This window comes from Anabrus simplex, chromosome 1, assembly GCF_040414725.1.
Source record: "Anabrus simplex isolate iqAnaSimp1 chromosome 1, ASM4041472v1, whole genome shotgun sequence".
Classification (NCBI taxonomy): domain Eukaryota; kingdom Metazoa; phylum Arthropoda; class Insecta; order Orthoptera; family Tettigoniidae; genus Anabrus; species Anabrus simplex.
The window spans coordinates 548,444,323-549,555,274 of record NC_090265.1 but is presented as its reverse complement, the minus strand read 5'-3'; the positions used below and the strand labels follow the sequence as shown (position 1 = coordinate 549,555,274).

At 39.1% G+C, this 1,110,952-nt stretch overlaps 5 protein-coding genes across 11 annotated transcripts in view; 3 read left to right on the top strand and 2 right to left on the bottom strand.

Annotated features, from left to right (window-relative positions):
* LOC136876893 (uncharacterized) overlaps nucleotides 1–6,738 on the top strand; it is a 629,665-nt gene extending 622,927 nt beyond the window's left edge. Inside the window, exon 5 of the mRNA XM_067150682.2 lies at nucleotides 6,264–6,738. Within this exon, the coding sequence (XP_067006783.1) occupies nucleotides 6,264–6,738 (475 nt within the window). The remainder of the gene's footprint in view (nucleotides 1–6,263) is intronic.
* Nucleotides 6,739–137,120: 130,382 nt separating this feature from the next.
* LOC136857127 (transcription elongation regulator 1) lies at nucleotides 137,121–650,900 on the bottom strand. Of its 3 annotated transcripts, none has more exons than XM_067135534.2 (18): nucleotides 650,770–650,900; nucleotides 575,432–575,705; nucleotides 548,145–548,399; nucleotides 523,736–523,900; nucleotides 495,436–495,607; nucleotides 477,863–478,227; nucleotides 454,610–454,742; nucleotides 438,168–438,552; nucleotides 414,334–414,635; nucleotides 362,493–362,641; nucleotides 361,941–362,149; nucleotides 311,269–311,419; nucleotides 232,580–232,954; nucleotides 221,056–221,259; nucleotides 220,813–220,967; nucleotides 180,464–180,572; nucleotides 180,199–180,276; nucleotides 137,121–139,106 (listed from the first exon to the last, which is right to left on the bottom strand). In XM_067135534.2, exons 1-18 carry the CDS (start codon nucleotides 650,898–650,900, stop codon nucleotides 138,882–138,884), a joined length of 3,837 nt encoding a protein of 1,278 aa, XP_066991635.2. In that variant the 3' UTR covers nucleotides 137,121–138,881. The 3 variants fall into 3 exon arrangements, with proteins under 3 accessions (XP_066991635.2, XP_066991637.2, XP_066991636.2); XM_067135536.2 differs by having other exon boundaries at nucleotides 495,436–495,577; XM_067135535.2 differs by having other exon boundaries at nucleotides 523,736–523,885.
* Nucleotides 650,901–651,254: 354 nt separating this feature from the next.
* On the top strand, nucleotides 651,255–651,985 carry LOC136857126 (CCHC-type zinc finger nucleic acid binding protein). The gene has a single exon (XM_067135532.2). It carries the CDS (start codon nucleotides 651,334–651,336, stop codon nucleotides 651,799–651,801), a length of 468 nt encoding a protein of 155 aa, XP_066991633.1. The 5' UTR covers nucleotides 651,255–651,333; the 3' UTR covers nucleotides 651,802–651,985.
* Nucleotides 651,986–652,130: 145 nt separating this feature from the next.
* Nucleotides 652,131–928,071, top strand: LOC136857123 (microtubule-associated protein 9). Of its 3 annotated transcripts, none has more exons than XM_068225067.1 (8): nucleotides 652,131–652,445; nucleotides 848,751–848,918; nucleotides 861,508–861,603; nucleotides 868,020–868,150; nucleotides 887,136–887,239; nucleotides 907,046–907,223; nucleotides 918,423–918,616; nucleotides 927,752–928,071. In XM_068225067.1, the coding sequence occupies exons 2-8, from the start codon at nucleotides 848,891–848,893 to the stop codon at nucleotides 927,948–927,950; spliced, it is 930 nt and encodes a 309-aa protein (XP_068081168.1). In that variant the 5' UTR covers nucleotides 652,131–652,445; nucleotides 848,751–848,890; the 3' UTR covers nucleotides 927,951–928,071. The 3 variants fall into 3 exon arrangements, with proteins under 3 accessions (XP_068081168.1, XP_068081166.1, XP_068081167.1); XM_068225065.1 differs by lacking the exon at nucleotides 652,131–652,445 and adding an exon at nucleotides 832,800–833,163 and having other exon boundaries at nucleotides 861,508–861,599; XM_068225066.1 differs by lacking the exon at nucleotides 652,131–652,445 and adding an exon at nucleotides 833,239–833,327 and having other exon boundaries at nucleotides 861,508–861,599.
* LOC136857125 (uncharacterized) lies at nucleotides 671,525–1,013,075 on the bottom strand. 3 transcript variants are annotated; one of them, XM_068225068.1, is made up of 3 exons: nucleotides 1,012,984–1,013,075; nucleotides 988,871–989,051; nucleotides 671,525–673,257 (listed from the first exon to the last, which is right to left on the bottom strand). In XM_068225068.1, exon 3 carries the CDS (start codon nucleotides 673,246–673,248, stop codon nucleotides 672,418–672,420), a length of 831 nt encoding a protein of 276 aa, XP_068081169.1. In that variant the 5' UTR covers nucleotides 673,249–673,257; nucleotides 988,871–989,051; nucleotides 1,012,984–1,013,075; the 3' UTR covers nucleotides 671,525–672,417. The 3 variants fall into 3 exon arrangements, with proteins under 3 accessions (XP_068081169.1, XP_066991632.1, XP_066991631.1); XM_067135531.2 differs by lacking the exons at nucleotides 988,871–989,051; nucleotides 1,012,984–1,013,075 and adding an exon at nucleotides 815,359–815,440; XM_067135530.2 differs by lacking the exons at nucleotides 988,871–989,051; nucleotides 1,012,984–1,013,075 and adding an exon at nucleotides 745,810–745,936.
* Nucleotides 1,013,076–1,110,952: the final 97,877 nt, after the last annotated feature.

Here is a 1,110,952-nt window from a genome sequence, read left to right as displayed (position 1 = left end):
TGTGCTTGTATGCGTACATACGATGCCCAGCTGAATCTACAGCATGAAGAGATCTGAAATTTTTAACATAGGTGGATAGAAGGGGAGAGTGGAGGGAGTCTAAATGCACCTTGAAGCTGGATTTTTTTATGTTTGCATTCGCTGGGGAGTTATGAATGAAAAACTGACAGAAAATGTGTGCTGGATAGGACAATCCAACATGCTGTCACCACAATACACTGTCGCTAGGCAACATACATAAAATAGGTAACATAAGTCAAAGAACCATGAAGTCCATAGCGTAAGAAGCCATTTTCGGTCCCTGACACGAGGAACCATATTCAGCCCGTAACATCTGGAAGTGTTTGTTTGTATGTGTGCAATGCCCAGCCAAATCTACGGCATGCAAAGATCTGAAATTTTTAACATACATGGGCACAGCATTTCACTGATCACACATGGCTGTATTAAAGAGCAATATTTTTGCTCCAAGAAATGAAGCTGTCAACGTCATCAACAAGCAACTTTTACAAGAATTACCCAGTGTTTTATGAATTTATAAGTCTATCGACATGACATGTAATACAGATGAGGCTGTCAACTACATGACAGAGCTTTTGAACAACTGGAGTCACCTGGAGTACCTTCGAACATCTTGGAGCAGATGGTTGTGGCACCGATTATCCTTCTCAGGAATACGAATCCTCTTTCCCTCTGCAAAGGAACACAACTCTCAGTCAAAAAACTGATGCTGAATATTACTGAAGCCACTATCACGACTGAACATTCTGCCTGCGAAGTAGTATTCTTTCCTCGGATTTGAATCATCCCTTCAGCTATACCATTTCAGTTTAGACGTCTGCAGTTCCCCGTTCATTTGAGTTTCATTATGTGCACCAACAAGGCACAAGGACAATTGCTTAAAGTTTAATGACTTTATCTTTGGAAATGGTGCTTCTCCCAAGGTGAACTATATGTGGGTTGTTCAAGAGTTGGAAAGACAATTGTTATATACATCTTACCTCCAAATTGAAGGACAGTTAATATAGTTTGTCCGGAAGCTCTACAAGGAAAAACTAGTTTGCTTTTTATATAATATGGTCTTTTATATTGTTTTAATATTATTTGTACCATCCACCAACCCTGTATCTTAAGCTTTCAAAAAAACAATATCATTAAAAATAAAATAATTTAATTGATATAATTTATGTAAAAACCATGCGTGTTAATAAATATAATGTTTTTATTTTGCTTTTACATAATTGGCTAAAAACATCTGATGGTTAAATTAACCCATTCGCACCCCATTTAAATACCACAGCAGTTCACTGAAAAAACACATTTAAATCCCGCACTACAGCAGTCGTCTGCACAGTAACTTTTTCAGTAAGTTATCACTAACCCCGCTGTATTCACTAAACGTTACAACAGGGATATTGTCACTTTTTGTCCAGTTCCAGTCATTCAAGTTAGTCTGTGCTGAGGTACGAACTCGTTTCGAAAGACTTGACCCATCATCGTCATTTGTATCACTTTCCGTGTCATCAGCACTATTACACGCATCACTCGAACTCGAACTAAGACCTTCAGAGTCTATTTCATCATCACAAACATCAGTGTCTTCATAATCACTCTCTAAAACACTATTAGCTTTCGTATTCCATCTTCATCAACACCAACACATCTGCTTGATGCCGTGATTGCAACTGGCGTGAGCGAAATAATATGAACAAAGATTATTTTATCTCTTGTTCCAGAATTATGTGATAACCTGAGCATGGAGCACGGGAAAAAACTGAAGCCACACGTCTAAACTTCAGCTCAGAATGCATACAAGTGGCATCTGCGAGTTAGTAACTGAACTACATGTACTGATATACAGCAGTGCATCGCCGCGAGCTGAGCTCATCATTGGATTCATATGCCACGAATAACTTTTGCAAGCTAGGGTCATCAAATGATGCAATTGTATTAATATTCACAGGCTAGTAATACATAACCTCCATGTACCCATAAATTATTTTATACGGCATATCAATACTGCATATTGTATCTCTCAAGAAGCAGTCACTGATTAATCCATACATCACAAAGTAGTTTCTTTATTACTTCTTGGAAGAATACACTTCTTATAAATGTCTCTGACATGGAAGTTACTCTTCCAGGCCCTTATCCCAGTTTATTGAGGTCAGCATTAGATTTGGATTTGGCCCATTTGTTATAACCAGATGCCATATATGACGGGACTAGCTGATGTACCCGTGCTTCGCCACGGGATTTTCAGAAAGACTTGTCTTCGTGGTTTTCCTAACTGAAGTCAACTTAGGCCATTACAAAATCTTCAGTAGGAATGTAGTAATAAAAGTAATATTATCATACAAAATACTCGATCAAATGAAAAACCGTACATTTTCTCACTTTAACAAACAGTACTACAGTGCCGATCTAACAGTCCAAAGTTCCAGTGCTGGAATGACCAGGCCGCAGACAGCCGTGAACACTCCTCTGCTGTTATTTCGTTAAATATGCACACTGCTCATTCCAAACAGTGCCTCAGGGTAGGGACTGAATAGCTCGAATGCTGTGATGAACCAGCATGTTACATACCAGTAATATCAGAAAATTTATGAACCAGGGGAATGGCATGCTAAAGAAGAAAGTTGTCCAACTCCTCATCTACTTGCTGCTAATATTCAGGCAGGCTGTTATACTCGGCACGACCAGGCCAGTTGGCCGTGCGGTTAGGGGCGCGCGGCTATCAGCTTGCATCCGGGAGGTAGTGGGTTTGAACCCCACTGTCGACAGCCCTGAAGATGGTTTTCCGTGCTCTATCATTTTCACACCAGGCAAATGCTGGGGCTGTTCCGTAATTAAGACGAGGGCCACTTCCTTTCCACTCCTAGCCCTTTTCCTATTCCATATCCACCATAAGACCTATCTGTGTCGGTGCGACGTAAAGCAAATTTTAAAAACTCGGTATACAGCAGTAATCCCATCTATCGGAGATGAGTTGCAACAGGGACACAAAGCACATCCCAACAAACAATGGTCAGTGTGATGTTATTGTTGATCAATGTTACGAGCTTTCTGTATTGTAGGCCTTCACATTCAGTTTTCTTTCGATTCTGTTATATTAGGGCGTCTTACAAAATTATTTATAGCGTACACTGTAGTTCCTTATTTCCCGACTTTGCGTACCGATTTTCATTAAATTCTGTTTACCCATTTTCTCGTGACTCGGTGCTGATACGAACTTAGCAACAAAAATCAAAATTCATGAATATCTCTGTTACCATAGCCGGTACAATAAAATATATAAGACATAAATGATCGGAAATTTAGTACTATATAACTTTAGTTATGTTGTAGTATTTGTCGATAGGACCACTAATAACACAAATATTTTAGAATTAAATTTTACGCCTTCTCCTAAACTACCATTTCACTCAGCGTGAGTAAAATTATTTATGGCCTAGATTCATCATCATCATCATCATTTCCCTTTATCCAGCTGTAGCCAGGTAGGGGCAAATATGGTTCCTCTCCATTTTCTTCGGTCTTTCCACCACTCCTCCTCCAACACTGTGTCCCAGTCCAGATTTCTTTCTATAATGCTGCGTTGGATGGTATCCTTCCATCTCAATCGTGGTTGTCGATGGCCTCTCCTTCCTTGGATTTGCATTTCCATCACCTTTTTTGGCATTCTTTCGTCGCTCATTCGCTTTATGTGCCCAAACCATCTTAGTCGGCTCTTCTCTATTCTATCATTCATTTTTTCCACTCCAATTTCTTCCCGGATTTTCTCATTCCTTATTTTGTCTCTTCTACTCTTCTGTATCATACTCCTCAAGAATTTAATTTCGGCTGCCTGTATTCGACTCTCATCCTTCTTTGTCATTGTCCAAGTTTCTGCTCCATAAGTTGTTATGGGTACGTAATACATCTTGTACATAGTATCCTTTGCTTCCATTGGCACATCTTTGTCCCATAACATATTTCTTACACTATGATAGAAACAACTTCCAGCTTGAATCCTTTTACTAATCTCAGCATCCAGTCGAGCATTCTCCATTAATTCACTCCCCAGGTATTTAAACGTTTCCACTACTTCCAGGGGCTTGTCTGCAAGTCTAATCTGACCTTTCCCTTCTTTCTCCCCTCTAGTCATAACAAGAGTTTTACTCTTTTCTACACTTATTTTCAATCCACATTCTTCAATCTTCCCATTCACCACATTCAACTGTTCTTGAACCTTCCTGTCGTCTTCTCCCCAAATCACAATATCATCTGCAAATAACATCATGTTCATTTCTCTTCCTCCATATGCAGCTTTTGCTGTTCTCATGATGTCATCCATTACTATTGTAAACAAGATTGGTGATAGAACACTTCCCTGTCTCAGCCCACTAGTTATTTTGAACCAACTTGTCCTGCCAACTTGTGTTTGCACGCAACTACAACATTCCTTATACAATGCCATGATCATTTTTATTAATCCCTGTCCAATTCCTTTTTGCACCAGACTGTCCCAAACTTTCGTCCTAGGGACACTGTCATATGCCTTTTCAATATCAATGAATGTCATCACCATATCATTCCCGTACTCCCAATGCTTTTCCATTAGTTGTCTCATAATGAAAATGGGCTCTATTGTTGACCTTCCACTTCTGAAACCAAACTGATTTTCCTGTATCTGCTTCTCAACCCTCAACCTTATTCTACTTTCTAGTATCCTTTCCATTATCTTAGCAACATGGGATATTAGAGTAATTCCCCTGTAGTTCTTCAAAACTTTCTTATCACCTTTCTTGAAAATTGGGATGATTATTCCTTTTTGCCAATCCTCAGGGACCTCCTTATTCTCCCAGACATTCCTGAGAACCCGATATGTCCACTGCAGGTATGGCCTAGATTATAGCAACTTATTCCCCGACTTTTCAAACCGATTTTAATTAAGAGAGGACCACTGATGACATACATATTTGGGAATTAAATTTTAGACCTTCCCCTAAACTACCATTTCTCTCAGCGTGAATAAGATTATTTATAGCCTATATTGTAGCAACTTATTCTCGAAGTTTACATACCAATTTTCATTAGGGTACACCCACTAATAACATAAATATTTGAGAATTACATTTTAGGTCTTCCCCTAAACTACCATTTCTCTCGGTGTGAATAAGATTATTTGTAGCCTAGATTGTAGCGACTTACTACCGGACTGTACATACTGATTTTCATGAAATTCTCTTCAGCCGTTTTCTCGTGATGCATGTACCGTACGTACGTACGTACGTACATACATACATACGTACGTACATACATACATACATACATACATACATGCATACATACATACATACATACATACATACATACATACATACATACATACATATTATCTGCGCACCTTTTCTGGATAGATTTACACCCTAGTGCTGAATTGGTCGACCTCGGCAATCTTTGAGATTCGTACTGGCAACCTTTGAAACACAAACTATGAATCGCTTATGCATTGCTGTACGACATCTGGCGTACACTTTACGTACTAGTACTGTTGTTATTTACACAGCAAAGCCAAACTATAGAATTCACTCTAGGAATAAGATTCGCATCGAGAAATGTTATATAATGTGTGTGTGTGACACAGTTGTTGGCTTAAGATAACAAAGGTTTAGCAAAATTCATATTGATCGATCATATTATCGATTCAATTCAGATTTCATTTCCATTCAGTTGGCAGTACTTACGGAACCGGAATTGCTCCCTCCTTACTCCTCAAACCCGTACACAAATCTATTGATAAAAAGTGCGCAGATAACACACACACACACATATACATACATACATACATACATACATACATGCATGCATGCATACATACATATATACATACATACATACATACATACATACATACATACAGTACTAAATTATGGACAACTCAATGACATTAATGTCTGTCATCTGTAGTGACCAACATAAAAAAGCAGGATATGATTGACAAAAGTTAGATGGAAGGCCCTTAATTGGAAACACATTTGTTCTGAGTACAAAAAAATCTTCTAAGAGATATGTTTTTCTACTTATAGTTGCAGTATATAGAAGGCCAAGTGATTAAAAAGAGACCTCATTTGTTTTTATAAATTGGGACATTTAAAGACCTGTTGAGACTACTATTATAAACAAGATGCTAAGTCACAATTTTGCAAAACATTTTATTACTTAAATTGTATTTATTTGTACTATTGACGCTAATTAAAATTTCTGTATTTTGTTAAAAGGTTGCCATCAGAGGAAGCGGAGATGCTTCAGCTCAAACCTGAGAATGCAAAGGCCATCCATGACCTTTATCCTGCCAATGACATGGAATGTGTCGAAATCTTTGAGAAGCTGATACAAGCCTTGCCGGCTTATGGGATCTTCTCATGTGGAGAGCTTGCCGCATGGATGGTGCAATCCTACTACGGTGCCATGTTCTCTATGCAGACACGACCTGAGTTTCGGCGCAAGGGCTATGGCATACATCTGGCACAGTACCTCACCAAAGTTGTGATATCACGGGGCTACATCCCATTTGTCGTCATACGACCAGAAAATGACGCCTCGCAGAGCCTTTACACGAAACTCGGCTTCAAGAAAAATTATCAGACAGTCCGGGCCATTTTGCGACCACACGGCTATGTGGAAGCTAACGACACACCTGGAGGTGGTGGCGAGGAAAATGCTACAGAGGAAGCGCCTGCTGCAGAGAAATGAACTACTGTTGTGATGGTGAACCTGGTGCACGCTAACAGATGAACAAAAAACATCGCCATTTCCCCTCCACCTTCTCTCTCGCTTCCACCACTGCAGATATTTAAAAGGAAAACTATATTATTATAGTCAGTAAGATCATTTCACTTCATATCATAGGTCGAATTAAGACCAGAAACTTCATCTTGGTTTCCTCTGGTAATTTCAACTTTATTATGGTGGCATAGTCTACAAATGAAGCTAAATATCACTGTTGGGAGCTGATGAATGCACAAAATGGTGCTTATTGTAGAAATGATAATATGTAAAAATTTGTTTGAAACATGGGAAGAGCACTTCTCATGTCTGATCTAATACAAGATAGAAGGTGATAAAATATTACATTTACACACACTTTCTACAAGCCATTATACAAAAGAGATACAATCTGAAATTGCTAACAAATCAAGTGCTTTCTAGTAATATATCAAGCATTCTCATAATAATTTTATATCATTCAAAGAAGGGAAGTGCTATATAGCTTGAGCTAGTACATTGGGTGATGTTTAGTAACATTATAGACATTGTTCACCATTCAATATCTGCAGTATTACTGCTATTCTGTGATAATGTCATATATGGTGTTAAATCCCACATCTGGGTCCGTATTGTGCTTGAGAATAATAGGAAAATACTTATTTCTAATTACATTATATGGTGTCTGAGTACAAAACAGAGAAGAGAAAGATCAGATCTTGACTCAAGCCTGTAGGTGATAGTATCTTTGAGAAATGAACGTCCTCTTCACCATGATTGAAGGTTTGGATCTATTTTTATTCATTTATGAATTGCACATTTTATCTTGTTGAAAAATGTGGTTACAAAATGCATGGCAAGAGTTACCAGAGTGAACCAAAGCAAAACACAGTAAAACCCAGGTCAGAAGGATACATACTGCCAGGTCTGGGCAAGCTCAAAGATACAGAGGAACGAATTTAATTCATTAATTAAATCTAGTCAGCTTTCTTTCCCCTTCCCACGTTATATCTTAAAGTACATTCCAAATATTCATTTTTTGAGACTAGACAAGTATTTTTTATAGTATTTAGATGCAAGAAAATTTTAATGGCATTTAAAATGAAAACTGTTTGCTTGGTGTTAATTTGTGAAGATGTTATTTAATGATATTAGGTTACTGGACTTAGAACATTTTTCTAATGGATTGGGCATCTATAGAGATTTTGCATTGTTCTGTGATATAGTCTCGTTTTTTAAGGCTTTCATCAATTTGGAAATCTTTAATCTCTACTTACCCATCTCAATACTTTGTGTTAAAAACACAATATTCTTAAACTTTAGATATGTGATATTATTCCATATTCTTAAGGGGGACCTACATCTTTGAACATAGAAAAATGGAAATAAATGGGGCAATGGAAATAAATACTAAAAGGAAATTTAGTATGAAAAACACATTAATCCTTAATAATACACCTACATATTTAAAAATCATATAAACCTATGCCATTATACATAATTAATTATTCAAAATGGTGGTGTATCACGGCCACTATTTTGCCGTTTCCCTGATAATTTCCAAACACATGAATATTTTTCCATGATTTTTTTAAATTGTGATTAGTAATGTTATAGGTACAACATATACTAGAATCAGTGAAGTCCATCAAATATAAATATTCTTTTCACCAAGTTATTTTCAAATAGTCAACTTTTCATTAATTTTCATTTAATTTTTTAAAATTTAACCAATGAAGCTAGCTCAATAATTCCAGTAAATCTTCTTCTTATCTATGAAATACACATGCATGCAAAATTTTATCTTATTATCTTAAAAACCATCAAAGTTATCAGGGAAACAGTTCTGCAAAAACAAAAGTCACGGGAAATGAGCAACAAATTTACCAATAAAGTGCTTGCTTGGGTGACAGGGCTTTACGTTTTTGGTCATAACTCCAAAAGTATTGGAGATATTAACAAAAATGTTGCAATGTTATAAAGAGAAAAGTTCAATTTTAAATGAAAAAAGTAAACTAAAAAATTTCATTTTTGGTTTCATTATTACAGAACATATTATGAGATGGCACAGCTATAAGTGACCAAGTTTTCTTTTGGTTAATTTTATAGACTACTGAGTGGTCCAGGCAGCATTTGACACTAACTTCATAGACTTTCAGTGAATAAACACTCAGATTCTAGCAAAAGAAGAAAATACACATTCAACTGAACATCCATTCCTTCATATAAAGTGACCTTCATTGACCCAGCTGTAGCAGTGCCATAGGTAGTTAGCTGTTAGCACTGTGAGAAGATCGGATCACTAATACTACTGCTCAAATGTTGGCACGTGGAATTACTTTTCATTTCTAAGAGACCTTCAAGAGAAGTAGAAAAGTGAGAGTAATGTACAGGTACTATAACAGGTGGCAAACAATAGACCAAGATTAAAATTCAAACTATTCATTTCTCTTTAGCTAACATAAATCTGAATAAATTTATCAACTTTTTGAGTAGACTAAACATTAGTTATTTCATAGCTCCCTATGAATAACCAGAAGCCAAATTAAAATTGCACAATCGGACAATCCATAGGATTATGGTGCAGATATATAAGTAAGAAAGTTGTAGGTACATTAGAACTGTTTTAATATAAAGATAGAACTCAGACGATGGGAACCAGTTCAGTACTTCATCATTCTCATTTTGCTTTCAAGAGCTTTAAATTCTGTTAAATGTATTCAGTAACACACAAGAAACAATTGAAGGTGTGACACTGTTATGTCTTGGCCAAATTACAACAACTATATTACTTTGTATGCTTAACACTGAAATAGTAAAAAGAATAGAGCTGCACTGTTACAAATTTTATGTGTGTGCTGTCACCTTTCTCCTACAGGCTACAAATACAACTTGTCTATCTGGTTCGTTGCTTCTTTTCACTTTGCTTAGAACTCCTAGTAATTTCATTTTTATAATTAAAGTACATATTTTAAAAATTCATATGAATTTCTTAAAGAGAATTACACAAAGTCTTTTACTTTTCACGCAGGAAACAGAAAGCAGTTACAACTCTGTGATGTTATACTTGATTTGGCTTATGGTATTTACAAATAGTGGGTAAAATCTGTTCTAGAAATTCCCTCAGAACATTTCTCTTCCCATTTGTTAAAATACAATATTCCTTTTAAATTCAAACAACAGTAGCATAAGGTGTATAAAGAACTAAATAGATATGAAATATAACTACCACTAATTTTAAACACAGAAACATATACCATAATATTATGACTCACATTTATTATTCAACATTACCCAAGGTTGTGCAAATGGGTCATTTATATTATTAAAATATTGTGGCAACTATGAAGCACAAGTGAAAGTGAATTTTTTGGGGGGATTCTGATTAAGAAACATTAAACGATTATTTTAAAACAGTTATACAGTAGAAGACATATCTTATACAACATAAAAAGTGCATTTAGTGATAATAAGAAAAGAAACTCTTGGAATAACATGAGACTTTTTATAGCTGCAGGAAAACAAAATGTTAGAACAGGTATTCCTGAACATAAATCATGTTACATGAATTTCTTAAAGAACAAGTCAAGTGATAAGTACATAACATATAATATGGTTCTTTATTGAAGCCTGAAAGTAGCATTTATTTTACTTATGGCACAGTTTCTTTACAGCAGAAGTGCTTCACTAGTAAATCAATGCAGCAATAGGAATGTTCCTTCTTGGTTTAGTGCACGGTTTAAGTCAGCTTATGACCTACTATAGTTTATTTCTTGCAGCAGTCAAGCGTGACTCTTGGGGTGATATCCACATGTAAAACATTGCACACTACAGTACAAAGAATTCCCACAGTTTATTTATTGATATGGTAAAAACCCAAAAGATATCAAGTCTATTAGTTCTCTTATGACTTTGTTAGCTAGAAATTTGGTGATAACATAATAAAGGAAATATTTGTACACAAAATTTCTGGATCAGAAACTGAAGTGAAATCACAATTATATTACTTCCTACTCAAAAAATACACATCACTGTTTTGGAACAGTAACTGTATTATAATACATTGACAATGCACAAATAAATTAACTGAAGCATAATTTTCTAGTTGATGAAAGCCTAATGAGACCTAAGATTAATCTATGCTTGTTTTTGTTGGCATCTTCGTTTGTTTAGTAATTGTGTTTACTCTGTTAAATATGGAAGGAAAACAGCAGCTTATTTTGGTGACTATGTGGTATGAAGGAATTAATTATCCTGATGAGTATTACAGCTCCACAACAACTTTTGTAGAATTCCTTTCTGGATAGAAAGAAAGGGAGATATGGCAGAACAAGTCAAGTGATCAGTTCATAACACATAATATGGTTCCTTATTAAAGCCTTATGACACAGTTTCTTTACAGCAAAAGTACTTCACTAGTACATAATAATATAGCATTAGGAATGCTCCTTTATGTTTTAGAACATGGTATAAGCAGTAGCGGCCATTGGGAATTAGAAGAGGGAGGGCACAAAAATTTACAGAAAACAAAATAGAACAGGGGGCCTGGGGAATATAGTGAGGTGGGAAACAAAACTAAATTGAAACACAATAGATACAAAATGATAAGTTTTTATGCTCTCTTTATGAATTTTGACAGAAAAGTAAAGGTTGATAGTTTACCAACTTAACTACAGTAATAACAATTTTTTTTTTATTCAATACTATACAATTAAACTTTCACCAAAGGAATAATTATATATGTACGCAACTAAGATTTTGTGCCATCAGATACTAATCGCGCTTCCACATGCTGCTACACAAGTCACCACTACTCGCTGTGGCACTAAAAAACGGGTTAGTTGCGTTGAATAACGTTTTGTGCGTATTTCCACTAAGTGTATTTTTTAATATTCAATAAATTAAAAGAAAGAATTAGGTAATAGACAGCAGGATTTTTATAAATTGCTTTTCTTGTAATTTCTAGTTTTAGCTGGCTAAAATGGAATAAAGATGTAACTTTTCTCCACAAAGTGGGGGTGGTGACCACCACTACCCCCCTCCCCCTCCCCCCCTTAATCACTGCTACTGGGTATGAGTCAACTCATATTTTATTATAATTTATTTCTTGCAGAAATCAAATATCTGCATGGATAAACCCAACTGGTCATGTAGTATGATAGTATTCACTGTACTTCTGACTTTATATCTAAGACTTCTTCCTACGCAACATCTGCAAATAGCCTTCATCACGCTACACTAGTCAACATACCACCTGCTACATCCACAACTTTTATCTAAGCAAGTACCTCTCCCTGTATTTGGTGACCCAATATGTACACACTTTACATAGGATTTTCCTTTAGTGCATTTCAGCAAGGGTCATTGATAATTGCCTGCATACTGTTTTGGTTTAGATATTGATTTCCCCTATTATGCTCAAAATTTTTCATCCCTACATCACTCTTGGTCCCATAACCAAGGCAATCTGTACAATATAATAACTTATGTTTCCATTATTATCAGTTCTTGTCCTTGACTGATCATTCAATCATGAAGTTCTGGGTACCTCAAGATGTGACCTAGCAAGCAAACCTCTTCTTTTCATAAGTTCATCAAAACATCTTGTTGACAATCCCTATCAATATAGCACTAGTGTAACAGGCAAAAAATAAATCTAATTTCTGTATCTCACTTGGAAAAAATAAAACTTTCAAACCAACTGCTATACTCAATACCAAGATCTTCTGGGTCATCTGGGTATTATTTGTCCATCACACAATAAATGCTTTTAGTGGATGATCCATAGTTGTTACCAGCTTTCAACTGAAGAGCCGTTAAGATGAGCAAGAATGCATGAGATAGGGTGGCTATTTCTGTTCCCCATCTCCATATTATTCTGGAATATTATATTGCTATTGCAAGCCATGACTTCTAGCACAGAAGTCAAAATGTAACATACTTCAATTTTATCAAAAGGCTGAAGATAATGTACACTTCTAATAAGGATGTAATCAGTTGTAATGTATAATATAATTTAAAATGTTTATGCCAAAGTATTCATTGAGACATTCACAACAATATTTATTTTGACTAAAGAATAACATAACTCAAACAAAACTTAAGTTTCTGCTGTGGAAGCACAGGATGATTGTCAGCTTAAACATCCCTATCAATTTCAGATGCAAAATTGATAACATTTTTTGCATTCATTATCCTATTTAAATGTTTCCAAAGACAGGCATTCTAGTCAATTTTGTATCTTCTTTTGAGTTTGTTGTTAAAACAGGTTCTTGAGAACATTTTGGATAACTGTAAAATATAAAATGGAGCAACCTGCATCTGTCGTTTTAAGCTGCAAACTAAATAAGACCTATGACTTTCCCAAAGACTTGTTCCTACCAAGCAAGATGGCTGCCTGATTTAGGTCACAAAGCTGTGAGCTTGCATTGAGGAGATGGTAGGTTTGAACCACACTGTTGGCAGCCCTGAAGATGGTTTTCCATGGTTCCCCATTTTTACACCAAGCAAATGCTGGGGCTGTACCTTAATTAAGGCCACAGTTGCTTCTTTCCCAGTCCTAGCCCTTTCTTATCCTATTGTCACCTGTCTGTGTTGGTGTGACATAAAACTAATGGCAAAAAAGAAAAGAAAGATTACTTCCAGTTATTTGAATTTCATGCCAGTTCCACACAAAAAAATTTCAGAATGTCAGTATAGAGGCCTTCAGTTCAAAGGGCCCTGGGTTTGAAATCTGGCCCAGCTTGGGATTTTCAACACTTCTGATTAATTCTACTAGCGCAGGTGCCAGGAATTTGTGTTCGTCTTAATACTCATCTTTATATACATACAATGTATCACACAACAAACTACCACTGTAACACATAATAGTGAATGCATTCCTCCACAAAGAGTTGGCATCAGGAAAGGCATCTGGCCATAAAACTGGGTTAAATTCATATAAAATTCTGATCCCAGGTAATTGAGAAAAGGCCAGGAAGAAGAAAAGAGATGCATTTATTCTTCCCTTTTGAAGTATTACAGAAAGGTACACAAAAAATGCAAGTTTGCATTACCAGTATATAATAATTCATTCTACAATATAAAATACTATGGCCATATATATATGGTATTCAATGATGAGAATGGGATAGCATTAATGCTGGGATGAGCAGTTATAATTCTGTATGTAATTCCACACTTGAGACATCTCTTAAACTTATAGACATTGAAGGGACATCAAAACTAGTGTTATTATGAATCTAAGCTTAAATTATTTACTGACAATACTATATTTTGAAACATATATTAGAATTAATTGAAATGTCAGGAAGCCATTTTGGAACACTATAAACAGATTTTGCAATGTCTTGTTACATAGAATATTTTCCTGCCTGAAATATTTCTTCATATAAGTACTCACTTTGTGTGAGTCTATTACTTATTGTGAAAGTTCAGAGTAGTCTATCCCAGGTCACTTAATGCACATTTCTTTCTTTTTTTTCATAATAGTGTTTATCATTAATAAATCAATGTCATGTCATGTTAAAGTTTAATAGCAGAGATCTCTCATAATATTTTCTTCACAAAGCAATTCACCGAAGTTCGAAAAGGAATGTGTACATCTAACAATGCCAAAATATTTTAAGATTATTTGACTAGTACCAGGATACTTTCTGAAACTTTCTCAAACTGTGAAAAGAGGAAGTCATTGGTTCTGGACAAGTAAAAATGCTGAAAATCTCAACAAAAATTGTAATATTTTATAATAAATACTTTCTTCCCCTCAGGGTCATGCAACATTGCCTGTACACTTAGAATGAATGAATTTTAAGATACATCTTCTTAAAAATGTCTGTAAGAAATCTATCACAATGTAACTGAATTCACACTTTCAGTAGAGGGACAACAATGTCCCTTTGAGAACCTATTGTTTGAAAGTCTACAGACTGATATAAATAGTATTTGGATGCCATGTCTACTGTGAATCTAAACAAAGAAAATCTGCTGTTTCCATTCCATATTCATCAGTGTAAATTATGTTACATGTTGTAAACTATATCAGAGGAATGGCTATCAAGGCTGTGAGACCCAAACTCTAGTTTATCCTGGGTTCTACTGTTACGATAACACACCATTCTGTATAATCACATCACTTGTTAGTGCAGTCTATATTTCAACTACGTATATTTCTAACCCATGCGTAGTTAATTTCCTATGCACGGGACATTTCTTCCCTCAGTTTATTGCGTAGCAAAAGAGAAAAAATATCTTAGGGTGGCTCATTCCACTTCCACTTAGAGCCTTCCATTTTAAAAATCTCACGCTGTAATAGAGGAATGATTGCTAGGTTTGAATCAGAGCAGAACAAAATCTGTGCTCTGAGCCAATCACCAAGATGTTTGCCATGCTGGTAATACAATATGTTTCATACTGCTTATAGTCTGGATAAGCTATAGTGAAGAGTTCTCCTTTAATTCCTTTACTAAAAAGTGAATTATACATTGCTTTACAATACCAAATTTAAAAATATACAAGTTTGGCATCCAGCATTAAAAATAGGTTTTAATTATTTCTTAGAAAATATTTTGAAAAATAATGTGAATACCTACTGCCCAAGAAAATTTCAAGAAATAAATGGTACCTATTTTTTGCCTCATAATGAATCCAGAGTGGTGGAGAATAACATGCAATAAAATTCTGTATATCACTAAAAACTTTTTTAACTGTAGATGATACAAGAAAAGAGAGATGATTCATAAAAAGTTAATAATAATGCAGTACCTATGTGAAATATATTTCCTCCTAATCATTTCAGTTTGAAGTCATTCTCCATCGGAAGACTCTCTCACTGTATTTCCCCTTAAAACAATAATCACCACCACTTTCTCCATTGCCTTTCAAGTGTTTTAAGTATATTCATTATTGTTCTTCTTGTTGTTACTATTACTTGTATTATTGTTATCATCATCCACTGGTTAAACTGATAAAAATTCCTAATTTTCTTTCTTTGAAATTTTTCTCTTCTCTTATATCAGCAACATTTTTTCCTTATTATTGTACTGGTATCTGTTCCAGTTGAACAATTAAACTCAAGTTCCCATTTTGCTAATTATGACATTGTACTAACAGCTTCACTTCCTCCCTTCCTTCCCTCCTCATGCTTTTATTCATGAGCACAAAACATTGCTCTGTTCTTTGAACTTAAGTACCTACTGGGACCTTCACACACTATTATTGTAAGTAAAATACAGGAAATCTTTTGTGGGTTGACCATAAAATCACTTTTGTTTTAAGCACTTGCAAAAGAGAACCTTCCCAATTTACCACCTATTGTTACATGATAATCAGGTATAAATTAATGAAACCTGTTGAAATATTCTATTCTGTTATTAATTATTATTACTAATTATTAATAATTAATTCTATGATTAAACATATTCAAAGTAGAGCCATGATTGAGATCAGTAACCAATGTCTTACTGTCACTATTGTGTAATGAGAAAGTAACACTTCATAATCACAGGTATTCACTCACTGACAAATATAACAATTGCCTTCCGAGTGCAACAGTGTTAATCTATTGTATTTTAACAAGTTCAGATTATTATTATTACTATTATTATTATTATTATTATTATTATTATTATTATTATTATTATTATTATTATTATTATTATTATTAAGGGGCTGCCTGGCCGAGGCGGTAAGGCGTGCTCGGTTCGTCCGGAAGGATGTGGGTTCGAATCTCCGTCAGGAAGTCGAGAAAAATTAAGAAACAAAATTTCCACTTCCGGAGGTGCACATGGCCCTGAGGTTCACTCAGCCTACACCAAAAATGAGTATCAGGTTAATTCCTGGGAGCAAAGGCAGCCAGGTGTAAAGCTAACCACTCTACCCCGTCCATTGCCGAAGTTATGGATAGTGGAAGCTTTTACCTTCCACCCCTCCAAGGGCCTTCATGGCCTGTACGGAGATGACTTTGCTTTGCTATTATTATTATTATTATTATTATTATTATTATTATTATTATTATTATTATTATTATTATTATTATTATTATTAGACATGCACTGTTCAGTAACATATTCCTCAGTGTAAAACACATAATCAGCATCAGACAATACAAGACCATATTTTGTTTATTTGCAATGCATCTCTTATCATTCTGGATTCGTTACAGTTCAGTTTCTGCCATAAAAATATTGACAACAAAGCTCTAAATTTGAATGTATTCAAACTAAATGACAAATTCAATTCAATTCAAGTTCTTTTTTAATAATCCTGCCACTTATTGTCCAGTTCTAGAGCAGTAGTTGAACATAAAGTGTAGCTCAAAGTATAGGTATGAAATGCCAGATGAAAGGACAAGTTTAGCTTCATATTTGTTGTTATTCTTATCATCATTATAAAAACTGTGAACATTCTGAGAGGCACTAGGCCTGTCGCACAGCAGTGGGAATGAGAATGGAACCATCAGTTGGCAACCATGACACACTAACCCAGAGATAATAACCTACCATAATATTCTAAAAGAAAAGTGTTCAATAACATTGGAAAATATTAAAGTGGAAATTAAAACAATAAATTGCAAAGCAGTCCATTTAAATTTACATGGGTATGTAACTTAATTAGCTTTCTTTTTTATTACTTAGTGAGGTATTCGCCTGAAAACAATAATTAGAATACCATAATAGGAATTATCATATGATATACAGTCAGTGTACCTGGTTGGGTCAAATGTCTAATGTGTTTTCCTATGACATTTTAAAAAAATGCTGCCAAAAGAAGTATTTCTTATATATTTCTTACTAAACTGAGAAATTTTGATTTATAGAAATAGGAACAAAGTTAATGTAATTGATAGTCTGAAGAAAAGGCTAGAGAGACTTCTTTATAACATTTGTCATCTAGTAAACTCTCATGTGAAATACAGTTCAAAATGAAGAAGTCAGCCTCCAATATACTCCAGTATAGAAATATTATTTTTTATTTCAGTTTGACAATTTCTAAAAATGAAAATTTCCAGCTGCACACAAAGCTTATTGCAGAAGTACGCAGATAATAAAATTTATTTCAAAATTTTTCACTTATTAAAGTATTTTAATTTTTGTCTTGAAGAGATTAATATTTAAAAAAAAATAGCTCTTCAAACTTATAATCAGAAAGGGAAGAGAGTGAATTTAAAAACAATATTGTTTGACAAGTATGGAAACAAGGTGAATGAAGTAATAACTTAAATAAATACATCACAAAACAGAAAAAGGCCATGCAAATTTAAATTATCCAAAAAAAAAGAATAACAGATATACAATAATAATTACGTAAAGTAAAACATAGAAGTCCAATACTTTTTCACATCTACATTAGGATTTGGCAGTTTTCAAAATATGTTAATAAAAGTAGGCTTACTAAGGAAATATTTTCATGGGTAAAATTATATTTTGTTTCTTGAATATTGATTGAGCTAATCTTTTGTAAAATGCATACATGGTTCTCTTTCTGCAAGAAACTGACAGCGTAAATTATAGCATAATATTTAACATTGATAAAGAAGATAAATTACATCTCATCATGATTTTTCACTGATATTTTTGCACCTATAATCTAGTATTTAACCCACACTGAGGCGCGCTTAATTCTGTAATGCTAATGGTCGCATGTCGGTCATTTTGCTGCCCTTGATTCTTGTATCAAAATTGCTGGCTACATCGTATACATGATTAATACAGCCTTGTAATTCATAAAGAGTATTTATAAAATGAAGTACAAACTGTTTCAAACAATGTCACAACTTTTTCTTTTTCTTAGGATTGTTATAGCCCCCTCCTTTGTGCGTAGTAAATTAGAACATGATAAAACAATTGTGTGGTAAATTTGTCCAGATTTTCATATTATCCTTTCCTAAAATGGAAGTCCCATCAGTATCTGATAAATCACTCCCAAACTTAGCTTCCTCATCAGAAAGTTAACTCTGTGTCCATGTTATGATCACATTCTTGCAAAATATAATCTTCCCCAGGCTCATATCCAATAATATCATCTTTATCAAGGATCTCTCGTTATGGGTTCATAAAATCAAGGAAGTCCACCAACTATAAAGAAAATGTATAACTTGGAATTGCAGAATAAAAAAAACTCCATCACTACAAAAATTCTCATCTTCCTTACAAGGCGCGCCTTGGTCTAAACGACCGACCCTGCGTTTATCACCACTTCACTCAAGAACAAAGCAAGAAATATAAATAATATCGACCATAATTTAGAGTTTAGGAAAGGAACAGGATATGCAATGGGAAAAGACACTGTAGGAGACTTTAACCAGTGTTGTCAGTGAGTGAAGAACAAACGGCAGCAAAGGGACAGGCACGCGACCAACTGAGGGTTAATAATTAAAATGTTCAATACAAAACAAAATTTTTATTCTAATATCTGATGCCTCATAATTATGTATTGTCATATATCATATCTGATATTATAACCATTTCTTTGTTCACACCATAAATCAGTTTAAATGGAACAAAAACAAGCAACATTATAAATGGAGTAGGCCTAAGGTTGTTCAGCAAAAGAGAACTATAGATTGATTTATTTCAGTGTAAACAGTCAATTACATGAATGAGATCACACAAAGTTAGTATGATATTTAGCCTATAGAGGGAAACTCTATAGTGAATTAGTACAATTTGTGACTGTGGTTCATACACTATAAAATATATTTCTTTTATAGTAAAAGAAAAAGCACTACTATACTGAGGAAAAGGTTTTTGTAATTTGTACCACGTTACTTTGCACTTATAAATTAAGTATATAAATATCAAAGCTGTTTACAGTAAAAAAGAATTTGTTCATCTTAAAATATAATTTCAAACATTACAATACTTACCATGAATAACACAAGACACACATGCATTACTGTGTTTACCCTAAATGATAATTCAGAATGGAATGGCAGCATGTGTTACGGTGGAACTACTTTGTAATTTCTGACTTTCTCCATGAACACCTTGCTGAATCTTTAAAACATGCCTGCCAACTACACCTTGTGATCTTCACAGTAGAATACTACATTTACGAGCCATTTACCGTCCCATCAATTTTTTAAATATTTTGTATAAATTCTTACAAAATTTAATGAATTAGAATATGTTTGATACAATGGCCAATTTCACTGTCTGTTCAGTGATTATGGAAAATATTAGACTGAAATTTTAGAGTTCTGCTATACAAAATCAGAACTGCAGAAAGCAAAATGATAAGAGCATATGGATTTCCGATAGGAGCTACTGATAAGAAGTAGATTATGTCCTAGATATAAAATATAACACTAGGATATTTTAGGTAGTTTTTATTTTGAATTCCTTTGAAAGTAATACCAATGGACATCATTATTTCCATTTCCAAATTTTTAAAAAAGAAAAAAATTACTTCAAAGAAAGATTTTGAGCAGAAGGCAATAAAAACAGGCAAATGTCAATTACTTTACAGTGAAAATGTTGGCAGGTATGATATATACAGTAATAACAATTATACAGATCATGTGAGAACTGTACTTTATTTGTGGAGAAAGTACTTTATGTTACCTGATAAAGTAAATAAGCTTGTGATTTGTAAGAGCTTATTTCCCCTTGAAATCATTTCTCATACTCTGGACTAGTTTGACAAATGCCCTCTGGTTGTCGTTGTTATAAAACCCCAAGACTTGAGAGAGAAGTGCCAAGTGTTGCTACACTCCATAATCATTGCAGAGAAGCTGTAAGTTACTTACCAAAATTACCAATTTGCCTGTAGTAATGCAGAGCTTGCCACTGGTGTGTCATTTGTTTCCACCTTACAGCTTGCTTGCAATGAGGTATGGCATGTTAAGGGGTAACATATTATGATTGTTGACAGAGAAATGACACTTGCCTTGTCACTGTGAGAGCAAATAAATGCCTTGACCATTGTTTCAATGACTGATTATTAATACAGTTTTCCATACCCAATCCTATGAAACACCATTGTACAACTTTTATTCAGTTTTCAGTATGGCTAACCAAATCTGGAAATTAATATCAGAATTCCCTTATTACACATTTCGAGGAAATCAGATTCTGCAGTTATCGAGGATGGATGATGGATGAAGAAATTTTCTCACAGAACTGGAGTGTGTATCATAGAGATAGGATAGGAATGGTAAAAGGGGGAATATTCATTCTGGTGAAAGAAGAATTTGTAATCTATGAAAAAGTTAAAGATGACAAACATGAAATTCTAGGTTTAGGACTCATTTCTGAAGAAAAGAGGCAACTTGATGTCTTTTGAGTGTACAGACCGGAAAAGGGTAGCGCTGACTCTGATTCAGAATTATTCGATATGAGAAACGATATGGAAAGGAATGTGATTGTAGCGGGAGATCTCAATTTACCAAATGTCAATTGGGAAGGTAATGCGAACAACAGGAAGCATGAACCAGATAAGCTGTATAGAGAAACCAAAGTAATAGATGGTATTAGTAATCACAAAGCTGATTTTGTCAGTGTTAAAAATAAACGTGATAGAAAGGAAGGTCTTTAAAGTAGGACTATTAGGCAGTACCATGTGGCTGATAAAGCAGCCATGAGGAAGTTTTTTAAAATAAATATGATCAGTGGCAAATGGTAAAAAAAATACAAACAGACTCTGGGATGGGTTTAAAGCAATTGTTGAGGAATGTGAAAACAGGTTTGTACCTTTAAAGGTGGTAAGGAATGGTAAAGACCCACTTTATTATAACAGAGAAATAAATAGACTAAGAAGTAGGTGCAGATTAGAAAGAAAGAGTTAGAAATTGAAGGAAATTAGTAGGAAACTGAATCTAGCAAAGAAGTCAGAAAGGGTAACATGATGGCAAGCATAATTAGCAGTCATACAAATTTTAGTGAAAAATGGAAGGGTATGTATAGGTACCTTAAGGCAGAAACAGGATCCAAAAAGGACATTCCAGGAATCATTAATGAACAAAGGGAGTATGTATGTGAGGATCTTCAAAAGGCAGAAGTATTCACTCAGCAGTATGTAAAGATTGTTGGTTACAAGGATAATGTCCAGATAGAGGAGGTGACCAATACTAAAGAAGTATTAAAATTTATACCTATGATAACAAAGACATTTACAATAAGATATAAAAGTTGAAAACTAGAAAAGTGGCTGAAATTGATCAGGTTTCTGGAGATATACTAAAGACAATGGGTTGGGATATAGACATGTTGCAAAATTAACAACTGGTTTGACAGAAGGCAGTTTGGGTTTAGGAAAGGTTATTCCACTGAAGCTCAGCTTGTAGGATTTCAGCAAGATATAGCAGATATCCTGGATTCAGGAGGCCAAATGGACTGTATTGTGATTGACCTATCTAAGGCATTTGATAGCGTAGATCATGGAAGACTACTGGCAAAAATGAGTGAAATTGGACTAGAAAAAAGAGTGACTGAATGGGTGGCTATATTTCTAGAAAATAGAACTCAGAGAATTAGAGTAGGCGAAGCTTTATCTGACCCTGTAATAATTAAGAGGGGAATTCCTCAAGGCAGTATTATTGGACCTTTATGTTTTCTTATATATATATATATCAATGATATGTGTAAAGAAGTGGAATCAGAGATAAGGCTGTTTGCAGATGATGTTATTCTGTACAGAGTAATAAATAAGTTACAAGATTGTGAGCGACTGCAAGGTGATCTCGATAGTGTTGTGAGAAGGACAGTGGACAATGGTATGATGACAAACGGGGTTAAAAGTCAGGTTGTGAGTTTCACAAATAGGAAAATCCTCTCAGTTTTAATTACTGCGTTGATGGGGTGAAAGTTTTGGGAATCATTGTAAATACCTAGGTGTCAATATAAGAAAAGACCTTCATTGGGGTAATCACATAAATATGATTGTTAATAAAGGGTACAGATCTCTGCACATGGTTATGAGGGTATTTAGGGGTTGTAGTAAGGATGTAAAGGAGAAGGCATATAAGTCTCTGGTAAGACCCCAACTAGAGTATGGTTCCAGTGTATGGGACCCTCACCAGGATTACTTGATTCGAGAACTGGAAAAAATCCAAAGAAAACCAGCTCGATTTGTTCTGGGTGATTTCTGACAAAAGAGTAGCATTACAAAAATGTTGCAAAGTTTGGGCTGGGGAGATTTGGGAGAAAGGAGATGAGCTGCTCGATTAAGTGGTATGTTCTGAGCTGTCAGTGGAGAGATGGCGTGGCAGGACATCAGTTGACGAATAAGTCTGAGTGGTGTCTTTAAAAGTAGGAAAGATCACAATATGAAGATAAAGTTGGAATTCAAGAGGACAAATTGGGGCAAATATTTGTTTATAGGAAGGGGAGTTAGGGATTGGAATAACTTGCAAAGGGAAATGTTCAATAATTTTCCAATTTCCTTGAGATCATTTAAGAAAAGGCTAGGAAAACAACAGATAGGGAATCTGCCACCTGGGCAACTGCCCTAAATGCATATCAATAGTGATTGAATTTGTTTGTACCATATCTTATTTGATTATTGTTTGCATGAAGAAGCTATACCAAATGATTGGAGAGTTGCTATAGTAGCCTCTGTGTATAAAGGAAAAGGTGATAAACATAAAGCTGAAAATGACAGGCCAGTCAGTTTGACATGTAAGCTTTAGGGAAAGCATTCTTTCTGATTATACTGTGTTAGACATGTTTGCAAAATTATAACTGGTTCGAAAGAAGGCAGTTCGGGTTTAGGAAAGGTTATTCTACTGGAGCTCCACTTGTAGAATTCCAGCAAGATATAAAGAGACTAAGAAGGAGGTGCAGATTAGAAAGAAATAGATTTGGAAACTGAAGGAACTTAGTAGGAAATTGAATCTAACAAAGAAGTCAGCTAAGGGTCAGGAGGTCAAATGGATTGTATCATGATTGACCTGTCTAAGGCATTTGGTAGTGTGGATCATGGGAGACCACTGGTAAAAATGAGTGCAATTGGACTAGATAAAAGAGTGACTGAATGGGTGGCTATGTTTCTAGCAGTGGCGGTTTCTGGTATAGCGCAATGGAGCAATGAACCTCCAGTTTATATCAAATTGTACTCAACTATGTAATGTTCATAACTCCCTTGTCAATCTCGAAGCTCTTGCTAAGTCCCTCTATCCGTAATATACTCGTCTTGGCTTTCAATTCATGTGAGCTGCGCAAGGTCTGTGGCTGGATACTTGTCTGGAATGAACCCCCTTGCAAAGGCGATTTCTCCGTCCATACATAGGCGAAGGGAGTGGCGAGGTGCGGGGGGACGAAAGCCAGCACTAAGGCAAGACCAGGATATCGCAGAAACGGATCTCTGTTCTTTACGCATGCGCAATAGGCCACTGTCTCAAGACTAGCTAGTCGTGTTGTTGGGGTTGGGGTATGTGCCTGCCATCTGTTGGCCTTACGGGAATTTTACTAGGCAACAGAGAATAGTGTACGTAACTAGCGCTAGTGTTGAAAAGCATCGTTACTACCAAAAGTCACATTAAACTGTCAAATTCCAATTAATATCTTATCCCAAATATATCATTACTTACTAAATATCTATTAATTTGCCTTCTTTGGAATAATTACCTTTTGGAGAGAAACTTAACTCAAAAATCATTGAGGCAAAGAATAGCGGCAAGGTAATACCAATGAAAACTTTTAAATATAGTTGTTACTATTTCCATGACATCGGAAGCAGAAAGGTGTTTCTCTACCCTGAAGAGAATAAAGACTTTCTAGCGCAGCACAATGACCGAGGATAGACTTATTGTTCTTGCTATGTTGTCAATTGAAAGAAACTTTGTTCGAGTCTCTGCGGACTTCAATGAAGCAGTTATTTCTTATTTTGCATGTGGTAAAACTCGGCATGTAGGCCTACCGTATTTTCTGCTCCTCTCGTATTTAATCACATTTCTAGAACTTACATCATCTTAGTTTAGGAGGTTACGGCTCACGATGGAAGAGAAGCTGGCGGAGATGGAGAGAGGAGAGATTGGGGGGGAGGCAATTTTTTCTTCTTTTGAACCCCCAGTGATGAAAGTCACGCGCCGCCACTGGTTTCTAGAAAATAGATCTCAGAGATTTAGAGTACCTATCAAAGCTTTAGCTTTATCTGACACTGTAATAATTAAGAGGGGAATTCCTCAAGGCACTATTATTGGACCTTTATGTTTTCTTATATATATATAAATGATTTGAGTAAAGTGGAATCAGAGATAAATCTTTTTGCAGATGATGTTATTCTGTAGAGAGTAATAAATAAGTTACAAGGTTGTGAGCAACTGCAAAATAACCTCAATAATGATGTGAGATAGACAGTATGCAACGGTATGATAATAAACGAGGTGAAAAGTCAGGTTGTGAGTTTCACAAATTGAAAAAGTTCTCTCAGTTTTAATTACTGCATTGATGGGGTGGAAGTTCCTTGTGGGAATCATTGCAAGTGCCTAGGTGTTAATATAAGGAAAGATCTTCATTGAGATAATCACATAAATGGGATTGTAAATAAAGGGTACAGATCTCTTCACATGGTTATGAGGATGTTTAGGGGTTGTACTAAGAATGTAAAGGAGAGGGGATGTCTCTGGGAAGACCCCAATTAGAGTATGGTTCCAGTGTATGGGACCCTCACCAGGAGTACTTGATTCAAGAACTGGAAAAAATCCTAAGAAAAGCAGATTTATTTGTTCTGGGTGATTTCAAAAAAAAAAAAGTAGCCTTACAAAAATGTTGCCAAGTTTGGGCTGGCAAAACTTGGGAGAAAGGAGAGGAGCTGCTTGACTGAACAGTATGTTGGTATTTTTACTCATTCAGGACAAATATTAGGTTCCCTATGGGAAAGAACATCTATTCATAAGCGGTATGTTCCGAGCTGTCAGTGAAGAGATGGTGTGGAATGACATAAGTAGACGAATAAGTTTGAGTGGTGTCTTTAAAAGTAGGAAAGACCTCAATATGAAGTTGGAATTCAGGAGGACAAATTGGGGCAAATATTCGTTTATAGGAAGGGGAGTTAGAGATTGGAATAACTTACCAAGGGAGATGTTCAAAAAATTTCCAATTTCTTTTAAGTCATTTCAGAAAAGTCTAGGAAACCAACAGGGAATCTGCCACCTGGGCGACTGCCCTAAATGCAGGTTAGTAGCAATTGATTTCTGATTGAGTGAGTCTTGAAAAAAGGCACCAATTCGTGTGGAGTTAAAATGCCACTTACGTGGGTTTCTTCATGTGCTTTCGCATTGCATCGTAATGGTTGACATCACTGAAGCAACAGTTTTATGCGAGAACAAGTCTCAGGCAGACCCCAAGGCACCGGACTCTCTGTGTGGAGTTAAAATGAGAAACCATAAACTGTAATTCAAAGGTGACTGACAGTAGGATGTAAACCACTCATCTGTCTCTCTGTCCGACTCGTTGGCTGAATGGTTAGCGTACTGGCCTTCGGTTCAGAGGGTCCCAGGTTCGATTCCCGGCCGGGTCGGGGATTTTAACCTACATTGGTTAATTCCAATGGCCCGGAGGCTGGGTGTTTGTGCTGTCCCCAACATCCCTGCAACCCACACACCACACACAACACCACCCTCCACCACAATAACACGCAGTTACCTACACATGGCAGATGCCGCCCACCCTCATCGGAGGGTCTGCCTTACAAGGGCTGCACTCGGCTAGAAATAACCACACGAAATTATTATTATTATCTGTCTCTCTAACAGCTTCATAATTGCATTGACCTATCATGGCCTGTTTTACACTGAATATACATGAAACATTATTTGGATTAATCTACGTTTAGCAATAGCCTTTAAATGTATGAAATTCAAATGCAATACTTTTCAAAAACCGGATGTTATCTTGAAGTCCATTGAAAAAAAAAAACAACAGGAAATTCAGCTATATACTGGCATATACTCTATTTCTTTCCATTTAAGCACACAAGAATAGAGTACACATAAAAGGAAGACAAGGGTTCAAAATGTTCAGCTGTTGTCTGTATCAGTGGATGATAGAATTCTTTTGTGTGTACTCTATCCACAGTAAGTCACCATTCTCCATCTGCTTTCTATATATTTTGTTCCTGTTAACTTGATTAACTGACCATACACTCTATTTCATAATACCAGCACTGTCTCATAAGTAAATGAATTAGTATATCCACCTGATTCATGTCCATTCTTCCAAACAACAAATAATATGTACTTAATTAGAGCTGTACAAAATGTCATGTAGACTACCTCAAACTCATTTACAAGAAATGGGTCCCATTCAGTCTAGACCTTGTTCAGAGCTTCCTGATTAAGTACTCTGTTCAGTGAGCACTTGGAAGGACCAAACTAGAAAAGGCACTCAACTTAACTAAAAAAAATGAGTCCACCAAACTGTCCATGCTGTCTAATCACAAGAAACAGAAACAAGTCTGGACAGATTGAGCAGCTCAGAAGTTCAAGTGTCTCACTCATTGGCACACTGCAGCCACATGCATTGGTTCTCCACAAATCTCTCTTGAACAGTCACTGTATATAACACTTTTAACACATGCACGTAAAGCAGGAACATGGCAACAAGTTGCAGTTTAATTACTCACCGAGTGACTGAACAACTGAGTGATCTGGATTTACCAAGCTTGTTATCAAGTTTAGAGTTTAGATTGACTCACACAGCTCACTGTTCAAATATAGACTATTTCGACTGAGCAGCAATAAGTCTCATTCCAGTCTGTCCACACTCGTTCATTTATGAATCTGTCTCTGTTCGTTCTACCAGCAGGCTCATTCTCTGACCAAACGAGTTGGGTAGCAGAAGTGGAGACAGAATAAGCTCAGACTTACTCATTGCATGGCTCTAACATAGAATTTTCACAAGAGTGTATGGAGAACATAAGTTATACTTTTTCACAAAAATGACAAAGGAGCCATATTTAAAATTCCTATATTTATACAGTATAAGCTGGTGAGTTCTTTTACACTTTCTGTGGTATTTGTCCAGTGTTCCTAGTTTTCTACCACCTTAAGGCTTTTCCATTTTTCTGAATTAATCCTGCTTTCTTCTTATCCTACAACAAGGTGAAGGGCTCTATTCAGAATCAGAATTCAGGACAGGTATCTGTGAGAAATCGATATAAGTCACTGCAGGTAGAACAACAGAGGGAAGGTGAGGAACATAGAACTGTTGCTGAGAAGTGTGGAAGTAGGAGGGAGGGAAAAAGTAGGAAAGGGAAATGTAAAGTAGAAAATAGGAAAAGACAGGTGGAACAGGGTCATGGGGGGGGAGAAAAGGGAGGAGGAAGTAGCTTCTGCAGCTGCCAGGAAGAATAGGGCCGACCAGGAGTGGAGGGGATCCAAATGAGGTAGGCAGAGTTGAAGCTCTGGTCATGAGGCATTCCATTGTTAGACATGTGGGAAAAGTGTGTGAAGGAAAAGGAACCAGGGTAGAGTGTTATCCAGGAATTAGGTTGAGGCAGATGTTGAGGAAAGTAGAAGAGAAAGAGGAGGGAAAGGAGAAGGTGGTAGTGTTTCACGTTGGTACCAACAACATAAGGCAAGCAGGTATGAGTACCAACATTGTTGGGGATGTGTTGGATCTGGTAAATGTAGCACGTGTTAAGTTTAATGAAGCAGAGATTGTTATCAGTGGAATTATGAAGGAAGTAGGGATCTGTGGTCAGATGGCCTTCACTTAAACCGCAATGGTACGTGTAAGTTAGGAAATTTGTTTAGAAGGGCTATAGAGAGGTACATTCAGGAAAACAGGGTGGTCTAGAGAGCAATGATAAGGGTACAGGGATCTGGAATTCAAGTAGGGATGATATAAAAATGTTAGTGTTGAAGTATTGTGAAGAAGGGAAAAGAATTAAGTAATTTAATAGATATATACTTACCAGATATTGTAATAGGAGTTAAATCATGACTGAGAAATGATACAATGGATGCAGAACTAGAGTGTGTATCATAGAGATAGGATAGGAGTGGTAGTAGGGGGAGTATTCATTCTGATGAAAGAAGAATTTGTAAGCTACGGAAAACGTTAAAGATGACAAACATGAAATTCTAGGTGTAAGGCTCATTTCTTAAGATAATAGGCAACTTCAAAATTTGATTAGATAATCAGCTATGTGGGAAATGATATGGAAAGGAAAGTGATTGTAACAGGAGATGCCAATTTACCCAATATCAATTGGGAAGGTAATACAAACAACAGGAAGCATGAACAACATATGGCAAATAAGTTAATATGGGAAGGACAACTGATCCAGAAAGTGATGGAACCAGCTAGAGGGAAGAAAGAATATTCTGGATGTGGTGCTGGTAAAACCAGATGAGCTGTATAGAGAAACCAAAGTAATAGATGGTATTAGTGATCACGCAGTTGTTTATGTCCTAGTTGAAAATAAAATAATGTGAGAGAAAGGAAGGTCTTAAAAGTAGGACTATTAGACAGTACTATATGGCCGATAAAGCTAGCATGAGGGGAGTTTATAAAAAGTAACTATGAACAGTGGAAAACGGTAAATAAAAATGAATACAGACTCTGGGGTGGGTTTTTTTTTCTGCTATTTGTTTTACATTGCACCGACACAGATAGGTCTTATGGCGACGATGGGACAGGAAAAGCCTAGGAATGGGAAGGAAGCGGCCGTGGCCTTAATTAAAGTACAGCCCCAGCATTTGCCTGGTGTAAAAATGGGAAACCACGGAAAACCATCTTCAGGGCTGCTGACAGTGGGGTTCGAAACCACTATCTCCCGGATGCGAACTCACAGCTGTGCACTCCTAACCGCACGGCCAACTCGCCCGGCAGGGATGGGTTTAAAGCAATTGTTGAGGAATGAGAAAACAAGTTTGTACCTTTAAGGGTGGTAAGGAATGGTAAAGACCCAATATATTATAAGAGAGAAAGAGACTAGCAAGGAGGGGCAGATTGGAAAAAAATAGAGTGAGAAATGGCTGTGGAAGTAAAGAGAAATTGAAGCAGCTTACTAGGAAATTGAATCTAGCAAAGAAATCAGCTAAGGGTAACATGACAGCAAGCATAATTGGCAGTCATGAAAATTTTAATGTAAAATGGAAGGCTATGTATAACTTAGGTACTTTAAGGCAGAAACAGGTTCCAAGAAGGACATTCCAGGAATCATTAATGAACAATAGGAGTGTGTATGTAAGGATTTTCAAAGGGCAGAAGTGTTCAGTTAGCAGTATGTACACATTGCTGGTTACTAGGATAATGTCCAATTGGAGGAGATGACTAATAGTAAAGAAGTATTCATTTTTACCTGTGATAACAATGACACTTACTATAAGATACAAAATTTGAAATCTAGAAAGCGGCTGGAATTGATAAGATTTCTGGGGATATACTAAAGAAATATATATATTACCATATCTGAAGTACTTATATGATTGTTGTTTGCATGAAGGAGCTATACCAAGTGAATGGAGAGTTGCTGTAGTAGCCCCTGTGTATAAAGGAAAGAGTGATAGACATAAAGCTGAAAATTACAGGCCAGTCAGTTTGACAATGCATTGTGTGTAAGCTTTGGGAAAGCATTCCTTCTGATTATATTAGATTTGTTTGAAAAATTAATAACTGGTTCAATAGAAGGTGTTTAGGAAAGGTTATACTACCGAAGCTCAACCTGTAGGATTCCAGCAAGATATAGCAGATATTTTGAATTCAGGAGGTCAAATGGACTGTGTCTTAATAGACCTGTTGAAGGCATTTGATAGGGTGGATCATGGGAGACTACTGCCAAAAATAAGTGCAATTGGAATAGACAAAAGAGTGACTGAATGGGTTGCTATATTTCTAGAAAATAGATCTCAGAGAATTAGAATAATTAAGAGGGGAATTCCACAAGGCAGTATTATTGGACCTTTATGTATTCTTATATATATAAATGATATGACTAAAGAAGTGGAATCAGATATAAGGTTTTTTGTAGGTGATGTTATTTTGTAGAGAGTAACAAATAAGTTACAAGATTATGAGCAACTGTAAAATGACCTTGATAATGTTGTGAGGTGGACAGCAGGCAATGGTATGATGTTACAAAGGGCACTAGGAAAGTTTTGTAATGTAAGTGAACGCTTTAGTTTTTTTCAAAATAATTTCCACCACACTCAATACACTTCTCCATATATCGAAAACAGTCACTAAACCAACTCTGCCACTTTTCTTCGGTTACATTTTCACACTCTTGTTCCCATGCTGCCAGAAGCTCCTCGTCGGATTTAAAACGCCAACCTTTCAGCTTCATCTTCACTTCTCGGAAGAGTGCAAAGTCACATGGGGCAAGATCAGAACTGTATGGAGGGTGAATAAGCACAGTCAACCCTGATCTGGCAAGAAAATCCATTGTTACATTAGCACGATGTGCTGGAGCACTGTCGTGATGCAAGAGCCAAGTGTTGAGCTGTGACCTTGGACGAAGCTGGTTGAGAGTCTGGATGACCTGAGGCAGACAAGTCTCACTGTACCACTTCGCAGTAACTGTCCTTCGTGTTTCTAGCACAACCTGAATCAAGATGCCCCATTTAGTGAAGAATACTGCAATCATCCTTTTCGTCACTGACCTTGACTTTCGCACAGTCACGGGAGTACCCTCATCTTCAAACAGCCACACGTTGTTCTGGGATTTTGTTGGGACATCGTAATAATAAAGCCAAATTTCGTCACCTGTAACGGTGCTATTGATGTTACGCGAAGTCCCATTTTCAAACTGTTTTAGCATTTTTCGGCACCATTTCACTCGATGTGTCCTTTATTCCTCTGAAAGTGAATGGGGCACCCAAAGGGAAAAAACCTTTCTAACATGGAGATGGTTGTGTAGAACTGAATGAATAGCTGGTGTGGGGATGTGGAGGGTCTCTTCTACCTGCCGATATGTCAACCGCTTATCTTGCTGCAATATTATCCTCACAGCTTCAATGTTTTCTTCATTCACTGATTCAGACGGTCGCTGAGAACGAGGATCGTCTTCAACCCCAAAATTTCCCCTCTGGAACTCTTTGTACCAGCAGAAAATTGTTGTCGGATCTGGACAGTCTTTCCCCAGCACAGGAGTCATTTCCTCCAGGCACTGGTCAATAGCTAATCCACGAGCAAAATTGTAGCAGATAATTGCACGATATTCAACTTTAGACCACACCGACAACTTAACTTTCTTTCAATCCCACTGCTTGGTAACAACTGGTGTGAAGGTCGCGCCTTGCTGTCTTCAAGACCGGTTTTCACCCCTATTTTCATCCCTCACCATAACAGGGATGTCCAGCCAACCGTTTTTGCATATTATAATATTTTCCTAGTGCCCTTTGTAAATGGTGTAAAAGTCAGGTTGTGAGTTTCACAAATAGAAAAAGTCCTCTCAGTTTTAAGTATTGTGTTGATAGGGTGAAAGTTCCTTATAGGGATCACTGTAAGTACCTACTGTAGGTGTTATTATAAGGAAAGATCTTAACTGGGGTAATCACATAAATGGGATTGTAAATAAAGGGTACAGATATCTGCACATGGTTATGAGGGTGTTTAGGGGTTGTATCAAGTATTTAAAAGAGAGGGGTAATAAGTCTCTGGTAAGACCCCAAACAGAGTATGGTTCCAGTCTATGGGACCCTCACTAGGATTACTTGATTCAAGAACCGAAAAAATCCAAAGAAATGCAGCTTGATTTGTTCTGGGTGAATTCCGACAAAAAGAGTAGCGTTACAAAAATGTTGCAAAGTTTGGGTTGGGAAGATTTGGGAGAAAGGAGAAGAGCTGCTTGACTAAGTAGTATGTTCCGAGCTGTCATTGGAGAGATGGCGTGGAATGACATCAGTAGACAAATAAGTTGGAGTGGTGTCTTAAAAAAGTAGGAAAGATCACAATATGCTAGGGGCTTTACGTCGCACCGACACAGATAGGTCTTATGGCGACGATGGGATAGGAAAGGCCTAGGAGTTGGAAGGAAGCGGCCGTGGCCTTAATTAAGGTACAGCCCCAGCATTTGCCTGGTGTGAAAATGGGAAACCACGGAAAACCATTTTCAGGGCTGCCGATAGTGGGATTCGAACCTACTATCTCCCGGATGCAAGCTCACAGCCGCGCGCCTCTACGCGCACGGCCAACTCGCCCGGTGATCACAATATGAAGATTAAGTTGGAATTCAAGAAGACAAACTGGGGCAAATATTCATTTATAGGAAAGGGAGTTAGGGATTGGAATAACTTACCAAGGAAGATGTTCAATAAATTCCCAATTTCTTTGAAGTCATTTAACAAAAGGGTAGGAAAACAACAGATTGAGAATCTGCCACCTGAGCGACTGCCCTAAATACAGAATTAATTTATTTATTTATTTATTTATTTATTTATTTATTTATTTATTTATTTATTTATTTATTTATTTATTTATTTATTTATTTATTTATTTATTTATTTATTTATTTATTTATTTATTTATTTATTTATTTATTTATTTATTTATTTATTTATTTATTTATTTATTTATTTATTTATTTATTTATTTATTTATTTATTTATTTATTTATTTATTTATTTATTTATTTATTTATTTATTTATTTTATTTATTTATTTATTTATTTATTTATTTATTTATTTATTTATTTATTTATTTATTTATTTATTTATTTATTTATTTATTTATTTATTTATTTATTTATTTATTTATTTATTTATTTATTTATTTATTTATTTATTTATTTATTTATTTATTTATTTATTTATTTATTTATTTATTTATTTATTTATTTATTTATTTATTTATTTATTTATTTATTTATTTATTTATTTATTTATTTATTTATTTATTTATTTATTTATTTATTTATTTATTTATTTATTTATTTATTTATTTATTTATTTATTTATTTATTTATTTATTTATTTATTTATTTATTTATTTATTTATTTATTTATTTATTTATTTATTTATTTATTTATTTATTTATTTATTTATTTATTTATTTATTTATTTATTTATTTATTTATTTATTTATTTATTTATTTATTTATTTATTTATTTATTTATTTATTTATTTATTTATTTATTTATTTATTTATTTATTTATTTATTTATTTATTTATTTATTTATTTATTTATTTATTTATTTATTTATTTATTTATTTATTTATTTATTTATTTATTTATTTATTTATTTATTTATTTATTTATTTATTTATTTATTTATTTATTTATTTATTTATTTATTTATTTATTTATTTATTTATTTATTTATTTATTTATTTATTTATTTATTTATTTATTTATTTATTTATTTATTTATTTATTTATTTATTTATTTATTTATTCAACTAGTGCAGGCCTTCCCTCCCCCTCTGATAAAACTGGTAGCAAAAATATGCTTGTCAAAGGCTGAGGAGAACAGATGAAAAATAATTGGGATTAATGAGGAGAGATCTCATCTCTGTGAATACAGCAGCATATGAGTTTGTCTTTGTTCATTTTTGTTTTGGTTTTTATATTTGCCCTTCACTCTCTTTTACCACACTAACCTGACACTGACTTTGTTATTGCACAAGTTCCTCTACCTTTGTCCCTAGCCTTCTATATTAAAATGATTTCACTTTATGTAGAACAGTCATCTTCCAGCAGTGATTGGGGAAGCATTATACGACGTAAGGTAGGTACAAGCTGTGTTGAAAATGTTCATTCCTACAAAATTTACTTAATCAGATAGTGTGACTAGATCCCTAATATTCTTAGTCCCCATGGCCTCCGGATCCCAAGATAAGGGATTCAAACCTGGCAGATGTTGTCGGATTTTTGAAGGGTGGAAAAAAGTCTATTTGATAGTCCATGTGGTATGAAGTCAGCATGTAAAAGATCTCTGGTGACACATTTGTTGTCTACCCACAAAATGAACTGAAACTCAGCCACAGACACTGAAGAGAGATTTGGTTTGCTTTACCATCTAGTAGGCCTAGAGTAAAACAGAACATTGACATTGACAAACAAGCAGCTAAATAGTGTCAAATTAGAATGATTATGATTCTGAATGTTTTAACTATTTTCTTAAAGCTACCAGATCAGTGAGGTGGAAAAAAAAGTATATTTTCAGTGACTTGTGGGAACATGACCAGATTTAATACTGATGGTGGGGGGTGGTGGAAGCAGTATAGCTCTAACCCTTTTCTATGTAATGATTAAGAATAGATGAAGAATCCTAATTAAAATGGGCAAGCCTGCCTTCATTGTATTAACTTTCTATTATTAATCTTACCTTTAGTTATAGCTTGTATGTTAGACCTTTGTCCCTAAAACAGTGTTCATAAAACAGGATATAATTTAAGTATTTGAAATTTAACTGACAAGGAAACCCTTTTATCTGTAAGTCTCCAATTGGATTGAAATTTGGTACGACTTCGGTAGGATTGTTTTATCCAGCCATTTCAAAATTAGTTGCTCAATCATATATTTAGTACCTGTTTTGGAGTGCCAAAGCTTGCTCATTTGAACATCGCATAGACAGGAGCAGCGAGAAGCAGGTAGAATGGGCACGGCCAGACAGTTCATCTGCCACACTCTCCCTCTTTCTTTCTCACACACACATTACTTCCCTAGCCTAGGCCATCACGGTCACTTGATGAGGCGAAATGGACCATGCACCCCTCAATACAATATTCTGCAGTATTCGTGGAACTACACCATTTACATGACCGTGTGATGTGAACTGGATGTGTTCAATTGCAATGAGTAGTAAGCTGTTATATAAATCTATATATATAGAAAAGTGGATGTTGGTATATTTGAGACTCAAAAACTACTGGACCCATATCGCTGAAAATTTTACAATATGATCTTATTACTCCTGGGGGGGTTTAGGAAGTGGTTTGAACAAAATCCAATGGGTAGTTCTTTTATGATGAGTAATTTTATATAATTAATTTAATTGCAAAGCCACACCAAGATTGGATCGACTCGATGGACAGATTGTCGCTAAGCGACCGCAGCTTATGCTATATCATGATAGTCCAGTAAAAAATACTGCGTATAGGAGGATGGGAACATGCCGCCATGTTTTATAAAGCAACTTTCTTGTTAGGAGGTTCATGACTATACCTGTTATTTGGAAATAGCAATCCAACATGCCGTGATTGAGATGTACTTTCATGTCATAGGACCAACTTTGATAGGTCTGCCCAGTTTGAAGAATGTAGCTGTGTATTAACTGTGAAAAATGTAGAATATCAACAGTAGAATGACACGAGTTATCACCAACTCCTAACAAAGAGCAAATGGGCATTTTCAATGAGCAAAGGCGAGTCTATATAATCTATATATATACCAGGTGGCTCCCGAATACCGTACTTTCTACCTACAAATGTCCTGCATGCAGAAATGATGAATGAGATGTCTACCAACTGATTTTGACAGGGGCACTACTGCCAGCGGGTAGGTTACATCAGAATATGAACAGATAAGGACCAGCCTGTCGCTCGCAGCATGTTACTCAGCATTACAGGTCTAATGCACCCTCTTGCAATAGTAAACATCATTTTCCACCGCATATTTCTAGGCTGTTGTATGGTACAGCCGCACTATATTTGCTGTCAGCATATCGGCAATGGATAGTGTGTTCAGCAGCAACAAATACACAGACATTATTTTAATCTGAATAACCTGGTCGGAATGCAGCCGAAGCTCCAAAGAGACGTAGGACAATGCCTTCTACACAAGTATTTCACCGAAAAGTATTAGTTTTTGTTTCATACAAGCAACTCTATTATCGAGTGGAATTTCTACAGGTTTATAAATTAATAAGTTATTAAATTTCCTTTTCTGCATCGTTGGTGTGTTTACAAACAGTAGCGTTGATTTGAGGGTGGGGCAAGGAGGGACAGTAGCACCCTCCCTCCACTTTTTGGAGTAAACATTACATTTTTTCCACTTTAGCCAGCTGGAACTAGAAATTATTTTAAAAAGCTATTTGTACAAGCCTTGTTGTCTCATCTGCTAATTATTTCCTTTATTTTTTTAATTAATAACATAATTATTGGCGGAAATACACACAAAATGCCGTTCGTTGTGGCTAACCGATTTGTATAGCGCTACGGCAAGTAGTGGAGACTTTGCATGTGCTGTGAGGAAGGGTAGTAGGGGTACATATTTTTTGACAAAGTCGTGGACACTGAGTTATAATTCACCCACTTGCCGTGTGCATCCATCCATCTGGCACTCTCTTTTAGTGCCTGTTAGTTTCTTAGTGTGTATTCAAATACTAAATGGTTTTTAACTGCATAATTGTGCCGTACTTCTATTTAATTTTACCGGGCAAGCTGGGCATGTGGTTAGAGGCGCGCATATGTGAGCTTGCACTCGGGAGATAGTGGTTCCGAATCCCACTGTCGGCAGCCCTGAAGATGGATTTCCGTGGTCTTCCATTTTCACACCTGGCAAGTGCTGGGGCTGTACCTTGATTAAGGCCACGGCTTCTCCCTTTCCACGTGTAGCCCTTTCCTGTTTCATCGTTGCCATAAGTCCTATCTGTGTCGCTGCGACGGAAAGTCAATTGTAAAAATTGTAATTGTAATTGTAATTTCAACAGAAGATAATACCAACTTTACTTTCACCGGACTAAATTCTTTCGTTTGTGTTACGTTATTTATTATGTAAATGTAATTAACCTGCCCCGTGGTTTATTTGTAATAATACTTTTTTGAGATTTTGATTAAATGCTTTATACTAAAATTTTCACCAGGTCTCACAAACAAACCATGGGGCAGGTTAAATAGGTTTACTTAATAAATAAATAACATAACACAAAACAAATAATTTAGCCCAGTGAAAGGAATGTTGGTATTATCTCCCGTTGAAATTACAATTACAATTGAATTTATTTTACAATTGGCTTTATGTTCGCCTCTGTGGTGTAGTGGTTAGTGTGATGAGCTACCACCCCCAGAGGCCCAGGTTCAATTCCCGGCTCTGCAACAATGTTTTGAAAAGTGGTACGAGGGCTGGAACGGGGTCTACTAAGACTCGGGGGGTCGACTGGGTAGAGGAGGGTTCGACTGCCACCTCAGCCCTCCTCGTAGTGGTTTTCCGTGGTTTCCCACTTCTCCTCCAGGCAAATGCCGGGATGGTCCCTAACTTAAGGCCACGGCCGCTTCCTTCCCTCTTAGTTGTCTAGCCCTTCCAAACTTCCCATCCCCCACCAAGGTCCCTGTTCAGCATAGCAGGTGAGGCCGCCTTGGTGAGGTACTGGTCATCCTTCCCAATTGTATACCAACCCAATATCTCACCCTCCAGGACACTGACCTTGAGGCAGTAGAGGTGTGATCCCTCGCCAAGTCCGAGGGAAAAACCAATCCTGGAGGGTAAGCAGATTAAGAAGAATAAGAACTGGCTTTACGTAGCACCAACACAGATACAGTACAACTTATCGCGATGATGGGACAGGAAAGGGCTACGCGTGGAAAGGAAAAGGCCATGACCTTAATCAAGGTACAGCCCTAGCACTTGCCTGGTGTGAACATGGGAAACCATGGAAAACCATCTTCAGGCCTGCCGACAGTAGGATTCGAAACCACTATCTCCCGGGTGCAAGCTCACAGCTACACGCCCCTAACCCCACGGCGAGCAGGGCCCAGTGCAATTAAACAGAAGTATGGCATGATTATGCAATTAAAATCATTTAGTATTTGAATACACACTAAGAAACTAACAGACACAAAACAAGACTGCCAGACTGACAGATGCGCTTGGCAAGCGGGTGAATTATAACTCAGAGTCCACGACCTTGTCAAAAGCTATGTAGGGCCTACCCCTACTACCCTTCCTCATAGCACATGCAAAGTCTCCACTACTTGCCGTAGCGCTATACAAATCCGTTAGCCGTGACGAACGGCATTTTGTGTGTATTTCCACCAATAATTAGGTTAATAATTAAAAAATAAAGGAAATAATTAGCAGATAAGACAACAAGGCTTGTACAAATAGCTTTTTTTAAAATAATTCCTAGTTCCAGCTGGCTGAAGTGGAAAAAAATGTAATGTTTACTCCAAAAACTTGGGGGGAGGGTGCCACTGTTCGCCCCACCCCCTAATCAACGCTACTGTTTGTAAACACGCCAACGATGAAAAGGAAATTTAATAACTTATTCATTTATACACGTGTAGACATTCCACTCGATAATAGAGTTTCTTGTATGAAACAAAAACTAATACTGTTCGGTGAAATATGTGTGTAGAAGGCATTGGCCTACGTCTGTTTGGAGCTTTGGCTGCATTCCGACCAGGTTGTCCAGATTAAAATAATGTCTGTGTATTTGTCGCTGCTGAACACACTATCAATTGCCGATATGCTGACAGCAAATATAGTGCGGCTGTACCATACAACAGCCTAGAAATATGCATTGGAAAACGATGTTTACTATTGCAAGGGGTGCATTAGACCTGTAATGCTGAGTAACATGCTGCGAGTGACAGGCTGGTCCTTATCTCTTTATATTCTGATGTAACCTACCCACTGGCAGTAGCGCCGCTGTCAAAATCAGTTGGTAGACATCCCATTCATCATTTCTACATACGGGGCATTTGTAAGTAGAAAGTACGGCATTCTTGAGCCACCTGGTATATATACATATGTCATTGTATGTCTCTATCTATGTATGTATTACATCTCCTCCTAAACCATTAGAGAGATTTCAATCAAACTTGGTATACACTTATATTTTGGTATCAGGATACAAACTGCATGGGTGATGAAACACCCCAAGCACCCTTAGAAGAGGGGGGGTGGGGCGAGATATAAAAATAATCAAACATAGTGTCAAATCCATAGTTTTTTGGAGTTGCTGAGATGAATAGTGACACTATATATTTTTTAAAATCCAAGTTTAGCCCCCTTTGCATGGGGGCGAGGAAGGATGAGAGGAGGGATGGGAGGTGAGGGTGGTATGAGATATAAACGTAATTGAAAATAGTGTTGAATCCAAGTTTTTAGGGTCGCTGAGTTTAATAGTGATACTCCAGATTTTTAAAGTTCAACTTCAGCCCATTTGGGTAGGGGGAAGGGGGGAGTCGGGGGGCGGAGGAGTGAGATATAAAAATAATCAGTAGTGTATAGAATCCATGGTTTTTGGGATCACTGAGATGAATAGTGACCCTACATATTTTTTAAAATCCAAGTTTAGCCCCCTTTGCATGGGGGCGAGGAGGGGTGAGATATAAAAGTAAAAAATAATGTCAAATCCATTTTTTTGGGGGCTGCAAAGATGAATAGTGATACACCGGATTTTTAAAAGTCCAAGTTGAGCCCCTTTGGGGAGGGGAGCAAGGGGGAGGGGGAGAGAGTGAGAAATAAAAAAATCAAAAATTGTATCGAATACATAGATTTCAGGGTCGCTGAGATGAATAGTGACATTCCGGATATTTTTTTAAGTCCAAGTTCAGCCTCATTTGTGGTGGGGGGCAATGGGGGAGTGAGATATAAAAATAATCGAAAATAGTAGTGAATCCATAGTTTTCGGAGTCGCTGAGATGAATAGCGACACTCCAGATTTTTTAATGTCCAACTTCAGCCCCCTTTGCAGTGGGGAGTGAGATATAAAAATAATCAAAAATAGTATCGAATCCACAGTTTTCGGTGTCGCTGAGATGAATGGTGACTCGAGATGGTCGATAAATCACAGCCTGTTACTTTGTCACTGATATTTTCCTGTCATCGATATATCAGATATGCTGTCACAGAAGTATCTGTGACAATCACTTAAATTGTGTACGTGGATCATGCTCACAGGGCTATGTTATTTACCATTTACCTACGGCGATATTAAAGGTAATAAATCATACATTTTATCATAATGTATTTATGAGCACAGTGGAGAGAATACCTGTCTAGCCACTCTATGTATCAACAGCTAGTTCATGTTTCATACGTAGCACGAATCGAACAGATTAGCCCTCAGTTGACAAATGAGGCATGTTTGAATATATAATATTTTTTTGAGAAGTACTTATCCGATTTTCAAAATAATCACGGTGCTGAATTTGTAATGTTTTGTAGATTTAAGGCTATGTGCACAAAATAGTGCGGTACCATTAAAAAAAAGCGAAGTTAGTACCATGATCCCAGATAATATTAACATAATGACACACTACTTACTTATTAGCCCTTTGGTACCATTACTGAAAGTGAAAACAAAATGTCAATATCTTTAACCGTTCACAAGTTATTTGAGGTGGACAACTTTGCTGAATAGCCCTGTATATGGCAGGAATCTTTGTATTAAGTTCATAACTTCATTATTTTTAGTCTTTTTATTTTTAAACCTACATTAAGTACTGTAAATAATTGGTATACCAAAGACAAAACATGGGTAATCACATTCTGCTTGTTAATTTATTGCGCATCATGTTAACCTTTTCCCTATGCATTATTAAAACATCAAATGATAAATTATTATTTATATTATTTTTCCCACTTCTAATGTCCTGAATCTTCCGAAAACCCAACTTCATCATCATATCAACTAGAAGTATTTCCATACCAGCCACCCGCAACCAAAGAGTGACCGTGACGATAATCATATGCTCATGCTTCCTGTGACTGAATCACAGATAAGTCAGATACTTATGTATCACAGATATGCCGGTCACAGATATTCTGAAATATCATTTAAGCTCATCTCTAACCGTGACCTGTGATGATAATCATATGTTCGTGCTTCCTGTGACTGAATCACATATAAAAGTCACAGATATTTTTGTATCACAGGTACGCCTGTCAATGATATTCTGAAATATCGGTTAAGTTCATCTCTAATAATGACACTTCGGATTTTTTAAAATCGAAGTTCTGCCCCCTTTGTCGTTGGGGGTGACGAGGGAGTGAGATATTAAAATAATAGAAAACTGAGTCAAATCTATAGTTTTCGGGGTCACTGAGATGAATAGTGACACTCCAGATGATTCTTAAAGTCCAAGTTCCGCCCCTTTAGGGGTGGCGAGCGAGGGGGGAGTGGGATATACAAAAAATCAAAAATAGTGTCGAATCCACAGTTTTAGGGGTTGCTGAGTTGGATAGTGAAACTCCAGACATTTTTATTTTAAAGTCCAAGTTCAGCTCCCTTTCTGGTGGGGGCGGCAGGGAAGTGAGATATGAAAATAATCGAATGTAGTGTCGAATCCATAGTTTTCTGGGTCGCTGAGATTAATAGTGACACTCCGGAATTTTTAAAGTCCAATTTCAGCCCCCTTTGGCATAGGGGCTGAGAAAGGATAAAAAGGAAAATGTCCAAAATGACTGAGAAAATTGACGTATGTATGTTCCTGCCTAGCTATCAACCAAAATTGATACAAGTATGACTTACTATCTGGAAAAATTACTGTGGGGGATAAGACACCCCTAGAACCCTTAAAAGAGGGTGTGAGATATAAATATAACTAAAAGTGACCAATAATAGTATTGAATCAATAGTTTTCTGGAGTACTGGAGGAATTTCAACCAAACTTGGTGCATGTGACTTACAGTCAGGAGATAAACCCTGTGGTTGTATGACAACCTTAGCACTCCTAGCTGTAGGAGGTAGAGGGGGTTGAGATATAAAAATAGTCAAAAATAGCATCGAATCCATAGTTTTTGGGGTCACTGAAATGAATAGTGACACTATGGATGCCGTTTATGTCCAAGTTGAGCCCCAGCGGGCAAGGGGTGAGAAAGGGTGTAGGAAACAAAATATCCAAAGTGGCCGAGATTATGGATGTTTGTGTGTATGTTCTAGCATAGCTGTCAACTAAATTTGTTACAAATAATACTTACTATCTGTGAAAAATTAGGTGCTGGCAACACACCCCTAGAACCTCTAGGGAAGGGGGAAGATATAATTATAACTAAAATCGAACAATATTAGTACTGAATCCATAGTTTTTGGGACTACAGAAGTGATTTCAACCAACTGTGGTTCATTTATGACTTACTATCAGAATTTAAAGTTAAAAACTTCATAATTGTTCTGTACTGAACTGAGAATCACAAAAAGAAAATATAGCGGTTCCACCTTTTCAATACACTGTTATTACGTTGTACCAATATTAAGTTACAACATGTTAACTTTGGGTGACACATTTAAAGTGTCATCATCAGCCAATTAAGAGAACAGGGCAAAAGGACTAAATCATAAATAATTATAAACACACATAACAAATATAAGATGTTATGCACAGTCAAAAGGATGTACATAGAAATATCAACACTTTTTATGAAGAAGTAAATTCAGTGGAAGTTCATTTGTAACGTGACAGTCTTGTATATTCCTGCTGTGCTGTAATCACATAAAAAGACATTGAATTGATGATAAATAACGAGTTAAAAAGCTTGATCCAACATAAAATCTTGAGGGATGACTCATTAAAAGATTGATCTCGAGAGATGCAGCTTGTGTACAGTTGTTGCTAAGCAAGGTCTTATAGGTATTTGTTTTATTGGCACATTGAAGAGTGGAAAGCGACTTACATGAAGTCCTAGGATACAGTGTAGGACTTAAGTTCCTCAGTTTGATGTGGATATATGAAGCCTAAAGAAAAGGAGACTTAAATACAAATGAAACAAGGGGTAAGAAGTTTAGAACAAGTTAAATTATGAGGCTCACTTTTATCAGCATGCCATGATGATTGACATGTGTAGGGGAGGAAAAATATGAAGCAAATAAGGAAGTAAGAAATAAGTAAAGGTAGGGGAGGGGTAAAGGAGAGTTTGTGAGTGGGTGATGGGGAGGTGGGGGAATCATCTAAGGTGGATCAGGGAGGCTTTTTGGAATGGGAAAGTAGCATGAAAAAGTGTTGTGTAAGACGTGAAAGATCGATTGGCTACTTGTCAACTTGAGATTATTCAAAACTGAGATGAGGAAGTAGAAAAGAGTGTTTGGCTTCTCAAAAATAACATACAGGTTAAGGTCGGGATTGAAAAACTGATCAAGGTGTATAAAACAGTTTTCAATGATATCAAGGAAAGGGCCTTTATTTAAGGTGCTGAGAATTTCGATATCTTGGTCTATCGTAGTGAAACTATGTTTTATGTCATGCATATGTCGCCCTACTGCTGAATACCTGTCATAATTTATTGCATTAATGTGTTCAGAGTATCTAATTTTGAAGTTGCACCAATTTGTCCTATGTAAGAAAAGTTGCAGTTATTGCTTTTAAACCTGTATATGTCTGACTTTGAAAAGACATTAGTTTTGTTTATTGAATTGGAGTTGATGCAAGTGTGATAAACAGATATAACTTGAAAACAATATTCTCTCACCCATGGATAAATAATACAAGTATCGAGCTCAAATTATTATTATTATTATTATTATTATTATTATTATTATTATTATTATTATTATTATTATTATTATTATTATTATTATTTTATGATTATTATTATTACTTGTATGTATAGCAATGAAGTGTTAGATCCATTTAGTATTACTACTATTATTATTACATCATAAGTACATACGATATGATCGCGCTGTTTGTGAGGTTATGTCATGAAACATGTGCTGTACATAAATATTCATGTGAGTTCAGTTAATGTATATACCTCTAAATTAATATTATATAATTTATTCTTACCTGTATATATAATTTGTAATCCATAATTGTGAAACACACTGTAACTTCCATAATGGTATAGGTAGACGAGAATGATGAAGAATATTCTGTACATTATAATCTATGCATTAGGCACTCTCGAATTTTCGAGAAGATATATTTTGTAATGTAGCTTTCTACAAGCCTGGCCAGGCACATATATAAGGAGGTGGTCTTGATGGTAATGAGAGTTATTGGTTGGAGAGTTATTGTTCAGTAGGGTTATGGTGTAGCAAGAATATACTTGTGACCTCGTGACATGCAATGGTTGCAGTCTCCATACTGAAGTGACAGTCAGTTGTTTTTTAAATGGTGGCTTGTGATGGGAGTGTTTTGTTTGTGACAGCAGTGATTAAGGTTATGGGTGTGTTTAATTTGTAAATAGATGAAAATGAAAACCTACAACCTGTTTTCCAGTCTTTGACCGGGTCAGGGCTGAAATAAATGAATCAGATATAGGCTGTTAGTACGATGGGGTCGCCACTCCCAAAGTGATTTTAATTAATGAGTGATAGATGCTATGAAATGAGAATGGAGAGTGTTGCTGGAATGAAAGATGACAGGGAAAACCGGAGTACCCGGAGAAAAACCTGTCCCACCTCTGCTTTGTCCACCGGGATTTGTACCAATTGACAGCATCTCGTGTGTGTCTTTGTGGATACGATAACTGGCGACCGTGACAGGATACTTCCAAGCTTCTATTGTTAGTTCAAAATGTAATTTTGGTATAATTTTTTTGAAGATATTAGCAATACTGTAGACATTTTCATTGAAGGTAAAGGTGGAGTAAGCAACTGGTTTAGAATTATCTTATAGGATTGTTGTTTTTGGACGATGTTTAAATTTGTTGATTATTAATTCAATGAAAAATCTGTTATAACTAGAGCCCGGATTCTGAAGCATTAGTAGGTTAGAATGCAAACTTACTGAAGCAAGTAGCGCGTATCATCTACCTTCACAATGATTATGCTATGAGGTTTGCATAAACATTAGGGGTGCAGACCATCAGGGCCCCTATAATTTATGTTACTCTTGCTACATTATGGAAGAGCGCGTGGCCGACACTTCCACCAACCAAATTAGTTTGCAATCTAACCTGTTACTGCATAAAAATCTGGGCTTTAGTTATAACCATTGAATTTGGCTATGGAGCGGATGATATTCAGTTCTTTATTTAAGTTATCATTGGACAGCGGTATTTTGAAAGCGCGGTTAACCATGCTGTTGTAAGGGGCGCATTTATGGGTTTGTGGGTGTGAAGAATCTTGTCTTACGGTATTAGCTGTTTGTGTGGGTTTTCTGTAAATCATACATGATAATGAGGATGGTAGCCTGTTTATCGTTATATCGAGGTCAGTAGGGCTGCTGAGGAAATGTTAGGAAGGAAGGAAAGATCAACTAAGAATCAGTGGATAACTCAGGAAATACTAGACCTGACTGATGAATGACAAAAGTACAAGAATGCAACAAATGAAGAGGGCAGAAAAGAATACAGGCGATTAAGGAATGTGGATAGAAAGTGCAAGATAGCTAAGGAAGAATGGCTGGAGGAGAAGTGGAAGGATCTTGAAGGTTGTATGGTCCTAGGAAAGGAAGATGCTGCATACAGGAAAATCAAGGAAACCTTTGCAAAAAGGAAAACTAGGTGTATGAATATTAAGAGCTCAGATGGAAAGCCACTTCTAGGGAAAGAAGACAAAGCAGAAAGATGGCAGGAACATATCTAACAGTTGTATCAAGGTAGAGACGTAGATGATTTGGTTCTGGAACAAGAAGAGGCTGTTGATACTTTTCGAAATGGGAGACCCAATTTTGAGAGTTTGACAGAGCTGTGAGAGACCTAAAAAGGAATAAAGCACCTGGAATTGATGACATTCTCTCTGAATTACTGGCTGCCTTAGAAGAATTCAGCATGGCAAGGTTATTCCATCTAGGGAGTGTGTAAGATATATGAGACAGGAGTAGTGCCATTCGATATTTGGCAGAATGTTGTTATAGATAAGTAAAATTAAAAATCCACCTTTTCAATACCAGTACTAATATTAAACCAAATAAGTTATAACATTTACTTGGAACTAGTTTTGACGCTGGTGAGCATCATCTTCAGCCAATTATGAGAACAGGCAATTGTAAATATACATAATCACTGCACATATAAAACACTCTAAATATGGGACATATGATGCCCCTAAAAGTATCTGGAGAATAAAACTTCAAATAATCACAATTTCAAAATCATGAAGTCACGATTAGCATGACACTTAACACAGTATAATCCTTTTCACTCAAGTTAGAACTATCTATTATTTGGACTTACCTATTATGCTCGGTTCAATACAGACTTAAAAATGAAATTCTTAAATTTAAATAATTGAATGTTATTATACCTATTCCAAAAAAAAAAAAAAAGCCAGTACTGACAAGTGTGAAAACTACCGAACTATTAGTTTAGTATCTCATGCCTACAAAATTTTAACATGTATTATTTACAGAAGAATGGTGAGACAAGTTGAAGCTGAGTTAGGAGAAGATCAATTTGGCTTCAGAAGAAATGTAGGAACACATGAAGCAATCCTGACTTGACATTTGATCTTACATGATCGAAAGAAGGACAAGTACACGTACATGGCATTCATAGATCTAGAAAAGGCATTTGATAACGTTGATTAGACCAAGCTATTTGGGATTCTGAAGGTGATTGGGATCAGATACCGAGAGCGAAGAATTATCTATAATCTGTATAGAAATCAGTCTACAGTGATAAGAATCAAGGGCTTTGGAAAAAAAAGCAGCAATCCAGAAAGGAATGAGGCAAGGCTGAAGACTGTCAACCCTCCTTTTCAATGTTTACATTGAAAAGGCAGTAAAGGAAGTCACAGAGGAATTTGGAAAGGGAATCACAATCCAAGGAGAGGAAATCAAAACCTTGAGATTTGCCGATGATATTGTTGTTTTATGTGAGACTGCAGAAGTTCTAGAGAAGTTGCTGAATGGTACGGATGAAGTCTTGATGAAAATAATTAAGTCCAAAACAAAAGTAATGGAGTGCAGTTGAACAAAGGCAGGTGATGCAGGTAATAGTAGATTAGGAAATGAAGTCTTAAAGGAAATAGATGAATATTGTTATTTGGGTAGTAAAATAATTAACGATGGCATAAGTAAGGAGGGCATAAAATGCAGACTAGCACAAGCAAGGAAGAGCTTTATTAAGAAACGAAATTTGCTCACTTCACACACTGATATAGGAGTTAGAAAGATGTTTCTGAAGACTTTCGTGTGGAGCGTGGCATTTTATGGAAGTGAAACATGGACGATAATAGCTCAGAAATAAAGAGAATAGAAGCATTTGATATGTGGTGTTACAGAAGAATGCTGAAGATGAGATGGACAGATTGAACCATGAATGAAGAGATACTGAATCAAATTGGTGAGAGGAGATCAATTTGGCTACATTTGGCAAAAAGAAGAGATAGAATGATAGGTCACATCTTAATACACCAAGGACTTGTTCAGTTGGGTTTTGAAGGAAGTGTAGGTGGTAAGAACGGTAGGGTTAAACCAAGGGTTAGACAAGCAGATTAGAGCAGATGTAGAATGCAATAGTTAGGTAGAAATGAAAAGTTTAGCACAGGATAGGCTGGCATGGGGAGCTGCATCAACCCAGTCTATGGACTGATGACTCAAACAAAAACATAGCATTTTGAAGAACTTTTAGATCATTTTTTTAATATATGTATTTCAAAAAAAGGCTTTCACGGCTGCAGATCTTACAATCACAGGGATAGAACCAGCTTTTGGGTGGTTAGGCCGTGTGCACGGCCTGACACGTCTGGGCGAAACTCTGCAAATGCACACGGCCTAACCACCCAAAAGCTGGTTCTATGCCTGTGATTGTATGCATGTATTTGTTATTGCAAGATAAAAATCCACAAGTGACAATATAACACAATATTAAATTTAAATGTTTCTTACGTATGGTTAAAGTTTGCTAAATATGTTTCATGGCAATCAAACTGACCACCAGTTACTGCAGTGAATGGAACAGGGATATATTTCTTGTATTACCATTGTTACAGTCACCAGAATTCAGTTTTGTTTGTTTTCTTTCCTTTTCTCTCTCTTTTTTTTTTTTTTTTTTTTTTTTTTTTTTTAACCATTTGCTTTATGTCACACCAACAGAGATAGGTCTTATGGTGACAATGAGATACAGAAGGGTTACAAGCAGTAAGGAAATGACTGTGGCCTCAAGGCACAATCCCAGCATTTGCCTGCTGTGAAAATGGGAGACCATAAAAACTATCTTCAGGGCTGCTGTAGTGGGCTAGTGGTTTAATGTTGGTTTAACGTTGCAAATAGTGTCTGTTCATATCAATTATTGTTAATAATAAGTGGTGATTATGGTTTATGCATGTAGTAGGAAGAAAAGAATTGGATGAAGGTTGATCACTTCATCAGGTGGATAAATCACTATGGTTTTAAAATCCATGTTTAGCACAGTGTTTAAAATGAACTGAAGCAGTTTCAGGTTTTAAATAAAGAATACAGTGTTAAGCAATGTGACTCCAAACTTGATTCTTCATATGATAAATCTGAGGGTCAATTTCATGAAGACAATGGACAACAATTCTGCTTTAAGAGGAGACCTTATAGAACTACTAAAATTTTGCTAAAAAAAAAAAATAAAAACCAACAAGCTCCTTTTTTTTTTTTTTTTTTAATATGCATATTATCCTTGAACCCTTCCTTACATGGTGCATTAAGTTTTATACCTCCCCTGTAAGTTTTAAGGGTCTTTATGGGTATATTTAAAAGGCCTTTCACTGCCTTTCAAACTGCCACACTCATTTGATCAGGCCACTTTTGACTTTTCCTGGGTTTTGAGCACTTTATTACTCTTTTTTTTTTTTAAATATGTGTAATTCTTCTTTATGAGATAATAACAAATACTTTTTGAAAGTCTTATTGGTTACAGTATTTGAGTTGGTTTTAATTGGTTGTTTTATTTAAGTTACTTAGTTTCGAGTCCATGCATGTACTTTTAGCTCAATGTCAGTCTTAGGTCTAAATTCTTGGGTATTCGTGAAATGGGAAACTCACAGATTCAGAGGGCAAAACCAAAAGGTAGGCCTTGAAAATGATGCCAAATAGGGCTTCATAATGCTATGAGAAAACTGAACCTGTCCAACATGAATAGGAACCTTCATCGTCTTCAAGGGTTTGTATGTCTCTTACAACTATACAAGCCAGGTTGAAGAAAAAAAGCTTCAGAAGAGAAGGCAAAGCACAAGGAGGAGAAATTGTATGGTTCTGAAGAGTTTTGAGGTTAGGGAACACACTTTTGATTACTAACATTGCATTTTCTGAGAAATTACTGTTTTGTATCCTGTAATTCTTCTTTCAGTTCCTACCTATAAATTCACTGTCAAAATAGTGGAATTATTACAAGTAGATTAAAGAATATATGCAAAAATTCAGTTTAGAGATAACAATGGTGATCAAACAAAAATAATAACAAATTAACACTTTTGAGAAATTTGTTTATAGGTGAAATGTATACCTATTCATACCAAGAATGTTTGTGCAAGTTTTGAAACTTGCTGAATTAAAACTATGTAGGCCTACACTGGAATGATTTAAATGTCATAATTATTTTATTATTTGAAACATAAAAACCTTAATTTCTTAAAAAATAACAGGCCAAACCATAAGAATTTTATATTTTAGTTTGTGATTGATGGTCTCATCTATATTAGCAGCAAAAATACAAATGACTACTCCAAAAGGAAAGAAAATTTTGAATTCAGGGTTTCCCCTTAATAACATCTCTATTCACTCTGAATTGCTTGTCACAGTGAGCTATATAGTATACTTTAAAGGTATGGTCAAATGTTCCCCCTTTACAATACTAAAAGTTCTATTATTTAATTATTTAAATAACATTTTTAAGAAATATATAACGGAACATGTTTCATCTATCTCGTAGACGTCAAGATGGCTGATGATATCCACAAGATAGATGAAACATATTCTGTTAATTTTTTTAAAATGTTATTTAAATAATTAAATAATAAAACTTTTAGTATTGTAAAGGTGGAACATTTGACCATACCTTGTGGAAATTCTTGCAAAGAAATCAAAATCATTTTCAGATGGCAAGTTTGTTAATGCCTTGAAAGTATTGCTGAAATAATATGCCCTGATGAGATATTGCAGTTCTCTAAATTAAGGTTATCATGACAGACTGTAGTTCGCCATATAGATGAGAGCACTTTAAAATGTTTAGCCAAAAATTCTGAATGCTCATTCACACTCAATAACAGTTGTGATGCTAGCCATACTGCCCAGTTAGCAATCTCTGTAAGGGGAATTCATAAATATTTCAATATTTTAGAAGAATTAGCTGCTCGTGTTCCTCTTAAAGACACCACAAAAGCTATTGATTTAGTGGAGGTGAAACTGACACTTTGCACCAGCTTCAACTGAAATTTTTTTTTTTTTTGCTAGGGGCTTTACGTCACACCGACACAGATAGGTCTTATGGCGACGATGGGATAGGAAAGGCCTAGGAGTTGGAAGGAAGCGGCCGTGGCCTTAATTAAGGTACAGCCCCAGCATTTGCCTGGTGTGAACTGAAATTTACCAGTCTTTTGGGTATAACTGACAGAGCTCCCGTATTTTCAGGAAGGTGAGAAGACAAAATTAAATTACTCCAAGTTGAAATTGCTGAGGTGGAATATACTTCTGTAAAACAATATCATTGCTTACAACAGTAAGAAAGTCTGTGCCAAATCAGTGAATTCAAATAATGTCTTGAAAGTCGTTGTGAAATTGTAAATTTCATTAGTTTACAAGGTCTGGAACACAGGGAATTCCAGGATTTCTTGAAGAGCCTCGATTTAGAAGTGAAAAACATTGTTTTTTCCCTTAATACTGAAATCAGGTGGCTTAGCTGAGGTAAAATGTTAAAGTGTATACTAGATCTTAAAGAATACAGGGTGTCTCACTTGAAGGGGGCCCCAGGAATTACTGTGTAAAAAATTAAGAGAAGGTGGAACAAAATTTGAACACAGCATACCTCTATGTATGAAAATCACTTCACTCAATGATGCAAGTTCGTGAATGTGACTGCCAATATCTTGGGTATCACTACCTGTATTTCACAGCAGATATTCCAGTGTAATTCATTGAGTTGGCTGTGGTCTGTTCCTGTAGGCTTTCTCTTTAAAGTTACTTCCATAGGAAAAAGGTCAAGTGGAGTAAAATCCGGTAAACTTGAGAGCCATAATCCTTTTGAAATGACTCTGCCAAGGAAAAGTTATTCTACCTCAGCCATACTCACTCAAGAAGTGTGGTATGTTGCACCATCTTGGTACCAGCAAAAAGTCACTTCCTGATCATGTAACGGGTTCACAAATTCACAAAACCATTCCATGTAAACTTTGCTTGTCACATTAGACTAACAAAAATGGCCCAAATTTGTACGACTTTGATACTGCACAGAACACACCTACCTTTTGTGAGTGAAGGGTTTTCTTGACCAGTGCATGCAGATTATTACGACACCATAAACGTGTTTTTGGAGTTTGCATAGCCGGAAAGGTAGAACCACACAAAATCAAATTCCTGGCCTCCCAGCAATAACTTGCTGAAACCAACAGCAATGTGTAATGCATTTTTCTTTGTCAGGCTTTTTACGTACTTGAACAATTGTAAACCAGCAGGGATAAAGGCCAGCTTTCTTCACAGAGACATATGCTTTGAACATTCCATTTTCCTGTGAAAATGTTGAATAGACTTTGAGGGACATGAACTTCTTAGTGTAAGACTAGTTCTAAAGATAACAGACAACTTGAATTGTTTGGAGAGTAAAGACGTGGAAGAGGGGCCCCTAATACAGAATTATCTGATAAGATAACCAGCTACGAGGGGAACAACACAGAAAGGAATGTTATTGTAGTAGGTCATTTAAATTTATCAAATGTTAACAGGGGAAAATTATGTGAATGACAGAAAGCATGACCAATAAAAGTGGTAAATAATATGGGTAGGACAGATGGATCAGAAAGTGATGGAACCAACAAACTGAAAAATATTCTAAATATGGAATTGATGATAAGACTGCATGACCTCTCTATAGAGAAACTGAAGTGATCAATGGAATATGTGATGACAAAGCCGTTTTGTCTTAGTTAAAAATAAGTGCAATAGCAGAGAGGGTTGTAAAAGTAGGCTATATCATATGGTTGATCAGAGTGGCATGAGGAAGTTTCAAAAAGTAATTATGATCAGCGGAAAATGTTGAAAAAAATGTAAACAGCCTATAGGATGAGTTTAAAGCAATTATTGAGGAGTGTAAAAAGTTGTATGTATCTTTAAAAGTGGTAAATACCCAGTTGATTATAACAGAGAAATAATCAGAGATGGTTGTGGAAGTAAGGAGAGGTTGACAGAATTTACTACAAAATTGATGATGATGATGATGATGATGATGATGATGATGATGATGATGATGATGATGATGATGATGATGATGTTTGTTGTTTAAAGGGGCCTAACATCTAGCTCATCGGCTCCTAATGGTAAGAAATGAGATGAAATTAAAAGTCCAAAATCCTCCACTGACCAGAATTCAAAACATGAGGACAAAGAATGAATGGATGGATATGAATTTAAAACAATCAGTGGATATGACCTGCAATAACTCACATTCACAGAAACTGACGTAAAACAATAGTATTACTGACCAAGGGACTGCTTTTATAGCACAATACTGAATTGATGATGCTTGTAGTCTAAAGGGGTCCAAAACCCAAGTCATCAGCCCCTCATAGTGGTACTTATCGCTAGAAATTAGAACCATTGTATTTGTCATGTTGCAATACTAATCAAAAGTAGCATAGACTTGCAGTACTCCACACATTATGCTACTACTCACAGGTAGTGAAATTCGCATATGTAACACAGACCTATGGTGTTTCGCACATGGCGGCACCATTTACAGGCAACGCAAACCTATGGTGTTCATCACATAAGTGTACTAACCACCGGGACTCGTACTATCCCGTGGTGTTCCTCATATAGTGGGTACTAATCATAGACAAGCCGGAACAATGGTGAATGGGGCAGTGTAGTGGAGAAGGAAGACGGATCAACGTATGTTCTAATCTAATTTAAAACATTTTCCTATTTAAAATTGTTAGGATATAGCACTTTTGCTCATATGTGATGTGTAAGGGGCAGATTTTAATGACCAAAATGTGCAAGCAAATATGACCCAAAAATCTTTAATATATGTGACCACCGAGCTCAATAGCTGCAGTTGCTTAAGTGCGGCCAGTATCCAGTATTCGGGAGATAGTAGGTTCGAGCCCCACTGTCGGCAGCCCTGAAAATGGTTTTCCATGGTTTCCCATTTTCACACCAGGCAAATGCTGGGGCTGTACCTTAATTAAGGCCATGGCCACTTCCTTCCCACTCCAAGCCCCTTCCTGGCCCATCGTCGCCATAAGACATATCTGTGTCGGTGCAACGTAAAGCAACTAGCAAAAAAATATATATGTGACCAAAAAAGGAAAAAAATATGACCTTACATTATATTTGATTAATTTTGGCCTCTAAATAAACATTTGACAGTTTTGTTGTTACGTTCAATTTCTGTTAATCACAAAGTTATTTTTTATTTTCAGATATGGCAGTATTTGTATCCTGAAAAAATCAAGAAATAATTAGCAACAGATGATGATCTGATAAAGTATTTAACTAGTTCTGAATCGGCGAATTTCTATAACAATGACGATGAAAATATCCAGTATCTTAGTATTTGTTTCTGGCAGTGAAATTGCACTGGATGATCATGTGCATTTTCAAATTGTTGAACTCAAACCCTCTTTGGTAGTCAGACAGAATGTTTCTGCACCTGGAGAAACTCCACTCGATGTCACATGATGTTATGGGTACAAATTTGAACAAGGTTATGTCCAATAACGGACCATTTATTATTATTATAAGGTTATGTCCTCCGGAGAAAACTGCTGCTGAAAATCCCCAAATGTTTTATGGTGTCCACAAAGAATGTCAATTATCTTACAAAACATAGAATAACCTTCATTTGAGAACAGTACTCTTTGCAGTTTTTCAGAAATTTTTTCAGCCACTTCACCCTTTCCTTTTTTCAAATCACACTCAATGTTCTTCACAATATCCAACATGTCAATTAGTGAAAGCCCCACAGTTTCAAGATGAGTGATTGCTCTTGGTATCACACCGAAATTCGATGATATGAACGCCATATTTCCAACCAAGCTGGTAGAAGTAAACAAATTTTGCACAATCCTGACAAATGATGAATCGCAAGGATCAAATTCCTGAACAACCATCTTGAAGGAACCATAATTGCTGCAGTAATACTGAACAGTGTCGAGCCAATTTCCCCAAGGAGTAAGGACAGGATGAAGTGGAAGAGGAAGAGTAGGAGCATTTTCTTTTAACTTTTGAACTCAAAGGGAAGCCTTCGGGAATATTTTCTTGCCATTTGCAATTAACTTATCTACTTCAGGGTAGTTGATCCAAACCTCTTCGGCAACTCTATGCAAAGCAGGGGCAAAGCACGTTACGTGGACCATTTTCGGATCAAGTAGATTTAGTCCTTTGGCTGCCTTCTTCATGCACGGGGTGGCATCAGTTACAAGAAGTGGTATGTTGTTTCTTTTTACCCCATCTAGCCAAAGTAACTTCATAGCATCATCAAACAGCACTGCAATGGAGGAATGACTTACTTTCTCTAAAACCGCACACATTAGGAGAAACACATTACTGTACTGGGCTTGTCATCTTACAGAATGTCAATAATTACATTAGCTACATACCTCCCATTTACGTCAGTTGTTTTATCCAATGAAACCCATATCTTGTGGTTGAGAACTTCAGATCTTATGTTCTATAAACATCTTTGTAGAGACTCAAGATATAAAATTTTCTTAAAGTTGATTAATTGGGAATAGGTTAACTGATATACTTTTCCAAGAAGGACCTGAAGCTGGTACTGTTCAGTTTTTCCAAGGGAATATTTGAAGTAACCATCATCCTGCAGAGATTCTTACAGAATTCCGATCTGTTGTCTGACGGAGCAGTAGCTGCACATGAGGCCCTTTCAAAAAGCAAATGCTGCCTATTCTCTGCTGCGGAAGATTTTATTAAACACTTCTGATGTTTAGTTGTAGCGCAGTGTTGTTGCACATTAAAATGTTTCTGAGCACATACCTTCACTTCTCACAGTTTACAATATAACATAACACTACATCACTAGTAAAATTCTGCTCTCCAAATTCCTTAACAAATTGCCTTAATTTCACACTCTCTGAACACTTCGGTTTAGGCATGTTGAAACGAAACTGAAGAAGTGGTCTCAAAACTAGCCAGACAGTCCTCTATTTTCTAGGAAACAGAAATACCGGTTCATTAGCTATGTATGCACTCCAGGATACCATTCTTCTGAGTATTGTCAATCACTTTGTGCTCCTTATTAGAAAATTCCAAGAAAATCCATTGTTCATAATTCCAGTTACCTGCTACTTGCCCATTCCCGTATACAGAGTGATATCCAGTCCACAAATACACTCCCCAACTATTAAAGCAAGATTCCCTCACTGAATAGCTTGCTACAAAAATACGAAAATCCTTAGAATATGACAGGAAATACGACTTTATTGCACATCAAGCAGAAATATGACCAATATCTTAAATTTGACCAAAATATGACTTTTCAAGCAATGTTCTAAAATCCACCCCTTAAGTTAGTGATGTGTATGTTTTTCTTAGTTGTTCATTTTTAAAATGTTTTTGAAAAGAACTTCTTTGTGTCGATGTTGCGACTTAATTAAAAACCTCTTTCTCTTCAGTTGCTCTCCTTTTCCGAAGTGAGTATTGTCACTTGATTTAACTTGGTGAACTTGGGTCTCTTAAAATTTTATTTATTAGGGGATCCTCTGAAGCTGATTGGTGTCTTACTGGTGATGAAAAAGTTTTCCCAAAGTCTGAAATGAATTCAAAATTGGGGGATTGTTTTGTATTGATGTCTATTAAAATCCGCTGAAGGGAGCCCAGTATTTAAATAGAAGGTGTCTCACCTTCATATGTCGTCAACCCTAGAAGAGGTCTAGCAGCAGCTGATGTGGCTTTCCGTCCCGTGAAATAAAGACGTGTACACTCTGAAGCTTGCTCATTCCCCACAGAAGGCAAGGCTCTGGAGTGGGGAGGAGGCATGCGGTTTACGGTCATGGTTTCAAGGGCTGCAGAAGAGGGGGTAGGTGGAATAGATATTCAGGAGGATGGAGGTTCAAACAGTTTCACTCTTTTACTGTCTGTATTATTTTTTATACCTAATGCTTCCAGTTGCCGGCCCCGTGATGTAGGGGTAGCGTGCCTGCCTCTTACCCGGAGGCCCCGGGTTCGATTCCCGGCCACGTCAGGGATTTTTACCTGGACCTGAGGGCTGGTTCAAGGTCCACTCAGCCTACGTGATTAGAATTGAGGAGCTATCTGACGGTGAGATAGCGGCCCCGGTCTTGAAAGCCAAGAATAACGGCCAAGAGGATTCGTCATGCTGACCACACGACACCTCGTAATCTGCAGGCCTTCGGGCTGAGCAATGAACACTTGGTAGGCCAAGGCCCTTCAAGCGCTGTAGTGCCATGGGGTTTGGTTCGGTTTAATGCTTCCAGTTGTGCAAGTACGAGAGTGAATCAAAAAGTAAGTTACACTAGCTTGTCGTGAGAGCACGCTGTGTGTCCTGGCCGCGGGCAGTGCGGAGCAAGCTACAGTAACTGCTGACATGTCCGATAGTAAGATTGGTGTGGTATCCCATCGTGTTGTGTGTGCAGAGCGGGCTAGGCTCAACGCCGCGTCAACTGGTTGTTCACTCCAAATTGGAGGTTTGCAACGATAAGATTTATTTGGGCTAAACAGCTCAATTGCACGGACATTCATCGTGAAATCACTTCTATATATGGTGAGCGCACAATTTCTCGCCCAGGTATTGTGAAGCGGTATAAACAATTTGACGCCGGACGCATGGATTTCACAGGAGAGCATCGCAAAAGCAGGCCCACAACATCCAGTACCATTGCAAATGTTGACTGTGTGGATGGGATCAATAGAGAGAATCGGCATATAACACTGCAGGAAATTGCCAGCATGCTGAACATTTCATATGGCCGTGTGCTCTCCATTGTTCACCAGCACCTTGGATTTCATAAACTGTGTCAAAGATGGGGTCCCACGTCTGCTCACCGATGTTCACAAGGGACAATGTTTCCAATTGTCACTGGCATTTTTGCAACAGTATTCTGTGGAGGGCAACGAGTTTCTGCGGCGAATCATCAAAGGAGACGAAGTGTGGCTCCAACCACTTCACCCCTGAAACAAAGAAAACATCGATGGAATGTGTGCACACCACATCACCACCACGGACAAAGGCTAAGTGGTGCACGTGAAATTTATGCCGAAAGACACGACAATCAACTTGGCTTCGTATTGTCAAACGTTGAACAGGTTGCATAAGGCAATTAAAGAAAAGTGACAGGAAAAATTGAGCGGCAGTGTGATTTTGTTGCACAATAACACAATAACACACATGGCAGCCAAACGTCTGAACTGCTGCAGCAATTCAAGTGGGAGGTATGGCAACATCCTCCATACAGTCCAGATTAGTGCCATCCGATTATCATGTACCCGGAAAGCTGAAAAAGCGATCTCGGTGAACAATGATTCCAAAACGATGAGGAGGTGAAAGCAGCTGTCTCCATGTGGAGCGCTGGAGGTGATTTCTATGCATCCGGAATGGAAAAATTTGTTGACCATTCCAAGAAATGTTTACAGTCTCCTGGGGACTGTGTGGAAAAGTGAACTTACATTGTATGTTGTCATAGCCATGTTGCCTATGTGTAGGTGGTTTTATAAATGGCCATAACTTGGAAATGTAACTTATTTTTTGATTCACCCTCATATTCCTTCGTATAAGGGTTCTTATTATAAATTCATCATTAAGGTGGTGGTTCTGGTTACCTTGTTGACCTAAATAAATATATACACTTTCTAGTATGTTTAGTAGAGTGCCTTTATTGGTTTCATGTAAAATAGATCTTGCTCTATTGCAGTGAATTGATGATCGGTTGCAGTCATATGTTGGCCCATAGAGGAAAACATTTTTGTGCCTCTTACTATTTACGCGCTGAAGATATCTTAACGTAAAACTACATCCAGTCTGTCCTATATAAGATTTTTAGCATTGGTGACAGTTCAATTTGTACACCTCCGAATCTAAATGATTGCCCTTTCCTAGGGAATTAACACTACTGTAGTTGAAAAACTTTTGCTTAGTATTACTGCTAGTTGAGTATGCAGTTTTATGGTCACATTTTAAAAATAGATTCTTTACTACTTATATATTGGGATTGTTAAAAGTGAATCTAGCATATTTATCATTCAGATGTTAGACTCGTTTGAAACCTCTGTCTGAATTTTCTAATTATTTTGTTCACCATACTTAATTAATAAGAATTTATTTAATAATTATTAATTTGATTAAACCATTATATTGAGCTTGTTTGCGGATAAAGAGTAGTTCTTTCTCTCATTCTATGTCAGAGAGAGGTATATTGAATGCTCTGAAAATGTGACTATAGTAAGCTGATGTTTTCTGTATCTCAGGATGCACTGAGTGGTTCTTTATCATGGTAGGAGTAAAAGTGGGCTTGCTATGTATCTTAAAAGAAAACTCCTCTTTGCTTCTTATATTTACATCTTAAAAATTTTATGGAATCTTCTTTCTATGGTAAACTTTAATTTGGAATCTAATGAATTGAGAATAAAATATGAAGGATGTTATCACTATTAACACTTTGATGTATGACTATAAAGGTATCGTCTAAAAAGTGTGGCCATAGTTCAAGCCCTTCTATTTATCCTATTATTTTGGTATGTTCAAGATGATCCAGATAAATGCTGGCTAATATGCCAGGGGCAGGAGCCTCCATAGGAGGGTCTTCCTGTTGATATATCTTTCCATTAAAAAAAACACACACACGCACACACATGCACATGCACATGCACGTGCATGCACGCGCGCGCACACACACACACACATTATCATTATAAACTGTTATGCCTTTCAGTGTTCAGTCTGCAAGCCTCTGTGAATTTACTAAATGATGCCACAGTCCTCTATTTGCAACTAGTGCTCTGGCCTCATTTAGTTCTATACTTCTTATCTTTAAATCGTTAGTAACTGAGTCTAACCATCATCATCATTTTGGTCTGCCTTTACTTCTCTTACCCTCCATAGCAGAGTCCATTATTCTCCTAGGTAACCTATCCTCCTCCATTCGCCTCACATGAACCCACCACCGAAGTTGGTTTAAGTGTACAGCTTCATCCATCGAGTTCATTCCTAAATTAGCATTTATTTCCTCATTCTGAGTACCCTCCTGTCATTGTTCCCACCTGTTTGTACCAGCAATCATTCTCGCTACTTTCATGTCTGTTACTTCTAACTTATGAATAAGATATCCTGAGTTCACCCAGCTTTTGCTCCTGTAAAGCAAAGTTGGTCTGAAAACAGACAGATGTATAGATAGTTTTGTATGGGAGCTGACTTCCTTCTTACAGAATACTATTGATCGCAACTGCAAGCTCACTGCATTAGCTTTACTACACCTTGATGCAATCTCTCTTACTATATTACCATCCTGGGAGAACACACAACCTAAATACTTGAAATTATCTACCTGTTCTAGCTTTGTATCACCCATCTGACATTCAATTCTGTTGAATTTCTTATCTACCAACATCACTTTAGTTTTCGAAAGGCTAATTTTCATTCCATACTCATTGCTTTCGGCACTATCTACCATTAAGACCAAGTCGTCATCATAGGCCAGACTACTTACTACATTTCCACCTAACTGAATCCCTCCCTGCCAATTTATACCTTTCAGCAGATGATCCACGTAAACTATGAACAGCAAAGGTGAAAGATTACAGCCTTGTCTAACCCCTGTAAGTACCCTGAACCAAGAACTCATTCTACCATCAATTCTCACTGAAGCCCAATTGTCAACATAAATGCCTTTGATTGATTTTAATAATGAACCTTTAATTCCATAGTCCTCCAGTATGGCAAACAACTTTTCCCTTGGTACCCTGTCATATGCTTTCTCTAGATCTACGAAACATAAACACAACTGCCTATTCCTCTTGTAGCATTTTTCGATTACCTGGCACATATTGAAAATCTGATCCTGACAGCCCCTCTGTGGTCTGAAACCACACTGGTTTTCAACCAACTTCCTCTCAACTACTGATCGCACCCTCCCTTCCAAGATGCCAGTGAATACTTTGCCTGGTATACTAGTCAATGAGATACCTCGATACTTGTTGCAATCCTTCCTGTTCCCTTGCTTATAGATGGGTGCAATTACTACTTTTGTCCAATCTGAAGGTACTTTACCAACACTCCATGCTAGTTTTACTACTCTATGAAGCCATTTCATCCCTGCCTTCCCACTGTACATCACCATTTCAGGTCGAATTTCATCTATTCCTGCTGCTTTATGACAATGGAGTTTATTTACCATCCTTTCCACTTCCTCAAGTGTAATTTCACCAACATAATTTTCCTTCTCCTCATGAGCTTGGCTGTTCGCAACACCACCAGGAAGATTTCCTTTTATGTTGAGAAGATGTTCAAAATACTCCCTCCACCTGTCCAGTGATTTTCTGGGATCTATTATGAGTTCACCTGAATTACTCAGAACACTCTTCCTTTCCTTTTTCCCTCCCTTCCTAAGATTCTTTATTACTGTCCAGAAAGATTTCCCTGCTGCTTGACCTAGCCTTTCCAGGTTATTACCAAAATCTTCCCACGACTTCTTTTTGGATTCAACAATTATTTGTTTCGCTCTGTTTCTTTCATCTACGTACAATTCCCAGTCTGCCTCGGCCCTTGTTTGGAGCCATTTCTGATAAGCCTTCTTTTTACATTTACAAGCTGCTCTCACTTCATCAATCCACCAAGATGTTCGCCTTTTCCCATCTTTACACACAGTTGTCCCTAGGCATTCCCTTGCTGTTTCTACTACAGCATCCCTGTATGCTACCCATTCTCTTTATCCTGAACCTGTTTACTGTCTACTGTTCGAAACTTCTCACTATCATGTCCATGTACTTCTGTCAATTTCCTCATCCTGGAGATTTTCTACCCTTATTCATTTGCAGACAGATTTCACTTTCTCTAACCTAGGCCTAGAGATACTTAGTTCACTACAGATCAGATAGTGGTCCGTATCATCGAAAAATCCCTGGAAAACTCGTACATTCCTAACAGATTTCCTGAATTTGAAGTTGGTTAAGATAATTATAGTCTATCATGATCTGGTACCCCCAGCCTCCCATGTGTAGCGGTGAATAGCCTTGTGCTTGAAGAATGTATTCGTAATGGCTAAACCCATACTAGCACAGAAGTCCAGCAAACGATTCCCATTCGCATTAGCTTCCATATCTTCCCCACATTTACTAATCACCCTTTCATATCTTTCAGTTCTGTTTCCAACTCTCGCATTGAAATCGCCCGTTAGCACTATCCTATCCTTGCTGTTGACCCTTACCACGATGTTACTCAATGTTTCATAAAACTTGTCGACTTCATCCTTATCTGCACCCTCACATGGTGAATACACTGAGACAATTCTCATCCTAATTCCTCCAGCTGCCAAATCTACCCACATCATTTGCTCATTTACATGCCTAACAGAAACTATGTTGCGTGCAATGGTATTTCTGATAAAGAGCCCTACCCCATACTCTGCCCTTCCCTTTCTAACACCTGTCAAGTACACTTTATAATCTCCTTTCTCTTCCTTCTTATTTCCCCTTACCCGAATATCACTTACTCCTAGCACATCCAAATTCATCCTCTTTGCCGACTCAGCTAGTTCTACTTTCTTTCTTCCATAAGCCCCATTAATATTGATAGCTCCCAACTGAATTCCATTTCGTTTGCCAAGTTGTTTCCAAGGAGTCCCTCGCCTGTCAAATGGGAGTGGGACTCCATTACTCCCATAGGTCCGAGGCTTGCTTAAAGTGTTCTGAGCTCGGTAAATTCATGAAGCAGGATGCTACCCTACTTACACATAGTCCAAGTGAGGATCTCTCCTCTAAAGGGTTATGGACCACCGGTGGATTGTATAGTCCTAGCCGCCTGAGCACAAGGAGGACCATGACTCAGAATATGTCCAAGATGCCCACTCCCATTCCATAGCAACTGGTATCCCGACTCTCAGGACCACTTACTAGGCCACTCAGCCGTTGCCCATGGTTCACAAACTAGGACGTGACTATAGTAACCCACACCATGAACCATTATTACACATGAAGTAATTGTGTTCTGAAACAAATTTAAGTATGCTAATGAAGTATTCTATTTCTGGTAGGCTAATTTGCTTATGTTCTAATAAATACTTTCTAATTATTGTTATCATTTAATCTACTGGAATATTTCTATACTTGCCTTAGATGTCAAAAGAACATGTTATATGATGAGGTGTCAACATAAAATTCGTAAGTACTTTACAGAAGTCTACTGAATTTTTTATTGGTGTATTATTGTGAAAAACATAATGATTGGTTAAAAATGTATGTACTATATGTACTGGGATATTTTTTAGGTAGGGCTACTATGGAAAGTAATGTCTTATGGGTATTCCTTCTTTGTGTTACTTGGGTAAGGCCCTTGCAGTTGGAAGACCTGGATTCATATAAGTTTCTGGACATCTTGCTCATTCAGAATGAAGGTTGTGCTTTTCAATACTGTTTTTAACCTTTTTATGGGCACGTACTGTGGGGTCACTTGAGGACTATGTGAAAAATTGAATTTATATTGTTTGTTGTCGTAGCCATGTTGCCTATGTGTAGGTGGCTATAAAATTGCATACTCAACCAGCAATAACATTAAACAAAAGTTTTTCAACTACAATGGTGTGAATTTCCTAGGGAAGGACAATCATTTAGATTCAGGGGTGTAAAACTTGAACTGTCACCAATGGGAAAAATCTTACATAGGACAGGCCAGACGTAGTTTTACGTTAAGATATCTTGAGCACGTTAATGCTGAGAAGCACAAAAATAGTTTTCCTCTATGGGCCAACATATGAGTGCAACCAATCATCTAGTCACTACAATAGAGCAAGATCTGACTATTTTATGTAAAACAAATAAAGCCAGTCTACTAAACACACTAGAAAGTATCAATCAATCACTACTGATCTGCAATTAAGGCAGTCGGCCAGGTGGCAGATTCCCTATCTGTTGTTTTCCTAGCCTTTTCTTAAATGACTGCAAAGAAATTGGAAATTTATTGAACATCTCCCTTGGTAAGTTATTCCAATCTCTAACTCTCCTTCCTATAAACAAATATTTGCCCCAATTTGTCCTTTTAAATTCCACCTTTATCTTCATATTGTGATATTTCCTACTTTTAAAGACACCACTCAAACTTATTTGTCTACTGATGTCATTCCATGCCATCCCTCCACTAACAGCTCGCAACATACCATTTATGATATAGATGTTGATTCCCATAGGGGAATAAGTGAAGGCCATCTGAGCACAGATCCCCATCTCCTACCCACCCATTAGGATCTAGAAATCTCACTCCAGTTTCCCCACATACCCACTCCAGAGTGTCATTTAAATCCCCAATCACCTCCCAGTCAGTATCCTCCTACACAGTATTCCATTGATAACAATCTTCGTTTCCTTAAACTTCACCCGTGCTGCATTTACCAGATCCCACACATCCCCAACTATGTTTGTATTTATACCTGCTTGCCTTACATGGTACCAATACGAAACACTACCACCTTCTCTTTTCCTTCCTCCTTCTCTTCTACTTTCCTCAACATCTGCCTTAACCTAATTACTTGATAACACTCTACACTGGTTCCCTTTCCTCCACATACCTTCCCCACATGTCTAACAATGGAATACCCCATGACCAGAGCCTCAACACTACCCACCTCACTTTGATCCACCTCCCCTAATATTTATTTAGATCAATGAGGTAATCAGGATAATAACCTTAATGAAAAAATTGATAATAAGAACCCATATACAAAGGAATACTTGCACATCTGGAAGCATTAGTTACATGGGCGCCCACAGGATCTTTTCCACGGTGGGGGGGCACATTAACAATTTTCTTGAATATAAAAACCAACATAACGTCAGCAACATTAAATTGTTTACAGAAACTTCCAGTTATAACATATGCTAGATGACTGTCAGTAATATCAGTTTATGAAATAATCTGGTATGATATTAAACAATTGAACATCAACATCTTTAGAATTCCAGAGGGGGGCAAGTGCCCCCCCTTGCCTCCCCGTTGCGGGCGCCCATGATTAGTTATAGAAAATAGGTAATACATTGATAATAAGAACCCATATACAAAGGAATACTTGCACATCTGGAAGCATTAGTTATAGAAAATAGGTAATACAGACAGAAAATAAAGAAACTGATTGAACCTCTGTCCTCCCGAATATCTATTACTCATACCCCCTCTTCTGAAGCCCTTGATACCATGACCGAAAGAGACATGCCTCCTCACAACTCCACAGCCTTGCCTTCCCCGGGGGAGGAGCAGGCTTCAGTGCGTACACGAGACGGAAAGCCGTATCAGCTACAGCTAGACCCCTCCAAGGACAAAGTAGGTTGAGGACATATCAACGTGAGACACCATCTATTTCGTCCGACTGGTTGGCTGAATGGTCAGCTTACTAGCCTTCGGTTCAGAGGGTCCGATTTTAACCTTCATTGGTTAATTCCAGTGGCCTGGGGGCTGGGAGTTCGTGCTGTTTCCAACATCCCTGCAACTCACACACCACACATAACACTATCCTCCACCACAATAACACGCAGTTACCTACACATGGCAGATGCCGCCCACCCTTATCGGAGGGTCTGCCTTACAAGGACTGCACTCGGCTAGAAATAGCCACAAAAAAATATTATTATACCATCTATTTCAATACTAGGTTCCCTTGAGCAGATTTTAATACATATTAATACAAAATAATCTCCAATTATGTTTCATTGCAGACTTTGGGGAAGATTTTTCATAACAACAATAAGAGAGCAATCTACTTCAGAGGAACCCCCTTTTTTTTTTTAGAAAAAATTCAAGAGACCCCATACTAACAATTTGTAACATCTATTCAAGTGAATAGAAAATTGTTTTAAATTAGGATAGAACAAAAGCATATCCATCTTTCCTACCCACTTCACCGCCCCATTCAATCCTCCCCACCTATCTGAATTATTTTTATCTTTTTATATTTCTTTTGGTTTAAGCATAACAAAGGTACTTTTTTTAAGTTCTTTTGAGAAGAAGATAATTCTATGTAATTTCACCTAAGCAATGTTATGTAGTTGAACATGTTCCTAAGGAATGAAACTTGTTCTTCAAATAATTAATTTTCTTAAAGCATCAAACACATGGAAGTTTACTTTTATTGATTTAAGGGGAGACCCTACTGAGTTTTTCAGTCAAAAATGGTCCAGAAACCGAAAATGAGATTTTTCCATCAGATGATATTTGATTCCTTGCGGCGCATTGTGATATAATTTTTTTCTTGTACGGCCATTTTTAAATGCTCTGCGGGGGCGTTAAAATGACACTGCACTTCAGTTTGAATGGACACGCCCACTTCCCTGCAGATAAAGTGGCATAGCTCAAAGATTCTTTTGTGTTTCAACTTGATTCTTGAGCATGATGTTTAGGAATGGCCTAGTGCTGCCATCTGTTATCTTATTTTTGATGATTTGTTGAAGAGGTGTATTAGGAAAAAACTCAAAATCCAAATGAGAGTTTACAATCTGTTATTTGGCATAAATGCCCTAAACAGACCTTTGTTTCCAAAGCAAGGGTGGACATGGCTGTTGTAAATGCTGTGGGGGAGTTCAATATGGGTTCCGTAGCCTGTCAAAAGGTCAAAATGGCAGTTGATGGCAGATAATTGAGGGAAACCACTTACAAAGTGGGTCATGGACGTGACAGAAACAGGAAGCAGAAAAGTGCCATGAATAGTAAATAAGACAAAAAAACTGTTAGCAAGAAGCAGAAGCAGTCAAAATCAGTTGCTGAAGAGAGAAAAAGGGCTAAGGAAGGAGAAACATAGGTGCTGGGAAGTTCTGATGAAGGTATTATTACTTGACAGATGTTTATTTATAAAACTCTTTTTCTCAGAACTAACTATTTCAGATGTTTAAAACATTCCTTGCACAACAGTTTTTGCACGATTACCTTCAAACTGTGTCCACACACTCTACATTATAAGGTTCATGAAACTTAGTATCCGTTTTAAAATGTAATTATAATTTTCAGAGATATTGGGTATGAAGTCCAAAATTTTCATAGATTTTAACATGGTTATGAGGTGTAGCGAGAAAAATGGAAATAATTGAATAACCAATGGATTGTTTTTGAAATGAATACCAATTATTATTAAAATATGTGTTGTGACTATTGTAAGAAAGTTTCAAGAAAATATTTTATAAAATATTGTGCATGGGACATTTTGAAAATGGTGTACTTTTTTCAAAAAAATTGTTATAAATTGAAAAATATCCATTCAAATTCATTCAAATGTTATAATTAGCTTAAACTTACTTATCTCAACGTACTACCAAAATTTGGTGAAAATCAGATAAGAATTGTAGAAAAATTAAAACTCAGTAGGGTCTCCCCTTAATGTTATTCATGTATATATTGAACCATTCAGTTCATGTTCAAATAGTTTGGATTTTAGCCTTAGATATTGGGATTGCGGAGACCACCATGAAAGTCATTGTATAGCAGTTTATTATATAAGAGAGTACAGATGGAGCATTTCTCGTGGGAACATAGCAGCAGTATAATTATGAAAATTCCAGAGAGGAATTTATTACCCAAGCGAAGCTTCTTTATTAATAGTGTTGGACGCGCACCACTTCATGAATCTCGCGGGCTGATTGAGCTTTGGAGGGAAGAAGAAATTAATTTAATATCTCCGGCCATAGAAGAGATGCACTGGATTTGATAAGAGAATTGCAGCCTGCACAATTCCCGATAAATTTTGATATGCGACACGGCTTTAATTATAAGTGCATACGTTAAGTGAGGTACTTGTCACTCTTTGTGCGGGAGAAGCTTCCAGTCGCGGGCGCGGGTTATACCGTTGCCTACGCTATAATAGAAGGCCTGGACAAGCCGACACATTTCTGGGCGAACGAAGTAGTTCAGACAATGGCCGCTTGGATCGCGTTTATGTTCTGTTGTTCTCATGTTCGGTCTATATCCTTATATTGAAGATTCATACAATAACGCGAAATAATACATTTTTATTATCATTGTATCCGGTGTGAATGAGATATAAATATATAAAACAACTTACAACACACTACACTTCATAGAGTTCTTTAATTTTGCACTTGTTTATTACAAAGGAGTAAAGGATAGGGAAATAGGCCTAATAAGAAGTACTGAACCGATTTTTCCCTATTTCTATAATTTCAACACTTTTCTGCTCAGAGGCTTGCTCTTGAATTTGTTTAATAAATCACAGTCATTAGTCACTATCTTTGCATTATTATCGAGAACAGGCCTGAAACATTTTGTAAGTACAACGTATGTGATGTGTGCTTGATCACAGTCGTGGCACTGAAACGTCTCTTTAAACTTTGGAGCGTAAGGAATTTCAGCTTTCGGACAAGTTTACATTTTCCGAAATATCCTAACGCTCGCGTTGTAAATATTAATACATTTTTAAGAAGAAGAATTTGCATCGGCACTTTGTCGGGGAGGCAGAATTCCCCTCACAATACGTACACCGTAATCTAATTCGAAAAAGTGCAAGCTACATATTCTGGAGTTATCATTAGGAGCCGGAAGAGATACTTTTCTGCTGCCCTGTCCAGAAATAGCAAGCCTGCATTTCTCCCGTAAACTCGGATCTTTAGGAAAAAGATGAAAATTTATATTTGTGTATATTTCTTCGCTGTGTCAGATGTGCAGCTAGACACGCAACAATATACCATTTTAATAATGTTAATAAAAAATAATGTTATTGGCTTTACGTTCCACTAACTACTTTTTCGGTTTCCGGAGACGCCGAGGTGCCGGAATTTTGTCCAGCAGGAGTTCTTTTACGTGCCAGTAAATCTGCCGACACGAGGCTGACGTATTTGAGCACCTTCAAATACCACCGACTGAGCCAGGATCGAACCTGCCACGTTGGGGTCGGAAGGCCAGCGCCTCAACCGTCTGAGCCACTCAGCCCGGCAATAAACCATCTTAACCTACAGTATGGAAAGAGAAACTTGACGGTAATTGGCCCCAGGGGCTCTGAAATTTTGAGCGTGGGTTGGCAACCACGGGGCCCTTAGCTGTTTCCTGGCATTTCTTCCACTTACTTGCGCCAGGCTCCTCACTTTCATCTATCCTTTCCGACCTTCCTTGGTCAACTCTAGTTCTTTGCCGACCCCGACGCTATTAGGTTTCCGAGGGCTAGGGAGTCTTTTATTTTCACGCCCTTCCTGACCCTTGTCTTCCTTCGGCCGATACTTTCATTTTTCGAAGTGTCGGACCCCTTCCAGTTTTTCTCTCTGATTAGTGTTATATAGAGGATGGTTGCCTAGTTGTACTTCCTCTTAAATCAATCAACACCACCACCTTGACGGTAATTTGGAAGCACATAACTAAACAAATGTTAAATGCATCTCAGCAACCATCCATATATTGCAAATCGTGAGACCAAATAAATTTAAAAACGACAAAACTCTTCATATTTCATGTTAGATAAGGCCTTATCTTATAAAATAAAGTTTAATATATAATTTCTTCTCATAAAACATGTTGCAGTAACACACGTCATCATAGAATTAACGCCAAACAACAGAACATAAACGCGAACCTAGCGGTGGAAAAGAGAAAAACTATTACCCCGCTTTTAATGCAAGTAATTGGCTTTCTGTCCAGGCCTTCTAGTATCTAGTAGGCTTTGGTTATACAGACCTCCCGCACACAAGCGTGGTAACGCCATAGAGAAGAGCGTCTTTATCTTCGAGCTGCATAACTTAGCACGAGCCACGATTGAATCTGGGGAAAAGTAAGTAATCAACATGGATAATTAAGCTGAATTCTTGCTACTACATGCGCTATGTATGTAAATATTGTTGGTTACAAGGATAATGTCGAGATAGAGGAGGAGACCAAGGCCAAAGAAGTAATAAAATTTACATGCTGTCATGAGAGGATGTGTTGCTAATAATTAGACTGTTTGACTAGTAGCTTCATATTACTTGAGGTCCACATTGTAACAAACGTAATACACGGATTAGTGTAGGCTCAGGTTATCTATTGTGTCAGGAAGTTCGGTCAGAGTGAAAGTCTAACATGAAACTGTTATAATGTTTTATAAAGATAACATTTATGTATCAAGTCTAAACTCTGAAAGTGACTTGGTGAAACGACCGCATGAGGTATGGTGGTAGTGGAAACAGGCATCGAATACGGACTGTGTGTAATAGACATTTTTTTACAGTTTTCCCTACAACCCAGTACGAGATACTGCCCATTTATATTGAGGAATCGGTAACGGGAGCTGAAGAAGACAAAGAGTCCTCACGGCATCGGGAGTCGACCCAGGAACATCAGGCGCACCTGCTCATCACGACACCGAAGGGGACATCCTCCACCACCTGAGAAGCTGCAGGAAAGGTTCTCGACAGCCAGAATGTCTCCAGTCATCAGCCCGTATATGCCACCAGCATCGAAGCCTGTCAGGATGCAGTAACTCCAGCTGTCCAATGAGGGGCCGTTCCGATATGTCAACTGATCATTTCAGGTCAGAGCTTTCCAATTTGTAAGAAGCATGCAATGTCAAACTCCACAGGATAGGAAAAAGGTTGGCCGTCAGCCAGCATGTAAAGTTGTGTTAGGGTAGATCGTTGTGTACAGTATAGCTATGCCCAGGACTCGAACTCAGTTAATTTATTGTAGGTTGCATGTGGTTTATTCCTTGTTTGTGTGGTAAATTTTCCATTCGGTATTATTATGATTGAGTACTTGTGGTCTCCACTTCTCATATCGGACCACTAGGGTCATGAAGGCGGCGTCAAGCAGACAGATATGGTTGATAGAGTAGCGTCAGGTACATATCTTTGAGGTCTTATGTAATTTATTGGAAATCGTGACTTATCCCTTAACTCACTCAGGTTAACGTGTCAGGGGGTGCGTGTCATCATATTTGAGATATATGAGCATTACGTATTTAGCTGACTGTGCGAATTGAATTTTAAGGCAGAAACAGGTTCCAAGAAGGACATTCCAGGAATAATTAATGAACAAGGGGAGTGTGTATGTGAGGATCTTCAAAAGGCAGAAGTTTTCAGTCAGCAGTATGTAAAGATTGTTGGTTACAAGGATAATGTCGAGATAGAGGAGGAGACCAAGGCCAAAGAAGTAATAAAATTTACATATGATAACAATGGCATTTACAATAAGATACAAAAGTTGAAAACTAGAAAAGCGGCTGGAATTGATCAGATTTCTGGGGATATACTAAAGACAATGGGTTGGGATATAGTACCATATCTGAAGTACTTATTTGATTATTGTTTGGTTGAAGGAGCTATACCAAATTAATGAAGAGTTGCTATAGTAGCCCCTGTGTATAAAGGAAAGGGTGATAGACATAAAGCTGAAAATTGCAGGCCAGTAAGTTTGACATGCGTTGCATGTAAGGCATTCCTTCTGATTATATTAGACATGTTTGCAAAATTAATAACTGGTTCGATAGAAGGCAGTTCGGTTTTAGGAAAGGTTATTCCACTGAAGCTCAACTTGTAGGATTCCAGCAAGATATAGCAGATATCTTGGATTCTGGAGGTCAAATGGTCTGTATCGCGATTGACCTGTCTAAAGCATTTGATAGGGTGGATCATGGGAGACTACTGGCAAAAATGAGTGCAATTGGACTAGACAAAAGAGTGGCTGAATGGGTTGCTATATTTCTAGAAAATAGATCTCAGAGAATTAGAGTAGGCGAAGCTTTATCTGACCCTGTAATAATTAAGAGGGGAATTCCTCAAGGCAGTATTATCGGACCTTTATGTTTTCTTATATATATAAATGATATGAGTAAAAGAGTGGAATCGGAGGTAAGGCTTTTTGCGGATGATGTTATTCTCTATAGAGTGATAAATAAGTTACAAGATTGTGAGCAACTGCAACGTGACCTCGAAAATGTTGTGAGATGGACAGCAGGAAATGGTATGTTGATAAACGGGGTTAAAAGTCAGGTTGTGAGATTCACAAATAGGAAAATTCCTCTCAGTTTTAATTACTGCGTTGATGGGGTGAAAGTTCCTTTTGGGGATCATTGTAAGTATCTAGGTGTTCCTATAAGGAAAGATCTTCATTGGGGTAATCACATAAATGGGATTGTAAATAAAGGGTACAGATCTCTGCACATGTTTATGAGGGTGTTTAGGGGTTGTAGTAAGGATGTAAAGGAGTGGGCATATACGTCTCTGGTAAGACCCCAACTAGAGTATGGTTCCAGTGTATGGGACCCTCACCAGGATTACCTGATTCAAGAACTGGAAAAAATCCAAAGGAAAGCAGCTCGATTTGTTCTGGGTGATTTCCGACAAAAGAGTAGCGTTACAAAAATGTTGCAAAGTTTGGGTTGGGAAGAATTGAGAGAAAGAAGAAGAGCTGCTCGAGTAAGTGGTATGTTCCGATCTGTCAGCGGAGAGATGGCGTGGAATCACATTAGTAGACGAATAAGTTTGAGTGGCGTTTATAAAAGTAGGAAAGATCACAATATGAAGATAAAGTTGGAATTCAAGAGGACAAACTGGGGTAAATATTCATTTATAGGAAGGGGAGTTAGGGATTGGAATAACTTACCAAGGGAGACGTTCAATTAATTTCCAATTTCTTTGAAATCATTTAGGAAAAGGCTAGGAAAGCAACAGATAGGGAATCTGCCACCTGGGCGACTGCCCTAAATGCAGATCAGTATTGATTGATTGATTGATTGATTGATTGATTGATTGATTGATTGATTGATTGATTGATTGATTGATTGATTGATTGATTGATTGATTGATTGAAGTAGAGAAAGCCTTAGCGCAGATTAATAATGTGTTATATGAGTTTGATATGCCTGGTAATGGCCAAGTAATGATAGCGCAGTGGATTGAGCCTTTGTGCAGTAATGGATAAGCCCAGTGGAGGCAGCAGCGGGATTATGCTGTATTGATATTGAAATAGATACGATTGCATGTAGCCCATGCATGATTATGAGAGCGCTATATGGGCCAGTTTCCGAGAGGGACAGTGAAAGTAAAATTCACCCTGCAGTCAGTTTCCCATTCGTCAGCTGGAAGCTATTTATAGAAATAAAGTATGACCGACTCCTGTCACGTGCCGAGAGTGAGTGAGGGAGGAAGGTGTGTGCCGTCACGACACAGGAATGCGGCAGTAAAAGCAGACTGCTGTCTGTCAAGTGTTTTAGGGAGACATCGACCTTTTTGTTTCGGTACTAGTAGTGATTGCATTTCCATTTGTATTTGTCATTTTATACGGCTTGCCCTTTATGTGTTGGTCATAGGACGACGTAGTTGAGTTCCTGTTATTTTAATGTTTATGTTAGGTGCCTTGCTCTTAGCTGGCCCAGGGATCGATGCTCCGTTAGAGCACTGTATAATGTATATTTACATTAGTCAGGTGGCGAGTTCTGAGTACTGTGGCTAGGAGGATTAGGATGATGCTGTTAGACTAGCATTTGTACAGATATCCGTTTAATACTCCATTACTTACCCTACTTTTACATGCTTGTTACAGCCATGAGGGTTCGTGAAGGTGTTTCCTCGACCGCTTTGTTGAAACGGCTATCGACGGCTCCATATTTCATTAATCCCATGTATATTTGGACAGCTCTTATATTTGTATTTCATCAATATTGATTTTATTGTAATTAACCCCTCATTGTAAAACTTTGAATGCAGCAAAGTTTTCTGTTATTTTTGGTAGGATCCACTCTTACCTTGCACTTTTTGGTATCCTCTTTATTTGTCTAATTAGGCCTTTGTTTATACCCTGATCCACTGAATCATGCACTCCTGAGCTGCTGAGAGTAGACACGCATCGCAAGGTAAGCTATGTGCCAAGCACCCCCACTTTGGTGGATGTATTGATCACAATAATGCACTTGGTTCGATCTCGGCGTTTGCCTGATGGGAACCAAGGCATTATAGGGCTCAATATGGTACTTAGGTGATAATACAAGGGAAGTTCCTCGTTGGGGTAATCATATTGTAAATAAAGGCTGCAGCAGATCTCTTCATACAGTTATGATAGTATTTAGAGGTTGCAGTAAGGATATAAAAGATAAGGTGTATAAGCAAAGCAAAGTCACCTCCGTACAGGCCATGAAGGCCCTTGGGGGAGTGGAAGGTAAAGGCTTCCACCATTGTTAACCTCGGCACGTGATGGGGTAGAGTGGTTAGCTCTACGCCCGGCCGCCTTTGGTCCCCAGGAATTAACAAGTACTCATTTTTGTGTAGGCTGAATGAACCTCAGGGCCATATGCACCTCCGGAAGTGGAAAGCTCGTTTCTTAAATTTTACGACTTCCTGCCGGGGATTCGAACCCACGTCCTTCCGGGCGAACTGAGCACGCCTTTACCGCCTCGGCCACGCAGCCGATAAAGTGTATAAGTCCCTGGCAAAACCCCAATTAGAGTTTGGTTCCAGTGTAGGGGACACTCACATGGAATACTTGATACAAGAACTGAAAAAGATCCAGAAGAAACCAACATGATTTGTTATGGATAATTTCCGACAAAGGAGTAGTGATATGAACTTTAGGATGGAAGGCTTGAGAGTAAGGAGATGAGCTGCTCGACTTAGCAGTATCTTCTGAGCTGTCTGTGGAGCGATGGCGTGAATTGACATTAGTAGACGCATAAGCTCCAGTAAAAGCAGGAAAGATAAAGTTGGAATTCAAGAGGACAATTTGGGGCAAATATTCATTTATGGAATGAGGAGTAAAGGACTGGAATGAATTATCAGGGGAAATGTTTGATAAATTTCCACATTCATTGAAATCATTTTAAGAAAACTAGGTAAACAAATGATTGATTGATTGATTGATTGATTGATTGATTGATTGATTGATTGATTGATTGATTGATTGATTGATTGATTGATTGATTGATTGATTGATTGATTGATTGATTGATTGATTGATTGATTGATTGATTGATTGATTGATTGATTGATTGATTGATTGATTGATTGATTGATTGATTGATTGATTGATTGATTGATTGATTGATTGATTGATTGATTGATTGATTGATTGATTGATTGATTGATTGATTGATTGATTGATTGATTGATTGATTGTCAGTAGTGAGGGTGACCCTACACTCATCCGTGAAGAGGACATGTCGCCATCGATTCAGGGTCCAACATTTGTGCTCTCTCGTTCACCTGTAAAGATCATCACGGTGAGCAGGGTGATTGCTGCGAGTGCCCAACATGCAGATTCACCTCGTGAAGACATTTGTGGATGGTTTGTTGTAGTTTCACTTGATCCCTAAAGACTGTTTGGAGTTTTATAGTTAGTCATTTCTGCCACCATAGCCAATGACATCGAAAGGTTTTTCAGAAAAGCCCAATTTTGAAATAATTTGTGCAGTCGTTTGAGAAGACGAACCTCATTATTTTACTCATGTTGATTTAATTATTACAATTTGCATAATTTAGTTATGAAGTTCATACACTGTTAAGAACATGGGAAAGTGTCTTAATAAAACAGTTATTACTGACTACAGAATATAAAATATTAGCAATGTTGTACTGTGATGTGCTTGATAGTTCTTTCTTGTAGAAGTGTTGTGCGAGTTTTGTATTAATCTGTTTTGCATTTGTAGACTAAACGCCACCTCGCGCTTGGACTCTTGATTGCATTATAGAAATTCTCATATCACTTTTAGACAAAGACACTTTTTTAATCAAAATAAAATACTCAACGTTTTTGCTTAAATCATGTTTAAAAAACAAAATATGGTATGTGAATATAGTAAGATAATATTTAGAGAAAACCGCAAAAGATAGATAGTTTTCCTTAAGCATTCGCAAAGACACTGTTTTCTGGAAACGTGAATTTTATTGTTAGGTCTTTCGTTACATAACACCATCGATTTTCGGGACACGAAAATGGGTGTATTAAGGTCATTTTTAGAGCTGTTTATAAATATGGTATCGGATTTCCTGAAACACACACAGTTTTCATGTAATTATGTAATTTTGGTTTCTTAGCATTCGCGTATAACAGTGTGCACTGATCGGTAAAAATGTACATTAATCGAAAATGGTCATTTGTGACAAAATCAATATTTTCTGATGTCTATGTTCACACAGAAACACTGCAACTGTTTTAGTTTCATTTTGGAATGTGCTTTACATAGTTAACACATATATTTAGTGTACAAATGCAAGTCATTCTACAAATGGTGAGTTCAAGACTAGTGTTTAAACAATCCTAACTCCTCCTGTTTCATTTGCAGCTCACTGACTTTGAAATCGAAAAAAGAGAACATAACCTCATTTGTGTAAATAGCTTACCTGGATTATTCCTGTAGAAAAACTGTAGAAGTATTGTAAAGAAAGGAACAGAAATAAGTAATTTAATAGATATTGTAATATGAGTTGAATCATGGTTAAGAAATGATATAATGGATGCAGATATTTTCTCACAGAACTGGAGTGTGTATTGTAGAGATAGCATAGAAATGGTGGGAGGGGGACTGTTCATTCTGGTGAAAGAAGAATTTGTAAGCTACAAAAAAGTTAAAGATGGCAAACATGAAATTCTAGGTGCAAGGCTCTTTCCTAATGATAATAGGCAACTTGATATCTTTGGAGTGTACAGACCGGGAAAGGATAGCGCTGACACGGATTCAGAATTATTTGATAAGATAATCAGCTATGCGGGAAATGACATGGAAAGGAATGTGATGGTAGCGGGAGATATGAATTTACCAAATGTCAATTGGGAAGGAAATGCGAACGACAGAAAACATGACCAACAAATGGCAAATAAGCTAATATGGGAAGGACAGCTGAAGCAGAAAGTGACGGAACCAACTAGAGGGAAAAATATCCTGGACGTCGTGCTGGTAAAATCAGAGGAGCTCTATAGAGAAACCAATGAAATAGATGGTATTAGTGATCACAAAGCTGTTTTTGTGGTAGTTAAAAATAAATGTGATAGAAAGGAAGGTCTTAAAAGTAGGACTATTAGGCAGTACCATATGGCTGATAAAGCAGGCATGAGGCAGTTTTTAAAAAGAAACTATGATCGGTGGAAAACGGTAAAAATGTAAACAGACTCTAGGATGGGTTTAAAGCAATTGTCGAGGAATGTGCAAACAGATTTGTACGTTTAAAGGTGGTAAGGAATGGTAAAGACCCACCTTATTATAATAGAGAAATGAGAGGCTAAGGAGGAGGTGCAGATTGGAAAGAAATAGAGTTAGAAATGGCTGTGGAAGTAAGGGGAAATTGAAGGAACTTACTAGGAAATTCAATCTAGCAAAGAAGGCAGCTAAGGATAACATAATGGCAAGCAAAATTGGCAGTCATACAAATTTTAGTGAAAAATGTAAAGGTATGTATAGGTACTTCAAGGCAGAAACAGGTTCCAAGAAGGACATTCCAGGAATAATTAATGAACAAGGGGAATATGTATGTGAGGATCTTCAAAAGGCAGAAGTATTCAGTCAGCAGTATATAAAGATTGTGGGTTACAAGGATAATGTCCAGATAGAGAAGGAGGCTAATGCTGAAGAAGTATTAAAATTTACCTATGATAACAATGGTATTTCCAATAAGATACAAAAGTTGAAAACTAGGAAAGTGGCTGGAATCGATAAGATTTCTGGGGATAAAGACAATGGGTTGGGATATAGTACCGTATCTGCAGTACTTATTTGATTATTGTTTGGTTGAAGGAGCTATACGAAATTAATGCAGAGTTGCTATAGTAGCCCCTGTGTATAAAGGAAAGGGTGATAGCCATGAAGCTGAAAATTGCAGGCTAGTAAGCTTGACATGCGTTGCATGTAAGCTTTGGGAAGGCATTCCTTCTGATTATATTAGACGTGTTTGCAAAATTAATAACTGGTTCGATAGGAGGCAGTTCGGTTTTAGGAAAGGTTATTCCACTGAAGCTTAACTTGTAGGATTCCAGCAAGATATAGCAGATATTTTGGATTCAGGAGGTCAAATGGACTGTATTGCGATTGACCTCTCTGAAGCATTTTATAGGGTGGATCATGGGAGACTACTGGCAAAAATGAGTGCAATTGGACTAGACGAAAGAGTGACTGAATGGGTGGCTACATTTCTAAAAAAATAGATCTCAGAGAATTAGAGTAGGCGAACCTTTATCTGACCCTATAATAATTAAGAGGGGAATTCCTCAAAGCAGTATTATTGGACCTTTATGTTTTCTTTTATATATATATATATATATATATATATATAAATGATACGAGTAAAGAAGTGGAATCAGAGGTAAGGCTTTTTTGGATGATGTTATTCTGTATAGAGTAATAAATAAGTTACAACTGCAACATGACTCAATAATGTTGTGAGATGGACAGCAGGCAATGGTATGTTGATAAACGGGGTTAAAAGTCAGGTTGTGAGTTTCACAAATAGGAAAAGTCCTCTCAGATTTTAATTGCTGCATTGATGTGGTGAAAGTTCCTTTTGGAGATCATTGTAAGTATCTAGGTGTTCCTATAAGGAAAGATCTTCACTGGAGTAATCACATAAATGGGACTGTAAATAAAGGGTACAGATCTCTGCACATGGTTATGAGGGTGTTTAGGGGTTGTAGTAAGGATGTAAAGGAGAGGGCATATATGTCTCTGATAAGACCCCAACTAGAGTATGGTTCCAGTGTATGGGACCCTTACCAGGATTACTTCATTCAAGAACTGGAAAAAATCCAAATAAAAGCAGCTCAATTTGTTCTGGGTGATTTACGACAAAAGAGTAGCATTAATGTTGCAAAGTTTGGGCTGGGAAGAATTGGGAGAAAGAAGACGAGCTGCTCGACTAAGTGGTATGTTATAATTTGCATACGATTTTTATTTTTGTTTTCCACCTATTCAATACATAATTGCCTTTTGTCACTAGAAAATCATTTTACTTCAATATTACATTAACAGGGACATGTTTTGCTCAACTTCCGAGTATCCTCAGCTTTTTTAACTTTTCTCAAGGTTAAGACATAACATTATTAACTTTATTTATGACTAATTTGTACTTAACTATAATCTTAATATTAAGTAGTAAAATACATTAACAGAAAAACATTTGTGACCACAATGAACAGATTAACATTTAAAATAACAGACATTAATTCTATTCACACTGATGTCCAAAACATGGTAAATCCCAACAACAATGGAAACATTTAGCTAAAATTCTCATATATTTCTTCGTTATTACTAACTAAATGGTTAATGAGCTATTGTATTGTATTGTATTGTATTGTATTGTGTTGCTTAACATTTGAGTCATAAACCTTGTTAAAATTCAATAGTATCTGAGGCTTAAAAGCCTTAATGAACGTGTTGAAATTGTAAGAAACGTTCTACGTCTCGCATTAATTTGATGCTTGCTGCAATAATCTATTGATTATGAACAGTTAGGTACAATTTGTTGGTTGTTTCCCCGAACTAGTCTTGAATTGACGAATTGACATGTTGCTTGAGAGTTGTTGGTTAAAAGAGACTTCATCTGAGAAAATGGATGTTGATGTATAAAAATTTTATGACAACCCTTATGTGTTCATGCTGTAACAAAAAATTGCATGAGAATGTTGTTTGTTGTTATGCTGTTCGGTAATGGTATTAATGTGTCTTCACTTACCCCTTTGACTGCTGCTACGATGCCTCGCGGTGCTAGGTGCAGCACGGTGACTGCTTGCTTTCGTGTTTCTGCTTCTTATATTATATGTATGAAGAAGCTGTTGTAGCGGGCGAGTAGGGGACGTAGGGGAAGAAGCAGTAGGCTGGGCGTTGGCGAAGTGTGTAGAGGGAAGTCTGTATGTGTTGTCAAAGTAGAAGCAAATACAGTAGAGACTGTATTTGGTAGAAGTTGTGTCTGTTTTTGTGGTGGGAGACTCTAGATTAAATATCTTAACGAGTTTACTTTTTTCTGATTTGAAAGTTGGTAGTAATGTTGGCAATTGCTGTATTAATGGACTCTTTATTTCTATCGCATCATTCAGGTTTTTTCTTTATTGAAATATTGATCCAAATGGATGTAAATATTCTCAAACTCATTCATTAACTTCCCTTTTTCGATCCTTTTCATTATTTTGAGGTCTTTGTTTATTGTGGTATATTGATGGCCAGTTTCTTTCATGTGATTGCTCATTGCGTAATATTTGTTGTGCTTTAAAGCATTAAAGTGTTCCATGTATCTAGTAAGAAAGCTGCGGCCAGTTTGCCCAACATATGAAAAATTACACTGTGCGCATGATAGTCTATATATCCCAGATCCTTGATATTTATTATTATTGGAGTTTACTATATTGTGGTTAAAAATAATTTCTTGCTGGTATTGTGTGTCTTGAAAGCTATTTGTATGTTTCGCTTTTTCAATGGGTTTGCGATTTGGTGGCTAGCAGGATTGGTGTAAGTAAAGGTTGTGTATTTTGATTTTTTTAGTTCTTTCCAGAGTAAGATTTGTGGCTAATTTGAGTTTTACTTTGTTAATGATTCGGTTCACCATCTCTATTTTGTACCCATTAACTAGTGGTAGTTTTCTTTATGAATTTGAGTTCCTTCATTAAATTAACAGGTGATAGGGGTATTTTGAAGTCTCTGTAAACCATGCTAAAAAAGGTTGCCTGTTGGTGGGATTTCGGGTGAAGTGAATCATTCCTTATTGTTACTAAAGTGTATGTCAGTTTTCTGAATATTTGAAAATCAAATTTTGAATCTGTGCGTGATACATTACTGTCCAAGAAGTTTAATGATCTGTCTTTTTCATCTTCTTTAGTAAATTTTATGCAACGGTCTATATTATGTAATTCTAGGATTTTTTCACTGTTATATTTCCAGTTATCTATTATCACAAATGTGTCGTCTACACATCTAAGCCAAAGGCAAAGCTCTTCTATATATGGTTTGATTTTACTGTGTTCCATGTTATCCATGTAAATATCAGCCAATACACCTGAGCTGGGGTCTCCCATACCCAAACTCGTTTGGTGGTAGATTTTGTTATTGAAGGTGAAATAGTTGTTATTTAACACATGAGAATAGTTAGATGCAATAAGTGGTATGTTCCGAGCTGTCAGCGGAGAGATGGCATGGAATGACATAAGTAGACTATTAAGTTTGGGTGGCATCTTTATAAGTAGGTAAGATCACAATATGAAGGTAAAGTTGGAATTCAAGAGGACAAATTGGGGCAATTTTTTATTTATAGGAAGGGGAGTTAGGGATTGCAATAACTTACCAAGGGAGATGTTCAATAAATTTCCAATATCTTTGAAATCATTTAAGAAAAGGCTAGGAAAACAACAGATAGGGAATCTGCCACCTGGGCGACTGCTTTAAATGCAAACCAGTATTCATTGATTGACCAAGACAAAATGTTTCCGCTGCACAGTGTGTTGAATGTGTGTTACGGGATTAAGAAAATGGACCCAGGGGAAGCAGAAGTAGTTACCTTTTGGAATTCCAATAATGTGGCAAAAGCAAAAATATCACATCAATGTAGCGATTGAGGCTTTCATGGCCGGCGTTACAAATCATGTCAGCATTTTCCAGGCTTCGGTGAAACGTCGGGACATTCACTCGCTCCTGAACCACGGCCTACAAGCCCAGAAAATGCTGACACAATCACATCGATGAATTTATTTTTGTATGGTAAAAGTTCAAGGCCATAACAAGAAAAGTGAGGAGTGGAAATCCTAAAGGATCTAAGTGCCATTTTTAATTTAAGGATTTTTTCACTGCTAACCAATTTATGTCTTTGCGCCAGTCCTGTGCTAAGGGATTTATGTGCCTCAGTTGTTCCTTGGAGTTGCTACAGTCCCTAACAGAATGCGCTAGTCCTATGTTCAGACAGGCCTGCTGTGCTAGTGGATCTATATGCCACAGCCGTCTGCCGCTAGCCGAGCAGCAGTCAGTAGTCAAGGTTATGCCATAACCTTCATTTCGTGCTATTGTTTTGCTTACTGAAGCTTTTGCTTGTTATTGAAAATGATGGACGAGAATGATGATAATAATAGTATGAACACCAGTGCTTTTAGTAGTGATGGAAGTGTTGAGAAATTTACGGGAAAAATCACATTAACTTATTCCCCAGAAATGTTTCTCACTATAGTCGTTTGAAATCTGAAAGAGAATACCTTAGTTCTGACGAACTTAAGCCGCATGTTTGCTGCCTTTAAGGAAAAGTATCCTGATAGTGGTGTATCGAACAAGTTCTACTGGAAAGTATTCCTAAAAGACTTTCCTAAGCTATCGTTTAGAAGATCAAGGAGTAATACCTGCAAAAGGTGCGATTATATAAACATAAAATCAAAAGGTAATGACCCCATACAATCAGCCAAGGCCAAAAAGGCGCTCGAGTTACATCATAGAAAAGCTGAGAGTGCCCTTTCTGTATTGAAAAGTGACACAATATCCAGCACATTACCTCGCAGCCAACATTGCACCATTCTTGTGGATTTAGAAAAGTTTTCCCTTTGCCTAAATTGACGCACAGTAACGTATTATTTGCGTCAACTCTCTTGCTATAACTTTAACATTCATATTACTGTCACGAACGATGGCATAAGGTAAAGGAGGGAATGAGATGGCCTCTTGTATTTCGCAGGCTCTAAACTCTGGTTTACTTCCAAACAGAAAAACGAATCTTGTTGTATGGAGTGACAATTGCTCAGGCCAAATAAAAAATCGAATGTTAATATTTTTGTAAAAGTACATAGTAGAACAGGGTATTTTCAAGTCAGTAGAACATAAATTTCTATTGTCTGGACACAGTTTTTCAGTTGTTGATCATGATTTTGCTCTTATAGAGAAAAGCAGCAAGACAGCCAAAAGCATGTAATAGAAGATATTGAAAATGTGATCTAGCAAGCTAGGCCTACAATACATTTCCGAGTGTTGAATATGTATGACAGTTTTTTCGACTTTGAGAAAAAGACTTCTGAGTGCATTGATATAGAAAAACTTGGTATCACTCAGGTTTGTTTGCTGAAAATAAGCAACAGCCCGGCATTGTGTTCTACAAAACTACCTTTCCCGATCTGTGTGACTGGTAGAATTTTCATGTACTGAAGAAAGGCAAGAAAATGTAAGACCTTGCAGCTGTGGAATTGGAAAAACTTCCAGCTACGGTTCCGTTGGCACCAAACAAACAAAAAGATCCTTCCACCATGATTGATTACGTGGATGAAAATAACAAGGACTTTTTCCAACAGCTGTTAGCTCAATGAAGTCAATGCTGTCTCCTGGCACTTGGATCTATTAGCTGTGTCAAAACCTTTTGTACTTAGATCTTCCTGCCCAAAAGGCCACATAACTATTTCATTTTTGAAGATAATTTAAAAAAACCTTTGTCAGCATATTTAAAATCATGTAAAGAGTTAATTTGTGTTTAATTACAAATAAATATTCATTTCTCACAAAGATGTACAGTTTGTTCTGCTTCCTGAAAAATTTCACTTTTGGCACTTAGATCCTTTAGCATTTCCACTCTTCAAGTATTCAAAGCATTGCATATTCAAACCTGAAATCAGCAATATAAAACATTTATTGCAGCAAAATAGCCATACATTAGTGAAAGGTGTTATAACAATTTAACACTTGCACCATTGGTCGCATAGTCTCTGATTGATCTAGTCCTGATTGATCTAGAATTGTAAGTGATATCGTTCACGTAACTGTCCACATAATGTACACTTGCATGAGTTTGACGGTTCGTGGTATGTTGTGTTTTCGCAAATGACATGGTGGAATCCATGTACTGCAAGTCTTGTAAACACGTGCCTCATCTCAATATTTGCTGCTGTCCATGTACGATCGATCATGGCCCCAGTTCCATAGAATTCCGTGGATACTTCTTCTCTTTTCCTTATTAGTCTTCTTAGTAGGTTCTCCGATGCCTTTGTGTTAGGTAGGGGGTACATTGTTCTTAAATCCTCTATGAGGAAAGTTCCCATGCGAGAAGGTAGACTAATCTGGATCTTGTTGTTTTTGCCACTCCGATTGCTCTTTTGATGTATGTTGCTTTAACTCTTTCCAGTGTTGCTAAGTTCTTTTCGTTCAGGCGTGTCCATATAATTTCAATCCCATACGTGAGTATTGGAACGATTTTCGATTTGAAGAGCGCCATTGTTGTGTCAAGATTTAGTGTTCTGATGAAGCTTATTTCGTTTATCGCTCTAATTACTCGTGTCGCTTTCTCTATTGTGTGTGTAGTGAAGCATTTTGCAGACGGCTGGAGTGTTATCCCTAGATATTTGTATTCTTTGGTGATAGATATTATTTTCCCTTCTAAGGCGATTCTTGTCGATTTTGCCATTTGCCCTCCTGATCTGAACACCATCATTTCCGTCTTCTCAGTGTTAATTAAGAACATGTGTTCAATGCACCATTTTCTCACTTCGTCTTTAGTGTTCTGCAGTTTCTTTAAGCTTTTTGAGCCAATCACAATATCATCCACATAGGCGTATGCTGCTACATCTTCATTTTGTGCAATTTCCATAATGTCCTTCGCTGCCAGGATGAACAGCAGAGGGCTTAGTGGGTCCCCTTGGAGTACACCTTTTGTTTGAATTATTGGTTCTGAAAGGTCTAGGCTGTCCGAGATTCTTATCTTGTTCCATTCATTTATGGAGTTTATGATTCTTGTCCAGACGCTGTCTCTTCCTAGAGTTTCCTCGAGCTTACTTTGTACTAATGCTCGGTCCAGGAGATCAAAGGCTTTTGTGAAGTCTATAAAGATTGTATAGTATTTTCCCTTCTTTTCGATGGCTTCCCATATGTTATTTAGCAGTAGTTCCACCGCTGTGAGAGTGGATCTTCCTCTTCTAAACCCGAATTGAGATTCTGGGAGGTGCTCTTCTACTGTGTCCCTTATTCTTTCTGTGATTAGTTTTGTGAATACCTTAAAAGGATTGTTTTCCAGGGCTATTCCTCTGTATTTATTTGTGTCCTTCGGGTCTCCTTTCCTTTTGAAAATTACCTTTACTATTGATTGTCTCCATTGATCTGGGATTTTGGCTGTTTCTATGCATTTATTGTAAAGTTTCGTCCAAATTGGAGCTAGTAGATGAGCTGTGTCTTTCAGGTATTCATTGTATATCATATCCGGTCCTGCAGCTTTTTTCTTTTTTGTGAATTCAATAATGTTTTGAACCTCAGTTGCAGAAAGTGGAGACCATGCTGCCGTCTCATGCGTTGTATGCACTTGGTTGGTTTCCGGTGTTCTTTCTCTTCCTTCTTTGCTGAGGGTGTCTTTCAAATGTCTCGTCCATTCCTCCATGCTGATGTAGTGGGTCTGTGCCTGCTTTCGAGGGCGGATTGCTATGAATGGGTCTCTCCTGGCTTCCTCAACTATTCTTCTTCCTTCTTCTTCCCTGTATGCCGTTTTCTTCTCTCGTGTTAGTGTTTTGTAGCATCTTCTTTTTTCGGTGTATGTCTGAAGGAGTGTATTATTCTCGATGTCCCATTTTAGTCGGTGTAGAGCTTGAAGCACCTCTTTCCTTAATAGGAAGCCCTCTTGATTGAACCATGCTTTTGCTGTTCGCTCTTTCCTGGGACTGGCTGCTTGTGTTAAGATTTTCTCCAGTTCATGCACAGCTTCATCTACATTTGAGTTGTCGATTAGTGTTTTGATTTGTTCCATCTGTTCTTGGCATTCTTCCACTTTTCTAACATCCAATCTCCTTGAGAGTGGTCTCGTTTCTTGTTTCTTCTTTGCCTTCCATTCACTTTGTATGTCGATGCTCATCGGAATGTGTTTTCTTATTGGTGTGTGGTCATGGACCTAATATTCCTGTACCTAACCCAGCTGCAACCCTACAGTCATCATCATCCTCATTGTCGTCTGATTGTGGTGACTGCGATGAAATCTTGATGGTCACAGAAGAGCTACAACCAAAGTTGTTTACCCAAGGTGGACTAAATGTCTTGGTAAGAGATCTGGGTCTCTTAAAGGAGTTGTCGCAAATATTGCGTTCTCGTTTAAAAGAGGAAAGACAGGTACATTTTCTTTGTATTGAACAAGAGACGATGAATTTTGTGAGTACTTCACTGAAGAGGGAGGAGTATCAAAATAAAGAATTACATGCAACAAGAATGAATGGAGGTTATTTATCGATGGCACCCAAAAAATATTAAAGCTGTACTCTTACACATCACCAGTCACCAGTAAGTATGGCTCAATACCAGTAGCGTATTCTTATATCTTGAAGGAAAACTATGAAACCCTTGCAAGTTAAGGGAAATTAAGTATTCAGAGAATGAATGAATTGTATGAAGTGATCTAAAAGTTATAAGAATGCTTCTTGGACAACAGTCAGGTTACACAAAATATCCACGTTTTCTCTACCTGTGGGACAGCTGTGGACGTGATGCACACTGGGGTAGAAAGGAATGGCCTGCTAGAACAACAATGGATCTATGAGATAAGAATATCATAAGAGCTTGTTTGGTGGAAACGAGAAAATTTTTCTGCCACCACTCCCTATTAACCCTACACCGCATCGTGTAGGGTTTTCAAAGGATCAGATAAAGGTCCATCTATTCAATACCATTAGCTTAATACAGTGTCCTATATAATTGGTACTAATTTCGACTCATCCTCAGCCATGATCTAATTGGAAACATTTGTTTACAAACAATCAACAGTAAAGAATGCAATTTGGTATGTGTTTATTTAAAATCTACTCTAAGTCTAAAACATTTATGAAGTCGGACTTCACATTTAATATTGAGACTAAAATGACACATTAAAACTGTTGTGGTTGGTGTTGAACTATGTCAATGTCCTTATAGTAACTAAGTGTTCTTGAGTCGATCTTGGAGTTGGTATTCCTTATCTGTATAGATGAACCAGGCTGGAAAAAAGGTTTACTTATACTTAGGCCTAAAAGCTAAGATCACCAAAATTGGAAAAGATATTAATTTTCTCAAACAATGCATAACCAATAATCTAACTCCCAATTTCCTGAAATTTACTAAAAAAACAGATCTACAAATCAGATAAATAAAATTCAACTAAAAACCAATAAAATGGATCAAAAACGAGATTAAGTTTTATACAGAAAGAAAACTCATCTTAACAAAAAGCTATATCAGACTCACCTAGAAGTAGCTAAAATTCTTTCCAAACCCCAATAGCATTTCTTTCAAACAATACAGCCCAGAATCTGAGACGTGATATCAAAGTGCATCATTCGAACACTGACGCCATACATAATTTCCACACACCTATCATTAACTTAACTGACGTAACACTGAATGAGGAGAAATCCAAAATATTGAGCAGGAACCCAAAACGCAACTGGCCAAATACGTCCCATCTTAATGACATCATTACAACGTTAACAGAATCAGAATTAGACATTACCAAACTTCCTACCGATGGTTCGAAGTTAGAAAGAAATTAAATAATATTAATAAACTACGTAATACCAATTTTCAAACAAATCAGGCCATTGCCATTAATTCAGTTTCGAAGCTTAAAAAGGAAATTAAAGAAAACAACATAACTGTAAAGAAAGCCGACAAAGATAACGTGGCCGCTGTCATGAGTAAAGAGGAATACATTAATAAAATAAACATTTTTTCTTACAAAACTTTTACCATTATCAAAAAGGATCTTACAACTAAAATTCAAAAGAACTTAAAACAATTGCTTAAAAGTCTAACTTTCCTCTTAAATGACAAAGAAACCACTGAGCTAATCGATGTGAACCCAGGTCTCCCCATAGCTAGAGCACAAACCAAGATCCACAAAGCTGACGTCCCCATTAGACCTGCAATGAAATTGAAATAATAAATGACGGGCTGAGTGGCTCAGACGGTTGAGGCGCTGGCCTTCTGACCCCAACTTGGCAGGTTCGATCCTGGCTCAGTCCGGTTGTATTTGAAGGTGCTCAAATACGTCAGCCTCGTGTCGGTAGATTTACTGGCACGTAAAATATCTCCTGCGGGACTAAATTCCGGCACCTCGGCGTCTCCGAAGACCGAAGAAGTAGTTAGTGGGACGTAAAGCAAATAGCATCATTGTTATTAAAAATAATGAATAAGGTAGTTCAACCTATTCAATACGAATAAATACGAAATGTAGTGTTACATTCCTATTTAATTATAAGCGGAAGCGGTACCGGTTTCGACCCCAATCCGGATCATCATCAGCCGAATAAAACGCAAAAAACAATGCATAGGTAAGAAAGAAATTAAAGATCAAGTGCCCACAAAAACAGTTGAAGAGGCAAAACGGGGATAGGCACTGTAAAATTCAGAAGAAGTAGAAGGTAAGTCACTGAAAAGAAGCAAGGCGCAATCTTCAGAACAGCAGCATAGCACACGCGAAGTTCGGCATTGTCTCATAATGTTTACAAGAAGCGGAGAACAGTTAAATGAGCCAGCTTGCATACACTATCAGGCGTGAAGTCACAACACAATCCAACAAATGTGAAGATCCAAAATCGTGCAGAAGCCAAAGACGAGTAGCTCAATTGAAGTAAATTGCCAGCTCCCGAAGATCAGCGCGACATATTCAACGTCGGGCACTGTGCTTTCAAACGCCGACTGAACTTGATGAATAGCTTAATGATCCAGTATTTGCTTCGGTCGCGAAAATGTGCATATATATATATATATATACAATTCAATATAATTGAATTATGTAACTAGGATCTTGTAGATTTTTCTTATTGAAAGGAGACCTTAAGAAAAATAATGAACAAATAGCTTTCAAAACGAATAACAACAATTTTTTTTCAAATTCTATAATACATGTCTATCAATCAAACTAATTAATTTTCTCTGTCAGGTGTCTACAAAATACTGTGTAAAATTACATATGTAGGATAAACAGGACGTAGTTTTTCAATAAGATACATGGAAAATGTCAATGTTTCAAGATGCAATAGTTTCTCTGCTCTGGTACAACACATGATAGACTTAAAACATAATTTTACATCAATTGACCACGATTTAAGCATATTGAAAGCGGATAAGAAGTGTACCATGCTCAACATATTGGAGAAATATTACATTCATTTAGAACAGTACGTTAACCCTAAACATAACATTAATGAATCAAAGAAAAACCTAATATTCCACTTGATATAATCATTCCTATATACTCGAAGTATAAACGTATAAAAACACATTAAGTCCACCAATCAGTTCATCCCTACCTACCCGCCCCAACTCACACATCCCTCCTCCAACCCCTGCCAACATCAACTATACTCCTGCTCCCTCTTAACAGTCAATCTGGTGTTGGTGTCTGTATCAGATGCACGCAACTTACGAAGAACACAGGAGTGAGTCTCATATAGCTCGATCTTCTGCCATCCCCTCTTTTCTCAATAATTACTTCAATTTTTTCAGATATTCACTTCAAACCAAATTAAACAATAGATCACTACATCTGACGACCAGGCGAGTTGGCCATGTGGTTAGGGGCGTGCAGCTGTGACCTCGCATCCAGGAAAATAGCGGGTTCGAATCCCAATGACAGCAGCTCTGAAAATGGTTTTCCATGGGTTACCATTTTCACACCAGGCAAATGCTGGGGCTGTACCTTAATTAAGGCCATGGCCGTTTCCTTCCCATTTCTGGGCCTTTCCTGTGCCATCGTCGCCATAAGACCTATCTGTGTCGGTGCAACGTAAAGCAATTACGAATATTCCCATTCAAGCTACATATAAACCATTACTCATGTTACTATTCAACAAGACATAATTTATAAATCAAATGGCTCAACTATACAAATAAGGAATACCAACTCCAAGATTGACTCAAGAACACTTGGTTGCTATAAGGACATTGACATAGTTCAACACCAACCACAACAGTTTTAATGTGTCAATTTAGTCTCAATTTTAAATGTGTAGTCAGACTTCATAAATGTTTTATATTTAGATTTAAAATTAAGACGTACCAAATTGTATTCTTTATTGTTGGTTGTATGTAAACATAAAAATGGCATATGGCTTTTAGTGCCGGGAGTGTCCGAGGATAAGTTTGGCTCGCCAGATGCAGGTCTTTTGATTTGATGCCGTAGGCGACCTGCGCGTCGTGATGAGGATGAAATGATGATGAAAACGTCACAAACACCCAGCCCCCGTGCCAGCGAAATTAACCAATTAAGGTTAAAATTGCCGACCCTACCAGGAATCGAACCCGGGACCCCTGTGACCAAAGGCCAGCACGCTAACCATTTAGTTATGGAGCCGGACATATAACATAAATTTCCAATACAGCATGGCTGAAGATGACCCAATATATGTAGAGTCGAAATTTGTACCAGTTATATAGGTCATATATTAAGCTTATTATTATTATTGGCGTATGGCAACAGGTTGGATACATATATACAAGTACATAATATTTACAAATATACACAGACAAGAAACATGTTTTATAGCAGAATGTCCAGTTGGGTGATCCACAGTATGGCTTCCTCTGTTGGTTCCAAAAAGTCACTCGGGCTACCTGTGTAGGAATGTCGCGTACATTCACTTACAGTATGGGGGATCGTCTGCCGAGAGGCACCACAGTCGCACTCTGGTAATGAAACACATTTCCACTTATAAAGGGCATCCCTGCATCGTCCATGATTTGTTCTCACCCGATTCAGAGTGGTCCAAAGCTTACGCGGTAGATAATGTCCACCAGGAAGGTGTTCACCAGAAAAGATGTTATGTAAGGAACTGTATGTGGCAACTTTCCAGCGACTTCTCCATTCTAAATGGTGAAAATTCCCATCAGCCAATGTGACAGCATCACGCAAAGATGGATGATGTGACTTGAGCCTCGTTATCTTGAGAACAGGTATATCATCCATAACAGGCAGTTGAGGGTTCATTTCTATCTTCTTGTACTCTCAAATTAGAGCATTTGATCTTCTTAAATCAGGCGGCATTATACCTGACAGAACTGGGAGCCAATAAAGGGGTGTGGACTGGACAGTACCAGATATTAACCGCATGCTAGCATTCAGTTGAGTATCAATAAGTCTTGTATATGGGCTATTCAGCCACACTGGTGCACAGTATTCAGCACACGAGAAAACCAGTCCCAAAGCAGAAAATCTTAGTCTTTGCTGAGGAACCCCAACGTGCGCCATACAATTTCTGAAGGATATTATTACGTTTTGATTTTTTGGACAGATTCATAAGATGTTGTTTGTAAGATAGTGTGCGATCAAGTGTAATGCCCAAATATTTTGGATAACAGCTGTGCCGAAGTACACGAGGACAAAAACATATGTTAAGTTTAATGCCAGCTTGGCGATTATTCAGGTGAAAACATGACACTTCTGTTTTGTTAGGGTTAGGATTCAGTTGCCATTTCTTGAAGTACGTTTCAAGTTTAATCAGGTCTCTTTGTAGCAGTTCTTCTGTCACACTAAGGTCTTTATGTTGAGTAGCTAGTGTTATATCATCAGCATAACAGAATTTTCATAATGATGTTTCTGGAGATCAGAGATATACAACTTGAACAGATGGGGAGACAGTACCGATCCTTGAGGTAATCCATTTTTGAGCTTCCTTACTGTACTCATACTGTTTCCCATACACACTCAAAATCTTCTGTCATTTAGCATATTATTTATAACTTGCATGATGGTGCTACAGAGTAAAATTCAGAGAAACTTGTAAATTAATCCTTCTCTCCAGACTGTGTCAAATGCTGCTGAGGTCTTGAGTTGTTTCTGGAAACCTGCTTCAATGTGGGATGTCAGTGAAAGCACTTGATCGCAGCAGCTGCGATTTAGTCTGAATCCGACTTGATCAACTGGAATATGCTGAAAAATAGTTGCGCTGAATCCGTTGCAGATTAGCCTCTCAAAAAGTTTACAACAGCAACTAAGAAGGGCAATTGTTCTATAACTGCTCAGGTCATAGGCAGGCGTACCTGTTTTCAAGATGAAAATCCCTTTCGTTCGTTTTAATTCTGCCGGGAGTTGTCTATTCTGTAGAAGGTCAGTATAAAACCTTGCCAGCCAACTTCTTGCATTCTTCCCTAAATGAATGAGAAATTCTGTATGAATGCCATCAAAACCTGGAGCTTTATTTGGTTTAACGTCTTTGAGAGCAGCATTGATGTCTTGCACTGTAAACGGTTGTGAATAGTTTAATGTGGGTGGTGTTCTTGATTTCATAGTTTGGAGCTGACGCTGTATGTATTTGGTACGTTTCTTATCTGATGGAGTTTAGGAAGTTGTGACAATGTGAGATGCTACTTTATCTGGAGTACCTCCAGGCTGTTGCTTCACCAAAGGTGTGCTTCCTCCAAGATTTCTGAGAAGCCCCTAAGCTCTTCTACTAGAATGAGTTAGGTCGATATTCACCACTGTTTCAATCTACCGTTCTCTCCGGGTAGTATCCATGCTGGAAAGAAGTTCACCAGCTATGTCTTCATCACCACTCTGCAGATATTTGTTACGGAGTACGTCAGTCTCAACATTCCAACCAGGGATGTATTATTTTCTATGGCCTCTAGGCATTCTCTTCTTAGCCACCATCATAACTGCACCTATGAAACGCTTGTAATTGTTATGCTTGGGAACAATCCACCAAAAGCATTTATCCAGTTCAGTGGTGAATGTTGACCAATTTGCTTTTCTGAAGTTCCACCGAGCATGTGGTATTGACCGTACAACAGGAATTTTGATACCAATATCCACTATAATGGGGCGATGTTGACCATGGGGAAAATGTCTTAACACTTTACAACTGGTATGTAAGGGCTGTCCTCCCTCATTGCAGCTAACAGGAATGGAATCCCTATTCCATGCAGCTTATCGAAAAATACCAAGATATTTTGGGTCAAAAATCAGATGAAGATTGTTCATTTCTATCCATTCTACGAGTTTCGTTCAACATTCATTGTTATTTAAGTACTTCCATAGTTCGAGATGGCTGTTGAAGTCGCCTATTTAAACTGCAGGGTGTTGAGCAGTAGGTAGAACAATACTTGGCCACTGTGCGTTTGGGGGGTTATAAATGTTAAAAATAGTAATATCTGCCACTCGCACAGCAACACAATGGATGTCATCATTTTGAAAGAGCAGTGAGGCATCCTGGATATTATTATGAACATAAGTAGCTATACGATGCGCACTGTGATATGTTGCACCAAGAGCTGTGTAACCATTAATGCGGCCCCTTTTCTGAAACTATTCTTCATTGGCTGTATGTGTTTCCTGTATAGCCACAACATCTATATTATTATCCAGGAGAACTTTGGATAGGAAGTCAAGTTTTGCTCTGCTGATGCTTTCTACGTTAAGCTTGAAGACACGGATGAAAGGGCCAATGTTTCTTGTCTGGTAGCTCTGAAAAGAGCTATTTCCCTGAAATTCTTTTGTCATTGCTGGGAGATCTTTAAAAGGATAGGTCCAGCAACCACAGTTATTGCTTTCTTAGCACCACCCAGAGGTCACGTGTAGAGCAATTTGATGTTAAACCTACGGACGTGAAGCAATAATGTTAAGCTAATAGTACTGAATAGATAGACCTTTCTCTACCCTTTGATAGTGATCAATTGTCAAATACGGACCATAATGAAATTCATAACTTACGAGTAGTGTAGCGTTTTCGCTAAATAGTATTCTTCTTCTTATAGTTCACTCAAATACAGTAGACACAATACGCGACATTTAGCGAGATATCAAGGGACAGCTATTAGAGCTCTCTCTAGCGGGTAGACCTGAGAACTACTGATTCTGTCATAAGAGCACGTGTATTTGTATGTGAAGTTTTTGGTATTATTAGTGCGTCTTCAGTGAGTTGACATAATTAAATAGTAGCGTGTGTCATTCCTTGATATCTCCTCTCAACATGAGGGGAAATGTATGTGCTGTGTTTGGCTGCAGTAACTATGAAGTAGAGAAGAAAGCGCGGTCTTTCTTTCATTACCCTCGTGACGAGAAAATGTAAGTAATATTGTGTTTGCATATATATTCTTCCAGTGACAAAGAGATTTTTATAGTACTTCATAATATTCTGACCTGCTCGACCCATATTTTAACTGGCTTAAAATATAACACGCATATGTTATTATATAGTGCAGCAGTTAACATTCAATACCGATGTGTTGTTGTAGGTGTGTTCTGTGGGTTTTGAAATGTCACTGAAGTGATTTGGATAAGGTGTACAAGAAAGAAGGGACGTTACGCTTATATAAGAATTATGAGATCTGTTCAGATCATTTCCAGGCCAGCGACTTTAAAAATCCTCGACTATGCAGCCAAGGGTATGTTACATTTTTACTCTAATTGTAGGTAAATATTCCTCAAAGCATCACTATCGACAACATTTTCATGCTTTTCTTTCTTTTATCCCTCTTCTCAGATTAAAGCCGGGATTTTATAGATTTTCTTTCTGTTAGTAGGCTTCATGTTAAGAGGAAAATTGTCCAGCTTTCAAATGTTAATTCATTGGATCATGTGTGTAAGGAATGTGCCGATATTTTTATTGACAAGTGTCTTAATGTGATGATACAATGTTTTTAAATGAGAAAAAAGACAAATCTAACCGTAAACGTTCAGGCAGGAATGCTAAAGCAAAAAAGTAATGCATAAATGAAAGATCAAGCCATTTCACAGCAGTCCATTTCACATCTTGTTTATATGTCTAATTTCAGTCTTTAAATAATAACCTTTTAAATAATTCTTCATTCATTTTTCCAGAGTTGCTTTAGCTGTAATTTATTTACCCATTTTCGTATAAATGCATTTCCATTGATATTTGAATTTAGCGCGACGTTTCAGGTCAAGTCACTCGGAGTGCCACCGTCGAATTGTCTCCCATTTTAAGAAGGCTAAAAAAATCCGTAAGTGTTGGGTATTTTCTCTACTGTATTTGGTTCAGTAACATACTAAAAGATGGCGAACCTATCTATGTATACAATATCTTTGACATCTGTACTTCTAGAAATGATGGTACAGGGGGCTGGGGGCCATAATTTTCTCCATCTATATGCCATGTTATCTTTGCCTGAGGCAGTTGGACATGCGTCATTATGGCTGTACATGCTTGAGTAGGATTGAAATAAAATTCTTTTTTTTTGCTATTTGTTTTACGTCGCACCGACACAGATAGGTATTATGGCGACGAAAATAAAATTCTAGGTAATTCGCTGACGATCACTGATCTCTATACATCATCGCTGATGGCAGCTCTCCGCTGCAAGAGAAAGTAGGCCAAGTTGAGAGCGCGATCCGCCATGTTGGTGTACCCATACTAGAGCTCTCCTTATGGGGAAGTAGTGATGGGCAACGCTCTCGCTCGAGACTCTCGAGACTGACATCGCCGATCTCGAGACTCTCGCGAGAATCCCGAGACCGATCCTACTGTAGCGCAAGCTGTGCGACGTACCAGTAACTACGACTGTAAACTTGATAGTATATCATTGGCAGTTATTGCGTGAAATAACGTTCTCTTATGAAAACGTGTGAGCGAATACATTTTGTCAAAAGCCTGGAAAAGTAGTGCATGTTCAACTATGAACCCCTTAATACTATTAACGAAAGTGGAAACAGAATGTCAGTATCTTAAACTGTTCACGACTTATTTGGGGTGGACATCTTAGGTGAATAACAATGCATAATTTGTGAATAACTGTAGATAGGATGTACACCTACTTGGATACTAGAGAAGTGCATTATTCGAACCTCAGACGGAGAAGATGTGCTTTGCTACATACGCAACCCCCATTACATATTAGTGGAACGTGTAACAGGGGTGATGGGCAACGCTCTCGAGACCGATTCTCGTGTGCTGCGAGCTGTGCGACGTCCCAGTAACTACGAGTGTAAGCTTGATAGTTATCATCAGCAGTTCTCACAGGGAAACGTGTGTGACGATAAATTTTGTCAAAATCCTATGAAAGCATTACATGTTGAACTATGAGCTCCTTACCATTAATGAAAGTGAATACAGAATGCCAGTATCTTAAACTGTTCACGAGTTATGTCAGGTGGACTTCTTAGCTGAATAACCCGTACAGTGTGTTAATAATTTTTATTAGGATGTAATCCTACCTGGATGCCTCACAATCGTTCTCGGCAGGGTAGTTTCTTGTGATTCAGAGCGGACCGGAGGTGTTCTGTGACGATTCCTCTTCATTGATATTACGCGTTTGTAAGGGCCGGATCATCCCAGAAGTATTTCTACCGACGTATTTTACTTCTTTTGAATAAGCAACACAAAATAACCGACATCCACGACTTACGTTGCGTTTCGGACATCGTCTTCAAATTGTCGCGTACAATTCGACACAGTTCACATTGCACCGTCATATATCGAAGTACCTATCTAATTATGACGCGAATACTCTATAGCAATTTGGATTGCACATTCCACTCATGCGTAATGGTGGTTGCGTATGCAGCAAGGCGCATCTTGCCTCGTCTCGAGTTCGAATAATGCACGCCTCTAGTATCCAGGTACGTGTACCTACAGTAGCCATCAGTTTCTGTACATAAACCACTCATTCGTGTACCTACCAGTGCATACAGTGCCCGAATGCGTAACCTTTATAATTATGTTATACTTCGTCAAAATAGACCTCGGTATAAATGAACGCCCTAGTCGCTTGTTGACACGTATTTACGAAAAATGAAAAGCCCGTGGTTGGCTATTCACATACTCGGAACAAACAATATTCAGCTCCGACTACCTGCAGGCCGACGACACGCTGCTCGCCGCACATTGTGGGGACAACGCTCTCGAGATTTCTCGAAATTTCTCGCGAGAAATAATGCCTGTGCTAGTCTCGAGATTTCTCGAAATTTCTCGCGAGAAATATTGCCTGTGCTAGTCTCGAGAAATCCCGAGAAATCTCGAGACCTCGTCTCAGACTGCCCATCACTATGGGGAAGCAATGATAATATAATCAAATTTAAATCACAATTAATGGCATATTGGAATAATTAAAAATATAGGAACACGTTCACTCAAAGCATAAGTATATTGGGAACACCCACAAGTCATTCCGAAGTCAGTAAATCTCCGGGATAGCAATAAAAATGAGTGTACAATAACTAGCGATCGGTAATACAATAGGAGTGAGAAACAGTTTCTGGAAACATTGTTGTCAATTTTATACACGTATGCCACGAAATTATGCATTCTTAAGGGGAGGTATGACTGAGTTGTTCGTATTTTGAACCAGAAACTCGGGTTTTCTTTTTATTCATACAAAAATAGCCCTATTCTTCCTCTTTCAGAAAATGTTTTATTTGAGTAATTCCGACTTGTTTAAAGCTTGTAGAAGCCATTTAATATGAGCCCGCAGGACTATTAAAAGCCCAGAACCACAACCACTTCTCCTTTAACGGCATAACGATAGTTTACTGTGTGTTTTTCACTGGATATTCAAGTATTTCGCGGCATATTTGCCGTAAAAGTACACTTCGGCATGCTAACAGTCACTTGTTTACTACGTAATCAATACAATTACGTTATGTTAGGAAATATTGTAATTTGAACTGACGGAGAGAATGTTGTACCTCTTCCAAATAGCGATCGAGACCCTACAACTAAAACTCAGAAAGAGTTAAAAACACTATTAAGAAACTCAACTTTTATTTTAAGTGAACAAGACGTCCAAAAACTGATAAACATGAATCCTGGCCTTCCAACAGCAAGAGCCTAACCAAAGTTACATAAAGAAGGCATTCCCATAAGACCTATAATAAACTTCCGCAATAGCCCTACCTATAAAACATCACAATACGTACACACATTCCTAACCAAACATTACGTTTTTCACAACAAGACACCAATAAAAAATTCAGTAGACTTTTGCAAAGTACTCAAAAACTTTAAATTAACACCACATCAAGTAACACGTTCCTTTGATATCAAGGACATGTATACAAATATTCCAGTGGACGAAACAATAAAAATTATCAAGAAGAATCTTATAGAACATAAACAACTCGGCATACCAGAAGTAGAAGATTTCATTAATATAATTAAATTCGTTACTAAACACAATTACTTCACCTTCAATAAAAAAATATATATATACAAGAAGGCCTCCCAATGGGTGCTCCCGCTTCGGGCATTTTAGCGAATATTTATCTTGATTACCTCGAATATACCAAAATAATAGGACAAATAGAAGGTCTCAATTTATGGATACGCTTTGTGGACGACACTTTTGCCGTAATATATCGAGGAGAGAATAACAGTGACGATATACTCAATAAATTAAATACACTTGATTCCAGAATAAAGTTTACATTAGAGAAAGAAAAAGAAAGCTCCATTAACTTTATGTCTAATGGAACAAGGAAAAAGGAAGAGTTTGTCTTCAAGATACACAGAAAACCCACTTTTACTCCCATTACAATAAAGAACTACTCATTGCACCCAGAATCGCAAAAAGGTCAGCTTATTACAGTTACATATATAGAGCATTTAATATACCCCTTACACACACAGAAAGAGAAAAAGAACTGCTCTTTATTCGCAAACAAGCCCAATACAACGGTTTTGAACCAAAAATAATAAACAAAATAATCGGTAAATTCAAACAGAAATTACAAACTAACCTAAAACCCGAAACAAAAAGAAAGACAAATACGCCAAGTTCACGTTCAATAACCCTAACTTATACACAGTAACCAATTTGTTTAGAAAATATAATTATAAGATCGCATATTCAACCAGCAATAACACAAAGCATAAATTATTTAATTACAATAGTATTAATTCCCTAGGAAAAAACAAACATTCTGAATCAGGAGTTTATAAATTGAAGTGTCACAATGCAAAAAAGTTATATCGGACAAACAGGGCGCAGTTTTACTATAAGATACCAGGAGCATGTCAACGCTGAAAGACATAAAAAAAATTCCGCGATGGGCCAACACATGAGTTCAACCGGACATCAATTCACAACCATAGAGCAGGATTTAACTATATTGCATAAAATAAACAAAGGAGCTCTCATTAATACATTAGAAAATCTATACATTTATTTAGAACAAAAAAGCAATCAGGACAATAATATAAACGAAACTATTGACATTAGAAGCCCTATACTTGAAGGGACACTATCAAGTCTTGAAATTTTAGGCAAAAGACGCAATAGAAATAGTAAAAGGATAAATAAGACCGAACCTCCGCCATTTTGTACATCCCCTCTCCCTAGCCCTTGTAAAGTTGATGCCGTGACAGTAACCGACACGCCCCCTCCCCTCCCCGCAACCTTGCCTCCCCGTAAGGAGGAGCATACAACGGAACGCACACACCATTGCTATACAAGACGCAAAGCAGCAACAAACGTCCCTCCAGGGTCACAGTAGAATTGGAGTCTAACAATAGCAAGGTAAAGAACTTTTTTATACATTTAGTTATTACGTAAAGACACATGTTTAAAAAAAACAAATTCCCATTTCCTTATTTTATTTCATTTCAGAAAATGATACGAAGCTCCCTTCACAAAAATCAGCTTCAAAGCTCCACATTAGACTCAATCAAAGGCACCATAAGCAACCTCATAATATATAACAACTTGCCTGGACGGAACAGAAGATAAAACATTCAATAATTTGAACAGTGTTACGAAGTCAAACATTTTAAAACTTTTAACCGCAAACAGACATTTTAATGTAACAGAATGAGATTTTTAACAACTATTCAAATGAATAGACATATTTTTTAAGCTGACCAACTATGTAATAATCCGTTCTCATATCATTAACACACTAACCCCTACATTGTTTTTAATATCATTTAATTTAATTGGTATTTTTAGTAGTTTTTAAGTGAATCAATGTACCTGCAAATTAACGTGTTTAAAATCTTAGCAATTCACCTAAGCTACAATAACAGCTGAGCATGTTCCTAAATAACGAACGAAACATGTACTGTTGACAAATAAATTTGCCAAAAGGCAAAAAACTATCAAAACGGTGGAAGAATTTTAAATATGGTAAAAAAATCTTCCATATAGTACTCAATTTATATCTGCCACACATGTATACTTTAATAGTTTAAATATATTATGTATTTGTATTACAGTTGAACCTGCTTTATACGTAACTCTGTTCTACGTAATTCGTATTTGTACGTACTGTAATTTCCTTTAGGTCTCGGCAAAATATAATTTAAAAGCGTGTTAATTAAACCTTATTTATACGTAATCCGTTTATACGTAATTCGCTGTTATACGTATTGTCAGTGAAATAAAACTGAGTTTTGCGTAATTGTAATGAGAATGTGCTTTTTAAAAAGATACTTTATTTACGAAGTTTCCTCTTTGTCGGTGAAGGCGGAAGTAGAGCGATCGGGTTTCGATGCTGAAACAGAACACAGAGTTTCGCCGAGTGACATTGTTGACCCTTATTTACTAGCGGCTTAACAAAGGCGAGTCCCCTTCGCTCCTCCTCTACCTTCGTCGTTTTTGACACGCCGCCAAAGATTAAGATACATTACAAGCAAAGCGAGCGGTTTCGATGCGGAAACAAAAGAAAATGCAGTAAATTTGTTTGAATATGAGAATGTCTTCCGTGGGAACAACGGAGAAGTAAAATGTCCACGGTGCCGGTATCTGGTGTTTACTGTTGAAAAGTAGTTTTGTCATTCAGTTGCTTTTGATTAGCCACGGAGAACTGAAAAAAGAAACGTTATACGAGAAGTGGACGCTAATCCACACAAAACAAAAAATGAAATCGCTTCAGACTTAGGGATTGCTTATACCACGCTATGTACAGTCATCAGTAAAAGAAACGCTATTTTGGATGAGTTCTTAAAACTGTGTTCAAAATCAGCAAAGCATAGCCGTCAGCAAGAAGGATGGTACGTTGATTTGGAGAAAGTACTTTTCACATTGTTCCAGCAAAAGCGGGCCGCAGCTCTACCAATTAATGGAGATATGCTGAAGGCAAAGGCGATAGATTTAGCTAAAATGATGAGTATCATTGCTGCATTGAAGGCTTCATTAGGATGGTTGCAAGGATTTAAAGGAGATGGAAAGAAGAGATTCTGCCGGATATCGTAAGCGATTATCAGCCTCCAAACATCTACAACTGTGTTGAAACCGGCCTATTCTACAACCTCCTTCCTAATAAAACATTAGCTGAAAAAGGTGACTCATGCCATGGAGGGAAGAAAAGTAAAATTCGTGTAACAGTACTTGTCGTCACCAATACAGATGGATTTGACAAACTTCCTCCACCTGTGATAGGAAAATCGAAGAATCCGAGGTGTTTTAAGGGTGCGAAAACAAAAACTAAGGAATATGAATCCAATGGGACAGTGGTTCAAAGAACTGGACATTAAAATTAAAAAGAAACAGAAAAGATCCGTCTTCTTATGGGTAGTTGTGCAGCACATCCACTTCAAATCGTTCTGGAGAATTTCCGAATGGAATTTTTCCTTCCTAACTGTACCAGTGTTCTATAACCGCTTGATTTGGGCATCATTGCAAATTTCAAAGTGCGTTATAGAAAAATGCTGGTTCAACATCTAATAACACTGAGTGATGCAGGACATGAATCTCTCTCCATTAATTTGCTACAAGCCATGGATTTTATTTCGGCTGCCTGGAAGCAGGTGTCATCCTCCACAATCAGCAACTGTTTTCGCAAAGCTGGTGTCTTACTAGAAGAGGCTGCCTCTAGTGATGATTATGGGGACGAAGTTTTGCCTGGAAATGAGCTAACGCTACCGGTGGGTGTAGAATTCGATACTTTTGTGCATTTCGATGACAATCTGGCTGTATGTGGAGAACTACCGGATGAAGAGACTAATGCTGATGTATGCCAACCACGCGGATGGACCAGCTACAAGCGATAGTGACAATGGAGATGGAGATAACGACTTGAATCTTGACACCTGAACTGAGTGAAGTGTTAAGTGCAATCGAAGTGCGTAGGCGTTACATCAGTGCGAAAAGTTGTAGTGAAAATGCTTTGAATGCATTGCAAAGTTTGCTAAAGGAGGTTTATACTCTTAATGCAAGAAAAGTGAAACAAGCCGAACCATCTGATTTCTTTAAGGCTGGGCCAAGTTCAAAATAATATTTTCTTTCTTAACGTATTTATTATTTGCAAGGATTTACAAATGTAGGTCTATTCCATTCGTTTTTCAGTAAATTTGTGATGTATTGCGTAAGTCTCACTTCTAAGTAATTCTGAGTTACAAGTAGTTTTTTCTTTTCCCCTTGATATACGTACAAGTCAGGTTCAACTCTATTTACATTTAGGAATTCGTATTTGTGTTAAACGTAGTAGTACAAGCATGGTTCCCTTGTTTGTTTATATTTTACTAACATGCAGAAGTAACATATGGTTTCAATTCAGCGAGTGAAATACCTAAACTAGTGATTTTTCATTGATGTATTCCATCTCAATTCCGTTGTAAATGTGTGGGGTATTGCAATTAACACAGCACAGAACACCCGTGGAACTACAGTCAGGAGGCCTGGCGTCACTAAATAGAGGTGTGTCGGTACTGGTGTACCGGTACGCGTCACCTATTCTCGGAATGGAGCAGTGACAACCTGCTCCAGGAGTCTCTTCTCTACCGGTCCACTGCTACTGTGACAGTGTTGCGCTGCGACTCGCAGTTTGCTGCTACCGGTCCGGGCCCACTGCTTCTGTGACAGTCTTGCGCTGCGACTCGCAGTTTGCTGTACCGGTCCGGGCCCACTGCTACTGTGACAGTGTTGCGCTGCGACTCGCAGTTTGCTGCTACCGGTCCGGGCCCACTGCTTCTGTGACAGTCTTGCGCTGCGACTCGCAAGAACAGGATGGAGACGTACCGGTACGGGGTTCATTATTTCATGTGAACGAAAGAAATCCACAGTAATCTACTTCAACACTAAAACGTTTCTACAAATAATAATAATAATAATATCTTATTACTTTATTATTGTGATTATTATTAACGGTTGTTTTTCTTAACATAGTTAAAATATAGTCAACGTCACTTTAGATACTATAACTAAACATTTAATCTGGCGAATATGATCAACGAACATTTTAAATTCACAACACTGAATACTTTTTAAAACGTCAGATGTTTCAAAATTATTCTCGGCGATTTCTAAACAATATTATAGCCTAGGTCATTCACATGTCAGAAGCTTAGGTAAGAATTGCACACAAAATGGTTCCGTTTTCCGAGTTGGGAGGTAATTGGGTAAAAGTAATCGGATTACTTGTAACGATTACATTCATAGCAAAATTTACTTGTAATCGTTACGTGTTACAAAAAGAAGTAACTTAATTCTTACTTGTAATTTACTTCTTAAAACAAAATGGTGCCGGGCGGAGTAGCTTGGTCGGTACAGCGCTGGCTTTCTAGCCCCAACTTGGCAGATTCGATCCTGGCTCAGTCCAGTGGATATGAAGGTGCTCAAATTCGACAGCCTCGAATAGTCTTCTTTCTTTTTTCTATGTTTTTTTTTACAGTCTGCTTTACGTCGCACTGACACGGACTTGTAATGACGACATAGGAAAGGACTAGGCGTGGGAAGCGACCGTGGCCAGCATTTGCCTGGTGTGAAAATGGGAAACAACGGAAAACCACTTTCAAGGCTTCCGATAGTGGGGTTCGAACCCATTATCTCCCGAATAGAAGTTGACAGATACGTAACCCAAACCGCATAGCCAGTTGCTAGGTCAGTAGATTTACTTACACTGCCGGGCTGAGTGGCTCAAACGGTTGATGCGCTGGCCTTCTGAACCCAACTTGGCAGGTTCGATCCTGACTCAGTCCGGTGGTATTTGTAGGGGCTCAGATACGTCAGCTTCGTGTCGGTAGATTTATAAACACGTAAAAGAACTCCTGCGGGACTAAATTCCGGCATCTCGGCGTCTCCGTAAACCGTAATTGTAGTTATTGGAATGTAAAACAAATAACATTATTATATATGTAATTATTAATTGAAGATAAAAAATATTTTCGAGTCTTTCAACCTACCACCAGTGTGCCATTATCGAATCAGATAAGACAGGCGTGATCATGACATCATCGAAGAACAGAGCAAATCGTGCATCCCCTGGCTACGTACAGTAGGGCCCACGAGAGTTGAAGTCTGACGTTTAGCGCCACCGGCGAGAAAAAGTTGACTAACGCTGCTCGAAAATGGCCTGTTGCTATGACAACGATAACAGAGTTGCAACATTTTAGGACGCTATCACCACGTGGGTTGGCTTGCTCTCAGTCGCTTTTGTGATATTATTCCGAATGTTACTGTGTTAGCTGTGCTAGTTGTTGCTGCTTAATGTGTTTGTTTTCAGAATATTAAGTTAGGTGTTAGTTTATTTCTTTAAATTTATCAGTGGCTAGTTGTTCAGTTTTCCTAGTTTTGTTCGTCTGTAAATGTTAGCGGTCTTGTAGTGTGACTATAGTGTTAGTGTGAAGTACTCCATTATTCGTTAAGAACCCGTGTGGTTTTATTTGATCGGTTCTTTTGAGTGTTTAACAATGACTTCCAAGTCAAAAGAAACGCCAAAAAATACAACTGGCCGAGGTGTGACTGTTCGAAGCCAGGGAAGAGAAATGATTGTGTCAGTGCGGGATTTCTTTGAAAGGGAAGCAGACAGTATTAAGGAAACAGGATCTCCTCTAATTCCTTTCAACAAAGTTCAGGGACGCACTGCCAGAGCCATGGGAATTAGCAAAAGTACTGTTTGGAGGGTCTCAAAGGAGAAATTCACTTCCCCAGAAGAGAAATTAACAACTCCAGGTAAAAATAGGCCTAGGTGCGCGAATATTACGAGCATTGATTCATTCCAGGAGGATGCTATTCGTCGCCATGTGTATGATTATTATATTAGGCGGGAGCATCCCACTGTTAAGAAATTACTGTCCTCTCTGAAACGGAGTAAGTTATTTCGTGGAGAAAGAACGTCTCTGCAGAGATTATTACACAAAATCGGTTTCGAGTACAGGCGAATTAATGGAAGGATTCTTTTACTCGAAAGAGGTGACATTGTTTCCAAAAGATGTGAATTTTTAAAGAAAATTCGGGGAAATTTTTTTAGGGATATCGTATGGCTTGACGAAACTTGGGTGAATGCTGGGCACACGAAGTCAAAGGGATGGACTGACGGCACGTTGCAAGGGACTATGGCTGGTGCTACCGGGAAGGGAGGAAGATTTATAATCGTGCATGCCGGGACGTGTGACGGTTTTGTAACCAACGCTCTCCTACTATTTAAATCGAAAAGAACTGGAGATTACCATGAAGAGATGGACCACGATAGGTTTTTAAAGTGGTTCGAACAACAGTTACTGCCAAACATAAAGTCAAACAGTGTCATTATAATGGACAATGCCCCATATCACACTGTTCAGATAGACAAGGCACCTACAATGTCGTGCAGAAAGGATGAAATGATCGAGTGGCTCGTTAGGCATGGCATTGAAGTAGACCGCACTATGACAAAGGGACTTCTTTTGAGTGTCATTGATAACGTTAAGCCCAGGATTCCTCGGTATTATGTCGATGAACTTGCTAGGAAACATGGCCACGAAGTCATTAGGCTACCACCTTACCACTGCCACTTCAATCCCATAGAACTCATATGGGCTCAAGTAAAAGATTATGTTGCCAGCAACAACAAATCATTCACCATGGCAGAGGTCGGAAGACTTGTCGTTGAAGGCATTGGTCAGGTAACGCGGGAAAACTGGGAGGATGCCGTAGGACATGTAGAAAGGGAAATAGAAAAGGCGCAGAAACGGGAAGGATGTATTGACAGTGGAGTGGACGATTTAATTATTCACTTAGGCAGTTCTTCAAGCTCCAGTGAAAATGAAACGGAATGTGAAAGTGACAGTGACAGTGACAACGAGCAGGATAGTGCAGGAGAGGATATGGATGGGATAGAGCCCCTTCTAGATGACTGATTGCTGTCGGCAGAGCAGTGAGTACTTTTTAAAACAAATATTTCGGTTCAGTGTTTTGTGTACATTACATGTCTGTACATTTTATTGCTATTTTCTGAGCAATTTCCTTAATTCCATTATTGTAATTCATATTCGGACTGATTTCTTTTCTCGATGAAGTATCGTTTTCCTATTGTGTTCATTATACCGTAGTTTATTCCTGAATTGTACAGGTACCGTTAACAATCGGCGTTAAATAATAATAATTAAAAAACTATCAGTATGGGTAGTGTTGTTCTATACTGTAATTACCATGTGCATTTGTTGAGGTTATTGTCAGAAACTGATGTTTTTGTTAGTGATTATGAAATCTTTTATATATATCGATAATGTCGTGTTCTGTCTTAAATGCTGGAATTATTAACACGAGCTTAGGAACCGGTCAAGGATAAATGAATTGCATTAGGCCATGCCTACATGTTTTATTAAACACTCAGCCTGTCTGAAAGGGTGGTAGGCCGCAGATGGAAGTAACTATGGCAACGCAGCGTACTTCATAGTTACAGCTTTCGCCGCTCACCTGTCAGACTTCAACTCTCGTGGGCCCTACTGTAAGCCTACTATGCTATGTTCCTAAGCTCCATTTATGCTTGTACCGGTTTGTCACTGGACTGGCAGCGTGCCACCGCGCCAGGCCACAAGGCTAGGACCGTGACGTCACGAGAGTGGCTGACGTTCAGAATGCCAGTGTAGGGCCCGCTCTCACTTTCACCATGATATTGTTCATTTATTCAACCTTAACGATATAATTGACCACTCCTTGAATTGTGGCTTTACTTAGGCTTGTATACTACACGAGTTTTATGCGGGGAGAAAACTGGCTGGGCAGTATATGTACATTTCTTTACTTAAAATTATGCTGACATCTGGCACTTGTAACTGAACACGGTATCATGTAAAAGATTAGAACGCATAATACTTATACAAATAGTTGTAATGTTACTAGGAAAATACATGATGGCAATTCACAACAATAGTCTGAAATCTTTCTTAGAAATCAAGCTGCAACTTAAAACTTACCTAACAATTCCTAAGGTTTCAGTTTATACATTTTTATTTTCCTGAGGATTTCTTCTTCTTAGCCATGAGTTTGTCTACATTAATTTTTCTATTGTTATTCAATAATATATTATAAAAGATGTATGTACATTTGTCAATGAAATGTTTAAAATACAGTAGACGTTCGCTATAGCGAGTACGACATATAACGAGAACCCCGTCATAACGATAAATTTTGTCCGTCCCTTCAAAATTCCTATATTAAACTGTGTATTATCATTCGGTTACAGCGAGAATCCTATCACTGACGCATCCGTTATTACGAGCGATTATGCGCGCTCGATTTTTCCGTTACCGATATTTATGCACCCAGTCACTATACTGCATGCGATCGATCATCTTCGGTGCCGTATCGTTTTCTCGCTATTCCCACCAGCGAGCTCTCTCGTCGACATTCAAAGGCAATGTCGGATTCGACTAGTAATACCCGTCGACTGCTCTTCCGCGAGGAAAATGAGAGAACATGTTTTCGTAATAAATGCGTAAATAACGTGTGCGCTAGCCGTTTTAACTCGTTAAAGATAAACGCTGAATAAACGATCGCTTAATTTTAATGCTAAATACCGCAATTAAGTAAGAATGAGATGGGCCTACACCTCAAGATATGGCAAAGTGCGTCATTGATTACGAGGTTGGTTTATATTTTCTCGCGTCCGTTAAATTACGGAAAGGCTATTATCATGCACATTTATAGCGAGGTTATAATTTCTCTGCTTCCGCTTGAAGTATGTTTTCATCATACATACAGTAGGCCCTACAGATAAGTTAGGATATGTGACGCTATTTGAATAACAAAACTGAAATGTTTGCCACCAAATGCGATCGATCATCTTCGGTACAGTAAATTTTTGCGCTATGTACATTTGCGAGCTCTCTTGTCAACATTCGAAGGCGATATTGGAGTCGATTAGTAATACCCGTCGACTGCTGTTCTCAAAAGAAAATTCGAAATGAAAGAGGATAAGACGTTTTCGTAATAAATGCGTAAATAACGTGGCCGATAGCAGTTGTTAACTCGAAAAAAAAAAAGGCTGAAGTAGACGATCTCTTAATTTTAATGGTGTACCGTATACTGAAATTAAGTAAGAAAGTGATACACCTCAAGATATGGCAGGGTACTATCACTTATTTCAGAGGATAGTTTATATTTTCTCGCGTCTAGTTAAATTTCGGAAAGCTATTCCCATGTCAATTTTTGGCGAGGATGTTATCATTTTTCTCTACATGCGTTTCAAATAGGTTTCCATGATACATATACAGTTAGGTTAGGTGACACCGCTTGAAAAAGAAAACAGAAATGTTTGCCACAGAAGCCTCTGGAGTAATACCGTATTTCTTCGAATCCAAGACGACGTTTTTTCCTCAGAATATCGTGTGAAAAATCAAGGGTCGTTTTGCATTCGATGGCCTGATAGTAATGAACACCACTAGCAACTACCGCAGTAAGCAAACCACGCTGTTTCTTTTCACCCCTCCCCTTCCCCCGCGCGCGCGCGCTCACACACAAAACTCGTCGACAATAAACGACTGCCTCTTTATCACAGGCCTAGGCCTACACCGCTAGCCACGGCGACCGGTCGTACAGTGCCTATGTGTAACGTCACTGGATCTCGGAAAATAGTGAAGAGAGAATTACATTCTATTATCCTCCACAAAAACGGATCTCAAATCTGCAGTATGGCATCAAAACATGCGAGCCTACGAATTCTTAGAAAAGCCACGGCTATCACTAGCAGAGTTATAACGCGTCTGCTGTACCTGACGCTTAGTAAAATTAAGTTTTATAGACAGCAGGAATATTTTCGTGATGGATCGTCGTATTGTAAAGATACGTGGAACAGTATTGCCGGAAAAATTTCAACGGGTTCTCGTCGATGTTATGATGCCAATTTTAAGTTAATGGCTATTAAACACTCGAAAATATATAATAATTGTGCAACCGCAAGAAAATACGGCATAGGCCTAATTAAAGCCCATATTCGGCGTTACCGTGAAGACAAAGATAGCTTAAAAATGAGTACTGCACAAAAAATGCATTCAGTAGCCCGCAACAAGGACGCTTTAAAGTTGAAGATAAAATTGTGAGGTATGTGCACAAAAATGCATGGGCGGAATTGCCATACCGCGGCGCAATAAACTCGTTCGTTGACTTTCAAAGTCCGAGATTAAGACCTATACGTCGCTAGCCGCTGAAGTTGGCCGAATCTGGCAAGCAAGACGTGCGTGTAGCGGCAGCCAGTTATATCTGACGCTGAGTGAAAGTACCAGTAACAGTTTTCTGTTTTATAGTGAGCAAGAATATTTTCCCGGTGGATCGTCGTATTGTAGAGACGCGTGGGATGTGTATTGCCGGCAAATTTTCAACGAGTTCCCTTCGATATTATGATGCCGATTTTAAGTTAATGGTTATTAAACCCGCCGAAATAAAGAAAGCATAATTGTACAGCCACAAAAAATACGGCATAACTAAAGCCAATGTTCGGCGTCTACAGTCTAAAATGCGTACTGTATACAATATAATTTAAAAAAAACACTTTTTAAGCCTGATTATTTTTTTTGAAGGAAAAAGTGGGAGGCGTCTTAGATTCGGAGAAATACGGTAATATATATTTTTCAGGATGAAATTAAACACACAATTTCACGTAGTATCGGATTTCGAAAAACAACAAACAAGTGTGGATATCCGCGAAAACTTTCCCCGACTTTTAAAAAATCGAATATAACGACAATCCGTTATAGCGAGTAAATTTTCGCCATTATGAATTCTCGCTATAACGGACTTCTACTGTATTTATTTATTCACTGCATGTTTTAAACAGGACGTTCTCGTTTTCCAGAACATTGTTGACAAGCGAAATCAGTATTTTTCTTTGAGAATCCTCATGTAAAACCATTAGTACACAGGTTTACATTTTGTAGCTCTAAAGGAGTCTGGTACAACACCTTTTGGTCCAGAGCAGGAGCAAGCCAAGGCTGCACTAGATAGACACTTTTTTGTCTGACTCAGGGTTGTCAAAGCCAGGATAAGTTGTCAGCTTGATTAAGCCAGTTATTTATTAAGATTTCAAATAAATGACCAGTTTCAAACAATGATTTATTTTTGGTGTTTCGTCAAATGGGTTTTGAAAAATGGTTTGTAAATTGCTCTTGCACAGCTTTTCAAACATTTTCCTACTAACACTGTTATTATTAGAAATTATGCCCAATATTCAGGAGATAGTGGATTCAAACCTCACTGTCGGCAGGCCTGAAGATGGTTTTCCGTGGTTTCCCATTTTCACACCAGGCAAATGCTGGGGCTGTACCTTAATTAAGGCCATGGATGCTTCCTTGACACTCCTAGTCCTTTCAAATCAAATCAAAATCAAAATCTCTTTATTTGCAAATGAGGTGTCTACCTCGGTGGCAAATGGTACACTAAAATACATTATTGTCAAGCACTAAATATTAAATTAACAAGAGAATAAAATTTTCCTATAATACAATATTATATAATTTACGCTAACAATTTTTTCTATTAAACACACAGCTCATCCTTAATAAATTTACATTGTTTACAAAATTCTACTTATAATATCTCCTGTACTACTTACAAATATAGTCAACTGATATACAGTATGTGGAATTACTTCAAATGATACTGTACAACTGGTATAAGATTAAAATTTACATTGCATTTATTTACTTTTTCTTTTCTTTACCCATTCTGGAACCTAAGTAGCATAACGACCTGCTGCGTCTTAACCAGAGCCCCTTTTACCACCACTTTTCAGAGTTCCTGAAGGGCCTTCACAGCTACCGTAGCGGTCCCAGGGCCCTCGAAGTTCCCATTGTACTTCACCCCTACAGGCAGTCCCCTACTTTGGCTGTCCAAACTCCTTAGACCAGGGGATGGAATTAATTTATTCACACACATTTTTTATTTACATTAACCTGCACTGGTCGAATGCCCTCTAACATTTCATTCATTTTCTCTGTTGCTGTTTATTCTCTTTTTGAATATCTGTACAGATTTTGGAAAAGGATCAAACACTACCCCTGGTAAACTGTTCCACTCCTTCACACCCTTCCCAATGAATGAAAATTTACTCCGATCGCTTCTGCTAAAATTCCTTCTAATTTTATATTTGTGGTCAGTCCTGCCGGTATAATTATTTTCCAACTGAAGCCTCTCACGGATATCTCCCCATGCTGCTTCTCCTGTATAGGCTCTATATAATCCTATACGTCTAGTTTTCTCCCTTCTCTTACTTAAAGTTTCCCACCCAAGTTCCTTTAACATTTCTGATACACTACTCTTTCTCCTGAAATCCCCTGTTACAAATCTTGCTGCTTTCCTCTGCACACTATCTATTTCTTCCCCTGTTACAAATCTTGCCGCTTTCCTCTGCACACTATCTATTTCTTTTATTAGGTATTCTTGGTGAGGATCCCGAACACTGTTTGCATATTCCAATAATGGACGAACCATACTTAAGTAACTTTTCTCTTTTAATTCTTTGTTGCATCCTTTAAGTAGCCTCATTATGACATGTAACGATCTATATGCTTTCCCAACAATGTCATCCACATGACCCTTCCAGTGCAAATAACTTTCAAATCTTACACCTAAGTATTTGCATTTGCCATCTTTTGGGGTAACTACCCCATCCAAAGTATATTCAAATTCAGTTTTAAAACTCCTGTTTGTAATGTTGTAACAGTTGATTTGCCTCCATTAACCTTCATGTTATTCTCTTCAACCCATTGTTGGATACTCTCAAGTCCCTTTATAATTCTGAACAATCCTCAATGGTATTTATTTCCCTATAAACAATTATGTCATCTGCATACAATCTTATTTTTCGTGTTATATTATTCCCTAAATCATTTACATATATTAAGAAAAGTAACGGACCGATTATACTACCCTGTGCAATTCCCTTCCAAACTTTCTCTTCCTGCGATACGTTAATTCCTACTTTGACTTTCTGAACCCTTGAATTTAGAAATGTTTTTACCCAACGTGTAACCCTTACGTCCAATCCTATTCCCTCCAATTTCTTTAATAATATCCCATGTTGCACTCTATCAAAGGCTTTGGAAAGATCTATGGCTATGCAATCTAACTGGCCTCCTGAATCCAATTGATCTGATATGTCCTGCTGAAATCCCACCAGTTGTGCCTCACAAGAAAATTTCTTTCTAAATCCATACTGGCTCCTCATGAACCAATTTTTATCATCACATATCCCTCTGATGTACTTTGATATTAAACTCTCCAGTATTTTACAAACTATACTCATCAGGCTGATTGGTCTGTAGTTCTCTGGTTTCCTTTTATCATCCTCTCCTTTATAAATTGGTATTATTATAGATTCCTTCCATTCCTTTGGTATCACACTATTATTTATGACATAGTCAAAGAGAAATTTTAAATAAGGCACTATGTACCACCCCATTGTCTTTAACACCTCCCCAGGAGTTTGATCACTTCCTGCTGCTTTTCCTTGCTGAAGCAGTTGGATTTATCTGAAAATATCTTCATTTGTGAATGAGAAGCTTCTTGTTTCCCTCTGTGTCTCTCCCTCTGTATCTTCTGTTTCGGTTTCCAACTCCTGACAATCATCTACTGAATCTCTGAATTCCCTACTAAAGAGGTCTGCTTTCTCAGTATCTGTTAAATAGTGTTCACCCCCTTCTCCCACCATTGTAAGAATTTGGATTCTTTTTCCTTTTTGATTCCTGATATATGAATACAGCTTTTTCCATTTCCCTTTGTGGTCATTACGCTCTTGAAGAATGCCATTCATATAATTCTCTTTCGCTTCCTTTTTTACTCTATTCAGTTCCCTCATTAGCTGTTTTCTACTTTCTCTACTCTCCCTACCTTCTTTGATTTTCCTGTTTACTATTCTACATTTTCTTATTTCCCTTGTATAATAAACAGGGTCTGAGGTCATTTTACCCTTCTTAACAGGTACAAATCTCTTCTCTCCTTCCCAAATGATTCCTCTGAATTTAGCCCAAAGTGTATCCACATTACTCCCTTCACTTATCCAACAACTGAGTTGTGATTTAAGGTAAGTCCCAAATTCATCAACTTTAGTTTTTCTGTACAATTTCTTGTCTTGTGTGACCCTCTTATTAAGCCTTTTTGGTACCAGTCCTACATCCATTATTACAGCCTTATGGTCACCTATTCCTTCAATTACCTCAGTTTTATCAACAATTTCCCATGGTTTAACCAAGAATACATCTAGTAAGTTATTGAGACGAGTCGGTTCTTGTACTACTTGTGTAAATCCTCCCTCCCAAATTAACTTATTTGCCAGTTTCTGTTCATGGGCTTCACTTGCAGCTCCATTCCATTCAACTTCAGGCAAGTTTAGATCTCCCCTAATTATTACCACATCATTATTATTGTTTTATGAGTATAATCTATTATTTTCTCAAAGATTTCCATGTCTCTTTCCTCTCTTCCAGGCCTGTATGTTCCTATAATTCCCACCTCCTTCATCTTATCACAAATTAATTTTATCCCTAATATTTCATCCCTTTCATCGGTAAACCATTCATGTGAACAATAAGTTTCTTTCACCAGAATTGACAGTTTACCAAGAGCAATCTCAGACCCCCTTCATCCCTAAAACTTGACTGTTGCAATTGGGTATAGGCTGTTATTCCTTACTTTCCTGTGTTTCATTTTCTAGTTGGCTGAGCCAGCTTGAAATTTGAAAGAAAACTCGATTCACTCCTACAGGGGACTGAGGACATACAAATAGTAAACCCAGCCCAAACGGATGAATCCCTAAAAACACTCGTAAATGCGATCCAGGCAGCCACAACGGCGAGCATCCCGGCACACAAACCTAGACAAAACACCAACATTGAAATACCAGCCCGCATTAAAGATCTAATACGCCAGCGCAACAGACATAAGCGCAACTGGGCCCGACACCACCGCGATGAAGACCGGATACATAAGAATGAACTCAGGGTTGAAATCGAAACCGAAATAATGGAGTATAGGTCTCGGATCTGGAATAACAAACTGAGTACGTTTGACACAAATACCAGACCGGTGTGGAACTTAGCGAGATATTTCACGCGAGAACCACATGTGATCCCAACAATTAAGGGACCTAACGGACCAGTATATGAAAATCAAGATAAAGCAGAGGTGATAGCCGACTCACTCGAAGAGGCCTTTAAGCCCAATGACAAACCGTCGGACCCCGCCTTCATTAGGCAAATAGAGGCCAAGGTAGCGGAATTCCTAACAAACGCACCTAAGCCCGAGGTTAAGAAGACTAATATCCACGAAATTAAGTGGATAATAGGTCACCTTAACCCGAAGAAGGCACCCGGCCCAGATGAGATTCAGAACATAATACTCAAAAAGCTAACCCCGAAAGCCCTCGCACTACTCACTAAAATATACAATGCAATGTTCCAATTGCAGTATTATCCGGAACAGTGGAAAAAGGCGAGAATCCTTGTATTCGGCAAACCAGGCAAGGACAAATCCAACTCTAATAATTACAGGCCCATCAGTCTCCTGGACGCCCTCAGCAAAGTATTCGAGAAAATACTGCTGAAAAGGCTCATAGCACATATCAAGGAGAGAGGAATCATTCGAAACGAACAATTCGGTTTTAGAAACGGCCACTCCGCCCCGCAACTGCTTACCCGGGTCCTAGAACAAGCGACCATCGGACTAAACAAGCGGAGAGACACAGGCACGGTATTCCTTGATATCCAGAAGGCATTCGATAAAGTCTGGCACGAAGGCCTATTAGCGAAATTAATAGACCTCGAATTCCACCCAGGGTACATAAGATTAATTAAATCATACCTGGAAGGCCGAGAGTTCCAAGTAGATGTTCATAACACACTGTCAAGCACGCGACCGATCAGGGCGGGCGTAGCCCAGGGGTCACTAATAGGGCCAATCCTGTTAATTCTATTTATGAATGACATGCCGACAGCGGAACTCACTACCACTCACCTCTACGCGGATGACACTGCTATCATAGTACAACACTTTCAGCTAGCATGCACCCGAAAGAGACTACAAGTAGCACTGCGAACTCTTGAGCCCTGGCTAACCAAATGGCGTATCAAGGTCAACGTTGACAAATGCCAAGCTGTGATGTTTACTAGGAAGAACAGGCGCACACATAGGCCAGCCAACATAAAACCGCTCAAACTATTTAATCGAGATATAGCATGGCACGACAAGGTCAAATATCTAGGAGTAGTCCTAGATAGAAAACTAACCATGCTATATCACATTAAAGACATCCAGCGGAAAACAAACGCATGACTGTCACAACTCTATCCGATGCTGAATAAAAGATCCAGTATTAACAAGCGAGTAGCAATAAACATGTACAAGGCCCTAATTAGACCGATAATAACGTACGCAGCTCCCGCCTGGGGCTACACTGCTATGACGAACCTGGATAAGCTGGAACTAATACAAAACAAATGCATTCGAGCAGCGGCTAGACTCCCGTATGACACACCAATACGCCACCTACGCGCAATTGCGAAAGTCAGCTCGATAAGGCAAGACATACGAAAGCAAACACTCCGAATGTACAAGAAGTCATGGGGAAGTAAGGTCAACCCACTAGTCAGTGGAATAGGACGCTATGACGTCGACCTATACACCAAATACCCCACACCGAAACACATTCTGTTCAGGCATAGGGCCAGGAGGCCGGGGGCCCAAAACCGCCCTCGCTCTTAAACTGACACCAACTCACTACACCGCACCACTTAACACTATGCACACACACCACAACACCTGTATATATGTGCATGCTTGTTTACTACCTACATCCTTGTCCTAGATTATGTTATTACTATGTTACAGATTTAGCCAAGCGAGGGAGGATTGAGAGAAGAAATACAATACGACGAAGGTAACACAGCCAAGAAAGAGACGATCCAATTCAACCCCGCCCCCACCAGCGACAAAGGAGTGGACGAAAAACCCACCCCTGCTAATACCATTAACTATTAATCTACTAATTGTACTTGTACTTGTTCTACAGGACACGAGAGCGGAAAAGCGGCCCGCACTCTACAGAAGAAAAGTAATAATGTATATATAATAGGATGTGTGTATATATGTGTATATATTTACAGAGACAAGTGTGTGACACCAACACCGCAAAGAAGGGACGTCATCAGGCGGGAAAGAAGAGGCCCCTTACAACAAGTAAGGCTTGGCACTACTCCCCTTCTCCTTAAAAGGAGACTTGGCACCAGGGACTGCTGGCTGCTGGACCAAGGGACTAACCTGTGGCCCAAAGCCCAGACGCCAGCGGACCCGAGCCGCACCAGGCAGTGACAAGTAGGACTGATCCCCCATAATAATTGACAAAAGCTAGGTAAATGGTTATGATTGCATGACACATATTCCTAACTAACACAACCTCTGTGGTCTTTATCCAGCCCACATCCGTGCATGTGCTATCAAAAGATGTCAGGTTTTACATGTACGCTCTTTCTTCTTCCTGCCTATGTGGTTTTCCCTGACCCTTCAATACCATACTTCAACACCATATACCTAACACAATCTCGCCTGGTAACGTGTCTGAAATGGAAACAGGCAGATACTCCTTGTATCACTTCCCACTCTACCCAGCTATCTCTTTTCTACTTAGAAATTAATAGCATGTCGGAGGCCATGTAGATTGAGTCGATGGTCACGGCAGGGGAGTGGGCTACGGGGTCCCCCCCGTAAAAAAAAAAATGGACCGGCAACGTGTCACTGGAGCAGTTGGAGCAGTGACACATTCTTTCTGGACCGTCACACTTCTATCACTGAACCAAATACAGTAGAGACAATACGCAACACTTACGGATTTTTTTAGCCTTGTTAAAATGGGAGACAATTCGACGGTGGCACTCCGAGTGACTTGACCTGAAAAGTCGCGCTAAATTCAAATATCAATGGAAATGCATTTATACGAAAATGGATAAATAAATTAGCCCAGAAAGAAAGTAATATTGAGATATTAACTTCGAAGTTGCTAAAGCAACTCTGGAAAAATGAATGAAGAATTATTTAAAAGGTTATTTTTTAAAGACTGATATTAGACATATAAATAAGATGTGAAATAGACTGCTGTGAAATGGCTTGATCTTTCATTTATGCATTACTTTTTTTGCTTTAGCATTCCTGCCTGAACTTTTACGGTTAGATTTGTCTTTTTTCTCATTTAAAAACATTGTATCATCACATTAAGACACTTGTCAATAAAAATATTGGCACATTCCTTACACACATGATCCATTGAATTAACATTTGAAAGCTGGACAATTTTCCTCTTGACATGAAGCCTACTAACAGAAAGAAAATCTACAAAATCCTGGCTTTAATCTGAGAAGAGGGATAAAAGAAAGAAAAGCATGAAAATGTTGTCGATAGTGATGCTTTGAGGAATATTTACCTACAATTAGAGTAAAAATGTAACATACCCTTGGCTGCATAGTCGAGGATTTTTAAAGTCGCTGGCCTGGAAATGATCTGAACAGATCTCATAATTCTTATATAAGCGTAACGTCCCTTCTTTCTTGTACACCTTATCCAAATCACTTCAGTGACATTTCAAAACCCACAGATCACACCTACAACAACACATCGGTATTGAAGGTTAACTGCTACACTACACAATAAAATCTGTCTGTCTGTTAGGTCATCAGCCCAGAGGCTGGTTGGATCCTCAAATAGCACCACCAAAGGTTATGCAGTTATAAGGAAACTCCATAAACCAATGGAAGCACCAACATGAGGCGTACTAGGCAAGATGAGGAGTGAGGTAGTTTGCCATTGCTTTCCTTACTGGGTCAGAAAGTACTATTGCAGCACGGCTGACCCTATGAGCAGCACCTTTCATAACACTCAGATGCACTAGTCATGCTCCGAATGTCATTACTCAGCACTACCCATACCCCAGCAACTTCCATATTGTCACAGCCATGGATGTTGACTGGGACTTCGGTGGAAGCTACACTTTACTCTGGCCTGTGCCAAGAGATGGATGCCAAAGTACTGTATCCATCTAGAAATGACAGCAGGCAGATACAATAAAATATGCGTATTATATTTTAAGCCAGTTAAAATATGGGTCGAGCAGGTCAGATTATGAAGTACTATAAAAATCTCTTTGTCACCGGAAGAATATATGCAAACACAATATTACTTACATTTTCTTGTCACAAGGGTAGCGAAAGAAAGACTGCACATTCTTCTCTACTTCATAGTTACTGCAGCCAAACACAGCACATACCTTTCCCCTCATGTTGAGAGGAGATATCAAGGAATGATACGCGCTACTATTTAATTATGTCAACTCACTGAAAACGCATAAATAACACCCAAAACTTCACACACAAGTACACGTACTCTTATGACAGAATCAGTAGTTCTCAGGTCTACCCGCTAGAGAGAGCTCTAATAGCTGTCCCTCGATATCTCGCTAAGTGTCGCATATTGTCTATACTGTATTTGACTGAACTAAGTATGAACAAAGCAAGTGCACTCCTCGTGGTCTACTGCACCGTACGCTCACAGCCATCTTACTACGCCAGTCATCTTCTATTCAGCTTATTGCTACCCAAGCTACCAGCCATCCATGTATAGAGATCAGTGCTGATGATTGAAGTTTAACAAAAATACTGCCCTGTCCACAATATACTTATATTTTAGCATAAAAGTCTAATAATGTTCAATTTACTAGATTTGTTACTAAAAAGTCATGAAATATGAATATAGCGTTTTGTCTACATCATGCAGCTAAGGCATTTCTTTTCAGATGCATGATTGAAGTTAATGGGGAGCAATGACTTGAAGTAATATTTTATAATGCTCTATTTGGTGAATATTTTATTAATCCTGCAAGACTTAAGTCCAAATAATAATAATAATAATAATAATAATAATAATAATAATAATAATAATAATAATAATAATAATAATAATAATAATAATAATAATAATAATATATTGTGTTTTTTCTCAAGATGGCATTGTTTACCTTTAGCAAATATATTCATAATTCCTTTTGACAAATGTCTTATGGCTGGGGAACATCTAAAAAAAATGTATTACAAAAGTTAGCTTGACAGAAGTGTAACCATAGCAGCTGTGCAGATTTTGATGTACGGTATGGATGGATGGCCAGACAATGTTACCTAGTAATCGTGCAGGCTGTGATGTAACGTGTAGATGGATGGCCAGACAATATTACCTAGCAACCGTGCAGGCTGTGATGTAAATTGTGGATGGATGGCCAGACAATATTACCTAGCAACAGTGCAGGCTGTGATGTGAAGTATGGATGGATGGCCAAACAATGTTAGCTAGCAACCATGCAATCTATATCTTACAGCTACTGGTCATCTGAAATTAGCAACCGTTTTAATGGATGGCCATGACCGAGCAGCACTGTGTTTGAAAGAATGCAGTTTTTCAAAGGCTATCACATCAGTTGATCTGTGAACATGACTTATCCATTTGAGCAAGCTATTATTTTTCCCATTCCATCAGTGTAATAAATCTCTTTAATTGTTTAAAAATCATTTTATTAGTTTTCTATGTTCTTACGAGTAATAAACAATACTAATTCTCATATACTGTAATGGGTAACATTTGTACGTAAATAGCCTTCAATGCATGATGTAGTGTTTTTGCACACTTCTGAATGTTTCTCTTTTTGCTCACCAGTATGATCAAATGAATCAAAATTCTGTTGTCAACGTGTTGTTACATATCTAATCTCCCTGTAGGCTAATAATCTTTTCACGTCAGAGTTGTGGGTGACAATACATTCATGGGGATCATAAAACAGTTCGTAAAGGGATTGAATAAAGATGGTGACTGTTTAAAATACATGTCAGAATTTCTGCTTCCTGTCTGATGCTAAACTAAAAGAAGGAATCTTTGTGGGAACACAGATAAAGAACCTTGATATTACTTAAAATAAATTTCATTGTGCTAAGGCTGTATTGTCATAAGTATCACTTTAGCAATCCTTATATGTATTAATATCCATGTGACAATTTGTATAAGGCCTGATATTCATGTGTCGACTGATGATGTCCCACTAGGGATGAAACATGTGTCAATTGTAATGTAGTCTATTAATAAAGACTAAAATTGTATTGTAAAGGTGGAATATGTGATAAGGATTGCTAAATTGAACCTTATGGCAGATGAACAGTTTGAGGGTTTGATGACCTGTGAGGAAAGATTAGCTCGGATAGGTTTCAAGAATGTGATAAACTGTTTTTTGGGGGGAACAGGAAGCACCCGGATTACGAGAAATTCGTAGAAGACATGTTGATAGATATGAAAAATTTACGTTGTAACATGAGTATAAAGCTGCATTTTCTTCATAGTCATCTCGACTTTTCCCTTGAAAACTTAGGAGATTTTAGTGAAGAACATGGGGAGCGGTTCCACCACGACACAAAAGAGATTATCAGAGCAGGCAGAATGCTGTGATGTTAGCTGACTATTGCTGGTCTATGAAGAGGGACAATCTGGAGTTGCAACATGTCAGACGATCACGGAGATCACATTTCCGCAGCAAAAGTAAATAGAATAGAAATATATTTATTTAATGTTAATTACAAATGGGACCAGAGATCCCTTTGGCTGTAACTAACTGCCACATTAACTTAAATGTATCAATTAATATACAAAATCTAATAAGAAGAATACATAAAAAGTGTAAGATACATTTTCCTACCGAGGATAAAAAAATAAGACTGAAAACTAAACATCTAGGAGATTACAATATTACTTTCATAAACATAGACTATACTAACAAGGAAGAGAAGACATAAGAGTAACCTATGAATTTTAATGCCGAGGATGAATTAAGAATAAAACTGAGCATCTAAAATGTATCTAGGAGATTATGATATTTCGTGCTATTTAATTAATTTGGTGAAAATTCACTTTCGTGGCTTAAGTGGAAAAGTAGTGTTATTTAAGACATTTTTTCTAAGTTCCGACACTACTTTGCTGTATTTCATATAGTTTAAGGTCATTGTATAATCGAAAGGCAGTAAAAATGAATGACTTACTGCACTTTACCGTAAGATGCTGTGGAACCTGAAGGGTGTTAGCTGTAAACCTATTGTCCCGATCATGAACTTTACTCATCCGAGCAAATGACTTGGTAAAATATGAGGGAGCATTAGATTTTAAAATTCTCAGCAGTAAGCAAGCAGCTGAGTATGATCATCTATGAGTTTCAACCACTCTGCGGCTTTGTAGTAAGATGTTACGTGACAGTCTTTACGAATATTGAAGACTAATCACACATAGGCATCCTGAATATGCTGGAGTTGGTACTATAATTCTCCGAGATATCGTTGTAAATTTTTTTTTTTTTTATTTGCTTTACGTCGCACCGACACAGATATGTCTTATGGCGACGATGGGATAGGAAAGGCCTAGGAATTGGAAGGAAGCGGCCGTGACCTTAATTAAGGTACAGCCCTGGCATTTGCCTGGTGTGAAAATGGGAAACCACGGAAAACCATCTTCAGGGCTGCCGACAGTGGAGCTCGAACCCACTATCTCCCGATTACAGGATACTGGCCGCACTTAAGCAACTGCAGCTATCGAGCTTGGTCATTGTAAATTACAGTGCCATAATCTAAGATAGGAAATACCATAGTTTGGATCAACATCTTTCTCACCAAAAAAAGGAATACATGGCAAGTTTCGTCGAAACTGATGCAATATACCAGAAACTTTCTTTACCAAATGCTTGGCATGGAAGGTCCAGGAGAGTGTGTTATCCGTTAGAATACCTAAATTCTTTAACACATTCCTGATACTTGACTACAGAACCGTTTACAACAATCACTGGAGGGATGTGTCTGTTGAAAAGATTTGATAAATGTCTTCGATATCCTAGAAAAATAGCTAAAGTTTTGTTTTCATTCAATAGTAAATTATGACTTACAGTAGTGTATGTTGATGTAGTCTTTCTATATCTAGATTTATTTTACTAATACTTTCGCAAACACGATTCACAGGAAAATGGCAATAGATCTGCAAATTGCCGGCATACACAATGTCTTGTGTGGCATAAAACTCCAGGCAGATTGTTTATATACAGTAAAAACAAAAGGGGACCCAATATGGAATCCTGAGGGACGTCAGAATGTACACTAGACAATTTAGAGGAATTTTGTTTGTCAAATACTACATGCTGAGACCTCCCTTTCAAGAATGCTTCAAACCAAGAACAGCTTATGGAGATATGCCCATTGTATGCAATTTTGTCAGAAGGAGGTCATGATGAACTATATCAAATGCCTTGCTTAAACTGAATAGTATAGATGCGAGCTGAAGAGAAGACTAGCGGGACGTGAGGTAGGATACGGGGGAGCAGCTTTCTCTCTCTGTCGTCTCGGCTATGGCTCTTCCTAAAAGTATTGTCGGCCAGCAGCCAGTCTCCCTTTGATGATACAAGTGGCCAATCGAACAGTTTGGTAGCGCTGATCTTCTCTGTATGTTGTAAATGTTGAACAGCGATTTATATATTGAGGCTTACATAACTGTGTTATAAAACATTTATGTTATTATAGTGCTACTTTGTATTACTATTATGGAACCCTGCCGGAAGAAAGGAAAAGACTATCCACAGCGAAGCTAGGGAGGTTATCAGACATGTTATCCAAGAATGTAATGAAGAGGCACGAGAACGGCGACTTAAACACTTACTGAGGCAAACTAATTTGTGTGTATCCAATTACACAGGCATTTTAGTCAGCACAGTGAGTAGAATTCGCAAGGAATGTACAGCAGCTGGCGATACGTCACTATCAACACCAGGGAAGCATCGCCCACAGCCCGAAGAAATAAAAGTGCACTATGATGGGTTTAATGGAGGGGTAATAAGAGAAGTAATTCAAGACTTTTATGTAGTCCAGAAGAAAGTGCCTACGTGTCCCAAGCTTTTGAGTGCCATCAAGAAGAAAATCGAATTTCCGTGGGACGTTCATATCTTGAGGCAAATTTTAAGAGATATGGGATTTAAGTGGAAGAAGTGTCAGAATTTCAGAAAAATTTTGGTGGAGTGTCCAAACATTGTTAGTTGGCGCTGTACGTATTTAAGAGCTATGTGGCATTACAGGAGAGATAATCGTTCCATTGTTTATATAGATGAAACATGGGTAGATAATAATTTAACATTTAATAAGTGTTGGCAAAGTGACAATCAACCTGGTGTTATGACAACAGAAGCTCATCGAACCGCTTAATAATTGTACACGCGGGATGTGAAGATGGGTTCCTGGAAGGAGCGTTGCTTATTTTTAAGGGCGGGAAATCGTCAGGAGATTATCATGGCCAGATGAACGCAGAGAATTTTAAGAAGTGGATTCGTGAGAAGCTGTTGCCTAACCTCCCTAAGAACAGCATTATAGTGTTAGATAATGCTTCGTATCATTGTGTGCAACAGAACAAACCCCCCACGAAGTTATGCTGTTAAGAAGGAAATGAAAAGCTGGCTAGAAAGGAACAATGTGTCATACGGTGAGGACATGAGAAAATCGGAACTCTTTCATTTGATTGAATTTAATAAAGGTCCCGAGAAAATCTTCCGGATTGATGCGCTTTTAAGGTCACATGGGCATGACGTAATTCGTTTGCCGCCTTACATGTGCGAGTTTAATGCCATTAAACTGGCTTGGGCAAAGGCAAAGAGGATTGTACGGGAAAGCAATGTTACTGGGGACATTTCCATGACAAAGCTCGAAGCCGTAACGAGAACTGCAATTTCTTCTATTAATAAAGAAGACTGGAAAGGATATTGTTCCCACATTCGTAACAGTGAGGAAGAGTACTAGCTGAACGATGGACTGATGGAAGACGCGCTCGAAGAATTCATCATATCTCTGGATAGTGATCTAATAAATCAAGTGATGACCAGTTTTCCTCGTCCGAATCCGAACTTGCTCATCTAGTGACAGTGAGTGACCCATCGAAGATGCTCTTCAAACACTTCTTCGTAGAGTTTCTGGTAATTCGTTCATGTAGAAACGTAACTTTAAGTTCGTCTCCAACTTAGGAAATATTGTTTTTAATGTTATTTTAATTAATTATTTTGTGTATCATCAAGAAAAGTGACATAGGGACACAAGGATTGATGCAGCTAATTAGGCCTACTGTGTAGGAAATACTGTTTTAAATGTTATTTTATTTCGTAGTTTTGTGTATCAAGCAAAGTGACATAGGAACACAAGAATTGATGAACCTAATTTAGGCCTACAGTCTACTATTTTAAATGTTATTTTATTTCATAGTTTTGTGCATCATCAATAAATGTGACGTAGAGGCACAAGGATTGATGGAGCTAATTAGGTCTACAGTCTATTGCTTTAAATGTTACTTTATTTCATAGTTTTGTGTATCATCAAGAAAAGTGGCATACGGACACAAGGATTGATGAAGCTAATTTAGGCCTATTGTTTTAAATGTTATTTCATAGTTTTGTCTATCAAGAAAAGTGACATATAGACACAAGGATCGATGAAACTAATTTAGGCCTACAGTCTATTGTTTTAAATGTTATTTTATTTCATAGTTTTGTGTATCAAGCAAAGTGACATAGGGACACAAGAATTGATGAACCTAATTTAGGCCTACAGTCTACTATTTTAAATGTTATTTTATTTCATAGTTTTGTGTATCATCAATAAATGTGACATCGAGACATAAGGATTGATGGAGCTAATTAGGCCTACAGTCTATTGCTTTAAATGTTACTTTATTTCACAGTTTTGTGTATCAAAAGAAAGTGACATAGGGACACAAGGATTGATGAAGCTAATTTAGGCCTATTGTTTTAAATGTTATTTTATTTCATACAAGTGATATAGGGACACAAGGATTGATGCAGCTAACTTAGGCCTAGTTTTAAATGTTATTTTATTTTATAGGTTTGTGTCATCAAGAAAGGTGACATAGGGACACAAGGATTGATGAAGCTAATTTAGGCCTATTGTTTTAAATGTTATTTTATTTCATAGTTTTGTGTGTCATCAAGTAAAGTGACATAGGGACACAAGGATTGATGAAGCTAATTAGGCTTACTGTATTTTCCAATATTTTGTGATTAAATAACTATAACCCTGACCCGGTCAATGACTGAAAAACAGTTTGTAGGTTTTCCATTTTCATTAAATAACTATAAAATTGAGTTCTTCAGTAAACTAACTTGTCGAATAATGAATAAATTCCCTCCTCTCTCACCCTTTCCAGACAGTACAGCACTGGCTTTCTGAGCTTAAGTTGGTGGGTTCGATCTCGACTAAGTGCAATGGTATTTGAAGGTGCTGAACTACGTCAACGTCGTGCGACAGCTTTATAGACACGTAAAATAACCCTTGCAGCACAGAATTCGTAACGTACAAGCGAGAACATTGTTATACAGAATAGTAGAATAGAATACTCCCATCCCCGAGTTCCGGATTGCCTGGAACTGGGGACAGAATAACCATTTATTGCTATTTTTGATATGAATGCTTTTCTTGTATCTATTACTACATTGAACATTATAATTACTCCTAATCACTATTTACACCCAATCTCTAAATTGCAGTTTTTTTACTGTATTTCTTTTTGTCCTAGACATTAACAGTGTTATATTGTCTAGGACATGTATCTTACTGGTACTCCTATTATCAATAAGTATTTTTTAAGAGTCCGAACAGATTTCTTCTTATCTTACAATAGACATTATACATTAACTGAATGGCTGAATGAGTGAATGACTGCATGTCTGGATGAGTTGCACGATTGGATCGTAATCGTAAAATTGTTATTGTTGTTTGAGTCATCAGTCCACAGACTGGTTTGATGCAGCCCTCCATGCCACCCTATCCTGTGCTAACCTTTTCATTTCTACGAAACTATTGCATCCTACATCTCCTCTAATCTGCTTGTCATATTCATACCTTGGTCTACCCCTACCGTTCTTACCACCTACACTTCCTTCAAAAACCAACTAAACAAGTCCTGGGTGTCTTAAGATGTGTCCTATCATTCTATCTCCTCTTCTTGTCAAATTTAGCCAAATCAATCTCCTCTCACCAATTCGATTCAGTATCTCTTCATTCGTGATTCGATCTATCCATCTCACCTTCAGCATTCTTCTGTAACACCACATTTCAAAGCTTCTATTCTCTTTCTTTCCGAGCTAGTTATTGTCCATGTTTCACTTCCATACAATGTCACACTCCACACGAAAGTCTTCAAAAACATCTTTCTAATTCCAATATCAATGTCTGAAGTGAGCAAATTCCTTTTCTTAAGAAAGCTCTTCCTTGCTTGTGCTAGTCTGCATTTTATGTCCTCCTTACTTCTGCCATCATTAGTTATTTTACTACCCAAGTAACAATATTCATCTACTTCCTTTAAGAGTTCCTTTCCTAATCTAATATTTTCTACATCACCTGCCTTCGTTCGACTGCATTCCATTACTTTTGTTTTTGACTTATTTATTTTCATCTTGTACTCCTTACCCAAGACTTCATCCATACCATTCAGCAACTTCTGGAGATCTTCTGCAGTCTCAGATAAAATAACAATATCATCGGCAAATCTCAAGGTTTTGATTTCCTCTCCTTGGATTGTGATTCCCTTTCCAAATTTCTCTTTGATTTCCTTTACTGCCTGTTCTATGTAAACATTAAAAAGGAGAGGGGACAAACTGCAGCCTTGCCTCACTCCTTTCTGATTTTTATACAGATTGTAGATAATTCTTCGTTCTCGGTATCTGATCCCTGTCATCTTCAGAATCATAAATAGCTTGGTCCAATCAACATTATCGAATGCCTTTTCTAGATCTACGAATACCATGTACGTGGGCTTGTCCTTCTTGATTCGATCCTCTAAGTTATACACGCACATATTCAATCTGATTTATTATTATTATTATTATTTTCTTCATGTAACAAACACGCCGGGACATGTGTGTAAGAGAGAATGCATTCATAACTTAGCACACTGACGAACGAAATTGACCTGCCTGTAGCTCACTTCATGTAACTTACTACATTTGAAATATATGAAATAAATATCGTCTACTTCTAGTACTGTAACCGTCGTCGGATGTTGGCGATCATTTTGTAAAAATATGTAAAATATATAATAATAATTAATACAGTATATATATTAAAATAAAAATAATAACAGAAGCTTTTTCGATTTCCACCTTGAGGATGGACTCTACCTGTGATAAAATCTAATGTTGAAGATGGCATAAATTCCCAGTGTCAGTGGAAAGTAACCTAGATTACTATTAGTTGGAAACTGCCTTGTCTTAATATTTCGCTGGTCAGATGTAGTCTACTAATAGATGAATAATGTTACCCACCTGCCATATACAAAAATACATCGAGTGTCTTGCAGGACGAGACCACCTGAGGACACTGAGACTGCGAGGGCGAACGCTTTCAGAAACGCAAGTACATACACAAGCCTGGTGACGAGAAGCCAGGGACGAGGGGAGAAGCGAGGGCTAACGCATTCCCGGCCACATTCCCAGCGAAACTCATCTCTTGAGCTCCCATCTATACCAGAAGTGTTAGTTCCTTCCTGTCAATTGCAAACTTGATATCATCGGTGACTTGGAGAGGTGCAGTAGTAGTGCTATGGCCTGTTCGAAAACCAGACTGAAATGTATTAAGAATAGAATATTTAAATACGAAGTGAGTTGTTGGTAAACAATCCTATCTAATCCTGGTCTGAAACCATCAAATTTTTGAGGAGAAGGAACTTCAGGAACAGGTCGGATATTGGCCATTTTCCAGACAGCTGGAAAAACCCCTGACTGTAAAAAGAAATTATACAGATGAGCTATGACCGGAGTGATTATGTCCAAACAGTTCATTAGGAGGGAATGTGAGATACCATCTAGTCCAACAGCCTTTGTATTCATGCTCTTAAATATTTCGACTACATCATCTGGGTAAATGTATGAAAAGTGAAAGAGATATATGTTGCGGTTCATTTGTGTTCATATAACTATGTATAATTATGCATAGTCTGTGAGAATTGTTCACTGGTGAAATTTTTAAGAAATAATCGTTTTGTAATTCTGCAGATGTGAATGAGGATGTAAGTTGTGAATTTTTTTTAGCAATACCTAGTGATTTTAAGTTTCCCATAAAGCAGATGGAGTTGATCTCTTACAGAACAAAGAATGCATGTGTTTAACTTTGGCATCTCAGATCGCGTGTTTGGTTTTATAATGCAAGATGCGAAAGGTTTCAAAGTCTTCAGGTTTCCTGGTTTTGATGTGCTTTCTTTTTGCCTTGTCTTGCACAGAAATGTATTTCTTAATTGTAGAAGTTATCCACGGGTTAGGTGGGTGCTTGGCTCTAATTACTTTTAATGGGGCACGCTTGTCGTACAACGCAAAAATCAAATTATTGAATGAGGTGACTATCATCAATATTACAATGAGAAAGTACTTCATACCAACGAGCTGAAATTAGGTCTTTCTGAAAATCTTCAGGATTAGCACATTTGGATGTTGATATCAAGAAGACAGCATATAGCTTATCATGTCCAGAAAATCCACTTGCTGGGGTCTTCCCAAATTTTAGAAGGGTATCATTACAATTCGAAGCTATGGTATCCAGATTAGAATGACAATATGCAGTGAGGTATGTGTCATCAAATGGTATTCTAGTCAGATTGCATGAGCCAAGTGCATCATCAATTACTACAGTTTCCAAGGACCCTGATCCAAAATGCCCATTCATATCACCTGCAAGTATAACATGTTTATACATCGCCTCTACAAACGACTGCATGAAACCAATGTTGGGAGGACAGTAGATGCATGAAAATAATACTTTACCCACTGCTAATTCAAGTTCGAGGAAAATATACTCTGGCTTATGACAATATTCTGCAGGGTAGGTGTGAACTGTTTTACATTTTATGTTGCTCTTCACGTACACAGCCACTCCTCCTCCTCCACCTCCTCCTCCTCCTCTCTTGCCCAATCCATAGTTTCTATATAAATTAAAGCCGGGAATGTTAATCTCCGAGTCCGGTATGGACTCCTTGAAAAATGTCTCACTTACAGAAATAACATTAATATTTGAATTAACATAGCAGTCAAAAAACTCATCAAAATGTACCTTATCAACTGACTGTACATTTAAGTGAATTATTTTCAAATCAGAGGGATCACCTTTTGAAACAAGCAATTTCCATCTTCGGCAAAAAGCAGGTGTGGACTGCAGATGGCACAGTTATCGTACTACAAGGAGGTGTTAAACACCATGTGAAAAATACTGCTGAACTTGAAAACATCTCTCCTTGTTGAAGTTAAATTCTATTCACTATTCTCTTCTCTACTTTCGCTTTGCGTAATGTAAAACTCTATGTAATGTTATTAGGACTTGTAATTGAATATTCATTTTCTGGAATTTTTGTAACCACCCAGATTCATACATGTCTTCTAAACTTTAGTTTTCTGAAATTAACAAAATTATTGAAGATCTATCAGAAATCTATCCATGCAAAGGCCTTCTATATAGGAGGTGTTGGTCCAATCTATTTTTCCTTGCTATTCTGAAGTCCCATGCTTTTTGTTCAACACACAAAACCTTCTACCCGTATATCACATATTAGGACCAATTTTATTAAATATTTGATGATGCTGTAAAGTATGGTGAAGAGAAAAAACCCGTTCGGTTTCGAGCGACAGATTTAGGAACTAAGTGTTGTTTTTGGTTGTTTTGTACTCGTACCTCGTACCTGTGACTGGCGGAGGGTCCAGCATGTGACCAGAAATGTATACAGACCGGAGCACTGTGTAACAGCGCTGCAACCATGTGGCTGCCTTTGCTCTACAATGCAAAGTAGAGATAAGATCTGACCGGGAGACTAACAATATTATAGAAATGCGACACCCTCGGGAAGAGCTGGACATTTTGTCGTGTTTTCATTTACGACGCACAGCTGTTTACTGACGCTAGAAACCAAAAATGTTATAGTAGTAAAGAAAATATATATTTACATTAATTGTTTTCTTAATAATTGAACTCACCTATTATTTGTACATCAAGTCGATCCTCCGGTCCTTTAAAGCTGCAAACTTGTCGATAATGTCTTCATAGAATGGTTGTTTGTTCATTAACTGCAGAAGTAGTTCTTTCTGAACAGCAATATTCCCCAAATAAGAAAGTCTCTCTTCTGAAATTGCATTTCTAAGGTATGTTTTTATACGTTTTAGGCAAGAAAAGCTTCTTTCCACTGACCCAGTAGTAGATGAGATGGAAAGAATAAGGAAGAATAATTTATAAGCGTCCATAAAAATGTCTTTATCTCCCTAAAGCATTTGGAACATCTTTTCAGTAGGAACATGTCTGTACTTTTCATCGGCATACAAAATAGAGAGTTCGTTTCTTAAGCGATACATCTTGTAAAACACAGATTCAAAGAAATTTTGCACGTTTTCAAGGGTGCTAGAAAGAAAGTACGTGTTGTATTCTTCAAATTTTGTGTTATGGCTAAGCAAACAAATTTAATTCAGTCGCGAGATCTCTCATCAATTTCCATCAAAATGTTATCTAAAATTTCAAAATATAAAACTCGATACATCTGAACACATTCATCCTGAGTAAGGGTGCTATACTCTCGGGTTTGGCGCATATCCGTCATTTTGCTGGTCTTTTCAAATATAATTAGAAAATGTTCCTCGGGCCTCTTGTTTCTTAGATCACGTTGTTCTTATTTTTTGATATACAATAGTTCACATCCAATGACTTCTTTTGCAAAATATCATAAAGAATATCAGTTAAACAAAAATAATGCCATGAAGATGAAACACTACTGCCAGAAAAGTGAATTCAAAACTGTTCATGTCGTGAAGAAAGCCTCTGGCAAGTAGAATACATTTGTCACCAGACTCTTCACTGGTAACTATATTTTCGAAAACTTCTTTCAGCTTTTTCCAGTCATCCACAATTACACTCAATAATTTTGAGTTTGAGCTCCACTGGGCAGGAGTCACGGTTGGAATGCGTGGCCCCGATACATCAGAAATGTCGTAAGTTCTCTTCGCCGAGTGATGCAAAAAGGATGGTTTTCCAGAAAATTGATGGAAAAAATATACGACATTTTCGTACTGTTTTACAACTCTGTTGTAAGACCAAATTTAATCGGTGTGCCAAACAATGTACAAATACTGCAAGAGGATCTTTCTCTTTCATCTTTCTCTGGAGTCCATTTAATTGGCCAGACATCACGCTAGCACCATCGTAACACTGTCCTACTAATTTGTGCTCGTAATCGAATGGCCCCAAAACTTTTGTCCTATAAAGCAAACAAAGCATCTGAGGATCTGTCAGCACTTACATCATGGAAACCTAAGAAATGTTCCACTATAGCCCCGTCAACATTAACAAACCTCACAATTAGAGAACACTGAGACACCTGTGTGATATCTGTCGTATCGTCCACCTGAACAGAAAAAATAGCAATGTTAACAATTTCTTAAAATTACCATGATTTATTGAATTGAATGTTTTGTCTTGACCACGAAAAGCTAGTTCTTGCTTACTTAAATAGAGCACTGTATCAATTACCAACTGAATGAAAAGCCTATTTAAACGTACATTTTCTTTGAACTGTACAATATACAGTCTAGCATTTTCCTTCAGGGCACCAGAGATCGCATTTTGGTTTCTTTCCAAAGTCTTCAAATCTAGCTGGCTTAAGTGATGATGATAAAGATTGATAGGAATGGAATCTATTTCAGAACCCTGAAGATAATGGTCTTCAAAAAGACGGGAAAGAGCATCAGCCACAGAATTATTATAGCCAGAAATGAATTTGAGAGAGAACTTGAATCGAGACAATCGAAGCAACCAGCGACCCGTGCGACCAATTCTTGGTGCATTGTGAAGAAGCCAAGAAAGAGCCTGATTATCGGTGCTCACTATGAATTCCCGATGGTCAAGATAATCAGCGAAATGTTCAATAGAAAGGATAAGTGCAAGGGATTCTTTTTCATACATGGAATATTTACGTTCTACAGAAGAAAATATGCGACTGAAATATGCAATGGGAAGAGTCTGACCACTGAAGGTTTGTTGCAGGACAGCACTGATAGCAACGTCAGAAGCATCAGTAGATAGTTCAAAAACTACATTAAAGTTGGGAATTTGTAGAAGAGGGGCATGAGATAATTTTAATTTCCTATTAACTCCGTCATTTCTGTTTCATCTCTTACTAATTTTCCCCTTTCGTTTTAGTCTTGTTTGCAACATCAGCAGCTTGACCCGTACTGCCAACAACTTTCTCACGACCTCTCTTCTCAAAATTATTCTGGTCCATTCTGTTCCCAAAAGCAATTACTCATTTTTAAACCTACACCCAAGGCTACTCCTCGGCTTGCTCTTCCTTCTAACCTACGCTCTATGGTTTTTCAATATTTTCATGATTCCCCTGTTGGAGGCCATTTTGGTAGAGCCAAGACCTATGCCCACCTTGCCTCTCAATTTTTTTGGCCCCACATGCGCAAAGATATTTTTTCATGGGTCCGTTCTTGTGCCTCCTGTCAGAAACACAAGCCTTTAAATCATCTTCCTTATGGAACCTATGCTGCCTCTCCTGCTACCTATCCTTCCGAAAAATTCTAGCCTATATTGATATTGTTGGCCCTACTGTTAAATCCTCCAAATCAAATTCCTATATTTTCACGTTATTGGATGGCTTTTCTAAATTTCTTATTGTTCGCCCTTTGTGAAATATTTCTTCACAAATTATCATGAATCTTTTGTCCAATCATATTTTGTCCTATTACTGGTCTCTCTAAGGTTCTAGTTTCTGATAACGCATCGATTTTTACTTCTAAACCTTTTAATAATTTTTGCTTCTCCTTGGGCATTAAAAAGATCTGCACCTCCCCTTATCACCCTCAAGCGAATATCGTTTAACGTTATCATCGGAATCTCAAATCACTTTTATCTATCCTTCATTCCCATGATCATAAATCATGGGATACTGAACTTCCGCATTTTGTCCTAGCCTTAAACTCTATCAAAAACATTTCTACAGCTCATACCCCAGCTAAACTTTTTTTTAGGTAGGGAGCTTAATACCCCTCTTTCTCTTACTTGGGATTTACCTTCCCTTTTGGATACCCCTTCTGATCGTCTCAACCATTCCCAGTTACAACTCGCCTATCAAAAGCTCCTTCAGGCCAGGGAGGTACACAAAAAAGCTTGTAATTCTCGTGTTGCAATCCCAAAATTCAAGTTGTTTGATCTAGTTCTGCTTAAAAATCATCCGGTTAGTTCTGCACCCCAAAATCTGTTGGTTAAACTTTCTCCTCTTTGGCTCGGTCCTTTTCGGATTCTTTCTTTTCCTTCTCCTAATACTGCCCAGCTTCAATCTCTTCAATCCCCCACTGTCCTGAAAAATGCTCATTTTTCACTCTTAAAACCATTTCATACCTAGTTCTCCTTTTTTTCTTCTCCCCTCCCTTTTTTTTTCTTTCTCTCCTAGGGTGGGAGATGGGTATGGATCAGGTCTGCTCTCTCCTCCCTCTTTTCCTCTCTTATTGGTTTGCTGTCTATCACTCTCTTCTATTATATTTGGTTAAATGTTTATGTTTCTGCTCACCCGGCCCTACTCCCACTGCTTAACCCCTTCATGCCTGATTCCCCCCCCCCCCCCCTTTTTATTTTTGTTATTGGATATGTCACTTCTTGTCATCCCCCTTTGGGATAATATTTCTTGATTAATATATTACTTTTATTGGAATTCTTTATTTTTAGCAGACCACAAATATTATGTTTTATTGTAATCGATCCGGATCATTTCCTTGCTTTTCATCCTTTTACCCGTTCCCCCTTTTCTCTTCTCCTTATTCCCTTCCTTCCTCTCTTTCCACCTTTTTTTCTTCGTTCATGTTACTCATTTCTTTTCTGGTTTTCTTTTTTTTTTTCTTTGGCTGCAACTTCCTGCCTGTCTCCAAGATGACGCCTCTTTGGAACAGCGTGGGATCTGCTTCATCCTTCATCTTCTCGTCTCCCCCCACATCTGCTCTACTCTGTGGGATCTGCGCTGCCCGACTACTTCATCTCCACTACATTGGATGCTTTGCCACCCTCGTCTCCATCTTCTACCACGTCGTGCTGTCTCGTCATCTCTTCAGCTCCAATTCTTCAGATTTTCTCTGGGTGGTGGGAGTATATTACGTGCTCCCGATATATAAGTGTTTTTTCTTACCTTGTGCATATTTCATCGCTCCGCTCATATATAACTGCTACGTTTTCCGTCCATCTGCTGCCTTGTCTGCCTCACGACTGTTTGTGCTAGCTCCCCTCTCCGCGCCACCTCGTGACATCACCTATTTCCAGTACATTCCACGCCTGCCCCCTCCGGCCTATATATCTCGCCGCCTCGCCTTGATCGGGATCAGGTGTGTGTTTCATGTAGTTATAGCAGTGGGAGCTTATACCATTTGCACGGCTGGTCCGTGCTGATTTCATAAACTGTGTGTAACTTTTTTCTTCTGGCTAGGTGAGCAGACTCATATTTTATTATGTTTTTATGTTAACATCTTTCTTGGTCCTGATAGACTTTGTTACGATTATCGACTTTGAACCTTGGTCCCTTTCAGACTTAACTGCGCAATGGAGCACTACCCTCTCTTCTGTGAAGGTTAATAACAGTGATGAGGGAGTTATGGTTGGCGGACTAATAAGTGACTTGGAACTTTACTTGTGTGTTGAAATGAACGTTATTTCGACCTGGGTTTTTGCAGCCTGATCCCTGCCTGTTCTATTATACCTTTACCTGTGTTATTTTTTAAAAATCCTTTTCGTTTGCTCTCTTTTTTCTTGTGTTTTGCCATTACCACTTCCCACTCTCCTTTTTCTTATGAGAAATTGTAATGGTACAAAATGGTTAATCGTGGTCTGCGAATCTGATTAGTATTCTTTCCATTCAATTGTTTAAAATGGTGCCAATCTTGCTGTTTGAAGCAAAGTGAATTCCGCTTCGGAGGATTAATATAAAGATAATATGGTTATTGCTTTTTGGCATCCCAATGCTTAGGGAATGTATCATTCTACTTGAGTAAAACTTAATTGGACACCCTTTTCCAAAATATCTTTGCGGTACGTACTTCCTACGATGTCGATATTATTGTGATAATTTGGATCTAGTCATCTGTATTCTATTATAATGTAATTGTACAAACTGTCCTTTTTAACTTTATCTTCTGTAATTTCTACTATTCTTGTACCTGTGAAATGCCAAAGATAATGAGTTCAATTATTATGCACCATGTCTAAGTTTTTTTTTTTCTTGGTGCCATTGTAATATATGTCTTCCTTTCTTAAAAAAAAACCTCCTCCTTTGAGTTTTGTTATTTATTTGGCATCCTTTTCATATTAATTCTAATGCTTCTACCACGGAATACCTCTAGGAAAGGGCCTTACTTTGTGTTCTGCGCGCTGTACTTGTGATGTATTGCGTATTACCTCTTGCACGCTTCCCTCTGCTCTAATTGGCCTGTCACCTAAATATTGTTCACTACCTTATAATTAAGGGAGATTCTCTTCTCCTCTTCGTTTGGAATCGTGTCTGAACTGGTCTAACTAAAAGATACGTAACAAATCATTCTGGTAAAAATAAATGGTGAAGTGGCACTTCACCTACTTCACCTGAAAAGCCACCCCTGATATAACTACAGTAACTCTATGACCCGTGCAATATTTTGATTCTGATCAGGAGGTGTGTAGATTTGTATAACGAACAGACAAACTTACTTTTGATTTTATATAGGTAGATATAGATTGTACTTTAAATTTAACAGCCACAAGTACCGGTAGCACTGGTGGTCTAGTGGTTAGTGTCTGCGACTTACACGTGGGCATTTTGGATTCACGGTGTGTTACAGCCTGTTTTTAAAAAGTTTTTCTTTAACTCTTTTTTTTCCTTCTTACTTTTAATGACTGTTTGTTGTAAAATTTAAAAACTCCCCCCACCCCCCCCCTCTCTCTCTCCAACTCTTATCACAACTGTAGCCGTGGTCATAAAAGTAACAGAAAAAGTTAAGATTTGTCAAGCCATGCATGACAAGACAGGACCATAGTAAACAAGTTTATGATACATTTTACATTTCCTAGTCTATAAGGACAACGAAGAAAAGAGTACAGCCTTGGGGCACCTAGAACCTGAGAAGTCTGCACGGAAGTCTGGACCACCGGTACTACAGATACTCATCTGTTACTTGTCAACAATATGCAGGCCGTTATACTTACAGGGTCCTTATCATGAAATAAAGACCAACAGCACAAATCATAAGACATGTATATGTTTATATTTGACTTAGATCAACCTCCTGAAGTTTGAACGACATCAGTGACCCCATAGTTCTGACCTCCCCCTCTTAGTGGCATACAATTTCCTTGTTTACTTACATGATGGTTCTGCTTGTCTCCTTGGAGATGACTCTTCAAGACTCCATTTGCAGCCCATTTATACAAAATACTGCTAAATGAAGAAAATAACTCCTTAAGGTTGTACAGAAGACACAGCACTGTACTCATGACATATGTACAGAAGTCAGACATAATGGGTATGCCCTCCAATGAGAGAGCATTCAGAAACATTGATGAAGGCAATATCAAAGGATGGTTGACGATAGTCTCCTCTGAATCCATCTTCCAACACCTAACAAAGACACCGTGCGTGTGGCTACAGACAATCCGGTCCAAGAGAAATGAGAGGGGAGAAGGTGGGAATAGTATCGTGCTGGGATTGTGAGAAATAGCGCTGTGTTGCAGTACTGAGAGACGTTGCTTGAATATGTGGGTCAACAAGACTGATTACAATTAAGTTTTGACTACAAGGAAAATATGTTGAGCTGCGAAGAAACTCCTCTCACATTTAATTGGATTATGCGCGTTTCTTAAAAACAAACTGTGCACATTCTCCCCTTCATTAGTCTGCATAACCGGATGTTTACTGTATACAATTTTTAAATGTCACTACAATTAAAACAGAAAAGCATTCTGTTCTTTCAAATAGTAACAATCTTGAATTCCACTACATTAATAACATTTCAATACAACTTTGACATACTATTTGACTTCTACTGTATAGTTCTAATATTAACAACGCTTAAGGATGCAAAGCCCTTATCCGCTATAGCACTGAACTAATTTGAATGAGGTACAGACAAAAAATAAGGCAATGATTCATGGCCTATGTTAAGATGAATTTGGTATCATTCCTTTTTCCATAAATATGTTTAAGCAAATAATCCAGACATATCACAATACCCCTTACGTATACCTCCACTCATACATTTCACAGGAGCTTTCCAGGATTGAAAGTAGAACAGATAAAGGAAAATGCATAAGTATAAATACTTTATTTATAAGATAATTCCTTTTAGCAATAGATCTCTCTCTAGTCAATCATACAAATTACTACAAACAAACATACATACAATACATACATACAAGAGGATTCATTAAAATATCCACCAACAGACAATCTACTCAAAGCTCAGAATGAAAGAAATGACAATTTATACAATATACAATTACTGGTATTATTTCAATAAATGCTCTTCTTGCCTGAGACAGCTCAAGCATAGAACAATCAGTCAATGCCGTCTAAAAGCTCATAAAGGAAGTAATCAGTTGACTGCACAGCATGCTGCACTATGACAGGTAACTAGCTCAGCTCAAGTCTTTAAAACAGGATTTTTTTTCCTTGTGGTCCCAAATATTCCTTGATAAATTTGTCTTGGGCTATCAAACACATCCCAAGAAGAAAGACTAAAAGACTGACTGAGTAGTACTTCTCATTGAGAAAATTATGCCAATTAGGAAGGATTCAATATACTGTATACATATTTATAAATCTCCTCAACATTCCAAGTTCACTTTGCAAAAACTTCAAAAGTACCCTGTCTTACACACTAAACAATAAGAGGAACATTTGTAATACGTTCACAATGCATTAAAATTACTTCTTCCGCCAGAACTTGAATTGCTATCTTCTAGCTGCTGCTCTGATGTACATTATCTGGATTGCACACAACCATTCACTGAATTGAAATTATCAACACTTTAGTTTTGGTATAAAAAGCTTAGCAAAACAATGAATCACCTACGAAATATCCCTTGATTCATCCGTAAGAGGATGAAGAAGGTTGGTCCTCAAGTCTCTAAAACAATGACATGACTTACACACAGTTTCAGGATGAAAATGAACATTCTTTCCTATAGAATATAGGACTGATTGCAGAAGTTGAAGAAAATATTTATACAATCAAACATAAAGGAAATCAAAACATAGGAAATATTACAGACAGGATTAATAATGGAGATGATTATATGGAAGAGAAGTGATTTTGGAGAAGAGGGACACAATAATCACTATTGTATACATACATGTCCTTTGTCTTCTTTACCAGACTCAATTCATGCTTTCTAGTTTCTGTCTTAGCACAGAATTAGCTTAAAAATCACTTAGATACAACAATGTAATCTTAAGCAACCAACATCAAAGTTTATTAACAAAGGGAGTTCCTTCTAGACCGAAATACAAAAAGTGCTCCTCTGCATTCCAACCTGGATCTTTGCAATCTTCAAAAGAGATTGCAGAATACTGTATTTAGACCAAACTCTCTTCTAAAGATATACACCACGGCACTTACAGTTTCCACTTCATGTGATGAGATTAACGCATGAACAATATGTTTTATAATGAGGAAGATAGGAAAGTCTAAGAATCTCAATAACTGAAATACGGAGGTTTATAAGAAATGTGTATCTGCGATTTCCTTTGATAGATCTGAAGAACTGGATTCAGTCATACCAATTCCATCCTAACAATTGTCCAATATAGAAGAGGTCCCACATAACAATGATACTTTATCGAGACAGTGAGACGTGTTTCAACATCAAGCCAACTTTCAAACATTACACAAAAAATCAAAGTTATGTTGGCATACTGAATATTTCCAAACATGTTCAGCTATGAGACTCCCTTGCAGGGCATGTGTGTCTCAATATGCCCATCCTTAGCACCTAACAGGCTAGCACACATTCACTAAGGAATGTCAGTGTTGTACAACAGACAAGTCCTCAGTACTACATCATTTCGTAGGTCTCCGAGTTGGCTCTGAAGCTGTTGGAGGAGGAGGTGGACCACGTTTGTCCAAATCCTCCAAGTAAGTGACTATCAGCTTGGTCCTCTCCTCTGGCATATAATCTAACACCAAATAACGTTTATCTTTCTTCAAAATATCTTCAATCTCACGAATATGTTGTTCATTCTCTTGAACCATTTTGTACGATTTGTGATTTATCAGTTTTGTTTCCTGAAAATAAAAAAGAAATGTAAGCATAGTAAAGATAATGAAAGTCTCTGAAGAATAATGCTGGAAAACTGACAGTTAAAAAAAAAAAAAAAAAAAAAAAAAACCAACATATTTATTCCTCCCTCAATAGTAAATGCTGCAATTGTTTCCTCAATAAAATAGAGTCAATTCATACCAAACGTACCAATATCAGCACACAACAATGAACAATATTATTATAGTATCACACATATTATCTTCTAATCAAGTTAGAGTCTGAACAATCAGCAGAAAACATGAAAAATTATGGAGAATCGCAGTATCGACCACTAATTGATCCACAACTAAGCAATAAATTCTGAATGACAGATACATTATTAATATGAAAGAAAGGCTGCACGAGCAAATTTGAGGAAAACAAGGTAAGAGGCATCTACAGAAACATGAACATGTGAGTTTAAGTTCAGCTGTCCTTCATAATACAGTAAAACTTGCTCAAAGCGGAACATCTATAAAGCGTAAACTTGTCCAATGGGTACAAAAGTTGGATGGTGTTATGCATCAACTGACCAAGCGCCAAAATGGATTTTTTTTTTTCAGATTACTGCACCATCTGGTAGCTAAAGGTGTAAACTTAACACAGATTATTGTTCGGACTTTTATTCTCAATACGATTTCGCGGGAAATGAATTTTGACCACACGCCAACCTCTCAATCATTAAATTGAAGTTTTGCATTAAGTGACCAACCACCATTTCTGAGTATGAATTACGCATCAAATGACCACGCGACAAGCATGCAGTCGCTTGGTCATGTGATGCTAAATGTAGATTCCCGCGTAGCAGATTCCCATACAGGTTTTCTTCCCTACAGCATATGCCCACAACCTAAAATCCTCCGATATGGAAAAATCGAAGTTGGATGAAACAGGGAACGTTTTGTTTTGACCTTGAAAAAACTGCCATTGCCCCGTATTCCCACATATGTGGTTTTTTTACAGGTGCCAGTTGTGGTTAGGCTATATAACTTAGAGATTCATAGTGGGAAAGATAATAAAGGTAATTGTTATGTCTGGTTGGAAGGAGAAGCGGGACAGGGGGGCTCAGGAGGTAGGATCCTGCTTGAACAAGCATCTCATGGAAAACGTGCACAAAGCCAAAGAAGTCATATTGTGGTCAGATTCTTGCGGAGACCAGAATCGTAATACAAAGATTGTTCTACTTCTGAAAACAGTTCTGGAACAACACCCTACCATTGAAAAGATTACACAAATATTTCTATTTCCAGGCCATAGCTTCCTCCCTAACGACAGCGACTTTGGAGATGTAGAACGTGTTTTCAAATTTCAGCAGCGCCTCTATACCGCTGAAAACTACATAAATGCAATGAAGATGTGCCCAAAGAAGACCCCGCTTGTTGTGCACAGAATGACCGGACCGGATTTTCATAGTACAGTTCATCTGGAGAAGCACATTGTAAACAGGAAGACAGGCACAAACAGTGAGAAGGTAAACTGGCTGCCTGTGAGAGAAATAGAGTTGAAGAAAGATAAACCTTTTAGCAATATCTTCAAAATGCATTTTGATGCAGAACACACTGTTGAAGTGAACATTAAGAAATCTACAGTTGGTCGCGGCTTCAGAATGAAAATGGATCAGCTCTACATGGTCTGCTCACTCTGTTATGGCTCAATGGAAAACCAGTTTCAGAACCGAAACTGATCGACTTGTGCTCTCTCATGGAGCTAATTCCCAATGAAGCTAAGCCTTTCTATAACTGCTTGTTTAGTGATCCTGGAATAGACGAAGATATAGATGGGTTTGATTGTAAAATATGGATTTTGAACTAAAATTCTTAAAATCCTGCGTTATAATACACTTGGAGAAACTGTGTGTTTATGATGGCTTAATACTATGATCTACCAGTGTAATTTCTGTACAACTGTATATTCTAAAATTCATGTTTTCTCTGTCATGTATAATTTAATCCTGTACTTAAATTAGCAATAAAATTAGTTAACAAGTAACCATATTTTACACTGCACTAAAATTTTGAGTCAGATTGATCACTAAATAATGCCAATTTTATTTGTTGGTCAAGAGATGCAGAACAAAAAACGAATGTAACCGCAATAAAGCATCAAGTGACCAAGCACCATTATCTCAGATTACGACAGTATACTTCAAACATCCCTAAATAGAATACAATAAGAAGAAAATTTATGTTTTTATCTTCATTTTGGTATATAATACCTCACATTTAACAGGAAGTATGAATTAATACAAATGATATTGCGTTTGTGTCAATATCTCAAAATCTACTTTTGGCGCTTGGTCAAGTGATGCATAATACCATCCAGTTATGGTCCCGGCACACTGGATATGGCTTTGCATGTTATTTATGTTGTATAAAGCGGAATCTATTCAACGTGGAAACGGAAAGAAATTATGAAAATAATTACTGTATAATGCCGAAATTATGCTTTAGCTGTGAAATTTATTTAGCCATACCCGGTACTGCAGGTACATAAATATTTTGCCAGGGGAAGAGTCAGGTGTTTACAAACCGTAACACGCTGCTCTAACGAGATCCAGGTTTCCCAAATTCCTGGTAGAATGGGATTTAAATCTCCACTAATTGCCTGACTCTTGCCATGGTTTGTAGAGATCTTTATCTTGATATACAACTTGAGCCCAATTCTAAAGTAAACAGTTCCCTTACTTTCTGTCCCATCAGTAAATTTGTGTCAGTTTTGAAGACAGCACGATGGCTAAGAAATATACGTCACTGACACTGAACGAGAAAGTGAAAGTTATTGAAGCAAGTGAAAAGGAAAAGTTGTCTGTGTGTGAAATTATGTCACGTTTCAGATGTGGAAAAACTCCAGTTTATGAGACTTTAAAACATAAGGACATTACTAAGCAGTGGATGGAGGGGAATGGACAAATGAAAAGGAAATCTAAGGTAACACGCAATAAAGAAATCAATGACTTAGTGTGGGAATGGTTCATCAGTACTCGTTCGAGAAACCTTCCGGTCCTATGCTAAAGAATGAGGCTCTTGCCATTACTAAATCACTTGGCAACACAGCCTTTAAAACACCAACTGGGTGGCTGGAGAGTTTCAATACAAGATACAATATCGTATTGAATGAAGTCTGTGGCGAGTCCAAAGACGTGGATGGAAATGTAGTAGCAGAGTGGAAAACGAAGCTGCAAAATTTAATTTCTGGCTATGAACCTAAAGACATTTTCAATGCCGACGAAACAGGATTGTTTTTTCGAGCCTTGCCTTCAAAGTCACTTGCGTTTCGTGGGGAAAAGTGTGGTGGGGGTAAAGTGTCGAAAGAAAGACTTAGAGTACTTCTTTATTTATTTGTGTCAGAAGTACCAACTTTACATACAGAAATTAAAAAAAAACATGAGATCTACATTCCTATTATACAAATATACAGGTTTATTATACAATCACAGAAAAAGCAATAATTCGAGAACTAGATGATTCCTCCCCAGTATTGAGCGACGTCAACAGCATTGGGAGAGGCTGCTATCACGTCTTTCATAGTGCACATTGAGGGACATAAAACACACTGACGTAGATGCTGGATCGTTTGCTGCTCTCCGCAATCACGAAGTGATGAATCACTTGAGAAACCCCACTTCTGCAAATTTACTTTTGTTCTACATACTCCTGTACGGAGTCTGTTAAGGGCTTTCATCACTGTCCACTTCTCCTGGTGTCCACATGGAAGACTTTCCTCTGGCTCTATCCAGTTGGAAAGGTGGTTGATTCTTTCTTTCCACATTTTGACCCTAGCATTCTCTGCTTTCCCCTCAAGGTTAACTGATGTGCGGAGAAAACTTTTTGTAGATTTTAGCCTCTGTGTGGCTGGGTGGTATTCATAGAGAGAATGTGCTTCTGAAAAAGATGATTGGAGCCTTTCTTTGTTAGCTGCTACCTCCCTACGAATCTCACCGGGAGCAATAACAGCTAAAAATTGGATCTTCTCAATGGGTGTAGGTTTCAAACATCCAGTAATGATCCTGCAGCTTTCATTTAGAGCGATGTCTACCTGCTTCGTATGAACTGAACTGTACCAAACCACGGAGGCACATTCTCCTGCAGAGTAGCATAGAGCTAGAGCTGATGTGTATAGCAGTGTTCCGGTAAGCCCCCTTTCCATAGTACTTTGAGTTCCTGAGAGGCCTGTGCATGCTGCAGATGGAATGCATAAATTTGAGTCTTAGCTGGATTTGGTTTGAGTTGGTTTTCCTCGTAAAAGTTACCTAGCTCTTCTACTACGGCGGTTAAAGAGATATCTGCTTCATCGAAGGCATCAGTTTGAGTATTAAGTGCAAGATCATCAGCATAGATAAAGCTTTTAGTATTTTCTGGTAATGGCTGGTCATTAGTGTAGATGCTGAAAAGAATAGGAGCCAATACACTGCCTTGTAGTCCATTCCTTTCATTTATCCATCTGCTTCAGCATCCTTGAAATTCAACAAAAAAGCAACAATTTTCCAGCAGAGTAGCTAACATCTTGGTTACCCTGATGTCTCTAATCATTCTATAAAGCTTGTGTAATAATATCCTGTGATTTACTGTATCGTAGGTGGCTGAGAGATCCACAAAAGCCACACCAGTGATCTTCTTCATTTCAAACCCGTCCTCAATGTGCTGGGATAGATGTAAAATCTATGCTGTGCAACTCTTTCCTGGGCGGAAGCCACATTGCTGAGGGATTAGGACTTGGTCTACTACTCCTAGTGATTGAGCAACACATTCTTTCCATTATTTTATATAGGCAGCAGAGTAAGGAGATTGGTCTGAAACTTTTGGGGTCCGAAGGTTCCTTTTCAGGTTTCAGAAAACTTACAGTACTGTTATGCCGTAACATGGAGGGGAAAATGGAAAAGTCCCTGGTAATCGGGGTACCAGCAAAACCAACGTGTTTTAAAAACTTGGACTTGCGCAAGCTTCCGGTAACCTGAAGGAGCAATGGGAAAGCCTGGATGACCAGTGCTTTAATGGAAGAATGGCTAAATGAATTTAATTGTAGGATGAAGAACGAAAATCGCAAAGTTATTCTTTTTCATGACAATGCCATTTGTCACCCACATGTAATTGCTTTCCAATGTCAAGCTACCCTGGTTTCCACCGAACACAACCAGCTCTGTTCAACCTATGGACCAAGGAGTGATTTACACCTTTAAATTTCACTACAGGCGTTTATTGATGCAGTCATTGATCAAGAATGTTGATACAGCTGACAACACCTACTCCCTTGCACGCTCAGTTTTCATACTGGATGCTGTCAACTGGATCAGTTTGGCTATGAAGCAGATCAAACCTCGGACAGTCGTAAAGTGTTTTGCAAAAGCGGGATTTGCAGAAAATGACGTCGGCACAGCTGAGGAAGCGACTGAAAATGTTGCACTGATATCTATGCTGGGCCAACAATGGAAATTTGCATGTAATGTAGACAAATTTGCAGCGACGAGCAACTTGCTACTCACTACAGTTTCCAGTCTGCTGTACAGCTTCTGAAGATCCACCGTACGAGAGTGAAGAAGATGATAATCTGAGGGACGAAGAGGAAAGAGAAAGTCAGGAAAAAATACACACTCATGAACAAGCTATTGAGTATGTACCATTACGTTACAGTTGAAATGATCGTTGACATGCAGATGGAGCGGAGAAAATGGTGCGGAGTAGCTTCAAACAGTGCGAACATCTATGAGATGAATCCAAGATGCGAACTGACCGTAATTAGAAGGCGTAGACTTATGAAGACTGGCGAAAAAAGAGGTTCTTTGATGAAACAACTATGGTCCAAATTCTTAACTACTTTGAAAGTGAAGATCGAGTTTGGAAAAAATAGTAAAACTGTACTGCAAATCAAGAAGAGCTGAGTCAACGTACGGAAGGAAAACCGAGAGATAACATTCATCTTAGCGCTGGATTTAGTCATTGACGCGTGCAAGATAAACCGAGAATAAGGAAATACGCATACATCGCATTTTAAGATATAGGAGACAGAAAAAGATACGATCCAGTATAAAGCTGAGAAAATAAGCGGCATAATACCATCAAGAACAACAGAAATATTAGTTACGAGCATTAGTCAACACTCAGCTGACAATATATTTTATGAGAAAAAGCCTTATTGGATATATATTTAGAGAACATTTCTGAAGCATTAAGGAATACCAATAACCATTCATATATGTTAGAAGACTTATAATGGAAGATCTAACTGTTCATTTCGCCCAACTAATATTACCTTCTTATTGCATGGAAACCGGCGATATGATGATGTACGCTTAAAATGGTGGAGGAAAGGCCGCCCTGGATGCCGTAGCTCAAGCCGAGATGCCCAGACCATTGCCAAGCTGTGAAGTAGACGGAGACGGGAGCTGATGTGCAGAGATGGCGTGAAACCAGCAGAAGCAAGCAGATGACACAATCGGATCGAGCTAAGTAATAAGATTCCCATATTTTCATTCTAAAATTATTCGTTATTGATGAAAAAAAAATTGTAGAACATGTGAAATTGCCTACAGATAAAGTGTATGTGCCATTATGTGATTCACAATGCTAGATTTTGAGAAGTTAACCGCAAACGCGTGCCAATTTGAATGATAGTTATATCCCTAATGTGAATTTAGATTATTGTAAGCTTGAACGGAATGTGTATATTGATGGTTATGTATCAATCTACTCGGAAAGGTCATTAGTGTTGAACTAGGTGAGATTAGCATCGGAATAATTGCACTGCAGAGTAAAACCTACATATTGAAGAGACCAGATCGGCAGACAAGGTAATTATGGCTGTACTGTAAGAAGAAATGGATTGTATGTTGGGAATTTGCAATTAAGTAAGAAGAATATGACGTCGATGGATTTGAATACCGTAACAGAGATGTTATTTTAGAAGGAATGAGTTGAGAATTATGAATGCGAATGAAGTTATAAGAAGAGATATAAAAGAAACGTGAAATAATGATGGTATGGGAAGATATTATATTTTATTATGTGAGTAATGGCAGGAAGTAGTTGTTACGGATTCATATGTCAATTATGGATGTTGTATGGTAAATAAGGCGCTAGCTGCAAAGTTAAGTTATGTTTATTTGAGTATGTAGGTACAGTCCAAATGAATTAATGTCGAATGGTAGTATGTTATGAAAGTTTACGAAAGCCTAAATGAGTCTCACATATTTAACGGAGTAGATGTAGGGATAGTAAGAGACATCGCCGTACTGAATGATTGTTTTCCAATGAGAAGGTAGAATGGTATTGAATTACAATATAGTAATGGCACAGCGGTAAATAATATGAATGTTCTTCAATGATAGTAGCACATGAATATGTGAATGTACAGCACGAATTGCATAATTTATACTGATTGATAATTCTATGAATGGCACTTAATGATAAGATATTTGATTTTCACTGGTGTAAATGCATAAATATGACTATATTTGCTTGGGATTACTATGAATATAGTAATTTAATGTGGAAGGTCAGTTGATACCACATAAAAGGGAACTTATTAATTATCTCGTATTCCGAAATGCTAACATAAAAATACAACAAAAATGAATATGAAGAATACCCTATCCTCCTATAATAATCAAACCTCATTTACCCCCTAGAACTGCTTTTGTGTAATAATGACGGATTGTAATGAGTTAACAAGTTATTAACGGAAAGTTATGGATGAAAGATGAAAGAAATCCCAACTTCAATAATGTTAATTGAGAAAATACTGTATTTGAAACTAAATATGTAACATAATATGTTTTTCTTTTCTCTACGATTTCCAAATCAAGATAATTTTGTTTAATACCGCATTAGCATGCTAATAAACTAGTATTAGGGCAATTCCTGCGTTTTTTTTTCCGAAAGTAGGTAATGATATGTAGTATTAAGATGGGATATACGATTATAGTAATAATTTATGAGATGATATGAGAGATATTGGATTATCTGCTATCATTTGGGAGTTAGATTGGCTTACAAGCGATTATGCTCACTCTTCAGCGGAACCTACGGATACTTTAAACCGTATTCATGAATGAAATTGTCATATTCACCCTGAGAACCTAAATTTTACCACCCAACCGACGGGTGTAAGTATGTTAGGGACATTATGAAATTTGCTGTCAAGTCAATTCACCGTGACTTCTTCAGCTAAAGACTACAATGAGAAAGACATAACATCAAGGTAGGTGAAACAGGTTTGTTTGTTAATCATGTGGAAGAAGGAATAATTTGACAAATATGGTACTGTGTGTAATGTGTTATATTGTTGCTGCTGGGACAAAACCTATCTAAAATATTTTAGCTTAGAACTTTGATCGGTAAGGTTCTGTCATCTCAGGTTCAATACCGTGTGCATATTATCAAGGCATTCTCGCTCTTCATAATGTCTGTGCTGCGGGCGAGTATATCTCCAAAATTATTATCACATAGGAGGTTTTTGTCCTGACAACGATGATATGTATAATGTAGTTTGTCTATTAAACATGTGGAATAAGGCAGAAATTATCCGGTTTTCATTGGGTACGGTATACACAGTACATACTATACATAATATGTTGAGTGTGTTATAGTGCAGGCCTATGCAAGAGTAATAAAAACCTACTGTACATCATGATATTATGTTACTGAGATTTGCATCACCAAAACTAGACTAATGGATCAGGGTAAGTAATTTGTGAATCTTTTTGTATAATTTTGTTCAATCCAGAAACTTGTCTAATTCGGAAAAGAAACTCAGACCCTTGCGATTCCGCTTTGAGCAAGTTTTACTGTAATTTGTATGTAATTTTAAATTCAAGTTTGAAGACTTAAAATAACAGCAATGACTTCAAAAATCCTTGATCCTTGAGTATCAAACAATGTACATATCAACCAAAAATCGCAGTGTACAAAGATGTGGAGTTAGTCCTTTGTGCTTTCATATTTTATGTAGTATCCTTTTTCCACATAGACACAATATTGTGTTAACCCTAGGAAGTCCAAGATACTTTTTATCACAGGCAGGAGGGGGTGGAGGTACAGATTTGGTGGTGGTGGTGGTTATTGGGGTACCTGTCGAACCCACAGAATAAAATAAATCTTCTCACTTCTGAAACATGTTTTGTTTGTTAATAACTGTGGGGAAAAAAAAAAAAAAAAAAAAAAAAAAACCCACGGATTTTTACATGGTTAGCAATGTAGAATATATTGTGCTCTACCTCAGAAACATGTTTTCTTCCTACAATGCAATAGTATACCAATTATAACTGTTAGAAGCTGCTACACTTATGTAGATTTTTTCTCTTTGCAATTGGCTTTACGTCGCACTGACATAAACTTAACCACAATAGGTATTTTGATTTGATCCTGTATTGACTTGTCTAAATCTGCTAAAGAAACTATTTAAAATAGTTTCTGTTGGGTCTACCTTGTCAATACACTTTTAATAATTGAAAATTATTTATTCATTCGTACTTACTTCACTGATGAAGGGAATGCATATTGTTCCTGAAACATGTATGAATGAATAAACCAATTTTCAATAACTAAAAGTGTATTGACAAGGTGGACCCAACACAAAACTATTTTAAATAGTTTCTTTAATAGAAAAAGATAGGTCTTATGGCGACGATGGGACAGGAAAGGGCTAGGAGTTGGAAGGAAGTGGTCATGGCCTTAATTAAGGTACACCGGGCGAGTTGGCCGTGTGGTTAGGGGCGCGCAGCCGTGAGCTTGCATCCGGGAGATAGTGGGTTCGAATCCCACTGCCGGCAGCCCTGAAGATGGTTTTCCGTGGTTTCCCGTTTTCACACCAGGCAAATGCTGGGGGGCTGTACCTTAATTAAGGCCACGGATGCATCCTTCTGACTCCTAGCCCTTCCCTATCCCATCGTTGCCATAAGACCTATCTGTGTCGGTCCAACGTAAAGCCACAAGAAAAAAAAAAATTAAGGTACAGCCCCAGCATTTACCTGGTGGGAAAATGTGTAACTATGAAAAACCACCTTCAGTGGGGTTTGAAGCCACTATCTCTCGAATACAAGCTCACAGCCAGTCATACAAATAACTGAAAAAACAAAATCAGTGTAGTAGGATTAAAGAGGAAATGTTAGACAGCAAGGTGAAGCTTGAAGGAAAGAGGGAAATACAGAATGTTTAGCTTAAGTCAGGCTAATTCACCATACAACCTTGAGAAGAACAGATTGGTTAGACAGAATATTTTGAAAACCTCCTTTATGCAGATGAAAACATTCAGGTAAAGTTTCACATCAGGGATGAGAACAAGGATAGAAATATAGCTGAATGAGGTAGTGGAGGGCAAATAATCATCATTAAAAAAAAAAAAAAAAAAAAAAAAAGAAGAATGAATTAAATTAAAACAGAAGCAACTCACTGGTGGCAATAATACAGCAATATGATTAGCACGAGATTTGGAGTGGATAATGGTAATTATTTTTAATAGGCCTGAAGACAGAGAAACCTGACAAGGTCTAAAGTTTATGCTCAAAGCATGAAACTTTTAGTTCTCTGATCTGTTATGTTACTCTAGAAAAGTATAAATACTGATCTCTACTAGAAAGAAATCTTGCTTTGATGGAAAAGTGACAATGACTAGGAAATGTTAATAATGGAGTAAGATTTTTCTGAGCAGAACTGTAACAGCAAAACCATTTTATTAACAAGATGAGGAATGCAATATGGTTGGTATAGGAGGGGATCTTCAGGTGTCCACAGTAATATCTCAGATAGTTATGTAATCGAATATGAAATAATTGCTTGTTTGATTATTTCATTTTATTCCATTATTTATTTGAAATGCTATTCAAATGAATGAGGCAATCAAATAGTGAATGCTTTAGAAATAACCAAATGAAAAGTGATTCAAATGTTGTCATCAACTCATCAATCTCATCACAGCGAAATTAATTACCTATCTCCATTCCCTTACAGGACGTGTGAAGGTGGGACAATCAGTCTTCCGAAAATAATACAACCTCATGCTCCACACATGCAAATGAGTCATCTCTCAGATGTCACTACTTAAAATGAATACATGTATATAATGCATCATGCTCCCACGTGGTTATGCGAAGTGCAATGCTAGTGTCGACTTTGACTGCTTGGCTCACCAAATTTATCAAGTCATAAATTAAAATTTGCCAGAATTTTCTCTAAATGGCGAAATTGCTAGTCACTATCACATCCTCTATTAATACAAACAAAAAAATGGAAGGGGACTGACAATTCGAAAAATGAAAGTGTCTACTAAAGAAAGACAAGGGCCACAAAGGGCGTGAAAATAAAAAGACTCCCTAGGCCTTGGAAACCTAATACCGACGAGGTCGGAAAAGAACAAAAGTTGACTGAGGAAGATCGATTACAATAAATGAAAGTAAAGGAGCTCGGCACAAGTGAGTTGAAGCAATACCTGGACTCAGCTAAGCTGTGGATACCGACCCACACTGACTGACTGACTGACTCACTCACACACTCAATCAATCAATCCTCATATACATTTAAGGCATTTGTCCAGTTAGGCATAATGCATATCAGTTGTTCACCTAGTCTTTTCTTAAATATTTTAACAGTCCCTGGGGCCCCTTTTAGTTGCCTCTTATGACAGGCAGGGGATACCGTGGATGTTATTCTACCACCCCAACCCAGAAAGGAAACTAATGGTTGGTAAATGAAAGAGACAGAGCTGTATAATAATAATAATCTATATATTTAAAACACTAGGCTGATTTTTGTTACATCGATTTTGAGAGAACAGTTGAACCAATTGGCATTCTGACCAAAGCTCTTGGCCTGCAGATTTGCAGTGTCTTTAAAAGCATAAAATTTATTGCTGTATATTTTTAAATTATTAAAGAAAATATAGCATTGTGATTGGATAATGCGCTCACCAGTACTTCAAGCCCACATGCTGGTGCACTGCCGGCCATGTACATGACAGGAATTCTACAGGGTGTACACGCATGCACGCGCCACCTGATATGACGTCTCCTCGCTGAGGTCTACATAACTGTGCAGTCAGTCGTGGACTCGTTGTTTGCAGAGAGTATTTCACGATGACTAGACAAACATTAATCATAATCAATATTTTCCAGCTACAGTTTCCCGGGTGTGTTGAACAAGTGCTCGCTATTTCTTTCTGTCAGAGTAGAGTTTCTGTTCCTCTACATCATCTCATTTGATATTTTGGTCTTTCTACTGGTCTCTTTCCTCTCATTTCTCTGTCACAAACATTGCCCACCTAATTGACCAGGGTGTCTACTGAGTTCCAGTTTTAAAATTCCAGTATATTTTCAGTAGGCCTATATTCAGTATAACTATCAACAACATTCTATTACCTAATGCTATGAATTTTTTTTAAATTCTTTAGGAAGAATTACACACTTGAAGACTGGACATCAATAATGGGCTAAGTACCAAACTGTTGATTTTGAGTTATTCAATTTTTTTGTTTTTGTCAAAAATTTTTTGATAAAGAACCTTAACCATATTTTTTATTTAATATCTAGGGTAAGATTCATATTCCTATTGCATTTTTTTCTTAATTTCCTTTCTCGTATCAATAAAACATAAAATTTTACTCAGCAAAATGTAGAACGTGTTAAGTGCCACATTTTTTGTCAGCAAGAACGAGGTAAGTGCCAATGAAAAATCTCAACCTTTTATTAATTTTAACTGTTTATTTCAGTAATTCTACAATAATAATAAAAAGTGTCCAAGTACATTTTCAAGCATTTAATTACAGTTTACCTTTTTTTACTTCTAGTTAGAAAATCCTAGTATAGTTTTTCTAAGAATACAAAACAATTTTAATTGATTAATTCTTCGAAGAATACTCGATTCTCTTCCTTCAAATCTCTTCTTCTCAGCTGACAAGTTTTTTTGACACGGGTGTGATGGTAAAACCAAGTTCTTGATTGTATTAGTAGTAACCCTTTTCTTGAGAACCTTGCAAGTACTTCAAATTCATTAAATACTGTTCTCTTCTTGACGAATCCGGGTGCGGCTTTTTGAACTTTAATCCAGCTGCATTTGGAAATATTTAGTTTTGTCGTATTGATATATGAATCAGCTGCTTTTATTAAAATCAAAGAAGTCATCAGGTTGAAGCATAGTAACCGTAAATTGATTGTTCGGTGTTGCATTCACCATAAGTTTGACCAGGTCAGGAACTTGACAATTTTCAATCCTTTTACGTTTCTCGATCTGTGCAAAATCTCTGTCACAAGATAAAACTGAATGGCCAGAGACTAAAAATTTATGGTTTATCTCATCATACTTGCCAGTAATCGTCACGTAAATCCAAAGAAACATCATCATTTTGTTCTTGTTCTGGCCATTGCAGTTATCAGACTAGACATTAAGTTTTCGTTTCGTCATAAATTCAGGACTACCGAGTGCTTTAAACAGACATGGAGCAATTTCATTACTGCCTCAACCACTCATACCCTCGTGCCACAAGTACGAGCCCCTTGTTGTTGTCACCTACATGGACACACAGATTGTAGCATGAAAGCTAAGGGGAATAAAACATTGATTCTCCCTTCTTTCTATTTTGCTTGTGTCACTGTTTAATTCCATCGTTCTTAAAATGTACTATCACAAATTAAAACTCTCAACAGACTATTAGAAGGAGACAGACTGAAATTCACTCGCAATCAATAAGCGAAATTGCATGCCAATACTGCACCCTTGAAAATTGGTTATTGGTTTGTATGGAAAGAATATTTTATTACTGGGGTGGAACAATGCATAAAATTATCATCCAGGAAGGAGATTTCAACTCTGCACTGTCTGCTAGCCTGCAGTGAAACAGGTTTTCCCCGCCGTGTAAGCGAGTCTGGTTTTTTTTTTTTTGTGCTTTGTTGAAGACACCAGATGAGTAGCACGTGGACATGACCTCTACCAGACCAAAAGCGATCAATACTTTGAGATTTTGACGTCATGATATTTAACCAATTGGATCGCAAGGTTAGCCCGATCGCTAAATCTCAGCCAATAAAATTCAATTAACAAACACACCTACATCTTGAAGAAATAAATACCCATGTATCTGGGGGAATCTTTCTCATTTGCTCTTTTGCTCTTTCGTGTCTTCAGTTGTCTACGGGAGTAATTGCTTCGCACAAGTACAAGTCATCGTGTTGTAAGAGCACTTGTGTTATTGGAGACGGCATATCCGACGTTGAACATTACAAGCATTCATTTGACGAAAGACGATATTTTTTTCTGCTTCTGAGGAAATTTTGAGATACGGAAATATTGGAAACGCAGCAGTTCAGATTTCCTTAATTTTATAAATCTGAGGGAAAATTTAAAGTACGTAAAACTGTGCCAGCTTGGAGAATCGAGTGTGTGTTGGGAACTATTACTAAAACAAACTTTTTAGTTTCAGCTTTCACCAGAAGACGGAAGATCATTAGCAGTCCTGAACTATTTCGGAAGAATGGAACTTCAACATTACGACGGAGTTTGTAAGTGTCCTAAGTCCTCGCCTGCTGCAGCCATGTGTAACTAAAATGTGAGGCATAATTCAGCCCAGGGGAGAATAATATTGGAGATGGAGTGTGGTTAAATATTCACTGATCATCAACCGAGTCCAGAAGCCAAGTCTACTACAGCTAAGATTTTAAATTATACTTTTCTCTATTTTCTGTTGTAATAATTATGTAGACGTAGTCCTTGCTTGAATATTTGAGATCATTTCTAATAGTCTTTGTAGTTAGGAATTTCACTCTTCTTTCACTGGTGTTGGTAGATTTGATGTGTGTGAGAGTGTATTTGGGATCTATATTTTGTTCTATTTGTGTGAGTGCTTCGTGACATGTTCTCACTGTCCCATGATAAGTCAAGGAAAGTGTTAAAAATATTTGACTCACGCGATAACATTTATTAATTTATAAAATAATGATGGAATAATTTTTGAATTATTTGGGACAGAACATCGACGTGTTCTGTGAATTTAGGATTTTTCCTTGATGTGTTTGTGGTTTATCATAGATTCGAGATAGGATAGAGTCATCTATGATTTCATTAAACCATAGCCTACGATGATATTTTTGAGACTTGTAAATGGATCTAAAGATAGGGTTTTATTTGTGTGTCCATTACATGAGTCAGTTAAGGAAGAGAGTGTGTCTTTGAACATAATTTCTTCTTGTGCAGCACATATTGATCGATAATTTGAGGTAACAGGAGATTAAAAATAATGTAGTCGTGACTCATAGACCGTATGCGCGAATGCTTATTTATCTATGACTGTAGGCAATTCTATGGAATTTTTAGTGATGATTTCTACTGTAAAATTACCCTGGAACATTGTTGTGGAATCTATTTCATTGAAAAAGTGATAATCCTGTTACAATCACACGCCAGACGATCGTAATGGTAGCCCTTGTCTGATATTGTCATCGGGAGAAACTCTCATATTTCAAATAAAATTTAAAATTAAAAATCAAGAGATAGGTTTCGATAAATCTATTTGATAATATTACCGTGGACCAAAGCTTGAATGTGAGATGGATGAATGACTGATTTCGTTTGTAAATGTAAATTTCATGGTGATATTTCGTCATGATATGTGTACGCTGTGTGCGTAAAGTTTTTCGATTTTTTTGTTGTTGTTTTGTGGCGAGCATATTTGGCTCAAATATAAATCTTTAAGCAATTTTAAGACGGAATAAGATAGATTAGGATCTTTGCTTCGAGGGAAAATACTTAAGCAAGGATCGCATCAATGAACTAAGCTCACAAAATGTAAAATGTTTAACTTTACAATGCAAGAATTTTAAGTCTTTATTGTGAGTTGTGCACAACACTAGGTCAATTGACACAAAAGTAAAAATCTAATGAATTGAATATTGGACTTCAAGATAATTAAATAATTTGAAGCATAAGTAATTAATTAGGATAATACTTAATTAATAGAAATGATTTATTTGATTTTTTCGTGTGAGGTAAAAATTTGACTCACTGCAAAATAAATCGCAGAGTATTGTTAATTTAAATAATAATTTGAAATATTAGATTTTTGATATTTTGAGATAGGATTTTCTCAGATAATAATTTCCTAATACGATTTATTAAGACTCAGTTTCGTATCTTTGCAGAATGCAATTTAATGAAGAACTGTGGATGAATTCCAGCAGGGAAGAGCTAAATATTTTTTATTCAAGATTTTGAAAATATTAATGGAATTTGGAAAGTGCTAATAATTTCTTTTTAATAAATGTTAAAACCCATAATTTTTTAGTGTTTTCATTTGTCGTCAGTCCTTAGGTTGTCCCTGTCCTCAATAATTTAGCGTTGCCTGTAAGCGAACGTTCCGCCTCTGGGACTTTTGCTTACCGGCTGAGCTGCCCGGCAAAATGGGGGCAATATGTATGTCCGTCTTGCTGATACTTTGCAAGTTAGATCGGAAAATGAGATATTAAAAGCCAGTCACATTGTTATTTTGCCCTTTACTTTCAGTAGCAGTCCACGAAATATGTTGCAAAATTATCAGGATGCAATGGCAATTGTGAGAAAATTTAGCAAACAAGACATCTTCATTATTTTCATTCACAACCCCTCGTTGGCTGAATGGTCAGCGTACTGGCCTTCGGTTCAGAGGGTCCCGGGTTTGATTCCTGGCCGGGTCGGGGATTTTAACCTTCATTGATTAATTCCAGTGGCCCGGGGGCTGGGTGTTTGTGCTGTCCCCAACATCCCTGCAACTCACACACCACACTTAACACTATCCTCCACCACAATAACACGCAGTTACCTACACATGGCAGATGCCGCCCACCCTCATCGGAGGGTCTGCCTTACAAGGGCTGCATTCGGCTAGAAATAGCCACACGAAATTAATTCACAACCCAACATGGCCTGAAATTACTACTTGTGAGCTTGCATCCGGGAGATCGTGGGTTCGAGCCCCACGGTCGGCAGCCCTGAAGATGGTTTTCCGTGGTTTCCCATTTTCACACCAGGCAAATGCTGGGGCTGTACCTTAATTAAGGCCACGGCCGCTTCCTTCCAACTCCTAGTAGGCCTTTCCTGTCCCATCGTCGCCATAAGACCTATCTGTGTCGGTGCGACGTAAAGCAACTAGCAAAAAAAAAATTACTACTACCTTATGAAAATGCCAACAATAGACCTGATGTCCTCGTTCATGCTTTTCATGCAAAAGTAAAGGAATTCTTACGTTTAAATTAATCAAAAGCAAATTTTTTCTGAAGTTCAAACTTTCTTATACAGGGTTGAATTCCAGAAGCGAGGTTTATCTCATCTACACTTACTGGTTTGTCTTTGAGATAGTTCTAAATTGAGAGAAATCTCTGGTATTAATAAGAGAGTTCCTGCAGAAATACCAGATCCTCATAATACCACATTGTACAACTTAGTAAAGAGACACATGGTACATGGATCCTGCGGCCTCCTGAATCCCAGTTCAATTTGCATGAAAGATATAAGATGTAAGAATGATTTTCCAAAATACTTTGTTCCAGAAATTAAAGAAAATGTGAATGACTATCCACTTTACTGCAGGCGACAGAATGCAAGAACACACACCGAACGTGTACAAGGCACCAATATTAAAATCGACAATCACTTCATGTTCCATACTACTGATTTCTATTGATGAACTTTCAGGCCAATATTAATGTCGAAATTTGTGCAAGCATACAAGAATCAAATACATACATAGATATGTTCATAAGGGGCATGATTGCACAAACTTGAAAATCAAGCCAACTGATGGAATACCACATTATGACGAAATTTCTACGTTATTTCAATGCTAGATATGTTGATTCAAGTAAGGCTGCATACAGGATTCTTGGTTACAACACGCACGAACAGTGCAACATTGTTGCCCGGTTACCTATCCGTTTACCTATCCATTTACCAGACCAACAAGATGTATTTTTTCATTCCGATAATGCTTCACAAGGCGCAGTTAAAAAGTACACAACTAAATGCCTGGCTTCAGCTGAACAAAAATCCAACATACATTTATCCCGAAACACCCGTTCATTATGGGATAAAAGCAAATGTATTTGGAAAAAATTACTAAGATTAAAAAAGGTAATAGGTCGGATGTACGTTTCTCCGTCTGAACCTGAAAAATGCCGCTTGCGCTTATTTTAACTTCATGTTGTGGGTGCCATAAGCTTTGAAGATCTTGGAACATACCAATATATTACCTATCCAACCTATAATGATGTGGCAATTAAGCTTGGATGATTCAGAGCGGCAATGCTGTTTGATGGAAGCATAGGATTTCCAAACGCCTTTTCAAATGAGACACACTTATTCACCTATATATGCATACTCCATTAGCTTTGCAATGCCAGTTACTTATGGGACATGTATAAAAACTCTTTCAGTGAGGTTTATTTAAAGTCTGCAGACAAAAATACAGCTTATCAATTGTCTCTTAGAGATATTAATAAAAGTTTGAAATTGTAAGGCTTCTCTCTCCCAACATTCAATTTGCCTGTTGTTAATGACATACATTTAAACGAGCAAACTACTAACGTGCCAGTTTTCAATTTGGCCTTAATGATTCCCTAGCAAACTAGGAACAACTTTCAATTGGATGGTCACATGCCAAATCGAACCAAGCGCCAAAATCGGATGTTTTTGTAAACCGGTATAACATGAATATAGATAGCAATATCCTTCTTGTGCCAAAGTGGTCTAAAGTTACTATGAGCCAGGAGGAAGTGACATCACAAAGTTGTTGTGGCATAAGGTTGGTTATACTGATTTCATTCTGCCAGAGTGAATCAAACACCGAAAGAAGATGGCTTCGGAAGGAAATGGTCCATGAGCGAGGCATTTAATTTCATCCAGAAACATTGCAGAAATAACAGCAGATATCCAGAGTGACTTCAGTTTTGGCTCCTCAGACCTGTTTAACCCTGAGGAATGGGAAGAATGTACGAGTGAAGGTAAGTTTCGCAATATTTTTACAGTAAATATGTTTAGTTTATTTTGAGGTTAGTAAGAACAGTTATTCATTTGCCAAGACAGACCATGCTTTTCGTGTGTTTATACTCGAGAGTCATAGCTACTCTTTTGTTCCGAGAGCCAGTGTTACCATACTCAATTCATTGTATCCAAAGAATAAATAAGATTCATTAGCTGCGTGAGTTCACAAACAGAGGTCGTAGTGATACTGTCTTTGCAATTGCTTCACTTTGGCATGCGTTTCCAGTAGTCGCTGTGATGTATTTGGAGTTGGTCCGCTTTGGCAAATATTTCCAATGCAAAATTTTATTGCTTACAGATATTTTTCTATAACTTTTTCAGAGCCAAATACAGATGAAGAACAATGTAGCGCAAAGAAGAAAGGAAATTAACCAGCAGAAAAAGGGAAAAATCAAACAGGAAATGGACGAAAGGAAGAAGAGAATGGAGCACCCACATTCAGTTCCATTAAAAAGAAGAAAGAGGACCCTGCAAAGTGGAAAAAAAACATTAGGAAGGTCAACAGAATCAGAGGAAAGGCATATACAACTGTGAAAGGAAGACTAGTTCCTGAAAAACACTTCATAGATTATGAGTGTAAATGTTTAAAGAAGTGTCATACTAAAGTGTCGAAAGACTATAGGAGAGCATTTTTTGGTCGGTTTTATAACTGTGATTCTTGAGCTACACAAACAGCACTGATTATTGGCTCTATAAAATGCCACAGTGTCAGCCGCAGGCGAGTGAAAAATGTAGGCATTTCTTCAAGAAATCTCAGCCGAAAATACTTCATACGTTCATCTACAGATGGGGACACTGAGGTATGCAAAGACATGTTTATGAAGACATTGCAACTAAGCAGTGCTAAAATTCATAGAGCACTGCTGAAGGCTAAGACAGGTACAATACAAGACCAATGAGGGGTGCATGAACCACATAATAAAAGTACCTCCAGTACTGTAGGCCTTATTAAAGAACACATTGAAAGCTTCCCTGCAGTTTATAGCCACTACACAAGGAAAGATTCAAATAAAAAGTACTTGAATACTAATCTAAATTTAAGTTTAATGTACAGGCTATTTGTTTAGAAAGTTAAACAAGAAGGTTGTGTTCAGAAGATGCCTTGTCAGTTGCTGTATGAGAGAGTCTTCAGGCGTGACTTCAATATAAGCTTCTGTCCCCCTAAAAAGGACATATGCCACACATGTGATTGTGTGAAAATTCAGATTCAGTCAGCTGAAGCCAGTAATCTTCCTAACGATGTGACACAGTTGATGGCAAAGCTAGAACTTCATCACCGTAAAGCAGAACGTGCAAGAGATGCTATGAAGAACGATGAAATCTGAAGATGGACTCAGCGTGATATCATTCGACATGCAGAAGGTAATGTCTTTACCTCGCTTAATCACGAACAAAGTCTACTACAAAAGACAGGTTTCTTGTTTCAATGTAGGAATCCATGATTTCTGCTCTAATAAAGACACTATGCATCTTTGGGATGAGAGTGTGGCATCCAGAGGGGCACACGAGATAGGATCTTGCATCTTAAAATACCTGAAGAGTCATGAAACTAAAGAAAAGCTAATAGCGTGGTGAGACAGCTGCGGTGGTCAGAACAGAAATTTCAAGGTGGCTTGTTTCTTGATGTTTGTGGTCCAGTCTTCAGAGATATGCATTAAAGAAGTTATCCACAAGTTCGCTGAACCAGGACATTCCTACCTACCTAACGACAGTGCATTTGGAGATATAGAGAGAAAGCTTAAGTATCACCCAGAGGTCTATGCTCCATCACAGTGGCGTGACATAATTTCATGTGCAAGAGTAAGGAAAAATGCTTTTGAAATAAGTGTAATGGAAACAGAAGATTTTAAATATACTGAAATTCTGCAGCAACATCTTGTTAACCGTAAAAAGAATGATTCAGGTGACAAAGGTGAAATGCTTAAGATCAAAGAAATGAGATTTACGAAAGGAAAGCCTGACATAATGGATTATAAATACATTCACAACGAGGACTGTGAATACTTTTCAGCGAACTTCAATAAAAGGCTAAAGGGCAGACCAACAAACCTTGGTGAACTTGATCTTCCAATACTCTATCCAAGGGGTAGACCTCTGAGTGAAGACAAGCGTAAAGATGTGAAAAGTCTACTGAAATACGTCCCTCCAGTATGTCATTCATTTTATGAAAGGATCACAAGTGCTAGTGTACAAAACATCACTACTTTTGAACATGACTGCTCTGACAATACCTGTGAGGAAATCGGTACTGAATCTGCATGAAGTATACTTTTCAAGGGTATTCATATGCAATTTAATTTGAAAGGGTACTGGTACATGGATTTTATTTTACCAGTGGTATCAGTTGTTGTATTTTGTTAACTTTTATTTGTTCATCTCTGTTTGTAATGTCTAAATGTGAATTAAGAATAAATCAAAATACTTTGTATGCCAAAACGGACCATATCCCAATCATCTTAAAAAAGTAATGTAATTCAGAATGGAAATGTGTTGCATGGTTCCTGTAAGTATAAAAAGAAAAGTATAACTATGTAAATTGTCGGTACAAAATATTAGAAACCAGAGTCAACAGCAGATTTTTAATTTATCTATAACTTTGAGCCCTAATTTCTCAGAAAGTTTATTTTGGCACTTAGTTCGATTTGGCATGTGACCATCCAATTATTAATGAAATCACTGATGTGCTTCAACAAAACTGTCATGAATGCATTTTTCACTGACAGTGCCAGAGGCACTCGGGAGACATTTATTTACCGAAGCTTAATACAGAAGTGCTGCAGTTTAGGGCTTCATGTTATATCAGTAGCATGACCGGAATAGCCGCTGTTTTGCTGCCAGACGGTCGAACAGTACACAGTGCATTCAAAATTCCTCTTTATTTAAATGCGAGTTCAGTGTCTGGATTAAAATTAAATTCCAAAGCAGCTGACGATATTTGATTAGCACAGCTCATAATATGGGATGAAGCTCCAATGGTAAGTAAGTCACTCAACTTATTAATGTGCATGAATCGTCTTCTAAAAGATATAGTGGGTAAAGACATTCCTTTTGGTGCGAAAAATGCTTTTGGAGGAAACTTCAGACAGCTCTTGCCTGCCGTGATGCATGCTTCTCGCCAAACAATTATCCACGATTGTATTAAATATTATCAACGATTAAACTTTATAGGGTCCACCTATTCAATACAATAATAATGTTGTTTAGATGTAATTACAACATTCTAAATTTATTCAGGACTAGTTCTGATGCATTCTTCTTGTGTCATCCTCAGCTGTACAAATAACTTGGAAAACAGGCAATTATATAAATCTCATGGTAAATATTAACCTATTTACATAAGATAAAAACCTTATGACGTCTTCAACTTTTTGGAAAAGAAAGAATGGTTGAACATTTCAATTCGATCATGTGTCGTTTTAATGTAGATGTTAAGTTCTTTGTACGGCTGAGGATGAAGCCAAAAAATGTGTGTACAAAAGCCCTCTACCTTACTCGATATTTCCACCATTCCTCTTCTAGTACTTTATTGCTACTGACTCCTCTATTTGCAATACAGTCCACAACAGAGCTCCTCCATCTCATTCTAGGATGTCCCCTAGGTGTAGTTTAATCGCTGTAATCTCAGTTCAATACGGACAAAAACAAAACTTCTTGCGTTAACTTAAATATTCTCTTCTCCAGCCCTTCTTCAAAATACACCGTTTGCATAAAAACGTGGGCAAAACTAGAAGAAATAGAATTTTCTGCTTTCTTGCTAGAAATTGGTAATAGCAATTAACCTTCTGTAGATGGTGAGAATCAAATGTTATTGAATTATCACCCAGAATTTTAGCACATGATGACATTGCGACTGAAATTTCCAGTAAAACATTCACTTCTGTGAAAGATATCATCATTTCTCTTACACCAAAAAATGAACACTGTAATGAAATTAATTTGAAAGTCATTCAACTTACACCCGGTACTTCAAAAACATACGCTTAGCACTAACAGATTAATTAGCGGCAAAAGATCTGCAGAGGTCAACGCCACAAATAAATATCATTAAAAAAACCCAACAGATTAATTACTGAAGATTAAAGTCAGCTGCTTCAATTTTCTGCAGAATTTTTGAATTCCTTGGAATAAAGTGGTTAACCTTGTGACAGTATTTAGCGTACCGAACGTCCCCAGAAAACTTTTTGGACTGGTATCTTCAACGTTAGAAATTCTTATCAACGGACAATGAACATTGCCGTATCTCATTTAGAGTGGAATACCTTGCCATTTTCGTATGATATTTGACTATTTCCTTCAACTTGATCTGTGCAGTGCTGCACTCTTTTGTCTACTCTTTTGAACTCCCAATACTGCTTTAGGCAATCTGCGCACTTGTTGCGAGCTACCTGGCGAAACTACTCTGCCTAGCGAGCTGATGCTCTCACTTGGAGACTGGCAGCCATCATGAAGAGGTATTTGTGTCTGTTCGGCGCGATGGCGTGGCTGTGGGAAATCGACCCCGGATAAGATTAATTTACTACGGGCATTGTAGCCCGTTGAGTTTTGTGGAGTTGTTCTTCCTTTATAGTTTTAGATCAACACTGGTTAACCTACAATTTTCTTCAAATCTCTGCAGTTTCGACGATGGGAAAGTAGTGTCCTCTGACCTCGGGTAGGGCACACCTGGTATCCTGCAAAACTGTAAGTTATCTGTTCTTCACTTTACAAACCATAAAGAGAGTGTTATTGAAGAAGAAAAATAGGATTTGTGGTTCAGCGGAACTCTAAATTGAACCTCCGATACATCGTGCCTCAACCTAATAATCATAATAATAATAATAATAATCATAATAATAATGATAATAATAATAACTTTGATGTTGAAATGAGTGCTTGCTCGGCTAATAACTTCAAACTGTATGACCAAAACTTCATCCAGGCTTCTGAAAAATGAGCTTTATTGATGGTTTTTCAAAATTTTAATTTCTTTTTAAACCATGTAATTATTATCTTGGTAGAAACTAACTATTAAACATTGTGTTGTGAAACGAGCATGGATTACACAAGGTTTCATTTAAATCTACTTAACCTTTTCTAAATTTTATTTTGATTTGACCTTAAGATTTATTTTTATCCTGATCTTGTCAGCTTATTTCCTTTAAAATTTATTTTTCTATTTTTGGCAGGATCGGTTTCATTACGCCTCGGGCGGACATGTTGTTTGGTGTTGTTGCTATAGCGATGGTTGTTGATGGTATTGTTGTAAAAGCTTGTAATCGCTTGAGTCCGGGTGCTGAGATTTTTACTCCTTGCCTGTGAATTTTTAATGGAATTTTGGTTTCTTGGTTTTACCTTGCTCTAATTATTCCCTTTTGGCCCACCCTATGGATTTTGTGTGTGTTTTGGGCCGTTCGTGTTCCCACCTGGAAAATTATTTTACGTCCTTGCGGTAACCAGCTTGGTTGAATTAATAATCAAGCCACGTAATGACTTATAGTATCCGAAAGTACTTTCCCGAAACTGATAAAATGTAACTAGCGCTAATTAGTAGTAAGTTTCTTTTTCATATTTAGTATTTTATCATAGGTGACCGATCCCGTGGTTGACTGTAACGTAGGTTGAATCTTGGTTAAGTAATTTCTTGGAGGACAACTCACTTTAAAATTTGTTTCCCTTTCGATTGACCTAATTAATTGAATTAGTCAATTATTAAATTATTTCCTCTTAGTTAACCTACTTAACTGAACATTTGTTTATTTTGTGCATTTGAGTTTCCTTAATTAACTTAGCAACTTAGAATTCCTTTATTTCCTCCCTTTGAGATATTGCAAGCAATTTATCCTTATGAATTAAAGTTACCTTGTGTTTAAAGAATGGTGTTGATTTTCATTTCGTTGGATCGATAGAGAATTGTCACCGTTTATTTTAAATCTTTCTCCACGGCCTTATACTACTCGTTCCATTTCTTAAAAGGTAAGTGTGTGTTTCTTCTCCTTTGCTGTTTATCGTGTTATGTTGCTAGTCTTTGTTTTCCCTTGTGTCCTTTGTCACTCTTTGGTGTTCGCTTTAATTCCCTTCTGGGGGCGAATACACTATCAATCTTCTCACCCTTTGGTGTGTAAGGTTAATTACCCATTGTCCAAAGGGTTGCCCTGGGGACAGTGCTGGTTTGAACCTCCACATGTTCTTGCTCTGAAAGTTGGAGCCATAGTTATGCTCCTTTGAAATCAACGTTTCCTAAGGGCTCTTAAACAGAACTAGATTAACTGTAGGAAATATGTATGAAAATTATTCGCATGTGGAAATAAAAAGTGAAGATAAAACTGGACAGAGGGCTCCAATACCTCAAATTGATTTAATACCATCCAATAAAAACACTTCCATTTTCTTTTAAGAGGCACCAATTTCCAGTTTGCTTGACTTTGAGATATAGAGAATGAACCAACAGAACCCGAGTCGGATTTGGAATATGTATCAGCTATTTCTTCCCATCAAATAATGGAAAGTGAAAGTGATGACAAGCCTGCAATACAGCAACCTATCGCAACAAAGCGGTCTAAGGTCACGCCTTCTGAGTAAGACATGCCAATACATTTTCCATAATACTTTCAAGAATATACCCCTCAGAGTGATGAAACTGTTGCTAATGCATTACAGGTAAATTACTGACAATTCGTATATCTCAGTTTGATGTGACGTTTCAGTTTTGTGTACATATGGTCAAAAGTTTTATTATTATTTTGAACTTGGGAATTCCTCTGTTTGAACAGACTAGACACTTTTCTAGTCAAAAAATTATACAATTTTGTGTCAAAATGACAATCCTCAGTGTATTAGTTTTATGTAGACATATAAAACTTCATAGATTTATTTCATACCTCATGGATATTCTGTATTTTATTTAGACAAGTAAAAGCTGCCAAATATGGCTGCCACCACAAGATTTAACACTGCATCAAAATACGACTTTGATCATTCCCCCCCCCCCCCCACACCTTTCATTTATAAATTGAGGGATTTGGTTTAGATATTAAAATACACTGGTGTCAGTAGGTGAAAAATCCAAGAGAAATGAATGTCAATTTCGGAATACAAAGCTTCAAGTATTGAGGATATTTGTTCTCAGAGGATGGTAGTATGGTTAGTGAGATTCACTCAAAGAGCAGCAAAGCTAATGCAGTGTGTTTGTGGTTGAAAGCAACAGTATTCTGTAAGAAGGAAGTCAGCTCCCGGATGAAACTATCTTTACATTGGTCTGTTTTCAGAACAACTTTGCTTTACGGAAGTGAAAGCTGGGTGTACTCAAGATATCTTATTCATAAGTTAGAAGTAACGGACATGAAAGTAGCGAGAATGATCATTGGTACAAACAGGTGGGAACAACAGAAGGAGGGTACTCAGTTAGGAATGAACTAGATAAAGCTGTACACATAAACTAGCATCAGTGGTAGGGTCATGTGAAGTGAATGAAAGATAACAGGTTGCATAGGAGAATAATGGTCTCTGTTATGGGGGGGAAGAGAAGTAGACGAAGACCAAACCGACGATGGTTAGACTAAGCTTCTAACGATTTAAACACACGAGGTTTAGAACTAAACAAAGCCACAGAACTAGTTACAAATAGAGGATTTTGGCGGCAGGTAGTAAATTCACAGAGGCTTGCAGACTGAACGCTGAAAGAGAGGGTACCCCTAGTGATGCTACACCAAACTACACTCAGACTTCAAACGCAGGTCACTCATCACAGAAACAATGGAGAGAAGAACAAACAAAAATATGTATACCTTAAAATTAATTCCTGTATCATTTGGTTAATGGTATCATTGCACAATATTGAACGCTTTCCTTATCTTGGCAGCCACCTTTTGACACATGCTAACATACATGCGACGTAAAACAAATAGCAAAAAGATGCGTTAGTGCGGTGCTTGGTAGATTCCTTCAAAGGGTCTTCGAGAATAATGAGCTCAGACTTGAGACGAAGTTATATCTATACAGTGCCATTGTGACACCAGTACTTACTTATGGACACAAGACTTAGACCACTTAAAGAAGACACTAAAAATATGTATCTGGAAAAATGCCACCAGTGCTGTCTTAGAAGAATACTTAGGAGTAAAATATTAAGGCGATTGGACAAACATCAGGATCTTGGAAGTGATCAATACCACAGCATCGAGGAAACATAAATTAGGCTCTAAATTCTTAGCATCTGGAGCATGCTCATTATCCAGACTCTTTCTTGCCTTGATATTCATAGAATTGTTAGTTCCATCACTGCTAATCATTACAATTTCAATTGGAAAACGGGAACTGATAAATGTTGATTCTGTAGTCAGATCATCAATCACCAAATCTAAATGAGTGGTGTTAGCAGTATGCAAGCCACTAGATGCCACTGTAAATAACCACCAGCTGATGCAGAACTGCTAGATGGTGTTTCCACATCAACCAACGTAAATAAAATGAAACGTTCCCGTAGTGCTTGTTAAAATCATGTTGAAATTGTTTTTTTAAGAAGGAACTATAATTTTTTGTTGAACAAATCCATCAAAAACACTAAAGAATTGACATATGAATAATAACACAGTATGGTCGATAAATTGATCGATAAATTTAAAAAAGTGAGCATTCAATCCAATCATTCTGTCCACTCATTCAATATTGTAAAAATGTATCCTAGCATACAAATCTCCAAGGTATATCCCATCAAAAAAGTGTAAGCAAATACAGCAGCCAAAGTATATTAGAAATACAGGATTTCATGCCTATGCTTAAAATAGTTATAAGTAGGGGCGGATTTCTATGACCTAAAAATGTATGAAATATGTATACATTTATGACCTAAAAAACATAAAAATATGACCTATAAAATTCAAAATATGACTTAATGAATAGCATCTACGTTACATAAAAACACTTTTATTATGATTGCTACGGGTTGCAATTAATTTAGAGATTAAAAAGTTTTAATTCTTCCAAATCTTTAACCCAAAATGAACTAAAATGATGAATATTTCATGAACTCGTTAAGGTTACACTGCATGCTCCTAGGCAAAGACGGACTCTGTGGAAGACATAAACACTACAGTTACTTTCACTGTTCAATATTCGATCAGTTTTAATTTATACACAAAACATATGTTATTTGAATGAAACTTTCATACCTGATCTAGTCTCCATTATCAGAATTGTAGCAATTTATGACCACATGCATCTTAAGATTGTTGAATGAGAATCCCCTCCTGTTGGTGCTGAGTATAGTCTTGTAGCGAGAAAAACTTCTTTTGACATCACATGATGTAACGGGAGCGTACTTGAATAGAATTAAATCACTTGGAGAAAATTCCTGGAAATCTGCAGATGAAGGGTTTCCACAAATAATGTCACTTATTCCACGCAGGTACGTAAGTCCTCTATTTTCTCAGTACATTTTCTAATTTTCTACATACCCTAGATGCTATTGTTCCTTTCGCATGCTATAACTCCTGTTCCATGCACTTTACAACATCCAGTGCATCGCTTAGTTCTGCACCTGAAACTTCCAGTTGCGGGATTGCTCCAGATAAAGAATTAAAATTGGACTTTATGTAAGCCAGGTCCACTTTTTATGTTGTGCTTGAAAATAATTCTTGAGTGTTTTTTATGGAGGACAATTCAGCAGGATTAAAAGACTTCACGATATTCTCCACGACACCTAAGTTGTTGCAATAGTACACTGCGGCATCAAGCGAAGTCCCCCATCGTGTTATAACTGGCTTGGGAAGAAGGGGTAGTGAAGGTGCTTCTCCTTGAAATTTCTGAACGCGAAGTGGAGCTTTGACAAACACTTTCTTACAGTTCGATATTAATTTATCAACTTCAGGGTAGCTCCTTCTAACTTCTTGAGCTGCCCTATGCAAGGCATGTGCAAGACATGTCACATGTATCATTTTAGGGTATAGCATTTTAAGTCCTTTGGCTGCCTTCACCATATACGGAGCAGCGTCAGTTACAAATATAAAAATCTGCTCTCTCTTTGCCCCGTTTGGCCACAACAGATTCATTGAATTGTCGAAGAGAACTGCGATGGTGGAATGGTTTGTCTTCTCTAGCACTTCACATGTCAGGAGGAATGTATCTCCAGGCCGGTCTTCCTTCAACGTGCCAACGATCACATTTGCTACATATCTTCCATCCATATCTGTGGTCTCGTCTGTTGAAACCCATATCTTACTGTCTCCCACGCCACGCCTTATTATATCCAACATCTCTTCATAACAAGGGATCAGATAGTCCTTCCTGAGAATAGATTTGTTGGGGCAGGATGCTCTGTATATTTTTCAAGAAACTGTCTGAAGCTTCGACTGATAAGTTTCTTTAAAGGGATGTTAGACGAAACCATCATCTTGCAGAGATATTGTGAAAATTGTGAACACTGTGAACTTGATGTCGGGGTTTCGAATAGTAGACGTTGCCTATTTTCGAGTGCAGAATGTCTAGTTACACAATTCTTATGTTTTACAGTATTACAGTGTTGTTGCACAGATAAGCGTTTTTCGGCAGTAACTTTTACCTCACACAATTTACAGAATAATATCACTCCATCCGTACTGAATATGTTTTCACCGAACTCGCGAACAAAACTAACTTCCAACAAATTGAGACTTTCGTTTTAGGCATATTGAAAGGAAATGAATGACTGAAGCTCCCTAATGACCAAGGTCATTCAGTGTGTTGACGGTGGAAGAGGGAAGGGCAAAGGAGAGAGATAAGAACAATGACAAATAACTGCAGAATTACGTCTGCTTCCGTGTAAACAATAGCCCAGTTTCCAGGAATTGACCCAGCTAGCAAACAATAGCTCCTACCTGTTAGAAACATTCCATACACTACTTCAGAATGGTTCTTCAGAAGTCTATTCCAGTCTATCCTGAAAAATAATTTCTAGAGCTTATTCTGATTTTTATAAAACGAAATTCAAATGAAAATTACCAAAATAGGCCGTTATAATGATATTTTGTTCAAAATATGCCATCAAACTTAAGAAAGCCTAAATATGCATTTATATGCCCAATAAAACCTGTTTAATTTTGAATATCATGCTTGGAAACGTATTGAAAATACAAGACTATATGATATAATGTTAAGGGAAAAAATATGACTTGTCACAGAAATCCGCAACAATCAGTTCACTTTCGATCATGTTATTTATCAACAAGAAGGATTGGCCATGGGATCGCCAGCCTCGGGTATCTTAGCAGAGATTTACTTGGGTTTTTTGGAACACACCAAAATTGATAATAATAACTTTGACAACATCCTTTTCTGGGCAAGATATGTAGATGACACCATAGTAATTATGGATGAGAGCATCACAGACGCTGCTACCACCTTCATTAATCTAGACAACATTGACCCGCATATAAAATTCACAACTGAATCTGAAATTGAGCGGAAAATTAATTTTTTAGAATTAACTATTATCAGGCACCGAAGCTACTTAAGATATAAAATTTTCAGAAAACCCACCCAAACAGTCACCACAATCCGTCAAGGTTCTTCACCCCCCAAATTCACAAACGAGCAGCGTACAACAGCACGGTGTACCCAGCCTTCAATGTTCCGATGTCTAAGATACACCTCATAAATCAGTTGAACACCATTTATAATATAGCTAAATCAAATGGATACAACAGTTTCTTTATTGAAAAAGTAATCAAATATAAATATCGCCCCTCTACCACTTTGAAAAAAGATAAATGAAACAACTCCTCACCTTTTATCTTTAGGTTCAACGAACAAATTTACAAAGTCACCAACATCTTTAAAGCTAGTTTTCAAAACCAACAATAGGAATGCACAAGTCTTACATAATGCCATATCCATAAACAAGTTCAATAGTTTTTCAAAACCAGGAGTATACAGGATTATTTGCAACAGTTGTAATTCTTCTTATGTCGGACAGACGGGGAGGAATTTTGATATAAGGTACTCGGAACACGTCAATGCCTTGAAGTACAATAAATTTTCAGCTGTAGGATGGCATATGCATGACTATAATTACAAATTCACAGACATAAAACAAGATATGGAAATTCTCAAAATCATCAACAAAGGACCCCTCCGTAACATCACTGAAAGATGCTTCATACATGTTGTTGTTTGAGTCATCAGTCCATAGACAGGGTTGATGCAGCCCTCCATGCCACCCTATCCTGCGTTAACCTTTTCATTTCGACGTAAACTATTTCATCCTACATCTGCTCTAATCTGCTTGTCATATTCATACCTTGGTCTCCCCTACCATTCGTAACACCTACACTTCCTTCAAAAACCAACTGAACAAGTCCTGGATGTCTCAAGATGTGTCCTATCGTTCTATCTCTTCTTCTCATCAAATTTAGCCAAATTGATCTCCTCTCAACGATTCGATTCAGTATCTCTTCATTCGTAATTCGATCTTCTTCTTCTTTTTTTTTTTTTTGCTAGGGCTTTACGTCGCACCGACACAGATAGGTCTTATGGCGACGAGTAATTCGATCTATCCATCTCACCTTCAGCATTCTTCTATAACACTACATTTCAAAAGCTTCTATTCTCTTTCTTTCCGAGCTGGTTATCGTCCATGTTTCACTTCCATACAAAGCCACGCTCCAGCTGAAAGTCTTCAGAAACATCTTTCTAATTCCTATATCAATATTTGAAGCGAGCACATTTCTTTTCTTAAGAAAGCTCTTCCTTGGTTGTGCTAGTCTGCATTTTATGTCCTCCTTACTTCTGCCATCGTCAGTTATTTTACTACCCAAGTAAGAATATTCATCTGCTTCCTTTAAGACTTAATTTCCTAATCTAATATTTCCTGCATCACCTGCCTTCTTTCAACTGCACTCCATTACTTTTATTTTGGACTTATTTATTTTCATCTTGTACTCCTTACCCAAGACTTCGTCCATACCATTCAGCAGCTTCTTGAGATCTTCTGCAGTCGCAGATAAAATAACAATATCACCAGTAAATTTCAAAGTCTTGATTTCCTCTCCTTGGATTGTGATTCCTTTTCCAAATTCCTCTTTGATTGCCTTTACTGCCTGTTCTATGTAAACAATGAAAAGGAGGGAGCGGGGCAAACTGCAGCCTTGCCTCATTCCTTTCTGGATTGCTGCTTCTTTTTCACTGCAGACTGATTTTTATACAGATTGTAGATAATTCTTCATTCTCGGTACCTCATCCCAAACACCTTCAGAATCTTAAATAGCTTGGTCCAATCAACATTATCAAGTGCCTTTTCTAGATCTACGAACGCCATGTATATGGACTTGTCCTCCTTAATTCGATCCTCTAGGATCAGACATAAAGTCAGGATTGCTTCATGTGTTCCTACATTTCTTCTGAAGCCAAATTGATCTTCTCCCAACTCAGCTTCAACTTGTTTTTCCATTCTTCTGTAAATATTACGTGTTAGAATTTTGCAGGCATGAGATACTAAACTAATGGTGTGGTAGTATTCACACTTGTCAGCACCAGCTTTTTGGGAATACGTATAACAACATTCTGCTGAAAATCGGATGGCACTTCTCCTGTCTCATACATCTTACACACTACAGTGAAACCTCGATTCTCCGTTTTTGGAGGGACCTGAGGAAAAAACCGTATGATACGGGAAATCGGAAAATCCGGGAACGAATTAAAACCGTCAACAGTTTGACTGTACTTCACAGTATCATTTTATTTGTACAAAAACGCCTGCATTAAATACATTAGTTTAAAAACTTTATATTTTAAATTCAGTTTTACCGAGAAACTTCGTCACTTTCCCGTGAAAACGTCTTTCAGGCCAACAACTTTCATCAGTCAAGCTCATCGAAAAATATTCTACTAAATAAGTTATCAGAATTATATTGATATCTAAGAAATTTAAAACCACATCTGAGACTCCAGTTTCACTACTGCTGCAAGGAGAGTGTATCGGAGTTATTATGCCATCGGGAAAACATTATAATACAGTCACTTAAAACGTCTACGGTAGCTACCTCTGTTTTTTTCACCTTGAATAAATCTAACTGGAACAGGTACAGTTATTTACAGTAATCGTTATCTGACGACAGTCTCATGTAAATTAGAAGACTTTGTTTTAATAACCTAAAAAAAAGAACAATGTAACTTATTTATCAGTAAAGGTTTTCGTGCTGTATTACGAACGTACGGCGCGAAATTTAACTTCGAGTTCACCCATGTTTTAGGCCTCGGTACTTTCCATTAATGATTTTTTTACCGATAAACAGGCGAGAAATGTGGCTTGCATGATAGGCATAATTACTGGTGCAGTTCACATGAACCTACATGTGGTATTATAGTTAGGAAAGATAGCTGAAAACACGTAAATAAGCATAGGTTGTAACATGTCCCGTCACATAATCAAGTAAGCTAATCACAACACACAAATACAAAAATGAAACCAAAATACAGAAGATGTAATGAAACACTCTCGCACTCACAAAAATAAAGTGTCACATCGCACACATATAGGTTACGCACTGCACACACAACACTTAAATTGTCATTTCTTCAGTCACAGAATACAGTAGTCACTTTGTAGTGAAAAAGTCTTCAATCGTCAGTTGTTTTTTGTTTTGTCGTGCCTTAACACGGTACAGTGCTCCCTCAATATTTAAAACGTAATGTAGTTCGCTGCTGTCTGCGTCATACGCAGTAATATAGTCGCGAATTTTGTCAAAGGCGGCTAATGCTTCTGCAAACGTTGGCAGGGGTTCAATTTCATCTTCGTCTTCCCCCTTGCTCGCGATCTCATGCACCGCGCTTGCACTGGCTGTGGCAGTAGCATCATCACCCAGCTGTTCTATGCTCTTTACACCACAAGTGGCGAGCTCACTATCGACTGTAGCGCACGTCTCGAAGTTAACATCTCTCGGTGCGAGCTTCTCCCAGTCCTCACTGAAAAGTTGTTCTTCGCTGCCGTTGTTGGTGTCGTTCGTGCCTCTGCTTTCGCCAAAGCCACATTTATGAAAACAATTTTGAATGGTGGAGGGCGAAACGTGGAACCATGCTGACACTACGAAGTGGATTGCCTGTAGAATACTGAACTACGTCTTCACTTCTTTCCCGGCGTCCAACATACACACAGCCCTTTCCATCAGCTGCTTGCGGTAGTACCCTTTAAAGCACTTTATCACCCCCGCATCCAGAGGCTGAAGGACACTGGTACAGTTCGGGGGATAGAAAATAACTTTCACATTTCGTAAGAAAGAAAGTTCCTGCGGGTGGGCGGCACAGATATCTACAAACAAAACTATTTTTCTCGCTTGAGCACCCATGGAAGCATCCAGTCTGTGAAGAAAATAAAAAAAAATGTCTGTGGTCATCCAAGCTTTACCGTTCGCGTAGTATCGCACTGGTAACTTCTTCACGTTCTTAAAGCATCTCGGTTTCGCTGCTTTGCCTATAACGATAGGGATACGTTTGTCTGACCCGTCACTGTTACAGCAAAACAAAACAGTTATGTGGTCCTTCGCATTTTTGCCTCCATGACAAGATTCTCCTTTAAGAGCCAGCGTGCGATCCGGTAAACAGTTCAAAAATAAGCCGGTTTCATCCGCGTTATAGATGTTCTTCGGTTCGTATCCTTCAAGCAGCTCGGGGAGATTTTTCCCCCAATCTTCCACAGCCGAACCGTCAACTGCAGCACTCTCGCCAGCGAGCTTTTTATACACCAGCCCGTGACGCTCCTTAAACCGGGAAATCCATCCATTCAAAGCAGAAAAAATTTTGATACCCATTCTTGCAGCGATGCTTCGAGCTTTTACGCGCAAAATGTTACCATCCACAGGAATTCTCGACGCCCGAGCTTGCTGATACCAAGAAAAGAGAACTGCTTCCATTTTAGAATATCTCGATTCCTTCCCCGTTTTTCTATTCTTTGCGGAGGATCCACATTTTTTTACTTGTTCACGTATCTCTTGTTTTTTCCCTATTATTGTATTCAGTGTCCAAGCAGGTAAGCCTGAACGTTTCGCGATGTCAACTTTTTTTCTGTTGGATTTCTTTCAACTTCCTCTATAATCTGAAGTTTTTCTTGCAGGGTTTTCACATGCTTTACAGGTCAAGCCATTTCAATACTGAACTGTGTAAGCAAACCGAAACTCGACTGTGTAAATTGTTGGTTTTCACCAGCTAGTAACACAGCCAACTGAACGAAACATTCAACAGAAAGCTCTTAACAAAGCGCAAGTTGGCAGAGGCCTTCTTTGTTAGCCTGGTACAGAATGTTCCGTAAGTATCATCGCGCAAGATATCTGACGAAATTAAAATACGCTAGACTCGCAAATTCGATTCCTGCCGTCCATTCTCGAAATCTTGAAAAACGCTTGATCGAGGATTTATGGTTGATGGGTCTGAAATTTCTGGACGGTTGATGCAGGAAATCGTTTCTTCGAGGAACAGATAACGCAGGATTTTTAATTCAGGTTTTAAATGGGATGCTCGCGGGACTACGTAATTTGAACTAATATTACGGGAAAACGTAGTTTCGGGGAATGGATAATCGAGGTTTCACTGTAGATGGAATAACTTTGCCATGCTGGTTCCACCTAAGGCAGTCAGTAATTCAGAGGGAATGTGATCAATTCCAGATGCCTTTTTCCTATTTAGGTCTCTCACAGCTCTGTCAAACTGTGACCACAAAATTGGGCCTCCCATTTCATCAGCATCAACAGCCTCTTCTTGTTCCAGAACCAAATCATCTACATCTTTACCTTGATACAACTGATGGATATGTTCCTGCCATCTTTCTGCTTTGTCTTCTTTCCCTAGAAGTGGCTTTCCATCTGACCTCTTAATATTTATACCTAGATTTCCTTTCTCCAAAGTTTTCCTTGATTTTCCTGTATGCAGCATTACCTTTCCTAGGGCCATACAACCTTCGACATCCTTGCACTTCTCCTTCAGCCAGTCTTCCTTAGCTACCTTGTACTTTCTATCCACTTCATTTTTTAATCGCCTGTATTCTTTTCTGCCCTCTTCATTTCTAGAATTCTTGTATTTTCGTCATTCATCAATCAGGTCTAGTATCTCCTGAGTTACCCATTGATTCTTAGCTGATCTTTTCTTCTTTACTAACATTTCTTCAGCAGCCCTACCGACTTCATTTTTTTGTGACTATTCACTCTTCCTCTATTGTGTTCCTTTCAGACTTTTCATTTAGTCCTTGTGAAACATGTTCCTTGAAACAATCACTCATACTCTTTTCTTTCAACCTGTCTACATCCCATCTCCTTGCATTCTTTCCTTTCTTCAATATCTTTAACTTCAGATGGCATTTCATGACCAACAAGTTGTGGTCAGAGTCCATGTCTAGTCCTGGGAAAGTTTTGCAATCCAACGCCTGGTTTCTGAATCTCTGTCTAATCATAATGAATAGTATTTGATACCTTCTAGTGTCTCCAGGTCTCGTCCACATATGCAGCCGTCGTTTGTGGTGTTTGAACCAAGTATCAATGCAGAATTCAACCAGCCGACTTCCTCTTTCGTTCCTTTGTCCCAATCTGAATTCTACTACTGTATTACCTTCTCTTCCTTGGCCTATCACTGCATTCCAGTCTCTCATCACAATTAGATTCTCGTCACCTTCTACATATTGTATTAAATCTTCTATCTCTTCATATATTCTTTCGATTTCTTCATCATCCGCTGAACTAGTAGGCATATAAACCTTCACTATTGTTGTGGGCATTGGTATGGTGTCTATCTTGACGACAATTATTCTTTCACTATGCTGGTCATAGTACCTTACCCACTGCTCTAGTTTCTTATTCATTACTAAACCAACTCCTGCATTTCCCCTGTTTGATTATGTGTTGATAATTCGGTAGTTGCTTGACCAAAAATCCTGTTCTTCGGGCCAACGTACTTCACTTATACCAACTACATCTAATGTTAGCCTATCCATCTCCCTTTTCAGATTCTCTAACCTACCACAACGATTCAAACTTCTAACATTCCACGCTCCGACTGGCACAATGTCAGTATCCATCTTCCTGATGATCGCCCCCTCTCATTCAGTCCTCATCCAGAGATCCGAATGGGGGACTAATTTACCTCCGGAATATTTATCCCGGGTGGAAGCCATCATCAGTACATCATTCATACAGAGAGAGCTGCATGTCCTCGGGAGTTAAGTATAGCTGTAGTTTCCTGTTGCTTTCAGCCGAGTAGCAGTATCAATACAGCTAAGCCATGCTGAGTATTATTACAAGGCCGTATCAGTCAATCGTCTAGAATGCCGCCCTTGCAACTTCCAAAAGGCTTCTACCCCCTTTGGATGAACCCAATATTTTAACCCGATCATAATCTTAATGACATTTCAGAAAAGCCAAATATCCTATTTGACCTTCTTGGTTTAGAAATGTCAAATCAAGTCATAACTCATTTTTTCATAATATTCACAGCACCTTTCCTCAGCAGCCATCTCTTTTCCCACATTCTTCGGCCCCGCCTTAATTCCCTCCACCAACCCCTCTCATTTCTCCGGCCTCTCTCTCCTTGCCCCGCCCCTTCCTTTGAATCTAATAACCGTTAGTATAAGGCACACAAAATAGGCCATGCACCACATGCCGCAATGCGAAGTCTCATATAATCTATGCCATTAAACTAACACGCTCTGTCCTTCAATTCATTAATTTTATCTATAATTTATTCAGGTTAACCTCATGGAGACCGCAATGAATTGCAAATTTATACCAGCCACAAATTAAGAATGTGTCAGTTTTAACCATTTCTTCATGTGCCATCTTGTCAATGTCCAACAGCATTTTAGCATGATTTTAACAAGCACTAGGGGAACATTTTATTTACGTTGGTTGATGTAGAAACACCATCTAGCAGTTCTGCGTCAGCTGGTGGTTATCTACAGTGGCATCCAGTGGCTTGCATACTGCTAACACCACTCAATTAGATTTAGTGATTGATGATCTGACTACAGAATCAACATTTACCAGTTCCTGTTTTCCAATTGAAATTGTAATGATTAGCAGTGATGGCAGTGATGGAACTAACAATTCCATGAATATTAATGCAAGAAAGAGTCTGGATGATGAGCATACTCCAGATGCTAAGAATTTAGACACTAATTTATTTTTCAAATTTTACCTTTAGTTCATCCCAGATTTTATTATCAACTGTGTGTTTGTACATTTGTTTTTTTTATGTCAATTGTGTGTTTGTACATTTGTTTAGTTATTAGAAGTATTACATTAAGGCTGAAGATGGCCAGCTAAGGCCAAAACTAGTCCTTAGTTTAGTAATGCAATTCAAACATATTGTGATGTGAAAATGGGAACTAATATTTATTTGGCATAATGGAATTACAACTTGAAAGCATCTAAGAGTATTTATTTATTTATTTATTTATCTGGCATGTCTGCTTGTGTATCGAGACGTTATCTACATTATCGGCCATTGTTGGAACTGTTGCCTAACTGTGGAAGTTACCAGGCAAATTTAATTCAAATACCTTATTCCAATTGTTACACATTTGCCGGACCAATATGATTCGCGGGATTATCGTTTTGATTGCGGCGCGCCTTACGCGGTGCACGCTTTGACTGATGGGAACTTGCTACTCCACCTGCTCAGTGTGAGCTCGGAAAGTGTGCTCGCTGCTATGATCCAAGATGGCTATGTTAAGTGTAGCTCGTAAGAGGACAGCTTGACGCAACGGGAGAGGGCTAATAATGGAGAGTAAATCGCCAGGATAAGTGCAAGGATGTTAGGGCTATGCCCTTTGTTCCTTTTTATATTAATGTGAGCTCCAACCATATTATTATTATTATTACTTGAAGAAGAAAACTTCGTATTGTGTTACCCGTTACGGTATGGAAGGTTTTAAAGGTGTTGTAAGTTGGATAAGTACTAGAAATTATAATTAATTGAAGGGATTTCGTACGACCAGACATTAAAAGTGAGTAATTTAATCGTGGATTTGACCAACATCATAAACGAACTCTTTCGGTATCGTGTAACCCTTGTAAACAAAATCTGGTATCACCTTTGGACTGAATCAGTAGGAAAAACAAAATAAATGTAATGTAGGGAGTTTGGGATCGCTAGTTATGCGTCTATGAGGTGGAATTTTGTGTAAGTTGTTTAATCTTATTGTTTTGTCGTCGTGCTTTATTGCCAACTGTTCTTCATGATGAGGATTATTATATTACTATTTTGATGTGTGTTTTTCTCCCTAATTTTCCTTCGCTGCTTGTTTTTGCCATCTGATTGTACTCCTATTGCCTTCGTGGCTGATTATTTGTATGTGACCGTTATTAGCATTGTTAGGGGCGTTAATTAATGACGCCTCATGTACGCATTGTAGCGCAATCCTAAGCCCCCTCAGTTCTAGAGTATGTAAGCCCTAGGCAAATTGATTAACTAAAGCTAATGTAAATTGCTACTATCACCTCTTGCATAAATTATTATTATAATTTTTAATTGCGTCAAATCTTAAAATTGAAATTTGCCGGTCGATATTAAACTTAAATTATGCCGATCTCCTTAAGTTTTTCTGTCACATTTTACTCATTGTTTTGGGCTCCCTGCCTTTGTTTTTATTACGTAATGTCATCCCTTCTTATCTAATCTGATGGACACCTCTAATTTTGGTGGCTTTGATGACTATTACGGGATTTTGGCTTGGCGTCGGTAACTGGTAGCCCCTATGGTGTGCTTCCGTGTTCTATTATTATTATGTGCGGAACGTTAATTGTAATTTTTCCGTTAATATACTTCATTTTGTTGGGATTGCTGTCCGCTATAATTTTATTGTGTTTTCATCTTGTTCGGTTATTTTGTGTAATTTTTATTCGCGGTTGGAGCCACTAATTTTTCTTATTCGTGTGTCCTTCAGTGTAACTTGTAATTAACTATTTTGTAGTGTAGCAAATTTCAATTTTAAGCTATATTTGTAGTTGCGGGCCCGTATACTGATGATCATCAATCTAAAATAATAATGAATTTCCATATACTAATTTCCTAGTGTTTATCGTTTAAATTATATGAAAAGGTTCCAACCTATTTTAATTTTAATGTTTTATCTTCCCATATCTTAATTAAACGTTATTGAGAACTTTATTAAATGATATCTGTTTTGAGTATTTCAGTATTTATTTGAGGAATCTTATCTTGCTAGCAGTTTCATTTTACCTTAATTTAAAATTCATTATTAAATGGGGTTTCACCCTTGAGTTTTAATTGCGTTATGATTTTTTTTAAAAAATAAGAATATATGTAAATTTAACTGTCTTAAATCTTAAATTTTCATATTTATTTAGTAAAATTTCTTCATTTTAAATTTATCTGGTCTCTTATTTGGTAGTTAGTAGTATTGACCTGGCAACCCGTCAACCGTTAATGATAAGATCCTGGCCTGGCCTTTTCATTCATGCTTTTGCCCTACACGCTTCATATTTTGTACTGCTGCCCTTTCGGTAAGTATTGAGTTTGTTTTCATTTTGATGTTTTGTGCTCTTCTTGGTAAGGTTGCACATATTATAGTATTGAAAAAGTGGACCATTATGACATTAATTTAATCATTATTATTGTGATCACAATTCAATACGGATCAAAACCATGAAGTTTATATCCTATAAGCACACAACATTCTGAACAGCAGCCTCGAAAATCATGAGTCTGATAAAACAGATCATTGAAAGAACTAGAAAATCAGATAACTGATCCCCAACTGCCCCTAGTTTCTGAAATAACAAGGATCTTACGTAGATTTGATGTGCCAGCATTGAAGAAGAGCTTGTGGTTCTGGCATTGGTCTCTTCAAAATGACGCACTCGGAACACAACTATTACACCCGCCAGTGAAGTAATTTATATGGAGACGACAACAACGATGGAGACAACCTGGTAAGATACTGCTCTCCACCGGTTTCAATAGCATGTAAATTCCACTCATGTCACCTAATCATTTATACAGAAATTACTGAAATTCAGTGCATTACTGCATGTAAATTCCACTCATGTCATCTAATCATTTATACAGAAATTACTGAAATTCAGTGCATTACTCTGAACTCTTAAGGCATGGAAAAACAAAGGGAGAAGAATGTACAAACCTGCAATAACTCCCTGAAATCCGCTTTTGCAGCTACTAATTTGTCTTTGATGTATTCCTTAAATTCACGCTCACATTTCTGAAACAAGAAAAAGAAAGTTAAGCAATAACTAATTTTGAAATCAAGAATTATAATCATTATTGTATACAACATAGTTATGACAGGAGACTTGACTTTAAAAGATGAATATATAGCACTCAAGTACCATGGCTGTGAGAAAATGATACCTTAAAAGCTCTTTGTAGAAAGTAAAAACAATATTTACCCTATCACTGGAAGAAAACTTGCTATATCTAGGATCATCCTTGATTAGTTTCTTTATCTCTTTCCATGTACTAGTTAAAGTCACCTCACCAGTTTCATCCAGCAGTTCCCTGGAAAATAAAATATAGTAATGTTACAACAGATATTCAACAGAGAATCTTAACTGATCTTCAGCATTTCAATATTGAAACAATGATTACCAGAATTCTTAGTAATTTCATGAAGTTAATAATCTAATAAATGACCCTTTCATAACATGTCTATTTTCAATACCTGTTATTATTAATCTTTCATAATCTGATGAAACAATACCAATAGAGTCTCCACTGGTGGATACTCAACATTTTAGTCTTCTGACAATGTTTACGTCCCTTGGTGCCTTGTACACTGCCTAACACAAAAAATGATCAGCTGAAAATTTCTTAGTCCACAACACAAGTATGATCAACAGGAAGGACCCATTTATGACAACAACAGCAGCAGCAGCAGCAGTAGTAGTAGTAGTAGTAGTAGTAGTAACAGCAATTTATTTTCCAAAACTGTATCTACAATTCATGGATGGCACATGGAGAAATTCCAAGTGGCTGCGTGGTTTGGGTCACGTAGCTGTCAACTTGCATTCGGGAAATAATAAGTTTGACCCCACTGTCGGCAGCCCTGAAGATGGTTTTCTGTGGTTTCCCATTTTCACACTAGGCAAATGCTGGGGCTGTACCTTAATCAAGGCCATGGTCGCTTCTTTCCCACTCCTAGCTCTTTCATATGCCATCGTCACCATAAGACCTACCTGTGTCAGTGTGACGTAAAAGCAACTAGCATTTACACCTTAAGATTGCTATATACATGCATACCTGGCTAGCTAACCGCTCAAGCCGGGTTCGACGTATACATGTACAGACCTACAAAATGTAAGCCTGGAGCGGTCCGACTTATTCCTGTACGGACTAGGCTAGCAATGTCGGAAATGTGCCATTTGTTCGTTGCCAACGTGAACTCTTAGCACAGCTCGCAGCACAGGACATTTTACTATGCAAGGGAGCATCTTCTACTGTATTACGGCATTGTGTTGGCGTAAAAAGAATTTATTTCATCAATGTTGAACAGCGTAAACAATATGGCAGCATCTCTGCATGGTCTGAATTTATCTAAAGCAGCTCTCGAACGCATATTAGGTAAATGTGCTGATGAGAATGATTTGAATGATAATGAAAGTGTTAGTGATGATTATGCACACGAGGAAATTATGTGTGATGTAAATAACAATAGTAATATCAGTGAATGCTCATCCGAGTGGTCATAGGCAACTGCTGATTCAAATTTTCTTCCAACAAAAATCCCTTTCACGCATACGTGTGGCCCAACAACTACGAGTGTTTGGGATATATTTTAATTGTAAAATTGATAAGTGTTAGTGGGTGTTAATGTTAGAGAGATCAGAGATGCAGAAAAAAAAGATTCAGAAATGCAGTCCCTTGAATAAAAGGTCCCAAATGAGACTGCGGAAAGAAGTGACAAGAGAAGAAATCTATGTAGTTCTCGGCTTGTTCTTATGGATATAATTCAGAAGCCAATGGTCAAATCATATTTTAGTGGGGATCCCTTTCTTGAAACCTCAATTTTCCCTCAGACCATAACACTGGATAGATTTGAACTAATCTCGACATTTCATGCTTCAAAAAATTCCACACCCAACTGGATTTCTAATAAGGTAATTAGGCATTTGTTTACTTTGCATGCAAGGTGCCACCTTTTTGTATGTAGATACTACATCTACTTTACAAACTGCACATTTTAGACTAAGAGGTCCACAATCTCGCCATAATCACTTATTGTTTTAATTCATTACATTTTAGCACCAATTATGTAATAAAACTATCCTTTTTTCACTGAAGATGACTCAAATGAGTTGATACATGTGCGACTATTATTACTCCATCTAATGATGGAGATGTGTATGTACTGAATAGGGGGACATATTAAATTTCCTTTGTAAAGTGAAAACCATCAATACGGAATGATTCTAGTATCTTGTAATAATACTACATCTACATGATATGAGAGGAACATCCACTTAATTTGAACTAAATCGGATAAGTCGTTTAGAAGTTATAGCAATGTTTGTTTATTTATTAATGGGAGAAGAGCACACAATGTGCATAAAATAATACACAAAATCACCCAGGGCAGAGCTCTCGTAATGACACTAGTCTTTCTGTACAAAGAAGAGCATGATATCTATCACAACGTCTTTTGCATAGAACACAAATGCAATCCATAGATGGGTGATGGTACACTTTCGTTGCACAGATTTTGTGATGAAAACCGTGGATCGCAAAGCGTGTTAAGGTGTGACGAAGCTTGTAGCCTGGAGCTTTCCATTCAGTGGATGTCATTGCTGCCGTGGAGTAGAAATCTAAAGGGATTTCTTTCTTAATTTGCTGGAGCTCTAGGAGCAGTTGGGAATAATCTTCCATTGATGGCAGTTGTAAAGTTGATCTCAGATCATCTATGAAGAAAGATTTCCGAACTAGCTCATAAGTGAGTCATGATAGAGTGTATTTTGACAAGCATAACACTTTCTTTAAGTAGATGGCTTTAACATTCTCCAGATCTTTTAAATTACTCTTACTGAGATTATCCCAAATAAGACAGAGACCATACGTTATGACAGGGACAAACTTTGCTTTGAGAAGTTTCAATGCTGTCTCTACTGACAAGTCACGTAATTTGCTGATATCTTGCACGGCCCTGACTACCTTATCTTTGATGTGAAGGGTGAAAGTTTTCCTTGTGTCTGTAATGCTATGCCTAGATATTTAAAGAAGCTAACATTGCGAAGTGGTTCATCATTCAGGTACAGTACATCTTCCTTGATTATTTTTCCTCCTCTTATGAATGTCATCGTGACTGTTTTCAAGCTATTTATTTGTAGGTCGTTTCTATTGGCCCAATCAGTCAGTCAATTCAACCTGTTTTGTAATTCCTCTCTGGAACTTGAGAACATAGCTGTATTGTCTGCATAAATCAGATCTTCCCTCTCCCAGACTCCACCACCTAAGTAATGTCTGCTGTTGCTATGTTGAAGAGTAGGGAGCTTGTTTGTGATAGCATGTAAAATATTGATATTTTTCTACAATTTATTACCGCTGCAGGGTTGGTCAACATTTAACACCGGCTTGAAGGGTTAATAAACAGGTGTTTATTTAAATTTTGCAATAAACAAAATGCACTTTTAAGCTTTTAGAACAAGTTAGAATGATAATTACCCAAAATGATACTAGTCACTTTTCTGAGATATAAAACTACACCAAATGCCCTCTTAACCATCCTGCTCAAGATCGGACCCTGCATCAGATAAAATGGTAAGTTAAACAGACAATATTAATATAAAGAGCCTGTCCAGCAATTTATAGTACAATAAAACCTGTAAAGTTGACTACCTCTAAAACATGACCACCTGTTTTAATAGACAGCTTTTATGGAACACGCAAATTTGCATTTGTTCATACATGGAGTTCACTCTGTTAAGTTGACCACCTATCAACTTAAATCTTGACCATCAAATCTGTATAACTTGACCCCTGTAACACTTGTTGAAAATTTTATGTAGTACGAACAAAAATTCCTCATACTTGTACGAAGGTTAACTAGCCTTCCACAACCATCCTTGTGCCTGAAAATAGCTACTGTATTATAGTAAGAATGATCAACCAACCATTGTTTTTAACATGAAGGTCAAATTCCAACGACCTATCGAACTTTCACCCACACCTTAGCCAATATCTGATTGCTATTGTACGTGGACAACTGACCCTTCCTTTTGCAACAGAATATGAAAGGTGATTGTGTGGACTCATCACTCAATGGTGTCCAATTCACTTAAATGATCCAGTTCAAACACACAGTGAGGCCCTTAAATATGTCTATCAATTAATGGCAGCTGATACTAGTGTACACACCGAGAACTCAGATCAATGTTCCTGCTCCATAACACCTTCTCGAGTTGATCCTTATAGCGCTTCCGAGAGACACCACGAGACTTGTACTAATTTCACAATGCAGGGTTTGTTGAAAAAGTCTGTCATCCCTCATATGCTGGACACACCAAATCCTCCGAGTTCGTGACCAATGACGGTAGCCTCTGTACTGTTGGTGGTCTGCCCTCTCAAGAACTGTTGTGCTCAGTATGTTATCTTCCCATTTGATGTTCATAATGGATCTGGAATAGTTTTATCTTATAAGCAGTCAACTTTTATACTGAGCATCTAGATGTTATAAAGACTGTTATAGATACTTTTGATCTGGAAGCGCTGTAGCTACTAATCACAAACTGCCTTTAGTGACCCCTAAGCGGTCTTCTCAATTGCCTACAACAGGGGCATCCTCAGCTGGTTTCCAGAAAGCATCAAATGTCTGGAACCATCAGGACTGCCACTGCAAGGTTCTATTCCTGTCATAGATGATGCTAATTGAAAAACTAAGTGCTGTGTATGGGGAAACTGATGTAAGTGTATTGAGTAAATTGCAAAAAGTTTTGAAGAGAAATCCTGGTTATTCAACATTTCACAGGATGTGCTGAATTCTAAATGGAGATGATGATGATCCATCGGAGGACATTTCTCCAGCAAACATTCCTCTCCTAAAATTTGCCCCAGTTACATCATGTGAGAACATCCTGAGCAAAAATCATCTTTCAATGACCCCAGAATACATTGAAAAATACTTTGTTGTTCACTGTGCTACAACATTTGTATAAACATGCTTTGAGTGTTGTAACAAAGAAAAGGATTAAATAATACATCACAGTTCAATAAAATTTATTATAGAGCATGTTTCGTGTGTTGAAACTGACAGAATATTAGGCTTATATTTAATATGTGATAATTAGGGCTAGGATTTTTATGACCTAAAAATCACCATAATATGTATGCACAGAGAAAATGCTCTTATGACCTAAAATTTATCAAAATATGCACAATAACATAAAAAATATGACATAACAGTATTATATTTGAGGTAAAATTCCAGTTGAAAAATCAATAAGTCAGTTTATGACAACAAACCATTTATTTATGAATAAAATGCACAAGAGAAGTTAAACTATGCAATTTGATATTGTAGTGTGCTTCTTATTTTATTAAAATTATCAGTATGTAGTTAGCGCATGCTGCGATTATTTTCACATGCTTTGTATCTTCAGTTTATGGGTCCTGAGTTGCAATATACAATGAAAACCTTGTGCAAATTTTCCAATAAAACAGATTTCCTATTTTCAGCCAACAAAGCCTTGTACTTTAAAAAAGTTCGTTCTACTTCAGCTGACACAAGAGGAGCATATTTGAAATGGACAATATCATTTGAATCTAATTTTAAATGATAAAGAGAAAACTTTTCACCCAACAAAATCACTGAAATGGAACACAATGTGTGATACCCTTCGTTTTTTACTAACACCTTTTCCATTTTCTTTCATACTTCTTGCCCCACTTTACCACAAACAACATTAAATTTATTCACAGTTATTTATACTAGTTTTATCTGCTTTGCTAGTGGCACTTCTGATTGCTCCAAAGCAGTTATAGTAGCAGGAAGAAAACCAAAATTTTATATGATGTATGAAAGTTGACCTGAAATGTCAAAATTAGACATTAATTCCAGGGCTAGTCCAACTGAAGCAGCTTCACTGCTATCAAATGAATCAATGATACTTTTCACAATGTTGAAGTTCTGGCAGTAAGAGTTGCAGGATTCAATCCAGGATTCCCATCTTGTCAAAATGGGAGAAGGCAGCAAGGGAATGTCTGGAGCTGGCAACTTGAATGAGCAACATGTGAAGGGGTTTTCAAGAAGACCTTCTTGACACACCCAATCAATTTATCAACCTCACTGAATTGACTACGAATTTCTTCTGCAACTCTGTGTAAGGTGTGAGCTAAACAAGTCACATGCACCATTTTACTATACAATGCTTTTAGTGATTTGGCAGCTTTCACCATATAAGGCACGTCTGTTACGAAGAGCAGCACACTGTCATGCTGAATGCCTTTGGTCCATATGGCACGCATAATGGTAGAAAAATTTACTTTTTCTAAATGCTCACAGTTTATTAGAAATGTTTCACCTGGACCATTTTCTCCCAAAGTCCCCACAATGACATTCTCAATATATCTTCCCATAATAGATTCTGTAGTTTCATCAATTGATACCCATATTTTCTTATTTGTAACCCGTTGTTTGATTTCTTGAATAGTCTTTTTTTTTTTTTGGTAGCTTCGGCTGATGTAGTCCTTTCTTAAAGTGGGAGGATTGGGAAGAGATTCGCCGGTGTATTTTTTTAAGAATTCACAAAATTTTGGATGATTGAGCTTATTTAAGGGAATGTTGGCACAAAGAAAGGCTGTACAAAGTTCTTCACAAAATGACGAATAAGACTGGCAAGATTCTCCTAGGAGCATTTGCTGTAGTGTCTTTCCATTTTCGATTCATTGTACTCTACGTTTGTGTTTTTCTGTTGCCACATGCTGCTGAACGTTAAATGACTTCTTCGCAGTTACTCTTACATCACACAGTTTACAATACAGTATTTTACCAATCACTCGAGAGCACTTTCTCACCATGTTGAGATACGAACTGTCGTAATTTTACTCAAATACTTTGCTTCATTTTAGGAATTTTTTTCTGAACTATACTACACAGAACACACACGACTTCAGCAAGATTCAATAACCTCTGAGACACACCAGATTACGAAGGACAGCCTTAAGTAGCTACCTGCTCACTGTTGCGCAAGGGTAAACTCCATATTGTGAATTCCACAGAAATAGGAGAGGAACGTAGGTTCTTACCATTTTCCAGGAAACAAAATGCGATGTGTAATTCTGAGTAATACAACAACTCAATTGAACATGGGAGAAAGAAACTGAATGAGAAAAGGTCTTTACTACCTGAAAGAGTGAAAATATGAATATGACCATTTACTATCTAAAATATGTTCTATCACATAGAAATGACCATTTATGCATAAATATGACTTAAAGTACTATCATTTGATTACTTTTTCATAACAAGCATTTATATATATTTAAGGAACTTATCAGCCTTACAAAAAATATATGCTCCATCATGAAAATCCTAGCCCTAGTAATACATATTTTACTCCTTCTACATATTTTGGTGCTTTTGGTTACATATTTATGTACATGTTTCACTACTTCATACTGCATAAAAATCCTAGCTCTAATAATGGCCATCAAATCATTTTTAATGCAACATCCATCAGTTTTTATGAAGAGAAATGATTTACACCTAGAATCATTCGTGAGGCGACAGAAACTGTTAAACACCCCAATCGTTTTAACAAAGAGAACGGCTATATGCTAAGATGTGTTCTCCCCAGGACCTTTTCAACTGGTGCACTGCCCTGCAGTTTTCACAGATCGCCCGGTTAACATAACCTACATAAGTGCTAGTTATATAATATTCATACAGGTTTGAATCACTGGGTGCTTACATCGGAGTTTACACGTTTAGCTTGACTATCATGTAGTGTGTTTGAGTGGTGTCTGAACTAGCATGGAATTGCATGCGAGCACTTGATTCCATGCTATGTCACAAACCTGTATGGCAAGCCACAGCAACCAAAGGGTAAGCCCCGGTGCTACACGATTATGAGCAAGCAGTAAAATACTAGAACTTGAAATTACTCGGTCTTGTTCCTGGCATTAACACTAAAATAGTTCAATTTTATAGTTAATATTTACCTGCCTGATATAAATTGTTAATGCCCCGAGGAGAATAAATTGAAATGTTATCATGTTATCATACTCATTCCCGCCACCCAGCTGACTAAAATTTCTGGGGAGAACACTGCTGAGTAGAACATGGCTACTTTCCATGGTTAACTCTTCAACATCTCTCTCCTTAACTCTGGAGGCCCTAGAATGAACTACATTTCTAATAGGGTCTTTTACCTTGAATCTAGTTACTATACAGTGACAATTGCCATTAACAATTTTCATTAGTCTTTGTTACGGCTCTGAAGACTATCCTGGTTGCAGGTTTGAAATGTGTCCGCATATAATAATTACATGACCTAACATTCCAAAATTAATTAATTTACATATTTTTATGCCCACACTGGAGCACTTAAATCACATCATATAGAGTGGAACCTCGATTCTCTGTTTTTTGGCAGGACCATGGAAAAAAAAAAGTACAACACGGGAAAACGGAAAATGCAGGAACAAATGGCTAAATGGCTAAATATCACAAAAATGAAATATGTATAAATCATAATCTCACAAACACTCCTACACCAAACCAAACTACAGCCCCAATGGGCCTTCGCCTGCCAATGACCGCTGCTCAGTCCAAAGCCCTGCAGATTACGAGGTGACGTATGGACAGTGCAACAAATCCTCTCGGCTGTTATTCCTGGCTCTCTAGACTGAGGTTGCCGTCTCAACCATTAGATAGCTCTTCAGTTAAAGGTAATAGTAGGCTGAGTGGACCTGGAACCAGCCCTCACATCCAAGTAAACATGCCTGATCTGGCCGGGAATTGAACCCGGGCCGTCCGGGTTAGACCGAGGGGCGACTTCCAACATTAATTTCTAGTATGCAACTTAAAAAACATAAAATTTCCAGTGTTATATTAGGGCCAAAACAGTAATAGGCAATCCCGAAACCTCCCATGGCTTTATGTATGTAAGGTGTAATATCTGTTGTGGTCTCGGATAATACTGAAATATGCGATAATGTTGAAATATTAAATTTGTGTTAAGAAGGAGCAGTTTCGATTCGTACCTGAAACCTATACAGTGCCCTGAGGGAAGTACTGAAAACCTGTTCAGCGATACAATTGAAGAAAGTAAAATGTCTGGGCATAATGTAGAAGTTTTACAAGTATGAACATTTGACTAAACTTGTTCCGTCTTCAAGTAGAGCTGTCGAAATGCGCTCTTGTCTCCTTCAAATTGTTGTGGCCACTCTTTGCTTTACGATTTCCGAGGTATTTCTAAATAATACCACCCGAATACGATGCTAAGATGGTCTCTTATGCAAGTTTACTGCCGATCGCTTTTCCAGTACAGTACTTGCTCTAATTATCGCAATGACGTGATGTTAACACCAAGATCCATAAGTACGCTGCAGCTGTCCCAAACATTTTGTTGAAATTTGGCAACCTGGCAAAATTCTTTCTTGCCCCTTTTGTCACAGACCTCAGGAATGCAGGCAGATTCCCCACCCTATTGTAACCCGTCCAAATTCTTGGAGTATTAACAGTACCTGGGTGCGGTCAGTTTCAACTAGAAGTTTCCTCTAAGTGCACACATTTTAACACAGTATGATTACTAAAAGAAAAGTTTTAACGTTGGAAGAAAAAGTGATTAACAAAATTGAGAACAGAATTAAAACAGCTGACGTGTGTTGTGAGTTTGGTCTTCTTAATTCAACAGTCCAAACAATCTGGAAGAGCAAGGATAAAATTGTTGCTGAATTTGAACAGAACTGTTCGAAAATTAAGCAGCTACGAAAACTTGAATGGAACGACGTGGACAAAGCACTGCTTAAGTGGCTTGAGCAACAGAGAAGCTACAATGTACCTATTAGTGGACCTCTCCTTATAGTGAAAGCAGAAGAATTTGCCAAGAAATTAAAAGATGAAGAATCTGTGTGCACCAGTAGCTGGATTGACAGATTCAAACAACATCATAACATTAGTTATGGCAAAGTGTGTACGAAGGATATGGTGATTGTGACAACTTCAATGCAGGCAAGACTGGCATTTTCTTTAGATTGACACTGAACAAAACTCTGAAATTGAAAGGTGAAAAATGTGTTAGTGGCAAGTTATCTAAACAGTGAAGAACATTTCTGGTTTGTGCTAATGCAGCCGAACAGAGAAGGAAAAATCTGTTCGTGATTAGCAAATCAAAAAATCTGATGTTTTAAAGTGCGTTTTCCAAGGTGCCATTGTAGCCGCAACAGCGATTGTAGCCGCATGACGACAGCACTCTCCATCTCCGCGCATGCGCAGTTTGAATTTGGTCTGCAACTCGCTGCGATTGTGGATTGAGCCGCCACACTGGTGCAGTGAGCAGTGCTGGCGGGCACAGTCCCTGCGACGGAAGTGACTATTGCTCAACACCTCCTCCGCAAGCATTCTTCCCTGTCAATCAAGGGCCGATAAAAGCCACCCGTGCTCAGATGTAAACAGTCTTGATATCTTGTCAAGATTACTGGGTCATAATTTATAGGAATGAACATACAGTGTAATATGTACTTTTAAATAAAATGCAAGTCCCACTCTGCATTATCATTTTTATGCGTTTTTATTGATTCCTTCATTCCCTAGCTTACACCGATGGAATGGCATGTAAATAATTGACATATTGGTGCAATTAATGTTGTGTCACTCAATTAAGTTGAGGGTTTGTTAAACTTGAAGTTTACCGGGCCAGTTGACTGTGCTGTTAGCGGCGCGCAGTTGTGAGCTTGCATCCGGGAGATAGTGGGATCGAATCCCACTATCAGCAGTCCTGAAGATGGTTTTTCCGTGATTTCCCATTTTTATACCAGGCAAATGCTGGGGCTGTACCTTAATGAAGCCACGACCGCTTCCTTCTAGGTCCTAGGCCTTTCTTATGCCATCGTCGCCATAAGACCTATCTGTGTCGGTGCGACATAAAGCCACTAGCAAAAAAAAAAAAAAAAAAAAAAAAAAAAAAAAAAAAAAATATAATAAAATAAAAAAATTCTTGAAGTCTATTACGACCACGGATTTACTGACCGTTATGTCTTACTGTAAAAACACTTATTCAGTTGAGCTAAACACTGTTAAAATAAGATTAAAATATCCGTACCTGAGAGTGAGTGCAAGTTTCTCAGCTGGGCTGATAGGTTTCTTGTACCGATTGCACGGGGTTTTCAAAATTTCACTTTTTAAAAGGGAATATAACTAAACACTCAGTCTGAAATAGTTCCTGAACTTTGTCTGATCACTTAAAAGAGGCCTGTTAATTTATTAAATTGTTATAGCGTCATTCCTCATAGTGCGATGCAAATATACTGTTTACTTTCCTTCTTTTCGGGCCAAGATACCACATTAACAATTCTTCTTCTTCCATTCAAATGTCAAGGAAAGCCCTGCCACTAACGAAATCGCCCGTGTTCTCGTCCATTTCTGACGGAATGGACTGCGCGACTAGCGGCTGGAATTGTGTCTAAGAAAACACCCCACGTGCCCGTCGCTTGCGGCTGCTGTCGTCAACGTATATGGCGACCCCAGTCATTGCGGCTCTGGCTGCCGTGGCGGCTAGAGTCGCACCTTGGAAAACACACCTTTAGGCATGTAAAAACCTGCCAGTACACTACAGTGCTAATAAAAGATCCTGGATGACTACCGAATTGTTTGAAGCTGAAATGAGGTGCTGGAATCAAGAGCTTAGAATTCAGAAAAGGAAGATCCTGGTTCTTGTAGACAACTGTCCAGCAGATCCTGTAATCTCAGGTCTGGAGAACTTTTAAGCTTTTTTTTTTTTTTTTTTTTTTTCCTTCTTGTAAATACAACCAGCATATTGCAGCCCATGGATCAAGGAATTAGGAGTCTCAAATGCACTATCATAAGCTGATATTGTTGAAAATGATAGAACACAGAGAAAAAGCAGGATTATTCTATTCCACTGACAGATGCAATCAGATGCATTACAAAAGCATGGAAGCAGGTCACCATTCCACCATGTCAGAATCTCATCAACCAAAGAAATAAATGCCGCCGAAAGTGAAGGTAAGTTCGATGACAGTGATGATCTGCCATTATCTGCATTTCTGCAAAAAATAGACTGTGATATGTTCAATCAGTGTGACTATGAAACGTATGCAACAATAGACGATGGCCTAAGTTACAACCGAAGTGCAAACTTGAAGATGAAATTGTAAGTGAAGTGGAGAATAATGGTCACAGTGACCACAAAGAATACTAAATACCCTGTCCTACAGTCAGATTTGAGCGAAATGAAAAGCAGTCCAAAGAGCACGATCCAGCAAAGAAAAGGCACTATGAGCCTTGCTTTCGTGACTTGGTACACAGGTATAAAATTAATAACTGGGAAGTTATTGGTATATTGTTTGGTGCATGCTGAACAATCACAAACTTCACTGTGAATATTCTCAAAAGGTTTCAACTTCCTACTAATGTTCTACAAGAAATGTCAACTGTGATTTTGAGAGATTCACTCCAAATAGTACAAAATCATCTGTATAACTTAAACGTTATTTGAATAAATAGAATTCATTTTCCAATGAAAATGAATTAAATGTATTTTCTTATTGTTCTTATGGATTAATCGGCAGGCTGAACCTCTGTGGTTTCCCTAGTAATAATAATAATAATAATAATAATAATAATAATGTTATTTGCTTTACGTCCCACTAACTCCTTTTACAGGTTTTGGAGATGCCAAATTGCTGGAATTTAGTTGCGCAGGAGTTCTTGTAAGGCATCCCTAGTACAGTAGCAGTCCAGTATAACGAGTAATGCATATAACAAGAACCCCGTTATAACATCAGTTTTGACTGTCCCTTCAAAATTCCTATAATAAACAGCGAGAGCCCTATCACGCAGACATTTGTTATTATGAGCGATTGTGCGTGCATGATTTTTCCCGTTACCAATATTTAGGCCTATGCACTCAGCAATTATATCGCATGCAGTCGATCATCTTCAGTATCATTTCCTCGCTATGTCCACTAGCGGGGCCAATGACATAGATGTTAGGCCCCTCTAAACAAGAAGCATCCTCATCATATCTACTAGTGAGCTCTTCCGTCGACATTTGAAGGCGATGTCAGAGTCTATTAGTAATACCCGTCAACTGCTGTTCAGTAAGGAAAAATGGAAATGAAAGAGAACATGTTTTCGTAATAAATGTGTAAATAACATGTCCAATAGCAATTGTCAACTCGTTAAAAATAAAGGCTGAAGTAAACGTTAATTTAATGCTAAATACTGCATTTAAGTAAGAATGGGATACACCTGAGGATATGATTTGAGAGGTTAGTTTATATCTTCTCGCATCTTGTTAAATTTAGGAAAGGCTATTATCATGTCAATTTATAGCGAGAAGGTTATAATTTCTCTACTGGTGCTTCAAATATGTTTTCATGAAATGTACAGAATGATTAGGTTAGGTGACGCTGTTTGAATAAGGAAACTGAAACGTTTGCCACAAAATGTGACTGATACTCTTCGATACGGTATCGTTTTCTTGCTATGTGCATTTGCGAGCTCTTTCGTCAACATTTGAAGGTGATGTTGGATGATAGATGTTGATTTCCATAGGGAACCTCAAATATTTGTCCTGAATAAGTAAATTTATAATACCATATAAATGGTCCGTTATTGGACATATACAGTATGATTAAGTTAGGTTAGGTGATGCTTTTGAATAAGTGGGTGTATATTTTCCAGTTAGCGGGAAAATTTATGATGTCCAATAACAGACCATTTATATTGGTGATGTTGGAGTCGATCAGTAATACCCATCAACTGCTCCTCTATTGCCAATATAAATGGTCCATTATTTTCCAGCTAACTCATTCCTGGTTGCCAGTGTTTCACCCCAGTGTGCTAAGTCAGGCTCATCAGTTGGTAAATAGCACACCCACTAAGACGCAGGTCTAGTGCATACCGTGGAGGCCAACACGTAGGCTATTTGGAGCCACCGGCAGTGCCAATGCACTATGAGAGACTTTGTCTCATTACCAAAAATTGATGCCACTGCGCGAGTTAGCCGTGCGGTTAGAGGCGTGCAGCTGTGAGCTTACACCCTGGAGATAGTGGGTTCGAATCCCAATGTCGGCAGCCCTGAAGATGGTTTTTAGTGGTTTCCCATTATCACACCAGGCAAATGCTGGCGCTGTACCTTAATTAAGGCCATGGCTGTTTCCTTCCAACTCCTAGTCCTTTCCTATCCCGTCGTCGCCATAAGACCTGTGTCGGTGCGACGTAAAGCCGCTAGCAAGAAAAAAAAAAAAAATGCCTGCCCGGCCATCAGATGATATAGATGTTGATCTGCCTATTGGCAGGTCTTCGCATGAATTCTCCACGCTGTTCTGTCTTCAGCCATCCTCCTTGTCTTCCAATAGCTTCTACACTGACTGACAGAGCAAATGCAACACCAAGAAGGAGTGGTTCGAAAGGGATGAAAGTTGGGGAAAAAACAGAGACGGCACGGACGAGAAATTGATGTTTATTTCAAACCGATATGCAGGTTACACAATGCGCACGGCATCGACTCAGTAGGATGTAGGACCACCGCGAGCGGCGATGCACGCAGAAACACGTCGAGGTACAGAGTCAATAAGAGTGCGGATGGTGTCCTGAGGGATGGTTCTCCATTCTCTGTCAACCATTTGCCACAGTTGGTCGTCCGTACGAGGCTGGGGCAGAGTTTGCAAACGGCGTCCAATGAGATCCCACACGTGTTCGATTGGTGAGAGATCCGGAGAGTACGCTGGCCACGGAAGCAACTGTACACCTCGTAGAGCCTGTTGGGAGATGCGAGCAGTGTGTGGGCGGGCATTATCCTGCTGAAACAGAGCATTGGGCAGCCCCTGAAGGTACGGGAGTGCCACCGGCCGCAGCACATGCTGCACGTAGCGGTGGGCATTTAACGTGCCTTGAATACGCACTAGAGGTGACGTGGAATCATACGCAATAGCGCCCCAAACCATGATGCCGCGTTGTCTAGCGGTAGGGCGCTCCACAGTTACTGCCGGATTTGACCTTTCTCCACGCCGACGCCACACTCGTCTGCGGTGACTATCACTGACAGAACAGAAGCGTGACTCATCGGAGAACACGACGTTCCGCCATTCCCTCATCCAAGTCGCTCTAGCCCGGCACCATGCCAGGCGTGTACGTCTATGCTGTGGAGTCAATGGTAGTCTTCTGAGCGGACGCAGGGAGCCGGGAGTGCAGGCCTCCTTCAACCAATCGACGGGAAATTGTTCTGGTCGATATTGGAACAGCCAGGGTGTCTTGCACATGTTGAAGAATGGCGGTTGACGTGGCGAGCGGGGCTGCCACCGCTTGGCGGCGGATGCGCCGATCCTCGCGTGCTGACGTCACTCAGGCTGCGCCTGGACCCCTCGCACGTGCCACCATCTTCGCCACAGGCGCTGCACCGTGGACACATCCCTATGGGTATCGGCTGCGATTTGACGAAGCGACCAACCTGCCCTTCTCAGCCCGATCACCATACCCCTCGTAAAGTCGTCTGTCTGCTGGAAATGCCTCCGTTGACGGCGGCCTGGCATTCTTAGCTATACACGTGTCCTGTGGCACACGACAACACGTTCTACAATGACTGTCGGCTGAGAAATCACGGTACGAAGTGGGCCATTCGCCAACGCCGTGTCCCATTTATCGTTCGCTACGTGCGCAGCACAGCGGCGCATTTCACATCATGAGCATACCTCAGTGACGTCAGTCTACCCTGCAATTGGCATAAAGTTCTGACCACCCCTTCTTGGTGTTGCATTTGCTCTGTCAGTCAGTGTATTTACCTTTACACTGTCCACTAGCTGATACCTCTTCCTTCCTCTCTTCAGTTTTCCTTGTATCTTGCTTTCCAATGCTTTGGGTATTAAACAATTTCGTCGCAAGCAGTGGCCTAACCAATTTTTCTTCTGTCTTTGAATGCATTCCAATATCATTCTCCGACCTTTACCCACTCTTTTTAATACCTCCTCATTCCTTACTTTTTCCTGCTAGCTGATTTTCTCCATCTTCCGCCAGATCCACATTTCAAACGCTTCTATACTGACAGTCAACTTAAGACCTTAGCGGTCCCTTTGATGTTAGTCAGACTTCTGGTCGGTGAAAAGGCTTCCGCAGCGCCAAATAGTTCCCTAGGTTTGTTACTTGTTCCTGAAGTCAGGAGCTTCCTTCAGTTTGGTTAGATATTCTGGTGAACTGACTTGATGAATTAAAATTTTTGCCCTGGATAAATATGGAAAATATATCACAGGTTGTATGTTATTCGGGTTCGTTACCAACTCTTATATTTCATACGTAGATGGCTGTGAATAGTTATTGTTCTCAGTGGTGTATGTAGCAAAATAATAATAATTTAATATGATATTGATATCTTATTGCACTGTGTACTTAGTAAGTTTGTTCGAGTTCATTCCACTGTTGATAAGTTCGCATAATAGGTGGGACGTTGAAGATGGATCCAAGAAAACTGTTGGCAATACTGGCTGCAACAGCGTGTTCACTGTTCAGTATTCATAATGGCTGCCAGCTGTGAGCAAGACGTGTGTGATGCTGTGACGCTTGAGTTCCCTGTGAAATACTTTAAAGCTAACAAAAGTAGAGGAAAATAAAGTAGAAAATCTAAACCAAATTGTTTTAAACGTTTACAGTAGCCTACGAGATTAGAATCCACTGTGGACTGTGGAAGACGTGAAAAAGTCCGCGCAGCTGATCGGCGTTTCTGTGTACAGTGTTTACGCAGCTCGCTTGGAATGGAAAATCCAAGTCTCCAGGGAAAGAACGATGTGTCAGCTCAGCACTCGCCGTAAATAAAACAGGAAGGGCCTTAACACGGTATGGGAATAGGATCTTTGGCGTATTCGATTATGATAATAATAATAATAATAATAATAATAATAATAATGTGTACTTTACTTTATATTCGCAACCGCACTCTACCTACAGAAATGTTGTCATGAGAGGATCATGAGTTCGTTTTTACCTTCCGAATGACGAGACTACAATATTTACAGCATTCCTGGAAGCATTGTATTTTGCAATCCCACTCACCGGTGGGTTTTTCAGCTTTTTTAACTATGAGAAACTGCCACTGACAGTCGTTGCAAGAGAGCGGAATCGTATACGTATGTTGTAAGTCTCCATGTGCCTCACACAAATCGCATTATGAAACAAAAATAATTCTTGCTTCTCTTGCCTCGGAATTCGTCAGTAATCTGTAGGTTTTATATGGTCAATGGAGGAATAAATAGGTATGGAACGTAATCAAAGTACAGCTATGTGAAAGGCAGTGATTTCGTTTGATGCTTCACTATTTCAGAATGAAGTACTGTACTTGTCAGATGGACGCACGGCGTTAATGATAAGCTGGTTGTGGCGGAGATGGTGAACCGTGACGAGACGGGAAGGGGGAACAGGGGACGTGCTCACGTGCGGAAGGATACTTTTCCTAAGCTCTTAACTTGAATTTCAGTATAGTCTTCTTTCTTCCTCTTTTCTGAACGTCCAAGTCTCAGCCGCATAAAGTGCCACACTCCACACAAAGCACTTCATTTCACTAACCTCTTCTTAAGGTCCCTATTTAGAGGCCGACTCAACAGTATATTTTGTTTCATATATGCTTCCTTGGCCATTCCAATTCTAGTCTTCACTTCGTCCAAGCAATAAAGATCATTTCTGATTATGCTTTCCAAATATTTGAATTTAGACACTTGTTCGATCACCTCCGCCGAAAGTGTTATTTTAGCTGTGGAGTCCTTTGACCCCATGATCATTGCCTTGGTCTTTTTCCTATTAATTTTCATGCCTAACTTCTTACAGGATCTGTTCAATTTTTCCAACATAGCATTTATCATTTTCTCAGTTTCTGCTAGAATTGCCATGTCATCTGCAAATCGAATGCATTCAATTATTTTTCCTCCAACTGCCACACCTTGTTTTCCTTGAAAGCAATTTGCAATTAATTCCTCCAGGTATATAATAAACAGCGTTGGTGAAAGACAACAGCTTTGCCTCACCCCTCTGTCAATTCTGCTCCCTTCTGACAGATCATGTCCTATTCTGACTTGGACAGTTTGGTTTATGTAAATGTTCTTAATTAGCCTTCTTTCTATCCAGTCTACTCCGTTCTTCTTCAGTACGCCCATCAATTTCTCCCATTGAACTCTACCAAAAGCCTTTTCCAAGGCCAATAAATGTCACAAATACTAGTCTTCCTTTTTCAATGTATCCTTCTCCAATAGTTCTTAGTGACCCAATAGCATCTCTTGTACCTTTTCCCTTTCTACATCCATACTGCTCTTCCTTAACCGATTCATCTAATTTTTTATATACAGTGGAACCTCGATTCTCTGTTTTTGGAGGGACCACGGAAAACAAACGTACAACACGGGAAAACGGAAAATCCGGGAATGAATGAACCATCAACAATTCGGCTAAACATCACAAAAATGAAATATGTATACTTATAATCTTAGAAACGTCCCTAAACCAAACCAGACTACAGCCCCAATGGGCCTTCCACCTACTAAGCGACCACCCTCGGTCCGAAGGCCTGCAGATTACGAGGTGACGCATGGTCAGCATAATGAATCCTCTCGGCCGTTATTCCTGGCTCTCTAGACCCGGGTCGCCATATCACCATTAAATAGCTCCTCAATTAAAGGTAATCGTAGAATGAATGAACCTGGAACCAATCCTCATATCCAGGTAAAAATGCCTGACCTGGCCAGTAATCGAACCCGGGCCCTCCGGGTGAGAGGCAGACAAATTAGACCGCGGGGCTGGCTTCAAACGTTAATTACCGGTACGCGACTTAAAAATCTCGAAACTTTACATTCAGTTTTACCAGGAAAACTCCGTCAGTTTCCTCTGAAAACGTCATATTCCTTTGAAAACTTCTCTCAGTTCAGCAACTTTGATCAGCCAAACTCTCTGAAAATCTAATACCCATAACACCAAGCGACAATCGACCACAAGTAGATTTTCATTCTCTAATTTAATAAAATAAAGCACATTAGATACAAAAGCGTCCAACGTGATGGCAATTTTTTTAAAAAATCTTCCATTGTAATTTGGTCACCGGTATACTGTTCGTAGTCAGTTTATAGAAATATTGTACCACGTAAATTAGGCCTACATCAACTTTTAAAGGTTATGTTGAACTCAAGAATATGGTTTCGAAAGTATATCAATCCTCAATTTCTCGAATGTATTGTATTTAGTTCTGCCCGACACTAATCACAATCAAATTGGAAAGAGAAAAAATATCATTAACATTCCGAAATAACGATTATTCGCGACCTTGAACTCAGCTGGAAAGCGCGCTCGCTGTACAAATCGGTACGAGTGCAAAATGATACAAAGCATTTTAAATGTAACGTGCGCAAATAAAACGACTGCGGCTTTTATACAATTTTAACACAAAAACGTGAAATTCCCAGTCTTAATACTAGGACGAAAACAGTAATAGGCAATCCCAAAACCTCCCATGGCTTTATTAACGGTATGTAACGTGGAACATCTGTTCTGGTCTCGATAACATAATTGTATACGATAATATTAAAATACTAAATTTGTGTTACTTAAAAAGGAGTAGTTTCGATTCCTGCCTGAAAGCCCAGTGACTACAGTGCCCTGAGGGAAATGCCGAAAACCTGTTCGGCGATACACTCGAAAAACGTAAAAAAATTAACATCTAACCCTGGACATAATGTAGACGATTTGCAAGTACGAACATTTGACGAAACTCGTTCCGTCTTCAAATAGAGCTGTCGAAATGCGCTCTGCCTTCTTCCAATTGTCGTGGACACTCTCTGCTTTATGATTTCCGAGAATTCTCTAAACAATACTACCAGAATGGGATGCAAAGATGATCCCTTATGCAAGTTCACCGCCGATCTCTTTTCCAGTACAATACTTCTTCAAATTACCGTAATGACAGGACGTCAACACCCAAGATCCGTACAGGTAAGTATGCCGTAGCCGTCCTTACATAAGAGACAGTTTCTTGAAAAATGTGTGATCGAGGATTTAGCGTTGATGGGACTAAAATTTCTGGACGGTTGATCCGGGGAATCGTTTCTTCAAGGAACAGATAATGCGGGATTTTTACAACGTGATTTAATTAGGATGCTCGCGGGACCACGTAATTTGAACGGATAATACGGGAAAACGTAGTTTCCGGGAACGTATAATCGAGGTTCTACTGTAAACGATTCAGGACTCTCAATACAGTAAAACCTTGTTAATTCGAAGTCGTTGGGATGCAAAAATCTGAATTACGTGATTTCGAATTAACCGCCAACACGTACTTCGGAAATGCCAACCCTTGCGGCGTAATATATTCTAAGACCCATTACTGCATGCAATTAACCTTGATTCACAGTTTAAAACTCTCAAATGCGTGGGGAAAAACTACTTCCAAAATGTATCCAACAAGGTACATTTACAGTATTCGAATAATGCACTTGGATACCTCAATGGCAAACGTAACCTCACACAATGAAATCGAAAGAGAGAAAACATGATTCAAAGACGAGGAGAAATCTAAGCTGGCTCCCCTGTTCAAGTGCTGTATTCTTTGGATTACTGTACTGTATGCATTTTAGATGCCTTGTGCTTGCACAGAAAGTACCCGATGCCCTTAAAACATCGCGGCTTATCGAACTTTCCTATGAAAAGGGGAGAAAGTCTCTCGGTTCTGTCCACATTACAAGAACAGTACAGTGACTATACTTGTACGATTTCCCACCATGGCACTTCTAAGACCCATTAATGCATGCAATCACCTTGATTCTCAGTTTAAACTTTTCAAAGGCTGTGAAAAACACTATTTTAGAAATGTATCCAACAAGGTACAGTTAACTTACATTATTCAAATAATGCACTTGTATAAAACAATGGCAAACATAACCTCACACAATGAAAGGAAGAAAAACACGATTCAAAGACTAGGAAAAATTATGCTGGCTCCCTTGTGCAAATGCTTTATCTCTTGGATTATTGTACTGTTTGCATTTTTAGATGCCTTGTACTGGCAAGGTAAGTGCCCAAAACCCTTAAAACATCCTGGCTTTTCAAATTTTCCTATAACGGGGGAAGGAAGTCTCTCGCTTCCGTGTGCACTGCAAAGCAACACAGTACATTTCCCGGCTGACAATTCTCTCCTTTAAAACCATAAGTCCGTTTGGCCTCAGCACAAAAAAATAAATAAAACAAACAACGCAGTTTCATCAGCACTGACAATTTTTGGTGCGTACGAATTGATTATAGGCTATAAGCCATACTTTTTCGCCAACTGTTGGCATCGCCAGTGCTCGCGGATTCTACCTCTCCGCACACTGCCTGCTACGTGATATTGTGGTGTTCCTTAGAACGCCAAATAAAAAATAATTACGATTCCGCTCGAACATAGCAGATATGAAGCACACTGTAGACACGTGGAAGTATGTGAAAGTGCAAAAAATTTACCCCTGTACGTTCTGGAAGACATGTTCTTTCATGACGCGGAGAAATTTTGAATTTAAAATAATCTGTAAAATAATTTTTTTTTTCAAAATGTAAAGGCAGTTTCGAATTAAGTCTGAATTTCACTAACGGGACTGACATTGTTCTTCTAATTATGAATTATCCATATTTCGAATTAAATCATTTAAATAACATGCAAATCCGTACCTCATGTTTTGGGGAATGAGAGCTGCTTCGAATTAGGCGAGATTTTGAATTAGCCGATTTCAAATTATCGAGGTTCTACTGTAGTACTTTTGCTGCATGGGAAATCAGACTTATGGTCCTGTGATCTTCAAACTTACATGCATCCTTCTTCTTTGCTATAGGAATCATTACTGTGGTTAGAAAATCTTCAGGCCACTGGCATGTCTCATATATTCTGTTACAAAGTGATGTTAAAATTTGCGTACCCTGATTTCCTAACCCTTTTACAATCTCTATTGGTAGGTCATCAATTCCACATGCTTTTCCTCATCTCATTTCTTTAATAGCAAGTGCAACTTCATCCTCAAGTACAGAGAATTCCTTTTCATCTTCAGTCACTTTACTTTCTTCTTCTATTTGGATGTCTAGTGGCCTATCTTCAGTCGCATACAAAGACTACACATACCGTATACTTTCCATTGTTTTAAAGTCTCATTTGGATCAGAGATTATTCCATCACTTCTTTGAATTGTTCTTCCTGTCCTAGAAATTTTCCTTTTAAATGCCATCTTCTTTGCTTCTTGATACATCTGTTCATATTTCCCTTCTCTTACCAAACTCTCATTCTCCACACATTTCTTATTTAATCACTTTTCTCTAGCTGTGTAAGTTTCTCTTCTTAACTCATTATTTAGCTTTCTGTACTTTCTACTTTTTTTCTTTCTTCCATTTTCTCCAAAATCTCCTTTGTTACCCACTCTTTTCTGTTTCTTCGTCCTTCTCATATGCCAAGTGCTGAAATATTTGTCCCGAATGAGTAAATTTATAATACCAATATAAATGGTCAGTTATTGGACATTGTAAAATTTTCCAGCTAATTCATTCCTGGTTGCCAGCGTTTCGCCCCAGCGTGCTAAGTTGGACTCATCAGTTGGTAAATAGCACACCCACCAAGATGCATGGCTAGTGCAAACCGTGGAGGCCGCTGCGTAGGCTATTTGGAGCCACCGGCAGTGCCAATGCACTATGAGAGACATGGTCACATTACCAAAAATTGATGCCTGCCTGGTCATCAGATGATATAGATGTTGATTCCCATAGGGAACCTGAACTGCTCTTCTGTAAAGAAAATCAGAAATGAAGGAGGAGAAGATGTTTTCATAATAAATACTTAAATAACATGGTCGATAGCAGTTAACTTTTTAGAAATATAGGCTAAGTAAAAGATTGCTTAATTTTAATACTCTACAGTGAAATTAAGTAAGAATGTAATATATACCTCAAGATATGGCAGAGTGCATCACTGATTTCAGATGTTAGATTATATTTTCTTGTGTCTGGTGAAATTTCAGAGAGGCTATTTCCGTGTAAATTTATAGCGAGAATGTTATCATTTCTCTACTGGCGTTAGGAATATGTTGTTTTTCATGATACATATAGTATGGTTAAGTTAAGTGACTCTGAATCAGAACATTTTAACATTTGCCACAAAATGCGATCAATCATCTTCAGTACCGTATCGTTTTCTCGCTATATACACTTGCGAGCTCTCTCATCGACATTCAAAGGCGATGTCTGAGTCGATTAGTAATACCCATCGACTACTGTTCTCTAAAAGAAAATTCAAAATGAAAGAGGTTAACATCTTTTTGTAATAAATGCGTACATAACGTGGCCGATAGCAGTTGTTAACTCGTTACAAATAAAGGCTGAAGTAAACAAACGCTTAATTTTATGTTATATAATCAAAATTAAGTAAGAATGTGATACACCTCAAGATATGGCAGAGTACATCACTGATTTCAGAGGAGAGTTAATATTTTCTTGCATCTACTTAAATTTCAGAAGGGCTATTCCCATGTTAATTTGTAGCAAGGTGATTTTAATTTTTCTATGTGCGCTTGAAATCATACACATTTAGGTCGGGCAATGCTCATTGAAGAAGAAAACTGAAACATTTACCACACAGGCCTCTGGAGAGATATTATATTTTTTTCAGAATGAAATTAAACCATCTTTCACATAGTATTGGATTTTGAACATACAAGTAAGCCTTAGTGTTGATATGATCAGCAAAAACGCAGGTTTTGAACAAACTGATTGCCATATCATAAAGATTTTTAATGTGTATGGGTTTTTCCGGACTTCTACGAATCTGCAATAGCAAGTAAATTTTTTGCCATTTGAATTCTCACTATAATGGACGTCTAATGTATCAGAGCAGCTATCATAAGTGGATTTTCTCTCTCTCTCCAATTGATAATTCATTCAAAAATACTAACTATGTTTTCGAGTAGATTAAGGGATCATTACAACAGAAACAATATACACAATGTGTACCATAGTACAGTATGCAGCAAAAAAAAACTGTACTGAAATTACAAACATGCTCTGAACATCAAGATACACCAATATAACATGCAAGGTGATGACGGCAAGACTTATCTACCTGAGTCGGTAAACCACATGTTCAAAATGTACATCGTCGCGTCTTGTGCATTTTTCATAATGGTCCTGTAGATTGTCAAATATGCTGATGATCACAGGTTGCCACCAGGACAGAAAGAATGACTGTATCTTCTCTTATAATTTGGGAATATTGCACAGGAGGGTTATCTGACAGGAAAACACATTCAGAATGCCCAATATGTAGGTATACGGAGGCGCAAGGTCCAAGGAGTTTGGAAGGTTATCGAAATTCTGTGCTGTGGGGAATTAAGATATCAGCAAAGTGTTGTTGCAGAACAGCAAATGAAAACACATTTTAATAATATTTTAGCAGTCAGTTTTGATTTTCGTGTCCAACTTAAGTTTTTATCGGATTACATGCACTGTAGACATATCAGCAACTCAAACCTATGTCCCTTTTCTTTAAATGTGATTAAAGTTTATAAGCATAATAATATTTGATAATTATTGTTGAATACTAATAATACAAATATTTTTTCACCATATTTGAGAACAAGGATTTTATGCCATCTTTTAAGTACCGTATTTACACGAGCATTAGAACTCACACCCCCCCCCCACCCTTTTTTTTCTTTTCTTTTCACTTTTACATCCTACATCCGAAGAAGTATGTGGGGGTTGGGGGGCAATATGTGACAACCTGAAATTTTGTGCAGTGAACACAGGACTTCTACCCTATAAAAAGCTATAAATTGTACATGTGAACATTCTACACTATTCTTTAACGAACTTAATGTTTTACTAGCAATTTTTGTTGGAAGACAGTATTTCTAAATTTAAAAAGACAATAAATGGTAAACACATGACTTTTAGGCCTACATATAGAGTAAATATAATCAGTTTTAATTACTCCTATATCATGCCATTCATTTCATCTCATTAACTCCTCTGATGAGGTTGCCGTCAGGAAGGGCATCTAGTCGTAAAAACCTGCTATGAAGATTCGTCTCACTTCATGCTTGACCCCATAGAGAAAAGGGATAAGGGTATCATATTACGCAATATTAATACAAAAGAACTTAATGGTCAGTCATTTGTGTCTGTCAGTTGAGCAGTAGGCCTACCACACGGTAAACCTGATCACTGATTTCTAGGGACCTGAAAAAATTGCATTTGCGATAAATGCGAATTTTGAATCTTGTACTGAATCCAAGCCTACAGTAATTCTAATATGGAATAAAATCATTTTTATGCATAAACAGAAGTGCGGCAAAATGCGAATTGTGACCCAAAATTTGAAATTAGTATGAATATGCAATTATGGTGTGAATCTGCAAAAATGTGCTATTTTACTGGTGAAAACAACATATTTCGGCAAAATCATCAGAAATACTCAAAATATGATGCATAAATCTATCGACCGTTCCGATCGATGAAGAAAAGTAGCTGATCGATTGCTGCTTGCTGACTTCAATCGATATTTACAATGGGAATAGCAAGGGAAATAAGATCCGTATCAATTATTATCGAAATGTAAATCGAGTGTCACGGAAATAACCTGTTGGTCGAAATTGAAACTGGTGAAGAGTAGAAAGATGAGTGCACAGTTGAAGTATTTGCCAAAGTAAATATACCTCTGGAAAAGCTGGAAAGCAAAGAGCCAAGAGCCGGGATTACCGAGTTTTCAAATGAAGAGCTGCCATGTGTGAGAACTCTATGTGAAGTATACCGTATTTCACGGCATAATCGTCGCACTTTTTATACCAAAATTTTCGAAAAAAATTGTAGGGTGCGACCATTATACGATGAATATTTAATACCAGTATTTGTATTACTCAAAAAATGTATTTATAACTAAATTGTATTTGATACAAATTTAAGATGCACGTAATACTCGCGTTTATACATCAAAATAATTAAAATAGTCTAAAACAAAATTCATAATTTTTCGCAACAATTCGGCGAACGTTTTTCCAACCTGAAAATAAAAATGAACGTATTAAGTTAATTTGTCATTAATTTGAGTATTAAAGTTAAAATATTACACTTGCAAAAAATTATCGCTTTGTTGTGAAATGCGGACTTACCGGTACGCAATTTATTCCAAATCTTCGGTGTCGCTATTGCAGGTTTCGCTATCTGATGCGCCGTCCCCGCCTCTGTTAATACCAGTATCAGATTCTTCGTCTCCCTGCCACACTGCGTCATCTTCGGAACCGTCTAGTGCATTCGAAATCCCAGTCCTTTTGAAGCTCTTGGAGACTAGTTCAGGTGGTATAAGATCCCAACTCTTCTTCACCCATGAGCATAACAAGTCCAAGGGTGGACGCCTGATATTTCCGGCGGGCGCCAATTGCTGATCGCCGCTCATCATCCACTCGTTGTAAAATCGACGTATGTGGTCTTTAAAGGGTTTATTAACACATACGTCTAGTAGCTGCAAAGCAGATGTTAGGCCACCAGGAATGACTATCTGTCGTGTCTTATTTGTAGTGAGAATTTGCTTCACTTCGTTCACGAGGTGACCTCGGAAACTATCTAAAACAAGCAGAGCTGGTTGTTTTAGTAGTGCACCAGGTCTTCTATTCCACACAGTTTTAACCCAGTCCAGCATGAGTTCTATGTCCATCCAACCCTTTGGTTGCACTCGTACATGAATTCCACGGGGAAACTGTATATTCCTAGGCATCGTTTTCCTCTTGAAAATGATGTAAGGCGGCAACTTTCTCCCGTCAGCTGTAATGGCTAGCATTGCCGTGCATCGCAACTTCTCACTACCGCTGGTTTTCATTAATACACTCCGTGATCCTTTTAGCGCAATAGTGCTGTTGCGAGGCATATCAAAAAAGATTGGAGTCTGATCGGCATTACCGATTTGAGAAAGCAAGTACGAAGTTTCCTTGCGCAAACGTATGACAAATCGGTGAAAATTTACAATCTTGTCCGTGTAATCAGCAGGCAACTTTTGGCTTAGTGTTGTTCTCCTTCGCACTGACAGATTGTGTCGTCGCATGAACCCCTTAATCCACCCACGAGTCGCCTTAAACTGAGTTACCGGTATGTTGTGTTTGTGCGCTACCTCCTGTGCCTTAATTTGTAACATTTCATATGATACACTGCAGCCATTGTTACGTATTTCACTGACGTACCTAAACACTTCTTCGTCAATTATAGGAAACTTCCCTGTTTTAGGACCTCTAAACGCGCGTCTAGAAGGGTTTGTGCTTTTTAGCTTGTTTTTTACTTTCCGCCAGTCACGCACCAACTTTTCACTCACAGAAAATTTTCTTTCTGCAGCTCTGTTCCCGTGCTGTTCAGCGAAGGCAATTACGCTTAGCTTGAAGCCCGCAGAATAGTTTCTATATTTACCCATAATCGCTTATAAATGCTTCACACGTTAATGTTTTGCGATATAAATGACTTTCCGTAATTGTTCACTATTAAAACAAATTATTTCTGCAATCACCCAAAACACAAATTAAAAACTTAAATTCTCACGCACACATGTCTACAGTAATCACGTAAATCTGAAACAAATAAATGCATCTGTGATCTGTCCATTCCAGAGCAGCCAATACTGTTAGGCAGCAAGGAAGCATGCAACAATTTATCAGTTTAGCTCGTTGGTTGCGACACACTACTGCGCTTGCGCAAAGCTCGCAAACCGGAGCTCTAGCTAGCGCGGTGTAGATCTATTAATACTGTATAGTTAACTGTATTCCGAGACGTCAGTAACAAACATTCATTTTTTTTCAATTTCTTTTAAACATACGGTAATTAGGTTAATATTTCTTCCCAGTTATTGATGATTTTACATTACATTACTGACGAGTTTATAAAATAAAACTTTAATAGCATTGGATAATAATTATCTTGACTGCTTGGATAAAAGTTTTCATCCCATGCCCGGACACTTATGACGTAGTAGTAAGATAAGAGTCTAGCGATGACAACTGAGACATCGTAAATAATTCGGCTAAATAATTCCGTGGAAATCTGCGTTATCGTCTTGGATTTCACTTCGTGCGCAATAGGTAACACAGGAGCCGGCCCCATGGTGTAGGGATAGCGTGCTTGCCTCTTACACGGAGGCCTCGGGTTCAATTCACGGCCGGGTCAGGGAATTTTACTTGTATCTGAGGGCTGGTTCGAGGTCCATTCAACCTACCTAGCCGGTATTTCCTGGCGACGTTGCCGATAAGCGATAACTTACAGCCTTACGTATTTCAAATGGGAACTCATGATATGTAGGTGGTGAATAAATAGTACACTGTCTCGCGACCACGTTGTCAAACTGCCGATAGTCTACCGGTAAGCCATGCGTCGTACATATACCGGTATTATTTATTTATACGTTGTGCAACATGTCGCAAACGTGACTGTGTTGCCAAATTGCCCATAAACCATACACGTATTTAAATTGCGCATTCATGTGCAACTTACGTTGCAGTTCCATTTACCTTTTAACCAGATTAGTGAACAAAATTTGGACGTGCGACGATTATGTAATTAAAGGTTTAAAGTCCGATTTTTGTATTGAAAATAAAGGATGCGACGATTATGCGGTGGCGACGATTATGCGGTGGCGACGATTATGCCGTGAAATACGGTATTTACCCGGTAAGTTTCGATTTCATTGATCGGGTACGGCTTAGGTATTACGACATCGAAACCATGCGCAAAATTGAAGGATACCGTATTTGAGTGCGATTTCCATATCGAACTATCTTACCCGTACCCAACTGATCCAGTAATTTTAGAATATTTTGTTATAATTTGAGATCTTTCTAGAAGTTGCATCTGACCACCAGAAGAGAACAGCAGAGGCTGTGATGAAACTACAGATTGAATGGGCCGTTGTGTTTTTATCATCATATTCCAAGTCCCAGCTGGATCGAAAAGAGAGCCGCACGTTGTTTCTGTGAACTATCTTGATGCAGGAAACGCTACAAACTGCTCTTGTGCTGTTTTAGAAGCTCTGTGCAGTTAAAGTGTTTGTTAGTGACAGTGCCCCGTATGTGACCTGGTGTTATGAAACATTAAGTGTGGTCATAGGGGATCATTTAATGCATGTACAGTGTTGGGCATATAAGATCAGCTTGGTTGGCAATCGTTGGGTCGCAGTGATGACAGATTTAAATTGTGTGGTTGCGAATTGTGACCCAAAATGTGAAAGAAAGTGAAAAATGTGATGTCTTGCTTGCATTAACTGCAGTTCAGACAGAGTTCAGCATATCTGCTAAATACTGTCTTGAGAGACGGTGCAATTTGAAAAAAAGAGCAATACCGAAGTACTGACAATGATTTGGTTTGAACATTGAATTTGTATTGGGTGTGAAACAAGGACAATAATTGCACTTCATAAACTTGGAAGCGTTAAAAATTAACAATACCATGGGATTATTTTAACTTTGTAAATGGATGCTAATTTTGGAAAAATAGATGCTAATTTTTCAGATCCCTACTGATTTCATTTGAATCATCGTCATCTTGTGCAGCCAACTTCCCTGCTACTAGCGTGTCATCATTCCAAATAATATTGTCACTGCCGTCCACTGCCATCAAAAGCCATTTGAGATCACATCTTTTTGAAACTTTTAAAAATAGTTTCGTTCCCAGCTATAGAGTCCCAAAAGTGAGAATCTATTCGTAAATGGTTTCTGAAGATGGTCTCTACTCTCTATTATTTCCAGTCAGTGTATGTATAGCAGAAGCCACCCCCTTACGAATAAAGCCGAGCTGTAAAAAGCATGCCAACCCACCAGCTGATAACTAGTATGCATACTTGCCAACTTTTATAAATCAAAAATAGGAAGATTTCTTAATTCTTGGATTTCATCACATATATTGCACCACGGTCTAGATGAAAAAAGGACAAGATAGAAGGCAGACATATCTACAGTTACAATGCGATTTGACCATTAAATTTAAAATCTTACGCTAAGAAAACATAAAAATGGTTACAAGAAAATGAACCTAATCATTCTCATTCATGATACACATACGAATAATAATATTTATATCACACCGACACACGTAACAAAATGCATAATAGTTCCCTTTATTAGACTGTGAAATGAACGGAAATTTTATAGGTATCTCTGAACACTTGTAGATAATGTTTGTTATGTTTTTCGGCCACAATGTGAAGAGAAAATACCAGAAACTGGCATTCACCAAAACAACTCCATGAAATATGCAACTCATTAAAATTATGAAGTAAGAATGAACACAAATGCACAGGAATACGCGAAACTACCACATACAAAACAGATCAATGTGTCTTATAACATTATTAACATATGACTTTGACAGGGGGGAAGAGCAAAAAAAAAAAAAAAAAAAAAAAACACATGGCCTACAACTCCAACGAAACTATGTGCAGAAACAACGTTAACAGTGCACAAACCACGCAATAACTAGAGCCCTGCACGGATGCGGATATCCACAAAGTTAGTGTCTTGGCGGATGCAAATTGTAGGGCACTGGAGATAATTTTGATGATCATTTCTAAATAGTGACGTTTATTGATTTTCACTTAGGTATAACCCAGCCAGCGAATTGTTGCCAGTGGTTGAAATCTGAACTAATGCGCTCAGCCCAGCTACACGCCTGCGATAGAAGTGCAGTTGTCGCCAGTGAAACCTCATCGCATGTCGTGTAAGGGAATGATTCGCGCTGGGTCGTGCATTGTGCGTTGTAGATTAGTGAACCCGTTTACGTAAGTACGTACGTAAGTGAAAACAATTAATAGACTATATTGTTCGTTGAACAGTGGAGTAGATGTACTGTACTTTAACATATAGTACATAGTACGAATAATAATAATAATAATAATAATAATAATAATAATAATAATAATAATAATAATAATGGAAAAACTGAAACAGAAAAAGGGGGAAAATGGACTCATTCTGCGGAGAAAAAAATGATGTACAATGTCGTGCAGTTTTGTAAGCAAGAGAAAAAGAGAGAACAAAGTAATTATACCTCTTCAAAAAGCAATTTTAAGAGCAGCACATATGGTTGGTAAGTCCGATAAAACCGTAAGAAATATTTTGAAAGACACTGAAAAGGCGGAGCAAACCGGGGAAAAGGTTACAACACCACGAGAAAAATGGTCTGAAAAAAAAGTGATTTCTATAGGCGACTTTGATAAATGTCGTATTCGTAGAAAATTCCTAGAGTATTATGAACAAAAGAGAGAAATTCCAACACTGCGCAAACTGCTTGTATTTGCGAAACATGAAATACAGTTTAAGGGAGGAAAGGAAACTTTCCGAGAAATTGTAAAAGAAATGGGGTTTTATTTCCGGAAGTGTAAAAATAAACTAACTATCCTCGCGGAAAGGTCAGACATTGTTGCTAGACGTGCAGACTACTTACGAGCTATAAGAAATAATGCGAAGGGTCCAAATAAACCAGTAGTGTACACGGATGAAGCGTGGGTTCATACACACTACACTGTAAAATAATGTTGGTAACATGAAGACGTCGCAGGGGTTATGACGAATGACAGTCCAGGACAACGAGCTATCGTTGTCCATGCGGGAGGGAAAATGGGTTTCATAGAGGGAGCAGATTTAATTTATGACTCAAAATATAAATCACAAGATTACCATGCTGAAATGAATAGCTGCAATTATCAGGAATGTGTAGAAGATAATCAAAATATTCCACCCGAGAGCATAGTTGTTACAATATAATAATAATAATATAGAAGCCTCCACCTTATCAATACAATGTTTATTTATAACATGTAGTAAATTCAGTACCGGTTTCGACCCCTAAGGGGGTCATCCTCAGCTGTTATACATTAAATCGGTTTCAAAAACATCACATAAGGACTAATGTCTTTATATCACTGCATAGGGGTCGAAACTGGTACTGAATTTACTGCATCTTGTAAATAAACATTGTATTGATAAGGTGGAGGCTTCTATATTGTTTTTATATTGTAGTAGCAATCAATACGGAGATGAAGCTCATAGATTATGATAGCATAGTTGTTATCGATAACGCACCCTCTCATACTGTGCAAGTCAATAAAGCCCCGCCTAATGCATCTCGTAAGGCTGAAATGGTAGACTGGCTTACTCAGCATAACATATATTGTGATCCCACTTGGAGACGAGATTAACTTTTGAAACTTATAACACGTAATAATCCAAAACAGGCATACAGAGTGGATACAATGTTTGAACAAAAGGGGTTTACTGTCTTAAGGCTCCCTCCATACCATTGTGACCTTAATCCGATTGAACTTATTTGGAATTTGTTAAAACAAAAGATTGCTGCTAAAAATGTCTCTGCTATTAGCTTAAAAAACCTAAAGGAACTGACCAACACTTCTTTACGAGAAATCACTCAAGAGGACTGGGCAAAAGCTTGCGAGAAATTACGAACAATTGAGGAAAGTTATTGGTACAGGGATGGGTTAATGGAGGAAGCCATAGAAAATGTCATCATAAATGTTGGCCTTAACAGTGACGATAGTGATTATGAAAATCCAAATGAAAATGAGTGTCGTGACAACACTGAACAAAGTGATATGGATACTGTTACTGCACGTGAACCTGGTACAGACAATAGTGAGAATAGTGAGACCGACACAGCTGATGAAGAACCTGGTATCTATCCTTTGTGTGCAGGACTTTCATCGTCCAGTACAATGTAACTTCAAGGAGGTTAGTGGTACTGTTCTCATTGTATGACTGTACGTGCGTTCCCCCTCTTGTCCCTCTCCCGTCCGCCGCAGCCATACCGAGGCGAGCTGACGTAATGTATACACAACAGCCCCGCTCCATGTCTAGCGGTAACAATTCCCTGGTGGAGTAGTATATTCTTATTTTCGCTTATGGTTAGGCGACCCTTGCCAGTGGCATGGGAGAATGGTAAATATAAAGAACCATAAGATCAATTCCGTAAATCTGACCTAAGACTAACTGGCTCCTACTCGTAATTAATGGAAGGTCAATATGTAGGTAGTTGTCGCAAGAGAAAATCCCTCATAAACCTGTGACTAAAGGGGTTCTGGTGGCAGGTGTCAGGCCTATTGTATTATGTTAACAGATCTATACGTTTCAATACCTTGGGTTTAATATAATACACTGTAGTTAAATATTTACAATATCTGCGGATAACCATTCGCGGATGCGATACTGTAGTTAAAATATTTACAATATCCGCGGATAACCATTCGTGGGTGTGGATGCGGATAAAATTTTGTATATCCACGCAGGGCTCTAGCAATAACAAACTAATTCTTTCATCTTGATTAACTGAGTCGCCAGCGCGCGCTAACCTCTCTTGCTTGTAGGACGATTTCCAACCCAAATCTCTACCTGAAAAGCACACGTGCTGTTGTGGTGAGTGGGAACACGATACACGAAGGCAACGGACGATACACTCGCAGAAATAAAACATAAAAGAAGTACGCCTGAAAATGTGGTTACAAAAATTAAACAAGCATATAAGAATTTATCCTTTATCCTAGGGAAAGATTTTTGACCGTACTGGAGTTTATATTGGTCAAAAATAGGAAGAAGTAAGAATACATCAGAAAACTGTAAAACGAGTTGAAAAAAACTGAAAGTTTCTGGGTAAATTGGAAGGGTTGGCAGGTATGTTTTGAGTTGTACTTCCGAATGTAATACATTGTGACAGGTAGCATTCTTTATGTAACTGCAGCTGTTGAAAGCTAGACCTTTATTTTACTTGTTCTCTACATTTACCACCTCAGGATTTACCGAAACAGCTGTAATTGAGATAAGAGAGACCGCACTGTTTAGGTTAGGTATACTATCAAGTGCCCGGATAGTGCCAGAAGTTCCACGACAGAAGGAATAGAAATACTGTGGAACCTTGATTATCCCTTCTCGGAAACTACATTTTCCCGGAATATGCGTTCAAATTACGTGGTTCTGCAAGCATTCTAATTAAATCACGTTGTAAAAATCCTGCATTATCCATTCCCCGAAGAAACGATTTCCTGGGTCAACCTTCCAGAAATGTCAGTCCCATTAACGCTAAATCCTCGACTAAGTATTTTTCAATAAACTGTATCTCACAAAAGGACGGCTACGGCATACTTCCGGATTTTGGCGTTAACGCCCTGTCATTGCAAATTAGAGCAAGTCCTGTACCGGAAAAGTGATCGGCGGTGAACTTGCATAAGGGACCATCTTAGCATTGCATTCGGGTGGTACTGTTCAGAGAATCTTCGGCAATCGGAAGGAGACAGAGTGCACTTAGGCAGCTCTACTTAAAGACGGAACAACTTTCGTCAAATGCTCACACTTGTAAAATGTCCACATTAAGTCCAGATTTAGATATTTATATTTTTAATTTTTTCGATTGTATCTCTGAACAGGTTTCTGGCAAATTCCTCACGGCACTGTGTAGCTACTGGGCTTTCAGGCAAGAATCAAAACTGCTCCTTCTTAACACAAATCTAGTATTTTAATATCATATAAGATTATGTTATCGAGAGCAGAACAGATGTTGCACCTTACATATACAAAAAGCCAAGGGAGGTCTTGGGATTGCCAATTACTGTTTTGGTCCTAATGTAAGACTCGGAATTTTACATTTCTGTGTTAAAATGTCATGAAAACCGCAGTTGTTTCACTTGTGCACATTACATTTAAATAGTTTGTATCATTTCCAACTCGTACTGACTTGTGCATCGAACACGCTTTTCAGCTGAGTTTGAGGTCACAAATAACCTTAATTTCTGAAATTTTGATGATACGTTTTCTCTTTCCAATTTGATTGTGATTAGTGATGGGCAGAACTGAATATAATGCATTCGAGAACTTTCGAGAATCAATACTTTCATTCAAAACCATAGTCTTGAGTTCAACATAACCTTTAAAAGTTGATGTAGGCTTAATTTATGCAGTTCTAAATTTCCAGAAATTACTGGTGACCAAATAACAACAGAAGATTAAGAAAAGAAGGGATTTTGCCATCATGTTGAGCACCTTTGAATCTAATGTGCTTTATTTTATTAGATCAGAGAATTAAAAACTACTTTCATTTTAAATTTGGAACAAGGTTTTGCAAGTGTAAGTGGCTTTGACCAAAGTACAGTTTTTAAGTGTTGGATCTTAGTGTCTAATAACATGCATTTTTTGTTATAAGTTGACCAGGTTAGAAACTGTGCTCTTTTTTTTCATTTTGTTGGTTCTATTTATCCATGTTGATTTCTCATTTAAGTTGTGCATAATGATTTCTCCAATGTATTTAAATTGTAGGACTATGTCAACTTTTTTATCATTTATTACAATTTTGTTTATGTCAAGGGGTTTCATTGGCATGATCTGAGTTTTCTCAAAGGATATTTGTCATCCTATTTTTAATGCAATTTTCTGGAGACTGGTGATCTGAGCACGGATTTCTTCCATGTCAAGGGCTAAGAGAGCTAAATTATCTGCAAACCTTAGGCAGTTTGTCCTTATTGAGGGTTTTGCTCCAAATTTTATTTTAAGTGGGTTTTCTTTTTTGCCAAATTTTCATGATTTAATCTAGAGCCACATTGAAAAACAGTGGGGATAATCCATCACCTTGTCTGAGGTTTATATTTATTGTATAAGCATTTGACACTTTTCCCCTGAAATTTACTTTTGAAATTGTGTTGGTTAAAGTTCAATAATTGTTGTTAATTTAGGATGGAGGCCATATGATTTGAGGATTTTTAAAAGAGTGGGTCTGTGTATACTATCATAAGTCTTTTGATATCTATGAATGAATTTGTAATATCCCGTTACTAGTTTCAGGCTGAGAATTTGGTCCAGGCAACTTCTGTATGGGCGAAATCCTCCTTGGTATTCTCCAAGTTTTGTTTCAGAATGTTTTTTATCCTATAGTAAATTATGTGGGAGAGAATCTTGTAAGAGCAGTCCAAAAGGGTTATTCCTCTATAATTGTCTGGATTCATTTTCTCCCCCTTTATAAATTATGGATGGATTAAACCTGAGGTCGAATGTTCTGGGATTTTGTCTGTGATTCACATTTTGACTAGATGCTGACGTAGATTTATGATTGCTAGTTTCCCTGCGTTTTTCAGGATTTCTGCAAAGACTAGGTCTTCACCACATGCCTTATAATTTTTTAGTTCCTTAACTGCAATAGTTGGAGGATCTATTAGATCTGGGGTGGTTACTTCCAATGTTTCCAGTGGATCATCACAATTTAAAATTTCGTTTAATGTCTCTGCGATGATCTCTGCATCTTCTTGATTACTATGGGCTAACCTTCCTGATTTATCTCTCGGCATTAATATTGGGGGCCCATTTTTTTAAGGAATTTGCCAAAGGTTTCCTAATAATCTTGTGATTGTTTTTTTGTTATAACTCTCTTCTATCTTTCGTACGTAACGTGAGACTGAAGCTGCGAGAAGGTGGTGAAGTATTACAGATAGCATATAAACACCAAATGAAACATCAGAACCAAGCACACTGGGTGGATGGGCTAAAGAACATTTTGGAAACGATACGAATGGGATATTACTGGAAAAGTGACTGTATAGAGAAGATGAGAATATGTAAAAAAATAGTCCTAAGAGTTAAGGATATTGAAAAGCAATGTATTGCTGCACAGTGTAGATGTAAGAGGTCATTAGAAGAATTTTGTAATGTAAGTGGTAGAATGAGGATAAATGTAGAGATTATAACAAAAAAGGGAATGAGGGGTTTAATATGGTGGTTAATGGGGATACATTAAAATAAAGCATACAGACAAAACAGAGATGAAAATAAATGTTCACTATGTTCTGAAGAAATGGGATGGGCACACCTTATAAAAGATTGTTCAATGACAAAGCAAATACGAGAGAAATTTATAGATGAAGAGGGTGTAAGGAAAATTGAGAACGAAAATCAGCTGTATACAATTGTAAAGTTATTGAACAGAGAATGGATGCACCGGGGGGAGAATCACAAAATTATTTAACATTATTAGGGGAATGTGGAGTAGGAAACTGAGAAAAGGAAAGGATGTGATACATGTCAGCCAGGAACTCAGAGGTGCCAATCTTTGAAGTGGGTTATCAGTAATCCCCTCCACACTCACTTTCAGAAAATAATCGGTTTAAATCATAAGTATGCTACTGCCTTCTCAATAATGACACCTCGATTGCCCTTCCTGACAGCAATCTATTCTAAAGTATTTCATAATACACAATACAATATTTGCACATTAGCATTTAGTTCTGTCATAAAACATTCTTTGTAGCTTGTTTCGTACCCAGCAGCTGCTTTTCAGTGTAGGTTTCCTTTGAAGCATCCTTTCCCCTGCGATGACATGCTAGTCCTTAGAACCATAAGCCATTCCAGTGTAGATGTACTTAATGTCGGTCTGAATGGTCTGGTTTTTCATATTAACAACGATAACTCTTCTGATGGGAAAGTTTGTGTCAGGTACACTTAATGCTTCAAATACAACACTATTCAGAACATTACTTAGAAAAGAGCAAAGTAGCTCCTTCATTCACGATGAATTTCACAATGCTCATGGGTAGGAAAAGGAAGTAATGATCGAAGAGTATCGTTTCCAACCCTCAAGCACTCAGGAGGAGGGTTGAACAGTAATGCTTCCTTTTCTCCTTTCTTTCATAGATTTTTTTTTTTTTGGTGATTATGTTACTTTTCCGTAATTATTTCCCCTTTGACCGTAATAGTGAGGTGAAATCCGTAATAATTATAGACAATCCGTAATAGTTGGCACCTCTGGGAACTGAACTGTGCCTAAGGTAACCTACACGATATAACTCCGTTGACGTCCAGAGCCATTAGGTACATAGGCTTAAGGTATAGTATGGAACTACCTTGTCGCAGTAGTACTATTGGTCTGCCGTATTGCCGAACACTAATCTTCGCTTTTTCCCTTTTCTCAATAGTCCGTAAAGGCATAAAAGATATTAATATTCATAGATGTTTCGGTTTTTCTTTCAAAATGCTATCTACCAATGCAACTCCAACATTCAATTTATTCTTTCTCTGTTCAATTTCTAATCATCTGTTTTTTCATTTTCATTCATCAAATGTACCATTTATTAACACAATTCCAATAGTTATCTCAGGTTACTCCTAATTTTGTATACTGCATGTATCACAAATTATGAAACGGTTACAATCTATGGTTTTTGAGATTAAGGGAGACGGGGCTCTTTGTCTTTGACTATTCTTTCATAACGTACTTTTAAGATGTTTGTGTCTGGTTTGTCTGATGATTTTATCGGGTGACTTTCTATGTTTTATTAGTTCTAAATTTGATTTGTCTGACTTTTGGGCTTGATGATTTATCCAAGCTTGGTGTCTCAATTGCCTGGTTACATTCTTCATTCCACCATTCATGCTTTTTCCTAGGATTTGTTGAAGCTAACTCTTCTGCTATCAGCTTTAGTTTGGTGGTCCGTTCTTCTAATGTATTAGTGTTGAATTCACCTTTTTGGAAATCAGGATGTTTCCAAGTTTTTAATTTATGAGATTTCCTTTTTAAATATGTTGATTTTGAAATAAGATTGTGGTTTCTGCATAATTCAACCAGTCTTGGACCGTTTTTATTTGTCCTCTTATGTGGTGGCCATTTTATTATTTTGCTTTCCCCTATTTTTTATATCACCCGCATTTATAGCTTTTCTGCATCCATTGTCATTTTCACCCCCTCCCCCTTGGAAAATGATGCATCAAGGTTTTACTGTATTGGCTCGGGTTATGAGATATTAAACGATCACTTTGTTAATGATATCATCTGCTATCTTTTATTCATTTTTTCCTTTCGTTTTGGCAGACTATGGACTACGTTAATTCAAATTCAGCCTCATCTGTTACTGTGCTTTAATTCTTGTCCATTATTTCTTCATCCTTTCACTCTGCAATCTCCTCCTTTCTTCTGCCCATGGCGCTTGGATACGGGATCTAACTTTTTCCTGAAATCTCTTCGTGGCCTTGATCCTCGGCTTATAAGCATCCCTGTTGCAGATTTCCATTCCTTGTATACCCATTTCTTCCAGGTCCTTCTACACCACCTGGTAAAAGCGCACTGTAGTTTTCCCGATCTCAAAAAATCTTACCAGTCTTCTTGGGTTCATTTTGTAGATATGACCGAAGAACATAACTCTCCTCTTCCAGATGATACCTGAAATCTTTTCCGTCATGAGATATAATTCTTGGTTTCCTTTCTTTCTATATGAGCCATCCTCTGTACTTTGGGGTCCCAGTATCTTCCTCAGAATCTTTCTCTGCACTAGTTCCAACTTCTTGACTTCAGGTTCAAACTTTCAGTTGCATATAAAGTCTCTGGACGGAGCAGTGACTGGTAGTGTCCGAAATTTGCATTGATCGAGATATTCTTGTTGTTGTAAGTGTTCACAGTTAAATTCATATGTGAAGTTCAACTCATTGATTCTCGATAACAGTGCCTCTCTTTCTGACAAGTTATTGTCTGTCCACTCCCCCAGATATTTGAATTTCTCCACTTTCTGAATCCTTTCTCAACTGTCATCCATCTGGGTGCTGTTTTGATGTTGGTCATATATTGAGTTTTCTTGAAAGAAATTTGTAGGCCTGCCTTACTTACTTCTTCCTGGAGCTGGGCAACTTAGTTCCGTGCCTCCTCTATTGACTCTGACAGAACCACAGTGTCATCCGCAAAGGCTAAACAGTCAACTCCAATTCCTTTGTTCTTGCATCCCATTTCTATACCACCTATTCCTTGCATTTTGCAGCACTTTGTCAAGAACACAACTGAATATAGCCTGCCATATTATAGCAGCAACCATGAATATTTCTTAACTAAAGTAAACTTGTTTTCTCATCCCGAGATGGTGCAGCTCTTTTTTTAGGCACACCCCAGTGGACGAGAGCTGCATGTACCATTTTTACCACATATAAAACTTCCTGCAATTCTTGAATCTCCTGCAGTGCAGTATGGGGAATCGAACTCAGGCCCCCAAGAATGGCAGCTAATTGTGCTAACCATTATGCTGGCAGGCATCCTTAACTACAAAACACAGACATATAGCATGACTGATGAATGCTCCCAATGCGTGAGTCGGACACAAAAACATTCACCTATTTGTGCGGCGTCATCAGAGGTGCAGCAGGCCCACGCTACAAAAGGGGACATTTCTCAACTATGAAACACAGGTGTACCACATGACTTTGGCGCATTTCCATTGTGCGGGTCGTACGGACGGAACTATTCACAAATCTGTGTGATTTCATTGGAGCTGCAATAAAGCTTGTACCCGCTTTGAAACGGAATTGTTGTTCGTCCCTGATGAATTACGTTAGAGGGTCTTGTATGCAAGTTTTTTTTTTTTTTTTTTTGTCTCGAAAAGCCAGGGGGGTTTTAGTACACGAGCAAATATATGGCTTTTTTAAACAAAAACTTTACAAAAATTTGTGGAAGCAAACTCCTTATAAGTGGTCTTTGAAATATAAGTTACAATTCCTCCAAAGACAACTGATATAACAACAAGGAAGACTGTACAAATGAAATTACCTGAACTTCTCTTTCTTTTTTTTGGCAAGCTGCTCGATATGCTGATTGAACAATTTCTCCTTCTCCTCCCTGTCCAGCAGTTCTGCAAGTTCCCATCTATGGTCTTTGCGTAACTGTCTCTTAGCTTCACGCCACGCCAATTCTGCATTTCGAACCTGGAAAAAAGAGTAATATATTCATGGAATAACACAAGATCTATCCTATCAGAAACAAACACACTTAAGAATATAGCTGGCTACTAACCAAATCAGCCAGCAGAGCATTGAAGTGTTGCACAGCTTCATCATGCTTGTGTTGCTCACGCTCTTTATCTCTATCACGAAGATGAGTGGCTAGCGTTCTCTGAACTTCCTTCTCTCTTTCTCTAATGCTTGCTTCCATTCTTGCCTGACGCTCTTTATCCTTTAACTCTTTCTCACGTTCATCTTCAGAGTTGGGATTGTCATCCTAAAACAAAACAATGTCTGTAGTACGTAGTCGCTTTAAAATGAATAACAGGTGAAAAACATTTGCAAAATAAATCATCCTAATTGACACCAGGGAACAGATGATATAAAATCTTACAGATGTTGTCATGCCACACACAACACAGCAGAAACCCAAAAGACTACCATGCCCAGTATTTCAGGACTTGAAAGCACTAATAAGAAAAATTGTATTTGTCCAAAACATCAGTTCACATTTTATATTCCAATAAACAGTCAAAACTGAATATTTAATGCAGTAAGACTGGTTTGATACTTTAATATGCTAATGCCGACTAAACAACAATATACATTTTAATGTATGATGCTGATGAAATCTGTTAAAAGTGCCCATACTGATACCGTTCACTTTACTGTGCTGGAATTTGAGTCCTTTTAAAAACTCCCACGTGGACAGATGACAGTAATATACATACACTCTCTTCCGCTTGATTCTAACTTAGAACAATTGTGCATTTATTTGGGTGCTTTGCTGGGGTAAAGACTTATATTAGATCCCAGACCTTTACATGCTCAAACTTATTTTAAAATAGCCCTCAAAAAAATACCTAATAAAAAATGGCAATAAAATCCATGATGCTGAATCCACAAAAATAATCAGTGAGCTCTTTGATATCAATATATAATTTTCTTAACGAACAAGTTATGTTCTGAGCGGTTACTAGGTCCCATGATTTATGGGCAACATAGAGCGCTTCTTTTAAGATTGTGTTTTTTCTGCAACTAAACCTTCAAAAAATCTTCGGAAAGTAAGAAGCCTGGAAGTTTTCATTTACAATGCCTCGTAAGAATTGCAATGACACCTTGGTCCCTCAACTGAATAAATGGCCTCATATTAGGCAGCAAATAGGAAACTAAAATGTTTCAGTCTTTGATTTCAACTCTGCATCAATAGGTTGGGATGGTGCATTATCAAGAAGAGAAAATGCCTTTCAAGGCAAGTCTTCGGACTCACAGAATTCTCAAATCTGTGAGATGAACTTGCAATAGAACTAAGTTCTGAAAATACACAGTATCACGTGCCATCCATGTTGATTTGTTATAATAGCCCACTATAAAACGTTTCATCACTGTTCTCTTGAGAAACTGCAGACTTTTTACCTTTGCCAACAAGAGCTAATTTTAATTTAAGGTTGCCATTACTAGATTCGTGACACTTCTCTCCAGTAGCTACCAATGTTTTACTTCGTTTACTGCGTATTCCAACATGGGCATTTAAATTGCAATGAAAACACCAGCATAAATGTCACCCAATAAAGAAAACAACACAGAAGTCAACCAAATTGTAAATTGTTTTGCATTTTGTTTCTAAACGATCAATGAATATATATTTGCACTCACCCTTTGAATCTGAATATTGCATAAGTTTCCTAAACCATTTCAGTATCATTGCCTGTTTTAATATTGGGCAGACGTACAAGTCTCCTAGGAAGTTATCACTTTCAGGTAAAACAACCAAACCCATATAAATTAGAACACCTACATGCGCCCTTATATCGTCAGCGCAATTTTTGCCAAGTAATATCAAAAGTCCTAGTTTTTCCTCTGTCAATATTCAGTATGAATATTCAGCTGATTTACTACAAGCTCATAAAATTCCCATCCCACAAATGATTGAAGAAAATATATTTCTGAACTCCCATATGGTAAATCATGATTTGAAACAGCATTATTTTCAATGTTGGCAGTTCACTGGAATAATTATCGTGATATTACTAGCAACATTTCTCTGTAGCACTGTCCCTTGGTCTTCGCACAATATTTGATAACTTTTTTCATAATTTTTGAAATCATTATCAATACTATATTCATTAAAACATTATTGTGAACCTCTGTTAGAAAGTTTACTATCTTCACCACTTTCTAACATACTCCAATTCTGCATTATTTTAAACCTTGCAACACTTCTCCAAGATAAATGTATGAAATGAGAACCCCACCATAAATAATCTCTAACCAGAATGATGATGTTTGAGTCATTAGTCCATAGACTGGCTTGACGCAGCTCTTCATGCCACCCTATCTTGTGATAACCTTTTCATTTTTATGTAACTACTGCATCCTATATCTGCTCTAATCTGCTTGTCATATTCATATTTTGGTCTACCCCTACCGTTCTTACCACCTACACTTCCCTCAAAAATCAGTAAACAGGTCCTGGGTGTCTTAAGATGTGTCCTGTCACTCTATCTCCTCTTCTTGTCAAATTTTGCCAGATCGTTCTCCTCTAACCAATTTGATTCAGCATCTCTTCATTCGTGATTTGATCTACCCATCTCACCGTCAGCACTCTTATGTAACATCGCATTTCAAAAGCTTCTATTTTCTTTTCAAGCTAGTTAGGGTCCATGTTTCACTTCCAAACAATGCCACGCTCCAGACAAAAGTCTTCAAAAACACCTTTCTAATTCCTATATAAACGTTTGAAATGAGCATATTTCTTTTCTCAAGAAAGGCCTTGCTTGCTTGTGGTACTCTGCATTTTATGTCCTTACTTCTGCAATCGTTAGTCATTTTACTACCCAAGTAATAATATTCATCTACCTCATTGAACACTTCATTTCCTGATATAAAATTTTTTCTGCATCACTTGTCTTTGTTCAACTGCACTTCATTACTTTTGTTTTGGACTTATTTATTTTTACCGTGTACTCCTTCCCACGATTCTGTCCACACCATTCAGCAATTTCTCCAGATCTTCTGCAGACTCGGATAAAATATCATCGGCAAATCTCAGAGTTTTGATTTCCTCTCCTTGGATTGTGATTCTCTTTCCATATTCCTCTTTGATTTCCTTTACCAACTATTCTACAAAAACATTGAAAAGGAGGAGGGACAAACCACAGTCTTACCTCACTCCTTTCTTGCTGTTTCTTTTTCAAAGCCCTCAATTCTGATCACTTTAGACTGTTTTCTTTTTTTTTTCATAGATTGTAGATAATTTTTCCTTATCGGTATCTGACCCTGATCACCTTCAGAATTTCCAATAGCCTGGTCCCATCAACATCATATAAGATCAGACGTAAGGTCAGGATTGCTACATGTGTTCGTAGATTTCTTCTGACGCCAAACTGATCTTCTCCCAACTCAGATTCAAGTTGTCTTTCCATTCTCCTGAAAATAACACATTTAAAATTTTGCAGGCGTGAGATACTAAACCAATGGTGGTGTATTTTCCACACCTATCAGCACCTGCTTTCTTGGGAATAGGTATATGAACATTCTGCATAAAATCGTATGGCACTCCTCGTGTATCATACATCTTACCAAATGGAATAATCTCGCCTTGCTGGTTTTCCAATTAAATTGAAATAACAAATAACGTAGTTCAACAAATTCAATACAAATAAATAAGAAATGTAGTGTTACATTTTTATTTAACTATAAGTGGAAGCGGTACCGGTTTCGACCCCAATCTGGGTCATCATCAGCCAAATAAAATGCTAAAACAATGCATTGGTAAATAAGAAATTAAAGAATGAGTCTTTCACAAAAACAGTTGAAGAGGAAAAATAAGATAATGGGGATTGGCACTGTGCGATTTTAAATCGTAAAATCTAGAAGAAGTAGGTCAGTCACTTATATGAAGTAAGGCGCGATCTTCTGAATAGCGGTACAACACACATAGAGTTCGGCACTGTCTCAAAATGTTTACGAGAAGAGGTGAACAGTTAAGTGAGCTTGCATGCATATATTATCCGTCGTGAAGTCACAACACAATTTAATAAATATGAAGTCCCAAAATTGCGTAGAAGACAAAGACAAGTCGCTTGACTGAAGCGAATTGCTACCTCCTGAAGATCAGCGCAACACACTCAATGTCCGGCACTGTGCTTTCAAATGCCGACGGAACTCTGTGAATAGCTTGATGATCCAGTCTGTAATTGTTTTGGGTTCGAAAATATGTGTGTGTGTGTGTGTGTGTGTATCGCAATACCGGAAACAAATGAAAAACGTATATGCACAGTGCACTACTTCTTTAAGATAAGAATTCAGGTTGAAATTGAGGTAGTCCAAGGCAGTGCAAGGCATGAGTTTAAATTTGAATGTTAAGACCCAAAATGCAGGTGGCACTATAGTTTAATACGGAACATCATTAAATTTTTATCTTTAAATGCACAAGCTAACCAAGCTAAACATAAAACCTTCTCTTACAATAGAAAATAGAACCACCTGTTGAAACCTTCACAGAGGAACCTTCTATTACATGGACAGAAACACACACAGCACTTAAGATGCCATGAGGGAAATCCCCAGAATCTATGAAGTCAACACAGACATGATTAAAAGCAGCAGGAATTCAGATTTTACAGTGGCTCAATGCAGAATGGAAGGACGACTAAGATAACAGCTGATTGGACCGAGGGTGTCATACCCCCCCCGTTTAAGAAAGGAAATAGCTGAAAATGGTCCAATTACCAGGAAATAGTGTCCTTCTCAAGTTTTTTTAACTCTCTCTCTCTCTCTCTTTTTTTTTTTTTTTTTTTTTTAAATAGAGGATCTTGGAGAGCAGATTGTAAGCAATCTTTGAGTCACAGTAAGATGATGAACAGTACGGCTTCAGACCTAGGTCTACAACAAACCTAATCTTCAGTTTCTGCATGTTAATGGAGAAATATTGGGAAATATCTGTTCATGGTTTTTCCTGGATACTAGGAAGGCATATGACAGCATTCCAAAAGAGAGACTATGAGAATGTCTGAGAAAGAGAAATGTGCTGGAGGGACTGGTGAAGAAAGTTGATATGCTGTATGGGCACTGTACCAGCTGTGTGCGATTCGGTGACGGGCATTCAACCTGGTTCCAGACCAAAAGTGGAGTCTGGGAAGGCAGTGCCTTATCCCCATTATTGTTTATAACCATCATGAATAACATAACGAAGAACATCAAGATAACCACTGGTGAACTTAATGCAATGGCTTTTGCTAATGACATCATAATCTAGAGTGAAACTGGGAAATGGGTACAGCTGGGACTCAATTAATGGAAAGTTAAGTTCCAGGAATTCAATCTCAAGATAAGCAAAGCCAAAACTGTAGCTACAGAAATAAACAGAGGGACAACCAGCGAATGTTATGCTTGCAAACCATCCACTGGAAAGTGTGGAAAACTTTGCATACCTAGGCAGTGAAGTTCTCCACACATACTAGCTACAAAGGGGGTGGCAAATAGAGTGCATAAGACATATTTTTACATTTTGCTTTAAGTCGCACCGTCACAGATAAGTCTTATGGTGATGAGACAGGAAAGGATTAGGAGTGAGAAGGATGCGACCAAGGCCTTATTTAAGGTACAGCCCCAGTATTTGCTTGGTGAAGATGGGAAAGCACAGAAAACCATCTTTAGGGCTGCCGACAGTGGGGTTTGAATCCACTATCTCCCGAATGTAACCTGACAACTATGTGACCCAAACTGCACAGCCACTTACTCTGTGAGTGCAGAAGGGCTCTCACTTTTACCAGCAAGTAAGAACAATCCTTTCGAAGCACAAAGTACCACGAAAAACAAAGCTGGTAATGTTCAGTCAATATTTCATACCAAACCTACATATGCACTCTCACTAAGGACACATCAAGGTTACAGACATCTGAGATGAAGATCCTGAGGTCCATAATTCAAAACACATGACTGGGCAAGTTAAGGAATGGCATGGTGAGTAAGGAAGCTGGAATTGAGACATTGTTGTTAGATCAAGTCGGCATATACAGAATGAAGTGAGGAGCATGTAATGAGGATGGTGTCAACAATGATAGCTGATGTTAACCTGGAGAGGCATGTGGCAGGAAAATGAATGGTGGGACACCCAAGAACCGCTGGATGTACACAGTAAGATGGACCTTGCAGATCAGGGAAGGATACTAGCGGACATCAATAACAACAGAATATCTCAATAAGACAGAGTGAAAGAGACTAACAATAACCAGCAAACTGAAACTACAAAAATACACTTAAGGACGAAACTAACTTTCGCATGTTGTGTCATTGCCAAGTAACATAGCTCGATGAAACTTGAATCATACATAGGAAGAACTGCTACAGTATGGTACAGTAGGCAACTGAAAGGAATATGTGATGAGATGAACAGAAATGACACTTTTATACAGAGACAAAAAAATTACGCGTAAGTCACTCATGATGGTCCCCTGGATATCGCAAAAGAAAGGACATGGTTCTTAAAATGGTGTGTGATCACCACGGACAGTGATGCATGCTCTGCAACATGTTCTCATGCTGGCCACAAGATTGGTAAGAAGTTCTTGTGGTAGGGCATTCCAACCCTCCACGAGTGTGGTTTACAACTGCTGGAAGGTTGTTGATGGATGTGGACGTGCTGCAATATGTCTGCCCAACATGTCCCACACGTGCCTGATGGGATTTAAGTCGGGGAGAATGGGCACACCAGTCCATTCGCCAAATAAGCTTTTGTTCCAAGAGCTCCTCCACGTGCACCGTTTGATGCAGCCGTGCATTGTCATCAATAAAAATGAAGTCAGGGACGAATACACCCCTGAAGAGGTGCTCATGGGGAAGGAGTACACTGTCACAATAATGTTGACTGGTGAGTGTACTCCGTTCAAAGTTTTGGTGGTTGGTACACCCATGCAACATCATGCCTCCCCACACCATAACACTTGGACAACCAAAATGATCATGTTCGACAATGTTCCTAGGTACATTATGTGTTCCCACCTCGCCAGATGAGGGTACGTCTAGAATCATTACTCAGACTGAATCTGCTCTCATCTGAGAAGAGCACGCGACCCCACTCCTCGTCGGTCCAGACCTGATGCTCTTGGCACCATATCAACGGTGCGGCCGATGTCCTGGTGTCAACGGAACACAGCATAATGGTCATTGGGCAAACAGACCACCCCCACGCAGTTGCCGTGCCACTGTGGAGTGTGAGATTGGGTACCTTGCAGTCCTGTTAAATGTGGTTGCAATTGTACCCGCTGTATTATGTGAGTCTCTTCTTGCCTGTTGCACAATGTAGCGGTCATCTGCTGCTATAGTTGACTGTGATCGACCCCCTCCTCTGCTTCGGGCAGCAGTACCTATGGTTCAGAATGCTCTCCATGGCCGTGAAACAATGCTGTGAGCAATACCAAACTCCTGGGCTTCCTCCAGTTTCTCAATGATTCTTCCCCATGTGAAGTCATCCAAATGTCTATGGCCATGTAATGAATAACACCACCAAGCAAACCGTAACAGCTTGCTGACTGACTCACACTGTCTTGTCTTGTTCCTTCAACTGCCTCGTTTTGTGGGGCCAGACCAATTTGGTGCTTTAGTCGTGCTGACCACACACCAGGTTTCTATGCACATGTAGGAGACTTCTAGCAACATGTTACAACACTTTCGTTCATTTCCATCAAGTAGTTGATATGTTATATTGCTTTATCCATACCTGCCAACTTTACAAAACCAAAAATCAGGAGATTTTGATATGAAAATCAGGAAAATCAGGATACAATTGGCCAAAACTGCTCATTCTATATGTCTTGATGCACAATACAGTACTGCGATATATTTATAATACTTCTTGTCTCAAAACACGACTGTTGCTGTACAAGGCTACAAGGCTAAAAATTACACATCTCTATTCCCTCTCAGGAAGTATGTGAGTGAGATGATCGGTCTCTGATAAGCCTACCGAAAATAGTATCAACTCATGCCCCACATGTGTGAATTAGTCATGCACTTAGATGCCATTACTTAGAAAATGCATAGATTAATATATTGCATCAAGTGGCCACGGGATTATGCGAAGCGCAATGCTATTTGGATCAAATAACTAGCTGATGTAGCCCGTGCTTTGCCACGGAATTCTCAGAAAGACTGTCCTTATAGTTTTCCCAACTGAAGTCAATATAAAAACCAAACCAAACCAAACCCCATGGCACTACAGCCCTTGAAGGGCCTTGGCCTACCAAGCGACCGCTGCTCAGCCCGAAGGCCTGCAGATTACGAGGTGTCATGTGGTCAGCACGACGAATCCTCTTGCCGTTATTCTTGGCTTTCTAGACTGGGGCCGCTATCTCACCATCAGATAGCTCCTCAATTCTAATCACGTAGGCTGAGTGGACCTCGAACCAGCCCTCAGGTCCAGGTAAAAATCCCTGACCTGGCCGGAAATCGAACCCAGGACCTCCGGGTATGAGGCATGAACTTTACCCCTACACCACTAATCGTAGTGTAGTATACTGAAGTCAACATAGGTCATTACAAATCCGCCAGTATGAATGTCACGATTAAAAGCAGTGCTGTCATATGAAATATTCAATCAAACGAAAACAGCACATTTTCTCACTTTTAGCGAAAAGTACTACGGTGTTGATCTAACAGTTCAAAGTTTCAGAGCTAGAATGACCAGGCTGCAAACAGCCGCGAACACTCCTGTGTAATTATTCTGTTTAAGTGTGTCAAATCACTGCCTCAGAGTAGCGATCGAATAGCTGGAATACTATGATGATCCAGTGTGTTACGTACCAGTAGTATCAGAAAATTTATGAACCAGAGGAATGGCATGCTAAAGAAGAGAGATCTAACTCCCCACTCCCCAGCTACTTCCCGCCAATATTCAGGCAGGCTGTTATACTCGACACACAGCAGTAATCCCATCTATCGGAGATAAATGGCAGCAGAATACACAAGGCACATCACAACAAACAATGGTCAATGTCATGTTATTGTTGATCAATTTTATGCGCTTTCTATATTGGAGGCCTTCACATTTAGTTTTCTTCTGAATCTGTGATATCAGAGCATCTAATGTAAAGTGAGTCGTCCTTTCTTTCATGACTCCCACTTGTGTTATTATTCAAGCGATCGTTCCTTCATGACTTTCTTCTCATTAATGTGTAACATATTTTTCATTGTAATCCATGTACAAATAGATAATGTTTCAGACATTTGACCTTAAGGTTACCTGATGATGCTGCTGATGCCCTTAACAAGGGGCGAAACATGCCCCTGGGTAGTGTATATAGTATTATGTGGTTTCCATCCACGTAGCATGTGGCTTGTATTGAATACGTGGTGATAATAGAATAAATTAATTTTGTGATAATTTGCTTAAGTCAGTTTCAATACGGATCAATCATGAGAACTGTCTCTTGCAAAACTGAATAAGACACAAATAATCGGAAATTGTATTCTCCATAACTTTTGTTATGTAGTAATTTTCAATACGACCAGTAAGATAGGTAATTCAAAATTAAATTTTAGACACCTACCCCTAAACTACCATTTTGAGCAGAGTGAATAAAATTATTTATACCGTAGACTGTAGTTCCTTATTCCCCGATATTACATAAAATTCTGTTCACACATTTTCTCGTACCTCGGCGCTGATATGGACTTAGCAAAAAAATACAAATTCATGAATATCTCTGTTATAGCCGGTACGGTAAAAAGGTATACGACATAAATGATAGGAAATTTAATAATATATAATAGTTATGCAGTATTTATCGATATGGCCAATAATAACACAAATATTCGAGAAACAAATTTTAGGCCTTCCCCTAAACTACCATTTCACTCAGCGTGAATAAAATTATTTATGGCCTAGATTGTAGCGACTTATTCCCCAACGTTATATACCGAGTTTCATTAAATTCTCTTCAGCGGTTTTCTCATGATGAACGTGCGTACGTACGTACATACAGAAATTACGGAAAATTAAAACGTACATTTCCCCTTGTTACTATGGTCACGACCAGTACGGAAATATCATTCTTTATAAATTCTGAGCAATGTACAGACGAAACTCTTATTTCATTCATACTGAGTTAAATTAAAATTAGTCAGAATTGTCTCCAAATGGCTTAAAATCTCTAGAAAAGTCACCAGTCCTTGTCACTAAATTACTAAGAAAAGCTCAATATCTAGTGATTAGTCTCTAGAATCGACCAAAGGGAATGGAATCAACTAGACTGATGTGAACAAACACGAACATAGCACGTGAGAACGATAGATTGACAAACGATATACACGTCGTGATATACAGGTTTCAATAAACACCGCTCATTTCTCGCATTAATAAACGTCGATATTTCGTTCGAAGCGGCCAATGAGTAAAGAACTTCTGGCCACTGGCGTAAAAAAGCTGAAATGGCGGGTTTTGAAAACAAAGGTTTGAAGTTCACCAAAAAATAAGCTAAAATCGGGAGAAATAATAGAATAATCGGGAGGCGGGAAAAACTCTCGAAAATTGGGAGTCTCCCGCCTAAATCAGGAAAGTTGGCAGGCATGCTTCATCTATCTCATCCTTAAGTTTTACACAGCAGTGTGTTATGATGACTTTACTTATTATTGTACTTTGTTTAATGCCCCTGGGAATAAGATGTTTCCACGAGAGGCAAAAAAGTCATTCTTAATATTAAGAGCCTGCTCATTCTTTTTTAGGAGAGACTGCATATTGCTTTTTTAAAAAATCAGGAAAAGGTAATCCACAAAATGGTTAATCAAGGGATGGATAATCAAGGTTCTATTGTTTTACACATTCCCACTGGTTAACGGTCCTTGTGCTGTCTGGTTCACTGGAGTCTCCAAGAATAATGTCTGTGGATTAAAAGAGGCTTCTTGGCAGATACATGTCCACACAGCCGAACATCACATAAATGAGATTTCACAGTCAACACCGAAAATGGTTGTTCTCTAGTCCTGCTGATTTCAGACCAGACGTCCACAGCTTCTGTTACGCTTGCTTAAGATCACAATATGGTTATCTTCACCAACACATTCTTCTAGGATGTCCTCTATGTACTCTATCTTTGCAAGTGCCCATCTCATGTCTTCGTTTCCAAGTCGAGTGAACGCCAAATTCAGATATCTCTAATTCTGCAGCAATCTGCCGGTTTGACCAACCAACTGTCTTGTAAGCACATGCTATAACATGGTTTTCTTCACTTTGGTGGCTCTTTTAACCCTCCCATTTCTGCAGAGAGTCTTCAGCCCCCAAAAATAGGAGCAGCACTGAACAGAAATTAAGTGTTGGAAAATAGTCTAAACCAAGACACACTGAAAAAAGGATGTAAAGTGGCTTGTAGAATGGATGCCAAACCAACTCCAGGAGTAAACAAACATCCTTATTACATGATAAAATCTATCTAGCGAGTAAGTCAGAAGGCCAATGTTTTAAATTACACAAGTTATCCTCTAAAACGTGCATTTCTATTTTTCATCTATTTGAAAAATTTTCAACAAACTTGATGACAGCTACAAACAAAACAATGAACCTAAAACTCTCAACATAATCATAGACGACTGCTACTTACCTCAGAGGCATCGTTCTCATCTATATCTTTATCTTTCTCCTTTTCTTTTTCTCTTTCCTTCTCCCTCTCCTTCTCTCTCTCACTTTCCTTGTCCCTGTCCCTGGCCCGCTCTCGGTCTCTCTCCTTATCACGATCACCTCGATCCCTGCTCTCCCTCTTGTCCTTATCTCGCTTCTCACGGTCTCGTTCCTTCTCACGCTTGCGCTCCTCCTTCAGCATCTTGACATGTTCCCGGAACCAATCCTCGCGTGCCGTGCTCGACTCAACAGCCTTATAGCGAGCGTCCGAGTCTAGCCGCTTCTTCACATCACCCCAGCGTGAATGACGGTCAATATCCGAGTGCTCCCGTAGCAGAGCAAAGAAGTCTCGTTTCACCTGGAAACACCGCACACAACAAAGTCAGCAAGTGTTCTCACACACGCTCAAATACAATGTAAAACAACAATCCTGTACATCTTATCATGCCTTTATAATCAGCATGGTTGACAATCATTGTTCCTCATATTTCAGGTAAATTAGAATGGTAAAACAAAAAAAGGCTTCATAAAATTACAAATAAATAATTATGGTATTACAAATTACTGGTTGATGAAATAGGCAATGTGATACCATTAGCATTGCTTACCTATACCACAGAATCATAAAGGCATGTTAAGTGACCACATTAATAGCTCAGAAACTATAAAGCTAATCCCCATCAGACCATTCCTGTAATAAAATACAAGATTAGAAAATAAAATCATAACAGACAATGGTAACAACAAAGGGAACATTAGCAAGGCATTTGCTACCAAGAGACAACAGCTGAATTATCTCAGAAGAGAATTCAGTTCTACCTTAAGATGGCTTTCTTTTAATTCATGCAGCAAAATTTAATCTTGGAACAGAACTAAATCATTTATCAGAAAATTCACGTTTTACTTTATTTTATTCAACAATAATATATGTCTTTCCAAAGCTCTTAATATGTTAAATTGGACTGCAAATTATTTCTAGCTGAAAGAAAGAAAAGTTATAAAATAAAAAGGTACTACTGCTGTATTTAGAAAAGGCTGCTTTCATGCACCTCTCTCTTGCTATGTATCATGTCTGAACAGTTCCATCACAGCAATAATTGCATTCTTGATACAAAATCTCTACTATGTCAAAGATTTCTTATGTGCAAGAAATTTAAGACAGATTCTTGTAATTTTGATAATATAATGAAGAACTTGGGAGGGAGGTAAAGTAGTAAATGAAAATGACCGTCCACATTATCATTACATTGTGACCCTGAAGTCATGGTGCAGTTTAGTACCATAGTAACTTAGAAAGGAAAAATGAAGACTTGAAACAGAAGTTAAACTCATTATTTAAATTGTATTTGTTATTGCCATATGATGTATTGGTGGGAAGATTACATGCATGCAGGGAGAATGGGATATAGCCTAACCTTCACATCTGGGGTTTAATGAAACAAAAGGTGCACGACATATATATATATCAATGACTGCAAGGCACTTTAAACAATGAACTGTACAGGTAGGTTAAAGTCTGAAGTTCTTAAAAAATGTTTGGTGTTAAATTTCAGGATTTCATTTCTTCTTTGAAAGTCACAGTGATTCAACACACTGCATCCTGACTAAAGAGGCTGCATACACCTTGAAATGTCTTTTCTAAATGTAAAAACTAAATGAATGAAAGTCCAAGAGTTCAATTCAATTTGGAGAGTCAACAATCCAAGAAAATAGGATGGAAGAAAAGAGTGTGAATGTGCATAAATATTGTTAAGGCACAGTAATTATTTGATAACAATATATAATAAAGGTCCAGGACACAACACAAAATAGTCAACAACTTTCTACAGCATGTAGAGAAAGTTACGCAAAATACAGCCATGACACAAGAGACAACAAAAAGATGATGCAAAAAAAAATCCAGCCTACATATAGAGCCCAATCCCCCTTGACACATGCCAAGGCATGAAAATGGCTTAATATTGATTCATAACTAGTTAGAACATGAAGTGAGCACATGGTTGCCACTAATTGACAATTTATAAACCTTGATTTTACACCAAATTAGAAATAACATTCAAGGCCACGATAATTAATCATAGTTTCTTACGAGAACTATTTTGTATTTACTCAACTGTAAGATGGCTGTTTGCATGTCAATCATTACCTGATTCTGTATAAGCTGCACTTCTTTATCTTAGGGACCTCATATGTTTTGAATACTTAACTGGGAAGTCAAAGCTGTCATTCGATATGCGAGACGTTGCTCTAAAATTTAACATCAATTAACAAGTCTGATTACAATTAGAAAACGACATGAAATAAAATTAATTATTCCTACCACTTTCATGAGCAGGAATAACAAAAGGAGAAAGTTTGAATAGCTGTCAGTTACTTTAAACAGAAAATTCCTCAAAACAGAATGAACAAAAAGTGTGCAGTTCTGATGCTCACTTGAGCTGAAAAAAAAGTTTTCAAAGGTGATGGTAAGCATGAAAATGGCTCCATATTCATTAGTGGCTGTAATATTGGTGAAGGATGGTGAACCAAAATAGTTCTTCCCACTTGAAATCCAAATACCTGGTGAATCAGCTACCTCTACGAATATTCTGTTCTGCAGTCCAACAAATGTGTAAGGTTGTTGTGAGGTCAATATTCTGTGTTAATATCCTGTATGGTACTAATACACTGTAAGAACATCCTGAAAATGATTCTGAACACTATTGTCATTCCTGCCAAGCGACTATGGACCGTTAGAAAAATATGGCATCATTTTAATCATTTCTCACACGTCAGTCTACCATGTAACTAAGTAAAGATATGCCAAGTGACTGGGTATAGCAAAACGGAAAATTAATGCTTAAAATTATGATACAATGACGTGGAGATTGTATGAAACAGTAAATTGGAGAAGTAATGTACTAACATTCTTACTACAAGTGTTACAGCTGAGGTGTAGCACAGGTGGTCATATACTAGCCTACAAATTGTAGAGAATTGTAAAGGAAGGAATAGAATTAAGTAACTTAATAAATATATATTTACCAGTTATTGTAATAGGAGTTGAATCATGCTGAGAAATTATATAATGGATGCAGAAATTTTCTCACAGAACTGGAGTGTTTATCGTAGAGATAGGATAGGAATGGTGGGAGGGGGAGTATTCATTCTGGCGAAAGAAGAATTTGTAAGCTACAAAAAAGTTCAAGATGAGAAATATGAAATTCTAGGTGTAAGGCTCATTTCTAAAGATAATAGGCAACTTGATGTCTTTGGAGTGTACAGACTGGGAAAGGGTAGTGGTGACACGGATTCAGAATTATTTGATAAGATAATCAGTTATGTGAGAAACGACATGGAAAGGAGTGTGACTGTAGCAGGAGATCTTAATTTACCAAATGTCAACTGGGAAGGAAATGCGAACGACTGGAAGCATGACCAACAAATGGCAAATAAGCTAATATGGGAAGGACAGCTGATGCAGAAAGTGACGGAACCAACTAGAGGGAAAAATATCCTGGACGTGATCTGATGAAACCAGATGAGCTCTATAGAGAAACCGAAGTAATAGATGGTATTAATGATCATGAAGCTGTTTTTGTAGTAGTTAAAAATAAATGTGATAGAAAGGAAGGTTTTAAAAGTAGGACTATTAGGCAGTACCATATGGCTGATGAAGCAGGCATGAGGCAGTTTAAAAAAAGTAATTATGATCGGTGGAAAATGGTAAATAAGAACGTAAGCGACTCTGGGATGGGTTAAAAGAAATTGTTGAGGAATAAGAAAACAGGTTTGTACCTTTAAAGGTGGTAAGGAATTGTAAAGATACCGGTGTGGTACAAATCTTGCCATACCAAAGCAGTTGATGTAGCACTCAACGAAACCTGCCGCATTATTACTGGATGTTTGAGACCTACACCTTTGCAAAAAGTGTATTGCCTTGCAGGGATAGCACCAACGATATTCGCCGTGAAGTGGCAGCCAAGAAAGAAAAGAGAAAGGTGTTGACATCGGAAGCCCACCCTTTGTTTGGATATGAGCCACCACACCAGTGGCTTAAGTCTAGGAAAAGCTTCTTGAGAGCAACCGAAACACTTGCAGGAACAGCGCAGCAAGCAAGAATTCAAGAATGGCGCGTCAGGAGTCAACATACGAGGATCAGTCAATGGATGACCCCAAAAGAGGAACTCCCTCCTTGCCATGTCACAGATTGGGTGAATTGGAGAGCACTGAACAGACTGCGCTCTGGTGTTACGCGGTGCAGGGTAAACCAGAAGAAATGGGGTTTCGAAATGGACAGTACCTTGTGTGTATGTGGAGAAGAGCAGACCACAGCCCATTTGCTGCAATGCAGTTCATGCCCATTCAGCTGCACAACAGAAGACCTGGTTAAAGCGAAGCCAAATGCACTTGATGTTGCAAGGTTTTGGGCTCACATAGTTTAATGTGGCTCTTCGCCATTGGAGTATTTATATTATGTTTTGTGTTTTTCCTTATCTTTAATTTTAAACTTATGTATGCTTCTGACACGATATAAATAAATAGCCTTATTATAATAGAGAAATAAAGAGACTAGGAAGGAGATGCAGATAGAAATGGCTGTGGAAGTAAGGAGAAATTGAAGGAACTTACTAGGAAATTGAATCTAGCAAAGAAGGTGGCTAAGGCTAACATGATGGCAAGCATAATTGGCAGTCATGCCTTTGCTGGTGAGATGTAGTGTTTACAGTGCACTATGTCTGCTCGTATGGGCTATATCAAATTTGCTACTTTCATTGACCTGTCTCAATCTCATCCTTGGTTTTGACAATATGAAAGTGACTGAGGTATGAGTGATGCTAGTAATACCATTGCTTATGCAGCCAGTCCCTGTTATGAATGGTGTGAAAATATCGCTCATAGGGTCGGTTGGTGCATGCATTTCAGTGGGCTTGGCAGACTGATATGTAATAGCAACGGCTGGCTCGGTGAGGAAAGCTATGGGAAACTACCTCACTCCTCATTTCCCGAGTACGCCCCTTCAGCGGACAGCTGTTGGCGCAGCTGCGGAGGATCAAACCAGCCTTCGGGCTGAATACCCAACATACATTCACAAATTTTAGTGAAAAATGGAAGGGTATGTATAGGTATTTTAAGGCAGAAACAGGTTCCAAGAAGGACATTCCAGGAATAATTAATGAACAAGGAGAGTGTGCATGTGAGGATCTTCATAAGGCAGAAGAATTCAGTCAGCACTGGGTAAAGATTGTCGGTTACATGGAAAATGTCCAGATAGAGAAGGTGATTAATGATAAAGAAGTATTAAAATTTACATGTGAAAACAATGATATTTACAATAAGATATAAAAGTTGAAAACTAGAAAAGCAGCTAGAATTGATATGATTTCTGGGGATATACTAAAGATAATGGGTTGGGACATAGTACCATATCTGAAGTACTTATTTGATTATTGTTTAGTTGAAGGAGCTATACCAAATGAATGGAGAGTTGCTATGGTAGCCCCTGTATATAAAGGAAGGGGTGATAGACATAAAGCTGAAAATTACAGGCCAGTAAGTTTGACATGCGTTGCATGTAAGCTTTGGGAAGGCATTCTTTCTGATTATATTAGACATGTTTGCAAAATGAATAACTGGTCCGATAGAAGGCAATTCGGTTTTAGGAAAGGTTATTCAAGTCAGGTTGTGAGTTTCACAAATAGGAAAAGTCCTCGAGTTTTAATTACTGCATTGATGGGGTGAAATTTCCTTATGGGGATCATTGTAAGTATCTGAGTGTTAATATAAGGAAAGATCTTCAATGGGGTAATCACATAAATGGGATTGTAAATAAAGGATACAGATCTCCGCACATGGTTATGAGGGTGTTTAGGGGTTGTAGTTAGGATGTAAAGGAGAGGGCTTATAAGTCTCTGGTAAGACCCCAACTAGAGTATGGTTCCAGTGTATGGGACCCTCACCAGGATTACTTGATTCAAGAACTGGAAAAAATCCAAAGAAAAGCAGCTTGATTTGTTCTGGGTGATTTCCGACAAAAGAGTAGCGTTACAAAAATGGTGCAAAGTTTGGGCTCGGAAGAACTGGGAGAAAGAAGACGAGCTGCTCGTCTGAGTATTATGTTCCGAGCTGTCAGTGGAGAAATGGCGAGGAATGACATTAGTAGATGAATAAGTTTGAGTGGCGCCTTTAAAAGTAGGAAATATCACAATATGAAGATAAAGTTGGAATACAAGAGGACAAATTGGGGCAAATATTCATTTATAGGAAGGGAGATGTTCAATAAATTTCTAATGTCATTGAAATCATTTAAGAAAAGGCTAGGAAAACAACAGATAGGGAATCTGCCACCTGGGCGACAGTCCTAAATGCAGATCAGTATTGATTGATTGAATTAACAGAACATAGTATTTAAAGTTTGAATATTACAGTGTATAAAAGAATTACATCAATATGAAGCTTCAAAGAGTCAACACACGCCAGTCTGTGCCATATGCATGTAGTAAAATGTCGCTATTATTGTATTTGTCCCGTGTGCACACCGCTCTGCTATACAGTCAGAATGAAGTTTGTGTCATTTGCCATGTATTCCACAGACGAATACGCTGACGTGCTCCGTATCTACAGGGAAACAAGAGGGAATTTGTTGCAGGCACTATGTATCTAGAAAGGTATTCAGACAGGTGGCATGCTACTGAAGAGACTTTTTGCAGTGGTGAATACGAACAACAGGGGTACTTCAGAAGATACCACCTGTCCGAGAGAAGATCGTAATGTCTGGCGAGGATGAGGAGGCTGTTCTGGACACAGCTGGTAATAACATACACATGAGTATGCAGGCAATTGAACAACAGGTGAACATCAGCCAGGCTTCTGTATTATGAATACTGCCTTTTATAAACTTAACCATTGTGGTTTAATTTGTCACACTTGTTTTGAATTGGGAGAGAAGAAAATGGGAGTCAACAAGCGGAAGCACAGATTTTCATATATAGCAACTGAGTGACAAATATATGCATTCAGGTTCCAACGGGCAAATGGAGTGATAAGGTATGGGTTCTGGTCACAATGGACAAACAATAGACGTTTAACTGGCGTGTATGTTTCTCCAATGACAAGAAACAGAAGTCAAGGTCAACTGTATTTACGTATGTACAGGTCGACCCTTCATTCATAGTAGAGTGAAAAGTTACTATACTAATAAGAGATTGTTCGAGGACAGGTGGTCTTAGATGGAAGACGCTGCAACATTTTAGTGTAGATGTAACCTTTGAGTTGGAAGATTTTAGTAATTTTTAAGTGAAAGACAGACTTATTTTGAAGAATATTTGATTATATGTAGTAGTAATTGATTGAGTTAATAGACAAGACTTATTTTAAACCGATTGTATGCAGAAAACTGTAATTTAGTGTTTGTTGACTAACACACATTAAGTTTTTTTTGTTTTTTGTTGCCATTTGCTTTACGTCGCACCGACACAGATATGTCTTACGGCGACGATGGGATAGGAAAGGCCTAAGAAATGGAAGGAAGTGGCCGTGGCCTTAATTAAGGTACAGCCCCTGCATTTGCCTGGTGTGAAAATGGGAAACCACGGAAAACCATCTTCAGGGCTGCCGACAGTGGGGCTCGAACCCACTATCTCCCGATTACTGGATACTGGCCGCACTTAAGCAATTGCAGCTATCGACCTCGGTCATTAGGGTTTAATTCAGAGGTGCTTAGTATATATGTGTTAACATGTTAAAAGAGGATGTGATATTAGATCGATTGGTGTTATATAATATAATGTAACAGGTACGTCCAAGAGATATTTGTTAAATCAAGAACCGCTAAGAGAACGTACAATATTCTCGAAACATGTACAATGTGTAACGTTTTTGAAATAAATCATTAATGAAGAAATTTAAAGTATTGACATGACTAATCTGAAGTATAACAGTGATTTCATTAGTGAACGAATACTGCATGCGCATAAATATCACCTCTACCAGCTACAGCTAAACCAGGAGCTCCACGGGCAGGATTTTGAAGCTCAAACAAATTTCTGTCAGTGGCTGTTAGGAAATCTTGAAAATTATGCAGCATACCCACAGAAAATCCTGTTCTAGGACAAATCACGATTCCACAATAACGGTACTGTGAATAACCACAACATGCACTACTGCAGTGCTGACAATCCCTACTGGGTGAGACAGGCAGTCTATCAAGTTCAATAGCGAGTGAATGTATGGTGTGGAATCTTGGGCGATTTGTTTTATTGGACCATATTTCTCACGGAGGATGTGCCATTGGGAGAATGTCTAACAAAATGGTTTCAACTGGATGGAGCTACATCGCATCGTAAATTAGCTGTCCATAACTATCACATCCACAAAAATGGGTAGGAAGAGGAGAACCTGTCCCCTGGCCCACCAGGTCACTGGATTGACCGCCGTTAGGCTTCTTCTTGTGGGGGCATTTGAAACAGACAGTTTACACCCTGGAGCAAAAAAAAAAAAAAAAACCTGCATGACTTTGACAACTCATCCCTGAAACCTTAGATCATCAACACCGGTTATGCTACAGTGCACTAGAATATCCATTCAGCAACCAGGTCATCACTCTGAGCACTTGCCGATGTAACTAACTATTGTTAGTGCAGTTTGGTTTCCCCCACTACCTATCCCGTCTTCGTCCGACTCCGATGACATATCAGCTCTTCTTAGGGCCACATACACTTGCATTCACTGAAATTGTGCATAAAGATATTTCACATTTATTAAGAGACGGGAGTATCCCTGCCCTGGACTCGAACCTATCGCATTTAAGACTAACACACTGTAACATTCAGCTTGGTCTTTCCATCTACACCATACTGCACCATGACACAATGCATGTAGATGCAGCTCATGTGACAGTTTCAACATAGTCTCCAATGTTCACTTTGTGTTTCACAGATGTTTCATTCACATCGCAGATCATTTACAGAGTGCACTCATGGTTTCTATTATTTAATAATATTATGGTACAACATCTCCTACTTTTGTGCAGGTTGTAAATACAGACATATCTGTCTTACTGTGTTAACTGTGCACACTGGAAGAACAGATGTTTTCAGGACATATATAAAACCTCTGTTAGCATAAACAATATTGGTAGGGGCATCTGATTCACCTGGTATATCTACGGAAACATTCAAGTTACTACATCCCGGTGTAAAGAAATTGAAATTGTGATAAGTAAATAATCTACAATTTAAAAAAAAAGGTACTTATTTATTGTAGAATAGTCTCTTCACAAAATGCCTTGCTCTGTCGCCTACACTAATACATGCTAAGGTACAAACTGGAATCAAGAGCTCTGCTGATCTCTGAACAGTCTGTGCATTCTGCAGCTGTTTTGCATAAGGGCTTCATAATGACAAGACAAGCTACTATCTGCCAAGTCCAGCACAGACGCATGGAACATAAAGGTGGTCAAGACTGTTCCACGATTACAAGAATCACAAAAACAGGGGTTGCCCTGGATCAACTAAAACTTTTCAATATGTGTAGAGGCACACTCATAATCAACTATGCTGAATAGTGTAAAACAGCCAAATTTGTACAATGAAACGTGGCAGCCACTCTTCATTCCACTATTCAATATGTGACCTCTCTTCAAACCTATTCAGTGCTATCATAATACTGAAGCAAATTTAACAATAACATCAACAAAATATATTGCCAGTAGAAGTGAATAACTAGAATAGGCACAAGAGTGTTAGCGAATCCAGTGCCTTCTGAAGACATTACATGAGGACTTAAAGTAAAAAGTCTGAAAACATAAGTATATCTGCTTTAGATATAACTGCATGCAATATTTCACACTTACAGAACAATTATAATCAGAGTCCATTCATTTTAATCCTCTTTATGTGTTTACAGTGTCATCTTCAAGAGAGTTTCTATTATTAATAACGGATGCATCTGAATCCAAATTATACAGATTTAAATCAATATACTCTTTATGGCAAATCCTAATTAACCTCAGGTACTCACTACGTAACTGAGATGGGCATTGCTACTATATACTCTATCTCTCACCATTTCTTCCTGTTGGACCAACCTAGGTAGACTCATTATTTCCTTCTGACTCTGATGCTACTAGGATTACAACAAACAGTAATCTCTCAATATTTAAACATTTATAGCCCTTGCTTTACCTGAAACTGTCATTCTTTGATAAGTTGGAACTCTCCCCCCACACCCCACCCCCATGAGTTACTCTTAAAAGGGTTAATATATGTAACTCAGTGATCAACAAGCAATGCTTCTATATTGAATGACAGGTTTTGATTTTGGAAAATTCTCTCGTTACAGTATTTTGCTTATTTCCTCAACATCTCCACTAAATAGTCCCAAGAAAATAACTTCTAGAATAGTCAGGGTCAGAGGTAAGAGGGAAATGTATTAACTTCAAAGATTTTTTAAAAATGTCACTATATTTCACTTTAATAGATACAGTTTCAATCATGAAGATTGAAACAGATGATTATGTAATAATGATTACCATGAACCATTAAATAATGGGCTTAGATCCTTAGGTCCTCCTGCACAAACCACATCACTGCTACTGAACTGCACAGCTGTAAATTTAACAAATTTGTTGCAGGTACTTTTGTGGATCATTTCTATTTTTTGCACTTACAAACAACTATCCATGCATGGAAAACAAAAAAATTAACAAATGCTTAACTAAAAATAAATGTATAAACATAACACTCCACTACAGACTCCCATAATACTTACAACACACATAATAACCATGCTAGTAAACACCACTGCACTACTGATTAGTAACTCTTCTGCTGTCCCTCTCAGCATTTAACCAGCCTGGTAAGTTCAACCCAAAAAGATACTAAGAGTACCAAAAGCAATAAAACATCAGTGTGGATATTACTTGACAATAATCAACAAAATGACAGGAACCCAGTATTATTATCTATAACAAATTGCACTGCTCAAATTTTTTAAATAAATCCCCCCTAATAACAGAAATCTGCTGTAGAAAATAAAAGCAGTCTGAATAATTTTCTAATTTTTAAATATGACTCAAAAATGAATGTTAGGATTTTCTAACCTTCAAACATGATTACCAAGTCATGAGACAGTTGAAGGTTTGATCAGGTGGAGATTTAAAAAGTACACAAATATTCAAAATAGAACTGAGTTGAGACAATGACATCTACAAATGTCGGCTCATTTTTTGCTGATGATGATGGTTGTTGTTTAAAGGGGCCCAACATCAAGGTCATCGCCCCCTAATGGTACGAAATGAAATAACAAAAAGTTCATCCACTGACCAAAATAAAATAAAAAATGTCATGAAGAATGAATGGATGGATATGAACTCAACCAGAAACAAAAAACTAACAAACAAAAACCAGTGGATCAGACTCAAGAAAATATCGTAGATAATATTACTGACCATGGGACCACTTATAAAGCACAATGATGCTTGATGTCTAAAGGGGTGCAAAATCCACGTCTAAGGCCCCACAGAATGGTACATATCGCGAGTAAAGTAGAACCATGGCATTTGTCATGTTGGGGTACTAATCAAAGGTAGCAAAGACTCACGGTGTTCCACAGAAGATGGTACTACTCACAAGGATTGCACTTTGTACAGGGAAAGCAGACCTATGGTGTTTCTCACACAATGGCTCCACTCAGAGCCAACACAAACCGATAAGATTCCCCACCTAGGTGTTCTAATCACGGGCGCCGATATTCCCGTGGTGTTCCTCACATAGTGGGTACTAATCACAGGCAACACAGACCCATGGTGCCGCTCATATAGCGGTACAACTCACAGGCTAGGCCCAGACCCGCGGTGTTGCTCACATGGGTATGACGCACGGGTACTGGAAACCCCCCCTGGCCAGCCTCTTTACAGCTACCAATCACAAACCTATTTCGTACCAATTTAGTGGTACTACTCACAAGTACAGGCAACCCATGGTTTTCCCCGCATGATGGTACGAATCAAGAGTAGTTTCATGGTTCTAATTCAATCATCCCTTGGCCGCCCTTTGTAGTCGCCTCTTACGACAGGTAGGGGATACCGCGGGTGTATTCTACATGTGCGTCCCCCACTCGCAGGGGGTAGTGTGTTTGGTCCGCGAGAGGTATTTTATTTCCTTCAAGTCCGCCGGCAAGCCGGTTAGGACCCCCCTATCCACCACCTGGGATGCGCCACGTGGGAGTATCACCTCTCCCCCTGCTATGCCAGTGTAGTAGGTTCGTGGCTCATTTTTTGTACTGTTCCTTGAGTTCTACCAAGTCACTTTCAATTTCAAGAATGTTCTTCCTTTCATAGTACTAGCTGTGAATTATTCACTAGTATTAGTTTTTAATAATAATGTTATTTGCTTTATGTCCCACTAACTACTTTTTAAGGTCTTCGGAGACACCGAGGTGCCGGAATTTAGTCCCGCAGGAGTTCTTTTACGTGCCAGTAAATCTACCGACACGGGGCTGTCGTATTTGAGCCCCTTCAAATACCACCGGACTGAGCCAGGATCGAACCTGCCAAGTTGGGGTTAGAAGGCCAGCGCCTAAACCGTCTGAGCCACTCAACCCGGCAGTATTAGTTTTTTTGTAAGCTATTTACCTCTCTTAAAGACAGTTCGTCTGGACACTACATTTTATAGTAGAGGGTGAAAATTACATTCTCTTAAATACTAATAAACAGTTTTATCCCAAATCACTTCAATGCAATAATAGGTGCATGTAATTAATTGTATGAATGGCAAAGTACTCTAATCTTCAAGAGCTTGTTTTTCAATTACTGAAAGAAGTCTATTAGCCAGTCAGCCAATGGTTTTGGTAACACTAATTAGTGATAGTAAAACATACAACGTAATGGTCATCCATGCAGTATGTGCTGAGTACATTCAAATTACAGATTTCATATTTGGTTGATTTGGTAATCTTCTGCAATATCAGCATTGAAATATACTTGGATGGCAATTTTGTAATATAAGAACACTTGAAAATATCATATGGTCAAGGGCATGGTAGAATTAAAGCTGAAGATTCTTTATCAATTCTTATTTCATAATATTTGCGTAGTGTACACTACAGTGCACTAACCCCGTGATCTAGGGGTAGCATGCTTGCCTTTTACCCAGAGGCCCGAGTTCAATTTCCGGCAAGGTCAGGGATTTTTACCTGGATCTGAGGGCTCATTCAAGATCCACTGAGCTTATATGATTACAATTGAGGATCTATCTGATGGTTAGGTAGCAGCCCCAGTCTTGAAAGCCAAAAATAATGGCCAAATACTAGTCGTGCTGACCACAAGGCAACTCGTAATCTGTAAGCCTTCATGGTTAAGCTTGGCGGGCCAAGGACCATCAGGGCTATTGTGTCACATGGGGTTTGTTTGATAGTTTATTTGTTTGTGCACTACAGTGGAAATTACAAAGACTCCTCATAAGTTGAACCACATATTATTATTAATATTATTATTATTTGAACAATAATAATAATCTTATGAAAGGTAAACTCCAAAGAGAAAATTAAAATATATATCATAATTATCTTCTTCAGTAAGAAGTACACTGACAAATTTTTACCACAAGTACAAGTGGTCAAGTACATCCTTTACACATAAGCTGACTGATCTGTGGTTAACAGCCTGCTTCCAGTCATTTGACCAGGTCAGGTCAGGAATGGAAATCCCCATCTACAGGCAAGGATAGGAACTGTGTCGGCTGCCAAAGTCTATCGCACTTCTCTGGGGCAATGATTAATGACTGACAGAAGAAATGAAATTACATTGGAGAGGGGTCACCCCAGAAATTTTCGTCAGCCAGGTGATAGGAATGAGCAGCCGGGCAGAGAATACTACGTAAAATAATTTAAATTTATTCCCCTCACGGCATTAACAATAAGACAGGTAAACATTAACAGCAAAATTTAACTATTTTCGTGTCATTATAAAAAATATGAAATAACAAGAGTATTCTGAACTACTATTGTTCTGCCCCAGGGTCCTTCATTTGGGAGCGTGGATTCGCGACCACGGGGCCCTCAGCTGAATCCTGGTAATGCTAGCACTTGTGTCAGGCTCCTCACTTTACTGTATCTTATCCAACCACCCTTGGTCAACTCTTTTTCTTTTCTGATCCCGATGGTATTAAAGTACTCAGGGCCTAGGATGTCTCATTTTCATGACCTTCGTGGCCCTTGTCTTCCTTTGGCCGTTACATTCACTTTTTGAAGTGTCGGATTCCTTCCATTTTTTCCTCTCTGATTAGTGTTATATAAAGGATGGTTGCCTAGTTGCACTTTCTCTTAAAACAATCACCACCACCACCACCACCACCACCACCACCACCCTAGTGTTCTACTGCTCATTCATAATCATGTGATACCGGGCCTTACCACTTGGTTGCTCGGGTTTGCGTCATACAGAATCGAGTGCTTGCATGCAAGTCCACGCTAATCCTGACACCGTTCGTGCACGGCACTACATGATAGTCAAGCTAAACATTTGAACTCCGATGTAATTGATGCAGTTATGCTGACAATAATGAAGATTATCATTTAAATAAACAGTTTTACAGTATTTGCATGTTAATTTGGAACACTCAATAACTCAAATATGTATTAATATTGTGAAATGAAATGTCGTATGGCTTTTAATGCTGGGATAACCCAGGACGGGTTCGGCACGCCAGGTGCAGGTCTTTCTATTTGACACCCGTAGGCAACCTGCATGTCGTGATGAGGATGAAGACAACACATACACCCAACCCCCGCGTCATTGGAATTAAGCAATTAAGGTTAAAATCCCTCGCCCAGCCGAGAATCGAACCCGGGACCCTCCGAACCGAAGGCTAGTATGCTGACCGTTCAGCCAACGAGTCGTACAACTAGCACATAAATGTAGGTTATGTTAGCCGGGCGGTCTGTAAAAACAGTAGGGCAGCGCGCCCATTAAAATGATCCTACGGAGAACACTGTTGGAGAGTGCTACTGGAATGAAATACGACAGGGAAAACCGGAGTACCTGGAGGAAAACCTGTCCCGTGTCCAGCACAAATCTCACATGGAGTGACCGGGATTTGAACCACGGAACCCAGTGGAGAGAGGCCAGTGTGCTGCCGCGAAGCAACAGAGTCTGTCAAATATTATCCGCTTGTATCTCAGATGTATATCGTTTAAGATGATGTTGATAAATAATGTTAACTTCAATAAGATTACAAAAAAAATTAGGGAAAATATGCTGCACTAGTTCGGGTTAATTTCAAATACTGTATAGAAAGAAAAAAAATAAACTGAATAATTGTTGTGAAATGGAAACAAGTCTTTATCAGAGACTTCAGTCTGAATTTTTTGTTTAACTGGCTTTACATCGCACTAAATCATCAAAGGTTTTCAGTGACTGAAGGATGGGAAAGGTCTAGGATTGGGAATGTAGTAGCTGTGGTCTTAATTAAGGTACACCCTGAGCATTTGTCTGGTGTGAAAATGAGAAACTACCGAAAATCATATATAAGAGCCATCGACGATGGGATTCAAATCCACCATCTCCCAAATGCAAGCTGAAAGCTGTGCGACTCTTAACTGCACAATCAACTCGCTCGGTCTGAGATTTATTAATTCCATCATGTGTAATCACTCCATTTTATGATAAAAACAAGAAAATAGTATGAAACCACGTACATTCATTAAATATTGCTGTTGTTAAATGCTGTTAACAATATGAATCATTTTGTAGTAATAAACACTCTGAACTAACCACCCTCAGGATAACTTAGCACACTAACAGAAAAACGTGAAAAATTATTTGTTAGTAATTGCTAGGGCTAGGATTCTGATGATTTTTGCATTTTTTTTATAAGACTAACACGTTGCTCAAATATATATAAATACTGTATATTTCATGAAAGAATGAGTTGAATGAAGTCTAATTAGTTTTTTTTTTGCATTTTTTGCCATTTTTGAGGGATAGGGATATTTTAGGTCATTTGGTCATTTTTCTACTGTTTTCAAGAAAGAAGGATACTATTTTTAATGTTTAGCTATTTTAATTTTGTATATTACTAAATTTCTGGGTTGAATATTTTGTTTGATTCCATACAAGCATAACATATATTTTCCAGGAAACTGATACCCTCTTCCCCTATTCTCAAAAGTATGCATATAATCAACTCACCCATACAAGGAAGTACATTTGCCTCTCGCATAGGTAAAAGGCTGCAGCTAGCAATGAGTAATGAGTTTGTGGTATTTCTTCGAGCCATAAGCGCTGTTCTATTAGACACGAAGTTACAATATGCCTAAAGTGAAGCAAAGTGTGTCTGCTAAACTAAAACAATTAGTTTTGCAATATGGAGAAAGGGTCTTCACCACTGACAGGACAATACTTTACTCCAAACTTGGTGATGTGATAGTGGCCCTTATAAATAGGTTTACAGTGGAACAACATGTATCGCATGAGAAACACAAACAAGGTCTGCAACGACTTTAGGATGAAGGAAAATTACTACAACAGAAGCTTCTTGGAGAAACCCATTCATCCTTTTCACCATTCTTTGAAGAGTGTTTCTTTGAGGTGATATCCCATTGAGTAAGTTAAACTACCCTAAACTGTAGAATTTCTTAGAGAAGTACATGGGAAAATCCATACTGGATTCTTCTACATTAAGGAAAATCTATGTTAGATGATGCTATGAAAAACCTTAGGAAGAAATCAGGAAAAGAGTTGGAAATAAAAAAATATGGGTATCGATGGACCAGACGACATACTCTTCAGGTCGATATGTAGCTAACGTGGTGGTAGGAATACTGGGAGAGGATGTTCCTGGGTAACACTTTCTACTCTATTGTAAGCATTTACAAAAAGTGAACTACTCAACAATCAGCAAAGTTCTTGATAAATCGTCAACATTGTTGTGGCCTGATGGCATTCGGCATGACAATGTGTGGTTCTTAGTAACGGATGCAGCCCCCTACATAGTCAAGGCTGCTAATTCGCTTCACTCTCTCTACTCTAAAATGGTGCCTTAAACTTGTTTAGCCCACGCGTTACACCGAGTCACAGAGGTGGTTTGTGGTCATTTTCCGAAAGTTGACCAATTGACAGGATGTGTGAAAAGGGTACTCTTGAACGCACCCTCTCAAGTTTCAACTTTCAAGTCAGAAACTCCAGACATTCCACTTCCTCGTCCTCCAGTTTTGACAAGATGGGGAATCTGGATTGAAGCCTGCATGTATTATAGCAAGAAATTACAAGTGGTGAAACAAATCGTGAATTCATTCGACAGCACTGGAGCCACATCAATCAAAGCAGCACAAAAACTTATGGCAGATAGCGATAGTGATTGCAGGGAATCTTGCTTACATAAAAGCAAATTTTGGATTTCTTCCTACTGCCGTAACTGCCCTGGAAATGTCAGAAGTGCCACTAGTACAGCAGTTACAACTTGTGCTGAAAGTGGTGAATAATTTGGATCGCGCATGTGGCAAAGTGGGACAAGCTGTGTCTGAGAAGATTAATGTTTTGGAGAAAAATAAAGGGTATCAGACAATGTGTTCAATTGCTAAAATTTTGTGTGGTAAAACATTTTCTCTTTGTGATGTTGACAACGGTGAATTAAATTCAAGTGACACTGTTTCTTTAAGTATGCTCCTGTTGTGTCTGTGGAGGTAGACTGGAGCTTTTCTATGTATAAAGCTTTGTTGGCTGATAATAATAGACATTCATTTTCATTTGAAAATCTACACCCTGTATTCGTTGTTCATTGCAACTTACACATTTTGGAATGAACAATTGGGACCTTTATGACTGAAAAAATGTCTGGTTTGTAAACATGTATTATTTTTTAAAAAATCCTAACTTGAAAATGTATTACAAAATGGCCGTTTTGCCAATATTAACAGCTTGAATTAATTTTCTGCACATTTTTAGGTCATAAATGCATTTCTTATTTTGCATTTTTAGGTCATCATAATCCTAGCCCTAGTAATTAAATTATTATTATTATTATTATTATTATTATTATTATTATTATTACTACCGGACTGTAAAAATGGCAATGCTAATTCTAAATACCAACAGTTACATGAGAGTAACATGTGACTGGGTTACACGTTTTATTCTGACCTCTGAATTGCCGTTAAAGGAATCTGAGTACTTTTCTCTTCCAAAGGAGCAACTGAATTTCCACTGTAGTACATATTGTTTAGAAGCTAATACAGCAGCAAGGCAAACAGTACAGAAATTACAACAACAACAACAACAATAATAATAATAATAATAATAATAATAATAATAATAATAATAATAACAACAACAATACTGGTTTTACGTAACACTAACTACTTTTGATGGTTTTCAGAGATGCTGAGGTGCCAGAATTTGTCCCACAGGAGTTCTTTTACGTGCCAGTAAAATGAAATTACAGATGCTCTGAACATCATTATAACATGCAAGGGGATGACGACAATATGTATCCAACTGCAATAGTACAGAATATGTTCAAAATATGCACCCTCATGTCTCGCACATTGTTCTTAAAAATCCTGTAAATTATTATTGTTGTTGCTGTGTGTGTGTGTGCGCGCGCGCACATGCTCCTTTATAATTTGGGAACATTTCTAGGTGGGTCATCTGACCGGTAAAACTGATTCTTTCAACACGCTCCAAATTACAAGAAAATATACTATTTTTGTGACCAAGTGGCCCTTGTGTTCGTCAATATATGTACGACAATCTACTGGGCTGTTATGAACAATCTGACATTACCATCATTTATTAATAAATCCGAATATTGGTAATCAATTTTATTTCATGGAAGAATACATATATACAATACACAGTGACAACACAAAGTGTGCCACTGTTTTGGCATACCTTCCATCGATTTTAGTTCAAGGGTTACAGGTCTATTTTGGCCAATCAAATATCTGTAGGCAGTAACTTGAGAGGCAACATTATGTTGAAAAAAGGCCATTACCTACCAAAGGGATAAAAGTACTTCCTGGTGATAGAGAAAATTCTGACCAAACCCATCACAGGTCGTGAAAAGAGAAAAAGGGACTCTTAAGTGCAGCTATAAACAGTACCCACCAATCCTATTACAGACTGAAAAGAGAAAAAGGAATACAAAGTGCAGCTATACACAAATAAGCCTACTGGTAGTGAATTTCTGCACTACACACACCTGTCATGTTTTTCAACCATTCCCTCTCACCCTCCTAAGTTCCACTCCTGTTCTGTAACATACAATTTTCAACTTCTCAAAGATCTCAACACATAATGTGACAGTTAGAAACTGAAAGAAGTGACTTCTGCTCTGTTGTGCTGCTGGTTGTTTTCTTTTTAAAGGTCGTTGCTCCAAGAACTTCTTAGTACTGTTTCCCATGCCACCTTAACTCCTCTTAGCCAATTCATCCTTATGAAACTACTTGCAGTCTACTCTGATCTGTTAGACAAAATCATGTCCTTTTTTTTTTTTTTTTTTGCTAGTTGCTTTACGTTGCACCGACACAGATAGGTCTTATAGCGACGATGGGACAGGAAAGGGCTAGGAGTGGGAAGGAAGCGGCCGTGGCCTTAATTAAGGTACAGCCCCAGCATTTGCCTGGAATGAAAATGGGAAACCACGGAAAACCATTTTCAGGGCTGCCGACAGTGGGGTTCGAACCTATTATCTCTCGAATACTGGATACTGGCCGCACGTAAGCGACTGCAGCTATCGAGCTTGGTAAATTCATGTCTTGGTATACACAGATGTTTCTCTCTAATTTGCTCCTAAACCTATCATATTTTTAAAAAAAATGCAGCTTATCTTCAGAGCAAGAGAATTATAAGACTACTGTATTTGACAAGCTAAGGGGATGATAATGAATAGAGTTGAAATCCCAATAAACAGTGCCCCCTCTATACACTGCCACCCTCAGTTATCGCCAACGTACAGCAATGGACAGATATTCCCCATACTCCAATATAACAACCATTTCCATTTATCATATGGTACACAGAAACAAAAGTGCCTTGCATTGATGTATGTGTACACTACAAAACACCAGCTGTAGGCCTAAAATTATCAGCACAGATAGGGAACTTTCTTACCACAGTAACTGAATCATAGTTCTCAATTAATCATAAACACAAGGCAGCTGCACTAAAGAAATGCACTGCTCAGTAAGGCCAGAGGCTATACAAATTTTACCTGGAATGCTAGTGGAATTGTCCTACCCTGGATAGGAGGTTTTGCGAAAGGTTTTAATACTGTAGATGAAAGACTAAAAAGGAGGATTAAAAGTATGAATTTCACCTAGACGTTCATTTGTGGTCTGGTTGCGTGAGAATTTACAGTAGTGCGAGTGCCTTCTGACAAGTAAACAAACAAATTTTAGTGTGAAAGAAAAGCAAGAAATGTGCATTTGTAGAGAAAAATAGAACAGCTTCAAATATCTCGGCGAGATTGTGCAGATGGGATCTAGTGAAAGAGAAGCTAAGAAAGGCGAGACAGGATGGCCGCAATGTTTCACAGAACACATAACCTGTACAAGATAAAGGCAATTTCAATGCAAGCTAAAGTCAGACATAACAACACTGTGATTAAACCCGAATGTCTCTATGGAAGTGAATGCCTCCGAATTACTGGTAAGGCTGGCCCGAGAGAATCTGAGAAGTTTCAGAGAAAGATCCTTCGAAAGATAAAGGGCCCAAAGACTGTGGCTGGACAATACAAGTTGCAAGGACCAGAGGAATTTCATCAGAAACCGAACAACCGATGGAATCCATCAAGAAGCGACGACTCAAGCTCTATGGCTACCTATTTAGAGTGGAAGATAAGTGGCTGACTAAGAAAATTTTTACAACACTCGACAGTAGACCTAACACATGTGATATCAGGGCGGTCAGGAAGGATCTATAAATAAAAATTTTAAAAGGGGAAGACATTCCTAACAGAACCAAGTACCGACACCAGATCAATAACATCAAGGGCTTTCGTGAAGAACAGTAGAATAACGGGTGGACAGCAGAAAAGAGACAGGCTGCCAGAGAGAGAATGCAACGATACTGGGCTGCAAAGAAAGCTTCTAAAAATGTGTAAATGTTGCTTATTGTGCTCTCTACTGGCCGTAAACATCTTTTTTCTTCCTTTAAATTGAAAAATAGAACATTTCATACCATTTCTCACTGTACTGTAGTAAATATATAAGTCAAATGCCCCTACATTTACTACTTAAAACTGTAAATCCATTTCTTTACAGAAGAGCACCATAAGCCATTTGAACTATAATACGCAATTCCTCAGCTTTTCAGTTTCAAGTGCACACAGTTTAGAATTAAAGAAATTCAGACGTAGATGACTAATACAAATTCAAGTTTTAAAAAGACAACCTCAATATAATGCCACCCACTTATTATGTCAACAAATGACCTGTACAAATAATGGAGCTATAACGAGGGCTGATTGTAAATATGTTAATTGCACATTTAATGAAACATGGAGACCAAATAAATTGCTTCGAACACAAATGGCTGTTAAATAAATGATATAAGGACAAACATAACTTAAGCTTTCACGGCTAAAATCTTGATGAACACAAGTTCTCTGGGCTTGTAGTCTGTGGTCAAATTGGGATCCTATCACCATGGTCTACAGCCCAGAATTTGTTTATTTTTAAATATTCATCAATATTATGACAGCTGAGAAAACCAAGAAGTAAAAGGCAATAATTACAAAAATAAGCGACTGATAAGTTAGCCAGACATGAAATTTACTTTAAGAATAAAATAAACATTTAAAATGACTTAAGAAAATTAATATTATGATCAAAGACAAGTAAAGCTATATTTAACTGAAGTATAAAATACCAAAAGTATAAAAGCAATCTGCTACTGGGAAGGATATCATGAGGTATGTTAAGAGTCGGTAAAGACTTCAATAAACAAGATCTAGTACCTAATGTCCTTCTTCTGATGAAGAATGTAACCTTCAATTAACTTAAGTCCCTATAACAATGATTATGAGCAGCAGTCCACTGTCCCATATCACTTCAATCCCAACTTATTACCTTACAGAATCAAGATATGATATATATATATATATATATTGTACAGATAGCACTAATAGGACTCCTACAATGAAAGTTTATTTTCATTCATTTTTCAATACTTTCATGACAATATGTTAATAGGTTCAAATAAGAACCGATGTTAACCAGGAAATCTGTCTAAATCTGAAAACTAAGAAAGTATGACATTTCTTGGATTTTATACATCAAAACTTGGAAAAGCACAACAATATAAATTTTAAAAGTTCTAAAAAGAAATGAAAGTCACCCAATATTATTTTTCATTAAGTTAACATTCAAACTATTATAACTGCTAACTAAAAATATAAGAATGAAGTTGCAGAAAAAGAGTCCCCACCCCAAAACTTCAAATATGGTTATCACTTTCGCATGTTTTCTGAAGTAATTGTGAAAAGGCTCAGATGAGAAATTACTTGTAAGATGATCATGGCACATGGGTATGAGCAGATTTCTGAACAATGTAATCTTCTATCACACAAACTTTAATAATGGTGTGTGGCCTCCGAAGAGGCCTGGTGCAGGTCTTTCAAGCTGACACCTTATAGGCGACCTGCGCATCTGTGGGGATGGGGCCCTATCACACAAACTATCGCTGAAGGGACAAATAGGCAATAAGTCATCTCATGGCACTGTCAGAAAATGGTTTCCATCAACTTTCTATTCTTTGTCTGTAACATCATAACTTCACAGACAGTTCTTAACTACTTTTATGTTAATTCCAAATGCGTGCCCCTGTTGTTTTAATGAACAAAATAATGTATGCCTCTTGAGAAAAATATGGTATATTAATTAACAGGTTCAAATGAGAACTGATGTTAACCAGAAAATCTGTTTAAATCTGAAGCAATGGATGGGATGTGTCTGAGATTTAAGTTAAGGACAGATGAGGCGTGTAAGAAATTTTTACAGTGTATCCTCTGGCTTAAGATATATAATACAGTAGAATCTCAATTACGCACAGTTAATATAAATTTTTCAAACACACTAGATCAAATTATATTGCTGATGTTATTTTTTTTAAAGGCTCTCATTTGGTGTATGGCAATATTTAAACAATCATCGTCAAGGCCCATACACATATGTATATATAGGCCTACTCTATTAAACTTGATTACTGCTTTATAAGAAATTTATCTACACCTCTTAAGACATGAATAACCGAGATCCTGCCACATAATATATAATTCAGAAAAATGTCCGTCATTGAAACATTAGTCGTCACCTTTAGAAGTCTGAGGAACACCCTGGCTGAAGTTGAAGAGACTAGGGGGCACTAGACAGCCTATCAGCAATGGCCTCCCCTCCGCATCATTATACACACAATCTTACAGTTCATCTTGTTGTCTTCCTCCAGCTGTTCAATGTTTCAAAAATTTGTATTCCAGCAATACTTTTTTTTTCAATAATGGGTTAACCTGTCAAGAATGCAATAGGCTGAAATTCATTAACATGGAGCCAAGCCACTACACAAAAATTACCAAGTTGTAGATAAGTACCATTTTCTAATTCCAAACAATATTAAAGCAGTAGTCAGACCCTAATCCACCTACACAGACAAGTCATTGTCCAATGAATTCAAAAGACCACCAAGACAGATAAACAACTAACTAATCCAATTTCAACACGAGAGCCAGCACAGACACGTGGAACAGTATTCAATATACATGATAATCAGGAGGATGAGCGTGAGAGGGAAGGCACTGTTACTTTCCACAAATGGACAGGATCTGGATATTAATATTCTTTCAGTGTAAATCAGTATAAGTTAGCCAGCTTCCAATTGAGTATACACAAATTTTCAATTAAATGTAAACTTGATGTAACAGATGTTTCCACCATTTCCTTACAGATTTATTTCCTATGTTGGCTCATTGTCAAAGACTTCTAGAAAAAGCCACAAGCTGGCTGTTATTAATAACAAAACTACAATCTAAAAAGCTGCTGCCAGAGGTGGTTTTTGTCCACAAGCCTTGGAAGAAATGAATAGTTCAAAAATTATATCAATATTCTCCAATGGGAAAGTTTTAAAAATATCTGCTTGCAGAAATGAGATTCAGTGCACTTAGCACATTATAATATTAAAGTAATAAATATTCCACACTTTTCCATTAATCTGCAAGTCGTTATAATTGAACATTGTATCAAAAAGAACTTATTTCATTTTACCCTAAAATTAGTTAAAGACTTCTGTTTCAAGCATAAAAGATTTCTCCATTGTTAAACATTTTACTGCATTGTACTTTAGGTTCCCCTCAGTGGTTTAACTTCTTTTTCCCTCTCTTTTCTATTTCTACAATTAGCTTTATGACGCACCGACACACATAGGTCTTATGGTGACAATGGGATAGGAAAGAGCTAGGAGTGGGAAGGAAGCGACCGTAGCCTTAGTTAAGGTAGGCCCACAGCTCCAGAATTTGCCTGGTGTAAAAATGGGAAACAGTGGAAAACCGTTTCTAGGACTGTAACAGTTGGGTTTGAACCCACTATCTCCTGAATACAATATGACATGGTTTAATATCACACTCATTATAGGCTTTCAGAGACAAAGTGACAAGAAAGGGCTAGGACTGGGAATGATGTGGTAGTGGCCTTAGTTAACGAACAGCTCCAGCATTTGTCTGATGCAAAAATAGAAAACCCTGGAAAACGATCTTCAGGACTGCTATTGGAGGAGTTCGATCCCATGAGCTCCTGAATACAAGCTTAGAACTATGAAGTCCGTACCCTGCAAGCAAGTTGATTGGTGCATCACGTAACAGCTAAATTATGAAGAATACCAACAGAATAACTTCACCTGAAAAGGAAACAGAGCAGCCAAAATATTTTACAGTAATGGATTCCATTTATAACTTCACTCAGGTTTGATTTTCTAGTCAAACAGATTAGGATTTTCAAATTTTCAAAGGCACACTACATTAAGATTCAATTTAACATTGATCTGAACTTAGATTCTACAATACTGATGAAATATTAAGAAACTCCTCCAAAATAAATGAAAAAAATATGCAGAAATACTGATTATTATAAACTAAAATAAAAATAAATAGTGTGCAAATTGTCCAGCTCACATGTTTCAAAATGTATATATAATTCATAGGCTAGTGTAATGTACATGCAACCCTTGTCCCGTTGCTCTATGGAGTGAGGTATGAAATGTGATGAATTTTCATAGAGAGTTTTTATGGCTGGATGCCATTTCTGATGCCAATCTCAACAGATTAGTTGAAGAGATGAAATGAATGTGATATATGAGGGTGGATCAAATATAAACGGGATTTTATTTTTTATTTAAATTAATTTATTGAAAAACACAAGACAATTACAATTTATTTTTCTACATAGTTTCCTGCTTTGGAAATGCATTTGTCCCAGCATATGGGCAGTTATGCCCTCATCGTAAAAACAACAGGGTCGTGTCACCAGCCAGTTGCGCATGCAGTCTTCCACACTCTCGTCATCTTCAAATCATTGCCCTCCTAGAGCTTTTTTAAGCGGTCCAAACAAATGGAAATCACAGGGCGATAAGTCCGGGCTGTAAGGAGGATGATCAAGTGTAGCCCAGTGCATTTCCTGTAGCTTGAAGACAGAGCTGCAGAACGGGGCCGCGCATTGTCGTGGAGGAGGATGACCTGTCAAATCGGTTAGTCTCATCTTTTGTGGCGATATGCAACCCTTGCTGTGTTAAACAGCTAGCAGTAGTAAGCAGCATTGATTGTGTGTCGCTCATGCAAAAGTCAATCAGCAAAATGTCTTGCTGATTGAAAAAAAAAAAAAAAAAAACTGTTGCAGGAACCTTGCCAGCTAACAGTCAAGTCTTGGCTTTCACTGGTGCTGCCTCCCCTTTCCTGCCCCACTCCTTACTGGCTTGTTTGGATTCGGGAGTGTAGTGGTGGACCCATGTTTCGTCGCAGATGACGATCCGACTCAAGCATCACCTTCTTCCGCAAACTTTGCTGTAAGCCTCTGACAGACCTCCAAACGTCTCCCCGTCCGAAGGGTGAATGTCTATTAACAGCGTCATATACTATTACTTCATATGTACACTGTGGAGAGGTTTGAAAAAAGAATCCAGACTTCTGGCATGCAATCAAATGATTACGAATTGTATACTACCACTTCTCCTTCCCTGCCAGCCAACATTCTGAAGGTTAAATATTTTTTGACCAATGGGACTTGAACCAGCTAACCACTGTCTCAGACCATACAGACTGAACATCTTAATGATTATGACTACCCAGTGGGCTGCTTCTTCTTCTTCTTCTTCTTCTTCAAATGGGTCACCTAGGACCACACAGAATCAACATTTTTTCAGCCTTCCTTCTTCATTCATAAGGTCTGTTCAAATTTCTGTTCCTCCAACCATTTACTCCATGTAGATTCTTGTTCTCGGTCCATCATTCAGATTTCATTCTGGTCTAGCAGATTTGGTAATCCTAGTTCAATGAGGTCTTTCTCGATTAGTTTATACCACTTTGGTTTAATGGCCTTGTTCCGCAGAAAGCTGTAAATTTTATGGGAAAGTCTAGTGGAGTCCATTCTTTCTAAATGCCCTGTAAATTGGATTTGTCATAGTCGCATCATATCATAGGCTAGTACAGGAAGAAAATAAGTGAGTATTTTCTGTCAAGCGAGGTCATTTTAAGCACCTTCTTACAGAGGAAAAATTAATGAAATCCATGCAAAAATTGGGCATTCACCTAAGAAATCCCTCAACCATATAGCTGAGCAGACATATCTACAAATCACCCATTGGTACCTCTGATGTATTCATTGCCTTTGCTAAAATCAATCCTGTGTTAAGAAATTATTCTACTGATCTAAGTTTGCGCACAACTGATGGGATATATTAACTGCCACAAATTCTGCCTCAGAGAAGGGGTTTTTTTTTAAAACTATATGGGAGCATGCATTAATAACCTCATAACAAAGAAAGTACCACTGTCATTACCCTCCACTTATCGAGTGTCAATTCTACCTATATTGTGCAAGAAATGGAACTCTGTAAGACAACCCAAGAAGAAGGGGTGAAATGAGGGTAAAATGTAAAAAATAATAGATAACTACCAGTAATACCAGAATCCACAGATTTTGGGAAGTCACCGACATGAACAATCCTCATTGGCATGGGGGTTGAGAAGAGATGGAAAAGAATGCCCAAAGTGGCTGAGATTATGGATGTATGTGTGTATGTTGTACTATATCTCTCAACCAAACTTGGTACACATATTACCACACAGGGAAAAAAAAAAAAAAAAAGAAAAAAAAAAAAAACCACACCAAGGTCTGTGGGGGTAAGACACAAGTAGTGCCCCTAGGGGAGTGGGCAACATGTAAAAATTATCGAAAATAACCATTGAAATGAAATGGTGTATGACTTTCTGTGCCGGGAGTGTCCGAGGACATGTTCGGCTCGCCAGGTGCAAGTCTTTTGATTTTGACGCCCGTGATGAGGATGAAATGACGATGAAAACGACACATACCCCAGCCCCCGAGCCAGCAAAATGATGGTTAACATTCCCGAACCCGGGACCCCTGCGACTGAAGGCCAGCACGCTAACCACTTAGCAATGGAGCCAGACTATCATAACTAATAGTGGCATAGTATGCTGAACCCATAGTTGTCGGGGTCGCTGAGATGAATTGTGACAATGAATACCGTTTAAATCCAAGTTCAGCCTCCAATGGCATAGGGGTTGAGACAGGTAAAAAAGAAAATGTCCAAAATGATCTAAATTTGTGTTGAATCCACAGTTTTAGAAGTCAAGACACAAGGCCCCAGTTTAATGCAAAACTAAATTTCACACTAAAACCGAAAATGAAACACACAACAATATCTCTAAATCTACATAAGAGTTTGTAAAATATCAATCAATATTACAATAAAGAAACCTACAAAACTTCATTTCAAATAGGTGATACAAATCCTAAAATTAGACATTCAAAAAAGTACCAGAGCAGAGCTAGGTACTACAACTAGTGAAAATGAAAATCTACAGCCTGTTTTCAGTCATTTGACTGGGTTAAAAATAGAATGAATGAAGCCCCCTCTAGCAGCAAAGATAGGAATTGTGCTGGATGCCAAAGCCTGCCGCACTCCTCTGGGGCAATGATTAATGACTGACAGATGAAATACTGGAGGATATTGCTGGACTGAAAGATGACAGGGAAAATGGAAGCACACGGAAATAAACCTGTCCCGTCTCCACTTTGTCCAGCACAAATCTCACATGGAGTGACCGGGATTTGAACCAAAGAATCCAGTGGTGAAAGGCCAGCGGGCTGCCACCTAAGTCACGAAGGCTTTCACTAAAACTAGTATTACAATATAAAATGTAAACGTTTTAGTTTATCACATATCACACCCATTTTAGGATGCACACAAAATATAAAATACATTCTCCAAGGAACTGCAAAACGGAATCTAGAACTTGGTAACATACACCTTGTCCTTACCAACTGCATTCTATCATTTTAGACTATTAACTCTTCAGTGCCTTTTGAATCAATTACCCCTCATAAGATTTCTTTTCAGTTTCTTCTCATGTTATCTTTTGCCCTCCCACCTTTTTACCAAGTTTGCTCCATAAATTCTCAATCAAGCTGAGAGATCAGCATTTTCAGATGGAGTTTTGTGTACTTTTGGGTAGTTTGATAATAATCACAATTTGACATTCAAGGCTTCCAGCATCGGAACATTATTTGAATAGAAGAGATGTAGGTTTCTGGACCCAAACTCTGTTGTGCATGTGTGTAAATTCTGCAAAACAGCTAAAAATGATTTACGATTAATATTATATTCGATAAATAACATTTTGACATCACCCAGTCTAAAATGAAAGTTTCCTTTTTAAAAAAATGAAAATTGCTGGGCTATTTTGAAAAATGAAGCGGTGTACAGAACACTAAACACATTAAAAGATGAGATGAATTGTGACAATGAATACCGTGCAAGTCCAAGTTCAGCCTCCAACGGCATGGGGGTTGAGACACGTAAAAACGAAAATGTCCAAAATGATCTAAATTAGTGTTGAAACCACAGTTTTCAAGGTCACTAGGCTGACACAAGGACTTCTTGAAGTCCACAGCAAGTACTATCTAGCCTACTCTACAGATATATAGGGAGAGCTGTATAAATTTTATAGGTTCTAATGGACTATACCTACCCCTTATGTTTATGCTACTCGTACTGCACATCCACTGAGCAGGCTAGGCAATACTTGCCCCTCATATAAAAAAGTTTGCAGGGTAACCTACCACAACCTAGAAATCTGGGGTCTGATCATATATATATATTTTCGTTTACGGCCATTAGAGACCACGTTAGGTAACAGTTACATGTTTCTGGAAGCCTTCTTCACAGCCCTAAACTTTAGCATCCTTTCTTTTTCCGTCCACCTACGGAATCCCTGGAATCTGTCGATCACTGACATAAACTTTGTTGGGTTTGAGATGTCTTCTGAATTTAGTCCCACCTGTTTGAGATCCTTTCTCACCTCACTGAACCATTTGTCGGACACTTTAGGTCTGCTGTCTAGTATTGTGAAAATCCTTTTCGTTAGTCTCTTCTCATCCATTCTAAATAAATGCCCATAGAATTTAAGTCTCCGTTTTTTCATGGACTCAGCCTTTCATCGTCACGGTAAAGTTCTTCCCTTCCTCACTGTCCATCCAAAATCTTTCGACCCATTATTTTGCGAAGGATCTTTCTTTCAAATTTCTCAGCTTCTCTCAGTCCTGCTTTCCCCTGTCATTTGGAGGCATTCACTAGCGTACAGACATTCCATTTTAATCACTGTATTGTAGTGCCTTAGTTTAGCTTGTCTGGAGATGGTTTTCTTCTTGTAAATAAGATATGTCCTATGAAAAGCCGCAGCCATCTTCTCCCGTCTGGTGGTGTTTGCTTCTCTTTCATTAGTTTTCAATTGCACTATTTCACCCAAGTACTTAAACTATCAACTCTTTCTATTTTAGTGTGTTCTGTCTTCAGGTACCAAGGTGCTATTTTGATGTTTGTTATCTATTTAGTTTTTTCGAAAGAAATCTGTAGTCCTGCTTCTTGTGATTGTAGTTTTAGTACATTCAGCTGTTTTATTGCTTTGTCAATATTCTTAAATAGCAGCACAAGGTCATCAGCAAAGGCAAGGCAATTAATCATGAAACCACTTTTTGATCCTCCAATGTATTCTTGGTTAAGTAATCCTTCTCTGTCCAGTTCTTTTTCCCATTCCCAGATAATCTTCTCCAACAAACAGTTGAAAAGAATTGGTGACAGTCCATCACCCTGTCTGACTCCTGTTTTAATTTCGAACTGCTTGGAGATCTTTCCCATGAACTTAACTTTCGAATGTGTCCCAGTCTGCTTAATAATTGCTGTTGTTTTGGCGTTGATTCCACCAATATATTGAATAACACTTCCCTGTCAACTGAATCATACGCCTTCTTGAAGTCGACAAAAACCACTACCAAATCCTTTGAGAGATGATTCTCTAGTACACGTTTCAGACTCCAGATTTGATCAACGCATGATCTTCCCTTCCTAAATCCCGCTTCATACTCGCCTAGTTGGTGATCCACTTGTACCCCAAGTCTCTTCTGTAGTGCTTTAGACAGTGTCTTATATGTTACAGGTGTGATGGAAATGCCGCGGTAGTTGCTAGGATCTGCTCTATCACCTCTTTTTGTGTAGAGGATGACGGACACCATTTTTCCAGTCTTCAGGGATTATGAGACCTACATTTATCTATGAACTCTGAGCCACAGGGACAGGACCTCAATTATGAAAATATCACACGAACCAATCAGGATTCTAACTACTGTCATCATACTGAGAAGCACACTAGAACGTAACTAAGCTACCTTATCTGGTTCTACGACAGAGGAAGCTTTTATTTCTGATGGACGGGTATAATAGCCCATACAAATTATTTCTGACTGAAGTGGAACAAAATAAATTACAGATAAATTATCTACGTTGAGACTTAAGAGAGCAAGGTGGGTGGAGGTATTTTAGCCATTCATTCTACTGCAGAACAGGTGAATGGGGTTGTACATGCAAAATTTTGTCTAGTTTTTGCAAGGATGATATATACAATCCTGTACAAATGAACATCCACTTGACAAGACAGCCTCAAATTAGAACTAGGTGAACAAAGAGCAAAGTTGGGAGTTGATTCATCAGAATACAGAGACAGTAAAGCAACGCAATAATCAAACATGCAGGCTTAGATGTAAGATGATAATTAAAGAGTATTAAAAATTACAAATTTAGAACCCTAACATGGGGTTAACTTTATTCATCAACTACACAAGATATGTTAACAGCAATAGCCTGTTTGCACTGTCTTTGGATTCCCTGTTTAAAATCATGGGAAACTCTTAACCATAAGTCTATAAGAGACTGATTTTTAAAATGGACCTTAACTTTCTCTAAACCCTCAGTAATGAACACAATTATTCAAAAATCTCTTGAAATGTTATTGAGAGTTTACATCATCCAAAGACTAGACTTGTTAAACAAATAAATAACAAAAACCACCACTGACCGACAGCAACAAAATCATATCCTGACACTGAATTACAGTAAGAAAAATTACTAGTAGTTACCACTCCTGAATATAGCAAGAAGTGTTCTCTCTACACTTCATTAGATCATTTGGCATAAGTGATCACTGCTAAATTCAGCAGTGTTAACCAGTACAACATTTGTGTTGAAACCATGAAACGATTTCATCCAAATGAAAGACTTCTCATTTTCTTTATCTGACTGCCAAAGGGTCAAACAAATCGAGCCATTTACTTAATTATTTTCTCTTACTTTTAACTATTTAAAACCAAAGTTGATGTGAAAAATGGTTTGCTATACCGTGTGTGAACAAAACTAGTACCAGCGAGTACCGGTAGATTCGCCCTTGGCAAGTTTAGGCTGGCGTGCTGACGGGAGCAGGATGAAGACTTGCTGGCCACTTCTTGAAAGTGAATAGAGTGAAGCGTCAAGTTAGTCGAACAATCTCATTTTAAACATTAGCTTCAATCTAAAAACTGAATTCCTTTGATGCCAGGAACAGCATCAGAAAAAGATTTAATGTTAACTATTGCATATATTTAAAGTGTTGAGATCAGAGTTAACTTGACAATTATTTTAAAATGAAAAATATATCTTATAGCCTTTGTGACCTCTAAATATGAATTTACTAATTACATAATAGAAATTGATGTTCAAGCTGAAATACTTAGCAACATTAGTAAAACAACATGTAGAACAACATGTATGTCCTGAAATAAAACATCTTTTAAAAATTATACTAATGATTATAATGTTGGAACAAGCTCATGACTATAAAACTTTTCACTCTACTCTCAAATTAAGATACATATGGACCCTATATAAACAAACAGAAAATACTATAAAAGATACAGTTAAGAATTCCATTGAAAAATATATTTCAAATAAATTGATCAGGATATGTTGGTTCATTATCAAAATAGCATATTTTTATTACTGTACTTCAACCGTGACCTTGTTCAAACATTCATGAGATACATTAATTAACCACTGGATATCAAAGTCAAAACATCCCTCTAATTTTAAATAGTTGAATTCTACATCTTTTCACACTATCTAACTGTAAAATATGGAAATGATTTAAAATCTTAAGGTTAATTAGAGGTGACCAACCTGCAGTGCCCAGATGATTACTATACAACAGGGTAAACCTGATTTCAATAACGTCGAGGTATATCAAAATTACAAAATCTAATAATTTACTGAACAAATAAATACAAAAAACAATAAAATAGTGCAGCCAATTTTAAATGAAATATTATCCATACTAAAAGAAAATTTCTCAATAGTCTTGACTACACTGTTTAACTCAATAGGGTCCAAAAGACATTGACATGATAGGACCATAGGACTTGGTTTATTAACTCATCAAGAGGATGACATGATATCCATTGGTAACTCAACAATGCAAAAAAAAATTGGAACTAAGAGAACAATCAATATTTTTTTATTATTCAACTGACTACAACTTTTAAGAAATTCATAAGCAAAAGCAAACAGATGTTTCAGTCAATTGCAATAAATTAAATCATTTAAAATACATAGAGCTGAAAATTATAACCTGAAATAAATATCTCATCAATACACAGAAATTATCACTGTTTACTGAATATTTCTTTAGCAGTATCATATTTATTAGAAAAGGGGGAAAAGTTATCTAACAAATACAATCACATTTAAGCACATATTATCATTTCTCCTTAAAAATAAGTTGATAATAAAAGTCATGCACACAACTGATAAACTGGGTTGCCTTGTTTTATCATAAGTGAGCCACAAGAGAAGGCCAGCCAAAGGAAAAACCTGAAGTGAAAGCATTAAGCAACACAGCACCATTGATTTTCTGTGCCATATCCGTCTAGCAAATGATGGCAATCACTTATTTTATGGACTGTTGTTTGAAACGGTTCAAAGTGAGACTTTCCATACCAGTCCTTCAGATACTTAAGCCACAGGATACTAAAGTATACGGGTACACAAAATAATGAACCAAATTTTATAGGAGTTAGAGATATTAAAGCCATTTCTGTAGTCTGGGACAACATCAATTCCTTTTCCAAATTTGCTTAAACTGATCGTTATTACCAATACAACTTTCAAAATTAAACAGGAGATTTCCCCCCCCCCCGGCACACTCAACTACTAATGTAAAATTCTGTAACCTTTCCCTAATAATATACACGAATTATTTGATGTATGGTTGATATTTTAGGAAATTGACCTGATCTCCCCAAGATAAAGGCCAATGTGAGGGGAGGGGAATACCAAGTATATGCAATGAAAATATATATCCGTATATCAGATGCCAAGTGTTCCAAATCATGTATTAGTATTTTGATTGGAGAGTAATAGAAGGAAAACATACCTGAAATAGAATATTTATTTATGTCTTCATAAAGAGGCATCAAGAGGCAAAGAGGCATTTAATACATATGATTTCTGGGTCCTCTCTTACACGTCACCACATACAATTTTGAGATTTTTACTGCATTAAATTTAAATATCATGGTAATTATTTACAATTAATAAAAACTTATATCTTAAATAGTGAGTTAACAATAATACATTAATTACAACGACAACTGATGAAAAAGATATGTAAAATAGGAAGTAAACAACAATAGAAAAATACAAAAATTGATAACTAACGATTATCTAAGTCAATGACAAAGTATCTACTCCCTAGCTGAAATTAAAAATTAACTAACAGAACATGTGCCACAAAAGAATTAACCGAATATGACTATGTTACAATCCTTATTCTTAGGAATCAATGCAAGGCATTAGAAATGAAAATCCTCAGCCTGTTTCCAATCATATGACCGGCTCAGGAATGGCGAGGATAGGAAATGTGGCAGCTGCTGAAGCCTGTCATACTCCTCTGGAGCAATGATTATTGACTGACCGGTTAAATTAAATTATATTGGAGAGTGTTGCTGGAATGAAAGACGACATGGAAAACCAGAGTACCTGGAGAAAAGCCTGTCCCGCCTCTGCTTTGTCCAGCACAAATCTCATATGGAGGAACCGGGATTTGAACAATGGAACCCAGGGATGAGAGGCCGATGTGCTGCCGCCTGAGCCATGGAGGGTATGATACATAATCTCACATGAGAGCATTAAAACATTGACTGAAGAGATAACTTAAGAAATATTTTTAATATATATGATTTCATTCACATGTCACTCACTCATAAATTCACTCGAGTAAATTAATTGCATGGAAACATTTAGGGCAGCCTGTCTCAATAATAATAATAATAATAATAATAATAATAATAATAATAATAATAATAATAATAATCATAATAATATTTTTACATCCCACTAACTATTGTATAGCGGTCTTCGGAGAAGCCAAGGTGCTGGGATTTTGTCCTGCAAGAGATCTTTTATGTGCCAGTAAATCTATCAACATGATGCTGACGTATTTGAGCACCTTCAAATACCACTGGACTGAGCCAGGATTGAATCTGCCAAGTTGGAGTCAGCGCCTCAACCGTCTGAGCCACTCAGTCTGGCACAGCCTGTTTCAAACATGCTAGAAGATGAAGTGTGTTTAATATCTATCGGGAGCATGTACCATAGCGTTGAAGCAGTGGCCAGGAAGGAATGGCAGTAGATAATAATAATAATATTGGTTTTATGTACCATTAACTACTTTCATGGTTTTTGGAGATGCCAAAATGTTGTCCCACAGGAGTTCTTTTACATGCCGGTATATCTACAGACACAAGGCTGACATATTAAGCACCTTCAAATACCACTAGACTGAGCCAGGATCGAATCTGCTAACTTGGGCTCAGAAGCCTAGCGCTCTACACCTGAGCTACTGTGCCCGGCAATGGTTGCAGATAATTGCTCGATGTGGTGCTATTTCAAGCAGTGAATATTGAAATACTACAATATTATCCTTCTTTATTTTTTATTCCGTACTTCATTCAACATAGTTCATTTTATAATAAATGATTGGACATAGTGTAAAATACAACTAAACAGAGTGCAAAAATCTTATTATAACAAGATAAATCCCATTTTGCTAAAAATGGACTCATAAGCCTCACAAGCTGAAGTTAGCAAGAATGAATGAGTGACATGAGAAAACTGATGTACAGTAAAACCTTCCTAAAGCAACTACTAGTTTTTTATTTTTATTTTTTAAAGCCTTTAGTACAGGTGGCGGCTCAATTAAGGTTACTGAGAGCCTGCATTCGGGAGATGGTGGGTTCGAATCCCACCGTCAGCAGCGCAGAACATGGCTGTATCTTTTAAGGCCACAGTCACTACCTTCCCAATCCTAGCCCTTTCCCATCCTTGCATTGCCAAAAGACCTTTGATGTGTTAGTGTGATGTTAAAACCACATTAAGGTTACCCAAATTTCGGAATCAGAGACGAGGTCTAATTCATCACATGATTAGCTTACATTAAAACCTACAGTATATTAAAAGTAGCGTGTACAACGTACGTAGAGAAGGCTACTTTGAATGTACTATAGAAAGATATTTCCTTAATTCACTTTATTTACAATAAAATCCTTCACTGTGGTTTCTTTTACAGTAATTCCATATCTTTTCTTCGCAATGCACAATTCAAAGGATTCTACAAGTTTATTTAGATCCAAGACTGAATTCTCGCCTATTGTTCACATAAAACACGATACAGTGGTTGTATGTTGTGTTATTCACTTTTCTCAAACCCCCCCCCACACACCTCCTTTTGAAATGTAACACAACCCTCGACCTTCACAGATTGCATCTTACACATTCACTGACTGAATACAGCACTACAACTGAACTCTATCACCAAACTGCCAATGAAAGTAACAGTAAACACTCTTTCAAACATTATTCCAACCAAAAACATTTTTAAATGAGTTTGCAAATTGTCGGCTTGTCAATCGCACCATCCCTTCCAATGTCATGGGTAATTTACAACTATGTTTACTGGTAGGCTATGGAGAAAACAGGATGAGGATGGAGGACCGTATTTATTGTACCCCAGAAGAGAGAAACTACAGTACTATTTGGATGACCAGATGTGAAGAAGTCAATTTTATTACTGTGCCTGTTTCATACATGAATTAAGTATTCAGAATGGGTTATGACACACAGTTTCATTTTCGCTATTTGCTTTACGTCGCACAGACAAAGATAAATCTTATGGTGACGATGGGGTAGGAAAGGCCTAGGAATGGGAAAGAAGCGGCCGTGACATTAATTAAGGTATAGCCCCAACATTTGCCTGGTGTGAAAATGGGAAACCACAGAACACCATCTTCAGGGCTGCCGACAGTGGGATTCGAACCCACTATTTCCCGGATGCAAGCTCACAGCTGTGCACACCTAACCGCACGGCCAACTCACCCAGTACACAAAGTTTCATTCAGATCAATTTTGTGAAATAAATCTTGCAGCTGACTTCAGTGTAAGGTGACTGTTTAAAGGAGGGGGATATTAGCACAGGCTCTATGGGAAAATTAATCATTTCCAGAGAAAAGTTAAAGGGAAAAAATTAAAAAGCAGGAAAAAAGAATAAGAAAGAACTTCCTAAAATGAGTAAATTCATGGAATGTCACACATATATTTTTAAAATATCGATGCTTAACGTGCATGTACAATTAAAAAAACATATTCCCCAGCATCTGAATTTTCTTCTGGATACTTCAAAGCGCAATGCAATTATTGAATGAATTACCTTGTTGAAATCCATAATGAGTGCTCATAATGAGTGCTGCTTTCAGTTCTTCCTTCTCGCTCTCCCTATAGCTTTCCAGTCATGGGAAGTTTACTATGTATGCCAATAGTCTATTACAGATAGTCTTCAGAACTAATGAATTTGCAACTACCTCGCTGATATTTTTGAGACAGAACATGTGCTTGAAATTAGAATCTCTTGTGGCTCCTTATAATAAAATCAGGAGCTAATAAAACATTTTGAGGCTGTAAAAAAATACTGTAGAATCTTGTTTTGAAACAGTTTAAACTTGGAATACAGAGAAAAGCAATCATCCAGTGTCTTCAAGTATTTTAATATGTAAAGAAGAGTTTGCCAGTCATATATCCTTCAATATAAAAAGACAACAGTAAGCATATGTAAAACTAACAAGAACAGAAAGAAGTTTAAAAAATATCATATATTTACTTATTTATTTGGTAATTCAGAAGGTTGATACTGCATGACAATTTTTTACCAAAATGTCTATTTAATGGAGAAATCATGTTTATAATATGTATATCACACTTCTCTTTGAACTATTTTTTGTTTAAACTGTGAGTTCATTTTAAACATGTACAAGACATTTCCAGAACATTAAAATGTATAATCGGGGTCATTTCAAGGTTCCTTGCATCACCTTCCTTGATGTTTGCTCCTATGAAGTAATACAAAAATCATGTATCTCAAAACTTAGAAACATATTTCTTATATATCATATAGGGCACACCAACAAAGATTTTCCAAGAAGTTCACAGCAGAGTGGCAGATATAAAAACAAGAACTACACAGGTCCTTCAAACATAGTCACTCCCTTCTGGCCAGTACAAGTACTTTGTTTTACTTGGTGCATGTGATCCATAGTACTACATAGCATTTTGCACAGTCACAATAGGTTATTCATTAGACATGATAGTATTTTGAGTTTATACTGAGTGGAACCAGTCAAACTATAAACAATCATATGTTTTGCAAAAACATCTGCTCTGCTCTGCTCTGCTCTGTCAGAAGTAAACTAATTGTTCTAATAATGTAAAAGGTTTCAATTAAATTTCACCCTTGGTCCTGCAAGAGGTGATTTAGTGTAGTAGCTTAACTGTTGGCTTTCCACTCAAATGGCAACAGTTTGAGTCCCGGCACATCCCAGGATGGTATTTTCACCTGAAAAATAACGTGGTGTCAAGAAGGACATTTAACCCTAAACCCTCAGCAAATCTTAAAACTGAGCCAGGGTAGTTCAAACAATCCTAGAAATACCTGGGATGAACTGAAGACAGATTTAACCTTGCTCTATGGATTAAGAGTTCATGTTCCATATTTTTATATAATGTGATGCTTCCTCAGCAGTGAATGAGGTAAATCATAAGGAACATTGTTCTCCAAATGATCATAAGGAACATTTTTCTCCATCCATTTTGCTTCGGAAAGGTCCGATAAATCTTTTTCTTTTATGAAACAAGACCTGACGTCTGTATACATTTTCTGGTAAGAAAGAAGTGGAAGGGGTATGATGCCTCCACCCCTAAACAATGTGAATACATGCAAAATACCAAACTGATGGAAGGAAACAGAGCTCTGTAAGTCTGTTACTTATTATACTTTCATGCAAAATGATGAAGGCAGTACTGCTAATACTGGACTGGAAGTGTTGATAGAGACTGTTAGGTATTGTACAGTGACTGTAGCAGAAACTGATAACTGATAACTGATAAAATTCTACAAATGGAATAGACTTACTTTGGAAGAATTTTACATTTTCCTGCCTGTTGAAATGTTGATGGGACATGTAAACAAAAACAGACTGTGTGGCTATTGGTCCTTAAAGTTGATGAAAGCTTTGTAATTTAGAAAAACAACTTTCAATGGAAATAATACATTTCATCCACGTAGCACGGAATAAAAACTTTCCCTTTGTGACAAGGATCACATTGTTTATACAAGGGAACAAGCAAGTTAGTTTCATAATCAATCTAAGAGAGCCCAGCCTCAATGCATATCAGTATACAAAAAGTCAAACACTAATATTTCTAAAAAACCTATGGGGATGTACATCAAGATTACCAATTCTTAGAAGACTATGGAAACCCATTTGTAAAAATGTGATTTACAATAGTGCTTGAAGACTATATAGTATTCCTTAATTTTATTAAAAGAAACACTGTACACATCTTAAAACAGAAAGAATAATCAGAACTAAAAAAAGAAAGTTTTGCATATTACAATGTCACACTGTATATGTCACAGTACCTCAGCCATTTTTACAGTAGGCATTGAAGATCAGAAGATTAAAATATGTGACAGGTTCGATATTTGTCCAACAGGACAATAGACAGCACGTGTAGGACTGAGGTAAAAATGCAAGAGTATCCATTTCTGCTACTAATGCATCTGAATTGTGAAGATGCTGCAGGATAGATGATGATGATGACTGTTGTTTAAAGGGGCCTAACATCTCGGTCATCGATCTCTAATGGTACGAGGTGAAGCGAAATTTAACATTACAAACTGTAGTTATAACAGGCAACGAAACACGTGCTACTACTGCCTTCAGCTGGGGTTCTGATGGAACCACCTCACTGTCGGTATCAGAGGAAGTGAAAATACCAATGCCACCGGAAGCCCAGTTAGCATAATCCCGTTCTGTCGAGTATAGTCTAAAGTTTCTCAAGACCGTATGATGACCTGGTCTAAGAATAGTTTCATGAATACGAACTATACTCGCCGCAAACTGACTAATCAGCTGGCACAACTCAGTAAGATGCCTTTCATAACTGTTGCAATTCCATTGCAATAGTGCATAGTATAAACTTTAAAATAGTTTTAGATTTTAAGCGGCAAGACACATTTAAGGATGGGGATAGATGCACGACGTCTATTGCCTTGTCATCGGAACAGGTGATGTACGCCTTGAGATTATTCCGACACTTTTCATCGGTGGAGAGTCCTCTTACGAGGGAAGCGCATAGATTTTGAATTTTATAGATCATATTTTTTAAATGCATGCATTTTTCCTAAATTTTTAGGTCATAGAAATCTGCCCCTACTAATATTTTCAGCAATGAAGAATGGCTGTTATTATTATTGTTTTGCTTTACGTCGCACCGACACAGATAGGTCTTATGGCGACGATGGGATAGGAAAGGCCTAGGAGTGGAGAAGGAAGCGGCCGTGGACTTCATTAAGGTACAGCCCCAGCATTTGCCTGGTGTGAAAATGGGAAACCACGTAAAACCATAATGAAGAATTGAATATTCTTCCAACTAACAAAGGGAACATGAAATAACCGTAGTGTGTTCATAAATCTCCGTTTTCAAGCAAAACTTCATGGTCGTGTTTAATTCCACTGCAAGCTAAATGTGCTTAAGTAATCGTTGATTAAGAATGGTGCTCCACGATTCCTTGTAACCAGTCTTTAAATTTAAAACACGTTTACATACACACTCATTAGCCAAATCTTCAACAAGGTTGATGCACTTGGACATGTATGTGCAGCTAGTCTAAAATATGCTCTACAGTATCATCTGCGTTGTGTCACATAGGCATTTCTTTTACTGTTAGGCTTAACCATACATCTGGGATTAGCATAGACACACCTGGTTTTACAATGGTGTTCTGGGTACTGCCCGAGGTTTCAGAAATCTGAATGTGAAAATAGTTGCTGAATATTCGACTGGCAAAAAAAAAAAAAAAAAAAAAAAAAAAAAAAAAAAAAAAAAAAAAAAAAAAAAAAGAAGTAGTTTGCTATTTCTGTACGACGATCCTATTGAATTTATCTTTCCTTTGAGATATTGGTGAATCATGTGTGCTCATGCACTCCTGTGAATTAGTGTTTACAATACAACACGAATATCAGAAACCTGCTTTGTTTACGATGTGAATGATTGCGAGACACTGCCGTGATGCTGCCATGTGGACAAAGCTGAAGTTACCAGCCGGTACTGTTAGCCTGTTTATTGTAACTTCATTCCTAAATTGAAAAGAAGAAAAAAGTACTACCATTGTAGAAATAATAAGTTAGACGGTGTCCAAGGAAACCAGTAGTCATAGGAAATGTAGAGGCTTACACCCTTCAGCATTAATGGGAAACAACTATAAAATGATCAGCAGAGGAGTAATGTCTGTGCTCGTATTGACTCGGCAGCATTTCTGCAGATGTACTGAAGATCACCTACTGTTATAACTTCATTAGAGTACATCTGTAGGCTAGTCACAAATACACTGTTGTGCACATTGAAAATGCCTCTGACAATTAATGGTTCTGCCGAGTGTGAAGTAAGTGCTGGGATTCATTTTCTAAATGGAAAGGGCGTGAAAGCTGTTGAAATTCATCGGCAGATTAGTGAAGTGTATGGAAAACTGAGCAAAGGAATGGTAAGAAAATGGGTTAGAGCATTTAAAGAAGCTTGTATTAACGTGCATGAAGAGAAGTGTAGTGGGCGACCATCTGTCATTACTGAAGACTTGGTGCAAAACGTTGGTGCAAAGGTTTGAGAAAACAGACACTTTACAATTTCATCATTAAATTTCCAGGAGTGTTCTTTTATGAAATTGTGTCAGGACGCTTAAATTATCGGATGTTGTGCTCATGCAATCCAAAACAAACATATGGCATGCTCACAAGGGGGATTCTTTTGCTTCATGTCAATGAGTGACCTCACATGGCTAATCAAACACGAGACCTTATCACTTCATTTGGTTGGGGACAATTTGATAATCCTCCGTATAGTCATGACAGAGTCTAGTGCCTACTACTTGTTTCTGCACTTTAAAAAGCATTTAGGAAATCAGCGCCACGATGATGATGAATACCTAAAAGTGACCACGAGGCAGTAGCTGGCATATCAAGCGGCAGATTTCTCTGAGGATGGAATTCAGAAGCTGGTTTCACAATATGACACACGCTTGGAGCTTATGTTGAGATTTCATTTTTGATGAGATAACAGAAAAAACCTAATACAAGAGTGAGGTAAATCAGTTTGTCCAGAATTGTCCCGCTTAGTATTGCGGGATTCGCTGATGACAGTAATTGTGGCAAAAATCAGGAAGCAGCTCGAGTCAACATGCACTGCAGGGGCGTATTCTCCTTGAATGCAAGGCATTCATTGCATGCGTTATGATAACACAAAGAACTGTCTGGTGTACGATTTTAGGTTGTTTCAAGTCGAATATTAACGACTTCATCTCTCAGAAGTTCAAAAGGTCCGCGCAACTGTACTGGTTCCGTTGCTTGACTACGTGTGGTGCTGGTGTAGTCTCGCCGTCTACACCACTCTAGGAAGAAAGAGACAGCGAATGGACGAGTTCAGGAAGAAAGGCATTCAATCTTAAAATTGCATTCGGTGGCAGACGTAGTTCTGAAACCCTCCGAACGATGTCGCTGCAATTGAAACTTGGTCAGAATTTGTCACCCTATATCCGTGCTACCCTCTGCCATCTGTTAGCAACTTGGAGAAAGTCGGCATCTTTACAGCGAACGGGACCCACAGATTACCCCCCAGCGAGAACCCAACGTGACGAAACTGACCAATGCCACTGGGGTGACTTACTAGTGGCTAACTAGTGAGTTAATTCATTGTATTTTCGGTGTTTTATTATATCTTGCGCAGATGTGGTATTAATGATGGATGAGTCTAAAATGGATATAATTGTAAATCGGTTTGAAAAGCCGGGAGACCTCAACCTTCCCTCGTAAATTTCTTCCTCTTCTTCTTCTTAATCTGCTTACCCTCCACGGTTGGCTTTTCCCCGGACTCAGTGAGGGATCCCTCCTCTACCTCCTCAAGGGCAGTGTACTGGAGCTTCAGACTCTGGGTCGGGGGATACAACTGGGGAGGATGACCAGTACCTCGCCTCACCTGCTATGCTGAACAGCGGCCTTGCGGGGGATGGGAAGATTGGAAGGGATAGACGAGGAAGAGGGAAGGAAGCGGCCGTGGCCTGAAGTTAGGTACCATCCCGACATTTGCCTGGAGAAGTGGGAAACCACGGAAAACCACTTCAAGGATGGCTGAGGTGGGAATCGAACCCACCTCTACTCAGTTGACCTCCCGAGGCTGAGTGGTCTCCGTTCCAGTCCTCGTACCACTTTTCAAATTTCGTGGCAGAGCCGGGAATCGAACCCGGGCCTCCGGGGGTTGCAGCTAATTACACTAACCACTACACCACAGAGGCGGACCCTCGTAAATTTAAAAACAGAAAACAAGAATTGTGTACGCACGTTCAATCCAGAAACTTACAGCAAAACTGTTTGGCTCGAGTTCACCTACATGTAATTAGGGTGAGTAGAATTGAAATTTACTTAATACGTTGTGTTAACTGCATGGTTACTAGTTGCATGCCTCAGTGGAGATTCCAGGATACGCCACTGATGCACTGCTATATCATTGTTCCAGGAAATCAGTTTACAGATAAATGCCAAAAAATGTGTAGGTATATGTAACCTATTGAGAAGGGGGAGCCCATAGATGGAGAGTTTGATTTCCAAGAAAATTTTCAGATTAGTACCATTACAGGAAGACAAATAAAATTCTTGGCATCACTTTTAATGATACACTCACCTTTGATGTGACCTCTGCTTTAAAAATCTTGCACAAGAAGTTAGGTGTGCTTACAGCTTCACCTTTGCTGAAGGCAAATCAAAAGTTCATGGCTTTAAACAAATCAGTCAGCCCTACTCCTGTATATGTTTTTCACACTGCTGAAATAAAGACAAGTACTGGTTAACCTCCAGAAAGCTGCTGACAAAATTATCAAAAAAGACTCAATGAAGAACATTTTGCAGTTACCTACAGATACACCCAATAGAGCTCTGTATTCTGGTTTTTAAGATTCAAAGGCCTTGGACTTTTTAAAACAACCTGGGAAGTGCATCTCCAACAAATAAGCCAGTTTTAAAGATGCGTGATCTGTCGGCAGAAACAATGGACTGTTTAGAGGCCCTCAACATCATAAATATTAAGAGATTCTAAATTTTTTTTTTTTAAAGCAGTGGCCTTCCAAATCCAAGAAAAATCTGCCAGGAACTAAGAAGTCATAATGACAATTGGGTGCTCTTTGCCTCGGAATAGGATCGGTGTAGAGCGCTATAAAGAGTACACTCCAGCCAACAACTGGATTAGGCATCACCATGGACTTTCTTGTAGCAAATAGCAGAAGGCAATCAAAATGAGGTCAAATGTTTCTGCAATACAAACTGTTCCAGGCAGAACTCAGGACAGAAACCTCTGTCACAGATGCACCAGAGAGAAACACTGGCTCATGTTCTGGGTTCTTGCCCCTACAGCGAAGTACCAAGAGAAGCAAGTTAACACAAGGTAAGATCATTGATTGTAGAAGAACTCCACGGTTTGTCTATGACAGGCAATACAAGACGAACTGACATAATTGCCTTTAAAGATAATGATAAGAAAGGCTTCATCATCAATCCAACCATCCAATTCGAGCACCATAGCAGCCAGCCTACTGAAGTCCATCTTGAGAGGCAGAATATTTATGCAACCACCAAACAATTCTACAAAGACAAGTATCAGCTGAATGAAATTGAGATTATCGGCCTAACGGGACTAATGGCTTGTGACACTATACCTGTCTTGTTCATGGAATTCTGAAAAACAAATTGAGCTGCCTTTGAAGAGCACTAAAGGCACAGTTAGCACCACCAAACATTGATCTGTAAACATTTGGAGATCTCACTCGTTCGGACTCCCGTCATTTAAAAATCGTTCTACCGCTATATTTCTGTAAGATAATAAGCTGAAAAGCTATACTTTGTAAATTGTGGCAACCCATAATTATGGGAAGTCGTTGATTCATTCAATAAATATAAAACAAACCGTATATCACCATATATGAATGAATAAAATTAGTCCACTGGTTAGTTCAATTGTTGTATTGAATTGCTGAAAATCTTTGTTGGTGTGCTTTCTACTATAGACACAAAAAGGAAATAAAAAATTGGTTCCTCAGAAATTGGCAGTTCATCCACGCTATTTCCTTCAATAAAAGCAGTTCTCTTGCAAATAAATCCTACAAGAAACTAATAATAATAATAATAATAATAATAATAATAATAATAATAATAATAATAACAACAACAACAACAACAACTTGGAAATGTCTTGTACAAAACTAGAATATTAAGGGTACAATACTAAACCACCACAGAACATAGGTAACAACTGATGCATTGCTATGTCTGTAATTTCCTTTAAGAGCTGTACATTAAATTTTTCGTTAGAGTAAAATAAACTCTAAACATTACATGTAAAGGCAATTTGGATTGATGAACAAATGAAATAAAATTTCCAATACAAAGGAGCAGCAATTTGAAAATTTACGATACACAGTCATCAAATGTTAAAAAGCTGAAGAAGAAAAAACCAATGGCACACTTCAGCCTGCCAGCTAAGAGGCTACAAAAGTTGCTTTACAACAGAAGTAATGTGAAAAATGACAAATAAAGAACAGAAAGCTATTTTTAAAAAATCAGTGCATAGTAACATCTCTGTCCCTTAGGTCACCAGCCCACAGGCTGGTTGGATCCTCAAATAGCACTACCAAAGGCTATGTGGTTATAGGGAAACCTAAAAGATAGACGGTGGCACCAAAATGAGGTGTACTAAGCAAGATGGGAAATTTTCAATGTTGTTTAGTGCCAGGAATGTCTGAGAACATGTTCAGCTTACCTGGCGCAGGTCTTTCTATTTGACGTGCACATCCGGATGTGGGAAGATCATGATGATGACGACGATGATGATGATGATGATGAGATAGGGAGAGGGTGAAACTGTGTCACCACATAGCCTACTCCAATCGAATAACAACAAGGGGCCTCCTCAAAGTTTTACGCATCCATCCGACGGACGAATCACCATCAACAGCGTCATATGCCCTCACTCCACACGAAACATGCAGAGAGGTTTGGAATTTAATCCTGGCTTTTGGCACGCAATCTAGTACCTAAAAATGTTATACACCCCTCTCTCCTCTCCTGCCGGTGAAAATGTTTTCGGGACCGACTAACCACAGTGGCAGACCATTATAGACTTGACGCCTTAACAATCGTGGTCACAAGGGCTAAATGGTATTTTCCTTTGAAATACCATACTTACCCCTAAATGCAAAGTTTCTTCTACCTCAAATAATCAAGCTTCTCCACCTGTGATATGTCAACAGTTAGAATACTAACAGCGATGTACTCACCAAAGGATCACATAACCTCAATTTGAAAATGATTAGGATGATGTAGGGACACATCTTTACGTAATTACATATTCCATCCCTTTACTTGTAGAATAGTGAAAATGTCAGCAAATAGTGATTCTGAAAAATTAGGTTACATGTTTTCACATATTCTTAGTAATACACAGTTCAAAAAATTAGGGGAACATGTTTTTGAACCTATGCCATGCTCCACAAAACAATACCTCACACCTACCTACCAACTAAACCTCTATTCTTTACCGTTGAAGTATACAAAAGAACATCGATGGATTCACATTCATTTTCAAAACACAAACGGAAATGTCCAAATAGGGGCAAAAAAGTTATAACAGTCCTCCAGGGTGGATTTTTATCACAGTTGGAGAGCTCCAGTATGGTGTATGTCCTCCACGAGCATTTACCACAGCTTGGCACCTACATGCCATGCTCCATATAAGTCTACGGAGGTCACATTGCTATATCAGGTCCCATTTTTCAATGAGAGCTTCTTTGAGGTCTCAGAGAGTCTGTGGTGGACCAGGACACTCATGAACACTTCTGTCAAGGCTATCCCACAAATGCTCGGTGGAATTAAGATCGGGACTCACTGCTGGTCATTCCATCTTTTGAATGTCCAGTTCTCGCAAGACAGCTCCGATGATGCGTGTTACATGAGCCCTGGCATTGTCGTGCACAAGTACGAATTCAGGGCCAACACCGTATGCAGCAACCAACACATGCTGTAGCAGTATCTGCTCGATATACCCCACAGTGGCAAGATTACCATGGATGACGACAAGATCCGTATGGCCATCAATACTGATGCCACTCCATATCATCACAGAACCTTGTCCGAATCGGTCGCCTTCCTGGACAACATTTGGCATGTACTGCTCACCACAGTGTCTTCATACACGTTGACGTCCATCACACTGTGTCAGGGGAAATCTGGACTCGTCTGTGAACAACACAGTTCTCCACTGGCAAAGTTGCCAGTTGACAAGCGCACGGGCAAACACAAGACGAGAAGCGAGATGTTGCTGCCTTAAACACGGCACTCGGACAGGACATCTGGGTCGTAAGGACACTTCTCTTAACTTGTTCCTTACTGTCTGGTTAGACACCGTAACTCCAGTGACCCTCCTGAGGTCTTGTTGCAGTTCTTCAGCAGTTGCTGAATGACGACGTCATTCGTCCACGACCTTGTCCAACCCTCCTTGTGAACTGGCCTGTCTCACTATAGCGATTCCACAAGCGTTGAATAACTGACGGAGAGACATTGAGATCTACAGCAACATGATGAAAAGTCCACCCTTCCTGGATCAAAGCGACGGCCCTTGCGACTTGAACCTCGTTAAGATGTCTCGTGGGATGTGTTCAAATGACCGCAGTAGTCTGTGTACCTCACAATGACACACGAACGCACAGCTATTCACTTTGTTTTGAGGGGTCACTTGACAGTTTAATGCATGGCTATGCCTACAGATGGAGTATAACTTAGATTTGACATACCCTGAGTAGCTAAGATCTCAAGGTATGCTGTACGACAATTGGCACCCCATCTACCAAATTAACGTTCACATACCAGATGCTACAAAACATGTTCCCCTACTTTTTTTGAACTGTGTATTACACATTTTACATATGTGTGCGTGCATATGAAAAGGGATCACATGTTGGGTATTGAAATAAAGGTACTGTCATGTTCCATAATATGTAACTAACATCATGTAATTGAATTGAATGCCTCCAAAAGAAATTAAAGCCTTAAATTAGCATGTAATGTTACAACATAAGATTTCATAATTTTTCAGTAGAGCTGTTTAAAAATTTGGTTACTTTGTGACACAAATAACTTCTAAACTATTTGGAAGTTATGCTGGCGTTTACATTTTCACGTTCATCGGTATTCTGACAGAACTTTTTTAACGAAAATTACCAACAGATATTATTTACGGTCTAAATTTTTGTGGAGATCTATCAATGCTAAGTCTCTGAGGTTTTATGACTTGCGGAAGGTCACTGAAGACAACTAACTGCAATACTACTGCACTTTACAGAAATTATCACATACCTTGATGATCGTTAATCACAGCCAGCATACAACAGGAATATCAGTTATTCAAACTGTAGCCTGCGTTTTGGGCATACTATGTGCCCTTTGACCTTCTGGTCCCGATGTCCTGCCTCTCCACAGTAGCTGCAGGTGGGTCAAGACCGCTTCTTTGGGGAGAATTTTCTCAGAGTTGGTGGTTTTCTCTTCGGAGCCTTACTTGCATTTTTAGGTATTACACTTTTTGAAGAAGATGATGATGTAATTATTGGCAGAGGAGGAGAAACAGAAGCCGGCTCCATAAGATCTTCACTTTAGATGGTTGGTGGCGGTGTTGTTGGAGCAGGGAAAGATGTTACAGCAGGACATATATCATTCTTATCTTCTGATACGATGGGACTTTTTTCGTGGAGATACATCTGCATATCAATGCTAATTCCTTGAGGTTTGATGACTTGCGGAAGGTCACTGAAGCCAGGCGGTGGATCTTCTAGAAGGATGGTGTAGGGTACTTCGTCAGAAACTCTGGATTTCTTTGTCAACACTACACCAGGGTGCTCTTTCATATACACAAAGTGATGTATCGGGTTATTTGTGGAATGTTTTCCATTCCAGTACAGAACTTGTTTTGCCAGTCATAAGTAGGAATTGTTACATTTCCAGATTCTGTACCAACAGCGACAGGAATAATAGAGCTAGAAACCTGACAACTTTTACAGGCGATACTAATTACATCTTCAATAACTTCACTCTAAGTTTTCTGGAATACAAATCAGGTTGAAATTTTGTGTGTTCCACTGGCAAACATGAAATTTTTCAACTGCTGTTCTTTCCTGTCATAATTCTCCACATGAGGTATCTCATTAAGATGTTCTTATTTTGCCCAATACTGTTATCAGCATGGAATTCTAAATGCTGCTCACCTACAGAAAAATTTTCCAGGAAATGATGTACAAGAGATAAGACAGTATTTACTCCTTTACCTGCAATACAAGCTTCCTGGAATAGTGTACAAAACAAATTTGCTAAGTGGTTCACACGCTACACCAAAGAGACCCACTTTGTAGCCCGTAAGAAAGAAAATGGGTCCACCAACTTATTGCGGATTGTATGGTAAGTGCAAACTGTTGGGGAAAATCGAAACTATATAATGCATTGTGCCTTTGTATGTGCTACAGCTATGTAGCCCAAAAGACAATTGTCTATGGTGTTTTTATAAGCAGTCCGCTCTGCTTGGACATGATTAAGATGTTGTATAGCCTTCTCCATCAGATTTCTTTTTTCCTCCTCATCCATAATTGACAGTTTTCCTATTACAGTTTAATTGCTTCTACAAGTCATACAAATATCAGTCTTGGATTTCTGAACTAGTATGTTACTGTAAAATGTCCGACTCATTGGCTGAATGGTCAGCGGACTGGCCTTCGGTTCAGAGGGTCCCGGGTTCAATTCCCGGCTGGGTCGGGTATTTTAACCTTCATTGGTTAATTCCAATGGCCCGGGGGGCTGGGTGTTTGTGCCATCTCCAACATCCCTGCAACTCACACAGCACACATAACACTATCCTCAACCACACTAACACGCAGTTACCTACACATGGTAGATGCCACCCACCCTGTTCGGAGGGTCTGCCTTACAAGGGCTGCACTCGGCTAGAAATAGCCACACGAAATTATTATACTGCAAAATGTACGCCAGATGGTATACCAGGACAAGAGTAATACAGGAATTCTCTCCAATGATTTATAACTGTCACAGTATAATGTATGAACATACCTCTTAGACATGCCAAGTGCATTTTGTTCACTGAAATTATTCATAAATTCGACTGCATCAAAAGGAATAGATTATATCTGAGGAGTCTTTAATACATTTTGGTGAATTTTTAGGCTGCACCCCTTCTTTCTTGAATTGTTCCTTTAATTTTTTTAGCCTCTCAGAGCCACAAGTGGATACAAATTGAAAGAATGGCTGCCACATCTCCTGCCCTCTGAAGTGATAAATTGTGTACGTTTCTTTCCTGTCATAATTTCTCTTAGTAGCTGTGGTCATTGGCTGGTTTTGTACCAATGCATTTATCGCACATTTCTCGGCAGTATGAAATACACTGAAAGACTGCATCGGGTATTGGAAATGTTTGGAGCAGACAAGATGTCTATTACCACTATTAAAGGTGCCCAGCAGGGGTTTATTTATCATAAGATATCCGAGTCACCTTATCTTATGCTCGCGCAGCTATGAGCATAAGGTATCAAAAAGGAAAATTCGACATCTTACTCCCCTGAGTGTGGTTTTTTTTTCTTTCTTTTTTTTACAATTATTTTGTGAACTGTTGACAGAGAATTGGTCCCTTTTCTTACACATGCACACATATTATGTAAATAATGTAACATTTTTGCAAATAGCTAGGCAGTCATTTAAAATTTAATTATTTTTTCAGACTAGTAAAACAATTGGTAAATGTCCTTCAATACAGAAAATACTTCAGTTGTTAATGTTGACTTGAGAATAGTTCTATTAATGTTTGGAATTCCACACCCTGGTCTGTAAAATACAGTAATTATGAGTGCCTCAACTCTATACATTAGCTCTAATCCTTTCCCAGAATCTGTGATAGCCACATGTGCTGGTCATTTAACATTGTTACAAATAAAAAGGAGGCTATTAGCGAGGGGTTCAGGAGGGTGTCATGTGAGTAAATATACCATTTTATGTCTAACACAAAATTATCTTTCCAGGAAATCTTAGGGGACAACAGAAAGCAAAGAATGTGGCAGAGACAAATCATATCTGCATGCTACACAATGGGGTGTAAATGGGTCATTGACTTTTCTGGCTACATTCTCGCACCTACGATTGATCCGTTAAGTTATGGCAGCAGACAATTGTACAGAGGCGATTTTTTTTAGACTGGTTTGTGATGTGACTTGTTAAGAAACTGCTCCAGTTGCATCTAGTCTTGCATCAAAACTTTTTTTTTTTTTTTTTTTTTGCTAGGGGCTTTACGTCGCACCGACACAGATAGGTCTTATGGCGACGATGGGATAGGAAAGGCCTAGGAGTTGGAAGGAAGCGGCCGTGGCCTTAATTAAGGTACAGCCCCAGCATTTGCCTGGTGTGAAAATGGGAAACCACGGAAAACCATCTTCAGGGCTGCCGATAGTGGGATTCGAACCTACTATCTCCCGGATGCAAGCTCTCAGCCGCGCGCCTCTCTGCATCAAAACTAAGACTGTGGTAAATTGTTGATGAATGTTTTATAACAGACAGGAAAGTGGTAAATTGCCAATGTGTAACAATATTACAGTGTGAAGACCCAACCTGACCAACATCTACGCAATGCATTGCACACAAACAACAACCTTTATGTCCCTTCTAAGCAGGTATGATTAACCCAAACAGAACAGTCAGGTTCAATTCATTACAGATGTGCGCATCTGGAGCCTGGAATTGTGAATGTTGACTCATCAATTCTGAACACCGGGGCATGTTAGTGGCTATACAGTGTTCAATAAAATTAATCGCGACAATGAGCACCATTGTCCCATAAATGAAGTTGTGTGAATGAGCCATGCAAATGACTCCTAAATCATCATTTGCACATGTTCCATACTTCCAGACTCTGATGATCGTTATTAGGGTTCGGATGTTTAGGACCTAAACATCGCTCAAATATGCACTTAAAAATAGCTAAATATGACCCAAATATGGAGAATATGACGCAAACATATGAACTTTCAAATAATTTCCTTCCTAGTTCTTTTAATTTAATTCCACCAGGCTCTATAATAAATTCATTAGGACATCAATCATTAAACTATAGTCAATACACCAAGATATTTTCAATTAATGCAATCTTACACAATGGTGACAGAAGCCCTTGTGGTATTTACTTGTCTCTTAACAAGGATAACATTCCCACAATTCAAGTCTTACTCTGAAGGAAGCTATTCTAAAACTAATGATGTAAACTCAGACATGATACAATAAGCATCAACTATTCACCTTCGAGGCCCGAGTTCCAAGTTCTGTCACAATGCCACAAACACATTTACACAAGCAACATCGAACATCACATTCAAAGTACAGTACATTTCTTTTGTGCAAAATATAAACCAAAATATCACTTTAAAAAAGATGACAGAAATATGACCAACAAAAGTTAAAATATGCATTTATATGAGCCATAAAATAAAGCTAAATATGCTCAGAAATGTCCAATTCATGCTTGATAGGCAATAGCCAAAATGGAAGATGGGAAAAGAACATGACATTTCATGAGTATCTAAACCCTAATCATCATCATCATCATCATCATCATCATCATCATCATCATCATCATCATCATCATCATCATCATATTATTATTATTACTACAAGCAATAACCAGTAAATAAATAGTTGTGATACAATTTGTGTTCATGCCAGCTTCTTGTTTTTGGTTAATTCCAGATCATATTAGCGATTGATTTATTTAAGATTATGTCACAATACATTACTAATATGATGAACAATAATTGGTCAAACATTTGTAGTAATATTATACTCTATACATTCATCGACTGTTTGTTTTATTTCGGTCAAGTTCACAAAAAATTCATTGGCACGACATCCCTGACAGGCCTCGGCCAGCACGATGAATACCCTCAGCCTTCTAGACTGAAGCAGACTGAGCAGACCTCTATCTAGCCCTCAGATCTCTCTCTCTCTCTCTCTCTCTCTCTCTCTCTCTCTCTCATGCACGCACACACAAAAAAAAAAATTAAAACAAATTATTTGTTGTAAAATCATAGGCCTACTCTTAAGCACTTGCCAGTTTTTCTGTTTTCTCTAATTAATGTTCATACTGACAATCTATATACTGTACCAGCAAGGCAAAGGCCCTGGCACATATGAGTCATAAAATCTTTATTCATGAGCGAACGGCTAAGTTACAATGTACAAACAGCTGTGCGAGAGAATGTTCTCATCCCTACTGCACTGTGTGAGGAAGACAGCATGATGGGGCAAGGTCAAGTGACGTCAGCACTGCTTGTAGCTTACCTCCCCGCAGAAACGTCTCAAAACTATTTTTTAAGCTTCTCAACGACTGGACCAATAAATATGAAACTAACACCAAATTGTAGCTCACATTTTAAAAGTCTAACCCTGCAAATTTGAGACTAATCCGTCCAGTGGTTTCAAAGATATGACGAGTTGAAGTTTGGGAAGTATTATCACCCCTCCGTCACCTGACTCAGAGTGCGGCTCCCAGCCGGATATAAATAGGTCGACGAACCGAGGGTATAGTCAGTTTATCTTAAGACGTCACTATGCTCCGTCGCGCTTCGCGAGAGACATAAAGGTTACACTCTAGGACTTTGAAAGTGTGCGAGAACGTCGCAGGTGAAGTTTCAGCCGTGTTGAGGCGTGTGAAATGTTATAAAATTTTCTCCGACTAAACCATCATTGTATAAGATCTACGAGTGTCTTAACTAAGTGAATTTACGATAGAGACTGTGCATTGAAGTATAATTGGGAATTCAAGGGTTTAGTTTACCAGTTGACGGTATTGCGCATTTTGTCAATTTCTCGTAATTTTTAACTTTGTCATTGACAGTAACAGCATAACATTGGGTGTGATAAACTGAACTTCCAATTTATGACAATTTAATTGATTCTGAGATGCATTTCTCGTATACTAGTACGATTATGAACTGTGTGAAATACTATTCCACTAAATATTCAACAAATAACGAGACTAAATGTGACTATTTTTTCACGTATTTTCTCGAAATTTCGATTATTACCCTGAAAAATTAACTGAATGTTAAGGAATTTTTATGGCAATATTAGGTCATGTGAACTCGTGTCATGCAAATTCAGTCATAAAAACTTCTTAATCTATGAACATTAGTATTCCAGAGACTGTTATAGGAGTGATATTAATGGTATTTTCTCAAGTGTTTCACGGACTGTGATAGTGTTCAATTTTTATTCTATAAACTGTGAGTGAAAAACTGTGTTTTCCATTTTTTTTTTTAAATGACTGAAGGTCATTATTGCATCAACTTGACTTACGGACCATACTATAGCACAGACTGTGATATTCTAAGTCACGTATTTAACATCGTAAAACAAAAAGTAAGAATACAAACTATGCATTAAGACTTGTGTCAGTGTAAAATACCAATCTTAATTATTAAGAGTTCTACAACCCATTATATTGTGCCAATTGAACTTTCTGTGTTTCAATATGTCTCTTTCAAAAGAACGTCGGAAATCTTGGCGAAGTGTCGTGATATTACACTGTGTAGAACGTCATTTCCAGCGTGGGATTTAACGTGGTTTCTTCAATCGTGTTATCCAGCGAGGGAATGATTGTGATTTCGACGAGGGATAATAACGTGGTGTCTTCACTGAATGGACGTGTCACACTGCTGGTGATGAATTCGAGTCTTGGCTGCACGCTGCAGAAAATTCCAGTCACCAAGCTGCAGGACAGTACTTCATCAATCCTTATAAGCAGATTACAGGTGATATAAGTGTTTTTCATATATTTTTTGAGTAATTCCACTTAGACATTAACTGACTTTTAACAAAGCACTCAATCATTTATAGTGCTATATTCATGAACAGGAAAGTGCTTCGTGTGAATTTTACTATTCCTAATAATTCAAGACTTCATGTCTTGTTTTTGAACTGTAGATTTCTCTTTACAATCTTTTGTAAATTTACATCATTTCACTTAGACGAACTATAGGGTTTGCTCTAAAGCAAGTGCACTATTTTCTTTTCTTATAAAATTGATTTAGATGAACTGTAGGAGTATTCAGCAAGTGATTGAAAACGTTTACATGAACTATCAGATTATTAATGGAAGTGTGTGTTAATATTTTGTTTAAAAATTTTAGAAAAACTGTAGGTTTGCATCACAAGTGATGGACTTGATTTTCATACAATTTGGTTAAATGAAGTACTATGTGCAAAGTGTTATTTTGGAATTTAAAGCTATAAAGGAGATCCTAGGTGAACTGTAGGGTAATTATGATCTCAGAAAATTGGTATTACTTTTGAACATTTTTAACATCAAGTGGATGTCTCAGAATATAACAGCGCTGATATTTCATTTTGCATTTTGAAAAGATTGGCTGAAAATTTAATTCTGCCAATTCAACTGCAGGGTGATTTACATGAAAATTTAAATAAATATTGTCAAAAAGATTTTACCATCTATTAATTGCCCTGCAAAAATATCCTTCTCTGTACCTGCTCCAATAAGTAACTGAACACTACCTGAGATCCTTCCCATGATCTGGCCCCATAATCATTTCCCGGTACAATACGTAAAATAACATTTTCTGACTGACTGACACATCACTGCCGAGTTGAAACTACTGGACATAAAAGAAATTAAATGTTGGGGATACATTTATATTAGAGTGTAGGTGCTCACTAAGGAAGGATTTTTGGATATGATGCCACTAAGGGGGTGAAAAGGGGGTGAACTGTTTAAATGAGTATATCTATATCTCAAAAACTTAAATTTTTTTTTGCTAGGGGCTTTACGTCGCACCGACACAGATAGGTCTTATGGCGACGATGGGATAGGAAAGGACAAGGAGTTGGAAGGAAGCGGCCGTGGCCTTAATTAAGGTACAGCCCCAGCATTTGCCTGGTGTGAAAATGGGAAACCACGGAAAACCATTTTCAGGGCTGCCGATACTGGGATTCGAACCTACTATCTCCCGGATGCAAGCTCACAGCCGCGCGCCTCTACGCGCACGGCCAACTCGCCCGGTAACTTAAATTTTACGGATGTAAAAATTGGTACTTGGAATCTCCTTTAAAAATAAAGAAATTGGAAAATCCAATTAATGGGGACTGAACAGGAGTGACAAAGGGGGTGAATTTTTAGAAAGACAGTATATCTCAGAAAAATAACATGTTACAAATGTAAAAATTGGTATTTGGAATCTCCTGTAAAAGTAAAGAAACATACATCATTTGTTTTCAGAATATCCACTTAAGAGGAACTAAAAAAGAGGGTGAATTTTTAAAATGAGTATATCTACAGTATATCTCAAAAACTTAACATGTTACAAACATAAAAAGGGTACTTTTAATCTTATAAAAAGAAAAACATGTATTTTTTTGGAAAAACCACTTTGGAGGGTGGGGGTGAAAAGGTCTGAAAAGAGGGTTGACTTTGTTTTATTAACCCGTAGAGCGGGGCTTGCGTCTCCATCCGCGCTTCAAACTCTGCGCTAGGGTGGGCGATGCGGCTCCAGACGCGGGACTGTTTTTATTTTTTTCTTATCTTCAATATTAGGCGCGAGCCTTGAAACTTTCCTCACATGCTTTGGAAGGTGCTGCCATCTTGACGATTTTTTTCGAACTACGTAGTAAGAACGGTATTGCGACAGGGAATCCCCTTTCTGTTTCGTTCGTATTTGTTCAGTGCAAAAATCGCTTAAGCGCCGCATCACATTCAGCCCGTGCATTCGTCAGTAGGCCGCATGACTGGCCCTGCGCTGTACTAAGTTCACGATAAATAGAAGCTTCAGTGTGTTCCTTTTGCGTTTTTGAAATGTTTATTTTGTTTTATATCATAATACAGTATGTTTAAAAGGGCGGGGGATATTCCAAGTGATTGTACTATTCGCGATATCCTTGAAAATAGCGAAGATGAAAGTTGTAGTGACTTCAGCTCGGAAAGTGACGATGAATCTCCGTTATTAGTAAATATTCCAGGAAGTAGCTTTTCTAGTAGTGTTCCAAGACTGGTTCAATCGGTGCGGAGTTCGAGTTCCAGTGAAAGCAGTGAAACTGAAACTGCGAATGACGGTAATCCTGCTGCTGTACAGGGTGAATGGGATGTGCGGGGTTGTAAGCGAGCAAGATTTCCAACAAATTACAATGCTGGAATTCAGGGTGAACTTTTGGATAAGAAACAGCCCGAAGAAATTTACGAATTTTTTATAGATGACGGACTTTGTGATCTTATTGCACAGCAAACAAATCTGTATGCTCAGCAAATAATTACCTCAAATTCATTGATGGCAAAAGTGAAAAGAAGAAGTCGTGAGAGAGACTGGGTACCCACTAACAAAAATGAAATAAAACTCTTTTTAGGAATCTTATTACTGCAGGGTATTGTTCAGAAGCCGAAATTAGTCCATTACTTTTCTCGTAATAAACTGTTAGCTACTCCTGTATTTTATGAAATTATGTCTGAGAAACGATTTTTCCTTTTACTTAAATTTTTGCATTTTGCGGACAATGAAGCATATAATAGACAGGTTCACCCCAAATTGTATAAAGTGAAGCCAGTTCTAGACGACCTATTATCAAAATTCAGAACTGCATATACTCCAGACGATCGCCTATCTATCGATGAGAGCCTGTTATTGTGGAAAGGTAGACTGGGATGGAAGGTATACATACCGAAGAAACGGTCGCGCTTTGGTATGGAATCTTATAAGTTATGTGAAGCTAAATCTGGGTATGTGTGGAACCTCCTATGGTATACGGGGAAGGAAACTGATCTGGTAAACGAAGTTTGTGGAATAGACATTTCTGAGTACACTAAGCCTTCCAAAGTTGTATTTAGACTGGCCGAAGGTCTGCTGAATAAAGGTTATCTAATAGCTGTGGATAATTACTACAGTAGTCCGGAGCTATTTGACCTGCTCAATGACCTTCAGACAGATGCTGTAGGCACCGTAAGACCAAACAGGAAAAATCTCCCAAAAGATGTTATGGGGAAGAAACTAAAAAAGGGGGAAGTTGCGTTTGCTTATCGTAACAAACTCATTGCTCTCAAGTGGAGAGACAAGAGGGATGTGTGTATGCTAAGTAGCATACATGATGCCGAAATGCACACTGTGAAAAACAGGAAAGGGGACACAGTAGAAAAGCCTGTCATGTGTATAGATTACAATGACTCAATGGGTGGGGTCGATTTATCTGATCAGTGTATGGTCCCGTACAGTACAGCCCGAAAGCGAATCAAGAAATTCTACCAAAAGATTTTCAGGCACTTGTTGGACATAACAATGTTCAATTCCTTCGTTATTTATCAAAAACATGGAGGAAAATTCACTCACTTACAATTTCGTATGCACGTTATCCAGAAGCTTTTTGACAAGTATGATAAATCAATCCCTGCTGAAGCCCAGCCAGTCAGATCAGTAGTGTCACTGTCAAATGACCCTTCGGATCGATTCTCGGGAAGGCACTTCCCGGATTTCAATGCCCCTTCAAAGACGAAACCCATTGCAAGCAAGAGATGTGTTGTTTGCAATGCAAATAATAAAAGAAAGGAGACACAGCACTGCTGCAAAATCTGCGATGTAGCACTGTGCCCGGCTCCTTGTTTCGGAGTGTACCACACAGCTAAAATGTGAACTGAGAGGCGTCCATTGAACGTGTATTGTGAATAGTGTCCCTAATTGTGTAAACTCGTGTGTGTGCGTGCGTGTAGACAGTGACGGCGACTAGCGGATAAAGAAATTAGAAACAAAAGGGTAGGACCTACATTTGAACTGCGAATTTAATTTCTTTTTTATACGGCTAAAATGCAATAAAAATGTTATTTTTTCCCAAAATGTGGAGGAGCACTACCCCTAACCGCTAACCCCCTCCCCCCCCCCCATTGTCACCGCCACTGCGTGTGTGGATATATAGACTAGTTAAAATCTATGAGTGAAATTAGTGACTCGGCAGTTTCATATCCAGAACAAGAGAAGAAAGTAGATATTCGGTGAGTACATTTTTCTCTGATCATTTTTATATTCTTCAATAGTGTAATAATAGTAAAGTATAACAATATATTATAGTGCTTGTGGGACTACAATGACAGTTTGATTCGTAAATGTTTACTGCTTATGTACAAGTTTCAGAAAGTAATTATTACAATGCCCATAAGAGAAAAAACGGGAAATATGAGACTTATGCCTTTGTTGCACTAAAAAACGTAGTGCTTAAAAATCATTCTTTATCGTGAATATGCGGTGCAGTATCGAAATTAATGTGTCTTATTGTCACAATATACAAGTAATATTAGATAGATACATGTCGGGTTGCATAAATCCAAGTATTTAAAAAAATAAATAATGATGAAAACACCTCCCCACCGTAGTGTGTAAAGAGGAAGAGCTCGCTCCCCACTTAACGGGTTAAGATACTGATATCTCAAAAACTAAAGATGTTTTTTACTAGCTGCTTTACATCACACTGACACAGATAGGTCTTATGGTGACGTTGGGACAGGAAAGGGCTACGAATGGGAAGGAAGCAGCCGTGGCCTTAATTAAGGTACAGCCCCAGCATTTGCCTGGTGTGAAAATGGGAAACCATGGAAAACCATCTTCAGGGCTGCCAACGGTGGGGTTCGAACCCACTATCTCCCGAATACTGGATACCAACTAAAGATGTTACAGATGTGAAAATTGGTATTTGGAATCTCCTATAACAACAAAGAAATGCGCATTTATTGTTTTTGGAAAATCCACTTAATGCGAGGGAAGGGGAAGAATTGAAAAGTTAGTTGAATTATTTTTACGAGGATACTAATATCTAATAAAAACTAAAGTTGTTACAGACGTGAAAATTGATATTTGGAATCTCCTTTAAAAATAAAGAAACATGCATTTTTTGGGGGGAAATCAACTTGGTAGGGGGGATGAAAAGGAGTTGAATTCCTTTGTGAGGACACACACATCTCAAAAAATGAAGATGTTTCATTCGTGATAATTGGTATTTGGAAGCTCCTTTATAAATAAACACACGTTTTTTGTTTTTGGAAAATATACTTGGAGGGGGAAAAAACGAATTGAAAAATTATTTGATTTCTTTATCTGAGGACACTTATATCTCAGAAACTAAAAATGTAACAGACGTGAAAAATTTTCACGTACGCATAGCATTTGGTGTTGCTATCTGAGGATCTAACCAGTCTCTGGGCTGGGTTGGCTATGGTTTTCCGGAATCTCCTTTAAAAATAAACACGTATCTTTGTTGTTTTCGGAAAATCGACTTAAGGGGGTGAATATAAGTAAAGAAGGAGTTGTATTCTGTTTATGAGGATACTTATATCTCAAAAACTGAAGATTTTACTGACATGAAAGTTTGTATTTTGAATATCCTTTAAAAAATAAGGGAAACAAGTTTTTTTCTTTTCAGAAAGTCCACTTAAGTGGGGAGGTGGGAAAAAGAAGTGAAGAAGAAGTTGAATTATTTATGAGGACACATATCTCAAAAACTGAAGATGTTACAGACATGAAAGTTGGTATATTTTGAATCTCCTTTAAAAAGAAAGAAACATGTACTTTTTTGTTTTCAGAAAATCCACTTAAGGGGCTGAAGTATATTGAAAAAGCGGGTGAATTTTTGAAGTGAGTACCGGTATATCTACAGTATATGTTAAAAACTTAACATGTTACAGACATGAAACTTGGTACTTGGAAATTCCTTTAAAAATACAGGAACACATATTTTTTGGTTCTCAGAAAGGGCCCTTAACAGGGCTGAAAAGAAGTGAAAAATATAGTTGAATAAATTTTTATGACGATGCTCATAACTGAAAATGTTACAGATGTAGAAACAGGTATTTGGAATCTCCTTCAAAAATAAAGAAACTATTTTTTTCCAGCTTGAGCAAAGGCTTTCCTCACATGTACTGTACAGTTCTATGTCGCATGATCATCTTAGACTCAAAAGCCAATACCATAAACGTGATTTACAAAGAGTTTCTGGGGTAAATGAAACTAAATTTTTCGGTGAATTTTTATACTTTAGGGATTTTTAGATAATGTCTTAGTACAGTGCCGAGGAACGATTTCAAGATGGCGGACGGTTACAGGCGTGTTGTGTGTTCCTAATAATAATCGTGTTTCTTGTGGTTCAAGTGCTTTTATCACGGTTACGTGTGAATGAAACTGAACCGACTAGTGTATACTTTGATGTTAAGTGTGCTATAACTTGTTGGGAAGTTATACTCTCCAATAATAAGCTGCAAATAAGCGCCCGCGTGTTGTGTATTAACGGCAAACAGCAGCGAATGGCGTCCAGTCAGCGTGTAAAGCACAAGTCTTCGGCCAGTGACACATCCACCTCCATCCTGATGCTGAGTATTCTACTACTAGCAGTTGCTGGCGATGTCCAGCTGAATCCAGGACCGGAGGTAAATACCAGTCTTAGCATCTACTATCAGAATGTCTGTAGTCTTAAGAAATCACTCATGGACTTTAACGTCTCTCAGAGTGATATGCATTACGACTGCGTGTGTTTAACAGAGTCCTCTTCAATCAACAATAGTGAAATAGTGAAATACCATGATAATTATGTTATTTTCTGCCAAGATAAGCAACAAGGGAGCAGTGAACTCTGCTTACGGTCCAGTGCAACGACCCGACCTAGCGGTAAACAGGCAATGTGTTGTTGTGAAAGCCACCCCTTCCCCTGGCCGAGCGCTGTACATAGTCTGCTGTTACCTGCCCCCGGACGAGAAATCTCTGGCTCGAATCAATCGCGTAGCAAAACAAAATGACACTATTACCATGATTACATAAAATTAGCTTGATGGTCTGTATCGCACTTCAATAGATTCACAACTAAGTATTTATTTATTTTTCACCTGGTTGATACAATGAATTGCCTAAGGCAATTTATTGGCTGAAGATGTTGATAATATACAAAACATGTACCACTTTTAACCAATAAATTGCCTTAGGCAATTCATTGTACCGACTAGGAGGAAAATAATTACATAGTTGTGAAACTATTACCATGTGCGGTGATTTAGTGATTCGGGATCTATTTATCCTATCCTCACCCATGTCAATGATGAAGCCTGCTTTCGTTTAGAGATCACCAATGAATTTTACTTTCGCCAAGTTTGCGGTTTTCCAACACGAGGAAATAACTTCCTGGACCTTACTTTCGTGTCTGAGAAAGTCACTAATAATATCCTGTGTGAAGCAACATAACAGTTAGTACAATCAGATCATTCTGCACTTGAGCTCAGACTTCATATTTCCCATGTTCCTAATTACCACTGACTACAAAATCATTGTTCGCATAGACAAAAGCAGACTTTCCCCATCCACGAAATATCTTATCCCGCTGTCCGTGGAACTTCCTCGAATCCTGTCCAACTCTTTATGCCGCAGTTGACTTGTTTTATGACTTACTGCACAGAGCTTCCCGCATAATGAAGACTAAGCATCTTCCCTCTCGGTATGATTCCGAACTTACAGACAAAATGCGGGCAAAGGGAAGAGCAAGGAAACGAGCTGCAAGGTCTTCACTTCCCTCAGGTTACATCGAATTTGCGAAGCTAAGAAAGGAATACAAACAAATGCAGCAGAGAAAGTACAGGGATTATGTCGGGTCTGTTGAGGAGGATATTATCAGACAACCACAAAGATTTTGGAAATTTATTAATTGCAAATCAAAATCTAGGCGGCTACCCTCTATGATGTTTAATGAAGACAAGGAAATTAGCTCAGTGAAAGAAATTCTGGATAATTTTGCTGACACTTTCAAAAAATGCCATCCACCCTGTGTTGTAATTCTCACACCGAACAATTAGGGAAAATTAACTTATCATCAGTGGTAAGTTTAGCATTGGAAGTCTGCAACATCTTGAAGTCGATGGATACGAAGAAGTCATGTGGTCCAGATTACATTCCAGGAATTGTGTTACGTGAGTGTGCTGAGGAGCTGGCAATCCCACTAGCCACCATAATCAAGTGGTCTCTTCATACAGGCAATTTCCCGTCCAAATGGAAGACAGGATATGTTATTCCAGTCTTAAGAAAGGTGGCAGATCTTTATTTGTTAATTTTTTTTTTTTTTTTTTTTTTTTTTTTTTTGCTAGGGGCTTTACGTCGCGCCGACACAGATAGGTCTTATGGCGACGTATTTGTTAATTACAGACCAGTAGTTCTTCTTTCACTCATTTCCAAAGTAGCAGAAAGAGTCTTGTACAAAGCCATGTACAGTGCAGTCAGTGGTTTAATTAATATTAGCCAGCATGGTTTTGTCCAGAAACGCTCAACTACCATCAATCTTGCTGTGTACTCCCACTTCATATCTAGCGCTCTGGACAATTGCAAGCAGGCTGATGCCGTGTACACGGACTTTTCCAAGGCTTTCGACTCTGTGCAGCATAATGCTCTTCCGATTAAGTTGTGAGCACATGGCATTCATGGACGCTTGCATGATTGGTTTAAATGCTATCTTGACAACAGGAGGTATTCAGTAAAATACGAGGGTATCATTTCTCGTCCTTATCAGCCCAGGTCTGGCGTTCCACAAGGTTCACTACTGGGACCATTTTGTTTCCTTCTATTTGTTAATAATCTGCCATCACAAATCCATTCGAGCAACTACCTGCTCTATGCTGATGACCTTAAACTCTACAGGGTAATTGAAAAGATGAGTGACCGTGAATAATTGTTACATCATCATCATCATCATTTCTTCGCTCCAGCAAACCTGGTGCGATTGTGTACGAGCCTCCTCCAGTTTGTTCTATCCATCCACAGATGCTGCTCATATACGCGACACCAGTTCACATCTCTAATTTCAAGGTCCTTCATTATCTGTTTTTCCCAAACATCACAAGGTCTTCCTCTTTGTCTCTTCCCAGGAGCATTGTGGTCAAAGTATGTTCGAGAAGTCCTGTGAGGGTTCATTCTTTTCATGTGACCATACCATTACAATCTCTTCACTTATAGAGTCTCCAGCAAGCTTCTTTCCAATCCAAGCTGTTGTCAGATATCCACATTCCTTATTTCATCCATTTTTGTTTTTTGTAGACAAGAATGGAGGAACTTCATTTCTGTTTCCTGAAGGCGGCTCTTTGTTGGTCCAGTAAGTGTTGCTGCTTCCAGACCATACATCAATATAGGTACTAGATATATATTGTACAAGCTGATTTTGGAAACTAATGGAAATGTTTCTTCCCAAAGTATTTGATGTACAGCGTGACAGAATTTGGAAGCTTTCTGTATTCTGTTACTAGTCTCTTGATGAATGGTATTGTCTGATGATAGAACACTATTTAAATACTGGAAGATGTCTACAATATCGATCTCCTCATCTCCAATTCTTAGATGAACAGTTGGATAGTTTCTACTCATCACCAAGCCAACTGTCTGCGTTTTGCTGATTTTGAGACCTAAGGTTTTTACAGTCTGATATAAATAATATTAGTGATTAGTGCAAAAAGTGGCATATGACCCTAAATATTTCAAAGTGGAGTGCAATATTCTTCACGAGAAAATTGCAAGTCAATGTATTCAATCATCATATAAAGGATCAACACATGAAGCGTGTTAATAAAATTAACGATCTTGGTATTATTTTTAGCAATCAAAATGGTCCATCCTTCAATAAGCATGTGTTAAATATAGTTAACAAGTCATTTAAAACATTAGGCTTTCTCAAAAGAAATGGCAAGAGTTTTAAACCTGTTGTCCCATTGAAAACCCTGTATTTCTCACTCATACGATCTAGTCTAGAGTACTGCACTGAAGTGTGGATCTCCTCACAGCAATACTTAATTTATGCCTTAGAGCGAGTACAGATCAGATTCTCAAAATGGATCAGTAAAAAGTGTTTGGGTATCAAGGTGTCATCAATAGATTATGATTTGTTTTGTACAAACATGTGTATTAAGTCTCTTAGAACTAGGCGCAGGTATGTTAATGCACATTTCATACACAAATGTATCGGTAATTTCCTTGAATGTCCCAATTTACTCCAATTGCTACCAATTCATGTTCCTTCCTGCAACACCCGACAGGCTGTCACCTTTCATTTACAGAGGTGCAGAACGGAATCACACAGGAACTCTTGGTTTATGCAGGCCCTAAGATCCCTGAATGAAATTAGCGGGATGATGGATATATTTCACTCATCAGCTAGTGAAATTCACAGACATCTTCTGGATGCTTCATAGAAAGTGTGTTCCTTGTATCTTGTTCTGTGCATTTGGTAACTGAAAATTATACTTATTTCCTTCGGTCATTTCAAATGTATAAACACTTTTCTGTTTTCATTTCTTCCTTATATGTTTTGTAAATATGTATATATTATATATTGCTTAGTTATAATTAGTAGTAGTAGAAAGTGCTGTTAATATTGTTATTATTTGAATGTATTATATCATCAGTAATTGGAGAATTAATAACTCTGTTGATGATAAAGAATCACATCGCGAGTGAAGCCGCAGGTAACTGCTAGTTATTTGTTAAAAGTCTCCTGTCAGATCATCATGATTGTCGTAGTCAAAACCCTACATTAACAATAAAATGACTAAACAATATTTTATATTTGTGTAACATGGTGAAAGCTGGACGTTCATATTGCATGTCTCCAGACTTCCAGCCTTCACCACTGTACATCGTATGGCCCTCTCAGCCAATTATGGGCAAGAAAACGACAATTCACCATTGTGGCACTTTCACCCTTTTCTATTTTCACTCTTCAATTATCTGAAGCATAAAATGTGGAGGTAACAAAAAACAATTTTATGGTCTCATTTGTGATAAACGTATGATAATAATGTTAATGGTTTTATGGCCCGCTAACTACTGTACTTTTGACAGTTTTTGGAGATGCTGAGGTGCCGGAATTGTTCTGCAGGAGTTATTTTATGTGCCAGTAAATCTAATGGCACTGTCTATCTGTTAGGTCATCAGCCCAGAGGCTGGTTAGATCCTCAGATAGCACCACCAAAGGCTATGAAGTTATAAAAAAAAACCCACAAAAACAAATGGTAACACCAAAATGAGGCAAGATGAGGAGTGAGGTGATTTGCTGCTATTTTCCTAACTGGGCCTGAGAGTGCTGTTGTAGCACAACTAAACGTATGAGCAACACCTTTCATAACACTCAGACAAACTGGTTATGCTCCGAATATCATTACTCAGCACCACCCATACTCCAGCAACATCCATATTGTAACAGCTATGGATGAGACTGGGACTTTGGTGGAAGCTACACTTTACTCTAGCCTGAGCTCCATGAGATGGATGCAAAAGTACTGTATTCATTAAGAAATGACAGGAAACATATTTGACCACCTTCAAATACCACCAAACTGAGCCAGAATCAAACCTGACAAGCTGGGGCCAGCGCCTCAACCATCTGAGCCATTCAGCCCGGCACCACAAGTCATATACTGACATTGTTGTAAATTTGTTGGTACCAGCAAGAAGCAACAATTTTCAATTACATATTTTAGTAATAATACATATTTAATTACATATTTTACTGATATTTACAAAATTTTTATGTACACATTTCCCACTTTGACACTGCATAAAAATCTGGTAGTAATAATAATCATCATTATTATTTATTTACAACCTGTGACAAAGTTTGGTGAATAGTCCTGTACTATCAACATAGATGAACAATGCACGACAGTGACCTTACTGTCCTTCGAAATAGTCCCCTCCCATAACTATGCACTGCTGACATCGGCGATACATGTCCTGGAAACTTTGCTAGAAGGCTTCCTTTGGGATGGTGTTCAAAATCCTCGTCACGTTTCGTTGGATGTCAGGAATATCGTCAAATCTCTTACCTTTCAAAGTGAGTTAGAGTCGTTGGGAATAGGAAAAAGTCTGGAGGATCGAGATCTGGCGAGTACGGGGGTTGTTCAAGATTCACCACCACTATTTTTTTGCCATGAACTGTTAGATGATATTGGCTGTGTGTGGGCGAGCGTTGTCATGGACAAAAAACCACGAACCTTATTGCGTGTACTGGGGTCGTACGCTGCGTAGACGTTTCATGAAACGGGTCAAAATTTCAATGTACCGTGCAGCATTCATCGTCGTTCCCTCAAGCAGAAATTCCTTGTGGGTAATGCCTTGATTATCGAAAATGGTGATGAGCATTGTTTTGATGTGACTTTTCGGCTCTGACCTTTTACCGACGAGGGGATCCCGGAGAACGCGATTACATGCTTTGCTGTTTCATTTCAGGTTCTTACCTGAGGCACCAGGTTACATCCTCAGTGACTATACAGCTCAAGAAATTTGGTGTCGCATCTGCCGTTTCGACAAAATCCTGTGAAACATCCTCAGTGACGATACAGTTCAAGAAATTTTGTGTCGCATCCGCTGTTTCGACAAAATCCTGTGAAGCCTCTAAACGTGCCTGCTTCTGATCATCAGTTAAGTGATGTGGCACAAGACGAGAACACGTTTTCCTCTTCCCTAACTTATGGGTAACGATTTGTCGCATGGATTCGTGGTTAATCTGCAGTTCATCTGCTATCATGCGCACAGTTAATCGCCGTTAAAAATTAAATAATTGAAAAGGAGGTTCAACCTATTCAATACTTAAAAGAAGGAAATGCAGTAATCACATTCCTATTTAAATGGGACCGGTTTCGACCTTAGTCCAGGTCATCATCAGCCGTAAAAAGATGTACAATGTTTATGAATATTGGAGGTCAGTTTCACACTTTGATAGGCACAAAGACAAGACACCACATTCTGTATGCACAAAGTCACAACACTATCAACTAATATACGAAGTTCAAAAATAACTAGAAGTCGCAGACGAATAGATTTGTAGTAGAAAGCCGCCAGCTCCTGGTGATCAGCGCGGCACATTCAAGGTCATGCGCTGCGGCCGAACGCCAAAGTAGAGTGGAGAATGTTTTGAAGGTCTAGAATTTGTCACGGTTGCGGGAAGTTAAGTACGTATATAAAAATATACGACGCAAATCAGAATAATTGAGTGAGTACTTGTACTCCTGCTAAGTTCTTGGAAAACGGAACAATAAAGTTTTTATCTTTAAATGCACAGTTAATCGCCGATCGCTCGTGATTAATGTCCTCACCTTCGCAATGTTTTCTGTCAGTGACGGCGGTCGCCGGTCTTCTGGTGCGGAGGTTGTCAGAAACAATTTCCCGGCCTCCTCGAAAACGGACGAACCACTTGTACACACACTTCAAGGACAGTGCTTGATCTTCATGAACACGTACCAGCATCGCATGCGTTTCTTTCGGTGTCTTGCCAAGCTTAAAACAAAACTGTACATTGATCTTTTGGTCGTTCATTCCTGTTTGCAGTTCAGAACCAATGCACTAAACATGCACTGTGCCAAACAGGTCTTGCAGGGCACACACACGATGCTCAATTGAACAATGTTGGGAGCAGGTGGTCAAAACCTGCTGCTACGCAGGTGCAGCGTTGCGTGTCGCCAGTGTTGCTGGATCGACCGTTCTGACTTCACTCACCAAACTTTATTGTCACAGGTTGTATTTTATATTTTACATTTTATGACCTAGATTGGACCATTCTAGTCAATTATACAAAGGATCTTGATTTCCTGACAGCCCAATATTTTTTCATTCCTTTGTTCTGTAGAAAATACCCTCCCATTAGACCTTTTATCGATCTTGGTCTGTAGCGCGGTGTGTGTGCGTCTTGAAATATCTTAATTTTTTCTGCTTTGTTTTTGAGATTGACTATTGTTATTTGTAAGTTCCTTAATATCCTCCTTAATTTCAGTGATCCATTAAATCATGGTCCTGTTATTTCATAAATTTTCAAATATTCTTCTGCTAATTCTGGAGTGTGGTGTTCTGATAAGATGTCCAAAGAATGATATAAGTTTTTTCCAAAATCGTGCTCAATACCGGTTTAATTTCCTTGTAAACTGTTTTATATGATGCTATTCTCCATTGTGCATTAACTTGATACTGTCTAATGATTGGAGCAAGGGGAAAGATTCCTGCTTTTGACGCTAATTTCTGGAAAAAGATGTCTCTGCCAGTTACAACGTTACGGGAGATTGCCATCATAGCCTTAAGGGACTCACTGATAATTCTAAGAAATCACTGTTACAATTAGGTTACCTTCAACACTTCTCAAGTACAGTATATCTATTTCTCTTCTAAAAATAAATGTAAAAGAATACGTTGTCGCAAGGCAGACTCTGCATGAGAGGAAGTATTTCATAAAATAACATATGCATGCTCTAATTATTTTTCTTTCTGTCTGAAGTATTTTGTCTGCTTCAGCTGTATTAGTAGTTTTAAAAAGGGTTTCACTAGCATAAGTTATTTCTGGCTGTGTGCCTGTTTCATAATGTCTTAATTTTGCTGCTATCGATTAGCTTTTTTTTTTTCATTATGTGCAGTCTTGGTAATATAATTTGCTTTCTTTAATCGATTTATTCTGTTATGCCAAGCTGGTTTCCCAGTGTCATTAAGATTACAAGTTATGATTTCTCCTAAACACTTAAATTTATCGACAATTTTGATTTCTTGCCCATCAATTGTAATTTTATTGACCAGTGGGGGATGTGTAAACATGATCTCAGATTTTTCAAAGGATATTGTGATACCTATTTTTTGTGCTATTTCCTGTAGAGATTTAATATGGTGTTGAGTTTCCTGAATATCGTTGGACAATAGAGCAAGGTCATCAGCAAATCCTAAACAGTTTAAACTTGAATTTTGTTTGGAGATTCCACCAACTTTTATGTTCTTTGGGTTGATCTTGTACCATTCCCTTATTATAAATTCTAGTGCACAATTAAATAGTAATGGTGATAAACAGTTTTCTTGTCTTAAACCTGTTTTCATCTAAAATGGTTCAGAAACCTCTCCTCTAAACTTTTGATATGGTATTAGTTCAAGTAAGTTCTATCAGTTGAATTAATTTAGGAAGGAGTCCAAAATTCCGTAAAATTTTTAACATTGAGCTTAACATTGAGGCGTATGATTGTATGCATAGACCTTCAATGTTAATAAATAATAATAATAATGATAATAATAATAATAATAATAATAATAATAATAATAATAATAATAATAATTTTGTGTGGCTATTTTAGCTGAGTGCAGCCCTTGTAAGGCAGACCCTCCGATGAGGGTGGGCGGCATCTGCCGTGTGTAGGTAACTGCATGTTATTGCGGTGGAGGATAGTGTTATGTGTGGTGTGCGAGTTGCAGGAATGTTGGGGACAGCACAAACACCCAGCCCCCGGGCCACTGGAATTAACCAATTAAGGTTAAAATCCCCGACCCGGCCGGGAATCGAACCCGGGACCCTCTGAACCGAAGGCCAGTACGCTGACCATTCAGCCAACAAGTCGGACAATAATAATAATAATAATAATAATAATAATAATAATAATAATAATAATAATAATAATAATAATAATAATAATAATAATAATAATAATAGTTTTACATCTCACAATGTACTTTTTAAGGTTATCTTTTTTTTTCTTTACGTCGCACCAACACAGACAGGTCTTATGGCGACGATGGGACAGGAAAGGGCTAGGAGTGGGAAGGAAGTGGCCGTGGCCTTAAGTAAAATACAGCCCCAGCATTTGCCTGGTGTGAAAATGGGAAACCACGGAAAACCATCTTCAGGGCTGCCGATAGTGGGGTTCGAACCCACTATCTCCCTGATGTGAGCTCACAGCTGCATGCCGCTAACCGCATGGCCAACTCGCTTTTTAAGAATAAAAATAAAAGTTAGAGAGCTCAATGTGCCCTAGAGTTCTTTAACATGTCATTAAATCTGCCAACACAAGGCTATTGTATTCTTCAAATACCACTGGACTGAGCCGGTGTCAAACCCGTCAACTGCGGCTCAGAAGGCCAGCAGTTTTATTGTCTGAACCACTCAGCCTGGCTAGGATGATTGAACTAAGTTCCTTATTCATCTTCAAAACATTTTTAGCTTGTTACAGTGAAATATAATTGAACAAATCACAAGCACATCGAATTCCAGAATTACATAACCTTTCTCGTGACTGTGACTAGAATCATATGTGACAACATTATTACTTTTTCATATATATCACACAATTGCCATCATACTACTACTACTACTACTACTACTACTACATTTTTTTTACAACGGGTTTTATGACACATTGGTTGCACCGACACAGATCGGTCATATGGTGACAACGGGACAGGAAAGGACTAGGAGTGGGAAGGAAGTGGCCGTGGCCTGGATTTTTACTATTGGTATTTTGCTATATAGGTAAATATGGAACCATGATATTTACTAGATCCACAGAATAACTATTCCTGAATTATTAACAACATTATATTGCAATGCATCATTTGTTACACATTTGCTCTTTACCAGCAACAGGAATAAAAATTTCTTTGTACTTCCCACAATAGTAAATTAATATAAATATTGAATACTCACATCTTTTAACCTGATAAAAGAAACAAAAATTATCAATACACACTAGTAGATGAGAAGCTCAATGTAATTCAAGACATAGACATATAAGCCAATTTATATAATTACAAAATAATTTTATACAAAACCAAGGCACTGTGTGCTTACAAAAACATTCAAAAGCTAGATTTAAGTTTTTTTTAAATCGTTTTCTAATTATTGTTACCATTCACTGTTGTTCCTATTATTAATAATATTATTGACAAAGGTGACGTTTCCTGAAAACCAGATCTCTTCGTAATTATATAAAATGGCAGGTTCAACCACTGTTTTGTTCAAATATGAAAGTGTCTATCAAGGCTACACTTCCAAGAATTTCAAATTGAACATTTACCAAAATATGTGTACTATCATACTGGTTTTAGAACAAAGAATATCCCATAAAACACACATACATATTATACATAAATACCATTCTGTACGTACACCTGCTGGTAATGGGGAATACAAATGCCTTCATGAAGCCCTGAAGATAGTTATCTAGCAAAGTAACATTAAGACGGAATATAATGGTATCATAATGTATGTACCTCCGCTTCTGTTAATAATACATTAATATACAAACACAGCGTAGTAAATGGCAATGCAAAAGTATTCGTCCACTATGTTCTCTGTGATGTCCAATATACATGAGCCAGTACGTGCCGACGGTGCAATACGTAAACATCACATTCAGAGCTAGAATGGCGAAGACAAGGGAATACACTCTTTGAACGGGAGCAAATTGTTGAAATCCATAAAGAAGAACATTCGCAATGACAAATTGCTGAGAAGACCGGAACACCACGATCAACAATAGAAGGTATTTTTCACAGGTGCAAACCACTTCGACTGTTATAAATAAACCACAGAGAGAAAGCCCTAGGAAGCTCACTTGACATGAAGAGACATGCAGCCTACGCACAGTGCCTCAACATCATCATATTTCTGGTGCTGTACTGCAAGAAGATGTAGAATCGTGAAGTGGAACAAACATCAGAACTGATACTGTAAGACGAGTGTTACACACAGCTGGTATGAAAGGTTGTATAAGTAAAAAGAAACCCTAGACAAGTAAAGTAAACAAATGGAACAGGTTGGAATTTGCAAAACAATATGTTAGCAAGCCACTTACTTTCTGGAAACAAGTATTATTTACAGATGAATGTAAATTCAGCTTATTTGATACATCCGCACAGTGCTGTGTGGAGAAAGAAGAACAAGGAAATCAGCCTACAGTTAAATATGGCAGTGAATCCATCACGATATGAGGATGTATGTAGGAGGTTGGTGTAAGGAACTTCGACATAATACCAGCAACAATGGATAGGATAGTGTATTTGGACATTTTAAAGCAGCATCTGAATCCCATTGTCAAAAAATTAAGCACTGTTTGTGACTACTACTTCAACAAGATACAGACTTGAAACATACTGCCTGGGTCGTTAAACATGGGCTGCTTTATGATACGTCTTACGTGCTGTGAACACCACTCCTGTAGTCAGATTAAAACCCCACAGAGCTTTTATAGGCAGAACTAAAACAGAGACTGCAGCAAAAGAGGCAAAAGTAAGGAAAGATGGGAGCCAATATTTCTCGAAGAGTGGCAGAAGATAGGACCAGAAATCATGATAAAACTAGTCAAGACCATGCCAAAAGGGCTTCAAGATGCCATTGCTGCCAAAGGAAATTCAAATTAAGAGTTATTTGTTCTGTGAACCAAGTGCGTATGAAGGACCAAACCAAACCCCGTGGCATTACAGCCCTTGAAGGGCCTTGGCCTACCAAGCGACCACTGCTCACCCCAAAGGACTGCAGATTACGAGGTGTCGTGTGGTCAGCACGACAAATCCTCTTGGCCATTATTCTTGGCTTTCTAGACCGGGTCCGCTATCTCACCGTCAGATAGCTCCTTAATTCTAATCACGTAGGCTGAGTGGACCTCGAACCAGCTCTCAACTCCAGGTAAAAATCCCTGACCTGGCCGGGAATCGAACCCGGGGCCTCTGGGTAAGAGGCATGCACGCTACCCCTACACCACAGGGCCGTGTGAAGGACAAGTGGAGAAATACTTTTGCTACTCTACTTGTTGGAACGGACAGCGACAGAAGACACTATTTTTAAACATGTTGTGTTATTATTTGTTTGTTGAATATCATCACATTCTAATTCTCAAATAAAACGTAACTAAGTATTACAACATGGATTTCCTTGTTACCTTTGAACTACCGACTGGTATTTACAATTACACCAATGAATGGACAGATACTTTTGTGACTATCTGTATATTCATTATAGACTGTTATGCTTTTCAGTATTCAGTCTGCAAGCCTCTGTGCATTCACTATGCTTCTCTACAATTTTTTATTTGCAACTAGCTCAATGACCTCATTCGGTTCTACATCTTTATCTAGTAAACACTAAATCTAACCACTGTTGCATTGGCCACCCTCTTAATTCTTTCAGTCTCCGTTCTCCTAGGTAACATATGATCCTTATTCACCTCGCATGACCCCCACAACCGAAGGTAGTTTATCCGTAAAGTTTCATCCGTCAAATTTATTCCTAACTTACCTTTTATCTCATTTCGAGTACCCTCCCGCGATTGCTCCCATTGGCTGGTACCAGGATCATTCTCACTACTTTCATGTCTGTCTGTGAATAAGATATCCTGAGTCCTCCCAGCTTTCACTTCCATACAGCAAATCAACAAAAACTCACTTTTTTCTTACATAATACTGCTGATCGCAACCACAAGCTTGTTACTTTCTTACACCTTGATTCAATATCACTTGCTATCATGACGACGATGCTATCACCCTGGAAGAACACACATTCTAAGTATTTGAAATGATCCACCTGTTCCCATTTTGTATTTCCTACCTGACATTCGATTCCCCTAGGTTTCTTCCTTAGTGACATCACTTTAGTTTTTTAAATTATAATTTCCATACCACACTCATGTCATCTCCTTTCAAACTCCAGATATTAGACGACAGTCTTTCAGCAAGAGTCTGCCATTAAGACCACGTTGCTGATGTAGGCTAAATTGCTTACCGTATTTACATGCAACTGAATCCTTCCCTGCCATTTTATACCTTTCTGCAAATTATCTATGTAAACAATTAAGGTGAAAGATTACAGCTTTGTCTAACCCATGTAAGTACCATACTTACTGTAAAACTAATAACTCATTCTACTATAAATTCTCATTCTGGGCAATTTTCAACACAAATACCTCAGACTCTAATTTTGCTTATTTGCCTATTTCTTTCCTCAAAACAAAAAAGTATTTTTAATATATAAATGCATACCTGCCAACTTTCAAAACAAGAAATCCGGACAATTTTTAACAACACTCGCATGTGTCCCAAAGTCTTGAGACATAATGAAGGCGGACGGCGGGGGGAGATATTATAAACAATATTAATACAAGTCAAATATATGTTATAATCACCACTGAAATTAATTTTGTTTTTGTTTTGCTATTTGCTTTACGTCGCACTGACACAGACAGGTCTTATGGCAACGATGGGATAGGAAGGGCTAGGAGTGGGAAGGAAGTGGCCGTGGCCTTAATTAAAGTACAGCCCCAGCATTTGCCTGGTATGAAAATGGGAAGCCACGAAAACCATCTTCAGGGCTGCCGACAGTGGGGTACTGAAATTAAATACTTACACAAAGTTACATCTTGATGAGTGGTCAACTGTTTTCACTTAACACTCGGAACACTTAACGTATCATATAAAACAAGGAAATTAAGTAGAATATGCCTCCCTAAAAGACTGATCATATCGTTTCTTGGTTGAACTCATTACGAACACCACTAAAAATACTAAATCGCTTACAAATTTGTCACAAATTCCACGAGTTTCAGAACTACTGCCGAAGTTGCTCACACCCACACACAAACAAAGCCTTTCAGCTGCTACGAAGCACGACGCTGTTACTAAAGTTGTTATACATAAATTCACAGTCTGCTACTTTTCACGGATTTCTTTTCTTTAAAATCACAGCCAGCTACTTGTTTGGGAACATCTCAGTGAATGAAGTAGCTGTTGAGGGCGAAAGGTGACAAAAGCACGGTGGTAATCGATTTATGTGATTATCAATACATTCACTGGTCCAATTTCATACACTGCATCTCGAATTACCAGCTATTATCGAGTCAATTCCAAGCACAGATATTCAAAATCTGTACAATAACGTTGTTCATCCATACAACTGTAAAACACTCAAAATCCGTACATTTTACGGAAAAACCGGAATACTTGGCGGGTATGTAAATGCCTTTTAAGGTATTTGTATTAAAATAGTTTTATAGAGCCAATAACTGCTTATTTCAGTGCTTAGTGCCCATTGAGGTAGGCCTTTTAATGGTTTTGGGGAAATCCTGTAACCCCGAGAAGGTGCATCCCCAGGTGGCATATAGGTGGCTCACAGAAATGTGGGCTGGTTTAGATACTGTAGAAAATGAGCCCACAGACCAACAGGCAGCCCAATTCCTGGGGGCTTACAAAACTGGGACACCCCCCTCTCTTGAGGTCATAAATATGGAGGGCCCAAGTCCTGGGTTATGGGTGAAGACTTCAAAGTCATTGGCGGCGGAGAAGATGGACTGGTATGGCGTCGGTGGCAGAAGAGGGAAACTTGTAGTGTCTGTACTCAGAGAGGCGGCTATAAACAGCGCCCAACTCATATTATATCATTTTTTTTTTTTGCTAGGTGTTTTACGTCGCACCGACACAGATAGGTCTTATGGCGACGATGGGATAGGAAAGGCCCGGGAGTTGGAAGGAAGCGGCCGTGGCCTTAATTAAGGTACAGCCCCAGCATTTGCCTGGTGTGAAAATGGGAAACCACGGAAAACCATCTTCAGGGATGCCGATAGTGGGATTCAAACCTACCATCTCCCGGATGCAAGCTCACAGCCGCGCGCCTCTATGCGCACGGCCAACTCGCCCGATATTATATCATAATTAATGCTTTTCATTCCATGCTGATATAGACAATACATTAAATAAATTGGGGTAGATGCTCCACCTAATCAACACTTCAATATACAGGTACCAAAACTGGTATAACAATATAACATAAATATTTCTACCTGTATACTGAAGTGTTGATAAGGTGCAGCATCTACCCAATTTCCTTACGGCAGGACTCATAGTGAGCGGCTGAATTCAGCTGGACAACCATCTGCCTGTGTGGAAAGGTAAAGGATACTACCACATTATATTTCCCCCAAAACACATGGTATAGCTCTCTTTGTAAACGATTCTGGAGGTAAAACTTTCCCTCAATCAGATCTCCAGGAGAGGATAATATTAAGATCAAATTCAGACGAGATGAAGGAGGATGGAGTAGGAAAGAAGAAACTGAGTTGGAAGAAGGAAGAGAAGCCAAGTATTGGAACATGGTGGCCAAGGTGGCCACAACATTAGACAGTTCCAAATTTTGCATATACAATGAACCTCCATAAAAACAAGCCATACCACACATTTTCCAGGTTTTCCCAGGATTTTCCAACCAATTTCAAATGTTCTGAATGTTTCCAGTTTCCCAGTTCAGTGATATCTGAAATAGTGACTGTTCAAAGTAAACTATAGTATGGGAATTACAATAGAAAAATTTAAATGGATCTTGCAGTGAAAGTGTACATTTGAAGGTGGATTTCAAAGTAATATTGATTTACCTACATTTAACATTGCTAATAGCCGTCGTTTCCCTTCTAGGAATGTTCAACCACAACACAACTTTTCTCCATGTGTGCACTCTCAGTAAAATATTCCTCCTGTCTCATAAGCTAACCAAGAATCATTAACAACACATCATCACGCCAACAAGAAGAGTTCGATCAGAGAAACCCTAATGGAACTATAACATGTGTTACACAATTTTATCTTCTATTTAGCAGAACTACAAAAGCATTTGTGCTCCAGCATTTTAAGAACATTCTTCAAATATTATTATGCACTTTAACTTGAAGAATTCTGTAACCCGAATCGTATTTTAATATATATTTGTCCTTGTCTATTTTACTTATCTTACAGGTGTTTCAGCTCATGATGACCAACAAAAAGGAAGAAACGTGTCCTGACATTTGTTAATTGCTAATTAAACAAACAAAAAAAATTGTATTATTGTAAAGGTGGAACCTTTGACTGTACTTTAAAAAAAGTATTATCAACACTACTAGCCATGCAATGTATTTCAATGAAGAACCATGATAACCACATTCTAAAGAACACGTACAGACTGAAAATTGTACAACCACTTTTGGTTTGCATATATCAGAAAGAAGAAGAAAAAAAAGCATATTCTCTCCGATAAAGGCTCACGAGGCCAACTTTGGAGATTATCTGTCATAAAAATCCCTATTTTCTATCAGAATTCTGCTTCAACTCTTCAGAAGAAACTCAGTTTTATATATATACATATTTTTTAAACAACACACATGCCATAGTAACATTCCTATGCCTGGGGAATAAAGTGCATTTAATTATAATATATCAGATTAGTAATTAGCATAATGAGCTTCTCACTTACCACTACACAATATCAGGATATATGACTTGCATGAGCCTGCAATGACTTTTCAAAATCTGTCTACAGGGAATGTTATCACAGTGAAAATGCAGTTCTACAGTTGAAGACACTAATGAAAGAAATTTGGAAAAGAAATTCAGCAGATATGTAACAGCAAATATCTATTTTGCAGTTCAATGCATGATTTAAAAGGTATCAAACTTCTCTGCTTCCTTTTCAACATTTAGGAACATGCAAGATTCAACAGTATCTGAAGCAGCACTCCAGCAATCTCTATCTTGGCTGGGGCTCTGATGTCTGAAGAAATCTTACCTGTTCTCTGCGCATCACTTTCTCCTCTTTCTCACGTTTCCTGACTTCCAACAGATACTCGTTGAACAAACTCTCTCGTTCACGCATTTTCTCTATATTTTTAAACCTTTCATCCTTCCCATGTTTCTGTGCAAAATCACTAAACGAAGATCTGGAAAGATAATACAATCATCATTAAAATACGTCAGATATGGTAAAATCTATGCACTAATGGTATGTAGAAGGACATTAGAAAACTTAGCAACAGAAGAAAAACCTGGAGATTCTCAGACTATAAACAAGAACAAAGTTCTTCTCAGTCTTGGGGTATTTCTTTTATAAATATTGAAACTTAGCTCCCTCTGTGGATCAGTGTTAAGAGCGTTACCCTCTGTAACCCAAGATTGGAGTTCAAATCCAGCATAAGTAGGTGGATTTTTGAAGGGCAGAAAAAGATACAGTCAGCACTCATGTTGAGATGAAAGATCTCTGGTGACATATTTGGTGATCACTCAACAAAATCAACTAAAAACTCAGGCATGTCTTTTAACAGAGCTCAGTTTTCTCAGCTATTTGGTACTGTAAAACTTTTGTTTTTGTTTTTGCTAGTTGCTTTACATCAAACCGACATAGATACGTCTTATGGCGACGACGGGAAAGGAAAAGGCTAGGAGTGGGAAGGAAGTGGTCGTGGCCGTAAGTAAGATACAGCCCCAGCATTTGCCTGGTGTGAAAATGGGAAACCACGGAAAATAATTTTCAGGCCTGCCGACAGTGGGGTTCGAACCTACTATCTCCCGAATACTGGATACTGGCCGCACTTAAGCGACTGCAGCTATCGAGCTCAGTGTAATGTAAAACAGAACAAACAAATTGACAAACAAGCAACCTACATAGCATCAACTGAAAATGCCTGTACACAGTATCTGAGGCCGCGTGAATCTTTTTCTTCATACACATCTACCCCCAAAACAAAAGCTCTACAATATTTTAAACATTTCCCAAGATTTACAACCATGGAAGCAGTAGGCATTATAACCAATATTACTGACCATGGCAGTCTGAAGCTAAGATCTGACAGGGGAGACAAGGAATGCACAGCCTCTCAGGTCGTTATCCAGAAAAACCTTTGCAGTTACAAACTTCTCGACTTCCTCAGGATTTGGGGGAACTTTCAACACGGAGTGCTAATCCCTAGAAGTGTTATAGTGATTGATGAACTGCAACTGGTGAAAGATTTATTACATCACCTATTGTTTTCCTGTGCATTGTTCTTTATATTTTAAGTGATTGGCTAATGATAAACCAGACCATTACATTACATTTCTAATTCTATTTGTATTGAAAAGGTTAAACCATTATATATCTTATTTCAATTTAATTGTGAACTCAGTTCAGTTCGGAACATTATGAAATTCTTATCTTTAAATATTAAACGATCACTTTGTTAATGATCTTGCCTGCCTAAATTAATAGGCCTAGCAACAAACATGAATATTTCTTAACTATAGTGGAAGGGAGTTGCATGTACTATTTTTATCGCAAATCAACCTTCCTGCCATTCGTAAATCTCTGGCAATACGGTACTTGGAATCGAACTCAGGCTCCCGAGAATGGCAGCTAAATGTGCTAACCATTCCGCTGGTGGACATTCTTAGCTACAAGACACAGACCTATATATTACTGATATGCGCTTGCAATGCACAGGTCGGCCACGAAACTATTCACCTATTTGTCCAACGTCATCAGAACTGCAGTAGTCCTACGCTACGGTGGTGGAAATTTCTTAACTACGAAACACAGATGTACTGCATGACTTTGACGCGTTTTCATTGCATGGGTTGTATGGACGAAACTATTCAGAAATTTGTGTGATATCATCAGAGCTGCATAAGGCTTGTAGCTGCTTCGAAGTGGAGTCACTGTTCTTCTTTGACGAATTACACTGGGGGAATCTTGTATGCAAGATTTATTTCTTTTCAATTTCTTCGTATTGAAAAGCCAGGGAGGGGGGGGGGGGTCTAATACACGAGTAAATACGGTAATATGCAAAATCATATCTAATGTTTCCGGGAATGAGAGATTCTTCAAATTAGGCAAAATTTTTAATTAACCGATTTTGAATTATTGAGGTTCTACTGTACTGACAGTGTGAAGGATATTAAGAATGGGAAAATCACAAAGTTACACTCCCATTATTGAAATATAAGCCGAAAACTACAAGCAACATAGAGGAAGATAAGAGAAAATAAAAATTTTTGTGCAGCGAAAAGGTCAGTAAACGTACAAAAATAATACATTGAGGAGTTATGTAGTGGAAATGAGATAGGCAATTTGGAAGAGGAAAGCAGGGTGACGAGAACAGGAAAAGCCTACTAATATCTCGGGATGAGTTTGATGTTGCACACTCCGAAACAATAAATAAACTAGCATAGCCAATAATCCTTTGCAAATCTTGGAACATATGGGTATAGATAACAACAAAGAAGCAACGTTTTGAAGCTGTTACCGTATGTTTACGAATGACAAAATAATTGAAGTTCATTGAGAAAGTGGATGCCAATCCACACATTAAACATGTGCAAATCTTGCAGATGTTGAGCATACTTATGACGACTCTAAACAATGATGTGTACAGTTCGTATTTCTATAAATGTTCTTCCTTGATGTTTTACTATGCTGGTGTTGTAAACACTTGTTTCTTTGGTTTTACGTTCAAACCTATCTAAATTTAACAGCGTAATTTTTTTCATTCTTAGCATGTTTCCTCTTTTTTTTTTTCCCGGTTCTCATAAACATGTCCTAACCAGTTTAGGCTGTATACAATATTTCAAAATAATACTTTCTAATTACTCTACTACTGTAGTTTCAAAACTGTGCAAGCTACAGAATCCCTCATTTCTGGCAATGCCACATTTTTCTAGACCTTAGTCCTACAGAAGGTTACACGAGTTTAAAATATTTTAGCAACGTACTGCACTGCATACATATTAGTCTCTCTTAACAGCAACTGCAGGAAAGTTCTAGTAAAACATGGTATTGAAATACACAATGGGTTTGGAATATTGTGGTAGCAAATGTTTTGGTCTTGCCATTTCAAGGGATATCACTGAGGATGGTGACTGAACATCTCCCTCTGATGCACTACTCCATAATCAATTGTTCATAACTTGATTTGGATCATCATTTATTTCATGATTTGTATAATCACCACCAGTGTTATCATCCTCGCAATCAGTCTCATCTACATTTAAACAAGCCTCGAGAGGAATATAATTGAAAGAGTCTGACAAACCTGTGATGTTGTGTGAATCACATGCTTTGAGAAGAGGCTGAAATGGTTTTAACAAGTCGCCAATCACAGCTTCACTTGCTAATTCTGTGACCACATTACTTTCCAGCAATTTGCACATCTAAATATCTTCATCTCCCAAATAATCTTCTAAATAAGCTCAAAAATAATCATCATCATCATCATCATCATCATCATCATCATCATCTCCTGCAACACACACTTACTTGACTCCATATTGTTTTCTTAACAAGCTGAAAGTACATTTCAACATTGTTTCTTTACAAAAGCTAAAGGCTACAACGGGTACACCATGCTCAATTCTACAGAAATAGCCACTAGAGGATAGGCAAAGACTGATATTACAAAGTATCATGACAAAACTTCGACATCTAAAAGGCTAGTTTCCAATGATTAACATTTAACATGTTAAATGTTAAAACCGTTAAATGTTAACTGGTGACACCATCAACATGTTAACTGTTAAATGTTAAATACTGTTTCATTTAACATTGTATCCACACTTATGAACATGTTAAACTTGACTTCGCTGGGCTGAGTAGCTCAGACGGTTGAAGCGCTGGCCTTCTGACCCCAACTTGGCAGGTTTAATCCTGGCCGAGTCCAGTGGTATTTAAACGTGCTCATGTACATCACCTCATGCCGGTAGATTTACTGCCACGTAAAAGAACTCCTGCGGGACAAAATTCTGGCACCTCGGTGTCTCCAAAAACCGTAAAAGTAGTTAGTGCAACGTAAAGCAAATAACATAACTATTAAACTTGACGTTCTTTGTTTATATACAGATAGTTCATCATATCATTTTGTGGCAGTACATTCAGGTGGTGTCTTGTATTTTTCAAACAAGGCAATGGACTCGGATAAAGACGATTTGGCCTTTGTTATTGCCACTGTTGCTTCTTACAAAATCTTGAGAAGGAAGGAAAAGAGAATGTGGGTTGACATTCTGAATGAGCTAAAATTAGAAGACAGGTTTAGATTTAAAAACTTTGAGAATGTCTGAGCACGATTTTAATATAGTTTTGGAAAAAATACTTCCTTCCATAAGATAGGAGGATACACAGTTACGAGGAGCCATTCCACCTCACCTGCATCTTGGGATAACTCTGCGTTTCCGCACGGTATAAACTTCAACCACTCCCATCCCCGACTTCCGACAATTCTGAACCGTTTGCAATTCTCGACTGCACTGGGAGCGGAGGGAGGCTAGTGTTTTTTTACAATGCACTCGCGGGAGCAATTATACATAATTTCGAGTTCCTGAAAACTGTTGGCTTTCCTCGCTTTATGTCGGTATTCCTTCGATGAGACATTCCACAAAGAATGCCCTTTTATCATTAATAAGTCCAGAGTAATCTCTTTGCTCCACTCCATTCTGACTATAAATTTTAGTATAGTGCAGAGAGAACGACACACGTGCTGTATCTGTAGCTTGTACCTATAATTCTACTTTTTTCATGAGAAGCACGTTGTTTAAGCTGTCTGTTCGCATGGAAAGAGCATGGAAGTTGCCGAATCTCTGCCGACATCTCACGAACACTTTGAGCGGAAAACACGCCAACAGGTTAAAAGTACTTACCTCAACATTCTGAGTTAACATGCAAAGTCAATTGGAAGACGCAATGACAACATACATGTCGATTCTAACATGTTCAATTTAACATGTTGGTGTTAAGTGTTAAATCAGCGGAGGAAAGCCTTAGGGTAATAGATCGGATCAAACTGACAATTTTGTAGGAAACTGTGATTCGACAGACTGGATCTTGATATAGATGTTGATTCCCATGGGGAACCTGTAATATTTGTCCCGAATGAGTAAATTTATGATACCAATATAGTTGGTCGGTTATTGGACATTATAAATTTTCCAGCTAACTCATTCTTGGTTGTCAGCGTTTCACCCGTGTGCTAAGTTGGACTCATCAGTTGGTAAATAACACACCTACCAAGAAGCATGGCTAGTGCATACCGTGGAGGCCACTGCATAGGCTACTTGATAGGGCATCAATTTTTGAAAATGAGACAAAGTCTCTCAGAGTGCAATGGCACTGCCGGTGGCTCCTTCAAAGTCTGGAATGCTTGAAGCTCCAGCAATGGTTAAGCAGTCCTCAAGTGTTCAATAGTAATTCTGCATATGAAATTACTTTTTACAAATTTCATATTGGAAAACATATTTTCAAACACATATGTTGGCCCAAATATTGCCAGCATATATTTTGAAAACTCATGCAAGTTAGGGTAAGAATCTCTATCAAGAGAGATCCAAAATAGCACATTAAATTTCCCAGCCTTTTCTTCTGTATTCTGTGATTCTGCCATGTTGAAGTTCCACAATTATATTTCTTTGGTACATCATTCTAACTGAAACAGGAAAGAGGCTGCAAACTAGAGAAAAGTGAAGTAAACGCTCACTAGCATTTTAAGAGAAAATAGAAGACCTGTTCACTCTCATGATGTTCAAAACACGGTACTGCAACCTATGGAGCAAATACTGTTCTAAGCCTGGGGATAGATAAGTCACACGTTATTCTCTAATAAAATATTTTTACTATTTTAATCCTAATTTTTGTTTTCTTTCTTACTCTTGACAGCATATAAACTGTGCTGATCTGGGGATAAAAGTCACCGGGGTCCGAATCTGGACCGGAGCCCACTATTTGAAGATCTATAGTGTAGATGAAGGAAAGTGTATTAAGACAAACACAAACACCCAGTCCCTGCCATCCAAGCACTTCCTCGGCTTACACTAACAAATTAAGGATATCCATAAACTGTCACCCAGTTCCTGAGCCAAAGAAATAAACCACATGCAGTTGAAGTCCTCGACCCAATCAGGAATCCACTCTGGGGCCCTAAGAACCAAAGGCCAGAATGTTGATCATACAGCCAGGAGTGGGACAGAAGATACAATACTCTCACTCGACATAAATAAGAAAAACTGAGGACAGGAACCCTAAGTGATAACTTCAACAGACCGAGTGTGAGGAGATAGAAGATGAGACAAAATAGGAAGGGATGAGCTCAAAATTCATGCTGCTGCAGCTGCTGATGATCATAAAACCTCAGCTGTGGTGTAGATCTTCTGAAATGGTGCCATCCAGGTGGCCGACCTATCTACCTATTAATCTAATTACACTGAAAATAGAAGTTTAAGAGAAATCCACCTTGTCAATACTGTCCACTCTTCAACAAAACACTTTGTTTATTACATTTATCTACCCATACATGTTTTGAGAAAATTGTTCATTCTCTTCCTCAGCGAAAATAATTTCTTAAAAAAACAGTGATGACTTTATTAAAATCACACAATACATTTTTACCCAAACACTTACAATTAAGACTGTTACGACTATAATTTTTCTACTTCATAAAAAAACTTTCTCGGTTCAACTACGGGATTACAAATAAAACTTGAGCTGCTAGATGTAATAACTATTGTTGAATTTTACATTTTTTAAAATTCTCTCTTAAATTCTTCCTAGTACTAGAATTACAGTATGTGTATACTGTACCGGCAACACCGCTACGAGAGAAGTCCGAAGTATGTTTGTTGAACTTCGCGCGAGGTGGAAGTTAGGCAGCCCGCCGAACGCAGTGACGTACCCAGCGAGTGACGTGGCCGCCGTAAGCCAGCTATGCGCAACCATATATGGTAATGTTCCAGCTTACCCTCAAAAGTACATTTTGCGCTACTTTATCGCTATTTCGACACTGCCACCTTAAAAACCTTTACAATGGACGTCATCTGTCAAGATTTCAAGAAAATCCACTGAGTATCATAGGAGTTATAAGGGTAGATAGTACCCGAGTTCTAGACACTTCCATGCGAATGTGTATAAAAGGAGGACCACCCGACCTACGAATTCAGTATCTGTCACTCAGCCGTCTCTGTGACACGGGTGACAGGAGGAGTATTGTGTGTGTCGAACTTCTAGTTGACAGTCTTCGAAATCCAAGTATTGGAACTTCGGTATTTTCTCTAAGTGCTGTGTCGGGACTTTGTCATATTCTTGAAGTGTCTGATTGGGACTTGGTTATTTTCTGCGAGCATCGTGTTGGAACTTTGTCATATTGAAACATTGGAACTTAGTTATTTCTACACATTGGAACTTTGTTATTTTTTTGAAGTGCCACATAGGGACTTAGTTATTCGATGATGATTGAAAGGACTTTGAATTTTCACGAGTGTTGTGTACCACACTGAACTTACGTTTCGAACTTATTCGAACTTGTATTTTGTGAATCAATTTCTGGAACAATGAAATTTTCCGAGCGTGTAGGATGAACTTGTGCCCTATCAACATAAACTTTCGTGTGAACGATATGACTTGTTTTCCCAAGTACCTCATTGAACTTACGTCTTGTAAAAACTGTGGAACTTAGGGGACGTTCAATGTTACGTTTAATTGTAAAATATGCAATACTTTCCAAGTGCTGCACTGGGACTTGTGTTTTGATTCTTATCCTCATTAAGGACTGTGACAATTCAGAATACGCATGTCGCATTCCCAGAAAGCCTAGAACTTTCCCGTATTTTGAGTGAATCCATAATTTATGAAGTCAGACTTTTCTTTCAAATATTATTTTCTTTAATGGCTATTCACTTCACCTATCGACGGAACAAGACAGTTTCCGAGTGCTATTTATTCAGTTCATTGCCAATGTATTTTAAATCTTCAGGGCTATGCATTTAGAACTGTAGTGACAGTAGTCCTCTAGAACATTCTGACTTACAGTAAGCTTGTGTTATGAACTTGCATTTCTACCTGTACCACGTCAAAATCATCTTGTTCTTCGAGTGATTATTCCAGAACGTTTTGATTTAATATCCCGAGTGCAGTAACAATCATTAAAAGGTCATATCTGTTCAGACAGTGCCGTGAATGTGTGGAGTGCCGTGCAGAAAAATCAAGTGTGAATTACATCTCAAATCGAACCCAGGAACGTGTGCCAATCTTCGAGACATTCCAGAACTCCTCATCCGAGCAGGTGTGGTCCCTGCCCAGGCGATGTCCAGCGCCATCCCAGGACTCGGAGGTACCAACCAGCCACGACGCTTCCATGCTGCTGTACGAAGGTGATATGAACTTGCTTTTGATGATCAATAAACTCAATTTTTCAAAAGAATCTCTAAAATTTATAACTATACCCCTCTCTGTACCAACTCCAATGATAAAGCCACTCCCTAAGATAAGATCAAGTGCCTCAAAGATATGAACACTTTTTACGGGTACAATACCAAATCTTGTTAAAAATTAATTTCATACCACAGCCCGAGTGATTTGTTCTTGTGTTAGACGAACTTCTTAAATACTAACCATGCGAGCCAGGTTGGAAATCAAATTCTTTGAATATACTAAAAAATAATAAAATCCAAATTAGCTCTGTAAGAATGAAAAGAAGATGTCAAAAGTTAAAAATGATGGTAACAGCAGAGTTAGTAGAAGACTTTATTTCGGAGCAGTGGGTTATAAAACATTATTTGGTCACACTCTTAGACAATGAACTGGAGATTACATTCGACCATGTGCAGCCGGGAGGAATTGGGAGGAATGATTTTGAGCACCATTTTGAAAAACTCTGACCAACTCGAATGATCGAGTCAAAACTTGAAAGTGCGAGTTCAACATTCGCGACCTCTGCGTGCTTAAAGATGCAGATGCCAGTCCCTTCCTCAAAGATTTTAATATTTTCTTCATTAGTACGGAATTTCACGAATTTTTCCGTATCCATAACTAGGCTAGTAAATTTCACATGATTATGTTCCCAATCTAGATACAGGTTACCATATCACACGACAAAACATCACTGTACCACTCAACACAAAATAAATTTCTAGCTTCTGGAATGGAACGCAAAATACAAGCACAAACAGGCTCACGTTTTCCGTAATCACGCAACTGTGGCGGCGGCTCTTACCCGAGTTGTAAATCACATTTCTTTTACAAGGGACGACAAATAACATTTTCAGGGCTAGGAAAAACGTGATCGTACTCGTAGTATGCAGTAATAGTGAAACATTTGTGATGTGTGAGGTATGTTTATATGTTCCTAATCCAGATATAGGCTACCGTATCACGCAACATATATTCACTACACTTCACTGTACCACTCAACACAAAATAAATTTCGAACTTCTGAATGGAATGCAAGCACAAATAGACTCACTGTGTTATTCAGCAATCTTGCTGCTAACCGACAAACAAAACTGAACATTCATTAGGCTAACAGCTTGCTCCCCGAATGGTCAAATTATCCTGTGAAGTTCAGGAATGTAACATTTTCAGGGCTAGGAAAAATTTGATCGTACTAAGTGGTAATGGCGAAAATTTGCGAAGTGATAAATGCGGTATATTTATATAGATTTAATACGATGAGAATAAGGACTTCGAATTTACAACATGCTAAGCAGGAAAGTGTGTTAATGAGAAACACACTAACGAGGCTTCACTGTAATCCTTTTCTAACCACTTGTTCTAAAACCTTAAATAAAGGAGGTTATACCGAGATTCATCTGTATTAACTAATATTAAATTCGTCTATGCCTTTATAGACTGGTACAACTCTGGCAATTTTAAATTTAGTTGATACTTTACCCTGTGATAGAATTTTTTTTTTTTTCTATTTGCTTTACGTCGCACTGACAGAGAAGGTCTTATGGTGACGATGGGACAGGAAAGGCCTAGGAATGGGAAGAAAGCGGTCGTGGCCTTAATTAAGGTACAGCCTCAGTATTTGCCTGGTGTGAAAATGGGAAACCACAGGAAACAACTCAAAAACAATTTCAGGGCTGCCAACAGCGGAGTTCAAACCCAGTATCTCCCGGATGCGAGCTCACAGCTGTGCGCTCCTAACCGCACGGCCAACTCGCCCGGTGAGATAGAAATTTATTAACTTCCAAATTTACTCGTGTATTAGACGCCCTCATGTATTAAAGCACCCTTGGATTTTCAAGACGAAGAAAATGATGATGACGCTTGTTGTTTTAAGGGGCCTAACATCGAAGGTCATCGGCCCACCGAAGAAAATGAAACAAAATAGATCTCGCATATAAGACCCCCCAAACGTAATTCGTCAGAGAACAACAACAATTCCGCTTCGAAGCGGCCATAAGCCTTATGAAGCTCTGATGACATCACACAAATTTGTGAATAGTTTTGTCTGTATGATCCACGCAATTAAAATATGCATCGAAGTCATGCAGTATGTCTATGTTTCGTAGTTTAAAAATGTCCGCCTCCGTAGCGTAGGCCCACTGCAGCTCTGATGACATTGCAAAAAGAGGTGAATAGTTTCGTGCCCAACCCGCGCATTGCAAGCACACATCAGTTGTATATATGTCTGTGTTTTGTAGTTAAGAATGTCCGCCAGCGTAATGGTTAGCACAATTAGCTGCCATTCTCGGGAGCCTCACTTTGATTCCCAGTACCATATTGCCAGAGATTTACGAATGGCAGGAAGATTGATTTGCGGTAAAAATGGTACATACAACTCCCTTTCACTGGGGACCTGTCTAAAAAAGAGGTGCACCACTTCGGGATGAAATGAGTTTACTTTAGTTAAGAAATATTCACGGTTGTTGCCAGGCCTATTAATATAGGCAGGCGAGATCATTTACAAAAGTGATCATTTAATATCCCGTAACTCGGGCCAGTATAGGTTTTTTCGGAGAGAAGTCGGTTTAAAACGTGATGAAAACAATCCAATCACAATTGTTTTACTCGCCAACGAACGTAAAAAATAATAATAATCATATCAATTTTTAAGTCCCCACTTACTTTCAACGATTTTCGGAGATGCCAAATAAAACATAATAGGGTGTGCGTTAATAAAAAATGAAAAAATGAACACACGAAAAACATTATGATAACAAAACGCATATAGATATTCAAAGATATAAATTTCATTATGATAGATCCGTATTGAACTGTGATTACAATAGTATTTAAATAATATATTATTAAGGTCCACCTTTTCAATACAAACTTTATTTACTATTATGTATTAAGCCTCCACACGCAACAATCATCATCCTTCAAGATTCTAAAAACAGAAGAGCCTTCCTAACATCATGCTTCGCATCCATGTGTACTGAATTTATGAATACCTTCAGAAGACAGCGTGACTTCAGCTCAGTTGATCTTTGAATGGAAAGCAGCATCTTTAAGGAGCTAGCCTATATTGAATTCCTTGACCCTCTCTTTCTTTAAAAACTTTTTTAATGTTGTACGGCGCACTGGATTTTATATGAATCTCTATCATAGAGCAATATTTAACGCAGTGCAGCACATCTCTTGAATCTTATCTTAAGTTCTTACATGATACGTACATTTTTAAGACCTTTGTGTCATTACATTGTTTAATTTCCTCGATACATTTGATTTGCTTCAGGCTGATGATGACCTACTGTTAGGTCGAAACTAGTCCCTGAAATGTAATTTAAAAACATTGTACAATTTGTAATGAAAAAGTGGACCTTACTAATATATTATTTAAATACACCTGTAGATATCCAAAAATGCGGCAAACCTTCCTGTTATTTGTTTTTATTCTTTCGGTAGTGGAACGTTTGGCACTATCCGGGTGATACCATACCTAAGCTAAACAATGCGATCTCTCATATCTCATTTACAGCTGTTTAGGTAAATCCTGATGTGATAAATGTAGAGAACAAGCATGAAATATACTTAAAAATAAAGGTGTGGCTTTCAACAGCCGCAGTTATCAAAAGAATACTTCCAGTCACTATGTAATATATTCAGAAATACAACTCGTAACATACGCTAGTTATCAGCTGGTGGTTTGGCCCGCTTTACAATACATATTTATTCAGGAGTGGCTTCTGCCACACATACACCAGGCAGGAATATCAGATACCATTTCCAAAAACCATTTGGGAATAGTTTCAGTCTGAACTCTATAGTCGGGAACGAAACTATTTCTAAAGGTTCAATATGACGGGACCTCGAATGCTCTCGGTCTCTACTGCAGTGCATGACTGACAAGGTGGCGGTGAAGATGACGTCACTTGGAATGATGACAGGCCGGTAGCAGGGAAGTTAGCGGCGCAAGACAATTAAAATGAAAGCAGTGATCAGGTTTACAGTGTGGTAGGCCTACTGCTCAAATTAGAGACAAATGACTGGTCAGTGGATTATTTTGTATCAATATAGCATAATATGATAATACGGATACCCTTATCCCTTTTCTCTACGGGGTCAAGTATGAAGTGAGACGAATCTTCGCAGAGAGTTTTTACGAATGCATGCCTTTCCTGATGTCGAACTCATCAGACGAATTAATGAGATGAGATGACATGATGTAACTAAAATGGATATATATTTTATATGTCGGCCTAAAAGTTGTGTTCACCATTTATTGACTTTTTACATTTAGAAATACTACCTTCCAATGAAAATAGCCAGTACAACTCAAATACATTCATAGGTTTGTTAACGAACAGTGTAGAATGTTTACACGTACAATTTATAGTTCTTAATAGCCTAGAAAACATGTGTTCACTGCACAAAATTTGAGGTTATCGCATATTGGACCCCCGTTACTTTTTTGGGCTGTAAAAGTGGGGATAAAAGGGGGTCTAATGCGCGAGTAAATACGGTAATTTTGTGATGTGAGGTGTAATAAATTTAGAGAGTCTCTTTATAAGAATATTACTAATAACAAAACAGTCAACATTACAGCCATTTTTAAGATTATTAATTATTTTGTGGATTTCACTTTCCAGCCCACAAGAGTAAAGCTCATGTCACAGATGCCATATCTGAACATAAAAATAATTACTACCAGAATTAACAAAGCTAAGGCTATTTTTATGGTAGTTCAAGTTTATACTCCTCAGCAACCATACACCAAAGATTAGTTTCTCGAAGACCTGGCAGACCAAAGAAGATATAATTGGGGATCTGAATGCCCAAATTGTAGCTAATAGATCTGGATATGAGATGGGCTCTTTTTTTGGTAAGAAACAAGAGATGTCGAGGGAGAGTTTGCGTGTAAAAAAACACCTCTTAATAAACATGGCATTCTTTCAGATTATTAGATATGGCTGAGATGGGTGACCTAAAAGAATAATTTAGATTACTGTGTTTGAGTGAACATTTTAGATGCCAAAATTATATAATGTGAATGTTTGTACAGTGACTACATCTACACTAGTGTCCAAAAGTTAAGCACAATCACTAAACGAGGCCATACCGCCTGATAGGAATGTCAGACGGATTGCTGAACAAACGGAAGTTGAATCACACACCATGTGTCACACAACTTGTCCACAAAAAGTGTCAAAAAGGCTCTGATATCTAAGGTACACCTTTGACAACAACTAACAAAACTTGGCAATGGCTTCCACAACAAAACATGCTGTTAACAGGGTGTATGGTTACCCCTCAAGGCCACACATGCTTCGCAGCGACGTGGCATGCTCTCTGTCAGATGATCCAAGAGCTCTTGTGGCAGTCGATCCCATGCCTTCTAAAGGGCAATGCGAAGGCCTTTTTTTATAATGGCTGTGTGAAATGGAAGAGACAACCAGCAGTAGTTATATTTGGCAAAGTTGTACAACCCCACTAATATTTGCCAAATCAAAATCTGCGCCTGAAATCAGAGGATATAAAACAAAGTTTTTGAAAGAGCCATAACTAATGATTTTGTGATAAACTGAAGAGTATGCTCTGCCTGTTTGATGAAAAGTGAAACAGAATACTAATTGAAACACAAAATTGCTAACTAATGACTACATGGTGAAAAGTTGAACTAACTGATTCAGTACAGTTTTGTGGGTTCCCTCGCTAAAAATAAGTGCAACAGAACACCAATGGAAATACAAAATTGCTAACTAATAACTACATGGTGAAAAATTGAACTAACTGATTCAGCACAGTCTTGTGGGTTCCCTCGCTAAAAGTAATGTCGCTCTACGATAGCTCTATGTTTCTTAATGTTGAGAATATTAAAATTCTGTTGGCATCATGACGACATGAATCATAGATCAAAAATTTTCACCATTTGCCATTTGACTCTTCAGTGGCTAGTATTATCTCACCAAGAATAGAAACAGCAATTAACAGAACACCTAAAAGAGAAGTATTTGGAGAGACAATTGCTGGGTGGATATCAACACATTAAATACGCAATGAGCAAATGGTACCTTCATAATCAACAAGGAAAAAACCTCTTAAGCAGACCATTATTTCAAAGATGACAGTATGCATTGGATTCCATCTTGTACAATACATCTCACAAATACCATATACTGAAATTACAACCGATTCAACAGTGTCAAAATCCATCTAAATAATTAGGCCAAGGAATACCATAGAATTAGCTATGAAACAAGGGGAAAGAGTTGCTGCAACAAAGATAGAGGAAGGATTGCAGGACACAGTTTGACCTTAAGCTGAGGGCAGACCTGCAGACCTTGTCGTATTTATACTGACAATGAAAAAAAAAAATCTATGCAAGATAAAAATGGGGAATATTTTTCACCCTCAATTCCATATCAAAATTAGGGTTCATGATATATGTGATTTAAGCATGGTAAGTGGATGTTAACACATAACGGACATTTTCTTAATATGGATTCGTTGGTGTTGGACCATGTCTCTGCTAACCTACACAGCATCTTTTTCAACAATGATTTATCAGCAAACTAAAACACGTCCTCACGTGTCAAAGAGTTTTAGGATATTGGAGATCAAAATGATTTAGAACAGAAAGAGGTGAGCTAAAAGATAATTCTCTTTCTCCAGGACTCCTCACCGTGCATACTGTGATAATAAAAGAAATCAAAGGAATACAAAATATCAATGTCTTTCTTTTTCATGGTAATGTAATCTGTGGAAAAAGTACACGATATATACAAGTAAGTGGACATTAATACATTATGGACATTTTTTTACTATGGTATATTAGTATTGGACCATATCGCTGCTAACCTACACTGCAGCTTTTCAGACATCCGTTAGGATTGGCAGAGGGTAAGTTTTTAACATAGTCTGTTTGCCATTTACAGTAACTCCCTTGTCGTAAACTATATTCTGTACTTGATTTATGAAATTGGACCCTGTTGTCATCTATTCAATATTTCAATCACTTGATACAGCACTACACAGATATTTAAAAGTATTAAAACACTTGAATCTTCTTCAGCTCTAATATGAGATTACAAAGGTTGAGTTTCTTGTTAATTTTCATTTGTCATCACACTTCGTTAACTTGAACTCTTAAAATTTTGTGTTTCAACATTCTTTAACTTTTTACACAGATTACATTACCATTATAAACAAAGACATTGATATTTTGTATTCCTTTGATTTCTTTTATTATTATGGTATACACAGTGAAGAGTCCTGGAGAAAGAGAATTATCTTTTAGCTCACATCTTTCTGTTCTAAATCATTTTGATCTCCAATCTCCTAAAACTCTTGAGACATGAGGATGTATTTTAGTTGGCTGATAAATCATTTGATTTACAACAAACATTTCTTTGATATAGACATATCAGAATCTCATTCATTTCCTGTATAATGGCAATTAGTGGTAAAAGTGGGTTCGTCTTGGGCATGTTTGCAAACCGTATAATCCTGAATACCAACCACACTTAGTAGAACCTCGATTATATATTGCCGGAAACTATGTTTTCCCGTATTATTCGCTCAAATTACGGTCCAGATATTTCAGTCCCATTAATGCTAAATCCTCGATCGTGCATTTTCCAAGAAACTGCATCTCACGAAAGGACGGCTACGGCATACTTACGGATCTTGATTGTTAACTTTTTCAGAGTACAGTACATAATCAATGTTAATAAACCAATATGAATTATATGATGTTCGTGAGGCGTCTTAGCATTACTCGGATCATGCGTGTATCCAAAGAGAATAATTGTGTCACACCATGTTATCTACAAGTCTCTGAGACTCTCTCTACCGGAAGTCACCTCCAGCGCCCCAGGAACACATTGCTGGAGGCGAGTGCTGCCTGGAAGGTGTTGCACTCTGATGAGCAACTATTGATACACAATAACATTACTGTACATAACATTTGTGTAAATCAGGATGCTTGTTAAGTCTGTACTCTAGTTGGTGGAATCTCCAAACTGCTTGGTCGTACGACTTTCCCAACTCTTGATGATTCTCCTTTAGAGGTACCCTGACTATGAACCTCCCTTTACTGTCTCTTGTTGTGTTGTTCTTGACATGTTGCTCGCATTGTTGTTCTTCCACTGTTCTGGGTTGTGTGTTCAATTCTTCGATTTCCCAAAACTGACGTAGCTGATGATCAAGGTTTTCCTTACTTCTTATGAAACACGATGTCACAGGGTTGTCATTTACAGTATGGTGTTGAAACTTGCCAGAAACTATCCAACCTAACTCAGTGTTTTGAAGTACAGGAAAATCACCTGTGCGAGTCTTTCTTTCCATTATCAAAATGTCATGAAATAGTTCCGCCCCAATAATTATATCAATGGTAGCCGGGTGGTAAAACTTAGGATCCGGTAATGTAATGTGATCAGGAATGTTCCAAGACTTGTAATCCAGTGGCATTGTGGGCATCTGTCCTGTTATGACTGGAACTACTAAACAATTAATCCCAGCCTTGAATGAGGTTGCAGCGGAATGTATCTCAACGTCAACGCTGTGTGTAATTGACGAAGAGGCCTGATTCATCCCTAGCACAATTGTGTTATTTCTCTTGGTTCTTAAATGAAGTCTGTTGACGATGTCTTCAGATATTAGATGGGTTTGACTGCCACTGTCTAGAAGTCCTCGTACCTTGTGAAATTTTCCATTGTGGTCTCTAATGTTAACAACAACAGTTGACAATAATACATGTGGTGTATCATTATGACTTGACCTGGGTACTTTTCTTGCTGTGTGCACGCTGGCAATGAGTACATCATTAGATCGAGGATGAATAACCTCTCTACTTGTAATGCTGCTACAACAGGAGGTATTAGTGTCTATGTGCAACAATGTATTATAAGGTTTATTACACTTGCGACAATGACTAGAAGTGCACTCTTTAACTGCATGATCTGATTTTAGGCAATTAAAACATAGTTTATTATCATGTACACAATCTCTCCTCTGATTAGTGTCTAGTTTATGAAATATTTCACATGCAAACAATTTATGCTTGTGATTACAACAAGGGCAGTGACCTTCAGTGCGAGTCATATGTGTGAAGGTATGAGATTTCCCCTTAGACATGCGAGTCTTAGAAACAGCACGTCCTGATTGACCTTGACTGGAGTTGGATTGTATGCTTTTTAATGCTCGACATTTATGCTCTAAATGTTTGTAAAGGTGCAGAAGTATTGGATTTTCCATAGAATCTAACTCAAATTCCCAACCTCTCCTTGGTTCATGATCTAACTGGTCTACTGCATGCTGTGCTAAGATAATATCTTCCAATGGATTGTCTAACTGAAGGGCTTTCAAGGCTTGCAAATTACTGGAAAATGTGTTTATGAATTGCCTAAGTCCAACAGCTGATTCTCTTTTTATAGGCTTAATATTCAAAATCTCTCTCATGTGTGTTGACGCAATTACCCTTTTATTCTGAAATTTACTGCACAGCAAGTCCCATGCAACACTGTAATTGGTTTCAGTAGTAGGTAAGTTTTTAATTAATGCCTTGGCTTGACCTTGCAGTGCTCCTAACAAATAATGAAATTTTTCAATTGTTCCCAAACTTGCATTATTATGAACTATGGCCTTGAAGTTATCTGAAAAAGATAACCAGTCTTCATAGTTCCCATTGAATGTCGGCAACTTGACCGCAGGTAACCTCAAGTTTGAGCTATTATTTAAGGCACTGTGATCTGAACTGGGACTACTTTCACTATGAGCTTGTGATGGGAATAATAAATCTTGCATCCTAGCCTTCAAACTATATATGTTTGTTTCCATATTCTCCCTATCCTTAGTCTCGTCAGTGGCTACATCTTCCACATCTAGCCGAGACTGAATGGCGTCATGTACCATCACAAGATAATCCAGCGGACTTGATTTCTCGAGGCGTCAGACCAACAGATCTGCAAAACTCAACCATTTGGTGGTCAGGACCCGCCTGATTGTCCACTTCTGAATTAAATTGGCCGCAGAACAACAATGTTGAGGATTCGCTCACCATAGCAGAGCAGCAACAATCATCCACACTATTAGCAGTGACACAAGCTGAAACTATTATTGAAAAATTCACATCATTAATAAGACTGCAACGAGTAATAGCTTATTGTTACAGATTTTTGCATAACACTAAGCATGCCAGGGACAAGAAAATTGGACCTTTAAATGTTGAAGAACTGGAACATTCATTAGAAGTCTGCATTCGTATTGCACAAAATGCAACTTTCTCAGAAGAGATCGGAGACCTGAAAAACAGAGGCGTAGTCTCTAAGAAGAGCCAGATAAGGAACCTATGTCCCTTCTTACACAACAATATTCTAAGGGTCGGAGGCAGGTTGAAGAATGCATCGATTCCGTTTTTATCCAAACATCCAATACTGTTGCCATCAAAACATTATCTTACAGAGCTGATCATAAGACATGAACATCTTCAACAGTCCCACGCAGGACCTAGATTGTTATTGGCTTGTCTTCGGGAAAGATATTGGATCCTGAATGGTAGAAATGTGATAAGACATCAGATACACAAATGCATGAGATGTCACAGATAAAGAGCAGTAACTGCACAGTAAATCATGGCCGACCCACCCAAGCATCGTGTGCAACCAACTCGACCATTCAGCACTTGTGGTATTGATTATGGTGGCTGTATTCTTTTACTCCCCATCAACAAAAGGAGCAAGGTGTGAATAAGGGAATATATAGCATTATTCGTTTGTTTTTCTACTAAGGCAATTCACCTTGAGGTAGTAAGTAGCCTCACCAGCGAAGCATTTCTAGCTGCCCTGTGGCGATTCATAGCGAGACGGAGGAAACCTGTTGACATATACAGCAATAATACCAATATAATGGTCCGTTATTGGACATTATAAATTTTCCAGCTAACTCATTCTTGGTTGCCTGCGTTTCGCCCTCGTGAGCTAAGTTAGGCTCGTCAGTTGGGACTTAGCACACCACCCAAGACGCAAGGCTAGTGCATACCGTGGAGGCCACGAGGAGCACACGAGGGCGAAACGCAGGCAACCAAGAATGAGTTAGCTGGAAAATTTATAATGTCCAATAATGGACCATTATATTGGTATTATAAATTTTGCTCATTCAGGACAAATATTTTAGGTTCCCTATGGGAATCAACTCTGCATCATTTGACGGCCAGGCAGGCATCTATTTTTGGAAATGAGACATAGCTCTCATAGTGCATTGGCACTGCTGGTGGCTTCAAATAGCCTATACCAGGGCCTATCAAACGCCCAAAATCTCACGCGTGCAGATAGAGGCACAAGAGCACCCTGCACTGTGCATCGCTGCCGCTTGGCATGGCTCGGATCAACGCTTCGTCTCTGGGCTACTCGGCTAAGCTCAGCTCCACTCGCCTATTCTCGGCTCAAGTCAGCCTGGATTTGGAGCGCTACGGCGCAAGTGGGACAGAGGGAGACAGGCGTGAGGAAAGAGAGAGTAAGCGCTATTGCTTCAAATCGAGGAGTGGGGGGTCTGCACTCTGTTCAACCAAGCCAAGTCGTCGTCTTGCACCGTGCACAGTGCATGCACTACACGCATGCGCCCTGAGAGGCCCTGGCCTATACAGTGGCCTCCACAGTATGCACTAGCCTTGCGTCTTGGGTGGTGTGCTAAGTCCCAACTGACGAGCCTAACTTAGCACACGAGGGCGAAACGCAGGCAACCAAGAATGAGTTAGCTGGAAAATTTATAATGTCCAATAACGGATCATTATATTGGTATTATAAATGTACTCATTCAGGACACATATTTTAGGTTCCCTATGGGAATCAACTCTGCATCATTTGATGGCCAGGCAGACATCTATTTTTGGAAATGAGACATAGCTCTCATAGTGCATTGGCACTGCTGGTGGCTTCAAATAGCCTATACAGTGGCCTCCACGGTATGCACTAGCCTTGCATCTTGGGTGGTGTGCTAAGTCCCAACTGACGAGCCTAACTTAGCACACGAGGGCGAAACGCAGGCAACCAAGAATGAGTTAGCTGGAAAATTTATAATGTCCAATAACGGACCATTATATTGGTATTATAAATTTACTCATTCGCATCATTATACAGCAATAATGTGACAACATTTACCGGAGCTGACAAGGAACTGCAAGATCTTCATCAGCTCATGTCATCAAACCAATTCCAGGAGGAAATTACAGACAGTATGAGTAATAAACGTATTAAGTTGCATTTCATACCTCCACGAACCCTGCATTTTGGTGGAATCTGGAAAGTAGGCATTAAATCAGTAAAATAGCATTTGCGCAGAGTTGTAGGTAATGCAGCTCTTACAAATGAAGAAATGTGTACTGTGCTTACACAAATTGAAAGTTGCTTAAATTCAAGACCGCTCACATCTCTGTCCTCTGATCCCACAGATCCTAAGGCTTTAACACCAGGACATTTTTTGATCGGAACCAATCTATCCTCAATCCCTGAACCCAGTCTGACACTTGTTCCCAGCAATCAATCAACATATTGGAAATGTCTTCAGCAGATAGTGCAGCATTTCTGGTCCAGATGGTACAAGGAGTACCTTACTCAGTTGCAGCAGAGGCCCAAGTGGGTCAGTCAGCAACCCAACCTTAGGGTTGGAACTGTGGTCGCAGTCAAGGACGATAACCTGCCACCACTGCAGGTGTTAACAAAACCAATATGAATTATATTTCATTCATTATTAAGATCCGAGTGATTATTTGTGCCAGCTCAACTTCATGGAAACCATATTACAGTTCACTCAGTAACTTGTACCAGACCACAAACATTTTGATTATGTACTCTGAAAAAGTTAACAATTGAATTACATGATGTTCGTGAGGCATCTTAGCATTACTCGGATCATGCGTGTATCCAAAGAGAATAATTGTATCACACCATGTTATCTACAAGTCTCTGAGACTCTCTCTACCGGAAGTCACCCCTAGTGCCCCAGGAACACATTGCTGGAGGCGAGTGCTGCCTGGAAGGTGTTGCACTCTGATGAGCAAGTATTGATGCACAATAATATTCTCCCCCCTGTTGATTGTTCACAATCAAAACAAAGAGAAACACTACAAGTTTTTACACACTGAAATAATGTCACAAGAAAACACAAAATTTTTTAAAAATAAACACAAAACACTCAAATAAAGACTGTCACTGACATTTACGCAGATAGTTCATTCAATAGGTAAAGGACTGAGTTTCACAATGGGTCGCCTGAGTTGACCATTTGTCATTCTTACAGTCGCTACTCTGACAAGCTCATCTTTCCCAGGATGACGTTCTTGGACTACTGCAAGCTTCCACTGCAGTGGTGGCAGGTTATCGTCCTTGACTGCAACCACAGTTCCAACCCTAAGGTTGGGTTGCTGACTGACCCACTTGGGCCTCTGCTGCAACTGAGTAAGGTACTCTTGTACCAACTGGACCAGAAATGCTGCACTATCTGCTGAAGACGTTTCCAATATGTTAATTGATTGCTGGGAACAAGTGTCAGACAGGGTTCAGGGATTGAGGACAGGTTGGTTTCGATCAAAAAATGTCCTGGTGTTAAAGCCTTAGGATCTGTGGGATCAGAGGACAGAGATGTGAGTGGTCTTGAATTTAAGCAACTTTCAATTTGTGTAAGCACAGCACACATTTCTTCATTTGTAAGAGCTGCATTACCTACAACTCTGCGCAAATGATATTTTACTGATTTAATGCCTACTTTCCAGATTCCACCGAAATGCAGGGTCCGTGGAGGTATGAAATGCCACTTAATATCTTTATTACTCATACTGTCTGTAACTTCCTCCTGGAATTGGTTTGATGACAAGAGCTGATGAAGATCTTGCAGTTCCTTGTCAGCTCCAGTAAGTGTTGTCGCATTACTGCTGTATATGTCAACAGGTTTCCCCCGTCTCGCTATGAATTGCCGCAGGGCAGCTAGAAATGCTTCGCTGGTGAGGCTACTTACTACCTCAAGGTGAATTGCCTTAGTAGAAAAACAAACGAATAATGCTATATATTCCCTTATTCGCACCTTGCTCCTTTTGTTGAAGGGGTGTAAAAGAATAGGGCCACCATAATCAATACCACAAGTGCTGAATGGTCGAGTTGGTTGCACACGATACTTGGGTAAGTCGGCCATGATTTGCTGTGCAGTTACTGCTCTTAATCTGTGACATCTCATGCATTTGTGTATCTGATGTCTTATCACATTTCTACCATTCAGGATCCAATATCTTTCCCGAAGACAAGCCAATAACAATCCAGGTCCTGCGTGGGACTGTTGAAGATGTTCATGTCTTATGATCAGCTCTGTAAGATAATGTTTTGATGGCAACAATATTGGATGTTTGGATAAAAACGGAATCGATGCATTCTTCAACCTGCCTCCGACCCTTAGAATATTGTGTAAGAAGGGATATAGGTTCCTTATTTGGCTCTTCTTAGAGACTACGCCTCTGTTTTTCAGGTCTCTGATCTCTTCTGAGAAAGTTGCATTTTGTGCAATATGAATGCAGACTTCTAATGAATGTTCCAATTCTTCAACATTTAAAGGTCCAATTTTCTTGTCCCTGGCATGCTTAGTGTTATGCAAAAATCTGTAACAATAAGCTATTACTCATTGCAGTCTTATTAATGATGAGAATTTTTCAATAATAGTTCCAGCTTGTGTCACTGCTAATAGTGTGGATGATTGTCGCTGCTCTGCTATGGTGAGCGAATCCTCAACATTGTTGTTCTGCGGCCAATTTAATTCAGACGTGGACAACCAATTTAAAGTCTATCAAGTTCCACCTTTTCAATACTAATACAATGTTGTTGGATGATATTTACAACATTATTTATTATTACAGTACATGTTTCGGTGCTCTATTAAGTCACCATCATCAAATGATTTAGAAAATGTGAAAAAACTTGGCGATATAAATATTTAATATTAAACAAAATATTGTCATGATTAGTTCATACATATACATAATTTACAACAGAATATTTATTGATTAAATCCTAAACATCTATTATGTTATATTAAATTTCCCTAATATGTAACATGAAAATTCTTGTAAGTCATAATTCTAAAAAAAATTTTCATCTGGTTGATGATTTGTCTTAAACATTCTTTAATGTCTGAAATCCTATGCTCTCGTGCTGCCTAATTAGAATGCACACTTAAAATTGAGGAATTAAAATTGCATGCAGTCCATTTGATGTTAAAAATGTTCATTTCCTTTGTATATTAGCTGTTTTTGTTGGATGAATCAATCAATCAATACTGATCTGCATTTAGGGCAGTCGCCCAGGTGGCAGATTCCCTATCTGTTGCTTTCCTAGCCTTTTCCGAAATGATTTCAAAGAAATTGGAAATTTATTGAACATCTCCCTTGGTAAGTTACTCCAATCCCTAACTCCCCTTCCTATAAATGAATATTTGCCCCAGTTTGTCCTCTTGAATTCCAACTTTATCTTCATATCGTGATCTTTCCTACTTTTATAAACGCCATTCAAACCTATTCATCTACTAATGTCATTCCACGCCATCTCTCCGCTGACAGCTCGGAACATACCACTTAACAGTTCAACAATAATAAAGGTGTTTTAATTTATTCCACCTATTCAATACTTATATATTCACTTATAGTTGTTACATAATGAAATTCTTGGTTACACGGGACATGTTTCGCCCTCAATTAAGGGCATCTTCAGCCTAAATACAATAATCAAAAATACAACTAAATTAAAAGTGGAAGTTAAATACAATCATCAAAAATACAACTAAAATAAAAAGTGGAAGTTAAAAGTTTAGTCTGTTATTAAAATTCGGAACAATAAAAATGTGAAAAATGATAAAATAAAAAGATGCTAATGGAAAACTGTCTTAAACTATAATCTTGTCGGAGACTAAAACTTCTATTAAAATTCTAATTAAAACAGTTCATATAAAATAATGGAAAATCAAAGTGGTAGTAATAAAATGCCAACGACATGAGGGCGTGTACACAAGCATAAACTTGATTGTCATGAATACAATCTTTTCAAGGCCGCTGATGAAATTCGTAGCAAGTAAGGCAGAAGCGTCTATTGAAAAATTGTAAGAGGCCGTTAGCACCGGTAGGTAATAAAATGGCTGAATCCTTGCCAGAAAATGTCAACAGATGCAGAAATAAGTTTTCTGAAAGAGAAGGAAAAGAAGAAATAAGAAATTGAACGTAAGGAGAGAATTCAGTCTTACATAATTTTGAAACAGATGAGGACTTACATGTAAGTGGAAGTTGTTATTTGTTAACTACTGTTGAGTTGGTTGCTGCCCGTCTGTTGGCTCTGAGCCTGGTGTTATAACTGTGCTGCAGAGGCGGTAGTGAACTGGGAGGGGAAGGAATAGGGGAGTGAGGAAGGGAGGAGAGGATGGGTGGAGTCAAATGTGACGAGGCTGACAAAGGGGCGGAGTCAACTGCATTGCTGGAAGTAGGCCTAATATCTGTAGGTATGGGAGGAGTATTAGGGTTTGAAGAATTAAATATATTAGGTATCCTAAATTTATTCGAACTAACTGACTTTAATAATTCCGGCATTAATTCATGTAGCATACTTTTATTGTCCGTGGTTTCATTGAGATTCGTTTGCTTATTGTACGTCTGATCTAAATAGATGTATAAACTTTCTAATTCGTTCAGCATTCTTCCTTTTTGTATGTTTCTAATTATCGCTAAGTCTTTCTCTATGGATTCAAATCTGTGACCAGTCTCCCTCATATGCAAACTCATCGCTGAGTATTTCCTATGTTTTTCCGCGTTAACATGTTCCATGTATCTTGTCATAAAATTTCTCCCAGTCTGTCCAACATATGAAAAATTACACTGAGTACATTTAAGTCTGTATACTCCCGATCCTAAATAACGATTCTTATCATAATTAACTTTTTTATGATTAAAGAATATGGACTGGTTAGTATTAGTAGTTCTAAAAGCTATATTAAAATTATGTTTCTTGAATACGCTAGTAATCTGGTGTATAGCTGGATTATTAAAAGTGAATGTAGCATACTCAGTTTTTTTGGTCTTTTCTGGTATCAGATTCGTAGATAATTTGTTCTTAATTTTATTGATTAATTTGTTGATCATTTCTATTTTGAAACCATTTTGTTTAGCGAGGTATCTAATATAATTTAATTCTTTCTTCAAATTCTTGGGAGATAGAGGGATTCTAAGTGCTCTATAAATTAGACTGTGATAAGATGCTTGTTTATGTGAACTCGGGTGTAAAGAGGAATTGTTTATAGTTGTAGATGATTGTGTCGGTTTTCTAAATATTTCGAAATCAAAAGTGTTAACCTTACGCGTAACTGTTATATCTAGAAAATTCAATGAGTTATCGACTTCGTCCTCTCTCGTGAATTTCAAATTAGGTTCGATTTCATTTAATTTATTTAAGATTTCTTGACTATTAGTGACATCTTTGTTTATGATTACAAATGTATCATCTACATATCTCAACCATAAATCTATTCCTTTAATTTTTGCTATTATTTCATTGTGTTCGATTGAATCCATAAATATGTCGGCAAGGATGCCCGATATTGGGTCACCCATTGCTAATCCATTCTGTTTATAAATATTATTGTTAAATGTGAAGTAATTATTGTCTAATACGAACTTTAACAATCTAGTGAATTCTTCTACTTCCATTTTACTAAGATTGCTGTGTTTACAAATATTATCATGAATGATATTAAGAGTTTTATCTGTCGGAATATTCGGGAACATATTCACTACGTCATACGAACACATCATCTGGTTTGAAAGTACGCCAAATCCAAGCAAAATGTCACACAAGTCAATGGAATTTCTTAATGGTTATTATAAAAAGTGTAATGTCTTTTCAAAAAATTGTGAATGCATTTGGAGACTTTATACGTGGGAGAATTACGGCAATTGATAATCGGACGAATCGGAATATCTTTTTTATGTATTTTGGGCATAGCTCTGGTTTCCGGGAGCCTAGGATTCATATTGACAAGTTTTAATTGTTCTTGTTCAGTAAAGAGAGATGTGGATCTTTTAAGTAAGGCTTTTAAGTTGCGTTGAATTTTAGCTAGCGGATTTTTTGTTACTAATGTGTATTTGTTATTATCAAAAAATTCTTCAGTTTTCTTGATATATGTATCTTTATCCATCAAAACGATCGCACCCCCCTTGTCAGCCTCCCTTACCTACAGATATTAGGCCTACTTCCAGCAATGCAGTTGACTCCGCCCCTTTGTCAGCCTCGTCACATTTGACTCCACCCATCCTCTCCTCCCTTCCTCACTCCCCTATTCCTTCCCCTCCCAGTTCACTACCGCCTCTGCAGCACAGTTATAACACCAGGCTCAGAGCCAACAGACGGGCAGCAACCAACTCAACAGTAGTTAACAAATAACAACTTCCACTTACATGTAAGTCCTCATCTGTTTCAAAATTATGTAAGACTGAATTCTCTCCTTACGTTCAATTTCTTATTTCTTCTTTTCCTTCTCTTTCAGAAAACTTATTTCTGCATCTGTTGACATTTTCTGGCAAGGATTTAGCCATTTTATTACCTACCGGTGCTAACGGCCTCTTACAATTTTTCAATAGACGCTTCTGCCTTACTTGCTACGAATTTCATCAGCGGCCTTGAAAAGATTGTATTCATGACAATCAAGTTTATGCTTGTGTACACGCCCTCATGTCGTTGGCATTTTATTACTACCACTTTGATTTTCCATTATTTTATATGAACTGTTTTAATTAGAATTTTAATAGAAGTTTTAGTCTCCGACAAGATTATAGTTTAAGACAGTTTTCCATTAGCATCTTTTTATTTTATCATTTTTCACATTTTTATTGTTCCGAATTTTAATAACAGACTAAACTTTTAACTTCCACTTTTTATTTTAGTTGTATTTTTGATGATTGTATTTAACTTCCACTTTTAATTTAGTTGTATTTTTGATTATTGTATTTAGGCTGAAGATGCCCTTAATTGAGGGCGAAACATGTCCCGTGTAACCAAGAATTTAATTATGTAACAACTATAAGTGAATATATAAGTATTGAATAGGTGGAATAAATTAAAACACCTTTATTATTGTTGAACTGTTAAAACATTTTCAATACGGACCTAAAATGAGGTTTATAACATGTAACATACCACTTAGTCGAGCAGCTCTTCTTCTTTCTCTCAATTCCTCACAACCCAAACATTGCAACATTTTTGTAACGCTACTCTTTTGTCGGAAATCACCCAGAACAAATCGAGCTGCTTTTCTTTGGATTTTTTCCAGTTCTTGAATCAGGTAATCCTGGTGAGGGTCCCATACACTGGAACCATACTCTAGTTGGGGTCTTACCAGAGACTTATATGCACTCTCCTTTACATCCTTACTACAACCCCTAAACACCCTCATAACCATGTGTAGAGATCGGTACCCTTTATTTACAATCCCATTTATGTGATTACCCCAGTGAAGATCTTTCCTTATATTAACACCTAGATACTTACAATGATCCCCAAATGGAACTTTCACCCCATCAACGCAGTAATTAAAACTGAGAGGACTTTTCCTATTTGTGAAACTCACAACCTGACTTTTAGCCCCATTTATCAACATACCATTGCCTGCTGTCCATTTCACAACATTTTCGAGGTCACGTTGCAGTTGCTCACAATCTTGTAACTTATTTATCACTCTATAGAGAATAACATCATCTGCAAAAAGCCTTACCTCCGATTCCACTCCTTTACTCATATCATTTATATATATAAGAAAACATAAAGGTCCGATAATACTGCCCTGAGGAACTCCCCTCTCAACTATTACAGCATCAGACAAAGCTTCACCTACTCTAACTCTCTGAGATCTATTTTCTAGAAATATAGCAACCCATTCAGTCACTCTTTTGTCTAGTCCAATTGCACTCATTTTTGCCAGTAGTCTCCCATGATCCACCCTATCAAATGCTTTAGACATGTCAATCGCGATACAGTCCATTTGACCTCCAGAATCCAAGATATCTACTATATCTTGCTGGAATCCTACAAGTTGAGCTTCAGTGGAATAACCTTTCCTAAAACCGAATTGCCTTCTATCGAACCAGTTATTAATTTCACAAACATGTCTAATATAATCAGAAAGAATGCCTTCCCAAAGCTTACATACAATGCATGTCAAACTTACTGGCCTGTAATTTTCAGCTTTATGTCTATCACCCTTTCCTTTATAAACAGGGGCAACTATAGCAACTCTCCATTCATCTGGTATAGCTCCTCCGACCAAACAATAATCAAATAAGTACTTCAGATATGGTACTATATCCCAACGCATTGTCTTTAGTATACCCCCAGAAATCTGATCAATTCCAGTCGCTTTTCTAGTTTTCAACTTTTGTATCTTATTGTAAATGTCATTGTTGTCATATGTAAATTTTATTACTTCTTTGGCCTTAGTCTCCTCCTCTATCTCGACATTATCCTTGTAACCAACAATCTTTACATACTGCTGACTGAATACTTCTGCCTTTTGAAGATCCTCACATACACACTCCCCTTGTTCATTAATTATTCCTGGAATGTCCTTCTTGGAACCTGTTTCTGCCTTAAAATACCTATACATACCCTTCCATTTTTCACTAAAATTTGTATGACTGCCAATTATGCTTGCCATCATGTTATCCTTAGCTGCCTTCTTTGCTAGATTCAATTTTCTATTAAGTTCTTTCAATTTCTCCTTACTTCCACAGCCATTTCTAACTATTTCTTTCCAGTCTGCACCTCCTTCTTAGTCTCTTTATTTCTCTATTATAATAAGGTGGGTCTTTACCATTCCTTACCACCCTTAAAGGTACAAACCTGTTTTCGCATTCCTCAACAATTTCTTTAAACCCATCCCAGAGTCTGTTTACATTTTTATTTACCGTTTTCCACCGATCATAGTTACTTTTTAGAAACTGCCTCATACCTGCTTTATCAGCCATAAGGTACTGCCTAACAGTCCTACTTTTAAGACCTTCCTTTCTATCGCATTTATTTTTAACTACCACAAAAACAGCTTCATGATCACTAATACCATCTATTACTTCAGTTTCCCTATAGAGCTCATCTGGTTTTATCAGCACCACATCCAGGATATTTTTCCCTCTGGTTGGTTCCATCACTTTCTGAATCAGCTGTCCTTCCCATATTAACTTATTTGCCATTTGTTGGTCATGCTTCCTGTCGTTCGCATTTCCTTCCCAATTTACATCTGGCAAATTCAGATCTCCCGCTACAATCACATTTCTTTCCATGTCGTTTCCCACATAGCTGACTATCCTATCAAATAATTCCGAATCCGCATCAGTGCTACCCTTTCCCCGATCTGTACACTCCAAATATATCAAGTTGCCTATTATCTTTAGAAATGAGCCTTACACCTAGAATTTCATGTGTCTCATCTTTAACTTTTTCGTAGCTTACAAATTCTTCTTTCACCAGAATGAAAACTCCCCCTCCCACCTTTCCTATCCTATCTCTACGACACACACTCCAGTGCCGTGAGAAAATTTCTGCATCCATTATATCATTTCTCAGCCATGATTCAACTCCTATTACAATATCTGGTAAATATATATCTATTAAATTACTTAATTCTATTCCTTTCTTTACAATTCTTTACAATTCTTTACAATTCATTATATATAATTGTTGAAAAATGAGCCGTCTTCTTATATTTGTTAAGTACTAAAACTTCGTATTTTTATTGCTTTGTGCGTGGTTGGAACTGTAATTTGTCCTACAACCACGCACAAAGCAATAAAAATACGAAGTTTTAGTACTTAACAAATATAAGAAGACGGCTCATTTTTCAACAATTATATATAATGAATTTCATCCAACAAAAACAGCTAATATACAAAGGAAATGAACATTTTTAACATCAAATAGACTACATGCAATTTTAATTCCTCAATTTTAAGTGTGCATTCTAATTAGACAGCACGAGAGCATAGGATTTCAGACATTAAAGAATGTTTAAAACAAATCATCAACCAGATGAAAAAAATTTTTAGAATTATGACTTACAAGAATTTTCTTGTTACATATTAGGGAAATTTAATATAACATAATAGATGTTTAGGATTTAATCAATAAATATTCTGTTGTAAATATGTATATGTATGAATTAATTATGACAATATTTTGTTTAATATTTAATATTTATATCGCCAAGTTTTTTTCACATTTTCTAAATCAGCTGATGATGGTGACTTAATAGAGCACCGAAACATGTACTGTAATAATAAATAATGTTGTAAATATCATCCAACAACATTGTATTAGTATTGAAAAGGTGGAACTTGATAGACTTTAAATTATTGTGATCTCAGTTCAATACGGAAAATAAGATGAAGTTTCTTCCGTTTAGTGGACAACCAGGTGGGTCCTGACCACCAAATGGTTGAGTTTTGCAGATCTGCTGGTCTGACGCCTCGAGAAATCAAGTCCGCTGGATTATCTTGTGATGGTACATGATGCCAGTCACTAGTGTTCGTTGACTGTTGAATGTGAGCTACCCTATTTACTACAAAGGTCTTCCAATGTAATGCTGGTGATGCCAACCATGACAGTACGATAGTGGAGTCTGTCCACAAATGTGTTTCATTAATGGCCAAATTTAAGACTGGCATGGTTTAACGGTGTTAACGTCCTGTCATTGCGGTAATTTGAGGAAGTACTGTACTGGAAAAGAGATCGGCGGCGAACTTGCGTAAGGGACCGTCTTAGCATCGCATTCGGGTGGTATTGTTCAGACAATCCGTGGAAATCATAAAGTAGAGTGTGTCCACAACAACTGGAAAGAGACAGAGCGCATTTCGACAGCTCTACTCGAAGACTGAACGAATTTCATCAAATGTTCGTACTTGCAAAACATCTACATTACGTCCAGGGTTTTATGTTTATTTTTTTTAATTTCTTTTAGTGTATTGCCGAACAGGTTTTCGGCATTTCCATTAGGGCACTGTATAGTCACTGGGCTTTTAGGCAGGAATCGAAACTGCTCCTTCTTAAATAACACAAATTTACACTAGTATTTTAATATTATCGTACATGATTATGTTATCGAGACCTGAACAGATGTTGCACCTTACATATGTAAAGCCATGGGAGGTTTTGGGATTGCCTATTACTGTTTTCGTCCTAATATAAGACTGGGAATTTCATGTTTTTGTGTTAAAATGTTGTAAAAACCACAGTCCTTTTATTTGCGCACATTGCATTTAAAGCTTTGTATCATTCCGCACTTGTACCGACTTTTTTTTTTTTTTTTTGCTTTACGTCGCACCGACACAGATAGGTCTTATGGCGGCGATGGGACAGGGAAGGGCTAGGAGTGGAAGGAAGTGGCCGTGGCCTTAATTAAGGTACAGTCCCAGCATTTGCCTGGTGTGAAAATGGGAAACCACGGGAAAACCATTTTCAGGGCTGCCGACAGTGGGGTTCGAACCTACTATCTCCCGAATACTGGATACTGGCCGCACTTAAGCGACTGCAGCTAACGCGTACCGACTTGTACAGTGAGCGCCCTTTCCAGCTGAGCTCAAGGTCGCGAATAATCGTAATTTTGGAAGTGTTTATGATATTTTTTCTCTTTCCAATTTGATTGTGGTTAGTGACGGGCAGAAGTGAATTTAATGCATTCGAGAACTTGAAGATCGATACTTACATTCAAAATAAATTGAAACCATACTCTCGAGTTCAACATAACCTTGAAAAGCTGATGAAGGTTTAATTTACGTGGTACAAGATTTCCATAAACTAACTACGAACAGTATACTGGTGACCAAATTACAATGGCAGATAAAAAAAGAAGGATTTCGCCATCATGTTGGGAGATTTTATATCCAACGTGCCTTATTTTATTAGATTAGAGAATTAAAAACTACTTATGGTCGATTGTTGTTTGGCTTGCCGTTACAGGTATTAGATTTTTTGAAGAGTTTGGCTCTGGCGGATCAAAGTTGCTGAACTGAAAGAAGTTTTCAGAGCGAAACTGACAAAGTTTCCCCGGTAAAACTGGATGTAAAGTTTCGAGATTTTTAAGTTATGTACCAGTAATTAATGTTTGAAGCCGGCCCCGCGGTCTAATGTGCCTGCCTCTCACCCGAAGGGCCCGGATCCGATTATCGGCCAGGTCAGGCATTTTTACCTCGATATGAGGGCTGGTTTCAGGTTCACACATTCTATGATTACCTTTAATTGAGGAGCTATTGAATAGTGAGATGGAGGCCCCACTCTAGAGAGCCCGGAATAACGCCCGAGGGGATTCGTCACAATGACCATGCGTCACCTCATAATCTGCAGGCCTTCATTTTTGTGATGTTTAGCCAAATTGTTGATGGTTCATTCGTTCCCGGATTTTTCGTTTTCCCGTGTTGTATATTTTTTTTCTGTGGTCCCTCCCAAAATGGAGAATCAAAGTTCCACTGTATCGCTTCTGAAAATTGGATTTGGGTCTTATTAAAGCCTTTCATTTCGCAGCGTGACACTTCATGTGTCTTACGTAATGTTAAGGTTTTTAGTGTATTTTTGTTTTAAGGGTTGGCGCTGGATTCAACCAAGTATTCCAACAGCGTTTGTTTAAAATAACAAGTAGACATGTGTGTACCGTATTGTTCTCTATTATGTATTTCATCTGATAATGAAGATTTGTTCTATAATATACAGCCGAACCTTGATATCTCGAACCTCCATTATTCGAATTTTCAGTACATCCAAGTAACTTAAATTTCCCGGCCATTTGTCCTATTTTTCACATGTATTTATTTCTCTATTACTCGAAATTCGGTTACAGGAATTCCTCAATTTCTCGAGGCAAACATTTCCTCCCTTTAGGATATTGGAAATAAATACTCTGCAACTCGAATTTTGTGGAACATTAACTGTGCAATATGGCATTTGTGGTTTTTGAGAAACATTAACAAGTAAGGAAGGGGTTACAAGTGATGCTTGGAACTAATATGACAGGAACTGAAAAACTTAAACGTCTAGCGATCAAAAAAAATCGGCGAAGCCTCTTGTTGTTTCCCGGTTGAGAATTAATTGTTGCAATTTACAAACGTCATCATATAGGTCCGTACAGATACAACTTAATTAAGAACTAGTATTAGGTTTAGTGGTCCACCCAATCAATACACTTCACTTTACAAGTGAGAACACATTCAATGTTAAAATATGCTATACATTCTTTGGTACATGTTTCATCTAATTTAAGAATTCAGCCATAGCATCTCTTATCTAATTGAAATACATAGTTATTAGTCTAATAATTTAAAATGGATGAACCCATTCAAAAATTGAAAGAAAAAGAATATTACAGAAAACGGAAGCATATTACGGAACATTATGATAGTCAATATAAAATTCTGAGAGCTCAAATTAAATCTGAAATTAAGTCCGCACACAGAAGATACATTGAGACAGTGGAACAAAGTATCAACAATGACACTACATCTTTCTGGGCATATGTTAAAAATAGGAGAAAGAATAGTAGGGATTGCGACACTTACAAATATGAAAATAACGTACTAGATACTAAAGATGAAATTGTAGAAGGTTTTGCAGACTACTTCCAATCAGTATATTCCCCGCATAAGGCACAATATTGCATACCTAACGCTCCATCTTACACTAACGATACATTGCATATTAACAACTTTGCTTTAGAAGAGGTTGAAGTAGCACTTAAAAAGCTAAAACCTAAAGCATCTGCAGGACCAGACCCTGTACCACTGTATGTGATAAAAGGTTGTTCAGAAGTTCTTAAGCATCCACTTCTATTTATTTATAATTTGATTATTAAAACATCTATATTTCCATCCGTCTGGAAGTTAACACGAGTATGCCCCATACTTAAATCAGGGGATCCCACACTAATCAACAACTACCAGCCGATTACTATTTTATCCGCAATAGCAAAAGTTTGCGAATTTATGTTATGTAATCGACTAACAACATATTTAAGACATCTTATATCAGACAAACAACATGGTTTCCTTTCACGACGTTCCACAGTCACAAACTTGGTTAACTTCACTCAGCGAGTGTCCACAGCAGTTCACACGGGCGGACAGATGGACGTTGTATTTACAGATTTCACAAAAGCATTCGATACAATTAATCACGATGCTCTACTAAGTAAGTTAAACCTGTTCGGTTTCTCGAAACAACTGTTGGATTTTTTCAGTTCCTATCTGGGTGATAGGAAGCAGTTTCTTTCCAGAGACATTCTTCTCGGGAATACCCTGCAAATTCAGGAATAATTCAGGGGTCAAATTTAGGCCCTTTAGTTTTTCTTGCATTCAACAATGACTTGCCTGAACAAGTGCAATATTCCAGCTGTCTGCTATATGCCGACAATTTCAAAATGTTCAAAGCCATTGAAAACATAAACGACTGTGAACAGCTTCAGCTAGACTTGAAAAGTGTACTGGAGTAGGCGAATGAAAATAAACTGTACTTAAATGTAGAAAAATGTGTATCAATGTCGTTCACCAGAAGGAAAATTCCCGTCCACTACACTTACAATCTAGGTGACAATGATTTATGATCGGTTTGCGAGATGAAAGACCTCGGGGTTTTATTCGACCACGAGCTTACATTCAATTCGCACAAACTGAAAGTGGTAGCTGAGTCGTACAAGACCTTAGGATTCATTATCAGGAATATAAAACCCTTTAAAAACACACAAACTTGCATTTATCTGTTCAATACCATAGTAAGACCAAAAGTAGAATATGCCAGCATTGTTTGGAGCCCTAGGTGTCAATCATATGTTTATCAGATTGAAAAGTTACAAAAAAGATTTTTAAAATACTTACAATATTAAAAAACTGGCTGCTATCCCAGTATGGTACCTTTAAATTTCGGAGTGGAGAGTTGAGAAATTCGCAGACGGAAGGATGCAGTAAAATTTCTTTTTAAAGTTGTAAACTATTCTATTGATAATCCTGAATTACTTTCTCTCCTAAATTTCCATGTACCTCGCTTCAATTCCAGAAATAACATAACATTTTAAAATGAAAAAACCAGGACGTGTGCCCATGATAACTCGCCGGTAAACAGACTCTGCAGTATCTTCAACAGTGCCATTCAGAAAAATAATGGCCTTGACTTCAGTTTGCCATTGCATGAGTTTGTAACTGAACTTCATCGCGCAATTGTATGAAGTCCTAAAAATAGGGGAAATTGTAAGGCGAAGTTCTATAATATTATGCAATGTAATGTACTGCTTCATTTATTTTATCATCTGACTTTGTTGTGTGTTGTTCCACCGCATTATGATAAGGTTCTTTAGACTTTAGAAAAATACTTTCATATTTTATATCAATATTATAGGAGATTAGATAAAATTGTAGAATATAGTTTAGATATAAGTCTCACCATGTTAATTGTAGCTTATCTGTTGTAGTTGCCACTGTAATTGGGACACTAAGTCTTGTAGTGTGAAAGAAAGAAAGAAAGAAAGAAAGAAAGAAACAAAGAAAGAAAGAAAGAAAGAAACAAAGAAAGAAAAGAAAGAAAGAAAGAAAGAAAGAAAGAAAGAAAGAAAGAAAGAAAGAAAGAAAGAAAGAAAGAAAGAAATCTTTATAGTGCCAAAACCACTATGTTTTGGCGACCCTTTTACAATTTCTATGGACTATTTGATACACTGTGGAACTCGTGCTTTTGGCTGATGATGACTCTGATAATGGGTCGAAACAAGTAACTTGTAATGTTTCTTCTGTAAAGCAACCCACTTTACTTCAATTTGTATCCAAAAAGTGGTACTATTGCACTTTTAATTTTAATTTAATTGTAATGAAATTTACATCTCTTAATTGTATCCTGTCTTCTTAAATGTTACTGTAATAAGGGTTATAAATAAAGTGATGTCGTAAAATAGAGTTTGTATGTATATTTTTAAATACTGTTAAAAATAATGTATTAAGTATAAACCCGTAGATATATATATGATTCAATTATGTGCTATACATGCTCATAAACTGTATTCTCTGTATCTCGAATTTTGATACCTCAAAATAAAATTTAGCTCCTGAGGTGATTTGAGATATGAAGGTTCCACTGTAAATGTATGTAACACTTTCCTAAAAGTCGGCTGTACTTTATAAGCTCAGTAAAATTATTTGTAAGTACGGAACAACCGTGAAATCAAACATTGGCACACTCATGGTCGCTGTAACTTGGCAACCGAGCTTCTCAGCGTGCGCTTCCACAAACGGAAACACACATTCTCTTTTCTTTTACCGTAAGCGCTCAGCGGCAGTCAGTCTACAGTCTCATGTTCCTAGAGTGCCACGCGTGAACACGAATTCAACAAAGCATTTGCGGTCTTTTGCTGTAAGTGAAAAGCTGAAATTATCAGAAATCGTGCTGCTGGTGGGAAATATAATATAGATGAATCTTGTATTTGAGATTGGAGAAAGAAGAAAGATTTTATTTTAAACAATAATGGTAATCATAATTGTAGGATATTACTGATGACCTCGTCCGTAAAAGTTTTCAGAAGTACAGTAAATAATGCTATGGAACGCAGCGAAGACGACAACATATGAGAACAAAGTGACTGTCAAAAGTGATACTGGAAGCTCCGAAGTTCGTACTTCTGATGACGAATGAAGTGTTGACTATCGTTCTGTAGTTGATAACTTTTTCTGTGTGTGTTTTAAACAACTTATTGTGTATTATTCCAAGGACACTTGAAATCTGTCTGAATTAGTGAAAAATAAACTGTGAAATGAATTTCTTGCTCTGCAGCAAATATTGTAAATAAATTTGAGTGAAACTTTCATTGTAAATTTTGTCCTTTAAAATATAGGGTTCAGGTTTTATTCAAGAGCAGGTGGTACTTGGGATTATACAGTATTTCTTCTAACATTTCACACACATGGATATCAACAATATTTGGTTGGTGTAAATGGTTCCCAGTCCATCCTCTTTAATTACAACACTTTCCAAAGCAGCATTCATCAAACACAGAGACCTATCATAACAGTGCCAATAAGAGTGAAACCTCGTTAGTGTGTTTCTTATTAAGATGTTTTCTCACTTAGCATGTCATAAATTCGAAGTCCCGATTCACGTCATATTAAATCTATGTAAAATACCTAACTTACAGAGTCACAAATTTTTGCTATTACAGCTTAATTTTTCATAGCCCTGAAAATATTTTGTGATCCCTTGTGAAAGGAACGTGATTTCCAATACAGGTAGAGCCTTCACCACAGGAGGCAAGTTGGGGAATGTTGTGTGAAAACGGGAAAATGACTTGAATTCCCGAAATTTGCAGGGTAAATTACACCTTCGGAGAGCAAGCCTTAGCCTCAGGGAAGTTTGATTTTGCATGATGGTTTTCAGTGATATTGCTGAATAACCCAGTAAGCTCATGTGCTTGTAACTTGCAATCAATTCAGAAGTTAAAACTTAATTCTGCGTTGGGTAATACAGTGAGGGATTACATAAAATCAGCTTCATGGTCCGTATCACACTTTAACAGAGTATGTATGAATCGACAAGGTGGAAAATAAAAAGTACTTAGTTGTGAACAGTGAAGGATAGTGAATATTATACCCCACTTACAGATAAGGAACATAATCGTGAGAAGTTGACTAGCATGGTACATATTTGTCTTGTGGTAGCCCAGTTATTCATACTGAAAAGGTCATGACATTGCTTACTAATGAAGACAAAATTAAAATTTAGGAAACGGACAAGCATCCACATCCTTCAGCAGTTGTGCGTATATTGAAACTCATACCTTCGAGTTCCTATTCAAGTCAATTGAAGTGCTGTCACATTCAAGATGGCGGTCAAAATAATTCTCTTGCACATGGCCGAGGTTAACCTCCAAATAATTCATGGTAAGGAGTGTGACCAGAAAACAATGTTTAATAACCCACTTGTTCAAACTGCAGTAAAATACCAGTATAACAAAATTTTGGGGACCTCAGAAATTAATTCAAATTATTCAAATTAATTTGTTATACTGAAATAAGTCAATTCTTAAGAACTCGCCTATTGCTAAACCAGCTGAAGAATCTACGTTATTTCAACATGAATTTACACATTAAAAAAACCTTAATACTTTATTTATTAAATGAAAGGAAAATTAGAATACATATATTTACATGAAGTAATTATATAAAGTACAGGGACTTGCAAGAAGTTTTCAGCATGTCAAATTTTACCCTGTGTCGGTACATTATCTCCTCACAATTATGAAGGATGAGAGTTTTCCACCTAATCAATACTTTATTTTACAAACTGTCTAAAATTCTAATTACAATAAAAGACAGTACCAGTTTCGACCTGTTAAATAGGTCATCGTCAGCTGTTTATGAACCTGCTTATTCAATAGCGACTGTACAGAATAAAACATTACTAAAATTAAACAATGCTGAATATTAAGATATATACTGTACCATTTCATTGCCCTGATTATTTCGAAACGAAATGTTAAAATTGTCATTTTGCCGTGAATAACGATACAGTATCATAAATCAAGTGGCAGAAAAAACGAATTAGGATATATAGACAAGTGGAATCAAAGAGGCCGTAAATATGAAGTAAAAAAAAAAAAAAATAGAAACGGAATCCAAATGGCCGTGACTTAGATAAATGCACTAATTTCAAATTGTTAAACCAACAGTAGGAACAATCGAACATTGCACCGAGTTATGACACAAAGATTTTCAAGAGGATACATCTGCGAAAAAAATAGCTGTTTTTAAGAGATTTCCAAAATTATTGAGAAAATAAGTTAGAATACAAAGTCATAACACTATATTTCTCATGTATGTATAAAATCCTAAGCGGAATATCGATAAGGAGATAAAGAGAATAGCTGAGCGCATATTGGGATTGAATTAAAGATTGACTAGCGCTAACTTAAAGTATATAATCATATAACGAGACGATATTTAAACCACCCTTTATATCATTTAAACTAAAGTAGTAAAAGTTACGATGTCAATCTACCTTTAAGAACATAGAGATAATACATAAAGGTTTTTGTAAATAGGAAGATTATGAAATTAACGATGTATTTGAATATGTTTCTTATGCATGTCTATGAGAACATCGTAATGGCCTGCTAGACTGGAGATGGGGTTGACGATTGGCAGTGAATCCAACAGACTCTTCCCGAGGACTCGAGACCCGTGACCGCAACTCGGAGATGGCACAGCTGTAATCCAGAGATGATCGTCCCGCAGAAGAACGAAAGAACAACTATCCCCGTCCAGAAACACAGGCAGAATATGTTAAGTTTCACGAATTCTATTCAAAATTAATTATATTTATTTTATTTAGTAGCAAATTGTTGACTGTGTTATTATAAGAGATAGGTCAATATATCTCCGAGAAGTGATTTCAATGTGTAGTTTCAACGCGAGTGTATTGATAATGATGTTTAATTGAAGGTTTTAGGTAGTCTTCCAAAACATATAAACACGCCCATGTGTAGGGAAGGTTAGACTTGCCAATGAAGTGTTATACTATCAGTTTTCAGCTTACTTTCAAAGAGTTATGGCATAAATAATGTAATCTGAGGTATTTCAAATGTGAAATTGATGCATATTGAATTGTAGGTTATCGAGATCGTAAACAACGTCAACATATTGCTAAATGTAAGTAAATATAGGCTAAATATGTCAGTGCAAAAGAAGTGCATATTGACAGGAACGGTAGTAGTTGATGCATAAAACATTAAGTTTATTGAGATGTGGAATTTCATGAGTTGAGCGTTGCGTTGAATTGATTAAATGATGTTTATATTTGCGGCGAAGTAGAGATATGATGGAAGTATGAGGTAAGAAAAGTGAATGTTATGAATAATATGTATTCGTGGATATACTAAGTTGAGGGATTATGTTAAATATGACGACGTATGAGGAAAGAATTTTACCTAAGGTTAATTGATGTTAATTTATGTAACGCAGTTATGGATCAAGGTTATATTTGATGCTAGTAGTGACGTGAAATATGAAATAATCTAAGAGTTGATGGCAATTTGTTAGTGGACTTACACGTTAATAACAGAGTATGATCATCAAAAATAATTTCAAATTACCTATAGTTAAGAATATGATTGGCATTTTCAAAGAGAACTTCACATGTTATTTAATATTTAGACTGATTTAAGCTGAGACAACAGATTATTGATGGCAGATATGATCTTAGTGTCTTCATAATGTTATCTTATTGCTTTTAATGAGTTAGGAAATTTCATCTACGGTATTCCTTGACTACTTGCAATCATATGATTGAATTTATGAAGCAATACAACCTAAATATAACCTGTTTGCAAACTTATTGACACTAAATTGGAGAATTTTACATATTTCTTAGGGAATACTTTGAATATCTCTAATCATGATTAATAATTAATAAAGATACAGCACACAAATTGTGCATTGTATAAACAAAGTTTCTCATATGTACTGTCACTTCTCACTATTACAAAAGTTCACAATAGATAATCCCCGGTTTTTGCATGTGATTACGTGATATCGACTGCAATGCTCATTGCACAGCTTGCAAACACAGGTTTCGTCGGGGTCATGGAAGTACTCTGTGTTGCACAGTTTATGGTGATACCCATGGACCGCCATCGAGTTAACGAAATGTCGCACGTCTTCAAAATCAAAACCTCTTTATTTGCAAATGAGGTGTCTACCTCGGTGGCAAATGGTACACTAAAATACCTTATTGTCAAGCACTAAATATTAAATTAACAAGAGAAGAAAATTTTCCTATAATACAATATTATACAATTTACGCTAACAATGTTTTCTATTAAACACACAGCTCATCCTTAATAAATTTATATTGTTTACAAAATTCTACTTATAATATCACCTGTACTACTTACAAATATAGCCACCTGATACACAGTATGTGGAATTACTTCAAATGATACTATACAACTGGTATAAGATTAAAATTTACATTGCATTTATTTACTTATTTACTATTTCTTTTTTTTCTTCTTTTTTTTTTTTTTACCCGTTCTGGAACCTAAGTCTTGATTGGTCTTTGTCCATGTTCTATTCATCATCGCCTCTGTTGAGTAGAAATCGAGCCAGATTTCTTCCCTCTTCTCCACTCTGTCCTGCACTAATTTTTCCCAAGCATCTGTGGATGGAAACCCTCGCTTCATTCGGAGGTCCTCGATGAAGAAGGTTTCCTTTGCAAGCTCATATGCAATTTTGTGTATTTTGATATTCCCAGTGTAGCTTTCAGGAAGCGCGACTTGACTGCTTCAATTGTCTTCAGCTCAGCCAGACCCAATTTATTCCATATAATGTCCAGTCCATATGTGGCAATTGGCGCAATTTTCGCATTGAATAGTTTCATAGCAGTTTCTAGTGAAAGCTTGGTAATTGTTTTAATATCATATATTGCTTTGGTGGCCGCCGTTGCTCTAGACTTTATGTGAATCCTATAGGTTGTTGCTGTTGTTTGCATGGTCAATCCTAGATACTTAAATGTATTGACAGTCTTGAGGACTGTAGATCCTAGGTATATCGTGTCACTTGCGGCCTCTCGGCCACCTTTCCGAAATGTCATATCACTGTTTTCTCTGTGTTAATTTTCGTCTTGTTATCTTTTGCCCACCTGTCTAGATTGTCTACAGCTTTTTGCACATCATGTAGGGAACTTGATCCAATGACCATATCGTCTGCATATAAGTATATTTTCAAATCCTCTATTCCTTGCTGAGTAACCTTTACCACATCGTACATCGCAATGTTAAACAGCAAGGGGCTTAGTGGGTCTCCTTGGAGTACTCCGTTGGTCTGCATGATCAATTTCGAAGTCGCGACTTGGTCATCAATTTGTATGTAATTTGTCGTCAGTATGTTACTTATCAGAGTCGTGAGCTTGTCTTTCCCCATTATTGCTTCCAGCTTTGCGATTATTAGTGGTCTGCTTAACGTGTCGAAAGCTTTTGCATAATCAACAAATACTGCATGGAATTTGCCTCTTGGATGTCTGAGGGCTTCTTCAATGTCATTGATGAGGTTGTTAATGGCATGGAGGGTGCTCCTTCCTTTAAGGAATCCAAACTGTTCCTCTGGGAGTTTGTGTTCTACTGCGTCTGCAACTCTTTTTGTGAGAAGCTTTGTCATTATTTTCAGCATGCATTTTTCTATAGCTATTCCTCTATATGAGTTAGGGTCTGACTGGTCGCCTTTTCCCTTGTACAACATTTTCATAGTCGAGGTTCTCCAAGATGTTGGGATGTTGCATACTTGTAGACAGAGGTTCATTAGGTTTGAAATCACCAGTAATAGTGTTTCTGATGAGTCTTTTATGTGTTCGATGTATATGCCATCGGGTCCTATGGCCTTCTTATTTTTAAGTGACATAATAGCTTCGTACACCTCTTCCTTTGTGAACGGGTCAGTTACTTCTTGGTATGATCCTGTTATCGCAGCCTCAGTATTGACGTCCTCATCAATATTTAGTATATTCCTTAAGTGATCTTCCCATGTATCCATTTCTATCATTCCACTGCTTTGCATTTTTCTAGACTTTAATGCTAAAAACGGGTCCTTGATGGCATCCTTCACGATTTTTATCGCTTCCTTTTCCATATGTTCATTTCGTTTTACCGACAGCAGTTTCTTGTATTCCTTCCTGATGACGATATATTGCCTTATTGTCTCAATGCTCTTGTTGTTCTTTGCCGCATGCATGGCCTTGATAGTGCTCTTTCTCTTCTTATAGCAATCTTTATCAAACCATATTCGCGATCTTCTCTTACGCTTATACACAAGTGCTGATTTGATTGTCTTCTCCAGGGATAGTGCGGCTGCATCTATGTCATTATTCTTTATGTTCTTTTCAAGTTCTTTCCGTTCTTTGGTTTGTTGTTTGAGTACATTTTTATTTATCTGTCTTGAGGGTTTGGCATCAGCATAGTTTCTCTCTTCTCTATTCTTGAGACATTAAAATGCGTCGAGACAGGACAGTGTTTCCTTATCATCGCCTGTTCTGTAGTGAAACACACGGAGTAATTTATTAGCTTAATGTTTTGACCTTTGTAAAAGATAGTACTATTCCCTGTATATGTAAAGTACGTTCTATCTTTGAAATTGTTAACAAGGTTGAAACCTTCCTCAGTCATCATTTCCAGGAGCTCTTTTGCTCTATGATTGTTGTTGTCAAGTCTGCAGTTTAGGTCTCCGGCAAGTATTATGTCTCTGCCCGGAGCTATTTGCTTTATGGACGACATGATGATTGCTATTAGTTCTTCAATGGGTGTTAGTGGCCCTGTGTATATTTCCTAATCATGATTAACAATAACATTCTTTTAAATTAATATATTATGATAAGTAGCCATTGAAAGCTACAGGGGTGAAACATTTCTTATTCTGCGTATATTTAATGATGAATTTACTCAAGAAAAAAAAAAAAAAAATAGATTAGATAATTTTCCTAACGAAGCATTCTTGGATTCTTGAATATTAAAACCTGATATCATGTAAAAACTTGATACCATGCCAGAGCTTGATATTTTGATAGAACCTGGCAACATGTTAGGATTTAATATTTCATGAGAATGTGATAACTTTAAGATTTATTCCCAAACAATTTCATTTTATTTTATTCTTAATATATCATTTCTTTAGTTTCAAGTTAGTCAATTGGAATGATTGTTTCATTTATGTCAACTTAAAAAATTATACAATTTTAAGTTTCTTTTATAAGAGATTGAGGAGATACAGGATGTAATTCATGTCAGGTCAGGAAAACTTCCATTAAGTAATTTCAATCCACATAGAATTTTAGGAAAGGAATTATTTTTTATCTGTGAAGATGAGACCTTGGACGATGGTAAAAATGATTGATAATTTTGGATCGAAAGTTATGATAAATATAATAACTTCAAGACGATTTTTACAATGAAATACCAATGTGTACAAAAGAATGATTGGAAAAGATGTTAACTTAACCCCGAATTACTATATTATTTTGAATAAAGTTCGTAATTAAGAATTTAATTTGTTATTAATGTTATTTATAGATTATAACATTAAGATAATTTCATATTTGATGATGGGTAATCGAATTTAAAGTCGGTTATTTTTGACGTAATGATCTAATAGACGAGCATATACATTGAAAGATAGGAAAGGTGATTCTCAGTCGGACTCACGTTGAAAAAAATTTTTTTTTATATAGCTTATTCCCTGAAACGTTCTTCAGAGTTAGCCATGGATTTTCTTGAACACCAGCTTGTGGCTAATTAGAGGAAAGAGTAGATACCCAATCGCCAAAAATGATTTAAGAAAAATTGACGTTCGATTGTAGGGCTACAAAAGGAAGAAAAAGAGGGTGACTAAAAAGAGAAATCGATGCTCGGCATGGTTGAAAGGTGCAATACATATGGTACAGTTTTTGAACTTCAAAGGCTTTGACTTCCTAGACTCCCATGAATGTCACATATTCCAAAAATTATATTTGCTATAATGTTAAAAATAGGATACAATTCTTAGAGTCTAAAGAGTCACTGACATCCTGGTGTCAAGTTCAAATATCATATGCTGTAATGCCAACATTATGTCCAACGGTTGTATAAGGTAGTTTTAAAAGTGCATTGTTGGGCCGTAAATATGCAGGGAACGTTGTGTTCAGTAGAATATAGGTTCTGTACCTGTTCAACAGGTAATATGCTCATTCTCAGTCTATATCATTGCTGATAAACATGCTAGTTTTTACTAGACTTCTTCTTGAGGCATAAGTTGCTGTGTATGACGTATTGAAATCAATGAAAGTAAGTGTGAGTTGCTCCCCTCTTCATACTTGCATTCCACTCAGGTAAAGTCAAAAAATCTGAGAAAGAAGAAAAGGAAGGTAGGAATTATAATAACTGATAGAGAATGCCTGCTAATTGGGTTGTGACCGGGCGAGTTGGCCGTGCGCGTAGAGGCGCGCGGCTGTGAGCTTGCATCCGGGAGATAGTAGGTTCGAATCCCACTGTCGGCAGCCCTGAAAATGGTTTTCCGTTGTTTCCCATTTTCACACCAGGCAAATGCTGGGGCTGTACCTTAAGGCCACGGCTGACTCCTTCCAACTCCTAGGCCTATCCTATCCCATCGTCGCCATAAGACCTATCTGTGTCGGTGCGACGTAAAGCCCCTAGCAAAAAAAAAAAAAAAAAAGGGTTGTGAACTATTCAGAGAGAGAGTGAGAGAGAGAGAGAGAGTGTGTGTGTGTGTGTGTGTGTGTGTGTGTGTGTGTGTGTGTGTGTGTGTGTGTGTGTGTGTGTGTGTGTGTGTGTGTGTGTGTGTGTGTGTGTGTGTGTGTGTGTGTGTGTGTGTGTGTGTGTGTGTGTGTGTGTGTGTGTGTGTGTGTGTGTGTGTGTGTGTGTGTGTGTGTGTGTGTGTGTGTGTGTGTGTGTGTGTGTGTGTGTGTGTGTGTGTGTGTGTGTGTGTGTGTGTGTGTGTGTGTGTGTGTGTGTGTGTGTGTGTGTGTGTGTGTGTGTGTGTGTGTGTGTGTGTGTGTGTGTGTGTGTGTGTGTGTGTGTGTGTGTGTGTGTGTGTGTGTGTGTGTGTGTGTGTGTGTGTGTGTGTGTGTGTGTGTGTGTGTGTGTGTGTGTGTGTGTGTGTGTGTGTGTGTGTGTGTGTGTGTGTGTGTGTGTGTGTGTGTGTGTGTGTGTGTGTGTGTGTGTGTGTGTGTGTGTGTGTGTGTGTGTGTGTGTGTTTTTTTTTTTTTTTTGTTTTGCTTACGTGCAAGCTGGATATGTGCTTGAGCATGGTCGGGAGCGTGCTGCACACTGTTGCGTGTACGTCGTCTGGTTGTTGTAGCATTAAGATTGAGAGGTAGTGGGAAGGGGGAAGCAGCTTGTGGAGGGGGAGGGGTGGAGTGGGGTTTGTGTTTGCTGATTCTTTTTAGATATGTATCTTTTAGAATGGGAATGGCTGTGTTGAAAAGAATGTTTTATCTGTGATTTCATTTAAGTTGAAGTTAGGATTAGCGTATTGGTCCATACTGATGTACAAATCTTCCATTATATTGAGCAATGGGCCTGTGGGGTTCATATTTAAAATTTCCATGTCATTCTCGGCATTAGTGAACTTATGCTTGTGATCCTCGACATATTGCCCCATGGATGAAAAATTATTATACTTAGTGGCATTGATACGTTCGCTGTAGCAAATAGAAAAACATCTGGAGGTGCGCCCGATGTAGCTGGCTTCACAATGGTTGTATTTTATGTGGTATACTCCCAAGTGGCTGTATTTGTTGTTTTCATTGACAGATTTAGTATTATGTAAAATGGGAGATTTCTACATCAGTACGGACCAATACGCTAATCCTAACTTCAACTTAAATGAAATCACAGATTAAACATTCTTTTCGACACAGCCATTCCCATTCTAAAAGATACATATCTAAAAGGAATCAGCAAACACAAACCCACACACACCCCTCAACAGACACACACCACTCCACCCCACACCCTCCACAAGCTGCTTCCCCCTCCCCATTACCTCTCAATCCTAATGCTACAATAGCCACACGACGTACACGCAACGGTGTGCAGCACATTCCCGACTGTGCTCGAGGACATATCCAGCTCACACGTTAAGTAACACACACACAATAGTTCACAACCCGATTTGTAGGCACTCTCCATCAATTATTCTAATTTCTACCTTCCTTTTCTTCTTTCTCAAATTTTTTGGCTTTACCTGAGTGGAATGCAAGTATGAAGAGGGGAGCACTCACACTTACTTGCATCGCTTTCAATACGTCATACACAGCAACTTATGCCTCAAGAAGAAGCCTAGTAAAAACTAGCATGTTCATCAGCAATGATATAGACTGAGAATGAGCATGTTACCTAAACAAGTACAGAACCTCATATTCTACTGAACACAATGTTCCCTGCATATATGGAGCCCAACAATGCATCTTTTGAATCTACCTTATACAACCGTTAGACATAATGCTGACATTACAGCACAAGATATTTGAACTTGACACCAGGATGTCAGTGACTCTTTAGACTCTAAGAATTGTATCCTATTTTTAACATTATAGCAAATATAATATTTGGAATATGTGACATTCATGGGACTCTAGGAAATCAAAGCCTTTTAACTTCAAAAACTGTACCATATGTACACATCTTATTATTAAGCATTTTATTAGAATAGTAGCATTTATGTGTAATCTTAGTAATGTTTTATTCTATTATTATTATTAAGCGTATGGAATTTACAGAATGGACAAGTATATACAATATTATACAAAAGAATAAACAGGTTCATCAAGAGCTGACGATGACCTATTTACCGCAACAGGTCGAAACCGGTACTGTCTTTTAATGTAATTACAATTTTAGACATGCCTTTGGTGGTGGGACCTAGTGTTTACAGTGCACTAAGTCTTCTGGTATGGGCTAGAGCAATTTTGTTACTTTCATTGATCTGTCTCTGTCTTATCCTTGGCTTTGACAAAATGAAAGTGACTGAGGTATGAGCGATGCTAATAATGCCATTCCTTACGCAGCCAGTCCCTGCTATGAATGGTGTGAAAATATTGCTCATAGGGTCGGTTGGTGCATGCATTTCAGTGGGCTTGGCAGACTGATATGTAATAGCAACTTCTGGCTAGGTGAGGAAAGCAACGGGAAACTTCCCCACTCCTCATTTCCCTAGTATGCCTCTTCAGTGATGTCTAGGCCATCTATGATAGCTCATGGCGGAACTGTTGAGGATCCAACCAGCCTTCGGGCTGATGACTAAACATACATACAATTTTAGATACTTTGTAAAATAAATTGATTAGGTGGAAAACTCTCATCCTTCATACTTGTGTGTTCAAACTATCAATACGGACCATGAATCTGATAGATTATGGTACATTATCGTCTTGACTTCAATTTTTGAAAAAGTCTGTGATTTTCTTCTGAACACTCCCAGACACAAATAAATACCAGTATTCAAGGTAGTCAGCAACCACTGCATTTGAATTTAACACAAATTTAATTTCAAACTGCCTTTACTGTACAATTAAAAAAAATAGTATTTTACACAGTAACTTTAATTCAACATTTATCCGCGTCATGACAGAGCGTGTCTCCCAGAACGTGCAGGGTAGCTTTCGGCACTTTCACTCACTTCGGTGTCTACAGTGTGCTTCATATTCGCTAGGTTCAAGCAAAATCGCAATTCAGCATTTTAAGGAACGCCACAATATCATGTACCAGGCAGTGTGCGGAGAAGCAGAATACGCGAACAAAGGCCATGCCGACAGTTGGTAAAAAACGCGGCTCATATAATCAATTCATACACGCCGAACAATATTGACAATACCAATGAAACTGCATTGTTTCTTTTAACACTGAGCCAAAACGGGCTTATGATTTTAAAGGAGAGAAGCACCAGCCAGAAAATGGTACAAGGGTTGGGGTCATTTTACTGTGTTGCAATGCACACGGAAGCGAGAGACTTTATCCCCTCGTCATAGGAAATTTTGGTAAGCCAGGACATTTTAAGGGTGTTGGGCACTTTCTGTGCAAGTACAGGGCATATAAAATGCACACAATACAATAATCCAATAAATAAATCACTTGCACATGAACAAGTATAGATTTCTTCTCGTCTTTGAATCATGCTTTGTTTTGCTTTCGTTGCGAGAGGTTATGTTTGTCAGTGAGTAATCCGAGTGCATTATCTGAATACTGTAAATGCACCTTGTTTGATACATTTTGGAAATAGCTTTTTCCATGACTTTTGAAAGGTTTAAACTGTGAATTAAAGTTAATTGCATGCAGTAGCGGGTCTTAGAATATTTTGTGATGTGGCAAGGTTTGGCATTTCTGAATTACGAGTTGACGGTTAGTTCGAAGTCTAATTTTCGGGTCCCAACGACTTTGAATTAACAAGGCTTTACTGTTATGATGTTCAGCACCGGTACACCAAAAGTGAATAAGATAATCTTCACGTGCTGTTGGGTAGGCAACCCACTCGTCAGAATTGTGATGCATTTGCTTACTTTCCCCTGATTTGCAATCAGGTAGTTTCACCTGCGTGTTGTATAGTGTGTGCCATCTGGTATTAGCTGTACAGAGACATGTTGTGCGAAATACCCGGCGATTAAAACAGGATGAATTTCAATTATATTTCGAAGAAAAAGGTTACATTTTAATTCATAATACTGAAAGTTCGGAATTCGTTACAATGAAATATTTTAACACACGTTAAATAGGGAAAAGCGAAGGGGCCTAAAGACAATTTCACTATTTTGAACATTTCGTTAAACTGGTAAACTGGCGTTCGTTACAATGACATTACTGTATAAGGCTTTAGCTAACATTTGTTTCAGGGAGAGAGATCTGCAAAGATACATTGATACTTTTCTGGCACCAATGCAAATGTTTTCATATTTGTCTGGTGTTTTACACACCTTTTTAATACACTTGTTATTTAATAAACTCCAGTGGAAGAGGTTTTCATATTTGTCCTCTCACTTTTTTTTAATACTCTCGTCTCATCTTTAGAAACGGTAGACAGCCTATAATCTTTCACTGAAAGCATACATACACAACGTAAAATGCACGCTTGTCGGGAAAGCCTACCGAATGTTTACATATCTCTATATGATATTTTTTATTTATGTATTCAATAGTATGTTTTCTTGCTCAAGACATTCTCCTTCCCTGTCCCCTGCAGAAATGTCTTAATGAGGTTTTACTGTATAATGCAATTTGACTTAAATTTTGTGAGAGGTAATGGCAGAGGTTATCCCCGTAAAGAAGAATGGGTTTATTTTTATGTGAATAGACAATTACAGCCACATTTTCGTGGAAGTTATAGCTGATAAATATGAAGGAATTTCAATAACCATAACAACAACAAAATCAATGCATTCATGAGTTCCTCAATTTACTGTCACCTAGGAGACATTCCTGTCTGGAGCTTTTGCCTCACTGAAGTTTCACATCATTGAACGGCTTCCTTACATTTGTTGTTGTTTTTGGACATTTTCTCTGGGAAGCCCTATGTACATGAGAGAGAGAGAGACAGAGAGAGTGTGTGTGTGAGGGGGAAAATATTCTAAGACTGAAGTAAATGAAGGCATATCATTCACTAACATCCTACTGGGCCCCCTGGAAGGAAACCAATCTCAAATGGTTAAAAAAAAACTCGAATACATTTGCAAGACACTTACTTCCCGTGTAGGTTGGCTTCCTCCATTAGCCTCCGAAACTCGTCCTTGCGTTCCCGCATCTTATTCCTCTTCTCACGGCGCTCCTCCTCAGCTCGCTCCTTCACATACTTCTCGAACACTTGCTTGCGTTCCTTGGAAGTTAGCAGTAAGTATCGTGGATCAAACACAATTTTGTGCAACTCTTTCTCCCAGGTGCTGAAGGCTGATACCTGCATTACAATTTCCAATGAACATATTGAATAAATACAGTAGAGTTGAGAATATTGAACTTAAATTTATTTTTAAGCGTGTTAACTATCTTACCTTAATAAATGTCATGTTTAATTAAAAAAGATATAATCAGCAGTTTTGCACCAATATTAACTTCACAACATAAATTTTCAACAGGTCTCATAAACAAACACTTTCAATGGACTAACCTACCTCAGTGAATGGACTCTCGATGTTGTGTGGTACCATCCATGATATCAACAACATTGTTTTCCCATTTCGAATGAGGGTAAGTTAGCAGGTAATACATAGCATTTTGTACCTAAACAACTATGCACTCACCTCTTTCTCAGCTAGCATTTCCTTGAAAGATTTTATGCGAATTTCCAGGGGAACAATCGCTCTCTCCCGCGCAGCACGTACTTCGGCCTCTATCGCTGCCTCCTTGCCTATGTCAATAAGCTTCTTGTCCCCTTTCTCCTTCCCATCTTCTGCAAAATGAAAACAGATCTTGTTAACATAATGTTACAAATCAACAATGTCCTTGCACTAAAAAAAAAAATCGGAATTGTACTGGAGAAGGTAATCTAGAGTAGAGGTGTGAGAATTCAAGTTGAAATTGTAAACCTGTAAACTTTCTTTTTATTTTTATTTTAAGTCATTAAAGTACAAGCTAGAAAGCATTTTAATGTACACCTCACAAGATGAAAACTGAGTAACTAGTATAGAAGAGTCAACATCTATCTTCGTGTTCACTGTCTCAGACTGTAATCTTTTGTGATAAAATATTTATCTTACTCTTTAGGTTAGTGAATGTTTGTGAATGACGTTGTCCTGATTTTAGCTTAGGAAATTTTTGTAAATAATTTGTAATATACATACATATCCCACATCGTTCCATCTAATATGATGGGTCGGCGAATGAAGCCCCTCCACCAACTTCTGTCTTTGTACTTTTCTCCCTCTTCAGTGCTGTCCTAGTCTCCTCCTCGTTGCTGAATGTCATTTTTCACCATGTGTGTATATCGCATTCTTGGCCGCCCTCTTACTGCAGATCATACATTTTTCTGGGTATGCAATCAGGATCCATACTTTACATGTGACCATACCTTTTGAGTCTACGCAGAGTTATGTTATCCCGCATTCTGTCAACCTAAGCCATGTCCCCGATGTTCTCATTATGAATTTTATCTCGTCTTGTTTTGTGAATCATCGCCCGGATGAATCTCATTTCAGCTGCCGGAATCCTTGGATCATCCTTTTCCCTCATGGTCCAGGTCTCACTCCCATATGTCAAAATTGACATGTAATAAGTCAGATAAATTGCTCGCTTGCATTTCAATGGTACTTTTGGGTTCCATATTAGGTCTTGGAAAACTCTATGGAATGTTCCTCCAGCTTGAATCCTGCTGGTAAGTTCCTCTTCAATGGAGCCTGTTGCCGATATCATGCTTCCTAAATATTTGAATTTGTTGGACATCTTGAGTTGTTTACCCTCTATTTCAATGTAACCTTCAGGTTGACCATTTCTCTGCATAATCAACACTTCACTTTTTTCCTGACTGAATCTTTAACTGCACCTTTTAGCTATTACTGTCAATTCACTGATCTGATCCTGAAGTTCCTCCTTAGAATCTTCCCATATGCAGATGTCATCAGCAAATAGCATGACTTTCATTTTGTTGTCACCAACATTTGGGCATACTTGTTGTTGAATCTCATTCATCACAGTAATGAAGAGAAGAGGTGACAGAACTCCACCTTGTCTCAGGCCCGTAGTTATTCTAAAGGGTTCCATCATTCCTGATGGTGTTTTGATGCAACTACTGATGTCTTCATATAAATTCTCAATTTGTTTTATTATGTCATTATTGATTCCACTGTTTCTCAGCACTTCCCAGACTTTGTCCCTGCTCACAGTATCAAAGGCCTTTTTGATATCCAGGAAGGCCAGCCAAAGGACCTTACTGTGTTCATAATACTTCTTCATTAGCTGACGCAGTCCAAATATTAGATCAACTGTTGATCTGCCTTTCCGGAATCTGTACTGTTCCTCTGATAACTTTAATTATGTCAATGGTCTTATTTTTCTTTCTAAAATCCTTTCATACAGAATAGTGAATATCTGCTGAATTTGTTAAATTACTGTAAGATGTAAGAAAAGAATATTGTAAGAAGGAATTGTGGTTAGGGAATATTGAATATGCATATCCTCATATTTGTATAACTTTTAATCTGAGTAAGAGTCTGTACACATGGCCTAGCAGTGAAGATTGTGCAACATGGAAAACAGTGACTATATCAGTAAAGATGGTTGAAGTCGGTTGAAAGTGTTGCAACAAGTGACTTGGAAACCTGGGATACGGCCAGGATGTGTATGCTGAAGTTGGCAATTCACCAATGTGGATGAACGCGAGTGTTCGCTTATTTGCGTATCGGCCGCTCGGTAAACAATCCGGAGATTGAAGGAGTTTGCGTTGACCACGAGACATTTGAAGATGATGCAGTCGGAGTGTTGCTTTCGGTGGACTTTGCAGACATGACAGCCAGGTGGAGCAAGCCTATACGAGGGGGTACCCAAAAAAAATGGAATATTTTTTAAAAACTGTCCGAAACATTTTTTTGTTATCTTTAGAAATGGCTGACAGCTCGTCCCTCATTTTCTTTTTGACCTCTCCAGTGTTGTCAAATCGTTGTCCTTTCATGCGCGGAAATAAGAAAAAGTTGCACGGAGCCAGGTCAGGCGAGTAAGGTGTGTGGGGCAGCTGTACCATACCATTTTTAGCCAAAAACAGTCTAACAGAGATGGCTGTGTGTGCAGGTGCGTTGTCATGGTGGAAGAACCAGTCTCCTGTCTGCCGCAAACTGGGTCTTTTTTGAGGAACACTGTTGTGCAATCTTCTTAAAACTTCCAAATCAAAAGGTTTGATTGATGCTCTGACCTGAGGAAAAACATGGTAGGAGCTGTCAGCCATTTCTAAAAATGACTACAAAAAATGTTTCCAACAGTGAAAGCCCCGGTGTGACAAATGTATTGGTTGTAATGGAGAGTATTTTGAAAGGGATAAGGATGATTTTTAAAAAATTATAGCTTTTAAAAAATAATTCCTTTTTTATGGGGGTACCCCCTCTTACGAGTGTGCATGTGCAACGCGTTTATTACTATTACTGTTCAGAACCATTGCGGTTGCTGTTCATGACAATTACTATTACGAAGTCTTTGCAGTATGAGTTCTTTATGGTTACATTACTGTACCATTACAGAGTCATGACAAGTGCATTACTCTGTAATTACAAGCTCCTGGTGAGCAGTTGGTGGAAGACGCGACATAGTGTTCTTTTGTAAGTCAGACTCTAGATTATTCCTCTCCAAGTAAATGCAAATTGGATAGTGTTTTACAGGTGTAATCAGAAGATAATGTGTTATCGTGCGCAGAACTGATTATTGCTAGAAGAAACTGTAGTCAAATTGTTCAACACTTGTTCGTTCTTTGACATATCTGACGTGGCATTTGTCTTGCATCTTGTCCACAGAAGTTTTTTTTTTTTTTTTTCGTAATGAAGTTGTTTGATCAACAGAGTATAGTGAGGTGACTGGGTCTGTTTTAACATACTGTTACAACCCGAGAATGAGATTCCATGGTGATATTATATTGTGCTATAATGTATATAAGGTTAAGAATGGACAGTCTCATCTTATCCATAGGATACCATTAATTTGAAACATAGCCTTCAGAACGGTGTAAAATCGTTTTGATCTTAGTAAAGTGTAGATGGTTGTGGAAGTTTATTTTTGTAAGCAGAAAAACGATTTGGTCCCATCACATAATTGTTGGTGTAAATTCATGTACCTAGGTAGTGAAACTTCTGGTAAATCTTTTTTTGTTTTTGGTGGGGTAGGGAAAAACCTGGCTGCTACCAAATTTACTTTCGAAGATAAATAGTAGCAGGTAAGGTAATGATGCAAGTGTGGAACCTGATCTGTCTGATGACCGTCGCCTTGGGAAGAGTAGTTCATTCATACTCTATAGGGTCAATTATTCCCGTAAATCTTTTGCAGGTGGCACTAAATTTCGTTATTTATATTTTGTTCTACCTAGTCTTGCCATAAATACTGTTACAAATTAAAAAATGAAAAACGCAACTATCATGAGAAATATATTAATTTACTTTCAGTATGTTGTCCTTACATGCATTCACTACACACAGCACCAATCACTTTTTGAAATGGTCACCTTCTGCACTGACACAGGCTCGGAGTCTTTGTTGCTACTTGTCCATAGCAGAACACGATGTCTGTCTGTTAGGTCATCAGCCCAGAGGCTGGTTGGATCCTCAAATAGCACCACCAAAGGCTACGCAGTTATAGGGAAACTGCAAAACCCAATGGCAGAGCCTAAATGAGGTGTACTAGGCAAGATGAGGAGTGAGGTAGTTTGCCATTGCTTTCCTCACTGGACCAGAAGGTGCCACTGCAGCACGACTGATCCTATGAGCAACACCTTTCATAACACTCAGACAATAGTTGTGCCCCAAATGTCATTACTCAGCACCACCCATACCCCAGCAGCTTCCATATTGTCACAGCCATGGATGAGACTGGGACTTTGGTGGAAGCTACACTTTGCTCTGGCATGTGCCCGATATCCAGGCAAAAATCTGTCACTGCTGCCAATAAGGAACGCTTTAAATTTTCAATGATGGAGTGTCTCCTCTTGATGGCTATGTCCTCAAGCACTGATCACAGTGGGTAGTTCAAAGGGTTCAAGTCCAGACTGCTTCTGGGCCAATCTTCAGGCAAAAAGAAATTGGTGACATGACGCTGAAGCCGTTAGGATGACCTTGCCTTGTGGGTTAGAGTAGAATCCTGCTGGAAAGTCCAGGGTTGGTTTTCAAACAATGTGCCACTTTAGTTCTTTACATTGGGCTACATAATGGTGCTTTTGAACACACTGGAACTGGTTTTAACTCCCTTTTCGCAAAAATGCAGCTGGGTGGTGCCAGAATAACTCACCCCCCACTCAAAACCAACACCGAAGAGGGATGATGGGGCCTCTGAGTTTTAGGAACTTTTTTACTGGCTTCCTGAGAGGCTGTTGCATAAACTCTGTCGTTTCGATGATTGAAAGACTCTTCAATGATGAATATCTTCTCATCGGTGAAGAGCATTTTCCGATTACCATTAAGAGCAAAACGCTGCAGGAGAAGTCGACATTTTAGCACTCTCATCTTCCTTAGGTGTGCATCAACGTAATGTCCTGTACTTCGGCGATAAGCCCTTAGTCCAAGGTCCTCTGACAGAAGTCTGGACATTGACCTTCTCGAAATGTTCATTTCGTGGGCCATGATAGCCTGCATCTGTACTGCATTTCTCCGAACACAAGCCGCCACTGCTTTTTGTGCTGCCGAGTCCTGACATTACGTGGGGGACCCTCTCTCAGACAATCCTTCACAGCCCCGGTTTCAGCGAATTGTTCAATGGTCCGGTACACAAACATACGATTGATTTTGAGCTTTTGTAGCATCTTGAAAATGTCACTCGCAGATTTTCCAATTTTATGTAATGCTATCACGGCAACACGATTTTTGTAGTCAGCCCATTCCATGTTTAAACCTGCAGCTAAATGCTTCCTCTTTCACAGACAAACTCACAATGGTTCATGGTTAACACGAGCACACTGGCGGCTCTTTACCCGTCAAACTGGTTGTACAGCGTCCGTCAAAAATTTATAACAGTATTTATGGAAAAACTAGGTAGTTACCATTCATTCATTCATTCATTCATTCATTTCGTGTTAGAATTTCTGGGTAAATGTATGTTTTTTATTATTCCGGCATAGATTTAGTACCTATCCATTTCCAAGGCAGGAATTTCGATCTTCCCAGTCAACACACTGAAACTACCAGATTCTAATAATGCTTGCAACATTTTTCAAGTAAGATCGTTTATATTTAACTTGGCTGAATGATTGTTTGCAAGAAGTTTTAAGGTACCTCTTTAATATATGTAATTTGTTCTCCTTTGTTTCCTCAATAGTTTAAAAATGGAACTTCCATTTCAAATACAGTCAGCAACAATGGACATTGATTTCGTACGAGACGTTATGGCAGGCTTGTCAATTTCAAATTAATTTCACTATTAACATTGAAGACAAAAGTTTTTGCAAGTAGTGAGGTCAATTTATGTAAATAATGTATTATATTTATAATTTCTGCATTTCCCAAATAGTCTTTAAAAGACATGAGTTCTTCCATACTTACATTTTTTTTCCAGTTTCTGATTTCAGTTTTGTAATCTACCATGTGATTCTATGGCTGATTAAGTCTCAAATAGAGACAAAACATGTCCCTAAATGTTTCTTAATATGTTAATTAAATATTTAACTTGTAAAGTGACATGTATTGATTGGGTGGACCAAAACCTAACATTGTTTCTTAGTTTCAAATGTGTTAATACCGATCCATACGATGAAGTTCGTAAATTGTACTAATGAAATTGATAGGCACAAAGTAATTATAATGTAATTTCATGTAAATAACTACACTAGAGTCCCGTTAATCCGAAAGTCCGGTTAGTCCGAACTGATATATTCAATTTTAAAAATTCTCCTTGTGTTTGAGTAATCAGTCCATAGACTGGTTTGATGCAACCCTCCATGCCACCCTATCCTGTGCTAACTTTTCATTTCTACGTAACTATTGCATCCTACATCTGCTCTAATCTGCTTGTCATATTCATACCTTGGTCTACCCCTCCCGTTCTTACCACCCACACTTCCTTCAAAAACCAACTGAACAAGTCCTAGGTGTCTTCAGATGTGTCCTATCATTCTATCTCTTCTTCTTGTCAAATTTAGCCAAATCGATCTCCTCTCACCAATTCGATTCAGTATCTCTTCATTCGTGATTCGATCTATCCATCTCACCTTCAACATTCTTCTGTAACACCACATTTCAAAAGCTTCTATTCTCTTTCTTTCTGAGCTAGTTATCGTCCATGTTTCACTTCCATACAATGCCATGCTCCACATGAAAGTCTTCAAAAACATCTTTCTGATTCCGATATCAATGTTTGAAGTGAGCAAATTTCTTTTCTTAAGAAAGCTCTTCCTTGCTTGTGCTAGTCTGCATTTTATGTCCTCCTTACTTCTGCCATCGTTAGTTATTTTACTACCCAAGTAACAATATTCATCTATTTCCATTAAGACTTCATTTCCTAATATAATGTTTCCTACATCACCTGCCTTCATTCGACTGCACTCCATTACGTTTGTTTTGGACTTATTTATTTTCATCTGGTACTCCTTACCCAAGACTTCATCCATACCATTCAGCAACTTCTCGAGATCTTCTGCAGTCTCAGATAAAATAACAATATCATCGGCAAATCTCAAGGTTTTGATTTCCTCTCCTTGGACTGTGATTCCCTTTCCAAATTTCTCTTTGATTTCCTTCTGCCTGTTCTATGTAAACATTGAAAAGGAGAGGGAACAAACTGCAGCCTTGCCTCACTCCTTTCTGGATTGCTGCTTCTTTATCAAAGCCCTCGATTCTTATCACTGCAGACTGATTTTTATACAGACTGTAGATAATTCTTTTTCTCGGTATCTGATCCCCATCATCTTCAAAATCATAAATAGCTTGGTCCAATCAACATTATCAAATGCCTTTTCTAGATCTACGAATGCCATGAACGTGGGCTTGTCCTTCTTGATTCGACCCTCTAAGATCAGACGTAAAGTCAGGATTGCTTCACGTGTTCCTACATTTCTTCTGAAGCCAAATTGATCTTCTCCTAACTCAGCTTCAACTTGTTTTTCCATTCTTCTGTAATTAATACATGTTAAAATTTTGCAAGCATGAGATACTAAACTAATGGTACGGTAGTTTTCACATCTGTCAGCACCGGCTTTCTTGGGAATAGGTATAACAACATTCTGATAGATGTTGATTCCCATAGGGAATCTGGAAGTCTTTGTTCCGAATGAGTAAATTTATAATACCAATATAAATGGTCCGTTATTGGACATTATAAATTTTCCAGCTAACTCATTCCTGGTTGCCAGCGTTTCGCCCTCGTGTGCTAGGCTGGGCTCATCAGTTGGTACCTAGCACACCTACCAAGACGCTGGCTAGTGCATATCGTGGAGGCCACTGCGTAGGCTAATTGTAGCCACCGGCAGTGCCAATGCACTATGAGAGACTTTGTCTCATTATCAAAAATTGATGCCTGCTTGGCCATCAGATGATAGATGTTGATTCCCATAGGGAATCTGGAAGTCTTTGTTCCGAATGAGTAAATTTATAATACCAATATAAATGGTCCGTTATTGGACATTATAAATTTTCCAGCTAACTCATTCCTGGTAGCCGGTGGCTACAATTAGCCTACGCAGTGGCCTCCACGGTATGCACTAGCCAGCGTCTTGGTAGGTGTGCTAGGTACCAACTGATGAGCCCAGCCTAGCACACGAGGGCGAAACGCTGGCAACCAGGAATGAGTTAGCTGGAAAATTTATAATGTCCAATAACGGACCATTTATATTGGTATTATAAATTTACTCATTCGGAACAAAGACTTCCAGATTCCCTATGGGAATCAACATCTATTATCTGATGGCCAAGCAGGCATCAATTTTTGATAATGAGACAAAGTCTCTCATAGTGCATTGGCACTGCCGGTGGCTACAATTAGCCTACGCAGTGGCCTCCACGGTATGCACTAGCCAGCGTCTTGGTAGGTGTGCTAGGTACCAACTGATGAGCCCAGCCTAGCACACGAGGGCGAAACGCTGGCAACCAGGAATGAGTTAGCTGGAAAATTTATAATGTCCAATAACGGACCATTTATATTGGTATTATAACAACATTCTGCCGAAAATCGGATGGGACTTCTCCTGTCTCATACATCTTGCACACTAAATTAAATAACCTTGCCATGCTGGTTTCTCCTAAGGCAGTCAGTAATTCAGAGGGAATGTCATCAATTCCAGGTGCCTTGTTCCTATTTAGGTCGCTCACAGCACTGTCAAACCCTGACCTCAAAATTGGATCTCCCATTTCATCAGCATCAACAGACTCTTCATGTTCCAGAACCAAATTATCTACATCTTTACCTTGATACAACTGTTGGTTAGGCTCCTGCCATCTTTCTGCTTTGTCTCCTTTCCCTAGAAGTGGCTTTCCATCTCAGCTCTTAACATTCATACACCTAGATTTCCTTTCTCCAAAGGTTTCCTTGATTTTCCTGTATGCAGCATCTACCTTTCCCAGGACCATACAGCCTTCGACATCCTTGCACTTCTCCTTCAGCCATTCTTCCTTAGCTACCTTGCACTTTCTATCCACTTGATTCTGTAATCGCCTGTATTCTTTTCCGCCCTCTTCATTTCTAGCATTCTTGTATTTTCGTCGGTCATCAATCAGGTCTAGTATCTCCTGATTTAACCACTGATTCTTAGTTGGTCTTTTCTTCCTTCCTAACATTTCGTCAGCAGCCCTACCGACTTCATTTTTCATGACTCTCCACTCTTCCTCTATAGTGTTTCCTTCAGCCTTTTCATTTAGTCCTTGTGCAACATGTTCCTTGAAACAACCCCTCACATTCTTTTCTTTCAACTTGTCTAGATCCCATCTTTTTGCATTCTTTCCTTTCTTCAATTTCTTCAACTTCTGATGGCATTTCATGACCAACAAGTTGTGGTCAGAGTCCACATCTGCTCCTGGGAAAACTTTGCAATCCAACACCTGGTTTCTGAATCTCTGCCTAATCATAATGAAGTCTATTTGATACCTTCCAGTGTCTCCAGGTCTCGTCCACGTATACAGCCATCGTTTGTGGTGTTTGAAACAAGTACTGGCAAGGACTAAATTATGATCAGTGCAGAATTCAACCGGTCGACTTCCTCTTTTGTTCCTTTGTCCCAATCCAAATTCTCCTACTGTACTACCTTCTCTTCCTTGGCCTACCACTACATTCCAGTCTCCCATCACAATTAGATTCTCGTCACCTTTTACATATTGTATTAAATCTTCTATCTCCTCATATATTTTTTCGATTTCTTCATCATCCGCTGAACTAGTAGGCATATAAACCTGCACTATTGTGGTGGGCATTGGTTTGGTGTCTATCTTGACGACAATAATTCTTTCACTATGCTGGTCGTAGTAACTTACCCGCTGCCCTACTTTCTTATTCATTATTAAACCAACTCCTGCATTTCCCGTTTGATTTTGTGTTGATAATTCGGTAGTCACCTGACCAAAAATCTTGTTCTTCCTGCCAACGTACTTCACTCATACCAACTACATCTAACTTTAGCCTATCCATCTCCCTTTTCAGATTCTCTAACCTACCACAACGATTCAAACTTCTAACATTCCACGCTCCGACTCGCAGAATGTCAGTATCCATCTTCCTGATGATCGCCCCCTCTCGCGTAGTCCCCACCCAGAGATCCGAATGGGGGACTAGTTTACCTCCGGAATATTTTACCTGGGAGGAAGCCATCATCAGTACATCATTCATACAGAGAGAGCTGCATGTCCTCGGGAGGTAGTTATGGCTGTAGTTTCCCGTTGCTTTTAGCCGTGTAGCAGTATCAACACAGCTAAGCCATGTTGAGTATTATTACAAGGCCGTATCAGTCAATCATCAAGACTGCCGCCCTTGCAACTACCAAGAGGCTTCTACCCCCCTTTCGATGAACCATTCGTTAGTCTGGTCTCTCAACACATACCCATCCGATATAGTTGCACCTGCGGCTCGGCTATCTGCATCATTGGGGCATGCAAGCCTCCCCACCACGGCAAGGTCACATGGTTCGCAGAGGAGGAAATTCTCCTTATTGAAATGAAAGAACATATTATCGAATGAAGATTTACTTGCATTTTACTAGTCATATTTTACTAGAATAACTTAATGTAAACATAATTACACATCCAAACCATCAATCACTGGTCATTTATCTTTACAAAGTCTGTTAGTTTCTTTTGCCATAGTGACTGGAACCAACTCGAAGATGTAGTGTTCAACTAGCGTCTCATAAACATAACATTAGTTGGCGTAGCAGTGGACGGCAAGTTCTAAAGCGGCCGAGGCATCTGAATGTGACGCTCGTTGTTCATTGTGGTCTTCTTTGTCGTCACTCTGTTCCTCATCAACTCCAGATTCCTTCTCCACCATGGCTACAATTTCTTGGTCTGTTTGTAATTGATGATAGTCAGCTTCGATCCACGCGCTAATGTCATCTTCACTATCGTTTTCTCCTCTATGGGTTCTTAACTACCCTACTGTAATTTTATACAGTATGTTATTAATATAACTGCTAAAGAATGAACATTTAAAATACTGACTATATTGTAGAAACTATATTCCTACGGTTGAGGGAACTTGTAAAGATTAGAGTTTGACTCCAGGACTTGTGAATCATTGTATAACCAATACTTACATGTGTCACACATGTCAAAACAGTTTCAAAGTTAATTTAATTCAAACTTTTAGCATTACGACTTGTATGATAAAATATTCAGGTACTCTGCTAATGGACCTTACATACTGCAAGTGTTCTAGTAGTTCACTTCAAACATTGTGAAGAGTGCAGTAATTATAAGTAACATGTTCAAGTGAATTGAACTCCGCTAATAGGAAATAATAATAATAATAATAATAATAATAATAATAATAATAATAATAATAATAATAATAATAATAATAATAATAATAATAATAATAATAGTAATAATAATAATAATAATAATAATAAGTGCTTTGTGTGAATTGTACTTTGTGAATAGACATTCAATGACACGAGTGCAGTCTAACTCGCTTTAGACATTCGTGTAGAATGCAGTAATTACGAGTGATATTGCCATATTGAATTGTGATGTGCTAATTGACACTTCATCTCATACGTGTTTTTGGTCGGTCGCTGCAGACATTTTATTCTAGAATATTTAGGAATCATTTCAACGTGAAGCAATATTTTCTGATGTGAATAAGAATAAACTGTGCATTTATTAGTGCAAGGAAAAAGTGTTAGTGTTAATTTCTTGTTTTGTGGGAAGACACCACGCAAGTGAAGGGATTCAAACTTTATTTTTTTCATTGTGTGTGGGAAAACAACCACAATCTTCTGCCACAAGTGCAGCTTATTTTTTTAAACTAACATTTTTGCTCTAAGTCAGAGTAGAATCAATGATTAAATATTAGGTCATGATTATGAAGTGCTGTGATTTACGTGAAACCATTCCATACTCGGGGTACTGTTAAATGTGGACACTCGCATAACAATCTGTGTGTGATTACCCCGTGCCAAGCCCTTCTAGAATCAACGACAACCAGCTTACAACGGATCGTGGTTCCATGGTTCAGCTGCTGAACACAAAGGATCGTGTTTCCATGGTTTGATTGCTGCATTTGAGGGATCCTGTTTCCATGGTTTGGTGGCTGAGCACTAGGGCTCGTGTTTCCATGGTTCGGTTACTGAACACAAAGAATCGTTAAAGTCAATCAATACTGATCAGCATTCAGGGCAGTTACCCAGGTAGCAGATTCCTTATCCGTTGTTTTCCTAGCCTTTTCTTAAATGATTTCAAAGAAATGGGAAATTTACTGAACATTTTCCTTGGAAAGTTATTCCAATCCCTAACTCCCCTTCCTATAAACAAATACTTGCCCAAATTTGTCTTCTTGAATTCCAACATTATCTTCATACTGTGATCTTTCCTACTTTTAAAAACACCACTCAAACTTATTCATTTACAAATGTCACTCCACGCCATCTCTCCGCCAACACCTCGGAACATACCACTTAATAATAATGATAATAATAATAATAATAATAATGCCAATATAGTTGGTCCGTTATTGGACATTATAAATTTTCCAGCTAACTCATTCCTCGTTGCCAGCGTTTCGCCCCAGTGTGCTAAGTTGGGCTCATCAGTTGGTAAATAGCACACCTACCAAGACGCATGGCTAGTGCATACCGTGGAGGTCACTGCATAGGCTACTTGGAGCCACATACCACTAAGTCGGGCACCTCATCTTCTTTCTCCCAAGTCTTCCCAGCCCAAACTTTCCAACATTTTAGTAACGCTACTCTTTTGTCGGAAATCACCCAGAACAAATCGAGCTGCTTTTGTTTGGATTTTTTTTCCACTTCTTGAATCAAGTAATCCTGGTGAGGGCCCCATACACTGGAACCATACTCTAGGTGGGGTCTTACCAGAGAATTATATGCCCTCTCCTTTACATCCTTATTACAACCCCTAAACACCCTCATAACCATAAGCAGAGATCTGTACCCTTTATTTTCAATCACATTTATGTGATTACTTCAATGAAGATCTTTCCTTATATTACCACCTAGCTACTTACAATGATCCCTAAAAGGAACTTTCACCCCATCAATGCAGTAATTAAAACAGAGGACTTTTCCTATTTGTGAAACTCACAACTTGACTTTTAACCTCATTTATCATTATACCACTCTGCCTGCTGTCCACCTCACAACATTTTCGAGGTCACGTTGCAGTTGCTCACAATCTTGTCACTTATTTATTACTCTACACAGAATAACATCATCTGCAAAAGGCTGTATCTCTGATTCCATTTCTTTACTCATATCATTTATATATAAGAAAACATAAAGTTCCAATAATACTGCCTTGAGGAATTCCCCTCTTAATTACTGTATTACAGGGCCAGATAAACCTTTGCCTACTCTAATTCTCTAAGATCTATTTTCTAGAAATATAGCAACCCATTCAGTCACTCTTTTGTCTAGTCTAATTGCACTCATTTTTGCCAGCAGTATCCCATGATCCACCCTATCAAATGCTTTAAACAGATCAATCGCAATACAGTCCTGTTGACCTGAATCCAAGATATCTGTTATAACTTGCTGGAATCCTGCAAGTTGAACTTCAGTGGAATAACCTTTCCTAAACCCGAGTTTCCATGGCTTGATTGCTGCCTTTGAGGGATCGTGTTTCCATGGTTTGATGGCTGAGCATGAGAGATCATGTTTCCATGGTTGGGTCGCCATTCCACAAGGAGTATCTATGGAGACAACTTCACTGTAACCAGCACAATTATAAGGTGAACCATATGTGAATAAATTCTGAACTTTTTGTAGTTAGGACTTCTCTCTGTACCTAGCTCCAGGTCGACACCCAGTGTGCTTTGCGATTAAGAAATCTAAAAATATCTGATGCAACTAGTCGTGGCTTATCATTCAATAATTTCCCAGTACAGAGAGAAGGTATATGTAAACTTGGCACCCTGAACAAGGTGGCCGATTTAATATTTAGAAGCTTAGCTTGCTAGCAAATCTTATCACTCTGGACGTAGTGTTAATTATTCAAAGTGTCAATTATTTCAGAGTCCTGGAACATTTTTTTTAACCCTGACAATTACACCATACGAATTTCTGTCCTGTCGTGCGAATGAATGCCATCTAGTCCTCATGAGGACGGGAAAGTTATCCCCTCCACCACCTCTATTCCTTGTTCATTCCGTATGATAACTTTAACGTAACTTTAAATAATACGCTTTGAGTGGCACGTCTTCGAGACGTGTGGTGTAACTAAAGCGATATTTATAGACGTGCTACTGTCAGGATTAAATTCACTTGGAATTTGTGTGTGGTGTAGAAAACTTTAAATCAACAATTGTTCCAGTTTGAATTACTGTATTCTAATAGGACTTAAAAACATTTGAACTTCCATGAAGATATTTACAATCTTATTTATATTTGTATATTTGGTCAACATGGAAAATATATTAGCACCAATAGAAGCCCTTTGGCTTAATGTAAATGAAATTAACTCCAATTCAGAGACTAGACTTACAGCAACATGTGCAAGTCTTGAACATAGGCTCACTGAAACCAATGAAAATCTTGAACGTAGGTTCAATGAAACAAATTTGAATTTAGAAAGTAGACTTCATGAAACCAATAGTAATTTTGCAAGTCTTGAGACCAGGTTAATGGAATCAGTTACTCAGATTAATGGAAGTGTTGAAACTAAGTTTGTCGAGTCAAATTCAAACTTAGAATTACGATTCAATGAAGCTAGCGCTCGTATTGAGAAGAGATTAAAGACCCAGACCTTAGAATGGATAACAAGCTAACCGAAATCAACACTCAAATAATACAGTGTTGAAGCTGTGAGAGATTCTTTAAAACACAGATCATAGAAGCTGAGAGGGAAGACCTACAAAAAATTCTTCCAACCTCACAACAGCTAACTCAAGAAATTGATAGTCTAAGAACTGAATTTAAAGAATCCCATGCACAATTAATTGTCAGTTACACAGGCTAAGATTGCGTCAATTCAAGACAACCTTACGGACTCTTAAGAATGATCTTTCTAAAATTCATAGTGAAGTTAGCTCGTTAAAATCCAAGCACGACGACTTTGACAAACGCTTCTCTACACAAATAGAAGGTACTCATACTCAAGTTACTAGGTTGTGCAATAATATTAAGGACCTAGAGAGCAATGCACAACAAATTGAAGGTATTGTAGACAACATCCAAATAGAAATGAGAAGCTAAATAGAGACCATAAATGACAAAGTTATAAATTTGGAAAGGAAAGACATATAGAAGCTACAACATTAATTAAACCACCTTTCCAACACATAATCCTTATATTTAGGGTAGAACCATTATACAGATGTTAGAACTAGGACATGTTTCACTCATACTTAGCATTCTAGCATCACCACCTAGAAAAGGATTTAAAACCCGAAATAGGTCAGGGCCCTGTACGCAGTTCATATAATGTATAATGTTCCACAAGGGCTAATATTACATTGATAAAAAACTAATTTTAACAATTTAAAACTGGCCAGTAAGACTATAATGGGTCTATTAAAAACAAGTGGCAACTATAAAATTGCTGAGATACATATGAGGTGAGTAAAATGGAAATGTTGCAGGAAAGACATGTCGAGGTCGTTTTCAAACTCATCCGGTATTGTAGGAGAAAACTCCATTCCCACTGTTATCGGGGTACCAGATGAGAAACCAACTACGTTTTCCGGTAAAGAGGAATACACAGCTGAAGTGTTTCTTCTTAACATAGAAGAATACTTTAATGAGAACAGGATAGGGGAAGACCAATGACTTAGAGTAGCCTCCAAATTGCTAGAAGGCAGAGCAATGGCGTGGCTTTCCACTTTCAAATTAACCATCAAAACATATGACTTTACTAGCTGATGTACCCGTGCTTCGCTACGGGATTCTCAGAAAGACTGACTTTGTGGTTTTCCTAACTGAAGTCAACATCAGAGAGAGAGAGAGAGTCATCTCCGTACAGGCAATGAAGGCCTTTGGAGGGGTGGAAGGTAAAGGCTTCCACTATCCGTAACCTCGGAACTTGGTGGGGTAGAGTGGTTAGCTCTACGCCCGGCCTTCTTTCCCTCCCCTCCCCCAGAAATTAACCTGTACTCATTTTTGATGTAGGCTGAGTGAACTTCAGGACCATATGCACCTTCGGAAGTGGAAACGTAGTTTCTTAAATTTTACGACTACCTGACGGGGATTCGAACCCACGTCCTTCCGGGCGAACCGAGTACGCCTTTACCGCCACGGCCAGGCAACATACGTCATTAAAAAAACATCAGTAGGAATGTAGCGACTAAATGCAATGTTATCATATAAAATACTCGATCGAATAAAAAACTGAACATTTTCTCACTTTTAACGAACAGTACTACGGTGCCGAACTAACAGTCCAAAGTTCCACAGCTGGAGCCATTATTCCGTGAAATATGCACACTGATCATTCCAATCAAGCCTCAGATTAGGAATACTATGATGAACCAATGTGTTACGTACCAGTAGTATCAGAAAATTTATGAACCAGAGATTTATTTAAGAATAAATAAATATGAACCAGAGGAACGGCATCCTAAAGAAGAAAGTTAACTAACTCCCCAGCTACTTCCCGCAAATATTCAGGTAGTCTGTTACACTCGGTACGACCGGGCAATTTGGCCGTGTGGTTAGGGGCGCACAGCTGTGAGCTTGCATCTGGAAGATAGTGGATTCGAACCCCACTGTGGGCAGCCCTGAAGATGGTATTCCGTGGTTTCCCATTTTCACACCAGAAAAATGTTGGGGCTGATCCTTAATTAAGGCCAAGGTAGCTTCCTTCACAGTCCTAGCCCTTTCCTATCCCGTCGTCGCTATCAGACCAATCTGTTTCGGTGCGACGTAAAGCAAATTTTAAAAAACTCGGTACGCAGCAGTAATCCTATCTATCGGAGATGAGTGTCAACAGAAGACACAAAGCACATCACAACAAACAATGAACAATGAAATGTTATTGTTGATCAATTTTATGAGCTTTCTTTATTGTAGCCCTTCACATTTCGTTTTCTTTCGAGTCTGCGATATTAGGGCGTTTTATAAAATTATTTTTAGCGTGGACTGTAGTTCCTCATTCTCCGACTTTACATACCGATTTTTATTAAGTTCGGTTTACCTATTTTCTCGTGACTCGGCGCTGATATGGATTTAGTAACAAAAATCCAAATACATGAATATCTCTGTGATCATAGCCGGGACGGTAACAATGTATAAGAGATAAAAGATTGAAAATTTAATTCTATATAACTTTAGTTATGTAGTATTTATCGATACGACCATTAGTAACAAATATTTGAGAATAAAATTGTAGGCTTTCCCCTAAACTACCATTTCAATCAGCGTGAATAAAATTATTTATGGGCTAGATTATAGCGAACTATTCCCCGACTTTGTATACCGATTTTCTTTAAGATAGGACCGCTAATAACAAATATTTGAGACTTAAATTTTAGGCCTTCCCCTAAGCTACCGTTTTCTTCAGCGTCAATACAATTATTTACAGCCTAGATTATAGAGACTTGTTCCCTGACCTTTGTCTACTGATTTTAATTAAGATACGACCACTAATAACATAAATATTTGAAAATTACATTATAGGCCTTCCCTAAACTACCATTTCACTCAGCGTGAATAAAATTATTTACGGCCTAGATTGTAGCGACTAATTCCCCGACTTTACATACCGATTTTCATGAAATTCTCTTCAGCCGTTTTCTCGTGATGCGTGTACATACAGACAGACAGACAGACAGACAGAAATTACGGAAAAGAAAAAAGTGCATTTCCTTGTTACTGTGGACATGACCTATACAGAAATACCATTTTTTGCTAATTCTGAGCAATGTACAGACAAAACTCTTATTTTATATCTATATATATATATATATATATATATATATATATATATATATATATATATAGATAAAGAAGCTTTACTCAAGCGTTTTCGGAACACGGTGACCCAGCATATGATACAGTTGTAGCTGTACTCTAAAAGGTACAACACTTCTGTGAATTCTTGCCGGTATTCTGTTTTTATTTCTCAGCTTAAGAAGATGCAATTTCTTTAGCCTCTATTACCAGAAAAGGAATTGACTCAAGTTATTATTTTGCAATATCTTATACATGTGCAAGAAATCCTTGTAGCAGCTAATGTGCAAAGTCTGGAACAACTGGACAGCATATTACGCAGTCTAGATACAGCTAACACCAAGACTGGAAATAAACCTAATAAATCAAAGGATGTGACTGCACACTGAGTTGGATTTTTAGTACCAGAAACTGCACAGAAAAGTCAGAACAAAGGTCACCACGGTACATGAGAGGAAGAGAGAGAAACCCTAAGAGCTTCACCCATGAAATACAAAGGATATGAAAGAGGCCCATATCGTGGGAGAAGACCCTACAACTACAGACCAACCTGGAGAACTCAGAAAGAGCACCCGGAAGAAATTCCTGATTCTCATCGAGCAACGCTTGACAAGAGATGGAGAGAAACGCAAGACTGCTTTCGGAAACAGAGCCAGGATAACAATTAAGCAGGTGCAACATCTTTGGAATACCAAGAGTATAATAGAAGGCACTTGAACACTGGACAACAACCTGAGTCAACGGGTGCAGTTTAAAAATCTTAAATTTTTTAACAGAGAGAATGCCTGAAAACAAGGAGGGAGAACCATGTTGTGTAACCAATATAAACTCCTGGCACGTTGGCGACTATGATTTACTCCATGAAGACACGATATCAGATAGCTGCAAGATGCAGCGAAGCTTGCAAATCATTTCCATAGGACATATTAAAGTTTCTTCATTGACTGATTCGGGAGCACAAGCGTCTCTCATTTCGGACAAAGTATTAGACACTATAAACTCTGAATATAATGCACCTGTGATACCAGTAGCTCAATGAAAGGTGCGAGGTGTTATTCCTGACAAGAGTATCCTATGTAAATACCAGGCTTTCAACAAATTTTCTATAGAAGGGACATCATTTGAACATGTTTTTCTGGTGATACCAAATATGAAGTTTAAAGTCATCTTAGGATCGGTCTTCTTAGGCTTCGATCACATTGGAGGCACGCTTGTGCAAGTAATTTGGTGGCGCGCGCGTGCGCAAGCTGGCGTGAACAGCAATGTGCTCACACTAAATGCAAGCAGGTGCAAATTAATTGTTATGGCCAGGTCAGTCGAAATGGAGATGTCAGACGATGAGGACATAGTTTTGGAAAATGGTGTTTTAAATATTTCATTTTTGGATGAGCAGGAAATCAGGGAAGTGTGGGTGAACGAGTATTTTTTGGACTGAGAGTAAGATGGAGAGTATACACGAATACTCAATGATTTGCTTAGACAGCCTGATAAGTTTTTTGAATACTTCAGAATGATACCAGACACTTTCTACTATATACTGACAAAATCACACCTAGAATAAGGAGGCAATCTAATTTCCGAAAGTGTGTATCACTTGAAGAGCTCCAAAACACTACACTGTCACTGCTTCGATGGTCAGAAATCAACTGAGATCACGTACGCTTGCAACTACAAAACAAATATTTTTGTTTTTAAGTTGGGTCAGATCAAGCTTGCGCAAGCATGCACTTGCTTGTGGCAGGCAGTGTAAGCGGTGATGGACAAGTCACCACTTGTTTCTGTCGCTCTCCTGCAGATTTTGTTTATATGTGCACGCTTGCGCACACGCGCGCCCCCAAATTACTTGAACAAGCGTGCCTCCAATGTGATCGAAGCCTTAATCAAGTTTAAAGGAAACTGAGATCTGTAGAACTACGGCTAACTGATGGAGAGGATAGTAGGATTCATAGGATTCATTCTGCACACACAAAAATTGGTGGTAGGATCAGCGATGCTGCACCAGTCAACGAAGAGGGAGATCCCGAAGAAAAAGGACCCATTAAAGTTTAAGAAAGGGGTGATCACAATATAAATGAACCCATTATAGAGGAATTCGACAACAGGGGTCAAGACTACCTCACATCGATAATTAGTACAATTGAAAGCCCAGATACCAATCCTGACTTAGCTATTGCAGAACAAGAAATTTTTCAAGCTTATCCTGATGTATTTGATAAGAGGCCCGGCGTAATTCAAAATTCCCAGCATCACTTTGAAGTTAAGGATACATCCCCTTATAAGAAGAAGCCATACCCGGTGCCTGAGAAGTACCATGATGAAGCAAGAAAGTCAATTAAACAGATGGAAGCTGATGGAATTATTTCCAAATGTATTACATCTTATATTAATCCTTTGGGTATAGTGAAGAAACCTGATGGCAGCTTGCGAGTTTGCTTGGATGCTCGTGCTCTAAGTGAATAACTGGTTCTGGAATATGACCACCCTCCTCCGCTGCGTGATGTTATCAGGAGATTTTATGACAAAAGATTTTTTTACTGGCATGGATATGACATCGTCATATTTCCCTATTCTATTGGACAAGCAGATTCCATTTTTCACAAGATTCCTTTGTTAATGGCACATACTAGATTGAAAAAACAACAGATGGTTCAATTGAACGAGTCTACAACGCCGCTAACCTTAAGAAATCCTTTCATAGGGTGAATAATTGAAAAGAAAATCATTAATGTATTTTCTTTTTCCCGATTGACGGGATCGACCGTACATAAAGTATTTCTTAAATACTATTCATCATGAGGAAATGACAAAGTATTGTTGCGCGTATTTTTCAAACGCCGATAGAAACGTAAGTCCTACAGGAGCAAGTAATCGACCTGCACAATGTTGCTTGCGTCATCGCCTGCCCAGAGCTCGTCAAGGATAGGTTACATTATACGTTCTCGAAACGTCCATAAAATAAATTTTTCTAAATTCTGAACCAATTGAGATATTGATTTAGAAACAATGGCATATTTTAGTACACATTTCAAATCGTCTTCTCATGTTAATTCCTCCAAAATTGATCCAGGGATTACAGAGATATTCAAGGTTTAGTAAAACATTATGTCAGAGCCAGGTTTATATTAAAGGGACAGCATTCTGAGTCCTATCAGCTAGTTCATCAACAGTACAGCTACAGTTTATACCTCAACGATGTTGGTTCGCTGCATCATGTTTTCTAGACAAAACTGTCCGATTGAAGCGTGAACTTTGGACATAGAATAATTCCAGTGCTACGGAACTTATACATTGTAGTGAGTAGAAATTTATTAAGGAACTTGTAAAGATTCGAGTTTGAATCCAGGACTTGTAAATCATTGTATAACCAATACTTGCGTGTGTCACATATGTCAAAACAGTTTCAAAGTGAATTTAATTCAAACTTTAACATTACAACGTGAGTGATAGAATATTCAGGTACTTTGCTAATGGACTTTACGTACTGCAAGTGTTCTAGTAATTCACTTCAAACATAGTGATGATGATGATGCTTGTTTAAAGGGGCCTAACATCGAGGTCATCGGCCCCAAACATAGTGAAGAATGCAGTAATTATAAGTGACATGTTCAAGTGATTACATAAAATCAGCTTCATGGTCCGTATCGCACTAACAGATTCATAACTAAGTATTTTTTATTTTCCAATTTGTCGACACATTAGTTGCTTAAGGTAACTTATTGGTTAAAAGTGGTACATGTTTTGAATATTACCGTATTAACAACTTCAGCTACATAACACTGTTTAGATGAAAAATTCATGAATATTATGTGGCTGAAGATGTTAATAATATACGAAACATTTACCACTTTTAACCAATAAGTTGCCTTAAGCGACTAATGTATCGACAAGGTGGAAAATAAAAAATACGATGTTCAAGTGAATCAAACTCTGCTACTAGGAAATAATAATAATAATAATAATAATAATAATAATAATAATAATAATAATAATAATAATAATAATAATAATAATAATAACAACAACAACAACAACAACAACACTGTTACCGTAATAATTGTATTGAAGGAGAAAGGGTATAAAAATCTTCCTCACAGTACTGTTGTTTACTTAAAGTTATTCATTTTTTGTTATGACCTGAATTAAAACAAACAAGAAGGGGAAGTAATATTTCCCCGCTCATATTCCTGATTTTTTATACGTTCTAACATGCATAGGCTGAGATTCCCCGCAGTGTTCATTTACAACATCTTTGTATTTTTCTCATTTTTTAATGTATAATAAACAGTACAATAAAATTCACATCAATAAAGAACAAGTAAAATAGTAACAATAGTAAAAAATAGTAAAAGTAAAATACATAAAGCGAAAAGAACTAAAAATATGTCACTATCTAACTCAGCTAGCAGGTCCCTGATGCGTTATTGTTCCTTTTCAAAATTCATCATATGCTTTAACGCATACCATTCTTAAAAAGGAATATAAAAAGAACAATGAGTAATATGAAGGTATAGCAAGAGCAACACCAACGAAAGTCAAGAATATAACTTACAATAATCACACGGTCACATTCATAGGCGGGAACTCATTGTCCGGGAGAAGAATAACAAACGTCTATGACTTCATCTCACAAGTGCTTTTGGTCGATAGTTGCAGACATTTAATTTCATCCTAGAATATTTAGGAATCATTTCAAAGTGAAGTTATTCTGCCAGACGCTATAAACTGTGCATTTATTAGTGCAAAGAAACAGTTTTCATTTTTTTGTTTCATGGGAAGGGATTCAAACTTTTTTTTCTATGCGCGTGGGAAAACCACCACAATCTTTTCGCACAAGTGCATCTCTTATTTTTCTAAACTAACTTCTTTGTTCAAAGTCAGAGTAAAATCAATGATTAAATATTACACGATTACAAAATGCTGTGATTTACGTGAAACCATTCCATACCCAGGGGACTGTTAAATGTGGACACTCATGTAACAATCAGTGAGTGATTTACCTCGCGGCAAGACCTTCTAGAATCAATGAAAGCCAGTTACAACAGATAGTGGTTCCATGGTTCGGTTGCTGAATACAAAGGATCATGTTTCCATGGTTTGATTGTTGCCTTTGAGGGATCGTGTTTAAATGGTTTGGTGGCTGAGCACGAGGGATCGTGTTTCCATGGTTTGGTGGCTGAACACAAGGGATCGTGTTTCCATGGTTGGGTCGCCGTTCCACAAGGAGTATCTATCGAGACAACTTCACTGTAACCAGCACAATTGTAAGGTGAACCTTATGTGAATAAATTCTGTATTTTAAATTCTGAACTTATTGTAGTTAGGACCTCTCTCTGTACCTAGCTCCAGGTCTACACCCAGTGTGCCCTGCGATTAAGAAATCTTAAAAATCTCCGAAACAACTAGTCGTGGCTTATCATCCATTAATTTCCCAGTACAATATATGCAATTTTTTAAGGTTACAATAAATAGTATTGAGTAGGTGGAAATCTTTAGCTTTTGTTTTACATTATATTGATCTTCAATAGGGAATAATATGGAATTTATTACCAATGAACATAATTATTAGGCAGTGTTGTGTTAAGGAACAGTGGTAAAAAGTTATACTTATTAGAAACGGAATTATATGGACTTATTTGCTATTGTAGAAATCCATCTCAAGTCACATGATTGATTAGCTACTAATTCAATGACAGACAAGTAATAGAGGTCAGAAAAACAGTACGGGAATAACAGTGTCTCATTGTTTTGTGTTCTCGAGCCTCTAAATGCCCTAACGTCAGCCCAGGACCGTTGAGGATGCGGAATACGAACCCCAGCATAAACGGGCTAGTGTGCAAGCAGGCGCTCCGTTCATCAGAACATCATGGGACATCTTCATAGGCGATTCAAGCAGACATCACACTTGGTATGGAAGCCACACATAGCCCCATGAATCCAAGACCTGCAGCCAGGCTAACCGTCACCATGGATTACTAAGAACGTGCGGCAAATGCCCTGGGTGATGAACAAGGTCTCAACACGATCTAGGCTGAGTACTCACTAACTTATTCTTGACATGAAAATGGTAGGTGCGAAGTAATTATAATGTAATTTCACGTAAATAAGTGTGCCAAGATGCACTCTGATGTTTTTATACGTGTAGTTTACAGATAGGTGTTCCTGAAAGGTGGAAATATAGATAGTTTATTCATCTAAGGGTTAATTATCAGGATTATGCATGAATTAGTGCTTATTTATGGGCACCTATGTGTTACTATATTTGTTTAGTGAAACACCAGTAGAGAATTTTTTGTTGAATAAAATAATATTTGGTGGATTTTCACCAAGTTTATTTCTGACAGAGGTGACATAAATCAGTTGGCAAGATCTTCTTAAAATCTGATCATAAACTGTGTGAGATATGGTAGCATGGTGTTTCAAGGAGTTAAATTATCATGACTGTAGACATTCTCCTTTAATCTTAAGTAATGCTGTGCTGTGAAGAGAGAAAAGACTTGAATGAGGTATAAAACATTGAGCTAGCTAGGTACGTGACTGTATTGAGTGTTACAATAAATTTTCCCGTCAGTAAGGATCTCTGAGACAAATTCTAAAGGCATTTTAGTAGTACTGATATTAAGTGCATATGTCTGTATTTGATGATGGGGAAGAGATACACAGTAATAATAATCATCATCATCATCTTCCTTCCAGCATTGGGCCATGTGACCCGTTACGGTCTTACATTTTACTTTTTGCAAGACTTGAAAGCAATCAAATGTCCTTCCGACGGGTTGCTAGCCTGAAAATAATAATAATAATAATAATAATAATAATAATAATAATAATAATAATAATAATAATAATAATAATAATGAACCCATGGAGAAGTACGCCGATAATTGCAAGAGGCACGTGAAGTAACTCAGGCAATGAGATTATGTAAATGGTGTCCACTGATGAAAATAGCCCGAAGTAGAACGCAACAGATAAGCATTAATTACTGTATATATTCCCCCCACCCCCACCCAAAAAAAGTCTTGTCGCAAGATGTTCGTGATCTTATCTACATAAAACTTAATTAATCTAGGATCATTTCAATAGCATTGGAAGTATGTAAACATTCCAATAATTTTAATAGGAATACTATCAATTCAGCAACTGCTTGTTTGATATTTACCTGGGTAGGTAGTTGTTCCAATTATGAGGAATGTTCAAGATATAATGCAACACATTTTATTTCTCAGCCAAATTTTGTCTTTAAAAAATTGGAATTTTGTTTGGGACATCCTTAAATATTCACACAAGAAGTTTGTTTGCATTTTTGTGGCTATGAACGCGCTGAAATAGCTTCAATTTCCTTAGAGTGGCACAATACACTTCAGAGTTGATCGTTTCACCACGAGGGAGGACATCAAACAGAATAACCCCTTCGTAGTGCCGGAAGACTGTAGCCATGACTTTACCAGCTGAGACTACACATTTGATTGTTTTCTTTGTTGGAGAGTTGGTGTGGTGCCGCTCCATGGACAGCGCAAGACCTCACACAAGTCTGTGCACCTGACAGGAGCCCAAAACTTCAATGGACTCTTCCTCCTCATCCAGCCTACAGCCCGGATCTCACATCTTCTGACTTTAATTTGTTTGGCCTAATGAAGGGTGCACTCCGCAGGAAGCACTACATGGATGATGGGGAAATTAATGATGCAGCATGACTTTGGCTCTGACTTCTACCAGTTGAGTGGTACCATGCAGACATACAGGCTCTCACATTACAGTGGCGTAAGGTTGTAGCATTGAACGGAGATTATGTTAAAAAATAGGCTATTGTAACAAAAGGATTGGGGAATAATGGTATATTTGAACCCTCAATAAAACCAACTTGCTTTTAGAAAATAAATGTGGCATTATATATTGAACTCCATACTTTTTTTTTTCAAAATTAGAATCAAGAATATTTGCCATTTGACCACATGCAATGATGATGACATGACTTTCAATGGGATCATATGTTTCTGGTCTCCTTCATGGTGATTGACAGTGTGTTTAAAAATACTCGAATTGTATATATAAAGAAGTTCCTGGTACTATATTGCACATCATAAAATTTGATATATTTATATGATTGCTTCTGAGTATTTTATTCCTCCTCCCTGATTGTCCGCTTACATACCTAGCTCCTCTGTCATCTTTCCTGGTCTCTTCTTGTTCTGTCCATTTCCACCAGTATTTTATTACTTCTTTGTCTTGTATTCTTATTTACATTTTTCATGAAACCTTTTCTCTTTTCAAAAGTCTGATGACATTTTCTGCTGGCTTTTAACTTAATCTGTCCTTCTGACTCATTGATGAAGAAACATAAGACTTCCATGAGACTATGTTCTCAAGTAAACTACAACCGTTGTAGTAATGCTGGCAAGTTTATACTAAATTTCTCTTGTGCTATTGTACCTGTCCTGGGCATCGACAGAGTACCAAGTATAGAAATCATGCCTCACAAATATGTCATGGATGAAGATCTTATGGATGAAAGAACCTCAGAGAATCAAACCCGGACATCGAGGTCCCATCCTCCCTACATACGGGTTGTAGTAATTTCTGATGAAAATAAAGTGGGCAGGTGAAAAAAAAATCTTGAAAGTAAGGCACTATAGTAAGAGGAATACAGTCATTAATAAAAAATAAGAATGGATTTCTAATTTGTTGGAAACAATTTATTCACAATGATAGACACTTCAATTTGACCATATACAAACGTCAATGCCAATTATCTTGCCTGAGTAGCAATTGTTGAGATTCATCATCTACTAACATTCCACCTGGTATGATTATAATCCGTTGCGGATGATCTCTGTCCTTTCGGTTTATGATTCCATGCAGTTATAACACCTGGAGATCCAGGTTCGAATCTCATTGATTTATTACACCTTTATTATTTTACATAAATGTTTATAGCCACTCGTTTATATTGGCTACGAATAATCACTTACACATAAACACAAATTTATTTCTTGATCATAATATTCACTTATTAATTCTAATATTACTTTAATTAAACACAAGGAGAATAACACAATAAATCACTCCCTAACACCTGTCAAATAGTTGGCATGTCCGAATCTATCATAATTTTGTCACCCCACAACATCAAATAGTCTCTGTGAAAGTACTTTATTGTCTTGACATGAAATCTGTAGTCACTATGATTATTAGATTACATTTGAACACGTAATCATATGACCCTGACACACACAACAAATAATACCATGTATGATGGAGTGTTATCCTGTTAATTAAGACATAAATACGCCTGGCGCTCTGTGAAATCTTCAAGTCCGGCAAGGGCTCAGGTATCAACCCAAGAACTAGTGCCGAACCACTGCTTCCTTGATCCGAGGTACGTGTGAAAGTCCCTGTCTAACAGCTCATTACGTAACACTGATTACTAGGAGACGCATCACACTACTTGCTCATTAAGGAAAGGCCGTCGGTTAACAGGCAGGTAAAATCGTAAATGAATATTTTAAGCTCTGTGCGGTTCGGACGGGAGAGAGAATGGCCTGCAGGGATGCATTATTTCCACTTGTAAGAAACCAGCTGGGCAGCCTTCGCCTCATTCTGTTGCCACTTTTCAGACCATAAATTTCACCCGCTCGAGAGGGGCTAAAAAAAACAAGTCTCGCCTAACAGATAGACTTTGTACACAGCTTACTACCTCCGAATGAACGATCTACACTGACTTAGCAAATGCCATGCGATAGTCACCTAATAGCATTTGGGGCCTCCTCTGGCCCTGCAAACTGCAGTGAGACGCCATAGAAGTGAGTCAGTAAGTCCCTGGTAGTCCTCTGGACGCAGCTGACACCAAATCGTTTGCAGAGCGGCCGCCAATGCTGGTCTGTTCGTGGGTGCAGGATCCATAGCGTGGAGCCTGCGTTCCAGGACATCCCAGATATGCTCGACGTGGTTCATATCTGGGCTCTTGGGTGGCCATGGCAGTCATTGGACCTCAGCTGCAAGTTCCTGGAAACATTCCCGGGTGACATGGGAGCGATGTGACGGCGCGTTATCATCTTGAAACACCGCAGAACCGTCTGGGCGCTGGAAGGCCAAAAATGGGTGGAGATGGTCTCCGAGCAGCTCAACATACCGCGTACCACTCAAAGTCACTTCCAGAACAACTATGGGGCCCATTCCATACCAGGAAAATGCACCCCAGCCCATAACAGAGACACCAGCGCCCTGGACCACACCTTTGAGGCAGGCGGCCATACACGGTGCCTCCCATCGGCATGGTGCAGTTGAAATCGGTGATTCATCCGACCATATCACGTTACGCCATTACTCCAGTGTCAATCTCTGGTGACTGACGACAAATGCGCGTTGTTGTGGCCGATGACGTAGGGTTAACAGTGGCACCCGTGTGCGGCACCGGCTTCCATATCCCATAGAACCCATGTTACTACGGATTGTCCACTGGGAGACGTGTCTAGCACGGCCTGTGTTGAACTGAGCCATGATTTGTTGCATGGTTGCCCGTCTGTCACTATTGACAATCCGTCTCAGATGTCGCCGGTCACGGTCATCGAGGGTGGCTGGACGGCCGGTCGTTCGTCTGTTGTGGACGGTGATACCGGCATTCAACCATTCATGATACACCCTGGACACGGTTGATCATGAGAAGCCGAATTCCTGCACCACTTCCGAAATTGCAGTTCCCATCCATCGGGCACCGACCACCATAACCCGTTCGAACGGTGTCAGCTCACGACGACGTTCCATGTTACACCTGTCACATGCACAGCCACTGCTCGCAAGGACTCCTATACAACTGCCGCTGGCACAGGGGGCGTATGGTGCACAGACAACACACCTGCACATCAGTGCTCTGCTATTCCATGACATTTGCCCAGTCAGTGTATATTGTACGAGGAACTGTTTTAGCCAGGTACATTATTTTAAAGTTGCCGGAATATTTGGAAAAGTACGGCAGTAATGTGTGTTCATGTGTCCGATATGTTATGTGAGCTCGATATGAAGGTCCCCATGGCAAGCAGGACACGTCACGAGCAACGAACCTGCGGGTGACGTCAGTGCCACATGTCGTATGCCTTTCTCTCGAATGTGCTAGAATAAAAATTAACTAACTTTTTAAGTGAGGAAGATACAGAAATGAGACATACCTCGTCGTGTAGCTAGTGTTCTGAAGGCAAACATATGTCAATCTCAACAAATTCCATCAAGGTGTTCAAGAGCTATCAAGCGAGAAACAAACCACATTTCTTCTCGTGGCATGGCGAGTACCCTTGGCCTAACGGAATAAAAGCCGTGGACCAGGCTGAAGCAGACCAGTTCCAATTCTTTGCTCACAGATGGCTTGTCAGTCATGCTACTCACGACAAGTGAAGTCGAACTCAGTGTTCATTCTACTGGAACGTCGTGATACTTGTATAATTTTCGACAAGTCGACACTTAGTTTATGTGAAAACCCGTGAGTAACCAGTGGATTTTCTTGAGAAATTGTTGGACTTACAATTCGTCAGGGACATTTGAACTTCGGAAATTAACCTGTTTATAACATCGAAGTTATAAGACTTGTAATATTTCGCCAATATTGGAACTTATAAAATATCTCGATTCCGAATGAACAACTTCAAACTTGAAGCTAGCACGACTACTTTAAATTTTAATGATCATGAACTGTTTCAACTTAGAACATCATGAGTGTAGGTTTGAAACACATTAACTATCTTAACTAACTTGTGCATAAGGACTGTTTCCTAATTTTCATAAAAGACTGTACCATCTGAAACCAATTCGTGTGAATAGACTGTCTAATGAACTATAAATACGCTGTAATACATTACGCATACTTCATAATTCAGTGACTTTGTGAATTATAGGAATCGCACACGAATACTTGAGGAACTGTGATAGTGAGAAGGAACATTACAATATATTACGAGAGAGAGGTATTTATTTATTTCTTTACTGTGAAAGTGAGTCATGATAAACTGTGCTTCGAATGAGAGTTGTTTCTGACAATACGAACGGTGTGTAGTGAGTGTAAAGATGAACTATACATAGCAATGTGTTTTTTCATTTTCCAATTATTGCAACTTACGGAGAGAGAGAGAGAAAAAAAAAAAAAAAAAAAAAAAAACAGTGCTTCTGACATATTTCTCATCTAGTAAATGGTGATTATTTTTGAAACAGTTATAATCAGTTCTAACACCACAAATCAAACGGTGCTCGTTTCAACATAGGACACACTATCAGTGGCCTAGTCAGATGGACTTTTCTTGTGTTAAAGCCACTCTTTTATTAACATGAGAAATCCTGACTCAAGATGACGCAGATCGAAGGAGATTGATGCAGATCATCGCGGAACGTGGACTTGGTACTACGAGGGACGGTTCCAGGGACGTGGTACTATGGAACATCGCGGTGCTTGCTGTGAGCTGAGTTCCAGATTGCTGCTTGCAGAGCAGTATTCAACAGTTCGAGCTTAACAAGAAGACATAATTCAGGTGATATAAGTGTCTTTTCATTCAGAAACATAATTCTGCTTTCAACAGAACTCTTATACACAATGTCATTGCTGACAAAGAACTTTAATTCAATTCAAAAGCTCGCTTACCTAATATTTTGACGAACAATTATTAGCAGATTATTAACTTCAAAAATTAACGTTCTACAATACTTAAAAAAATACAGACAGACTTTTGGAAGGCAGTGTGCTCTCGTAATATTGTATGCTCTCACTTGAAACTTTAGAATTTCAATTCAGTGCTATATTTATAGTGAAGGCATACAATAAACTCTTAATTAGCAATATTCATATAAAGTGTATAAGAAGTTACTTAAATAGGACAATACTTAGAACTTTCTACCAGAAGATCGAATTTTATTTCAAGTGTTTTATATTTGAATAAAAATAGTTTGAAAAGTTCACGAAAAGTAATTACAAAATTCACTTTGTTTATTTTACGTAGAAAACATACTCTGAAATCACAAGTGATAATATTAAAGGCTTTAGGATTTCGTTGAAGTGGAATGTTAACTTACTTTCAACATGCTTTATTATTTTACATCAACAAAATCATGATGGGCATAACTGGTTGAAAAGAACATTATTCATTTGGATTTTTACATGATCAACATAATTTTGTCGATATTTTGTTGTTGAAATTGGAATATATTTTCCAATAAATATCTATGATCACTACAATTCAGCAATATAATAGGGTAACAATTCATAGATTGAATAAATGGGAGAAAGTTATGTTTTCTATTATTTCACCTTGCGATCCTCCCTCTCTGTACCCTCTCCTAAGGATTAGGCACCCCTCAGAACGACTTCATGCTCTTTGAAATCAATTTTTCCTGGTACAATATATATACAGCAATGGTAGAGTACAGTATTTACTTGTGTTTCAGACCCCCACCACCACTCACATAATAGACCCACACTGGTTTTTCAGAAAAATTAAAAAATACAGCTCACACAAGACCCCCACCAACAAAAGTTGCTACTAAGTGAGGTGGAGGTGTTCTTTTTGTATGACTAAAAACTAAAGGGGTAGTTTTATCTGTGTCCTCTGCAAAAACAACAACAACAACAACAACAACAAAAGGGTGAACCCAGCAGCCAAAGAATTTAATACACAACATCATCTGATAATGGCACAACTGAAATCAGCAAATAAAAGTGTGTAGTTCTTTCATGTACCAAAGTACGTACTGTGTATAACTCAGTTGAGAACTGATGGTTTCGTCGTAACTCATGATATGGTTCAACAAAGAACATTGAAAGCGGCAAAAATAGAAAATTTTTATAATAAAAATCTAGAGAGCCTCTTTTAAAAAAAAAAAAGAGATTTTTATAACAAAAATCACACACACTAAAACAAGCACAATCTCGAATGTGAAATGAACTGTAACATAAAAAACAAGATAGCAAACCAGTAGCGACAGAAACTACAAACGAATCTACAATGGATCTATTGATCGACAATAGCTTCAGCTGTGAAGCTAATGTAACACATGATATGCAGCGTATGTAAATTACAATTTAAAATAAGTACAGAATTAATTACTGGTTAAACTCAACATTATAAATTTGCTGTGAAAATTTAATATTTTGCAAAAAACTTATTTCAACACATATGCCTACTGCAGGTGTTCTAACATCACATTTTTTTGGCATTAAAATGAATCATCACGACAGAGATTTTCATGCACTGTTGTTTAAAAATGTTATTCAGAATATGTCTACTTTGTCCTTTATTTCTCATCATCACTAATAATTAATGCAAAGCACACACTAAAATTACCACACACAGTCATCCTCTTTGCACAAATGTTAAGGAAATAATTTCTATTCTTCCCTGTAAGTGTACGGTACTGTGTGCTCAGCACAACTAAATGTGCGGTTATTGATCTTGTCTACTAGTTTTATAACATAGAATAATATATCCAGTTCTAAGATTTTAAATATTACCTACTAAGACCATTTTCGTTTGAAATGTGTTCATTAAGTGAGGAATTTTTTTAAAACATTTTTTAAGGGGGATAGGCCTACTGGTGTCCGCCCTTTACGTGGTGGTGTCCATTTCGCGAGCAAATACAGTACATTATGCAGGCCTAAAAGCCATGTATTCACCAAACAAAATGGGAGGTTCTCACATACTGGACCCTTTACCTTTTGCAACATTAATGAAAAACAAATGGGGCCTAATATGCAAGTAAATATGGTAAATATGGCAAGTTATAATGCACATAATAGTGAGGATAGTCTATTCCTATTTAAACACTAACATTCACCAATTTTTGGAATAATGTTAAAAATTATCATGATGTGTTTGAAAAGGATTGTTGCCATTTGGTCTGCGATATGAATATAAGGAAGGAAGGCAGTTCACTTCATTAGTAATGGTTATGTTTAATTCCTTCCGGGATGCAGAGCTCTATAGATTTATGCAGAGGAACCTCGATTATCTGTTCCTGGAAATGACATTTTCCAGGGTTATTCGTTCAAATTACATAGACCCAAGACCGTCCTAATTAAATCATATTGTAAAAATCCTGCATTATCTGTTCCTCGAAGAAAGGATTTCCTGGATCAACCACCCAGAAATTTCAGTACCAACGCCAAATCCTTGATCAAGCCTTTTTCAAGCAGTATCTCTTGAAAGGATGGCTATGGCATACCTATGGATCTTGGCGTTAACAGCCCATCATTGCGATAATTACAGCAAGTACTGTACTGGAAAAGCGATCGGAGGTAAACTTGCATAAGGGACCATCTTAGCTTCGCATTCGGCAGGTAATGTTTAGAAAATCCTTGGAAATCATAAAGCAGAGAGTGGCCACAACAGTTGGTAGGGAAAAAGGCGCATTTCGACAGCTCTACTTGAAGACAGGAGTTTCGTCAAATGTTCACACATGTAAAACACCTAAATTATGTCTAGATTTAGATGTTTATTCTTGACTCTTTCCGATTGTATCACTAAAAATGGTTTTGGCACTTCCCTCATGGCACTATATAGCGTCAAATGTTCACACATGTAAAACATCTAAATTATGTCTAGATTTAGATGTTTATTTTTGACTCTTTTTGATTGTATCACTAAAAATGGTTCTGGCACTTCCCTCATGGCACTATATAGTGAAAGGACTTTCAGACAGGAATCAAAATTATAGGCAAGATATAGGCTTTTGCGCTTATGCCATGTCAAGAAAATAAGGTGAAATTCTTTACGTTTCGCAGAGAACTTTGCTCTGCGTCATCAGTAGGGACCGGACTTTTAAAAAATGCATATGCGCATATGCAAATGCATATTTTGAATATTAGTGCATATTTTGAACGTTAGTGCATATATTAATAATCTTGACCATGATGGTCGGGATGGGATCCGTATTGACTTAGTAACAGTAAATATGTTGGAAGATAGTCCGCCTAGTCAATACTATTCATTTATTTACCTTTCACCTTAACATCTAGTACATGTTTCGAGAATATTATGCATTCTCTTCCTCAGCTAGTGGATTAAAATTCAGTATACAATAAGACCTGACTAAAATAGGGGGCCCCCCATTAAAAATTCAAAACATTGAGTATGACAATGTGACACTTAAAAATTTTGGATAGTACAAACATAGAATTAAAATCCCATTTTGTCAAGTACAAATTAAAAACACAATATAGTAATGTCTAATTAAACACAACGTCTTGTGATGATATGAATTCACAGTGTCCTTGAAGTTCCCTTGCGTAGTTCAAAAATGTTGAGTTAGGAATGAATGAAACTGCATTAAAACTTGAAGTCCTGCCGATATCCACCGTTAATGGGTGTTAAAATGATGTCTATTTAAATTAAAATATTGGACACAGCGTCGTATAATGATGTGAATTTACGGTGTCCTAGGAATTATAATACTATCTTGCGTAGTTCAATTGGGTTTGTACAAGAATAAATGAAGTTGCGTTAAAACTTGGAGTCCTGCCATTATCTTTGGTTGATAGATGTATTATGCAGCCAGGTTTGAAAATAGGTTAAAATGGTCTATAAAAAGGAAATGAAATAAAAATTAACAAAATGCTCCGACATGAACATAGACCATTTTAACCTATTTTCAACCTGGCTGCATAATACATCTATCAACCGAAGATAATGGCAGGACTCCCAAGTTTTAACGCAACTTCATTTATTCTTGTACAAACCCAATTGAACTACGCAAGATAGTATTATAATTCCTAGGACACCGTAAATTCACATCATTATACGACGCTGTGTCCAATATTTTAATTTAAATAGACATCATTTTAACACCCATTAATGGTGGATATCGGCAGGACTTCAAGTTTTCATGCAATTTCATTCATTCCTAACTCAACATTTTTGAACTACGCAAGGCAACTTCAAGGACACTGTGAATTCGTATCATCACAAGACGTTGTATTTAATTAGACATTACTATATTGTGTTTTTAATTTGTACTTGACAAAATGGGATTTTAATTCTATGTTTGTACTATCCAAAATTTTTAAGTGTCACATTGTCATACTCATTGTTTTGAATTTTTAATGGGGGGGCCCCCTATTTTAGTCAGGTCTTATTGTATACTGAATTTTAATCCACTAGCTGAGGAAGAGAATGCATAATATTCTCGAAACATGTACTAGATGTTAAGGTGAAAGGTAAATAAATGAATAGTATTGTGCCCGTTCGCATCTCGTAGACCATTTACAAAATGGCGGCGTAGGAAGGTATGGCCCATGCGATCTATTAAGGCAATGAACTTCTTATTAATACAGCATATAGGAGACCATGCACGTCACGGAACGGACTGATTTGGAAAACACTGGAGGACAGCAGAGGCTCATTTTGAATTGTTTTTAAAAAAATATAGCAGCGGACTGATTGTTTAAAAATATACTCTAAAAATTTCAACTGCAGAAGTAAGACGCAAATACAAGCGAAGCTTTACATTTGAAGATTATCTTAAACTCCTGAGGAAGATATTGACTGTTTACAATCGGCGATAACATCCGATAAAATAATTCACCTACGTATGTTATAAAGAGACGAGATATCATAGGAATAAATAATTTGTGGTGAGATACGTCTGACTTGGATCCGGTGAGCAACCACTCTGCGATTGAAGAATAAGGACTCACCATATTGCAGAACCGACAATTTCGTATGAGAAGAAAGTTACCCCTGTGGTTATAAACTTAATATCTATATACGGAGAATTTATTCCAATCGAAGAAAACTTCGTTTGGAATAGCAGTAGAACTATGGAATATATCATGACTGATTGCTCCGCAAAAGGAATTTTCTACGCTGTCTGCAGATTTGGAATGATGACTGTTTGCTAAATCTACATGATGGACTGAACTGGGGATATGCACCGGCGAGCCAGAGGACCAGCTGATGATGATTGGACCGGCCAGCCAGATGACTGGACGATGAGGATGAGCACCGGCCAGCCAGAGGACTGGACGATGAGGATTGGACCGGCGAGCCATGTGACCAGCTGATGACCAGGAAGACGTTATCCAACCGGAGACCCAGATCCTAACAGAGGGTCTAACCACAACCAAGGAATGGAGCGACATCCAGACCAAACGTAGCATCTGACGAGCTAAGTCCATACATTTTTTTAGTAGAGTAGTTTCTTGCAATCTACACCCTCAATCTAACTTCGGCATGTGCTGAATAATTGGTGATATTTATGAATTAATTAAGAACGTGTGCGAAACATAAAGTGAAGTGTGAGATATTTAAGGCTATAAGATAAGATGGCAGTGTAGAATTAGAATTCTATTATATCATATACAGGCTACCGCACTTGCATACATACAGTAGAGACTAGCATGAGTAAATGAAAGAAGTGTTACTTGTGAAGACCTAATAGCAATGAGTCTATATAACTAGTGAAATTTCGATTAATCTCGTTTACCTGTACAAAAATTACGTCACGAATTTACCTGCGCGACACAGATGAATATAGTTAAGTTACGTATAGAAAGAGGGCATTGAATTCAAACTGCTGTTTTTAAGATAAAAGGTTATTAAAATGCGTTTATTACAAGGCAATTCTAAAATGTTTGGCATATAGTTTTGGGTGTATTCGGCTATATGCGTACGGCAATATGTATGCCGGTGGTATGACAATGTATATTTGAATGGTGTTGAAATGTGGTTATTTCTTGGAGCGTAATAAGGAATACTTGAAATATAGATGTTTGTTTATATTCTACGGTAAGAGAAAGAATTGCTATTTGCCTAGGAAACATTGTGATAGATTTACATGTGGTGAGTTTCTGTGTCAAATGGAAAGAATATGTCAAAGTGTGAATATCGCGCAGATGACCATTTTAAGGTAAGATTGACATGTATTTTGGTAGAACTGTGAATCGTGACAGTTTTTATCTGACGTTGGTAAATGGCATGTACCGAGTATAAGAGAGTTCTTTAATATACGGTTTACTAGGCTCATGACTAAGTATACATGTGATATTCTTTGGTGCGGTGATGTTTCAATATAATACGTATTAATTTCATTCTGTACTGTCCATACGAGTTGAGTAGCTCGTACACATAAGAGATATTGAGTAAGAGCAGTTAGCTAAAGCACATCGAGCCGTTGATGGAGGAGTGTGTGGATCGGAAACTACTTGAATAGTTAGATAGATGTTCATTTCTTTTCACGCAGATATGATTTCAATAGAAGTGTTTTAAATATAAAGAACAGGATAATGGTTAGTTAGGAGCCATATGTCATAGGCTCTAGGGAAGTATTGTCTTAGCCCGTAAGTTGTTATTTATGCGTATTCAAGATGAGTGACCAAATAACCAGAGTGCAGATTTATGAATGGAAAATTTGGAGAGCAGTTTTACGATTTCACACTCACGCAAGAGTTTGTTTGGGAAATACATACGTAAAGATATGATCAGATTTACATTCGCTATCTGACTTTATCCTATTTAATTTTTATTACGTTTCAATTTAGCAAACCATCCATTTTTATCACAGTGAGATGACTTAAATGTGGTGAGAATAATTTATATAATTAGCGTGACAGTATTCACAACGAGTATTTATATGGAGACTGAGACTGCTCAGTGATCTCTTGAATATAATTGGAGAAAATCAATTACATTTCAGAACATGGCTACAAATATAGAAGTAAATAACTAATATGAATTTGAACATTAAATGAGAAAGAATGTAAATAATTTAAAGCTTAATTATTTTACTTTTATTTGAGCCAGCGCTGACTCTAATCCTTTATGCTTAAATATTATTAAGATGATACTACCCAGAATTCACATTAACTTACATTGAACATGATTTATTCAATAAATTTATATTTTTCTTTTAGAAAGTGACTGTGTTTTGAATTCCTTTTTTGGTAACGGCTAGTTTGTAAGTTAGCTAATAAGTTTTGTAGATATAAGTAATTGATGAGATTGACAAAAAGAAAGAGATTCTTTTTGAGGTTTTCGGCCAAAGGTCCTTACTTGAGCGTATAGGTATTCCCGTGATGTGCATCTCAACAGACCGAGTCTCTTGCGAAACCACGTAAAAAACTAACCATATAAAATCACAGATTTTATGAGCGATGATGGAATACCCTGAGAAGAAATCGAGTTACCGGGAAAACTTTGCACTGACCGCTCGATAGGCGGGTGCAGTATTGACTAGGCAGACTATCTTCCAACATATTTACTGTTACTAAGTCAATACGGATCCAATCCCGACCATCATGGTCAAGATTATTAATAATGATTATGCTAGCCAGGCTAGAAAAATGATAAATTTAAGAACACCAAGGTTAAAATTCTTAGTATTTCAAAAGACCTGAACTTTCTTAAGAAATGTATTAAAAGTGACGTTATACCTAAACATTTGAATTCCGTACAAAAGAGAGGTAGATTGCTGCATCATGAAATGAGAACACAGCGGAAAGTAAATCGCTTGTGGATTAAAGATGAAATCAGGTTCTTACACCTTAAAAAAACGAAGCTGAACAACACGCTTTATGAATTACACCTACTCATCACTAGTCAAATTTCGACTCTGGAATGGGAGGAGGCGCAATTTAACATTGACCTCTCATTATTTTTCAAAACAAGATATTTTAGATAGAAAATACCAGAGGCTCATTGAAGACAAATGCATCACCAAAGATGAAATGCGAAACAACAACACATACACGACAACACACACATTTTATCCGCCACTCAAAAACCTGACCAACGTTGATTTCAACGATGACGAAGTCGAAATCTTAAGTAAGGGTCCCAAACATAACTGGCTACACACGAGTAAGACTGTCCAAAATAGAGAACTAGTGAAACTGATAGCGGAATCTGAAGTAGCAATTGCAGAGGTACCTATAGACGAACAAGAGAACATGAGGTTCGAGGCTAAAAATAAAATTTGTAAAATAATGGAACATAAAACCATCGCAGATACCCACACAAATAACAATCTCCGAAAGATTAATAAGAAGATTAAAGATAACATAATTGTCACGAAGGCTGACAAGGGTAACACTATAGTTTTAATGAATAAAGATGATTACATCAGTAAAACGAATGATTTCTTGAAGGGAGACAACTTTCGTCAGATAAAGAAGGACCCCACTAACAACATGCAAAAGACTTTCAAACAAATTTTAGCTAACACTAATTTTTTGATGAATTCGAATGAAACAAAACGCTTGGTAAATATGAACCCAGGATTACCAAAATTGAGGGCTATGCCTAAGGTACACAAAGAAGGCATACCTATTAGACCGATTGTAAACTTCAGAAACAGTCCTACATATAAAATGGCCAAATTTGTACACACGTTTTTAAAGAAACATTACAGATTTAATGTAGATACAAGTCTCCGCAATACCATAGATTTTTGTGATAGGACAAAAAATTTAATTTTATCACAATATAATACTATCCATAGCTTTGATGTGAAAGATGTGTATTCGAATATTCCGATCACGGAGACTATCAACATTGTTAAGAACAACTTAAACACACATAGTTCGTTGAGCAAAAGTAGAAATTGATGAATTCATCAACTTATCAAAATTTATATTAGAAAAGAACTTTCTTACTTTCAACAACAACGTGTACAAACAAGTTAATGGGTTGGCCATGGGATCACCAGCGTCTGGTATCCTTGCAGATATATTTATGGACCATATGGAATCTAATAAAATAGTCGGTAAAATAAAAGGATTAGACTTATGGTTAAGGTTTGTTGATGACGCGTTCGCTATCATTAACGAACAAGAACTCAAGCCAAAAGAACTGTTAGACCAATTAAACAACCCTGATAAACATATAATGTTTGCAATCGAGTCGGAAGATAATAAAAGTCTAAACTACTTAGACGTAACATTAACTAGAGACAATAAAAACCTGATTTACTAAGTATTTAGAAAACCTACACACACAGATGTTATTAGGAAAGACTCGAACCACCCAGGAGAACATAAGAAAGCGGCATTTTACAGCTTCATCAATAGAGCAGTAAGAATACCATTAAACAGAAATGATTTTAATAAAGAGATAAACATTATACAAGATATTGCCAAAAGAAACAGTTACCCCAAAAGCTATGTCAATAGGATAAAGAGTAAGGTCGTGAATAGACCTAACACTACTTGTAAATAAGGAAGAAAAAAAGAAATTAGCTACATTCACTTACATTAATAAACAATCACACAGTTTGGTTAAACTATTTAGAAAACACAATATCCATGTATCCTTCAGGACAGATAATAATAATAATTTATTGTTCAATTCGAATAGAGTAAACACCAACAGTAGGTTCAGTAAATGAGGAGTATACAAACTGTCTTGCCAAGATTGCGGAAAAAAATATGTCGGACAGTCAGGTAGAAGTGTGGTGGTACGGTATAAAGAGCATGTCAATGCACGAAAACATTCTAGATACTCTGCAATGTGTGAACACATGCATGAAAGCAACCATCATTTTACAAATATTGAACGTGATATGACTTTATTACATTCATTAAGCAAAGGCAAACAAATGAATGCCCTAGAGAAATTAGAAATATATAAATTGCAAAAAATTGATAATGAGAACAGCCTAAATGAACACATTGCAGAAGACAATCAGTTGTTTAAATTGGTAACCCAATACCCTAGTAAGAGGCCAAATGATGTGAAGCGTGTAAGGCGGGAAGTATGACTGTAGTATCAGGGATGGTTCCTTCCACCCCTCCTTCCATCCACCACGCAACCCAATGTAATTCCGTAACCAGTTGCCATACAACATCAGGTGCCTCAACATCTATCTAACACATGCATGCCACACGTAATATATACATCATCACACTGGTAAGGTTTAATATTTTTCCCCGTTGTATTCTCATTTGTTCATGTCGGGGCCTTTTGTTAATTCTTATTTCATTTCCTTTTTATAGACCATTTTAACCTATTTTCAACCTGGCTGCATAATACATCTATCAACCGAAGATAATGGCAGGACTCCAAGTTTTAACGCAACTTCATTTATTCTTGTACAAACCCAATTGAACTACGCAAGATAGTATTATAATTCCTAGGACACCGTAAATTCACATCATTATACGACGCTGTGTCCAATATTTTAATTTAAATAGACATCAAATTAACACCCATTAACGGTGGATATCGGCAGGACTTCAAGTTTTCATGCAATTTCATTCATTCCTAACTCAACATTTTTGAACTACGCAAGGGAACTTCAAGGACACTGTGAATTCATATCATCACAAGACGTTGTATTTAATTAGACATTACTATATTGTGTTTTTAATTTGTACTTGACAAAATGGGATTTTAATTCTATGTTTGTACTATCCAAAATTTTTAAGTGTCACATTGTCATACTCATTGTTTTGAATTTTTAATGGGGGGCCCCCTATTTTAGTCAGGTCTTATTGTATACTGAATTTTAATCCACTAGCTGAGGAAGAGAATGCATAATATTCTCGAAACATGTACTAGATGTTAAGGTGAAAAGTAAATAAAGGAATAGTATTGACTAGGGGGACTATCTTCCAACATATTTACTGTTAGTGCATATACAGACATATTTTTCTCATATGTGTGATTGATTATCCACAATTTATGAATGAAATGAAAAAAATTATGAGCTCTGTATGTTGCACATCACTGGGCAAAATGAGAAACTTTCCCTGATCAAGGGAAGTTCTTTCAGTGTCGCAATACAAGTAGGTAGATGTATGATGATGTTTTTCACACCAGCAATTTCCTTCTATCTGGCATTCCTTTCTTCTCCTTGCAGTAGCCTCCCAAGGTTTGCTTAAACAAGAGTGTTCATCTGTTAACTTGCCCTTCGTCTATTGCAGTGTTTTACCAGATTAAACTGGATTAAACTGTAAAAATTCCAAAGTCTTTGCCAGAAGAATGTTCCAATCAGTTAGTGCCGGTGTACAAGTATTACCCAATTACATTCGTCGACGTAGAATGATCATTTTCAGCGTATAAATTAATTCTGTCCGACAACAGAAAATCATTGACTCCAGAAAACATTAAAAATTGTTGAAACCTACTGCCATGCATCATTTTTCAAGGAATGAAACTTGTTTATCAATTTAATACTGAGTTAAAATTAAATAATGTGTTTGGTAATTGTATTTTGTTTTATTTTTACTGCATATTTTCGACATTTTTAGTGCATATGTGCATGCATATTTTTGGAGTTTTTAGTGCATATACATCCGGGCCCTAGTCATCAGAAGAAAATCTTGACTGTCAATGGCAACAGGAATTGTTCCTTCTTTACATGAATCTAGTATTTTGATATGATCGGACATGATTATGTTCTCGAGACCAGAATAGATTTTGCACGTTACATATATAAAGCCATGGGAATTGGAATTGGCTATTACTGTTTAGAGTTTAAAATAAGACGGAGAATTTTACTTCTACATTTTTGTGTTAAAATGTCCTTATATAAACCGCAATTGGTTTATATGTGCATGTTACATATTAAAAAAGTTTGTATCATTTCCCACTCATACTGGCTTATTCAGCGAACACGCTTTCCAGCTGATCTCAAGGTCATGAATAACCAAAATTTCTGGAAATCTGATGATATTTTTCTCCTTCCACTTTGCCTGCGATGAGTAATGGGTGGAATTGAATATAATGCATTCAAGGACTTTTGAGAATCGATAGTTACATTCAAAATCATATTCTAGACCTCAACACAACCTTTAAAAGTCGATATAGGCCTAATTTATGCAGTAAAAGATTTCCAGAAACTTACTACGAACAGAACACTGGTGACCAAATTACAATGAAATGAAATGGCGTATGGCTTTTAGTGCCGGGAGTGTCCAAGGACAAGTTCGGCTCGCCAGATGCAGGTCTTTTGATTTGACACCCGTAGGTGACCTGCGCGTCGTGATGAGGATGAAATGATGATGAAGATGACACATACACCCAGCCCCCGAGCCAGCAGAATTAACCAATTATGGTTAAAATTCCCGACCCTGCCGGGAATCGAACCCGGGACCCCTGTGGCCAAAGGCCAGCACGCTAACCATTTAGCCATGGAGCCGGTCCAAATTACAATGAAAGATTAAAAAGGAAGGAATTTTGCCATCATGCTGGGCGCTTTTGTGTGTAATGAGCTATATTTCATTAGGTTAGAGGATTAAAAACTACCGTATTTACTCGTGTATTAGTCCCCTCGCGTATTAGACACCGCCCTGGCTTTTCGAGACGAAGAAAAAAAAAATCTTGCATACAAGACTTCCTAACGTTATTCGCCAGAGAAGAACAACTATTCCGCTTTGAAGCGGGTACAAGTCTTATTACAGCTCTGATGTCATCGCACAAATCTGTGAATAGTTTCGTCCGTACAACTTACTCAATGAAAACACACGTCGAAGTCATGTGGTACACCTGTGTTTCATAGTTAAGAAATGTCCTCCTCCGTAGCATAGGCCTAATGCAGCTCTGATGACGTCGCACAAATAGGCGAATAGCTTCAACTCTGACCCACGCATTGCAAGCATACATCAGTCATGCTATATGTCTGTGTTTTGTAGTTAATAATGTCCACCAGCGTAATGGTTAGGACAATTAGCTGCCATTCTCAGGAGTCTGAGTTCAATTCCCGGTACTGTACTGAAGAGATTTATGAATGGCAGGATGGTTGATATGCAGTAAAAACGGTACATGTAACTCCCAACTCCCCTCCACTGGGGGTGTCTAAAAAGAGCTGCACCACCTCGGGATGAGGAAACTGGTTTACTGTAGTTGAGAAATATTCACGGTTGTTGCTATTTATATAGCAGGTGAGATCATAAAGAAAAGGATTGTTTAATATCTCGTAACTTAGGCCGATATAGGTATTTTTTGGAACATATATATATTTAAGTAAAATTTACAATTCCACCTTTTCAATACAACATACTTTTGCAATGCAGTTTTACATTACAGTTAAATATTTATTTGGTACCAGTTTTGACCCTGTTCGGGGTTATCATCAGCCATAAACATAAATTGTACAATTCATTTGAAAGGTCCTAAAGGAATACAATTTTGACATAATATTAAGATTAAAATAGACAAATATGACATTGTCAAGTTAAAATGTTAGATGATGAGACACCAAGATGATAAAAGCACAAATACGTTAGAGTATGGCAAATCGAATGCCGTTATAATTATAGAGTGGCTATAGTTGGCTCCAGATACTTAAGTTCTTAAATGTGTCTCACACAAGTTCTAAAGGTTGTATACCCTTGTGTAGTGCTAACCAATATTAATTAAGTAGACACAAATATGATAAAAGTTTGTAAAATAAGCGCAAATGCTTCAAAATATGGTAATTATATGCCGATGGATTTCTAGGTACTAATTGTTCTTAAAATGCATATCTTTCATACAAGTTCAGACGGGTGTATGACCTTGCTTGACACTGAATGTAAAAGAAGTAAGTCATACACATGATGTAAATAAATTAGAAAACATGTCATTGGATAAACAAATTTCTAACCCTCAATATTATTTTGGAAAGAAGTAAGTTTAAAGTGTGATGAAAGTTATCCAATTATAACAACTGTTTTACTCGCCAACGCACCTAACAAATAATAACAATAGTAATCATTTTACGTCCCCAAATACTTTAAACGATTTTTGTAGACGCCAAACAAAACATATGTTAAAAGCATGCATTAATAAAAAGAAACTGAGACAATGAATGTACAAAATTAAACATAATAAAACGCATTACCGCCACACCTGTAGATATCCATAAATGCGGCAAACTTTGCTGTTATTTATTTTTATTCTTTCGGTCATGGAACTTTTGGCACTATCCCGGCGATAGCATACCAAACCTAAACAAGGCGGTCTCTCTTGCCTCATGTACAGCTGTTTATGTAAATCCTGATGAGATAAATGTAGAGAACAAGCATGAAATATACTTAAAAATAAGCGTCTGGCTTTCAACAGCCACAGTCATCATAAGAATGCTTCCAGTCACTGTGTATTATTTTGGAAGTGCAACTCGTATCATACGCTAGTTATCAGTTTGTAGTTTGGCACGCCTTCTACAGCATGGCTTTATTTGGAAAGAGTGGCTTCTCCTACACATGCACCAACTGGGAATATCAGAGACTATCGCCAGAAACCTTTTGGGAATAGAGTCACACTGTTTAGACCTTACAGTCATGAACGGAATTATTTTTAAAAGGTTCAAAAATACGGGACCTCGTATGCTCTCAATTGCAATGCTGCAGTGCATGACTGGTGCGGCCAACGAGATGGCAGTGAAGATGACATCACTTAGAATGATGACACGCTGGTAGCAGAGATGTTGGCGGCACAAGGCGATAATTCGAACGAAAGGAGTGATCAGGTTTACTGTGTTGTAGGTCTACTGTTCAACTGGCAAGAGACAAACGACTGGCCTTTAAGTTCTTTTATATCAATATTGCATAATATGGCAATGCGATAACCTTATCCCTTTCCTCTACAGGGTCGAGTACGAAGTGAGACGAATCTTCGTAGCGAGTTTTTACAACCGTATGCCCTTCCTGACGTCAACTTCATCAGAGGAATTAATGAGATGTAACGAATGACGTGATATGGGTACCGGTAACAAAACAGACTATACTTATTTTACAAGTAAGCCTAAAAGTCGTGTTCACCATTTGTTGCCTTTTTACATTTAGAAAAACAGCCTTCCAACGAAAATAGCCAGTATAACTCAAATACATTCATAAGTTTGTTAAAGAATAGTGTAGAATGTCTACATGTACAGTTTACAGCTCTTTATATCCTAGAAGCCATATGTTCGTTGCACAAAAGTTGAGGTTATCGCATACTGGACCACCCCCACCTTTCCCCCCCCTTTACATTTTTTTTTTGGCTGTAAAAATGGAAAAAAAAGGGTGTCTCTTAGGCAAGTAAATAAGGTACTTGTGGTCGATTGTTGTTTGGCTTAGCGATATCAGAATTTTTCGATGAATTTTGCTGATCAAAGCTGCTGAGCTGAGAGAACTTTTCGTGGGTAAACTGACTAAGATTCCCCGGTAACACTGAATGTAAAAAGTATCGAGATTGTTCACTCATGTAATTAATGTCTCAAGCCGGTCTCACGATCTAGCTTGTCTGCTTCATATTCAGACGCCCCCAAGTTCGATTCCCAGCCAGATCAGGCATTTTTACCTGGATATGAGGGCTTGTTCCCGGTCTACTCAGCCTGTGTAATGACTGTTAATTGACGAGCTATCTAATTCACTTTTAACAATCTTAGTTTGTAATTTGATATTTTATTCCACCTAATCAATACATATATTTTATACGAATAGGACTAGTTTCAACCATATGACTCTGTCATCTTCAGATATTCATTTTAAAATACAGTAGAAGTCCGTTATAGCGAGAATTCATAACGGCGAAAAATTTACTCGCTATAGCGGATTGACATTATATCCGATTTTTTAAAGTCGGGAAAACCGCCATACACATTACATTCAGTATGAAATGGCAATCAGTTTGTTCAAAATTTGAATTTTTGCAGATTATATCCACACTGCAGCTTACTTGTTTGTTGTTTATCAAAATCCGATACTATGTGAAAGTGTGTGTTTAATTTCATTCTGAAAAAATATATATTACTGTATTTCTCCGAATCTAAGACGACCACCACTTTTTCCTTCAAAAAATTATCAGGCTTAAAAAGTGTGCTGTAAAATCATATGAATGAATTTCTTATACAGTATGCATTTTTAGACTGTAGATGCCGAACATTGGCTTTAGTTATGCTGTAATTTTTTGTGGCTGTACAATTATGCTTTATTTCAGCGGGTTTAATAACCATTAACTTAAAATTGGCATCATAATATCGAAGGGAACTCGTTGAAAATTTGCCGGCAATACACATTCCATGCGTCTCTACAATACAATGATTCATCAGGAAAATATTCCTGCTTACTGTAAAACTGTTATCATACTTTCACTCAGCATCAGATATAACTGGCTGCCACTACACGCACGTCTTGCTTGTCAGATTCGGCCAACTTCAGCGGCTAGCGATGTATAGGTCTTTTAATCGCGGACTTTGAATGTCAACGAACGAGTTTATTGCGCCGCGGTATGACAATTCCCCCCATGCATTTTTGTGCACATACCTCACAATTTCATCTTCGACTTTTTTAACGCATCCTTGTTGCGGGCCACTGTATGCATTTTTTTGTGCAGTACCGGTACGCATTTTTAAGCTATCTTTGTCTTCACTGTAACGCCGAATATTGGCTTTAGTTAGGCCTATGCTGTATTTTCTTGCGGCTGCAACTTAAAATTGGCATCATAACATAGATGGGAACCCGTTGAAAATTTGCTGGCAATACCTGTTCCACGTACCTTTACAATACGACGATCCATCACGAAAATTTCCTGCTATCTATAAAACTTAATTTTACTAAGCGTCAGGTACAGCAGACGCTTTATAACTCTGCTACTGAGTAGCCGTGGCCTTTCTAAGAATTCGATGTCTCGCATGTTTTGATGCCATTCTGCAGATTTGAGAAATATTTTTGTATAGGATAACAGAATGTCATCCTCTCTTCACTATCTCCCGAGATCCATTGACGTTACACATACACACTGTACGACCGGTCGCCGCAGCTAACGATGTAGGCCTATAATAAAGAGGTGTCCGTTTATTGTCAACGAGTTTTGTGTGTTCGCGGGGTGGGGGAGCGGTGAAAATAAACAGCATGGTTACCGTGGTAGTTGCCATTACTATCAGGCCGCGAATGCAAGACCCTTGATTTTTCACATGAGATTCTGCGAAAAAAAACGTCGTCTTGGATTCGGAGAAATACGGTATCACTCCAGAGGCTTCTGTGGCAAACATTTCAGTTTTATTTTTCAAACGGCATCACCTAACCTAACCGTATATGCATCATGAAAACCTATTTGAAACGCATGTAGAGAAATGATAACCTCCTTGCTAAAAATTGACATGGGAATAGCTTTCCGAAATTTAACTAGAAGCGAGAAAATATAAACTATCCTCTGAAATCAGTGATGTACCCTGCCATATCCTGGGGTGTATCACTTTCTTACTTAATTTCAGTATACGGTATACCATTAAAATTAAGAAATCATTTACTCAGCCTTTATTTTTAATGAGTTAACTACTGCTATCGGCCACGTTATTTGCGCATTTATTACGAAAACTTGTTATCCTCTTTCATTTCGAATTTTCTTTGAGAACAGCAGTCGACGGGTGTTACTAACAGACTCAAATATCGCCTTCGAATGTTGACGAGAGACCTCGCAAATGCACATAGCGCGAAAACTATACCGTACCGAATATGATCGATCGCATTTTGTGGCAAACGTTTAAGTTTTGTTATTCAAATAGCGTCACATATCCTAACTTATCTGTACTATATTCACGATGAAAACATACTTCAAGCGGAAGAAGGGAAATTATAACCTTCTAGCTATAAATTTACATAATAGCCTTTAGGTAATTTAACGGACACGAGAAAATATTATCTAACCTCGTAATCAATGACACACTCTGCCATATTCTGAGATGTAGACCAATATCATTCTTACTTAATTGCGGTATTTAGCATCAAAAGTAAGCGATCGTTTATTCAGCGTTTATCTTTAAGCATTTATCTTTAATGAGTTAACAATGGTTATCAGACACATTATTTACGCATTTATTACGAAAACATGTTCTCCTCTTACGTTTACCTCGTGGAAGAGCAGTCGACGGGTATTACTAATCGACTCCGACAATCCCTTCGAATGTCGACGAGAGAGCTCGCTGGTGAGCATAGCAAAAAAACGATACGGTACCGAAGATGATTGATCGCATGCCGTATAATGACTGGTGCATAAATATCGAGAACGGAAAAAATGGAGCGCGCATAATCGCTCGTAATAACTGATGCGTCAATGACAGGGTTCTCGCTGTAACCGAAGGATAATACACAGTTTAGTATAGGAATTTTGAACGGACAGACAAAAGTTATCGTTATAATGGGATTCTCGTTATATGCATTACTCGCTATAGAGGACTTCCACTGTATTCAACTAAAATAAGGACACAATCATTAAATAAAATAGGGTTTGTAAACCCTGAGCTAAAATTATAAATACATTCTAAAACAATTTAGTCCACATTAAAATTCTTGAATTTTATGAAATAATGAGAATACACTATTTTAAAAACTTGATAGGAATGTTCCAGTTGTGTACAGGTTGCATCATACAAATTAACAATGTTTTAAAATATTCAAAAGATTATGTAGAAATTACAGGCAAAACAAGCTGATAATGGTTGTTAAGAGTTTTAAAACAAATAGGTTTAAATTCAGACGTGAAAAAATTAATAACGGCCGAGAGGGTTCATCACACCGATCATGAGTCACCTCAAAATCAGCAGGCCTTCAGACTGAGCAGCGGTTGCTTGGTAGGCGAAGGTCCATTAGGGCTGTACTTTGGTTTGGTTTAGTTTATCTGAGAAATGTTTGTAAGATTATAATTATACACATTTCATTTTTATGATGTTTAGCCAAATTGTTGATGGTTTTAATTCATTCCCAGACTTTCCGTTTTCCATATTGTATGTTTTTTTTCCGTGGACCCTCTAAGAACGAAGAATTGAGGTTCCACTGTACTTTGTTTCAACTTGCATCCCTGAATGTGGCCTTTAATGTGGAATACTGTCAATATCCACAATAATAATGAAATGTTATTTTTACCATTTGATGAGTATTTTACTATTCTTCTTCCTAGCTCCCTCTTATGCAAATTCATACGCTTACTTTATTTCTTCCATAACATATGTGACATAGGTAAATTAGCTCCAGAAGTGTTAAAAAAAAAAAGGAAGGAAATAACCAACATTCCACTACAACTTTAGAAAATTAGGGAAATTGTCTGTATGGTACATCTGCATTCTCATAACATCCTCACATGGGTAATAAGGCTTCCAGGCAGACTAATACAGGGTGCAGCAGAAATACCTGACGAATTTCAAACGTAAATAACTCGGCAGCGCAACAAGCCATTTACAGATTTATTGCACAGTTGGAAAGAGTAGTGTTTGCTATTTGCGTCAAATACACACTAGGTTTTGAAAATAATGTCATCTAAATGCTGACCGTCCTATTCGATGCATCTCTGAAGCCTCTCCCTGAAGTTCCGCATGACTCGCTAGAGTATGTCTTGTGGTATTGCCTTGATTTATTCACGGATGGCAGCTTTCAGGTCGTGTAGTGTTCGTAGCCTACGTCGGAAGATGCGATCCTTCAAATATCCCCAGAGAAAGAAATCGCACGGGGCGAGGCCAGGGGAACGGGCTGGCCATGGAACGTCACACCGTAAGGAGACGAGACATCCTGGAAACATTTCTCAGAGGAGACCGATTGACGCCCTGGCTGTGTGTGCAGTGGCACCGTCTTGATGGAACCACACAGCAGGATTCCCTAAGTTGGTGAGTGTCGGCTGCAGGAAGTTGCGTAACAGCTGTGCGTAATGATCCAATGTTACTGCTACAGTTCTCTCCTCCTCTTCAAAAAAGTAAGGGCCTACAATTCCAAAAACAGCGACAGTGCACCAAACAGTAATACGCTCGCTGTGGAGAGGTCGCTCATGGATCTGTTGAGGACTGGTTGCGGACCAGTACTGAAAATTTTGTTTATTAACGTAGCCTGACAAATGAAAGTGCACTTCATCACTTGCCAGGACACTGGTCTCAGCTGCGACAGCTTCAAGGATAGTCTCAGAACACGCTCTGCGGTTGGCCCGATCACGTTCACTGAGTTTCTGACCACCCACCATTTTGTACAGATGGAACTTCATGTCTGCGTGTAAAATCCTCCTTACGGTGTGATCCGAGAGCCCCGGAGCACATGAATGCCTACGCACCGAACGTTGAAGAGATTGCATAACGGCATCTCACTGCACGGACGGTCTCTGGAGTTCCGAAGCTAGGAGGCCTACCAGGCGGCTTTGTTTTCACACTTGAACCACTTTTTCTCAAACTGTTCACCCATAACATAATGGTGTTCCTGCTCGGAACTTTCTCATGTTGACCTAAGCCAAAGTGTCTGCGAAACAAACGCTGTGTTGTGGTAACAGAGTCGGCATATTTGAAATAAGTCTCAATCACGAAACCTCGGTGTTCACCACTCCACGCCATGCTAGCGACTGGCTGGCTGACCAACTAGCCCGAACGAGACGATGCACGTGTTCTCCAAGGCCAAGACCGTGCGCACCACGACAATAACACCTGTTTGAAAGCTGTGGCTGATACGACCTTTAGTTCGCTCCAATCTACTGTATGTGACATAAATGGCAAACCCTACTCTTTTAAACTGCGCAACAAAATTGCGAATGGCTTTCGCGTTGCTGAGTTATTTACATCTGAAATTCATCAGGTATTTCTGAGGCACCCTGTACAGCAACAAGTAAAGTGTACCTGAAGTGATAAGTGGTTTCAGTGATTGCAAGGCTTTCCAAGTACCATTACATCTGAGAATGTTGCTTATAGGGAGTGAAATAATGGAATACACATAATTAAATGGAAAAAAACAAGTATAATGCTCTGTGTGGGTCTTTAGCATGTAAATTTTTACTCCTTTTCTTTTTTTTTCTTTTTCTTTGTTTTTGCTAGGGGCTTTACGTCGCACTGACACACACAGGTCTTATGGCAACGATGGGATAGGAAAGGCCTAGGAGTTGGGAGGAAGCAGCCGTGGCCTTAATTAAGGTACAGCCCCAGCATTTACTTTCTGTGAAAATGGGAAACCACGGAAAACCAACTTCATGGCTGCCGACAGAGAGGTTGGCAAAGATAATCTATGACAATACCACAAATGCTATGGAACTGGTTCTTACCTTTAATATTGTTCTCCTCCTTTTTAATTTTTTTGGTCGGTGTTTGTTGTTCCTCGTCACTGCTATCCTGACTACCCGTCCTCTTAGAGCCACTTGTAGGAGTTGTGCTATTTGTGGTAGTGGTCGTAGTAGTGGTCGTGGTATTAGCAGTGGCATTCACCGCACTTGCTGCCTCAGGTGGGTTTGAAACCATCTTGTCTACATCTGCTCTACCAGCTAGATCTTCAGGGCGTTCCCACACAGAAGTCCGGGATGATGGATTATAATAGAACACTCTACCATCACCAGTCCACACCACACACCTGGAACACAGTGAGTTTCCTCTCCATTGTGAACAGATTTTCAGGTACAACTAATGAGCTAAAGCTGACAAAGCATGAACTGAATATATACATTGTCATTCTTAGCAACAAGATTATTTCAATACTTATCAAAAATGTTGAATGTCAAATACGGATAACATGCATCTATAATTTTGACTATAACGGTCACCAATGATTCGTATCGACTTAAATCAAAATTACTAGTCAAGGATCTGCCTTGTATTCTCTTCTCACATATTCTCAAAACATGTAGTTATTATACCTTTGTGTTAGACAATAAATTAGGCATTGTATTGTCAAGGCAGATCCTTAACTAATAATAGTAGGGATGACATTTCCAATTCACATCCTAGTGTTTGGCAGCATTAATATCATATGAACATGAAAGAGAGCAAGTGTGTATGCGTGTGAGTGCATGCACATTTCTTACATTTTATTTTTTTTTCTTCGCTAATTTCTGACTTCACATTAAGCTTATAGATCTTCACAATAAGCATTCCAGCCCACAGACTATCCCCAGCCCCCTTTGACTTGCCACTCATGAGATAAACAAAAAGCAAGCTAAATGGCAGGATCAAGATAAATGCAGAAATGTTTATGAGAAGAAGAGAATTGTTTAATTTTTGCACTATGACGGCACCATCAGAATCAGGTTCCGCTTTTAATGCTAAAGATGTATCACGTACAGTGAGCCATTATGAGACAAATGAACGTATACTTACACTTCTATTAGTAATGTCTAAATTCAAACTTTCATTCTGGGAGAAGTCTTCCTCGTGAACAGCCGAGATTTTCTTCTGAAGACCAAGAGCAAAGTTCTCTATGAAACGTAAAGAATTTCACCTTATTTCTTGACGCAGCATAAGCCCAAAAAGCCTATATCATGTCAATTTTGTTTGTAATCAATAAAACGCTTTCGCATTTAATACTCTATACTTCGTACTCCCAGAAACAGCTCATGTTGATATTTGACTATTTACTATGCGGGTGGACAAAGAAAGAAGTGTGAAGCAGTTGAAATCACGCGGTTTTGTTTGCATTTACTTTATTCCCAGGTTGGAAAAATTAGCCGTATTACATTCCTAAAGTGACGCTGTTCCCTTCAAAATTACATGTTTGCTAAGACGGAAAATGTTGTGCAATTCTTATAAACATACAAACTGGTAAACTAAAAGTGATCACAGACATAATGGACCAACAGAAAATTCTTATCATGGAATTACAGGAAATTAGAAACACTGACCAGGGTGCCTTGGAATCTCAAGGGTACAGACTTTATAAAGGTATACCCGGGAAGAGAGTGATGAAGAATGCCCCACAATTTGGAACAGGATTTTTGGTCAGCCTTAAAATAATAAACACAGTTCAAGACTTCAAATCACAATCTCCACGACTCTCAAAACTCACCTTAACCCTTTCCCGCCCATATTAAAATGCATGTCTTCCTCAGAATTAAAGCAATTCTTTTCAGCCATCATTATGATAATGCAGACATTTAAAAAAATGTATATTGTACAAAAACTTACGAACATAGAAATATGATTCTTTCACCAAATGAAAGTCTACAGTACATACATATAGGTAATGGGTGCATTGCAGAGTTTAATTTATAACTTCAACTCCTCTTTGTTGGTGGAACAATAGAAAGCAATCGGATTTGCACAAACACAAGTTGCACTGTTTACACATAAAGGCTGACTGCACATTTCTTCCAGATAAAGTCCTCTTTTTGTCAGGGCAAGACGGTCGTCTGACAAATACATCTATGTGTCACGAAGCTGAACAATACCCCCATATAGAGTAATATTCCAAAATATGCCCTTATTTCTTCAACAGAAGTATCCCTCCATTTCGTATCAACTATACCTTTCTTATGCTGCAAGTAAGCAGCATGCTCATTCGTTTTCTGGGCAATTAAATTGAAACTGTTTTCATCAAATATAAGGGAGAAATACTCTAATGCTGTACTACCCACAGGAAGAGAATGGCAAGGTCCTACCTCTTCAGTAAAGTCCGCCAGTTCGACGTAAGACAATGTATTTGTCCACTGAAAGTTAGGCCTACAATCTATGTCATCACGCATGTGTACGTTGTCATTTCCTGAAATATCGTCACTTTCATTTTCACTTTCCACTTCACTGAGTTCACTTAAGCCACTACTAACAGTTTCACAGTCAGAATTATTGTTCACCAAACGTTCAATGTCGTTATTGCATAAAATATTTTCACGTGAATTAAGCGTTGTCATGTTTGTTTACAATATGTCACTGCCTTCCGTATTTCGCGTTCTAATACGCCTGCTAAGGTTTTAAAAGATGAAAATTAATATCTTTGGTCTCTAGGAAGTGCACATGCTAGTAACAGTAAGTTATATTTGTCTATCGGCCGATAGATGGCTCGTACATGCGACTAGAAGTATGGTACGCTTTACTACGCTATGGGCGGGAGGCCCTAAGCTTTCGCGCTACGCATTACTACACTATGGGCGGGAGAGGGTTAAAGACATCTAATAAAATCTATACTATAATAAATACCCATGCCCCCACTAATGATAAAAACACCTCCTCAAAAGACCACGAGGAACCAGAAGAATTTTGGGACCTATTGGACCAGACCATATATAACATCTCCAAACACCATGTAAAATTATTAATAGGCGATTTCAATGCTCCACTAGGCAGAGAAAGAAAATATCGAGACATCATCGGAAAATGGCCAGCACACAAGAAAACGAACTAAAATGGAGAGACACTAGTTGACCTGTGTAGAAACCATAAATTAATCTCAAAATCTACATGTTTTAAGATAAAACCTCAAAAACTCACGACATGGAAACACCCTGACTACACTACACGAAAATGGCAACTGGATCACATCTGCATGGACAAATACCACCACAAAGAGATCTATAACGTCAAAGGTTCAGATCACTACATAGTTAATATTAAAACTAAACTCACTCCTCAGAGGAGACAACAAAAGCAAGTCCCTAAAACTAAAAGAAAAATAGATCCTACCAAGCTAATCAACAAAGAAAATGACCAAAAAGCAACTGAAAATATAAAAATCACAGATAAACTTCAAGACTTAGTACACAACTTTAAACAAATTGCAGAAAACCTGGTTCCAATTAAACCACGTAAAAACACCAATGGTGGAACAGTGAATGTGATGAAACAGTGGAGAAAAGACATCAGGCATGGCTATTATATCAGTGCCAAAAATCAGGAAATATCCTATCAAAATCTAGTAAAACAGAGAAAAGAACTACCTGAGTCTTAAGAAGGATAAAAACACAGCATCATAAGGACATACTGCAACTGACTGAAGAAGAATTCAATAAATCTCAATCAAGGCACTACTACAAAACCTTCAAAAAACAGCTCCAAAAGTATGAACCCCCGACACTACTGATGAAGGATGAAAATGGTAAGCTGGCTCATAAATAGGGGGCAGATTTCTATGACAAGTCATATTTTTTCCCTTAACATTATATCTTATAGTCCTGTATTTTCAACACGTTTCCAAGCATGATAACCAAAATTAAACAGGTTTTATTGGGCATATAAATGCATATTCAGGCTTACTTAAGTTTTATGGCATATTTTGAACAAAATATCATTATAACGGCATATTTTGGTACTTTTCATTTGAATTACGTTTTATAAAAATCAGAATAAGCTCTAAAAATTATTTTTCAGCATAGACTAGAATATATTACTGAAGAACCATTCTAAAATAGTGTATGGAATGTTTCTAACAGGTAGGAGCTATTGTTTGCTAGATGGGTCAATTCCTGGAAACCGGGCTATTGTTTACACGGAAGCAGAGGTAATTCTGCAGTTATTTGTCATTGTTCTTATCTCCCTCCTTCGCCCTTCCCTCTTCTACCTTCAACACACTGAATGACCTTGGTCATTAGGGAGCTTCAGTCATTCACTTCCTTTCAATATGCCTAAAACAAAAGTCTTAAGTTTTGTTCGCGAGTTCAGTGAAAATATATTCAGTACGGGTGGAGTGATATTATTCTGTAAATTGTGCAAGGTAAAAGTTACTGCCGAAAAATGCTTATCTGTGCAACAACACTGTAATACCGTAAAACATAAGAATTGTGTAACTAGATATTCTGCACTCGAAAATAGGCAACGTCTGCTATTCGAAACCCCGACATCAAGTTCACAGTGTTCACAGTTTTCACAAGATCTCTGCAAGATGATGGTTTCGTCTAATATTCCTTTAAAGAAACTTAACAGCCGAAGCTTCAGACAGTTTCTCGAAAAATACACAAAGCATCCTGTTCCCAACGAATCTACGCTCAGGAAGGACTATCTGACCCCTTGTTATGAAGAGATGTTGGATATAATAAGGCGTGGGGTGAGAGACAGTCAGGGGATACAACTGGAGAGGAGGACCAGACAGCCTCTCCTTTTATACTGAACAGGGGCCTTGAAAGGAGGATTGAAAGAACCGGCATCAACAAAAAATACCAGAAAGATGGACAGTGGCGGATAATACCTAATAAAGTCGTGTACAAAGAGTTAGAACCCATTACAGATACAATGTGTAAGAGGAGACTGGGATTCTTTGGACATATGAGGATGCAGGATTCGAGACTTCTGAAACAACTGGAACAACACAATCTCGTCTCAAAAAATACCACAACAGGATGTAAATGATCAGAGAAGTAAGAGAGGATCTAAAGGAAATAGGCCTTACAACAGAAGACACACACAAATAAGATAAAACTGAATACAAAACTCAAGAATACAAACCTCCGCTTTACCCTTACACGAAACAAACCAAAAATATGCATATTTGCAACCGAAGAAAGGGCACGAAGATCGGAGCGTCTGAAGAAATACTGGGAGATCCGCAAAGCCCAAAGAATCCCTTCAAAGAGACCTGAACGATGGGCTGACTAAAGTGATCCTATGCGCTCATGAAAGAAGAAGAAGAAAAAACATAGAATATACAAATTCGGGTTGGATTGGAGGGTCGCTGGCTTTCAAAATGAACATATTTGCCTCTTACTAGTTACAGTTCATAACTGCACATTTGGACATGATAAAATGATCTAGACCTATAGTGAAGTTATAACCCATTGAATAAGTAAAATCCGTAATAATCAACACCGCTTCCGTAGTGCCGTACTACATGTGACAAATCTGTAGTACTTGGTATGTCTGTCTCTGCCTACTATGTCAGTAACATAAAAAGACAGAAAGTACAGTAAATTGTCAGGTCAACTCAGAAGTTCCCTGATATAAGAGGTGGCAATAATCAATTCAATAAACCAACATTACTGACGAATACCATCCACTCAGGATAGTCACTTTTCAATACGCCAAAGTGACAAGGCATGAAATACCATTGTATAATTTATTCACATGGTCCTACTTCTACATGTTATAATTCTCATGTTAGGTCCGTATTGAAATGTACGTAAATACAAAGTATGTTACAAGTGTTTATTTATATATCCACCAAACACTTGTAACATACTTTGTATTTTGGTCCTACTTCTTCAGGCAGGACCCACCATTGATTCCAAACAAACATTAATTAAAATCAAAATCTAACTTAATTTTAAAAGATTGCTTTTTTTCTTTTCAACAATCTTGATTATTTACATTCTGTAATTTAAATTAATCACTGAGCTGAATAGTACGCTGAAAGGCAAAGTTGAAGTTATCAAACACATGGTTTTAACCCTAGAACTGCTGCCAGTTTATCTGTTAAATGCTGCAGTTATTTTCCTCAATAACCACCATGAAAATTAATCCATGCCTGTAATCACATATTAGTCCTAATAAATCCATATTATACATCAATAGAAAGCTGAAAGACTGATCTACACGAAGATGACAGAAATAAAAGAACATTGTTATGATTTCTAACTATCGTAAAAAAAATTTTAAACAAAGGGAATTTTCGAAATGTTTTGCCCTAAGAAAATAATTTCTGATAGATAATTTATTCCTGAAACATAATATTCTAAAAAACACAAGTATGTTCCTACGTATTCCCGAACAGTTCTTTACTTTTCACTTAGAATGCTAAGTAAAACAGATTTTTTTTTCTCGAAACGAATTTTGAGTTTTTTCACAAATTTCGAAACTACAGATTATCTTAGTTTCCTTAGGCCAGTTTCATTTTTCCTGTGGTGTGATCAAATTTCCTATAACAATCTACAAAAATATCAACAGTTCACATTAAACATTTCATTGGTTTTTTTTTTTCTAATATTGGCGTACTGCCAATAATAACAACATAACCTGCACCGACTTGAAAATCATTCTGGTTATCGGAATTTTCCATTACTTCCGAGGCACCTTGTACTAGCCTATCACTTTCGTTACTTTCAGGAATAATTTCCTTGTCAGAATTAACACCATAATCACTGTCACCATCAATAATTTCACTATGATCTTCGAAAATCAAGCACTTGATTTCAGAATCGTCAACAAAGTGGCCTGCCATCCTGATTCCAAAAACATATCGAAGTACAGTTGAAGTCCATTATGGCGAGAATTCACAACAGCGGAAAATATACTCGCTATAGCGGACTGTCGTTATATCCGATTTTTGCATAAAAGTCGGAAAACCCCCATACACATTGAAATTGGCATGAAACAGCAATCAGTTTGTTCAAAACTTGCACTTCTGAGCATGATATCCACACTACGGCTTACTAGTTATTTTTCAAGATCCGATACTACGTGAAAGTGTATGTTTAATCTCATTCTAAAAAATTACACTACCATATTTCTCCGAATCCAAGATGAACCCCACATTTTCCTTTAAAAAACTGTTATTAATCAGGTTCAAAAAGTGCTCTGAAAAAGCATATGAATGCCTTTGTTGCACAGTACGCATTTTAAGACTATTTTCAGGTGCCGAACATTGGCTTTCGTTATGCCGCATTTTTTGCGGCTGCACAATTATTCTTTATTCCTGCGGGTTTAATGAGCATTAACTTATAGACATCATAATATCGAAGAGAACCCGTTGAAAATTTGCCGGCAATACCTATTCTATGCGTCTCTACAATACAGCGACCTGTCAGGAAAATATTCTTGCTGTCTATAAAAATCTTACGGCACTTTTTCTCAGCGTCAGATATAACCGGCTACCGCTACATGCATGTCTCGCTCCCGTGATCGTCCAACTTCAGCGGCTAGTGATGTATAGGTCTAATCGCGGACGTTGAAGGTCAACGAAGGAGTTTATTGCGCCATGGTATGGCCATTCCGCCCTTGCATTTTATTGTGCGCATGTCTCACAATTTCATCTTCGACTTCTTTAAAGCGTCCTTATTGCGGATCACTGAATGCATTTTTTGTACAGTACAAATTTTTTAGCTATCTTTGTTTTCACGCTGACGCCAAATATTGGCTTTAGTTAGGCCTATGCCATATTTTCTTGCGGCTGCACAATTATTCTACATTTCTGAGTGTTTAATAAACAGTGACTTAAAAATGGCATCATATCATCATTGAGACCCGTTGAAAATTTGCCGGCAATACCTATTTAAGTTTCTTTACGACTATCCATCACGATAATATTCTTGCTGTCTATAAAACGTAATTTTACTAAGAGTCAGGTACAGTAGACGCGTTATTCTGCCACTGAGTAGCCATGGCACTTGTAAGAATTCGAAGGCTCGCATGTTTTGATGCCATTCTGCAGATTTGAGAAACGTTTTTATAGAGGCTAACAGAATGTCATTCTATCTTCACTATTTCCAGAGATCCAGTGACGTTACACACAGGCACTCTACAAACCGATTGTCACAGCTAGTGATGTATAATAAACAGCCGACCTTTTATTTTCATCGAATTATGTGTGTGCGTGTGAAAAGCAGCAGCGTGGTTACCGAGAGAGTTGCCAGTGGTATTCATTACTGTCAGGAAGCGAAAGCAAGATGACCCTTGATTTTTCGCATGAGATTCTGAGGAAAAAAAGTCGTCCTGGATTTGGAGAAATACGGTATCACTCCAGAGTTTTCTTCTTCAAATGGCGTCACCTAACCTAACCGCATATGTGTCACAAAGACATATTTGAAACACATGTAGAGAAATGAGTTATCCTCGCTAATATTTTACTAGACGCGAGAAAATATGAACTATCCTCTGAAATCAGTGATGTACTCTCCCATATCTTGAGGTGTATCACATTCCTACTTAATTTCAGCATATAACATTAACCCAGGCCCGGGTGCTCGCAGTATGCCAAGAGTGCCAGACAGATTTAGAGAATTTTGCAGGTTCTCACTCTCTGGACTATATAGTTCACAAATTTTATAACTATGACTTGAAATTTTTATTGAATGTTAACAAGAATACACTCTTACTGCTGAACTAAATTAAAACACTAAAATCCCCTTGGGCATTTTGAAAAAAAATATTTTCCAAACAATTTTCAAACACCAAAATTAAGAAATTAGAAACAAAGCACAAGAAAAAAAAAACAGAAAATTTAATGCAAAGATATTTATTGATAACTTCTTTGCAATGTCCAATTTCAGATGAATAAACATGTAAAATTTCACATTTTTATCTTGAGTATTTTAAGAGATATGTACGGTGGTATTGTAATATACAATTGGCATGGTCAACAATGGGATCGAACCTGGCAGATGGGTTGTAGTCAGGGTGACCATATGGTGATAGATTATCATTGTTCACTAGATGAAAGAATCTCAAGATCAATTGGAATCTGTTTCTTGAGAACATATTTCCAAACCTTGGAATATAACAGGAGTATCTGACCCAATAAGAAAATATGCTCGGCCTTCCAGCTATACCCATTTCGAACAAAACAGCAATGAAAGCCTTCATTTCAGTCAATGTAACCGGGCGCCACTGCTGTGCTCTGGCATGTGGTGACAAGACATGATTTCTCATATATGTTTGTCTCTGTAGTTATGAGGTTCCATAACTGAGCCGTGAAAAATAAAACAAAAATATGCTATAGGTTTGCGTCTGACGAAGGGGCGTGTCTCGGGCCAGGAGTATCATAATAATCAGGGTAGGGTTGGTATTTTGCATCTTGACCTAATTGAATTTCATGGAAAACATGAAATTTTTGCTCTTGGGTATTGTTACAGCCGTCATCATGATCAGTACTGTCACTCAGACGGTCATTACCACTTTCAATGTTTACACTCGGACAATGAGCACATGGTTGAGTGTTTACAGAAAACTCGGCCATTATCACTTCCAATAACACTTTCACTTTCCCCTTCCTCACTTGTTGGAGGAGTGAATTCCTTATCCGAGTCTTCATCATCCCGTTCCTTACTAAAAATTATCAAGATATACAGCCAGTTCATCATCGTTATCAAAATAACTTCTTCCGCTAGTCGCCACTTTACTCACGCAGCATACAGATCATACATCGTAGATGAACACGGACTTTGGAAATTCAGTGCATGATAACGAATGAATTTACCAACTATCTAGCGACGTAGTTAAAATCTAATGACAATTCTCTATGGACTCGACACATAAAATGTTGCAATCTGACGGCCCAAGTTGTACGAACTAGTATAGAATTGTGCGCTATCCAAACAACGATATACCGTGGTTGGCACTTTACGCGTATATACGAAACAACGATATATCGTTGTCTGGCTCTCTATGGGTTAAAATTAAGAGATCGTTTACTTCAGCCGTTATTTTTAACAAGTTAAGAACTGTTATCGCCGGCCCCGTGGTGTAGGGGTAGCGTGCCTGCCTCTTACCCAGAGGCCCCGGGTTCAATTCCCGGCCAGGTCGGGGATTTCTACCTGGACCTGAGGGCTGGTTCGAGGTCCACTCAGCGTACGTGATTAGAATTGAGGAGCTATCTGATGGTAAGATAGCGGTCCCGGTCTAGGAAGCCAAGAATAACGGCCGAGAGGATTTGTCGTGCTGACCACACGACACCTCGTAATTTGCAGGCCTTCGGGATGAGCAGCGGTCGCTTGGCAGGCCAAGGCCCTTCAAGGGCTGTAGTGCCGTGGGGTTTGGTATGGTCTTGTTTTTTAAGAACTGTTATTGGACACATTATTTATGCATTTATTACGAAAATATGTTCTCTTTCATTTCGAATTTTCTTTACGGAACAGGAGTCGAAGGGTATTACTAATAGGCTCCGACATCACCTTTGAATGTCGACGCGAGAACTTGCTAGTAGACAAAGTGAGGAAACGATATGGAAGAAAATCGAACGCAACATAATTGCTGGGGTTTTTAAATATTGGTAACGGAAAATTCGAGTGCGCTTAATTGTTCGTAATAACAGACACGTCAGTGATAGGACTCTCGCTGTAACCGAAGGACAATACACAGTTTAATATAGGAATTTTGAACGGACAGCACAGCATTGCCGGTATAACGGGGTTCACGTTATATATCGGACTTCTACTGTACTTTAATTTCTACAGCTAAATAAACTTCTCCAGAACGTTGCTTGTTTTTCAAAGACTTTCGAAAGTGAAGATAAAAGTATTAATATTCAGCTGGAACATATTGTACTGTTTCATTGACCTGAGTACGTAAAAAAAACCCGGGAAATTACGACACTAACATTTGCCATGCATCGCGGTAAAAATGACGGGGATTACATAATAGAAAAGTATATTATAGGAAAATATACAAACGGAATTAAATAAGCTGTGATTATGATAAAGTAAAGGTACAGACCCATAGAATTAAAGAAGCAGTGAACATGTCAAGAGAAGTGCAGACATAACGAATCAAGTAAGCTATGAGTTAAAAGTACGACGATCAGACGTAAGGAATCCATGCAGCCGTGATTAAGAAAATTTAATTGTTATCCCGGGCAGGTAAACAATCACTTGAGATATTGAACATCGGGACGAAGTTACACGCAAGATTCTGGACGCGAAGAAAGAAGAAATTGATGACGGAAGAAGAGTTGCTGAATAATAATGACAATGTTGAATATAAAGAAATTACGCCAACTCTTGAATATAAATAGAAAATATCAGGCGTAAAAGAGGACTGAGAAAAGAAGAGATTAACTGGTAGAAGTCGTCAATCGAAACCCGTAAATTTTTAACCAGAACTAGTTAAGAGAAATTAGAGTTCGCCAATTTATTTTAAATTTGCGTCAAAACAGAAAGTACTTTAAGTACTGTTTTAACATTGTCTTTTGGAAGAATAATTTGCTAGAGAGATAGAAAATAGACACAAGATAATTTATTTTGTGACTGAATAATGCAACTAATGTCATTCTTCAATGTGTTTCCATTGCATGTAAACGACGGCACTATCATGACCGAGTAAATCAAGACCATGGGGTTGACTTCTGGCAGAGACCTTACCAGGTGATTCTGCACATCCGAGACTGGAGACCATTGCCCAGTGATGACGCATTCTTGAACTCAAGCCGATGGCCAAGGAAGATCCATAATGAAACCCAACCCAGATGAATAGCGAGAGCAAAGATAAGTTCCATGTATTTTTAAATAGTTAAATTATTCATATTTGATTGAATCATAGTGTGTGTTTAATTTAAAATGTGGTTATAGCAAGGTCAATATTTAATTCTTCAAGATCTATGTTCAATGTATAGTGTCTTTGAAAAGGAATCCATATAATGGCTTTAAAAACACAGACCCAGGTAGTCTTCGACAACTTAAGTTTATATTCAATGTGTAGGAATGTTTATTTTCATTTATGGAAAGCTTTGAAAACGGCATCTTCGACTTAGTGCAAGAGAAATGTGTCTTTCATAATGTAAATCAATCCAAATATGATGCGAAATGAAATAAGATCGTCTTCTAGAACAGTAAAACATGATACAACGTTAAATCGTCACCAAACGTACGTAGATAAGAGCCTGGTATATTTGTCAAAAGACAAAATAAGGTATCAAAACGGTGGAAGAATCTCAATAGTGTAAAATTTAGTGATTTGCGATAAATGCGAAATATGTCGAAACGTTGTCAGTGTATGTGCCTTTATCTTATATGACCTGTACGAGTGGTTTTTAGCGATTTCGAATTAGCGATAAAATGCGAAATTGATTCAAAATGCGAAATTATACGATTTATGCGAAATAGATGCGAAACTCGCAGTTTTATACGAAATAAAAATATATCTTTTTAAAACCGATGCATTTTTCTTCAAAATAAGATATATGTTGTTATTTCTTTCAGGAAAAAGAATTATTACGGCACCCATTGCAATCGTAAAGCAGTAACATGCTTTGACGGACACTTCCATCCTGCTGCACGGAACATTTATAAGTTCATTATCGCAATTAGCTGGTCGGAGAGATTTATTCTCTCTGTTTTGCAGTCTACCCAATTGATGTCAGATGATACCTAAAGCTAATTTTCTCTGTGTAAATAGTAACTCTAAGCTGAAATACGGAAAATAAAAAGCACCTCATTTTGCCGCTCGTTGCAAAAAATCATGGCGGCATCCAAGCGCGGCATGGATGAGTTTATTCGTAACTGGTTTGAAAATAGTGATGTTGAAAGTGGAAATGATTCTCTGGAATGAAAATACTTCTTCTTCAACTGACAGTGATGAAAGTGATTCCAATTTCAGTTCTGAGATGATAGTGCCAATTGAAACTACATGACAAAACCAGAATGCAACAAGAACGAGTGAGAAGTTTTTTTTTTTTTTTTTTTTGCTTTACATTGCACCGACACAGATAGGTCTTACGACGACGATGGGATAGAAAATGCCTAGGAATAGGAAGGAAGTGGCCGTGGCCTTAGTGTGAAAATGGGAAACCGTGAAAACTATCTTCAGGACTACCGACAGTGGGGTTCGAACCCACTATCTCCCGGATGTGAGCTCACAGCTGCGCACTCCTAACCACACGGCCAACTCGCCCGGTGAGAAGTATAGTAAAATGATACTTGGAATTATGATCTTGTTGACAATAAGCCTCTTTCTGTAACATGTAAACCAGTTTTTGAAATTCACTCTATAGTGGGGAAGGGGTTGAGTAATAATCCGAAAAAATGGACATAGGGAATGAATTTCTAACCCCACAGTTCTGGGATCACGTTAGTAAGGAAACCAATGCCTATGCCTCTACATTTCTTGCTAATTTATCTGCTTCCCTTGAAACCAGTAATACTTACGAACAAAAACATTGGTTTCCTGAGACGAGATAAAAGCTCACTTTGCTTTGTGTATTCTTATGTAGCCTATGTGATTAATCAAATTTATGTTAAAGTGACGAAAAAATAAATGGTATGTAAGGGAATATTTCCTGTCACAAGTAGAGGCCAAAGGTTTAAATCATTCAATGTGTGGAATTCCTTTCACTGGCTAAAGAGCACTGCAAGGAACAATCTATCAAACAGCAAATACACCTTCAAGCACCACGTGCATTCTCTTTGTGTGTTGACCCTTGATCATAGTCTGTTATTCTTGACATTGGTGTTGAGTAGTAGTTCTGTTTAAAAGTACAGTAGCGATTTATTTTATTGTCTGGTAGCCATGGATAGAAGCGAAGTGACGATCAAACAGCATGCCGAAAGTCACAAATCGGGACATCTTTATGTAAGCGATACTGATGGCCTATATTGATGTGCCGACTCTGCAATCAAAGACTTGAAGAATTTTAAAAAAATGTTTTGCAGTCCTTCCTTTGCCTTGGCAGAACTTCTGTCCATTTGGGCCTCTACGAACAGTGTCGATGTAGAGTTGTTTTTAGCAACATAATTGTAACTGATAAGCGGCCTCAAATGAAGGAGGACACCTTTTAAGCAATTGGCATGTTGTATTTTAATCATCATTGGAATTCCTCTTCCTTGTAGGTGTGTCGTACTGTGATAAATAAATACGTTCAGAATAGTATTTTTCACTTTGAAATTGTTTGTAAATTTGAAAATAAGCATATTCCTGTGTGTGCGTTAATGCTTCTTGCAGTCTTATGTTGATGTTTGTCTTATTTTCCATAGTGAATTCAAAACTGCATGCCGAGCAATGTGTGATTAAACAGTATGATTTTACTCCCAACTGTTGTGTGTGCAGTTTAGCAAATTATGCCTATGTTTAACCAATTTGCTAAAAACGTTAAATTTGAGAAGTTTAGATGCTACAAAACGCTAAATTTGAAAATCAAAACGCTAAATCCCTGATTTTTAAAATGATATAAACCACGAACTCTAGTAATTGCTTGTGTTACGAATTATAACAAACCCATAATGTTCCACAATATTATGATAGTGGATTATTCGTACATTGCGCTGCTAGGAAAGCAACGAATGATTTTCTAATTTAGAATTGATAATATGAACAATGGAATAATGAGATTATAGGCATGAATATTATGTTGGATATGTGGAATGATATGATTAATGAGGAATTATGTTAGTTATGGAGTGTATACGATGAAATATGAATATGTTTGAGTAATTGGTGGTATTTATGCAACATAATGCTAATGATAGGTTATAGTTGTTGTAATTGCGACGTGAATTATAGTAGCGTACGATGTCGGGTTAATTGACATGCATACGATGGGGTATGGTTATTGAGTTAACAGGCTATTATTGGCGTACGGTCATCAAAAGATTATCGTAAAATAATTTATTTACGATTGAAACTTGATATTTTTCTAGAAGAATTTCGCATGTTAAGTCCAAGTTAATTTATGTCGAAGATATAATTTATTGAAGGAAGCATCTTCACAATTTAAATGACTACTGTACGCAAATAAATAATTATCTACCAATTTTGGGGGGGGGGGGGGAATTTTCGCAAATAGGTGATTGTATTTGAATGAAAATTTGACACTACCAGATGGTTGACCTGCTTATGAACATACGTATGTTACGTTAGGTTACTCCCACATATTTTCAGGAGATATTATGGATTTATTTTTCCAACAGAGAGAAAATTAACTGATATTTTATTTTTAATTTGATTTTCGTTGGTATGTTATAGTATGACCATTATAAGCCATGCTATGTGGAACTTACTTATATTGCTCACGTTATAATGGAAATTTGAGAAAGCAAGATAGAGAAAGATGATACGTGCAAGTTACAAAGGACATTCTTGATATTTCATATATCTTCATGTACATTTCAAATATATTTCAGTTATATTTTATTTATGTCAATACTTATCACGATTCATAAAATATGTTAACTGACTTTCCATTACTGTGACTCTACAATTTTTACGATTATTTCATTTTCTTTCTATGAGGTAAAGACTTAATCTCAATCAAAAACTAGTTCAACTATATTTTATTTTGAATCAAAATACATTGAATATGATTGAAGATGTTAATTATAATATTATATTTCATTCCAAGTACAATGATATTTTGAATAAACTAGGAGTTAAGGATTTAAATAGGAATTTTTGCTATTTATTCATTTCATTATCAGAAGAGATATTAAGTGGAATCTTATAAGATGATCAATGGATGAATTTAAGGTTTTATTTATTTCTCGGCAACAGTTAAGTGGAAATGGATATGCGGATGAATTAAAAAAAAGGCTGTGCACTTCTTCAGTTGATTCCACGTAAAAAATAAAAAAAATTTAGTTACAGTAATTATCCCTGAAAGGTATCGTGCAGCGAATTAACACTTATTTGACATCAATAATATAATGTGGAAAGGGAATTTATCAGAATAAGCAAAAATATGTGTCGGTGAAAGAGTACTTATCTTTGACGGGATGAAATATACAAATGAAGCGGCAAACATAGGTGTTAATATTAATGCGAGGTCGTAGATTTAGTTTGACACATTTATTTTTGATCCCCATAAGCGTGACGTCTTGGAGATTGCGGAAAATCGATGTATTTATTTGATCGCCCAATGCAGCGAATTGAATTATTGGCCGGTGCGAATTAAGAAGATTGATTGAACGCGCACGATACGTAAATGTGCCCTGGTGATGCAATATAATAGTGCCATCTGGTGTCCTGTTATAAATCTACGGCGGAATAACAACGCCGTCTGTCAGAAAGACGATCGCACTTTATGAAAGAGTGCACCGTCTTTCAAAAAGACGGTCCGCAGTTCTAGGGTTAAGCAAGGAAACAAAGTGAACTGATGGAAGAAAATTGGGCTTTTCATTAGCAGACCCTACACGGTCAATAAAACTGTCAGTACCAAAAAATAATGACAGTAATACTGATTATGTGTGAACTGGAATGATGGAATGAGCCCAGATCCGGATTTCCTGATCTGCGAGCGTCAGTACTGTAGAGTGGTGGGGATACTGACAGTTATACTGACCGTGTGAGTGCGTTCGTCATTATTTTTGCCAGTATTAACGGAGCAGCGATGGACGACAAATGTGTTTCTCATCAAGGTCAAGTAGAGGTGCTTGTGGAATCGCCATGTAGGCCTATTGCAAAAGTTTATCGAGCTATATGAAACGCTGCCAGAATAAATGTAACACAATACTTCCCATGTTTCCACAACTGCTGTACTGTTGGAAACTGGTGACCTTATAGCGGAAAACTTTAAATCTTCAAAATTTCTACCAGTTGCAAAATACCTCTCTGCCACCGATACACAGGTCCGCATGTTTGTACTTTGCCTTGTTAGAAACTGCTCTACCATTCCTAGTAATTTCGCAAAAGTACCCTCACTCATTCAGAGATAGTTCTGATAATCTTCTGCTTCGGTATATTGTATTTCTCTCAACAACATCATATGAGGATGCTCTTCTCTTTCCCTAAGCCAATCTTTAACCCATCCTTTACGTTTAACACTGCGTTTCATGCAGAGTGCTAATATGATAGCTCCACATACCCGTCATTTACGATCCATTTTGATAGAATACTGCAATTGCATGTTATAAATCTCATTCCGTATTGACGGTTATTGACGTTTTATTTGTAAAGTGAGAATACCACAATGGTAAGCAAGTGCACTAGTACTGACCAAAATATTGACATGTGTAATGTCGCTACAATATTGATGCGTACTGTCAGTATTATTGACTCAGTATTACTGATCAATATTATTGACCGTGATGGGTCTGCTATTCAGAAGAATACAACTTCATAGGGAGCTTACAGTTTTTAACAAATTGCTTTACGTCGCACCGACAAAGGTAGGTCTTATGGCGACGATAAGATAGGAAAGGGCAAGGAGTGGGAAGTGGGCAAGTCCTTAATTAAGGTACAGCCCCAGCATTTGCCTGGTGAAAATGGGAAACTACAGAAAACCATTTTCAGGGCTGCGACAGTGGGGTTCGAACCCACTATCTCCCAAATGCAAGTTCACAGCTGCGCGACCCTAACCAAAAGGCCACTTGCTCGGTAGGGAGCTTACAGAAATACAAAGTAGACACTGTCGACTTTAAACATGGGTTTAGCAAAAACTCATAGAGGCATGATATCCACTGATTGACTACCAGTGCCCACATTGTTAATGTAATATAAAAGTGTAAAATATGTACATAAAAATATAGTAAATATCAGTGAAATATGTAACTAAAAATGTAATATTCACAAAATGCGTACAGTGAAACCTCGTTAGTACGATGAAAAAATCGTGTCAAGCGAGAAAACGTACCACTGAATGTCCCATTAAAAACTATCCAACAGGAAGACGGTATCACTTTACACATTAGTACATTTTACACTGTGTGTGTAGTGTTTCAGGAGATAAAGCAGAGCACTAAAAAGTGTGAAAAAGTCGAGTGAACAAATAACAATCATTCTTTACTGGAGCCTGTTAAAGTAACAAGAGACTATTAAAAGATGTGAAAAAGACAGAAGAACAGATACGACATACTTTTGCCCTTACGCTCATAGAAGTAGCTACAGTACCTACATATTATAGCAGATCACTTTCTTCCTCAAACTACTGTATAATGAATTGTTAGCTGAAGCCTTAGGTTTCTGACCAGTGGGTTATTAAACACTGTTTTTTGGTCACTTTGTTTGAGCATGAATTTCTCGCGAGGTTATACTCGCCATACGTGATTAAGCCCCTTCGGCCGCCATCTTGAACACGAAACTTCGGCAGTACTCTGCACTGGTTCAAACAGACTCGCCAGTAAATCATAAAAACGTTCCAACTGTCAAACTAGCAGTTTGTATTTTTGTATCAATGATACATCGCTTTACCATTGCCTGCATCTGTACGTAACTTTTTAATGGGATAGGCCTACAGAATATGGAATCCTTATTACTTAACGGCACCCACAAATGACCTGTTGAAAATCAGCTATTGCTCCACTACACACTTATTTAACTTCAGTCGTACCACACTGATTTAAATCATCTTATCACAAGAACAGTTCTTGGCATTGCCTTCAATTTATTGCGTTGAGTGGTAAAAAGAAGTGAAAAGAAGTGTCGCGTGACAGCCTACTTACGGACTAATAGGATAATCGTGAGAAGTTCAGTAGCATGGTACATGCGGTATCTGTCTTGTGATAGCCCAGTTATGGATAAGAGAAGGGTCGTAAAACCACTCCCTAATGAAGAAAAAACTAAAATTCTTCAAGAAGTAGATAGGAATGCCCATCTTAAGCATGTAGAGTTGGAGCGAACGTTCAAACTAGCACCTTCTACTTTGAACACTATTGTGGGCAACCAAGACAAAATCGAAATGTGCATCAGCAAAATAGAAACGGGGGGAAAAAAAAACTGAGTGCGCAAAGGAAGGTTTCCGAAGTTGGAAAGAATGATTTTGAATAAATAAATTTCTAACTTCTGACTGGAATGCGAAATAGGTTAGAAGAACCATCAAGTACACTGGGTTATCCAACAACCTCACTGACAACAAAGACAGAACAAAGAACATAGAACAAAAAATAAACCACTTTTCCCTTAGAGAAAATCGAATGATAATAGATATGCCTCTCAGTCATGACCATTCACCAACAGCTGCATGCCTGCTAGAGTTACACTTCCGTCACACATTTTGTGGCGATAACTTCCGTGACATAATTTTGGACGACTCCCAGCCATAAGCCATGTATGTCATCAGGACAGCTTCGGGGAGAAAAAAAAAAAAGAAAAAAAAAAACACATGAAAACTGAATTCAGTGCTCCTAGCCGCAGTGGAATCTATTACTGTGCTTTAACTTAGCACTGTCCTGTCTTTTTCTAATGTAAAGTCTTTGCTGCCAATCAGTGGCGCAAAACTCAGCTTTACCTAAGCTAACAGGTTGCCCCTCGAAGGCGCAATATACTCAGTGTTCGAGAATTTAAGGTCATTTCCTCTTATCGTGCAACTTTCTCTGATCGACCCGTGGCGAAGGCTCTTACTCTGTTGGAAATCACATTCCGCACACAAGGGATGACAAAGAACATTTAAGGTTTGGGGAATATATGATCGTACTAAGTGGTGAAGGCAAAAAATTGTGACGTGTTAAGTGAGGTATTTTTTATACAGATTTAATACAATGAGCATCGGAACTTCAAATATATGACGTGCTAAGCGGGAAAACGTGTTAATGAGGAACGTACTGAGGTTTCACTGTAATTCCATATGTCATATTCATAAAATATGTAGTAGTATTAATGCATTCAATTTACAAAAACTGTTTGTATAAGTCCCTTTTATTATGACTTACGTGTATGATATGAGACAGTAACATTGTTTTAAATATCTCCATATTTTACGACAAAGTTATCGTTCACTGTTGCTTTGGCTAATTTTCATAGTCTATTGCTTCCTAATTTTGTCAGTAAATATAGTTACTCATTAGATAATCAAACTGAAGGCATAATCAAAGTACTTCAAATATTTTTAAAAAATGTTATGCACTGTAAACAGCAGAGTATATTACACAATTTACTTTTGAAACTAATTTCCTGTTGTTCTCTTGCCCTGAAAATGAAATAATAAAGGTTACTAAAAACAATTAATACAGAATCTGTCTTTAAATCCCCTATTCAATAACACAATTAGTATGGTATCTTTTTATCGTAACGTGCAGTGTGTCACTAAGTAATTCTTCGTGGTTTCCATTATGATGTTTTGGCAGTGATCTGATAAAATTCTTTTGCAGACTGAGGACCGTTCAACATCGCAGGAAGTAGTAGTAGCCTGCTTTCAATTTGTAACAAGATTAAATCACCAGTGCAATGCACCTGGCCATCCCACATTTAAGAAAGGATTAGTGTTAATTATATGGAATTGAGGCACTCGGACCTACTGTATTTAACAGAAATAGGGTTGGAAATCGAGTCCCGTTAATCCGAACCACGTTAATCCGAAAGTTCGATTAATCCGATCTGAAGTATTTAATTTTAAAAAAAATTCTCCTTATTGAAATGAAAGAACATATTACAGAATGAAGATTTCCTTGCATTTTACTAGTCATATTTTACTAGAATAACATAATGTAAACATACTTACACATCATAAACCATCAATCACCGTTTATCTTTACATAGTCTGTTAGTTTCTTTTGCCGTAGTGATTGGAACCTACTCGAAGATGCAGTATTAAACCAGAGTCTCATAAACATCACATCAGTGCACGTAGCAGCGGAGTGTTGCTCGACGTAGCGTACGGCAAGTTCTAAGGCGGCAGCGGCATCTGAATGTGACACTAGTTGTTCACTGTGGTCTTCTTCAACGTCACTCTGTTCCTCATCAACTCCAGATTCTTTCTCCACCATAGCTACAACTCCTTGGTTTGTTTTCAATTGATGACAGTCAGCTTCCAATCACTCGCTAATGTCATTTTCACTGTCGTTTCCTCGTCTACGGGTTCTTAAATACCCTACTGTAATTTTGTATTTTGTTAATGTAACTGCTGAAGAATGGACGTTTCAAATTACAGTATGTACTGTACTGTATTGTAGAAACTATTTTCCGCAGACGGTTGAGGCGCTGGCCTTCTGACCCCAACTTCGCAGGTTCGATCCTGGCTCAGTCCGGTGGTATCTGAAGGTGCTCAAATACGTCAGCCTCATGTAAGTAGATTTACTGGCACATAAAAGAACTCTTGCGGGAGAAAATCCCAGCACCTAGGCGTCTCCAGAAACCGTAAAAGTAGTCAGCGGGACATAATAGCAATAACATTATTAGAAAATATTTTCCGGTTAATCCGAAAATTTCGTAATCCGAACAGGCTCCGGTCCCAATTAGTTCGGATTAACGAGACTCTACCGTATTACTAATATATGAAAATACGTAAAATGAAACCACACTATAATCAGAACCAAAATTCGCAGACATTTTTCAGTTTCAGCTGTCTACAAGTCATCATCATTTCCCTTTATCCAGCTGTAGCCGGGTAGGGGCAAATATGGTTCCTCTCCACTTTCTTCGGTCTTTCCACCACTCCTCCTCCAACACTGTGTCCCAGTCCAGGTTTCTTTCTATAATGCTGCGTTGGATGGTATCCTTCCATCTGAATCGTGGTCGTCCACGGCCTCTGATTCCTTGGATTTGCATTTCCATCACCTTTTTTGGCATTCTTTCGTCGCTCATTTGCTTTATGTGCCCAAACCACCTTAGTCGGCTCTTCTCTATTCTATCATTCATTTTTTCCACTCCAATTTCTTCCTGGATTTTCTTATTCCTAATTTTGTCTCTTCTACTCTTCTGTATCACACTCCTCAAGAATTTCATTTTGGCTGCCTGTATTCGACTCTCATCCTTCTTTGTCTTTGTCCAAGTTTCTGCTCCGTAAGTTGTTATGGGTACGTAATACATCTTGTACATAGTATCCTTTGCTTCCATTGGCACATCTTTGTCCCATAACATATTTCTTACACTATGATAGAAACAACTTCCAGCTTGAATCCTTTTACTAATCTCAGCATCCAGTCGAGCATTCTCCATTAATTCACTCCCCAGGTATTTAAACGTTTCCACTACTTCCAGGGGCTTGTCTGCAAGTCTAATCTGACCTTTCCCTTCTTTCTCCCCTCTAGTCATAACAAGAGTTTTACTCTTTTCTACACTTATTTTCAATCCACATTCTTCAATCTTCCCATTCACCACATTCAACTGTTCTTGAACATTCCTGTCGTCTTCTCCCCAAATCACAATATCATCTGCAAATAACATCATGTTCATTTCTCTTCCTCCATATGCTGCTTTTGCTGTTCTCATGATGTCATCCATTACTATTGTAAACAGGATTGGTGATAGAACACTTCCCTGTCTCAGCCCACTAGTTATTTTGAACCAACTTGTCCTGCCAACTTGTGTTTGCACGCAACTACAACATTCCTTATACAATGCCATGATCATTTTTATTAATCCCTGTCCAATTCCTTTTTGCACCAGACTGTCCCAAACTTTCGTCCTAGGGACACTGCCATATGCCTTTTCAATATCAATGAATGTCATCACCATATCATGCCCGTACTCCTAATGCTTTTCCATTAGTTGTCTCATAATGAAAATGGGCTCTATTGTTGACCTTCCACTTCTGAAACCAAACTGATTTTCCTGTATCTGATTCTCAACCCTCAACCTTATTCTACTTTCCAGTATCCTTTCCATTATCTTAGCAACATGGGATATTAGAGTAATTCCCCTGTAGTTCTTCAAAACTTTCTTATCACCTTTCTTGAAAATTGGGATGATTATTCCTTTTTGCCAATCCTCAGGGACCTCCTTATTCTCCCAGACATTCCTGAGAACCCGATATGTCCACTGCAGGCCTACAGCTCCAGTTGCCTTTATCATCTCCACTGAAATGTCATCTATTCCAGCAGTTTTTACATTCTTCATCTTTCTTACTGCCATTTCAATTTCATTCATTGTAATTTCTTTATCCATTTCTTCGTCAACTAATTGCCTTTCCTGGTCGTCCATTGAATGACTGCCATCCGTTCTTATGTTCAGCAGCTTCTGAAAATACTCTCTCCATCTATTTCTTATTTCTTCTGGCTTTGTTAAAATTATGCCACCTTCATCCTTCACAAATCTGGTGTTTACTTGATCTCTCTTTTTGTTTCTTAAGATACCATACAGTAATTTCTTGCTGCCCTGCGTATCATCTCTCAATGTCTGTGTGAATAAGGCCCAGCTTTTCCTCTTTTCTTCCTCCACTACTTAGCCAAATTCTTTGCCTCCACATATTTTCTTCTACTTTCTTCAGTCTTAGATGTTTTCCATGCTTTCCATGCCATTTTCTTTTCCTTCACTTTAATCTTTACCCTATCATTCCACCAGTGTGTTTCTTTGTCTTTCACATTTCCTGATGTTCTACCACACACCTTTTCTGCACATCCAACCAGTGCTTCCTTAAGTCTTTTCCATTCCTCTTCAACATTCCCTGGGTACCAAGGGTATTATTTCCCTTTGATTACATACAAATCCAAGAAAACTCCCAGCATGATCTAAAATCCATTCCATTCATAGTTAACAACCGAAAACTCTAGTTTGTAATGTTTGTGAAACTGTCCAAAAAAAAAAATTGTTGCTTTCATCAAACTATGAACACCTACCCAAATCTAGAACTAATCTTATTTTTTGGAAACTATTTATATTGACTTTACCATTTCTCACTACTGCTATTGGAAGATTTTTTAAATTATTAAAAGGAGTTATTTTAAAATGCAAGTATACTTACCATGGAGTACCTGGGACTGGTGTGCTTGAAACAGGTCTGGATTTGTCCTGGGCCTTCTGTAACTCCTTCGCCTTTTCTTCTTCCTCCTGTTTCTTCTTTTTCTTTGCTTCCTCCTCCTCAACATCCATCTTTTCTTCTTTCTCATTGTCACTCTCTGCATCTGCTGCAGCATCTCCATTAACTGTGGCAGTCTCGGTAGGTGTTGGCTGTGCAGGAGTTGGAGTTGGAGTTGTGGCAGGAGTACTAGCAGCTGTGGTAGTGACAGCAGCGGGAGTGGAAGGAGCCTCCTCAGGTTCCGACGAGCCCGCAGGACTAGCAGAAGGAGCTGGCGCTGATCCTGAGCTTGGAATTGTGGATACACCTTGAGCAGCAGCCAGCTTTGCCGCTATACAACAAAGAAAATCATTAAATGTAAGATAACGTATTCTCTAATTCTTCCAATTTCTACAATTTATATATGTGTGTATAAGTGAATTTATAGCTCTCTCCATGGATCAGTGGCAGAGTATCAGCCTTCAGATCCCAAGAGAAAGGGTTCAAACCCGGCAGAGGTACTCTGACTTTTGAAAGGCAGAAAAAAAAGTCCAACTGACACTCTACATTGATAAATGTCGGCATGTAAAAGATCACTGCACACATTTGGCGTTTATAACACAAAATTCATTTACTCTGCCCATAGACACCCAAGAGAGACTTGGTTTACTTCGCCACCTAGTAGGCCTAGAAACAACAAAACTGACGAACAAGCGGCCAGATGGCATCAAATCAAACTGCTTGCACAGAGTAGCTGAGGCCATACAATGATTGTTGTTATTATTATTATTATTATTATTTATTTATTTATTATTTTACATTTTATCGTCTACATTCGACCACTTTAGTCGATTATACAAAGGATCTCTTGATTTCCTATTAGCCCAATATTTTTTCATTCTGAGAGATGCTGCCTTCCTTTGTTCTGTTGAAAATACCCTCCCGTTAGACCTTTTATTTATCTTGGTCTGTAACCTGGGCCTGTTCCATAAAACTAACTAATAATATTACCTAATAGTATTAGAACTCATAAAAATAATTATTAGTTAACCAAATTCTGTTTCATAAAGATTTACACATGACTAATAAAATATCTTCACTCATAATATTAATTCACTAGTCAGCTGATACAAAAGGAGGTTAGAATCGGTCTGTTGCATATGTTCTTGGTTTGTGTTTGTCCCTAGCAGTAGACTAGTGCTTGACTACAACCGGCTATTAATCCATAGGTTTGATAGGCTCACTTGATATTTTCATTGTTGTGACTGATACATATAAGAATGGATAAAAGAAGTGAAAATAATGAGAGAAGAAAGTTTCTTTGTGGAAAGTGATTGGAGTTAAAGGGTCAACTATTCGCAGCCTTTTGCACACCGTGACCCTCCTTGTTCTTTATACTTTTTTATTTTATGTGCTCTTAAAAATTTCTGAGATGAACTGGCAAAATCTTGGTTTACTACCCCCTGTGGGTGGGGATGGTAGAATAACATCCACGGTATCCCCTACATGTCGTAAGAGGCAACTAAAAGGGCCCCCACTTGGGAGCATGGGTTGATGACCACAGGGCCCTGAGCTGAGTCCTGACATTGCTTCCACTTACTTGTGCCAGGCTCCTCACTTTCAGCTATCCTATCCGACCTCCCTTGGTCAACTCTTGTTTTTTCCGTCCCCGATGGTATTAGGTTGCGAGACCTAGAGAGTCTTTCATTTTCACACCCAACATGGCCCGTCTCCTTCTTTGTCTGATACGTTCATTTTTCGAAGTGTCGGATCCCTTCCATTTTTCTGTGTGATTAGTGTTATATAGAGAATGGTTGCCTAGTTGTACTACTTCTTGAAACAATAATCATCACCACCACCATCCTGGTTTACTAGTGGTTTAAGCCAAGATTTTGAAGGTTACCTGGAGTCTCCAAGCAGAACTGCGCTACGGAAACACAATGATACTGTGTATCACTACCAACCTGTGGAGTGCAATGTGAAGCTGCTGTTTTCAGGTTATGCTTCATTCCTTGCAGTGGAACATTCTATTACCAATCTTATCAAGTAAACACTGAAAAGTTCCGTAATCTAACCTAAATCTCTCTTTGTACCAGTATTAATATGTTTGTTACATACTAGTACAGGCTGTTTTTGCCCTAACATTTATTGAACGGTGAATACCTATACACTTGTTCCTTATCACTGTTTGAATCAGTCAACCATTTCACTGATCTTCACGATTTTATGCCAAAATATTAAAATAACACAAGCTCTGGTTTCACTAATAATATGGATTATGAGTCAAAATACATTAAAAGAAATAATCACAATAATATGAGTAGCTTTTATTAGTTATGTTGTCTATGAAACAATTTACTAATATTATTAGGAATATCTACTAATAATTTTGGCTCAAACTAATTACTAATATTATTAGCTAATAACTCTATGAAACATAACATTAATATTTTTAGTAAATATTATTGGTTTCTTACTAATAATATTAGTGAAAGATATTTTATGAAACAGGGCCCCGGAGTGTGCATCTTGAAGTACCTTAACTTTTTCTGTTATGGTTTTGAGATTGTCTATTGTTATTTGTAATTCTTTAATATCCTTCTTAATTTCTGTGATCCATTTAATCTTGGTCTTGCTATTACATCATTTTTCAATTATTTTTCTACTAATTCTGGTATAAGGTGTTCTGATAAGATGTACAAAGAATGATACATGTTTTTTCCCCAATCGTACTCAATACTGATACAATTTCCTTATAAACTGTTTTATTTGATGCTGTTCTCCATTGTCCATTACTTTGATACTGTTTATGAATGCATGTTCTAATTATTATTCTTTTTGCCTTAAGTGTTTTGTCTGTTTCAGCTGTATTAGTCGTTTTAAAAATGGTTTCACTAGCATAACTTATTTCTGGCTGTGCGACTATTATTATTTATTATTTATTATTATTATTATTATTATTATTATTATTATTATTATTATTATTATTATTGTACCATTAGTTTGGTCTCTCCCTAAGTTGCAAATGCTGCCGCATCTCTACTGTGGTGTTACCTATTAAGAAGTGTTTAAACTATTCTATATCTAAGAAGTTCTATGGGTTTGCACTAGAGTTCTCTAGCAGTAATTTTCTAGTGCTACCTTGTGTAGCAGAATTTTTATTTAACTATGAGAATATTATCCATTTGTGAATTGAGAATAATGGGAAGATTCCAGGGTTCTCCCCTTAGTATTTAACGGTTAGGTCGACCTATTTTTACTGTAAATAATTATCGAGAATGATTGTGCTTGGAGGTTTAGTAACCTGATCACTCTTTAGTTGTTTGTTTATTATTTTGGAGTTATTCCACTGTTCTAATGTTTATTAACCTATTAACATCTGCCTTATCACATCAAATTCCACCAATAAGAAAATACATGTCATTGTTCTAGAACTATCACCCAGCACCTCTATAAATACTGTACTAAGGGTTTTTTGGGCTAAATAGTCTATTGCATTGAATTTTCCGAGTATTTTGTGATGGAGGAGGTCTCCCTTGGGAGATGCTGAGGCAAGAGCTGGCACGAGAAGATGGCATCACAAGGTAAAAGCAGAATTTTCATTTAACTGTGAGAACATTATCCATTTGTGAATTGTGAATAATGGGAAGATTCCAGCGTTCTCCTGTTATCATTTAACAGTTAGGTAGACCTACGTTTACTTTAAATTAAATCAGTGGTTCCCAAACTGGGGGCGATTTGTGTTAACAGGAGGGCAATAAATAAGTGGCAGGCAATTTGGGAGCGATGAGTATTCAAAGGTAGAAAAATTAAAATACTGTAGTACTGTATAGTAGAAGTTGCCGGGTAGCACGAGTCACTGGCTATTCTCAGCCAGCGAGTTCACTGCAGTCACCCTCTCCACAGTCAATACCTGTTGTTTATTTATTTATTTATTTATTTATTTATTTATCTGAAAGTACACAGGTTTTACACCCAATTAAGTACCTTCTTGACATTCAGTAACTTCTGTATCTATGAAGTTAAAGTTTAACAAAAACAAAGTTAAAAATGAACAAAAAACAAAATAGAACAAAATTAACATTATATATGATACCATTCACAATCGAAAATAAATGAAAAATTCACTAAGAAATCACAGGGTAATACAAAGCAAAAGAAAATGCTAAAAACAAAGTAACTTAAAACATGAATGAGTACATTGGGAAATATGATGAATACCAGAAAGAAGGAATTATCAAAAAGTTACAAATTGTAAAGGCAGGCTTCTAGTTTCTTACTGCATTCATCATCCGATTTGGTGAATGTATCGACTTCTTTTGTTACAGTGTCATAAAGCGTTGTCATTTTTACGAAAGGTGAATTTGACTGATGCAATGTTTTTGACCTTTGAACGTGAAATAATTGGTGCTGACGTGATCTTGTCTGCGGAACATGGAATGATGTGCATTTTAACAGGTCCAAGGAATCAAATCGTCCTATTACAATTTTTCTTAGTATTTGTATAGAAATTAGGGACTGTCTGGTTTTCAATGAAGTAAACTGAAATATATTCCTTAATAACTGGGTTGATGTGTCGAAAGGGCAAAAAGTATAGTTTTGAAATAAAGGTAACGTAGGAATTTGTTTTTTACAATTTCAATAGCATTCACTTGTTGCTTTGTGTACGGGCTCAAGATTATTACAGAATATTCCAGTATGCTCCGTACCAAGGTAATATATTATTCAGTACAGAGGGCTGGGTAAATGGTCTCGATGTTCTTATCAAAAATCATACCATTCGGTTAGCATTCTTTGTTACTGTATTGATATGATTGTTGAACGTTAGCTTACCGTCAAAAATTATAATTATTAATAATCCTGACCCTACGTCTATAGAAACTACAGCAAATACAGTCCTGTCTAGGTTAGAATCATGGTTCAGGAAAAACAAATTAACATTGAACTTTAAAAAGACCCAATACATGGAATTCAAGGCATCTAACTACCATGACAAAACTGCAAAAAAAACACAACCTTATATTAAATGCAAATGAAAATACGTTGACCACAAAATTTTTAGGTGTCCATATAGATGAAAAATTAAGATGGGATTGTCATATTAAAAAAATAGGGAAGTCTCTGAGTTCTGTTTGTTTTGCCTTAAGGATTTTGTCTAATAGTTGTAGTGAAGAATATGTTAGAATGGCATATTTTGGATATTTCCATTCAGTCATCACTTATGCTATTGCTCTCTGGGGCTGTTACAAATCAAATCTTGATGTTATTTTTCGAATACAGAAACGAGCTATCAGAATTATATTGAGACGTAACAGGTTAGATCATTGCAGACCATTATTTAAGAGACTAAGGATACTCCCAGTACCAAGTATATACATCATGCAATGCATTCTACACGTGAAAAAAATATTGATCACTTCAGAAAGAATTTTGACAATCACAATTACCAGACGCGAACAAGAAATAATATTTTTATCGAACACAAGAGTAAAACCATTGCCTTGAGACATGTAGACTCTGTTGGAATCAGATTGTATAATAAGCTTCCAAATACGATTAAAGATATTAGTCCCATCAGTTCATTTACCACAGCTTTAAAAAATCTCCTGCTGAGTAGCTGCTTCTACAGTACAGACGAATACATGATGAAGTGCTGGTAATGATGCTACTACTTATTAACTTGTAATCTAGTATATAGCCTTAAAAATATGTTAATGTCACATTGACTATGTTCACATTATTAACACCACACCAATATATTTTTATTTTGTCTTGTAAATATTGGTTATTAATATTACTTAAAAAAATTAAGATGTGCTGTCCTAACATTGAGGTATGTGGTGTTTCTGTTCTTCTTTTTCAAAATGTTCATTGCTGTGCATATATTATTGTTAGTATTAGGAAATCACTTGACAACTCCTATACTGTTGGCATATTTCAAAATATGTAATTGTACAGTCTATGGAAGCTAAATAAATGAATGAATGAATGAATGAATGAATGAATGAATGAATGAATGAATACCAAGATCCTTAAATGTTAAAACCCTATCCAATTCCCCCCCCCCCCAGTATATGACAGGCTGACTTCAAATTCCTTCCTCCTGGAAAACGTCATGTATTTACATTTACTAACATTCAAACACAAATTACGAGGCGTGTTTTTTAAGTAAGGTCTGTTTGAAAATAAGTACACAACGAAAGGTTATTTCAAAAAAGTAAAGTTATATTCAGAAAATACATACTTCACTCGATTTTTTGACATAGTAGCCAAGTGTGTTCAAACACTCATCATACTTCGTAACCAATTAAAAAATACCCTCTTCATAGAAACTTGCCGCCTGCTCCGATAACCAAGAGTTCACTGCCGTCTTCACATCGTCGCCATCAATGTAATGGTTGCCACTGAGGTAATGTTTGAGGTGGAGGAACAGATGGTAATCGCTCGGCGCAAGATCAGGACTGTAGGGTGGGTAGTCCAAAACTTCCCAGCCAAAACTGCCCAATAAATCACGGGTCTGACCTGCAGTGTGAGGTCTTGCATTGTCATAGAGAAGGACAATTCTCTTTGTCAGCATGCCGCGTCTTTTGTTTTGAATCACTCTGCGTAGCTTTATCAGGGTTTGGCAGTATGCTTCTGCATTGATAGTGGTTCCTCGTTGCATGAAGTCGACCAACAAAACACCATGCCTATCCCAAAACACCGACGCCATGATTTTTCGCTGGGACAGTCTGTTTGACCTTCACCTTTACAGGCGAGTGTGTGTGTCTCCATTCCATGCTCTGTTGCTTCGATTTGGGCGTGATATGAGAAACCCATATTTCGTCTCCAGTTACGATCTGACTCAAGAAGCCATCACATTGTTCATCATAACGAGTCAAGAACTTCATCGCACGCTCAAATCTTTGATTTTTGTGGTCCTCTGTCAGGAGTTTCGGGACCCAACGGGAGCACAGTTTCCTAAACTTTGGGTGTTCAGAAACAATGGTTTAAAGCACTGATCTCAACATGTCAGGAAATTCGTTTGAGAGACCCGTTATTGTGAAGCGCCTGTTCTCACGAATTTTCGCTTCAACTGAAGCCAACCGCATCACTGACCGAACCTCACACGCGGCGGGCGAGTTGATAGTCTTAAACATTTTGAAAGCACAGAGCAGAACCGTACAGATTAGCTACAGAGCTGAAACTGAGCACAGTTGTTCCCGAGGCATGCCAGTACACGACGCACACGCTCGTTACGAAATGCGTGCAAATTACTAGTGTCTACAAAAAAACTGACTTTACTTAAAAAACACGCTTTGTATTAATATCACACCAAGAAATGACATTATTAATGTCCTTTTGCAACTCGGTCGTGGTGGTCGCTAATGCATTTGTAAAGTTTCAAATCATCTGCAAAAAGTAAACAGTTGGAGTGGCAAATATTGTCTGGTAAATCATTAATTAGAATTAAAAACAAGAGAGTTCCAAGATTTGAACCTTGCGGAACACCAGGACTGATAAAATTATCTGAAATTCCATTGTTAAAATAAACAAACTGCTGTCGGTTTTTTAAATATGAACGCATTAACTGCAACAACTGTTTACAAAAAACAAATTTATACATTTTTGTAATTAAAATTCTATGGTCGACTTTATCAAATTCTTTTTCGAAATCCATATAAACAACATTATTCCTTCCGTTGGTATTTATGGTATCAAAAACTGAGTATAGCCCAAAAGATTGGTGATAACTGATCTGTTCGGTACAAATCCATGTTGAAATTCTGACAGAGCAATCTTAACATGGTTATAAATAGAGCCCGGATTTCCATGCACTATCAAATATCAAAATATGCATGCATACATGCACTATCATATGGCAAAACATGCACAAAAAACTGGAAAATATGCACTATCAAAATTCAGTTCCTTTTGAAACATTGTACAAAAATTACCTTAATTTCACCAAATTGCCTTGATTTAAGCTCATCTGTTTATCTGTCAGCACATTCTTAAAAACAGAAAATGATCTTTTTACGTCACAAGAAATGATAGATGCATACTTCAATGAAGACATTTGGACAAAGTGAGGTCAAATTGTACGTCTTTTGCATTTTCACAATGCGTCTTTTATAAGCTTGAAGAATTCAAAATCAGGATTTGAACGAATTAATTTGTTCAACTTATCTCTAGTTGCGGCAGCTACTTCTCCGTGCGATGATTGCAGACACATTTGAATGTCCTCAATAACTGGTAACGATTGCCTGCTGCGATAACAAAGACGTGTAACGAGTGACAGTTCCGGGTAGGACATTCCAGGATAACAATGGTAGAGGGTTCAATGAAAAACCAGAGTTTGTAAGCTGCTATCTCTGTAACGCGGTGCCACAGAAGTGCGATGCAAGTTTTCTTTTGTTCGTCTAACATAGACGAAAAATGAGTCGTCAATGGTTAATGCACAATTTACGGTCCAATTTATAGCAATGTACAACTGTAAATCTGGGACACCTTATTCCTAAGAATTAGAGATCGACATGGGGCCTTCCGACTCACGTCACTGTTTACTCAGGCAACAGATAAGAAAGTGTTTGGAAGTGTAGGCTACTAACTTTGGTTGTCATATAGGATGCCAGGAATACATTCCCTCCGTCTCTCAGTAATAGTAATAGCCTATACTGTGGAAAAATTGTCCCAAATTCTGAAAACTAACATTTATAAAAGGCACTATCATGCAAATTAACAATATATATGCGTCAAAGTGAGAATAAAAGTCATATTATGCAATATTAAACGTCCAAATATTCGCTATTAAATCCAAAATTTTCCAAATATGCATTTTGCATGAATTTTCTCCTAAAAAGGTCAAAACATGCAAACATGCACGGAAAAAGGACGGTTATTTGGAATTGTTAAGCCGTAAAACGAATATTTGCAAAGTTTGAGAAGTGTAGCTAGCTTATTTAAAAACATGTATTTGCATGGAAATCCGGGCTCTAGTTATAAATCTTATGATGCAATATATGTTCATATATCTTAGCTACGGCATTCATAATACACAATGGACGATAATTAGATATCGTTACATAACTGCCTGTGTTAAAAATGGGAGTAACTTTAGCGACTTTCCATTTTTCAGGAAAGGATGAAGTGCGAAGTGCGAATAGAAAGGTTAAAAATGAAAGTTAATTGATTAGCCAATAAATCGACACAAGCCCTAATTACATATGGAGGTATGCCATCAGGTTCACTCGATCTTTTAGGCTTTAGTTTACCATTAATAGCCTCTTTCACCTCCTCAACAGATATCTCGCTGAGATATAATATATCAACAGAGGGAAATAGAGGAATGTCATCCAAAGCCAAATCATCCAATATATAACTAAAATCTGATCTGACGTAAACTGACGAAAATTATCGAGCAAAGCCATGAACAACATTACCGTCCCCGTAGCTCTCACCATTATACTCAAACACAGTTCCTCCTAATCTCGTATGAGTCGCTTATTTTTAATGTGCCTCCAGAAATGTGTTATATCACATTTTAAAGTAACCTCTAATTCACTGATGTAATGTTGATATGCGGTATTTATTTTTTTTCAATTCAGATTCGAGTTGTTTGAATCGTTCGTCATGGTACCTGGAGAATTTCCTCTTTTTGGCACACTTCCTTTTCTTTTTGATTATCTGAATGATATCGTGAATAAACCAGACTGGAAATTTTGATTTTTTGAATGACTTGACTGGTGACTCAACCCCCTTCCCCTCGTGCCATTACAACACACTTGCCATTGACTTACATTCGTCTTCAGTCTTAATTAGCCTTTGAGCGCCTCACCATCAGTTTGTGCGCGTGTTTTTCTTTTTTTGTGCGTTTGTTTCGAAGTGTAGAAGTTCATGCACAATGGATTCAAAAGAGAAGTGTCGTCAATACTCAGCTGAGTAATTAGAATTTGGTTTTATTGCATCACCGCAAAATGTGCAGATCCCACATTGTCTTTTGTGCGATAAAATTTCCTAGTAATGAAGCCATGAAGCCTTCGCGAATGAAAGATCATTTATCACGAGTACACACTGATAGAGTGAATTAAGAACTTAGTTATTTTTAACACCTTTATTTATCGCAAAATGTGGTAAACCTCACACAATTGGCAAAACTCTTGTTTTACCGGCTAAAAATAAATTTTAAAAATTGAAATCATGCTATACGAGGGTCCTAGTAATAAGTCAATCGGTTCCTATGAGCAACAATATTGTTTCCAAGCGAACTGACGAAATGACTAGGGACATTGAATCCAAACTCAACAATCTGTTGAAAAAAAGTAAATTTGCACTGCAGATTGATGAATCAACTGAGATTGATAAGAAAGCAATTTTACTTGCTTATGTGAGGTTTATCAATGAACAAAAGGAAATTACCGAGGAAATGTTGTTTGCTAGAACTTTGTTGACTGATACGAAGAGACCGTTGATTTTTAAAGTGGTGCAAGATTATTTTGAGGTAAAAAGATATTCCCCTAACAAACATTAGCGCTTGCCCAATAAACGGTGCTCCTGCCATGTCAGGTCATCATGCTGGGTTTCTAGCTCACCTTAAGAAAGAAGTGCCAGAGGTCATCACTATTCACTGTGTCATTCATTGTCAACACTTAGCTGCGAAAAAATTTAGTGGTGTCCTGCATGAAACCCTACAACTGCTTATTACTGGTGTCAACAATGTCAAAGCTAATTCCCTCAATGACCACCTGTTCCGACAACTTTGACATGAAAATGATGAATTGGAACGCTAGCTTCTACATACGGCCGTGAGGTGGCTCTCTAATGAAACTGTTTGTGCTGTTTCTTCGAATTATTTGACACGGTTACCGAGTTTCTCGACACGCCTGATCCTGTTTTAAGTGTGAATTTGAAGCAACGTAAGTTGGACCTTGCGTACCTTACAGATATTTTTGAAAAATGAACGGTCAGTATAAGGCTTCAAGGAAACAAGATCAAGGCCAAAGGAATTATTTCATCATTCATCGCCAAGTTTGATATTCACAAGGTAAATATTGGCCATGAAGAGCTGATTCAGTTTCCGACGCTAAAAAAGTGTTGTGTCAGATAATGAGACTCATGAACTCCCAGAAGACAAAATCCTAATTGTTACTGATTACCTTGACTAGTTAAAAACTGGCATGGAATCAAGATTAGAAGATCTGACCAAGTTTCAATTTTCGGATTGGATTCTAGATTTACAAGTAATGAAAATCATTGCATCGTTGCATCATTACATTTATCATTGGATTCTAGATCCATTCTCGTTTGAAGCTGTGGATAAGCTTGATAACTCTTTGCAGACAGAGTTTCTAGATCTGAAGTATGACTGTGAGGCAAAAATCATTCTCAAGAAGAGCGGTTACGAGTTAGCCTGGGTGTAGCTTATGGACACTTGTCCACAACTGTGGGGAAAAACTGAATCACTTCTCATCTTGTTCCCGTCAACATATTTAGTTGAAAAAGGCTTTAGTTCTGTCGTCCAGCTCCTCAAAAAGAGAAATAAGTTGGACTTTTGCCTCAAAGGAGACTTGCGCCTGACTTGATGAACATAATCAAGCTTTAACTGAAAATCACCAAGCAAAAGGCAGCCAGCCATTGAAAAGGTAAAATAAAACAATAAAGTTTTCAAACTTTCATTTATTTTTTCATATTTTAACTGTCAACTTTCTCAATTTTTCCAGATTCCAATTTAAAAATGAAAATATATACTCCTTTTAAATGCACATTAATGATTGTAGTTAATTATTTCACTTCTTTGTTCTTAAAAAATCTGTAAAAAATGTACATTATCATTTTTTCTATTTTATTTAAGAGTAACCGATAAAACTGCTTTGGTTGTTTTCATATATGGTAATAAAATGGTTTAAAATAATAAAATTCCTTTATTAAATTCCTTTATTATTTACATTTTACTTCAAATTAAAATTAGGCATACCGTGAAAATGAAAAGGGGAAAATAGGTGTTAGTCAACTTCTAGAAAGGGGAGCTGGGCCACAAAAGGTTGAGAACCACTGACTTAACTGTAGGGCTTTCTCTTTTAATTTTAATTTAAAATGTACGTTTTTCTAGGCGGTCTTAGGACTTAAAAGTAACATATCTAATGAGGATCTGCTAAAATGTGAGGATGCACAAGTGAATATCCTCGTTTTCCTTCTTCAGTTTCTCTTTGGGTGACTTAGTTTTTCTATTTTCTAAACACACCTACCTTTTGTTTTGCTTAGTCATCGAGTAGTGTGGCTAATCCACTGCTTCATCGGGACTTATGCCCTGTTAGGCGTTTCTTTTGTCTTAAACGCTGAGTGCTTAAGTGTTTTCAGCCTCCATTATTCATATTTTTTTCTCGGCCTTTCTTGTTAATTGTTGTTTTTGTTGGCATGATATGGGCCGTGATAGCAACAATTATAATGTTGTTTTCGGTTTTTTGTTTTCTTCCTGTTTATGGCCATATAGTATGGGCTTCGGCTCCTATAACTTCTGAATCCTTTAATCCATATTTCTGTATATGGCTTCCCCTTGAAATGATGGTAGTGAGTGTCAAAGCTGTTTTGAAGGCAGAAGATGTATTCTGCTCTATGAAATTAGAGATGCTTTACTTAAAGACAGTAATGTAAATTCCTGGCCCATAAAGGGCAGTTGTGAATTATAACATGCAAATTGTTTTCAGGGTTGGAGACCCTTTTGATGTGAAGGAAACTGTAAATCTAAGGGTTCGATTTCCCTCTTGAAACGTTGTTTCCCTCTTGAAACTTTGTTCTGGAAGCTACAGCTTCTTCACGGTATTGATTAATATTCTAAGTTACCTCTACTATGGGACTTAAATGATAAAGGCTTGCCTATTCTTAAAACATGGTAGTTGAAGACCTCTTAGTCTAATCTCCTCTGTAAGACTTAAGAAATGCAGTCCTTACTCCCCTATTGTAATTTACCGAGCCTGTAAGCTCCCCTTGTTATATATCCCACTTGTTAAACTGTTGTTGTAGTCAAATAACCCAGTAGTATGAAAAGAAAGAAAATACATTTTTCAGTAGATACTGCCGGCAAAATTTAAACATTGGTTCATGCTTTGTCTGGCCATTCACCCCTCACGCTTCTTTCTCCCTCTCCTCCGCGGAAAGCACCGTAACGATTTTTATTATTGTTATTACAGAAATTATGAATACACATCTCCCTCCAAACAAAGTTTTCAGTTTGTATTTTCCGGGCTTTTAGGACATGGTTCAGGAGCATGCGTTGGTCCCAAAGACATGTTCGGCATTCAACAGACTTCGTTGGCTGCAAAACTCACAGTTATTTTACCTCATTATATAGTGCAGGATGGGTTCCACCATGGTGGGAGGCGGTTGCTGATTGGCTGTTCTTTGGCTAATGATAGAGCAGACTACATTGCGCTGCTCGCTTATTAGTCCATCATGCTGGAGGGGCAGTCGCTGATTGGCTGTTCTCCGGCCAATGACTGAAGCACTATGGAGCCTGACATTTGGTCAACCTGCCTTGGCGGAGACAGGCAACTGATCACCCGTTGCTTCCTCTGGCCTACAGCGGCCACTATGACCTCCAGGATTTAAAGCGTTCATGACTGGAAACCAGGTTTTGTTGACCCATTCAGATTCCTCCATACGGTTGAAGCTGTTTGTGAGCTTCAGCATTCAATGACTTCTCCTTGTAGCCACGCACAGTAGTTACCAGTACTTCGGTGTCGCTGTACTGTATGTCGTGGCCTGCTAGCAGCAAGTGTTCAGTGACTGATGACCTTATCTGCTCGTCCCAGCCAGCTGTGGCTGTTGTGCTCCTTCAGTCAGATGGCGATGCTGCATTTTGTAATCGAAACCGACTTTCAACCTATTAGGTCATGTTACGTACATTTAGTACGTGTTATAGAGATGTTAAGTACAGAACAAAAATGGCCAACCAGACACCAGTGGGATCCGAACCCACAACCTCCCGATTTCGCGTCGGTTGCTCTACCAATTGAGCTATGGTGGCCTCGGCCATCCTCGTTCTGTTGGAAAGGATCTAAGCTACAGGTCTGTTACTACTACCATCACACTGTAGAGTGCGTTTAAGTGGCCCGTTGAGGGCCAAGTCAATGAATATTGAATTTTCACGACCGCATTGTAATCAAAACCGACTTTCAACCTATTAAGTCGTGTTACGTAAATTTTGGTCCATATGTCCCACAACCCTCCCCCATTGTCTGGTACCTTAACGTGGTGGGGAAACTTGCGTACCTCAGTGATCCCAAGAGTGATACCAGCGGGAGCTTCGGCTCCTGGCAGGGTCACCCTTGCCGGTAAGGTCGAGGGTGAGGGGCCAGACTAAATGACAGACCTTCAGCTGTAAGCCCTGAAGGAAGAAAATCTTTGTCTCAGGGAGTAGGGAATGAGAACACCATTAGTCCTGAAGTCGCAGCATGGCAGGGGCAGAGGCCAAAAGAGGGCAGCCCCCCCACTGCCCTATAGGCTCAGTCCACCAATACTCATCATCAATTACCTCTCAGCGACACATCAGGTAACTTCCACTGCATACAATACAACTTTCAACAACACGCCGGAACCCAGCGCACATCGGCACAAATATGGCGTGCCACTACGGCTCCTCTTCGCAGTCAGAATGAGAAGATGCCTCACCCCAGCTTTAAAGCTCTGACTCTGCAGTTGCCGTATACATTCTAATCTCTCCACAGCAGTTCACAACACAAGCAACTCTATTCTATCTCACCAGACCAGAAAAGAACAATAACTTCATCCCGAAGTTCGCCATACTTTATTCCACAGAACAATATCAATTTGTCTCACCGGCATTTCACACCGATGTCTTCACATCACATTCGATGCTACAGAAGTCAACTAAAAGAATAAGCGAAAGTTTCAACCCGCAACATTTTCCTAATTAGCAATTACCATATAACTAGCAATTACCCACTAATAACTGTCACCATTGTTGCCGTTCAAACGCACGGAATACCCATGAATCTTCATCCACACTGACCAGTCTCCGTACCGATCTCGGCACTGCAACTGAAAAACTTCCAGCTTGATGCCTATAAAACCTCATTTGCCTATGAAATATTTCCCTACCCCCGGTGATTTAACTAAAATAAACTGCTCTACATATTTCTGAAATGTCAATACTAATTCCTTCTTCCAACCTCTAAAACATCAGGACGCACTTTGTACTAAATTTTTTTTATCCTTGCACACCAGCTACTCTTGTGTAATTATGTATATATTTGTAAATTCTCAACTATTCGATTAGATAATGTAATTACTATATAGTTACCAACTATTGACATTAGTTTTTATTACAAACATTTACGCTGAATGTTATAATGTAAATATTTTTAAAACTTTATCTCAACTGTTCAATTGAACAATGTAAATACTGTATAGTTACTAACCTTTGACATTAATTTTTGGTTACAAACATTGACGCCGAACACTACACCTTTTCTCCCTTAATTGTTTTAATGTAAATATTTTTTAACTTTTTATTTTCCTATGATTGCGTCAACTGTTTCTCCAGAGCACCACTGCCGAACTCTACTATGTTAATTTTAGGCATTGGTGCTGACTTTTCATCTATAAGCCTATATGTTCAACCATCACTTTTGTACAACTATTTCCCATACTTAATTTTTGTAATTGTATTAATAATATGTATTAATTTGTACATGTCAACTACTAACCAGTTACCTGATTTTTTACCTTGAGGTGATATTTTGACTGATGATGCCCTCAATGAAGGGCGAAACATGTCTCAAGTGGAATCAATAATAAATTCCTAATTTATAAAATTTATATGTATTGAATAGGTGGAAAAAACTAACCTTTTAGCATTCCTCTCTTTAACTATGCACGTCTGACATCCAGTGATGTGAAGCGATTGTGTTCGCATTATAGTGTTCTTTAGAGATAATCGGCATGCATTTCTGATGGACAAATTCGAGATGATCTTGTTGTTCATTGTAATTCTGAGACTACTTCTAGCAACTAACATTCCAGTATGTGATTGGTGAGTACGAACTTGTACATTTTTTTACAGATGATCACTTGTTTTCATTATATTTAAACATAACATTACCTTTTTGTAAATACCACAATACTTACTTGGACACATCAAAAATTAATGTGCCATACTGTACTTTTTCGTACACAGACATCCTTTTGCCATACGGATCATGTTTGGTAGCACCATATTTTAATACAAAACTTTAGACTTATTTACCTCTTGAACACGAGTGGTTATGTGATATTTATAACATAATATTTTTAACTGGCATCAAATATTTTTAGCATATAAAATAGATATTTCCAACTTTTTTTTACCACAAACATCTGCTTCCAAGTAATTAAATATAACATCTGCATAATCTTAAAATCATTACACTTACTTTCCAAATCCTTAAGTGCTTGTGGTTTCTCCCACACAGACTCTCCTGCCTTTGCATTGTAATAATATGACCGACCATCAGGTGCCTTGTGTTCCGTCCATTCAGATGCTCTCGCCACTATTTCTGGATCAATCTGGAACAATGGTCAACACAAACTGATGAACAGTGGTAATTAATGTTGTTTTTAGGGTAAGAATAATTAGGTCATATGGTTCTGAAAAATGAAGGTTACTGTTCCTTCACAGAATGCATCAGATTAAGCATAGTACGGCTATGGATGGTGGAAAAATCGAAGACTCCCTAATTCTTGGAAATCTAGTATCAATAGGATCAGAAGAGAATAAGATCTGGCCAAGAATGGCATGATAAAAGATGTCACAGGGTGTCTACAGATTACAATAGAGTAAAATAATATATTATTGGTCCACCTTTTCAATACAAAATGAAAATTACATAGGGACTAGTTTTGACCTAGTAATAGGTCATCATCAGCCTGAAGTAAATTAAAGCGTAAATATCGAAGAAAACATAAACAATGTAAACACAAGTACAGTCTTTTTAAAGGTACATACCATGTGGGAAGTTGAGTAGAGATATTATTTTTAATATATCTCTACTCAACTTCAGAATGAGATATTATTTTTAATATATCTCTACTCAACTTCCCAACCTTTAAAAAGACTGTACTTGTGATTACATTGTTTATGTTTTCTTCGATATTTACGCTTTAATTTACTTCAGGCTGATGATGACCTATTACTAGGTCGAAACTAGTCCCTATGTAATTTTCATTTTGTATTGAAAAGGTGGACCAATAATATATTATTTTACTCTATTGTAATCACAGTTCAATACGGATCTATCATTATGAAACTTATTTCTTTTAATTGTCTACAGATTTGAGCAAACGATTTTTTAAGACTTTTTCATGAATTTCAAGATTATTTCCTAAAATATTTCATGAATCGATCGAAACAAGCAATAACGAATTAGAAAGAAAGAACACCCACAACTCAACATATTGGCACTTTCAACAAGTGTCTCCACTCACAATCTTTCTAATTAGTTTTATTTATATTTATTATGTAATACATTTAGCAGGGTACTCAAAAATATTGCACTTCCAATGATACACAATAAAAATTAATATTACCTACCTATATTTATTTAGTAATTCTTTATAAATTAAGGGGAGTCACACTGTTAATTTAAGTATCCAGAAGTCTTATACTCGAAAACATGTTAATTATTACATTATTCAAAAGTCTTACACTTTCAACCCTATGACAAAACATGTGGTTTAAAAAGATGACTAGCAAATCCAGTACATGATATAGACGGGTGGGAAGGACAAAGACAGTAATTGATTTCTTCATCATGAAAAGTGCAAGTCGCAGTTGATGAATGGCTGTACTGGGAGAAGCATTTGTGGAGACCATCCAGTAGTAGCAGCAATAATGAGAGTGAGAAAATTTGAAAGAGTAAAGGAAATAATAGAGAAGTAAATATAAGTATGGAAATTAAAAGACAATAATGTACAGGAGACACTGAAACAAATTCCAGCAATGCAATTTGGAAGTGTGGAAGGGTCTAAGTTTAAAGAGACATTTCAGCTCTATGCAGAGAATGCCTGTGTTAGAACATCTGCAAGAGTAAAAGAAAAAAAAGAAAAAGAAAGCAAGGCAAGAATGGAACAGAGATAAAAAGGAAAAATGTAAAAGGAAGTATCAAGATTATTGAAAAAAGAGAGGTAAAAATTTTGTAAATGAATAAAAGAGGAAGCCTGGGAAAAATTCACAAGAGATAGAAGAGGATATAGAGGGGAGCAAAACAATGCTATATGGGCTTGTCAGAAGAAAGAGAAGAGTATGCACAAAGCTGAGGAGAGATGAAGATTGAGAGTTACTAGCATAACCAAGAGAGATAATGAAACATGTGATGACTATTTTGACAAATTCCTGAATGTGAGAAATAGTGTGTAAGAGACAACAGTAGTAAAGTTTTGACAAACAGAAAATGATATAACAATGTTAAAAGTTGAATCAACAGTTAAAAGGATAAAAATGAGGAAAGCAGTAGACATTGGTGAAATCCAACATGGGGCTGATACATAATGACACAAAATTAAAGAAAAGGAATAGTGGAAGAAGAGAGGTAGATGGAGAACTTACCATAAAAGCCCCGACCCAGCTGGATATGGAGAAATGAGGATGAGGAGATAAAAATAAACGAGTTTATGAAAAGAAGCATGGCACTGATGGTTTATTCACTATAGTGTAACAGGAACCATGTACGGCCTGGAACATAATTTTATGTAATGGAAGTCAGCGCAACATGACGACCCTAGCATGCAAAGTAGCGCAACGGAATGGCTCAGGCATGCATACAGCAAGCAAGCTAACTCACGCAGAAGACTTACACAATTATCACGTGGAACACCGCCTGATATTGTCGAACATACTACCTAGGTAGAAGAAATATTACTAACTTGGGAACACAATGGGGATATCAATGAGATACGCCATCGTATAACCCATTATTTAAAGGTAAACATACTGCAATTTCACTAATATCGGCCAACGGACTTAAGAATAATTCAGGTGTAAAGAAACTTGATTTTTCCACAAGGGGAGGAAGCTGACCTCGATAGATTGGTATAAAAGAACAGGGTTCTGCTAGGTCAAGTCAGTTCAATTTTCAACTCGCTGCCGTCGTGTAGTCATGCTGTCTCATGTGAACGGGTCCGTGACCTTTGAACTTAAGACATCACATCGTACAAACTCTACAGTGAAGTTTTCGACAAGACTTATAAAATAACTGATGTTGGAACCTAAGAAACCTTTCGAGTGATATGATACTTAATAACTTCAAAGTGTAGCCAAAGACTTATGATATTTAATCACTTTACAGACTTAGTAGTTTCAACTGCAAATTGAACAAATTTGATTTCAACTTGTATTCATATTTGACTGAAACTGACTTCAAACATTTATGAGAAATAAGCGTGTGAATATTAAGACGATTTTCAAGTGAAATAATTGATGGATGTGTGTATATGTACTGTACTTCAAAACCTTCATGTGTAATTCGAATTTTAAAATTATGGGTGTATTTATTCAATGCCATACAAAGTGTCTGAACATATGTTAGTGTTTTATTATCATCCATTAACTTTCTAGCTCACCCCCGGCCGGCACCCAGCTACTACGTATCAGTGGCGGTACCGCCAGCACATCCAGTGCCATACCTCGACACTCCCCTAGGTCGCTATGCAACACAAATTCTCGACCAGGGCATATCTTTGCCCTGGCCCTGAGACGCTCCACCATTCTTCAGAGCAACCAGACCTTCAGCCCTAATGGATAACGTCATTGAGGACTTAGTGCAACACCATATCTCAGAAAAGGCCCCCGCTTCAAATGCCTTTCCATTATTCCTCGTTCCTAAGGAGGACTCTACGGCACGGGTCATCTACGATCTTCTGCTATGGATGCCGTTTATCAAGAAACCCCACTTCCGAATACATGGGCCAGCAGAATCGTTCCAGAGAATACCTCCACACCACCTGGCCATCAAAGTAGATGTGACGACCTGTCTCCTCTGGCTGCCAGCTCCGGAGTCCCCGTCCCTGGGAGCACCCCGCTAATATAGACAAGTGCGGGTGTGCGTGTAGAGAATCCCAAGATGACCAAGTTGAAGCTGAAGTTGTGAATACAGGGAATGAAATTCTTAATACCAGTACAGAAGCCACTGAGAAGAACTACGCAAACAATAAGGACTGGTGCGGCAATGCAGCACAAGATCTTTCTGACAACAATGGAAAACACTGTTACTAACAATGCGAAAAATGGCAACGAAGGATGACCTAGTAAAGGTAGTAAGGTAGAAAGAGTAAATATCCAATGCAGAACCGCAATGTCCGGAAGAAAAGATGCATACAGAATAAGTACTACATGACCCAACGTGGAAAGAGAAAAGAAGAGAAGACATTTAGAAATTTTCTTTATAAATGCAAGTGCGGTGAGAAAGTCTCTTTAGATGTTCGTGAATGCGAATTCAAGAAATTTTATAATGTTGAATCCCATAATGCCCCAACCGCCCTCATAACTAGTAAGGTGACTGAAGTGCCCATTAGGAGGAAGAAGAAACAATCTTCAGAAAGGAAGTCTTTCACCAGGGAATACAAGATTGCCGGTATTCAAGTTTGTAAATCTATGTTCCTGCAGACGTTGAGAATTTCCAGCTGTAAGGTTGATCGAGCTCTAAAGAAACTCAAGAGTAGCAACGGAGTTAGAGATCTTCGTGGAACTAGTGGTGGGAGCAATAAAATATCCGATGAGATAATTCAAGGCGTTATTGAACACATCAACAAATATCCACGGTACAAATCCCATTATTGCCGGAAAGAAACCGAAAGAGAGTTTCTCAGAAGTGATACGACCCTTCCGTTGATGAAATGAAATGGCGTATGGCTTTTTTTTAGTGCCGGGAGTGTCCGAGGACATGTTCTGCTCGCCAGGTGCAGGTCTTTAGATTTGACTCCGTAGGCGACCTGCGCGTCATGATGAGGATGAAATGATGATGAAGACAACACATACACCCAGTCCCCGTGCCAGCAAAATTAACCAATGATGGTTAAAATTATCGACCCTGCCGGGAATCAAACCCGGGACCCCTGTGATCAAAGGCCAGCACACTAACCATTTAGCCATTGAGCCGGACCCTTCCCTTGATGTACGACATGTAAAAGGAGGAAAATGAAAATCCAGTTTCGTTTTCAATGTACAAGAAACTCTTTCTAACAAAATTCAATTTGCACATAAAGAAACTCAAAAAGGACGCATGCAATTTATGTGATTCTCTTGATGCTGAAATTAAAGGTGTCAAGAACGATCATGATCGAGATATTCTGTCAGATAAGAAGGCAAACCATTTAGCTGAAGCAGAAGCAGTGCAGAATTTGAAGAGAAATGATTTACTGCGTTCCAAGGAAACTGAAAGACTGTAAACAATTACTTTTGACATGGAAAAGACATTACCATTGCCACGAATTCCAACGAACATTGTGTTTTACAAACGTCAGCTATGGTCATACAACTGCGGAGTAAGTACACAAGGGAAGTAATAATAAAAGTCACTATTAAATCTGGCTGGAAGGTGTGGCAGGTCGCGGGGCACAAGAAGTAGGTTCATGCTTAATGAAACACCTACTGGATGAAGCATCCACTATTTATGAGCTAATATTACGGTCAAACTCTTGCGGTGGTCAGAACCGTAATATTAAAATGGTTCTGATGATGAAGGCAGTATTGGATCAACACCCTACTCTTCAGAAGATAACTATGCAATTTTTAGTGCCTGGTCACAGTTTTCTTCCCAATGACAGTGACTTTGCAGATATTGAGCGTGCCCTCAAATTTCAACAGCGTTTATACACTGCAGAGGACTACTTAAACGTAATGAGAAACTGCAGGTGGAAAAACCCCATTGTTCACCAGATGGAAAAAACGACATTTTTCAGTTCAGTACAACTTGAAAAAATGAATGTGAATCGGAAAACTGATGTTCATGGTTGCTAGATAAACTGGCTAAAACTGAAAGAAATCCAGCTCTTGAAATCACAGGCGTTCACTATGTACGTCAAAACTAAATTGGATGGTGAATCTCAGGAAGTAAATCTAAATAAGTCAAGGCAGGGACGACAACGGGAAACTAGAGTTCCCTTTCATCAGGCATTAATACCTTTGTGGCCTAATGGAAAACCTATCTCTGAAACCAAACTTGGAGACCTTGGCTCGCTAATAAACCTAATACCTACAGGTGCCAAACAATTTTACGAGAATCTTCAAGCAGATTCTGACATTGTGGATGATATAGATGGATTTAATGGAGATTCTGATTTCGAGATTGAATGAACTGAGAGCAACATTCTTATTACCTGTCCAGTGCTTTGTGTGTATTTATGGGAGAAAATATCTTTAATCACACTTTCTGTTCCTGTTATGTTCGACTGAGATAAGTAATTAAAATTCAATATTTTCTTTTGGAAACGCTTTATTTTTCTAGGAATAAGGTAATCATAACCATGTATAACGACCTTTATATACTTTACTTAGTATAATGGCTTCCTTCAAGCTAGCAACCTGTCGGAAGGACATTTGATTGCTTTCAAGTCTTGCAAAAAAGTAAAATGCAAGACCGTAACGGGTCACATGGCCCAATACTTGGAAGGAAGATGATGATGACTTAGTATAAGGGACTGCCATTCTGATGAAGATAATGATGTTTGCTTAAAGGGGCCTAACATCTAAGTCATCGGTCCCTAATGATATGAGAGAATGCCATTCTACTTAGAAACTAATGTGTGTCTCAAGCAGACCAAAACTCACCCATAGGCTTAAAAATATCACATCAATAATGTATTCTCAGAATATAATAGGCCTATCGTGAAGGAAAATCCATTAAAAAATATGCATCGTATAGACTACAATGGCTCGTGCCTTACCATTTGTATCTGACTCAGGTAAGTTGAGATTCCTCAAATCAGTAAGTGGTTATAGCAACGACTTTAGGGAATAGCTTCACTTCTAGAATTTCTGCATCTAAAACTTGAATAATGTACCGGAGTTGTGGCACGGCTCGTGGTGGACAAAGCACTTAACGAGCCTTTCCAGACAGTAGGAGATTCAGGTTTTAATTATGGCTGCTGCCACGTTATATTTTTTGAAGTTTTAGTCAGTAGATACTCAACAGGTAGGGGTTATTGGTGTAGCATCGTGATGCATTATTCGCAAGTGAGAAAAATCTTAAATTGCATCAGTAGACTAAGCGCCATTTCTTCAAGAAAAAATATGTAGTGCGAGTATAAAATTGTTGAAATTTGGTGATAAGGTACAATCTATTATCCTACTACACCACTAATACCATGTTTAGCAAAATTATGTTCGCCTGAATTTACACATAGACCCAGATTTAAATGCGATTATCTCGAAACCAACTTTTGGCGCTTGGTCTAGTGTGATTATTTTATTATTGTAAAGTATTTGTGTAGTACTGGTGTAGTAGAGGTATCCGTAGAAACTCTTACTAAAATACTGTTGTTGTAATTAGAATAGGCTTAATTGCAGTTTGGAATTGTGTAGTTCTTGTGTAGGCTATTACTTTCGATATTCAGTAATTAACAGCAGTTTTTATCCTGTCAGGGGTCGTAGGATAAAAAAATAGAGCACGACTAAGTAGTATTGTAGTGTAGTCGTATATTAATTACCTTATTGTTGTGTACTATCCCAGACAATATATCCCTCCGTTCATTTATTTTTTGCAAATAAGTTATTTTATTTTTAATTTCATTTTTTTCCCCCGTAAAGAATGGCTAAGGAGCGCGAGTGTGGTTTCTGTGGGTGTGGCGAGGCATTGAGGGGTATGAGGAAGGAGTTGGAAAGTTTGAGGGAGATAATTAGGATTCTCACAGAAGACAGGAAGGAAGATAGGTCTCCCTCAAACAACGTACAGGTTACAGTAGGTGTACAAGAGGGAGGGGAAGGAAAGGGAGGAATTGTAGTAGACAGGTAGTCTAATGTTCTAAGGGGAAGGAGATTGCAGGCTAAGAGCTCTATTCAGGATCAGAATTCAGGACAGGTGTCTGTGCAAAATCAGTACGAGTCACTCCAGGTAGAACAACAGAGGGAAGATGAGGGACAGGGAACTGTTGCTGAGATGTGTGGAAGTAGGAGGAAGGGAAAAGGTAGGAAAGGAAAATGTAGAGTAGATGATAGGAAAAGACAGGTGGAACAGGGTCATGGGAAGGAGAAAAGGGAGGAGGAAGTAGCTTCTGCAGTTATCAGGAAAGATAGGGCTGACCAGGAGGGGAGGGGATTAAACGAGGTGGGTAGGGTTGAAGCTCTGGTCATGGGAGATTCCATCGTAGACACGTGGGGAAAGTGTGTGGAGGAAAGGGTACCAGGGTAGAGTGTTATCCAGAAATTAGGTTCAGGCAGATGTTGAGGAAAGTAGAAGAGAGGGAGGAGGGGAAGGAGAAGGTGGTAGTGTTTCACGTTGGTACCAACAACGTAAGGCAAGCTGATATAAGTACCAACATAGTTGGAGATGTGTGGGATCTGGTAAATGCACCACGGGTGAAGTTTAAGAAAGCGGAGATTGTTATTAGTGGAATACTGTGTAGTAGGGATACTGACTGGAGGGTGATTGGGGATTTAAATGAGACTATGGAGTGGGTATGTGGGAAACTGGGAGTGAAATTTCTAGATCCTAAAGGGTGGGTAGGAGATAGGGATCTGGGCTCAGATGGCCTTCATTTAAACCGCAGTGGTACGTATAAGTTAAGAAATTTGTTTGGAAGGGTAATAGGGAGGTACATCAGGGAAACGAAATGGCCTAGGGAGCGGTGATAAGGGAACAGGGAACTGGAAATCAAGTAGGGATGACATAAAATTGTTACTGTTGAACTGTAGAAGTATTGTAAGGAAAGGAATAGAATTAAGTAATTTAATAGATATATATTCACCAGATATTGTAATAGGAGTTGAATCATGGCTGAGAAATGATATAATGGATGCAGAAATTTTCTCACGGCACTGGAGTGTGTATCGTAGAGATAGGATAGGAAGGGTGGGAGGCGGAGTGTTCATTCTGGTGAAAGAAGAATTTGTTAGCTACGAAAAAGTTAAAGACGAGACACATGAAATTCTAGGTGTAAGGCTCATTTCTAAAGATAATAGGCAACTTGACATGTTTGGAGTGTACAGATCGCGAAAGGGTAGCACTGACGCGGATTCGGAATTATTTGATAGGATAGTCAGCTATGTGGGAAACGACATGGAAAGAAATGTGATTGTAGCGGGAGATCTGAATTTGCCAGATGTCAATTGGGAAGGAAATGCGAACGACAGGAAGCATGACCAACAAATGGCAAATAAGTTAATATGGGAAGGACAGCTGATTCAGAAAGTGATGGAACCAACCAGAGGGAAAAATATCCTGGATGTCGTGCTGATAAAACCAGATGAGCTCTATAGGGAAACTGAAGTAATAGACGGTATTAGTGATCATGAAGCTGTTTTTGTGGTAGTTAAAAATAAATGTGATAAAAAGGAAGGTCTTAAAAGTAGGACTGTTAGGCAGTACCATACGGCTGATAAAGCAGTAACTATGATCGGTGGAAAACGGTAAATAAAAATGTAAACAGACTCTGGGATGGGTTTAAAGAAATTGTTGAGGAATGCGAAAACAGGTTTGTACCATTAAGGGTGGGAAGGAATGGTAAAGGCCCACCTTATTATAATAGAGAAATAAAGAGACTAAGAAGGAGGTGCAGACTGGAAAGAAATAGAGTTAGAAATGGCTGTGGAAGTAAGGAGAAATTGACGGAACTTACTAGAAAATTGAATCTAGCAAAGAAGGCTGCTAAGGATAATATGATGGCAAGCATAATTGGCAGTCATACGAATTTTAGTGAAAAATGGAAGGGTATGTATAGGTATTTTAAGGCAGAAACAGGTTCCAAGAAGGACATTCCAGGAATAATTAATGAACAAGGGGAGTGTGTATGTGAGGATCTTCAAAAGGCAGAAGTATTCAGTCAGCAGTATGTAAAGATTGTTGGTTACAAGGATAATGTCGAGATAGAGGAGGAGACTAAGGCCAAAGAAGTAATAAAATTTACATATGACAACAATGACAAATAAGATACAAAAGTTGAAAACTAGAAAAGCGACTGGAATTGATCAGATTTCTGGGGATATACTAAAGACAATGCGTTGGGATATAGTACCATATCTGAAGTACTTATTTGATTATTGTTTGGTCGGAGGAGCTATACCAGATGAATGGAGAGTTGCTATAGTTGCCCCTGTTTATAAAGGAAAGGGTGATAGACATAAAGCCGAAAATTACAGGCCAGTAAGTTTGACATGCATTGTATGTAAGCTTTGGGAAGGCATTCTTTCTGATTATATTAGACATGTTTGTGAAATTAATAACTGGTTCGATAGAAGGCAATTCGGTTTTAGGAAAGGTTATTCCACTGAAGCTCAACTTGTAGGATTCCAGCAAGATATAGCAGATATCTTGGATTCTGGAGGTCAAATGGACTGTATCGCGATTGACCTGTCTAAAGCATTTGATAGGGTGGATCATGGGAGACTACTGGCAAAAATGAGTGCAATTGGACTAGACAAAAGAGTGACTGAATGGGTTGCTCTATTTCTAGAAAATAGATCTCAGATAATTAGAGTAGGTGAAGCTTTATCTGACCCTGTAATAATTAAGAGGGGAATTCCTCAAGGCAGTATTATCGGACCTTTATGTTTTCTTATATATATAAATGATATGAGTAAAGGAGTGGAATCGGAGGTAAGGCTTTTTGCGGATGATGTTATTCTCTATAGAGTGATAAATAAGTTACAAGATTGTGAGCAACTGCAACGTGACCTCGAAAATGTTGTGAGATGGACAGCAGGCAATGGTAAGTTGATAAACGGGGTTAAAAGTCAGGTTGTGAGTTTCATAAGTAAGAAAAAACCTCTCAGTTTTAATTACTGCATTGATGGGGTGAAAGTTCATTTTGGGGATCATTGTAAGTATCTAGGTGTTAATATAAGGAAAGATCTTCATTGGGGTAATCACATAAATGGGATTGTAAATAAAGGGTACAGATCTCTGCACATGGTTATGAGGGTGTTTAGGGGTTGTAGTAAGGATGTAAAGGAGAGGGCATATAAGTCTCTGGTAAGACCCCAACTAGAGTATGGTTCCAGTGTATGGGACCCTCACCACGATTACCTGATTCAAGAACTGGAAAAAATCCAAAGAAAAGCAGCTCGATTTGTTCTGGGCGATTTCCGACAAAAGAGTAGCAATACAAAAATGTTGCAATGTTTGGGTTGGGAAGAATTGAGAAAAAGAAGAAGAGCTGCTTGACTAAGTGGTATGTTCTGGGCTGTCAGCGGAGAGATGGCGTGGAATGACATTAGTAGACGAATAAGTTTGAATGGCGTTTATAAAAGTAGGAAAGATCACAATATGAAGATAAAGTTGGAATTCAAGAGGACAAACTGGGGCAAATATTCAGTTATAGGAAGGGGAGTTAGGGATTGGAATAAATTACCAAGAGAAATTTCCAATTTCTTTGAAATCATTTAGGAAAAGGCTAGGAAAACAACAAATAGGGAATCTGCCACCTGGGCAACTGCCCTAAATGCAGATCAGTATTGATTGATTGATTGATTGATTGACTGACTGACTGACTGACTGATTGATTGATTGATTGATTGATGCATAACAGCATCCAATTGTCATATTATTAGTAAATTTTCTTCAATATTCAACACTTCCCTTTTCTTCTGCGACATCTTCACAGCAATGCTTACTTTGACTGTTTAACAGACAGACTGATTTTAAATCTACAATCTACTGAAAACTAGTTTAAAAATAAGCTTTACAATGTTGTCAGCTATCTCCACATGCGTAACAAACAAAAATTAACACCAAACGTTATAGTACATATATTTCTCCGAAAATGTATACAAAATATGCCGTTTCATATGATATCTTGTATTAAGCGATGTCGTACTAAGCAATTTTTAAATACATTGTTTACACAGAATTTAGACGGGACCATTAAATTTCGCTGTTATATGCGGATTCGGAGAGGATATGTCCCAATTTCCCATGCCTATCACACAATATCTAAACAAGCAGCCCTGCTGCAATAGAGCAACAGAGCTGCAATAGAGCCCCTGTTCTCTGCCATTGAAATGGCTGAACTCACAGCTAATGAATAAAAGCATATCTCCTGTTCTTAAAAGTGATGTTGCAATAAACTCTTTTGACTGTATCTTTTACAACGACGTCCTCAAAGTACCTCTTCCCATGGACTGCAAGATTGTTGCTTTTGCTGACAATGCACTTTTGTTACTTGAAGTTGACAATGATGCTAACTTAAGGACTCAAGTGAACACAACGCAACATATTCCATTTGACTGGGGTTCCAAAAATTAGCTGCAATTTAATCCAATGAAAACTAAGGCTATGGTTGCCACGAGAAGAAGAAATCTGATAAAGTCACAACTCACGATGAACAGACAGGAAATCACACAAGAAGACCAACGTTTATATCTGGGAGTTCTACTGAACAAACATATCACTTTTAGGCCCCATTTCATTAAACCGAAGCTTAAATCAGATAACTTCTTCAGGCCACTGCTATTGCATGCAGGCCATCATGGGTAGAGTTTGTAATTTTTAGCATTTGCGATAAATGCGAAATATGCCGAAACTTTGTCAGTGCATGTGCCTTCATCTTATATGACCCGTACGGGTGGTTTTTAGCGATTTTGAATTCGCGATAAAATGCGAAATTGATTCAAAATGCGAAATTAAACCATTTATGCGAAATAGATGCGAAACTCTCAGTTTTATACGAAATAAATGTAAATTTTTAAAAACTATGCATTTTTCTTGAAAATAAGATATAAATGTTGTTATTTATTTCAGGAGAAATAATTATTACGGCGCACATTGCGATCGTAAAGCGGTAACATGCTTTGACGGACACTTCCGTCTTGGTGCACGGAACATCTATAAGTTCATTATCGCAGTTAGCTGGTCGGAGAGATTTATTCTCTTTGTTTTGCAGCCTAACCGATTGATGTCACATGATACCTGAAGCTATTTTCTCTGTGTAAATAGTAACTCTGAGCTGAAATACGGAAAATAAAAAGCACCTCATTTTGACGCTCGTTGTAAACAATCATGGCGGCATCCAAGCGCGGCATGGATGAGTTTATTCGTAACTGGCTTGGAAATAGTGATATTGAAAGTGGAAAAGATTCTCTGGAAAGTGAAAATACTTCTTCTTCAAATGACAGTGATGAAAGTGATTCCGATTTCAGTTCCGAGATGATAGTGCCAATTGAAACTACGTGACAAAACCAGAATGCAACAAGAGCGAGTGAGAAGTCTAGTTTTCCCTTTTTCTTTTTTGCTAGTTGCTTTACGTCGCACCGACACAGATACGTCTTACGGCGACGATGGGACAGGAAAGGCCTAGGAATGGGAAGGAAGCGGCCGTGGCCTTAATTACGATACAGTCCCAGCACTTGCCTGGTGTGAAAATGGGAAACCACGGAAAATAATCTTCAGGGCTGCCGACAGTGCCGTTCGAACCCACTATCTCCTGGATGCGAGCTCACAGCTGCGCGCTCCTAACCGCACGGCCAACTCGCCCGTTGAGAAGTCTAGTAAAATGATACTTGGAATTATGATCTTGTTGACAATAAGCATCTTTCTGTAACGTGTAAACCAGTTTTTGAAATTCAGTCTATAGTGAGGAGGGGGTTGGGTAATAATCTGAAAGAAATGGACTTAGGGAATGAATTTCTAACCCCACAGTTCTGGGATCACGTTACTAAGGAAACCAATACCTATGCCTCTACATTTCTTGCTAATTTATCTGCTTCCCTTGAATCCAGTAATACTTACGAACAAAAACATTGGTTTCCTGTTACTATAGATGAGCTAACAGCTCACTTTGCTTTGTGTGTTCTTATGTAGCCTATGTGATTAATCAAATTTATGTTAAAGTGATAAAAAATAAATAGTATGTAAGGGAATATTTCCTTTCACAAGTAATGGCAGGCCAAAGGGTTAAATCATTCAAAGTGTGGAATTTCTTTCACTGGCTAAAGAGCACTGCAATGTCCAGTCAGTCAAACAGTAAATACACTTTCAAGCACCACGTTCATTCTCTTTGTGTGTTGACCCTTGATCTTAGTCGGTTATACTTGACATTGGTGTCGAGTAGTAGTTCTGTTTAAAAGTACGGTAGCGATTTATTTTATTGTCTGGTAGCCATGGGTAGAAGCAAAGTGACGATCAAACAGCATGCCGAAAGTCACAAATCGGGACATTTTTATGTAAGGATACAGATGGCCTATATTGATGTGCCGACTCTGCAATCAAAAACTTGAAGAAAAAAATGTTTTGCAAGCTTTCCTTGGCAGCACTTCTGTGCATTTGGGCCTCTACGGACAGTGTCGATGTAGAGTTTTTTTTAGCAAGTACAACATAATTGTAACTGATAGGCGGTCTCAAATGAAGGAGGACACCTTTTAAATAATTGGCTTGTTGTACTTAAATCATCATTAAAATTCCTCTTCCTTGTAGGTGTGTTGTACTGTGATAAATAAATACGTTCAAAATAGTATTTTTCACTTTGAAATTGTGTTTGTAAATTTGAAAATAAGCATATTCCTGTGTGTTCATTAATACTTCTTGCAGTCTTATGTTGATGTTTGTCTTATTTTCTATAGTGAATTCAAAACTGCATGACGAGCAATGTGTGATTAAACAGTATGATTTTACTCCCAACTGTTGTGTGTGCAATTTAGCAAATTATGCCTATTTTTAACCAATTTGCTACAAAATGCTAAATTTGAGAAGTTTAGATGCTACAAAACGCAAAATTTGAAAATCAAAACGCTAAATCACTGATTTTTAAATGCTATAAACCACGAACTCTAATCATGGGGAATAAACTCAGAAATAGTCCGCACTATATACTACACAACCTTTGTCCCACTAATACTGTACTGTGCTTCATCATTCCATTGTACACTCGAAAAGCAGTGGGCTAAAGAATAACTTCGGCAGATTAAGAGAGGAATCGTCCTTCGATTATCTCGGGCCTATTGCACTATCTACACAGGCAGCCCTGGTAACCGCTGCAACAGAGGCTCAATCAATCAATACTGATCTGCATTTAGGGCAGTCGCCCAGGTGGCAGATTCCCTATCTGTTGTTTTCCTAGACTTTTCATAAATGATTTCAAAGACATTGGAAATTTACTGAACATCTCCCTTGGTAAGTTATTCTTATCCCTGACTCCCCTTCCTATAAATTAATATTTGCCCCAATTTGTCCTCTTGTATTCCAACTTTATCTCCATATTGTGATCTTTCGTACTTTTAAACATGCCACTCTAACTTATTCGACTACTAATATTATTCCACGCCACTTTTATGCTGACAGCTCTGAATATACCACTCAGTCGAGCAGCTCGTCTCCTTTCTCCCAGTTCTTCCCAGCCCAAACTCTCCAACATTTTTGTAACACTACTCTTTTATCGGAAATCACCCAGAACAAATCAAGCTGCTTTTCTTTGGATTTTTTCCAGTCCTTGAATCAAGTTATCCTGGTGAGGGTCCCATACACTGGAACCATACCCTAGTTGGGGTCTTACCAGAGACTTATCTCCTTTACATACTTACTACAACCCCTAAACACACTCATTACCATGTGCAGAGATCTGTATCCTTTATTTACAATCCCGTTTGTGATTACCCCAATGAAGATCGTTCCTTATATTAACACCCAGATACTTACAATTATCCCCCAAAAAAACTTTCACCCCATCAACGCAGTAATTAAAAGTCAGAGGACTTTTCCATTTGTGAAACTCACAACCTGACTTATCACCCCGTACATCATCATGCCATTGCCCAATGTCCATCTCACAACATTATCGAGGTCATTTTGCAGTTGCTCACAATCTTGTAACTTATTTATTACTCTATAGAGAATAACATCATCTGCAAGAAGCCTTACCTCTGATTCCACTCCTTTACTCAAATTTACTGAATTTACTCAAACTGTTTTCACAATCCTCAACAATTACTTTAAACCCATCCCAGAGTCTGTTTACATTTTTATTTACCATTTTCCACCAATCATAGTTACTTTTTAGGAACTGCTTCATGCCTGCTTTATCAGCCATATGGTACTGCCTAATAGTCCTACTTTTAAGACCTTCCATTCTACCACATTTATTTTTAACTACGACAAAAACAGCTTCATAATCACTAATACCATCTATTACTTCGGTTTCTCTATAGAGCTCATCTGGTTTTACCAGCACCACATCCAGGTTATTTTTCCCTCTAGGCCTAGTTGGTTCCATCACTTTCTGAATCAGCTGTCCCTTCCATATTAGCTTATTTGCCATTTGTTGGTCATGCTTCCTGTCAATCGCATTTCCTTCCCAACTGACATTTGGTAAATTCAGACCTCCCACTACAATCACATTCCTTTCCCACATAGCTGGTTATCTTATCAAATAATTCTGAATCCATGTCAGCACTACCCTTTCCTGGTCTGTACACTCCAAAGACATCAAGTTGCTTATTATCTTTTAGAAATGAGCCTTACACCTAGAAATTTATGTTTCTCATCTTTAACTTTTTCATAGTTTACAAATTCCTCTTTCACCAGAATGAATACTCCCCCTCCCACCATTCCTATCTTGTCTGTGTCTGTTAGGTCATCAGCCCAGAGGCTGGTTGGATCCTCAGATAGCACCACCAAAGGTTATGCGGTTATAAGGAAAACCCAAAAACCAATGGCAGCACCAAAATGAGGCGTACTAAACAAGATGAGGAGTGGGATAGTTTGCCATTGCTTTCCTCACTGGGTCAGAAAGTACTATTGCAGCACGACTGGCCCTATGAGCAGCACCTTTCATAACACTCAAATGCACTAGTCATGCTCTGAATGCCATTACTCAGCACTACCCATACCCCAGCAACATCCATATTGTCACAGCCATGGATGTTGACAGGGACTTCGGTGGAAGTTACACTTTACTCTGGCGTCTGCCAAGAGATGGATGCAAAAGTACTGTATCCATCAAGAAATGACAGCAGGCAGATTCCTATCTTATCTCTATGATACACTTTCCAGTTCCATGGGAAAATTTCTGCATCCTTTACATCATTTCTCAGCCATGATTCAACTCCTATTACAATATCTGGTAAATATATATCTATTAAATTACTTAATTATATTCCTTTCTTTACAATACTTACACAGTTCAACACTAACATTTTTATGTCATCCATACTTGAGTTCCAGATCTCTGTACTCTTATCACCGATCCCTAGACAACCCCGTTTCCCTGAATGTACCTCCCTATTACCCTTCCAACAAATTTCCTAACTTATACGTACCACTGCGGTTTAAGTGAAGGCCATCTGAGCACAGATCCCTATCTCCTACCCACCCATTAGGATCTAGAAATTTCACTCCCAGTTTCCAACATACCCACTCCATAGCCTCATTTAAATCCCCAATCACCCTCCAGTTAGTATCCCTCCTGCACAGTATTCCACTGATAATCTCCGCTTCCTTAAACTTCACCCATGTTGCATTTACCTGATCCCACACATCCCCAACTATGTTGGTACTTACATCAGCTTGCCTTACGTTGTTGGTACCAGCGTGAAACACTACCACCTTCTCCTTCCCCTCCTCCCTCTCTTCTACTTTCCTCAACATCTGCCTGAACCTAATTCCTGGATAACACTCTACCCTGATTCCCTTTCCCCCACACACTTTCCCCACATGTCTAACGATGGAATCCCCCATGACCAGAACCTCCGTTCATTTTGTTTTGCACATAAGTCTTGTATTTTTCCTTTTCTTTTCATTTTTCCATAAAGAATGGCTAAGGAGTGCAAGTGTAGGAACTGTGGGTGTGGCGAGGATATATTGTCTGGGATAGTACTCAAAAGTCACACGACAATAAGGTAATTGATATACGACTACACTACAATACTACTTAGTCGAACACTATTTTTATCTACAACACCCTAACAGGACAAAAACTGCTGTTAATTACTGAATACCGAAAGGAATACACAAGAATTACACAATTCTAAACTGCAGTTAAGCCTATTCTAATTACATCAACAGAATTTTAGTAAGAGAGTTTCTATGGACACCTCTAATATATCGGTACTACACAAATATTTTACAATAATAAAATGAGCACGCTAAATTCTCATAAGATATTACTCATATACTACTGTACAGTACACTACAATAATTTTAAACTACGTTCAGACATATCCTAATTACAATACCGGTACCATATATCACTACTAAGCACAAACAAAAATGAAAATTGCAAGTTTGAAATTTGCAAAAGCTACTGTACCCAAAGATTACCAAGAAAGCTAAATACTTAAGACAGGTTATTATTAGTACTATGCTCTAATAGATGCACACGTAAGATGCACACGAATATAGCAGGCAAGATACAGTACTATCTAAATATACTGTATCTACACTACAATTCTCAGCTGAAATGTGGTTATATGAATTTTTACCGCTGGTGGATTACTATTATTTTCCCTACTACGCGGGACGGAGAATAAAGGTGTCGTTAAATGCTGAAAAATAAGAGGTTGTCTATAATAATTTCTGTCAAAACTACGCCGGGGGCTTGAACTCAATATTATTTGGGATATAGGAATGTGATTATTAACTTTTACTTGATGAATAAACGAAGGTGGAAAGTACAAAGTATGCAAGGAACTAAGACTATAAATTATTGGAATAAAGTAATCAGCTGATTTTGTATTTATTTACACAACTACCATGTGCATGTAGCAACAATCTATTAGAATTCTATTAGAATTGTTGACAATAATTGTTGACGAATTGTCAACAATCCAAAAACTGTTGAGTACCGTAAATATCCAGTGAAATTACCAAACATTCTCTTTAACTTCTTTTTATATCGAAGTTTACAGGTGTATCGTGTTACTTAATTTAATAAATTATTACCTTTGCAATAGTTCGAACAGATATCTATATGAAATATCGGAAAAGTTGCAGTGGAAGTTACAATGAATTACAATTCCTTATGATAGTCTGCCCTTGTAAGTATTATACAAACGAACCTACAGATATTTAAAAATATTGTTTTAAAAGTTAATATTATTACCTAAAATATTTCCTAAACCTAAATTCGAAACAAGGTACACCTAGCTAGCCTACTTAACCTAGAAAATGTAATGTACTCAACACCAACTGAATTACTTGCTATAAAATTCAAATAAAAATTACTACTCCCAATTTCTACCAACAAACACTGACTCCCAATTTCTACCAACAAGCACTGAACACCAGTATATAAATAGCACTAAATGAAACACACACACAAAATCTAAACAATTTCAATAGGTTTCTAATACTTTATCACTACAATAATGCAAGAGCTCTCTCAACTTCTAACCGCTCACAAGCGCATTCACCAATGTAATCCTCTGTTCTTATCCGCCATCAAAACAGCCAAACTAGCGCTAATGAAGAGAAACATAACATCTCTTTCATACCTCATTCATTTGTACCTTACGAGTTATAGCAATGGAGATATTCACGAATTAAGACTTTATTGATAAGCACAACAGCAGCGAATATTGCTGACAGGGATATCCTCTACTGTTCAGTTGCCATGATAATTAACTAATAATGATAGTGCCTTCTTGTGCTTTTTTTTGCTTTACGTCGCACCGACACAGATAGGTCTTATGGCGACGATGGGATAGGAAAGGCCTAGGAATGAGAAGGAAGCGGCCGTGGCCTTAATTAAGGTACAGCCCCAGCATTTGCCTGGTGTGAAAACGGAAAACCACGGAAAACCATCTTCAGGGCTGCTGACAGTGGGATTCGAACCCACTGTCTCCCGGATGCAAGCTCACAGCTGCACGCTCCTAACCGCAAAACCAACTCGCCCGGAGCCTTGTTGTGATTGTATAGATAAGCTGCAGACAGTCATTAGCCACTATTAATCACGAAGATAATGAAGATGACTATAGAAATGAGAAGGAAAACGCAGCCACATAAGAATGAGACAAAAGGGAATCATAAGGGAGGTGTTTGCTCTAATATCACCGAGCTCAAAGAAAAGAAAATGTGATGGCATACAATGTCCTAAGTCCGCATACAACTATAACATTACACTGACTCATTATTGTTGGCTGAGGTGTTCTGCTACTTTACTGCCTCAAGGACGGATACAACAACAGGATATGACAACATTTTTGGCCACTATGAATTCTAGCTATAATGGACCTCAACTGTGTTAATATTTAAGAAATCCATCATCATTTTCATCTCCCTTTGTCCAGCTCCTGCCATACTGGGGTGTTGATGGTACTTGTCCATAGTTGTCCCTCCTTCCACCACGTCTCTTCAGTAACTGTATTCCAGTCCATTCTTCTTTTTCTTATACTGTTCATGATGGAGTCTATCCATCTTGCTCTGTCTCTCCCTCTTGCCCTCTTTCCCTCTATCTTAGCCTCCAACACTTATTTTGGTATCCTTCCCTCCTACATGCTCGTAATAAGTCTACACCATCTCAATTTATTCTTCTCTGCCCTGTCACTCTGGTCTTCTACCCCTATTTCTTTTCTGACCTCAACATTTATTACTCTGTCTCTTCTTGTCTTTCCTACCATACTCCTCAGGAACATCATTTCACAGGCCTGAATTTTTCTCTCATCTCTTGCTCTCAATGCCCAAGTCTCAGATGTATACGTTCCTTACACTCTGGTAGAACGTATTACCCACTTGTATCCTTATCCTGATCTCATTATCCAACCTTGCATATAATAACATAATTTTTCTCCTCAAAATTAGGATGCAGAGATCATTATTGTATACACAGTATTCTGGGCATACAAGAAATGGTATACATGGAATGACAATTCCACTTTATAGGGAAAGCTTGTGAGTCAACACTTCACTGTTACAAGCATGGTTTTCCAGTCTATATTTTACGTATACTGAAAGTGACGTAGGTGCTATGGGCATAGCTCTAATGGAGTTTGAAGTTTAAACACTGTGATGTGACTATGAATACCCAGATATCAGGTGCAAGCATTTCATGTACTGCAATACAATGGGATTTTTGAGATCAACAGTGTACAAGAAGTATTACAAATAAGCACATGCCAAGAAAAATAAACTCCGTAGAAATCTAACCTTCTATCGCAGGAATGGAAAAATAACAACTACCTTATGTGCTCCTGAGGCCAGAAGTGAATGAACAGGAATGCTGAAATGAACTTCAGAATTACAAATGGAAGAAAAGAGATGGAGGAGGGAGAGGCAGATTATGATGGCTGGTTTTGGCTACAAACAGCATACAGCAATGGGATCTGCAATGGAACATGATGAATGAAGAGTGGTAGAAAGGACAGATATACCATATCTACCCTGAGCTGACTGCATCTGGATATGGTAAGAAACATGGTGGTGATTATCAGTAGTAGTAGTAGTAGTAGTAGTAGTAGTAGTAGTAGTAGTAGTAGTAGTAGTAGTAGTACCTCGATAATTCGAAATCGGTTAATTCAAAATCCCGCATAATTCGAAGCAGCTCTTGTTCCCGGAAGCATGAGATACAGTTTTGCATGTTATTTCAATTGTTTAATTCGAAATACGGATAATTCGTAATTCGAAGTACAATGTCGGCCCCATTACCGAAATTGAGACTTTTAATTCGAAACTGCCTTTACATTTTAAAACAATAGTATGTTAGAGTAATTTCAACTCAAAATTTATCCGCTCCGCGTCATAATAGAACGCGCGTTCCGGAACGTGGAGGGGTAGCTTTCCGCGCTTACACTCACTTCGGTGGGTCTACAGTGCGCTTCATGATTGCTAAGTTGAATGAAATCGGAATTCTTTTGTATGCTACCTTTTAAGGAACGCCGTAATATCACGCAACAGGCAGTGTGCGGGAAAACAGAATCCGCAAACACTGGCGATGCCGACAGTTGGCGAAAAATGGGCTCATATAGTAAATTCGTAGGCACCGAACAATATTGTCATTGTCGGTGAAACTGCATTGCTTTATTTTAATGCGAGCCCAAACGGTCTTATGGTTTTAAAGGAGAAATTGTCAGCCGGGAAATCGTACAAGGGTGAGGGATGGGGGTCATAGTAGTGCATTGCAATGCACATGGAAGCGAGATACTTTATCCCCTCGTCATAGGAAAGTTCGATAAGCTACAATGTCGGGCACTTTCCATGCCAGTACAAAGCATCTAAAAATACAAACAGTACAGAAATCCAAAAAATAATGCATTTGCACAGGGGAACCGGCATAATCTATCCTCGTCTTTGAATTGTGCGATTTTTTTCTTTCGTTGCGTGGGGTTATGTTTGTCATTGATTTATCCAAGTGCATTATTTGAACATTGTAAATACACCTTGTTGGATACATTTCAGAAATAGTTTTTTCCATGGCATGTGAAAGGTTTAAACTGTGAATCGAGGTGATTGCATGTATTAATGGGTTTTAGAATACTTTGTGACGCGGCAAGTGTTTACATTTCTGAAGTACGAGAGAAGTGCCATGGCGGGAAATCGTACAAGGTTAGAGTCATAGGAAAGTTCGATTTTAAGGGCATTGGGTACTTTCTGTGTAAATACAAGGCATCTAAAATGCATACAGTATAGTAATCCAATTAATAAAGCACTTGCACATGGGAGCCAGCATAGATTTATCCTCGTCTTTGAATCGTGTTTTCTTTCTTTCTTTTGTTTCGTGAGGTTATGTTTACCAGTGAGATATCCGAGTGCATCATTTGAATACTGTAAATGCACCTTCTTGGATACATTTTGGAAATGGTTCTTTTTCCTTGGCATTTGAAAGGTATAAACTGTGAATCAAGGTTAACTGCATGCAGTAATGGGCCTTAGAATATTTTGTAACACGGCAAGGGTTGGTACTTCTGAATTGCGAATTGGCGGTTAATTCGAAATCACGTAATTCGAAGTCCGATTTTTGAGTCCCAACGACTTCGAATTAACGAGATTTTACTGTAGTAGTAATATATGCACCAAAGAATGCAATTTTAACCTATAACAAAAAACTTGTCTTCTTTTATTGTTGCATTCTTAAGAGCTTAGATTTTTAACTATTGGGCAATATCGCACTGACAATTATCTCTGGGAAAGATTGAGGGGGGAGGAGCAGTGCTTCCTGTTCTTTAAAGCTGAATTACAATTGCATTACCCAAGAAAAATACCTAAGAAAATCATAAAAACAGTTGAAAACACCTAGAGAAGCATCATAAAGAACTTACACCTCCAGGATCTGATCTCCAATACAGAAATTTAGAGAATATCTAACATTCGACCTCAACCAATCTCTACATCATCTTCCAATGGAGGGTACCCATCAAGAATTTACATTTTTGTTTCCAAATCACTTACTAATTGCCAGGAATGTAGCAGACAATACAAAAATATTTCAGACTAAGGGGATCAACCTTTAGTCCTCCCAAACTGGAAGGTTAATGTAAAGCTAAGACAGAATTCTAAATTTGTGTGAGACAACTTATCAGAACCTAAAAGTCTATGGTCTAGAAAACATTAACTACTCACCTGCGAGTTATCCTCCATTGGCTGTGGTTGTCCAGGCATAGGAGCTGGGCCTCCAGCAACTACAGGAGGAGCCGAGATAGTTGGGGGCTGTTGTTGTTGTTGTTGCAGTGGTGGTTGTTGCTGTTGCTGTTGTGGTGGCATGCCCATGGCCTGTGGTGGCATACCCCAAGGACCTCCAGGACCAGGCGGTGGCATCCCACCAAACCCACCTCCATATCCACCACCTGGAAAGCCAGGGGGTGGCATACCAAAAGGAGGAGGGCCACCAAAATGGGGTGGTGGACCTCCGAATGGAGGTGGCATGCCAGGTGGTGGGCCTTGTATCATGCCAGGAGGAGGTTGCATTGTATTTGGCATTCCGCCCACTGAAAGATAAATACATTTTTAAAACCACTATATGAAATATAAGAATGCAACCTATTTTATAGAACAAAATGAATAATTTGTTTTATTACTATATTTTTACATTTTTTATCGTTATTACTTTAAACACACTTATACTTATTTCTACATCTTTGCAAGCTTCAATGAAAGAAAGCCGGACTGATTAATAGAGGCAAACATGGCATGGAAGAGGACAATGATAATAGAAAAACAATTAATGAAAGAAAGAAAAATATATATAAAGCGTAAATCAGATTTTTATATTGCAACCTGGAATGCGATATCCTCAATTTGACCAGGAGCCCTCAAGGTGCTGTTGAACCAAACAATGCAACCGAAGCTGAGTATCACAGCTCTACAATAAATAAGATGGAACGGAAGTGGAATTCTGGAAAAGTGAGAAGCCAGTATATTCTATAGCTATAGTCAATCAATACTGATCTGCATTTAGGGCAGTCACTCAGGTGGTAGATTCCCCATCTGTTGTTTTCCAAGCCTTTCCTTAAATAATTCAGAAGAAATTGGAAATTGATTGAACATCTCCCTTAGTAAGTTGTTCCAATCCCTAACAACCCCTTCCTATATACGAATACTTGCCCCAATTTGTCCTCTTGAATTCCAAATTTATCTTCATATCATGATATTTCCTACTTTTAAAGACACCACTCAAAATTATTCACCCACTAATGTCATTCCACGCCATCTCTCCACTGACAGCTCGGAACATATTGGACTTTATAAATTTTCCAGCTAACTCATTCCTGGTTGCCAGCGTTTCGCCCCAGTGTGCTAAGGTGGGCTCATCTGTTGGTAAATGGCACACCTACCACGACGCATGGCTAGTGCATACTGTGGAGGCCACTGCGTAGGCTACTTGGAGCCACATACCACTTAGTCGAGCACCTCGTCTTCTTTCTCTGAAGTCTTCCCGGCCCAAACTTTGCAACATTTTTTTAACGCTACTCTTTTGTCAGAAATCACCAAGAATAAGTCAAGCTGCTTTTCTTTGGATATTTTCCAGTTCTTGAAGCAAGTAATCCTGGTGAGGGGTCTTACCAGACTCATACACCCTCTCCTTTACATCCTTACTACAACCCCTAAACACACTCATTACCATGTGCAGAGATTTGTACCCTTTACTTACAATCATATTTACGTGATTACCCCAATGAAGATCTTTCCTTATATTAACACCTAGATACTTACAATGATCCCCAAAATAAACTTTCACCCCATCAACGCAGCAATTAAAAGTGAGAGGACTTTTCCTATTTCTGAAACTCACAACCTGACTTTTAACCCTGTTTATCACCATACTATTGCCTGCTGTCCATGTCACAACATTATCAAAGTCATTTTGCAGTTGCTCACAATCTTGTAACTTCATTACTCTATACATAATACATCTGCAAAAAGCCTTATCTCTGATTCCATTCCTTTACTCATATCATTTATATATATAAGAAAACATAAAAGTCCAACAATACTGCCTTGAGGAATTCCCCTCTTAATTATTACAGGGTCAGATAAAGCTTCGCCTACTCTGATTCTCTGAGATCTATTTTCTAGAAATATAGCAACCCATTCAGTCACTCTTTTGTCTAGTCCAACTGCACTCATTTTTGCCAGTAGTCTCCCATGATCCACCCTATCAAATGCTTTAGACAGGTCCGTTTGACCTCCTGAATCCAAGATATCTGTTATAACTTGCTGGAATCCTACAAGTTGAGCTTCAGTGCAATAACCTTTCCTAAACACAAACTACCTTCTATCGAATCAGTTATCAATTTTGCAAACATGTCTAACATATTCAGTAAGAATGCCTTCCCAAAGCTTACATGCAATGCATGTCGAACTTACTTGCCTGTAATTTTCAGCTTTATGTCTATCACCCTTTCCTTCTTACACAGGGGCTACTATAGAAACTCTCCATTCATCTGGTATAGCTCCTTCATGGAAACAATAATCAAACAGGTACTTTAGATATGGTACTATATCCCCAGAAATCTTATCAATCCCAGCCGCTTTTCCAGTTTTCAACTTTTTTATCTTATTGTAAATGACCTTGTTACCATATGTAAATTTTGATACTTCTTTAACATTAGTCACCTCCTTTATCTGGACATTTTCCTTGTAACCAACAATCTTTACATACTGATACTTCTGCCTTTTGAAGATCCTCACATACACACTCCTGGAATGTCCTTCTTGGAACCTGTTTCTGCCTGAAAGTACCTATGCATACACTTCCATTTTTCACTAATATTTGTATGAGCGCCAAATTATGCTTGCGTCACGTTATCCTTAGCTGACTTCTTTGCTAGATTCAACTTCCTAGTAAGATCCTTCAATTTCTCCTTACTTCCACAGCCATTTCTAACCCTATTTCTTTCCAATCTGCACCTCCTTCTTAGTCTCTCTATTTCTCTGTTATAATAAGGTGGTCTTTACCATTCCTTTTCACCTTTAAACGAACAAACCTGTTTTCACATTCCTCAGCAATTGCTTTAAATCCATCCCATAGTCTGTTTACATCTTTATTTACCGTTTTTCACCGATCATGGATACTTTTTTAAACTCCCTCATGCCTGCCTAATAGTCCTACTTTTAAGACCTTCCTTTCTATCACATTTATTTTTAACTTTGACAAAAACAGCTTCATGATCACTGTTACCATCTATTACTTCGGTTTCTCTACAAAGCTCATATGGTTTTACCAGCACCACGTCCAGGATATTTTTCCCTCTAGTTGGTTCCATTACTTTCTGAATCAGCTGTCCTTCCCACATTAGCTTATTTGCCATTTGTTGGTCATGCTACCTGACGTTCAAATTACCTTCCCAATTGACATTTGGTAAATTCAGATCTCCCCCTACAATCACATTCCTTTCCATGTCGTTTCCCACATACCTGATTATCTCATAAAATAATTCTGAATTAGCGCCAGCGCTACCCTTTCCCGGTCTGTACACTCCGAAGACATCAAGTTGCCTATTATCTTTAGAAATGAGCCTTCACCCTAGAATTTCATAATATGTCGTCCTTAACTTTTTGTAGCTTACAAATTCTTCTTTCACCACAATGAGCACTCCCCCTCCCACCATTCCTATCATATCTCTACGATGCAAACTCCAGTTCCGTGAGAAATTTTCTGTATCCAATATATAATTTCTCAGCCATGGTTCAACTCCTACTACAATATCTGGTAAGTATATATCTATTAAATTAATTATATTCCTTTCTTTACAATACTTACACAGTTCTACACTAACATTTTCATGTCATCCCTACTTGACTTCCAGATCCCTGTACACTTACCACCACTCCCTAGACCCCCCCCATTTCCCTGAACGTACCTCCCTATTACCCTTCCAAACAAATTTCCTAACTTATACGTACCACTGCGGTTTAAGTGAAAGCCATTTGAGCGCAGATCCCTATCTCCTACCCACCCATTAGGATCTAGATATCACACTCCCAGTTTCCAACAGACCCACTCCATAGCCTCATTTAAATCCTCAATCACCCTCCAGTCAGTATCACCCCTACATAGTATTCCACTAATAACAATCTCAGCTTTCTTAAACTTCACCCCTGCTGCATTTACCAGATCCCACAATCCCCAACTATGTTGGTTCTTATACCGTCTTGCCTTATGTTGTTGGTACCAACGTGAAACACTACCACCTTCTCCTTCCTCTCCTCCCTCTCTTCTACATTCCTGAACATCTACCTCAACCTAATTCCTGGATAACACACTACCCTGGTTCCCTTTCCTCCACACACTTTCTGCACATCTAACAATGGAATCCCCCATGACCAGAGCCTCAAGCCTACCCACCTCATTTGATCCCCTCCCCTCCTGGTCAGCCCTATCTTTTCTGACAGCTTCAGAAGCTACTTCCTCCTCCCTTTTCTCCCTTCCATGACCCTGTTCCACCTGTCTTTTCTTATCCTCTACTCTACATTTCCCTTTCTTACCTTTTCCCTTCCTCCTACTTCCACACATCTCAGCAACAGTTCCCTGTTCCCTTCCCTCTGTTGTTCTACCTTCAGTAACTTGTACCAATTACTCACGGACACGTGTCCTGAATTCTTATCCTGAATAGAGCCCTTAGCCTGCAATCTCCTTCCTCTTAGACCACCTGTCTTCTACAATTCCCCTGTTTCCTTCCCATCCCTCTTTTACACCTACTGTATCCTGTATATTGTTTGAGGGAGGCCTACCTTCCTTCCTGTCTTCTGAGAGAATCCTAATTATCTCCCTCAAACTCCTCCCTCATACTCCTCAATGCCTCGCCACACCCACAGTTCCTACACTTACACTCCTTAGCCATTCCTTACGGAAGAAGCATGAGTTTGGGATAAGATTTGTGGTACACCACCAGCTAAAGCACACTCTAATTGGGTTTACACCTATTTGTCCAAAACTATCAATACTCAGGGTATAGGTGAATTTTTTTAATTACTCTATAATCAATGCCCCTGCACCAACACAGGAATCTCAGGAAGAAGAGAAAGAATTGTTCTATGAACTTATGGAAAGATATGATGGCTGCCCAGGCCATGACATTAAAATAGTTGCTGGTGACCTATATGCTCAGGTGAAAGGGAAAAGATATATAAACCAACAATTACAATAGACCCCATAGCAAACTTACCATAAACAATGTTAATGGAACTGGACTCATATTATTTGCAGCATCTAGAAATATGATTGTTGACTCCTCATTGTTCCCACACAAAGACATACATGAAGGAACATGAACGTCTTCAGATGAGAACATAGTTAACCAGATTTATATGTGTTGACAGATGCAAGGCACAAGTCAGATCTCTTGAATGTGAGGAGCGTCAGATGCCCAAACATAGACTCAGAGCACTTCTTTGTATGGGCACAGGTTAGGGCTAGGATCTCTAATGCATTTAAAGGAACCTGACCCAACATACCTCAATATAACAGCTCTAGAATCATCTGAAATGAAATCAGTACCAAGAGAGGTTAACATAGATTTTTGAAAATGCTGAACTATGCAACAACTTTGAATACTAGTGGGAAATTATTTAAAATGCGGTGGAGACTTCAACAAATGAAACGCTGGGTACTGAAGCAAGATATACATCTCCATGGTTTGACATTGAGTGTGAATTAGCAACAGAAGAGATGAACAATCCAAAGAGAAGGATATTACAATCAAATTGCTCAAGAAGAATGAAGGAAATCTAGAAAGAAAAACTGAGGATTGAAAAGAAGGTACATCATAGAAGAGAGTGGATGAAGGAAAATTCTAAGAAATGGAGTTTCTAAGGAATCAGCATGAGGCAAGGAAATTCTTTAGAGGTAAATGCTGCTCGGAAACTCCTCTGTGGCAAAACTAGCCCGATGAGGGACGAAAGAAGTAAAATCGTTAGTGAGGGGCGAGACATGCTAATTTAGCATGTTCGTAAAAAGCGATATTTCCCATATTGCTAAGAGCTTGTATCAGCTTTAGCTTGATTGACTTAACTATTTCCAAGGTTGTACTACAGAGGGCAGCACCCTCAGTTGTGAACACGGAGGGTCATTCTTTCCGCTGAGTCTGTAACTTTATCTCTTTGACTCGAATGTTTGTCGTGTTTACGAGAGAGGAATATAAAATGGACTCCACGCAGATCGGAGTGGCTTTTCTGAGCTACAGATGGGTATTTAGTCGATTTAAACTCAGCCTATACTGCCATCATTCTTTTTAATTTGACGGCTGATATTGCAGGTATGGTGATCCTTGTATTTATATTGGTCGTATGATTATCTCGTGGTTTTCTTGTGCTTTTAATCATAGCTGATTGATACGCGTCTTTCTGCTCTGCGGCGTGAATGGACCGCGTGTTTGTTGCTGTTATTGTTATGGTGAGACGTGGGTAACTGGGTCTCTGGATCAATTTTATTTATGCGCACTGCATTCTAATGTATTTTGCCATCAAATGAATGTATGCCCTGCGTGTCGACGCGGAGATCCATTCGTGTTGTACGAAGTGCATAAGCTGGTGGACTTATGCCTGACCAATGGGTCCCTATTATCCTGCTGATGAAATATTTGCGTCATGCACGTTACTCTGACATATGTGATACCTTTGTTTGTGACCATGAGAGTCATACTACATGAGTTTGTGACCAACTTCCTGAATGGAGCTACTGCTTGCATTGTTGGCCCATACCGGCAATGTCTGAATGTTTGGGTGTGTGTTCGTGAGTGTGGGAATTAAAAGGATGACGTATCTGTCAGTTTAATTTTTCCTTTTGATCTTGTTTCCATACCTTGTGTTTGTTTTTCGGTACGGTGTTAATTATTTTGCCTTGGTCTCTGTTTTGACCGTTTGCTTGCCCACGAGGCCGCCATGTTTGTTTACGTAAATTCAGGTGTTGGGCATACCTGTGATTCTCTTTGGATTTGACTATTGTTCTTTGGTCCAGTGATGTTTTCTCTCTCGGCCATCCCGATACCTGCATTCCTTTATTATATCTGCTCTGTGTTTCATCTCCGGGATGCTTCAGGATCTTATCTTTCTATAGCTATTGTCGAGATGATGATGGAATTTGATGCACGTGTATGTAAAACAATTTAATTAATCTCGTGGAAAGAACGACCAAACAAATCCGTGTGGATTGTTTTCAGATTAGCTAATTATGTAGTGATATTATGATTGAGACGGTGAGCACGTCGTAAATTAAATATTAATTTTAGTGTTTGTGAAATGCTGTGCTCACGCATTTGTTACTACTTCGACTGAACCAAATGAGCACAAAGTATGTATCCTTTTTATTTTTTTTCCTTTTTATTTTTCTTTGAAATCTTATTATATTAATAAATCCTCATTTGAATTTTATTGCTAGTAGTTCGTCACATCCCTGTTGTGCGTTGTTAATAAGAGACGTTTCCAGTTCAGGGCTGTGTTCTTGGCCTTTCCTAGTTGCGGTCCACGCCTCGAATCTCCCGATATGCATATTGTATTATGTCGTATATTATCGGTAATGGAGGGGTGTGGTTCAGAGGAAAGAAGTATGTGAAAGATGTCGGCGCCATTTTGACAAACTCATCAATTTCAGAATGATACCAAGCAATGCAATAGATGTGCAACGAGGAAAGTACCCTGATGAAAATATAGACCCATCTACTCTAGAAGTAGTGAGAACTGCCATGAAGAAATTGAAGAACAAGGCAACAGGAACAGATTACATTCCAGCGAAAGTGCTCAAACAAGGTGGCAGATAATTGGAAAGGACTTTCCTAAAAATAGTTACTTCAGTATGGGATACAGAGAAAATGCCCCAGCAATGGGAAGAAGGAATTATATGTCCTATAGATTTAAAAAAAAAAGGAGATCAGCTTGAGTGTAATAACTATAGAGGAATTATATTGTACATCTTTGGATGCAAAGTATTCTCCAATGTACTATTTGGCCATCTTCTCCCAATTGTTCAGAGAGATGGGGTCATATCAAGGCGGATTTATCCCAGGAAAGTCAACTATAGATCAGATCTTCACCTTGAGGCAAATTTTAGACAAGACAACTGAGTTCGGGATTGACATACATTACCTCTTCATTGATAACTAAGCAGCGTATGATAGTATAGACAGAGAGTAATTGTGTCATGCTATGACTGAACTGGAAATTCCTGATGAGAATGACGAGTTAGTCACGAAGCAGTATAAGAATGGAAGGATCGATGTCTTAAGACATTAGATATTCAAAAGGGGGTACGGCAGGGCAATGCGCTGGCATGCTTCCTCTTTCATGTTGCCCTGGAGAAGGCAATGAGAGATGCAAACCTCTTGAATAGGGAAACAATTTTCTATAGATCAGTCCAGATACTCGCCTACAGCTGACATAAATATAGTGGCACTCGAAAGGCAATGGAACACACATTCATCGCCGTTGAACAGGCCAGCAGGAAAATAGGACTGAACCTAAACCAGTAAATAACTAAATACATGGCTGCCAGGAAAGCAAGCAAGGAGAACATGCCAGCGTCAGTAGCTGTGGGCAATTACACCTTTGAGAGAGCTGAGCAGTTTAAATATTTGGGAGCGACGGTCACCTACTCAAATGATACATCCTATGAAGTTGAACAGAGATTAATAGCAGTTAACAGAGCCTATTTTGCTCAAACAAGTCTTCTCTCCTGAAGTCTATTGACTCGTACCACCAAATTAACCCTCTACAAAACACTTATAAGACCTGTGCTAACATATGACTCGGAAACTTGGCCATTAACAGCATAAGATACCGAAAGAAAGATGCTTCGAAAAATCGTCGGCCCAATCTACGAAAGAGGAACATGGAGAAAGTACAATCATGAATTTTACACCATTTATAAAGACCAACCTATTAGAAGGATAGTGAAATCAGCCAGATTGAGGTGGGATGGGCACATAGCATGGACGAGTGATATGGAAGTAACTAAATCCAGGGGGACGAAGAGGACCAGATCGGCGAAGAACCAAATGGATGGAATCAATGAAGATCTTCGGGAAATGGACAATAGAAATTAGAAAGCTTTAGCATTAGATCGAGATAAATGGTGAAAGAGATTACAATAGAGCCATAGAAGCAGAAGAAAAAGAGAAAAAAGAAAAGATAATTAATAATGTCTTCAGTAATTTTCTTTTACTATGGTTCCTTTATACTGTATATGTCTTATTTTTCATACTTCCATTTACATATTGTGTGTAAGATGCATCATAAAACTTAGAGATAAAACTAAACACTTAAACATTTTTTGGGGCTACATGAGGAAGATTCAAACAGGGCTTCGTGGCTGAAAAAGTTTGGGAATTACTAGCCTAGAGTAACATGGGCAATTTTAAAAACACGTTTTCTTGTTTTAATGGGATATGTGATACCTATGGTATTTTCATGATGGGTTCTCCCACCAGAAAGACAGCTGCAAGTAATTTTTATAATGAACTAGTTGTTTTGTACGCTGCACAGTGGGCCAGGAATCATATCTAGCTGGATAAAAGACGGTTTTATTTGGAATGCTTTATGTTTGACATTTTGTCTTCAATACTATATTATTTCTTCACTGATTCCAGTAATTCTAGCTGATTTGACCGGGTCACGAAAGAATCTTCGAGCAGTATTTCCATCAAAGAATTTCCTACTCCTCCGCATCTAGGCTGATTAACGATTAGACCCATTTCAGAGTGAAATCATTCTACTAACTGCTGCTTCCTCGTAGCAACTTTGACTTTGTCTTCTGGTTTTCTAATCTGCCATGCTTTTAAATCAAGTCAGTAGGCAATATGCAGAAGGGATTCAAAAATTTAATGTATGAAGCGGTGGAAGACCAAATGCAAAACGGCTGACATTATCTCTGTTAGATCTTAACTGAACATCGTTTATGGTTTTAGGTGTAGCTCCACATACATAACATTTTTGTGCTGGCATTTCACTCAAAAATTTGCAGACTTTACTATCAACCATAGTCAGGACGTCAGCAATTACATTAAAATTTGCTCCTTCAGCAACAACTTTAGCGGGAACCAAAGATCGTATTTGTTCCTCAATACAGCAAACTTCTCTCTTACATATGTTTGATGTCTCCTTTTCGTACACAATCTTGATTGGGCGACAAAATCTTTGAGAGGAAGGACGAGGATTTTTCCGTAGAACCCTATTACATTTGTACCCATTTGAAACGGAATGTAACGGCAAAGGCACCAAAGAAATAACCAATATATCTGAGTCACTTAACTCTATTTTCCGACTAGAAATTTTTGTTGGTAAACACTCTGATTACTACCACCGTCACAAACCCACTTGAACACTGCTTTTACCGTATCATTATCTTTAATACATTGGGTTATAACATCAGCTTGCACACTTACAAATCTATGAATTGTGTGGTCTACAAGAGCCTGCAAGGTTACTTCAGCAGAGATCTCTGTCACCTTGAGAACTGCCTTTGGAGGGGAGCACTTCAGTTACGTTTTTCTCACAACATTATTGGTTGGATAAATGTCACTGTTCCATGTTTTTGCCCCAACTCGTATGTTGACATACTGTCTCTTTGAAAACACACTATCTTTCAGAAACCCTAAAGCTTCTTCTGAGCTATGACACATGGAAGGCACTGATTGCAATTTGAAAGCTTTCTTATACCTCGTAGCCCTTTGCAGTGATGATTCGACAACATCCTTCAAAATCCCTGCAGCATACCTTTTACTAGTGAACCTAAGTGATACCTTCGCAACCAACACAAGTTCTTTAAGAGGTTCCTCTTCTACTAAAGAACTGATATCTCTGCGCTTTATTTTATCTTGACTTTCAATAAAAAGCTTCCTTGGTCTTCCCATTCTTGAAGGACCAGGTTTCTCCACCGCAAGTCCCTCGTCTTTATTAAATAATTGTATTTCTTCATCCAGCCAAGCACTGCATTTGGTAAGAAAACGATCTTTCCTTCTACCGCACTGCTTCCATTTTATACCAAAATTACACTTGAAAGCACTTAGATTTTTAACAGACCTTAAAATATCCTTAAAAGAGTTACCAAGGTCATATTTGTGCACTATAAGATCATATAATGCTTCAGTAGAAGCCTTAACATACAATACTTATTCGCAAAGTTCTTGTCTTTTCACAACACACCGCCATGCCTGCGGAGTTACTTCTGTACACAATATTATATTTATCAAAAAGGCGCAAATATGCACAACATTTTAAGGATGGGAATATATGTTGTGGTCATGCATAGGGCTGAAATCTTTTTTTTTTTTTTTTTTTTTTATGTCTACGAGAATTTAATGAATTTGAAAGAGATCATTACATTTTCATTGGTTGCTACTGACTCTGTATAATGCAATGAATATAATTCCGATAGTTATTATAGACATTGGTGATTCGTCCATCGGATGGGGACGTTATGCCTTGAGCAGACCCCTTGATGCTATTCGACAGGAGTAGGCTATGTGCAGGCACCGGGTCTCACCCTCTCCCTACTATCATATATCACGTCATTCATTTCATCTCATTAACTCATCTAATGAGGTGGACGTCAGGAAGGGCATCCAGTCATAAAAACCCGCTACGACAGATTCACCTCTCCTCATAGCCGATCCCGTAGGGAAACGGGACAAGGGTTGGACAAACAAAAATATAAGTCAGCCTAATCCCAAGATTAAACTAATGTGTTTCTTCTTCACCATGTTATTACAAAGAGAGTCCCTTGTCAACTAACAAATCAAGAGCCACGCCATCGGAAGCGGCTGACGCAACACAATTTCAGTATTTATTTTTTCTTCATTTATAACAGTGAGAGTCAAAACGAACTGAGGCTAGTGTAGTTCAGGCAGTGGTAGACGAAATGCATAGGGTAAAATACTGTTTCAATTAACTTCCCAAAATTCCTTTTGTCCACCTAGATATGATTCCTGGACCACTGTACGCTGGTCTGGTGGTCTAGTGGTAGTGTGCCTTCCTATCACCGGCATGGTCAGCAAATTTTTTACCTGTATCTGATTATTGGTTTGAGGTCCTCTCAGCTGATGTGATTACAATTAAGAAGCTATCTGACAGTGAGATGGCAACACCACGGCGTAGTCAGCGAATTTTTTACCTGTATTTGATTATTGGTTTGAGGTCCTCTCAGCCGACGTGATTCCAATTCTATCTGACAGTGAGATGGCAACACTGGGCTAGAAAACCTAGAATAATGGCTGAGAGGATTCGTCGCACTGACCACGCGTCACCTTCTCTTCAGACTGAACAGTGGTCGTTGTAGGGCAAGGACCATGGGGGTGTTGTGTATCCATCATGACGGGGTTTTGTAATTGCAGCAGTAATGTAATCTAAGGGACATGAGAGGCAGCAGAAGGCATAACACACACCTTTACTTCTTTAAAATTATGAAATTATAAAAATTGGGGAGTGTTTGTGGAAAACTGTTTAAGTGCCAGGATACCTCATTTTCAGACTTTGCGTTGAAATCTGTATATGTACTGCTGCTAATACTGTAGGAAAGGATACAAGTGCCACACCATTCCCATTTAGTTTATAGTCTTGTCCAAAGTTGGCACTTGGAGTATCGCCATTACACCTTCCATGGAGACCGATATAAATGCCATCTACACAGATTGTTAGTGTACTGTGATTTACCTGCGAAAATATTTATTTACATGTTCGTTTGTTGTTTATTAACTTAGTACAGCAAGATGGACTTAGATACAGAATATAAATACTGTTAGGAAGAAACTGGCTGCTAGGAAGGACTTGAGAGTTCATGGAAAGGCTTACACTACATCAACGGGGATAAATAAAGCAGCAAAAATTCCAGTACAAGAGGTATGTACTGTCTTTATAACCTCAAAATATGTTTTGTGAACCTTATTTTTCTGCATGTTGTCATTATGAATTCAACTTGTAAATGTTGTAAGAGTGAAAAATGTATATGCATATTTTATTTTATATATCATGTTTATATTATTTTATTGCAGGTAACTTGCAAATGTAAGTACAAATGTAGAGCTCTCAAAGGAATGCAAAGAGGTGTTCTTTCTAGAATTTTACAAACTCTCAGATGAACAAGGCACATATCTGATGAACCATATAGAAATCAGTCCCATAGCATGCAGGGGACATGGACAATAAGAAGATCCAGCTGAAAGCAAGCAACAATCAACAATGCATTACACTGTTCCCACAGTCAATGGACTTGTGCAGGTATGTGCCAAAACTTTAAGACATTTTCTGTCCCACGAACCAGACTTCAGGCGCTGAATGAGTGCACAAAAAAAGGTCTTGTTGCATATTAAGATGGTCAGAGGCACCATCCTTCTTCACATACACACAAAATAAAATGTACAGATGAAGACGGAAATATTGTGGAGGAACACGTACCGACATTTCCGTGCCAAGAGAGCCACTATGGAGGAAGTAAGAGTAGTAGACAATATTTAAGTAGTGACAAACTTTCTACGTATGCATAATGCTTTCAAAGTATCCTAACTCAAAACGTAGAATATAGATTTTATCAGTGTGTGTTTCAAAAAGGTTTCCCTAAACTACATTTTGGATTGCTTAAAACAGACGCATGCCAAGTTTGTGACCAGTTCCAGTGTAAAATAAAGAAAAGTGAAAATGCCACTGATCAGTTCAGTTTCAGAACACAACTAAGTCTGCACCGAAAGAAAGCCCAGAAGGCTCCTGGTTTTTTAAATAGAAGTATATAAACGAGTCACATCTTCCTTCAAGTGATGTACCATAGGTTTCATATTTATGGATCTACAACAGGTTATATTCTGCCCCACCCTCAAACATAGCAATATGCCAGCTGGCCGCGGTGACAATGACATTGCTTCCCGTTTCTTAAAAGTTTTGAAATCTGGATTCACAGCAAAGAAAAAAATGCAAGTGTGGTTTGATACCTGCATAGCCCAAAATAAAAATAGAATGGTACTGATGGCTGTTATCTACCTCGCTGCTAAAGGATATTTTGATACTAATAGATATTAAGTTCCTAATTACAGGCCACAGTTAAGTGCCTTGTGATGGGAATTTCAGTATAATAAAAAAAAAATTTAAAAATGGAAAAGGAACAGCAAACATACGGTTCCTGGAGAAGTTCAGGAAATCATCAGGTCAACCAGATGGAAAACCCCCTTTATAGCCATTAAAATGCAAACAGAAGACTTTTCTGATATGGGTGCACTAGCAGATGTGTACAAACAATACTCCAAACTCCAGCTGACTTAACCCTCTTCAATGACATTGAGTAATTCCAACAAAATTCAGGTCAAGAAAACCTGAAGAGAAATCTTCAAGAAGGGTTATACAATGCAATTTGTGACATGTTGGAGAATCTTCCTCAGTTAAATCCATCACCTTAGAGTGCCAAAAGAAAGATCTTCTGTCAATGCTTCCTTTTATGGATCCGATGTTTTACAGAAACAATTGTCTGTGAGGCAACTGAACTAAAATAATTGGAGTGAAATTTCCCTTTTCAGTTCTCAAAGTTTTCCTTCTCAGTACTTGATATTTTGACATTTTTCCTTTTCAGTGCTTGATATTTAGAAATTTTTCCTTTTCAGTACTAGTTACATTTGTATGAATGATACAATAAAACCATTATTAAAGGCAAATAAACATTACATAACATTTGAAGTGGTTTTATTCATTTCCTGAATAAAACATTTGGGACTTATACCGCTTCCCATAAACACTCCTCAATTATAATTGGTCGTTATTGGAAATCATAAATTTTCCAACTAACTCATTCTTGGTGTGCCAACTGGGTTCATAAGCTGGTAAGTAGCACACCTACCACGACACATGGCTAGAGCATGCAGTGGAGGTCACTGACTATACTGACAAATAGGACTCAAATTGGCACACCATAGTGTCAGACCATATAAACATGGATCATGGCAATCAGGTGGGCTTCAATATAGCTAATATAAAAAGAGACCTTCTACATTTCCCGTTTTAGCCCCCTTTACATTGTTATGCCACTGTATTCAAATCGATTAAGATGTTTCACCAAAATAACTTCTAATCCATTCTCTTTCCACATTCTTAAATTAAGGGGCTTGTAAAACACTATGCTACATTTTTCTGTGATATTAATAATGGAGATATTGATAGAAAATTAAAAAAAAATAGAAGTATAGTAACATTGAAATATCAATATCATATCTGCCAACTCTGTGGAATGAAAATTTGTAAAACTTCTCCACACCGGCAAAATAATGCATGGCATCAAACACAGCACAGTAAAATCAAGCTGATTTAACATTACAAAATATAGACACTTGATGCCTTTTATATATATATATTTCCAAGTCATCAGGTATCACAGCTGCTGACTCCAACAAAAATGCATATTTCCACATATTTAAAAAAAACGGAACAAATAAGATGCACTACAGTACATACATTTCATTTCAGATTTACACTCTCTCTACAGAAAGCAAGGATGAACTAAGAATGTAGCATATAAACAATACACAACACATACAAGACATAGCCAAACAGGACACACTGAACATAAAGAAACAATTATCAGTTATTTTTCTGACTTACCAGTAACTGGAAGAAAGGAATGTGGGTAATTATTGAATGTATTTAAATATGTCTCCCTTAGAGGTATGTTGATCATCTGGCCACCTGTGTAAATATATTCTGACGCGATTTCAAGACGCAAGTTTCCATATACTTTATGGACAAATCATAAACGTTAGCAGGTATGCAATAACACTTCAGTTTACAGTTCTGGGCAATGTCCTTGCTGTATCAGACGGCATTCACTGGTGCAAACCGTTTCCTTGTTGTGATTTCAGCCACACAACAGATAATGCACACATATGTATAGTACATGCATGACTCATCAATACAGTGTGATGTATCCCTTGTGCCTGCAATGTGTTTATGAAAAGAGAACTAAAGACGGGATAGGGAGGTTTATGGTTTTAAGAGAAATTAAATAAGTGTTGGTTATAAAGCTTAACTAAAGCTTTGTTGTCTCTTTTGTGCACACACACACAAAAAAAAAAAAAAAAAAAACTTGCAAGAGACTCGAATGACCCTTCACGAGTAGCATATGACATTCACGTCAGAAAGTACAAGAAAAGGCACGAGTTAAAGGCAGAGTATTTAAATAAAGCTAAAAGTGACCCATCTTTCTTAGCAAGTTCAATTACCCACAAAACTACTGTTAACTCACAGTGCTATACGAGATTACTGTGGATGTATACATTTAATGTACACATTTATAAAGATGATTCTTTTTATTGCCCCATGAAGACCCAAAGTGCCAAAAACTCTAACACTGTTGCATCAATTTTAAATGATTGTCTCCTGAAAAACATTAAGAAATATCAAGTTAAAAACTATAGTTTTATTAATTGACTCGGTGGGGGGGGGGGGAACTTTACTTGCTTCAGTAAAGTTCATGATGTTGAAGTTATCCAGTTATTCGCTATAAGGGGTCATTCGTTAACACAGTGTGACAAACAATGGATTGGTAAGAAAATCCACAAAAAGTGTAGAAGTAATAGGAACCGCAAAGCCATGGATACAAGCCCAATGAAACACTACTCCATTTCAGCTTACAGCTTATTCAGGGCTGGAACAAAGCCCTTGATCCATTTTTCATGGACATTAAGAAATCTATGAAAAAACAACAGTTTACAACAATGAAATAAGTTTGGATGAAGTACAAAATGGACGGAAGTGTTTTGGCATCAAACAATTTTTTTCCCATTTTCAAACCTTTCAAACTTCTAACAACCAATGACAAGAGGGTGTTAATGCAAGTAAAGCCTGAGGTAGTGCCATACCCTGAGGTGTTGGAAGCAAAAAGACAAGATGTGAAAAGTTTACTTAAATACCAACCAGAAACTGACCAAATCTGGATTGAACAGCTTCTAAGAGAACAAAAGGTTTTAGTGAAAGTATATGTTAAACCTGCTGAGTAGCTTATTTTCATTATTACTTGTAATATTTCATTTTCTAACCTGCAATATGCAGTATCATTATTCCTTTTCACAATAACATTTAAAATAATATTATACAATTTGTTTCCAGCCGTTTTTGTTTTCCCAGAGTCTTATTATTAGACCTATAAACAGTTATTATTCGAAATATTTTAATCAATTAGGCCTATTTAAGAGGATTAAACATTTCTGTAATTGTATAGTATTAATAATTTGTTAAACCTACACTTGATTTCATCAAAATATTTGCAAAATATCTGGAGCATTTTTAACGATTGCTGTAAAAAGGGTCTATAACAAATCTTTTTTTTTTTTTTAATTTTTCTCTATAACAAAGAATATTACAAACTGATTTTTTTAACTTTCAGGCGAAAGTTTTAAGTCTAAAAATATAAGAAGCTAATTAACCTGCATTGAAGAAAGATATTTCATAACAAAACTTTCAACTGTGATTACCTCAAAACTCAGTTTTTCGTTATATGCCCCTCTTCCGGCAATGTCCTCAATTGCAGATTTAATTATAAGTTACAATCAGAAGACAGTGCAAAGCAGCTTTTGATGTTAACAAGCAATTCATTATTATAAGAGATCTTAGTACTGAGAATAGATGCTACAGTCACTATAATCATTTAAATGTATAATGAATACAATATTATCCAATAAGTACAAGGAGTGTTATTTATGAAACCATCACCCTCAACAATATAACACAGTACATACTCATGATGGGCTGTTCGCCAGGTGGCTGAGGTTGGGGAGGGCCACAGCCTCCCTCCCCGTCTGGTTTCTGCGGCACTGGTCCACCATGAGGTTGAGCATTTGGCCCGGGATTGAGTCCTGCTGCCTGGGTCATCACCTCCACCTGGACACGAGCAGCACTCAGCTGGGCAAGCTTTAACCACAACCAATGTCTCCCATCACTCAACACAGGCTTCTAGAGCCCAACTTCACAACTACAAATCAACTAGTCCTATCTTCAAAAATTATAACCTAATTTATTCAATAACTATAAAATCAAAGTAACAAATTATTTGAGCTTAGCTTTCTACCAGTCTCCTCCTAATATTACAGAAAGCAACCATCCCAAATCCATTTGCTTACCATTATGTGTGCCCCAATTTTCCCATAGCCTATGAAATGTTTCATTCTACATACAAAAATGTATGTAGAGTATTGTGTATCACAAGTATACATTTCTTTTTTCACTAGGTTTATTTAACTATTTCTCTTTTTTTTTCATGAATTTTAAAACTGTTCTATATCAGCTATTCTTTTTACACAAATACCTTATAAATCCCAGTATTTTCTTTCAGATTTGATAGTAGGGCACAAAAATGTTTTTTCTCTTAAAAATAACAATCACCCTCACTGATCTTATTGTAAGGGCAGATTCATAATTCAAATACTATACGCGAACTTTTTCTTGAGCCCGATTTTTACGGGGTGAGGAGTAAGGAGGGAGCACTGTCGGTTCCGGTTATACTGCCAACTGGATGGAAATGAAATCTGAATTGAATCGATAATATGATCGATCGATATGAATTTTCTAAACATTTATTATCTTACATCAACAACTGTGTCACACATACATTAATTAACATTATATAACATTTCTCGATGCGAATCTTGTTACTAGCATGAATGATATAGTTTGGCTTTGCTGTTTAAACAACAAACGTACTAGTTCGTAGAGTGTACGCCAGATGTCGCACAGTGATGAATAAGCGATTAATCGTTTGTGTTTCAAAGGTTGCCAATATGGACGTCGAAGATAACCGAGGTCTACCGATTTAGCACTAGGGAGCTCAGAGCTCAAGAAAAGGTTTGCGTATAGTACAGTATCCAGAGATTTGACTGGACTGATTCCTTAACATTATTGTTAACCCTTACCAGCAATAGCTGCCTGCTGAACCGAGACTACTACATGTATACAGATGGCTCTGACAAAAGGGATATGCATTCAGGGTCTATGAGAACAACAGCAAAGTATTTTCAGCCCAATATAAATTGTCATCTAGCTGCTTAGTAACTAAAGCCAAATTATGGGCCATCAAATCTGCTGTGGAGTGGTGTGAACAACATACATGCTTGGATACAGGCTGCACTGAACTCATTCAATGACAAGCACACTCAACCCACTAGCTGCTATTATTAAGATCTACAGTACAGCAGTGCCCTCATGTCTGCCTTTCCTGGATCCGAGGACATATTGGCATACCTGCAAACCTTACAAAACAAAAAATCAGGAGATTTAGATATGAAAATCAGGAAAAATTGGGAAGAATCAGGAGATACAGTTGGTCAAAACTGTTTATTTTTTTTTTCCCTCCTATTTGCTTAACATCGCACTGAAGATAGGTCTTATAGCGACGGTGGGATAGGAAAGGTCTATGAAGTGGAAGGAAGCGGCCGTGGCCTTAATTAAGGTACAGCCCCGGCATTCGCCTGGTGTGAAAATAGGAAACCACGGAAAACCATCTTCAGGGCCGCCGGCAGTGGGGCTCGAACCCACTATCTCCCGATTCCGCACTTAAGCGACTGCAGCTATCAAACTCGGTTCTGTTTATTCTACATGCCTTGCACAATACTGGAGTACAATGGTATGTATATATTATAACTAGAGACGGGAATTTGCCTATTTGCCTATTTTATTCCTGTGTTCAAAAATGTAGGATTTTGAGATATAAATCCGTTTTAGGGTCTTTTTAGCTGTATTGCCTTGGTTTTACTGTGCCTATAAATGCCTATTTCAGGGTTTGTGCCTATTTGGAATATATTGCCTATTTGATGCCTTTTGAATGTATTTTTAAAAAGCTGATTTTCTTCCAGTGCATTATATTGTAGCTAGTGTGGTCAACAAAATTAACTTTTTTCTGAATATCTGTTTACCCCACGAACAAAACTGGGAATTCTCAAAAGTCACCAGAAATAGTTCTAGGGAAATTTCCATTAGGAGAAACAAAGAACAATTTGACCTCAAAGCCTCCAACCTCCGAAGACATATGCGAGAACCAGTCAACGTCGAACTATGTCGCACAACCCATATGCCCTGTACCACCCTTTCGATGCAAACTGTTGTACGCGTACGCTTTATGTTCAGAATGTGTTGTGATTTATTGTGAAGTGGAAGAAGTGTGTTTGCGGCAATGTCCAAAGAAAAATCGTCAAAGTCCTACTGGCTGAAGCACTGGATCACAGGGGATCCCAATTTCGCTATGGATGGAAGTGTAGTCTGTCAAGCTTGCTGAAAGAAGGTAAGTACGTTTGTTTCTTTTATCTTTTTTGTGATTGAGATCTATGGTCGCAATTCATTGCAGCATATATAGGCCTATTAATTTATGTATTGTGGCAAGTTGTTTTGTTGCAATGCTGTATTAGCTGTAAACTTCCAATAATTCGTATTGCTAAAATGTAAATAATCATTAAATAACTGAATGAGGAGTTAGAACGCAGGTGGTCTCTCGTCACAGAATGGATGAAAATTAAATCGGTATTTTGAACTGTGATTCATTTCCTGTGGGAACAGAGATTTACAACTGAAATGCAATTTTTAAATCTCCCTTTAAAATATCGTGAATTTTATTACACTTCCGCTAAGCCTTCGCAAAACATAGGACGTGCCACAGCGTGTTTTACAAGGTTGCCAAGACTATCTTTACAAGACCAGGCCAGCGAAAAGACCGTTTCTCTGTATTGGTGAGGTCTGGTTAGTAACTGTTGTGCTTTGGGGAGGGGAGCAAAGAGTGTCTGACGGGCGTAAGCTCCCTCTAGAGTATTATTATTTATAAATTAATAGCTTAATATATTTCTTATCTATCCCTCTAGAGTCTTGGTAAATTGTGAATAAAATTAGATTTTTTCTTTTCTTTTTCTTTTTTTTCCATTAGTGGCTTCACGTCGCACCGACACAGACAGGTATTATGGCGGTGATGGGAGAGGAAAGGGCTTGGAGTGGGAAGGAAGCAGCCGTGGCCTTAATTAAGGTACAGACCCGGCATTTGCCTGGTGTGAAAATGGAACACCACGGAAAGCCGTCTTCAGGGCTGCTGACAGTGGGATTCGAACCCACTATCTCCTGGATGCAAGCTCATAGCTGCACACCCCTAACCGCACAGCCAACTCGCCTGGTAAAATAAGGTTATGGGCGAATGTCATGACAGTTTCAAATTATGCGGTTTTTAATTTTCAACAATGGTGGTGGCCTTGTGGGCACACATGATGCAGGATCTATTGCAGGCAATGAAAATAATAATAATAATAATAATCGTATGGCCTCAGCTACCGTGTGCAGACATTTCAATTTGACGCCATCTGGCTGTCTGCTCGTCAATTTCGACGTTCCGTTTTTCTCTAGGCCCCCACTAGGTGGCAGACCGAGTAAACCGAAACTCTCTTGGGCGTCTATGGCTGAGATTTAATTAATTTTGTCGGGTAAACACCAAATGTGTCACCAGAGATCTTTTACATGCCGACATCGTACGACATGGAGTGTCGAATGGACTTTTTCCGCCCTTCAAAAATCCGACTACCTCTGGCTGACGAAAGCAGGCGAATAGAAACAAATAAAATGTTCACAAATCTGAGATTTATAGTGCCTACGTTTTAATTCTTCTATATAAGTAAGAATACTGCCAGGGCCAGCTTGGTGGGTCTTTGGCAAATATAAAGAACGGATCTCTCCTCTACGCTACTCCGGTATTGTTTCACGTCTTTTTTATATTTTTCACCCGGCGAACTCGACGCGATACTGCCAAATTACAACTGAAAATCCTTGAGGACATATTTCCAAGTAAATTACTAATTGCCTTGTTCCTACTTTAAAGTTTTTTACTTCTAGAAGCATCATCTCTAATAGTCTTTTTTATAAGCAAATGCATGATCTATACTAAGCATTACTGCCAATTAGCCCGACTGTAGAACCAGAAATAAATGCATTTCTCAAAAATAAAAAAATTAAGATATAAGGGCAACGTAATTTATGTCAATTTTATTTTTCAGATCAAATGTGAGAAAAATATCACATAGATCAACTTAGAAATACTGCGATGCATCTGATACGAGTACATAAATCTATATCAACACAGCCTTTCTACCAGTCAACTTTGGGCAGCGACCAACAACCATTTTCTGCAGACCTATGCACTGCAATGTTGGGAGCTAATATGCCCCTGCATAAACCGGAGGATTTTTAAATTTCAACAAGCTGCCGGGAGCAATCACCAAGTTGGAGAAGAGTGGCGTGCCCTTGGTGGAGTCATTTACGATTGTGGAAGATGTCAGGGGCAGTTTTGACCGAACCTCTGGGAAGGCAGCCGCTGTCAGCGAAATAAAACCAGATGAAGTGACTTCATTGAAGTTTTGTCCAATCACTTCGTGTGATGTTGAGAGATCTTTCTCTCAGTACAAAAACATTATGCATGAGAGGAGAACAAGACTGTTAACGGAAAACATTGAAATGTTGCTTGTAAATTCCTTTTATAGTAACTGAGTGTGTTATTAAATTATAAGTAATTTTTAATGCCTATTTTGTTGCCTATTTTACATGTTAGTGCATATTTAAATGCCTATTTTGGCTAATTTAAGAGCCTATATGCCTGCCTATTTAAACTGTTTATAGTGGCTATATTTCTCGTCTCTAATGATAACATTGTCTCAAAACCTGACTGTTGCTATACAAGGCTAAAAATTACACATCTCTATTCCCTCACAGGAAGTATATGAATGAGATGATCGGTCTCTGATAAGTGCGAATCAGTCGTGCACAGAGACGCCATTCAATAGCAAACGTGATTAGTATATTGCATCACGTGCCTGCGCGATTATGAGAGAGCAATGATATTTTTATCAAATAATAAATAAAAACTCGCCAGAATTGTCTCCGAATAGCTCCTAAAATCTCTACAAAAGTCACTAGTCGCTATCTTTGAAATTCTGTCACTAAATTCCTTTTAAAAAACTCGAAATCTAACGACTAGTATCTAGAATTGACTAGACTGATGTGAACAAACAACACAGCATGCGAGAACGAGAGATTGACAATCGATATACGCATCGCGATATACAGGTTTCAATAAACATCACACATTCACGCGCATTTCTCTTATTAATAAATGTTGATATTTCATTCGGAAGCGGCCAATGAGCAAAGGACTTCCGGCCATTGGCATAAGAAGCTGAAATGGCGGGATTTGAAAACAAATGTTTGAAGTTCACCAAAAATAAGCTAAAATCAGGAGAAGTAATAGAATAATCAGGAGGCGGGAAAAACTGTCGAAAATCTGGAGTCTCATGCTTAAATGGGGAAAGTTGGCAGGTATGCATTGGTTCTCCTGGAAATGAAAAGGCATCCTAATAGCCCAAATAAAAACACATCTAGTAAGTCAGTGGAACAACCCCTGGACCTCAAGTACAAAGCGATCTGTTACAATCTACTCTTTCCCAATATATACAGCCAGCTCAAGTGCAAAAGGTTAGTACCTGAATTCATTCTCTCTCAGTTTCTCTCCAACCTCCGAAAGTTCAAGTGCTATTTTGAATGCTTTAACCTTTTCACTCCTGCGTTCGAGTATACTCGAGCTGCCTGAAATGGCCTGCCAGGGCTGCAATCAAGTATACGAGATTCGGACTTTGCACCGCCAGTGCTGCAGTCAAATATACTCAATCTGCCTTATAACTGTGCTATATGCTCCCGCCATCTGTTAGTCACACTTTAAACTACGTTGTTTATATTATCCCGCAAATAGTTCAGCAGAAAAACTTTTTTCTTTTGTCACAGTTGTAAACATCATGTTGGAATGATGGTTGCCGCGCACGAGCCTAAGATGCGTCCGGAGGAAATCTTACACATTTAGAGGCGATTGAGTCATTTCGACAATGACAGTGATATTGAAGATACTGGTGAAGTAATAGGGAGGGCTAGTGATGTTGACTGGTGATGATTTGCTCCAGAGGAAGAAATGACACACCTAGGCCCGCCCACATGGTAGGACGACGCATTTACACCGAAGCCACATGCATTTCAAGCGCCAAACCTAGCTATGTTAAATAATAATTTGACCCCTGAATGCCCTGAAATGGATTATTTCAAGGCATTTGTGAATGATGTTGGCGAATATAGGAGAAGCAAACTGATTTTATAAACAGACAGACAGACAGACAGACAGACAGACAGACAGACAGACAGACAGACAGCTCTACTTTGATCTATATTGTATGTTCAATTTTATCTTTCTGCTGTTAATCGTGTGTATGGATTAGTATTGTGCACAAATATAGTAGGCATCACTCATAACGCAAATGGAAATTTCTAAACGTCTTTCTAATGGAAGAAATTTTTGCCACCTCTTGTGGAATCGAACCCTGGGTCCCAAACATGAAATGTCTCCAACACTGTAGGAACAAACTGGCAAGTTAAAATATTGTCACAAAATATTATTCTGTAGTTAGTGCTTGTATTATATGTTCAAAATGGCAATAATATTTGAAGTAAGACCCTGGAAGTCAAGTGTTGTAACCACTAGTTCCATCAGCTGGTGCGACAGAGAGCAGGGCGAGTATAAGAGAGTCGACAGAGAACACCCTGTTTGCTATCTCTCTCCCTTCACTATGAACAACATTGTTTTCAGTACTTGCCATTACTTCACACACCGAGATAATATATTTCCGAGGATAAAACATTATATTCCAACAAAGACGTCAGTGAAAATTTCACACTCAATATAGTGCACCACTCAGCGTACGAGAGCCAACAGCACTGACTATTTAAACCTCAAGCGTTGCCAAGCTATGTGCAGTGACAGAAAAAGCACGGAGCTACCCACTTCAAAGCTTGCTTAACTGAAACGTCTCTTGTGAAGGTTAAGCGAGAACTGACCTGTGGTCACTATTCTGCAACATCGGGCAATTTTCATTTCTACTGGCTTGAGACGAGACACTCCCCTCTACAGATTAGAAAGCTATTGGACCGGAGACAGAAGGCCAGGAGGGGCTTCTCGAAAGTAGCATTTCTCGCAAGGTTTCACTTGGAATTGCCGAGCTCTACTAATTAGCATATTTCTCCGAATCCAACACAACCCCGAATGCCAGATGACCCCCAACGTTTTCCTTCAAAAGAATTAAATCAGCCCTAAAAAGTGCTTTGTAAAATCATATGAATATCTTTCTTCTACAGTACGCATCTTTAGACTATCTTTCTTCATGCCAACACCGAACATCGGCTTTAGTTATGCCTTTTTTTTTTTTCCAGCTGCGTAATTATTCTTTATTTCCGTGGGTTTAATAACAATTAACTTAAATTTGGCATCATAATATCAAAGAGAACCCGCTGAAAATTTGCCGGCAATACCTGTTCTACGTCTCTACAATACACTAATATAGACGTTGATTCCCATAGGGAACGTGAAATATTTGTCCCGAATGAGTAAATTTATAATACCAATACAAACGGTCCATTATTGGACATTATAAATTTTTCCAGCTAACTCATTCCTGGTTGCCAGTGTTTCATCCGAGTGTGCTAAGTTGGGCACATCAATTGTAAACAGCACTCCTACCAAGACGCATGGCTGGTGCATACCGTGGAGGCCACTGCGTAGGCTACTTGGAGCCACCGGCAGAGCCAATGCACTACGAGAAACTTTGTCACATTACCAAAAATTGATGCCTGCCTGGTCCATCAGATGATATAGATGTTGATTCCTAAAGGGAACCTGAAATATTTGTCCCGAATGAGTAAATTTATAATACCAATATAAATGGTCCGTTATTGGACATTATAAATTTTCCAGCTAACTCATTCCTGGTTGCCAGCATTTCAGTAAACATTATTAGTGTAGAAGTTAATAGTTTAAAGGTAGATATTTAAGGTAGAATTTTGAATTTATGTGGAGCTTGAAGAAGATATATGAAGCTTTGAAAATTGGATTATAAACTAGGATTAGATACCCTATTATTCCAAATGCAAAGATTTTTACTTGAGTAGTAATAGTTATGTTCTTGAAACTCAAAGAATTTGGTGGTGTTTTAGTCTTTTCAGAGGAATCTGTCCTATAATCGATAGTACACGCTATATTTGACTTGGTTTTGTTATCAGTTTGTATACCGCCGTTGTAAGATTTTTTTTTTTTTCTCGAGTGATGAGTTAGCTGGAAAATTTATAATGTCCAATAACGGACCATTTATATTGGTATCTCTAAAATACGACAATCCATGAGGAAAATATTCCTGCTGTCCATAAAACTGTTACTGCCCTTGCATTTTTCACACACATACCTCACAATTTCAGCGTAAACTTCTTTAAACCGCCCTTGTTGTGGGCCACGGAATGCTTTTTCTTTTTCGTATAGTACGCATTTTTTAAGCTATCTTTGTCTTCACGCTAACCTTGAATACTGGCTTTAGTTACGCTTATGCTGCATTTTCGTGCGGCTGCACACTTATTCTTTCTCCGCGTGTTTAATAACCATTCACTTAAAATTGGCATCACAATATCGATGAAAACCCGTCGAAAATTTGCCGGCAATACCTGGTTCCATGTATCTTTACAATACAACGATAGATCAAGAAAATATTCCTACTGTCTATAAAACTTCATTTTATTAAGTGTTAAGGAATAGTAGACATGTTATAACTCCGCCACTGAATAGTAGTGGCCTTTCTAAGAATTCAAAGGCTTGCATGTTTTGATGCCATTCTGCAGATTTGAGAAATGTATTTAAAAGGATAACACACGAGATTCTGAGGGGAAAAAGTCTTGGGTTTGGAGAAATATGGTATTCAAAAATCCTGCTGCTAAAAACAGTTCTCAAAATTCATTCGTCACATCTTCCGTAGTCTAGTTTAATTATCACTGTGTCAAGGTCTAATAATGAATTAAGTGATTGTAAACTATAATCATACTATATTCCCGTAAAATAGGGTTCCAACTATTAGGATATTCAATAAATAACTTCACTACTCCAATGTCAAGGAATACACAGCAGTAAGGCCCGTTTTTACAGGTCCAACATCGAGCATCACTTAACGTTTATTTTGACTGTTGTTACAAAGCTGTTTATTGAGCTACTGCCTAATGTTTTTGATCATCAGAGCAACTTCCCAAGTACATAGGAATGAGTTTCATTATTTTCCATGAAATAATACAAGAAGCAGTTGACTATGTGTTGGCACATTTTGGCTGCACTTGGTCAGCCAAGCTCAGTTTCGTTTACAACTAGGTATAGCTACTACAAACAGATCTGTGGACACTACTTTTGATCACAGTATAAACACACTATTGGAATAAATAGGTAGTTTCTCTTTGTGCAAATAAGAGTCTGAAGACATATTCATCTCACCTGTTCCTGCTTTTCCAGAGAGAGAGAGAGAGAGAGAGAGAGAGAGAGAGAGATGGAGAGGGGGTCTGTGGGTGGAGATGTAATTGTATGGGCTAGGAATGGAAAGGGGTGGCCATAGCCCTGAGAAAGATATCATCCCAGCATACGTGGACAGTTTGAAAAGTTCTCGGAATCACCGCTAGATGTCAGTGCTAGAGCAACGAGGTTTCCGCGCAATAATCACACATCCTTTGTGAGTGAACACGTGGTGCGTCAGTGCTCTAGCTGCAGAAGTGTGGTAGTGACGACTCTCTGTTGTTGTTCCCGCGTAGTGATTTGTGACAATGGAAAAGCTGAGATTCGAGCAGTGATTAAATACTTAGTAAAGAAAGGTATGAAAGCAAAGGAAATTCATGGCGACTTTCACAACACACTGGGGGACTCTGCTCCTTCATTTCCAACTGTTGCCAAGTGGACCAGCGAGTTTAAATTTGGTCGGGAGAGCTTGGATGATGATCTGCGTAGTGGACGGCCAAAAAGTGTTACGACCCCAGAATTTATCGCAAAAGTGCATAAAATGGTCATGGAGGATCGTCGACTGAAAGTGCGGGAGATTGCTGAAGCTGTAGGGATGTCTTCTGAACGGGTATATTATATTTTAACCGAAGAATTGGGTATGAAAAAATTATCCGCAAGATGGGTGCCGCGGTTCTTGACATTGGACAATAAACGCACCGGATTGGAATTGTCCGAACAAAGTGTGGCCCGTTTTCAGTGCAACCAACAAGATTTTTTGCGCCAGTTTGTGACTACAGATGAAACTTGGGTCCACTACTATACCTCAGAGACAAAAGAGCAGTCAAAGCAGTGGAAACATGCTGATTCACCACCACCAAAGAAAGCAAAGACAGTGCGTTCGGCCGGAAAGGTCATGGCCTCAGTTTTCTGGGATGTAAAAGGCATTCTGCCGATAGATTATCTTCTTACTGGCCAAACAATTATGGGGCAACACTATGCAAACCTCCTAGACCAACTACAGGAAAAAAAATACGCGAAACAAGGCCTGGTTTGGCAAGGAAAAATGTCATCTTTCATCAGGACAACGCTCCGCCGCACACAAGTGTTATTGCCATGGCAAAACTTCATGAACTGCGGTACGAATTGTGCCACATCCACCTTATTCACCTGATTTGGCACCATCAGACTTTCATCTATTCCCCAAGCTGAAAATTTTCCTCGGTGGACGGAGATTTTCTACAAGGGAAGAACTAACAGCCGAATTGGAGAGATATTTTGCTGGCCTGGAGGAATCTCATTTTCGAGATGGGATCAAGGCATTGGAAAATCGCTGGACCAAATGCATTAGTCTACAGGGAGACTATGTTGAAAAATAAAAGCAGTTCCACCGAGGTAAGATACTTAATTCTAGTACATTCCGAGAACTTTTCAAACCACCTACGTATGCCTGGAGCTGAAATGTGAAAACCACACAAAACCATATCGAGGATGGCTGACGGGATTCAAACCCATCAGGAAAGCAACTGCCAAAGATCAAACTATCATGTTTTGAAATTACTTTGCCCTTCATTTTTTTACATATAAGCTGTGTCGGCTGCCTCTTGATTCAATTTTTGTTCAAACAAACTTTCTGGTTCTCCAAGCATTACTAGCATCATCTGCAATTTTTTTATTTCATATGTAAAGGGGCCCATAGACGTGCGATATTATTGCGCAATATCAGCGTTTGTGCAATGTAATTGATAGTGTGTGTTTAATAATGAAGGGTTGTGCAATATATTGTACGAAATCAAAAAATATGAAATATATTGTGCAAATCGCAAAATACTGTGCCATGTGTTGGTAATACTGTGCAATATCACATCCTCCTGCCAGCCGGTATCAACAAGTGGGGGAGAACGTATTGTGATGGCAGAAAAACAGGTGGTGAAAAAGTTTATTTTGGAGTTTATCGAAGCCTTCTGGCTCTATGGGACGTTAAGAGCAAACATTACAGTAATCGCGTTAAAAAAGGTGAACAGAACGAGGTGCTTATTGAGAAATATCGCAAAAAATACCCAAACACCGACAAGCAAAGTGTTATTTTCTTTTAAATCAGTTCTCTGCGTACAAACTTCCGGAAGGAAGTGAAGCGGCTTTATGATACAGAAAAGAGAATTCACCAAACAAAATACCGGCATGGACCGACTATATATTGCCATGCATATTGTATGTCTACGACTGCTTTTGCACAACATATTGCACAACCAGCAATATTATCTCCACACGATTCTATTTATTGCACAAACCTGATTGTTGTGCAGTAATATTGTATGTCTGTGGGCAGCCAACAATATATCGTACAATCCATTTTGTGCAATAATATTGCATGTCTATGGGCCCCTTAACACATCACAACTGTGCCAAGTGCTTCTCTCTACTGTACCTCTGCACATTCGGTTGCTTTCTGCTAGCAGTGTTAGCTCAGTCACAGGTCGCAGGGTGGCACTAAGAGGGAAACATAGAAATTCCTTTCAAATATATTTCTTGACACAGAGATACTTTTGTTCTCAGTATGCAACTTTTGCACTACTTGAAGATAACTCTTCAGGGTGCCAACAAGAGATACATTGCACCTGCATGTGCTCACTGTAAGTGCCAGGATCAATGTACAATCCCTTATTTAATGCGTTGTAGTTCAGTTGTTTAAGAGAAATGGCAGCACTAATCACTTTATGGAAGAGAAAGAACAGTATTTAAATTCTAAATAGAGTAGAAGTCCACTAATAGCAAGAACTCCGTTGTAACGACAGATAATTTATGTACCTGGAAAATTCCTATATTAAACTGTGCATTATCCTTTCGTTACAGCGAGAACCCTATCAAAGATGCATCCATTATTATGAGCGATAAAGCGTGCATTAGTACTTCCATTATCGATATTTATGCACTCCAGCGATTACAATGAATGTGAACAATCGTCTTCGATATAGTTTTCGTGCTATGTGCACTAGCGAGCTCTCTTGCCGACATTCAAACTCGAAAGGGATATAAAAGTCGATTAGTAATACTCGTTAACTGTAGTTCTGTAAACACAACTTGAAAATGAAAGAACACGTTTCCATAGTAAATGCATAAATAACCTGGCCGATAGTAGTAGTCAACTCGTTAGAAATAAAGGCCGAAGTAAACAATTGATTAATTTAATGTTATGTACTAAAATTAAGTAAGAATGTGATACATCTCTAAGTACGGCACGCTGGGCTAAGTGGCTTAGGTGGTTGAAGGTGGTTGAGGCGCTAGCCTTCTGACCTCAACTTGGCAGGTTCGATCCTGGCTCAGTCTGCTGGTATTTGAAGGTGCTCAAATACGTCAGCCTCATGTCGGCAGATTTACTGGCAGGAAAAAGAACTCCTGTGGGAATAAATTGCGGCACACCGGTGTCTCCGATAACCACAAGAGTAGTTAGTGGGACGTAAAGTCAATAACGTTTACGGCGCAGAAAGGATAACCAATTTCAGAGGTTAGTATATTCAGTAAAACCTCATTTGGACATTTCTACAGGAGACAATGAAAGAGAATGTGTTAAGCGAGAAAACACACTACTGAATACACGAATCAGAACTATCCAACACGGATAAGATTTTTTTTCTGTCATGAGTACATTTTATGTCATGTATGTACGGGGACAGTGAAAGAGGTAGGCTATCTACTGTTTCTAAAGATGAGACAATTAAAAGGTGTGAAAAAGACGAGAGAACAAATACGAAAATCTTTTCCACTGGGGCGTATTAAATAACAACAGTGTATAAGGTGTGTAAAACACCAGACAACAAATATAAAACATTTGCACTGGGGTCCATAATACTATGAGCGGACTATTTGCAGATCACACTCTTTCTAAAACAAATGTCAGCTAAAGCGTTATATTTCGGACCAGTAGGTTATTAAACATTGTTTTCTGGTCACACTCTTCGACCATGAAATTATGTGAAGGTTAAACTCGGCCATGTGCACGAGGATTACTTTGACCGTCATCTTGAATGCGACAACACTTCAATCGACTCGCGTTGGAACTCGAAGGTGCGAGTTTCAACATACGTGCCACTGTTGAAAGGTGTTAAAGCTTGTCCTCTTCCTGGATTTTAATTTTGTCTTCACTTTAAGCGAATATCACAACACTTTCAGTATCTATAACTGAGCTACACAATATGACCACGCTGGCCAACTTAACACAATTGTGTTTCTCATCAGTACATAGGCTATCATGCGACAAATCTACCTTTCACTGTATGACTCGACATGGAGTGAATTTCTAAATTTCTGAAAGGAATGTGAAATACAAGCACAAACATCCTTTCTGTAGGTTATTCAGCAACATCAATGAAAATCAGAGAACAAAACTGAACTTTCCTGACGCTATAACGGCTTCCTTCCTGAAGGTGTAATTTTCCCTGTAAAGTTCTGGAATTCAAGGCCATTTCTCGTTTTTGCACATATTTCTTAGACCTGTGGCGAGGGCTCAAATCTGTACTGGAAAACTGTTCCTTTCGCAAGGGATGACAAAGAACATTATATGGCCTAGGAAAAATGTGATCGCACTATGTGGTAATAGTGAAAATCTGACACAATAAGTGAGGTATTTTTAAATAGATTTAATATGCCGCGAATTGGGACTTTGTATTTATGCTGTGAATCGGGACTTCGAATTTACGCCGCGCTAAGCAAGAAATTGTTTTAATGAAGAAATCCCTAACGAGGTTTCAATGTTTTCACGCGTCTGGTTAAATTTCGGGAAGGCTAAACCCTTGCAAGTATATAGCAAAAAAGTTATCATTACTCTACTGTGCTTGAAATATATTTTTACAATGCATATAGGTTAAGTTAGGTTAGATGACTGTTTGAAAAAAGAAAATGAAACATTTGCTACAGAAGCCACTGGAGTGAAACTACTCCAATTTTTTTCAGAATGAAATTGAACATACATGTTCATGTTGTCTCAGAATTAGTAAAATAACTAACGAGTAAGCCGTAGTATGGAAATCTGAGAAAAGAAAAGTTTTGAACAAACTGATTGCCGCCCAAATCTTTTACAAAAATCAGATATACAGTGGAACCTCGATTATCCGTTCCCGGAAACTACATTTTCCCAGTATATGCGTTCAAATTACATGGTCCCGCGAGCATCGTAATTAAATCACGTTGTAAAAATCCTGAATTATCCGTTCCTCGAAGGAACGATTTTCCAAATCAACCGTCCAGAAATTTCCGTCCCATCAACGCTAAATCCTCGATCAATCGTTTTTTAATAAATTGTATGCCACGAAAAGACGGCTATGGCATACTTAAGGATCTTGGCGTTAACGCACCGCTATTGTGATAATTAGAGCAAGTACTGTAACTGGAAAAGCGATCGGCGGTGAACTTGCATAAGGAACAATCTTAGTATCGCATTCGGGTGTTATTGTTTAGAGAATGTCAGAAATCATAAAGCAGAGAGTGGCCACAACAATATTATAAGGAGACACAGCGCATTTCGGCAGCTCTGCTTGAAGACGGAACGAGTTTCGTCAAATTTTCGCACTTATAAAACGTCCACATTATGTCCAGGGTTAGATGTTTATATTTTTACTTTTTTTTTATCATACTGTCGAACACGTTTTCGGCACTTTCCTCAGGGCACTGTAGAGTAAATGGGCTTTCAGGCAGGAATCAAAACTGCTCCTTCGTAACACAAATGTAGTATTTTCATATTATCGTACACGATTATGTTAGCGAGACCAGAACAGATGTTGCATCTTACATTAAAAAAGAAAGCCATGGGAGGTCTTGGGATTGCCTATTACTGTTTTGGTCCTAATGTAAGACTGGGAATTTTACGTTTTCATGTTAAAATGCCAAAAACCACAGTCGTTTTATTTGCGCACGTTACATTTAAATGGTTTGTATCATTTCCAACTCGTACTTACATGTGCAGCGAGCGTGCTTTCCACATGACTTAAGGTCACGAATAAACGTAATCTCTGAAGTTTTGATGATTTTTTTTTTTTTTTCTCTTTCCAGTTTGATTGGATTAGTGCGTTGCCTACGAGATATACAAGGCCAGGACACAGCTACTAATTTGTTGCTGAAAAAGTGGCCCGACCATGTTCACAGTTTGGCCACTAGATGTCAGGTTTCCATTCTGTTCCTGGCGGACTTTAACATTGTACTATGCGGAGTAATTGTGATGCTGTGTTGATTTTGTGCAATTTAACGTGAATATTGTTTCTGTCTGTGAGTGTCTGTGAGGTTGAGAAGAAGGTGCACTATTGTGTACCTCTCTCTATTTCGGATGACACTAAAAATGCATGAAAATTGACGTTCCATAGTTTCCCTTCCAAGTGCGGTTTAAGGGAGAAATGGAAGCAAACTATTTCTACGCAAGGTGATATAGTAGAATCTCTATAGGTACCTAGCAATTCTTCTCATAAAACAGATTTCAGTGTAGCATATCAATTAAACTTCCTTCTGTTTTCATTGGGTATCCTGTTCACAAACAGGAAAATGTCAAACTCAGGAAGCGTCCAACTCTCAGAAATGATGTATTGCCATCAAAATTTAGTAAAAGTTCCGATTCAGATAACGATGAACATACCATATCTTCATACGTCAGCCACAAACGACAAAGGAGTAAAAGTCTCGTTTCTATATCAAGGAAAGTCTATGAGTATCTCTGTTAAATCTAAAAAATATACGGATGAGAAAATTAAATACCAGATCACAGAAAACAATCTGTAAATTAAGAAGTAGAATACGGGTAATGAAATCAGAAAAAAAAGTTGTACGGCATCAGAACTTGATCAAAAAGCAAACCAAATTGAAAAGCATGGTCAAATTGGTCATTTAGGAGCTTTATTCCTGTTAGAATGAATTTAATTTTCTTCTTTCTTCATCCGTTTACCCTCCAGGGCCGGTTTTTCCCTCGGACTCATCGAGGGATCCCACCTCTACCGCCTCGAGGGTAGTGTTCTGGAGCACCAGACTTTGGGTCAGGGAATACAGCTGGGGAGGATCACCAGTACCTCGCCCAGGCAGCCTCACCTGGTATGCTGAACAGGGGCCTTGTGGAGGGATGGGAAGATTGGAAGGGAAGAGGGAAGGGAGCGGTCGTGGGTTAAGTTAGGTACTATCCTGGCATTTGCCTGGAGGAGAAGTGGGAAACCACAGAAAACCACTTCGAGGATGGCTGAGGTGGGAATCGAACCCAACTCTACTCAGTTGACCTCCCAAGGACGAGTGGACCCCGTTCCAGGCCTCGTACCACTTTTCAAATTTTGTGGCAGGGCCGGAAATCGAACCCGGACCTCCGCGGATGACAGCTAATCACACTAACCGCTACACCACAGAAGCGAACACAAATTTAATTTTACGGGAAGAAAAAAGAGAAATGCGGAGAAACAAAGCTAAATATTTGCGTAACGGGCATAACATTGCTCACCAAACAGCGGCTTCAATATGAATGTCAAAATATCAGATATGCGGAGGAAAAGACTGGATCGCTGATAATTGGTGAAAGGATGATTAGACCCAAAGTTATTTATGACCACAATCTCGATCCGCTTATCGGATACTCTGAGGCACAATTAAAGTACTCGGTAAGAAGTGACAAACTCGCCATCAGATTTCTCTGCTTCTTTCATGAATTACTTATTTCGTTTAAGCATATTGTAAGAAATACGTTGTAGAAAATAAGTCAAACAATTGCTCTTGGTCTATCTTTGATCTCATATCTGTTTGCTGCCTTCTGAAATTACTAGTTTTAATGAATTTTTATAGTTTTTCATATTCGAACATGTTGCAATGAGTGGGCGAGACAGATCAGTAAAGAGAACTCTAGCGGCACTTGCTGGAAGTATCCCGAGGACGAGTCTAATGTGCTGTACTTCCCGGCCTTGCGTATCTCGTAGGCAACGATTAGTGACAGGCAGAATTGAATATAATGCATTCAAGAACTTTTGAGAATCGATACTTACATTCAAAACCATGTTTTCGAGTTACACATAACCTTTAAAAGTTGATGTAGGCGTAATTTACGCGGTACAAGATTTCCAAAAACTGACTCCGAACAGAATACCGGAGACCAAATTACAATTAAAGATTTAAAAAAGAAGGGGATTCCGCCATCATGTTGGGCACCGGCCGACTCGTTGGCTGAACGGTCAGCGTACTGGCCTTCGGTTTCGAGGGTCCCGGGTTCGATTCCCGGCCGGGTCGGGGATTTTAACCTTAATTGGTTAATTCCAATGGCACGGGGGCTGGGTGTATGCGTTGTCTTCACCATCATTTCATCCTCATCACGACGCACAGGTCACCTACGGTCGTCAAATACAAAGACCTGCACCTGGCAAGCCGAACCCGTCCAGGGATGTCCCGGCACTAAAAGCCACACGACATTTCATTTCTTTTATCTAATGTGCTTTATTTTATTAGATGAGAAAATTAAAAAACGACTTGTGGTCGATTGTCGTTTGGCTTGGCGTTATTAGACTTTTCGAAGAGTTTGGTTAATCAAAGTTGCTGAAATGACAAGTTTTCACGGGAAAATGACGAAGATTCCCCTGTAGATTTGAATATGAAGTATCAAGATTTTGAACTCGCGTACCGGTAATTAATGCGGTTTCGCGGTCTAACATGCCTGCCTCTCATCCAGAGGGCCTGGGTTCGATTCCGACCAGGTCAGGCAATTTTATCTGCATATGGGCTGGTTCCAGCTCCACTCAGCCTACATGATTATCTTTAATTGAGGAGCTATCTAGTGGTGAGATGGCGAACCCGATCTAGAGAGCCAGGAATATTGGCCGAGAAGATTCACCACACTGACCATGCGTCACCTCGTAATCTGCAGGCCTTTGGGCTGAGCAGCGGACGCTTGGCAAGCAAAGTCCCATTGGGGCTGTAGTTTGGTTTGGTTTAGGAGTTTCTGTAAGATTATAATTATACATATTTCATTTTTGAGATGTTTAGCCACATTGTTGATGGTTTTCATTCATTCCCGGATTTTTCGTTTTCCCGTGTTGTACGTTTTATTTTCATGGTCCCTCAAAAAACGGAGAATCCGAGGTTCCACTGTAACGCCAATCTACTATAGCAAGTAAATTTTTCGCGATTGTGAATTCTCGCTATAACAGACTTCTACTGTATATCACCAGGTGCATTCTATTTTGGTTTGCTTCCTGCTTTCTGTGCTGGAAGTTCTGCAATATGTTACTTCTTCTTGAGGTCATGTACTTCACTAATGTTTGTATGAATAATGGCAGCCAACTCTGATGTGCTGATTGTAAAGAAGTATGATTTAGCTGGTTATATGAATTCTCTTTGTGATAATGGTGAATATTATGCTGTCAGATAATGAGGGAAGTTTCAATAATGCGATCACTCATTATGACATTGTGGAAAGTGAACAGGGCAGGGATGAAATGAACTGAATATGCAGCCACCCCATCTGGCTGTAGGCGTAATACTAGTGCAGTAGTCTTTTAAAATTTGTATAGACTGAGCAAGTGGCTAAGTGGTTTGGGTCTTTTAACTCTAGCCTTGCATTCAGAAGATAAGAGCTCTGAACCCCAATGTCGGTAAACCTGAAGACTGGTTTCTGTAGTTACCAATTTTCACCCCAAAAAAATGCTGGAGCTAATTGTAAAATAAAAAATTGTATATCACAGATACTGTAAAACTGAGATATCAGAAATACAGAATTCAGGAGAGTGCTCTCAATATTATCTCTACATTTTGAATAACAAAATGAATATTTCCTTTTAAATTCATGGTTGAATTACGTCCTTACTATCTGCAGCTGGCATAAAGTTGAGATGTTCTTTGTTATGCAAATGAAGTGTTAATTTGATGGCAACGTGGTTACATTTTCAACCAATAACTTACAATTTGAGAAGGTTGTTTATGCTTCTCTACCTCTGCATATTAGGTTGCTTTCTGGTAGCATTGTTAGCGCAGTCACAAGTCAGAGGGTGGCACTAAGAAGGATAAGATGAGAAAGCAGACATTTCCTGTCATTGTTCTTTCTGGTATAGTGACTTCCATAGGAAGGAAAAAAATGATGGGAGTTATTTATTCTTTCTCTATTTTTATTAATTTTTAGGGTGTATATACTATGTTTGTTACTGCAATGTGTTCCAGCAATGCTTGGCCTTTTATTTTGAATAACATGCCTAACATATTTCTCATGTTTAGAGCCCCTCTCCCTAAATGCACATCTGCAAAAATTCAGAGCTTTCAATATTGTTCATGCATGTGCTGGTATTATTGTTATGAAAGTTGAAAATTGAAGAAAAATTTCTAGTTATTAAAAGCATCTACACAGAACCAGTTTGTGTGTACTGAATAAATATCAGTCCACAAGAACCATAATTTAAACTCGATATTTACCAATAGAGCAACACAGTAATCCTATTCTTCATTAAAAATTGTATATTTACCAATAGAACAACATAATATTGGCTATTCATTAAAAACATGCATACAGGAAATACTACAAATAAATCATTTACGAACCTTTGTCAATGCCTGGTTGTTTATGTGCTGGAAGAACCATTTCATTTACATGGGTAAATATTTCACAACATAATAACTTGTTAATGCTATCCTTTCAACTTTCAGAATGCAACAATAAAAAAATAAAATAACACAAGCTTCCATTGAATACTGTGTTAATGTACAAGTACATCAACATCTGACTGGTATTAACACTGTATCAGTGTATCAACAATGAAAAAATTTAGAGCATATGTCGACACAAGCACTTAATATACCGTAATTTATATTACAATTTTCTTGTCAATACTTTACCAGTGGGAAAAGGACTTTTAGGTACTAAACAATTGAAAAAGTATTTTTTGTACTGAAAACTGAAGAAGTTTTGCTAAAATCAAAATATTTTCTTTTAAATTCTTGTCATTTACGTGCTTAAGTGTAAGAGAGGGCAACAGGCCCTAACTTTGCTGATGCTTAAATCAAGTAATTTAATTAATTAAACCAGAGGTGTATTATGAGGCCAATGAATCTCAAATAATCACCAACCACACCTCCTCGCGTGTTGAAAACTTCTAGGTGTTGCAGTGTACAATGAACGCCACCTCCAAGTTTTCTATATAAAATCTCCAAATTCCCTCTGCGTAAAAAGTGCTAGTTTCCGTTTGGTGCTGCCCCTGTCGGCAGCGAGTCAAACTTCTGTTTGTTCTGGCCAATGAGTGCACAGCTCCTTCATTCAGCTAAGCAATCGCAGTCAGCCAGAGATTGTCGGCCATTGTATGGGGGAAGCTTGTGGTGTGAAACGGTGTCGCATGCAGGCTTTGCCTGGGATTATGGAGCCTGGATGAGTACCCTTGTTTAGGGTGTTATCATCCTAAAACATTTTGTTGGTTGTCCTCCAATTTTTTTCAGAGCTTCTGTGAATAGTTTTTTAAAGACCTTCTAAAAATCCACACCTATGGTATCTTCTAAGCACATGTCGATCTGCAGAACTGTAAGTTGACTTCACCTTGGAATTTTCATCATGAACAGCGAATTATATCCTTGAGCAAGACATCTGCTTCTCGGGGTCTTCCGTGTATTTTACATCGCTGCTGAAAATTACGTCCTGGTTCAAACATTTGCTATCTTTCCTTCTGAAATTTATATTTTTGATGGGGCTTCTCACTGTATATTCTCTGAAATTAAGTTCATACAAGTTTGACATTTTATTATTGTTTGGGTTAAGCCGTTTCACGGTCTATTGAGTTGATTACTTATTATTATTATTATTATTATTATTATTATTATTATTATTATTATTACTGTACCGGGAGGTACACCTCAAACCCGCGCATTTAAATGAAGCATCTGAAGAACGCTATCTAACATACAAAACTTGAAATACCTAGTGCAAGAAGTTGGGGCATTGTTCAACAGAAGTTACTATTAAAGTGATAGAGTAATGTGGTTATTTGATGGTTCCCTAAACTGACTGAATATCTTTTGTGCTTTTTTATTTTTCGGGGGGGGGGGGTATCACAGTTTGCAACAACTATTTGAAGAAGTTTGGACTTTTCTCCATAGATGTGTCTATTTAAGAACTGATGTCATGCACTCTGGTGCAAAGTGGAATAACTAGAAATGTAAAGAAATTTTGTGTTTATAGGTTTTCTAAATTGAGTCTATTATTCCTTATTTTGATATTTATAAGGTTGCAACACTTCTAGCCCTTCCCGCTGACTTGGGATTTCAACCAATAGGAAAATTCATGTATTTATTTCTCTGCCAATCGCAGGCTTCTTGTAACTTTTAGACTGTCCAATAAAAATGAGAGGGTGTGCCCAGATTTAGCCCAGAGCCTTCTCGAACCTTCCTCTCGAGTATAAAAGCTTTTCGACCTAACTTGTCTTACTGATTGTCATATTACTGAGCGTGTGTTAAGAGAGGAGGCGGGGGTCCTCATTCTTCGGCAGGCAAAACACCAGCCCAGGTAATGGCCACCATATTTATATCTCAGTAGTTATCTCCACATGCTGACCCGTGGGGAAGGTTCCCTATCCTTAGTAATGTAACCATAAATTTTCTAAGATGTAAACCTTTGTTTCTTCTCATGTAAAAGCTGAAGTTATTCAAAAGTACTTAACTAAAAACCGGGGATACAGAGTGTGTTACCCTCTCGAATTCCCCTTCAATTAATCTTGAGGTGACAACAATTTTGTAACTGTTTCTCACTTGTAAATTGTAAATTAACTTGTCCATCTAGTCACCTCAGTAGTTTGGGATTAGCCTCTGCATCATCGGCCCACAAGCCCAAGTAGGGTTTTAATCTTTGATTTCAAGAAGCGCAAGTGTATGCCTCCATACATTTTTGAGTTTGGGCCAGAAATTTAACCTGTTCTTTTTCACGAAGGCCCAGTAGTATGGGTACTCAACACCCCTGTATTATTTCTTAAAATAAAACTGCTACAATCTTGTCAAATGTAGGTTGTGCCTAGAGAGACCAGAAAGTGTAAAGTTTATTGTGCAAAGGTAAAAGTTACAAGGTTGCCTTGAATAGGCCATAATTCTTGGTAGAATTCGTTGAGCATGTAAGCTCTTCCTTGTAATGTAAACTGGGTGCCGTTGGAAGGCTGTAACTTGTAACCGTTGGAGCAAAGAAAGTTGTGTTTTGGGAGATTTCTCTCCTTGTCTACCTAACTAAACGCAACGTTAGTGATGTTGGGACCTTTGTAAATTATGAGCCTGAAGCTTAAATTGTAACATACTAATTCTTGGTTTTTCTGTTTTTCAATTTTGTACCAAACTAGCTCTGTACCTCAAATTTTGTTCTTTCACCAAGTGAATAGTTTTGTTAAAATTTAATATCTGAAAAGAAATATAACCTTTATTTTGAAGTTTTAAACTACTCTTTGACTATCGTAGATAGACCCATTCCCACCAGCACCTTCTTTCACCTCTGCGTTCCACAGAATACCCCGGAACAACAACAACTTTTTATCACCACCACCACCACCACCACCACCTGCAGGCACTTTGACCTATTATGTAAAGTTTAATAGACTGTAAAATTATGTTAAGAGGCGGTTAACTACCATGTGAGTTTCCTCACAAGTATTTTTTAAATTATGATCAGATCCTCTTTTTAATGTTAGCTTTCTGTTACCCTTTTCTTATTATTTTAATTTAACTTGTAATTCGAGTTATGGGGTCTGCTAGATTCTCCTTTGTTTCTTTTGCATGTAAGCCCCCTATTGTTGGGTATTGTTCCAGGGTTAGTTTTACCATTGTTTTTTAGTGGGGTTGCTATAGTGATGGTGTTGATGATTGTTATTGAACTAGTTGGCGTGGCTGATTTTTCTGTGAAAGACTCTGATCTTGGTGGAATATTTTACGCTGATTCTTCCCTAAGTTATGTTTGAACATTTTCCTTCACCTCATTCATGCTAATATTTTCCTCCTTTGGTCTGTTTTAAAGTCACCGATGTAAACTCAATCTTGTGGGTGATGATAATATGGCTTGCGGAAGCTCCACGGAACGTCATCGATAGCAACAAAGTGCAATGAGAAAAAAAAACTTCCTCATTTTGGTCAGTGATTCAGTTCGAAAAAAGAATAAAGGAAGTTAACGACTACTGATTATGTTATCTTAAGCTACTTTAGTTGTAATGGTTTTAGCGCTTCTACCTTTTCTTTGCGTTGGCCACATCGAGTTTTAAATAAATCTGTTTCTTAGGTTGTTAATTTAATTCTTTTTTTTTGCTAGGGGCTTTATGTCGCACCAACACAGATAGGTTTTATGGCGACAACGGGATAGGAAAGGCCTAGGAGTTGGAGGGAAGCGGCCGTGGCCTTAATTAAGGTACAGCCCCAGCATTTGCCTGGTGTGAAAATGGGAAACCACGGAAAACCATCTTCAGGGCTGCCGATAGTGGGATTCGAACCTATCATCTCCCGGATGCAAGCTCACAGCCGCGCACCTCTACGCGCACGGCCAACTCGCCCGGTTTAATTTAATTCTTATTTTAGTGAACGTTTAATTTTCTGATTTTCTGCATAGCTTATTAAATGAGGTCAACTTCTGAATACTAGTTGATTTCTGTTTAATTCTTCCAAAATTATCTATTTTCCTTTAAGTGGTGTATTCCTTTTCTTTAACCTTTGATAATTCTACCATACATGGATGTGTTTCGGTCCACGTTTTTGAAAGAGGAACCCTGGCCTTCTTGATGTAAGTTTCCACTCCGTTTTCATTTTTATCTTGTGATTTTGTCCTGTGGTTTTATTTCTAAGGGTGTCTGTTACTTGTTTCTGGTAATTTTGGTACCATGGCAGCACAACATACTCTTATTTTCTCATCTTCATACAACTGATATTTTGCAATGTTACCTCTTAACACTTGAGAAGATGTTTCCTCAATGTAGATTTATTTGTAGTATTGAAGTTTGTACTCTCTCTCTCTCTCTTTTTTTTTTTTTTTTGCTAGGGGCTTTACGTCGCACCGACACAGATAGGTCTTATGGCGACTATGGGATAGGAAAGGCCTAGGAGTTGGAGGGAAGCGGCCGTGGCCTTAATTAAGGTACAGCCCCAGCATTTGCCTGGTGTGAAAATGGGAAACCACGGAAAACCATCTTCAGGGCTGCCGATAGTGGGATTCGAACCTACTATCTCCCGGATGCAAGCTCACAGCCGCACGCCTCTACGCGCACGGCCAACTCGCCCGGTGGTTTGTACTCTTAACAAGAAATTACTGAAGAGTATTGTTCGAGTTATATACAGCAGAACCTCGTTAATTCGAAATCAGTTAATACAAAATCCCGCCTAATTCGCAGAAGCTCTCATTCCTGGAAACATATTCGGTCCGTTACTTTTCTTAATATACGCAAATGATTTAGGGAACAATATAACATCAAAAATAAGATTGTATGCAGATGACATAATTGTTTATAGGGAAATAAACAACATTGAGGATTGTTCAGAATTACAAAGGGACCTTGAAAGTATCCAACAATGGGTTGAAGAAAATAATATGAAGGTTAATGGAGGCAAATCAACTGTTACAACTTTTACAAACAGGAGCTTTAAAACTGAATTTGAATATACTTTGGATGATGTAGTTATCCCAAAAGATGGCAAGTGCAAATACTTAGATATGAGATTTGAAAGTAATTTGCACTGGAAGGGTCATGTTGATGACATTGTTGGGAAAGCATACAGATCGTTACATGTCATAATGAGGCTACTTAAAGGATGCAACAAAGAATTAAAAGAAAAAAGTTACTTGAGTATGGTTCGTCCATTATTGGAACATGCAAACAGTGTTTGGGATCCTCACCAAGAATACCTAATAAAAGAAATAGATAGTGTGCAGAGGAAAGCAGCAAGATTTGTAACAGGGGATTTCAGGAGAAAGAGTAGTGTATCAGAAATGTTAAAGGAACTTGGGTGGGAAACTTTAAGTAAGAGAAGGGAGAAAACTAGACTTACAGGATTATATAGAGCCTATACAAGAGAAGAAGCATGAGGAGATATCCGTGAGAGGCTTCAGTTGGAAAATAATTATATCGGCAGGACTGACCACAAATATAAAATTAGAAGGAATTTTAGCAGAAGCGATTGGGGTAAATTTTCATGCATTGGGAAGGGTGTGAAGAAGTGGAACAGTTTACCAGGGGTAGTGTTTGATCCTTTTCCAAAATCTGTACAGATATTCAAGAAGAGAATAAACAGCGACAGAGAAAATAAATGAAGTGTTAGAGGGCATTCGACCAGTGCAGGTTATTGTAAATAAAAAAATGTGTGTGAATAAATTAATTCCATCCCCTGGTCTAAGGAGTTTGGACAGCCAAAGTAGGGGACTGCCTGTAGGGGTGAAGTAAAGTGGGGACTTCGACAGCCCTGGGACCGCTACGGTAGCTGTGAAGGCCCTTCAGGAACTCTGAAAAGTGGTCGCAAAAAAGGCTCTGGTTAAGACGCAGCAGGTCGTTATGCTACTTAGGTTCCAGAGCAGGTAAAAAAAAAAAAGTAAATAAGTAAATAAATGCAATGTAAATATTAATCTTATACCAGTTGTATAGTATCATTTGAAGTAATTCCACATACTGTATATCAGTTGACTATATTTGTAAGTAGTACAGGAGATATTATAAGTAGAATTTTGTAAACAATATAAATTTATTAAGGATGAGCTGTGTGTTTAATAGAAAACATTGTTAGCGTAAATTGTATAATATTGTATTATAGGAAAATTTTCTTCTCTTGTTAATTTAATACTTAGTGCTTGACAATAATGTATTTTAGTGTACCATTTGCCACCGAGGTAGACACCTCATTTGCAAATAAAGAGATTTTGATAAGGTTTTGCATGTTATTTAAATTGTTTAATTCAAAATATGGATCATTCGTAATTCGAAGAACAATGTCAGTCCAATGACCAAAATTCAGAATTTTATTAAAAACTGCTTTTACAGTTTAAAAGAAATAGTATTTAAAAAAATAATTTAAATTTAAAATTTCCCCGTGGCATGACAGAATGAGTAGAGCTTTCCGCACTTTCACTCACTTTGGTGTGTCTACAGTGGTGTTTCATAGCTGCTAAGTCTAAAATGCATACGGTACAGTACAGTGATCCAATGAATTAAGTACTTGCACAGGGGACCCAGCTTAGATTTCTCCATCTTTAAATCATGCTTTTTTTCTTTAATCGCGTGAGGTTATGTTTGCCAGTGAGTTATCAAAGTTCATTATTTGAATACTGTAAATAATGGACCTTGTTGGATACGTTTTGGAAACAATATTTTTCATGGCATTTAAAAGGTTTAAACAAGTTTAAACTGTGATTCAAGCTTAACCACATGCAGTAATGGACTTGTAGACTAATATTTTGTGATACGGCAAGGATTGGTATTTCTGAATTATGAGTTGGAGGTTAATTTGAAATCACGTAAGTCGAAGTCTGATTTTTGCGTCCCAACGAATTTGAAATAACGAGGTTTTACTGTACAGGAATATCAGCCAAAATCAAAGCCCTACATAAATCTGAATAATACATATTACATTTTGAAAGACCTGAAAGGACTCCGTTTCATGTAACAGAACGTGTTTGGAAGTCGAATGTGAAGCTGCAGCAATAAGCTTGCAGACGGACAATGTTGCGATACTTGAGACCGCTGATCTACTTTTATGGATTTGCAACAAGGTTGATAATATATTTTCACATTGATGTATTGCTGCAAATGAAAGCTTAAACTTGCTTCGACTTTTTGCATTCTGAACACCCAAACACAGCATGCCAAAACTAGATCACTCAATGCTGAAATGAATGCAATCCATAAAACTGGAAGCGAAGGACTGAACACTGTACTATACCACTGGGTCTCGAAAACTCAAAATGGGGGAATACTTGGACTCTTTCTCACAGTACATCATTTCATCATGTGGCACACAAACTCTCATTTTCCTCTTCCTTAGTAATTTATGAGCTTCATTATCGAATCTAGAATGCTGCTTACTGCATGGGCATGGGGAGTCCCCAGCTTCTTTTGGAAGGGTGATAAGACAAACACATATGCAAGCCGAGTATGCAGAATACAGAATGACACATTCTGCACCGTTGATAAACCTTACCTATTCCTGTACTGACTTTTATAAACTTAGTAAAATCTATTTATAATAGTATTATGGTTAAATTCACCTTGCCAATATACTTTCTGTTAATGAAACTATTTATTCATCGAGCATATTTTGAGAACAATTAACAATAAGCAATGAAAAAGTGTACTGACAAAGCAGATTTAATTGTAACATTATTTCACATAGTTTTTAATAAGTGTACACATTCTGCGTTCATGGCAGTAGATGTTTGTATTAAGAAGAGAAAGGTTATGAGGAAGTGTAATGCTCATGATAGATTCTTCCTTATTTAACACTAAACTAAAATGCAATGCACCTAAATATCTAGAATACTGCTCAAAATGAAAAGAAAAAAAAAAAGTTCTAGTAATAATTGAAAAACAAAGATCTTACGCATTTATTGAAAAATTGTAAAATACATATTTACATAAAAATGTATGCATTTACCTAAAAGACCTTTCCCTACTTATCAGAGAGCAAAAAGGATAATATGACAATCACCTATGACCATGCATCAAAAAATATTGCAGTTAAAATGTAAGAACATAAAAATATGTAAATCTACATACCTGTTCTTGAGTTATAACCTTCACACTGGGACCCTCAGGTTTTGTCCATGTGGTTTCTCTTGTTCGAGCATTGTAGAAATATGACTTCCCTTCTCCTGTTTTGGTCTCTACCCATACATCCCCAGTCAGATCCATGCCCGGCATCTGATTCTGGAATGGATGCATCTGTGGTCAAGATATGCCACAGGGAAAATAATTAAACGATGGTGTTTCTGGGACCTAAATAGAGGGTTATTACAAATGATGTTGAGCAATTCCAAAGCTCTACAATAACTTTATTACTTGACGTATTGTCACAAGGCTCCTTTAGTGATTCTGCAGACATCAAAATTATAATCAAGTTCGTCCCACACTCGGCGCAGCATGCCCCTATCAATGGATTCGAAAGCACGGTTGATGCGAGCTCACAGTTCTGGCAGGTTTGTTGGGAGAGGAGGTTTTCACGTAATCCCACAAAAAGAAATCGCATGGGGTTAGGTAAGGAGAGCGTGGTGGCCATGGCGTGAATTGCCGACCATCGGCTCAACTACGACCGATCCATCGGTTTGGCAATCACCTGTTTAAGAATTGACGAACATCACCATGGAAGTGGGGTGGAGCACCATCCTGTTGGAAGATGAAGTCTGCGCTGTCCTCCAGTTGCGGCATGAGCCAATTTTCCAGTATGTCCAGATACACGTGTCTTGTAACGGATTTTTTTGCAGAAGAAAATGGGGCCGTACACTTTAAAAACATGCAAAACACATTAACATTTGGTGGATTTTGAAGGTGCTGCATGATAGCATGAGGATTCTCTGCCCCTCCCCCAGATTCGCACATCATGTCTGCTCACTGCACAATTAACAAACAATGTTGCTTCTGCTTCATCACTGAAGACAAATTCCTATTAAACTCATCCTCTTCCGTACACTGTTGCAACTACGCTGGAAATTCAAGGCGTTTGATTTTGTCATCGGCAGTCAGGGCTTGTAGCAACTGTAAGCGGTAAGGCTTCTGCTTTAGTAATTTCCGTAAGATTTTCCAAACAGTCTGCTGTGGTATATTCAACTCTCTGCTTGCTCTCTCCGTCGACTTCTGTGGGCTACGCGTGAAACTTGCCCGCATGCGATCAACAGTTTCTTCAGTCACTGCAGGCCGACCCGTTGATTTCCCCTTACAGAGGCATCCTGAAGCTTTTAACTGCACATACCATCGCCAAATGGAGTTAGCAGTTGGTGGATCATTGCATACTTCGTCCTGAAGTGTCACTGCACTGTCATGACAGACTGATGGGAATGCATTTCAAATGCAACAATGCTTTCTCGGCTACTGTCGCCATCTTGTCTCACTACGCACTGCTCCACTGCTACTGCGCTCTCGTAGCAGAAATCTGAAATGCGACTTCAGCAGACCAAAACTTTTCTACATGACTATTGAGTTTCGTTGGTGTGAAAAACCATCTTCAGGGCTACCGGCAGTGGGGATCGAACTCAGTATCTCCCGAATGCAATTCATGGAGCTAGAGTGAATTTATGAAATCGCTTCAATCATTTGTAATAACCCTGTATTAACAAAACATAAAATTGTATTTGCTCTTGTAAATATCTTATCAAGTTCCAGAAAGAGAAGTATGAAAGAACTTCAAAGACTGCAGAGATATGGTTGCTTATTTTCAAGAAGTTAACTTCAAGATACAGTAATTTAGTTACATGTACAAATGAAGGAGAGGACCTCTTGACTCCTCACAGAATGAAAGCATGTAATAGATAAGAGACCCTACAAAGGTGAAAATGAAAGACTATCTTAACAGTATCAGGTTCAGAAGAAAATAACAGAGGGATTATGAGAGAGGAAATAAGATTGTGTATGCAAGTATAGAAAGGTGGATGAAAAGTGCATGACGGGAAGATTTACATGCATATATAGTCAGGATAAACAGGTAATGAAATAAATATCTGCAGTACAACCATAGGGAAAGAGAATGAATGAATGCTCAAAATAAATCATTGCAAAACACATGAAAAATCAAAAGAAATCATTGTAAAATACATTAAAATGTATCAATCAATGATCCATGAGAAATTAATTAAAATTTACTTCAATAAGCAAGAATTATTAAAAATAAACACAGCAGAGATGTTCACCACTTAACACAGACTGATTTTCAGTGTCAAGGGAATTAAAACAGTGCCTTAGCCAAACCTGAGTATCGGTTACTGCATCGGTGCCCCCATCCAAGCCAAAGGACTATAATAAACAAATACTTTTCAGTTGTTAACATTCTGTGGCTTGTTTCTTTCTCTTTCATACTTCAACATTCATTATTCGTATTTACTTACCAATCTGCTTTACGTCACACTGACGCAGAGAGGTCTTATGGCAACAATGGGATAGGGAAGGGCTAGGACTGGGAAGGAAGCGGCCGTGGCCTTAATCAAGATACAGTCCCAGCATTTGCCTGGTGTGAAAAACCATCTTCAGGGCTACCGGCAGTGGGGATCGAACTCAGTATCTCCCGAATGCAAGCTCACAGCTACGAAGCCCTAACTGCAGAGCCACTTGCTCGGTCATTATTTGTAAATGATTAAGGATTTATGCAAAATTCCTTCAGTATTCTGTGCAATATTACAGTATTAAAAATATTAATAGATATAATAGTAATAATTAAAAATAATCTAGCATTCTTAGAGCTGTACGGAGAGTTGCTTATGATGAAAACAAGGTTCAAACATCACAATAAAGGAACGCAGCAATGTAGGCTACATAAAAATTGCAAATGGAGAATTAATGAGGAAATGGGGATAGAAATTGAGAAACAACGCGCCAAACATTTGATTATGAAGGAAGAACTTTTAAAAGTGAGGATGATAAAATGGCATCCAGATAGAAGATGCTGAAAACCATTCTGCTCAGGAAGGCGTAGTAGCAGTAGTAGCAGTAGTAGTAGTAGTAGTAGTAGTAGTAGTAGTAGCAGCAGTAGCAGCAGCAGGAGCAGCAGCACACACAAAATTAAAAAATGAGATATTAAAATGGAATTATATTTCATTTATTCTTAACTACCTGATAAAATATGGAAATTAGTGTCAATAATGGACTATTATTTGTCCTAGCCCGATAAATATCAAGACATTACAAATGACATTACTGCTTATCGCATGATATTGTAATAATTAACATTCCCTATTTAAAAGTCTGAAACTTCGTGCCTTGCTGTGTGCAGGTTGGTATGGAATCATGCATCTAGTGCGCAAATCTCTGTTGCCCTAGTAACACTGATACCTATGACGTCACTATGAGCCCGGCTGATGTTCAGTATGCATCTCATGAGTTGGAAACCACAACACAAGTCAACACAATGGTTATAACAAAGAAGTCAAAGTGTGATTCCGGTTAATGGTATCCGGAAAGATGCTAATATATCGTAAAAGACGTTATTTATTCTGATGTGTTTTCAAAGGTGATCTCAAGCTAGTTCTTTCTTCTTAACATGCAGGAAGTGTTTCCTTCGCAGATGACTTATTATGTTAGTACTCTTTAATATTATTATTAGTTGCGTGAAACTTGATGATGCTTTTTTGTTTAAAGGGACCTAACATCTAGGTCATCGGCCCCTTGTGTGAAATGTATGTTTTTCATACATCTTCAAACATCTGCAGTAATTATTTGTAAGATAAAGGCAAACTTCTTTCTTCGCCATGTTCATGTCAGAGTGTCTAATTTTATCATCTTGGATCCTCCTAAGACCTGCTTTGATTTGTTGATTATTATTCAGTCAAATTTAACTGTAATGTGGTAAATTATTACTCTCTACAGGTGTTATATTAAAATGAGATTCATCTTCAAGGACTGATAAAATGGCTTGCTATTGAACTAAGCTACGTTCTACTACGTCATGGCTTTAACTCTTACAGTGTGAAGATGCCGATGCATAGGTACTCAAATCAGTATGAAAAATGCCATGATGCCAATTCAATTGACACCCTCTTATAAGTGACCTAGTTATGCAGTGAGGTGTTAGATTGCTCTACAAATCAGGTAGTAAGAAGGTATAACGTCTGTAATTACTTTTTATGTCATTAAATGGCACCAACATTGCTTAATTTTTACTAGTTTATTCACCATTACGAATGTATAGTCTGTGAGCACTTGACGTGAAAATGAAAATCCACAGCCTGTTTCCAATCATTTGACCAGGTCAGGAATGGAATAAATGAAGCCTCCATCTAGCGGCAAGGATACGAAATATGCTGGCTGCCGAAGCCTGTCGCACTCCTCTGGGGTAATAAGTGACTGACAGGTGAAATGAAATGTTAATGGAAAGTGATGCTGGAATTAAAGATGACAGAGAAAACCGGAGTACCCAGAGAAAAACCTGTCCTGCCTCCGCATTGTCCAGCACAAATCTCACTCCAATATGACAGCCATGTTTGTTTATGTCTGTGTCATGATTTATTTTCAATAATTTTACATTCGGACGCCTATGAGTTATTTATAGTAATATATTAACCCTTTGCCGTTCCCCATGCCTGGCCGTAATTACCAAGTTTTCTGAGAGAGTCCTTCAAATACCAACCTTTAAAAGAAAATAACTAGAAGTCAAACGAATAAAAATATAAATGTAATTTCTTTTGCATTTTGTTCCTAAATGATTAATGCATATAAATATGCACTCACCCTAATTTTGAATATCCACATTTCGCTCCTGATGGTATTCCAAAAAGTACCCCGTCCTGCACAGTGGTAGACTGCACTGCTTACATTTTAATGTTTGTTTGCCTCTCCCAGAAGCTGTCCTATTTTTCATTTGTAAACACAAAGCACACACTTTGGCACGACCAGGTATTTTCACAAGAGAATGAAGTAATTTAGGGGATGGACAGCCGATGGGTAAACTTCTTTTCTTTCCTGTACGTTTGCGGGACGTGAAGTTCCCGATCAGCTATTGCTCCAAGCTGCGCCAGAAGTTCAGCTGTCTGTTTCCATGAGCTGTGAGAGCTGGTCGGTTACTCATATCACGAAGTATGAAACTGGGGACAACACGCACACATTGATCACAAAAGGAAAAATAAATTTCCACCATTTTAGACGATCGTCCAACCCCATAGTATTCTCTTTTCTGATCACTGATGTCCAGGCCACCCATATGTCTTGTGTAATTTAAGACAGCACAAGGACATACAATTTCTATTTCTTCACTGCCTTTATCAGTTTTTCGTTTCACTATACTATCACCCACAGAATCTGAATTTTTTTTTTTTTTATTTTTTTTTTTTTTTTGCCAGCTGTTTTACATCACACCGACACAGATACATCTTATGGTGACGATGGGACAGGAAAGGGCTAGGAGTTGGAAGGAAGTGGCCGTGGCCTTAATTAAGGTACAGCCCTAGCACTTGCCTGGTGTGAAAATGGGAAACCACGGAAAACCATTTTCAGGGCTGCCAGCAGTGGGGTTCGAACCTACTATCTCCCGAATAATGGATACTGGCCACACTTAAGCAACTGCAGCTATCGAGCTCGGTAATCTGAATTTATTGACAGCATAAAAACAGTATGTTTATCTTGCCAGACTGTTGCTGTTACACCCTCATTTTGTATTTTCCTACATTCTCCCCGCTTGAGTTTCAACGGTGCAGGTTTCCTAAACTGATCAGGCCAACCCTTTTTACCCTCGTTGTACAACTATAGGTGTTATGGGTTAGCAATAATTTCATCAGTTTTCCAGAATGAAAAAGTTATCAAAGTAAACGTGATGCCACTTTCCCCAGTATGACTGCCAGGTGTAAAATCACCTGCTCTCCTAATAATAAATTCTGGTCCCGTGTTTCTTTCTTCCCCTTGTAAATCTCACATTTTAGCCTGTTGTTTAATGAGGCCTAACATCTGAGGTCATCGGTTCCTCACATTTTAGAAGGTAGACATTTCCACTGTCAGCAATACCCCTTGCTTTGATACCCCATTTAGTAGGCTTCCCTGGGAGGTACTGTTTCAAGATAAATCTTCCCTTGAAACCTATCATAGCTTCATCTACTGCGAGATCCCGACCAGGTGCATATAAAATTCAGAATTTTTTGGTAAGTTGCAGAGATGGTCAGGCTTTGTACAGAATATTGTTATGTTCATCTTGTGGTGTTGGCCTGTTTACATGACTACTTAGATGTAAAGATTGCCCAAGTTTTCTAAACCGATTCAGTGTGATTGCCTGCCTTACTAACGGGCATACGCGAAAGTCTCCTGGGAAGTACTCGTCTGTTTCGGGTAAAACAACCAATCCCATATAAATTAGAACTCCTACATATGCCCCTATTTCATCAGTATATTAGTGTCTTGCCAGGTAGTATCAACAGTGCCTGTTTTCTTTGTAAATATTCAACATGAATATTCGTCTGCTCTGCTACTAGCTCATAAAATTCCAATCCCACAAATAATTCAAAAAATCTTTTTCTGACATCCCGGAAGGTAAATCGTGATTTGGACCGGTATGGTTTTCCCATACTTTCAGTTTATCAAAACGAATATTGTGACTCCAGATATCATTAGTAACATTTCTTTGTAGCCCTGTCCACGATCTTCACACAATATTTGTTCACACTCAGGATTTTCGGAATCTATCACTACTACATTCATTAGAATACAATTCTGAACCACAACTAGAAAGCACACTCTCTCCACTAACTTCTAACATATCTTCAATTTCGCACTCTTTCATACCTTTCGACTCAACTCCGCGATTACATAAAATCAGCTTCATGGTCCGTATCGCACTTCAATAGATTCACAATTAAGTATTTATTTTCCACCTAGTCGATACAACGATTGCTTAAGGCAATTTTTAATGGTCAAAAGTGGTACATGTTTCGTATATTATCAACATCTTCAGCCACATAACACTGTTTAGATGAAAAATGTATAAAATTGACAAAGTAATGCTTTAGAGGAAGTGTCCTTAAAATTAACATAAGATTGACAAGATTAAAAACAAACAAATAACTCAAGAGAAAACATATAAATTATTTCTACAATAGAAAGCAGTCGTCAAGGAAACACTTGTACAATATTCCATAGAGAAATTGTCCTAATAAATATTCTTTTCTTAATAATTCATGAAAAAAGATCAATTTATAAATTAAAAATTATACAGTTTATAAGTAATTATCGAAATGAAGAAATCCTGATATCACAGTGCGGCTCTTATTATTAATGTAGATGAAGATATAACTAATTCCTAGTTGTCAAATCTTATTAAGCCTGCGCAAAACTGTGAAAGAATGACAGGAGTTACTGTTCCAAAGGAAAGCAGGCTTTAAGGACACTTCCTCTAAAGCATTACTTTGTCAATTTTATACATTTTTCATCTAAACAGTGTTATGTGGCTGAAGATGTTGATAATATACGAAACATGTACCACTTTTGACCATTAAAAATTGCCTTAAGCAATCATTGTATCGACTAGGTGGAAAATAAATACTTAATTGTGAATCAACTCCGCGATTCGATGACATGAAGTGAACTTCAACAAGAAGAACCTCTATCTGAAAGATGTGTTTATAAAGTAGGTCTGCTTGGGAAATACACACAGGAAATGCTGTCAACAAGGTCCTAACAGCTTGCTGAGTCAAGTAGTGATGGGACATTCGATTCATTTTACTGAATTGATTCATTTGATTCCGTTCACGTTACTGAATTGATACAGTGATCCGATTCACGGCACATTATTCACCGCTCCTACTGCATCTGTGTAGTATGTACTGGTAAGGCAGCAGCAACAGCATTCAGTGCTCGCAACTGCCATCTGGTCTTCATACTATGAACTCCCTTCTTAGAAAAAAATGCTAGTCACTCTAATACATCAAAGGTTTCCGGCAACGCAGGGTGGGAAAGGTTAGGATTAGGAAGGTAGCGGCCATGGCCTGAATTAAGGTACAGTCCCAGCATTTCCTGGTGTGAAAATGGGGAAACTACGAAAAACCATCTTAACGGCTGTCCACGGTGGAATTCGAACCCACCATCCCCCGAATGCAAGCGCATAGCTACGCGATACTAACTGCACGACAACTCACTCAGTCATTTCTGAAAATATGTATTTTTCTATCAGCTGAGGATTTTTTTAAAATAGTCATATTTTGTATAGGCTACCCGAGATGTACAGCAGCCCGCAGGTTTTCCGATTCCACATACTGTTGGTTAAGTTATTGCGTCTGTCCACATATGATTGAAGTCTTGTGCAACGATGTGGCATATGAACTGAGAGAATACTGAGCCATTCTTCCCAATATAAAACAGGTACTTTTGAGTGGTCATGAGCAAATGTCAACTAAGTTATAATACTAAGATTCATTAAACTAATAAATAGTATAACCTAATAGCCAACCTACTTACTAGCTACTTCAGAATTATGTTTTGACTACCTTTTTAACACTGCAAATAAATCCATCTATTATTTAAACCTCCCTTTAAGAAGAGGACAGTGAATGAAAATGGGTATTATTTTCAAATGAGCTGAGCCATTATAGCATACGATTCTTTCAGTGTACGATGGCTCACTGTATGTCTCACTGCAGCGGAAGCTTGGAACTCCGCCAGTGTCCAGTGAGTAAACTCTTTCAAGATTAAAATTATTGTGTCCACCTTTTCAATACAAATATATATTTTCAGTGATTAAATTCTACATGAATTAAAAACACCAGTTAGGGACATGTTTCGCCCTAGTTATAGGCATCTTCAGCCTATATTAATCTTAAGGTCAAGAATTAAAACTATAAACACTGGAACTTATAGTAAACTAACTTAATACTAAATACAATTGTCTTATGCTATTTACATAGTTTACAATATGTACAGTATGTACAATATGTGCATTAACTTTGCCAGAATTTATTTCGAATCATTTGTATTGAAAGGTGGACACAATAATTTTAATCTTGAAAGAGTTTACTTATTGTATCTTCAATACGGAACAAAATGAGATTAGTGTCCAGTGAGCCGATAAGGAGCCGTGTGTATCTGGTGTCTCACTGAGCCGTGCTCGTTCAAGATTCTTTCGGTGTGCCATGGCTCACCGTATGTCTCGCTGCAGCGGAAGCTCGGCTCTCCACTAGTGTCCAGCGAGCCGATAAGAAGCCGTGTGTATCTTGTGTCTCACTGAGCCGCGCTCGTTCACAATTCTTTCAATGTGCCATCATTCACCGTCTCACTGCAGCGGAAGCTCAGCTCCCCGTCAACGTCCATTGAGTGCGCCATTCCGCACTGTCCGCTGAGAGTAAGCTGAATTGTGTGCCGTGAGCTCACCATTCTTGTGAATCGATACACTGCTTCGAATCATGCATTCAGTACCCAACACTAGAGTCAAGGGAATACAGTGTGGTTTCACAAGACTCTTCAATATATCGCTCAACACACTTCTAATTAACGCGAGTGTGATGAGCACTTTGGAACGTTTAGCATGGCAGGTTGATGATAATATTCTTGAGCCCTCTGGAACGTTAGGGATGGCAAAGAGTTAAGTGTATTATTATCTCTACCGTAGTTATAGTTACATAGCAATTCATTTTTTAAGTCATGGTAAAATACTAAATAGTACATTTGCCACAAAAAGGCATGTCACATAGGCCTATTTCAGGAGAAGAAATTGAGAAAGTTTCGCTTTGAAAATGTAAGCAACTCTAATTTGAGTGAAAGTGATGAATAAGATGTTGCTGGATCTTCAGACTGGCACCAGAGAATGAAGGAGCTGTGCCATTAGCTAATGTGTCTACAACAGTTCCTAAAATGTCAGAGTGTAATAATTCAAGTGACAGTGATAATGAAAATGACAGTAAATTACATGATGTTTGGACTGAAAGCCTATTCCCAGAAAATAATGTTGTCTATCCCCATCATTTTTATGAAATCCCAGGCCGAAAGCATGTACGGTATCTCCCAAATACAAGCTTAGAGCTGTGTAACCCTAACCTCTGGCCAACTCACTGGATCCCAGAAATTTAGTTTCCCTATTTCCTTTCTTGTAAAGTAAATTTATTTAGCCAGGAAATGAGCGTGAGCGACAGATCTATGACATCGTAATCTATAATCTTCATTTCCGTATTGACAATTGCACAATTAAAAATAGGAGAGGATTTCCACCAATCAATACTTATTTATTGTATATATTAAACTACAGGACCGGTTTCGACCTCATATTCAAGGTCATCTTCAGCTGAACCATACATACATATTTATATAACGAAGCTTTGATTAAGATTGTGGTGTTGAAGGAATGCCATATGATGATGATGTACATTTAGTTACATACAAAATGTATGTCTTAGCGTGAACTGGTGTATATGTCATTCTGCACAATATTGCAACTGTATGTCTAAAATGTTGAAGGTCTTAAAACTAGTGTATAAAACACGTCTTTTCCTAAACTAATATATATGTACAAGATAAAAACAATATATAAAAACACTTCATGCATATGAACATTCGTTCTTGCTTGGTGGTCAATACATCGACTAACTTCCGTATTTAAGTCTTATTCACAGTTGTACACTTCAGCTGCTATTCTTGGAGTTTGTAAAATTGCATGGATAAAAGTTTTGTCTTCCTGTGCGTATGTGAGATAAAACACTTTCAATTTTAAAAAGGTGCCAAATGTATGGATGAAATTCAAGTAAAATATGTTCAGCTCTGCTGTGTGTGTTGCCCTTTTATTAGAACCAATTCATGTTGTCTTTTTGGCGTCCGTAAATTTGGATGACATTGGTTTCAAAGTAGTGGCTCCTTTCCTATTTGTAGCTGTGCAATGATGTTATGTATATTGTTGTTGGTGTAGCTGAGTTGTGTTTGACATGCGAGCTTGTAATGTACTACCTTCAACATTTTAGACATACAGTTGAAATATTGTGCAGAATGACATATACGCCAGTTCACGCTAAGACGTGCCCCATTTGTATGTAACTAAATGTACATCATCATCATATGGCATTCCTTCAACACCACAATCTTAATCAAAGCTTCATTATATAAATATGTATGTATGGTTCAGCTGAAGATGACCTTGAATATGAGGTCGAAACCGGTCCTGTAGTTTAATATATACAATAAATAAGTATTGATTGGTGGAAATCCTCTCCTATTTTTAATTAAGATCTATGACATAGCAATCATATACCGGCTGGACAAGTCCCGTCTGGTGTCAATAGCGCAGCAGCAGTGGCTCAAAATAGCACCTCATATTCTTTCTCCTGCTGTCTGCAAGGTTCGCTCTGTGGTAAAGTTTCTACAGAAAAAGCGATGGGCCATTCAAAACAAGTGGCATGGAATGCTCAGTGTAGGTGTTGTGCTGATCCATCACAGACACACCTCTAACCTTCTTTTGTTGGGAATGCCCCAGGGTTTCTGACAAGTTCATCGTCTGAAGCTTTTACCAAATCTCTGAGAAAGGTTATTCCATTGCAGGAGTTCAGGGATTTGTGCTTCTCAAACTTTACTGCCATATTTCCGAACAATTTGACTTTGATTAGCCGTCTAGATATCTTTATCAGCACGGATCCATTGCGAAGCTTATGAATCTTGTCAACTTCACGCCGCAACAATTTCTTCCAAGAAATTTCCGATAAGGTAAGGACTTTCTAGCAAGAAGCTTTGGCCATCAACCCTGGAAGTGACCAGAAATCGAGGCAGTCGGTTGTCACTTTCATTATTCAGGACAATTTCAGAAAATTTTTCTTTTCTTAAATTTGGTAAACGCTGTTTTGAAGGTGCCACACATTAAAAAAGAGGTGGTTGAGGATTTCAATTATCAGTCCCATGAGTAGATCGGGAAATAGTCTACCTTCAGCACAGTCCTACATGCTGAGATAAGGCTGGATACACCAGAGGATGCTATATATGTAGAAGTGGGCCGCACACAACTACTAACCCAGTAGCAAAAGTGCCAACCTTTGAAGTGGGTTATCAGTAATCCCGTTTTTAACTCGCGGACCCCCCATCAAAAGTTTTTAGAGTCAAATCCAAAGCACCCTACTTACGCTTTCCTACAGCAATCTATTCTAAGTATATTATAATACAAAATAGAATTTGCTCATTACCTATTAGTTCTACAATAAAAAATTATTTGTAGCTTGTTTCACACCCAGCAGCTGCTTTTCAGTGTAGGATTTCTTGAAACATGCTTCCCCCGAGATGACATTTTTGTCTTCAGAACCATAAGCGATACTAGTACAGATGTACTTAATGTAGGCCTGAATTCTGTCTGATTTTTCCTAACAACACTGAAATCTCTTTCTGTGGGAGAGTTACTGTGATGTATACTTAGTACTGTAAATACAACATTATTTAAGATTTTATTCTTAATTTATCAACACTGAAAACTCTTTCTGTGGGAGAGTTACTGTGAGGTATACTTAGTACTGTAAATACAACATTACTTAAGACTTTATTCTTAATTTATTTACTTTCGTTTTTAAGCTCTGCAATGTTGCCCCAGTTCACATCAATGTTAGGTCCATGTACAATATATTCAGGGAAAGTATCACACCGGTAAACTGAAAATTCCTCTTCAAGTTTGTCATGTTCCCTTTCCTTGACCAAATTTGAGAACCTTCAAACAAAATATTCAAGAGATGAATAGGAAACCTTCATTCTGAGAGAGATGTCTACAACTTCGGCATGATGAAGAAATTCATCATCAAGGGGAAATTTCCTGATAATGTAACTGCAAGCTGCCATATAAAACACTCTTACAGAATTATAAAACATCTCTTCATCACAGTCATTATCTTTCAAGTATGCCCTGGCTTTTGCTTCAATTACCAACTCCTCATTGGCTTTGTGGTATTTCCTCCTCTTGAACTCAACACTCAAAAGGGAGGTAGATTCTGACAATAGAACATGGCTGAACAAATCTGACCAATAGGTCAGTTAAAAGACCAGTAAGTTCCCTCCTAAGAAGATGTATGGCTGGAGCATCTTGTGGCAGAAATAAATTCACTAAGTTAAAGACAGGAAGTGCACTCTGAAGAAAGTAGCAAAACAGTTCTGTGTGTGTGTGGATCTTGTATGAAAGATTTTACAGTTTCAAAACCACTTGTTGCTCTCATTTTTATGGTGGGTCTCACTGAAAAACATGAGTGTCAAAGCTTCCCACTGCTCACGAACTCTATTAATAGACTGAAGAAGCGAGAGCCAAAGGGTACCGACATATTTCAAAATTTTGTGACCATCTGTGCCACAAACAGCCTGATATACTTTCAACGTGTTTTGCCTTTTAGAACTCTTTATCAAGATAGTAATATAACTGAACAACAAAATTCTCTACATTAACTGCTAATCTGGCTCTTGCTTTTTGTGTTCAGATATGTATGAGATGACATGAACAACCCGGTACATAAATAGAAGAATGCCTGTCCTTCACAAATCTGACAACACCTTTATTCGCTATCATTGTGTATGGATTGTCAGATGAAAAAGAAATGCAATTTTCCCATGGAATGGCTAAAGAAGACAATTCACTATTAATAACAGAGAAAATTCCCTCACCTGTATTGTTGGTATTCTCTAAACATGACAATAGAAGAGTTGATATTTTGGCCCCTCTGAGCATTAAAGAAAGAGACAACTATAGACACCGTGCGTGTCGCTCTAGCGGCCGGGCGGAGAACAACATGCGAGGCAGACTTCCAGACTCGCAGTAGCTGTTCTATTATGACTGAACATGTAGTTACTCCGATGATAATGGCAGAGAAAAGGAGATCAAGTAAACGCAACTGTTGTGTTACACAAATACGGGAAGTAAAGCACAATTTCATTATTTTCCAAAATGAGTGATAGAAGTGGACCGAAGGAGGCGATGGATACAAGCAGTTAACCAAATGAAGTAAGTAGGCCTACACATACGTACTGCACGTTTGCAATACGTTCAACTGATCCGATTTCATTTAAGTTTGGTTTTAATTTTTAGCACTGATGGATCATTTTGGCAACCTAAGACTTACTCAAGAATATGCAGTGGACATTTCATTGGAAACAGAAGGTCTGGACACCCACTAAATCCAGCCTATGTTCCCCAAATATTTCCGGATGAATAGAAGAAGAGGAATGTGTCGCCGGGACCCAGCTTACAGCACTTTCACAGACAGCTCAACCGATTAAAACAGGAAGAATCAGACGGAAAATTTGCAAGTACAGTTTGCGAACAGATGCATCTGATTTTCCCAGACTTCATGTTTTCTTGTTCAATAAATGAAAATGACGTAAATACACAAGCATGTATTCCACTTAATTTCGGTCTGGCAGGGGACATTACCAAATGTGATAAAATGTGTGGAATGGAGGCCGATCATGCAGACAAGGGTCCAGGTTTCCAAGGCTACAGTTCCATAAGGAACATTACACAAATGCATGATTTAACAGGTGTGAACTTCAACGTCTTTCCTTGCTGCTTGCGTTATAACTAAACTATAACGTTTCGAAATTACGTAAAGAAACAAGATTATTGATTTTCCTAGTGAAAATGAAAAGTGGACTGTCCTATTCTGCTTTGAGAGTGCTATTCGGTGTTCACAGGACAACAATTTCACATATTTTTACGACCGTGCTTATGCAACTGGTACTGTGTATGAAACATTTCATATTCTGGCCTAGTAAGGAAAGTGTTTAAGAAACAATGCCTCCAACATTTAAGAGAAATTACGGTAACTGTTGAGTCATTATCGATTGCACAGAATTTAGGGTTGAACAACTTCCCCAAGTAGATCAGAGAGTGTATTTCTATTCTCAATACAAGGGTTGCTACACTGCAAAAGTTTTAATTGCAATCACGCTAGTGGTATGATCGCCTTTAAATCTAAATGTTACGGTGGAAGCGCTCGCGACTCATTCATAACAACCGACAGTGGTTTATTAACTTTCCTTTAACCTGGCGATGGGGTCATGGCTGATAAAGGATTTTCTGGCATCAAACTAACTTATCTGGCCGCGGTGTCATAATCGTGACACCACTGTTCTTACACGATGGGAGATTAACAGCTGAGGAAGTTGAGAGTACTTACAATATTGTGAGTGTTATAATTCACGTAGAAAGGTGTATTCAAAGAATCCAAATATACAATATATTACAGAAACTGCCAACAGAACTTTTTCCACATGTGGATGACATCGTGTATATGTGTTGCAAGGTAACGAATTTGCAACCTCCATTAATTAAAGAATAGTTTGAGAATTGTTCTACCATCAGTTTGTTTTCTACAGTAAAACCTCGTTAATTTGAAGTCGCTGGGACTCAAAAATATGACTTCGAATTACGTGATTTTGAATTAACCGCCAATTCGCAGTTCAGAAGTACCAACACTCGCTGCATTACAAAATATTCTAAGGCCCGTTACCGCATGCAGGTAACCTTGATTCACAGTTTATACCTTTCAAATGCCATGAAAAAAGAACTATTTCCAAAATGTATCCAAGAAGGTGCATTTACAGTATTCAAATAATGCACTTGGATATCTCGCTGACAAACATAACCACACGCAACGAAAAAAGAAAAAAAAGCACGATTCAAAGACGAGAAATCTATGCTGGCTCCCATGTGCAAGTAATTTTATTCATTGAATTACTATACTGTAAGCATTTTAGATGCCTTGTATTTACACAGAAAGTGCCCGATGTCCTTAAAATCGATCTTTCCTCTGACTATCCTTGTACGATTTCCCGCCATGGCACTTCTCTTGTACTTCAGAAATGTAAACACTTGCCGCGTCACAAAGTATTCTAAGACTCATTAATACATGCAATCACCTCGATTCACGGTTTAAACCTTTCAAATGCCATGGGAAAAAACTATTTCCAACATGTACCCAACAAGGTGCATTTACAATGTTCAAATAAGGCACTTGGGTAATAACTTACAAACATAACCTCACGCAACGAAAGAAAAATATCACACAATTCAAAGACGAGGATAAATTATGCTGGTTCCCATGTGCAAATGCATTTTTTTGGATTTCTGTACTGTTTGCATTTTTAGATGCTTTGTACTGGCATGGAAAGTGCCGGACGCCCATAACATTGTGGCTTATCGATCTTTCCTATGACGAGGGGATAAAGTTTCTCGCTTCCATGTGCATTGCAACTATATCTGTTGCAACACACTACACACTTGCACGATTCCCCGGCTGGCATTTTCTCCTTTAAAACCATATGATCGTTTGGGCTCGCATTAAAATAAAGTAATGCAGTTTCATCGGCAATGACAATATTGTTCGGTGCCTACGAATCTAACCATGTTTTTTGTTTTCGTCAACTGTCGGCAATGCCAGTGTTCGCGGATTCTGTTTTCCCGCACACTGCCCGTTGCGTGATATTACGGCGTTCCTTAAAAGTTTGAATACAAAAGAATTCCGATTTCATTCAACTTAGTAATCATGAAGCGCACTGTAGATCCACCGAAGCTAGTGTAAATGCGGAAAGCTACAGTACCACTCCACGTTCCGGAACACGCGTTCTATTATGATGCGGATAAATTTCGAGTTGAAATTACTCTGTAACATACTACCATTTTAAAATGTAAAGGCAGTTTCGAATTAAAAGTCTAAATTTCGGTAATGGGGCCGACATTGTACTTCGAATTACGAATTATCCGTACTTCAAATTAAACAATTGAAAAAACATGCAAAACTGTATCTCATGTTACCGGGAACGAGACCTCCTTCGAATTAGGCGGGATTTTGAATTAACCGATTTTGAATTATCGAGGTTCTAATGTATATTCTTTGTTTACATTTTGATCTGCTCAACGTTCAGCAAGCAAGAATTGACGAATAAATACTTAGAGCCGTAATTTCACATCGCTCGCGGGAAACAAAAGGATGCGATGACCAAATAACTGCCAAAGATGTTGTTTCCAACTTACAAACAATGAAACGACGTGAGTTGACCAGTAATGCTCTAAAGGATTGAACATTTTTTTACTTCTTTCCTTTCTTTGCGTAGAAATTAATTTTTATCGTGACAATGTTGCTTTTCCGTTATAATCTCCCCTTCGACCGTAATGCCGCTATCGTGAAGTGAAATCCGTTATCATTACGGACAATCCATAATAGTTGACACCTCTGCAGTAGCCATTCATCACCTCATCATGACCCGAAGTTTGTGGCTGGCAGAGGATGAAACTTCCAAACAGTCACACATGCTCGGAAAACAAACATTACCCAAGGCAGGAGGCAAGGTACACAGGAGGACCAACAAAATATCAGGGGGTTATGATAGAAGACGAAGGAATAAAAATGAAGAAAAAGAGTGCAGGACCTCTCGTGCAATTCGAGGGTCACCTCATTAGTCTGGCTCTACTCCGAGGCCAATCCACAATGGATAACCCTTGGAATCAACAAGCACACAAGCCCCACACCAAAGTCAAGGTGTCCCAACAAAGAATAGGGGCTTCAAGGACCAACAATGAAGAGTCCATCCGTTCGCCCATCCAGCCACCAGAAACTGTGAATCAAATCAAATCAATCACTACTGATCTGCATTTAGCCTTTTCTTAAATGATTGCAAAGAAATTGGAAACTGATTGAACATCTCCCTTGATAACTTATTCCAATCACTAACTCCCCTTCCTATAAACAAATATTTGCCCCCAATTGTCCTCTTGAAATCCAACTTTATCTACATATTGTGATCTTTCCTACTTTTAAGGACACCACTAAAAAGTATCCATCTACCAATGTCATTCGACGCCATCTCTCTATTGACAGCTCGGAACATACGACTTAAAGTCAAAGAATAATACTAGATTATAAATTCCACCTGTTCAATACATAAAGTTTTTTATTTAAATTTAAGAAATAATCTTAACATTCAGAATTCAAGGACATGTTACGCCCATAAAGAGGGCATCATCAGCCTAAAAATCTCATACCTGAAAGAATGAGAAAATCAGGATCCTGATTGTTCTTATTCGTAGATTTTAACGAAGGTTCAAAATATAAATAAGAGGACACTGTTGTAAGTACAAATGTCTAAAAAAGACTACCAAGCGGAAGACAGTAGTTATAAGCACTCTTATGACAAAGTCTTAAAAATCAATCCTTATTATAGATTATTACGAATGTCTAGTTTTTAAATACAGTGAGTTAAAAGTTCAAAACGAATATGTAAATTGCTGCGCTGAAATGAAATCTGGTAAATATGGTGCCTTATTCTGGAGATATACCGAACTCAATAGCTGCAGTCGCTTAAGTGCGGCCAGTATCCAGTAATCGGGAGAGAGTGGGTTCGAGCCCCACTGTCGGCAGCCCTGAAGATGGTTTTCCGTGGTCTCCCATTTTCACAACAGGCAAGTGCTAGGGCTGTACCTTAATTAAGGCCATGGCCGCTTCCTTCCAATTCCCAGGCCTTTCCTCTTCCACCGTCGCCATAATATCTATCTGTGTCAGTGCGACGTAAATCAAACAAAAAATCTGGAGATGGTGTAAGGAGCATATAATAGCTGATATTTATGATAAAAGTCACTCTTAGCGGTGGTTAAATTAAAATCCAAAATTGTTTGTCTGTTGAAGTTGTTAATCTTATGTGAAAAGATAAGACGGCAAACATCTTTAAGCACTTAGGAGCGAGTACAAATACTCGTCACGAACGCAGCTATATTTATATTACCAAGTAGACGTGGTTGGCAATGCCAAATCTTGATTGAAGCATGGGATGCTATTCAGTTCTCTTCAGCTGACAAGGGACATTCCCTACTCGTCACCACCGAATTCACTCAAATTTATAGAACATGCAGGGCTTGGCGAGAAATGAAAGTACCCAAAGTGGGAACTCCAGATGCCCAAGCATATAGAAAATAAAAATAAAAATGCTGACGTGTCTCTCGCACCGTATAAGCCATTTATGTTAGCACGCACGCCGATCAGTAGTTGGCGTAGCGGTAAGAGCTTGGACTAGTAACTCGATGGTCGTGGGCTCGACTCGCCGTGTAGAGAATATTTTTCTCAATTTTTATATTATTCATTTATTTTAAGTTATTTACGTTCTTTCTTTCTTAATCTGCTAACCCTCCAGGATTGGCTTTTCCTTCGGACTAAGCGAGGGATCCCACCTCTACCGCCTCATGGGCAGTGTCCTAGAGCTTCAGACTCTGGGTTGGGGGATACAACTGGGGAGGATGACCAGTACCTCGCCCAGGCGGCCTCACCTGCTATGCTGAACAGGGGCCTTGCGAAGGGATGGGAAGATTGGAAGGGATAGGCAAGGAAGAGGGAAGGAAGCGGCCGTGTCCTTAAGTTAGGTACCATCCCGGCATTTACCTGGAGAAGTGGGACACCACGGAAAACCACTTCAAGGATGGCTGAGGTGGGAACCGAACCCACCTCTACTCAGTTGACCTCCCGAGGCTGAGTGGACCCCGTTCCAGCCCTCGTACCACTTTTCAAATTTCGTGGCAGTCGGGAATCGAACCCGGACCTCCGGGGGTGGCAGCTAATCACACTAACCACTACACCACAGAGGTGGACTTATTTTACTTATGCAGAAGGCATATAGGACGTCATTTTTTTAATGAGGGCACAATTGTAGAAAATTTGGAGTTGCGAACTTTCCCGACGTGTTCAAACAGAAATTCTTCTCTTTTCTCCTTCATTGACTATCTCCCCTCCTTGGAGAATGTGCCATAAACGTGAACAGTCGTTTCGCTGCAAGATTAGTTTTCACCTGACAAGTGAAGGTTGCACCTGGCGGCTGCACACAAACAATAGATTCTTGGCGCAGGTAGACAATGACAATGAAATCCCAATTTTTTTTTACTTCTATGCCTTTTGCGTATAAATAAAATGAATTATTCACCTCTTTGCATAATTGAAAAATTAATAATAAAATTTGACAGGAAAAACAGTCTCCACACGGGGAGTCGAACCCACGACCATCGAATTACCAGTCCAAGCTCTTACCGCTACGCCAACCACTGCGCGGCGTGCGCACTAACGTAAGTGGCTTATACTGTGCGAGAGCCACGTCAACATTTTTATTTTTATTTTCTATTCGCTGGGCCATCTGGAGTTCCCACTTCGGGTACCTTCATTTCTAGCTAAGCCCTGCATGTTCTATAAATCTGAGCGAAATCGGTGGTGACGAGTAGGGAATGTCTCCTTGGGAGAAAAGTTTATACCATAGTAGTCACCAAAGCAGCTATGAAAAACAGATGTTGCAGATTTACTTGCTGCACATTTTGGAAAAAACTAGGCATCACTGCCAGAACTTAAAATAAGTCAGATGTGCAAGAACCATAAGAACCAAAGAACAACGTAGTAGATGATCCATGTTCTGATTTTGAGGAATTGATTGATGACAAGCCTAGTCTAATTCTTTAAATCTCCCATTGCCTTACTATGATTAGAAGACCCACTAGTGTTTAATTTTTCAAATTTTGTGCATGACAATGGATCAATTATTGTGGCATTATTAGCAATTAAAGAATATTTTAGAACAGTTAATAGAAATTGGTACTGAACAATACTGTTAAGTGCCAGCTCAGTGGTAGCCCCTTTCGGTACTTCCAGGAAGGGGCCAGTGACTTGCACGACCTTGGATTAGGGTTGCTATCCATCCGATATATCAGGACCGTCACCGTTATGGACTTTCTTGCCCTGACATCCCGACAAGACCCAATTTTGTCCCGATTTTGAAAAATACTGTTAAGAGCTTGGTTCAAGTACTGATGTAACGCCATCTGTTAGCACAACATGTAAATGCAGCCTCAGTTAGTTTTATTTATGTCAACAAGTTTATTTTGACAAGGTTGTCTCACAGATGGCGTTGCATGCATATCCCGTATCGAAGATTCAAGCCCCTTCTAGATCTAGCGCCATCATTCGAGAAAATACCAGACTTCTCCAGTAGTACAAGGCTGAACTATTTAAGCAGTGCCACGCGGAAGAATCGGGCAGTTTCCATTTGAATAGCAATATGATGAGACGATTTGCTCTAAACTTAATATGAATGAGTGCAAGTTAGTAATCTTAGTTAGAAATGCTGAAGGATAAAGAGAGAAAGTGTCAATTTTTGGATGATTACACAAAATTGTGGTCTTTTGTCAAGAAAGGACGTACGGATCAGGAAGTGGTGTGTGGGATTTGTATCCAGTAACTCATGGAGGTAAGGTAGATATGAGGCATCACACTTCTACGAAGAATCATACAAATAGATTCGCGGTAGCATCGACAAACATGATTAAAGAAGATATTCAGGAAGAATCGCTCGTTGCTGCTGCTGCTGCTGCTAACAATGGCTTAAAAAGTTGTCAAGCATCATCAATCCTTCAGTTCTCTAGACTGTACCGTAAAACTAAATGCTGCAAAGTATCCTGCCTCCAAAGTTGCCACAAAGCAGTCTACAGCCAGGACCATGGCTACAGCGATTGTTAAAAATTTTCTCGCACCATACTCCATGTCCGAATGCATAAAACAATTGCAAGAAGTTTCATTTTACAGCATAGGCACCGATGCATCGACCCACAAAGCTGAAAAGATGTTTCTTTTAGTTGTTCAATACTTCACTGAAACCGAGGGAATACAACAGAAACTGTTGAAGTTTGATTCACTGAAAAACAAAACATTGGAGACAATTGCAAAGTTTTGTCTAGACACTAAGACAAATACAAATTCCATTACCAGTAGATAAATGAATTGCTTTTTGTGGAGACAATACAAATGCCTACTTCGGAGGGGTAGGGCTGGCCTTTCCGTGTACTGTTCTTGTCAGCTGGCTTACCTGCCAGTTCCTTGGAGATTCAACGGGAATGTTCTACCTCTAGCTACCTCGCGAAAATTCTGGCTCAAATCACCTGAGCTATAACGAGAGAGGCTAGCCGCGGACAGTCGTGGTGGAGTCAGTGTTGAACTCCAAGATGGAGTCAGTGTCAGACTCCAAGGTGGAATCAGTGTGAGACACCGTGTATTGGGGGTTTGGTGGCTTGAATGAGACAGGTGTTGGCTGTCACTAGAGTCCCACCGAGGTCTGAACGAGGAGCCGTTATTGTGGTGTCCGAGAGACCAGTGAGTGGGTGGGTTGGAGAAGATGGAAAGGGAGACTGTACTGTTCATGTATTTCTGAGCTCAGCGCGAGTCAGCGAGGGAAGCCGCTATCGTGAGTGTGAGGATAAATGGACCTGTTTTAATGTACGCTATTGTATCGTCCTGCTGTTGGAATACCATTGAGCTGTTTAGAGGTTCACTGCATGTGACTGTGTGAATTACTGGACTGTCTGTTGAATCCAACCAACGAACAGTCATCTTGTATCAAGTGACCCATTGCCCTGTGTTCAGATCCAGCAGTCTACACACAGCTGCTGCACGAGGTGACTGGACTTGGCAAAGTGAAAGTAAGGCTTAACCGTTCACAGGTATAGCAACGGGCCAGACCGCCTGCTGTCGTAAGGAAGAACAACTTGTAAATAGGCAGTAATTAGTAAGTGTGGCCATTCATAGCTGAGAGAGAGAGGGAGAGAGTGTGTGTGCACATGCGCATTTATTGGGTCATCCTGAAATAAATTAGAGTAATGAAACAAATGGAATTTTATTCGTAACAATATGTTTGATTTCAGTTTGTTTCTTAATATAAGGGGAGTCGGTGACAACAGCTTCCTGAATGAACACTAATGTATTGGAAGTTTATTTTTACCTGCTTTCACAGGATTTGTTGAAAGCGATCACTATATTTTTCCAGACACAATTTGCAGCAGTGCAGAAGGTTCTGGGAAACACGTTACAGTTCATCTTCGGTTAAACTCCTCGGGAGCACAAAGAGTATGCGAGTTGTTCCTATACACTTTCTGTTTAAGTTAACCCTAAAGATGGAACGAGAGGTTAAGTCCGCATGTAATTATCAGTTCATCAAAAATCTCATGAATAATTTGCAGTGAATATGCTGATGTGTGAGCTGTGCACTGCTCTGTTGTCCGACTCGTTGGCTGAATGGTCAGCGTACTGGCCTTCGGTTCAAAGGGTCCCGGGTTCCATTCCCGGCCGGGTCGGGGATTTTAACCTTAATTGGTTAATTCCAATGGCTCGGGGGCTGGGTGTGTGTGGTGTATTCAATATTAGAAATCATCCTAGGCAGGGCCCCCATCTTCACAGACATGCAGGTCGCCTAATAGGCCGTCTACTACAAAAAGACCTGCACCAGGCCTCTCCGGAGGCCAAACGCCATTATATTATACTGCTCTGTTGGAAGCAAGTGTACAGTTTTTTCTTCCGTGTGTATTTGAGCGAATGGTCACAAAATGTTATTCACATAGCACTCTGATTTTACCATGCTAATTGTGCACCATACCACAACTTTGTCATGCAACGGAACTTGCATATGTAATTTAGTTTATATTCTAATAAAATTAGGAAAAAAGGAAATTATAGTTTGTATTAATAAGAAATTTGTCCTTTACTGCTGCAATAAGGGGCAAGTCCATCAAAAAGTTGCAAAAGAGGATAAGTCAAACATTTTTGATTTTTCGAGAAGTACTAACACACGTTGTACGAAACTACATTCCCTGAATGTACCTGTTCTAAAGATGTATTTAGGAAGAGAAGATTATACCGATTCCAAATTCTTAAGTCGGAGCAAGTTTTTTGTATTCCCCTAACATTTCATTCAGAATGACCTGTCCCTGTTTGCAAATGGATGACAGGAGTCCTTCATGTGATTTACGTAACTTGCTCCACAGCCTCTACTATTTTTGAAGTATTTCTAATGAGTTTGAGGTTTATAAATATATGAGAACTATTCTCTCCCAATTCATTTTTGTTGCTTTTGTTTTCATGTAATCCTGAAAAGTGAAAGCAATAAGTAATTTGAATGGCAAACCTTAGGAGGAACCTTAATCAAGAACCTTAGTCAGAAGTTCATCAAGAACATTGTGGGAAATGCTATTAGTTTGGTGAAATTTTGAAGGTACTGTTCACTTGGTTCCTGGAAAATGACTGAGACATAATAAACTCCATAATGCTATGGTGAAGAGTATGGGGGACCAGAAAAAAGAACTATCGAGAAGCCAAAAAGGATCACTAATCAGAATATCAAATATGTACAGTCGAAACCAGTTAAGACGTCCCTCTCTAGTGCGTTTCCCTGGTTATTACACCATTATTTCAAAGTCCTCGTCCATGTCCTATTAAATACTTGTTAAAGAAACTTGGATAGCCCATTAACGTCACTCATTAGTATGTTCGTAATTCCCAACATAAGAAATTTAAATTAGCGTTCCCGACCACGTTGCATGCACAATGCACCAGCAACGACTGGCCTGGGTGAGGATTTTGTAGAAAAAATAACTTCACGGCCCTAGCGTGTCAGCGTACAGTTGCAGGGAGCCAGTCTTTGTTGTGGGTGTGCGTTTGTTTGGATCACATAACAGTAGCGTGTGTGACATGTTGGTGCCCAAAAAAGGACAGTAAGACATACTTACAGGTGGATTGCCCATGGGAGGATTCCCTCCAGGACTGGCAGCAGGGTTCATAGGAGGAGGCTGTTGTGGGGGTGGTCCTTGTGGAGGAGGTTGCTGCTGCTGTTGTTGTTGAGGTGGCTGTTGCTGCTGTTGTGGTGGCTGCTGTGGTTGCTGCTGTTGCTGTTGCTGCTGAGGGGGAGGACAACCCATTGGAGGTGGTCCAAATGGTCCAGGTGGAGGCATACCCATTGGGCCCATCATGTGTGGGGGTGGAGGCTGTCAACATAAGGATAAGAAATCCCAATCAGTATGATTTGATATTGTCAATTCTATGCTAATTATCCACATTTAACATCACATCCACACAAAAACTATTCAGATGACAATTCGCAAGGTAGAATGATTTAAGTTATTTTTATAATAAGAGACTATATAATGCTCCTAGCAGTGTCAACCATAGTAAGAAAGAGGATTAACTAAAATACACATTTAATGTTTGAGCTAAAATGAATAGGAAATCTGGGTATACGACTTATGAACTGAATCAGGATTATCTTGCTGCCTTATGCCAAGATCTGAGCAGCTAATGTAAAATCTGATGATCTAAGAATCAACCAACAGCTAAGGATGGAGGAGTTCACCTTTAACAATCAATCACCTCATCTCAGCCAAACTCCATGGCTCCGCACTATACTGGGGTTTATACAATGGCAAAAATGGTGTTAATGTGTGAATAATGTCACGGTTAAACATTTATGTACTACTAGCACTATGCGTCGCGACTTTGTCCACAAGTGTTTTAACTGAAGCAGTTGTTATAGTTGCTTGACCAACTCCTGCTTATCGCCGGGATCGTTAGAATACCTTAGACATGCTCCTTTTTAATCTTCACCGACAAAATATATTTGTAAAACCTGAGCTTTCTCTTCTGAAACTAACACCAAACTTTTGTGTAAATGATCACCTTGACCAAACAATCTGAAAGTTAGCATAAAAGTCTTATGCACTCTGACCACCACCAAAAAGTGTCATCTGGAAACAGCCGATGTATTGTCGAATGAGATCGGTGTAGTGCTCACATCACACTGCTCCTAGGCCCTCTTACCATTATCCTGACTAAAATGCCATAAAGTGGTAGTCAAATTCACAGTATAAATAATGTCTTAGAATAGCGTTGATATCTCATTTTGTTATGAAGTATTTGCTACACATCTCATTTTGTGATAGAAATTTTAGGTCAGCACTTTGAACCCCTTATAAGACAAATTTCAAGAAGTGAAGAAACTGTATTTTACATATTTATATGAAGAATGTCTTAGTGGAAAAACAAAGTTGTATTTTATTTTGTAGCCAACAAAATTTAAAAAGTAAATTTTGAATATACCCCAATTTAACTCTTTAAAATTTTGTTAAACACTTTCTCTGCACACAATTACACTTATACGAACATGTCCTTAAAATTTCATATCTCAAACTTCAATAGTCTTGTCTGGGCATTGAGTGACAAACAGTTGTTCAACCCTTTGTACACCTTGTACATCGAATTTCATAAAATGGAGAAATTTCATTCTAGAGATAAATACAGTACAACCTCATTAGAACATTTCTGCAGAGGATCAACAAAAACGAACGGTGTTAAGCGAGAAAACATACTACTGAATATACGAATAAAAACTATCCAACGGGGATATGGAAACACTAAATACGATTTTTTTCCAGACATGAGGGCATTTTATGTTGTGTATCCACAGGTACAGTGTAAACAATATCTACCATTTCTAAAGATGAGAGGAAAGTATTAAGAGGTGTGAAAAACATGATAGAACATAGGACATAAGCCCTTTTACTTCTCATGTACAGATTTTCTGTTCACACACTTTGACAATGAAGTGGAGGTTACACTCAACCATGTGCGACTGGCAGGAATGACTTAGGTCGCAATTTTTAATAAACTTCCACCAACTCGAATGATCTAGTCGAAACTCAAAGGTGCGAGTTTCAAACTCTGCACACTTCAAATTGCGAACTCTGCACACTTCAAATTGCGGACACCAGTTCAGTTTCTGACATTTTCATTTTGTCTTCATTAGTAAGGAATTTCACGACTTTTTCCGTATCCATAACTAGTCTATCACAAGACAAATATGCACCACACTAGTCAATTTCCAACGATTATGTTCCTAATCCAGATATAGGCTACTGTATCATGCGACAACTATTCGCTACATTTCACTGTACAACTCAACAGAATATTAATTTCTAACTTCTGAGTGGGATGTGAAATACAAGCACAAATAGGCTCACAGTGTTATCTAGCAATCTTGCTGCTACCCGGCAAGCAAAACTGAACATCCCCGCGAAGTTCAGAAATTCAAGGTTTTTTCCCATAATCACGCAACTGTGGCGGCGGCTCTTACCCATGAAATCAAATTTCTTTCACAAGGGATGACAAATAACATTTTCAGGGCTGGGAAAAATGTGATCGTACTAAGCGGTAATAGCGAAAATTTGAAACGCCATAAGAGAGATAACTTTGTATAAATTTAATATGATGAGTATCGGGACTTTGAATTTACGACGTGTTAAGCAGAAAAACGTTTTAATGAAGAATGCACTAACGAGGTTTCACTTCAGATTATTTATTTATCCTGGCAAAGTTAGAGGTTGCTGTCCCCGTCTTACACTTAACCAGTAAGAGAATTACATTGATACATAACTAATTACCGGGGCCTGGATTTTGATGACCTACAAATGTTTAAAAAATGATCTATAAAATGACCACAAATATCCCTAAAATGACCCAAAAACTTAAAAAATGACCTAAAATCGAATGGAACTGAAATAATTCCGTCACACAAAAAATGCAAACAGACTACATCATTATATTTTGAAATGATTTTAATAGGTACCTAATATAATTGAACTATTACTTGACAAATACAAATTATTTGCACATAAATACTGGTTATTATTTCAGTCTATTACTCGGCACTCCAAGTTCTGTGTTCTTTTCTTCAAGGAAAATAACACTTTATGGTACGTGGAACTTTAAGGCTGCAATATCTGAAGAATAAAAAAGAGAGAATTTCGCTGTTAGGTACTCAAATTTTTAATCACATTAGAGGTAATAAAACTGTGCACATAAAATAAATGACAGGCTATACAGGCTTACCACACTCCGCATTACAGCAGACGACTCGTGACCCTTAGTAGATTCTCATAGGAAAAAGGACGACGATTGTCAACCAGCATGTTTTTGTACTATGAAAAGCTCCTTTCAATGTATACGGGTGCTATTGGAGTATACCTGAAGTGCACTAAATCACTGGATGTAATGCTGAAATCTTCACCCGCCAATATCCGAGAAATGAAGCGCAAAACATTAATACCCGAGTCCTTGTCAAGAACACGTTTCAGTTTGTCTGACACTGCCACACCAGAATCTCCACGAGTGCATTTTAATTTGTCTGTGGCTTTCCCGACTAAATTGAACATTTGTTTTTTTAGCCAAACCTCTCTCCTGAAGACGTGTAATAATTGACGACAAGGAACTGAAATTTGCTTTGATGCACACTACTTTTCCCTCCATTTGTGTATCCGAAAACAATTACTGAGCCATCTGAATGGTCTTGGCATCTTGTACGTCAAAAGAATCTATTACATGCTTCACTGTCTGCTAGTGGTCACAATAGTAAATACAGGCATCGATCCACGTACCCCACCATGTGATGCAAGACTGCGGTGGTAACGGAACGTCGGGTGTTTGGAATCTGAAAAGTTCTCTGCATGATGGAGCCTTAGTAAAGACCTCGTTAGTTAGGAACACAAGCGTGTCAACTTCAGGGAAATTTGATCTGACTTTTTCGGCCACTCTGAAAAGCGTGAGCTAGGTAGGTTACATGTACCATTTTTTAGTAAAATGCTTTGATTGCATTGGCAACTTTAACTATGTAAGACGCTGCATCATTCACAAAGAGCAGAACATCATCATACCTTACACTCTCAGACCATAGTAGTCCCACTGATTTATCGAAGAGGCAACATATTGTAGAATTGCAAAACTTTGGTCGTGAGCAAAAATATTCTTCCAGCTTGTCAACTTCAGGGAAGTGCGCACTTCGCGGTAACAGCCAACGGGAGCTCCATTATCAACGGCTGCCAAGCCAAGAATGAGTGCCTCAGTGCAATGTGTGCACGTTTATATGCGAGCGCATGAAACGCACTTCACAATATTGTGACCAACAGCCACATGAACAGAATTCTGTATTTATAAAAAACAGGAGACCTTATTTTTGGGATTACCCTCGTACATGGCCTGTATACCTTTCTAAGAAATCTCTCGGTTTAATATTGTTCAGCCATTGGTTGTGGCATCATACGCATCATACTTCTAATGTACCCACGATAACATTGGCAATGTAACGGCCCTCTACATCACTGGTTTCATTGACTGAAACAAATATTTTGTTTCTGCAGAGTTCTTCTCTATGTCGTTATAGCATTGGGATACATAGTTCTTTCTCAGAGTAGACTCATCCGGAATTACAAAGGTAATCCCAAAAATAAGGTCTCCTGTATTTTTATAAACACACAGACCTGTTTATTTCTATAATGGTTTATATCATTTTACACCTTGAACATTTAGCTATTTTTCTACATAATCACAATTTCGGTCGACGCATTTTTGTAGACACTGTTACAGTTTTTGTATGCCCGTGTCATACCAGCTCGCCACCATGGTATTCAGGAAGTTGTGAGCGGCGCTTAGGGAAACCTCAGGAACCAAAGTGCAGAGATCATCCTGGGTGATCCACCGATCTTCACGCATGATTTGCTCAACTTTCACGACTGTCTCGACGGAAATCGACAGTCTCCCGCTCCGTTGTTCGTTCGTCGTGAATTTCAGTCCGACCGGCTGCAAACTCTCTACACCACTTACGAACATCTTTGACATCCATGCACGACTCACCATACACTTCCGTCAATTGGCGATTGATTTCAATCAGTTCAGTACCTTTTGCGTTCAAAAACTCAATAACTGTGCGCACTTCGCACTTGGCGGTACCATCCAACAGAAGCTCCATTCTCAATAGCTACCAAGCCAAGACTGACTGCCTCAGCACGGCATGCGCATGTTTATATGCGAGCGCAGGAAACACTCTTCACAATATTGTGACCAACAGCCACACAAACGTTCTGTATTTATAAAAAAATGGGAGACCTTATTTTTGGGATTACCCTCGTACATAGCCTGTATACCTTTCTAAGAAATCTCTCAGTTTAATATTGTTCAGCCAATGGTTGTGGCATCGTACACAACCATTAACACAGCTCAAGGGAGATAGGGTCACCTTCCCTATCCTTCCCTTGAGTAATTCTTGTCTGGCACATCCACGTTGTGGAGGTGGGTATCCTCCACATCAGTAGGCCAGTGTGAAGGAGAGTTAACTTCAGGCAGGGACCCCGTCTCACGGGGTATAACGTGGAACCCATGCCGAGGGTTACGGGTGAAGACCTTAACAGCATCTTAGGCAGAGAAGGAGACTTTCGGAATGGCGAGGATGATGGATGAAGCAACCCATCCTTTACGGGGAAACTTAGAAGAGGAAACCACTGCCTTGTGGAGAAGAAGGATCTTCAAAGGCTAAGGGAGTAAACCCCGAAAGAAAATCCTCAGGTCAGCAGATATTTGCTTTCAACTCTAATACAAGCCTCTGATACAAGTTTAAAAATGGAAATGGAATTGACAAGTCTCTGGCTACAGTTGCACAGGATGATGGTAATCCTGATGTTCGTGCAAGTGTTACAATAGAGAACAAAACCCAATTTGGAACGGTAAATATTTTAACAATAAATGGGAAGGAAAATGAATTGATTGACTTTAATGGAGTGACAAAAACTCAACATCCTGGGATTAAGTGAAGTAAAATGGAAAGGGAAAGGAATGAAGAAACTAAGAAAGGTGCTTGTACTGTATAGGTAACAGTAAAGAGCAAAGAAATGAAATGGGATTTATAGTGATTCAGAATGTTGAACAAATAGCTGAAGTTGAGTACGTAAATTAAAGAATTATAATAATGCACATACATGTAAACAAGGAACTACTGAAGACAGTACAGGTGTATGCTCCACAGACAGGATGTAGTGTGGAAGAAAAAGATTATCGGAGATGAGATTTTTTTTTTTTCGTGTGGCTATTTCTAGCCAGGTGCACCCCTTGTAAGGCAGACCCTCCGTTGAAGGTGGGCGGCATCTGCCATTTGTAAGTAACTACGTGTTATTGTGGTGGAGGATAGTGTTTTGTGTTGTGTGTGAGTTGCAGGGATGCTGCGGACAGCACAAACACCCAGCCAGCGAGCCACTGGAATTAACCAATTAGGGTTAAAATCCCCAACCTGGCCGGGAATTGAACCCGGGACCCTCTGAACCGATGACCAGTACGCTGACCATTCAGCCAACGAGTCGGACGGAGATGGGATCATGATAATGGGTGATCTGAATGCTCATGTGGGAACTGATAGAATAGGATATGAGAATGTTTTGGGCCCACATGGGTATGGTGATAGAAATGAAGATGGAGAGAAACTGTTGGACTTTTGTATCAGAAATAACCTGATAATAAAGAACACATGGTTTATGAAGAGGAATAGCCATAATATCAGCCGATACAGTTGGGATAGACAGTATGGAACACTCATCAATTTTGTTATAACAGACCGAGAATGGGGAAGACACGCCATTAATATGAAGATAATCCCCAGTGAAAGTATGGAAGGTGATCATAGATTATTAATTGTGGAATTAAAACAAGTAAAAATCCCTAAAATTGTACTGAAGAAGAAACCAAAGATCAGGATTTGGGAATTGGAAGAGGATAAAAGAATGGCATTCCAAGATTGGAATAAAAAGGAAGTTGCCTGACATGGAAATACGAAGGGGAGAAGAAGAGTGGGACAATTTAAGACAGACATTTGCGGAAGCAGCAACTGAGGTATGCAGGAAAACAAAAGCAAAAGTTAAGGGAAAGGAGACATGGTGGTGGACAGACGAAATAAAGAAATAAAAAGAAAGGAACAAGGTGAAGAGAAAAATGGATAAGGAAAAGCAAAAAACATATCAGAGGGATAAGAATAAGATAAAAAAGGTTACATGTGGAATACAGAAGATTGAAACTACAAGTAAAGAGGAGTATCAAGGAAGAAAAGGAGAAATGTTGGGGAGAGTTTCCCAACATAATTGAGAAAGATAGTCGAGGAATTCAGAAACTATTACACAAGAGTAATAAAATCTAAAAGAATAAATCAAGAAAAAATCAAGGCATTAGGAAGAGAAGATGGATCCATAGTACATGACAAAAAGGGTCTTCAGAAGGTGATGGCAAAGTATTTTGAAAAAACTTTATAATGAGGATGACTGCTCGGAGGAAGAAGGAGATAAGAAAATGGAAATAATAGACGGAGAAAAAGAAGAGAACCCGATAACATGGTTGGAACTTGAAAGGGCAGTGAAAGCAATGACCAAAGGTAAAGCAAGTGGAAAAGACAAATTCAATGCTGATATGATTAAGGCAGTAGGAAACACTGGACTACAGTTGCTATACCAAGCCTTCAATGCCATAAGGAAGGATGAAAGGATACCTGAAGATTTGCAACAAGGAAGCATTGTACCATTGTTCAAAACAGGAAATAAGAAATGTGAAATTATCACATGAGCTAAAAATAATGGAGAAAGTCCTAGACAAAAGACTGAGGGATATAATTAAAACACAGTTAGAGGAGGAACAATATGGCTTTAGACTGAATAGATCAACAATAGACTTGATATTTACAGTGTGAACGATAATAGAAAAACATCTAGAAAAGAACAAGGAAATCATCTTCGTGTTTTTGGATTTGGAAAAAGTTTATGATACAGTTAAGAGAAAACATGTATGGGAATGCCTCCTGAAATGGAATGTACCAAAATCATTAATTAACAAGATAAAAATGTTGTGTCATGAGAGTAAAAGCAGTGTACAAGTAGGGAGTGGTGACTCGGAAACATTTTATACAAAAAAAAGTCTCAAGCAAGGAAGTGCATTGTCACCATTATTGTTTATTATATTGATGGATAAAATCATAAAACGTGTAAAACAGAGTATCAGTAGTGATGAAGTGAATGCTTTGGTATTTGCAGATGTGGTAATTTGGGGAAGGGGAGAAAAGGAAGTACAAAAGAGACTGGACGTTTCGAATGAAAATCTGCAGGAGTTTGGAATGGTAATAAGTAAAATGAAAACTGTAGTCATGCACTGTGGAAAAGAGAAAAAGAGAAGCCAAGTGAACAGAGATGGAGAATAGTTAGAGAATGTAGAACAGTTTACATATCTGGGTAGCTTTATTGACGGAATTAATGAAATCAACCCTGAAATTAATAACAGACTAAGTAAAGGTACAACATTTTATCATCAAGTCAGAGAACTTTTATGGGATGACGAAGTACCCAAGAGAACGAAATTATCATATAAACAGTATTTAATACCAATTGTAACAGAGACTAGACACACTGGTAACTAATAAGAGACAAGATAGTAAGAACCAAGCAGCAGAAATGAAATTTTTAAGAACATCAGTTAAAAAAACAAGAAGAGATAGAATTCAAAATATTAAAATCAGAGAGGAGCTAAATAAAGACCTGTTAGTACAGAAGATACAGAAAGCAAGGCTGAGGTGGTTCGGACATGTAAAAAGAATGGGAAAGGAACGGGTGGCAAGAAGGGAATCGGAAAGAGAATTAAAGGAATGAGACCAGTCGGAAGACCGAGAAGAAGGTGGATGGATCAGATCTGGAAGGACATTAGAGAAGCTGGATTGGATGTGGCAGAAATAATGGAGCAGGAAAACTGGAAGGACAGAAAGGAGTAGAGGAAGTTTGTTAACCACACCTGGACTGGAGTGGGACATTCATGATATTGTTCAATTTCCAGAGTGGAATGTTCGAAGAAACCAAAGCTTCGCACAAGTCTTTACAAAACACAGAGGAATTGCCGCCATCGGAGGATGACTGTGCAAGTAACAGCTGAGAAACTTTCTTCTCTTGACCAATATGTTGCTGAACGGTAAATCTCCTATCTCCTGCCACTTTCACTTCACATATTTTGCAGAAGAGAATTTCATGAACGGTGGTAAAATATCCTCGCCAAATTCCCAAATTATTTGTTCGAATTAAACAGCCCTAGATGGCTTTAACTTCAGTATTATAAATACATTCGAAAAACAATCGCGGCCGATACCACAAATCCACTTAGCACACATGTGGTTGCACTGAGGTACTTCACCAGACTAACATTACTGGGCCTACTGTTGTCTGTCTTCAAACCCCCTCGATTTCAACATCACTTCCGGATTAGTTGCAAACACAGGTGTGTCTCCCAGAATGTGAATATTCCAAGAAAGAAGGGTTGAACAAAGTTATGAAGATTCTCATCGTATTCATCCTCACTTTCAGTTCCATTAATATCCAGTACCATATGCAATAAATGCATCATATACCATTAAATATGTGAGAAATTGACTCAAAACGTACAAAATACTGTAAATTCCATATAATGACATAATAACACGAAAAGCAAGAAAATTACCTAAAAATAAAATGCTTACAAAAATTACAAAAAAATAATAATAAATATGCATTTCTGTAATATGGGGACTATGAACAGGATTTGTATAAAAGTTAGCAATGTCTCATGAGATTTATAAGTTTTCAAGGTTATGTGGGATTCATGTTTTTGACCTTTCTTCTTATATTAGTACGATTTTCTTTGTTACTTGAAACTAATCAGACAACCTTTAATTTTGCGGAAGGTGAATCTGAGCTGGTTTCAGGTTTTAATGTGGAATACAGAAGACTTGGATTTGCTTTCATTTTTTTGGCTGAGTATGCTAGAATTTCATTTATGAGAATAGTGTTTTGTATGATTTTCCTGGGAGGGATGGTTTCACGATTTATTTATTTTTTAAGTTGACTTAGTTAAGTTTTCATATTTATTTGAGTTTGTGGACCTTTACTGCAATTTTGGTACGATAAGTTAATGTATTTAGTGTGAAGGGTTTATTTGTCATTATCGTCAAAATTTCCTATTGCTTTTCTAGGGATGAGGTTATTTACTGGTATATTGTCTCTACTTATTTAGTGTATTTAATTTAGTAAAGTAAATAGAAGATTTATATTATGTTTTCAAAACATGTGCTTTCATAAGCCTAATTTACTAGGTTGTCTGAAATGTAGAAGGTAATAGGATTCAAGATGTAGTATAGGATGTAAAGTAACAGTGAGAATTTAACCAGTGATGGTACATGGATTTTCTGCTAGTTGTGCACTAATTCATGTTAGAAGTACAACTACTGATACTATGGATTGGAATAGGATTTGATTAATAGGGTAAAAATGAATTCCTTAGAATTTGTTGTTGGCTGTAAATGAAAGAATTAGTAGAATTGCAATTGACATAACTGGGGCGATTACACCTCCTTAGCGTATAGGGGATTGATCATAAAATGGCATAAGCAAAAATGAAATATAATTTTGGTTGAATATGTACAGGAGTAACTAGAGGATTAGCAGGGGTAAAATTGTCTGGTTCTCCTAATATTGGAAAGTAAAGGTTGATTTGCTATCCTTAAGATATGGATTAGAGGAGATGTCATTCTTGTAGTTGGGTTGATGCTTTTATGGCCTGTAGTAATTGACATGGTAATCTTTTGAGATTTTTCTATGTCAAAGGAAACAAAGAGAAATTCTTTACATAACAGTAAACATTGCACAGTGCCTTCAGAAGAGAAAACACATCTGTCCACGAGGAAGACTTATCTCACAATAACATTCTGAACTTGACAATACACGACTGTTGGTCTACTGTAAGTAGTACTCTCGTTCATGACCAGATGCCTCGCTGTGCACTACATTCTGAGTGGAAATCAACGACGATTTTAATTTTAATTAATGGAACTTTTTCAGGTAGAGTCCGTTAATAAATATTTTCTTTTTCAGGTATTTTCTAAACTTATGTTATACTGAATTTAGTTTCGACAAACTGAAGAATCTCAGTTATAAGTTAACTAAGTCGTAACTGAAGAAAAATGGCTTCCATTATAACAAACTAAGTTTGGTGTCAGTGTAGGAACTATAAGTAGATCAATTCAACGACACAAACAAACCGGCTGAATTTTACCAAGGAAAACGGGAAAATGTGGCAGGAAAAAGAAAACAACGCCAACTGATGAATGTGCTCTTCCGAGTAGAAGCAAATCAATCCCCAGGCTCACTGCTGTGGACTTCAATCACAAGGGGAGTGAATCTACATGTTTCTAATGATTGCCATAGATTTCTAGCAACTAGAAGAAAAGCCCACAAATCTAGGAAGAAAACACCTTCTTATAGGAGAAATGTGCAGAAAACATCTCTTATAGGCACATGGTCATCAGGACTGGACAATAGAACAATGGAAGAAAGTATATTTTTCTAAAACAAGTCATTATGATGTGCAGGGGCAGAGGGTTCAATATGGGCACCGTCCGAAGAATGAGCCAACAACGTCAGCACGTTTGCAATAGACTGTAAAACACCGCATGAAGATGTTTTGGAGGTGTTGTGTGGTTTTTTTTTTTTTGTATGAAGGACCGGGACCCTTAGTACCAGTCGACGAGATGATGAAATCTGACCAGTACATACAAATACTGGAAAGGAAAGTTGTTGGTAGCTGCAGGCGAGGTTCCCAGATGGCAACTGAATTATTCGCAACATTTGGCTCCTTGCCATACTTCAAAGAAAGTGAAGAAATTCTTCAGCAAGATCAATATTCGTGTCTTAGAATAGTCAGGGAACTCCTCTGACATTAACAGCCAGAAAGTCAAACTAATTTCCCTGACATTTCCCTGACAAAAGTTTGGCATTTGTGCAATTTTTAACAGCCTCATCCACTCCTATTAGCTGTCCAACACATACCTATACATGATATGTATTACTAGGAAATACAACATTTTGAACATTAAAGTAGGCTACATATAATTTAATAATAATAATAATAATAATAATAATAATAATAATAATAATAATAATAATAATAATAATAATAAATGTTAATACATTTTATTTATACATGAATAATGAAAGTATTACTATTAAAATTACTAACGAACACACAATGTTGTTAATAATGTAAAAAACTGCAGCACAACAACAAAATTACACACCATTTTTTTCTGGTTTCAAGTAGGCGTATTTAATTTCAATTCTGGCTACACATTCTTGTGACTGCATTCTTTTAACTTTTTAAGTCCTCCAACTTCCTTATTTCATCACTTATTCTCTGTTTCTCAGCTTGTTTTTGTGTGTCCAATTCTTTGACCTTCAGGCGTGTTTTCTCCAAGTAATCCTGGTATTTCTTATGAGCATATCTCACCATTAACAACGTTCTATGATTAATTGGTACATATACGACACCTCCATAGTACAAAATGGAATCCTACACTTGTCTGTGTGCAATAACTGACTCCTTACGCATGTTTTCTACCAACATTGATTTATTTATAGAAAAGCCACTCTCCACTGCAGCATTTCCATAAGACAGTATAAAACAAAGCTTTAGTACTTGTCAAAGATCACTATACTGTTTGTTTTCTGCTAAAATGTCAGCAAAGAAAATGTCTAAACCCATACTATCATCAGATATTGAGATATATTCTTTGAATTTTGTTTCCACAGCTTCCTTTGATTCACAACAGAGAAATGTATTGTGCTTTAGCCCTATCGGCCACATTTTCAGTTATTCTGTTAGCTTCATGCAACACTTCTAAGACATATTCCATTCGGGTCTGACCAAGAATTGGTTGCTGATATATCATGTGGGTTCAAACTCTTAACACCTTCCACTAATCTATACTTTAAAGGATTCTTATCCAACAGTTTTGTCATAACTGCCATTAATATTTTCTGACATTCATGTTTAAAACCAAGAATTTTTCTCTCTGACAATTTAAGTTCTTTAAGTACGTTTTTCGTACTAAATCCAACATTAACTGGTGAGTCTTTGAATAAATAATACATGTTATGCAGAAATGAGTTAAGCTCCCAATTTACAGCCATTAAACCTGTTTTAACAGCTCCATTGATGACATGCAAACCACACACTCCCAGGTTCAATAATTTTCTCCCATCAGGATTTTCTGTCTTCATTTCCACTTCAAGCTTCCTGAGGAAGCTTAAGTTCACAATAGGCACATCGATTGAGACCTGCAATAAGTTTTATCTTTGAAGAGGTTTCAGTCCATGATTAAATTTCTGCAGCAGATCTTGGGCAGTAGCACGACCCAGAAAAACACAGTTCCAATATCTAGAAAACACTTTATAAGTGTTGATATCAAAAAAATCTGACAATGAGATCCACTTGTCCTTGTGTTACCTTATTGAGTGACTTATCAAAAGAAACTACATAGCCCTAACAAGTTTTCAAATTGTTTGTTAATAACTCACTGAAATGTGATGCTATACCGTGATTAATCATGTAGGAACACTTACATTCACCAAAGGTGAATTGTGATGCAGTTGTACTATCTGGGAACATAAGGTTAAATGTAACACGAATATCTGCACGTGAACTACTCTTGTATTTACTAGCAACAACTTTTAAAACCCATAAAATTTCTGCTTTGGCTACTTCATCTTCATTAAAATAAGAAGTTGCACAGTGTACCACCTTTCCACTTTCTAACCCTGTCTCAGTCTTTACCGTTTCTGTTGAAATAACACACGGTCTAGTAGCTACACTTCTTAATTCTGTTGAGCTAGTACTAGGTTTGACAAAACATTATGACAATAATGGCTGTCTTTATTCAATATTCTGAAGCTGAGTGTGTCTTGGTCCAGTTCTATGTAAATCAATTGCCTGGCACCCCATACTGCTGAGTTTGAACTTATTTCTGCACACATTACAGTAGGCTTCAAATTTATTGCCCAGTACATCACTGAGCCAATCTACAAACTCTGGATTAAGGGCTGAATCCAGCCACTGATAGCTGAAAGTTGTTTTTCTTGCCATCTTACCTAATGCATAAGCATAAGCCTAATCTGAAACATAAGAAAAGCATGTTAATTGTACACAAAAACTACATAATTCAAAAAAATTAGGGGAACATGTTTTTGAACATATGCCATGCTCCATAAAACAATACCTCACACCCAGGTACATAACCAACTAAACCTTTTTTCTTTAGCGTTGACGCATACGAACCCTTCTGTCAAGCCTATCTCGCATATGTTTGATGGGATTAATGTCGGGACTCCCTGGGGTGCGGGCTACATGAGCCCTGGCATTGTCGTAAATGAGTATGAATTCAGGGCCAACACCGTATGCAGCAACCAACACATGCTGCAGCAGTATCTGCTCGATGTTCCCCGCAGCGGCAGGATTACCACGGACGACTACTAGATCTGTACGGCCATCAATACTGATGCCACCCCACACCATCACAAAACCTCGTCCGAATCGGGTGCCTTTCTGGACAATATTTGGCATGTACTGCTCACCACGACGGCTCCATACACGTTGACGTCCATCACGCTGTGACAGGGGAAATATGGACTCGTCTGTGAACAACGCAGGTCTCCATTGGCAAAGTTGCTAGCTAGTTGACGTGGGTACGAGCAAACAGCAGGCGAGCTGCACGATGTTGCTGCGTTGACATCTGGGTCGTAAGGACACTTCTCTTAACTTGTTCCTTACTGTCTGGTCAGACACCGTGACTCCAGTGACCCTCTTGAAGTCTTGTTGCAGTTCTCTGGCAGTTGCTGAACGACGCCGCAACACATAGATGGTCAGATATCGATCATCCTGTGGGGGTGTCATGCATCCACGACCTTGTCCAACCCTCCTTGTGAACTGGCCTGTCTCATTGTAGTGATTCAACAAGCGCTGAATAACTGATGGGGAGACATTGAGATCCACAGCAACACGATGAAAAGTCCACCCTTCCTGGATCAAAGTGACTGCCCTTGCGACTTGAACCTCAAGATGTTTCGTGGGATGTGCTGGTTTAACACCTTAAGTGCTACATATGCAGTAAAATAATTTCCATCCAGGCCATTCTTTCTTTTTTTTACTATTGAGTATAAAATGGTGCACCTTATTACAGAAATGTACCTTTTAGTCACCTTGGGCCAAAATTGTAGTCATAACATTGTGTTGAAATTGTGGTGATACATTGGTCTCATGCGGCCACTGACTCTAGTAGAGGAATGTTAAGTTTTCATTTCATATAAGTGTTGAACCCCTTAAGAGAGGAGCTTGGTACACATCGGCTCACTCCCAGGTGGGGAGCGATTTCCCTCATTGAAGAAAATATTTAATTACTTGATTAAAAACAATCAGACTAAAATGAACTATTGAAGGGCCCTAAGAGAAATATTTACCTAAATATAATGCATTTAATTGTTGAAAAATCCTCTTATTTAACTTTTCAATACTTTGTGCAAGAACCGTACTAGTGCTTTCACACTGTGATATCGAGGTTGCTTCTTCCTAATAGCAAAGCTCTGGTTTTTGTTTATACGGTAACATTTACCTGAATATTTTAGGCAGGTTACTAACAATCTCTACCTGGAAATAAATGTTTCTGTATATGTAAAGTTTACATGTACATAAAAGATTTACAATGGAATAAATGAAAATACTCACAAAATTTTCTGTTATGTTGGTTAGCGATTTTGAGGGATCAAGTTTACAGTATATACTGAACCCAAGTGATAGGGGTCGTAATTTAATCATGATTTGATATCCGAAGTAGAATATGGTACGCATATTGAAATGAAGAAAATTGGTTGACAATATTCAGGCCTAGGTAATGTGGAAATACGAGCCGAGTACGCGACATAGTGGAGCCGTGAGGATTAGCCTGTCACAATGGCTAGAGTGCTGTTCTCAGTAAGGGGCCTATTAATTCACCAACTAGAAGATACGGATGTACACAAATATGTTTTGTACAAGAAAAGAAAGGTGAGCCAGGAAACAATGAAAAGGTTGGAACATTAGCGCTGCGAAGATATATTTGTGTTAAGCAGTAACTTTCCGTGATGTCACGTATTCTCGGAATTGGAGAATGGGAATGACCACAACCTCAGGGCATGTGTTGTCAAGTTGTTGCAAAGGAAAATTAAAATGAACTGCTTGCTCTAGTCCAATCACAAAATTCATTTGGCCAGCCAGGAGTACCATCTTGAAAGATATGAAATAAAGTGTCAATTATTTTCGAAATCACTAATCAATTATTGCAATTATATGAATCAAATTAAGGAACTTTTTATATGTCAGGCGTAGAAGAATAATAAATAATAAACTTCAAATTAAATAAATTGAAGACTGAATTTCCTGGAAACAGGGAGGCTCGAATGTTATTGGCCGAAGGATGACCACGCCGTGAGAGACGCTACGAAACCCGCGAATTATCGTGGAGCGATATCTCTTAATATCTCCGAAATCTGTGATCGTTGGGAGATCATATTAAATCAGGTGTGTGTTCCAGATGAGGGGATTAATTTGGTATCAATTATAACTTCCAGTTCAGACTCCGAATGCCGATTTGAGAAATCCACCAGCCCCCCTCTCCAAGCCATTACATCAGCTAATCCACCAGTAAGATCCTCCATCAATAAATGCGAGTGGAAGGAACACATTACTTCAGTTTACGTACTAACTCAGTCTATGCACTACATTATTTTGTACGGACTAACTAATGTTGCGCGTTACACATTTTTACGGCCGACCGCAGGTACTTACAACCGCACTTACATACTGTGCTCAGAGCTCTGGCGATGTTGTTGTGTTCCAGTCTCATCATATCTCAACATCACTTTATTCAATTATTAATCGCAAAGTTTTCAACTGACTTATTTACATTTCTTCGTATCACATTATCTTTCATTATTTCTCATAGACGGAGAAAGTCGTTTGTAAGACTACAGACCCAAAGATGAAAAGAGGTTAAGATTCCACATAAATGATTGTATGGCATGATGGTTTAGAATGACGAGTGATAATAATAATAATAATAATAATAATAATAATAATAATAATAATAATAATAATAATAATAATAATAATAGGTATTGCAGATCAAAGTTGGACCGTGTTAAATGAAGGTACGATGATAAATTTATTAAAGAGGAATATAACTAATGATGTGAAACCGATAATAATAATAATAATAATAATGTTAGGACAGTGATAAATCGTAGTGATCAAAATAATAATAATAATAATAATAATAATAATAATAATAATAATAATAATGATTTTTTGTGGATCACTGAATATTTGAAACGCAACCGGTAGATTGAGACGTCTGTGGACGTGACCAACTAATAATAATAATCATAATAATCATAATAATCATAATAATAATAATAATAATGTTTGACCGGAACAAGTTAAAAGTTACGCGTACGTCATCCGTATGATTACGTTAAATAGACGCAAAGGATAATTTCGTGGATGAATAATTTTAATAATAATCTAAATTCTTGACGGCGATATTCCTCAGCATAAGAATTTGAACGGAGATGATAATCATATGGTGTCTCGTGACTACCTTTAGACCCGGTTTGTTTATTTTGCTTGAGGGGTGAGCGGAGGTCATCACCCGGTATTCCCACTTCGCCTCGTGTTATCTCATCGTGACATTGACCTATTGAGACCAGGTGGTCGAGCTCGGCAGTAATTAAGATCATGCGTAAATATTTGTACAGGCGAATTCTAGTTGGCATGGCATCCGCTGGGTAAATGATAGAATCCGTCCGTGAAATACAAATTCCTTGGATCATCGTAACATTACTCAACCCATTTGCCGACATCGGGAATTGTAGATATTGTCGGAGGTACTCAATCTAATTTGAATCGGGAAGCCGACGATAAATTTTATTATCCTCAGGCTCTCGACATAAAGAAGGCTCGTCCTTGTGGACCATCGATTCACACAGACACTGGATCAATCCCGACGCGATCAATTAGTGAGTCATACCCCGAATTTGTGTTTCTTTTCCAGGATGGACATTATAAGTGTATTGTCACCACTTGCGATGAAGCAAGTGACATCATTTAATGTGTTGTAAAATCATTGTTTTTCTAAAGTGTATCTAAATTCAGTGCGCCGGATGGCGCAATAAACTGCTCCTTCTGGCATGTAATTTCAAAGGAAACCATTCTCATAATCTCTTTATTGTAGTTAGATATTATACCCTTGATAAAATTTAAATGTCACTTCATAGTCCTATCATGTAGTCCCTAAATTCATGTTTATGATTTAGCATCCCCCACTTTATATTTCTTGCATGCCTCGTTCATCCCTGTGTTCACTGATGCCTCTACATTTAAGATTTTGATGACTTAAAATATGAACCGACACCCCTGAGATTAACGCTAGTCTGGGACTCGGAGGGTGGACGGGTGCAATACCTACAATTCGTAAGTGACACACACGGACTATGTTATACTACACTACAGGTAATATTTACATACTTCACAGTGTTATGTCTTTTACAGCTGTTCACTATGATACACAAGGAAAGAGATCATGTTATATAAACTGTCTCAGCTTCGCATAATTTGTATGATTCCATTCCAAAATGCAATCGTTTTCTTGGTATGTACGGATGGTTCTCATCAATTGACACTTTGCTATCATGGATATAATCTTCCGAAAATTTTGCCAACAGGTGGTCAAATCTTGTACATTTTTGGAGGAACTGCCCATTGTTCACCTCATTGTCAGAGATTGTAAAAAGCTGTGGAGGAAAATATAATAATAATAATAATAATAATAATAATAATAATAATAATAATAATAATAATAATAATAATAATAATAATAATTCATAAGAAGCTTGTTCAGCAAACCCTTCCAGATAAAAACAGGTCTGAGACAGGGTGACAGCTTATCCCCAACACCCTTCAACGTGGTTCTAGATAAGGTCATGAAAACACTGTGGAAACATAAGGACTCAGGTGCTATAATGAAAAATGAAAACCTACAACCTGTTTCCCAGTCATGGACCGGGTCAGGGATGTAATGAATAAACTGTATATAGGCTGTTAGTACGATGGGGTCGCCACTCCCGAAGTGATTTATTAATGATAGATGCTATGAAATGAGAATGGAGTGTGTTGCTGGAATGAAAGATGACGGAAAACCAGAGTACCCGGAGAAAAACCTGTCCCGCCTTCGCTTTGTCCAGCACAAATCTCACATGAAGTGACCGGGATTTGAACAACGGTATGCAGCGATGAGAGCCCGACGCGCTGCCGTCTGAGCCACGGAGGCTCTTCAGGTGCTATAATAGGTAGTAAAAATAAACATGTCAAACCCAAGTGTTGCCTTTGCTGATGATTTGACACTCTTCGCTGAGACAAAACAGGAAGCAATAACACAGATAAATAAACTAAAGGAGATAGCCGAGAAAACAGGTTTAAAAATCTCTATAACAAAAACAGAGATGATTAGCATGGACAGGAATTATGTAAAGGGAACAATGAAGACGAAATATGGCGAAGTTAAGGTCACAAAGCAGTTTAAATACCTGGGAGTGATTATCAGCAGCAAAGGGATGGATAAAGAGGCCATGGAAAATAGGAGACTTAAGTTGGAAGGGCTAAACACTGCCACCAAAGCCATTAGCAACAAAAGGAATCTTTCCATTAATGCCAAACTAAGACATTATGACGCTGTGGTAAAACCAGTGATTCTGTATGGGGTGGAAACAGCAACACTAACAAACCTGGAAAAACTACTAAAGATTGAAAGGAGAATATTAAGGAGGATTTACGGCCCACGGGTGGTAGTGGGAAACTACAGATTACAATCAAATAAGGAGATATACAAAAGAACAGAAGACCTGGAAACAACAATAAGGAAAAGACGGCTGCGATTCTACAGACACGGTCAGAATGGATCCAGCAAGGTTAAATAAACAAAACTATATATATATATAAAATAAGAGTTTTGTCTGTACATTGCTCAGAATTTGAAAAGAATGGTATTTCTGTATCGGCCATGTCCATAGTAACAAGAAAATGTACTTTTTACTTTTCCGTAATTTCTGTCTGTCTGTCTGTATGCACACGCATCACAAGAAAACGGCTGAAGAGAATTTAATGAAAATCGGTATGTAAAGTCGGGGGATGAGCTGCTACAATCTAGGCTATAAATAATTTTATTCACGCAGAGTGAAATGGTAGTTTAGGGGAAGGCCTTAAATTTAATTCTCGAATATTTATATTATTAGCGGTCCTATCGATAAATACTATATAACTAAAGTTATATAGAATTAACTTTCCAATCAATTATGTCTTATACATTTTTACCATACCGGCTCTGATAACACAGACATTAATGAATATGTAGTTTTGTTGCTAAGTCCATATCAACGCCTAGCAACGAGAAAATGGGTTAACATATTTTAATGAAAACTGCTATATAGAGTCGGGGAATAAGAAACTACAGTCTAGGCTGTAAATAATTTTATTCGCCCGAGATGAAATGGTAGTTTAGGGGAAGGCGCCTAAAATTTAATTTTTAAATATCGGTACCTATGTTATTGGTGCTATTAAAAAGTACTACATAACAAAAGTTATACTCAATACAATTTCCGATCATTTATGTTTCATTCAGTTTTACTGTACCGACTATGATAAGAGTGGTATTTCAGAAGGCCTACAATATCAAAAGCGCATAACACTGATCAAAAATAACTTTACATTGACCATTGTTTGTTACTGATCAACAATAACTTTACATTGACCATTGTTTGTTTTGATGTTCTTCGTTTCTTATGGTCCCGCTCAACTCCGATAGATGGGATTACTACTGCGTACCGAGTATAACAGCCCGACTCAATCAATCACTACTGATCTGCATTTAGGGCAGTCGCCCAGGTAGCAGATTCCCTATCTGTTGTTTTCCTAGCCTTTTCTTAAATGATTGCAAAGAAATTGAAAATTTATTGAACATCTCCCTTGGTAAGTTATTCCAATCCCTAAATCCCCTTCCTATAAACGAATATTTGCCCCAATTTGTCCTCTTGAATTCCAACTTTATCTTCATATTGTGATCTTTCCTACTTTTAAAGACACATTGGCGGGAAATAGCTGGGGAGTTGGAAAACTTTCTTCTTTAGCATGCCATTCCTCTGGTTCATGTAGCCTCCGTGGCTCAGACGGCAGCACGACGGCCTCTCACCGCTGGTAACCTTGGTTCAAATCCTGCTCACTCCATGTGAGATTTGTGCTGAACAAAGCAGAGGCGGGACATGTTTTTCTCCGGGTACTCCGGTTTTCCCTGTCATCTTTCATTCCACCAACACTCTCCATTCTCATTTCATAGCATCTACCAGTCATTAATAAATCACTTTGGGAGTGGCGACCCCATCGTACTAACAGCCTATATATATGCTTCATTTATTACATCCCTGACCCGGTCAATGACTGGTTGTAGGTTTTCATTTTCATTTTCCTCTGGTTCATACATTTTCTGATACTGCAGGTACGTAACACACTGGTTCATCATAGTATTCCCGTTATTCGATCCCTACTCTGACGCGCTGTTTTGAATGAGCTGTATGCACACTTACGGCAGAGGCTCACTTAGTAGTAGTAGTAGTAGTAGTAGTAGTAGTAGTAGTAGTAGTAGTAGTAGTAGTAGTAGTAGTAGTAGTAGTATGACCTGGTCTAGAATTACTATTTAAGCCTATTTCAAATTATAGCAGTAGTATGACCTGGTCTAGAATTACTATTTAAGCCTATTTCCAATTATACCACCACAATTCACTAAATAACTCAAAAGTCAACCCTGAAAAGAGCCGTTTATTAAGAAAAGCTTCTTCCTGTTCACTTTTATTAAATTCATTCATTTAATACCAAAGTAGCATTGAAGAGGGGGCTTTTCTCCTCTGGCTTGGAGGACAAAATTGCCTCCAAATCAGATAGGTTTTTCCGTTGCCATTGTAGTGAATTGAGATTTTCCGACTCATCGGGTACTCCTCGGAAACAGATTAGTAAAAAGGCATAGACTCTCCACTATTCGCCTTCCTCCCCACTCCCCCCTCCACCGCAGAAAAAAGACGAAGAGTGTTCACAGATGAGAACTGTCTGCGACTTGGTCATTCCAGCTCTGGAATTCCAGCATAGTACTGTTCGTTAAAAGTGAGAAAGTGTGTGGTCTTTCATTTGAGAGTATTTCATATGAAAGTATTGCTTTTAATCGCGCCATTCCTACTGACATCATTGCAATGACCTATGTTCATTTCAGTTGGAAAAACCACTAAGACAGTCTTTCTAAGGATGTATAATGGCTGTGGTGGAGAGTGTCTGCCATTATAATCAAAACTCCCCAACCTGGTGGTCACTGATGGTAGGCAAGCTGCCCCATCATTACAATGAAAATTGCCTAACACAGTCTTCATATGAGAAAAGACGTTTGGTGACTTCCCCGTCTCGTTTCTAGGGTAACGTTAAGAGCTATGCAATTTAATACAATCTTGCTCACAACGTGTACTGTACACTACCTAGCCTAGAATTCTGTATACAATGTAGAATTCTGTAGCGAAGCATGGGTACATCAGCTAGTTTTTAATAAAATATACTACTTGAAGAGCCAGGGGGGATATGCCAAGCAGATGAAGGAAGAACTCAAGAGGTTAGGAATTGCAGATGAAGAATGTAATGATAGAGACCAATTCAGGAAAAGACTTTCCAACATAACAGTTCTTGTTGAAGAAAAGAAAGAGCGCAGAGCAGGAAGATGGACTGAAGAGAGAAGAGCGCAACATTCTGAAAGAATGAAGGCACTGTGGAGAAAGAGGCAGGAAGAAGGGATGATAAGAAGGAAGTGAAGTGGTATTGGCGTGGTCCTTACTTAGGCCGGTTTGCAAGAAAGAATAATAATAATAATAATAATAATAATAATAATAATAATAATAATAATAATAATAATAATAATATTGGCTTTACGTCCCACTAACTACTTTTATGGTTTTCACAGACCCTGAGGTGCCTAAATTTACTCCCGCAGGAGGTTTTTTGGATGCCAGAAAATCTACCGACAAGAGGCTGACGTGTTTGAGCACCAAATACCACCGGTCTGACCCAGAATCGAACCTGCCAAGTTCAGGTCAGAAGGCCGGCCAGCGCCTCAACCGCCACTCAGCCCGGCAAGAAATAATCTCTTCTGTATCATCAGCTCATAGAAAATAGGCGTAGTGAACAATTTATTGCAAGAAATATAGTGTCCTAACTTAGGTTTCTGTACAATCCCCTGCGGCAACAGTATAGCAATAAGAAGCTTTATTTCGTCCTTATTTGTTCAGACTCAGTCTTGATCTCGACTCCTTCGTATCATCTTACTAAACTGTGTTTTATACGCGATTTCCTGCTGGGCATCTTTTGTCTGTTCAGCTATGTTCTGGCATATCTCGTAATAAAAAGTAATTAAAATATTTCATCACTCGGTTTTGTTTCCCTAAAATCTCGCCCTTTACATCACAATGGAATTTTGGATTAATGCGGGACCGTCTTTGTCCATTTTCAGAATAAGTTGATGAAGAACTAGTACTGGTTGGATTGTAATCAGTAATCACTGTAATCAGAATTGTCACCAGTGTCACTGTCATGATCGCTACTTGAACTGGAATCTGGAGTCTCTTTCGCGACTGCTGAAAATTCGTATCAGCTGGGCCCAAACCCTGTACATTCAAGCCTGCAGTACTTATTCCAGGTAAGCTCCTGTCATTTACAAATTACTCTTCGGCAGAACTTACTTCACTATGATCACTAATCTCCCCGCTACATTCCAACATTTCGTTTATCATGGCACGTAAATTATCTTCCTCTAACGGTGGGGGTCGAGAATTCCTTTTATACATTTTAGCGGGGAAAAAAATTAAGAAAAAGGATCGAAGAGAACCCTGGTCTCTGCAGCTTGGATGGAAATCATGAATTGTGCCTGCATTACGGATGCATACGATAATAAATATGTACCTCGCGGTAAACACACACTCCAGTCGTGAAGGAAGAACTCAAGAATGGGGATAATAAATCAGGTCACAGTTCTAAAATGTCATCAGTGAGGTCTGTTCAGTATAATAATCTCCAGAAATCCCTTCTACAGCAATATTATTACATCCAAGGGACAATTAGGCGATGAGCTGAAGCTTCAGCGCGAAGTTATTAGGCTTTAGGTCGTTCTTGCCTGGATGTAAGCTGCGTTCTTAATGTTGCAACTCGTGGATGCACATGGGTATTGGGAGAACATAGTTGAAAAAATTCACATCAGAGGGCAGACTCATCCAGAATACACTGCTGAAAAATAAATAAACCTCTGCGGGCAGGCAACCAGGAAAAAATATAGTTTGAATCGGCGGATATATCCATGTTCCCAGCCGAGCAAGCGACTTGTAGCCGCGGATCTCGCCGCATCGCCCACCGAACGGGTTAATAGCATGAAAATAAGTGCATATTAAAATGCATATTTCACCACTTTTTGTAGCAGAGTTTCAGGCTTATATATCAAATCAAATCAAATCAAATCAAATCAAATCAAATCAAATCAAATCAAAATCTCTTTATCTGCAAATGAGGTGAATACCTCGGTGGCAAATGGTACATTAAAATACATTATTGTCAAGCACTAAATATTAAATTAACAAGAGAAGAAGATTTTCCTATAATACAATATTATACAATTTACGCTAACAATGTTTTCTATTAAACACACAGCTCATCCTTAATAAATTTATATTATTTATATTATTTACAAAATTCTACTTATAATATCTCCTGTACTACTTACAAATATAGTCAATTACTTCAAATGATACTATACAACTGGTATAGGATTAATATTTACATTGCATTTATTTATTTTACTTTTTTTTTTTTTTTTTTTACCCGTTCTGGATCCTAAGTAGCATAACGACCTGCTGCGCCTTAACCAGAGCCCCTTTTGCCACCACTTTTCAGAGTTCCTGAAGGGCCTTCACAGCTACCGTAGCGGTTCCAGGGCCCTCGAAGTCCCCACTGTACTTCACCCCTACAGGCAGTCCCCTACTTTGGCTGTCCAAACTCCTTAGACCAGGGGATGGAATTAATTTATTCACACACATTGTTTTAAATTTACAATAACCTGCACTGGTCGAATGCCCTCTAACACTTCATTTATTTTCTCTGTTGCTGTTTATTCTCTTCTTGAATATCTGTACAGATTTTGGAAAAGGATCAAACACTACCCCTGGTAAACTGTTCCACTTCTTCACACCCTTCCCAATCGCTTCTGCTAAAATTCCTTCTAATTTTATATTTGTGGTCAGTCCTGCCGATATAATTATTTTCCAACTGAAGCCTCTCGCGGATATCTCCCCATGCTTCTTCTCCTGTATAGGCTCTATATAATCCTATAAGTCTAGTTTTCTCCCTTCTCTTACTTAAAGTTTCCCACCCAAGTTCCTTTAACATTTCTGATACACTACTCTTTCTCCTGAAATCCCCTGTTACAAATCTTGCTGCTTTCCTCTGCACACTATCTATTTCTTTTATTAGGTATTCTTGGTGAGGATCCCAAACACTGTTTGCATATTCCAATAATGGACGAACCATACTCAAGTAACTTTTTTCTTTTAATTCTTTGTTGCATCCTTTAAGTAGCCTCATTATGACATGTAACGATCTGTATGCTTTCCCAACAATGTCATCAATATGACCCTTCCAGTGCAAATTACTTTCAAATCTCACACCTAAGTATTTGCACTTGCCATCTTTTGGGATAACTACATCATCCAAAGTATATTCAAATTCAGTTTTAAAGCTCCTGTTTGTAAAAGTTGTAACAGTTGATTTGCCTCCATTAACCTTCATATTATTTTCTTCAACCCATTTTTGGATACTTTCAAGGTCCCTTTGTAATTCTGAACAATCCTCAATGTTGTTTATTTCCCTATAAACAATTATGTCATCTGCATACAATCTTATTTTTGATGTTATATTGTTCCCTAAATCATTTGCGTATATTAAGAAAAGTAACGGACCGATTATACTACCCTGTGCAATTCCCTTCCAAACTTTATCTTCCTGAGATACATTATTTCCTACTTTGACTTTCTGAACCCTTGAATTTAGAAATGTTTTTATCCAACATGTAACCCTTACGTCCAATCCTATTCCCTCCAATTTCTTTAATAATATTCCATGTTCCACTCTATCAAAGGCTTTGGAAAGATCTATGGCTATGCAATCTAACTGACCTCCTGAATCCAACTGATCTGATATGTCCTGCTGAAATCCCACCAGTTGTGCCTCACAAGAAAATTTCTTTCTAAATCCATACTGGCTCCTCATGAACCAATTTTTATCATCACATATCCCTCTGATGTACTTCGATATTAAACTCTCCAGTATTTTACAAACTATACTGGTCAGGCTGATTGGTCTGTAGTTCTCTGGTTTCCTTTGATCACCCTTTCCTTTATAAATTGGTATTATTATAGATTCCTTCCATTCCTTTGGTATTACACTATTATTTATGACATAGTCAAAGAGAAATTTTAAATAAGGCACTATGTACCACCTCATTGTCTTTAATACCTCCCCAGTAATTTGATCACTTCCTGCTGCTTTTCCTTGCTGAAGCAGTTGGATTTCTCTGAAAATATCTTCGTTTGTGAATATTTGATTTATACAGCATATAAATCCGATGTCTAGTGATAGAATCTCAAATAACAATGCTATTTCATAATGATGAACTTAAAAGCTTGTGGAATCTATGCCAAATCATGTAAAGTACCTAACTTATAAAACAGAAAGGACATACTGACTTATTAGATATTAGTCAGGTGAATTAGAACAAAATACAATAAAATGTGTACGTGTCGTATTCTGATTAACTTGCACGGGGCAGTATTTGGGCAGCACTGCACCATGCATACGCTTACATCGGCTTACTTCTCATATGCCATTAATGCCTGCACTTAGAATGATATTCTACTAACAACCCCTTTACTTCATATCTTGCATATTTTGATCACTGTTGACAACACACCCAATTTTTTTTTCCAAACGAATCTACGAAGCACCCAATTTGAGATTTTGTCAATGCATATTTCAAATACATGAATCCGTTATCCCTCTTGAAGAACATTCTTAAAGTAACAAAAAGTATACAAACGTATATATTTATTTTGCCTAGCAAATCAAAGATAAAAGAACAGGACATTTTACAAACTCAAAGTGGAACACTTACCATTCCTGGTGGTGGGCCCATCATATGATGTGGATGCATTCCAGGAGGGGGTGGCATTGGACCCCAATTGGGGTCAAACGGAGGAGGTCCACGGAACCTAGGCCCACGGGGTCCCCCAAAATGGGGAGGAGGTGGACCTCTGAATGGAGGACCCCTTGGACCATATCCTCGGCCTCTGAATCGTGGGGGCCCGTGACCAGGAGGGGGCCCACGAGGTGGAGGTCCAAACTCATGAGGAGGGGGTCCTGCACCACGTCCACCGCCTCGATTACCCCTATAGAAGAAAATACTATTAGAACAGCAACCAGATCAGCATTGGATTATAACAAATGCAATTACAAAAAATGAGTTCCTGATAAGAGACTGTTCATCTTTACAAGAAAACAAATAAGTAGCATTATTTCAAATCATAATAAGTGTGCAAATCTAAATTTTACCAGAACTGAAAAATGCTTTGTCTCACATAGCAAGATGTACACAAAAATGAACAGCTTAGCCCAAAGTATTAAGTATATGTTCCACAATCAATCATACCTGAACTTAGTTCCCAATTAAAAGATGCATTTTGATTTTATAACTCAATTAACTTCACCATCAATAATGACAATACCTACTTCAATTTAATATTTAATAGAGTTTGCATCAATGCATTTAACAGAAAATTGTGTGATCCCATAATACAAAATAGATTATTTGTGGCACTGAAGACAACTGCTAAGGATTGCAGAACATTGAGGAACTTCATGGCAAATGACCAGTCCTAAACTCTTTCCAACTAGAGAATAAAGTGTAAACAAACCACGTGACTACAACTGCTTCACACTTCTTTCCATCTTCGTCCACTTGTAAACAGTCCAATTATAAATTTAAAAATACGAGTTGTTTCTGGAAGTTTTAAGTTTTAAGTATAAGGTACTGAATACAAAAGTGTTTTATTGATTGAAAATCATATTATTGTTCTAAGCTTTTGGTTAACAACTTAAATATGAGATACCACAGAAATCTCTATTTATCTCGTATCTGTAGTTGTCAGCCACGAGGAAAGGCATGAGCGTGATTGCACGACCTTGAGTCAGTTCGCTTTAATGGCTAGTTATGTAAAGCATTCCCGAGGGAAACCTATGAAAAATGGAGAGGAGACTATTGTCTTAAACGTATTTAATAAACTTATGGAAACATATCATGACAGTTCAATTGACGATATCGTGAAATTAGCATCTAAGTTCACCTGTGTGTCCGTGATGAGTGCTTACAGTGCCCACAAAGAATTTTCTAGTACTGGCCGTGTTACCACACCGGGTAAAAAAAGGCCACGTGTTAGAAGTAACCGTGGATTGCGATGAATGTGTTCGTTCTGCTGTACGGAGGAAAGTGCACATATTTTTTTGTTTAAACAATGAACCCCCTATGATTAACAAAGTGTTATCGGCTGTAAATTCTGATCCTAAACTCCCAATTTATAAAAATCCTCCCTTCACACGCTATTGAAAGAAATAGGTTTCGAGTTCATCAGTAGAAAATGAAAAAGTGTCATAGTAGGTAGAGATATTATATTGTGGCGTAGGTGTTATCTCCACAAGGAGAATTTAGACAACAGGGACAGAAATTTTACTATCTGGACAAGACGTGGATTAACAAATGGCACACAACATCAAAAGCATGGCGAGACACTAGCGTAAACATAAAATCAGCTTCATGGTCCGTATCGCACTTTAACAGATTCAAAACTAAGTATATTTTATTTTCCACCTTGTCGATACATTAGTTGCTTAAGGCAACTTATTGGTTAAAAGTGGTACATGTTTCGTATATTATTAACATCTTCAGCCACATAATACTGTTTAGATGAAAAATTCAAATATTTTCAAAGTATCAATGCTTTGAGAGAATAAAACGTAAACAAAACCACATGACTTAGACTGGATCACACTTCTCAAAGCATTGATACTTTGTTAATATATGAATTTTTCATCTAAATAGTGTTATGTGGCTGAAGATGATAATATATGAAACCTGTACTACTTTTAACCAATAAGTTGCCTTAGGCAACTAATGCATCGACAAGGTGGAAAATAAAAAATACTTATTGTGAACACTAGCGTAAAGTCGAAGAAACAGGCATTTCTTTCAGGTTTAAGCATAGGGCTAAAAAATCCAACAGGGAGAGTTAAGCGGTTGATAGTGTTACACATTGGAAGTAATAATATAATAATGTTAGTGTTTTTTATGTCCCACTAACTACTTTTTAACGGTTTTTTGAGACGCTAAGGTGCCGGATTTTTGTCCTGCAGGAGTTCTTCACATTAGAAGTGGTAACGGTTTTGTGCAGGGTGGAGATCTTGTGTTTGAGTCTAAGAAAAACGGAAACTATCACGATGAAATGACTGGTGATGAACTTAAATCGTGGTTTGAAAGAATATTACCACAACTGATGCCTGTAAATGTTATCGTGTTGGACAACGCTCCTTATCGCAGAGTGGAGTTAGAACGGATCCCAAACAAATCCTGGAACAAAGCTGAAGTAATTTCCTGTCTGAGAAATGACCGAATTGCTGGAATTGGTGGAGATCCACGCTTTGGTTCGAGATACGTAATAGATGGCTTCGTTGAACAAGCGGGCCACATTGTACTCAGACTGCACCTGTATCAGTGTGAATTAAATCCAACAGAGATGGTGTGCAGCCAGATTGAACATAATGTTGCCAGCCTTTAACACCTCTTTCAAACTTTGAGACATACCATAAACATCTTGACACAATATTTCATGAGGCGAGAGCTGATCGATGGCATTCCTATGTTCAGCATCTGGTGTGCGAAGAGAAAAAGATGTGGGACCTGGAAAGTGTCATAGATACTGTCACTGAAAAAATGGTTATCAATTTAGGAGAGGATTCTAGAGATGCAAGTAACAGCGAATCGCCCGATCTACAGGGATTCGAGCTCTTGCAAGTTCGGATTAATGAAATAATGAAGGCATACTTTTTAAATTTTCATAATAAATATATTTTATAGAAATGATGGTGTATTTTTGTTACTGTATATCAAATATGTTCACATGTCTACAGCGGTCAATTTTCATTTATGTTCATATTGACGTAAAGAGCAGGCAGCGAGACACGTCGACACACGGAGCGATACAAAATGTTGTCTACTTTATTCTTTCACTGGAAATAGTTTAGGACTGATTACTTATTTTATACGAAGGCCAATATGAGTGTAGTGTCAAGGGCTGCACATTTTTATGTAGATTTTTAACAATAAACTTATATGTATTTAATTACAACCCTTCTTAAATCATTTTACTGCTGGGAGCACAATATAAAATACATGAATGATTTTAAAATCTAATTATAATTTTCTCTTGATACGAGCATTCATGTATGGCAACAAGTTCACCAACGTGAATTCTCAGTTATGATATGTGTAACAAATCTTGAAGGACACCGTCACTCAGTCAGCTTGTAACAATTTAATCGCCTTCATGGATGAGAAAATGAATTTGCACATATACGTATGTGCTTCCAAACATGGATGCAATTCTCAAGCTGAAATAACTCGATGCAAGACACTTTACTCGTGGAAACAGTTTCCAAAAGTCAATGCTTATCTCTAGCTTTGACTGCAAAAAAAGGATCACTATGAAGGTCACATGCCTCTAATTCAATACCGTCTTGCTACTCTGAAAGGCTACATTTCATCAGGTTGTTAAATAATGAGGATTGTGGCCGCAAGTTACCGAAATCAGAAAATCGCTCACCAAAATGGTCCAAATGTTAGTGGACTGATCACTAAACTTGATGCCAATGGCGGGGCTCTCCTCCATGAACTCCCTGCATGAAAAGAAATGTACGTTTCCTTTGGGCTAGGGTGAATATAAAAATATTAAATCAAGTTACGAACTCATGTAATTGTCCAACTATGAGATGGTTTGGTAACGTCCCTGTAACTTCACCTTGAGTTCACTCATGAGGAAAGTGACATCTGTTAGAAAGGCGAGTAAGCTGTTAAAATGAGGAACAGATAGTTGTGTGAATAGTTCCATGTTGGTTTTCCCATGTTACTCTAAAAGCTCTGTTATGTCTTTTCACAAAGCAAAAAACCATTTCAAACCCTTTCTACTGCTTAACCAACGTACTTGTATGTATAAACGTAAAAAAAAAATTTTACAAGTTGTTTTACGTCGCACCGACATAGATGGGTCTTATGGCGACAATGGGACAAGAAAGGGCTAGGAGTGGGAAGGAAGGAGCCATGGCCTTAATTAAGGTACAGCCCCAGCATTTGCCTGGTGTGAAAATGTGAAACCATGGAAAACCATCTTCAGGGCTGCCGACAGGGGTTTGAACCCACTATGTCCCGAATACTGGATACTAACCGCACTTAAGACACTTCAGCTATCGAGCTCGGTAAGACTAAATTGTCAGATTCCGCCTACATTTCTGTCAGAAAAGATAGAAATTTGTGGTGTGTCAAAGCACGATGCCCACCCTTAATTAGATTCACATACTTCATCACAGTTTTCATAACACCCTCCATGTAAAGAACTTTACCACACAGAGCCTCCTGATATATAACACACTGCAATGCAGAGCATCTTATTCTAGCCTTCTTCAGTAAACCAACCATGCATTGATGTGGCGCCATCTGCCACAACAGCTGAGACTGGTGATGTCATTAAAAAAATATTTACAACTAGCTGATGTACCCGTGCTTCGCTACGGGATTCTCAGAAAGACTGACTTTGTGGTTTTCCTAACTGAAATCAACATAGGTCATTACAAAAACGTAAGTATGAATGTAGCGATTAAAAGCAGTGCTATCATATAAAATACTCGATCAAATGGAAAGCCGCACGTTTTATCACTTTTAGCGAACAGTGCTGCGGTTAGATTGCGGTGCCAATCTAATAGTCCAAAGTTCCAGAGCTGGGAAGACCAGGCCGCAGATTGCCATGAACACTCATCTGTCATTATTCCGCTAAATATGCACACTGTTCATTCCAATCAGTATCTCAGAGTAGGGATTGAATAGCCCGAATGCTATGATGATCCAGTGTGTTACGTACCAGTAGTATCAGAAAATTTATAAACCAGGCGAATGGCATGCTAAAGAAGAAAGTTATCTAACTCACCAGCTACTTCCCATCAATATTCAGGCAGGCTGTTACACTCTGTCCGACTGGGCGAGTTGACCGTGTGGTTAGCGGTGCGCAGCTGTGAGCTTGCATCCGAGAGATAGTGGATTCGAACCCCATTGTCGGCAGCGCTGAAGATGGTATTCCGTGGTTTCCCACTTTCACATCAGTCAAATGTCGGGTGTGTACCTTAATTAAGTCCTAAGTCACTCCTAGCCCTTTCCTATCCCATCGTCACCATAAAACCTATCTATGTCGGTGCGACGGAAATCAAATAAAAATACTCTGTACGCAGCAGTAATCCTATCTACCGGAGATGAGGGGCAACAGAAGACACAAAGCACATCTCGACAAACAATGGTCAATGTAATGTTATTGTTGATCAGTGTTATGAGCTTCCTATATTGTAGGCCAACACATTTAGTTTTGTTTCGACTCTGTGATTTGTAAAATATTTAATACCGTAAACTGTAGTTTCTTATTCTCCGACTTTACATACCGATTTTCATTAAATACTGATTACCCATTTTCTCGTTACTCGGCGCTGATATGGACTTAGTAACAAAAATTCAAATTCATGAATATCTTTGTGATCATAGCCAGTACAGTAACAATGTATAAGACATGAATAATAGGAAATTTAATACTATATAACCTTAGTTATCTAGCATTCATCGACTACACTTCTAATAAGAAATATTTGAGAAATACATTTTAGGCCTTCCCCTAAACTACCATTTTTCTCAGCGTGAATGCAATTATTGATAGCCTAGATTGTAGCAATTTATTCCCCAACTTTGCATATCCATTTTCTTTAAAATACGACCACTAATAACATAAATAGTTGAGAATTCAATTTTAGGCCTTCCCCTAAACTACCATTTCACTCAGCGTGAGTAAAATGATTTATAGCCTAGATTATAGCGGCTCATCCCCCGTCTTCACATACCGATTTTCATTAGACCACTAATAACATAAATAGTTGAGAATTCAATTTTAGGCCTTCCCCTATACTACCATTTCACGCAGCGTGAGTAAAATGATTTATAGCCTAGATTGTAGAGGCTCATCTTCCGACTTCACATACCGATTTTCATTAAATTCTCTTCAACTGTTTTCTCGTGATGCGTGTACATACATACATACATACAGACAGACAGACAGACAGACAGAAATTACGGAAAAGTAAAAAGTGCATTTTCTTGTTACTATGGACATGCCCGATACAGAAATACCATTATTTTCAAATTCTGAGCAATGTACAGACAAAACTCTTATTTTATATATATAGATTGGACAGATGCAGGATTGACCCTTGTTAATGAACATCACAGATGATGTTGGAAAAGGCCACCGTTAAAGGCGATGCAGCGCTGTGCTTGATTTATCAGCCTATTAAACAGGCTTGATTTATCAAACTGTGAAACGAGCATAGCAGCTCTGCCCTAAGGATAGTAGCAAAAGCTTTTTCAATGGTGTAGCTCTTCCAGTGTGCAAAGATTACTGGAGTACAGTCCGGCTCCATGGCTAAATAGTTAGCGTGCTGGTCTTTGGTCACAGGGGTCCCGGGTTCGATTCCGGGCAGGGTCGAGAATTTTAACCATCAGTGGTCAATTTCGCTGGGTGTATGTGTCGTCTTCATCATCATTTCATCCTCATCACGACGCACAGGTCACCTACGGGCGTCAAATCAAAAGACCCGCACCTGGGACACTCCCGGCACTAAAAACCATACGCCATTTCATTTCACTGGAGTACACCTGACTCTTCAATTTGCCGCACAGGTAAAAAATCATAGGGAGAGAGATCAGGCGATCGAGTGGCCAGTTGATTGCAATGCTGCTGATTGTCGTCTACATACCAAACACCTCATCTATTCATGACATGGTTGTCAAGGCAGTGTGTGCTGTTGCTCCATTTTGCTGAAAATATCCATAGTCATCCATTTTCTGTAAGTTGGTCCATACATGGATTAAACAATGTCTGGACATTAGCATATACAGTTTGGTGAAAGATTATGCAATGGCTCTTCGACATATTGATGGGGATTTTCTTATGCATAATAGCAACATACTCGGGACAGAGCACGCAGTAGATACGCACGCACAGACGTGACAGCAACCAATTGATGCGTCAAAAAATCACAGTTTCCAGCATTTCTCGCGATGGGCAGTTCTCCTGTTCATTAACAAGTGTTACCAGGCTCGATAGCTGCAGTCACTTAAGTGCGGCCAGTATCCAGTATTCGGGAGATAGTAGGTTCGAACCCCACTGTCGGCAGCCCTGAAGATGGTTTTCCGTGGTTTCCCATTTTCATACCAGGCAAATGCTGGAGCTGTACCTTAATTAAGGCCACGGCCGCTTCCTTCCCACTCCTAGCCCTTTCCTGTCCCATCATCGCCGTAAGACCTATCTGTGTCGGTACGACGTAAAACAACTAGCAAAAAAAAAAAAAAAAAGGGTCAATTCCATCGGTCTTATAAAATATTTTCCAGGACAATTATATTTTGTACACTGAATCTATTTTCTCCGCCCTTCTTGAGATAATTTGTTTTGACAGTGGAAAATTTTCTAAGTTCCTGGCAATATTATCTTCCCAAATGTAAGTGCCATTTCCACAGCTCACAAGGGAACGAATTTTGGTGTGCATTCTGAGCTGAAGTTTAAGACATGTGGCTTCGGTAATTTCCCGTGCTCCAGGTTATCGCACACTTCTGGAACAAGAGATAAAAGAATCTTTGTTCATATTATTTTGCTCACGTCAGCTGCAATCATGGCATCGAGCAGATGTGTTGGTGCATGAAGATGGAATACAAAAGTTAATAGATAGTGTTCTAGAAAGTGATTATGAAGACAGTGATGTTTGTGCCAACGAAGCAGACCCTGAAAGGTCTTAGTTCGAGTTAGAGTGATGCGTGTAGTAATGCTGATGACACCGAAAGTGACACAAATGATGACGGTGGGCAAGTCTACAGCTAGACCACGTGACCTCCCGAGAGACTTTAGTTTTGTGTAGGTTGTGGATATGTCATTGAAGATCTACGTGCTTTTTTACTACTAAAGGGGTAAGGCCGCTCGGTGTGGTTTTGTGGTGCTGACTTCACCGTGGCCTACATCCTCACAGTGTGTGCCGTAGTGCAGGGTTTAAATGGGTTTTCTCAGTGAACTGCTATGGTATTTAAATAAGATGCGAATGGGTTAATGCAGGTGTTATGGTAGCATCTTTTTCACTGTCAGTGTCAGATATTGCAAATTGATCGTTTTTAATAACATTGTTATTGTCAGGCAAAACTAACGTTTCCTCATTTTCAATGGTGACCTACACATCACCAAGTTTACTGCAATAAGGCCTGTAAACAAGGATCATGATTCAGTCTTGGCACATGTCTACTTTTGCCATGAAAAAATGTAAACCAAGATTTTACTTACGTACAGATCAAAATACAATTCTCTTTTACCAGGTGTTATTTAGCTTTCATAGTGATCACTATCAGCAAAGCAGCTTTGTAGACAAACTACCATATATCAAGGATTAAAATTTGGAAGGTGTTCCAATTGAACATCATTGTGAATTTCTGACATTTGTAAATAATCTGACTGTAAATTAAAGATCTTAAAATTAATTGTTGTCTTTCCCAGTAAAATTAAAAAACAGATAAAATAAAATTGCCACACTTACATGGCTTGATGACAGAACGCTTAGCGACCTGTTCATCTGAAAAATCATGTTTGTTTTGCATAGCCCTACCAAAATCATCATCATCATAGGCATTTATTCGTCAACGAATATGTAGTATATAAATACAATGTCATTTGGACACATTAATTGTGTCGCCTCAGACAGCTGAACAGACTGATTCTGGATGCACAGATTTTATTGCAGTGACAGCACACACTAGGAGTTGTAGCAGATGGTTGTGCATGAATGCCACCCCTCGCATTCGCTCGTTCTTTCCTGCGGTTCCTCCTCTCAGCTTCTAATCTTCTGCTATCTTTTTCTAGATGTTCAACTCCATTGTATACAATGCCACGCCATTTGGGCCTATCCTCGGCTGTAGTTTCCCAGTTGATCGTATCAATATGACATCTTTTAAGATTATACTTTGGAACATCCTTAGATCGTTTAAGATGGTTACGCTGGCCATTCTTTAGTTGGGAGTACAAGATTTTCTTTGGGAGGCGTGTATCTGGCATGCGGACGATATGACCAGCCCAGCGTAGCTGATGCCTGACTATCATTGCCTCTATGCTTGTAGCGTTGGCTTCCTCGAGGATGCTAATGTTGTTTCGACGATCTTGCCATTTAACTTTCAGTATTCTCCGTAAGCATCGTCGATGATATTTTTCCTACCGAAATGGTAAGAGGGTGAAGGGGTAAGTGGAAGGTGGGGAATGCATCGCGGCACGGCTAGTCGTGGCCTAGTTGCCACGGGCCATCGCGTAGTTAGATATTTTATTTCCAATTTCCATTCTTAAAGGTGGCGAGGTAAACGAGTTACCTGTGTGATCGAAGTTTGTGAACTCTATTAGAGTAGTTTTCTGCGCTTGTTCTTTTGAACGGATTCTCAATTGCAGGTTTTACATATAAAAATAATTGACCTCGCGTTAAAACTTAAATTACATCTGATATTTGAAGTGCTGCGAGATGGAAATGTTTGTGATTTTGAGGAGTAGAATTGAATAGAATGTCATTCAGGCATTACCTACAATTATTTTGGATCGTGTCATCCATTTTCAAGATAATTTTGAGAGGGATGATAGATTTAATGATCACTGATAATAATAATAATAATAATAATAATAATAATAATAATAATAATAATAATAATAATAATAATAATGATAAAATTCAAGTATGAGCCCGGGTTAAACAGTGACTTAATGATCGTGAGCCATAAATAATGTTAGATTATTCTCGAATATATTTAATGTGCTCTATAAGTAAATGCACCTGGAATACTGGTGATCTTGAGGGATACAATTAGAATAATTTAGTAACTTGTGTCTTTGGACCACAGTGAGTTAGTATAAATTTGGAGCATGTGTTGAATGCTTATCTTATGCGTAGGGATTAATAACAATTAACTGAGGCTCACGGACTCTGTGTTAGCAACTCGATGACCCACCTGATGGTGATGATTATTTATTTCTATTGAATCCTCGAATAATATTCTGAAATTAGGATAGATCGTCGTCGTTCTTAAATGATTGACTCAATAAAAGTGATAACTCCAATTCAATCACTGATCAGTAGCTGAGTTGAGTGTGTTAATAGACTTAGGTTCATCTTCTTGACCTTAATGACCCGACCATGTGTAAAAATAATGATCTTAAGTCAGGATTCGAATATAAAACAATGTAAATAAAATTCGTGTTACCCTTGTGTGAATGAGATGAGTGAATGGAGTAGTTATTAATATTTTACGATGTTCATTTTTCACATTGTGTTTCAATCTAGTCATGTATTCACCGCGATGATTTCGATTATTCCTGCTTTGTTTTGTCAAAGTGTTGGTTTAATGGAAATGCTTAATGAAAAATGTATTGAGATTATGACAATGTAAGACTAGCTTTAAATTTACTCTTCTTTGAAAGTTGATTTAGACGATAGATCATGTAGTTAAAAATCAGCAAAGACAAAGGATTTCAAATACTGTGCGGGTAGGAATTAATTTGCACTAGACGGCTTATTTAACATGTAAATCAAGGAAGTAACTATTAATAATAATTCATTAATTAATTCAATTATCTAGTGTCATGATTAAATTGAGAATTTAATAGGTGGAATACGTTAACTTTGTGAACACGATCGTTTGATTATCAAATAGAAATGCAATGAAATAATTTGATGGCAATTAACAGTAATAATAATTAATTGTGACATTGGAAATAGATTCATGATTGACAGGAGTATTTCTATAAATTTAGTAAGCTAGCATCACCTAGCGTGGAATAGTGTAGATAATTCATTAAAATTTCAATTAGAGATTTACCACGTGGACAAGTGGGATTTTTTAGTTAGATTTTACTTTTGTAATGATAAAATAAGATCAAATGCCAGCTGATTTGCAAATGTTACTGTGAATTAGGAGAGGCTCAGTCACATTTATATTTTGATTTCAAATTTTAAAGGCGATGAAGGCCTAATTTAAGTTTATTGTTTTCCAGACCCTAACCGTTGTCTGCGCTGACGAAGATTAATTTAATTGTGTAAATTCACTGATGGAAGAAATTCGACAACATGAAATCATAATCCAAAATATGTTACAGCAAGAATATTTTTATTGTGTTTCTCTGAAAATGCATATGTGGAATAAATGTCAGAAATGTTGTATTAAATTTATTCTTTGTGCTTGGTCGCCAATCCTATTCCCTTAAATGGCTCTAAAAATTCGGACAGCCATGAACGAACGTTCCCACTTGGGATCTCTCACTCAGTGGCTGGGTTAGTCAGGGCGCAATATCAACAGCAACTAATGTCCCTTCGCCTGGCCACATCCCTTCCCCCACTCGTACCAATAGCGATCTTAACGCACCGCCCACCCCTCTTCACCCAACACACTCCCCGCCAACAATGACACACCCCTACAATACGAGAAGCAGAGGTAAAGCGACTGTCAGACCACCTCACACAAGCAATACAGCTGGACTTCTCTCCTAAAGTCTAAAGGGTACATGTCAAGAAGATTAATTCCACTAATGAACTATTCTAATATAACACTCACACACTTTTTAGTTTATTGCACAGACTTCAGCCACTTCACAAGCCATCACACTTACACCTAGAATCCAGCTGAACTCCTCTTCAGACTTACACGGAGATAACTTCAAAAACTTCACGACCTAGACAACAACTGCATGTTTAAGATGGAATAATTTGTTATTAAACTAGACTTAATCAAGCATCCTCTACTAGGTATCTTGCCATCTAACCGGCACATCAATTCAAAAAAAATTTAATAGAGATTTTCATTTCTTTAAGGAAGTGATTTTGATGTATAGGTTTTGACTATCCCAAAAACCATATGAGCTGAACGTGTTTGATCGCCTACATATGCTAAAAGAAATGTGTAGATGCCCCAGTATCGGCATTATGATCTTTTTGTATTATCTCCATTGGATATGAACAAGAGTAGAACGCCTCATTGGAACTTTAAGACAAGATCGGCCAGTTCATTTCCAAATGTACCATATGTTCTTAAACATCAGTGTAAATTGTTGTAAAAAATAGTTTTTAAGAATAGTTTTAGTATGTGTTAATCTCCTATATATGCTGAATAAATGTGTAGATGTTTTGATTTCCATTTGACTTCATTTGCCGTCCCAGTATCGGCATTATGGGAGTTCATATCTTTGTATTATCTCCATTTGATGTAAACATGAGTACGACATCCCATTAGAACTTTATGACATGACAGCCAGTTCACTCCAAATATGACCGTGATTTTCTTGTAGATCAGTGCAAAATGTTGTTTAAAAAAAAAAGTTTGGGAAATGTTTTAGTATAGCATCCACTCAGAGCTCTAACTTGGGAATATAGAATTTATGGCTGATGATGCCTGCGATGACAGGTGAAACATGTACCATATGCTTAAACTTTTATATAATAAGTCTTAAAGACTTTAAAAGTATTGAATAGGTGGTTTTCAATAAATTAATTGATAAACATTTTTAATATATTGAATATCAATATGGTCAAAATTAAAATGGAACTTGAAGCGGACATCTCTCTCTGATGTTGCTCTTCTCAAGCCTTGCAAAGCTTTGCGTTTCCCTTTACCTTCGTACAGTTCTGGAAATCATAGAAGGTGTAATCCTCAACACTTCTGCAACGTAATGCATGCTGCGACCATCTTCTACCAAAGCAAAAGTTTCTGCAGCTTGTTCAGGGCTCAACGGCATGTTTACTCCAGAAAGCTGATTAAGACAATCACAGAAAGATCCTACAAACACGTGTGACTCAAAGGGGAACAATTAAAGGTACAAGAATAAACACTTCACGAGCGAGAAAACATTATTGGTTCACATCGAGCGATGTGTTTTCCAGGTTGCGCAGGGAAAAAGCAACTGAGGCTAGTGCAATAAATAATCAACACTTCATTGGTTGCTTGCAAAGCAATGCCAATAACATACCCAGTCTTAAAAAATTGGTTGAAGGGCTTATTGGGCGTTACATTTATCATGCCACTCAATGTACATTATTCCAATATTTTTTTTTTGGCTAGTTGCTTTACGTTGCACCGACACCGATAGGTCTTATGGCGACGATGGGACAGGAAATGGCTAGGAGTGGGAAGGAAGTTGCCGTGGCCTTAATTAAGATACAGCCCCAGCATTTGCCGGGTGTGAAAATGGGAAACCACGGAAAACCATCTTCAGGGCTGCCGATAGTGGGGTTCGAACCCACTATCTCCCGAATACTGGACACTGGCCGCAATTAAGCGACTGCAGCTATCGAGCTCGGTATTTGACCTTTTTTGAACAAATATGTTTGATGATTTTAAGCAACACGTCATTTTGCAAAATTTCTTGAAAATATGGGGCTAACCCAGGATTTATTACACACCGGAAGCCAGAGTCCTGCTCACAGCAAAGCTCTGAACGATTTTACTGGCTGGGAACATATTTTGAATGTTGTGGAGGTTTAATCACAAAAGTTCAGAGACACCTTTCCACTGACATCTTGGAAAGCCCACCCTGCTTCGGCAGACATAACATCTTCACTCACACTGAAAGTCTTTAAAACTCTTTTGATTTGTTGCTGGCGCTATAATTCCTTTGTAGCTGATGATGAAGAGTTAGGTGCTGGCTGCACATCTTCTAATGGAGATGGAGTAGAAGCACATTTCCTTGTAAAGAAGGAAATTGTTGACTGGGAAGACTTAGCTTTCATGTATTTTATGAGTAAGTCCTTTAGCACGAGGAAGAACAGCCTGTTTACGCATATTGCTAAATTTGGCAGATTTAAACCCCCTAGGGTGCGCGGCACAACATTGCGCCATTGACATTTGAAATGCCTGCAATGTGGTAGTAAAATTTATCGTAAAATGACAGGAAGAGGCAATTTTCAGCTATACTTCGAGCTATCTATTATTGCCACGATATGTCGCATAATATTCACAGTCGTTTATTTTTAAAAACTCCCCACACATCTTTCAAGTTTGTTTGTAAACTTAACAGGTCCTGGCAGAGTTGTTGGCGATGCAGAAACAGCTAATTTACTCATTATTAATGGCAGGAAAAGAAATTCAGTGAAAGAGTAATCCAGAGGATGAATTTTCCTATAACTTCAGTGAAGATAGTGACGCTGATAACATTACTTGTGATAATACGCCAAGAAATGCGAACACATGGGGTGATTACTACACAAAGACACATTACTGATGTGCAGATGTCCAGGGATAATCAGGTTACCTAGCATATGTTTATAATTTATGTAATATGTTATTGTGCATTTTTTTTTTATATTTTCACCTGCCCGTTTCGATATTCGGAAATTACAGCAAAATTCATACGATACTGAACTCAGCACTGGCAGTAGGTTAGAAATAAAGCACGCTGTCGATGTAGCCTGGAATATAACAATGTCACACTTGAGGGTTTAAGACACATTTTACAATGTGTTAAGTTGCACCATTAACCAACATGTCCAAATAACCACTAAAATCTGAAAACACTTCATTGTCTAGCCAAAGTTTATTATTAAACATACATTTTTGCTAGCTACTGAAATGAATTTCAGTAAGTATTCTAGAAAAAGAATTAGTTAAAATGGATGTAGGACAGAAAAGGCAAAAAAATATATATAACTGTTATGCACTTCTTGTGGAAAATACCCAAAGGAAAAAAATGCTTCAATAGTGTAAATTAAGGCAGACTACAGCATGAAAAATTTCCCTCAAATCCATCATTGGGCAAGATTTCCCTGACTTTCCAGATTTTCTGTCTATTTCCCTGACCATTTTTTCAATGACTTTCCAGATAGTGGACACCCTGGTACTTGCCCATCATGTTCTCGATATTTAGCAGCATGTTGCTGTGTGTAATGGCATTTGAGGTTATATTCCTTGTGCTCATACAGTATCTGCAAACACACAAAGTTTGCTGTCCTTATCAATCATCAATGATCTACATTTAGGGCTGCCGCCCAGGTGGCACACACACTATCAATTGTTACCCAATATTTTCTTTAATGTTTTCAACGAATTTCGAAACTTATTACACATTTCCCTTGATAAAGTATTCCAATACCTTATTCCTCATCCTATAAATGAATATATGCCCCAATTTGTTCTCTAAAATTCCACCATTACCTCCATATTATGATCTTTTCTACCTTTAAAAGCTCCACTCAAAGCTTAAGTTGTATCTCTCCACCCAAAACTCAAAATATACTGCTTAGTCAAGCACCTCATCTTCTTACTACCAACTCTTCACAGCCCAAAGTCTGCAATATTTTCCTAACACTACTCCTCATCAGAAATCACAAAAAAACAAAAAACAAAAAAAGACGTGCTACCTTCCTTTGCATCTTTTCCTGTTCTGGTATCAGGTAATCCTGGTGTGGGTTCCATACACTGGAAACATATTCCAATTCGGGTCTAACAGAGACAATACCCTCTCATTTACATTCTGACTACAACCATTAAATAACCTCATAATGATGTGAAGAGATCTGTATCATTTTTACACAACCTCGTTAATGTGAATACCCCAATGAAGATACATTCCTTATATCAACACCAAGGTGCTTAGTGATCCCAATGAGGTACTGTCGCACCATCAGGGTTGAAGTTGATTCCTGATCGTGATGGCCCTAAACCGGTACCTGGATATGAATTTTCAGTACTGAACTGAACTGAACTGAACTGAATGTCAGCATTAGGTGGTCCGACTACATAGATCTCCTACTAACACACAAATGAAACTCAGGAAAATGGTCCTCTTACAGACCAGCTGACAAGAAATCATGATCCTAGTTTGAAACTTTGTAAACTAAATGTAGAGGGCACAAGTAGATTGAAGTGCCAATACCTTTCCATATTTCTCCAAGATGCTGCTACGTAACAGGACGGTGCAACTGTATGGCAACAGAAGATCCAGTAGAGCAGACTGCTACCACAAGCAAACCACAAATGTCTGTAGAGACTGAGCTGAAGATTTCTGCATCGGAAATCAACAGTTTTCATACCGACAGACCGCCTCGCAACACTGCACATTACAGGGAAAGGAAAAGAGCGAGGAAGGAAGCCAAAATGGCGACTGGAACTTGGACAGAGAAGAAGCCAAGGAACAGGGATCGGCAAGGGGCTATCCCTCCGACAACGCCCAAAAGGCCAAGGTCGAGGGATAGTACGCCATCAAGTTCGGCTACAAGACCACCCGCCAAGAAACAGAAAGAAGAGATGGTCCTTTTCGGAAAGACGAACTTCAATCAAGGTAGCAATAATACCTAAAACCTTTCCAGACAGGAAACTGAAGAAGGAAGACATGAAGTAACTATCATCTGCTCTGATAGCGCAAATAAAACCGCTTACATAAAATCAGCTTCATGGACCGTATCGCACTTAAACAGATTCACAACTAAGTATTTTTTATTTTCCACCTTGTCGATTTAAATTGCTTAAGGCAACTTATTGGTTAAAAGTGGTACATGTTTCGTATATTATCAACATCTTCAGCCACATAACACTGTTTAGATCAAGCAATTCCAACTGAGGTGCTCCCACAGCCCCGGCGCAGTGCTCTAGCACCGTTGAGGTGGTGGGGGAAGGAGGGGAAGTGGCAGAGGCAGAACCACAGATCGTCAAGTCAGCGCGCAGCCTATGAAAACAATATTATTTATGATAGTTCTGTGAACACATAAACACCAATTTATTCTGTACATACATTGCGTTTGCCTTAATGTACATTTAGCGTTTAAGTCGATTGTTGACATAGTTTTGCGGCAACTAATTTACCAATATTGGGTAAAATCGATTTGGCAGTAGAAATTCTAAGTACAGCTTCTTAGTCAGCATTAGATATAGAAGTCCTAGTTCTCCATTTATTTAAATTCAGAATTGAAAACATCTGTTCGCATGCATACGTTGTACCGAACACCGACGTAAATTTTAAGGCAAGTGCTTGAAGTCTAGGAAATTCTTGTAGATGAACACATTTGTAGAAGGAAATTAAATCACCGCTGTAGTGGTAGTACCTGTCCTTTAGGATTGCGGCACACTGTAGTCTTATCAGCTCTGTTTGGAAATATGATGGTGATTTTTCAAGACGCGCTGAAAATGGGGACATAAATATTTCAATCTTTGGTGCCATATCATTCATTTCTTTGAATCGGGCACTGAGTTCAGAGTGCAAAAGTCTGTAACGTCTGATAGTCTCCAAGATTTTTCGTAAGTAGACAAATGCAATGATTTTAATGAAGGAAAATTGTCAAAATTTCCGGCTTCAAGTTGACTTTTCAATAACAAACTCTGCATTTTGAAAGCCTTAATTCTATCACACATGGTGCTAATCAATTTGTTTCTCCCTTGCAATGAAATATTTCAATCATTCAAATAAGACGTTATGTCTGCCATGAAAGCGAGGTCAGCTACCCATTGTTTATTCCGCAAAGTTGGTAGTGGAGAAACTTTCATCTCCATGAACAAAGCAAATTCTTAATTATTTTAAAGAAGCTTGCTAGCACTTTCGCGCAACTTAACCAGCGCACAATACAATAAAAAGGAATGTCGCTACATTTTGCCTCGAGATCTTTTTAAAAATTCTTTGAACTGCCGCTGGTTCAAACATTGCTTTCTGCAGAAATTTACACATTTTGACACAGTATCCATAACAAATTTAAAGTTCCGAAAGTTCTTTGCGCATAATTGTTTTTGATCTAAAACACAATGCACCGATAATATTGGAGGTAACCAAGAATCGTGCACCTTCGTTTTTGATGCGGCCTGTAAAACTTTGCTCTTCCGATGACTTCGCTGGTGCTCCGTCAGTAGCGACTCTAGACAGATTTCCAAGTGATAAGGCCATATCGTTCATTGCGTCTTCAACAGCTGGAAGTATATCTGCGCCAGTGGTAGTATCTTTGAGGGGAGTGATGTCCAGTAGTTCCTCAGTCATAGCGAAATCTTTTTCGACTCCCCTGACGAAAATAAACAGCTGTGCCGTATCACTTTTGTCAGTAGTCTCATCGAGAGCAATCGAGTACTTCTGGAAAGTGCCGTATTTGTTCCACAATTGCTCTTTCTAGTCGGCACCAAGTTCCTGTACACTACGAGCTCTCTTTTTTTTTTTCTTTTTCAAGATATCGCCTCATGGTGGGCCACAGCACATGGACACAATACTTCCGAGCACTCTATTAAACATTCTTTTACAAATTCACCATCAGTAAAGGGACGCCCACTTTTTGCAGTTTTCAGAGCAACAATAGCCCACAACTTGCTCGAACTGCGCCTTCTAAAGTGTTGGGTTCAAGTATCTGTGGGACATGGAAATAAAATAATTATATTTGTGTTTTCTTAGCAGCACAACTAAATCTAATTCTAAACAGTTCTTAATAATACAAACCCAAAAACGAAAACAAATCCCCTAAATTGCACGTAAAACAATTCCTAATGAGTAAGATATTACTTATCTCTGAGGACCTTGGCAATTATGATTTTAACTTAGCATTTCGTTCGGTTCTTGCTGCGCTAACAATGTTGTCATAGATTGAAATATGTTTATTGTGGTAGTGCAGTTGAACGGTTGAAGACTTGACACTTAAAATGACATGACAAATTAAACATTGAGCTTTCCCTTCGGTATTGAGAACAATATGAATCCACCCATGAAGGATTAAACAAAATTTTTAACGAAGGAGAAACCAATTGCTCCGCTATCTGTTCTATCGAATAGATTCTACTGAGAATGATACACACGCGTAGAGAGAAAATGAATGTACTCTCTCTTACGCACACATGCATGAGCACTGCATGGGGTAGGTGGGGAAGGAGGGGAACAGTGTTGCTGAGTGGAGCGCTGGTGCGCCCCAGCACCAAGTGCTCGAGTTGCAAAGGCCTGGTTTAGATGAAACATTCATATATTGACAAAGTATCAATGTTTTAGAGGAAGTGTCCTTAAAATTAACATAAGCAGATTGACAATATTAAAAACAAAATACTTAAGAGAAATTATACAAATTCTTTCTACAATTGAAAGCAGTTGTCAAGGAAACACTTGTATAATAATCCATAGAGAATATGTCCTAATGATTATTCTTTTCTTAAAAAATTCATGAAAAAGGGGTCAACATATAAATTAAAAATTTATACATAAGTAACTAGCAAGATACCCGTGCTTCGCTACGGTATTATACTGAAATTTAGAACTGAATGTTTATTTTTTTATATATAATCCGCCGAAGATTCGTGATCCGACTCGTTTTCTAATATATTATGGCAAGTTTCCTCCCATTATTCAATCTTTCTTTCCAGCAATCGATTTCGTACTTCCCGGGCTAGGTCCAAGCATTCCACCCAGTCAGTTGGGTCCCTAAATCTTTGACATCTTTTCCTATAAGCATTTTTAATATGGATTATATCCTTCAGGAGATCCAGCATGGTGTCGTCTTCGGTGCCTTGGCGATACTGAACCCGCGGCCGGACTGCATTCTTAGTCATTACCCGTCCAGGACCCGTTTCCAGCGCGGTCCGCACATTTGACGACGGTCCAGAATATTATTATTATTATTATTATTATTATTATTATATGTTCTGGATCCCACAGCAAGATGCAAGACCGCTATTTGGCGGTAAATTACATCTGCTGCCATTGTCATTGTTGAGAACGTGACCAGTACCATTGTCGCGCGTAGGCAAGTGTGCAGGATTTCTGGCGATACGAATGACATACTTCTGTGCATTATTGACCTTATTATAGAGGTGAACAATTGGACGGTCAATCTCATTCCTATCGTTTATTTCAAATGTGTTTAAATTTTTATTTATATGCCAGGAGAATCTACTGTAATCTAAGAACGTTCTCCGAAGGAAAAGATGGCTCTTGAAAACACCCCCAGGAAAGATCAAAAATGATCGGTTTATTATCAGAATAAGTACATCGAAGATCTACAGCCTGTTTCCAGTCATTCGACAGGGTCAGGAATGAAATGAATAATTTCCCCATCTAGCGGCGACAATAGGAATTGTACCAGTTCCCGAAACCTGTCGCACTCCTCTGGGGCAATGAATAATGAATGACAAATGAAATGAAATCATACTGGACAGTGTTGCTGGAATGAATGATGACAGGGAAAACCAGAGTATCCGGAGAAAAACCTGTCCCTCCTCCGTTTTGTCCAGCACGAATGTCACAGGGAGAGACCGGGATTTGAACCACGGAACCCAGCTGTGAGATGCCGGCGCGCTGCCGCCTGAGCAACAGAGGATCCTTATAAATACATTATGAACAGTAAAATCAATTGGTCTCACCTCCTTTTACACCCCACCGCCGTTAAATTTATTTACCCCCCCCCCCCCCAAGAAAAACTAAAAGAAGGCGTGTTTCTTTATGTTTAAAGGAGATTCCAAACATGAATGTTCACGTCTATTACCTTCAATTTTGAGATAAAGATAATTCACATTTTTTTCACTTAAACACTCCTCCCCCCCACCCAAGTGAATTTTCCGGCAAAAAATACTTGTTTCTCTAATAGTAAAGGATTTTCTAAGTAAAAAAAAAGACTCTAACTTCTTCAGTTTTTGATTTATGTGTCCTCATGAAAGGAATTCAATTCCTTTTTCACTCCGGCCCCCCAAAACTTTTTTTTTTTTTTTTTAAGGGAGAACCAAATACCAATTTTCACGTCTGCAGGCCCTAACAACTTTAGTTTTTATTAGATGTATGTATTCTCATACAATTAAGTCAATTAATTTTAAATTCTTTCACCTCGCCCCCCCCCCCCCCTCCCATTCATTGGATTTTCCGAGAATAGGTGTTTCTTTACTTTTAAAGCAGATTCCAAATATCAAATTTCACGTCTGTAACATCTTCATTTTTGAAATAACAGTAGCCTAATTAAAAGAATTCAACACCATTTTCAGTCACATTTACACAAACACACACCTCCCCACCCACCCAAGTGGTATTTCCGAAAACTAAAAATACATGTTTCTTTATTTCTGATAGAGATAAAAATTACCATTTTTCACTTCTGCAACATATGCTTTTTGAGATATACTGTATAAATTCTCATTTTATAATTTCACCCACTTTTTAGTTCCCCTTAATTGGATTTTCCAAAAACAAAAAAAATATGTTACTTTATTTTTAAAGGAGATCCCATATACAAATTTTCAGTTCTGTAATATCTTCAGTTTCTGAGATATATGTCTCCTCATTAAAAGCATTCAACACATTATTCACCCTTTTAACCCCTCCTATTGGGATTTACAAAAAATAATAATAATAATAAGTGTTCCTTTATTTTAAAAGCAGATTCTAAATATCAATTTTTACATGTGCAAACTTTTTAAAGTTTTGAGATGTAGATACACTCATTTTAAAAATGAAACCACTTTTCACCCCCCCCCTCCCCAACTATTTGGATTTTCCAAAAGCAAAAAAAAAAAAAAAAAAAAGTTTCTTTATTCTTAAAAGAGATCCCAAATATCAATTTTCAGGTCTGTAATATCTTCAGTTTCTGAGATTTAAGTATCCTCATTAAAGGCATTCAACCCCTGTTTCACCCCTCCTATTGGGATTTTCCGAAAACAAAAATTCATGTTTTATTTTTAAAGGAGATTCTAAATACCAATTTTTACATCTGTAAACTTTTAAAGTTTTAAGATGTAGATACACTCATTTTAAAAATTACCCACCATTTTCACGCACCGTTATTTGGATTTTCCAAAAACGAAAAAATACGCGTTTCTTCATTTTTAAAGTAGATCCCAAATACCACTTTTCAGGTCTGTAATATCTTCAGGTTCGGAAATAAAAGTAGCCTCATTAAAGGCATTCAACCCTTTTTTCACCTTTTTCCACCCTTCCTACTGGAATTTTCCGAAAACAAAAAAATACGTATTTCCTTATTTTTTAAAAGAGATTCTAAATCATCATCATCATCTGTACACTTTTAAAGTTTTGAGATATAGATAAACTCATTTTAAAATTTCACCCCCCTTTTCACCCCCTTAGCATCGGAATATCCAAAAATCCTCTCTTAGCGAGCACCTACATCTTAATATGAATGTATCCCCAAAATTTCATTTCTTTATGTCCAGTAGTTTTGGCTCAGCGATGATGAATCAGTCAGGACAAGTTATTTTATATATATAGATTGTCGAAATGAATAAATCCAGATTTCATAATGTGGTTCCTATTACTATTGCAGATGAAAATATTACTAATTCCTAGTTGTCAATTCTTTTTAAAACTGCTTTCCTCTGGAATAGTATTTCCTGTCGTTTTTTTACGGTCTTGAGTCTGGTGTAGTAGTGATGATGCGTTCTCTCTTGTTCAGATTCTTGAGGAGGTGGAGGTGTGTGTCATGAACTTCCTTGTTGTTATCTTCAAAGGAGGGGGAATACGTTGTAGGGCTATCTGGAGGTGGATAGATTCCAATTCTTTTCTTGTGATCTTTTTCAAGCATACCAGAACTTTGTCATATACTGCAATGGGTTCTTATATTCTACAGCTTCATTAAGGTTATTATTTTTCTTTACAAGTTGATTTAGATGAATGTATAGATCTTCCTATGTATTCATTAAGCTGCCTTTTTTTTAAATTTTTTTTTTATTCTCAGCTATGGGGAACACACAGGACTACCACAGGTCATAAATTTTTCCACCATAGAACAAGACCTGACCATCATAAAAAATTTAAAAAGGCCAGCTTAATGAATACATACGAAGATCTATACATTCATCTACACCAACTTGTAAAGAAAAATAATAATCTTAATGAAGTTATAGAATATAAGAACTCATTATTTAATCAAATTGTGATATATTTGGAAATGCTTTGAAAGATCACGAGAAAAGAATTGGAATCTATCCACCTCCAGATAGCCCTACAAAGTACAGTAGAAGTCCGTTATAGCGAGAATTCGCAACAGCGAAAAATTTACTCGCTATAACGGATTGTCGTTATATCCGATTTTTGTATAAAAGTCGGAAAACCCTTCATGCACTTTAAAATCTGTATGAAACGGCAATCAGTTTGTTCAAAACTTGTGTTTCCGCAGATGTTATCCACACTATGGCTTACTTGTTTGTTATTTTTTGTAATCTGATACGAGAAAGTGTATGTTTAATTTCATTCTGAAAAAAAATAAAGTACCGGATTTCTCCGAATCCAAGATGAACCCCAATTTTTCCTTCAAAAAGCTTAAATCAGGCTAAAAAAGAAGTTTGTAAAATCATATGAATGCCTTGTTGTACAGAAGGCCTACGCATTTTAAATATATTTTTAGACGCCGAAGAATGACTTCCGTCACGCCGAATTTCTCTTTTTTTTGCGGCTGCACAATTGTTCTTTAATTTAACATTGGCATCATAATGCCGAAAAGAACTCGTTGAAAATTTTCCGGCAATACCTATTCCGTGCGTCTCTACAATACAACGATCCATCAGGAAATTATTCTTGTTGTCTATAAAACTGTTACTTTTACGCAGCGTCAGATATAACCGGCTACCGCTACACGCACGTTTCGCTCGTCGGGTTCGGCCAAATTCAGCGGCTAGCGATGTATAGGCCTAATCGCGAACGTTGAAAGTCAACGAACGAGTTTATTGCGCCATTCCGCCCTTGCGTTTTTCGTGCACATACCTCACAATTTCATCTTCGACTTCTTTAAAGCGTCCTTGTTGCGGACCACTGAATGCATTTTTTTTGTACAGTACGCATTTTCTTAGCTCTTTGTCTTCACGCTAACGCCAAATATTGGCTTTAGTTAGGTCTATGCTGTATTTTCTTGCGGCTGCACAATTATTCTACATTTCCGAGTGTTTAATAAACATTAACTTAAAATTGGCAACATAATATCGACTAGAACCCGTTGAAAATTTGCCGGCAATACCCTTTCCACGTATCTTTACAATACGACTATCCATTGCGAAAAAATTCCTGCTGTCTATAAACCTTAATTTTACTAAGCGTCAAGTACAATAGACGCGTTATGACTGCCACTGAGTAGCCATGGCTTTTCTAAGAATTCGAAGGGTCGCATGTTTTGATGCCATTCTGCAGATTTGAGAAACACACAGGCACTGTACAACCGGTTGTCGCGGCTAGCGATGTGTAGTAAAGAGGCGGTCGTGTATTGTCAACGAGTTCTGTGCGCGTGTGAAAAGAAGCAGCGTGGTTACCGCGGTAGTTGCCAGTGGTATCCATTAAATTACTGTTAGGCCGCGAATGTAATAACCCTTGAGTTTTCGCATGAGATTCTGAGAAAAAAGTCTTGGATTCGGAGAAATACGGTATAATTCCAGAGATTTCAGTGGCAAACACCTCAGCTTTCTTTTTCAAACAGCATCACCTAACCTAACCGTATATGTAGCCTATCATGAAAACATATTTGAAACGCATGTAGAGAAATAAGCTCCTCGCGAAATATGTACATGTAAATAGCCGTAACTAGACGCGAGAAGATATGAAATATCCTCTGAAATCAGTGATGTAGGTACTCTGCCATATCTTGAGGTGTATCACATTCTTACTTAATTTCCGTATATAACATTAAAATTAAGATATGGTTTACTTCAGTCTTTACTTTTAACGAGTTAACAACTGCTATCGGCCACGTTATTTACGCATTTATTACGAAAACGTGTTATCCTCTTTCATTTCGAATTTTCTTTAGCGAACAGCAGTCGATGGGTATTACTAATCAACTCCAACATCGCCTTTGAATGTCAACGAGAGAGCTCGCAAATGCACAAAATGAGAAAACTATACCGTACCGAAGATGATCGATCGCATTTCGTTGCAAACGTTTCAGCTTTCTTATTCAAACAGAGTCACGTATCCTAACTTAACCGTAACTATACGTATGATGAAAACACACTTCAAGCGCCAGTAGAGAAATTATACCTTTCTCGCTATAAATTTTCATAATAGCCTTTCCGTAATTTAACCAGACGTAACAAAATATAAACTAACCTCTGAAATCAATTAAGCACTCTGCTATATCTTGAGGTGTATCCCATTCTTACTGAATTGCAGTGTTTAACCTCAAAATTAAGCGGTCGTTTAGTCAGCCTTAATCAAAAATATAATAAGAATAAAAATTTAAATGATCCAATAGACAACCGAAGCCCTCTTTACGAACAATTAATATTTTCGCTCAATAGTTTAACCCTTAACTTAGCACCGTATCCATATGGATACACAAAACTATTTCACTTATTTTATGTTGTAAAACTGATATTATATATTCATTGACTATCGTATATTATTCCATGACTATTAGAAATCTCTTTGAAACACATAGCAACTACTTTGTAATGAGCGGGAAAGTAATAAACATTAGTTTACAAGATGGCGCTGACTAGTCAACTCATCTAGATATTGTTGCTGTTTCCAAGGCAATATTACATTATTGGTGAAGATATTATTGTGATTATATTGAAGACAGCATGGATAATAATATTAAGAAGGTAGGTAAATGATTAAATTGAAATTATTATTAGTAGTATTAGTGATGCAGGAAGAAATTCAAATGTATCCAATTGGATACACTGCCAAGATAGTAGACATTTGTAATATTTGATATTTATGTATTCATATGTTCACATAACCAAGTTAGCACATGTTAGGTTTTTATTATTATATCTTTAAAGAGGGAATGCATGTTTCTTCATTATTTCACTTAATGTGCAGTAGCTTATTTCTAGTTTGCTATTACTGAAAAGTTCCTAAGTTCTTTGTGCAAGCTATATGATACATATTGAGTTTTTTGTCATGTAGTGTGCTAAAATCTCTTTCTTTCTTTTTTTCTTTCAGAAATTCCGCACACGTTCAGATAGAATGATGGCAAACTATCCTAAGGCCAATTCTTCATCAACGGTTTTCAAGAATGGACTGAAGGAACAAGGAGAAGTAGTTTCAGCGTGTAAAAGTCGTGCAAGCCGTATTATGGCTCTTGTTCCCCCGTACGATTCAGGTTCAAGTAGTTCAGATTATGAAGAATCGCTCGTATTCAAAGGCTGCGATGAAATATACAGTGGGTCTAGTAACCTGATTTCTATTCCAAGAGATGATTTGCAAACAAATCTCTCTGATATTCACAAAGAAATCAGTCCAGAACTCAGCGTTATTACAGCTGATTTAATAACATCTGATCCCGTACTAGATGTTTTAGGAAACCAAGAGGAAGTAAGATCACTTGAAGATGAGAAAATATCAGAGGAATTGACTGTGGGACCCGTCAATGTTCGACTAGAAGTAAAATAAGATAGTGTCATTGACAATATTGAATTTGAAGTAATGGAAGAAGGTGAATGTGCTGTTGACCTACCATCTTGCTTTCATTTGCCAGTTTCTGCCAATAATGTAAATACAGGTTTAGAATCATTTCCAGAAACATCTACACGGGAAAGTAATCCCGTTGGTTTGTCTACATTTTTTCACTCACCTAACAGCCTTTCATCACTTGCACCTGTAAGTAGCTGTTCTACAAATATGGAATCCAATTCTATTAATCAACCTTTATCAGTGCTCAATTTTTTTTTGCTAGGGGCTTTACGTCGCACCGACACAGATAGGTCTTATGGCGACGATAAGTGCTCAATTCTAGCAATCCTTCAGCATATAGTAAAGCAAACAAAAACGTGTAGCATCCCCTTCTGGTCGACCTGGAAATGCAAAGGTCGTCAAGAATAAGGTATGCTCTTCTGAATTTAGCTGGAAAAAAGAACCATTTAAGTACTTAGTCACAGATATTGATAATGGTTCCACGAACACAACTCCGCCAAGAAACATCATTCGTAAACCTCTTCAGTATTTTTCTGATTTTTTCTCTGACGATATTTGGGACCTTATAGTAGAACAAACCATTCTATACAGCTCCAGTCTGAGAAATAACGCCATTCATGTTACGAGAAAAGACATTCAAAATTTTATTGGAATATCGATTGCAATGGGCGTGGTACAGATGCCTGCATACACGGATTATTGGTCTGAAGCTCGTCGCTTTGAGAAGATTGCCTCTGTAATGCCCTTGAAGAAGTATCAGTTGATCCGTAGATATATGCACTTTGTTGACAACACTCTTCAAGCTCAAGATACTGACAGATACTTTAAAATCCGTCCCATAGTAGATATTGTGAGAAGACACTTTTTGGCTGTGGAAGAAGAAGGGAAGTATAGCATCGACGAAATGATGGTCCCTTACAAGGGAACTCGAGCAGGGAGCAGACGTCAGTACATAAAAAACAAACCTCATAAATGGGGGTTCAAGATTTTTGTACGAGCAGGAATTACTGGTATGATTTATGACATCTTACTGTATGGGGGTGAGGACACATTTCGTCAGCATGAGTTCAGCGATGCTGAGGAACGCCTTGGTCTTGGTGGGAAAGTGGTTGTGGCTTTATGCAGCTCTATACAGAAAAAAGCATGTTCCTTTGTTTTCTTCGACAACTTCTTTTCATCACTTGAGCTCTTGATTTTACTTCGTGAGAAATATGGTATTTTGTCAATGGGTACAATAAGAGGCAATCGTTTGAGGGGATGTCCACTGATTGAGGACCAGAAGCTCGCAAAACAGGGCAGAGGCAGCTATGATATGAAATCGTGTGATACCAACAAAGTGTGCGTCGTGAAATGGCAAGACAACAAAAGTGTTTGCCTTGCAAGTACCTTCTGTGAGGTTGAACCTTTGGGAACAATTAAACGACACGAGAAGAAGAAACTTGTGACTAAGAAAGCAGGCTCTGGTCAGGTCAAGACGATGCAGCAACAATGTGTAGAACCTCGTGCAAAGATCAATGTACCTTGCCCCAATATAGTGCTTAAGTACAATGCCTTTATGGGAGGGGTAGATCTTGCAGATATGTTGATAGCATTGTACCGGACTGCATTACGAACTCATAGGTGGTACCTTGCTATATTCGCTCAAATCATAGATATGTGTGTGTGTAATGCCTGGCTTATGTATAGACGTGATTGTAGGAAAGAAAACATAAAGAATGATTCGTTGAAACAGTTTCGATGGAACATTGCTGAGAAACTGATGGCAAAAGGCAAGCAGCATTCAGTGAATCATTCACCGACAATACCTGCAACAGGATGCCCAAGGACTCAAGTCGATGCAGATGTTCGCTATGATCGTCAAAAGCACTTCCCACGACATTGTGAAAAGGGGCGCTGTCGTTACTGCAAGAATGGACAAACCCGCATGGAATGCATCAAGTGTCGGGCAAGACTGTGCATAACCAAGGACAAGAACTGCTTTTACCACTTCCATCACAAGAAACTTTTCTGAGCTGAGCTGAACAATCATTTTGATCATGATATTGAAGTGTGGGTTCATGTGTTATTAAATATTTTTAACATCAGTTCATTGATACCTTTAGATTGAGAATTTATAGTTTCCATGTTTATGTAATTCTTGGCAATGTATCCATATGGATACATATTAAAAGTGAAAGTCAATATCAGAATGCTTGGCACTGTATCCATATGGATACATATATATTTTTGTAGATTTTTACTATAAAAACCAACTAAATATTTTTTTAAGTATTTTTATAGATGTTAGAGAGCACACAAGATGAAGAATATGTACATATGGCAAAAATCTCAGATTAAAAGTTTGTTGTGCCAAGTTAAGGGTTAAATCTGAAAGACAAAAGACTTGTTAACGTCCTCAAAACAAGCTCTCCAAACACCCCCACTAAGTCGCTCAACTCATCACGCCCCTATTCTCCCTCCAATACACTCAACTCCTCCCCAAGCGCCAATCACATACCCACAGCCCCACCTTCTCAAATCCACTCCCCTCCTCTAAGACGTCACACGTACAACACGAGGAGTAGGACATTAGCGACAGCCAGTGCTCCACAAACCTCCTAACAATCAGGTAACAGCTCAACAGCTTTCAAGGTAAAATTTTTAACTTTCACATTTTTCATTTCTCAATGATTTCCCCTTTTCTCCTCTTTTTCCGTCATTTCACTTAACTAATTAAGACAAATCCTCCATTTTCAGATTTCCCTCACATTGTAGGACAGCTCAAACACCGATTGCACTGCACAACATTTTCGACCGTTGCCCATTCAACCAACAACTGACTTTCCCACATTTCAACAACAAAATATACGCAAACCTTTAGTCAACTAGGAAGAACCTAATGATGTTTTTAACTATCTTCATTTGAAGCCGGTGTTGTTTTAACTCTGTCTTAGCACAGCCTCAATTTATAATCAACAAAAGCTGTTCACTTGTACTATGCACTCCATTCAAATAGAATGTGACCAACGGAGTTGACTACCTCATGAATCCCAGGGCGAATTATTTTGGTTGGAGCCAAATTACAAATAGACAAAATGGAATGTTTTACCTCATCAATTTTAACAATTATAAATAAGTGTACAGTAATTATAAATTGTGTTTTATTTGGCCAACTTTTGTATATACTACGTAGAACTACCATCGAACTCAATATCATATGGACTTTGATTACATCCATTTTTATACTGTGTATATGATGGCCTCATTTTAATATTAAGAAACCACTAACGTATTTTACTATGTGTAACTAGTCTATTGTTATTTCGTTTTGGATAGGACTTTGTACGTGTTTTTAATGTATTCTTTCTTACATATTATGTTCATAATTTCCGACCAGACGTCTGGTTTAATTTTGAGGTGCTTTGATATGACTGATGATGCCCCACATGAGGGCGAAACATGTCTCCATTTTAACGATGTTTAACTAAAAATGTTAACATCCTGTAATGTATTGAATAGGTTGGAGTCCAATAAATTCTCTTATATTATTGAGATTCTTTCAATACGGAAAATAAAATGACTTTCATTACTTGTAATAATAGTAATAGGAACCACATTATGAAATCTGGATTTATTCATATTGACAATTACTTACAAATGTATAAATTCTTAATTTATGGATTATTATACAAGTGTTTCCTTGACAACTGCTTTCAATTGTAGAAAGAATTTATATAATTTCTCTTATTTTGTTTTTAATATTGGCAATCTTCTTATGTTAATTTTAAGGACACTTCCTTTAAAACATTAATACTTTGTCAATATAGGAATGTATCATCTAAACAGTGTTACGTGGTTGAAGATGTTGAGAACATACGAAAAATGTACCACTTTTAACCAATAAGTTGCCTTAAGCAATTTAGTGTATCGACAAGGTGGAAAATAAAAAATACTTAGTTGTGAATGAAACCGCTGTCGGGCGGATGCCTTCCAGGCTTCCTCATGTCTCCAAGGCAGGAAAGTGGGGCAATGGTACTGATCTGTGCAAATCCAGAAACTAAAAGCTGGCTGGAACAGACAGTAGCCAATTGTAACCCTTGGAAAAGGGAGAATGTGGAGGTGGCAGAAGGCAAGAAGGTGCTGAATACTACAAAGGTCATCACCAAGTTTCCTTCTCCATTTGACAAGATGAAGGTTGATGATGCGCTTGTCAGGATACATCAGCACGACATCAAACTTCCGACAAAAGAGTGGAGAGTGCTGAATGCAATAACTACTGACGACACAGGGAGGACAACTGTTTTGGCCCTTACTGAAAGAGATTTTGAAGAGCTCAAGAAGAAAGACCTTAAGGCCAAGCTTGAACTTGGGCAGATCAAATTTCAAGTAATTAAGGGAAAAACAAAACCTAGCATTGGCAAGGATGGTACTGAAAGTTCTAAAGGCCAAACTACAACATAAAAAAATCTGCTGTGGCCAATTTCATCAGGAAGTTCAAGTCTGAACCTATCAGTGTGGCCCTTATACAAGAGTCATGGGTAGTTAAGGGCAGAGTAGCAGGACTGGCGGAATTTGGAGGTAAGCTAATGTACGATACTACATCGAACATGCCTAGAACATGTTTACTTGTGAGCAGAAAACTAAAATGCCTTCTGTTGCAGGAACATTGTTCAAAGGACTTGGTGACAGCCAAGATAAAACTTGGAAACTGGGAAGATCCCAGAGAAATAACCATAAGGTCTGCACACCTCCCATATGACTCAACTAATCTGCTGCCATCAGAAGAAGTTGAGAACCTAATTTGCAATGCAAAGAGGTAAAGGAAACACCTAGTCCTTGGAGCAGATGCAAATTCACACCACACGGCATGGGGCAGCACAAACTGCAATGCAAGAGGTGAGTCTTTACTAGAGTTTATTACTGGAACTGAGTTGACGATACTAAACCTAGGAAACAAGCCTACATTTATAAATAAAAAGTGTAGGGAGGTAAGACATTACACTAAGCACTACGCATATTGCAAACTTTATAAAAGACTGGAAGGTGATGGAGGAACTATCACTAGCAGACCACCAGCACATCCAATTTGCAATAGATGCAAGATTATGTGAGACTGAGATGTACAGAGACCCAAAAAGAACTAACTGGGATAGATACAGAGAAATTCTAGGGAAGGCTGTACAAAAAATTCCAGCTAACTTGAGAGGACAGAAAGAATTTGATGAGGCAGTGGAACTATTAGAAAGGGCCATTATAGACTCATTCCATGACAACTGTCCTCTCAAAGAAAAGAACACCAAAAAAGTAAGGTGGTGGAACAACAAACTAGCCAAAATGAAAAAAGAGTTTAGGATGTTTATAGAACATCATCTAGAAATGGTATGTGGGACGTATATCATAGGAAACTCACTAAGTATAACCTAGAGATACGGAAAGCAGAAAGAAAATCTTGGAGACTGTTCTGTGAGAAAGTGGAATCACACACTGAAACAGCCAGGCTCCAGAAGGTTCTTATAGCAACCCATATAAATCAGGTAGGGACACTCGAGAAACCAGATGGGTCATTTACTCAGGTGGGGAAGGACACGCTGGAGATGCTAATGGCGTGTCATTTGCCTGAGGCTGAGGAGATGACAGAAGAAGAAACGGTTGGAACAGAGACCATAGAGCGTTCCAACCTTAAACTGCAGTACAACAGTAATGGGATAATTCCGTCTCTTTCCTTCTCCCTTGTTTTGCAGGTAGCGCTGTCCTACTCTAATGCAGCGGGTTTGCCAAATATCCGTAAATCATAATGTTATCGGTTAAAATGGGTGAATATCGTGTTATGTACAGAATTTCAAGGCGCATTTGATGCCATTAACAAAAAAAACGTAAAAAAATTAATTTAGTGTGAAAATTGTAATATAATAGAAAGTTTTGCCAAATGCAAAATCTTCATTGCATAGAACTTATCATGTCATAACTCCTATTTTATACACATTATTTTCCTAATTTTTTCACTGCTGGTAAAGAAACATTTCAGCTCGATGTAGATAAGTTTATTTTTAAATTTAAATGATGACAAAATGCAGTATATGCATTTTCAGTCATGTTCAGGGAATTGTATGTGCAGGCATGAAAAAGTCAGTCTCTGGCCAGCGTCTTTCCTACTGAATTTGCATGGGGGGTCAAAGCGAGGCAAATGGTCTTCAGACATGGAAGTTATTTTTAAAACAATCCCAAAGTTCTTATCTTGCTTAGTTCTTAATTTGTGACAGGAAGAATATCTCCTTGAATTTTGGTTTCGCGCGTGACTCGGCTGGCTGTCTGAAGTACCGGTAATGATCTCCCAAACATGCGCTTTTAACATTTCCAGACAGTCGCATCCAGTGCAGTGCTCATTTCGTCAGTAGTATGTATAATAGTGATTAAATACATATCAGTGACATATGTACAATTCTTGAGGGAAAGTGTATTTCATTTGAGTGGTTCATGGGTTCGTGCTCGTGCGTGGGGATATAATTTCGAAGAAAAAGTGCAGAAGGATCAATGGCGTGGTTAAAGCAAAGCAAACGGTCTTCGGATATGGAAGTTATTTTTAAACCATACCTTAAGTCCTTATCTCGTTATCTCTTAATTTATGACAGGGAGAATGTCTCGTTTGTTTACGTTTCACGAGTGACTCGGCTGGCTGAGCTTTTAAATATACTGCCGGCCGTGTGCAGTGGTGTTCATTTAATCAGTATTATAAGATTGATTAAATAAAAATCAGTGATATATATATAATATTTAATGGCGTGTGACCTCCGAAGAGGCCGAGTGCAGGTCTTTCGAGTTGACACCGTACAGGCGACCTGCACGTCTGTAAGAATGGGGCCCTACCTGTGGTGAATTCTAATGCTGAAGATGGCACACACATCCATTCCCCGAACCATTGAAATTAACCAATGAGGGTTAAAATCCCCGACCCGGCCAGGAATCAAACCCAGGACCCTCTGGACCAAAGGCCAGCACGCTAACCATTTAACCATGGAGCCGGACAAGATCAGTCTGTGTAGTTGACAATTCGTGCTCGTGCGGGGGGTTCTTAGTTCGAAGGAAAAGTGCAGAAGGATGTACAATGGATCAACAAATTAAAAAGAAACGTTTCGTAGGTAAACTCAGGGGAAAAGAGTGCAATATTATGAGTGTCCTGGATTATTCTTTTAAGACTATGAATATGAGCAGCGCAGTCAGTGAAACAGCTAAAGCTACAGGTTGTTCCGAAAGAACAATCTATGCTATAAGAAACACACACATGGTCCTTTCCGAACTCCCGCCAAAAAAAAAAAAAAGGCAGAGAAGGACGGCAGAAAAATGCAAGGTAAATTAAATATGATGAAATTGTGTGAAGTGGAGTGCATTGGGTGGTTCACTCTCTTTTATTTGCTAACATACCACCGACATTGAATGTGATTTTGAGTCGGGTAAATGGAGAAGATTCTTTGCCACGATTTTCCAAAACTACGTTGTATCGCTTCTTACATGATATAGGCTTCCGTTATTTAGATGGGGTAATAAAGCAGCTTTCATTGAAACCGATGAAATTATTAATTGGAGGCACAGATATCTCAGGGAGATGAAACGTTTGAGGGCACAAAATAAAGCTATAATTTACACAGATGAATAGTGGGTAAATATTGGGCAGACAGTGACAAAAGAATGGAAGGATACGACAGTGAAAAGTGCACGGCAGGCCGCCATTGAAGGGGTGAGTTCGGGACTTAGGCCACCGAAAAGCCGAGGACAGTGATTTGCCTTAGTCCACGCAGGTAATGAACATGGTTTTGTTCCAAATGCTGAACTAACATTTTTATGCTAAAAATCATAAGACAATTGGGCAAATTACGTGAACGAAATAAAGAAAAATGAAAGAGATTTGTGGAAAGCAGACGAATTACAGGACGATGTCTACGATGAAAAGTGTTTAATACGACTTCCTTCATCGTCCAGATCATCCTCAAGTTCATCTCCCGGACCCAGTTCATCCAAAGTGGGAACATCAGGCCTTGCAGAAATGACAGAAGGTGTACATCCAATATCTGAGAGCAACGCCAGTGACTAAGGTATGTTGTATTTATTTTACGATCCTGCAAATATTCATTTATGAATGAATGAACTTAAAATTATAAAATTACAAACGAAAAATGTGGAACTGTGACGCCCTGTTTGAGTCACGTTCGAGCGTGATCTTCACGAGTCGATTTCGCAACAGCGCGCTCAATCTACGCTGTACTGCAATTTAAGGTTGGAATGCTCTATAGAGCTCGAAGAGCGGACTGGAACTGTGCCAACAGAATAATAAAATACAAACATGTTAAATGGGCAATCGACACGTTTCACCCTATAAAGGCTCCGGGGCCAGATGAGATCCTTCCGATACTCCTACAGGAAGGACGGGAGATACTCGTCAATGCCCTGACAGACCTCTTCAGAGCTAGTCTAGCTTGAGGGTACGTGCCAAAATCATGGTCTGAAGCTAAAGCAGTATTCATACCTAAACCTGGAAGGGCAAACTATGCCCAAGCCAAAGCATACAGACCATTATCTTTAACCTCCTTCATGCTGAAAGCAATGGAGAAAATTCTGGATAAACATATCAGAAAAACGGTGCAACTGAACTCAACGTTACATGAAAATCAGTTTGCATATAGACCTGGCAGATCCACTGAAGTAGCACTCCACCAGTTGGTTTGTAAACTAGATAAAAGCCTAGAATATAAAGAAATTGCATGGTGGCGTTTATAGAAGGAGCCTTCAGTAATACAATTTATGACTATGATCAAAGCATTGGAAAAGAGCAAGGTGAGTAAAACCGTCGTCAAATGGATTAAATCCATCTTAGACGGAAGATAAAAGTTTTTTTTGCAAGTTGATTTACGTCACACCGACACAGATAAGTCTTATGTCGACGATGGGACAGGAAAGGGCTAGGAATCGGAAGGAAGCAGCCGTGGCCTTAATTAAGGTACAACCCAAGCATTTGCCCGGTGTGAAAATGGGAAACCACGGAAAACCATCTTCAGGTCTGCCGACAGTGGGGTTCGAACACACTATCTCCCGAATACTGGATACTGGCCGCACTTAAGTGACTGCAACTATCGAGCTCGGTGAAGATAAAAGCAACCCTGTTTGAGAAACGCTGACGATGAGGGCCACACGAGGCTGTGCTCAGGGAGGAGTTCGTTCGCCTCTGCTGTGGAACCTCGTGGTGAACAAAATCATAGCTATGCTCAACGAACATGGTTTCTATACACAAGGATACGCAGATGACCTAGTGATTGTGGTACGAGGTAAGGTGATGAGTGTTATCCAGGTCCTCATGCAAGGATCGCTCAACCTTGTGGAGAAATGGTGTCGGGAAGAACAACTATCAGTCAAGCAGAACAAGATAACTCTGGTCCTTTTTATAAGGAGGAGAAAATTAGAGGGAAAGAGATCCCTGCAGCTCTTTGGGCAAGATATAATGGAAGAACATGCACTGCACCTAGGTGTAGTGTTAGATAAAAATCTAACCTGGAATCCACATATAGAAAGGAACATAACCCAGGCCAAGAACTTGTTGTATGCATGTAAAAGAGCTGTTGGGAAGACATGGGGCCTAGGACCATCAATGATACCGGTAATGTGGATATACACACTGATCATTAGACCGATGATGGCCTATACCGCAATCATCTGGTGGCAGAAAGTAAGTCAAGGAAAAGTCGACAGTACGTTGGACAGCCTACAGAGAATGGCATGCATAGCCATAACTGGGGCTATGAGAACTATGCCCACAGAAGCCTTGAATACTTTACTAGACCTCCCATCACTATGCAATTTCATAAAAGGACAGGCTAGAATGAGTTCATATAGATTGGCATAATCAGAGTGCTGGAATGCACAAAGACCCAATCTAGGACACTGTAAAATTAACAGAGTAATAAGAGAGGAATTTCTACACATGCCTTCTGATCATATGATACCAAAGTACAACTTTGAAAAACTGTTTAAGACCCAGATAATAAAAGAAGAAGACTGCGATATCAACAAATGGAATACTGAAACAGAAGATATAGTATGGTGGACTGATGGCTCAAAGACTGTGAATGGCACACGAGGAGGGATCAACGGGGGAAGACCCGAGAGATCAATCCAGATGAGCCTGGGCAGACACACTACAGTCATTCAAGCTGAAATAATAGCTACCACAACATGACTTGAAGAAAATCTGAAAATGAACTATAGGAACAAGGACATTTACATTTTTACGGAGAGCCAAGCGACCATTAAGACACTAGAGGCAGTCCGGATAATATCCAGAATTGTCTGGTATTGCCACTCATTTCTCCTGAAGTTCTCAAAGTACAACATTGTCAAAATAATATGGGTACCAGGGCATGCAGGTATAGAAGGAAAAGAAGAGGCAGATAAACTGGCCAGGAAAGGAGCAGAAACACATTTTGTAGGCCCGAACCTGTAAGCGGGATTTCCTATGGACAAGCCCGATACTACATAGGAAAATGGGTACAAAAGGTTTGCAAAGGAACTGATAAAAGGACCAAACAAGAAGCATATCGAAGAGCTGTTGAAACTCAGCAGAGAAAATTAAGATGGGTGGTAGGACTGTTGACACTGCCATCTGAAAAAACACCTACATAGAATTGGAGTAATAAGAGACAACATATGTAGGAAATGCAATGAAGCAGAGGAATCAACTGAACACATACTTTTCGAATGTGAGGTGCTGGGTAGAATCAGACTCTCCACTCTAAGACTGGCAGGTAAGAAGAGAGAAAAAAATCCAAGAAGATCCAATAAGAACAACCTGCAGCTTTGTGAAGGAAGCAGGCATATCTAAGTCGGAATGAAGGGAAAACATGGTAGCAAAAGATCTTAGAGGTCGAGCTAATAATAAAGTTTTATTGCAGCCAATGGCCATATATAAATTGTTCTACTCTTTACTATATTCATGTAAGGTATTTTCTCTTTTGCTACACTTATTGAAGTGGTATTGTTCACATATTTTCCCACATAATTTGCACACGCATCCGTCGCTTGGTTCGTGACATATCTCTTTTACCCATAACTTATGATGAAATCCGTGTACAGCCAGCCTGTTGATAGCACTGCACATGTTCTTATTTGGGCCCATCCAGTCTCTGCTTGTTATAGCATAGAACTCCGGCCAGATTTCTTCTCTTTTGCTTAACCTCAGATTTAGGTGAGCAATGGCTTGAGGTGTCGATGGCACAGAAAGATATCTAAGGTCCTTGATAAGGAAAGACTCCTGAGCTAATTCATAAGCTAGTCTAGATGGAGATGTCTTAGAAATAGAGGTCGACGCTAATTAGGAACTAATATTTACAGGCCACATGAAGAAAAGAAGAAGAAGACGAGTGCAACTGTTCAGCCTGTAGACAAACAATGAAGTACATCATTGGAAATTGTCCCATACGAGTATATGGAGGAGACATCAACAATATCACCTCTGTTACTTTTGAATCAGTAGACTAAATTTCAAACTTAGATTTTAGATTATCACCTCTGTTTTTCTTTGTATTCTATAAAATGGAAATGTGTAGTAGTCACAAAATCAACACAGTAATTAAAACTGAGTAGACTTTTCGTGACACTTAGAACCTGACTTTTCATCCCATTTACCATCATAACACTGTCTGCTATCAACAATGTTGAAGTCTTTTTGTAGTCACAATCCCTCCTTTTTTTTATTATTTTTTTTTTTTTTAAAGAATGAAGCCATGTTTTCCAGTGTTGACTTAGTTAAATGTAACAAAGGCTTTTCAGTCTGTCAAACACACACCAAATACAATGTAAATTATATAGTGTTACATCAAGGTCAACAGTCATCAAAATTATATAAGGTTTGTTCCAACAAGAACGGGGACAGTTTGCAAACTGGCAGACGCATGCACAGTACGGAAAGAGCGTTCCAACAAACTTCAAACTCAAATGCGGACTCGGAGTCGGTTGTTCCAACAGACTATGGACCGTTCATGAACCAGTTTGCGGACTGGCAAAGCAGTTCGTGCTCCAGAGCAAGTACTGTTCGTCAGTGACATGCGCAGTACATCAAAATAAGTGTGAGCTGTGCATTGTGGTCCTAGCTGTCACTTGGTGAAGCGTGAACAGCTGGTCGGTATCTTCTGGCGCGAGCAGACGACACGTTACACGTAAAATTAAATAGAAGTTCGGCATTGTTATACAATTATACAGTAAAAGTTAAAAAGTTATACAGTTAAAAAGTCATATTTGACTACACACTAATAGTAAGAGGCACGAGATAAAAACGAGAACGATGCATGACCATTTTGAAGGCGGTTCCTTGAGCCACTAGCTCACTGGGACATTCTATAACCAATAAATAAATTCTGATGATGATCTTATGAACACGGACTCCAGTGAAGATGATCTAGGGATATATTATAATATCCCAAAAGCGAAAAATGAAGATTATTTAGGCAAGTTTTTTTTTTTTTTACTTGTTTGCAATTATGTTTAAATGATATTTATTTTCACTACATGCACGAGTAACTCATAATTTAGTAACCAAAATTCTCTCTCGCGCTCTCCGCCTATAGAAGAAACAGTACCTCGCTATGACAATGAAACGTTCAAGGAGCGTTTTCGCATCAGTAGGGAGATAATGGAAAATATTGCAGAACGGTATGAAGGAAGTGACCGGTACAAACATCAGTCTGGCCAATATGGAAAACTTTCTGCACTGAGTCAGGTTTGTCTTTAGCTGCTGCAATAATAATAATAATAATAATAATAATAATAATAATAATAATAATAATAATGATAATAATAATAATGATATTACCGGGCGAGTTGGTCGTGCGGTTAGGGGCGCGCAGCTATGAGCTCGCATCCGAGAGATAGTGGGTTCGAATCCCACTGTCGGCAGCCCCGAAGATGGTTTTCTGTTGTTTCCCATTTTTACACCAGGCAAATGCTGGGGCTGTACCTTAATTAAGGCCACGGCCACTTCCAATTCCTACGCCTTTCCTGTCCCATCGTCGCCATAAGACCTATCTGTGTCGGTGCGACGTAAAGCAAAATAGCAATAATAATAATAATAATAATAATAATAATAATAATAATAATAATAATGTCCGCCTCTGTGGTGTAGTGGTTAGTGTGATTAGCTGCCACCCCCGGAGGCCCGGGTTCAATTCCTGGCTCTACCACGAAATTTAAAAAGTGGTACGAGGGCTGGAACGGGGTCCACTCAGCCTCGGGAGGTCAACTGAGTAGAGGTGGGTTCGATTCTCACCTCAGCCATCCTGGAAGTGGTTTTCCGTGGTTTCCTACTTCTCCTCCAGGCAAATGCAGGGATGGTACCTAACTTAAGGCCACGTGCACTTCCCTCTTCCTTGTCTATCCCTTCCAATCTTTCCATCCCCCCCGCAAGTCCCCTGTTCAGCATAGCAAGTGAGGCCGCCTGGGCGAGGTAATGGTCTCCTCCCCAGTTGTATACCACGACCCAAAGTCTGAAGCTCCAGGACACTGCCCTTGAGGCGGTAGAGGTGAGATCCCTCGCTGAGTCCGAGGGAAAAACCAACCCTGGAGGTTAAGCATCAGACTTCAAGTTTCCGGGGTGTTACAGATCGGTTTGACATCTCTTTGAGCTCTCTACATAGAACTGTCAAACGATTGACTGTCTTCATTAACAACTTATCTCCAAAAGTGATCACTTGGCCTACAGAAGATGAGAAAGTAAATAATGAGCAACATTTCAGTGAAAGTGGATTTCTAGGTGTCATTGGTGCCATAGGTGGCTGTTATATTGAAATTGATAAGCCTGTAAATGATCCTGACTCTTACATAAATAGAAAAGGACACTATTCCATACAGTTATATTTTATTTATCAACATAATGTCTTCATAATAAACCACTGTTATTATTAATGAATGCAAGCTGTTTGTGACCACAGGCGAAAAATTTTGGATGTGTTTCCGAAATGAAATGAAATGTCGTATGGCTTTTAGTGCCGGGATATCTCAGAACGGGTTCGGCTCACCAAGTGCAGGTCTTTCTATTTGACACCCGTAGGTAACCTGCGCGTCGTGATGAGGATGAAATGATGATGAAGACAACACATACACCCAGCTCCCGTGCCATTGGAATTAACCAATTAAGGTTAAAATCCCCAACCCCGCCGGGAATCGAACCCGGGACCCTCTGAACCGAAGGCCAGTACGCTGACCGTTCAGCCAACGAGTCGGACTGTGTTTCCGAATATTTTTTTAGATGCTATTTGTTCGGGGCGTCGACCCATGTGGATCTTTTGCCCCTAATGGCACCATAGTGCATGAACCTGCGTGTAATTGGAATGGCGGCAGTGTGGAATGTTCTGTGTGAGGAAAGGAAGATTAAGGACGCCACAAAGGACATCATTACAATTTAAAAACCCTGACCCGGCCGGAAATCGAACTCGGGGCCGCCGGGTGACAGGCGGACGCGTTGCCCCCTACACCCCGGGGCCGGACTAGCAGAGCATTTAGAATTTCATCTCTTGGCAATAATTTAGAAGGGAAAAATGTGATCAGTATTTGCTTTTAGGTGACATGGTTATCCTCTGAATAGAACCGTCTACATCATCGGTTTCTACGCTGCCAGTACTCGTGGTAAAATTATAAATTCACGTAATTCTGGAATAAAGTAAAGCAAAGTATTTTAGAAACAGGTCCATTAGTCTATTATTTTATTAGTTGAGTCATTTTATTGCCAATTACCTCCCACTGAGTAGACCTAACAAGTTTTTTTTAGCAGAGATGAACAAGAACAGCTGTTTGTTTATCCTCAAACAGGAATCTCCCGCGTAATTGCGAACGCATGCGCATTGTAGTTTTTCTTGACGGTACACGAACCGTTCCAACAGACTGCTGTTTAGGGACAGTTCCCAATGAGTACATAGCTCGCGTATGCGCTTACATCAGTTCATGAATCGATACCAAACCGTACGCAAACTGCTTGTTGGAACAAACCTATAGTGTTATAATTTACATTGTATTTGCTGTGTGTTTGACAGACTGAAAAGCCTTTGTTACACTCACAATCCTGTAACTTATTTACTACTCTATACAGTAAAATAACATCCATCTCATCTGTGATTCCAGTTTGCTACTCATATCATTGTATATACATAAGAAAACAAAGGTCTAATCATAATGCCATGTGGGACACCCTTTTAATCATTACAGGATTAGGTAACACTTCACCTACTCTATTTCTGTGAGTTATTGTGTATTTTCTAAAAACATAGCTACCCATTCACCCACTCTTATCTAGTACCCTCATTTTCATCAGTAGTCTCCCATGATCTTACCCTATCAAAAGCCTTGGACAGGTCACTATAAATACAGTCTATTTGACCTCCTGAATCTAAAATATCTGCTATATCTAGCTGGAATCCTATAAGTTGAGCCTCACTGGATTACCATTCCCTAAAACCCAAAAGTGGCTTCTAACAAACCAGTTAGTAATTTCGTAAATGTATTTACCCTTACCCCTCGAATTAAAGTTCAATGTGCTGTCTTTACTAATGTTTGAAATCTGAATTTTTATCTTATATGACCTCTATTCATATTTCCTTATTTTAGAGCTAGTACTTGCTCCCAAATGATGTATTTAAGCCTATAAACATTTACAAAAAGCTATACTGGGGCAAATAAAAGCAATGTGCACAATTTAATACAAGTTACTTTACATTTTTTTAAATAATTATTACAATGATTAAAAGAAATTATAATTATCAAATTCAACCAATGTCCTGATAATATAGATACTTGTCAATAAAAATACTGTTCACAGTCAATCATCATCATTGAATATACCTTTTAACATAGAATAATGTGCATTTTGGTACAAATAAACATCAAGGTCAACAGTCATCAAAAAAGTTGAGTTCACAGAGTGTTTTATCACAAAAGTTCATGTATTGTAACTTTTATGTTTACAATTTGGTTTAACGTCGCACCGACACAGGTCTTATGGCCACGATGGGTTAGGAAAGGACTAGGAGTGGGAAGGAAGCGGCCATGGCGTTAATTAAGGTACAGCCACAGCATTTGCCCAATGTGAAAATGGGAAACCACAGAAAACCATCTACAGGCCTGCCGAAAGCAGGGTTCGAACCCACTATCCCCCGGATGCAAGCTCACAGATGCGCGCCCCTAACCACACGGCCAACTCTCCTGGTATTCTTGTCATTTATTAACTATTTCAAGGGTAACAATACCATATGTAACTCTGTCATTTACTTACTATTTAGAAAGGGTACCCATACCATATCACCTAACGATACAATAGCGTGTATGATACATCTGAAAACATTTTCCACGGAGTAAACCTTCCATCCTTTACTTTTCTATCAGAACACAGTGCATAGTCTTTGGAATTGCTGTTTTCATTTCCATGGATAAAATGAGAACGTCCATTGAGACATTCTTCAGAATCTGCAGTTGACGGACAACCATATTTTCATGAGAAATATTTTCAATGCCAGACACCAGCTGCCTGATGAGATTTTTCCTTTATGGCTTGTGGCTGATACTGACTTCCCCTTCTTTTCTCATTGAAAAACAGAAAACTATCTCACCACAGTAACTTCCAGCACCCAGAAAAACATCTTCTGCCATAATCTGACCGATTTCCGTATGAATGAATATGTCAATGTGTAATGGTCATGTTTGTCCACCCTGACCAAATACTGACTGAAATTGCATATCAGTATTGGTTTTTCCACCTCCTCGATGATATTTCCCTTCAATTTTTTTTGTTCTTGTTACATTACACCAGGTACTAAACATTACCACCAGCCTTGTTAGGTCTGTACACCCCAAAATCATCAAGTTGCCTATTATCTTTAAGGATATGTCGTACACCTAGAATTCCACATTTCCATAGCTTATGAACTCTTCTTACACCAATATGAATACCCATCTTTCCTAACCTGTCTCTACGATAAACACTCCAGTTGTGAGAGAAGTTTGCTGTATCCATACTATCACTTCTCAGTCATGACTCAATTCCTATTACATCATCATCCTTTAATTGTCTCCAGTCACCCAGGTGTGGTACAAGAGCGCTCTCCTCTTTGTCTATCCGGGTACATTTCTTCCTTCTCAACTTGGTGCCATTCAACTCCTCTTCCTTCCAGGTCCCACTTTACTTGAATGATTCACTGTTTCCTTAGTCTGCCTCTATGTCTTTTGCCTTCCAGTTACTTTTCTAGCCATGTTCTTGCTGTTCTCATCTGATCCATCCTTGTTACATGGCCATACCATTTGAGTCTTGATGTTCTTATATTTTTTTGCTTAGCAACTGCTTTACTTGTGTATTATGATGGGTCTCTACATTCCAGATCTTATCTCTTCTTGTTTTCTGTACCACTGATCTCGGGAACTTCATTTCTGCAGCATGAAATCTGCTACTATTTCTACTGTGGACTGTACTGATTTCAAGGGCATATGTAGTTACTGTTACAAAATACGGTATACCTCTTTGTACTTAAAGGTATTTGGTTACCCCATAGAAGAGACGTAACGTGGTGATAAAATTGTGGTCCTTTTTGGACTCTTGTTAGTGATTTCAGCAGGGGACTTTGCGCCACTAGTTACAGTACTACCAAGATATTGAAAATGGTGAATGTTTTCTAGTTTCTCGTGGTCCAGTTGAATGTTAACCTGTAGGGCTTGCCAGCTGACTGGCACTACTGTTTTTGTGTGGCTGATTTTTAGGCCAAACTGCTGGTTCCAAGTGTAATTTCTGTTGAAGTACTTCTGTTCCTCCCCCAAAAAACCACATCATCTGTGAAGATTAATGCATTTAGATCTTCATTAGATTCATGCTTCACTCTCTTCATTACTTCATCCATCACCATAATGAACAGAAGTGACAAAGTACTGCCCTGTTGCACTCCTTTATTTGTAGTAAACCAGTCAGAATAAATATCTCCTATCTGGATACAGCTTTGGGAGTGGTTGTACAATTTTACCTTGTTTGTGAGAGATACTGGCACGTTCCTTCTCTCCAGACATTCCCATATTTTGCCTCTTGGCAAGCTGCCATGTGTCTTTTCTACATCCAGGAAGACAAAGATGATATCTATTCCCTTCTCCCAGTCTTTTTCCATTATCATCTTAACAGTGAAGATATGGTCTGTTGTTCTGGTGCTTCTAAACCTGTACTGTTCCTCTCTCTCTCTTTTTTTTTTCTTGCTAGTGGCTTTACGTCGCTGTTCCTCTTCTAATTGTAGTTCACTTCCTATTACAGTATCTGGAAAATGTACATCTATTAAATTAATTCTATTCCTTCCTTTACAATGCTTCTACAGTTTAACACTAATAATTTTTTGTCATCCTTAGTTGACTTCCTGCTTTGTATACTCTCATCACTGCTCCCTAGTCCACCCTGTTTTCCTGAATGTGCCTCCGTATAAACCTTCTAAACAAACTGCCTAACTTATACGTACCAATGTAGTTCAAGTGAAGGCCATCTGAATACAGATCCCTATCACCTACCCACCCATTCGGATCTACAAATCTCACTCCCAATTTCCCCGCTTACTAGCCTCATTGAAATCCCCTATCACCCACTAGTCAGCATCCCTCCTATACAGTATCTCACCGATAATCACTGCTCCCTTAAACGTCTATAGTGCCGTAATCATATCCCATACATTCTCATCTATGTAGTACCTAATCCTTCTTGCCTTACATTGTTGGTACAAACATGGAAAATTATCACCTCCTCCTCACCTTCTATTTTCCTCAGCATCTGCCTTAACAGAATTCCCTGTCCTCCACATACAGTGTGATAGTACATATATCACACCCCCAAATTATATGTAGAAGTTATAGATATTATTGTCAGTATTTGATTTATTATTATTATTATTATTATTATTATTATTATTATTATCAGTATTTCATTTGTATATTTTGCCATTTATATTGGTAAGCTGGAAGATATCCACATATGTACGTATGAGTCATTTGTTTTGCACAAGTGGGAAAACATTGCTTTAATAACTCTGGTAATTTGAATGAGTCATATGGCTACCCCAGTGTTTGTTGTGATGTACTTGTGTCGGGAAATTCATGAGTCATGTATATATCCCAGCCTGATGAGATGAGCTTGTTGTTGTATTAGGAAAATTTGGTGACTCATGGAATATACCCCAGAGTTTGTTATTGTCTTGGGAGGAAGAAGTAGTTCAGGGCTTGGTCTTGACTAGAGATCACTCATGATTGGCTGGCAAGCACCAATCCAGACGTATCATCTGAGAGGAGGGGGATGTTGATGTCTATAAAGGTTGATCATACGGCGGCAACAAGAGACATTGTAAGGGTGATTGTAGAGGTGATTGTAAAGGAACGAGAAGGAAGATAACTACAACTACAACTGACGCACTGTACGGGAAGGAAGTGGTGCTGATACACGGTACTGGAATGACACGGCTGCAATGGACTGGACTTCAAACGTTCGTGGAGCGTAGTCTTGTTATGTTCGTGGAAAGTGGATGATTGTGGAGAGTGTTTGCGCATTAAGTATTGTAGCACTTGTGGCGGCCTAGCATTATATGTTGGTGAAAGCTATCTCAGACTTTCCATAATTTATGTTGAGGATCGACAGACGAGTGTATATATCTTTGCAACAAGTGTTAAAATATGTGAACACAGTAGTACAAGGTACAGTATCTGTGTGATATGATAACTGCCGATTATGAGAATCGGTAAGTCGAATTGATATAGAGACAGTGAAGGGTATTTATCTTCATACATGTACATTGTTCATCGGACAATCTACAAATGGTAGCTTAGTTCTCGCTTTCGTTTTCCCACGATTTTCATTATTATTGTTGTTGTTGTAAATATGGAGTCTTCCAGCTATATTTTATGTGTGTATTATATGTATAATGTTGTATGTTAATGAGGTGCTCATGCACGGAATTTGTTAAGAATATAGTTAGCTATTTTTGAATCAGTGTTATTGATGAACCTAGGTGCAGTTCCTACCTAATTAGTCGTTTTCAGGAGGTTAGGTAAGGCCTGCAGCAGATGTACCAGTACGCAGCATTATGTACACGCCCTGGGATATAAAGTTTATCATGCTCTTATCTAAATTCGAGGGATCCATTATGGTGAACTCTGGCGCCCATACTACGGACATTTCGGTTAATTATGCTTATTAATTTTATTAAGTTTTTGAGTAATTTTATTTATATATTTTTATTCATAATTTTATTTATTATCATCAAAGAAATGTTACAACAGTACTTGCTCACATGCCTAGCAATTGAGTCATACATGACCAGAGCATCCACCCTATCCTTCTCATTAGATCCCCTTCCTCTCCTGGTCTCTCTTAAATTCCCTGACACCTACAGAACCTACTTCTTCCTCACTTTACCCTGTTCCACCTCCGTCTTCCTATCCTCTACATTTCCCATTCCTCTTGCCCCACACCACCTCTATAACACTTCCCTGATCTCCATCTTCTCTGCAGTGCCTCGAACCGATTCCCCACCGATACCTCTCCTGGGCCCACACCCTGAGGAAAATCCTAAACCCTCATTTTCCTTCCCCTTAAAACATTAGCCCATCTGTCTTCCACAACTTCTTCCCCTCACTCTTAGTAGCCAACCGTATTCTGTACATTGATTGAGGTAGTCCTATCTACATTCCTGTCCTCCATTACAAGCCTAATTATCTCCCGATTGCTGAATCTCAGAAAACAGCAGTAATCCAGGACAATTGTCTCAGAAGATAGGCAACCAAAGCAGGACTTCAAGAGTCACTGGAGAAAACCAAGTACTTCATCAACATCAAGGAGGCAGACAGACATATACAATAGGGTAAAAGCAAGTGATTGGAAACATGTAAGTACCTCTACGACTGGACTGAACTCTACTCGTCAGAGACAGCAGCCCTCTCCGCAAGAGTTAACTAACTGGAACTGGCTTATCGACTGACTCAAAACACCTACAAGTTATGCCTGTCACGAAACATGAATATGAAATAACAAACAACAGTCACCTTCCTAGAGACCCTGTAAATCATGAGTAACGGTCACTAAATACAAAAGGCTAGCTGCCTCTGTGGATCAGTGGTAGAGTGCCGGCCTCCGGATCCCAAGATAGCGGGTTCAAACCCGGCAGAGGTAGTCGGATTTTTGAAGGGCGGAAAAAAGTCCATTCGACACTCCATGTCGTATGATATCGGCATGTAAAAGATCTCTGGTGACACATTAGGTGTTTACCCGACAAAATTCGTTAAATCTCAGCCATAGATGCCCAAGAGAGTTCCAGTTTACTCGGTCTGCCATCTAGTGGGCCTAGAGTAAAACGGAACGTCGAAATTGACAAGCAGACAGCCAGATGGCGTCAAATTGAAATGTCTGCACACGGTAGCTGAGGCCATACGATTATTATTGTTATTATTATTATTATTATTATTATTATTATTAATAATAATACAAAAGGCTTAATTGAAAAACTGAAAGTCAGAGAGAGAAGAATTCTCAAAGATCCTGAGCCCAGAACTGGATGATGGGGAATACCATAGATGTCACAATTCAGAGCTCTACTCCCAGACAGAGAGACTCCCTGACTGCCTGTGCGAGGAGGGGAGCTTTCTATGGTTACCTGGCAAGAGTGTCTCGGAACACACTCGTCCACTGCCTGTCATCCTGGCAATGCACGAAAGTCTGTACCACATAGCTGATGGTGACTAAGGAGAACATAAGAGAATTGGGGCACACAGACTTATAAAACAGACAAGCTGTGAGACAGATCCTGAAGGAAGTTACTCCTTGGTCAGAGAAAAGAAAAGTGCTACAATGGGAGATGATGCAACAATACCGGACAAAGATAAAAGCCCAAATTTTGGACAAATGTAGTTCCAAGTAGGTCCTATTTGCAAGAAGGAGGTTACTGATTTTATGTCCCACTAACTTCTTTTCTATTGTTTCTGGAGACGTTGAAGACAAATTTAATCATGCAAATAAAACAATGTTCTTTGAGAACCCATTCTCACTTCTAAAATAAATGACAAAATTAGCAAGAGTTTCACCGTTGATAGTACAATGCTCTCATTTTACAAGGAAACTTTGTATTATTTATTCTGCCGCTGACCAACTTCCAACTCTCCCAACTGCAGCATATGAAGCTAGCTGACACATGACAAAAAATTTCAGCAGTTAGCTGCTTCTGGGAATTTTACCAGAACCTGCACGAAACTGTTGCATGTGCATTATTGTGTACATTGCTTGTGTATTAATTGATCTATTGGAAAATGAAGTTTTCGATTGAACAGTAAATTTATTTCATGGAATGTTATGTAAGAAACACGATAACTACAGAAGATATGTTCAGAGATTTGCTTGTAAATATCCTGACTAGCATTCCTACAAAATCCTGCATTTCAAAGTTGTTGAAAAAGTGGTGTACGACAGGTTCAGTTTGTAATGTAGAGGGGAAGCAGGAAAGAGACTTTCTAACTGAAAATAAACTTGGGGATATTCAGGTGTGGTTAGAAGAAAATCCCATAAAATCAATAGCCAAGTGCAGAAAACAAAGATATCCGTGGGGCCAGACTCAAAATGACCAGACTGCTGAAATTTCGACCACATTAAAATAAGTTTTGTACAGGAACTTCACCAGACAGATTTTGCCACAAGAATAAAGGTCTGCAATTGGTTTCGTGAAAGTGTTCACAATGGAAATTTGGATCCACAACTAACGTTTATGTCTGACGAGGCAGGTTCCATCATTCTGGACAGGTAAATTATCAAAATGTGTGATTGCAGAATACTGAGAATCCGTATACTGCACAGGAAGTGTTACTGCATCCCATTAAAATGGCAAAATGATGTGCAGTAAGCGTGTAGCAGATAAATGGGTCTTTATTTTGCAATGAACACGTGAATACAAACGAGACTGTGAGAACAATTTTGCTTTCATTTTTTAATGAACTGACACAGGAAGAAAAGGATTATAGATATTTTCAACAGCACTGTGACACAGCCCATACTATTCTTAATTCTACAGACACTTTATGTCCAATTTTTGACGACTGGTTAATTAATACAGGTTATATTTGGGGAACTTTAGACAGCACGAAATAATCCTCATACCAGAGAAGAACTGAATTCCAAAATAACATGCCACGTGCAATATAGTCTCATAATAGAGCAGAATTACAGAAAGTGGCAAATAATTAGTTTAAACGATGTGAGGCATATCTTACTGCGAACGGGTCATTTTCAACAGTAACTGAAATAAATGGTGAGCAATACACCTGTATACATGCACAATATTTTAAATAATAATAATAATAATAATAATAATAACAACAACAATAATATTATTGAGGTTATTATATTCTTAATTTATTCTGTAGCTGCTAAGTAGTGGTCAGGTGTGATAACATGCTACAACTTTAGAGCCAAGCTCTGCATTCGGGAGACACACGAATTCAAACTCCACTGGGTGTCCTGAGATTAGTTTCTTTGCGATTTCCCAGTTTCAATTCCAGACAAATGCTGGGAGGGTTCCAATTCATACGCCACAGCTGATTCTTTCTGTCACCTTACCCAGTTTCATTCACCATCATTCATTTCATCTTCATTAGCTCACCTGAGGTTGGCATCAAGAAGGGCAAAATACATCTCACCTCATCCCAAACACCATACCAAGAAACAGGCCTAAGGGGTAGACAAAAAAAATGATTCTGTACTTGCTAAATGTCTTGTTTTGCAAGTAGTAAAGGAAGATGCTCCCTGTAGTACAGTGTGAGCCAGGTTCTGCTGTAATCTAGTTTCCTCATTTTGTCACCTGTTATCTGCCTTCCCACGCTGCAGCTGAGACAGCCGAAAGCTGGCCATAGCAGAATGATCAGGTAAAATGAGAACACTGTAGTACGAGATCAAACCTTTCAGATTAAGATAATGTCTAAGATCAGAAAGAATCCACTCTCACGTCAAAAATAGGCCAAACTGAATTTAACTACATAAGCACACAATGCAGTAGTATAACCTTTTCAGGAATATGTTTCACAACTTATGCTTTCCCTGCATAAAACAACAGCCTCCATCATCATGGTAACAGTAGTAATTGTTTTATGGGCCAAAAAAGAGGTCACAGCTCCTATCAATAGAATGGATGAAACAATCACTACTGATCTGCATTTAGAGCAGTCGCCCAGGTGGCAGATTCCCTATCTGTTGTTTTCCTAGCTTTTTTCTTAAATGATTGCAAAGATACTGGAAATTTATTTAACATCTCCCTTGGCAAGTTATTTCAATCCCCAACTGCCCTTGCTATAAACGATTATTTGCCCGAATCTGTCCTCTTGAATTCCAGCTTTATCTTCATATTGTGACCTTTCCTGCTTTTAAAGACACCACTCAAACTTATTCGTCTACTGATATCATTCCACGCCATCTCTCCAGTGACAGATCAGCACATACACCTTGGTCGAGCAGCTCGTCTCCTTTCTAAGCCTTCCCAGCCCAAACTTTGCAACATTTTTGTAACACTACTCTTTTGTTGGAAATCATGCAGAACAAATCGAACTGCTTTTCTTGGGATTTTTTCCTGTTCTTGAATCAAGTAATCCTGGTAAGGATCCCATACACTGGAACCATACTCTAGTTGGGGTCTTACCAGAGACTTATATGCCCTCTCCTTTACATCCTTACTACAAACCCCAAATACCCTCATAACCATGTGCAGAGATCTGTATCCTTTATTTACAAATCATATTTATGTGATTACCCCGATGTTCTTTCTTTATATTAAAACCTAGGTACTTATAATGATCCCCAGAAGGAACTATCATTCCCATCAATGCAGTAATTAAAACTGAGAGGACTTTTCCTATTTGTGAAACTCATAACCTGACTTTTAACCTGTTTGGTTGCCATTACTTGATGGATGCAGTATTTTTGTATCCGTCTCTTGGCACAGGCCAGAGCAAAGTGTAGCTTCCACCAAAGTCCCAATCTCATCCATGGCTGTGACAATATGGAAGCTGCTGGGGTATGGGTGGTGCTGAGTAATGACATTTGGCGCACAACTAGTGTCTGAGTGTTATGAAAGGTGTTGCTCAAAGGATCAGTCGTGTTGCAGTGGCACCTTTTGGTCCAGTGAGGAAAGCAATGGCAAACTACCTCACTCCTCATCTTGCCTAGTACGCCTCATTTGGGCTCTGCCAATGGTTTTTGCAGTTTCCCTATAACTGCATAGCCTTTGGTGGTGCTATTTGAGGATCCAACCAGCCTCTGGGCTGATGACCTAACAGACAGACAGACATCATCATACCATTGCCTACTGTCCATCTCACAACATTATCGAGGTCATTTTCGAGTTGCTCGCCATCTTGTAACTTTTTTATTACTCTGTACAGAATAACATCATCAGCAAAAAGCCTTACCTCTGATTCCACTTCTTTACACATATCATTGATACAGTGTTCTCCCTAGGATTATTTTAGTGGGCGCACCGCCCTGCCATTTCTACAGACCGGTCGGCTAACATAACCTAGATACACGCTAATTTGGTTTGATGTGAATGTCTGAAAAGAAACTAATTTGAAGTAAGTTATTGAGAAAAGAAGGGAAGCTAGAGGATCAAGATAAATATATATAGCTGTACGAGACTCACCCCTGTGTTCCTCATAAGTTACTTGCATCTGATACGGACACCAACACCAGACTGACAGTTAAGAGGGAGCAGGAGTATAGTTTATGATGGCAGGGGTTGGAGGAGGGATGTGTGAGGAGGGGCAGGTGGGGGGTGGGTGGGTAGGTTTGAATTGATTGGTGAACTTGACGTGTCTTTTTTTCCGTTCATAGTTTGTGTATATGGGAATGATTATATCAAATCGAATATTAGATTTTTCATTTATTTCATTAATATTATGGTTAGGGTTAAAGTACTGTTCTAAATGAATGTAACAGTTCTCCAATATGTTGAACATGGTGCCCTTCTTATCCACTTTCAATATACTTAGGTCTTGATCAATTGATGTAAAATTAATGTTTTAAGTCTGACATGTATTGAGCCATGGCAGAGAAACAATTGTATCTTGAAGCATTGACATGTTCCGTGCATGGTATCTTATTGAAAAATTATGTCCTGTTTGTCCTACATATGAAGGGCTGAGAACCATAGTGGGCCAAATCCACCAAATGTCGAAATTGAGTTAATGCCATCTAGCGGTTCACTTCTGGCTTAGGTATTATCTCTCCAACTGGGCTATCTCAACATCTTCCCATTTATGTGCTACAGGGTCACAAAATATCAACCAAATTGAACTAGCCGCTGGAGGTAGTGCCATAGTGGGTCAAATCCGCATGACCAATCCCTCGCTTGCTCTGAGTCATGTGATATGCGTAGTATCATGGCGGACATCGGCCACGAGGAAAATAAAAGCAGTGATTTGACATGGAGCAGACCATCCTCCTTCCCTTACTAACAAGTAGCGTTTATTTTTACATGAGGAAATTTTGGATATATAATGTAAGAATACATAACTGTGAGGATGAAAAAGGGTACATGTACTCGTAGGGTGAAGATACAGCACAAAAGGGCCCCAACAGAAGTAGGTTAATGCATTCTGTATTACCTGAGGAACGTCAGCACAACAGCAAATCATTTAATAGCCTATTCAGACACTTGTGGTGGTCAGAATAGGAATCAGTATACTGCATCTTTGTGGGCCACATTAGTTTATTATTCCCAATTTAAAACTATTGATCATAAGTTCCTCGAACCTGGCCATTCATTTTGGCCTAATGACAGAGACCATCGAAACTTCAAAATGTAAGGCAAAATCACTGTTTTTGGTACAAGATTATGTGACCTTAGTTAAGGAATGTAGGAGTAATAAGCCCTTTAGTGTGAAGAAAATGGAACAGAAAGAATTTGTGAACATTAAGGGGCTCTCAAAAAACTTTGTGATTCGTAAGGAAACAGTAGATGGGAAGAAGGTTGAGTGGCTCAAAATTAGGTGGTTTCATTTCCAGTCTAATGAACCTCTTAAGACTAAGTTCAGGTACACCCTCAACAAAATGGAAGAATGGAAAATCCTTGATATTTTACCTTCTCGTAAGGGCAGGCCATCTGTAAAGGTAACTTCACCATGGGAACTGAGTCCTGCTTACGCAGCACCCATTAAGCTGACAAAAGCTAAATATGATGATTTAATTGCCATGCTTCCATTCATTCCACCAGTTAATCATAAGTTTTTTAAGGATTTGCAATATTGTGATGTTACTACAGCAAAATGAAGTACCTTACAGTGTCATGTGGAGTTGGCACACTGGCGTATTGTTAAAATTCATCCTTTCTGTTTAGAGCCAAAGTGGGCCAAATCTACTCCAGTGGAAAATGATGGTATTCATTTACTTTTTATTTGCATTAAAAAGCCAGATTACCTTTTATTTTGCTTTGTAGTGATTAATGGATCTCTTAACTATAATATGCAAATGTAGTCTCTGTAATCTGTGTCTGAATTATAGCAGTGACTAAACTTTAACCTTAATTTTCTCCATTTTAAACAAATGGCATTTGGCCCACTATGGTTCACAGCCCTTCATATGTTCTTTCACAACTATTGCACTGCAGTTTGTAGGCACCTGATTGAGAAAACTTATTAGTTTGATTGATAGTACGTGTATTAAAGAAATTTGATAAATTGTTAATGTTTTTTTTTTTTTTAAAGCTATCTGTTGGTTCTCCTCCAACCCCTGCCATCATGAACTATACTACTGCTCCCTCTTAACTGCCAATCTGGTGATGGTGTCCATATCAGCTGCACGCAACTTATGAAGAACACAGGGGTGAGTCTCATATATAGCTATTTATATTCATCTCAATCTTCTAGGTTCCCTTTTCTCAATAACTTACTTCAAATTATTTTCTTTTTAGACATTACAAGATATTAGAATAATTCCATATTGACAGTTTTCACTTGACAAAGGAAAAATTAAATGTATCCTCCTAATTCAATACAAAACATAAATCCATCATTAGATGGAGCAATAAAATCCAAACTTGTTTAGACTCGTTTGAGCCATCTTCAGTGAAATAAGGGGCTTTTTTTTTTTTTTTTTGTATTGAATTATGAAGATACATTTAATTTTTTCCTTTGTATAGTTTCAGATATTCACATGAAAACAAATTAAACAATAGATCACTACATCTGACGAAAAAGGAATACCTATTCAAAATTACGAACGTTCCCCTTCAAGCTACATAAAGAAACATAAATTATAAATCAAGTTGCTTATCTATGCTAACTCCCAGATCAACTCAAAAACATCTGAGTGCCGTAAGAGCGACGACATAGTTCGGCATCAACCAAAACTGTTTTGATGTGTCATTTAGTTTCAGTTTGGATGTGTTGTTCGGACTTCATCAATGATTTAAATTAAGACTGTTAATTTGTGGCATTCCAAAGTGTTTAATTTATGACTGGTTATATGTGTGCATATGTCGTCCAATTGTAGTATGGCTGAAGTTTTATAAGACAAGATACAAACTTACGGTATTGAATAGGTGGACCCTTCACTACCCTTTGATAGTGATCAGTTGTCAACATGGACCATAATGAAACTCATAACTTATGATACTCTCTTACTATACCCATAAATTGTACATCAGTGTATAACCATTCATTCCAAGTGTCTAGGGCCAGGTTATTGAATTCGGTCCCGTTGAGAATTAGGAACTGCACAACATCTCACACAACCATCCCATTAAATATAAATCAATATAAAATGAAAGGTATGGGGAAAAAAGCAGGGGGTCAATATTTTTAAAACTTGAGAAAAAGCAATTTTAATGTTCAAATTGTTGTGACATCAGTGTATCAGCACATTAAGTTATTTTAATTTCCAGAAAAAAACAACTAGGGTCCAGAAAATATGGAATCAGAGCTCTAGGCATTGTGTTTGTCCCCACAACGGTGTAATTCCACAAAACCCTATCAAAGTACACACTTGAAGTGGAAAAAAACAGGTAAGTCAAGTGGAACAGACTCGCATCATCTAGTTGTAAGGAAGCTGACTGAAGAACATGCAAGCATGAGGACTGCAAAACTTCATCAGACTTTGTATATCTTTGAATTTATCTTTGGAAATCGGGAGGAGACCTAGAATAAAGAACGGAAATATCTCAGTAGACTGCGACAAATTGATGTTTTAGGAGACAAGTAATTTTTTTTTTTTTTTTAAGTTAAACTTACCATTATAAGCTGAAGTGGGAAGTTCAAACAGCCCATCCTTCAATGATCGACCTTGTCATGGTGCCCTTATAATCCCCGTTTGCATTCCTCCGTAGTAAGTCGTGTGATACTGCAGCATACGGCTGTGGCTGGATGCAGAAGCTATTACCTTAATAGGCTGAATTTTGAATGGGCATTTTGCAGCATATTTTGAGTCCAACATCGTCTTCCAGTCTAGCACCATTTGTTGGGTAACGCTGACCACAGTGAAAGGGGATGGTTTACATCTGGACGCTTTTACCATTTCTTTGAAATCTTCAGGTGTTTCCATCAACGCTTTTACATTCCATAAGCCGACATATTTATCGCACTCCAAGTACGAATGGCCAAGCACGGGGAATGTAAGTTTGATGTCCTTCAGGCCAGCAATTTGATTGTGTGTTACATAATGAATGAAGCGGAAGACAGTATAGTTTTTATTCTGACCATCTGCAGAATCGCAGAAAATTGAGAGTTCTTCAGTGCCTTCATCCATGATATGTGTGATGAAGTGAAACAAGAATGAGGTCACTTCATTCGGCCTTTTTTTGCAATACATTCTGGATAGATATAAAAAATTGACTGGCCTGTTGCAAGGACATGGATATTAAACGAATACATAGACAGTTGTCGTTTATAATAAACGTCATTGGTTGCTATATGTGGCAGGGATATATTTTTAGCAAAGTCTATGCAGATAGCCATCTTCCTTTATTTTTTCTGCCGAGAGCTTACTTTTCCTTTTGCGGTCGTAAAATGCTTGAGCCTTTTTCTTATGAAGAATGTTCATCTTCGTTAAACGATCAATCTGTGTTTGATCATTCGCCATCTTCAGAGTTTTGACTTTTGCAGTGAATTCATCACACTCTGCACAAGTGTCTGTTCGAGGATGGCCAAACGAAATATTAAATTTCCTGTTGAAAATCATTCGATATGTGTCATAAGACACAGTCATGGTAGGATGAAGTTCTTTAAAAAGATTGAACATTTTCTTGATGTTTAAATCTTCCAGCAAGTATGTTTTCTTGGAGTCCTTGAGGCTGTAGTGACTGACGGCCTCTGAAACTTTTAATGCGATTCTCAATCATAGTCGCAATTGCCTTATCTAGTTGTCTGTATTTTGTAGAATGCTTACCCCTTTTTTCCACTGGTACACATCCATTGATTTCAGACCTTTCTGCAGATAGTGGAGCTTATTTTTGCTTATGCCATGAATTGCACAAAATGCTTTCGCACATACCTGAACGTCCTGAACTGCCAACGCCTCTCGACCAATACGCAGTCTGTAAGCATAGCTAGCTTCGCAAAACTGAGCAACTTCTTCATCCTTCCGCGGCCTTCTTTGCGCCGCGGGTATAAACGTAATCAACCCTCCCAAAAACCTATTTTGTTCATTGTGAGACTGTAGACTGTTGAACTGGCGTAATATTTCTTTCCTGTCCGCTTCGCTCGTGATGTTGTAACAGTCAAATCGTTTACAATGACAAGGGGGGCCAGGATCGTGGGTAGAAAGTTTCAGTTTCTTGTTCACCTCTGACATCTGTCCAGTAATCTTTCGTTTTTTGCTTCATGTTTTACAAGTTCATCAGCACTGGAAGCCATAACCGCTAACACACAGCTCACAATACAACCATAACCTCGTGGATGAACAAAAACAACACATCAACTAAATGGAGGGAAGCACAGAGAACAAAGTCAAGACAGATAGCGCCGCGATATTTGCTCTGTCATCTCGGGGCCAGCTGAGGCATCACTGACTTGCATGCTTCTTTCCTCTTTGTGCTGGACTTCCCTAGTTCTTTCCCCTTACAGCGAAACTTTGAGCGCTTATTTCTCCTGACTCGCCTGCTTTTTTTCCATTTCCGACCTCTCAATAGATGCGCATGATCACTCTGACTTTACAATGGCGAAAAATGAAAGTATCCTCCAAATCAATACATCATATATTCCGTCATTAGACGGAGTAAACAAGATCAGACATGTTTCGGCTCGTTTGAGCCATCTTCAGTGAAAAAAATTAGGGGGGTTGGAATAATTTACATAATATGATTTGAAAAAATGCTAAAAAACATAATGAAAGCGCAAATGAAAAAACAAACAAAAGAGAGCCTATACGGAAACAAAATTAGCACAAATATACAATATTTACATCAATATGCAGAGCAAAAAACAACTTATTGTGACAAAATTCAGTGAAACAGGTGTTAATTTGAAATAATAATAGATACTAAAAACTGTGTTAACCTAAGAAACAAGGGAATGAGAAAACAAATGATGTAGATGGAAATGAATAATAGTAGCACATGGTGAGGTTGTGGACCTCATAGTTTACAAACTATTGGTTTATAAAAATCACAAAACAGTTTGAAATCGCTGTCAAAATCATCTTAGTGGAAACCCATCACATCAAATTGGTCAGGAGGAGAGCGGGAGCAAACATTTTGAGAGAAACCAAGCCTGAATTAACCTGCAGGCGAAAAGCCTGTGATAAGGAGAAAAAAACACCATGAAATTTAAGGCTTTAGAAATAGCAGCATTCTCAATATCTTCTCAATCTAGCGGTCCCTTTCTTCATTATTGTTTCATAATGTTGGCTGGTGTTTTGCCTTATTATAGAGGGGTCGGAAGAGCCGCATATGAAAATATGAGAAGCTGTGTTAGGTGGAAGACAGATGCATAGTAAATTGTAGTAATCTAGTGGAAACCGTCAATGAAGTTCTAATCTGTAATGGAAAAAATGAGGTTGTATGAGAAACATGGGTTGATAAGTAAAAAGTGTGGAATGGTTGTGAAGAATGCTTAAACTTACGGTGTGCAGTAGGTGGTGTCCTCTCTAGTGGCCTGGCTTTCTCAAAGTAACGGTCTCGTTCGCGTGATCGAGTCTATTGTTGGTTCGGCTGTGTTTGCTAGGATGGAAGGAGCGGAGGGGGAAGGGGAGGTGCAGGGCTGGTTTGAGGAAGGGAGGGGTGTTGAGTTGGAGAGATGGAGGTGGGTTTGTTTGGCAAATATAAGGAATGAATGTTTCAAGAGGATGTTAGTTTACTCACTGACTTCTAAAGCTCGAATGGCGTGGCCTTCTCAAAGTGACGGTCTCGGTCGCGTGATCGAGTCTATTGTTGGTTGGCTGTATTTGCTAGGTTGGAAGGAGCGGAGGGGGAGGGTTGGTGTGAGGAGGGGGGAGGGGGGGGAGTGGTGGTGAGTCGGGGAGATGGAGGTGGGGTTTGTTTGTGTTATGGAAATTCTGACAATAGACTCGATCACGCGAACGAGACCGTTACTTTGAGAAAGCCAGGCCACTAGAGAGGACACCACCTACTGCACACCGTAAGTTTAAGCATTCTTCACAACCATTCCACACTTTTTACTTATCAACCCATGTTTCTCATACAACCTCATTTTTTCCATTACAGATTAGAACTTCACTGACGGTTTCCACTAGATTAGTACAATTTACTATGCATCTGTCTTCCACCTAACATAGCTTCTCATATTTTCATATGCGGCTCTTCCGACCCCTCTATAATAAGGCAAAACACCAGCCAACATTATGAAACAATAATGAAGAAAGGGACCGCTAGATTGAGAAGATATTGAGAATGCTGCTATTTCTAAAGCCTTAAATTTCATGGTGTTTTTTTCTCCTTATCACAGGCTTTTCGCCTGCAGGTTAATTCAGGCTTGGTTTCTCTCAAAATGTTTGCTCCCGCTCTCCTCCTGACCAATTTGATGTGATGGGTTTCCACTAAGATGATTTTGACAGCGATTTCAAACTGTTTTGTGATTTTTATAAACCAATAGTTTGTAAACTATGAGGTCCACAACCTCACCATGTGCTACTATTATTCATTTCCATCTACATCATTTGTTTTCTCATTCCCTTGTTTCTTAGGTTAACGCAGTTTTTAGTATCTATTATTATTTCAAATTAACACCTGTTTCACTGAATTTTGTCACAATAAGTTGTTTTTTGCTCTGCATATTGATGTAAATATTGTATATTTGTGCTAATTTTGTTTCCGTATAGGCTCTCTTTTGTTTGTTTTTTCATTTGCGCTTTCATTATGTTTTTTAGCATTTTTTCAAATCATATTATGTAAATTATTCCAACCCCCCTAATTTTTTTCACTGAAGATGGCTCAAACAAGCCGAAACATGTCTGATCTTGTTTACTCCGTCTAATGACGGAATATATGATGTATTGATTTGGAGGATACTTTCATTTTTCGCCATTGTAAAGTGAAAACCGTCAATACGGAATGATTCTAATATCTTGTAATGATCACTCTGAAGCGGACTGTAACAATACGAGATATTTTGAGAAAAAAGTGACTTACCTGTTTTTTTCCCCCGACCCTTCAAATCAACAACTGCATGCAGGCAAAAAGCAGTTTCAATTTTAGCCTGACATTCTCATGAGCTTCATAACAAGCCAAATTGTTTATGGCTATGATCACCCAGTAATGAGAAAATGTTGTTTCACAAAATTTACAACTTTTTTCACAAATATCAGATGAAAGAAAAATTTGGTTTGGCAATGATCAGACCAATACTTTTAAAACTATGAATTTTCAAAGTGAGTGCTCCACTGGAAATGAAAAAAAAAAAAAAACGGCACTTTTTACGTTCAACCTGCATTAAAATTTTAACTGGGCAGGATAAAAATTTCTACTACACATAAACGTAGAATAAAATAAGCTAAATTTTGGTGTAGCTTGTTTCTATGTGGGACAAAGGATAAACTTTTTACTAACGTATAAACTCGGGTGTCTATACTTTTTTCCACAACAGTAAACCATTATAATGTTACTCCAGATAAACTGGCCCATCAGCCAATTATGAACGGGAAGCCCAATAAATCCATGCGAAAAAGAATGTCTCACCCAGCCATAAGTTGCTGAACCTTCTTGTCCGGATATACTACTCACCCATGACGAAGTCAATAACACTATCCAAAAGCTGAAAGTAGTAAAGTCTGCAGGTTCAGACGGTATTAAAAATGAACATATCAAGAATTCTGGTGCAAAAACCTTGGAATGATTAACAAATTTCTTCAATTTTTATGCTGCTCCGAGATGGATGAACCTCCAGAACTGGCTTAAAGCAAAAGTAGTGGCACTCTTGAAACCAGGTAAGACACCAGATGACCCCAAGAACTTCAGGCCTGTCTCTCTCCTGAGTCACATTTTCAAACAATTTAAGCGCTTTATACTCAATAGAATGACTTCTCTTGCAGACAGTAAGTTGTTTAATCAATAGACAGGTTTCAGACCAGAACAATCATGCACAGACAAGTGCTGAACCTTACTCAATACACTGAGAATGGATTTCAGACGGGCCCTATAATTGGCACTGTTCTGTCAACCTGACTGCTGTTTATGATATGATCAACCACTGATTTCTCATACACAAGCTGTTTAAAATGAAGACTTCAAACTTACAAGAATCATTCAATACTTGTTACCTTAAGGCAGGTACTCACTAGGAGGCTGCGACATACAACGCAACGGTTGCTACAACCTTGTATAATGTGTACGTTCGTCAAACCTCAATGCGAACACCAGTAGTTCTGCAGCGTTCGTTGTGACACATGCAACAATGTCGTCTAGTATATTCGTCATATGTGCTGTGTATATTCTGCTGCATTACCTAATCGAGGACTATAAAAATCCCCGTCGTTGGTGGCAAGGTGACTTTTACAAAGGTAAAGCTAATTCCAATTTGCTTCTAGATTTGAAATCGCAAGAAATAAATGGATATTTTAAGAATTTCACTCGTATATCACTGACCGATTTTGAATATTTATCAAATTTGGTTGAACCGAAAATAAAAATAAGGGACACGAAATTTAGAAAAGCTATATCTGTTCAAGATAAATTGGCACTTACTTTGAAATTTTTAGCCACCAGTGACAGCTTCACCAGCTTGCAGTATCTCTTCAGAATATCCAACCAAGTCATAAGTAATTTTTTTTTTATTTGCTTCACGTCGCACCGACCATAGTCTATAGGTCTTATGGCGACGATGGGATAGGAAAGGGCTAGGAATGGGAAGGAAGCAGCCTTGGGAAATCACGGAAAACCATCTTCAGGGCTGCCGAAAGTGGGGTTTGAACTCACTATATCCCGGATGCAAGTCCACAGCTCCACACCCATAACCGCACGGCCAACTCGCCAGGTAGTCATAAGTAAATTTGTACCACAAGTGTGTCAAGCAATCATCAGCGAATTAAAAGATCACATAGAGGTAAAGTTCATTTAATTTTATTTCATTTCATTAAACATTTTTTGTACGAGACGTCATCGATATTGAAATCATTTGGCACTTCACTGAAGGGTCCCATAATAATGTAGAATTTTGATATCATTCTATTAAATTTAGAAAGGATTCCTCAGTCCATTCCATGACCTCTGTGCGCCCTGACTACGAAATGTGCATGGAATACGTCAACGAACACACTGCACGCAGCTTTGTGTTCGCCAGAATACAGACAACCAGATGGATCACAGCGCACCTCACTGCGAACGGTTGCAGCAACGAAGCTCAACGCGTACTCATTAGAAAAATATGGTTGCAACAACCGTTGCGTTGCATGTTGCAGCCTCCTAGTGAGTACCCGCCTTAACAGAAGATTTCAAGTGACACATCAAGGTAAAGAAAGTTGCTGCAGGAACCAGAAAAATGGTCTCCCACAGGGTAGTGTCCTTGCACTTAATTCTCTTCAATGTTTACACTAATGCTCAACCTACTGGACTGAATACCAGACATATCCTATTTGCCGATGACCTTGGTGTTGGAACTCAATCTAGATCATTTTGGGAAGTAGAATCCAAGCTACAGACCTGCCTCAATTAATTGTCCCTGTAGTAGAGGAAAAACTACCTTCAGCCAAATCCTAGGAAAACCTAGGTTACACACTTCCATATACGTAATCATGCTGCTAATCACAAACATAACATCAGCTGAGAAGGAAGGCAGCTTGAGTTCACCCCTGTTGTCACATACCTTGGAGGTCAGCTTGATTGGCCTCTTACTTTTAGAAATTGTTATTCTGCCAGTACAGAAGTCAGAGCCAGGAATAATCTACAACGCATGTTAACAGGGTCGAGCTGGGGAACATATCCTGCAACTGTAAGAACTACAGCCCTGGCACTTTCTTTCTCTAGCTGAGCATGTTTGTTCTGTGTGGGGTCAACTCTGTCCATTCCAAGAAAGTGGATACTACTTTGAACAACACATGCCATGCAGCTTCTGGCTGCCTCAAACAAACAAGCATTGAAAAGCTGTACCACAATATTGTGGCATAGCTCCACCTGTAATTCGACAACAAGTAGCAGCCGAAACTGAGAAACTTAAACAAGAGGTGGACAACCATCATCCTCTCTATCATCATATAGTAGTAAAATAGCATTTCACATCAAGGAGTTTCATTAACACCAGGCCAGCATCAGCCGTACCATGTGTTCTTAGTAATCAGTACTGGAAGCAACAGGCCACGCCATCCAAAAGAAGGAACTCCAGCACACTTCGCAATCTTGGCCTGCCTGGAAGACCCTGAATAATAATAATAATAATAATAATAATAATAATAATAATAATAATTGCTTTACGTCCCACTAACTACTTTACGGTTTTTGGAGACACCGATGTGCCGGAATTTAGTCCTGCAGTAGTTATTTTACGAGCCAGTAAATCTACCAACACGAGGCTGACATATTTGAGCACCTTCAAATGCCACCGAACTGAGCCAAGATCGAACCTGATCAGCTGGGGTCAGAAGATCAGCGCCTCAACCGTCTGAGCCATTCAGCCCAGCAGAAGACCCTGAATAGGATAAGAACTGAAATGCCTAGAACCAAGGCTACATCAAAAGATGGTGTTATACAGAGAATGCAGACTGCAACGGTGATGCAATTCAAGATCTTAATCATCTCATATTTCACTGTCCATACTGACCTTTGGAAACCCAACTTGAAGACTTCATTACAGTTAGAAAGCTGTTGCAGCTGCTTCATACTGGAGTACTTTCAACATTTGAGGGTACTTGGATACAATCATCATCATTTGAAAGATGCATCAAATCAATAACTTTTAGTAACTTGTTGCCATAGTATTTACTGCATTTTTAATAGCTAGAAGACAAATCTTCTCAAACGGAATGAGGTTTCACCTTTTTGGCTATGTGCAAACTTACGAGATAGAATGATTCCAGTGCCTTGTTATTCATCAAACCCTTGACTGAAAATTTTATCTTTCCCACAATTTAGCGTCTCTAACGATCACTGAAAAAATGTAATTTCTTTACTTTTCACATCATAATGCTTTGTTTCTAAATGTCAAGTTTTGCAAGTTTCATGCACTTGTTCAACATCTTATAACACAAAGTACACTGTAGTTTCTGCTCAATTTCATCATAGGTCCAAGTAAATCCTAATTCCAAATATGAACTATCATATTTCCTCTTTTTTTTTTTTTTTTTCTGCTTGCTTCAATTTCAGGGTCACATTTACTCACTGTACCAACATTTGTTTCAAAGTTAGAATTAGCATCACTTGTTTTTCCTTTCAAAGCTCCTGTTCTAAGCACTTTTCCATTACTGACTTTTTTTGAAAATATATTAAAACTGGAATTAACTCGACACACTTTGTACAACTATAACTTAGCACTTCTGAAGATCAACAGAGTTTTGATTGAGAGAGTAATAAATAACAACAAACAACAACCAGCTTGTTGAAATATGGATACCACATGTTTATTTCAAACAGCAAAAGAAAGTAGAAGCAATCTAATCCTTGTTTACTTCCCCGACCATCTGTTTGCCTTCAGCAGCATCAACTGTTATAGGCACGTCCCGTGGCCCCTTTCGAGTTGGTTAGCAAGTGGTTTTTAACGTAGTACTAAAACATCAAAGGTTTTCAGCGACAGAAGGATGCGAATAGGCTAGGATTGGGAAGGTAGCAGCCGTGGCCTTAGTTAAGGTACATCTCCAGCATTTGCCTAGTGCTATTGGCTTTACGTTGCACCAACACAGATAGGTCTTATGGCGACGATGGGACAGGAAATGCCTAAGATTGTTAAGGAAGCAACCATGGCCTTAATTAAGGTGCAGCCCCCGCATTTGCCTGGTGTGAAAATGGGAAACCACAGAAAACCATCTTCAGAGTTGCCGACAGTGGGATTTGATGCCACTATCTCCCGGATGCGAGCTCACAGCTGCACGCCCCTAACCGCATGGATAACTCGCCCGGTAGTTCAGGTCTGTGCTTAGAACGTGTATGAAGTGTTGATCTGTCGCTCCAACTATTCTCGAGTTGTGAAGTGTTACTTCAGGGTATAATTTTCATAATTCCTCCACATGTGTACACGTTAAAGGAAAGGGTATTTATGTACGATAATTATGTGAAAATAAAAGTGTATTTATGTACAATAATTATGTGAAAACAGTCTTGCAGGGAAGTCGTTAGATGATTTGTAACACAGTTTCCAGGTGTATGCCCTCCACATAGACAGACCATGCGGAAACTCTTAAACAAATTGAGAGAAACTGGTTTTTTACTTGATAAGAAGCAAAGTGTTAAAAACCATGTACTTAATGAGGAAAACGTAAATGAAATTGCAGAAAGATTAAAGCATAAGCCTACGAAATCCCTAAGACGAAATGGACAAGAAGCCAGGGTTTCGAAGGGCTCAGCATGGTGGGCTACGAAAATGTTAAAATTGAAACCATACACGGTAACAGTAGTACACGAACTGCATCCACGTGATCATAAGCAGGTTAATTTTTGTAATTGGATGTTCCAAAAGGTTCATGATGAAATAATTGATCCATGCTTAATATTTTCTCTGACGAAGCATGGTACCATATACATGAGCATGTTTCGATGCAGAATAACAGATAGGAGTACAGAAAACCCCCACTGCATATACAAAATTCCTCGACACAACAAATGGATACGGTGCGCAGTGAATGGTTACAGAATTATAGGACCTATCTTTTTTCAGGGCACAATTAATGCACAAAAATACAGGGGTAATATACTCAAACAATTTTTTTGACAAACTGACTACAATGACTGTCGAAATGGATATTTTCAGCAAGACTCTACCACTGCGCACACAGCGAATGACACATTAAATTTAATTGAGGAAATTGTTGAAGAACGTGTTATTAGTACGGACTTATGGCCATCATGGCCCCCAGACTTAATTGATTGTGACTTCTATTTATAGGGAAGCTTAAAAAATGAAGTGTACGCCAGAAACCCTCACATGTTGGACGAACTGAAAGAACATATTCGGAGAGAAATAGCCTCAATTACGGAAGACAAACTTATGCGCATGAATCACAGTTCGCTAAGATATCGCCAGAAATGTGTGGCTGCAGGAGGAGAACATTCCCAACATCTCCTATCATAAGGTACGAGCTTATTTTCTTAATTTTTATCTCATTTAATAATTTCATGTGGCTATTTTAAGCCGAGTGCAGCCCTTGTAAGACAGACCCTCCAATGAGGGTGGGCAGCATCTGCTATGTGAGGTAACTGCGTGTTAATTGTGGTGGAGGATAGTGTTATGTGTGATGTGTGAGTTGCAGGGATGTTGGGGACAGCACAAACACCCAGCCCCCGAGCCATTGGAATTAACCAATTTAGGTTAAAATCCCCAACCCGGCCGGGAAACAAACCCGGGACCCTCTGAACCGAAGGCCAGTACGCTGACAATTCAGCCAACGAGTCGGACATTGTTATCTCATGTCATGCACAGATAAAGTGAGTGAATTGCTATTCTTGCTGCTATGCTGCGGAGCGGGGGGTGATGAGTCAATAGGAGGCAGATGAGCTGGGCACGCCAAAATTATATATAATTATAAATTTTCCAGCTAACTCATTCCCGGTTGCCAGCGTTTCGCCCTCGTGTGCTAGGCTGGGCTCATCAGTTGGTACCTAGCACGCCTACCAAGACGCTGGCTAGTGCATACCATGGAGGCCACTGCATAGGCTAATTGTAGCCACCGGCAGTGCCAATGCACTATGAGAGACTAGTGCATGCCTTCAATGCATCCCCCCCCCAACATCCATTCACACATGCACTACTAATACTTGTTTTTAAGGTTTTAAGAAAATTGTGAGACTGTTCTTAGCTAATTTTTACTTTTGCCAAATGTAAGCAGCTGATGATGAATGCAATGGATTCGAAACATGTTCTGAACTTTTAATCTAATGTCTATTGAAATAGCCTAAGGCTAAATAAAAGTGAAAGTATCGATCAGGTGGATTCTTGTTCCTTCAATTAATTGGATTGTTTTTGTCTAGATGTACTTCCTCTTAAAACAATAATGTGCACCACTGGTAATGAAACTCATGATTTGAGTTAAAGTTAAGTTGGCAACAATCGCCCACACACACACACACACACTCACACACTCTCTCTCTCTCTCTCTCTCTCTCTCTCTGCGGTCCCAAAAAATATCCCCACTTAGTAGTATCCTAATATTTTCTTGTTTCACTTTGATGTACTTGGAGCTTTACTTGATTATTCAGATTTGTACAACTCTATATTAGTCAGAAGCATTTCTCAAATTATTTCAAATATTATTTTTCTTAAGAGAATAGATATACAGTGAACTCAACACAATTGAAAAATTTGGTTTACAAAATTGGTTTAATTGCTCAATTTCTAAATAATATGAAAAGAGTGCCTTTACCAACAACTTGTCATTATACCGCTAGATAGCATAAGCGTACTCCCTTGTGCCATTTTGTGCCTCCTAGCAGTTGCTGTAGTGTGAAAAGGACTTCAAGGACTTATTTTCTTCGTCGGGAGTGACAACAATTGACAGCGAGTATGAAGTTGACCTTTCTAATGTTAACCCTCGGGACGTAGCGCGAGGCAGTGTAACGTCAGTCGTCGCGCGCGGTGGAAAAGACCGCACAAGAATTCCTTATCGTTTTTGTATTTCAATTTGCTACTTATTTTTGTTGCCAGCCCCGTGATATAGGGGTAGCGTACCTGCCTCTTACCTGGAGGCCCCGGGTTCGATTCGCGGCCAGGTCAGGGATTTTTACCCGGCTAACGGCCGAGAGGATTCGTCGTGCTGACCACACGACACCTCATAATCTGCAGGCCTTCGGGCTGAGCAGCAGCCGCTTGGTAGGCCAAGGCCCTTCAAAGGCTGTAGTGTCATGGGGTTTGTTTGTTTTGCTTTTTATTTATTTTTGTTAGGTTGCTATATTTTTGTTTACTCTCTATTTTCATCATTAAAAATACAAATATTATTTATTTACATTTAAATAGTGCTTAAAAATAATACAATAACTAACGTTACCTTCTACTTAACACACACAAAAAAAAAAAACACAGTGAAATGGGAAGAACATAGATTTACAGAATTCACAAAATTAAACTGGTAAAAGAAGTATACTGCAATGTACGAGTTATTTACAACCATCAGTAATAATATGTACAAAACAAAGTTACAGCAATATAAATAAGGCAAACTGTCCAATGGTAAGAGCAAGGCTACAAAAGATAGAAGGGTAACAGCAATTAGAGATTTACTGTTCACTAAAGACAATTTATTTGTCATTCTTCATTATATTCGTGAGCTGACTGTGTTCTTAGATAATAAAACGGGCATCTTCATTTTCTTCATCTTCACCTGCTGTCCTCATACTGCAGGCTTGACAGGTGAAGGCAGTGTGCTCCCGGCACATGCACAGAGAGCAGGTAGCACATTAAATCTTCGTCTTTCTGTTTCCTTTTCCACACCATCAATCAATTTGTTTATCCTATCAACTTCTTCGGATCCATTTTCACTCACAACACAAGTGAACAGTCAAATAATTCGTGTATACAAATAGTTACATGTCCAGGGTTAGAACCAAATTCAACAAACGGCAGTAGTCGCCCACGGTCGAAAGCACCGCACACTCACATAAAAATCCACAGCGAGAACTGAAGAGCAATTAGGGAGTGCTTCCTGGCTATAAACACTAGAGGAAGGTTGTGGGGTAGATATGGTGGAGAGAGAAATCTGTCGTGTAACAATCGTAGATAGAGTAACAAAAGAAAAATGTGTGCGGTCGAAAATACCGCGGCGCGATGTCCCGAGGGTTAATTGTTGTTAAAAAGGATTGTTCTTACGTCGCTATGGTTTCAAATGGGAAGGATATTTCAAGCAGAGAAAATGATGGAATATCAAATCGAGAAATTGCGAGAAAATTGCTCATTGACCACAAAAGAGTGGGAAACATTTTAAAAAAGCAGAGTGCGTCTGGAGTGTCAACCTTATGACACAGATGTGGGCGTAAGAAGAGCACAAGTCCCCAACTATGAAGGTCAATAAACCTACTAGCAAAGAGAGAAAGGAAGATGAGTTCACGTCAGATTGCTTCCAAATATCAACGAGACTTTCAGAAGAGTATTTCACATCAAACAGTGCTCAGACAACTTTCAGAGATGAATATCAAGAAGAAGACTCCCAAGAAGAAACCTATGCTGGCTAAGAAACACATCACAGACAGAATTCAGTTTGTAAACATCTGCGAGGATGCAACTGCAGAAGACCGGGACAGGGTAATATTCTCTGACAAAAAGAAGTGATTCAGGCTTGAAACTCTGGATTCAGACAAGGGAAGAACTGAACAATGAGTGTGTTATTCAAACAAAGAAGTTCTCTGCAACTCCTATGGTGTAGGGTGCATTTTGTTAAAAGGGGTTGGAAGGATCAATATATGTACAGTTATAATCAATGGTGTGGAATACTGCAAAATCATTGAAAAGGAAGTAATGAACATAGCTAGGGATCATTTCAGTGGTAAAAACTTTGGATTGTATTTTTCCAGACGGCAACACCAGTTGCCACCGATCAAGGGTTGCACAACAATGTTTGGCTGGTCTGAATTTTCAGCGACCATGTTGGCCAGCAAACTCACCAAACATGAACCCCATTGAGAATATCTGGTTAATAATGTCGAAAAAGCTTAAGTCAGTATTGCTGTGCATCCAAAATTAAGCTGATAGAGAAGATCGTTCATGTCTAGCACCACAAAATTGAGCCTACGTTGTATGAAAGTTTGGTTCACTCAATGGCAAGAAAGATTCAGTCTCTCAAGAAAGCCTGTGGGAAGCACAGTAAATATTAAACTGTTGAAATCTGTGAGGTAAATTAATCTCATTCTACCAAATGTTAATTTCAATAAAACTTATCATTATCACCACCAATGTTGTTTGAAAAGTACCTTAGCTGTTCATTATGGGGCAAAACGAGGGCGGGGATATTTTTTTGGAGCGCGGGTTTTTATGGCCAGATGCCCTTCCTGACGTCCAGCTCATCCAAAGAGTTAAGTAGATGAAATGAATGACGTGATATATAAGAAGGGAGAGAGTGAAAACTTATGCCAGCACACAGCCTACCCCTGTCAAATAGCACCAACAGGTCTGTTCAAGGCTTAACGTCCCCATGTGGCGGACGAATTACCTTCGACAGAGTCATGTGTCCTCACTCCATATGAGCACTGCAGAAATGTTTGGAATTTAATCCAGGCTTCTGGTACTCAATCCAGTGATTAGAAATTGTATACCCCTCCTCCCCTACCGGCCAACATTCTGATGGAGAAATTATTTTCGACCAAAGGGACGTGAACCGGCTAACCACGGTATCAGATCGTTCAGACTTCAACGTCTTAACAATCATGGCCACCGGGCGGGCTTTTGTAAACAAATGCCACGAGTTTAATTATATTCATTTCATTAGGTTATGCGTACGAAACAAAATGTATTATTTTCACATGTGATAACTAAATACTCCTGAGTACTACCTGTACTCATGGAAATACTGCAGGCCAAGATAAAAGCTTGTTTATAACTACAGCATAAACAACAAACAAACTGTACAATTGTATTGCATAAACATAATACACTCGGCGAGGTTCATTGCTGTGGCTATGCTGGTGCCTTGAGTCTGCATATCGCCATCTCGTCTTTACAGCACAAACTAATAGAAGTGAGCTGCTCTCGGCTCTTCCTGCGCTCATGCCATTAGCTCAATGAGTGGAGCTCTCTCAATGCCCACCTATGTGTTAGACCAATGAGTTTTGACACTAGCCAGGACATAAGCACAACAATAAAGTAGAGAGATTTTCAGTACAGTGGCAACAGTTCAAATAGGAAGTAACCAAGCCACAAGCAACAAAAGACGAAACACGTTGCAGCCAGATGCAGTATACTGGAGTGGAAGTGGAATACTAACATCCAGCCTGCAAAGATAACACTGGGGTTCTAACTGACAATGAAACCAGTTGTACAGCTGCTATTATACTCAAGAGTGCGTATTACTAGACCTGGGATTTTAAGGCAAATGCCTATTTCGTTCCTTGCGAAATAACATGATTTTTAAAAAATATGTTGACGTTTCATGATAAATCCCTTACATTAATAGAGTTTTATAGTGCCCTAAAATGCCTATTTGGACCTTTGAAGCCTATTTTACTATTTGAGTGCCTAAAAATGCCTATTTTCTACATTTAAAATAAAATTCAACTTCTGTAATTTTCACAATCACACAAGGGACATCCCTGGAATGAGCCAACAGCCGAGGGTGGGTTTTTCACAGAAATGTGCTCTTCCCAGACAACTGTCACCAAAGGAATGCTGAGTGAAGGGTGGAGGTGGAGGATGAGCTCAGAAGAACAACGAGCAGGTAGTAAAGGACGTACTGTGTCGAGTGACGGGGTGAGGGGAGGATTATCTAGGAAGAACAAGGAGCAGGTAGTAAGAAGGGGCATACTCTGTCAAGTCACCAGTGAAAGAACAACTGTTTAAGTTAATATAGTTCATCATGCCTAAAACGAAACCATCTAAGAGTGCGCTTATACAACAATGGCTTGTACAGTTTGTAGGGACGACTTTTGATGGCAAGATTATTTTCTGCCAGAACTGCAATAAACAGGTATGTGCATATATCTTAAATTTCATATTAATCTAAAACTAACGTTTTGATATTGGCTCCTCTAATTAATTGTAGAGACCTAGTCCAGGCGACCTGGGTTCGATTTCCAGTACCGGCAGTAATTTAGAAATCTATGAGGTCTGGAACGGTGTTGACCCAGCATCGTAAGGACAATTGAGAAGCTACAGTGGGCAGGGGTCACAGAGGCAAGGCAATACGGCTGAGGGATGCTTTGTGCTGACCACACCCCACCCAATATCTGCAGGCCATGAGCTGGGCAGCAACCGTTATTGAAATCCAAGGCCCTTTGGGGAGTGTAGTTTTCTTGTTCTCAATTAACTTTAGAGTAATAATGGCTTAATTTAAATAGTTCAAAATTACAAATTTTATTCAATAGCTCACCTTTTTTATTCCTCATTTTAGTCTCTAATTGACAACACTTTATTGAGAGAAAATATGCCACCTTCAGCACCATGCAGGTACTGCCAGTCACAAAGCGAAAGCAGCCATGAAAAGTAACATTAGACAGACTCTGCTCACACAAACTATATCTCCTACAACCCATAATGGTTTCTATGCTGATATGTGTAGAGCCCTAGTTGCAGCAAATATCCCCTGGAATGCTGAGCATAATCCGGTTTTCAGATTTTTTATAGAAATACACCAAGCAGCACATCCCATCAGCATCTACAGTAGAGAAAAACTACTTAGATATTTGTTACAATGAGGTCATTTTGTCAATCAGGGAGGATACTGGGGAGTCTTGCATAGGGTTGTGTGTGGACGAAACCACCGACTCTGTGGTTATAGTAGGAAACTGGAACCCAATCAGGCAATTACCGCTCACCTTCTCTGCTCTAAACAGCTTGAGAAAGTCAATAGTCAAAGCATTGCATACTTCATTAACAAGGGGTTGCAATTGTTGTATCCTGGGAGTGTTGATGATTCTAAAGTCCTTCTCCTCGTCTCCGATGCTGCTTCCTATATGATTGCCACTGCACCTCTCCTCAAAACTTTCTATCTTTCTTTAATTCATGTTACTTGCATGGCCCATGCCTTGCATAGATTCGCAGAAACAGTTAGGGCGGAGTTTCCTGCAGTAAATACTCTCATTTCAACAATGAAGAAAGTGTTCTGTAAGGCTCCATCAAGAATAACCATCTTTTGAGAGAAACTCCCCTCTATTCCCCTTCCACCACAGCCAATCATCACCCGTTGGGGTTCCTGGATGGAAGCTGCCCGGTATTAAGCAGAACATCTTGAGGAAATCATGACTGTGATAGACAATTTGCCTTTAAAGGACAAGGCTGCATGTGTGTCATCTGTCAAAGAGCTGTTAAATGATCGTTCCAGTGTTCAGAGAGACATTGCGTATAGGCCTATTCAGGCAAATTTTTCATTTCTTCCAGTCACCATTACAAAAATGGAGGAAAAAGAAAACCGTCTTAAAAGCGAATTTTCTGTAATTGACAAAGCTGAGAATAACATACAAAGTGCTAGTGGCAAGGTAGGGGATAAAATAAGACACGTGGTCTAGTGAATTGCAGAAGAACCCAGGTTATTCAGTGCTGAAAAGGGTACATCAGGTAATGGATGGGGAAATGGTAGACTTACCAAGTGAAATTGAATTGAAAAATGTAGGTAAATTTTCCTACGCCCCTCTAACATCTGTGAGTGTGGAGCGCTCTTTTTCTGCTTTCAAAATGAATTTAACAGACAAAAGACACAGTCTGACTGTGGAAAATTTGAGAAGATTATTGTTATGTACTGTACAGCAAACTACGAATTAAAGTACTGTAGGAATGTTCCTCACAAATATTAAACACATATTCCATTCGCGTCTCCACCATTATTGGATTCCTGCAGTGCTGTAACTGTGGACAGTGATTTTAGTATTAAGAGTTTAGATCAGTACTGCTAATGATATATCCTATAATCCATAACTCTTTTGACACATGACTTTTTGAATAGTTTTTTATGTCTTTTTTATTCTGTCTTAATTTTGCAGTTATTTCGGTTAAGAATAAGGATACCACGTTTGTTAAAGTAAAAAAGTATCACGTTACAGTTTAAGTGTATATTGTAATATTTTAAAGTCTATTTCCTGCCTATCCACACATTTTTAAAACATATTTTATGTGCCTATTTTCTCTTTTAAAAGCCTATTTTAGGTGCCTAAAACTAATTTTTTTAGAGCCTAAAATCCCAGGTCTACTTATTACATTATAGCTTATGAAAGTTAATGCCAAGAAAATGTTCCTGATATTTCAAAACTACAAACTCCCTGTGTGTAAAACTTCCATACTGAATATCTAACAAGGTAGCACACATACAATGCTGAAATTCACCACAATTCATGAATTTCATCACCAGCAGTGTTAGCCTTCTAATGCTTCTGCTGCTTTAACAAGTACATTGCTGAAATGAAATGACGTATGGCTTTTAGTGCCGGGAGTGTCAGAGGACATGTTTGGCTCGCCAGGTGCAGGTCTTTTGATTTGACTCCCGTAGGTGACCTGCGCGTTGTGATGAGGATGAAATTATGATGAAGACGACACACACACCCAGTCTCCGTGCCAGAGAAATTAACCAATGAAGGTTAAAATTCCCGACCCTGCCAGGAATCAAACCCGGGACCCCTGTGACCAAAGGCCAACATGCTAACCATTTAGCCATGGAGAAAGTTGTCAACAAAACTTGCCACTTACCTAACACAGAACTACTTAGGTATGCCATCCTGAACATTCATCTAGCACAAGTTCTGAAGGTTCCCAACCTTTCCACAACTTAGGAGAAGAATATAGGCTTAACCACAAAGTTTGTCAGATGCAGTATGCTACACTGACCAAGGAATTGCCAAAGAAATGTGCATATTCATTTCAGTTCAAAAGGGCACCTGATAAAGTTTTGTCTACAAGTATAAATAATAAGTAAACAAAACTTTGGCCATATACCATTCCCTCCCATTAGATGGCACAATAGTGGTGGAATTGAAGCATTAAGATGCACATTACATAAGACTTGAAAGGAACTATCATAACACTAAGATGAATCCGAAAGATAGAAAAATATTAGCCCTGCATCAAAGACAGCTTGTTAAGAGATTTAAATTCGATATTATTTATCGATGAATGGTGAATGTTCATACCGAGGCTAGGCAATGTGCAGTAGAAAAATTAACAGCTGCAAAAGTTTTGTAAACTTTGGAAAAAAAATGTTAAATACACCTATGTATGTCAAATCATATATCATGCCAAGTGAATGAAGGAATATACAACAAAAATACAAAAAGTTGTTGGATTTTTTTATAAATTTTAAGTCGACACTTGTATTTTTAACAATCGTTCAGGTCGGAAATGCCAGTCTCCACGGACAGTATTTATCAATCTGGATGAAGGAGCTGAAGACACTCATCAACATCCAAGCTAAAACTGACCGGTGGATAACCACAGTCGGTTTATCAAACAATATATATTTATTTTGTAAACAAACACTAATGAAAGGATAAGTGTATTTTACCTAAATGCTCCCCTTCCACGGCCCTTGGGCATGGGGCGATATCCATCATCTTCCTCTTCTTCTGAACCTTCTTCATCTTTTTCTTCAAAATTTAGGGGCGACGATTCAGGTTTCTCACACTCCTCAGCCATTTTTGTTACAGAAAATTGTGTTGTCTCAGAGTAAACAGATAAGAGGCTTGTGCACAGAATTTGAAATCACGGCTTCTATAATCAATAGGCGTCTAACGCGCGAAATTTAAGTATATATTCTACAAGTAAATTATGAAAACGATAACAAACATGGGATTTGACTTGCTGAAGGAAAAAGCATTATTCTGTATATTTTATTTTACATCGTCTGTCAATGTGAACCAATTGGTTCTACTGCTTGAGGCTTCCTCCGAGATTTGAACTTAATGACTCTGATAATATGAACAGGCAAGATGTTGATCTAGAAGGCAGTCTCTCGTAGCGGAACTTGCAGGCAGGAAGCCGTGGCACTCATTCACTTTTCCACGTGGTGTGCTGGAGGCAAGTTGGGTTGTTGCGTTGTGTGTTTTTATACGTAAATCTTGCTTGGAAAATGAGTTCTAACGCATGCTATAAGTGCTATCGCCCTGGACATTTTGCTAGAGAGTGTCCACAAGGTGGTGGATTTAGCCGTGGCGGTGGTGGAGGCGGCGGCGGAGGACGCGGTGAAAATAAGTGTTACAAATGTAACAACTATGGTCACTTCGCTCGCGATTGCTCAGAGGAGCAAGACAGGTGTTATCGCTGCAATGAGTTGGGCCATATATCCAGAGACTGTAAGCTGAACGCTGATGGTCCATCCTGCTACAACTGCAACAAGACGGGACACATCGCCCGTGAGTGTCCGGAATCTAATGATTTTGGAGGACGCTCTGGTGGTGGAGGCGGCGGTGCTTCATGCTATAACTGCAATAAAAGTGGACACATTGCCCGCAACTGCCCCGAGGGATCTGGTGGAAGAAGCTGTTACAATTGTGGACGGTCTGGTCACATTAGTCGTGACTGCGATCAAAACCGTTAACTGAGACCTGAAATCTGAAAGACTGTTTTTCTTTTGTGAAACGAGTGCTTATCGTGTATGAAATCAGCTTGTTCAGAGTTTTTGTTTTAGAAGTGCCTTCATGTTATGTAATCCAAGCATTGGACTGCCCCAGTATCACTTATCATTCAGGAAAGTAAAGAAGTTGTGTAATCATGTGCTGTAACTTCGTGCCTTATTATTGTAAGAACCTAGTGATTTATACCCTTGCCCCTGTGTTATATGTGGTATGAATTTTGTCTGGAAATTGATACTTTGTCGGCTTGTGTTCTGAATTTTGCGTCGCAGATGCCGCGTAAGCCGGCGCCATTTTCATCGGCGTTTGCTTCCTCGAAAACTGTAGGGCTTGAATATCATGGATGTTTTCTGTGAAGTATGTTATCTAAAATGTTTTCTCATATATTATTTCAGGAAAAGTGCTAAATAATTTATCATGTGTAGTTTATTTTTGGAGGAAGAACTTGCGTAGTTCTTTTCGGACGCTTGAGGGTTGGATTTTTTTTTCTCTCGGTAGAATAACGTGTTGAAGTAATGCGCTTGAGGTGCTGTGTGCAGCTTTACTCCAGTTATTTTAGTGGTGAAAATGTTCTAACGCCCTGTTTTGGGCACTGATTGTCAAATTTGACGTAAGTCTGTTTAATCATAAGGACGTAACGCTTTTTTTACAAATATTACCCAGAGGTCAAAGTTACGTGTCGATGACACGAAGAAATTAGATGGCACCTTGACTTCCTCAACGTGCAATGTGGTTTCATAATATCCACAAGATGGCGCCTATGGCATTATTATAAACTTGCAGGCAATGTTTTCATAGAAAATGTTCGGTGGGTTGCCAACGAATATTGAATGTTGAAACCTAATTAACGGGTATGTAAATGCCATTTGCGTAGGATTAGTTTAAATGGTTGAAACTTTACGGCGTGTTTTCAGCTGCCGTATGTACTAGCTTTGAAGAGTTCGTTTTGTTTGTTTTTTTCCCACTCATAAAGTGGGACTTACTTGTTCGAGTTATTGAATTGGGAAATTCACAAGCACAGTACTACGAAAATTCCTTCAAGGTAATAATAGGATTTGACTTTCAGTAACATACAACCGTCTCGGGCACTTCAGAGCCACATGTTGCAGTAGTTTAGCCATGATGAACTGTTTGAAGATGCTTAGCACAGATTACACTGATGTGAACTTAATGTATGATATTGCATTGTGTTGTACATTATATCTGAACTTCATTCTAAACACACGTCTTAATATTTTTATTCTCTATGAAAGATCTAATCTCCTTCTAGGAAAGGGGTATGATGCTCGCATGGACTATTTTGCTTACTTTCTGAACTAGGTAGGAAAAAAATTCAAATGGTAGGTAATTGACTATGGCAGCTAGAATCTTGTCTGGATATATTTTTACCACAAAAGGTGAAATTTCGGTAAGGGTTCCACCTTTTCAATGCAAAATATGAATAGTACAGATTAGTATTTACATGTTTTTATTAAAGGTACCTGTTTTGATGCATTTCTGAAGCATAATCATCAGCCCAAGATTACAATACTAGCAAGTACATAAAAGGTCATGTTAACAATGCATAAACATGGTGATATAAAATTTTGACAACAGCTACACATTTAAAAAGCGTTGAGGGTTCTATAAAATATTCAGCGTGTTGTACAACACATTGCTCATGTAAGTCTTGTGCGAATGTCTTGCAAAAATATGGTGGTGCATTTTTACACCAACTTTAATCCTGTAATAGTCTTGTTTGGATGAGGCATTCAAGCGATAGGTTGTAGATGTGATAAAAACTTGATGTACATTTTAAAATGTTGTTTGACACTGCAAACTAATCCTATGTGTGGTGCCACTTAAGGACACAATAGCACGGCTGTTGCTATGTCAATGTAGTGTATGGTTCTCGATTGAACATAGAATTGTGAAGCCTTGCTCGGTGTGTGTAGTTTATCATATGGAGAATAGATGCGAACTGAAGCTGTTGTCAAAATTTTGTTTCACAGTGTTTATGCATTGTTAACATGACGATCATCGGCCCACTTGCTAGTTTTGTAATCTTAGCCTGATGATGACACTTCAAAAATGCGTTGAAACCGGTCCCTTGAATACAAACATGTAAATACTAATTGTGCAACTTATATTTTGTATTGAAAAGGTGGAACCCTTACTGAAATTTCAACTTTTATGATCTCCGTTCAATACATAACCAAAATGTTTATATCTTTAAAATATTTTTTACTATGCATGTTTTTACCTGCAAAGTCTGTTAGGCTGACATATTTGTTGATCTTTGCAGTAGTGGAAGTTTTAATTTCTCTGAGGAAGTGTTCTGGGAAATAGCTGCCTGTGGCTTCTTATTATTTATCCAGATACTTCTTGCTATACTCTAACAATAATGTTGATGGCAACACTCCTAGACAGACTTTCTGTACTTTGGGTTGCATGAATGATGATGATCCACAAAATATCACTGTAATATTTGTCACAAATGGAAGATAGTAATTGCTTTTAGTCAAATAGTCTCAAATCCCAGGTTGATTAAGAAATATGAAATATTTTATTTTAGAGAATACATACTTTACTACTTTACAACTATTTCTGCTACGTCGCAGCGCTTCCGTTAGGGTTTTGTTTGTCCAACACTGTCGTCTGTGATGTCTTTGCTCACTGAAGTTCTTTGGTGTCGTTTTATTGATTTTTCTCATTCGATGTAATTTGATGGGCTGTCACTTCATGTGCATTAACTGATTCATTAAGCTCGGTGGTGCCAGCCCTGGACCTCAAAAAAAAAAGACGGTGCGAGCAGCGGAAAGCAAGACATATGGCCAAAGATAACAAAAACCGCAGACATAGCACTCCCATTCATCGGTGCCAGCCCTGAACCTCAAGAAAGAAACAGACGGCGCAAGCAGCGGAATGCAACACCGTGGACTCTTATTTACAGTCAGTATATACGTATTTCTTGCTAGTAACAACGGTATTTCTTAATCAACCTGTCATTTGAGACTTTAATTGAGTAAATCAATGATTACCTTTCGTTTGTGACAAATATTAGTGATATTTCGTGGATCAACATCGTTCACGTAACCGTACTTTGTTTTTTCAACCTGCAGTGACCTGTTTCTGTTGGTATTGTGTTGCATGGTACAAAGATGAAGTAATCTGAATTTACATAACCTGATTGAATGTTATTGTACTTTCATTTAGTTTAATTGTTTGCATTGGCCCCTAAATTGCTGCTGGACTGCAGTGTTTTAAAGTGCATTGTATTGCCAGCTTATGATGGGCTGGAGTATACTGAGGAATAGCCGGTTGTGTAGACTAAACGTATCCATGAAATGTCTCTAATATTTGTCCCAAATGGAACATAATTACTTTTACATCATTAAAGTGAAAAATCCGCGGTAAATTAAGAAATACCGTCGGTACTAGAAAAATATGTGTACGTACTTACGGGCCATAGACAGGGCTTGCACTGACAAATGGGAGTGTTATGTCTGTGAATTGTCATCTTTGTCCATATGACTAGCGTGGGCAGTTCACACAGCAAAATAGCATGATCCCTGGACCAATAAATATATCATTTAATGAATGAGTTAGGGCATGAAACGAATGAGCAACATGAAGAAAACGACACCTAATTCATTCAAACTACTTCAGTGAGCAAAGACATCGAACACGAAAGTGTTAGACAAACAAAATCCATGCGGAAGCGCTGCGACAGTATAGTATGTATCCATATTATTCCCTGCAAGTAAAATATTTTGTACCGGGCGAGTTGGCCGTGCACGTAGAGGCGCGCGGCTGTGAGCTTGCATCCGGGAGATAGTAGGTTCGAATCCCACTATCGGCAGCCCTGAAGATGGTTTTCCCTTGTTTCCCCTTTTCACACCAGGCAAATGCTGGGGCTGTACCTTAATTAAGGCCACGGCCGCTTCCAACTCCTAGGCATTTCCTATCCCATCGTCGCCGTAAGACCTATCTGTGTTGGTGCGACGTAAAGCCCCTAGCAAAAAAAAATCTTTTGTACTATTTCTTAATTTACCCAGATTTTACACTTTAATGATGTAAAAGCAATTATGTTCCATTTGGGACAAATATTAGCGACATTTCATGGAGACGTTTAGTGAATTATTATATTCCATTTGGGACAAATATTAGTGACATTTCTTGGATACCTTTGGTCTACATAACCGGAATAGCCAGCCCCACAATGTAGGGGTAGCGTGCCTGCCTCTTGCCCAGAGGCCCCGGGTTCGATTCCCGGCTAGTGAGTCTACTTACCCTGCGTGATTACAATTTAGGAGGTATATAGCGGCCCCGAACTAGAAAGCCAAGAATAATGGCAGATAGGATTCATAGTGGTGACCGCACACCACCTCGTAATCTGCAGGTGTTCGGGGCTGTTGCACCTTGGGGTTTGGTTTATGCACAGGGAGTGTTTTTGGCAGGTCCTTTCCGTGTGTTAGCTACCTAGTACTCTTGCACAAACTGCAAAAAGTGTGCTTGGAGAAACTAGTTTTGATATGCTATTCAAATAGATCCCGAAGTAGCTCATTTAACCGTCTTGCACTCGCGCAAGAGGTTATGGCGAGAACACTTTTTATTTTCAATGAATAAAATCTGTTAACCGTGAATGTTTGTTGTGGTTGTTCGATGATGTTTTTGGTTGGCTTATCAATACAACAATTTGATCTTGCTATCAGTAGACCACGAGGAAGAACAGCAAGCAGATGGATAGATCAAGCGAAGATCACTGGGCTACCACTTCAGGTCATATTAAAGATATGTGAAAACCGCTCGGGAAGGAGACATCTTGTCAAGGTTGCAACAAGGAAATGGAGTTATGAGGTCACGACGACTAATGATGATGATCAGTTAGTTCATTTCATTTCTGTCGTACCGGTATATTGCATATTCGCTGTACTTCCAGAACTATAATTATACATCTCTTTACTCTGTTGATGCAAGCACATACAACATCTTTTTCTCATAAGGACTGCACGGCTGAATGATTCCGATATCCTTGAATTTTCAGGTGGTTTAGACAGTAACAGTGACTTTTTTGTCTAAGTGATTCCCATTGTGGCAAGTGACGATTTTACTCCTGAAGATTTTTGCACAGCTGATTTCCATGTACCGGGCCATGGAGAACTGACATCACCGAGTCATGTGTACAGTGAATAACTTTGTGTCATACTTCATGCGAGAATTGCAGCACACACATCATACTGATATCATATAATTCAGAATTAAGTGTTCTTTCAGGTTTTAAATGTTGATTTTTTGTAATTTGGTTGGAAAATCACAGAAATTAGGAGCTGCTTTAAGCAAATTCCTGCATATAGGCTGAAGTGCAAAAGGGTTAAATGCTGAATTCATTGAGAGGTTACACTTGTTGCACGTTGTCTTTTACTTCTAAAAATGTTGGGTATAGTCGTATGAAGAAATTTGGCAGTTTTTCAACAGTTTTAATGGAAGTAAAACACTGCTGCAGTTGGTGAGACATTGCACAACTGTACCCACATGTCCCTGTTCTGCAGCAATTTACTCGGTAACTTATTTTTCAGTTTTTAATATCTTGTATGGTATTGGATCGCAAATGCTTTAGTTTAGTGGGCGTGGTAGCAGACTTAAGATCAAAGTCAAACCCCAGCTAAGAAGTATGTTCACAACCCTGTGCTCCTTACAAATTATGTTAAATTATCCTAGTCAATACATAATGTACATCTAGTTATGATGAGCTTTCGATTAGAATTGTTTCAACCCAACATAGGGTCATCCTCAGTGAAATACATTATAATAATCTGAAAACATTACACACGATTGAATACAATGCTTGTTAAAAAGTTTTTCATAAAAAATTGTGATAAAATTAATATGAGGTGATGGCTGTTATAAGTTTTTGTGCTGGTGGTCTTTTTGTTGTAACTTCCTCATTGCCCCTTGATGCAGTTCAGTCACAAAAATTTAAAGGACCATCACCTCATATTTCAGCTTCCTCTGTGGATCAGTGGTACAGTGTCTGCCTCCAAATCCCAAGATAGCAGGTTCAAACCCGGCAGACTTAAGATTTTTGAAGGGCGGAAAAAAGTCAATTTGACCCTCCATGTCGTATGGTGTCGGCATGTAAAAGATCTGGTGACACATTTGGTGTTTACCCAACAAAATTCATTAAATCTCTGCCATAGGCGCCCAAGAGTTTTATTTGATCTGCCATCCGGTAGGCCTAGAGTAAAACGGAAGGTCGAAATAAACGGCCAGATGGCGTGAAATTTAAACATCTGCACACGGTAGCTGAGTCCATACGATGATTATTGTTACCTTGTATTTTAATTTCGTGATCTAATTTGTTTAGGTTATTATAATGTATTTTACTGAGGATGTCCCTATTTTGGTTTCAAACATTTCTAATTGAATGTTCATCTACACTAGATGTATATTATGTATTGACTAGGAGGATTACTAAACACAATTTGTAGGAAGTTAAACTGTCAGTTCAGATCAAACACGAGATTTATAGTCTGTAACTCTGTGCTCCTCCTTTTTATGCTTAACTGATCTCCATTGATCAGCTCCTGTCCTATTCCACTTTCCCTCCTGATGAGTGTTGGAGGATATTTGTCCAATCGTACTTCCTTTTAAAACTATCACTAACAAATTGCATACTGCGTCAATCCATCAAAATTATGGGAGCTGTAATTTAACGATAAGGAACCCATAGGTTGGTTGTTCATGAATTTTTCTAATTGGACTGTTTGACTAGAAAGGTGTCTGCATAAAAATTCAGAAGTATTTTTAAAATATTTTGGACAGGTAAGTAAATCTTGTCTTGCATGTCGTAAATACATGGGGTATTAAGAATGAATATTGTGTGCAAGTTGCAAGGAAGTGTTATGTATGTAGGTAATATAAAAGTTATTTCAAATTACAGAGTTGGGAAGTAATTGAGTGATCGAATTACTTGTAACAATTAAATTCTTATATTAACTTTTATTTGTAATTTAGCCTACTTCTTGGAATTGTAATCATTACTTTCTAGTAATTGATACACATTGCTCAGGAGCAGAAAAAAAGATGATGTGCATTACAGTAGCTTCAGTTATGGATGAGGTACATTCATACCTTTCCAATACTTCCAAATACAGTACATTATGCCTTAAAATTAAATGCTGATATTCAAAGTGCTCCCATAGGGCTTCTTTCCAGTAAATGCAGAGGCTCAGCAGTTTATTTTAATTGTAAAGCTAGCATGTTCAATCTTGCCTAATGATAGCCACTCATTGTCTATGCTAAAAAGAACTCGAATAACTTTTCCTTGAAAACTTCTGTCTTTCCTTAAGAGTAGGGTTCTGTAATATTACTTGTTGAAAAAGTAATTTGTATTAGAGTAAAATATTTCTCAGGTAACTGTAAATCAGCCCAGTTACTTTTTTTCTTCCCTTCATTGATTACAAGCAAGTTCAGTAATTTGATTTTCACAAGTCTAGTTCGCACGTTAGTGTAGGGGTTATTTTAGCAGTAATTTAACAATGGCATTGTAACTTTTTGTGTGTCCAGCAACCAGAGTTAGATCCCTAGCCAAAGAATTTTGAAGTGTCCCTGTAGTTTCCATTTTCAAGAGCTATGTTTATTAGTGGATTTGGTTTGTTGCTTTTTGTTGGATTTAAGATTCTCATTGACATCCATTGATAGATACTAAGTATGAAAGTGTTTAGTTCTATTTTTGTAAAATTGAATGTTTTTTTTTTTTTCTTCTGTTGGTAGGAATAGTGGTTTACAATAGAATATCTGCAAGGCTTGAGTGAGTGTCTAGTACCAAAACTAGTGTCTTTTGGAGAGATAGTGGAAGTTTTGGTGTTTGTAGTTCCTGTGCTTGTTGTGGGTACATGGTTTAGGTGTTTATTCACAATGAAACTGGACTTAAATGCTGGTAGCTGAACAAGTAATTAAATTTTGCTGGTGTAAATAGACTAACCAGTGAAATTGTTTTATGTTACTCTTTTCATAGATTTGTAGTCAGTTGACTTTCTGATGTAATAATAGTTCAATCCTGAATCTAACAGTGCTTGATGATGCTTGTTGTTTAAAGGGGCCTAACATCTAGGTCATCGGCCCCGAATCTAACAGTGACTGTGTTATAGCATAGTTTAACTCATCAGCTATTACCTTAAAAGGTGTAAAATAACATAAAGCTTCAGGTGTATTATGCTAGAATTTCCTTGTCCTGCTTTTGGGTGTAGGTGGAAATAAGGCAACATGGTTTGATTATGTAATATTGTAAACTTCATTACACGTAAGTATAGATTACCAGGTAAGATTTCACTTTTTTGAGCAGAACCATTTAGCCTCTTGCCTAGTTGTACTTCCTCCTAAAACAGTAGTCACCACCTCGTGCGTGAAGCTTGGTTTTCCATACGGTACCAAAAATCTGGCGTGACAGCATTGTTGTAACCTTTCTTTTTTTGCACTAGGTACTTTTAGCTCATGGTTTAACATCACACCAATATGCAGGTTTTCAGTGACAGATGTCAAAAGGGTTAAGGCTGGGACAGGCGGCAGTGGCCCAAAGGCCTATCTTATGCCCGTATTTCTGTGTCGCAGAATATAATCAAATGTATGACAGAGAAGATTATGCTAAGGCTTTTATCCTGTCACAGTTCTAAAATGATAGATCTACAACAGTTTGGGTTGCAAGTGTAAATGCAATAATGGTGATTGAGTATATACTAAAGAATTTATTTGGGTTAGGAATTGGTAGAGAGATGAGATAATATGCTATTTTAGAATATATGATGAAATATTTGTTGCTTGTATTGCTAAACAAAGTATTAACTTGAAAACCCCCATTGAATGCTTGGAAGGTAATTTTATGTTTATATTATGCTTTAATTGTTATACAATTTAGAACTCAAGCATGTTTTATTTCTTGTTTGTGTATTCCATTTATGGCTTCAGGAATGTTTTGTAGATTTCCAGTCTTGTGTACTTTTTTTTTTTTTTTCATGTGACATGTAAAATAGGCGTATAGTGTTACACTAATAATACTGTATTTTGCAAATATAGTCTTTGATCAAATCTCTGACAAGGAAGAAAAAAAAATTCAAAGCACGACGATTACAAAAGACTGGATATACAAAATTGTTGCTGAAACCATAAATGTGATTAAAGTATACGAAATATAACTTACTTGCTTCTTTCTGTTGTAAACAGCAAAACGGTAAGTATAGTATAAAATAAACGTGCTATATTACAATTGCGTATCCATGTAACATTGATTTGTAGATGGATCACATGTTTGTGAATTTTTTTTTTTTTTTTTTTTTGAAGTGGTGCATCGTGGTATGACTAAACTGCAAAATCTTAGCGTTACTCTTGCAAGATCTTGCACATTTATGGGGTTCCTCTAGTGAATACTTAAGTTTTGCAATATTAAGTGATCGTTTTGAAACAAACGGATTTCATCCATTCTTAAGTACTTCGTATATTCTCATTTAAGTTTTCTCAGTAGGTCTTTGGAATTGTGGCTGATAAAAAGGCATGCTTTTACGACGGGTTACCATCTTGACTTGAGACTTGAAGTGGATGTAATTTAATACGGAGATAGAAAGAATAAGAACTGGGAAGTGAAAGTAGGGAAACTTCAGGAAATCATTCTCAGGACAGTCGACGATAGGGTTCGAACCCAGGCGTCCCCCTAATGCAGAGGTTGGCTCCATATCCGCAGGGCGCCACTCCCGCCGGTGAATGCCTTGTCATAGTGTAACATGCAGTACTCTTCGTACATTTGATGAAAGGTTACATATTCTGTGACTCAGGAGATGTAATAGGCCTTAACAGCCGGCTCGGTCTGAAAATTGGAAACTATGGAAAGTAATCTTTAGGACTCTTGACGGTGGGGTTTGAATTTTTGATCGGAAACGATTGTCCCTCGGAGTAACGGGAGAGAGCCAAACACGTTTACGTCATACGGTGCATACACTGCGACGTGATTTCTTGGGTCATCAGGTCGAGTCGCAGCACGGTTAGGTCTTTTCCATGGAAATATCTTGATAACACATGAGATGTGCATTCAATACCAATTGAAGGACTGTGTTAACAGAACTCGCCCGCTCAATTATTACACCGAAGAGTTTACCGAGACTTGCCCAAAATTATATTAATGGGAAGTACATATTTATTCGTGCACGTTGTGCTTCAAATTCCATAATTATCATCCACTGTTGCTTATTAGCAGCGAATAACGTACGTAGACGTACGGCGTTTCCAAGCTGAAAGAAAGTTGGCAGGTGGTCTCATTTAACCAACCCACCGGAATCCGTCCTACTTGTAGTGCCTGAGACGAGTCTAGCGCAGACACTATTTAGAGCGGGATGTCTCGAGAGCGTTGTCCCCGCATTGTGCAGCGTGTCGTAGGCCTACAGGTAGCCTCAGCTTAATGTTTGTGCCGTGTATGCGAATAGCCAACCACGGGCCTTCTCCATGCCGTCAATACGTGTCAGAAAGCTGCTAGGGCGTTCATTTGTTTCATTTCTACCGGGGTCTGTTCCGGCGCAGTATAACATAATTATAAATCATTAGCATTCTGGCATTGTATACAGCAGTGAGTAGTGATGGGCAACGCTCTCGCGAGAATCTCGAGACCGATTCTCCTGTATTGCGAGCTGTGCGTCGTCGCAGTAACTACGAGCAGGGGCGTAGCCAGGGGGGGGTTACTGGGGGTTAGAACCCCCCCCCCCATTGACCTTTCACAAAAATAAAATAAATAGAAACTGACAGTAAACAATGAACTTCTTTTATGTGATCAAGATAAACTCCCTGCAATCTACTGCTTGTTGAGAGTGTTTGCCACCCTACCTGTCACCACTGCAGCCAGTGAGAGATCATTTTCAACATTAAGACGCCTTAAAACCTACCTCAGAAATACCACAAGTGAAAGTCGACTCAACGGGTTGGCTCCCTTGAACATTCATAGAGACACAGTTGTAAAACCAACAGATGTGTTAAATTTATTTTGTAGGAAGCCTCGAAAATTAGATTTTAGATTGTAAACTGAACATAGCGTTTGAGATAAAACTGCTGACCTCGATCATATTGTTCTTGTTCTGTATTTTAAAGTAAGAATTTTGTAGTGTATTGCAATCTGAATATCACATACAGTAATTCACTCTTGTATCAGTATCCTTATGACAGTCATGCATGCGCGTACCAGACACGCACAAGCACTTTCATTATGTTATATCTTAGTTTTGTAACTGTAACCCCCCCATTGGCCGATCCTGGCTACGCTACTGACTACGAGTGTAAGCTTTTCAGCAGTTCTTATATGGAACTGTGTGTGCCGATAAATGTTACTAAAAGCCTGGGAGAGTACTGCGTTTTGAACTGTGAGCCCCCTAATACCATTAACGAAAGTGAAAATTGAATGTCAGTACAGTATGTATCTTAAATTATTCACAACTTATTTGAGGTGGACATCTTAGCTGAATAATCCTGTATAATTTGTGAATAACTGTAGATAGGATGTACACCTACTTGGATACTAAAGGGATGCATTATTCGAATTGGAGACGAGGAAAGATATTATGCTTTGCTACATGTGCAACCACCATTACACATGAGTGGAACGTGTAATCTAAAATGCCTGAGTATGCTCCAATTCATTCGAGAGGGGTGATGGGCATCGTTCTCGAGACCGATTCTCCTATGCTGCAAGCTTTGTGACGTCCCAGTAACTACGAGTGTAAGCTTGATAGTATATCACCAGTTAGCATATGGAAACGTGTATGCCAATACATTTTGTCAAAAGCCTAGGAAAGCACTGCATGTTTAACTATGAGCTCCTTAATACCATTAACGAAAGTGAAAACAGAATGTCAGTATCTTAAACTGTTCACGAGCGATTTCAGGTGGACTTCTTAGCTGAATAACCCGTGTAATTTGTTAATAACTGTATATAGGATGTACACCTACCTGGATACCTCGCAGTTGTCGACTGGGTATAGTCCTGACGCTCAACGCATACCCAAGCGGTATCTTCTGTTCTCAAAACTTGGCCCACCCTGGTAATAATGAGGGTTGTCAGTCTGCCCGCCCTAGTGACAATGAGGGTTGACAGTCGTCTTCTTTCCTCTGGACACAAGAGGCGCGTGTCGTTTAAAAGGCAAGTGAGCTCTGTCAAAAGCAAGGTTGTCATATTTTGCGTCGATTATTTAAACATGTTTATATTTAATTTATTCAAAAGTCAAAATATAAAAACTTGATAATGAACCACAGCACAAACCAATATCGCAGAATAATTTGTTTCGTGCTTAAACCCGTGCGATGGTCGCAGATGTTGAAAGAAAAAACAGGAAGAAGGCATTGGCAAATAAACTCGACAAAGACTAAACTTAAATTGATACCAAAGTAGGCCCATTAAAATATTAATTTTATGCTGTTAATATCAGTGTCTCGCTTTCAGTAAAGAAATGAAAAGTGTAACAATTTTTTTCAATTTGTTTTATGTCGCACCGACACATATAGGTGTTATGGCGACTATGGGCTAGGAGTGGGATGGAAGTGCCCGTGGCCTTAATTAAGGTATTTCCCCAGCATTTACCTGGTGTGAAAATGGGAAACCACGGTGAACCATCTTCAGAGTTGCCGACAGTGGACATTATCTCCCCGATGCAAGCACACAGCTACGCGCCCCTAACCGCACGGCGAACTCGCCTGGCAAAGGAAAAGTAAAATCACGAACTAGGGACTGGAATAATAATAATTGTCCACCTCTGTGGTTAGTGTGATTAGCTGCCACCCCCGTAGGCCCGGGTTCGATTCGCGGCTCTGCCACGAAATTTGAAAAGTAGTACGAGGGCTGAAACGGGGTCCACTCGGCCTCGGGAGGTCAACTGAGTAGAGGTGGGTTCGATTCCCACTTCAGCCATCCTAGAAGTGGTTTTCCGTGTTTTCACTCTTCTCCTCCAGGCCAATGCCGGGATTGTACCTAACTTAAGGCCACGGCCACTTCTTTCCGTCCTTGCTTATCCTTTCGAATCTTCCCATCCCCCACCAAGGTCCTTGTTCAGCATAACAGGAGAGACCGCCTGGGCGAGGTACTGGTCATTCTCCCCGGTAGTATCCCCCGACCAAATGTCTCACGCTCCAGGACACTGCCCTGGAGGCGGTAGAGGTAGGATCCCTCTGAGTCAGAGGGAAAAACCAACCTTGGAGGGTAAGCAGATTAATAATAATAAATATCGGAGTATGTAATTCGGACAAAAAATAGCCAGCAAATTTAGCTACTTTTAAAACAAATGCAGTATTTACCTTACCTCTATTCGTCGTCATTGTCTGCTAGGTGAATTACAAATCTATCTTGGTTGCTATCCGTGTCGTGTTTCATGTACTTCTGTCTTAATGGTGCTTCGAACACAAGCAGACCACCTCTCAAGACCGATCCTTCCAGCTCCTTCACGAAGAAGTTGACACACAGTAGCACTCAAAGTTGGCGTAACATTATTTTTTCCTAATATACGTCTTCAGCTGAAACCAGATATGGAGGGAGTCCCTAAACTTCGTGTCCACGTGAGGCTGCGATCTCCTCTACAGCGTACCTTTTACTGATATTGGCTGATTTCATTTCCTGCAACATAACTGCCTTGATGGGTACAGGTTTTGGCACGGGAATGTTATTGTACTCCATAAACTGACTTATGTCCTTAATATTAGTGTTCATGGAAGGAGACCTAATCAGCTGCCGCCAATGATAGCTTGCGTTGTCCACGATTACACATTTTCGGTCACGTGGTAGGTTCCCTAGAAGACGAGACCTAAACCAGTTTTCGAAAACTTGAGCTGTCATTTCGTCATGGCTATCAGCTTTGCAGTCTCCAATGTTTTTAGCCGATAAATAAAGGCAATTCTCAACCCAGCCCTCACTGCCTCCAGCATGCAATACCATAATACGCTTGCCTCGCGATGTTGGTGCTTTCAGTATGCAATTACAAGTTCCATCATCCCACCCTTTCTTCACAATATCATGAGTATCGTACCAAGTTTCATCTAGATATAAAACTCTGCATCCCTCGGAACGCAACCCAAGTTTTTTCAACAGCTGTAGTAGAGTAGTTTTTTCATAAAGAAAGCCACACATATTTTTCAAATGTTTTAACAGTTCCTGTACGGTTGGTGACTTACCTTTAGTAAAGAATGCATATACTTCGCGTCTCACCAAGTCACAGCAAAATTCATCCATTTTATTAAAGATAACCCTATTATTACCACACTTTTTCGGCGTTGTAGGTCCCCTCTTTACTATTTTACTTAAAGTTTTCCTGTTAAGTTTCAACATTTTAGCTGTCTCAGAAATATAACCCTTGCGAACGTTGTTCTTCATAACGTATTCGTATGCGTTACATACCAGCCGTTGACTTTGCTTACTTAAAGTTTTAGTCGCCTTTCTTTTCTCCGCGGAACGACTACTACCCGGCTGAGTATCACTCGCGGGCGCGGAACCACTGCTGCTCGACTGAATATCACTCGCGGACACGGAACCAGTACTACTTGGTCGAATATCACTGTTACCGGTGCTCGGTTGATCATTTGCCTGCACTGGCAGATTTAATTCAGGATTTTCTGATGCGATAATTTCCAGGTGTGGTTCCCACGGCCTCCACATTACTGCGTAAAGCGAAGTGAAAAACAACACACTTCACAAATATTAATTAACGAAGCAAAGAAATAATCCAAAACTTTCAAACAGCGAACAAAGCAAGTGTCAATTGTCTGAGCTGAAAAGAGAGACTGACATCTATTTAACAAGAGGTGCATTGGCAACGGAGCTGTGAGGATTTCTGAAGGGGAATGCGAACTTCCGTTTTAAAGCCCACTGCCGTCATAAATCACCCCCTACTAGGCAAGTGAGTGCCCAGGGAGATCAAACGTTTGCCGAACTCTTTGAATGCCGCTGGGTACGCATAGTCCGTCTCAGCTATAGCTTCTTGTGATGCAGACCGGCCCGGAGGTGTTAAGTGATTATTCCTCTTCAGCGATAGTGTGCGGGCTGTGTTATGTGACCTCTCTTCAAAATAACTGACATCCACGACTTACTTCGCGTTTCGGACATAGGCTTCAAGTTGTCGCGTATAACTGGACACAATTACACATTGCACCGCCATATACCGAAATACCTAATTATGACGCGAATACTATATAACATTGTAAGGAATTATTTCTTTAGTCACCAAAATATCGGTAAACACAAACAGTGGTCATATGATATTGAATGTGGGGTCTGATAACGATGTACACCTACCTGTCGAAAGAATTGGAGCATACTCAAGCATTTTAGATTACACTCGTGCGTAATGGTGGTTGCATATGCAGCAAGGCGCATCTTGCCTCGTCTCGAGTTCGAATATGCACGCCTCTAGTATCCAGGTAAGTGTACCTACAGTACCCGTCAGTTTCTGTACTTAGCCTATTCATTCGCATACTTGCGCTCCATGTAATGAGAGAATTAGTGATGGGCAACGCTCTCACACGAGGCTCTCGAGAATGACGTCACAGATCTCGAGACCGATCCTCCTGTAGTGCAAGCTGTGCGACGTACCAGTAACTACGGCTGTAAACTTGATAGTTTATCATTGGCAGTTATTGCGTGAAATAACGTTCTCATGTGAAAACATGTGAGCCAATACATTTTCTCAAAAGCTTGGAAAAGTACTGCATGTTCAACTCTGAACCTCTTAATACCATTAACGAAAGTGAAAAACGAATGTCAGTATCTTAAACTGTTCACGACATATTTGGAGTGGCCATTTTAGCTGAATAAGCCTGCATAATTTCTGAATAACTAGATAGGATACTCGAGACGGGATGAGATGCGCCTCGCTGCATATGGAGCCACCATTACGCACGAGTGGAACGTGTAATCTAAAATGCCTCCAGTTCTTTCGACAGGTAGGTGTACATCGTTATCAGACCCCACATTCAATATCATATGACCACTGTGTTTACCGATATTTTGGTGACGAAGGAAATAATTCCTTACATTGTCATAGAGTATTCGCGTCATAATTATGTGCTTCGGTATATGACGGTGCAATGCGTAATTGTGTCTAATTGTACGCGACAACTTTAAATAATAATAATGTTATTTGTTTTACGTCCCACTAACTACTCTTTTACGGTTTTCGGAGACGCCGAGGTGCCGGAATTTAGTCCCGCAGGAGTTCTTTTACGTGCCAGTAAATCTACCGACACGAGGCTGACGTATTTGAGCACCTTCAAATACCACCGGACTGAGCCAGGATCGAACCTGCCACGTTGGGGCCAGAAGGCCAGCGACAACTTTAAGACCATGTCCGAAAGGCAACGTACAGGTAAGTCATGGGTGTACGTTATTTTGAAGAGATGCCACATAGCACAGCCAGCTGTGTGTTTATTCAAAAGGAGTAAAATACGTCAGCAGAAATACTCCTGGGATGATCCGGCACTTACAAAAAAAAAAAAAAAAAAAACAATAGCGGCGATAGGAGGGAGGCACTTTGTGGAGAAAACATTGCATTTGTATTCCATTTTAGCCGGCTGCAACTGTTAATTATTTTTCAAAAGCAATTTATTCAAGCCCTGTTTTTTTCAGCTCTTACTGTATTTTCTTAAATTATTACAAACGTTTTGGCGGAAATTCGCACAAAAATGTCGTTTGTCGCGGCTAACCTATTTGTATAGCGCCAAAGATCCCAATTGTAGACCCGTTCTAGTATGTCAAAGTAGCAAGACGCCAAGATGGGTCACTTCGGCGTGAACATATAGTACCTTGTGTCCACGTGCTTACTCCTAGGGCTATTCCCCTTGTACCCACATGATGTAGATTTTCACTCCTACTAGTGATCACTGTCCTAAAGTACTTTCTGAATAGTTCCGTTACTTCCACATACCAAAGTACGATCCCTACTTGGTAATAAACAAGAAGTTTACAGTGTTATACCAGCATTAAAATCTATGAGATAAAGTGTTTATTAGTCATAAATAAGTGGTTCTGAGTGTTGTGAAGTGTTTCATTCATACAGTATTGGAACTCAGTATTAGTTAAATACTGAGCCCAACCAAATATCAAAAAGAATAGCGCCACAGGAAGTAGTGAAGACTTTGCATGTGCTGTGAGGAAGGGTAGCAGTCTTTTATTTGCCAAAGTTATAGACACTGAGGTATGATTCACCCGCTTGCCGTGAGCATTCGTCGGTCTGACAGTCTCTTTAGTGTATGTTAGTTTCTTAGTATGTACTCAATTAATAAATGATTATAACTTTTATCACGCCTTACTTCCATTAAATTGTAATGCAAGTGTAATATTGTTCCTTTGATGAAAGTTTTCTTGTATAGTATTGAATCAAAATCTCAAAAAAACTCTTATTACCGCACTTAAGTTCGTAAACTGTTAACTGTCTGTCAAAATTTGCTCAGAGAGCTTCAAAAGCTTACCATTTTGTAGAGTTTGTTTTTTTTTTTTTTTTTCACTTTTATGTACACCCCCCAATATCCCACAATCCCGGGTACTTCTTGTTGTCTGTGCAGTTTTTTGCCCCATCACTTCTAAATCCCAATCGCCGCTACTGCTTAAAAGCGTATAATATCTATGAAGGGGAATCGTCGTCTTACTTTGCCCGACACCTTCATTTTTCGAAATATCGAATGCCTGCCATTTTTTCTCTCGGAACACCGGCTTGGCCTGCACCACAAGAAGCTACCCTGCCGACAACAATTGCGAGGTATCCAGTCTAGTGTACGTCCAACTACAGTTATTAAATTATAACGTAAGGGTTATTCAGCTAAGATGTCCACCTGAAATAACTCTTGAACATTTTAATATACTGACATTCTGTTTTCACTTTCGTTAATTGTATTAAGGGGCTCATGGTTCATGCAGTACTTTTCCAGGCTTTTGACAAAATTTAGCGGCACACGTTTCCAAATGAGAACTGATAATGATATACTATCAAGCTTACGCTCGTAGTTACTGGGACGTCGCACAGCTCGCAGCACAGAAGAATCGGTCTCGAGAGCGTTGCCCTGTCGAAAGAATTGGAGCAAATTGGGTATTTTAGATTACACGTTCCACTCATAAGTAATGGTGGTTGCATATGCAGCCATGCACATCTTACCCCGTCCGAAGTTCGAATAATGCGCGCCTCTAGTATCCGGGTAGTTGTACATCCTATCTGCAGTTATTCACAAATTATACAGTATTATTCAGCTAAGATGTCCACCTCAATTAAGTCGTGAATAGTTGAAGATATTGTCATTGTGTTTTCAGTTTCATTAAGGGGGCCATTGCTGAACATGTAGTACGGTACGGTACTTTTCCAGGCTTTTGACAAAATTTATCGGCTCACACGTTTCTATACGAAAACTTTTTTTTATGCTATTTGTTCGGGGCGTCGATCCATAGCGGTCTTTTGACCCTACTTGCACCATATGATATGAATCTGCGTGTAATTGGAATCGCGAAAGTGTTGAATGTGAAGAGAGGAACGTTAAGGACGACACAAACACCCAGTCCCCAGGCCAGGGATATTAATCATTTACAATTAAAAACCCCTGGCCCAACCGGGAATAGAAACCGGTGCCGCCGGTTGACAGGCGGACGCGTTGCCGCCTACACCGTGGGGCCGGACCTATGAAAACGTTATTTCACGCAATAACTGCTTATGGTATACTATAAAGTTTACACTCGTAGTTACTGGGACGTGGTACAGATTGCAACACAGTAGAATCGATCTCGAGATCCGTGATGTCAGTATCGAGCGAGAGCGTTGCCCATCACCAAGCCATCACTATCTATACTTCAGTCTGACGAAGGTCTGCGCCCTTCTGCTGAAAACTCGTTGATTTAGGGCTCTTTTGTGCTAACAAGAGAAAGTTGTGGACTTGGAGTATTTCATGTAAGTGCCAGAAATTAAAACTGTGCTACATCTTTATAGTGCATTAGTTGCAAAAGTACGCCGGTCATGTCGCCATTTGAAGAGCCATATATTTCGACCTTAATTGCAGGCTACGTTTGTTTAAACAAAGTTATGTTCCTTTTAGTCATAATTTTAAGATAAATCTGTTTTACAAAAGAAGCAAGGCGGTATGATTCGAAGGAATATGAACACTTTATTTGTATTAATGTGCAAATTGTCGGGGAGATTTTCTAGCGCTTAACATCACAGTAAATGTAGTTAGGTTTTTAGCGCGCTATGAAAGAGAAATATGATTCGCAGAGAGCGCAACATATTCCCTTTGACTCAAGAGGGAGTTAGAAGATTCTAGAGATGATTACTGCCCGATTCGACCTAGAATTTCCATCCCTAGTTCGAAACAACCTCAAACGCAAGCTCACAGCTTCATACCTAGTGCCGCATAGCCGACTCAGTTCCATAGTCAGAACTTGAGGTTCATACATTTAAACGGCCGAAAGTGGTCATTAAGCAAACGCCAAGATCAGTGCAATCAATCTTACGACGGGACTATAAATTTTTTTCTTGCTCTATTGAAAATATATTTCATCATTTTCACAAAAATCTGCCCAGACGCTTTTTCAGCGGGGAAAGGAGGATATATAGTAAACCCTAGTCTGTAAGAATGGTCAGTATTTTGGTTTTCTTATGTAACACTTATTTTAATATTTTTTATTTTACAGCCATCCTTCCATTCAATAATAACATAATTGCATTTTTTAATTCAGTTACCAAAGACAGTTTTATTCCATAATAACTATATTACAACCATTTGTACTCACACACATTTGTATATTGTTACTGAGAGGGAAATTCAGGGCATATATGATTTCGAGAAGTTCCTGGATTGAATTTGTGCTGAGACTTGTTGAATTACTGGGAAAGTGTGGGATCAAAGTATATGTGTTTAGCAGTTAATATGTATTTGTAACTAACTTGTTGCATTTACCTATTACAGTAGCATTGCTAGTAACTTATATTACATTATGCAGAATAGTAGGTAGAATGTCAATTCTGATTGAGATTACGTAACTACCTTCTGTATGTAATATTATTACTTTAATTCTGCTGTCTCAATCGCAAAGCGCTGTTTCGTTGTTACAGTGCATGGTGCTTATTATTCTACTTTGTTCTGAGTAGTTCACTTTTTCATATCTAGACTTTCGAAAATACCATACGGTAATGGAAACTTTAGTACAGAACATCCTTAACTTATTTGTGATATTTTATTGTAAAAGTTTAGCACATATGTTTCCTCCCTTTCTTAACTGCAAGATTTTTCAAAACTTTTTAATAATGATTTTGCAAATTCTACAATATCACCTGTCAAATTGTGGAGCTATAACTTAGAAGTGGGCGACGAACATTTATTTACAAAATATACTAGTTTGCAATAACAAAAATTGCTCCTGTTAACCGGGTACAGCAATGGATGATTCGCCCTGTTTATTGTTAATGATGGTATTCAGTGTGGGTTTTTTCCTTGTTTGTATTTCTTGGCAAATGCCTGTCCATTACACAACCACAACGCTTCGGGATATTTTTCAGTGTTGTTTTTTTCTTTTAATGTTTTTTTAATACGAAAAACAGTGGAGTGTTGCATACACTTTATCCACCAAATTCAAAAGCATAACCACCACCGAAAGAATGTGGCTCCTTCTCTGCTTGTCTTGGGCCGGCATTGTAACGCTGTGGCTGGGCTTGTGGGAAGGTGGCTGGTGCTGTAGATTGGAACACCTGAGGTCCTTGCTGGCCGCCTAATGATGTTAGTGTGGGGCTTCTTGGTGACTGATATTGAGGAGCAGGTTCGGCTCTGTACTGTGGTGGTGGTGGAGGAGGGGGTGGGTTGTAAGCTTGGGGAGGAGGGTTGTAGGCTTGAGGTGGTGGAGACGGAGGTGCGCTATAAGCCTGTTGGGGAGGAGGGCTGTATGCTTGTGGCGGTGGGCTGTAAGTTTGTTGGGGTGGTCTGTATGCCGGAGCTGGGCGGGGGGCTGAATACTGAGGGGCAGCAGGTGCCGGCACGCTTGGAGGTTGAGGAAGATGATCTCCTTCGATAACTCGGAAACCGTTCTTGTCAGCTACATATCTCACTTTGATGGTATTCCCTGTTGGGTCAACATAAGAATACTGTCCCTGCCTACTTCCATCGGGAGCTATTGTTTCACCTTGCTTGAGGCCATTGTCGGCGGAGAAGGCGTAGTTGAAGGCACCGTCGGTAGATAGTGCTTGCTTGTGCATTAAGATAGCTGGAATCGGCAGAGATTGTTCAGGCGGTTGGTAGGCACGTGGTTGCTGGAATGATCGAGGCCTTGGTTGTTGGTACTCTTGTGGTTCTTGATACTGTTCGACTTCGTACTGTGGCTGCTGCTGTTGTTGCTCGTAGACAGGAGGTCCTCCATGGTACTGGGCCCCTGCGAACGCCACCATCGTCACTAACATGAGAATACTCTGAAAATAAAAGAATCACCCTTTAATTAATTCATATTGAGATGAATGGCACAGAATTTAATACAGTATATTCGAATGCAACATTACGGTAAAATACCTAATTTTGGGCATATTCGCGCAGAGGAAAGAACATGAGACAAAAAATTAATTGTCCCATTGCCTTATTCCGGATGTAGGAAATGAGATGTGATCCTCTTGAGGAAATTATTAGAACATTCCTTTAAGCCAGCAGACTGAGTGCGCATGACGGGTAAATAAAGATCGGACGTCATGATAGAACAAACAGGGTAGGATTATGCCTTACAAGGGGCCCTAATTATGAAGTTGCAGAAGTTCATATTACCGTGTATTTCAGGTTAGAAATCAATTGAACATGTTTCAGTTAGGCCGATGACTGGAAATATACTGGGTTAAGGAAACATCCATGGTGCTACAGGCCTGAGGAGCCGTGCCTCCCATGCAATCGCCGCGCAGTCTAAAGGCTTGCTGGCCGCCTAATGATGCTAGTGTGGGGCTTCTTGGTGACTAGTACTGAGGAGCAGGTTCGGCTCTGTACTGTGGTACATTCATTTAGTATTTGACTACACACTAAGAAAAGAACAGACACTAAAAAGATTGCCAGACTGACGAATGCGCTCGGCAAGCGGGTAAATTATACCTCTGTGTCCATGACTAAAGCACTGCACGGATTCGGATATCCGCTAAGTTAGTGTCTTGGCGGATGCGAACTGCATGGCATTGCGGATAATTTCTAAATAATGAAGTTTATTGATTTTCACTCAGATATGCTCTTATTTTTACTTGTTGTTGGGCCACCCTTGACATTGGTATGGGAGAATGGTGATATATAGAGCCTTGACAACATAAAGCAGTAAATGTGACCTAAGCTTATCTGGCTCCTTCCCGCAGTTATTGGAACGAAGGTCAATACTTCGGTAGTTGTCGCAAGAGTAAATCCCTCATAAACCTTTGACTGTAAGGGGTTCTGGTGCCAGGTATCAGGTCCTTTTCAGTACCTTGGGTGTAATATACTGTAGTTAAATATTTACAATATTCGCGGATGAAAGAAGTGCGGAGCGGATGTGGATAATATTTTGTATATCCGTGCAGGGCTCTATCCATGACCTTGCATGTTGCGAGGCACGCGTGGTCAGAGCGATGAAGCTCCTCGGCTGTTATTTTTAGCTTTTCAGAACACAATAGAAAACTTCGTTCCACCGCGCATGAACTGTGTCTGACACATTCAAACAGAGTAACTGCCTTCATACCTAGCTTCGAGTGAACGCTCGTTTTATAAGCTTTAATTTGAAAATAGTAAAAAGCTGTCATATGTAGCCTACTCTCGACCGCACAAAATTTGACCGCAAGCTAAAATCGAGGAATCCGTCACATTAGGGACCCCACCAGTTAGGGCCTGTCTGTCTGTTAGGTCATCAGCCCAGAGGATGGTTGGATCCTCAGATAGCACCACCAAAGGTTATGAGGTTACCGTATAACGAAACCCCAAAAACCAATGGCAGCAGCAAAATGAGGCGCACTAGGCAAGATGAGGAGTGAGGTAGTTTGCCATTGCTTTCCTCACTGGGTCAGAAAGTACTATTCCAGCACGACTGACCCTGTGAGCAGCACCTTTCATAACACCCAGATACACTAGTCATGCTCTGAATGTCATTACTCAGCACTACCCATACCCCAGCAACTTCCATATTGTCACAGCCATGGATGTTGACTGGGACTTCCATGGAAGCTACACTTTACTCTGGCCTGTGCCAAGAGATGGATGCAAAAGTACTGTATCCATCAAGAAATGACAGCAGGCAGACCAGTTAGGGTACTGGTCACGAAACGAAAGGATGCATAATATCTGGCTTATAGACAGACATCACTGAGATTCAATTTCTAGATCGACGCATAACACATATACAACAAATAGCGCTGGGAATTGTTTCCAGAAGGTAAAGGACCAGTCTTTCTGGTAAACCCGTTAATAACATAACCTCATCGCGGCATAAGAGAGAACTGGCCTAACCCCGCCCCAGTAATCCAAGATGACCTTGATGTTTGGAAGGAGGTTGCGCAGAGCGAATGCTGTATTGCTCATATCATGCCTACCATCCTCGCAGACTTCAAGCGGTAATAGGAACAGGCCTTTATACGAGTTACTAGACGAGATAACGGGATGGTTCGGATTCCACGTGAAAATATATGTTCCGGCTGCTGTAAAAATATCGTCAGCAGTCGTTAACGCACTACGGTAAGACAGTAGCGGCAAATGTGAATTAGAAGTGGAGGGGAAAAAAATGTACAGGCAACAAAAAGTACCCGGTTTTGTCGGATATAGTGGTGGGGGATTACAATATATCACTTTTTAAAAAAGCTGTTAAGTGGTAAGTTTTTTAATGCTCTCTGAGCGAATTTCGACAGAGAGGTAAAGGTTGACAGTTTACCAACTTAAGTGCGGTAATAATAGTTCGTTGAGATATTGATTCAATAAAATACAATACGTTCACCAAAGGGGCATTAATTACATACAGCCGCTCGCTTAAGTATTCGTCCGTCTGCCCTTTTCATATATTGAGCACCAAGAATACATTGCATTGATTATAAGAGAGTAATTGCTGAGAAAATAGGAGTACCACGAAATACAGTCGCAAGTATCATTCAGCGATACAAGACCAGTGTAATTGTACTCAACAGAACAAGAACTGGGTGGCCGACCGTCTAGCAAAATTCCCATGTGTCTGGACCTGTGCTTCGAAGAGATGTACAAACCTTCACTGGGAAGAACATCAGCACAAACATCGTATGGTGTGTGTTACAGAGCTGCTTTGCAGGGCCGTAAAAGACAGAAGAAGCCCCTGGATGAGTGAGGTGAACCGTAAGAAGAGGCTGGCATTCGCCAAAGAGTACGTTAAGAAGGCTCTGGTGTTTTGGAAACACGTGATGTTTACTGAGAAGAGCAAATTCTTTTTATATGATTGTTCTGGAAAGCGACGTATATGGAGAAAGAAGAATGCCGAGCTCGAAAATCAAAGTCTGCAACCAACCGTAAAATATGGAGAAGTTTCCATTATGGTATGGGGATGCATGTCGGCGGCTGGAGTAGGTAACTGCCATATAATATCTGAACGGATTGATAAGATGCTGTATTTGAATAAATTAAAGCGACCCATACGACCCAGCGTAGCAAAATTAGGTCTTGATACTTAGTCATGTCATACTAATCATCACGAATTGTACCACCTCATCCATAAACATGTATCTAAAACTGTAATTATATATGTACCTGTATATGTAATTATATTGTACCTCTTAACAAATAAAAACACAGAACAAACTACACTCCCTTAGCCAAGAGGTCACGTCTACGCACCTCCTTAATATGAATCCTCCTTTACCCATCTCCTTATTCAATCACTTCTTTACAACCCCGTCACCTCTCCTGGCCAGAGAGAGGGCGTCACCCTCTAGGTGGCCCGCCCCTTCCCGAAGGGGAATGAAAATATCCCCCTAGGTCCTAACTTGAATCAGTATCTGTGTATTCCCAACTACCACGGTGTGCGGGCCAGCTGTGGAAGATGTCGGTCAGAGATCGTTACTCTGTTCGGCAGACTGCCGACGGTAGTTGTGTTCACGGAAAGTACAAGTACAAGATAACGTGGTGTCATGGTACTGAGAGGAGATCCATGGTGAGGGGGAAGGAGTCCGGCTACGCGGGATATCCTCTACGCCGATGCCGAGAGACAGCGTCACTTCCAACCATTGTTTGGGCTTTCTCAAATCCATCCTTCACATCTGTAAAAGACGATATATTTCTTGTCTAACTTGAATAAACAAAGAAATTTCAAAATAACTTATTCAAATACCCTTCTCTCTGTGATTCCTAGCTTGGACCGTACACGCCCTGGCGTCAGCCCTTGCTTTCCGATAAAGCTAAAGTACGGGCATTCCTGTTACAGTATTTATGCGCACAGTAGAGCGAATACGTAGCTGTCAGAAGAATGTGAAGAAATAATGTACAGTATATCAACAGCAAGCTCATGTTTCATATGTAGCGAGACTCGAACACAACAGCCATCGGCTGACAAATTAATCACGTTTTGATACATTGCTCCTCGAGAAGAATTTGTCCAATTTTCAAAATAATCACGGTGCTGAATTTGAAGTGTTTGTAAGTTTAAGGCTAGGTGTAGAAAACAGTGTAGTTCCATTTTTTAAAAAAATACACCTGGAAAGGTATTATGAGTTCAATTATAAGCCCATTGGTACCATTACGAAAAGTGAAAATAGAATGTGATAAAGGTTCACGAGTTATTTCAAGTGGACAACTTAGCTGAATTATCATGTATATAGATAACTGTATTGGAATAATTTTTTTGTAAAGCACACTAGAATTGGGTTTAAAGGAGTTAAAACAATAATCAAATGGCCTACCACAAAAACAAAGGAGATAACTGCGAAGACCAGATTCAGGACTGCTTCGTGGGACCATTGCAGGTGGACTGTTGTAACTTACTGAAGCAGCGCATATTCGAGCCATACAAGGTGTATCTAAATCCTTTTCTTTTTTTTTATTTTGCTAGTGGTTTAACGTCTCACTAACATTAACATACAATAAAGAAGAGTACAATTGATCCACCTTTTTCAATACAAAGTATGTTGCTAATTCAAAATCATAACATTATTTATTTGGTACCTGTTTCGATGTCTTGGACACCATCATCAGCCAAAATAGGACAAATGAACAAAGATATACACATGTTGAAGTACAAACTATGGGCCCTTAATAATCATATAACAATGATAAGATAAAATGCAAAATGTGATGGTGCTTAAAGAGAAAATCATTCCTCAATTATTTACAATTTAAAAACTTGGTAGTCAAGTTGTAAAACAAAGGTGAAAAATATTAACAAATATTTTAATGGGTCTAGGATCACTTTTTAAAGTTTTGAGTCTCAAGTGTGGCGTCGTTAACCACGGAACGTAAAATGTTGTTCCTCTGTAGAACTTTGACAATAAGATAAAATATGTAGTGACTTGTAGCATCAGTTTTCATAAGCTGAAACATTAAGCCGGCGTATCTTGATACAGACATGGATATTAAAGTCGTTATGTCCGGAAGCGTACCGTACCGTTTTCCGTAGTTGTACCTGCGTATCACCTTCTGGAACACCACGCGATTATATCCTGTGTCTGCTGCGTGAATGAGCGGATAACATATGTTGTTGTGTTTCTACGTCCACTTACAAGAATGGCTCGACGTGGCAACCACCAACTTCGATACAAATATTGTACCTCCATATCACGTTCTGGAACACTCGCCCACAGACACCTGCTAGTTAAACATCTGCTGCTACCATAACCCGAGCAAATCTTTCTTACCTAATCGGGGTCTCGTAAATCCGATTCTTCTTGAAAGTGGAACGCAGAAGCACTGCAACAACAATGTGCGTACTCTGCCCCGCTCATTGACGCATATGTAATGAAATTGCTTATGGCTTTTAGTGCCGGGAGTGTCCGAGGACATGTTCGGCTCGCCAGGTGCAGGTCTTTCCATTTGACTCCCGTAGGCGACCTGCGCGTCGTGATGAGGATGAAATGACGATGAAGACAAGCCCCGTGTCAGCGAAATTAACCAATGATGGTTAAAATTCTCGACCCTGCCGGGAATCTAACTCGGGACCCCTGTGACCAAAGGCCAGCACGCTAACCATTTAGTCATGGAGCCGGACGACGTATAGGTGTTTTGCTTGTAGCGGTGAAACGGTACATTTCCGGACAGGAGTTCTTATTCAAAACGTTGTCTGCTCGGTCCACCCCACAGGTCTTCAAAGTGTGCAATAGGCATTTACATACATCCTGTAGTTGGAATTGGGACTCTTTCCGAATCATTACAAATTGGCTACTAAATGTAGGTTACGGATTCCCTCTCACCTCTACCCGGACATGAGTTTCAACCTACGGTGTGGGGAGCCTTGTCGTGCAGTGGTCGAACACATCTCGTCAGAAGGTGACCTTGACCACCGCATCAGTTCGTGCATGGCCTCAGAAACCTACTTTTGTAGATGAATAACACCTGTTCCATTCTTCGAAAGTCATAAAACGCGCTCTGGAGAATGCCTATCAGATTGCCAGTGAGTTGAAATCACTATTTCGGTCATCCTACGTCTTTTCCTCTGGTTTTTCCCACTTCAAACTCCAGACAACAGTCACTCCTGAGAGGGATTCTGAATTGTACGAATAAATATGTTTACACGAGTCTCTCGCATTTACACACTCTTAGACTGTACCTCGACTATGATCAGAGTAACATAAGCAAGCTTGTAGTTGTTGATAATGATGCTTGTTGTTTTAAGGGGCCTAACATCGAAGGTCATCGGCCTGATTAGCTCAGTGTCTTAGCTGCTGGCTTCCCACCCGAAAGGCTCTGGTTCGAACCCTGGTAAATCTCGGCTTGATATTTTTCGCCAACGGCCATACCATATTGAATACACCGGTTCTCGTCCGATCTTCTAGTTGTACATGACCGTTAATATCGTGATTCTTGCTACGTGACCTCCAGTTTTACCCGGAATCCGACTCACAATGTCATGATGTTTCCTTTCAAAAATCCCACATGCAACTCGGGACTCAAACTGCAAACAACTTCGTAAGAAGCCTATGATTACGCCACTCTCCTATCAGGTCACCCCTTGTGTAGAGTAAGCGATTGCTGAATCCGTCTGATGCACAAAATCGACCAAAATCGTTTGTTAATAGCCTTGGCGATGATTACTTTATTTGCTATTGTTTCGTACCACTCTTCTGTCTGTAGCCTCCTTCGGTATTTCCTGGAATTAACTAGCGAGTCAGCTGGGAGCTCCCACCCAGAGGGCATATTGATGGTCTGTCCCCTCTGTTGTTCTCGTACATCTTATGGAAGGTGTAACCCCAGAATGTTCTCATTCCGGCCGCACCCTGACAAGTCTGGAACTTCATCACCGCGGATACAAAACAGACTCGCCGCGAACAGACGAGTGACCGGGGGTTGGACAGCAGTAGTCGTCGGAGATGTTGGTGTGGTAGGTATTCCACCGGAGTCCGTGTCAAGAGTAACATCATGTTGGAGTACGGAGTGAAGTAGAGTGAGAGAGAGAGAGAGAGAGAGAGAGAGTGTGTGTCGACGTGGAGTCGGGGTGAGTAGAGTTGAAACAGTGTTAATATTATTGCCGTTGTTGTGATGAGTAGTGCTGGTTATCACTGTTGAGTTGTTACTGTTATGTGACCGCTGTTTAGTTGTCCCTGTTGAGTAGTTCAGTGTGTGAAATCGTTACGTTAACTGTGTATTAATTGAGTTGATTGTGTTGGTTACCGGACTCATCTGGAGTTGAGCCGAGGAACAGTCGTCGTGATTGTTAACAGACTGTATGTTCGAACCTGTCTGCGTGCAGCTGCTCTGTAAAAGGGCTGAGTGTACGAAACGAAGTGAAATGAGACCTGTCAATTAGGATTCTCTCATGTCCTAAGTAATACCAGCGACCCGGACTGCCTACTGTGTGAGCACAAGAGACTCCTAAATAGACAGCAGTTTAGAACGCGTGGTCATTCATGATTAAATGAAATTGTGTATGTGTGCATGTACTAATTGGGTCATCCTGAATTACATTATAACGATGAAACAGTGTTTTATTTGTAACACTGTGCTCCAGAAGCATGAATTCGTGGATTCTATGATGGTGATGGTTCCAAGGGGCAAAAAAACGTAATTGTCAACTCCTTTGTAGATTCACTTCACGAAGTATTATTCTGATCGATATGTTCAAGATACTATTGCATGTGAGCGAAGCGGCGCTATTTTTATATCTGTTTACTGCAGTGTGCAGATGACAGCAGGGCGAGAAGTGGGCATATCAGTGTTGCACGTGGACCAAGTACAGTCTTCACATTGATCTCGCGTACTGACAGAACAAGATTGCTTTTGGAGAAGAATTTGTGAGTGCTACGAGTGTAAAATAATGCGACAAATTCAGTATGGAATGTGTATTGATTGTTTAGGGGTTTAAGTGCGGCCAGTATCCAGTATTCGGGAGACAGTGGGTTCGAACCCCACTGCCGGCAGCCCTGCGGATGGTTTTCCTTGGTTTCCCATTTTCACACCAGGCAAATGCTGGGGCTGTACCTTAATTAAGGCCACGGTCGCTTCCTTCCCAGTCCTAGCCCTTTCCTGTCCCATCGTCGCCGTAAGACCTATCTGTGTCGTTGCGACGTAAAGCCAATAGCAAACAAAAAAAAAATGTTCAGGGGTTAGCGATGTTAGAGTGAAAGGAGCCACTGTATTACCAAGGACTAAGCAGTCTCAGATTTAGCTCGCTGTTGTACCTGTTGACAGAGTCAAAGCACAGGACGTAAACAAGCAGTAGTCCCTGGCATAGCGAAATCTATATATTAAAAAAAATTATGAAAACTAAAGTCAGTCAGTCCGGCCATTCTGTCTGGTCGATTTCCTTAATTATTTTTTTAACTGAAAGGTATTCATGCACAGATTTGTTATCAGGTGCTATAAGTCACTTAGCTTCCACCTTCCTCAATTATTTGATATTTTCAATTTTTTGTCTCTTGAAGCAATCATATCTTTGGTTCTAATCGAGGTACGGAGTTCGTTTTGGCCTAAGAACACTCAGTGGATCAAGCTCTTTCATTTCAGCTCTTAACTATTCAAATTGGTTTATTCTGAGGGAAGTTATGAGTGCACATTCAATTTGACGTCTCATTTCTTCAACATTTTTCTCATTGTAGCAATCATATCTTTCATTCTAATTGAGATACGCAGTTTGTTTTGGTCTAAAAAGCGCTTTCTTTTGACATAATAACTACTTAAATTGGTATATTCTGAGAAAAGTTATGAGTACATTTGTCTCCATGACGAAGATCTTTGAAGGACTTTTTAACAGTTCAGCGCGTAGTGTTGTTCCAAGGAACGTTTAATTCAATTTCTTTGTGTGATGTATTTTCAAGTGTTTTGTTGACATAATATTACATTCTATTACCACAGCAGATCATGTGCTTTATTTGATTAACTCAAAACTTTGCAAATACATCCGTGAGGATCGTAACGAACAACACCATACTTTGTACATTGCGGGCGGAGCCAGCGGGAAACTGCTAGTACAATCATATTTTTAACACGTGAAATAGGATGAAGTGTGAGTTTTGTGTCTGTTTGGCTGAACAGGAAAAGAAGTGAAAGTCTCGTGCTGTAGCTTATGCCGTTGTCGAAGTAGAAACATGAAAAAATCCAACCATTGTTCTCTAAAAGTAAGTCATAATCAGTAGTGCCAGATATATATTGCATAAAGGTTTTAATTAGAGAGTACTTATATTGACATAACTTGCCTTTTCAGGCTGTGAAATGTTTGTTACGCAAGAAAATAGTGTCTGATCAACCGCAGCAACTGTTAAGAAAATATAATGTCTTACTTCAGTGAATGTTAACAATGGATAGGATTACATCACTGGTAAGCTGAGTTACAATACATTATAGAATCTAGAGCAGTAGCATTCATATGTTTAAAGAGTTTGTTACTCTCTCGAAGTTTTTATCCCAAACAATATCATCCCTTATTATCTAGAAATGGCCCGTTCAGAAAGGTAGTCCACGTCTCTTGCTTGAGATGTAAAAAGAGATATCCATTGTCAAGTTGATAAAATGATAGCCCACGAGGTTTTTCAGTCATAGTACCGGTAATCAGAATACAGATCTCGGTCGTCAGGGCGACGCGCCGGCAGCTTAGTAATCACTGCACTATCAAGTTTATCATTGCATAGAGGGACTAGTAGTATATATATTTATTGTTGTAATAAATTTAGTTTGTCGGTCCTCATAATAGTGAGGATGACTATAATTATAGTCATACAATGAAAAAAAATATATATATATAGGCTAGCCTAAATAAAAGATCCAACCTTAACTCTCGTGAGACAGCTAGGAAAGGAGGAAAGTAGATAGTGCCCCGACATCCATATCTACACTCTTTGCTTCACAAAATGTAAATATATGCTTCGCAATCATTCTTTATCTCGGAGATGTCTATTTTTAACTTACTTTATTATCAACTTTTTTCTCAATGCCATCATTAAATCTTCATGCGGTGTTTAATTTATTGTTTTTATTTTCAAATCCTACAAATCAAAACAACTTATTTCTAGAAAATATAAAAATATATACACTTCTATAACTATTTTTCTAGAAAATGGAACTCAGAGAATTAGAGGGGGCGAAACGTTATCTGACCCTGTAATAATTAAGAGGGGAATTCCTGAAGGCAGTATTATTGGACCTTTATGTTTTCTTATATATAGTCCTCTCCGTATAAGGACGTACCCTAAGGGTGCAACCTTACCCTTTCTCCCCTGTAATATTAAGATATTGATTTATGGTTACTTTTCTTGCTGTTGGGTCTTTTTCAGTGTCGGTAACCATACAGTTTAGGGACCCTACTTGCCGATACGACGTCTTACATTTACCGTTAATCTGGCACGTTGGCAACGTTCAATCACTGCTCTAGCGTGAAGTGCGTGTTGCCACCGCATCGCCGTTAAAGTCACTAGTGATACATTTGCGAGAATATTTAAAGCATATTTTCTTTTTCTGTGGGATTGTAAATCTATTTGGCTAATACCAGGTAAGTAGGATTGTGGCATGTTCGGATAATGCATTTAATAACATAGTTTGTGTGAAATGATGAAAGTGCTCAAATACGTCAGTCTCATGTCTAGATCTACCGGTACATGAAATAACTCTTGCGGGACGAAATTTTGGTAGTAGAACTTATAACATTATTATTTTCAAATCCGCAGTGAACTTGAAAGCTGACCTAAATTCCGTTCACGGAGCTTGGCACATTAGTATTCCTATATGTTTCCTGATAAGCTTGAAGATATAACCAGCCTGCAGGCTGAAAATATGCCCAATAATCTCTCTCCTTACTGGTTACCGGTATTGAAGAGAGAAGGATATATTCGCGCAAAAGAAAGGGAAGTCATTGGATGTCTGGAACTTTCGAAAATCACACTGCAAAGACTTATTAAATAAATTGCATCGTTTAACACGCCCCTCTTTTCAAGAATATGGTTATAGTACGCCTACTGTATATCAAAATAAAGACAGATAATTTAAGTGAGAAAGTGTGTTTATTTTCTTAATTCCTCATTGAGGAGATATTCATAATTATCTTGATTTATTTCATCTTATCTTTTATCATTTACTAGGGTAGGGAAACATTCATTATCGGTGTATACATTGAGGTTAGTTTGTTATGGTTATGTCTGATGATTTTAATATGTAACCAGGCAGGTTGGCAGCAGTGATCAGCCATTACAAAAAAGAGAAAAGAAGAGCATCGGGCGGCGATATTTACTTTCTGGGGTATTTCCTTACGTGGCAATTACTATATATATATCAATGATATGAGTAAAGAAATTGAATCAGAGATAAGGCTTTTTGTGGATGATCTTATTCTGTATAGATTAATAAATAAGTTACAAGATTGTAAGCAACTGCAAAATGACCTCGATAATGTTGTGAGATGGGCGGTAGACAATGGTATGATGATAAACGGCGTTAAAAGTCAGGTTGTGAGTTTCACAAATAGGAAAAGTCCTCTCAGTTTTAATTACTGCGTTGATGGGGTGAAAGTTCCTTTTGGAGATCATTGTAAGTAAACTTACCTAAGTGTTAATATAAAGAAAGATCTTCATTGGGGTAATCACATAAATGGGATTGTAAATAAAGGGCACAGGTCTCTGAACATGGTCCCCCTGTGGGTGGGGGCGGTAGAATAACACCCACGGTATCCCCTGCCTGTCGTAAGAGGCGACTAAAAGGGGCCTCAGGGGCTCTTAACTTTGGAGTGTGGGTTAGCGACCACGAGGCCCTCAGCTGAGTTCTGGCATTGCTTCCACTTACTTGTGCCAGGCTCCTCACTTTCATCTATCCTATCCGGCCTCCCTTGGTCAACTCTTGTTCTTTTCCGACCCCGACGCTATTAGGTTTGCGAGGGCTAGGGAGTCTTTCATTTTCACGCCATTCGTGGCCCTTGTCTTCCTTTGACCGATATCTTCATTTTTCGAAGTGTCGGATCCCTTCCATTTTTCCCTCTGATTAGTGTTATATAGAGGATGGTTGCCTAGTTGTACTTCCTCTTAAAACAATAATCACCACCACCTCTCTGAACATGGTTGTGAGGGTTTATGGGGTTTGCATTAAGGATTAAAGGAGAGTGTGTATAAGTCTCTGGTTCCAGTGTATGCGATTCTCACCCTCACCAGGATTACTTGATTCAAGAACTAAAAAAAAAATCCAAAGAAAAGCTGCTCGATTTGTTCTGGGTGATTTCCGACAAAAGAGTAGCGTTACAAAAATATGGCAAACTTTGGGCTGGGAAGACATGAGAGAAAGGAGACGAGCAGCTCGACTAAGTGGTAGGTTCCGAGCCGTCAGTGGAGAGATGGCGAGGAATGACATCAGTAGACGAATACGCTTGAGTGGTGGCTTTAAATGTAGACAGATTACAATATGAAGATAAAGTTGGAATTCAAGAGGACTAATTGGAACAAATATTCGTTTATAGGAAGGGGAGTTAAAGATTGGAATAACTTACCAAGAGAGATGTTCAGTAAATTTCCAAAGTCTTTGTAATCATTTAAAAAAATGGCTAGGAAAACAACAGATCGGGTATCTGGCACCTGGGCGACTGCCCTAAATGCAGATCAGTAGTGATTAATTGATTCTGATTGAACAATTTGTGTCGATAGAAATGTAGCTGACTGTTTGTATTAAACACCATTTGCCAATAATAAATAAATAAAAAGTAGATAGTCCGTATCTAACTTACTTGGAGACAAGAAAGCAGACTCAGCTCAGGAATCTCACAGGAATGGTATTGTCTCAAACTCACCAGCTTGAGCCTCTGTTGGTGTAGTCCTTCTAATGTGCCTCTTACGCTTACAAGCAGGGAACAACTTTGACTGATTCACCTTCTTTATCCTGTTTGTTGTCACCAGCGCCACCTTCATGATTTTCTATGATTTCATTTGATTCAAGAATTTCTGATGTGTATTTTCAGGCAAAAAAGAGGCCGTGAATAGCAGGATACCTTGAGTTTCAAATACTGTAAGTATAATAATAATAATAATAATAATAATAATAATAATAATAATAATGCAGTCGAAGTTTGAAGAGAACTGATGTTATTCACAGCACAGCGCTTTTAGCCTTTAGTTCATTAGTCCTTAAAGCAAAAGGAAATGGCACATGGCAAGTCGGTAGCCAAATCACGGAATTGTTCTGTACAGGGACACAGGCCTAAAGAGTTCAGGTAACGGGATCAGTAATTCGCAGAACCAGCAAGTGAAGAGTAGAATATTTTGACCCTAGCGAAAATTTATTTTCTACCAGGCATTGCTGAAAACGAATTGAAATTTTTCCACGAATGGAGCGTAATAGGCAGGATTTGAGCACAACATACTGTACGCGGTAATTTTTAAAGGCTTCATATACAGTATGAGATATTCAGAAACCTGAGAAGAAACGCTTATTATGCGGGATAGGAAATTAATGTTATTGGTTTTGCATCCCACTGGTTTTCGGAGACGCCGAGGTGCTGGATTTCCGACAAGATTCTTTTACGTGCCAGCAAATCTACCGACACGAGGCTGACGTATTTGAGCACCTTCCAATTACACCGGACTCAGCCAGGATCGAATGTGCCAAGGTGGGCTCGGAAGGCCAGCGTTATAACGTCTGAGCTACTCAACCCGGCAGTAGTAAATTGAGCGGTGGCGGATTATCGGGGTTTCACTGTATTTACAATTAACGCGGTACAAACCACAACTAAAGCTGCTAATAAGAGCTTATAACCTCCATAAGAAGTTAAATGGATATGTTGACCTTGTCTGAAATTTCTAGGTCAATGTCCCTCCCACTAGGCACGGTAGGTCAGGGTCTCAATGGCTAACCTTCCGCCGCCGCCATAGTCGACTCCTATTCTCGATCGCCCCGGAAACGGTATTCTAATTTAATTCCAGGCAAACATCGGAACGATTAATCTCTTTATAACGAGTCTCTCGCATTTACACTCTCTCAGACTCTACCTCAACCGTGAGCAGAGTAAGCAAGCGGGCTTGTAGTCTTACGTGACAGTTGATAACGCAGGACATCTGACCCCAAGTTGGTGGGTTCGATTCCAGTTTAGTCCGGTTCTATTTGAAGGTATTCAAACACCCCAGCCTCATATCGCAGACTTACCTGGTCATAAAAATCTCGTACGGGACAAACTTCCGGCACCTCGACGTCTCCGAAAACAAGACAAATTGTTAGCGAGATGAAATATTATTACCGGCCGAGTTGGCCGTGCGGTTAGGAGGCGCAGCTGTGAGCTCGCATCCGGGAGATAGTGGGTTCGAACGCCACTGTCGGCAGCCCTGTAGATGGTTATCCGTGGTTTCCCATTTTCACACCAGGCAAATTCTGGGGCTGTACCTTAATTAAGGCCACGGCCGATTCCTTCCCATTCCTAGGCCTTTCCTGTCCCGTTGTCGCCATAAGACCTATCTGTGTCGGTGCGACGTAAAGCAAATAGCAAAAGAGAAAAAAAAATCTTAAAATCGTAATATAACGTAAGGATCGAAGATACAAAATGGACTTTATATGAACAAGAATAGCGTTCTAATAATAATGTCCATCAATACATTAGTGCTACTTGCGAACATGAAATGTGTTTACAAAATCACAATTGAATTTAATAAATAGTCACAGTTCTGCACTCGCTATTTAAATACGTGATAACGAAGATAATAATGGTGTTTGGCCTCCGGAGCAGATGACGCCCAAGGCAGGACAATGTTGAAGATATCATAAATACACAGTCTCCGAGCCGGATGAAATAACCATTGAAGGTGAACATTCCCGACCCGGTCAGAAATTGAATTCGGGACCCTTTGACCAACCAGTTAGCCGGTTAATCGCGGAGCTGAAGCAGAAAGTACAGCGCCGGGACAAAAGGCTAATGAACCGTCGCTGACCCTCCCGCTCAATACGGTTACCTTCAATTGAATCGATAGCCAAACAAACTGATCTGCTCTTTCTCCGGAAATCCCTCTGTGCCCCTATAGAAATTCATCCTTTCCAAAGTGCCCCCCCCCTGTGGGTGGGAGCGGTAGAATAACACCCACGGTATCGTCTGCCTGTCGTAAGAGGCGACTAAAAGGGGCCCCAGGGGTTCTGAACTATGGAGCGTGGACTGGCGACCACGGGGCCCTCAGCTGAGTCCTGGAATTGCTTCCACTTGTGCCAGGCTCCTCACTTTCATCTATCCTATCCGACCTCCCTTGGTCAATTCTTGTTCTTTTCAGACCCCGACGGTATTACGTATGGAGACCTAGGGAGTCTTTCATTTTCATGCCCTTCGCGGCCCTTGTCTTCCTTTGGCCGATACCTTCATTTTTCGAAGTGTCGGACCCCTTCCATTTCCTTGTCTGATTAGTGTTACATAGAGGATGGTTGCCTAGTTGTACTTCCTCTTAAAACGATAATCACCACCACCACCACCACCAAAGTGTTTTCTGCTCAGCTCAGAGACCCTAAGGAGTTACCCGTTGTCCGCCTTTCGCCCGTACCTCTGCCTTTCAGAAGGGAAGGGATGGAACTCGCTGTCAGGGGATTCCAAGAACTTGCCTCTTCCAAAATTTCACGTTTATGTAAAGCGAAAATGTGATTTAATGTTACTGTTGCATGTGCCAGTGAGTGTGTGTGGAGGAATGATTGAATGGACAGATTGGTACAGTGAAAGAAAGTGAGGAAAGGAATAAACGAATGAAAGACGGGTAGAGAATGAAAGGAAGGATGTGAGCACAGGAATGTGTGAATGACAGAGTGGGAGAGCGAAAGAAAGCATGTGAGCACGGGAATGATGAAATGAATGGGCGGTTAACTAACTGTTGATACAATAGGAAAGTAAGTATACATGCATATCTTGCACAGTACTATAATATTTTGTAAAATATGTAAATATTGTAAATAAACTCTCATCTTAAGATAAGTCTAGGGGACATTTTATATGTACATGGGGGCTCACACTTTTCCTCTAGACCGCCCATATTTTTGCTCAATATAAATATTTCATTTAGTGTGCAAGATGTATGAGACAGGAGAAGTCCCATCCGATTTTCGGCAGAATGTTGTTATACCTATTCCCAAGAAAGCCGGTGCTGACAGGTGTGAAAACTACCGCACTATTAGTTTAGTATCTCATGCCTGCAAAATTTTAACACGTATTATTTACAGAAGAATGGAAAAACAAGTTGAAGCTGAGTTGGGGGAAGATCAATTTGGCTTCAGAAGAAATGTAGGAACACGTGAAGCAATCCTGACTTTACGTCTGATCTTAGAGGATCGAATCAAGAAGGACAAGCCCACGTACATGGCATTCGTAGATCTAGAAAAGGCATTCGATAATGTTGATTGGACCAGGCTGTTTATGATTCTGAAGATGATAGGGATCAGATACCGAGAACGAAGAATTATCTACAACCTGTATAAAAATCAGTCTGCAGTGATAAGAATCGAGGGCTTTGAAAAAGAAGCAGCAATCCAGAAAGGAGTGAGGCAAGGCTGCAGTTTGTCCCCTCTCCTTTTCAATGTTTACATAGAACAGGCAGTAAAGGAAATCAAAGAGAAATTTGGAAAGGGAATCACAGTCCAAGAAGAGAAAATCAAAACCTTGAGATTTGCGGATGATATTGTTATTTTATCTGAGACTGCAGAAGATCTCGAGAAGTTGCTGAATGGTATGGATGAAGTCTTAGGTAAGGAGTACAAGATGAAAATAAATAAGTCCAAAACAAAAGTAATGGAGTGCAGTCGAATGAAGGCAGGTGATGTAGGAAATATTAGATTAGGAAACGAAGTCTTAAAGGAAGTAGATGAATATTGTTACTTGGGTAGTAAAATAACCAACGATGGCAGAAGTAAGGAGGACATAAAATGCAGACTAGCACAAGCAAGGAAGAGCTTTCTTAAGAAAAGAAATTTGCTCACTTCAAACATTGATATCGGAATTAGAAAGATGTTTTTGAAGACTTTTGTGTGGAGCGTGGCATTGTATGGAAGTGAAACATGGACGATAACTAGCTCAGAAAGAAAGAGAATAGAAGCTTTTGAAATGTGGTGTTACAGAAGAATGCTGAAGGTGAGATGGATAGATCGAATCACGAATGAAGAGATACTGAATCGAATTGGTGAGAGGAGATCGATTTGGCTGAATTTGACGAGAAGAAGAGATAGAATGATAGGACACATCTTAAGACACCCAGGACTTGTTCAGTTAGTTTTTGAAGGAAGTGTAGGTGGCAAGAACGGTAGGGGTAGACCAAGGTATGAATATGACAAACAGATTAGAGCAGATGTAGGATGCAATAGTTACGTAGAAATGAAAAGGTTAGCACATGATAGGGTGGCATGGAGAGCTGCATCAAACCAGTCTATGGACTGATGACTCAAACAACAATAAATACTGACTTGAAACAACTAAGCGAATACGCACGATCAAATAGGCTTCTCATAAATCATCAAAAACACAAGCAATCATTGTCGGTTCTCGAAAGTTGCTACGTGTGATCAACAGTGCACATACTCCACCTCTGCTAATAAACGATATAATTAATAAGTCTACGGCCGCTTCCTTACCACTCCTAGGCCTTTCCTCTCCCATCGTCGCCATAAGACCTATCTGTGTCGGTGCGACGCAAAAGCAAATAGCAAAATAATAATAATAATAATAATAATAAACAGTGACAGTGTCTGCATGAGTATTAAAGTATTTCAATCTAATAGGGCCAATATTGACGAATATATGGGTCATTCTTTCTTACAGTTATTGATTGCGATGATAATGAAGTCATGGTCGAGACCGCTATCATTTCAGCCAGCCTTCGCACACAAGAATTGCAAAGAAACTGGAGAATTTGATCCTCAATGAGCTGATATACACAGTACGTCTGTTGCCTTCAAGGACTCCCTTCATTCCCCTCCTCAACGTTGTCAAGCCAGGGGAGACGTGCGGGCAGGCGGGGAACAAGTACCTTCCCCTCCGCGTGTTCCGTTCATGCTAGATATCCCGTACTTCACTCTCTCCACCTCCCCTTCACTCTTCAGATGTGTGCATGTGTTACGTGTCTAATGGATGTGAGAGAATGTGTAAGCAGGTACAGGGTGGTTCTGAGGGCTGTACTGATGTCTTGCCTGAAATGAATATTTCTGGCCACGAGATGCTGTGATAGTACACCCTCGCACTATATGTAGAAGTGAGAGATGTTATTGTCAGTATTCGATTATTATTATTATTATTATTATTATTATTATTATTATTATTATTATTATGATCAGTATTTTATTTGTATATTTTGTCATTTATATTAGTAAGCTGGGAGATTTCCATATATGTAGTATGAGTAATTTGTTTTGTACGAGTGGGAAAACATTGCTTTAATAGCTCTGGTAATTTGGATTAGTCATGTGTCTACCCCAGTGTTTGATGAGAGGTACTTGTTGTCATCGGGAAGTTCGATGAATCATGTGAATAGCCCAGAATCACATGAGCTTGTTGATGTTGTACTAGGAAAGTTCTATGACTCATGTGAAACACCCCAGAGAGTTTGTTTATGTCTTGGGACCAAGAAGTAGTTCAGGGCATGGTCTTGACAAGAGGATCACTCATGATTGGCTGGCAAGGATCAATCTCGGTGAATCATCTGAGAGATGAGATCTTTATATACTTCGACATTACAGAGGAAAGAGAACAACAACTGACACACGGTACTGGAGTCAGACTGCTGCACTATACTGGACTGGACTTCAAACGTTCGTGGAACGTAGTCCTGGTATGTTCGTAGAAAGTGGCTGATCGACAACTTGTGGAGTGCTTACGCATTAAGTATTGTAGCACTTGTGGCGGCCTGGCATTATATGTTGGTGAAAGCTATCTCAGACTTTCCATAATTTATGTTCAGGATCGACAAGCGTATGTTGCTCAAATGTATATATCTTTACAACAAGTGTTAAAGTCTGTGAACACAGTATTACGAGGTACAGTATCTGTGTGATATGTGCCGATTATGAGAATCGGCAAGTCGTGTTGATACAGAGACAGTGAAGGGTATTTATCTACATATATGTGCATTGTTCAACGGACTATCTGCAAATGGTGGCATAGTTCTCGCTTTCGTTTTCCCACTGTTTTCATTGTTGTTGTTGTAAATATGGAGTCTTCCAGCAATTTCTTGTTTGTGTATTATAAGTGTATTTTGGTGTGTTGATGAGGTGCTCATGCACGGATTTTATTAAGAATATAGTTAGATATTTTAGTATCAGTGGAGTTATTGATGAACCTAGGTGGAGTTCCTACCTATTTAGTCGTTTTCAGGAGGTTAGGTAAGGCCTGCAGCAGATGTACCAGTACGCAGCATTATGTACACGCCCTGGGATATAAAGAATTATTATGCTCTATCTAAAGTCGAGGGATCCATTCTGCTGAACTCTGCCGCCTATATTACGGACATTTCGGTTAATTATGTTTATTAATTTAATTTATTTCAAGTATTTTATGAAGTTTTTGAGTAATGTTATTTATTTATATACTTTTATTCATGTTTTAATTTATTGGTAGTCATCAAATTGTTACAATACTAAAGTTCTCGAGTATTCAACAGTGAGCGACCTTGGCGTGACTATGACTGAAACTCTAAATTGGACGGAACATATAAAAAATATACGTCAGAAAGTTTTTGCTTCGCTTCATCCATTGAGAAGAAATAAAGACGTCTTACCACCGGACATGGGACAAAGACTAGTGCAGACCCTAATTCTTTCTGTCCTCGATTACTGTGACGTAATTCTTGTTGAGCAACTTAGGAACAAACTATGAAACTGCAGTAAGCTTTCAACTGTTGCCTCAGATGCATTTTTAAGTTGAGCTATGCTGTGCATTAACTTCCTACTATCAAGAACTTCACTGACTGAAACCTGACAAAGGATGCAAATATCACATACTTGTTTTAATACATAAACTCCTACATAGCAACTCGCCTCAGTACATTTCCTCTAAATTTCACACTTTCTCCTATCGCAAGTCCCATCACGTGAATCTGTGCGTCCTGAAATGTTGTCATCGACTGCAACCTGTGAGGCAGTGCAGCAAAAGCTGCTATCATAAGTTTTACCAGTACAAAAAAGGAGTGATATACAGAAAGAAAAAAGGCTGGACAAACCGCTTACACTGTTGTTTACCACATATCCATAAACTTCGGTATATGACAAAAGACGATTTTGGAGCCTTTTATACTGGATTTACAGAGCGCGTCAACGGTTTGTGTTACGTAGCTGCTAGCTTGTATTCGGGAGATGGTGTATTCGAACCCCACTGCCGACAGTCCTCAAGATGGTTTTAGCTGATTTCCTATTTTCACATTAAGCAAATACTGGGACTGTTCCTCAGTTGAGGCCACGTTTGCTTCCGTCCTAGTCCTGTCGTATCCTATTCCATCATCACCGTAAGATCAGTATGTGTCGGTGCAACGTAAAAAAAAATAACAAAAAAATACTGGATTAAACTCTGTTTACGAAAGTCTGGTCCTAATGTCTGTTTGACTACAGATCCTTGGACATCTACGAATGGACATAACAGCCACGGCGCTTTTTATACATGGAGGTTTCGAAGTATTCGTTCTCGGAATATAAATATGGTCATTGCAAACATTTTTCTAGGAATAGTTAAAAATGTGATTGACGAGCTGGCGAAAGGGACAATGGGAGAGAAGAAAGCGAGATGAAGATAACAAGATATACTGTAGTATTGCTATTTATAAGTACTTACTACAGTGTAACGGATGCACAGGAACATGATACTGGTCAGCAAATGTTTTGTTTCTGATTTCTAAAGTGTGCCTGTCAGGCTCATTACGCCCGCTGGCGTGGAAATGGAATTCCATTTGACGTCAAGTGGAACGGATTGTCCTGACGTAAATATTTGGGGATTACGGGAAAACCGTTCGCAGGTAGATAACGACCTAGGTGGTACGAAATGTCCTCAAAAATCAAGTGGTACGAAATGTCCGGACACCGACCTGGTTGATAGTTGTGTAATATGTGCAGTTATTGTGTGTGTGTGTTTGAACAATGTTATTTCATTTTGGTTTAATGTACCGGTACAGTATAATGTTTTACTTTATAAATGTGAGGGAGAGCGTGTTTGTTAGCACAATGTAATTCTGCTCAATTATAAGGTAATATACAGGGTTATTCACCTAAGATGTTACACGGAAATAATGTCTAAACCATTAGATACCGGCATTCTGTTTTCATATTCGTAAATGATACCCAGGGGCTTGTAAACTAATGTGCTACGTATTCTCATGGGGTAATTAATGACCGAGATATTAATACTAACTTAATATTTTAAATGGAACGGCACAAATTCATACAGGTGGCCTAAAAGTTCAACCACGTACACGGTTACTTTTTGAGATATCAATAAGAACAAAATGCGCGGTTTTGTATGCCACATCAGACAGCGTGCAGTCGGACAAGGACATACTGACGCTCAAGCAGTTTCCTGGGTGCGATACCAGGCATATACAGTATGTCACTTTCCTATTCATACACAACCCATTTCGTTATAAAGAGTTCTATGTGCCTGTATATTTATGGAAATTGTTGATTTATAGTTGTGTGTCGCGAATGTAATAACAAGACGTAAACACTCAATGCACATTTTTTTTTTTGTGAGTGCAAATAATTTGTGTTTACACAAATAAAAACTGCATACACTCCAAAATTTCATGTCACTTTGGTATTCATACACTAGTATAGCTGGCGTCATCCGACGACATTGAACGGGGCATACTTACTGTAAGTAGGTGTTGTATGAGGAGAGGTGTTGCTGGTTGTGTTCGTCTTAGACCTGTGACAGTGCTGGTAGAAATGGGCAAGGGTAAAGAGCTTGGATATGAGTTGTAACAGACAATTGTCAATCTAGCACTTACAGGGTACACCATACGAAAAATAGGAGTCATGGTGAAGATAAGTCATGCCACTGTTCAATATCTCGTGAATTTTAAGTACGAAGGGTCGGTGAAGAATGTGCCAAGAAAACCCAAACAAAAGAAACTAAGCCTACGAACAGAAAGACTTATTGTGAGGCAAGTGAAATCCAACCCTCTCATAAGTGCTCCAAAACTGCGGGCAGTACTGGAAGCTGCTACTGGGAAGAAAATATGTACTCAGAAGGTCCTGCGAGTTTTATATCGACACGGTTACCATGGCCGTGTACCAAAGGAAGAGGCCCTGTGTTAGTAAGAACCATGCTGCAAGACTGCTCTTTGTGAAAGAACACGTAAACAAGGGCCAGGAGTTCTGGAACCATGTCATCTGGTTCGATAAAACTAAAATCTACCTGTTTGGTTCCGATTGTGCCCGTACGGTGTGGAGAAAGGCCAATACGGACAACGATGTGGCCAATACAATTCCCACCGTGAAACACGGAGGTGGATCGGTTATGATGTGAGAATGTATGTCGGCACAAGGTGTAGAGAATATTCAATTTATTGAAGGCACGATGGACAAAGTAGTATACAATAATATTTTGAAGAACAATGTTAAACAAAATGCTGAAAAATTGGGGATGCTACCGACCTACATGTTTCAACAGGAAAACGACCCCAAACATACCACTGCTCTGAACAAGGAGTGGTTAATTTGGAACATTCCAAAACAATTAAAAACACCTCCCCATTCTGCTGACTTAAAACCTATTGAACATTTATGGGTGTTTTTGAAGTCTAGGGTTCACAGTAGAAAGATTTCATCCAGAGATGAGTTAAAACGAGTGGTGACCCAAGAATGGTACAGTATCAACCATGAAACGTGTGCGAGGCTAGTAAATTCCATGCAGTGTAGGTGTCAAGCTGTCATTAAAGCCAAGGGTTACTCCACAAAGTACTAGGATTTGTGCAATGGTTCATTTCATTCATATGTTTACTTGAAGAACTGGCATCTATATGAATAACAATGTGACGTAGCAAAAGGTCGTGTTTAGTTATATTATCCAGTATTTTTTATTATATGTTGTTATAAATATTATTTTTGTATGGTATTGTAAAGAAATTACCAGAAATAAATTTCTTAAAAGACAATTACTGTAACATCCATTTGAATATCCAAAATACACTGATCTTTTCACAATATGAAACTGTATGAATAAGAAAGTTACATACTGTAAGCATATCGTACACATGTGATGGGTTTGCAAACTGTGTATGACAGGACAGGGAGGGTTGACGTTTCTAAAAGGAATAGAATAATTACTTTGACTTCAAATGAACATAACGAAAGCTATAATTCTCACTGGTTTGAGTGACAGTACATACTACTGTATGAATTGAGAAATAACACAGGACACCTGAAGAGCTCTTTCTAGAAAAGCAAATGAATAATGTCCGAGGTAGACTTAATTGGAAATGATTCTAATGGCGTGGGCACGGGAACATAACAACGTGCATTCGGTAGAGCGCAGGTTCGAGTCCTGCCTCCCCCGACCTGAAAGTGATTTTCATGGTGTCCCGTGTTCAACACCAACAAATGGCGGATTGGTACCTTTGAGATAGACCACGGCCGACGTCCTTTCTAAATCCTTCCCATTACCACCCGTGGGGAAAGACGCTAAACTGAGCGCAACCTGTTACACATGGATTTCAAAACAATACAAAAAGAACGTTAATCTCCCTTCCCCGTTGTGTGTTCGCTAGTCATATCATAACGTTGCAAATCCAGGGTACGGTACATCACATTATGTATACGATAGTTTCAGTACATCCCTGGTATCCGTTCCGTGGCTGGAATCAATGCCAGGAAACAGCTTGCGCACCAATACGTCCTTGGCCGACCGCACTCTGTCTGGTGTGGCACGCAACTGCCTAAATGCGGTAACTGTCCGATTTTGAAAATACGTATTTGAACCTGTACGCAGTTGAACTTTTAGGCCAGCTGTATGTATTCGTGCCGTTCCATTTAAAAACATGGAGTTAATATCAATATCTCGCTTATTAATCACCCGATGAGAACATTATTTTACAAGCCACTGGATATCATTTACGAATATGAAAACAGAATACCGATATCTTTAATGGTTTAGACGTTATTTCCGTGTAACATCTTAGGTGAATAACCCTGTATCTGCAGGAAAGTGTCCGACTCGTTGGCTGAATGATCAGCGTACCCGTCGGTTCAGGGAGTCCCGGGTTCGATTCCCGGCCGGGTCGGGGATTTTAATCTTTTCTGATTAATTCTTCTGGCTCGGGGACTGGGTATTTGTGTATGCCACCCGCAGGAGACATTAGATGATCTCGGCTCATATTCAGACGACACACCACACTACCAACAACCACAGAAACACGCAATAGTGATTAAATCCCTCCATATAGGGTTGGTGTTAGGAAGGGCATCCGGCCGTAAAACAGGGCCAAATCCAGTTATGCGACGCCGTTCGCACCCACAACCCCACACGTGTGGGAAAAGTGGCAGAAGAAGAAAATATATCTGCAGGAAAGTACTGTAAATGCGGTTAAGTGTAAGAAAGGGCCATGGCCCTAACTTCGCGACTTGAAAGAAGACAAATAAATAAATAAATCAGTCTGAAGATGTACACCGATGGACACAAAATTTGTTTGGTTCTTAAATTGTAGTCTGATGTATCCACAGTACGGTCGAGATCAAAAATCGCAGGAGACATTAGATGATCTCGGCTACAACAATCATGTTTCATGCTTTTTAATTATCCTAAACTTTCTTGTCTTGCTCTGACCTCCCATCGCGACTTTCTCCACTGAATATTTTTTGTGTTCAAAAGTAGGCATGATTTCATCATCTTTTAAACCATTCTGTGGTAAGCTGGACTATTTGTGATTTTTGTTTCATGAAGAGAAACAAAGGTGTGAACGAATTTCAAAAGAAAGTACTCATCTTGAGCTGAGCCTTGTTGTTGTCTATTAACTGTATCTTTCGAGAACTTGATGGAATTACCGTCGTCGCGCCAAAGCATGTCTCTTATCAGCAATTACTTATTCCTTTACATGTAGACACCTGAAAATGAAAAATGTCGGCGAATTGTGGTTCTAATATGGTTATACCTGTGTTTCATTTTTACATATTCTTAGTAATATTACATATTTTTACATATGTGAAGAATGTGACATGTTTATACATATCTTAGTGATTACTTAAAGAATTAAAAATGGGTTAGTTCGTTTAATTTTCAGACTATAGTAAAATAATTGCCGAGTTTCATCGCATATAGAATATATTTCAATTGCTAAAGTTGGCTTTAAAATTCCTTTAAAGTTGGGATTTCTAATCCATTGTCTGTGAAATACAGTGTATCCGAGTGGCTCAACTGCATACAACAGCACTAAATCCTTTCTCAGAATCTGGGGTGGCTAGGTACCTTTCATTGTTCAGAGTTTCTAACAAACTCCACACAGTCTTGAAACGAAATCCAGGTTGTTCAAGCTCTCTATTTGTTTGTAGGATCATTAGTGGTGAACAATAAGAGCCCCCGGAAGATATTTCACCCAGCTAGTTTTATCTTTTAAAATATGCACCGGTGATTTCCTGCGATGTTGAACGGTCCTTCTCAGCCTACAAGAGAATGTTATCGATCAGCGCCAAAACATCACAATGGAAAACACGGAGAAGTACTTGATGACACACTGCACAACACGATCAAAAAATTTAGTAACATTTATTTGTTTCATTTTCAGGTCATGAGTGCAGCGATTTACACTGCATAACATTATTTTTAAATATTGGAAGTATTTTGATGTTGCCTTTAATTTGATTATTTTGTGCTGTCAAAATTTGAAAATAGTAGACAATATAAATTATCTAAAGCAACATCGATGACTATGTCATAAAATATGGAGGTATTTAAAACAATTTTATTGTCTCATATCATAACCAAAGTCACAATAAAAGGAATATACGAGCAATGTTGTAAACTGAGTGCACTGATACTCTTACATATGTTATTAATATTAGGTCTACATATTTAATCACACATTACACATTTTAGGCTATGTTCTCAACAATGTTTGTTTCTCTCTTCTTGCCGTCTTTTAACTCTCTTTAAATATCCTACTATGATACCTTCAATTCATTGTTTGCACTTACAAGACGAACTATTTTACACATCTCTACTTTCTGATATATTCTACAGTTTCATAGTAATAGTGTCTATAGGCCTAATAAATTATCATCATTGACAAATATAATCTGTAATTATATTATCGAGGTTATACATCCTGTACTGTGGCTACAAATGACACCAATAAGAGTACCACTGATAACAAAACACAAAGTCAATTTTGCGGGCAAATGTATAAAGGCCTTAAGATATAAGTAAATCACACCCAGAGCAATACAGAACCTGCTTGTTGAATCCATTTATGATCACACCTAGCCAGTCTAAGATTGCACCTTCAGATCCTATTCCTATTTCTATTAAAAATGGTTAGTCAACGAAATTGGAAATAACCTCTGATCAAAGAGAGCAAAAAAATAAACCTTACCACGACGAACTGAGTAAATGGCTAGGTATTTTTCAGCATGAATTGAATGATGCTGAATTCAATGAATAAGTCACTAATTTTGTAAACTTCCTTTCCACAGCTACAGACCTACTGCCAGGTCCAAAGAGTCCAGTTACTAGATATGTTGAAGCTCGTAACGTGGCACTTACAAAAATAACAACCGACAATATAAAACCTCCAGTAACCCACAGAGATCCTCTAAGAATGATCGTGAACGTCGGAAAGCTAAATCCGAGTATGAACTGACTAAGTATGAATATTTTTACCAAAGGAGGAATGCAATTAGAAAAATTTTAAGTGGCAAAAGAACTAATAATTTGAAACTAGAGAAAGATGTTGTTGAAGTTAGGAACAGATTTGAAACACCTAATGATTACATGAGAGACTCCTATATTGATTATACGAATGATACCTTAGATGATACAATTTCAATATCTCAAGAGTTAGTTTTCTCTATTATCAAGAGCATAGCAATTGACACTATCCGAGGTCCGGATAAGGTTTTATTGAAATCGGTTTATGATCCACTTGCTGCTAATATTTTAGCCCATATCATCAGAAGAATATTTGAAAGTGGGTTCATTCCTGAGGTTCTCAAGGCAGCGAGAACTGTCCTTATACATAAAGGCGGTGAGGAGAATGATCTGTCCAAATGGAGACCGATTAGTATTTGCTCCATTATTCGGCGCATATTAAGTAAGAGCCTTGATAATATTGTAAGGGAATACATCCCTTTGAACCAGTCCCAAAGAGGTTTTGTCATGACCCCTGGTTCTTTCATTAATGTGAATATTGTTGATGGTATATTACGAACAGCTGTAATGAAAAAGATTTTGGGCTGCGTAGTATTCCTCGACACCAGCAAAGCGTTCGATAGTATTGGACACAATCACTTAAAGGCGACAATAGAGAACTCTATACTACCCAGATCCATTAAGAAGTTACTAGTCAACCTTCTTACAGAAAACACAACACAAGTTCAAACTGCTCGTGGTCATACAGATAAGATAAACATCAAATGTGGAATGATGCAAGGAGATCCCATTTCACCGTTCTTATTTAACTGGGGTATAAACCACATCCTTGATGAACTCACAGACATCAAAGTATCAGAAATGTATGGTTTTCAATTGAGTCCCAACACTGTACCTTTAACATCCCTATGCTTCGCCGACGATCTGGTGATCATTGCTAAAGACCAAGCAGCAGCTTCAATCCTAGTCACTTCTGTCATAAATCTGCTTCAAGAAATAGGTCTGCATATAAATGCAGACAAATCAAATGCCATTATTATAAAAAATGGTAAACTTCATTCTGATGATATCGTGACGGTCTCTGGAAACATTACAAGTATAAATGATAGTGAAGAAATAAAATATTTAGGGGCAACTTTCAGACAGACTTTAGTCTTCAATGAAAATCAGGTACTTGAAAAATTGAAAGCTAACTTAGATCAGATTACCAGGACTCACTTACTCCAACCGCATCAAAAACTGACTGTAATAAATCAGTTTATTGGCCCTACACTGATATACCCCTTCCAGACTGTTTCGGTTGAGAAAATTCCCAAATCAAGTCTGTTAAAAGCTGACAACATGATCAGAAGCGCAGTTAAAGAAATTCTACAACTTCCGAGTGACACGCTGACAAGTATGATCTATTCGAGCCACAAATATAAAGGGTTAGCATTAATGCGCGCTACTTGGGAAGCATATCTTCAAATGCTGAACATCAATCTTAAGCTAGAAGCTGTGAATGATTCGCACGTAAATGATGTTCGAAATTTCACAGCAATAAAAACTCACTGCCTATCTGAACTTCAACTCAATGAAGAGACATCATCGAAATCTGTTAGACAACTGCGCGATATACTTAGAACACGCGAATTTGAAGCTTGGTGTGCATATCCACAGAAAGGAAGAGGTGTTGAGTTATTTGCTCAAGTCCCTACTGCTGATTCTTGGGTTACCAGAAGGGATGGTTTAAATTGTTCGGAATGGAGGGAGATGTTGAAGATGACCGCGATGGTTGCACCAGTACGTACTCTGCCGGGACGTTCTACCAGCACAGGCCACTGCAGACACTGCAGTGAGTATGAAACCTTACCACATGTGCTGGGGAGTTGCCCTCAAGGAGAACCGCTTAGGATCAAACGCCATAACATCATCAGAAACCTGATTGCTAATGCTCTTCGTCTCAAAAGTCTAGAAGTGTACGAAGAAGTCTAGTGCATCGCCGAAGGAGGCAGCATTCGCAGGATTGATATTATAGCGATTGACAGACGGAGGAACGAAGCAGAAATTATTGATCCTACGGTACGCTTTGAATCTTCAGCCTCTCAGCCGACTGACGTAGACAATGAGAAAAAGGATATCTATAATCCAACCATCCCTTTCTTTCTTGAGTCGTATAACCTTAAAAATATTACGGTGACTGGACTTTTCTTTGGCGCGAGGGGAACAATTCCCAAATCTTTCGTCACATGGCGATAAAAATATAAGCTAGCGAGAAGTCTACAAGATGAGAGAGTCGTCTCACTCATCAAATACTCCGTTTCGATTCTTCGTCACCATTTATATGGAGTTCATGCCATTTAACATGGTTAATTGTAACCTATAATTTTTTAAACATTAATCTTCTTTATCTTCCCTCAAAATTGTTATTGTGTATTATTCTATGTCTTATGGCAAATCTAGGGTGTCCTTGATCAGACTAAATAAATAAAATAAAAATGTATGTACATATTTCACACTTTGATGTTACATAAAACGCCGGGCTTTACTTATCGGTATAATAAAGTTAGTCAAATAAGATCCGGGCTTCTTATAATTATTCTAACCGTGTCCAATTTTCCCGTTGTCAAACGCTTAGTTTATTTTTTTAAAGTTTAGTTTTAATATGAATTATTGAAGATCGAAGTCCTTAAAAATATTTTAGTTCTAGGTTGCTGGAAATATTTTCACCTTAATGACAGATTACGTCGAATTTAGCTATATTATTGAATACTTTCAAAGATGACGTGTTCAAGGTCGGATATTTAAAGGCCGTGTTAATGCAAACTGTTACTGTCTCAAGGTTCTCCTTGCTCTCCCTTGACAGGAGCCCGGTTCTAATAGGCAAGTAATTGGTAGCGGCACGTGATATCTGATCAGAGTGATCACGAACTGGACTATCAGTACAGTGAAAGTATGATTTTTCTTAATTTTTCATTGCTTTTTGTAACAGCTGCAAAAGGACTAAAAATTTAGTAAATGTCACCACGATTTCATTTTGTGCCAATGCCCATATATTCATTTTCATTATAGACTGGTATGCCTTGCAGCGTTCAGTCTGCAAGCCGCTGCGAATTTTCTAAACGCCTCTACAATCCTCTATGTGTAACTGGCTCTGTGGCCTCGTTTATTTTTATACCTCTTATCTTCAAATAATCAGAAACTGAGTCTGAACATCGTCGTCTTGGTCTCCCTCTACTTCCTTTGACCTCCATGACCGAGTCTATTATTTTCCTAGTTAACCTATCCTCCTCCATTCGCCTCACATGACGTCACTACCCACCGAAGCGGGTTTATGCGTACAGCTTCATCAATCACGTTCATTCCTAACTTAACCTTTTTATCTCGTCATTCCTAGCACCCTCTGCCATTGTCTCCACCTGTTTGTACCGGTGATCATTTTCGCGACTTTCATATCTGTTACTTCTAACTTATTTATGAGATATCCTGAGTCCACCTAGCAAAGTTGGTCTGAAAACAGACCGGTGTAAAGATAGTTTCGTCCGGGAGCTGACTTCCTTCTTACAGAATACCGGTACTGTTGATCGGTACTGCGAACTCACTAGATTATCTTTGCTGCACCTTGATTCAATCTCACTTACTATACTAAAGCCAACTCGCTCGATGGTTTTATTTCTGCATCTGGTGGTGGTGATTACTGTTTTAAAAGATCGTATAAGTGGGTAACCATCCTCTATTAACACTAATAAGAGGAAATATGGAAGAGGTCTAACATTACAAAGACTAAAGGTATCGGCAAATGAGAAAAGGAAGAGCCAGGAAGGATGTGGAAATACAAGACTCTCTAGGCCTCGCAAATACCGTCGGGTTGGAAAATATCAAGGGTTGACCAAGGGAGGCTATATAGCAAAGATGAACTCGTGGTGGTGGTGCTTATTGTTTTAAGAGGATGTGCAACTAGGCAACCATTCTCTTTTAACACTAATCAGCGGGAAAATGGAAGAGGTCTGACTCTTCGAAGATTGAAAGTTTTTTTTTCTTGCTAGTTGCTTTACGTCGCACCGACACAGATATGTCTTATGGCGACGATGGGACAGGGAAGCGCTAGGAGTGGGAAGGAAGCCGCCGTGGCCTTAATTAATGTACAGACCACAGCATTTGCCTGGTGTGAAAATGGGAAACCACGGAAAACCATCTTCAGGGCTGCCGACAGTGGGGTTAGAACCTACTATCTCTCGAATACTGGATACTGGCCGCACTTAAACGATTGCAGCTATCGAGCTCGGTAATTAAAGTATCAGCAAAATGGGAAGGGCCACGAAGGGCGTGAAAATAATCTTCACTAGTCCTTGTAAACTTTTTTTTTTTTTTTTTTTTTACAGCTTGGTCTACGTCGCACCGAAACAGATAGGTCTTATGGCAACGATGGGGTAGGAAAGGCGTAGGAGTGGGAAGGAAGTGGCCGTGGCCTCAGTTGAGGTACAGCCCCGGCATCCTCGTAAACCTAATACCATCGTGGTCGGAAAAGAAAACAAGAGTTGACCCTGGGAGTTCGGATAGGAAAGATCAAAGCGAGGAGCTGTGCACAAGTAAGTGGAAGAAATGCCAGACTCAGCTTGGGGACACGTGTGGTCGACAATCGCCACTCCCAAGATGAATGCCCGTAGGTTCCCTTTTAGTCTCCTACTACGACCGGCAGGTGATACCCTGGATGTAATCCATCGTCGTCCCCCCCCCCCCAAGGGGATTTCTGCATCTAGATCCTGTTTTTGTGTTAGCCATCATCTGCTTGAAATGTGACGCCATTTCAATGCTGTTTCCGTCCAGGGTGAGAACTGTTTTGGTGATTTTCACTGATTATCGTGAATTTTGTTTTCTGAACTTATTGCACTGGAACGAGTAAAATTACAAGAACCGTGCAGGAAAATTCTAATTAGGTAAATGCGACCGGAAAGTAGGTAGTTCTAATTTTTAACATGCTCTTCTCACACAGTGCCAAGGATGAAAGAGGATAACAATGAGAAACCATTTTTAGGATGTCGATACGTACACAATGTGAATTGTGAAGTGAAAGAAAAATAAATTAAAATACATCACGATGATTATATTGTTCCACCACTGTTTATCCAAGATTTCACTATTATTGAGGGATAAATGTATTTTTGTATTTATTAATTGACTTATAATTTATTATTGCACAAGGACTAAACGAAGGCTCGACTGAATGATATCCAAACATCATTTACATTAAGATAGTGATATTTACAGATCAAGTACATCAAAATACAAGTTCTAACGGAAGTATTCCACTTTTCAAAGTCTGAGACAATACAGTATAATATGGAGAGGAAGTGGTGCAGGAGACTTCCTGTTACTATTGTTTCACGTGACAAACCGGAGTTTGACAGAGTTGACGGAACTGGTAGTCTTCAAGTTACGGGGAATTCAGTAAGAGTCATATTTGTTATTATGCATTTTCAAAGCAAATTCAGAGTGCGAAATCGTTAAGAATTGGCGATGATGGTGAGGGGGGCGGGATGATTTCTACATACTGTATATGTATTTGGAAAATTAAAAGTTCTAAAAATAGAAATAATATATTGATTAGGTTAATGTTGTGTCAAGTTTATGGATGCTTAAGTGCATATATATCTGGTTGAACAGGGCTTGTTTTTCCTTAGTGGAATTTCCCAATCTACAGGTTGTGTAGCCGGACAAATCGTGTGGTCCATATATTGAGGGTATGTGAAATACTTTCTCCGCCCCTTTTTCTCTCTCTCTTGTCCGGCCGGTTTGTGTGCGGTCTTGTGTGCGACATATATTAGACTGCCATTTTGACTCTAAAAATGTATGGAAAGTTTTAGTGTTACCAAGAATACAGTATATTTAGGCGGAAGATGTCTCACGTGGAAGAGACGAAATATGCCCCTTTTTAAATATTGTACAGTATTGTAAAGTTGGAGTTACCCGATCATTAAGACCTTCTATCTTGTTGAGGCTGACAATACGGATTAATTATGAAATTTATTTCTTGCGGTAACTTCTGAAGTGGTACTTCTCCTCACTGTTCTTTCAATGAGTAGAGTTACCAGTTACCAACCATAGGTAGAGCCCTGCTCGGATGCGGATATATGTTTTCATCCGCGGCTATCCGCGAAGTTAGTGTCTTGGCCGATACAAACTGTATGGCTTTGCTGATATTTATAAATAATGAAGTTTATTATTTTCACTCTAAGCCTCCGTGACTCAGGCGGCAGCGCGTCGGCCTCTCACCGCTGAGTTCCGTGGTTCAAATTCCCGTCACTCCATGTGAGATTTATGCTGGACAAAGCGGAGGCGGGACAGGTTTTTCTCGGGGTGCTCCGGTTTTCCCTGTCATCTTTCATTCCAGCAACACTCTCCGATATCATTTCATTTCATCTGTCAGTCATTAATCATTGCCTCAGAGGAGCGCGACAGGCTTCGGCAGCCGGCACAGTTCCTATCCTCGCCGCTAGATTGGGGCTTCATTCATTCCATTCCTGACCCGGTCAAATGACTGGAAACAGGCTGTGGATTTTCATTTTTTCATTAATTTTCACTCGGGTATACTCTTATTTTTGCTTGTGGTTAGAAAGAGCCTTGAGACATAAAGCCGTAAATCTGACCTAAGCCTAACTGGCTCCTGCCCGCAAGGAAGGAACAAAGCTCAATACGTCGTTAGTTGTCGCTAGAGAAAATCCCTCATAAACCTGCAACTGTAGGGGGTCTGGTGCCAAATAATTTATAACTGCCATACTTATATTTTTATATTTGCATAAAACCTGTATTATTGCCGTTATTTTCTTGGAAGTACATTAAGTAAATATAACACATTTCAGTAACAACTGTTTAATCCGCCTCTTCATCTTATAATCGAAATTTTTAGTTCGTTCGGAATAAACACATCAGGTCGCAGTTTCCCAGTACTTTAGCATCAGCACGCTTTCATCTGTTGAAGTGTCCGACTCGTTGGCTGAATGGTCAGCGTACTGGCCTTCGGTTCAGAGGGTCCCGGGTTCGATTCCCGGCCGGGTCGAGGATTTTAACCTTAATTGGTTAATTCCAATGGCCCGGGGGCTGGGTGTTTGTGCTGTCCCCAACATCCCTGCAACTCACACACCACACATAACACTTTCTTCCACCACAATAACACGCAGTTACCTACACATGGCAGATGCCGCTCACCCTCATCGGAGGGTCTGCCTTACAAGGGCTGCACTCGGCTAAAAATAGCCACACGAAATTATTATTATTATAATATATATATATATATATAATTCGCTGGGCCCATCAAGGACCACGTTAAGTCTTGTTGCATTTGACACTGGACTTGGCCTTCTTTAGAGCCCAAATTTCCCTCATTCTTTGTGAGTGGGCCTGCTTACGCTCCTCTGTCCAAGGGGCACCGTGTCTTCTCTTCGGTTGCTCGTCTCGGTTTAGCCCGTTCGTCAATATTTTCTTGCGGAAGAGATCTCTGTTAAGGGCATCTTCAGCTGAGATATGTAGCATTTGCAGGTCTTCTTTGGTATTTCTAAACCAGGGAATTGTGATTTTGGGGTTTGAATCAAAAAAGTGAAAGATTTCTTTAGTTAACTTTCTTCCGTCCATTCTTTTCAGATGACCGTAAAATCGTGCCCGTCTTTTTCTGATTGTGTCGGTAATTTTCTCTATTTTACTGTAGACTTCCTCGTTGGATCTCTTTTGATGGATTCCATTTCTGTACTTTGATCCCAAGATTCCTCTCACAATTTTGCGTTCTTTTTTCTCCAGTTCTTCAAGTAGTCCTTTGTTGGCATTTAGAGACAGGGTTTCGGCTGATGTAAGTGGCTTCAGAACGGTTTCATAGTGACGTATCTTGATGTTTTGGGAAAGGCATTTTTTGTTGTAGATTGTGCGGGATGTTTGGTAGGCTATTTCCAGTTTGCGTACTCGCTCCTGAAGTTCTTCTTTGTCCAGTCCATTTTTCATGATGATCTCACCCAGGTATTTGAATTTGTCTACTCGGGTGATGTCCCCGTATTTTGTATGGAGTTTTGGAGGAGCCTCTTTGATGTTAGTCATTACCTCTGTTTTCTCAAACGATATCTGCAAACCAGTTTGTTCGGCAATTTCCTTTAAAATTTCAACTTGAGCTCTAGCGGTTTCTATGTCGTTTGAGAGAACAGCAATATCATCGGCAAATGCTAAGCAGTCTGTTGCGATCCCCTTGGATTTGGTTCCTATTCTCAATGGACTATAATTGGTTTCCTGTAATCTCATCCGCCAGGTTCTGATGATCTTTTCAAGAACACAGTTGAAGAGTATCGGGGATAGCCCATCACCTTGTCGGACTCCTGTTTTGATGTCAAAGGAATGCGAGAGACATCCGTGGAACTTCACCTTGGATTTTGTATCGGTCAGGGTGGCTCTAATTAATGCCAGCAGTTTCAAATCAACTCCGAATTCATTTAAGATGTTTAGCAGGACTTCCCGGTCAATGGAGTCGTACGCTTTCTTAAAGTCCACAAAGACAGACACTTACTGCTTGGACCTTAGTGTACAATATCTGATGATCGTTTTGAGATTTTGGATCTGCTCGGCTGTTGAGCGACCTTTTCTGAACCCTCCTTGGTATTCGCCTATTTGATGCTCGACTTGTGCTTCCAAACGCTCCAGGATGGCAAGTGATAGAATTTTGTAAGTCACGGGTAGCAAAGATATTCCTCTGTAGTTGTTGATGTTTTTCATGCTGCCTTTTTTGTGTAATGGATGGATCAAAGCTATTTTCCAATCTTCGGGTAGGTTCTCCTTGTTCCAAATTTCTTCTATTTGCTTTTGCAAGATACCAAGTGATTCCTCTGGGGCATATTTCCATAGTTCTGCTACTACTGAGTCTTCCCCCGGCGCTTTGTTATTTTTGAGACGGGCAATATGGCGCTTGATTTCATCTCTGTCGGGTGGTCTGGAATCTGGGTACCTGAGTAAGGGTTCCTTGGTCTCAATGGGGTTTTGCGGTTTAGAGCAATTAAGTAAATTCTTGAAGTAGTCTGCCAGAATGCTGCCATTTTCTTCATCTGACGTCGCCAGTGTGCCGTCCTTTCGCTCAAAGCATAGAGATGGTGGTTTATAGCCAGTGAGTTTGCGTTTGAAGGCTCTGTAGTACTCTCTGCTTTCATTCTTCCTAAAGTTTTGTTCTATCTTTTCAGTGAGAGATTTTTCGTATTTACGTTTCTCAGTTCTGAACACCCTAGCTGCTTGGGCACGTTGGTTTTTGTAGGTTTCCTAATCATTTTCTGATTTCGTAGAGTAGTACTGTTTCCAAGCATTGAGTCTTTCTTGGAGGACTGATTCGCAGGTACCATTCCACCAGGCATGCTTTTTGCTTCACTTGATTTCTGCAACGTCTTTGGCGGCCTCAACAAGGAGACTTTTGGCGTTGTTAAAGTCACAGTCATTTGGTCTAGCCTTCTCCTGGAACTCCTCGACCCTTTGCCGAAGTTTAACATTGTTGAAGCGTGTGATCTGTTTAGTTGTCTTCCTTGTGTTTGCGGGAATTGGTTTGAATTTGATAAGAGACATATAGTGATCTGAGGCCACATTGATGCCTTTCTTTACCTTGACATTCATAATCTCAGGGCTGTTTCTCCTGGAGACTGCAACATAATCAATTTGGAACTCTCCGAGAGTTTGGACGGGAGAACGCCAAGTCATTTGCTTTCTGGGTAGATGACGAAAGTGTGTCGACATGACCTTCAGGTTGTGATTTTCGCAAATGGACACCAGTCTTTTGCCATTGGGATTGGTTCTTTTGTGAGCAGGGTAATTTCCTATAACTTTCTTGTACTTCTGTTCACGACCTTGACGAGCTTGACATGGTGTTTGGGGATTTTGTTTAATTTTTCATCCAGTAGGTCCCAGAAATTATCAACTTCGTCTGGATCTGACTTGTTCTTATCGTTTGTAGGAGCATGTGCGTTAACTAGAGCTTAGGTTTTGTTCGCGCATTTAATTGTGAGTATAGACAATCTGTCATTCACAGGTTCGAAATTTGCAACCGATTTAAGGATCTTGGTTCTAACAGCAAACGCAGTTCCAAGCATCACAGTTCCATTGAGGATTCCTCTTTGCGCTTTGCTCTTGAAAAATCGGTAGCCTTCGGATTCAAAAATCTCTTCATCTGGGTATCTTGCTTCCTGTAGGGCCATTATGGATATCTGATTTTCGTGAAGAGCTTATTATCTGTGGTTCATGTTTGTGGGTTACTGTAGTCACGTCCTAGTTAGTGAACCATGGGCAACGGCTGAGTGGCCTAGTAAGTGGTCCTGAGAGTCGGGAAACCAGTTGCTATGGAATGGGAGTGGACATCTCGGACATATTCTGAGTCGTGGCCCTCCTTGTGCTCAGGCGGCTAGGACTATATAATTCACCGGTGGTCCATAACCCGTTAGAGGAGAGATCCTCACTTGGACTATGTGCAAGTAGGGCAGCATCCTGCTTCATGAATTTACCGAGCTCAGAACACTTTAAGCAAGCCTCGGACCTATGGGAGTAATGGAGTCCCACTCCCATTTGACAGGCGAGGGACTCCTTGGAAACAACTTGGCGAACGAAATGGAATTCGATGGGGAGCTATCAATATTAATGGAGCTTGTGGAAGAAAGAAAGTAGAACTGGCTGAGTCAGCAAAGAGGATGCATCTGGATGTGCTAGGAGTAAGTGATATTCGGGTAAGGGGAGATAATGAGGAAGAGATAGGAGATTATAAAGTGTACTTGACGGGTGTTAGAAAGGGAAGGGCAGAGTCTGGGGTAGGGCTCTTTATCAGGAATACCATTGCACGCAACATAGTTTCTGTTAGGCACGTAAATGAGCGAATGATGTGGGTAGATTTGTCAGTGGGAGGAATTAGGACAAGAATTGTGTCCGTGTATTCACCATGTGAGGGTGCAGATGAGGATGAAGTTGACAAGTTTTATGAAGCATTGAGTGACATCGTGGTCAGGGTCAACAGCAAGGATAGAATAGTGCTAATGGGCGATTTCAATGCGAGAGTTGGGAATAGAACTGAAGGATACGAAAGGGTGATTGGTAAATGTGGGGAAGATATGGAAGCTAATGGGAATGGGAATCGTTTGCTGGACTTCTGTGCTAGTATGGGTTTAGCTGTTACGAATGCATTCTTCAAGCATAAGGCTATTCACCGCTACACATGGGAGGCTAGGGGTACCAGATCCATAATACTCGTAGACTATATCTTAACAGACTTTAAATTCAGGAAATCTGTTAGGAATGTACGAGTTTTTCGCGGTTTTTTTGACGATACAGACCACTATCTGATCTGTAGTTAACTAAGTATCTCTAGGCCTAGGGTAGAGAAAGTGAAATCTGTCTGCAAACGAATAAGGGTAGAAAGTCTCCAGGACGAGGAAATTAGACAGAAGTACATGGATATGATTAGTGAGAAGTTTCGAACAGTAGACAGTAAGCACGTTCAGGATATAGAAAGTGAATGGGTGGCATACAGGGATGCTGTAATAGAAACAGCAAGGGAATGCCTATGAACAACTGTGTGTAAAGATGGGAAAAGGCGAACATCTTGGTGGAATGATGAAGTGAGAGAAGCCTGTAAACGTAAAAAGAAGGCTTATCAGAAATGGCTCCAAACAATGGCCAAGGCAGACAGGGATTGGTACGTAGATGAAAGAAACAGAGCGAAACAAATACTTGTTGAATCCAAAAAGAAGTCATGGGAAGATTTTGGTATTAACCTGGAAAGGATAGGTCAAGCAGCAGGGAAACCTTTCTGGACAGTAATAAAGAATCTTAGGAAGGGAGGGAAAAAGGAAATGAACAGTGTTTTGAGTAATTCAGGTGAACTCATAATAGATCCCAGGGAATCACTGGAGAGGTGGAGGGAATATTTTGAACATCTTCTCAATGTAAAAGGAAATCATCATGGTGGTGTTGCAAACAGCCAAGCTCACGGGGAGGAGGAAAAGGATGTTGGTGAAATTATGCTTGAGGAAGTGGAAAGGATAGTAAATAAACTCCATTGTCATAAGGCTGCAGGAATAGATGTAATTAGACCTGAAATGGTGAAGTACAGTGGGAAGGCAGGGATGAGTGGAGTGTTGGTAAGGTACCTTCAGATTGGACAAAAGCAGTAATTGCACCTATCTATAAGCAAGGGAACAGGAAGGATTGCAACAACTATCGAGGTATCTCATTGATTAGTATACCAGGCAAAGTATTCACTGGCATCCTGGAAGGGAGAGTGCGATCAGTCGTTGAGAGGAAGTTGGATGAAAACCAGTGTGGTTTCAGACCACAGAGAGGCCAGGTAATTGAAAAATGCTACGAGAGGAATAAGCAGTTGTGTGTATGTTTCGTAGATCTAGAGAAAGCATATGACAGGGTACCGAGGGAAAAGATGTTCGCCATACTGGGGACTATGGAATTAAAGGTAGATTATTAAATTCAGTCAAAGGCATTTATGTTGACAATTGGGCTTCAGTGAGAATTGATGGTAGAATGAGTTCTTGGTTCAGGGTACTTACAGGAGTTAGACAAGGCTGTAATATTTCACCTTTGCTATATGTAGTTTACATGGATCATCTGCTGAAAGGTATTAAATGGCAGGGAGGGATTCAGTTAGGTGGAAATGCAGTAAGCAGTTTGGCCTATGCTGACGACTTGGTGTTAATGGCAGACTGTGCCGAAAGCCTGCAGTCTAATATCTTGGAACTTGAAAATAGGTGCAATGAGTATGGTATGAAAATTAGCCTCTCGAAGACTAAATTGATGTCAGTAGGTAAGAAATTCAACAGAATCGAATGTCAGATTGGTGATACAAAGCTAGAACAGGTCGATAATTTCAAGTATTTAGGTTGTGTGTTCTCCCAGGGTGGTAATATAATAAGCGAGATTGAATCAAGGTGTAGTAAAGCTAATGCAGTGAGCTCGCAGTTGCGATCAGCAGTATTCTGTAAGAAGGAAGTCAGCTCCCAGACGAAACTATCTTTACATCGGTCTGTTTTCAGACCAACTTTGCTTTACGGGAGCGAAAGCAGGGTGGACTCAGGATATCTTATTCATAAGTTAGAAATAACAGACATGAAAGTAGCGAGAATGATTGCTGGTACAAACAGGTGGGAACAATGGCAGGAGGGTACTCGGAATGAGGAGATAAAGGCTAATTCAGGACTGAACTCGATGGATGAAGCTGTACGCATAAACCGGCTTCGGTGGTGGGGTCATGTGAGGCGAATGGAGGAGGATAGGTTACCTAGGAGAATAATGGACTCTGTTATGGAGGGTAAGAGAAGTAGAGGGAGACCAAGACGACGATGGTTAGACTCGGTTTCTAACGATTTAAAGATAAGAGGTATAGAACTAAATGAGACCACAACACTAGTTGCAAATCGACGATTGTGGCGATGTTTAGTATATTCTCAGAGGCTTGCAGACTGAACGCTGAAAGGCATAACAGTCTATAATGATAATGTATGTATGTATGTATGTATGTATGTATGTATGTATGTATGTATTATTATCTAGTGAAGTATTGTCTTCGGCCCACGTACAGTAGCTAAAGTTCGGAACATTTCATAGTACTGTGTGGTTTAGTGTTGTTCGTCTGGCGACGTTTCCTTTTCTCTTATGGACTTACGAATAAATAACACATGCTGGGCCGGGTTGAGTAGCTCGTAATTAGGAAGAGCGCTGGCAGGTTATTTCTTGGCTCAATCCGGTTGTATTTGAAGGTGTTCAAATACGTCAGCCTCGTGTCGGTACATATACTGGCACGTAAAATAACTCACGGGACAAAATTCCGGCTCCTTGGCGTCTCCGAAAACTGTAAAAGTACATTAATAACACATGATACCGTGTACTGTACAAAGAACCGAGCGAGTTGGTTCGACCAATGCTGTACCTATATCTCAGTTATGACCTCTGCCGCTTCCCTTACAACACTAGCCCTCCCCTCTTCTCGCGTTACTGGAGACCGATATGCGATAGTGCCCCCTTAAACGACTGGGAATTAGAGAATAGAGAAGCCTGCTTCCTTGCCTTTCCCTGTCGGCCCAAGTTGCGGAATTTCTCTCTTCTCTCTCAAAGGCACCGATGAAATACACAACTTTCCTTATGAACAGGGGAGTAACGAATGTTATACGGGCCCGTCTGCAAAAATTAAAATTTGGGCCTCCTCAAATCAATAACGTAAAACCTATGAATAAAACCAAACTCCATGGCGCAACAACCCTGAGGGCCATGACCTACCTAGCGACCTCAAATCTATGAGTGAAAACCTACAGCCTTTTTTCAGTCTTTGACCGGGTCAGGGATGTAATGAATGAACCAGATATAGGCTATTATTACAATGGGGTCGCCACTCCCAAGGTGATATTAATGACTGATAAATGCTATGAAATGATAATGGAGAGTGTTGCTGGAATGAAAGATGACAGGGAAAACCGGAGTACCCGGAGAAAAACCTGTCCCGCCTCCGCTTTGTCCAGCACAAATCTCACATGGATTGAACGGGATTTGAACCACGGTATCCAGCGGTGAGAGGCCGACGCGCTGCCGTCTGAGCTACGGAGGCTCTCAAACAAACCTATGAGTAACTAGTACAAATTGAATCACAGCAGGAAGAAGTAATACAATATATTGTCAATTTATGTAAACAAAGGGATTAAGTTATTAATTATTGTAAGGTTTCAAGGAACAATATTTAATGGGTGTTATAATTGCATGCGAGTCCGCCTCTGTGGTGTAGTGGTTAGTGTGTTCGCTGCCACCCCCAGAGGTCCGGGTTCGATTCCCGGCTCTGCCACGAAATTTGAAAAGTGGTATGAGGGCTGGAACGGGGTCCACTCAGCCTCGGGAGGTCAACTGAGTAGAGGGGGGTTCGATTCCCTCCTCAACCATCCTGGAAGTGGTTTCCCACTTCTCCTCCAGGCAAATGCAGGGATGGTACCTAACATAAGGCCACGGCCGCTTCCTTCCCTCTTCCTTGTCTGTCCCTTCCAAACTTCCCATCCCCCCCACAAGGCCCCTGTTCAGCATAGAAGGTGAGGCCGCCTGGGCGAGGTACTGGTCATCCTCCCCAGTTGTATCCCCGACCCAGAGTCTGAAGCTCCAGGACACTGCCCTTGAGGCGGTAGAGGTGGTATCCCTCGCCAAGTCCGAGGGAAAAACCGACCCTGGAGTGTAAGCAGATTACGAACGATAATTGCATGCGAGCTTAGAGTTGATGCCGTCATGGTAGGAACATCCAAATGTTATCAACTCATCAATAACATCACAGGGAAATCAAAATTATCAATCTCCATTCCCTGACAGGCTTACAAGATGTGTGTGCGTGGGACGATCGGTCTCTTCCAAATTAATATGAACTCATGCTCCGCACGTGTGAATGAGTCATGCACTTAGACGCTATTACAGTACTTAGGAAAAGCATAGATTACATACGTATATTGCACCACGCAATTACGCGAAGCGCACTGCTTGTGTTTACTTGACTCACCTAATTTATCAAGTCATAAATTAAAATCCACCAGAATTATATATCATTTTATATAATGTATATATTATTATTTTATTTGCAAGGAGTCTGCCGCGCCCTTTGGCCCGCTTGCATTGCAGGCCCTAACGTTACGCCCCTGCTTGTGAGTAAGTTAAGCGTCGAAATGTATAGGCCTAAGTGATCATCAGGTTAATTATCATGCACACAGCCCCATCTTCGGGATATGTTGCTAAAACGCATGTGAATACGCATCAGAGAATACAAAACAAGTTGCATAAGAGCAGCGGCGAAGTTCCCGATCGATGCGCCTGTTCGGGTAGTTCATAAAATAGCCAGCGTAGCACCAGTCTGCAGCACTTGTGATGGCTGACGTCAAATGCATACACAAACTTATGGAGCAGCACTGCCAACTTGCCAATGAGAAATATTGGACTCAGCGACGTCAATTAGAATAGTTCCGTATGCACCCTACGCCGAAACACATTCACTTCAGCTATGCCCTTCGTTCGCAGCATTGAACCAAACGCCTCAATACTAAGAATCTTGTGGCCCGTCGACCGATACCGATTTTGAGCGTTATGGCTTAGTGACTTTATCCTATGAATGTACTATCGGCAACGAAGACAATGGGCATCCACCTTTTCTTGGGTGGCTCGTACCTCATTCAGAGATTAGACTGACGGTAAGGAATGACCTTGAGAAATGACCCTTTCCAGCCCAAAGCGAACAGGAGGTAACACTATTGGCAACACTTTCTTAAATATGTAGACAGCTATATACAGAGCAGCTGCGCTACTGTAGGCTGAACAGATTTCATATTGAAAATTGAGGATACTTACCCATATACCGTGGACAAGTGGTCCCGGGTTCGATTCCCGCGTGGGTTAGGGATTTTAACTTTCATTGGTTAACTCCTAACCGGGCGAATTGGCCGTGTGGTTAGGGCTGCGCAACTGTGAGCTTGCATCCGGGAAATAGTGAGTTCGAACCCCACTGTCGGCAGCCCTGAAGATGGTTTTCCCATTTTAACACACATTGCCGGGCTGAGTGGCTCAGACGCTTGAGGCGCTGGCCTTCTGACCCCAACTTGGCAGGTTCGATCCTGGCTCAGTCCGGTGGTAATGAAGGTGCTCAGATACGTCAGTCTCGTGTCGGTAGATTTACTGGCACGTAAAATAACTTCTGCGGGACAAAATTGCGGCACCTCGCCGTCTCCGAAAACCGTGAAAGTAGTTAGTGGGACGTAAAGCAAATAACATTATTATTCTTATTAACCATTTTAACACCAGGCAAATGCTGGGGCTGTACCTTAATTAAAGCCACGGCCGCTTCCTTCCCACCCCTCTCCTCCCATCGTCACCATAAGATATATCTGTGTCGGTGCGACGTAAAGCAAATTGGCATTTAAAAAATAAAAATAATCTTAATTCCTCTGTCTTAGGGCCTAGGTGTTTATGCCATTTTCAACATTAGAATCAGCTTAGGTAGGGTCCCGTCCTCACAGACGCGCAGGTTTCCTAAAGCGCGTCAACTCGAAAAGACCTGTTTCAGGCCCCTCCGGAGGCCCACACGTTATTATCAATTACCCGTATCTTTTGGATTACGGAATGGTTATTAAGTTAAAATATTATTATTATTATTATTATTATTATTATTATTATTATTATTATTATTATTGAAGTGCATTATTTTATTACATAATTTATTCAGACTCTTAACATAGGACAACATTACGTTATTTTATTATTCATTTCTAATAATAAATGGGTGAATATTTAAAAATATTCGAAGAATTACTAGTTTACTGGAAATTATACTTGTTCGTCACTGTACTCGTAGCTTTTGGAGTTTTTACTTTTAAATAAGGTGCTTAGTGTATTATTTTATTTCATAAGTTATTCAGACCCTTAACAGATGACAAACCGAGCTCGATAGCTGCAGTCGCTTAAGTGCGGCCAGTATCCAGTATTCGGGAGATAGTAGGTTCGAACCCCACTGTCAGCAGCCCTGAAAATGGTTTTCCGTGGTTTCCCATTTTCACACCAGGCAAATGCTGGGGCTGTACCTTAATTAAGGCCACGGCCGCTTCCCTCCCACTCCTAGCCCTTTCCTGTCCCATCGTCGCCGTAAGACCTATCTGTGTCGGTGCGACGTAAAACAACTAACAAAAAAAAACAGAGGACAAGGTGGCGCTACATTATTGAAATGAAATGGCGTAAATACTTTTCAGGTTATGTTATTTTTCTTAATAAATGGGGGGAACGCTTCAACCAATTCAAGAATTCATTGTAAGTTTGATGGGAATTATACTTGTTTATCATAAAGGGTTTTACAGATTTTTCTTTTAAATTAGATTTTCCAGTTGGAAAATTATTTTACATGCTCGTGATGTGAAGCATCTGTTAGCACGGAAAAGTAATGTGCCTCTCCTAAGTGCTGCTTTACTTCCGGAACAGTAAAAGGTGCAAACACCTCCGTAACAATGGCCTCACATTTAGTGCGAAATCATGAACATTTTAGCTCATTTCCACGGAAACATTTATTTTCTTTAATCGTATGATAGGCCAGTACTGCGTAATGTGCAGCAATTTTAAAGACCTCATGGATCTTCTATTTAAGACACACAGATATACAAATTTTACCAGTACTAATGTGTGTTGTACCCCGGTGTCGCAAACGGTGGTGCTAGCGGCACAACAAAACATTTATTACCGGCATCTGGTTTGTTATGCTCCTAACACCACCGTTCGCGACACTGGCAGTTCCCCTACGTGTTTTCACATGGGACATCACTGTCCGAATTTGTCTCTTTGACAAATTGATATTTTTCCTGCATATCACAGTTGAAAGCACTTTTCCTTTTACGCATTGTTCTTTTTTTGGTTAGCATAAAAATAATAAATATATTTCTCCGCTACACGGAAAAACATAGAATCATGAATGCGTTTTCGGGGTTAAAGGACGAGAGAGAGTATAGATTCTTTGGTTGTTCGCCTCTTAGGAGCCTCTTACGACATGCAGGGGGAACAGATAACGCATCCTTTGACTCCAACCACAGGCGAGATAAAGAGTTCCGATAAATTGAAAGAAAAATGAATGTATCCACAAAAGAATGGTAAGGCTCATGAATTGTACTAGAACTCGTAATTATAATACTAATCTAATAATAATAATAATAATAATAATAATAATAATAATAATAATAATAATAATAATAAATTAGTAGTAGTAGCCAGCCTTCTGCTGTAGATGTAGCGTGCCTATCTCTTGTTCCAAGGTCCTGTATTCGTTTTCCGGCCAATTCTGGTGTGAGGAGTAGAACGGGGTTCACTTAATACGAGATGTTCTCAAGCTCTTAATTACAGGAAGAAAGCGCAGAGTCAGAAGATGACACTACTGACCTAGTACACATAGACGAACACTGGTTACCATGGTTACAGTGATGTCGGGAAATTGATGACACTAATTCCAGATAGATCCCCAGCCCAAATCATATCCATGTTGAAAGCACATTTAATACTTCTGATGGTCACAGATTACATGTAATTAGCATGCTGTGGAAGCTAGACTGATGCTAACGGAAGTCGGAAACAAAACCCAAGAATTCAAGATATATGAAAGAGTTGCTAACCGGAGTTTGTGAAAATTCAGTCTCTATGACAAAAGACCACGCCCATTTGTACAGACTAGTGGCGAATGTACGAAACGAGTCTTACTATTTTGCCATGGTATGAAAACGCGGGACATTTGAAGTTTACAATCTGCAAAGGAGGACATTTGGGCATCCTGCCTTATTCACAAATTTCGGTAGGCCAGACATCGCGCGCTACACGTACAAATCACAATGTCTTCTCAGAAAATGGAATGGACCGTGTTCCATAGATGAGCCGGTCTCATCGTGTTTTACAATGAGTCAGCAAATGCATTTACTATCCATTTCCTAGAGTTTATGTCCCGTTCCCAAACCGGCATTTGTATTTTAGTTTTTATTTTCTTCCAAAGTTATAGGCCTATACGCAGCGGATGTACGGGGGATGAGAAAATAGCTCATGTCGTCCATAGGCTTCTTCATAATCGAAGACTTGGTACTTCGTGCCAAGGACTACAGGTAGCTGGACCTGGGGCTGAACTGTAGTCCCACAACCTAGAAGCCTGTGGATCTGCAATACCAAGATTTATTTTTCGGTGGAGGGGTTAGCTTAATTCGTACTGCATTTGACATGCCGTTAGTTGTAATTGACGTCAGAAAAGTTGGATGGCGCAGCCACGCGGTAGAATGTTGAAGCTGCAACATAGTGACTGGTGAGATTTATTTACATGGCGAAGCATTGACGTCGTGATGGAAACAGAAAGAAAATTGTCAAATTTGAGGAGGTACTGCTCTGTATACGGTTGCAAATCGTATAAAACGGATGCGAAATCTCTTCACTACTTTCCTGTACAAAAAGTTCAGAGAGAAAGATGGGCTTCCGCGCTGTTAATTGGAAAACGCGTTACGCTATACATGACAGTGTGCAGTCTGCATTCTCGTGAAGACGACTTCTTTCCACAGCGTAGTTACCGGTACTGTTTATTGTACTCATTGATAGTTATTGTCTCTAATTTGTATTCACAAAGATTTAGCTACATCAAAAATACTAATAAACTTGTAGCCTAATACTCCTGTGCCGCACATAGAATGTAATCCGCTCTTTGTAAACTTCTTCATATGTGTAACAGCAGACAGTAAATTAACTATCTACATGTGAGTAATATCTTTAACTGGTAGTAATTAAGCGCTGCATTAAAATGCCTATAAAATACTTCTAACAAAGAAAGATAATATGTAGTATTTTTCCATCATAAATTAACTTTTCTTGCTATTTGTTTTACGTCACACCGACACAGATAGGTCTTATGGCAACGATGGGAAAGGAAAGGTCTAGGAATGGGAAGGAAGCGGCCGTGGCCTTAATTAAGGTACAGCCCCAGCATTTGCCTGGTGTGAAAATGGGAAACCACGGAAAACCACCTTCAGGGCTGCCGACAGTGGGGTTCGAACCCACTATCTCCCGGATGGGAGCTCACAGCTTCACGATCCTAACCGCACGGCCAACTCGCCCGGTCATCTTAAATTAGAAGCCATAACCTAATTATTTGGTAGAATTGGACAAACCAAGTATTCTTCAACCCCAAACAGCTGTGACTGTAGAGGTTATAGTATTCTTAAATTATAATTTTCCAACTTTGGTCTGCATATTCTGTAGGTAGTTATAATTTTTATACTTATTATTGTCGGTTCTAAGTTCTAAATTTTGTGCTGATGGTAAAAATGGACGAACATTAAGTTTATGTGGGCTGTTCCAACACAAGCCTGTATAAAGCCTAGGATTTATTTGCTTTACAACATTTACTTAGTAGAATTATTATTTTCTTTCTTCCCCAAGATTACAGTTTACAAAACAGGTAACTCCCCCGTCACCTGGCTAAGGCTTTGGCATGGACCAAATCAACAAGAAATTACTCCATAACCTCTAATAGTGGAAAATTACAGTAGCTTAACTGTTAAGGTGAATCAGCGTGTCAACGGTAACATTTCTCTGACAAACCCGCTTTACATATACAGTTGCACTTCACATTTTCACCCCCTTGTTCAAGACAACATTAACTTTGTGCGGTTTTGAATCGATGTGGGATGATTGTAAACACAACGCTACAACACCAGTTTCATCTTCGGTTTCAAACTTTTTACCTACACATATCAAGTAATTACGCTTGAATATTTCTTCCCCTTCCACCAATGGACGCGTGAAATCTCCGACAACTCTCAACAGTTGCGTATACGACACCAAAGACATTTTGAATACTTAATAAATCCTACAGACGCACACCCGATCACTGTCATGTTTACTTCCCGTCACTATCTCGCCGCCATATTGGAAACAGCTGACCGTAAGCTCCTCCCCCGTTTCGGACGTCAATAGTAAGACAACTGTCTGAGAAGTTATTGCTTTTGCCCACAGGTAAAACTTGGTAAGTTGTGAGCATACAAGGATTTGGCCTTAATATTTCATAGATTATGTATCACGCACTAATCATATCCATTTCCAAAGCAATGTCTGAGTATGGGAACAGGCACAATTATCCAAAATGCAATTCTTCTCTACACCTCAGCCCTCTCTTCAAACTTTGACTTAATGACATTTCGGAGACGATATAGTTGATTTGACCATCAGTTGGAAGTGGGAGTCAGACGATCAATCTGTTTGTCTACAGTAGACTTGATTCCCCACCCCCCACCCCCACCCACTAAAATACAGACGTCTGGTAGCCCGGAGACCGATATCCTCTCGTGTGCATGATCTGATTTTTGACCTTCACACCGCTATGCTCACGTGTCTCCGAGGGCCACACCCAGCCTAGCGGTACTACCGACCAATTGACAGGAGTATCTGCGACCTTCACCATATGTCCTTTCACTTAGTGTAATACTTAGTTGGTACCTGGCTTCGGAAAATTCTCCATAATTATAGCACGAACGTGCCGGTTATTCAGGCGTGATTGAGAATACATACACGAAACGATCGATGTCACTGTACCTACAGTTCCAGTAGACTTCGTTCCGTCTTGGTAGGGTGCACTAAAAACAGATGGCCCTGAATTATTGATCCATTTGAGAGGAAAATGTTTTTCAACTCGTACGTTCGTTCACATTACTTGTAAGTGCACCAAGCATTGTGATCACATTTGTTATGAATACGAATACCTAAGGAAACCAAGTCGGAGTGTTCGAAATCGAGTTAAGACACACCCAGTCCTCGAACCAGAGGAATTAACCAGATGCAACTTAAATCTCTAACGCACCTGGGAATCGAAGCCGAGACCCACTGAATCGAAGGCCGCTACGCTGACCATTCAGTCAAGGAACTGGACGACCTAATTAGTTAGGACACTTCCTTAAATAAATACAATACTAGAAAGAGGTCAGTCCGGCCCCGCGGTGTAGGGGGCAACGCATCCACCTGTCACCCGGCAGCCCGGGGTTCGATTCCCGGGTTTTTAATTGTAATGATTAATAATAATGGCCTGGGGACTGGGTGTTTGTGACTTCGTTAATCTTCCTTTCCTCACACACAACATTCCAATTACACGCAGTTTCATACAATATGGTGCCAGTAGGGGCAAAAGATCCACATGGGTCGACGTCCCGAACAAATAGCATTAAAAAAAAAAAAAAAAAACAGAAAGAGGTCATCATAAGGAGATCTTAAGCACATTGAGTTCATAGTTGGATTTGGTGCCCGTAAGTTTGAAATAAAACTTTAAACATACATGTGTCCTGAATCCATGAATTTATTATTATCCTTTTGTGGACTGAAAGCGAGCAGGGTTGTACGTTAAGCATCCATTTTACGTTTTATTCTCCCACCTGGAGATTTATTTTTACGAAGTATGAGGAAAGCAATGGCAAACTACCTCACTCCTCATCTTGCCTAGTACGCCTCATTTTGGTGCTGCCATTGGTTTTTGGAGTTTCCTTATAACCGCATAATCTTTGGTGGTGCTATTTGAGGATCCAACCAGCCTCTGGGCTGATGACCTAACAGACAGACAGTAGTTATATTTCCCGACTTTTTTAATTAATGGTACCATCAACGTTTTAGGTTCCAAGTGTTGAACTGTATTACCTTGTATTTGGGTGTGACTTGTTCTAGGCTCTACAGCACCACCTGTTAATAGGGAACTTTCTCCTCGTCACCATCTACCAGCCTCCACCAGCAGTTGGCAAACTGGATTGGCATTTAAGATTGCGAAAATATTGTAGGAGTCGTCTCGGACTAGTTATTCAAACCTACAAACCCTGGGCAGTGACTTAACTGCCCAAGTCTTACAATTAGTAAACCAAGAGTTCCAAAGCTGGAAATATGTTGCCAGGAGCCCTTCAATTTCTTCACATAATGTATCAGAAAGAATTAATGCATATATCATCGATCATCGTAGCACAGGCGATTATCATTGTCATTTGCGGATTCGATCTCGGCTTAGGTCAGTGGATGCTTAAATTAGACTTTTCTTTTTTTGTCAGTGTTGTATGTTGCACCATTTCGGATAGACGTTTGATGGTTTTGGGATAGAAAATGACTAGCACTGGAAAGGAAGCGGCTGTGGCTTGCCAGGTGTGAAAATGGGAAAGCACGGAAAACCATCTTCATCGCTACTGATGGTGCTGTTCGAAAGCTCCATCTCCCGAATGAAATCTAATAGCTATACATAAGTCTCGAATCGAACTTCGTGCCGTTGGCTTCTGCAGATTAAAGAACTCTTGTGAGGTAACATTCGGACACCCTGGAGTCTCTTAACGTCTATGGCCGTTGAGGGACGTAAAACGAATAGTATTATGTTAGTAACAATACATGATGACCTAGTTACAACGGAGGCACAAACAGACGACGATATTGTTTCTGAAGTGAGGAATAAGAGCCACAGTTACCATTAAGAGGAGGACCCAGCATTGAGTGATGTTTTTTGCTATTGGCTTTACGTCGCACGACGAAGATATGTCTTATGGCGACGATGGGACAGGGATGGGACGATAGGAAGGAAGCGGCCGTGGCCTTAATTAAGGTACAGCTTCAGCATTTGCCTGGTGTGAAAATGGGAAACCACGGAAAACCATCTTCAGGGCTGCCGATAGTGGGGTTCGAACCTACTATCTCCCGAATACTGGATACTGGCAGCACTTAAGCGACTGCAGCAATCGAGCTCGGTGAGTGATGTTTTAGAAGCCATCAAAGTTGTAAACATGTTCTACAAAGCTAGGGGTAATGCAGTGAAATTGCGACGCAAATTATGACTGTAGAACCTAGAAAGTAGGTATTGGGTAAGCAGGAGAATACAAACACGTATTATTAATATTTATTGTTATCCCTAAATAAATATCTTAGTGAGTATTGTACACACTGTATTTTTGTTGTAAATTTGACTGTTTGAGCTAAAACACTTGAGAAATTTAATGCTGTATTTCATGATTAGTGAACTTCAATTTTGCACTTTTATATCAGACTTAAAAGTAAATATACACAATCTAAAATAAGCTAATTATACATTCCTAGAAAGAAGTGCTTCCCAGGTGATATTATACAAACATGACCTGTTTTCAAAGTGTTGTTCTATATTACAATTCGCCTCACTCGACTGATAATACACTGTAATTCTCGGTTACAACGACACTGTAAATAACGACACAATTTATCAGGTTCCTTGAACATCGTTAAAACCAAGTTCTATGTATATCCATGGTGTTTAAGGGATAAGTACAAATAATCTTACGAAAGGTACGGATGGATGTCCGCAGTTCGTACAATATGTTCTTTTTTTAAAAAAATAGGGAATGGTTTGTCCAAGGGAGGAGCATGCAGTAGAGTGTGATGTTTGTGAAGTAGGTAGTAGCTTCGTTTGCTCCACACGTCGTACTATGCTTCAAGCAATGTGCATGCGTAATGTGTAAAATGCAATTCTAAGTACATCACTGCACTACAGCTTGCACATCACTTCACTGCGGCTTCAGAGCGTATTCTGCATGCGTAATGTGCAAGAAACAATTCTAAATACGTCACTGCACTGCAGCTTCGGGTAGTATGTATGTGTAAGTTGTACGAAAACGTTCTACGTACAAGAAGCGAAAATTTTCACATTGGAAAATATCGTAATGTACGTCAGCAAAGTCCTATGCTGTTCATCATTATATACTACCTAAGCTACAAACGTAACATTTTCAACTTCATTTTTTTAAATACGACATTATTTGTACATATGTATTCAGGGCACTACCAATAAACAGTAGAAAAAAGATTTGTACTTATCTCCCAAACACTCTGTATTTATGATTTCTTCTGTATCTTCTATTTTATTGCCGAGGAAGTATTGTTCGTATTGGAGGAAATAAAATATATTCCGAAGTCAGAAAAAATTAAGAGTAAATTATTTATCCACGGAAATGGCATCAGTGCATACAACACGAACATCACAGCAATCCCTATGCAAAATTATTCAAAACAATATACTGTACTGTGATAGTACATATATCACACCCTCGCAATGTATTCAGAAGTAAGAGATATTATTGCCATTATTCGTATTATTATTATTATTATTATTATTATTATTATTATTATTATTATTATTATTATTATTATTATTATTATTCATTTGTATATTTATTCTTAATATTTTAAGCTGGATATGAGTAAAATGAAAAAAAATATGGCGTATGGCTTAATTTGTTGTGTACAAACGGATGGGAAAACAGTGCTATTTACAGCTCGTAATGTTTCTGTGAGTCATGTGGAACAGTCCAGAGTCCGATGACGCGGCCTGGTTGTTATTGTCTTGGGACCCGGAAGAGGTTCGGGACGTGGTCTTGGTATGGCAAGAGGATCTTCGACTCGTGATTGGATGACCAGGATCAATGTAGACGTACCATGTGAGAGTAGGGTTAAGCTAAGGTCTATATAGGCATGTTAGTAAACGGCGGAACTTGACTTAAAAACTTTGGTGGAGCGGACGAAAAATTTTGTGGATTGTGATGTGTGGTACTGACCTACAAACTGTGGAGTGCTTTGACACTTGGTATTTTATCACTTATGGCGGCTTGGTGTCGTATATGTTGGTGAGAGCTATGGGGTACTGTATTTCAGGCTTTCCATAATTTATGTTCTGGAACAACAAGCGTGTGTTGCTCACGTGAAACTATCTTTAAACCAAGTAGTGTTAGAATCAGTGAACACAGAATTATGAGGGTACACTATCAGTGTGATATAACAAGTGCCAATATGAGAATATGTAAGTTGTGTTGATACACAGAGACAGTGAAGGGTATTTATCTACATATATATGCTTTGTAATTAATGTTCATCGGGCTGACTGCAAATGGTAGCTTGGTCCTCGCTTTTCGTTTCCCACTGTTTTTGTTGTTGTTGTTGTTGTTGGATAATTGAGTAAATACGGAGTCTTCCAGCAGTATTTTTTGTGTGTATTTAATGTATATGTTGGTGTGTTGATGTGGTGCTCATGCACGGATATTATTCAGAATATAGTCAGTTATTTTAGAATCTGTGGCGTTATTGATGAACCTGGGTGCAGTTCCTACCTATTTAGTCGTTTTCAGAAAGTTAGGTAAGGCCTGAAGCATATGTACCAGTACGCAGCTTTGTGTACACACCGTGGGAGACAGAATTATCATGCTTTATTAAAATTTAAGGGATACATTCGGGTGAACTCTGGATCCCATACTATGGACATTTCGATTAATTCTTTTTATTAATTTATTTTATTTTAATGATTTTATTAATTTATTTGAGTTATATATAATAATATTACCATTGGCACCCAACAGTGGGGCAATGGTTATCAATAAAAATAATAATAATTACGGTATTATTAAAGATATATTACAGTACCTACAGTAGCACAACCGAAGATCATTTATTGGAAATACCCAACATTCCTACTAATCAAACATATTAAAAGTTGGAAATAATATCGTAATGTGGAAATTTAATCGATTTAATTAAAATATAATAATAATAATAATAATAATAATAATAATAATAATAATAATAATAATAATAATGTGGGCGACAAAATGCTTTTACACAATAAAGAATGGACTCCCACAAGGATCTGTCTCGGCTCCATTATTGTACAACTTGTGTACAAGTGGCTTTCCAGAAACTGTATCCCAAAAATTTTGCTATGCTGATGACACTGCCATAGGAATAAAAAAAACCATCTTGAATATCGAGAAGAAATCCTGGCACAAGATTTGAACAAACTTCATTGCTATTTTGGACTGTTAAATGTAGCTACTGATTTTCTTCTATAGACAGTCTGGCAACCTATCTCTTCCCTGTTCTCTTAGTACCACATTTCTGTCGAATTTCGCTAATATGTGCCATTTCAAACTATTGAAGTGAAAAACACGAGGCGTTTCTCCGTAAGTTGTCTGTTTTATATCTGATGTGTAAAATTCTCAGACGAATAGAGGCTTGCTGGATGAACTTCTTCCACGCCTTCTCAAAGCACCCTGCCCTTTCTTAAGAAGAAATACCGTGACCTTTTTCTGATTCCCTTGACTTCTAATAGACTTCTGATTCGTGAGAAACCACTCACTCACTCTCTTGTGCCCCTTGACCGCTGCGAGGAGGTTGCGCCCAGTCATCTTAACATTTTTGTTCCTATCGTCACAGGCCGTTGGCCACCTGTCGGCCTTCAACATAATCTGTCATGTCAAAGGTCGGGTTATACCAGCTTAGATTTACCACGAATATAATCTGAAGAATCTATAAAGTTTCATGGAAAGAAGCATACGATTATGAGAATGAAAATAATTTGTCATGAAATGAAGAATAATTACTGTAGTCTCTTCCTCCCAGCTCGTTAACACGGCACTGAATTCATTTTGACTTCGCCGGATTGAGTGGCTTAGACGGAAGAGCCCAAGATTATGAGTTCGATCGCGGTTCAGGTTGGTAGTATTTGCAGGTGCTCAAATACGCCAGCCTCGTAGATTTACCGGTACGTAAAATAACTCTTGTGGAATAAAATACCGGTACCTCTGCGTCTCCGAAAACCGTTAAAAGTAAAGTCTATCTCAGAAGAAGACGACCTCTCCTCGCCCACTTCTTTAAATAACAACACACACTTGCCACATTTACTATGATTAGAAAGTTACTGTGTTGCCACTGTTAAGAATGGATGGCGTTCTTTGACAACAAGAGTCTGGTATTTGAGCCGAATTAGCAGACCCAGACTGGATCGTATACTTGTTCTCCACTAATGCATAGTCATAAAAACATTATCACGTGTATCTATTATAACAACTGCTGCTTGAAAAGTGTGAGCCACACTGAACGACGCCCCACCCCAATATATTTGGCAATGCCGGGTTCCATTATATTGCTGTGTACCCTGTCATAAATCAGGGAGAGGGTGAAAGTTTGCTGTTCCAGGAAAAAAAAATCATCATATTCTGAGTCAGAATTTTAGTTAACAGTCTATAGAAAACCGAGCGAGTTGGCCGTGCGCGAAGAGGCGTGCGGCTGTGAGCTTGCATCCGGGAGATAGTAGGTTCGAATCCCACTATCGGCAGCCCTGAAGATGGTTTTCCGTGGTTTCCCATTTTCACACCAGGCAAATGCTGGGGCTGTACATTAATTAAGGCCACGGCCGCTTCCTTCCAATTCCTAGGCCTTTCCTATTCCATCGTCGCCGTAAGACCTATCTGCGGCGGTGCGACGTAAAGCCCCTAGCAAAAAAAAAAGTCTATAGAAAACCCTAGGGAGCGCTGTTCACCCCTCTGTAGTCGCAGAAATCGTCGCTGGGGATGGGTAGTGTTCAATGGAGCTGGAATGCTTCTCAGATATGGCGACATACCGAGTGAGTCGGCTGCGCTGTTCGGGCTGTGTAACTGTTAGTTTGCATTCGGGAAATTGTAGGTTCGAACTCCACTGTCGGCAGACTTGAAAATGGTTGCCCGTGGTTTCCCATGTTCATACCTGGCAAATACTGTGGCTATAATGTATATATTGCTAGTGGCTTTACGTCGCACCGACACAGATAGGTCTTATGGCGACGATAGGAAAGGCCTAGGAGTTGGAAGGAAGCGGCCGTAGCCTTAATTAAGGTACAGCCCTAACATTTGCCTGGTGTGAAAATGGGAAACCATGGAAAACCATCTTCAGGGCTGCCGACAGAGGGATTCGAACTCACTATCTCTCGGATGCAAGCTCACAGCCGCGCGCCTCTAACCGCACGGCCAACTCGCCCGGTATATAATATAATTAAGGCCATGGTCGCTTCATTCTGCTAGCCCTGCCATATCTTTTCTCTGCGACAAGTTCTGCAGAAATTTCCCTTTTCATCAGCCCACAAATGTTCTCAATAGGATTTAGGTCTGGTGAGTTACCGGAACAACCCAAAATATTAACTTTGTTGTTAGAGAGGAACATTATCACCTTTCACGGACTTGCGGAAACAGCCATTTCCCAATGCACATTGATGTATTGATCTTGTCTCATGGTTCCTTCTACAGGATACAGACGACGAGTTCCTTGGCCACTAATGACAGACCACACCATAACGCTTAAGGGGTCTTCGAAATATTGTCACTGCTGTATTTTTCATCATTACGCCTCCTTACAGGTAGAGTCCTGTCATCAAGAATGTGTATGGATGACTTGTCCTAAAAACACACCTGTAAAGGTGCATTTTGTAAGGTGTAGTGCGTTTCAACAAGCAAACAAACAGACAAGAAAACAAAGGAACGAACAAACGAATTATGATGGTAACAGACGCTTCATCTTCTTCATATCTAGTGTCTGAAATCATTTCTTAGATGGATGGTGACAGGTAAAACCCAACTCACTGATCCTCCGACGAGCTGTCATTGGCGATATGTTGATTCCAGCATGTCGAACCTTTGTGAAAATCATCTTCATCGGCGCCTCTCTTTGTTGATAAACAATATTTCTTATATGGCGCTCATCTCGTGGAGATGTTATTCTTTTTTACTCGTTTTGGTGATAACGTTGTTCCTTTATAAAGCTTTCTTCCTGTTGACTTTGAAATGCACGCAATCGAAGCTCTATTATTTTGAGAATTATCAGTGTTATCTAAAAAGTTTACATTTCTGAAATTTTCCTTAGCTTTTCTTATGTTTGTTTTGCAATTAAAATGTATTTCAGTATATCTATTTAAAAAGAATGATTTAAATGTGCCTATTAACAATTTACTATACCGCCTGTGGATATTTCTTGATAGATGAAGTGTTTTTGCGTCTGTCTCTTGGCACAGGCCAGAGCAAATAATAATCATGTTTATTTGTTTTTCACTCCACTAACTACTTTTACGTTCTTCGGAGACGCCGAGGTGCGCCGGAACGTTGTCTCGCAAGAGTTCTTGTAAGTGCCTGTAAATCTACCGACACCCGGGAGAGCAAAATGTAGCTTCCACCGAAGTCTCAGTTTCATTTAAAACTGTGGCAATATGACAGCTGCTGAGGTATGGATGGAGCTGAGTAATGACATTTGGAGCACAATTGATGCTGCAATAGCACTTCCTATCCTAGTGAGGAAATCAATGACAAAGTACTTCACCCCTCGCCTCATTATGGCACCACCATGGGTTTTTCTGGTTTCTCTTTAACCACATAACCTTCAGTGGTGCTATTTGAGGATCCAATCAGCCTTTGAGCTGGTGACCTAACAGACAGACATGTATCATTATTCACTTCAGTCAGACTTCCATCCCTTTTCCACCCTCATCTCCCCATCCATGCTATTTAAGGTCGCTCCAACACAGGTAGGTTTTCGGCGAGGCTGAGTTGGAAAGATATAGGATTGCGCCTGGTCGTGCCTTCATTCATTAACGTACATCTTCGACATTTGTAATAATAATAATAATATGCTGTTATTCATATACCTCATTAATTACCGACGGGCCGGAATTTCGTCCCGCAGGAAATAAGTGCCGGTAAATCCACCGACATTTGGCTGACGTATTTGAGTACCTTCAGATACCACCACCCTGCTCCGCGGTCTAAGCGTAGTGAGCCTCCCTCTTACCCCATGGCGCTGCTTTCGATTCCCGGCCAGGTCAGGCAGGGATTTTTTACCTGGATCTGAGGGCTGGCTTGAAGTCCACACAGCCTTCGCGAGACCAACTGGATGGCATTCAACAGAAAGAAACCAACCCTCAAACTTCAACAAAATAAGGGTTAGTGGCACATTTGAGTGTGGTCTATTGACTATTTTCAGAAAAGGAACCGGTCCTAAATCCATTCATTTTAAAATTAATTCTTGTTGGAAAAATATTACCAATACGAAATGCAGCGTTTCCATTTCAGGAAAAAGGAATCGGGTAGTCACCACTTTCAGTATAGAAAATTAAAACTTTTATAATCAATCACGAGACAATTTGTTTCTTTTATATGGAATGTCCGCCTTTGCTGGCGAGACCTAGTGTTTACAGTGAACTATGTCTTCTGGTATGGGCTAAAGCAATCTTGTTACTTTCATTGCTCTGTCTCAGCTTTATTCTTGGCTTTGACAAAATGAAAGTGACTGAGGTATGAGCGATGCTAGTAATGCCATTCCTTCTGCAGCCAGTCCCTGCTATGAATGGTGTGAAAATATTGCTCATAGGGTCGGTTGATGCTTGCATTTCAGTGGGCTTGGTAGACTGATATGTAATAGCAACTTCTGGCTCGGTGAGGAAAGCAACGGGAAACTACCTCATTCCTCATTTCCCTAGTACGCCTCCTCAGTGATGCCTAGGCCATCTATGACAGCTGATGGCGGAACTGTTGAGGATCCAACCAGCCTTCGGGCTGAGGACTAAACAACAACAACATATGGAATGTATCAATTTCATTTCAGTAGAAAGAAGCCATTCTTAAAGTGTACTGAAAGTTGGTTCCTTTTTTATTAATGCTGTCCAACTAAGGAGCTATCTGACGGTCATATTGAAATGAAATGGCGTATGGCTTTTAGTGCCGGGAGTGTCCGAGGACGTGTTCGGCTCGCCAGATGCAGGTCTTTTGATTTGACGCCCGTAGCCGATCTGCGCATGAGGCCTCAGTCTAGAAAACAAGGAATAATGACCGAGAAGATTCGTCGCGCTGACCACGCTGGGGCATAATCGTACACCCTACTGACCAATATAATTATAATATTATTTCCTATTGTTCTCTGGCTCTGTTTTACTTATCTGCTTATGTATTTGTATTTGTCATCCTCATGAGCCAACTTGACCTTCATTATCTAAAGTTAACATAGGATCCAGGAGGTTTCTCGTCTTAGGAGAGTGCTGGGGCTGTACTTTAACTAAGGCCATGGCCGTTTCTTTCCCACTCTTAGCTCTTTCCTGCCCCAACGTCGCCTTATCTGTGGCGGTGCGACGTAAAGCCAATTGTAAACAATTCTTAGGAGAGTTTCCCGACATCAAGTGGTTTGCTTTGCTAGCGACATTCCAAATGTGTTTGTCATAAGACCTTTGTAATCTACATATAATCACGTCATTAATGTTGGAACTGAGGCCAGTGCTATTCCACTGAATCAGTATAAATTTGAACCTGCAAATGTATAATCACGTTCAGTATATGGTAACATGCTATATACTTGTAGCTTGTGCGGTGGAGAACTTCACTTACAGCTCTAATAATATCTATCTTCTTTTTCTGCGACTTCTTACGTAAACGTTATCAGTGTACCATAAGAACTTCGACTACGAATTGTAGTAAGTGGGTACTTGAAACTTTCAATAAACTGTCATCTCTACGACTAACATCTTATTTGGACTCGAGTTATGACTTAGGTCCGAACCCAAATAACCGTTTTTGGAACTTACTCTAGTCAAAATTGAGAACGTGTCACGGCTGGTTGCAGGTAGGTCAGGGTTGTAGCGTCATATCAAATATCATCGGACTGAGCGGGGTCGAACTAGCCTTCTTGGACTTAGAAAGTTAGCTGTACTGTCTGAGGCACTCGACATATTTGCTTAGCGTCAAAATAGGACCTAAATCGGCCAACTCGAATGCAGTCCGACAGTAACACCTCTCTTGTCACTGGGCTTCCTGTACACTGAGAATTAAAATGGTGTACGTGGTATTATAACAGAGATGTATTTTAGAGGAATATTTGGTATTTTTCATTGAACATTTTATCTTCTTAGGAGAGTTTCCCGACATATTGTTATTGTTATAATATTATTTCCTATTTTTCTCAGGCTCTGTTTCACTTGTTTGTTTCTGTATTTGTATTTGTCATAAGCCAACTCGACCGTCATTATTTAAAGTTAACATAGGACATAGGTCTTTCTGAGATGTCGGAAAAGTGCGAACACATTATTAAAACGGAAATTCGCGCACACTAGGGATTATTGCTACCTGACTAGGGCTTCCCAGGTCTTGGTAAATATTTCGTTGCCGGAAATATGCGAACACTATCCTGAGAATCTGAGAATCCCATCTACCCTGGATTAGCTTTCCGATTTTAACACTGACATTGTATTTGCAACCTCCCATACAATGTCACAAACATCTACCAGGTAGTTTGGAACTAACGCGAACAATAGTGGGGATTTCCGCTGAGGCCGATTCCACCACCGCGCCGATTCAGAGCGCGTACCCGTACTTTTGTTCACTTTTACTTTTAACCTTCACAGAGTTAGCAGTATTGAGTACGGAAATTGTTACCACGATCAGGGGTAGGCCCTCCGCTCATTATAATGGTTACGCGTTACGTGGCTGTGCTTACGCCAAAAGTCATGTCACTGTAAGGGATTGATGCGGTCGAAGAATGAACAAGTACTTTATGTACCTGATGACGCTGCTCTAGAAGTGAAGAAGCAAATGTGTAATGCCAAGAAGAGGGCTCGAGAAGAAACTACACAGTTATGTGAGATGTACACAGATGAAATAGGAAACCTACATATTAAAGGTTAGTAAAGAAACGTCTTCATTTATATTACAATTACGTTCGTCTTTTATTAATATAAAGTACATGTGCCATACGGTAAAATAAAGCAAGAATGAATTCTGTATTACAAATTATATTGTAGGTCAATAAATAACAATACGTAATGTATTTTTACGAAGATTCATATATTTGCTACTAATAGCCTGTACATCCGGAAAAATTGTTGGAATTGTTCTACTCTCTTGACGAAAAGTGTCTTTTTTTTTTTTGTGATTTTTAGCTTTAGATGGTACTTAAATGCAAATTTTGACTGAACAAAAATTGTAGAGCGTAATAAACTCTACAAAATTGGTTATTATGGTTTTTTGTGAAAAATGCATCGTAAATTCAGAAATGAGAAAAATAAGAATGAGACAATATACTTAGATATTTAATACATACTTTAATAATATAGGTACTTAAGCTTTTTAATTAGTCAGTATGGTCGTTTCAGATTATGACTTTGTGACAAAAATGCCCCACGCAGAATCGTTGAAGAGGACCTTGCGAAATCAACGGCGTAACGAGCTTGGAAATCAACAAGAGCCAAAAGAACGCGGTGACGTTATTCTCAATGAAAAAATCTTGAAAATGGCCGATGGCAGCAGTGTTCTCCTTGTAGATGACGGACGAGAATAAAGAATCCTAGTTTTCAGTGGAGACAAAGAAAAAGAAAGTTTAAAAACATCCACACAATTTTTTTATGGATGGTACATCTAGGTGCTGCAGCAAACAGTTTGCTCAAGTCTACACTGTTCATGCAGACCTAGGAGGCCGGCCTGACGAAACAAATGTGTTCCCTGTGGTATTTGGCCTACTCCCTAATAAGAAGAAAGAAACCTACATTCGCCTGTTCCTTCTTGTTAAAGAAGCAGTTCTACAGTTGTGTCGCAGTAAAGTCAATGACGATTTCGAGGCAGATGCAATATCGGCTCTACATCAAGTTTTTCCCTCAACTCAAGTGAGTGGGTTCGATTTCCATACGAAGAAATGCTTACGGAGAACCATTCAAAGTCTGGGTCTACAAGAGGAATACCATCCGAATGAAGAGTTAAGGCTTCACGTCACAACGTGTGCGGCACTGGCATTTTTGAAACCGGAGGACGGATGACGGATGGTTCCAGATTCATGGGGAAGCTTCCGACAACCAAAAACTTTTCGAGTTTTTCGACTACTTTGTGGATACATGGCTACAAAATGAAGAGATACTCATCGAAATGTGGAATTGCTACGGTAAGAGTCACAGAATCACGAATGCTGTAGAAGGATGGCACAACAAATTAAATATTATCGTTGGAAACCCCCTCACCCCAGAGTCAACATGCTGGTGGAATGTTTGAAGAAGGAAGCGGAACACACAAATTGCATGTACATAAGGTTAGAAATACATCTTGAAGGGAAGAAGAGAAAGAAGAATACTTGAAACTGGACGACAGGATTGAGAAAACCATAAAAGTACGTGAAGGGACAAGAGACATTAGGTCCTGCTTAAAAGCATCTCATATTCTGAAATTGGACTAAATTACGGTAACCCACATGTAAATATATTCGTATGTAAAAGTGACGAAGCCTATAACAGCCTATTTTAAGCGACAAATGTATAAAAAAAAATGACTAAGGCTATGAAGGTTGATTTTAAACACGCCAAAATGTTAAGATGATAACTATCAGTTTGACAGTCGAAGGACTTTGTAAAGTGTGATGGAAATCAGTTTCAATAAGTTGTATGGACTAAAGATTGTTTTATTTACAGAGGTCGCTTACATTACATGTCTTGTTTTTTTTTTTTTTTTCTTTCAAAGATAGTGTTCGGAAATTTCCGGCAACGAAATATTTACCAAGACTTGGGAAACCCTAGTCAGGTAGTAATAATCCGTAGTGTGCGCGAATTTCCGCTTTAAGGATGTGTTGGCTCTTTTCCGGACACCGTCTTTCTCAGGTGTTACAATTCTACCCTGGTTAATATACCGGTTTGCTGCAAACTCGCTCTTGACTGGTGATGGGCAGTGGTAGAATGCTTGCTTGTACTGGCGTGTGTGGAGAGATGCGCCAGGTGCGTCTATGACGACACGTCTCAATTGGAGGTCGTTACGTATCTTCTTGGTCCCCCTTCCCTTGCTGCAGCAACTCTGAGTCACAGCCCGCAGATCATTCAACTCTAACCTGTTTCTGTTAAGAGTCATTGTCGTGTAAGATCAAGGAGTAGTAAGAAAATATATTGTATTTAACTACCAGAGTCTTAATATCTATGTCGACGGCAATGAAGAATTCCGATTCCTTTGAAAAACAGGTTAAGAAAATTAAGAAATAAATTGTTCATTGGGAATATGAGTTACTGAGGAATTTTGAACTTGGAAGATAGAGAAGCCTAGCACAACTTTCTTCTTCTTCTCCTTCTTCTTCTTCTGTTTTTCCCAAGTTGGTGGGGTCGCGGATGCGAAATCCGTCGCACATGTAGATCTGCCTCGATTTTGCGGCCCGATGCCCTTTCTGACGCCAAGCTTATGTGGAGAAATGCATTCACTATTGCGTGTTTCTCTGGTGATTGGTAGTGTGATATTTTGGCTCAATATGAAGAGGAATGTGTGGGACAAACATAAAAACTCATCCGCGAGCTGTAGAACCATACACAGTTAAAATATCCGGCCCGGTCGGGAATCGAACCTGGGGCCCTCCGAACCGAAGACCAGTACGCTGACTATGCAGCCAATGAGCCGGACAGAAGCCTGCCATAACTAAATTGAGAAAATACTTCCATATTTATTTAAGTCCCATTCACAATAGTATGTGCCCTTTGGGAAGAGATAAATCAACATTTACTGTATGAGCACTTGGATGGCGAACTATTCCTTTTTGGAGGTTCATTCCCAATGCTGTTAAGTGATAACAGTTGCCCAGTGTCGGAATCGTACAATGAACTGGATCTCTGCATAGCTTTAACATAGCCTCCAGAAATCTATATAAAGATATGAGTACTGATACTGGCTTCACTGTAACACCGAATATCACACTGAGCACGTCGTAATAATAATAATAATAATAAGAAGAAGAAGAAGAAGAAGAAGAAGAAGAAGAAATAGGGGCCATAGTGAAAATGTTTTCATTTTAATTATTTACTTGCCTTCTTCACATTCTATTACTAGATTTGCCCTGGGTTGAGTGATGCATCTGGGCTCTCCATCTTATCGAGTTGGTACGTGATGGGGATTTGGCCCAATTTTACGACCAATTGCCCTTCCTAACGTCAACCCTATGTGGAGGGATGTATTCACTGTTGCATGTTTCTGCGGTGGTTTTATAATATGACCTGTATGTAAATGAAGATGTGTATTAAGATGATGACCTCAAGCCAGAGGAATTAACCAGACACGGTTAAAAACCCCGACCCGGCCGGAATCGAACCCAAGGTCCTCTGAACTGAAGGCCATTACGCAGAACATTCAGTCAAGGAGCCGGACGTCAACGACATACATACATACATACATACATACATACATACATACATACATACATACATATGCAGTGTAACTGTTCAGGTGCTCGCCTCTTATGCTTGCGGTTACAGGATCAAACCCCAGCAAAGTCGACCAGCAATAAGAGTGGTTTAATACGAAAGACCCTTGTCAGCAGATTTACGGGCATATTTTTAAAAAAATCACGCCAAAATTCCGAAATTGTTCTTTTTCCTATAATAATAATAATAATAATAATAATAATAATAATAATAATAATAATAATAATAATAATAATAATTCATTATATTTACACTTGGAGAAGAAACTGATCATCCTGCCAACTTTGCTTGTAACCCTTTTCTGGAAGAATCAGACTACCGGTAATAATCGGGTTGAGAACTGTGTAAGCTTGTAGAAAAAGCAGCTTAACCTCAGGGTACAGACGTCTATAACGAGCAGCGTGTGTTGAAGCTGCTACAACGTGGGTCGCGTATCGCCCAGGCACGGCAAACAATGCCAAAGGAATGCATTTTTTCTTTCGAACTGGTCGGCAGAGGCGACTTAAACATTTATTGCCACTGTGGCAGCGTTGAGTTACAAAGACCTCATCTTGTGCCAGCATCTTCCAATATAAGCGCTACAGGATGTTTATCTTGAGTTGACTTTTGCATGAGAAATATTGATAATAAATTATAACAATTTCATGCAGCTATAACTAGCTTGGTGCAGCCCTTGTTAGACAGACCCTGAGGGTGGACGGCGCCTCTCGTGTACGGAAAGCTGCGTGTCGATGTGGTAGAGGATAGTGTTAGGGTGGTGAATGAGTTGCATGGATGTCAGGGATAACAAAAATACCGAGTCCCCGAATCAAGGGAACTGACTGTTTAAAATTAAAATTCTTCGAACCTAAGGATCGAGAGCCAAGATGCTGACCACTCAGTCATGAAACCCAACAGAAGTAAGGATAAATATATGGTTGAGTAGCTCGAAAAGTCGATCGCAGGCTCCCTGACTCCTGGTTGGCGGGTTCGGTGGTTCTTTCTTTATTCGAATCAGAAGTACAATAGAATAATACTAGTACTAGATGGATTCGGTGGTATTTGAAGATGCTCTAATACACCAGCCCGTACAAGGGGATTTACTGGCATGAAAAAAACTTCCTCGAGACACACTTCCGGCACCTCAGCGTCTCCGAAAACCGAAGAAAGTAGCTAGTTAGACGTAAAATCAACAACATAACGGTTAAAATGCTGTTAGCTCACAACGAAGAGGGTTGATGCTTATGTGTAGTGATGTTCAATATTGTTCAGCTTTCCTGTATTGTTCCATCACGATTTATGGATTCGTAGTTATCAAAATATTTGATATAACAACACCTATAGCGTATTCAAGACTGTGTAGCAGATGATCGATGCACATCCACTGTACAGTAGAGATTATCCTAATGGTAAAGATTATTCCGGGTAAAAATAAAACATAAGTTGTAATTTATTTAAATTATATTTTGCTGAATTGTACAAGACTTTCGATCAAACGGCTTAGGGATACCTATCTCAAAATTTAGAATGATAAAGCGAAAATAGCACCTCTTCCTCACACACAAAGAAAAGGAAAAAGTGTTTTTCATAAGTTGTTATACACGGATAATCTCTCTCAGACAATAATGCCTAACTCTACGAGTTCTCAAGGTACGGTACGTGGGGATGACGGGATCTAGCCGAGTTAAGTTTCATCTGTTCTCTCCGTCATCCCTGGATCAAGTCTTTCTTTTTCGATCCCGACTGAATTAAATATAAGAGCTAGAGAACATTTTCTTTTACATATTTTGTGGACCTTCAAATTTTCATCCAGTACTCTCAATCCCTGTAGGTTCATGCCTCTGTAATGGGGCTAATGTAGCCGATGTACATTTCATTGCAACAGCAGTTGAGACTACCGCAGGCGCTGCCTACCTGATGATACTAAATTCGTGCTTGGTTCACCCGGAAAGTCACCATCGAAAAGGTGAAAAAAAATAGCAACGAGATTTCCTCTTCTTGAGAAGCACATGACTGTGAGATTCACTCGGCCTATACACCCAACCTGAGCAAGTTAATTCTTGAGGACAAAGGCGGTCGGGCATAGAATTAACCGCCTCTATAATAATAATAATAATAATAATAATAATAATAATAATAATAATAATAATAATAACCATTATAGTTATCACATTCAAATACAAATAGATCTATGGTTTCATTGATAATGCTGTTGACTCAGTTTAAGAACTAGGAGCATTCTTGATCAGCTACACCTTGTATTTTTTTAGTGAAAGAAATACTTATTAAAGCAATATAAATAGTATAACTTAGTACTGTACTGAGTCTGCCTCTATGGTGTAGTGGTTAGTGTGATTAGCTGCCACCTCCGGAGGCCTGGGTTCGATTCCCGGCTCTGTCACGAAATGTGAACAGTGGTACGAGGGCCGGAGTGGGATCCACTCAGTCTTGGGAGGTCAACTGAATAGAGGGGGATTCGATTCCCTCCTCAGCCATCCTCGAAGTGGTTTCCCATGGTTTCCCACTTCTCCTCCAGGCAAATGCCGGGATTGTACCTAACTTAAGGCAGCAGCCGCTTCCTTCCCTCTTCCTTGTCTATTCCTTCCACCTGGGCGAGGTGTGAGCATTTGCCTGGCGTGAAAATGGGAAACCACGGAAAACCGTCTTCAGGGCTGCCGACATTCGGATTCGAACCCACTATCTCCCAGATGCAATCTCACAGCCACGAAATTTTAAAAATAGTACGAGGACTGGAACGGGATCCACTCAGCCTCGGGAGGTCAAGTGAGAAGAGGGGTCGATTCTCACTTCAGCTATCCTCGAAGTGGTTTTTCCGTGGTTTCCCACTTCTTGTCCTGGCAAATGTCGGGATGGTACCTAACTTAAGGCCACGGCTGCCTCCTTTCCTCTTCCTTGCCTATCCCTTCCAAAATCCCCATCCCCCAGAAGGCCTCTGTTCAGCATAGGAGGTAAGGCCGCTCGGGCGAGATACTGGTACTCCAGGACACTGCCCTTGAGGCGGTAGAGGTGGAATCCCACGCTGAGTCCAGGGGGAAAACTAACCCAGGAGGGTAAATAAATTAAATACATAAATAAATAATAATAAAATAAAGCAAATTCTGAGGTCAAGATTTTTTCATTAAGTTTATATAACCTTGAGTTTCGGATCTTGTCTTGTGGTTAGGAGAGTAGACTAACATATCAGGGCACAACCCCTTTGGTTCTGCCATATCCAATTTCATTTTCCGACCAGGTAATGATATTTTAACGTCGAAATAATGTAATCGATTGTACTGAAATTCTGAGACTCAACTTGACATAGTTTAAGAGATACACCGGCACTTCGGCGTCTTCGAAAACCGTAAAAGTAGTTTAGTGGGACGTAAAATTATTATTATTATTATTATTATTATTATTATTATTATTATTATTATTATTATTATGATTATTATTTACAGTATAGCAGTATAGCAAATATATGCAGCACTTTAGTTTTGACCGCGAGTATTTCAAACAATTAAATTTATGTCAAAGAGAACAGGAAAAAGTGTGCCGTTGCAAGGAGCACTTCTGAATTTCTTCACAGGAAAGTTATCCAATAGTCACTTTCTTGTAATATAGGTTTTCGTGGGGACATCGCACACCGTTTAGAGCGGAAATCATATCATGGAAGAATTAGAGCAGCTCTCCTCCACTTTCATTTATTTGTCATCTACGAACAAATTTTCTAGTGACAGCTTGTAAGCGTCTCCCGGAGCTCTCTATGTCAGTCTATGACGAAGAGTTTAGACAGGTAACCTAGTGAATTGAACAAACAAGTTGATAGAAATGGAACTGCTCATTCTACCCTCTTCTACCTCATCTATCTGAGGAACAACTCTGAGGCCTCTGTAGTGGTGGTTATACTGTATATTGTTTTGGCTAATATAGTTTCATCATTTCTAAATTCATTAAGAGGTTATTCTTCTCTCTTACTATATCGGGATAAGGAACACTTCGTTCTTCTCTATACTTTTTCACTTGGCGTCTTGTATCTCATTTCCGATATGTACGAGACATTCAATTACTTTTGCGTCGAGTTTCGAAACAAAAGCGAAAAGTTAAATACTATCGAAAAACTCATTAACACCTAAAAGCTATATGAATAATTCTGTGGTGGTTGTAAGATTGTAAGAAAGAAAGAAAGACAGAAAGAAAGAAAGAAAGAAAGAAAGAAAGAAAGAAAGAAAGAAAGAAAAGCGATATATAGATTTATTAATCGATCAATTTATTTATTTATTTATTTATTTATTTATTTATTTATTTATTTATTTATTTATTTATTTATTTATTTATATGGAAGAGCAGTTCGTCATTTCCATGACGATATACTATAAACCCTATGTGAAATATTTTCTGAGGGTGATATAACAAACTGTCTACCATGTTGCATGGTCTGCTACATGTCGAGTACATTCTTTTATTTTATAACGCTCTGCCGCAGCACAGATGGAAAGGCGCGTCAGATCTGGAAGCTGTACAATCCACAGATCTGACATTTAAATTCCAACTATCTTCTATGTGTCTTTTATCCTAAATTATTTCAACCAAATGCTGCAATGAAAACGTATTTATATACATGGGACCCATTTCACTCGCTCAGTCTCAGGTGAATAATGATACTGACAGCCACAGACACAGTAGTAACATCGCACGCACAAGGTACTGTACAAGGTGTTTTATCACCGCGATGTAACCCGCAAATAAGTTTCTTTTACAATTGGCTTTACGTCGCACCGACACAGATAGGACTTATGGCGACGATGGGATTAGAAAAGGCTAGGAGTGGGAAGAAAAGTGGCGAAGCCGTCATTAAGGTACAGCCCCAGCATTTGCCTGGTGTGAACCGCAAATACGTATAACCAGAATTGTATATATAGACCCAAACCAAATCAAATCAAACCTCATGGCGCAACAGCCCCGAAGGACCATGGCCTACCAAGTGTCCGCTGCTCATTCCGAAGGCCTGCAGATTTTGAGGTGTCGTATGGTCAGCACGACGAATATTCTCAGCCGCTATTCTTGGCTTCCTAGACCGGATTATATAATATGTATATATAACAAGATATGTAGTTACTCAAAGTGATATATTGAGATTTCATGTGAAAATGATGAACTACTAGAAGGCAGCGGTTATAGATCGTGTCTGCGTAATATTGTATAACTCCCATACACTAGATACACGTGACTGAAATCGCGTTGTAGATCCTGAATAAAACAATATCTGAAAACAATTTAATACATCAAAGACTATTGTGGTTGGTGACATCAGTGATATTATCGTTTCATAATACAATAATTAACTCTCTCTGCAGATTAGTGGTAGAGTGTCAGCATCCAGATCCTAAGGAAGTCGAATTTTTGAAATGTACTGTAATGGGAGTTCATATTGCACTCCATGTCGTACGATATCGGTATGGAAAAGATCTCCGATGACTCACATTTGGTGTTTACCCAACAAAATTAGTTAAAACTCTGTATTAAGCCATAGATCGCCGAACAGAACTCCGTTTGTCTGTCATCTGGTAGAGTAAAGAGAAACATCAGAATTGGCACACAGGCTACCCTAGATGGCGTCAACTCAAAATGCCTGTAAATGTTGGCAGAGGTTATACGATTATTATTATTATTATTATTATTATTATTATTATTATTAACTCTCTGTAGACATCAATTTCAAATCATATTAATGAAAAATTAACTCCTAAGTAAATTATGTGTGGGGTCCTGTGGAACAATGATGGACTTCTTTCAGAAAAGCAAATGCGCTGTTTGTGGATAGTTGAGAAGACAGTAAGAGTGCTCGTTCGTTTTTTATGATACTTGTTAAGGTGTGGTCGGCTCCAAAGAGTACCACGAGATCACACGACCTTTCTCAAGTCCCCTTGATCCCGCGCGTCTGTTCCGGTTAGCGGGAATCTGGTCTCGGCCGCAAGTTCCTCTGTATTACCTGACGACCTTTAGCGGGTGGACTGGAGCACTTTGAAACGAGTCCTTCAACATTTCAATTGAGAGACACGCCTTGACTTGGCTTGCATTCACTTGCTACGTCAGCTTGGCCTGCAGAGAAAATTAGCCCATTAACGACCAGAATAACAACCACCTCGAAAGAGAAATGTCATATCGAAATTGGCGCGAGATAGCAAATATTCATTACCCAATTAGTGACCTGTTCCCATACAGAGCATAATAGCTTAATGAAGGCTGTATGCAAAAAAAAAAAAAAGTATTTTCAAGAGTGAACAAGTATTAGATAACATGATAGTGAGGTATGGATCAAATGGGAGAAAGTTTAATAACATTATGTGATTAAAATGAAATGTTGCTTGTACCAAAATAAATTTTACATTCTTCTTCTTCTTCTTCTTCTTCTTCTTATTATTATTATTATTATTATTATTATACGCAGATATGGCGTCGTTAATAAACATGAAGAATATTTTAACACGCGACAAATGATCTTATGATTTGAGCAAAAAAAAAAATTAGAACCATGCTATTAAGGAAAAATATCACATTGTGACAAAGTGGGAAGGTAATTTAGTTCTGGACTTACTTGTCATATCAATATAGTAAAAAAAAATGGGTAACTATGCAAATCCCCAAAACACTGTGTAAATCTAGGATCAAAAATTCAAATCTTTTAGCGTAGGTCTACACCCTTCTTATTCTTAGTTTTGTCATTTTGTATGTATTTATGTATGGAGATGTTTTTCTTTTTTACTACATCTCCCCACAGTTAACCAATTATCTACTAATTTATCAACCAAATTGAAGCCGAAGGTCTCTGAATATCGGAGCTTTTCTCAGTTAAGTTCATAAATGACTAAGATTAGTTTAAAGAATTGGGTTGGATGGAAGAGTAGTTCAAAACCACTCTGAGGTACCGGTAATATGGATGATATGAGTAACAATCAGAGAGTGGCATAGGCATAGGCAGAGGGAGGTTATTAGAACAAGACTCCTTACGAAGATTTGATAAGCACAACATTCCATATGGAAAAGAAGAACTTAGCTAGTTAATAGGGGAAAAGAAAGGCATTAGGTCAGAATGGAGTATACAAATATTCTTTAAACCCGTACATAAAATATTCTCTATGACTTAGGCCAGGGGTAAAGATTTTTTTTATATTTAACACCATAATGTTTTTTTCCAATTACAAAAGTAATGGCAAAGAGAAGGGAAGTAAGAATTCCTGTCAGAACGTAATGCTTTTTAATAGCCTTGAAGGAAAGACTGTACTAAGCATGCTTAAAGAGCTACCACCGAATCATCTACAAAAAATAAACGCAAATAATGTTGTTAATGTTAACCACCATGAGCCAAAATGAAAAACTGTGTGTAAGGATATTCTCACTTTTTACCGTGATACCCTTTTATTATCATTCTGTTATTAACATTTATAATTCTAACTTTCCTAACCAACATAAATCTAGCAAAAATCAATAACTAGGCAATCGAGTCCCTTTGAAAAATTATACCGGAATAAGTGATATTTTAGAACTTGTTTGGTATCAGAATTTTCCTTTTCTTCTGAAACTATTATATCAGAATACTCGAGTAGGTTTGTAACAACTGAAATATACTTTGTGATGGAAACTTAATGAGAGTTACTGTACAATACCACCAATAGTATTACCTACACGGAACACGTTCGTACTCTCTCTTCAATCTTTCTTTCTTTTTTTTTTTTAAATACAAGGACATACATTTTGTCAAATTTTCTAATACTATTGGAATATTAGTATTGTCATCAGACATTCAGGTGCTAGGAATGAATCAAAGTTGATTTTGCACTTTTGTTGCTTACCTAGAAGTATTTTCTGAAAATATGTCAAATTTTCTCATGACGCCCGAAATATGCTAATATGCAACGTCGTTTGTGGATTCTACTGCTTTCTACTCTTCCGAAAACAAGTTCTCCATTCTTAACTTATCTCAGTTTCAGCAATGCTGTAACTGGTAATTGCTCAAAAAGCATTATATTTAACCTATTTTTAGGAACAAACTAGTGAACAACATTTGTAAAAGACGGGTTTTAAAGACCATCTTTGTGGTGAAAACCACATGAACTTTGTAGTACTTACTTTCATTGTCATTGTTGTATGATCCAGTAAGCTACCAATCCAATCCAACCTTAGCAAAGCCACTGCAATAGGTCAGCGAAGCGTGCAGTACGCCTTTATATGTGTTCGGCGACAGCCAGGGAGAAACGCGGACCACGAGTCCGCCCTTGGACCAGCCAGAGAAAGAGAGAGTGGGGAGTTAGTGGAGAGCGAAGGTAAAAAAGAAAAAAAAGAAGGAAAAAAAAAGAAGGAAGTTTTACTGAAATATCACAATATATTTCTCCATCAAGTGATGCACGTTGGCAGGCTCTTACATTACACAGCAAGTTTCATTCTACGGTCAGACCAATTGTTACAAAATGTCTCTAAACCCTCAGGAATATACTGTATTACCAAAACAGATGTACAACGGCATCTTCCTCGATCCGGTAGTGAGACGTTGACTTCTGTGCTTTATCAACCTCTGTACCATGAGGTCTCGAGGGTTTTGGCCCGTGGCAACATAATTATATTTTGGCTAGATTTCTAAAATTCAGGAAATCAGAAACATTGATAAATGAGGGGCTTCACGTCGCACCGACACAGATAGGTCTTATGGCGACGATGGGATAGGAAGGGCCTAGGAGTTGGAAGGAAGCGGTCGTGGCCTTAATTAAGGTACAGCCCCAGCATTTAACTGGTGTGAAAATGGGAAACCACGGAAAACCATCTTCAGGGCTGCCGACAGTGGGATTCGAACCCACTATCTCCCGGATGCAAGCTCACAGCCGCGCGCCTCTACGCGCACGGCCAACTCGCCTGGTGATAAATGATTAAATAATGACGTAGGAGAGAGATACGTTTCCAAATAAATCTACAGTTTATCGTTTGTAACCTCAGTCATTCTATCGTAACAATGATTTTTTTTCAAATAATTGTAAGTATATTGGGAAGTTTAAACATTTTGGAGCCTCAGATACAGAGTGCAGGTTAAAAAATGAAAAAAAAAAAATGTTTAATTGAGATCTTACAGTACAGCCTACTTCTCCATCAAGTGATGTACATGGGGAGGCTATTACATTATACAGCAAGTTTCATTCCACGATCCGACTAATTGCTATACCTATGCTGTATTACCAACACAGATGCAATGATCGTGATGAACTTGACCAAGATACAAAATTACCTAAGATTAGAATTAATCTGAGTAAAATCAACCGAACGAGTTGGCTGTGCGGTTCGGTGGCGTGGATGTGAGCTTGCATTCAAAAAATGGTGGATTCGTATCCAATTGTCGACAGTACTGAAGATGGATTTTCGTGGTTTCTCGTTTTCACTCCAGGCTGTACCTTAATTAAGACTACGACCGCTATTTGGCCAATTTTAGCCCTTTCCCATCCTAGTGTCACCGAAAACTTTCGACGTATTAGTACGCCGTTTAACCATTAGCAAAAGAAAAACACTTACAGGAATGTATTTGATTTTAAAATGAGGATAGACCGATAAACAGGTTATGAACCCATTAGCTTCTTACTGAGCTTACCTTTCTAATAATATTTAATATTATATTTACAAGGTAATCATCATTGATAGAATAGTCTAACTCCCTGGCTGAATGATCAGGCGTAATGGCCTTCGGTTCACAGGGGCCCGGGTTCGATTCCCAGCCGGTCTGGGGATTTGAATTCTTCTTCTATCGTTTTTCCCACATCCTGGCGGGGTTGTGAGTATGAACTGTATCACACATGTGGATGTGGCATTGTCCTTCCTGACACCAACCCTAGACTCTTTATTACACCGAATGAGTTAGTCATGTGGTTAGTGTCGCGCAACTGTGAGCTTGCCTTCAGGAGTTTGTGGTTTCGAATCCCACCGTCGGCAGCGCTGAAGATTAGTTTTCTAAGTTTTCCCATTTTCACACCAGACAAATACTGGGGCTGGACCTAAATTAAGGCCACGTCTGCTACCTTCCCAGTCCTGGCCCTTTCCCATCCTTGCGTCGTCAAAAACCTTCGATGTGTTAGTGCGACGTTAAACAATTAGCAAAGAAACAAACAAACAGAAACTCTTTATCATTAACATTTTAGTACAAATGCCTAAGATTTATTCTCAGGACTGAACATATTAATAAAACTTCTGATATTAGTGAAAGACCTTCCCTAAGGTCCGCCTCTGTGGTGTAGTGGTTAGTGTGATTAGCTGCCACCCCCGAAGGCCCGGGTTCGATTCCCGGCTCTGCCACGAAATTTGAAAAAGTGGTATGAGGGCTGGAACGGGGTCCAGGCAGCCTAGGGAGGTCAACTGAGTAGAGGTGAGTTCGATTCCCACCTTAGCCATCCTGGAAGTGGTTTTCCGTGGTTTCCCAATTCTCCTCCAGGCAAATGCCGGGATGGTACCTAACTTAAGGCCACGGCCGCTTCCTTCCCTCTTCCTTGCCTATCCCTTCCAATCTTCCCATCCCCCCGCAAGGCTCCTGTTCAGCATGGCAGGTGAGGCCGCCTGGGCGAGGTACTGGTCATTCTCCCCAGTTGTATCCCCGGACCCAGAGTCTGAAGCTCCAGGACACTGCCCTGAGGCGGTGGAGGTGGTATCACTCGCTGAGTCCGAGGGAAAAACTGACCTTGGAGGGTAAACAGATAAAGAAGAAGAAGACCTTCCCTAAGAGTAACTAAAACTACTACTATAAATAGTACATAAATAAGGCTGGTCGTCGTCACTTTTATCACTCCTACATCACTATTCTCTTCCAGAGTTCTACACGCGTAAGTACAAATCTTGTACCTCCTGGTTCATGATACGGGGTTGGAGGTGAGGTGATATAAGTTCATGGCATGTTTTTAAGGCCTGATGCCCTTTCTAACGCCAAACTCAGTTGAAGAGCTAATCAAGATGAAATAATGACGGCTGTGAATAGGAATGAATGAATAACAACTGTAACGGCATTGTCCTGGGTATGAAAATAGGAAACCACAGAAAGCCATTCTCAGGGCAGCCAACTGTGGGGTTTGAACCCACGTGTCACTCGAATGCAGAGCTTGGTTCCGCAGCTGTAGCAGCCACTGCGCTCGCTACGAGTTAGTAAAACAAAAAATGTTACCTATTAATCGCTGGATATCTCACGCCGCGATACAAGTTCGTAACTGTAAATTTTGCATCGCAGCATCGATGTATTTAGAGTCATAACGATGACTCAGGTGTGTCGTCTCAGACATAACGACTATAGATATTTGAAAATGTAATCGGAATTGTGCGAAAAAGTCCACTGTAAGCGCCAACCAGAACTGCGTGCCCTCTTGTAATTGTCACCTCTTTCGTCACTCATTAAGAGGTGGGCCTGTCGTGTAGCCTCGCATGAAGTATACGGCACAGAAGGTGAAACCATGGACATCAAATTGTGGGCTGTTTCACTTAAAAACGCTATTGTCACTTTACCGGCACAAGCGGATGATAATCTTTCATGACAAAACCATACTGTTTCGCCCAACTTCTTTTCTTCCTTTTTTTCTTTTTTTTTTCTAAGTTGCTTTACGTCGCACCGACACAGATAGGTCTTATGGAGACGATGGGACTGGAAAGGCCTTGGAATGGGAAGGAAGCGACCGTGGCCTTAATTAAGGTACAGCCCCAGCATTACTTGTTTTTTCTCTTCTTATAAAACCTGTAACCGTTGTAATAATAACATACATACATACATACATACATACATACATACATACATACATACATACATACATACATACATACATACATACATACATACATACATACATACATTATAGACTGTTATGCCTTTCAGCGTTCAGTCTACAAGCCTCTGAGAATTTACTAAACGTCGCCACAATCCTCGATTTGCAACTAGTGTTGTGGCCTCATTTAGTTCTATACCTCTTATCTTTAAATCATTAGAAACAGAGTCTAACCATCGTCGTCTTGGTCTCCCTCTACTTCTTTTACCCTCCATAGCAGAGTCCGTTATTCTCCTAGGCAACCTATCCTCCTCCATTCGCCTCACATGACCCCACCACCGAAGCCGGTTTATGCGTACAGCTTCATCCATCGAGTTCATTCCTAAATTAGCCTTTATCTCCTCATTCCGAACACCCTCCTGCCATTGTTCCCACCTGTTTGTACCAACAATCATTCTTGCTACTTTCATGTCTGTTACTTCTAACTTATGAATAAGATATCCTGAGTCCACCCAGCTTTCGCTCCCGTAAAGTAAGGTTGGTCTGAAAACAGACCGATGTAAAGATAGTTTCGTCTGGGAGCTGACTTCCTTCTTACAGAATACTGCTGATCGCAACTGCGAGCTCGCTGCATTAGCTTTACTACACCTTGATTCAATCTCTCTCACTATATTACCATCCTGGGAGAACACACAACCTAAATCGACCTGTTCTAGCTTTGTATCACCAATCCGACATTCAATTCTGTTGAATTTCTTACCTACTGACATCAATTTAGTCTTCGAGAGGCTAATTGTCATACCATACTCATTGCACCTATTTTCAAGTTCCAAGATATTAGACTGCAGGCTTTCGGCACAGTCTGCCATTAACACCAAGTCGTCAGCATAGGCCAAACTGCTTACTACATTTCCACCTAACTGAATTCCTCCCTACCATGTTATACCTTTCAGCAGATGATCCATGTAAACTACGAACAGCAAAGGTGAAAGATTACAGCCTTGTCTAACCCCTGTAAGTACCCTGAACCAAGAACTCATTCTACCATCAATTCTCACTGAAGCCCAATTGTCAACATAAATGCCTTTGATTGATTTTAATAATCTACCTTTAATTCCATAGTCCCCCAGTATAGTAAACATCTTTTCCCTCGGTACCCTGTCATATGCTTTCTCTAGATCTACAAAACATAAACACAACTGCCTATTCCTCTCGTAGCATTTTTCAATTACCTGGCGCATACTGAAAATCTGATCCTGAGAGCCCCTCTGTGGTCTGAAACCACACTGGTTTTCATCCAACTTCCTCTCAACGACTGATCGCACCCTCCCTTCCAAGATGCCAGTGAATACTTTGCCTGGTATACTAATCAATGAGATACCTCGATAGTTGTTGCAATCCTTCCTGTTACCTTGCTTATAGACAGGTGCAATTACTGCTTTTGTCCAATCTGAAGGTACCTTACCAACACTCCACTCATCCCTGCCTTCCCACTATACTTCACCATTTCAGGTCTAATTTCATCTATTCCTGCAGCCTTATGACAATGGAGTTTATTTACTATCCTTTCCACTTCCTCAAGCATAATTTCACCAACATTTTCCTCCTCTCCATGAGCTGGGCTGTTTGTAACACCACCAGGATGATTTCCTTTTACATTGAGAAGGTGTTCAAAATATTCCCTCCACCTCTCCAGTGATTCCCTGGGATCTATTATGAGTTCACCTGAATTACTCAAAACACTATTCATTTTCTTTTTCCCTCCCTTCCTAAGATTCTTTATTACTGTCCAGAAAGGTTTCCCTGCTGCTTGACCTAGCCTTTCCAGGTTATTACCAAAATCTTCCCATGACTTCTTTTTGGATTCAACAACTATTTGTTTCGCTCTGTTTCTTTCATCTACGTACAAATCGCTGTCTGCCTCGGCTCTTGTTTGGAGCCATTTCTGATAAGCCTTCTTTTTACGTTTACAGGCTGCTCTCACTTCATCATTCCACCAAGATATTCGCCTTTTTCCATCTTTACACACAGTTGTTCCTAGGCATTCCCTTGCTGTTTCTACTACAGCATCCCTGTATGCCACCCATTCACTTTCTATATCCTGAACGTGCTTACTGTCTACTGTTCGAAACTTCTCACTAATCATATCCATGTACTTCTGTCTAATTTCCTCGTCTTGGAGATTTTCTACCCTTATTCGTTTGCAGACAGTTTTCACTTTCTCTACTCTAGGCCTAGAAATACTTAGTTCACTACAGATCAGATAGTGGTCTGTATCATCGAAAAATCCGCGAAAAACTCGTACATTCCTAACAGATTTCCTGAATTTAAAGTCTGTTAAGATATAGTCTACGAGTATTATGGATCTGGTACCCCTAGCCTCCCATGTGTAGCGGTGAATAGCCCTATGCTTGAAGAATGTATTCGTAATTACTAAACCCGTACTAGCACAGAAGTCCAGCAAGCGCTTTCCATTCCCATTAGCTTCCATATCTTCCCCACATTTACCTATCACCCTTTCGTATCCTTCAGTTCTATTCTCAATTCTCGCATTGAAATCGCCCATTGGCACTATTCTATCCTCGCTGTTGACCCTGACCACGATGTCACTCAATGCTTCATAAAACTTGTCAACTTCATCCTCATCTGCACCCTCACATGGTGAATACACGGACACAATTCTTGTCCTTATTCCTCCAACTGACAGATCTACCCACATCATTCGTGCATTTACGTGCCTAACAGAAACTATGTTGCGTGTAATGTTATTCCTGATAAAGAGCCCTACCCCAGACTCTGCCCTTCCCTTTTTAACACCCGTCAAGTACACTTTATAATCTCCTATTTCTTCCTCATTATCTCCCCTTACCCGAATATCACTTACTCCTAGCACATCTAGATGCATCCTCTTTGCTGACTCAGCCAGTTCTACCTTCTTTCTTCCATAAGCCCCATTAATATTTATAGCTCCCCATCGAATTCCATTTCGTTCGCCAAGTTGTTTCCAAGGAGTCCCTCGCCTGTCAAATGGGAGTGGGACTCCGTTACTCCCATAGGTCCGAGGCTTGCTTAAAATGTTCTGAGCTCGGTAAATTTATGAAGCAGGATGCTACCCTTGCACATAGTCCAAGTGAGAATCTCTCCTCTAACGGGCTATGGACCACCGGTGAATTGTATAGTCCTAGCCGCCTGAGCACAAGGAGGGCCATGACTCGGAATATGCCCGAGATGCCCACTCCCATTCCATAACAACTGGTATCCCGACTCTCAGGACCACTTACTAGGTCACTCAGCCGTTGCCCATGGTTCACAAACTAGGACGTGACTACAGTAACCCACAAACATGAACCATAATAATAATAATAATAATAATAATAATAATAATAATAATAATAATAATAATAATAATAATAATAATAATAATGTCCGCCTATGTGGTGTACTGGTTAGTGTGATTAGCTGCCACCCTCGGCGGCCCGGGTTCGATTTCCGACTCTGCCACGAAATTTGAAAAGTGGTACGAGGGCTGGAACGGAGTCCACTCAGCCTCGGGAGGTCAACTGAGTAGAAGGGGTTCGATTCCCACCTCAGCCATCCTGGGAGTGGTTTTCCGTGGTTTCCCACTTCTCCTTCAGGCATATGGCGGGATGTTACCTAACTTACGGCCACGGCCGCTTCCTTCTCTCTTCCTTGTCTATCCCGTTCAATCTTCTGCCACAAGGCCCCGGTTGAGCATAGCGGCTGAGGCTGCCTGGGCGAGGTACTGGTCATCCTCCCCAGTTGTATCCCCCGACCCAATGTCTCACGCTCCAGGACACTGCCCTTGAGGCGGTAGAGGTGGGATCCCTCGCTGAGTCCGAAGGGAAAAACCAACCCTGGAGGGTAAACAGATAAAGAAAGAAAGAATAATAATGTTACTGGCTTTACGTCCCACTAACTACTTTTACAATTGTCGGAGACGCCGCGGTGCCGGAATGCAGTCTCGCAGAAGTTTTTTTTCGTGGCAGTAACTCTACCGACACGAGGCTGACTTATTTGAGCGCCCATATTCCACCGGATTGACCCAGGATCGAACCTGCCAAGTTGGGGTCAGAAGGCCATGAGCCACTCTGGCCGGGATAACTGTTGTACATTATATTTAGCATACCATTTTTGCGAAGTAATGAATTCCATATTCTGCACCGCTCGATGACACCAAGCAGAATAACTGAGTAAAGGTCAGTGTTAAACTTAGAGAATTTGGTCTGTGGTAGGTTGATAATTCCTGTTAACAATACATGGGATATCCCATTTTAAAGGCCCCAGGGACTCTGAACTTTGGAGCGTGGGTTGGCGACCACGGGGCCCTTAGCTAAGTCCTGGCATTGCTTTTACTTGCGCCAGGCTCCTCACTTTCATCTATCCTATCCGACCTCACTTTGTCAACTCTTGTTCTTTTCAGACCCCGACGGTATTACGTATGGAGGCCTAGGGAATCTTTCATTTTCATGCCTTTCGTGGCCCTTGTCTTCCTTTGGCCGATACCTTCATTTTTCGAAGTGTCGGACCCCTTCCATTTTTTCTCTCTGATTAGTGTTATATAGAGTATGGTTGCCTAGTTGTACTTCCTCTTAAAGCAATAATCACCATCATCATCACCACCATTCAAAAGTTGGGTGGACAAACATGGGTTGAAGGGTAGCGTGAGTCACTGGGCGCACGTCATCCCTTTTGCGGTCATCGCCGGCACCTACTGTCCGAAGTCGTGAATTTTGAGACTCACCAGAATGTTAATTTACCTACTAGTTTGCAGTCGTGAGTTTTGAGTCTATTTTCTACTAATCTTAGCCCGTGAGTTTTGAGACTCGTGAGTTCTGAGACGTAACCGACTCATGAGGATCATAAAATAAAACCATGGCACTAAAGCCCTGAAGGGCCTTGGCCTACCAAGCGACCACTGCTCAGCCCGAAGGCCTGCAGATTACGAGGTGTCGTGTGGTCAGCACGACTAGGTGTAAGGACACACAGGAAGCGGCGCGGCGCGTGCCGGGCCGGGGCGACGCGTCTTCTGCGCGGGTATTGCACACACAGTACGCGATATCGTACAGGCGGTAGCCAACAACATGACATTGTCCAAAGCTGCACGTACAAGTAAACTCTGTGAAACTAACTTTTTTAAATTGACCATTTTGAAACGACGGCGGAGGAGGGCTTGGGTGAATGAAGGGTGTTTGAGGAGAGCTGTTCATCGAGAGTATCATAACTTATTTCCAGTTTTAAGAAAGCACGAAGTATACTTTTTAAGTTACACAAGAATGTCAATATCAACATTTGATTATATCCTTAGCAAAGTTAAAGACGATCTGGAAAAGCAAACCTATCGGTCCAGAGGAGAGACTAGTTGTTTTTCTGAGGTAAGTCAGTTTCATATGGATTATATTAGCATTACTTTTGCATTTTAAAATGAATGAGCTGGTAGAGGAGGTAAATGAAGCTTAGAATACATGCTTTTTAAAGTATACTAAAAGTATTGAGAGAGCTGAAGACACCATCAGTCTAGAGAAAATGATCGCGAAAAGAAGATGTAATTGGCTAGGTCATTTACTCCGGCATTCATCATGGTGCACCACACTGCTTGAAGGGAAACTGGAAGGAAAGACTAGAAGAGGACGACCAAGAGGAGGGTTCCTCGATGGCATTAAAGGGCGACGTCCATATCAACTAATCAAACAGCTGGCAAGGGATAAAAGGTCGTTGGACGAGGACAGTCATGCTACCCACCAACCATCAGGTTGAGAAGAATGAGAGAGAGAAATGTATTGGAGCTACGTCATTTTATAAAACAATTGAAATCAGAATTAAAGATCGTCTCAGGAAACATTTTTGAATGACAATATAAAACACAAACTGTTTTCATGTAGATATTTAACTTTATATTTTACCACTGCTGTTGTGGAGTCTCATAGTTAGAAGGTATGCGTCCTTCGTCGATGTAATGTTCCAAAAGCACCACCATGATCTGATTTAGCCATTTTCGCATCAATGAACAGCTGCGTAATTTTATTTCTCATTGTTAACTTTTCTTTAACATATCTTTAAAAAGAGGCAGCAAGCTCATTAAAAAGTGATAATCTTCACATTGTTAATTACTTTTTTTAAGGAGTTCGACTTTTTGCTCTTTTACCAGTAACATTTTCTTTGCCACGACATCTTGCACATTTACTTTCCTCTTACGGGGATTTTGAGAACCGAAACTTGAGCTAGGGTGGGACATAGTTGAGGGAGTTTTAGAACGTGATAAAACAGTCGAACACTCGCCTTCTACCTCCTCCAAACCGTCCTGTTTTTGTGACTGCGTGCCATCGCCGCTATCATCAAGTTCATCGATGTTCATGTCGTTGGCAGACGGGGATGGTATCGTAGGGGACGGGTTCAGGTTTCCAGAAGTTGTACTTGGATTCATTTCATGTTTCAAAAAGTTGACCAACTCAAAAATGGCCAGGTCGAAAGTTGCGTTTTACCGCCGGCATCTCCAGATTTGTATTTCATCGTATTTTTGAATTCCTTTCTGTAATGATCTCTCATGTTCTTCCATTTACTTCGAGCTTCATTCTCTGAAAAAAGTAAAAACATTTCTGAAACAAACTTGAGTTAATGGGGTAGCTTGGTTTGAGCGTGGCGGGGGACGCATTTGGAAAGTAGCGTGTAATATGTTAAGGGAAGAGACCCAAAATAGTAGGTCAAGCCGGGTTTCAGTTAAAGAGTAACAGACACTGTCCCCATTTTTATACTATTAAGTATCGATGTATAAATTTTATCTTTAGAACTGGCAGCGTTGGAGGTCCTTATCACTTAGTGTTTTATTTAATTTCATAACTTATTTTATTTTTAAAGGAAACGGCAATTGCTGCCACCCTGTTGCTGTAAAATTTATCAAATATTTTTTACATATATTTTGATAACAAATTACAACTATTGCTGCTAATACATTAATTTGATTTTGTTTTAGGTATTTAGCCACAGGTGTTTCGCTTCAAATGCTGGCTTATTCTTTCCGAATGGGATATTGAAGCGTGAAGTCTATTGTGATAGAGACGTGCAAATTACTGTGGAAGAGCCTAGTGGAAGATCATATGCCCGTGGCCATTATTGAACAATTGAAGCAATCAAGAGCGGGGTTTTGGGACTTATGGAAATTCCCAAATTGTGTAAGAGCACTTGATGGAAAGCACTGCAGAATAAAATGTCCTCCACATTCTGGATCGAAATTCTATAACTACAAAAAGTTTTTCTCAGTAGTCCTGCAAGGTGTGTCTGATCCGGAATACAAATTCTTAGCCATTGACGTAGGCGCGAAAGGTAAACAGAATGACGGCGGTACGTTTGCTGCTTCTTCATTATATGCAATCCTCGAAAACAACGCTTTCAACATGCTCCTAGACTGCGAACTTCCTACTTCTTACGAAATATTACCAAACGTTCTCATTGCAGATGCATATCCATTGAAAACGTACCTGCTGAAGCCATATGCGCGGAATGATCTGACTCCTGCAAAAACAAACTTCAATGATCGATTGTCACGAGTTCGGAGGAGTATTGATTGTGCTTTCGGCATAAGTACTCTACTCAAAATGGCGCATTCTTCAGAAAGACATTGAAACGACAGTACCCCACGCTATAACAATAATAAAGTGTGCTTGTGCTCCCCACAATGTTGTGAGGAACAAAGATGATGAAAATGACCCCGTGTTCAGAGAAACCACAACTCTACACAAACATAGGAGAAATAACTGATACACGTCTCGAGCACAGGAGATCAGAGATAAATTTGCCAACTATTTAAAAACACAAAGACTTTTGAAAGGAGACTATAGTGTCTAAAAGTGCGGTTAACTTTATTATTTCATAAACTATAGTAGTTAGAATAGAATTGAACTGAATTGAATTGAACTGAAAAGAATTTCTTTAAAAATAGTCTAACATCAACATATATAACCATACCGGTATTCTGTGTTGTTTTACGAAATATAGCTAGGTACTTACTTCTTGTATTCATTGCTCTTTCTATTTCATCCCACAGCTTCTCAATCACACCTCTGTTGCGATAATGCTTGTGCCTCGATTGCTAAATAGGCGGTCTAGCAAATACCTCGTTAATAAGTAGTTCGCCGTCCATGGCAGAACGTGCATCCCGCATCTACCCGCCTCAAGAAAACAAACTCGACTGTTCCAAGTTAGCCCGCGCCGCGTCATCCCGCTCAGGCTCGCTTCAAGTCGCTGTTTGTTTGTGCAGTCCCATAGCTTAGTATCGGAGATCAGAAGTGTACCGGTTGGTACACCTCCACGTCGCTAATTCAAACTTTGCGCCAGTTGAAACTCCCCTACTGGAGGAAGCCTGAACTTTATCTACTGCGTTAATTTTCAAGTTTCTCAGAAGATGTCACTACTTGGAAATTTTGAAGTTTCTGAACTGGGTCGTTTTCGATGTATTTTTGTTTTGCCTGTAGTAAGAAGTGTGGACATTCTCTTCCAGATGGCACTACTGAAGAACTACAATTGTGCACCCTAGTGCGAAGTGAAAGAACTATGTTTTTGGAGAAATTTTGAATTCAAAAGTTTGTTCTTTGTTAAATTTCTTTCAGTCATTGTTTAAGTTGGCAATATTAACCCTTTCTTTCCCCTTGTTTTGAATTTACCAATCCCGAATTTCTCGAATTAATTTTCCACCAATAATGTGTTTCTTCTTCATCTTGTGTAGGGGTTTTCTTGGTTAGCCAATAAAATTCTTGTGGGAGGATGTTCTCATTCTTGAAACGCCTCGAACTTTCCGCAAGAGTATATAAACTGCTGATTTTCGGGTCTTCGCGCCACTTCAGTAACATCTTTCAGTGTGTAAAGTACGTAGCAGGGGGCGGGAAGCGCCTCTTTCGTCGGGTAGCAGTTCAACCACCAGGTAATGGCCGTTTAATAACTTATTTTCTTGCTAGCTCAGCAGTTTAACTCTCGGGGCAGGTCCGAAGCGTTTTACCATGTAACTTTTCCCTAAAATGTAAAGACACTTGGTATCAATTCTATCTTGTTAAACTACATATTGGGATAGAGAGTGCTTAACCCTCTCGAGCTCCCACTCATATTGCATTGAGGTGAACTTATTTTCTCAACCGTTTCTTCCTTAACGTAATGTAAATTGTCTCCTTCTATAAGTCACCTCTTTAGTATGGGATTAGCCCTTGCATTTGAGGCCTAGTGCCAAGTAGGTTTTAAATAAAGTATATTAAGAGTGCAAGATCGCCTCCGCTCAAGTTGGTATTTTAGAGGCCATGTAATATTTCTGTTTCTTCTCTGAATAGGCCTCAATAGGTTGGGTATTTTTACCCCTGTGTATGTGTCCTTGGGGACAGCTTGAAGGTGGAATTTGGTGTGGCCTTTGATAGGCTTGAACTTAAGAGCGGGTCGCTCTTTCTTAAAATTTGTTTATGCGTGCCTCGAGGAGGCTTTACTGTGTAATTGTCTACCGCCCACACACTCCTCACTCCGGCGCACACACTCATTCATACCTTACACACACTCTGCTACCGTAGACACGCACACGCACATACGCACACACATACATACGCACACACGCACGCATACACACACCAACAGGTCCGTGAATACTTACCAACTTACCTCACGAGACGAGGCCGTGGACGGGCTGGAACAGACTAAAACAGTCTGGAGCTGGACTCGAACCAAATTAAACTAAAGGGAGGAGCGGGAGACGGAAAGAACCCAGAACCCTTCCCGATAAATGAAAGAACGGGGTGAAAATACATGGGGGTTTATTAATGAAAATAAAGCGAAAGAGATCAAACAAACAAAATAATAAAATCAAGCTTGAAATATAACTCACGGAGATATGCGTAGAAACTTATCATATAGGTTATTCATCCAATCATATCAAGAGGCAGATTGAAAAGACATCAAACATGGCCACACAAGCTTCTTTCAATCACAAACATGTAACATACGATTTACTTCCTCCACATAATTTCATACACGCGACGTATGACACATTCGTCCTCGCAATGAATTAATATCAGTGGACATACATCGAAAGAACTTACACGCACATCAAAATAAAACATACACGTTACATCTCACACATCTCCAAGTATATGGACCAGCATCCCAGAGAAGAGATCCATCACGCAACAATCCCCCGTTTGAAAAAAAACACAGCATCCCAGAAAAAAAAGAATAAATATGGCTGCCATAGTTACGAGGCGAGTAAACAATGCTAACAATGAAGGAAGACTCATTCAAATGAAAGCAACAAACGTAAATATATAATTAGGCCAGCAAATAGCCTGAGGAATGAAAATAAGAAAATGTAAATAATACTTAAAAAAATAACACTGTAAGAAAAGGAGAATGCTGTTAATCAGGCAGGCATACAGCACAACCACACGTACACACTCACCATAGAGACCCAAAAGAAATGTATACGGGTAGAATAATCAGTTTTGTCCAGACACATAACGAACACAGAGAGGTCCGCATAGCAAGACAAGTGCTTTCATGGACTCATGAGCTCAATACAAGACGCGTAATATAACAAAGGATTGCCGCATGAAGGCAAAGCACATCCTCACATAATTCACAGTAGCTTCATCGTAACCATCACGCTTGCAACGTATTCATATCGCCTCACCACGGACGAACATGAATACCAGTCATAGCGTCAAACACAACGTCACGCATCAAGAGCTCGGCCATGAGAGAATCGACGAATAAAAATAAATGGCAATAGGTCTCGAACTTCAGACCACATACACGCCAAACAAACACACCACTGACTAAAACCATCCTCCATCCTTACGGGTTTAAGTCACACAAAAAACAGAACACACAAGATCAGAGAAAACTATCAATAAGACAAAATGCAGCATTAACGGTTAAATGTACATAACTAATACGCCCACGCAACCATAGCAAGCCAAAAAAAAGGGTTACCTTAATAGACGGGCGTCGCTCAGAGCATTAGGTAGTCACAAAATAGCGACCGAGATAAAGAGCCGGGCATTCAAGTGGATAAATATACTGCAGGAAAAGTAAACGGCACAGGTCAAAGATCTCGTATCTCAAAAAGTACATTGTTGTCTCGACCGCCATGTCGGCTACAACCGTCCTGCGAACTTAATTCAAAGAAGGCGGACACGAGACTGACGAAGAGGGCACTTCGGCTGATGGCCGGAAGCGCACTCTGTCAAGGAGAAAACGAGTCATACGTCACGTCCAGGGAATAAATCGACCGAAAGGTCGATAGCGGTCAAAGAATGTATTACATACAGAGAAGTGCGCCACCAAGGGAAACTTGGTGCGGCACATCTTCCCCACACCCCCTCGAAAATGAGTCCTTACTTGGTGATCAGGCAAGAAGGGCTCATTTTACCACGGGCGAAACTTAACACTAAGTGTGTACACACCCTATAACTAAGCGTATCAATTTAACAATAACTTCAGGCATTAAAAATGGACAACAGAATATGAAAACATCTATGCACACGTCATAATTACACCTTATTTTGAAGATATACAATATAATAAACGTCCTTTCGTTATCAAACACAGATTCATTAAGAATTATGCAGGCGTCAGTGTCCTTTCACCGAGCGATAATTGACTCCAAGGAGAGTTATGGCAAGTCAGGCAAACATATGTATCTGTCGATTAATAATCCAGTGAATTAAACAAGTTCAGACGACAGTACTTCAACACACTCCGACCTCTTCTCAGTCACTGAGGGTGGATTTCGAAGGAATTTGGTCGAGCTATCAGTACGTTTCTTTTCCTTACAATACAAGTGCTTCTCACAGGGCAATCATTACCTGAAACACAAAACAATATAAGCATACGTGCTTGCAACAAGTCAAAGTTAACTCCATACTATCAAGTCCAATACATCTTAAGGGTGCTAAATAAATCAATGCTACGAACTTCTGGAGTAATACCTTTTTAACATGGAAACGTGCGCCTTTGATTGCACACGGCCGGAGAGATCCTCCACTTTTACCGTAACAGGTCCCAGAAACTCAGTGATCCTTCTGGGCTCAGACCACTTTCGACACAGCTTTTTACTAATGTGATCCATGGTAGAACTGACAGGGAACCTCTTTACCAGGACCAGATCTCCGACGCGGAAAGGCACAGGCATTCTTCCCTTGTTATACCTCTGGGCCACCCTGTCTCTGGCTTTAATCAGTTGCTCGGAGGCTATCTTCCATTTCTCCAGGACATCCAGACGTCGGGAGGGTTCGGAGAGATACTCCACATTCCATTTCAAAGAGAGTGGATCGTTGGGGACCCTGCCCAAAAATAATTCGGCAGGAGTGAACCGGCTGGACTCGTGCATGGCAGTGTTGAAACCTAGGCTGAAAAAAGAGAGATAGCAATCCCAAAGGGATTGGGTGTTATAATGGAAGGCAGACAAACAGATTTTTAGATTTCGATGAAATCTTTCAACAAGGTTCGGTTGAGGGTGATGAGGGCTCAGACGGATATGTTTTATACCCCAGGAGAAGCATAAATTACGGAACTTAGCGCCGGTAAAGACCGAAGAATTGTCAGAGACAAGCGTCCTAGGTGGACCAAAAACTCCGAAGATGTGTTTAGTTAACAAATTCACCGTGACGTTAGAATTAATTTTACGAACTGGGAACAGCCAAATGAATTTAGAAAAACCGTCGATAACAGATAAGATACCCACGTTGCCAGATTGAGATCGAGTTAGGGGTCCAAAGAAATCAATGAATAGTTTCTCACCAGGAGAATTAGCAACGTCGGCGGAATGAAAACCGATCTGAGTATTCTGAGCAGGCTTACATTTTTGGCAAACATCACAGGTTTTGACATACTCGAAGACTTCCCTTTTTAGGTTCGGCCAGTAATAATTCCGGGAAATTTTGTGAAAGGTTTTTAACTGACCGAGATGGGCGCCTAAATGAGAATCGTGATAATAATTTAAGATCATGGGTCTCAGATTCTGGGGGACGAAAATTTTAGAAGTACGGTTGTGAAGACTTTTGTGACACAAAAGGCCCCTTTTTATTTCAAAGGATTCCCAACCTTGTTCCTTCTTCGAAAGTCTATCGGCTAGACGGATACATTCATCGTCTTTCTTCTGGAATTCAGACAATTCGGTAAAACTAAAGGGGTAATTTCGAAGGATGCAGACAGGAAGATGATTATCGGGGCTGCACCCGATCTCGTAATCAGTTGTCTCGCCACCTTCAAACATGCGCGACAAACAATCGGCAACAATATTATCTTTACCTCTTACATGAACAACAGTGAAATTATAAGACGACAGTCGGAGAATCCAACGAGCAGTCCTCCCTAACCTTTTGACATTGGCAGCCATCCAAGATAGTGCTTGGTTATCAGTATGAATCCAGAAATGTCGGTGTTCGAGGTACGAGTGAAATTTCTCGACACCAAGGACAACAGCCAGACATTCTTTTTCGTACGTGGAGTACCTGGTTTCAGAGTCGAGCAATTTCTTATTGAAATAAGCAATGGGGGCGAGATGATCGTTCTCCAGTCTTTGGTTCAATACAGCAGAGACAGCAATATCACTAGCGTCACACTGAAGGACAAATTCCCCGTTAAAGTCAGGGTTGTGCAATACGGGAGCTTGACAGAGGGCGTCTTTAAGTTGGCAAAAGGCTTGCTCTTGAGCATCGCTCCAGAAGAAACGAACATTTTTCTTTTTCAACGAGTTCAGGGGCGCTGAAATTTCAGAAATGTTGGGGATGAATCTAGAATAAAATCCAATCATGCCAAGAAATCTACGGACAGCTCGTAGGTTCTTTGGTCTGGGAAATTCACGAATGCATTTCACTCTCTCAGGATTAACAGATATGCCGGAGCCGGAAACGATATGTCCTAAAAACTTTATCCTTCTAGAACACAAAGATGCCTTCTCAGGATTGACAGTGAATCCGTGCCTCTTCAACCTAGTGAAAAATTCGCGAAGATGAGCGACATGTTCCTCAAATGTGTCAGAAAAGATCACGACGTCGTCTAAATACGAGAATAAACAAGAGAACTTTAAATCACCGAAGACGGATTCAAGAATGCGACTCAGCGCTTGGCCGCCTACTGAAATACCCATGGGAACTTTATTAAATTGATATAAGCCAAAGGGGGTGGCAAAAGCCGTAAATTCTCGGCAACTAGGGTCGAGAGGAATCTGGAAATAGGCAGAATTGAAGTCGAAAACAGAGTAGAACTGGGCCTTCCCGAAGGATTGCAGGGCAGATTCGATGGTTGGGAGAGGGAAACTGTCGAATATAACATTGCGATTCAAAGATCGATAGTCAATCACAAGACGAGGTTGGCCATCCTTTTTGGGAATCAGAAAGGCGGGGCTACTAAAAGAAGACTTTGATGGGCTAATGACCCCTTTCTCCAGCAGTTCATTGATACACTTTCTCATAGCGGCGAGCTTGGGAGGGGAGCAACTGAAAGGTGGGTGTCTGACGGGAGTACGATCTTTCAGTTCGATGCAGTACAAAAATTCTTTGGCACACCCTAATTTGGCAGTAAGTACCTCAGGGAAATCTTTTAGAAGATCATTGAGCACGGAGACTTGGTCATTGGAAAGATCGGATGGATCGATAAGGGGAACGCCGTTCGATACAAGGCATAACGGATTATTACCAGAAGGAACCTCGAAATGAAAGTTTTCATTGGATCGAAAGCGAAAGGCAAATGAACAGCTGATAAAATCGATAGATAACCCGGTGGCTAACATGAAATCAGATCCAAGGATGAGGGGAACAGTCAAATCGGGAACAACGTTAAAATTCCAGTCCCAGGAAAAATTGTGAATTTTGAAATGGATACGAACACGTCCGGTGGGACACATACGATGGCCATTGGCAGACACGTAAGTTGCGGAACATTCACTATCTCGAAGATGTTTCAAAGCCATGCCTTCTACCACAGACTGATTTACGAAAGAACTCGAGGATCCGGTATCCAAAAGGGCATATAGCGAGCGCGAGCCGGAAATAATTTTGGCCCAAGGAGACGCAAAGGGAAGACCACAAACTTTGCGGTTTGAAGAGGTTTGGGGCACCAACGACGGGCCAACTCGTGGGTGCGGGATCAGTTTCCCTGGTTTCCATTGCATCGAGGACAGATATCACGAAATACGCCAACTAGGCCACACTGACAGCATTTTACTGGGGGCTTCGAGTTACACTGCATGAAGACGTGCCCATCTTTTCCACAATTCCAGCATTTAATGGACCTAGACGTCCTCCTACGGGGTACGTTTTGATTTTGAAGACTGCCTGCCATATTATTTAAAGAGTGAGGAGGTTTTGACCGGTAATCAGAACGATCAGTGCATGACGCTGAAGAGAGCGGTTGGGCAAAGGAGACCGATTTAGACACAGAGCGACAGGCGGTATCAGGGAAAGAACAGGCATCGGGTGGAGGAGGGGGTTGATATAAGTGATTCAGTTGAAGAGTAGACTCGTATTCGCGCCCTAGATTGATTATATCATCCACACAATTTACCTCACATCTCTTTATGAAGAGTTTGTAGTTAGGAGCCAAATTACGGTAAAATGTATCAAATATTTCAGTCTCATGAATGTCAACATCAAGACGGTTAAACAAGGTAAGGATACCAGTCGCATATTCATCAATAGGTTCGTTAGGACCTTGGGTTCTCCGTAGGATCTCTTGTTTAAGAACAAAATTCATGTCTGATAGACCAAACCTAATTTTAAGTTCCTTCGAGAAATCGGACCAACATTTGACTTTAAATTTATTTAATCGGAACCATTTACTTGCACTCCCCTCTAACATACCGGGGATGACAGGGACAAATAGGTCTAGGGACATAGAAGCACACGCAGCGACGTCTTCGACTCTCTCTAAGAATTCGATCACGGAGAAACCTTTTTCTTCGCCGGAAAATTTCAAATTCCATTTTCGAACAACATCAAGCGCAGGATTAAATTGAGATGGCCCACTCACAATAGGCTGAGGAATGCGATTTACAGTATGAACATCGATGCTAGAGATAAACTCATTAGGGCGATTGTTTACAGCAATACCCGCATTGTTGTGATCAGAGTTTGAATGAATGGAATTACCTTCCATAGACGTGCCTGAATTATTTTGCATATCAACACTGGGGAGATTTTCACACGCATTATCTTGTATGTTCTCCATTGTTTACAGATAAGATAAATAATGCAAGAGCAACAGTCAACAATGACAAAATCACAACCAAAGTTATACACAAGATTTAACGAAAGTATGCTGTGAAATAGCATCAATTAATATATATTTTATTCATGGCACAGTATAAACACAAAAAGGAGGACTTAATTTTAAAAGAATCCAGCTCTGCTCCACCGAGAATCAGCCCCTCTCGGTGAAACTTTCCAGCCACGAACCACGCTCTGCATAGCATCTGCCGAACACACACAAGCGCACACTCATTCATGCACTCACACACACTCTGCTACCGTAGACACGCACACGCACATACGCACACACGCACGCATACACACACCAACAGGTCCGTGAATACTTACCAACTTACCTCACGAGACGAGGCCGTGGACGGGCTGGAACAGACTAAAACAGTCTGGAGCTGGACTCGAACCAAATTAAACTAAAGGGAGGAGCGGGAGACGGAAAGAACCCAGAACCCTTCCCGATAAATGAAAGAACGGGGTGAAAATACATGGGGGTTTATTAATGAAAATAAAGCGAAAGAGATCAAACAAACAAAATAATAAAATCAAGCTTGAAATATAACTCACGGAGATATGCGTAGAAACTTATCATATAGGTTATTCATCCAATCATATCAAGAGGCAGATTGAAAAGACATCAAACATGGCCACACAAGCTTCTTTCAATCACAAACATGTAACATACGATTTACTTCCTCCACATAATTTCATACACGCGACGTATGACACATTCGTCCTCGCAATGAATTAATATCAGTGGACATACATCGAAAGAACTTACACGCACATCAAAATAAAACATACACGTTACATCTCACACATCTCCAAGTATATGGACCAGCATCCCAGAGAAGAGATCCATCACGCAACAATCCCCCGTTTGAAAAAAAACACAGCATCCCAGAAAAAAAAGAATAAATATGGCTGCCATAGTTACGAGGCGAGTAAACAATGCTAACAATGAAGGAAGACTCATTCAAATGAAAGCAACAAACGTAAATATATAATTAGGCCAGCAAATAGCCTGAGGAATGAAAATAAGAAAATGTAAATAATACTTAAAAAAATAACACTGTAAGAAAAGGAGAATGCTGTTAATCAGGCAGGCATACAGCACAACCACACGTACACACTCACCATAGAGACCCAAAAGAAATGTATACGGGTAGAATAATCAGTTTTGTCCAGACACATAACGAACACAGAGAGGTCCGCATAGCAAGACAAGTGCTTTCATGGACTCATGAGCTCAATACAAGACGCGTAATATAACAAAGGATTGCCGCATGAAGGCAAAGCACATCCTCACATAATTCACAGTAGCTTCATCGTAACCATCACGCTTGCAACGTATTCATATCGCCTCACCACGGACGAACATGAATACCAGTCATAGCGTCAAACACAACGTCACGCATCAAGAGCTCGGCCATGAGAGAATCGACGAATAAAAATAAATGGCAATAGGTCTCGAACTTCAGACCACATACACGCCAAACAAACACACCACTGACTAAAACCATCCTCCATCCTTACGGGTTTAAGTCACACAAAAAACAGAACACACAAGATCAGAGAAAACTATCAATAAGACAAAATGCAGCATTAACGGTTAAATGTACATAACTAATACGCCCACGCAACCATAGCAAGCCAAAAAAAAGGGTTACCTTAATAGACGGGCGTCGCTCAGAGCATTAGGTAGTCACAAAATAGCGACCGAGATAAAGAGCCGGGCATTCAAGTGGATAAATATACTGCAGGAAAAGTAAACGGCACAGGTCAAAGATCTCGTATCTCAAAAAGTACATTGTTGTCTCGACCGCCATGTCGGCTACAACCGTCCTGCGAACTTAATTCAAAGAAGGCGGACACGAGACTGACGAAGAGGGCACTTCGGCTGATGGCCGGAAGCGCACTCTGTCAAGGAGAAAACGAGTCATACGTCACGTCCAGGGAATAAATCGACCGAAAGGTCGATAGCGGTCAAAGAATGTATTACATACAGAGAAGTGCGCCACCAAGGGAAACTTGGTGCGGCACAATTGGGAGCAAGATCTCCTGGGCATGATTGGGGTCTTCTGCCCCTTTGTTAAATCTTGTATAGCGTAAGGTTGGGTTTATTGCTCAAGAATTATGTGTCTGGCTCTCTGAGCCCAAATCCTGTAACTCTGTAATTGTACATTCTCGATTGGTTGCTCCGCTACTCTGTACCTGCCATTCTTGTTATTTCTTAATCTTGGAAAGAAAATATAACCTTGCTAAATTTTATCTTAACTTTAATTTCGTATTTTGAGACCTGTTCACCCCCGCACCTTCTTTCACCTCTGCAAATCCACGAAACTCCGTAACAAGTGGTAGCAGAGCGTGGTTGAATGGGTCTCAATTTAGCCCCTTTTGACGGCTAAACATTGCCTTGTTTTCGAACTCTAACAATTTTCTCAGTTGCTGGAATTTTTTGATTTTTCCTTTTTCAAAATTGTTCTGTCATCATGTCCGGCCCTCGCGATGTTCTCCATCTTAACTATTTGCGCAAGGAGGAGTTGATCTATGAATTAACTATTAGAAACGTGCAATCTGGAGGCACGGTTGCGGTAGACACAAATAAGCTTAGAGAGTCCCTTGATTTGCCCATTTCCATCCCCACTTTGGGAGAGAAAGAAATTGACGACTCTCTCTCCACGATCACGGACAATACTACTGAGCTGGCATCTGTAATTACCTTTTTTGAAGAAAATGATCCTTCTCCCAATCAAATTAAACGTGTGCAAGCCAGGTTATTTCATTTTTCTAATAGAGTTAACGATCTGTTGTCTCTGAAGTTGAATGACGTTCAGAGGAAGGAAGCTAGTGTGGTTCTTGAAAATCTTTCTGAATTGTCCAGTAAGGTTACCCAATTGTTAACTGGGGAAGTTCCTCCCAAAACTGATCAACCCACTGCGGTGAACGTAGGTATCGAGGAAGAGCCTCCTAAGGGAGAAGTCAATAGGAAAACCGTTGGAGCTCAAACAATCTCTGCCCCATTGGACAACGAGTCTGAACGCCGTACCTCGTTGAATAATGTACGTTCTGAATTAACTTCTTTGCCACTTAAACCTTTACCTACTATGTCACCTGGGTTCAGCAGCTTGCCTCATCCATTAGCAATGTTGCTCAGAGGTATCTCTAAGTTTTCTGTTAATACCACCAGCGAAGTAATTTCATTCTTAAGGTTTTTAGTTGAGTTTCAGGACCATGCTCTTGTTTTTTCTCTTTCTCCATGTCAAATTTTGCAGATAATTTATCCTTATGCAATTGGTGTTCTCTCAGACAAAATAGTAAGAGCCATTGCCGAACAATCATCTATTGAAGACTTCCACGCCCACTTGCTACCTAACTTCATTCCGGCTAGGGCAAGGTCCTCACTTATTCAGAAGTACTATTATCGTGTACAGCGGTTGGATGAAAACTTGGCAGATTTCATCCAAGATATTAAGTTCTATACTAGGGTGTTTGCTCTTCACTTCCCTGAAGATCAGATTGTACAGGCTATTGTGGAAGGTATTTCACCATCTTATAGGTCATATTTGTGTTTCGCGGCGTGCCCGCAAACCTTCTCTGAACTTGAAGCATTGGCCGTCTCAGCGGAAGGAGTTAGATACGGCGATTCCTTGCGTGTCGCGAAAGAACCCCCTCCTTCTTTTAGTAATCCTCGGCCTCCACCTCGCCGACCAGTCACACCCCGTAAATGTTATGCTTGCGGGTCGCCTGACCATCTTCGGAACAAGTGCCCATCAATCAAGTCTAGTGGGACAAGGAATGGAGTAGGGTCATCTCAAGGCTGTTTTAAATGTGGGGCTTTCTCACATATCGCCAAGAATTGCCCAAATTCGAATAGCACCCCCTCCTGCTCAACTTCTGGTGCAAATTCCACCAATGCCAATAATAAAAAGTGACTAGTGGCTTCGGCTGAGTCGACTAATCCATCTTCCCGAGGCTCAGCCCCTGGTAAACAGGTCGAAAATTCAGGGAAAACTCAATCTCCAGATTTATCTTTTGAATGCCCATAGAATGTCTTAGGATTGCGGCGGATTCCCCCGCACCTGTGCCCTTCCTCAAAATTGAGTTAAATAATGAACCTGTAACAGCTCTTTTAGATTCAGGCAGTGTTTGTTCAATTATTTCGGCTCAGTGGTATTCGAAATTGAAATCTATTTGTAAACTTCCTGACTATTGTTCATCGTCTGTTCAATATGTTTCGGCTAACTCTTCTCCATTAGAAATTTTAGGTTCCTTATATGTCAAAATTCGCATTTTTAAATGTACTTGGAAAATTAAATTATTTGTGGCCAAGCACTTGTCTTGCCCCATAATATTGGGAGCTGACTTCATTTTTCACACTGGTCTAGTGCTCGATCTTCAGAGTAAGTCGTGCACATTCAAATTTGCTTCCAATTGTAAAATCCCCCTGTTAAAGTGTAATTCTGTATCATGTTCCTCTATTTCGCCTACCCAGGATGAGATGTTGTTAGACCTTAGACATCTACCTGAGGAGCAGGCTGATAGTATTCGTAAGTTGTGTCAGTCGTTTCCAGAGGTGTTCTCTGATACTCTCGGTGTTACTGACCTTATTGAATACAAAATTGAGGTCACGGATTCGATTCCGGTCCGTTTTCCACCTTATAGGCTATCTCCACCTAAAATGAAGGCTCTGAAAGAAATCATTGATCAAATGTTAAAGGATGGTATTATTCGGCCCTCTAAGTCAGCGTATTCATCACCTATTTTTCTAGTCCCAAAACCCCAAGGTGGCTTCAGGCCTGTCATTGATTATAGGGCTCTCAATCGGAAGGTGGTGTTACAATCTGTGCCCCTTCCTGACCTTCATTCTTGTTTTGCATGGTTTCGTAAGGCCAAGTTCTTCACCATCTTGGATTTGAATCACGCTTATAATCAAATTCCCCTAGCTGAAGAGTCTAAACATCTTACAGCGTTTGCCACGGACTGGAATTTGTATGAATACAACCGCGTGCCTTTCGGGCTCTCCACGGGAGCAGCTGTACTCACTAGATTGCTAGATAGGGTCTTCTCCGACATCAAATTCGAGTACTTGTATCACTATCTTGATGATGTCGTCGTATTTTTGGAGACTTTTGAAGAACATCTAGATCATCTGCGAAAAGTTCTCAACCGCCTTCGTAAGGCCGGGTTAATTGTGAAGTTGTCCAAGGTTGCGTTTGCTAAGCCTTCCATGTCATTCCTAGGGCATATTGTGTCACCTGATGGTGTTGCAGTCGATCATTCTAGAACACAGGCCATCCGTGATTTTAAACCTCCTAAGGACATCAAAGGTATCGCCAGGGTTCATTGGTATGGTGAATTTCTTCAGGAAGTTTATTCCTAACTTCGCTAATGGAGCGGCGCCCTTGAACCTTCTTCGTAGGAAAGGCATCAAATTTGAGTGGGGACCTTCTCAACAAGCCGCTTTTGAAGATCTTTAATTAGCTCTCTGTAATGCCCCTGTCCTTGCTACGCCCGATTTCTCGAAGAAATTCATCGTCCAAACCGACGCGTCGTCGTCGGCGGTAGCTGCAGTCATTCTTCAAGAGACTGAACTAGGGAGGCGGCCCATCGCCTATGCCTCTAGGACTCTATCGGCTCAAGAAGCCAAGTATTCCATCTATGAGCTCGAGGGTTTGGCAGTCTTATTTGCCTTAGAAAAGTTCCGTCTCTATCTGGAACATGTCAAATTCGACCTGGAGACGGATAATCAAGCCTTAAGCTGGGTCTTAGGTAGGCCGCGTCGTACTGGTCGTATAGCCCGTTGGGCCATCCGAATTTCTGCCTTCCAATTCGATGTCAGGCATATCAAGGTACCGAAAATGTTGTCGCAGACGGACTCAGCCGTATGTTTTCCAACGACGTCGAGACCCATGAACCGGTCGATAGTTCCTCACCTCCCGAGTCCATACTATCTGAGGTTAATGACATCTTAACAGATGCTCCCATGCTCTTTAGGGACATTGAGAAATACCAACGTGAAGATCCGACGCTGGCTCCGATAATGGAAACCCTTTCTTCTGGGGAACATGTTGTCCCTTATGTACTGAAGAATGGTGTTTTATGTTGCCCTTCGAGGCATGATAAGATTATGAAGGTTGTAGTTCCAGCTGTTCTTGTACCTATGATCTTTAAGTACTATCATGAGACCCCATTAGGGGGGCATCTAGGCATCTTTAATACTCGTGAAAAGATTCGTGAAAGGTTCATCTGGAAGGGCATGGACGGTGAAATTCGTGAACTAGTAAAGGCTTGTAAATCCTGCTTGCTTAGTAAACCAACCATGTCCACCAAGGTAGGCCTGTTGTCTTCTCATCAAGCGTCGCGCCCTATGGAACGCCTGTATATTGATTATGTAGGACCCTTCCCCCAGTCAAAGGGAAATGCCAACAAGTTCATCTTTGTATGTGTGGATGGTTTTACCAGATTTTCCTGGTTATTTCCGACTAAGCTGGCTACCGCTCAGTCCACCATTACTTATCTAAATTCAATCTTTGCTTCTTTTGGTCCGAGTCAATATATTGTGTCTGATAATGCTAAGGCTTTCACATCTAATCTTTTTCGTAAATTCTGTTTTGACCTGTCCATCTCTCATGTGACTACTTATCCTCAACCATCTCTGGCTGAACGGGTTAATCGTAATCTCAGGTCGGCCCTTATTGCCTATCATCATGAAGATCATTCTAGGTGGGACACGTCCCTGCATTGGTTAGCCTTTGCTTTGAACTCGGCGGTTCATGAATCGCATAAGTTTACGCCAGCTTCGCTGATGTTCAAGTTTGTTTCCAACACACCGCTCTCTAACCTCTGGTCTCTGAGTGACATTCTACCTGAGACAATAGATCCAGATAACATTAAAGATCTTTGGAAGAAGGCTAAAGCCAATCTTAAGGTGTCTCATGAAAAGGTTAGGGAAAGATATGATCGTGGACGGAGACCCACCCATTTGAAGGTAGGTGACCAGGTGATGGTCAAGAATTTTGTTCCCGCGGGCAAGCTTGCCCCCAGATTTCATGGGCCGTGTATCATTCTCGATTTCCTTACTCCCGTTACCTTATTGTTAAGTAATCCAGCCACCGAGAGGATATTTAGGGTTCACCTGTCACAGGTGAAACCTGTATAATTTCTGTGCTAACTTGCTTCATATAATCTTGAAAGAAATAGGAAGGTTATATTTTTTTGACGGGTTTCACTTTTAAGGCCTTCTGCCCTTTCTATAATGTTCTTTATATTTAAGCATTTATTGTAAAACTTCCCCGACCAGTTAAACTGACGTCCTGTCCTTGCCATGGCCATTACCATGCTCCCGTCTCCTGCTAACATAACACATAGTGGCTTTGAAATGAAATAAATATCTCCACGCCGATGGCCCCTCAACCTCGCCACAAAGACTGTACCCTAAAACATTATGGTCCAACAAATTCTGCCGCCGAGTTTTAATGTTTCAGTGCCCCCGCAGCAGCGCGACGCCGTACCGCCACTGAGGTGGGGTATGGGCCCGCTCCTCTTCAGTGAGGCCAACCAGTGTACGGCGAGCCGGAGCCCTCCTCCCGGCCAAGGCTGATGTGCGACGCACAACCTGCAACTTGCCCGCGACCTGCATGTTCGCCGCGGGCGCGGCGTGCTTCAACTCCTCGGCTCCTCTCATAGTGCGGGCGAGCGGTATCTCAGGGTACTTGAGGGGTCCGAGCGGCCTCCTCTGGACACAAGCAGCGGCGGCTGGTCTGGCCGTCAAAGTCATCGGCAACTGATACACTTAATCAGCTACATGGACATTTAATATCTACATTACTACAATTTTTGAATTCAACTGCAATACCTGGTGGACTTAGAAAATCTTTCCTCAACTTTAAAAACTAAAAGTTTCCTTCTGAATTCAACTTCTACAAGCATAAAGACATTACATCAATAGTAATCAAAGAATTTTGAAACTGGATCCAATCATTTTAAGAAAATTTGTTGGTAAATACTTCAGCAATTAACTTCTATATCAACATCATAACTTGGACCTTATGTTGAATCAAAAGTTTATGTTCTTCTGTGTTACCCCTTGGGGGGACTTTTTTTTGGGGGGGAGGTCTGTACCGGGTGGTACTTTGCGCCAGTTGAAACTCCCCTACTGGAGGAAGCCTGAACTTTATCTACTGTGTTAATTTTCAAGTTTCTCAGAAGATGTCACTACTTGGAAATTTTGAAGTTTCTGAACTGGGTCGTTTTCGATGTATTTTTGTTTTGCCTGTAGTAAGAAGTGTGGACATTCTCTTCCAGATGGCACTACTGAAGAACTACAATTGTGCACCCTAGTGCGAAGTGAAAGAACTATGTTTTTGGAGAAATTTTGAATTCAAAAGTTTGTTCTTTGTTAAATTTCTTTCAGTCATTGTTTAAGTTGGCAATATTAACCCTTTCTTTCCCCTTGTTTTGAATTTACCAATCCCGAATTTCTCGAATTAATTTTCCACCAATAATGTGTTTCTTCTTCATCTTGTGTAGGGGTTTTCTTGGTTAGCCAATAAAATTCTTGTGGGAGGGTGTTCTCATTCTTGAAACGCCTCGAACTTTCCGCGAGAGTATATAAACTGCTGATTTTCGGGTCTTCGCGCCACTTCAGTAACATCTTTCAGTGTGTAAAGTACGTAGCAGGGGGCGGGAAGCGCCTCTTTCGTCGGGCAGCAGTTCAACCACCAGGTAATGGCCGTTTAATAACTTATTTTCTTGCTAGCTCAGCAGTTTAACTCTCGGGGCAGGTCCGAAGCGTTTTACCATGTAACTTTTCCCTAAAATGTAAAGACACTTGGTATCAATTCTATCTTGTTAAACTACATATTGGGATAGAGAGTGCTTAACCCTCTCGAGCTCCCACTCATATTGCATTGAGGTGAACTTATTTTCTCAACCGTTTCTTCCTTAACGTAATGTAAATTGTCTCCTTCTATAAGTCACCTCTTTAGTATGGGATTAGCCCTTGCATTTGAGGCCTAGTGCCAAGTAGGTTTTAAATAAAGTATATTAAGAGTGCAAGATCGCCTCCGCTCAAGTTGGTATTTTAGAGGCCATGTAATATTTCTGTTTCTTCTCTGAATAGGCCTCAGTAGGTTGGGTATTTTTACCCCTGTGTATGTGTCCTTGGGGACAGCTTGAAGGTGGAATTTGGTGTGGCCTTGATAGGCTTGAACTTAAGAGCGGGTAGCTCTTTCTTAAAATGTGTTTATGCGTGCCTCGAGGAGGCTTTACTGTGTAATTGGGAGCAAGATCTCCTGGGCATGATTGGGGTCTTCTGCCACTTTGTGAAATCTTGTATAGCGTAAGGTTGGGCTTATTGCTCAAGAATTATGTGTCTGGCTCTCTGAGCCCAAATCCTGTAACTCTGTAATTGTACATTCTCGATTGGTTACTTCGCTACTCTGTACCTGCCATTCTTGTTATTTCTTAATCTTGGAAAGAAAATATAATCTTGGTAAATTTTATCTTAACCTTAATTTCGTATTTTGAGACCTGTTCACCCCCGCACCTTCTTTCACCTCTGCAAATCCACGAAACTCCGTAACATGAAGAATGCACATGGCTGGTGTGGCACGGGGTGAAGGGGTTTTCACCGGCAGAGCCAGTGACGCAGTGGTTACCATAGTAACTCCGCTACTACCCAGGCGACTTTGTATTGTCCTCTACTGGCAGCTCTTCAATCTTGTCAGTTGTAATCCAGCTGTGTCTGCGTTCATTGCTGTTGTGTTGTTCTGCGTTCGTTCGTTCGTTCGTTCGTTCGTTCGTTCGTGTTCCTTTCCCAGTTGTTTGCCTTTAATTTCTTGTTACTGATGTTGCTCTTAATTTCTCTTGTTATTTCTGTGCGTAACTGTTTTGTAAAGACAGCGTAATGCCTGTCGTACGCAAGAAGGGAAAGACAATTCACAGTGAAGCTAGAGAAGTGATCAGGAATATTACAAACCAATGTAATACACCCTACGGGTCCGGGTGACCACAGTATTTTCCCAACTAGTCAGTTACATATCTCAGGGTATTCATGCCTCCAGAAAAATGGTTAATTTTTCTGTTTTGGTTTAACGTGTGTTCAAAGAGAAAGTAACGGCATCATACGCGGTTCAGAATTACGTAATTCAACGCTCAGTAGTGGATTTTGCGAACGTAAACATCAGTCAACCTTTCGAAAAAAACACATCCGCATAACGAGAACCTTACTCATTAAGTACAACTACTGACTACCATTATAAATGAAAACTCATTCCATTCTATAAAAATTAATCAAGAAACACATTTATTAAACTATCAAGATTCGCGAAAGAAATGGTTAATGTCAAATATTGCTCATAATCTTCAAATTATCAACCTAATAAACAAATATTTTAATTACTGAATCAAATATTCTAGGTCAGCGCTGCCTTACTCCTAAACTAAGTTTACATATCTTAACATTCTGGGTCGCGTATTCCTGAAATGAATTATTGCTTTGTTTCATCTTCCTATTAAAATTTACATCTGGTCACTTAAGTATATATTACATCAAAGTCTTCAGACCACGGTCAAGATTCGGTATATCAATAAGTTATTCCATCACTCACGGTGTTAATTATACACCCTCATCAAAAATACAACCATAACATTGTTCAAGTTATCGCGGAAATGAACTGAATTTGAATAAAGTGTCCTGAATACAAATATCAGTGACCTAAGTTACATTGAAAATTATCTGAGTTCGTTGGTGCAGACTACAGTGAAGAAAATGAAATATTGAATGACGCACTAAGTTTCTCGGTCCGATTGCCACTTAAATTACGGCTCCTAACTAAATATTCGCTCTAATAATATTTCAGATCACCAAAACATCGATGATATCCTACGTAAATCTCGAATAATTTCCCTACTCTAGCTAGATAATTTCTTATGTAACGTATTCCAGTTCAATATACACATAGCCAATAAGCATTTTTCATATATAGATGTGCAAATGCCTACATAAAGATATTTCAACACTACATTATCATACTAGTTGCATACAAGTTTGATCTTCCACGCAATTACCATTCATTCAGAATATGATACAATCATGTATTCATTTACCCATCACCGGTTGTTATTATTCTCAAACCACTTTCACACTTCATTAAAATATGCGTAATTTTATTGTCCATACCTTGCTATAGTTCCTCCCTGGGGCATACTTATATTCCGTAGTCGCTTTACATGTGCTCCTATATCGCACATGATATATATCATATACGTTTTACTCCCTGTTAATCTGCGCAATATATAATTTAAAAGACCATACATACTTCCATTATTTCATTATTAACCTTCAATTCAACCCATATTTAATTCATTTAACATCTATAATTACCGCGTTTAACCTCCAATATTAATTAAACACAACGATACGTATCACTCCAATAGCGCAGAATTCGTTCCTCAAAACGCATTTTGTCATACAATTCAACATATAACCCCAAATTCAGCATCTATTCTTTCAATATATTCACACAGCAAAGAGTATGGTAATTTAACTTAACCAATTCAAACATGCATCTCTCTGTGACGTAACTGGGTTTGACTGGTATTACATCACTCATGGATCTTTCTAACTAACCGGGATTCTTTGAAAACAGCTGTTACACTATGTCACATTTTAAATCGTATTCCTTCATCCTTGGATAAGATAATGTAGTAAACACGTTACCATTCTGTCACGAGATATCGTCTTAAATATTTCACACTGCACTTTCTTATATTCACTGCACACTTAATTATCTCACGCTTAGGCTATTCGGATCTATTGCATATACTGGTAATACCCTACATAAGAAACTATACTACTTAATACTATTACTTAGCTCGCCATTCAATATCTCGGGCCTTAGTTGCTCTTCGGTCTGGTCGCAGGCCTTGGATTGGGAACTGGGCAGGATCTCCACCACTGGTATCTCAAGTAGAGTGACCTCCTCCACACGGATCGGGTGGTTTTAACAGCCAGGATGACATCTCCCTCCAGGTTGGTCTATGCCGATTTAGCAAGCCATCATCTGTTCAGGAACACAGTAGACAATATGCGTCGATTCTGGAAAATATGAATTCATCATGGTTCTGCGTAGTATAAATATATTTTTTATAATGATTGCTTCTTTATTTAGGCTGTCCTTGCTATTATTTCCACTTAATATAGCTCAACCTCGAGCTCTCACGTCTCAATCCACTTCTTGTTTCCAAACGACTTTGCGTCTAAGTATTTGGATGGACTTTTCAAAACTTCTGGATTTTATTCCCTCTTTACGGCATTTCAACGTTTATCTCTTCGTTTCGTTTAATATTTCCGTCCTCTCAGCTTAAAATTTCACGTTAGATATTGCAAATCTTGCTTATTTTTGAGAGCGATGTTCGGGATATCTTGTCCTTCCCACGTCAATTTTAAGTCAGTTTTTTTAATAATCTGTTTGATCCTTCTTATTAAAAAAAAACAATTCTATCGATTCTACGCCATTGTACACCGCCTTCATAGTGGTAGGTTTAAGTTAGTCATGGCCTTCTAGCATACATCAATATCGATATCCTATTACACATTTCTTTGCCTTGGCTGGCCTCTACCTTCCGTAGGCGCCATTTTTAATACGTCCAGTAAATGCATCGGGTACAGTAATGAGGAAGCTAGACAAGGAAAATTCAAGTACTTGGTAACTGAGAGTAACTTGCGGGCTGCTAATTACAGTGGTGTATCTGTTCGAACGATCTCAAAGATCCGAAAGGAAGGACTTTCTGCTGGTGAGTCTTCACTGTGTACTCCAGGTAAAAAGAGGCCTAGATCAGAGGAACATAAGTTTCATTGTGATGAATTTGATAGGGGAGTCATAAGAAACGTCATAAACGACTTCTATGTAAAGCTGAGAATAGTTCCAACAGCACCGAAGCTGCTGAAGGCAATTCAAGCGAAAATTAACTTTCCCTGGAAGGTGCACACACTAAGAAAGTTGTTACATGATATGGGTTTCAAGTGGAAGAGATGCGCCAGTAACAGGAAAATACTGATTGAGCGCCCAAACATTGTTTATTGGCGAAGTAACTATTTAAGACGCATGAGAATTTACCGTTCTCAGAACAGGAACATCATTTATATTGATGAATCATGGGTTGACAATAACCTGACATTTAATAAGTGTTGGCAGAGTGACAGTGTTCAGGGCATAACAACCAACAGAAGCTCTTCAAATAGGTTTATACTTGTCCATGCTGGTTCTAAGGGTGGTTTTATTGATGGAGCAAAGTTGATTTTTAGAGCAGGAAGGGCCAAATGAATGGAGTAAATTTTCATAAGTGGGTGAGTGAAAAACTTCTTCCTAATCTTCCCTCTGAAAGCGTTATAGTAATTGACAAAGCATCTTATCACAGTACTGAAGTAAACAAAGTACCTTCTCTGTATGCTGTTAAAAGTGATATGGTGAAATGGTTAAAAGAGAATAAAGTGAATTTTTCTGAAGAAATGAAGAAATGACAGCTGTTTGAACTGATCCAGAAGTTCAAAGATCCTGAAAAAAAAATACCGGTTCGATGAATTACTGAGATTTCATGGGCACACGGTTTTACGCTTACCTCCTTACATGTGCGAATTCAATGCTATCGAACTGGCCTGGGCCAAAATCAAAAGAACTGTACAAGAACAGAACATTTCGGGTGACATCTCGTTAACGAAGCTGCAGGAAGTGACGGCGAATGCTATCGCATCTGTGACACCCGCTGACTGGGAGGGATTCGACCAACACGTCATCAGCCTCGAAAACAAGTTCTGGGAAAAGGATGGGATAATGGAAGATGCAGTTGACAGTTTTATCATACGCTTAGGTGATATGGAATCCAGTGACGATGATGATGGGGAGAGTGGTGATTCATCTTCTGATTCTGACCTAGCTCAACCGCTTGCAGTGAGCGATGATGAAATTGCTTAACCGGAATCCTGTTACTCACTCTCGTTTTTAATTCCTCCATATCTGTTCAAAATCCTAAGATTACTGTGTCCCCATGCAGGCTACATTTTCATTTTTTCCTGAGTAACTTACTGTATTTTATGCCATTTATTCAGTCTCAAACTGTTCATTCAATTAACTTCATCTTTCATGTTTTCGCATAGTCTTCAAAGCATTTTACTGAGCACCATATTGATAACTACCATACTGTAATAATTTGCAATTATTTCTTTGAAGATTTGTGATAGAAAGTGCAAACTTTATTATTTTATTATTCTCAAAGTGTTTTTGTCGTAGGCTTAATGCATTGTTAAGTGATTGGAATAACTTAAGGGATTGGAATAACTTACCAAGGGAGATGTTCAATAAATTTCCAATTTCTTTGAAATCATTTAGGAAAAGGCTAGGGTGCAACAGATAGGGAATCTGCCACCTGGGCGACTGCCCTAAATGCAGATCAGTATGATTGATTGAGTGATGATATTTACGAACTATGTTATTGTACTGAGACAGATATTACAACCCCTAGACATACATTATTACATGTAATTCAGAATTAATTTATTTGATACGTTAGATGTAGAAGCTTGGAGATTTTTCCATAGTGGATACTTTTTACATATAAATGTGCAGCATTTGGAAACTATGTTCTACTTACGGACTAGCATGATGTATTAAGAAGACGAACCATGTTTTACCACGTACTTTTATCTTTTTTATGCACAATATGTTCAAATGTTTGTGGGAAACGTTCTAGTCTTTGGTTTATTAGTGTAGGGTTCATTATTATCGTATGCTTGTTTATGAGATATGTATATATAATATATATTATGCATTGTTGTATGTATTGTTGAAATCTGAGGTGTGGATATATTATATATAATATAACAGGAAACAGCTGGTTGATTTCAAGTCAGTGGAAAGGTGTACAACCCAGGTGCAGTTCCCTAAACTTTTAGTCGTTTTCAGATGGTTAGGTAAGCCCGATTAATGTGAGCACAACACGGCCTGAAGTACACGTGCTGGGAGGAAAGAAAGAATTATCACTCTTTTTAAAATAAAAGGGATCGATTTTGGTGAAATTTTCGGACATTTATTATTATTATTATTATTATTATTATTATTATTATTATTATTATTTACAAATAGAGGATTGTGGCGGTGATTAGCAAATTCACAGAGGCCTGCAGAATGAACGATGACAGGCATAACAGTCTCTAATGAAGATGCATGTATGTTATTATTACAGTATTATTAATCACACATCAAGAGAAGTTTCAAAGTTTCAAAATAGGTACAGCTACAACATTGTCGAGGTCTCTTTGCGGTCACTCACAATCCTGTAACTTACTTCACCTGCAAAAAGTCTTATCGGTAATTCCAGTTCCAGTTCTTTAGTCATTCTTAAAAAAATAGTGTTGTAGTAAAGAAAGTCACTCGGTTGCAATCCAAATCAAGTGCCGACTCCAGTAAATAGGCAAAAAAGGCCAAGGAGAAGGAGGAGGAGAAGGATAAGACTTTAAAATACAACGTAAATCAAAATACTGGAACTCGACATGTCTGTCTAAATAATGTTTCACCATACATTTGGTAACCAGGCGAGTTGGTCGTGCAGTTTAGGGGCGCGCAGCTGTGAGCTTACATCTGGGTGATAGTGGGTTCGAATCCCACCGTCAGCAGATCTGAAGATGGTTTTCCGTGGTTTCCCATTTCTTCACCGGACAAATACTGGGGCTGTACCTTATTTAAGGCCACGACCGCTTCCTTCCAACTCCTAGGCCTTTCCTATCCCATCGTCGCCATAAGACCAATCCGTGTCGGTGCCACATAAAGAAAATAGTAAAAAAAGAAAGAAGTTTGGTATGCTTTATCTATATATATAAAATAAGAGTTTTGTCTGTACATTGCTCAGAATTTGAAAATAATGGTATTTCTGTATCGGTCATGTCCATAGTAACAAAAAAATGCACTTTTTACTTTTCCGTAATTTCTGTCTGTCTGTCTGTCTGTCTGTCTGTCTGTCTGTCTGTCTGTCTGTCTGTCTGTCTGTCTGTCTGTCTGTCTGTCTGTATGTATGTATGTATGTATGTACACGCATCACGAGAAAACGGTTGAAGAGAATTTAATGAAAATCGGTATGTGAAGTCGGGGGATGAGCCTCCACAATCTAGGCTATAAATCATTTTACTCACGCTGAGTGAAATGGTAGTTTAGGGGAAGGCCTAAAATGTAATTCTCAAATATTTCTTATTGGAGGTGTAATCGATGAATGCTACATGACTAAGGTTATATAGTATTAAATTTCCTATTATTCATGTCTTATACATTGTTACCGCACTGGCTATGATCAGAGATATTCATGAATTTGGATTTTTGTTACCAAGTCCATATCAGCGCCGAGTAACGAGAAAATGGGTAAACAGTATTTAATGAAAATCGGTATGTTTAGTCGGAGAATAAGAAACTACAGTTTACGGCATAAAATATTTTACAAATCACAGAGTCGAAAGAAAACTAAATGTGTAGGCCTACAATATAGAATGCTCATAACATTGATCAACAATAACGTTACATTGACCATTGTTTGTCGTGATGTGCTTTGTGTCTTCTGTTGCCCCTCATCTCCGGTAGATAGGATTACTGCTGCGTACAGAGTATTTTTTATTTGATTTACGTCGCACCGACATAGATAGGTTTTATGGCGACGATGGGATAGGAAAGGGCTAGGAGTGCCTTAGGCCTTAATTAAGGTACAGGCCCAGCATTTGACTGGTGTGAAAGAGGGAAACCACGGAATACCATATTCAGCGCTGCCGACAGTGGGGTTCGAATCCACTATCTCTCGCATGCAAGCTCACAGCTGCGCAGCGCTAACCACACGGTCAATTCGCCCAGTCGTACAGAGTGTAACAGTCTGCCTGAATATTGATGGGAAGTAGCTGGGTAGTTAGATAACTTTCTTCTTTAGCATGCCATTCCCCTGGTTTGTAAATTTTCTGATACTACTGGTACGAAACACATTGGATCATCATAGCATTCAGGCTATTCAATCCCTACTCTGAGGCACTGATTGGAATGAACAGTGTGCATATTTAGCGGAATAATGGTAGATGCGTGTTCATAGCAATTTGCGGCCTGGTCATCCCAGCTCTGGAACTTTGGACTATTAGATTGGCACCGCAATCTAACCGCAAACCGCAACACTGTTCGTTAAAAGTGATAAGACGTGCGGCTTCCCATTTGATCGAGTATTTTATATGATAGCATTGCTTTCAATCGCTACATTCCTACTTACGTTTTTGTAATGACCTATGTTGATTTCAGTTAGGAAAACCACAAAGTCAGTCTTTCTGAGAATCCCGTAGCGAAGCACGGGTACATCAGCTAGTCATTACTAAGATTAATTCGAAGCAGTGGCGCCCGCATCAAAATACATTCCCTAGCGCATGAACTAATAGCACTTTCAACTTGAGATTTGATAAAATATATTATATTAAGTTTATAAACTTTGAACCTTTCTCTCCAACTCTGTCGCTGGAAGTTTTCGAGGTAATAATGCGTGTTTTCATAGCATGCTGAAATAACGCTTGTAAAAGATTTAGCCAGATATATTGCAGACTTTTGCTCTTATTAATGCTGTGATTTGGTATGCGTGACCAATATAAATTGTGGCAAAGCAGTATATGGATCAACTAAGTGAAAAAATCGACAGATTCTTCCATATTCATCTGAGTGTTCACATATCTGATTAGATCAGGCAAGACATTGAACACTGCAAAGTGTGAGTCAATGTTTTCGTGTAGCAGATACGAGCAGATAAGAGCCGATCTCTCTGGGCAGAACAGGAAGTTCGTGCTTGCAGCCACATTCCTCATTCTTGCATTCTCGTACTTGTTCATACCGCCCCGGTCCGGCCCGGATCGCCCCGCGCCGCGCCGCTTCGTGTGTGCCCTTACACTAATCCTCTCAGCAGTTATTCTTGCCTTTCTAGACCGGGGCCGCTACCTCACCGTCAGATAGCTCCTCAATTGTAATCACGTAGGCTGAGTGGACCTCGTATCAGCCCTCAGATCCAGATAAGAATCCCTGACCTGGCCGGTAATCGAGCCCGGGGTCTTCGGGTATGAGGTAGGCACGCTACCCTTACACCATGGGGCCGGCACTCATGAGGGTCATCAGTACAGTAATTGTTTAGGTTAGGCCCCACCTTTAACTGATTGTGGAGCCACCACATTGTACCGGGGAATAACAGCTGCTTTTACAAGCCACTCCAACAATTCCTCGGTGGTTACAGCTTTTAAAAATCTAATTTTATATTCCAAAGTGCTAAAACATTCTACCTAGGCCTATAACAGATACTTTCGACAGAGATTGTATGATATGTGATCTCCGTCGAGATCAACTAGTATTTGCATTGGATCTATCTGAACAGACGTTAACTACCTTCAACTAATTATTGGCGAATAATTCGTTTGTAGTACCTGTTGACAATTGCCCCTGACAATGCCGATTAATAATAATCTATATATATAAAATAAGAGTTTTGTCTGTACATTGCTCAGAATTAGAAAAGAATGGTATTTCTGTATCGGTCATGTCCACAGTAACAAGAAAATGCATTTTTTACTTTTCCGTAATTTCTGTCTGTCTGTCTGTCTGTCTGTCTGTCTGTCTGTCTGTCTGTCTGTCTGTCTGTCTGTCTGTCTGTCTGTCTGTCTGTCTGTCTGTCTGTCTGTCTGTATGTATGTATGTATGTATGTATAAGCATCACGAGAAAACGGCTGAAGAGAATTTAATGAAAATCGGAATGTAAAGTGGAGTGATGAACCGCTACAATCTTGGCTATAAATTATTTTAGTCACGCTGAGTGAAATGGTAGTTTAGGGGAAGGCCTGAAATTTAATTCTCAAATATTTATGTTATTAGTGGTCGTGTCTTAATGAAAATCGCTAGACAAAGATGGGAAATAATTCGCTACAATATAGGCTATACACGCTGAGAAATTGGTAGTTTAGGGGAAGGCCTAAAATTTAATTGTTAAATATTTATTTTATTCGTGGTCGTTTCTTCACGAAAATCGGTATGCAATGTCGGGGAATAGGTCGCTATAATCTAGGCTATCAATAATGTTATTCGCACTGAGTGAAATGGTAGTTTAGGGGAAGGCCAGAAATGTAATCTATATAAAGAGTTTTGTCTGTACATTGCTCAGAATTTGAAAATAATGGTATCTCTGTATTGATCATGTCCACGGTAACAAGAAAATGCAGTTTTTACTTTTCCGTAATGTCTGTCTGTCTGTCTGTCTGTCTGTCTGTCTGTCTGTCTGTCTGTCTGTCTGTCTGTCTGTCTGTCTGTCTGTCTGTCTGTCTGTCTGTCTGTCTGTCTGTCTGTCTGTCTGTCTGTCTGTATGTATGTATGTATGTACACGCATCACGAGAAAACGGCTGAAGATAATTTAATAAAAATCGGTATGTAGAGTCGGGGGTGAGCCGCTACAATCTAGGCTATAAATTATTTTATTCACGCTGAGTGAAATGGTAGTTCAGGGGAAAGCCTAAAATTCAATTCTCAAATATTTATATTATTTGTGGTCATATCGATAAATACTACATAACTAAACTTATGTAGATTTAAATTTATCATCATTTACGTCTTATGCATTTTTACCGTACCGGCTATGATAAGAGAGATATTCATGAATTTGGATTTTTGTTGCTAAGTCCATATCAACGCCGAGCCCCGACAAAATGGGTAAACAGAATTTAATGAAAATCGGTATATAGAGTCGGGGAATAAGAAACTACATTTTAAGCTATAAACAATGTTATTCACTCTGGGTGAAACGGTAGTTTAGGGGAAGGCACCTAAAATTTAATTTTTAAATACCTATGTTCTTGGTCCTATGGAAAAGTAGTACATAACAAAAGTTATAGAGAATATAATTTCCGATCATTTATGTTTTATTCAGTTTTACCGTACCAACTATGATAAGAGTGGTATTTCAGAACCAGAAGACAATTAATAATGTGACGGGGTACAATAGCGAAAGCGCGTAACATAGATCAACAATAACATTACACTGACCGTTGTTTGTTGTAATGTTCTTTTTCTCTTATGTTGACATTCAACTCCGATAGATGGGATTACTGCTGCCTACCGAGTATAACAGCCTAACTGAATATTGGGGGGAAATAGCTGAGGAGTTAGATAACTTTCTTCTTTAGCATGCCAATCCTCTGGTTCATACATTTTCTGATACTGCTGGTACGTAACACACTGGTTCATCATAGTATGCCAGCTATTCGATACCTACTCTGACGCGCTGTTTTGAATGAACAGTGTGCGCACTTAAGTCAGAGGCTCAGTTAGTAGTAGTAGGAGTCTGGTCTGGAATTACAATTTAGCCCTATTCCAAATTATAGTACCAGAATTCAACAAATAACTCAAAATTCAACGTTGAAAAGAGCCGTTTCTTGGGAAAGACTTCTTCCTCTTCACTTTCATTAAATCTACATTAATTTTATTCCAAATTAGCAGCGAAGATGTGGTTTCTTCTCTAGCTTGGAGGAAAAATTGCCTGCACGTCAGATAGTTATTTCCCCCGCCAGTGTAGTGAATTGAGATTTTCCGACTCATCGGGTACTCCCAGGAAGCCGATAAGTAAACGGGCTTAGTTTTTACTCTGGGACTATCCATTAGTCTTTCTGAGAATCTATAAATGCAGGCGGAGAGTGAGTGTCTGCCATTATAATGAAAACTCCCCAACCTGATTGTGACTGACGGTAGGCAATCTGGCCTACCATTACAATGAAAATTCCCTAACCCAGTCTTGATATGAGAAAAGACGTTGGTGACTTGCCCGTCGTGCTTCTAGGGCAACGTTAAGAGCTATGCAACCTAATACAATCTTGCTCACAACGTTTACACTCCCTAACCTAGAATTCTGTATAAAATTTAAACTTCCGTAGCGAAGCACGGGTACATCAGCTAGTAATATATATAAAATAAGAGTTTTGTCTGTACATTGCTTAGAATTTGAAAAGGATGGTATTTCTGTATAAGTCGTGCCCACAGTAACAAGGAAATGCCCTTTTTACTTTTCCGTAATTTCTGTCTGTCTGTCTGTCTGTCTGTCTGTCTGTCTGTCTGTCTGTCTGTATGTATGTATGTATGTATGTATGTACACGCATCACGACAAAACGGCTGAAGAGAATTTAATGAAAATCGGTATGAAAAGTCGGGGAATAAGTCGTTACAATCTAGGCTATAAATCATTTTATTCACGCAGACTGAAATGGTAGTTTGGGGAAGGCCTAAAATTTAAATCTCAAATATTTATGTTATTAGTGGTCGTATTTTAATGAAAATCGGTATACAAAGTCGGGGAATAAGTCTCTATAATCTAGGCCATAAATAATTTTACTCATACTGAGTGAAATGGTAGTTTAATGGAAGGCCTAAAATTTATATCTCAAATATTTGTTATTAATGGTCGTATCTTAACGAAAATCGGTAGGGGAAGTCGGAGAATAAGTCGCTACAATCTATGCCATAAATGATTGTATTCACACTGAGAAAAACGATAGTTTAGGGGAAGGCCTACAATGGAATTATCAAATATTTATGTTATTAATGGTCCTATCTTAATGAAAATCGGTATGCAAAGTCGGGGAATAAGTCGCTATAATCCAGGCCATAAATAATATTCACGCTGAATAAAATGGTAGTTTAGGGGAAGGGCTAAAATTTAATTCCCAAATAATTATGTTATTAGTGGTCGTATCAATAAATACTACATAACTAAAGTTATATAGTACTATATTTCCGATAATTTATGTCTTATACATTGTTACCATACCGGCTATGATCAGAGATATTATGAATTTGGATTTTTGTTACTAAATCCTTATCAGTGCCGGGTCACGAGAAAATGGGTAAACAGGATTTAATGAAAATCAGTATGTAAAGTCGGAGAATGAGGAACTACAGCTTACGCTATAAATACTTTTATAAGACGCCCTAAGATCACAGAGTCGAAAGAAAACTAAATATGAAAGCCTACAATAAATAAAACTCATAAAATTGATCAACAATAACATTACGTACATTGACCATTGTTTGTTGTGATGTGCTTTGTCTTCTGTTGCCACTTATCTCCGATAGATAGGATTACTGCTGCGTACTGAGTATTTTTTTAAAATTTGCCTTACGTCGCATCGACACAGTTAGGTATAATGGCGACGGTGGGATAGGAAAGGGCTATGAGTGTGAAGGAAGCGGCCTTGGCCTTAATTAAGATATAGCCCCAGCATTTTCCTGGTGTGAAAATGGAAAACCACGGAATAACATCTTCAGGGCTGCCGACAGTGGGATTCGAATCCACTATCTCCGGGATGCAAGCTCACAGCTGCGCGCCCCTAACCACACGGCCAACTCGCCCGGTCGTACCGAGTGTAAGTCTGCCTAAATATTGGCGGGAAGTAGCTGGGGAGTTAGGTAACTTTCTTCTTTAGCATTCCGTTCCTCTGTTTCATAAATTTTCCGATACTACTGGTACGTAACACACTGGTTCTTCATAGCATTCAAGCTATTCAATCCCCACTCTGAGGCACTGACTGGAATGAGAACTGTGCATAATTAACGGAATAATGGCAGAGGAGTGTTCACGGCTGTCTGCGGCCTGGTCATTCCAGCTCAGGAACTTTGGATTGTTAGATCGGCACCGTAGTACTGTTCGTCAAAAGTGAGAAAATGTGCAGTTTTTCATTTGATCAAGTTTTTTTTTATGATAACATTGCTTTTAATCACTACATTCCTACTGATATTTTTAAATGACATATGTTAACTTCAGTTAGGAAAACCACAAAATCAGTTTTTCTGAGAATACCGTAGCGAAGCACGGGTACATCAGCTAGGACCATAATATAGTGCTAGTTGTCACAATCACGGTTTTGCGTAGGCCTAGATGGACTACTACAATGCGCGTAGTTGTAATAATCAAACGAGTATTGTTATCTGTACTAAGATCCCATTAGGAGTAGATTCTTCATTTACAGTGCATTGCAGTAGCTTGTTAAACAACTACTAGAATATGTAAGTAGAAATTTAATTTTAGAAAATTTATAGTTATAATTCGTGAAGAAAAGACACAGTACATGTGTGCTGTTGTCAAGGAGAGATGAAGATGGGTTTCAAATCCATGCGGCAATTTAAAGAATCCTTTGGAATTTGGTTATCTAAGTGAAGTCACGACACCTCGTAATCTGCAGGCCTTCGGGCTAAGCAGCGGTCACTTGGTAGGCCAAGGCCCTCCAGGTCTGTAGTGCCATGGGGTTGGTTAACTCAAGTCAGATCTGGAATTAGCGGATAAAATCTAAACAAGATTCAGATGTTATTTTTCCCTCTAAAACACCCTAAAACTAAAATCTCTACCCAAGGACATCAATATCAACTTACGATCCTTTGTTCCCTACGGCTCTGATGCTTACGTTAGCTACCCAAGGAAAGCAACCTCAAAAAATTGGATATCTTTGACAGAAAAATAATGCAGAAGGTAATGGGGACCAGTCGAAGGAAATTGGATTTGGAGAGAGGACAAGTGATTAGGTGTACCTACAGAAACATGAATCAAAGCGGGCATACTTCCACTATGCTACTGATAACGTTATTGTTTTACGTCTCACCAACTACTTTTATGGTTTTCTGGGACGCCGAGATGTCAAAATTTTGTCCTTAAGGAGTTCTTTTACGTGCCGATAAATCTACCGACATGGGGTTGACGTATTCGAGCACCTTCACATACCACCGGGCTGAGCCAAGATCGAACCTGCCAACTTGGGTTCAGAAAGCCAGCGCCTTAAGCCCGGATTACTTTATGCTTCAGGTATGTGTTTTAAAAGTATGCACAGGGAGAAACTTGAATCATTTCTGTTAGAATATTAAATTATTTCTGTCTCCTACGAATGGTTGGGACCCAGACCAAAACGTTGGGAGGTTTCTACAGTAAATTCGGTTATCATTCCACCTCGGCAGAGTTAGCTTATATAAGTTAGGCCTGTATCTATTCACCGAACTTCTCATGCAGACATTCTCAGCAGGAAACCTATTTTGTACTTCATTTGAAGATGTACATGTTTTACAAACCTCATAATAAAGTAAAAGACATTTGCAAAATCGCATTTCTTAATGTTCTCATCTTTGTATTGCGCAATACTAATTAATTATTAAGCCTATATTCTGCATCATTGCTGGTCTGATGATATTTATTTATTTATTTATTTATTTATTTATTTATTTATTTATTTATTTATTTATTTATTTATTTATTTATTTATTTATTCAACAGATTAAGAAAGAAAGAAAGAAAGAAAGAAAGAAAGAAAGAAAGAAAGAAAGAAAAAGTGAAACCATTGTTCGCCTCTGCGGTGTAATGGTTAGTGTGATTAGCTACCACCCTCGAAAACCTGGGTTCGATTCCCGGCTCTGACACGAAATTTGAAAAGTGGTACGTGGACTGGAACGATGTCCACTTATCCTCGGGAGGTCAGTTGAGTAGAGGAGGGTTCGATTCCCACCTCGGCTTCTTCGAATTTGTTTTGCGTGGTTTCCCCACTTCTTCTCCAGGTAAATGCCGGGATATGCCTAACTGAAGGCCATGGCCACTTCCTTCCCTCTTCCTTGCCTATCGCTGCCAATCTTCTCATCCCCTACAAGGCCGCTGTTCAGCATAGCAGGTGAGGTTCTGGTCTTCCTTCCCAGTTGTATCCCCGACCAAATGTCTCACGCTCCAGGGCACTGCCCTTGAGGCGGTAGACGTGGGATCCCTCGCTCAGTCCGAGGGAAAACCGTATACAGTAAACAGACTTAATAATAATAATAATAATAATAATAATAATAATAATAATAATAATAATAATAATAATAATAATAATAATAATAATAATATCCTAGCATCCATTACGAGGTATTCAGTTTACTTTCCTTCCTAGACTTCAGCTCGGATTAATTTTAACTACGGTACAGTAAATAAATTACAATACAGATTCAATAACAGTTTTATTCTAGAAAATAAAATGATGGAGAAAATGTTTTTTTAGAACCCCTGGACCTCCTGAAACCTATTTGGATCTCCAACTTACCCCCTGTGGGTGGGGGACGCAGACGAAGAATACACCCACGGTATCCCCTGCCTGTTGTAAGAGGTGACTAAAAGGGGCGACCAAGGGATGATTGTTTCAGAACCATGAAACTACTTGTGATTAGTACCACCACGCGGGGAACACCATGGGTCGCTTTTACTTGCGCGTAGTACCACTATGTTAGGTATCAAATAGGTTTGTGATTAGTAGCATACAGGAGCACCGTGCAGTCAGGCTTTACAGTACCTGTGATTAGTACCACTATATGAGCGACATCATGGATGAGCGACACCATGGCTCCGGCTTGTCTATGATTAGTACCCACTATATAAGGAACACCACGGGATAGTACGAGTCCCTGTGGTTAGTACACTTATGTGATGAAAGCCATAGGTTTGCGTTGCATGTAAATGGCGCCACAATGCGTGAAACACCATAGGTCTGTATTACATGTGCGAATTTCATTACCTGTGAGTAGTGCCATAATGTGTGGAATGCCGCGAGTCCACGCTACTTATGATTAGTGCCGCACCATGACAAATACCATGGTTCTATTTTCCTACCGATAAGTACCATTATGAGGGGCTAATGGCCTGGATTTTGGACCCCTTTGGACTGCAAGCATCATCGATTCAGTATTGTGCTATAGAAGCAGTCCCTTGGCCAGTAATACTATTGTTTTACGTCAGTTTCTGTGACTGAGGCATTGCGGGTCGGCTCCACTGATTGTTTTAAATTCATATCCATCCATTCATTCTTCGTCCTCACGTTTTGAATTCTGGTCAGTGGAGGATTTTTAAATTTTATTTTGACATTGCATTTCGTCTCATTTCATACCCTTATGGGCCTATGACCTAGATGTTAGGCCCCTTTAAACAACAAGCAGGATCTTCAACCTGAAAATATTTCCATTTTAATGCTCGAGCTATCTGGGGTATGATAGTGAGAGTTGATTTGATGAATATAACCGTAATTCCATTAGTTGGTCTAAGAACGGTGGGTCAGGACTCGACTGTCACTGAAACCTCAAGATCAAATGCCCAGTTAAATGCCTCTGTGGTCCATCAGGAGAGAATCCCAGACAGGCACGACTTCATAAATGGTGATGGATGGCAAGGGTCTGGCTTGTAGTGAAAATTTCTGAATACTGTGTTCGCGGCGGTTCTGCTGCAGGAGTAAATCCTTGTGATAAAGCCATACAGTGCCTTAAATTGCGAAGCCATAATACACACTGCAGTTCGCAGACATCTTCTGCCTTGCATGTTGTTTTATGCGCTGAGCATTATAGAACTATGGTCTTTCCTTTGCTCTATGTCGACTTTACGGGATTGTCTTATTGGTTGCTTTCTTATTTGATTGATTGATTGATTAATTAATTAATTTATTTATTTATTTATTTATGTATTTATTTATTTATTTATTTATTTATTTATTTATTTATTTATTTATTTATTTATTTATTTATTTATTTATTTATTTATTTATTTATTTATTTATTTATTTATTTATTTATTTATTGATTGATGACGATCTGTATGGCAAATGAATGATTAAATAACTTGAAATAAGATGTCCCACCATTAAACTCGAGTATGGCTACTTTCAATATTAAAATTCAAACCTCGCATTAGGTTGGATAGGATAAGGATTTTGGCCTATTCGAGGAGGGGTCATATATTATCATCCACCCCTGCCTCACGCCCCACTTCGCTGTTAATGGTATACCCTTATCTTTGATATTTGTTGCTTCCCTCTAAAACCACATATCGCTGGGTAAAGGGAGGTCACAGCCACGAAATACAGGAAAATGAAAGATTCCTTAGATCCTAAATCTCACACACTTAACCATAAGGGCAAGGAAAGACCAAGAAATGGTCTTGATCAAATGAGGAAGGGTAAGAAAGAAAGAAAGAAAGAAAGAAAGAAAAAGGAAAGAATCTCAACTGGGACCCCGTGTTGCAAAACAGGTCTCTGATTTCGAAACCACCTGTAGAAAAGTCAGTAAATACGAACACACAATTTATAAGTTAATGTTAAAGGGACCGATTGTGCTATCATTGTCCTCTTTCCTATACCATAAACACCTATGTTACCGAGCCGAGTTGACTACTCATAGCTGTGAACTTGCACGTGGGAGATAGTAGGCTCGAACCCCACGGTCGGCAGACCTGAAGCTAGTTTTCTGTGGTTTCCCATATTCACACTAAACAGCTGGTGTGTGGTTGTAACTTTATTAAGGATGCGGTCGCTTCCTTCCCACCCCTAGCCCTTTCCTATCGCATCGTCGTCATAAGACCTCTCTGCGTCAATGCAACGTTAAACAAATTGTAAAAAAGAAAATAAGAACAATATAAAATATTGTCTTTGATGGTGTTATGAATATATTTCCAAATTCCTAACAGCAAGAAATGGCTTGGCTGTTAACTAGGAATTAAACAGCAGAAATTACATTATAGGAATGATTAATTCCGCTCAAATCCAGCTACTGTGACTGTATTTGTTCCTCCTACTTCGATAAGGAAAGCCGAATGGTATGTCTGAACCGAGTTAGCAGCGGAAATAAAGTATAGTTTCCTTAGTCGTAACTTCAAGCAGACTCCGTGATCGGGCCGGGCTACGTGGCTGAAATGATAGACCGCTAGTTTTCTAAGTCCTATTTGGTGGTTTGAATCTGATGTCAGTTCCTAAGCCTATAGAATAATAATAATAATAATAATAATAATAATAATAATAATAATAATAATAATAATAATAATAATAATAATAATAATCAGGGCCGGGATTTTGATGACCTATAAATCTTTCAAAATGATATATATAACGACGGCAAAAATCCAGTAAAACGATCCGAAAACCTTAAAAAATGACATAAATTATAAATGAAATTTTACAATCAATGTACGAGGGCTAATTTTTTTAAACCTCCTTTCGGTCGCGAAATTAAAACCACAGTGAGAATCTGACGAAACGTTGTGTAGAAACGTTGAAAGAAAATTACAGGGTTCGCACAGTGGTCAGTTTGTGCAGAACAAACTGTACACTGCCTACTCGGGCTTGGAAGCGACTATGCGAAACGAACGAGAAAATTGTGCATTCGCAAGCGAGCATTACCTCTGTCTCTCTCTTCCTACATCTCTGATCTTTTTTTCGGTATAGTTCTGATACACCCTGTACGAGCCTGTGTCGTATTCTGAATACTTCCAGAGAGTAGTTTAAAAGTTGTTTGTAAAACACATTTTTCTTGAGTTCTTTCGTTGGAAATGTAAAATTAAATTAACTAAATTAGCGCTTCAAAAACAATCCTTTATTTAACTGGCTCGTGGTCTGAAGCTCAGCATGTGTTTTGAATTCCTTGATTATTTCGGACAGAAATGTTTAAATCTGAGAGTAGGGCACAAGTTCATAGGACATTTCTTGCTCAAAATGTCTTCATTAATCAGCTCTATAAGTGGCTAATGAATCACCCTGAATTTGGTCCTTTGGGACAAACTCGACAATGAATTGTAGACCAGTCAATGCACCATTTTTGACTTGACTGTTCCATGAATTGACCGGTGGATGTACCGCACCCACGAGGACTTTGGGCGCTATCTCTGTACTTTAGTTATAATTCCGTGAGCTTTCCCAATGCTTATTTTAGACCAGTGGTTCCCCAACGGGAGGAGGAGGGGATGCGTGAGAGATTTACAATGCGCGGGGGGTGGGGGTGTAAAGCACAAACGACCTAGGACATAGGAAAGGTTTTCATTCCCCTTCCCGAAGGTGATGGGCGCGCCACTTAGATCCCATTGATACTGTGTATTATCGGGAGATTTTTTTAAAATATCCAACCATGTGGTCCGTTACGGTTACGATGCATTTAATCGAACGACCAATAGACCTTTTGCCAATGGATACAGATTGTAGGGTTTCTCTTTCTATCCATTCTCTCAGCAAGCCTCTTCCAGTTTTATTTCTTGCACAGGTTCAATTCTTGAAAGAAAATTGTTCCAATTTTCAGGTGAATTAATGTGCGTGGAAATAATCAAATTAATTATTTTGCTACTTTGCTTTACGTCGTACCCATACAGTTAGGTCTTATGGCGACGATGGGACAGGAAAGCGGTAGGAGTGGGAAGGAAGCGGCCGTGGCCTTACAGCCCCAGCATTCACCTGGTGTGAAAATGGGAAACCACGAAAAACCATCTGCAGGGTTGGCGACAGTGGGGTTCGAACCCACTATCTCCCGAATGCTGGATACTGGCCGCACTTACACCACTGCAGCTATCGAACTCAGTTTAAATTCATTTAGTTACCTGCTTATTTAAACTTCTCTTCAGGTCAACACGTTATATTTGAAGCAGCAGTTTGATATTGCCACTTTATTTATTTATTTATTTATTTATTTATTTATTTATTTATTTATTTATTTATTTATTTATTTATTTAATCTGACCCAGGAAATTCTAGGTTTGCCAAATGGCACAGAATCATACACAATATTTTTTTTAAATGAAGGATGATAAATCAGATTAATCTTAAAAGGTTATACTGTACTTATAATTAACCATGTTAAATGACATGAACTCAATATAAATTATTCTATTTACACTTATGCTAGCTACACATCGCAGTTTTTATTAAAATTAATTAATGTACTATTATGGATTCTTAAATCCTCTCATTTACTCTACATTATTCTCATTCTCAATTAGATGTGTTTCTGAGAAAAATTATTTGTAATAACGGTATTGTGGTGGGGGTGGGGTGGGGTGGGGTTATGGGGTAGCAGAGCTTACAAAGATGGCTGCAAGCCGGAAAAGTTTGGGAACCGTCGTTTTAGTCATAATTCTATAACCTAACACAAATAATGCAATAACACACACACTGCCTATGCTGTCCTATGATGTCGGTGTATGGCCCTTTAAAACAACAACAATAATCGTTATCATTATCATCATCAATGACATAGGTTATCGGGAAGAAGTTTTACAAATCAAGGTACATGAGGTCGATGATCATAGCTATTCACAAATTCTAAAATGAATGAACAAATACCGTGTTACACAGAATAGAGAGAAAGTACAGTACTACATGCATGGATTTTTGTTGGTCCGTTCATGGATATTGTAGCTCCGGAAGTAGAAGGTGAGACAAGTTCTATTTCGTGGAGATCACTATCACTTCACAGTTATTGAAGGACAAGTGCCATTTCCCTATGTCGTAACTGACTGAAGGTTACAGGCAGGAATTACCTTTACTAATTCTAAAAGCTACTGCAAGTTTGTCGTGGTCTTGCTCTCCCTTCATTTCAATTCATCTCCTGAGAGATTAAGCTGACAGCATATTATTCGTCTTCACAATGAATTTGTTTCCGCCTCTTCACCAGTCTTTCTGTGTCTAGTTTATTTGTTACATTTTGTATTATAGGTTAATAGTTGTATTCTTCCATCCTGTTTAGATATTTTGTCCAATCGATTCTGTATTGCTGAAGTTCGTTGTTTAAGGAGAATATATTAAAACTTTCATGATATCCTCGTTTTTCAGATCGTTTGACCGTATACGACCTTTAACCTGATGTTTTCGTTTTACATCGCACCGACACAGACAGGTAGTATGGTGTACTGTTGATGTGATACAAAGGGTTAGGACTAGAAGCAAGTGACCATGGCCTTAATTAAGATACAGTCTTGTGTGAAAATGGGAAACGGCGGAAAACCATCTTCGTGACTATAGTCGTCTCTCCAATGACAGCTCGAAACATTTCGTTTAGACGAGAAGCTCGTCTCCTTACTTCCACATCCCTTCAGCACAAAGTCTGTAACATTATCGAAAATGTCAAACACACTGAAATAACAATATAAATTATAACACTGTAAACATATCTGTAAAAATATACACTATTGGGGTTTTACCAGTGACATACACGCCCTCTCCTTTACATCCTTCCTACAAACCCTAAATCCCCCCCCCCCCCCCTCACGGTACTTAACGCCCTTGAAAGGGCTTTGGCCGGCCCAGCGACCGCTGCTTAGCCCGAAGGCCTACAGATTACGAGGGGCCGTGTGGTCACCACGACGCATCCTCTCGGCCGTTGTTCTGGGCTTAAAAGAGCGGGGCCACCATCTCACCGTCAGATAGCTCCTCAATTCTAATCACGTAGGCTGAGTGGACCTCGAACTAGCCCTCAGGTTGAGAGAAAAATCCCTGAGGTGGCCGGGAATCGAACCTGGGGCCTCCGTGCGAGAGGCAGGTACGCTACCCCTACACCACGGGGCCGGCTTGCAAACCCTAAATACCCTCACAACAATTTAGCCGTTAGCTTGATATGAACATCATGTCTGTCTGTTAGGTCATCAGCCCAGAGGCTGGTTGGATCCTTAAATAGCACCACCAAAGGTTATGCGGTTATAAGGAAACCTCAAAAACCAAAGGCAGCACCAAAATGAGGCGTACTAGGCAAGATGAGGAGTGAGGTAGTTTGCCATTGCTTTCCTCACTGAGTCAGAAAGTACTATCGCAGCACGACTGATCCTATGAGCAGCACCTTTCATGGCACTCAAATGCACTAGTCGTGCTCTGAATGTCATTATTCAGCACTACCTATACCTCAGCAGCTTCCATATTGTCACAGCCATGGATGTTAACTGGGACTTCGGTGGAAGCTACACTTTACTCTGGCCTGTGCCAAGAGATGGATGCAAAAGTACTGTATCCATCAAGAAATGACAGCAGGCAGTTGAACGTCATACCTGATATTATAAATTAATCGCAGACAGAAGTTCAGTGTTCGTTGAAGTTTAAGTGTTTGTTCCCTTGTCATGCCAAATAATACGTCATAATAATCAAGAATAGGGAGAACCAGTGTCTGCGTGAGTCCAGCCTTTAGCTCATGCATTTCTTTGTTGTTCAAGAAGGTGCAACGCTCCAAAAATCTTTTTACGGATTTCTTTTGTGTGGTCAGACCAATTAAGTGTTTCATTCATAATTAGGCCGAGATTACTGACCGTTTTCCTGTAGGGAATAATATTACCGTTCTGCAGGATAGGTGGGATTGCTGTATTCTTTATGCAGCTCAATAACTTTAGTAATGCTATTATGATGGCCTACGTCTTTGTGGCGTTTAGTACAAGAGAATTTCGCTGCGCATGTACTCTTGAGTTAATACTTCATCTTCTACTGTTTCACCTAAATCTGAAGTCTTGCAGTGTTGATATATTTCAAGATAGCATAGTGATGGTGTGTCTGTTTCCTAACGCAGATGGTACATCATTAATATAAATACAGAACAGTAAAGGGCTGAGAATACTGTTCTGTGGGGCACCACTGTCATTCTCCATTTAGAGGCCTTATCATTTACTGTAAATTTAGTAATTCCATATCCTTATCATAGTCTAAATTTCTGTAGTGTCAAAGGCACTACTTAGATCAAGAAGGATAAGTACAGTGAGCAGTCGTTTGTCCATAGCGTTTCTGATAACTTCAGTAACCTTCAAAAGTGCAGTCGTAGTACTGTGACTCTTCTTAAATTCAGATTGCCCAGGGTCCAAAAGAGCATGTCGAAAGCATTAGCAAGACAAAGTGTGACTATCTGTCGAAATTCCTGCTGGACAATAACATCGATATTGTCGCCATTCAGGAAATTCATGTTTCCAGCAAAGAAGCATGCCGAAGCAGATGTCGAATTCCTGGATGTACTGCTCTTGGTGCAACTTATCACGAGGTATATGGTATTGTTACGTATGTTCGGAGCAACTTAAATGAGGCTTCACTAATTTCTGTTCATGTGAAGGAAGATATACTGTACATACGGTTGTCATACAATTGCATGATATCACCATCACAAATGTTTATAAGCCACCCAAGAAACCCTGGCCCGATTTTGTCTTACAAACTGCAGAACATCCTGCAATTTATATAGGGGACTTCAGTAGTCACCATGAATTTTAGAAATACTCTGACAGTGATGAAAATGGAAGTATGCTTGCAGAGTGGGCTGAAGTGGATAATCTTCATCTAGTGTTCGATGCCAAAGATCAAGGTACTTTCCAGTCAACTGCTTGGGTCAAGGATTCAAATCCTGACATGTTTTGATTCCTGCAATAAAAGAGGCTTCCCGATCAATGCCACAAGAAAAGTGATAGATGCCTTCCCCCACAGCCAGCACAGATCGATAATAATACAAATTGGTTGGACGATCCCTGTCATACGATCAACTCCGCACGCCAATGGAACTTCCAGAAAGCGGACTGGTCGAAGTTTTCAAGGGAACTGGATAAGTGCATTCGCTAGATCCCTCCATCTCAAAAGAACTGCCATCGGTTCATGGGCGCAGTAACAATAACAGCTAAAAAGTGTATGCCAAGAGGATATCGAAAAGAATATATCACAGGATGGAGCGATGAAAGTGAAACACTGTACCAACAATTCCAGCAAAGTAGTGACCAGGAGATAGCTACAGAACTTTTGACCAGCTTAGACTTATCTCGAAGGCAGAAATAGACAGACACAGTTGAAAGTATGGACTTCACCCATTCAAGCAGGGAAGCATGGAGCCTTCGGAGGAGATTACGAGGAAGTGGATCATTATGCAGAAAACCTTCAGGAGTAACACCTGATCAAATCGCTTCCCACATCATTACCACATCAAGAGTGCCTCCCGACAAGAAACATACCAAACATATTAGACGACAGCTTCGTGATCTGAAAAAGACGACATCTTCCTTATCTGAATATGTACGTCCCTTCACAGTTTTAGACATTGACATGGGACTGAAAGGCAAGTCACCTGGTTTCGATGGCATCCATCCAGAATTTCTGATTCATTTGGGAGGATATGCTAAGAAATGGTTGGCAGAGTTCTTCACCGACATCCTGCTGACTGGTCAATTTTCATTGGAGTTCAAGAAGGCAAAGATAATTTCTATTCTGAAACCTGACAAACCCAACAACAAGGTGGAAAGCTATCGACCCATCGCCCTTCTTAGCTGCTGCTACAAACGTTTTGAAAGGATGATATATAACAAAATAAGTAGCGCAATCCTAGAGCATATTCCAGTTGAACAGACAGGCTTCAGACCAGGGCATAGCTGCTGTGACTAAGTATTGTCTCCTAGTGGGTTCGAATCCTACTGTTGGCAGCCCTGAAGACGGTTTTCCGTGGTTTCCCATTTTCACACCAGGCAAATGCTGGGGCTGTACCTTAATTAAGGCCACGTCCGCTTCCTTCCCACTCCTGGGCCTTCCCTATCCCATCGTCGCCATAAGACCTATCTGTGTCGGTGCGACGTAAAGCAAATAGCAAGTATTGTCTCTTACATCCTTCATTGAGGTAGGATATCAAATGAAGCTGAAAACATCTGTAGCATTTGTTGATCCTACTGCTGCCTTTGACACTGCATGGAGGGAAGGCGTTATCTACAAATTTCTTCGTATCATGCCATGCAGAACGGTAGCTCAACTGGTTAACAACATGTTAACTGTTCAGAAGTTCCAAGTAATCACTGGGAGCAAGATAAACGAGGAGAGGAAGCTAAACAACGAATTGCCTCACCATTGTTGTTCAACGTCTATATCTCTGACCTTCCTGACACTTCATCCAGAAAATTCTGCTATGCCGACGACTTGGCTCTAGCTGTACAAGATCAGATAATAGAGATGACTGAAGAGATTCTGACCAAAGACCTGTCTTTACTGAAGAACTACTTCAACATCTGGAGACTTCAACCCAGTGTGAGTAAAACAGAAGTGTCTTGTTTCCTTGTAAACAATCGTTTGGCGAACGTGAAACTGAATGTTAGTTTCAGAGGGAGAATTCTTCGTCATAATTGGAATCCAAAATACCTTCGTGTCATCTTGGACCGTACACTATCCTTCAAACAACACCTCTTGAACTTAGCACAAAAGTTGAAGTCTTGAAACAACATCCTCCATAAACTGCATGGAACTAGCTGGGGATCTTCAGCAACCACCTTGCGATCTTCAGCCTTGCGTTTGGTGTATTCAAGTGCTGAATAATGTGCACCTGTTTGGTTGAACAGTCATCATGCAAGGCTTGTTGGCACCCGGCTTAATACCACAATGCGCACCATATCTGGAGCAATCACATCTGCTCCAATTCATTGGCTTCCACTGCTAACTGGTTTAATGCCACCTGATATACGCCGATCTAATGCCCTTATGAAGGGATTCCACAAGATCTCCAGGAATCCTAGACTGCCCGTGCATAGTGACCTGCCACTTTTGAATCTTAATAGACTAAAATAACGCCATCCAACTCTGCATGATGCTGCGAACATGGATGCTAAGGATTTTAAACCTCTTGATGAGTGGAAAGGTAGATGGGAAGCAGCAACAGATGTGCGCCTGCATACTTCTCCTCAGGTCCCAGACTTCCAAGTGGATCCCACCTACCACGCAAGACCTGGACTGCCATCAGAACAGGACATGGCTGGTGCAGAACCGCTTTCCATAAGTGGGAAAAGCTATCTAATACAGACTGTGACTGCGGAGCTCCACACTAGGCTATTCATCACATCGTCAGGGAATGCAAGATTCGAGCCTATCACGGTGATGAAGATGACTTCCTGCTGGTAACTCGAGATGCTGTACGCTGGATTGAAAAACTTGATATTCAATTGTGAAGTTGTTTCTCATCTGTAAGTATGAAGGGCTATGTATGTATATTACTGATTTTCTCTGTATAAAAAAGCAAAGCAAAGTCACCTCCGTACAGACCATGAAGGCCCTTGGAGGAGTGGAAGGTAAAGGCTTCCACCATTGTTAACCTCGGCACGTGATGGGTAGAGTGGTTAACTCTACGCCCGGCCGCCTTTGCCCCCAGGAATTAACCTAGTACTCATTTTTGGTGTAGGCTGAGTGAACCTCAGGGCCATATGCACCTCCGGAAGTGGAAATCTCGTTTCTTAAATTTTACGACTTCCTGACGGGGATTCGAGCCCACTTCCGAGCTCGATAGCTGCAGTCACTTAAGTGCGGCCGGTATCCAGTATTCGGGAGATAGTGGGTTCGAACCCAACTGTCGGTAGCCCTGAAGATGGTTTTCCGTGTTCTCATTTTCACACCAGGCAAATGGTGGGGCTGTACCTTAATTAAGGTCACGGCCATTTCCCTCACATTTCTAGCCCTTTCCTGTCCCATAGTCGCCATAAGACCTACCTGTGTCTGTGCGACGTAAAGCAACCTCGAATGTCGGGATTTGTTTGTCGCTGTTGATGTTTGCCCTATTCTCAGGGCTCGAAGTTGGTCCCATGCGTGATTAGAATTCAAGTTGTTGGCTAAATTACAGAAATATATATTTTAATTTCTGATCAACTGCTTTGTGCGATATAGATGCGGCAAGATTCGAAGTCTGTTACCTAGGATTTGTTTATAACGCCATCATTGTCTTAGTTTTATCATCTAATCATAGACAAAAAGGCCGAGAAAGATTTACTAGTAGTTTAGGGGCATATTTATCAAGTAGTGATGGGAAGAGTACAAGAAATAAGTTATTGGGCTGAATTAGAGTTACCTGAGAAATGTTTTACACAATTCCAAGTACAAATTATTTTTCAACAAGTAATTGGCAAAACTGCAATTATAAATACAATTACTTCCCAGAACGGCTGTTTAAGAAAATCATTGACATTTCTTTTCGCAAGGGGTTGCAATGATATCAAAGTTTGCAAAGAAAACTATATTACTTCATTTTATGTTAGGGCTGGGGGTCATGCAAAAATTTGCATGACGAGACGTGACGCGACAAAATGTGTAACGGAAGTGACGTCACAAAATGTTCCTCGCCATATCTGTGAAATCATGCAAATAAATCGTCCGTTATCAATATTTGAGTTTCACTTATTGAAAGAAATATTCATTATCATTAGCTTTTCGCAAAGGTAAAATTTTACATTTTTTATTCTCTTTCTTGAGCTGTTTTGATTTCTGCTACCGGATCCATCAATTTGCTGGATGTTTCTTGGATCCTAGTTTTCGGTATAGCAATGTCTATGATCCATTTTATGTAGGCTACCTTATCACAATGAGTTCATGTTCGTTAGCAGCTCTTGTCCTATTAGAGATTACAGAGGAATTATAATATATTTTATAAATTTCATTCTTAGTTATAGCTGTATATGATGTTAGTTTATACTGCTTATGCATTTCTTGGTAGATTGTCATAGCTACATTATTATTATTATTATTATTATTATTATTATTATTATTATTATTATGTCCGTCTCTGGTGTAGTGATTATTGTGATTAGCTGCCACGCCCGGAGGCGCGGGTTCGATTCCCGGCTCTGCCACGAAATTTGAAAAGTGGTACGAGGTCTGGAACGGAGTCCACTGAGCCTCGGAAGGTCAACTGAGTAGATAGGGGTTCGATTCCCTCCTCAGCCAACCTCGAAGGGTTTTCCGTGGTTTCCCACTTCTCTGCCAAGAAAATGCCGGGATGGTACCTAACTTAAGGCCACGGCCGCTTCCTTCCCTCTTCCTTGTCTATACCTTCCAATCTTCCCATCCCCTAACAAGGCCCCGGTTCAGCACGGCAGGTGAGGCCGACTGGGCGAGATATTGGTTCTCCTCCCCGGTTGTATCCCCGACCCAAAATCTCACGCTAGAGGACACTGTTCTTGTGGCGGTAGAGAAAGAAAGAAAGAAAGAAAGAAAGAAAGAAAGAAAGAAAGAAAGAAAGAAAGAAAGAAAGAAAGAAATATCATTCTTCTTCTTCTTCTTAAACCTTATGCAAATTTATAATACAAATAAATTGTATTTATGTAGATTAAGGAAAGATTACCACCTGAAGAGGACTGGGTTAAGGAAGTTCTTAGTCTTTTGGCGCTATAATCGCAGTTGGTTAAGTTTCCGGCGACGATGGGATAGGAAAGGCCTGCGACTGGGTAGGAAGCCTTAAACAAGGTGCAGGGTACTTGAAAGAATACCTATGTTTAGTTTTAAGACTATCCCCTAGTAGTGAAGTATATTGTAGGATAAATTTGATGTCTTTGGAAGTCCTAGAGAGGTAAGAAAACACTTCATCCAACCTGGTGAAGTTACTGGTTCTGCTGAATTAGGACTGAGAATGTTATCTTCAACTCTGCATATCGTCCCACGGTAGTTGGTAAGGGTCATAATTCAAGCGTTCCAAGTTTATGTCCTTTGTATTTCTAATAGTTACATACTTTGATTTGTACGGTAAATATGTAAGGTCATGGGTCGAAATGGATGGTACAGGATTTGCCCATGACTTCTTATATTACTTTACATAGGTTGTTCGTTATAATGAGGTCGATGAGAGAGAGAGATAGAGATAGAGAGAGAGAGAGAGAGAGAGAGATAGAGATAGTGTGTGTGTGTGTGTGTGTGTGTGTGTGTGTGTGTGTGTGTGTGTGTGTGTGTGTGATAAACGGTTAGTTGCATACACGTGATTCGTGGGGGTGTAGTGGGGGAATATTCATGTTACTATTCCATATTATTATTATTATTATTATTATTATTATTATTATTATCGGCTCCATTGCTGAAGGGTTAGTGTGATGGTCCTTGGTCCCAAGGATCGCGGGTTCGATTGCAGGCTGGGTCGGGGATTTGTTAATTGGTTAATTCCAATGACTCGGGGACTGGGTGTTTGTGCCGCCTTCAGCGTTAGAAATCATAATAGGTAGGGCCCAATTCTCACAGATGCGCAGGTCATCACCTAGTAGGAGTCAGCTCAAAAGACCTCTCCGCAGGCCACTCGCCATTATTATTATTATTATTATTATTATTATTATTATTATTATTATTATTATTATTATTATTATTACTATTATAAAGGAGTTGATTGCTTAGTTGCACCTCCTTTTAAAACAGTATTAGCCTATAACCGCCACCACTTTTATACCAAAAAATCGTTCACGTTCAAGAATACAAGTTTTTCATGGGTTAGAAAGTACTGCCTTGGTAATTAAACTCTTACGGTCCCATAGTCACAATTGGCAAGTTAATTTAAAAATGTTTTTATTCTCATATGCTAGTTGGTGAAATGTTTGTGTCATTCTGCAGATTTCACGTTATACCAAATACGTAACTCTCTCTTCAGGAAAGTTACTTAGGAATGCCGCGCTATGTACTGTACAGTAGCTCGAATGGTAGAGTGCTGGATTACGGAGCTCACGCTGGTGGGTTCGATTACGGCTAGGTCCGGTGGTAATTGCTAGTTGCTTTACGTCGCACCGACACAGATACATCTTACGGCGACGATGGGACAGGAAAGGGCTAGTATTGGGAAGGAAGCGACCGTGGCAATAATTAAGGTACAGCCCCAGCATGTCAAGTCAAGGCAAATACACTATAGAGAATACGTTACACTTTGCGAGATATTGCAAGATATTGATTGCCAGCGCACCTAGCGGGACGTCCTTGAAACTGAGTGTAGTAGTAACACCGGTCAGCTGATGCAATGTGAAATTTTGATCTTGTATTTGCGTTAAGAAGATTTTCGTGAAAATTTAATTTATCTGATGACAAAATATTTTGCAATTACAATCATACAAGCACTGAACCATGTTTGGTAAGGTTTGTGCTGTTTTTGGATGCAATAACTTTGAACTTGTTCAGCTATCGAAATCTTTCTTCCGATTTCCTCGAGACAAAATATTGTAAGTTAATTCAATACTGTAAAATATTAGTTTACACATCACATTAGGTTTAACATTTCTTTGTCAACCATTTTTCTTATCTTAGATTAATTACATGAAAAAATTAAAAAATGCGTTAAAAATCATCTTATTCTACTGCTTTTCCCAGATTTGTGGGGTCGCGGATGTGATCTGGGTCGCACATGTGGATTCGACCATATTTTACGGCCGGATGCCCTTCCTGACGCCAACCCTATATGGAGGGATGTAATCACTAGATCTCGTATTTTAGAGAAAGTTCTATTTTGTTCTTGAAAAGATAAAATAAAGCTGTATTTATAAAGTTAGAAACGGTGGTCATATAGTGCCTAATAGTTTAAGTCCTTTCCCTGCCGTGGTCAAGTACAGGGCGGCATCAGTTAACGTTACAATCAGTAGAATGTTTTCCCTCTTTACACCATCTGGCCAGAGTAGCTTCATAGAATCATCAAACAGCACTGCAATGGCGGAATGGTACACTGACTGACAGAGCAAATGCAACACCAAGAAGGAGTGGTTCGAAAGGGATGGAAGTTGGGGAAAAAACAGAGACGGCACGGACGAATAATTGATGTTTATTTCAAACCGATATGCAGGTTACACAATGCGCACGGCATCGACTCAGTAGGATGTAGGACCACCGCGAGCGGCGATGCACGCAGAAACACGTCGAGGTACAGAGTCAATAAGAGTGCGGATGGTGTCCTGAGGGATGGTTCTCCATTCTCTGTCAACCATTTGCCACAGTTGGTCGTCCGTACGAGGCTGGGGCAGAGTTTGCAAACGGCGTCCAATGAGATCCCACACGTGTTCGATTGGTGAGAGATCCGGAGAGTACGCTGGCCACGGAAGCATCTGTACACCTCGTAGAGCCTGTTGGGAGATGCGAGCAGTGTGTGGGCGGGCATTATCCTGCTGAAACAGAGCATTGGGCAGTCCCTGAAGGTACGGGAGTGCCACCGGCCGCAGCACATGCTGCACGTAGCGGTGGGCATTTAACGTGCCTTGAATACGCACTAGAGGTGACGTGGAATCATACGCAATAGCGCCCCAAACCATGATGCCGCGTTGTCTAGCGGTAGGGCGCTCCACAGTTACTGCCGGATTTGACCTTTCTCCACGCCGACGCCACACTCGTCTGCGGTGACTATCACTGACAGAACAGAAGCGTGACTCATCGGAGAACACGACGTTCCGCCATTCCCTCATCCAAGTCGCTCTAGCCCGGCACCATGCCAGGCGTGCACGTCTATGCTGTGGAGTCAATGGTAGTCTTCTGAGCGGACGCCGGGAGTGCAGGCCTCCTTCAACCAATCGACGGGAAATTGTTCTGGTCGATATTGGAACAGCCAGGGTGTCTTGCACATGCTGAAGAATGGCGGTTGACGTGGCGTGCGGGGCTGCCACCGCTTGGCGGCGGATGCGCCGATCCTCGCGTGCTGACGTCACTCGGGCTGCGCCTGGACCCCTCGCACGTGCCACATGTCCCTGCGCCAACCATCTTCGCCACAGGCGCTGCACCGTGGACACATCCCTATGGGTATCGGCTGCGATTTGACGAAGCGACCAACCTGCCCTTCTCAGCCCGATCACCATACCCCTCGTAAAGTCGTCTGTCTGCTGGAAATGCCTCCGTTGACGGCGGCCTGGCATTCTTAGCTATACACGTGTCCTGTGGCACACGACAACACGTTCTACAATGACTGTCGGCTGAGAAATCACGGTACGAAGTGGGCCATTCGCCAACGCCGTGTCCCATTTATCGTTTGCTACGTGCGCAGCACAGCGGCGCATTTCACATCATGAGCATACCTCAGTGACGTCAGTCTACCCTGCAATTGGCATAAAGTTCTGACCACTCCTTCTTGGTGTTGCATTTGCTCTGTCAGTCAGTGTATAATTATGTTACTTTCTTCTGAACTTCATATGTAAGAAGAAACACTTCACTAAGCCAGTCCCCCAGAGGCGTAGCCATGGGGGGGGGTTAGACCCCCCATAGAAGTTTTACAAAAGAAAATAAACAGAAACTGACTATAAACAAGTGAAATTCGACTCAATGGGTTGGCTCTTTTGAACATTCACAGACATATGTAAAACCAACAGATCTCTTGAATCTGTTTTCTAAGAATCCTCGAAAGTTAGATTTTAGATTATAATTTGAACATACCATTCGCCGTAAAACTGTTGACCTTGATCATATTGTTCTCGTTATGTATTTTAATGTACAATTTTGTAGTGTATTGCAATGTGTTTATCAACATAATTCACTTGTACAGAAGGTCGTTCGGAATCTCTGCGGACGATGTTTGAAGAATAATTAGCTTATGAAAAGCCATGTCTCCACCAATGATCATTATCCATTGGAAAGCCAGCATTTCTAGCTATAGCCCGGCAACGTAATTTCCATTGCAATCCTCCCGACAGGTTTTCGGAGGCCATTCATAATGCGTAGACGTCTATTTCCTAAGGCCCTTTTTAGGAGTCCAAATGCACAGAAGCCTATGGGTGCCCATCAGGTGCCTTCATCGGATTGTGGATTGCACGGATGCCAGTTTCCATCTCCATTCTCTCTAGGAACAGACAAGTCGAACGAGAGGTGTGGCAGGATGCTTTATCTTGATGTACTGTCATTGCTCACTAATTTAAATGAAACAGAATTAAAATATTCATGAAATAAAATACTCAATCGTCGGACTATGTAGTCTTACTTAGTACTCACCTGATTACTTACACATACAATTGTTGATGGGCGCCAGCTACAAATAAATGTAACGATAATAGAATGATAATCTTGAATATCTCTAGGGTGTAGGTGTAGGACAGCATATAGGTTCTGGGAAAAGGACATTGCCGTTTGGTTTTCCAACTAAAATTTGAGGTTATCTGATCTACCATTGAAATAAGACGATTAACTGTATTTAGTACTGAACAAAATATATTGTTTAAATACAGAATTTAAATGGCGAGATTTGCTGCGATAATTTAAATGATAATATAACACTATGAAATGACAACTGAAGGAACCTCTAGGCATTAAATTTGAAATCCTATTTAAAAGTTGTGCAAGAAATTTATCCCTCACTGTTTCACTTAATAGTACCTTGAACACTTTTGAATGTTATTATGACGTATTCCTTTGAGTTAGTAACAGGTGCAGGTACCTCAAACCTAATATGGTGAAGTATGCTTTTAATTTCACAAACGAGATATAGCATGGCTTGATCATGCAGATCAGTATTGATTGATTGATTGAAAATATAATCACGCTTCACACTCAACTTTACAAGTAATTCAATGATAACTGTTAGTCTTCATTACGACTTAATATTCGGCTGTCACCGAACTGACACAAGAACTCGACCGAACGGACACTTCGAACATTATAATCCATCTGGTCACTGACGACTACGTATACCGTGTCACTGCTCTACCTCTAACTGACTCACTGACCAACTGTGGCCTCACTCTCCATATGACTACCCATCGACCAAGACTCAATCCAACTGACTACAACACTTCATCGTTCGAGGCTGTCCATCTAACTGACTCACTGTTCACCATCCGACCGCTATAGGACCCTCCTCCTTATATAGACACAAGTTGTCTTACACCCACGTCATAGTTAAAACAGTCCATGATATCACTCACACCCAGCTCCCAAGTGTTACAGATTGTGTTGAAATACCCTCAGGCAGATTAGGAACTCCGTAAATTATCTCGTACTTCTAAATGCATACAATGACAGAGCGATGACTCGACATTTACTGTGACAGTATTGCACCACGTAATGTAATGTCTTAAAGTTGTTTCACAAAATAAATCCATATCTTATATTAGGCAGCAAATCTCACTGCATTGAATAAAAAAAGGTAAAAGGCGACTGGACTTAATTCCAGAGGGGGAAAAACAGGCAAATCCACGACAAGCCACCAGCCGTACACCAGAAGTGGTGAGAAAAGCGAAGGCGCTTGTCTCTTGCATGCGCACACCGCACATTCACAAGCACCTTCATTATGTTCTTTCATCATATTGTAGCTATACCATCCCCCAACCGGTCGATCTTGGCTACGCTACTAACTTCTATAGTATCATGCTCGTAAATCCACTGTCGATTAACTAGGATAAAAATGAAATAATTATGTAAATAACTATTTGAATATTACACTAATAATACAAATCGCATGAGATACAGATTTAATTACTTCGCAATGAATAACGCACAGTCCAAGTGTACAGTCGTGCGCATGCGTGAGCATGTGATCGCTTACAACCAGTCAGTAACCAGAACCAAATCTTGGATTTCTGGTCTGTTGATAAATGTATATCGAAGGCCGGGCTAATGGTTGGGAACTCGTCGAAGGCAACGGTCGGCCGACACCAGAGGGGAGCTATACCCCTGTTGTCTAAAATACAGGGAGGACTCTATGCGGTTTGTTTAAAAGTAGGTCTTTGAACCTTGCCGTGCGGGTTGTCTGCCTCACAGGCGCTACACCCACTTTCAATTTAACCCTTGAACAACTTCCCTTACTCATATCGTATTTCTTCTGAACCATTTTCTGTACATTGTCGTTCTTCAGAATTCCTTAGTTCATATTTTCTCATCCGCCATATTTCAGATATTTGCTTCTAAGTTTCTGAAGCTATCCATGTCTCCGCCATGACACCTTCTACTCAGCTGTTCCTATTGGGTGCTGTGTACCTCTCACTCCCTTGGTACTCTATTGCTGAAAGTTATATCAATTTACTATTTAGTAAAAGTACTCCACCCTACTGAGATTCGAACTCCAGTGCTCAGCATCCATACTCTAGTGCGTTACCACAAGACCACACACCATGACCACAGACGGTTGCCTTTCAGATAGTGGGTAATGAAGTTCTAAACAGAAGGGAGCTAAAAAGATCAATTCACTGAAGTGTAAGCACCACGAATTTGATTTAGTAGGCGCAATGTAGTCCGCCTCTGTGGTGTAGTGGTTAGCCTGATTAGCTGCCACCCCCGGAGGCCCGGGTTCGATTGCTGGCTCTGCCACGAAATTTGAAAAGTGATACGAGGGATTGAACGAGATCCACTCAGCCTCGGGAGGTCAACTGAGTAAAGGGGGGTTCGATTCCCTCCTCAGCCATCCTCGAAGTAGTTTTCCGTGATTTCCCACTTCTCCTAACTTAAGGTCACGGCCGCTTCCTTCCCTTTTCTTTGCCTATACCTTCCAGTCTTCCCATCCCTCCACAAGGCACCTCTCCAGCATAGAAGATAGGCCGCCTGGGCGAGGTACTGGTCCTCTTCTGCAGCTGTATCTCCCCGACTCAATGTTTCAAGCTCCAGGACACTGCCCTTGAGGCGGTAGAAGTGGGATCCCTCGCTGAATCCGAGGGAAAAACTAACCCTAGAAGATAAACGGATTAAGAAAGAATGAAGGAAGAAATACTGTAATACTGTCGAAATGAATAAGATCGAGCTTCTGTGGTGTAATGGTTAGTATGATTAGCTTCATTAAAATTGATCTTCATTCTGTCCCGTATCAAGTTCACTACCTTATAAACTAATGCCACCTTATCTTCTTTCGCTGCTTCTTCAACTCCGTATATAAAAATATTTTTCCTCATTCGTTCCTGGATCCCATCGACTATTTCTCTCTTTAGTTTCGCCACCTCCCCCTCCAGCACCTGGACTTTCAATCGCATTTTCCCCATCTCCACCTCATTTCTCCCCACCTTTTCCTTCAACTCGTCCACCTCACTTTTAACGCACTGTCTCAAGTTCTTTAGCTCCTTGGAATGGTCACGTACCATCTCCTTCAGTTGGTCTATCTGACACGCCTCCTTCACCACTTCTTTTAGCGCCTCTATCTCTTCCCACCCTAGGGCACCAATTGGGCCTGGCCCTGGGTTTAACTCCACTCCACCTATTATGAGCAGTGCTGATAGCACCACTGTCACCAGCAGCCCTGCCATTACCCCTACTTCCTCACCCTTCATCCTCTTACTCAAGTCCGTTTTCTTCTTCCTCCTGCATTGCCAACTCCCAATCGTCACTCGATAGAGCTCTATCGCTATCCCCATACTTCAGCACACACTCAGCAATCCGTCCTCACTACTTACTCGATTGAGACTGTGTAGTATGATTAGCTGCCATCTCCGGGGGCCCGGGTTCGATTCCCGGCTCTGCCACGAAATTGGTAAAGTGGTACGAGGGCTGGAACGGGGTCCACTCAGCTTCGTGAAGTCAACAGAGTAAAGGGGGGTTCGATTCCCTCCTCAGCCATCCTGAAAGTGGTTTTCCGTGGTTTCCCACTTCTCCTCCAGGCAAATGCCGGGATGGTACCCAACTTAAGGCCACGGCCACTTCCTTCCCTTTCCTTGTCTATCCCTTCCAATCTTCCCATCCCCCACACGGCCCCTGTTCAGCATAGCATGTGAGGTCGCCTGGGCGAGTACTGGTCCTCCTCCACAGTTGTATACCCCGATCCATAGTCTGAAGCTCCAGGACACTGCCCTTGAGGCGGTAGAGGTGTGATCCCTCGCTGAGTCCGAGGGAAAAGCCAACCGTGGAGGGTAAACAGATTAAGAAAGAAAGAAAGAAAGAAAGAAAGAAAGAAAGAAAGAAAGAAAGAAAGAAAGAAAATAAAGTGTACTGCAATTTGCTTAATATTTTTATTCCAATTTTTATCTTAACATTCCCTCAAATATTAATTTATTTTGTACAACTGTAGTTGCGACGTGACTCAAACTTACGTCTACGAGGTTCGCAGACAAGTACGGAGACCACACGGGCACTACTCCGTTTCGCTGCGATGTAACTCCCTAGTATATATGCCTTGCATTGGAATCGGGGGATTCATCAATTTTTCAGAAGTTATTAGGTTGTGGACCTGGCATGTTGAAGTAAAATTTGTTCGCCTTTTAGTGTTCTATCACCTCCATTTTGTCCACAGCGGATTCTGTGAAACGACATCTGAACTCATTTTTTTCGAAAACGTATTGACTTAAAACCTTATACACGAGTTACTGTTGAATGTCTCCCCACAGGTACATTGAAGCTCGGTGAAATCGGTTGACCGCAGGGTCTGGCCTCTACTTGTTAGATATTATGTATGAGACACTTTTCATGTAACTGTTTGCGACTATGTTTACGAGTGCAAGAAAAGAGTGTGTAGAATCCTGCAAAGAATTCTTGCTGCCATTGCAGCATTAACAAGGCATTACACCATTTTCCCCGCAATAAAAGAATGCCCGAAAATCATTCAAAACATATCAATTATCACATTTTCCCGGTGATAAAAATATAAGAATGTTGTGATATAACAGTCCGTTCTTTCATTTTTTAAGCACACTCGCATACTTTTAAATTAAAGCTATAACAACATTTGTCTCGCATTCATCATAATAACGCTTTTGTTGCCTCTTACTTGACATGTTTACATCTTATCGGTCTCCGCTAACCATAACCTATAATAATGTCAACCATGTGTCTGTGTGATCATATACTATTTCAACACACCACTAGGAGCGCTTTATGTAAAGAAACTAAAGACGCTCACTGCCAATTGTGTTCAGAAATCTCACAGAAATGTGTTAATTTGTTTTTAACAATTGTTTCGTAACAAATGTTGGAAATAAGTTCCTGAAACAGCGTACTTTTAAGCGAAGTGTTAAATTAATAACAATTGTTAGTTAACATTTGTTAAGTGAAATTTAACATAGAGTTGAAGAAATCGGGCCTAAGTAAGTTATTTAAACAGAAATAGACATACATATTTATACATTTCTAAATATTTGTGTGCGATATGATAGAATCTGACGATGTTCCTTCAAGAATGAAACATTTCATTCTGTTTTAACCTGCATCCTGGACAATGTTTGGTAGTGACTTTGTGTGATGAACGTGATTGATATCTTCCTTTTTATTACGACTTCATGTTTCACTCGGGCAGGATTTCGTGAATATGTGTTCTTAATGTGAACATAGCGTCTTGACTCTGAAAAAATGGCCGCTAATATACTTCTCAGTACGAGTGAATGCACGTGTGTGCGTATCCATCTATTCCTTAGGTTGTGAATAAATTTGTGTAGGTATATTAACCTAAAACACAAACTGCGTAAGTTACTTTGTGCTCAGTTTTCCTTCATCCTTTTCCGTTCCCATTAATTTGGATGTTCGTGGCTGGGAACATTGCGTATGCAAGTTAAGTGTGACAATCTTGGTAAATATAGGTAATTTATTCGTTATGAAATAATTATCAGTCGCAGTTTTTATTAATTTGTATTCCACAACGCATTTCGGAGCTTATACTTTATCGTCGAGTAGTGAAATTGTGACATTTAAGTGTTTCTCTACTTAATACTCAGTCGTTTTCTAAGAATATTATACTACTTTATTGAAGACTAGGGGTTCTGTGCATTATGAATTTGTTGCATCTATGTTGAGTCAACTATAGGTGTGTGTCATCTCAGAAATATTCAGTTGCTGCTGAAGCTTACTTTTAAAATATTCATTTTCAATTTTATCATTGAGTAGGGCCTATGTGTTTCTAAAATGTTCAGTTTTATCCCGTTCTTATGTATCTGTAAAAGAGTGAGAGAATTTTGTATATTTAATGCTTAATGACCCATGTCAAGTAGATGTGCATCAGCTGCTGATTTTTCTTTTCTTTTCTTTCTTTCTTTCTTTCTTAATCTGTTTACCCTCCAGGGTTGGTTTTTACCTCGGACTCAGTTAGGGATCCCAACTCTACCGCCTCAAGGGCAGTGTCCTGGAGCGTGAGACTTTGGGTCGGGGGATACAACTGGGGTAGAGGACCAGAACATCGCCCAGGTGGCCTCACCTGCTATGCTAGACAGGAACATTGTGAGGGGGGACAGGATAGACAAGGAAGATGGAAGGTAGTGGGTGTGGCCTTAAGTTAGGTATTATACCGGCATTTGCCTGTAGGGGAAGTGGGAAACCACGGAAAACCACTTCGAGGATGGCTGAGGTGGGAATCGAACCCACGTCTACTCAGTTGACCTCCCGAGCCTGAGTGGACCCCGTTCCAGCCATCGTACTACTTTTCAAATTTCGTGGCAGAGTCGGGAATCCACAGAGGCAGACAACTGACTTTTCATGCTTATGTAAATACAATAAAACCATATTATTATTATTATTATTATTATTATTATTATTATTATTATTATTATTATTATTATTATTATTATTATTATATGAGCACTTTCAACATCGTAAGACTCAGGGGCCTAGCCAAGGGAGGATTACTGGGAGGTTAGAACCCCTCCCCTACCCCATGGACGTTTCACAAAGTAAAATGAACAGAATGACAATAAACAAGTGGAAGTATACTTCAGTGTATTGTCCGGCCCCGCGGTGTAGGAGGGAACTCGTCCGCCTGTCACCCGGCGGTTCAGGGGTTTTTAATTGTAAATGATTAATATCCCTGTCCTGGGGACTAGGTGTTTGTGTCGTCCTTAACGTTCCTTTCCCCACATTCAACACTTTACACTTCCGCAATTACACTTACACGCAGGTTCCTCTCATATGGTGAAAGTAGTGGCAAAAAATCTGCAGAGGTCGACGTCACGAACAAATATCATTAGAAAAAATAATCAGTACATTCACAGAGACATAACTGTAAAACCAACAGATCTTTTGAATCTATTTCTGAGAAGCCTCGAAAGTTGGATGTTAGATTGTAATGTTGTGCAATCTGAATCTCAACTTAATTTACTTGTATCAGTTTCCTTATACTGACATTCATGCATGCGCACACCACACACTCACAAGCATATAATAATTTTGTAACTCTAACACCGCCCCCCCCAATCCGCCGATCCTGGCTACGCTACTGCGGTCCCCTTTCATTACGCCAATAATAGCGTTAGCTACGTACCTCCCATTTACATCGGTTGTTTTCGTTCACCGAAACCCATATCTTATTGTCGATTGTCTTACTGTAGATCGTATATTCTTCTTAACACATCTTCATAACAAGAGGATATGTGTTTTTCCGTGCATTGATTCACTAGGAATTGGCTGACTGATGTACTGCTCTAAGAAGGATCTGAAGCGGGCATTATTCGCTTTTCTTTATAGGAATATTGGAGGTAAATATCATCGTGCAGATATCTTTACAAAATTCCGAAGTGTTATTCAACGAAGAAGCTCCCTCGAAAAGCACACACTGGCTGTTCTCCGCGGCGGAAAATGTTGTTAAACACCTTTGATGCTTATCGGTATCACAGTGTTGTTGCACATTAAATCGCTTCTGAGCCGATGCTGCATCAAACCACTCTGTGGACTGTTGACTCTAATAACAATAACAACAACCTTAACTTCACAGAGTTTACAGTATAAAATAACATCATCACTACTAAAAATCCGTTCCCCAAATTCTTGAACGAATTGCCTCAAAATCGCACTCTCTAAACACTTCCCTTTAGGCATGTTAAATCACACTGAAAATCTGAAAACCTGGTCTCAAACCAATGATAGTTGAAGGCTGGAGGGGAGTTTAGGTCAGTTGCCCTCGCTTTTCCAAGAAAAAACTTCCTAGCTGGGTGACCATTCAGGCAAGGGAGATCTTAAGACGTCCCAAGCCAATACGCCTTATTCAAAATAATGTCTTTCACTGTCAAGATTGAGTTTAGTAGGAATTTCCAATAAACCTTTTTGTCCATGTTTTACCGCTACCTGATGGACATAGACTAAAGCTGAGGAATATTCCTTCTACAGGAAAGCACAAACTACCTGTTACAGCAGTAATATACTGTATGACCGGGCGAGTTGGCCGTGCGGTTAGGGGCGCGCAGCTGTGAGCTCGCATCTGGGAGATGGTAGGTTCGAATTCCACTGTCGGCAGCCCTGGTTTTCCGTGGTTTTCCATTTTCACACTAGGCAAATGCTGGGGCTGTACTTTAATTAAGACCATGGCCGCTTCCTTCCCATTCCTAGGCCTTTCCTGCCCCATCGTCGGCGTAAGACCTGTGTCTGCAACGTAAAGCAAAATAAGAAAAAAAATACTGTATGAACGTTTGCCACCGAAACTCAGTGAACCGGTAGTGTACGATTCTACGAAAAATAACAGAAATATGATCAGTACCCAGAAATGTCCAAAATAATACTTTTAAGGCAAAATAAATACACTAATTTCCTCCAGAAGACTTACACATATATTTTTACACGGTTAGAAATCAAAATAAAGCCGTTAGAATAACTAAGAACAACAGAAATCCGCCCCTTCACTGCCACCTTGACATACCGTGTGATAGTTTGAAGTGTTAACATGGAGATAGGTTAAGTATTACTTTCTTTTTTGCCAGTGGTTGAACGTCGCACTAACACATCGAAGGTTTTCGGCGACGCGACGATGGGAAATGGTTAGGATTGGGAAGGAAGAGGCTGTGGCCTTAATGAAGGTACAGCCCTAACATTTTCCTGGTGTGAAAATGGGAAACCACGGGAAACCATCTTCAGGGCTGCCGATGGTGGGATTTGAACCCACCATCTCCTCAACGCAAGCTCACAGCTGCACGACCCTAACCGCGTGGGCAACTCACTCTGTTTAAGTATTACAAACAAGGGCGGTATTTGCGCTCATTTCCAGGGACACGTTTGCAAGAAGAAAACAGAAATGAAGGTTGGTACCATCACGTGGATTTGTGCAAGGCAACAATATAAGTGCCGCCTCTGTGGTGTAGTGGTTAGCGTGATTAGCTGCCACCCCCGGAGATCCGGGTTCGATTCCCGGCTCTGCCACGAAATTTGAAAAGTGGTCCGAGGGCTGGAACGGGGTCCACTCAGCCTCGGGAGGTCAACTGAGTAGAGGTGGGTTCGATTCCCACCTCAGCCATCCTGGAAGTGGTTTTCCGTGGTTTCCCACTTCTCCTCCAGGCGAATGCCGGGATGGTACCTAACTTAAGGCCACGGCCGCTTCCTTCCCTCTTCCTTGCCTATCCCTTCCAATCTTCCCATCCCTCCACAAGGCCCCTGTTCAGCATAGCAGGTGAGGCCGCCTGGGCGAGGTACTGGTCATACTCCCCAGTTGTATCCCCCGACCAAGAGTCTGAAGCTCCAGGACACTGCCCTTGAGGCGGTAGAGGTGGGATCCCTCGCTAAGTCCGAGGGAAAAACCAAACCTGGAGGGTAAACAGATGATGATGATGATGATGAACAATATAAGTGTCGTGTATTCAAAACATCAAACTAGAAAAAAGTGGTAGTGGCCCTTCAAGTGATCGCGATTGTGGAGTCCTGAACAAGGTTCAGTTAAAGGTGATGAAGCGGATATAACAGGAGAAGAAAGGGTTCGATAAGATGATACATCGGTTACCAAGGTTTACGGCGATACAATCTTCACGACAAAGATTACTGTAACTTCAGTGTTAAAAATTTATCAATAACACTGCCATGTGGTATCCTTCGGTAGTTCTTGGATGGGATGAATGAATCAGACCAGGCACTCTACGGGCACGTGACATCCTCTGTTGTCCTTTTCGCTGGTCTCTCCGTGAATTTTCTGGAAGGTGAAACTAGAACACTCGAATTCCGGCTGTATCCCGAAGTTACTGTAACACTATCATCAGGTATATAAAAGCAGGTTAGCCTCGAATAGTGTCACTTGAGTGTTGTGTGCTGAGTAGTCAGTTACGAGTCTTGAGCGGAGAGTACAGTGTGTGTGGAGCAGTCACGTTGAGTTGATTGTGCAAGTTATCGATCTCGTCTGGAGTTAAGCCACGTGTACAGTAGTCGTGCATTGTGACAGCCAGCGGAGGTACATTCGAGCCTGACTACTGTGGTCGTCTGACGAGAAGTCACGTCAATGCTCGGTAAGGGGTGCAAGGGGTTAGCATGGCTGCGGCGCATGCGCGTATCTCAAGTCTCAAGGCCTGACAATAAACATCTGTTTCGTCCGCGGTTACTCTTCCGAATTGAGGTTTTGTTGTGAAGTTTCAAAGTGGTTGTGCAATTGTGCTTTAGTTACACATTTACTATAAATACAGTACTACATAACGAACGGTGCCCTTCTGTGTGAAGTTCTTGTAGTGCGTGCGCAGCGAAGTGACAGTGAAAGCTAAAGCTTGACAGTAAAGATTACGGAGGATCGCCCATTCCAGCTAAAGACTGCCAGCCGAAGACCCATTGCGAGTATAAAGAGACTTTTGTCAATAGCCAGTAATTACTGAAGTATTGTCAATCATTGTGTGTGTGTGTGTGTGTGTGTGTGTGTGTGTGTGTGTGTGTGTCGATTCGGTCATCCTCGATTAAATATAATTCAATAAAGCAGCCAATGTTTTATTTGTAACAGTTGTGATGTCAGTAGACGGAGCAGACCCCGTGTGTGACAAATCATAGTAAACGGCGTGAATCAGCGGACTGGATACTCCAGGTATGAATGCCGTCGGGAACATTCCAGAAAATTTGTGTATGGTAACTGCATATCATACGGAAATGGACGGTCAGTTAAATGCGTTCTTCGAGATGATGATGAAGATGAAAGAAGGCTCAGCGGACTGGATACTCCAGGTATGAATGCCGTCGGGAGCATTCCAGAACATTTGTGTATGGTAACTGCATACCATACGGAAATGGACGGTCAGTTAAATGCGTTCTTCGAGATGATGATAAAGATAGAAGAAGGCTATAATATGATAGAGATGATGATAGAGAAGAGTGTGGAAGAAGGCTAGAAGAAGAGCAACTACACCGTGCTATCTTGGCCGTGTTTTCTTTGGGCCCCTTCACTAAAATCGCCACTGCTCGGCTCCCCTTGGTCTTAAAAGACTATTCCGTACTCGATAAAAATGTTTTATATAACGGCTTGGTGTGAAAATGGGGAATCACTTAAAACCGCTTTCAGGGCTGCCGACTGGGGGGCTCGAACCCATTATCTCCCGGATGCAAGCTCACAGCTGAGAGCCCCTAACCACACGGCCAACTCGCCCTATTGCAACATGTTGAGGCAGCGCCACACACGGAGCAACATGCTCGGCTCGTGTGGAGGCTTTTGGGTAGCTCTTCACGAACCTGCAACTTGCTAGCAACTTGGCAGCATGTTGACCAACCAGCCCGCACACAAGTGAACTTGGTGTAGCAATTTGTGTTGACGAGCATGTCGGCCAACAAGTTCGCTCGTGAGTGGCCTGCTTTACTTTGGGTGCAATATACTGTAGTTAAATATTTACAATATCCGCGGATAAGCATTCGCTGATGTGGGTGCGAATGAAGGAAGTGCGGATGCGGAGCCTATGCGGATAATATTTTGTGTATCCGCGCAGGACTGTACCTATAGTACACCTATCCCCCTGGTCCCCGCACCCATTGAACATACAGAAGCAAGCTGTGGGGGTGAGGCGAAGAGAGAGGGACGCAGAGTCTGGGCTGCAATATCTTTCTCCGATACCTTGCATTCAGAAATATGAGCGACGTTTTATCTCATTGCGTTCAAGTTTTGTAAATGGAACAATGTGCCAGATGCTTACAATATAATGTGCTTTAGATTTCCATCGTTCTCATTTAAGGTTAGGACCTCACGGATAGCCTTGGTAGCCCTCAGTATACACCACTGAGTGCCATTTTCTGATGAATGTACAGTATATAAATCCAAGTGCATATAGGTGCGATAAAATCAAAGCGATAACACGAAAATGATAAAATTGTGGCAATAGATAGCTGTTGATTGGTTGAAGTTCCTGGTATTCTTATACAGGTTTGTTATTGGAGCCATGAACTAACATGTGAGTATCAACAACTTACAAAATTTATATTTGATAAGCCTGTTACTGGACATACATATTTTTCATACTTTCGTGATTAAGAGGTACGAGGTTTTCATTTTATTTCAGTACATTTTCAGAGACTCCAATGTAACTCGTGTTGCGTGAGGGATGGAAATAATTTATTTTTGATGTGAGGAATGTTACTTAATTTAGGTGATTGCAACAAGTAATTTGACAACTTGACCTTTTATTAGGTGTTTTTATTCAATCAACATTATTACAGATAACTAAATCTAAAATGTTTAATATATCTAAATACATACGAGTATTTATTTTTTTCACTAGCTACAGTTAAACTTTTGTTATATCTTTACGAATGAGGATGTTTAGAGTGATCTGAAACCTATTTTAGTGATGTGAAACCTATTTTAATTCCATGTTTGTCCACATTTACAGCTTTAGTTCTTTCGTTCGTAATCTGTTTACCCTCCAGGGTCGGTTTTTGCCTCGGACTCAGCGAGGGATCCCACGTGCCCTTGAGGCAGTGTCCTGGAGCTTCAGACTTTGGGTCGGCGGATACAACTGGGGAGAATGACCAGTACCTCGCCCAGGCGGCCTCACCTGCTCTGCTGAACAGGGGCCTTGTGGAGGGACAGGCAAGGAAGAGGGAAGGAAGCGGCCGTGGCCTTAAGTTAGGTACCATCCCGGCATTTGCCTGGAGAAGTGGGAAACCACGGAAAACCACTTCCAGGATGGCTGAGGTGGGAATCGAACCCAACTCTACTCAGTTGACCTCCCGAGGCTGAATGGACCCCGTTCCAGCCCTCGTAGCACTTTTCAAATTTCGTGGCAGAGCCGGGAATCGAACCCGGGCCTGCGGGGGTCGCAGCTAATCACGCTAACCACTACACCACAGAGGCGGACCAGCTTTAGTACATGCTGTTACATATTTGAGGAACGCTCACATACATTTATATAATTTAACGTTTTATTGATAATATCTTCCGTATTTTATGGTTTCAGAGCTATTCTTCCCACGAAATATTTATTTTTTTACTAGGGTCAGCGAGGAGCCTCCGTGGCTCAGACGGCAGCGCGTCGGCCTCTCACCGCTGGATACCGTAGCTCAAATCCCGGTCACTCCATGTGAGGTATGTGCTGGACAAAACGGAGGCGGGACAGATTTTTCTCCGGGTACTCCGGTTTTCCCTGTCATCTTTTATTCCAGCAACATTCTCCTTTCTCATTTCACAGCATCTATCAGTCATTAACAAAATCACTTTGGGAGTGGCGACCCCATCGTACTAATAGCCTATATATGATTCATTCATTTCATTCCTGACCCGGTCAATGAATGGAAAACAGGTTGCAGGTTTTCATTTTCACTAGCATCAGTAATTCAAAGCTGGATTCTGGTACAGTATTTCTGTGAAATATGAAAAAAAAAAAAAAAAAAAAAAAAAAAATGTTACGTTCTAAGCACATTTTCCCCCCTTCTTGTAGACTTCGGCCTTGTTACTCACCCTGCTCTGACCCATATGAAAAGGGGTTAAACTTGTGTGTTCCGTGACTTATTTTTCATTTTAAATTCTTAATTTTGTGACTCTTTTCCTAAGTGTTAAAATTTGACATAGCATAGCTATTCTTTGTTATTTTGCACCAATTTTATTTTAAAAACCTGTATATTTTGACTTTTTTAGCCCATATATATGTACAGTGTCCGCCTCTGTGGTGTAGTGGTTAGCGTGATTAGCTGCCACCCCCGGAGGCCCGGGTTCGATTCCCGGCTCTGCCACGAAATTTGAAAAGTGGTACGAGGGCTGGAACGGGGTCCACTCAGCCTCGGGAGGTCAACTGAGTAGAGGTGGGTTCGAGTCCCACCTCAGCCATCTTAGAAGTGGTTTTCCGTGGTTTCCCACTTCTCCTCCGGGCGAATGCCGGGATGGTACCTAACTTAAGGCCACGGCCGCTTCCTTCCCTCTTCCTTGCCTATCCCTTCCAATATTCCCATCCCTCCACAAGGCCCCTGTTCAGCATAGCAGGTGAGGCCGCCTGGGCGAGGTACTGGTCATTCTCCCCAGTTGTATCCCCCGACCAAGAGTCTGAAGCTCCAGACACTGTCCTTGAGGCGGTAGAGGTGGGATCCCTCGCTAAGTCCGAGGGAAAAACCGAACCTGGAGGGTAAACAGATGATGATGATGATGATGATATATGTACAGTACGTAATAAGCCATTTTTATTAAATGTAAATCCTAGATCTGACCATTATTAATGGCCAACGAGTATTTCACATGCAATTCTCCCTATTCAATTATACGCAGTTCACAAACTGCTAACTGTAGAGCTGTACATATATTTGCTCCATCCCGACGTTGAGCAATTTAACATACGAGACTTCGGTCCAAATATCTCAATTTTTGAAAAAAAATCCGACTTACGAGGTTTTCATTCATAGATGCCGATATGCCATCTGGATTGCTGATGTGATGTTTAGAGCCCTGCGCGGATACACACAATATTATCCACACCCGCATCCGCATCCGCGAATATTGTAAATATTTAACTACAGTATATCACACCCATTCAGGTACTCTACATGCAACGAATATAACGTAATTCTATTCTTTTCGCAGGTTAGACACAAACACATGCTATAGTGTTAGAAAGCAATCCAATAGGGGAAGACAACTACAAATATTGATGCTAAGGATGGTGCCTAACCGAACGAGTTGGCTACGCAGTTCGAGTCACGTAACTGTGAGCTTCCATCCGAGATGTGGTGGGTTCGAACCTCGCCGTCGGCAGCCCTAAATATAGTTTTCCATAGTTTCCCATTTTCACACTTTAATTAAGGCCACAGCCGTTACCTTGTCGATCCCAGCACTTTTCCATCCTTGCATGACCGAAAAATCTTCCATGTGTTAATGCGACGTTTAACCACTAGCAAGAAAGAAAGACGGAGGCGACTGACACACTATATATTTAAGAGCTGTATCCTCGTTTATCGATAGAGAAGTTACATTTTGCCACTTGTAAATTTATTCTAAATCAGATTCTATTTGTATAATGATGCTTTTAGTTGACTCGCTGCTGTTATAAGAATTACCGTAACGAGAGTGGAACAACTATCATACGAGAATTCCCTGTGTCGTAACCACTTGGGAAGTAGGGCACATAACATAACCAGTGCCGCTCGACTTCATTCCATTCCACAGATCACGTTTATCACTACCATAACACGCTGTGAAAAACAAACGCTCTCTTTCAGGAAGTCTTTCTTGTGCATAAATGTTTTATATTTGAAATTCATTCGGTCCCGCGTGTAGAGCTTTCTCGCTATATCTCCACTACCACAGTTCTCCTTCGTCATTGTCAAGTTTCTTGCTTAGATTCTAACTTAATTAGGGAAGGAAGAAAAATAAATAAATAAACGAACAACAACAAGAGTATATTGAAGGTGGGGGTAAATTATTGTAAAACCACTTTCAGGGTGGAGAGAAAAGCTTTGTGTGAACTTACGCTGACGAGTTAACTATCCTGTTGACCTGAAAATTTGGGGTATTGCAATAAAAATATACTTTTTGTACAGTATTAGTCGTTTATGTCGTTTGACTTGTTATTAATGATACATAAAAACTTCAAGGAAGTAGATTTTTGGTTACAAATCCAGACTTCAGCCGCAAGCACGCACTAACATCTCTTCGAGGATAGAGGGGAACAGAATTGATAATATAATTTTATTATTAATCATGTAAATATCCTATACTATTTTCAGTTATGATTTTGTGTCTGAAATATTATTCTATTCTACCTTTTTTTGTTTTGCTGTCGGAAAAGGTAAATATCAAGTGGCAGTACGAACTCGGAGTCTTGAGAGGAATTATGAACTATATAAACCGAGCTCGGTAGCTGCAGTCGCTTAAGTGTGGCCAGTATCCAGTAATCAGGAGACTGGATTCGAACCCCACTGTCGGCAGCCTTGAATGTGGTTTTCTGTGGTTTACCATTTTCACACCAGGCAAATGCTGGAGCTGCCACGGCTGCTTCCTTCCAACTCATTGCCTTTTCCTATCCCATCGTCGCCTTAAGACCTATCTGCGTCTGTGCAACGTGAAGCAACTTGTAAAAAAAAAAAATGAACTACACTACCGAAAAAAAACAACATGCTACATCCTCAAGGACTGTGTTCAGTGGCACCAGGGTATAATATGTGCATACTGAGGGGTTCTTGCGTTAGTGATTCATTTGTCACGGACATCGACGACCAAAGACTTCAATACCGTACTTATGGTCGCGATCAGATGGCGCTCAGGAGGCCTGTCCGTGCACACTCTGTTTTGACTCTGCAGGGAGTGACTGTGCTGAAGTTAGGCGAGAACAGAGTTTGCAACAGTCATTCTAGGGTAAAACCATGTCCCGCCGACGAGTACGTGCTATTTGAAAGGGTCGTGTTGTGGGCCTGCGAGAAGCTGGATGGACGTATCGACGAATCACTGCACATGTTGGGTACAATGTTTCGGTGTACATGTATATGTGTCGCTGCTTTCAGCTGTGGTCTGTGGAACATTCCCGCTCCGAACGTCCGCGTAGTACAGACGCACGTGAAGATCGACGCATTGTGCGAGCAGCGGTGGCCGACCAACAACCTTCCAGGAACGAAATCCGGTCACATATTGCACCTGCTTTTCACCAAGGACCATTGAGAACTGTCTGCTTGCAGCAGGGTTACGGTCACCTGTGCCTCTGGGCAGGCTACCACTGACATCACGTCGCCGCCAAGCACGGTGAAAGAGTCGGCTGGAGAGGCGAATGGCGCTCTGTTGTCCTGAGTGACGAGAGTAAGTTCTGTCTGTATGCAAGTGATGGACGTACACGTGTACGGCCTATTCCAGAGTGCATTCACTCACGACACCCAGGTCCCACCCGCGGCTTCATGGTGTGAGGGCCATCAGTTACTCGCGGTCACAGTTGGTGTTTCTGCAGGGTAACGAACCAGTGTCCGCTATATTGCACAGGTTGGGTTATCCCCATGCTACTGTCATATCTTCAACAGGAAGGTGATGTGCTTTTTTTAGCAGGACAATGCACGTCCACATACAGCTGCTGCGACGCAATGTACTCTACATGGTGTACAACAACTGCACTAGCCAGCAAAATTACCGGATTTTTCAACAATTGAACACGTATAGGACATGATAAAGCGGGAATTTACGCATTCTCCAGAGCCTGCAAGAGCCAATGCCGAATTGCATCAAAAGGTGCAAGATGCTTGGGACAATCTATCGCAGGTTGCCATTCGGCACCTTTATGCCAGTTTTCATGCGCGATTACAATCCTGCATTGTCGCCAGAGGGGAGCTACACTGTGTATTGATGCGACTGTTTGGGCATTCTTTACTGTGACGTGTGTTTCATTTGGTCTGAGTTTGTAATCATATACTTCTGCAATTATGAACTACCTGTCACATAGCTTGTCCTTAAGGATGTTGCATGTTCTTTACCCGGCAGTGTGTATCAACGCAGAACAGAAGCCAGTCCGGTGTACAAATTCTTATTACATACTTACATAGACCTACATAGAAGTTTAATTAAAACGCTTGTTTCTCTATCAAGTAAAGGTGCATCCACACCAAGATGTTTTCGTTAATTTTGTTTATAAACACTGTTTATGAACAATGTTCATGTACATTTTTGTATGTTAATAAACAAAATAGCGTGTTCATTAATTTTTCGAGCATGTTGATAAACGAAATTTCTTTAACTTTTGTGAATGAAACTTTTCATTAACTTTTCGTGTTTTCGTTAACATTTCGGTTCGCACATGCGCAAGGACGCAATTAGAGCACGTAGATTTGTAGCGCGGAATACGATGATTTCTTATTTCTTCAAAAAATTGACTATCGAATCGCAAGCGAAAGTTCTAATATACAGTACCTTGTATGATATTCTTTTAGCTGTGTTCTAATGTAGTTTTATTTCCAGCTTCGCTCCTTGCTGAATAACCTAATCTCCCATAATCACTTATAGGCTATATAATCAAAATAATACTATCGTAACTAGGTAGGTTAAATGAAGATTTTATTTCGTACCTTTACCAATTCCTTGATATTGTTGTATAAAGCTTCAAACACCTCAGGCACAATAACTGAAATTGTTCTTGATACTCTAGACAACAGATAGGGAATCTGCCACCTGGGCGACTGCCCTAAATGCAGATCAGTATTGATTGATTGAATTGAGATAGGTATATAAGTGAAATGTCACCAGTTGCTAGGAATCTTTGAAGTTATAACCTATCTATCTATCTATCTATCTATCTATCTATCTATCTATCTATCTATCTATCTATCTATCTATCTATCTATCTATCTATAGCCTGTCATTAGTGGAACCGGCTTTCCGATAATATGTATCATTACTTACAATTGCAGACCCAATTACTGTCAACAAGAACTGAAAGTCATGTGGGAGGATACTCAAGAGAATTTTGAAAGCCTGCTGCATCATGAATTAAAAGTTCTGACATAAGTGTTCTTTCCAAACTTAATTCTACTCTCCTTTCCAGTATTTTTCTTTGCCACACTTCGCGTCTGCGCTTTTCTCTAATTGTACTCATTTCCGGGCGAGGTGGCCGTGCGCGTAGAGGCGCGCGGCTGTGAGCTTGCATCCGGGAGATAGTAGGTTCGAATCCCACTATCGGCAGCCCTGAAGATGGTTTTCCGTGGTTTCCCATTTTCACACCAGGCAAATGCTGGGGCTGTACCTTAATTAAGGCCACGGCCGCTTCCTTCCAACTCCTAGGCCTTTCCTATCCAATCGTCGCCATAAGACCTATCTGTGTCGGTGCGACGTAAAGCCCCTAGCAAGAAAAAAAAATTGTACTCATTAAAAAAATGAAAGCTGCAGCTGTAAGTATTTTCTTCTTCCTGACCCTATCAATTGTAACCTCATAAACAGTTATTTTGGTGTGGTCACAATGTTGAAGAAGTTTGTTAACAAAATTTTATTAACATGTGGAGAAATGTTTTCATTAACATTGTTTATTAACCTTATTTAGTTAACATTGTTTATTAACTTTGTTTCGTTAACATTGTTTATTAACTTTGGTGTGGACTAACCATAATTCACACACTGCAATAATATATAGTCCACAGTTTGATTAATGACATTGCATGGTTATATAGGACTATATAAAATTTTGAAACGATTAAAATATGCTCTTAATTTCCCCTTGACCCGTAACCATGGCGTTGAAATTTGTCGTTAAAATAAATTTGTTGGGAAAGTCTGTCTATTATACTAGGGGGAATAAATTATTTTGTTAGTGAACCTTTCGTCGTTTGATCCCATTCACTCTGCCATTTTCTCAAGCTCTCACCTCTCAATTCCTTAATAAAACACTTTTAGGAATTTTGCTGTAACAGTCACTAATCTCACTGTCGTGCGATGCTTCCTTGGCCAGAGGAAGCCAGCTCATTACCGTCATTCCCAGCCTGGATCTTAATCCAAGTGAACTCGATTTTCCAGTTGTTACTTGCAAGCATCTTCCCTTTCATCTTTATTTGGTGAATAGTGTAGCTGTAGTTTATTATTATTATTATTATTATTATTATTATTATTATTATTATTATTATTATTATTATTATTTTACTGTCAGTAAATACCATGGCTTTCCGCGAGATATTTTCCTTTATTACCAATGTTTCAATTGATTCCAGTCCCAGTGAGCAAAAGCAAATTAGTCAAAAATAATTTTTAACAATTCTTAACGTTTCACGAACTCAATAGTATTTGAACAATAGCTGAGAAAAGATGTAGTTGTATTTACATTATTTATTCATGTACGTCATAGCAGCGATCAAATTATGAATGTATATCACAGGCACTTTAATTGGGAAATAAAGTTAAATGTGTTATATGATTACTCAAAGCATGTAGTATTACTGTTATACAATGGGGCATTCTGTGAATAATCGGTATAAAAACACATACCTACACACATCTTCATTATAGACTGTTATGCCTTTCAGCATTCAGTCTGCAAGCCTCTGTGAATTTACTAAACGCCCCCAAAATCTGTTTGTAACTAGCTCTGTGGCCTCGTTTGGTTCTGTACCTATTATATGTAAATCGTCAGAAACTGAGTCTAACCATCGTCATAGTCTCCCTCTGCTTCTCTTACCCTCCATGACCGAGTCCTTTATTTTACTAGGTAATCTATCCTCCTTCATTCACCTTACATCACCCTACCACCGAAGCCGTTTTATGCGTACAGCTTCATCCATCGAGTTCATTCCTAGCTTAGCCTTTATTTCCTCATTCCGAGCACACTCCTGCTATTATTCCCACTTGTTTGTACCGACGATCATTTTCACTACTTTCTTGTCTGGTACTCCTAACTTATTTATGAGATATCCTGAGTCCATCCAACTTTCACTCCCGTACAGCAAAGCTGATCTGAAAAGAGACCGGTGTAAAAATAGTTTCGTCCGGGAGCTGAATTCTTTCTTACAGAATATTGTTGATCGCAACTGCGAGCTCACTGTATTAGCTATGCTGGACCTTGATTCATTCTCACTTGCTGTACTGCCATCCATTCACTTTCTTTATGGCCTTTTCCTTTATTTTGCCGATACTTTCATCCTTAAGATCCTCCGTGGCTCAGACGGCAGCGCATCGACCTTTCACCGCTGGATACCGTGGTTCAAATCCCGGTCACTCCATGTGTGATTTGTGTTGGACAAAGCGGAGGCGGGACAGGTTTTTCTCCGGCTACTCCGGTTTTCCCTGCCATCTTCCATTACAGCAACACTCTCCATTATCATTTCATAGCATTTCTCAGTCATTAATAAATCACTTTGGGAGTGGCGACCCCATCGTACTAATAGCGGCAGCCTATATACGGTTCATTCATTACATCCCTGACCCGATCAAAGACTGGAAAACAGGTTGTAGGTTTTCATTCGCTTTCAGTCTTCGAAGAATCGCAACTCTACCGCCATTTTAAGTTCTCAATCTCAACCTCAACCTCCACCTTAACCCCCCTCCACCCCCTTTGTACTGGCCATCACAAGAAACCACGTCCCTCGGCGCGTGTCGAAGATGCAAAGTTTACTAAGTTGCTTCGGTTTTTTTTTTTTTTTCTCAGGGAGCTATAAACGTGTTTTATTACATTAGTATTAGTATTTTTTCAAAATTACGTAGTCACACATCACACACAGTATATACGGCTTCTCATTCAGCAGGAACTTTGTGAAAGGTAACTCTTCACAGATCGTCTTCGTGTTCGGGCGCTTTTCGCACCATCCAAAGGTAAACTTTCCATCGTTCTCCTGTGGACAAGGTATGCCATGATAAGCTAATATGCGAATTAGTGTTTCTGTGATGATTTCAACTAAAACAACAAAATTGAGCTCTTCCAGCCTTGATTTAGGATTCCTTTTCTGTTCAGGACAACGATGTTAAAACTTGTTACTGCGCACTTAACACTCGTCTCCTTGGTAGCATGACCAGAATTTAAAACGCAGAAAGCAGGACTTGTTCATGGAAGTGGTCAAGTGAGTTAGGCTTTTGCCATTTCCGTTATCGTTATGTCATACCTAAACTACATTTATAAGCCAATAATCAACATTAACCCAAGCCGAACGCTTCTTTGTACGTATCGGTCAATTTCACTCTTTTCGCCTTTAGCAGCTGAAAATACCGAGCCATAAGACACAGATAGGTCTTATGGCGACGATGGGGCAGGAAAGGGCTAGGAGGGGGAAGGACGCGGCCGTGGCTTAATTAAGGTACACCCCCAGCATTTGCCTGGTGTGAAAATGGGAAACCACGGAAAACCATCTTCAGGGCTGCCGATAGTGGGGTTCGAACCTAGTACCTCCCGAATACTGGATACTGGCCGCACTTAAGCGACTGCAGCTATTGAGCTCAGTGAGAATACATTTGCATTGGCACGGCCGCTCTTTTATCATACCAAATTTACTCTCTTCTCTGTCGTTTTTTTTTTTTTTTTTTGCTAGTTGTTTTACGTCGCACCGACACAGATAGGTCTTACGGCGACGATGGGACAGGAAAGGGCTAGGAGTGGGAAGGAAGCGACCGTCGCCTTAAGGTACAGCCCCAGCATTTGCCTGGTGTGAAAATGGGAAACCACGGAAAACCATTTTCAGGGCTGCCGACAGTGGGGTTCGAACCTACTATCTCCCGAATACTGGATACTGGCCGCACTTAAGCGACTGCAGCTATCGAGCTCGGTCTTCTCTGTCGTGACATGTAAATTGGTGAGTTACTGATTTTAATGGAAATCGGAACAAGAAATGTTTTATATTCCTTTGTCACCATAGAGAGTAGGAAAAAATGTAAATTACAGTTTTTACCAAATTTTGACGCTTGCTTTATTACATTTCATGGAGAATAGGCAAGACAAGACAGAACTTAAAATTATAATTCACAGAATAATATTTAAATGTCCGCCTCTATGGTGTAGTGGTTAGCGTGATTAGCTGCCACCCCCGGAGATCCGGGTTCGATTCCCGGCTCTGCCACGAAATTTGAAAAGTGGTACGAGGGCTGGAACGGGGTCCACTCAGCCTCGGGAGGTCAACTGAGTAGAGGTGGGTTCGATTCCCACCTCAGCCATCCTGAAAGTGGTTTTCCGTGGTTTCCCACTTCTCCTCCAGGCAAATGCCGGGATGGTACCTAACTTAAGGCCACGGCCGCTTCCTTCCCCCTTCCTTGCCTGTCCCATCCAATCTTCCTATCCGTCCACAAGGCCCCTGTTCAGCATAGCAGGTGAGGCCACCTGGGCGAGGTACTGGTCATTCTCCCTATTTGTATCCCCTGACCCAAAGTCTGAAGCTCCAGGACACTGCCCTTGAGGCGGTAGAGGTGGGATCCCTCGCTGAGTCCGAGGGGAAAACCGAACCTGGAGGGTAACCAGATTAAGAAGAAGAAGAATATTAAAATGCCGGATATTTTAAAGATATTATTTGATACTTCAAGCGGACTTTAGGATAGGGAGTAAGAGTAAGGATTACCGTACTATCTGGGGCTTGAGGTTATAGCCCTCTCTTCGTTATCCAAGATGCATCGCCCTCCGGTTTGATGCGGTAGACGACATCCATGGTGTCTTCTACCTGTTGTCAGATCCCCCTGTGGGTGGGGGCGGTAGAATAACATCTACGGTATCCCCTGCCTGTCGTAAGAAGAGACTAAAAAAGAGAGCAAGGGCTATACAATTTAGAGTGTGGGTTGGCGACCACGATCCCCTTGGCTGGGTCTGGCATTGCTTCCACTTACGTGTCAGTCTCCTCATTTCCATCTTTCCTATCCCTTGGTCAACACTTGTTCTTTTCCAACTCCACCGAGCGAGTTAGCCGCGTGGTTTGGGGCACGTAGCTGTTAGCTTGCATTCGGGGGATAGTAGGTTCGAATCCCCTTACGGTGGTTTTCCGTGTTTTCCCCATTTTCACACCAGGCAAATGTACCACCTAAATTAAGGCCACGGCCGCTTCCTTCCCACTCCCAGCCTCTCGTATCCCATCGTCGTCATAAGACGTATCTGTGTTGGTGCGAGGTAAAGCAGATTGTAGAAAAATAATCCAACTCCGACGGTATTAGGTTTACGAGGCCTAGGCAGTATTTCACCTTCACGCTGTTCATCGCTCTTCCCTTTCTTTTACCGATATCTTCATTTTTCGAAGGACTGGAACTCATCCTATTTTCCCTCTGGTTAGTTTTAAGAGAGGTTGGCTGTCCAGTTGTACTTCCTCTTAAGACGATAATCAGGTGACTAAAAGGGGGACTACGGCTCCTCTAGGTGAGTCTGGTATTGCTTCCAAGCTACTTTCATCTTTCCTGTCTGACCTCACTTGGTCATCTTTTCTTCTTTCACCACCCCGACAGTACAGTCTTAAGGTTTGCAAGGCGTAGGGAGTCTTTCGTTTTCATGCCCTTCGTGCCGTTACCTTCATTCTTCGAAGGATAAGACCTCTTTTCCGTTTTCCTCCTCTGATTAGTGTTTAAAGAGAGGATGGCTGCTCAGCTGTACTTCCTCTTAAAACAATAATCGCCGCCACTACCACCCTCCAAGGTGCGTTGTGAAAGTGGATTACGCATGTAGCCTACTGTACCAGTATTTTATTTCCCTCCTTTGACAGGCAGGGGATATCGGTTTTATTCCCATTTGTAGAGGAACCTGTCCTCCGACATATGGTAATCCTCACGTCTTAGTGTTGCTATTATTAGACCTACCATTTCAAGATAGGGCGAATAAGGACGATAATGATGGCCTCTTTCTGAGTGGCGTTATCTCATCCGCCCCGCAAGGCAGCGTTCCAATATCGGCTTCCCTTCTCTTTCTTTATTAATGTAGTTGCAATTGCTCACTGGCCATTGCCAAAGTTTCCCCGTTTCTAACTTTGTTTTCACTGAATTATTCTATCTCCCGGTTAATGCGCCTTAGTTCCAAATGATGGAGTGGAGACCTACTACGGTATGTTTATTGATTGTCTTCGCTTACGTTGCCATAGCGACTGTGTAGTCACGGTAACGACACGATTTTCTAATCTTGCTTTTCACTTGACATACATGTGGTTGCTCTGTCTGGAGAAACATGACGAAGCTTGATGATTGCATTGCAGAAATGAGCCGGAATGAATTATATAATGAAGATGAAGCAAGAACCGCATCACCAATAGGCGATTATGTGACAGTAGGTGATTTAGAAGAACGTTTAAAAGGAAGTTTTAGTGATTATGACAGTGATCACTCCAACAAGACTTATACTAAGGAAGATATTAATAAAGCGATAGTGATCCACAGACCGAAATCGCCGATCCAAAAACCAATTTTAAAACACGACCGATGCAGAAGCCGCTCTTCAGTTAGACCAAAAAGTGCTTGTGGTATTCTTGATCCAAATGGGTTTGATACGAAGCGAGCACGATGGTTATCAAGCAGCAGTCCTGCATTTTCAAGGTATCTAGAGCCTGACCTTGCAGTTCGTATGACGTCCTATCGTCGGCTGTTGGAATTGGTACTTGAATTGTTCAATGTAACCACGACACTTTCTAACTTGTTACCGGTTGGTAAGGTCATTGAGCTTTAATATGCGACCATCAGAGGGAAATCCAGAACTAAATGTAATTTAACTGATGAATTTAACCTTTGCTAGTTAAGAACTGCAGTTAAGGTCGATACAATAGGCTATTTCAAAAAACTCGGGTAGGCTACACTATTTTAGAGAAACAGTAGTTATTTCACGTTCTAGGATATTTTTGTGGTATAGACTACGGTTGTTTTAAATAATTCCTCAACAGGCTAAACATTTTATTGTGTTCATTTTTAGTTATTGTTTGAAGTTTTGTATGTAAGGGTATATGATTTTATCAGTGTGTGTACAGTTTCAATAAGAAATTCCTTGTAGGTCAAGGTGGTTTAGTTTTGGTCTTAAGTAAAGAAGCAAGCAAGTCAGTAGACTGAGTGACTAATTTCCAATGCTGCAGCTAAATTAAATCGAAGGTGGTGGTGATTATTGTTTTAAGGGGAAATACAAAAGTGAATACAACAATAGGGTACTGGTATTTGAAGTAGGGTAGGCTTTCACCAGATAGAATCTGTTGTCACAAAGTGAGTCTTTTTTTTATTCTTCCAGGATTTTTTTCCCATTTTCTTGAGGTCGTCTCTTAATACGGTACGGATTTGGGCAAGTTTTACGACCGGCTGCCCTTCCCAATGTCATATGTGGAGGGATGTATTCAATGTTGTGTGTTTCTGTGGTAGTTAATAATAATAATGTTATTTGTTTTACGTCCCACTAACTACTTTTACGGTTTTCGGAGACGCAGGAATTCTTTTACGTGCCAGTAAATCTACCGACGCGAGGTTGTCGTATTTCAGCACCTTCAAATACCACCGGGCTGAGCCAGGATCGAACCTGCCAAGTTGGGGTTAGAAGGCCAGCACCTTAATCGTCTGAGCCACTCAGCCCGGCACTATGTGGTAGTTGGTAGTGTGGCATGTTGCTTACAGGTTAAGACAACTACAATCCATTCCCGAGCTGGAAGAATTAACTGTTTGCAGTTAAAATTCCCACCCCAGCTGGAAATCAAACTTAGGGCCCTGCGAACAGAAGGCCACTATGCTGACCATTCAGCCTAGGAACCGGACTATCACCAAATGAGTAGGAATGTATTTTAATTCTGTTGAGACAGGCAGAGGGAATGTCCAGTTTAACCATTAACTATTTCGGTGATGATGATGATGATGATGATGATGATGATTGTTGTCGTGTTAGGGAGCCTAACACCTTGGTCTTTGGCCCCATAGCTAGATGTGATTTCTGTGGCTTCTGGAAATTAGGATGATAGTAATATGATGTGCTCGTAAAATTTAAGAAACAAGATTTCCACCTCCAGAGGTGCACATGGCCTTGAGGTTTACTCAGCCTACACCAAAAATGAGTACCAGGTTAATTCCCGGGGGCAAAGGCGGCCGGGCGTAGAGCTAACCACTCTACCCCATCAAGTGTCGAGGTTACGGATAGTGGAAGCCTTTACCTTCCACCACTCCAAGGGCCTTCATGGCCTGTACGGAGATGACTTTGCTTTCAGTAATATGATGTGTACAGACAGCATCATGTTTCCTGTCAGCTAGAGTTCCTCCAGTGGTGAAAACTCCTCGTCTATCCCCAAGCTGAGTCAGTATTCAGCTGCTTGGGTAAGGTAAATTTCATTAGAATTTAGGTGGAGTAAATTCTTATTTAGAGGTATGTTTTACATTTTCTCTTAAATGTTCAGTGCCACCCCATGTTCAGGTGGAATTAACAGAACATCCAGGATAAATCTAGAACATGGTCAGGGTTTTAAGACCAAATAGCTTTCCTGCTGTCACATGCTGGTCTTTGTGAAAATACCACCTGAAATTGTTGAGGTTCAAATGCAGGACACTCAAGCTGGTAGTTGAGTGGCTATATCACTGAACCCCCTATGAGTGGGGGCAGTAGAATAACACCCACGGTATCCTCCGACTGTTGTAAGAGGCAACTAAAAGGGGCCCCAGGGGCTCTCAACTTGAGAGCATGGGTTGGCGACCATGAGGCTCTGAGCTGAGCCCTGTCATTGTTTCCACTTACTTGTGCCAGGCTCCTCACTTTTGTCTACCCTGTCTGACCTCCCTTGGTTAACTCTTGTTCTTTTCCAACCCCGACGATATTAGAACACTCAAGGCCTAGGGAGTCTTTCACTTTCACACCCTTTGCGGCCCTTCTCTTTCTTTGGTCAATACCTTCATTCTTTGAAGTGTCGGATCCCTTCCATTTTTTCTCTCTGATTAGAGGATGGTTGTTTAGTTGTACTTCCTCTTAAAACAATACTCACCACCGCTATATCACTGAGTCAGTGCACCCCATTCAGTTTTGTTAATTCTAAATGATGAGGAGTTGTTACAGTATGTTTCATAATTTTTTTCTCATGTCAGTACAGTACCATGGGCTTTATTTCCACTAATTTGTTCAGAGAGGATGATTACCTAGTTGTACTTCCTCTTAAAACAAAAATCACCACCACCACCACTCAGCAATGTTCTGGATTCATAGCTTCATACTAGCCTATTTTATGACCTGTTGACAAGTCATGTAAAAATTGATGGGCTTATGTGTGTGTGCATGTTTGTATGTTTGTTTGTGTTTCACCTCAGGGGCTCATATCTTGTGGTATGTGAGGCAGTCTTGGAGCCCCAACTAATGAGTAGCATTGTTTCCAATTACCGGTACTGGAGCCATGTTCTTTTATTCTTTTGTCCCTCAGATAGGTGTTCATTTAGAATAGCTGCTTGAGATGACTATGACTTGAGTGAAAGTTTAGAGGACTGCTTTTAAATCCCTACAGGTCTCAGAAATCAAGCACTAAAATCATCCATTTCAAAGACAATACAAGCCATTGTGGTTCATATCAGGCTTATCTAGGGTATGCCATCAGTATCTTTCCTTAGTAATTGCATTTGTCACATATTTTGGCTTCCTTCTTATATACATTTCATCATTGGTATTATTATTTAAACTATGTTTAAAATGGCAAAGGGATCTGAACAGACATTTGCATCACATAGTCATATGGTAGTAGTCATTGTAGGAGCATCCCAATACAGTAGTCTCTGAAGTTGAGTAGCTTTTGAATATTGTTTGTATAATTTTATTTACTGCATTTCACAGATGCGTAATAGTTCTTTAGAAAACACTAGAGAATATCTATTTTGCAGCCAAAATGTAATTATGAAAGATCATGAGAAAGAGGATTTCTCAGATGTGAGTAATAGGTCAGGTTTTCATATATATCAGCTCAGCATAGAGGCAAAAGGGGAGTATGTTTATTTGATAGTGTATTTCTGAAAGATTTAATTGTATGGTCCTAGAATGTCTGTGTTTGAAGAGAGTGAAAGTCTGTTAGTTTGCCCTACTCCTTTCACTGTTACAAGTTCCGTTGTTCAGATGACCTTGATACCAGTATGATATCTGATTTCTTAACATTACATTTTGTCATTTGTAACTCATACTGGGCACAATGCCTTTTCTGGCAGGACCTAGTGTTTACTGTGCACTATGTCTTCTGATATAGGCTAGAGCAAATTTGTAGTTCCATTGCTCTCAGTCTTCTCCTTCGCTTTGAGGTATGAGCAATGATAGTAATGCCATTCCTTAGTGGCAAAAGATATTCGTAGGTCGATGCCACGAATAAATATCATTAATCTAAAAAAAAAAAATCCATTCCTTATGCAACCAGTCCCTGCTATGAATGGTACGAAAATGTTAAAATGTTGCTCATAGGGTCAGTTGGTGTATGCATTTTAGTGGACTTGGCAGACTGATATGTAATAGCAACTTCTGGCTTGGTGAGGAAAGCAACGGGAAACTACCTCACTCCTCATCTCTCTAGTACGGCTTCTTCAGTGATGCCTATGCCATCTGGGACAGCTGATGGCGGAGCTGTTGAGGATGCGATCAGCCTTAGGGCTGAGGACTGAACATACATACTTGGGAACATTGGTGACTATTTCATATATTTTTATTTAGGTCTTTAAAAATCTGTCATTGTATTGTGAAAAAGCATTCACTTTGCAGTTCTCCAAATATAGGTAGCAGACATAGTCTTATGAAAATGATTGAGAGTGTACTTAGTGTATTACCATTCTCTATGCACTGAAATATTTTCCACAAGAAGTCTCTTTTCCATGGTCTTGAAAGATAGTACCACTTATGTTAGATTTTATATTTCCTTTCTGTTTATAAGCTTTAATCCTAAATGTAAGAAAAGTGATCTTTCATATTTAGTTTATCTACTATGTAGTTACTCTAGTTACTCTCCTAATGAACTTTACAGATATCAAGTCCACACCTAGCAACAAGTATGTAACTTACAATGGCTCATGGTCAGACAGAGCAAGTGACCTAATAGAAGGTTGTTCCTTTCTCCTTTCTCAGCATCTTCTGTTAACAATTATTTTTCACTTTCATCACTTCTTTGCTCTTAAAGGAAAATGTTCTTCCTCACAAAATATGGAATGAATAATAAAATAATGTTGAGTCATCATGGAAGACTGAAATGATCTCATAGGAACAGATTTAAAATGAATGTACCAAAGACCAATTTCAAATATTATTTGTTTAAATTTATTTATAGGGGCTGCCTGGCCGAGGCGGTAAAGGCGTGCTCGGTTCGCCTGGAAGGACATGGGTTCGAATCCCTGTCAGGAAGTTGTAAAATTTAAGAAACGGGATTTCCACTTCTGGAGGTGCATATGGCCCTGAGGTTCACTCAGCCTACACCAAAAATGAGTACCAGGTTAATTCCTGAGGGCAAAGGCGGCCTGGCGTAAAGCTAACCACTCTACCCCATCATGTGCTGAGGTTAACAATGGTGGAAGCCTTTACCTTCCACTCCTCCAAGGGTCTTCCTGGCCTGTACGGAGGTGACTTTGCTTTGTGTGTGTGTGTGTGTGTGTGTCATGATACCAATGAAGTTGGTTTACAGATAAATGTTGCAATATTTACTGATTTTCTCTCTCTCTCTCCCTCTCTCTCTCTGACATCTTTATTCAGAATTTTTCTGCTGAACTGATTTTATTTTACATAAGACACGTGTTAAATATGCCTCATTGAAGCAGTCACCTCAAATTCCAGACAGCAGACATCGCCATTAGTCTTGTCCACTTGTCTTAACAGACATTTTATGCGTTCCAGGACACTGCCTTTGCACATGGTTCTGTCATCCTTTCTCTTAATATAATTCTGCAAACATATGGGAATTCCTTTTGAATGTATGGACTATTTCATGTCCAAGGAAAACAAAGAAATATACATAGAAATGCTGCAGTAGCCGTGAAGTTAATAGTTCTGTACAGGGCTTTCTAGAACTTTTGTTAGGGTTGTCTTGTCTTCTAATTAGTGTACATTCTGAGAATTCTAGTTGCCCGGAAATATGCGAGTGACTGTTTGCTCACAGGTTACCAAGGGATTTTTCAACCCAGCCTGCATCATTTTATTCATAAGTCAGTTTGCCGCTGTTAAGGTCAAGGCCAGCTAGTTCAGTTAAACTTGACAAGGAAGAGACTTTTATGTGCTTTACTTCGAGACAGAAACACCATAGCATTTCAATCACCCAGTAAACACTAATAGGAGGGACATTGCGCTATATGAGTGGTTCGAATATATTTGAGCAAAGGAACTGTTAGTGAGTGGACCAATGTTACTCATACAAGAAACAGTAAACACTAATAGGAGGGACATTGCGCTATATGAGTGGTTCGAATATATTTGAGCAAAGGAAAAAAAAAAAAAAAAAAAAAAAAAAAAGGAACTGTTAGTGAGTGGGCCAATGTTACTGATACAAGAAAAAGTATGAGAAATCGCAAATAATCTGCAAGTTGAGGTTAACTGAATAAAGAACTTGTGTGTCACGCTGGATCGTTATTTTCTTTTCAAGAATATTGCGGTAAAGAAAAATGTGCTAAACTGGTACACCCCACTGAATGATTACTTAATACCAATATAAATGGTCCGCTATTGGATGTTATAAATTTTCCAGCTAACTCATTCCCGGTTGCCAGCGTTTTGCCCCAGTGTGCTAAGTTGGGCTCATCAGTTGGTAAATAGCACACCCACCAAGATGCATGGCTAGCTTGGGCGCCCATACCCGGGGGCAAGGTGGGGATGCGGCCCCCTCCTAGCTCTCAGGGAAAGGAAAAAGTATAATATAGTCAGGTGTTTTTCTTGCAAGAAAATTATTTAAAAATCGGTATTACATAGAAGTGGTAGGGGATACCGTGTGTGGTACTCTACCATGGAATACAAGTCGGCATTCATCTTCCAAAATATTAAAAATACTACATACCCCCAAGTCTAGACCCCCCCCTACAAACTATCCTATGGGCGCCCATGATGGCTAGTGCATACCGTGGAGATTGCATAGGCTACTTGGAGCCACCAGCAGTGCCAATACACTATGAGAGACTTTGTCTCATTACCAAAAATTGATGCCTTCCTGGCCATCATATGATATAGATGTTAATTCCCATAGGAAAGCTTAAATATTTGTCCCAAATGAGTAAATTTATAATGCCAATATGGACATTTTTCTACGGAAGCTACAGAAGGGAGGTTTGACTATACATACATTACAAGTAATGAACTTCATTCTGATTCCGTATTGACTTTAAATATCTAAGATGAAATTCTAAAAGAATTTAATTGTATAAAGTCCACCTGTTCAATACACGTTTGCCATTTGATGAATGGTTTATCTAGAAAGCTACATAGGACATGTTTCGATCTAGCCTAGAGGTCATCATCAGCTGGAATAACATAAAGAAGAAAGACATATAAAAAAAAAAAAAAAAAAAAAAAAAAAAAAAAAAAAAAAAAAACCAGTCATATATAACAAATTTGAGATAAAATACACTCAACAATTGCAATGGAAATCTATGTTTGAAATAGCTTCAATATTAAAATACACTCAACAAATACAATGGAAATCTGTGTTAAAAATGTACATAGATTCAAACTTGGACGAATTTAGTTGTAAGTGTGCATCAGATGACACTCTCTCATCTGAAACATAGCCTGAAGTGCCACTGATGCTTTAAAGCGTCAAGAAATGAATATTGTTTTAAATACGTAATATTTACTTTTTTAACTGGATGGACACGTTTTTTTAATAAAATTTAGTGCCATTTATTAGGATTGACTGATACTGCCAAAACAGCTCCTGAGAAAGATATTTAAGAAAATGGTGGCAGCGAACATGTTAAAAGTACTCTCACAGGCAGGAGAGTTTCCCCAGAAAATTAAACTGTATTTTAGAATAGAATGGAAGTAAACATAGTATACGTTATATAGGGTTTCTGTACTGGTATTTGTTTTTCAAATTCTCATTGCATACAGTAACAGCTTTTGCTTGATTTACTTAATGTGTGTTCCATTTAAGTCATTTTATAGCCATTAAATCAGAAACTTTGTGTCCTGTGCCACAGTACATTGATTTTCTTATTGTTTATTTGCACTCAGGGAGGATCTAGGTTTTTTGTATGATTTACTCTTTATTCACTGTTTATTAGTTCAGTTTCGCTAAATCAAGAATTACATGTTCTTGCAATTTCTGTTTCACTGTACCGTTATGTGTATTTCGTTCTGATACATACATTATTCTTGAGTTGTTCGCATACTGCATCAGTTTTGCAGAGCCTACATGTGACTAATTAAATAATAAGCAAGAGGAACAGGAGTGGTTTTAGAACAGACCTAATTAAGTGATTACTACTATTACTAAAATGTTTTAATTCCTCCCCGGAAGGAGGAGGTGGGTCTCTTAGATGGTGACGCCATCTTTCAGGCCGGGAGATTTGTTACGGTGAAGGAGATGCTCGGAGAAGGTGAGGCGGTTGGTGGCCGTGGCCTATAGTAGGAACTGTCCCAGCATTCGCCTTAGTGCAGGAGAATGGAAAACCTCAGAAAACCATTATCAGGACAGCCGACAGTTGGGGCCAGCCGTTATGTCCAGTCCTGTCCCGTCTCCCGAATGCAGAGGCATAGAGCCACGGTAGAGCCGTCGCCACTCCTCCTCTGCTCGGTTGGCCGGTCAGAGTGCAGAGCTGTTGGACCATGAACCAGCCGTGGCCACTTATGGGCTAAGACCCACTCTGCATCTACCAACCTATGTGATTAATCAAACCAACATATGTATAAAATAGAAAGTACAGGGCAGGGTGTAGTTATGATGATAGACATTGATGAACCTCAGTGACATGGCTACGGAGGTCAGCATTTACAACAATAGCTACACCATTGCCGCTAGATGTTCCATCACAAATGAGCTTATATCCAACTCCAAAGTCATCTGAGACGATGGCCAATGATGGTCCCCTCAATGCTTACAGCATGCACTTTCTCAATAACTGCAAGGTTGGTGACATGGCCCTGCTATTAGATGTTCCAGATGGTTCTAAGTTTTTGCTGAAGGAAACACTATAGCTTATTGATATCTTAACAGTAGAGGGTCCAAATTTCACAACTGTAAAGCAGTGTCAATATGTTCATAGCACGGTAAACCATGATCTTGGTATGAAGTTGTAATGGGATAAATATCCAAATGCTAGGTGGGCAGCGCCAATTCTCCTCTCCACATCTTGTGAGCAGTTAGCTTTTGTTCAGAGGATACTTCCTAGATGTAAAAAGTGGTCAACCTGCTCCAGCATAGTATCTGGAGTGGACATATTGAAAACTTGGAGGTTTGATCCAGGTGCAGCCTGTGCGAGTATTTTGGTTTTCTGAACATTGATGGAGAGACAAAAATGATCGCAAGCACTCTGGAAACAATTGACTGACTGTTGCAATGATATAGATATTGATTCCCATCGAGAATCTGAAATATTTGTCCCGAATGAGTCTCATTCGGTCTGAGAGTAGGTGCTGCAGCATTATTTGCGTATTGCAATTCTATAATGGAGGTAATCTTAGCGAGCTTATGGGAGCGAAGTAAAGCCAGATTGAATATTTCCCCATCGAAGAGATATCTGACCTTTACATCTTGGTTGTCTGTAGATGTTCCATATAACATGACAGCCAGGCAAAGAGCAGAGTGTAGGAGCAAGCACGCATCCCTGTTTCTATCCACATGTGATAGGAAATGGATCAGAGATAATATTTTGATGAATGATTTGCCCAGATGTGTTATCATGAAGAGCCTTGACCAGATCTACAAAATATTGAGGAGAGCCAAAGTGTTTCAGCACTGCCCACATAGTTGATCTCAGGACTGAGTCAAAAGACTTTTCCAGGTCATAGAACACTAGGTATAAAGGAGTCTGTTCCTCTCTGCATTTTTGTTGGATTTGCCTTGCACAGGATATCATTTCTCTCAAGGCTCTGGAGGTTCGAAAACTGCATTGCAACTTGGGTAGGATCCTCTCGTAAATAATCTGCAAGAAATTAAGCAAAATTCTAGCAAGAATTTTACCTGCTATAGTTAGCAGTGATATACCATGATAGTTGCCACAAACTCTTCTTCTTATTCTTCTTCTTCTTCATGGGACCTCTAAATATTAGTTCCTAATTAGTGTCGACCTCTAAGATCTTTTGCTACCGTGTTTTTCCATCATTCCCATCTAGATATACCTGCTCCCTTCACAAAGCTGCAGGTTGTTCTTATTGGGTCTTCTTGGATTTTTTCTCTCTCTTCACCTGGTAGTCTTAGAGCGGAGAGCCTGATTCTACCCAGCGCCTCACATTCGAAAAGTATGTGTTCAGCTGATTCCTCTGCTTCTTTGCATTTCCTACATATGTTGTCTCTTATTACTCCAGTTCTGTGTAGGTGTTTCTTCAGATGGCAGTGTCCTGTCAACAATCCTACTACCCATCTTATATTTTCTCTGCTGAGTTTAAACTTCTTTAGTACACTTCTTGTTTGGTCCTTTTATCAGTTCCTTTTCAAGCCTGCATCCTGGAGTTTTTTTCCAGTTTACTGTTTGTTTCTTTTGTACCCATTTTCCTATGTAGTATCAGGCTTGTTCATAGGAAATCCTGCATACAGGTTCTGGGCCTACAAAATGTGTTTCTGGCCCTTTCCTGGCCAATCTGCCTTTTCCTTTCCTTCTATACCTGCATGCCCTGGTACCCATATTATTTTGACAATGTTGTACTTTGAGAGCTTCAGGAGAAGTGAGTGGCAATACCAGACAATTCTGGATATTATCCAGACTGCCTGTAGTGCCTTCATGGCCGCTTGGCTGTCCGCAAAAATGAAAATGTTCTTATTCCTATAGTTCATTTTCAGATTCTCTTCAAGCCATGTTGTGATAGCTATCATTTCAGCTTGAAAGACTGTAGTGTGTCTGCCCAAGCTCATATGGATTGATCTCTCAGGTCTTCTCCCATTAATCCCTACTCCTGTGCCATCCACAGTCTTTGAGCCATCAGTCCACCACACTATATCTTCTTTTTTCAGTATTCCATTTGTTGATATCTCAGTCTTCTTTTCTTTATTATCTTGGTCTCAAACGGTTTTTCAAAGTTGTACTTTGGTATCACATGAAATGAAATGAAATGAAATGAAATGAAATGGTGTATGGCTTTTAGTGCCGGGAGTGTCCAAGGACAAGTTTGGCTCACCAGGTGCAGGTCTTTCGAATTGACACCCGTAAGCGACCTGCACGTCGTGATGAGGATGAAATGATGATGAAGGCAACACACACCCAGCGCCCGTGCCAGAAAAATTAACCAATTATGGTTAAAATTCCCGACCCTGCCGGGAATCGAACCCCGGACCCCTGTGACCACAGGCCAGCACACTAACCATTTAGCCATGGAGCCGGACTGGTATCACATGATCAGAAGGCATGTGTAGAACTTCCTCTTTTATTACTCTGTTAATTTTACCGTGTCCTAGATTGGGTCTTTGTGAATTCCAGCACTCTGATTGTGCCAATCTATATGAACTCATTCTAGCCTGTCCTTTTATGAAATTAGATAGTGATGGGAGGTCTAGTAAAGTATTCAAGGCATCTATCGGCGTAGTTCTCCTAGCCCCAGTTATGGCTATGCATGCCATTCTCTGTAGGCTATCCAATCTACTGCCAACTTTTCCTTGACTTACTTTCTGCCACCAGATGATTGCAGCATAGGCCATCAATGGTCTAATCAGTGGTCCTGGATAACACTCATCACCTTACCTCGTACCACAATCACTAGGTCATCTGTGTATCCTTGTGTATAGAAACCCTGTTCGTTGAGCATAGCTATGATTTTGTTCACCACGAGGTTCCACAGCAGAGGCAAAAGAACTCCTCCCTGAACACAGCTTCAGGTGGCCCTAACCGTCAGCGTTTCTTCAAATAGGGTTACTGTCATCTTCCTTCCATCTAACATGGATTTAATCCATTTGATGACGGTTTTACTCACTTTGCTCTGTGCCAATGCTTTGATCATAGAGTCGTAGATTGTATTGCTGAAGGCTCCTTGTATATCTAGAAATGCTGCCAGTTCAATTTCTTTATATTCTAGGCTTTCCTCTAGTTTACAAACCAACTGATGGAGTGCTACTTCAGTGGATCTGCCAGGTCTATATGCAAACTGATTTTCATGTAACGTTAAGTTCAGTTGCACCGTTCTTCTAATATATTTATCCAGAATTTTTTCCATTGCTTTCAGCATGAAGGAGGTTAAATATAATGGTCTGTATGCTTTGGCTTGGGCATAGTTTGCCCTTCTAGGCTTAAGTATGAATACTGCTTTAGCTTCAGACCATGATTTTGGCATGTACCCTAAAGCTAGACTAGCTCTGAAGGGGTCCGTCAGGGTATTGACGAGTATTTCCCGTCCTTCCTCTAGGAGTACTGGAAGTATCTCATCTGGCCCTGGAGCCTTTATAGGCTGAAACATGTCGATTGCCCATTTTACATGGTTGTGTTTTATTATTCTGTTGGTACAATTCCAGTCTGCTCTTCGAGCTCCAGGCTCTGTTCCAACCGTTTCTTCTTCTGTCATCTCCTCATCCTCAGGAAAGTGACATGCCATTAGTATCTCCAGCATGTCCTTCTCTACCTGAGTAAACGACCCATCTGGATTCTCCAGTGTCCTTACCTGATATATATGGGTTGCTTTAAGAACCTTCTGGAGCCTTGCTGTTTCAGTGTATGATTCCACTTTCTCACAGAATGCTTTCTGTATCTCTAGGTTATACTCAGTAAGTTTCCTATGATATACGTCCCACATACCATTTCTAGATGATATTCTATACAACATCCTAACCTCTTTCTTCATTTTGGCTAGTTTCCTTTTCTTTGAGAGGACAGTTGTCATGTAACGAGTCTATAATGGCCTCTTCTAATAGTTCCACTGTCTCATCCAATTCTTTCTGTGCTCTCACATTAGTTGGAATTTTTTGTACAGCCTTACCTAGAACTTCTCTGTATCTATCTGAGTTAGTTCTTTTTGGATCTCTGTACATCTCAATCCCACATAGTCTTGCATCTATTGCAAATTGGATGTGCTGGTGGTCTGCCAATAATGGTTCCTCCAGCACCTTCCAGTCTTTAATAAAGTTTGCAATATGCATAGTGCTTAGTGTAATGTCTATTACCTCCCTACGATTTTTATTTATAAATGTAGGCTTGTTTCCTAGGTTTAGTATCGTCGACTCAGTTCCAATAATGAACTCTAGTGAGGACTAACCTCTTGCATTGCAGTTTGTGCTCCCCATGCCGTACGGTGTGAATTTGCATCTGCTCCAAGGACTAGGTGTTCGCCTTTCTTCTTTGCGTTGCAAATTAGGTTGTCAAATTCTTCTGATGGGGGCAGATTTAGTTGAGTCATATGGGAGGTATGCAGACCCTATGGTTATTTCTTTAGGACCTTCCCAATATCCAAGTTTTATTTTGGCCGCCACTAAGTCTTTTGAACAATGTTCCTGCAACGGAAGGCATTTTAGTTTTCTGCTCACAAGTAAACATATCCCAGGCATATTCGATGTAGTATTATAGATTAGCTTACCTCCAGATTATGCCAGTCCTGCTACTCTGCCCTTAACTACCCACGTCGATAGCCTCGGACTTGAACTTTCTGACGAAATTTGCCACGGCTGATTTTTTATGTTGTAGTTTGGCCTTTAGAACTTTCAGTACCATCCTTGCCAATGCTAGGTTTTGTTTTTCCCTTAATTACTTGAAATTTGATCTGCCCAATTCCAAGCTTGGCCTTAAGGCGTCTCTTCTTGAGCTTTTCAAAATCTCTTTCATGAAGGTCCAAAACAATTAATTGTCCTCCCTGTGTCGTCAGTATTTGTTGCATTTAGCACTCTCCACTCTTTTGTCGGAAGTTTGGTGTCATGCTGATGTATCCTGACAAGCGCATCATCAACCTTCATCTTGTCAAATGGAGGAGGAAACTTCGTGATGATCTTTGTAGTATTTAGCACCTTCTTTGCTTCTGCCACCTCCAAATTCTCCCCTTTCCGAGGGTTGCAATTGGCCACTGTTTGTTCCAGCCAGCTTTTAGTTTCTGGATTTGCACAGATCAGTACAGTTGCTCCACTTTCCAGCCTTGGAGACTCGAGGAAGCCTGGAAGGCATCCGTCTGACAGAGGTTTCATTTGTGCTATCAGAGCAGATGAAAGTTCCTTCACGTCTTCCTCCTTCAGTTTCCTGTCTGGAAAGGTCTCTTCTTTCTGTTTCTTGGCAGGCAGTTTTGTAACTGAACTTGATGGTGTACTATACCCCGACCTTGGCCTTTTTTTCATCTTGGGCTTGCTCCTGGATCTGCTCTACTGAACCTTCCATGGCTTTCCTTGATGTTGAAGTTCATGAAATTGGTTCTTTATAAGCATCCATATTTCAGTCAATCATAGGGTTTTTGCCCCTTCTAGGGTCCTGAGCGTCATTCTCACCATCCGTGGTGAGGCATACAGCCAGACATTGTCTTCCCAGAACTCAGGCTCTGTGTAGCAGAGACCACGCCCCATAGTCGTCCATCTAGCGGTACGCCCCTGGCCCGAACCTAGCCAGGTTTGTTCCCCATTCGGTAGGCCTACTCATGTGGTCTCCACTTGGTGCCACAAACACTACAATCACCTTTGTTGAATAAAGTAACAATAGTAGTATTTTAAGGTTACCAGGTACTTCACAGGTTTCCCATATTAAGAGGATAAGAGTAAGATGTCTGATCTTTAGAGGTAGGCTTCCACATTGAAGAAGTTCCAGACGAATGTAGTCTGGCCAGGAGCCTTGCAGGGTTTCAGCTTTCTAAGAGCAGCACTGAATTCCTTGAATGTTGGCGTGAGAGCCATCCATGGTTGTTGGGGAGGTAGAGGCACATCATTGAGAAAGTCTTCAGCATCATATGAACTCTGATTGAGAAGAGTGGAGAAATGTTCTTTCCAATGCTCTAGGATATCTTGACTAACAGTAACAGTGGTAGCATTACCAGCAGCTTTCAGTGTCCCAGAGGAGGAGTGAGTTGGGCCATATAACTCTTTTACTAGGGCATCAGATATGCTTTGCCGTTCCTGAGGTTTCTGCTGCCACCAGTTGTTCTTTATCTCTCTTATATCCCATCCAGGCGAAGTTATTTCGAGATGGATCCACTGCCATGAATTTCCACAATCTGTACTCTCTGATTAATATGCTGACAAATAATGCAGTCAACACAACAAACCTAGAGCAGGAATGGGCAATATTGGAGAAAGCAATCACAGAATCAGCTGAGAAAACCATTGGTTTTGAAAAAAAAAAAAGACAAGACTGGTTTGATTATATCAAGAAAGAAATTTTGTGTGTCATCAATGCCAAATGAGAACCCCATCTATCCCTTCTTCAAGATCCATCTTCAGATGCAAAGAAAGTGCATTTTCTCAAACTCAAACAACAGTATGTAAATATATGTTATAAACATTGCATATGAATGACTTTAATACATTTTACAAAATTTATAAAATGGAATCATTCATCATTTCTCAGGAGAAAATGTATTACATCAGAAAAGTTATCTTGCTGTTCCAGTAATGAATATGTTATGGCATGTTAAAGTCTAATTTTCAAAGATATTATAGTTATTACATCTTCTTGATTGAAAATTATAGTTCTAAAATATTTTGATTTAATTTTATTTTACTATAAAGGACAAAGACACCTCCATACAGCCCATGAAGGCCCTTGGAGGAGTGGAAGGTAAAGGCTTCCACCATTGTTAACCGCGGCACGTGATGGGGTAAAGTGGTTAGCTCTATGCCCAGCTGCCTTTGCTCCCAGGAATTAACCTGGTACTCATTTTTGGTGTAGGTTGAGTGAACCTCAGGGCCATATGCACCTCCGGAAGTGGTAATCTCGTTTCTTAAAATTTACGACTTCCTGACGGGGATTCGAACCCACGTCCTTCCGGGTGAACCGAGCGCGCCTTTACCGCCTCAGCCAGGCAGCCCCCTTTATTTTACTATGCCCTCATTTTATTTTTATTTTATATATTGAATTTTAACAAGTTGCTATTTTTACATACTAAGTTAACATAATTATTAATATGTATGTTTAAGGAGAAGTAGCAGCAGATCGAGTCATAAAGATGTTGCAGAAGAGAACGGAAAGAAGCAAGAAAAGCAATCCAATATTTTGAGTTTTAAACGTAGTCTTAAGCTGCTAGGTTTTCAACCAGAAGACTTCAACGTAAAGGAGAATGACTTCAGGAAAAGCCAGATTTCTAGGTAAGGGAGAGCAGTAATGATATTGGGAGTTTTCTCTTAAGTTGTGGAATCCTCAGCGTTTCACCTAGAGGAAAACTAAAAGATTCAGTAACTCATTATACTGGTCTGTGTTTCAGAACATTTTTCCTGAGGTCAATGGTAATTGCATTCTGAATTCAAAAATATAACTCACTTTGCTCAGTCAGTCCAGAATTTTTTACTATGCAAGTTTTTTACATGGCATGCATTCGAGAAATAATGCATATAACAGGAAATAAACTATGCTGTTTACTGTCATGGAATAGAAATTCACATCAGATATGAATTAAATCTATCCTAATATTATAAGTAGGAAAAATTTGTTTGTCTGTAACGAATAGGCTCAAAAACTACTGAACCGATTTTAAAAATTACTTCACCTATAGAAAGCTACATTGCCAGTGAGTAACATGGGCTGTATTTTATTTTCAAAACAATTCGAGGTGGGGTGACGGGGTGGGGAGATATAAAAATAATAGGCTAATATAGGCAAAATATCGAATTTGTCGTATAAGGACGAGACAAACCTCAATTTAATCCTCTTGACGCAAAGAACAAAACTCGGTAAGCCCTATGGGCCCGAAAACCATGTTTTAAGGCCCTAAAACCAACCGTTACGGAGATATTGGCACCACACTACCCCTGCTCTAGGAATCGGATATAATGAACTGCCGTAACCATGGCAATGCCAGCTCCAGAATTCTACAGCAGCGAAATTATCTACAATAAATCACAAAAACCTAACATGTTACAGACATGAAAATTTATATTCGGAATCCCCTTTAAAAATAAAAGATCACAAATATTCGTTTTCAGATAATCCACTTGGGGGGGGGGGGGGTGAAAAGAAGTTAGGAAGGAGTTGAATTATTTATACGAGGATACATATATCTCAAAAAATGAAGATGTTACAGAATTTAAAATTGGTGCTTGGAATCACCTTTTTGGAGAATCCGCTTAAGGGGGTGAAAAGAATTAGAAAGCGGGTGAATTTTTAAAATGAGTATCTTCTTCTTCTATCGCTTTACCCACACCTGTGGGGTTGCGGGTGCAAACTGTGTCGCAAATGTGGATTTGACCCTGTTTTATTGCTGGATGCCCTTCCTGATGGTAACCATGTGTGTAGAGATGTAATCTATACTTATATACTAATACTAGCTGATGTACCCGTGCTTCGCAACGAGATTCTCAGAAATACTGACTTTGTTGTTTTCCTAACTGAATTCAACATAGGTCATTACAAAAACGTCAGTAGGAATGTAGCGATTGAAAGCAATGTTATTATATAAAATACTCAATCAAATGAAAAACCGCACACTTTCTCACTTTCAACGAACAGTACTACGGTGCCGATCTAAGAGTTCAAAGTTCCAAAGCTGGAATAACCAGGTCGCAGACTGCCGTGAACACTCCTCTGTCATTATTCCGTTAAATATGCACACTACTCATTCCAATCAGTGGCTCAGAGTAGGGAATGTATAGCTCGAATACTATGATGAACCAGTGTGTTACGTACCAGATATATCAGAAAATGTATGAACCAGAGGAATGGCATGCTAAAGAAGAAAGTTATCTTACACCCCAGCTACTTCCCACCAATATAAAGGCAGGCTGTTACAGTCAGTACGACCAGGCGAGTTGGCCATGTGGTTATGGGCGCGCAGCTGTGAGCTTGCATCCGGGAGATAGTGGATTCGAACCCCACTGCCGGCAACCCTGAAGATGGTATTCAGGAGATAGTGGGTTCGAGCCCCACTGTCGGCAGCCCTGACGATGGTTTTCCGTGGTTTCCCATTTTCACACCAGGCAAATGACGGGACTGTATCTTAATTAAAGCCACGGCCGCTTCCTTCCACTTCCTAGACCTTTCTTATCCCATCGTCGCCATAAGATATATCTGTGTCAGTGCGACGTTAAGCAAAAATAAATTATGGTATTCCGTGGTTTCCCATTTTCACCAGGCTGTACCTTAAAGCTAAGGCCGCTTCCTTCACACCACTATTCATTTCCCATCCCATCGTCGCCATAAGACCTACCTGTGTTGGTGCGACGTCAAGCAAATTTAAAAAAAAAACTTGGTACGCTGCAGTAATCTTATCTATCGGGGATGAGAGGAAACAGAAGACAAAGAGCACATCACAACAAACAATGGTCAATGTAATGTTACTGTTGATAAAGTTTATGAGCTTTCTATATTGCAGGCCTTCACATTAGTTTTCTTTTGACTCTGTGATATTAGGTTGTCTTACAAAATTATTTATATCGTAGACTGTAATTCCTTATTCTCAGACTTTACATACCGATTCTCACTAAATTCTGTTTACCAATTTTCTCGTGACTTGGCGCTGATATGGACTTAGTAACAAAAATCCAAATTCATGAATATCTCCGACTATATGTGGTACGGTAACAATGTATAAGCATAAGTGATCGGAAATTTAATAACTTCTTACATAACTACTACTAACTTATGACATAACTAAAGTTATGTTAGTTATGTAGTATATCGCTACAACCACTAATAACATAAATAATTTATTTGAGAATTACATTTCAGACCTTCCCCTAAACTACCATTTTTCTCAGCGTGTATAGCCTATATTGTAGCGACTTATTTCCCATCTTTGTCTAGCGATTTTCATTAAGACACGGCCACTAATAACATAAATATTTGAGAATTAAATTTCAGGCCTTCCCCTAAACTACCATTTCACTCGGTGTGATTAAAATAATTTATAGCCTAGATTGTAGCGGTTCATCACCCGACTTTACATTCCAATTTTCATAAAATTCTCTTCAGCCGTTTTCTCGTGATGCATGTACATACATACATACATACATACATACATACATACATACATACATACATACAGACATACATACATACATACAGACAGACAGACAGACAGACAGACAGACAGACAGACAGACAGACAGACAGACAGACAGACAGACAGACAGACAGACAGAAATTACAGAAAAGTAAAAAAATGCATTTTCTTGTTACTGTGGACATGACCGATACAGAAATACCATTCTATTCAAATTCTGAGCAATGTACAGACAAAACTCTTATTTTATATATATAGATTACATTTCAGGCTTTCCCCTAAACTACCATTTCACTCAGTGCGAATAACATTATTGATAGCCTAGATTATAGCGACCTATTCCCCGACTTTGCATACCAATTTTCGTGAAGATACGACCACTAATAAAATAAGTATTTGACAATTAAATTTTAGGCCTTCCCCTAAACTACCATTTTTCTCAGCGTGTATAGCCTATATTGTAGCAACTTATTCTCCATCTTTGTCTAGCGATTTTCATTAAGACACGGCCACTAATAATATAAATATTTGAGAGTTAAATTTCAGGCCTTCCCCTAAACTACCATTTCACTCAGCGTGATTAAAATAATTTATAGCCTAGATTGTAGCGGTTCATCACCCGACTTTACATTCCGATTTTCATAAAACTCTCTTCAGCCGTTTTCTCGTGATGCGTGTACAGACAGACAGACAGACAGACAGACAGACAGACAGACAGACAGACAGACAGACAGACAGACAGACAGACAGACAGACAGACAGACAGACAGACAGACAGACAGACAGACAGACAGACAGACAGACATTACAGAAAAGTAAAAATTGCATTTTCTTGTTACTGTGGACATGACCGATACAGAAATACCATTCTTTTCAAATTCTGAGCAATGTACAGACAAAACTCTTATTTTATATATATAGATTATCTAGAGGAAAAATTTGTATATTTGTTTGTAACAGATAGAATCAAAAACTACTGAACCGATTTTAAAAATTATTTCATTGAGTAACATGGGCTGTATTTTATTTTCAAAACAATTCGAGCAGGGTGCGACGGGGGGAGATATAAAAATATTAAAATAATAGGCTAAAGTAGGCGAAATCGAATTTGTCATACAAGGATGAGACAAAGCCGATTTTAAGCCCCTTGACGCAAAGAACAAAACTCGGTAAACCCTTCGGGCCCGAAAACCATATTTTAAGGCCCTAAAACCAACCGTTATGGAGATATTGGAACCACACTACCCCTGCTCTAGGAATCGGATAAAGAAACGAACGGCCATAACCATGGCAACGTCAGCTCCAGGATTCTACAGAAGCTAGATTTTGCATGTACGTTTGGGCATAGCTGCCAACCAAAATTGATACACATATGACTTACTATCTGGAAAAAATAAATTGTTGTGTAAGATGCTCATAGCACTCCTTTGGGCGGGGATGGAAAGGGAGTGAAGTATAAAAATAAATGCCCCGGAGATCTCCGTAGTACAGCAACCAGCGGTTGCAGACGGGCCTCCATTTTTACATACTGGCTTAAGTTTCAGCATTTTGCGGAGTCTGTTACCTATAGTTTAAACTATTTTTTATCAAATCATGAAGTAGTAGGATCACTGATGTTATTAGTGCTAATATTTTGATCCACTTTTACGTTCATTATAACCATGACTTGAAAAAAAAATGTCTCAACATTTATCCTCAGATTCATTATATGATGTGCGACATGTGTGACAAGCCCTGAGAATTATAATTCCCGATAATTATAGTAGTTTCTTTTATGCATCGCGTATTTCCTTGATCATTTGTAATAGTTACGAAATGTTGGATCAAACAAATACATTCAGTAATATTTATATTTGTGGTACTATCTGGCGAAAGTATACTTACACTAAACCTGCAGCTTTGTGAAGGGAGCAGGTATATCTAGGTGGGATTGAAGGAAAAACATGGTAGCAAAAGATCTTAGAGGTCTACGCTAATTAGGAACTAATATTTAGAGGCCCCCATGAAGAAAAGAAGAAGAAGACACACTATAATTCCAAACATGACAAATAATTTCTACATACTTAAGTAAATACACCAGTGATATAAATATCTAGTGAAGTCAGTCACACCGATAGTATGAGTAACTAAAGCCATTTTCTGATAACCCATATGAATGGGTACTTCTGCTAGTATAGTATATAAGTACAGTGAATGTGGAAGAAATAACCTTTTAGAGAAATTTTTGACCTTGAAACACATGCTTGAGGCATGGGCTACTCTGTATAGTGACAACTCAGTAGGAGGGAGAGTGGGGTAGGTAGAGTAGTCTCTATTATATGCTCTATGGACAGTCTGGCTTAAGCTTTCTGAGCGATAAGATTGGAAAAGATTGTTCTTACAAAATTAATAGAAGGTGCAATACTCTCCAAGAACCTCAAAGGCACCATAATGCAGTAGTAAAACCATCTGTTCTCTATGCCTCTGAGTGTCTCATAATGACCAGGAGAGGCCCTCTCAGGAAACTAGAACTCAAGGAAAGCGAGATCGTGAGGAGAATACTGGGACCCATGAGAGAGGAGGGAGGCACCTACAGAATTCGGCACAATGATGAGCTACAGTTGTGTAGCCAGGATTTCAGTTTGGGGGGAGGGGAGGCATTAAGGTAGGTCTTCATCGAAAATTTTATTTTGTTAGGTGCCCAAACTTCCAGAGAGAGTAGGTGAAATAGAATATCTAATAAGGAAATGATGTCCTTGGTTCCAAGTAAGAGTGGTGGATTTGTGTGGATTCCAGAAGCTAATAATAATATAAATGTTATATATAAAATACTTAATAAAAGTACATTCATTAAAACTCCTGGGGTGTATGGACTCCTTGGACCTCACCCCTCCCCCCTGCCCCAACCTTTGGACACGCCCTTGTCTTCATCTGTTATTTCCCTCCCAACATAACTGCAGCTATTCATATATTCCAAATACAAGTGAAATGAATGCAAGAATAAATAGTTTCAGTAAGAAGGCAATACTCAGATTTAGAATTAATATGGTAATTGTAAAATTGGTCCTGTGATAAGCTATAAAGAAATGACATTTTATACAAATAATGCGGCAAAGAAAAAACACACACAACACACACATATATAATGTAAGGGGTATGGGTAAAGATATATAGTTAGTTAAGGTAAGGTAAGGGTTGTTCTGCCCGAAGGCAGGTCCGAACCTCCGTAGAGGTGTTCCTGAGCCGGAGTTTACGTGCGGTAGGGTGGTCAGTTCCTTTCCGCTCCTTCATTCCCTTACCCCTCACCAACAGCGCGTGGCAACCCATCCAACTCCTGACCATGCCCAATGTTGCTTAACATTGGTTGGTAAAAGAAAATACACGTTACAACATATGCTAGGTAGGGTTTACCTTGTTCTGTTAGTTCCCTCGCAAGCCTGGGATACAGAATATAGTAGTATAAAATTACAGTTTTGTGACGCTTCTTCTTCTTTCTTTCGTTTTGGCCAACTGTGGACCATGTTAATTTGATTTCAACTGCTTCTGGGCTTTGATCTGTGCCCACTAATCCTTCATTCTTTCACTCTGCAACCTTCTTCTCTCTTCCGTCCATGGTGTTTGGGTCTGCAGACTAACTTTTTCTTGGAAACTCTTTGTGTTCTTTATTTTCAACTTGTAAGTTTCCCTGTTGCTTATATTCTATCCTTGTATTCCCATTTCTGTCACGTCTTTCTTCACTTCCTGATGCCAATGTACCACAGTTTTCCTGGTCTCAAAAAACCTTACTATCTGGTTGGTCAGTCTTCCCGGGTCCATTCTGTAGATGTGTCCAAAGAACATGGCTCTCCTCTTCCGGATGGTGCCTGAGATCTTTTCTATCTTGCAGTACAGTTCTTGGTTTTTTTTCTTTCTGGATGATCCATCCTCTGTTCTTTGGGCTCCCAGTATCTCCTTAGAATTTTTCACTCCACCAGTTCTAACTTCTTGACCAAACCTACCTTTATTAGGTTCAAACATTCAGCTGCATATAAGGCTTCTGGATGGATCACTGTCTGGTAATGTCTGAGTTTTGCATTGATTGAGATGTTCTTCTTGTTATAGATGTTCATACTTAGCCTGTATGCCAAGTTCATTTTGTTGATTCTCGATATCAGTGACTCTCTGACAGGTTGTTATCTATCCACTCTCCCAGATATTGTAAAATTGGTCCTGTGATAAGCTATAAAGAAATGACATTTTATACAAATAATTTCTCTACTTTCCAAATCCTCCCTACCTCCATTGTCATCCATCAGGGTGCTGTTTCGATGTTGGTCATGTACTGTGTCTTCTCGAAAGCCTGCCTTACTTGCTGTTTCCGGAGCTGGGCAATCTGGTTCTGTACCTCTTCTGTTGACTCTGACAGAATCACAATGTCATTCGCAAAGGCTAGGCAGTCGACTACAGTCCCTCTCTTCTTATATCCCATTCATATACCATCTATTCCTTGCATTTTCTTGCGCCACTCTCTAATGACCTTGTCAAGAACACAGTTGAATAGAAGGGGAGAAAGTCCATCTCCCTGTCTGACCCCTGTTTTAATCCTAAAGGATTCTGATAGTATCCCCCTGAATGTGACCTTGGATGTTGTGTCAGTCACAGTCTGTTTCATGAGCTCTCTGGTCTTCCTATCTAGACCCATTTCTTCTAGGATATGGATCAGTGTTTCTCTATCTACTGAATCATAGGCCTTCTTGAAGTCCACAAATGTGAGCACGAATTTCTTGTTCCTCTGTTTCTGGTATGCTGTGATCAGGTTCAGGATCTGTTCCGCACATGACCTGCTCTTTCTAAAACCTCCTTGATACTCACCAATTTGTGGTTCCAATTGTTTTTCTGCTCTGTCTAGTAGTGTCTTTGAAAAGATCTTCTATGTCTCTGGTAGTAGCGATATTCCCCTATAATTGTTGACGTCTGCCTTATCTCCTTTCTTGTGAATAGGGTGTATTAACGCTGATGTCCATCCATCTGGCAGCTTCTCTTCTTCCCAGATTGTGTGTAGGATTCTTATCAGTTCAATGATCGCTCTGTTGTCAGCAATAATCCCATCTTCTCCAGGTGCTTTGTTGTTCTTTAAGGTCTTGATGATTCTCGTGACTTCGTCCACAGTCGGAGGGTCCGAGTCTGGGTTTGGTTCCTTGTGACTGTAGTCGAATTTCTGAGATGGTGGCTCACAATTGAGGAGTTTTGCGAAGTAGTCTGGAATCTGGCAATTCTCCACATCACTGTGAGCTGCTTTTCCTTCTTGGTTTCTGAAGTTGAGGCTTGGTGAATCATATCTACTCAAGGTGTTCTTGAATGTTCTATAAAAGTCCCGAGTGTAATTTTTTTTTTTTTAAATCCTGTTCGATCTGAATGAAGCGTTCCTTTTCATTCTTTCTCTTCAGATTCGTGATGGTCTTGGATGTTCTTTTTCTTGTTTCCTGGAACTTCTTCTGGTTCTCTGGTATTTTCTGGGAACACCAATTCTCTCATGCCTTTCGGCGTTCTCGATTGCATCATCACATTCAGATGACCACCATGCATGTTTCCTCTTTTTCTCTAGAGGAATTGTGACTCTTGCAGAATCAATCATAGCCTCTTTTAACTGTTCCCATCCCTGGTACTGTCTTTTGTTTAATTCAGCTGCAAAATCTTTGTGCATTCTGAGATTTTCTCTGTCAAACTTTGTTGTTCGAGTTGTGTTCCTGTTTTTCTGGGATCTTGATCTTGGAGAGGAAGTGATCTGAATCTAAATTTGCACTTCTCAGGACTTTGACATTTTGGATCTCCTTTTCCGCATGTTTTGAGATCGCTATGTGATCAATCTGGAGCTCTCCTAGGTTGGGGTTGGGAGATATCCATGTTTTCTGTTTTCTTGGGAGGTGTCTGAATGCTGTAGATTTCATGACCAGATTGAAGGTCCTACATAACTATCAATCGCTCTCAATTTTGATTAGTCCTTTTGTGGGCTGGATAGTCTCCGATGATGGCTCTGGATCTCCTTTCTTTCCCCAGTTGTGCATTAAAATCTCCAAGGAGTATAATCACATTGTTGTTTGGTACCTTGGATATAGTTTCCTCCAAGTCTTTCCAGAATTCCTCTACTTTCTGTGGGTCTTTCTTATTGCTCTTATTTGTAGGTGCATGTGCGTTGACTAGCGTGTATAGTTTATTTGCTCCTTTGAAGGAAAGGGTGCATTCCTGGAAGTGAAGTCTGTGATTGCTTCTAGGATTCGCTTATTGATTATAAAACCCGTTCCCAGGTGAGGGACATTTTTCATCACACTCTTGCCTGGTTTTCCTTTCAAAATCCTGTACCCTTGTGATTCAAAAGCTGATTCATCTGTGAATCTGGTCTCCTGTAATGCTGTTATCTTGATGTCTTGTTTGGACAAGGTATTGGTCAGATGTTTGAGTTTTCCAACTTTAAGGAGTGAATTGACGTTGAAAGTTGCAAAGTGAGTTACTCTCTTGCTCTTTAATCTCTTGCATGCTGGTGTGAGCTTCCCAGAATCGAAAGGCTCGCTGATGTTGTTCTTGACATTGGTGGATTGGTTACCACCTGGGGTAGTGCCTAGGCTAGATTTTTCCATCATGCTGAGTCGAATGATTTTGGCTTGGGGCCGATGCCTAGACGTCAACAAGAGATACAACTGAGGTTGTTAGCCTTAGAGGAGTTAGGTTCACAGCCGCTCCTAACATGGAGATCAGACGCTGCCCCTGAGCCGCCCGTTATGGGTTCAGACACTCAGAGTAGTTTTGGTAACTGCACTCTATTAATCTCGAGTACTAGGCTGCCTCCTCCACCACTTACACCGTACCAAAGTCCACCTTCTCTGCCATAAATGCGTTGAGGTCTTCGCTCGTCACTCTGAGCTGGGACCCTTACCAGATGTTACACACCGGGTCAGTGTGCTCTGGGACTCACGTGGGCAGGGTCGCCATTCCCTGAAGTAGAGCTGCCTCAAAGAGGGTCTCTACCCACTACCCTTAATTTTGTGATGCTGATATACATATGTATAATTTTTATTAATGTGCCAGAAACCAACGACATGGAGCTGTTGCCATTATAACTCCCTTTTAAGTGCCATTGACCCAACCCAGGATTTGAACATGAGAACCCGGACTCAGAAAGATAGCGACTCAACCAACTGAGCCACATGAAAAGAAGGCATTTGTACCTATTGTTATAAATAGATTCAGTTGGTACTTTTACAAAGATTTTATGAGGAGCATTTATTAAGTCATACCTTCTCCAACTGTCCTAAATGCACGAGACTGGACGGAAGAACTAGCTGGAAGTTAAGGAGACTTGCAGGGATGTCACTTCCTTCTCTGTTTACTTTTCCAAACCAAACTCCATGGTGCAGCAGCCCCGAAGGGCCATCACCTACCAAACGACCGCTGCTCAGCCCGAAGGCCTGAGGTGTCGTATGGTCATCACGATGAATCCTCTCAGCCATTATTCTCGGCTTTCTAGACCATGACCGCCATCTCATCCTCAGATAGCTCCTCAATTATAATCATGTAAACTGAGTGGACCTTGAACCAGCTCTCAGATCCGGGTAAAAATCCCTGACCTGGCCAGGAATAGAACCCGGACCCTCCAGGTAAGAGGCAGGCAAGTTATCCCTACACTGCAGGGCCGGCTGTTTACGTCTAGGTCTCCTTATTTTAGAATTTCACTTAAGGCATCCTGCGTTTGATTCCCGGCACTGACAGAGTTAAGATAGGCATGGGATGTCGAAGATACAGCCTTGTTTGTGGGTGCAATAGAGTTGGCCTTGAGTCTCCCATAATCGAAATATCTACGACCTAGAAGGTAGGCACCTTCATGGGGCATAGTACCAAACTGGTCACTTTTTTAAGAAGACAAATTAAATGAAGACTCTACTTCCTCATTAACGAAGAACGATATTAATTTTATGAACAATGTCAGTAATGCAGCCGGTTTATTTTAAGAGTACAGAAGCTATTATTTTGATTGTCAGATACAATTACATGGTAATGATCAAAACCATCAATATCTATTGAAGATCCGTCACCTCACTCGGTAGGACCGGCTTTCTTTTCATATCCCCCTCCTGAGGAAAAGTCATATCCACACTACTGGCCTGACTGAAATTATTTTCTGGGTACGCCACTGCATCCACTCACTATTTAAGGTACGAGGTTAAGCCCAAAACATGGTTTGGATACTCAAAATACACCACCAATGATGCAGTTATGGCTCAGATAAGCGATGGGATCTACGGTTTTAATTAGAATCCAAATCAATAGAACGTGACTTCCCATTTTACAAATTTTTCATGCATCGACTGCGATTCAAGCTTCGGCCATCTTGATGAGAAGATAGAACCATTGGAACTGAGTTATCACGCCTGCCAATTACAAAATAGTTACCCGCACTTTTGATGGGGCCATTTGAGGTTCCAATCAGTCCCTGGACATTTGACAAAACAGACAGGCCTACCTATAGAACTCAGGCACGCATCCGCGATCATGTCTTGCTACTACATACTAGCACAGAAGTCCAGCAAAAGCTTCCCACTTCCATTAGCTTCCATATCTTCCCCACATTTACCAATCAACCTTTTGTATCCTTCAGTTCTATTCCCAACTCTCGCATTGAAATCGCCCATTAGCACTATTCTATACTTGCTGTTGACTCTGACCACGATGTCACTTAGTGCTTCATAAAACTTGTCAACTTCATCCTCATCTGCACCCTCACATGGTGAATACACGGACACAATTCTTGTTCTAATTCCTCCAACTAACAAATCTACCCACATCATTCGCTCATTTATGTGCCTAACAGAAACAATGTTGCATGCAATGATATTCCTGATAAAGAGCCCTACCCCAGACTCTGCCCTTCCCTTTCTAACACCCGTCGAGTACACTTTATAATCTCCTATCTCTTCCTCGTTATCTCCCCTTACCCGAATATCACTTACTCTTAAGCACATCCAGATGCATCCTCTTTGCTGACTCAGCCAGTTCTACCTTCTTTCTTCCATAAGCCCCATTAATATTGATAGCTTCCCATCGAATTCCATTTTGTTCACCAAGTTGTTTCCAAGGAGTCCCTCGCCTGTCAAATGGGAGTGGGACTCCATTACTCCCATAGGTCCGAGGCTTGCTTAAAATGTTCTGAGCTCGGTAAATTCATGAAGCAGGATGCTACCCTACTTGCACATAGTCCAAGTGAGGATCTCTCCTCTAACGGGTTATGGACCACCGGTGAATTGTATAGTCCTAGCCACCTGAGCGCAAGGAGGGCCATGACTCAGAATATGTCCGAGATGCCCACTCCGATTCCATAGCAACTGGTATCCCGATTCTCAGGACCACTTACTAGGCCACTCAGCCGTTGCCCATGGTTCACGAACTAGGACGTGACTACAGTAACCCACAAACATGAACCATCAAAGCAAAATATGTGAACAAAATACAGCTCTCCTGCCGTTCTTAAATTTCTGGCAGTACGAGGAACCAAACTCGGGCCCCTGAGGACGGCAGCTAATAATAATAACACTAACCGTTATGCTACAGAGGCGGACAATGACAGTCTGTTATTCAAAGTTCTCTTCAAGCAAGTTCAGAGACACAGAGGATGCGTTACTGATAATAATTAAGTTTCATCTAAAGCTACAGATGCCAACTCATAAACATAACATATAGTTTGTATATGGCATTACAACAAACTAAATATCTTTAATGTCTCCTTGTTATAGGGTCTCACCAACATTTTTCACAAAGCTTCGGAAACGCAGTTCGTCACTTACTAGTCTTCGCAATGCAGTATCTTTACCACCTGAAGTTCTGGGTAGGTATGTGAGAAAAAGATTTTCATTAAATTTTATTAAGGATCTGTTATATAAGAGAAAGAAAGAAAGAAAAAAGAAAGAAAGAAAGAAAAGCACACTTAATATGAGATAGTACAAGGAAATTAGTTTAAAAATGCAAGTCCTTAATGATTGCTAAGTGGTTATCTGCATTGGTTAACCTACTGGATGTTTCTTCTTTCTCTTTCAGTACAATTTTACTATGTTAACATGAAGTTAGGCAGAGCCCCCAGATTCAGTTTAAATCTTGGCTGGAGGTTTAAGGCCATAAATGTCCTTCTGGTTGCACCACACACTGGTCCCAAAAATATTTTTTCTGTGATGGGTCCTGGTCTACAAAGTGACTGTTGCTTCTTCTTCTTCTTCTTCTTCTTCTTCTTCTTGAAATGTTTTTTGGGCTCCTTATGCAATAATTTTTGCCCAGTCAATATTCTTATGTAGTTAGCAAGAACTATATAAATAAATAAACTTGCGGAACACTAAATGAGACATACGACAGTAAACACAATATACACTTGAAGAAAGTATGTAGCGGGAACAATTACTCAAACAAGGCCTAAACTTCATGTAGAGGGTTGTAAGCCAGGTTCTTCTTCTTCTTCTTCTTCTTCTTGAACTATGTTGGAGCTCCATATTTAAAATTTGTTGCTCAGACAATGTTCGTATGAAATTAGCAAAAAAGATAGAAAGAAATAAACATGTGTAGCACGGAATAAGACACACAACATCCAGCAAATATACAGCAAATCTTCAGTTCATGTCATACTTTTAATGGACAAAGGTTTAACAGGTTATTTTGTCCTCTGATTTACGGCAGGTTTATCAGCTGCCACGGAAACAGCCATTTTCTTCTTTGCCAGTCTCAGTTTGGCTTCTTGTTTTTTCGTAGCAATCTCTTCTGGAGTACACTGACGAGGTTGGGAACTGGAGATGCTGCCAGATTCAGAAGAATTCTCTTTAGGATATAAGTTGCCCCTGTCATCATAGAACGAGAACATAGAATGTACACTATCTTGTAACATGTGAAGAACAGGAGATACCTTATGATTATCACCCAATAACTGGAGTAATTGGGAAAGTTTACTACTAATGTCCTGTTGTAAATGTAGACGTTGCCGTTGGATATTATTTACTGACGGGGGCTGGGATACATTGCCTGGCACTGATTGGTTACTGGAAGGGGCAGGTACCGATGAGACCGTGACATGGGGAGTAGAGACCTCTGAAAGGGTTGGGAAGCTGGTGCCGGGGGTGTACGAATAAGATTTAAGTAACCAGCATGATCATATCCGGGTGCAGGTACCGGGCGAGGGTTATGAGTAATGATTTGGGTAAATTTTCGCTTTCTTGGAAGCGCAGGAGTTATAGGAGTTACAGGTTGTGTTGAAGGGGGAAATTGTTGCGGGTTCCGATCTGGAAAGTAACTGGGAGGGTGAAGTTTAGACATGGCGTCATGAAAAGAGATGTTTTCAGTGCTCATAAGTTTTTTGATCTGGATTTGATGCTGTTGTTCAGGGCATGAATCAGAACCAGTCAAATGGGGCCCATTACAATGAACACATTTGAGAAAATTTTCTTGACAGTCTACAGCAACATGATTCAGAGAGCATCGACCACATCTATTAGTATTTGCCCTGCAATTTTTATCTCGATGACCATATCTATGACATTTACGGCAAAGTATAGGAAGAAAAATAAACGGATCCACCTCCATATACACACTATAGAGTGACACATGTGGAGGCAATGCCTGTCCTTGAAATGTTACTTTGACAGAACCTGTAGGTAAATATTCCGGTTTATCTTGTTGTACGACACGTTGATTAAGACGTTTAACAGATTTGACTGGTACTGAAGATTTTAAGTTTTTGAGAATCTCCACTTCCGTGATTGATTTGTCAACATCACGAATAATTCCCACACGCATAATGTTAGAACTGGGTATGAATGCCTTAATTTTTAAAGTATTAAGCAGAGGATTAGTTAAGAACTCATTTGCCTGTACTGCAGAGGAAAATTCAAGTTGAAGGCGGTTCCGCCCCTTACGCATGATAGACTTAACAGGAAGATTAGTGTCATGAAATTTGCGCCCCAATGCCATTGGGTGCAAATGACTGAGGTTTTGCGAATTAATAGACTCCACAAACACAATATAGGGTCCATAATGAGTAGTAGAATATTTTTCAATGATAACAGACGAAGTAGAATCCGAATTGTGTGGGTTAGTCGACGCTTCTGTATTTTGAGAAGAATCACTATTCTGCAACGCAGAAAGAAGTAATGAATCATCTTCATCCATACGAATGACTACTTCACGTTCAACCGGTAACTTTAATGGATCGGGTGATTCATCACCCCCCACTGAACTCTGCCATTTCACTCACACGGCAGTATGGCACTCGCACTACACCACACTCGCCCATATGTAACTCTCCAACCGGACACACTAAGCAAGACTGGACTGTTGCTCAGTGCAACAAATCCTCTTGGCTGTTATTCTTGGTTTTCTAGACCAGGGTTGCCATCTTACTATCAGATAGCTCCTCAACGATAATCATGTAGACTGAGTGGACCTTGAATCAACCTTCAGGTCCAGGTAAAAATCCCTGACCTGACCAGGAATTGAACCTCTGGGCTCTGGGTAAGAGGCAGGCATGCTATCTCTAGACTACAGGGGTTGGACTTTCCATAGATATAATTTTTAAGGAAAGTGCATGCACAAACTGGAAACAAACATCCTGAGTTATTTAAAGAAAAATACGGTACTATACGTAAGTCTGGAATAGGTAATATTGCTATTTATTGTATAGATAGTTCTTCAGAATAGCCACTGAATATTTAATACCACTGTTAAGATATTATTTTGGATGCTCTTTTTTATTTTGCTCATAGCACACCAGCTTTTAAAGAATTTTGGTATAGTACCACAAGCTCCTAAATATAAACCACTCACAGTTATCCACTTAAGACTATGAGATTGAAGAGAGTGTGGTGCGACTGGTTCGTAGATGTTTTTGTTCTCATTGTCCACTTTTGGGGCTGTGTTAACAAATGATCAAAGTGAATGGTTAGATTCAAGGATTTCTGCTGTATTTTTTTCTTAATTGATAATGTTGATATGTCTATTATTTGAAATAAATTTCATTTTGGTTCAGTATTAATGATTACAGTATGTTATAAAAGTTGAAAAAACTAGTATAATTTCCCTGCCTAGTCAATACATTCAAATTTAGTCACAATTCAGAATTGCAAAAACATCAGATTAAAATAACAGTACATGTTTTGTCCTTATTAGGCCATCTTCAGCTGCATAGAAATAACAATGGCTTAAAATTAATTTATTGAATATTGCAACATATGAGTAAAATTTACATTTATATGATACACTTTTAAGATAAAATTGATGCGTGCTAAAACGTCTATTGCTACCATTTGTCACCAGACAGCGAACCTCTTCATGGACATCTAACCTTTTCTTGCGCTGCAGGTGGCAATTGAGCAGACGCAATATGTCGCTTTATATGCACAATCTCACCGTGATTACAGTTTCCCAGCTATTGAGTCAATGTTTCATATTCACTGTAGTACCTGCAGGGGTTTGTGCTGGTAAACTAACCAGGCCTGGTGCCATCATAGTTATCATTTTAATTATACCCTGTCATTCAGGTGTTGCTAAATTTCCTTTGTTTGCTGTTCACAAATTGCCTGATGGAACTTCTGCAAATAGCGCCACTTGTCAAATTCATAGCCTCTTCGCTTTATCCTCAGATTTCTAACTCTCAGATCTGTCTGGTCCTTGTAAGTTGGCTGCAACTCTGCCAGGCTTGCTGTCTCAGTGCCTTTTAAATCTCTGACAATGTTAACATGTTGATTGTTTGTACTTCGCAGTTTATTATTTATGTTTAACTGTTGCAGAAATGTCTCCCATGTCACTTACCGAGGGAACATTTTGGGATCCTTTGTATGGGACTTGTTTGGAAAGTTGGTCCAATGAATTAGTTGATAACAGGGTGTTTTTGATCAAGTTGAAGAGGATGTGAGGAACATAACTTGTCTATATATTTCTAGAGGCAAACCAAGACTTCCTCTTCATTAAAAATAAGGTAGTTATTAACAGTGACACCAAGTATTTTATTCGGTCTTCCTCTCCAATACTTTTATTAGTCCAATTATTGTATCAAGTTTATCGGATTATAGAGCCCCTTCCTTGATAATGGTTGCCTTGGAGTTTAGAGTATTCACTTGTAAACCCATTTCCTGCAGAAGACCAATATTTGACATAGTGAGGGAAGTTGCAGATTTGTTATTTAGACCCATTATCACAATATCATCAGTAAACCTGAGAATCATAATAGGATCTGTGTCTTCTGACAGGAAAGAATCCTCACGTTTCTACAACATTTCTCTTTGTCAACCCATTTAGAATGTGGTGTGTGGCAAAATTAAACAGAAATGGGATAATGTATCTTCCCCCACAATTAATTGAAATTGGTTCTGACTGTCTGCTTTTATGAGCATATACATATTTCTGTTCTGTTGTCTGTTAAGAGATTCTTTAAGAGTCGTTTGTACATTGGAGATAAGGCAGTGCTGTTTAGGGCAAGTTTTAGTTGTTCATGGCCCACTGAGTCAAAAGCTTTACTTATATGGAGGAAAACCAGACAAGCTCAAGGTTGCTTTCCACAGAATACCTTCTACGATATTAGTATTTATAAAAGTCCCTGCTAACCCAATGAACCCCCTCTGGTAAGACTAAAGATTGATTTAAAAAATTTAATGATCAGAAGGCTCAAAAATAATATTTAATTAACTCAAAGCCCAACACTATAATGATTGTTGTTGTCAATTTCCTACTGTTAGGTTTTTTTAGAGCAAGCTCCAAAATTGTGTATACCAGTATATGTATTTTCTTAATGGTGAATGTTTCTGGATCTTTCCTTTGTTTTAGTGTGCAGGGCTGAATGTCAAGCAGAAAATAGCCACAAATCTATGCAGGGGCATGACTAGGTTTAGACAGACAGACAGACAGACAAACAAACAAACAAACAAACAAACAAACAAACAAACAAACAAACAAACAAACAAACAAACAAACAAACAAACAAACAAACAAACAAACAAACAAACAAACAAACAAACAAACAAACAAACAAACAAACAAACAAACATTGTGCAGGATTTAGTTTTGTTTCTTTTATTTGCATTATGTTTTATTTGTATGGTATCATATTCAGTGCAGCATAGGCTAATGGCACATCTCTCAAAAACTTAGGTAAGACAAAGACACATTTCTGTGTTACTTCATACTGGAAACAAAGACAGTCAGAGACATGTCGATAGCCTAATGTTTCATGAGCATCGATGGGTCAACAAAATCTGAGTGATCCTGTTCTTCTAAATATTGAACAAGAGGTACTAGAACATAATTAACTTTGATGGAATAATTGATCACTTTGCTACGGTAAAAGCAAGAAAACTATGAATGTACAATAATTTCATTTTCAGTTTTATTTTAATTAACATTGAATTAGTTACGATATGTACTTATGAAAGATAAGTCAAAGCTATTTGTAATTAAATCACAATGAGCTGTAAAGTTTTCAAATTAGGAATTAGTATTTTAAAATGAAATTTAAAGTGTATTGTTTGCTATGTGTTCTTTACATTACTTTAACAAATTCTAGATTTACATTTTTAAACTACATTCTAATATTTAGAGGGAGGGTAGTGGGGGCTCCAAATCACAGCTTCCCCCGAGCACTATTTTACTTACCATAGTTATGCAACTGAATCCAAGTAGTTGTAAGGATAAAATAGACGAGGAGGAGATCCATTCATTTTTGGAAATAAAAGACTAGATACATCTCTTTTCATTAAAGATGTTCTTAGCATTACAAAAAAAATTGTGAGAAATTTTTTTAAACAAAATGTTGAAAATATTGTAAATACAGTAATCTGGAATTTTACTAACAAATAAAAATGCTGTCACTTTTTAGGTCTTTAAAAATGTCTAAATAAGCTTTGAATCATTTAGAACAAGTTTGGAAAGTGGTAATAGGAGTAGAAGTTACCAACTGATTGATCAGTTTTAATGACAGATGAAGTATATGAAAATTACCACTACCACTTCATATTTTGTTGTTGTTGTTTCTATTTAGGAGTTTTATGGTCAACAGTCCCAGTGTTATGAGTAACATTTTCCATATCAGAATATTTATACACTCAGTGTGTTCTCAGGTTTCTTTTTAATCTGGGTGCTCTTTGGTGGGAAATTACAATGATGAGGTAGTGAGAGCCTTCTATGTAGCCCTTGTTATTGATTTTCCTGACTGAATATTGAATTAATGTATTACTTTGATTTTCTTGAATGAACAATTAGCATATTTAATTTAAAATTTCAGATCAGTATAAGAGGGAAACTTTAGCAAAAGCTGTATATGAAGAATGGTATTTCAAGAAACTTGAATTGGAACGCAGAAAGAAGGAAACCAATGAGAGAAAAGAAAAGCAAAGGAAAGAGGTTTTGGAAAAGGTATGATCGAGGAGGTAAAGTAAAATATTCAACATCCCTTATTAATTTACAGTGTTTAAGTTCAAATTTTAAAATTGAAAATAACCTTGTACAGTATTTATTGAGAGAAGTCCAGAAATATATTTCAGAGTATTTATAAAAGAAAGAAACCACTTTTCCCTTTGTGAAAATCGAATGATCATCCATCCATCCATACTGTAGCCTGCATGGTTGCTAGGGTTATACTTCTGTCATGCTAACTCCATAATAAATCATCAGATGACCACCCAGCTAAATAAGCTTTGAATCATTTAGAACAAGTTTGGAAATTGGTAACAGGAGTAGAAGTCATGACTGATTAATGTCATGTTTAATCTTTGAAAAATAAAAAAATATACACAATTCCTTTATGGTAATGAGGGTAAATATTTACAAGCAAGGCTATATAGAGGTCGAAAGTTTTATGTTCTGCAAGAGGATGAAGTAATATTACATCCAACAGTTATCATACAGAATATTCTTGAGTTTCTTTTCATGTTTTTGTTATGAATACAACTATGAGAAGGTTGATGTTGGCATTGTTTTAACTTATTCATGGTATTATACTTTTTTTTCTTCAATCTGGAATTCATCTAAAACTTATAGTTCCTTCAATTTAAAACTTTTGTCAGAGAGCTAGCAATAAAATTCTACATTAATTTTATCTCAGGTAACTGAAAACTAATTTGTAATTTAAGTTGTAATTTTTCTTTATAGTCCCATAACTTAAACATTACATCCCTTAAAAATAACAATTTCTCAACGGTCAATATGTTATAAGTTTATAAGCAGTACTTAAATTTCTGATGGAAATGGTCTTATATTTGGCTCTGAACAATACTATTATATAGCCTACAGAATTCACTGCTCTGCTAGTCTGCAGCTCCTTAGCAGGAACCATGTGCCTGTGATTAGGTCAGGGGATACTGAAATGGAATACTGTATTAAATAAATTGTTTATAGTTAGTCATTTACTGACATTAGTCATTGTTAAACTTATCTTGCCAGTACTTAAACCTCCTTCACCACTTCTTGTGTTCACAGACTATTAAGCTTAGATGGCATGAAAAGGGCAGGAAAATATACCAGTAACTTCCATGTGAAATACCCTATCTCTATTTTAATAAAATAAATATCCATGATTTGAGCAGAGGGAATGCCTAGCTGCTGTATTTGTCATCAATCGATTACTTTTTTATACAAATTCAGAAAATGAATGATTTTACAGTATTGTTTTGAATCTTTGTGTCAGCTTTTTTCCTTCAACAAAAAACCCCAAAAGGATTATGTTCAATCTATTAATGTAAATTGGTAGGGGATTGCTGTGTATACATTCATTTCATTTGAAACTTTTGGGGTATTTACCATTTCAAGTCGACTCAGGACCATATCAAAGATTTTTAGCTTTCATGTATATTTTTATTGTATTCTTATCTAAGGATTGTAATAATCACATGAATTGAATGGCTTTTATTGAAACATATAAATAACAGTTTGTGTTTAGTATTACGTATAGATGATTTTTTTGGGAACAAAGCATAAACAGGGTTTGCATCATCATCATCATCATCATCATCATCATCATCATCATCATCATCATCACCATCATTAAAGTCCCACTCCAGTCGCCTGGGTGTGGTTAACAAGCCTCCTCCACTCCTTTCTGTCCTTCCACTTTTCCTACTCCATTACTTCCACCACACCCAATCCAGCCTCTCTAATGTCCTTCCAAATCTGATCTATCCACTTTCTTCTCGGTCTTCCAACTGGTCTCTTTCTCTTAACTTCTCTTTCCAATTCCCTTCTTGCTACCTGTTCCTTTCCCATTCTTTCTACATGTCCAAACCATCTCAGTCTTGCTCTCTGTGTGTTCTGTACTAATGGTTCTATATTTACCTTTTCTTGTCTTTTTAACTGATGTTCTTAAAAATGTCATTTCTACTGCTTGGATCTTACTATCTTGCCTCTCATTAGTTTGCAGTGTTTCTAGTCCGTATGTTACCATTGGTATGAAATACTGTTTATATAATGTTAATTTCATTCTCTTGGGTACTTTGTCATTCCATAAAAGCTCTCTGACTTGATAAAATGTTGTACCTTTACTTAGTCTGTTATTAATTTCAGGGTTGATTTCATTACTTCCATTAATAATGCTACCCAGATATGTAAACTCTTCTATGTTCTGTAACCATACTCCATCTATGTTCAATTGGCTTCTCTTTTTCTCTTTTCCACAGTGCATGACTACAGTTTTCTTTTTACTAATTACTATTTCAAACTCCTTCAGATTTTCACTCCAAATGTCCAGTCTCCTTTGCACTTCCTTTTCTCCTTTTCCGCAAATCACCACATCATCTGCAAATACCAAAGCATTCACTTCATCACTACTGATACTCCGTTTTACATGTTTTATTATTTCTTCTTCAATATAATAAACAATAATGGCGACAGTGCACTTCCTTGCTTGAGACCACTCCCTACTTGTACACTGCTTTTACAACATTTTTATGTTGTTAATTAATGATTTTGGTACATTCCGTTTCTGTAGGCATTCCCATATATGTTTTCTCTTAACTGTATCATAAGCTTTTTCCAAATCCAAAAATACAAAGGTGATTTCCTTGTTCCTTTCCAGATGTATTTCCATTATCGTTCGCACTGTAAATATTCAAGTCTATTGTTGATCTATTTGGTCTAAAGCCATATTGTTCTTCCTCTTTGTTTCTATTATATCCCCCCCCATGGTACTACAGCCCTTGAAGGGCCTTGGCCTACCAAGCGACCGCTGCTCAGCCCGAAGGCCTGCAGATTATGAGGTGTCATGTGGTCAGCACGACAAATCCTCTCAGCCGTTATTCTTGGCTTTGTAGACCGGGGCCGCTATCTCACCGTCAGATAGCTCCTCAATTCTAATCACATAGGCTGAGTGGCTACCCCTACACCACGGGGCCGGCTTTCTATTCTATCCCTCAGTCTTTTGTCTATGACTAACTCCATTATTTTAGCCCATGTGATAATAGGGTTATACCTCTATAATTTTCACATTTCTTCTTATTTCCTTTTTTGCTTCCTTGTTGCCAATCTCCAGATGCTCTTTCTTCCTTCCATTTGGCATTGAGGGCTCGGTATAGCCACTGTAGTCCACTGCTTCCTGCTGCCTTAAGCATATCAGCATTGAATTCACTTTTTACACTTGCTTTACCTTTGTTCATTGCTTTCACTGCTCTTTCAAGTTCAAACCATGTTACTGAATTCTCTTTTTTTTCTCCATCTATTATTTCCATTTTCTTATCTCCTTCTTTCTCTGAGCAGTCATCCTCATTATAAAGTTTTTCAAAATATTTTGCCATCACCTTCTGAAGTCCCTTTTTGTCATGTCCTATGGATCCATCCTCTCTCTCTAATGCCTTGATTTTTTCTTGACTTATTCTTTTTGATTTTATTATTCTGTATCATAGTTTCTGATTTCCTTGACTATCTTGCTCAATTTTGTTTGTAAACTCTCCTCAACATTTCTCCTTTTCTTCCTTGATACTCCTCTACTTGTAGTTTCAATCTTTTGTATTCCACATGCAACCTTTCTTATTCTCATCCCTCTGATATGGTTTCTGCTTTTCCATATCTATTTCTTTCTTCACCTTGTTCCTTTCTTTTATTTCTTTATTTTAATTTAATTTGTCTGTCCACCACCATGTCTCTTTTCCCTTAACCTTTACCTTTACCTTTGTTTTCCCGCATACCTCAATTGCTGCTTCCACAAATGTCTGTCTTAAATTGTCCCACTCTTCTTCTCCACTTCGTATTTCCTTGTTAGGCAACTTCCTTTTAATCCAATCTTGGAATGCCATTCTTTTTACCACCTCCTCCAATTCCCAAATCCTGATCTTTGGTTTCTTCTTCAGTACAATTTTAGGGATTTTTACTTGTTTTAATTCCACAAGTAATAATCTATGATCACCTTCCATACTTTTACTGGGGATTGTCTTCGTATTCATGATGTATCTTTCCCATTCTCGGCCTGTTGTTATAAAATCGATGAGTGTTCCATACTGTCCATCCCAACTATATCGGCTGATATTATGGCTATTCCTCTTCATAAACCATGTGTTCTTTATTATCAGGTTATTTCTGATACAAAAGTCCAACAGTTTCTCTCCATCTTCATTTCTATCGCCATACCCATGTGGGCCCAGAACATTCTCATATCCTATTCTATTAGTTCCCACATGGGTATTCAGATCTCCCATTATCATGATCCCATCTCCAACAAAATGTGCTCCCAGTTCATTGAGGAAATAATTTTTTTCTTCCACGCTACATCCTGTCTGTGGAGCATACACCTGCACTATCTTCAGTAGTTCCTTGTTTACATGTATGTGCATTATTATCATTCTTTCATTTACATACTCAACTTCAGCTACTGGTTCAACATTCTGATTCACTATAAATCCCACTCCATTTCTTTTCTCTTTACTGTTATCCATCCAGTACAAGGTGTACCTCTTTCTTAGTTTCTTTATTCCTTTCCCTTTCCATTTTACTTCACTTAATCCCAGGATGTCAAGTTTTTGTCTCTCTATTAAGCCAATCAATTCATTTTCCTTCCCATTCATTGTTCAAATATTTATTGTTCCAAGTCGGGTTTTGTTCTCTGATTTAACACTTGCATGAACATCACCACTACATCACCACTATCCAGAGACTTGTCAATTCCATATCCATTTTTACACTTCTATCTGAGTCTTGTATTATAGTTGAAAGCAAGTACAAATTTACTCATCTGCTGACCTGCTAAGCCTGACGCATCTGAGGATTTTCTTTCGGGGTTTACTCCCTTAGCCTTTGAAGATCCCTCTTCTCCACAAGGCAGTGGTTTTCCCTTCTAATTTTCCCCAGAGAGGATGGGTTGCCTCATCCACCATCTTCACCATCCCGAAAGTCTCCTTCTCTGACTAAGATGTTACACCCGCAACGTGGATGCGCCAACAAGAATTACTCAAATGAAGGATAGGGAAGGTGACACTGTCTCCCTTGAGCCGGGTTAATGGTTGTGTATGATGCCACAACCAATAGCAAGGTTTGTAGCATCAAGTTTAATTCATGTTCAGAAGAACATATAAAATATATATGTTGTGTAAGTACATGAATATACACTAAATCTTGATGCGCAGTGCGTCACCAAGTACATCCCCATTTTTCCATTGTGATGGTTTGGCGCTGATCCAATAAAATTCTCTCTTAGGCCGAGAAGAAACTTTTGACATCGCAAGAAGTAAGTTAAACTATAAAATTTGCTGGGCAAAGTATCTTTCAGGGATTCTTCTTGTTCTCCATGAATGATCTTGCAAACAGATAGAAAACTTGTATAACCTGAACTCTGACACTGATTTGTCCTGCCATGGTTCTACTAAATTTCATTTTAGCGTTCTCGACACTTGTCATCGATTCTTGAAATGGAAGTCCAATGGTCTCTAGTTTTGTAATGTTCTCTGCAATACAAGTAAAATTGCTCTCAATGTATGCAATATTGGGTCCTGGGAATTGACCTGGGAAAAGTCTTTTTGATTCTGGCAAATAGGAGTGAGATGCGTCATTGCAATCCAACTAGCAACAATAACATAAGGACTTGGCAAGCTTGAGTTCTCTAGCCTCTCTCACTTCAACTCCAAGCACATAACCTACAAGAGGTGCCCCTGTTAAGCCGATCAACCCAGTGGAAGGTTTGGGTACCCAACCCCAGCGGGAAACTGGGTTGGCGAGCTGATCAGTGCAGGAGGATCACAAATCCGTCATTGAAGCAGGTGTGGTGATTAAGCTTCACACCCTTTAAGTCAAATGATGAATGAAATTAAGGTTAATAAATTCTCCGGAGGTAAAATATTCCCACAATCGGATCTCCAGGTGGAAGCAGCTTTGATATCTCTGAAACAAAGATCTATTACAAAGAAACCTCAAACATTCAATGTCTGTACCTATAACTGTCGCTCATGGCTAGGTAGTGACAGACTAGAAGAGATTGAAGAACAATTTGGGAAGATCAACTGGAGTATTGTTAATTAATTCATTTAATAAAGCACACGCACAAATTTATGCTCAGACTTCAAGCCATTCAGATTAAGAAGTTGAGTCCTTTTATGCAAGCCTTGAAAAAAAATCTGTGAAAAGGGAAGAGATTGTCATTTCCAACTGATTATTGTTGATTTTAATGCAAAAGACAGCACCTATAAACTTGGCGACTCAGTGGTGGGCAACTACAGGATTGATGACAGGAATGACCGAGGGGAGAGACCAGTCCAATTTGCAGAATATACTAACATGCCAATAATGAACATGTTCTTCAAAAAGCATCCTAACCGAAAATGGACAACATGGAGAAGCCCCAACTTCAGTGTTAAAAATGAGATAGACTTTATTCTGTCAAATACGCCTCATATTGTGAAAGACGTCTCGGTTTTAAACACATTCAATACTGACAGTGATCATCGACTTGTAAGAGCAAGAATTGAAATCAATGTAAGAGATGAAAGAAAAAAAAACCTTTTAAAAAGGAAGAGAAACGTAATCACTCTCAAAAGTTTAGAAGAAAGCAAATAAGAATTCCAAAATGTCATCCAAAGAAAGTTTCAGGTAAGAAAGGAAGAAGACCTAGCACAAATGTTAGTTGTAAGTGCACAAGAAGTAGGTGGCTTATGTAAGAATAACGAACAACCAAATAAATTCAGTGACAAAATCAAAGACTTGCTACAGAGGAGAAGAGAAATGAAAATTCAAACTGATCGGGACACAATAGAATATTCTGAGCTATGTAAGACCTTAAGAAGAGAAATGAAAGCTGATATACAGAAGTTCAATGAACAAGTTTAAGAACAAGTGTAGAGAACAAGACAAGTTTAAAGGCAGCTAAATGTAAGCTCACCGGGCGAGTTGGCCGTGCGGTTTGGGTCTCGCAGCTGTGAGCTTGCATCCGGGAGATAGTGGGTTCGAACCCCACTGTTGGCAGCCCTGAAGATGGTTTTCCCTGGTTTCCCATTTTCACACCAGGCAAATGCTGGGGCTGTACCTTAATTAAGGCCACGGCTGCTTCCTTCCCACTCCTAGGCCTTTCCTGTCCCATCGTCGCCATAAGACCTATCTGTGTTGGTGCGACATAAAGCAAATAGCAAAAAAAAAACAAAAAAACAAAAAAAAAGTAAGCTTACAATTGGTAAAAAACACTCTGCCACTTTCTTTGCTTTCTCTTGTGCTTACAAGTTCCTAGAAAAAATATTTTTTTTTACCTCACGCATCTCACTGTTAGCCTGCTTTCAGTTTGTTACCAGGTTAAACAACCAATGCAATGCATCTGGCCATTCCAGATTTGGAGAAATGATTGGTGCTATTGTATAGAGCTAAGGTACTCAGACCTACCATATTTCACAGACAAAGGGTTGGAAATCCCAATTTTAAAGGAACAAATCTCCTAAGCCAGGGCCATCCAAACAGCGCTCCCCGAGCGCTGGTGCTCTGGCCGTGCTCTAAGCCAGTGCTCCGAGTGCTTTGGAGGAAGGTAGTTTCAGTAGTGGTGGGAGGAGTTTGGCTGGCTGAGAGAGCAGTCGATCCATCAGTCGCTAGTCTAGTCTACAGTGACACCATATGTATATGTCTAGTCTAATTGGCTTTGTTGACAGCGTGTAACTAAATCAGTTTCGCAGTTGTCATGACTGAAAATCATACCAAGGAAAAAAAAAAAAAAAAAGGAGTGGTGAAGCAGCAGTCTTTAAAGCAGAATGGAAAATTTCATTTTTCTGTATGGCTTATAAAGGGCATGCCAAATTTTAGTGTGTCATCGAGATTTAATGTGTTTAAAAGCACAATTTGGAACGGAACTACAGTGCCAACCACAGGGATGATTACGGTGATTTGACAGATGCCAGTCGCCAGTTGAAGTTGCAAGAATTGAAAGAAAATTTCAAGCAGCACAGTTTTTTAAGTATTATTGTTTTAATTTTTAAATGCTTGTTTACAAACGGGAATGAAGAAATGATTGAATTATCTGAAGAACACTAAAATTGTGACTTGCCATATTTTTGTCTGACAAGAGATTGATGAGAGTGAGGTTGGTGGACCCATTTCACGAACAAGCTACAAATGTTCGCCGCGAATTGGCAAAGCTGGGAAACCTTTCACGGAAGGGAATGTAATCGAGGAGTGCCTAATGGATGCGGTGGCATGTATTTGTCCTATGGAGCTAGGTGAGAAATTTGACAAAATCTCTCTTTCTCCTCAAACTGTGGCTTGCAGAATAGACGATATGGCCGTTGATATGAAACAGCAATTAATGGAGAAGGCAGCAAATTTTGTATCCTTTTCCATCGCCTTCGACGAATGAACCGACATTGCAGACACAGCTCAGCTCATTATTTTCATTCGAGGGGTGGATGACGATCTTCGCGTCACTGAGGATTTCCTAGACTTGGTAGCTCTCAAAGACACTAGTACCGGTTTTGATATTTTCCAAGCAATGGAGGGTGTTTTTGAGTCAATGGTATAAAAATGGGAGCGGTTGATGAGTGTAACGACGGATGGAACACCTGCTTTACGTCGTCTATGCATGGGGTTCCTCATCTATGTAAAATTAAAAATGGCTGAGAACGGTAGTACCCTAATGGTGGGGATCCAGTGCTTGATACACCAGGAGGAAATCTGTGCAAAAGTCGCCAAGCTTAAAGACGTAATGGGTACAGTTGTGCGAATGGTAAATTTTCTTCGCTCCCATGGACTCGCGCACCATCAATTCAAAGAGTACCGGGCGAGTTGGCTGTGCGGTTAGGGGCGCACAGCTGTGAGCTCGCAATTGGGAGATAGTGGGTTCGAAACCCACTGTTGGCAGCCCTGAAGATTGTTTTCCGTGGTTTCCCATTTTCGCACCAGGCAAATGCTGGGGCTGTACCTTAATCAGTACCTTAATTAAGGCTACGGCCTTAGTGCAGACAGTGCTCCACAGCTATTTCAATTAGAGTTGCTTGAACTGTAGTGCAATGTTCATCTTAAAGACCACTTTCTAATGTCACGAAGTTTAGAAGAATTTTACAGCGGCTTTCCGCAAGAAGAATACCCCCCTTTTGCATAAACATACATGTAAAGTTCTGTCAATGTTCGGCTCAACGTATATTTGTGAGTGTTTCTTTTCGGTTCTTAAGCTTACCAAAAGTAAACATCGTGCAGTGATGAGCGATAAAAACTTGCGCAGTTGTTTAAGAATAGCTGTGTCAAGAAATATTGTAGGCCTACTCAATTTGGAGAAGATTGTTTGCTCCAAAAGTAAAAGCTCGTAAAAATGACTGCGCAAAAGTCACTCAAGGTTTGTACTATCTGTTCATATTGATAAAATTTTGTTGAATTTTCCTCTCAGATATGTTCAAATTTCAGTTTTGAATAAATCATATTACTGTATTCTTTACTTAACTTTTGATTTCGTTTCCTGCATATTCCATACATCGGAGTACCTTTCGATTTGTGTATGCGGCATATTTGTTAGGGCAAAACAGCCCTATCAATATCGTCGCTTGACCGGTAAAAGGTTGTATTCCACAAAGCTCTTCCTATCAATTATTCTCCTTAAGACTGGTCATGCCTCCCAGCCACGTATGGATATGCAGTCCATCAGAACAAATTTTGTTGTTTTCATTTTCCTATGCCCATGTGTAAAGGAAAATGAACCTTACAGTACCGTACTGTAGGAATGTACGTTTGCATTACGTATTTACGCACTCCTAGTGTACAATGCACGTAAGGTTCATTTTCGTTTAATCGTCGACATAGGAAAACGAACACAACGGACATTGTTCTGATGGACTGTGTATCCATATGTGGCTGGGAGGCGTGACCAGTCTTAAGGAGAATAATGGATAGGAAGAGTACTGTGGGATACAACGTTTTACCGGTGAAGCTACGATATGATGTCAACAAACCCACAAACGCCGTCAGACGCACGACTGTACGTACGTATCTAGTCTGCGCGCTCCGAACATCATCCTTCTGTCTCAGGTCTCCTCGCTGCCACAGTCTAGTTGTGGTAGGGGAAGGAGTGCTAGTCTGATTGCCCAGTGCTCCCCGGGCGCGGGCGCGCTCTCGGAGTGCAATGGCTGGACGGCCCTGTCCTTAGCCAACTTTATAGCAACGTAAATATTTTCTATATGAAAGGATGTTCACCAGTTATTTTACTAGAGTCTGAAAAATAAAACAAAGTGGAACAATTTAAAAAACATATTTTTTTGAATAATTACCTAGATATGTATGAAAATGTTACATTTTCACATAATGTGTAAAACTATAACAAAATAAATAAAGTTCCTTCTTGGAACTCTTGAAGTTCTAAACTGAATGCTTAATTCAAAAATTATCGTAAATTAATTAGAGTTCACTGTTGGAATAATTAATCAGTTTTTTTTTTTTTTTTTTTTTTGCTAGTTGCTTTACGTCGCACCGACACAGATAGGTCTTATGACGATGATGGGACAGGAAAGGGCTAGGAGTGGGAAGGAAGCGGCCATGGCCTTAATTAAGGTACAGCCCCAGCATTTGCCTGGTGTGAAAATGGGAAACCACGGAAAACCATTTTCAGGGCTGCCGACAGTGGGATTCGAACCTACTATCTCCCGAATACTGGATACTGACCGCACTTAAGCGACTGCAGCTATCGAGCTCGGTATTAATCAGTTTGACTCATTATGAAAATAAATAAAATTCACTCTTGAAGTTCTAAATTGAATGCCTAATTCAAAAATTATCATGAATTAATTAGAGTTCACTCTTGAAATAAGAAGTAAAATTGATATTACTCAAGTTCTAATTCACTGGAAAAATGGGAAAAAGTTCTAACAAAATGACTAAGTTTCGATTGCATTCTGTAAATGTCCTTCAAAGTTCTTTCCACTCGTTAGCAAGTTCGTTTGAGCTTTGGAGTAGCTCTGGTAAGACTTAATATTACACTGGCTTTATGTGTAAAATTGAAAGTTATTTGTAAAAATGATAGTTACTTCAGAAATTGAAAGTAACTTGTGAACTTGAAAGTCAAATTGGAAGTCACTTGAGAAATTGATAGTTACTTGAAAAATTGAAAGTGACTTGTGAACTTGGAAGTTAAATTGGAATTCACAGTTCATAAAGTTCAAACTGACTGTTCTTTAAACAACACAGATGCATATCACATTTAAGTTGTTCTGGATCTTGAATTTGCTGGCTCCGTCTGACTGCGTCCTCACAACCCCATAGTACCACGTATCCACCGGCGACTAGGAACGCCATCACCACATATCCCGCGAAGATACCACGTTCCCACGATGGAAGTTCACACGATGACATGGGTGGTCACTTGGTGTGTTATAGCACTGTCGGTTCATTATTAACAATTGTAACATTCGCAGGGAAATTTAACGTAATGATATTTGAACCAAGGTTCCACTTAATAATGCGATTGAACCGTCACTGTCCAACTGCACAAGTTCAATACGCCAAATGTACTGTATTCCCGACTGTAAGTTTGAATACAGTTTGTGAATTCTAAACAGAGACTATACATGCTATATCACACATGATAATGTTGTAACGTTCAATTACACAGTCTATGTTTCCTCACAAGAAGTAATGGGCACGTAATATTAATAAAACAGTCTGTACTGCCTATCTCGCACACCATAAAGTATTAATGCTCAGTTTCACAGTCTATGTTCCCTTACTTGAAATAATGAGCACATAATTTTAAGAAAACCAAACCAGACCAAACCAAATACCATGGCACTACAGCCCTTGAAGAGCCTTGGCCTATCAAGTGATCGCTGCTCAGCCCGAAGGCCTGCAGATTATGAGGTGTCGTGTGGTCAGCATGACGAATCCTCTCGGCCGTTATTCTTAGCTTTCTAGACTGGGGCTGCTATCTCACTGTCAGATAGCTCCTCAATTCTAATCACGTAGGCAGAGTGGACCTCGAACCAGCCCTCAGGTCCAGGTAAAAATCACTGAGCTGGCCAGGAATTGATCCCGGTGCCTCCGGGTAAGAGGCAGGCACGCTACCCCTGCACCACGGGGCTGGCATAATTTTAAGAAACAGAGTCCTAAATGGCTGGTCACTTGCAAAAGTTCAAATACCTAAATCTGTCTCATCAAATTGTAAGTTTTGTTGTTTACTGATAGTTCTCTAGCACATGGCACAAAAATAATATGTCCCATTGAACAAAATATAACACTTGTGTTCTCAAGCCAGCAACGTAATATGTTAAAATGTTTGAATGCTTTTAAATAAGTCCTTTGGAAGTGGACGAAAAATTTTAGGGTATAAAGTTACCTGCTGTCACAGTCAAAGTTCTCACTTAGGCCTGCCTCGCTGATACCGAGTTTGAAGTTGCAGATGTTCGGAACTTGGCACTCCATGCACTAAGTCAAATCATACTCGCCGGGACTACATCATGCAGCAGACCTCCACTGGTCTCTGCTGTAGGTTGCTGTGTGTTGTTGAGTCTCCAGTCTGGCTTTTTATGCAAAACTTGACCCTGAGCGTGAACATCATGGGTATCATCTGATATTTTAACATCTTGATATCTCCATAAATAATGTAGCTATCTGCTTGAAATTTGAGTGCAAGGTATTTGTTATTGCTAGCTATATGATCCCGTTGTCCATTTGCTGTTATCTCATCAGGAAATGAAGATAGAAAAAGCTTCTAGAATATTCCTTTTTGCAAGCAGGCCACGTGTTCGGTGACGTCGCCATCGTTCCTTGGCAAGCTGCAGCCAAGCTTGGTAGCACCATGTGTTGTGTCACAAACTACAAACGTGCACAATTTAAACTTATGAAACAGGTCTTGCGGTTTCCAGTTCAATTACGGGCAATTGCAGGTGTAACTGGATGTTTCCTGTTTCAATATATATCTGAAATTTCATACAGAAATAAGTTAAATAGCATTTTTGACATTTGGACTTGTTACTCTGCTGAACAAATGAATTACTTTGTTTAATTTATGTTTTTTGGTGTAAAAAGAAGAATTTTTTGGATTTCACTCAAGAAGATTCGGAACTGGATACTGGGAACAAGGCTGGAAAAAGTGACTCGCCATTGACTTGGTTTGAGATTGAAAATTCTCTGAACAGTATGAGCAAATGCAGATCACCTGGCCTTGATGAGGTGAGCTCAGGCATGATTAAAACTGCTGGAACTCATGGACTTCAGTGGCTACGGTATTTAAAGTGATGAATGCTGTGTGGAATGAAGAAAAAATCCAGATTGACTGGACTAAGGGTTGTATAGTCCCCCTCTTCCAGAAAGGAAATAGATGGATATGTGGCAATTATAGAGGAATCACACTCCTGTCTCATGGACTTAACTTGATGGAGAAAGTGATAGAGAAAATATTACAAAAGATCATTCTACCACAGCTTGAGAAAGAACAATACAGGTTTTGAAGTAACAGATCAACAACAGATCTCATATTTGCTGTTAGGATGATAATGGAAAAACATTGGAAAAAGGGGAAAGAATGTCATCTTTGTCTTTCTGGACCTAGAAAAAGCCTGTGACAGCATACTGAGGTATAAAGTTTGGGATTGGTGGAGAAGGAAAAATGTTCCATTATCTCTCACCAGTAAAGTAAAAATGTTGTACAAACACTGCCAGAGCTGTGTAAATGGCTATTCCAACCGGTTTGTTACAAGTAAAGGAGTGCAACCAGGCAGCACTTTGTCACCTCTACTATTTATCACAGTGATGGATGAGATAATAAAAAGAGGGAAACAGCACAGCAAGAACATGGCATTCAAGGCATTTGCATTTGCAGATGATGTGGTGATTTTGGGAGGTAATGAGGAAGAAGTTCAAGGAAAGATTAATGCTTGGAATTATCTGGACTTAAAATCAGCCTTAAGAAAACAGTTGTTATGACAGTCAGCAGACAAAAGTCAGGAGCAAATATTACATTAGACAGAAATTGCAATAAGTTAACCACTTCCTATACCTTGGTAGTGTTCTGACTGAAGATAACCGATCAAATGCTGAAATCACAGACAGAGTTCAAAGAGGAGTTGTCCTTTACTATCAGGTTGGAAGCCTTCTCTGGGACAGCCAGATTCCAATACTAGCCAAACAAACACTTTATCAAGCTTACTTCTTGCCCATAACAACCTAGGACTTGAAACTTGTACCGTCAAGGCAGAGATAAAAGTAGATTCCAAGCTGCAGAAATGAAATTCCTCTGGACAATGCTACAAAAATCAGGAGAGATAAGGTCCACAACGAGAGGATTCAAATAAGAGAATCATTATGTGATACCATAATTAGATCAAGACTGAAATGGTATGGCCATGTGATGATTTGGAGAAAACCTTAGATGGTAAAAGACCTAGAGGCAGACCTCGAAGGAGATGGTTCAAACAAGTCAAACAAGATCTAGAACATAGAGGAGTGGAGTGGAACCAAGTACAGGAAGAAGAATGGTACCTGAATCGACTGAAGTGGCGAGTGCTCAAACACCGCATCTGGAAGACTGGAGACTGTTAACTGATGATGATGAAGTTGTACATTCTGATCCACCGAGACAACTAGGAGGCTAGGAAAAGATATCAACCCATGCAAAGAATAATAGTTGAATAGTACAAGTAGAGGATCAATGGAAAGAAGAGATAAGGATGAATAAGAAAACACAAGAAGACAAGGACATAATACACATTATATTCACAAATTGCCATGGGCTATCTCGTCATACAGTCCATTTGACCTCCTGAATCCAGAAACCTTGCAGACATCTTGCAAGTTGAGCCTCACTGGATTGGTTCATGATTGATGATCATCATTCACAATTCTTCTGGATCAATTTCTTCTCAGCTCCTGATTTGGCCAACTCTTGTTCTCTTCTGAATTCGATGGTGTCCTTTGCTTTTCACTCCCTTTGTGGCCGTTCCTTTTCTTTTACTGATACCTTTATTTTTTTACCCAGTTGTACTTCCTTTTGAAACAATAATCACAATCAGTCTCCTCTGTTCTGTTCATCTCATTATATTTCACTTTAAAATTACAATGATCACAATTATCTCTCTCCTTTACTCTTACAATGTTTCCTTGTATGCCATTCTTGTTATATATTATTGAGTGTTATGATTGTGTTCAACAGTGATGAACATTGTAACCAAGCAACAGAAGCGTTGCTGGTGGATTTTCTTTTTAATCTCTTCATTTCAATGGTCCAAAAGAGGTAAATGTATCTGAATAGATAATATCTACATCCTGCTATTCAGTATCAGATGCTCCTCAGTTCTAACCTTCGCTATCAAGAATCAGTCTATTATGAATATCTTCATTCCCTCCTCCTCAGTCTTTTATCCTGTTCCAGAGATAAGAATAATATTATGGACTGCCAACCAATATCTTACTAGCGGTCCATCCCAACTTCACACAGGAGCAAAATTTCTGCTTGATGATGATGCTTGTTGTTTAGAGGGGCCTAACATCTAGGTCATTGACCCCAAATTTCTGCTTTGGCCTCTGTGTGTATGTAGCTTAGTGCAGCATTTTCTCAAAGCCTTTCCTGCAAAGTGCCCATTAGCACACTCCTTTCTCCCCATCTGATATTTAAACAATTCATGCATTTTCACTAAAACAATGATAACTCCTATACCATAGATGCAAATTACATACAGTAAAGGGTACTTTTCACTTAAATAGCTTTATTGATGTGAATAAGGAATTTATTTTGATAAGGATTAAGTGATTAATCTCAAAATATGGTTTCTAATTTTAAGGTTGAATTTTTACTGCAAACTATAACATACTTGTAAAATCTCTTTTTGAAGGCTAGCTTTTATTGACAGTTATATACTGTTGTGAATTTCTTGTACTTTTATTTTAATATTCTACTTGGGGTCTTATCATTGACATTTTAGGAAGGAAAAGCCAATAAAGCACTCAGATGGTCATTTATTCACTGACTTCTTCACTAAAATCAACACTTCTTGGCTTTCTTTAGTTTTTTTTTTTTTCTAGGGGCTTTACGTCGCACCGACACAGATAGGTCTTATGGCGATGATGGGATAGGCAAGGCCTAGGAGTTGGAAGGAAGCGGCCGTGGCCTTAATTAAGGTACAGCCCCAGCATTTCCCTGGTGTGAAAATGGGAAACCACGGAAAACCATCTTCAGGGCTGCCGATAGTGGGATTCGAACCTACTATCTCCCGGATGCAAGCTCACAGCCGCGCGCCTCTACGCGCACGGCCAACTCGCCCGGTCCTTTAGTCATTGATCGATGTTTCATACACCTAAACCTCCTCAGTAATGGTGAAAACTGCATTAAAATCCGTGTGGTGGTTCTTGAGATTAGCGCACACAAAGATACCTACTGTGGATTTCATTTTATAATGCATATAGATTAATATCCTGACCACAAATGCTTCTGATGCATTTAAATTTACAAAAAATATTTGAGGCGCATGGTTCCAAAATCCGCCTTATCCATTTGTTATGAACATTTCTTAGCTTATCTCTATAGCTCATATGATTTAGCATCTTTTTCAACAAGAAAACTGTTCCTAAACCTGCTTTGTCTCCATGCATATCTAACACAAATTCAAGTGATATTTCCAAAACCCAACTTATCCTAAGATGTTTCCAAAATTTGCCTTATCCAAACAAAAAATCTCAAATAATACTCTGTGAAGTAAACATTAGTACAATGTTTATGATGTTCCCATGTTCACGGTGTGTTCTTTGAAACTGTTGGCAATGCTATTCCTGATAATTTTGTGCCAGTTTATCACACTATGGTTGACACTGAGTTTAATCACTGACATTCATATCCTTCTATATTTTTATATAATTCAGTTAAAATTTTTTTTTTCAAAGATCATAAATAATAAAAGAATGTTGATTATAATATCAATTAATGATGAAAATTATCATTATAAAGTTTTAGCTACATTTGCAAACCGCACCCTCATCACGATGACAGTTCCAAAACCCTCCTTATCCAATGTTGAGTTCCAAAACACACCTTCTCCAAATCTTAATTTGTAAATATCTTCCTTATATGTCACGAATTGTATGTAGCTCTTCAATTATATCAATACATGTAAGTACGTTGATATAATAAACATGAATAAATACTTTTATTTTACTGAAGATGAGCAAGAAACATTTTTTTTTTTGTCTCCTGAAAAATTTGCTAAAATGGATAAGGTGGATTTTGGAACTGTGCACCTCATTTCATTGTTTTAGTAAGAGTATTAATATAGTGCATGTTTGATTAAATACACATGACTTAAGATGAAGTGTGCTATGTTTCCTGGTATAAGCTAGAACAAATTTGTTATTTTCACTGACTCGTCTCAGTCTCATTCTTGGCTTTGACAATATGAAAGTGACTGGGATGTCAGGGATACTAGTAATGCCATTCCTTACGCAATCAGTCCCTGTTATATATGGTGTGAAAATGTTGCCCATGGGGTCAGCTGGTGTGTGCATTTCAGTGGGCTTGGCAGACTGATATGTAATAGCAACTTCTGGCTTGGCAAGGAAAGCAACAGGAAATTACCTTACTCCTTGTTTTCTTAGTACTTCTCGTCAGTGATGCCTGCACCATCTGTGATGGCTGAAGGCAGAGCTGTTGTGGATCTAACCAGCCTTCAGCCTGAGTACTCAGCATACAGATGGCAGTAAGCTGGAGGCTACAGATTGTTATTTTGTGATCATTGGTGTAGTCTGGGAGAGTTTTCGATCACAGTGTACAGAATTTACTATGGAATGAAGACTCATTAATGAAGGCTAAATAAATGATGTACAAGGCATTTTACATGCCTCTTATGCTGTAAGTGACTGAGATATGGCCAGTGACAAAGAAGGATGAAAACCAAACATGGGCTGTGAAAATGAAATTTTAAGAAGGATCTTACACAAGATAACAAAAGAAAAAAGTTAGAAATTAAGATAGGCTATTATTTAAGACAGGCTATTTAAATACTTTATGTTGGATCCACTTTATCAATACACTTTTAATGATTGAAAATGATTTATTCTATCATACGTGTTTCAGGAACCTGTTTCTTTAATAGACATACCACTTAGTCGAGCAGCTCGTCTCCTTCCTCCCAAGTCTTCTCAGCACAAACTTTGCAACATTTTCATAACGCTACTCTTTTGTCGGAAATCATCCAGAAAAAATCGAGCTGCCTCTCTTTGGATTCTTTCCACGATCTGTTATGTGTTCGTTTCCTGTTCATAGCTCTGTATATATGACTTACGCTTGTTTCTTTTCTTTCTGTTACTTCATTTAGTTTTCGTTTTTAACATAAGTGGATTGATTCTATACCTCTTATGCTATAAGCAACTGTGACCTGGTGAGTGACAAAGAAGGATGAATACCAAACACAGGCTGCAGAAATGAAATTTTAAGAAGTATCCTACAGAAGACGGTCTCTAAAGCCAAGAAAAACGGCCAAGAGGATTCGTCGTGTTGGCCACATGACACCTCGCAATTTGCAGGCCTTCGGGTTGAGCAGCGATCGCTTGGTAGGCCAAGGCCCTTCAAGGGCTGTAGTGTCATGGGGTTTGGTTTGGTTTATTCTACAGAAGATAAAGGGAAAACAAAATGAGAAAGATGTAGAGTATTATAATTATTGTTCAAAATGATTTTAATCAGGAAGGTTGTGCAGTAAATTATTTATTTGAGTAATTATATTACACTAGTGTTTGTGATTGAATGTTTCCAATTGAAAATGTCATCATTATGCATAGTTAAACAAAATATTGAGTGTACTACTATCTCAGTACATTTCCAGATATGATATGATTATCAGTCAGTAGAATCCAGCTCCTTAGAAATAATGAAATAAAAAGGCTTGGAAAATAATTTTAATGAAACTAGAATCAGTTAAGTTGGACAAATTTTATATCATATCATTATGATTGCTATCCAGACAACACTGATACTATCTTTGGTGCACTTTTTGTGTAGGAAGAAGAAGAACGAAGGCTGAAAGCAGAGTATTACTTCAGCAAATGGTTACAGTTAAAGAGAGAAGAGAAGAAGAGGGAAAAGAGCATGTTATCCAAAACAAGGTAAGTTTTAATCCTTACTATGCACCTCCTGTGTTTTTACCACTTTCAAATCCTAGAATTCAGGTATGGCCTGCGTTAGATGGAAATATTAAATAGATATATTGATCATCCCCAGTCTAGAAAGCCAAGAATAACAGCCACATTTGTTGTGCTGACCACACGACACCTTGTAATCTGCAGGCCTTCGAGCTGAGCAGTGGTCGCTTGGTATGCCAAGGCCTCTCAGGGCTGTAGTGCCATGTGGGGGGGGGGTATATTGATCAGAAAACTATTTAGGTCTGTGGTTTTCTCGACTGGAAAGATGAAGGGGATATGATAGTGATTTCTCTTCTTTGCTTTAGTGTACTTCCTCATTTTATCTGCATAGTACAATTTAATTTCATCAAAGCAGTCACCATGGGGAACCTAGCTGAGTCTGCTAATTTTTCCACATACTTGTGCAGGTTCTTCATTTTCATCTTTTCTATTCAACTTTCTTTCCTCATCTCTTGTACTTGTGCAATCCTGGACAGTATTTAGGTTTACAAAGCCTAGAGAATCTTTTTTCTTTCTTTTCATTTCCATGGCTTTCACTCTTCCGTTTCTTTGCAGATACTTCTTTTCTTTTCCTTTTCCTTCCTTTTTCTCTTCCAATTAGAGTTAAGAGGGAATGATTATTTAGATGCCCTTCCCTTTTAAAAAGAAAATCACAACCACCATTGCTGTTCATCAATTTGTGACTCTACATTATTCAAGGATCTTTCATAGGACTATAAAATTCTAGTCAAATCAAGTTCTTAGAATTTCCTGATTTCATATTTTCTACAGTAATTATTTCAGTTTATCAAAAAAGAGCAACTATGTTATAATGAAGAGAGATACCAAGGATAGGTGTTTTTAGCTAAACATTGCTATTGAGATACAACCTACCAGTCACTTCAGATGAACTGCAATGTACAAAAAGGATGAGGTAAAGAGAAGAATAGGTGTTTCAAAGAAGAATACTGTAGTGTAGTGACCCATTGGGAAATTGTATTTAAAATTCTTGTGAGCATTTAATTATAATGACTAGAAGGTAGATTGTTACTAGTACTAAAAGGCTGACAAAAGGGCACTTGAAATGTTGAAGAATAGGCTTTTATATAGGTATTTATACTGAAAAAGGCACTTACAAAAACAGTGGAACAATCCTTAATAGACAAGATGTTTATTATTATCGTTATTGTCATTATTATTCTTGATTCATTATGCCCAAATAAGGAGTGCATTTGAACTTATTAGCACTTTTCTGTGGTTGCTCTTCTTCTCTTCCCAATATCTCTTCATCCTCTTTCTGTGTGTTTTTTAGGTTGTTGAATACATCCTGTATTTAGTCAGGTGGGCTTTACAGAAAATTTGTGTTTGTGAATTAAGTTTCTGAATTTTCTTCTATCTTGAATGGTTTCTTCATTAATGCCAGTTTCATTTACGTCTTCACTGATTTCTTTTAGCCCTTTATTGTGAATTTTTATTGATAAGGCTAAGTTTAAAATTGTTTTTGTGAGCTTGTTATCATTCATTTTATATAAGTGACCATAAAATTGCAATCACCATTTCCTGATTGTATCTGTGATTTTTTCTATAACTTGATAGATTTCATGTGATTTCTTTTTCATTCAAATTCCATTTTTGCATTTTGGTCCTAAGATTTTCCTGAGAATTTTTCTTTCTTGTTTTTCAATCATCTTTATTTGAGATTTGCCACCAATTATAATACTTTCATATGCATAAGTACTTTGTTATAATGTCATAATTTTATATTTTTAATATTGTTCTTGGCTGTTATTTACATTCTGCAGATTAAAGTAAATTTGTATTGTCCCCTTTCCGGGCACGCTCAGTCAGGCAAACACGAGGTACCTTGGGTGTGATACATTCGCAAGACTGATTTTGCTATTTTAGGATGTTTAATAAAATTTATAAAACCATGGGAATACGTGGCAAAGTAGGCTCATGGCATAAATGAAAGAAAAATGTAAAACACTGGTGGACTTTATTACAGCAAAATTTGATCAAGAAATTAACAAACTCTGAAATCTTCAATTTCTGTGGATTTTATACAAATACAAAATTGATTGGACAAAATTTGAGGTATACCTTTTATAGTTGTCCTTGTAGTGGTTAAGGAAAACTCAAATTCAACCATAAATACCTTTCATTAGTTGAAATACTCCATCCTTAGAATAACTAATCAATGTTTCTAACGTTGACAAAAATAATGGCACCATGTGGTCAAATTACATTCTCACATACATCATATCTGAATAAACGGACTTCTCAACCGGTGTCTTGGCTTAAGTTAATATTCTTTGACAGTTGTCAAATGTTGAGATTCCACTTCAATTTAATGGATATTTAATCGCCACTTTATTCTGATTTTTATTGTGTAATTTAATCCTTAAATGTCTTACAACATTTTTGTTAGTATTATTAAGAAGAACCATCCCTAATGCATGATTATTAAACTAGATTATTAGTCTAGTTTAGAACCTTATTCTACCACTGAATAAAGTAAATTACCTCCTTATAAATGATTACATTACTTCTTTCACATGATTTGGTATTTCCTTGGCTGTTCTTTACTTTTCCTAGATCAAAGTATGATTTATTTGGCTATGGGCCGGTTCTACCATCTGCTGGTAAAGTGGCTGGCAGCTGCCCGGGAGGTAAACTGGCTGGAGGTGTAAATCGGCTGGTACTTTGGCTTACGTCCAACCACCTCCGCGCAAGTGCTGGGTAGCTACCCGGAGCTAGACACCGATATACGAAGTTGGCTAAACTGATTTTCAGCAACTTCTCACTTTTGAGTGTGGTGCTATCTATCGTCAGATGCATGAAACTCATTTCGATTGTCTTATTTCCCTGTGCTTGCATCTCTGATTATCACCAAAAAGCCTAATAAGGGGAGTCTTAAGAGTCATGGACAACGATTTATGTCAAGCTTTCGTGATTTTAATCTATGATCTTCAATATCAATACCTAATACCTGTCATGTAAGGCAGGAATTTTGAAAAGTATTCTCGTGGTAGATTGGTCAAGTCGCTCGCTCCGTAATAGAAGGTACGCAGGTTTTCATTGTATTTCTAATTTACATTTTAAAATGTATTTTCGTTCCCTGCCGATGTTCTTAACTCTCTTTTACGCGCTTCCACATACCAGTACGTAGGTATATACACACACACACATCTTCTTTACGGACTTATTGCTTTTGAGCATTCTATCTGCATGCTTCTGTGAATTGATTAAGTATCTCCACGATGCTCAGGTAAATTCTTATCAGGCCCTCGAAGTGGCCGATAAATTACGCGCCGGGTAATTACGATTTATGCTGCCGATAGCGCTACCTGGGGGTGGTCGAACGGAAACATCCTTTTACGTGGAGGGCAAATTACGCGCTACTTTACCAGTAGGTGGTAGAACCGGCCCTATGTTGAATTTAACTGATTGGAAAATAATTAATAACTTTATCACACTATTTTGGTTAAATAGGGTACACAATTCCTAGATTTTCTATCAAAATGATCCTATGTTCAATGGATCTGAACCTTTCACTATGGTAAACACATGGAGTTCAGACAACCAATATGCACAAAACTTCATGAAATGACGTAGAAATATGATCACACATCACCATAAACTACCACTACACATGCATGAACTACGCGACTTTTAAGTGCTTTCCTTTACGTGACTTATGTGTTGATTATTATTATCATAATTATTAGTCTTAATTGTCATTAATTATGGTAGATGATCCTACTTGATTTTCCTCTGCTCACCTTTTACTAGCAAATTTTATGATTAAATGAAATAAGAAATTACTTAGCTGAGATCCTTCATCTATTTCAATAAACTCCTTCATGAATTATTAGGAAGAATTCTAATTCTATAATGCTATCAATAATACTTCTTTTAACCAGGATTAACATTTAATCAATGTACTAATTGTTGAGCCCCTATTTGAATGATTATTAAACCTAACAACTAACTCTTTCTCACATGCCAGTACGTAGTCAAATTATTCTCATTGCTGCCTATATTTTGCCTTCAGTTCATAAAAATGGATTACTACCATTCTGTATATTCCAACAGAGAACTGAGCATTTACGTTTATAGCAATTTCATAAAAAGAATATCATTATGATTATTATTAGTTGAGTTATTAAACCATAGAAAACAGAGGCGAGAAAAGTATTTTGAAGAATAAATGCATCAGGCTTCCTCTGACCACTGTACAGAGGAGACAATATGTTATAACGGATGCGGAGAGGGCAGCCAGGTCAACCAGACTCAAGACTTTTTGGGAGAAGAAAAGGAAGACAAATTTGTTGTAGTCTGATTTAAATGCTCCAATGTGGGTGTAAACTCTGTAAATAAATAATAGGATTAGATTAGAGGAACACTGGCTTAGGAACTCCTCTTTTGAAGTATGCAGTTATCCTAAACATGTGGTCACATTTCAGTATTGAAATATTCCATTAAATTTGAGAATTAGTGATACGACTTGAATTTATTATTAAAAGGGAATTATTATTAATCACTGATGTCCTAGTAGTTCCTTTCTTGAAGGCAGAATTAGCACTCAGATCAAAGATAGATCTACACTATTTAGCCAACACAAAAATAGAGTAAGAAAAGAATCAATATGGTACTACTTCTATTTTAATAGAAAATATATACTCAATTAGAGAAATCATACTTTTATCTGCATAAAGGAAACACATACAGTACAAAATGGTACTTAATTTTAGTTGATGGAGCTAGATTCCCTCTGCCTAGGTTATCAGATTGGCAGACGACCTCATCCTGGGACTTAGAATGCTTCATTGCAGGGGCTGCACAATATCAGATTTAGTTGGCCATGTTGTCTACAAATTCCCTTGCTGTATATCTCGGAGATTGAATCTGGGCTAGTTGAGTTGAGTACATCCCTCGTTGAATTCCTAAAATGGTACTAGTTTCCTCGAAGATTGGTTGCTGAAAACTAACCCAAATATTAGTATGGTGTACACCACAATTGATCCTAGTATAGTTTCTGTTAACGAAATACGGGACTTAACTTGAATTCCCAGAAAGATATTATGTTGCACTGCATTTAGGGGCCTACACCTTATATTACTCATTACACAGACTTCCAGGTTACTAATTGCATAGACTAGAAAACGTTTAACTGACAAATGGAGTTGAGTCCGAGCTCTGCAAAGTTTTCCATATAGGCTGACCTTGCTGATATCATGAGTTAAACACGGTTTCTTCATTTAGTGCTCCACTGAACTGTAGTCATTGTTTGGATAGAACTGTTTTTGTACAATTATTCAGACTTCTATTTCAAAATGACTAGAAATTTATTGCAAGAGAGTTCTAACTAGAACAGTTTCATGGCCGATGACCTTAGGTGTTAGGCCCCTTTAAACAACAAGCATCATTATCATCATCATCATCATCATCATCATCAGTTTCACCGTCACGAAAAAATATTGCCTCGGTAGACATTTTCCCACAGCTTGATAAGAATGTTAATTTCCAACTAAGAGTTATGTAGATCAGAGAGCTTATACAGCTCCTCGCACCGCTTATAAAAACTTTACGTGGTAGGTGTGTCCAAATATTAACACCCCTAGTTTGTTAATATTCCCTATGTAAATGTTTATTGGTGAAATTTATTTTGCCTTGGAATATTCTTGAATCTTTCGATTTGAAAACATAGCTCTGCACAATGTTACCATTATCTTCAGATCACTTGACATGCAGTCGAGGCTCGTACTGGTCGATGTGAGAGAGAGGGAGATAAACAACCTCAACCACTTCCTTCCAACTCCCAGGCCTTTCCTATCCCATCGTTGCCATACGACGTATCCGTGTTGGTGCGACATGATGCCACTAAGCAAAAAAAAAAAAAATGGAGATCCTTCCATGTATCAGTTTTTCTCACATGAGATTTGGAGTCCAGTTTTGGATGCAATTGCATGAAGTTTTTCCAGGGATTGAATTGCTCCTTGCCTATTTTTGGATAGAATTACCAGATCATCTGCAATGGCCAAACATTTGATATGAATTTTATCTTTAACTAGTTTGCCAAAATTAATCCCTTTTGTTTCCCTTTCTCAGGTTGGACTACTTTCTCTGTCACAAAATTAAACAAAAATAATGGAGATAGGCCATCTCCTTGTCTGATCCCTGTCTTAATATATCAAAAGGTTCAGCATTTTCACCTAAGAACTTAACTTACGAGGTAGTGTCAGTGTCTAACCACCAGCACTGCCGCCGCCACCATATGAAACCAAAAGTTTCAGGGTATTAAAAAGTAAAACAGATAAAAAATATCCTCAAAGGAACCCCACTTCTCGGTACTGATTTCATCATAAATCGTATGGTCCTTGGATCAATCATCAGCTTTATTCCTATCACTAATAGGCTAATAAAGCATACACTCTGGAAAATGCTCATGCTCGAATCAACACTGACAATAAGTACAATTCATAAATTGTTGATATTTTCTGGGACAAATTAGATGACATCATCTCCAAAGTTCCAAAGTCTCACACTACAGTTCTCTTGGGTGATTCCAACACCCAAATTGGCAAGAACGGAAGTGCTGTTGTTTATAAATTTCATTTCCGTATTGATAGATATTACTTTACAAAAACAATATAAATATAAGTCACCACCTTATCAATACAAAATTTATTCACATTCAGCTAGTAAATATGGTGAAGACCGGTTTCGACCCCTAGGGGGGTCATCTTCAGTTGACATGCATAAAAGATATTTTACAAAAACATCACATATAATGATTAAAACTTAAATTAAGTCCAACTGATCATAAATGTTGGTATGTATGTCTTGGTACATTTGAGCTATTGTATGTGTCAATCCTAAGTTTCCCAGCATACATTGTCAAGGTAAGTAGTTAACTAATATACATCATCCATGAAATTACATGCTATTTTTCATGTTATCACTATCTAATTTGGGTTGTACAATGTGGAATGAGATATACATACATTTGTGTAAATTAATAGTAGTAAGTTCAGTAATATACATTAAAAATTGGTTCTTAAATTACATTAATTGATTATTGATCAGTCATATGAAAATGTAGAATTATTGGTTTGGACACTTGTGATTAAAATATTAGTATGCAATACCTTGTTGGCATATATCTTAAATACTAAAGTATCAGTTTATAAAGCCTATTATTCTTATTTTATGTCTTGGAATAGGGTTGAACTTTTAGAAAACTATTTGTTTTGTTGAGCATAGGCATTGAATAATCTTGTTAAATTGGACACATAACTAAAACTGTGGTATATATATATATATATATACCTTGTTAAAAATACATTGCATTAACATTATTAATATGTGGTGCTATATATACATTGTTTAGGGTAAAATGGGGTTAACGAAGTTTTCACAACAGTATTCAATGCCTATGCTCAACAAAACAAATAGTTTTCTAAAAGTTCAACCCTATTCCAAGACATAAAATAAGAATAATAGGCTTTATAAACTGATACTTTAGTATTTAAGATATGCCAACAAGGTATTGCATACTAATATTTTAATCACAAGTGTCCAAACCAATAATTCTACATTTTCATATGACTGATCAATAATCAATTAATGTAATTTAAGAACCAATTTTTAATGTATATTACTGAACTTACTACTATTAATTTACACAAATGTATGTATATCCCATTCCACATTGTACAACCCAAATTAGATAGTTGTGTCGGTGCGACGTAAAGCCCCTAGCAAAAAAAAAAAAAAAAAATTAGATAGTGATAACATGAAAAATAGCATGTAATTTCATGGATGATGTATATTAGTTAACTACTTACCTTGACACTGTATGCTGGGATGTTTTTGTAAAATATATCTTTTATGCATGTCAACTGAAGATGACCCCCTAGGGGTCGAAACCGGTCTTGACCATATTTACTAGCTGAATGTGAATAAATTTTGTATTGATAAGGTGGTGACATATTTATATTGTTTTTGTAAAGTAATATCTATCAATATGGAAATGAAACTTATAAACAACAGTAGAAAAGCCAACCAGGCAAGAAAAATAGCACACAGATACCAAAATCTGAAAATTAAGATCACAAATATTGTCAAAAACATCACTTTCTTAAAACAATGTTTACAAAACAATCTAACTCCTAAATTTCTTAGGAAATTTAATAATAAACATGGAAGCACCCATCAAACCCAAAATACACAAAACAAGACAAACCGAATATGGCTTAAGGAAGAAATTAAATTCATGTATAGAAAGAAACAACACCTCAACATACAAATGTATGAAGCACACCTTAAAGCCTCACATGAACTACCACACACATACTGGAACAACTTCCAACAAATAACTAACGAAAAGATAGAAAATATAGCCATACAGAAACAGAACACCCTGAATAAGAAACTTAACGCACTTAAGACACCACTAAACCAAACCAATCATACACAGAATAGACAACACACTACCGTTCTTACTGAAAGCAACCAACATATATTCCATCCGCCACTCAAAAACCTAACTAACACAGTATTCAATGAAAAAGAAACTACTGTACTGAGCAAGGGACCGAAACATAACTGGAAAAACAATTCAATTTTTGAAAACATTACTACTATTATTACTGAAACGGAAGATGCTCTAAATAAAATACCTCAAGAAAAACAAAATGAAATTAGATATGAAATTAAAAAAACACTACTACAATATATCAATAAAATCACCCAAAAACCTCAAAATCAAGAAATCACAAACCAAATACAAATTAAGGTACTCAAAAATAAAATCCAGCAAAATAACTTACTAGTAACAAAGGCAGACAAAGGAAACACTACAGTCATTATGGATAAAGAGGAATATATAACAGAAACAAAAACCTGCTTTCAAGATGAAACTTTTCAAGTTAAGACTAAAGATCCTACTAACAGTATTCAAAAGAACTTAAAAACTCTCCTAAAAAACATCAATTTTCTCTTGAACGAACAGGAAACTACAAAATTAATCACCATGAATCCAGGAATACCTACAGCTAAAGCTTACCCTAAAATCCATAAATCCATAAAGACCCATAATAAACTACAGGCCAAGCCCCATCTATAAATTATCCAAATACATAAAAAAATTCCTCAAAAAACATTATGTCTTTCAAGCAAATAAAACCATAAAAAACTCAATAGAATTTTGCAGCATTACTAAAAATATAAGAATAGAACATTTCTACAAGCTAGCAACATATGATATAACAAACATGTATCGTAATATCATCATCATCATCATCATCATCATCTGTTTACCCTCCAGGTTCGGCTTTTCCCTCGGACTCAGCGAGGGATCCCACCTCTACCGCCTCAAGGGCAGTGTCCTGGAGCTTCAGACTCTTGGTCGGGGATACAACTGGGGAGAATGACCAGTACCTCGCCCAGGCGGCCTCACCTGCTATGCTGAACAGGGGCCTTGTGGAGGGATGGGAAGATTGGAAGGGATAGGCAAGGAAGAGGGAAGGAAGCGGCCGTGGCCTTAAGTTAGGTACCATCCCGGCATTCGCCTGGAGGAGAAGTGGGAAACCACGGAAAACCACTTCCAGGATGGCTGAGGTGGGAATCGAACCCACCTCTACTCAGTTGACCTCCCGAGGCTGAGTGGACCCCGTTCCAGCCCTCATACCACTTTTCAAATTTCGTGGCAGAGCCGGGAATCGAACCCGGACCTCCGGGGGTGGCAGCTAATCACACTAACCACTACACCACAGAGGCGGACGTATCCTAATATACCCACACAAAAAACTATTACTATCATAGAATCCAATCTTTATAACCATAGTAAGCTAAGCAAATTGGAAATAGATGAATTTATAAAACTATTACAATTTGCTATCAATAACAATTATTTCAAGTTCCATGACACTATCTATCAACAGAAAGGATTACCCATGGGATCACCAATATCAGACATAATAGCTGATATATATATGGACTATTTAGAACACCAAGAAATAAAAAAAAATAGGAAATATCATCTATTGGTGCAGGTTTGTCAATGATGCATTCATAATCATGGACAATAGACATACTAATGAAAACATAATCTTAGAACAACTGAATAAAATAGATCCCCATATAAAATTTACCATGGAGACTGAAAATAACAACACCATAAACTACTTGGATATATCCATAACCAGACATAACAACCACCTAACATACAACATATATAGAAAACCTACCCATACATCAAATACAATAAAGATAGACTCCACCCACCCACATACTCACAAGAAAGCTGCATACTATAGTATGATTCACAGAGCATATAACATTCCACTTTCAAAGGAAAATCTAAATAAAGAATTAAACACAATCCACGAAACAGCAAAACAAAACGGATATAAAAGAGAAATGATAAACCGGATCATCAACAAAGTCAAAAACCAACCGAAAACCAAGCTTACCAGAATCACCAAAGATAAAAAAGAATATGCACTGTTTACTTACAACAATAACCATATACATCCCATAACCAATATCTTCAAAAAACAAGGTCTAAAAATAGCATACAAAACTACACGCAATAACACCAACATACTACAAAATTCCAAATCAGTTAACAACATAAATAAATACAACCACTCAGGAGTCTATCGCCTCAAATGCAACGACTGCCGAGCCAGCTATGTAGGGCTTACTGGTAGGAGTTTTTTAATACGATGTAATGAACATGTAAATGCTGTCAAACACAGACACTTCTCAGCTATGGGTCAGCACATTGACGATCAGAAACACAATTTCACGGACATTAATAGTGACATGCAAATCCTCAATATGAATCCAAAAAGTCCCTTGCTCAGTATAATAGAAGAATTTTACATAAATTTAGACAAATACGTCAATCCGAACTCCAACTTAAATGAAAACATAGACAGAAACAATATTCTTTTTCATGCAGTAATTCCTTTACTAAAAGATTACTACCTTAAAAGAATTAATAAACAAAAATCCATACGTTCAAATCAACCGCTCCAAGACCTCCTCCCCTCCAACCCCACTCCCGTTACTAACACTCCACCCATCCCCCCAAACCTCCCCTCTACCGTCGCCAACTACAATCTCAGAGCAACACGCATTAGATCTCAACAGGCAGCTACACAGAGTGCACGGTTCCAACACCTAACGTAAGTGAAACGACATACGATTTACTATCACACTTTCATACCGCACCATTTTCACACTCATTATTTCTACTTCCAGATACTTTGTTTTCACAACATATATGCTTCTACGATAAAATCAACGTGCACCCTACCAGGACGCATAACATTCAACGCGTTCTTACAAATGTCACCAACTCAACATATTACGGCACACGAAAAGAAGAACATGCTCCATCAATAATATTCAAGACTCTTAATAGCTCTAACAACAGTAGCTGCCCAAAATATCGCCAGACATTACAACTAAATATTACCTAAATTGCAAGCAGATTATACAAATACTTATCTAACCGCAATTATGTATATAGTTATATATTTTTACGGACCCATTATATCGGAACATCATAACTAATCAAATACTGTTGTGAAAACTTCGTTAACCCCATTTTACCCTAAACAATGTATATACAGCACCACATATTAATAATGTTAATGCAATGTATTTTTAACAAGGTATATATATACCACTGTTTTAGTTATGTGTCCAATTTAACAAGATTATTCAATGCCTATGCTCAACAAAACAAATAGTTTTCTAAAAGTTCAACCCTATTCCAAGACATAAAATAAGAATAATAGGCTTTATAAACTGATACTTTAGTATTTAAGATATATGCCAACAAGGTATTGCATACTAATATTTTAATCACAAGTGTCCAAACCAATAATTCTACATTTTCATATGACTGATCAATAATCAATTAATGTAATTTAAGAACCAATTTTTAATGTATATTACTGAACTTACTACTATTAATTTACACAAATGTATGTATATCTCATTCCACATTGTACAACCCAAATTAGATAGTGATAACATGAAAAATAGCATGTAATTTCATGGATGATGTATATTAGTTAACTACTTACCTTGACATTGTATGCTGGGAAACTTAGGATTGACACATACAATAGCTCAAATGTACCAAGACATACATACCAACATTTATGATCAGTTGGACTTAATTTAAGTTTTAATCATTATATGTGATGTTTTTGTAAAATATATCTTTTATGCATGTCAACTGAAGATGACCCCCTAGGGGTCGAAACTGGTCTTGACCATATTTACTAGCTGAATGTGAATAAATTTTGTATTGATAAGGTGGTGACTTATATTTATATTGTTTTTGTAAAGAACGGAAGTATCGGAACATAGTTGGTGATTACCTAGCACATCTGAGAATGAATCAAAATGGAGAGCATTTGATTGAAATCTGTGGGTGAAACAAGCTTCTACTGAAATCCACGTTTTTTAAGCACCTTCCATGGAAGCAGAAGACATGGACATCTCCAAACCCATTACTCAGAGCATTCCAACTTGACTACATCGCCATCTCTGCAGGGTCCTCCAAAGAAATTCAGAATCTCAAAGTCCTTCGAAATGTCATCCTTGTCTCTGACCATTACCTCTCCAAAGTAAACATCAAGTTCATCCTGAAATGAAATGAAATGGAGTATGGCTTTTATTGCCGGGAGTGTCCAAGGACATGTTCGGCTCGCCAGGTGCAGGCCTTTCGATTTGACGCGCGTAGGCGACCTGTGCGTCATGATGAGGATGAAATGGTGGTTAAAATTCCTGACTCTGCCGGGAATCGAACCCAGGACCCCTGTGAACAAAGGCCAGCACGCTAACCATTTAGCCATCAGCCGGACAGTTCATCCTGAGAAACACACGGAAAAACTGGCCTCAACAAATTCTTTGATCAGACATCGAGAAACTCAAAGTACTTTAAACTGAATTCTTAGAGCAAATCCCCTCTCTTTCACAAGCAGATCTCGAACAAATGGAATGTTCCCTTGTTCACACAGCTCTTAAAATTGCACCTCAAACGAGGAAACCCAGACACCCATGGTGGAATTTGCAACATGATGTAGTTCTCAGTGACAGACAGCAAGGGTGGCTATTTTGGAAATCTCATAAGTCATAAGACACAGTGGACATATCAGAAGTTCCTTGAAACCCACAAGAATAATGCCCAAATCATTAGGAACACCAAAAGAACTTTCTACAAGAACAAACTGGCCAACAATAAATCCAGTTTTCAGAAGAATAATTCGAGAAATTTCTACTACACATTCAAACGGATGTAGCCAAATACAACCCCCCAAACCTATGTTTCCATGACCCAATCACTAACCAGGTCTCTCACAATGACGGACAAAACTGTCTGATCTTAGCAAAATACTTCGAGTCCCTTCTCAACTGTGATCCACCAAAATCGACTTTTATCCCTAACCTGAATCCAGTTCCAACCAGCCCTGATTCTTTCCCACTAGACATTTCTGAACTTCAAGAGATCATCAATTTTCTCAAAAATAAGAAAGCTCCAGGTGAAGACTCAATGATCGCAGAATACAGGAAATTACTGGATGACAGTACGCTACAACCCCTCCTCCAAACTATCCAACAGATTTGGGTCACAGCTCTTATTCATCCCCTTCATATAAATGGTGATAAATCGGGTGTCAATAATTGCCACGGCATCTCTCTTCCTCCTGTCACTTATAAAATCCTCTCCAAAGTCTTACTCACTAGAACTGTAGAACAACTTGACTCACAAATAGGTGAATATCAAGCCAGCTTCCGAAAATCCAGATCCTGTGCAGAACAGGTTCAGAATCTAAAAATGACTATCGCCTACTTGAAACTCTCAGCTAAACCAATTTCTCATCACTTTTGTAGATTTCCAGAAGGCGCATGACTCGACTGACTCAACAACTCTTTTCCAAGTTCTCCAAGAATTTGGCCTAACAACAAGACCTGGCAGATCATTCAAAGTACACCCACGGTACATCTTCCAAAGTGAAATTCAGATCTGTGATTTCTGAAGCCTTTCAAATCCAAACAGAAATTTGGCAAGGAGATGGACTATCACCACTACTTTTAAACTGTGCTCTCGAGAGGGTCATCCGAGAAAGGAATCATGTTCTCCAATCTAAAGGAATTCCTAATGGAGTTCAAATAGGATGAAATCATAATGGTATCAATATTTATTGCCTTGATTTTGCAGATGACTTAGTTCTCTTTACTTCCTCTCCTGAACTAGCTGCTCAACAAATCAATTACCTGCACAAATGCACAATTAAGATTGGCTTCAAAATCTCCTACACCAAAAACTATTTCATTTCTAACATCATACATGCTCCACCACATTTTCTGACTACCCACAGTAGAATCTTGAAAGTTGAAAATTTCAAATACCTTGGTACATGGGTTGAATCCAATAATTCTCAGAAGTTCACCATCTTAATACATGTTAAGAAGTTTGAAACAGCCTTCTGACTCACTCAAAACATACACAACAAAAAGTCTATCTCTTGAAATGCAAAATTTAGACATTTTCAAACTGTAATTCGACCTGAAGCATTATATGCAGCAGAATGTTTAACACTTCAAACACGTAGCTCGCTTGAAAAACTGGCAATTAAGGGAAGGAGGATTATTTTGGAAATTCTTGGTCCCAACCTCAAAGATTGTGTTAACAGCCTTTGGAGCAACTTAGAAATATACACCCACACTGAAAAGATCTCAAGCTAATTCGGAGAAGGATAACTTTTTATGCTCACCTCTTCAGATTGCCAGCTGAAAGAATCTGTAAACATTTTTTCTCCTACTTCAGAAGTCTCAAAACAATTCCTCCTTGGTTGGTAGAGATAGATAAGGATCTTTTAAAGTATGGCCTCACAGAAACAGATATTCAACTCTGAGAGCACCATTCAAACACAAACTTAGACAGGTTAGACAGGTTCATCAAGAAGTCCCAACTCGACTGAAGCATGTCCATTCTGATGCATGGAAGAAACCACACTCTGAAAGGATGAAAATCTGGTGGGTCCGCAAGAAGACAGACGGTTGAGATCTCGCAGTCCTTAGTGGCCCTAATCAAGAAGAAGAAGAAATAATGATAATAATAATAATAATAATAATAATAATAATAATAATAATAATAATAATAATAATAATAATAATAATAATAATAATAATAATAATAATAATCTTAAGTGAGCTGTTATGCCATATGGAGCTTAATATCTGCTAGCCAATCAGAAACTCTCTTCTCCCCTCCCCCTTGTATTAGGGACTCTGGTAAAACATGTATTATTATTATTATTATTATTATTATTATTATTATTATTATTATTATTATTATTATTATTATTATTATTATTATTATTATTATTATTATTATTAATTTTGTGTGGCTATTTCTAGCCGAGTGCAGCCCTTGTAAGGCAGACCCTCCGATGAGGGTGGGCGGCATCTGCCATATGTAGATAACTGCGTGTTATTGTGGTGGAGGATAGTGTTATGTGTGGTGTGAGTTGCAGGGATGTTGGGGACAGCACAAACACCCAGCCCCCGGGCCATTGGAATTAACCAATGAAGATTAAAATCCCCGACCTGGCCAGGAATCGAACCCGGAACCCTCTGATCCGAAGGTCAGGACGCTGACCATTCAGCCAACGAGTTGGACATTATTATTATTATTATTATTATTATTATTATTATTATTATTATTATTATTATTATTATTATTATTATTATTATTATTATTTCAAATTGCCCAATTGTACTTTCTCTTGAAAACAGTAACTACCACCACCACCACCACCACCACCACCACCACCACCACCACCACCACCACCACCCATTATGATATACTTACAGACACTAAAACATTTACTATAGAGTGACCAACTAAACTTATGGAAACTGCTTTTGACCTTTGCAAACCCATTTATCAGTCCAACCCTGTTACAAAATTATCACTTGCACTTGTGCAGGAGTATGTGCTTAAGCGATATTTTGTGCTTCCTTATGGAGCCTAATATCTGCTAGCCAATCAGAATTCATCTTCTCTCCACCTTGGTTTCATTGAGACAGTTACTGTTGTATTAGGGACTCTGGTGAAATATAATATTTCTGGAACAGCTTCCTGTGATGGAACAGGATGATGTCAGCAAATAGCATAAATTTTACTTGCTCTCCCATCATATACTCTTTGACATTATGTAGAATTCTATTCATGATGATAATGAAGAGTAAGGGGAACTGTACACTTTTCTGTCTTAAGGCTGTCTCAACTCTGAACCATTCAGGGTGGTTTACTTTGGTTCTGACACAGCTTTCACAATTTTGATACTACTATCTGTATTGTTTCATTTTCATTCTCAGTCTGTGCTTGGTCAATGTTTTCTATACCAAATACCTTTGGATACTGTCATTTACCTTTTCTATATCTAGAAAAAAAGTTACCATATCCTTTCCATAATTCTAACTCTTCCATCATTACACATAAAGAAAATACTGAATCAGTTCTGGTGTTCAGTAATTTTTCTCTCTACGCTGTCTCTTATTCATTTATCCAAAGTTCTTTACAGGATCTTAGCTGTATGAGGGATCAGTGTCTCCCCTCTGTAGTTTACACACCACTTCCTGTCTCCTTTCTTATTGGTTTTGGGAGGCACAGTCAATATACCTGCTACCTCTTGTAGCCCCTAACCACACCTTACTAAGTACATAAATAGCAGTACTATACTTCCATCTCGCTTGCTTCTTTCCCACTGTTCCCTTCACCAACTTGTCACTCACATTCTTAACTACTCCAAGAAAGTTTCGAAATGAACCATTCCCAGAACTAATACTTCAAAACTTTCATTTATAAAATGCGCAGTGACAGCTAGGTATGCGTAGATGTCCAAGGATCTGTAGTTAAACAGACAGCGGGACTCGACATTATAAAATATGTTGACAAATGAGTGGCATACACTTTTTATATGCTGCTGGAATGAGGGATGAGGACTTTATTTTTGCATCACACTGACATAGATAGGTCTTATGGAAATAATGGGGATGACAGGATAGGAAAGGGCTAGGAGTGGGAAGGAAGCAACCAAATTGAGGTACAGCCCCAGCCAGCATTTGCCTGGTATGAAAATGGGAAACCATGGAAAACCATCCTCAGGACTGCCAATAGTGGGGTTAGAAGCCATTTTCTCCCAAATATGTGACTCAAACAATGCAGCCACTTGCTCGGTGGAAGTAGTCCTTCTATCAGACAAAATGTAAGCAGAGTTTAATCCAGTATATTCTTCATGCTATTTGTTTTTTATGTCACACCAAAATACACTGGTCTTATGGCGATGATGGATTGGTACAGGACTAGTAAGGAATCCGGTGTGAAAATAGGAAACCACTAAATAAACATTGTCAGGGCTGCCGACAGTGAGATTCGAACCCAACATCTTCCAAATGCAAGCTAACAGCTATGTAATCCAAACTGCATAGCCAACTTGCTCTGTAAATCTAGTAAAAAAGGATAGAAAATCTTCGCCTTCCACCATAGAAAAAGGATGGAAATCTGCAGTAAACATTGTACACTTCACAGAAATCTCTACATAGTTTTCATTGATTTAGAGGAAGCATTTAACCACGTTCCTAGGGAAATCATTTGGACTGCACTGCGATGCCAAAATGTTCCGGAGAAGTATGCAAGGCTGATCTAGGACATGTACGCCTGTCCTTCTACAAAAGTAAAGTCTAGTTCTGGTATCTCTGGGAGTTTCCCTGTTGAGGTTGGGTTCATCAAGGTTCAACTTTGAGCGCAATCTTGTTCAGTATAGTTATTAACTGTCTCACAGAATATTTGATGACACCAACTACCATGGACCCTTCTATACGTAGATGACATCGTCCTAGTTGGTGAAACGCGTGAAGAGGTCGAGGCAGCCTTAGAACTTTGGAGAAAGGCTTTGGAGACAAATGGACTCAGAATAAGCCGTAAAAAGACGGAGTATATGTTCTGTAACTTCACCAAGCCAGAAGTTCTCCACTTAATACAGTTTTCTTTGTGGGTGAACCACTGGCAATGGTGGATAAATTCAAGCACCTGGACTCAATTATTACTACCGATATGACGATTGATGACGTTGCAAAGCATCGCATCAGCATTGGATGGACCAAATGGCGTTTGCTGACACGCGTCTTATGTGACACGAGGATGCCTTTAAAGCTCAAAGGCAAGATATTCAAAACTGTTGTTAGACCTGCCCTCAATTCCGGCTCTGAGTGTTGAACAAGGCAAAAGAAGCATGATCAGCAAATGCCTGTAATGGAAATGCAGATGCTGTGATGGTCAGCGGGTGTCATCCTTTTGGACTGAGTGCGCAGTGAGCATATACGAGGATCATTTAGAAAGGCCCCTATCAGTGAGAAATTTGACGAGTGGCAGTTGCGCTCGTACAAACACGTACAATGTTGAAATGAAGATCATGTCATTAAGAGAGCTCTTCCAGTCTAGGAACCAAGGAGAAGATACGGGCATCTGAGAGCAACATGGTGGCGCCCAGCCGAAAAGGTCTTGAATAGAAATGGTATTCCAGTGGCGGAGACATCCAACCACAGGGAGTACTCTAAGCATCAGAAGAGCCGAACCTGAGTGATACTTGGGAGTGTCCATTCTGGGCACGCATATTGTCAGGAAAGAAGAAGGAAAAAAAAAAAAAAAAATCATAAAAAGTAATGATAGCAACTGCTGCTTCACTGCCCCACAGAATGCAATCGATGACGAAGATTCGGTAGGGACAGATACATGAGATGGCACTTGCAGTGGCTTTTCAGGACCTAATGTTTGAGTCCATAAACATGATTATTATTATTATTATTATTATTATTATTATTATTATTATTATTATTATTATTATTATTATTATTATTATTATTATTATTATTATTATTATTATTATTATTATTATTATTATTATTATTATTTGCCTTTGCTGGCAGGACCTAGTGTTTACAGTGCACTATGTCTTCTGGTATAGGCTAGAGCAATTTTGTTACTTTCATTGATCCGTCTCTGTCTTATCCTTGGCTTTGACTATATGAAAGTGACTGAGGTATGAGCGATGCTAGTAATGCCATTCCTTCTGCAGCCAGTCCCTGCTATGAATGGTGTGAAAAATGTTGCTCATAGGGTCGGTTGGTGCATGCATTTCAGTGGGCTTGGCAGACTGATATGTAATAGCAACTTCTGGCTCGGCGAGGAAAGCAACGGGAAACTACCTCACTCCTCATTTCCCTAGTACGCCTATTCAGTGATGCCTAGGCCATCTATGACAGCTGATGGCAGAGCTGTTGAGGATCCAACCAGTCTTAGGGCTGAAGACTGAACATACATACATTATTATTATTATTATTATTATTATTATTATTATTATTATTATTATTATTATTATTATTATTATTATTATTATTATTATTATTATTATTATTATGTATTTTATCAATAGGCATTCATAATTGAAATAGAGGGTTAAAGGCACTTTGAAAATTACAGTTTGAAATAAATTTATCTAATAAAAGCCTACAAATCCAAGCAACAAAATAAAGTACTCAAAGAGGGAAAAATCTGCCCTCTAATAATGACTTTATATAGCTGATGCCAAAATGTTTTTAAAGTGTTCATAGTAAATTTTAAAATTACTTCTATAGCACCAAAATATTGTTTGATAGAGTTTTATACATATATATGATATTTTAAATCTTCAGGTCAAATTCAGAGTTGTTGAAACAGTCTGTTGACAAGGAAAGGGCAGAAGCAGCATTTCGCTTGTGGAAAGCTGAGAAGGATAAATTATATCAGATAATAAACAATCCCAAAGTAAAGAAGGAAAGAGAAGAGAGGGAAAAGGCTGAGAAAGAAGAAAAGAAGAGAATTGCTGAAGCAGTAAGTAGACTAGTTTCAAATAGCCAAAAGTATCTGGATGGTCTTTTTTTTTAAACTTGTGTCTCTGTTCTTCTCCTTATCTATGTATTAAAAAAGTTTACAAAATACCAGCTTTGTCCAGTCTGTCCATCTGTTCTGCTGGGCCGATATGCTTCATTTGTTTTATTCTCTCCAGAATTACCTGCTGGTGAATCAGACATTTATAGGTCTCTAAGTTCAGTCAACTTTGAGTAATCTTAAAATCACTAAATGACCACTTCAGTAATTGCAAGCAAAGGCTTATCCTAGCTCATAATGCATTCCTTACTTAATGGGTTGCACACAGTTGAGGAGCAGTATCTTTATGTAAAGATATCGGCTAAGCTAAATGATAAAAATGACAGCGACTGTAGGCAAACGTGCAATATCAAGCAAACTTGGTACACATATCACTTAATACTACCTGGAAACAAATAATGTAGGAGTAAGACACACCTAGTCCGTCCCCGCGGTGTAATTGGCAACACGTCCGCCTGCCAGCCGGCAGTCCTGGGTTCGATTCCCAGCCGGGTCACAGGTTTTTAATTGTAAATGATTAATATCCCTAGCCTGGGGACTGGGTGTTTGTGTCGTCCTTAACATTCCTTTCCTCACATTCAACACTTTACACTTCTGCAATTACACTTACATGCAGGTTCCTCTCATATAGTGAAAGCAGTGGCAAAAGATCTACAGAGGTCGACACCACAAACAAATATCATAAAAAGAAAAAAGAAAAGAAAAAGAAGACACACCTAGTACCCCTAGGGATGGAGTGGGGCATGACATGTAAAAATAATTGAAAATGACATAAATATATTAGTGTTGAATCCATAGTTTTCGGGGTCGCTGAGATTAATAATGACATACCAGATGGCATTTAGGTCTAAGCAGTCACCATCAACATGTTCAAAGTGACCGAGATTATGTGTGCATGTTCCAGAATAGCTCTCAACCAAACTTGGTACACATGACTTACTATCTGGAGAAAAATACTGTGGGGGTAAGACACCCGTATCACACCTATGGCTGGGGGTTGGGAGGGAGTGCCATGAAAAAAAATCAAGAATGACTAATATTATTGTCAAATCCATTTTATTTGGCATTGCTGATGTCTGAATGGCCTTTAAGTGCAAGTTCAGCCTCCATCGGCATGAGTGTCAGAAGGGATGAAAAAGAAAATGTCCAAAATGACCAAGATTAGTGCCAAATCCCCAATTGTTGTGTTCAATAGGCTGATTTGTGACAGTCCCAATAACAGTTGAAATCGTATACATCATATCTATAGCATGAAATGTAAATACATACAGTTAAAACTTATTTTTATTAATTTATTTGAAAGGATCAGTATATTAATTCCCAGGCAATGTGGGCTGCCACAAGGGCAAAGTTCCATGCAAAACAAAATATTAAATTAAATTAAACACACAACAGTAACTATAAAGCTGCAAAACAGTGTAACTGGATTAAAGCCACTATATTTATTTAATAAAGTCGAGCTTTCCGCCAAATTGCATTGGCCTTCATCAGGGCATGTGAAGTTCTGCCTCCAACAGTGAGAAAAGAAATTCTTCAAAGGAACGTGGAAGACATGACCGTACTATTGACAGCCTTCCCCACTAACTGGACTCAAGGATCGTCGCGCTGTGCTGTGGTGGTTGGGAGGGAAGTTACTGATTCTCCGCCCTCTGTCGACAGTTTCTTGAGTGTGTCCCGCTGTGCCATGGTGGTGTTATGCATGTATTTCTGCAGTAGAGATCTCCATGTATTTGAAAATATGAAGAGATGATGTTATTAATGAGTTGTTGGAAGAGGATAATCAACAACAACCGTTCCACCTAATTAATACAATATATTTTGCCTTAAGCAAATTTGTAAATTAGTAGTACATGTTTTGTTTAATCTTTCAACATCATCAGCTACAAATATGTTCAGGTGAAAATCTTAAAATGGGGTATAAAGATATGGTCTTCATATATGGTCTCAAAACAGTCTCTAGTACTTAAAACATTGAATATATGATGGACAAGGGAGAGGAAGAAGGTTGGGAGGGGGGGATGTAAGGATCTATCCACTGATTAAAAAAGGTTTGTTCCTTAAAAATTAAACATAACAACATGTCCGAATGTCCATTAAGAGAGTCTTAGAATGAGCCTGTAACCTCAGGTTGTTAAAAGCTAAGATGTATAAAGTGTCCTTGTGTCACCATATCCTTTGACAAGTTGTCAATCGTTTCAAATGAGACTTGTTATATATCATGTGGATTTAAAACTTCATTGAGCAGCTGTTGTGAGACATTATGTAATTGATTGTACTAGTATGGTTGTTGATTTGCTTATTGAAGTGTGCCTTTAATATCCGCTACCTTGGGAGTGGTCTCACATCCCTTGCTCCGGCTTTATGCCTTTATGCTACCCCATCCCTCTCCCCTGTTCATCATATATTCAATGTTTTAAATAGTGAAGAATGTTTTAAGACTATATATGAAGACTATATCTTTATACCCATTTTAAAGATTTTTCATCTAAACATATTTGTAGCTGATGATGTTTGAAGATTAAGTAAAACATGTACTACTAATTTACAAATTTGCTTAAGGCAAAATGTATTGTATTAATTAGGTGGAACAATTGTTGTTGATTATCCATTTATGTTATACATCGATACAGACAATGAGGTTGATTGTTTGCAATTGTTCGAAGAGAGCGACAATGATGTGAACGTTGAGTTACCTGCAGAATTAGAGGTATATGAAGATTCTGATATTGATGAACCATATAATAGTGATCGGAACAGTAATAGTGAGACTTCTTGAGATGACTTTCTTCCTACTGAACTGGATTCCTTTGTTCCTGATGCTTCCTTTGTTGGAAATATTCCCAGTCCTTAGTACTCATGGATAGATAACATTACTTTATGGAATAAGGGGATGATATGAAATGGATGAGATAAAATCACTATATACTGTTACCAGAGTATGTTTGCAAGGGCATCAGCACATGACATCATGCTGATTTACAGATCAGCACACAGAAGTGCCTCGGACTTGACAAGAACAAACAATTCCGCAGCAAGTTCAGACCAGAGATGGGGTGAAATTTGTATTTTGTCCTAAAAGAAAGAACCATATAACTACCTACCTCAAAGTGTGAAAAATGTGAGGTTCTCACATAGGCTGAGTATAAAAGAAGCCTCTTGCTAAGAAAAAAAGCAGAACGCCACCAGCTGGTGAACCCTGAGGTCTGGGCATGCAAAGACCAATACGGGCACCGTGGGATGTAGGGACCTGCATACGACATTACTTTGAAATTATCAGAAACTCTTTTTTGTTACTCTTCAGGTGTTGTCGTATGTGTGTAAAGTTAGAAACCAACTTAGACTCTTCTCACACAACCAAGTAATGATAACATGTTGTATGCCAAGCGACCCCATTTGGGTACATGAGAATAGTGAAGTTTTTGAACTTCACGTTCCCATATGGGGTCGTACGTTCGTTCTAAATCGAGAACTGTGCGAACCCATTTGGGTGCACAGTAAGTATGTGTTTTGAAGCTGTATAAAGTCTCTTCCTGCCATCTGTTGGTCGTCTATTTAAATATGTGCATAGTCCACCTTCCATTTGTCAATTCCTGTTTTGGCGCGACCCCATGTGGGTACGTCAAGAGTGCTTTGTAGGGTGACAAAGTCATTGTCTATCTCACGTACACCGAGCTCGATAGCTGCAGTCGCTTAATTGCGGCCAGTATCCAGTATTCGGGAGATCGTGGGTTCGAGCCCCACTGTCGGCAGCCCTGAAGATGGTTTTTAGTGGTTTCCCATTTTCACACCAGGCAAATGCTGGGGCTGTACCTAATTAAGGCCGCGGCCGCTTCCTTCCCACTCCTAGCTCCTTCCTGTCCCATCGTTGCCATAAGACCTCTCTGTGTCGGTGCGACGTAAAGCAAGTTGCAAAAATATCTCACGTATGGATTGCTTATGTAAGTGTGCAGTGCTGTGAGTTTCCTTGTCTTTTTTAAATCGCTATGAGTAACTTGAGCAGTAAAAGACAGTGCAGATAGTCTGAACGATATATCAAACAAGTTGGATAGTGATGATATAGACAAAGTATATAGTTACAGTTATTTTGAACCCAATACAGAGCAGATAGCAATCTCGCACGTTCATCCACATGGATGAATTACAATCTTCAGCATGCACTTCCCCGCTGTACTCCGGGTTTCCAAGCCAGCTGTTGCAACAGTTATGACCATCTTCAGCGATATAGTTATGGGTTCCCATGTTGCACAATCATCGCTGCTAGGTTCTCTTACTCAAATTAAAAGTTATACAAACATAATTAGATACTTATTTGGTATTCCATAACTACTAATTCTTCTTATAATATTATTCTCTTACATCCTAATTTACTAAAATCACATGATTTTCACTACTTTATATACCAAGATTTTATACGAAAATTTCCCAACTTCAAATCGGAAGATCGACATTTACAAACATTTCCTGACCTAAAATCGGGGATTTTTACGGCTCCAGTATGAACAAGCTAACATGTCTTTCCTAATCAATGGCATATAACGCGTCCCTGCACAGGGAAACCGAGCGTCGGGACAGTAAATACTGTATAAGTGCGACCCCATATGGGGGCGCATGTACATGTACAATTCGTAATGACCAATACGACCCCATATGGGGTCGCAATATTTTACCTAATATACAAAATAAGTTAACCTAATATATCATAAATATATCCTCATTTCAGCGATCATTTACTTGGTTAAGCCTGTGAACATATTGTCACCAGGGAGTAACTCGATCTTATTGGCTCATGGCACTAGATGGCAATCCTATGAATTTCGGTCTGGCACGCAACCTGTTAAGATGGACTTCTAATTTCTTTCTGCAATATATCCAGTTTCCATGCACATATTGTGAATATCTACTGTAGATAGCTGTAGAGTGGTTCATATGTATGTTATTTTTTGAAAGTCATCAGAAGTATCATAAGTGTGGATAGACTTGCCTTTTTTGTATCAGATCTATACATGGTATACTTTGACCCATGCTTAAATGGCATGTTCACGAATGTGACGTTTCTCATATGCATATGGCTTCTTACGGCCTCTATTCCAATGACATGTATTTCTGGTAATGTACTAGAGAGGGCAGCACCCTCAGTTGTAAACCCAGAAGATCGTTCATTTTACGAGAGGAGTTCTGTTATGTCTTTGAAGCGACTCTTTGCCTTGTTTATGTGAGAGGCAATAACAATGGAGGCCACGCTGATCGAAGTAGCCTTTCTGTGTATTAAATGGGTTTTTAATATATTCAAACTTAGCCCATACATGCATGTTATCTTTTATTTTGACCATTGATATAACAGGTATGTTGATCTTTGTTTTCATTTTTAGTATTGTGATGATTCATAACTTTCCATTCATAGCAGATTGACACACATCTTTTCTGCTCCGCTGCATGGAAGTGCCATGTGTGTATGGTTGTTATTGTGATCATGAAACGTTGGTAACTGGGTCTAAGATTGATCCTATTTGTGTGCACTGCGTTCTATGGTACTTTACCATCAGATGTGTTTATGCCCTCCATCTCGGCTTAAACTTACATTCTTGTCGTACAGCACGGGTGACTTTCAATGCCGTTATAAAATTGTTTGCGTGGCGCATGCTGCTGCTTGGTATATGCAAGACCTGTTGTGTGCGGCCATGTGAGTCACGCTATATAAATTTATTTTGACATTAGTAACCAGAATATTCATCGCCATAAGACCTATCTGTGTCGGTGCGACGTAAAGCCCCTAGCAAAAAAAAAAAAAAAAGTAACCAGAATGGCCGTTCATATTGCTTCCTGATATCTTCATATGTGTGAATGCTTGGATGTGTGTTGCTGAGCGAGGGGAGAGGAAAGATGCTATGTTGATCAGCCCCATTGACATTTTTAGTCTGGTGTCTGTACCTTATGTTTGTTCTCGGTACAGTTTTATTTATTCTTGCCATGTCTCTGTCTTGGGCGTTTGCTAGCCCGGGAGGCCGCCATGTTTTCTTTCATATATTTAGGCTATGGGCATGCCTGTGATACTCTTTGATTTTATTATTGTTCGCTTGGTGCGGAGATGTTTCTCTGTGATCCATCCCGATTTCCGCTTTGATTTTTACCTCCTTGTTTTTATCCTCTGTGACACGTGTGTCTTTGACTGCTATGGGTATTGTTGAGTGGATAATGGAGTGAGAAGAGTTGTGTTATGAATGAGACATATCTCGTAAAAAAGGACGACCTAAATTGGGCCGTGATAATGATAATAAAATTGGCATGTGATGTAATGGAGGTATTTCTGAGACGGTGAGCTTGTAATTATATCTGTTTGGATCTTGAAATAATAGTAAAGCTGTGCTCATGCATCGAGGTGATGACATTCATTCGTGAAGGTACGTTTATGTAAATATCCACTCGGTATTTTTTCTTAATTATTGGCTTCCTTTTTCTTATTTAATGTTTTTTCTTTAATTTTATCTTATCAATAAACCCTCATCTAATTTATTCTGCATTTCATTGATTGTAGTATTTGGTTCATATCCTTGTTCAGCAACAATGAGGGTCATTTCCACTCAAGGCTGTGTTCTCTTGGGTTTTCCCAGTCGCGGTTCATGCCTCATTTTTTCCCTGCGTCTGTGTTACGTTTGGTGTTATTTAATAATTATCTGTGAGGGAGTTAGGGTTAGACACAACTTCTAAATTTTGATCTTACTGGGACACAACAGATATCAATTTATTTCAAGTCGTGTATAGGAAGTTTTTGAGAAACAGTCTCTGATATGTCTCAGTACACCATGTCCCTCAGCTTAAGAAAAAAACTTGTGATGAACTACATGTGACCAGTTGCAATATACGATAGCAAGACTGGGACACTAAACAGAGGTAACATTAAGAAATTAGAAAACTTTGAAATGTGGTGCAGGCACCATTTGGAGAAAATAAGTTGGGTGTGGAAGATGACTAATACAGATGTGCTAGACTGAGTTAGTGAGGAATGACATATGATCAACCAGGTCCAGAAGAGGAAGTTGTAGTGACTGAGGCACAGACTGAGTTATGGCAAACTTGTCATTGATGTACTAGAGAGTAAATTACCTGGAAAACACCCTTATGAAAGGCCAAGGAGCACGTTTATATTCTTCTCTGGCACATGCCTTAAGAACTACGAAGATATCAAAAGGACACCCCAAAATAAACATTTGTAGAGACTCATAGTAGGGACAAACCAGTCATGTATGTATATAAAATAAGGGTTTTGTCTGTCCATAGCTCAGAATTGGAAAAGAATGGTATTTCTGTATCAATCATGTCCACAGTAACAAGGAAAATAACTTTTTATACTTTTCCGTAATTTCTGTCTGTCTATCTGTCTGTCTGCATGTATGTACATGCATCACGAGAAAACGGCTGAAGAGAATTTAATGAACATTGGTATGTAAAGTTGGGGGATGAGCCACTACAATCTAGGCTATAAATAATTTTATTCACACTGAGTGAAATGGTAGTTTAGGGGAAGGCCTAAAAAGTTAATTCTCAAATATTTATATTATTAGTGGTCCTATCGATAAATACCACATAACTAAAGGTATATAGAATTAAATTTCTGATAATTTGTGTCTTACATGGTTTCTTTTCTATACTGGCTATAACAAAATAGATATTCATGAATTTGTACATTTGTTGCTAAGTCCGTACCAATGCCAAACCATGAGAAAATGGGTGAACAGAATTTAATGAAAATCTGTATATGGAGTCAGGGAATAAGAAACTGCAGTCTAAGCTATAAACAATTTTATTCACCATGGATGAAATTGTAGTTTAGGGGAAGGCACCTAAAATTTAATTTTTAAATACCTATGTTATTGGTCCTATCGAAATGTACTACTGTACACAAAAAAGTTCTAGAGAATACAGTTTCTGATCATTTGTATTTTATTCAGTTTTACCGTACCAACTATGATAAGAGTGGTATTTCAGCTTCGGAAGAAAACTAAATGTGAAGGTCTACAGTATCGAAAGAGCATAACAATGATCAACAATAACATTAGATTGACCATTGTTTGTTGTGATGTTCTTTGTCTCTTATGCTGCCACTCAACTCCGATAGATGGGATTACTGCTGCGTACTGTATATAACAGCCTGACTGAACATTGGCGGGAAATAGCTGGGGGTTAGAAAACTTTCTTCTTTAGCATGCCATTCCTCTGGTTCATACATTTTCTGATACTGCTGGTATGTAACACACTGGTTCATCATAGTATTCCAGCTATTCGATCCCTACTCTGACGCGCTGTTTTGAATGAGCAGTGTGCACACTTAAGGCAGAGGCTCACTTAGTAGTAGTAGTTGTAGTAGTAGTAGTAGTAGTAGTATGATCTGGTCTTGAATTACAATTTAGGCCTACTCCAAATTATACCACTACAATTCACTAAATAACTCAAAATTCAACCCTGAAAAGAACCATTTTTTAAGAAAAGCTTCATCCTCTTCACTTTTATTAAATTTTACATTCATTTTATTCCAAATAAGCAGTGAAGAGGGCGTTTCCGCTCTGGCTTGGCGGAAAAATTTGCCTCCAAGTCAGATAGATTTTTCCGCTGCCAGTGTAGTATATATGAGATTTTCAGACTCATCGGGTACTCCTAGGAAACAGATTAGTAAAAAGGCATAGTTTGAGACACCCAGCCGAAAACAGATGAGTGTTCACGGAGCACGGCTGTCTGTGGTTTGCTCATTCCCTCTCTGGAACTTTGGACTGTTAGGTCAGTAGCGTAGTACTGTTCATTAAAAGTGAGAAAATGTGTTATTTTTCATTTGATCAAGTTTTTCATATGAAAGCATTGCTTTTAACTGCACTATTCATACTGACATCATTGTAATGACCTATGTTCATTTCAGTTGGGAAAACTACTAAGACAGTCTTTCTGAGGATGTGAAAAGGCAGGTGAAGAGCGAGTGTCTGCCATTATAATGAAAACTGCCTAAACTGATTGTGACCTATGGTAGGCAAGCGGGCCTACCATTACAATGAAAATTCCCTAACACAGTCTTCATATGAGAAAAGACATTTGCTGACTTCCCCGTTGCGTTTCTAGGGCAACGTTAAGAGCTATGCAATTTAACACAGTCTTGCTCACAACATGTACACTACCTAACCTAGAATTCTGTATACAATGTAGAATGCCTACCATCAGTCACAATCAGGTTGGGGAGTTTTCATTACAATGGCAGACACTCTCCACCTGCCTTTTTACATCCTCAGAAAGACTATCTTAGTGGTTTTCCCAACTGAAATGAAGATAGGCCATTAGAAGCATGGGTACATGAGCTAGTAAGACAATACACATGATGATGATGATATATATATATAGAGGAGCATGAATAGGAACACATACTAGGATGAACAAAATGACAGTTCAGTTTTGGAAGAGGGAGTAACAGAAAGAGGGGACAAGAATAAATATGAAAGTACAAAGGACAAGAACAATCTCGACTTCTTCTTATGCTACTGTCTTCAGACAGATTAGCTCCCTCCTCATCAGGTTTTTTTCAGATGATGTAATGAGTAATAAATGAGTACGTTCATCCAAAATAATCTAAACATTCTCTTGAACATTGATGATGTTCTCTGTGTGTAAAGATATATTTCAATTTATTAATATCACCATTATTCTAATTTTCAGGCTTTTCGATATTGTTTCTGCTTCCCAGTTTCATCAGGAGGGAAGGCTTCGACAGTCATTCAGTGGTTATCTCCACAGATCTTCAGTCTTGATGTGGGTAGGGTGACCAGACGTCCTCTATCCGGACATGTCCTTCGTTTTGGACCACTGTCCGGAGTCCAGGTGGATTCTTGTAAAAAACTGAAATGTCCTCCTTTTTTAGTGAATCTGCTTACTTTTGGGTAATCTGTTTTACTACTTCGTTTTTACAAGTATTCTTCATTATGCAATGACATCTTTGATATTGTATTAATATGTAGAAATGTGATTATGGATATACAGTACATGAGATTATTCTACTAATACCTTCCATTGTGATAACAGATGCTCTTTGCCACTCTCTGTACTGCATGCTTCTCTCTTTGCAATACCCCGTCAGAACACTGTGTTAATGTGTGACTGCTGACAACGTGACAAGGGACAGGAGATAACCGGGGTTTGAAAGAAGCCTGTTTTAAATGGATGGCACTGAAAAGTGATAATTATTGTGAAGTTGAAAAGTGTATTCTGTATTTGCAGGCTACGTCTAAATTCTTTCAATTTTCCAATTTCAAACAATTTCTGAATGAGAATGGTGAAGACCTTGAATTTAACAAGTTACCTTGTAGTCAGAAATGGGCAAAGTATTTCAATTCACATAAGTCAATTGATTGTTGTTCACGGTTATTAAAGCTTGCAGAATACCTTTTTTTTCTATATCAGGGCCCAATACAGATGTAGAAAGACTATTTTCATCAATCTCAGCACAATGGACTGATAATAGGAACCGTTTCAAAGTGGAATCTGTAAAAATCCCCTTAGTGGTTCAATACCATCTAAAAAATTTCAGACGTGTATATTTTTATAAGTACAGTTAGACACACCAAAATTCCTGTAGGCAACTGAATCTTCGGAAAAATGCAAAAATTAGTGTCATTGTTTAAATTTTATAAGAATTTACTGTATAATTTGGAAATGGATAAGTTTTGTTTATGTATGTGAAAATTATATATTCTAAATTCTCTCAAAGGAGTATTTTTGTGTCCTCTTTTTGCTGACATTGTCCTTCTTTTAAAGTTTTTTCCTCTTTTTTATCAATTTGCATCTGGTCACTCTAGATGTAGGAAGTGTTGGATAAGAAGCAGCACTTTCCTTCTTTTGGCCATGTTGCTGGTGCTTGTACTTGATTTACTTTGTGGCGTGTTTAGGATAAACACACAATCCTTCCTCCAGTGCTGACTCATCATTGTGTTTATCTTATTATATCTATATGTGACTTAATATGTTACTTGCTCTTCCCCTTTCCCCGACTCAATTTATTTTCAGTGTATGTTCATCCGAAATTATCTAAACATTCTCTTGAACATTGATGATGTTCTCTGTGTATAAAGGTATCTTTTTATTTATTAATAGCATCATTGTTCTATTTTTCAGGCTTTTCGAGCATGGAAGGAGAGTGTAGACATGGAACTGAAGGAGAAACTTAAAGAGAAAGAGCTTCATATGAAGTCTGAAGAGGAGAGAAAACAACGAGAGATAGAAGAAAGAAGACAGAATGCTCTCTCATCTTTTGTTGCTTGGAAGGAGATGAAGGATAATGAAGTAAAGCAGAAGCTGAAGGAAAAAAGGTGTGTGTCTATGAATCTGAAGTATTTTATCACGAGGCATTTCTTATGAAACACGAGTTCCAGTCGACCGACCTATCTATCTATCTATCTATCTATCTATCTATCTATCTATCTATCTATCTATCTATCTATCTATCTCTGCATTTAGGGCAGTTGCCCAGGTGGTAGATTGCCTATAAGTTTTTTATATTGTCTTTTCTTAAATAATTACAAAGAATTTATCGAATATCTCCCATGGCAAATTGTTTCAATCCCTAATTTTTATTGTGATCTTTCCTGCTTTTAGAAACATCACTCAAACTTATTTGTCTACTAATGTCATTTCACACCATCTCTCCACTGACAGCTCAGAATATAACACTTAGTTGAGTATCTCATTGCCTTTCTTCCAAGTTTTCCCAGCCCAAAGTCTGCAACATTTTTGTAATGCTACTCTTTTGTCAAAGATCACTCAGAACAAATTGTGCTGCTTTTCTTTGGACTTTTTCCAGTTCTTGTATCAAGTAATCCTAGTGAGGACCCATAAACTGAAACCATACTCTATGAAGAGATCTGTAACCTTTATTGTCAATCCCATGTACGTTGCACCGTTCCCGCGTCCAGGTGAGGATACATGAGATCCAGACTAGCTCTTGATAAATAATTCTATCTGATTAATGTTGCTGGGTTGTGGGTTCCGCTTGAGAAAGTACGCCGATGGCCTATGGTAAATCTCAACCTACGCAGAAGGACGTCTCCAACACGCTATCAGTCAGATACCATACTCGCATGTCGCCATAATTAATCGCAAATTTCAGGTTACTACGATGTTTCAAGTGATTCGTACATGTTGCTAACGAAATCGCAATCAGAAAATGAGTCATTACAGTCTTACATCTAGTTCTTATACTAAGTAGGCATTAAAAGAATTATATAATTTCACTACTCAGCTTTTATTGACTATTCAGTCTAAATATCAAGTAAATGTCATCTAAGACATCGTTAAAAAGAAATGCCTCGTACAACGTAGATAGTTTCATAATGCTATAAACATCTCCATCAGTTGCAATTACGTTGAAATAAAGAAAAATAGGTTTGGAAAAACCCGTAACAAGTAGTTGAAATCTAGGCCTTAATCATCGATTCATTAACCCTGGCCTGTTGAAATACTAAGTCATAGTTAAGTAATGTTCGCAGAATCAATTGAAAAATTAAAATATATAAATCAAATGAAACATATTAAATAGAGTTGAAAGAATTAGATGCATCCAATTGGTTAAAAATGAAAAGAAAATTATACTCCCTACTATATACATCATTTCAGATTATAGTTTTAAAATAGAACGTAGAACGCAGTGAAAATAGCCAAATAAATAATTCATTAAGATCTGGAATCTCTTCTCACTGAGCTGAATTGCTCCTCAAAGTTACTTAAAATTCTATCATTTAACCTTTAACTCACATATAACTGGTGAAACGAATGTCACTTTGCTAAACTTAACATCTGTGTCCATACACAGTAGAAAATCGTATGGGAAAGCAATGTCTGTTTTCTGAGGACTTCAGTTAACTCGTATGTTTGGAAGTTTGCTCGGTTTTTTCATGTTTCATAAGATCTGAACTCCATATAAGCAAATTCAGGTCCACTTAAGTCGTAATTGATTTCAAATTAATTCTATCATATGGCTTATGTGGTTAATTCACTTAATTATTATCTTAATCCATGGTTAAAATTCAATTTAAGTGCGTATCTGGCTGAATGTAGCATTGCCAAGTGTATTTAATTAACTTTCTAACAAATTATACCATAAGTGGAAAAATTGGCATATTAGAAGACTCTACCTTCATCTAAAAATCCATATACGAATGACTAAGTCACCAGTGATGTGTCAAACTGCTCCCATAAAATCAGGAATTAGGTTACCATGTGTGAGAGTACTTGAAAATGGTCATAAATAACTCAATGAAGGCCTAAATATTATTGTTATTAGCCTCTTGGCTCATCTGATGATCCTACATACTCAAACAACTCTGTATTGATGGCATTGAGATTGTATCCTAACCTATTTTGTGTATCTGGGAATACAAACAGCAATTGAAAACAGTACGTTTCAATATATACCTTAGCATGCATAATTTACACACACTATCATCTCTCAGAAGACTACTATGACTAACCTTTCAAATAAAAATAAATATCACCATCACAACTTAACATCCACTTATATTATTACTTCATTCACCATTTATCACTTCAAATATCACGTAATATCCATATCAATGCATCTCAAGCACCCATCTCATTAAATACGCTGCATATGTGCCATAACCTACACATAAAAAACATTATCCTTACCGTCATAGTATCAAAGAAAAGTGTATCACAATACTAAGCTGTACTACTATACTTCATCGTAAACATTCCCTAAACACGATCTCCAAGCTTGCTATTCCGATAAAGCCATCACACATGTATATTGACATTCCACTGATAACGATTAAAAATATCTAGTACTTTCTCTCACACCACATTGATAAATTTGCGAACGGCTTTCCTTGGTATTTTACGCCTATATATGGGATTAACAGTAACTTCAGATGAATACCTACATCCATGTAATTACACTTCAATATTATATACTGTACCAGGAAGGCCTAGGTCCTGGTCCATGTTAATTGAAAGAAATGTTATTTCCAGCATTAAAGATCCGACCGACGTACGAACATCCATGTAAAGAATGTTCCAGTATGTGGCAGACCCTACGAGTGCGCTAGGCGGAGTCAAGTGACGTCACCTGTCGCTTGAAGCTCACCTCCCCTAGAGATATTTCTCGAAAGAAATTTTCTTTTAACAGCTTTTTAACGCCTTAACCAATTTCAACGGGACAAACGCTGAATTATAGCAAACATCATAAAAGTTAATCCCTGTAAATTTCAAATTAATTCATCAAACGGTTGTTGAGTTATAATAATTTAAAGTCTCAACGAAATTACGTAATCACGGTCACATGGCCGAGAGAGCCGCCACCCCTCCCTGCGCTGGTATCTATATATGTCAAGGCCAGACAGCCCGCAAACTAGTACAAGGACAAGCAAACAGCTGTGTGAGTGAGATAGCGAAGAGACCGGCCCGCGTACAGTATGTTCGCGCAGTCACGGTAGAAGTACTTTCCGTCGTATCTCCGGAACGCGAAATTCTATCATCGATAGAATTATTAAAGGACGTCGCACTGCAGTTAGTATACCGCGTCGCGATTACAATATAATCCTAAAGACATTTAAGACTGTAACGCGAGTGAACTTATTGGAGTACAAATATTAACTATTTCATTACGTGTGGACTTAGGTAACTTCAAGTAACATTGAACTTCCACTGAGCCTAATACTTAGAATTACCAGAACTCATATTCACGTCACATCAACATAAGACTCACAGTAGTAATTTGAATGAAAAAGTGAGAACTTTTCTGTGTTAATATAACATTATAGTAACAGGATTAGCAGAAAATAATCCCTAGCAATTTCAGACTGTGTTCAAAGACTGTGCTTATCGACTTGCTTTCTTTTTTTTTAATGTGAACTGTGTGATTATGAACGTTTCAATAACGACTGTAAATAGCATTTCGTACAGAAAGGACTGTGATTCTTCATACGCCATAAATAGTGTTCAACAGTGTCAGTGATAAACTACTCACACTAAGTAAATTTTCGTGTGCGAAAATCACCCGAACAAGCTACAACTCAACGTGATCCAGTTTCAGCTGTCATCACCTCATTGGGAACGTCAACATCGCCAATCCTGATTCTACATGGAACATTCCAGACGTCCATCTTTCGACATTTGGTAGCAACAGTTCTTGTCATAAGTGAGTAACAAACTGACTAAACTTTTTCATTTATTTTGAACAGTGAAACTTCAGTGTCGCGTGTGAACAATTTTCATAATTTCTCAAAAGTGATAAATTTAATTTCAGTTTAATTTCTCGTAGAAAGACTGTAGGCTTTCAAGTGTGCTATATATCGAGATTGACGAACTGAGAACTGAAAACTTTGATAATTTCTCATATCCATTTACAATTATAAAAGTGTGCTTAGGTTTAAAAAGACTTTAGGTGGAAATTCCCACATATGAAAGACTTTGAAACCAATGATATTTACGCCATTTTTTTTTTAAGGAGATTATTTTTGACATTTAATTTCTATGCAAAATTTGAGTCAATAATCATACCGCAGGGTGAAAAATTAATAAATTGTTTTAAGAAAAAAATTATTTACCATCTATTATTCGCTCTGCGAGACTATCCTTCTCTGTATCGGCTCCAAAACCCAGTTCCACTCCCTGAGGTCCTACTCATGCCCTTTGCCCACAACTTTTCCTGGTACAATACGCACGCACAATGTCACAAATCATATCACACATAGCCAAAAAATAAAGGTTTCTACTTACGAAAAACGACTCATAGGGGACTTAACTTTGCTTACTGGGCCCTGCTTGCCATCTCGCAGTTGGTCATCGGGAATGGTAGGCCTCGCTCTATGGTTCTGCTTTAGGTAATCGGGTCCATCTCGTCTTCTAAGCTGATTTCCAATCCTCCTGGGTCATCAATCTCGTAAAGCGCCACCATAGTCGGAGTAGTCTCTGCCTTGGTCTTTTAGAACATCATAGTGGTCTCTGGTACGTTAGGAACAGAATAATACAATGTATTAGTTAACGTTGTCATGTTGCAATTTATCTTCATTTCGTACTGCCTATGATATCAGAATAAATGTGCTCTGGGCCGTCTAGTTTCGCTATAACAGTTCTAACTGTGCTACTATTTGTAAACTCTCTCGCTTGCCGAGTGAATGCGATTTTTCCGTGCTTCTTAGAAATGCACTTGACAGCTGGTTAGACTCTGCTCTCTACGATGTGCAGTATCAGACAAATATAAAACTTCCAAGTCCAGCCGTGACGTATTAGTTGTACCAGACTTGATGATTCCTTTTTGCTGGTCTTTAAATTTCGAGCAGTTATTTCAATTTATGCAGTTGACGTTGAGCGGGCTGTCGCGGATTTTATTCTCCGTCAATAGTTGATCTTAAAATCAGATAAGCTGGCTTATTTCTTTGCTCGACTCCGTCTTACTTGCCGTAGTGCTGAATTGTGTCGAATGTTCTAACGGAAGTCTCTTTTTTTAAATAATTAGTTTAAATAATCCGCTTCTGTCATTCTTTTCTCACAGCCTTCTAAGGATGGTTCTTTCGGTGACTACCGGTTGAAAGAATTATTATTTCGGTTCGTACCAATGTTAGTTGCTTTCATATTGACCTTTTAATGGTTTGAACGCCATTTTTGTTCCTGCTGACGCAAATGTAGAACGGTGAAATGGCACAACGTTGTTACTCCAATGAAGGTCTTTCCTTATATTATTAACACACAGGTACTTATAATGATCCCCATGAAGAATTTTCATCCCATCAGTGCATTAATTAAAACTCCGAGAACTTTTCCCCTTTGTGAAACTCACAACCTGATTTTTCATTCTACTTATTATCGTACCAGTGGCAACGCATGACGTTTTGAAAAGTGTTACCACACTCCTGAGAGTATATGTCGCTCGCACCCCAGCATTTTTATGAGCAGTGCAGATGTCATTTCATAAAAGTCAAAGACTCGATAACTGATATTACTTTTATATAAGACTAGCAATTACCCGTGGCTTCGCTCGCGTGAATATCATGATTTGATCAAAATAATCGTTCCTTGGCATTGTACTAAGACATTATCTGAAAATTCCTAAAGTATAAAAACTCACCCAAAAATTGAATTTCATTTACCCCAGAAATTCTTTGTAAACCATGTTTGTGGTATTGCCTTTTGGGGCTAAGACAACCATGTGACTGTACATGTGAAAAACAGTCTTCTCTCAAGTCAAAAAAATAAATACACATTTCTTTATTTTTAAAGGAGATTCCAAATACCTATTCTCATATCTGTAACATCTTCAGTGTTGAGATATACATAAGTATCCCCATAAAAAGCATTTAACCCCTTGATCAGCCCTTCCCCCACCCCCACCCCCAACTAAGTGTATTTTCCAAAAACAAAAATACATGTTTCTTTATTTTTAAAGGAGATTCCAAATACCAATTTTCATGTCTGTAACATCTTCGGTTTTTAAGATATAAGTATCCTCATAAAAAATAATTCAACATTTTTAACTTCTTTTCACTTCCCGTTAAGTGCCTTCTCCAAAAACAAAAAGGTACATGTTCCTGTATTTTTAAAGGACTTTCCAAGTACCAAGTTTCTTGTCTCTAACATGTTAAGTTTTTGACATATAATGTAGATATACCGGTACTCATTTTAAAAATTCACCCACTTTTCCAATTCTTTTCAGCCCTGTAACTGGATTTTCAGAAAAAACAAAACAAAAAAAAAACACAACGTGTTTCATTATTTTTAAAGGAGATTCCAAATACCAGTTTTCATGTCTGTATGCCTATAACCCCTTCAGTTTTTGAGATTAATGTATACTCATAAGAATAATTCAAATTCTTCTTCTTGACTTCTTTCCACCCCTCTCCCACTTAAGTGGACTTTCCTAAAACAAAAATATGCGTTTCTTTATTTTGAAAGGAAATTCAAAATACCAACTTTCACGTCTGTAACAGCTTCAGTTTTTAAGATAAAGTATCCTCATAAACATATTTCAACTCCTTATTTATTTTCAATCGCACACCCCTTACGTCATTTTTCTGAGAAAGAAACAAATGCGTGTTTCTTTATTTTTAAAGGAGATTCCAAATACTAATTTTCACATCTGTAACATCTTCAGTTTTTGAGAGATAAGTATCCTCATAAAAGTAATTCAACTCATTTTTCACCCTCCATTTCTACCCGTTAATTTGATTCCCCCCTCCCCAAAAGTGCATGTTTCTTTATTTTTAAAGGAGATTCCAAATACCAATTTTCACACCTTTAACATCTTTAGCTTTTGAGATATAAGTATCCTCATACAAAGAATTCAAGTAATTTTTCAATTCATTCACCCCCACCTTAAGTGGATTTTCTTAAGACAAAAGAACACGTTTCTTTACTTTGAAAGAAGATTCCAAATACAAATATTCATGCCTCGAACATCTTCAGTTTTTGAGATATAAGTATCCTCATAAAAGTAATTCAACTCCTTTTTCACCTCAGCCCGTTAAGTTAATTCCCCCCTCCAAAAATGCATATTTCTTTATTTTTAAAGGAGCTTCCAAATACAAATTTTCACATGTGGAACCTTAAGTTTTTGAGATCTAAGTTTTTCCATAAAAAGAACGACATTTTTTCACTTCCTTTCACCCTCCCCCCTAGAGTGAATTTCCCGAAAACCAAAAATACTTGTTTCTTTATTTATAAAAGAGCTTCCAAATGCCAATTATCACGACTGTAACATCTTCAGTTTTGAGATACCGGTACATGTATCCTCATAAAAAGGAATTACATTCCTTTTCCATCGCCCCTGCCACCAAGTTGATTCCCCCCAAAATGCGTGTTTCTTTACTTTTAAAGGAGATTCCAAATACTAATTTTCACATCTGTAACATCTAGTTTTTGAGATATAAGTATCCTCATACAAAGAATTCAACTAATTTTTTAATTAATTCACCCCCCTTAAGTGGATTTTCCAAACATAAAAGATTCCTGCTTGAGTATATGTGATCACAGCACAGGCGGGCCTTTTCAGGCAGCTTGAGTATATTCAGTCTCAGCACTGAAAGAGTTATTGATGGCTGAGGGAGCAGACATGAAGGATGGGCAAAAAAACCCTTTGCACTCTATTATCATAATTATTACCAAGTGGAACCACTTCTAGTGGTGCTCTACTGGGAAGAAAGTAAACTTAGTATTAAAAATTATTCACTAGAGTTCTGTGTAGTCAGAATGTCAATGTGAGTACACAGGCCACCTACATAGTACTATATCAGAAAGTATTTAACTTGGTAGCTGAGACCATAAATACAAAAACCCTCCTTTTAATTTATAAGATGCAAAGAAAGACTAATAAAATTTGGTTAAAAAATGAAATCAAGTTCCTTTACATAAAGAACGCCCTTCAAAATAATATAAAGAATTATTAGTAGTGAATAAGGTCTTTTAGGACTGTGCGAAGTATTTGTTGGAGTTTGCCTTCCTTTGTGGCCTTATTCTTCTTCTGTTCTTTATCTGTGGGCTTCTTTTTCTATCTTTGGTCCAAGTTGTTCTGGTCATTTCGTTAACTTTGCCCTGCTGATCACTTGCCATTTGTGAATTTTGAATCTAAAGATCTCCTTGTTTTGTATGTTTTCTTGTGTAATTCCTGCCAATTTAAGGTCACTTTTGATTTTGGTGATGCATTTCATAGTGTCTGTCATAGTGTCATAGTGTCTGTGTCCTATTTGTTTTGTTCCTCAGTCTGTGTTGTTCACTTGTGAGTTGTTGTTCTTTTTGCATAATTTTCAATATCTACCTGCCTATTCGAAATGAGTGTTCGGATCCATAGAGACATTCTGATTTAACAATCGAGTATGTAAATGCATTTTTGTTGTAGATATTTTGGCATGTATTCCATTTTTTGACATCTAATTAATGTCATTTTCATCGTCATCATGTCCCACTCTATAATTGAGCAGTCAGCATCTTGACCTTCGATCCTTGTGGTCCCAGGTTTGATTCCTGGGGTTTGTACTGGCCTCAGCAGTCTTTCAACTTGCTCACCACACACAACAATAACATGCAGTTTCCAAGATACACTGAGCAAGTGGCTGGGTGGTTTGGATCACTTAGCTGTTAGCTTGCATTCGGGAAGTAGTGGGTCTGAACCCTACTGTCAGTACTGTCAGCAACACTGAAGATAATAATTTTCATACCAGGCAAAGGCTGGGGCTGTACCTTAATTAAGGCCACAGTTTCTTCCTTCATACTCCTAGCCTTGCTAGTTTGCTATAAGACCTATCGTGTCAGTGTGATGTGAGAAATTTTTGAAAAGAACATTGTAATGCTTGACAGATGCTCGTTGGAGGGTCTGCTTTACAGGTGCTGCATCAGGCTAGCAATAGCCACACAAAATTATAATTACCATCATCATTAACATCATTATCATCATACCTTTCAACCACATATTCTGATCTGAATTATTCAATTTTCAGATTGGCTGCGGAAGCCGCTGAGAGAATTGAAAAGACTCACCTGGCAGAACGTGCTTATGAAGCTGAGCAGGCTTATGAAGAATGGTTAGATATGATTGAGGAGCGGCTACAGTCTAAGAATACGACAGCAAAGAGACGCAAAAGTTTACCAACTTTTCCGCCGTGGCATCCTGGAGGATCTGTTACCAAGATATGCTAGTAAAAGTGGTATACAGAACATCAAAGCTTTGAATTCTGAAACTTTCCATCATCTGGATTGTTAAAAGAATGTCTTATTCTGTATTTGGGAAAAGATAAAAATGAATGCAAATTAAAGAAAAATTGACATGTTAGCAGATTCTCTTGTTTTCAGAGAAGTGGTTTACAGTAATTTATACTATATGATTTTTTTCAAGAAACCATTTTATTTAGGCATTGTCCTAAACATAAGATTTTTTGGTCAAATTAAATTTTTTATTTCAATAAAATCCAAACCAAACACCATGGCACAACAGTCCTGAAGAGCCGTGGCGTATGAAGTGACTGCTGCTCAGCCGAAGTCCTGCAGATTACAACGTGCCGTGTGGTTGGCACGACTAATCCTCTCGGCCGTTATTCTTGGCTTTCTAGACTGGGGCCACTATCTCACAATCAGATAGCTCTTCAATTAGTGAGCAAGTTGGCCGTGTGGGTGAGCTTGCATTTGAGAGATGGTGGGTTCGAACCTCACTGTCGGCAGCCCTGAAGATGGTTTTCTGTGGATTTCCATTTTCACACCAGGCAAATGCTGGGGCTGTACCTTAATTAAGGCCACAGCCGCTTCCTTCCCACTCCTATTCCTTCCTATCTCATCGTTGCCATAAGACCAATCTGTGTCGGTGTGACGTACAGCCAATTGTAAAAAAAAGACACCTCAATTGTAATCACATATGCTTAGTTGACCTCGAACCAGCCCCCAGATCCAGTACAAATCTTTGACCTGACCAGAATACGAACCCCAGGTCCGTGGGTAAGAGGCAGACATGCTACCCATACACTGTGGGCCCAGCTTTTTAATATAAATGTTTACCAAAAATTTGTATGTGGAGGTACATAGTTTAATTCACATGCAGATGGAGAAAAGAACACTTTGGAATGTATACCACATTCTAATCAATGTAAAGATGTTTTCTGAAAGATGGCTATTGATCCTTTGAGGGCAGCTCTGAAAACGTTCATTATCATGGTGCTGGAGATCCCAAAATTAAAATAGGTGTTATAGGTAGTGATCAAATATTAAATTTGAGTCTTCAGGAAGAATGATGTGATAACTTAACATGTATTTGGAATTTCAAAGCTTATGATATGTAATCAGAATTTTCTAAATTATTGAGAATTTTTTAAGTTGTTCCAACAGTAAACCCATTCACATTATTACTTTTTCTGTGGGAGAGTGCTGGTCTCTAGATCCCAAGATAATTGGTTCAAATCTGGCAAAGGAAATCTGAAGGGTAGAAAAGGAATCTGTTTGGCACTCCATGTCATATAATCTTAGCATATAAAAGATCTCTGGTGACACACTTGGTGTTTTTCTAAAAGTTAATTAAAAGCCACACTTTGTGTTTCTCTGCCACCTGGTGGATTAAAACAAAATGTCCAATTTGAAATGCAGGCAGCCTAGATGGCATCAGATGAAAATGTTTGCACACAGTAACTGAGGCCATATAACTGTCATCATCATCATCATCATCATCATCATAATCATCGTTATTATTTTCTAGCATACTATCACCAAACAGAGTGGTCACGTGTGTTAACACACAGTGGAGCCAAGTGCTGCGTTTGGGAGACAGATGGGTTTGAACCCCACCTTCAGCTGTCCTGAGAATGGTTTTCTGTAGTTTTCCATTTTCATTTCCAGGCAAATGCCGAGTCAGTTCCTATTCATAGGCCACAGCTGATTCCTTCCACACCCTTATCCACTTTTCCTTCACCATCATTTGTTTCATTTTTATTAGCTCCTCTACTGAGGTTGGCATCAGGAAGGGCATCTGGCCATAAAAACATGCCATGAAAATTCAACTCACCTCATCCCTGACCCCTAATCAACAAATGGGACTAAGGGGTAGACATGTAAGTAATTGCTTATTTGTATAGTTAGTACTTTTAACTGTCATATACAAGTGATGATTTGTAATGTATCCTATTGTCATATGAAACTAACTATCTGTAGTACCCATCATCGATGGGACAATTACTTAGATTTGCATTATTACACTTTTGTCCACCCATAATACCGTATTCCCCCCTGTTGTAAATAAGATAAGGTTTACAAGAACACAACTTATTTATTTGCTTCACATAGAATTCTACAGTATGTACAAGAATAAAACATAAAATTGTCTTGAAGCAAAGTAGATGATTAATCTTGAGAGTTTCTGTTTCTATACACTATGTACACTCTGAATGTATTTACACTCACTGCTATCTTGAAAAGATAGTTTTTGGGAAAGATATAGTTCGTGATAGTTGAAAACTATCATTTGCACTAGCATGGATTAGCTAAGAGAGTTCCTTCTAACTTGAAGTGTCTGAGTTCATAGGCTTGTACTAAATGGAAGCTATGTTCACAATTAGAGAATCTAATGTGGGTGTCGGAGCTTGAGTGAGCTTGGGGATGTGTGGCATATGACATCGGGGCTCGACATGGATGAAGGAACGGGAAAGTGGAGTAGTGACCTGAGGTGAAACCTCAAACCACCAGAATTCTGTCCACCTGGTCGAGACATTTTTAAGAGGAGTAGCCTCCGTGTTCGACGTTCAGTGTGTTCTGGAGCAGGACACTGGGGAGAATCCTCATGAGTGACAGACAGGGAGCTCCTTATATACTGCACACGACGTAACAGACACGCGCACTGAAGACTGCGCGTCGAGTCTCGAATGATCCACGCTTGCGTGCATGCGGCTGGCAGGCGCTGAGCGAAGAGAGCGGAGGACATACAACACCCCCCCACAATTTTAGGCATGTTAGTGGACATGCCTCTCCCTGTCAGTGGCTTGTCGAGACATACTCGCTTCCTTGCTCTCTGTGGTGCTTTGCACTCACATATTTTCTTATTTTTTTCATTATTACTGAACTTGATTTGATCTTTTTTTTTTCCTGTGTAAAGGAGAGCCAAAGGTTGAGTTAATATTTAAAGAATACTGACAGATGTACAAAGCCTTTGAAATGTTGCCAGGACCATTTCCATAGCAACTATCTTTACAGTCATTAGAGTTTGTTACCAGCTCTTGGTCTTAAAATTTCACTCGACTTCCACTGACATTACCCTTATTTTTGGCTCTAGTGGAAAAAGGTAGAGAATGAAATATCGCCATGAACAAAACTTTGTATAAAACCAACCGCACGAGAGATACGAAGTATGTTTCTTAAGTAAATACTGTTTTTAAATATGGCCACTGCAGAACTTCGGTCGTCATTCAGAGCATCCACGCTCAGTACGTACGTACATCTGTAGGCTAGCCACAAATGCCATTACGGAAGCATTCACCCATATTTACATTTGTTTGTGCTTACTGAAAATGCCTCTGACAAGTAACGGTCCCGCCAACTGTGAAGTACATGCTGCGATTCGTTTTCTAAATGTGAAAAGCGTGAAAGCTGTTGAAATTCATTGGTGGATTAATGAAGTGTATGGAGAACACACTATGAGCGAAGAAATGGTAAGAAAATGGGTTGGAGCATTTAAAGAAGGCCATATAAATGTCACGACGAGAAGTGTAGTGGGCGACCATCTGTCATTACTGAAGACTTGGTGACTACCACTACTTCCTGTACTTGAAAAAGTATATAGGAGGTCAGTGCCACGAAGATGATGATGACCTAAAAACGACCGTGCTGCAGGGGCTGACACATCTGGCGGCAGATTTCTATGAGGATGGAATTCAGAAGCTGGTTTCTCGATGTGACAAGTGCTTTAATATGCTAGAAATTTCTGTTTAAAAGCAGTTTAAGGTCCAGGCTTACATGTAAAAATAGAATTATTTAAAAAATTGCATTACTTTCTTTTGTGTATCAAAATGGAACCGTACTTACTTCAAAAAACATGCCTCATACATCGAGTTTTATGCTTTAGGCCCCTTCTGAAGCATCTCCTCCTGCTGAACTTTTATTAACAACTTATTCTTATCACTAAGATCATACTCGACCTTATTCTAAACTGAAATACCAAGTTTCATTAAAATCCATCCAACTTCCCATAACAGACACAAACATCAAGTTGAACTCGACATAGGAGATTTAAAATGATGTCAGTTTTCTGGAATATTACATTTAAGCAATGCTATCATATGAAATGTTTGATCGAATGAAAAATGGCACAGTTTCTTACTTTTCATGAACAGTTCTATACTGGCATTCTAATAATGCCAAGTTCCAGAGCTGGAATGATCCAACCATGAACAATGTTCTGCTGTTTTCCGTTACATATGCATGTTCCCCATTCCTATCAGCACCTCATAGCAGGGTTCAAATAAGTGGAATATTATGATAGACCAGTGTGTCCAGTACCAGTAGTTATCAGAACATGTATAAATCAGAGGAATGGCATAGTAAAATAGAAAGTTGTCTACTCCATAAAAGGGAAAATAAATTTGTCCCTGGGTAAATAATTTGAGGTCATCTAGAATTGCATCAGCAGATTATAATCAGGCATTAACATGAAGAAACACCTCACTAGAAACAAGCCACTTTCTTTGTTGTCTCTAAATAGATGCATTTGTTGGCTGTTCAGTGGTGGTGATAGTGATTGTTGTTTAAACCCTCGTGGAGCCAGGAGCCAATCTGGTTGGCCGTTCACCATCAGCTGAAAGAGGCCAGAGCTCTGCCTCCACTCTACTACTGTAAAGTGCCAGGCTGTTTTTAGTGGAAATACGTATATTTTAAAATTCGCATATATCTACTGGTGTATGGCAAATACCGGCAAGAAATTTTCTACTTGTTGACTACATAGAATGCATAACTTATTCCAATTTATAAAAAGAATCAAAAACGTTTTATTGTTGACATTATAGTTGTCAATAACGTTTAATTTTATGAAGAGGAAAATATTTTCACACTTTCTCAATATCTACTTTGAAAAAAATCATTTACAATTATGAAAGAATATACATAATGATGTAGAATGTATTTCTGAATTTAATTCTATAAAATAATTACTTTGAATGAGAAAAATAAAAATATAAAAAATTAAAATTCAAACATATGTCACCAATCAATCAATCAATCAATCAATCAATCAATCAATCAATCAATCAATCAATCAATCAATCAATCAATCAATCAATCAATCAATCAATCAATCAATCAATCAATCAATCAATCGCTGATGATGATGCTAGTTGTTTAAAGGGGCATAACATCTAAATCATCTGCCCCTATCATTCAACCAGTCATCAATGTGATATTTCCTACTTTTTGACCCTTCATATTGTTACGGTAATGTTTCTTCTTCTTTTTTCCTGGCCTTTTCCCCAGCTACCTCGCGTCGACACTCCTTATGGATTCAGCGCAATTTTACGGCTGGATGCCTTTGTTGGTGCGTTGCCTACGAGATATACAAGGCTGGGACATAGCTACTAATTTGTCGCTGAAAAAGCGGCCCGACTGTGTTCACGGTTTGGCCGCTAGATGTCAGGTTTCCGTTCTGTTCTTGGCGGACTTTTAACATTGTGATATGCGGAGTAATTGTGATGCTGTGTTGATTTTGTGCAATTTATTGTGAATATTGTTTCTATCGGTGAGTGTCTGTGAGGTTGAGAAGAAGGTGTACTGTTGTGTACCTCTCTGTATTTCGGATGACACTAAAAAGCATGAAAATTGACGTTCCATAGTTTCCCTTCCGAGTGCGGTTTAAGGGAGAAATGGAAGCAAACTATTTCTACGCAAGGTGATATAGTAGGATCTCTTTAGGAACCTAGCAATTTTTCTCATAAAACAGATTTCAGTGTAAGCACATCAATTAAACTTCCTTCTGTTTTCATTGTGTATCCTGTTCACAAACAGGAAAATGTCAAACGCAGGAAGCGTCCAGCTTCCAAAAATGATGTGTTGTCATGAAAATTTAGTAAAAGTTCCGATTCAGATAACGATGAATATATCATATCTTCATACGTGAGCCACAAACGAAAAAGGAGTAAAAGTCTCGTTTCTATATCAAGGAAAGTCTACGAGTATCTCTGTTAAATCTAGAAAAATATACAGATGAGAAAATTAAATACCAGATTACAGAAAATAATTTGTAAATTGAGAAGTAGGATACGAGTAATGAAATCAGAAACATAGTCTTACGGTACCTGAACTTGACCAAAAAGCAAACCAAATTGAAAAGCATGCTAAAATTGGTCATTTGGGAGCTTTATTCGTGTTAGAACGAATTTAATTTTCTTCTTCTTTCTTCATCCGTTTACCCTCCAGGGTCGGTTTTGCCCTCTGACTCAGCGAAGGATCCCACCTCTACCGCCTCAAGGGTAGTATCCTGGAGTACCAGACTTTGGGTCGGGGGAAACAGCTGGGGAGGATGACCAGTACCTCGCCCAGGCAGCCTCACCTGGTATGCTGAACAGGGACCTTGTGGAGGGATGGGAAGATTGGAAAGGACAGGCAGGGAAGAGGGAAGGAAGCGGCCGTGGCCTTAAGTTAGGTACTATCCTGGCATTTGCCTGGAGGAGAAGTGGGAAACCACGGAAAACCACTTCGAGGATGGCTGAGGTGGGAATCGAACCCACCTCTACTCAGTTGACCTCCCGAGGCTGAGTGGACCCCGTTCCAGCCCTCGTACCACTTTTCAAATTTTGTGGCAGGGCCGGGAATCGTACCCGGACCTCCGAGGGTGACAGCTAATCGCACTAATCACTACACCATAGAGGCGAACACAAATTTAATTTTACGGGAAGAAAAAAGAGAAATACGGTGAAACGACGCTAAATATTTGCGTAACGGGCATAACATCGCTCACCAAACAGCGACATCAATACGAATATCAAAATATCAGATGTGCAGAAGAAAAGATTGGATCGCTGATAATTGGTGAAAGGACGATTAAACCCAAAGTTATTTATGACCGCAATCTCGATCCGCTTATCGGATACTCTAAGGCACAATTAAAGTAGGCCTAATCGGTAAGAAGTGACAAACTCGCTATTAGATTTCTCTACTTCTTTAGTGAATTACTTATTTCGTTTAAGCATATTGTAAGAAATACGTTGTAGAAAATAAGTCAAACAATTGCTCTTGGTCTATCTTTGATCTCATATCTGTTTGCTGCCCTCTGAAATTACTAGTTTTAATCAATTTTTATAGTTTTTCGTATTCGAACGTGTTGCAATGTGCGGGCGAGACAGAATAGTAAAGAGAACTGTAGCGGCCCTTGCCGGAAGTATCTCGAGGACCAGTCTAGTGTGCTGTATTTTCCGGCCTTCTGTATCTCGTAGGCAATGGTTGGTGCCAACCGTACATGGAGAGATGTATTCGTATTTCCAGGAGCGAATGCTGGTCATGAAAGTCAGGCTTGCTCTTCCATTCGTGAAAGTTGGTGGGGTGGGACATGCATAGTTCTGAATGAATAAAATTTATAAACCCAATAATCGCTAAATCACATGAACATTTTAATCATCAGTTACATGAACATGCATTCAAACTGGTTACGTCACACCTTCAAGAATAGCCAAAAGAATAACAATCAGACACATTTTATAATTATTAACAAATCATGACAAGCCAGTGATTATATAATTTAAACAAGTAAACGTCAAAATATGAACACAGAAAAATTGCAACTATTTATTAGATCTTCCTACTTGAAAACAAACTCTACTCTGCGGCTTCTCTTTACATAACCATCAATAACTTCATCATAGAAAGAGGACTGTAATCTAATTTTTGCAAGCAATCCTTTTTCAATCGACAACATAGCTAATGACGATAGCCTCTCCTGACCTTGCGGCTCAGTGTTGAAAAAGAACGTTCTGCAGAGGATGTAGTAACAGGAATTGTTGCTAAATTTTGATGAGCTTGAAAATTTCTGGCAAACCCATGTACAATTTATTAGTATGCATAAACTGCATTAAGTGTGAAACACTTTTCTCTTTAAAATCAGAAGATGAATACATCACACTTAATTCGGTTTTTAATCGAACATTGTCAAAAAATGACCCATAGGTCTTTTCTAGGCCAGTAACATCACTATCTGGAAACCTATTTCTATGCTTCTCAAACAAATCACAATCCAACAGCGAGAAGAAAACAGATTTCTTTATGCATTTAAAACGCTCTCCTATTTGGACAAGTACATTGTCAATAATTTAATTGAATAGATGTTTGTATTTGGATTCTTCTGGTTCATCACTAATTCTTCGATTTTTAGAGCACGACTGTTCTCCATAAACATCAATTTCAGTATCAACATGTCCATACAAACTATCAAAATCTTCATCTCTCATAGACTGGATATTTAAAATGAGCTCCTCAACCTTCTAGCCACAGTACTGAATATCCAGACTTTTTGTTTGTAAAATATTGAACACAGTATCGGAGAATAAAAAATTCTTGGAGAACACTGCCAGCAGAAATCTAGTGTTGAACTTAAGTAAGAAGAACAAAAATCCTTATGCTTTCAATGTAGTGTCTTCATCCCAGTCGTCTGAAGTATCCTGTACATGTTGAAAGAATTTTACCAGTGTATCATAATATTCCTTCACAGTATTAAGACGTGAAGCAAAATTCCATCTCGTTGGTGCTACTGTTGGAAACTTCTTCTGAACAAAATCTCGAAGAGCAGCTGTTCTCTTTGTAGACTTTGAAAAAAAAAAAAAAAAAAAAACAGCAAGTGCTGACATTGTTTAGAAGATAATTGTACATTCTTTGATTTTCGAAGCAGACTGCTGTAGTGTTAAATTCGATAGGTGGCTATAACAATGCACAAACCGTATATGGATACTGGTCATGAAGTAGTTTATTAAGCCCATTCACATGACCGGCTAAGACAGCAGCACCGTCATATGTTTGAGCCACAATCTTTTTCTCACAACTGAACTCTTTTAAAATAGCACGAACATGATTTAAGAGGCGCTCCAGCAGTGCGATCTTTACTAACGTCAGAAAAACCAAGAAACCTCTCTTGAATTTCATCACTTTCATCTACAAAACGGAGTAAAGTAGAGAGTTGTGACTTATTAATAATATCGGACGTTTCGTCCAACATTATTGCCACAAAAGTTGTTTGTTTAAGCTCCTCCTTTATTCTTCTCACAATTACAGAACTTACTTCTGCTATTAAATCATTTTGGATTGCAGACGACGTCCTTCTAAAAATGGAGTCTTTCAGATGAGTTGCCAGAAGAGGATCATATTCACTTATAATTTGTAGAAGTTTGATGTAATTCCCTCTGTTTACGGAAGTTGCAGACTCGTCATGTTCGTCATGTTTTGCTACAAAAAAACTGCGTCGATCTGTCGTTTAAGTATGTTATGATTTTTCTTTACCTTTTCATTATGAAGTTGGTCACTGATGCTGTTAGTCGAATAGTCGATCCTTGTACGCCCAAAGCTATTTAACTGCAAGAAACACACTTCATATGGTTTGCAGATTTCTCATGTCTTGTAATGAACAGTGTCAAGGTGTTCAAATTGTCAAAGCCACTTTTACACCATACACCGTTATCAGCAGAAAATAGCAAACACGGCCAGCAAAACAGTCTGTCAACCAGTGCGTATTATTATATTGAGATACAGAGAACGAACGTACGTATTCTCTATTTTCTCCCTGTGCTGTGTCTTTATATCTGGCAGCGCCGAACAGGGCTTCCCATTCTTAATAATGTCTGTTTTCTCTTGGATAGTCCACCGAGAAAATGGATTTGATAACAAGCTGTCAATAATGCACGATTCGAAACCCATTGGAGCACGTCAAATCATTCAGAACAGATGATCAGGAGCTTACAGTGCACTACTCACTGACACAACACACTAGATCTGTAGCTCTCAGACCAGAGCAAAGAGAATGAGTAAGAGATGACTCTCAACGTTATTTTTCACTTCTGTACGCAACGGCTGCGCAAAGATCGCCAGGAATTGCACAATAGCGCCTCTAGTGAGCACAGGGCTGAACTAAAATTACCGGGCAGGCGATTTAAATCTTTTAGCGCGCAGAGGGTCCCCAGGTTCTCGCTCCCCCCCCACCCTCTCCTAAATATTATATTAAAAATATTTGTGTTCTTTTTTTCCTCATATTTTTTCTTTCATTTCCTTTTCTTTCTTTCCTTCTTTGTTACCTTTTTTCTGAAATACTGCATTCTGAACAACAATACACCTGGAGGTTGGCCTGTGCTTTATTATTATTATTATTAATAATTTTTTGCTGGAGAAAAGAAGCTTACCAGCTTGTGCTGCTTATTATAATTATTTGATTTATGGAGTTATATTTTACTTTTACTAATTCACAAAGCCATGAAGGATGGGAGTGACTGGCCTTGCCTGTGCTGCTTTTGTTTGTTTCTGCTGAGGAAAATGGAAGCTAACTCACAAAGGGAGGAAGGAAGTGACCAGAAGGTGAGTGGGATTGGCAATCCCTATCTCAGATTAAGACCTATGACAGAAATAGACACTAACATCCCCTCGTACATCAGTACTCTTTAACACTACTTAAGCCAACAGTAACAGTCAATAGTATCAAGATATGCCACTTATGCAGGAAATAAAATATAAATACAATGTAAGAAAGAAAACCATACACAGGAACCACAATGATGTAAGGAAACTCATATGATAAGGAGGGAGTTTGTAGGATTCAAAGATAAATTGAAATGAAACATGATCTTTTGGTTTATGGAGCTATATTCTACCTACTATCCAAGTGTTACAGGTATAAAATTGTGTAGAAATTTGCACAAAAGTTGTAGTGATCATAGTATATCATAATCTCATGACATTACATTCAGCAGTGTTAATCATCAATTAATATTCATCAGCCAGAAAACTATGCAATACAACACAAATACAAAATCATTCATTTAGGAAAGAAAGACTGGAACTGACAAGTTACAACATAATACTTTTCTCTCTTATTGCAGTCTAACGTTGCACTGACATTGCAAAAGTTTTCAGCAACACCATTTGTATTTTCCCAAGGAACTTACTATATGATACATCTTTCAGTCTGTCAAAAGAGGCACCTAGGGCCACACACTGAGAAATATTGAGATTTGTACTTCTTTTGCATCTACTAGAGGATGGCAAATCTCTGGCAGAGATGTGTTTGAAGAAACCACGACATGATAGCACATACTCTGTTCCTACATATTGCACCAAAACACAACATATCATTCAATCAGTCATCTGCATTTAGATGATAAACAATCTCAAGCTACAAAATTGTATGCATCCCGTGTATTCATTGATCTGCACTATTTACAATACTTAAAAATGTTCTATTTTATGTGACAGTAGGATATATCTAAATTTTTCTGCTACATGGAAAAAGATGGAATCATGAATATGTTTGTGGGTTTAAAAGACAAGAGAGTGCTTACAGATTCTGTGATTGTTCCCTCTTACAACATGCAGGAGGTACAAATAATGCTTCCTTTCAGTCCATCCGCAGGAGAGGAGTTCCAATAAATGGACAGAAATATGTAGCATCAGGATCTACGTACAATAATATGGCAGCTGATCCAGCACAAAACATTACCATGCCAAGTCACAACATAGCTCCGCCTATTAAGAGCTATGTCCAAGGAATTGTATGCTAATTTAGTACAGTATTATGAACAATATGCTGCTACTTCCACAACATTATGGTGTGCAAGGGCCTTTGCTGTGATCTAGACGAAATGCCTGTTGAAGACAGTGGAAACTCACTTCAGACAGTGCCATTTGTACCTACTGTATATCGAAGGCGGAAATCTATGTTGGTGGTTGCTGAGTAGGCTGATCTGTGGTCTGACAGCATGCACTCCACCCGGCCAACCAAGTGGGGAGCCTGGCACAAGTAAGCGGAAACAATGCCAAAATTCAATTAAGGGCTGCGTGGTTCCCCACCCCCTACCCACAGGGGGACAATTATGATAAGGCTAGTTTCTTTACGTTGCACTGACACAGATAGGTCTTATGGCGACGATGGGACAGGAAAGGCCTAGGAATGGGAAGGAAGCAGCTGTGGCCTTAATTAAGGTACAGCCCCAGCATTTGCCTGGTGTGAAAATTGGAAACCACAGAAAACCATTTTCAGGGCTGCCGACAGTGGGGTTCGAACCCACTATCTCACAGCTGTGCGCTCCTAACCGCATGGCCAACTTGCCCGGTACTATGATAAGGAAAGTTTGTAGAACTGTTACCATCACATCAAGTGAATGGGTTACCAACATCACAAAATTTACAAATATTAATTTAGTTACTTGGACACTGCATACATACCAGTACATACTTTTGTATAGGAGGATGTGCATACAAACTGCAAATAAGAGAGGAGAGAGCATAATATATTTCCTGTGTTCTGATGAGAAATGTTCTCCAAAATACAAGATTTTCAGTGAAACCTCCTTTGGTAGAAATGGATGCTTAACCAAAACTATGACTTCTTTACACAAATCATTCACACAATATCACACGACACTTCCACTTCAGTATTTGAATATTATCATACAAATGATGATCTCATATAAAGGAACAGACTATGAGTTCAGTAAACCACATGTTTGAAAGGTTCATTGCTCTTGAAAATAACTCCACATTAGTTTTTCACTTCCCATTTAGCAGATATGTTTCATGCTGTACTTAATCTCCCTATAATAATATTAATAGTAATACTAATATTAATGATAATAATACATGTCCCATGAAGTTTAAATAAAGTGTTTGATTATATAACAACTGTAGGGCAGGAATTTATAAAAGTCATTATGAATGCAATTAAGACAAATGGGGGTCTGAAACATGCAGATGTATGGCATATTTTGAATTACAACACTGAACATGAACTTAACATTTTTCCACCTTTATGAACAATTATAATGATGTTCTGGGCTTCATAATGATCTCATTTTTTTGCCTATGAGGCTCATACACCGATTCATGGCAACGATGGAATGGGCCTCAGAAGGATGCAACTGTGGCCTTAATTACGGTATGGCCTTAGTATCTGCCTGCCTATTGCAAAGAAGGGAAACCATCTTCAAGATAGCTGACAGTGGGGTTCGAACCCACCAATGCCCAAGCGCAATTTCATAGATACATGACCACACTGCACAGCCTACTTGTTGGGTGTTTTGTAATACAAAATTAAATATATTGCTAAACAATCATTCGCATTCATAAACTGAAACTGCTTAATTTGAATGTAAAATTAACAATAATAACATTAGCACCAGTGTTCTCCCCAGAAATGTTTGTCAGGCGGGTGGCAAGAATGAGTAGCCGGGCGGGGAATACTACGTAAAACTTCAATATGAATATAAATTTCAATTCGTTCCCCTCAGGGCGTTAACAATAATATCAGACAGGTAAATATTAACTGCACAATTGAATTATTTGAATGTTATTATCATGAACAAGTTATAACAGAGTACGTTGAACGTCTAGTGTTCTATTGCTCCTTCCAAATCATGTAACACTGGACTTAGGCCTCCCACTCGGTTGCTGTGAACATGTGGACTGCCATACAGGTTTGTGATGTCATACGGAATAGAGGGCTCGCATGCAATTCCACGCTAATCCAGACCCCTGCTCGCGACTACATAGTGGTCAAGCTAAACATTTGATCTCCGATGTAACTGATGCAATTATTGTAATGATTTATCATTTAAATTGGCAGATTTACAGTATTTATAGGTGAATTTGGAGCACCCAATGACTCAAATGTGTACCTATTAATAATATTATGTAATTAGCATATATCTAGGTTTAGTCAAGCGGTCTCTAAAACCGGCAGGGTGGTGCACCCATTAGAAAGGTCCTAGGGAGAACACTGAGCACATAAATATCAATTAGTGAAACAACAATTACAGTCCACAGGCTGAAGAGAATAAGAAATTACCTCAATAGTTCTTCATAATAACAACTCTTTACAATGAACGACATCCACTCAGGAAGGGAAGATTTCTTTCTAAGGGTTATATATCACTGTCAGCACAGACGAGCGATGACTCATTAAAAGTTTATTCGTAGTAGCAGCAGGCGTGGAGATGGTGGTGGCAGCAACAGCTCCGGTGATAGTAGTAGTAGTAGTAGTAGTAGTAGTAGTAGTAGTAGTAGTAGCAGTAGGAGTGCAGGTGGTGGGAGCAGCAGTCATAGCAGCTGAAGGCCTTGGCCGAGGACCAGACTCGTGTTCAGGCACACCTACATGCACAAGAAAAAACAATAAGAATGGTACCATTTTTTCCTCCTCTACTACAGTGAATGCAGGGTACTGATTTTCAAATCTCATAATGTCATTCATTCATAAACATGTATTATGGTTCTTATGGTCCCTCTACGGTTCTTACAGTAGGCAAAACAGCAATAAAATTACATTAAGCATATGATATTGTCCACCTAAATATTAAGCACTTGAATACATTAACAGTAACTGTGTTGAGAGATGTCATACAACTGTTTTTGCTCCATTCATGTTCAGTTGAACTTAAGGAAGAAAACCTAATTGTACTTGCACATTTTATATTCACTGAGTCCAGAAAAGATCCCCTACATGCTGAGAGGATGTTGGAAATAAATTCAAAATGGTACATTCAAATGTTAGAAATTCCCCATCCCCTCCCCCCATGGGCCTGGTTCACCTCTGCTTAGCCAACCCAGTCACTCCAAGCACCCCCAGGGTCACCTGTGCAGACACCAAGTCAACGTAGATCACTGACCAGAACTCCTGACCTCAAACCATCCTCTAAATGAAGAGTGGACACTGCAGTTCAGCACATAATGAAAGCCATCAAAATAGTGAAAAATAAAGAGCCTGTAGTTCTGGGAGGTGACCTAAGTTGTAGAGTTAATACACCATATCAAAAGACAATGATTATACTATAATTAATAAATGATGAAGGATACAAAGTAATCAACAACTCAATGGAAAAGATATATATAACCCTAAACAGTACAGTACCACTGACTTAGTTTTTGTGAAAGGCACCATTGTATGAATTCTAGTGCAACAGATTATGTACACAGATCCGGGAAACATGATGGTAACAAGCAGGTAAATACTAAACAATGTCTTGTCACAAAATAAAGTAGGAATTCATGATGGCAAAACAACTTCAGATACTATTAAACAGTGGGGTGGAGTATTACAGGGTGATCTATCAGTCCGCTTCTATTCAATATCGCCACAGCAGACGTTACAGAAATAATTCTTAATGCAACCAAATTGTACTTATACGCTGATGACCTAGATATAGGTTCTAACAACAAAGATTATCTTCAAGCAACTATGGTCAGCCTTGAAAAATATTCTGAAGACAACAAACTTAAAATTAACCTGGACAAAACGGTACAAATGGTTTTCGGATAAAGAGGCAGTTAGGATAGTGAGCTCATTTAAATACCTCGCCTTCACAATACAGGCAACATAAAACCATTGATGGATTATAACAAGGAATAACATTTGCACATGTGTGCACAATTTTGTTAATAATAAATGTTAGGTATTTCAGCTACACTCTGCCTCAAAGAAATGTACACGTTTCAACTTACAGGTAAGGCAAGCTCAGGTATGACAGGCATTATAGTAAATTTCATTATGAGAAGCGAGGTTCCCCCTCATCTGGCACTGATGAATTTATGATCATTACCTCTGGAGAGCAATTTGAAATGAATCACAGGAAAATGTGATAGGTCACAGTACCGGTACTGTGAACAACAATAATAACAACTACTTACTTCTTTCCGGGACAGCATCTTTATACAGCATCTTTGATAGGGGTCCTGGATAGCTGGAGTGACGAAAGTGCCTCGAACACACAGTGCTATTCCTCAGCTGCTTCGGGGGAAGCTGCCGCAACCGTTCGACCCCCACAACGTCCAACCACTCTCTGCAAATGTTAGGTCTAGCAACAGGGAAATGATGAAATAAGATTCCCTGTTGCCGGCCTTCTTCGCTATCTGTGTACATTCCACAGATCTGACACTTTTCGTGCATGGTCTGAGACATGAAAAGAAATAGAAGAAAATAATTAAGGACACTGTAATCAGCTTATATTTTTACTGCTAATATCAATACTATCAAAACGATAGTGGCTTATCAGACATAATATAACATTACATCAACTGAATTTTAAGGTGTCTGTTTCAAGTAGGCTTATGTAACTATCATACCAACCACCATGCAAAAAGGTAATAAAAAGGTGACAGTCAAAAATAATAAAAATACATTTTTGGGAACAGAAGCAACTATCAATCATCAACTTATTAACTTACTTAAGGATGCTTACCTCAAATATCTTGTACTTTTTCTTCAAACACGCAAACGAAGATAACAGATATACGCATCCAAATCAAAGTGAAGCAAAATGTCACAAACGTCAAAAACGTGGTCGTCCCACGTGGTCCAAGGTGTCAAACACAAATCGACCAATAGCAATCGGAAGATGTTTCTACCAATAGGAGCTGCCGTATTCGTCACGTGGGCTATGGGTGAGTGACGTGATGTACAACAGCGCGCTCACAAGAGTGGAGGGCGAAAGTATTCAGTCTGAGCCGAGCCCTCGGAAGGGTAGGATCTATGCCGCTGTCAAACCCTTGGACCAGAGCTTCCAACTACACATTACAAACGTGACAGCTTGCAACCGGCCTTGGAGAGAAGAAACCTGCGCGCGCATACATTTCTCGCTGTGTCGACAGCTCCGTTGAAGCTCCTAAGACACGAGCAAGCCTCGCTGGACTCGCCAAGATATATGCAATAAGCGATTTGTAAATTGCAGATCTATGACAGATACGGTACAAATTGTAATTTTTTTAAACTCGCCTGCTTTAGAAAAATATTGCGCTTGCGCAGCAAGCGTAGCATGCTCGGAGAAATCGCCCCTGCGTATTTCTATGGTGGTTTGTAGTGTACGTTCTGTGTAGATTGTTACCGTGGTTTGGTGGATCAGCAGATGTGAAAGAAGGTGCGGGATGAATGGGTCTAACTACAAAGCCGAGATATGACTTAAAATTTCATTAAAGGTTATATTTTCGAAAATGACAAAACTTAACAATTTTCACATAGAATTTCAAAATTTAACAAATAACAACAAGTCAACAAATAACCGACAATCAGGTACAAGACCAGGAAAAGCCAAGATTCTGAACAATTCTGGGCCTTACGCCCCTCGCTTTACAATTCCCTTGAGCTCCTAGCTCGAATATACCAAGCACAATACTTTCAAGGGCAGAAAACCCCTTCATACATGGAGCACTAGCTCCGTGAATTACAAATTCAAGCCTTTTAGAGGCACTTTTACAATACTAGAAAAGAGCAGAGCCGCTCTCAGTTTTCCAAGCCTAGTCAAGCCAACATCAAAAATGTCTTACACTTCCTGGCCTTCCATGGCCCAGCTTACAAATTGAAACAGGGGTATCTCGTACCCAACCTACAGGGTCTTCGAGTAAAAGAAATAACCGTTAAATAAATGGCCCAAACAAAAGGAAGGAGGCGGATATTTGCACTCCTCTATGTAGCTTCTTAAAACCTAACAAGCACAAGGCCGATGAAACAGGGGCTAATCCCAACCTATGGAGGTGACTCGTATCAGAATTATTTAATACATTAAGGAAGAGAAGAAACTCAGTTACCAAAACGTAGTCACCTCAAACCAAAATGAAGGGGAGCTCGAGAGGGTAAAGCACTCTCTATCCCCGATTTACAATTAAAGATATTAACATACGCTGGCGGAAATTTACATTACAGAAAGGTAGGTTACATATTAAAGTTTCGGACCTTTCGCGCGGGTTAGACTGCTGAGCTAGCGAGAAATAAGATGTTAAAAGGCCATTACCTTACTGAAGAACTGCTGCCTGATGAAAGAGGCACCTCCCGCCTCCTGCTACACGTCCATACACTAGGTTAGATGTTAATCAAGTGTCAACGAGACGAGAAAATCAGCAGTTTATAAACCCTCGGGGAAAGTTCGAGACCTTTCATGAATAATAAAGCCACACCCTCTCACTTTTATTGGTTAGTTTAAGGTTACACACTAAAACGAAGAAGAAGCCAGTGATTGGTTAGACATTAATTACAGAAATTCTGGATTGGCTAAATTCAAAACTGGCGGAAAGAGAGATAAATATTGCCAACCCACAACTGAATGAACGAAATTTAGTAAAGAACAAACTTATGAATACAAAATTTCTTCAAATAAAGTTCCTTCACTTCGCACCAGGGTGCATGATCATAGTTTTTTGGGCAGTGACATCTATGAGAGAATGTTCAAACTTCTTGATAAATAGTAAACAAAAACAAGTCGAAATTCACCCAGTGACATCTTCAGAGGAAAAATTTAAGTTGTCCAGTTTCAAGTTCACTGTTTATCCTGTAGAGGAGAGGCTGAAGATTTAAACGTGCGGCGTAGAGGTGTACCATCCGGTACACAGATGATGATATGTTATGAGACAAACTCAAACACCCAGAGGAATTATCTATAGGTAATTAAAATTCCCGACCCTGATGGGAATCGAACCCGGAGTCCTCTGAACCGAAGATCAGTACGCTGACCATTCAGACGAGGAGCCAGACTAGTACGGCATGGTACTGTAGAGTAATAAAATATTGTACACCTAGAGCACAACCCAGCACTCCTTGAAATTAAATACCGACGTTCGAGTACTTCTGTTTAGCTGTTTTCCGCACGATGCCGTAAGAAACAAACAGTAGACAGACAGATCGACAAAATTTTTACTGAACCTTCTCTCGACTTTTGAAGTGTACAGCAAAATTATAATTTTATTGACACACCAATTTAACGCAATCGATATCTATATAATTCTTAGTCATTTAATAACTACCTAAAGGAAAAAATAACGGAGATATAAATGTCACGAACGAGCATACTGACCTTTTGTTCCTTCTGTCTAGAAAATTATCTTGTTACTGAAAGTAGAGCTGTGTTGTGTTGTAGCCTGAGTTGCCAGACGTCTGTACCGGTATTCGTGCTAAATTTTCCGCGTGGGCAGTTTACTGTATATTCGGGTGGCAATTGTGCCATATTTTTCCATATTTTGAACCTCTACAGGTTATTATTTAAAGACTGAAATTAGACATATAAACAAGATGTGAAATGGACCGCTGTGAAATGGGTTGATCTTTCATTTATGCATTACGTTTTTTGCTTTAGCATTCCTGCCTGAACTTTTACGGTTAGATTTGTCTTTTTTCTCATTTAAAACATTGTATCATCACATTAAGACACTTGTCTATAAAAATATGGGCACATTCCTTACACAAATGATGCAATGAATTAACATTTAAAAGCTGGACAATTTTTCTCTTAACATGAAGCCTACTAACAGAAAGAAAAATCTATAAAATCGCGGCTTTAATCTGAGAAGAAAAGTATGAAAATGCTGTCGATAGTGATGCTTTGAGGAATATTTACGTACAATTAGAGTAAAAAATGTAACATACCCTTGGCTGTATAGTCGATGTCATGTTTACACTATGAGTGTTTGGCTGTTATGGTGATCTTTGAAAAAAAAAAAAAAAAAAAAAAAAAAAAAAAAAAAAAAAAAAAAAAAAAAACAAGTATGGTGGACGGACTGTAATGTGTGAAATTGTATTTTCGTAATATAGTGTTTATTTTATAGCAGTTGTGAGTGTTTATTATGTGATCAACTGGTTATACCTATACCGGGTAGGCATAGGTCCCTAACAAATTGTGGCGACCCTGCCAGGATACGTATTAATTTACACGACTTGAAGATTGTGTTGAAATGGAGAAGGTAACGAAAGCTGGAGAAGGGACCTAATCTACTAGAAGTAATTCCATCTATTTTGAACCGGTTCCGTTTAAACAGGATTGGCGTGATCTCAGACATAAAGAAGGCCTTTCTTCAAATCGCAGTCGCTGAAAGGGATCGAAACTTTTTGAAATTCCTGTGGTGGGAGAATTTTGCTGAGGGAACTCTTAAAATATACCGCCACAAACGGGTTGTTTTTGGAGTTAACTGCAGTCCGTTTCTACTTGGAGCGGTATTGGATCTTCATTTAAAGAACAATTTGTGCTTCCGTGAAACCGCAGATAAACTGAGAACATCTCTGTATGTGGACAACTGCGTCACTTCCGTGAACACAGAAGAAGAACTTAAACAATTTGTGGATGAGTCGAGGGAGCTACTGTTGCAAGGAAAATTTGACCTAAGAGGGTGGGAGTACACCAGGTTGACTCTGGAGGATGAAGTACCTAAAGTGACACCTGTTTTGGGTTTGTTGTGGGACCCCGTAGCTGATCTTTTGTCATGTAAAATGGTGAAGTTGTATGACTCTGATGTTCTCACAAGGAGGACAGTTTTGTCAATGACTCAAAGTATTTTTGACCCAATTGGTTTTACGTGTCCGGTTTCCATTGTACCTAAGATTTTACTACAGGAAAGTTGGAGAGAGAAAGTAAGTTGGGATAGTCCGTTAAGTGAAGACACCCAAATCAAATTCAATAAGTGGTTGAAGGAGTTGTCCTCTGTTGCTGAAATTAAAGTGCCTAGAAGATTTTCTAGTTGTGAGGACAAATCGTCATGGAGTATGCATGTATTTTGTGATGCCAGTCAAGTGGCTTATGCAGCCGTTATTTTTTTAAGATCTTTCAATGGAAAAGAGTTTGAAGTGCGACTGGTCGCAGCAAAATCAAGGGTAGCCCCCTTAAAGAAAATAACGATACCGAGACTGGAGTTATTAGCCTGCACTATAGGCTCACGTCTCGCTTTTTCTGTGAAAGAAAGTTTGAATCTGACGGACATCCCGGAGTACTATTGGAGTGACTCTTCTTCTGTGCTATGTTGGATAAGAAGAGAGGAAGCTTGGGGAGTGTTCGTCACTAACAGAGTGAAAGAAATTAGATTATTATCTAATCCTAAGTGTTGGTTTCATCTACCAGGCACAGACAACCCAGCAGACCTACCTTCGAGAGGTTGCTCTGCTTCGCAGCTGATTTCTTCTCGTTGGTGGGAGGGATCCGCTTGGTTAAAGTTGGAAGAGAACTGGTGGCCATCGCGCATTGTAGAAATTAATGAAGAGGAGGCCAATGCAGAAAGAAAAAAAGGCCTTGTTACGACTACTATGCTTGTCTCCCAGGGAAAGCAGTGGTATTTAAGATTCTTTTCTCAGTATTCAAGAATCGTCAGAATGGTGGCCTGGATGCTGCGGTTCATCAACAATGCGAGAAAGGACGTAGAGCAGAATGTTGCTTCTGAATTGGATTGTTTGGAAATTTCAATGGCGGAGAGACGACTGTTGAAAATTGTTCAAGAAGAGAACTTTACTGAAAGGGACAACCAACAAACATTGTGCCTTTTCAAAGACCAGCTGGGCCTCGTCAGGGTTAAGACAAAAATCACCAACAGGAAGGATGAATACGATTTCCGTACCCCTGTTTTATTGCCATCAAATCACCCTCTGACTGAGGTGATAATCAGAGAACACCATTTGAGAGCTTCTCATGCTGGTGTTCAGATTCTACTCGCCATACTGCGGGAGCACTACTGGATACCAAAGGGAAGAAGAACAATTCGCAAAGTCATCAGGAAATGTATACAATGTAGAAGATTTGAAATGAAAAAATCAGTTCCTGAAACGCCAGCCCTTCCAGAAGATCGTGTAAGAGATGCAGGTGTATTTGAAGTGGTAGGAGTCGATCTTGCCGGACCACTATTTCTAAAATCCAAAGACAAGGCTTGGATTGTGATATTCACATGTGCAGTTGTTAGAGCAGTCCATTTTGAACTAGTAATGACTTTGTCGACTACAGGGTTTTTACTTGCCCTTAGGCGCTTCATAGCCCGACGAGGCAGGCCTCGTGTGATTTATAGTGACAATGGGACAAATTTTGCTGGGGCTAACAAATTGTTCGGCAACATTGATTGGAAAAAAATAGGTGCGGAAACATCGGTTACTAGAATCGAGTGGAAGTTTAGTCCTCCTTCAGCTCCTTGGTGGGGTGGATTCTGGGAGCGCATTGTGCAAATGGTCAAGAAACTATTAAGGCGTGTTTTAGGCAAGGCTATCTTGACATATGAGGAACTGTTGACTGTTATTGCTGATTGTGAATCCGTAATTAACTCCAGACCCCTCACCTACATTTCAGAAAGTCGTGATGAATTGGTGCCTCTAACTCCGTCAATGTTTCTTCAGGACATTCCCATGGTTGGTACTCCAGATTTAGACGAACTAGATCAGGTCAGTCTCTCAAGAAGATTTCAGTACCTTCAACAGCTGAGGAATGAACTGAGGAGAAGATTCCGACTGGAATATCTGGGTAGCCTTCTGTGCTGTCCATCGGGCAAGGAGCCTGATCGGCATTGGAAGGTAGGAGATGTGGTCATCATTGGTAGTGATGACAAGAGAAGAATCGACTGGCCCCTGGGGAGAGTGACAGCTATATTTCCAGGTAAAGACAAAGTGATCAGGGTAGTTCGAGTGAAGACATCCTCAGGAGAACTCATCCGTCCTACGAGGCACCTTTATCCATTGGAGGTTGAAGGTGGGAGTGAGGAGATGGCCTTACCCAGTGATACGGTTCCTGAGACATTAAGTCTCGGCAGCCGCAACTTCACCAGGAGTGGAAGAAGAGTTAAAATACCTTCTCGCCTCTGTCTGTAAACATTGTGTTTTGATTGGTATGAGTGTTTGGCTGTTGTTATGGTGATCTTTGAAAAAAAAAAAAAAAAAAAAAAAAAAAAAAAAAAAAAAAAAAAAAAAAAAAACAAGTATGGTGGACGGACTGTAATGTGTGAAATTGTATTTTCGTAATATAGTGTTTATTTCAAAACCCACAGATCACACCAACTACAACACATCGGTATTGAAGGTTAACTGTTGCACTATACAATAAAATATGCGTATTATATTTTAAGCCAGTTAAAATATGAGTCGAGCAGGTAAGAAGATTATGAAGTTCTATAAAATCTCTTTGTCACTGGAAGAATATATATGCAAACACAATATTACTTACATTTTCTTGTCACGAGGGTAGCGAAAGAAAGACCGCGCATTCTTCTCTACTTCATAGTTACTGCAGCCAAACACAGCACATACCTTTCCCCTCATGTTGAGAGGAGATATCAAGGAATGACACATGCTACTATTTAATTATGGCAACTCACCGAAAACGCATAAATAAAACCAAAAACTTCACACACAAATACACGTGCTCTTATGGCAGAAACAGTAGTTCTCAGGTCTACCCGTTAGAGAGAGCTCTAATAGCTGTCCCTCGATATCTCGCTGAGTGTCGCGTATTGTCTCTATTGTATTTGCTGTAAGTGGGCGGGCTGGTAGGCGATGAGCGTATGCTATTCAACTATAACTACGTCACAGGCCGTGAAGTTTGGGCGAAGTTCTCCCAGTCATTCTCGATCACTGCTTCGATACCCGAGTTCGAAATGGAGGCAGACAATAATGAAAGAAAGAGGGCAGAAATCCATGTCATTTTCAATTTACGTTGTAAGAAATAAGTCATTTATGTTCTTTGCAGTTTGTATGTATTTTGACGGGATACAATAAAGAGTTAGGCCTACAACCTCAAATATTTTTATAATGTAGGTAATGAATTACAATTATCACTATTACATTTTAAGAGCTGCTTTAGAAACAGTTCTAATATAATACGGAATTAAGGTGCATAACATGGCTTGTGGTTGTCAGGGTTTAAATTATCTGATAAACTCATCAATAATCCAATCATGCTTATGGGGAATAAAATCAGCGAGGTTATTTATTTGAAGGCATGCTGCACATCTATTTGGTAGATACATTTACATTGTTGTTGTACTTTAATCTTGGATAGTAAATATCGATGTCCCCACTCGTGATGAAACACCTTCTCGCCATTTTGAGGCTAGCTATTATCACCGGACGCCTGTTAATTTTAAGTAAACAGGGAAAGTTACACAACACTACAACATTGTGCAAAATCATTAGTGCATTATGTAATTATTTTATATTTTGCGTAATGAATAACAGGGATTTTACTTTTTTGAAATGGGAATACTGTCATTCCCATCCACGGAATTGTAAATCGTAGCTTGTATGCTTAAACCCTGTACCTTTGTAGATTGTAACACAAAAATTATAACGTGTCAATTTTCTTTCAATGAATACGTATAAGAAAATGAAACCGACTGTTTATATCGAGCGCAGTATTAATCAAACCGGAATATCTTGAAAGGGTCATAAAGTGCGGCCAGTATCCAGTATTCGGGAGATAGTAGGTTCGAACCCCACTGCCGGCAGCCCTGAAAATGGTTTTCCGTGGTTTCCCATTTTCACACCAGGCAAATGCTGGGGCTGTGCCTTCATTAAGGCCACGGCCGCTTTCTTCCCACTCCTAGCCCTTTCCTGCCCATCTTCGCCGTAAGACGTATCTGTGTCGGTGCGACGTAAAACAACTAGCAAAAAAAAAAAAAAAAAAAAGAAAGAAAGAAAGGGTCAGATTTTTTGTTGCGACTAGAAAGTTTTATTTTAAATAATGTACCCCAATCAACATTCCACTGAATAGTGGAGGAGAGGTTCGTAGTCACAATCGAACATCACCGTTCCACATCCCTCTTAAGTATGTTCGCTCTCTCGCTTCCCTGTGACGTATGCTTGCTACGTATGCTGCCCGCATTTGTGTCACGTCAGCCCGGCTGCACTGGGCTAGCCTCAACGGGTGCCCACCTGAGCACCTCTGCTCTAAATGAATATGAGGATGTTTCTGTCTCCGATGAATACTTCCTTTCTTTTTATTTCTTAATCCACTTACCCTCCAGGGCTGGTTTTTTCCTCGGACTCAGTGAGGGATCTCACCTCTACCGCCTCAAAGGTAGTGTCCTGGAGCGTGAGACTTTGGGTCGGGGGTATACTACTGGGGTGGAGGGCCAATACCTCACGTAGGCGGCCTCACCTGCTGTGAACAGGGGCCTTGTGGGGGAATGGGATGATCGAAAGGGATAGACAAGGAAGAGTATGGCTGAGAGGGGAATCGAATCCCTCTGTACTCAGTTGATCTCCCGAGGCTGAGTGGACCTCGTTCCTATCCTCGTACCACTTTTCAAATTTCATGACAGAGCCGGGAATCGAAGTCGGGCCTCCGGGGGGTGGCAGCTAATCACACTAACCACTACACCACAGAGGCGAGGAAATAAACAATGCTGGATGGTAAACGAATTAAGAAAGAAAGATGATTTAAATACTCTAATGGATAGATCATTTTAAGAATGACACTTAACAGCTATTCAGAGGAATAAACATATTTAAAAACTTAAAGAGATGGTACGAACAAGGAAAAAAAACGTGTTTCAGGATATGAAAAAACGTTAGGGCATTTATAAATAAATTGCGCCATGTTGTTAATATAATGATACATTTATCATTCCGAAAACCTCAAGCAACCTCATAGCTCATACTTTTTTTTTGCTAGTTGCTTTATGTCGCACCGACACAGATAGGTCTTCTGGGGACGATGGGATAGGAAAAGGCTAGGAGTCGGGAGGAAGCGGCCGTGGCCTTAATTAAGGTACAGCCCCAGCATTTGCCTGGTGTGAAAATGGGAAGCAACGGAAAACCATCTTCAGGGCTGCCGACAGTGGGATTCGAACCCACTATCTCCCGAATACTGGATACTGGCCGCACTTCAGCGACTGCATCTATCGAGCTCGGTACTCATACTTTTCAATGGACTGACATACAGTACGTTCCACTGTATGTAGCTGTGAACAAAAGCTTTCTTTTGTAACTTCTTGTGCCTTGCAGAATAGCACGTTATTGTTTGACTCTGATACCTCGAACAGGCTGAATATTTGATAATAATAATAATAATAATAATAATAATAATAATAATAATAATAATAATAATAATAATAATAATAATAATAATAATAATAGTACATGCTAGAATTTCTTTACAGTGCCAGTTAACTCTACCATGACAATGAACTCTTACATTAAGCAAAAGCGAAAAAAGCAGTCATCTCCGTACAGTCTATGAAGGCCCTGGGAGGAGAGGAAGGTAAAGGCTTCCACTATCCGTAACCTCGGCACTTTCTGGGGCAGAAGCCGCCTTTGCCCGTGGGAATTAACCTTGTACTCATTTTTGGTCAACGCTGAATGAACTTCAGGGTCATGTTCACCTCCGAAAATGGACCTCTCGTATTTTAAATTTTTCAACTTCCTGATGGTAAATCCAGCTGTGCTCTTATTCAATTTCACAATTGTGAACACAAAAGAAGAATGTGGCCGGTATGTCCTTATTGTATGAATAAGAGTTTGTATTAACTTGCCGCGAGCTGGTACATACAATTGACCGGTGAACTTAGAATCCATAAGTGGCATTCTTTTCGAATTATCAGCAGGTGAAGTCGCAACAACTCTTCTGTGAGAACCACCTGACAGAGCACTAAAGGTCAGGGAGCGCGCTTGTTTATGAAGTGTGGGAGGTGGAAGCCATGAGACCTTGCCAGCCTGCTCGCGCTGAGGAAATGATGCTGTCAACGAGTTTCCTTTGAATATTAAATATCTCTAACAGAAGCTTGCACCACGTCAAAGGCTTTGCGACAGACGATATACTCATTTAAGCTGTTCAGCTCGCATGCACTTCCATAGATTTATTCACTGAAGGTAGGATAAGCAAGTTTAGACAAAACTGTTCACACGCCAGTTGTACTTCCCCTTAAAGCAGTAATCACCAATACCACCACCACCACCACCACCACCACTCGTGTGGCTATTACTAGCCTGGTGCAGCCCCTGTAAATCAGACCCTCCGGTGAGGCTGGGTGGCATCTGCCGTGCATAGGAAACTGCGTGTTATTGTGGTGGAGGATAATGTCTTGAGTGGTGTGTGAGTTGCAGGGGTGTTGGGGGCCGTATAAACATCCGAGCCAGGGGAATGAACCATTTAAAGTTAAAATCTTCGACCCATCCGGGAATAAAACTCAGGGTCCTCTGAACCGAAGGCGACTACGCTGACACACTGGTGATGATGAAGAACCTCTGGTGTGCCCATCGGAGCTTCCACGGCTGTGCGTGGTACAAATATAGATTTATCTTTCCCCGTCATGTTGATCTATTTGCATATACAGTGCACGTTACTTTGCAGACCCACTCTAGGTCATATTTTGCTTCGAGATGTGTACATATGCTTAGAATTAAGAAATACAATATCAAAAATAAAAGTTCAAACCTATAATGACTAAATATTTTCTGTCGAGAATACTTGCCACGCGGTATGTATTCTATGTCAAAACTTGCGGGCGTGACCCTGGCACAGACCCGTTGGAATTAAAAAGAAAAAAAGAAGAAGAATCAGATATACTTTCAGTGCTCACATGGGTTGGTTAAAATATAACGTAACCCTAATGCAATAATTTGGTGCACATGGCCCTGAGGTTCACTCAGCCTAAAAATGAGTACCAGGTTAAATTCTGGGGACAAAGGCGGCCGGGCGTAGAGCTAACCACTCTACCCCCATCACGTGCCGTGGTTAACAATGGAGGAAGCCTTTACCTTCCACTCCTCCAAGGGCCTTCATGGCCTGTACGGAGGTGTCTTTGTCTTTTTTTGTAATGCAATAATTTAGATTGCATTGACTTTTCTTGCCGTGCCGTGTTTTCACTTTTTTTTTACACTCAGTAATTTCTGTACATTTACAAACAGAAATTTACTATTTACATACTGTAAAATATTCTTCTCTAAGGTAGAGTTCTCAGAATGTTATTGGTCACAAATAAAGAACAGACTCAATTCCTCAAAACCAGGTTCGCTATTCGATTTTTAAAAGATTATAAATGTTTCACCCTTGGCTATTGCTTCAATATGAACAACAGGGAGTTCATTCAGCTTCTCCAATGTCCGAGAACTAATGTGCACACACAGATGAATAATACTAATCACAAATGATCTACCACTTAATAATAAAGAACAGAAAGTTCGTTCAACTTCTCCTGTGCCTTAGAACTTAGAACTACTGTAAGTTTACACCATTTAAAATAAATAAATATTACATTCACAAGTGACTTTTTAGCTCATAGCTCCAGTGGCCAATCCGGTATAAAAATATCGGGAACTTCAACAAACAACAGCAGAATTCCGCGACAAAATGATCGATTTCAAATTAATGCACCTACGTGCTCTTGGTTTTATATACATTCATCGGAATAACCCACTCGAACACCTTTACATAGACGTATTTGTAGACTGCCGTCCAAAGAGTTTAAATGGAAAAAGTGAACAGAATATTTCCGTGCTGAGAGTGTTGTTCTCTGTATATGTCATGAATACCAATGTATTTGATTTTCTTTTATATTTATGCACTTTTCTATCATTACTTATTTAACATCTTAGTTATTCAGTAAATAGTCACAATAAATTCAAACCGGGCGAGTTGGCCGTGCGGTTAGGATCGCGCAGCTGTGAGCTTGCATTCGGGAGATAGTGGGTCCGAACCGCACTGCCGGCAGACATGAAGATGGCTTTCCGTTGTTTCCCATTTTCACAGCAGGCAAATGTATGGGGCTGTACCTTAATTAAGGCCACGGCCGCTTCCTTCCCGTATCTAGCACTTTCCTAACACGTCGTCGCATAAGACCTGTCTGTGTCAGTGCGACGTAAAAAAAAAATGTGAAAATAAATTCAATTCGTGTTCCATACTCTCTAGATAAATTGTGGAGCACTCGTTATATTGGGTATGGAAGTTTAATTTAGTTTGTTGACTGCCGTCTACAAACTCCGGTTACAAGAATTACCGTAAAACAAAAACCGCTTTTAAGCGTATTTTTATTTCGGTGCTAAGCTATGAGTTACTTTTATGGAATTAACATTAGCGTGTTTGTTTGCATCATACATCAACAGTCACGAGTTTCTGACCAATGGACTGTTGATAATGCTTACAGTGGCCACAGAAAGTACTCGTACACCTATGGAAAGTGATGGAACATCATTACGACTTACGAGCTGAAGTCAGATTTATAAATGGCATAATGACAGACATCAGATATACACGCTGAAGATACAGATCGTTTAAAAAATGTAACATGATCGGCACTATATTGTATACAAACTGCAGATCATACCGCCAAGAAAGTATTCGTACAGTGCGGGTATACTGTCTTTGTGATTGGTTAAATCAGTTGTCGCCACAGGTTTAGGCCACTGTGCCTGCAGGAGGGGTTGTTCTCTCGTAAGTCATCACTGTGCTGCCCTTGCCGCAAGGTTATTTTGTATGGGGCGAAAGAAGACTGAACCTTCATTGAGTCAACGAGAGAATATAGTGTTACTGTGTAAACAAGGTAAAAGTTGTCCTTAAACTGGAAAACAGCTCGGCATTACCTTTACTACGGTGTGTTCAATAATTAATAAATATAAAGCACAGCGGACAAACAGAAAACAAACCCAGATCTGGTCGTCCAAAAGTTCTGACAGTATGGAAGCGACGCAATATTGTGCATTCGACACGAAAGGAACCGTTGCAAAGTGCTACAGAACTCGCTTCAAGGCCCAACAAAACGGCGAGTGTGCAGACTATAAGAAATGCATTGCACAGTGCGAACCTGTGCAGTAGATGTCCACGAAAGAAGCCACTTATAAGTGAAAGAAATAGGCAGACGCGCCTACAGTTCGCGAAAGGGTATTGTGGAAAGACAATGGACTTTTGGAACACCATTATTTTTTCTGATGAAGCGAAGTTTACCCAGTTTGGAACTGATAGGGGCAGGAAGGTATGGCGGAAGCCAAACACCGAACATGAACCTCAATACGTAATCCCCACGGTAAAACACGGAGGAGCGAGTGTTATAGTTTGGGACTGCATGGCTGCGGAGTGGGAAACCTGGCATTTATTGATGGTATTATGGATGCCAGGAAGTACATAGATGTGTTGCGCCATAATTTATGCAGCAGTGCACAAAAGCTTCATCTGGAAGGAGTCTTCCACTTCCAACAGGACAATGATCCTAAGCATTGTGCCATGATAACACTTGAATGGTTGCTGTACAACGCTCCAAGATCCACCGCAGAGTCCAGGTCTAAATCCCATGGAGAACCTGTGGGGCCATCTAGGCAAAGAAGTGCAAAAACTTCACCCTACTAGTAAAGAACATCTTAAGGAGATACCCTCAGATGCACGGTCGAATATATCTGAAGAGTACACCACACGTTTAGTTAACTCAATGCCAAGACGTCTGGAACAGGTCATCACAGTTAAAGGCATGCATACAAAGTATTAAGACTGTGTTTGAACAAAAACTTCGGCAAGTGTTTGAATTATATAATAGTGTACGAATACTTTTTGTTGTGTTAAAAAAGACGAGTTCATTTATTTATTATGTTGAGCGCTGTAAATCTCATAGCAAATGTACAGCTAGGTGTCTTTTCTTTATGCATATGTCTCACTGGATGTGTTTATATTACTTCATGGTGCTTAATATAAATGGTATACATTAAAATGTTGGTGTACGAATACTTTCTGTAGCTACTGTATGTGCAAAGGAAATATGTAGCCTACAAATGTTAATTTTGCATTTTGCGGATGGGAAGGAGAGAATTATTTTGTTATTTGTGTTTTGAAAATAGCCTTTACATCAGCCAGTTGATTTAGAACTTAAAAAAGAGAAACAAATATAATCAGAAAAATTATGAGCCTAAAAGTGAAAAATGGGGAGAGGAGACTCAGACCTTACAAACCCATCATGTCCCACACATGTTTAATAGGAATCAGGACTGGAGACCTGGCGGAGCATTATAAAAGCACCATGTCTACCTTAGAGATGCCTGCAGTTGAGGGAGGGCATTATCCTTCCGAAACGTCCCATTTGCAACGGACGCCATTAGGGGGAAAATAACTGAATTAATAACCCTGTCTTTATACTGTCGACCAGTCATTGTTCCCTCAACATTCATTAATGACGATTTCAAATGAAAGGCAATAGCTTCCCAGACTATATAATGCCTGGAGTGGCTCCGTGTGTCTTTAGGTGTGCCTTTCGATAATGAGTTCAACGCAGCCCCTCTCATAGTTCGGCCCGGCGTGGCCGTTCTCGACACCGGGACAGCCTCACAAGTGGAACACTTGCTGCAAGGACATGGGATCGTAAGCCAGCCACACTCAAACGATTACCAATTGTTCGTCGCGTAACGTGTGTGCCACAGTAACTCGAATTTCCGCTGCCATTGCTCGGCAGTCTGTCCGGGTCATCCGAATGATGCAGCGATCCCCCTGCTCTATTGTCCGTCAAATTGATTCCGTTCCAGCTCCCTGAGTATGTGCCCTTGTATATGACCACTGCTGATACACGTTGTATCGTAGATGCATTTCGTCCGACACGTGATGCTGCATAACCCATTCTCACGCCCTCCCAACCGTTGACAGTTGTTGACATCCTGCTCGTAACTGTCGGTGAGGAATGTTTTACAAGCGAATAATGTTCACGCCAACTTAGCTAAACTGGGCTTCGCATACAGGAGGTGGTTTGTCGGTGTCCTAGCAGGTAGCAAGGACCGTATGAAAAATACGGTTAGCATGAAACCGGTATCTTTTACTTATCTAGCTGGGACCATTCCATATATTTAATCTCAACACGAGTGATCGTTAAACCTGCGAGCTTTTGGTCGTTCTGATGTAGTGGTGTAAAGGACCGTCTCGAATATTTTGGATACCGGTACTCTCCCATGATAGTGTTTAGTGAGTCATCTAACCAAGGTGTTGCGAAACTGGTGCAGTGATTTCAGGGAACAGTTTGGGGTTAAAAATGATATTTCGATCATTTTCTGAAAACAGATGTTGGTTCTTGAAACATGTAGGTAACGGTTCAGCAGAAAAAAACTACATCTAATTTTGTTTTGCTTCTTTTCAAAATTCTTACTTCGTTTTCTCCTGCAGTATTCCGTTTGACTCTACAAAACTTAATTACCCCCGCCCTACAATATTCTGTGTAACTTAACAAAACCTTTATGCTATATGTATCATAGTAATATTAGAAAACTTATGTATGGAATTTTCCACCGCAGGATTTTATTAATGAAAGTAGGAAACGTTATATCCTAAATGTTGGTAGAAAGAGTGGTGGTGGTGGTAATTATTGTTTTAAGAGAAGGTACAACTAGGCAACCATCCTCTGATAAGGGAGAAAAAATGAAAGGGATCCGATACTTCGAAAAATGGAGGTATCGGTCAAAGAAAGACAAAGGTCACGGGGGACGTGAAAATGAGACAGCCCGGCACAAGTAAGTGGAAGCAGTGCTAAGACTCAGGTAAGGGCCCCATGGTCGCCAACCCACGCTCCCAAGTTAAGAGCCTCTGGGGCCCCTTTTAGTCGCTTCTTACGACAGTCAGGGGTTACCGCGTTTGTTATTCTACCGCCCCCACCCACAGGGCGGATGATACAAAGAGAATTTCATTTTAAATATTGTATATCCACATACAAGAAACACACTTTACTAAATAAAATCCATTAAATAAGTAAAGAAAACACAAATAAAATCATTTTCACAAAAGAATCGTGCAAATATCAAAGTATAAAAGCGGACAAACTCCTTATCAAGTGCTGACCCCCAAAACTGGGGAAAAATGGCCAAGAAGAAGAAGAAGAAGAAGAAGAAGAAGTTACCTTTCGTGTCATTTCTCTTAACTTTCGCACTACTAATTATGCTCAAAAGTTACGTTACACCTAAAGCATGTTGTTTATATAATTATACTAGCAAGATACTCGTGCTTCGCTACGGTTTTAAACTGAAAATTATTAATCAAAATTTTACATTTTGGAGAGTCTACTGTTAGCTGAGCCTGTAAAATACGCCGCCAGTTCGTACGTCAAACAGTTTTGGGGGAGTGGTTATTTATTTTCTACCGAGCTCGATAGCTGCAGTCGCTTAAGTGCGGGCAGTATCCAGTATTCGGGAGATAGTGGGTTCGAACCCCAATGTCGGCAGCCCTGAAAGTGGTTTTCCGTGGTTTCCCATTTTCACACCAGGCAAATGCTGGGGCTGTACCTTAATTAAGACCACGGCCGCTTCCTTCCAACTCCTAGCCCTTCCCTGTCCCATCGTCGCCATAAGACCTATCTGTGTCGGTGCGATGTAAAGCAGCAAAAAAAAAAAAAAAAAAAAAAAAAAATCTGATCTAAAACTCATTTGAACCCCATACGGAAGAATTTGAATGTTTTAAACGCAATCTTATTTAACATCTAGGATGTAAAAGCAACCAACGTGTGAAATTAGGATTTTGTACGTCGAACGGTAATGGAGGAATGAATGCCTCTTTAAGGGGTGGATGTTTTAAATATTTATTAACATCTAGGATATAGAAGACCTCACTTAATAAAATAAAATTAAGTTCGTGCCTGAACCGGTTTCGGAAGAATGAATATTGTGTTTTTGAGAGTCAAGCACCATCTAAACCCCTAAGGGAAGAACTATTTTGAAGTATACGATATTTTACACCAAGGACATAAAAGAAGACCCTTCTCGTAAAATTACAACTTTATACGTCAAACGGGTTTGGAGGGATGAATAATTTCGTCTACGGAGCTAACCTCTGTTAACACTTTAGGGGTGGTACGTTTAAAAGTATTACCTATTTCACACCTAGGATTGAAAATATATACCGCTATTTAGAATTTTGTCTTCGTACGTTAAACCATTTCGGAGGAAGGAATGAATATATTTGTTTTCGGATCTTAACCCCCATTTAACTCTCTGAAGGGTTAAATTTTTCAAACCTTATATTATTTAATAGCTAGGATATCATTTCAAAATTTTAACTTCGAAATTCAAATGGTTTCATAAAAATGCATATTTTCACCATCATTCCCCCCCCCAGTCAAAACCCCTTAGGGGTGTATTGTTTTAAGTCCACTTCTTATTAGTATTCTCATAAGAAGAATTCAACTCCTTTTACAACCCCCTTAAGTTGATTCTACCCCCACCCCGACCCCCCAAAAATACGTGTTTTTAAAGGAGATTGAAAATACCAATTTTCACGTCCGAAACATCCTTAGTTTTTGAGATATAAGCATCCTCAAACAAAGAATTAAACCCACTTTTCAATTTATTTACCCTCCCGCTTAATTAGATTTTCCTAAAACAAAAGAATATGTGTTTCTTTATTTTTAAGTGAGATTCTAAATACAAATTTTCATGTCTGTAACTTATTCAGTGTTTGAGATATAAGTATCCTCATAAAAATAATTCAACACCTCTTTTAGTCCTTTTTACATCCCTCCCCTTTAAAAAAAGTCCATTTCTGTATTTTTTAAAAATATTAAAAATACCAGTTTTCACTTCTGTAATGTTAAGTTTTTGAGATATAATGTAGATATGCTCATTTTAAAAATTCACCCCTTTGTCACTCCTGTTTACCCCTTGCCTCTTAAGTAGATTTTCCTAAAACAAAAAAAATCGTGTTTTCTTATTTTTAAAGGAGATTCCAAATACCAATATCACATCTTTAAAATGATAAGTTTTTGAGATATGGATACACTCATTTTAAAAATTCACCACCCTTTTTACCCCCTTTGCGACGGAAGATCCAAATATCCTCCCTTAGTGAGCACCTACATTTTAATATAATTATATACCCAATTTCATTCCTTTATTTCCGGTAGTTTTGGCTCGGCGATGATGAGTCAGTCAGTCAGTCAGTCAGTCAGTCAGTTCGGACCTGTTATTTTATGTATATAGATTGAATGTTGCTGCTTGTTTCGCTACAAGATGCCAGAAACAAATATTACCAAATCCATCATAAACAGTGATAATATTTGTAAATTATAAATGAATATGGTGTGAACAGCCGTTAAAGAACCAATGACAATATATTCCACTAAGGAGCATAGGTTTCTCTTATTTGTCCCTAAACGAAACACTATGTTTGCCACCTATCGATAAATCGTCCCCCCTCGCACTGAACAGAAGGCCATGAATGACGAAATTGCCGTACTTTCCACGACATTTCTCCTTCGAAAAAGGAATGTAGCTGTCATGGATGTTCCTTTTGCTCTTATCGATTGTGTTTGTTTCATAGCGTGTTATCGGGTCAAAAATATAGAACAGTGTTAGAATGCATTTTCGTCGCCACAATATCCATAAATCGATTCGATTTCGTACCATCTAAGGGATAGACTTCTTCATCGTTGTCATAACCGTTATCTTTCAACAACTGGTAAGTACGAGTATATGTTTCGCTTTATGGTGTCTCCGGTTGATAAGAAATGAATTGAAGGAGCATGAACTACTATACGGCTTGGAGTTTCATATTTGCAGTTCTTCTGCAAAGGGATATTTCATTCATTACACTACATTATTAGGGAACTTCACATTTCAAATTTCAATTCTTCATTTGTTGACAAACGGAAAGAAAACGATCTCAAAATTCTTCTGAATTCGGAAGGCTTTACCCACTTTTTACTTAAGTGGTTTAACATGCAACTATCTGTTTTTAACATCACAGAATGACGTCGAGCCGTTTGCCTGACATTCATCGTGTACGAATAACTAGAAGGTATAGGTGTGTCAACTTCCTGATTGATTAAAACAGATGCTCTATCAAAAATGGAACATCAGATTGATTTGAAACCAAGAAAAGGAGTCCAGCAGGGAATTTCCTTGTCACCACTCCTGTTCATCATTGTCATGAATTAGATAAAAAAAATCATCAAAGAACATTGCAAGGAGCCTACTACTCTAATATTTTGGTAGATACTATTCTGGTCTGAGAAGGAAATGAAGCAGAAGTACAGGGGAAACTAAATCATTGGAATGGCAAGTTTAAAGAATATGGAATAAACATCAGTAAAATTAAAAAAAACTGTTAAAATGACTATCAGCAGGAAAGGCACAGTTTCAAACATTTTATTGGAGGGAACTTTGTTATAATCTGTTTTTAAGGTTTGTGCTGCCTCCTTTATTTGCACTAAGTAATGTGGAAATTCTTGTTTCATGAGTAAATATATTTCTAAACGACACCAAATTAGTTTTACTTAAAATGAAAATGGGCATAATAATTTTCATATCACTCATAAAATTTCATTTCAAAATCCTCTTGTTTATCCTATGCTAGGTCATCCTGTTCTAGTTGACTATAGAACTATATTTCATTTTCCCCAACATATTTTAGCCAGGTCCATCACACTCTCCACTTTCCTAGTTTTAAGTGTTCATGACTTCTGATAAGCAGGTCGAAGATTTCGGAGTATCATTATAGGTATCTCATTCCGGGTGCTTACTATCTTCAATATTGCACGACCTCTAATCCAACATTTTCACTGACTGTAATAATTTCTCGTTGGATAATGTCATCCTATAGCCTATGCACATTTTGTACGTGATAATAAAATAGTTTTTTTATTGCCTTCAGCTGACAAGTAACGGGTTTAGCGACTTATAACCAATAACCTAGCACCCTGCCTCTTGCATCATTACCTATCAAATATTATCGTTGTCCGATTTAAATGAACTACTTAAGAAACTTGGTTAAATTAACGAGAACTAATGCCCTGTTTGGGGCAATTGATAAATAAGAAAACTAACGCTCGAAGCTACTAGCTTCCTGAATCAAACGAAAGAGCAATTTCTGTTGGTAAGATAGTGTGTACTCGTATAATTTAATAATAGTAAACAGTGGATCTGCCTTCTATATGCTGCAAGTCTTTCATTTATATGCTGAGGGGTGCGTGTTTCTATTTCACATTTTGTATGTTGAGTCTTCAGCCCAAAGTCAGGTTAGATCCTCAATAGCTGTACCGTCAGCTTTCAGGTGTCACTGAAGAGGCCTGCTAGGGAAATTACGAGTGAAGCACACGGATATACACACACCAATGGGTCATATGATTAACAAGTTCACAAAGTTCCTAACAGGGACTTGCTGCGTAAAGAATGGCATTACTAGCATTGTTCATACCCCAGTCACTTTCGTGTTATCAAAGCCAAGGATAAGACTGAGGCAGGTCAATTGAAGTAATACATCTGTTCTAGATCACACCAGAAGACAAAGCGCATTGTAAATCCTATGTTTCACCTGTAATGGATTTGGGAGTTAGTTCACATTACCAGGTGAAGTTGCCACTTTATGTCCTGTACTTATCCACGAGGATCACCTGCGATGGTAAACTAATTCTCAAGGTAATTTTCATAGGCAAAATCTTGATCTCCTTCTTTCTTTTTTCTTTCTTTCTTAATCTGCTTACCTTCCAGGGTCGGTTCTTCCCTCGGACTCAGCGAGGGATCCTACCTCTACCGTCTCAAGGGCAGTGTCCTGGAGCTTCAGACATTGGGTCGTAGGATACAACTGGGGAGGATGACTTGTACCTCGCCCAGGTGGCCTCACCTGCTATGCTGAACAGGGGCCTTGCGGGGGGATGGGAAGATTGGAAGGGATAGACAAGGAAGAGGGAAGGAAGCGGCCGTGACCTTAAGTTAGGTACCATCCCGGCATTTGCCTGGAGGAAAAGTGGGAAACTACAGAAAACCACTTCCAGGATGGCTGAGGTGGAAATCGAACCCACGTCTACTCAGTTGACCTCCCGAGGCTGAGTGGACCCCTTTCCAGCCCTCGTACCACTTTTCAAATTTCGTGGCAGAGCTGGGAATCGAGCCCGGGCCTCCGGGGGTGGCAACTAATCACACTAACCACTACACCACAGAGGCGGACCTCTTTCTCTCTCTGTTCATAAATCTACTCCTTTTAAACCATGGCTTGGAGCTGGCATTGGTGAAGTCCACCTTTACTTGCTCTGAATCCTATATGGCTCGTTCAATTTATGGAAGAAGTCGTCGCCATGAGACCTATCTGTGTCGGCGCGATGTAAAGCCCCTAGCAAAAATAAAATAAAATATGGAAGTCATATTTTTTGGCTAATTTTTAAGTGGACATCGGTTTCTCCGATTATATTCTTCAGAACTTTCTCACCCAGAGAATTACTGCTCTTCTGAAATGTATGGTTTACTCTTAAAATTAAGAGATTATTTTAACAAATCAGATGTTTATCCACTTTAACTTTTTTCCCCGCACCGTAGTTCCCTCTCTCTTGATACTACAACAGTTTGATCACTAGTCTGAAGGGATTGGAAGTGGATGCATTCTACCTCATAAAATACAATTCAGTCAGTAAGAGAATTCCTCTAAATTTCCACTATTGGCCATTCAAGAAATATTTCCCCTCTTCATTTCTAGGAGGTCCGACTCGTTGGCTGAATGGTCAGCGTACTGCCCTTCGGTTCAGAGGGTCCTGGGTTCGATTCCCGACCGGGTCGGGGATTTTAACCTTCATTGGTTAATTCCATTGGCCCGGGGGCTGGGTGTTTGTACTGTCCCTCACATCACTGCAACTCACAAACCACACATAACACTATCCTCCACCACAATAACACGCAGTTACCTACACATGATAGATGCCGGCACCCTATCGGAGGGTCACCCTTACAAGGGCTGCACTCAGCTAGAAATAGCCATATAAAATTAAATTTCCAGGAAAATGTGGTGTGGTTCCCAGCATAGCCTATAAGCTTTACAGAAGAAATAAGAAGCAGAATATCTATGGGAAAAGAAGCTTTCCGAAAGGTGAGAGGGATTTTGACATCTAAGGCAATCCCTATTGAATTAAGAAAGAGGTTTGCAGAACCATGATGAATTCACATTTTCCAGTATCGATGGATATTGTCTACTGTGTTTCTGAACAGATAATGGCTTGCTAAATCGGCATAGACCAACCTGGAGGGAGATGTCATCCTGGCAGTTAAAACCACCCGACCCGTGTGGAGGAGGTCACTCTACCCGAGATACCAGTGATGGAGAACCTGCCCAGTTCTCAATCCAAGGCCTGTGACCAGACCGAAGAGCAACTAAGGCCCGAGATATTGAATGGCGAGCTAAGTAATAGTATTAAGTAGTATAATTTCTTATGTAGAGTATTACCAGTATATGCAATAGATCTGAATAGCCTAAACGTGAGATAATTAAGTGTGCAGTGAATACAAGAAAGTGCAGTGTGAAATATTTAAGACGATATCTCGTGACAGATTGGTAACGAATTTACTATATCATCTTATCCAAGGAGTAAGAATACGATTTAAAAGTGCGACGTAGTGTAACATATGTTTCATAGAATCCCGGTTAGTTAGAAAGATCCATGAATGATGTAATATCAGTCAAACACAGTTTACGTCACAGAGGGACGCATGTTTGAATTGGTTAAGTTAAATTACCATACTCTTTGCTGTGTTATTATATTGAAAAAAAAATAGATACTGAATTTGGGGTTATATGTTAAATTGTATGACAAAATGCGTTTTGAGGAACGAATTCTGCGCTATTGGAGTGATACGTATCGTTGTGTTTAATTAATATTGGAGGTTAAACGCGATAATTATAGATGTTAAATGAATTAAATATGGGTTGAAACGAAGGTTAGTAATGAAATAATGAAATATATATGATACTTTAAATGTATTATTGCGCAGATTAACAGGAAGTAAAACGTATATATATATATATATATATATATATATATATATATATATATATATATAATGTGCGATATAGGAGCACAAGTAAAGCGACTACGGAATATAAGTATGCCCCAGGGAGGAACTATAGCAAGGTATGGACAATAAAATTACGCATATTTTAATGAAGTGTGAAAGTGTTTTTACTATTATAACAACCGGTGATGGGAATATGAATGCATGACTGTGTCGTATACTGAATGAATGTTAATGGCGTGGAAGATCAAACTAGGATGTAACTAGTATGGTAACGTAGTGTTGAAATATCTTAATGTAGGCACTTGCACATCCATATATGAAAAAATGCTTATTGGCTACGTGCATATTGAACTGGAATACGTTACATAAGAAATTATATAGCTAGAGTAGGGAAATTATTTGAGATTTTCGTAGGATATCATCGATGCTTTGTTAATCTGAAATATTGTTAGAACGAATATTTAGCTAGGAGCCATACTTAAGTGGCAATTGGACCGAGAAGCTTAGTGCGTCATTCAATATTTCATTTTCTTCACTGTAGTCTGCACCAACGAACTCAGATAATTTTCAATGTAACTTAGGTCACTGATATTAGTATTCAGAACACTTTTATTCATATTCAGTTCATTTCCACGATAATTTGAACAATGTAATGATTGTATTTTTGATGAGGGTGTATAATTATCACCGTGAGTGATGGAATAATTTACTGATATACCGAATTTTGACCGTGATCAGAAGACTATGATATACTGTGTACTTAAATGACCAGATGTAAATTTTAATAGGAAGATGAAACAAAGCAACAATTCATTTCATGAATACGCGACCCAGAATATTAAGATATGAAAATTTAGTTTAGGAATAAGCCAGCGCTGACTTAGAATATTTATTTATTAGGTTGACAATTGGAAGATCATGAGCAATATTTGACATTAACCATTTCTTTCGCAAGTCTTGATAATTTAATAAATGTGTTTCTTGATTGATTTTTTATAGAATGGAATGAGTTTTCATTTGTAAGGGTAGTCTGTAGTTATACTTAGTGAGTAAGGTTCTCGTTAAGCAGATGTGTTTGTCGAAAGGTTGACTGAAGTTTGCGTACGCAAATCCACTACCGAGCGTTGAATTACGTAATGCTGGACCGCATATGGTGTCATTATTTTCTCTTTGAACGCACGTTAAACCAAAACATAGAAAAATTAACAATTTTTCTGGAGGCATGAATACCCTGAGATATATAACTGACCAGTTGGGAAAAATACTGTGGTCACCCTGACCCGTAGGGTGCACTACGTAGAAATTGTCTTCAACAGAGGGTCATGGAGGGAAAAATAGTTGGAAGGAGAGTAAGAGGAAGAAGAATGTTAACAGATGTCAAACAAGGGAGAAGCTATGAACAACTGAAGCAAGATGCTCATGACAGAGAATCATGGAGGCTGTCCGGTTGATACCTGTCTCAAGACAGATTCACAGAAGAAGACATCTTTCGCAACCTTACGCCAGGCTGAATAGCTCAGACAGTAGAGCACTGGCCTTCTGAGCCCAACTTGGCTACTTCTATCCTGGCTCAGTCTGGTGGTATTTGAAGGTGTCAGTCTCGTGTCATAAAATTTATTGAAACATACAAGAGGGACAAAATTCTGGCACTAGTCGTTTCCAAAAACCAGAACAATGTAGTTAGTGGGATGTAGAAACGATAACATCGTTATATTTTCCCAACATTACCCTAGAACCAAACGAATTACAAACACACATGCCAGTACAGATACTAAATTAAGACAGGTTATCAATTAGACAAGATTCCTCTGTGGATCAGCGGTAGAGTGTCGGTATTTGGATCTCAAGTTCGCCGGTTCAAACCTAGCAGAGATAGTCGGATTTTTGAAGGGCGAAAGAGTCCATTCGTCACTCATTGTCGTACGATTTCGGAATGTAAAATATCTATGGTGATCCTATTGTTGTGTGCTTGATAAAAATGTAAAAATTTGACCATAGATCGCCAAACAGAGCTCTGGTTTCTAAACGAAATTTACATGTAGGCAGCCTAGACGGAATCAAATCAAAATGCCTACACACGGTAGCTGATAAAATATATTATTACTTAGTTTAACTTAGACCAATGACCACAACGTTCCGAGCCCCTTACACGAACAACAACGGCAATAATAATAATAATAATAATAATAATAATAATAATAATAATAATAATAATAATAATAATAATAATTCCTTCTTTTCTGACCTTTTCCCTGTTATCTGCGTTCGGCACTAATGTGGATTAAGCCCTTTTTATGGCCGAATGTATTTACCGTTGTATGTTTCTGTGGTGTTTGGTAGTGTTCAATGTTGTATGTAGATGATGTTATATATTAATACGGTCACAAATACCCAGTTCCCGAGTAAGAGGAATTAACCGAACGAGGCTAAAATCCCGGTCTGGCCTGGAGTCGAATCCAGAATCATCTGAACCGAAGACCAGTACGTTGACCACTTAGCCTTGGAGCCAGGCATAATTAATAAATTGATAATGTGTAAAAATCATATCCTAAACGATGCTTTGCATCCTGTTGGAAATGTGGATGATAAACTTGCTATGTGAACAAAGAGCGAGTTATACCAGGCGGATCGTGAGCGCCGTACTTTCTGCTCATAAATGTCTCGCATGCACACATAATGCATGGGATATCTATTAACTGATTTTCATAGGGGCACTATTGCCAACAGGCAGGTTACGTCAGAATATGAAGAGATAACAACCGGACTGTCGCTCGCAGAATGTTCCTCAACGCTACCCGTCTAATGCAACCCCTTGGATTAGTAAACCTAGTTTAGGACCGTATAGTACTAGGCTGGTGTATGCAGTGGTGTACAGCAGCACTAGAGTTGCTGTCTGCATACCGGCAATAGCCAGTGTGTTCAGCAACGACGAATCACAGACATCATTTTAATCTCTGGAGAATCCGGTGAGAATGCAGCCGAAGCTCCAAACAGACGTCTGCCTTTTAAACACGTATTTCGCCGAACAGTATTAGTTTTTGTTTCATACAAACAACTCTTTTATAGAGTTGAATGTCTACACGTGTATAAATTAATAGGTTATTACATTTTCTTTTCTGCATCTTTGGCGTATTTACAAATGCACCCTATTATGGAACGTAAAATGACTGCTATTATTTGTTTCACAACATCCACAACACAGCACGTTGCAGAACTCCTTCGAAAACACGTGATTAGGCATCCCATGCATCACTGTTGCTTGCAGGACAATTGTAAGTAGAAAGTACGGCGCTCGCGGGCCGCCTGGTATATGCTACAATAGGGCCCTTGCTTACGTTATTGCCATCTACAGCATGAAAATACCATATACGTGATTGTTTGCCAATGACTTTGAAGAACTCCATTTCTTGGTTGCAGATCTTGCCTCGGACAGTCAGACGGTGGGCCATGGTAGGAAGTGGACAAATTAGAACCCCTGTATGTGGGGGCGGTAGAATAACACCCACGGTATTCTATCCCTGTCGTAAGAGGAGACTAAAAGAGGATCTTAAAGTGGCTCCGTGGGTTGGTGACCACAGGGCCCTTAGCTGGTTCCTGGCATTGCTTCCACTTACTTGTTTCAGGCTCCTCAAGCTCCTCAGATTCACCTATCCTATCCGACCTCTGTTGGTCAACTCTTGTTCTTTTACGACCCAGATGGTATTAGGTATCGAGGCCTAGGGAGTCTTTCATTTCATTTTCACACCCTTCGAAACCCTTGTCTTTCTTTGGTCGATACCTTCGTTCTTCGAGCTGTCGGATCATTTCAATTTTCTCTCTCTGATTAGCGTTAATAGAGTATAGTTACCTAGTTGTACTTCCTCTTAAAACAATCACTACCACCACCACCGCACAAACAAGAAACACCGCTAGAAAAGGTCAGTGAATACATCTCCCTTGACCAACTTGTAAATATAAAGGGAGATACAAAACTCGAAATCATCCGACGCATCAACCTAGGCTGGTAAGTATTTGAGAGGCGTTTAGCAATCTTCAGATCAAATATACCTATAAATTTGAAGAAACACTTCTTGATCAGTTCATTCTCCCTGTTCTTGACTTCAGTCCAAGAGACCACCTGAAGCCAAGAGAAATACCAAATGTTTCTTTCACATTGATGTACTTCGGAGATACCCAATTGGAGACGTGGGTGATACAACAATACAACTCATAAATACAACCTGCTGATGAGTGGCAAAAATGAGACGAATACATCCTAAAGACCGCCGGATTTCACCGATAGATTATATGCCAAATCCATTTTACCTACAAAGAACTTGGGTAGAGTTACTCGAATTTACGTCTTTAAGAAGCCACATCAACAAAAATAACCAAAATAGAAATGCTAGATTTTAAGGAATAATACACGTATACATTAAAAAGTGCTTATTTAATCCAGACTATAATATTAAAATTACTTTTTAAAGTCATATTGCAAACTCGTGTCCTCATCCCGAGGTGGTGCAGATCTTGTCAGGCACACCCCCATTGGAGGTGAGCTGCATATACCATTTTTACTACATACCAGCCCTCCTGCCATTCTTAAATTTCTGACAGTACCGGGAATCGAACCCGGGCCCCCGAGGACGGCAGCTAATAACACTAACCGTTACGCTACAGAGGTCAACTTGTTTAAATTCTCCATCGAACTTACAGAAAACCGCCGTACCTCTACTTTCTGTTTTCTTTGAGGTTTAGTATGTGAGAATTCCCATCAAGGCTGGGATATGTAGTCCAATCCTAATGTGGATTTCTGTGTATGATGTAGAGGAATTCAGATCGATCAGAGTTGTAAACCTCCTCAGCTCCGGTCGTAAAAGCAAGCAGAGGCATAGACAGGTCAGAATAACTCTACCGTGACGAAACGGAAATAGATGTGCGCGTTTCCGAATCAGACGTAAAGAAAAAAAAAGAAGCTTTTACCTTTGTGAAAAGCTAATGATCATGAAAATACCTTTCAATAACTTAAACTCAAATATTGATAACGAACGATTTGTTTGTTATCATTTCACAGAGCATTCTTGGAGACCATGGCCTACGGTAACGACTAATGTGACGTGTCCGACTCGTTGGCTGAATGGTCAGTGTACTGGCCTTCGGTTCAGAGGGCCCCGAGTTCGATTCCCGGCCGGGTCGGGGATTTTAACCTTCATTGGTTAATTCCAGTGGCTCGGGGTTGGGTGTTTGTGCTGTCCCCAACATCCCTGCAACTCACACACCACACATAACACTATCCTCCACCACAATAACACGCAGTTACCTACGCATGGTAGATGCCACCCACCCTCATCGGAGGGTCTGCCTTACAAGAGCTGCACCCGGCTAGAAATAGCCACACGAAATTAAAAAAAAGCCTAATGTGACGTCACTTGCGTCACACATTTTGTCGCGTCACGTTACACAAATTTTTGGATGACCCCCACCCATAAGACATATTAAATTCAAAACAAACATTCTATTGTTTATATTCCATTAGTCTGTGATCTACAAATTAGCCGACATGCGAGCAGGGGAACAGGTCTTATGCAGCAGAAATAGTGACAGATGTGCTTCCACCGGGCGAGTTGGCCGTGCGGTTAGGGGCGCGCAGCTGTAAGCTTGCATCCGGGAAATAGTGGGTTCGAAACCCACTGTCGGCATTCCTGAAGATGGTTTTCCGTGGTTTCCCATTTTCACACCAGGCAAATCCTGGGGCTTTAATTAAGGCCACGGTCGATTCCTGCCCACTCCTAGGCCTTTTCTATCCCATCGTCGCCATAAGACCTGTCTGTGTCGGTGCGACGTAAAGCAACTAGCAAAAAAAAAAAAAAAAAAATAAAATAAAGACGTGTTTCCAGGTTACATAGGTCACAGTTGAAGAGGTTTTATCCTTATCCTTACTCGTTAATAACCTCGAAATTATAACAAAAATGACGTAAAAATACTGCATACGGATTTTAAAAATAAATGTGCCTGCCGGATGGTATATGTTGTCATGCTATTCAAGGGACATAGTGCCAGACTGGGATTCAGTGGGTAGAAATGTAGTCAGCAGTTTGTTAAGAGAGGATGGTAGAGAGATCCACTACGTTATATTTCAAGTTGCGTTGTGTTATCGTTGTTCTAAATCAAGTTTATCCATGGTTCCAACGATCGTCCTCGGTTTCTTTAATGTTTTATTCCATAGAGTTCCTTTTGCTTTTACATTTCATAGTTTATACAAATACCTTTGCTGGTGGGACCTAGTGTTTACAGTGCACTATGTCTTCTGGCATGGGCTAGAGCAATCTTGTTCCTTTCATTGATCTGTCTCAGCTTTATTCTTGGCTTTGACAAAATGAAAGTGACTGAAGTATGAGCGATGCTAGTAATGCCATTCCTTCTGCAGCCAGTCCCTGCTATGAATGGTGTGAAAATATTGCTCATAGGGTCGGTTGTTGCATGCATTTTAGTGGGCTTGGCAGACTGATATGTAATAGCAACTTCTGGCTCGGTGAGGAAAGCAACGGGAAACTACCTCACTCCTCATTTCCCTAGTACGCCTTTTCAGTGATGCCTAGGCCATCTATGACAGCTGATGGCGGAGCTGTTGAGGATCCAACCAGCCTTCGGGCTGAGGACTAAACATACATACATACAGTTTATACAACTCATTAAGTGTTATAATGTCTGACAGTTGTGTGGTGTTTGAGTTAATTCGGAGGCAGTAAAACTCTATGTTGGCTTCCCTAAATTGTTTGGACATCCCTGGACGAGTCTCTCGCGGATGAATGTCACTGCCATGGAGTTTAATTTTATTGTACCACACATTACATAAAGGTCTGTCGAGCAAGAAGGTCGCTTTATCGATCCCCCTGTTCATCTCTTACTTTCTTTTCTTCTCATCTTGTAACCGCAGCGTGGTCATGTCTCGAGTGGCGGACAGCCCGTCTCTGCTCTGTTCTCGTCTGTTACAGAGACACATGTCCATTATACTCCGTCATGACTAGACATAGGATTTTTAGTCAGTAATAAGTAAGAATGCAGACTAATTTGGTCAGTTGGAAGTGTCGACTAGCCCTTTCTTCCACAATGTAGCAATTTAACATAAACTCTAGGAGTTCTATAGGCCGCACTCCTAATGCCTATACAAATCTTATATCATGACCGTTCTACATGGTAGAGTCTACTTGTTGCTCGCTTCATAAAGTTTGCATTTTAACCTAATCCAAAACAAAAAATCAAACCCCATGGCGCAACAACCCCGAAGGGCCTTGGCCTACCAAGCGACCGCTGCTCAACCCCGTAGGCCTGCTGATTATGAGGTGTCATGTGGTCAGCACGATGAACCCTCTTGGCCGTTATTCTTGGCTTTCTTGACCGCCATCTCACCGTCAGATGGCTCCTCAATTGTAATCACTTAGGCTGAGTGGACCTCAAACCAGCCCTCAGATCCACGTAAAAATCCCTGACCTGGCCGGGAATCGAACACAGGGCCTCAGGATAAGAGGCAGGAATGTTACCCCTACACCGTAGAGCCGGCATTTTATCCTATCAGTACCTAAATATTCGGACTCTAGTCATGACTTACGAATAGTTTGAAATATTCGGGTTGATATTCCAATTGAGTTTCCCTTTGCAGCTGAGCTTTTGATTCTTTTCCTCTGACCTTTAGAACACCCTGATGGTGGGGATGGTAGAATAACACCCACGATATCCCTTGTCTGTCGTAAGAGGCAACTAAAAGGGGCCGAAGGGGTTCTGAACTTTGGGCGTGAGTTGACGGCCACTGGGCCGTTAACTGAGTCCTGGCATTGCTTCCACTTACTTGTTAGAGGATCCTCACTTTTATCTATCCTATCCGACCTCTCTTGGTCAACTCTTGTTCTTTTCCAAGCACTCAAGGCCTAGGGAGTCTTTCATTTCATGCTCTTCGTGGCCTTTGCCTGTCTTTGGCCGATACCTTCATTTTTGAAAGTGTCGGTTCCCTTCCATTTCCCCCTGTGGGTGGGGGCAGTAGAATAACACACGTGGTATCCCGTGCCTGTCGTAAGGGGCGACTACAGTGGGCCCCAGGTACTTTTAACTTAGGAGTGCGGGTTGGAGAACACGGAGCCCTTGGCTGAGTCCTGGCATTGCTTCAACTTGTGCCAGACTCCTCACTTTCATTTACCGGTATCCTATCTGCCCCGCCCCCCTTGGTGAACATTGTTTTTTTTAGACCCCGACGGTATTAGAGCACTCGAGGCCTAGGGAGTCTTTCATTTCCACGCCCTTCGTGGCCCTTGCCATTTATTTATTACTTTAGTTTGATTTTTCATACGAGTCAAGTACAGTATATGTTCAGGATAATTTACTGCAGACACTCTTCAAATTCCATAGAATCGAACAACGAACAAGCTCACAGCCGCGTGCCCCTAACCGCACAGCCAACTCACCCGGTGAACTTATTTCTAATTGGTAGATACCAATATTTTATTTTTATTGTTGATACACATTATTATTCTCGTTTAGGGCCATTAAAGTCCTCGTCAAGTAACTGTAAGGAATTTCTGGAAGCCTTTTCTACAGCCCCAAAAACGTTGCAATCTTCCTCTGGCCGTCTGTCTTCTATCTTCTGTCCAGCCGCCGTTATGATTTTGCTCATCGTGGAAGTCCTTAAAGTTGTTGATCACTGATCTGTATTTTGATCGGTTAGAGATGTCCTAGAGATTCAGTCCTATGCTCTTCAGGTCCTTCCTTGATCCGAGACGTTTGTTCTACTGTGTGCAGGGTAATTGCCAACGATATTCCTAAACCGTCATTCCTTCCCAAATTACTCCCTGTGGGTGGGGGCGGTAGAATAACACCCACGGTATCCCCTGCCTGTCGTAAGAGGCGACTAAAATGGTCCCCAAGGGCTCTGAACTTTGGAGAGTGGGTTGGCGACCATGGGGCTCTTAGCTGAGTCCTGGCATTGCTTCCACTTACTGTCCGCACACTTTATCTTGATGCATTTGCGTACGGGGGTGTGGAGTAAGGAGGGAGCTGTCCGGGTATCGATAGTGCTGCCTGGTGCTGCCAACTGATTGAAAATGAAATCTGAATTGAATCGAGAATATGATCGATCGATATGAAATTTCTAAACCGTTATCATCTTAAGCCAACAACTATGTCACATACACATTATATAACATTATAAAACATATCTCTCGATGCGAATCTTGTTCCTAGCATGAATTCTATACTTTGGCTTTGATGTGTAAACAACAACAACAGTACCAGTACGTAAAGTTTACGCCAGATGTCGCACAACGATGCTTAAGCGATTCATAGTTTGTGTTTCAAAGGTTGCCAGTACGAATCTCGAACATCGCCGAGGTCGACCGATTCAGCACTAGGATGTAAATGCACCAAGATAAAGTGTGCGGACAGTACTTGTGCCAGGCTCCTCACTTTCATGTATCCTATTCGACCTCTCTTGGCCAACTCTTGTTCTTTTCCGACCCCGACGCTATTAGGTTTGCGAGGGCTAGGGAGTCTTTCATTTTCACACCCTTCGCGGCCCTTGTCTTCCTTTGACCGATATCTTCATTTTTCGAAGTGTCGGATCCCTTCCATTTTCCCCTCTGATTAGTGTTGGATAAAAGATGGTTGCCTAGTTGTACTTCCTCTTAAAACAATAATCACCACCACCACTACCACCTTCCCAATTTGCGCGTTGAAATGGCCCATTCAAATTTTAACATTACCGGAAGTTTTTTAAAAATTTCACTTTCTAGTTGGTCCCAGAAGACGTCTACTTTTTCAGGATTTCTTCGACTGTATTCGTTTATGGGCGCGTAGGCGTTAATACACATTATTAAATAAAACAAAAACATATTAAGAGAGGAAATCAGCTTAATCGAGAAAAAAATATCATAATTAGTGTAAAAGTTCTAGACTTAAACTATGTTAATAATTTCCGAGAGCTAAGCCTTATGTCGGACAATGTTTTAAATTAATGTTTCCTCCAACTATACATTAATGTCACAACATTTTCTTACACAATCACTTGTTCCACTCATACAGATACCTCGCTGGAAGTACTAACGAGAAACTGTTGCTAAGAGGTTTTAAACCTATTTTTTTGATGAAGCATCCTTGATGTTTTTGGGGAAAGCATTCCTCCATCCTGAGGCGGTGACAGTTAAAGATCAATGATATGTGATTGTTCAGTGGATGGGTTTTTCTAGGGAAGACACTGAAGGGGTACTATGGAGATGTATGTAGAGCCTCAAGGTAACGAAAGTTGCTGAGAGATAAGCCGGAATATCTTCAGAAAGTACCCAGTACACAAGAGTAGTTGAATGCGGTATAGGCCTATCGCCTTGGCCTTATGCCTTCGTAGCCAAGAGATTTGTTTTTAGTAGGGAGAAACTCGAGCATTATAGGCCTATTGTAATTCATACCGAATCTGAGACAAGCATTTTGAGTGCGTTGTCATTTCAAACTTCATTAATTTGTTATATCAGTAAAAAACTACGTCACAGTAATCGAAGATGGAAGATAAAAATGACTGCACAAGCTGAATTTTTAATGACCGAGGAAATATATTTCTCAATCATTTTAAAAAGTGCAAGCCACGATAAATTTTTCTTTTCAAACATTGGTAACTTGCGCTGACCAGTTTAGAGTCTCTGTAAGAATAAATCCAACGTTAGTTTTGTTTTGAGATGTTCAGATTCTTTTATGTACCTTTAATGATAGTTTGCGTTTTGTAGGAGTTTAATTTAAGGTTGTTTGAAATTGCATAGCTGTTAATTAGCTCAATGTTACCATTACATATCGCTTACTATTACTATTATAGTTATAGATTTTCAGATCCTAGGCATAAATATAATACTTGCAGTGTTTAATCGATCTGATGATAAGTTATATATTGTGAACAGGAGAGGACCCAGGACTGATTCTTGTGGGACACGAAGATCTTTTCTCGCCACATTGATTTATTATAATAATAACAATATACTCACGATGATTTGTGAGATAAATAAGAACATCTCAGCGCTTTCTGATTAAAATTTAAGGACTGCAATTTGGAAAGAAAAAAAGCCATGAGGGATCGATGGCATCAAATACGCTAGTGAAATATAAAAGAATATTATTATTATTATTATTATTATTATTATTATTATTATTATTTCTGAAGTATGCATATAATACCAGAACATATTCGCAATGTTTCCAGATTTCAATTAAAAACCAATAATTTAAATTTAATTTCACTTTAGACATGCTTTGTAGCCATTGATATATTTTCACAATGATTCCAGGTCTCGTAATTCTAATTTAAATGCTGCGAGTATGACGGTAAATATCGATTACCTGAGAGCGTGATTGTGACCGCTGGCTGTGAACTGTTGATTTCATCACAAACCATTAGAGGCGACAAATTAAAAAGGAAATAACATGCCGAGTCTTCTGCGATTGACCGTGGACCAAGCGCTCCAAGCGGCGGATATAACAAACATCTGCCGCCTCGCGGCTGATGAAAGTGGAACAATGGGTCTGTGACAGGCTTAGTGGAAAATAATCAAGAAACTTTCAACTCTTCAAACTATCCTGCAATCATAGCAGTGTAACATTTGCGTATTTACTGGCCGAAGCGGGTAAGGAATAGTAACGACCCATTATATTATAACAGGAAAACAGACTAGAAAGAAATACTGTAGAGCTAGGAATGAATGCGGGAATAAGAAGAGACTGAAGGAGCTTACTAGGAAATTGAATTCAGCGAAAAAGTCAGCTAAGGATAACATGCTGGCAAACATATAGCGGGTAACGTAAAAAATGTTCATACTTGTATAGTTTCAAACGGTTCACAAACGAGAATTATCGGTAAGCGATCTATAATACTAACCCTACATATGCACTACTGCTTGACATACATTGATTGGGTGTACGCACTATATTCTTAGATTCATAACAAATTATTGTTCAACGGAACACAAAAATAGTTTTCATACAATTAGATTGTAGTCATGTATGGCACGTAAACGTTGCCGACTGACAGCCGAGAACAAATCATTCATAGTGCATGTAGTTTAACAGTGAATATTAGTGCCTGAAACTAATGGTGTACAGGGAGGGGACGTCGATAGGGTGAGTTGAAGACTGTTGTGAAGGAAACAAGAGTTTCCTTATGGCTAGAGGAATTTAAATGCCGAAACATTGCTGAAAAACTGAACTCCTCGCATGTTTCTGTCCAGTATGTTGGGAACAAATACAAGCGAACAAGATCTACGGCGAATGTGCGGAGGTCTGAACGTCCCAGAGCTCTAACGGACCAAGAATCGCGATATGTAGCACAACAAGCGCGCAAGAATTCGGGCATGAGCGCCCGAATGCTTGCTGAAGACGTCGCAACAGCAACAGGCATGGAAGTATCACCTCACACCATAAGGAAAAACATTCACGAAGCTGGATTAAAAGACAGAGTGCCAAGAAATGAACCATTCATTAATCAGCGCAATAGGGTGAAAAGACTGGAGTTTGCTCTCGCATGGAATACTCGGACGAGAATAAGTTCAACCTTTTAGGATCTGATGGGCGAAGGTTTGTGTGGCGTAAACCAAATCGAGAATTTGACCTTAAGAACATTGTATCAACTGTCAGGCATGGCGGAGGTCATGTCACGGTGTGAGGATGCATGAGCTACGCTGGAATGGGAGAACTGAGTTTTGTTGGGGATAATATGACTACCGCAGCGTATGTGAATATACTCCGTGATAATCTGCTGGCCAGTGTGGCGAAATTAAATCTTGAAGGCGAGTTTGTTTTTTTAACAAGACATTGATCTAAGCATACTGCTCGTATAACAAAAGAAGGGTGCAGTATAATGTTCGCGAGCAACTTCCAATGCCTTTATAGTGCCCAACCTCAATCCCATAGAAAATCTATGGGCATTGTTAGAACAGAGAGTAAAGAAACGGGCATACTCGTCAAATGAAGACTTAATCAATCATCTGAAGAAGGAATGGTCGAAAATTGATGCCGAAACTCCATCAAACCTTGTAAGCTCCATGTTTCGTAGGCTTCAAGCAGTTATAGATGCCCAGGGAATGCGTGTGAAGTACTGATTGAATTACTGTGTGTGTGAGGACAGTGTTTCAGCATGTTTGAATATTAATTTTGCGGATAGAAAATTATATTAGTTTCTTTTTGTTTTAAATACAGCATCCTTTCTCTCCGTAGATGGTTCTTCACATTTCCTTAAGGAATATAATTCATGTACTAGGGCATGAAGTATTTGTGTTTTTATTAGATATGTGACAAGCCGCACATGCAGTGTATGAATACTTATTTTAACCACTGTAATTGGCAGCCATATGAATTTTAGGGAGATATAAGGATATGTATAGAAACATTAAGGCAGAAACAGTTACCAGGAACGACACTCTAGAAATCATTAATCGACATGGGGAGGACTTAACAGAAGGCAGCTGTGAGCTTGTATTCCGCAGATAGTGGGTTCGAACTCCATATTGGCAGCCCTGAAGATTGTTTTCTGTGGTTTCCCACTTTCATACCAGGCAAATCCTGGGGCTGTACCTTAACTAAGGTTGCCATTTCCTATCCCATCGTCGCCATAATATATATTCGTGTCTCTGTGTCGGTGCAACGTAAAGCAAACTGAAAAGAAAAATGAAAGAAAGAAAAACAGCTGGGATTTATTAGATTTCTGTGAATATATTAAAGGCTGTGTTGGGATTTATAGCCATATCTGAAATACTAATTTGATTACTGTTTGCATAAAAGAGCGATACCAAATGAATGATCAGTTGCAATAGTAGCTCCAGTATACAGGGGAAAGGGGGATAAATAGTGAAAGTATTTGAATGTGCAGCAAAGCAAAGCAAAGCAAAGCAAATCAAAGCAAAGTCATCTCCATACAGGCCATGAAGGCCCTTGGAGAGGTGGAAGGTAAAGGGTGGAAGGTAAAGGCTTCCACTATCTATAACCTCGACACTTGATGCGGTAGAGTGGTTACTTCTACGTCCACCCGCCTCTGCTCCCAGGAATTAACCTAGTACTCATTTTTGGTGTAGGCCGAGTGAACCTCAGGGCCATGTGCACCTCCGGAAGTGGAAATCTCGTTTCTTAAATTTTACGACTTCTTGACGGGGATTCGAACCCACGTCCTCCCGGGCGAACCGAGCACGCCTTTACCGCCTCGGCCAGGCAGCCCCTTTTAAGGTGCACCATATATCCAAAAATATAGCTATTTTCATACAGGTGGGTCAATATACGTATTTGGGGACATGAAATGAAGCGAAATAAACACAATTTATTGCACCTTTTGAGCCTTTTTGTGAGATCACTACTTTTTGCCACTTTTCTCTTCTATTTCATGCTCTAAATTTTATTTGCGTTTTTAAAAGATTAGACTTTTTTTTCTCTTCTTCAACATATTTTTTTTTTATTTAATCATAAGTCCGCCTCTGTGGTGTAGTGGTTAGCGTGATTAGCTGCCACCCCCGGAGGCCCGGGTTCGATTCCCGGCTCTGCCACGAAATTTGAAAAGTGGTACGAGGGCTGGAACGGGGTCCACTCAGCCTCGGGAGGTCAACTGAGTAGAGGTGGGTTCCATTCCCACCTCAGCCATCCTGGAAGTGGTTTTCCGTGGTTTTCCACTTCTCCTCCAGGCGAATGCCGGGATGGTACCTAACTTAAGGCCACGGCCGCTTCCTTCCCTCTTCCTTGCCTATCCCTTCCAATCTTCCCATCCCTCCACAAGGCCCCTGTTCAGCATAGCAGGTGAGGCCGCCTGGGCGAGGTACTGGTCATACTCCCCAGTTGTATCCCCCGACCAAGAGTCTGAAGCTCCAGGACACTGCCCTTGAGGCGGTAGAGATGGGATCCCTCGCTAAGTCCGAGGGAAAAACCGAACCTGGAGGGTAAACAGATGATGATGATGATGATGATGATTTAATCATAAGTCAACAACAGACAATCTATAATTATGTCTGTGTGTCTGTGCTTGATGCCCAGCAAAATCTACAGCACGCAGAGATCTGAAATTTTGAACATAGGTAAATGGAAGGGGGTCCGAATGCACCTCGAAGCCGGAATTTTCATTTTCGCTTTCGATGGTGAGTTATGAACGAAAAACCATCGGGAAACGTGCATTGGGATATGACAATCCAACGTGCTGTCGCCAAGATTAAATACATAGAGTCGCTGTCGCTAGGCAACGTACAGGTAGAGAACACAATATTCAAGGAGCCATTTTACGTCCAGGACGTAGGAAGCTGTTTTTGGTCTTATATGGTGTGAGGGCATACGACGGTGTTGATGATTCGTCCGTCGGATCGGGACGTTAAGTCTTGAGCTATTCGAGAGGAGTGGGCTATGTGCCGGCGCCGGGTTTCATCCTTTTCATTCTTGCTATCATATATCATGTCATTCATTTCTTTCAACAAGCAACTTTTACAAGAATTACCCGATGTTCTACACAGTTACAAGTCTATCGACTACAGGGCAGAGCTTCGAAAGACTTGGAGTCATCTGGAGTACCCTCAAACATCTTAGAGCGGACGATTGTGGCACCAATTATCCTTCTTACGAATAAGAATCCTGCCCTCTGCAATGAACACGACTCTGAAACTGATGACTGATATTATTGAAGCCATTCTCATGATTGGGCATGCCGCGAGCGAAGTAATATTCATTCCTTGGATTCGAATAATTTCTTCGGATATACAGTTTATATATACAGTTTAAGTTTAGTTGTCTGCAGTGTTCAAAATAAAATTTCTCTATGTAATAATAAAGCAAGCATGATCTTCTTCTTCTTCTTCTTCTTCTTCTTACTATATATAAAAATGGGTGTATGCATGTATTGTGTATGTAAATGACACATCTCCTTCTAAACCACTGGAGCAATTTCATCCAAACTTGGTACACTTATGACTTACTATCTGGAGAAGAGCACTGTGCGGGCAAACCATCCATAGCTCCCTTAGGGGTGGGGGGTCAGGGGGAGGCAAGGTATAAAAATAATCGAAAAAGTGCCGAATCCACAGTTTTCGGGGTCGCTGAGATGAACAGTGACACTCCCGATTTTTCAAAAGTCAAAATTTAGCTCCCTTTCGCATGGGGGGCGAGGGGGGAGTGATATATAACATTAAACGAAAATAATGTCGAATACATAGTTTTCGGGGGTCGCCAAGGTGAATTGTATACTCTGGATTTTTATTATCAGGAGACAAACCAGTGGGGTGAAGACAGCATAGGAACCCTTAGGCGCGGGGGGTCGAGGGCGATCAGATAAACAAATTAACGAATATAGTGTCGAATCCATACCTTTTGGGGTCGCTGAGATGAATAGTGACACTGCGGATTTTTAAAAAGTTCAAGTTCAGCCCCCTTTGGGGTGGGGGCGAGGGGGGGAGTGATGTATAAAATTAAAAGAAAATAGTGTCGAATACATAGTTTTCGAGTAGCCGAGGTGAATTGCACACTCCGGATTTTTAGTATCAGGAGACAAACCACGTGGGGTTAAGACAGCCCAGGAACCCTTAGGGGCAGGGGGGGGGGGCGGCGAGGGGGCTGAGATATAAAAATAATCGAAAATAGTGTCGAATCCATACTTTTCGGGATCGCTGAGATGAACAGTGACACTCCGGAAATTTTAAAGTCCAAGTTCAGCCCTCTTCATGGTGGGGGGCAATGGGAGAGTGATATATAAAAATAATCAAAAATAGTGTCGCATCCATAGTTGTCGGGGTCGCTGAGATGAATAGTGAGACTCCGGATATTTTATGAGACCATGGTCATCCCCCTATGGGGTGGAGGGCGAGGAGAGAGTGATGTATAAAATTAAACGGAAATAGTGTCGAATACATAGTTTTCGGGGTCGCCGAGGTGAATTGTACACTTCGGATTTTTAGTATCAGGAGACAAACCACGTGGGGGTAGTGCACCCCAGGAACTCTTAGGTGGGGGGGGGCGGCGAGGGGGTGATATAATATAAATATCATCAAATGTAATGTCGAATCCATACTTTTTGGGCTCACTGAAATGAATACCAACACTCCGGAATTTTTTAATGTCCAAGTTCAGCACTCTTCGTGGTGGGGGGCGATGGGAGAGTGATATATAGAAATAATAGAAAATAGTGTCGAATACATAGTTTTCGGGGTCGCTCAGATGAATAGTGACACCCCAAATTTTTAGTATCAGGAGATAAACCACATGGGGGTAAAACACCCCAGGAACCCTTAGCGGCGTGGGGTGGGGGGGGGGCAAGGGGACTGAGATGTACAAATAATCGAAAGTAGTGTTGAATACATAGTTTTCGGGGTCGCTGAGATGAATAGTAACATTCCGATTTTTTAAAACTCAAAGTTTAGCCCCCTTTAGGGTTGGGGAGGTGGGAGTGAGATGTAATAATAACCGAATATACTGCTGAATCCATAGTTTTCCGGGTCGCTGGGATGAATAGTAACATTCTGGATTTTTAAAGTCAAACTTCAGCATAGGGGGTGAGAAAGGGTGAAAAAATAAGTTGTCAGAAGTGACCGAGATAATGGATGTGTGTATGTTCCAGTGTGACTTACTACCTGGAAAACGTACTGTGGGAGTAAGACGCCCCTAGAACCACTAGGGAAGCGGGTGAAATATAATCCACACTAATAAATGGAAGTCTGTTTGGCGCGATCTATATATACTGTACTATATATATATATGCTGTATATATAAATTAAGGCATAAAAATGAAAACAGACGTGAATTAGTGAGACCTTTCTAGACATCTTAGAAATTTAAAACTTGGTACCAGACAAGCTGATGACTTCAGGATCCCTAGAAAAACCTCAAAATTCTCTGACGGGTACACGCTGGGAGTTTCAAATCTGCATAAGAACACAGTCAGTGATATTTATCCAGAACCTACAGGTTTTATGGGCTTAAATGTTTCCTGAAAGTCTTGATTTTTAACCCACTCTCTCATATCAAGATCGCAGCACAGTCTCCCAGACGAGTTAGAAAATTGAAATTTTACAAAATTATAGCTTTTAGCATGTAACCGACGGAAAATTTACGAGATGTTTAAAAATTTTATTTTTACCCCCGAAAAATATCGAAATATGGAGGCAATTTTAATGATGGTGCAGTCCTTTCTTTCGATGTATTTCGTGGCTAAACGGTAAGTCGTATCACAAAACGGATGGCACAATCTCTGTTCAATTTGGAGTGATCTACAACTTCGGTCCTATGACCTTTTGTCGTATCTCTATCCCTTATACATTAATTTTTTCTCTATTTCTGGATTTACCTACATTTTGCACTTTGTACACATATAATTGATGGTTTGATTGACTTATAGGAAAGATGGGATCATCAAATTCTACACGAATATTGGCCCACCCAGTAGCCATATATGAGCCAAATTCTTAGGTTTGATGCTGTCGCATAAGTATCTGAAAAGTAATTCACTGTGTGAAAATCTTACACAAATTTCACCCTATTCAACGTTTCTGAAACATAATGAATTGTGGTAGACAAGTGCACCTGTCGTTATCATCACAGCTCCACAACTCACACTTTACATTGGAAACATCGTCTGCGGACCTCCCTATGCTTTTTCTCGGATAACGCCAATTTACATGCAATTAAAAATTATTATTCACTCCGTGTACAGTAATTTACTTCGATATCCGTACACAATCTGGAATACCGTAGCGAAGCACGGGTACAATTGCTAGTAAATAAATATTTAAAAAAAACAATTCAAGCAAACCACCAGCAATTCATATCCCAGCAACAATGGTCAACCTGCTGCTGTGAAATCAAATTAAAATTTAAACAACGATGCTGCAACAGTTTAAACTAATTTCAGTTAGTACTGGCAAGAATTTAACGGTTCCACCTATCGACTCTGTACTCTTTTGTTGGCCGCATTAGTGTTTTACCAGTCTGCACCAGAACGTATTTTTCACAATACAAATTCATGCCGAAGGTTAAGAAGGAGAAGTTGTATGTACTTTCAGAAGATTTCAAGACACAAATTATCTTCGAAGTGTCGTCTGCGAAGTAAGTATTGTAATTGATGAAAATAAACAGAATAAACCAGCACATCCAGTTTAGCGAAAATGTAAAGAATATTGAACTTCTCAAGTTGAAACTTAAGCAAACAACTCTGATGCACGCCTTCACTTCAGGATCTGAAAAAAAGCTGTCATTCCATGAGTTCAGTGTGAATCTTGCAATTGCATTAATCCAGTCAGTAATTCCAGTCCACAAGGTAAAACAATCCTTCATTCAGATCATTCCTTGAGAAGTACACGGAAAGATGATTACCAGATGAGAGCACTCCGAGAAAAAATAATACGTACAGCCAATTTATGAGAACATCTTAGAGAAAATAGAAGGTCGGTCGGAAAACATGAAGTGGGATTCATTTTAGCTGAAATTTCTGATAAGCTGCAGAGATATATTTTGAAAGTGTTGGTATCTCCATTATCCATTCAATGACTCATATACAACATGTGGCCAGGAGGCATACAATACGAAAAAGGCAGGCTTGTGTTGACTGATCAAGCACACTACATGCTTTCGGCTTTCCAACAACTGAAGGGCATGTACCATAACGTCAGTATGGCACATAGACTACACCGTGTTTGTGAAAGTATCAGGGAGAATTACAACAGTGTATGACTTCATTACTGCTCTGAAGAAGATTCCCGTAAAGTCTCCCAGTCGTCAAGTTTTGTACTAAGAAGTAACTGGGATCCGCCTTTCACATTTTTCTGTTATTGCAAGGTGGGGTACTTGTTTAAGGTGGACAGTTATCTTTTGCGAAAACTTTGATAAAATCATATTTTTCATATGTGCCCTAGACTCAACGGATGCACCAGCCATTAAGCAGGCCCAACAATTACTCAACAACAAAGACCTAGAGTTGGAATTTTTTGCAGTGCATAACTACAAGTATACTTGTCTGACATGATTCAGAGTATGGAAGAAGGTTTGAAGAAGGAGGAGCTGTGAAACATCTTGATGAGTGCGGAAACCTTTGCAACTTTGACTGAACTCCCTTTAGGAGTGTCGACAAAATATGCTCGATTGGTTTCTGTAGATATCGAGCGGAATTTCTCTATGTATAAGGACTAGCAGTTACCCGCTGCTTCGCTCGCGTGGATTCCGTAATTTTATAAAAGTAATCGTTCCTCGATACTGTACTAAGACATCATTTGAAAAAGTATAAAAACTCACCGAAAAATTGAGTTTCATTTACCCCAGAAACTCTTTGTAAACCACGTTTATAGTATTGCCTTTTGGGGCTAAGATGACCATGCGACATATAATTGTACATGTGAGAAGCAGTCTTCTCTGTAATCGAAAAACAAAATACAAGTTCCTTCATTTTTAAAGGAGATTCCAAATATTTCCACGTCTGTAACATCTTCAGTTTTTGAGATATAAGTGTATATAACGATATAAGTATCATCATACAATAATTAAACCAATTTTTCAATTCTTTCACCACCCACACCCAATTCCCTCTGATTATGAGCACTAACCTTTGAGTTATCACCAACACTTTGAGCATACAAAGCTAATACTGGGGGAGTTCAGTATGGAATAACCATGAGTGGAAGGGACATCTGATTTGGTAGGTTGGCGTTGATATGGAGATCTGCTTACTATGATGTTTCAGGATAAATACTGTATATAGAAAGATTTGGAAAAATGTGTGGGACTGCTATGCGTATCTGTCTTGGAACTTCCACTTTTTCAGATTAATAATGAAACTATCACATTTTTGGGATAAGTTCGGCCGTAGAATGCAGATCGCTGATACGACTTTTATCACTCAAAGACAGATTTTGTCGTGGATTAGCCTTCGTCCACTCGGAGAACAGATTGGGATCTTTTGGGGTGAAAAACAAGTATTTCATTCGATTGTTTATCATAACCCGACTTGCATCCCGGGAGATATCAAGTTCCAGTCTGTCAAACACATAATTTCAATATAAATTATAACACCATAACATCCAGTGAAACTGTAGTGTGTATATTTTATGTTACATTTAACTAAGTCGACACTGGTAAGTTAGGCTTCCTTCTTAATGAAGTTGTAGGCATACTCACATGCGGTAGAAATCTGAAACATACGCCGAAATATACGTCCTACTTCTCAAATACTTAATATTTTTCACTTTTCAGTTCATAAAAAGTTAATTCCAGATATCTGGCGCATATACAACTGACAAAAATGACCCGAAAATGTTTACACACTTCCGCTTTAAGCCGACAAAACGCGCTTACTTGCCTTTACATCGACAGCAGCGCTGCAGGCGTACAACATGTACGCCGTGTCTGTTAACACGTGATTCAGGGGGAGTCGTGACACTGTTCATTTCTATTAGTCTTGATATTATACCATCGAGCTTACCTTTTGTAGGGTGTTTTAAAAACTAACTAACCACATCAATAAATACAAGTAAGTAGGCGATTACCTTACCCCGTGAATGTAGCTGAGCACACTCCGTTATTAAGACCATTAACTATTGTGTTTGAAAGCTTCACACAGCAGTTATAAATCCAGTCAATAAAAAATAAGGGATGTCGACCATATTGACGCAGTTGTTTGTCGTTGTCCTTCTGTTCCCAAAATAGTCGAGTTTGACCCCAGCGAAGAATTCCTGCGGGGCAAAATTACAAACATCATGAGATCTGTTTATTACCGGTAGCTGTTAGAATATACATTTAATAAAACTTTGATAAGATGATTAATATGAATAATGAAGATGGCAGGGAAAAAGAAAGGGGTCTCAATTAGTCATCTCCGTACTGGTCACGAAGGCTTTTGGAGGAGTGGAAGTTAAAGGCTTCGCTGTACGTAGCTTTACAACTAAGCGGGATAGATTGGTTAGATCTATAGCCAACCGCCTTTGCTCCCAGGAATTAACCTAGTACTCGCTTGTTGAGTAGGATGAGTGAACCCCAGAGCCTCTCCAGAAGTGGAAGTCTCAATTCTATTTTTTTCGGCTAAATGGCAGAGAATCGAATCCACGTCTTTCGGAGTTAACCGAGTTCGTCCTTACCACCTCGTTTTGGTAGCCTCTAAAAGGGCTCTGAAATGTGGAGAATGTGGGACACATTAGCACTTGTGAGGTTAAACAGTGCATATGAGAAGATATGCTCAAGAGTTTGGTATAAAAATAAGGACATACAAACTCAACTCAGGGCCAGTTGAGACCAGAGATAAATGAAGGACGACATACGTTTCCAGCCACTCTGTTCATTAACTGACCCTAGCGGCGGTTCATAATCACCTCATTCTGGTGCGCGACGTGGCGCAACTGCATATTGCCGGGTAATTAATGAGCCTGTACCCGCAGTATCGTTACACTTGATGTGATACCAATAGCAGACCTTCCTAAGGATCACACGTCAGGATCGTGCAGATCTAACCAAGTGTGAAACAGTTACACTTAGGTCGGACATGATTGTCATGTTTACTGATTTCGATCATTATTCTTTTAAAGAAATCGAAGTTTAAATATGTTAAGGGACTGCCTAGCCGATGTCATAAAGCTGCGCTTGGATCATGAGGATGGCATGAATTAGATTCCCGGTTAGGAAGTTCAGAATTTTAGAAACGAGACATCTACTTCTGGAAACGCTAATAATAATAACCATGGGGCGCACACTGCTATCAACAGAACACAAGCTTTTAGTTTTATTGAATTTAATTTATTGAACTGAACATAACAGGCTTTCGACCAGTTACAATGTTCCAATATGCAATTAAAATAAACTTTCACAGACTATTTATAGCTAAGCACTAACTACTTACCTACTTCTAAATCTACCATGTAGCATCTTGCACATGGGCGGATCGCCAGCTCCACATGCAACACACTACCTCTATTTGTAACTAAACTAACTACTTTACTACATAAATATATACTAAATCTGTCCTAAATCTGTCTGGCCGCGACATCACCCCTGGTGAGGAACTGCTACCACCCTTCCCTGGAATGTCACGACCAGACGTCTCATGAGGCTCGGAAACTGATACCTCATAGACCCCTTAAGCTGTCAATGTTATTTCCTCACCACTCCTTCATGTAACAGCCCACATGTGTGCGGATTGCCTCTTTTAGTTTTATGTATCTGGTAATATCATAATCGTCACCACGGGTCCTAAGTTTTTCATGGAATTCGAACCATAGGCATGTGCATTTCCATTTGAAACATTCCACATGCCTTGACCGGGACTGAAAATAGGGCCATTTTTGTGAGAAGCCAGGGACAATGAACGGGGATTGAGCTAACCCACTTAGTGCTGAGACTGCCTTTATGAGCCTGTAAGGCATGTGATGAAGGTTAATTATTCATAAAATAAATATTTATTACAATCACTTTCCGCCCTTTGTTATTTTTTGATAGATGCGGTATTTTTACATCTGTCTCTTGGCAGAGGTCAGAGTAAAATATAGCGTCCACGGAAGTCTGAGTCTTCTTTATGACTCCAACAGTATGGAAGCGGCCGAGGTTTTCTGAGCACGTCTAGTGCGTTCGGATGTTGAACAAGGCGTTAGTCACAGGGTCAGTAGTTTGGAAATGGAACTTTCTGGCTCGGTGAAGGAAGTAATGGCAAACTACATCACTTCTCATCTATCCTAGAACGCCCCATTTTAACACTGCCAAGTTTTTTCCGGTTTCCGTGAAATTACGTAATCTATGGTTATGTTATTTGAGGATTCAATCAACCTCCGTGCTGATCACTTAACAGAATTTATCACTTTATGCGAGAGCTTCCCAACCTTTTTCTGAAGTATCACCCTCCTGTTCCAACTTTTTGAGTATCACCAATACTTAAGGAAAAAGACTGAATCATATTCTGAACTGAAATACTTTTTGTTTGTTAATTGATCGGTGATTGTCTTTCGGTTGCTCACATAAGTTTGTCGTCTATGAGGGCACCAAAAACTTCATTGGTCTTCTGGGACAGCTCGAAATATTCAATCCAAAATTCAGAGAAGAGAATATTTTGAAAATGCGTTTTTAATGCAGCATCACCATCTAAGTTTATTCTTATTTTAAAAGTTGCCCGGTCACTTCGTTGCTTACCTCTGGACAACATTTCAAGTTCCAACGGTGCTACGCCTATCACTGGTTGAAAAGCTCTGCCTTTCGCTAACAATTCCTCACATGTAGAGAGCGATGAAATGCTTTTTATATAAAATGTCACGGAAGGTGCCGAACGCAAAGTCAAGCTTGTATTGTCAATGAATAATAATGTTGACAGGCGTTATATTTTTCTGCCAGAGGCGTTTCAATATGTACGACAATTAATACTTCCAAGCTGTGACGCCGACAATGTCGTTGTTAGTACGAGTATGAATAATCGTTTATGGCTGAACGTGCTGTCCAGCATCACTTTGATTAGGCTAAGTTCCCACTCCACGAACATGATGGCAAACGTGAATAGAATCCAAATTTATAATATTTCCATGGCCAACCTCGAGAACAGCTGCTGTATATCCCAAAAATGTGAGCGAGCAAGAAAGCTTGCAATTTTACGTGTTCTTTACCTACGGCCCTCTAGTTTTATCTATTTGGTTTTATGTTACAAACAGTTTAGCTTTTAATTCAAAGTTCCCAAACCATGCGACCAAATCTTGATCTGTGCTACTGACATGGACACCGCGAGAAGAGTGTAAGAGGATAAAAAATCCGCAAGCAAAATACGTCCTGTACTGTAGAATACAATATTTCAATAAAATGAAAATTCAGTGCATGCATTTAACACTAACGAATCTATAAAGCCGAACTCTGTGTACATTTCTATTAATTTTAACCTAGACTTACGTACAAGTCGTATATGGAAAGAAAAAACTTAAGACGCTTTTAGTGTCTGGGTAGAACGATGTCGTGGAGAGTATTTTACTTACGATTGTGTATAATGTCTCAATTGACAGGTAAATGAGAAGGCTACCTGTTGCAAAACAATAATAATAATAATAATAATAATAATAATAATAATAATAATAATAATAATAATAATAATAATAATAATAATAATAATATACCGAGCTCGATAGCTGCAGTCGCTTAAGTGCGGCCAGTATCCAGTATTCGGGAGATAGTAGGTTCGAACCCCACTGTCGGTAGCCCTGAAAATGGTTTTCCGTGGTTTCCCATTTTCACACCAGGCAAATGCTGGGGCTGTATCTTAATTAAGGCCACGGACACTTCCTTCCCATTCCTAGCCCTTTCCTGTCCCATCGTCGCCATAAGACCTATCTGTGTCAGTGCGACGTAAAGCAACTTGCAATAATAATAATAATAATAATAATAATAATAATAATAATAATAATAATAATAATAATAATAATAATGAAAATCTGAAACGAAGTTTTCATGAAATAGCGCTTCAAAGTAAGGCAAAATTTGTACTAAATACACTGACTGACAGAGCAAATGCAACACCAAGAAGGAGTGGTTCGAAAGGGATGAAAGTTGGGGAAAAAACAGAGACGGCACGGACGAATAATTGATGTTTATTTCAAACCGATATGCAGGTTACACAATGCGCACGGCATCGACTCAGTAGAATGTAGGACCACCGCGAGCGGCGATGCACGCAGAAACATGTCGAGGTACAGAGTCAATAAGAGTGCGGATGGTGTCCTGAGGGATGGTTCTCCATTCTCTGTCAACCATTTGCCACAGTTGGTCGTCCGTACGAGGCTGGGGCAGAGTTTGCAAACGGCGTCCAATGAGATCCCACACGTGTTCGATTGGTGAGAGATCCGGAGAGTACGCTGGCCACAGAAGCATCTGTACACCTCGTAGAGCCTGTTGGGAGATGCGAGCAGTGTGTGGGCGGGCATTATCCTGCTGAAACAGAGCATTGGGCAGCCCCTGAAGGTACGGGAGTGCCACCGGCCGCAGCACATGCTGCACGTAGCGGTGGGCATTTAACGTGCCTTGAATACGCACTAGAGGTGACGTGGAATCATATGAAATAGCGCCCCAAACCATGATGCCGCGTTGTCTAGCGGTAGGGCGCTCCACAGTTACTGCCGGATTTGACCTTTCTCCACGCCGACGCCACACTCGTCTGCAGTGACTATCACTGACGGAACAGCAGCGTGACTCATCGGAGAACACGACGTTCCACCATTCCCTCATCGAAGTCGCTCTAGCCCGGCACCATGCCAGGCGTGCACGTCTATGCTGTGGAGTCAATGGTAGTCTTCTGAGCGGACGCCGGGAGTGCAGGCCTCCTTCAACCAATCGACGGGAAATTGTTCTGGTCGATATTGGAACAGCCAGGGTGTCTTGCACATGCTGAAGAATGGCGGTTGACGTGGCGTGCGGGGCTGCCACCGCTTGGCGGCGGATGCGCCGATCTTCGCTTGCTGACGTCACTCGGGCTGCGCCTGGACCCCTCGCACGTGCCACATGTCCCTGCGCCAACCATCTTCGCCACAGGCGCTGCACCGTGGACACATCCCTATGGGTATCGGCTGCGATTTGACGAAGCGACCAACCTGCCCTTCTCAGCCCGATCACCATACCCCTCGTAAAGTCGTCTGTCTGCTGGAAATGACAGCGGCCTGGCATTCTTAGCTATACACGTGTCCTGTGGCACACGACAACACGTTCTACAATGACTGTCGGCTGAGAAATCACGGTACGAAGTGGGCCATTCGCCAACGCCGTGTCCCATTTATCGTTCGCTACGTGCGCAGCACAGCGGCGCATTTCACATCATGAGCATACATCAGTGACGTCAGTCTACCCTGCAATTGGCATAAAGTTCTGACCACTCCTTCTTGGTGTTGCATTTGCTCTGTCAGTCAGTGTATGTGGCGTCACATGCATACTCTGTTATAAGTAGAGATGGGAATTATAGGCACGACTAGGTTAGAATGCAAATGTATTTGAACAAGGCGCAAGTGTATATTACCTGCATGACGGTTCTGCGGTGAGATTTGTATAAATATTTTTGATCTGAACTATCAGAACCCCTAAAAGTTATGCAACTCCCCGACATATCTGTAGAGCGGCTAGATTTCACTTGCGCCTTGTTCAAATAAATTTGCATTCTAATCTATTCGTGCCTATAATTCCCATCTCTAGTTATAAGATGGCGCTTTGTTGACTCTCACGCTCAGTTGGAGATTAGCTGTCGTTGTGAATACATCGTGGTCAGTTGTATAGTTACTTGCAATATTACTACCGAATTCTTAAATTAGTCTCTGATTTCTCGTATCACAGACCTACACTACACAGAGTTATACCCACATTCCAAGTGTACCACGTTATATTGAATAAAATTTATTTTCCACATAATACTTGTCTTTTATTTCTAATAAGCAAGTCTTTTTTTTCTATTTGCTTTACGTCGCACCGACGCAGATAGGTCTTATGGCGACGATGGGATAGGAAAGGGCTAGGAAGTGGAAGGAAGCCGCCGTGGCCCTAATTAAGGTACAGCCCCGGCATTTGCCTGGTGTGAAAATGGGAAACCATCTTCAAGGCTGCCGACAGTGGGGCTCGAACCCACTATCTCCCGATTACAGGATGCTGGCCGCACTTAAGCGACTGCAGCTATCGAATCACTCAAAACCCTGCGGCCGTTATAATACTGACAGCCTAGCGCCATGGTTTCCTTCCAACTCCCAGCCCTTTCCTATCCCATCGTCGCCATAAGGCTTATCTGTGTCGGTGCGACGTAAAGCAACTAGCCTACCGCCATTTTATATGCAGCGCATATAAGTCAATGAACATGCAATAAAACTTTGAACAATCTAGTCAGTTGAAAAACAACGTTAGAACAAAAGCTAGAGGCATTTTGGTTGCTGTCCAAATTTCTTTACCACAGTATCAGTATTTTCTTGCACTCTCTTCCTGTAAATATTGGGCATGCACAGTTCACAGTCTCTCATCGTAGATCGATTCAAAGTCTTTAGAGTTGACGCCTCTAAGCGGCCTGAGTGTATGTTAGGGCGGGTTTCTACCTGTGTTGAATTGTTTCGTAAAAGATAGCACACAAACCCAGCCCCTGAGCCAGAGGAATTAATCACTGAAGTTTAAAATGCCCAACCAGGCGGGGAATCGAACGCGGAATCCATTGAGCCAAAGGCCAACACACCATGGACCGGACGTATCAAGTCTTGAAGCGCCGTATTGAATGTGTCTTCAGAGTTATATGTTGTCACTGGGAGAGTCAAGCCGGTTTTGATGAACTCGGCTTCACCTGGGTAGAACGGTATCGTCTGATATATTAAGTAGGCATACTCAAGACATTCATTCTGCACGTTTCCAGACGTCATTCCATCTGGCAATTCAGCTCGCCTGGTGGCCATGATAATTATGGCGTGAAGTCTATATGGTATGCCACCGTGGTTAGCCGGTTCGAGTCCCGCTGGACGAAAATATTTTCTCTATCAGAATATTGGCCGGCTGGGGTTCATTTTCATACCTCTCCGCAATGCTCATATGTATGACGCTGTTGATGGTGATTAATCCGTCGGATGGAGACGTAAATCCTTGAACGGACCTATTGGTGCTATTTGACAGGAATAGGCCAGGGTTGCCAGGTTTTGGTCAGCAACAAAAAGGAAGATTTTTAGGTTTTGGTCAGGATAAAAGTAAGATATTATGACTTACTGAAAAGCATCTCTGGTAGTTTTATTTTAATACACTACCTAAAAAAATAGGGTTGCCTCTTTCTTCACAAAAAGAAGGAAAATTTTTCATGGACATATTTTTTAATGACTCATGCATTCATATTTTTATTAAATGCCATTTTCGATCAAAAACCACTCACATTTACGTCTCACGTCTTAAACCCTACTGTTTCGTACCACTTTCGTATTTTGGAACTGATTTAGCTTTATCTAGGAATCTACTGTCATTCATTACTAGGTTATAAAACTATTTGCAGGACGTGTCAAAATTTATTACAATTTGAAGCTCTGATTTTATTAGTTCTGGTGAACACTTGTTCCTAACATCAGTCCACTTGTTCTTCATCATCGTAAACACTTGTTACATAAAAGCATTTGAACCTGGTATGCTTAGTATAAAACATATGAGCAGAGAGATATTTGTCACTTTTTGTTGAGGCAATAGTGTGAAGAATTTCACCCACTTAGACACAACATCACCATTCTTAGTGATACAGTCAGTAAAGTTATCTTTCACCTCACAAAATTCTTCATATAGCGGGTCGAGGTTGACTTGATTTTGTAGACTGAGTATTTCAATTGCAAAGTCATAATATTGTATATCCTCATTCAAAGAAAGAGGTTCCAACCTTGCATACTTATTACTAGTTGAGAAGTCATAATGGTTTTCGAGATATTTCAGCAATGTGTCATAGAAACGATCAAAATCACATGAAATATTCTTAAGGGATGTTGATGAAGTCTCTCTCATTAATTTCTTAGTTTCACTCCTATAGAATTTATCGTTCTTTCTTTGTGTGATCTTGTTATAGATCATGCACAGACTGTTATGAGATTCAATAATACTTAGCTCCCTTTTTTCCAGGTATTTTAATACTGATTGCATTTGACCTCCTATATTTGATACAAAATGCAAATTTCCTTCTCTGGGTCTTCAGCTAAAAATACTAAAGTTGCTTTCGACAGGCATCAATACTCTTGAGATAGCTCTTTATAGCTGGCCAGTACTCAATCAATCTGTTAATGGCAGGAGTTAAGGAGAGCCATTTTGTGGGCACATGTCTTAATATTTCAGACCACTCAAAATCCATAAATTAAAAAAAAAGATTTCAATTCCTCACGCCTTTTAGCTGATACAGAGAAATGATTATAGATCTTCAAAACAAGATTCTCTACATCCATCTCCAGCTCTTCCATGGCATGCTTCATCGCATTATGAACCATGTGATTTGAACAACTGGCTTTCTGCAGGTTGGGATTCTTGGAAACTACAATTGATAAACAGATTGTTTCCTGCCAAAATTCACATTAGCATTGTCGGCAGTATATGCTGTTAAATTATTAACATTTAGTGAATGGCTCTCCAGACAATCAACGATTAATTTTGCCACTGCATTTGAAGATTCATCAGACTGTTCAATAAATGTCAACAGTGTGTTCTGTACGCCTACTAACGGTTCAAAGTATCTTATACAAATTGGGAACATCTTTTTGTTGCCTCTGTTGGAAGCGTCTGTTGCTACTGAGGAAAACTTACTACTTTCAGGAGATTTTAGAATATTAACAAAATCACTGACAGTTTTAGGTGCTAATGCGTTTTTCACTAACATTTCTGAATCTCAGAATATACATGACGTAAATTTATTGCCACGATCCAAACTTGTATAACTCAGGTTATGTTTAACTGTGTGATACAAAAGTCCTAAAACACAAGCTGTGGCAACATTGGCTTCAGAGTTCTTAGTGTTCACAAAATATTTAGACATTTTCGTGGTTTGACTACTTGCTTTCTCCCTTAACTGGTGTCTTTTGTACTGGGCATGTTGCCTGAGATCCAACTGTCCAGCATGCGAAATGTTGCACAATGTACAAAAAGCATGTTTATCGCCTGAACCAGGTCTAACCCACAGGAAAGTATCTTGACAGTACTGCTGTTGCTTGCAGCGTTTCTTCTTCGCTGGTGAACTCATTACGATTCTCGAACAAAACTAGGGAAACTGTATGAGTTCAATAAATTATCACTGCAATGAAGTTTACGAACGTGTGTAAAACAGCTAATCGGAAATGAAGTATATCGACAACACTATCGATTGTGCGATCGAGTGATCTTCAGAAGTACCAACCTAAACATAGACTACCGTAAAATCTATATCCGAACGGTAATAATAACAAATATAATCAAATTAATGTGCATTTTTGTTATATGCATATTAAGGGGAAGTATTGTCCGACTCGTTGGCTGAACGGTCAGCGTACTGGCCTTCGGTTCAGAGGGTCCCGGGTTCGATTCCCGGCCGGGTCGGGGATTTTAACCTTAATTGGTTAATTCCAATCGCACGGGGGCTGGGTGTATGTGTTGTCTTCACCAGCATTTCATCCTCATCACGACGCGCAGGTTGCCTACGGGAGTCAAATAGAAAGACCTGCACCTGGCGAGCTGAAACCGTCCTGGGATATCCCGGCACTAAAAGCCATACGGCATTTCATTTTAAGGGGAAGTATTGTGTTGGGTTCTACGATAAGCCAGCGCCAAATATTAAAAAGCGGAAGAAAGTGTCGTACGGGGAAGTAATAAACGTAAGGCTAAATTAACAGTAAAAAACCGTAAGAATACGAGAAAAACGTACAACCTGGCAACCCTAGAGTAGGTTATGTACTGGCATCGCGTTTCATCCTCTCCCTTCCTACTATCATATATCACATAATTCATTTCATCTCATTGACTCCTCCGATGAGGATGACGTCAGGAAGGGGATCCGTTCATAAATATTTGCTATTAGCTTTACGTCGCACCGACACATACAGGTCTTATTGTGACGAAGGGATAGGAAAGGCCTAGGAGTGAGAAGGAAGCGGCCGTGGCCTTCCTTAAGGTACAGCCCCAGCATTTGCCTGGTGTGAAAATGGGAAACCACGGAAAACCATCTTCAGGACTGCCGACAGTGGGGTTCTAACCCACTATCTCCCGGATGCAAGCTCACAGCGGCGCGCCCCTAACCGCACGGCCAAGTCGCCCGGTCCGGTCATAATAACTCGCTACGAAGATTCATCTCATTTCATACTTGACCGCGTAGAGAAATGGGGTAAGGGTTGGACATACATACATGCCTACATCCCATGTCGCAACCTCGGTCATAACATTTGGTATCGCCGGGCTGAGTGGCTCAGAGGGTTGAGGCGCTGGCCTTCTGACTCCAGCTTGACATGTTCGACCCTGACTCAGTCCATTGGTGTTTGAAGGAGCTCAAATAGGTCAGCCTCGTGTCGGTAGATTTACTGGCACGTAACAGAATTCCCGTGGGACTAAATTCCGGCTTCTCGGCGTCTCCGAAAACCGTAAAAGTAGTTAGTGGGACGTAAAGCCAATAACATTAATTATTGAAATTTTGTATCCTTAACCGTAACCTAAGAAAGATAGCCCTTGTTACTTCACAAAACCGTTGTACAGCCCTACTTTACTTCAGATTAACAAAAAATAAAGAGAGTGGCAAACATTACATTACAAAACAGTAAAAAGGACATACTTTAGGTGCCGAAATGCCTTTAAAACACGTCATTCTGATTTCAAATTTTAAATACTTCCTCAGTCTCCCCCGTTCTCCGATCCCCTCAGAACCCCTCCTCCTACTCCAAAAAACTACCGACGCCTAGTGCTGTGCCACTACGAGAACAGTCGATGCAATACGTCTTCTCCGAAAAGCACAAGGATTGTGAATGCACGTGGTAAACCATAACAAACATAACAGAAACCACACTGCGCGAATTTACTAGCAAAATCTAACCCTAAAACGAGACAAAGTATTAAGAATAAAAGAGTGAGGAAATACATTAATCTTCGCATTTTCCTATTTATATGGGGTCTGCCACTAATTACTCACTGCTAATTGTATACGTACGAAGAACAGAATGATTTATAAGGGGACACTCCAGTAATCTCCTAGTAACAGTCAGTGCTGCAAACTCGGTCATTCTGAAAGTCCTTGTACTGTGAAAAGAATCTCCATTTACAATTAAAATACACAAAATTTAAAATAAATACGGTATATAAATCTAGTTCTCAGATATAAATACCATATAATATTTTTTTTCTGATTGTTTTACGTCGCACCGACACAGATAGGTGTTATGGTGACGATGGGACAGGGAAGGGCTAGGAGTGGGAAGGAAGCGGCCGTGGCCTTAATTAAGGTACAGCCCCAGCATTTGCCTGGTGTGAAAATGGGAAACCACGGAAAATCATTTTCAGGGCTGCCGACAGTGGGGTTCGAACCTACTATCTCCCGAATACTGGACACTGGCCGCACTTAAGCGACTGCAGCTATCGAGCTCGGTCATATAATAATAATAATAATAATAATTATTATTATTATTACTTTTTTTGCTAGTGGTTTTACGTCGCACCGATACAGATAGGTCTTATGGCGATGATGGGATAGGAAAGGCGTAGAAGTTGGAAGGAAGTGGCCGTGGCCTTAGTTAAGTTACAGTCCTAGCATTTGCCTGGTATGAAAATGTGAAACCACAGAAAACCATCTTCACGGCTGTGATGCGGTGATGTTTGAACTACACTATTATATTTGCATAACATTGTGTTATTCTTTTACCGGGTGATGGCCAACTTTCGGTTCGGGCACGGTGCGGCAATTTGTGTAGGCCTATGGATCTTTATACAACGTTTTTGATGGTAGTACTGCCCGTCAAACGTTGTGACGCCTATCGGAGTGGTATCTGCCACTGGTGAAGCAACTTATATGACTTCACGCCGGTCGAGTGACTCGACCATGAAAGTTTCGAAATAAACTTTCAACGTATTACGTCGTGTTCAGTACATGTAGTGTCCTGCGCTATGACTAAATGATAAACGTGCTGGCCTTTGGCCGAGGAAGTCCCGGGTTTGATTTCCCACCAGGTCGGGAATTTTAAACTTTTCGTTGGTTATTTCCAATGGCTCGGGGGCTGGATGTATGCGACGTCTTTAGCATTAGAATTCATTGTTGGTAAGGCTCCATCCTCACAGAGGCGCAGGTCGTCTATACGAGGTCGACTCGAAAGACCTGCACAAGACCTGTTCGGAGGCTACACGCCATTATTAGCACATACACCAGTCTGTCAGCGGGCACGTGAACATTCGATGATATTAAATTGTAGCTCCCTTCAAGGAATATAAGTATTGTTATAAAAGCCAAAGGCAGGCATTAAATTACTCCATTGTCTTACAAAGAGGGCTTTCCGAGGTGTCTCAACGGCTTACTAGCCGCTAGCGTCTTAGAAATGTACAGTAGTGATGGTTATTATAGTTTCAAGAGAAAGTACAATTGAACAACCATCCTCTATTAATACTACTCAGAGGGAAAAATGGAAGAAATCCGACGCTTCGAATAATGAAGATACCGGCCTTAGAAGGGTCACGAAGGGCGTGAAAATGAAAGACTCCCTAGGCCTCGAATGCTCTAATACCACCGGGGTTGGAAAAGAACAGGTGTTGACCAAGGTAGGACAGATAGGAAAGCTGAAATTGAGGAATCTAGCGCAAGTAAGTGGAAGCAATGTCAGACTCAGTTAGGGGAACCGTGGTCGCCTACCCACGCTCCCAAGTACCCCTTGGTACTCCTTTAGTCCCCTCTTACAACAGGCTGCTATTCTACCGCCCCCACCCACAGGGGAATGGAAATGTGCAACAATGCAAGTGACGAGCCCGCTCCCATATTGAGGCGAAATTGTGGCAATTTCATGACTGAGAACGCCTGAAAAAGGGCTGAATATTTTCACAGTCATACTTGCAACAAACTTTATACACTGTGCTATCAATAGCTTTAGTCATATTTATTAATTTACTGTTACAGGCAGCATTGTTGGCCTCCGTAGCGTAACGGTTAGTGCTATTAGCTGCCGTCGTCGGGGTCCGGGTTCGATTCCCGGTACTGCCAGAAATTTAAGACTGGCAGGAGGCTGGTTTGTCGTTAAATAGGTACATGCAGCTCACCTCCAATGGGGGTGTGCCTAAAAAGAGCTGCACCACCTCGGGTAGAGGACACTAGTTTACTTTCTTTACAGGCGGCCTTAAGTCATACCATAACTCCAGTATTCCCGGACAGCGCCTGGACGAAAAACCCGTTTCTGGGCCGCACGTAGGTACCTCTGAGATTTAACACCTATACGACGTCATTACTGCTGGGACCACCTGTCTTAATGAGGTAGATGTGAAGAAAAGTATAGAATTGTATCCCCACACACGATAAACTTGGGTTAAATTAAAAATGTCGGTTTATCATTTCAGAAATGTGAAGTGCTGTTCAGTTTGTTACATGGACTTCAATTACTAATGGCGAACAGTGACGTATTCCAATTAATTAGTGGGAGTGGATTCTACATTGTTTTATTTTGTAGTTAATTTGCCGCAGAGTTTATATTCATGCCTGGTTATTTTTAGCTTAACAATACGTCAAGCTAAATTATACATTAAAGTTGAAAGGTTCTTACAGAGGCATAAATTTACACGGTTATGAAATTATTTTGTCAATATGGCTGTAAAATTAATAAAATATCTCCTAGTAAATAATTATAAATTTCCATTATGGATTGGAATGCTTTTCATTGTCAATTCTGGAGCGAATGTGAATGAACTAAATGCCTTAATGCTCCCTTATTCACAACTAGTAGCTTTAAGCCGAAGTTGTCGACATTTCGAATACGTTGCAAGGATCATTACCAGGATGACTGATGCTGGGACACAAATGATTAGATTTATCATAATCATAACTAGGGATCGGGGAAGTTGAGGAAAAATCCTTTTTTTTTCGAGTATCCGAAGACGTGGCCCAACATAATATATGTTCATTCTGGGTCATTTGAGGTCAGATAATGGTGGGTTTTTCTGTATGTTTTTGCCTTTTTTTCGGCGTTGTTTTGGCTTGGCTTTTTAGCCTTTTTAGGTCTTAACGACATTTTTACAAATTCACCTTCTTTCGACTACATTTTACTGCTCATTCTCAATTCGACCAACATTAGTTCATCCATCTTTCCTCTACATATATTGGAACCATATCTGAAAAGGGAGAAAATGAAATGAAATGAAAGGAAATGAAAAAAAATGAAACTAGAGCTTGATAAAACCAGGGTATCAAATTATGTGCAAGATAAGTGAAATATTGAAAGGAGAAAATTTTGATATGAGATCTCAACTTGCTTCAAGTATGAACCCTCAACATCCGTTGATGTGGAGATGTTTCGCAACGTGCTGTATGAAAACTGACGATCCTTTACACCTAACAACCGGGAGATGACTATTGTGATAAAGCCTACTGCAAAATCAACTGAGGTAAGGTTTACGAATTCCAGTTTCTGTAGGCTTAACCCTGGTGTAGTTAAATTAAATGTAATTCCAGTTATATTAATTTCAATTTATTTCTCCAGAATGTTCATTGCGGGTTCTCTGAATTCATTCTAGATGGAAAAAATATTTCATATTGAATTCTGCGAGTACTTTTTTAAACAAACAAATTATTTTTTAAATTATGTTAATCTACAACATATAATGTCTGAAAGAAGAAATATTTCACTCATATATATATATATATATATATATATATATATATATATGCCTTTGCTGGCGAGATGTAGTGTTTACAGTGCACTATGTCTTCTGGTATGGGCTATATCAAATTTGTTACTTTCATTGACCTGTCTCAGTCTCATCCTTGGCTTTGACAATATGAAAGTGACTGCGGTATGAGTGATGCTAGTAATACCATTGCTTATGCAGCCAGTCCCTGTTGTGAATGGTGTGAAAATATCGCTCATAGGGTCAGTTGGTGCATGCATTTCAGTGGGCTTGGCAGACTGATATGTAATAGCAGCAGCTGGCTCGGTGAGGAAAGCAATGGGAAACTACCTCACTCCTCATTTCCCTAGTACGCCTCTTCAGTGACGCCTAGGCTAATTATGACAGCTGTTGGCGCAGCTGCAGAGGATCAAACCAGCCTTCGGGCTGAATACCCAACATACATATATATACCACCAGAATTTTGTATTTTTAAACATTATATTCCTTCATGTATGTAGTTAAAACTAACATTATGAATGGACTTGAATAGTATATTTACATATTTTTTGCGGTTTTTAGGTCTTTCCTTGAACTTTTAGGTCATTTTTAGGTAATTTATAGGCCTTCAACTTTCGATCCCTACTCATAACATACACTTTACATGCGATGCTGCACCGTGAATGTCGTAAGTCCCAAATGGAAAACAACAAAACACTCTGATTTCTCCCTGGTACATTCTAGGAATGCGATTGTACAGCGGTTGTCTCTTCTGAACAGCCACCTCACTAATATAATAAGAACGTGGTGTCTGTCCGTACATTCACGTTTTGTCGCAATTTTGAGAGGGTTGATAGTGGTATACACGACACAGACATGATATCCATCCTTTCTTATTACTTTAGTCTGTCCGTCTGTCATTCGGTTTGAATTAAAAAACGCAAAAAACGGTAACCCATTTTTTCATGAAACTTGCCTGGAAAAGGCAAAAACTATGAACTCATTTTTCATTAAACTTGCCCATATTTACGTGGAGGCCTTCAGAATTTACCCGCAGTTCCACGTCCGTTAAGTTGGAGCTGAGAAATGACCTCTTTAACCTTTAGTATAGTGCCTCTCAGCCAGAGAGAAGTGAACGATTTGTTCAGCGACTTCCCTCACGGGCTACCTATTCCACTCTTGGTCTCTTAGTTTCTGGCTGTCCGCCTCTGAGGTGTAGTAGTTAGTGTGATTAGCTGCCACCCCCGGAGGCCCGGGTTCGATTCCCGGCTCTGCCACGAAATTTGAAAAGTGGTACGAGGGCTGGAACTGGGTCCACTCAGCCTCGGGAGGTCAACTGAGTAGAGGGGGGTTCGATTCCCACCTCAGCCATCCTGGAAGTGGTTTTCGGTGGTTTCCCACTTCTCCAGGCAAATGCCGGGATGGTACCTAACTTAAGACCACGGCCGCTTCCTTCCCTCTTCCTTATCTATCCGTTCCAAACTTCCCATCGCCCAACAAGGCTCCTGTTCAGAATAACAGGTGAGGCCACCTGGGCGAGGTACTGGTCATCCTCCCCAGTTGTATCCCTGACCCAGAGTCTGAAGCTCCTTGAGGCGGTAGAGGTGGGATCCCTCGCTGAGTACGAGGGAAAACCGACCCTGGAGGGTAAACAGATGAAGAAGAAGAAGAGGAAGAAGAAGAAGAAGACATAGTTTGTGGGTAACAATAGCGGTTGTGTTTGGCACTTTCTTGCCTTCTGCTCGCTGCGTGGAATCCAAAGCCAACCGAAGAACCTTACTGCAACACCAGACATGAGGAGTGTCTCTTCGAAAGGTCCTACACCCACCTTAAGAAAGCGGTGGGAAAAGCGCAAGAAACATAAAATAAAAGGCACATAGAACGTTCTCATGATCGGGTTTGAAACACATATTAAGGAATTACACCTGGGTTGCTAATGGCAATCGATAATATTCAGCTACTGTAATCCATGTGGAGGAAATACTAATTTATTTTTTGGAGGTGGAAATAGCACCTTTTGAAGAGACACTCCTCATAAGTTGATTTGGAACCTCAGTTTTAGTGGTGCACCAGTTGGAGTCACCAGTATAAGAGTTTGTTCCCGATCGTAGTGTTATATGCCCACTTTAAGCGACTTTCTAAAGGTTGATGGTTTCTCTACACTCCTATTCTGCTCTTTTTGAACATACTGTATTCAACATCTCTCAACGAACCAATAAAAATTAACAAGTTCCAATATTACAAAAAAATATGGATTACATTTTGATACAGTTTCCAGTGTTCATCAGTTCTACAAATGACCAAAAATTTTAATTTCCAGGTGTGAGAAGCTGTGGGAAAAAAAGCTAGTACGGATAGTCCCCGAGTTACGTTAAACCTAGCAAGTGGCTGCGCGGTTTAGGCACGTATTTGTCAGCTAGCATTCGGGAGATGGTGGGTTCTAACTCCATTGTCGATATCCCTGAAGAGGGGTTTTCCGTGGTTTACCATTTTCACACCAGGCAGATGCTGGGGATTAACCTTAATTAAGGCCACGGTCGTTTCCTCCCCGTCCCTAAATCTTTCCTATCTCATCCTTACGTTAAATTAACATATGCAAATTCATACTTACAGCACATAAGAAATTTCCGATGTACAATTTATGAACGGTACTTACATCTGGAATAAGAAGAATTAAATTGCTACATTCTATTTTGAGACCCATCTGATGAGTGAGCCATGAACTATGAGCTAACTGGGCAACGCTGCACAAAACTGTATGAAACACGCTGGGGTATGCTGCGCCTACGCCATCGCTCAGTATGTCGGTCTGTCTGTCTATATGTCTGTGTCCTGTCCGTGTATCTGGCAGAAGTTATGTGTGATTGTCTTTATGCTGATTTGTTGTGGGTCATTTCCGACAAAATAATAGTGTTACTAAAATGTTGCAAACTTTGGGCTGGGAAAACTTGGGAGTAAGGAGACGAGCTGCTCAACTAAGCGGTATGTTCCGAGCTATTATGGGGAAATATTCATTTATAGGGAGAAGAATTAGGGACTGAAATAATTTACCAAGGGGAATATTTAATAAATTGCCGAGTTCTTTGAAATCATTTAAGAAAGGACTAGATGAACAATTGCTATGGAATCTGCCTCCAGGGTGACATCTCTGAATGCAGTTCAGTGATGACTGATTGAATGATTTAACTTGGACTTGCAATTTCAATTTTTCCGTATGTTTTATTTATGTTTGCGACAAATCTTAGGTTATGGAAAAAATCGATTTAGATTAATTTCAGCTTATGGAAAGAACTCTGGAATGATCTATTGGCAAATCGAGGACTGTGTGTTTTTTATAAGATACAATAGTTTACTGCTTTTGTAGAATTTTCTAATTTTTTGAAGAACAATCAAGGTAATTTACTGTCTATAAAGAAAGAGGAGAGGCTGATCTCAACTCTGGTTAAAGGAAGTTACGATGCCAGTTCGACGCTTACAAGGATAAGCTGTTTGCCTGGAGTAGTAGCTGCGCTCCACATCTCATCTCATCTCTTATATTAATTTATACTACCACGGAGTTCAAAATGGATAATCTTATATGTTTAGGAAATTGCAGATGTCCGGTGTCTGGGCTTGAACACTTCACGGCAGGAGACTGCAAGATATATAGGGACTTCTCAGCTCTTGAACATATTCCGGAAGATGAAAGCGCGATATCAAAGGGAGAATGATAATGACGTGTAGATGTTCGTTACGTCGGCTAATTGGAAAGACATTGACTAATAGTGCGTCATCTCGCATGCGCCTCGGCCTATACATGAACCGCTGTTAATTCCCAGATTAGCTTATCGATGAGAATACAGATTGACTGCTAGAAGCTAGATGTGATGTGTAGGTCACGGCTAGTTGAATGTAACAAAACAAGGCAGAAATTGGCGGTAGGCTGTCACTATTGTAGCGGCCGCAGGGTTTTGAGAGTTTCGTAGACTTACTTATTAGAAATAAGACAATTATTATGTGGATAATAAATTTTACTCAGCAGAACGTGGTACATTTGGAATGTGGGTAATAACACAGTATAACAGAGTATGCGTGTGACGACACATATTTAGCATAAATTTTGGTTACATGACTGATGTTGATCCACGAAATATCACTGTAATATTTGTCACAAATGGAAGATAGTAATTGCTTTTACTCAAATAAAGTCTCAAACCCCAGGTTGATTAAGAAATAATACGAAATATTTTATTTTAGAGAATACATACTTTACTGCCATACAACAACTATTTCTGCTACGTCGCAGCGCTTCTGTACGTGTTTTGTTTGTCCAACACTGTTGTCTGTGACGTCTTTGCTCACTGACGTTCTTTGGTGTCGTTTTATTGATTTTCTCATTCGATGTAATTTGATGGGCTGTCAGGTGGTGGTGGTGATTATTGTTTTATGAGGAAGTACAACTAGGCAACCATCCTCTATATAACACTAATCAGAGAGAAAAATGGAAGGGATCCGACACTTCGAAAAATGAAGATATCGGCCAAAGAAAGACAAGGGCCACGAAGGGCGTGAAAATGAAAGACTCCATAGCCCTCGCAAACCTAATAGCGTAGGGGTCGGAAAAGAACAAGAGTTGACCAAGAGAGGTCGGATAGGATAGATGAAAGTGAGGAGCCCGGCACAAGTAAGTGGAAGCAATACCAGGACTCAGCTAAGGGCCCCGTGGTCGCCAACCCACGCTCCAAAGTTCAGAGCCCGTGGGGCCCCTTTTAGTCGCCTCTTACGACAGGCAGGGGATACCGTGGGTGTTATTCTACCGCCCCCACCCACAGGGGGGAGATGGGCTGTCACTTCATGTGCATTAACTGATGCATTAAACGATTTATTGGTCCAGGGATCATGCTATTTTTCAACAAAATACCCGCACTCCCATTCGCTAGAAAGAGAGCTCGATGGTGTCAGCCCTCGACCTAAAAAAAAAAAAAAAAACGACGGTGCGAGCAGCGGAATGCAAGACATGTGGGCAAAGATAACAAACATCTCAGACATAGCACTCCCATTCATCGGTGCCAGCCCTGGACCTCAAGAAAGAAACAAAAGACGGCGCAAGCAGCGGAATGCAACACCATGGACTCCTATTTACAGCCAGTAAATACCTATACATATTTCTTGCTAGTAATGACGGTATTTCTTAATCAACCTGGGATTTGAGACTTTATTTGAGTAAATCAATGATTACCTTTCGTTTGTGACAAATATTACAGTGATATTTCGTGGATCAACATCGTTCACGTACCCCAAATTTTTCCATACTTTGAAGCGCTATTTAATGAAAACTACGTTTCATATATTTTCATTATTTTTGTAATAGAGAGCCGTCTCTTTTATCTGTCAACTGAGACATTAAACCTAGTCGTAAGTCAAATACTTTGGGGGTTATTCGCGTTCTATTCAAAACACTAAACGCGTCTTAAAGTTGTTATTTCCATGTACGCGTTGTCGAGGAACGTAAGTCTACATTAAGACAAACCGCTGGGAGCCACAACCCTGATAAGCCTTGCTTTACCAAGCGACCGCTATTCCAGCTGAAGGCCTGTAGATTACGAGGTGACGCGCCGTCAGGGCGGCGAATCTTCTCGGCCGGTATTCTTGGCTACTATATCACCGCCAGATAGTTGCTCAACTGTCCTCACGTAGAAACAATGGACCTCAACCGGTCTTAAAATCCAGGCGAAAAAATTCCTCTTTTTATTTTTTAATTCGCTATATGTTTCGCGTCGCACCGACACGGACAGACCTTATGATGACCATGAGATAGGAGGGCTACGTATGGAAAGGAAGCAACAGTTGTATAAATCACGGGTTCAGCGGCCGCCGCCGCCTTAGGGCTCCCAGGGGCCCGCTCCTCCGCCGCCAACCGGGGGGCCTTCCCAGGGGCCCGCTCCTCCACCGCCACCCGGGCGGCCTTCCCAGGGGCCTCTTCCTCCTCCCGCGGGAGATTTGAATTTGTAAACAAAGCCACGTGCTTTTTGACAGCTGTCATCGACAACAACGCATCGCTAACCTCACTGCTGCGATCTTGACGGGCCTAAACCTCAGTGCTGCCAACTAAATCTTACTAGCGCGAGATTTGAATGGGTAAACAAAGCCACGTGCTTTTTGACAACCACGTGCTTTTTGACAGCTGTCATCGACAACAACGCATCGCTAACCTCACTGCTGCCATCTTGACGGGCCTAAACCTCAGTGCTACCAACTAAACTTTACTTGCACGAGATTTGAATTGGTAAACAAATCCACGTGCTTTTTTGACAGCTGTCATCCACCATCTTGCATCGCAAACCTCAGTGCTGCACTCTTTAGCTACTTACCTTTGAAATGTGGTGGAGGGCAATTTGAAAAATTCTATTTGACAGCAGCCATCTTTAATCAACAGAGCACCGTACTGCCCTCTTTAGCTACATACATTTGAAATATGGTAGTAGGTAATTTAAATTCCATGTGCTTTTTTGACAGATGTCATCCGCCATCTTGCATCGCAAACCTTAGTGCTCCACTCTTTACGACACTGCTGGTAATTTAAAACATTGTGTCAGCTGTCATCCACCATCTTGTGTGGCAAACGTCAGTGCTGCACTCTTTAGCTACTTATCTTTGAAAAGTGGTGGCGGTAATTTCAACGTGCTTTACAAACCCACGTGCTTTTTTTGACAGCAGCCATCTTTAATCAAGAGAGCATCGTGCTGCCCTCTTTAGCTCTCTTGTTTGGAAACAACCCACGTGCTTTTTTGACAAGCAGCCATCTTTAATCAACAGAGCACCGTGCTGCCCTCTTTAGCTACTTATCTTTGAGGCGGCAATTTTAAAAATTCTATTTGACAAGCTGCCATCTTTAATCAACAGAGCACTGTGCTGCTATCTTTATCGTAGTAGTGGGTAATTTCTACGTAACAGCTGTCATCCGCTATCTTGCATCGCTTACCTCAGTGCTGCTATCTTTACGGTACTAAACCTTATCGTGGTGGTAGTGGGATATTTAAAATCTACATGCTTTTTTGTCAGCTGTCATCCGCCATCTTTAATCATGAGAGCACCGTGCTGCTATCTTGCGGGTAATTCCGTCCGCTGTCATCCGCCATCTTTAATCAACAAAGCATCGTGCTGCTATCTTTAATCAACAAAGCATCGTGTTGCTATCTTTAGCTACATACATTTAACATGTGGTGGCGGATAATTTGAAAAAAACGTCCGTTAGCTATCATCCACCATCTTTAATCAACAGAGCATCGTGCTGCTATCTTTAGCTACACACATTTAACATGTGGTGGCGGCAATTTGGAATTCTATCCAGAAGCCATCTTTAATCAACAGAGCACCGTGCTGCTATCTTTAGCTACTACCTTTGAATTGTACTGCCGGATAATTTGAAATTCCGTTAGCTATCATCAACTTTAATGCATTTGCGAACCTAACCTCTCATCTACCATCTTGAAGGAGACCATACAACAAGATGGCCCTCCTGACGCTAATTACTACTTAGAGGTTACTACACAAGATGGCGGTGGTTGTTACGGCTACCTCCTCTACCACCACCTCCTCCTCCTCGTCCTCCTCCTCCCCTACCTCCTCCGCCTCCTCCTCCTCTATCAAGGCAGAGCTTTATAGAACACGCATCGCGAAGGCAAGAGTGTGCAGCGATAACATTATTGTGCATGTTTAGACTTGCGGATTACAAAAGAAACATAACAAGACTAAAATCGATGTTGTTACTTCAACATGTGATTAGAACACTATTGATGTGTTCAGATCACTAAACAAGTGATCAAGACTAGAACCGAACACGGTACAACATGTGTTTAGAACATGTCTGGGGATACCTTTGTTCTAAGAAGATCAGATTGAAACATAACAATACTAGAATTGATGCTGTTAACTTTATCATGTGATCAGAACATTGACTGATGTGTTAAGATCACTAAACAAGTGATCAAGACTAGAATCGAACACTGTACAACATGTGTTTAGAACATGTCAGGGGATACCTTTGTTCTAAGAAGATCAGGTTGAAACATAACAAGACTAGAATCGATGCTGTTAACTTTTTACATGTGATCAGAACATTGATTGATGTGTTGAGATCACTAAATAAGTGATCAAGACTAGATTCGAACACTGTACTCGATACAACATGTTAGGGGATACCTTTGTTCTAAGAAAATCAGATTGAAACATAACAAGACTAGAATCGATGTTGTTAACTTCAACATGTGATCAGAACATTAATTGATGTGTTCAAAACACTAAATAAGTGATCAAGACTAGAATCGAACACTGTACTCGATACAACATGTGTTTAGAACATGTCAGGGGATACCTTTGTTCTAAAAAGATCAGATTATAAAAGAAGTTATTAAGAATAGAATCGAACACTGTACTCGATACAACATATGATCAGAACATCGATTGATGTGTTTACAACATGTCTGGAGTATACCTTCGTTCTAGGAGAAAAAAAATAATAAGACTAGAATTCTGAACAGCTTGCGTAAGATAGCGATTGTTATAACCTCCTTTTCCTCTTCTTGCTCTGTCAAGACATAGCTTAATCGAATATACAACGCGATCTTATGCATATTACGTAGCTAACTCGTTCAGTAAACGATATAGCAACACTTCAATGATTTACCTAGTGCGAAAATAAAAAAAAAAACACTGCATAGCTAACTCGCTCAGTAAACGATATAGCAACACTTCAAATGATTTGCCTAGTGCTAAAATCAAAAACACACTATGCACATATCGCGTAGCTAACTCGCTCAGTAAACGATATAGCAACACTTCAATGATTTGCCTAGTGCGAAAATCAAAAACACACTGTGCACATACTGTGTAGCTAACTCGCTCAGTAAACGATATAGCAACACTTCAATGATTTGCCTAGTACGAAAATAAAAAAACAAACTATGCACATACTGTGTAGCTAACTCGTTCAGTAAACGATATAGCAACACTTCAATGATTTACCTAGTACGAAAATAAAAAACACACTGTGCACATATCGCGTAGCTAACTCGCTCAGTAAACGATCTACAACTTAAATAATTTGCCTAGTACGAAAATAAAAAACCATACTGCGTAGCTAACTCGCTCAGTAAACGATATACAAATAAAAAACCATACTGCGTAGCTAACTCGCTCACCGCACTGATAAGACGCTTAGTAATTGCAAATACACTGATATATGTCATGCGAAAAACAAGAAAGCACACTGCGTAGCCAACTCGCTCGGTCACATTGCAAATACATCACAACACGACTAGAACACTGATATACGTTACTCGAAAAACACACACACACACACACACACACAGATAAGAATGTTGCGAGATACTACATACTTACATGTTTAAAAAATGGGGGGATGAAAAATAAAATTATTCGTACGCATGTTATCTCCTCCAAGTTGTAAGACGAAATGGACGCAGTACTGCGAGTTTCTGCTATGGCTGGCGAACGGTAGTGGCATGTTATCTCATAAAAAATACGCATGACCTTGCTCTTGCATACACGCAAGTCAGACACAATGATGGATACGTCAAAGGCTCACACCAGTGTTCTGACCCTCTATGTAAAATAATTTTAGTGTCCAGTGGACACAATTGAGTTAAACGATACCGTTGATAAAGCAGTAATGCTACATGAAATAATAAATAGGAACATTATTTTAAACAAACCTTTCGTTTAAGTTCATAGATTAGAATTACTGAACCCTACCTCAGCAAGTGACGAAGAACCCGATACGACCCAAGAGACAGATCTCATGAACTTTGCTGATAGGTAAGGAAGGTAGGTATCCTTCGGTATGGACCAAAAGGGTTCAATAATAATAATAATAATAATAATAATAATAATAATAATAATAATAATAATAATAATAATAATAATAATAATAATAATAATAATAATAATAATAATAATAATAATAATAATTTCATGGTTTTGACAACAGTGTGCAAGTATTTTGATTTGATGCCATCTAGACTGTTTGTGCGTGAATTTCGACGTTGCGTTTCACTCTACCAGATGGCAGAGTAAACCGGATCGCTCTTGGACGATTTATGGTTCAGTTTTGATTAATTTTGTCGAGTGAATAACAAATGTGTTGCTACAGTTAATTTACATGCGAACATCGCACGACGTGGGGTGTCCAATAAACTTTTCTCCACCCTTTAAAAATTTGACTCTGGAGGCCGACATCTCTACCACTGGTCAAAAAAGTGAGCTACCGGGCGAGTTGGCCGTGCGGTTAGGAGCGCGCAGCTGTGAGCTCGCATCCGGAAGATAGTGGGTTCAAATCCCACTGCCGGCAGCCCTGAAGATGGTTTTCCGTGGTTTACCATTTTCACACCAGGCAAATGCTGGGGCTGTACCTTAATTAAGGCCACGGCTGCTTCCTTCCCATTCCTAGGCCTCTTCTCTTCCATCGTCGCCGTAAGACCTATCTGTGTAGGTGCGACGTAAACCAAGTAGCAAAAAAAAAAAAAAAATAAAAAAAAAAAATAATGAGCTACCAATTTCATAGTTCCCTCAACATTAGAAAGATTATTTCTTCCAGATTATTATAGTTATCTGATGACCAGGTAGTTTAAAAGAAGTGGTGCAAATAGGAAAAAAATGTGCATCCAGGATCCTTAAAAGTGAATACGCTCACTGATATGTTAATCCTATTGAAAATGAAGCCCGCCAAGTGTACTTGGTATTTTTTCAACAAAAGATGATCATATGAAACCCCTTCATAACTCAATTCCAGCAGTTTTACAGAAATAAACCATGCTTTGGCGCGTGTTTCTTTCGATTAAAACCACAATAACGGCCAAACTGCTAGTTTTATCAACAAAAAGGAGAAGACAGATACAGGATGCAGATATGAATTTCCTACTAAAGGGCATTTTCTTCGTTGGCCAGAAAATTGCACTCTTATATGTTAAAGGAATATTTAAAGCATGCAGCCAGGACGCTCACACGTCGAGCGTTGTACAGCTAGGTGGTTTGCGGTGAAAATGTCTGTTTGTATCCATTACTAGTACAAGTATAACAACTGCCATACTTTTTCACCCTCTGAGGTAATGGTTAAGCCGAACGTCGGGGGCAATGAAAGAAAATATACACCAAATTACAGGAAATTCACGCCTGGGAAGTATCAAAATAAAATAAAAAATGTTAGAAGTAAATGTTCTGGAACAAGCAATGTTGCCTGTCTGAGGGCGTTGACACTCTAATCGATGCAGATGCCGAGAAATTGGCTCAAATTTGACACAGGTATTGATCAGAGCTAAATTATTATTGAAGTGTTCACTGTCGTTACCAACTGTGTTCAACTGTAAGTGCGACGAGCGGTTTTTGAAACTTTTGGTGAGAACCGTTTCCGTATATTTCCTGTTCATCACTTCAGTTGCAATGTGTAACGGCTTCGTTCGTCTGTTGACACGCCACATGCAGCGTTGTAGTCATTCACTACAGTCATGTATTCTGCCAGGTATTCTGTGAGCTTGATTCGTTCACTCGTGTAGTCTCACAGGGACTCCGAAAGTGCCATTCATTCTCTCACATAGTTTCCCAGATATGATGAAAGTTTCATTCCTGCACTCATATAGTTTACCAAATACTCTGAAAGTTTCATTCATTCATTCATGTAGTCTCCCAGATATTCTGAAAGTTTCATTTATGCACTCATATAGTCTCCCAGATATTCTGAAAGTTTCATTTATTCACTCATGTAGTCTCCCAAATATTCTGAAAGTTTCATTCATTCATTCATGTAGTCTCCCAGATATTCTGAAAGTTTCATTTATTCTCTCATGTAGTCTCCCAAATATTCTGAAAGTTTCATTCATTCATTCATTCACTCATGTAGAGTCCCAGATATTCTGAAAGCATCATTCATTCACTCATGTAGTCTCCCAGATACTCTGAAAGTTTCATTCATTCATTCATTCATTCATTCATTCATTCATTCATTCATTCATTCATGTAGTCTCCCAGATATTCTGTGAGCTTCATTCATTTAGCAGTGTCTAAAATGTTCAATACGATAGATCAATCCGCCAATCGTGAGATACAGTTCATGCTTCGTGTCTCGAATGCTCGAAGCATTAAACCAGCTGATATTCATTGCCAAGTGTGTAATGCATGTAGTGAATGAGCAGTCACGGATGTAAGGCGAGGAATATTCGATGAAGGTCGTCAACATGTGGATGACGTCGCGTGGACCGGCCGACCGTCTGTCAACACAGAAGATTTGAGGTGTGCGGTTGAAGCAAAAGTTCCTGAGGACAGACGGTACACAATTTTGTCACTCTCTTTGCTTTGGGCGGCTTTCATCACAATTGGTCCCCGTTATGACAAGTGCCTTAATGATAGTGGTGGCAATGTGGAGAAGTAGTTTAAGGTGCATAGAAACCAAAGAAAAGAATTTGTCAAAAATAAATTTATGTTTCTTTGAAAACCAACGTCGGAACTTACTTAAAATTCGCGTCTCTTATACAGGGTTATTCACCTAACATGTTACACGCAAATAACTTCTAAACCATCAAAGATATCAGCATTCTGTTTTCATATTCGTAAATGGTACGCAGGGTCTTCTAAAATGACGTGCTACTTTGTCTCATGGGGTGATTAACAACCGAGATATTGATACTAACTCCATATTTTTAAATGGAACGGCACAAATGTATACAGCTGATTTAAAAGTTCATTTGCGTACATGTTCAAATATGTAAGTATTTTCAAAATCGGATAATTACTTTTTAGATATAAATAAGAACAGCATGCGCGGTTTTGCATGCCGCATCAGACGACGTGAAGTCGGGCAAGGACATATTGAGGCACAAGCTGCTTCATGGCCTTGATTCCAGCCACATAACGGATACCAGGCATGTACTGTAAACATAATGTGATGTACCGTAACATACCCTGGGTGTGCAACGTTATTGTATGACTGGCGAACACACAACGGGGAAGGGAGATTAAAGTTGTATTGTTTTGTTTTGACATGTAATAGGCAGCGCTCAGTTTTTTCTGACGGATGGGAATGGGAAGGATTTGGAAAGGAAGTCGGCCGTGGCCTATCACAAAGGTACCTATCCGGTATTTGCCTGGTGTTGAACATGGGACACCATGAAAATCAATGTCAGGTTGGGCGAGGCAGGACTCGAACCTATCCTCTCCCGAATGCACGCTACTACAGTCGCGCTGGAGCTCTGCGAAGATTAATGCGTGTAAAATAAAACATAAATAATAGTGTTGCTGCCATCTCACTACGATCAGCTCTGAACATTTGCTTTTCTAGAAGGAGCTCTTCCGGTGTTTTGTGTTATGTTTATTTCTCAACTCATAGAGTAGTATGAACTGTACACTAAAACCAGTGACAATTATAGCTTTCGTTATGTTCCTTTCAAGGCAAAGCACTTATTCGTTTTAAACACATCAACCATTTCTGTCCTGTTATGTGTTCGCCTGTCATACACACTTTGCAAACCCATCACATGTGTACGAGGTGCTTACATGCCTGGTACCCATTCTGTGGGTGAACTTCCTCCCAGAAAACTGCTTGCGCCTCAATATGTCCTTGCCCGACTTCACGCCGTCTGATGCGGCATGCAAAACAACGCATGCTGTTTTTACTTATATCTCAAAAAATAATTGTCCGATTTTGGAAATACTTATATATTTGAACTTGTACGCAGATGAACTTTTAAATCAGATGTATGAATTTGTGCCGTTCCATTTAAAAATATGGAGTTGGTATCAATATCTCGGTTGTTAATCACCCCATGAGAATAAGTAGCACGTTATTTTACAAGACCATTTACGAATATGAAAACAGAATGTTGGTTTAATGGTTTAGACGTTATTTGCGTGTAACATGTTAGGTGAATAACCCTGTATATTATTGTACCGGGCGGTACACCCCTACGCCGCAGTTTTAAATCTTGCGCTAATAAATCCTCCTCTACAGGAGAAACTCTGAACTTTAAAAACTGGATCAACTCATAAGTTTCTCAGAAGATGTCACTACCGTAAATTTTGTGATTACGAAGTTGTCAATACTGTGTGGATTTCAACTGGTTTTGTTTTCCATTGATCAAGAAGTGCGGTCATTCTCTTATAGATGTCTCTACCAAAAACTATGATCATGCACCCTGGTGCGAAGTGAAGGAACTTTATTTGAAGAAATTTTGTACTCATTGTCTTCACTAAATTTCGTTCTTTCATTTGTGGATTGGCAATACTAATCTTTCTTTCCGCCAGTTTTGAATTGAGCCAATCCAGAATTTCTGTAATTAATTTTTGACCAATCGTGTCTTTCTTCTTCGATTTTGATGTGTAACTTTTAGCTAGCCAATAAACACCTGTGGGTGTGTCTTAATTATTCTGAAAGGTCTCGAATTTTCCCCGAGGGTATAAAAACTGCTGATTTTCTTATCTCTCGGCCACTTCATCAACATCTAACTTAGTGTATGTACGTGTAGCAGGAGGCGGAAAGCGCCTCTTTCTTCAGGCAGCAGTTCTTCAGTAAGGTAATGACCGCTTAACACCTTTATTTCTTGCTAGCTCAGCAGTTTAACCCGCGGGGAAGGTCCGAAACCTTTACTATGTAACCTATCTTCAAACATGTAAGTTTCCGTCGCTTTTGTAAAACTTCATCTTTAACTGTAATTCGGGGATAGGAAGTGATTTACCCTGTCGAGTTCCCCTTCATATTGGTTTGAGGTGACTACGTTTTGTAATTGGTTTTCTTCCTTTCTGTAATGTCTTAAATTTTCCTTATACGAGTCACCTCCATAGTTTGGAAATAGCCCCTGCTTTATCGGCCTTGTGCCTCTTAGGTTTTAAGAAGTTTCATTTAGGAGTGCAAGTACACGCCTCCATTCATTTGATATTTTGGGCCATTTATTCTTTTTCTACTAAGGCCCAGTAGGTTGGGTACGAGATACCCCCGCTTCATTTGATGTAAGTTGTGCCTTGAGGGCAATTAAAGTGTTAAATCTGGTATGGCCTGGTAATAGGCGTGAAAAATTGAGAGCGAGCCAGCTCTTTTATATGTGGTAAAAGTGCCTCTAGGAGGCCTGATGTGGTTTTTGTTGGTGCAAATGCTCCTTTGAGTGAAGGGGTTTTCTGCTCTTTGGACAAAAATGTGCCTAGGTAAAGTTGGGCAAGTAGCTCAAGGATAGTAAAAATTGGGGCTCGAAGCCCTGGACTTGTAAAGATCCCTAAACTTGTGCTTTCGTGCTCTTGTTTGTAAAATTATACTTTGTACCTGCTCTTTCATTGTTATTTCACGTAGTGAAAATTTGTTAAATAGTGTTATCTATTGAAAATATAACCTTCAGTAAAATTTTACGTTTAGTTTCATATTGTGGATAGACCCATTCCAGCCCGCATCTTCTTTTACATCTGCATTCCACGGGTAGCCCCGTAACAATTATATTTACATTTATTTTTCTAACATGTTGTTGTTTGAGATATCTTCAATATTTTGAATTACAAATGACCAATTGTATGAATCGGTAAATATCATAAATGAATTTTCTCTCCCCCCCAGTTGCCGATCATCCGTGATTGGGAGAGGTTCGATTCATTCATTCATTCATTCATTCATTCATTCATTCATTCATTCATTCATTCATGCAATTCTTCTCTATTTTATACAGTGTTCGGTTTTAGGACCTTTTATTCTCGGGGAATGTTTACCCAGTGAGTGAATTCACCCTTCTTTCCTCCTGATACAAGCTGTCGTTAGGCTATAAATAATATACGCCCTGGCCTGTCCAGAATCAAATGTTGGACAGATCCGATAGAAACAATAGACGAAGCTCTACATTTTTAAAGCTCTCCCATGCATTAGGAACTAAATCGAATTGGCGCGAGTCTGTTAATATTTAATTGGGAGCGCTTTGATTCTTTTACGTGTGTCAAAAGTAATAATAAAATAAAATTGGCAAAGCACCGAAGTTAAAAGGTTCTATATTGCAAGAGCTTCAGATTCAAAGGTTAATCGTATTTTGTTTTTACATTTAAAATGAAATGGCGTACTGTACATTAAGTTGAAATGTACGGTCTAATAAGTTAGAGTGCAGTGCTTTTATCTCGACTCCAAAAGGAGTGAATAATAACTTTTATTACGTTGATACAAAAGAGAAGGAGCACTTTTTATTTGACTTGCAGAGTGATCCCACTGTATTCTTTGTTGAAACTTTGGTGTATAGGTAACAGCGCAGTATTTATTCTCCCTCCTGCACAACACAAGTATGTGTTTTCTAGTAAATTCAGTTAATTATAATTTAAGGAGAAACCTCATCAATATAAATCACTAACTGTTGAAATTATTACAATCGGCCAAAAAGGGAAAATGAAAATAAATAAATGAAATGGTGTATGGCTTTTAGTGCCGGGAGTGTCCGAGGACATGTTCGGCTCGCCAGGTGCAGGTCTTTTGATTTGACACTCGTAGGTGACCTGCGAGTCGTGATGAGGATGAAATGATGATGAAGACGACACATACACCCAGCCCCCGTGCCAGAGAAATTAACCAATGATGGTTAAAATTCCCGACCCTGCCGGGAATCGAACCCGGGACCCCTGTTGCCAAAGGCCAGCACGCTAACCATGTAGCCATGGAGCCGGACAAAGGGAAAATTAATGACTGTGTTAGAAAGTTTAGAAATTTGTCTTACACAAAAAAATAATTTTGAATCAAGTTTAAATGAGAGAAATGCGGAAGATAACCCACTGTATAGACAAGCATATTATCATTTAAGGAAAAAAAAAAAAAAATGAAGTTCTTAAATTTATATAAGTATTCTCATTCAGTTCAACAAAAAATGTTATGTATTGATCATTTTTATAATATTTCATAAGTTTTCTTTATTCATTGATATGGTGTATTAGGACACAATACTTCTTGGAATTGTAAAAACAAAAGATTGTGTACCCCCTGTGGGTGGGGGACGCAAACGAATAATACACCCACGGTATCCCCTGCCTGTCGTGAGAGGCGGCTAAAAGGGGCGACGAAGGGATGATTGAATTAGAACCATGAAACCACTTTTGATTCGTACCATCACGCGGGGAACACCATGGGTTGCCTGTACTTGCGAGTTGTACCACTATATTCGGTACGAAATGGGTTTGTGATTAGTAGCAGCCTGGCCGGGGAGTTTCCAGTACCCGCGCGTCGTACCCATGTGAGCAACACCGCGGGTCTGGGCGTTGCCTGTGAGTTGTACCACTATATGAGCGACACCGTGGGTCTGCGTTGCCTGTGATTAGTATCCACTAAGTGAGGAAAACCACGGGGCCCGTGGGACCGGCACCCGTGACTAGTACACCTAGGTGAGGAAACTCATCTGTTTGCGTTGGCTCTGAGTGCCGCCATTGTGTGAGAAACACTATAGGTCTGCGTTACCTGTACGAAGTACAATACTTGTGAGTAGTACCATCTTGTGTGGAACACCGTGAGTTTCGCTACTTTTGATTAGTTCCCCAACATGACAAATACCATGGTTCTACTTTACTCGCGACATGTACCGGGGCCTTAGACATGGATTTTGCACCCATTTAGACATCAAGCATCATTGTGCTTTATGAGTGGTCCCTTGGTCAGTAATTCTATTATTTACGATCTTTTTTTAGTCTGATCCATTATTTTTTGTTTGTTTTTGGTTTTTTGTTGGGTTCATGTCCATCCATTCATTCTTCATGACATTTTTTATTTTATTTTGGTCAGTGGATGAATTTCAACTTTTTGTTATTTCATTTCGTACCATTAGGGGCCGATGACCTCGATGTTAAGCCCTTTTAAACAACAAGCATCATCAAGCATCAACAGATTGTGTAATATTGTTTTATTCTTTGAACTGACCACTGTTGAAGGGAATGGTTGACTTAGCGAAACATGTATGGTTAAATAAATAGTTTTCTTTCATTAATAAGTGTACTGACAAGGCAGATTCAATAAGACTATTTTAAATAGTTCCGTAATACATAAATCACTAAACCATGCAACTGGTCTTGGCGGACATAACCTTCACTCTTGTACTCGTTAAGTCTTGTAAGTTGCTATGTATGCTGTTATTTCATTCACTAGTGTAGTTCCACGGGTGCTCTGTCAGCTTCACTAATTCGCTCACGTATTTTCCTAAGTGTATTGTAAAGTTTATATTCATTCACGCGTATATTATGACCGGGTGCTCTCTAAGCTTTACTCTTTCACTCGTGTATTCTCCTGAGTGGTCTGTGAACTCACACTCATTCACTTATGTATTTTCCCCCGTTACTCTCCGAGCTCTGCTCGTTCAGTCGTGTATTCTGCCAGGTATTCTCTGACCTTCATTCATTCACTCGTGTAGTCTCACAGACACTTCGAAAGTTTCAATCATTCATTCATGTAGTCTCTCAGATATTCTGAAAGCTTCATTAATTCATTCACTCATGTAGCCTCCCAGATATTCTGTGAGATTCATTCGTTTACTTGTGTAGACTCGCAAGTACTCTGTAAGCTTCGTTCGTTCATTAATTAATTAATTAATTAATTAATTCATTCATTCATTCAACTTGTGTATTCTCCCAGGAATCCTTGAGCTTCCTTCAATCATTCATTCGTTCATTCATTCATTCGCTTGGGTAGTCTCCCAAGTATTCTGTAACCCAGGTACTCTGTCAGCTTCATTCAATCACTCGTAAAGTCCCCTGTGTGCTCTGTGAGAATCAGTCATTCTTCATTCATCTGGGTAATTTAAGTACTCCGCGAACTTCATTCATTCACTTGTGTAGTTTTCCAGTGCTCTGTGATCTTTATTCATTCACTTGAGTGTTCTCCTGAGTTCTCTATAAGCTTCAGTCATTCCCTTGTGTAGTCTCCCAGGTATTCTGTGTGCTACATTCTCCTGTGTAGTTTCTCAGGTGCTCTGTGAGATTCATTCATTCATTCATTCATTCATTCATTCATTCATTCATTCATTCATTCATTCATTCATTCGCTTGTGTGGTCTCCTAGGTGTTCTGTGAGTTTCATTCGTTCAATTGTTAGTCTCACAGGTGCTCTGTGAGCTTCATTCATTCATTCATTCATTCATTCATTCATTCATTCATTCATTCATTCATTCATTCATTTGTGTTTTCTTCCAGGTGCTCTGTGAGCTTCATTCCTTCACTTACGTAGTCTCACAGGTACTGTGTGAACTACACTTTTTCACTTGTGTAATCTGTAACGTACTCAGGGCAGCGGCCGTAGTCTTGATTAAGGTTGCCTGATGTGAAAATGGGAAACCACGAAGAACTACCTTCAGAGCTGCTGACTGGTGGAGTCAGTTAGATAGATAGTTAGACAGAGCAGTGATTTCTTTAATCTGGCAAAGAGACATGTGCCCATGTAACCAGCGTTTACACATAATAATTTACAGTAATTTACACAGTATATAAATATTCAGTCAGCTGTCACTGATATTAAGCTAGATGGGGATGTTGATGTTAAAATGAGATAATAATAATAATAATAATAATAATAATAATAATAATAATACAAACGAGGGAGTTGGACGTGTATTTGGGGGCGCGCAGCTGTGAGCTTCTATTCGGGAGATAGTGGGTTCGAATCCCACTGTCGGCAGCCCTGAAGATAGCTTTCCGTGGTTTCCCATTTTCCACACCAGGCAATGCTGGGGCTGTATCTTAATTAAGGCCATGGGCGCTTTCTTCCCACTCCGAGCCCTTTCCTATCCCATCATCGCCATAAGACCTATCTATGTCGGTGCGATGTAAAGCAATTGTAAAACAATAATAATAATAATAATAATAATAATAATAATAATAATAATAATAATTGCCTAATTGGGGATGATGATGCTACAATCCTAGTCGTCTTATTGACTATTAACAATTCGAGAAACAGCCCTACAAAATATTAATAAATCGGTATGAACGACGGAAAGCAGAAAGTGAATAATACATTTTTGGAGTCGAGGAGTAGTCACGACGACGAATAAGAATAAGAATAAGAATAAGAATAAGAATAAGAATAAGAATAAGAATAAGAATAAGAATAAGAATGAGAATAAGAATAAGAATAATAAGAAGAATAAGTTACCTATTGCCTTTCGGATAATTTTTCTTTTAGAGGTGTTTTATATAAGCTCATTTGAAACTGTTTACCTCTGATATTCCTCTGTTCTCCTGAGGAAGAAGGTTCGATTCCCAGCTTGCTTTAACTCTGAAGGAGGAGTTGAAAGCTGAGGATCTATGTCTTGGAATGCCGAGAAGAGTTGTATGTTGCATGCTCTGGTGTTCATCTTTCGAATGCAATTTTTTACCTACAGAACGCATAACGCATATCCATCTCACTCGGTCGATATCTGTTTATTTGTTGCTCCAATAATATTTTGATGGTGATCATTTTACCCCGTCTATACACTTCAAATATTGACCTTATACTTGGTACGTATTTCGGATTAGGTATACAGAATGCGACAAATAGGATCAGTTCAATTTTTGTCTGCCTGCATAGAGGTTTGTTCGAATATCACGGGTACACGGCTTGAAAGAATTTCTTGAAACTCCGTACTGAAGTCCAGGGATGTCTTAACAGTCCACTAGGCTATGTATTGCTTGATAAGTATTTAGTGACTTAGCAACAATAAGGGAACCAAAGCAGGAAACATGCAATTTCTCCATTTATACATAATTTGATTAACGTAGTACCGATTTGGGACGATGGGATAGCAAACGGCTAGGAATGAAAAGGAAGCGACCATGACATTATAAGGTACAACCCCAGCATTCTCCTGGTGTGAAAATGGGAAGCCACGGGAAACCATGTTCAGGTCTGCCGAGAGTGAGGTTCGAACCCACTATCTCCCGAATGCAAGCTGAAAGCTACGTGATCATACCGTGCAGCCACTCGCTCGGTCCCATTAATATTAGTTGTATCGGAAAACTGCACATTATACAAGTTGTAAAACATATGATGTCCGACATTTTATGTCCTATGCACTTTTATCTTACGATAAAAATAATGGAGATATTCCAGTTTATTGCATTTTTCCCAACTTCCAAATACGTCCGGAAAAATTAGTTCTATATAAAAAGTGTTCGTAATAACAGTTAGAGAAAATCTACTTTTTAATATTTTATTTCTGAAACATTTTACAGTATGAGCAGCAATAACGGAGAAATTCAAGAATTTAGGTTTTTATTACCAAGTGCATCAACGATGAGCATTAATGTCGTGAAAATATTGTCGTCATTTTAACGAACTAGCTGGCGATGGTGGTTATTGTGGTTGTTTTTTATAAGCTGAAAAACCGCGTCGTTATTATTCTTCATTGAATCGGAAAGTAAGGAAGAAGACTATCGAAATGAATCACGAGGGAATCGCTCAGAGAATGAGGGAAAAAGGACCATACACGAGGGGGTTTGAAGTCTGGGCCTCGAATGCTTTAATATGTGATGGCCTACATCTACAGTGTCAAGTCCCTAAAATTTATCAACAATAACATTACACAGACTGACTGTTGTTATTAGTTGATCTGTACTTTGTCTCTTCTACTGCCACTCATCTCCGCTTCATACTGAAATGATACAAGAACCACCCCGTCAATGACGGGTACGATAACTAGTTTGAAATAAACTGAAACTAGTTCACCAAATGTCTCGTCTGCACAGACGCAGCAATGATCGGAGGTAGAGAAAACAAATAAGCGCCACTAAATTATGTTTCCTAACGTTTGGGTCCCTTGAAGGTCAATCCTCATTTGGCCGAGTAATTTATTAGTATTATTACTATTATTTCAATTAAGTTTACTTGGGATTACGCTTCTTGGATCTTTGTCAATTAGGATTGTCTCAACTTCTTATGGTGTAGCTCCATCCTTTTCTCCGGTCAGGGGATATATTTCTTCCTCAGAGGCTTTTCCAGAAAATATCGGACTTCTTTTAGGATCACTCTCACAGTCTTCCTGTTTTGTAAGGCTGTCAGCTCCAGTATTTGTATGTCCTTTTGTATGTCCCCTTCCTTGTTTTGCCAGAAGTGAACAGGCAGTTGTCTAGTACGAGACAATCTTGCCACATTACCATAGAAAACTACTCCCCTTTTCCCGGCAGAGTCAGTGATCCTCTCTTTGTAGTGTTCTGAATTATGACGTCTCCGATATTTCCCATCTTCCAGTACCAGCTCTAGGATCTTTATGAAAATTCTTCTCTATCTCACTTCCAGTATTTCAGTCAAATATTTTCTGGTTAGTGGTAGACACTCCATAGCATACGGGGCTTCCGAGCGGATGGCTGCTGTGTAGTGTTGTTACAGACATAGTTTGTTGTAGGTAAATTTAGCTGATAGACCAGTTTCAGCGTGTTAACTTTCGGGGGCGAGGGATGCTTGCTTTCTATCACGAGTTGGGTTCAGTCCAGTTGACGAGGTACTTAAATTTCTCCAACTCGCATGATTTTACCCTGTTATAGTGATATCTTTCTGTTAGCCTCTTTAATATCGGTAAAATACTTGGTTTTCTCCAGTGACACTTGGAGACCCACTTTGGCCGCCTGCTCTGTGACACAATTGGCTTGAATTGCCTGGATTCAGCGATCGGTGCTATCTCGTCTGTGAAGACCGAACAATCTACTGTCAATCCTTCCTTCTTGTGACCCATGCAGACCCCACTCTTGACACCCAAGCTGACCCGTTCCTTCAGCCAATTTTTCACTTTCAAGTTGTAGGCTTGCTTAAAATCAACAAAGGTGATCATCACTTTGCGGCATCGAATCTTGGAGTAGGCTAGTACTATTCTGAGGTTAAGGACTTCTTTGCTCAGCACAGGTTCCTGAAGCCTCCCTTGTATTTCTCCAGTTGATTCTCCGCCCTTGTTACTAAGGCCTTATACAGGACCTTGCACGTTCCTGGGAGTAGAGAGATCACTCAGTAGTTGTTCACATTTTCAAAATCTCCTTTCTAATGAATGGGGTGGATCAAGGATGAGGTCAACCTAGCAACATTTCCGTTTCCTAGTTGTTATCAATGAGCTTGTTCACTGCCCTGCTACCGGCAAACTTCCAAAGTTCGGCCACAATACAGTTTTCTCCAGCTATCTCGGTTTTCTTGAGTAGCTGAATGATTTAACTACTTCCACTGAAGGAGGTTGTGAGTCCGAGTGTGATGTCGTTTGCTGGAAATCAAAGTATTTACTGGATAGATCACAACTGAGCAGGTCCTTAAAGGTTTAGCTAGGAGGGGTGGCAGTTGTCCTTGGTTTTGTAAATCAGCTTACCCTGTGAGTTTCTGAAATGAAGACTCGGAAGAGTGTATTTACAAAGATTCTGCATGAAAGTTCTGTAAAAGTCTCTGGAGTTATTTTTTGTGAAGCTCCATTCGATCTACGTCAATTGGTTGTGTGTAAAGGCTCGTTTGATTCCTCACATTATCTCAGCTGTGAGCTTCCTCGGTTCCAAGAATTTCTTCCAGTTTTCTTTGGTCTTCTGGGAGTTCCGTCTCAGCCACACAGTTTGTCTTTGGGCTATTGTGTGGTCACAGTCTTCTTTCTTCTTGTTATGGAGCGGGTTCACTGGCCGTATTGGCAAGGGCCTAATTCAGTTGGCCCCAGTTATTCAAATCTGGATTGTTCAACGTACTGTTCTTAAGTCATTCTCTGTCGAATTTGATTCTCCTAGCGGGGCTTTTTTTGTCTGGTTTTTGGACTGGAGTCTTAGTGTGGTTTTTGACTTGTTGGCGCCTCTCAATTAAGTTTTGTATTTCCCTTTGGGACATCGTCCACATGGTAAGTATTGGGAGAGATCCAGGTCTTTTGCTTCCTAGGTAGGCATCTGAAGGTTGTGGAAGTCATGACCAAGACGAAAGTTCTACACAGTTCCACCAATCGTTTTCCACTGCGGTTAGTTTGCTTGTGCGTCAGATATTTGTCCGCTATATTCCTGTTATTTTCTCTCTCTTTCCGATCAATATGATGATATATCCTTCCGAGACTTTAGAGAAAATATCCTCCAGATACTGCCAGAATTTGTTCGGCTTTGTTTCTAGGTTCCTAGTGTTATTGTAGTTGATTGGGGCGTGCACATTGACTAAAGCGTAGACCTTGTTAGTGCACTCGAGAGAAGATGGCTGCTCAACTGCTTGGGGACGTGAAGTCAGTGAGTGAGTCAAGTTTATTGTGGCCGACTATAAATCCCGTACGTAAGTGGAATACGTTCCGCATTACCCGCTGGCCCAGTTTTCCTTTGAGGTTTCTATGTTATTTCAGAATTGTACACAGGTCCTACCCTCTGATAAATCATTGCTTTCCGCGTTTAATACTAGTGTTATATGTTATGGCTTAATGGTTTCACTGACGTCTTTTCCTGAGCCAAGATGAGGGATATGCTGAGCCGTATCTTCTACATTTCACTCTGACAACTTAATCTTACTTTTTCCCATCGAGATAGCTACCAGCACGACAGCTTAGGATGGAACAATGTGTTACCACTTAATATCTCACTATGGGTGTATTCTTCTTCTTCTTGCGTTCCGGCCTTCTAAGGACCACGTTACAATTTTAATTGTTCCTCCTTAGTTGTTCTTTCCTTTTCTTCCAGTATTCTTTCATTGTTTCACTGTGTTTCTTTTTCCTGTCTTCAGTCCACTTTGTGCCTGTTTTCTTTTCCTTCCTCCCTTGGAATCCTTCCATTTGTAAGACTTTCTTCCTAAAAATCTTTCTTTCCAATAATTCTTCTTCTCGTATGTTGTTCCTTTCCAGGTCTTTCTTGACTTCTTGAATCCAGGTGGTAGTTGATTTCTTTTCCCAAAGGTACTTGAAGATTCGTTTAGTTAGTCTATTGTCATCCATTCTGTAAATGTGTCCAAGAAATAGCAATCTCCTTTTTCTTATTGTTTCTGATATGTTTTCTACGTTCTGGTAAATTTCATTGTTACTTGTTATTGTTATTATTATTATTATTATTATTATTATTATTATTATTATTATTATTACTATTATTATTATTATTTACAAGCTGTTTTAAGTCGCACCGACACAGATAGGTCTTGTGGCGGCGATGGGATAGGAAAGGGCTAGGAGTGGGAAGGAAGCGGCCGTGGCCTTAATTAAGGTACAGCCTCAGCATTTGCCTGGTGTGAAAATGGGAAACTACGGAAAACCTTCTTCAGGCAGGACTGCCGACAGTGGGGCCCGAGTCCACTATCTGCCGAATACTGGATACTGGCCGCATTTAAGCGACTGCAGCTATCGAGCTCGGTATTATTATTATTATTATTATTATTATTATTATTATTATTATCATCATCATCATTATTATTGTTATTATTATTATTATTATTATTATTATTATTATTATTATTATTATTATTATTATTATTATTATTATTATTAAAGTATTCCAGCTCTTAGGTCTTTCCAGTATTAAAACGATCAGCCCAATGTGGCAACGAGCTCGTTAGCTGGATTGGTACAACTTTCCAAGACGCTGGTGTCTAGTGCGCCGTTCAACAGGAGCTTGAATACTTTGATATTCGCAATCGGTGACTTATTCCTTCTCTTCCAATTATTATTATTATTATTATTATTATTATTATTATTATTATTATTATTATTATTATTATTATTATTATTATTATTATTATTATTATTATTACTACCTACAGAAAGCACATACGATGCCTGGAAAAATATCACCAGCGCTGCCTAAGATGGATCCTAAGGGTAGAATAGCAAAGTCGGCGCATTAACATTAGCATTCTAGAAGAAGCTACCTCTACCAGTATTGAAGCCATAATCATCAAGCACCAACTCCGTTGGACAGGCGACATTGTTAGTATACCTGAATTCCGTCTGCCAAAACGAATTCTGTATTCCCAGCTAAAGGGTGGTCAAAGACGACGCGGAGAACCACAGAAACGGTTCAAAGATACTCTGAAGACCTACATGAAGAAATCCAAATTAAAACTGACAACTGGGAAGCTACTGTACTTGACCGTCCATATGGCGCCGTAATGTCTTGGAAGGAACTCAGCACTTTGAGCAGCAACGCCCAGTAATAGAAGCTAACAAGCGCAATGCTAGGGAACAACGGGAACTTCTCAAGAAAAAACAACAAGAAAACACTACACAGCTAGCCTCCACCACCAAATATATGTCATCAATGCGGTAGAATCTGCGGCTCCAAGATTGGCCTCTACAACCATTTAAAAATCCACAAAAACTGAGTTTTGAAGAAAATAATACTCGTCAGCAAGTGATAGCCCATTATTATTATTATTATTATTATTATTATTATTATTATTATTATTATTATTATTATTATTATTATTATTATTTCTAACTTCAGTTCAATGGTTTTCACGAATACAATTTCGAATCCTGGCTCTTAGGCTGAGTACTCAACGTTCTAGTGTTTATGGTGCGGCTTTCCTAGTTAGATTCTCGACCAGGTTGTCATATTTTAACCACGTATTGTTAATTATTTTGGATCGAGGTTGAAGTGCTTGTTCCGTCCCTAACATCCCTGAAACTTGCACGACACACTGACATGTTTTTTCATGACACAAGTCGCCCAGTGTCATAACAGGGTCTGCTCTACAAGAGTATCATCTAACTGTAGTAGTAGTAGTAGCTTTCTTTTGTGCTAGTGGCTTTACGTCGCACCGACACAAATAGGTCTTATGGCGACCATGGGATAGGAAAGGAGGAAGTTGCCGTAGCCTTAATTAAGGTACAGCCCCAGCATTTGCCTGGTGTGAAAATGGGAAACCACGGAAAACCATCTTCAGGGCTGCCGACAGTGGGATTCGAACCCACTATCTCCCGGATGTAAGCTCACAGTCGCGCGCCTCTAACCGCACGGCCAACTCGCCCGGTGTAGTAGTAGTAGTAGTAGTAGTAGTAGTAGTAGCCGCGTCTCATTAATTCACCTGTTTCAGAAACTGAGTGTCGGTTTGTCTTAATACACATCTCTTCATTTACACTCAGCATACCACACTACGAACTACCACAGGAACCCGCAAGAGTGAATACCCCTCCCCCCCACACACACACTCTACATAGGGCTCGAGAATATCTGGCCTTACAACTGAGCGGCATAGAACGATCTCCAAGACACTGCCAGGTTGTGGGGGGGAAAAAAAAAAGAGGAAAATGACGAAACTGCATATATAAACTCGCGGCACAACAGGCCATTGTGACCTTGACTTGCCAAGGCCACTGCTGCCATGTGGTATAGCCTGCAGATACTGGAGCTTCACATGATCAGCGTGACGACATCACCATAATGCTTGGCGTTTCGACCACGTCTGCTGGTTCCCGTATCTGGGATGGCCGTGAATCGAACCGGGGTCTGCGGGCAAGAGTAGGCAAGCTACCCCCACACCGCGCGGCTGTTGTGATTTCTGAATTTAAGCAAAAAATTAAGCAAACGTACCAAAGACTGTTCATCGCCAGAAATCAGTCTGTTTGAAAGGAGTTCCAGTAAATCCGAATATTAACCAAGGGAAGGGAATGAATAAGCCAGTTCTATGTAATATACTCCCCTGTGGGTGGGGGTGGCAGAATAATACCCACGGTATCCCCTGAATTGCGAGCGTAGGTTGGCGACCACAGGACCCTCAGCTGAGTCCTGGCATTGCTTGCACCTACTTGTGCCAGGCTCCTCACCTTCGTCTATCCTATGCGACCTCCCTTGGTCAACTCTTGTTCTTTTCCGATCGCGACGGTATTAGAGCATCCCAGGCCTAGGGAGACTTTCATTTTCACGCCATTCATGGCCCTTGTCTTTCTTTGTCCATTCTCTTCATTTATTGAAGTGTCGGAACCCTTCATTTCACTCTCTCTCTGAATAGTGTTAATAGAGGATGGTGGCCCAGCTGTACTTCTTAAAACAATAATCGCCACCCCCCACTTCTATGTATATGTTTAAAACGCACGGCGTAATATTCTAGAGACGCAGACAACGAACGTACAGTTCCTTCGAGATGGGGTTGGAAATCGATATAACAAGCTGGAAACGCATGTACACTTGCAGCGCGAACGCACCTGAAACGGAAAATACTTAGAGAAATTGCTACTGTAGCCTATATATCTAATGAATGTACAGAAAGTTGGAACTTCGTTATTTCTTTTTCAAATAAATTGAGATAGACCGAGTGAGTTAATTATGTGTAAGCTAGCAGCTCTTAAGGTGGTTTTACTACCTCCTAAGTCCGTAACCACTTGTTATGCCATCGTCATCGCAAACCTGTAGAAATAAAACATACTCCGAGGCACATAAGCCTACACACTAAGAGTACAACCTTACTCTTTCTCCCCTGTTAATACTGAAGATAGTGATTTTTAGTTATTATCTAACTGTTGGGTTCGATTCAGTGTCGCTAATCAAACAGTTTAAGGACCCTACTTGCCGATACGACGTCTTACAGTTGCCGTCACGTTGGCACTACACAGTCATGGTTTACTTCGTGATTTGCGAGAAGTACGTATTGCCACTGCCGTATTGTTAAAACATCTAGTGTTACATTTGCGGGTATAATTAAAGCATTTTTGTAATGCGGGATTGTAAATTTGTTTGGGTCCGACTTGTTGGCTCAATGGGCAGCGTACTGGCTTTCGGTTCAGAGGGTCCCGTGTTCGATTCCCGGCCGGATAGGGGATTTTAATCGCTTCTGATTAATTCGTCTGGCTTGGGGACTGGGTGTTTGTTACCGTCCCAACACTCTGCTCTTCATATTCAGACAACATACCACACTACCAACCACCACAGATACATGCAATAGAGATTAAATCCCTTCATATAGGGTTGGCATCAGGAAGGGCATCATGCCGTAAAACAGGGCCAAATCCACATGTGGGACGCAGTTCGCACCCGCGACCCCATAGGTGTGGGAAAAGCGGTAGGAAAAGAAGAAGAAGAATATTGTAAATCTGTTTGGGTAATACCAGGCAAGTAGAATTGCGGCATGTTGGAATAATGCAGTTAATAACGCAGTTTGTGTTCGACGACGAACGCAGCATTTTATTAACTATGGTCATATTTCGTCCCATGCTTTCGTATAGAATTCGATTAGAATATCTAAGAAGCAAGAAAAAACTGTCAGAACTCTTCCGGAAAGAAAAGCAACATTACCTCCTTTATGAAGACCAGTCCAGTTGAAATGGGAGGAAATTTCGTTATCAATCTTACACTGAGGTTAGTTTGTTGTTGGTTATGTCTCGAGATTTCTATATGTAAATAATCAAGTTAGCAGCAGTGATGAGCCATTAAAGAAAGAATAATACCCCCCCCCCATGACACTACAGCCCTTGAAGGGCCTTGGCCTACCAAACGACCGCTGCTCAGCCCGAAGGCCTGCAGATTACGAGGTGTCGTGGGGTCAGCATGACGAATCCTCTCTGCCGTTATTCTTGGCTTTCTAGACCGGGGCCGCTATCTCACCGTCAGATAGCTTCTCAATTCTAATCACGTAGGCTGAGTGAACTTCGAACCAGTCCTCAGATCCAGGTAAAAATCCCTGACCTGGCCGGGAATCCAACCCGAGGCCTCCGGGTGAGAGGTGGGCACGCTACCACTACACCACGGGGCCGGCAAAGAAAGAGAATAGGCCGACGATATTTGCCTTTTACTGTACAGCCTTACATGACGAGTACTATAAAAAAGGCACTCTGTGGACTGTTGATCGCCACTGGCTGACGCTGATCAGTATTGCGACAGCACATAGACAGTTTTTGACTATCGAATTTGTTTATAGAATCAAAAACAACAACAACAACAACAACAACAACAACAACAACAATAACACTGGTCTGCACTTAGGGAAGTCGCCCAGGTGGCAGATTCCCTGTGATTTCCTAGCCTTTTCATAAATGATTTCAAAGAAAGTGGAAATTTATTGAACATCACCTTTGGTAAGTTATTCCAATTCCTGACTCCCCTTCCTATAAACGCATATTTGCCCCAATTTGTCCTCTTGAATTCAAACTTTATCTTCATATTGTGATCTTTCCTACTTTTAAAGACACCGCTCAAAATAATTCGTCTACTAATATCATACCACGCCATCTCTCCGCTGACAGCTTGGAACATACCAGTAGTCGAGCAGCTCGTCTTCTTTCTCCCAAGTCTTCGCAGCCCAAACATTGCAAAATGTTTGTAACGCTACTCTTTTGTCGGAAATCACCCAGGACAAATCGAGCTGCTTTTCTTTGGAATTTTTCCAGTTCTTGAATCAGGTAATCCTGGTGAGGGTCCCATACACTGGAACCGTACTCTAGTTGGGGTCTTACCAGAGACTTATATGCCCTCTACTTTACATCCTTACTAACCCCTAAACACCCTCAAACCATGTGCAGAGATCGGTACCTTTTATTTATAATCCCATTTATGTGATTACCCCAATGAAGATCTTTCCTTATATTAAGACCTAGATACTTACAGTGATGATCATAAGGAACTTTCACCCCATCAATGCAGTAATTAAAACTGAGAGGACTTTTCCTATTTTTGAAACTAACATCCTGACTTTTAACCCTTTTATCATCATACCATTGCCTATTGTCCATCTCACAACATTATCGAGGTCATTTTGCAGTTGCTCACAGTCTTTTAACTTATTTATTACTCTATACAGAATAACATCATCCGCAAAAAGCCTTATCTCTGATTCCACTTCTTTACTCATATCATTTATATATAAGGAAACATAAAGGTCCAATAATACTGCCTTGAGGAATTCCCCTCTTAATTATTACAGGGTCGCCTACTCTAATTCTCTGAGATCTATTTTCTAGAAATATAGCAACCCATTCAGTCGCTCTCTTGTCTAGTCCAACTACACTCATTTTTGCCAGTAGTCTTCCATGATCCACTCTATCAACTGCTTTAGACACGCCATTCGCGATACAGTCCATTTGACCTCCTGAATCCAAGCTATCTGCTATATCTTGCTGAAATCCTACAAGTTGAGCTTCAGTGGAATAACCTTTCCTAAACACCAACTGCCTTCTATCGTACAAGTCATTAATTTCGCAAACATGTCTAATACAATCAGAAAGAATGCTATCCCAAATCTTACATGCAACGCATGTCAAATTTACTGGCCTGTACTTTTCAGCTTTATGTCTATCACCCTTTCTTTTATACACAGGGGCTACTATATCAACTCTCCATTAATTTGGTATAGCTCCTTCATGCAAACAATAATCAAACAAGTCCTTCAGATATGGTACTATATCCCAACCCATTGTCTTTAGTATATCCCCGGAAATCTTATCAATTCCAGCCGCTTTTCTAGTTTTCAACTTTTGTATCTTATTGTAAATGTCATTGTTATCGTATGTAAATTTTATTACTTCTTTGGCCTTAGTCTCCTCCTCTATCTCGACATTATCCTTGTAACCAACAATCTTGACATACTGCTGACTGAATACTTCTGCCTTTTAAAGATCCTCACATACACACTCCCCTTGTTCATTAATGATTCCTGGAATGCCCTTTTTGAAACCTGTTTCTGCCTTAAAGTACCTTTACATACCCTTCCATTTTTCACTAAAATTTGTATGACTGCCAATTATGCTTGCCATCATGTTATCCTCGGATGACTTGCTTGCTATATTCAATTTCGTAGTAAGTTCCTTCAATTTCTCGTTACTTCCACAGCCATTTCTATCTGCACATCCTTCTTAGTCTCGTTATTTCTCTATTATAATAAGGTGGTTCTTTACCATTCCTTACCACCTTTAAAGGTACAAACCTGTTTTTACATCCCTCAACAATTGCTTTAAACCCATTCCTAATTCTGTTTACAATTTTATTTACCGTTTCCCACCGATCATAGTTACTTTTTTAAAACTGTCTCATGCCTGCTTTATCAGCCATATGGTACTGCCTAATAATCCTACTTTTATGACCTTCCTTTCTATCACATTTATTTTAACTACGAAAAAAACAGCTTCACGCTCACTAATACCGTAATAATAATAATAATAATAATAATAATAATAATAATAATAATAATAATAATAATAATAATAATGGGTCCTAGGAGTTAACCTACGAGAGGTCTTTACGGCCCTGGAAAATGGGAGTGAAATGCGTCGTTGCGACCATCTGCAACAATAAACGATTGGATTCAGCGAGAGAATCCAGCTAGCCTCTTTCACTCCAACTCCAGCACGTAACCTACAAGAGCTACCCCTGTTAAGCCGAGCAACCCAGTGGAAGGTTGGGTAACCAATCCCAGCGGGAAACTGGGTCGGTGAACCGATCAGTGCTAGGGGCTCCAAGACTCACAACCTTGGTAGTACCTTGGTCGGTGCAAAATATCACCGACCCCAGTCTACAGATTTTCAACTGTGAAAAGTATGGAGGAAATTTCAGCTAAAGCTACTACTCCAGGTGGTAACCAATCCAGCGTTGTCTTGTACGACGTTTTTGCGGGCCTTCTGATTCTGGGGAGCCTGCACCGACGTCCTCCACGAAAGATCAGGTATAGAGCTAAGGATTTCTTTGCTACGTTTAGTGCCAATTCTCTCCAGAAGGTTGGAAGACTGAAACAGCTCACAGATATCCTATCGGAACAGCAAATTTTGATTGCAGCAATTCAGGAAACGAGATTTACAGATGAGCAGGCCTTTGAATCTGAAGGTTACAGGATCTTCAAGGGTAAAACTGGTAAACATGTCATACAAACTGTCCCCCACCTTGGCACAGGATTTGTAGTCAAAAAACGATTCTGGAATCAATAACAAATTTCACCTCTGTGAATAGCAGAGTCTCGACCCTGTCCTTTCGAAGCACAAACAAAATGTATACTATTGTGAACGTTCATACGCCGATCAAGCAAGCGAACAAGAGAGACTCGGAGGGAACTGATAGATTCTGGGAAGAATTGGAGAATATTTTATCCAAGATACCAGACAAACATACCACCATCTTACTTGGAGATTTCAATGCTCAGGTAGGCAAAGAGAGAAAGTTCCGAAACATCGTTGAAAACTATCCTGCTCACCAGAGGACAAATTGTAATGGAGAAAGGCTAATAGAGCTGTGTAAGGAATTTAACCTCGTAATGAAGTCTACTGCTTTTAAACACCTACCAAAGAAAAAGAAGACCTGGAAATCCCCAAATCACCACCTAGGTGAATTCCAGATTGATCATGTCGCGATCGCACGGAAGGCTCAAAGAGAAATTCAGAATGTGAAAGTTCTAAGACAAGCAAAACTGGACTCAGATCACTATTTATCCAAGATAAAAATCAAACTGCTCCCGAGAAACACAAGGAGAGTTCGAGCCACAAAGATTGAAAGATTTGATAGAGAAAAACTAAGATATAACCATGAGTTCACGCAGAAACTACAATCCGTGGATGCAGAGAACTGGGGACAACTGCGCGAGGCCCTGGTCAAAACAGCTAAAGAGACGGTTCAGGTTACTAAGCCGAGAAAGCAGGCTTGGTGCAACAGTGTATGCGATGCAGCGATAAAACAAAGACAGTTCGCCTGGCAGAAATGGAACTCGCTAAAGAAGCAAGTCAACTGGACATACTTCTTGAATGAGAGGAAGTGTGCAGCAAAAACCATCCGCAGCATTAAACGTGCTTTTGATAAACACCAGCTGGCTCAAATTGAGCAGGATTTCAAGAAGAACAATACACGCGACTTTTATAAAACATTTAAATGCAACTTGAGGAAATACGACCCACCAAGCCTACAGTTCAGAGATTCCAATGGAAAACTAGCCCATAACGACAAGGAAAACTGCCGGATCCTTCCAAGATACTCCGAATCCCTTCTTAACTGCGAGGCCCCAATATCCAAATTCACATTTGAAGATAAAACACAAGGCCACCCAGATTCAGCTTCACCTAAGAAAGAGGAAATCAGACAGATTATCTAATCCTTGCAGAACAATAAAGCGCCGGGTGAAGATTCGATAATAGCTGAATTGTGGAAGTTTGCTAGTGACAATGCAGTGGAGAAATTAACGGACATCGTACATGAAATCTGGAATACTGAAAGACTGGCTGGCCATCTGTCCCAATCTACCCACTTCAAAAGAAAGGCGACAATTCGGATGCTAACAATGCTAATCCAAAGCTGGGTGATTACCAAAGTGGTTTCAGGAAAGGACGCTCATGTGTGGAGCAGATTATGTATCTGAAATCTGTCTTTTCATATCTTAAACTAAGGAGCAAGCCGTTCGTAGTAATGTTCATCGACTTTAAGAAGGTCTAAGTTATGATTCGATTGACAGAACTATCCTAATTAAGATATTAAAGGAATTTGGATTGGACGGTAAAACAAGAGTGATCATCCAATAGACTCTCACCAACACCATCCCAAAAGTGAAGCTCAGAGGAGAGACTTCAAGTGCCTTTGAAATACGGACAGGAGTTAGGCAGGGAGATGGTTTCTCACCTCTGTTGTTCAACTGCGTTCTTGAGAAAGTGATCCGTGAATGGCGCAGGGAAATGAGTTATGAAGGAGTCGAAAGCGGAGTCAGACTAGGCCACAAGAACAAGAACCTTTCAATTGACTGTCTAGCTTTTGCAGACGATCTCGCGGTTTTCGCTGATTCCTTGGATGTGGCCACGAAGCAGATCAACCAGCTTCAAACACAAGCTGCAAAGGCGGGCCTCCAAATCTCCTTTGAGAAAACGAAATTCATTACAAACATCAAACTGGCGCCAAGTGAGCTAGAAGGGACTCACGGAAAAATCAAGTGGGTTGAAAAAATTAAGTATCTTGGTGAATGGATACAACCTAACATGTCCGAAAAAGAAGCCTTTGCTTCACGTATGAATAAAATGGAAATGGCTTACCATCTGGCTAAAACTGTCTATAACAAAAGATAGCCTATATATATCTGAATGCAAAAATTAAACACTATTGCGCTGTCATCTGGCCAGAGGCTCTATATGCAGCGGAATGTCTCGCCATGAACAAAAAAAAAAAAGGCATGATGGAGAATTTGGAGGCCAAGGAAAGAAAGATTTTGAGGAAAATCTTAGGTCCAGTCAAAGACAACGGTGAGTTTAGGAGACGGCACAACCAGGAGTTGCACTCGCATGTGAAGAAAATAACCGACGTGATGCGAAAAGGGGGATTACTTTTTATGGACACATGGCCCGAATGAAGTCAACACGGTCAGCCAACCGCATTTTCACTTTCCTCTAAGAGAAAAAAGCAAAGGGAGCATGGTTCTGTGAGGTACAGAAAGATCTGCAGGAGATTGGGATCTCATTAGAAGATATCGACGAGCGTGACTCACTTAAGAAAAAACTCCATGAACATCAGAGTTTCCAACCAAAGCCAAAGCTGAAAACTGGAAAGGCATGGACGAAAGAGCGAAAGGAGCAACACCGTATACGAATGAAGGAGTACTGGACCAACATTAAAGCTCAAGGGAAACAGTTGAAATGACGTGGTCCTTAGGTGGCCGAAACGAAATAATAATAATAATAATAATAATAATAATAATAATAATAATAATAATAATAATAATAATAATAATAATATTTTGAGTTGACGACAATAGGAGACCTGCACGCCTGTGAGGCTAGCGCTCTACTTAGGATAACATTTAATGTTGAAGACGACACAAAGACCCAGTCCCCAACCCAGAAGAAATAATCAATGTTAACATCCCCGCCATGGCCAGAAATTGAACCCAAAGGGAAATAAAAAACTTAGTTGAGAAGCGCCAACATGTCAAAAACCAAAATGAGACTCCTGCCCACAATGCAGACAACACAAAACTCCCCCAGGAGAATGAAATTGGACACAGAACGACTTAGGAACAGCTAGAAAGTACGTCAGATGTTGAACAACGCTGATTTGAATGACTGGGGCCAAATAAAGTAGGGCCATGCCAATACGGCCAGTGAATCCGCTCCCATAACAAGAAAAAGGAAGCATGTATAGTAGACTGAAGATTGTGACCACACAGTAGCCCAATAATAAACGGCATGGCTGCGATAGAACTCCCAGAAGACCAAAGGAAACTGGAAGAAATTCTTGGAACTAAGGAAGCTGGAATCAAACGGGCCTTTACACACAACCAACTGACGTAGATTGAATAAAGCTTCACTAAAAATAACCCGAGAAACGTTTACAGAATTTTAAAGCAGAATCTCAGTAAATACACTCCACCGAGTCTTCATTTCAGAAACTCACAAGGCAAGCTGGTTTACAAAAACAGGGACAACTGCCACCTCCTAGCCGAGCATTTTAGGGACTTGCTCAATTGTGATCAATCCGGTGAAGACATCGATTGCCAAAAAACCACACCGAGCCCGAACTCATTACGTCTTTCAGTGGAAGAATTTAGTCAAATCATTCAGCTACTCAAGAACAGTAAGGTAGCTGGAGAGGACTCCATTGTGGGCGAGCCATGGAAGTGTGCCAGTAGCAGGGCATGAATAAGCTCACTGAGGATACACGGTAAACAGAAATGTTGCCATGTGACTTTGTTAAGGAGATGTCGTGGATCACAGAGGTGTAAGAAGCGTGACAATTGAATGGGTGGACAAGGAATTAACTAGAGCATAACTTAAAAAAATTGAAATTTTATCTTTTTCTGTTTTTCCTAATTTAAAATTAATAAATAGAAAATCCGAATAAACAACAACCATATGATGAGTTCGTCAGCTCCAATAATAACAATGACTTAAAGTCCAAAAAAATCAGGTACAAAACGTGAGAGAATTACAAATGCTAAATTACACAGAAAAGAGCTGGATTGCAGTTACAAGATTCTCAAGAGCACGATTTGCTCCTATGCTACAGGGGAGTCTGCGCTCCAGCTTTATCGTAGTCCAGCCTCGCAGAGGCATCACTTTCTAATTGCGCATTTCCAACCTATAGGCTGTCCTTAATTAAAGTACTTACACATCGTTGCCCTGATGTGGGCTTGTTTATTGCTCAACAGTTGTAATACACTGTTGCTAAGGGGAACTTCACACCAGGCTCAATCTTACACACCACAATAGATTTACAGCGGCATTTTTTCCCATACTAAATGGCCTTCATGACAAAAGAAGGTTGTTTGTAACCGGCCATAAACAAAGTGCAAGGAGGCGAAACACCTGCACTCCTTCTAGAAATATTTAAAACCCTAAGTGGGTTTATGGCTCAGTAATACAGAGGCTAATCCTATTCTACACCGGGGTGACTAAATGAGAAACATTAAAAAAAAACACGTGCTGAGAATTTTAGATGTTTAGAAACTTTAGTCACCCCATGCCAAGTTGAACGAGAATCAACATAGGGTAGTCACTCTTTGTACCCTTACATTACATATTTCCTCGTAGGAAACAGAACAGATTCCTTAGACTTGCTGAAAGTTTTACATTAAAACAGGCAACTTTACATGAAATAAATGAGGTTGAAACCTTCCCCTCAAGCTATCCGCAGGAGCTATCACATGTTTATTGAAATTCTGCTATTATCTTGTGTTGCTGGGCCTTCCGAACGCCACCTGTGGCCTCTGCCTCCCTTAGGACACGCCGCACTCAATTAACTGGAGAAAGAAGACAATACGGCCCTGAAGTGCCAAGCCTTTATAGTATTTTTGAGGAGAAGCTTCCAGAACTCTTTACCGATAGGCTGGATTCCTGTACAAACCCCCAATTTCAATTGGCTAGAGAAAATATTTACACATTTCTGATAGGTTGATTACTATTGAGGAAGGAACCAGCAGAAGTGTAGACAATTTTGATACGTAAAAAAATCTAAGAATCAGGTTGAAAAAAGCTCAAAATTTCAAATTTATTTATGGAATAATTGTAGTTTACCCCGCCAGATGGAGCAATTAAAGCTATGATAGAGACATCTAACAGTCGAAAACCAAAATATCTAGTGATTCATCAGTTCAAGGTAGATTACCTAGATGGCCAGTCCGACTCGTTGGCTGAATGGTCAGCGTACTGACCTTCGGTGCAGAGAGTCCCGGGTTCGATTCCCAACCGGGTCGAGGATTTTGACCTTCATTAGTTAATTCCAATGGCCCGGGGCTGGGTGTTTGTGCTGTTCCCAACATCCCTGCAACTCACACACCACACATAACACTATCCTCCACCACAATAACACGCAGTTACCTACATATGGCAGATGCCGCCCACCCTCTTTGGAGGGTCTGCCTTACAAGGGCTGCACTCGGCTAGAAATAGCCACACGAAATTATAAATTATTAATCTAGATGGCCTTACAGAAGGCGCACAGTTTAACTAACCGGAGGTGTACCCCGGTACAACTTGACCTACCGGGCGAGTTGGCCGTGCGGTTAGAGGAGCACGGCTGTGAGCTTGCATCCGGGAGATAGTGGGTTCGAATCCCACTGTAGGCAGCCCTGAAGGTGGTTTTCCGTGGTTTCCCATTTTCACACCAGGCAAATGCTGGGGCTGTACCTTAATTAAGGCCACGGCCGCTTCCTTCCAACTCCTAGGCCTTTCCTATCCCATTGTCGCCATAAGACCTATCTGTGTCGGTGCGACGTAAAGCCCCTAGCAAAAAAAACAACAACTTGACCTTAGCTTTGATCAACCCCCTTCACTAGAAAGGAGATTTTAAAGGCGTGGACAACTAACGGGTGATCTCTTTCCTCCCACTAACTTGCAACGTCCTGTCTAAGGCCTTACTAACAGGGTCGATAATCAACTGGTGGAATACAAGGGAGGCTTCAGGATGAGCCGATCCTGTGGTGAGCAAACAAATCGTTAACCTCAGAGCAGCCCTACAACTCGCTGTACAGACAAACCCTTGGTAAAAATTCCCGATGAATTAGGACTAGGCAATAAAACTCGAAAACTCATACTACAAATCCTTACTCCCAAACGCTACAAAGTTAAATTCAGAAGCGAAGTCTCGGAAACCTCCGAGATCTAAATAAGTGTCAGACAACTTGAAGGACTTCCCCCACTCCTCTTCAACTGCGTTCTTGAAAATGAGATATTGGCGGAAGGAACTGGGTATCAAGAGTGGGGTCTGCATGGGTCACAAGAAGGAAGGATTGACAGTAGATTGTTCGGTCTTCACAGACGACATAGCACCGATCGCTGAATCCAGGCAATCCAGGCCAATTGTCTCAGAGGACGGGCGGCCACAGTGGGACTCCAAGTGTCACTGTAGAAATCATGCGAGTGGGGGAAATGTAAGTACCTCACCAAATGGACTGAACCCAACAACATAGAAAGCAGCCCTCTTCGCGAAGGAACAAGAAAGGAAATGGGAGAAGTTGGCATCAATCGAAAAGAAATCTTTAATAGACATATGTTTCGAGCTAAAATTGATAAATACAAGGCGATCAAGGAAAAGCCAAAGTCTGTTTTCGGGAGAAGAGTGGGTTCGACCCTCACCGTCGGCTGTCTTGAGAATGATTTTCTTGTGGTTTCCCATTTTTACTTCCAGGCAAATGCCGGGGCCGTTCCAGTTCATACACCACAGCTGATTCCTTCCGTCTCCTTACCCAATTTCAATCACCATCATTCATTTCATCTTCATCAGCTCCTCAACTGACCTTGGCGTCGGGAAGGGCATCGGCCGTAAAATATGCCATATAATTTCATACGACCTCATCCCGACCCCATATCAGGAAATCCGATGATGGATGCCCCCTCTGAAGATGCCAGCCTCACTTGCAGGGAAACGTCAGCGAACATTAATATTTCATCTCGGCTTGACAAACCGTAAACTCGCTCTAGAGATCTCACAGGTGGACGTGAGAGCCACATGAACACGTGTCTGTAGAGCTACAAGTTACCTTCAGAAATCAATTGTTGTCTGTCTTCAAAATTAATTGCAGTTATTGCTTCCACTTTACTAACAGTACAAGCTAACGATTGCTAGTTCATGGTACATAATTTTCTCTCGTGTTAAGAACAGTCAAATTTTAGGATGTAACATTTTTGTGATTCACCAAGGCTATACGGGTATTTGTCCCAGTATACGGTGTAAATCTAGAACAGAATATGCGTAAGTTTATAAAGTCCAAATTATTTTAATTGCGATATAAAATTTGATTTGCTTAAATTGTAATAATTATTCCGTCTCTGATGTGACAATTTTGTGAAAATGAATAATAAACTGCACTGGAAGAAAATTAAAAGTAAAATTAATTAATTAATTAATTCATTCATTCATTCATTTATGAATTATTTTTTAAAACAAGTCGTTCACCGAAATTGTTGAAAAACTACCTTGATAATAATTTCCTACATTAACAAAAGAAGGACTGAAATAAAATTATGAAGTACAAGGAAAGACAATTTCTTTTTGCGTATAGCTTTAAGCCTCGGGAGTGTCCAAGGACGTGTTCTGTAGGTGCTTTCCCTGGGTGCTGAGGTACCGATATATGTACCAATATGTGAGTGTATTGGTACTGGTGTAGGTGTAATTGTACGGGTTAGGAATGGGAAGTAAGTGGCTGTAGCCTTGAGAAAGGAACATACATCTTCATTATAGACTCTTTATCCTATCAGCATTCAATCTGCAAGCTTCTGTGAATTAACGAAGCGCTAACACAATCCTCTCTTTGCAGGTAGCACTGTGACTGCTTTTAGTTCGATACCGCGTATCATCAAATAATTAAACTTTGAGTCTAACCATCATCGTCTTGGTCTCCCTGTAATTCTCTTGTCCTCCATGACCGATCCCATTATTCTTCTAGGTAACCTATCCTTATCCACTCGCCTCACATGACCACACCACCAGAGCTGGTTTATGCGCAAAGCTTCATCCATCGAGTTTATTCCTGACTTAGCATTTACTTTCTCGCTCACCGAGCTCGGTAGCTGCAGTCGCTTAAGTGCGGCCAGTATCCAGTATTCGGGAGATAGTGGGTTCGAACCCCACTATCGGCAGCCCTGAAGATGGTTTTCCGTGGTTTCCCATTTTCACACCATGCAAATGCTGGGGCTGTACCTTAATTAAGGCCACGGCCGCTTTCTTCCCAGTCCTAGCTCTTTCCTGTCCCATCGTGGCCATAAGACCTACCTGAGTCGGTGTGACGTAAAGCCAATAACAAAAAAAAAAAGTCTTTCTCGCTCCGAGTATCCTCGTGCCATTGTTCTCACATCTTTGGTATTAGCAATCAGTATCCCTGCCTTCATGGCCGTTACTTCCAACTTATGAACTGAGTTTACCCAGCATTCACTCCCGACGGTAAAGTCGGTTTGAAAACAGACCAGTGCTAACGTAGTTTCGTCCAAGAAGTCACTTTTTTCTTCCAGAATATTGTTGATCGCAACCGTGAGCTCACTGCACTTAGTCTTGCAGCGCCTTGATTCAGTTTCACTACTAGGCTACTATCCTGTGAGGATACACATCCTAAATAATTAAAACGATCCATCTGTTCCAGTTTCGTATTGCCTTCCTGGCATTTAGTTCTCCTAAGTTCCTTATCACTTTAGTCATGGAAGCGCTAATTTTTATATTATACCGACTGCACCTCTCTTCAAGCTCTAAAGTATTAGATAGCAGGCTTTCAACACAGTCTGCCGTTAAGCCCAGGTCGTCGCTATAGACCAAAGTGATAACTACAATATTTGTTAATTAATTTATTTATTTATTTATTTATTCATTCATTTATTTATTCATTTATTCATTCCTTCCTTCCTTCCTTCCTTCCTTCCTTCCTTCCTTCCTTCCTCTCTTTCTTTCTTTCTTATCCGTTCACCGAACAGGGTTGGTTTATCCCTCGGACTCAGCGAGAGATCCCACCTCTACCGCCTCAAGGGCAGTGTCCTGGAACGTGAGACGTTTTGGTCGGGGTTAAAACTGGGCAGGAGGACAGTACCTCACCTACGCGGCCTCACCTGCTATGCTGAACAGGGCCTTGTGTGTGTGAGGGGGGGGGGTATAAGGAGATCGAAAGGGATAGACAAGGAAGAAGGAAGAAAGAGGCTGTGGCATTAAGTTAGGTACCATTCCGGCATTTGCCTGGAGGAGAAGTGGGAAACCACGGGAAACCACTTCGAGGATGGCTGAGGTGGGAATAGAACACCCTCTACTCAGATGACCCCCCCGAGGCTGAGTGAATCCCTGTCCAGTCCTCGTACCATGTTTCAAATGTGCCAGAGCCGGGAATCGAACCCGGGCCTCTGGGGGTGGGAGATAATTTTAATTTTTTTTTGCGATGTTTTTTATTTTCTCATTCTGACTTAGTTTTCCTTTTACTTTCTATTTAAGGACGACACACATACCCAGTCCCCGAGCCATTGGAAATAGCCAATTAAGGTTAAAATCCACGACTCGGGCGGGAATCGAAACCGGGGCCCCTTGAACCAAAGGCAGGATGCTAACCATTTAGCCATGGAGCCGGACATTATCACACTTACCACTACAGCACACAGGTGGACTTTTATTTATTTACTTATTTTATTTATTTATCTCTTCGAAAGTACATAGGCAGTAGGCCCACTACAGTACCTTATTAACACAAGAAAAATAAGAAATAATTTGACATACTAAGGATTTTTTTCTATTTGCTTTACGTCACACCGACATATATATGTCTTATGGCGACGACGGGATAGGAAAGGCCTAGGAAGTGGAAGGAAGCGGCCGTGGCCTTAATTAAGGTACTTTATGGGTTATAATGAGTTTTGCACGAATTAATAAAACTAGTACGTACAATGAAGTACATCCCAAAACTATTTTAACCCCCAAATATTTGGCCGCGGTTAGTGCCACACTAATTACGTTAAGGAAAAATATACTTCCTGGAAGTCGTCCGTGTATCTTTTAGGTATTATTATTATTATTATTATTATTATTATTATTATTATTATTATTATTATTATTATTTAATCCGTTTACCCTCCAGGGTTGGTTCTTTCCCCGAACTCAGCGAGAAATCCCACTTCTACCACCCCAAGGGCACCTGGAGCGTGATACAACTGGGGAGGAGGACCACCTCACCCAGGCGGGCTCACCTCCTGTGCTGAACAGAGGCCTTGTGGGGAGGATGAGAAGATCGGAAGGACCGGGCGAGTTGGCCGTGCGCGTAGAGGCGCGCGGCTGTGAGCTTGCATCCGGGAGATAGTGGTTTCGAACTCCACTGTCGGCAGCCCTGAATATGGTTTTCCGTGGTTTCCCATTTTCACACCAGGCAAATTCTGGGGATGTACCTTAATTAAGGCCACGGCCGCTTCCTTCCCATTCCTAGGCCCTTCCTATGCCATCGTCGCCATAAGATCTATCTGTGTCGGTGTGACGTAAAGCAAATAGCAAAAAAAGTATTTGACCGAAGTGTAGGTGGTAAGAAGGGTAGAGGCAGACCAAGGCATGAATACAAAAAAAAAGCGAAATGAATAGATGTAGTTGCGTGTAAATTAAAAGATTAGCGCACTACAGGGTGGCATGGAAGCTACATCAAACCAGTCTGTGCACTGATGACCCCAACAACAATATCGACAACACAAGGAAGTGTATTGAGTTTGATGCTCTAGCACTAATGGTTCCTGAGGAAAGTGTACCTAAAAACTCTTCTTTCTTTCTTAATCCGTTTACCCTTCAAGGTTGGTTTTTCCCTCGGAATCAGCGGAGGATCCCACCTCTACCGCCTCAAGGGCAGTGTCCTGGAGCGTGAGACATTGGGTCGGCGATACAACTTGAGAGGACCGTTGACTATGAACCATCCAGTCATTTACCTGGAGGAGAAGTGGGAAACCACGGAAAACTACTTCGAAGATTTCCGAAGTGAGAATCAAACTACCCTCTACTCAGTTGACTTCCCAAGACTGAGTGGACCCCGTTCCAGTCCTCGCACCACTTTTCAAATTTCGTGGCTGAGCCGGGAATCGAACCGAGACCTCCGCGGGGGAAGGGGGAGGGGGGCAGCTAATCACACTTACGACTGCATCACAGCGGCGGACACCTAAAAGATCTAATGTTAGCTGACAGCTGAGGGTGCAACCATTTAAAGTACATATCCATTTCATATGCGCTTTATTTGAATCAACGCACACAAATATATTTTCGTTGCTATATTAAAAGAAGTGGAAAACAGAAATGTGAAGCAGGTGCACATAAGATATTCTTTATTCAATGAGAAACGGATAACAAACTTTACATTATAACGGAGTAGTCAATACACAGAGAAGTTATTTAAACGATTTTATTTATATAGATACCATTATAAAAATACTGATATCATAGCTCAGGTTCCTTTACTCCTTTTTGGGGCTCGTTGATGTTTCATTCATCTGCCTCATGTTTATAAAATCTAGTGGAATACAATTATTTTCAGTTCGCTCCGTAGGGTAACGTACGTTCTCAAATAAACGCTGCCCACCACTCAAAACGAAGCACGCCTGGTGTATTAACTGGCCCCACAGCTATTATTGATTTCCAGAATGCGTCCCGGCTTTTCAAGGAGATGAGCCCTTATGTGGAACGGCGAGCTTTGTGTCGAATGGGAAGTGGTAAATTACGGGTTTACTTACAACTGCGACCAAGATTCCGCGCGCGAATCTTAACTTCAGTGTATTTGTTCAACTGTGAGTGAAATAGATAATGTAAGATATAGGGAAATGTACACTTTGCGGTTCATAGATTTACATTACAGGTTGACGGATAATTACGAGTACGAATTCGAAAAGGCGTGGGAAATTTAAACAGTATTCATAAAACTATAATTTAGAGAAAACCCTTTTTTTTATAACAATGAAACGAGTCAAGCATGTAAATTAAAAGTTTTATTTCAGTTTACTGTCTTAACGCATTCCACTTTGGAATAATGATATACCGGACGAGTTGGCCGTGCGGTTAGGGCCTCACAGCTGTGAGCTTGCATCCGGGAGATAGTGGGTTCGAACCTCACTACCGGCAGTCCTGAAAATGTCTTTCCGTGGTTTCCCATTTTCACTCCAGATAAATGCTGGGGTTGCACCTTAATAAAGTCCACGGCCTCTTCCTTCCCACTCCTAGACCTTTCTTCTCCCATCGTTGCCATAATACCTATCTGTGTCGGTGTGACGAAAAGCAAATTATAAGAATCGTAATAATGTTATTGATTTTTACGTCCCAGTAAGTACTTTTAAATGGTTTTCGGAGACACCGAGGTGTGGGAATTATGTCCCGCGGGATTTCTTTTACGTGGCAGTAAGGCTGACGTATTTGAGCACCTTCAAATGTCATCGGAGTGAGCCATGATTGAACCTGCCAAGTTGGAGTCAGAAGGTCAGCGCCTCACCCGTCTGAGCTATTCACCCCAACATTCCACATAAGAAAAATCTTCCACTATTCCAAGTAACAGCTACCAAGAAATTGCTATTTGCTTTACGTCGCACCGACACAGATATGTCTTACGGCGACGATGGGATAGGAAAGGCCTAGGAATTGGAAGGAAGCGGCCGTGGCCTTAATTAAGGTACAGCCCCGGCATTTGCCTGGTGTGAAAATGGGAAACCACGGAAAACCATCTTCAGGGCTGCCGACAGTGGGGCTCGAACCCACGATCACCCGATTACTGGATACTGGCCGCATTTAAGCGACTGCAGCTATCGAGCTCGGTTACCAAGAAATTAAGCTCGGACGTTATTAGTTTGTTCATACTGCATATCTATTTACAATACGTATACAATAATTGCAACTACGGCCACTTATTCATACAGACAAATATTATTTGCCCTAAGTGTTTAAAATGCACAAATAATGAACGGAACAGACAGCATGTACCGTAAGTGGGCTTTTTTTTCACATTCTGAAGTTATAATTAATCATAATTTATAATAAATCTGCTGCCTCTGTGGTGTTGTGGTGTAGTGGTTTGTGTGATTTCCTGCCACATCCGGAGGCACGGGTTCGATTCTCGGCTCTGCCACGAAATTTGAAAATTGGAATGGGGTCTACTGAGCCTTGGGACGTCAACTGAGTAAGGGGGGATTCGATTCCCACCTCAGTCATCCTCGAAGTGGTTTTCCGTGGTTTCCCACTTCTCCTCCAGGAAAATGCCGGGATGGTACCTAACTTAAGGTCACGGCCGCTTCCTTTTCTATCCTTTTTAATCTCCTCATTCTCTCGCAAGGCCCCTGTTCTGCATAGCAGATGAGGCCGCAGGGGCGAGTGACTGGTCCTCATCCCCAGTTGTATCCCCGACCCAAAGTCTCAAGCTCCAGGACACTGCCCTTGAGGTGTTAGAGGTGCGATCCCTCGCTGAGTCCGAGGGTAAAACCAACCCCAGCGGATAAACAGATTAAATAAATAATAATAAATTATAATAGATCTGACGACGGCAGAATACACGCATGCTCTACACAGCTGTTGATCATGCTATTTGACCAAGAAAGTACTTTTGAAAATTCAGTTAGTCACCACTAGTCTGCATTTAGGGCTGTCGCCCAGGTACCAGACTGCCTATCAATTGTTAACCTAGTCTTTCCTTAAATGGTTTCAGAGAAGTTGGAAATTTATCGAACATCTCCTTTGGAAAACTATTACAATCCCTAACTCCTCTTTCAATAATAATAAAAAAAAAGCATTTACCCCAATGCAGATCTTTCCTTATAAGAACAAATAAGTACCTACAGTGATCCCCACGAGGTACTTTCACCCCATCAACACAGTAATTCAAACTGAGGGGACTTCTCCTGTACTCGAACCAAGTAAACCTAACGAGGTGGTGGTGGTGGTGGTAGAAGTTGTTGTTGTTTTAGGAGGAAGTATAACTGGACAACCATCCTCACTACCACGTCCCATAAATGGTCGAAAGTTTCATATCAGGAGAACGAGGTGGCCACAGCGGTCGTTGAACTAATCAGAGGGGAAAATGGAAGAGGATCCGACACTTCAAAAAATGAAGGAATCCGGCAGAGAAAGACAAGGGCCATATACGGCGTGAAAATTAGAGACTCCCTAGGCCTCCAAACCTAAATCCGTCTCGGTCGCAAAAGAACAAGAGTTGATCAAGGTAGGTCGGATATTATAGATGAAAGTGAGGAGCCTAGCACAAGTAAGTCAAAGCAATGCCAGGACTCCTAAATATCCTCATGATCATATTCTACGTTAAAATGTATTAAACCGGTCGAGTTGGCCGTGTGATTAGGGGCGAGCAGCTGTGAGCTTATATCCGGGAGACAGTAGGTTCGAACTCCACTGTCCGCAAGCCTAAAGACGGTTTTCCGTGGTTTCCTATTTTCACACCAGGCAAATGCTCGGTTTGGTACCTTAAGGCCACGGCCGCATCCTTCGCACTCCTTGCCCTTCGGTGTGAAATAAATTAAATGCTATAATAATAATAATAATAATAATAATAATAATAATAATAATAATAATAATAATAATAATAATAATAATAATAATAAAGCATTGATATCCCCGATTGTTTCTTCCATTTATATCTAATAGGTAAACTCGGAACTCAGACACCGAATACTTCCGATTTCTAGACGGGTGTGATTAGCTTTATCATTACACGGTCTTTACATAACAATATTTTATCCTAATTTGAGGGAAGCATATGGTGTTGTATTGGTCGTAGATGACATATTATGACTTCTCTTGATAAGGTGAATGTAGAAATTCACAACCAGGATAGCTGCCTCAAAGTTGTCGTGAACTCGTTTCTTACCACTGAACTATGGCTTCTCAATCTCGCTGACGAACGTATCCCAGGAGGCTCAGCTATGATGATTTCGTCAACTGTACGCTAATATTTTACAGTATACGCCCAAGGAACATTTTTAAACATTTGGTATCATAGACTGAAGAAAAAAGTCGAAAAGTCATCTCCATACAGGCCATGAATGCCCTTGGAGGGGTGGAAGTTAAAGGCTTCCACGATCCCTCACCTTGGAACTTCGTGGGGTAGAGTGGTTACTTACTCATTTTTGGTGTAGGCTGAGTGAACCTCAGGACCATGTGCACATCCAGAAGTGAAAAACTTCGTTTCTTAAATTTGTCGACTTTCTGACGGGGAATCGAACTCACGTCCCTCCGGGAGAATCAAGAACGCCTTTACCACCTTGACCAGGCAGCCCCTCAAAAGAAAATAATTGTAAGTAAAATAAGAAGTAATAACACAAACCCCTGGCGCAACGATCCATTAACTGCTTTGGCCTGCCTAGACGACTGCTGCTCATCAAGATGGCCTGCATTAACTGGAGTTTCACATGGTCAGCGCGATGTCATCCTCAGGCGTGTTGCTTCGCTTTCGCGACCGGGTCTGCTGCGTCTCGCATCAGACAGCTCCTCAGTTGGTCTTACGAGGGTGAGTCCTCAATCCAGAGGAGGAGCAAGCACTCTACTCCTGTACCACGGGGCTGACAATAATAATAATAATAATAATAATAATAATAATAATAATAATAATAATAATAATAATAATAATAATAATAATAATAATAATAATAATAATAATAATAATAATAATGACAACAAACTTTTCTTGTTAGAGGAGGACGGTGCAATTCGGTTGAAGACGATAAATAGTCGGTAATTCGCACAAACCTCTAAGAAAGCAAGGTTGTAGTGTAGTGATTGTTGTTATTGTAATTATAGGCACGGGAACTCCACGTTTACATGGAGTCCGAACTTCAGGGATGTAACTGTTCATTTAAAAAGATTCATATGCATTGGCTAGTATTCGTATCGTGGACATCTTTGTGAAAAGCCAGCGTCTATGCCACTCGGATACCACGCCCTGCGAACTTTTATGTACAGTATACACTGACATGCCAAAGAATTCATATGGCGGGTGCAGTATTGTGTTGGCCCTCCTCTAGTTCGGCTAAGTGCAGCAACTCAATGTGGTATCGATTCCACACGTGGAACAAACACCAGTGAAGAGATTGTCATGCATACCGTTTGGATACTTACCCACAGTTCTCTCCTGTTTGTAGGCGCAGGGTCTTGGGTGTGAAGGCACCTCACTACCACGTCCCACAAATGCTCGACAGGGTTGATATCAGGCGAATGAGATGGTTACAGCAATCGTTGCAGCTTCATATTTAGAATCCAGCTGTCCTTGGGTAGGTTAGGGCCAATATTGTTTCTAAATTCCTGAACTGACTGGGGGAATTTACGAAACCGAAACAGTGATTTTGCACTCCCACAAAGTAGACAAAACCAAACTTAATGGAAATCTACCTGCTTTAATGGAAATCAAATTCTAAAGTTTTTTTTCTAATGTGCACCCTTTCGATATGAGGATTAATAGGGGAGATATCATTAACGGACAGTTTTTCGGTACAAGTCCCACCGGACTTAACTCAAGAGCGGGTGCATGTAAAGCGTATTTCTTATAACTTGATACCTACTGAAGATATTTCAACCAAACTTCATATTTAGCATCCACCTCTCTGAAGGTAAGGTTTTAGGTCCATACCATGTCAAATTCTCGCAATGGACTGGGGTTTATAGGGAACCGAGTCAGTGATTATACTATCCCATACAAGAACAGTATGACTGGAAATCGACCAACCTTGATGTAAATCCATTTCTAAATCTTTTTCCTCATGTGCATTTTTTCGATAGGAGGATTAATAGGGCAGATGTCATTAACATCAATGCATTTCAGTGCAAGTCCCACCGGCCTTAACTCAAAAGTGGATGCGTGTAACGCGTATTTCTTATAACTTGAAAACTACTGGAGATATGTCAACCAAACTTCATATTTACCATCCACCTGTCCAAAGGTATTCTAGGTCCATACCATTTCAAATTTCCGGAATGGACTAGGGGTTTATAGGGAAACGAAATAGTTATTTTACTATCCCACAATGTATACAAGACCAGCCTGACTGGAAATCGACCAGTCTTGATGGAAATCTATTTCTAATTTTTTTTTCTCATGTGCATTTTTTTCGATAGCAGGATTAATAAGGGAGATATCATGTACGGTCCAAAAGGTGTTGAACGTGGAGCAGATTTCTTATCTATATAAATAAAATCGTAACGACCATGCGCCTGTACATTGCCTATTTAGGCAAAATTTCCGTACGGTTATCTGCTTCAGATGCCTTGGCTGGCAGGACCTAGTGTTTACAGTAAGCTATGTCTTCTGGTATGGGCTAGAACAATTTTGTTACTTTCATTGATCTGTCTCTGTCTTATCCTTGGCTTTGGCAATATGAAAGTGACTGAGGTATGAGCGATGCCAGTAATGCCATTCCTTGTGCAGCCAGTCCCTATGAATGGTGTGAAAACGTTGCTCATAGGGTCGGTTGGTGCATGCATTTCAGTGGGATTGGCAGACTGATATGTAGTAGCAACTTCTGGCTCGGTGAGGAAAGCAACGGGAAACTACCTCACTCCTCATTTCCCTAGTACGCCTCTTAAGGGATGCCTAGGCCATCTATGACAGCTGATGGCAGAGCTGTTGAGGATCCAACCAGCCTTAGGGCTGAAGACTGAACAGGTGTAATAATGACCATATGCATATTTTTTAGCTTTGGTGTGTGTTTGTTTTTGTTTTTCTGTTTGTTTGTCTGTTTGTCTATAACTTGAAAACACTACGGGATATATTTCTACCAAACTTCATATTTACTATCCACCTGTTCTTGGGTAGGTTTTAGGACCAATATTGTCTCTGAATCCTTGAACTGACTGGGGGTTTATACGGAACCGAAACCGTGATTTAGCACTCCCACAAAATACACACAACCAAACTTAAAAGAAATCAATTTCTAAGCCTTTTTTCTCATATGCATCATTTCGATACGAGGATGAATAAGGGAGATATCATTAACGGACCGTTTTTCGGTTCATGTCCCACCAGAGTTAACTCAAGGCCTGGTGCGTGTAAAGCCTATTTCTTATAAAATGAAACTTACTGGAGATATTTCAACCAAAGGTCATATTAAGCATCTACCTGTCCAAAGGTAAGTTTTAGGTCGATACTATGTCAAATTCTCGGAATGGAATAGGGGTTTATAGGGAACCCACAATATATACAAGAACGGCCGGAATGGAATTCGACCCAGCTTGATGGAACTCCATTTTAAAAACCTTTGTCTCATGTGCATTTTTTTTCGATAGGAGGATTAATAAGGGGGATATCATGAGCGATCGGTTTTGCAGGATAAGTCCAGCGGACATAGCCCAAAAGGTGTTGTACGTAGTCCAGATTCCTTATCTATATAAATAAAATCGGAGGGACCGTGTGTCTGTACATTGACTATTTTGGCGAGATTTTCGTACAGTTATCCGTTTCAGGTGTAATAATGACCATCTGCATATTTCTTAGCTTTCGTTTCCTCAAAGTCCTCTATTTTAACCCCCTCCCCTAAAGCAAGATTGATATAGAATCTGCCAGACGAGCTAGAAAGTTGGAATTCGGCAAAATTTTATATCTGAGTCTGTAATCAACGGAAAGCTTCCAAGAACTTTAAAAATGTCATTCTTTACCCCCGAAAAATATCAGAATATTGAGGCAATTTTAATGTCGGTGCTGACCTTCGTTTCGAGGTATTTTGCGGCTAAACGATAAGTCGTATCACAAAACGGATGGCAGAATCTCAGTTCAATTGGAGTGATCAACAACTTTCGTACTATGACGTTTCGTTGTATCTCTATTCCTTATATGTTAGATTTGTGTCTATTTCTCGATTATACCTACATTTTGCTCTTTGTACACATAATTCGTAGTTTGAATCAATTATATGAAGGATAGAATCATCTAATTCTACATGAACATTGGTCCACCCAGTATCCATATGCGAGCCAAATTCTATGTTTGTAGCTGTCACATAAGTATCCAAAAGAAATGCACTGTGGAAAAACCTTACCGAAATTTCCCACTATTCGACATTTCTAACTCAATCTTACCCATAAATAGATGAGATAGGAGAAAATATCATAAGAACAACAATTTAGACCGCTAAATGAGGCGTCCTATGGTACAATCCGTTTGTCGATATGGCATATCGTTTAGCAGCAGTCAATCAGTATATAAAAAATACTCGTGTCCTCATCCCGAGGTGATGCAGCATGTGAGGTGAGCTGCATGTACTATTGCAACCAAATAGCAGTCCTACTGCCAGTTTTAAATTTCTGGCAGTACCGGGAATCGAACCCGGCCCGCCGAGGAAGGCAGCTAATAACACCAACCGTTACGCTAGGGGGCGGACAATCTGTAAATGAAGGTCTGCAATTAGAAAACACGCATATACTTCGTATGTCGATCTATATATATTCAGTGAAGTAGTTTTTAGCGATGTATAAAGGGTGTGTTTGCCATTATAATTAATACGTTACATCGGTAGGAGGAGGACGTCTGCTATTGTAATCATTACTCTCCAAATCGACTTTGACTGGCAGTAGGAATGGGATCCTTCTCCAACTCCTTTGTGACTACCATTAGTAAGGAGAGACTGCCATAATTAATAATTCCCTTCTCGATTTGACTGACAGAAGTCAAGGGAGCATGCAATTTTGTTCAAAACTCTTCTAACCGATTTTGTTTTGAAGTAGGCAAGTGTGCCCGCCATTATAAACAAATTTACCCATCTAAAATGTGACTGGCATTAGACATAGTGGCATTCCTATTATAATGGGAATTCACCAACTCGGTGTGGCTGTCATAAAGAAAAGGGGCCTGTCATTATAATTATGACAGTACAATTCAATTTTGACTGGCAGTAGGGAACGTGCCTGCTATTATAATAAAAGCTTCTCAACTGTAATCTGTCTGGAAGTAGGAAAGGGCGCCTGTCATTGTAACGAAAACTCCCCAAATCGATTGTGACCGTGCAGTAGTTAATGGGGCCCCCCATTATAATAAAACTTACCTACTCGATTGTGAATTACAGTAGGCAAGTGAGCCTGCCGTTATCATCACAACTCCGCAACTCGCACTTTACATTGGAAACAACGTATGGGAATTTCCCTCTGTTGTTTCTGGATAACGCTAAGAGACATGCAATTTGAAAAATTCTTATTCACTGCATGTACAGTAATTTACTTCGATATCCGTATACAATGTAGAATAGCGGAGCGAAGCACGGGCACATTTGCTAGTTCAACATAAATGTAAAATAAAGAAGCGTAATGTTCAAACATTATCCCACACACCCTGATCTCCGATTTCCACACCAGACAAATTCGGAGCTGTACTATACATGAAATAAGGCCATGGCATCTACCTTTCCCGTTCTAGCTCCTTCCAATCCCAGCATAATCAAATATTTGGATACGTTAATGCGACAATAAATATTAGCAAAAGTACATTAAAAAAGGTGCAGTACAAATTCGCACCAATGCTAACAAATTATTACAACCTGGTCCGAAAGGAGGGGCTGCATGACCTAGGAGCTGCTTGTCTCGATTCACCCGGAAGGATGTGGGTTCGATTTCCCGTAAGGAAGTCGAAAAATTTAAGAACGAGATTTCCACTTCCGGGGGTGCACATGGCTGTGAGGTTCATTCAGCCTACACCAAAAAAGTACCAGGTTAATTCCTGGGGGCGAAGGCGGCCGGGCGTAGAGCTAACCACTCTACCCCACCAAGTGCCGAGGTTACGGATAGTGGAAGCCTTTACCTTCTGTCCCTCCTAGGGCCTTTATGGCCTGTACGGAGATGGTTTTGTTTTGCTTTGGTCTAATACTAGGCTCCTCTTCCATGATCAAACAAGCCATTGCCTTAGATGAAACACATTTCATAAATACCAATGCTATCAAAGCCCCACGATTAGTTCGAATTGTGCATGAATTCTAAAGGCAGATGGAATTCAGTACTGTTCGCAATTAAGAGAAATGGGCATCCCCTCTGAGTGAAGGCATATACTACATTCAAGGTATCTCCTGCCTTTCATAAGAGGCTACTATAAGAGAGACATCCAGGGTCTCTCAACCAGGGAGAGTATGTTGACGAACACGGGACACCTATCTGAGTCAATCATTGCTTCTTGTTAGGTTATTTTATGTTCTAGGCAGTGCCGTGTAAGATCCCTTGGTCACCTCTTGTTTTCTTCCGACCCCGATGCATGGTATTAGATATACAGTAGTTTAATGTATTCTTGACCCTGTTCTTTCTTCTACCGATACCCTTGTTATTCGAAGATTTGGATCTTTGATGTCTTCCTCTGTTTAGTGTTAAGAGAGGATAGTTGCTCAGTTGCAGTTCTTTTTAAAACAATGGTCACCACCACAACTCCCATTCTTACTATATATGAGACTTGACGGGTAAGACAAAAAGTTATGTCAGCAGGATAGCGGAATGAATAAAGAAACCGAGGATTGTAAAGGACTGTGAAGAGAATGTCCTTACTTGGGACGTCCACCGAGAATTTTCTAGCCGTCTCTCGACTCTCTTACGCGCTCTTCATTCTGAATAAGGGCGCCTCTGTCACAGAAGTTGTATTGTGAGCTCTCCAATTAGCGTGTCTGACCCCACTCTCTGCCTCCTTTTGTTAGAAGGGATGACTTCTTCCATACAACAGATCTTCTTTAGAAAGAAACAGCGCATTCAATAACAACAAAAAAGTATTTCTTGTTGCATCTTCTTTTGGTTAGAGGAGACAACATGTTTCTGGCAATAGAACATGACGGTCTTTTCTTGAATCGTATTGGGCACTAGAAGATATTAGACCTCACAAATTGTTTCTTGTTAGGTTATTTTATGTTCTAGGCAGTGGCGTGCGGTGAAAACATTCGTTACCCCAGCTGAAAATTATTAAAATAAAGTAAAAGACCAATCGCAACTCCACCTCCTTCTCTAAAGCCAACATTATTATTTGATAAACTCACTATATGACCAAGTAGAAATATAACAAGGAAACATATCAGATAATGTCCGAATCACTGGCTGAATGGTCAGCGCTAAGGCATTCGGTTCATAGGGTCCCGGGTTCGATTCCCGGTCGGGTCGGGGATTTTAATCGCCCTTAATTCATTCTTCTGGCCCGGGAACTGGGTGTTTGTCCCAACACTTTCCTCTTCATATTCACACAACATACTACACTACCAACCACCACAGAAACACGCAACAGTGATTACATACCTCCATTTAGGGTTGTCGTCAGGAAGGGCATCCGGCCGTAAAACAGGGCCAAATCCACATGTGCGACAGAGTTCTCACCCGCGACCCCACAGGTGTGGGGAAAAAGCGGTAGAAAAAGAAGAAGAAGCGGATAATAAAAAATAAATACGATATTAAAGAACTTCTTTATTATAACTCACTTGAATAAGAATATTTTCAACCACATATTCTTACATATTTCCAATCAGGCCAGTGACGGTACCATCACAATTTAAGCTAAAAAATACTTAGAGTTTCACACACTGACGCTCCGCTTTTCACAGAAATATACGGGCACTAACTTCTTGTTTTGTTTTTTGTTTTTTTTTTTACTTATAAAGCCTAATCTAAACCGAATCTGCAATATTTAGCAGGTATCTTACTGTCGCCGGAGTTTTATAGTTTCACTCGTTTACTGAGCGAGGTACAGCAACGACAAACGAGGGGAAATATTCCTCACGACGTATATCACTGTTACAGTTATATTCACGAAGAATGCCACGGAACTCGCGAAAACTTCACATATAATCCAAGAGGAACGCTACAGAAATTCACAATATACCATTACTAGCAAACCCACTCGTACAGAGCAGGGCCGATGACCTTAGATGTTAGGCCCCTTTAAACAACAAGCATCGTACAGAGCAACCAAATACAAAATTATTTTACACTGACTGACAGTGACAATGCAACACCAAGGAGGAGTGGTTCGAAAGGGATGAAAGTTGGGGGAAAAACAGAGACGGACGGACGAATAATTGATGTTTATTTCAAACCGATATGCAGGTTACACAATGCGCACGGCATCGACTCAGTAGGATGTAGGACCACCGCGAGCGGCGATGCACGCAGAAACACGTCGAGGTACAGAGTCAATAAGAGTGCGGATGGTGTCCTGAGGGATGGTTGTCCATTCTCTGTCAACCATTTGCCACAGTTGGTCGTCCGTACGAGGCTGGGGCAGAGTTTGCAAACGGCGTCCAATGAGATCCCACACGTGTTCGATTGGTGAGAGATCCGGAGAGTACGCTGGCCACGGAAGCATCTGTACACCTCGTAGAGCCTGTTGGGAGATGCGAGCAGTGTGTGGGCGGGCATTATCCTGCTGAAACAGAGCATTGGGCAGCCCCTGAAGGTACGGGAGTGCCACCGGCCGCAACACATGATGCACGTAGCGGTGGGCATTTAACGTGCCTTGAATATGCACTAGAGGTGACGTGGAATCATACGCAATAGCGCCCCAAACCATGATGCCGCGTTGTCTAGCGGTAGGGCGCTCCACAGTTACTGCCGGATTTGACCTTTCTCCACGCCGACGCCACACTCGTCTGCGGTGACTATCACTGACAGAACAGAAGCGTGACTCATCGGAGAACACGACGTTCCGCCATTCCCTCATCCAAGTCGCTCTAGCCCGGCACCATGCCAGGCGTGCACGTCTATGCTGTGGAGTCAATGGTAGTCTTCTGAGCGGACGCCGGGAGTGCAGGCCTCCTTCAACCAATCGACGGGAAATTGTTCTAGTCGATATTGGAACAGCCAGGGTGTCTTGCAGATGCTGAAGAATGGCGGTTGACGTGGCGTGCGGGGCTGCCACCGCTTGGCGGCAGTTGCGCCGATCCTCGCGTGCTGACGTCACTTGGGCTGCGCCTGGACCCCTCGCACGTGCCACATGTCCCTGCGCCAACCATCTTCGCCACAGGCGCTGCACCGTGGACACATCCCTATGGGTATCGGCTGCGATTTGACGAAGCGACCAACCTGCCCTTCTCAGCCCGATCACCATACCCCTCGTAAAGTCGTCTGTCTGCTGGAAATGCCTCCGTTGACGACGGCCTGGCATTCTTAGCTATACACGTGTCCTGTGGCACACGACAACACGTTCTACAATGACTGTCGGCTGAGAAATCACGGTACGAAGTGGGCCATTCGCCAACGCCGTGTCCCATTTATCGTTCGCTACGTGCGCAGCACAGCGGCGTATTTCACATCATGAGCATACCTCAGTGACGTCAGTCTACCCTGCAATTGGCATAAAGTTCTGACCACTCCTTCTCGGTGTTGCATTTGCTCTGTCAGTCAGTGTATAAAAATGGATGTATGCATGTATGTGTGTGTGTAAATGACACATCACCTCCTAAATCACTGGTGCAATTTCATCCAAACTTGGTACACTTATGACTTACTATCTGGAGACGAGAAATGTGGGGATGTCATCCGTAGCTCCCTTAGGGGTGGGTGGTCGGGGGGGGGGGCAAGGTAAAAAAATAATCGAAAAATGTGCCAAATCCACAGTTTTCGGGGTCGCTGAGATGAACAGTGACACCCCCGATTTTCAAAAGTCAAAATTCAGCTCCCTTTCGCATGGGGGACGAGGGGGGAGTGATATATAAAATTAAACGAAAATAATGTCGAATACATAGTTTTCGGGGGTCGCCGAGGTGAATTGTATACTCAGGATTTTTATTATCAGGAGACAAACCAGTGGGGTTAAGGCAGCCTAGGAACCCTTAGGCGCGGGGGGTCGAGGGGGTTCAGAAAAACAAATTAGCTAAAATAGTGTCAAACGAAAATAGTGTCGAATACATAGTTTTCGCGGTCGCCGAGGTGAATTGTACACTCCGGATTTTTAGTATCAGGAGACTAACCACGTGGGGGTAAGACAGCCCAGGAACCCTTAGGGGCAGGGGGGGGGGCGAGGGGCTGAGATATAAAAATAATCGAAAATAGGGTCGAATCCATACTTTTCGGGGTCGCTGAGATGAACAGTGACACTCCGGAATTTTTTAAAGTCCAAGTTCAGCCCCCTTCGTGGTGGGGGTGATGGGAGAGTGATATATAGAAATAATAGAAAATAGTGTCGAATACATAGTTTTCGGGGTCACTGAGATGAACAGTGACACTCCGAATTTTTAGTATTAGAAGACAAACCACATGGGGGTAAAACACCCCAGAAACCCTTAGGGGCGGGGTAGGGGCAAGGGGACTGAGATATACAAATCATCGAAAGTAGTGTCGAATCCGTACTTTTCGGGGTCGCTGAGATGAATAGTATTATTACGATTTTTTAAAACTCAAAGTTTAGCCCCCTTTACGGTGGGGGAGGGCGGAGTGAGATATAATAATAATAATCGAATATACTGTCGAATCCATAGTTTTCCGGGTCGCTGATATGAATAGTAACATTCCAGATTTTTTTGTCTAACTTCAGCTCCCTTTGGCATAAGGTGTGAGTAAGGGTGAAAAAATAAATTGTCAGAAATGACCGATATAATGGACGTGTGTATGTTCCAGTATGACTTTCAAGTATGACTTACTACCTGGAAGACGTACTGTGGGAGTAAGACGCCCCTAGAACCACTAGGGAATTGGGTGAAATATAATCCACACTAATAAATGGAAGTCTGTTTGGCGCGATCTATATATACTGTACTATATATATTGTATATATAAATTAAGGCATAACAATGAAAACAGACGTGAATTAGTGAGACCATTCTAGGCATCTTAGAAATGTAAATCTTGGTACCAGACAAGCTGATGACTTCAGGATCCCTAGAAAAATCTCAAATTCTCATAGTTTTCTGAGGGGTACATGCTGGGAGTTTCAAACCTGCATAAGAACACAGTCGTTGATATTTATCCAGAACCTACAGGTTTTATGGGTTTAAAAGTTTCCTGAAAGTCCTGATTTTCAACCAACTCTCCCATATCTAGATCGCAGCACAATCTCCCAGACGAGTTAGGAAATTGAAATTTTGCAAAATTATAGCTTTTAGCATGTAACCGACGGAAAATTGACGAGATGTTTAAAAATTTTATTTTTTACCCCCGAAAAATATCGAAATATGGAGGCAATTTTAATGACGGTGCAGTGCTTCCTTTCGATGTATTTTGGGGATAAACGGTAAGTCGTATCACAAAGTTCCATTTGGAGTGATCTACAACTTCGGTCCTTTTGTCCTATACATTTCATTTTTCTCTATTTCTGGATTTACCTAAATTTTGCACTTTGTACACGTATGATTCATGGTTTGATTCACTTATAGAAAAGATAGGATCATCAAATACTACACGAATATTGGCCCACTCAATAGCCATATGTGAGCCAAATTCCATGTTTGAAGTTGTCGCGTAAGTATCTGAAAAGTAATGCACTGTGTGAAAATCTTACACAAATTTCACCCTATTCAACGTTTCTAAAACATAATGAATTGTGGTAGACAAGTGCACCTGCCGTTATCAACACAACTCCACAACTCGCACTTTACGTTGGAAACATCGTCTGTGGACCTCCCCATGCTTTTTCTCGGATAACGCCAATTTACCTGCAATTTTAAAATTATTATTCACTTCATGATGGTTCATGTTTGTGGGTTACTGTAGTCACGTCCTAGTTCGTGAACCATGGGCAACGGCTGAGTGGCCTAGTAAGTGGTCCTGAGAGTCGGGATACCAGTTGCTATGGAATGGGAGTGGGCATGTCGGACATATTCTGAGTCGTGGCCCTCCTTGTGCTCAGGCGGCTAGGACTATACAATTCACCGGTGGTCCATAACCCGTTAGAGGAGAGATCCTCACTTGGACTATGTGCAAGTAGGGCAGCATCCTGCTTCATGAATTTACCGAGCTCAGAACACTTTAAGCAAGCCTCGGACCTATGGGAGTAATGGAGTCCCACTCCCATTTGACAGACGAGGGACTCCTTGGAAAGAACTTCGCGAACGAAATGGAATTCGATGGGGAGCTATCAATACTAATGGGGCTTATGGAAGAAAGAAGGTAGAACTGGCTGAGTCAGCAAAGAGGATGCATCTGGATGTGCTAGGAGTAAGTGATATTCGGGTAAGGGGAGATAATGAGGAAGAGATAGGAGATTATAAAGTGTACTTAACGGGTGTTAGTGAGTCTGGGGTAGGGGTCTTTATCAGGAATACCATTGCACACAACATAGTTTCTGTTAGGCACGTAAATGAGCGAATGATGTGGGTAGATTTGTCAGTGGGAGGAATTAGGACAAGAATTGTGTCCGTTTATTCACCATGTGAGGGTGAAGATGAGGATGAAGTTGACAAGTTTTATGAAGCATTGAGTGACATCGTGGTCAGGGTCAACAGCAAGGATAGAATAGTGCTAATGGGCGATTTCAATGCGAGAGTTGGGAATAGAACTGAAGGATACGAAAGGGTGATTGGTAAATGTGGGGAAGATATGGAAGCTAATGGGATTGGGAATCGTTTGCTGGACTTCTGTGCTAGTATGGGTTTAGCTGTTACGAATACATTCTTCAAGCATAAGGCTATTCACCGCTACACATGGGAGGCTAGGGGTACCATATCCATAATAGACTATATCTTAACAGACTTTGAATTCAGGAAATCTGTTAGGAATGTACAAGTTTTTCGCGGATTTTTCGATGATACAGACCACTATCTAATCTGTAGTGAACTAAGTATCTCTAGGCCTAGGGTAGAGAAAGTGAAATCTGTCTGCAAACGAGTAAGGGTAGAAAATCTCGAGGTCGAGGAAATTAGACAGAAGTACATGGATATGATTAGTGAGAAGTTTCGAACAGTAGACAGTAAGGAGGTTCAGGATATAGAAAGTGAATGGGTGGCATACAGGGATGCTGTAGTAGAAACAGCAAGGGAGTGCCTAGGAACAACTGTGTGTAAAGATGGGAAAAGGCGAACATCTTGGTGGAATGATGAAGTGAGAGCAGCATGTAAACGTAAAAAGAAGGCTTATCAGAAATGGAACCAAACAAGGGCCAAGGCAGACAGGAATTTGTACGTAGATGAAAGAAACAGAGCGAAACAAATAGTTGTTGAATCCAAAAAGAAGTCATGGGAAGATTTTGGTAATAACCTGGAAAGGCTAGGTCAAGCAGCAGGAAAGCCTTTCTGGACAGTAATAAAGAATCTTAGGAAGGGAAGGAAAAAGGAAATGAACAATGTTTTGAGTAATTCAGGTGAACTCATAATAGATCCCAGGGAATCACTGGAGAGGTGGAGGGATTATTTTGAACATCTTCTCAATGTAAAAGGAAATCATCATGGTGGTGTTGCAAACAGCCAAGCTCATGGGGAAGAGGAAAATGATGTTGGTGAAATTATGCTTGAGGAAGTGGAAAGGATAGTAAATAAACTCCATTGTCATAAGGCAGCAGGAATAGATGAAATTAGACCTGAAATGGTGAAGTACAGTGGGAAGGCAGGGATGAGTGGAGTGTTGGTAAGGTACCTTCAGATTGGACAAAAGCAGTAATTGCACCTATCTATAAGCAAGGGAACAGGAATGATTGCAACAACTATCGAGGTATCTCATTGATTAGTATACCAGGCAAAGTATTCACTGGCATCCTGGAAGGGAGAGTGCGATCAGTCGTTGAGAGGAAGTTGGATGAAAACCAGTGTGGTTTCAGACCACAGAGAGGCTGTCAGGATCAGATTTTCAGTATGCGCCAGGTAATTGAAAAATGCTACGAGAGGAATAGGCAGTTGTGTTTATGTTTCGTAGATCTAGAGAAAGCATATGACAGGGTACCGAGGGAAAAGATGTTCGCCATACTGGGGGACTATGGAATTAAATGTTGAGTATTAAAATCAATCAAAGGCATTTATGTTGACAATTGGGCTTCAGTGAGAATTGATGGTAGAATGAGTTCTTGGTTCAGGGTACTTACAGGAGTTAGACAAGGCTGTAATCTTTCACCTTTGCTGTTCGTAGTTTACATGGGTCATCTGCTGAAAGGTATAAAATGGCAGGGAGGGATTCAGTTAGGTGGAAATGTAGTAAGCAGTTTGGCCTATGCTGACGACTTGGTCTTAATGGCAGACTGTGCCAGAAGCCTGCAGTCTAATATCTTGGAACTTGAAAATAGGTGCATTGAGTATGGTATGAAAATTAGCCTCTCGAAGAATAAATTGATGTCAGTAGGTAAGAAATTCAAGAGAATTGAATGTCAGATTGGTGATACAAAGCTAGAACAGGTCGATCATTTCAAGTATTTAGGTTGTATGTTCTCCCAGGATGGTAATATAGTTAGTGAGATTGAATCAAGGTGTAGTAAAGCTAATGCAGTGAGCTCGCAGTTGCGATCAGCAGTATTCTGTAAGAAGGAAGTCAGCTCCCAGACGAAACTATCTTTACATCGGTCTGTTTTCAAACCAACTTTGCTTTACGGGAGCGAAAGCTGGGTCGACTCAGGATATCTTATTCATAAGTTAGAAGTAACAGACATGAAAGTAGCAAGAATGATTGCTGGTACAAACAGGTGGGAACAATGGCAGGATGGTACTCGGAATGAGGAGATAAAGGCTAATTTAGAACTGAACTCGATGGATGAAGCTGTACGCATAAACCGGCTTCGGTGGTGGGGTCATATGAGGCGAATGGAGGAGGATAGGTTACCTAGGAGAATAATGGACTGTGTTGTGGAGGGTAAGAGAAGTAGAGGTAGACCAAGACGACGATGGTTAGAATAGGTTTCTAACGATTTAAAGATAAGAGGTATAGAACTAAATGAGACCACAACACTAGTTGCAAATCGAGGATTGTGGCGACGTTTAGTAAATTCTCAGAGGCTTGCAGACTGAACGCTGAAAGGCATAACAGTCTATAATGATAATGTATGTATGTATGTATGTATGTATGTATGTATGTATGTATGTATGTATGTATGTATGTATGTATGTATGTATGTATGTATGTATTGTACCATTATATTGAGCTGCGAGAATGGATATTTAACGCAGTAAAAATTTTGCAGTAGGACGCCGCTTGTGAGGGCGTGATGCTATACAGAGCGCGGGAATCGAGAAGGTGATTTCCCGAGGCAAGGTGTGGTCATGTGTGACGAAGAAAGAATATGTGAGGAAGAGAGAAAGAGAGATGGGATTTTGTCTGGGGGAGAGACCTGCCATCTTAACAGAGATTTTTAGCGGGAGCAGACAGGCCCACCACATTACGGAAGTTGTGTCGTAATTCCCGTAATTGAAGGCGTTTCAGGAAAATAAAAAAGTGGAAATGATGGCCAGAATTTTACTAAACTATAGATACCTCTAGGTTTATTAACATATGATTAGATCAATAAATATGTACCAAGCAGAACCACCGTGGAAAGCTCTGTAGCGGCCACATTCCAGACTCAAGTTGTTTCTCGGGACTTTTCCTGGCGTCCTTTGGTGTGTTGCCTCATATAAAAGCTGAGTGATATGGGGGGAGATCATCCAGTTGACGGTCATATTGCTGCCAGCACGTGTCGCACGTCTGCCTAGATTGCGCCAGAAACCCTTTGTTTAGAACAAAGACAGTGTGTAATTATTACAGTGCGATATCTTTGAGCCAGTGGATAGGTGACTTATAGAGTTACAGGTGGTGGATTTGTAAGTGGCGCGATGTTCAGATACCTATCAATGAGATCGTGTGTACTTAGTGGTATCAGTAACAATAGAAAGCCGTACTTGTAGACTCGGATAAATAGCGGTGGGGGCGAAGCTCCCGAGGTGCCGAGGAAGTGTGGACAATAGGCTAAGGAGGTCTATATTTATCCTCTGATAGACTGTTGAATCCAAGTTAAGCGGGCATAAAAACACAATAACCGAGTGGATAGTCTCTAGAGCAGAAAATAGTTTGTGGTACAGTGCACAAGTTAACAAGTATGCAGTTATACGAGAATGGAGGACGAGGAGTGTGGATTGCAAAGTGTTAGCGCTGTGTGCTAGCTCAACCTAAATAAAAGTCCAGAATGTTGCGTTGTATTTAAAGTGAATATTTCATTGTAGTAAGAAGTCGAGATATTCCGAGGGGAGTGAGCGGCAAGAACTTCAGAACGTGGCTTCGAAGACGCTACTTTGAACGAGGCATCCCTCAAGAAGAAGACAGCACCATGAACCAGCGGGGCAGGAAGACCGGACTCCAACAATCGAACCTGGCTGAGACCTCTATCGTGATGGGCTAAATCATGCTAGCCTACCCGGAGGGAGAGAGGAGGAGATCGATCAAAAATGAGATAAGTGGACCATGAATTACTAGACATATGGTAGAGTTAAGGTGTCACGCAGAGATAGTAGAATTAAACGTGTAAATATTAATACAGGATTTGATTCTGGCCCATCAGGCTGCATATTAAGATTGTTTGATATATCTGAGAGTAAGAGTAGTTAGATTTGTTTAATTTTCATCTTCATGTGAAGCAGACAATGAGGTAATTTTGTTATCGCGGCAAGAGGTAGTGTGCCTAGTGATACGTATTTTGTTTGAGTACGATAGACCGGATATTTTCATTTGGGTCGGTCGTTAAATACATTTTACTTGTAGGATTAGGATCACTATGTGTAATTCCCATTATATTCCAAGGGAAGGGCAGACATATCTGCGTGATGTTAGGGGTGCATGCTAATCGTATTTCGATTATAGGCATGGCTCTATTTATGCTACTTAGATGAACGTGATCTGTAACGCTGGTGGAGACATTAGTATTATTGGACTCTGTGCGACTCTGCCAGACAGGGCTTGAACCACAGACCTTAGGTGACTGTGACCTCGTCGTAAATTTGACGATATTTGATTTATCGGGGTGTAGTACGATCGTAGACTTTTGATGTTATAATTGGGGCCTGTGCTTGTTTGTCAGTGAAATCGGATACATGGTGTAAGATGTATTTCCTCACTTATTTTTGTGGCTATTTTGCTTTGTCAAGCGTAGATAAATAAAAGCCCCTGTGTGAAGTTAGCTCTGGGAGCTCGAGAACCGTGATACTGGGTCACAGCCTGTCGGTGTGTTTACAAATTTTTGCTTAGGGCGAGTCCCTCATGGCTAGACAAAGCAGGTCAATGCTCGGCCCGCACTCTGGGGGTAGCACAGCCATCTTAGTGTAGCCCGCGGGAAGGTCATCTTTCCTTTGAAACAGAGATGTTTTCTGGGGACACTGTTACCTCATTCATTCGAACGTTTATCTCCTTTCCTTTATTTTGTTGTTGTTTCTGCATTTCTTATGGTCGCATATTTACCCTTAAGTTATCTCGCACGATATAATTATTGTAAGAGTCCATCTGTTGACACAAAGTTATGCCTGGTGGACGTGGGTTCACGTCCGTGTAAATAGGAAATTGAGGGCGCTAGAGTAGGTTATCTGAGATTGTTTTTATTACTTATTGTGCTGCTAATTTTTGTGTATATAAATATCCCGGTATGGGAGGAAACTTCATAATAGTGGTAAGCTCTGCGGGTATCCTTAATTCTACCATTATATCATTTTATGTCGCAGACATAGGGGTGCAGTTTCCATGTGGGGAACACATCCGGTTTTCTCTTGGTTCACAGATCGACAAACCTCAGCGTAACGTCATCATCCAGATTGTATTTTCTTTGTTTTCCTTTAATTTGTAGATGTGAGCCTTTGGCGCACTTATTTTGGCACTACAGGTGCAATCCTTGTAATTAACTTGTGTTGTGAATACAAACTTATGCTCAAAATTCTGATCACAGCGAAAGTGTTCCTCATTTCGTAGTTTAATGTAGTATATGAGTTCCCCATGATCCTCTCGTCATAAGAACCCAAATTATCGAGCATTTCTGCCGACTGCAGCTGAGCTGGTGCCCGTATGCAAGAACAGAAGAGCAGGTAGGTATCATCCTGCAGTATTAATGTGCCCTGTAGGGTATATATAAGAATGTCGCCCAATAGCGCGTGGCGAGAGTATCCATGGGGAAGGAGAATAATATCCACCATAATGTAGTAATTTGCCTTTAATTGTGTATGACGAGAGTATAGATGCAGACGCTATGAATATCCAAGATAGGATACAAAAACGTGTCTGAATGAACGTGGATTATTAGTTAGGAGTTTTTCTTTGATAAATGAGGAACTGAAACAGAGAAGCCAGTAGTTTGGCATTGAATCTGTTCAAATTTTAGTGCGTTATTTTTAACAGCGAATATTGTACATGTCTTGGTGTCGATATTCTGTCTTATATTTCGTAATCATGTGAGGATGATTTCTTTCAGGACGGTGATCTGGTAATTAACCATTGCTATTGCAACACACTGTTATTTAGATTTAAACTATAGTGTGTTATATCATTTTTTTCAAAATTTCTGACGTTTGTGGTTCATATATAATCAGACAGAGCATAAGTGGATAGGTAGAAATTTAACGAAATCTAGGGTGATGACGGTATGCGGGTAAGACCTCTAAGTCTCTCTTGACGGGTTGGCGTATTCTCATTGTAATAAATGTCGCTGACGTTCGAAAGTTTTCGGGAGTTATTGATGGAGGAGTTAGGACAAGTCAAAGCGCAGATCGCTGAAGTCAGGGAAGAGCAGAAGGTGGAGTTAACAACTCAGATAGCTGCGATAAAATCACAGGTTAATGATGTAAGTGAAAAACAGATGAGTAAAATTGAGGAGCAGAAAGTCGAGTTAGAGACTCAGGTAGCTGCGATAAAATCACAGGTTATTGACGTAAGTGAAAAACAGATAAATAAAACTGAGGAGCAGTTAATAGGACTAGAAGCCCGTACGAAAGAACAATTAACGGCTTTAGAAGAGCACATGAATGCTAAATTAGACCGGTTAATGGCGGACAATCAGCAGACGCAGACGCGGCTCGGGGAATTAGATGAGAAAATAGAAAGCGTGCGCATTTGCTGCCTGGAAACCACAGAGGAATTGAGGAGGCAGGTGTCAAACATGGAAAACGTAACAGGGGAACAAATTGCTACATTGAAAGAAGTAGTGGGGACGCTAGAGGAAAGGACTCTTAATAATGAAGTTCTGGTAGAGAAGAAAGCATACACTGTGGACATAGATGAAATAAAGAGGGAGATAGATGAAACTAGTTCTGGCCTGGTATTGTTGGAAAGGAAGATGGATTCTAGGATAGGAGCAGTAAATGAGAAGGTAGCTGACAGGATGGAACGAATTGAAGAAAAGACGAGAGCAAAAATGATTAGTCTTGAAGCTCAAGTAGAACAAACTGAGACGAAAATGACTGCCCGGATGTCAGGTTTAGAACTTCAAGTAGGACAAATGAAGCAGCAACTAGAACAGAAAAATTCTTATGAGTTTCAGGGAGGAAAAGGAGAAGGGGTGCTGATGTCATCAAACGAAATAAAGGTGCCGGTAGAAATTAAGGTAGAGGGCAATCCCTTAAGTGAGCCAGCGGCGGTTAACGAGTCTTTAAACGTACAGAAGCCAATGATACGGAGCTCAATGCCGGAGAATGGCAATATCATTCCCGTATATAATATAGTGAGGTCAAATGAGGACAAACCTAAGAAGTTCTTAGCTAATGGCGAATGCACGCCCCGTTCATTTCTCAGGGAGATTGAAGAATATATGGAAGATTGTCGGATACCTAAGGAGAAAAGACTCAGAACAGTAGAGAGGTTTTTAGGAGGGACTGTGTCTCAGTGGATGACTGCTTTCAAGAACACCTTCCAGTCTTATGAGGACTTTAAGGAAGCCTTTCTCAGGACATATTGGAGCCTCTCGGTCCAACAGAATTTAAGACTGGAGCTATATGCTAGACGATATGCTAGCACACTGCCCACGCGCTTTAATGATTTTTTCATTTCACAGCTAATTAAAATGCGGGAACTAGACCACCCACCTCCAGAGAAAGAAGTTATTACGACCATCATGAAACAGCTACCGGTCGAGGTGCAAAGAATTTTGATCGCCGCCAACGTCAATACGGCTAGTGAGGTTGAAACGATTTTAAGGCAATTGGATCAAGCTTCGGTACAGAATCAGCCTCGTATTCGGCATACTGAAGCGATAAACACGCTGGAGGTGATGCCAGAAGAAAACCCGCAAGGAAGAAATAGCCGACAAGAAATCCAGGACTCGGGTACCCAGACATCAAGACGGATGAGAGAGGAAGGACAAAACCGGCAACAAAGGGGATCGAATGGAGGACCCTGGTATAGGAATAATCAGCAAAGATATAGAAATTACCAAGAAAGGAGAGAGGTTTCGCCGGCAGGTCATAACCCTGGACCGCCAGATAGACAATATCGTCCACGGTACGAGGGGAGGAACGTGGCGAGAAAACCTTACTCCAACTGGAACCAGAATCGAAGGCGGGACTACCAACAGCACAGAAATGATTACAGACCTTGTGAGTCGGAACATGAGAGAGAACATAGGCAGTATGTGAACAAGCTAGAGCAAGAACGTAACAATTCAGAGAATTGGAGGAATGCCATCCAGCAGGCGAATCCGATACAGTGTGGTGCACAAAGTCTGGAACTGCAGCAACACATTAGCGAGAACCGAGGGTGTAACTTGAACCCTCACGCGCCTGAATATAGCCGAGGGAGTGCGGGAGCTAAAAAAAACTACAAGGTCCACAAATGGAGATAGCCTAAACCCTGAAGGGGAGGACAGTGAAGAGGGATGGATGACGGTGACAGTAGACAGTTGGGTAATAAGGCCTGAGGACTTATTAGACGACCATATTAAAATTGATGTCAAGACGGTTAAAGAATTACCAATAATATATGCACGTATACATGGTTTAAAGACACGTATCCTGGTAGACACAGGCGCGTCAATTAGCGTTATTTCTCAAGCGTTGCTGTCAGAAATAAAGACTAGGGCACGAGTTCCTTCCATTCCTACTGCTAAACTGAAAGTCAGAGGGATCGTACCAGATAAGACAACTGTATGCAAGGAACAAGTCTTAGTGGACATTGAAATAGGCAGGTCAGTCATATCTCACCCGTGCGTAGTGCTCACGAAAATGGAGTGTAACCTGATCTTAGGAGCAGATTTTCTTCGTGAACATCAGGCCAATATTGACATGGGTAACAATGTTATTAGATTACACTTAAGTCCGATAACCGAAGAAGTTAAGCTGAATCAGAATGAGGATTACCACCAGGAGGAAAGAATCTGGCTAACTGCAGCAGAAGACGGGAACATGGGTGAATATGAGGACAGGCCAGCGTTTGAATTCGAGGATTATAAAGGGATTTTTCAGAAATGTGAGATTATGGTAGCCAACTTAGAGGACGAAGCAGAGAGAGAAAATTTCGAGGCGATAAAGCCACAGAAAATCGCGGAAGCTAAAATTGGGGAGGAAGACAAGAAGAGATTACAAGATATCTTGGAGCGGCATGCGACAGTTTTTGGTTCGAAGCCAGGAAGAATCCCTAACTTTCAATACCGTCTGAACGTAACAAATTGGGAACCATATAAGCAGAAACCGTATCCCATACCGGAAAAATTCTTTTCCCAAGTCAAAGGTATAATAGAGGACGATGAAGTAGAAGAAGAAGAAGAAGACGTGGTAGGCGCAGACGGAATACCGGAGACGCAAGACGGTGAAGATGAAACCCTTGACCACAATCCGGATGAAGTATCCCTCAATGTAGGAAAGGTAGAAGAAGTTTCGCCGCAGAGCAGCGCAATAATAGGAAGGGCTGCTGTGGAGTGCAATGAATGTTCGGGGAATCATAGAAAATTCTTGGCTTTGTTGGATGCCTACTACGGAATGAGGAAGGAGCGCGAGGAACTACTGGAACAAGTTCCGGAAGAACCACAGGATGGCTCGGAATGAAAGAAAGGGGCACTTGTGCGTTAAATATCAGACGCAAAGAAAAATACAAAAAATAGATTTTTTCATATTTTTCTTTGGTGTGTAGGGAGGCAAATGTACCATTATATTGAGCTGCGAGAATGGATATTTAACGCAGTAAAAATTTTGCAGTAGGACGCCGCTTGTGAGGGCGTGATGCTATACAGAGCGCGGGAATCGAGAAGGTGATTTCCCGAGGCAAGGTGTGGTCATGTGTGACGAAGAAAGAATATGTGAGGAAGAGAGAAAGAGAGATGGGATTTTGTCTGGGGGAGAGACCTGCCATCTTAACAGAGATTTTTAGCGGGAGCAGACAGGCCCACCACATTACGGAAGTTGTGTCGTAATTCCCGTAATTGAAGGCGTTTCAGAAAAATAAAAAGGTGGAAATGATGGCCAGAATTTTACTAAACTATAGATACCTCTAGGTTTATTAACATATGATTAGATCAATAAATATGTACCAAGCAGAACCACCGTGGGAAGCTCTGTAGTGGCCACATTCCAGACTCAAGTTGTTTCTCGGGACTTTCCCTGGCGTCCTTTGGTGTGTTGCCTCATATAAAAGCTGAGTGATATGGGGGGAGATCATCCAGTTGACGGTCATATTGCTGCCAGCACGTGTCGCACGTCTGCCTAGATTGCGCCAGAAACCCTTTGTTTAGAACAAGGACAGTGTGTAATTATTACAGTGCGATATCTTTGAGCCAGTGGATAGGTGACTTATAGAGTTACAGGTGGTGGATTTGTAAGTGGCGCGATGTTCAGATACCTATCAATGAGATCGTGTGTACTTAGTGGTATCAGTAACAACAGAAAGCCGTACTTGTAGACTCGGATAAATAGCGGTGGGGGCGAAGCTCCCGAGGTGCCGAGGAAGTGTGGACAATAGGCTAAGGAGTCTATATTTATCCTCTGATAGACTGTTGAATCCAAGTTAAGCGGGCATAAAAACACAATAACCGAGTGGATAGTCTCTAGAGCAGAAAATAGTTTGTGGTACAGTGCACAAGTTAACAAGTATGCAGTTATACGAGAATGGAGGACGAGGAGTGTGGATTGCAAAGTGTTAGCGCTGTGTGCTAGCTCAACCTAAATAAAAGTCCAGAATGTTGCGTTGTATTTAAAGTGAATATTTCATTGTAGTAAGAAGTCGAGATATTCCGAGGGGAGTGAGCGGCAAGAACTTCAGAACGTGGCTTCGAAGACGCTACTTTGAACGAGGCATCCCTCAAGAAGAAGACAGCACCATGAACCAGCGGGGCAGGAAGACCGGACTCCAACAATCGAACCTGGCTGAGACCGCTATCGTGATGGGCTAAATCATGCTAGCCTACCCGGAGGGAGAGAGGAGGAGATCGATCAAAAATGAGATAAGTGGACCATGAATTACTAGACATATGGTAGAGTTAAGGTGTCACGCAGAGATAGTAGAATTAAACGTGTAAATATTAATACAGGATTTGATTCTGGCCCATCAGGCTGCATATTAAGATTGTTTGATATATCTGAGAGTAAGAGTAGTTAGATTTGTTTAATTTTCATCTTCATGTGAAGCAGACAATGAGGTAATTTTGTTATCGCGGCAAGAGGTAGTGTGCCTAGTGATACGTATTTTGTTTGAGTACGATAGACCGGATATTTTCATTTGAGTCGGTCGTTAAATACATTTTACTTGTAGGATTAGGATCACTATGTGTAATTCCCATTATATTCCAAGGGAAGGGCAGACATATCTGCGTGATGTTAGGGGTGCATGCTAATCGTATTTCGATTATAGGCATGGCTCTATTTATGCTACTTAGATGAACGTGATCTGTAACGCTGGTGGAGACATTAGTATTATTGGACTCTGTGCGACTCTGCCAGACAGGGCTTGAACCACAGACCTTAGGTGACTGTGACCTCGTCGTAAATTTGACGATATTTTATTTATCGGGGTGTAGTACGATCGTAGATTTTTGATGTTATAATTGGGGCCTGTGCTTGTTTGTCAGTGAAATCGGATACATAGTGTAAGATGTATTTCCTCACTTATTTTTGTGGCTATTTTGCTTTGTCAAGCGTAGATAAATAAAAGCCCCTGTGTGAAGTTAGCTCTGGGAGCTCGAGAACCGTGATACTGGGTCACAGCCTGTCGGTGTGTTTACAAATTTTTGCTTAGGGCGAGTCCCTCATGGCTAGACGAAGCAGGTCAATGCTCGGCCCGCACTCTGGGGGTAGCACAGCCATCTTAGTGTAGCCCGCGGGAAGGTCATCTTTCCTTTGAAACAGAGATGTTTTCTGGGGACACTGTTACCTCATTCATTCGAACGTTTATCTCCTTTCCTTTATTTTGTTGTTGTTTCTGCATTTCTTATGGTCGCATATTTACCCTTAAGTTATCTCGCACGATATAATTATTGTAAGAGTCCATCTGTTGACACAAAGTTATGCCTGGTGGACGTGGGTTCACGTCCGTGTAAATAGGAAATTGAGGGCGCTAGAGTAGGTTATCTGAGATTGTTTTTATTACTTATTGTGCTGCTAATTTTTGTGTATATAAATATCCCGGTATGGGAGGAAACTTCATAATAGCGGTAAGCTCTGCGGGTATCCTTAATTCTACCATTATATCATTTTATGTCGCAGACATAGGGGTGCAGTTTCCATGTGGGGAACACATCCGGTTTTCTCTTGGTTCACAGATCGACAAACCTCAGCGTAACGTCATCATCCAGATTGTATTTTCTTTGTTTTCCTTTAATTTGTAGATGTGAGCCTTTGGCGCACTTATTTTGGCACTACAGGTGCAATCCTTGTAATTAACTTGTGTTGTGAATACAAACTTATGCTCAAAATTCTGATCACAGCGAAAGTGTTCCTCATTTCGTAGTTTAATGTAGTATATGAGTTCCCCATGATCCTCTCGTCATAAGAACCCAAATTATCGAGCATTTCTGCCGACTGAAGCTTAGCTGGTGCCCGTATGCAAGAACAGAAGAGCAGGTAGGTATCATCCTGCAGTATTAATGTGCCCTGTAGGGAATAGTATGTATGTATGTATTCACTTCATGTACAGTAATTCACTTCGATATCCGTATACAATCTGGAATACCGTAGCGAAGCACGGGTACAATTGCTAGTCTATAATTATAAAAGGAAGTGTTTGTCTGTCTGTGTGCGATGCCCAGCAAAATCTACAGCATGCAGAGATCTGAAATTTTGAACATAGGTAGATGAAAGGCGGTCCGATTGCACCTCGAAGCCGGGATTTTCATTTTCGCTTTCGTTGGTGAGTTATGAACGAAAAACCATCGGAAAACGTGTACTAGGATATGATAATCCAACGTGCTGTCACCAAGATTATATGAATAGAGTCACTGTCGCTAGGCAACGTACATTAGGTAGGTAGAGAACACAATTCAAGGAGCCATTTTACGTCCATGGCGTAGGAAGCAGTTTTTTTGGTCTTATATGGTGTGAGGGCATATGTCGCTGTTGATGGTGATTCGTCCTTTGGATGGGTACGTAAAGTCTTGAGCTACTCGAGAGGAGTGGGCTATTTGCCGGCGCAGGGTTTCATCCTCTTCATTCTTAATGTCGTATATCATGTCATTAATTTCATCTCATTAACTCATCTGAATAGGTTGACGTCATGAAAGATATCCGGTCGTAAAAACTCGCTACGAAGATTCATCTCGCCTCATACCCAAACCACGTAGAGAACGGGGACAAGGGTTGGACATGTGTACATTTAGAGGAAATATATAGGTCACAAGATAGACGATAAGAATAAACAAGGAATAACACATATATCAGTCAAGATGCCATTTTAAATCCGTGTAATAGAAAGCCATTTTCCTTCGGTCCATGATGTCTGTTTGTCTATGTGTCTGTCTGTCTGTCTGTCTGTCTGTCTGTCTGTCTGTCTGTGTGTCATGCTCAGCCAAATCTACGGCAAACAAGGATCTGAAATATTTGTCATAGGTGGGCATAGGTTTTCACCTAAGACCCATGGCGGTGTCTAAGAGCAATTCTTGCACCAAGACATGAAGGTGTCAACGTCATCAATAAGCAACACCCACAAGAATTATCCCATTACCATGATGTCTTTCAACTAACTCAATCTCATGTTTTATTACTTCATTTAGAGAAAATATAGGCTATAGTAAAGAGGATTCGATTATAATAAACAAGCACAGATCTGAAATTATTAACATTCGTGGCCACAACATTTCACCAATTAATGGCTATGTCAAAGAGCAATTCTTGCTCCAAGAAGTGAAGCTGTCTACGTCATCAACAAGCAACTTTTACAAGAATTACCCGATGTTCTACAAAGTTACAAGTCTATGGACTACACGGCAGAGCTTTTGAAAGACTTGGAGTCACCTGGAGTACCTTCTAACATCTTAGAGCGGACGATTGTGGCACCGATTATCCTTCTTAAGAATAAAGGTCCTACTCTCTGCAATGAACACGACTCTGAAACTGATGACTAATATTATTCATGATTGAGCATGCCGCGAGCGAAGTAATATTCATTCCCCGGATTCGAATATTTTATTCGGATATACAGTTTAAGTTTAGATGTCTGCAGTTCCCCGTTTGTTTCAGTTTCGGTATGAACATCAACAAAGCACAAGAACAATGTCTTGAAGCTGTTAGGACTCCATCTTCGAAAAGGCTGCTTCTTCCATTGTCAACTGTACGTGGTTTGCTCAAGAGTTGGAAAGGCAAACGCATTATATATCTTAGCTCCATTTGGAAGGACACTAATATATAGTTCAACCGCAAGCTCTGTAAGGAAAAAATAGTTTTTTTGTTATATAAAACAGTTGAATTAATAAACGCGGGCAAAGCCGCGGGTACTTGCTAGTCTTTATGAATAAATTTGTAGGGGGTCAGCTGTCTGTAATTTCGTTTCTTGCCAATTTTTCAGATATTTATCCGTTTTAGGTCAACTCAAGACCGTATCAGTGGCTTTCATTTTTCTTGTCTGTCTGTTTGTCTGTTTGTTTCACCATCACGGCGAAACGGCTGGATAGATCTCAACCAAGCTTCATATTTAGAGTATACTCATCCTTAGGAAGGTTTATATATGCATATGACTTTAAAATGTCTGAACAGACGGGGAGTTTATAGGAAAAACAGAACAGTTTCCTTTCATTTTACCTTACACTATTGATTTTTGTAAAATATGTGGACTATTTGTGAATCGTCCCTTCATTATAAACAACTTTTTTATGTACATAATTTCGTTTACTCTTCAAATGACGGAGAAACATACTATATTCTGCGCGTCTCATGCTCTGCATTGTGCGCCCGATGGACCGACAACGAACCTACAGGTTACCATGGCAACGTCTCTAACTGCTTCCCGGCAGGGAAGCCCTCAGCGGCCACACAAATGCAGTTAAAAGGGAGGAAAATAAATCAAATTACAAGGTACCTTGAACACTATACACACCATAGCCATGTTATGAACTGTGGCGAAAACAGCACAAGTAAAAAATAAGTGAGGGCAACTTGACGATAACAAACAAGGAACGTGGAACGGTGCTGGGAACCTACCAAGGGCATGGAGATGGCTTAGGTTGCGGTTTCGGAGAAATCAACGGTGATCTTTGATTTTCAAAATATTATTTACAAAATGGACTTTACAAAATAAATTCCGAACAAATTCAGCAATGCAGAAAATACCGATACACAGTTTGTAAAATACAAATTGCAAGTTCTTTGAGACACACAAGTTAGATGTTCCTTGACAAGAGCTTCCTATAAGTTCAAAGAGTCAAGCAAATACCGTACATCTAATTACAAACCAAATTGTACAAAACAATCTTGAAGGCAAGAGGAAACACCATATGTTCTTACAATTTAGAATGAAGTTAAAGGACCTTTTCGAAACATCTCTTTAATAGAGTGGCGATTAGGGCAGTCTCCTGTGTGATACTTTAACGAAAATTAAATGCAAATTAAAACGGGACTGAAAAGAACCGTCCTTACCCTAAGGCCGCCCATCCTCAAAGCGATGAGTCGCCCACGACGTCAAAACCCCAGCAGACGGCAGACCAAAGACAGACAGGCTTAAGACCGACCACGAAATGCTGTCTAGCTCCCTTTAAAAAGGGAACCCTGGCTTTGGACTAGCCAATCAGAACGCAGGAGTTTTCCCGGATTCACCAACCACAACTCTTTCTTCGGTCGCGATGTTTAAACCACTTTCTCGAACACATACGATCGTGAACCTTCCATTTCTAGAATAGTAAGAACATCCTTCTAGAATGCATAACTAACGAACACACCCTGTTCAAAAGGTGCGCGTCACAAACTTTCTGGACTGTTCCAGTTACTATAGAAATGTAATCTACTAGTTACAATCAAATGTTAGAAATATATTTTTACACTGTACAGGTTAAGTAGCTGAATGGAATACGAATAAGTAAGTACTAATTAAAACGATTTACAAATAAAATCTTCTACAAACACTTTCCACCTCCAAGAGATTCTACACCTGTGTCACCTGTAAACTCATGGTAGTTCCTTGGGTAGAACGCAAGGGAGACGTTAATCGGACATTTTGCGGGATATTGGCGGAATACCGTTGGAGGTTACAATTGTCCTCGGATAGCACTAAGGGCGTTGTTAATATCTGAACAGTACTGCGGAGTGTAGCCCATTATTTCACACCGTAAGGTGTTTTCTGGTATTTGCTATAATTTTTACTGTATTTCCATTCTACTTCTGTTTTCCGCTTTAATTTCTTGCCTCTGCCTTACCTGTTTAGGCTTACGTCATCCTCTAATCTCTTTATCTAAGAATCCATGCGCTTAAATATTTCCTCTATTGCCGCCTTCTTATAACCGTAACTTATACCATCACAATTTATTGAGGGGTGTTTTATTTTCCAGTACAGTATATCCACTTGGTATTTACGTATTTGTCCTATCCGATTGTCCTCATTTATAATCCCATTAATTTAAATTTTCTTAACTGTGTTACTTTCTTCTTTAATTTATCCGTATGCATGCAATTACTAATCCTAAAACCTGGACACTGTTCTTTGAGGAAAAATTCCAAGTGTATAACTTTTGGCCCCGGAAAGTACCGAAATATTGATGCATTTTAATGACGGTGCAACCTTCGTTTCGGGGTAGTTTCTTTCTAAACGGTAAGTCGTATTACAAAACTGATAGCAGTTCAATTTGGAGAGATCTACAGCTATGGTCCTATGATGTATTGTCCTGTTTCGATTGTTGATACGTTAGATAGAGATGCATTTCTAGATTATAATCAAATATCTCCAACTCGATTGTGACTGGCATTAGGAATGGGGCTATCTTTATAATGAAAACTCCATCCCTACTGTGAATGGCGGTTGCGAAGTGAGCCTGCCGTTATACTAGAAACTCCCGAACTCGATTATGATGGCGGTAGGGAATGTGGCCTGCCATTAGCCTATTGTCAAAACTTCCCCAATGCCTATCTTACATCGGAAACAATGTATGGCGTCCTCCCTCTTTTATTTTTCGGATAGCGCTGAGAGACATGCCATTTAATATAATCTTACTCGCTGTCTTTACGGTAATTTGCGGAGAAATCCGTATACAATGTATAATACCGTAGCGAAGCACGAGTACATTCGCTAGTCCAAAAAAAAAAAAAAAAAAAAACATTCCCGCTGGATCGAGTGACTCAGATGGTAGTGCGTTGGCTTTCTGACACTAAGATAGGGGTTCGATCCCAGCTAAGTCCGGTACTGTGCTCTTTGAATACCATTTCAAACAACGCCAGCTACATTTTTTGAAATGTTTATAGATAATTAACCAAACCCACTTTCGACATATTGCGTTTGCAGTAGCGTAAGTGGTTTTCACATTAGTTGGAAGCATACTATTGAATATGCAAAACGCTACAGTATGTTTATTAGTATTGTGTACATATAATTACAACAGTGAATCTAACCCAAAGCCAATATTTATCAATCAGCAATTAAGTCTAACATAGCAACATGTGATTATAATGATATTGGCTTTACGTCCCACTAACTACTTTTACGGTTTTCGGAGATCCCGAGGTGCCGGAATTTAATCCCGCAGGAGATTTTTAACGTGCCATTAAATCTACAGACACGAGGCTGACGTATTTGAACACCTTCAAATACCACCGAACTGAGCCAGGATCGAACCTGCCAAGTTGGGGGTCAGAAGGCCAGCGCCTCAACCGTCTGAGCCACTCAGCCTGGCCGGCAGCAACGTGTGAATTATTATCCTTAAAATAATATATTTTTAGCTCTTAAAAATACTCAAAATTACAATTAGCCTATTTGAATGTACTTTCTATAAACATAAAGTATATATAAAATCTGTGTACCAAAGTTTTTAACAGTTTAATGAAGTTTTAAAATTGTTGGAAAAATGCGTGTGAATTTAGTTCGAAAGTATTGACCACATTTAAAAATTATATATGTACGTTCATAAAATTACGCAAAACTGTACTTCTTTCTACGAACAACTATTACAGCCTTCCTCGTCACTATGTTGTCCAGCAGTGTTTTCTGACGATGCATGGGATCCGGGCAACATCCATATAAAAATAACAAGTGTCACATTCCATACTTGACCGACTCGTTGGCTGAATGGTCAGCGTACTGGCCTTCGGTTCAGAGGGTCTCGGGTTCGATTCCCGGCCGGGTCGGAGATTTTAACCTTCATTGGTTAATTCCAGTGGCCTGGGGGCTGGGTGTTTGTGCTGTCCCCAACATCCCTGCATCTCACACACCACACACAACACTATCCTCCACCACAATAACACGCAGTTACCTATTCATGGCAGATGCCGCCCACCCTCATCGGAGGGTCTGCCTTACAAGGGCTGCACTCGGCTAGAAACAGCCACACGAAATTTATATTATATTCGATACTTTACCGCTGTTAGAAGCGAGAATATTCGACACGTTTCAATGGCCAGTGAGAGTTTCTAGACTGACCAAGTGTTCGACACTTTGCTATTGCACGCGTCACCCCGAGAAAGTAAAAAATGTGATTTTTCATATTCGATAGCCTGCAGTTGTCGCGACATCATCCGTCATATGGCAAAGTGGTTCTTCGGGTACTTTCACTCTCTGCGTGTGTATATGGGAATAAAGAGGTAGTGGGATGAGGTACACGTAGATTTGACATTCACCTGGTTATTTGTGAGCTCGGCCTTAACCTAACCCAAGGATTCCTCTTGCTCCCTTGACACTCAGCTGCTGCACCAATCGCGTCATCGATCCCGCTCCAACATCACTTGGCGTGGTCTAGCCGCAGTCTCGCTCCTTGCCTCGCCCTGGGCGTGACTCCGGGGCGCCAGGATCACGACAATAATAATAATAATAATAATAATAATAATAATAATAATAATAATAATAATAATAATAATAATAATAATAATAATAATGTGGCCATAGTTACCGTGTACAAGTATCTTTTTTTTATTTGATGCTATCCGACTGTTTGCTTGTAAATATCAACGTTCCGTTTTACTCTAGGCCTCCTAAATGGAAGAGTAAACCGAATTTCTTTTGGGCGTCTGTGGCTGTGTTTTAACGAATTTTTTCACGTAAACACCAAATGCGTCACCAGAACTCTCTTACATGCCGACATCGTTCGACTTGGATTGTCGATTGGACTTTCTTCCACCTTCAAAATTTCGACAACCTCTGCCGGGTATGAATCCGCTATCTTGAGATCCGGAGGCTGACACTCTACCACTGATCCAGAGAGGGAGTTGTGTAGTGGTTACTGTGATTAGCTGCCACCGCCGGAGGCCCGGGTTCGATTCCCGGCTCTGCCATCCTCGAAGTTGTTTTTCGTGGTTTCCCAATTATCCTCCAGGCAAATGCCGGGATGGTACCTAACTAAAGACCACGGCCGCTTCCTTGCCTCTCCCTCGTCTATCCATTCATATCTTCCCTCCCACACCCATCCCCACAAGGCCCCTGTTAACATAGCAGACAAGACCGCCTGAGTGAGGTACTGGTTCTGCTCCCAAGTTGTATCCCCCAAACCAAAGTCTCACGCTCGAGGACATTGCCCTTGAGGCGGCAGAGTAGGGGTCCTTCGCTGAGTCGAAGGGAAAACCAACCCTGGAGGGTAATAAAGCAAAACAAAGTCGCCTCCGTAGGCCATGAAGGCCCTTGGAGGAGTGGAAGGTAAGGGCTTCCACCATTGTTAACCTCGGCACGTGATGGGGTAGAGTGGTGCCCCCAGAAATTAACCTGGTACTCATTTTTGGTGTAGGCTGAGTGAACCTCAGGGCCATATGCACCTCCGGAAGTGGAAATCTCGTTTCTTAAATTTTACGACTTCCTGACGGGGATTCGAACCCACGTCCTTCTGGGCGAACCGATCACGCCTTTACCGACTCAGCCAGGCAGCTCCTACCCTGGAGGGTAAACAGAATAAAAAAGAAACAAAGATAATAATAATAATAATAATAATAATAATAATAATAATAATAATAAAGTATATGTCCATCTTCTTTCGGTTCATTGCACGCTGGATGCGATACCCGGCAGGGTCAATTAGTTTAGCCTTTTATACATTAATTTCTGTAGCTGGGTGTTTGTGATCGAATTTAGTATAAATATTTATTTACATACAACACACCGAACTTACTAATCACCAAAAAAAATCACTCAATAGAAAATATATCTCTGCTCTCGGGATTGGCCTCAAGAAAGGCAATCGGCCATAAAATTTGGCTTAATCCACATTAGGGACGAACGCAAATAATTGGAAAAACCGCCAGGAAATAATAATAATAATAATAATAATAATAATAATAATAATAATAATAATAATAATAATAATAATAATAATATGGAAGAAGGAATGAGGGATGAGGGAATTTATCGAAATATCCTACGGCATTTTTCGTAAACCTCATAACTAGTCCATCTATTATAGTGTATTTCTGTGATCAATTTTCTTGTCGGCCAATACATATGGGAATTCTGAAATGAAGAGTCACGCCGCTTTGGTTCAGATTCCACGTAAAACTGGATGTCTCGTGGCTACGATCACGATAACAACATTCACCAAAAGTACAAGCTTGCTTTTGTATTTTGGTTGTGGACAAAAGTGCTGGCACATGATGACATATTTATTGACGTGTTACAAGCACCGCCAACCCATGGTTCAGGGATAGAGTACCTGCCTCTTATCTGGAGGCCACTGGTTCGTTTACCGGCCAGTTCAAGAATGTTAATTCTGGATTGAGATCTGGGCTGGAGTTCACTCAATCTCGTGAGGCCAACTAAGGAACGGTCTGGCACGAGAAGCAACGGCCGCGTTCGCGACAATGAGGTCGTTACGCTGATTATGCATTAGAACAATACCTGATGGTCATCTGCATGCGCATCACTCGTCATAGCAGTACGAGAGGCTTTAATGAGCTGTTGATTTTGTTTGTTATAAAGATCTCCCCCGCCTCTGTGGTGTAGTGGTTAGTGTGATTGGCTGCCACCGCCCGGAGGCCCGGGATCGATTCCCGGGTCTGCCACGAAATTTGAAAAGTGATACGAGGGCTGGAACGGGATCTACACAGCCTCGGGAGGTCAAATGAGTAGAGGTGGGTTCGATTCCCACCTCAGCCATCCTGGAAGTGGTTTTCCATGATTTCCCAATTCTCCTCGAGGCAAATGCCGGGATGGTACCTAACTTAAGGAACGGCCGCTTCCTTTTCTCTTCCTTGTCTATCCCTTCAAATCTTCCCACCCCACGCAAGGCCCCAGTTCAGCATAGTAGGTGAGGCCGCCTGGGCGAGGTACTGGTCATTCTCCCCAGTTGTATCCCCGACCCAAAGTCTCACGCTCCAGGACACTGCCCTTGAGGAGGTAGAGGTAGGATCCCTCGCTGAGTCCGAGGGAAAAACCAACCCTGGAGGGTAAACAGATTAAGAAGAGGCAAAAGAAGAAGAAGAAAGACCTCACGCAGCGCACTAGAAAATGAAAATTCCTCAGAAAGAATGCTCTAACTTAGAAACCATCCATTAGTGGTTGGTTTAGCTGATAGCAGTGCAATCGGAACGCTGAAACTGGTTCACAGCCTTTACTATCTGGGTCTGACGAAAAGTTGCGGCAGCTTGTATATACGGCACGAGTAACAGATACGAGTACTACACTCATTACTCATTACAAACATTAGTCGTGACAGAAGAAACAAGATGCATGTTCATTATTAAACAACTTCTTATGCAGTACTTATAATGTTATACTAAATGTGTAAATAAAGCACAATTGGAAAAATTTGAAGCTCCGCAACAATCACCGCGGACGGAACGGATGTTTGTTGTCAGGCCTTGAGACTTGAGATAGGCGCATGCTCGGTAATGATGCTTACCCCTCGCACCCTTTACTCCTCATCCACACGACTTCTCGTCAGCCAACCATAGTATTCGGAAAGTCTGCTACCTGGTGATCAAGGGCATATTATTATTATTATTATTATTATTATTATTATTATTATTATTATTATTATTATTATTATTATTATTATTATTATTATTATTATTATTACGGAGATATCCGTGGTAGTTACGCGTGAAAGAAGGTGCGGGCGTGAATAGGTCTCCAGCTACGAAAGCAAAATTAATTTAAAATTTAACAAGGTTATATTTTCTTTTCAAAAACAAAGAAATAACAAGCATGGCAGGTACAAAGTAGCAAATCAAAAAGGGTAGTTACAATATTTACCGGGATTGGGCTTCGCGCCCAGATTTTACACTGCTTGGGCAATCAGCTCAGTTTTACCCCAAACACGAGTTTTAACAGAGGGGCAGAAAACCCCATTCACACCTAGGAGCCCTTGCTCCAAATTACACAGAAAAGCCTCCACGAGGCATACAACATTCAATTTTCAAAAGAGCCACTCGCTCTCAAAATTTAAACCAAACTCCACCTTCAAGTTGTCCTCAACGGACATAAACACAGGGGTAAAATACCCAATCTACTGAGGTCTATTAAATGAAAAGCAGGTTAATTAAATGACCTCTAAAATAACAATTTGAGAGGAGGCGAGCTTGCACTCCTAATACACTTTGATTAAGACCTACTTGGCACTAGTCCGTTAATACAAGGGCTAATCCCATGCTAAAGAGGTGGCTTAAGAAAAGAACAATTTGTTTTACGTTATCGAAGAATAGGTTGAGAAAAATAAGTTCACCTCAAAACAATAAGAGTGGGAGCTCGAGAGGGTTAGCACTTTCTATCCCAGTATGTAGCTTAAAAGAGAATAGAAGAAAAGATCGTTACATTTTAGGAAAAGGTTACATGGAGGAACGCTTCGCACCCGCCCCGAGAGTTAAACTGCTGAGCTAGCAAAGAAAGAATTTATTAATCGACCATTACCTTATTGATGACCGCTGCCGAGGAAAGAGGCGCTTCCCGCCTCCTGCTATGTACTTTATACACTGAAAGATGGAACAGAAGTGGCCCGGAGACCCTAAAATCAGCAGTTTATATCCTCTCGCGGAAGGTTCTAGGCGTTTAGGGGAATGAAAACACCCTCCCACAAACTTTTTATTGGCTCGGGTACAGAAACATATCCAAGTTGGGGGAAGATACATCGGATTGGTCGGAAATAACTCAAAGAAATTCAGGATTGGTTAAATGCAAAACAAGGGGAAAGAGAGGGGTATACAGCCAACTTAAACAATAACTGAAAAAAATTTTAGCAAAGACAAACATTTGAAATAAAAATTTCTCCAACAAAATAGTTCTTTGACTCCGCACTAGGTTGGACTATTGTTGATCTTCAGTAGTGTCCTCTAGAAGAGAAGGTTCACACTTCTTACTTCAAGTGAAACAAAACCACATCAAAAATGACACAGTTCAAAAACTCAAAATTTTCCACGTGGTGACATCTTCTGAGAAAGTAGAGAATTAATAGCGTAGATAAAGTTCAGACTTCCTCCAGCAGAGGAGTTTCAACTGGCGCACATTTGAATTAGCGGTGTGGAGGTGTACCGCCCGGTACAGACCTCCCCCCCCAAAAGTTCCTCCCGGGGTGACACATGAAATGGTTTGAAAACAAGGTCCAAGTTTTGATGTAGATATGGAGATTAATTGCCCAAAAAAAAAAAAAAAAATTATAAGATTTTCTTAGTTTGGTTTGATTTAGTTTCAAAATTTTGTTGTTGCAGATGAAGTATAGTTTTTAAGTTTGTAGAAGTAGAATTCTGAAGATAACCTTTTAATACTAAAAGTGATGAAAAATTTTGCAATGTCCACCAAATATTGCTGTTGAATTCCAAAGTGTAGTCATTGCTTATCGTAACTGTCCATTTAGTTGATGTTGATGAAGTTGGATGGCCAGACCGGCCGTTGCAGCTTGCGTCCAAAGGAGGCCGCTCGGACCCCTCAAGTACCCTGAGATACCGCTCACCCGCACTATGAGGGGAGCAGTGGTGTTGAAACACGCCGCGCCCGCGGTGAAGGAATACAGGCTGCGGGCAAGTAGCAGGTCGTGCGCCGCACATCAGCCTTGGCCGGGAGGAGAGCTCCGGCTCGCCGTGCACATGTCGTCCTCGCTGGGGCCGAGGGGGCCCGTCCTCGAACCCAGTCGCGGCACAGCGCCGCGCGGCTGCGGGGGCACTGAAACATTAAAGCTAGGCGGCAGAATATTGTTGGACCATCATCATTTTTTTGAGGGAACAGTCTTGGTGAAAAGGTTGAGGGGTCAGCGGCGTGCAGTTGTCCATGGCATTCAATGCAATCAAGCCACAGTGTATATTGGAGCAGGAGACGGGAGCGTGGTAATGGCCGAGGCAAGGACAGAATGGCAGTTTAACAAATCGGGGGAGGTTTCACACAAATGCTTACATATAAAACAAAATATTATAGAAGGGGCAGAAAGCCTTAAAAGTGAAACTCAAAAAAAAAATATAACCTTCATATTCCTTTCAAAATAATATGAAGCAAGTTAACACGGAAATTACACCGGTTTCACCTGGGACAGGTGAACTCTAAATATCCTCTCGGTGGCTGGATTACTTAACAATAAGGTAACCGGCGTAAGGAAATCCAGAATAATGCATGGCCCATGGAATCTGGGGGCAAGCTTGCCCGCGGGAACAAAGTTCTTGACCATCACCTGGTCACCTACCTTCAAAGTGGTGGGTCTCCGTCCACGATCATACCTTTCCCTAACCTTTTCATGAGATACCTTAAGATTGGCTTTAGCCTTCTTCCAAAGATCTTTAATGTTATCCGGATCTATTGTCTCGGGTAGAATGTCACTCAGAAACCAAAGGTTAGAGAGCGGCGTGTTGGGAACAAACTTGAACATCAAGGAAGCTGGAGTGAACTTATGAGATTCATGAACCGCCGAATTCAAAGCAAAAGCTAACCAATGCAGGGACGTGTCCCACCTGGAATGATCTTCATGATGATAGGCAATAAGTGCGGACCTGAGATTACGATTAACCCGTTCAGCCAGAGATGGTTGAGGGTAATAAGCAGAAGTAGTTACATGAGAGATGGATAAGTCAAAACAGAATTTACGAAATAAATTAGATGTAAAAGCCTTAGCATTATCAGATACAATATATTGGCACGGACCAAAAGAAGCAAAAATAGAATTTAAGCAAGTAATGGTAGACTGAGCGGTAGCCAGCTTAGTCGGAAATAACCAAGAAAATCTGGTAAAACCATCTACACACACAAAGATGAACTTGTTGGCATTACCCTTTGACTGGGGGAATGGTCCTACATAATCAATATACAGGCGTTCCATGGGGCGCGATGCTTGATGCGAAGACAAAAGGCCTACCTTGGTGGACATGGCGGGTTTACTGAGCAAACAAGATTTACAAGCCTTTACTAGTTCACGGATTTCACCGTCCATACCTTTCCAGATGAACATTTCACGAATCTTTTCACGAGTTTTAAAGATACCAAGATGCCCTCCTAATGGGGTCTCATGATAATACTTGAAGATCATAGGTACAAGAACCGCTGGAACAACAACCTTCATCATCTTATCATGCCTCGAAGGGCAACATAGAACACCATTCCTCAGAACATAAGGGACAACATGTTCCCCAGAAGAAAGGGTTTCCATTATCGGAGTCAGCGTCGGATCTTCACGTTGGTATTTCTCAATATCCCTAAAGAGCATGGGGGCATCTGTTAGGATGGCATTAACCTTAGATAGTATGGACTCGGAAGGTGATGAACTGTCGACCGGTTCGTGGGTCTCGACGTCGTTAGAAAACATACGGCTGAGTCCATCAGCAACAACATTTTCGGTACCTCTGATATGCCTGACATCGAATTGGAAGGCAGAAATACGGATGGCCCAACGTGCTATACGACCAGTACGATGCCGCCTACCTAAGACCCAGCTTAAGGCTTGATTATCTGTCTCCAGGTCGAATTTAACATGTTCCAGATAGAGACGGAACTTCTCTAAGGCGAATAAGACTGCCAAACCTTCGAGCTCATAGATGGAATACTTGGCTTCTTGAGCCGACAATGTCCTAGACGCATAGGCGATGGGGCGCCTCCCTAGTTCAGTCTCTTGAAGAAGGACTGCAGCTACCGCTGACGACGACGCGTCGGTTTGGACGATGAATTTCTTCGAGAAATCAGGCATAGCAAGTACAGGGGCATTACAAAGTGCTAATTTAAGGTCTTCAAAAGCGGCTTGTTGAGAAGGTCCCCACTCGAATTTGATGCCTTTCCTACGAAGAAGGTTTAAGGGCGCCGCTCTATTAGCGAAGTTAGGAATAAACTTCCTGAAGAAATTCACCATACCAATGAACCTGGCGATACCTTTAATGTCCTTGGGAGGTTTGAAATCATGGATGGCCTGTGTTCTAGAATGATCGACTGCTACACCATCAGGTGACACAATATGCCCTAGGAAAGACATAGAGGGCTTAGCAAAGGCAACCTTGGACAACTTAACAGTTAACCCAGCCTTACGAAGGCGATCGAGAACCTCTCGCAGATGATCTAGATGTTCTTCAAAAGTCTCTGAAAATACGACGACATCATCCAAGTAGTGATATAAGTACTCAAATTTGATGTCGGAGAAGACCCTATCTAGTAGCCTAGTGAGTACAGCTGCTCCGGTGGGGAGCCCGAAAGGCACGCGGTTGTATTCATATAAATTCCAGTCTGTGGCAAACGCTGTAAGGTGTTTAGACTCTTCGGCAAGGGGAATTTGATTATAGGCCTGATTCAAGTCCAAGATAGTAAAGAACTTGGCCTTACGAAACCATGAAAAACAAGAATGAAGGTCGGGAAGGGGCACAGATTGTAACACCACCTTCCGATTGAGAGCCCTGTAATCAATGACAGGCCTGAAGCCTCCTTGGGGTTTCGGGACTAAAAAAATAGGCGAAGAATACGCTGACTTAGAGGGCCTAATAATACCGTCCTTCAACATCTGATCGATGATTTCTTTTAGAGCCTTCATTTTAGGTGGATATAGCCTATAAGGTGGAAAACGGACAGGAATCGAATCCGTGACCTCAATTTTGTATTCAATAAGGTCAGTAACACCAAGAGTATCAGAGAACACCTCGGGAAACGACTGACACAATTTGCGAATACTATCAGCCTGCTCCTCAGGTAGATGTCTAAGGTCTAACAACATCTCATCCTGGGTAGGCGAAATAGAAGAACATAATGCAGAATTACACTTTAATAAAGGGATGTTACAATTAGAGGCAAATTTGAAAGTGCAAGACCTACTCTGAAGATCGAGCACAAGACCAGTGTGAGAAATAAAATCCGCTCCCAATATAATGGGGCAGGACAAATGCTTGGCCACAAACAATTTAACTTTCCATGTGAATTGAAAAATACGAATTTTGACATATAAGGAACCGAGAATTTCTAATGGAGAGGAATTAGCCGCAACGTATTGGATCGCCGACAAACAATAGTTAGGAAGCTTGCAAACAGATTTCAATTTTGAATACCAATCAGCCGAAATAATAGAACAAACACTACCTGAATCTAAGAGAGCTGTTATAGGCTCGTTATTTAACTCAATTTTGAGAAAGGGGACCGGTGCGGGGGAATCCGCCGCAATCCTAAGACACTCTTTGGGACCTTCAAAAGATGAATTTGAAAATTGCTCGTTCCCTGAAGTTACAACCTGTTTACCAGGGGCTGAGTCTCGGGAAGATGGATTAGTCGACTCAGCCGAAGCCACTAGTCACTTTTTGTTATTGGCATAGGTGAAATTTGCACCAGAAGTTGAGCAGGAGGGGGTGCTATTCGAATTGGGACAATTCTTGGCGATATGTGAGAAAGCCCCACATTTAAAACAGCCTTGTGATGACCCGGCTCCATTCCTTGTCCCACTTGACTTGATCAGTGGACACTTGTTGCGCAGATGGTCAGGCGACCCGCAAGCATAACATTTACGGGGATTGACTGGTCGGCGAGGTGGAGGCCGAGTATTACTAAAGGAAGGCGGGGGTTCTTTCGCGACACGCAAAGAATCGGCGTATCTAACTCCTTCCGCTGAGACGGCCAATGCTTCAAGTTCAGAGAAAGTTTGCGGGCACGCCGCGAAACACAAATATGACCTGTAGGGTGGTGAAATCCCTTCCACAATAGCTTGTACAATCTGGTCCTCAGGGAAGTGCAGAGCAAACACCCTAGTATAAAACTTAATGTCCTGTATGAAATCAGCCAAGTTCTCATCCAAGCGCTGTACACGATAATAGTACTTCTGAATAAGGGAGGACCTGGCCCTAGCCGGGATGAAATTAGCTAGTAAGTGGGCATGGAAATCCTCAATAGATGATTGCTCGGCAATGGCTCTTACGATTTTATCTGAGAGAATACCAATAGCATACGGATAGATAATTTGCAAAATTTGACATGGAGAAAGAGAAAACACAAGTGCATGATCCTGAAATTCAACCAGAAATCTTAAAAATGAAATTACTTCACTGGTGGTATTAACCGAAAACTTAGAGATACCTCTGAGCAACATTGCCAATGGATGAGGCAAGCTGCTAAACCCGGGTGACATAGTAGGTAAAGGTTTCAATGGCAAGGAAGTTAATTCAGAACGGATGTTACTCAACGATGCACGGCGTTCAGATTCGTTGTCCAATGGGGCAGAGATAGTTTGAGCAGCAACGGTTATCCTATTAACTTCTCCCTTATGAGGCTCTTCCTCGCTACCTACATTCACTGTGGTGGGTAGATCGCTTTTGGGAGGAACCTCCCCTGTTAACAATTGAGTGACCTTGCTAGATAATTCAGACATATTTTCAAGCAGCGTACTAGCTTCCTTCTTCTGAACGTCATTCAACTTTAGAGACAATAGATCGTTAACTCTATTTGAAAAATGAAACAGCCTAGCTTGCACACGCTTAATTTGATTAGGAGAAGGATCATTTTCATCAAAAAAACTAACTACAGAAGCTAGCCCAGTAATATTCTCCGTGATCGTGGAAAGAGAGTCGTCAATTTCTTTCTCTCCCAAATTGGGGATGGAAATGGGCAAATCTAGGGACTCTCTAAGCTTGTTTGTGTCTACTGCAACCGTGCCTCCAGATTGTACGTTTCTAATAGTCAATTCATAGATCAACTCCTCCTTGCGCAAATAGTTAAGATGGAGAACATCGCGAGGGCCGGGCATGGTGACAGAACAATTTTGAAAAACTCAAAAAAATTCCAGCAACTGGGAAAATAGTTAGAGTTTGGAACAAACAATGTTTAGCCGTCAAAAGGGGCTAAATTGAGACCCATTCAACCACGCTCTGCTACCACTTGTTACGGAGATATCCGTGGTAGTTACGCGTGAAAGAAGGTGCGGGCGTGAATAGGTCTCCAGCTACGAAAGCAAAATTAATTTAAAATTTAACAAGGTTATATTTTCTTTTCAAAAACAAAGAAATAACAAGCATGGCAGGTACAAAGTAGCAAATCAAAAAGGGTAGTTACAATATTTACCGGGATTGGGCTTCGCGCCCAGATTTTACACTGCTTGGGCAATCAGCTCAGTTTTACCCCAAACACGAGTTTTAACAGAGGGGCAGAAAACCCCATTCATACCTAGGAGCCCTTGCTCCAAATTACACAGAAAAGCCTCCACGAGGCATACAACATTCAATTTTCAAAAGAGCCACTCGCTCTCAAAATTTAAACCAAACTCCACCTTCAAGTTGTCCTCAACGGACATAAACACAGGGGTAAAATACCCAATCTACTGAGGTCTATTAAATGAAAAGCAGGTTAATTAAATGACCTCTAAAATAACAATTTGAGAGGAGGCGAGCTTGCACTCCTAATACACTTTGATTAAGACCTACTTGGCACTAGTCCGTTAATACAAGGGCTAATCCCATGCTAAAGAGGTGGCTTAAGAAAAGAACAATTTGTTTTACGTTATCGAAGAATAGGTTGAGAAAAATAAGTTCACCTCAAAACAATAAGAGTGGGAGCTCGAGAGGGTTAGCACTCTCTATCCCAGTATGTAGCTTAAAAGAGAATAGAAGAAAAGATCGTTACATTTTAGGAAATGGTTACATGGAGGAACGCTTCGCACCCGCCCCGAGAGTTAAACTGCTGAGCTAGCAAAGAAAGAATTTATTAATCGACCATTACCTTATTGATGACCGCTGCCGAGGAAAGAGGCGCTTCCCGCCTCCTGCTATGTACTTTATACACTGAAAGATGGAACAGAAGTGGCCCGGAGACCCTAAAATCAGCAGTTTATATCCTCTCGTGGAAGGTTCTAGGCGTTTAGGGGAATGAAAACACCCTCCCACAAACTTTTTATTGGCTCGGGTACAGAAACATATCCAAGTTGGGGGAAGATACATCGGATTGGTTGGAAATAACTCAAAGAAATTCAGGATTGGTTAAATGCAAAACAAGGGGAAAGAGAGGGGTATACAGCCAACTTAAACAATAACTGAAAATTTTTTTAGCAAAGACAAACATTTGAAATAAAAATTTCTCCAACAAAATAGTTCTTTGACTCCGCACTAGGTTGGACTATTGTTGATCTTCAGTAGTGTCCTCTAGAAGAGAAGGTTCACACTTCTTACTTCAAGTGAAACAAAACCACATCAAAAATGACACAGTTCAAAAACTCAAAATTTTCCACGTGGTGACATCTTCTGAGAAAGTAGAGAATTAATAGCGTAGATAAAGTTCAGACTTCCTCCAGCAGAGGAGTTTCAACTGGCGCACATTTGAATTAGCGGTGTGGAGGTGTACCGCCCGGTACAATTATTATTATTATTATTATTATTAGCAGTGTAGGGGTAGTGTGCCTGCCTGTTATCCGGAAGCCCCGAGTTCGATTCCCGCCCAGGTCAGGGGTTATTACCTGGATCTGAGGGCTGGTTCGAGGTTCACTGAGTCTACGCGACTACAATAACTGAGGAGCTATCTATCTGACGGTGAGATGGCGGCCTCGGTCTAGAAATCCATGAATAAGGGCCGAGAAGATTCGTCGTGCTGACCACATTTATCATCATAACTAACATCGTTTCTAATCTTCTTCATCTTCACTTTTTCCCACCACTTTCTACACGCATTTTGTTGCACACGACGATTTGATCCTAGTGATGCTAACCCTATGTGAAGAGGTGTATTCACTATTGCATATTTATGTGGTGGTTAGTAGTGGTGTACTGTGTGTATGAAGAGGTTCCTGTTGAGAAAAACACAAACACCCAGTCCCCGAGACAGAAGAATTAGCCAGATGTGTCTAAAAGTATCGTTCCAGTCGATAATCGAACCCAGAGACATCTGAACCAAAAGCCACGACGCTGAGCATTCGGTCAAGGAGCCGGCCATGATCGTCATTTCTAATAGTAGCCAATTAGTTATGTTGTGATGTCTAGAGTCGTGTATCTGCAGGGCCATATAGACAATTTGTTTTCTAACTTAAATAACGGGAAATGTTTCGTACCACCAGTTCAATTATTGTTCAAAATGTAGGAAAGAGTGTGTACATAAATATTCTTTGTCAATACTTAATAAGAGTTAATTTCCACAAACGTACGCAACGATCAACAGCAAGTTTTCAGAAGCAGCTGAACTCATCAGCTGTCTATATCAATCTCACTCTCCTATGACACTGTTTGAAGACAAGGCTTGATCTATCAAGTGCTGAAAGTGATCCCAAACAAACTGCGGACTTAATTTTCAACATGTTCAGCGAGGGAGAGTTTGAAGTGTTTCTGGGCGATTCCAAAAGTCGTGAAATGAAAGTAAAGGTTCAGTTTCAACTCCACTCATCTTCAGTCATCTAGAGCCATAACAATAATAATAATAATAATAATTGTACCGGAGGTACACCTGCCCCGTGCATATAAATCAAGCGCCTTTTATAAGGCCATCTAGATCTGAGTCGTCAAACTGTTTGGTACAAGAAGTTTGGACATTTCTCGATAGATGTCGCTACTATCAACTTATGTTGCGGCCTCTGGGGTGAACTATTAATTTTCAAAGTAATTCTGTATGTCACGCTTTTCTAAACTGAATTGTTTATAGTTCGTGTTTGGTGTTCAAAAGTTATCTACAATTCTATTTCTTCCCGCCAACTTAAACTATTCACCAATGAGAAAATGTGTACATTTGTTTAAGTAACCAATCACGGTTTTTGATATTTATTTGATTGCCCAATGAAAATTGTGGGTGTGTCAGGGTTTCGACCCAGAGAAATCTGAAACCTTCCTCTTCGCTATAAAAGCTGGGCATCTCCAGCCATGTTGTCTTTGTGATCGTTCCAATCTAGGGTGTGTTCTTAGCGTAGGCAAGGGGGAAAGGGCTCCCTCATCCATCTTCGGGAGGTCTAGCAGCTTAAGGTAATGGCAGATTCTGCTTAACAACGTACTGGCCTTTGAAAGCTAGCTCGAGGGGAAGGTTTTAAATATCTTTCGCAATGTAATTTTTATTTCTTAATGTAAATTCTCAAACAAGCCTAAAGAACTTAACAGAAGTTAGGGAATAAAGAGTGAGGTACCCTCTTGTATTCCCTCTCAACTTGATATTGAGGTGACTATGATTTTTTAACCTTTAAATTTATCTCTTAATTTTGTAGACTTTCTCTCCATCTAGTCACCTCCGTGGTATAGGCTTAGCCTCTGTAACGTCGGGTCAAGTCCACATAGGGTTTTAAGTATTTCATGTAAATTTCAAGGAGTGCAAGTGTTCAACTCCTAACCTTTTGATTTTCGGCCAGTAACTTTAACCTTTGTTTTTACCAAAGGCCAGGTAGAATGGGTACTCGTTACCCCTGTTACAGTGAACCTTATTCATTTCATTTTAAGGCAAACCAGACTGTTGAGCAGTTAAGACAGTGCATACTGCTTAATCTTGTTAAATGTAGGTTGGCCCCTTGATAGCCCTGGAAAGTGTAACTTTGTAGAACAAAGATGCTGTTCCTACTGGTGCAAAAAAATTTGGAAGATCCGTCTCCTTGACTGTTGGTTGAAAGGAGCAGTAGTGCTCATGTAAAATTTGTAATTAGGAGCTTCAAGCTCAGGTTGTTAATTGGTTATTAGTTGGTTACTCTGACTTTTCTAATATTGTTACCCAAGCTCACGAGATAGATTTTGTACTTGATTAGTTATTTGCTTAGCAAAGTGTAAAGTTTAAAATTTGATAAGAAACAGAAGATATTAGGAAGAAATATAAATGTTAAAGTTTAAAATTAATCTTCCGCCTTTTATACATCCACCCATTCTGGCCCGCAACTTCTTTCATCTCTCTGCTCCACAAAAACACAGTAATACCACTACTACTACTACTAATATTATTGGATTTTGCGTCCCACTAATTAACTTTCCTACGGTTATCAGAGACGCCGAGGTGCTGGACGTTTGTCCTGAAGGAATTCTTTTACGTGTCAGTAAATCTACCGACACGAGGCTGACGTATTTGAACACCTTCTAATACCGCTGGACTGAGCAAATATCAGACCTGCCAAGCTGGGCTCAGAAAGCCAGCGCAGCGGTCTATCGTCCAAGCTACTCACCCCGACCTGAGCTACAAAGAACACCTCAATAACCTCTCTCTCAAATTTGGTGCATGACATAACAATGCCATACAATTAAATAAATAAATAAATAAATAAATAAATAAATAAATAAATAAATAAATAAATAAATAAATAAATCGGCAATATAATCTAAAGGTCCACGAGGGGCGTGAGAAAGAACAATTCCCCAGGCCTCGCCATCGAACTACCGTCAGGATCGAAGGAGAACAAGAATTTATGAAGGAGTGTTTTGGATAGGATGAGTGAGAGTGAGGAACCTGACACAAGTACGTGAAAACAATGCCAAATACATCTAGGGGCTCCATGGTCGCCACCGCACGGTCTCAATTTGAACCCGCCTTTGGTAGCCTCTTACAACAGATGAGGTATACGACGGATGTATTTTACTACCTCAACCCCTACAGGAAACCGTGCAATTTTTGTGTTGAACCCATCTTCAGAAGGATATCTAGTAAAGATGCCGGAACTTCCTTTCCTGACAAAGCGCATCAATCATCAGGAAGGTGTGCGTGTAAGTATTCTGCCTTAATATATGCGGTGGAGTACAATACCGCTCACAGTTACAACAAACCTCCGATTAATCCTCCGTATAAGCCAAGAATAGTCTGCAATGTGAAAATATGAACCAGAGAAAACTAGCTTCAGGACTGTCAGTAGTTCTAATCTACCGTCTCCCGAATATGACGACTCATACCCAAAAGCCAAGTCATTCGGTTTAGCAAAGAATGCAAGCTTTCCCTTCAGTATGCTGTTCTGAAACGTGGTAGTCGTTTAATGTTTGTGCAAAACACGGCGGTAATACAACTACAGAAGTAGTGCTGGTGAAATTAGGCCACGCGCGAGTGTAATGACCATTCCAGATAGAAGGCTTTCGTAAGTGCATAGACTTGTACACAGCTATCTAACTTTCTTCAGCCTTCACAATGATAAACAAGAGCCTCAAAAGGGATTTTTTTTAATATCCTTGAGCGTTATCCGACATTGCAGTGAATATGCATGCTATCCGAGTTTCTAACTATTTGAGGTAGCAATGTCCCCCATTCATTCTGGTAATTAATAATAACTAGCAAATGTACCCGTGCTTCGCTAGTCTACATTGTATACGGATATCGAAGTAAATTACTGTACATGATGTGAATACGATTTTTTAATTGCATGTCTCTTGGCGTTATCCGAGAAACAGCATTGTGAAATCCAAAGACCTTGTTTCCAATATAAACTGTGACTTGCGGAATTGCGATGATAATGGCAGGTCCACTTGTCTACTGAAATTCACAAAGAAGTTGGTAATTCTCATTTAACGGCAGGCCCCATTGCCTAGTGCGCGGCCACAATCGATTTGGGAATGTTTCATTACAATGGCAGACCCCATTTCCTACTTTCAGATAGATTACAGTTGAGGAACTTTTGTTATGTTTGCAAAGACCTTCCCAATTGCCAGTCAAAACTGAGTTCTGTTCTTATCATTATAATGGCAGACGCATTTTCTAATGCCAGTCACCTTACTGCCAGTCACACCGAGTTGGTGAGTTTCCATTATAATAACAGGCCACTATGCCTAACATCAGTCACATTCTAGATGAGTAAATTTGTGTATAATGGAAGACACCCTTGCCTACTGACAAACAGAATCGGGTTTTGAAGAGTTTTGAAAAAATTGCACGCTCCCTTGTCTTCTGCTAGTCGAATGGAGAAGGGAATTAGTCATTACAATGATGCACAGGAGTTGGAGGACGACCCCATTCTTACTGCCAGTCAAAGTCGATGTGGGGAGGACTGATTACAGTACCAGACGACCTCCTTCTGACAGTCACTATCGATTTGCAAAGTATTTAATAACAATGGCAGACAAAACCCTTTCTACATCGCTACAAATCGACTTCATTGAATAAATACAGATCGTCATACGGAAGTATATGGATGTTTACGTTCATTTACAGAATAACTGCTGCTAAACGGTACATCATATCGAAAAACGGATTGTACGATAAGAGGCCTCGGTCAATATTTAGCGATATAAATGGCTGGTCCTATGATATGTTCAAGTATCTCATCTATTTAAAGGTAACATATTGAATTACTTTTCAGATACTTAGGTAAGAGCTTAACATAGAATTTGGCACACATATGGCTACTGGGTGGGCCTATATTTCTGTAGAATTTGATTATCCTATTTTTCCTATAAGTGATTCAAATCACAAATTATACGTGTACAAGGTGCAAAATTTAGGTATAATCCAGAAAGAGAGCCCAATTTAACGTATAAAGGAAAAAGATACGACAAAAAGTCATAGGACCAAAGTTGTAGATCACTCCGAATTGAACCGAGATTGTGCCATCCGTTTTGTGATACGACTAACCGTTTAACCAACAAATACCTCAAAAGGAATGTCTGCACAGTCATTAAAATTGCCTCCATATTTCGATATCTTTGGGGGTAAAAAGTGAAAAATTTGAACATCTTGGAATTTTTCCGTCGGTTAGGGGCTGAAATCTATAATTACACCAAATTTCAATTTTCTACTTCGTCTGGCAGGTTGTGCCGCCATATTGATTTGGGGGAACGGGGGATAAAAATTAGGATATTCCTGAAAAGTTCCAAGCCCACGAAACGTATAGGTTTATACGACTGCGTTCTTATGCAGAGCCCAAAATTTGAGGCCACCCAGCGTGCCTCCTTCGGGGAATTTTGAATATTTTCGATTTTTCTAGGGATTCTGGGGTTATCAGCTTCTTCCGTACCAAGTTTAAAATTTTTGAGATTTTTGGAAGTGCCTCATTAATTCACGTCTTTTTTCATTTTAAAATATTTGTATATACATCTCTCCAAACCGACTTGCTTTTATATATATAGATGAGGGATAAGCATGAGCACGTTGAAAAGTGCGACCTCCACTTCGAGATTCATAACTCCTAAACGGTGCATGATATCACCAAACGGTTTGCGCCATCAGACGCCTCATTTATCGTTCTACATGTTTGTTTCTAAACCATTTCATCGTATCTCCCATATTTAGGCGGTAAATTGAGTTCAAAATTTGAATAGGGTAAAATTTGGATACGTTTTCAACGTTTCACATTACTTTTTGCATACTTATGTATAAGCTATAATCATGAAATTTAGTCCACATATGGCCCTTGATCGTGCCAATGTGCGAACCCAACTTGATGATCCTATCATTCATATAAGTGTGTCAAACAATGAAATATACCTGTAAAAATCACTAAATTTACGAACAATCCAGAAATACGGCCACATCTAACGTATAAGGGAGATACAACAAAATGTCATAGGACCAAAGTTGTAGATCATTCCGAATTGAACCGAGATTGTGCCATCCGTTTTGTGATACGACTTACCGTTTAGCCAACAAATACCTCAAAAGAATGTCTGCACAGTCATTAAAATTGCCTCCATATTTCGATATCTTTGGGGATAAAACGTGAAAAATTTGAACATCTTAGAATTTTTCCGTCGATTAGGGACTAAAAGCTATTTCACCAGATTTCAATTTTCTACTTCGTCTGACCGGTTGTGCCGCTATCTTGATTTGGGGGGACGGGGGATAAAAATTTGGAAATTCCTGAAAATTTTAAAGCCTACTAAACCTATAGGTTGTCGCTTTGGATAAATTATACGACTGCGTTCTTATGCTGAGCCCAAAATATGAGGCCCCCAGCGTGCCCCTTCAGGGAATTTTGAGAATTTTCGATTATTCTAGAGATCCTGGGGTCATCAGCTTCTCCCGTACCAAGTTTCAAATTTTTGAGATTTCTGGAAGTGCCTCATTAATTCACGTATTTTTTCATTTTAAAATATTTAAATATACATCGCTCCAGACTGACTTGCTTTTATATACAGATAATAATAATAATAATAATAATAATAATAATAATAATAATAATAATAATAATAATAATAATAATAATAATAATAAGGGGCCAGAATTTAGTCTCACAGGAGTTCTTTTACGCGCCAGTAAATCTACGGACATGAGGCCGACGTATGTGAGCACCTTCAAATACCACCGGAGCCAGTATCGAACCTGCTAAGTTACGGTCAGAAAGCCAACGCCTCAACCGACTGAGTCACTCAGCCCGGCATGCCGGTAATTATGGAGTTCTGCTGTATAGTAAACATCTATAAAGACAAATATGGGAATTCTGTATATTATCATAGGTAATATATTGAAACTCCAGATTTTATTGGAAATTTGTCAAGCAACAAATTTGCGACTGAACTTCAATCAATCAATCAATCAATCAATCAATCAATCAATCAATCAATCAATCAATCAATCAATCAATCAATCAATCAATCAATCAATCAATCAATCAATCAATCAATCAATCAATCAATCAATCAATCAATACTGATCTGCATTTAGGGCAGTCGCCCAGGTGGCAGATTCCCTATCTGTTGCTTTCCTAGCCTTTTCCTAAATGATTTCAAAGAAATTGGAAATTTATTGAACATCTCCCTTGGTAAGTTATTCCAATCCCTAACTCCCCTTCCTATAAATGAATATTTGCCCCAGATTGTCCTCTTGAATTCCAACTTTATCTTCATATAGTGATCTTTCCTACTTTTATAAACGCCATTCAAACTTATTCGTCTACTAATGTCATTCCACGCCATCTCTCCGCTGACAGCTCGGAACATACCACTTAGTCGAGCAGCTCTTCTTCTTTCTCTCAATTCTTCCCAACCCAAACATTGCAACATTTTTGTAACGCTACTCTTTTGTCGGAAATCACCCAGAACAAATCGAGCTGCTTTTCTTTGGATTTTTTTCCAGTTCTTGAATCAGGTAATCCTGATGAGGGTCCCATACACTGGAACCATACTCTAGTTGGGGTCTTACCAGAGACTTATATGCACTCTCCTTTACATCCTTACTACAACCCCTAAACACCCTCATAACCATGTGTAGAGATCGGTACCCTTTATTTACAATCCCATTTATGTGATTACCCCAATGAAGATCTTTCCTTATATTAACACCTAGATACTTACAATGATCCCCAAAAGGAACTTTCACCCCATCAACGCAGTAATTAAAACTGAGAGGACTTTTCCTATTTGTGAAACTCACAACCTGACTTTTAACCCCGTTTATCAACATACCATTGCCTGTTGTCCATCTCACAACATTTTCGAGGTCACGTTGCAGTTGCTCACAATCTTGTAACTTATTTATCACTCTATAGAGAATAACATTATCCGCAAAAAGCCTTACCTCCGATTCCACTCCTTTACTCATATCATTTATATATATAAGAAAACAAAGGTCCGATAATACTGCCTCGAGGAATTCCCCTCTTAATTATTACAGGGTCAGATAAAGCTTCGCCTACTCTAATTCTCTGAGATCTATTTTCTAGGAATATAGCAACCCATTCAGTCACTCTTTTGTCTAGTCCAATTGCACTCATTTTTGCCAGTAGTCTCCCATGATCCACCCTATCAAATGCTTTAGACAGTTCAATCGCGATACAGTCCATTTGACCTCCAGAATCCAAGATATCTGCTATATCTTGTTGGAATCCTACAAGTTGAGCTTCAGTGGAATAACCTTTCCTAAAACCGAATTGCCTTCTATCGAACCAGTTATTAATTTCACAAACATGTCTAATATAATCAGAAAGAATGCCTTCCCAAAGCTTACATACAATGCATGTCAAACTTACTGGCCTGTAATTTTCGGCTTTATGTCTATCACCCTTTCCTTTATACACAGGGGCTACTATAGTAACTCTCCATTCATCTGGTATAGCTCCTCCGACCAAACAATAATCAAATAAGTACTTCAGATATGGTACTATATCCCAACCCATTGTCTTTAGTATATCCCAAGAAATCTGATCAATTCCAGCCGCTTTTCTCGTTTTCAACTTTTGTATCTTATTGTAAATGTCATTGTTATCGTATGTAAATTTTATTACTTCTTTGGCCTTAGTCTCCTCCTCTATCTCGACATTATCCTTGTAACCAACAATCTTTACATACTGCTGACTGAATACTTCTGCCTTTTGAAGATCCTCACATACACACTCCCCTTGTTCATTAATTATTCCTGGAATGTCCTTCTTGGAACCAGTTTCTGCCTTAAAATACCTATACATACCCTTCCATTTTTTACTAAAATTTGTATGACTGCCAATTATGCTTGCCATGATGTTATCCTTAGCTGCCTTCTTTGCTAGATTCAATTTTCTAGTAAGTTCCTTCAATTTCTCCTTACTTCCACAGCCATTTCTAACTCTATTTCTTTCCAGTCTGCACCTCCTTCTTAGTCTCTTTATTTCTCTATTATAATAAGATGGGTCTTTACCATTCCTTACCACCCTTAAAGGTACAAACCTGTTTCCGCACTCCTCAACAATTTCTTTAAACCCATCCCAGAGTCTGTTTACATTTTTATTTACCGTTTTCCACCGATCATAGTTACTTTTTAGAAACTGCCTCATGCCTGTTTTGTCAGCCATATGGTACTGCCTAACAGTCCTACTTTTAAGACCTTCCTTTCTATCACATTTATTTTTAACTACCACAAAAACTTATCTAGAGAGAACCTAGAGCTCGAATTGTATTTACTTTGACTATTTAATGAATAACTACAATATTAAATAACTAATTATATTGAAAGTCTATAAATATAGAAATCAAATATATAGGTATTCGTAATGTATAAAACGAACAAAACATTGAGAGCGGAAAAATACTGTTTAATTTTTGCATTTAAACCTTTTGGGTGGCAGTCGACTAATATGTTCGCTGTCTGTTTCATCAAAATAACAGAGTTGCGTAAATGCATTATTGAAGATAACTAAAGCATCATATTACAGCAAGGAAGTTATATATAAAGGTCTGAGTCCGCTATAGGTGCGATAATTCGAAATTGCTACTTTTGTCCTGAAATGCAGCTGTTTATAAGTTCCTGATTTTCTTAACCGTATTGGTCACTGGAGCTATGAGGTAAACAGTCACTTGCAGGCCTACATATTCTTCTTCTTCTTCTTCTTCTTCTTCTTATTATTATTATTATTAGCCGGCCCCGTGGTGTAGGGGCAGCGTGCCCGCCCCTTATCCGTAGGCCCCGGGTTCGATTCCCGGCCAGGTCAGAGATTTTTACTTGAATCTGAGGGCTGGTACGAGGTCCACTCAGCCTACGTAATTAGAAATGAGGAGCTATCAGACGGTGAGATGGCGGCCTCTTTCTAGAAAGCCAAGAATAACGGCCGAGAGGATTCGTCATGCTGACCACACGACACCTCGTAATCTGCAGGTCTGTGGGCTGAGTAGCGGTCGCTTGGTAGGCCAAGTCCCTTCATAGCTTTAGTGACCATGGGGTTAGGTTTAGTTATTATTATTATTATTATTATTATTATTATTATTATTATTATTATTATTATTATTATTATTATTATTATTATTTACTTCTAATAGTAATTTCAAGGAGATCATGTGGTTATTATTATTTAAAGTGGAAGGGAAGGGAAGGGCACAAAGTGTGTGAAGATGAAAGTCTCCCTAGGCCTCGCAAATCTAATACTGCTGGGGTTAAAAAATAACAAGAGTTCACCAAGCGAGGTCGGATGGGAAAGACGAGGTGAAGAGCCTGGCACAAGTAGAGGAAGTAACGACAGACTCAGGTATAAGACGTGTGGTCGACAACCCACGCTTCCAATGTGAAAGCCTCTGGGTCTCCTTTTAGTCATATTTTTCTACAGGAAGAGGATACCGTAGATATATTCTACCGCCCCCGCGCATAGGGGTTCGATAGTTATTTATTTAACTTTTGTTTTGCTATTTGCTTTACGTCACACCGACACAGATAGGTTTTATGGCGACGATGAGACAGGAAAGGCGTAGGAATAGGAAGGAAGTGGCCATGGCGTAAATTAATGTACAGCCTCAGCATTTGCCTGGTGTGAAAATCGGGAACCACGGAAAGCCATCTTCAGGGCTGCCGACAGTGGGGTTCGAACCCACCGTCTCCCGGATGCGAGCTCACAGCTGCGCGCCCCTAACCGCACGGCTAACTTGCCCGGTCGATGGTTATTATTACTATCATCATTGGTATTATTATTATTATTGTTATTACACGCCTTACGGCGATGATGGAATAGGACATTGCTAGGATTGGGAAGCAAGTGTCCGTGGCATTAATTAATTTACACCACCAGCATTTTCATGGTGTGAAAATGGGAAATTACGGGAAAAATTTATCCCGAATATAAGTTCACAGCTACATGGCCCGAACTACGCAGCCAGTTTGCTCGGTCCCTTACATTATGTTACTAACGAATTACGCTAATTGGTTCAGTAGTTTACTACTACTAATACTTCAAGAGCCCTTGTACCCTGTGTGACTGGGAGGTTTTACTAAGTACAGGTGGAGATTGGTCAGACTGCTTTCCCTACGCTTCCGCCACTAGGCAGTAAGACCATTCTCATTGTAGTACTGAGCATGCTGTCGTCAACTACCTTTAGGGACTCCAAGACTTGACTTACTTTGGGCATTGCGAGTTCATGGATCCCAAGGGCAGTTTCAGTATCTTCCTCGAGGTAGAACCACACTGACATACGTCCCTCGAGTGTACTCAAACGTTTACGTCCTACTCTTTCATTTTATTTCTCTCTCTCTTCCTCTGTTCGATTCTAACAAAACAGTGCAGGAGCGGAACTTCCAATTCGGGCCTTGGAGTGCCATGACGACTGCTGCCCATACAGACGACCTACAGATACAAGATTTCCACGTAGGTAGAGTGTCGATATCCTTAGCCGTATTGCTTCAATTTCTTTACCGGGTCTTCTGCCTCCCGTATCAAATAGCTCCTCAGTTGGCCTAAGTGAACACCGTTCCAGCCCTCAGTACAGAAGTAAAATTCCTAGACTGACCAGAAATCGAAACCTGAGCTTCTGGGTACGAAACAGACAAGTTTCCTCTACAGCACGGGGTTGGCTTGCTTGTCGATTCTGACCTTTTTAAATAATCTTCCCTATTACTACCCATCCAGCTTCTCGACAGCATGGTGACCAGGGATAGAAATGGATTCCCCTTACTTGTACTTTCTTCTTCTCTTTCAACTCCTGTCTGACCTCCATTGGTCAACTCTCGTTCTCCCCCGACTCCCGTAGTCCTAGATTTATGAGAATGGGACTTGCCTTTCTTTAGCCCACATTATCTTCGACCTATTTTAACACTGATATTAAGAGAGGTTTGTCTATAAGACCACAATTACTACCGCAAGTATAGAGATTTGTAAGCCTTATATGCTCCCCTGTGTGGATAGGGATGGTATCCCACGGCGACGAAATGGGGCCCCAGGGGGTCTTAATTTGTAAGTGTGGGTTAGCGACCACAAGCCCCTTAGCTGAGTCCTGGGAGTTGTGCTAGGCTCCTCACCTTTACATATACTGTCCGATCTCCCTTGGTTAACACTTGTTATTTTTCGATACCAACGGTATAAGACTTAGGGAAATTTTGTTCACACCCTTCGTGGCCCTTCTCTTTCTTTGGCTGATACCTTCACTTTTCGAAGTGTCGGATCCCTTCCATTTCTTTCCTCTGATAAGTGTTAATAGAGGATCTCCTCATCTTAAAAAAAATAACCACCACCACTACCACTCACACTTGCTCGTTAGTACCATTATTACTAATTGGCTTCCTGTAAAGCGAAATACTAGCACAAAATAAAACTAGAGTAAAAAAATCAAGCTTGTAGTTTTACGTGGGTATTGATATCGTGATCATAAGTCATTGCGTGGAATCCGAACGATCCACGATTTAAAAGTACTTTCTAGTCACTCTTCTAATAATAATATAATGTTATTTGTTTTACATCCCACTAACTACTCTTACGGTTTTCGGAGACGCCGAGGTGCAGAAATTTGGTCCCGCAGGAGTTCTTTTACGTGCCAATAAATTTACCGACACGAGGCTGACGTATTTGAGCAACTTCAAATACCACCGGACTGAGCCAGGATCGAACCAGCGCCTTAACCGTCTGAGCCACTCAGCCCAGCAGTCACTTTTCTGTTTATAATTTAAAAAGTTTAAGGATTTCTTCATAGCAAAAGGCTGTCTGTTATCAACAAAAGGGTTCACAATGCACATATATTTCCTCCGGGGTTCGTAATGTTCGGGATAATATTTTTCAAACGATAGGAACATCATTTTTATGTGGATTGCAATAATACCTGTGACTGAACCCAATGACCTGAGATTCTCTGCTTCTACTAAACTATATTATAACGTGAGTATAATTGAAAGTCATTGGCTCTTTCTGATATATTAAACCAGAACTTGAGTTTATTCTTGAATGATTCGATTTTGTTCTTTCTTTCTTTATCTGTTTACCCTCCAGGGTCGTTTTTTTTCTCGGACTCAGCGAGGGATTCCACCTCTACCCCCTCAAAGGGTAACTTCAGACTCTGGGTCGGGGGATACAACTGGGGAGGATGACCAGTACCTCGCCCAGGCGGCTTCACCTGCTATGTTGAATAGGGGCCTTGCAGGGGGATGGGAAGATTGGAAGGGATAGACAAGGAAGAGGGAAGGAAGCGGCCGTGGCCTTAATTTAGGTACCATCCCGGCATTTGCCTGGAAGAGAAGTGGAAAACCACGGAAAACCACTTCCAGGATGGAGAGGTGGGAATCGAACCCACCTCTACTCACTTGACCTCCCGAGGCTGAGTGGACCCCGTTCAAGCCCTCATACCAGTTTTGAAATTTCGTGGCAGAGCCGGGAATCGAACCCGGACCTCCGGGGGTGGCAGCTAATCACACTAACCACTACACCACAGAGGTGGACTCGATTTTATTCCAAGCATTAAATATTGTTGTGTCTGGACTTTAACCGCGGGACAGCGAGCAAACTTCCGGATGGAAAAGTAGATTTTGATGATTGAAGCACATTTCATCGCACAATGCTTTTTATACTCTTATATTTAAAGGACGGTTTTTTAAATAGCTAATATGAAACAAGGCCACATTAAGCTGGGGTGCCACTTTTTGGAGACACAGATTTGTCTATGAACGAAGCAATACGTTATGGCTAACTATATTCTCAATTTTAATAAACGAAAACAAAACCAAACCCCATGGCGCAACATACCCCGACGGGCCATGGACTATCAAGTGATCGCTGCTCAGCCCGAAGATCTTCAGATTATGAGGTGTAGTATGGTCAGCACGACTTATCTTCTCGGCCGTTATTCCTGGCTTGCTAGACCGGTGCCGCTATCTCACCATCAATAGCTCCTCAATTGTAATCACGTAGGTTGAGTGAACATCGAACCAGCCCTCAGATCCAGGTTAAAATCCCTGACCTGGCCAGGAATCGAACCTGGGGCCTTTGGGTAAGAGGCAGGCACGCTACCCCTACACCGCGGGGTTGGCTCAATTTTAATAACTCAAAATGAATTTTAATCTTTAAGACAGGCAGCGCCGGGAGTACAAATTCCAATGCACATTTTTTGACTCAGGACATCGCACTTCAATTAATCTATTTATAACTTCTAAAATTTCATTACTAGTAGAGCGAGAAGTCTATTCAGAAACTCTTAAAATGTCCTCCTTCATGTCACTTCGATCACGCTCAATGTAACATACGTACGTTGTTCTTCATGTCTGTAAATTCGCTTAGTTGTAATGAAGAAATAAAAATTCTTTATTTTTTACAAAACAGCATTTCTGTACCTTTTGCCATGTTAGATATCCACCTGTCGATTGTACCATTCGTTAGTAGAATGCCTTTCATTTTATTTGCTGCATCCTGGGCTAATATTTCATTACAGATAACAATGAAAGAAGGTTTAATGAGTTCTTCGGCAATGGAATACAGTTTCTTACATTTGGCTACCTTTAGCGATACTAAATAGGATGCCATCAGAAATGAAGTAGCAGCTGTTGAAACTTGGAAAGTCATTTTCTTTTCTAATCTAAGTGCATCTCTTTTATGCACGGAGAATTCAGTGACATTGTTGTCTAAATTGGAATATTTTGTGTTGGGATGTCGAACAAGTCACGATTGTTTGATAGCTTCATTTCCCAGAACAGTAGTAAAAATGACATTGTGAGATCGTGGCAATTGGTGAGTGTCAAGGCGTTGTTGACACTGAATATTAAGTAGTTATCCATGTACGAGGAAACGCAGACTTTATCTTCTATGAGCCGGTAGTTACCCCCTCATTTTGCTTATCCTGGGGATCGCTCTGTGGACTCGAGGTGGATGAATCGTTAGTTGTTGCATCTCAATCACCTTCAGTGAGACATTTGATAATGCCAAAATTTCTCTTTATGCTAATTTTTCAATTCAGTCCCAAACAGAAGAATTACTTGAAATAGTATTTTAAAACATTTATGGATATCATATCAGGTTTAAAGTACACTGACTGAGCAAATGTTATGGGATAGCGGAGCAGTGATGCGCAGGTATGTTGTCTGCGCACCACACACCCCCTGTGCCAGCGGCAGTTGTATAGGAGACCTTGTGAGCAGTGGCTGTGCATGTGACAGGTGCAACATGGAACGTCGTCGTGAACTGACACCGTTCGATAGGGGTATGGTGGTCGGTGCCCGACGGATGGGAAGTGCGATTTCGGAAGTGGTGCGGGAATTCGGCTTCACACGATCAACCTTGTCCAGGGTGTATCGTGAATGGTTGAAAGCGGGTGTCAACGTCCACAACGGACGAACGACCGGCCGTCCAGCCACCCTCGATGATCGTGACCGGCGACATCTGAGACGGATTGTCAATAGTGACAGACGGGCAACCGTGCAACAAATCACGGCTCAATTCAACACAGGCCGTGCTAGACACGTCTCCCAGTGGACAATCCGTAGGAACATGGGTTCTATGGGGTATGGGAGCCGGCGCCGCACACGGGTGCCACTGTTAACCCAACGTAATCGGGCACAACGACGCGCATTTGTCGCCAGTCACCAGGGATGGACACTGGAACAATGGCGTAACGTGATATGGTCGGACGAATCACGATTTCAACTGCACCATGCCAATGGGAGGCACCGTATATGGCGCAGACCACATGAAGCGATGGATCCCGTCTGCCTCGAAGGTGTGGTCCAGGGCGCTGGTGTCTCTGGTCTGGGGTGCATTTTCCTGGTATGTAATGGGCCCCCTAGTTGTTCTGGAAGAGACTTTGAATGGTACGCGGTATGTTGAACTGCTCGGAGACCATCTCCACCCATTATTGGCCTTCCAGCGCCCAGACGGTTCTGCGGTGTTTCAAGATGATAACGCGCCGCCACATCGCTCCCACGTCGCCCGGGAATGGTTCCAGGAACATGCAGCGGAGGTCCAACGACTGCTTGGCCACCCAGGAGACCAGATATGAACCCTATCGAACATATCTGGGATGTCCTGGAACGCAGGCTCCGTGCCATGGATCCTGCACCCACGAACAGACCAACATTGGAGGCCGCTCTGCAAACGATTTGGTGTCAGTTGCGTCCAGAGGTCTACCAGGGACTTGTCGACTCACTTCCACGGCGTCTCACTCCAGTTCGGAGGGCCAGAGGAGGCCCCACACGCTATTAGGTGACTATCCCATGACATTTGCTAAGTCAGTGTACATACATACATACATACATACATACATACATACATACATACATACATACATACATACATACATACATACATACATACATACATACATAATCATTTTAGACCGTTATGGCTTTCAGCGCTCAGTTTGCAAGCCTCTGTGAATTTACTAAACGTCGCCACAAC

Bases quoted from the DNA above. Each gene is read 5' to 3' on its own strand.
- LOC136857127 (XM_067135534.2), bottom strand. From the start codon at position 650,900: ATGGCTGAGGAGTGTGAGAAACCTGAATCGTCGCCCCTAAATTTTGAA. The intron at 438,553-454,609 runs GTAAGTGTAATG...TTTGTTGTATAG, and splicing joins AGCACTTAAGGATTTGGAAA to CGGCAAAGCTGGCTGCTGCT. The intron at 180,277-180,463 runs GTAAATATTGTT...TTCTTGTTTCAG, and splicing joins AGTTTTCTTCCAGTGATAGG to AAATGTGAGCGTGAATTTAA.
- LOC136857126 (XM_067135532.2), top strand. From the start codon at position 651,334: ATGAGTTCTAACGCATGCTATAAGTGCTATCGCCCTGGACATTTTGCT.
- LOC136857123 (XM_068225065.1), top strand. From the start codon at position 832,829: ATGAGCCGGAATGAATTATATAATGAAGATGAAGCAAGAACCGCATCA. The intron at 907,224-918,422 runs GTAAGTAGACTA...TCTATTTTTCAG, and splicing joins AGAAGAGAATTGCTGAAGCA to GCTTTTCGAGCATGGAAGGA. The intron at 918,617-927,751 runs GTGTGTGTCTAT...TTCAATTTTCAG, and splicing joins CAGAAGCTGAAGGAAAAAAG to ATTGGCTGCGGAAGCCGCTG.